Below are 1,106,492 nucleotides of genomic sequence, written 5' to 3'. Positions count from 1 at the left end.
GCTGAGGAGGAATGATTGCAGGGTCTGCAGGGTCTGGTGCGCCCAGGTGACGGACTCAGAATGGATTTCCAGCGCTATGGAGGCCAAAGAGAATCTATTTTTTAAATATATTTTTAATTGTTAAATATAAGACACAAAAGAGCACACAGATTAAGTGAACAATTTGATGAATTATCACCAAGTGAACATACACAGGTAATCAGCCCGCAAGTTAAGACGTGAAACGTGACCAGCTACGTTAGAGGCCTCCTTCACCCCCTCCCCCAAGGGTAACCCAACGATGTCTGACACCCTAGGTCACTTGGGCCTGGTTTTTTTACTTATATAGATGGAATCACACCGTATTTACCCTTTTGTACTCAGCTCCTTTTGTGCAGCGTTACGTGTGGGAGATGCATCGTGTCGAGTGTTAACCGCGGCTCCTTTTTCACAGCCGTGTAGTATCCCACAATACAGGTCACAACTTATCTGCTGTTACTGGACAGCTGGTAGTTTCGTTTGGGGCAGTGATGACAAACTGTCTCTGAACACTCTTGTCTTTTGGGCAGACTCAAGTGGCATGCCTGCTGGGGGACGGATCCAGAAGGGGAGTTGCTGGGTGCCAAACAGCCTTCTGAAGATGTAACAATTTACAATCCCCAGTGGGTAGGTGAATTTGAGTTTTCAATACAAGGATAAATGTTAAGCAGGGAGTGAACCCATCACACTGGCGTTTCTTTAGAGGGGCTTTGGCTGCAGTGGGGGAGGGGTGGGACCCAGCAGGAGGCTGGTGTGACTACTCCGTCCTCTCAGTCTCCTCTTTCTTTCCTTAGGGGCATGAGACATTTTCCCCAAGGCCACCAACCTTCCCTCCCTCCCCTCTTCTGTGCCCTTGGATATCCGCTCCCTCCGCCATGGGAACTCATTGGATTGGGAGGCAGGTGAGAATTTCATGCACTTCCAGTTCCCCAAGGGTGCGATTTGTGTGTCGTGCAGCCCTTGCAGAGATCTTACAGTCAGGATGGGTGCCTACCCACCCCACCCCACCTTCTGGGTGTCCAGCCTGATGTCCTCTTGGCCTATGTGCCAGGTACACTGGGGAAATCTTTCCTTGTGGCTACCCCCCCCAGGGTGGCCCAGCTTGGGTGTGCTGGGGAAGGGGGCCTTCAACATCTTCCTTGGAGGGTCAAGGTTCAACTGGGGGTCTGCATTCTCTGATCTGGAAAAAGGGTCCGTGGGCACGCGCAGTGAGGGTAGATTCTGCAGCCTCAATGTCTTCTGCTTCTAAGAAAAAAGAATGTCTCTTAGGGGCCCTCTGGCCTGGGGGCTCAGAAACCAGCTCTGCTAAACCTCCAGCACCTGGGCCATGCTGTGTGACCTAGAGCCTCCAGCTGACCCTCTCTGGACTACACATCAAGTTCAGGAGGTAACTTATGAGATGGACTCACCTAGGACTCTCAATATCCGGTCCTGTAACAGAGGGAGCCCAGATATGAAGTCCCTTCCTCCCCAGAAAGAGGGGGCACCATGGGCAACCCGCAACAGAGAGGCAGGAACACAGCAGCCAACCTTCTCACGTCTTTATTTGAAAGGCACAGCTAAGCCCACCCTCGAGACAGCATTTTCACTTCTCTCTGCAGAGTTCAAACGACTGAACACAACAAAAGCTGACAGTCTAAAAGGCTATATACAGACACAGGTGTGGGTGTTGCTTTTTTTTTTTTTTAAACATTTTTCTTTTTTTTTTTTAATATCCCTTCTTAAAAGACAAGCTAGTATACTGGAAAAAGGAAAAAAATAAAATAAAAACCAAGACAACTCGAGTACCCTCATCTTTATTCGGGAAAGGGAGAAGGGAAATCTTGGGTTGCCCACCCCCACCCTGCTCACCCCGGCTAAGCTCGTGTCCCTCGGTAGGTGAGGAGAGGACCAGGGGGGCATGGGCGTCTGGAACTAGTGGAGGAAGTGAGTGTGGGCAGGAGGTGGAGGGGGAGACAGGGGTGCCCAGGGCAGGAAGGGGCAGCTAGCATTGTGTTTGCATGCAGTGCCAGGGTGGGAGGCTGGGGTGTGCCCTGAGGGGCCCGGCGGGCGGACTGTCAGTTACACATGTGCGAAATGGGGAAGTACAGGGGGTGTTGGACTTTTTGAGGTGTTGCTCTCTTCTAACCTGGCCTCCCATTTGCGCCTCCAGGACTCAGCTTGCCTTATCTGTTATGAGCAGGTATTTACCCATTCAGGCTATAGGGGAGAGGAGGGAGGGAGACCGGGAGCCGGGATAAAGCTAAGGGGTGGCACACAGGCGGGGCTACGGCCCCAGCAGGCGCTACCATAAATAATAGCGGAGGTTAGCCAATCCCGAGCTACACTGTCTCACGGTGAACATTCCCCTCTGTGCGTCTGTCTCCCTGTTGTCCCCCACCCTCCCCATCCCGGCCCCCAGCTAATCCGACTTCTCGCCATCATCCTCCTGGTGGGTGTCACCATCATGCCCATTCTTATCTTCCTTGGAGAGGTGGGCCTGGGAGCCTAGCGCCGACAGCGAGAGGAGGCCGGTGCCCGCGCTGACCGCCGGCAGCGAGGGTGGCTGCAGTCCCACAGGCAGCGGGGTCAGAGGCAGGGCCAGAGCCTGCAGCTGGGACAGCTGGTGGGCCTGGAGCTGCTGCTGCAGAGCAGGGGGGGGGTGTCAGCCGCCTCGGGCCCACTTGCCGCCTGCCTGCCCTCCCATCCACCCCAGACTCACATCCCAGACTTACTCGGATGATGGAGTTCAGCTCAGGAGCTGTGACCTGCTTAGCCCTCTCAATGGCTCCCAAGACCTGCTGCTGGTGCTGGAAGGAGAGAGGACACGGGGTTTGTGGCAGAGCCCAGGAGAAGCCCCACTCCCAGCTGGCCTGCTACCTGCTAGCACGACCTCCCAACCCCCATGGCTTTCCACCCCACCAGAAAGCCTCCTTTCTCTCTAGCTGCTTCCTTTCACCAAGCTTCAATCGCTTCATCAGGAAAATGGGGACAAACAGAGATGCGTAGAAGACCCAAAGGAGTTGGGGCCAGACACTTAGGAAAAGGCCTTTAGGTGAGTCAGAGAGAAACCCTGGATCATGACCTAGCCTAGGCCAGGTGCAAACAAAAGTACAGTGAACAACCTGGCCAACTGTACAGGGAAGTCCTGATCCTTCAAGGGCTCAGACTGTGCTGTAAGATCTGCTAATCCAAGGTCCTGTCCTTCCACAGCTGGGGAAAGCCCAGTGAATTCTGGTCGGGCTGCGGTATGGTCTCGGTGCAGGGTCTAGCTCCCCCCGAGTCAGCCCTCCCTCAAAGTCAGTCTCTCCTGCCATCAGATGCTAGACTCTGCCACCTCCCTTTTTGCCTTGGCTACTGGGAAGCCCGTCGTGAAAAGCAAGCACAAGTCTACACCTGCAGGGTCCCCAGAACCCTCTTCTCTGGGGCTTTCATGGTGTCCTTCTGGTGTGGTCCCTAGGAACGCACGTCACCCAAAGGACCCGGAGATATGGGTAGGAATTAGAGGAAACGATGAATTATCAACAGTAAACCTAGCAGAGAGCAGGAGCTGGGCCTTACATGGCCTGGCGAGGTGCAGGTGTGGGATGTGTGTGGAGTGGGCCTCACACCAAGAGTCTGAGAACCCAAAAGAGCAGAAGAGGAAGAGCTGGGCGTCTGGTTCCCCTGGATGTGTGCATCTGTCCATGCGTGCCTGTGTCAAGTGTCTATATCTGTGTGCAGCTGTGTCGGCTTGTGTATCGGTGCGTCGGTGTCTACATGTGTATCTGTGCGTCTCTACATGTTTGCACAAATGTGTATCTCTGTGTGTACGTGTGTGTGCCATGTGTATGTGTGTTGCATTTGTGTTTATCTGTGTACAGAGTACCCTCCCCACATACGACCTTGTCCCTGGCCCGAAGCAGCCCACAGGTGAATGCCCAGGAGGATGAAAGGTGAAAGCAAAACAGGGAAAAAAAATGCTTGGTGCAGCCTTTGGTGTAGCTGACATTTTTAAGGTGATATGACTCACTCAGGCAGGAATTCCACAGCAGGGTGAGGCCCTTTCTTCCACTGCCCTGAACCTCTGGGGGTTCTCCCGCCTGGGGACTCTTCTGCACAGGCTGGCTAGTAGCTGGGAGGTCCACAGAGGGGAGGCGTGTGCACTGGGGAACCCAGCACGCTGCAGCCCGATGGCTGAAGTGGAGAGGACCGGGGGCAAGTTCATGGTCTATTTATCCCCTCCTACCCACAGCCTTCTGCAGGATGGGGTCGGGGGCACCACTCACCTCTTGGGAAAGGTAGGGGAGGACCTGGGCACAGATCCCATTCAGCCTCTTGACGATTTCAGCCTAGAACACACACACAGACGCTTCAGTCCCCCTAGGTGGAGGGACAGGTGCAGACCACCAGCCCAGGAGACCTGGGGTTCTATCTCAGACGGGTTCTATCTACCAGCTCAGTCCAGGGTGGGATCGACACAGGGGCCAACGGGCACCCAATCAGTGGCAAAGGCAGGATCTGAGGTGGGTGCTCAGGCCTGCAGCTAACAGTGCAGACACAGGCCCAAATCCAGACTGAGCCACTCGGGGTCTGGGTGGCCCTGCGAAGAAGACACCCAGAGAGCATGTGGTCAGTAGTGAGCACTCCATGGGAGGGAGAGAGGATGGGGGCAGTAGCATCATTATTCTGTGACATCCCTGATAGTGGCCTCCTGAGGGTCACACCATGTGTGGGCATGTCACCCTCCCCACATCACCCTCCCCCACTGTCACAAAGGGGAGATGACAGGGTGGGGTGGCAGGTCCCAGGGAAGGCTTCTGCCCCTCCCCCCCAGGCAGAACAACCTCCCAGGGACACCTGAGAAAAAAGGGGGGACTTGGGAGGGAACAGGATCACAGGGCAGGCTTACTGTTTAGCCAAGGGGCAGGCTCCCACCTGCCCAGGGTGCCCAGGGGAGAGGAAGGGGGCGTACCTGCTTGTGCATTTCAATGTTCAAGCCGTAAGACATCTCGTAGTACTGTAGTGGGGGACACAGAGAAAGAAATGGGGATGGGCAAAGGATGGGGGTCTCAAGAGACAAAGAGGAGGAGCAGAGAAGGGGAAAGGAGAAACACGGAGCAGGGAGTGATGAAAAGGGACAGATGGGAGAGAGACAGGAGGGGGAAAGACACCCACAGCAGGAACAGGCGCCCAGGTGCCTGGACGGGCTGCTGGGAGCAGGGGGAGCTCTAGGGCCCCAGCCCCACTCCCGGGCTCCTGGAATAATTATGGAGCTCCACTGCTCCCCTCAACACACATTCCAGGGCTCCTAATCTTTTATCTTTATGTGTCTTGTCTGCGGGTGGCCCCAGACTCCAGGGAAGTTTGCCTTCCTGGGTATAAATAATGGAAGATAAACAAAGCCTGCTGGGTTTGGCTTTGGGGCCAGCAGCTGCCCCCCTCCCGCGCCCCAGCTCTGACCCTGCCCCTTCCTGTGCTCTACACCCTCCCATGGCTCCCTGTCACCCCTCCCAAAGCTAAGTGGTTCCCAGGTCTTGCTTGGTCCCCCTACCCTGACCAACAAGCTCCTGCTTGTTCTTCAAGACCCCAGCTGCAATGCCCCATGCTCCATGCAGCCTTCCTCAGGCAGTGGCTCCCCTCTGGAGTCCCCCAGTCCCTGTAGGGTCCCTGTCTGCCTCAGCCCCCTCCCTCTGGGGCTGGGAGCTTCAGCGTCTGGCTCTGTCTCTCCTACAGCCTGAAAGAGCCGGATTAGGGGCTGGGCTAAGGCAAGGGTTTTTGATGTACAAAACCGAGCAAGTGATTCTGGCAGTGTGGATGGGCAGGGTCTCAAATGTCAGGCCAAAGAATGCCTTGTCACCTCTCTCCCTCCCACCAACTTCAAAGGGTGTCAGCTTCCTGCTGCCCCCCCCACCCCCGAGGAGTCTTCTTCCCAAACTTGGGCTAGGAGGGGTTAAGCACCGGGATGCCAGGGAGGGATCCTGCTGCTCCCCCACGTCAGTTCCTGGCTTCCACAGTCGCTGCCTCCTCTGCTGGCTGCCAAGGACAGCCAGGGGACCTGGCAGGCCCAGGCTGCAACCCGGTGGTTTGGCACCTCTGCCACCGCCTGGGCCGGCAGCCAGGCCAGCAAGGCAGACCCTGCAGCCTCACACTTGCCAGAGGAGGTGGCTGGGGTTTGGTGGGACCCGGGTCGGCTCACCATCACGTAATGACGCTGCATCTCTGACTTCTCACTGGCCAGCTTGTCACATTCGAGCTTCAGGCTGAAGAACAACAAGGGGAGAAGGAGCAGGGACTGGGCTGAGCCCCAAACTTTGATGGGAAAATAGGACCTCCTCTGTGAAGATGGGGTTGGGGGAGCCTCGGGTTCCCTAACTAAAAGGGGGATTATGAAACCAGCCTTGCAGATCTAGTAGGTAGAGAAAATGATGGTAATAATAAAAGTAAGTCACAGCAAATGCCCTGACTCTGGGTCAGCCAGGGATTCAAAGAATCTTTTACCCATCCTGAAACCCAATGAAGTCAGTCTGTTAGCATCATTCATTTTACAGATGATGCAATGGACACCCAGAGAGGTTAAATAAATGGCTCAAGGTCACACAGCCAGGAAGCTGGCTTCACAATCATACTGTGAACCGCTGGGAAAAACTCTCCAAGGGGGAAGGACAAATAGAAGCTGCAAAGGGGCCCAGGAGACGGCTGGTGGAGCTAGCTGGTCCAGCTCTGGGTTGGACTCACCGAGGAATCTCCAAAGGGGCCCAGCCCCTCTCGTGAGCTTTTATTTCACTAGGGGATAAAAGTTCCACTGTTGGGTAATAGAGATGATGACCCCCTAGCCTCTCGGGCTCCCCCAGCAAGGAAGAGTTGCGGGCATTTCTCCAAGTCCACTCTGAGGGGTCAGGTAGAGAGAGCTGACAGCACAGACTCAAGAGATACCGACTGGGTTCAAAGTTCAGCCCTGCTACTTTGATGCTGTGTGGTTCTGAGCAAACCCTTCTACCCCTCTTGGCCTTGGTCTCCGTGCCTGTTAAGTACCAACCTCCTATACCAACCTCCCGGGGTCAGGTGATGAGGATGAAATGAATTAAGACCAGAAATCCTCTCTGAATACCGCCTGGCGTATAGTAAGCACCCAATAAATTCTTGTTGCTCTCTTGGTCACCCCAGGAACCTGGTGTTTCACTCTGCTAGACTGACCATAACTGTACACCCCAGTTCACAGATGAGTCACAGCTGGGGTTGACGTGACCCCTTGAGTTTTTTTCTCTAATTTTTAAAAAATGTGCATTTGTTGCCACCATTAGAAAGAACAGACAAGGAATTTCATCCCAAACTCTGGCTTTCTGGCCTTTTTTGAGGGTCTGGCAGATCCTGTGTGCCAACATGGTAGGACTCTTCGTTGTAGAGTAGGAAGCCCAGGCCCAGTGGATGGAGACCCCAAAGCTCGGGGGGGGGAGGGGGCTGGCCTACCCGAGGACACACAGCACTGTAACAACACTCTCACCAATGATCAGGGATTGGCAGCCCCAGTGCTCACTGTGAAGTGGGCATGGACCAGGCATGGAGGGGAGGACCCACTGCAGGGGCTCAGAAAGGCCAGCTCTGCCAGGCAAAGCCCCTAACCCTCCACATCACAGGACCAGAACAAAGTTCCTGGGCCTGCCCTTCCACCATCAGCGTCTCTGTCTCATCTTTGAAATGGGCACAATAATAAGACAGCAAGGAAGATTAAACCAAAAGATGTTCAGTATTTAACACTTGGGGAGCATGGGAAGTACCCCAAGAGGTTGGATGGTAAAAAAAAAAAAGAAAAGAAAGAATATACATCCGTACTCCCCTTTTCTTCTTGAAGAAAATCCAAGATCTTTTTACGTGGGTAAACTGAGGTTCAGAGACAGCCCAAGACCTCCCTGAAATTGGTGGGCAGGGACCCCTACTGATCCCCTCCATAGCAGGGCCTTTGAGAATTTGCATTCTTCAACTCAGAAACTGGGTGCAAATCTCAGGTCTGCTGCCACTTCCTTGCTGTGCATCCCCTAGGAATCCCTAAGCTCTCTGGGCTTAGTTTCTCCAAGGATAAGACGTAGGTAATAACAGTTTGTTCCCCTTAGATCAGGGCACATGGCAAGCCCTTTGGAAATGTTAAATTCTGGAACAACCATGCTTGAGATAGTTGGACCAGGAACCCTTTCCCCAGAACTGGGCAGAGAGGGCTAACAGGCTGCAGAACTTTGTCTTTGGGGCAATTTTTTTCGATTATTTTTAATTTTGGTAGGTATGGGGATCTATCCCCCAAATCCAGTTGTTGGGAGGTTTTTAATCATGTGGGGCTTGGGGTGGGGGTGGGAAGCGGCCCTCTGAAGCCATACAGCTGAGCCTTTAGGCATATCATTTAATTTTTTGCCTCCTTTTTCTCCTGTGAAATTGGCTGTTTGGAAGACTAAACGATTTTAATACCGATAAAGTGCTCAGGACAGTGCCTGCCATACAATTTGCACTACGAAAATACATATATTTTTTCAAGTACTCATATACAAAGCAGGGGCCGCCACCTCCACCCTTCTAGCCAACTGCGCAGGGGGCTCCACCTTCTCCCGGGGTACAGACCCCTGACCCCAGCTCACCTGTGGTACTGAGCCTGCAGCAGCTGAAACTCGTCTTTGATGCGGTCGCAGGAGTCCGAGGTGGTGAATTTCAGTTGCTGGGGTAGGTGCGAAGAGCCCTGCGAGGAGGGGGCGTCCCGGGTCAGGGCTGGGCCGCCGGGTCGGCCGTTCACTTCCCTCTTGGGCGCCGGGAGGCAGCGGCCAGGGCAGCGGCAGCGCCCCCCCGACACTGCCCCATTTCCCGGGCCCCTGTTTACAGCCCCTGGCGCGGCCCCCGCCCTCGCTTCCTGCCCCCGCCTCTCCCGGGGAAGTGGAGGGGGTGGGTGCGCCTGGAGCCGCTCCGTCCCCCGCCACCCCCAGGCTGTGGGGGTGCGTTTCAAGGCCCGCCCTTGGTGGGGGGCAGGGTGCGCCCTCTACCGCCGCTCCAATGCTCCGGTGGGGGTGCACATCGGAGCGCCCCAAGTGCCTCGGGGAGGGGACAACGTGTCCTAGGGAGTCCCCGTCCCCAAGTGGGGGGTAGCGAGGTCTCTCTGCAAAGTCCTTTAAGAGAGGGCCCTCTCAGCGCCCGAAATTTTCCGTGGGGGCTCCATCCCAGATTCCCAGTACCCTCCCAACAGGCCGCTCTCTTCCGGGAGAGATGCACCTCGGATCAACCCCCACTCCCAGGCCCCGAAAGCAGCCCCGGCGTTAGAGGTGCCTGGTGGGGCTCCCGGGGAGCCCCAGGCCCGAGGCCAAGGCTGCCCAGGCCCAGCCTGGCTTGGTGGGGGGCGGGCCGCAGGGCCCAGGGACTGGGGGAGTCGGGCCGGGAGCTGGAGAGGACCCCGCCTGAAGCTTGGGGGAGTCCGGGCCGGGAGCTGGAGGGGGACAAGGAGCTACAGTGGGAGGGAAGACCAGCGCTGGGCCCAGAGCTGGAGGGGACCGGGCCCTGGAGTTGGGGGGAGGTGCCGAGCAAGGAGGGACCTGGGGGGGGGGACGCATGGCAGGGCTCGGATCTGGGGGGAGGATGGCCCGGCGGGGAACTGGGGGGCGCAGGGCTCGGACCCGGAGTGGGGGTGCCAGGTGCGGATCTGGGGGGCCGCAGGGCCGAAAGCGGATGGGGGGAAATGGCCCGGCCAGGAGCTGGGGCACGCGCAGGGCCCAGACCTGGGGGGGGGGGACGCCGGGCCGCGGTCCCCGCTTACCGAATGCCTGCTTTGTGGAAACATCATGTCAGTCGCCGCGGGGGGCGCGGGCTGCGCCCCGGCTGTGCGCCCCGGCTCGGGCGGCTCGGGGCGCCGGGCGGTCGCGCCTTTGTCCCGGCGCCGATCGGCAGCTCCCGGGGCTGCTGCCGCCGCCTCCCGCGCCCGGCCTCACCCGCTTCCTGCGCCCCCTCCCTGCGCGCCCGGCCCCGGCGCGCCCCGGGCCCCGCTTCCTGCGCGCCCGGCGCCCCTCCCCGCCCCTCCCGCCGCCCGCCTCCCCGCACGCCCGGCCGCCGCTCCTATTGTCTAATGGCGGCAACGCCGGCAGTGGCTGCGGCCTCGGCTGCGCGGAAGCTCCGGCTCCACCTGCTGCTGCTGCCGCTGCCGCTGCAGCCTGGGCCCCGTGCGCGCCGCCGAGGGGGGGGCGCGCGCCCGGGGAGGCCTGCGGATCCCCACCCAGCCCGCCTCCCGCGGGCCGCCGGCGCGGTGACCTTGGGCCCGGCGCGCCCCCGCCCGGGGCTTCAGCCCCCGCCTGGCGCGCCGGGACGCCGCCCCTCCGGGCTGGGTGGCCCTAGCGGCCGCCTGGGCCTCGGTTTCCCTATCTGTCAAAGAAAGGGGCCTGGCGGCCCCCATCTAAACCGCCGGCACTGTCATGGCGCGACCTGGACGCGTGCCAGGGACATGCTCTGTAACCTTGGCTCTCTGGCTGTGCTCTCTGAGCCTTGGTTTCCTCTTCTGCAGAACAGCGGGGGTCATACAGCTGGCCTCCTGGGAGCCATTCCTCCAAAACACATTATTGAGCGCCTACTGTGTGCCAGGCCCTGCTCCAGGATGTGGGTGTGGGTTGGGGATGTACAAAGTATCCACCCTGGTGGAGACGACTTGAGACAGGCGAGAGACAAATACTCAAGCCCAAACTCTGGCAGGTCAGAGGGTAGTAGCAGCTATGGAGAAAATAGACCAGGGGGAGGACCAGGAAGGTGCCATTTTAAACAGAGATGGTGTCAGAGAGGGCCTCCTTGCCTGCAAAGAGGACCTGAAGGTGACAGAGGGAGCCAACAGAGGTATGGGGTATGGTGGCTTATTCAAGGAGGCAGGAACAGCAAATGCAAAGGCCTGGAGGCAGCCCCATTTTTTCCTCGGAGGAGCCTGGGAGGAAATGAGGGCAGGGAGGCAGGGCCAGCAGCTTCCAGCATTCAAACGGGCCCTGCTCCCAGAAGAGCCTGTGCTTGGGTTCCTGATCTACAGTTGTGGTCTGGAAATTCCTAATTATTTTTGATCAAGGGGGCCTCAAAGTTTCGGTTTGCATTGGGACTGCAAATTCTGTAGATGGTGCAGGGCCTTGTGGGCCACAGGGAGGACTTGAGATTTTACCCAGCCGTGGTGGGAGCCACAGAGGGCTGTAGGCAGGGGAGGGGCTGGACCGGACTCAGATTTTGATAGATTCTCTCTCGCTGCCATGTGGAGTTCAGGCCTCAAGGAAGCTGTTGAAATCATGCACATTAACCCCTGGCAAGTGTTACATACACAGCCTCTTAATTCTCATGTCATCAACACCAGCTCTGCAGCCCTCTCCAGATGAATAACTGTTTGGAGCCTTAGGTTTTCCCATCTATAAAATGGGAAGTTAGGACCCTGGTCACTTTTCCCGGGCAGATGAGGGGCCAGGACGAGGGTGAGATGAAGAAACAAAATTTAAAGACCCCCCTCACCCTAAAAACAAAACAAAATTAAAAATATCCTTCAAGATAAATAATACTTTAAAGCACTATTTTTATAAATAAAAACTGATGCCAAAAAAATTCACGGTGATGGAAGGAGACTAGACTTCAAGTGGTGAGCACACATAGAGTGTCCAGATAGCGGATTATAATGTTGTACACCTGAAATTTATATAATGTTATTAACCAATGTTACTCCAATAAATTTAATAAAAAGTAAAAATGCATAATGAGCAAAATGTCAGCCTTTTAAATAAAGACAGGATCCAATGAGCTGGAGATGAGTTAACCAAAATGCAGGGCCTTTCTAGTCCTGACGCTGTAAGAGAAAAGGAGCAAAGTTTGGAAAGCTCTTCAATATTCCTGTAGAGTTGTGGAATGCGCAGGCCCCACAAATCACACGAGAGTCCCCAATTGGGACAGGCTACAGAATTTTCAGGGCTTAGGGCAAAATGAAAATGCATTGCCTCTTGTTCAAAAATGATTAGGAATTTCAATATGGTGGCAACAGAGCGTTAAACCAAGCTCAGGGTCCTTCCTTGGAGAGCATGGGGTCCGCTATGAGTGCATGAGTCACCTGCCCATGAAGTTGGCCCTGCCCCCAACATCCCCCCACACACACACCACGGGGACCAGACACCCATTCTCCTGGGAGGCCACCTGCGTCTGACTCTCACCTGGGCAGGCACTCGGTGACCAAAAACTCCTGTGTTAACAGACCCCAGAGCTGGACACACATACCCCCAGCACAGTGGGGTCAGGACTAGGCCACAGTGGGGGACTCAGGGCTTTGCCTTTGAAGGAGAGTAATCGGGAAAAAGTAATTTTCAGGAAAATTACTGAAATTTTGGCATGTGGCAAAGCCCAGAAGTGTGACCCAACCTATGAATAAAGTAAATTAACCCACCTGTATATGTGTTTACTATGTGCCAGGCCCTACCTTAAGCATTTTAACCCTAGGTACTGCCATTATGACATTTAAAGATGGAGAAATCAAGGCACTGGGAAGTTTAGTGACTTGCCCAAAATCACACAGCTGGTAGGTGGCAGAGCTAGGATGTGAACCCAGGTACTTGGGCGCTTGACCAGTATGCGTTACTGCCCCTCCGGATGGGGCTTGAGGTGGGTATGGGGGATACTGGCTGGAGAGGGCTTGGGGGCCAGCATGCTACAGGGCCTGCTTTCTGGATGAGGAGATAGGATTTTACCTGGAGGGCACTGGGGAGCCAGGGGAGGTTTTAGAGGAGGATTTCTGTCTTCACTCTTTACATGCTGGCTTGCATCGTTCTCTGGAGTGGGACCGTCCTGGGCACAGTGGGGTGTTGAATAGCATCCCTGGCCTTACCCACTCCATGCCAGGAGCACCTCCCACCCAGTCCTGAGAAGCAGAATTGCTGAGTGTCCCAGGCGGTGGGGGTGGGCAAAACTCCCCCCAGTTGAGAAGCCCTGGTTTAGAGCAACAGAGAGAGACTGCCAGGGCCGGGGATAGAAGGTGTTGCTGGTAGTAGCAATGGGGGAAGGCAAGGCGGGAGGCCCGTAGATCAGGGGGATGCCCAAGCTGAGCTCCAGGAGACGGGCAGGCTAGGCTGGGCCACTGCGCGGGAGCTTTTGGGGATGGCTGGGTGGAAAGAACAGAACGTGGCAGGAAGGGAAAGGCAGGGCGGAGCACTGCAGCTCCGGAGGGAACAGTCTGCATTATGTCATTAATTTGGGGGGAATTGGGGCTTTCCAAGATCTTACTCTCTGGGTAGCTGCCATTCCACACCCCTCAGCCCCCACTCATCCCCAACTCCTTGGGTCCACATCCTGGTCTTGCCTTTCCCTGGGGTTCTCAGGGCCACATCTGAGGCCAAATTGAGGCGGGGATCTGTCTCATGTCAGCAACCGGCTGAGACCAGCCTCGCAGCCAGCTTACAAATGAGCACTGGGCCCCGTGGCCTCCCGGCAGAGCCAGTCGCTGGCTGGCGCGTGATGGATGGGGCTGCGTGGCCATTAATCACAGGCAGGGGAGGAAACAGGTGGCCGCAGTGTGGGCACGGGGACTCCCTCTGATAGGCCTGTCGGAGCCAGGACCTCAGCTGTCCAGCTCTTGGGTCAGCCCCTGGTCTGTTATAATCTGTCTGGGTGAGCTGGGGCCGTGTGATTTTACCACTCTGGGTCCCCCCCCACACTCCCAAATGGAGCTATTATCCATTCATTCCCTCAGTAAATATTTATTGCACCTACTGTGTGCCAAGCATGATTCTGAGTGGAGACTGACAGCCGTGACTAGGGAGGACCAATATCCCTCCATTTGCTGAGCTGACAAGCTTTTAAAACCTGACTCAGATCCTGCCCCTCTTCTGCCCACAGCCCTCCAGGGCTCCCACCTCCCTGGGATAAAAGCCCAAGTCCTCCCCGCGAGGCCCTCCCTGACTTAGCCCCGTCTTCTACCTACCCTTACCTCGGCCCTCTCTCCCCCTCGCTCACTCTGCTTCAGCCACGCTGGCTTCCGCACTTTTCCTCCAACAGGCCATGCCTTATCCTGCCCCAGGGCCCTTGCACAAGCTGTGCTCTTTGTCTTGCAATGTCTTTCTCTAGATATCACCTTACTTCCTCCAGCTCAGATGTCACCTTCTCAGAAAGGCGGCCATGGACCTACCTAAAATAGCCCACACCCTTGTCAGTCACCCTTCTCTATTTTTCTTTATAATAATATCTGTCTTTGTATTTCCATTTATGTGCTTATTATCCCCGCTGGTGTCAGCTCCACAAGGCAGGGATTTACTCTTTTTCATTCCCTGCACAGCGTTTGTCACACAGTAGGTACTCAATGAGTCTTGGTTGATATAAAAATCATCTTTGTCAGGATTAGGCTGCCCAGGAAAAGCAGGATGTGGCTGAGTCACTTCGGGCTGCTGTAACCAAACACCACAGACCAGGTGGATTCTAAACAATAAACATTTATTTCCCACAGCTCTGGAGGCTGGGAAGTCCAAGATCAAGGTGTCAGCTGATTCGGTTTCTAGTGAGACCTCTCTTCCTGGCTTGTAGACGGCTGCCTTCTCGCTGTCCTCTGTGGTCTTTCCACAGTGAGTGCCCGTGGAGAGATTTCTCTCTCTCTTCTTATAAGGACAGCAGTGCCATCAGATCAGGGCCCCACCCCTATGACCTCACGTAACCTTTACCTCCTAAGGTCCCGTATCCAGATACAATCACATTGAGGGTTAGGTCTTCAACACAGAGATTGGTGGGGACACAGTTCAGTCCCTAGCACAGCTCTACTGCTATCTGCTCTTTCAGCCGGATGCAGTTTCCTGGGAAATGACTGACTAGTGCTGCCTATTCTGCCCGTAGTGTTTTTCCCTGGCCACTCAGGAAGGGACAAGGAGGGCAGGCTCCTGGCTCCACTTGGCATAAGCATAGCTGGGGAGGCAGGCATTTATCCGATTGCCACTGTAATGCGGTTCCCAACCAGGGATAATTCTGCCCCAGGGGACATTTGGCAACACCTGGGGACATCTGTGGTTGTCACACTGAGGCAATGCTCCTGAGGAATTGAGTGGGTGGGGCCAGGTATGCCGCTCAACAGCCCCCAGTGCCCAGGATAGATGCCCACAGAGAGTGACCCGGCCCCAATACCAGTAGTGCGAAGGGGAAGAGACCGTGAGGCAATGAACCTGACCTTGGCTGGGGGCCGGGAGGTTCGTTCTGGAGGGCTTCCCCTAAAATGAACAATGTCGGGGTTGCCTAGGTGACAACTGATCCAGCTGGAGAAGACTACACATGCAAAAGCCCAGAAGAGGGGACAAAGCTGCCAAGATTAGGGAGCATGGAGGGGGCTGGAGGGGAGTGGGCAAGGAGAGGAGCGGAGGTGGGGAAGGTGGGGGACGGGTCACCAGGCCTTGCTTGGACTCTGCGTTCATTCGGAGGGTGCTGGGGAGCTACAAAAGGTGTGTGAGTGTCAAAGAGGGCAACAGGATCTGATTTGGCTTTCAAAACCTCCCTCTGACTGCAGGAGGCAGGGCAGTGTTATGACTTCTAAGGGTCCTTTCGTCTCTGAAATATATTAAGATATTTTACGACGGTTTTGGTATACAAGCAGATATCATCCAGACTGGATGTATGATGATATATTTGTGATTATTATATTCACTGTTTTCTTCCAGTTTAAAGGAAATTAAAACATGTTCATGGGCCCCCAAAAATATTGTGGGCCTTGGGCACTGTGCCCAGTGGATACATTGGCCCTGGTAGGAACAACCTCAAAAGAGCAGAGAGGATGTGGAAATGGGGTGGGGGCTGGACCAGGGTGGGGGTGAGGCGGGGAGGGAAAGGCCAGATTCCAGCGAGATTCAGCATTGATGGGATGGCAAGAGGCAGCGGTGGCAAGTGAGCTGGCCAGGGAGGTGGCGTTGGGGGCGGCTTGCTAGTCCCATTTTGGCGAAGCTGAGTTTGAGACCCCTGTGAAACACCCACAAAAATGTCAAGGAAGGGAAAAGTAGATACAGTGGAGGACGCTGAAATGAACGTGTGCATCAAAGGACACCGTCCGTGAGATGCCATACATGTGGCCAAGAAGCACATGAAAAGATGTTCAACGTCACTAATTATGAGGGAAATGCAAATCAAAGCCACAATGAGATACCTCTTCACACGCGTGAGGATGGTTATTATCAAAACATGGAAAATAGCAAGTGCTGGTGAGGACGTGGGGAAGTTAGAGCCCTTGTACACGGCTCGTGGGAGTGGAAAACGGGGCAGCCGCTGCGGGAAACGGGATGGCAGTTCCTCAAAAAGTTGTACATAGAGTTTCCATATGGCCCAGCAATTCCACTCCTAGGTATCCACCACAGAGAATGAAAAGCAGGGACTCCAATAGATATTTGTACACCAATGTAGGTAGCAGTGTTATTCACAACAGCCACAAGTGGAAACAAGTGTCCATAGACGAATGATGGGGAAACACAATTCACCGTCTCACCCAGTTCTAAGCGCACAGCTCGGTGGCATTAAGCACATTCACATTTTTGTGCAACCGTCCCCACCATCATCTCCGGAACTTCCCACCTTCCCAAACTGACACTCTGTCCCCATGAAACACTCACTCCCCGCCCCTCCTCCGCCCCTGGCCCCCACCATCTACTTCCTGTCTCTATGAATGTGACTCCTCTGGGGACCTCCTGTGAGTGGGATCATATAGTGTTTGTTCTTGTGTGGCTGGCTCATTTCATACATTCAGCACTCCAAAAAGAAACCCCATCCTATTAGCAGTCATGAACAGTCACGTCCCCTCCCTCTTCTCCAGCCCAACACCCACAAATCCACTTCCTGTCTCTGTGGATGTGCCTATTGCGGACACTTCACATAAATGGAATCCCACACTGTGTGGCCTTGTGTGTCCGGCTTCTCTCATGAGCCCCGTGTGTTCAGGTCCATCCACGTTGTGGCGAGTGTCAGCGCCTCCCTCCTTTTCATATTCCAACGCACACACACACACATCATTTTACTTCTCCATTCATCAGCTAATGGACATTTGGGTTATTCTCACCTTTGCCTATTATAAATAAAGCTGCTATGAATATTCATGTGTACATTTTCATGTGAACATAGGATTTCATTTCTCTTGGGTGGACACCTAGGGAGGGAATTGCTGGGTCAGATGAAAACTCTGTTTACCTTTTTGAGAAACTGCCAGACTCTTTCTTGCTGTATCTTTTTCTATTCCCATCAGTAATGCCTGAGGGTTCTGATTTCTTCATGTCCTCACCAGCACTAGTTATTAGCCCCCTTAAATCTTGAACCCCAAGTAAGCACCTCACTTGTCTCTCTCTAGTCCAGCCTTGCAGTGGGGAAAGCAGCTGCCTTGTTCCCACGGCCATCGCATGTTCTGTCCACAACTCATAAAATCCGGGACACATAGATGAACAAATAGCAATAATGATGATGCTGATGGCAGGGATCTATGAGCTTTTCTAAGTCTTTTTCATGTATTCATTCATTCATTCATTCATTCATAACCCATTTTGCAAATGGGCACAATAGAGGCTCAGGGACAGTGTGGCCTGGCTGGGCACCCCCAGCCTGGAAGGGGCTGAGAACCCAAGTCTCTAAACCTTGTCCCCACCACCCAGAGCTGTGCTTGTCAATGAATGTGTTTTATTTTTCTGCTGCTTCTTCTCCTGGGAGTTTCCAGCTGTGCCCTAGGGAGCCCTGCCGGGAGCTGCTGTTGGGGTATTTAAAGGCCTTTAAAAGGTATTCCCAGCATTTCCCTGGAGCTGTGCAGTAATTAGGCATGGTGATTAGGAGGCCACCTCCAGCAGGCTGTCTCTGGGTCACCGAGGGACATTTGGGGACTGTGGGGAACAGGGAGGCACGGCTGCCCACCTGGCCTGCCCTCTAGAAGCTCTTGCTGCCTCTCCTGAGACACCCAACGGCCAGGTGCCTGCAGCAGCTTTGCAACTGGTGGGCTGTTTGTCTCTGTACAAGTGTCTGGACCTCTCTGAACCTCTGCTGTCTGGGATTAGTGCCCTTATAAGAACAGGAAGCGACCAGAGCTCTCTCTCCACTCTGTGAGGACACAGCTAAAAGGCAGCCATTTGCAGGACAGGAAGAGGGCCATCACCAGGTACTGACCCCGCTGACACCTTGGTCTTGTACTTCTAGTCTCCAGAACCGCAAGAAATAAATTTCTGTTGTTTAAGCCACCCAGTCTGTGGTATTTTGTGATGGCAGCCTGAGCAGACTAAGACAAGGAGTTATGTAATTTAATCTTCAAAATAGCTTCAGGAAGAAGTTGCTGGAGACCCAGAGGCTCAGAGAGGGCAAGACACCCCCCTAAGATCACACAACCAGGAATTGACAGATGTAAGATTCAGACTCGAGTCTGGCTAGCTCTTAATCCCACGCGTATCTCCCCAACCTTCTCCAGCCTGCACCCTTCCCTGCAAACCACTCTAAGGAGGCAGTTTAGGCTCATGGTTAATAGACAGATATGGGTTTGAATCCTTACTCTACTCACTGAGTGACTGCGATCAAGGTGCGGCCTCTGTCTGAGCCTCAGTTTCCTTGCCTGCAAAATGGGGGTACTAACAGTTCCAGAAAATTGTGAAGATGGAATAAAATCAAACGAGGGTCCTTTAGCTGGGAGTTAGCATAGAGTAAGAACACTTGGGCAACTGTCCTCTCTGACCCTCTGTTTCTTCTTCGATAAAATGGGTGTAAAGTCAGTATATACCTGTATAAAGTGCTTGAGTCAAAGACTTTAGTGGTTGGGAGTAAAATGCTCAGAACAGGATCTGATGCCAGTAAGGACTTGATATATACTAATTTTAAAAACTGGTCATAAAAAGAAACACGTCCACCAACCCAGAGGCACACACACTAGGACTCCTGCTGCCCAAGGATGAGTGGCTGCTTTTCTCTACAAACGTCCAGGGCACATAGGGCTATTCGCATTTAAATGTTAGTTAATTGAAAGGAAATGAAAATTTGAGCTCCTCAGTTGCCCTGGCACTCACATCTCAAGGGCTCAGTGGCCACAGTCTGCTGGCATGTCGGACAGCCCCGAGCTAGAATAGTGCCATCTTGGCAGAAAGTGCTTGTGGGCAGCGCTGGCGGAGACCCTTCCCAAGGTCAGGCACGGCAGGCGGCACCATCTTCCCCGGCCGGTGGGCGCGGTTCCACGACCGTCCACACGGGGGCAGCATGTCCCAGGATCCAGCGCCCAGGCAGAGGCTGAGCTAAGGGAGCCGCATCCCTCAGCTTGCACGTCCTTGGGAAGCACCCACCGTGGCCAAGCTCTGTGCTGGACACCGCGTACAGCCCCAGACAGTCTAGCCCAGGATCCCCCGCTCTGCACCTGGACTTTGGGGTCAGGTCACTCTCTGTGGAGTGTGTGGGGGTGTCCTGGGCACTGTGGGGGCTTGAGCAGCATCCCCAGCCCCCTTCCACTTGAAGCAAGGAGCATCCCCAGTCCTGACAACCAGAAATGTCACCAACATTACTGACTCTCTGTTGGTAGGGCATAATCACACTCAGGTGTGAAGCACTGTTGGCAGCTGCCCTACTGGAATAATAAACCATAATAATCATTATTACTATTATAACAAAAAACGCTCATGGACTCTTTGCTGTGTACTAGGCCTTGTTTTAAGCACTTTGCTTAAATTAAACCCTCTGAGGTAGGTAACTGTTATATGGTATCTCTGTTTTACAAAAGAGAAAATGGAGAAATGTTGAATCACTCTCAAGGTCACAGCTCAAGGTTATGGAGCTGAGATTTGAACCCAGAAATTGTGGGTGCAGAGTCTGAGTTATTATTGACCAGCTCACTTCTTGCCCCTTCCACAAAGCTTCTACCCTGGTCCAGCCCGGGTCACCTCCTGCCTGGACCAGCAGTCTCCAATGCCTTGGTCCCCCAGCTCCCACCTTTGCCCCTCCCACCATAGCCTGTCCTCCTGGAAGAAGCCACCAGATGGCGCCTGTGAGCATGTGAGTCAGGCCCCGCCCCTGTCCACCGCCCTCCAGGGCTCCCACCTCCCTTGGGTTTTGTAAAAGCCTCAGACCTCTAGGTGGTCCACAGGCCCTGTATGACCTGCCCCTGTCCCCTCCCTGCCCTCACCTTCTCCCTATCTCTCCCTTGATCACTCTGCTCCAGCCACACGAGCCTGCTTGTTTCTCCAACATGCCAGGACCTTTGCATGGACTGTGCCTTCTGTCTGGATTGCTCTTCTTGTAGATATACCAAAGTCTTGCTCACTTCCTCAGAGTCCCTCCTTAATCCCTGTATCTAAAATTCCACCTCCTTCCCAAGCTCCCTACTCTGCTTTATTTTCTTCTCTTTAGCATTACTCCTATCTAATACCCTATATGTCTTGTTTAGAGTATTTGTTTATCTGTCTGCCAAACTTAGAATGCCAGCTCTATGAAAGCAGGAATTTTTTTTTTTTTTACTTTATTGGGGAACAGTGTGTAATTCCAGGACTTTTTCCATGTCAAGTTGTCCTTTCAATCTTAGTTGTGAAGGTCCAGTTGCCGTTGTTAGTTGCAGGGGGTGCAGCCCACCATCCCTTGCAGGAGTCGAGGAGTGTAACCAGCAACCTTGTGGTTGAGAGCCCGAGCTCCAAGCAACTGAGCCATCAGGCCACGCCGGAGGTGAGTGGCAGCTCATTGACTTCATTCTAGTGGCAGAGGTCGCAGCTCGCTGGCCCATGAGGGAACAGAACTGGCAGCCCCGTTGCCCAGAGCTTGTGCTCTAACCAACTGAGCCACCCGTCTGCCCCATGGAAGCAGGAATTTTTGTCTGATTTCTCATTGCTGTGTCCCTAGCACCTAGAACCATGCCTGACACACAGTAGGTGCTCAATAAATGTTTGTTGAATAAAAAAACTGTTGTGTCCATTGGGCCATTATAATGATAATTCTGAACATTTATTGAATGTCTTCTGTGTGCCAGGCTACGTAGGAATTCTTTGTTTGTTTCTTTTCATCGTTGGCATGTTTTCTTTGACATAGTTCACATATCATAAATTCACCACTTTAAAGTGTATAACTCAGTGGTTTCTAGTACATTTACTATGTTGTGCTGCCATCACCACTAATTCCAGCATATTCCATCACCCCAAAATGAAACCCTGTCCCTATTAGCAGTCACTCCCCATACCCTTCCCCAGTCCCTGACAACCGCTAACCCACCTCCTGTCTATGGATGTGCCTGTTCTGGACGTTTCACATACATGGAAATGTGGCCTTGTGTGTCTGGTTTCTCTCCCTGAGCACCGTGTGTTCAAGGTCCATCCACGTCGTGGCGAGTGTCAGCGTCTCCCTCCTTTTCGTGGCCGAGTAGTATTCTGGTACATGGATGGGCCACGTTGTATTTATCCATCCAGCCACTGATGGACACTTGAGTTGTCCCCAGTGTTTGGCTCTGAGGGATATTTTGCTGTGAACATTCATGTGCACGTTTTTGTTTGAACACCTGTTTCCTCCATGTCCTCACCGACACTTGTTATTATCTGTCTTTTTTAGTCTGGCCATCCTAGTGGGTGTGGAATGGCATCTCACTGTGGATCTGATTTGCATTTCCCTGATGACTAATAATATTGGTCATTTTTTTAAAAAGTCACACAAACCAACATTTATTGGGTATCTACTACGTGCAGAGCATCTTTTCATGTGCTCATTAGTACGTGGAAATTTTTATCATCACCCCATTTTAACAGATGAAGAAACAGGGGCTCAGAGAGGGACAGCCACTTCCTGAAAGTCACACAGACTTGGGGGCGAGTGTATGTGTGATAAGAACCAGACAGTCTGACTTTTACCTACTAGCCACTCAAAATGACACTACCTTGAGCATCTGTGTGCAAATCTTTGTATGGATGTGTGTTTTCATTTCTGTTGCGTAAATACCTAGGAATGAAATGGCCAGATCCGATCGTAGGTGTTTGTTTAACCTTTTGAGAACCTGCCATATGGTTTCCCACAGTGGCTGAACTGTTTTGCATCCCCACCAGCTGGGCATGAGGGTTCCTGTTGCCCCCTGTTCTTGTCAGCACTTAGTATGGTCAGACTTTCTCATGTTAGCCATTCCGGTCTAACCGTATCTCACTGTGCTTTCAGTTTGCATTTTCCCAAGTGCTTCTTGGCCATCTACACGTTCTGTTTCGGTAAAGAGTAGAAGCTGATATTTATGGAGCTGTACAACAAGTGTTCATGCGTATCTACTGTAGACCAGACCCAACATTGGGTGCTGAGAACAGATCCATGACCCAGAGAGACCCAGAACCCCTCAGTCTTCTTGGGTCATACCATCTTTGAAAAACTAAAATTAAAAGGAAAGAAGTGAATATCCTCTATGATGGCAGGTTGGGGACAGTGCTGGGGGCGTAAGACAGGATCAGGGTGTGAGCCCCTTTTCTAGTTCCTCCGATGCTGTGTCCATGTGGTATTGCCAATTTTCTTTACAGGGGCAGGTGGTGAGAGCCCTATTTTCAGCCCTGAGGCCTGGAGAAGGGTGGGAACTTGAGTGCTGTGGAATCTATCACCTGATTCCAGGGCTGGCACTTTGTCCTCAGGTGCCCCTCTGCCCTGCCTGCTTCCAGCCCTGGGCCCCACTCACCTTTGCTCTCAGCTGCGTGCCAGGAAACGGCCTTGCTCCCCGGCCATGGACCCCCTCATAAAATCAAACTCCTGAAGGCATGGCAGCCAACGTCCTTGGGAGGAGGCGAGGAGGCCCAGGAAGCCAGGAAGGCAGGCGTCCCAGACATCAAGGCGTGGCCTTGGTGGACTTTGTCTTTCTGGGCCTCTGGGTGGGGAAGGCACAGTCAACATGTAGCAACTGGCTGGGCCTGGGCCCGTTTACCGTCTCTCGGTGGGCCTCAGTTTGCCCGTCTTCCTCACTAGGGACCTCTATAGCACCCGCTCAGCTCCTTAGTGAATGAATGAGAATGATTTAAGACACTCCTGCCAATCTGTTCCCCACTGCTCCCCTCACTGCTTTGCCAAATGCCCAGGGCAGAGCTGCCAGGAGGGTTGTCACAGACGACATTTAACACATACTTGGGGGAATGAGTGAACCCACCCACTCTTCTCCCATCTCATTTGTTTCTCTGCCCTGAACTGCAGTCCCAACCCTGCCTGCTCCCATTTCAGCATCCTTTTAAGCATTTAAGTATTTATTAAGTACCTACTATGTACTTTACAAGTACCACACCCTGGAACATTTCTTTTTTTACAGCTTTATTAATTGACATGCAACAAAGTGCACATGTTTAAAATGTACAATTTGATGAGTTTTGTTACACACCTACTCCTGTGCAACCACGGGCACAATCGAGATAGTGAACTAACATTTCCATCACCCCAAAAAGTTTCCTTTAGCCCTCCTTACATCCATTCTCATCCCCAGGTAACCAGCAATCTACTTTCAGTCACTATATATTTCTATAGCTGGCATTTTCCAGAATTTTATATAAATGGGATCATACAAATAGAGTACAACCTTTTTGTGGCTGGCTTCTTTCACTCAGCATGAGGCATTTTTTTTTTAAGATTTTTTTTTTTAGTGGGGTAGGGGTACAGGACTTTATTGGGGAACAGTGTGTACTTCCAGGACTTTTTTCCAAGTTGTTGTCCTTTCAATCTTAGTTGTGGAGGGTGCCGTTCAGCTTCAAGTTGTTGTCCTTTCAGTCTTAGTTGTGGAGGGCGCAGCTCAGCTCCAGGTCCAGTTGCCGTTGCTAGTTGCAGGTGGCGCAGCCCACCATCCCTTGCGGGAGTCGAACTGGCAACCTTGTGGTTGAGAGGACGCGCTCCAACCCACTGAGCCATCCGGGAGCTCAGTGGCCCCTCAGCTCAAGGTCCCGTGTTCAATCTTAGTTGCAGGGGGCGGAGCCCACCATTCCTTGTGGGACTCGAGGAATAGAACTGGCAACCTTGTGGTTGAGAGCCCACTGGCCCATGTGGGAATCGAACCGGCAGCCTTCGGAATTAGGAGCATGGAACTCTAACCACTTGAGTCACCGGCCCGGTCCCATGAGGCATTTTAAGAATCATTCATGTTGTTGTATGGTTTTTCCTTTTCATGGCCGAATAATATTACACTGTCTGGGTGGACCACAGTTTGTTTAATCCACTGATCTGTTGGTGGATGTTTATTTGGGTTGTTCAAAGTTTGGGAGTGTTACTGATGAAAGCTGCTGTGAACATTCGTGTGTATAAGTCTTGTGTGGACATGTGCTTTTATTTCTCTTGGGTGCATGTATTAGCTATTAATTTCTGTGTAACAAATCACCCCAAACTTGGTTATCTCTCACAGTTTCTAAGGGTCAGGAATTTGGGAGTGACTTAGCTGGATTTTTCTGGTTTAGGGTCTCTCAGGAGTCTGCAGTCAAGCTGCTGGCTGGGGCTGTCTCATCTGATGGCTCCATGGGGGGCTGGAGGTGTCCCTTCCAGGATGGCTCCCTGACAGGCGGCTGGTGGGAGGCCTCTCTACTCCTCATGGCTGTCCAGGAGGATAGTCTTGACTTCTGTAAAGATCGCTATTACAGTGAGCAAAGGGAGCCCAAGGCAGAAGCCAAAGACATTTCATAACCTAATCTCTGAAGTCACATCTGTCATATCCTATTTGTTCGAAGTGTAACACTAAATTCAACCCACATCCTAGACAGGACAAAGTACACAGCCCATGAATACCAGGGCAGCAGGGCTCACTGGGGACAATCCTAGAAGTTATTTACCACTGTCCCCTAGTATTTCAATAATTAAGCAAGCATTACAAATTCAAAATGGATTAAAGACTTAAATGTAACACCTGAAACCATAAAACTCCTAGAAAAAATATAGGGAGTAAATTTGCAAACATTACCGAGTAATATTTTTTCTTATATATCCCCTCGGGCAAGGGAAGTAAAAGAAAAATTAAACATATGGGATTACATTAAACTTAAAAGTTTTTTCACAGCAAAGGAGACCATCAATAAAATAAAAAGGCAGCCCACTGAATGGGAGAAGATATTTGTCAATGATACATCTGATAAGGAGTTAATATCCAAAATTTATAAAACACTCATTCAACTCAACACCAAAAAAACAAACACAATTAAAAAATGGGCAGAGGACATGAAGAGACATTTCTCTAAAGAGGACATACAGATGGCCAACAGACATATGCAAAAATGCTCAACGTCACTAATCATTAGAGAAATGCAAACAAAAACCACAATGAGGGGCGTCTGGTTAGCTCAGTTGGTTGGAGTGCAGTGCTCTGAACAACAAGTTTGCCAGTTCGACCCCCACATGGGCCACTGTGAGCTGCATCCTCCACAACTAGGTTGAAACAACTACTTGATGTGGAGCTGATGGATGCTGGAAAAATACACTTAAAATAAATAAAAGTTAAAAAAAAAAACACAGCAGAAAAATCATAATGAGATACCACCTCACTCCAGTCAAAATGGCTATCATCAATAAATCAACAAACAAGTGCTGGAGAGGCTGTGGAGAAAAGGGAATCCTGATGCACTCTTGATGGAATTGCAGATTGGTGCAGCCACTTTGGAAATCAGGTATCTCAAAAAACTGGAAATGGAACTACCTTATGACCCAGCAATTCCACTCTTAGGTATCTTTCCAGAGAAATCTAAGACACTAATTTGAAAAAATCTATGCACCCCTATGTTTATTGCAGCACTATACACGATAGCCAAGACTTGGAAACAATCGAAATGCCCATCGGTAGATGACTGGATTAAGAAACTGTGGTACATTTATACAATGGAGTATTACGCAGCCATAAGGAAGAATGAAATTGTACCATTTGCAACAATATAGATGGACCTAGAGAACATTATGCTAAGTGAAATAAGTCAGACGGAGAAAGACAAATACCATATAATCTCACTTATTTGTGGAGTCTAAAGAACTGAATAAATGAGCAAAGTAAATACAAATAGTCTCAGATATACAGGAAAAAATGATGGTTGCTAGATGGGAAGGGGGTGGGGATGAGGAAGGGATTAGACAGTGTAAATTGGTAACTACAATATTGCCACACGGATATGAAAGACAGTTTGGGGAATATAATCAATAGTGTTGTAAAGGCTTTGTAGGGTGTCAGATGGACACTTGTCTCATTGGGGAGACCACTTCATGGACAGTGTAGGTGCCTGACCACTGCAGTGTACACCTGAAGCTGAAGCTGAATAATACTGAATGTCAAATATAATTTAATATATATATAGTCACAGGATGTGGAGTACAGCATAAGGAATAGAGTCAGTGGAACTGTAACAGCTCTATACAATGTCAGAGAGGTAGTAGATTGGGGGAGGAGGGTTATCACTTTGTGAGGGGTATACATGTCTAACTATTACATTGTTTTGTACACCTGCAACTAATAATAATTAAAAAATCACTTTTCATAAATTTTAACAAAAATAATAATAAACAAACATTAAGTTTCTACTGTTACTTCACAAGAACTCTCTCCTTGGATATTTACAGTAGCTCGCTGAGAAAAAACTAATATTATGCCTACTTTACAGATGGGGAAATAGGCCCAGAGAAGTTAAGTCGCTAGTCTACTGTGCACAGCAGAGTAAGCAGCAAAAACAAGATTCGACCCTGAGATTTAAGACCTTCATCAGGAAGAGGCCAACAACAACAAAGACCAGGAACAGAGAAGGGAAGAAAGGAAGAAGGTGCAATTATTATTGTTTACTCCAGAGAAAGAAAAGAAGCACCCAGGAAAGCTGGGTTCCTTCATTGATTTCACAAACATTTATCGAGCACCTACTGTATGCCAGGTGCTATTTCAGGCTCTGGGGATGCCACAGAAACCAAGATGGACAAAGTTCCCTGCACACGTGGAATTCACACACATGGGTGACCAATTCCACTATCCAGTCTAGCACCTGGCACACCAGAGTGATGCTGGAGGAGGGAGAGGCCCCAGAACCCCAGTAATGCCTGAGGGTTCTGCCTGAGGGACAACAGTTTTGTTTCCTTGCTGGTAGGTTCTTGGTTCAAGTGAAGCTTTCCTGTATTTGCGGTGTTGGACACCCCAGGAGCCTCCTGCCCAGGCCGAGGTGGGGATGGAAGCCCCAAGATGATAGTTTCAAGGAGCTAATCTTCCTGCCCTCAACTAACAAACGGAGACTTTGACCCTCCCCTCACCCTTTATCTCAAGACAGGAGAGTACAGCATGTTAAGGTGCAGCTTGGGAGGCGTGTGAAGGGCTCTGGGCAGGGCCAGGTGGGGGAAGATGTGGGTGTTCCAGCCCGCTCAGGGCTGAGAGACGTGCTGTAGTCAGGGAACTGTCCTTAATGGCGCTTTGGTTTCCTCCGCTGTAAAACGGACTTCCAGCACTAGGAACATGTCAGGCTATCATTTTTTCCCCCATTCTTCAGAATGCAACCTCCTGTGTGTCTGGGCCTCGTTCTAGGTCTCTTTCAGTAAGAAGGCAGATAGTAAATATTTTAAAGCTATCCCAACTACTCAAGTCTGTGGGTGAAAGGTGAAAGCAGCCAAGCTCCATACATACGTAAATGCACTGGCGAGGCTATACCCCAAGAATATCAACTGGGTAATAGGGTTGCTTTAAAGGGCTTAAAGCAGTGCTTGGTATACAGTAGGCACTTCATTAATGTTTGCTGCCTGGAATATAGCAGGCACTGTATTAATGCCTGGTTTACAGTAGGCACTCCATAATGTTTTTGCCCTGTCTTGGTATATATCAGGCATTACATTCAAGTTTGGTTCATGCCTAGCTAGATAGCAGGTGCTACACTCATGCCTGGCCCACACCTGGTATATAGCAGGTGCTGCATTAATGCTTGGTCCATGCCTGGTACAGTAGGAACTCCATTAAAGCTTGCTGCATACGTGGCATATAACAGGCGCTGCATTAATGCGGGGCCCACCGGGCCCAATACACAGGAGGCGTTCTATTCATGCTTGTCCCAAGAACAGATGAATGGAAGGTTCTTTCCGGTTAGGCAATGCCAGGGTGCTTCCCGGTAAACCGTGAAGGCTAGGACCCCAGTGTCCACCATTGGGCCGGGGTCTCCCAGCGCCGCGACCAGACATTGGCGCAGTCCTTGCCTCCCGTTCTTCAGCGGAGCCGGGCGGAGCGGAGCAGAGCGGGGCCGAGCCGGGCCGAGCGGGGTCGAGCAGGGCCGAGCGGTGCCGAGCGCCGCTGAGCCGGCCGGCCGAGTCCGCCACATTCCCACAATCCCGGGCGGTCCCGCCCGGCTCCCAGCTGCGCGTCCCCCTTCCCACGTCGGCGCAACCTAACCCGCGGGCGCGCCCGCCTCGTCCCGCCCCGCCCCGCCCCGCCCGAGCGACGTCCCGCCCACCCCGACCGCTAATCCCGCCCCCGCGACGGGCGGGCGGGCCACCGCCCCCTCCCATTGGCCGCGCCGCCCGCCCGTCGGCACTGTGCCCGCGCGGGTTAGGTTGTGCGGTGCTGTCTCTCGGTCGCTGAGGCTGCGGTTGGCGGCGGCGGCTGCGGTTAGCGGCGGCGGCGGCGCGGGCGGAGGGTGGTCGGGCGGGAGTACGCGGCGGAGCGGGACCGGCGCTCGTAGGCAGTCGAGCGAACCGGTCGGCCCCCGGGGCCAGCGCCGAAGGCCAGGCGGGTGCGGCCGGGGCGGCTCCGGGCGAGGGCCGGGCCGGGGGGCGGCGGCGGGGGCGGCCGGCGGGCTCCGGGGCCGGGACGATGACTCTGGAGTCCATGATGGCGTGTTGCCTCAGCGATGAGGTGAAGGAGTCCAAGCGGATTAACGCCGAGATCGAGAAGCAGCTGCGGCGGGACAAGCGCGACGCCCGGCGCGAGCTCAAGCTGCTGCTGCTCGGTGAGTGGGGCCGGGCCTGCCGGGGTCCGCGGCCGGCGGTGCGCGTGCTGGCCGGGCGGGGCCGACGCTGCGGGCTGTCCACAGGCGATGCCTGTGGCCGTGCTGTCCCCGGCGAGGGCAGGGCTTCGGAGCCAGCCGGGGCCCGTGGTGTCCATAGCTCCTGCCTTGCTGTCCACAGTGGGACTGCGGCCGTGGACTGAGCCCCAGCCTGTGCTGTGCTTGCTGGGAACCCCAGTAGGTAGGGTCTGCTCCTGCCGGTGCTGTACTGCCCACAATGGGGCCCTGATCCCTGCGGGGCCAGCTGTTGCCTGTGCTGTCCAGGTCAAGGCCCCACGTTCTCAGCGTCGGCCAGGTGCCTGTGCAGGGCCGGTGGGGCCCAACCCTGCCCATGCTGTCCACCTTCAGGCCACCTGATATCTGTGGGGTCAGCCCCCTGCTTGTGCTGTCCACATGAGGTCCAAAGTGTTTTCAGGGCCAGCCCCTGTTTCTGCTGTCCTTGTTGAGTCCCTGAAACCCTAGGGGTCAGCCCCTGCCTCTGCTGCTCACGTCGGTACCGGATCCTCACAGGCAGCCTGTGCTGTCTGTGGCAGACCCCCGATTCCTTCGGTGTGAGCCCTGCCTTTGTCGTCCAGGTCAGGCCCCCGAACCCTCCAGGGTCAGTACCCTGCTTTGGCGGTCTACATCAGGTCTCCAGATCGCTGCAGGGTCAGCCTCTGCCTCTGCAGTCCAGGTGGGGCCCCTGGAACTCTGGAGGTTCTCTCCCTTCTCATGGGCTGAGTCCCCCTCCCTGCACAGGGCTGGCCCTCTGTCCCTTACCCACAGAGTGTCCCCCTCGCTGCCCCAGCATCTGTTCAGGCCCAGACCTTGGGGTGTAATCCACAGACGCTCCCCTCACCTCGCAGGATCCCATCTCCACTACTCCCACCAGGTGGAGCCCTGTTCCCTACACACAGGGCCTGCCCCACTCCCACCCACCCACCCCCATTCCCTCAGGCTGTTCCCCTGCCTACCCTCCTTCTGCAGGAAAACTGTTTCCCTCAGAAAGGGGTACACCCCATTGAGGAGAAGATAGCCTTTCCTCTCTTCTTAGAGTCTGTTTTAGCTGAAGGCCATGGTGGGGTTTCAGAACCAGCCAACTCTACTCCCCAAATCATTTCCTTCTGCCTTCGTGGGAGCCAGTTTTCCCGGGTCCTCCTTCCACTTGGGGGAAGATTCCTGTTCGAGTCCACTTCTCAGGGCACACCTGTTGCACGCAGTGAGTTGGCCTAGCTATCAGCAAAGTGTTGTTACCCCAAATAAGGGCTGTTGAAGGACTTACCTCTGCCGTCAAAGGCGAGAAGGTCGTTTACAAAACAGAAACCTGGGCCGTGCCCTCTCCTGAGCCCTGCTTCATTTTCATTCCTATACTGTGGGGAGAGTTGGAAATGGAAGCCGCTCAGAGGTAGCTTTGATGGGCCTGGGGCTGGAGAAGGAGCAAAGGGTTTAGAGGTGCTGAGTCTGATGGCAGATGGTGGCATTGGTGGCCTTTTGGGAGATGGTGGGTTTTGGCTGGAACACATTGCTTTTCCTGCCTGCGCCCTTCCTTCTCTATTTTCTTTTTCCAAACGTGTATTCTGATTTACCTAAGGTCTATAAAATAGTCCATCTTTGCAGAAAAGACAGGCAGAAAGTAAGCATCAAGTTTGGAGGAAACTTGCAATGGGGTCTGAGTGGCACTGGACAGTTTTTGCAGTGAGCTGTAGAGCTTATTTTGGGAGGAGGGGGTAGAAATTAGGGGCATCTTAACGGTATCAGCCGGTCTTACTGGGGGGCTGCGTGAGCCTCCGAGCGCGCCCCCTCCTCTCCTGAGTATGTCCAGTCTTCAGATTGATGTGTGGGTCAAGGCCACACAGGTCAGTGGCCCAAGCTCCTGCAGCCTTGCTGTGTGTCTGCAGTCTCCCTGGGCTGGGAGGCCCCCAAGAGCCCTGCAGGGGATCTGGAAGCAGCCAGTGCCCGCCAGGGAGCATGGGGAGTCAGCTGCGGGGGCACCTGTGTCTGCAGTTCCACTTCTCCCCTGCGGTGCAACCCTAGAGAGGCATCTAGTCTGCCCCCTGCCAGCCTGCACCACGGGGTATTGGGCGCTGTGTCCGGAGGTCGCGTCCTAGGCATGGAGAGCAGATAGGACAGGATGTGAGCGCTCAGGTCCAAGGTGAAGGGTTCTGACCTGAGGAGGGCAGCCCTCAGTGCTGGGCGAAGGCCCAGGGGGTGTGCATGGTAGGGGCTGATCTTGAGGTGCTGCCTCAACAAGTGATCCCTTGGGCTTTGGGCCCGGGACTTCTTCGGGAACCCTGGGAACACTTCTCACCAGGCAGCCTGTCCTCCCAGGTTGAGGACACCGTGTTGGGAGGACTTTGATGCCTAGAGGACAGGGTGGGGTGTGAGAGGGCAGGGAGGGCGTCCTTACTGAGCACCCTCGGCCTGTTGCCTGACCTGCTGGTAGGACTCTTTCCAACCCCCTAGCAAGCCAGCCACTGGATGGGGACTGTCCCCGTTTCGTAGGGGGAAAATCAAGGGACACACAGCTTTCCCAGCTGTGGGAGTTGTAGGCCACCTGGTTCTGCTGCATGAGAATGCCACCACCCCTGCCCCCCGTGGTGTGGGCTAAGGGGCTGCTCACCCTGTGGCATTGTGTGTGAGTCCTGTTTCTGAGAGGTTCTGGTGGTGCTCGCCTTGGCACCTGGTTTTGGACTCAGGCGGAGCGAGTTACCATCGCTGGAGAAGCCCTGGCCCAGTTTGCCACGTCCATGTGCTGTCTCCCCGGGGCTGTGTGCACGTGCCCTGTGGGGCCCCCCAGCCTGGCGCGGGTGTTGATGCCCTATCCTGGTGGTTAGAGTGGCTGACCTGTGGAGCTCCTGGAGCGGGGCTCTGGCCCTCGAAGTGGGGCACCGAGTGGGCACCCTGTGCTGTCCCCAGTGCTCCCGCCATGCCCCTTTTTAAAGTTGATTTTTAACTCCTCAAAGAGGCCTCTCTTTTCCATATGGCAGGGTCTCTTCCTCGGCACTGGGGACCTTGGGGCCGGGCCAGTCTCTGTGAGGGGCCGTCCTGGCCATGGAGGCGTCTTGTTGAGCAGCCTCCCTGGTCCCACCCGTCTGATGACCACAGATGTCCGAGAATGGCCCGGTGGCCCCTACGTGCGGGACCAGCGCTGTTTGAGAACCTCTGCCCCATGGTAGTACACGGTTACACGGTGTAAAATGTGTGTTGCAGAGTGGGTGTATGATCAGTGTAAGTGATTTTGTCGGATGTTTTGTGATTGCTTAAAAAGTGCGTGTTTGTGTTTCTAGGGTCCAAAGCCCTATGTGTGTGTGTATGTGTGTGTCAACAGGCAGATGCATGAGTGCACGGATACAGGTCTTCAGTGTCAGGGATCTGGGGTTCCAGGCTGTGTCCCTGTTAATGTCTGTCTGTGGTCGGGAGCGGATGGCAAGCGTGTCTGCGCAACCAGCCGCTGGGATAGCGTCACTCCCATCATGCAGACGAGAACCCCGAGGCTCCATCGGGAGCCCTGGGGTGGGGGTCCTGGGCAGGCCTGCTGGCTTCTGTGCTGCCCTTTTCCGTGATGTTTGGCACTTGGTAGAAAACACCAAGGGGGCCCCTTGTCTGTTCCTTCGGGCGAGCTTCCCGTCTGAGACTCGAGGCTTTCCATGGGAGCCCCGTCCTAGTGGCCTGGCCAGGCTGAGCCGAGCGGCTCCGGGGATTTCTAAATAAAGCAGGGTGGTCAGTTCCACAGGCTTCCTGTTGGCCAGAGCCGGCCCCCACAGGGCGGTGAAAAGGCCCGGAATCAGGCGTGGGGTGTGGTGGTCCAGCGGGAAGGGCGCCTCCCAGTGCTTGGAGGCGGGGAGCAGAGCATGGCCACTGCCTCCTGGCAGAGAGGCCCGGCTGCGTCTCCTGCAGACCAGGAGAGCAGGAAGCGCCCTTGGGTGGCCTCTCATCTGCCCCCCGGTTCCACTGGGGCTGTGGAAGGACCTTGACCCACTCCCGGACATGTTTTATGTGCTCTAAATTAAAATGAAATGTTTTTGGCTAAAAGGGTCTGCTTTCCGGGCTGCAGTCCCTGGAAGTGCCTCAGGAGCCCAGACTGCTCTTGGACCTAACTGTCCCTTGGTTTCCTTGCACGTCTGGGGAGGACACCAGTGCCTGGGCGAGACTCTGTCCCCTTCCTACAGGGCCTGGTGGACCGAGCCCCTGGGATGCCTACCGCAAAGGACAGTTACTGTGGGAGCTCGGAGCGTGGCCCCACCAGGTGTGTCTTGCCAGGCTCTGGGGCCAGGGCCGGCCCTGAACTCCATTTGCAGAGCGGCCTGCAGTGCTTCCGGGCGCGGCTCTGCGTGTGCCGAGCTGTGCCGGTCACTGTGGTGAGACTGGAGGAAGTGCTCGGCCTCAGACATTTACCCACAGAAGGTTTCACTTTCTGATGCTTGTGGGGGATCCCTCAGTGCAGCCCCAGAGCACGTTGTGGTCACCGCTGTTTGCGGCCCTGGGCCTGCGGAGCGGCGTGCAGGAAACCAGACGGCTTAGATGAGGACCCATGGCAGAGAAACGTTTGTCCCTTCTTTGTCTGGTCTTAGGGTGGATGCAACTGGTCTGGGACACTGAGCCCCATGGGGTGAACAGAGCTGGGTAGTAGTGGGAGGGGCAGCCCCATCTCTGGTCCCCTGCAGGGCACTCCTTTCCCAGCTGGCAGCTGCGGCCTGTTCTTTGGGGACAGTCCGCCTCTGCAGCCTGCTCACCTGGTGTCTCTGAGCAGCGGATGGGATTCAGGGCATCTCCATGGGCTTTGGGAGTGCCTACAGGTGGGGTGCTTTTTTGGTGGAACTCAAGCTGCTCCCAGAACCGGGACACCCCAGACCTCAGCTGGCTGGCTTGTGGGGGTGTGTGCAGCCAACTCGCGTTTTTCATAGTTCCTGTGCCCCTGGGCCTACAGGCTCCCCGTGCCTCCCCATCTTAGGGCAACTGGCTGGTTGTGGCCCGTCACCCTGCCACGGTGACTCCTCAGTCCCTCCCTCCACTGCCCGTCGCCACCCCACGGGTGGAGCACAGCCCTGCAGGCCTCAGAAAGGTGTGCTGTGATTTGTGATTGAATTCAGTCCCGAGTCACCGGGCCCCCCTGATGCCCTAACTTGCCTGGTCGTGAGATCCCACCTGCCTGTGGCCCTCTGCTCTGCTGTGTGGACACAGGGACTCCAGGGCACAGCTTGCAGCTGCCTCTCTGAGGCCTCCTGTAGGCGGCCTGGCTCTTTGGGGGCCCTGTGCCAGCAGGCGCCGAGCAGTAGCAGAGACACTAGCTCGGGGAGACCATGGGACTCACCTGTTTCCCAGGCTTGGTTTCTTTACCTGTCGGATGAGGCTGGTGCCCCTGCCCCCAGAGCACTGTTGTAGGATGAAATGCAACGCTAGCCTGGTGCTTGGCACACAGTAGGTGGTCAGCAAGCAGAAGCAGTTTTGTCCTGTCGTCACTATCCTTCCCACTGGATGCTTTGCATAAGTTGCCATTTAAAAGCTGCTGGAACAGTCCTGAGAGGTGGGTGTCCATACCAGGGCTGAGCTGGAAATGCCGGAGTGCAGTTTCTGTCCCTGTGTTCTCACGAACCCTGGCTTTTCCTTCCGTGAAGTGACAATAGTCATACTGACTTTTTAGGATCATTATGAGGACGAAGCGGTATGATGGGTATTAAACTGGGGCGCACCATCTGTGTTATTTTGATTCGTGGTGTCCCCCCTGTGCCGCCGAGGGGGCCTTCCCTGTCCTGCAGGGCAGTCCCCGGAGCTCAGCCCTCAGGCTCGGCCGTCTGGGTTCCGTTTCGGCCCACAGCTCCGTGGCTGGTGCTGTGCGTGGTGGGAGGAGTGGCCCCAGCTGCCCTCCCTGCCTTCGTGCCTGCTCGCTGACCTGTGCTGGCTGCAGAGTCGGAAGGGCCAGGCGCCTCACCTTCAGAGCCCCAGGGGGTGGCAGTGTCGCCTCACCTCTGCCCCGGTGGTCCTCTCATCTGAGCCATGGGGATGGGGCTGAGCTGGGGTGGGTGGGGGGGTCCATCCCCGCTCCCCATGCTCCACGCAGCCACTGTTGGGCTGGACGCAGGGTAGGGCAGGACGGCGGGTTCATGCCAGGTCACCCAACTCTCAGGGACTTCAGAAAGGGCTGCAAAAAGACCCAGCACGTGGGGACAAAATTGGGGGCTCAGACACCCACCAAAATTGCCAATGCCACCCTGGGGCTGTTGCACAGTGGCCTCAATTACAGCAGGTGGCATGTCCTGGTTGAGGGGCGATTAATGTCTGCGCCTTGGAGGCCCCTGGGCAGGAGACGCCTGTCCCAGGACTTCACCTGGCGTGGAGATAACACGTGATGAGTCCAGCAGTCCACCACTCTGCGACTTGCTTTTCTTCGAGGGGGGTAGCCATTGAAGGCTTTTCAGATTTCTGCTCTCCTTCCTGTTCCTTATCAGTGCAGGAGCCCGCTAATGCCATTTCTCTCTGGTGGCCCCAAGGCACCAGTGCGCTTGCGTTTTCTCACTTCCCTGGGGTGGTGGTGGTGGTGGTGGTGGAACAGGAGACACGGAAGTCCTGGTGTGGGGAGAGACGCTGTTGTGAAGCCAGAAGACTTGAGTCTGTTGAGGTCCCACAGTTACCTAGGCTGTGTGACCTCAGAAGAGCTGCTCAACCTCTCTGAGCCTCAGTTCCCTCACCTTTCCAGTGGGAGGTGGGGTGATAGTTGTACTGCTGAATGAGTGAATGAATGAGAGACTGGGGGCGAGGGGAGTGTGTAATCGCCATCCTCAGCTGAGCGAGGGTTTTGCGTTTTCTGTGTCCCCCTGCATAAGGTTGGCGTTGATCTCGGACCTGTTGACACAGCCTGAGGTCCATGCTGCATTTCCAGGAGTCCAGGTCCCTGGCAGTACTCCCTGTGGTCTTGGGGGTTCCTGGCTTCGCTACCCACATCCCAGAGAGGTGGACAGCCCGGCAGCAGCCCTGGACCCCAGGTTATTACTCCAACACTCAGGTTCTTGTTGCCAGGTTGCACCCGCCTGCCCCGGGGCCGTGGGCACCATGGCCTGCACACGGGAGTTTGTCAGCGATAGCAGACAAGCACCGTCGTTCCTGTTCTCCAGGCTGTGGCCACTGTGGGGGTTGAGCCCCCTTTTTCTCAGGGCTCAGACTCCTTCTTCCTGACCTGCCGTCCTGGATCTTCACTGACTGGTGAAGGTGGGTTGGTGGCCTCTTTCCCTCACAGGGGCTGCTCTTTTCCTTCCTCTTCCCCAGTTAGTCTCATTGGGGCAGCGCTTGGGACAGTGCCCCAAGGCGGCCACGAGCAGGTCCCACCGCGGCCTTCCAGGAGTTGAGCTGCGCCGGGGATGCACCCCCAGGTCCTCCTCGTTCCTTGGAATAACCAGAGGTCAAGTCTGGCTTGCCCAGCTCAGGCGACTCGGGGACCTGTGGGGGCATGTGACAAACCCAGCCCTGTGGATTGGGACCAGGTTTATTTGGGAAAAACGTGTGCAGTGCCTTCTGTGGCCTGTGCTAGGGGCTGGGTGCAGGAGGCTGCAGGCAGAGCCCCGCCCAGGGGTAGGGGCTCCCGGCATGTGGAAGACGGGGACCACAGGCTTCATAGACACTGAGTAACAGGAACAGCTGGGGTGTCGGGGTGCGAGGAACTAATTGGAAAACGTGAATTTGGGTTTCTTCAGGGAGCCTGGTAGGGTTGGAGGGAAAGGCCCGTGGGGGTGGTTTGTATTTAGCAGTGGTACAAGCAGCTGCAGGTCCTGGACGTCCTCTCCAAATGCTGGGCTCGTGGTGTCACCCAGGAACCAAGGGGGCGGACAAAGGGGCCCACGGACATGAGGCTGAGGTCTGACCGCAGCCTGGACCTGGAGCCGCTTGGCTTCTGTGCAGGGAGGTGGTGCTGTGTCACCACCTGTGCAGGCGCCTGAATCCACCATTGCCATCAGCGTCCCGAGTGTTCCCAGCACTGCCGGGACCCTCATGTCGCCCTTTTCTACCCTGCTTGCCCCCCCAGCAACCACCCCTCTGTCCTCCGTCTCTATAGCTGTGTCGTCTCAGAAATGTTTCCTAAATGGAGCCAGAACGTGTGTAGCCTCCTGGGGTTTTTTCCCCCTTGGCATAGTTCCATGGAGTCCATTGGCCACTGTGTGTGTCCACGGGCTTCATTTTCATCCCTGTGTAGGGTCCGTGGCACAGATGGGCCGCAGTTTGTGACCATCCAGCCAGTGTGGGGCATCATGGTCGATGCTGCTTTTTGGCCATTGTGAAAAAGCTGCCTGGGAAGCCTTTTGCTGGTGTCTGAGTGGATGAGTCCTCACCCCGCAGGTGCTCATGGGTCCAGAGCAGCCGCCCCCTGTGTGGCTGGGGGCCCAGTGGGTGCTGTAGACCCGTTCACATGGACAGAATGAGGCCTGATCACCGGTGTCTTGCTTTTCTTCAAGGGGGTAGCCACTGAAGGTTTTTGAGCCAGGAGGGCATATGTGACTAGATCTCCTAGGGGGAGTGTGACAGCGCCGCACAGGGTGAGTTAGAGGCAGGAGGCGGAGGGCCAGGGAGGCCAGGAGGGCGGAGCTGACCAGGACCTGGGTGACGGCTACCGCAGTGGGTCTGGGCAAGCCGGCCTCGTGCCCGGAGACTTCTCTGGGCAGGTCGGGCGTCGGAGGGATCCCGGGCCAGAGATTCTGTTACGGGTGCCATGTGCTGACAAGATGTGACAGTGGCTGAGTTGGCCAGGAGACAGGCCAGTTCAAAATGAAGGCTGCAGCCAAAGCATCTGCAACAACAAACCTGGGTGGCTTTGGCCGGCTCCACACCACCCAGAGCCTGTCCCTCCCTCCTTCCTGGGGGTAGCGGTGGCCGAACACCTCTCAGGCCAACTGGGCCTGGCCTGTTCCAGGGCAGAGGGCCCCGCTGGCTCCCGCCTCCCGTGCTGCTGCACCTGGCTCAGGCGGACGCTTGGAGCTGGCGCTGGTGTCGCCTCGCTCAGTCACTGCTGGCCCAGGACACAGGTGACGCGACACGTGGTGACCTCCTCAGCGGGCTTGCCCTCTCTGCAGCCGCCAGCTCCACACCCTCCTTTCTCTGTCCCTCCTCGCACAGTGATGGCCGCCCTGGCCAGGGTCACTGACCATCCCACGTCCGAAGCCACACTGTCCCTGGGTTGTCCCTTTTGCTTTTCCCCGGCTTTATTGAGATAGAATTGACATGTAAGGTGTACCGCATGATGATTTGATGCACGTGTGTATTTGCAAGATGGTGGTCGCACTTAGGTTAGTTAACACATCCACCACCTCACACGCTTGTGCCTTTGCCTCTTCTGGAGGTCGATCGTGGCCACTGTCTTTGCAGCGTGGGGAGACGCGTGGACTGGACGCCACGGGGTTGGAGGGACCTGTGTGACCGTGCCACACGCCTCACCTCTGTGGGCTGTTCCTGCGCCTGCGCGTCCAGCCGCTTGTTTGTCAGGTTTGGGGAAGGTCCCAGGCCTGTAGCCTCTGGGGCTGTCCCTCGGGCTTCTCTCCACAGGGCTGCTCGCCAGTCGAGAAGAGGCTTTCAGGACACACCCCCACTCCTCCGTTTTCTCTTGGGGCCTAAGCTTTGTCTCAGTGTGATTGGCACCATGCGTGTGTGTACGTGTACGTGTATGGTGTGCATGTGTTTCCATGTGTGCGCCCCCAGTGTGCGTGCACTGCCTCTGGAGAGCTCAGCTCCGTGGGGGCTCTCGTTGTCAGTTTTGCCTCCATTATTAAAAGGCCAGTGTGAGGCCAGTTCCTCCTGGCCTGGCTGCTGGTCTGGTTTTCAGACCCCTCACGTGCCCTGCCAGCATCCTCGTGTGGCCTGAGTGGGGGACCTGCTCAGCTCAGTGCCCTGCAGGGCTGTGTCTGGCTGTTCTGGGGGTTGGCCTTAATCCCTGCACCTGTTTGGCTGTTTCTAGTGCGGTCAAGAGGAGAATGCACTGGAAGTCCTTCTTCTCCCCCAGTGTGTGGTGTGTGAGGGGCAGCATGGTCCCCATGAGGAGACGTAGGGTCATTGCACAACCCCCCCTGCCCCCGGCCCCCTGGAACTCAGGTGGGTTTGGGGCAAGTGGATGTTTGGCCTCTTGTACATCTTGTGGCAGGGGTGATTATCTGAGGTAGGACGAATGTGGGGTGGTGTGGGGGTAATTGCCATTTGGTGACAGAACTAAAATCATGTTTATTCCAGAAAGGGTCTGAGGTGGTTGATAAAAGTACCAGACGTAGGTGGCTGCAGCCAAGGCCACTGCTTTGTGACGTATCACATTTGTGACTCGGGTCTCCCTGTGTGAGCTCAGGTACCTGTGGTCAGTTACTCGGACTCTGGTTGAGGGCCTCTTGGCTGCAGGACAGTGTGGTCACCATGGGGTGTCCTTCAGGAGCTCCCGGTCACGGAGGCCGGCAGTAGACCCCCTGCAGAGACTCCCCACACAGGTGGCAGTAATGGTTCCAAGTGTACAGGGAGGGAGCTGCGTGCCTGGGGCGCAGGGCTTTCTGGGGTGCCGGTCAGCTCACGGGTGGCTGTGAGTGGACAGCACCATGGACAGAGACACAGCCTGGGCTAACAGGTGGGCAGACAGACGCAGGGCAACTCACAGCCAGAGTGCTGAGAGGAGCCTAGAGGGCAGGTTTAGGTGAGTTTGGGATGTTCTGAGCCCCTAAAAGGGGGCACAGAGGTGAGTCCGTGAGAGGGGACTTGTGTTGGGTTATGGAATAAGGGTCTGAGACCGTGCATTCTTAGAATTTAGAAGTTCTCTCTTGCTGTGTAATAAAATCACCTCAAAACTTAGCAGCTGAAAGCAACAAACACTTATCTGCACAGATTCTGAGGGTCAGGAATCGGAGCGGTCCTGGGCCGGGGCCCTGAGGACACTGCAGTCAAGCTGTGGCCAGGGCCGCCTCACCTGAAGGCGGGACCCGGGCTGGAGGGGCCCCTTCGAGGCTGGCTGCCTCGTGTGGCTGCTGGCGGGAGGCCTCAGCGCCCCGTGGGGGCCGCCACAGCGCGGCCTGCGCGGCCTCACAACATGGCAGCTGGCTCCTCCTGCCCTGTGGTCTGAGACAGCAAGGAGGAGCTCCCGTGCCTTTTATAAACTGGCCTCAGCAGAGACATGCCATCGTTCGTCATATTCTGTTAGAAGAGTGTCACTGAGTCTAGCCCCACGCAGGGAAGAGAACGAGGGAGGGAGGTGTGACAGAGATTTGTGGACACATTAAAGCCTCTGCAGTTGCTGTCCCCACATGTGGGGTACATGAAAGTGGAGTGACCAGGGCAGTGATAGGCTGAAGCAGGAGAGGGACCTGGGGCCGTGCTGGTGCTGGAGTGGGGCTGGGAGGGATCGGAGGCGTGAGGACCCACGGTCACACGGTGTGCATTGAGACCGGGGCTGCATCTCGAGGCCAGCGTGACGGTACAGCCGGCTGAGGGGTCCCTTTCAGATGGTTGTCCAGACTTTCTGATCCTTTTGATCCCGCAAGGTACGCAGAGCCTCGGAGCACCCTTCTCTAAGGTGGGGGTCAGCACACTCACCCTAGAAGAGCCTGGTAAGGTGGCTATGTCCCCTCATGCTTATGTAGAGGAAGGAATGAGACAGGAAGGGGGTTTGGTGACGTGCCCGTCAGCACGGTGGGACAGAGATAAGAGAGCGGATGCCGGTGGTGGGCAGAGGGGCGACACCCAGGCTTCTGGGTGGACATGGAGCACAGCGCCATGGTCACGGAGGTGTGCCGGGCTGGTGTCACGTTGGGTTGTGTCGCACGTTCAGGGCTAATGAGAAAGGAGCTCCTGGGGACGTTGGGGGTGACGATCGGTGCCCTGTGACTCAATTTGGCTCTCACCATCGTGGCCTTGGATGCAGATACCAAACTCTTGCCGCAAAGGAGACGTTGCTCTGGAGAGATTCATGGAAGAAGTGGGAGGTGGGCAGACACATTTTCAGATCAGACGGGCCTAGGGTGGGCAAGGGAAAGCATTAGGTGGGCTGGACGGGCACGGTAGCTAGTCAGGCCCACTACGTCGGTAAGGAGGTGGTGGCATCTGGTGGTGACATGTAACTTCCATGGGCCTTCCTGCCCTCATCTGAGGGCGCTCCTCACTTCCTGCCACTGTGACCCCACAGGGGCTTGGGAGGACAGACCCACTTGTCATGTGCCTCAGTGCTGAGTGCCCTGCAGATGTCGTCTTTCTTTTCTCTGGACCTCAGTTTCCTCTTGTGTAGGATGGGTGCACGTGGGAGGCTGACGGAGGCAAAACTTGGGGGTGCCCGAGTTTGGCCGCCTGCTGGCTGAGCGTGTCCTGTGCCGCCTTCGAGGGCCGACCAGCCACCTGGGGCCAGGAGCGTGCGTGTGAGCGCCTGGGCTCCCGGCGTGCCGGGTGGGGTTGCGTTCCCGCGGTCTCAGTGGGCTGCTCCGTGCTGCAGGCACCGGCGAGAGCGGGAAGAGCACGTTCATCAAGCAGATGCGTATCATCCATGGGGCCGGCTACTCGGAGGAGGACAAGCGGGGCTTCACCAAGCTGGTCTACCAGAACATCTTCACCGCCATGCAGGCCATGATCCGTGCCATGGAGACCCTGAAGATCCTGTACAAGTACGAGCAGAACAAGGTGAGGGGGTGAGGCGGGCCGGGGGCTGCTGTGCCTGCGCACCCTGGCTGAGCCCCAGACTTGCCTACGCGGTCACTGTGAGCGCCCCCTTCCACGGACAGGAAGCGGCTGGCAGGTGAGCTGCCCTGAGGGTGGGCCACGCGCGCTCCTGCGTCCTCGCCCCTGGGAGGGCCCAGCGTCCTCCTGGGGCTTCACACACCATATCTGACCCTCTGGGTGACCCCACGGGGTTGGCACTTCCCACTCGTATTCTTTATTAACAGCTTTGTTGAGATGGAATTCACATACCATACAAGTCACCCACTGAGTGTGCAGCTCACTTGTTTTTAACATTTTCAGAGTCATGAACCCATCACTTGTATCTAATTCCAGAACATTCTCATCACCCCAAAAGGAAACCCCGTCTCCTTTAACAGTTATAATAGTTCCTCCCCCGCCCCGTTCCCCAGCCCTTGGCAGCCCCTAATTATTTCCTGTCTCTGGACGCGCCTGTTCTGGACACTTCACATACATGGAATCACACCCTGTGTGGCCTTGTGTGTCCGGCTCCTCTCATGAGCCCCGTGTGTTCAGGTCCATCCAGGCTGTGGCGAGTGTCAGCGCCTCCCTCCTCACGGCTGCATAACATTCCAGTGTATTTTATTTATCCATTCACCCATCGATGGACATTTGATTGTTCCCAGTCTTTGGCCATTGTGAATCTTGGTGCTGTGACATTTGTGACCAAGTTGTTACTTGCACACCTTTTCTCATTTCTCCTGGGTGTGTACCCAGGAGCAGAGATTCTGGCTCACGTGGTGACAGCCCACTCTCCCCAGCAGCTGCCCCACCCAGCCATGAACCATGGCTCTCACGGGTGGCCTCCCTGTCTTTGCTTTGGTAGGTGTTTTGGGGGTTCTCACACAGATGGCATGGAGTCCAGATGTGTCTGAACATGGCTTAAATCAATCCATTTACTTTAAAGCTGAAGATCAGTCAGCCAGATTCATGGGGCATCGCTGACGGGCTCGTTCCTCCCTTTACCCCCAGTTCACAGATGATCGGGACCCTCCTGGCCCTGAGTCCTGGCTGTGGGCCGCACGTGGGGCCAGCGTGAGTCTGGCCTGTTGAGTCTTGGTGTGTAGGGTCTCTTCCAACTGAGGGCCCGTCCAGTTCACACTTGGACCTTAGGTGTCCATCGGCCTCCAGGACAGAGGGCTCATACTGCAGCCTGTTTCTGTAAATACAGCTTTATTCACACACGCCTCTCCCACCTTCAAAAGCCCCCTCCAACACAGGCTGGGGAGGCAGGGCAGGCCCTGTACCGAGAGCTGCCTCCATCTTGCTGCTTTCTCTCGCGTATTCACCTGAAACTGGAGTTGATGGTTCTGAATCTGGTCATCCCGGTGCCGGGATGAGGACTGCGGCCCCTGGCGAGCCCATGGCCTCTCCCCGCTCTTACCCTTACAGGCCAATGCGCTCCTGATCCGGGAAGTAGATGTGGAGAAGGTGACGACTTTCGAGCACCGGTACGTCAGTGCCATCAAGACCCTGTGGAACGACCCTGGCATCCAGGAGTGCTACGACCGGAGGCGGGAGTACCAGCTCTCCGACTCTGCCAAATAGTGAGTGGGCACCACCCACCCGCCCCACTGGAGGCCAAGTTGGAGGCCACCAGCGGGCATCTGGACGGGGTCCGGGGACAGAGAAGGACATTAAGGAAAACGGCGGCAACCTGGTAAAAGGGTGGGCTCAGTTAATGACACTGAATGTTGGCTGATTAGTTGTGACTGATGCGATAGAATAGTAATCACGTTCACGGCAGGGAAGCCGGTTGTGTGCTAGAAGTTTCTGTTCTGTCTCTGCCACTTTTGTGTAGATCTAAAGTGATCCTAAAGTAGTTAAGTTTATTTCTGAAAAGTCACCCCTCCAGCCCAGCAGCTTGTCTTGGAAACCCCAGTGCTGGTCCCCATTCTCCTTCCGGAGCAGCCATTCTGGGCCAGCTCTATTAGAGGGTCCCTCCCGAGGCTTTCCCTAGTCAGTGTCATTTCTGTCCCATGAGACCCAACAAATGACCTGCTCCTTCCTGACCAGGTCAGGGATGGGGTGGCTTTGTCCCACCTTATCCCAAGTACTCCTGGCTGCTTCAGCCTCTGCTGGTGAGGCCCCTGTGGGCCCCTCCTACTGCTTGGGGGACCGATGGTGGCTGGGATGTCCCCCCACAACGTGGCCTGAGAGCCCGTCCCTGCTCTGCTGCAGCTACCTGACCGACGTGGACCGCATCGCCACTGCGGGCTACCTGCCCACCCAGCAGGACGTGCTGCGGGTCCGTGTGCCCACCACCGGCATCATCGAGTACCCTTTCGACCTGGAGAACATCATCTTCAGGTACCTGTGTCCTGGTTTCCCGAGGGTGGTGGCGTTCTGGAGAGGCTGAGGGCTCGGCAGGCCGCTGTGAGGGCCATTTGTCCCCAGACCTGGAGTTCCCATTGTGGGGGCAGCAAAAGGTTCATTGAATCCTGGTCTTTGCCTTCAGGGAGCTTCTGATCAAGGAAGGGGCATTAGATTTATGAATGAATAACTGTCACCAAGTTTCAGAGCGAGCCATGTCCCAGTGGTTATTGGGGGCTGGCCAGAGGCAGCCTGGGGGAGATGGCCTTCTGGTGGGGCCTCCGTGATGGAGCCGCCTGTGAGGGATGGTGCTGGCTTGTGTGGGAGGGGTGGGTGGTCTGGAGCTCCTGCCAGAGCAGGAGTGCTGTGGGGCAGTGGAGAGGTCGCAGAGACCCCGCGTCCAGCTCTGCCCTTCTCCAGTTGCCCCCTTTCTGGTTGTGTGCTCACAGAAGGCAGGCCAGGGGCCCTGGCACCATACTCATGGCCCGGCTCCAGTCAGAGCTCGGGTGTCATTGAGTCATCATTGGGGCCTCATGGCCCCGATGTGTGAGATGAGCCTGGTCCCGAAGTGGGGACCTCACGTGGAGATCTGGCCCCTGGGAACCTGGGTTCCAGGCTGGTCATACCTGGGAGGCTCATGCTCCAGAAAGGCTGTGGCTCCAAATGCCGTTGGTCCTGACGGCTCTCCCCAGACTGGCTGCAGCTGCCAGCATGGCCTGGCATCCGAGCACAGGGCCCTTGGCCTGTCACCACCCTCCTGTCCCTTCACAGTCACCCTGGCACATCTGCTGTCCACCTGTGCTTGCTGGAGTCTCCTCTGCAAACTCTCCGCCAGGCAGACAGCCTGGGGGTCAGCCCTGCCCTGTTGCCCTGGGGCTGTGTCTGTCTGGTCTGAGGCCTGCCTTCCGTGCAGCAGTGGGGGGAGGGCAGCTGCGGTGACCCCCGCCTTCTCCAGGACAGGTTGGGGCCCCTGAGGTCTGCTCTCTTACCACTGCTTTTATCTGCCTTCTTAAAAATGGAGTGTCTTTCCTCACGTTTGAAGTTAGGAATTCCCGAGCAGACAGAAGAAAGCCCCCATAACTAACCCTGTTGCTCAGGCACTGTCCCAGCTTCTCCCTCCATCCCTCCGGTTTCTGGGCCTGTTGTCTCCTACCTGCTTCTCACGCTGGATAGCAGACTTTGCAGCCCGCTGTGCCCACCCAGTCACAGGACATGCTCTCTGCAGCCGTTCCCTCGCAGTGGCTGACACGTTTGTCACCCGAGTGCCCCTCAGTTTATCTGGGTTTCCCTGGGGGGGAGGCCAAGATGGGCCAGTGTTTTAGAGACAGTGCTGCACGTTGACCAATGAGGGGAGGGAGCTTCCAGCCGTAGGTAGGATGTGGGGTCTGAGGGTGGGCCCGTCACAGGTCCCGCTGTGTTCACACCTCACACCCATGAGTGCCTGTCACTGCGCTTTAGGCTGAGGGCTCCCGTTGGAGGGCCGGGACTGGTCACGCTCAGAAACCAGACCTGCGGCCTGTGCGGTGTTCTACTAGCTCCCACAGATACGGGGGCCCATGGCTCTAACACATATTAGGGGTTCTCATGGCTCTGGCAGGTATTGGGGCCCTCGCAGCCTCGGCAGGTATTGGGGTCCCCGCGGCTCTGGCAGACGTGGCCATGCCGTGGGGAAGGCCTGCAGCGGAAGCAGTGCTGTGTGTGGAGCCTGGTGCTGAGCCGTTGTGGGGCTCTGGTCCCTGTAGGATGGTGGATGTGGGAGGACAGAGGTCTGAGCGGAGGAAGTGGATCCACTGCTTTGAGAACGTGACGTCCATCATGTTCCTTGTGGCCTTGAGTGAATACGACCAAGTCCTGGTGGAGTCGGACAACGAGGTGAGGCCCCAGCCCGCGTGCTCCCCCAGCCGCAGCCCTCTCCTAATCCCCGGGCCTTGGCGACCCTGGCGCTATCCCTCCACAGAACCGCATGGAGGAGAGCAAAGCCCTGTTCCGGACCATCATCACCTACCCCTGGTTCCAGAACTCGTCCGTCATCCTCTTCCTCAACAAGAAGGACCTGCTGGAAGACAAGATCCTGTACTCGCACCTGGTGGACTACTTCCCGGAGTTTGACGGTGAGCCCCGCCTCACCGCTCCCTGGGGAGGCCAGCTGGCCGCCCGGGCCTCGGTGTCCTCGTCGGACAGCTGGCAGGGTGCTTCCAGGGGCCCACGAGCAGTGAGAGCAGAGCTTCCCGGGCTGGCGCTGCACGCATGGCTGCCTCCCGGCTCCTCTCAGGCCACTGATGGGCGGGAAGGCATCGTGTCCCGGGGAAGGAGGCTGTGGTTGGTGCACGGCAGCAGGAGATGTGATGGGACACTTGGCTCCAGTCCCCCACTTGGTGGCCTGTCCCCGATTGCCCATGCTGAGCAAGGAGCCCGTGTGGGCTCAGTGGCCTGGCCATATTGAGGAGCGTGGTGCCGGGAATAAAGGGTGACCCAAGACTACCGTCCTGCCCCTGCCTGGATCAGCCCAAGCTCCTAATGGAAGGCAGACAGCTCGTGGGTGGACCACCCCACGCTGTTGTGCGTGAGCTATAGCTGTCCCCACAGTGAGCATGGGGCTATCCCACAGGTCCCTAAGGGCACCTGGCTATGCCCTCCACAGCAGGTGGTGGCACCCACGCTGGGTGCCTGCGCCGTCCACACTCCTTACAGGAGCAGGGATCATGATGGGGAGGACCGTCCCTGCTGGGAGCCCCCACGGAAGGGAGCTGCCTGTAGAAGACTATGCCCAGCTTGCGAGTGGGGGTGACAGGCTCGGCCTGACTGGCCATGGGGGGTAGGGGGGGGCCTCATGATCTGGGCTGTTGGTTCCCACTCTAGAGACCAGAGTGAGGCCTGGGGGTTAGGGTGCTGGGCTCTGCACCCGGCCCTCTGGCCTCTTGGACTGGGCAAGCAGGGACTCCCGGTGGCTGGGAGGGAACAGCGAGGTGATGGGGACCAAGCCCTTGAGGGCGAGTGCACACCATGGGCCGGGAAGGACAGACATTGTGGTGGGGAGCCTCTGGGCAGGGGTGTGGACAGACAGATGGACAGCCAGCAGGCCGTGTGGGAGGGCGGCTGAGGTGGCAGCTGCACATGCGTGGGGTGCGCCTGTGTGCACCAGTGTGGACGCGTGCCCGTGTTTGGCTTAGGGATGTGTGTGGAGTGCAGCATGGATGCAGTGGGGTGAAGTGAGGCCGGGCAGGAAGGTTGGCCCCAGTTTGGAGGTCCTCACCCGTGTGCAGCGATGGGGGGCTGGGCTGGGGGGGCCCAGAGCCAAATGGGGGAGATGGGCAGGGACCCGCAGATCAGCAGGCGCACACGGAGGCCACAGTGCGGTCAGGAGACGAGGCGTCGGCCGCGGGCATCCCTGGGACGGGGGGAGCTGCCCTGCGCGCTGCTGCCCCACCCCAGCCAGGCTCACCCGCCCGTCCCCCCAGGCCCGCAGCGGGACGCACAGGCCGCCCGGGAGTTCATCCTGAAGATGTTCGTGGACCTGAACCCCGACAGCGACAAGATCATCTACTCACACTTCACCTGCGCCACCGACACGGAGAACATCCGCTTCGTCTTCGCCGCCGTCAAGGACACCATCCTGCAGCTCAACCTGAAGGAGTACAACCTGGTGTGACCTGAGGGCCCGGGACAGACCCTCCTGGATGACGTGACAGCGGCTCTGCCGCCGAGGAGCTGGGTTGTTTCCTATTTTTAACAAATGTTTTTTATTTCACAGTTATCAGGGGATGCACATCCTTCTTTCTACACTTTGTGCACCGTCTCACCTTTTGTCAGTGGCACAGGCTGCCTTTTTCTGGCCTCAACTGTGGCCCGCCTTTTTCTAAAAAAAAAAAAAGAAAGAAAAAAAAAGCAAAATGATCCCAGCAGAGATGAGACACGCGAGTGCCCTGCCCCGGCACCTCCAGGCCTCCCTCAGCCCCAGGCGGCGCCTTCGGGCCACGAGGGACAGCCACCTGCCGTCCCTGGTCCCTCAGACTGGCCAATCCTGTACTCCCTTGTGTTCTCAATCACGGAAGGCGTGGAGATACGGAGACTGTGACTTTTGTTTCTTCTTTTTTTTAAGTTATTGACATCTTCACGACTTTGCCGTGGTTTTGCTCTCTGGACTCCAAGAAGTGGGGGTGGGTGGCGCCCTCTGTTGCCCACCCTGGGAAGTGCCTAACCATTTTTTTTTTTTTTTTGAGGAAAAACAAAAAGTGTATTGTTTCCCCTGCAGTGGAGGAGATGCCTGGGGCCCTGCCTCACAGCCTTGGGTGGCTGCAGACCCCACCGGCCTCTGTGAGAGCCCTGGCGGCTTCCGGGGTCCTTTGGGCTGTGTCTCCAGGGCCATCTGCTTGCCAGGAGCTCCCCTGGGGCCCTGTCCCTGCACAGCAGAGGGCGGTGTGTCCACTGCCCATGCCAGACAGCACCTGTGGGAATCCACGTCACCTGGCAGCCGGGAGAGGGCCCACTGGGATGGGAGTCGCTTTGGCTTCTGTTCCAGTTCATACCTAATTTGGAAACATTGACAGTGGGCTGGGGACTTTTTCAGAATCTTCTCAGGTCTGTCCCCAAGAGGCAGAGAGAGGTTGATGGAGTGACCGGCACTTGTTTCCAGGCGTGGTGGCTGCCATCGCACACACTGCTGACCCTCTGCACCGAGCCACCGGGAAGCAGGCAGGCTGCAGGCGCCCTTCGCCGGGATTGTCAAGTCACGGGGGAGCCAGTAGCTGGTACCTTGGCCCCGGTTAGCCTCCAGGCCACAGCCACGGCCACGCACTGAGCCAGAGCCACGGGACTGGGTCCCCTCTCAGAGGGACTCTGAGGGCAGGAACAAGCAGGGGCTGGGCTTTTGAGGGGAGGGAGATGGCTTTCCATCTGGTGTAGACTGAACACTACAGTGTTTCATTTTGGTTTTCTTGCCCCAAAACTTAGGGGGAATGGACCACCAGCGATGCCTCGGCCCCACCCACTACACCTGGGTCCCATGGTAGCGGTCTGTGGGCTGCTGCTTTTGGGGCCACTAACAAAAACAAAAGAAACAACTGAAAAATCAATCCAACCCACTCAGACAGCCAGTCCTGGGCTCCCAGCCCTCACTTCCTCTTTTCTGCCTCCCTCCAGCTTATCTGGTCGGGAGGCACGGCATGCTGGTGTCTGTAGGACAAAGCCAGGAGGGCCTCGCGGCGATGGGGGTAGAAGGCAGGCAGAAGTTGGGGGAGGCTACATTTCTGGGGATCAGCCCCATCTGAGTGCAGAATGGGCTGGGGATCGCTGGCTTTTCAGCCAGTTTTCCAAAAAGGGTCCTTTTTGTGCCATGTGTCTCGAGAGGGTTGAACCGTAACCCCCATTCGTGTCTTCAGTTGGAGCAAGTGGTGCTGCTGGCAGTGGGCCCGAAGGGACTTGGGGTCCTTGTAGGGTGGGCATCTTGACGTCCTAGCACCTCTGAAAGGCCCAGATCACAAAAAGGGAACTGGATTGGGCTCTGTAGGGGTGGCATGAGCGCATGGGTGGGGCACCCAAAGTATTAGCTTTTCTCCAAGAGGGGGCAGCGTGCCAAGCATCCCACAGCCCAAGCCTGTCTAGAGTGCCAAACCACCCTGGCCCCGGCCTCCTGGAACCCCACAGGCTTGACGCCACCCCAGGAGCTGAGGGCAGGTGGGTCTGAGACCTATGCTAGTGCCAGCTGGGGTGGGAGGACTCGGCCCCTTCCTGGCCCTGTGAGCTTGGTCACTTTCGTTTTCCCGCTCTGATGAACTCCCCTCCTAGTGCTTTCTCTCGCCTGCTGACGTCCCAGCTCCTCCCACTGTGTCAGGTCGCCCAGCAGTGCAGCCAGTGCCCTGGGTGCCTGTCTCCCCGAGAGAGACATGTTAGTGCCAATGTCCCCAGCGGTGGTGTGGGAACTGTGCCAACCGGCAGGGTGGACACTGTCTGGTTATACTTGTATATTACACAGTCCTGATTTCAGACGATTTAAACCTTAACCTATTTAAAACATGAATATTATATAAAATGCTGTTTTTAAACCTTTTGTCATTTGAAATGCATGTATTGTCGTATGCACTAGCGGGTGGGCCCGATGAGCTCGACGCCGGCCTCCTGTGGCGGAGGCTGTCTCGTCCAGGCGGGTGGGATGGCAGGCTCTGCTCAGCGTGTCGGGGCGCTGACCCCTTAATCCAGAGATACCTGATGGAAATTGACTTTTCATATCTTTCTCCTGAAATGAATTGTTTTAAATTGGAATAAATCTCGTTCCTAAACATTGTGGCCCCTCTGCCTTATTTCTTGTTGCTACAGGGGTGGGTGGAGGCAGCGGAGGAGCCATGAAGGCGCCCGTGGTGTCACCTAGTCCATCCATTCAGGCTGGGGTCTGAGTTCCCGGGAGCCACGCCTTCCCTGGGGCTGGGACCGTGACACCAGAGCCCCTGCTCTGAGGTCCTCTTACTGGGCCCCTGGCTTCAGAGTCACTTGTCTTGAGAGCTGGAGCATCTTGCAAGATAAGTACCAGTGTGCTGCTCCCTGCTGGAGGTGCTGCTGTGAGGGCAAGGCCCCCCCAGTCTGTAAACAGGACGTTGGACAGGGGGCTCTGCAATCTTTTTTTCCTTTTTAAAAAAAATATTAATCATGGTCAGTAGACATAAAATGTGCCATCTTAACCATTTCTAAATTCACAGCTCAGCAGCATTAAGCACGTTGACGCTGTCCTGTGACCATCCCCACCATCCATCTCCAGAACTTTCTCATCATTTTAAACTGACACTCTGTCCCCTCCCCCAGCCCCCGGCCCCCACCATCTACTCTCTCCATGAATCTGACCCCTCTAGGGACCTCCTGTGAGTGGAATCACAGTGTTTACCCTTCTGTGTCTGGTTTATTTCACTGAGCATAACATCCTTAGGGTCCATCCACCTTATAGCAGGTGTCAGAATGTCCCTTCCATCCATGGACACTTGGGGTGTTTTCACCTTTTGTGCATTGTGAATAATGCTCCTGTGACCACAGGTGTACAAATAATCTCTGAGTCCCTGTTTTCAATTCTATTGGATAAATACTAAAATTTGGAATTGCTGGGCGTCATGGGAAATCTGTTAACTCTGTGAGGAACTGCCATCCCAGTTCCCACAGTGGCCACACCATTTCACATTCCCCTAGCTGTGCACAAGGGTTCCAGCTTCTCCCCGTCATCCTCCAGTTTTATTTACTCGTTCATCAGCGGGATATGCCTTGAAGTCCCGCTGTACGCCAGGCACTGTCCTAGGCACTGCAGATACAGTGGGGGGTGGGGTGGGGTAGACAGCATTTGTCACCATGACTTAATCTGTGAAAAGCAGAGCATGGTAGTGGGATGAGCAATAGTGACACTGCAGACTTCTCAGCAAGGGCCTTTCTGAGAGATGGCCTATGAGTAGGATCCTGGAAGACATGAAGAGAAGGGGCCATGCAGTGATTTGAGTGAAGGGCTTTCCAGACAGAGCGTACAGCCCATGCAGGACCCGCCTGGCAAATTGAAGGAGCAGCTGGGATGCCTGTGTGGCTGGAGCAGAGTTAGGAGCAGACAGGGAGGAGGTGAGGGCAAAGGGGACGGGGGCAGGTCAAGCAGGGCCTTGTGGGTCACTGGGAGGTCTTGGGGTTTTGTCAAGAGGGAGGTGGTCACCCTAGAAAGCTGTGGGCACAGGAGGGATGGGACCTGAGTCAGGTGCTCACAGGTGCCCTCTGGTGGCTGCTGCAGGAAGGATAGACCAAGGAAGATGCAGGACCTGACCTGGGTGCTCTGGTGGCTGTTGCTGTGTGTGTGTGGGGGGGTGGGGGGCGTGGCGGGGGGGGGTCTCAGACTGGGGAAAGGAGATGCAGGATTTGACTCGGGTGCTCACATGCGCCCTCTGGTGACCGTTACGTGGAGGATGGACTGGGGAAGGGCGATGTAGGTCCTGAACTGGATGCTCACAGGCGCCCTCTGGTGATCTTTACGGCGAGGACAGACGGGGAAGGATGACGTGGGTCATTACTCGCTCCCACGCGCCCTCTGGTGGCCACTGCGGGGAGGACAGATCGGGAAGAGCAAGGGCGGGACCTGAGGGGCTCTCTGGTGTCTGCTGTGGGGAGACAGACTGGGAAAGGGCGATGTAGGACGTGACCTATGTGCTCACAGGGGCCCTCTGGTGACAGTTATGGGGAGGACAGACTGGAGAAGGGCGATGTAGGGCCTGACCTATGTGCTCACAGGCACCCTCTGGTGGCTGCTGCCAGGAGGACAGACTATGGGTGGCGAGAGGGGGAGCTGAGGGACAAGAGAGGAGCAGACTGCACTGGTCTAAGTGGAAATTAATGGGGCTGGACTAAATGAAGGCAGAGGAGGGAAGCAGGATTTGGGAGGTCGGTGCGGGAAGGGAGCCTGATTGAGGCTGCAGACGCACCTGGCTATCCCCTGTACGCCATGTCCTTCATGTCCACCTGGGGCCTCTCGATTTTGCTCTCTCGCTGTCCCACACACGTGCAGGCTCTACCTTGCATCTTCGATGGCGAGGTCCTGTCATCATCTCGGTTCTAAATGGGAAATCGGGGCAAAGAGCGGTCTGCTCTTGCCCTGATGGTAGGCCAGCGCTTCTCTGTTGGGTCACCAGCTATGACCTGTCCAGCCAGATGGGGGAAAGTGCAAAAAGAAAACGCAGGTCTCTTGTTTCAAAATTAGGAGAATTTTAAGACCAAAAAAACCTTCTGAGCCTGGGTCCTACGATCACAAAGCTGGCCCTGCTGGCCGGGTGATGGACCCTTGGGCTATTTCCACATTTTGGCTGTTGTGAACAGTGCTGCTGCGAACACGGGTGTACAAATACCTGTCTGAGTCCGTGCTTTCCATTCTTTCAGATATATACCCAGAGGTGGAATTGCTGAATGGAGACTTTTTTGTCTTATCCAAATAAACGACTCATCAGTAAATAAAAGGAGAGGGATGGACTTTGTATCCCAGGCTTGTGCCACCTAGGGGTGGGGTGGGCGTGACCTCAGGTGTGGGTAAGGGCAAGGTCCAGAGAGGCACGCAGCTGTGGCCCTCAGTGGCCAATAATCCCATCAACTGAGGAGTGGGAGGTACTTTGACACTATGTAAATGTCCTATTTCTCATTAAAGAGAAGGGCCATTTTTAATAACAAGCTTCGAGGAGTGCATCTTTTCTGAATAAAGGAGAATCTTCGGGTTGGAATACATTTAGCTGTTCAAAAACTGCCCAGAGCTAGTTGGGGTGTGAATTAGTGCACGCACTTTGGCAAAAGTAGCTAATATCTGGGGATACTTGATAACCCAGCACTTCCACAATTGGTTATTTATCCACAGAATTTCACACATGCTTATCAAAAGGCATGGACCAAATGTCCGGAGCTGCTCTGCTCATTACAGCCCCATGAAACTTACCTAAGTGCCCAGCAGCAGCAGAAGGATGCCTGCTACAGCATGGTGATGACCGGTAACAATGCTGTGCTGTGCTTTGGAAAGTTGCTAAGAGAGTAGATCTTAAAATTTCTCATTACAAGAAAAAAATTGTAACTGTGTGGTCTTGGATGTTAACCAGATTTATTGTGGTGATTATTTCACATTATATACACATATTGAGTTATTGTGTACACCTGAAACCATGTCAATCATTTAAAAAATAAATAGAAAATACTGGTTAAAAAAAACAAAGAATGGGTGATTCGATGATGGGATGGTCACCCAACGGAATCATCTCTGGCAATGAGAATTAGAGAACTACAACCACATGCACCAATGCGGATTTACTGCACGAACTTAATGAGTAATAGACAGAAACCAGACACACCAGAATTCATCTTGTACAATTCCATTTATAGCAAGATAAAAAACGACAAAAATTAAATATGAGTGTTAGGGTTGCTTAATTCAGTTGTAAATTTATAAAGAAAAGCAAGGAAGTAAAGAGGTACATTACATAAGAGAATCAATTCACCAAGAAGACATAACGAATGCACGAAATACATGAAGCAAAATATGATAGGACTGAAAGGAGAACTAGGCAAATGTACAATTATCTTTCAACACCCCTCTCAGCAATCGATAGTATGAGCATACAGAATATTAGCTAGAATATAGACAACAGCATCAACCAAATACACAAATACAATGAAATTGTTTTGGGCAAAATTCAAAGCAGAAAGGAGGACAGTCTTTTCAACAAAGGGTGCTGGAACAACTGGATATCCACATGCAAAAAGAGAGAGAGAGAGAGAGACAGACAGACAGAGAGAGAGAGAGAGAGAGAGAGAGAGAAACTTCTACAAAAATTAACTCCAAATGGATCACAGACCTAAAAATGTAAAATATAAAACAATAAAACTCCTAGAAGAAAACATCTTTCTGGCCTTGGGTTTGGCAAAGAGTTACTAGATAAAGCACCAAAAGCATGATCCATAAAGGAAAAAAAATCGAGAAATTGAACATCATCAAAATTAAAATTTTGGGCTCCACAAAGTACACAGTAGTGAGGATGAAAAGCTGAACCACAGACTGGGATAGAATATTTGCAAAGCACATACCCAGTAAAGGACTTGTATCCAGAATATATAAAGAATTCTCCAAACACAATAATAGGAAAACAACTCATTAAAGAAACGGTAAAATTTGGACAGATGCTTCATTGATGAAGATATGGATGACACATAAACAACACGAAAAGGCAGTCAGCATCATTAATCAATCAGAGAGATGTGGATTCAACCCACAATAAGATACCATTACCTACGTCAAATGGCTAAGATAAAAACTACAGACAACACCAAGTGCAGGAAACTGGGATGCTCAAATATCACTGGTGGCGATACAAAATGGTCCAGCCACTTTGGGAAGCCTGTCAGTTTCTTACCAAGTTAATCACACAATTATTCTAGGACCTAACGATCCCACTTGTAGGAATTTATCCTAAAGACCTGAATATGTGTGTTTACAGCAGCGCTAAACTGCAGACAATCCAAATATCCTTCTGTGGATGAAGGGTGGTGCACGCACACAACAGGAAACTACTCAGCAGTCACAAGGGATAGGCTCCTTACACACCCAGCTTCATAGACAAATCTCATATGCCAAGTGGAAGAAGCCAGTTTCCAAAGCCACATCATGTATGATTCCATTTGTACGACATCCTCAAAAAGATTAAAAAATCGTAGCAACAAAGAGTGGATCAGTGGTTTCCAGGGGCTAGGGGTGGGGCTATGGTCTGACATTACAAAGGAGGGAGATTTTTCAGGGGAAGGGACTATATTCTGGCGACTGTTTCACTGATAATTTATATGACTCTACATGTGTTAAAACTCATAGAACTGAACACTAAAGAAGTGAAGACAACGTCACATACATTTAAAAACTGAAAAACGAAATAAATCTTATTGCCAAAAAGTACCCTCCCCCCACCCCGCCCCAAACAGAAATGCCGTGGAAGTCAGAGCGGTGCTGACCGCGGGGTGGAAGGAGGCGGTCCCATGGGGAAGGCTATCTGAGGACCCTCATGGCATTGACAATAGCCTTCCTCCTGGCCTGGCTGGGGATCAGATGGGTGGTGGTTACAGAAGAATTGAGTAGGTTACATATTCATGTTTTACATGTTTTCTGTGTGTGTGTGTGTGTGTGTGTGTGTGTGTGTGTGTGTTTCAAATATGCACAAAAATTCACCCTGGTACTCCCCTATAAACTAATACTTGACAAATGTCCCCATGAGCACCTGACATGCAAAAAAGAGCTAGTTCCCTTTTGGGGGAAACGGGAAGGGACATTTGTTTTGAAGCTGGAGAAATTCACAGAAGCCAGGCCCTGGCGGGGATCGAGGGGGCTGGGCATTTTTCTGAGCAGAAGGAGCCCCAGAAGGTGTTAGACCAGGACCTGCACGCAGTCCTGTTGTGACATGCTGCGGCTGGTGCCTTTTGGGAATGGCATCAGGGAGCTGCCCGGAGGGGATGGCTGCGTGTTCCCGGGCCTCTGCACTTCCTTTCCTTCGCTCTCTACTCTGTGACTCAGCCTGGTTCTGCCAAGCTGGTTATTTGTGTTCTGCCCTGTCCTCCCAGCCCTGCTTAGCCCAGACTGATTTCTGCTTTTCTTCACCTGCCAGCAGTGGGAAGTCACCCCTACCTCCTCAGGGCCATCCTGTTGGAGGCCGGAAGATGGGTGGGCAGGGCAGGGCCTGCTGACCCCAGTGACCTGAGGAGCCCCTATCAAACTTCCCATCTGCCATTGGTCATGATTCAACAGCAGAGAAAACTGCACCTCCGCACCTACATGCTGGCTGGGGTGTGGGGGAGGGTGACGGTTGCTGCTGTGTGATCTCAGGCATTCACTCACCCTCTCTGAGCCTTGATAGTGCTATCTGTGAGGGGTCCAGAGCCCTGTATTATGTATATCTGGGGGGAGGAGGGAGCGGTGTTCCAGAACTTTCTAGAGCTTTCAAGAACCTCTTGAAGGGGATTCTGCACCCAGACATGGCCAAAGTCTGCTAGATTAGAGACAACTTGTGACCCCCTGTTTGGCTGTGAGAGTCTAGAAAGCAGCCATATGTTCACCCCCTGCGTTCCTGTCCAACTTTGAGGGTCCTGGGGGCTAAGGGGGTCAGGGCAGGGGCCTTGACCGGCGGGTTCAACTCCCAGGGTCCTCTTGTGCCCAGGCTCCCTGTCTCCTCCTGGTCCCAAATGTCATCTGGTCGGCGTGACCTTCTGCGACTCCCGGTGTGAAGTCAGAGCCCAGGTCCCCGACATCTCGCAGTTCCCGCAGCCACTTCATTTTTCCCTCAGAACTTATCACCATCCAACAGGCTTGAATATTTTTAAAGATGTCTTTCCTTACCTGTCTCTCTATCTAGAATATTAGGTAGAGGAGTCAGGGACTTTGTCATTTTGTTCCTTGAGGCGCCTAGAATGCCTCGAACACAGTAGGTGCTCAATCAGTGTTTGCAGGGAGAATGGACGGCCCCTCCCCAAAGCTGCCTGGTCAGCATTGAGACCCTGGGGCACATTGGGTGATATCCGGTTCCAGGCTCTGTCTGGTCCCAGCCTTGCCCCAGGGGCAAGTCGCATCATGGTGTGTGCCTCCGTTTACTCATCTGCATAGGGGGTGATCGCAGTAACTCTGGGGCGATGTGTGTGGAACAAGCCCACACGCGCATACACTTGAAACAGTAGGTGCCGCCGCCGGGCCTTCGCTGTTGGTATTCTGAGGCCTGGCGGGGAGGGGTTGGGGGTGGGTCTGAGGACACCCGGGGCGGGGTCAGAGGCCCCGGGAGGATGGAGTACACCCATTCTCCAGAATGAGGAAGGAGGGCCCAGCAGGCTGCCGGGACCCAGACTGCGCTGGGGCCCTTCCTCGAGGCCGCCCCGCCCTCCCCAGGGACACCCCCCGCCTCTCCTCGCCGCCACCGTCAACCTGTTTGGCAGGGCCCGGCAGGTCTGGAGATGGGTGGGGAGCCCTGAGCCTCCGCACCCCTCTTCTCCTCCTCCCCACCAACGAACCCGTCCTGTGCCCTGCACTCAGGCCGAGCTGGGCTACCCGGGTGCCCCAGGCCGGGAAGTCGGGGGTCCCCGGGGTTGGGGGGGGTGACCCCCAAGAAGAGGAAGGCCCCTACACGCCCGGCTGCCAGGAGCCCACCCCGGAGCCGGCGGGGTGGGGGTGCCCTCCCCGGGGGGCCAGGGCCATGCCTCCTTGTGCCCTCTGAGGCCCCACACCATGGCCCGTTCCCTGACCTGGCGCTGCTGCCCCTGGTGCCTGACGGAGGACGAGAAGACGGCAGCCCGGATCGACCAGGAGATCAACAAGATCCTGCTGGAACAGAAGAAGCGGGACCGCGGCGAGCTGAAACTGCTGCTGCTGGGTGAGCCCAGGGCCCAGCTGGATGGGCAGCGGGAGGAGAACTGGAGGAGGGGGTCCTCTCCTCCACCTGCCCGGACGGCCTGGGAACCCATTTGCCAGATGAGAAGGCCGAGGTGCAGAGACGCCCAGTCCTAGTCCAAAGGTGCACGTAGTGGGCCTGGCCATCTTGCAGGGCATCTGCAAGAATGGAGGTGGCCCGGTGGCCTAGCTGCAGCCTGGCAGGCCCAGCACGCCCTACCGGCTGTGTGTTATGGGAAGGGAACTATGAGCTCAGGAGCCCTGCCCTCTCCCTCCATCTCCAGGCGGCCCTCCCGTCCCTCTCCCTGCTTGGCAGGCCAGCAGGGGAGGGCTTGACATGGGTTCTGGAGATTTATTAGCATGAATCCTGAGGGCAGAGCATTGCCAACAGGCTCTGATTCATTCATTCATTCGTTCATTCAAGATGTATGGAGTAACTCCTGGGGACACAGCAGCAAAGGACATGGAAGTTGTCCTTGCCTCCTCTTCTTCTGGTGAAGGAGACAGACGTTAAGCCTGTAAACTAAAAGCAGATAAAATGATTTCTGGCAGCCAGAAGATGGAGGAGAAAGTTAAACAGGGTGAGGGAGTAGGGGGATGGTGTGGATTGTGCTGCTCTGAGATTGTGACCTCTGAAACCTCAGGTGTCATTGCCCACATGTGTCCCCTGCCCCAACCACTTTGCCCTGTGTATGGCTCCAGGGATGCTGGCCTTGGAAACTCCCCCACGACCCCCTGAGCCCTGAATGCGGCTGGGGAAGGTCCCAGGTGTCCTGAAGTCACATCTGACTGGCCCAGGACAGAGAGGCGGGTCATCTGTGTAGTCACCTCTCTCTTCCCTGAGGAGTGGAGAGAGGTAAGAGAGTGGGAGCGCAGGACCCCCAGGAGCTGCTCCTTGACTGAGGACCCTTCCAACTTCTCACATCGCTCCCTCTTGCTGAACTAGGTGAAAGAATCCTCCCCACATTTATTTCCCCAAGGAGATCTGGCATGGCATAAATCCAAACTCTGCCCCCCACCCCTTGACCTCTCGGACCCCAGCTCTTTCTATTGGCTGTAATCTTTCAGTGGCAACCACCTGGCTTCCTTGCTCCTCATTGAATATTTCATGGTTTTTTTTTTAAACATCTGGTAACGTCATCAGTGAAACTGAGCCTGGAAGCTTTTTGATTAAGAATTTAATTGCTTTAATAGCTATCTCTATTTGATTTCTTTAATAGGTAGGCTATTATTATATTAATAATATATGTGACATTAATATATCACTTATTATTTTTAATAAATAGGCCAATTTAACTGTCTATTTCTTCTTGAGTGAGCTTTGGTTATTGATGTCTTTCAAAGAATTTGTCCATTTCTTCAAAGTTGTCAAATTTATGGGCATAATGTTGTTTATAACACTCCCTTGTCATCCTTTTTGTATTTGTAGGATCTGTAGTGATGTCCCCTCTCCATTCTTTGTCTTCAGTCCTTTTCCTTCATCCGTCAGGCTAGGGGTTTATCAATGTTAGTAATTTTTCCTTACACATTAAAGTTCCTTTATCCATGCCTCAGTGCTTTTGCACTTGCCATTCTCCCTGCCAAGAATTCTCACTGTCACCCAAGCCTTTGCATGGCTGGCATTCTCACTCAAGGCAGGTCTCAGCTCAAGTGTCACCTCCTCAGAGTTTTCCCTGAATTCCCTTCCTGCAAAGACAGGCCCCATCCTTCTTCGTCCTCTGCTCAATTTTTCTTCATAGCGCTCACTCACTGATACTCTCTTAAGAGTTTACTTGTTTATTGTCTGTCTCTCTAGTTATATAGCGAACAATACAAGGGTGGGAGCCATGTCTGTCTTATTCACTCCTGTGTTCCCAGCATCTAGCCCAAGAGTACAAGGAAACTAACACACAGCAGATGTCCAGTGCACGCTCTATGAATGAATGAATGACTCAGTCCTGATTCAGGGGCAATTTCCCCCAGAGCTGCACCGTATCTTCCTGGAGCTGGGAACGTCCCTGGCCCCACACCACTCCGACCACTGCACAGTCAGCCCCAAATCAGGAAGCCCGTTCTGCTAGTGTGGGGAGGGGAAGGGGAGAGAGGAGGTTGTCTGTGTACCCAAGCACTGACGGTGGCCCTGGGGACAGCTCTGTGGGCTGGTTTTGATCACCCCCATCCCAGCCCTGAGGGCCACCTCCACACTTCCCTCCCTTCTTGAAAACAGGAATTGAATGCAAAGTAATTTTTTTCCTGGAGATTTGCTGATCCTTTTAAGGAAGGAGGCCAAGGAGCCTGTCTGAACCTGACAGGAAGCGATTACCACATTGGGGAGGGGGAAAGTCAGAATGAAGCCAGCTTTGTCCATATCACCTGAGGTAGGGAGTACGCGTGACTGCAGATGGGGAAACCAAGGCCCAGAGAGGTGAAGAGACTTGCTCAAGGTCACACAGCCAGGATGGGAGCCTAGAATTCCAGTTCCAAGCCTATGTGCTTGACCAACCTGTCAACGTGACTCAGAAGAGAAAAACCATAGAACTCCCATGACATATGGGGAAACTGAGGCCTAAGGAAGCAACAGGAGTGGTCTGGGTCAGTGGCCAGTCTGAGACAGAGCTGGACATAGAAGCTGAGCCGCCTGCCTTCCAATGCCTGGCTGCCCCGCCTGGCTCCTAGGCACCACAAACCCTGTTTCCTGGGGTGGGCGGGGGCCTGAGGCTGCTGTCTCCGTGGCAGAAGCCACACGCTGTCTCGCTGTCTCATGATGCCCAGGGCTTGGCCCAGCTCCTCCCGGCTCTACTGGGTTCCACTTCCTCATCCCGCCCCAGGAGGAAGTATCACTTCCTGTCTGGGCTGTGAGGCCTCTGCCAAGTGGACACAGCTCTCCCCACGGCAGCCCCCAGCCCCATAAGGGGCCGGGGTGAGGTGGTGGTGGTGGTTCCTGAAGCAGACCAGGAGGGGAGCTGGAGAGTTTCCGGGTTCCTTAGTGGCTTCAGGACAGGCATGGGCTACAAAGAGGGGGTTCCACCCGAGGAGTTTTTTAGAGTCCAGGTTGTGACCCATTCATGAGGCCAGGATTGTTTTTTCTTTAATAAAACAGAAGAGAAAAAGAATCAGTGCTTTGCAACAAAGTTAACTGTTGTTAACTTTGACCTTTGTTCTCTATGCTTCTGGGAAGACCAGAGGTCTGAGAGTTGGAAAACAACCAACAGGAAGGTCACAGCGTGCAATCTCCTGCTGTAGGTCTCCGCGCCGTCGCTGGCAGCACCCGGAGGCACCACCCAGCTTCTGAGCATCTGTAGAAACACCGCGTTAACTGATATTTTGATGACGCCTGACCGCCGACTGGCCATGTCCCATTCTGTGGGTGAAGGACCCATAGGGCTTGACTTTAGTGCTCTGCTTCTCCACTAGCTGTGTGACCCTGGGAAAGGCACGCCGTCTCTTTGAGTACCATGTCTCCTCTGTCAATGGGAAAACAGCAGGAATCTTATGAGGATTGGCCGAGGACACGCACAGAGTACCTTGGCCCCGGTCCCGGCAGATGCCAAGAGTTTAAATCCTGCTTACCGCGCTGCTGCCGATAGCGATTGTTATTACCATTGTTGTTGTTGCTATTGTTTAGGCAGCACATGGGGAACTTCCCCAGATGAGGAATAAAAAGCCCATGAGCTCTGGGCTCAGACAGAACTGGGTTTGAGTCCCAGCTTGGCCACTCGCCAGCTGCATGACCCAAGGCACTCTCCTCAACTGATCTGGGACTCAGTTTCCCCACCTGAAAAGTGGGGCCAAGAGCCTTCTCTCTCGCCCGGAGGCTTGGCTCAGATGGCGTTTCACACTTTCAGCTCTCCAGGGCACGCAGGCTTAGCCCCCTCTGTTATCCCCCGACAGCCAAACCATCAAAGCATGGCCCGTCTCCCTAGGTTTGTCAGAGGGAAGTGAGGCTGTGGGTTTATATTGGTGACTGTGCCATTCAGATGTTTCACTTCTGGAATATTCAGTGAGCTTGACATGTCCCCTTCCTAAAATCCAAGAAATTTCAGAACCTGAGACACATATGGCCCCACATTGGGGAGCTTCAGATTGTGGACCTATGGGGTACTTTTTTTTTTTTAAGGAAACTTTTTATTTGGGAATAATTTTAGATGCACAGACAAGTTGTAAAGATAGTACACGGAATCGCCTCACTCCTGAGCAGCTTCCCCTCATGTCCACATCGTGGAGAACACAGTGCGATTGTCACAGCTGAGAAATTAACACGGGATCCTTCCTGTCACATCACTGTTAGCTAAACTCCAGACAGTGGATTTCATGATTTCACTATCTTTTTCATGAAGGCTGTTTTTCTATTTCTATCCCAGTATCCAATCCGGCATCTCATGCTACAGTTAGAGTTGTTTTTCTGAAATACTTTCTTAGCTTATTTTGAAATACTTTCAGATTTATAGAAAAGTTGCACCTGGATTCTTCTGCAAATGTTAGCATTTTACCATATTTCCTTTATTCTTCTCCCCACTAAATATATACACACATATATGTTATGTGTAAGTATGTGTGTACATACTTTTAATTTATTTAGTGCATGATTATAGCGATAATTTATTTACTATACATTTATGTATTTAATACATACATATTCATTTCTTTCTGAACTGTTTGCGAGTAAATTGAAGACCTGATGCCTTTTACTCCTAAACACTTCTGTGGGTTTGAGTGACACTAAAAATCAAAGACCCCCAGGACCATGAGCAAAGCAGGTGATGAGCATGATGGAATGCCGTCCGCCCAGGCACCCCTGGCGCCCTCCCACCAGTGTTCCCAATTTCCTTCTGAATGTCCTTCACTAAAGCATCTCTGTTTCTTGGACCTCAACTCCAGCGGACTTATAACACCTGGAGCCACCCCAGACCTGCCCTCCTTGCCCTCAGATGTGCTGGGGGTGGACAGGGTACAGGGAGCCCCTGGGGGTAATGCAAGATGGCACCCCCTTCTCTTTGCTCCCTACACTCTCCACTCCTCCTCCCTCTGCTCCCATTTCCCCTTTCTGGACTCCAACCAGGCGACCCCTTCCCTTTTTGTGGCTTTTCCAGTTCCTCCTGCACCAGTCCCCACTCCTGTCCCTGGAAAACCCCCGTCATTGCCCCCAGGAGCCAGGCCAGGTGACCAGATGTTGTAGGAGTCTCCCAGCCTCACTTCCCACCAGGCTATCACACCCATTTTACAGACAGAAAGCAGAGGCACAGAGAGAGAGGGAGATTTCAAAGCTCAGACAGCAGGGAGCTGAGCCTTGGTCTTTGAGCTTCTGGTCCCGGACTCTTGAAGATTCCAGAATTGTTATCATGAACCCAGGGCTGGCTTTGTGTGCCAGCGACTCCGGCAGCCCCCCAGTGCCTCTCCCTCAGAAGGGCCCTGTGGTTTCATGTTGCACTGGGCCCTGCCAGTTCTGCAGCTGAGGGCAAGGAGCCCTCTCCCCGCTTTGGTCCATCAGCAAGGTGGTGGCGACTCTGTCCCCCAAATATCTCACGAATATGTCCCCATCTCGCCAGCTCTTGGGTCCACCCCATCGTCTCCCGCCTGGATCAGTGCGATCGCTTCTGCCCTTGCCCCACCCGTCTGTCCTCCCTGAAGCAGTCACCAGAGAGCGCCTGTGAGCACATGAGTCAGGTCCAGCCCCTTCTCTGCCCACAGCCCTCCAGGGCTTCCATCTCCCTGGGGTAAAAGCTCAAGTCCTCCCCACAAAGCCCTGCACGACCTGCCCCCATCTTCTCCCTGTCCTTACCTTCTCCCTCCCTCTCTCTCACTTACTCTACTCCAACCACATAGGCTTCCTCATTGTCCAACACACCAGGCACTATCCTCCCCCAGGACCTTTGCATGGGGTGTGCCCTCTGCAGGGTGTGTCCTTTCTCCAAATCTTGGCACAAGAGCAACCTTCCCAGCCTTCAAAACTCAACCCCACAAATCACCTCCACCGAGGGGCCTTCCAGCTGTAGTAGTCACCTAAACTCTCATTATCTATCCTGTTTTATTTCCTTCATTAAAGTTTTTCTACCTGAAATTATTATAGTAAATAATAGCAATTATAATTATGGCAAACACTAATACTACTAATAATAGTGACCACTAATGTAGCTTTTACTATGTCTAGGTATGCTCTATAGCGAGGGTCCACAAACTTCCTGTAAAGGGCCAGATTGTAAATATTTTCAGCTTTGTGGGCAGAGTGTTTCTGTCTGACTATTCAACTCTGCCATTTCTCATGTAATGAGAAAACAGTCATGGACAATTGTACACAAATGGGTGTGGCTGCGTGCCAATAAAACTTTATTGACAGACACTGAAACCTGAATTTCATATAATTTTCATGTGTCACAAACCAATCTCCTTTTGATTCCTTTCAACCATTTAAAAGTGTAAAAACCAGAACCATGAAAAGTATTAGAAATGGAAAAAACATACAAACTGTAAAACCTCTCGGGCCCTGCAAAAACAGGCAGCGGCCTGGATTTGGTTGGAGGGCAGTAGTTTGCGAACCCCTACTAGGAGCACCTTACGATGAAAGAACTCTCACGTAGACCTAGCAGGCAGGGCCTATCGTGATGCACGGTTTCCCGGTGGGGAGACTGAGGCACAGGGTGGTGAAGGCACTCCCTAGCCCAGGGTGCCAGAGCGTGACCCTGGCTGAGCAGGGAGTTGAACCCGGGAGGCCCGGGTTGAGACTGAGTGATGGCGTGACCCTGCAGGCCCGGGCGAGAGCGGGAAGAGCACGTTCATCAAGCAGATGCGTATCATCCACGGGGCCGGCTACTCGGAGGAGGACCGCAAGGGCTTCCGGCCGCTGGTCTACCAGAACATCTTCGTGTCCATGCGGGCCATGATCGAGGCCATGGACCGGCTGCAGATCCCTTTCAGCAGGCCGGAGAACAAGGTGAGCGTCCCAGGGCTGCCACGTGGGTGCCACGCTGGGGGGTCGGGTCCCTTAGGATGCTCAGGTCTAGGCCATGTTTCCTCAGACCCCCAGGGCACAGCTGTGTCCCCTTGGACCCCTAAGTCTTTGTGAAGAACAGCTCCCTCCATGCACCTCCAGGGCTCGAGGCTTGGACTCCATTATACTGAGTGCGGGTGGGAGTCCCGGGTCAGTGATTGTTCCCTGGTGAAGATATCAATACCGTGGACTGATTACTTCTGGGAGGGGCTGCAGTGATTTTTTTTTTTAATTTTATTTTATTGTAGTGAGAACACTCAACATGAGATCTACCCTCTTAAATTTTAAGTGCATAATACAATATTATTAACTGGAGGCAGGATGTTGTGCAGCAGAGTTCTAGAACTATCTATCCAAAGGAAGGGAAACCCTCCTCCCCCAGCATGTGCTGCTCTGTTCCCTGGGCTCTGCCTATTCTGGGTGCCTCCTGTAAGTGGGGTCACACGGTATTTGTCCTTCTGTTTCTGGCTTGTCTCACTTAACATGATGTCCTCAGGGTTCATCCACATTGTTGACTATTGTAGAATTTCCTTCTTTCTAGAGGCCTAACACTGTTTCATTGTCTAGACGGACCACGTTTTCTTTATCCGTTCGTCTGTCCGTGGACATTTGTGTTCTTTCTACCTCTTGGCTGTTGAGAATAGTGCTGCAAGGAGCATGAAGAGCTCATATCTTTTCCAGATCCTGATTTCATTTTTTTTTTGATTAACACCCAGAAGTAGAATTGCTGGATCATATGGTGATTTAATTTTTAATTTTTGGAGGAACCACCATACTGTTTTCCACAGCACTGTACCATTTTGCAATCCTACCAATGGTGCACAAGGGTTCCAATTTCTCTACATCCTCACCAACACTTGCTGGGTTTTGTTTGTTTTGTTTCTTATAATAGCCATCCTCACAGGTGTGAGATCACATCATCTTTCTAAAATCTGAAAGCTTCTGATTTGTGAATCTGAGCTGATCCAAGGACTTTGGAAGAGCGATTAGGGGTTGGTGGTTTCTACCTCATGGAACTGATATAAGAATACAATAAATGAAAAGTGCCCAAAGCTTTCAAAACAGTGCTTGGAATGTAACATCATTCCAGTGTTAGCAGGTGATATGATTATTTAATCTTCACAATAACCTCTTTCAGCTATTACTTCATTTTATAGATGAGAAGGAGGCTCCCCCCAAGGATAACCACTATCCCATCTTCCATCACCATACATGGTTGCCTGTTTTTTTACCTCAAATTTTCTGGACTTTTCCAGAATGTTCTTTTATGTCTGGCATCTGGTGCTGAAGAGTATGTCTGTGATTCATCCATTTTGGGGGGTATAGTTGTGATTTGTTTATTTTCACAATAAAAGTATGCCACGGTTTACTTATTTATTCATTCTCATGTTGTTGACATTTGGGTCATCTATATATATTTTATGCAAATACATGCATTTCCATTGGGTGTTTACCTAGAAATAGATTTGGATGATAAGGAACGTGTACGATCAACTTTAGTAGGAGACACCAACCTGTTTTCCAAGTAATTGTAGCAATTCACAGTTCCACCAGCAGTACATCCAGAGTTCCAGTTCCTCCACATCTTTGCCAACACTTGATACTGTCTGTCACTTCATTTGAGACATTCTTTTGGATGTTTGGTGGTATTTCATTGTGGTTTTTATTTGCATTTCCCTGATTAATAATGAGGTTGTATACCTTTTCATGTTTGTTGGACACTTGGATATTCTTTTTTTGTGAAGCAACTATTCAAATCTTTTGCCCATTATTTAAATTTTTGTTTTTTGTTCATTTAGAAAAGTATAGTTCCTCAGTTTTTTTTCTTTACTGATTTGTAGCAAATTCTTTGTATATTTTGGACACGAGCACTTTCTTAGTTTCACGTCTATTGTTAGATTTATCCCTAGGTATTTGCTATCTTTTGATGCTACTATAAATGGGACTTACATTTTAAAAATTTCCCACTAGTTAGTGGTTATTATACAGACATACATTTGGTTTTTGTTTATTGATTTTGCACTTGGGGACTTTATTAAGTTCACTTGTTTATTCTAATAGTTTATCTCTAGACTATTTTGGGTTTTCTACATATACTCATGTCATCTGTGAATAACCACAGTGTAATTTATTCCTTTCCAAACCTGACACATTTCATTTCTTTTCCTTGGCTGGGACCTCAGTACAGTGTTAATTAGAAATGGCATGAGAGGAAAAAAAAGAGGAAGAAATGGCGTGAGTGGACATCTTTGTCTCATTTCCAGTCTCCTGTCTTTTAAGAGCAAAGAACTCACATTCACTTCATTCAAGGCACATTAAGGTCTATTCAGGACCTTCACTGAATATAATTTTTACTCTGAATTTTTAGAAGGATGTATCTCTTAATTTTTGCTTTTAAAATTATTATTCATTTTGATTGTGTTTTTTAAAACTTTGGAGTCAATACATTTTCAGGCTGTGTATGAGTTCACTCAGGCTGCCACAACCAAGTGCCACAGTCTGGAGGGCTTAAACCACAGAAATTTATTTTTTCACAATTCTGGAGGCTGGAAGTCTGCGATCAAGGTTGGTTCCTCCTGAGGCTTCTCTCCTTGGCTTGCAGATGGCTGTCTTCTCCCTGTGTCCTCATGTGGTTGTCCCTCTGTGCATGTTTTTGTCCCACTCTCTTCTTCTTTCTTCTTCTTCTTCTTCTTTTTTTTATTGGGGAAGGGGAACAGGACTTTATTGGGAGAACAGTGTGTATTTCCAGGCCTTTTTTTCCAAGTCAAGTTGTTGTCCTTTCAGTCTTAGTTGTGGAGGGCGCAGCTCAGCTCCAGGTCCAGTTGCCGTTTTCTAGTTGCAGGGGGCACAGCCCACCATCCCTTGCGGGACTCGAGGAGTTGAACTGGCAACCTTGTGGTTGAGAGCCCACTGGCGCACGTGGGAATCGAACTGGCAGCCTTCGGAGTTACGATCATGGAGCTGTAACCGCCTGAGCCACTGGGCCAGCCCCCAATCTCTTCTTATAAGGACACCAGTCATATATTGGATCAGGGTCCACCCTAATGACCTCATTAACTTGATCACCTCTGTAAAGACCCCTATCTCCAAATACAGACACATCCTGAGGTCCTGGGGGAATAAGACTTCAACACAGAATTTGCAGAGGACAAGGGTGATGGACACAATTCAGCCCATAACAGGCTGCAGACTTTTTAATTGATCCTACACAGGGGCTATTCACAAACACCCAGGCATTACCAATTCCCGCTGACCTGGGCAAGTTGTTGAATTTATCATGCCTCAGTTGCCTAATCTGTAAAATGGGGACACCTGTAGGGACTTGCCTCCTAGGAGTCAAGGACCGTGTTTATAAAGAGCAGGAGGGGTGCCCCACACATAGGAGTCGAGCAGCGCACACGGGTGATGGTCTTTATCCTGCGTCGTCCTCCAGAAGCTGCGCCCTCTGCTGCCCCTCATAGTGGGGCTGGCGCTTTTCCTCCGTGCTTCCTCTGTGGGTAAATGCATGAATGAATGATGGAGCACATCACAGGAGGCAGAGGAAGTGAGAATGTGCAAAGTTGTGCACGGACTCCACTGGGCTCTGGGATAGAAGTGAGGCAGCTGGGAAAGGGGGAAGGGGGCTTGCTGGGTTGTCTGGAGGCCGTCTGACCAGCTCTGTCTGTCCCTCCAGCTCCATGCCAGCCTGGTCATGAGCCAGGACCCCTACAAAGTGACCACTTTTGAAAAGCGCTACGCGATGGCCATACAGTGGCTGTGGAGGGACGCTGGCATCCGGGCCTGCTATGAGCGCCGCCGCGAGTTCCACCTGCTTGACTCAGCGGTGTAGTGAGTCTGGGGTCTGTGGGTGGTAGGCCTGGGGGGTGGGGCGGGGGCAGGGGGCAAGGCGAGCACTGGGCTGAGCTGCAGGCTGAGACGTGGTGAGCGGAGACCCAGTGCCAGGATCGCACCTGGACAGAGGGGACCTCAGGCTGGCCGGCTCCCACTGTGCGGACGTGCTGTTAGGCACGGGCTGGCTGTGGAATAGTCATGCTCCAGGGTGATCTTGTCCCTGGGGTGACATTGTTTCTGGGGTGATGTCCCTAGGGTGAGGTTGCTCCTGGAGTGACATTGACCCTGGGTGACATTGTTCCTCAGTGACCCTGTTCTTGGGGTGATGTCATTCCTGAGGTGACACAGCTCCTGGGTTGATGCCGCCCCCAGTGACACCATTTCTGGGGCGATGCTGCTCATCATCGCACAGTGATACACGTCTGGGGTGATTTGCTCCCAAGCCATCACTACATCGGGGGGCAGTGCCCTCCTGGGTGGCAGCCCCTCCTCCGTGAGGCTGTTCTGGAGGTTACACCGTCGTGGGGGAGTGAAGCTGCTTCTCCCCAATGCTCTCACGGCCTCAGGGTGGTACTCTGGGCCTCCTGGGGGGGTTCTCCTCCCCCAGCAGACTCTGGGTGGTGGGTCTGAGAAGCCAAGGAAGGCTTTAGGGCTGGGCTCAGGGCTCCTCGCTCCCCAGCTACCTGTCGCACCTGGACCGCATCACTGAGGAGGGCTATGTCCCCACGGCCCAGGATGTGCTTCGCAGCCGTATGCCTACCACCGGCATCAATGAGTACTGCTTCTCCGTGCAGAAAACCAACCTGCGGTGAGTGTGCAGCCCCTGCGGTGAGGAGGGCTCCCTGGAGGATGGGCAAAGCAGCTGGGGCCTTGAGGGATGAGTAGGAGTCTCCTAGCCCTAGCCCTCAAGGGGCTTCCAGGCTGAAGGAGGCAAAGCTGAACAAAGACACCTCCAGCCCCCTGTGCAGTTAGGACTAGGACATGGAGAGCCCAGAGTGAGGCACCAGAGCTCCAGGAGGGGCAGTCTTCCTGGAGGAGGGGACATTGGTATTACGACATTGAAGGATGAGTAGGAGTTCACTAGTGCCGACTCTTGAGGGGCTTCTGGGCAGGAGGAAACAGAGACTGTGTGGTCACGGCTGTGCCAGAGGGATGGATTTGCGGCTGGGGAAGCTCAGAGAAGGATCCCTGTAGTCAATGCGGGGGTGAAACTAGGGGTCAGGAGGAGGCAGGAGCCATGGTCCAAGCAGGAAGGATTGATAAGGGTCAACGCAGTGGCTCTGGGGATAGAAATGAGGGTATGGTGCAAGAAATGTTTCTGGTGTAGAAAGGGCAGGAGGGTGGGAATGAGAGGAGGGAGACAAGACTGAGTCCCGGGTTTCCCATCAAGGTGAATGGGTAGATTGCAAGGTAGAGGGTTTAGATAAGAAGATGAAGTTCTTGGACACGTTGAGTCTGAGGGGTCGGGGGCATCTGGGAGGTGGCTGGACGCACACAGGCCTGAGCTGGAAGACTGAGCAGCAAGACAGTGTCCAGACAGAGTGATGGGCAAAGTCAAAGGCCAAGGAGAGGTCAGGAAGAATGCAGTGAGAGGAGTGACTTTGCGATGGGCACTTAGACAGTCATTGGTGACCTTAGCAAGCTCCGCGTCTGTGGGCTGATGGCAGGCAGTGCAGGGTGATGCCTAGAAACGGGTTGTGTTCAACCCAACCGTGTTGAGTTTCTCACTTCCCTGGCTGCCCCACCCCAGTCCCAAACATGTCTTTCTGGCCTCTGCAATAGTCCTTTCCAGGAAGGTTCATAATTCATCTGTTGGCCATGGGTCTCCTGCATTAGATGGAGAGCCCACAAGGGCAAGGGCCGAGGTTGAGCCTCCTTTTTCAAAGTGATGATCAGATCAAGGCCAGGGTGGAAGTTGGTAGATGTGGGAGGATAGCTGGAAAGATGGGAGGATAAATAGGTGGGTGAAAGGATGGATGAGTGGATGGGGGGTGGGGTGTGTGTGGATGGATGGATGCATAGGTGATTAGGTAGGTGGGTCAATGGATGGAGGATGGGTGGGTGGATGTACCGGGTGGGTGGGTGGATGGATGGATGGATGGATGGGTGGGTGGGTAGATGGGTAGATACATGGATACCTCAGTGGATGTATAGGTGTGTGGGTGGATGGATGGATACAAGTTTAAGAGTGAAGGTAGAGGTTAGGACTTTTCACAGGGAAGGCTGGGCTGGGGAGGAGATTTTTAGGTGGGAGACTTGAGTAGGTTCTTAGGCCAAGGAGAGAGAAGGTTAATCAGTGGATTGAGGTCTCCGAGGAAACTGAAACTCTGAGAAGGGAGACTGGCAAGTAGTGTATCCCACGTGTGTCTCATTCTCCAGAACCCCACTCTCAACCACTGCGCCCACACCTCACTCTGGAATATAGGGGGTTGAGGGAGTCTGACACAATGAGGGGTTGGTCTCGGGGATACCAGCCTCTTTCCCCTCCTGTATAGTGGGGCAAGTCCCTTCTTGCTCTGAGGCTTTTGGCATTTCCTGTCGGCTGCCTGAGTCGGTCGTATCCCTAGGGCTTGTTTATCAGTGACCCACATTTCTTAGAAGAGAGCACAGGAAGGCGGGAGGGGGTCAGGCTTTTTGTGTGGTGTGTGGGGGTGGAGGCAGGGCCCTTGTCATGGGTCACACCCAGAGTGGATGGCATTTGCCCATTTGTGTGGCCACTGGACGCTCCCCTGGCCAGACAGAATACAGCTTCCCCATTTCACTGATGGAGAAACTGAGCTGTGGAGACGGTCTGCAACGTCCCCCAGGCCACTCAGCCAGAACCAGGGCAGACTCCAGATGTGTCTAATCTTCTGTTCTTCTTTATGGGGGTAGAAATCAGGCAGCCCAGTGAAGTAGAAGCTCGGGAAAGTCCCCTGTCTTCTCTGCACCTCAGTTTCTTTCTCTGTATAACGGGCGTCATGGAAATACCTGCCCTGTGGAGGTGAAATGCAATAACACATGAGAGGCGTGGGCCCCCATCCTTGCTGTTAGTCATATTGATCTTGGCATGTCCCAGATGTGACTGGGGTCTGGGGTGCCACACATGGGGTCCTGATTAGGTCCAAGCTCTGAAAGGGGACAATTCCGGTAGGATCGTGGACGTCGGGGGGCAGAGGTCAGAACGAAAGAAGTGGATCCACTGCTTCGAGAATGTGATCGCTCTCATCTACCTGGCCTCGTTAAGCGAGTATGACCAGTGCCTGGAGGAGAACAACCAGGAGGTGAGGGGCCGCCATGGATGCTGGGGCACCGTCTCCTCTGCTCTTCACCCTCCACGGGCCCAGGGACCCACGGCTGAGCAGGAAGCCCCAGTGCCACTCTTGGGAGGGTCTGAGTGTGTCTGGCGTGGCTTTGAGCCTCTCCTTTCACTCTTTCATGATCACACCATTGAGGCCCAAGACTCAGCTCCACAAATATTTGCACTGCCAGTGACACACACATGTGCACACACAGAGGGACACTCATGTCCCGAGACACAGCCCCCTGCAAGCACAACACAAGCTATCCTGGGAATATTGTCACACTGCGTGGATGACATCACACTTTCCTTCAGAAATACTGGTGAGGATCCATCTTCTTTTGTGGCCTGTTCTAATGAACATCCAACGTGAGCGGGCACTCTCTCATCTCTGACACGTGCACTTTCAGTGGTTAAAGTTTCACATAGATATTTCGGGCATCTGAGGGGGAGATGTTATAATTTTGACTTTCAGACTGAATCAGACAGAAGAGTTTGAGGTCATTCTGACACAGCTCTTGCTCGAATTGAGCCACACAAGATGTCCTAGTTTGCTCAGGCAGCTGTAACAAATGACCGCAAACTTGAGGGCTGAGACAACAGAAATTTATTCTCTTTCGGTTCTGGAGGCCGCAAGTCCGAGATCAGGGTGTCGGCAGGGCTGGCTCCTTCTGAGGCTGAGGGAGCATCTGTTCCATGCTCTCCCAGCTTCTGGTGGTTTCCTGACAGTCCTTGGTGTTCCTTGGCTTGTGGATGCACCACCATATCTCTGCCTCCGTCATCACATGGCCCCCTCCTTGTCTGCATGTCTGTTTCCTAGTTTCCCATTTTTATAGACACCAGTCATTGGACTTAAGGCCACCCAACTCCAGTATGACCTCTTCTTCACTAATTACATCTTCAAAGACCTTATTTCCAAATAAGGTCACATTCTGAAGTTCCAGGTGGACATGAATTTGGGTGGGAGGGGGACGCTAGACAAACCAGTAGAGGCACAAAACCACGTGGGCACACACAGGCAGCTGGCCATACCCCCTTAGACTCAGCTGGGCAGAAAGGGGGGCACCCCAAGCCACTGGATGGTGGGCTGACAGCCCCATCTCCATGTTGGGGGAGGGCTCCTGTGTTGGGCTGAGCTGGCTGGCTGGAGCAATGACCTGCCTGTGTCTCCCAACCCAGAACCGAATGAAGGAGAGTCTGGCCCTATTTGGCACCATCCTGGAACTGCCCTGGTTCAAAAGCACATCCGTCATCCTCTTCCTCAACAAAACTGACATCCTGGAGGAGAAGATCCCCACCTCCCACCTGGCTACCTACTTCCCCAGTTTCCAGGGTGAGTATTTTACAACTTTCTATACCCTTCACCTCCTAGAAGCAGCTCCCAAGAGAGATGCTTGTCCAGCTTGGCGTCGGTAGAATTTTAAATATGATTGGACAGACCTGAGTCCCAGGCCAGGTTCCACGGCCCAACCTCACTCTGTTCTCAGTTTCTCCATCGTTAGAACTGGGAGAGAATAACAGATGCCTCCATACTCACAACTGCTTAAAGTGAGGGATTCTGAAAAGATGCATACTATACATCTTTGGAGTGTGGCTCTACTGGACATAAACCATACCCGTAAGGCATTGACAGCTATTTCCAAAATCTGCTTAGATTTTTGAAACTTTTCTTTTTCTAATTTTTCATAGTTGATAGTGATTTTTAAAATAATCCTTGACTGACCTGTGAACAAGGCTTTCCAAAGCACATGGCTCAGTTTCATAGCTACAACAACCCTCTTTCATGTTGCATTTGTAACTGATAGATTTGTGTAGTCCCGGGTGTATTAATCAAGAGGCATACAACAGGTTTGGGAACAAACCTTCGGTGCAACCTGAGGGCCAATTAGTACGGTATGCGTTGGGCATCATTTCGTGTATCTTCCGGAGGGGACACAGAGTTTTGGTCCTGGGAAGGGGTGTATTAGCTAGTACTTTCCCCAGAGTGCACTGTGAGGATAAAGGGAGCTTCTAGAAGTATCCCAGCTGAGTAACAAACTCCCCCCAAAATTAGGGGCTGTAGACCAGCCATTTCGCTTGGCTTACGATTGTGTGGGTCAGGACTTTGGGAAGGATTGAGGTGGGAAATTCATCTGTGATCCATGCGGCATCAGCTGGGGTGGCTGGGATCGGAGATATACTTCCAAGATGGCTTCTTGCATCATGTATCTGGTGGGTCTGTGCTCCTCGGCCTCTCCCTTCCTCCTCTCTTCCTCTTCTCCCTCTCCTCCTCCTCCTTCTTTTCTCCCTCCCTCCTTCCCTCTCCCTCTCCTTCTCCCTTTCCTCATCTAGTATCTCTTAATCCAGGGCCTGCTCATAGCATGGCGGTCTCAGGGTGATCAGATTTCAGCCAATCTCTACCTCCATTGTCACATGGCCTTCTCTCTGTCTCTGGTTGTCTCTCCTTTTTTTTTTTTTAAATTGGGGAATATTGGGCAACAGTGTGTTTTGCCAGGACCCATTAGCCCCAAGTCAAGTCATTGTTTTCAATCTAGTTGTGGAGGGCGCAGCTCACTGGCCCATTTGGGAATCAAACCGGCGACCTTGGTGTTATCAGCACTGCGCGCTAACCAACTGAGCCAACCGACACCCCCCCCTTTTTATAAGGACACAAGTCATTGAATTTAGGGCCCAATCTAATTCAGTAATGACTTCAGTTCAACCTAACTCATTATATCTGCAAAGACCCTATTTCCAAATGAGGTCATAGTCTGACGTTCTGAGTGGACATGAATTTGGGGGAACACTTTCATCCCAATACACAATCAACAACAGTGCTTAAACGCTTAGTGGTGACATCATCATGGGTGTGACTCCCTGACCTCATCGGAGCCCACACGACCAATCCCAGTCAATCATAACCACAAGAGTCAGGGTCTGGACAACAGATGTCAACTTGTTTCAGGATGGTGGCCTGGACACCCCTCACCCGCTTCTGAGCTGAGCAGCCCTGGGAGGGGACCATGGCTTGGAGAGTTTGGGAACAAGGATGAAGTGGATAGTTTTGAGGATTGTTTGCTTCCCTTCAGGTCATGGCGAACCCTCATGATCCATCCTTTTCTCCCAGCCAAAGAGGCTGGAACACCCTGTGCCAACTTCTGGCTCTCAGCCCTTCCTTCCTCTACACTCAGTAAACTTGTGGCAATAATAAATAATAATAAACCAATAACAACTCACACATGTAACACTGATGGAAGCACGCTCGCATGTTGATTTGTTTAATCCTCATTTAAAAACCCTGTGCAATAAGACTCATTCTTCTCACCACTCTAGAGATGGTGAAACTGAGGCACAGAGAGGTGCAGTCACTTGCTAAAAGTCACAGCCAGCGAGTGGCAGAGGCAGGATTCCAACCCAGACATTCTGGCTTCAGAGCTGGCAGGCCTTAACCACTAAGCAACCTGCCTTTCTGAAAGGACGATGCTAGCACACACTCAGGAAGGCTTCTGAGTATTGATTACAGCGCCCGCAACATGATTACGTTGAATCCTCACAACTCTGGGAGGCCTGGGACTATTCTGATGCCCATTTTACAAACACGGAAACAGCTCACAGAGCTTACATAGATTAATATGTAAGGCGCCCAACTAATAAGTAGCAGAGCCAGGCATTGGGACTGTAACTCACTATGTGCTTTCAACACAGCAGCCCATGTGCCTCACCAGGGCGGTCATCTCCTCTACTTCTCTTGACCTCAGTTTCCCCATTTGCACCAGCTTGTCTCTGCAGCTCCAGGATCCCATTCCCCCCAGTTCCAAGCCCAGCCAAGAGAGAGGGTCTCCCATCACCACAGTTCTACCCAGAGTCCCAGAGCTGAGGCTCGTTGGTCTATCCTAGGTCATGTGACAACCTCCAGCCTGATGCTCCCATTGGCTAGGCCTGAGGCATGTGACCAGCCAAAAAGACCAAAGACAGGATCTGCGTGCTAGACTCTGGCGGTCCCTGGGGTCCCTGAAGCCTTAAGTTGCCCATATCAGGAAGAGAGTCTCCAGAGTCCCCCCTTGGTCCGAGGAGGGAGGGTCACCTGACCGCCACAGGAGCCTCGTGCCTTGACTACCCCCACCCCTGCTCCCCAGGCCCGAAGCAGGACGCGGAGGCAGCCAAGAGGTTCATCCTGGACATGTACACACGCATGTACGCTGGCTGTGTGGATGGCGCCGACGGGGGCAAGAAGGGCTCGCGCTCCAGGCGCCTCTTCAGCCACTACACGTGCGCCACGGACACACAGAACATCCGCAAGGTCTTCAAGGACGTGCGGGACTCGGTGCTGGCCCGCTACCTGGATGAAATCAACCTGCTGTGACCCAGGCCCTAGCCATCCACCCCCGGGGCTCAGACCTGTGCATGGCAGGCGGGACCTTGTGGGAGGGGGCGGCGCTCAGAGAGCCCAGGTGCCCCCTGTCGTTCCAGGCCCAGGTAACAGAAGGGCCACGAGTGAGTGGGGAATGGAAGGCCAGTCGCCGCCCCTCCCTTCTCTCTGCCCCTTGCCAGGAGAGCCCCTGGGGTCCCCTCCCTTTATTCAGTTTACCTCCTCAGAAAGGGAGCATAATGGCCATTTGGGATGCCAGGGTGGAGGAAAGGTGAAGAGAGCAAAGGATGTAGGACTTGGGTGGATGAGGCTCTCTCAGGAACCTCACCTTGGGGTGCGTCCCCTGCTGGGCAGCAGTCTAGAACCCCCTGGGGCTGATGGCACATCCCGGGGGATGGGGGAGTGGACTTTCAGGACGAGGCACCGGACTCTGGCGCCTCCTAGCGGAAGGAAATGGTATTTCCCAGCCTGAGGTCTGGGTAGCTCAGAGATTTCCCTTTTCTTGGGGTGGGTAGAGAACCGTGGAAAACAGTGACCCTTTCAGAGCCTCGCGGCTCATAGTGTGTCCTGTTCTGGTTTGCAGACGAGGGAAACCAAGGCCCACAGGCATGCCCCTCCTTCCTAGGCTGGGGGCCGGGCGCACGGCATCTTAAAACTTACTGTATTTATTCCCTCATCTTCTGTGGGGCCCCTTGCGGGGTGGACATTAAAGAAATGACATTCTGGAGACATGATTTTTTAGGGGTGTCCTGTTTATCCCCCCGCAGTCCCTTCTCAGGTCGCCTGTCCCGGTGGGGTAGAAACATGGAGAAGGAAGGAAAAAGTTCTACTTGTTGTCCATCCACCTGTGCAGGGCACAGTACCCAAAGCTATTCGGCAAGGTGTGCACTTTGAGCAGAAGGTGGTATCCAACCTCCCTCCCTGGCAGGTGGCACGTTTAAGCCCACCCTCTGTTGCTACTGACCCAAAATTCCAGCAGCAGCCTCCACCCATCTGTGATGAAGATGAAGATGATGGCTCCACTTACTCCAGATGGTGGTATCCCACCATCCTCAGGGAAGCCCTATGTATCACAAGCCCCATTTTACAGATGAGGAAAACGGAGGCACAGAGAAACAGTCATTTGACTAAGGTCACACACGGAGGGGGGGTGTGGCAGAGTCAAGATTCTATCATTCATTCAACACTTTTTTTAACTTAAAAAGCTTACTTTTTAGAATAGTCTCAGATTTAGAGAAAAAATTGTGAAGGTAGTACAGAGTTGCCTTATAAAACCACACCCACTTTCCCCTATTATTAACATCTTACATTAATGTGGTACTTTTTTTTTACAATTAATGAACCAACATTGACACATTATTTTTTATTATTTTTTAATTGGATTTACTGGGGTTAACATTGGTTAATAAGATTATATAGGTTTCAAGTATACAATTCTATAATACATCATCTGTATATTGCATTGTAATGTTCACCCAAAGTCCAATCTTCCATCACCATGTATTTCACCCTTCACCTTTTTTTTACCTCCCCTCCTCCCTGCTTCCCTAAGGCAACCACTAAACTGTTGTCTGTGTCTATGAGTTTTTGTTTGTTTGTCTTGTTTGTTTGTTGCTTTCAGTTTTAGATCCCACCTATGAGTGAAATAAAAAAAGAACTCTCATCACCATTTGAAAGAACAAATGGAGAGTATTTTGACTTGACTATGATCACCAAGTATTTTGCATAAAGAAGAAATAGATCTTGTATTTATAAGAAATTTATAAGATTTATAAATAGATCTCTCATCACCATTTAAAAGAACAAATGAAAGTATTTTTTTCTTTCATAAAAATATTTTTTCCTTCCAATGCCTGCATTTATTTTTTTGTCTTACTATATTCACAATCTTGGATCTCCTGTACTGAATATTAGAATTAACAGTAGGTAACATTATCTTATTTCTGTCTTAAATGGAAATACTTCTAATGTTTCAGCATTGTTTAGTATTTGGTTTTCTTTTTTTATTTTCTCTTCCCTATGATTTCCTTTTATTAGTTTCATGTGTGCAAAACACTGTAATATTTAGACATTTATTATTTATACTACACATTATTAACTAAAGTTTATACTCTATTCATATTTCCTCAGTTTTCCTCTAATGTCCTTTTTTTGTCCCAGAATCCCATCCAGGACCCCACATGACACTTAGCCATTAATATCTTCTTAGGCTCCTCTTGGCTGTGATGGTTTCTCTGACTTCCCCTGTTTTTGATGACTGACAGTTTTGAAGAGTGCTGGTCAGATATTGTATTAGTTTCCTGGTGTTGCTGTAACAAAGTACCACAGACTGGGTGGTTTAAAACAACAGAAACGTATTCTCCCAATTCTGGAGGCTAGAGGTCTGAGATCAAGACATCAGCGGGGCCACAGTCCCTCTGAGGGCCTCTAGGGCAGGATCCTTCCTGCCTCTTCCAGCTTCTGATAGCCCCAGGTGTTCCTTGGCTGGTGGCCAATGGAAACCAGTTTGAGTCAGCTCTTCAGTCCTGTTGACCTGACCCCGGTGGTCTTAAGAGTTCATAGTTCTGGCACAAGTTAGATGCTTTGTCTTGTCCTATACTTTCGTAGCCCTAGTTCTGCATTCGGCCATTTCTCCAAGGAGCACTACTTCCTTTTAAAGGAAGATGATATTTAGAGATACACTCTGACCACAAAGTTAGGAAACCCATATTTTCTTCACTCATCTTTTTATTTTGAAAATATTTCAAACCTACAGAAGTTGCAAAAGTATTATTACAATGCACTCTTGTCTATCCTATGTAGGTCAGGGGTCAGCAAACCATCCGCTCTAGGCCTGATTTTGTAAATAAAATGTTGGCACACAGCCACACCCATTCATTTACATACCATCTCTGGCAGCTTTCTCTATGGAGGGCGGAGTTGTGACAGACATTGGGCCTCAAAGCCCTTTGCAGAAAAGATTTGCTGAGCCCTGAGCTATATCTGCCCATGGTTAACCTTTTGCTTTGTATTTCTCTATAAACATAATCTAAAAGCATATTATATATTCTATAGAGAATATACACATTCTTTTTTTTAATTTTTCTAAATAATTTCAAAGTTGGAGACCTCATGAAGCTTTACTCCAAACACCATGTATTTCCCATGAAAAATACCGTCTGTTATATAAGCAGAAGGCGATGGCCAAGTTCAGGAAATCTAGCATTGGTGCAGTAATAATTATCTAATACACAGCCCATATGAAAATTTCCTCAGTTGTCCCAATATCGTCTTTTACAGAAACTTTTCTACCGTTCCGGAACCTACTTGGGGACCACTTACAGCTTTTAGTTTCATGAGTCTTGGGTCTCCTTTTGTCTTCCATGACCTTGACTCTTTCGAAGAGCATAGGCCTATTATTCTGTAGAATGTCCTCACTGGGTTGGTCTGATGACTCCTTATGGTCTGATGCAGGCTGTCCACTTTGGCGGGAATATCTTAGAAGGGATGTGTCCTCAATGTGCCATGTTCATTTATTGCATTCCCGGTGATGTTTACTTGGATCGCTTGGTTAAGAGGACATTCCCCTGGTTTCTCAAGTAAGATATTTTTCTCTTTGTAATTAAGATGTAATCTGTAGGAAGATACTTTGAGATTATGTAAATATCCCGCTCCCCAGCAAACTTCCACACAATGATTTTAGCATTTAATGTTGACTCTTGCCTAGATCAACTAATGCCATGATGGTTACAAAAAGAGTGATTTTTCTAAGTCTATTATTGGGTACATGATTAGGAGTGCAATCGCTGGGTCATATGGAAAGATGCCCCCCCCAATTTTTTTTATTGCCAGTAAATACACACGACACAAAATGTACCATCTTGACCATTCTAAGTGCATAGCTCAGTGACATTAAGTACATTCACGTTGTTGTGCAACTGGCCCCACATCCACCTGAGAACTTTTCATTTTGTAAAACTGAAACTCTGTCTCCATTAAACACTGACTCCTCCTCCCCTCCCCCTCCTCCCCTTCGCTGCCCCTCCCCCCCACTACCTCAGTTCCTGTCTCTATGAATTAAGATCATTCCTTGCTGACACTCTCATCTCTCCAGGTTGGCCCAGCAGCCCCTGAGTCTCTTGGGTCTCTCTGACAGGTCCCCCTCCTTTTCCCAGCACTACCTTGCTTTCTGACCCACTAACTGCTAACACCCCTGTTCATCTTGCACTCTTCCTGCCCCATTCCCTCCCTCCCTCTTTTTTTTTTTTAAGGGAGTGATACTGAGAAGCCAAGATCTAGCTGTTTGATGTGCTCATTGCTGTTGGGGAGTCTCAGTGGACAGAGTCAGGAAATAGGTTTTTGTTTAGATTACGACTCCACGCTGACACTTTCGTCCTGTTCTGTTCCTGTGGGGTTCTTCCACGTTTCCCCATTCCATATTTACATCTTTCTCTTACAGTGAAGACCTGGCTTTTACTATCGATGCACTTGATACTGTGCTCAGTCCCATAACTCACACGATAGTTTCAGAATCACTAACTCCATACCACTCCCAACAAACATGTCTGCTAAACAAAGTTCAAAATCTCTTTGCAGTTCCTTTTGTCTTTAGAGCGAGTACTCGGGTCCAAAAGTTGCACCGGTTGGTTCTTTTCTATGTCTGTGCAGTTATGTTTTTCATTTGAAATGCAATTAGGTTCATTTGTTTTCTATTGTTAAAGCTCTTTTTCTCCATCCTTGTTGATCTGATTTTATTGTGGACGATAGGAAGCATTAACAAAGTTTAAAAACAATAAAAAAGAGGACACTCTGAGGGTATCATTCCCTCCTCTTTTCAATTTTAATCCCACCCATCTGCTGTAGGTAACCTAGCTCATTGGTTCCTGGTTTATCTTTCCTGTGGGTTTTTTTTTTTTTTTTTTGCAAAAATGAGTGGATAAGTGTATATTTTATCCCCCTTTCTTTATTGCACAAAAGGTACCACACGACCTGTGCTCTTTTGTACTTAACAATATGACCTGGAAATCACTCCACTCACAGAGATCGTCCTTGTTCTTTTTCACGGTTGCTAAATGCTACACTCTGGGTGCAGCATAATCTATCAGCTCCTCTCTGTATACAGACTTTTGGGGTGCTTCTAATATTTTGCATTTACGGACAACAATGAATAACCTTCTGTGTGTATACTTGTGTTATTAGAGCTGTGTGTCCGGGGCTGATTCTAGAGGTGGCTTTTCTTCTGCAAGCCTGGGGCTGATGGTAAGATTAAATAAGGTATGATGCATATGTAGCCTTCCTCCTGGGCAGCAGGTATTGACGGGAGAGGTCACTGTGGGACAACTCTGCCTCGTCGTTAGTCAACTTTGCTCTCTCACAGCATTTTACTTTTGTCCTGAATTTGCTTTCCAGACCTGGGGTCAGGGGCTCAGCTGGGATCAGGGTTTAGTCCAGGGCTGGGTCTCAGCCAGGGTCATGGGTCAGGGTCATGGTCAGCTTATCATAGGCTCAGCCCAGGTCAGGGTTCATCCAGGGATCAGGGCTCAGTCTAGGGTCAGGGCTCAGCCTCGGATCAGGGCTCAGTATCAGGCCTCAGCCTGGGATCAGGGCTCCGTCCAGGGTACGGGCTTTAGCCTCAGAACATGCAGTGTGTCCCTGTCCTAATAAAATCTGTGTCGGGTGGCCCCTTGTGAGGCTGGCAATGAGGGTGGACTACGCTACTTCGCAGAGTGGTACATGGGAAAGACTTGGCTGCGTTTCCCACCCTACGCCTGGCCTCAAACCCCAGCTGCCTACGCAGCTTCCTGCGTAGCCCTTCCTCCTACAACCTCCCCTCCAGCTCCGTTTCTGCTTGGTCACATCTAGTGACAAGATGCTACCGCCTGCCTCCCCAAGCAGCACCTCGATCTGAGCTTCCCTGTAACTGTCCTTCTCCCAGAGCTGAACAGTGAACAAAGGGAGGAGTGCTGGTCAGGGACCGTGGGCACCGGGGCGACCTCCTGCCTTCTTCCCACCCTCCCTCTCATGAGGACACCGCTGCCCCTTGCAGGCCTCATGAGGGAGGTGGTGTCCCCCCGAGGTCCCAGGGTGGGGCTGTGCCTCCCCTCTTAAGCCCCCCAGGGTTGACTCTACTCCATGAATTACCCCCACTTCCCACCCCCACCTGGAGCCCACGCCTCAGTCTTCAGCCGTCTCAGGTTGAGTCAGCCTGAGCCAGGTCAGGATGGACATGGGAGGGGTAGGGTGAACCCCCACTTTTCCTGTGAGCCCCTCACCCCCAGAGGTGAGAGGCTGCCCTGGGTGGGAGTCCCCAGCTCTGCTCCTAGTAGGGCCAGCTCAGCGGGCAAGAGAGACAACTGAAGTCTGGTAAGGAGGTTCCTGGCCCCAGGGACCCACATGTGTCTGTAGGTGGGTGTTCACCTCCTGTTGTGTGACCTGGACAGCAGGTGTTGCCTCTCCAGGCCTCAGTTTCCCTTCTGTGGACAGGTGTACTGCAAGTGTCCTGGCCCTGTCATAGGGCTAAAATGGTGTGCATCCGCTCCTTTGACAAGGTAGCTGGTGATCACATGTGTAGTCACTTGGCACACATTATTAAGTACCCACTGTGTGCCAGGCACAGTGAGAGCGGTTGGGAAGACAGTGACGGAACAGCCAGGTACTGGAGGGAGTCACCCAGCCGGGAGAGGTGGCAGGTGCAATTGCAGGCGTTCTTTCGAGGAACAGAGGGGACAGAGGGGGGGTCCTGGAGCAGGTGGGGCCGCAGCATGCTCCTGGGCCAGGGTGGGAGCCGACCGTTGGTATGCCCCTCCCCTCCCAGGCCTCACCCTCACCCTGGGGTACCTTGAACATAACAGGAAATTTCAAATAACAGGAAACCAAGACCGGGCAAGTGTGCAGCTCCACCCTGCTTGGGGCCAGCCACCCTGGGCCTCACTCTGCCCTGGGGGACTGCCATGAACAGCACGGGGTCCCTGGCGGAGGCTCTTGAGGCCTGCCAGCAGCTGGCGGCCGGTGGGCACAGCCAGCTCATCATCCTGCACTACAACCACTCAGGCCGGCTGGTGGGGCGGACCGGGTCTGAGGACAGGGGCCTGGGGATCCTGCAGGGGCTCTTCGTGGCCATAAGCTGCCTGGTGGTGCTGGAGAACCTTCTGGTGCTGATGGCCATCGTGACCCGCATGCAGTCCCGGCGCTGGGTCTACTACTGCCTGGTCAACATCACGCTGAGTGACCTGCTCACCGGCTTGGCCTACCTCGTCAATGTCCTGCTGTCCGGGGCCCGAACCTTCCACCTGGCACCGGCCACCTGGTTCCTGCGGGAGGGCGTGCTCTTCATGGCTCTGGCTGCCTCCACCTTCAGCCTGCTGTTTACCGCCGGTGAGCGCTTCGCCACCATGGTGCGGCCAGTGGCTGAGAGCGGGAACACCAAGAAGGTCCGCGTCCTGGGCTTCATCGGGCTCTGCTGGCTGCTGGCTGCCCTGCTGGGCCTGCTGCCCCTGCTCGGCTGGAACTGCACGTGTACCTTCCAGAACTGCCTCCAGCCTGCTCCCGCTCTACTCCAAGGCCTACATCCTCTTTTGTGTGGTCATCTTTGGCTGCATCCTGGCCACCATCATGGTGCTGTATGGGGCCATCTTCCGGGTGGTCCGGGCCAACAGGCAGACGGCCTCACGCGCCCCATTGCGTCGCAATGCCCGCCGGCTGCTCAACACGGTGCTCATGATCCTGGTGGCCTTCGTGGTCTGCTGGGGTCCACTGTTTGGCCTGCTGCTGGCCGACATCTTTGGCTCCAACATCTGGGCACAGGAGTACCTGAGGGGCATGGACTGGATCCTGATGCTGGCCGTGTTCAACTCGGCCATCAACCCGCTCATCTACTCCTTCCGTAGCCGGGAGGTGTGCCGGGCTGTGCTGGGCTTCCTTTGCTCTGGGTGTTTCAGCCTGGGCTTGCGAGGGCCTGGGGACTGCCTGGCCCAGGCCGCCGAAGCCCACTCTGGAGCCTCTACCACCGACAGCTCACTGAGGCCCAGGGACAGCTTTCGGGGCTCCCGGTCGTTCAGCTTTCGGATGCGGGAGCCCCTGACCAGCATCTCCAGCGTGAGGAGTATCTGAACCACAGCCGGGGAGGGTGGCCCAGCCGCCGGTGTGTGCCCACGCAGGCCCTCCTCCCGGCCTGCAGGAGGCCCAGGACGGGTGGCCAGCCTGGGAGCCTGCAGGGAGGCAGCAGGTGGCTGGGATGGAGAGGAGGGAACCAGACAGGTGTCCCAAGGCCCTGTGGTGCTTCCCAGAACCCCCAGGTCTGCTAACACCAAGTGGGTGTTTCATGGTCTCTTCAGAGAAGGAGAGTGCCCTGGAGTGGGGACACATGGGGTTGCTACGTATGCCCCTGACTCCTGTGTAATTCTGGGGAAGTCCTGGCCCCTCTCTGGGCCTCAGTGGGGCTCCCAGGTGGCAAGGGGCAGGCTGTGGGGTCGCTGCCCTGGCAACATGGAAGTTTAATGATAGTATGAGATGTCTCAGCCTCCCTCTTATTCATGTGTGTGTAGAGGGACGATGTCATGGGGGCTGTGCGTTTGCTGAGATGGTGCAAGGAGGCATATCTGTGGCCAGGGAGGGCCTTGGCTGTGTGCTTGGGAGGGTGTGGTTGTGAGGGCAGAATGGGTTGTGCCTGTGTGCAAGTGCTGGCGTGTCTGTGTGTGCACAGACATCTCTGTGTGTGGCAGGCCTCTGTGTGTGCCTGAGGTTATGTGTGTGCACACCTGTCTGTAACCAGACCACTTTGCCCAAAGTGTGTGAGCATTACAAGGCTGCCAGGTGGGAGGGACAGGCAGCGACAGTTGACACCCGCCCCTTCTTGTTCACTTCCCCTTTCCCTACCCCATCTGTCATCTTGGGCCATCCAGCAGCCTCCCTCATCCACGTCTGAGCTCTGCATCTCTTGAGAACCCAGTCTGGGAGCCAGCAGAGGTCTGGGTCCTGCTGGCCTCAGGAAACTCACTCCTCTAGAGTTCCCTTTGGCACTAACTGCCTTGCCTTTCCCCATCTGTAAAATGGGCTGGTAACAGGCAGAACCCACAGCACAAGGTTGTTGGTACATGCTCAGTGCTTGCCATGGTGCGTGGCATCCAGTGTGCCCCACAAAACATCCAACATTGGCTGAAGGCTGTACATCTGCCCAGGCCTGTACATGGCTATTGAGAGCTTGATAAGTGGTCAGGGCAACTGAAGAACTGAATTTTGAATTAGTTGTCATCTAAATAGCCTTGGGACTCGTGACAGCCGTATTGGACAGTGCAGGTACACACCCTCAATACGCGGCCATCTTTGGCTAATAGAACATTCTCTCACTCCAGCCTCACAGGACCGAGCCATTGTCTGCGGGTCTTTCTGCCTCCGTCTTGCCAAGTTCTTGGGGCAGCACCCTACCTCTGTTCTTGCTCTGCATGAAGGGGGTTGTGATGACTGGAAACCATTTACTGCACCATCCAGCGTAGCAGCCATTAGCAACGTGCAGCTACGTATAATGAACTAAAATGAAATGAAATTTAAAAATTCAGTTTCTTAGTGTATTGGTTGGCTGGAGCTGCCGCATCAAGGTGCCACAGACGGGGGGCTTGAACAGCAGACATTTATTCTCTGCTGGTTCTGAAGGCCAGAAGTCTGACATCAAGGTGCCAGCAGGGTTGGCTCTTCCCGCGGCTGTGAGGGAGCATCTGTTCCTAGATTCTAGGGTTGCTGGCAATCTTTAGCGTCTTGGCTTGTAGACGCATCAGCCCCATTTCTGCCTTCATGTTCACATGACGTTCTCCCTGTGTGCCTGTCTGTGTCCTAATTTCACCTTTTTATAAGGACACCAGTCATATTGGATCAGGGTCACCCTACTCCTGTATGACCTCATCTTAACTCATTACATCTATTGACCCCATTTTACAATTTGGACGTCCTGGGAGTTAGGATTTCAACCTATATATATTCAACCCATAACAGTCAAGCTACCACATCGCAAGTATTCACTAATGACATGTGGCTTGTGGCTACTGTTTTGGACACTGTAGATACAGAGCATTTTCATCATCATGGAAAGTTCTGTTGGACACTGCTGGATAGAGTTCCTGGCATATATATGGGTGCATAATAAGCTGGAATACTTCTTATGTTTTCATGATGCCTGTTCCGGGTGTGTTTATCTGGGATGGCAGTAGGTGGGGGAGGAGGAGTTGGTGGAATTTGGGGTGAGTGGAGCTTGGGGTGCCCCAAGCTCTCAGCCTGTGCTCTGGGCCTGTGTTCAGCTGTCTTGGTAGCCCCATCTGCCCTGCCCATTCTTTGGGTCTCAGCTTTAGCATCACCTCCTCCAGGAAGTCTCCCCTGATTTCCCTCCATAGACCTCCTCTGGACTCCCACAGCTGCCTATGTGTCCCATTGCAGCTCCGATCACCCTTGGTTACACATCTATGTCCTCCCTTGGACTGTAAGCTCTGTGATAGTGGAGATTGTTGCAATGTCTGGGTCACTGCTGTATCCCCAGCACCCAGTACAAGGCCCAGCACACAGTAGGTGCTCAGTGACCTACAACTCTGGAAACACTGGACCCAGCAGCATTTCCTCCACTGAGCCTCAGCCCTCCTTGACAGGGGTGGAATTGTCCCCCAAAATCCTGACTTCTGCTTGGTAGATGGCTCAGGCATCTGTAACCCATTACTGTTCCCCAGCTGTGCTGGACACCACAGACCTCAGCTTCCTTATCTGTCAAATGAGCATATTGATAGGCCCTGCCCTCCTGGGATGTTGATAAAGCAAGGCATAGAAAAACCCTTAAACTATTATGTGTATGCTTTCAAATGAAGAATAATAACAAAGCCTTATACATCACTTGGTGCCTGGCATTGCAATCACCTTTATATGAACTCATTTGATGCCCACAAAACCTCTCATTAACTCCATTTTACAGATGGAGAAACTGAGATCCAGAGAGGTTAGGTAACTTACTCAAAGTCACACAATGGGAAGCAGCAGAGCTGGGATTCATACCAGGCAAGTGGCTTCTTGATCCCTGCTTGTTACTACCTCTTGAATGAATGAATGAATACCAGCTCTTTTCCTCCTTGGAAAAACTCAGAATAAATGTTCCATTTCATTCTTTGGGCTGCCTGTGGTTTCATCTCCACAGAGCAGGATTAGTTGAACCTCCCCGTTTTACAGACAGAAAAACCAAGGCTTAGGAGAGGAGGTGGAATAGGCAGCTCTAGGGTCCAAGCGTCATTGTCTGAGCCAAGTTTAGGCCCCTATCTTGACCTGTCTATGGGTGAGTGTGTGGTGTGTGTGTGTGTGTCTTACATGTTCATAGCCTGGCCTGAGAAAATGGGGAGCAGATGGAAGATGCAGGTAATAAATGTTTGGTAATGCAGAGTACGTGGACCAGAATGAGTTCTCATCTCTTCCCCTGCCCTGCCAGGCTGCTTCTGACCCCTCGGGCCTAGAACCCCCCTGGAGAGCCCTGAGGAATGGCCAGAAGCAGGGGACATAGTTGGGAGGGGTGGGCTGGTGTGTTCACTTAACCACTGTGTGTCAGGCTCTACTCTGGGCACTGAGGTTCCAGCTATAAACAATGTGGTTTCTGTCCTCATAAGGTCCCACTCTGGTGGGGGTGACAACACCAAGACAAGAAATGCCCAACATCATTTCAGTAAGGACCTAGCCATGCAGAAAGGTGTGGGAGAGTGTGCTGCAGGCAGAGCAGATTGCAAAGACCCGGAGGCTGAGCAAGTGGGTGCATTTTCACATCTACACCTAAGGAGTGCTTCATGTGTGCCTTCCTCTTTCTGAGTCAGTTCATGTGGATTATCTGATTGAATTCTTATACACCCCTGAGGGGAGGGGAAGAGTGTTTGATTATTTTTATTTATTTATTTATTTATTTTTTAAAGATTTTATTGGTGAAGGGGACTTTATTTGGGAACAGTGTGTGCTTCCAGGACTTTTTCCAAGGGAAGTTGTTGCCCTTTCAATCTTAGTTGTGGAGGGCGCAGCTTGGCTCCATGTCCAGTTGCTGTTGCTAGTTGCAGGGGGCGCTGCCCACCATCCCTTGTGGGAGTCCAACCAGCAACCTTGCGGTTGAGAGGATGTGCTCTAACCAACTGAGCCATCCGGGAGCTCAGCGGCAGCTCAGCAGCAGCTCAGCTCAAGGTGCCGTGTTCAATCTTAGTTGCAGGGGGCGGAGCCCACCATCCTTTGCGGGACTTGAGGAGTTGAACCGGCAACCGTGTGGTTGAGAGCCCATTGGCCCATGTGGGAATCGAACCGGCAGCCTTCAGAGTTAGAAGCATGGAGCTCTAACCGCCTGGCCACCGGGCCAGCCCCGTGTTTGATTATTTATCATATTTTGCAGTTGAGGAATCTTCATCTTCAGAGAGGTGAAGTGACTAGCCGAAAATCACACAGCTGGGAAGTGGAGGAGCTGAGACTTGACCCAGTGCTGTTAATCAGCACAAATGCCACTATATTGGAGCCTGGGATGTGAACTCGCTGAGGACCAGGGCTGCTGTGCTCTGCACCCTGATGCCTCAGTCTCCCCATCTATACAAGGGGGTGTGAGTTACTTATGCCCCTCAAGATCCCTGGCTCTGAGATGGGGTTCTTAGGGTGGCCAGATTAGAAAATACAAATTTGGGACACCAGTTGAAGTTAAAATTCTGATGAACAACAAATAATTTTTTACTGAGTATGCCCCCAAATGAATAAGCATAATTATGCATGAACTTCAGGCTCCAGACTACAAGTCCCACAATCCATTGCGTCATCCTTTTAGGAACTTTCTATCATGATTTCGTCTTTCATTCATTCATCTAAAAATTGTATAGACCACCCACTGTGTGCCAGACCTTGTGTTAGGTTCTGAGGATACATAACTGCACAAAGCTGACCAAAGTCTTTGCCCTCATGGCGTTAACATCTACATTCCTTGGGAGTTTAAGCGATATTTTTCTCAAACTTCTTCCAGGAAGACTACAAATCCCATGAGCCCTTGTGTTTGCTCAATTGGACTACAATCCCCAGAAGACCAAGCACACTAAGCGGGTCCCTTATATCTTCAATTCCTAACTTTTTTTCCTGGTCGCAAGGTTATATCCTGCACCAGCAGGCGGTTCCTCACTTCGCGCAACAAAGACAAGGTTTAAGTAAGTTTTACTTCAAGTAGTTCTATTTTAAGTCTCCGTATTTTTCTGACTTCGAGTTTATGTGAAACTTCAGCAGTGTTAGCCCAACAGCCCACCGCGGCTTCCATTGGGGAATAAATAAGTGGGTCTACAACTCCCAGGTCGCTCCGCGCGCGCCGTACGAACTACGCCTCCCAGGAGGCAGCGCGGCGGGCGGGCGGGCGGTCCGCAGCAGTGCCCGCAGGACCCCGGAGTTGGCGCGGGCTGCCCAGCACGGAGTCTAGAGGACCCCGCCGGCTACCCATGCTGAGGTGAGTCCGCGGGAGCTGCCGCCGTCGTTCCGTCCTTGCCGCCGCCCAGCGCGGCCTTGCCGCCAGCCAGGATGCTGGAGGAAGCGGGCGAGGTGCTGGAGAACATGGCTGAAGGCGTCGTGCCTGCCGCTCGGCTTCATCGTCTTCCGCCCGCCGTGTTGTTGCTGGTGGCGCCGCCGCTGCCCGCCGCCGACGCGGCGCACGAGTTCACCGGTCTACCCGCATGCAGCAGTACGACCTGCAGGGGCAACCCTACGGTGCGTGCACTCCGGCCTCTCTCCTCGGGTCCCCGCCAGTCTCTTTTGGCCTCCTCTCCGGGCTCCTGGCCCAGCCGGCCTCCTCCCGCCCTCCCCCGGGTCCAGCCGCCCCGCGCCGGGATGCCCCTTCACTCAGCCCGTTGTCTGCTTCTCGGGCCCTAGGATCCGCCACTTCGGCCTGTCCAGCTGGAGTCCAGCCCCTAGATCCTTACCCAGGACCTCAGGCGTCAGAGCCCGGATGCCTGGACCCTCCCCTAGGCCCCCCAGCTCCCCTCCACAGTGTCCTAGGTCCCATAGCCCCACTTCGCCCGTCCCTGACAGGGGCTCCGATCCTCAGGCCAAGCTCCTCCTGCTCCTGGACCCCTGGGTCCCCTCAACGTTTCCCAGCTGGGCCGGAGTCACGCTGCTTCGGGCCCTTCCCCGGACACCGCGCGGGTGCCGCTGCTCACTGGGTCATGCCCTGCGCCCAGGGCTCCACCTGCTTGGTTGGAGAGGATCCTTCCTGCTGGGGGTCTGCCAGGCCGAGCAGCCAGCGCGGTGTTCCAACCAGCCCCAGCCCTCGACGGCCCCTGGGTACCCCCGGTGCTGTTTGTGCAGCGTGCACATTCTGCCAGCCTCAGAGATCAAGAGCGCTGATCGCTCACCACCCGGGGCTTGGCCCCACGTCAGGACCCATCTCTCCTCGGTCAACTCTCCTTGGTCCCAGTTCATGAGCCAGAGCCCTCAGAATTCCTTAGCCTCCCCCTCCCCAGTTCAGCCCCAGCGCCTTTAGGTTCCTGAGGGTCCCTAGGACCCCATGTCTTGTTCCCACCTTTGGTGCATACCCCCCCTCGGCCCACGTTCTTTACCCCCAGCTTTCTGGACCTCCTCTTGGTCCGTCTCCCTAGGTTTTCTGGATTGTCTCTGACCCCTGGGCTGGATCCTGCATAACTCCTTGCTCCCCCACCCCTACTTCCTCATCTGACTCCTCCAGTGCCCAAGTCATCCTAAATTCCCTCGTCTCCTTCCAGCTATATAGCTGTATCTGGTGTTCCAGAACTTTCTGGCCACTGGTTTCTCTTCCGGCCTGGTGCCTTAGGTCCCCTGAAGTCAAGGCCTGACTTCCTCGTAAGGGAGCCCCCCCGCTCTCCAGTTCTTCTGGTCCCCTCATCTCTGCAGGGTCCGCCTCAGGTCTCTAGGATCGGCCACGCCTGTGTCCCCTGCCCCCAACCCCTGTGAGGCCCCTTGGAGAGCCCCCCGTCTCCGGCGGAGACGTCCAGACTTCCCCTCAGGTCCTCTCACCACAAAGGTACAATTGTTTCTGTTCAGAGCAGTGGTTGTCAACCTGAGGGTCATTGGGGTGATGGATTCATAGTTGTCACGACTGGGGGTGCTCCTGGCTTTGACTGGGTGGGGGCAAGGATGCCCTCCCAGAGAATGATCCAGCCCCAGTGGCAGCAGTGCTTAGGGGCTCTGACCCACGGCCCCCGGCTCTGGAGGGCTGGGAGGGAAGCCCCGGAGCGCCGAATGTTGTGGACATTTCTGTGCGTTATTTGACCTTCTCCTGGGCAGGGTCTTTACCATCACTGTGCAGTGGGACTTCTGCGACAGTGGATGGGTTCTGTATTTTCACTGTCTGATACAGGAGCCACCAGCCACAGGTGGACACTGGCACTTGAAATGTGGCTCGTGAAACAGGAAAGGAATTTTTTAGCATTATTTAATTGTAATAAAGTCAAATTGCCACATGTGACTGGTGGCTGCCTTCCTGGTCTAGAGTTTTCGTTGGTTTCCAGAGGAATCCACAATCCAGAAGGCCCGGATCCTAGAACTGGATAGAACCAGTTTCTCCAGATCCTGGGTCTTGCTTCCTTCCGTTCACCCCTGTCATTCTGTCCTGACTCACACTGGGAGCCTTGCTAAGAGCCTCCTGTCCTGCCCCTCCAGCACACCCAGCTTCTCTCTGGCCCCTTGGGCAGCCGTAATCCAACGGCCTGCATGCCCCAGAACGCCCCCTGACCGACTCAGCACTGTCCTGTTGCACCTGATGTGGCTGGCCTCTCTTCACTCCAAACCTGCCCAGGAAATGCTGGCGAAATTTGCTGAGTAGACAGGTGCCCTGGCCCTGTCTTTCTGATCGCACAGTTGCCGTCTCCCTCTTCCTCCATTGCAGATCCCTGAGGCACCTTCTTTCTCCCCGGCCTCCTCCGGCCTCTCCCTCATCTTTCTTTTCCTCTTCCCTCTGTTCCGAGTCTTGTGTCACCCCGATCCTGGGATTCCTTTCCATTCTTTTCTCCAACTTGGCACCTCCCCCAACATGCCCTCTTTCCCGGCCCCCATCTTTGTTGCTCCCAGTGAGAAACCCAGATGCTGTCTGGCCCACATGGGGCATCAGTAGAGACTGTGGGCTCCGGGGGTGATAGAGGGAGCCTGGCGGGGTGCCCACCTATCTTAGCCAATTGCTGCTTGTCTGCAGAGCCGGGAGGCAGAGGCCTGGCTTGAGAAACTTGGACGAGGCCTGCAAGTGGGGCTTGCATGTCTGCACCCCCAAGGCTGGTCCCACCAGGCGATGTCCCCAGCACGGATTGGGGTGGACCATCGCCCGGGGAGAAGCTGGCGGGATAGTCGCTGCTGTGGAGGAGGAGTTGGTTGTCGCAGGGGAGTCCCCTCCTGAGTCTGAGGCATTGCTGCTTGTTCTCCAGCAGCAGAAAGGTCTGCTGTGGCCCCAGGGAGCCCGGGTCTCTCCCGGAGAGCTGCTTGGCTAGGTCCCTGCTGAATTCAGTCTCCCCAGTGTCTTTCACAGCGTGTCCCAGAGCGCACACCTCAGGCTCCCCATCTCTGCTATGACCTGCCTCTCTCGCTGTCATTTCCCAACTTCCTGTTCATGGCCTGTTGAGAAACGGTTGGGCAGCTGCCCAGGAAGGAAAGGCGTGTGCCGTTTGTGTTGTGGTGTGAATTGGGCTGAGGGAAATACACCAGGTAAGGGCCACAGGTGTGGCCTCACCCCCACCCCTGCACACAGGTGGACTCTGGCCCTCCTGGGGCGACTGCTGCTTTAACAGCACTTGCCGTGGGCCCTTGTGTTGTGGTTACTGGCCTACTCATGCCCATCTCATTTGATCCCCTAGAAAGTGGGGGTGTTAGCACCCCAGGGCCCATGCTGGGCAGACTTGCCAGGGCTCTTCCACCTGGGACTGGCCCTTCACCATTGCTATAAATAAAGTTGTGCACACAGCCATGCCCACTGTTGCCGTGTCTGACAGCAGCCCTGAGTGGTCATGACAGAGCCAGTGTGGCCCGCCCGGCAAGGCGTTGATCCTCTGGCCCTCGACAGAAAAGTTTGCAGCCCCCCGCTCAAGTCTGGTTCCACTGTGGGAACCAGGACCTCTCCCCAGGTGTCCAGTGCTGTCCGCCAAGCCTGGCCTCTGCCAGTATAGAGCAGGGGTGAGGGAGGCTCTGCCGGCTTCAGCTTCCTGTCGGCAAAGACGCTCTCTGCCCTTAGGACACTCAGAGTCTGGGGGTGGCCAAGGTGCTAGCGTCCACCTGGCTTTGCTCTTACCCCTCCTTCCCACTCTGGCCTTGTGTCCACCCTCTGGGAAGTGGAGGTCCTGATTCCTGCCCTGCAGGAGCTCCAGGCCCAGTGAAAAGACACACACAATAGGCTCCACAGGCTTCCCTCCATGTCCCTCCCTGAGGTGACATTCCCATTTGAGGGCCCCGAGGAGGCTGAGGGCCCAGATAGGTGGGACATGGGGGAGGAGCCTTCCGGGCATTCCAAGAGCTTCAAGGACATCCTGAAGGTCCTTGCTGCCCTCCCCCTGCCAGGGCTCCTGCAGAGGACTGCCTAACGCAGAACCAAGTTCCCCAAGTTCCCCGGAGGATTGGGGGTGGAGGCAGAGCTGCCCAGCCCAGGGCACATGGCCCACCTTTACTCCTTGGTCACAGGCCCCCTGCTCCAGACACAGCCTTCCCCATTCCCAGCTGGGACGCTGACCCGCCTGTGTCCTGCCTGCCGCCTCTCCCCACCAGCTCCTTAGGGCACTCCGTTGGAAAGCAGGCCTTCTCCCATCTGTCCACTTTCCCAGAGAGTGAGTTCCTGGAAAGCAGAGCCAGGGACCTGGGCTCCTGGCCCTGGGCCTGAGGCTTAGTGGAGCCTAGCACAGGCCCGCTTCTGAGTACCTGGATGCCGCCTCCCCTGAGCGTCCGCCTGCAGGACTGTGCGAGGGCTGGCTCCCCTTGGGAAGTCTTGCTTCTCTGTGTCCTTATTTTGAATGCTCACTGCCCGGGGGCCTCATCCAGCCCCAGCGTGGTTAGGGTTTGTTTGCTTTCTGCGGCCTGCAGCGTGTGACATGTTCTGGTCTCCTTGCTTGCCTTTGCCATTGGGGCAATTTGATGTAAGAATCAGGATTTCTGACAGCTTTCCAGCAGAGTGCTGGTGGCTCTGGCGGTGGGGCAGGCTGCCTGAGCCCCCCGTCTGTGGGGACAGATGGTTTGCTGCTGTGGCCATATGTACCTGTGGGAAACACGTCCACGTTAGCCCCTTCACGGTCCTGCGTGTAACATCCACAGGCTTCTTTGGGACGCCTTTCTCCGGCAGAACCCTTGGGGCAGCAGTGCTCACGTGCTGTGTGCCCAAGGGGACCCTGCTGGCCGTAGAAGAGCTCTCTGCGCCATCCGGGTTCCCACGCACCACTTCTTGGCAGGTGGGGGTTGGGGGTTCAGCTGTCTGAAGGAACCTCGTGAGTGGCTGGGGTCCAGGCCAGGACTCAGCCTCTGGGTCCCTCCCTGAGTCTCTGGATCTTTCATGAGTTTTTAGAAGAGAGGCAAGGGATGGCACTTGGGTGTAGAGCAGTGGTTCCCACCGGGGTGACTGCCTCCAGGGTCACTGGGTCATGTCTGGGAGGATCTGTGGTTGTCATAATGGGGTGCTCCTGGTATTGAGAGGGTAGGGACCAGGGATGCTGCTCGAACGCCCACAGTGCCCAGGACGGCCCCCCACAGAGAGTGACACGACCCCAGTGTCCACTGTGTTGAGGGGACAGACCCTGGCATGTCTGGAGCTTTCACAGGGTCACTGGGCACTTGGCATTCGTTCACTCCTTCTCCTGGCTGGTGTTCATCAAGAGCCCGTTGGGCCCGGAGTGGCCGTTGATGCTGGGTTGACACTGCAGTGAACGAGGTCCCTGTCCCTGGAACCCCAGTTTAGTTAGGGGAGTAGATATCTGTAAACATCCCTGGTGGTGCTGAGACTCCAGGGAAATGACGAAGGCGATATTGGAGCCATGGGTGGGGGGTCCCTGGGCAGGAGGGCCACGGGGCTCAGGTCAGTGGGGCCAGAGTTTGGGTTTGCCCCAGGGTGGCTCAGAGCCATGGGAGCCTGTGGATTTATCCGGGGGGAGGGTCTCAGCTTTCATTCGGTTCTCAAAAGGCCCTGCGACTGTCCAGATTCAAGTGGGCCTTGCATTCGTGGACAGCTGGATGCTGGCCGTGGCAGGCACTTGTTGGGGTGTTGGGCAGTAGGCTGGCGGGACCTGGGGGTTTCCGAGTTGGTCTGCGGGACGAGGTCCTGCTGCCCCTCTGAAGGAAGCCCGCCGCACGCCCGCAGGCACGCGGAACGCCGTGCTCAACACGGAGGCGCGCACCATGGATGCAGACGTGCTGAGCCGCCGCTGCGTGCTCATGAGACTGCTGGACTTCTCCTACGAGCGGTACCAGAAGGCCCTGCGGCAGTCGGCCGGCGCCGTGGTCATCATCCTGCCACGGGCCACGGCGGCCGTACCCCAGGACGTCATCCGGGTGAGACCCCGCCCCCACTTACCACGCAGGCTTAGGTCCAGAAGCTTCCGTGGTAAAAAGAACGCTGGGTTTGGAGTCAGCCGTGTGGCCTTGGGCCAGTCATGTCACCTCCCTGAGCCCTTGCCCTCTGTCAGTGGTTCCTGGGCCTCAGTGACTCCGCCCCCAGGGGACACGGTGATATCTGGGGACATCTGTGGATGTCACGACTGGGGGTGCTTCTGACATCAGGTAGGTGGGGCCAGCCCCCACAGTGCCCTGAATGGCCCCCCACAGGGAATGATCCTGCCCGATGTCACCAGTGCTGAGGGGGATAGATCTGCTTTTGAATGAATGGGGGTCTGATGGGCTCCCCTCAGATCCTGCAGTGAAGATGCTTCTGCAGAGGAGAAGAGTGTGGGGAGCCCAAGCTTACTGAAAGCTGGCTGTGCCAGGCAGTTCATGCCCTCTGTCTGTGTGGGAACCTGCACCGCCAGCTTGGGACGCCAGTACCCACTGCCCACTTAGAGCTGAGGATGTGATGGCCCGTGGGCGCGGGACCGGCCCATAGTGTCGCCACACCTTGCCCCAGCGTGGCCGCCTCCAGTGCCTGTTCAGCCCATTTCCTCTCTGCTGCGTATCGTCCGGGGGCCCCGGGCATCGCCACACCTCACCTGTCCCCCGTCCCCGATCCCCCTCCTGCCTTATCCTCTTCAGCAAAAGCTTAGCCTTATTAGCTGCCTCAGAGGAGGTGTGCTTCCAGGCTCTGGCCCGCCTGCCCTCCGGGGACAGCTGTTGGGCACCCCTCCCCCATGCCACCTTAACGTGCGTCTCTTCCACAGCAATTCATGGAGATCGAGCCTGAGATGCTGGCCATGGAGACCATCGTCCCCGTGTACTTCGCTGTGGAAGACGAGGCCCTGCTCTCCATCTACGAGCAGACGCAGGCCGCCTCCGCCTCCCAGGGCTCTGCCTCTGCCGCCGAAGGTGCGCTCGGGCCCTGCCCTGGACCTGCTGTGTCACAGGACTCTGCACTTTACGGCCCCACCCTGCCCCACCGCTGATTTCCAGGCAAACAAAAGCTTGAGAACCACTGATTTGGAGGGAGGTATTTTCTGTCTTCAGCCCTTGGCTGTTTATGGAAACGTGGTGTTCTCTGTCCGTTTTACCTGCTGCATGCTAGGGTGGGGTGGAGGGCGGTCAGCAGAGTTCTTGGGGAGAGGAGAAAGCCCGTTTCCTCCCACCCCATAGACTGGGGTCGCCGTAGTGAGCTGGGAGCAGGAGTGGGTCACTGTCAAAAGTAAGATAGCAAAATTAAAGAATTGCAGCCTAAAGGAACCACCCAATGCTGTGTCCTCACCTATAGAAATGGCAGATGTAACAGGAATTAAATATTCAGAGCTCACCCGAGTGGATTAGGCACGCAGACTTGTCCACACTGGTAGACTCAGCCCAGCTCCTTGGGGAAACAGTTTGGCGATACATGTTGCAGCTGTAGACAGAGATTCCATCCTCTTGGCCAGGTGGTTAGCTGCGTGGGACGCTAGATTGGGGGTTGGTAAACTACAGCTCTGAGTATGGTTGTCAATAAAGTTTTATTGGCACACAACTGTGTCCATTCACTTACCTATTGTCTGTGACGGCTTTCATGCTACAACAGCACTGGTGAGTGGCGGTGACAGACCGTGTGGTCCTTTATAGAAAAAGTTTGTCAACCCCTGGTCTAGATCAAAGTCATGACAACAGCCATCTGCCTCATGAGTTTTTGGGAAGACCTAAATTTCCAGTTAGAGCAGGAGAGGAGCAGTCTTCCACTTAGTGGGATATTATGAAGCCATTAAAAATGACATCGGGGTAGAGTTTTGAGCATTGTGGGATAATGCTTATTGTATATTGGTAAGTGGAAAAAACAGGATATAAAATCGTAAATATTGATCGTAGCTTAGAAATAACTTGTTTATTTCGGAATAAAACTTAGAAGTTGCAAAAGTATTACAATTCCTGAGGGGCACGCCTCTCCCAGCTTCCTCTGATGCTAATACCTTACATAGCCGTTACAGTTGTGTCTTTAAGTGTGTAAAGAACAAAAATGGACTCAAGACAGTGAGAACTCACAGGCATTTTTAAAAGTCCCTGGCCCCAACTGACAAAGTGGCATCCACAGTGGTCTGTCTGCTTGCACTGAGCGAGGGGGGCTCTGCCTCCTGTCGGCACGAGTGGGTTACAAACCTTTGGGTGCCCACGCTGTTTTGGCTTTGGGGGCTGGGCTGGTGGGTCGTGGCCCATCCGATGGGAAACTCATGTTTCTGGGTCACCTCTGGGGTGACCGTCTTGTGGATGCTGAGTCGGTCCTTGCGAGGCTGGGTCAGAGGGCACGCACGTGCCTCTGTAATTCTGGAATGGAGCCCTAAGGGCGCCCCACTCACTCCCTGCCCGCCCGGGGTGACTGTCTCACCAGCTCTCATCGTGGGTACCAGGTTCTTGGCTGTGTCCAGTCATCGCCTTGTGTTCTAGTCCGTGTGGTCAGTTCTGCACATGGCTTTGTGTGGACTGAACCCCTAGGGTCCGGGGTGCTGGCTCTGGTCGGAGAACTCCCAGGCTGACCCCCTCTGCTCCTGTCCGCAGTGCTGCTGCACACAGCCACTGCCAATGGCTTCCAGATGGTCACCAGTGGGGTCCAGAGCAAGGCTGTGAGCGACTGGCTCATCACCAGCGTGGAGGTGAGTGCCGAGACCACTGTCGTCCTGCTGCCCAGAGGCCGTCAGTAAGAGCCTGCCACCGAGCTTGCTTGTCCGCAGCCCTGTGCTGGACCAGGCACTGCCTGCAGTATTAATGGGGCGCCTGTGGGCCCAGACCCCCAGGGGCTTACACCTGCTCCACAGTCCCCCTCTGCCCCGTGTCAGCTTGCAGGCTCGGGTAGAAGTCGGGGTGGCAGCCACATTGTCAGCCGTCCCTGCCCCTCCAATACTAAGTGAGTCAGCTTCAGGGCTGTTACAGAGTCGGTCAAGAACCCCATGCTTTTCTCTGAGTACTTTTTGAGCCCCACTGTATGCAGGAGGCAGTGGTGAGCAAGATGCCATCCCTGCCTTAAAGAATTTCTCCCATGTATTCAGAGGGACCTCAGGGACGTCCAGGCTGAGAGGCTTGGAGCCAAGTGCAGGGGCAGCGAGGTGGGGACCAGGGCTCTAGGTGGAGCGGGCTGCCCTGCAGAGACCGGGCGGAGAAGACAGGCCGGGCAGGCTGACTGAGGTTCGGGGGAGGCCACGGTGGCGTCTGAGCAATCAGTAACGGTGATCAGATGAATACGTCCTTTAAGGCTGCATAAGAGGTTGTAGGGATTGGGCAGAGAACACCCACCCGAGCCAGACGCCCTGTTATCAGGCTTCCAGAAGCTGCGTTCAGCAGCAGTTGGTCTGGTTTCCCAAGGGGTCACAGCAGACGGAGCCACCAAGGGTCTTGTGGGCTCTTCTCACCATTTGGGGGTCTCTTACAACCTGTCAGCCCGGATGCTGTGATCTTAGGTTCTAGAAATGTCTGCTGCTGTGAGCCCTCTGCCATCCCTGGAATTCACATGGGAAGCAGGGGCCAGGGATGAAGCAGGGGCGCTCGGCCTCCCTCCCACTCTCCCCTGCCAGTGCTGGGATCCGGACCCCATGGGCTCTTGCGGGGGGCCCCATTCCCGATTGCACTATTTCTCCCCATCAACAGAGTTCTGTCCTCCGAGATAGTGGCTTGGAGCTCAGCCTTTGAAGGATGGGCTTGTTTTCCATGGGGAGAAGCGCTCTGGAAGAAGAGTGAGCAGATTCTGGTAGCTAGACCCATCCGTGGCCAAGGCCGGCCCTCGGCCTGTACCTGAAATAAAGTTTTATTGGCACATGGCCACACCCATTTGTTCATGTATCGTCCATCAGTGACTAGTCACGATAGAGACCATAGAGCCAGCAAAGCTAAAAACACGCCCTTCCCCCTCGTGCTGGATAGGGGCCGCCTGGGCTATTTGTGGTGGTCAAGCCCCCAGGTGGCTGGTGCTTCACAGGCTGTCTTTCCGCAGGGGCGGCTGACAGGGCTGGGAGGAGAGGACCTTCCCACCATCGTCATCGTGGCCCACTATGACGCCTTCGGAGTGGCCCCTGTACGTATGCGCTTGTGTCGGGGAAGCGGGGGTGGGCACGCTTCCTCCCACACAGCTCTGGCCCAGCGCAGCGGCAGAAGCATCTGTGTGGACAGTGGCTGCGGTCAGAACAGCACCTCCCCCTGGGAGGGCACCTGTGCATCACCACAGGTCTCCATGAGGACCCTGCAGGGTAGGTGTCATCGTGGAGCTGAGACAGGCTAAGCTGGGGTGGGTGTCGGAGCCAGGGTCCCACAGCAGCTAGGTGGCTGGGCCAGGAATTGACCCAGGCTGTCTGTTAGGGTCTCCAAGACCCTTGGTTGATAATTTGCCGGGAGGGACCCCAGGACTCAGCAGGTGGTCACTCTCATGGCAAGCTTCCATTGTCCCCTCTTGGCGGAGTCCCGCAGGATGCACTTAATTTCCCCAAAATGAGTTGTGACAATGTGTGTGAGGTCCCAGCAGGCTCACATAGACCTAGGCAGTGCCCAGGGTGCTCACTGGAGGCCGGTCCCCTCTGCTTGGCACATATGAGATCCCAGACTCCAGGAGAACGGGTTCTCAGCGTGAACCACATGGTTACACGGGCCGTTTAGGGTCGGAACCCCAGGAGTCCGGTTCCAGACACTGCTGAGGGCCAGCCTTGCAAGCCGGCCTCTCTGAGGATAGAAGTGTGCGGCCCGCTGAGCCCCGCTGCAGGCCTTCCCGGGCCGTGCTCTCAGTCCAGAGAGCAGCTCTACCTCCTCCTTCAAGAAAGTCTTGCTTTGAAAGAACAATCAGCTGAACCAATCAGGGTGCTGACGGTGGTGGACCTCAGCCTGGCATGAGCACCTGACCATGCCACAGATGGGTGACAGCTGTTACTGGGCCACACCACCTGGAAGGCCACGGCCGTCCTTGAGCACGGCTGGACAAGCTGGGGCCCAGAGACAGGCCCTGAACAGTCAGCTTGGAACACACTTCTCCATTGTTCATTATTCCTTTTTAGACCTTTTTGGGCTTATTTTTTACTGTCTGTGAAATTAAAAAAATTTTTTGAAATATAATTCCTATAACATGGAATTCACTCTTTTAAAGCATATAATTCAGTGGTGATTATACCATTATGGTTGTATAATCATTAATTCCACAATGGTCCTTCACCCCAAAAAGAACCCTGTCTCCATTAGCAGTCACCCCCACCCCACCTCCCTCCCCCAGCCCCTGGCAACCAGTAACCCACTTCCTGCCTCTGGATTAGCCTGATCTGGACATTTTACATAAATGGAAGCACTGTGTGGCCTTGTGTGTCTGGCTTCTCACTGAGTGTTACGTCACTTCCTCCCTGTGACTTTTAATACCATCGATACACTATATGTCGGTTGGTGGACTGTGACCTGGGAGGGTCCCAAGCCAGTACGGAACCCAAGATTTTTTTCTTTCCCCAAGAACCAGTCGCCCCATTGGGAATACTGTTTCCAGTCAGAACCCAGATGAGTAGGGGGAGCTTTCACGGCGCAGAAGGCTGGTGGTCTGGCTGGAGGGAGCCTGCGCTGACACCCCCCACGGTGGGGGCATGCGGGTCCCCATGCACATGCCGAGGTTGGACGGTGACTGCCCTGGTGGCACAGCTAACTGCCGGGCACAGGGCAGAGTCAGCCAGGAGACCCAGAAGGGCCCTTGAGTGTCCAGGGTCTCAGCCCTGTGGACATTGTGGTGCCGTCAGTCTGGGGTTCTGAGCAGGGGAGGGCAGCATTCCCAGCTGTGCTCTAAATGTGGACAGGGAACAAGATTGGGTACAGAGTGCTGCTGTTGCTGTGGTGGGGATTGTGAGGTGCTGTGCGTGGCCGAGGGGGTGACTGCTGGCCTTGTCTTGCCCGCCTGCAGTGGCTGTCACATGGCGCTGACTCCAACGGGAGCGGAATCTCCGTGCTGCTGGAGCTCGCCCGCCTCTTCTCTCGGCTATACACCTACAAACGCACCCACGCCGCGTAAGTGATGCCAGGAGGGTGGAGCACATGCTGATGGCGCCACCCCAGTTACATTTGAGCCTTGTGGCCCAGGGGCGGGTCCAACCCCAGGAATAACGGTGTGTGTATTGAGGGCTGTGGGGGCCAGGCCTCTCCCACATCTACTCCCTGGAACCCCACCCTGGAGGCCCTGATGCTGCTGGTCCCAAGAAGGGTTGGGATGCTTTCAGCTGCAAGTAATAGAAATAGTCACTTAAACTAGAGTTTCCCCATCTCGGCACTGTGGACACTGGGCCGGGTCATTCTCGGTTTGTTCATCCACATCCCGCACTGCCCTGGGGTGAGTGTTGGTCTCCTAGAGCTGCGTCACCAAGCCCCCACACGGGGTGGCTGAAAGCAGGTATTTCTGCTCCCCACTTGTGGAGGCCAGAAGTCCAAGATCAAGGTGTCAGGTCTGGTGTCCTCCCTAAGATTCTGAGGCAGGGTCCCACCTGCCTCCCCCAGCTTCTGGGGGCTCCCTGCAGCCCCCGCAGTTCCTTGGCTTCTGGCTGTGTCACTTGAGTGTCTGCCTCCTTCCTCACATGGTCCTGTCTGACTCTTTTCCTGTAAGGAGCACTGTGGCCCTGGTAGGATGGGTGGGCTGGGGGGCAGGGGAGGCCCAGAGGTCTCATTCTTTGTGACAGCCCTGGCTTTGGTCCCAGAAACAGTCTGAATTCCTTTAATTCTCGATCCTCCTGGGTCTGTTTCCCGGTAGGTTGAAACAGGTCATCTCGATTTTGAGAGCTCAGAGAAGCCTCTGGAGCGGTCATCCAGGGGTGACTTTGCCCCCAGGGTGATGTCTGCGGACATCTGTGGTTGTCACGACTCGGGGAGCTCCTGGCATTGAGTACGTGGCGCTGCTCAGCACCCACAGTGCCCAGGATGGCCCCACAGAGGTGACCGGTTCTGTTGGAAGCGGTGGGGTGGTGAGGAAGCCCTGTCCTACGGGCTGGTCAGGGATTTCATACTTGAAGGAGCCCACGCCTCCTTGTCGGGGACCTGGACATCCCGCCACACTGACAGCTCTGCTCCCCCCCAGGTATAATCTCCTGTTCTTTGCCTCTGGAGGGGGAAAGTTTAACTACCAGGGGACCAAGCGCTGGTTGGAAGACAACCTAGATCACACAGGTTGGTGGCCCCCAGCTGGCCTGGGTCGCGGGGTCAGGGGCCCTAGAGGGGTGAGGGCCCCCGGTTTTTGCCCTCCCCCTGTCAGCTCCTGCTGCTCCCACAGATTCCAGCCTGCTCCAGGACAATGTGGCTTTCGTCCTCTGCCTGGACACCGTGGGCCGCGGGGACAGCCTGCACCTGCACGTGTCCAAGCCGCCCAGGGAGGGGACGCTGCAGCACGCCTTCCTGCGGGAGCTGGAGATGGTAGGTGCCCCTGGGGACGAGGGAGCCTTCTGGATAGCAGTTCGACCCAGTGCCAGGCCTGTGCTCGTTTCACAGATGGGCCCCCTGAGGCTCAGGGACTCGGGGTGTGTGGGACGTCTGCCCCAGTGTCCCTCGTACGCTGGTGTTCACCATCTTCCAGGTGTCAAACCAGGTGCTTTGCAAACCCTAGGGGCTTGCGTGAGCCTCGGTTGGGTTTCCAGGGGGCAAGTGGGTTTCTCCCCATTTCCAGATGCGGTGGTTCAGGGCGGGACTTGGGACCCTCTGTGCTCTCCGCCCTGCATGGACGTCTGTGGAGCGAGCTGGGCGGAGGGGGACCCTCTGCAGCCTGGCGGGGTATGGCCCCACCCCCATAGCCTTGGGCGGGCTCTGCCTGCGCCTCCCTCCGCAGGTGGCCGCTCACCAGTTCCCGGAGGTGCGCTTCTCTATGGTACACAAGAAGATCAACCTGGCGGAGGACATCCTGGCCTGGGAGCATGAGCGCTTTGCCATCCGCCGGCTACCTGCTTTCACCTTGTCCCATCTGGACAGCCACCGCGACGGCCAGCGCAGCAGCATCATGGATGTGCGGTGAGTGCGGCCCCAAAGCCCCCACAGCCCGCAGCCGTCTCCCGTCTGCTGCGTCCTGTGAACAAGCTGCGTCCTAAATCATGTCTTCCACAGTGGGGGGCTAGCGGTGGGCACGGCGCCTGGAGGCAATGAAGCCAATCTGTGGCTGGCGGGGGAGGGGTTGGAGCCAGCCTGGCAGCGTGAGAAACAAAGGAGGGTGGCTCACCTGGGCTCGCTCAACAAGGGGTGCTGGGGCAGGGAGGACATGGCAAGTGGCTTGGGGTCCCGGCCCCTTTTCATGACCCCTAGACCCTGAGCACGTCAGTTCACGTGTGGCTCCTGCTCCAGGCCTTTGCACGGCCGTGTGCGGCCTGGAGAGCTGTGTCGTCTCCCTGGACCCTCGTGCCTCCTTGGGGGCCTCCCCACCCACTCCATCCTCACTGTCTCTACGGACACTGGGAGTTGCTGGCCTCTGCTGTTTTAGGACCTCACGTCCCCTTGGTCTCCCCTGGTGGCATGATAGCCCTCAGTGGGGCTGGGTTTTATGGTGTTGTCAGCTACCAAACCCTGAGCCTGGGACAGTGCCTGTGCCCTCTCGTTGGCCAACCCTGGGCATCGGCCTGGCTACTGGACGTGCGTCTGCTGGGGAGATGAGTGAGAAGGTGGTCCTGGAGGGGCCCAGCCTAGAGAGATAACAGGCACAGCGGGGTCGTTGGCTGGTCCTGGAGCATCAGGGAGGCTTCCTGGAGAGCTTCTTGGAGGAGGTGGCAGTGAAGCTGAGGTACCTGAGCTAGAAGGGCATTCCAGGTCAGAGGGACCTGAGAGCCAGGGAGAGTTGGTGGAAGGAGGCACAGGATCCAGACAGTGAACCCAGTGACATTTTACCCCCAAAGTTCCTCCTTTTAGGTGTGTGTTGCCAGCAGTCCTTGGTGTCCCCTGGTGTGTGGCTGTATCACCTCAGTCTCTGTCTCTGTTGTGACATGATTATCTCTGTCCAAATTTCCTCCTTGTAAGACCACCAAGCCATTGGATTAGGGCCATCCTACTCCAGTGTGACCTCATCCTAACTAATCACGTCTGAAAAGATTGATTAGTTCCAAATCAGGTTACGTTTCCAGGTTGGGTGGGTGTGAATTTGGGGTACATTCACCCCACTACTGGACGTTACATTGATTTTGCCCTCAACATCCCATGGAGGTAGATGCCCTGACCACTCCCATGCCATGTTCCAGATGAGGAAACTGAGGCTTCGAGGGGTCCAGTCACCCTCACAGGGAGCCAGGCCCACTTCCCCGTGTCCCCGAGGGCGCTGCACAGCCTGGCGGGGAGGGCAAGGCCCCCATTTTGAAGCAGAATCCGATGTGTGGAAAGGTGCCCACCCTGCCTGAGGAGGCTGCGGCTTTTCTTGTTTTCATGATTGGATGTGTGATTGCTCTTGTTGTTGGTGATTAGAAGTGATGCTGATTCCAAATGCACGGAGGTTTCTTTCACGTGTGTCCTTGCAGGTCCCGGGTTGACTCCAGAACCTTGACCCGCAACACGAGGCTCATCGCGGAGGCCCTGACTCGAGTCATCTATAACCTGACGGCGAAGGTGAGGCCCGCTGCGGCCGCCGCCGGGGGGGGCCGGGACCTGCTGAGCCAGCTGGGCCTGCACTCAGGACCCGTCCCTCCCTCTGTCTGCAGGGGACCCCCCCAGACATGCCGGTCTTCACGGAACAGATGGTAACCGCCGGGCCGGATGGGCAGGGGCCCAGGGTCGTGGGGTGCAGGGCTCCTGTGACCATGGCCGCGTCCCTCGCAGCAGATCCAGCAGGAACAGCTGGACTCAGTGATGGACTGGCTCACCAACCAGCCGCGTGCTGCCCAGCTGGTGGACAAGGAACGGCACGTTCCTCAACACCCTGGAGCACTACCTGAGCCGCTACCTGAAGGAGGTGAAGCAGCACCACATCAAGGCTGACAAACGGTGAGGCGCACACGGCCCCCACCCTGTCTCGGGCGGAACCGCGAGCGGGCTCTTCTGGGGGCTGCCCCCACCCTGGGTGCCCGATGGGGCAAATACACAGTACTGGGCGAAAAGTAAAATGATAACTAGAAAGTACAGGTGCCCAGTTAAATTGAGTTCCAGGTAAGCAACAAATTGTTTTTTAGTACAAGTGTATCCCACGCCATGTTTGGCACACTGAGAGCCCTGTTCCTTGTTTGTATGAAATCCACACAGAACTGACGGCCTGGGGTTTCTCTCCCCTCTGGTCCTGTGTGCCCAGGTCCCTGTCTACTCTTGGTGCTCCTCCCCACCGCGGGCCCCCTGGGTTGTGTCTTTTTTCTGCTCACAGCTCCCAAGCTCCCAGCTGGGCTCCCTGTGGTAGGAGGAGCACCTGCGGGCGTCTGGCTTGGTTGCCCTCGCTCGGCCTCCACCTTCGTCCCAACTCGTGGTGCACCGGGGAGACAGTGCTTAGACAGAAGAAAACCGAGGCTCAGAGTGGACCCCACAGCCGTGGAGCCTGGGTCTCTGATTCCCAGGCCACGGTCACCTTCCCTCTATAGAAATGTTTCCTAGACCAGTAAAATTTTAGTCACTGTTTTATTTTTAAAGAGTATGTTTTAAACATCCAAAACAATAGGAAAGAAGTTCACTTCAGAATAAGGACAGTCCTTCCGCAGGAGGAATAGTGGCAGCCTTGAACAGACACACACGGGGTGCTCCCTGCCATGTTCCGGGGCTGGTGGGACCCTCCAGGTGGTCTGGTGTCTGGGGGCCAGACGTGGCCCGGCGTCAGGCCGAGCCCACTGACAATGCATTCCTCTCCCCAGGGACCCTGAGTTTGTCTTCTACGACAGCTGAAGCAGGTGATGAACGCCTACAGGTGAGCTGCTACGGTCCCCGAGTGGGAGGCTGGCACCGCCCCCCTGCTGGCTAACGCCAAAGCCCATGCCCTCCCCTGACCCCTGACCTTCCCTCCCACCAGGGTCAAGCCAGCCATTTTCGACCTGCTCCTGGCCGTCTGCATCACCGCCTACCTCGGGATGGCCTACACAGCGGTCCAGGTGAGCGGGCGGGACTCAGGTAGGAGGGTGGCTGGCCAGACGAGTCCTACCTAGATGCAGGGGGGCCCCAACGCTGGCCCTGTGCCTTTCGCGGTGGGTTTTTCCTCCTGGCACCACTTGTCCCCTCACTTGCACCCTCCCGCTGTTCCCAGCACTTCAACCTCCTGTACAGAACAGTTCAGAGACTGCTCATGAAGGCCAGACGCAGTGACAGGGCCCCACCAGCACCCGGGGCCCCGCCTGCTGCCCACAACGCACAGCCAGCGGTTGCTCGCTCGGCAGCGAATCCCGAATTACAGAACTTTCTGTGTTGCTCTTGAGGATTTCGGGGATTCTTTCTCTTTGTCCTTCGAACTCCCTTGGAGGAGCGTTGGGTGGCATCCAGGGCCAGGCCACGGACTTGGGAACAAGCCGCGGATGAGCCCTGGCCCAGGGGTCAGCCCTGCAGCCCGCAGGGTGCTAAGCCAGTGTGGATGGAAGGAAAGTCACCTGGCACAGCCCTGGGGTCTGTGCCTGTCCTCCACGCTGTCCGATCCCCCTCAGTGACTCAGATTACTCTCTTCCTGTTTGTTCTGAAGAGGGCAGCGCCCAGCCTCTGGGTCCCAGGGTTGCAGCTTCTCCCTCGGAAGCCCTCTGTCCCCCACTCAGGCCAGGGCTGAAGGGATGCGTCTCCCCGGAACCCCCATTGGATGGCTGGTGCCCTGAAAGACCCAGCAGCCTCCCCCACTCCGCCTTCCCATCCGGGCCCCTGCGTCGCTTCCCGTCACTGGAGCCTCTGGTTCCTCTGCTGCTTTTTGCTGCTCCCCCAGGATGGCCAGCATCTCCCCACGGCTGTCTTCCCTGGGCTTCAAACCCCGGCCCCTCAAGGGGAAACCTGGTGCCTGCAGAGGCCCCTGGGCTGGAGGAGAGGCCACTGGCCTCAGCTTACTGCTTCTTAGCCCAGCTCCCTGGGCCTGTTGCCTAATCTGTGAGAGGATGTGTCCTGGGGGCACGACATCCATGTTGGGGTATCAAGCGGGAGCTTGCTGGAGAGAGACGACTGTGGGACCAGAGGGGGACGGTGTGGGCTGCATGGGCCTTGACCAAGCCGTCACTCCACGGACTAGACGCCTTGTGGGGTGTGAGCTCGGGGGGGGAGGAGGCCTCCAGTGCTGGGTGGACCTCAGGGAGACCCAGCTGTACCGATTCATGAGCAATACAAGCAATGAAGTGTCACGTGCTATGGGGAGGGCCAGCATGGAGGAAGAAGGGCTCCAGGCGCCCGGACACTTGAGCTGCCAGAAGGGGCAGGGGGACTGACCTCCCAACCCCCGCCCCGGCCTGCTTCCATCCCCTACCTGAAGCCAGCTAGCTGGAGGGAACTGGGCTCTTCTGGGGGCTGTCTCCACCTTGCAGGTGGACTCCCCTAGAAACTTGACTGAGTGCTCGGCCAACCCTGGGCCTCATGCCACGGGGGGACCTGGGGACGGGTGACAGCAGTGGATGCGCACTCTGGGGTTGCCGAGCGAGCATCTCCCTCCAGGGGCAGCCGTCCGGACCACTGACAGTTCAGGGCTCAGGCTGATTGTGGGACACAGTCGGATGATCAGAAAATAAAGCCATATCGAACAATCAGCTTCACGTGTCCTGTCCCGCGGCTCCTGGGTGTGTGGGCAGAACTGGTTCCTTCTGAGGCCGTGAGGGGGTCTGTCCCGCGCTCTCCCAGCTTCTTAGCGTTCCTTGGCATGGCTTCCTGTCTATGTTCTCCGCCTTCACGTGGTGTCTTATCGCTGTGTGTGTCTCTAATAAGGACACTGGTCATTGCTTTAGGGCAACCCTACTCCAGTACAACTCATCTCAACCAATTACAGCTGCAAAGACCCTCTTTCCAAATAAGGTTTCATTCTGAGGTTCTTAGGGAGATGAATTTGAGGGGACACCAACTCAGTAAAGGGGTAGGCTGTTGGGGAGGCCACCCCCACCGGCCAGGGCCCACCCTCAGCCCCATACCAGGCCACCAGGAGGTCTGTTGGGGCTCAGTGCAGCTAGCCACTCTGGGTTTTATGGGGTCCCGTTCTCTCGCTCCAGGCCTGTGAGCTCCCGAGGATCTGCCTGGTCCACCCAGTTCTCTGTCATTCCACAAACATCGCTGGGCATCTGTGTTGGGCTGTAAGATTCAGCTGTGAAGGAGAAAGGTCTGCCTTCAGGAGCTTGTGGTCTGGGGAATGAGGGAGGACAGATAAAATACGGTTTTAGAGACGTGTGCTGTGGGGAAAATTAAGCAGTGACGGAGGCAGGGTGTACTGGGAGATGCACCTTAGGGCCATTGGGGCGGGACCGAGGAAGTGAACGGTGGATCCTTCGATCCCGAGGGAGGTGGGAGCCCTGGAGGGCTGTGGGCAGAGAGGGGACAGCACCTGGCGGGGGCTCATAGGTGCCCCCTGGTGGCTGCTGAGGAAAGACGGGGCAGGTGAGCAGGGTGGAGGGGGCTGCTGGCGCAGTGATGATGGGGCCCATGGGTAGCCCCTTTTTTACACAAAAAGTTCCATTGATTGTAACCAAGAGAACAAAAGCCACCAGGAACCCAGCTGGCAAAGACAGCCGCCATCAACACGTCCAAGTGTTTTTCATCCTGGTTCCCAGTGTATGTGGATACATGTACACGCAATCTCATTTTGAAAATAGGACTCATAAAATTTGTAAAGTATTTCTGTTTACACAGCTCCTTGTAGGCATGAGGGGCGTGCAGTGAGGCGCACCCCTGAAGCCGTCACCATACCGAGGCCGTGACCGTTTCCTCTCTCCCCTTTGCAACCTCTCCCTGTGCCCTTGTCCCCAGGCAACTGCTGATCGTGCCACTACAGATTAGTCTCATTCAACTGTGAAGTCAGCCAATATTTGCCCCCCTGCGGTGTGCTGAAAATGAGAGATGCTGTCCCAGCCTGGGGCCCCAAGTCCCACTGGGGAAGACAACAAGTTGAAATAGCTGGGGGGTTGGACAGTGAAGGCTCCCCAAGGAAGGGGCTTTTGAGTGAAATCAGAATGACAAGGAGTAAGCCGTGGGATCCAGAACAGGGGTCCAGGCAGGGGCCACAGCCTGTGCAAAGGCCCTGGGGCAGGACGGTGCCTGTCATGTTGAAGGAGCAGCGAGGAGGCTCGTGTGGCTGGAGCAGAGTGATGGGGGAGAGAGGGAGGTGGTGTCAGGCCGCCTGAAGGGCCTTGTGAGCTGTTTGCATTTTATTCTTCATGTGATGGGTAACTGGGGAAGGGGTGGCCCAAGGAGAGGAGGATGTAGCCTGACTTGCATTGGAAAGGTCACTGGCTCCGCGGAGATGATTATGAAGATGAAATAAAATCAGGCTGCCCATGCCAGACACAGGAGGGCTCGTTCTGTGGGCTCCCTCAGGGATCATGAGTGACACCTGAGGCTCCCATCAGCCCTGGGTGGCAGCGAACAGTTTGGGCAAAGGCGTCCTCTAAAGGGTACTGCACCCTCCACCAGGACCCCAAAGGGGTCCAATCCAGTGGCTTTGACCTGTCCTGGGGGAGAGGCCTTTGTTTGAAGGCACTAAAACATAAGCTGCTGTCCCTTGGAACTACCGTGGTCTCTCCCCCCTTGCCCAGAGGCGTCGTCAACTGCTTGTATCCTTTTCATTCTTGAAAATAATTTGTAGGGGCGGCCGGATGGCTCAGTTGGTTAGAGCGTGAGCTCTGAACAACGGTTGCTGGTTCAATTCCATATGGGCCAGGGAGCTGCGCCTTCACAACTAGATTGAGGGATAATAACTTAGAGCTGATGAGCCCTGGAGAAACACACTGTTCCCAATAAAACTTTTTAAAAATAAATACTTTTTACATATACTTTTATACATAGATAATATTCAGCATTTTTTCGGTACAGCTTAAACGTAGGTAGCATACTGTCTTTATCTTGCATTAACTCTTGCTTTTATGTTTCATTTTCACTGCTGTATAGTACTCTATCCTGGGAGAATACTTTGAGTTATCTGTCCAATCCTTCGTGAGGGACACAGCTTGTGCCCAACTTTTCATCATCACAAACTCTTGTAGGTGCCTTTTGGCACATTGGAAAGGGAGTGTGGATTTGGCTAGAGGTCAACAAACTGCCACCCATGACTTAGTCCGGCCCTCTGCCGGTTGTAAATAAAGTTTTATTGGCACATAGCCGCACTCACTCTGTTGTGTATCTTCTGTGGCTGCTTTCACACTGCAAGAGCAAAGCTGAGCAGCTGCAGCAGAGACCGTGTGGCCCGCCAAACCTGAAATGTTTACACACGCACACACACACTCCCCACCCGCCGCTGTTTACAGGAAAACTCTATGCTGTTCTTTCTTCTCTTTCATAGTGGAAAAGCTTTGGCCCTACCAGACAGCAGAACAGATCCATTTTGGCAATGGACACACACTGGTGACTTCTTTAAACATTTCAATCTCAGTTCTGAGAGTTACTAATGACCCTAAACATCCTAAACACCTACAAAAGGCCCAGAGCAAATTGAGCAGGAGCACTGGAAGGAGTGCTAAGAGAAATGTGGTTCCGAGGGGGCTGCTCAAGCTTCACCGTTGGCCCAAGGTCACATGGCATCCTTAATCCACACGCCTGGTTGCCTGCCCTGGAGGAGGGAAGCAACCATGATGCTTGCAGCTGGGGCCCAAGACAGATGCCAGCCATAGCTGGGCTGGGTGGTGGGCTGTGGGCCAATTTACCTGTGTGGCTTTAAAGGGAGAAATTGGGTATATTGCCCAGGATTCCACAAACAACATTGCTATTTTCTAAATTTTCATTTTGACACAATGTCAGAAATAGGAATAGTACACAGAACTTCCTAAACCCTTCGTATCTCCTGTAAATGTTAACATTTTACCGCCTTTGTTTTATCCTTTTCTTTGTCTCTGTCTGTCTGTCTGTCTCTCTCTCTGTCTCTGTCTCTCTCTCCACCCCCTTCACTCCTAAAAACGCCAAAGTGTATTTCCTGAATTCCAGGGCATTCTTCTCCCTCATAGAACAATCACCCAGGTCAGGAAATTGACACCAGTTCAATAGTGTTGACAGATTACAGGCCTTAATGCTGCTGGCGCTTGTCCCCAACAGGGTCCTTCACAGTAAAGAACACTCCAGATCATGCAGTGCATCCTGGGTCCTGCCTCTCCAGCGGCCTTTACCCTGAATGGCCCCCGTCTTCGTGTCTCACTGTCATGACGTTTGTTACGAGTCCTGACCAGGCTTTGTGGGGTGCCCACCACTTTGGGTTTCCTAGTATTTCCATAGGATTGGGTTCAGCTTGCATTTGGGGGTGGGTGGGCATATCACAGAATGAAGTGCAAGTGGTGATGATGTGTCCTCGGTATACATTCCTGGGCTGTGAGCCCTGGTTGTGTGGATAATGGGGTGTCTCCCAGCCTCTCTCCTCTGGTGATTAATAAGCAAATTGTGGGCAGATACTTTGAGACGATGCAAATACTTTGTTACTCCTCAAACATCACCCTTTAGTTTTTTCACACACCCCCAATGAGTCCTGCCCGAATCCGTGATCACTCCGGAGGTCGCCACATGGGATTTTTCTCATTCCATCCCTCCCTGTACATTATTCACTGGGATTGCACACCTGCTTTTATTTCCAATTTACAGAAGATGAAAGGGAAATTCAGACAGGTGAACTATCTTGCCTTGAGGTCTTGTGGCAAAAGGGAGGCAGAAGTGCCATTCACAGTTTTTTGTTAAAACAAACACCAAACAAACAAACAACTTTGTTGAGATATATTCACATACCATGAAATGAACCTTTTAGGTGTACCACTCAGTGGTTTTTAGGCTATTCACAGAGTTGTGCAACTGTCACCTCTGTCAAGTTCCAGAACATTCCTTCACTCCAAAAAGAAGCCCCGTCCCAATTAGTAGTCACTCCCCATCTGCCTCGCCTCCCCAGCTCCCGGCATCCACTGACCCACTTCTTGTCTCTGGATTTGCCTGTTCTGGACCTTTCATATGAACGGAATCGTACGATATATGAGTCCATGCAGCTTTGTTCACGTTACAGGAACCCACTGGGGCTGGCTCACTCAGAAATGATAATGTGTTTCTCTCTTCCTCCCCCTAACTTTGGAAACAAACCCACTGAACACTCCCAAGTTCAATATGATGCACACAGCCCCACAGAGGGTAGGTGTTGACCTCCTCTGTTCCCAAGGAAAGCATTCATCGGCCCTTCAGGGCAGGTGTCCACTCCTGGTCTCAGGGGCTGTGACTAGAGGGGCGGAGCCATGTCAAGGAGGGACGGAGGGAGAAGTGGCCACGACCCCTGGGGGAGGGGTGTGGGCTGGATCTCCTCTCCTCTTTCCATCCCCTCCCTCACTTCCTTTTCCTAACCCCCAGTCTGGCTCAGGGGTGGCCAAACTGTGGCCTCAGACCTCACACCCCCACACCGTGTCCAGGGAGTGGAGTTCGTTGGGAGAGGGACCGGTGAGGGCTTGGCCCAATGAGGAATCCTTTCCCATGCCTGAAGCCAAATGGTGGGGCTGGGGACCTGGGAGAGTCTGCAGGAGGGTGAATAGGCAGCTCCTTCCCAGTCCGGGGGGAGGCGGTAGAATTAGGGGTGTGGCCACTGGAGGTCTCTGCTTCTGTCTGTAGATGTGTGAGGGCAGGAGGCTCTGGGATGGGTAGGGACTTCGATGTAGTGTTCCCAGGAGACACATCCTGAGCCCCTAGGCACTGGTAGGGTGGGGGGTGCTTCAACTCCTGGGAATGTGCTAGAAGAGCCGTAGACAGCCTGGGCAGCAAGGGACTTGGAGGCACAGAGGGAGCAAGGCCAAAGGGTTGAGGGGACAGGGTGAGGGTGACCATCACTCAGGCTGGTTGTACAGAGAACACCAGAAGGCAGAGGCCCCGGCAGGGGCAGCTCCAGGCTGGGCCTATACCCGCTGACCCTGCCCCCCACAAATGACCCTGACCTCCGCTGACCCTGCCACCTCCCTCCCAAGCAGAAAGCCAGGGTTGTTGGCAGAGGGGAACAAGGTTTGGGAGGGTCCCAGAAAGGACCAGGAACCATTTCTCACTCCTCTATGTGGGGCTCAGCACTTTTCACACCCACAATGTATGAAACGAGTCTTGCTGTGAAAAGTTGGGATTGGAACACAGCAGACATCTCCCCAGAACTTTGCTGCCCATCACCTGGAGGCTTGTGAGAAAATGCAGAGTCCACGTCCTAGTCCTTGGACCTATTGGATCAGGCTCTGCATTCTAGCAGGATACCCAGGCTGGCACAATGCACGTGTGAGAAGTGTAGGGGGACCCTGCCCCTGTCCCCAACCCAGCCCCTCTGCTGAGGTAAACGCCTTACCTGTCCACATCAGCAGTTGTTACCCGGGGTGCTTCTGCCCCTCAAGGGATATTGGGCGATGTCTGGGGACATCTGTGGTTGTCACAACTGGAGCTGCTCCTGGCACCAAGTAGGTAGAGCCAGCGATACAGCTCAACCTCTACAGTGCCCAGGGTGGCCCCCACAGAGAACAATATGACCCCCAAAATGTCCAGTTTCCTTTAAGATTATGTAAGTTTATATAACTATTTTGAGAAAGCCTATTCTGGGAGATGAACACTGAGGTGCAAAGGCCCTGGGGCAGGTTAATGAGGAACTGGGTTCAGAGAGCCAAGCAACTTTGACCCGGCACCCCCGACAGCTCTGCTCCCACCCTCACTGCTTCTTTAGTAACAGCTCAAACTGTGGGCCTCCTACATGATGCTGATGTGACCAGGTGTTTTCTGGCTATAATAATTCAGAGAATCGCCTCCTGGGCTCCAAATGCTTTCAGGCATGCAGCCTCACTTTTCTCTACCCTGACCCATTCCCTGATACTGCTGAGTTGTGTCAGCTGGGTCAGGGAATAAACTCCAGAGATGAGTATTGTTCAGGAGTAGGATGCTGAATTTAAGTTCCTGGAGGTCACACTTGAGCTAGACTGGGCTCCTCCCTGCCCCTTCCCCCCAGTTTGTTTTGGGTGGAAGAAAGAGGCTGAGGAAATTCATCTTTGGCTCACAGGAGGGCTGGTGGGTTTTTATTTTTATTCTTTGTAACGACTCTCCCAGCACATCAAAAGCCCACAAGTCTTTGAGCATCCTGATTGGGTCTCCATGGAGACGGAGCCTTTCTCCTCTCAGCTCTGCCAGCTCAGCCTGGGGCCGCTAGCTAAGAACCAGGGACCAGGGGTGGAGCGCTGTTGGGAGGCCATGACTCCTACACCCTGGCTCTGCTCCTCACCTAACCCTGATACCCTGCTCCTGTCTGGGGTGGGGTCAGGTGGCTGCCTGTACAGTCATGACAATAGACATTTATTGAACGCTAAGGAGTCGTCCCAGGCACTATGCTAAGCGTCACCCGTTATCTCACTGAATCCGTGCGGAAAGCTTCATCCTATTTACTCTTTAGTCCCACTTGACAAATAAGGAAACCGAGGCTTGGCTGCCTAACGTGGAAGGCGGTGCCTTGGGGAAGACAGTGTGCGGTGCTGGGAAAGTGTGTGGACTCCTGAGTCAGGCTTGGCTGGGTTCAAATCCCAGAACTCTCACTGTGTGAACTCGCACAGGTGACTTGGGCCTCAGTTTGCCCCTCTGTAAAACAGGTATAGGAACAGACTTATCTCTTAATGGTTGCTTGAGGAATGGGCAGGGACTGGGCTGAGCTTTTTCTGGGGAGCAAAGTTTAAGGGGGCGCCAAAAAACTCGGTCATCAAGATAATATTTTACTGCAATATGTTTTTAAAGTTAAAATTAACACGATAAAGAATATTTTAGTACAACATTTTTAAATGAAAATTAATGCCAAAAAAATCCATGGATGAGTAAAATGTCAATATTTCAATAGAATTCAGTATTACTGAGTTTTTGTTTGGTCAACACAGCATTGTTACTGATTTTGTCTTTGTTTAAAATAAGAAAATAAATTAGAAATTAAGATAAAGCCAGGATTGGTAGACTGCCCCCCCCCCACTCTCAGTGTGGGACTCTCCCTAATTTAGTGTCATGACTGTTCCTCCAGCTTGCCAGGACACTTCCTGCCTTTACACTTGCTGCTCCATTCTCGCCAGCTCAAAGTTCACTCTGTAGACAGCCTTCCCTGAATTTTCCTCCCGAAGCCTTCCCTCCACTCACCTAGCTCTGTTTCTTTCATTACATTTATCATAGTCTAAAAGTATCTTGTTTATTTATTTGTAATTACCACCCAGGAGTTTGTTGTGTGGATTGAATGAGTTTGTGTAAGTCAAGCAGTTAGCACAGATCCTGGCTCCTAGAAAGACTTCTGTGCTTTATCAGTAATCCAGGGAATATACAGCATATTAGAATTAAATTAAAATGGGTGTAAATGCTATGGAGGGAAAGAAAGGCTGACAAAGGAGGTAATAATGGTGGCTGAACGAATTTAGAGAAGGTGGACAGAGAAAGTGATGGAGGTTGGAGAATGAGCCATGCACCATTTGAGAGAAGGGCATTTCGAGCAGAGGGCACAACCTATGCAAAGGCCCTGAGGCAGGACCATGCCTGGTGTGTTGGGAGGACAGTGAGGAGGCCGGTGCAGTGAAAGGATCAGAGTGAGCGAGGAGGAGAGAAGGAGGAGGTGAGGGCAGGTCGTGCAGGACCTTGAAGACTGAACAGAGGACTCAGCTTTAATTTTAGGACAATTTTGGAGAGTTTTAAGCAAGGGTGATATGATACTCACGGGGCGGTTGGCCCTAATCTGTCAGTATCCTTTGACATGTTTTGAACAGTGTGTGCACATAGTGTTACTGATTGCTGTTGCCATAACACAATGATTTCTATTTCTATTCTGTAAGTTATAAACTTAGAAGTGCTGAGCTCAGTGCCTGGCACGTAGTATTATCAAGTGTTCTTTCTTGTTGCTATTATTATTGTTATTATTATTAGTATTATTGATGAGCTGTATACTTAAAAGTGCCAAGGGCAGCCCAGTAAATGCCTACTACGCATCCTATAGGACTGGGCACTACTTTTATTAATTTTCCTGTTTGTTATCAGTGGGAGGAGCCAGTGCCAACCGGGAAGCCAGGTCCTGTCCTGCCTGAAGCTCCGCCGTCACTCACCCAGAAGGCGGGGGTTGCGGACCCGCTGGCTTCAGTTTCCCTGCCTGGACTGGGCGCCAGGACGCGGATGTGGATTGAGGGATGAGGGATGCAGGAATGCGCGCGGAAGGTGGGAGGCGGGGATGGCGGGAGGCGGATGGCGATGCGCGCGCCAGCCGCCAGGGGCCGCTGCGGAGCCGCCCTTTGTGGTCCTGATGCTGGAGCGAGCGGGCGTACTCAGGAGGGAGGAGGGCGCGGGGACGGGGCGGGAGGGAGGCGGGAGGCGGCGTCCGTCGCTCCAGCTGCGAGTCCGCCCGCCGCCCGCCGCCGCCGGCTCGGTCCCTCGCCCGCCGCCCGCCTTCGCCCGCCATGGCCCGCCTGAACGGAGAGCGAGGCGCGCCGGCAGCAGCAGCAGCTCCTGCAGCCTCGTCCCTCGCCTGTGGGCAGCAGTGGGCCCGAGCCCCCCGGGGGGCAGCCCGACGGCATGAAGGACCTGGACGCCATCAAGCTCTTCGTTGGGCCAGATCCCACGCAACCTGGACGAGAAGGACCTTAAGCCGCTCTTCGAGCAGTTTCGGCCGCATCTATGAGCTCACGGTGCTCAAAGACCCCTACACGGGCATGCACAAAGGTGGGCGCCCCCCCTCCCCTCCCCTCTCCTCCCCACCCTACCTTCCGGCATCTCCTCTCCCCCAACCCTCCTCTCCTCACCTCCTCCCACTGCTTGCCTCTAACACAGCATCGTTTCTCCCCCCCTTCACCCACCCCTCCTCCCCTCTCTGGGGGTGCAGCTGACAGATCTGAGCTGGGCCCCCTCCCCTCCTCCGCCCCCTGCTCCCTCCCTCCCACCTTCCGGCATCCTCTCTCCCTCTCTCTCTCTTTCCTTTCTCTACTCTCTCCCATCTCCCGTTACCTCCCATTCTCCCCCCCCCAACATCCGTCTCTCTCTCTCTCTCTCTCTCTCTCCTCTCTCTCTCTCTCTCTCTCTCTCCCCCTCCCTTCTATTCCCCCAGACCCCCACCCTTCCTCCCTCCCTCACCCACTCTTTCCTGCCCCTTTGCTGGGGAGCTGCCTGAAAGCCACCTTCCCCCCCCATTCATTCGGCCTCCCCAGGCCCGTCGGGGAACTTTGCACCTCTGGACTCCATTGCTTTGGTCATTTTCACAAAGCCAGGCCGGTGGGGCAGGTCCGGCTGGCCTCGGGGGACACACGGATGCCCAGGACCCCAGGCTAATCGGTAACTACAAAGAAAACAGGAGGGGGTTGGGGGCACAGGGAGCTGAGCCAGGCTGGGGCAACCACCAGCCTTGGGTGGTTTCAAATGCTACCGTTCGCCCTCCCCCCCTGCCCACCCTCTCTGTTTGGATGAGCATGCCCCCTCCATTTCTCTGCCCTCCCGCTCCCTGCCTCCACCTTTGGCTCAAGTTAAAACTGGCCAAGCCTGTTAGCAATGTGTTGAGGTCTGAGGCCAATGATGATGAACCTGGACCGTCCATCTGGTAGAGTCAGGTCCTGGGGTGGACAGGGGAGGCGTGGGAGGCCTGCGAGCCAGTGGGGGAGGCAGGGGGACTGGGGAGGCCTGCCTGTCTCCCTCCCACCTGATTCTGTCTCTGATGGGAGCAGGTGCCCAGGGACTGTGGCCCCAGCCCTGGGCTCAGATCAGGGGACCAGTCTGAATTGGGGTGGCTTTGACAGCTCTCCTGTTGGGTGTTGGAGACTGGGGCTGGGGATGGTGGAGGCTTTGTGGCAGGTCCGGCTGGCCTCGGGGGACCTTCGGGGTGGACCAGGGCCTATGACCTAGTTCAGATTCATTTATCCCTATCCTCCCCTCAGTGTTGCAGGCATGGTAATCATGAATGCATATTGACTGAATGAATGAATGAATGAATGAATGAGTGAGTGAGTGATGGATGAGAGCAGACCATAGGGAGAATCTGGTAGGACAGAACCCAGGCCTTTCATTTCAACTAGACCCTCAGCTTGTACCCTGGGGAGAAAAGAAACACCTCCCATCCCCCACCTTTTTTCAAATCCAACCATCACCAAAAAAAAAAAAAAAAAAAAAAAAGGCTTGGAAAATCTAACTCCTCCATGTGGCCTAGGAGGGCAGAGGGTTCACTCTAGCGCACGAGTCCCGCTCAGGGGTCCACAGCTGTGTAGAGGGCTCTGTCCACTCGCCCTCACCCCCTGGTATACCGGAAGGGCCTATTTCTAGAAAGATTTTGATGGGAGTCGGGGGGTTGTCCACATGACCCCCCAAATGTTGAAAGGCTGCTGGAGAGCTCTGGGTCAGGGAAACAGATGGGTTATAGAGGTATCCCCTTTCTCATTTTTAAATCTCCCCTGGAAAGACACCCCCCCCCAGCAAGGAGAGGTGGGGGGGCTGTGGTTGAATATTTACCTGGGCCAGAGCTTTGGCTTTCCCTTCTGTCAGCAGAGCAGGGCCCCGTGAACGTGGGGTTATTTTTCTGGCTGGAGAATGTTGGGCTGGGGGGGCTGTTCTCAGGGTCTTTCCCATTCTTTCTTTGGAGGCTGAACATTTAGGAAGCAGGCTGTCCATGACAGCCAGTTCTCACCCTCCTCTTCACAGGGGCCCTGGGCTGGCCTGAGTTCTGGATGCAGGGCCTGAGGGTAGCAAGGATGGGAGGCTTCCCCTGCTGCCCACCCCAGTACCCTCAGGTCAAGACTAGATCCCCTTCCTAATCCCACCCATGCTGGGCCTGGAGGAACCTCACTGTGGGAGGCAAGCTGGAGGTGGGGGTGTCTTGAAGTGCAACTGGAATGGAGGCCTGTGTTTGGGGCTCAGCTGTGTGACTTCTGGCTAGTGGCTGCCCCTCTCTGGGCCTCAGGCAAAGAGAGGTGGAATGATGAATGGGAAATCTGAGGGGTCCCTGGACCTCCCCCACCAATACTTAACTGGTGTAGTTTCTGGGGAGCCAACTGACCAGAGTGCCCCCTGTTAGTACTGGCAGAGAGCAGCAGGTGTGGAGGTTGTGGACCCCAGGGGGTAGAGATAAATCACCCCCAGAGCCTTCTGGGCCACTGAATGCTGGCAAATCCCATGAAACTCGGCACCAGGGCAGCTGAAAGGACCAAAGTGGGTGAAGTGAAAACATCCACTGTGGTCACGGGGACCTCCCAGTGTCGTCATTATCCTCATGACCATGTCATCCTTGATTTCCACATTCAGGGGCCTGTTTGATCCCCCATCAAAGGGGTCGTCACTGAGGGGGGCTTGCAAACATCAGCACATTCCATATAAAAGGGAAACTGAGACTCAGAGGGGAAAACTACTGGGTCCCAAGGACCCACCAGCAGTGCTCTCCCCGCTGTCACCCACCTGTCTCCCTCCCAGAGCAGGGGAAGCAGAAGTAAATGTGTGTGAGGAAGGGTCCCACCACGCCGAGAGTGAGGCTCCTCAAAGACGCTGTGAGAAAGGGGACTGTGACATCTGAAAGCCACAGCCAAGAGTGGGACGAGCACCCCGATTCCTAAGGGCCTGTGCAGTGGGGGTCTTGCTGGGACCAAGAGAAAGCAAAGGGAGCTAGCGGAGCCCCTGAGATCTGAGGATTGGACAGGGAAGGGTTGGGGGAGACAGCAGGAAGTGAGGGATCCTCAGAAAGAAAGCAGGCCCCTGGGTGCTGACTTTTTTTGTTTTTAAGAGAGAGAGATGGAGACAGAGACAGAGAGCAAGAAAGGGAGGGAGAGACAGAGGGGGTCCCCCCTCCCCACATACACAGGGAGAGGCAGAGAGAGGGTGGGAGTAAGGGAGAGAGATGGAGAAGGGGGAGCAGGGAGGCCCAGGCCCACTCCCATTCCCTAGATTTGTGCTTCCTCCAGAGAAAGGGGACTGCCCCCAGGCCCCCCAGTTCAGCAAGGGGCTCAGGCCAGGAACTGGGGGCTGGGGTAGGGCTCCCAGTGGCTGGTGTCGTCATCATCCACCTCTAGCCCCCGACAGGCCTCCTGCAGGACTCTCCCTCCAAGGGGGCCGGGTGCCTATAGGGACCCTGAGGTGCCCCCCTCCCCATCAGAGCTGAATATTAACGCCCACCCCGGCGACAGGGCTCGCTGGCCCTGCCGCTGCCCCTGCCCCCATTTATGGTAATTGCATATGCATTTGCATGTTAATGACAATATTTGTCTTAAAGCGGAGGTTGTAAGGGGGGCTGGTGAAGGTGGGGGGGTCTGGGGGGGCCTGTGGTTTCCATGGGAGCACCAGCTGCTCTGCTCAGTGGCAGGAGGGGAGGCTGGAGCACGCTGAGCTCTGAGGCGTGAGATTCCGAGTGTGACGTGCCAGCCCCAGGGAGACGGTGGGCTAGGCTGCTGGCAGGGGCTGCCTGGCGGGGGACCCAGGAAGGAGTCGCTCTCCATGAGGCAGCACAGGGGATAGTGGCTGGGGAGGGGGGCTGGGCGTGAGCCACAGGGGCTGGCTCTATGGTTTTGAGCCCGGCACATCCTGCTCTGTGCCTCAGTTTCCCCAGCCTCTCATTCTTCATCGATTTAACAGGCTTTTATGAGGCCCCCAAGGCCTTACAAGTGACTGACATCGTTTCTGCCCTCCGTCAGGCAGAGGACATTGATTGAGCACATACTGTGTGCCTGCATTTGTGTGGAGTGAGGATTCCATGCACACAGGAACTTCTGTGGGAGTAAGCAAGATATGAATCTATCTACCCAGGCCCCATTCTAAACCCAGGATACAATGTTGGACACCCACCAGACCCCTCCTCAGCCCAGAACCAGTCTGGTGAGGGGACACACTGAGGAGCCAGGAGGTTGCAAGGTGATGATGTCAAGGCTATGATGGTGGAAACACACACACATCGTCAGGGATAACCCAGAGGAGGCCCTGCCCCTGCAGGTGTGGAGGCCAAGAGGGCTTCCTGGAGGCGGTAGTCAGTGTGGGAGAGCAATTAAGAGCTTGGCGTTTCTCTGCATCTTACCAGCTATGTGGAGCTGGGCAGGCATCTGTCTCTTCAACCTCAGTGTTGTCACTATAGAATGGAGGGATCACTGGGGCCTCCCATCTCAGAGGGTGTTGGGAAGGTGGGGATGGGAATGGCAGTTAAGGCTTTAGCTCGGTTCATGCTTGGTCGGAGGGAGTTAGGCATGTCATGTGACTCAGCTGAGAAGGAGCTGTGGATGGGAAAAGGTGTTTCTGACAGAGAGAACAGCCTGTGTAAAGGCCCAGAGGAACACTAACTCTGGAAGCTTCAGGTGGGGGAAAGATGGAGCTTTTGCCCTGGTGGGAAAGAAGAAAAGGGTCTTGGGAACCCCAGGTCCCCTTCCGATGTGGGGCTTATATGGCAGGGGCTCTTCTGAGACGTTCAGGCACTGGGAGCGGATACAGGAGCTCTCTCTGAAACAGGTTCCTATCTCCTTTACCCCTGACATTGGCAGATGAGAACGTAGCCATCATGAACATGTAGTAGGACCACACTCACTCACTCATTCATTTATTCACTCACTCAGTCAGTGTCAGCACTTCCTGAAAGCTGTTTGGAGACTTGCCTTATACTGGGCAAAAGAGTTCCAAGAGCCCTCTGATAGAGAGACAGAGCTAGACATTGGCACCTACAGCCATAGTGGTCAGGGCTGGGTCTGAGGGAGGGATGCAAGGTTGAGGGATCTGGATAGGGAATCAGGGACTCTGCCTGGGGAATCCAGTTGTATGGAGGAGGGGCATTAGAACTGGGCTTTGAAGGATGAATAGGAGTTTGCCAGGAGGAGAAAGCATTTCATTTATTTATTCACAGAAGCACTTATTGTGTTCCAGGCCCTACAATAGGTGTGAAACACAGCAGTGAGTCAGCTAGGTGGATGTCTCTGTCCATCTGGATCTGGGCAGAAGGAACTGGGTTTGCAAAGCCCTGGAGGTACGAAGGGGCACAGCTGGAGTAGAGGCAGGAATTAGGTGAGGCATGGGAGATGAGGCCAGAAAGTCAGCATGAGCTGGACCCTGACGAGCCTCTGATGCTGGACTGAGCTTGGACTCTTTCCTGAGGCCACTAGGGAGCCATGGAAGAATTTAGAGCAGGGAAGGATCTCAGACCTGCATGGAAATGGAGTTTCATGTCCTGTTTACCTGCCACTGCCACCGCCAGCCTCTTTCCAGCCTCCCAGCCTTATTCAGGATAGGTCCACTTCCTACACACCTGGATGGATAAAATGAAAGCTTCTCCTCAGGGCAAGGCTCACAGTGTGGGAAAAGAGGAATGCAAAAGAGCAGATGTGTTCAGGTGGTAATGGTTCTTAAAGAACCAGGTTCCCCTCTGCCACATGGATCAGATAATGAATTGGGGCTTAGAGCGGACCAACACCCAGCCCCAAATCACACAGCAGTATATCTAGGGCATCACACTTCCCAGCCTGAGCCTTGACCCACTTTGGAAGAATAATAGAGGAGGCAGAAAAAGAGATTAGTGGAGATGTAGACTCAGGGTGAAAGCCATCAAAGGAGTCTGGCTGTCCTCGGACTGAAGGTGACCAAGGCCAAAGGGAGGGGCTGCTAGTCGTGGAAGACACTGACCTAGCAATAGTCTTGTTGGTCTGGGGTCATGGAGTTCATCACTTAGACGTAAGCTCTCTGAGGGCAGGGACTGCATCTTGTTTGCAATTTGGAAGTGGAGCATGTGAATGGCATGAGGAATGAGAGGATGGAAGTATGGAGGAGAGGTGGGATGTGGGAAGGTGGGCTGGCTAAGAGATGATGAATACGTGAGTAGATGAATGTAGGCATGAAAGGATGAGTGTATGACAATGATCAGTAGATGTATCAATGGATGGGTGGATGAAAGAGTCGGTAGATGGATGGAAGGCTGAATGAACTGATGGATGGGTGGGTGAATGGATGGATGATAAATGGACAGACGGAGGAATGGATGTATAGATGAGTGGGTGGATGGATGAATGGATGGGTAAGTAGACGGAGGAATGGATGAATGGATGTGTGGACTGAAGGATAGAAGATGGACATCTCCCCAACATTTACCACCTTCTTCCTCACCTGGTGAATGGGGATGCCCCTCAGCTTTGCCGGTTGACAGACTTATGGTTTCCATTCCTGCCTCTGATTTATTTCTGTGTGATTTTGGACAAGCCACCTCATATTTACTGAGCCTTAGCTTCCTCATTTGTAAGAGAAAGAGTATTGATAGCTGTCTCACAGAGTAGTTGTAAAAGTTATAATTCACTTATATAATGTAATTAATGTAATTATTCTGAGTAATGTCTTGCACATTGTTGGTGTCAATACATAGCCATGCAGTCAGATGGATAGTCAACAACTATCAAGTCTCTATGATGTGCCAGGCACTGAGGTAGGCACTGGGCGCACCAAGTGATCCAGTGGGGAAGAGGGGTCTGACAAGAAACTAGTAAACACATAAATAAGATTTAGATAGGAATGAGTTGATGTGAAGGAAACAAAACCAGATGAGTGTTGGGGGTGACAACTTACCTTGGGTGGCCAAAGATGGGATGGCCTCTCTGAGGAGGTGACATTTGGGATGAGACCTGAATGACAGATAAGAAAGCTATTATTCCAAAGCCAAGGGAAAGGCCATTCCAGGAGGAGGACACAGTACGTGTAAAGGCCCTGAGGTCAGAATGAGTCTGACATGTTGCAAGAACAGTGATGAGACCTGTGTGGCTGGAGCAGAGTGAGCAAGGGAGAGAAGGAGGAGGAGATGGCAAGGGAGGTAACTGGGACAGAGTGTGCAGAAACATGTGGGCCTCAGGGAGGACTTGCGTTTTTGCCCCATGGTAGGTGGGAGCCCTGGAGGGCTATGGGCAGTAGAAGGACAGGGTCCGCTAAGGGGATCATTCTCCAGAATCTGGAGGATGTGGACTCTGGGTCTTCCATTTTTTGGATGGGGAAGCTGAGGAACAGAGAGTCTTAGAACGTGGCTGGATATTTGGGAGAGGTTGGAATTCCAGAGTCAGGCACCTGGGGGCATGAAGGAGACTGTGTCTGGGGAATTACAAGAGGATCCAAGTTAAAGCAGTGGAGGGAAATGTTGAGAGAAGAGGTCAGATGACAGGTTGGGAAAGGCTGTAAAGACTGGCAATCTTGGCTTTGACCTGAGGGCACTGAGGAGCTGTGGCAGGGTTTAGAGCTAGGGAAGACATAGGCAGATCAGAGCTCGGTGGGGGAATATTTCTTTATTCCTGTGGCCTGTGTGGAAGAAGGATAGGGGCAGGATGGGAGGCCGAAGGTCATAGAGGTCGGCCAGTTGTGACCCAGGTGGGAGAGAGAGGCCTGAGCTGGGCCTGCGCCATGGGCATGGAGACGAGGGTATTGCTGGAGACATATTTAAGCTGTCAAATTATCAGCTTTTGGTGGGGGTGGGGAGGTGAGGAAGAGGGGAGGTTCTTGTGAAGTGGGTGTCACCCATGGCAACCCTGCTCCCAGGGACACTGGGCGATATCTGGGGACATCCATGATTGTCACAACTGGGGGTGCTCCTGGCATTGAGTGAGTGGGGCCGGGATGCTGCTCAACACCCCCACAGTACTCAGGATGCCCCCACAGAGAATGATTCAGCCCCAGTGTCAGCAGTGTTGAGGAAGGAGACCCTGCTCTAGGGATGGATGGATGATGGATGGATGGATGGATGGATGGATGATGGATGAGTGGATGGATGGATGGATGGATGAGTGGATGGATGGATGGATGGGTGATGGATTGAGTGTGATGGATGGATGGATGATGGATGGATGAGTGGATGGATGGATGGATGGGTGGATGGATGAGTGGATGGATGGATGGATGGATGGATGGATGGATGGATGGATGGATGGGTGGATGGATGGCTGGATGGGTGGATGGATGGATGGATGGATGGATGGATGGATGGATGGATGGATGGATGGATGGGTGGATGGATGATGGGTGGGTGGATGGATGGATGGATGGATGGATGGATGGATGGGTGGATGGATGAGTGGATGGATGGATGGATGGATGGATGGATGGATGATGGATGGATGATGGATGGATGGATGGATGTGGATGATGTGGATGGATGGATGGCTTGCTGGCTGCTGGCTGGCTGGCTGTGCTGGTGGCTGGCTGGCTGGCTGGGTGGCTGGCTGCGTGGCCTGGCTGGCTGGCTGCTGGCTGGGTGGCTGGCTGGCTGCTGGCTGGCTGCTGCGTGGCTGGCTGCTGGCTGGCTGGGTCGCTGGCTCGTGGCTGGCTGGCTGGCTGGTGGCTGGCTGGCTGGCTGGCTGCGTGGCTGGCTGGCTGGCTGGGTGGCTGGCTGCGTGGCTGGCTGGCTGGCTGGCTGGCTGGCTGGCTGGCTGGCTGGCTGCCTGGCTGGGGTGGCTGGCTGGCTGTGGCTGGCTGGCTGGCTGGCTCGTGGCTGGCTGCTGGCTGGCTGGGTGTGGCTGCGTTGCTGGCTGGCTGGCTTGGCTGCGGATGGTGGCTGGCTGGCTGTCTGGCTGGCTGGCTGCCTGGCTGTGGTGGGCTGGCTGGGCTGGCTGCTCGTGGCTGGCTGGCTGGGCTGGCTGGCTGGCTGGCTGGCTGGCTGGCTGGCTGCCTGGCTGGGTGGCTGGCGGGGTGGCTGGCTGCGTGGCTGGCTGGGCTGGCTGGCTGGCTGGCTGGCTGCCTGGCTGGGTGGCTGGCTGGCTGGCTGGGTGGGCTGGCTGCGTGGCTGGCTGGCTGGCTGGCTGGGTGGCTGGCTGCGTGGCTGGCTGGCTGCTTGCTGGCTGGCTGGCTGGCTGGGTGGCTGCTGCGTGGCTGGCTGGCTGGCTGGCTGCCTGCGTGGGTGGCTGGCTGGCTGGCCTGGCTGGCTGGCTGGCTGCCTGGCTGGGTGGCTGCTGGCTGGCTGGCTGCGTGGCATGGCTGCTGGCTGGCTGGCTGCGTGGCTGGCTGGCTGGCTGGCTGGCTGCTGGCTGCTGGGCTGGCTGCGTGGCTGCTGGCTGGCTGGCTGCCTGGCTGGGTGCTGGCTGGCTGGCTGGGTGGCTGGCTGCGTGGCTGGCTGGCTGGCTGGGTGGCTGGCTGCGTGGCTGGCTGGCTGGCTGGGTGGCTGGGCTGCGTGGCTGGCTGGCTGGCTGGCTGGCTGGCTGGCTGGCTGCGTGGCTGGCTGGCTGGCTGGGTGGCTGGCTGCGTGGCTGGCTGGCTGGCTGGGTGGCTGGCTGCGTGGCTGGCTGGCGGCTGGCTGGCTGGCTGGCTGCGTGGCTGGCTGGCTTGCTGGCTGGCTGGCTGCGTGGCTGGCTGCGTGGCTGGCTGGCTGGCTGGGTGGCTGCTGCGTGGCTGTGCTGGCTGGGTGGCTGGCTGCGTGGGTGGCTGGCTGGTGGGTGGCTGGCTGGCTGGCTGCTGGCTGGCTGCGTGGGCTGGCTGGCTGCTGGCTGCTGGATGGCCTGGCTGCTGCGTAGGCTGGCTGGCTGGCTGGTGGCTGGCTGCGTGGCTGGCTGGCTGGCTGGGTGGCTGGCTGCGTGGCTGGCTGGCGGCTGGCTGGCTGGCTGGCTGGCTGGCTGGCTGCTTGCTGGCTGGCTGGCTGGCTTGGGTTGCTGCGTGGGGTGGCTGGCTGGCTCGGTGGAATGGCTGGTTTCATGCCCGGTGGCTTGGTGGGTCTCAGGCTGAGCACCTCCCTGGTTCCGTATTGTGACTAAACCCCTGGGCGAGTCAGATGCTGTTGGAGATTGGTGGGGTCCAGAAAGAGCCATGAGAGGCCCCACGTGGAAGGCTAGGCCAGAGGAGGAGTCAACAAAAAAGTCTGAGGAGCATGCAGCCAGAGAGGTCAGAGGTCAGCGGGAGACGGTGCTTTCATGGTGGGGTCCAGGAGTGTGAGTCCGTGCCCTCTTGGGGCAGGAACTGATGAATTTATAAGTGTGGGGGAGGGGACAGGGAATAGGGGAGAGGACCATCAGCCTCATTGTTCTCAGCAAAGTGGGGGACAGCCTCAGATGAGAGGTGGAGGGGTTGGTGGAGAGGATGGCCAGGGGCCGGTGGCTGGTAGAGAGATGGCCCCACAGCAAAGGAGTGTTTCCTGTAATCCTTGATGGATAGTATTATGATTTCTATTTTATGGATGAGAAAATGGGAGCTCAGAGAGTTTAAGTGGCTAGCCCAAGATTACACAGCAGAAAGGCACTGGGCGGGGTTAGATCCCTTCTTTTGCCACTAGATTATAGAGCTGAAGTTGAAGACCAAGAATATGGAGTACTGGCATGCAGAGGTTTGGGATCAAAAGGATTTGAGATGGGGGGTTCACATGACTGGTCGTGGTTGGGGTCCTGGCTGGGGAGAGGAGGAGATGTTGAGGATCAGAGAGAAGAGGAACAAGTGTGTGTTTCCTGCATCTGTTTCCCCAGCGCAGCTGGTGCATAGTGGGTGCTCAGAAAATGTCGACTGACCCTATGGTAGGCGTGGGAGGGGAAAGGGAAGGATAAAGATGAATCAAATGTGGTCCCGTGCCCTCAAGGAGGGGGTCTTGATATTAGATCAGTTTGGAAACAAAATAAATCCAATCAACAAGCATTTATTGAGCACCTACTGTGTGTCTGGCACTATTTAGATACTGGAGATCCAGCACTGAACAAAACACGTAAAAAAAAAAACCCTGTCCTCGTGGAAGGTACATTTCATTGGGGGAGACAGAAATAAAACAAATAGAATATATGGCATGTGAGATGGTGATAAGGACACTGGAAAAAAATAGAACAGGGTGGGGGATGGTTGAAGGCTGTAATTTTAAACATGTGCTCAAATAAGATTTCACTAAAGAGGACATTTGAGCCAATACCTGAAGGAAGTGAGAGAGTGAACCATCTGGAGGTCTAGCGAAAGCACATTTCAGGACATGTGCAAAGGTCCTGGGGCAAGACCATGTCTGGTGTGGTGGAAGAGTAGTGAGGAAGCCTGTGTTGCTGCAGCAGAGTATGAGGGGGGAGAGAGGGAAGTGGTGAGGGCAGGGAGGGGATGGGGCAGGTCGTGCAGGGCCCTGTGGGTCACAGGGAGGATTTGGGCTTTTACCGAGAGGGATTTGGGAGCCCTGGAGGGCTGTGTGTGCAGAGTGGGACATAACCTGACTCGGTGCTCACAGGCACTTTCTGGTGACTGCTGTGGAAAGGACAAACTTGGGGGCTAGGATGGAAGCTGGGGGACCAGGGCAGAGGAAACTGCCCCTGTGCAGGTGAGAGATGATGGGGCTGGACCAGGATGGAGACCATGAGCAGTGGCCAAATTCTTATTGAGTACACACTGTGTGCTAGGCCCAATGCTGGGTGGGACACTTGGGTGACTGGGACATACAATGTCTCCACCCTCAGGGGGTTTACAGTCCTGTGAGGGCAAATAACACACGACTCGGCAGTTATAGCATGAGTGACCAGAGCTGTGATGGGGGACACACAGGCACAGGAAAAGCCCATGAGATGTCTCACCCCATATCGGTTGAGGATGAGGAGGCTTCCCAGAGGAGGGGCAACTCAGTTGGGACCTGAAGGTTGAGGAGAAATAAGGCAGACACAGAGGAGGGTGAGGGTGTGTAGACCAAGGAAATTGTATATTCAAAGGTGGAGAGTGAAAGGCCAAATGTGGGGTGTGGACAGGGTCGGTACAGCCAGGGATATGGCCAGCATCCATCAGGTCCATCCTGGACCTCAAGCTCCCCGGGAAGTGGCAAAAACCCCAGACTTATGCACGAAAATAAGGACTATAAATAGTAAGAAGGAAAACCAGTTTTTTTCTTTAAAAACTTTTTTAGGCCATTTGATCAGTGTAACAAGCCTCAGCAACTAAAGTAGTCCTTTGTGCTCTGGAATTTTCTGAAACTCAGACGTTTTTGGCCCCTGTCACTCAATGACATCAGGCAGATGACTCCACGGCTGGTGTCTCCGTTTTCCATCTGTAAAATGGGGCTATAATAGAAACAATAGTGCCATTATCTCGGGCTAGTCTGAGAATTCAAAGGGTTGATATGGGTGACGTGCCCCCATAAGATGCCTTGGGCTCAGTGGACATCGACTATTATTATCATTATTACAATTTTGAATCATGAAATCCCCAAAGCTCAGATCTTGGAGCAGAGAGCAGAGGATCTTGGCATTAGGTGGGACCCTCAAGACTCCTTAGCAGACAAGTTTCCTCTCTGTGGAGCCACTGCTTGCTTACCTTTAGGGATGGGGAGCTCTCTCCCTACCAAGAGAGGTGTGATAAGGCAGATATAGTCATTGGGGGAACTTCCCTACATGGAGGAAATCTCTTGCTCCCCGAGGATTCCCCCCATTGGTCCCTGCTCTACCCTTGGGTCTCAAGAGATCTGTGGGCACTGACGCCCCCTCCCCCGACCAGCCCTGGTCCAGACTTTGAAAATGGGGGTGGATGTGAAGGGAACCATAGGTTTGTCAAGTGCTGAGTGTTCTGCCTGCCGGTTTTTGCAGGTGGGACGGGACTGCCCTCTACCTGCCCCACCCCTCAGTTCACCCTCAGTGCTCAGCCACCTGGGGGAGGGGCTGCTGGACACTGGGCTTCAGTCCCCTTGTGGTCGACAGGGCTGGTATGTGGGGTAGGGGTGGCCAAGGTTGGAATCAGGGTGAGAGGCTCGCCTGATGTGGGCATTGAGTGGGCTGAGGTTTCTTTCAGAGGGTCCAGTTCTGGAGGCTGGAAGTCTTAGATCAAGGTGTCAATTGAGTTGGTTCCTTCTGAGGGAGAATCTGATGCAGGCGCCTCTCCCAGCTTCTGGAGCTGCTGGCAATCCTTACTGCTCCTTGCCTTGTCAATCCATCACCTGGGGTTCTGCCTTTGTGTTCACATGGCGTTCTCCCTGTGTGTGTGTCTCCGTGTCCAGACTTCCCCCTTTTATGAGCACACCAGTTCTATCGCTTCAGGGCCCACCCTACTCCAGTATGACCTCATCTTAACTAGTTACATCTGCAGTGACCATTTCCGAATAAGGACCACATCTGAGGTCCTGGGATTAAGACAGCAACATATGTATGAATTGGAGGGAGGGGAAAACAATTCAACCCTGTCAGGAACTGAAAACCAAGGCTCCGTTTATCCAGAATCGGGTAAACATCACACACTTTCACCAATTAGAAAAGAAAAATTAAGAAGCCCCGAAGAGATTGGGGAAAGAGAACAGGGAAACGTTTCAGCACCAGGGACAGCGGCTCACATTTCTGTTGTTTCTTCCTCTGCAGCGTAACTTCCAGACTCAGAGGCTGATGGCCTCAGAAGGTTGCTCGGGGGTCCGTTCCTACCCTCCCAGGGCCAGCACACTCCCTGTTCTGCAGGCAGGGCTCCACAGGCAAGAAAGGACCCAAGAAGGAAGGGTTCTTCCCCTATTTTACATCTCACTGCAGCCCAATTTCTTCCCAGCCATGCCTAATTTCTCTCAGGTCTTAGTGCTAGTTGTCTTAGCATCTCTCATTTCCCTGAAGACCTTAGGGGATTAAATTCAAAAAGTAGAAATACACACACAGAAAAATAATAGAAAAACGGGTCATGGATCGGGAGAAGATGTTTGCATCACCCATAACCAAAAACAGCTAAGTGCACACAATATGTAAAGAACTACAAAGCAACAAGGCTCTGGGAGTGTACGTTACAATCTCACTGAAATACAGTGACACACCCACCATAATGACTAACATTTAAAAGCCTGATAAAACCAAGTTGGTGAGAATGAAGCATTAATAGGATTCTCAGACCCCATCGGTGGGAATATACATTGGTACAACCCACTTTGGAAAACTGTTTGAAAGACTCAGTTAAAGCTAAACACATACCAACCTTATAACCAGCAGTCCCATTCTTGGATATGCTTTTGTGCATCAAAATATATGTGCAAGAATGTTGCATAGAAGATTTATTCATGATTGCCCCAAAGAGTGAACAGCCTAAATGCCCATCCAGAGAAGAATGGATAACCATTTGTAGGATATTCATGGGATAAGGTATTACACAGAAACAAAAAGGAATGAATCCCTGATACACATGACCACCTATTGTTGAGTGGAAGAAGCCAGACACAAAAGTGGACATATGCTATGATTCCATTTATATAATTCAACACCGAGAAGCACTCAACTACATTGATTAGTGATGCATGCGGGGTGGGAAACCACGATGAAAGCAGTGACCTGGTTATCACAAGAGCAGGATAGCAGTCACCTCTTGGGGATAAAAGAGATTATTGGAGGGTGGGAGGAACACTGGGGCTTCTGGTGGCTGCCATGTTCTATTTCTGGATCTGTGAAATGGTCACGTGACTGTATTTGTTACATTGTACACTTACATGTTCTGTGCTTTTTCTTGGGGGGGGGTGTTTGTAATATATCCCAATTATAATTATTTTATTGTGGTAAAATATACATACAAAGTTGACAGTATTTAAGTGTATAGCTCAGTGGCATTAAGCACATTGTTAAGCGACCGTCCCCACCATCGTCTCCAGAAGTTTCTTATCTTTTCAAACTGAAACTCTGTCCCCATTAAACACTAACTTTTCCTCCCCCTCCCCAGCCCCTGGCGCCACCATCTACTTCCTGTCTCTATGGATTTTACCCCTCTGGGAACTTTCTATAAGGGGAATCATACAGTACTTATCCTTTTGTGTCTGACTTGTTTCACTGAGCATAATGTCCTCAAGGTTCGTCCATGTTGTAGCAGGTGTCAGAACTTCCTTCCCTTTAGGACTGAATTGTATGGGTGGACCACATTTTGTTTATCCATCATCTGTTGATAGATATTTGGGTTGTTTCCACCTTTTGGCTGTTGTGAATATGGCTGCTGTGAACATGGGTGTGCAAATTTCTGTTTGAGTCACTGCTTTCAGTTCTTTTGGGTAGATACACAGGAGTGGAATTGCTGGATCGTATGGTAATTCTATATTTAACATTTTTGTGGAACTGCCAAACTGTTCTCCACAATGGGTACACCGTTTTACGTTTCACAAATGGTTTTTAAAATGCTAGAAACTGTCCACAGCTCTGCCCAGTGACCCCCTCCCCAGGGTTCCAGGGGACCTCTCAGGCCTGGGGCAGGGACCCCTCCCTATCACCCAGCCCAGATGGTGAAAGCAGGCCCTGTGGTGAGTGCAGCCCAGCAGGTCATAGCTTTAATTAGCTCCTGCCTGGGGTGAAAGTGGGCATCACAGAGCTGTTCCAAGAGCTCTGCACAGGGGGTCCAAGGTGAGGGGAAGCAGAGAGACAGAGACCATGAGTGGGGGAAGCTGGGGATGGAGGACACAGGGTCCAACAGCATCGGAGCAGCTAACGATGGTCTCGTTTCATAGGCAGTGAAAATGAGGCCCACAGAGGTTAGGGAGGCAAGGCCCAGACCCCTGTCTCCATCCCAGGGGACCTCACCCCTCCTCCCGCAAACATCTTTCAAAATACCTTTGATCTCATTGGTCGTTTTCTGGGCGTTTCTCTCTCCTTACTTCTCTGTCTCTGTCTCTCTCATCCTCTTATCTCTGTGGCTCCCACACCTCGCACACCCCCTCCGTCCCCACTTCAGCCCCAGGGAGTCCTCCAATCACATCCTCACTCTGGACCCCTCAGGGCCGGCCCTGCTCCCTGCCTCTCCTGATTGGCCCAGCCCTTTGCCTCTGAACCACACCCCACCTGGCTCCGCCCCCCCGTTGGTTGGTCCATAGGATGGCACTTTCGGACCATCCTCGCTGATGGGGGAAACTGAGGCAAAGACAAGGACAGTGCCCCATACAAGGTTACAAAGCAGGTCAGGGGCAGAGCCCACTGCTCCTAATTCCAGTGATGGGGCCTCGTCTGGCTCCTTGGAGCTGCTGGTGCCCTCCCCACTGGACTCCCCTGGGCAGCTGCTGCTCTGTCCACTCCCCCAACCCCACCTCGTCCAGCCCGGCGTTTTCAGTATCTCTTCATCTAGCATCAGCCATGGACTTAATTAACAGCTTGGTCTCCTCTCTGTCCTTTACTGTTTCACTCTTTGGGGACTGGGGTGGGGGGGGCTGAACACTGCTGCTGTCATTTCCCCGGCCCCGCAAAAGGTGGCTTCAGGGTCCTCCTTTTTATTATTTTAATTGTAGTAAAATACACATAACAAGATCTACCATCTTAACCATTTTCCCTCCTTTTCCCCCAATTTTTTTATTGTAGTAAAATACACGTAATATTAAATTTACCATCTTAACCATCTTTAAGTGTACAGGTCAGTGGCATTAAACACATTCACCTTGTTGTGCAACCATCCCCACCATCCATCTCCAGAGCTTTCTTATCTTCCCAAACTGACACTCTGTCCCCATTTAGCACTAACCCCCCCCCCTTCCCCAGCCCTTGGCTCCCACCGTCTACTTTCTGTCTCCACAAATCTGACTCCTATGGGGACCTCCTATGAGTGTATGAGTATCGGTCCTTCTGTGTCTGGCTTATTTCGCTGAACATGTTGTCCTCAAGGCTCATTCATGTTGTAGCACATGTCAGAATTTCTTTCCTTTTTAAGATTGAATAATATTCCATTGTATGGATGGACCACACTGTGTTTATCCATCATCCATTGAGGACACTTGGGTTGCTTCCACTCCTTGGAATCACACTGCTATTAATACAGGTGTACAGTGTCCTTTTCTCTTAACACCCACAATTCTCTCCCTTCTAGGCTGTGCCTTTCTCACCTACTGTGCCAGGGACTCTGCCATCAAAGCTCAGACTGCCCTGCACGAACAGAAGACCTTGCCTGGGGTGAGTCCTGGGTGCTGTCTGGGGATGGGGGAATGGAGGGGCTGCTCTCAGCCTGGGGGATGGCCGAAGCCCCTTTTGAGATCAGCTATGAAGCCCACATGCCTCTGGACTCAGAAAGGTATAAGATGCAGAGGGGCAGAAATGATTACCAGAGTGAGCATTTATTGAATGCCTACTGCATGCATGTTGGGCCCTATGCCCACCAGAGTGGTTGTGCGTAGTTTTGCAGGTGGGACTTGGCCCGGGGTGGGAGTGTTTTTGGCCTGCGACCTGAAGATGAGGAAGCATTAGCAGGCAGAGGGAACAGCATATGCAAAGGCCCTGAGGCAGCACTGTGCCTGGTATGTTGGAGGAACATCGAAGTAAATAGAGCTCGAGTCCTTTGATGCAGGAGCTGCGTGGCCAGTGTTTTCATCCCCAGGGGAGGGCAGGCCAGCCTCTGTCCCTGCTGAGTCTCTCTTGTCAGCCTTTCCTCTTTGGGTGGGCAAGAGCTTCCTTCCCCCAGTGTAGGATGGGGGAGTCCCCCTGAGCCAGGCGAGCCTGGTCTCCAGGCAGCACATATTGATGGAAATTGAAAGAATCACAGTGAGGTCCGTGGCTCTGGGGGTGGAGCTTGCCTTTCCCGCTCTGGAGCTCTCAGAGACTCTGCAGCATCAAAGATATTCAAAGGTATTCAGGGGCTGCTTGAGTGGCATCTGTAGCCATCAATGCTGGGAACATGGGCACAGTACAGCCAACAGTGGGAGACCTGGTGTGTTGGAGGAACATGCCGAGGTGTTCTAGATAGGCCAGGTGATCAGGGAAGGCCTCTCTGAGGAGATGACCTGATGGAGGCAAGGGAGGGAGCCGTGCACTATCTGCAGGAAGGACATTCCTGGCACAGGACACAGCCAGTGCAAAGGCCCGGAGGCTGAACCAAGCTCGATGCATTTGAGGAACAGCAAGCATGTCAACATAGTGGAGCTGTGGGAGTGAGGGGGGGAGTGGAAGGGGGAAAGAGGAAAGGGGCAAGGCCATGTAGGAAGTTTGGATTTTATTCCAGGGGTGGCTGGGGCATGGGAGCGTGGCAAGCAGAGAAATGACCTGGTTTGATTTCCATTTTCAAAAGCCCCCTTCGATCAACGTCTGGAGTCCTGGGGCTGCTGTAACAAAGCACCACCAAGTTGGGGGCTCAACGCAACAGAAACATATTGTCTCACAGTTCTGGAGGCCAGAAATCGGAAACCAAGGTGACAGCAGGGCTGTTCTCCCTCCAGGCAAATCCATTCCATATTCCCTCCCAGCCTCTGGTGGCCCCTGGAAGTTCCTTGGCTTATAGACACATCACTCCAATAATCCCTGCCTCTGTCTTCGCATGGCCTTCTCCCCCATGTCAACATCTCACCAATGTCCCTCTGCCTTTCTCCTAAGGACACCTGTCATAAGAGTTAGGGCTTACCCTAAATGCAGGATGACCTCATCTCCAGATCCGTCACTTAATTCCATCTGTAAAGACTCCCTTTTCAAATAAGGTCCCATTCACAGGTTGTGAAGGTTAGGACTTGGACATATTTTTAGGGGGACCACCATTCAACCCACTACGAGGGTGACCACACAATGAATGACAAGATGTAAGGGTGACTGGGGGCAGCGTCACCAGGGAGAACCAGGTGCCCTGCATGGATGACTTAGTAGAGGGCAAACAGGATGGCTTCTTGGAGGAGGAAGCATTTGAGCTGAGTCAGGAGATGGAGAGGATTGTAGCAGATGGAGATGGGGGCAGTGTGGGGACGGAGTGTACCAAGACTCGGAGGCAGACAGGTGTCCGGCATGTTGTTGAGAACATACAAGAGCCTCTGTTATCTAATGGGAGAGTTTACATCAGATTCAGAGGAACTTTCAACCCAGGGCGATTCTGCTTCCAGGGGACACTGGGTGATGTCTGGGGAAGTTTGTCATTGTCAAGACCACAAGATGCTATTGGCATGGAGTGGGTAGAGGCCAGAGATAGGGGGCACAAGACGGGGCCCTACAACAAAAAAGATCAATAGTGCCCAGGTGGATAAACCCTGGTGAGGAGAATAAAGAGCTGGTGAGCAGCACTACTAGAAATATAATGCAAGCCACACGCAGCATTTACAGTTTCTAGAAACAACATTTAAAAAGGGACACAAGGGGAAGCTGGTTAGCTTAGTTGGTTAGAGCGCGATGCTCATAACACCAGGGTGGCTGGTTTGATCCCCGCATGGGCCAGTGTGAGCTGCGCCTTCCACAACTAGATTGAAACAACTACTTGACTTGGAGCTGATGGGTCCTGGAAAAACACATTTAAAATAAATAAAAGTTAAAAAAAGAAAAGAAAGAAAAAGCCACAACAATAAACGAATAATATTTAAAAAAAAATAGGGAAGCGAAACAGGTGAAATGAATTTTAATACTATATTTCATTTTAATCCAATTATCTCTAAAATCTTATCATTTCAACAGGCAGTCAGAGTAGTTAGTATAAAAATTATTAATGAGATAGTTCACATTCCTTTCTTCATCCTGTGTAAAAACCTGGTGTGCATATTATACACTCTCAGCCCATCTCAATTTCATGAAATTGACAGTTGAGAAATGAGATTCATATACCCAAGTGGTTCTAAACATAATTAAAGGTTTTCCAAGAATAGAGTTGGGTATCAGTTTTTAGAGTTAGGTTTATATTTATATTAATTACAATTAAACAAAATTTAAAACCCCATTGCCCGGTCACACAAGCCACATTTCAAGAGCTCGGTAGCTATATATATAGCGAGTGGCTACCATGTTGGACAGTATATTTCTAAAATATTCTAAGCCCAGGGTCAGCACACTCTTTATATAAAGGATCAGAGAATACATGTTTTTGGCTCTGCCAGACATATAGTCTCTGTAATAGCCACATAAAAGCCTCAAACAACATGTAAATGAATGGGTGTGCCAATAAAACTTTATTTACAAAACAGCCAGGGGGGCTGAACAGGGCTGTAGTTTACCAGTCCCCATGCTAGACCATCACTGTCCAATGAACTTTCCACAATGGTGGGAATGTTCTGTCTGTGCCATCACTATGGTGGCCTCTAGGTCCATGTGGCTACTGAGCCTTTGAACTGTGGCACATATGACTCAAGAACTGAATTTTTAGTGTTATTTAATTACTATAAGAAATGTACATTTAAACTGAAATGGCTACATGTGGCTAGTGACTGCCACGTTGGACAGCTCAAATCTAGAATGTTCTACATCAAGGATCAGCTACCTTTTATACAGCACAGATCTAGAATGTTCTAGACTGAGGGCAGCTACTGTGTTGGAGAGTTCAGGCCTAGAATGTTCTAGAGTAGGACAGCACAGACCTAGAATGTTCTAGACCCACGAACATGATGCAGTGTCGTCATACATCTAGATTGCAGGGTTTGAGGTCTCTCTTTGATACCAGCTCACAGTTGGGGGCGGGGCAATGAAGAGTCTCAGGCAATATCCTCTCCTCTCTGGGCCCCAGTTTCCTCAGCCTCCACATGGGACTTGGGGTGTGAATTATCACCATTGCCCGGCACTGCCGAGGCCCCTCATCTAAGGGCTGTGTCCACTAGGGGGGCTGGGGCTGCTGCCAGCCCTTTTCAACAGAGGGGAGACTTGTACAAGAGAAGGTACAAGTAAGAGAAGGGACTTGTTCGTGAGTAAGGGATATCCACCCCACTCCACAGGCCTCGAACCTCTGGCTCGTCTGGTTTACTATCCTGCAAGCTGGCCTCTGCCCTCCTGAAGGTGAGGGCCGATGTTTGACAAATAAGAAGGAGGAAGCAGGGACCCCTAGGGACCATCGTCAAGTAGCGCACTCTGGGAGTAGAGCCTGGTTTGTAAAAAATATTTCTTAAAGTTTGCAAAACCCTACACACTTAGAGAAAAGTGCATATAACATACATAACTGTAAAGCAAGCTCCCCCATTACTGCTACACAGTTGGCGCCCTGGGAACCCCCACCCCGTGACCCTCTTTTCCTGTTGGAGGAGCCACTCTCTTGACTTTTATGGTACCCAAACCCTGGTTTTCTCCATGGTGTCAGCACTTATAAATGCATCCCTCAAATATTAGATGACTTTTGCCAGTTTTCCTTTTAACCCAATATGAATGGAATCATATTATATGTAGGCTTTCCCGTCAGCATTTTTTTCATTTAGTGTTGATGCCAATGAGAGTTAGTGTTGCGTGCATCCATGGTTGGGGTTTTTTTCAGTCCTGTGTAGTATTCCGTGACACGAATACACAATTTATTTGTCCCTCCTCCTATTGATGGACATTTGGGTTTGTTTCCAGTTTTTGCTGGTCCAAATAGAGATCCTTGTTCCTGTTTTGGTTTTGGTGGGCACGTGCCATGCTCCTGTTGGGCACACACTCAGGAGTTCCGATTGCTGTGTGTGTGTACCTTTGGCTTCTGATTAGCTAACGGGTTGACTTTCCTGTAAGGCTCCCTCCCCCAAGGACACCTGCAGACATGGGACCAGCCTTTCAGAACCAGAGCGGAGACCTCATTCACAGATTGCAGAAGGGGCTGCTGCAGCGGAAGTCCCCCTCACCTGTCCGGGTGCATCGGAGCACAGACGTCTGAGCCCCTCACCCCCACCCCCACTAAGGTGACTCTGCCAGAAGATGGAGCAGCAGCTGCACGAGGTTTACCGCGTGCTGGGAAGCCCACCCTGTCAGCTCCATGCCCACATGTACAGCCAGGGTGTTATGGGCCAGACCTGAGTCACTTTAGAGACCAAGATAGCCACCATCTCTCCTGTCCCCTGCACCTCCCCTCCAAAAAAAATACACTGTGTGTGTGTGAGGAGGCAGTATGGAGTGGACACTTCTGTCCTTTTGTCTCTTGATAAACCAGTAGGGGAAGAGCGTCAGGTAATTTGCTGGCCCTGTGCTCCCCTGCCCCATGGCACAGCCGAGCTCCCCCTCCCCTAATGCTGCTTTCTGAAGTGACAGTGATCCCCCTTCCCAGTTCCCTCCTCGAGTGTGCCAGCAGTGTCCGTTGGGGACGCAGTTTAATCAAATCTCAGCATTCTGGAATAGGATCCTAAATTGAATAACAGAATCCCAGAATAGAGCCCGGAGTGGATGCAGGACCGTGACTCCAGGCTGGGTGGATGCCTCGGACCCCAGTTGAGGGTCTCTGTCGGTTGTCAAAGCCCAGGATGGGGTTCCTAGAGAGGGAACGGATCCCAGGGGGTCGTGGGAGCCGTAGGGCCAGCTTCCATCTCTTGGATGGCAGGGGGCTGGACAATCTGAGGCAACACCGTCTTGTTCTTTGTGAAGATCTTGGGGGGCAAGGGGTGTCCCAGATCTGACATCTGCCCTGCTGGTCATCTGAGCACCCAAGAAAGGGTTGTGTTTATCTGTTTGTCTGTGGGTCCCCCCCACCACAGACCTTCCTGAAAACTCCTGTGCTCACAGGGGTCTCCGAAGTGGCCCCCTTGTAGGGCCCATCCCCATGCCCCAAGATGTGGCTCAGCATTAAGCTTAACCTGTGAATGAGTGAGAGGCCCCAAGGTGCCATACGTCTAATGAGGGGACCTTCTTAGGCCTCAGTTTCCTCGTCTGTGAAATGGAACTGCAGGTGCGTTTTGAGGATTCTGTAAGGTGACATGTGCCAGGTGCTAAGCACACAACAAGAACTTGTCAAATGTATGCCGAACAAATGAAGGGACCCGTCCCAGGCAAGTCAAGCTGTGGGACTTGCGGCCAGTCGTGTTGTCTTAGCCTGTTTGCTCCCCGTGAAAGAGGGACAGTATAGACAGCCTGGCACAAGTTCTTGGGTTATCTCCCCTGCTAGGCACTGCCCGACACAGGTCCAGCTCATTCTGTGCCCATGGGGACAAGGCTTGGGTTTCAGTTTCTGTGAAAACCATAGGTCTTGCCTCGTTTTATTTCGGTTGCCTTTGTGGACCCTGTGCTGGGCCTTTCCAGGGGGGAATGCAGAGAGCCGCCCAGCCCCTGCCCCCAGGAGCTCACCCCAAAGAGGGACAGTGTGTGTGTGTGTGTGTGTGTGTGTGTGTGTGTGTGTGTGTGTGTTGGGGGATGTGCCATGATCAAAGCACAGCCTGCACAAAGCAACTGAAGCAGATGGATAACAAAAGGAAGGCTTCACCGGGAGGTGACATTTGAGGGTGCCTCTTCAAGGTGAGGATGGGGTGCGGAGGCTGAGGAGGTGCGTCCCAGCCCAGTGAGTGAAAAAGCGGTGTCCTGGGGGCATGAGAGGTGTGCCTGGGGCTAAGCAGCAGAGGTGCCTCCAGTACTAGGCTGAGGAGCTGACACGCTACCCCGAGAGTAATAGGGGGCCATGGCAGCATCTAGACCAGGAGAGGGCCTTGGTCTGGGCCCAGGTGGGAGAGGAAGAGGTTGGAATGGTGGCCTGGGGAGCCCAGATAGGGGGTCCACCTTGCTTTCTTCCTCTCCACACCCAAAAAAATCCAGTTGGGATTTCCCCTGGGGTCCCCACATCTTCTAAAGGCACAACTTTGCAAATCCAGGAGACTCTTTGGGGCTCCAAACGGACCACTAGAGACTCCTCCTGCAGTCCCTTCCCCCAGCGGCCTGTTTCCCCATCTGTAATACTAAGAGGTCAAACATTAGGGACCCTGTTTTCCCAATGGTGTATGGCTTGGTTGAAGTCACCCAGCAAAAGCTAGGGAGCAGAACAAGGATTGGATCCCAGCCACTTCATGTATGCCCACCCCATAGACACAGATACTCCTGGAGCCGCAGCCCACAGGACCCTTGGCTGGAGGAGTGGCTGGGTCCTCAGAGGACTCTGAAGAAACTGGCAGGAAATTGGGTCTGTGCTTCTGGCTTCCTCCTTTCCCTGTCTGATTTACCCATCCATAAAATGGGAATGTTTCCATCTCGTAAAGTTGTTTGGAGTTTAAATGAGTCAGTGGATGTACATATTGCTCCAACATGGGAAATTGTCTCCCCTTCAAACTCCTATTCATACTTTAAAACCCACCACAGATTTTCCACCTTCAGGGAAGTTCTTCACTGTTTTTTGCTCTAGGCTCTCCTAGCCCTTGATTCTGCCATCTGCCCCAGTCCTGACCTCGTGAGTCTTGGAGTATCTGTATCTGCCTCAGTCTCCCGCTCCACCAGACCAGTGGGGTCCTCCCTGGGTTTGCAGAATTACTCAGCATGGAGGAGATGGGCATGTTGAATAAATGAAAAGAAGAAGAGAGGGGGCAGGGAAGAGATGCAGTGATGGGGAGCCAGAGAAGGTGGAGGAGAGAGGGAGGGCATTCAGCAGAGACCTCGGTGGGACAGATGGAGAGAGAGAGCCTTGGAGAGAGAGAGAGCCGGAAGGAGGTAAGCAGAGCTAGATGGGCAGGCAGGGGTGACAGGAGGGAGGGGAGGGGTGTGGGGAGACCCCACGTCCCCACTGGCATGCCTCCTCTGGGCTCTGGCGGTCAGTGGGTAGGGCCCAGCTTCTGGCTGGTGGATCGCCCGGGCCTGGGGCACGGAGTGAGGCGCTGGGCCCCAGTTTGTGTGCGGCTGTGCGTGCCTGTGCACCCTGGGGCCAGCCAGGCAGGCGGCGGCACGTGGATGCCAGCCTGGTGCATATCTCCAGGCCGGTGGGTAAGGCTGGGTGCAGGGCCACAGGGTATGAACAGCCTCCGAGCCTCCGAGCCTCTGCTTTCAAGTGGGGGGTTGAAGAGAAGGGGACTGCCCACCTGGCATCTGGGACCAGACCAGAAGTCCCTCCCCCTGCCAAGCTGACCTAGGAGGGGGCAGGGGCCTCCAGTAGGAGGCTGAAGGTCTCAGGCTCCGCAGTGGGCACGGGAGATGGGGAGCAGGTACGCAGGCCACGAGAATGGGGTGGGGGTTAAGGGTGCAGTGATGGGGACAGGTGCCCTCCCTGGGGCCCCCCTCCCTCCCTCTGCTCATCCATCTCCAGAAGATTATATTTAAATATCTCTTTTGTGCAAGGCAGGAGCTGGGCTCGCCCCTAAGAGGCAGTTTCCATGGCAACAACAATTGCCAGCTTCCGTGTGGTGAATCAGTGTTGCCATGGCAACCCCATCCTCATCTGCCCAAGGTGCTGGGAGTGGGGAGGAGGTGAGGGCCTGGGGAGGCGGCAAGGTGGGAGGGGTGGGGGGGAGCAGGAGGCTGGAGCTCAGGTGCCCCCTCTCCCCCGACCTCATTTCACCACTACAGTCTGCCCCCAGCCCAGAATTCTCGTCCCATTTGGTTGATAATCTCCCCTCCTGCCTCCAGCTATCCGGGTGTGGTACCCAGGTGGAGAGGGCCTGGGGTGTGTGTGTGTGTGTGTGTGTGTGTGTGTGTGTGTGTTGGAAGAAGGGGAAACATGGTTCCGCTTTTCTCAGGTGGTCGGGGTCCCTCTGAAGGTGTGGCTGGGCGGCAGGAAGGTTGGGCTGTGGGAAGTGTGGACACTGGATGGGGCAGACAGAAGTCTCTCTGGTTCTTGGGCTCCCAAGGTTGAGTTCAAAATTGAAGTGGCCCAGACGTGCCTGGGACACACACTCAGAGAAAGGGAGGGTATCAGAAGTGAGATGGGCTCTGAGAGGGGGGTGGAGCAGAGAGGGGAAGGACTCAGGATGGAGAGTGGCTCAGGGAGGGCAGGGAAGCTAGAGCAGGGATGGAGAGTCCACTGGGGGAGTGGGCTCAGGAGTGGGTGTGCAGAGTAAGGGAAGGGACTCAGAGAGGGGGCTCAGAGCTGGGACAGGGTCTGAGAAGGGGCGGAGTTCAGAGGGGAGGAGACTTGGGGGTTTCAAAGTCGGAGAGGGGTCTCTACTCATGGGAGTGGGTGGAAAGATCCCTAAATTTGGTGTCTAGGAATTCCTTGTGCCTGGATTCACCCACCATGACCTTGGTGGATATAATAAATAACTTTTCTCTGGGCCTTGATTTTGACATCTGTAAAACAGGGTGAAAACTGTGCTGCTTTCTCAACCTTGCTGGGCAGCTGCACTATTAGACAACTGACATTTATCAAGCACCTTCTCTGGATGGGTGGGGATCTACTCCAAGGTTGTCTGACCTGGGACCAGTACTCACTGACCCGAGGCCTGTGTGGGACCAGGTGCCTTTCTGTGCTGGTGGGCATTGGCTGCTTTCTTCTGGTCAGCTCAGTTCAGCAAACTCCTGATTCTCCCATGTACCCTGACCTTTGCGGGGTGATATTGTGGTTCCCAGTCTGGAGGGAAGAGTGAAACATTGACACTTCCTGCTCTTAGGCAGAGGGAGGAGGGAACCCAAAGGGGTGGAAGGATTGCCTGTGTAGAGGCTTTTAAATTGGGTTTTGAAGGATGAGTAGGAGTTCACCAGTAACCCCACCCCAGATTGGGAGGAGGATTCTGTCCTAGCAAATGCCACCCCCATCCCACATCCCTCAAATCTGTTCTCAAATTTTCACATTAGCTCATGGCTGCGTAAGTTGGGGTGGGAGGTAGTTTTTTCCATTGCACATCATTTTCAGTGCCAAGGTGAGGGACAGTATCCAGAACAATGAGTCCGGCTTGCAGGCTGGTCCACTCAGGTATGACAGTCCTACCCAAGGCTCAGGGAGCTGACTAAAAGTAGCAGCCTTGGTGTATTAGCCAGCTACTGTTCAATATCAAACCACCCCAACCATTTTATTTGTTCATGATTTTGTGGGTTGGTAAGCCCGGGCTGGGCTCCTCTGTGTGGCTCTTCTGCTGGTCTCTCCTGGGGTCATTCCTGTAGCTGCAGTCAGCTGGGGCTCAACTGGGGCTAGCTGGGCCAGGACAACCTCATTCCTATGTCCTGTGTCAGTGAGGACTCTCTCTGCATGAGGTCTGTCATCCTCCAGTCACTCACCCGGGCTCGTCCACCTGGCAATCTCAGGGTCCCAAGAATGGAAGCTGCAAGGTCTCTTGAAGCCAACTCCCACCACTCTACTTCCACCACATTCTATTGGTCAGAGCAAGTCACATGGCCAAGTCCAGCTGCAATAGGAAAACAAACTCTAGTTCTTTTTTTTAAAAAAGATTTTATTGGGGAAGGGGAACAGGACTTTATTGGGGAACAGTGTGTACTTCCAGGACTTTTTTCCAAGTCAAGTTGTTGTCCTTTCAGTTTTAGTTGTGGAGGGCGCAGCTCAGCTCCAGGTCCAGTTGCCATTTCTAGTTGCAGGGGGCGGAGCCCACCATCCTTTGCGGGAGTCGAGGAATCGAACTGGCAACCTTGTGGTTGAGAGCCCACTGGCCCATGTGGGAATCGAACCAGCAGCCTTCGGAGTTAGGAGCACAGAGCTCCAACCGCCTGAGCCACCGGGCCAGCCTACAGACTCTAGTTCTTGATGAGAGGAACCACAAAGTCACATCACGTAAAGGGACCAGAGGAGTTGGGCCATCCTTGCAAACAGTTTATCACACTTGGGGAGATAAGGAGGCCTCTTGGAAGAAGGAATATTGTTACTGGGTTTTGAAGGCTATGTAAGAGTTTTCCAGACAGCATGAGCAAAGCCCTGCAGGAGGGACCATGTGATGTTTGATTAAAGTGGGATGTTGGTTGGGAGGGGTGGAGGGTAAGGGTTGCTGGGATGCTAAGGCTGGGGAGGTGGGCAGAATTGCCTGGAAGAGCTCAGGCGAAGCCCCCACTTACACTACCCTCCGCTGCCGATCTTGACCTCCCCTTCCCCTTTCTCCACAGATGGCACGGCCAATCCAGGTGAAGCCTGCGGACAGCGAAAGCCGCGGAGGTAGTTGTCATCTCTCCTGGCTGCCAGGCTGGGGTTGGTTGAGAAATGGGGGAAGGAGGGAGATCCCTGCACAAAAGACTGCAGCAGTCACTTGCCTGCTCACACTTTATGGGGCAGAGACAGGAGAGCAAGGGGCTGTGTCCCCTTTTCCCAACCACAGTCACAGGCCAGGTCCAGCTGCTCTCCCCTGGAGCTTGAAATACTCCACTCCTCTCCTGGTGGTAATGGGGAACTTCAGACACAGAGGGGATGGGGTCCCTGAAGGACTGTGGATTGATTTCTGGGGCGTGTGTGTGTGTGTGTGTGTGTGTGTGTGTGTAAGTGTAATGTTTGCACATCTGGACAAGTGCATATATGTGTGTATGTGAGCATGCATACCTGGGCATGTCTGTGTGTAGATGTGTACAAGTATGTGCACGTTTATGCATGTTTCTGCGGCTGGTGCGGTGGGGGTTTGTGCACAGCTGCATGGCCGGCCCGTGCGCAGGTGTGTCTGTTTGAGCATGAGTGCTTGCCTGTGACGTGCTGGGCATGTGGGCAGCAGGCTCGGGGCCTGGTGTCTGTGTGGGCTGGGCTGTGTGGTGAAGGTGTGCCTATGGGGGATGCGTGGCTCTCCCATGGGACCCAAGGATAGTCATTCTTGGTGATTTTCGTCCCCCTCCCCATCTCAGGTAGATTGGGGACTGAGGGAGGGCAGCCAGCTTCGGGGTTGGGGTGGGGGGCCAGAGCTATTAACCCCTGTGTATGTGTTGGAGCTAGTAAAGCCCATCTGGGTTGGGAGCCTGTTTCCACACTGTCTAACCTGGCTGCCAGAGTGGGTCAGGGATTAGAGAAGTGGGGTCTGCATGTCTCTTTCTCTTTGTCCTCTTTCTTTCTCCACATCTGTTTCTCCTTATCTTTTTCTCTCCTTCTGTTTCTCTGGTTCTCTCTGCTCCTCTCTGTGTCTCTTTTGCCCCCTCCCAACACACACACCTCTGTCTCTCTCTCCCTGACTCTTTCTCTGCTTCTGTGTCTTTCCCTCCCTCCCACCCCCATGAGTGACAGCTGCCAGAGAAAGGGTCTCCATAGTAACCCAGCTCACCATGGAAGCTCCCATGTTCCTGATTACAGGGGAGCAGTGCAATTACCCAAGAGGGCAGGGCTCTAGGGCTTCACCTGGGAGAGACTGGCCGACTGACCCCTGGCCTTGGACTTGGGCAGATCCCAGTGGGGCATGCAGCCAGGCAGCCACCCCAACCCGGCCCGATGGGGATTGCAGGCTCTGCAGGCACCTGGTCTTGTGCGCGCGCGTGCGCGCGCGCGCGCGCGCTCAAAAGCACGCCCTCACTTATTCAACACATGTTGATTGCCTGGCCCCTCCTGAGCCCTGGGGAGATTAGGCAGAGAGTTCTGCTGGCCACCGTGAGCACCGTGAGGATGCAGAGACCCTCAGCGCTCACCCCTGCCTGGAAAATCTAGATGACAGACAGGTAGACCGCCAGGGACCCCGGTCACGCAAGGCAGTTCCTAACCCTGGTACCAAGTGTGGGCTCTCAGAGGCCACAAGAGGGAGAGGCCACCTTTGCCCAGAGGGTCGGAGCAGTGAAGCAGAGACCCCTAAGGACTGAAGGGAGGGCATTCCAGAAAGGGGGCACTTTGTGAGCGAAAGCATGGAGATGGGACCGTGCAGGGACGTGGGAGGGTGGAAAGACCTAGGGCAGGGGAAGCGCGTGGCTGTGACCTCCCTCCCGCCGGCAGGGCCCAGCCGAGAAATTCCTGGAGGCCAGGAGGCAGGGACTCGGCTGAGGTGGTGTCTCCGCCCACAGGGGATCGGAAGCTGTTTGTAGGGATGCTGAACAAGCAGCAGTCGGAGGAGGACGTGCTACGACTGTTCCAGCCCTTCGGGGTCATCGACGAATGCACGGTGCTCCGGGGACCTGATGGCAGCAGCAAAGGTGACAGACCAGGGTCCAGGCTGGCTCCGGGGGAGGGGCTGCATGCGTAAGAGTCAGGAACGTGGAGGCAGGGGACAGGGCAGGGCCCAAGGGGGACGGGGTTGGGTCCCAGGGCGGGGCCTAGGACACCGGGTCGAAGAGCGACGCCGGGGAGGGCGGGGCTGGTGGGCGGGGCCTTGGGTGGACGGGGCCAGCTCCTGTGACAGGGTAGGCAGAGACTATAGTCCTACCTGTTCCTACCCATGTGCCCATGTTCTTCTGGGGCTGCCTGTCTCCACTTGACTCTGTCCATGGGACTGTTTCCACCTGGATTTGCCTGTGTCCTGTGGACTGTCTTTCTGCCTGATCCTACCTATTCCCCTGTTCCTGTATGGCTGTACCTTCTAGGAATGATTGTTTAATGACCTCCAAAGACTTGTTTTCCTGTCTGCCCACATGACTGTATGTGTCTAGGGTTGAGTATCACTCCCCTTGCATCTCTTAGTCTCTGACTCTTTCTACCTGGTTGTCCAAAAGACTTTTTCTATCTGGGTCTTCATGTGTCCGGTGGTCTCTGGCTGGCTCTCCACCTTTGTTACTGGCCGGCTGGGTCTGCCCTTGTCCGGTGACTTTATCCCCATTTCTCTAACTCTGGTCACATGGGCATACTCATCTGGGCCTGAGTGTATCTCTGCCTGAGTGTGCCCACAGGACTGTATCTCTCTGCATCTGTGTCTGATGGTTTGTCACTGTAATTCTGCACATCTGATTACAACTTTGGATCCCGTGTCGGTGGCTGGTGGGTGTTCTCTAAGCCCGGCTCCTGCACTTGAGTGTGTGTTTGACAAACAGCTCTCTTGCTGGCTGGCTTTCTGATTGAATGGATGGCCAATTGGCTGACTGTCCAGCTTTTATGGCTGGCTGGCTGGCTGTGTGCTTCTCTTACTGTCTGATCCTTCATTTTCCAACTCTCTGCCTGGGCAAACGGCTGCTGGCTGTGTTGTCCGACTGTCTGACTTTCTGGCTGCCTGTGTCTGATGCTGACTGGACATCGAGGACCTCCAGCCCCTCTCCTGTGGCCCCTGCCTGCCCAGAGACAACCCATTGTACCTCATCTGTCCTTCTCTTGGAGCAGGCTGTGCCTTCGTGAAGTTCTCCTCCCACACGGAGGCTCAGGCGGCCATCCACGCCCTGCATGGCAGCCAGACCATGCCGGTGAGTAGGAACTGCCCTGGGCCATGGTGGTGGGCATGGGAAACAGGCCTGTCCCTACCAGCCCAGCCATCCGGTAGCCCCTGGCTCTTCTTCAGAGAGGGCACAGGTGGAGGAAGAGGGGCAGCCCCTGATGGTGCTGTGAGGGGTGTGTATGCATGTGTGTGAATGTGTCTGAGAGTGTATGGGTGGGTATGTATGCCTCTGTGTGTGATGATTACTAGCTGAGTGTCGTGTGTACCTGAAGTGTGTCTGTGAATGTGTATGGTTCAGTGGGTGTGTGCTGGTGCGTATGTATACGAGTACATGTCTGTGTGATTGCATTAGTATGCCTGTGGGGAACACGGGCACACATGTGCCCCTGAAGGTGTGTGTGAGGGCAGGTGTGTGAGTAGGCGTGTGCATGAGTGCTTGTGTATGAATATGTGTGGGTGAGGTTATGTGATTATGTTGCGTAGTGACTGTATATGCTTATGTATGTGTACGTGTGTGATTTGGTGCACCAGAGTGTGAATGCATGTGTGCAAGTATGTGTGAGCAGGTATGGTGTGTATGTGTGTGAGTGCATGTGAGAGTATGTATGTTTGTATGTGAGTGTACACGAGGGTGTCCCGGGAGGGGTGACTTGAGGGTGGGTGCGATTTGCCCAGGCCAGCAGGGGACATGAGAGCGCTGGGAGTAACAAGATCAAAGGTGGGGTGGGAACGGGGAGCCCCTGAGGAGCAAGGGGGGATGGGGTAGAGGGGCTGCGGTTCAAGGCTGAAGTGCACAGATTCCTTCTAGGGTGATGGGGAGCCACAGAGGGTTTCAACAGGGGAGGGAAGGGCCCAGGTGGGTTGGAAATGTCCCTTTGGGGCCAGATTGGAGCCAGGAGCTTGTGGGTCAGCAGCAGTGTGAGGCTGGGAAGCATCACCCAGGCACTAGGGGAGGCCCTGCCCCACAGGAAGGAGATTCCGGGAGCCATTATCACCGTACATAAGTGTCCAAATCCACATGGGAAAGATGAATAAATCTCCACTCAGTTGTTCTTGAAAGTGGGTGTGAAGCACAGGGCAGATCCAGCTCACCACCAGGTCAGGCTTTCTCTTGTTCAGAGCTGTCCGGTGATGGGGCTGGCAGGCATAGCAGGGAGTGAGCTCTCCATCAAAGGGGGCATGTCAGCCTCTGATGGTTTTAATCTTACCTGTTTTCAGGAGGAAGGTGCCATTCACAGGGTTAGCCATCTGTACCCCATTGTTTCTCTCTGGTGGTTGGATTCTCACTTGTTCTCAGGTGTGGGTAACAGTTATAGGGCCCTCCACCCAGGGCCACCATTGTTCTTCTCCAGCAGTTGGATTCTCCTCCTGTTTTTGAGAGTGTGGCTGACAGCCAGGGTCCTCCACTGCACCCCAGACACAGTTCCCTGGGCCTGGATGCCCCACCTGTTTACAGGGGTACTAGCTACATTGTCAAGTACAAGACCCAAGACTGATCTCCAGACTGTCTTGCTGTGTCACCTGAGGTCTGCAGCTGGGAGTCGTGGACAGGACTGACAGCTGCTGCCATCTACACCCCTTACCCAAGGGCCTGAGCTGGTGTATTCTGGAGACCCCAGAGTCCTGGCTACCTCCCTTCTTTTTTATCCCTTCCTGCTTGTGGCTGCCCCTGCAGGGTGCCTCCTCCAGCCTAGTGGTCAAGTTTGCTGACACAGACAAGGAGAGAACACTGCGACGCATGCAGCAGATGGTGGGCCAGCTGGGCATCCTGACGCCGTCCCTTACCCTGCCCTTCAGCCCCTACAGCGCCTACGCCCAGGCTGTGAGTGATCCCAGCAGACATGCTTCTGTCTCTAAGTTTCTCTGAAACTTAGCTAGAGAGTGGTCTTGGGAGCCCCAATGGTCTAGCTGAGTTTCTCTGTTTCCATCTAGTCTCTGTTGAGGGGTTTTGCCTCGCTGTCCATCTTTCTGTCTCTTGCCCAGTCTCTCTGACTCAGAGTCCTATCCTGGCCATGGCTGAGTCCCCAAATCCAGGCTGATTCCTGAGCCCCAACCGTGGCTGAGCCCCCAATCATAAACTGAGCCTCAAGTCCAAGTTGAATCCCAACTCTTGACTGACATGACCCCATGTTCAGCCCCCAAATCTAGGCTGAGCCTCAACCCCCGAACTGAAACCAAACCCAGACTGAACCTCTAAATCCAGGATGATTCTAAACTGAGTCCTAATCCTGGCTGAGTTCAATGTTGGCTGATCCTTGATCCTAGGCTACGACCAAATTCTTGACTGATCCCTGATCCCAGGATGAACTCTGATTCCTTAAACGAGCCCTGAACCTAGCCTGAGCCCTAATCTCAGGGTGAGCCCTGATACTAGACTGATTCTTGATCCCAAGGCTGAGCCTTTATTCCTGACTGAGCCCCGATCTCATGCTAAGCCCTGACCCTTGACTAAGCCCTGATCCCAAAGCTGAGCCCTGATCCTATACTAAGCCTTGATCCCAGTCTGAACCACAGTTCCTGACTGAGCCCTGACCCTAGTGTAAGCCAAGGTATTCCCTAGTTACTGGAGGAGCAGGCCCACCCCCACCACCGTGAGCTATGATATCAGGGCAGGTGCCACCCTGACTGTGCATGCTGACTCTCTCTCTCTACTCCCAGCTCATGCAGCAGCAGACAACAGTCCTGTCCACCTCGGGCAGCTACCTGAGCCCTGGCGTGGCCTTCTCACCCTGCCACATCCAGCAGATTGGCGCCGTCAGCCTTAATGGGCTGCCTGCCACACCCATCACCCCTGCCTCTGGTGAGAGTCTGCCAGGAACCCAAGGATGGGTGGGCAGGGTTGGGGCCCGGCCCAGCCTCTCCATGAGACTCTTCTATTCTGCAGGACTGCACTCGCCCCCACTGCTCAGCACTGCGGCTGTGCCCGGCCTCGTGGCTCCCATCACCAATGGCTTTGCAGGTGTTGTGCCCTTCCCTGGTGGGCACCCCGCCCTAGAGACTGTATATGCCAATGGCCTTGTGCCCTACCCAGGTAACTCAGGTGGTCCCCTGGGGCCTAGCAGAGCAGGGGACAGGGCAGTGTCTCTGGGACAAGCATGACTTCCTATACCTTGGTACCCAGAGAACAGAGGGCCAGAACAAAGGAAGTCAGTCTCAGCTGAACAGATATGGGCTGTGGGCACAGAGAAAGAGATTAAACATAGGAACTTTGCATCCAGCGTTCTGGGTTCATATTCGGGTTCAGTTGCTCATCTGGGAAATGGGGCAGATAACATCAGCCATCTTGTGAGGTTGCATTGACAATGAAATCAGTATGTGAAATGCTTAACACGTCACCTATTACCAAGAATGGCAACATCAATCTTAATTATTAATCGTTACCATTTGGGAAGATATCAGTGCCCCTATTCACTCATTCATTCACTCAATACTGACCATGCATTGATTTGGGCTGGACTTTACCCTCATGAGGCAGAGATTCCACCTTTCCCTACCCTATACCATGATTCAAAGCAAACATCTTCCAACACGTTGCTGAGGTGAAGTAAGTCATCTGCGTTTACACCATTGAGGAGAATTTGTTTTCATTTTGAAATGATTGGAGGCTCATAGGGAGTTGCCAAAATAATACAGAGAAGTCCTGTGTACCCCTCACCCAGCTTCCCCTGATGTTGACATGTTATATAAGCATAGGACATTGTCAAAACCAGGAAGCTGATATTGGTACCAGCTTAGAGTGAACTCAACTGGAGTAGGAGAGTTTATTCAGAGTGTACCGCTTTTTACATGCAGTTGGGTGTGTGGTTCTATGCCATTTTATCACAGATACAGATTCGTGTAACCACTATCACAATCAAGATCCAGAACTGTTCCAGCTCTACAGAGTAATTCATTGATGCGACCCACTGACAGTCATATCCCCCCACACCATTCCATCATCTAGCAACCTCTCTATTCGAGCAGGATCTTCCCTAGACCCACCACCTCTGGTGGCTGGACAACCTCTCCCCTCCCCTGTTTCCTCCACTAGGGCCAGTCGGAAGGTCATTGCTGGGGTGGGAGAAGGGGTGGGAGGGGGGCTGTCCAGAGGGTGTCTGATGAGTGAGGTGTGAGGAGCGAGAGAGGGGAAGGGCTGGGGGTGGGTAGTTGTCTGGTGCAGAAGCCGGGAGTCCTGAGAGTCTAGAGAATAAAGGGAAGGAACAAGGGGCCAGGATAAGGAGACAGAGATAGGGGTGATGTTTCAACTTCTCTGGAGTCCAAGAAACATGGATTCCAGTTTGGCTTCTGCCATTTCCTATCTGAGTGGCCCTGTGTCAGTTACTTCACCTCTCTGAGCCTCAGTTTCTCCACCTGTAAAACATTTATGCAGAGGTGAAGCTGGGGCGGTTGTTTCTTGCTCTCCTTCTGGCTCTTAAGGATGGGGTGGAGGGTGGATGGAAGACTTCTGCTGCCCCCATCCCATTCAGCCCCTCCGTCTGCCCGCAGCTCAGAGCCCGACCATGGCCGAGACCCTCCATCCTGCCTTCTCCGGAGTCCAACAGTATACAGGTAGGGAGGCATCCCGGCCCCGCCCCACGCATGGCCCCGCCCCTAACGAAGCCCGCCTGCAGGGTTTGGCCCCTCGGCCCTTCTTCTTTGCCTAGTCACGCCTCCTACTTCTGGCTCTGGCCCAATCCTGGCTCTTGGCCCCGCCCCCTCCCCGCCCTGCTTCAACGTCTGGTCCCGCCCCAAGAGCCCACCTTTAGTCCCGCCCCTCACATCTTTCACCGCCTCTGCCGAAGCCCCGCCCCATCTCTGGCTCTTCTTCCAGTCTTGCCTTGGCCACGCCCTCAACTCATGGCCCCGCCCCATTCTTCCCTGTTGCCTTGGCCCCACCCTTAGGCCCGTTTTTCGCGGTGGCTACGGTCCTCCTCTTTCCCCAGACCCGTGTTTGGCCCCGCCCTCACATTTGGCCCCTCCCCCGAATCAGTCCCGCCCCTTATGTCTTAATACCGCCCCACCCACTCCGGCGCCCTCCGACCTCACGCCCACCTCCACTCCCGGTCTCTGCAGCCATGTATCCCACAGCGGCCATCACGCCCATCGCGCACAGCGTCCCCCAGCCGCCGCCCCTCCTGCAGCAGCAGCAGCAGCGAGAAGGTGAGGGGGCTGTGACCTCCCCCGGGCGCCAGCCCCACCCTCTGACCGCCCCGTCCACCTCCAGGACCCGGGCTTGGCTGGGCCTCTGAGATCCGCGAGGCTGAGTGTAGCCGGGGGCCGACAGACTAGGGTTCGAGTCCTGACAAGGCCCGTGGGTGTTTGGGAGGGTCAACTGAATCTGACTCTCCGAGCCTCAGTTTCCTCTTCCGGAAAGTGGGACCCCTTAGGCATAGAGATGTCCTCTCCAAAACTGGATGATTCTCTGAATTTTTGGAGAGGAAACTCATTTTGAGGTTGGTGGGTGGAGTGATGAGGTATTTCGGGTAACCTGAGGCCTCCCCAATAGAGTCGAGGGAGGGAGGAGTTAGATTCTGGAGTGGGACAACCAGAATTCGGATCCACCCAGTTCTGATTTGTGACATAAGGAAGCCACCTCACTACCCCGTGCCTCAGTTTCTTCATCTGCAATACGGGCGACCATCTGTGCCAAGAGACATTACTGGGAAATAAGCAGTGGCGGTTCCTGACACAGAGTGGGCGCTCAGCACCAGAGAGTCCCTTCCTCTCTTTAATCCAGCTAGTGGGGGTGGTGATGGGGGATGGGGAGAAGTGACTAACCAGACTAGCCCGAAATCACCCATGGCAAGGGAAGCTTGGAGGTTGGCCCGCGGACATGAAAAAAAAACACACCAAAAACAAACCAGATAGGACCCTAATAGGGTAGCACAGTTTTATGAATGTCAATGGATAAGAAATACATGGATAGTACAATAAATATGTCACTTTATGGTGGAAAAGACCTGAAATTTGCATGTGGAAGTGGCATCGGAAGGGTCGCAACATGTGAGTTATTGTGAAATAGTGGAAAGAGTGTGGCTCGTAACACACTTGGGGAACTGAGGAAGTCGGTAGGTGTTTGAGCCATGTGCACGCACGTGCATTTTGTTTTCTTATGAGGCTTGGTTCAGCTGGGTGAGGTTTTGTGCGTTCACCTAGTGTTTCTTGGAGACAAGGTAGCCCACAAGCAAACACAAAATTTGCTATGCTCAAAATTGTGCTGTAACGTATCAATCAATCACCTTGAAACACACTTGCATTTTAAAAACAGGCATTATAGCTGAACTGTGGCCCTAATCAGGAAGGTAAGGGGTGGGTGTGATTGTGTGACCTTGGATTTTGTATTTTCTGAGGTGGGGAATATTCATTGCAAGGGTGGGGGGAATTCTCCTTGGTTTGATGATTACCTTTGTTTTGGGGGGTATAAGAGAGGTTTGGGAACAGTTCATGGCTTCAGGTAGTCAAGGTTTTTAAATGGTATTATTTATAGTTTTTGTATGAGCTATGCACTGGCGATTATATCGGGAAGGGGTGATTCCGAGGGTTAGCCTTGCTTTTAAAAAAATTATTTCTGGTTGGTATAGTCTACCATTTAAAAATTATCTGTGGTTTCAGGATATCTGGGGTTCGGGAATGGAGAATTCTCTTTGTATTTTACTTGATTTTATTTTTGCATCATCTGAGTTTTGAAAATTATCCAAAGTTAGGAGGATTATCCAAGGTTTTTGGAAAGTATATCTGGATATTTGGGGTTTGGGACCAGAGAATTAATTACTTGTCTTATTTTATTCTGTGATCATCAGACTCAAAAAGAAAAAGAAGAATATTTTATTTTAGAATCAGTTTTAGACTTGCAGAATTATTGCAAAGATAGAGTCTCCATATACCTCAGTTCACCTGACTTTTGTAAATGATCTGGAGTTTGAGGCTTAGGGATTTTCCAGGAGTTTGGGGTTGCCTGGGATTTATCTCGGTTTTGGGGGAGGGGTATGGATCCTCAGAATTTTGTAAATTTTCTGGGGCCTGAGGATCATGAGAGGTTTGGAGTCCCTGCGTGTAGGGTTATATAGGTCAGCGTCAGTTCCCTGCCTTCCCTGCCCCCCTTTCTCATGTCCCTTCAGTCTGGGTGTCATGGGGCACCCCTCTCCCGAGGCTCCGACCCATGCCCCTCCCACAGGGGGGTCCGCCTCCTCGCCTTGGGGGCTTTACGTCTTTCTCTCCCCCACCTGCAGGTCCCGAAGGCTGTAACCTGTTTATCTACCACCTCCCCCAGGAGTTTGGAGACACGGAGCTGACGCAGATGTTCCTGCCCTTCGGCAATATCATCTCCTCCAAGGTGTTTATGGATCGGGCCACCAACCAGAGCAAATGTTTTGGTGAGTACCTGCTGGGGGCAACCCTTCCTGCTGGCAGCCCATCCCGCTCCCTGTACCCTGGAATGGGGAGTGTGGGAGGGGTGGTCAGCCACGAGACAGACCTAGTCCAAAAGAGTCACACTTTTTTTAAAAAAAAGAATCCCATTCATAATCAGAGTGAGTACTTATTAAGCACCTACTGTATGCCAGGCACTTGCCATGTATCTTTTCTAAGGCTCATTCCTTCATTCATTCATTCAGCAAGTAGATGTGCTGTGTGCCAGGCACCGTGCTGGGCCCTGGGCACAGAGCTGTGAAGGAAGCCAACAAACCCCCGCCCTCAGAAAGCTCACAGTCTTGCTGCATTGTCCGACAGAACTTTCTCTGATGATAGAAATGTTGTGTTTCAGGGCTCTTTGAGCCGTTGGCTCCATATGGCTACCAAGCACTTGAAATGTGGCCAGTGCAACCAAAGAACTGAATTTTAAATTTAATTTAATGAATTTAAATTAAAATAACCACCATAGCCAGTGACTACCGAATTGGAAAGCACAATCTAGGGGGAGGAGATGGAAATTAATAAACGTAGGATATAGGTCAGGGACTTATGAGTGGTATGAAAAAAAACTAGGCCTGACCAATAAGGAACCAGCATGGGGAAATCTGAGAGAAGAATGTTCTAGGCAGAGGGAAGAGCATGTGCAAAGGCCGGGGGCTGGACCGTGCATGCTGTAGGGACAGCGAGGAGGCCCGTGTGAGTGGAAGAGTGAGTGAGGGGAGCTAGGAAGCGGGGGGGAGGGGGAGGAGGTCAGGGAGGGGACGGGAGCGGTTGCGCAGGGCCGTGTGGACCTTGGGGAGGACTTCCTTGTCCCAGAAACAAAGGAAATTAGGGCTCAGAGAGGCACTGCCACTTGTTCAAAGTCACACAGCAACAAAGAGTCTAGATTAAAACCAGACTGTTTGACTCCAAAATCTGGACTGTTAACCCTACCTTGTCCTCTTTGAAGGGCCTACTCTTGACTATTAATATTAAGTGTCTCCAGCATGTACTCAGTATCCAACCATAAAAGGGAAAAAGTGTCCCAATTTACTGAGGGAGGAAAGAGAGACATGCAATGGTCAAGTGACACACTTGAGGTCACGCAACAAGTAAGGGACACCCACCAGTGCCCAGGTCTCCTCTTATGTATGCTGCTCCCAGGAGGAAGAGGAAATTTCTGAAGGAAAACCTTCTCAGTCACTTTCAACAATGAGGGGGTCACATGCCTTCTCTGAGCCTCACTTTGCTTATCTATATAATGGGGGAGCGGGGAATTATTTGAGAGAACAGATATGAAGATATCAACCCCCCAGCTCTAAATTCCTCCATGGCTCCCCGTGGCCTCAGCAAGACCCCTAAACCCTAATCCCCCATCTCTCTACTTGGCTCCCACCTCGCCTCTCACACAGAGCTCAGGGGTCCCCACCTCCAAATGCTTGCATATGTGGTCCTTTTCCCCCTGGCCCCTGTGGCCTCCACATGGTCCCCTGAGAAGCCTGTGAGGACCAAGAAATGAGGAACAGGAGTAGGGCCAGGTGGCCTTGAGGTGGCAGGTGACGGGAGCTTGGGCTGGTGGCAATTTAAGGAAGGGAGGCGTACGTGTTTCTGATGGTCTCAGGAGAGACGGGATAGAAAGACTGAGAGACAGAGAGAGAGGGAAGGGAAAGGGAGAGAGAGAGGGGAAAAGAGACGGAAAAAGAGACAGACACATACACACACAAAGATAGAAAAAGAGGGACAGAGAGAAGAGACAAAAAGACACACACACCAGATAGACAGTCAGATGGACAGATAAGACCCCAGAGAGACAGAGGTCTCAGAGGAGGCAGTGTTGGCATCAGGGCCCAGAGGAGACAGGCAGGCATCCTGGTGGAAGGGCGGGAGAACGTGGCCCTCCCAGGGCGCCCGGAGGCCCCACCGGTCCCCCACTCCGGATGGGAAGTCTCCCCGGAGCAGACCCCAGGTAAGGAGTGAGTGCCAGATTCCCCAGAGGCATGCAAGTCCAAGGGTGTCAGAACTACGCCAGGGTTGCTGTGTGTCCTCTGGCAAGCCCTGCCACCTCCCCCAGCCCATCTGCCCCTGCGAGAGCACACACCCGCCCCCAGGGCCCTGTGAGCCAGGAAGCCAGGGCTGCAGCACTGGAGCGAGCAGAGGACGCCCATGGTGCCCACCATCGCGGTCCACCCCGGTCTCTGCAGGCTTCGTGAGCTTTGACAACCCAGCCAGCGCACAGACTGCCATCCAGGCCATGAATGGCTTTCAGATCGGCATGAAGAGGCTGAAGGTGCAGCTGAAACGGCCCAGAGACCCAGGACACCCCTACTGACTGCCCACAGCCACCCAGGCTGCGGGCTTGGCCCAGGTGAGCCGCCAGGCGGCCCCACCCGTCCCAACCCTGTCCTCCCCATCTTGTCTGCACCCTTTCCCATTCTCCAAACCCTCCCCAGGCCGGGGGGTGCTGCAAGAGGCTACAGGAGCCCCCAGGTTGGATTGGTGGGGGCAGTTGAATGAAGATACCCACTTCTTGCCGTGGACGGGAGGGTGGGATTGGGGTGGGGAGGTGGAGGAAGCCAGTGCTCACCAAGGGTGTTTAGGGAATCCTTTCTGGAAAAGGCTTTGAAGGACGAATACAAGTTTGTCTGAGGGGTCAGGTGTGGTCTGGGGTGGGGCGTGTTGTGGGGAGGGCTTTTGTCCTGTCCTGTGACTCTCCCAGCTGGGCCCTTCTCATAGCTCCTTATTTGGTATCATTTATCCCAGTGGGTTGATAGGAAAGTGTGATTTTGCCTCTCCCACTGGCATGACAGGAAAAAAATGTCCTCCCAAACAAACAAATCCCCAAGAGTGTATTTTGCCATCAGAGTGAACAACTTTATCAACAACTAATCGCCTTCTTTGAGGAACGAACAGTGAGCCTAAGGGGCCAATGAGGAAACTACTGACCTCAAGCCTCCACGAGCCTCATCTGTGAAATGGGCTCATAAAAGCCACCTCCCTCAGAGGCAGCAGGGAGGACTCACACAGGGAACATGGTATTTTCCCAGCTGAGCCCAAGACCTATCACCTGGAAAGCTCTCGATAATTCCTTTTGGGTTTTTTTCTATCTTAATCACCAGTGCCGTCGTCATCAGAGAGCCTCGCCTGGGGTCTGGCGCAAAGTAGGTGCTCAGTTGGGGGCTGGTGGTACTTTTCAAACCTTGTCAGGTCAGCACCCACAGATCTGAGGGTGTGCAGTCAGAGTCCTACGTCTTGGAACACATTTGGAAGTCCGCCACCTGAAAGCCAACTCACAGGCGATCCACACACTTTTAACACGCTGAGACAGCACATCCTTCCTGAGCACCTACTATGTGCTAGGCACTGTTTCCAGCACTTGGGGATACAGCTGTGAATGAACAGAAATGGAGTGGATGGGGTTGGGGGGGAACGGAGGGGGAGAAACTGCCTTCCTGGAGCTTCAGTGGCAGGCAGCAGGGGAGAGGAGACTCAAACAGGAATGTTTGTCCCCAATTGCCAGTTGAGGACACAGGCTTTGTGACCCTAAATCCATTCCAAGCCGGGTGTGTCAGCCTCCAAACCCCCAAATGGATTCTTTCCGAAAAGATTAGGGGCTTTGGGGTCCCAGACCCCAGAGCAGTGGGGTGGGTGGGAGGTGAGGTCGTCTGCCTGTGTGCCCCCCTCGGCGCTCCCTAACGCCCCTCCCTTCTCCGCCAGGTGAGGGGCCTTCCCATCCCAGGAGGGTTTCCCGCTTCCAACCGACCCAGGACTTTTCCGTAAATTACAACCAAGTTTGGACACCAGCCCTCCCTCTCCTCTCCTGTCTCCCCTTGGCCCCTTCCCCAAAATGTGAACTGCTACCGAAGGGGGTAAGGGGTGGGGGAGCTCCTGAGTTGGGGGCCAAAGGGTTGACTGCCCCCTCCTGGGAGATTTCCTCGCTCCCCCCCACACACAACCTTGGTGGCTTCTCCAAACTAAATCACAACTTTTCCTATATATATATATATGCATATATATATAGAGCTATAGACAGTATATATATTTTTTGAGTATAGATCATGGGACCAAACTTTTCCGACTTCCTTCCATCCAAGAGAAGGTGACCCTGGGTGGGTCACTCAGCAGGGACATAAGAAGGGCTGAGGCTGGTCAGGCAGCCCGGTGTCTCCCCACCTCCTGGCTGTCGTGTCAGACCAGGGCGTGGGAAAAGCACTGGGAGTCATCAGCCAACCAATATACCTCCAGGACTTTGGCCGTCGATTCTCGTGGGCCTATGGGCTCAGCCGGCTTGAGTGTCCCTGCTCCTAGCTGCAGCTTCCAGAACTACCCCCCACCCCCCTCCCTCGTCCCAGGGCCTTGCCTTCCCAGGCACAAAAGAGACCCCCTGGCCTCCCCCAGCCCTTCCCCCCCAGTCATAGCCTTACTCATGTGACCAATAGCCCTTAGCTTTCCGTCGGGGGCAGACAGGGTGGGGGAGCCCCCACCCCTCGCACCCCCTCCCAAGGGCAGGCAGCCAATCCTCCCTGCCTTCGGATCACCAGCCTGGAATTCACGATCTCATGACCAAGATCGCCACGCTCGTTGGACAAGCCCAACCTGCACTGGCCAAGCACCCCTTTGCCGAAGATACCTCTTCAAAGAATTTTTTTTTTTTAATGTTGGTCTTTCTGAGCAGGTACAAGAAGAAAAGAGAAAAAAATGGGGAAAAAAAACAAACGATAATGGATTTTTGTTTCCTAGCTGGGGCGGGGAGGGAGACCTTGTGGGGTGTCTCTGTATAGCTACCCAAACCATGAAAACCCACCTTGAAGCACAGAGTCAAGTTCATTTGGACGTCCAGTGGGGCCTCTCGCCAAATGAGGCACCAAAGAACTTAATAAGCTAAAGAAAAAAATTTTTAAAGAAAAAAAAACAACCACAGCATTCCCTTTTGTTTCTACCAAAATGTGTTGACCAACCCAGAAAAAAAGAAGAAAAAAAAAAACTCATAGCAAAAAAAAAAAAAAAAGGAAAAGAAAAAAAAAAAAATCTTCTGACCAACTTGTTTCAATAATTGTTCTGAGACACTCTCTAGCGTGCCTGTGTCCCGTGCGTCTGCGTGTGCAAGCGTGTGCTCAGGGGCCGAGAGGGGGCCTCGTCTGTGTCCCCAGCACCCGCCAAGCTCTGGCCAGGCGGGGCGTGCAGTGGCGTGTGTCCTTCTGGTCCATGTTTACTGGCTGTAAATACCATTTTTATACTCCACATTGAAGATCTACGTGATTTGTACAATGTATTTTATTTCTGCTACGAGTAATTTCATGAAGTTTCAACTTGCAAATCAACTTTTGGAAACAAACCGCCACACAACACACACACACACACACACACACACACACACACACGAAAGACAAGAAAAGGACTTAGAAGAAACTTTGGGTTGACTTGGTTTGAATTTCGTGGCTGGAGAGGTCCTTGTCACTGTGGCGTGTTTCAGGTGAGAAGCTGCAAGCATCATCTTTATGTCCAAAACGCCTCTCTTTGGTCTGGAGAAACTGAAAGTTTATTTAATAAAAGTTTTACTTGCTAAAGTATTGAGTCCTCCCTTATTTACCCTCTCACATACAGAAAGACCTAGTGGTCTGGCCCCATTGAGTGTGTGGGCTAGAGAAAAATCCAGATTTAGAGTTAGGGAATGCGGGAGGATATGTTCTGAGAAGGCAGGCCTCATGTTCCCATAGCCAAGATTTTGTCTGACTCATCCAGAATTTGAAGAAATGGAGTGTTCTCTCTCAGGAAGAGCAGGTGTCTGTGTTTCTTGATTCCCACATTCATTCATTCAGTCAGTCAGCAAACATTTCTTGAACACCTACCGCACACCTGTTCCCTTGCTGGCCACAGACACAGCAGTGACCAGATGGTCTCTGCCTTCACGGAGGCAGCCCAGGAGAGGAGATACTACAATACACATTATTTTTAAATTGAGGCAAAATGCACATTAACATAAAATTCACTATTTTTACCATTTTAAAGTGTACAATTCAGTGGCATTAAGTACATTCACAAGATTCTGCAGCCATCACCTCTAATTCCAAATCATTCCATCACCCCAAAAGCAACCTCGTCCCCCTTAGCAGTCACTCTCCATCCCCTTCCCCCAGCCCCTGGCAACCACCAACCACTCCCTGTCTCTGGATGTGCCTGTTCTGGACATTTCACATAAATGGAATCAGGACTGTGTGGCCTTGTGTGTCCGGCTTCTCTCATGAGCCCCGTGTGTTCAAGGTCCATCCACGTTGTGGCGAGTGTCAGCGCCTCACTCCTCTTCATGGCTGAGTGAAGTGTGGATGGACCACATCTTGTGTATCCATTCATCCATTAACGGATATTTGGGTTGTTGTCACCTTTGGGCCATTGTGAATAGTGCCACCATAAATACTCGTATACAAGTTTGTGTTTGAACACCTATTTCAGTTTCCTCGGGTAGATACCTAGGAGCACAATTGCTGGGTCATATGATAATTCTGTTTAGCTCTTTGAGGAACCGCCCAACCATTTTCCATGACAACTGCCCCGTTGTACATTCCATCAGCAGTGCACAAGGGTTCCAGTTTCTCCGCATCCTCGCCAGCACTGTTACACAATAGATTTTGAATTGGAATGTTGAGGGAGAAAGTCCCCAACTGGACCTGATGCAGCCGAAGACCCAGGAGTGCCCCGAGGAGGTGAGGCCTGAAGGTGAGAGCAGAGAGGTGATGTGGATTTGATTCCTGCCCCACTCTAGTGGAGGCCTCAAAGTTCCTCAAAAAAAGAAAAAGAGTCCTGAGACCCAGGGTGGGGGACAGTGGTCTCCAGGGGGAGGGACTTGGGTGGGAATGTGAATAGTGGAGATGGCCACACCCAAGCTGAGCCTAACCACTGGATTTAATGTGCTACTTAATATCCTGCCAGATGCTTTGCAGAACAATGCCTTATTGGTAATTCATCCCGTTTTATGGTTGAGGAAACTGAGGCTCAGAAAGGAAATGCCTTGCTCCAGCACCCACACAGAGAATGAGGACCAGCTGGGGTACGAGCTGGAGAGATGAGTCTGAGTCTGCCTGGAAGGGTTTTCTGGGTAGAAGGAACAGCCTGGGCAAAGGCTCAGAGTCTTGAGATGGTGTGGTGGTTGGACAGTTGGCTGACCAACAAAAAAACAGATGCAGAGATAAGGGCAGGATTGTAGAGGTCCTTTCATGATGAAGCACCTACTGAGTGCCAGACGTTGTCCCCGGCTTCCTGAGGCCTCAGTCAAGGAGAAAGGTGGACAAAAAAAACCTACCCACTTCTGCAAGAGAAAGTAATTCTATAGCGTGCTAAAAGCTGTGACCACAATGAGATTAGCAAATCTGGGACATTATCTTAAGGCAATGGGGAGCCACAGAAGGACTTCGAGCAGAGGAGAAGCATGATCGGATAGGGATGTTAAGAGGACACCTGGGGTGACCTTCATTTTGGTGAGGTATAAATGGACACTTTGGAGGATAATTTGGCAGGATAATATTCCCACAAGGCACTTATTAAGCACTTACTATTTGCCAAGCATTGTTTCAAGCCTGTGTCATCCAATACAGTAGCCACTAGCTACATATGGCTATTTATATTTAAATCAATTTTAATCATTATAAATTAACTTTTTCAGTCACACTAAGCCACATTTTAAGGACTCGGTAGTCACATGTCCATCACTGCAGAAAGTACTACCAGGCAGCACTGATCTAGCCTGATACCACCCTGTGAGTATGTTCTATTAGTAGCCCGGCTTTATGAGTTAGTAAACTAAGGCCCAGAGAGGTTAAGTGACCTGCTTTAGTCTGCACAGCAGGAGCTGAACCGAGGTTCTCAGGCTGGTCTCTTAACTGCTGCACCATCCCGCTTCCCTGTGCTGTGTAGTGACTGAAATTCAAATGTTAGGTTGTAATTCAAGTTATTATTTGTAGTAGTCAAATTTAAGCTTTTACATTTAACTTAAAATTATTAAACATTTAGAACATAATCCTTACACTACAGCAGTTTTACCTCTGAGTATCTCCATAGAGTGAACAGGGATGTGCTTGGGACAGCTGAGCCCTCGCTGTGGTATAGGTGTTCATCCAGGGGGAATAAACTAAGTGATATCCAGGGTGTATCAGTTAGCTATTGCTGCATAACAAGTTAACCCCGCCCCAATTTTAGCAGATTAAAACAATACACATTCATTATGTCACACAGTTTCTGTGGGTCAGGAATCCGGAAGTGACATAGCTGAGTGATTCTCGCTTGGGGGTCTCTCATGAGGTCACAGTCAGGACATCAGCTCGAGCTGCCTCATCTGAAGGCTGGACTGGGGTTTCAGACGGTTCCCTCAAGTGGCTGTTGGTGAGAGGCCTCAGTTCCTCTCCATGTAGACCTCTTGAACCCTGTCTTTCGTGACTTATCTCCAAGTCACACCCCATTACCTCTGTCTTATTCTATTTGTTAGAAATGAGTCACAAAGTTTAGCCCACAGTCACAACAGGATTACACACAGGCATGAATACCAGGAGGTAGGGCATTTGGGGCCACCTTGGAGGGTGGCTACCACAGGGAGCATTCCCACCGTGGAATACCATGTGGCTGTTAGAGAATGAAATCACCTCTAGGTCACATTGTTAGATGAAAAGAAGAGAGATGTAGAATAATGCACACAGCAGGAAATAATCCATGGCATATGCATTTGTGATTTAAAAAAATATATATACATTCTCTCTGGGGCCATGTATATGATTGTAATAATGAGAGGGAAGGACTAAAAGTATATTCTCCAGAGCGATGAAGGGAGTGGCTTTGGGGAGTGAGGAACTGGGGGCCAGGATGAAGCAGAGTTGAGTCTTAGCTGCAATCTTGACAAGGTGAATATATTAGGTATTATTTAGGAAATTAAGAATTCATTTTAAATACATTTTAAAAAGATGAATGGAAAAGATAGGTATGGGATGTATTTTGGGGAAAGTACCTACATTTAACACAACTACCCCACTGCCTTATGGAGGGCCAACAGCCGGCTGGGAGCTGAGTCCTGCCAACAGCCACACAAGCTTGGAAGTGGACCCTTTCCCAGTCGAGCCTTCAGATAAGACCTCAGCCCAGCTGACACCTTGATTGCAGCCTGTGAGAAACCCTGAAGTAGAGAACCCAGCTAAGCACCCCCAATTCCTGACCCACAGGCACTGTGAGAAAATAAATGTTTTAAACCACCAAGTTTTAAGGTAATTCATTGTGCAGCAATGATAACTAACACATAAACAGAACCTCATCAACTGCAAAGACAGAAACTACAAAGTACCTGGAATATACTTCAGAAGAACCTGAAGAACACAGTAACATTTTGCTGAAAGACATAAAGGAAAAAGCCAGACGATGGTACCCAGGACAACTCACAATTCTAAAAGGTCAGTTCTCTCCCAGATAAACCTTGATTTCTGCACAGTTCAGATCTCCACAGAAGTTTCCATGAAACTGGACAAACTGATTCTCAAACTCATATGGATGATTGGATCGTAAGGAAGCAAGACTGGAAGGGGCTGAAATGAATAGCTGTTTATTGAGCACCTACTATGCGCCAAACATGGTTCCCAGTGCTTTGTAAGTATTATTCAATCACCCAGCAGCCCTAGGAGGTAGGACCTAGTTTACAGATGGGGTAATACAGAAAGGTTGGCTGGCTGGCTGCAGAGCCTGCCCACTGAACCTCTACCATGCTACCCTCTAAAACACAGATGTATCATGAAGCTATAGTAACTAAAATAGCATGTCATCGGTGCCTGCTGTGACTTATTTATTTTTCTATTCCTTGGAGCCCAGCACATAGTAGCTGCTTACTAAGTGTCCTAAAAGCAGAGCGGTTAAGTCTGGAAGAGGACTGACCAGGGTTTAAATCCCAGTTATGAAATTTATCAGACCAGTGGCGGATCTTTCTGTGGCTCAGTTACCCCCTCCCTCTAGGAAATGAAGCTATAGGTCACACGCTTCTGAGGATCGTTGTGGGAATGAATGAGTTAATATTTATGAAGCCCAGAGTAAGCGCTGCAGAAGTGTCAGAATAATCCTCTTGAAAAGTAAAAAATGTCCTTTCCAGAGGTTTCGCCCCTGACCACCAGCAGGGGGAGCAGAGACCCACGCTCTCATTGAGTATTGGAGCCTCCATTTGAAAAGTCTCGAGCATTCATTGAGCACCCAATGTGTGCCACGCGCTACGCAGCTAGATAAGGTGGTGCAGGGACCCCCCAGGCTCTCTCCTGGTACACAAAAGCTACCCTGTGCAAATTTCTTTCCTTGTCCCCTAATACCTGCCCCACGCACTTCTCTCCCCTCCTCTCCAGATTGAACTTTGTCTGAACATTGTCCTTCCTGCCACCACCCCGTCTCCAGTTCTGAGGTGCTAAATTGGGATGGAGGCACACGTGATCTTCCAGGCGCAGAGAACAGCACTAGCCAAGGTATAGAGGTATGAATTACCCGGGTCCTAGTGAGAGAACAAGGGGCCTTCAGCCTGGTTGGCCTCAAGGCTGCACAGAGGACGGAAGCAGGGCGTGTGGTGGTCAAATTGAGATTGAAATAGGACATGAGGTAAAGGGAGGCAGAGACTGTTACTCTCAACTCTGGGTTCTCAATATTTGCTGAGCGATTCAAGGTTTGCCTGCCCTGAAACACTTTCGTTCTCTCTCCAAGCTTCAGTTTCCTCGTCTGTAAAGTGGAGCTTATGACAGTGTGCCCTGTCTAGGTCTGCTGCCACGACCAGGGAGATTAGTTATTGCACACGGATAATAGCTTTGTCGTTACCATATACATTAGGATAAGGCAAAACAAGACAGGGCCTCCTCCTAAATCAGCAAAGTGAACTCCCGGACACCATTTATACTACTGTATTCGAGCAGCAGGGAGCATTTATTGAGCGCCTGCCGTGTGCCAGGAGCTGCTGTAACTACCTCTGGAGACACTGCAGGGAACAAAATGCAGTTCCCTGAGCACGCCCCACCCCTGGCCCTGCCCCAGTCCCGCCTTCTCTCCTCCCCCTCTCCTGAGCCTACCGGAGCGAAGTGAAGTTGATGGTGATCCACATATTCATGAAGTCATCAGCCAATCCACAGTCTGAAGTCGGACCTATCTTCAGAGCTTGGGGAATTGCGACGTCAGGAGTGACACATTCAGCGATCCTTAAAGGTGCAGTTTGGAACGAACTTAGAGCAACATATACCTGCCTCTCTTTGGGGGTCTGTACAGTGCAAGTTGGAGTGAGCGAGGCATAGAAACGAGCGCAGACCAATGGCATCAAAATAGCTTTGCCATTCTGGGTAAAGTCCAACGATACGTTTTCCTCTCTCACTCCCCGCCAGCTGGAACGCGGTTGCTGCTTAGAGCTGGAGGTTCAGCACCGGGGGTCTCGGACAGCTCCGGGATCTGACCATAGGGCCGCTGTGTGTTGGGGGGTGGATGGGTGTGTAGGCGATTCTGGAAACAGAATCCAGAAGGAACCCCAGGACCCTGCCCATGGGGACAAGGGCCTAATCTTTTTTCTGCCTGCCTGCCCCCCATCAAAGCCTCCAATGAGCCCAGCCTAAATCTGTGAACACACCTGACATCTCCAAGTGGATGTTCCTCAGGTCAAAAGTGTTCTTCGTCCCCACTCCTGCTTCACATCGTCTCCATCTCAGCAGATGGCGGTCTCATCCTTCCAGGAGCTGCGGCCAAACACTTTGATGTTACCCTTGACTCATTCTTTATTGCTCACTCCATATCCAATCTATTAACAAGTCTTGTCGCCTCTGCCTTCAAAATTCTATCCTGAATCTGCCCATTTCTCCCCACTCCTCTGCCTCCACCTGGTCCAGCCCCATCGTCTCCCACCTGGACCTGTGCATTCCTCCGCCTTGATCCCCAGGCCCCCGCCCTTGCAGCACCTTTAGTCTGTCATCCCCACAGAAGCCACGAGAGGGCGCCTGTGAGCAACCTCCTCTGCCCATCTGACCACAGCCCCGCTGGGCTCCTCCTCCCTTGGGTCAAAGCCCAAGTCCTCCCCTTGGCCCACAAGGCCCTGCACTACTGTCCCCCATCCCCTCCCTGCCGTCACCTCCCTCTCTCCCCCTCGCTCACTCTGCTCCAGCCACACACGCCTTGCTGTTCCTCTAACATGCCAGGAACGGTCCTGTTTCAGGACCTTTGTATAAGCTGTGCCCTTTGCCTGGAAACTTCTTCCCCCAGATACTCACCTGCAAAGTTGTTATCACTTTCTTCTCACTCACAGGGGTATCCTTTGCGGTGGGAGAAGTAGCAGGGGGGTAACTATGCAGGTATCACATGCCCCAGAGATCCAGTGAGGGTGTTGGTCCCTATCCCAAAGGTAGTAGGGAGCCATGGGAGGATTTTACATGGGGGAGAGGTGAGACAGATTTTTTTTTTTAAAGTCTCTCCCTGGCTGCTGTGTGGAAAGCATTCTGCAGGGCAAACTAGGAAAAAAGTAGAGGCTTGTGCCAACTTCCAGTCAAGCAAGGGTGTGGTTTAGATAAGGCCAGGGCCCTGCAGAATTCCCCCAGAATCTGTCACCTTTGTCATTTAAACATGAATGTATATAAGTATCTATCTAATGTCTGTCTCCCCCAGCATACTGTGGGCTCCCCAAGGGCAAGATTGGGGTCTGCTTTGGTCCTGCTATGTTCTCCAGAGCTCAGTAAGGACCTAGCATACAGCAGGTGCTCAGTAAAAGTCTGATGAATGAATGTTTCATGCCAAGGCCCTGGCTTGGAGACACCAAAGCTACAAAGAGTGTGTCATTGGATCCATTGTACAGATGGGAAAGTTGAGACTCAAAAAGGGGAAGGGATTTGCCTGAGCAAACCCAAACCATAGTGAGAGAAGCCTCTGGTGATAATGGAGGATTTGCAGGGGGAGGCAGCATTTGGGTGGGGGTTGGAAGGGTGGGGATGAAGATTAAGGGTCAGAGCAGGTAACTCCTGGCTACAGGAAAGATGTGAGTGAGACTCAAGTTACAGAATTGCAGGAAGATGAAATCCAGCTGGAAACCCAATGGGCAGAATGTGTGGGGCTTGAGGGTCAAGGGAGATGGTCCTGAGCTGGGAAGGTCTGTCTGATACAGAGAAGAGCACTGTGGAGTGTGGGCTTCCATGACATCTGCCAGGGTGCCTGCCCTTGGGTCAGCTCCTCCTCTTGAGTGCGGGCAGGACCTGTGACTTACTCTAACTGATAGAATTTGGCAAAGGTGATGTTGTCACTCCCATGGTTAATATACTTTTCCCTCCTTGTGTTTTTTTCAATTGTGATAAAATACACGACACATAAAATTTACCACTTTCACCATTTTTAGGCATACAGCTCAATGGCATTGAAGTACATTCACATAATTCATAATATAAGCATGTAGGGGAGGTGCCAAAAAAGCGTATACACATGACTTGTATTCATCTTTTGTTATCGATATATGTTAAGTATTACAATTTTGATACAGTTTTTTCCTTTCTTAAAATGTGTATACATTTTTTGGCAACCTCTATATATTATATGTAATATAAATCATGTAAAATGCTATAATATAAACATTTATATGAAATATAATATAAATAATATTAAGGCTGTAATTTTTCTCCTAAGCACCATTTTAGCTGCATCTCACAAACTTTGATATGTTGCATTTTCATTGAATTAAAAGTATTTTCTCAGGTCTCTTAAAGATTTTCTTTTTGATTTAGATTATTAAAAAGTATGTTTACTTTCCAAATATTTGGAGATATTGTTTCACATATGTTTTTATAATTAATACCTTATTTAATTTTGCTATGGTCAGAGAATGTAATTTGGATGACTTGAATTTTCTTAAATTTATTAAGGTTCATTTTATGGCCAATCTTGATGAACAAGATTAAAGAATATTGTCTATCTTGGTTATGTTCCATGTTAACTTGAAAAGCACATATACTTTACTGTTGTTGGACAGAGTGTTCTAGAAATGTCACTTCAAGTTGGTGGATAGTGTTATTCAGGTCTTCTATAACCTTGAAGATTTTCTATTTATTTTTTCCATCCATTGCTGAGAGAATAGTGTTGGAATCTCCAAGTATAATTGTAGATTTGTCAATTTCTTCAAGCTCTATCAGTGCTGACTTTGTGTGTTTTGATTGTATGTTGCTGGATTGTATGTGGTTAGATGCATACACATTCAGGGTTGGCAAATTGACCCCTTTATCATTATATGTCCCTTGCTATAATGTCTGCTTTATTTGCTTTTAATGTATCCACTTGAGCATTTTTTAAATTCGTGTTTTCTTGGTATATTTCCCCCATCCTTTTACTTTTAACTTATCTATGTCTTTATATTTAAAGTGGATGTCTTGCTAATTATGAATTTTCTCAGTTTCTTTGTTTGCTAAAAAGCCTTCGTTTCTCCCTCACTTTCAAATGACATTTTCACTGGGTATAAAATTCTGGGTTCAGAGTCTTTTCTTACCAGCACTTTGAAAATGTCACTCCATCATCTCCATGTTTACACAGTTTCAGACAAGAAGTCTGCTGTTATTCTTGCCTTTGTTCCTCTGAATGCAACATGTCTTTCCCTTGCAAACCCCACCTCTCCTGGCTGCCTTCAATAATGTTCTCTTTCTCTTTAATTTTCTGCATGTTGAATATGATATGTCTGGGTACGTGTTTGGGGGATATTTGTTCCATTTGGTATTTTCTGAGCTTCTGGTATCTGTGATTTGATGTCTTTATTTTGGGAAATTTATTGGCTTTTGTCTCTTAAAACATTATGCTCTCTTCTCTTTCTGGGATTCTGGTTACATATGTTTTAGATCATTTGCTCTTGTCCCACAGCCTTTGGGTGCTCCTAACCTGTCTGTGATACCTCTCCAATTCTTAACTATCTTTTAAACAAAGAGCAAGCTTCAGGCTTGGTCTCTGTGTACAGTTGCATAAGATTCAGGAGGTTCTTATTGCATTTATATTTACAGCTGACTTTGACTTGTGGCAGCCTGTAGCAGTGAATAGTACTTTTCTTTTAAATATATCTGTCTTTTTATATAAATGGTTCAATTGAGAGAATAATTTTCAGTAATATTTGGACACAGACACATTGGGGAAGGTGGTTTGTGAGTGACAGAAGATTGAGAGAGGCTTCCCTATCTAGCCTCCTCATTTTGCAGCTGGGTAAACTGAGGCACAGAGTGGTCCTGAGCCCTCTGTCCTTGGGGGGATGGCAAGTGGGCGCCCTCACAGAGATCCAGGCCCTGGCCCAGCTCAGCTGCTGCTGGAGGTTTGGGCACTGGGCTGGCCCTCAGAGGTCTCTGTTTCCTTAAGTGGAAAATGTAGCTGATGAACCAGGCCTCCCAGGGTGGGAGTGTAGGGACCCACAAGCCCCATAATCTGTCCCATTGAGTAGGGTGAGCCTGGGTTTCTTGCCCTTTCTGTTTCTGTCTCTGTGTGTCTCTCTTTCTCTGTCTCAATTTGTCTCTCTCTCCTTGCCTCTGTCTCTTTCTGTGTATGTCTCTCTGTCTTCCTTTCACCTTCTCTACACCTCTCTGTCTCTCTGTGTGTCTGTCTTTATCTCTATGTACATGTTTATCTCTGTTTCTCTCTTGCTATGTATGTCTTTCCCTCCTTCCCTCTCTCTCCTATTCTTTCTTTTTTCTCTGTTTCGCCCTGTTTCTCCTTGTCTTTTTGTCTCTCTGGGTAGTTTCTCTTTCTATTTCTGTTTCTCTCTGTGTGTCTCTGATCTCTCTACTTCCTCTCTTTGTTCCCCCCTCTTCTCCACTCTCTCTCTGTCCCTGTCAATTTCTTTCTTTCCTTGTCTCTGTCTCTGTGTAGTCTCATCTCTCTCTCTCTCTCTCCTTCCTCCTCCTCTCCTCCCCTCCCTCTCTCTCTCTCTCTTTCCCTCCTTTCTTTCCCGTTTGAAGGCTGCCTCCCACATCTGCCTTCCGCCAAGGCCCGGGCTCTGACCCGCCGTCTGAATGCCTCACTCCAACCACACATCTGTGGGGTAATTGTCTCCTAGACCACAAGGTACTGAGGCAAATTATAGTTACGGGGCGGGGGCCTCCATGTGGGCGAACCGCGTCCGCTGGGCTGGGCTCTGCTGACCTCAGCTGGGTGAGATGGCCGAGGTGTGGCCCCGCTCAGGCCATGGGAGCTATGCCCAGTCCTTTGCCCCTCCCCACCCCTTTGCCAGACCTGCATCTTTTGTGCCAAGATGTAAATGCCTTTTGTGAAAGTCAGCAGGAAATGCCAATGTTTGCAAAACACTGGGTCCGTTATTCATTCATTCATTCATTCATTCATGCATTCATGCATTCATTCAACAGATATATTACTGAGTGCCTATTCTGTGCTAGGCGCTGTTCTGGCACTGAGGCCAAAGAGGCAAATAAGACAGACAAAAGCTGACACTTGTCTGAGGGACACAGACAAGAAATAAATAGTGATAAAGAAAAAACTGGAGGGGAGAGGGAGCAATTTTAAGCAGGGGGTCAGAGAAGGCTTCCATAGGAGGTGACATCTGTGGATGAGACCTGAAGGAGGTGGCGGAGGGAGCTGGGTGACTAGTCAGCTCCCTCACATCACAGGGATGAGTTCTACTTGCTGTGTGTCCTCAGGCTCCTCACTAAACATCTCTGAGACGCAGTTTCCCTCTCTGTAAAAGAGGAACAATAGAAGTACTGACCTCACATGGCTCATGGGAGGGGTGGGTGTGATTGTGCACTGGGGGCATAGTAGGTAGTCGACCAATGGTTGCTTTTAATAATAATGCTTCAGATAACCAGGTCTAATCCACATGCTTGCCCTTTGTGATCATTGGAGCCCATTGTGTGCACAGCCCTGTGCTGGGTGAGTGGGAGTCCCAGTGAGGGCTCAGATCTGGGGCCTGTCCGCCAGGAACCCCTGTGTGCTCGGAGCCAGGAGGCTGTGAGTCGCACTGGCATCTTTCTATCAAGAAAAATGTGGCTGAGAGCCCAAGCCTCTCGGAGAGGGAGTTAAGAGTGTGTGACCCAGACAATGGGTGGAGCAGTGCTGGGTGTCTCTCTCTGACTCTCTCACTGCCCCTTTACTCTCTCTGTCTCCTCATCTCTGTCTCTTTCTTTGTCTCTGCATCTCTGTTTCCCTTTGTCTCTATTTAACTTTCTCACCCTGGGCGTAGGTGGGGAATGTTAGACTGGGTTTTGAAGGATGCATAGGAGTCCCAGGTGACAAAAGAGGAAGGATGTGGGGGCTGTAACCCAGGGACACTGGGGACCATGAAGGGCTGCAAGCAGGGGAGGGAACCAGTCAGAACCTCATTTTAGGAAGATTCCTCCAGGTTTTGGGGGACAGAGGAGAGGAGGCAACCTGGGGAAGCCACATTCCAAACATGCCACCCTGCCTTCACTCCTGATTCCACAAGGATAAGCTTTGGTTCTCATTCACGTCCAGCACCCAGTGCTCGACCTCCCACTTCCTCTGTCCACTCCTAATCTGCAGCCACGTGCAAACACAGAGGCCAAATGCTTTCCAGCCAGACCCTGGCATGGCCATTTCAGAGCTCACAGGCAGCTCCTTGCTGGGAAGTTCTTCCTGCTGTCTATCTTCAGTCCCTCCTACTGCCAGTGTGGGGCCAGGACATCTGACCCACACTGAGCAGTGACAAGTCCCTTCTCTTCTCATCTCGCTTGGGCACACACATGCACAGTGATGATTAGATCATGAAAACAAAAGAACTTCTCTGGCTTGCCACTGCTCAGAGGTTGTGAGAAGGAAGGAAAAAATGAAATCATGACAATTACAGTCTCTTCTATGGGCTTTTGCGTTTTGTCTCATCCCCCTACCTCCCTCCACTGTTCTTGATGATTATATGCCATTTTTAAGACAGGGAGAGTGAATTCCAGAGAGGTACAGTGACTCGTCCAAAATCACACAGCCAGAACCCAACACCCATCTCTTTCTAAACCCGGGCCCTTGCTCTCTACCCTCTTTGCACACTGAGAACTCCTTTCTCATCTCTCAAAACGTATCCATCTACTGTCCCATGGCTTCAGGGCCCTGCCTGGAACTAACAAGGCCTCGGGGCATGTTCATGGGAGCCTTCCCCAGCCAGCAGCTAGGATGGGGGCGGGTCAGGGCACCCACTGCACACACCCCAACTCCCTCCAGCCCCAGGCTTTCTTTCCTGATGGAGAGGCAAATGGGGGGGGTGGTAAATGGAATAAGCCACACTCCTTCAGGGGCTGGAGGTTTGGGGGTATTCCCCGTCAGGGTCTCATTCACAAATCCATGGTGTGGTATGATCATACTGACTGCCGCCACATTCTCTCTCTCTCTCTCACACACACACACACACACACACACACACACACACACACACGGCCTGCGACAGCCTCCTCGGGCTGTGGGTGGCCACTTGCATGAGACTGGTGGCCTGGTGTGTCTCAGATTAACGTATCTTCATCCCCCGCCTCTCTCTCTCTCTCTCTCTCTCTCTCTCTCTCTCTCTCTCTCTCTCTCTCTCTCTCAAGTCTATGATCTCCAGCTCTGGGCATCCTAGGCACCCTCTTCCGACTCCCCAAAGAAAGCCCTCTTGCCCAGGGCCATGGACGCTGGACCGCTGCATCCCAGGCGGCCGGCCCAACCCACACTCCTATCTGAATAAGGCAACGTGGAGTCGCCCTCGCCCTCTGTCCGAGCATGGAGGTGCCTGGGCCCCCGGTGTCCAGCAAGCCGGGAGAGACCTCGGTCAAATGGCAACTCTGCTACGACATGACGGCCAAAATGTGGTGGATGGTGAGTAGGGAGGTCTCTGCCGGGCCTGCGTAGGGGCTCAGGCGGCCCTCCTGGGGGCAGGAGGGGACAGCGGGCAGCAAGGGGGCCTCGCAGATGCCTGGACACTGGAGCGTTGGTGCTGGGGTATCAGGCGCATTGGTGGCGGCAGCCATTTGAAAACCAGGAAAGGTGGTTATAAGTCGGGAAACCGAGACCGGACAATGGAGAGAAAAGCCATTCCTGTCTTGCACCTGGAAGCGTGTCTGAGATTCCCCAGATTTAGTGTCCAAGTACGCCGGCTTCCATGGGCCGGGCCGGCGCCCAGGGCGGCCGCTGTCTTGGAAGGTTGGCAGTGAGTTAGCTGGACCTGGAGACCTTGCAATGGTGTAGCAGCAACTCTATGGCCCCAGGGCCTGTGATGGGAAGTTCTGAGAGTAGCGAAGTCTCGGGGACGCTGGGGAACACCCAGGTTAACTTGCCAGGAGGCAGGAGGCTCAGCGTCTGAGCTGCTGGGGGACCCTAGATGTTTCTGTGCCGCCTGGCCATGGGAGGGTGTGGGCAGCATCCACCCCTAAGACTGAGCACCCTTCTGGAAGCTTCCAGGACCTAGCCGATGGGGTGAGAAGCCAGAAGCAGGGCAATCCATGAAGCCCCGGGCTGGAAGTCCAGTGTCTGAATCTCAGGCCAGCATGAGACCACCAGGCTAATAATGCACTATTGTCTGCCCTGCTGTCCATCCATCCAGGAGCTAGCCTGTCACCCTTTGTGGAACTCTGAAACCTTCTGTCAACATGGTTCTAGATCACACAGGTTTGAGCTTGGGCATGCTGTGTGACTTTGGGCCAGTGGCTTACTCTCTCCGGCCCTTAGACTTTCCCATCGGGGAAATGTTGTGGGGCCTGGACATTTTGGGCTTCATGGCCAGTGCTCTGTGAGTCCCCGAGGAGAGTTGGGCCTCAGAGTGGGAGACAGCACCTCATGACCTGCTGCAGCCCCTCGTAGCTGCCACCTCTTGGGTTTGTTTGATTCAGGCACGTGGTGGGGGCAGTGGGAGTTGTTCCTTTTAGTCTCAGGGTATCGAGGTCTCAGGGTCCATGAGGACAGAGATTTCCCCCTTATCCCTGGGTAACATCATGTGTTGGTTTCATTTTTCATTCTTCATTCAGCCAGCACATATTGAACACCTACTGTGTCTCCTGTTTCATGCTGAGGACACAGCAGTGACCCAGACAATGATCTCTGTTCTCTTGGGGCTGGTGTTCCAGTGGGGGAGACAGAAAATAAAAATATCAGTGCACAAAGTAGGAGTTAGTTATGATTGGTAAGGGGTTATAAGGAACTGAGGGCTTTGACACTAGGCAACCTAGGAGGGCTTCACTGAGGAGGTGACATCCAATCTGAAACCTGACAGATGACAGAATTCATTAGAAGAGAAGAGCAATGAATGGTCAGGGCAGAGGGCATAGCCCATGCAATGGTTCTGAGGCAGGACCATGCCTGGCATGTTGGAGATACAGTGAGGAGGCCCATGTGGCAGGAGCAGAGTGAGCGAGGGGGAGAGGGATGAGGTGAGGGCAGGGAGGGGACGGAGGAGGTTGTGCAGGGCCTTGGGCTTTTACCCCAATGAAGTGGGAGCCCTGGAAGGCTCTTTGCAGAGAAGGGATGGGACCTGTTTTATATTTTTTAAAGCTCCCCTGGGCTTCCGAAGGAAGAAGGGATAGTCTGAGGCTGACGTGGCAGTGTCCAGGCCAGCAATGGTGGGGGCCTGGAGGTGGAGGGAAGTGGGTGAGTTTCAGATGAAGAATGGCAGGGACTTGGTGATTCAATTGGAAACTCAGATAACACAGTGACTTGCTCCAAGTCACACAGCAAGCGAAGGGCAGAGCTGGCAATGGGAGAAGAGGCCTGGAGCCAGAGGTTGGAGGTAAGGGTAGCAATTTTCCATCCCCCATCTCCAGGGTCCTGGGAGAGTCAGGCAGAACTGGCAGTTTGAGAAAAGCAGAACATTTCTGTGCAAACTTGAGGTCTTATCAATAGAGGTAGAAGCCCCAGTATAGGGGAGGTTATGGACCACTAAGCAGCCAAGGACAGGTGTCACATTGGGGTATATCTGGAAGAGGAAAGAGGGTGGAGCTCAGCAGCCTGCAGGGAAAGATTGAGAGACTCAGGGCTTCAGCCCCATAAAGAAGATGCCTGGGAGAATTTGGTTCAATTCACCATGTTCCTCCTGACCTGTCTCTGGGCTCAGCTTCCAGGTGGGTCATCTGGGTTCCCCACAGAGGATCAGCTCTAGCCACACTCACAAGAAGCCCCCAGTTGCGAGAGCTGAAACAGGCAGACCCAACACAGGTTCTCAAATCTCTTTAGCAGGGCTGCCTTGGGCATAGGAAGCTGATGAGGGCAGTGGGGGTGGGAGTGGAGGTGTTGTGAGCAACCCTAGAGTGCAGAGCTCTGCCTCTGCAGGATCAGTTCAACTTCTGTAAGGACTTCCTCCTAACTGGCTGAAAGGTAGTGAGGCATCTGTCACAGGAGGCATCCAAGCCCCAATTGGTGGGATTTTCATTCTCTTAAGTGGAGTGGACAAAGTGATTCTGAAAAGGTCCCTTTATGCTCAGAGCATCAAGGATCCCCAGAGGGTGAGTGGTCCAGGCAGAATTTACAATGTGGGGCTGGGTTGGGGAGAGAGAGCAGGGGTCAGAGATTCCAGCCTCAGCCCTTACACCCCAACAGACTCACCATCGCCCACAACCACATGAGGCGTGATGCCCAGAGTCCGCGAGACTTTCGGGGCCCTTAGAAAGATTGTCATTTGAACTCCTCTTACAATCAGAAGAAAGCAGTAAATATGACACAATGACTATATAGAACTGAATCCAGCTTGGATCACATTCATCTGTACACCAATGCAACGCTCAAAGATAATGGTTAATAATTTTATTTTCACAGAGGAAGGCAAAAGTGCGTTGGGCCCTCAAAAGTCACAATGCAGCTAAGTTCATTCAATTTCTGTTTATTCGTTCAAAGAGCAAAGTTATCTCACCACCTCTCTGAGCCTCAATTTCCTCATCTGTAAAACGGGGGAGGAGGGTCATAAATAACAGCTTCCCTTCCCCAACAAGGTCTTTGTGGGAAGTCCAATTAGTGGATGACTGTGGAGCTGTCTTGCAAAATGTTAAGGGTTGTGCCCAGGTAGGGAACTGTGTGATGTTCAGACAGTTAAAGCAGGAGAGATTGTGGTTGGATTCCAGGAGGACTTCCGTGGTTGCTCTATCTATTCAGTGAGTGCTTGTTACGTGTCTGTGGTGAACCAGGCCCACCCAGCCCTGCCCTTCCTGGGCTTACTGCCCAGTGTGAGGAACAATTAAAAAGTGAATAAATGCATAAGATAACTTCACATTGGGAGAAAGGCTGCAGAGACTTTAGAAGAGGGTGGTGGAACTGAGTGGGCAGGGAAGGCCTCTCTGAGGAGGTGACATTGCAGCCTGAGTGATCTCAATGGACCAAAGGACTGGGGACAGAGAGAACAGCACATGCAAATGTCCTGGGGCAGGACCATGCCTGGCGAGTTAGAGGAACAGCGAGGAGGCCCATGTGGCTGGAGCAGAGTGAGCGAGGGGGCGAGAGGGAGGAGGTGAGGGCAGGTAGGGCACAGGGGCAGGTTGTGCAGGGCCTTGTGGGATACAGGGAGGACGTGAGTTTTATTCAAGGGGCACTAGGGAGCCCCGGGAGGGCTGTAAGCATGGGAAGGCCTCCCCCATCTGCCCGAACGCGTCCCTCTGCCAGTCTGTGAGTGCCACCCACTGCCTCCCCTGCCGGGTGCCCGGCGCTGGAGTGGGGGGTCCGGGGGTGCGCAGTCTCTCCAGCCCCCGGCCTGCGCCCGACCGGCCGCCGCCCACTCTGCCCACATCTGAAGCGCCAAGGAGCCGGACAGTCTGCTGCAAACCACGGAATGTTTCCCGGAGCGCCTGGGCCGGGAATGTCGGTGGTGAGGAGGGGAAGGGCGGGGAGCCCCGAGAAGAGAGTCGGGGAGACACAAAGCAGGGCCAGAGCGGGCGGGCAGGCCCAGGCAGCACCACACGCCAAAGTGAAGTTATTGTCACCATGATGCCCTCCCACTTCACAGATAGGGAAACTGAGGTACAGAGTGGTGGATGGATTTGTCCACAGAGCTGGGGAGAGACAGCACTGGAATTTGAACCTAGGCCACCTGGCTGTAGAACTTGGGGGCGTAACCACTAACCCATAGTAAAGGAGTCAGTGAAGTTTTTTCAGAGAATAAATGAATGGATGACTGAATGGATGACTGTGAGTGAATGAAGGCAGCAAACACTAGCTAGATCAGTGTCCTATTTCAGTCTGACACAGACCAGATCGTTGATGGCACCCATCAGACCCCCATTCTCCAATTCCTGGCACTTCTCCTACCTTCTGGAAGTCCTTCCTGATATCTAACCTCAGCCTCTCCTCGATCCTTTTATCTCCAGAGCAGACAAACGTAGGATCTTCAGACCCTTCCCTGGGGGCTCCTAAGGCTATCCCTCCAGGGGAAGGGCAGAACCAGGCTGCTTCTCATTCTAGAAGTCATCAGAGAAAGGAAAGCCAAGGTTCAGAGAAGGATGACACATTTCCCAAGGTCACACAGCGAATAGCTGTAAACTCATAGCCCTGAGTAGAGACCTCAGATAATAGCCAACTGGAGTCGCAGCCCAGCTGAGCCTTCCACATTATATTTCATTCCATCCTCCCAACAAGCCTATGAAGAAGGAACCGTTATCATCACCAGCTTGCGGATGTGGACACTGAGGCCCAGAGAGGGGCAGTGGCTGTATGAGGTTGCAGGGTAACATGATGGTTCAGAGCTCACCTGCTGGATCAGAGTGAGCACAGATACCAGTGTCTGGCTTTGCCATCTGTAAATGGATGATATTCTGGGAGGTTATGTCACCCAGGAGGTGAGTGTCACACCCTAGTTTCACACTATGCTTTCATGAGCTTCATGATGTGTGCTTTCATCCAGCTTTGCACATGGTGGCCTGTGAAGCCTCTGAGAGCCTGAAGGGCAGAGCCTATGGCAGGGTAGGGGCACCTGGTCCTTTGTTAGAAAGTTACAAGCAGGGAGCAGCCCCTGGCTGGGGGCTTCCTGAAGAAGGTGGCATTTGATCCAGGCCTGGAAGGATGCTAACTAAGTTTTTCCACACAAGAAGATGGCAGGGAGGAAGGAACTGCTCAAAGATGTGGAAGTGGGGATGTGCTGGGTGTGACAGCTATAATAGAGGGGAGGGGAGAGATATGTGCCAAGTCAGATTGTGATGGTGCTTGAATGCCAGGCTGTGGAGCAGGGGTTTTCTCTGCAGGGGAATAGGGAGTCACGGGAGCTGTTTGAGCAGGGAGGGACACGGGCAGATCTAAGGCAGGTGTGGGAATTTAAATGGGGGCCAGGAGGAGATAGAAGCTGTGATCCAGATGGAAGGAAAGGAGACCTGAGCAGACACCGGGTGGGTTGAGAAGAGGCCCTGGGGAGAGTGGGCAGAACGTGGGGACCAACAGACAGGTTGTGGGGAGTGAGGAGGCGGGAGAAGATGAGGCTGATGCTTGGACCCCTGTCTCAGGGATGGGAAGCAATGGTGGAATTGTCCCTGAGATAGGGACACAGGGGAGGAGGAAGATTCTGAATCCGGGGTCCCTAGGGGGCTGTTCTAGGGGGACACTGAGTAGGTGTGGAGAAGACCACTGGTCCTAAAACAGTGCTTAGTACCTCCTAGGTGATCGATAATTGCCTGTCAATGGAATGGAGGGAGGAATGGGTGGATGGATGGACCGATGGATGGATTGCTGAATGGATGAATATGTGGACGAATAGATAGATGGATGGATGGACAATTGGCTGGTTGAATGGACAGATGAGTAGGTGAAGGCTGAAAACAGAAGTGCTTGCTCTGAATGTAAAGGGCAGAGGGCCCAGCACAGCCTCACGAAGCCCCCACTTCTGGGCTAGGCAGGGGAGAGTTGGAGGCCCCGAAACCATGCCAGTTGCCCCCATAGCTGTCTCTCTGTGAGACCTCCCCACCCAAGTCCTCTCCTCTGCCCTCTCTCCCATAAACGGCATTGGGACTTGATGTTCCTCTCCACACACACATGGCTCAGCTCTGGGGGGCCCACCGCAGACAAATCAGTGGAAAATTAAAATAGTGCCTGTGTGCTGGTGATCAGCCGCCTCAGCTGGGGCACTTAATCACCCCTTTCTGGGGATTGTTACCAGCTGGAGGTGGCTGAGGGAGGGGGTCAGTGCCGAGCCACCCAATCTGCAAGGGAGAGGGAGGGGGCCTGGAAACAGTGCTGCTGGGGAGAGGGGGAGAGCCATATGGTGGTCGTGATGGTGGGGAGGGCCAGGGAAAAAGATGACCCTGGACTCTGGGGGTTGATCTCCCTGGGCCCCTGCATTCCTATGAGTCCTCCCTCAGGTCCTTTGCCCATGCAATACCTCCTGTCAGGGGTGCTCTTTCTCCCCCCCTTTGCCTAGCTAGTCATCTTTTAGGTCTAGCTCCAATGTCACCACCTCCAGGAAGCCCTCCAAGAATAAATCAACTGCTCCAATCATTTAGTCTCGGAGACATCTGCCCTGCCACCCATATCTACAATCTTAACTTCCTGGATACTCAGGGGTTAAGAGCAAGAACCCCATTTTGCCACTCACAAGCTGTATTTCGTTGAGCAAGCCACTTTCTTTCTATGTGCCTCATTTTTCTCATTTGTTAAAGAGGGATAATAACAATCCCTTCCTCATAGGGCTGTTGGAGGGATTAAGTGAATTGTTTAGGACACTCTGGTATTTACTGAGCACTTACTATGTGCCAGACATAAGACTGCCTATTCACCAAACCCTTGCAATCCCACTTTATGAATGGGGTCACCAAGGCCTCCGAAAGTTAGATAAATTGACCTGATAGTATCATTGTGTGCCTGGACCAGTAAAATTCCTTTTGCCCTGGTCTCCACAGTTTGTTCTCCCTGCAGCCGCCAGAGGGCGCCTGTGAGCACCTGAGTCAGGCCCACAGCCTTCCAGGGCTCCCCCTGCCTTGGCGGGTCAAAACCCAAATCCACCCTTGCCCATTCATACGAGGTCGCTAGAGGAGTCAAAACAAAGATTCAGAAACAAAAAAGCAGAATGGTGGGAACCAGGGGCTGGGGGACGGAAGGGGGAATTAGTGTTTAACGGGGACAGTTTCAGTTTGGAAAGATGAGAACGTTCTGCAGATGGATGGTGGGGATGGTTGTACAACAATATGAATAGACTTCATGCCGCTGAGCTGTGCACTTAAAAATGGCTAAGATGTTAAATTTTAGGTTACATTTTTTTAAATCACAATAAAAAAAAAAAAAGAACCGTGGTGCATCCATGCAATAGACCACTGCAGCCTTTAACAGGCTTGAGGTTTAGCTGTTCTGTCTGGGGCAAACCACCTGTGAGATAAACCGGGATCAAGGCTGCGATGCTCACGGTTGCCACTAGAGGACAGCACATGACCGGGAGACCCGCCTCATGCTTTGATCTCCTGTTCGCCTATTATTAAAGGTTTTCTTTCTTCTGTTCCTCCCTATTTTTATTTACCTAAGTATTTCTATCCGTTTTTTTCCATTACCTTCCCTCCATAAACGAAAATCTATTTTGTTGTTGTAGGTTGCACATATTCCTAATATGCCTGGAAAGGTCATACATAGGTAAATGGGAGTGCCAGTAAAACTTTATTTATAAAAGCAGGTGATGGGCTGTGTGGGGGTCAGGGCTCCCCAGAGAAACAGAACCAATAGGTGTGTGTGTGTGTGTGTGTGTGTGTGTGTGTGTACATATATGTATGACATGTGTGGGTAGAGAGCTAGGTATAGAAATATATATACATAAATAAAGATGTCTATTTTAAGGAATTGTCTCATGTGGTGTGGGGCTGGCAAGTCCAGTATTTGCAGGACAGGCCAGCATGCTGAAAACTTGGGTAAGAGTCGATGTTGTGGTTTTGAGTCTGATACCTGCAGGGCAGGCTGGAAACTCAGGCAGGATTCCTATGTTACGGTCTTGAGGCAGAATTCCTTCTTCACCAGGAAACCCCAGTTTTTGCTCTCAGGTCCTTTGATTGGATGAGGCCCACCCACATCATGGAGGGCCATCTCCTTCACTTAAAGTCAACTGATTGTAAACGTGAATCACACCCATAAAACACCTGCGCAGAAACATCCAGATGAGTGTTTGACCAAACAGCTGGGCACTATGGCCTGGCCAAGTGGACATCTAAACTTGAACCATCACAGGCTGGATTTGACTTGGAGGCCATAATGTGTCACCCCTGGTGTGTTCGTTTCCTGGAGCTGTTGTAACAAAGACCACAAACAAGGTGGCTTAAACAACAGAAATTGACTCACACATTTCTGGAGGCTACCAGTCCGAAATCAAGCTGTTGCCAGGGCTGGTTCTCTCTGAAGGCCGAGGAGGAGTGGCCTCCCTGTGTGCCCATCTCTGTCCAGAGTTCCCCTTTTTACAAAGACACCAGTCATATCAGATCAGGGCCCACCCCGATGACCTCATTTTTAGCTTGCTCACCTCTGTAAAAATCCCATCTCCAAATACAGTCACATTCTGAGGTCCTGGGGGTCAGGGCTTCACCATAGGAATTTGGCTCATGACACCCACCCTATTATAAACGTAGATGGTTCTTTCTCGTTGCTGTATAATATTCCATCTTACGAATGAACCTCATTTTTTTTCATCTGTTCTAGTACTGATGGGAATTTAGGTTGTTTCTAGTTTGAGGTGTTTATAAATGAAGGTGCTGTAAACGTTCCTGTGCCTGCCTTCTGGTGGACAGATGTGGCCTTTCTGTTGGGTGTGTACCTATCTGTCAGCTAGTAGCGACAGACTGCACTCAGAGCAGCTGCCACAGTCTCTCTCGCTCTCTCACTCACACACACAGACACACACACTCACACACACTCACACACGCTCCCAGGTCCTCACATCTCTGCATCCCTTGGCATCATCTGTCTTTCTCATTTTTGCCTCTCTGATAGGTGTGCAGTGATACCTGACTGTTGTGCTAATTTGCAGTGCTTGGGGAGCCCAGCATTTCTTCTTGAGCTTGGTGGTCTTTAGGCTTCCGTCCTCTGAAAGTTGCCTGTTTATATACATTGTCCATTTTGCTCTAAGGGTGCCATCTTTTTGCAGTAGTTTTGAGGAGCAGGGTCACCATGCTGCGTACCTCCAGGGAAAGCATTCTCAGTGGGACTTCTTGAAACTCAGTTAGACTAGAGTGAGAATGACTCCCCCTCTGATATGCAATACAGCAACCCTGGATAAGAGTTCCTTGTATACTCCAGCTATCAGCCCTGCCATTTCTTCTATCTTGTCATCTCTCTGTTCATAGTGCCCTTCACTGGGCAGAAATCTTTAATTTGAATGTCACCAAATTTACACATCTTTTGCCTTCTGGCTTGGGCTTTGGAAGTTTTGTTTCAGAAGTCTTTATTTGCCCCCAGGTCATAAAACTCTTCTCCTACACTTTCCTCTATTTCCATTCCCATTTGATCTTTCACATTTGGGTCTTTAATCCAGGTGGCAACCACCTCTACAGGCAATGTCAGTCAGGGTACCAGTTTGGGTTTTCTCATGGAGCGAGCCACTTTCCCCAATGCCGGTGACTAAACTGCCGTCTTTTCTTCATCGGTTTTGGTATCACCTCTATCATCCTCATTCAAGGATGCATCTCTGGGCTCTTGAATCTCTCCAGTTGATCTATTTGATTATTGTAAACATATTGCCACATTGGATGCTGTGTGTGAGGTCAGGATTCTTATGACAGGTGGAGAAACTGAGGCTCAGGGAAGGGAAGTGTGCTCCCAAGTCATACTGGGAGAAGTTGACATATGTCAAGTGCCTGGATGGTGCCCGGCACACAGTAGCCCCACAGAGTGGCTAAAGGGTATGAACAGTGGTGGGAATCGGGCAACTGCCTGTATGAGAAGATGGAGAAATAAAATGGAGGGAACAGAAGACTGATGGTTGAAAGGGCCCAGGAAGCCGTGTCCTGCTTGGCAAGTCCCTGGGGGTAGAAACCCCTCTGGCCCACTCCTGTTTCCGCTCTCCCTGGGACTGTGCCAGGCACGAGGGAAAGGAGTCCCCAGAAGAAGCTGCCAGGTGGATTCAGTTACTATCCGAGGGGGTGGGGTCTGAAAGCTGGGGACAGACAGGTGGCTAAAATGGGACTGACTGGGGTGGACCACACAGAGGCTACCTGTGGGACAGTTTGAGGCATCTCTGGGGCCAGAGAGCCTCTACTGCTTCCAGGGACACCAGACACCTGCAAGAGGCAGTGGTGGCTAGGCCAGGGGGTACGGGGGGGTGGAATTCTAGCCACTCCCTTGTTCAGTCCAGCTGCTGTTGCTGGCTGAGGCCATGACCTTTCTCCCAGATCCTGGAGCTGAGTAATCGTTACCAGAAAAATAACTCAGCCAGCTGAGTGGCTTCATCCTCCTGTATGGGGGAAGGGTCGGGCATGGTCCCCAGCCTGGCCACTGGAGAAGAGGGTGCCATGGCCACCGAAGTGTTACAAGGCCAAGGTTCCTCCTTGGCTGCCCCACATATTTCCTTGAATATTGGTCCTGGAGAACCAGGTGTGTCCAGGACGAACAAAGTAGCAATTTGGTCAGGAGCCTTGACATCAAGGAGGGCTGGGTTGGAATCTCAGATCTGCTTTTTTGTAGGGTGACCTTGAGAAGGTGACCCGCCCTTTCTGAGCCTCAGTTTCCTCCTCTGGGAAATGGGAGCGATGACCCCCCCCTTCCTGTTTTTGTGAGGCTCACATGTGATACTGACATTCCGAGCACAGAGCATGGTCCTGAACAGCTATGCAGTACACGCAAACGGCTCATCCTCCTGTTCCTAGAACACGTGCACGGCACCTCCTCGGTGCCAGATCCCGTTTTAGATGCCGGTGATCCAGTAGTCAACAAAACAAAGATACCCATCTTTGTAGAGTTAGCCTTCCAGGGAGAGAGACAGACAGCAAGCGAAAAACGTGTCGAGGAATGCTGAGTGCCATAAAGAAAACTGAAACGATCGTTAGATTTTATTATTGTTGTGGTTACTGTTGTTGACACACCACCCACAGTGTGGATAGCCCACTCTCCAGCTTCCGAAGCCTTCTAAGGTGTGCGACTATTTAATGCTGACTGTGTACCATGCTCCAAATGTATAACCCTGCCAGCCCATTTCCCAGAGGAAAAAACGAGGTCTCCAGTTTGTCCAAGGTGGAAAGCCGGTTGTGCAGGCAGGGCCTGGGAGCAGATCTCCCAGGTGGCATGCTTCCTGGACCCCACCCCCACCCCACCCCACCCCTGGGCAGAGCTGGCACCCTCCCAGCAGCAACCGCCGCTGCCCTTCACTGCAGCCTTCCCCAAGCAGGGGTCGAGGAAAGCTGGGCCTCAGAAGGTAGGTGGCCAGGGCGGGCACTGGGGCAGGGCAGAGCGGGCTGCCCACCACCCACCCCCAGGGCTGCCTGGGAAATGCCAGCGCCTAATCCTGGCTCTAGAGGACACGTTGTCCTGGAGATTATATAAAACATCCTCTCCCTGTGTTTGTTTAATTCCTGCGGGCTTCCCCCTCGTCTGTCACTAGTTAATCGCTCCGTTAACAGAGCTGGAGGTGGGGCGCTTGGGGCCAGGCCTCTTCAAGGAGGGGGGTCTGTATCCTAACCCTCCCTAACCCCTGTGTCTCTACCACTTCTCCAGTGGGGCCTCTGCCCACCCCCCCAAGTCCAGGTCCAGCTGATGGAAGGGGTGTGGGGCTGGGCACGGCTGATGGAGCGCATCTGCGAGATGGGAGTGTAAGTCCCGGAGCAAGGACACCGAAGTCAGGCTCTGGTCCTGCTCTGACCCCAGGCATGTCACCTCTCCACTCTGCCCCTCAGTTTCGTCCTCCAAAAAATGGGGGCCTTGATAATCCCAACATCCAGATTATTTAGAAGTCCACACAAGGAATGAGCATGGCATATAGCAAGTACTCAGTTAACGTGGGTTGCTTGCTGGTAAGATGAACCCTCAGAGGTTGTGCCTACCACCCCCACACACACACGGGGCACCTGGGTGCAGGTTCACCCCAGGACTGGCCGTGGGACACTGCGTCCCTGGTGGCCCTCACTGAGACTCGGGAGGACAGCACACCTTCCCCTTTGTCTAAACCTTAGGGCAGCCCCCTCGGAGAGGCCTGGGTTCAAATCCCAGCTCCTCCTCTACCAACTATGTCATCCCCGGCACTTTGCTGTTCTGTGCCTCAGTTTCCCTGTCTATAAAGTGGGGATCATACTTGTGTCCCCTCCTCCTGTTGTGTCCCTAAAAAGGTTAAACACATTCATTCATATAAAGTGTTTAGAATGGGTGCTGGCACAGTGTCTGCTAAATAAGAGAACGTTAGAGCTGAAAAAGAAGTAAATGAATAAACCAGGCCCACTGCCCAGATGGGCAAATTGAGGCTGGGCTTCATGTGGCGTGTCAGGGGCAGGGCTGGCAGCTGAGAAACCAAGTCGGCTGCCTCCCACCCCTCCACCCCCATGTTGCCCAGTGGAGGGGAGCCTGGCACAGATGGAGAAATGAGGTAAGGGTGTCCAGTCCCAAGGGGCCCAGATTCAAATCCCAGCCTGGTGGCCTCAAGTGAGTGGCCACCCTGCTCTGAACCTCTATTTCCCTCCTCAGTCAGGTAGGACCATGGTGGGCGGCAATGTCAGCATGCCCGCTCCCCACACCCTGCCACTCTGCCCCTTTGCACAACCCAGCAGCACAGCCGGAAATCACAGTGCCAACGACTCTCTCCCTCTGTAACCGACTTCCTGCCGTTACCCACCCACCTTGGGTGCCAGCCACCCGCTCCCTGCCCCCCACCCTGAGCCCACAGGGGCACAGGGGTCCAATCCCTCACCCTGAGGCTCTCACCCCAAGGAAGTCACCTCCCACCCATGGCACATCCTCCTGGCTGGGTCTGTGGGCTGCCGGTGGCCATGACCAGGCTGTCTTCTGACACTTGGCTGGCAGATTGCTTGCTGCTTGACCTCTGCTTACAGCTGGAGGTGAGAGTGCAAAGGGCAAAGGCCAAGGAGCCCCCTTTTCAGATGGAGAGAAGCAGTAGTTGCCCCTGAATGTGTGAAAGGGAAACAAACCTCCAATTTAGCAGGACTTTTCACAGGAGCTGGCAGGGGCAGGGACTGTCCTCATGCAAAGAGACAACCCAACCCTGGCCTGGAAGGGAATGTGGGGAAGGTCTCTAAGGACACTCCTCCAGCTGGCATCGCAGTTGGCATATAATTATAGCCACAGTCATCATAGGACTGCACCCATTTTATAGATGGGGAAACTGAGGTATAGAGGCAGGAGGCCACCTGCCCAAGGTCACATGGTCTGTAAGTGGCAGAGCTGGGGTTTGAACCTCCAACAGCCTGGCTGCCATAACCTTGGGGGCGTCAGTGAAGGAAGCATGGGTGGGCTCTGTGGGGTGAAATCACAATGCCGACCATCCCCGGTTCTGTTTCTGCACTGAATTAGATTATCTACTCTTCCCTGCGGTGACCCCTGCCAGGCATGTTAGTGAGTTCGTGTGGGACAGATGGGGAAACTGAGGCCCAGACAACAGAAGCAATGTGTCCGAGTTCCTGCCCACCTCAGGTGCTTCCCAGACCAAGCAGGAAACACGCCGTCTGGGAAACACCTGCGTTGGGCAGTAATGTGAGACATGTAGGCGATATCCCCACATCCTGTATCTTTCAGCCGCTCTCAGTACCCTTGGGCCTCAGTTTCTCCATCTGAAGGGAGAGACTCCAGAGAGATGGGAGCGGGACTTGGGAGGCTGGGCCCGGGGCCCTGCGTGTGTGGACAGGCTCCTTAGTTCCAGGTGGGGCCCGAGCCCACACCCAGATGCCCGTGCCAGGCCCGCCGGCAAGGGGCTGGGCGGAGGCCTCCCCATCGCCGCCCCAGAGCCTGAGCTTGACTCTGGCCACCACACTCCATGGCCTCATTGTCCCCAAAGGTTCTAAGCTCCGTCTCACTTCCAGACCTCTGCCCAAAGTCACACAGCAAGTGACAAAACCAGGATTCCATCCAAGCTCAAGCCCAGCTCCAAAGTCGTGACATCTGGAGAATTTCAAAGAATTCAAAGGCACCAGCTCCCTGGCCAACCTGGAGTCCTATTGCCCACGGGCAAGTGGCTAGAGCTACTCAAACTGCAGTCGCCCTGTCTTCTCAAAAGGGTCATCACTCACCTGTTCTTGGCTCAGGTTCACTTTTAAAGGTGTGAAATGTGTCCACAGGGGGAGAAAAACTGGGTACATTTCCTGTTCCACAGATCTCCAAACCCAGAAAGTGCTACCAGGTGTCTAGCCCAAATCTCTCTTGCTGCTTTGCTTCTCCTCTCAGCTGTTTGGAGGACCATGGGGAGGACCCAGAGAAGCCCTGAGCATGTCAACAGTAGTACATCCCCCCTTCCAGGAGGGTTTGGGTGAGGGGTTGGGGAGGCCCAACTCAGTGGAAACATAGGCAGTAGCCTCTAAGCGTGGAACTGGATCCCACGAAGGTGCTCGGATGCAAGTCTGAGGTGACCTGGCAATCTGCAGGCTGCACAGGGCCACGGAACCCTGGAAGAGATGTGTACCTCTCTGGGCCTCAGTTTCCCCATCTGTAAAATGGGAGCAATATCCCCCTCAAAGGCAGCTTTGAGAGTCCATGCTAAGAGTGTGGAAAGGATTTAGCACAGGGTCTGGTGCCCAGCAGGCTCTTGTCGATATTGGCTCTTGATATTCCTATTATAATAGCAGTGAGTCTGTCTGCACTGCATACGGGGGTGCCATCCAAAGCATTTAACGACCACCAGAGCTCATGCCGACTATGATAATAGATGCTTGTTGTGGATCCTGGGAACAGCTTATGGGTGGGTGAACAGGTGGCTCTCCGTCCTAGGCACATGTTGGGGGGCTGGACACCAGGAGCACCTACTATGCGTTCTTGTCAAACCAGGGCAGACTGCGGAGGTGGGTACAGTGGTCAGTGGACAGAGGACAGAGAGCCCGGGGCAGGGTCAGGCATTGGTGTGGAGGGAGCCTGAGTTGGCCTTGGGCTCAGAGTTTGACCAGGAGCAGGTGCCTCAGTTTGCACATCTGTGAAATGGGGCAAGGAGAGACGGCTACATGTGGGCGAGGGATGTAAGATGGACTCACATGCAGAAGAGGCGCAGGTGGTGCCTGGCATACAGTAGGTGCACAATAAACTTGTTGTGCTTTCATTGTTGTCACCTCCCAAAGCTGTCATGAGGATAAATGAAGCTTACCCTAGAAGGGCCGGGCCCATGGCAGCGGGCCGATAAACGCTTGTTGAGTAAATAATCATAACCGGGTAGCCCCTTTCATACACATAGTGTTCTCCGGTTTCCAGAACATCTAGACCTCTATGCAGAGTCCCTCCCCGCTGGGCACTGCTGACATCGGGGCCGGGTTGTTCTCTGTGGGGCCGTCCTGGACATTGTGGGGGCTTGAGCAGCATCCCTGGCCCCACCTACCCACTCCATGCCAGAAGCATCCCCAGTGTGAAAACCGCAGATGTCCCCAGCTGTCACCCATTGTGTCCCCTGGGGGGAAGAACCACCCCCCTCAGGACCCCTGATTTATGGCCTCATTAGCATGTGGTCAAAGATCTCCTTTAGCAGAGGAGAGAATTAAGGCTCAGAGAGGAGCACTGACTTGCCTCCTGCACACAGCACATTGGGTGGAGTGGGCCCCTGTGCCCTGGGCTCCTGTGCTGCTTATGACTTTAGGCCCACGTGGGGAGGGGTGGGCAGTCGACACCCCCAGCCATGCCAGGGTTCCAGGAACTGGCAGAAGGAGCCCAGGGCATTCCAAAGTTGCAACATCTGAGGGCGGCATACCGGCATGCCTGGGCAGTGCCACCACCTCGGCCCTGCAGGCACCGCCAGGAAAGAGAAAGCAACTCAGAACTGGGCACCAGGACAAATGGTGGAACCCCACGCCTGGGGGTGCCGCTGGAGAAGAAGGGCCCAGTTAGAGACAGTGTCTTGCTGTGTGGCCTATCAGGACATGGCTGGGCATGTCCTGACCAATGAGAAGGCCCCAGCTAGTCAGGCCACACCCCCAGGTGAAACCCATTGACCCAATAAAAGAGTTAGGGGCAGGTCCCTTAAAGTCTCCCAAATCGAACGCTCTTTGTCCCTTACAGAGGATCCCCTGCTAAGTGCTTCCTAATATGGGGGCTCCAAAGGTTAGTTTGACGGAGCTCCCCACTCAGATATGTGCCCCTGAGCTGTTACCACCTTATTGGAACTAGAATTATGCTTAAAAGTTCAGTAAGTCATTCACTAAACATTTATTGAGGATGTGAAGATGAACATGGCAGAGCTAAGGAAAAGCTACATTGGAGGGAGAGCATTCAGGCAACGGTGCAGCCTGTGCAAAAGCCCTGGGGCAGGACCATGCCTGGTTCATTAGAGGAGCAGTGAGGAGAGGCCCATGTGGCTGCAGCAGAGTGACTGAGGGGGAGAGAGGGAGGAGGTGAGGGCAGGGAGGGGACACGGCAGGTCAGGCAGGTTCCCCGCCAGGTCCTTGTGTGACGCATGGAGGAGAGTGGATTACATCAAAGGCAATGGGGAGCCCTGGAGGGCTTTAGACAGTGAGAAGATGTGATGTGCCGCGCAAAGTTTATAGGATGTGAGGCAAGTTCCTTTTCCTCTCTGGGCTATAATCTCATCCATCAAGGGGGGAGTGATGACACAATGAAGCTGATGTGAAGGTAAAGAAAGGGTCCAGTGATGTGGTGGCACATAGTAGGTGCACAGCCTTCATTTGATCCAGGCCCTATTATCGCCAACCTGGACATATCACCCGACAGTACCCCCAGTCCTGGTCCCCCAGCTCATGCTTCTGTTCCCCACAGTCTGTCCCCTCCACAGTGGCCAGAGGGCACCTGTGAGCACCTGAGTCAGGTCCCACCCCTCCTCTGCCCACAGCCCTCCTGGGCTCCCACCTGCCTCAGGGTAAAAGTCCAAATCTTCCTCCAGGCCCACGAGACCCTGCACAACCTGCCCTGTCCCCTGCCTGCCCTCACCTCCTCCCTGTCTCCTCCTTGCTCACTCTGCTCCAGGCACATGGGTCTCCTCCCTATTCCTCCAACATGCCAGGCCTGGTCCTGCCTCAAGGCTTTTGCACATGCTGGTTCCCTCTGGAACACTCTCCCCCCAGAGAACCACCTGGGTCCTCCTTCACCTCGTTCAGGTCTCAGCTCCTTAAAATTGCACCCCCCTCCAAGCCTGACCCTCACTTCCTCTCCCCCTTTCTTCCTAACTTTATTTTTCTCAGCCATACTCACATCGAGCAGCCCTCAGCCTCCTCATCGTGCTGATAGCCACTAGATTTGCTTTCTGAATTAGAAGCAGAGTAAACGAGCTGGTGGCTGTGTTTGTGTTTATGGGAAGCTTCCATGGCCTGGCCAGGCCTTGCTAAGCAGTTGGCTGGGCCTTAGTTCTGGCCTGCGTCTGAAGGTGTTCGCCTGGTTCCTTCGTATGCAGATGTGTGTAGGGGTCTTCACCTCCCACCCAGCCCAGAAGCCCAGCTTGGACCATCACAGCGTACTGAGGCCCAGGCCAGCTCTTTCCTCCTCCATTTCAGGCCCAGGGGCCCGGCCGTTAGCTCCAGAATCTCTCTGCCAATGTAACCCCAGTGCTGAGGTTTTCCATGAGGAACAAACAGATGGTCTTAGGCTGGGAGGGATGTGGGGTGCTGAACTGAGCCCTGGAGCAGCCCTGCTGCCCTCCCAGAAGGGAAACTGAGGCAAGGAGCTCCTCCGTGCCTCTGTGCTTAGGATGGGGGTGCCACCCTCACAAGGTCCCCCAGTTTGGCCACGTAGTGCTTGGCAGAGGACAGCGTGGGGGAGGGCGGAGACCTGGGCCCTCTGCCATGTCAAATTCCTCCCAGCAGTGGTGGAAGGGGGGGGGGGAGGTTTTTTTTTTTTTTTTTCCAACAGAATCAAAAGGAGAGAGAGAACTGTTGGCAGGAAGAAGGTATTGGAGCCAAGCCTAGGCGGGCTCACTTCTGGCCTGGAGCTCGGCAGCTGGGGGTGGGGTGGGGTGGCAGGGAGGGAAAATGGAGAGGTTCATCTTCCACCCGCATCCTCCTCGCATTTTGCAGAAAAGGGGTGGCCTCCTCAAAGGACACCAGATGCAGCCTTCAAGGGCCTCTCGGCAGCGGCTGCAGCCTCCTCTCCCACCAGCAGGCTTCACTGCTCCAGACATTTGCTTGGACTGTTCCCTCTGCCTGGGATGCCCTTCCCATCCGTCTCAGGCCACCCTGGATCTGCTGGATCTGTCTCCCTGGATCTACAGGGCTAACGGGTGCCAGTGTGGAGCCTGAAGCAAAAAAAGAAAAATTGTAATACTGATCCTGTCTTTATTTAAAATGATATTGCGTTCACTGTGGATTTTCTGCATTCATTTAGATTCATTTTAAAAGACGCATTACGGGGATGTAAGGTACAGCACAGGGAATATAGTCAATAATATCGTAATAACTATGTAGGGAGCCAGGTGGGCACCACTTCGTAAATTATACAAATGTCTAACCACTACACTGTACACCTGAAACTAATATAAAATAATATTGAATGTCAAATGTAATTGCAACAAAAGATATGTTAAAAGATTAGTTATCTTGATGACTGAGTTTTTGGCACCCCCTTCCCTCAAATGTTGTACCCGCTACAATAAGTGCCTCACTTGCCTCACCCTCGTTTTGGCCCTGGAGATCTAGTTTGTGCCAGGGCCCATCAAAAGCCCAGGAGAGGGGAGGGATATCACGCAAGGAATAAGAAGATGGAAATCTGGCCCCCACTCCTGGAGACAGACCCTTGGGGACATGATTCCAGCAGACCTGGTCACACCAACTTATCCACTGTGTGACCCTGGGTGAGTCATTTTCACCTCTGGGCTGGAGCCGATTCCTCATCTATCAAGCATTCCCCTGCCTGCCTCGAGGGCTGTGTGTCTGTCAAATGGGATAATAGCCCTAAACGGCTGCCTACACAATGTAAGCTGTCATTAGGGCTTCATGGCCACCCATGGGCCTCAATTTCCTCATCTATAAAATGGGTGTAATGATACCTGCTGCTGCTAACTTCCCAGAGCTCCGGAGAATTCAAAGGGTAGTGATGATGTTTTGCAGAAGGGACATCTGATGGCTGAGAAAGTTCTGCAAAGATAGGGATAGTGGCTTCTGGTGCAAAGTCTGGACCCCCCTTCCCCTGTCCCAATTTATAACACCTCCTACAGAAACATTGAAAAGGCAAAAAAATCAGCCAACACCATTGTTGCAATTTTGACCTCTTTCCTCCTGGTCCATCCCTCCCCAACGTCCTTTTTTCCTTCTCCCTACCCCAGGCCCTTTTTTATAGCTAAGAGCTAGAAGGTTAGGAAGATGGGCCTTGTGAGCCAGGCTGCCCCAATTCAAATCCCAGGTTCACCATGTACTGGCTGTGTGACCTTGGGCAACTCCTTCAACCTCTCTGTGCCTCAGCTTCCTTGTCTGTAAATGGGAATGATGACAGTACCTTTCATGTGGAGCTGTGGCAATAATTTAACTCAGGGATCAGCAAACTAGGGGCTGGATTTGTTTAGCACTTGAGCTAAGAATTGTTTTTACATGTTTAAATGGTTGGAAGAAATCAAAAGAACAATATTTTGTGGCATGTGAAAATTATGTGAGATTCACATTTTGGTTTTGATAATAAAGTTTTATTGGCTCACGGCCCATTCATTGACATGCCATCCCTGGTGGCTTTTGGCTCTCAAGTTATAAGGGCAGAGCTAAGTAGGTGTGACAGAGACCATCTGGCCGGCAAAGCTGAAAATATTTACTCTCTGGCTCTTTACAGAAAAAGTTTATGACCCCTGAGTTACTTTGAACAGCATTGGGCACAAAATGGGCGTGGTTTAGGCACGCTTGCTATTGTTAAATGTGAGGTTTGTACAAAAGTCACAGCTATTTCTTCCCCTGTGAATGTCGCATTTCTCCCACACCACTGACGATTCTTGGAAGCCTGCTTTACTCCCCCATCCTGTGAAATCTTCACAATCCCCTACTGTTGGGCACTTTGGTTGTTCCTAGTGGCCAAGGCAGAGCTTCAGTGAACAACCTCGTTTCTCCAGCTGGATTTGCTCTTTATGTAACAAACACTTCTCTGTCATTCACTGGGTGCTAGGCCCTGTTCTAGGCACTGTGCAAATAATTTATTTAATCTTTGCTATGACTACCATGATCCCCCCCGTTTTACAGATGGGCAAACTGAGGCTCAGAGAATTAAGGTGACTTGCCCAGGGTCACACTGTCAGGATTTGAAACAGGCTGGGTGGCTCCTGTCTGTGCCTTGAGCCACTCTCCTCATTCCTTGAGGTAGAGACCCGGAAACCAAATTCTTGTATCAAATGGGGACAAAGATTCAGGACTCTGACCACTGGCAAACTGCCCCCACTAGACATCTATGGAGATCACTTAGGGCCAACCTGGGGTTTGATGCTCTCGACCCAACTATGGCCTCCCAAGGGCAAGACCTGGGCTCAGAGTTGCCAAGAGAATTGGCCATCTTGGTTGGAATCCAGGTGTGGTAGCCCTGCCCCAAACCTGTAGCTGCTCCTGTCCTCTGGGCCTGGGGAGTATGGCCAGCAAGACTCTGCGTAATCCAGCCTCTGCTGGATTTATCCCTCACCTGGCTCACTCCCTCACCCCCGCTGCCATCTGACTGGCACTCTTCCCGTCACTCACCCAAACGACACATCTGTGCCTGTGTTCATTCTCTGCCACAGGACGTGGGGCAGCTGGAACTCCCAGTCTTTGCTGGTGGGCATGTCAAATGGTGTAACCACTTTGGAAAACAGTCTGGCAGGTTCTTAAAAAGTTAAACACACACTAACCACCAGGGGATCCAGCCTTTTACTCCTAGGTCTTTACCCGAGAGGAATGCAAGGCTATGGCCATGCAAAGACTTTTACATAAATGTACTTAGTGTATGACCTATTCCACTCTTGGACAGTCACCTGGGAGGAATAAAAGCAACTGTCTTATGAAAGCTTGTGCACAGAGGCTCAGAGCCACTTTGGCTGTAATAGTCCAGACCTGGAAACAACACAGGTGTCCATTAGCAGGTGAATGGATAAACAAATGGTAACATATTCAGACAATGGCATACTAGCATAAAAAGGCATGCACTATTGGCACACGCAACAATATGTATGAACTGCAAAATAATTATGCCCAGTGGAAGAAGCCAGACCAGAAAGCATGTGGTTGACACAGTCATGCACATTACTTTACATACTGTCTATGTATGCTTTTGTGCTACAAAGGCAGAGTGGAATAGTAAGAAACTTCGGATAGTTAGTAAGTAACCCTGGGCCTCAGTTCCTTCATCTGCAAAATGGGGCTAGGTATCTGCCGCTTTGTACTGTGTGGCTTTGTTTGTGTTCTTCTTATACAAGTGTTGGAAGCATGTCATTATCATCCAGTGATTTGGGTTTTCTTTTTTCCCCTCCATAACAAGGCACCTTGAAGATTTAGCTCATATCAGTGCTGTGTTTGAGGAAGCTGTGTGTGCGCGCGTGTGTGTGTGATTCTTTTAAATATGTATATTTACATATTTAATAACAGGGGTGCCCAAAAATGTATGCAAGTGGACTCTTTGGTCAACGTTGCTCAAGCAGTAGTTCGCCGTATTCAGAAGTGTCTGGACGCTGATGGTAACCACTCTGAGCACCTCTTGTAATTGCAGAAGTCAAACGTGACTTGTATTCATCTTCTGTTATTGGTGTTTATTGAGTATTACAACTTTAATACAGTTTTCCATTCTTAAAATGGGTATACATTTTGTTGGCACCCTCTGTATATTTAATATTCATATTTAATATATACACATATATTATATAACATATAATTACATGTATATAATGTATAATACATATTGAATATCTAATGTGTATACATATATACACAATACATATGTAATAATATACATTTTATATATAATACATTTTATATATATGTAATATGTATTATATTTAATATGTATACATTTTATGTAATACATTTTTATATGTGTATACTATATAACACATAATACATGTATTTAATACATATACATGTGCATATATATTATTCTTTTTTTATTAGTTCCAGGTGTACAAAACAATGCAATAGTTAGACAACTCACCCCTCACAAAGTGATAAAAAAATATGGAATGCTTCACGAATTTGCATGTCATCCTTGCGAGGATCCATGCTAATCTTCTCTGTATTGTTCCAGGTTTAGTATATGTGCTGCTGAAGTGAGCACTATATGATTCTTTTTAAAATGGAATTGAAAAGGCCTTCGGTCCCTCTGAGACTTTCATTCATCCCACCAATGTTTATTGAGCATTTACTATGTGCCAAGCACTCTTTTCAGTGTCAGGGATTCCGCTCGTGAACAAGACAGACTCCCCCACCCCCAAAGTGGAGCTGACAGTCTCTTCTCAGCACATTCTAATTCTGAGTTAGTGATTTAGCTATTTATCTGGGCTTCAGAGGCTGGAATGAGTTTAATCCCGGTCTGACTCACAACTTGCTCTCATCATTGTTGCATTTATTAGTAAATGTAAAAGTTTACTAATAGAGTAAATGCCTCAAAATGCAACACCACCAAGATAAACAGAACGTTAGCAATAACCCACACCCCAAAATACTTCTCCTTCATCCTGCTCTCTGGGCTTCTCTCCCCAAAGTTAACTACACTTCTGAATCTGGAATTTATCCTTTTCTTGCTTGAAAATAATTGTATCTCAATTGTATTCCCCCCAAAATATTTCACTTTAGTTATTATAACATCATAAAGAGAGTATCATGCTGTGTATAATATTTGGGAGCTTCTTGTTCCACTGGATGTTATGTTGCTAAATCTATCCATACTGTTTTTGTCTGGCTGGAACACCACTGTGGCTGCTGATTAGTAGACCTTGAGTGAATTTCCCACAATGCATTTCTCCATTCACCCAGCGATGGGCATTCAGGTTTTGTCTGAGTTTTCACCTTCTTCACATTGCAATGAGGAACATTCTGGGGCATGTTTCCTGGGGCAAAAAGCAAGGATTTCTTGTAGCAATGTATCTGGGAGAGGAAAGGCTATGTTATGTGGCACATGAATGCTCAGTGTTGTGATTAATGTTAGTCTGTTTTCCTAAGTGGTTGCAATGTGAAAGAGCCCTGTATATTCACAGCCTCGCTGACATTTAGTGTTGTTGGACATTTTAAATCTGGGGCAATGATGTAGGGGTAACATGGGGTTTCATTGTGGCCTTGTCATGCATTTCCTTGATCCCTAAAGAGATTGGACATCTCTCCATGCACTAGTTGGCCACCCATATTTCATCATTCACAATATGCCTGTTCATGCTTTTTGCACATTTTCCTCTTGAGTAGTTGTCTTTTTATTAGTACAACTTCATTCTTTTTAAAGGACTGTATCACATTGCATCAGAAGACTATGTCATTATTTATAGCATATATTATCAACTTGGGCAAAAATTGATTCTTGGGGTTGTGAAAAAAATCTTACTCTTTCAATGTACAAAACACAGATATATATATATATATATATATATATATATATATATATACACACACACATACATACATATATATATACAGTACATAAACAAATATGCAGTATGTCTATGGTATTAAATATTAAAATTTCATTGGGGTGAATGATTAGGTAAAAATGTCTAAAACAGCTCTAGGGGGAGCAATAATGGATAAAGGCTGAGAAAAATATTTATAGCAATTTTCACAAGTATATGGCAATGAACATTTTAAACAGCATATATACCCTTACTCAAGTTCAGGATAGACTCCTGGAAGATGGACCATATGGTCTGAACTTGTCTTAGACCTCTGCCATACTTATCAAACTGCTTTCCCAATTCATACACAAATTTACCTCCAAGCAATTTATGAAAATGCCTGTTTCACCACATCCTTACCAGCACTGGGTTTTATCAATTTAAAAATCTTTACCCACTTTGATGAGTACCAGATCATGGTATGTTCTTATTTTTTGTTATCCTTTCTTTGGTCTCTGTAAAGCAGACATTTTTTAAATGTTTGCTTATCAGTCTGTCTTTTGGTAATATTTTAGAATGGAAGAACTACAGGCCAATGTATATGGAGGAAAGTAGATCCTTATTATAGAGGGGCAGAAACTTAGCTGAGTTGTGTTCTACAGTTAAACAGAAAGCAGAACTTGTAAGTAAGTGATGAACTTGGATATTTAGCAGAGGGGGATTTCCTGTTTTCTTCTTGTTGCTCATAGTAAAACGTGAGAGGAAAGAGAAAGATGGAGGGAAGGACGGGTAAGCAAAAAGAAAGCAGGATTTGATGATTTGAGAGATTCTCAGTCTATTCAGATGACAAAAGAAGCTAAAATTAGATCCACTGTCAGGAAAGCAGCCTATGGACCATCATCACTTACCAGGAGGGTGACCTTGGGCAAGTGTCTAACCTATGTGAGCCTCAGTTTCCTCATCTGTGAAATAGGGTTGGAGGTAACAGCACCCATCTCATAGGGGTGTGAAGGGTAAATGAGTAGGCTCAGGTAAAGCACTTAACACTACCTCTGCAGCCCAAGGGGTGGCCTCCGGAAGAAAATGATGGGTGGGGAGCTGCTGCTGTGCCTCCACTTAGTGCCCTCTGGACCCCAATCCCTGCTTAGCTGCTGTCAACTCACCCCTCCAGTCCTCCCCTCCCAGGTACCTAATTCCCTGAGGCGGGGGAGGGACTGAGGATTCCAGCTGGGGATTAACGGAGGCAGATTAGAGATGCCCTGGGCAAGGAATGGGGTTGGGGGGTGTCTCTATCTTCTTAACCCTTTCCTCTCCAGAGTTAGAGTTCTCACCCTGCTTCCTTTGGCTTCAGGTTTGGGAGAGGGGAGGCCACTTCCAGAACCTCCCTCACTCCCACCAGCAGAGGACCCTAAATAAGGAATTATGATCAGGTTCCTTGGGCTTCTAACATGCTGGTTGACCTGGGGAAGATGAGTTCCCTTCTCTGGGCCTCACTTTTCTCCTCTGAATAACCGGGAGAAAAAATGTGCAGACGAAACAGAAAACCTCAGCGTCCCAGAGTGAATGCTCTTGGGTGGTTGCGATTGGCTACACGGAGTGGATACTTGCTGAGCATCTACTGTGTAGGCAGGGCTGTTGTCACCACCATTTGCCCAAGATTTCCCAGGCCTCGCCCCCCCCCCCGGGGGGGGGACAGCATCGCAAACAGAACCACAGGATCAACTTCCAGAAGACCCCAGAGTCAGCCATAGCTCCAGAAGGGCGGTCCAGGGCCTGATTCTCTCCACTTGGGGTGCTGCCTGCCCCTACTCTAAACCCTGGCGTCCTCCCTGGGGGAGTAGGGAACCACTTCCCCAAAGGGGTCCCTGAATTCCTGAAGGGAACTGGGGTCGCAGGCTAGGGCAAAAACCCAAACAGAAGGATTATAATGGAATCTTCACCCCACCAGGCTGGGAAAGCCCCCCTTTCATTGTCCCCAGCTAGGCTAGACGCAGAGCCTGGGAGGGGGAAAAAGGGGAGGTGCCTACTCTGCGGCTGCCAGAGGAGGGGGGACTGCGGGAGAGCGCTTGGGGGTGGGGAAGCGCTGCGGCACCGCATCCCAGCCCTCAGCTGCCGGCGCGGCAGGGGCGGGGGCGCTGACCCTCCTCGTCCCGGCCCCTCCCCCGCTGCAGGGACAGCGTCTTTAATCCTAACCCGGGGAGGGGCCGCCCGCTCCCCTCTCCACGTATGGAGCTGCCACGCGCTCCCCACCCCCGCCCCGCCTGAAGCCCCTGCGGGACCCCCAGGGGACCCCCGCCCCCCAGGTCTGTCGCCCTCGGTGTCCAAGTCTCTGTCTGTTCCCATCTGTCCCATCTCCCCTCTGTGCGTGTTTGTGACTATGTGTATCCGGGACACCTGCACTCACGGGCCAGGGTGGCTAGCAGGATGGCCTGGGACGAGGTCCTGAGGATGGTGTGTGGGTCAGTCCTAGGTCTGGAGTGTCTTTCTATGACTGTCAATGTGCGTGTCTGGGTGACATCCTGCAGGCTGTGAGTCCGTATGTGGCAGCGTGGAAGCTCTGGGTGACACCCCTCAGGTTGTGAGCATATGGGTCCCCGTGTCTGTCTGGGTGACACCCGCAGGCTGTCTGTGTTGATGGCATCCTGCAGGAGGTGTGCGTCCAAGACACCCTATCGGCTGTACGCGTGGGTCCCTGTGTGTCTGGGTGACACCCGCAGGCTATGTGTGTCTGTAACACGCTGCAGGAGCCCAGTGTGCGGGTCTGTGCGCGTCGGTGTACGTGGTGACTGTGTTGGAGCCGAGGAGGCCCGGGCCGCGAGTGTCCCCAGCCGTCTGCGTGCGTGTGTGTGTGAGCGCGCGCGCGCCGCGGCGAAGGTGGATCCGCTCAGTAAGCCGCGAGCCCGACCCGGGACCCACGACCCGTCGCCGCCGCCGCTCTCCTGGCCTCCCCTTGAGCGGGCCGGGCCGGGGATGGAGCTGCGGCAGCCTGGGCCGGGGCGCCCAGCGGCCTGAGGCGCGGGCGGCGAGCGGGGCCGGGGGAGGCGGGCCGAGGGGAGGGTCCTGCGGACTGGGGGGGCGGGCGCGGCGCGCCCCCTCCCTCGCGCGCTCTCTCCCTCCCCCGCGCGCCCTCCCTCGCCGCCTCCTCCCGCCGCCTCCGGCCCCCCCTCGCCGGGGACCGAGCGCGCTCGCTCCGGCGCCGGCCTCGCCTCCTCGCAGCAGCGCCATGGTACGTCGCCGCCCCCACTTTCGTTTTCGCCCGGGGAGTTTTTGGGGTGGTGCGTGGGCTCCCGGCGAAAGTTGCCAGGTCTGGGGGGACTGTCTGGGGGAGGGACTCGATGCGTGGACACCCCCCCCCACGCCCGCCACATCAGGACCCCAGTCCGCCGATGCCCCCTCCCCGCGGCTGGGGGCGGAGTTGGCGGGCGGGGCGCAGCGGGGTCCCCAAGTGGGGGGCCCCTCGTGGGCGCCGCGGAGTTAGCGGGAAGGGCGGGGCTCCGGGAGAGGGTCCCCCCAACCAGGCCGGGCCCCCGCCCCCTCTCTGGCGGGGCTGGAGACGGGTGGGCGCGGCCGGGGGCGCACGACCCCCGAGCGCGCAGCCCGCGAGGGAGCGGGAACCCGGAGTGGACACCCGGCGGAGCGGGGTGGGGCGGGGGTCGCGGCGGCCGCCGGGGATACCCTGGCCGGGGTGAGCGCGGCGCGCCAGCTAGCGGAAAATGGCCGCTGCGGAGAGGGGCGGAGAGCGCGCCGCGGCCGCCGCCGGGCGCCTTGAACTTGGAGCCAAGCGGGCGGCAGTGCTCGGCGCCGCGCCGGGGCAGCCCCCGGGCCTGCCCTTGCGCCGCCTGAGGCCCGCCCCCAGGCCGACCCCGGCCCTGCCGTGGCGCAAGCGGGGTCTCCGCCGGCGGGGTGGGGTGGGGGGGATCACCAGGTCTCGGTGCCGCGCGTCCCAGGCCCGTGAGCGTCGGTGGTTGCACTTGAGGGTTCCGGTGTCCGGTCCGCTGGCGTCGGTGGCATCCGCACTCGAGGGGTGCGTTTGGGTGCTCCAGTGCTCCCAAACGGTCAGCATGGGAATCGGGGATGCGTTCGCGGGTCTGTGCGGCTGGGTGGTCCCGTTCCAGTCCGAGGGTCTGTGGGTCCCAAAGGCGTCGGGTCCTCTCCTTTTTGTGTCTGTGTGTGTCTGCGCATCCACGTGGCTGGGTGTGTTGTGTTGCGTGTGCTAGAGCATTGTGCGGCTCTGGGACAGTGTGTCTTTGGGTAACTGGGCGACTGTGCTGTGCGTCCCTGTGGAATGGTGCTGTGAAGCTGTGTGGCTGTGTTGTGTGTCCCCGGGGGCCGTGATGTCCCTCGGTGAGTGTGTGGGGTGGCCCGTGTTTGTGTGTGGCGTTTACGGGGTTGCCGGTGAATGGGAAACTGTCGTGTGGATGCGTCCCAGGGGACAGTTGGGTGTCTCTGTTTGACTGGCGCTGAGTGACTATCTTGGGGATGGGTCTACACTCTCCCCCTCCCCGCCCCCCGCTTCTCCCAGTTCTTTTTTTTTCTTTTCTGCAACTGGGCTGCTAGGTGGGGGGTGGGTGCTTCCGCTACCATGCCAAAACCCTGTGTCCTCATCTCATCCCCCACCCCGTCCCCTCCCTCCACTTCCCCCTGCCTCGGGTCCCTAATGGGCGCGGCCCCAGGTGGTCTGGCCTGAGGTTCTGGCGCGAGGTGGCGCCGGGACCCGACCACTCGGTGACGGCGATGTCTCCCGCCAGGGGCGGCGCGTGCGCGCGCGGGGATCTGCCCCGGAGGAGGACGGAATCAGCGGGGTCCCCCCCACCCGCTGCGGAGGAGGTACTGAGGGAGGGGTGGTTACAGAAGCGCAGGGGTTAGGTCGGGCCCAGCGCGGGTGGCCAAGGAGACCTCCTCACTCCCCAGCTTGGGGGCAGTCCCCCCAGTCCTGCCTCCTAGCACTTCTCCGGGACTAGGCCACGCGGGGAGGGGGGTCGGGGGCAACAAAGTGTTCTTTTCTGCCCTCGAGGGAATCCTTTTTGCGCCCACCCCCACCCCAGGGCCTTTATATAATTTTTTAAATATGAAAGCCTCAAGGCCAGGCCAAGTTTCTGCTTTCTATCTTAAACCTGCATCCCATTTTAAGGGGCTGTTTGGGAAGAGAAAAAGGGTTTCAGTGGCACAGGTACATACGCATCGCTCAGGGTCCCCTACTTTCATCGGCTCCCCCACCCTCAGACTCCTCCAGTCTTTCCTTACCCTGCCCTGCCTACACCGCCTGACAGCACTCAGTCATCTCCCACCACACTCCTGTGTAGTCACACACACCTGGCCTGCCCCACACAATGCTCGCTTCCATTCCCACTTGTCACCAGGTGCTGGGGACACATTCATGTGTGCACCTTCATGAGCATACACATATGATATACCCTTGCAGGGTGCCCAGGGTCCCAGCCACACGTGTACATAGCTGCGCACACACAGGTGCGCACAACCACACAGACCTACACTGACATACAGGCACAAACACACACATTCACAGACAGGTACCTGCATTTGTGGGAGGGGGAAGGACCCCAGCTGTGGGGGGAGTTGATAAGGATGCCAGGGGGAGGAGCAGGGATGTGGTGTGCCATGTGTCATTGCATGTGAGTGCACATGTGTCTGTGTGAATACTGGAAGGGGTTCTGTTGTGGGTGTGTGTGCTTATAAGATGTCATTGTGTTTGGGTGTGAGTGATTGTGGATGAGTGTATGTGTATTGTGTTTGAGGTTGTGTGTGCACTTGTGTGGGTCTGTGTGTGTGTCTGCAGGGCTGTCTTCATGTGAATCTCTGTCACTGTATATGTGTCAGTGTGTTACTGTGTGTGTCACGTTGGATCTGTCTGTATCTGAGTCTGTGTGTGTGAAAATCTGGGCCTGTGTAGCATGTTTGTGTATGTCTGTGTGAATCTGTGACTCTGTGGTGTGTTGTATGTGTGTCTGTGTCTGTGCCAGCCCTAGAGTCACATCCCACCTTTACTTCTCATGACCGAGGACCTGAACATGCCCTTCTAGAGCCTCAGTTTCTCATCTGCAAAATGGGAACACACAGGACCCCCTTTGAGGGCTGAGGAGAAATGTCACCATCAGGACCAAGTATTCACAAGGCCTGGCCCCAGGCCTGTCCTCTGTTCTCTGGGTGTGGCAGCTGTGGCGTTACCACGCAGGCTCCTGTCATCCCTACCTGAGCTGCTCTGTGAATTCCGCTCTTTCAAAGTTTACTTTTTAACTACACAAGCCACCCCTACCCCGGTGGGACCCCAATCCAGAGAGGTCCTGTGTTGTGCAGCTTTGTCTGAGCAACTGAAGGTGGAACAGATGCACATTATTGTAAAGGATACGTGTATATTCTTGTAAATGATACTTACATATTCTTGAAAAGATACGTGTATGTTCTTAAAAGGATATTTGTATATTCTTGTAGAGGATATATGTCTTTGGATATATGTCTATTCTTGTAAAGAATACGCATATATTCTTATAAAGGGTACATGTATATTTTTTAAAATTCCAAATGAGATCTTGTGCTACAGCAGGGTTTCTCAACTGGATGTGGTTCTGCCCCCAGGGGACACTGGGCGATGTCTGGGGACATTTGTGGTTGTCATGATGAGGTGGGGGGGTGCTCCTGGCATCAAGTGGGAGGAGGAATCTGGTCCAGACCTCGCTTTCCCCAGCATGTCTCTTGGAGACGTCTCCATGTGGGAGCCCCTTGTTCTTTTAAGAAACTGCATAGTATTCCAACCTGTGCCCACGCTGGCACTGCCAAACTGGCCTCCCACAGAGGGACATGATGGCTGGTTCCAAGTTGTTGGCATTAGTGTTACAGGGTGGCAGTCAACACTCCTGTGCATCTGTATCTGGGACAAGTCACAGAGAAGCCTAAGAGGGAATTCTAGGGAGTGTGCACTTCTGCTTTTTAACGAATGAGCTAAACTGTGCTCCAAAGTGCCAGGAACTACCCCCTTCCCGGCCCTCACACATAGGTCTGCATCTACCAGTTGCTTTGCTAAGAAACCGCTGCATTCAGGCACTGTTCTAAGCTGGTTTATCCACAATCCGGTTCACAGAGGAGGAAGCTGAGGCACAGGGATGTTAAGCTGCTGGTTGGAGAAGATACAGACCTAGGCTACAACTGTGCACCACAACTGCCCTGCTGCAGACCTACTATGTGCACTGCAGGAGCCTCCTGAACTGTGGGAGATTTGACACACACACACACACACACACTTCTGTTAGTGAACTTGCAGAAGGTTCTACCGTCTGCCATGACTAATAATATTAATACAGTCGTCACACACATTGTCTCAAGTTCTCGGATCTCCCCAGTCTTCCGAGATGCGTCCTATGTTGCTGTTTCACAGATGTGGAAACTGAGGTTCCAAGAGGAGCAGTCATTGGTCTCCAAACTTTACCTTGGAAAGGAACCTCAACTGGCCCGTGAAGGTTGCAGGCAGTGGGGGGGCCAGTCTGAGGGGGATTCTCGGGAATCCACTTTAATTTTTAAATGTCTGTGAATTGAGGATGTGCCCTCTGTGTTCATGGCATTTTAAAAATAATAAAATACTGCTTTATGTTGGTATTTGGGTTCCTAGCACTTGCCTCCCCATTTATCCTGGGGTTTGAAGTACCTACCGCAGCCGCACAATGGGTTTTTTTTTTAAAACATCTGTGAAGTGCGCATGATGTGCTAAGCGCTGTCTGAATAAGCATCAGCTACATGCAGTGAGGAGCTCGAGGACTCGGGAATACGTGCTGTGTATGAATCCTGCTCCCTCCTAGTCCGGCCCTGGGACGCTGGGCTAGTGGCCTCCATTCTCTGGGCCTCAGTTTCCTCCCCTGCAACACAGGAGAATATCAGCGTTGCTGGCATCTTTCATACCCTTGGGCGTGGGGCAGCTGCCCCAAGTTGGTAACAAGGTGTCATTGGCCTCAGGATACCCAGAGAGACTAGTCAAAATGGCCAAGCTTTCTAAGAATGCCTCCGTGTACATTTGGTAGAAAGTCAAGACCCTGCTAAGTGACATTATCCTTATGCCGACTGACCCCATATGGGTGGGCACTTTACAGAGCAGGACACCAAGGGACAGAAGCGAGGGTCCAGGTCACCCTAGTCTGTGAGGTGGGAAGGAGAGCTGCAGCAGCCTCTGAGCCAGGATAGGAGGATTCAGGGAGTAAACTGGGTGAGGATTTGGTCATGATCATCAGATGTCCTGGGGGCTCAGACTGGGGGAGGGCAGGTCTGTGTTTAGTTATTCTACACAGAGAACAATGGCGCTTGACTTTGGGCTGCAGGGGCTGATGGCCTGGTTCCTAGCCATTCACTGTGCCTCAGTTTCCTCCCCTGTAACACAGGAGAATATCAGCGTATCTGTGAAATGGGCACAAGGTTGGGGTGAGTAGGAATCACTGGACACCTGGGAACAGGTTTATCTGGCCAGCCTGAGGTTCTTTCTGGTCATCTTCCTGCTGGGGTAATGGGGAGACATATAGGGGAGGCCAAAGCCACCCCTCAGTTCCCTTTTGGTGCTGGCGGAGGAGGAAAGAGCTGATTCCTGGAGGCTCCTGGGTTAGCTGGGGTCCCTCTGGCCAACGGGGGTGCAGTTATAGCCAAGCCCCTCAGCCCGGGCACTGCAGCCCCTGTCTGACCCTCAGAGGAGGAGGGGAAAAGAGTGTGGGGGACCCTCCTCTCCTGCCATGCACCCCGGGATGTACATCTTTAAGGGGAAAGCCGCGCGCTCGGGCCGGGCCTCTGCACACGTCACTGCTTCATTCTTTCCCTCCCCCCCATCCCCTTGGCTCGTTTCTCCAACTTCCCGGCCAGCTCGGGGTGGGTTGGGGGGGAGTCTTAAATATCCACCTCCGTCCCCTAAATGTCCAGCAACAACAGCCCAGCGCCCCCTCCCCACTTGACTTGGGCGGGAGGTCTTGGAGGAACCTCTGGGGTCCGAGCGCTCGAGGCCGCGGGCCCCTATCCGTTGGCCAGGACCTGGGCGGCTTGAAATTCGTAATAATAGCAATAATGGGGTTCGTGAGGCCTGGGGGGGAGCGGCTCTCCTTCCTCGCTCGCGCTCTTTTTTTCCCTCGTTTCTTTGAAAGTTGGATGTTGTGAAGTGGGAGGTTCGAGTGGGAGGGGAGAGAAATTGGGGGGAGAAAGGGGAGGTTGCCAGAGGGAGGAGAGACAGAGACACAGAGACGGAGGAGGGGAGAGGGAAAGAAGAGGTGGGGGGGGACAGGAAAGGGAGAGAGAGAGAGAGGGAGAGAGAGAGAGAGAAGAGAGGGAGGGAGAGAGCGGGAGGGAGGAGGGAGGGAGACCAAGGGAGGAGGCGGCGAGGAGCGCGCGCCGGCCGCGGCCGCGGGGGGGGGGGGGGGTGGAAAAATGACTCAGTAAGTTCAGCGCGCCCGCTCCGGCCGGCCCTGCGCCTCCCGCCGCGCCCGGGATGTATTCGTCCCCGCTCTGCCTGACTCAGGTACGCCCCCCGTCTGCGCCCCCCGCGCCACGGCCCCGCGCCCCCCGCATCCCGGCCCGGGAGTTTGGAAGCCCGAGGAGGCGGGACGAAAAAGGCGCGCGTCCCTCCCGCCCAGCTGGCCGGGATGCCCCAATACTGGCCAGGGGCCGGTAGGGGGTGGGCTGGGCCCGGAGACCCTCCCTTACACCTGGGACCCTCACCCGGGACTCCAGCTCCGCGGCCCCCCCAAGGGACGCCCGGGACCTCTCCCCCTCCCAGACGTGGGGCTCCCACTGCAGGTTCGCCACCCCCATGCAGGACGCGCTCCCCCGCTCACCCAGGAAGGTCTGGGGAGTGCTCCCAAAGACAGGGCTCTGCGTGAACCGTGTTCCTGGACCCGGGCCTCCCTCTAAGAGTAATTGAGGGGGTCCTGGCTCCCTGGACTCCCCAGCACTCTTGAGGAGGGCACCCCTCTGATGTATTCCCCGGATTCCCCCCACCAAGGTTGCGCCCTACCATGCCAGCCCAGGCCGCCTTCCCCCCATTATTGGCCCACGTGTGCGTGGAGGGGGAGGGGGCGCGCGAACTTGGAGGCGCCAGCGGTGGGGGGAGGGGGTGTTCGACGTCCCGGCTTGGTCTCCCCGTCCACGCCAACCCCCACCGCCCCGATGTTTTCGCCGCATCGATTTGGGGATTATTGAGTCGCCGGCAGCCGGGAGGAGTCGGGAGGCCGGCGCTCCGGGGTCTGGCAGGCACTGCGGCGCTGCGTACGCCCTGGCCCGCCGGCACCTGCCCCTGCCCCCTCCCGTAGCCTCTCACCCCTGGCCGCGCTCCCAGGCTGCCCCGCTGAGTTCTGATGCAATGACCTGAGAGGGGTGGGTGGACCCTCCCCCAGACTGCACGGCACTCCGGGGACTCCCCAGCTCCCTCCCGGACCACCCCCCAGGTCTTCTCGTTCTATCGTCCAGCCCTGCCCTCCCACCCCACGTCCTTGTGTGTCTAGGTCAGTGGGATTCCAGCCTCAGTCTGCTCTGAGATGATATGAGACTAAGGCAGGTTCTGGAGAGAGGGGCAGCATGGCCTACAAAGTACAGTCCTGGGTGTCCCGAGGAGCACTGAGTGGGGAGTATCAGGGACTGCCAACCTCTGCTTTTTGTCATTGGCCTCCTCCGGCCCCCACTTGGGAGTTCCTGTCTCCCAGCAGACACAGTGAGGGCTGGTGCTTGGGGCCGGGGGCGTCTAAGGATTCTCCTACCCATGATCTCCTGGGTGACCTTGGGCAAGTCCCTGCCCCTCTCCAGGCCTTCGCTTCCCCCTGTGAGCAACTTTTGGGGAGTCTCTCAAAGCATTATCGCTGGCCCACTTCTGTCTCCCAGTCGTCCTGAAGCTCCCCAATAACAACTAGGGTTCTAGTCCAGTTGCCGCGTGACCTTGGGCTTCCCAGTCTCTGGGCTTAGGGGGGTGGGTGGCCTGGGTGGCTCTGGGTGCCCCCACCCCCTCCGCCCTTCCCGCGCTCTTTAGCTCCAAGAGCCCCACGGGGGGCCAGGCAAAGGAAGGCTATTCCAGGCAAGCAGATTGGAAGGCCGCCTTTTGTCACTGCGCCCTGGAATTCCCCCATCAGGACGCCTCAGGAGACAGGCCTCCATCCACGTTGCCGAGAGGGGGTGGCAGGGAGAACCAGAGCCCTGGAGTTGCCAGTGAACTTGGACACTCACTGGGCCTGGCTTTCCCCAGGAGCAGGGCAAGGATCAGCTAGGCGTCTCACGGTGAGAAACATAAAATCACAAAAATCAGAGGTTGCTGGGTACAAGGGATGTGGGGACAAGGAGACAGAGACAAGCAGAGAGATCCAAGCGCTCCTCCTGGGGTGGGAAGGGAGCAGCCCAAATGAAGGGGCTCCTCCTCCTCTGTTTATTCCACACATGGCCCCCACCATGGAGGAGAGCCCCTGAACCCTTCTCAGGCTGCCTCCCCCTGTAACCTCAGTGTAGTCCTCAGCCCCAGCGTGGTCTGGGGTCTCCAGTGGGGGATCTGGGAGCACCCTGATTGCCCCTGCAGGACCCCCACCCCTGGCTGGCAGGCTCAGTCTCCCTAATCTGTCCCCACCGCATTTCTCTATCTTCATCTCTGTCTATCTCTTCATCTCTGTCTTTTCCTTTCTCTCTCTGCCTCTGTCTCTCTGTCACTTCGTCTATCTCTTCTGTCTCTGTTTCTCTCTCTCCAGATCTCTCCATCTCCGTTTCTCACTGTCTTTTTCCCCTCTCTTTGTCTCTCTGTGTCTCTCTCCTTACCCCACCTGTCTCTCCCTGTGTCTCTCTGTCTCTGGGCCTCCATCTCCCCCTTTGACCCGACTAATTTTACAACCTGAGTCCAGCCTAAAATAGCTCCCTTTTAGCTGATCTGACCCCGATCTTTCTAGGAGCTGAGACCAGCTGGGGGAAGAAGGGGCCCAGTGGCTCCGGTGCCAGCCCACCCTGTACCCCCCCTCCCCCGGGCCCTGTCCACCAAAGGGGGGCAGCAGCGGCTGGGGCAGTCCTGGAGGATTCTGGGAGCCCTGTCCCTGTTTCAATGGTAGTGACTCAAGCGCTTTTTCACTTTTACTCTTAAGAGGAACTGTGTGGAGCAGCCGTTACTTCCATAAATCCTGCAGGCGGGAAGGCCAGCCTCCCTGCGCTTGCCCCGCTCTGGGCCTCCCTCCTTGCCTCCCTCCCGCCCCGCCGCCACCGCCACGTTAGTTATTCCGGGTTTGGGGCCAAATCCCTCTTGGCTGCAGTGCCCAGGATTCCCTGGGGCCATGGCCAGCCCTGCCGCCAGGGCCCCCTCCCTCATTCATTCATTCTTTCCTTCATTCCTTCATCTCGATCCTTCTCAGGGAGGCACTCTTTTTACTGCCATTTCTCCAGGGGGGAGACTGAGATTGGGAGAGGGCCCCCGACTTTTATTTAATAGATTTTATTAAGCACCTTCTATGAGCCAGGTGTAGGGGGGAGGCCGAAGGCAGTGAAGTCTAGGCCTGGTGTGGGCTCTGTGGGTCTGGGTTCCCCCAGCACCTCTGGGCTGGGAGAGGGGCCAGTACAGCATGGCTGGTGAGGCCGAGGGTTGGGGCTACTTCTCACCGGGCTGGCTGGCCAGGCCTGGTCAGGTGGGCACTCCCTGTGTGCCCCTCACCTGGGGTCTGATGCCTCCGATTGGATCTTGTAAAAGGCAACACAAACAGGTCCTCTCCCTGGTCTCTCTCCGCGTCGGTGTCTCTCTGTCTCTTCCCCCCTCCCTTTTCGGCGGTGGAGGTGCCTCAGCGCCAGGACCGGCGCCTTGTAAATCACGAAGCTGGGATTCTGGACGATGTCAGCGTTATCGCTCTCTCTCTATCTCGCTCTCTCTCTCTCTCTCTCTCTCTCTCTCTCGCTCTAGCGCTTAGCAAGATCTCCCTCCCCCCCCCTCCCTTTCCCTCTCTCTGTCTCACTCTCCCTCTTATGTCTCTTTCTTCTCTCGCTGTGCCTGAGCCTCCCTCCCTGTCTCACGACAAATGGATGGGAAAGCCGCCATGTCCAGTGCCTTCTGCTCCATGCAGCCCCTGCCCACTTTAATGCACCTGGGTGCCTGTCAACCAGAGGTCTGCAGTGCAGGGGCTCCCACAGGCCTGAACTGCATACCACCACGTGCATGTGACCATACCTGACACCATACCTATGAGGACACAGCCCCACCCCGCCTTGGATGTGCCCTAAGGGGGAGGGGACACAGAAACCTAGGGTGGCCTCAGACCTGCATGCAAATCTTGTTTAGGAGGCTCAGAATGGAGTTCTCCTCTTTCCAGTTTTGTGACTCTGGGTGGGTGACCAAGGCCTCCCGTGCCCCCTTCTCCCGTGAAATGAAGTAAATGGTAACCCTCAGCTCAGGCTGCCTGGGGATTCAGGGAGGCAGGCAGCTCCCAGGTGCAGGACCTAGGGCCTGGCACACAGTCAGTGCTCATAAATATTTGTTGCATGAATGGACAGATGGGTGGTTCTGCCAGCTGAGAGAAGGCGCGGGAGTCTCTGAGCCTCAGTCTCTCCCTTTATGTCCCGCAATGCAAATACAATTGTGCCTTCCTCTGATGCTTCACCCTTAGCACAGTGCCTGGTACACAGTAGGTGCCAAATAACAGTGGATGGCAGTGACCCCCACAGAAAATGGAGCTTTGACCCTTAAGGGTTTTTCTGTTGGCCTTTCCTTGAGGCCCATCCCTGTCCAGGGTCTCCCTGAGTTTGGCCAGACCCAAGTGGCTACCAGCAGCCTTTGTCAGTGGGGGTGCATGAATGGGGACAACAGGCAGAGGATGAGATTGTTCCTTCATTGATCTGGATTCTGGGGACACAGTGGTGAACAAAACAGATCAAATCTGTCTCCTTAGGGGGTTGCAGTCTAGGAGAGGGGAGGGGCAGGAGCAAGGTGACAGGGCAGGACCAGGCTGCTAGTTTGGCTGGCATGGGCCTCCTCAGGAGAAGATGGTATATTGCCTGGAACTGAGCAGAGGGAAGGAACCACACAGAATTCAGAGAGAGCATGCAGGGTGCAGAGTGGGCATAGTTGGGGTGCCCCAAGAATGGAGCCAGACCTTGTGCTCAAGGGGCCCAGCAGAGGGGTTAAGGAGTCAGGGCGTCCATGGTCATAGGGACCTGGGTTCAGGTCCCAGCTCTGCTCCTTCCTGGCTGCAGGGATGGTGGCTTCAACGCTCAGTGCCTCAGTATCTTCCCTCTGGACAGTGAGCATAATAAATGCTCAGTCTCTAAAAGCCTGACCTCCTCCTTGTCTTTCTCTAACACCTTGGCCCTCGGGCTCAGCCCCCATCCTCTTCCTGGGACACCAAGGCACAGAGAGGGAAGTCAGGAGATCCACGGCTCAGACTCACTGGTCAGTTTAGCAGGGGTTTTTCACTCTCTGGCCTCAGTTTACCCAAATTCTTCCCCAAGGTCCATCAGGCTCTGCAGAACCAGCGTCCACTCCCCTCTCTGCCTTCACCTCCACTCTCCCTCTCGTTCACTCTGCGGCAGCTCCACCAGCCTCCTCCCTGTTCCCATATAACGTTAGGCACAGTCCTGCCTCCAAACCTCTGCACGTGCTGTTTTCTCTACTTGGAAAGCTGCTACTCTGATTATAATCTTTCAGGTCAAAAGAAATCTTCCCTTACCACTCCCTGCTAAAAGACAACCCCCAAGGGATTCCCTGCCCCCCTCAAAGTCCTTTAAATTTCTCCAAACCACTTTGTTCAGTCTGACGTTTTATTGCATCCTTGTTGGCTTGTTTAATGTCCATTCTGTCCCAGATCAGGATCCAGGTAAGGGCTGAGCCCAGATCACTGCTGGGTCCCCAGGACTGTCCATGCACCTGGCACACGGTAGACAGTACATGTTTATTGGACAACTGAATGACTCTTTCCCTCATTAGATAAGAGCTGTTCATAAGCTCTGATGCTCTGAGCTTGCGGGGGAGGAGTGACGCTAGGTTAGGACCCGAAGACTGGTACCAGATGGCTCTGTGTTCGCATATGAGCTCTGCTGTTTGCCATTTAACCTGGAGGAGACGACATTGCAGCCAGAGCTTTGAAGGATGCATAGGAGTTTTGGATAAGTTCTTGAGAGGTAGATAAGAAAGACCCGCAATGTTTGTTGAATCGCTTAGAGAAGGAAGGAGAGAGAATCCTTCCCGGAACACTTTCGGGGTGAGAAATGGAGTTTCATGTCCTGATTTGCTGTCCTGGACTGTCAGAGTGGGAGGGCCACAGGGAAGTCCAGTGTGGGGCACAGCCCAGTGCACAACTGTCCAATCCATAGGGCCCCGCAAGGGCTTGGACCCAACTACTGCTGCCCTTTTTAGCCACAAAGGCTTAGTGGGTCAAGTGGGGTTTCTGGGAAAGGCCTGGCCTTGCTCCCCCTCCCACCACAACTCTGATTACCAGGGCAATAGACAAGCCTGCAACCCCCAACAGGCTGCAATGTCCCTTCCTGCCCATTGTACAGAATGAGAAACTGGAGCCCAAAGTGGAGCAGTTATTTGTTCCTGGGTCATACAAAAGGTGAAAATGGAGGCTGATGTCACCCAGCCTCATTCCCTCACAAGGTCTGCTTTGCAATGAGTACCTCAGCCCTGGGCCTCAGGGTTGGGGAAGGAGCGAGAGCTGGTGTGGTCCAGGCTAGGTCTAGGAGAACCCTGAGGAGAGCAGGAAAGGCTACCTGAAGGAATACTGGTGATAGGGCTTTGAGGGATGTGTAGGAGTTCAGGAGGATTCTCTGCATTTCCTTGCTGTCTCCTTTGCCCAGTCAACCAGTAAGGGCATTGGGCAGTGCCTGGGGAAGAGGCCTTGGTTGTTATAGGTCTTCTGGGACAAAGAGAGTGACAGACCTGCCTTTCACCTGGCCTGACCTCCCTGGGAGGATGAGGGAGGATGGAGCAGCAGGTCCATGACCCAGTTACGGACTGTTTGTCTTCCTTTCTCCAGGACCAGCTTGGGGTCACTGGTGACGTGGGCTCCCACCCCTGCCCGCCTCCCTGGCATCTTTCTCCAGAGAGGGCCCAGAGAAGGGGTAGAGATCAGAGGGGGAGGGGGGCTCAGAGAGGGGAGGAGCTGGAAGAGGGGTGGAGGCTCACAGAGGAGGAGCCCAGACCAAGAAAAGGAATTGAGGGAGAGGAGCTCAGAAGTGGGGAGGTACTCAAGAGAGGAAGGGGTTCAAGGAGAGGAGGAATCTGGGGGTGGTCGCCCGCCCCTGCTGGCTGACACCCCAGCTGTCCCTTCCTAATTTCCTTTTATCAGAGCCGCAGTAATCACCAGAACTTGGGTGGCAGCCACGGCCCAACGTCCACACCATTGTCCTGGCCTCTGGCCACCCTGGCATCCCCTCCATGGGGGCAGCAACCTGTGCCTCTATTGATTCCCTGACCCTGGCTTCTCCAGCCAGACGACCTGGGCTCTGGTCCCAATTCTGCTGACCGGCTGTGTGACCCTGGGCGAGTGGTTCTCCATCTCTGGGGCTGGCATGTCAAGTGCCACAGGACAGGCAACTCAGGTGGACAGGGACTGGCAGGGAATGGGCCCCCTCTGTTCTCCCTCTGCCTCAGCAGGTCAGCGGGGCGGAGGTGGGGGGGGCAGCGGAAAAGGGCCCCAAAGTCCAGTGCGTGCCACAGCTGTTCCAGTGACTCACGCTTCGGGGGCATTGGAGTGAGGAGTTGGGCGCACAAGCTGAGCCCCGTCCCACCCCACCCTGGTGAGGGCAGGAGGCTATTTTCAGAGCCTCAGTAATAGGTGAAATCTGAGGTCATCCCCCTCCCCCCAGCACCCCATGGCCAGAGGTGGCCCAAGGGGAGATGGAGCACAGAGCAGGGAGGGTGCACGGGTGGTGGGTACTGTGAGTGTCCAGGCCGGGAGGTAGGATGGAGCCCAGCCACATCCATCTAGAAAGCAAACCAAGGGTCCAGAGCAGCTGTTTTATCTCTGTCCCAGAGACCTCAGCTTTGTGGAGAGCAGGCTGCTCTGAGAGGGGCTCAGTGGCCTTCGTGGGGGTGGGGGCCTGGGTTCTTATCCTTACACAGGCCCTGAGACTCTGGGGGACCTGCACCAGGTCTCCACCCCTTCTTAGACTCAGTTTGCCCATCACACGATAGATAGTGGAGCTTTGGGCCTTTTCCTGCCCCCTGGCAGATTGCAGGCAACCAAAATAACAACATCAATAACAACAGTAATAGCGTAATCCAGCCTTTTGAGAGCTGGGTGGATAATGGGGTTCATAAGCCAGGAAGAGATATCACCTTATTCAAGAAGCGCAGCCCAGCCCAGACAAGAGCGGGGAGGTGGGACTGATGGCTTTCTTCTGTCTCCCTTTCTCCTTGAATGTCTTGCTCTTTGAGGTTGAGAAACCCGGTCCCGGATGTTCTGCAGACAGTTTCCCTTGCTGGAAAATGGAGAGAATGACATAACCCTCTCACTTCCATGGAAGGGGGTGAGGGTCTCCCATGTGGCTCGCCGAGGGGCCCGACTGGAGCTGCTGCTTTCATGAGGGAAGTCAGATGGGTGTGGGGTCCAGTTCCAGCCCCTCATGCCGGGGTCCACTCTTGGGGCCTCAGTTTTCTTGTCTATAAAATGAATGGTGTGGGCCCAGCAACACCAATTAGGCCTGATGGGAGGTGGATGTTGAAGTCACAGCTCTAGCCAGGTCTCAGTCTTCCACAGGCCAACTGGAGGTAGGATCGAGCCCAGCCACATCCATCTAGAAAGCAAACCAAGGGTCCAGAGCAGTGGAATGGGTCTGTGAGGGACAGGGTAGGGTGAACTGGCCCCCATATACCAGCTCTGAACCTCCACGGTTGAACTCCCCTGTCTCTAGTGCATTCTGACCGCATGTCTCCTTGGGCCTCAGTTTTCCTGGCCCCTGCAGTGGGTCTGTGCAGGAGACTCCACCCCTCCGCCCCTGACATCCAGGTGTCACTAGTCTTGGCCTGTGGGCCTCAGCCAGTCTTGTCTGTACATGTGGTCTTTAGGAATGGTCCCTTGTCCTCATTTTTTCCATCAATGCCAAGGGCCAGTAGAGGCAGCCCTGGACCCCCGCCCCCCATCTAGTATCTGCTTCCTCTGTGGAGCAGTGGGTCTGAGGAAGGAACCTGGTTTCTCCTGCAGTTATTGAGCATCCACTGTGTACTCAGCCCTGCTCTTAACATTAGAGCTCACAGTACAGCCAGGAGCCCAATGGCCACCCTCTGTTTCTGTCGGTGAAGTTTTATTGGAATACCGCCGTGCCTGTCCTTCGCATCTCAGCTATGGTGAATGTTGCGCTACAGGGTAGAGTGGCAACAGAGACTAAAGTATTCACTATCTGGTTCTTTATGGTACTTTCAAACTGGGGTTTGCTTCTAGAAGGCAAAGAATGGATCCAGGACATCCTATTATCCCAACCCCACTTTTCCCATCTGTGCTGTGGGTCCCCAACAGCCTCCACCTGGAACCCTCAGCTTGTTTATACGTTGGGGTTCAAGATGGTCCTCAATGCTTGGACTAGTCCCACCTAGTCCAAGCCTCAGTTTCCCCATCTGGGCAATGGGTTCTTTACTGTTCTCTGTGAACTTCTGCTGGGTCCCTTCAGTTGTCCCCAGTAGGTGGAGGGGTCTGCAGTGGCTCCCTGCCCACATTTGCTTGGCCCTCCCCGCTTAGTGGGTTTACCTGGAGATCCCCAGGCCTCAAGTCTTCTGGGCCGGACAGTGGGTCCCTGGCTCCCAGCGCTTCCTGACCTAGGGCCTCTCCCACCCACAGGATGAGTTCCACCCGTTCATCGAGGCGCTGCTGCCTCACGTGCGCGCCTTCGCCTACACCTGGTTCAACCTGCAGGCGCGGAAGCGTAAGTACTTCAAGAAGCACGAGAAGCGGATGTCCAAGGACGAGGAGCGGGCGGTGAAGGACGAGCTTCTGGGTGAGAAGGCTGAGGTGAAGCAGAAGTGGGCGTCGCGGCTGCTGGCCAAGCTGCGCAAGGACATCCGGCCTGAGTGCCGCGAGGACTTCGTGCTGGCCATCACCGGCAAGAAGGCGCCGGGCTGCGTGCTCTCCAACCCCGACCAGAAGGGCAAGATGCGGCGGATTGACTGCCTGCGCCAGGCCGACAAGGTGTGGAGGCTGGACCTGGTCATGGTCATCCTCTTCAAGGGCATCCCGCTAGAGAGCACTGACGGCGAGCGCCTGGTCAAGGCGGCGCAGTGCGGCCACCCAGTGCTCTGCGTGCAGCCGCACCACATTGGCGTGGCCGTCAAGGAGCTAGACCTCTACCTGGCCTACTTCGTGCGTGAACGAGGTGAGCTGACTATGCGTGGACCGGGGCCCTAGGGGGCGATGGGGGGCACTGGCCTCCGAAGGTGGACGGGGACCCATGAGAGGTCCCGGCGGTTGGCGGGCTGTTGCAAGGTCTTTGGCTGGGGGGAGGCAGACCCAGGCGAGGTCTGAAGGAGGAGGGAGCCCACACGCCCTAAAGAGGGGAGGCAGATGCAATGGGAAGGTCTGAGGGGTAAATGAGCTTACACTGAGGTCCAAGTGGCCAGGCTCATGCTCTGTGAAGGTCTAAGGGAAAGAGATATGGTTCAAGGAGAGTCTGAGGGGGGAAGCAGGTGTGTCCTGGGGGTCTGAAGGTAGAGGCAGGGGCTGATCTTAATGTCTGAGGGGGGCTGGCAGGCTCTTGAGGTCTCAGATGAGACCCTATCCCAGAAGGTCTGAGGGGCAAGATACGGCCTGGTCAGGAGCAGGGATGGGGACAAGAGACTGACTGATGGGAGACAGACAGTCTGATCTTTCCAGAAAAAGTTGGGAGAGTTCTGGGGTTGTGTGCTGTGAACACTGGTTGATTGACTCTCAGAGCTCCAGCACAGTCCTGACGGGGCACACATTTGTGCCACAAGTGGAAAGCTGGGGTGCTGTGTGACTTTGGTTAGGTCACCACCCTCTCTGGTCCCCAGCGTCCCCCTGCTCCAGCCCTTCCAGCTGGGTGTTTCCTGGTTCTGTGGTCAAATGCCTAAGGTTGAAACTTGCAGGGTTTGCGAGAGTGGGGAATTCTATGGCAGCTTCCTAGAAGAAGAGGTGTGGCTGAGCTGAGCTCTGCAGGATGGCTGGGTAGGACTGGAGTGGGGTATGCCAGGTGGTCAGAAGCTTAGGTGGAGACGTGGAGGCTGGATGAGTGGTCTAGCCTCTCGAGGTCACGGGTGCTGGTGGTCAAAGGGCCACTGCTTCCTGTCGGTATGTCTGTGTTCCATATGCATCTCCTGTGTGACTTTGGACATATCACTGTTCTGTGCCTCAGTTTCCCCCTCTGTACAATAGGGATAACGACCGTGCGGACTCCTAGGTATGGGGTATAAGGATTAGATGAGGCCGTGGAGCTCCAGGTCTTCAGGATGTGTGGGAAGGAGAGCCAGGCAGTTTCCCAGTCTTGACCTTGATTTTTTGACCTTGACCTAGTCTGCCCCTTCCCCTGCCCCCACCAATTAGCAACAAGCCCACTGGAGCCTGCAGTGAAGCCGTGTTCAGGCGGCGTGGAGTCAGAGGGGTGGACCAGGTGACAGTCTCAGGCTGGGGACAGGGCGCAGGAGCAGCCTTGGCTCATTACCCTGCAGGTCCAGGTCTCCCCCTCCGCAGCCACCCTCCATGCCCAACCCTGCCCCCACCTCCTCCGTGCAGAGCTGATAAAATTTTGAAGCGAGTTTTCTGCTGGCGTCAGCACAATCTCCAGGCGCCTCCCCTCCCCCAGCCAGCCCCCTTCCCCCCTGGGCTCAGCAGGCAGGCCAGGCCTCCAGCCTCCCTAGACACCTTCAAGCCTGGCTGCTACGCCTTTGCTGGCCAGTCTGGTCAGCCTCCTTGAATGAGGGCCAGGGAAGGTCAACGCTGCACCCTCCCCTGCTTCCAGCCGGCTCCTTCATCCCAGGGGAATCCCTGCTCACACTGGCCGCAGCTGACCCAGCCCCAGCTGGCTGGGAGGGTCGGGTGTGGGGCGATTCCAGCCCCAGCTTAGCTGCCTGCTGCTGGGTGATCTGGGGCAAGTCACTTACCCTCTCTGCTTTGTTTCCTTGTCTATAAAATAGGAAGCTCACAATTAGCTGCCTGTTGGAGCGTTGGGTACTCGTGGTCAATGCTCAACAAACCACCGTTTTGGAGTTGAAGACAAGTGCCAAGCACAGGGTTAGGACTCCATGGATGGTTATGGTACAGCCTCATTCTGATTATGCTTTTCCACCTCCAGGCCTTTGCCCCTGCTGTTCCCTCTGCCTGGGATGGTTTTCCTATATGGAAAACTCCTACTTATACTTCAGTCCCCCCAACTCCTAGCTCTGCTTTCTCTCTGACAGGCATTTTTTCCTGAGGGCTTAGCAGTTCTTTTCCATTCTTACAGCAGCCCTATGAGGCAGGAATTGTTGTTGTAGCCATTTCACAGATGAGGAAACAGAGGCCCAAAAAAGGGACCTGTCCTGCGCAGCTAAGAGAGGGCAGAAATGGGATTTGGATGTAAGCAGCTTCTGTCACGAACATCGCCCCCTTCCCTAGCCTTCCATGCTCAATGATGGAAAGGGATGGAGGGAAATCATGGTTTGCAATGTGGGCAGGCAGGCATCATGGCTTGACCACCTCCAGGCCGGGTCTGTGTTCTAGGCTTCCACCAGTCAAGGTCTCATCCAGGGTCCCAGGCCGAGGCCACCCTCTAGGATCCCCCTACTGAGCCCCAGCGCCCCGACATTTATCCCAGGACCTCATTCTGGGCCAGAGTTAAGTCTGTTCTTGGCCAGGCAGGTGTCAGTTTAATGGCAGAGAACACTGGCCACCACCTCCCTGCTCCCACCTTGTGGGTCCCAGGGCCGGATGAGGTCCCAGCGTAGGCCAGAGCACAGCATCCACTTTACTCAGCCCTGCAGGGAGGCCATGGAATTGATGGGTGGATGGCGATGGGCCTCAGCTGACCTCGAGCGGCACAGGGTAGGTATTGGGGGGCACCCACCATCCAGCTAAAAGCAAGTACCACCTCCAGTGTCAGGAGTGGGGCCTCGTAGCAATGAAGGGACACACACACACACACACACACACACGCAGACAGAAACACAGAGAGACTCACAGGCACCGCACATGCCTTCCTTGTTTCGCTCAGTCTTTCCTTGTCCTTGGACAAGGCCCGCTCCCCCCTCTCTCCCCACCTCTCCTAAGGGTGTCAGGTGGACTGGTGGGGCCATGCCCCAAAGGGGAATCCCAAGCCTCCTTGGGTTTATTTTGGGGAGTGTAGGGGTGGGGACAAGCCATGAGAATGTCCCTTCAGCATTGGGGCTGTTAGAGCCCAGAGCACCTCCTGGGGCCTAATCTGGCTGCCCCATGTGTCCATCTGGTGCCACTGTGGCCATAGGAGCCTGGTTCCTGGACTGAACGCAGTGTGTTCCCTGGGGCCAGGCTAGGGGACAGCTGGGGTGATTGTAATGAGGGGGTGACGTGAGCCTCCCCTTGGGACACTGAGGGCTGCCTGCTAAATGCATGTACTTTGGGGCGGGAAATTGGTGGCCATGTGTACCTGAGCAGGGGATGGGGAAGCTGACAATTCTCAGTTAAATTAATAACGTGATGTTAGGGCAACAAAGCAGGGGAGGGGTCTGCAGAGGGGCAGGACGCATTCTAGACGGGGAGGATGAGGCCTGCCGGAGGTGGGGAAGCCTGGAGGGGTCGCATGAGAGTGCAGCAGGCAGGGGCACATCCAGTGCAAAGGCCCTGGGCATGGAATGGCCAAGAGGCTGCAGGTGAATCTGGCATTCCTCAACCTGCCTTGCATTTGGGAAGGAGCAGGGTGGAAACGGCCCAGAGAGGGAAGCCGACTGCCCAGCCCCGGAGCCCAGCCAGACCTCCCCGCCCCCTCTGAAGGCCTAAGAAACCTGAGGCTGGCGGGCTCGGTGCCAGGGGCAGACGGGGGAGGGGCTGTCAGGCCTGCCCGCTCCAGGCAGCTGCCAGCCCTCCCCAGCCGCCAGCCCAGCTGGTGCCCATTTGCTGACGCTGCCGTGGGCTGGCCTCCTGTTCCCGCCTTGTGCGGTGCCAACTTCCTGGGACAGTGCTGTGGGCAGGGACCAGCCTGGGAAGCTTGCAGTGGAGAGGGGCTGCCCAGGGTGCCCCAGGGAAGGGGGCAGTTGAAAATGAGGGGTCCCCCTTAACCCCTTCTGGATGAAACTGGGAAGCAATAATGACAGAGATACTAGTAATTGTCAACACATACTGAGTGCCTGCTGTGTGGCCGGTTCTGAGCCCATCCCACATCTCAAGTGGTTTAATTCTTTCCACCACTCTGGGAGGGAGGGACCTCCCATGTTTCCGATAAGGAAACAGAGGCCCAGAGACAGTCAGGCACTTGCTCAAGGTCACACAGCTCCTAAGAGGCAGAATAGATTTAGAACTCATGGATCCTGAGTCCTGAAAACCCCTGCAAGGAAAACAACTAAAAAACACTTTTGAGGTTATCAGGTGGTACCCACACACTCCCAGTTGTACAGATGATAATAAGGGCAGGCCCTGAGTACACAGTGAATAAATGAATGAAGAGGGGTGAACCATACGAGGTCAGAAAATTAGGTTTGTGAACTCATCCTGGAAAAAGTGCTACATACCTCATTGTTGAATATCACTACGGTCACCTTCCAGGTACTCCTCTTGGGAAGCTATGCACCAATGCCACCCTTCAAAGCAATTTTGGAACTCTTTTTCTGGAATGGCCATCAGAGCTGTCCTCGTATTACCCTTGATGTCCTGAATGTCATCAAAATGTCTTCCTTTCAATATTGCCTTTATCTTCGGGTAAAGAAAGAAATCATTGGGGGCCAGATCAGATGAGTAGGGAGGGTGTTTCAATACAGTTACTTGTTTACAGGCTAAAAACTCCCTCACAGACGGTGCCGTGTGAGCTGGTGCATTGTTGTGATGCAAGAGCCATGAATTGTTGGCGAAAAGTTCATGTTGTCTAACTTTTTCATGCAGCCTTTTCAGCACTTCCTAATAGTGAACTTGGTTAACTGTCCAGTTGGTACAAATTCATAATGAATAATCCCGATACCAAAAAAGGTTAGCAACAAAGTTCACGAACTTAACTGCCAGACCTCATATTAAAGTGCCTGCTGTGCCCAAGCCTGGGTGTCATGGTCTCCATAAAGGGCACCCTGGGCTCGGATGACGGGAAAGGACCTCTGCCTGGAGTGAGGGGGCCTGGGTCAGCCACAACTCTGCCCCTGGCATGCTGTGTGACTTGGGGCAAAGTCCTGCCCTCTCTGATCTAGGGTTGGGGGAGGACGAAGGCAGCAAGGTGGGGCCTTGTGAGCCACAGAAAGAAGCAAGTTGGGCCCTCACTGAGGGTCTTCTGGTCCTCCATTAATCTTCGTCCCAGCAGTGGGTGCTGTGCTGGGGAGACAAAGGGTGGATGGGAGGGCTCATGAGGGCGCCTACTTCTTTGTATAACGGACACGATCCGTGTCCATGCTTGCTGCATACTATGTGAGGTACATCCCCCTTTCTGAGCTTCAGTTTTCCCATCTGTAAATGGGGTGAATACGAACTGCGTCCACTGCACTGAAGGATCAGAGTCAGTGATCCTGAAAAAGCATACAGGAGGCACTGAATAAGTGCTCGGCCCCTTTCTGGAAACTCTGCCCAGCCAGCCGCCTGAGGCAATGGGGAGAACTCAGTTTTGCTCTAAGACTCTGAGCCTCGTTCTGCCCACCCAGTGAACCCACAGGGGCACCTATGACCCGGGATGGGCTCCTGCTGGAAGCCGGGCCACATCGCCTCTCCAGATGTCTGCGTGGCTGAGGGGTGAGGGGCTCCTGGCAGCCTGGATTTTCCCAGGGCCAGGCATCCAGGTGTGCCAGCTGTCTGTCTGCAGGGAAGGTGGCTGCACGGGTTGAGGCCCAGATGCCAGCTGACAGTGTATTTATAGTGATGGCGGGAGGCCTCTGGGCTCACAGTTAGTGGCCAAGAAGGACTAACAGGTGAGGTACTGCTAACACAGCAGGCCCGGAGCCCATGAGGGAAGCGGTGCAGTGTTGGGAAGTTAGGGGCATACGAGCGGGCTTGATGCCACGGAACTGTGCACTTACAAATGGTTAAAATGGTCAATTTTATGTTACTGCTATTGTACCACAATTTAAAATATTACTTGTTGTTGTTTATAATAATTAATAAGTAGTGATGCTTTCCATATGCATAAATGTAATAATAAGTAATTCATAAATGTAGTATCAGTGATGGTAATATAATAGTAATTATTATCGTGACCATTATCATCATCATTACTGTGGTTTTAGGCCCAGCTCTGCCCTCTGGCCTGCTGGGCAGCCTTTGACAAGTTAGTGCCCATCTCTGTGCTTCTATTTTTGCATTTGCAAAATCAGCATAGGGAGTATCCAGCGATGGGAATTCAGATAGCATCTATGAGAAAGCAGGCTTTTTAGCACATGGCGAGTGCTCAGACATGGGAGCTCTTGGTAAGCAGGTCCTTCCCTCTGCGGCCGCCCCTGCATGTGCGTCTGGGTGACTTGTCCGCACATGCCAGTGCCAGGGTGCCGAGGCAGCCCGTGCGGGTGCCCTTGTCCACACAGGCATGGCCCAGCCCTCTGAGAGGCCCTCAGAAGCGGAAGGCATCACATTGCACCTGTGGCGGCCACCCTGTGTGGCAGGGCTACAGTTGGCACCCTGGCCCCTTGCCCAGGAGCTAAGGGGTGGCTGAGGGCAATTGGGGACATCTCTGGGCCCCCCTTCCCAGCCAGCTGCCAGGTCAGCCCCTCTCCCTCCAGCTGGGTGTGGGCAGGAAGTCACAGATGGTCAGAGTTGGTGAGGGATGAGGGAGGGAGCACTTGGGGACACAGATGTCTTGTCCACGTGGGAAACTGAGGCCCAGAGAGGGGTGTGGCACTGTCTGGGGTCGCCCAGTAAGGGCCCTTCTTCTGGTCCATTCTAACCCATCTTCTGTTCCAGGCCAATTAGTGGGGTGCGAGGGCAGGGAAAGCGAGGACCCTCGTATCTTGGAGTCAATGAGTAGCGAGTCGGGAAGGGGTTGCACGCGTTGAATGGGGCCACTGTAGGATGCCAGAGCTCAGGTGATTTTCAGGGCATCCAGGGGGCAAGTTCTGGAAGTCCCAGAGTTGGGGTCTTCACCTTCCAGGCGATTCTAGAATTTTTCTAGATGAGTTCTAGAACAGCACAGTCCAAGAAATACAGTGTGAGCTACATAATTTAACATTTTTCCGGTATCCACACTTACAAATGGGAACTTACAGAGGAAATTAATTTTAGCAACCTATGCTATTTAACCCAAGATATCCAAAATAGTGTCATTTTGACACAATATCAACATGAAAAAGTTACTGAGATGTTTTGCATTCTTTTTTTTTTTTTGTCCTAAGTCTGTGAAATTCAGCATGTGTTTTACACTCAAATCTCAATTCCAACTGACGGCGCCATTTCAGTGCCACGTGTGGCCCACTCAGCTCTAGAACATCTGAGTTCTAGAGTATTCTGAGGTAGGTCTCAAATCTCCCAAAGCGGGTTATGAGAATGCAAGGAGTGGGTTCTAGAAGGTGTCAGCTCGGGGCTTTTGAGTACACAAAGACAGGGTCTCCCCTGCAGTACAGCTGACACTGGAGCCAGGACATTTCTGTACGGGGCTGTCCTGGGCACTGTGGGGTGTGAAGCAGCACCCTGGCCCCCACCCACTTGATGTCAGGAACACCCCCCAAATGTGACAACCAAAAATATCTCTAGACATCACCCAGCATCCTTAGGGAGCAGAATCACTGCCGTGAGAACTACTGTATTAAGGGAAGCCTTAGAATTTTTTGAAGTTAGGTTACTTGGCACCCAAGAAATGGTTCTAGAATCCCACAAGTGGGGCCTTGATCTAGAATTCCTCAAGTCTGTTCTTTACCATCCAGGAGCAGGATCAAGAATTTCATGAGTTGGGTTTCTGAGTGTCCAGAAGCAAGGCCCCAAATTTTTTTACGTTGGGTGTTTGCTTACCCATGGGCAAGCTCCTGAATTCTGTGAGTTGGGTTCTAAAATACCCTGGGGTGGGTTCTAGCATTCTTCGAGGTGAGTTTTTACAGTCTGGGAACAGCTCTCAAATCTCCCAAGCAGGGTTCTCAAGAATGTGAGGATAGATTCTAAATCCTCCAAATTTATCATCAATTATCTAATCTAGTATTATATAAGATGGCCTAATATTGGTTTTACTGATATTCAAGAAACCCTTAAGTGCATTCTGGACCATTGATGGCAGGTTCCAGAATTCCTTATGCTAGGTTTTTCCATGCCCAGTGACAGGCTTTTGAATTGTTTTGAGCTGGGTTCTAGAACATCCAAGGGTGGGGCAGGTTCTAGAATTCTCAGAGTCAAGGACCCAGAAAGTTCAGGTCAGAGTCCAGTAAGCCTGTCCTCAGACAACAGTGACTGAGAAGAATATTCCAGAAAAGATGCCTACATGGGGGGAAAGAAGTACATTTTAGTTTCTCTGGGGCTCTGTCCACACTGGCTGCCCTCTTGGGGGCAACTGGCTGGATGAAGGTCCCCATGTGGAGTGAGGTGTTTGGGAGCAGTAGGTGGGGGTACGTGGCTGTGAGAACCTGGGACCGGGTGGTCCCAGGAATGAGTCAAAACTTTATTTAATCCCTATTTAATTTGTTTATTGGATGTGGGACATGGAACCCGGGCTGTGTTTGCAGGCTGATATGAGGCCATGGGTGCTTAGTATATATATCCTCAGCCGAAGGCAGCGGCTACAATAGGTGATGGTGACATCTGGCGGGAGGCAGGGTTTGCCTGCCTGTGTGTTTGGGGTATTGGGGGTGCTTACAGGAGAACTGCAGATGTATTGAGAGTTTACGCAGTTAAACCTTCAGTATATGTCAGGAAGTATTAGTACTGTTTCATTTTACCATAATCCCACCGAGGTAGGGATTATCATGAACTGCATTTAACAGATGGACAAATGGAGGCCCAGAGAGGCAAAGCCACTAGTTCAAAGTTGCACACCTAAGAGGCAGAGTCAGGATTCAGACCCTGGTCTGGTAGCTCAGAGGGGCTCACAATGGTCCCCTGAGAAGGGGCTGTTTGGGGTGTGTCAGGGACTTCCCCAGAATGTCCCAGGAGGTCCCCTTTGGGCCCAGAGGACTTTGGCACTGGTGTGCCAGGTTCAGTTGGATCAAGAAGCAGCTTTGGAGGCTGCAGCCAGGCTGGGGGGATAGGCGAGCCTCAGACCCTCAAGGGCAGGAGAAGGGGTAGCCAGGGAGGTAGAGGTGCAGCCGAGGCCAGCTGGTCCCTTTCTGTCTCTCTGTCTCTGGGTCTCTCTGTCTCTTTCTCTCTCTCCTAGTCCCTCTCTGCTTTGCCTACCCCTAGTCTCGCCCTGCCTTTGCCAGTTTCCTCCCCACCTCCCACCCCAGGCCAACCTGTGGGCTGCCCTGAGGCAGCAGTGGCAGCAGCTGAATGGGCCCCTTGTTCCCGACCACACCCGCCCCTTGGGGTCACCCCAGGACAAGCCCTGGCAGCCTGCTGCCTTAAAGGGCCAGCACCCAGAGGGGGAGGAGAGAGACTGCCTTCGCTCCCAAGCCCCACCCCTCTCAAAGATGGAACTGCTGTGCGCGGTGAGGCAGGAGGACACCATACTCAGACACCCCCAAATCCACGTGGTCAGAGGGGTGGACCCAGAGGCCTGCCTGCCTGGGGGAAGAGACAGTGCATGCCTGGTAGGGCTTGGGTTTGACCTTGGACATATCCCTTCTTTCTATGCCTTAGTTTCCCCATCTGCGTCTGGGGCTCTTTGTGCTCACCTCCAAGGGTTTTGGGGAAGATGGAATAGTATCTGGGCCAAGATTTAGTATAGTCAGCATTCTTCCTGTGCCTATTGTGCGATTATACAGCACCTGCCACCCGGGCATCTCGTGAGTGGGCGTTCGCCCACCATGTGGACAGGGCAATTCTCTGTCTTTCTCCATGCCTCAGTTTCTTCAAATGTAAAATGAGTTCTACTGGTAAGTGTTAAGCCAGTTAATAGAATTAACAGGGGTTTAGAACAGGGCCCACCATCAAGTTTAAGGCTGCATTTATTGAGCACCGACTACACACCAGGCCTTGCAGAGAAAGGTCCTATTTTGCAATTCCATTTCAGAGGGAGGAGCTGAGAGATTAAGGCTTGAGCTGAGGCTACACAGCCCAGATTTCACCCCGGTCTGCCACCTTCGCCCTCTGCTCCAGGCTGTACAGCTCCAGGCTGCTTGCTTGCCTTCTCTGGGCCTCAGTTTCACCTTCAGAGCAATGGGAACAGCCCTTGTTCACTGGTACAATAGAAGCCTTTCACTTTTTCCCACCCAGAGGATGCTGTGTCTGGGAGTTGGGGTGTCCCCTGGGCCGGAGCTGCACCTAGTGGCCACTCTGGGCTGCCTCAGCGCTCCTGTGCCCCAGGCTGGCCCCACAGACAGCCTGGGACAGGTTGCTGCTGGATGGACAAGCCTGTTCCCTGCTTTCTTATGTAATCAGGTTATGCAAGGGCAGCTGGCCTGCTTACATAAGGGGAGGCGGGCCAGAGCCCAGCTGGGGAGGGGGAGGCTCTTAAAGGGGCCCGTGTCCCCTAAGTCTCCCCTTCAGGGCCCTGCAGGATCCCATGGAGGGGCACCTTATAAACCCTGGCCAATTCTGCACTTATGGATGCAATAACTGTCATCATTATTGTCATTGTCACTGATGTTGTTTATTGTCACCCTATTCTTTCCCAATGACAGTGGGTCAGTTGGGCATGGCACAAAGCCTTGGCTTGGCCCATTGTGCTTCAGATGCTCGGTTAGTCACGTCTCTCCCTGAGCCTCAGTTTTCCCATCTGGGCAATGGGGATGTCAGTGAAGGAAAGCAGTGGGGTATAATGGGGGTCTTGCCCCTGCCACCTGCTCACCATGTGACCTTAGGCAAGTGGCGTCCCTCTCTGGGCCTCAGTTTCCCCATCTGTAAAATCTGCCTGCCTCAAGGGGCTGCTGAGGGAGACATGAGTGAAACCACAAAAAGGGTTAGAACAGCATTGCGCACACATGCTCAGCACTCAGCCAAAAGAACTACTTTGTTGTCAGTAAATATTTATTAAGCACTTACTATGTGCCAAGCACTTGTCTAGGTCCTGGGGACACCACAGTGAACAAGACAGACAAAACCCAATCTTCGTGAGGCTCACAGTCTGTTAGGGGAAACGGACAAAGAGCAAGAAATTAACATCAGTTCATGATAAGGGCTATCGAGAAAAATAAAACAAAGGGAATACAGAGTGATGGACTATTTTGGGGAGGTCTGTCTGAGGACTTGACATGTGAGCTGAGACCTGAGGGGTGAGGAGGAACCAGTTGTGTGAAGAATGAGGGGAAGGGCATTCCAGGCAGAGGGCACAGCCCATGCAAAGGCCCTAGGGCAGGGCCAGGCTTGGCGTGTTAGAGGAACAGCGAGGAGGCCGGTGTGGCTGGAGCAGAGTGAGCCAGGGGGAGAGAGGGAGGCGGTGAGGGCAGGGAGGGGATGGAGCCTCGCAGGACTTGGGCTTTTACTCGGAGGTGGGAGTCCTGGAGGGCTATGGGCAGAGGAGGGATGGCACCTGACTTGGGCTCAGGAACCTTGTGGCAATGGTGGAGAGGACAGACTGGGGGGCCAGGGTGGAAGGTGAGAGATCCAGGCTGAGGCCTTTGCACTGGTTCAGGTGAGCGATAATGGGGGCCTGCCAGGCAGAGGCAGATTCCAGAAGTGTGAGAATTCGGTGGCGATTGTCAGCCTGGACAGTGCAGGTTGGTCACCCAGATCACTCGGCTCCTTCTGAGGCGGGCAGTGGCCCTCCTGTCCCCTACCTGTAGCAGCGCCTGCCTGGGAATATGCAAGGAAGGGAGGGGCAAGGTGAGGGCATGGCGCCTCAGACACACCCAGGGACACTCCTGAAATCAGGATGTTGTTAGCGGCAAGCTGGGATGTGGCTCTAGTGCCCTGGCCGCCCGCAGGGCTCTGGGTGGGCCGGGCGGGTAACTGCCGGCTGCCCAGCCCCACTCTGGGTGTTCCGCCTGCACAGTCAGTATTATTCCAGGTTTTATTCCCAGTCTCACCAGGGGAGCTTGGGCCAGCACCTGTGTGCCCACCCAGCCTCTGCTATACCCAGACACATTTAGCGAGGCAACAGGTGGTGCAGCTGTCTCAGCATGGGTTCGAATCCTGACTGCGGGCCCTCAGACCAGTTGCCTAACCTTCTGGGGCCTCATCTGCACCTCTCTGGAAGTCTATTTGTAGCTCCTGGGATTGTATCAAACTCCTGGCATATAAGCACTCCAAAAAATGCAAGTTGTGATTTTTCCCCCCATACATTATTCTCTTTCCCCACAAACCCATTATGTGCCTGGCAAACTCCTACTCATACATCCATGTGCCAGCTCAAATGTCCCCTCCTCCAGGAAGCCCTCCTGGCCCCCCAGGCCAGTTTTCTGTTACTTCCTTGGGCTCTTTCTACCACAGGTCCTTCGCTCTGATATCCAGGACCTGGAGTAGTTGGTGGGGGGAACAGGCTTCTCGAAACAGATTTCTGCTGATCCTCAAAGGACCAAGGGGACCTAGATGGGCAGTGCTTAGGTGACATTTCACATCCTGCCCTGGGCCTATTGTCAGAAAAACCCTTGTGTCACCATTGGTTGGAGTCTATATCCCCCTAAACATGTTCTTTCCCTCTGAATATCCCCCCGTTTTCCCAGCATTCCTCAGATTCCTTTGCTGACAAGCATTTATTTTGCACTTGTTGTATGCCATCCCTATCAGGAGGATCCCAATTATTCATTCATTAAGCATGTATTGGATGCCTACTGCATGCCAGGCTCTGCTGGAATAATCACACTCACTTGTCTGCAAGCATCTATTGAGTGCCAACTATGTGCAAGCATTTATTAAGCACCAACTATATGCCAGGCTCCAGGAAGAGAGGCCACAGGAAGAAGGGGGTTGAGAAGGGACAAGAAACATCTCCTATAACCACTCCTTTCAGGCTTGGGCCCTCTAGTTTCCAATCTCCTCCTGCATTGGCAGTAGTGGGTTAAAAATGTGGGCACTAGAACCACAGCAGCTGGGCTCCAATCCACTTGTCCACGTACTGCCCACGAGACCTGGGGCAAGCCTCTTCTATTGCTGACCCTCAACTTCCCCCTCTTTAAAATGGAGCACCCAGCAATCTGACATGTGTGCAGTTCAACGCCTATTTTCTGCAGAAAGGGAAACTGAGGCACAGAGAGGGGCCGCAACATTATCTGTTACTCTGACCTCCTCAAGCAAAACTGGATGGGACTCGTTCTACTGACCCCCACTCCAAGGTCAGGGTGCTCCCCACTGAGGTCCAGAGAGGGACAGGGTTTGCCTGAAGCCACACAGTCCGGGGCTGACTCTGCCCTGTTTCTGGAGCCCTCTCCTTGGTGCCCGCCTCCCTTGGCCAGGCTGCCAGCCTCCAGCCTCCCGACTCCCCTGGGGCTGCTGGGTCAGTGATGCGGCCCCAGAAGCATCAGAAGGACAGGGAAGCAGGGAAGGGCCCTCTCCCCCCATCCTTGGCAGACAGTGTGCTCTGGTGCGTCCTCCCAGCTCTGTCCACCATGTGGCCACAAATGGCTTCCGGGGCTGGCCTGTCCCCCTCCTGTGGGCCTGCACATGTGTGTTGAGTCCGTGGGCACATGTGGCTCCCGGAGTCCCTCAATCTCCCCCCCCCCCCCCGCTTGCCCCATCTCCCCACAGCAGCCGCTGAACCAGGCAGGCCTGCCAGGGAGGCGGGAGGAGGCCTTGACTTGGCTGCTGGAGAAGCCAAGAATTTGCTCCAAATGTAAACAGCGAGTTATTTTAAGTCGGCCCCCCCCTTCCCGGGGGGTGTTGACACATTTGACATTGGAGGGGACCAGGAGAGGGGGGCGAGGGTGCGTGTGTGGGTATTTTTAACCTTGTTTTTCACATCCTTGGTGCCACCCGGAGTTTGGTTTGTGCCAGTGGCAGTGATGGGGGCCATGGTGGCGCAGAGACCTGTGCAAGGGTGCCGGGAGCTCCAGGCTGGCAGCGGGCATGCGCCACCAGGCTGCCTGGCATGGCCACCGCCCTGTTGGCACATGTGTGTTTAACCCCCTGGAGGCTGCAGAGGAAGCCGGAGGAGGGGGAGGCAGGACAGAGTCCGGCGCTGTGCAGGGAGGTCCCCCATTCACCCCACCCAGGAGGGGAGGGTCCGGCACTCCAGTCCTGTGCCAGCCCGCTCCTTCTGCGTGCACAAAATGGCCGCCGAGGCCAGGAGAAGCATCTGGAACCCGGGAGAGGGAGAGTTGAGAAAATGGCCGCCAGAGCGATGATGTCATAAGGTGGTGTGGTGGCCAAAAGCATCCCGGGATGGGATGAGTCCCTGCTTGCAGGCCTCAAAGTGAGCCCTGTGGCCTTCCGGGGCCTCCCCACCGGATTCTCAGGCCGGACACCCCAAAACAATCCTTGCAAAGCTCCCTTTGGAGCCCTCCCCCACCTCCCAAGTCCAGCCCAAGGCCGCCAGCTGGCACAAAACAGGCCCAGCACTTGGGGACTCTGGGGGTGGTGGACAGCCATTACCCTGACCTACTGGCCCGAGGTGTCCACGAGCGCCTGGCGGGGCCCAGAGCCAGGCCATGGAGAAGGCGGGGGCGAGAGCGGCTGAGTGGGAAGAAAAAAGAAACTTTTCTTTGAAAGTGATTTTGAAGCAGGTTGGCTCTGGCCCAGGCGGCCAGCGGCGGGGGGAGAGGGAGATGGAAAGTGTGGTCCAGACTTGAGGAACGCAGTGGGTCAGGAAGGACAAGGCGGGGGAGGCCCTGGTGGAGGTCAGTGTCTAGGAGGTCACCCTGGCCATGCCCTTTTGCCTCTTGGGTCCCCCACTTTTTGTCCAGATTTCTCAGACCACTCCCTAGGGGCCGATTGGTATCATGAGCGTCTAGCATCAGGCTTCTTTCCTTTGATTTGTCCAAACAGCCCCTGGAAAAGGGCTGGGCCAGGGTTTGTGATCCTGTGTGCTAAAATGTTCAGGCTCAGAGAGGGAAAGGACTTTTGCTGGGGTCACACAGCATTGGCATTACTGATAGCTGTTTTTCACTGTTGTTGGCCTTGGGGACAGGAAGCGGTATCTCCAGGGTATTCCTTGAAGACCAGGGAAATTTTGGTTCTGGTCCTTCTGCCACACTACCAGGGAAGTCCAAGTTCAGTTTAGCCCAAGGCCTTCAGGCTGTGGCTCAACCCCTGGCCCTCCTCAGGATGGTTGGGAGAAAGCCAATGACTGTGAACCTCACAGAGCAGGACTTTGTCTGTTTTGTTCATCGTTGTGCCCCTGGAGCCCAGGACAGGGCCTGGTATACACGATAGGCACTCACTACATATGTCACGTGAAAGAATCACCGTTTCCCCTTATACTTGGGTTTGCACAGTATGGGTTGGAGATGGAGGCCAGGGACACAAAGCAGGTTGTAGCATAACTGCATACACATGGAACATGTTGTCACACTTCGGAGAGTCTCAAAGAGGTAAATTCCCAAACTTCCCCAACATGAAGCCCAGATTCAATGCCCGGTCCTGAGGACACATAAACCACATTTGAGCAGAGACCTGAATAAGTGAGGGAGTCAGCCAGGTAGGCATTTGCAAGAAAGGCATTCCAGGTAGCAGGAACAGCATGTACAAAGGCCCTGGGGCAGGATCATGCCTAGTATGTTCAAGGAGACCTGAGTGGCTGTAGCAGAGTAAGCGACGGGCGGGGAAAGGAGGTGAGGGCAGGGAAGGGACAGGGGCAGGTCATGTAGGGCCTTGTGGGCCACAGGGAGGGGTTTGGACTTTTGTATATTTATAGACCCAGACTCAGTCCAGTGTGATGGAGGCTAGGACAAAGGTTTGGACAGAGAGCCAGGGGAGGGTGTTCCAGAAAAGAAGGTGTTAAAGCTGGCCTGGGAAAGGTGGCTAGAGTTTGCCTGAGAGGGGGAGGGTCCGGGAAGGTGCCTGGCAGGAGCTGGTAGGGAATGAAGGCCGGGGTCGTGTGTTTGGCACAGCCTTCCAGGATAAAGAAGTTGAAACTTAGCCGCTAATATTTAAAAATGGCTGGTGACACGCGGAAGCTGGGGATTCCAGGGCCTGGCTTTGGTTCTCTCTCTAGCTGGCCGGTGTGTTGGGAGGCGGACGTGGCACCCGGCAAAGCCAGCTACATTTGGAAGGCCGCTAAGGTTGGAAATTAAACCAGGAGAGCTCCCAGTGGCAGCCGATGCTGGTCCAGCAGACAAGCCACTGGGCTCTAGTGGGAACGCTAGGCTCTCCTATATCCCGCCAGGTTTTAAATAAGTGTAATTATGGTTTCAGCAAGTCCGGTCCTTTCTGCATCCCAAAGATTAATTAAATATGACCTGTCTGTCCATCCTGAGGCCACCACCCTGGGCCAGCCAGGCTGTTACGCCTGCCGGGACGCCTGCCCACACGTCCCACACCTCCTCTCTGCCCTCCCAGCACCCAAGGTCCACAGTTCACTCAGCAGCCAGAGACTCTGTGTGTGTGTATGTGTGTGTGTGTGTGTAGGTAAAATATACATGACAAAAATTCACCTCCTTAACCACTTTTAAGCGCACAGTTCAGTGGCATTCAGTGCACTCACATTGTCATGCAGCCGTCCCCACCGTCATCTCTAGAACTTTCCCGTCTTCCCAAACTGAAACTCTGTCCCCATTAAACACTCACTCCTCTCTCCTCCCCCACCCCTGGCCCCCACCACCTACTCTCTGTCTCCATGAATCTGACTCCTCTGGGGACCTCCTGTGAGTGGGATCACACAGTGTTTATCCTTTTGTGACTGGCTTATGTCACTGAACACAATGTCCTCAAGGTTCATTCATATGGCGACAGGTGTCAGAGTGTCCTTACTTTTTAAGGCTGAATAATATTCCGTTGTTTGGATGGACCACATTGTGTTTATGCATCATCCCTCGATGAACATCCGCCGATGGACACTTGGGTTGTTTCCACTTTGTGCTGTTGTGAATGCTGCTCTCGACATGGGTGTACAAATATCTGTTTGAGTCCCTGCTCTCAATTCTTTCGGGTACGTATGTAGGAGCGGACTAGCTGGGTCATAGGGAAATTCTATGTTTAACTGTTTGAGCAACCTCCACGCTGATTTCTACAGTGGCTGCACCATTTTACATTCCCACCAATGGTGCATGAGGATTCTAATTTCTCCACACCCTCGTAGCCAGGCATTTTTAAATATAACATCAGTCGAGTCATATCACTCCTTATCGTGCTTGAGAATAACTCCCAAGCCTCTCACGGTGGCCCACACTGCCCTGAGTAGTCCAACTTGTCTCCCCTTCCGTTCCCTTTGTTCACCATGTTTGAGCCACGTGGTCTGCCTCCATTCCTCAAACATCCCATGTTTATTCCCGCCCCAGAACCTTTGCACTTGCTGTGCCATCTGCCCCAGCTCTCCCAATGGCTGGCTCCTTTCCCTTCTTAGGTCCTCAATGCTGTTACGACCTCAGAGAGGTTCTGCCTCACTTCTCTGTCAAAATCACCCCCAGAGCCACTCTCTGTCCCCCCACCCAGTTTTATTGCCTTGGTGAAACTTAGAACCATGTGAAATTATCTCAGCCTTCTTCTGTTTGCTTGTTTCCTGTCTGTTTCTCCTCCCTTGGCTTTCTGCCATTTCCCCGATGCCTGGCAAGTAGTAGGTGGTCAGTAAACATCTGTGACATGAATGCCGGGTGGTGCATTGATCTTCCAGTTAGGAACACTAGAGGTTTTAGCCACCGGGATAAAGGGAGTTGTCGGGTGCAAAGGGAGTGGGTGCTCTGGGGCGGGAAGGGCGGCACCGGCCGTGGCGGCGCCTTTGTCATGCGCTGGGACAGACCAAATTTGGGCTCATGGCCACGGATAGGAAAGAACAGTTTGTACACTCTGTCAACGGGATCCAGGTTACATTTCTGTTGTTGCTATGATCATGTGTTTGTTTGAGCAAAAGGCTGTAGGGGGTGATGACTGCACATGAACACCCGCGGACCTAGGAAGTCGAGAGAACTGGTCCCCAGCCCAACGAGGGTGTCACTTGAAATACAGCTGCTGTCAAGGGCCAGAGTCTCACTCATACTAGCATGAGTGTGGTTAGCTATGCTTCATGCATAGTTCTTGTGTGTCTCTCTGAGAAGATCTTTGAGGAAGGTCCTGGAATAAGGGGACCGTGCCAGCCGTGTAAATTCTGAGGGAATAGAGCTCCACGCAGCGGGAACAGCCTGTACAAAGGCCCTGGGGCAGCCCTGTGCCTAGCGTGTTGGAGGAACAGCGAGGAAGCTGGAGCAGTGAGCGAGGAGGAGAGGGAGGAGGTGAAATCAGGTTGTGAAGGGCCTTGTGGGCCAAAGAGAGGACTTGGGCTTCTACCCTGAGGGAGGTGGGAGCCCTGGAGGCTGTGAGCAGAGAAGGGGCAAAGTTCACTTAACTTCTGAGTTTGGCAAAATGCTGTCACCAAAACAGTATCTATCCCCGTGCCTGTGATTTGCTCTTGCCCTCCCTGATCTCAAAAAACCTCACACCTGTAAAGTCAGGCAACAATTGAGAATTTCCACTTTACAGATGGGGAAAAGCAAGGCTTGGAGGGGAGAGAGACAAGAGTAGTCCAAGGTCATACACCAGGTTGTGCCAGGGCTGGGAAAACACAGGTTTTGGGGCATGGCTGTAGCTTCCAGAAGATGCCTCAAGTTCAGATGAGTTTGGGACCCGCCACCTCTTCTTCAAGACCCCAGCGCATTTTAAAGGCTCTCAAAGCCCCACACTTGCCCTGAGAACTCCAAAGCGATGCCCCTGACCACGGACCCCCGTGCTCCGGGAAAGTGTATTCATATCTCGAGGCACACCGGGAGGACACCCCCAGCTTGGCCGCTGACACTATAAACTCTGGTTCACTGGCTTCCGCAGTCCTGCTTTAGTTTTTACAGTGTGTCCATCCATGTTTTCCTTGTGTGATTGAGAAGGCATTCTGAGCATCACCAAGGGCCAAATTGAATACCTGGTCTGAGCTGGACGGCAGAAAATAGATTTGGGCCAAAGGGGTGGGGTTGATGAGGTCAGGAAAAAACGCACACAAGCAAACCTTTTAAAGCTGGTGATCTATATTATGTAAAATTCAATAAGATATTCATTTATATGTTTTCAAAGAGGACAAATAAAACCAGGTCAGTGTATCCATTTTCTTTGCTGTGTGGCCTTGGGTAACTTATTTATCCTCTCTGGGTAACCTGGGGTTGTGAGCCTCAGTCAAGGACTTCTGCAGGGAGTTGGGTGAGATGATATCAAATGCATCAGTTTCCCCCTCTAGAAAATGGGTTTGATAATCAAATGTGTGTCCTGGGGGAGTTTCAAAGATTAAATGAGTCAATGGAGGTGAAACTTGCAGCCCCATATAGTCGAAAGAATGACTCACTAAGTGTTAACCATAGGATGTACTGTCTCAAATGGGAGAGGCCTCGTCAGCCCTCCCAGGAGTCCAGCCGCAGTCCTCACTCACCAGGCACTGCTACTCACATCTCCAGGTTTATGTGGCCTCTCCTGCACTTGGCATGGCCTGGAATTCTTCTGATTTATTTGATTACTTATTCATTGCCTGTTGCTCCCCCCATTAGGACGTCAGTGCCACAAGGGCAGGGATTTTTGTCTATCTTGGTCACTGTTGTGTCCCCCAAGCCTTTGGCACCCAGGAGGATCTGAGTGATCCAAGGAAGTAAATGGTAGTGCAGTTCAGCTCCAATTAATGGGTGAGAAAACGGAGCCTCAGAGATGTCAAAGAACTTGCCCAAGAACACACAATGAAGGGCCAGATAGACGATATTTTAGACCTGGCAGGTCACATATGGTTTCTGTCATGTATTCTTTTCTCTTTTTACAACACTTTAAAAATGTACAAGACCCCTTGTTTTTTTATTATTGCCTCCCCCTAAATAACCTTTTTAGACATTTTTTCCCCTAATCACTCCACCTGCATGAAATTTTAATATCACAAGTATATTATATTTATATCTACATATCTATGTTTTATACATAAAAAGAGGAAAACTCTAGCCCCTCCATGCCTCCTGCCCCAAGAACCAATTTTCAAGAATGGATAGATCTAGACCAGGGTCTCTCCCCGGCACTGCTGCTAGGAGCAGGGTCATTCTCTGGCGGGGAGGCCGTCCTTGGCACTGCGGGATGTTGAGCTTCATCCCTGGTCCCCGACCCCCTCGATGCCCAGAGCACCTCCAGTGTGACAACCACAGATGACCGCAGACATCGTCCTCGGGGGCAGAATGGCACCAGTTAAGAACCTCTACGCTAGGCAGACGACTTCTAATTTACATCAGCTCTGAGAAATAGACTGAGCTGGGCCTCAGTTTTCTAACCTCATCAATTGGGCGGATTTAATCAAATGGTTCCATGAAGCTCTTAACACAGTAAGCTCAGCAACGGAAAGCTGCCCCCTTGGGGGCTGGGACGTCTTGGGGCACTGGCCTTGAGGCCTTAGCTGGCCTTTCAACATAACCTACCTGTGGGTACATCTGTTCAGACTGAAGGAAGGTCTGTTTTAGGGCTGGATGTCTAAGTACAATGGAGGAGGAGGAGGAATTATCTGTGCTCCCTCTTTCTTTTCCTGATTTTTCATGGAACACCCAGAGCTGCGTGGCCCAGTAGAACTTTCCGTGTTGATGGCAGTGTTTGGCACCGTCCAGTTTGGTCTCCACCAGCCACGTGTGGCTCTTGAGTACTGAAAGGTGACCAGTGCCTCTGAAGTTCTGACCATTTATTTTAATTTCAATTTAGCTCATTTAAACGCAAAGTCACATGTGGCTAGTGGATCCATACTAGACAGCTCCAGAAGCTGGGGAGTTTTCAGGAGCCAAATGATGGGCAAGTGATCAGCAGGTGGATGAGAAACATTTTGAGGTTTCAGAGATGATTAAAAATAAGATGGCATAATAAAAAGAAGGAAATTCTGACACCTGCTATAACATGGATTGAACTGAGGACATAATGCTCAGTGAAATAGGCCAGACACAGAAGGACAGGCATTGTGTGATTGCACTCATAGGAGGTCCCTAGAGGAGTCAAATCGATAGAGACAGAGAGTAGATGGTGGGGGCCCGGGGCTGGGGGAGGACAGGGGAGGGAGTGTTTAATGGGGACCGAGTGTCAGTTTGAGGAGATGGAAAGTTCGGGAGGTGGATGGTGGGGATGGCTGCACAACAATGTGAAATGCGCTTAATGCCACTGAGCTGTGCACTTAAAAATGGTTCTGATGGTAAATTTTATGTTATGTATTCAACCACAATATAAAAATTAAATTTAAAAAATTTTAATGAGATGGCATATAAGTACAGCATCATATTATTTAGAAACTACATTTATTTAAATAAAGAAAAAGACTTCCCTGAACTGTGGAAAAGGTTAAGAACTTCTCCAACACAACAAGGGATCTATAGAAACCCACAACTAACTTCATGCTTAGTGGTGAGAGATGAATGACTTCCCCTAAGATCAGAAGCAAGACAAGGACACATGCTCTCCCCACTTTCACTTAACATGGCATTGGATGTCCCAGCCAACGCAATAAGGCAAGAAAAGGAAATCAGAGGCGTACAGACTGGAAAGGAAGAAATAAAACTGTTCCTATTTGCAAATGACATGATGGTCTACATAGAAAATCCCAAGGAATCTAAACAAAAAAAGGCTCTTAGAGCTAAGAAATGAGTTCAGCAAGGTCGCAGAATACAAGAGTAACATACAAAACCCAATCGCATTTCTAAATGCTAGCAATGAACAATTAGAAACAAAAAATAAGCTAAAAACCCAGTATCATTTATAATCTCTCCCCAGTGCTGCTGTGTATTATTGATTGTCAAATTGGTGGCAACCCTTTTACACTTACTAGCTGACTTGGCAACCCAACAAACCCTTGAAGGTGGGGTTTATTATCTCCCCCATTTTACAGATGAGGAAAGTGAAGCTCAGAGAGGTGGGGTAGCTGGCCTGAGGTCATCGAGTGAATGAACAATGGGACAGAGGCTCCAACTGGAGCCAGCAATAGCCTAGCACCATAGCTTTTAATGGATACAGAGTAACTGAGGCACAGACAACAACAGAAATGGTAATACTAGTAGTAAGGCCCCTCCCCCAGTTGATGAAGCACTTCCTACTTCCTATGGATGGAGAGCCACTGTTTGGAGCACTTTATTGCATGCATGGTCACCTTTTCCCTGACAAGCAGTCTCTGCGGGAGGAGTGGTGGTTGTGCCTGTTTCACAGATGAGAGTGAGGCACAGAGAGAGATGAGACATTACATCTGAGGCCCACAGCTCTGTCTGCCTGGTGCCAAAGCACAAGCACAGAGGCGATGCTCAAGAAACATCTCCCCTTCTTGGGGGAGTGCCCAAGTGCCAACCCGGCACTGCTGCCTGCGGAGTCCATGTGGGCACAGTTCCTGAAGAGGGTCCTGTGCCCAAGGCCCGGAGCCCAACGGATGGCTGCCTGGGCTGGGCACTTCCCAACCGAGTGGCCACCTGTGACCAGCCTTGGGGCCATCCAAGCAGGACTGGCCGGCTCCGAGGGGCCGCTGGCTGCCCAGCCCGGCAGTGGCCACAGGGCTCAGGGCCGAGCCGGGCACACTCCCCTCGGCTGCTGCCCAGCCATGCTCAGCCCAGTCAGCCATGACTGGGGCTGCAAATACAGGTCAAGGAGGGGCTGCTCCTGTCTGCTCCTGGATGTGAAACTGAGACACGGCCTTGCACGAGCCCCGCTCCTCTGCTGTTTATGGCACCCTCAATCTTAGCAGCCAGTAGGTGTGCAAAACACAGTGTGTGCAAAGCCACTAGCACAGTGCCAGACAAACAGCAAGGGCTCATGACTGTTTTAGGAAGTATCATTATTATTATTATCCCCATGACAACCCTGAGGGAACTGAGGCCCCCAGAGAGGAAGTGACCTCCCCTTGACCACACCTCCTCTGAGGCTCCCAGACAGATGGGAACTCAGGCATCTGATCCCAGCAGCCAGCCGGCTCACGCACACACAGGGCGTTGGAGGTCTGGCTGCCCACACAAACCAAGGAACGAAATACAGCTGACCCTTAACAGCATGGGTTTGAACTGTGCGGGTCCACTTACACGTGGGGTTTTTTTCAGTAAATACTGGAAATGTATTTTCTCTTCTTTATGACTTACCGAATAACCTTTTTTCCTCTTGTTTATTGTAAGAATACAGTACATAATACGTATAACATACAAAATATATATGAATTGACTATTTACATTATCAATAAGGCTTGTGGTCAAGGCTTCCGGTAAGCTATTAGTTAAGTTTTTGGGGAGTCAAATTATACAAGGATTTTTGACTGCACAGGGGATCGGTGCTACTAATCCCCGTATTGTTCCAAGAGTCACCTGTGACCTTCATAACAGAGCACAAGTGGCTTGGGGTGGGAAACGTTTCATTTTCTAACTCGTTTTCCTTGCCTATAAAATAGGAACAATAATAATGCCAGCTTTGTAGCTATCTTAAGGATTTAAGGGAACATACAAAATGGGAACAATAAAGTGCCATATTTGCGATCATCTTAGAGATTTAAAAAACTTAGTGATTGTAAGAACAGTAATAATAATGTGATTGATGTTACCATGTATGCCCTAAACACTTCATATGTATTATGTCCTTACTACCTCCTGCTGGGTCTGGGTGATGCTCACAATCATTTGAAAGGGGAGAAAACTGTGGCTCAGAACAGTTAAGTGACTTGCCTGAGGGGACACACACACACACACACTCCCAGCTTTGGGGTGTGGCAGGTGGAGTGCCCTGATTCTCTCTCTGGTATTTGATAGTGATTTCCACCACCTTCCTGTTTGACCTGAGAGACAGATGAGTGAGTCTGGGGATCCCTGTCCGGCTGGGCTCAGCCATGTGCCCCCCACAGCCCCGGTCCTGAGTGGATGTGGGGACTATAGAGCGAGCTGGCATGATCACCCTCCATCCAGGCCACCGGAGCCGATAAAGCTGAGCTCAGCGTCTGTCTGCTATACCCGTCTGCCAAGGAGCCTGATTATTTTTAGATAAGATGGAGGGGCAGACGCCGGGGCGGGAGGGAGCCCCCATGCCAGGCAGGTGGGTGGGGGCATTCCAGCTACAGAGGGACGCCCTTCTGCCCCCTCTTTGGGGGCCGAGTGGCCCCCCAAGACCAGGGGCTGAACCCTTAGGACTTCAAGGCCGAGGGGAGGGGGCCCGAGGGCTCAAAGACTTCTTACTGGTCTTCAGTTTCCCCATGCCAGTAAGATAGGGATGATAGCTCCTCCCTCCTAGGTTTAAGGCTGGATTAAACGAACTACCCTATTTCACAGATGAGGAAACTGAGGCTCAGAGTGGGAAGAGTTCTAACCCACAGCAGAGCCAGCCCCTGCACATAGGTTCTTGCACTGTACGTGAGGCCACATTCCAGCACGTGGGGACCTGCACTGGGGTCTGCAGGTGCCCGGCCAGACATCCGTGATCTTCTGGGACAGCAGCCAAGGGAGGGGGCCAAGCAGAGACCCCGGGTCCTCGCATGTTCAGGGGCCATCCTCTCCTCTTGGGGTGGGGGTCCCTGCAGTGTCACCAACTCCTCCTCTCTTTCTTTGCAGATGCAGAACAGAGTGGCAGTCCCCGGGCAGGGATGGGCTCTGACCAGGAGGACAGCAAGCCCATCACGCTGGGTGAGTCTGGGGAAGGGAGGGGTGGAGAGCACAGCCCCATTCCCATCTTTTATTTGGATATCATTTTCTGAGCACCCCCATGTACTCTGTGTGGCTCTGGGCGCATGCTTTACACATACAAGTATGAACGGTTCATTCCTCACAGCGATGCTGTGGGGTAGGTGCTGTGTTGTTCCATTTTGCAGATGAGGAAACTGAGGCTCAGAGAGGTTAAGAGGCCTGCCCACGGCCACCCAGTGCTTTGAACCCACAACTCTGAGCTCCCAGTGCCTGGGCTCCAAGGTACTCATCCCACGAGAGGGGCCCTGGAGGGCCCTGCAGTCCCATGGGACATTTAACAATGAGTAGTATAAGTCAGTTCTGTGTTGGGGGATGGAAAGTGGGTGAGTTTGCCAGAGGTAGAGCCCTGAAGGACGGAAAGGATTCAGAAGCTGATTCTGCCCTGATCCCCCCAGGATCCCGACCCCCCCAGTCTGTCCTCCCCGAAGTGGCCAGAAGGTGCCACAGATCCCACCCCTCCTCTACCCACAGCCCTCCAGGGGTCCTGTCTCTTCTGGGTAAAAAGCTCAAGTCCTCCCTGCAGCCCCCAAGGCCCTGAATGAACGACCTGCCCTGTTCCCTCCCTGCCCTTGCCTCTGCCTTCTCTCCCCCTCACTCACTCTGCTCCAGCCACAAGTACCTCTTTACTGTTCCTTCAACATGCCAGGCACAGTTCTACCCCAGGACCTTTGCACATGTGCCCTCTGCCTGAAGTTCTACCCCAGGACCTTTGCACATCTGCTATCTGCTCTCCCCCTCCAGATTTCCCGGGTCTCAGCTCAGATGCCCCCCTCTCAGAGAGATCTTCCCTGAGTCCCTGAGCTCAAGCAGCCTAAGCCTCTCTTGATTGATCACCGCCCTCTATTTTATTTTTTCAGAGAAAGTTAGTAATTGCATATGTATTTGCTTCTCTCTCCTAATGGAATATCACCTCAAGGGCAGAGGTTTTTGTCTGTCTTGATCACTGTTGTGCACTCAGCCTAGAATAGGACCTGGTACACAGTAGGTGCTCAATAAATATTTGTAGAGAAAGGAGGGAGGAATGAAGCAGAGAGAAAGAGAAACTGGAGAGATGGTGTATCAGGGACGAGTAAGAAGGAGAGATAAAAAGAAAGGAAGGAAGAAACAACCAGTGTGTGAGGGCATCCGGTTGGATGGACCGGCACAGCCACGCCCAGGGAGGCCAGCTGGTTCCAGGAGGTTCACAGGCCCCCCCCCAGACTGCTGCTCACTGGCCGTCTGTGACCCTGAGTCCTCCATGGCCTCCCGAAATCCCCAGGCACCTCCGTCCAAGCCAGATGTTCAAGGCCGGCGTGGGGCAGCAGCGCTTGGCCTGACCCCCTGGGGAGCTCCAGCGTCTGGCGGAGGAAATCACTTCCTCCCTGCTCGCCAGGGAGTCCCCTGGAGATGGAGCTGGGCAAGCGCTGCACAAACAGGAAACCCCGGTGGGGGGAGGGCGGAGGGGCGTGCTGACACCAGCTGGCCAGCTGGGTCAGCAGGAAGCAGCCATGGCCACTTCCCCTGGACACTGGGGGACCACCGCCCTGTCCTCCCCAGGATGTTGTGGCCCTGAGCATACCAGCATGAGCCTGGGAAGATAGTAAGTGCTCAATAAATGGTGTGCACAAAGCTTGTAACCAGGGAGGCTGGGGTTGCCCGACCATCCAGGGTCTCCGACAGCTTGGGAACTGAGCTCAGTGGTAAGCTCCCTGTGGCCCATGCTGCCCCCTGGGGGCCTGGAGAAGAACTGCTCCCAGCATACACTGCCCCCCCATGCTGAGATGCCTGCCTGCCTGTCCTACCTTCTCTCTGACCACTCTCCCTGGTTCCTTCCGCTCCAGCCCTGCTAGCCTCCAACTCGCCAAGTGTGTTCCAACCCCAAGGTCTTTTGCACAGGCCGTTTGCACCACCAGCAACTTTGTGGCCCCTGGGGAAGAGGCAAAACATCACATTTAAGATCACCCCATTAAGAATAGCCAATACTGCCAGGTGTGGTTCTTGGCAGTATCCAAATTTTAACTCATGTATTCCTATTATCCACCAGTACCCTATGGTGTTGGTAAAATGTTACCTCTCAGCGAGGCCTTGTCTGAGTCCTTTGGGTAAGATAGGTCTCCTTCCCTGCAGGCTCCCCAACCCTGCCTGCCTTACCCCTACCTGACACACCTTATGTTGGACTTCATATTTATTTAAAAAAAATTTTATTGGGGAACAGTGTGTTTCTTCAGGGCCCATCAGCTCCAAGTCATTGTCCTTCAATCTAGTTGTGGAGGGCGCAGCTCAGCTCCAAGTCCAGTCACCGGTTTCAATCTTAGTTGCAGGGGGCTGCCATGCGGGAACTGAACCGTGAGAGCTCTCTCCAACCAACCGAGCCATCTGGTTGCCCCTTTGGAAGCTTAGCGGCAGCTCACTGTCTTCAATCTAGTTGTGGAAGGCGCAGCTCACTGGCCCATGAGGGAATTGAACTGGCAACCCCATTGTTCAGAGCCTGTGCTCCAACCAACTGAGCCATCCGGCTGCCCCAGACTTAATGATATATTTTTTTAAATTTTGTGTTATAGGGGGCGGCTGGTTAGCTCCGTTGGTTAGAGCAAGATGCTCATAACACCAGGGTTGCCACTTCGATCCTCACACGGGCCAGTGTAAGCTGCATCCTCCACAACTAGATTGAAACAACTGCTTGACTTGGAGCTGGTGTGTCCTAGGAAAACACACTTAAAATAAATAAAAGCTTTTTAAAAATTGTATTACAAAATACACATAAAATGTATCATTTTAACCATATTAAAATGTAAAATCCAGTGACATTTAGTACATTCACAATGTTGTGCAACCATCACTACTAATTCCAGAACATTTCATCACCCTAAAAGAAACCCTGTCCCCATCCCCCTCCTCCCGCCCCTAGCAACCACTAACCACTTTCTGTCTCTGTGGATTTGCTTGTTCTGGACATTTCACATAGATGGAATCCCACACTGTGTGGCCTCGTGTGTCCGGCTTCTCTCATGAGCATCATGTGTTCAGGGTCCATCCACGTTGTAGTGAGTGTCAGCGCCTCCCTCCTTTTCGTGGCTGAGTAATATTCCAGTGTGTGGACGGGCCACGTTGTATTGATCCATTCATCCACTGATGGACACTTGGGTTGTTTCCAGTTTGGGTTGATGTGGTCATGCTGTTGTGATCATTCGTGTATAAACCACACCAAGCCCGGAGAGGAGGGTCCTCTTCCTTTGACATTGGGAAGGAGCAGTTCTGGGGACACAGGATTTTAACTGCTGCTCGTGGACCCTCCATTCAACCTGTCATTCTGAGCCTATTTGACAGGCTCTAGTCTAGGCACTGGGGACACGGCTGGGCCTGGGCAGAGACATCCCTGCCTTTGTGGAGCTCCCAGTCTGGAGGGAGAAGGATATGAAACGGTAGGGTTGCCTGGGATGATGAGTGATGCAAGGAGAGCAAGCCCACCCCTCCTAGATAGTTTGCTTCGTATCTCACAGCTGCCCAGATGACCGGGTGTGTGGACCCCATTTTCGTGATTAGGGATCATCAAGGCTCAGGGAGGGGAAGGGATTTGCACCAGATCACAGCGAAGTGGGTGGCCGAGCCAAGATTTGAACCCAGGTCCAGTCTATGCTTGCAGCCTGCTACAGGATGGGGAGGGGAGTCCTGCATGAAGGCGAGGCTGGATATGGAGCCCATCTGGGGCCTCCCGAGAAGGGGAGACTGGCTGAGGATACTAAGAAAAGAACGTATGCTCCAGCTCTGTGAGAGTGGAGGCACTCAATCAAACCAGTGGGGCTTAGCTGGCTAGCTCCCCACTGCAGGACTGCAGGGGGTGGACGGGGTGACTGCCCACGCTGGGTCCAGCCCCTGGAGACTGGGCAGCCCCAAGGTGTCGAGAAGGGAAACAGACCTGCTGACCCCCTTTCTCTCCCTATTCCAGACACGACTGACTTCCAGGAGAGCTTCATCACTTCCGGTGTGTTCAGTGTCACCGAGCTCATCCAAGTGTCCCGGAGTGAGTGTTCCCACCCACCCTGGGCTGGGACCTAGTGAGGGGAGGGGTTCGTACAGGATAAGTGGTGTTGAAAGAGAAGCGACCTTGGGATGGAGACTAAGAGGATCTCAGGGAGAGGGGACGGGCTCAGGGAGGAGGAAGGAACCCACCCCCGCCTTACCCCCTCGTCTTCTCCAGCCACCCCATCACCACCACCAAGCCAAGGTTCCTAGGAAGGGCAGTATCCTAGGAAGAGCCCAAGATCAAGGTGACACGCTCCTCCAAAGGAAATAGACTTCAGATGCTGAGTGGAAGAGCTAAAGAACCTTCTGCCCAGCATCCTTCCTTCCTGGGGCCTCCCCTACTCTGTCCCAGGAGGAGACCCCAGAGGGCTCTACCTCCCCTACACGCTTTACTTCCTGTCCTCTTGTCTTCCCTATGAAAACACTGGTGACCCATTCCACTCCCTCAGACACCCCCGTTTGAATCCCACCTCAAAGTTCTGCTTAACTGTGACCATCACCCTCCTATCCAGATCAGCAGAGCCTGGCCTCTGGGAGTGCTGAGAAGCTTGGCCTCCAGCTCTGACTATGCCTCTGCCTCACAATGCTACCTTGGCCTATCCCGATGGCCTTGGTCTTCTGATCCATAGAATAACACCAGTTTCAGCCAAATTAGGAATCAGGCCAATTTGGGAAGGAGTTCTCATTCTGACCACCTGCCCCCAGATGGCTCTCCCCGCCCTTCTAGGGCCAACTGCAGTCCTGGACCTTGCTCCCTCCCTCATTCACCTCTCTGCCACTTTCTGCAGCACCTGTGGTGACAGGAACAGGACCCAACTTCTCCCTGGGGGAGCTACAGGGGCATCTGGCATACGACCTGAATCCAGCCAGCACTGGCATGAGAAGAACGCTACCCAGCACTTCCTCCAGTGGGTACGTGACCGGGTCCCCATCTCTGGGCATTTCACGACCTCTCACCCACCTCCATCTGGCCCCAGCTGACTCATTCCTGTCCCTGCAATGCCTGTTTTCACGGTCCACTTGGGAAACTCCTCATCCTTCAAAACTCAGCCCTGAGTATCTCTTTCCCCAGCCCTGACACCCCACTCTAGGCTTGAGTCCTATAGGCCCAGCCCTTGAGAGACTCCATGGGAATGAAGCCACTGGCTCTTGATGATATATGCTGTGTGACCATGAGCTGGTCACATGGTGTTTGTTTTGGTTTCCTCATCTGTGAAATGGGATCATAATCCTACTGGGTTGTTCTGAGGATTCCAGTAGGCCAAGTGACTAGCCTTCAGTCTGCACCTTGCTAGCTTGCTGTGAGTCCCTCCCAGCCTCTGGCCCCGGGTGTGCCACCTAAGCAACCGCAGTTTGAAACAGGTGTTAATAAAACTGGCTGAAAGTCCGCGGTTTCCATGATGTCTCGTGAGAGCGCTCTTCTCGCCCCACCCCCTGAGGACCGGAAGTTTGCAAAGCCCGCCGCCTCCGCCCGTGTCTCTGTGGTAACCAGCCTGCGCTCTGCTTCCCTCACCCTTTAGGAGCAAGCGGCACAAATCAGGCTCCATGGAGGAAGATGTGGATACGAGCCCCGGCGGTGATTACTACACTTCACCCAGCTCTCCCACGAGTAGCAGCCGAAACTGGACAGAGGACATGGAAGGAGGTGGGGCTGGCTGCGGGGGTGGAGCCGGCCTTCCGGTCGGGGTTACGGCGGCGGGGACTACGTATTCCGGCCGGCACTGCGTGGGCGCCAGGGAGCGGGATGCGTGCCTAGAACCGCTCGGCCTCCTGGGAGTTGTAGTCACGCGAGCTGCGCTCTCAGAAGTGAAGTTCGGGCTCACGTTCCCGGCGCCTTTTTGATTCCGCTCAGGCCGGGGAGGGCGAAGTCTGTTCCTTTCCCGACTTTCCTGCTCTCTGCCTGTGAGGGGCCCATCTTTGTGCGGTTCTTGAGCTACAGAATTGACTCAATAGGGATTCTGATCAACAGGGTGCTTTTTTCAGGGACTTGCCATAGACCTCATCTAGAAGGTCCCAGCTCGAGGGTCCTGAGATGTAGGAACCCTTATTGGGGTCCAACATGGATTGGATTTCCTATATATACGACATTACCATGGGATCTTACCCTGTGTGATTCTAGTTGTGTAGGAGCCCTGTCTCTTTTCTCATAGGGTCCTTTTCTAGGGAGATTTTGTTCTGTTTTGTCTTCACAGGGTTCTCTGCATACTGTCGTGGGGTTCCTATTCAGTAGTGTCAGCAGTTCCATAGGGTCTCTTTTCTATTGAGCGCTAGCTCCTGGGGATTCTTTGTTTACATATTGTGTCCCCAAGGGCTTTCTCCAAAGATTTCCCTTCTTTGGGGTTCCCATCTCTACCGCAGTTCTCATTCTCATCTCTTTCACTTTAAGGTTCTGCTCTCTAGCTGGCCGCATCTGTGACTGTCCAGAAATGGTGTGCAAAGTGGCCCACAGGCTTGTGTTACACTGGAACGGCGTCCCTGTCTTTCCTCGTATTTTCTGCAGGGTCTTGCCCCTAATTTCAGAAGCACCACCACTGTATCTAATCCTTTGTGCCTTATTAAGGAAGGGTTCACCCCATGGGATAGCCTAGTGCTTACGAATGTGGACTGGAGTCCACCAGCCCTTACAGCTTCCTGGTGACCCCACCACTCTGAGCCTCAGTTTCCACATCTCCAAAATGGGAGTGATGAGATCATTCATTTTTCAGAAAGTCAGGAGGAGGAAATGGTAGAATGTGCATAAAGCAACGGTCTGGCACCTGATGAGTGCCCAGGAAACAGGCGAGTTTATTGTTGCTCCTGTCTATAAAATTCCCATCTCTTTGAATCGGTCTCTAACACATCTGGTTTTGACAGCTGAGGTCCCAAGTGTCCTCCATCTTTCACGGTGTGAGCTCCCAGAGCAGGTACCTAACTCTGGGAGGACCTGTCTCTGTATTTGTTAGGCTCTAATTTGGGTCAAAGTGTTTCTTTGGTTCTATCTGTGGGTTCCCCGTCTGTCAGGTTTGTCTCTATAAAGATTCTGTATTCAATAAGCTTTAAGTTTGATTGTGAGAAACAGAAATCCCAAAAGGACGGTACATTTCTCCCACAAGGAAGTGGCCAGCCATCAGCAGCCCTGGGCAAGTGTGATATAAGGGACTTAGGCTCCTGCCTTGTGCTCCACTGAATGTGGTTTTCATTCCCACCTCATGGTCCAAGAAACTGCTGGAGCTCCAGTCATCATGTCTGCATTCCAGCTAGCAAGAAAAAAGAAGGATCAAGTCTGGGCATGTTGTCTTCCTTTATGAATAATTCTCGAAAGATGCACTTACCTCTTTTGCTTGTCTCTGTGCCCCTGCATTAGTCATGTGACTAATGCTACAGAGGGACACTGGGAACTGTAGTCTTATTTTGGGCAATTATGTGCCCATCCCAAATTTGAGGATTCTGTTACTACAGAAGAAGGGTAGAAGACATATTGGGAGTCTTCTGCCCTGTCATTTACTGATTGGGAACTCAAAAGCATTTCTTATGAACTGTGTGATTGAAGAGCCTGTCTGCATATAAAGTGTCCACTGTTTCGAGCTGAAAGACAGTCTCCGTGATGGAAGCAACATCATCCCGGAGAGGGAAAATTATAGCATAAGTCTATTGATTAGGAAAAGAGTAAGGTTGGAAATAAACAGTCTAGTTTTCTATTTAGGAAGTTCAAAAAAGAAACAGTTTTAAAAAGAAGGAAATGTTAGAGCAAGTCACTGGGGCTTGGTCTGACCTTCCTGCCCCTTGAGAATGGCAGCAATGGGAGTGACAGCAATAAGAGAGGACGAGGAGGAAACCTGTACCAGCATCTGGTGTGTGATGAGGAATCATGGAGCTGGAAGGGAATGTCACAGGAGGCCTGTCCCCCTTTCGTTTCCATTGGTTGCCTCTGGTGATGGCAAACTCACTCCCTCCTATGACAGCCTCGGTAAAAACCCCGACTGTATGTCTGTCCCTGTCCTGCGAGTGCGCACAGCCTAGTGGGGGACATGGCTTTGTGTCTCCTCCTCTCCCTCCTCCCCCCACCCCTCCTCTTTCTCCTCCTTCTGGCTTCCTCCAGCTTCCTGTCTAGACAGCCCCCAATTAGCTGCTCATTAAGGGGGTTAAACTAATTAGAGCATTCTCCCTTCCTCTGCTGTGGCTACTGTGAGCAGCTAATGCTGCACCCCCAACAGCCACACTTTGGTGCTTGGGAGGGGCAGAGGTCTGGGGGTATCATGCCAGCCCCACCCAGGCAAGACCCCTGGAGCCACATCGCTGAGGCCTGATGAGCCAGTCTCTAGGCCTTTGCCCCCTCCATGCCCAGGCCAGGAGTGTCCTTTTTCCTCCTGGCCACCACCTCTTGAGGCCTTCCCTGATTACCCATCCAAGCAAGGCAGAAAGAGGGCACCCTCTGCTCAGCTCCCAGGGTGCTTTGTTTTTGCTGCTTCTGCAGCCCTCCTGCAGGGGGCGTAGGCCCCACAGATGGGCGGTTATTATATAGGTGAAGCAGGCAACCCCCCACCCCTCCCGGGGCTCTCCTATCTCTGTTTGAACTTGAAGGGCAAAAGGGGGTGACGGATCATGGCCTGTAGAGTTAGAGTTGAGTTTGAATATCAGCTCCACCACTTAATTGACTTTGGCCTTGGGCAAGTGACTTCTCCCTTCAGGCCTCTGTCTCCACATCTGTGACACGGGGGCGACTCCCATAAGCCCTGAATGGGTAGTTGTGAGGATGACAGAACAGGCTCAGAGTGCTCTGCGCAAGACCTTGAAAAGGGTCTTTAGTGGGGTGGTTCTGCTCCCAGGGGACACTGGGAGGTGTCTGGGGACATCTGTTGGTGTCGTGACTGAGGGTGGTCCTGGCATCGAGTGGGAGAGCGCAGGGATACTGCTCAGCACCCCGCAGGGCCCAGGACGGCCCCACAGAGAGTCAGGCAACCCCAGTTCCTGTGGTGCCAACGGAGAGAGGCCTCACAGCTAGTAAACACTCACTGAATGGCGGCTCGTCTCACCAGAACGAAGCGCTCCATCCGTGTACACACACACTCACTAACCCTGCGTTCTGGGGCCCTGGAGACCCAGTGGTCAGCTAGAGTGGACCCCTTCCCCAGTAGAGCTGGTATTCCAGTGTGGATGGCCTGGTTTGTGATGCAAACGGATGGATACTCAGAGGAGAGCCATAGAGGCCTGCCTGTTCATTGCAGAGTGTGTGCTTCAGTGGGGACAGACAGGTATGTGTGTTCATTAAGGCACATGTCTCCAATGGGTGCATACAGGATGCTCAGATGGGGACCTGTAGGTGTGTGTTGAGAGGGAGATGGCCGCTCAGATGGGGGGAATATTACAGGTTAAGTGGAGATCTGGGGCTCAGATGGGGGACATATGGCCATTGTGTTACTGGACGGCAGTGCCTCAAATTGGGGCATTACAGGCCTATTTGCTGAACAAACGGGATGCCCAGATGTGGGGTGCATGCTCAGGGCCCTCTGGAGCCTGCCCAGGAGCAGGAAGGGTTATTCTTGCAGCGCCCGCCAGGTTCCCGCCTGCCCTGGCTCCTACAGGCTCCATCTCAGGCAGGAAGCTCTTGGGGGCAGGGCTGCGCCAGGCTATTTCCATCCAGGACAGGCTGTTCTAGGAAATCCTCCTAAGTGAGCGTCTGACAGCCCTAACCTCGTTCTGCTGCAGCCCGCCACCCATCCTGCTCAGCGTGCGCACGCGCGAACACACACGCACACACACACCCCTCCCCCCCCACAGGACCAGCCTCCTCTCTTGCCCATAGCCCTGGGTCCCACCAGCTCCTCCTGTTTCCTGGGAAGGCATGGGCCCTGACTCCCTCTGCCCTGCCAATTCATGTGCCAGGACATGCGCACTCACACAGCGTGGTGCGTCCTCAGGGCCATCAAGAACTGTGGGGTTTGTAACAGCAAAAGCAGTTAACTGCCTGAGTAGCCATCAGGTGGCCTGGTTCTCAGATCTGGCTCACCCCAAGCTCTGCTGTTAGAGAGGACAGGAAGCTCCCTATGTGGAAATGCCACGAAGGAAAGGGTGCAGCAGCACGCTGGGAGACATGTGCAGATGCCCACCCATAGAACCGTCGGAGGAGCCCCCAGAAACAGTGACAGCATGCCTCCGAGGAGGGCTAGGGGTTCTAGCTGGGGTGACTCCTCCTTCAGGGGATACTGGACATCTGTGCTTGTCACATGGGGGCAACTCCTGGCACCGAGTGGGTGGGGCCCAGAGGCTGCTCAGCCCCAGTGCCCAGGACGGCCGTGACGTCAGCAGTGCTGAGGGACAGACCCTGGAGCAGGGACCATGTGCTGGGTGGCAGGAAAGTCAAACCCCTCACCATGGCCTCAGTGGGTGCATTTCACCCTAAAAGAAACTTTAAAAATAGTTTCCAAACATATACTTCTCTGGGCCCCACTTCTCTGAGAAACCAATTCCAGGAATGGGACCGGGCCCAGGACCCTGCATTTTGGGGAGCACACCACCATCCTTAGCTCTCATATCCAGAGGATGGCAAAGGTGGGGGTGCAGGGAGGAGGGCAAGGGGCACTCATGTTTCTTCAGGGCTAATGTGTGCCTAGCACTGGTGTGGTACATCTTCTGTATCATGAGCCAGTGTTCAGTCTGTGCCGGGGTCTCCATGAGTGCCGGCGCGCCTATGTTACACCATTCATTCATTCGTTCGTTCATTCAGGAAGGTACAAGGGGCTGAGCTGTCAGGGTTCCCCCGGGCCAGGGCAGGGGAGGTAGTAAGGACCCCGTCTTCGGAGGAATGACAATTAGCAAGTAATTCCAGCGAGTGGGTGTGCTCCAGGCTCTGGTCTAATAGCTTCACATGTTGTATCTCAGTTAATCCTCGCAATGACCCTGAAAGGAAGGTTCTCTTCCTTCCCCCAGTAAGATTGAGGGAACGTGAGCACAGCTGCTCAGAGGCTTGTCTGTGTCCTCTCAGCTCGCCAGGGCCCTCCCCTCTGCTCATCCTGCTGCATTCTCCAGGACTCTGGCATCCCCTGGGGGGACTTAGCTCTGGAAGGAGAGGACGTGGGAGGCCAGGTTGTGACATCAGGGGCCCATGTTGGCATCAAGGCCATGGACCCCAGGCAGCTACCTTCGCTGCTCTGAGCCTCGGTTTGCTCTGTCTGTAAAATGGGCCCCCAGGCCCTTGCCTACAGGCTGCTGGAATAAAGGGGCAGGGCCCCCGCAGGGAAGCGAGGGGTGCCCACAGCCCTGTGACCCTCAGGCCCTTTCCCACACAGGCATCTCATCCCCGGTGAAGAAAACAGAGATGGACAAGTCACCTTTCAACAGCCCGTCACCCCAGGACTCGCCGCGCCTCTCCAGCTTCACCCAGCACCACCGGCCCGTCATCGCTGTGCACAGTGGTGAGCACCACGGGCCCAGGCAGGGAGGGGAAGCCCGGCCCTCTGATCAGGCCTTTCACGGCCAAGAAGTCCCATTACTATAGCCACCCTGCTGGGCAAGGAAGCCTGGAAATGCCACAGTGGAGAGCACCCAGGCCTGACTTGTCTCTTTGGATCTCAGTTTCCCCGTTTGCGTGAGAAGGAGGTGCACACGCCTGTGGCTCACCCCTCAACCTGCTTCCCTATGTCACACTTGAGCAACCCACAAACAGACAATGGTTTCCGGTGGTCCCAGAAGGAGGCAGGCCATGCAGGTGATACAGGGGTGCTCCCAGGCACATGGACAGGAAGCGTCACACTCACAGCAGAGGGAGACAGGCTCCAGCAACCACAGGGTGTGAGCTGAGCCAGTCACTCTGCCCCTGGCCCTCCCTGTGCTCACCTGTTAGTTGGGGTTCCCCCTCCCAGGGCTGTCATTAGGACAGAATGAGAAGTCGTGGCAAGCTCTCGATTGCCTGTTACCCCATTGTTACGATGATAATGATTTAGGTCCATATAGGGACCTAAATCAACATAGCACAGTAGTTTAGGCCAGTGGGTGGCCAACCATGGCCCATGGCGTGTGTTCTTATAAATAAAGTTTTATTAACCCATGGCCACACCCATTCATTTACATATAATCTGTGGCTGCTTTCAGGCTATGATGGCAGAGTTGAGTAGTTGCAACAGAGACCATATGGCCCAAAAAGCCAAAAATATTTCCTGTCTGCCCGGAGGCTAGAGAGAGAAAGGGAGAGTGACTACAAATGGGCACAGGGCTCCTTTTTGGGGTGATGAGAATGTTCTGGAATTAGAGAATGAATATAATAAAAAAAAAAAAAATCACTGAATTGTTTAGCCAAAAAAAAAAAGCAAATACCACAATGAAATGTTATTTGGTCAATGAAAAGGAGGGAGGCGCTGACACTCGCCACAGCGTGGATGGACCTGAACACACGGGGCTCATGAGAGAAGCCGGACACACAAGGCCACACAGTGTGTGATTCCACTTATGGGAAATGTCCAGAACAGGCACGTCCACAGACAAGACGTGGATTAGCAGTTGCCAGGGGCTGGGGTGGGGGATGGGGGCCTTCTTTTTGGGATGATGAAAATTTTCTAAAAGAGATTACAGTTATAGTTGAATTTGCTAAGAAAATTGTATGCTTTAAAAAGGTGAATTTTATAGTATGCAAATTATATCTCAAGTTTCAAAAAGTACTGACCACTTGGCCCTTTACAGAACGAGCCATGGGACCAGACAGCCTGGGCTTGAACCCTGGGTTGGCTACCTGCTTGCTGTGTGGCCTGGGGCAGGGATATAACCTCTGAAAGCCACCATGTCATTCTCTGTTTAAAAAAAAAAGCAGGGGTGACACCAGAACCCAAAGGTTTTCCCTGAAAGTCAGCATGTTTGGGCGTGTGAATGACAACATGGCCTGGCCTGTGGCAGGCACTGCTAGGTCCCGCAGCTGTCATTAAATGCACCGCGATGTGGGCATGACCCACTAACATCACAGAGCAGAGCCCCCATGACTGCCCCCTCCCTGTCTCCACAGGGATCGCCCGGAGCCCTCATCCATCCTCAGCCCTGCACTTCCCCACGACCTCCATCCTGCCCCAGACGGCCTCCACCTACTTCCCACATACGGCTATCCGCTACCCACCTCACCTCAATCCACAGGACCCACTCAAAGATCTCGTCTCGCTGGCTTGTGACCCAGCCAGCCAGCAACCTGGACCGGTGAGTTTGGGGGGCGCAGACCTCCCCTCTGCTCCACACTTGGCTCCAGGCGACCTCCCTGGGGCCCTGGGCTGCCTTGGGTGGCTCTCTGATGTGGATCCTCTATTTTAAAGGGTTTTGTGCATTGCAGGGATCCACTTAGGTTTTTTCAGATGTTAGAATTGACAGTATATATTTTATGAAATGCTTTGAAATCAAACACGGTCATATAGCTGCAGCTCAGGCCGGCTTTTGCCAAACTTCCACAAAAAACTTCCAGTGTTCCAGAGCGTTGCAGATTTTGGAACTGCAGACGCAGCGGTGGATGGTCCTGGTAATGAGGAAAAGCATAAAGACCATGTTGTGGACCCATGTTGTTTAGGATGAGGAGGCATCACGTGGAAGGAAAGTGTGTGGGTCTAAAGTGGCTTAAGGAGGAGACGAAGGCAGTGTGGTCCCAGGATGCTAAAGGCCTGCGGGGCCCACGGTACCCACCAAACTCGTCTGGACACGCCAGCCTTGTCCCCCAGGCAGGCCGAGGACGGCAGCCCGAGGTGAGGGGGCGCCGCCGCCTTAACCACCTGTCTCTCTGTTCCCCCCAGTTAAATGGAAGTGGTCAGCTCAAAATGTCCAGTCACTGCCTTTCTGCTCAGATGCTGGCACCCCCGCCCCCCGGGCTGCCGCGGCTGGCGCTCCCCCCTGCCACCAAACCCACCTCCGAGGGAGGAAGCACGTCGCCGACCTCGCCCTGTAAGCACTCGGGAAGCGGTGCCCGTGGCAGGGCGGGCGTCCCTGAGGGGCCCCCTCCACTCCCCTCCCCGACTGCTGGGGTTGGGGGCTCAGGCCTGGCCTGGTGGGTACTGGCGAGTTTGGTGGGTCCCCAGATAGAGGCCTGGGTTGGGGCCGCAGGGTTGGGCCCACGTGGGGCCAGGGCGACTTAGGAGATGGCAGGGGCAAGTCTGCAGTCTACCCTGATTGGCCAAGTGGCACGGGGTCCCCATCGCCCACTCTGCACCCCTAAGCCCTCCTCCGTGTCAAGAAGCAGCTGGCAATAGATGAAGATCTCCAGCTGGTGGGCTGAGGGCCTTACCCAGCCCCCAGGTGCCCTTTGTTTGTGAAAAATGAGAATCTGTTGTTGTGTTCAAATCAGGACATTTCACATAAAAAATTCAAGAATTCTAAATTCTCGAGGGAGGCAGGGAAATGGCCACAGTAGGCCCTGTTCTTGCCAGTGACCCGGGCGGAGCCACACCTGTAGGGGGGACATGCCCCACCTGCCTCCTGGATCCTGGAAGACCCTGACTGAGCCACCTGACCTTCTGGAATTTCCCACTCTCTGGGTGTGGTTCCAGGGGGTGGGTACCCTGGTTGAAAGCCCTAGGTTGGTATCCTCACCTTTTAGAACCTTCCACTCTCTAGTCATGGTTCCAGGTGGTAGCCTGCTGGAAGGCCCTGGGTTGGTCTCTTCACCTTCTAGAGGTTCCCACCCTTTGGATGTGGCTCCAAATTACAGCTCACCAGCCCGCAGTGCACTCCCCCACCCAGGGTTGCTCCAGGCTGAGAAGCTGCTCCCAGATTCCCCACACTGGGGTCTACCCTGTCAACGGGGGCTCTATACCCAGCCTCTTCCTGGACCCCAGAACAGGCTTGGGTGGGCCGTCCATGCTTTACCAGGCTGCTTCGCTTGGGGCCACCTACCTCAGCACCCAGAGCCTCATCCTGCCTCCTCTCAGGCCTGTCCTCTCCAATCAGGGGCCCTGGGCAGACAGTCTCAGAGCCCCCGGACTTCTCCCACCATCTCATTCTACTCCTTACCTCCTTTTTGAGTGTCTCTCTCCCTTGTTCCCCAAATGAAATTCCTCACCCCACCTGATCAGGAGGGGCCAGCAGCACCATCTGGGCCCCGTTGGCCTCCTTCCCTGCATGCAGCACCCCCTGCCCCCAACATTCCTTCCCCTCCCCCCACCACATCCGTTGCCTGCCAAGACCCAGGGCAGCTTCCATTACAGAGCAGCTGTATCTGAACACCAAATGCAGAGCTGGACACTGGGTTCGAATCCAGCCTCTGCAGCTCTCCCTGTGTGACCTTGGGCAAATGTCCTCCCCTCTCTGAGCCTCAGTTTCTCAGCCAAAAAATGGGACAGTCACAGTACCGGATTCAGAGAGGTGTGGTACAAGTCGGTAAAAAAGATTAGGGAGAACATTTAGTGCGATGCCAGGTGCAGAGTAGAGTCAGTATGTGGTGTTGGTGACCACTGACTATCTGCTTTCTCATCTGTGAAATGGGGATAATTATCTTGGCTTCATTGAGACCACTGAGTGTTAAATGGGATTAGGCCCAGTGTCTGGCATACAGTAGATACTTAATAGATGCAGAATAAACAGTTCCCTCTCTTTCCCTGCACCGGGAGCCTGCTTCCCCCCCACAGCCCTGGATCCTCACTGCCTCCCACTTAACCCCACCCTGACTGAGACTCTGTGGGGACCCTCTCACCATCCCAGTCCCAGCCTGTCTGAGGCCCCTGAGCCCCGGTGGCACCCAACCGTGAATTTACTCGCCGACAAAATGTGATCGGTGAGACTAAAATAAATATACGTGTGTGTGTGGATGCGAGCACCCGGCCTTCCCCGTGCCTCTCCAGGAGGAAAATTAATAAATAAAGCGCCCTCAATAATTGATGGCGCCCTGCATGGGATTCAGGCCGCGGTCGCAGGGTGTGCCAGGTAGTGGAGCACCCTGAATAATTGACAGGCGGTTTCTGAAATATGAATCTTTCATCCTGTGCCTTTGCTCCCAGCAGGTGCCTCTCCCTTGTAACCCCAGGGGCCTGTGACTGTGGGTTTTTCTGGGTGCCCGGATTGGCCTGGGGGGGAGGGGCGCTGGGTTCTTTGTGACCCTGGGCAGCGGCCACCCTCTCTGGGTGCTCCCGCGCAGCCCCCTTCTCTAACGGGCTCTCGGTCTCTCTCCTCCCCGCAGCCTACTCTACGCCCGGCACGTCCCCTGCAAACCGTTCCTTTGTGGGATTAGGACCAAGGGATCCAGCGGGCATTTATCAGGCACAGGTAGGGGCCAAGAGGCCAGCTGGTGGGGGGGAGGGAGGTCCGGGGCAGAGGGGCTGGCCTGGGCGCACAGGGAGAGGCCGGCCTGCTGGGTCACGTGCCACCCCTTCCCCCCGCCAAACCCCCGGCACGGTGGCCGTTAAATGTGGCAGGGGGACCAGCCTCCCCTACCCTTCCAGAGCCTCAAGTATAGCCGTGCCCCAAAACCCTGCCTACAACTTCCTACTGGGAGACCTTCATGGGCTGTCGCCACCTCAGGCCCATTTGTACGGATGGGGAGACTGAGTCCCGTAGAGGCAAGGGGATTTGCCCAGGATCACACAGCACGTCATCCTAAGCTTTCAACCCCCCAGCCCTCATCCCTTTCCATGCCGCCCGCCAGTGGGACCATGGGGGAGGAGGGCCAGGGGTGGCAGAGGACTCCAGAATGCCAGGGGCAGGTGGGGAACCTAAGGCAGCCTGTGGCAGCAGGTGGCGGGGGGGTCACCCAGTAGAGCACGCATACTCCCACCCCAGACCCAGCCTGCGAGGTGGGCGAGGCGGCAGAGGCAGAGTTGGTATTACTGCAGCTCAGTGTTTACCAGGGTCGGGGGGGGGGGGGGGGGAAGGAAGGCCATCTGAAGACAAGACCAGGAGGCTCAGAGAGGAGGAGCAAGTTGCCTGAGGCTGCACAGCAGTGGAGGATAGCCCCGATGGGTCCAGAACTGAGACTGGCTCCCAGCTTCTGGTGGAGTGGAAGGTGGCCTCAGCCTACTGCCTGTGTGTCCTGACACCTGACCTCACATCAGAGTCCGAATCTGTGCCCTGTGCAGGCCGGAAATGTGTTGGCAATTGGTGTCCGAGGGTGATGGCTGATCCCTGGAATATCCACTACTCAGTGTGTGTGAGGGTGGGGCTTGCAGAATGTAAAATAGCCCAAGGGCCGCACCAGCCCCTACAGGCTGTCTGAGGCCCAGGCACAGAGAAAACCTGTGCGGGGCTCCCTAGCAGCCTCTAATCGCCAGAACCACAGAGCATGGGGATTTGTGGGGTCCCAGGGGCCATATTTGAACCCTTCAGCCACTGTGGGAGGGTCCTTTGCATCAGAGTCCACAGGCAGGGGTGGGGAGAAGGTGAAGAGTTACCCATATCTCCCATCCTCGGCTAAGACCAAAAATCCGCCATTCTGACCAGGCCCAAGGAACAGCCTGGCCTCCTGGGGACCCTCCAAGGCTGGCCTTGTTACAGCTCAAGGTATATAAAGTGTGGGGAGAGGACCCGGCCATCCTCCTCCCTCCTGGCCCAGGCCTCACACCCAGCCCTGCTTTAACTACTCTGAACCTCTGTCTCTTCTTCTGGCCTTGGGCACCTCCCAGGGATCCTTTGAAGGGTCTGGAGTGTTAGGGGACCAGTTTCATCCAGAAAGGGCACTGAAAGGCCAAGACCACTCTACACACCCTCCCGTGTCCCAAATATTAAGCATCTTGCCTTTCAGAGCCCCAGCTGGAATCCGGAGACTTCACTTGGTCAGGGTCACCCAGCAAGCTGAGGCAGCCCTAGGACTCCCCACTTTGTGTTTTGAGCCACCCACAGCCACCCTTTCTAAGTCCTGGAAGTATGGACGCCTCCGCCCCTCCAGAGCTCAAGAAACCAGGCGTTTCCTTCCCCCCACCGCCCCCACCCCACATGCCGCCCCATAGGAGACTGGGAATGTCCTGATTGTTTCAGAAACCAAAGCTAATAAAAACGACAGGGAGCACCCTGCCTGCTTAACCCTTCCCCAGACCCGTCTACCTCATCTCCATTATCAACCTCTGCAAGGTTGATCAGCCCCAAGCACATAACTTGGAAGGGGAGGGAAACTGAGGCAGGCAAGGACAGCACCTTTGCTTCCACATGTTTCACGTTGCCCCTCTTGGACGGAGTTGCTGGGGACCCAGAGAGAGTGGGATAGGGCTAGTGAAGCTCCGAGGTGGGGAGCCTCCAGGGTGCTGCCTGGGTGGGGAGAGGTTGGATCCCAGTGGCAAAGGCTGGCCAGGCAGAGAAGGATGAGGGTGCCCAGGCATGGGCTTGGCACTGACAAAGGCTGGAGGTGATGGAGAAATAGCTAGAATGTGGAAAACCTCAAACTCAGGCTTTGGCCAGGGACCATGGGAGCCATGGAAGGGTTTAGAGTGAGGGACACAACCAGGTCTGAGAACGGGAAAGAACTTTCTGGGACTGGTGTTGGGAGGGGCATGGGCATGGAAGGGAGGTGACAGATTAACGAGACTCCCAAGGGAGCCTGGGTTATGGGGGAGGCAAGGCCCCCAATATGGGTGAACAGGGAGGGCAGGTCTGGGGGGAACCCCATCGGCACTGTGTAGGCTGGACCGGGTCACTGGACTAAGGTCACCCTAGTGCCTGGGTCGGGTCAGCCCCCCACCCTGCAGAAGGGAGCAGGAGGAATCCGTTAGTGGGACCCAGCTCTCCTCTCAAATCCCCTGCACACAGGCCTCCAAGCTTCGGGGGCCTCTCATTTCTGGCCCAGTCAGCACTTCTGCCTCTGCCTGCATTATTCCCCGCAGCTTTGCTTTCCTCTGCCTCTCCTTGCCCCCACCTCTGCTCCCAGCCTGCAGTGGCTTCTCTCCGTCTCCATGCACCCTTCCGTCTCCTGCCTTCCCCCATATCAGTATCGCCCTCCCCTGATTGATGTCCTTTGAGGTCCCCTGGTCAATTACCCGTCTATGCCATAACCCCCCACTTCCCATCTGTCACCATCAATTCCATCAGTCCTGAGCCATCCATCACTTTGGCTCCCAAAGGGGGTTCCGGGGACTCTGACACCCTGCCCCCTCTCATGTGTGATGGGATATCTCTGGCTGAACATTTTACTACACCAGATGCTTTCTGCCCAAGAGCTCATCATGCCTGTTCAGCAGATGAGTAAACTGAGGGCCAGAAGGATTAAGTCACCATGTGCCCAAAGCCACATTGGTGGCTCCATCCAGGCCAGGGGGTTGCCAGAGCCTGGAACTCACCTCTGGTACTGCGCTGATTCAGTTTCCTCCTCAGATGAGGGGGAAGATAATTGAGTTGAGGATGCCCCCCACCAAACACGGGGGCCAGAGCCTGGCAGCGGGCCTGGGAAGGGAGGAAGGAGGGAGGAAGGGCCGAGGGGAGGCCTGCCACCACTAGGGAGGGCCACGCCCAGCGTCTGTCTGGTTGCCAACGGAAACCAGACATGAGGTAATGGCCAAGATGAACTTGAACTTGGCTGGAGGTGGGGGGCTCAGAGCCACAGCGACTGGGATGGTCCAGCAACTGCAGGGCAACCTGGTTGGAGGGGGTACAGTTGATTTACAGCAGGGGTGGGGGGCATCATGTAGTCCCCATGCCCACCCAAGACGAGCAGGTTGGATGCATTTCCAGGGGGAGGGTCTGTACAGCAGCTTCTCTGTGGAGACCAAGGCCTTCTGAGAGCTGTCTCGTGCAGTCCTGACCTCCCAACTGGGAGCTTCCATCTCCCCCTCTGCAAAGTGGGGGTCGTGACTCCCTGGAGGACCAGGCTAAGGGGTCAGCCCTGGGCAGGGGGAAAAGCAAGGACCGGAGGCTCTCAGTCCTGAGTGCACATTCTGGCTCTGCTTCTCCCATGATGGTGACCTCAGGCAAATTACTTGACTTCTCTGAGCCCAGTTTTCTCCACCACGAAACAGGGTGATCCATCCTTCACAGGGGTGCTGGGGGGGTCATTAAATGGGAGAATGTTTGTTTAATAAGAAAAGGAAACAGTCCTGGTCACAGTGCCTCAGTAAGATTCACTTGGAGGCAGAGCGAGACCACATCCGCCCCCAGCCCATTTTACACTCAGAGCAAGAGGCTCAGAGTTCCCGTTGCCAGATTCAGCAAACAAAACTACAAGATGCTCAGGTAGATTTGAATTCCAGATAATAAAGGATTAATTCTTTTGTCTTTTTTAGTGTAAGTGTATCCCAAAAGTTGCACAGCATATACTTACACTAAAATGTTTGTAGGGAATTCAGATTTCACTGGGCGTCCTGTGTTTTATCCAGCAGCCCTGCTCAGGGGCGAAGTCACTTGCCTAGGGTCACCCAGCAGGTGATGACAGATCTGGGATGGGCGAGACAGGTAACTGGGAGGCGGGTGGGGCCGGTGTGGGTGTGGGCAGTGGCAGACCTGACCCTCGTTTCTCTCTTTCTCCCTTTCTCTGTGTATCCATGTTGGGCCGGCCAGTCCTGGTATCTGGGATAAGAAAGATTTCTGCCCACGCCTTGCTCCTTCGTCCCGGGGGGGGTCACACAGCCGGCCCCCGGCCCATGTTTTCGGTGGAAAGTTAGAGCAAGCAAGAACACCCCGCCAACTCCCAGCCGAAAAGACAAAACACACAGACACATACACACAGGAAGAAAAAAAGAAAAAAAAAGGCCAAAAAAAAGACAAATGAGAAAAAAAATCATAAAAATAAACCCACCCAAGCAAGAAGACAAAAGGTAAAGACGGCAATGCTTCAGACTCTCGGGACGCCACGGCTGGACCTGCCACCCCTCCGGAGAGGGCATGACAAAGTGACTATGTGGTGTGACAGTGCTGCGACAGGGGTCTCCCTAAGTTATTCATCTCTCGCTGCTGCTCTGGAAGGGCTGGCACCCACTCCCGCCTCCGCCCAGGACCAGGTGAGCGCAGCCTGGTGCCCGCGCCCAGGCCCCATGGGACAGGACACCCAGCAAGGCCACCTCTCCCAGCATCCCCACCGTCACCTGTGGCCTGGATGTCGGCTGGGCTTTCCACGCTGGTGTTTCCAAGCCGGTAGGCAGGCCCTGGAGGCCAGGGCGGGCAGGGACATGACAAGGGCAGAAGAGGGTTGTGGGAGACGCCAGGCATCACCAGGGCACAAGGACACGTGGCAGATTCTTTCTCAGGAGTGTCCTGCTGTCGGTTGTGGGACCTCCACACGCCCCAAAGTGTGCGGTGCTGGGCTGGCTCGGGACTCTGTCTTTCAGCTCCATGCCTGCCTGTTTGGGAGGAGAAGTCTCTATGCAATTGCCCCCCAGCCCCACCCCGCGGCATAGGAGGCCACCCCCCACCGCACCCTGCCTGCCGGCTCCACACCCCGGGGAGGGATCCACGTTGCACACACTGTAAGAAATGCACTTTTGGAGGAAGGGGCTGGGGGAGGCGGAGCGGAGAGACCCAGAGCTCCCCAAGAAAGGGTGTGGTCTGGAGTGTCCATCCACCGAACCCTAGGAGGGGAGGACTCCCCCCACCCCACTTAGCCAGTGGAGGTGGGGGGTAAGAGTGAGTGGATTAAAGTGCCTGATTCCCACCGCCTGCCCCCCTTTGTCCAGCTGAGCCACGAGTGGCTGTGGGCATCCCCATCCCCTCCCCCACAGCCTGGCCACCTCCAGTCGCTGACCCCTCATTGCTGTGCTCCCCTCAGAGCTAGAGAGATGGGACCCCCCAAGGGGCAGAGCTGGGTGTCTCCCAAGCATCCTGCTGTGCTGGGGCACAGGGGCACGGTCTGGGGAAGCCGGTGTGCGCCCCACGCCTCCTCTGCCAGTGCCTTACATCCTGGAGCGACACCCCCTCCCTGGTGCCTCTCAGCCCAAAGGGGGACCATGGTTTGCACTTTTATCTCACCCCCCAAGTGGGGCGCAGCCAGGGAGGTGCATTGCAGCTGGGCCTCCAGAAGGAGTAGAGTCCTCGTGATCCTGGATCATCTGGTCGAGGGTTCTGGTGGGAGGGGGGTTCCAGCACCTTTGGGACCCTTGCGGCTGCATAGGGGACCTCCCATCTGCTAAGCGTTTTCCGTTGAGCCGCTCCAAAAACACTAAGCTGGGGATACCGGGTGCCCCCCTACCCGGGCTCCCCAACCCCATCCCTGCCCTCACCCCGGGATGGCCATCAGGTGGGGGGCCTGAGAAGGGGTGTTAGGTGTTCTAGGGTCACCAAGCCCAAACACAAGGACCCCTCCTGGCCCATCCATCTGAGCCCCCACTGGCCGCCTCCATGCCTGGCGCTGGGGAATGTCTCCCCTACCACGACCCCACCCCGGGCCTCGGCCAAAGCCATTGCCCTGGGCAGGGCCTCCGCCTCATCTCCCAGCCTGGCCCTCCACTCCCTCTTGGTATCCCTCGGCCTGGCCAGCCTCCCCCCACCTCCAGAAACGGACTTTCCTCCCAAACCAGCCCAAGGGGCTTGCTTGGCAGACCCACTCAATCATAAACAGAAAGACCCAAGACCCTTCCCCACTGATCCCCCTCCCGTTGTCCAGAGGGGTTCAGGAACCCCTGGTCCTTCTGTCTGTCCCCAGGGTCCCTCCACCAGGTGTCCTTTGGGGACCAAAGCATGGGCCGCTCTTTGGGAGGGCAGGAGGGGTGGGTTGTGCAGCTGGGGTATCCAGAAGCTTCTCAGCCGGGAACCTTAGGGTACAGGTAGGCGGGGTAGGGGAGGGGGCTCCTGGCAGCCCCCAGCGACCTAACTTTGCATGGTGCTTAGTCGAGGACTCCTGTGACCTGGCTCCTGCCGTCAGCTCGCAGAGCCTGACACTGCATGGCAAATTATACCTGGCTCTAGCTCCCATCCCCAGCCCCCACCACTCCCCCTCCTCTTTAAACAAAAAAAAAAAAAAAAAAAAAAACCTTTAAAAAAAAGTCATGTTTCCTAATTTGCACGAAATTTTCTACCACATGATGTGCCTTGCCTTCCGAAAATAAGTATTACCTTTAAACAATATCAGCGCAAAGGTAGCTGCATGCCCTGCTCGTGTAGTTAAAAAGACAAAACAGTGACATGAAATAAAAAGTAAAAATGGAAAAGGGATGTATTTCTATTTGTAAAAAAAAAAAAGAATTTTTAAACAAAAATCCCATGCTAAAAAGCAATCCACAAAGCAATTGCCCCATGACCTGCCCCCACGGCCCGCGCCCCACCCTCCCCGGGCTCTGTCGCCATGGCTCTGCTGCATTGGGGGTTCTCCCTGGTGCTCCACCACCCCCAGCCCCACCCCTGGGCTCCAAGGGGTCATTTCCGAAGCCCCCGCCCATAGCAGCAGACAGACCTCAGGGGTGTGCCCTGGCCCCTGGGCCACAGGTCAGCCCCCCCAGACGCCACACATGCATGCAAGACCCGGGGCGGCCCCCCCATGGGGTGGCCACCTTGCCGACAGCCAAACTCCCCCCATCTTCTCATACAGGCTGGCGTCCCTCTGGCTCAGGGTCAAATTGCTTCCCCAGCCCCACCCTCAAAGATGTCCACTCTTCTGTGCAGCCCTCTCCTTCTTGCCAAAGGACCCAGTTGTCCCCCATCCTCAGAGACCGGCCTTGGGTGGCAGTTCTCTCCTGCCCTCTCCTTGCCTCCAACACCCAGTTCTATGTCTTCCAGCTCTGACTATGGAGGGTATCGGGTATGAAACAAACAAGAAAACCAAACTCGATATATGCAATATCTGTTTGTCTGAACCTGTAGGTGTAGCTCAGCCATCGAAGGCCTGGTTAGGGAGGCCAGTGAGGGGGCACCCTGTCATAGGCCTCTGCCCTGGTGGCTGGCCATGCTGTTGTCTTGTTTTTTGTTTTCTTGTTCTTTTTCTGTTTTTTTTTAATTCTTATTTCCTCTGCCTTCAACTCAACCAAAGGTGAGATAAAAGCAGATAGCGTGGTATCTGGGTGGGGAGGACCAAAGGGCTAGTGGGTTCTCCAGCCGAGGCCACTACCACCTGCGGCCCCCACTTTGACCCCCAGCACCTCCTGAGGGAACGCACCAGGCAGAGGATAGTCCCCATTCATTCGCCTGCCTGCTGTCCCCTCCCCAGACTTTAGAATTGTCTCCAGAGCAGGGTGGGACTTTGCCAAAAGGTCCCAGCTTTCATCCACCATCTTATGCTCACCCATATTTTCTTCCCAAAAGACCTCAGCAAGCCCCAGGAGACAGACAGAGAGCCCAGCTGGCCATGCTGCTGCCCTTGGGAACTGTCCCTTGGCCAGAGAGCCCAAGGCCATGTGTGTCAGTTTCCATGTGGCTGATATCTGGTTCTTATTCTCCCTGCCCCCCAGGGAAGTGGGGAGCAGCCAGTGGCAGAGGGCTTCCCTACCGGGACCCGTCCCCAAGGGCTTTGCTGGGACCCTCTTGTCCCTCCATGACCTGCACCCCACCTTGCCACCCTCCCTTGCCCCAGCTGTGTGATCTCACTCATCAGTAGTGCTGTGGGCACATCCTTCCCCGCCAGTGCGTTATCCCGGGGTTCTTCCCATTTCTCAGAAAAGCAGCAGGATCCCCGTTAGGCAAAATTCCCAGGCCCCTCACTACAGGCAGAATAAGGCAGAAAGACCAGGAACCAGATCCCTGACCCAACTTTGTAGTGGGGGTTCATGCCCCGAGGTGGGAATGGGGGACAGGGTGTCGGGTTTGTGTTTTTTGTGGATTTTTTTTTTTTACATATATGAAACTGACATCTCAAACCCCATCCCCTCCCAAGCCTGCCATCACCCACCACTCATCGTCCATCCCCTCCCATACAAAGCCCCCCAACCTGACCCTGGGGTCCAGCTCATGCTGTGGAAAAGAATAGAGAGGCCTCCCAAATATATACAGATTGCCCCCATCCCTTTCTTGGATGAGAGCACTAGATACCAGGGTGAAGAGAGAGGTGCAAAGAGACCCAGCCCTATCTGACTGGGAACAGGGGCATCCAGGGTCCCCCATGCCCAGGTCTGGAATCCAAGTTCTGGCCCAGTTCGGAGTTGCACCCTGAGCTAGACAATCAGACCCAAAAAGAAACCCAAAGGAGACTCGGGGGGCTGTGGCAGCTCCCCAAGCAGCAGACAATTCCAGCCTGAGACCCATGCATCCCCCTCCCTGCTCCAGAACCTTCTGTCTGTTCCCAGAGACAGTAGTTCCAGGGGCAGGCAGACTTGACTGGACAGTGGCCAGTTAGGACCCCAGGGCCAGGAGCAACCATGCAGCCCCCCCCCCCCCCGCCGCGAAGAGACAGCACACGGACCCCCTCCCCACTCCGGCTTCTCCAATGGTACTTTGACATCCAGTGTAGGGCTATACTATACATATATATATATATAATTTTGGAATTTTTTTTCTTGTAATACAGATTATACAGTGGCTACTTTTTTATTTTGGCCTGGATTCTCTCTCTGAGACCCTGATTTTTACTTGCTTTCTGGAGGGTGTTGAGAGAGAGGTCCCAGAGATCCATCCTCAAATCTAGCTTCCTCCGCTCCTCCTCTCTCCCCATTTCTGCGCCTTTGGACACTTTCTGAGAGTCCCACCTCCAAAAGATACAGCCTCCCCCATCCGTTCATCCCTAAACATTTCAGAATGTGTGGGGTCCGAGCTGGCCCCGAGGCCCCCCGACCCTGCCCCCAGGCAGGGACACAAACCCAAAGCGATACCAGCAGGACTTGTTGCCAGTGATACCAAAACAGACTTCCCAAGCAGTGCCTCACATGTCTGCTGGTGTGGTTTTGGGGTTCTCCTCCCCTGCTCCCCGGGGGGGCCCTAGGCCTCAGGAAGGAGGAGGTGGGATCCAACAGGAATAGGGCTGGGGGAGGGGAAAAAAGTCATATCCCCCAAGCTATCACCCTCCCAACTGCCCTCTATTCACTGGCTAGAAGAGGACCCACTGGAAAAGGGAGGGGAGCTTCCCAGTCCCCCTCCAGTTGGGAATCCTCAAAGCCCACTCCCAAGATGCTTTGACACTTCTATCTGTTGATCCTCCCATCTTGGGTGCCAGCCAGGCCCCCCCTCCCCAAAACCAAAGCCCCATTCAAGTCCAGGGGTCCTGGCCCCTGCCGCTAGGTTTCTGCCTCCCCCTCCCCCGAGGACCCCACACTGGGGAAAGATAAGCAATGTCCAAAGGACAGGGCACATAGTGTGGGGGGACAACGGAGGAGGGAGAGAGAACCATTTTCCTCTGAACTTCCTTCCTTCTTTCCTTCCTTTCTTCCTTCCTATTTTTGGTGGTGTTGCTGTTCATTTTCTTTTCCCTCTGAGATATTTTTTGAGGTTGGTTTTTTTTTTTTCTCATTTTGTATTTTACTGATATTACCAGGATAGTTTACTCTATTTCTCGCTTTCTGCTTGCCTCACACACCGGGTAACACAGACACACACACCCCATGCTCGTGAACCCAAGCCTGGAAAAGGTTCAGGCTGGGTCTGCCGCCCACCTCGTCCTCCTTCTCCTCCTCCTCCTCCTCCCCGTGTGGGGACAGGATGGAGGTTAGGGGACATCTGGGTAGATCTGGGCCCAGCCTTCTCCCTCTCCGGCTCACCCACCCTGCTCCCGCACTTCATACTCCCATCATAACCTGTATATTACGCAGTCATTTCGGTTTCCGTGGACGCGCCTAAGTACCATTTACAGAAAGTGACTGGCTGTTATTATTTTGTTTGTTTCCCTATGCAAAAAAAAAAAAAAAAAGAAAAAGAAAAAGGGGGGATTCCATAAAAGATTCAATAAAAGGCAAAAAAAAAAAGAAAAATGTATAAAAATTAAACAAGCTATGCTTCGACTCTTTCTGGCTGTCTTGGGTCCTTCTTTTTGTGTTCGGTGCCGGCTGTTCTGTGTTCTGTGCCAAGGTGAAGAAGCTGGAGGGGCAGGTGGCCACAGGAAACAGGCTGACCCCAATACTCTGGTTGAGCTGGCAGGTGTTCTGAGACCTTTAGCTCAAATGGCCCCAGGGGACATTCCACAATGTCTGGGGACATCTGTGGGGTTTTATGACTGGGGAAAGCTACTGGCATCATGTTGTGGGGGCAGAATTGATGCTGCTTCTCACCCCACAGTGCCCAGGACGGCCCCACACAGAGAACAAATGTCCCACCCCAAATGTCAGCAATGCTGAGAGGGAGACACCTGCTTTATTTTATTTTTTTATTGGGGAATATCGGGGAACAGTGTGTTTTTCCAGGACCCATCAGCTCCAAGTCGTTTTCAGTCTAGTTGTGGAGGGCACAGCTCAGCTCCAAGGCAAGTCATTTTTCAATCTAGTTGTGGAGGGCGCAGCTCACTGGCCTATGTGGGAATCGAACCCGTGACCTCGGTGTTATGAGCACTGCGCTCTACCAACTGAGCCAACTGCCCGCCAGAGACACCTGCTTTAGATGGCGACTTTGGGTGAGCTCTGGGTCCAGGCCCTTCCCCCACACCCCTCCCCAATGCCCCTGATGGCTCCAATCCTTCCCACTCCAAAGATGGGCCCTTGCTCCTTCCCGCAGCCTCTATGTTCTGGCGCCCCCTTGTGGCCAAACGGGGGACCTGGACCAAGAAACCAGGTTCTGGGCGGAGAGGTGAGCTGGTGGCCCCCACCCGCCTCCGCCCGCAAGCCCACGGTCCCGACCCTCACTGTAGCCAGAATGGGGGACACTCGTAGGAGCTGCTTTTGCGGAGTGAGGAGCTCAGCTGGGGTCAGGTGCTCAGCCGAAGAGGGCTTAGGTGTGGTTGGGGGAGGGCTCAGTGGGGTCGGAGCTAAGTCGGGTTGGGGGAGTCAATCTGGCCTTTGATCTCGAGGAAAGCCTCAGTGTTTTTCAGCCATTGGCCCCTAGGATGAAGCAATTCTTTGCTTTGAGGTGCTGCCCCAGCACTGCAGGATGTTTGCCATTCCTGGGTCCCCACTAAATGCCATAAAAGGGGGCTTGCTTGCGACAACCCAAAAGACGCCCCCCTAAATTTCCCAGACTCCCCCTAGCGGGGAAGTGCCGCCGGAACAGCCCCTTCTCCCTTCCCTCCTCTCCCCAGCACCCCACCCACCGGGAACCCCCAGACTGAGCACAGAAGAGAGGAGGCAGGAAATTCCTGCACTCCCAGAGGTGCGATCTGAAAACACACCCCCTAACCTTCAGAATCTCCCTAGTCTGTGGGGGGGAGGTTCATTCGCTCTGCCCAATCTTAATTTCAGCATAACAAAAAGCTGACATTTATTAATGCTTTTTGGGTTCTGTGCTCAGGATTTTTGTAGACATCATTGCATTTAATCCTCATGAAGACTTCTGAAAGAATAGTTATTTTCTTCCCTTTTTACAGAACAAGACACAGGCACAGAGAGGTTAAGTTACTTGTCCCAGGCCACACAGCAAGAAAGTTGGGATTCCAACTCGTTCTCTGCGGAGCCACCACCAGGCATGCAGGACAGGAAGAGTGGGGTGATGATGCTGTGCACCCCACATCCAGCTCCTGAGTGTTATAACGTCCAGGACAGGGCCCTGAAACTCAGCATACAGTGGGAGGGGCCCTCATCTCCCAGGGAACAGCGTGGTGCTGAGCCTGCTCAAAGTTCAAGTTCAGGAGCAGCAAAAGGGAGGTTGCACGAGGAGTGTTGGCTCTGCCCCGGGCCCTGCAGACTGGCAGGACTGTTTGCACGGTTTCTCCCCACCTTCCCTCTTGCCTGTGAAAAGGGGGCTTGAGCAAGATGTGGTGGGGATTCCCCCAGCTCCCATGTGACAGAGACACATACCGAGGCCAGGAAAGGGGCTGGCCTATGGACTCGTTGGAGCAGGACCTTGAAAGATTTTGGAGGTAGGAGAGCAGGAGAAGAGCTGGATTCTATGGTGAATCCCAAAGGGCAGCAGAAAGGTGGGAAAAGAAATCAGGCAGTGGGTTAAGAAGATGGCTGCAGCGCAGATTGGGTAGAGATATGAGATGGTGGGGGTGTCGGGGATGTGATGAGCTCCTCATCCAGGGGTGCCTGCCCGCTGAGCTTGAGAATTACCAGATGGAGACCAAGCTTTGGAAGGGGGTGTGTAATGCCTAGGAAACATGCAAACAGCCCTCTAGGAGGGACTTGGGGTTTGTCCTGGGCCTTCTTCGTTCAGGGACACTCCACCCTGGTGGAGTCATTTCACGCCCCAGGACCAGGTCTTTGCATCTAGGGTGCAGAGCAGGTATTGGTGCATCCTGGGTGCTGCCTGGAGGAGGTGAGCGGGAAGCCCTCATGAGGAGCTCATCTTTCTTGCATGGTTTGGAGGCTCCTCTTTCTCCTCCAGCTCCAGCCCCCAGTCACCCTCTTCTTCCTTTTCCTCCTTTCTCACAGTCTCTTCTTCCTTCTCTTTATTACTGTGGAGACAAGAAGGGCCCAGATAACCCAATTTAGTAAGGACTTAGAATGTTCCAGAACCTCTAAGTCCTGCACCCTTGTTCCCATTGTCCAAAAAGGGATACTGAGACTCAGACAGGTGAGGACACTTGCCCAATTTGAACAGGAAGGAAGTGCTGGAGCCCAGGCTCTGAGTTACATGAGCCCAAACCATGCTCTTAACATCTGGTCTCTCTGGCTTCCCAGGTCTCAAAATGGGGGCAAGTAGATGGGCAGAGAGATGGGTGCACAGGTAAATGAGTGGATAGGTGGACAGATGAACAGATGGACTGCGAATAAATGGTGGGAAGGTGGATGGATGGGTGGATGGACAGACAGAGGGATGGATGATGGAGGGACAGAGGAGGGAGAGAGGAGGAGAGGGACAGTGGATGGCTGGAAGGAGAGAGGGTTGGATGGGTGGATAGATAAATGGATGGATAAGTGGATGTGAATGAAAGGGGAGGTGATAAAGACTACAGATCCTATATGAAGCACATACAAGTGTAGGGGTGGGGTTCTCTGTGAGAAAGCCACCTCATTTGGTGAATAGGTAGTCAGGAGGGAAGTCAGCAAGATTATGAGACCCTGTTGATTCTGAATCAAAAAATGAATTACCCCTTCCCCCCCTACTCAGAGGAGTCTGAGAGGACAGGGACTTACGAGAGGGTAGGGACCAGTGGAGAGAGGGGCTCTGAGAGGGGCAGAGCTCAGAGGGGAGAGGGAGAGGCTTGGAGAGAATGAGGCCCACCTGTCTCGAGACTCACTGCACCAGATGGCGTAGACCACGGTGAGGACGAAGATGAGGAAGAGGAAAGCCAGAACGGCCCCCAGCCCCACCAGCCACGGCTTCCTCTGGGCCACTGCAGGCGGGAGCAGAGCGGGGTCAGCAGCCTGGCCACCAGGTTGGGGTTCCCCCGTCTTCCTGCCTCCCTGCCCCCTCCCCTAGGCCTTACAGGGATGGGCCTGAACTGGCCACAGGACCAGAGCTGCCGGAAGGGAGAGTCGGCCAGGGGTCATCCAGAATCTGTCCATCCTAGTCCGTCTGCTCTAGCCCCTGCCCAGTGGGTTCTGGGCTGCAGCCAGGCTGGAGGAGGAAGTGGACTGCACCCCAGTGCAGGGTGTGGCCGGCGCCACCACAGGAAGTGGGGGGTGGGGTGGGGCTCCCTTCCCTGTGTTCCAGGCTCCCTGGGGAGGGGCCCAGGGTCCCAAGCATCCCAGCGCCCTGTCTCCCTGAAGCTTACCCTGACCCCTCACTCCCCACAGCCAGAGCCCTGAAAGGGGGAGGCTCAGAAAAGGTGGGGAACTCACGTCCTGAGGACCTACAATGTGCCAGGTCCTGCAATGGCTCTTAAGCCGCGATGCCTCCTTCAAGCCTCACACTAGTGGTTAGAACTCTTGTCTTCCCTTTGCAGAAGAGCCAGCTCAAGGCTCAGAGTTCAAGTCACCTCCTGGGGCGGCCACACAGCACGGCAGAGAAGCACAGTTCTCCCAGGTGGGAACCATGCTAAGGAAAGAACACCCTTCACCTGAACCTCCAAATTTGACCATAGCCACAGCCTGCAAAGGCTCCCGTATTTTGGGCAAACTGAACATCCCTCCCAGCCCTGCCAACAACAGCCAGGGAGGCCTGGCCAGTAGCTTTCCTCTTTCTAAGCCTCAGTATTTTCAGCTGGAAAGTGGGTATTTTCAGCTTGGACTAGGTGGGTGCTGATGGAGACTGAGAGGAAAAAGATGCGAGGCGTTCAGTGGGCCATCTATTAGTGTGTTTATTATGTGTGTTCTACGTGTATGTATGGTTTTTTCGTCCCCTGGTGGACGATCCTGGAAGTGTTCTCAGAAGCCTTTTGGGCAGGATCCTACCACCCCCACCCCCACCCCAGCTACGGTCCCCAGAACAGAGCCCCAAATGCCATACTTTGTGAACGTCCTCATTAAGAATATTCAACTTATTAAGAAATACGTAATGTCCAGGGCAAGGTCCAGGATCCAGAGAAAGTGAGGAAATGGGGGAGGCTGGAAACAGGAGAAAATGTTTGTTTCTTCCCAAGAAAATGCAGGGACCCGGGGCCCCTCACACTCCAAGAACCAGTTCTCAGAAACAGAGTCAAGTGACCCAAAACACCGGGAAGGAGGGAACAAGGATTTCCCAGGAGATGGCCCTCGGGGCTCAAACTCCAGCAAAATCGAGATTGCAGGGGGTGCGTTTACTCTGCCCAGGGTAGATCTTCCATACCTGCCCGGGCATTGCCCCCCAAACCCAAAGCTGCTGCCCCCAGGGGGAACCAGTCCCAAGAGAAGACAGGAGCCCTTCTGAAGGGCTCTGATCAATTCTTTAATGCAGATCCCCAAGAGGTCGCCCCTGGCTCATCCTGGTCCTGAGGCTTTGTGGGAGGGAGGAGTTTCTGGTCAAGAGATACCGGGCAGAGGGAAAAGAAACTAGGCAGTGGGTCGAAGCAGGGGGAGCCATGAGATTGTGGGGGCTTGGGAGTTTCTCCACAGCCAAGGGCAAGAAGAATCACCAGGCAGGACAACTAGGGAAGGAGGGTGCATAGAGACCATGTAAGGTGCCAAGAAGGGGCAGGGCAGGCCTGCCTGTATTCTAACCCCAGCTGGAGTCACTTCGGTGCCTTCAGGTCCCACTCATTGATTATAGTGTGGAAAAGGCATCTCGGGGGGTCTGCCTGGAGAAGGGGGCAGGCAGTGGTCACATGGCGGTGTCCTTGGCTTTCTCCTGGTCTGTGGGCTCCTCTTTCTCCTCGAGCTCCAGCCCCAAGTTGCTCTCTCCTTCCTTCTTGGCCTTTTCTTCCTTCTCTTCATTCTTCTCCCTCTTGCCTTCTTTACTGTAGGGACACAAAAGCACCAGACCCCAATAAGAAACAGAGACACTCCCATTTAATGGACACTTACTGTGCCAGGCCCTGTGACAAGTGCTTTACAGAAAGTATCTTCATTGAATTCTCAAAACAGCCCTAACGAGGCAGCCTTGTTTCCATTTCACAAAGACAGAAACTGAAGTTCAATTGTCCCGTGCACAGACAGGTGGATGAGTAGGGGAGAAGAATGGATGGATAGATGGATAGAAATGCAGGTGGGTGTGGGTAGGTGGGTGGTAGGTGGGTAGATGGATGGGTGGATGGATGAGTAGTTAGGTGAAGGGAAAGTTGCATGGAGGAATAATGCAACCCAATAGATAAATGAATGGGTAGGTGTGCAGATTAATTGGAGGAAGGGGAGAGTGGCGGGTCAATGATGGGTGGATGGGAATGTAGATGGGTAGAAGGATGGAGAGATCAGTGGGCTGATGGACGGGTGAGCAGGTGAATGTGTGGGTGACAGAACGGGTGAGTGGATGGATGGATGGATGGATGGATGGGTGGATGGATGGGTGGGTGGATGGGTGGGTGGATGGATGGATGGATGGATGGGTGGATGGGTGGATGGGTGGATGGGTGGGTGGGTGGGTGGATGGGTGGGTGGATGGATGGGTGGGTGGGTGGGTGGGTGGGTGGATGGGTGGGTGGGTGGGTGGGTGGATGGATGGATGGATGGATGGGTGGATGGGTGGATGGGTGGATGATGGGTAGAAAAGTAGTTAGGTTAATGGATAGCTGCATGGAAGGATGAATAAATGAATGGGAAGGTGAGTGAATGAATAGGAGGAGGAAGAGAATGATAGAGCAATAGATGGCAGTGTAAATGGGTGGATGGACTACTGGGTCAATGGACTAATAGGCAGGTGGATTGATGGATGAATGATGGATGCTGCAGGGTGAAGACTGGGTAGGCAGACGGAGGGAGGGAGGGAAGGATGAAAAAGGGAAGAAACTACTAATGTAGAATCCCGTGGGACCTGGAACCTCCCGCACATCCTAGGAGTAGGAAGCACGTTTTCCTGGGGCTGAGCTGGGCCTTGTACAAAGCCGTCAGTCAGGTCCACACCTCCATCAGGCACATCTTGGGCTGAGCTGAGAATCTTTCAGCCACGCTGGTCTCCTCCCAGCTCTGCACTCCTGCCCCCAAGCCTTTGCTCCCCCAATCCTGAGCACATGGCTGTGGGACACAGTGTCGGGAAGGCTGGTGGTCAGGGTGGAAACTGTGAGGAGGAAACTGAAGTCCCTGTGAGCCAGGACTGAAGGAGAGGAGCTAGCCAGAAGATACAGGAAAAGGCGTTCCAATCAGAGCCAGCAATAAGTGCAAAGGTCCTGGGGCAGGAATGTGCTTGAGGTGTTCAAGAACAGAAAGAGGTCACCTGTGCACATCCACCCAGCCCCCCTGGCCCCCATACATGTCTACACATGCTCACACAGGCACTACCTCAGGTCCCTGTCTTGGTATGGGCTGATCTCCATTCTGAACATGGATTCCTCACTCTCGGCTCTGTAGGAGAGATGGAGATGGGGTGAGGGTGGGTGAAGGGCCGCAGGTGGGGATAGCCTCACTGCCACTGGGGGTCATGAATTCCGAGAAGCAAGGAGGCTGTGAGCTGCATAGCTGTCTTGGTCTGTGGGATGGGGGTCCAAGGAGCAGCAGGGAACTGGGGAGGGAGGAGCCAGGACCAGAGAGGGTCAGGAAGTGGGAGGGGGTGCCCAGCACTTTGGGGAGGCGGAGGGATGGGGAAGGGGGCACAGGGATAGGCAGCCTCGGGGTGGGGAGAGGGGCTCCCACCTCTCTTTGGAGCACCAGATGCGGTTGGCCAGCATGAGGATGAAGACTATGAACAGGAAGCCCACCACGGCAGCGAGGCCCACCAGCCACGGCTTCAGGCGCAGGTGTTCTGTGGCTGTTGAAAGGTGAGGGGAGGTGGGATTCAGAGACAGGGGAGGGAAGGGCCCCCAAAGTGAGAGGAAGAAGGGAGCCAGGGTTGCTCAGCTAGATGGGGTCTTGGAAAGGAGCTGGGTTTTAGTGCAGGAGAAGGAGCTCAGCTTGGGGAGCGGGGCTCCATGTACAGGGAGCGGGGCTCCCTCTCCTCTTCTGCTTGCACCCTCTCTCAGAGTCCTCGGTTTCTCATTATTGAAAATCGGGAGATGGTGAGCCCCTCCCCACCCCACCACCCCGGAAGTGGGAGCCCTACCTTGCTGGGCCTCGGCAGGCAAGAGGAACAGAGCGCTGAATACGAAAAGGGTCTCCAGGGTCCCCATGGCTACGGAGGAGCCAGCAGCCGGAGAGTACAGTCCAGGAGGGTGCTGTCCTCTTTGGCTGGGCGAGGCCCTGCCCAGCCCCTGATAAGGCGCAGGTGGGTCTGGGGCAGGGGCCCTCCCTTCACCCCACCTGGTTGGCAGCCCCCCTTCCCCAAGGAGGGAAGACTCTGGACCTGGTATAATGATTAACCTGGGGAGTGCGGCCCCTGTGCCTGCCCAGGACCGCCTGCCCTGAGGTCACCCAGGCTCCCTGCCACAGGGGCTGCGCTGAGATGGCCCTGAACATGTTACGTTTATTCTCTGAATACCCCACAAAATTTGCCACCTCCATTTTACAGAAGCTCAGTGAGGCCAGAAGCCCCAAGGTCATACAGAAATAGGCAGAGCTGGGTTTGACGCTGGGTCTCCCTCACCACACCAGCTTATGCTGCCTCTTTCTGGCTCCCATACCCCTGGGGACCCACAGCTACTGAGCGGTAAACACAGGGACTGAAAGAAATAGATCACGTGCCCACCAGCCATCTCCAAACTCAGCTGCTCCCACGAAGGACACCCCAGCAGCTGATGACTCAGGCTCCAGGCTCTCCTGCCCGTCAACCTTGGTCCCTGGGTTGATTAGATAGGGGGCCCTGCCCGGGCAAAGGGGGACCCCACCCCAGCTGCCACAGGACAGCCATGGCCCAGACACATGGCAGGAAGTCCAGGATCGGGGAGCCTGGTCCTCCAGGCCTGTGAGACTTCCGCTGGGTCCCCTGGGGGCTGGGGAAATGCCAGCATCATTGAACACGCATTTATGAAGTGCCTTCTGTATGCCGTGTCCTGTGCAAAGCTTGGAAGGGAAGGAAGCCTCAGGCGTTGTCCCCCGGGAGTTCTCAGGCTAATTGGGAAGTCAGGACCCCCAGAGAGACAGAGCCAGCAGCCAAGCGGCAGCGCTAGGAATAAGGTGGAAGGTGGAAGGTGGAGAAGATTTGGGAGTGGGGAGCCCACTTACTTAGCATAATAGCAGGTACATACTAAGCACTAGGTAAAGGCTGGCTGTTGTTTTTTAAAATCTTCTTGGTGTACTTGGTTTACAGACTGCCGACAGCTTGATGGAGGCTGAGTGGGGTTAGGCTCTGGGAGTTGGGGGAGCAGGAGTGCGGACACAGCCAGTGTCCAACCACCAGAACCTGCCAGCCAAGAGAAAACGTTCTCTAGCACGACAGGCACATCAGTGGAGAAAGGGCTCTGAGCACAGGTCCAGTCTAGAGAACGCCAAAGGGGTTGGTGTCTGGCTCAGTGCAGCCTCCAGAAGGAGCTTCGGACGGGTGGGTCCTTGAAGGCAATGGAGGGGCGGTGGGGGTCCCGGGTGGGGGCTACTGCAAGGACGCCCTCACTCTCCGCACGAGCATCCTCATCATCCCGCCATGCCAGGGCCAGCTGGAGGTCCAGCTGCTCCAGATCCTCGCCCTCCAGGTTCGGGCGCAGCTCCCTGGGCGTATCCTCCTGGTCCGGCTTCAGGCCGAAGGCCCAGTCTGTGGCAGGAGACTGGTGAGGAGCCTCCCGGGGCCCTGTCCACCCTCTGTCCCCTGAACTGACCCCATAGAGGCCCTTGGCCTCCCCAGGTTCTCTGTCCACCCTCCTACCCTCCCTGACTGGGAAGCGCCCTCGGTCCCCCCCAGTGGGCCCGCATTCTCCCACGGTTCATGGTGGGTTGGGGCTCACCAGCCAGGTCGTGGGCGAGGTCCTTGATGAGATGCCCGACAATGGCATAGGCCACGACCACCACCAGGAGAGCAGCCAGCAGCAGGTACAGCATGTATCTGGGCAGTCGGATGGTATCCAGTGGTGGTGGGCGGTACTCTTCATACAGTGGCGGGGCCTGGCTCCAGACCTGGGTCCCCTCCTCGTCCACCAGCTCTGGCATGGCGGCCACCTAGAGAAGGAGAGGCCCGGACATGACCCGTGCAGCGGAAGTATTAAGGGGCTTTGGGTAAGAAGATTAGGGCTCCCCCATGACCACCATCTGCCTGCATGAATCATATCGCAAATCACGTTTCCCCACTGGCCGCCCTGGCCCTGGCTCGACTCCAGCCACACCAGCCGCCCCACTGCATGTCCATCCCCACCTCAGGGTCTGTGCACTGGCTGTTCCCTCTCCTGGGAAAATCCCTACCCTCGTGTAGCTGACATTCAAAGTGGGGAGAGGGACTGAGTAAAACAGAACCTTAGAGTAAATGACATATTGGGTTAGAAAGTGAAGAGTGGTATGGGGCAGGAGGGGTGGGCAGAGACATGGTCTAAGGCAGGAGTGTCCACACTGCGGCCCGCGGCCCAACTGCGGCCCGCAAGCCATTGTTAATTGGCCCGCAGCAAATTCCAAAAATATATTTAGTTTACTTAAATAAACCAGGTGAGGCAATATGTACTTCACCTCGAGTGAGTGGCCCGGCTGTTTGTGTATTTTACCACGTATGGCCCTTGGTAAAAAGCGTTGAAAAAAGTTTGGACACCCCTGGTCTAAGGGGATGGCACTGCTTGAAGGGGAGTTCAAGTTTAAAACGGGGTAGCCAAGTCCATACCAAACGACACTTGAGCAGAGACCCAGAGGACGAAGGGAACCAGCGATGGTGGTACCAAGGGGAAGAGTGTTCCAAGCTGAGGAAACGAACAGGCTGTGCAAAAGCCCTGAGGCAGGGTCGTGCCTGGCATATTGGAGAAACAGTGAGCAGGCCCGTGTGGCGGGAGCGGTGATAAGGAGGAGAGAGGGAGGAGGTGAGGGCAGGGAGGGGACGGGGCAGGTCGTGCAGGGCCCTGTGGGCCCGGGGAGGACTTAGGCTTTTACCCCAGGGAGGTGGGAACCCTGGAGAGCTGTGTGCAGAGGTGGGGTGGGACCTGATTTGGGTGCTCATGGGTGCCCTCTGGTGGCTGCTGGGGGAGGACAGACCATGGGGGGACTAGGGCGGAGGGGACTGAGCTGGTCTACGTGACCCGAGTGGAAGCAGAGGAAGGGAGAGAAGTGGGAGGATCTGGGGTCGATTTTAAACTGGTCACACCTTACTGTAAGCTGCACCTGGAGTTTCCATGTCCTGTGGGAGGAGCAACTTCGGAGGTAACAGGAGGCATTGGAAGGACATACTGGGTTTGGGGTGCCTTATCAATAACAGAATGTAGATGTTGAGAGGCGGCTGGACCCCGAGTGTGAGTTCAGGGGAGCCCCGGGATGAAGACAGGACTGGGGGTGTCATCACGGCATAGGCGGGGTTGGAGCCCCAAGTGGAACAGGTCGCCTGGAGGGGTGCAGTTTGGGGAAAGAAGAGACCACAGGATCCAGCCCTGAGCAACGAAGGAGAGGGGAACTGAGGGATCCCACAAAGGTGGGAGGGAAGTCAGGCGAGCGCTGGGTCCCTGAGGAGATCCCAGGAGGAAGGGGGGCCAGCTGGGTCAGATGCTGCTGGGGGTGGGGGACAGAGACTGAATGTGATCACCAGATTGGACACTGGGAGGTCACCTGCGGGCAAGAACAGTTCTGGGGACAGGAGAGATAGAGCCTGGTTGGGGCCAGTCTCGGAGAGAGAAGGGAGTGACCTGGAAGCTGGTCAGGGTTCGACAGGTCTTCCCTGGGCTTTCACTGTCAAGAGCAGAGAAGAATGGGGGCGAGAGCTGGATGACAGTGGGGGAAGGAGGGGTTCTGGGATTTTGCCCTTGTTTTTAAGATATGACTGCCTGTCTGTGCTGATGGGTGGAGAGGGAAAACAGATGAGAATGGAGAATGGCTGAAGCGATAGCTGAATTAGCAACAGGGACTGGGGTCTGGTGCATAAATGGAGGGGCTCAGGCAGCCGGCGCCAGAAGGATGCCTGTGACACTGAGATAAGACATATGTTTGGTCTTCGTCCAGCTTCCTGGAACCAAGCTCCTAAAACCCTGTCATTTTCTGAGTGATGAGGGTGAAAGGGCCCTTGTGCTTCTTAATTCGCCTCTCACCACACCTGAGCAAATGCTAATGAGGATTGGGCTGTGGGCGGAGCACCTACCGCAGGTGAGAGGGAACTTTCCGCCCCACCTGATGCCACCCGCAGGGCTGGGGCTGATCACCTACAAGCGATGACTTAATCCATGGGCTTCCGGAAAATCCCTAAATGAAAAGCCTTGGGGAGGGGAGCTTCGTGTGCTAGGAAGGAGGCTGCCCCAGTTCCATGAGGACAGACGCTCCTGCGCTGGAGACCTCTGCAGACCTTGGCTTATGTGCCTCTTCATCTGTGTACTTGACAAGAAATAGGTAAGTAAAGTGCTTTCCTGAGTCGTTAAGCCATTCTAACAAATCCTCAAATGAGGGGGTGGTGGGAACCCCAGTCCGTCAAAAGTATGGGAGGGCTAGCTGGGCTTGGGACCTGTCTGAAGTGGGGGTGGTCTTGGGGAGCTGCGCCCTGAACCTGTGGGGTCTGTGCTAATTCCGGGTGTTAGTGTCAGGACTGATTTGCAGGACACCCAGCTGGTGTCTGCAGAGAAATGGGAGAACTGCTTGCTGTGGAGAACACATGCATTTGGCGTCAGAAGGGTTGGCAGAAGAGATTGTAGTAAAAACAGGTAGTCATGATGCCTGAGGTCCCCCTGGTACCTGTGCCCTCATGGAATCCCCTCCATCTCCAGGAAGGTTGTTGCTGACTCATAGAAAGCAGCAGAAACGATGATGTGCCACATGTGAAATTAAGCTGTTGTTAGGCTGGTTTCATAGAGCCATAAATGGTGTGGGGAGAGCCAGGAGTGCAGTTTCCAGGCTCTCCGCCTCACGTGGAAAGGTGCTGGCTCAGGTAGTAAATGGCCATCAACTGTGATTGGATGGCCATCAGCTGTAACGAGTGAGTCATTGGACACTAATATAACTGCCGTGGTTATGCCAGCAGCAAATGGGGGTTAGCAAGAAGATGGTGGCTGAGCTAGCAAGAGCGGATTGCAGAGGCAGATGCCGCCAGCAAGAATATAATGGTATGACTCCCCTATCTATGGTTCCATGGGTGTTCCTGTTTGGCCTCACCACGTCCTGCGTTCTTATGTGGGGAGCGGGAGCTGAGACCCTGCATGACAAACGGCGCAGCGAGCAGGTCTCCAGCACGACAAATGGGCTGCTCAAGGCTGCACCAGGAGGAACTGGGGAGTTGGGATGGGAACGCATAGCCCAGGCTCTTAGCCATACCACCAAACCCCTTCCTCTATGCCCCCATGAGGGTCTAGGGAGGGTCAGGCTGGAGGGCCCGACCCCCTGGGAAGGGTCTGACTGGACAGATATTATCCCCGGGAAAGGTGGTGAAACAAGGACAGAGGCTTTTGTCGGTCACATGTTGTCTGGCACAGGACAGGCAGATAGCAGAGCTGAGCTCTGCAAACCACCCCCCTCACTCACTGAAGACATGTTCCTTGTGAGTAGCCAACCCCTGCCCTGCAGCCCCCACACACTGAGTCATCGCTTGGCAAACATAATTTAATGTTCCACGTAAGCAATGACCAGGGGCCTGCTCGTCCCTCTCCAGGCTGAGTCCCTAGCCCAGCCCACCGAGGGACCACCTCGCCACCCTGCCCAGGCCCCCGGGACAGGTGTCCCCACAGTGCCTTTCCCTGCAGCCCCTCAGAAGCTCCCCAGAGCACAGCCCCGCCCCTGCATGCCCTCCCTCCCACACTGACGTCCCGCCCCATGTACTGCAGCCCTCTGCTAGGCCCCTTGAGGGAGGGACAGCAGAGACCTCAGCCTGGCCCCAGGGGAACTCAAGATGCAAAAGTGGCCGTGATCCCACTAAGCAGACAGATCCAGGGAGCCAGGAAAGTGAGATCCGATTCACACCCACACGATTCATGGTTCCCGTGCCCAGTCCCGCAGGGGAGAGGCCCCGGGCTAGGCGGTCAGTGGCTCTAGGAGACGGACGGACGCAGCTGCTCCAGCCCATTGGCGTACTGGAAGGCCGGCCCCGTCTCATACTCATACATGTCCAAGGCCACCTCGCAGCTCTCCCGCACCACGCGCTCAGGGTCGGCCACATGGGCCCGCAGCGCGGCCAGGCAGGCGGGCCGGGCAATCGCTCCCAGGGCCTCCGCACACTCATGTCGCACCATGGGGTTCTCGGTTCGCTGGGCCAGGGCAGCCACCAGCTGGGGCACTGCCGCCTCATGCTGCAGCTGGCCCAGGACGTAGCCGATCTCATGGCGGAAAAGGGCACTGCCACAGCGCAGGCCTGTAGGAGGGAGGGAGAGAGGTCACTTGCTGGGCGGTACCATCAGGGCAGGTGGGGACACTCAAGGACACGGGGCTGGGCATTCGAGGGGCAGAGACAAGTAATAACAGGAAGGGGGGGAAGGATGCTGCAGTCAGGCTGCCGAGGGTCAAATCCCAACTCTGCTGCTTGCTGACAGGCTGTGTGACCTCAGGCAAGTCTCTCTGCCTCTCTGGGCCTCAGGTACCCCCATGGAGAATGGGAGGAATAAGAGTGCCCACCCAGCTCTGCGGATGGCTTAATTTGCACGAAGCCCGTGAGGAAGTGCTAGAATCTGAGCTCAGGGATCATGTCCCCCGGGACGAGTTTCTCCATGTCACAGACATGGCCACTGAGCCTTGCCCAGGGGCCCCCTCCTCACCCTCAGCCAGCGCCAGGGCAGCCTCCTCACTACCCGCATCACGCAGGGCGAACATGGCTCGGTATCGGTCGAAAAGTGGCCGGGCCTCGTCCAGCAGTGCCTCCCTCAGCCGCCCCACGTCGTGCTCCTCGGCTGGTGGGGCCGGATCCACCGAGAGGTAGGGCCCGGCTGCGGCCGGCTCCCCATTCAGTTGCTGCAGCCACTGCAGCCGCCGGAGGGCCAGCTGGCACGTCTCAGCCACCTGCAGGGAGAGGGGTGACAGGCGACCACTAGAGACATGGTGGTGGGCCTGACAGGACCCCATCCCCATCCTCCAGGGGTGATTAGGGAGTGATGAGGGAGACAGAGGGCCAGGGAGGAGCTCGATGTGGAGGTGATGTTGGGACCAAGTGAAAGAGTGAGTCAGGTGGAAACAGCCAGTGCAAAGCCAGAAGCAGGACCTGCCGGACCCAACAGGGGAGAGCCAATAGGCTGAGGGGGAGTTAGCCACAGCTGGTCAGGCGTTAGGACAGACTATTTAGGACCTATGGGCCACAGTGTGGACTTGCGATTTTGTCCTAAAGGTGGTAAGAAGCCATGAAAGGGATGGACAGAGAAGTTAGGATGGCTCCTCTGTGGTTCGAGGTGTGAGACAGGCTGGCCAAGCAGGGCAGATTTTGGTGGGCATGCAGTGTTCAGTTTTACCCAGTGGGGCAGCGGCTTGTACCTCCTGACTGCCACCTCTCTCCTCATTCCCTGGCCAAGCAGTTGCCCTGGCAACCAGACCCAGGATCAGAGGTTGGTATAGGCCGGGGCAGGGAAAGGAGGGCCCGGCCACATTACCTCCACGACAGGGTCGGTGGAGTACTGCTTCAGGATCTCCAGAACTTCCGGGTCCCCGATAGCCCCCAGGGCCTCCCCTGAGAAGAACGAGACAGAGCTCCTGTTGATTGGTTGGCTGGAAAAGGCCCTGGGCACCTCAGGGGACGCACACAACAGGTGCTCAAAAAAAAACGTTTGCCCAATGAATGAAACAAATGGATGAAACAGACATCAGGGGTTCCATCAGGGGTTGTCAGTCTACAGCACACCACCTGTTTTTTTTATGAGTGAACAATGGTTTTTATGGTTTAAAAAAAAATATTTTTTAATCAAGGGGATAATATTTCACGACACATGAAAATTGTATGAAACTCAAATCTCAGCGTCCATAAAGTTTTACTGGCACACGACCACACCCATCTTTTGACTGGTTTATGGTAGCTTTTCTGCTGTGATGGCAGAGTTGAGTTGTGGCAACAGACTGTCTGGCTGGCAGGACTGAAAATCTTGACTACCTGCGCTTTACGGAGCCCATTTGCTGAGCCCTGGTTTGGGCCACGTGTGAGTGAACATGCCCTCACTCCTGCCACTCACCTGCCTCATGGCGCACCATGGGCTCCTGGCAGGTGTCACGCAGCACATCCACCAGCACAGGGATGGCCCGGCGATCCTGCATCTGGCCCAGGCAATAGGCCAGCTCGTGCTTGAGCAGGGCGGAGTCATCACTGAAGGCCTGGCTGATCCAGGTGATGGCGGCTGGGCCGCCGAGCCCTCTAAGTGTGAAGAGCGCCCGGAAGCGGGCCTGCAGGGGTTGCTGGGGGTCTACCAGCGTCTGCCCAATGGCCTCCACCTCCTGCTCCGTTACCATGGCGCCTGCCTGTTTCCTTCCACAGCCTCTCTCCAGCACAAGAACCTAGGACGGAAACCAAAAGGCCAAGTTAGAGGCATCCTTCTCCTGCTCACTGACTTGTTCATTTAAGTTAGGACCTGGTGGGGTGGCTTCCTACCCGCTATCCAGTCTGGGCATCTAGGTTGACAGTCTGGCTCTAGCCCCGCCTACTTGCTGTGTGGCCCTACCTAAGTTACTTACCCTTTCTGGCCTTTGGCCTATACATCAGCAATGACCTCCACTGTTCTGCTCTCCACAAAGCAGCCAGAGGGACTGTAGTAACTGGTCCTCAAGATGGCCCCCAATGGCCCCCACCTCTTGGTATCAGTGCTCTGTAAGGCCCCCTTACACAATGAATAGGCTAACCTGTGTGAACAATAGGATATAGAAGGAATGACAGTGTGACTTCTGAGGGTAGATCACAAGAAACACTGTAATTTGTTACACAGCACAGGTAACTGATACAGGGATCCTTTCAGCATATAGACCAGACCATGTGACTCCCTTGCAAAATGCTATGGTACCTCATTACTCTAAAATCCTTGACAGTCTCAAAAGCCCTGTGTGACCTGCCCCTGTCCCCGCTACACCTTCACTTCCTCCCTCTCTTCCCCTTGTTCATTCCACTCCACCCAACAGGCCTCCTCGCTGTTCCTCCAACACACCAGGCACAGTCCTGCCCCAGGGCCTTTGCATGAGTGTTGCTCCCTCAGCAACACTCTCCCCCAAATGCCCCCATGCTCACTCACTTCCATCAGTCTCAAATGTCACCTCCTCAGGAAAGCCTTCCCTGATCACAATCTTTAGTGTTGCTCCTCCATCTCTTTGTTCTGCTTTATCTTTCTTCGAAGTGCTTACCACCACTACATACCGTAGTGGACATTTACAAGGACGATAACCCTAACAGTCACAGCAGCTGACATTTACCTATAGAGCATGTGCTATGTGCCAGGCACCTCTTCTTAGCCCTTTACAGGTGAACTCGTTTAATCCTCACCACAACCTGATGAGACAGGCACTAGCACTGTCACCATTTTACAGGAAAGGAAACACAAGCACAGAGATTAATGACTTGCTTAGAAACATTGTGAAGTTATGAATCCAGAAGGCTGGGCTCCAGAATCCAGCTCTAAACCACAGCTGCTGTGCTGAATGGATGAAATAAGATGAAATGACACAGCTGGAAGGAGGGTCCCCCTCTCCGTCTTCTAGACCAATGAGGACCCGGTGGCCGCTTCACAAACATGATAAGCAGGCTGCAGCATGCCAGCAGCCCTCTGGCTCCCAGCGGCATCAGCAGGGCCACCCGGGGTTTAATAAGGGAGGTGTAGCTGTTTGAGCACAGGCGACCATCAAAAGAGAGGTCACCTGAAAGAGGGATCGTCAGAATCCACAGAAGCCAGGAGTGAGCCACAGCAAGGGCAGATGGGACTCAGGACTCCTGACAGGCCCTTGATAAGTATGTGTGGAGCAATCGAACATCTACTGCCCGCCAGGCACGCCTCTAAGCACTTTGTGCACAGTATAAATCCGTGTCATCCGTAAAATGGGCTGAAGGGGACACAGGGACCTCACAGATTTACTGTGATGAAGTTATGGTCATACTAAGAATACCGAGCACAACTGCTGCCACCCAGTACCCACTTAATAAACCTGAGCTAGTAAGTATTTTTGCAGGGAGCCCGACACCTGCCGCTGTGCTCCAGAGGACAACGGAGGGCACACCAACCACCTCAAAGCCCGCAGTTCACACCTGAGGCCCATTTTTTAGTGGGATAGGGGACCAGGCTGTGGGTGTGGGGTTGAGGGAGTCAGTCCTCAACCAACGCAGAATGTGGGAATCCGTTCATACCTGTGAAGGTCTCAGAGACAGACACGATGAATTAGTAAGGGATGGAAGAAGAGCCCTAGATCTTGGAAGTCCCTCCCCTTCCTAGAGTCCTCTTAAACCAAGAATTCCCAACAAAAAGATCTCCGGTAACCGGACTCCCTACCCCCCAGAGGAGTTGCCCCACACGGGATCCTTTAGGGCTGCTCGCCGGATCCCTTTCCTTGGAAGACACTCCTAGGAACGGGATGCCTCAAGATCTATCTACGCAGATCCCCGACTGCCGGATCCCTCACAAATTGGTTCTCTCTAAACTCCGATAAAGGAGTCTTCCGACATGGGATCCCAGACACATGCGCTGGGTCCCCAGCTAAGGGATTCCCGGAGAATGGTCCCAGAACCCCGGGAAGAGCTTGCCCGGACTCGAAACCCCTCAGGAGGAGACCCCTCTAACAGCCAGCGAATACATCCCAGAGCCGGGTTCCCCCAACGAGGCGTCCACCCCATGCCCGCACTCCAGGTCCCGGTCCCGCACCGTGCTCCCCGCCGCCGGAACGCCTGAACGAACTCGCGAAACGCAGGACGGGCCAGGATATGTCGCCGCCGCCGCTTCACCAGCCGCGACGCTCGCGATGAGCTCTGGGGGCTGCCATCTTGCTGACCACGTGAGCTGGCCGGATTGCACCAACGCAGCGCTCAGGGGGGAAGTGCCATCAAAGGTTCCTCAGCGGGAGGAGGCCCAGGAGCGCCAGTCGGCACCGGTACCATAGCTCACACTTCCTCACCAGGGTAAGTCTAAGGGCATTCCTCAGGAAAGGGAGAAGGCACTAGAACAGATTCTCTGCGGCCTCCCCACTCGATACTACAGGTGGAAATGGTTTGTGCTGATTCCACCCCCGAGAGGGCGTGGCTAGCGACGGAGGCCGCGCAGCATCCCAGGGGCAGGTCCAAACTCCAGGGCGTGGCCAATTGACGTGGCTTGACGCGAGACGGAAGGAAGGGATTAAAACAAAAAAAAGATACGGTTCGTGCATTTATTCATTTACCGGGTGGTAAATGGGCACTGAAGACGAGACAGGGTGTTGGCTTTCCCTTTGAGAAGACGCTGGCGTGTCGTGATCGGGGAAACGGCATGCCCTGACTTAGGTATTATGAAGATCATTCAGGCTGGTGGGTAGAAAACAGACAATAGGATTCTGGGTGAATTTTGAATGTGGAGAAACCAGGAATTGCGGATGGATTGGAAATGGAATTTGGGAGAAAGAGTCTTATCTTGTCAGGCATAAACACAAGGTTGTTGACATGAGTAAGTGGAGGGATGGAGCGGCCGTTAAGCATCAGCCTCCCTATCCAGTCCATCCACAGTCCTGTTGATTTTACCTCTGAAACAGAGTCGCAATCAGTCACGTCGCTCATCTTTTACCGCCCCCGTGAGAGTCCAAGCCACCACTGTCTGTCACCAGGACGCTGTCCACACAAGAAAAAGGGAGTTTTTAAGTGACTATGTCAAATCAGTGTGGTGGTTCCCCAAAAAGTTAAACGTAGAACTCCCATAGGTATACACCCAAGGGGACGAAAGCAGGGACCCAAACAATTGTCCACCTATGTTCATAGCATTATTCACAGTGGCCACAGACCCTGTTGACTTCTATTATATTTCTTCTCTATGAATTTGATTTCTCTAGGGACCTCATAAAGTGGAATCATACAATATTTGTCCTTTTGTGTCTGGCTTCTTTTGCTGAGCATAATGACCTTAGGGTTCATCCACGTTATAGCATGTATCAGAACTTCCTTCCTTTTCTAAGTTGAATAATATTCTATTGGTTTGAATGGACTAAATTTTTGTTTATTCATCTGTTGATGGACATGGGTTTTTCCCACCTTTTGCCTACTGTGAATCGTGCTATTGTGAACATGGGTGTGCAAGTATTTTTGATTCCCTATTTTCAAATTTGGGGGATGGATGCCTAGGAGTGTAATTATTAGATCATATGGTTACTCTATGTTTAACTTTTGAAAAAAATCCCCATACTATTTTCCATAGCGGCTGCACCATTTTACATTTCCACCAACAATGCACAAATGTTCTAATTTCTGCATATTCTCGCCAACACTTGTTATTTTCCACTTTTTGATAGTAGACATCCTAATAAGTGTGCAACTTATTTTGAGATGCATAAAAAATTTGATGTATAGGGCCGGCCCAGTGGCTCAGGCGGTTGGAGCTCCATGCTCCTAACTCCTAAGGCTGCCGGTTCGATTCCCACATGGGCCAGTGGACTCTCAACCATAAGGTTGCCCGTTCAACTCCTCGAGTCCTGAAAGGGATGGTGGGCTGTGCCCCCTGCAACTAGCAACAGCAACTGGACCTGGAGCCAAGCTGCGCCCTCCACAACTAAGACTGAAAGGACAACAACTTGAAGCTGAACGGCACCCTCCACAACTAAGATTGAAAGGACAACAACTTGACTTGGAAAAAAAAAAAATGTCCTGGAAGTACACGCTGTTCCCCAGTAAAGTCCTGTTCCCCTTCTCCAATAAAAAAATCTAAAAAAAAATTGATGTATTGATAAGTGGATAGAAGGGTGGATAGATAGATAATAGAGAAAATATAGCAAAATAGTAACTGGAGAAAGTGGACAGTGGGCATATGACAATTCACTGTAAAATTCTTTCAACTTTTCTATACATTTGAAAATTTTCATAATAAACCACTGGAAAAATAGGTGACAGGAAAAGGAGGGCTACTTCTATTCTCAGTTTGAGTATTTCCAAGCTAAACATTTTTAAAGTGTTTTAACTTTTAAATGTGGAACCTTTGAGTCTACCAATCTATTGTGACGAATTTATCTGACAGCAGTGTAAAAAAAAAAAATGAAAATGAAGCACTCATTGCAACATTATTTGAAATGGCAAAAAGAAACTGGAAAAACACTAACAGCCCTGCCTCTGCCTCCGGGATCCAGCCCCCATGATCACTTACCTGGACCAGTGCAGTCCCCTCCACCCTGGACCACTGGCTCTCGCCCTCTTCCCCCTCAGTCTGTACGCCCCACAGCAGTCGCGACAGGGTGCCCATGAGCACCCAAATCTGTCCTGTCTCTCCTCTGTCCACAGCCCTCCAGGGCTCCTACTGCCTTGGGGTAAAAGCCCAAGTCCTCCTCGCAGCCCACAAGGCCCTGCACGACCTGTCCTCGTTTCCTCCCCACGCTCACCTCTTCCCTCTCTTCCCCCTCGCTCACTCTTCTCCAGTCACCATGGCCTTTTCACTGTTCCTCAACATGCCAGGCACAGTCCTGCCCCAGGGCCTTTGCACATAGTGTTCACTCCACCTGGAACATTTTTTTCTTTCAAATATCTCTGTTCACTCCCTTGCCGAAACGTTTGCTCTTTTGCTCAAATGTTACCTCCTCAATGAAGCCTTCCCTGAGGAAGCACGTTAATTAAAATTATAACCTCACCCCCAGCATTCCTTTATCCAGCTCCCTGCTTTAGTTCCCCCATAGCATCTATATTTTACTGTAGGCTTTTCTACTTATTTTGTTTACTGCCTGCCTTCTGAACTAGAATATAAACACCATGAAAGCAGGGATTTTTGTCTGCTTTGTACTCCATGAGATTATACAGTCTGTCTGGAAAATAAAAATAGAGCCCTGATTTTTAGTGTTTGCCAGTTCCTGTGGTGGAAACAGTCCCACCATAATCCACTTACGAAATTCCTGACAGTGACTCTTGTGAGTCAATACACATGGGCTCCAGCACATCACTAATTGGACCCCCAGCACCTATTACATACCTGGCACAGTAGGTGCTGAATAAACATTTGAGGGAGTAATAAATGAACCATCCATCAATAGGGGGACTGATTAAATAAATAATGGATTAAAACTGCCATGCATAGCAACAAACTCACTTTGATAGGCTAAGTAAGGGTTTAAGATATTTGGTCATTCTTTCACAAATATTTCACCAATATTTGTTGAGCATCTACTATGTGGCAAGCACTGTCCCAGGCATGGAGGACATAAAATAAACAGTATCTGGCCTCATGGAGCTGACCTGCTTAGTATTATTTTATTGTCTTCTTATGTGTTCAAATGCAGGCTTTGCGTTCGGCTTTGCGGCCAACCTTGGCTGGCTTGCAAGGACACCCTTTTGAACATGTTCTGTTACTCAAGCAATGTTCTTGGGGGGGAGGGGCTTCCTGTGGGCCAGGTGCTGTGTTTATTCTGGAAGGACACCAGGCAACAGGCCAGGTGTGATCAGTCCCAAGGCTGCTCTGGGGGAAAGAGATAGGCCCAGGGCTGCAGGAAGCAGATATGGAAGCCACACCCAAAAGCAAGGCTTGTGTCAGTCAGGGAACTTGGACTCCTGGGCTGCAGACCTGTGAGAACCTCACAGCAGGAGAGAAGCCTGCACCTTCTGTTCTAGGCCTCCTCTGTGCTGGAGCAAGGCCATGGAGGCAAGGAGTCCAAACTCAAGGAGCCACAGGGCCGCGCTCCCTCCGAAGGCCCTAGGGGAAGGCCTTTTCTGCTTGTGGTGGTGGCCTGTAGTCCTTGGCTTGTAGACACATCACTCCGGTGTCTGCCTGGTCTTCCCATGACCGTCTGGGTGTGCATTGAGGTCTGTCTGAAATGGAAGGGGGAAGTATTACAGATTGTGACAGTTTTTCATCACCATCAGATTTTTTTAAAAAGATATAGTGCATCTGAATTATTTTGTTTAGTTCTATGTATCACGTTCTAGCTGGAATGTTGATAATCCAAGTTTGGGGTGAGTCAGTAAATATTAGGTACATGTTTACCTAATCTGGAGGGGCAGATATTCAAGAAGTTTCTTCATTCGACATTTATTGATCTCCTAATCTGTGCTAAGCACAGGCCTGGACCTTCTTTGTCCAACAGAATTTTCTACGATAGACATATTCTATATCTGCACCATCCAATATGGTAGCTACTAGCCAGGTGTGGCTATGGAGCATTTGAAATGTGGCCACTACAGAACTGAATTTTTAACTTGTAAAAATTTAAGTAATTTAAACGGAAAGGGAAAAATCTGATACTCAAGTCACTTATTGGAAAACTCTTAAGCATGTTTGGAACAGCTGGGATCTGTGGATCTACTTTTTCCATAGTAAAATTTTATAAAATATAAACAGAAATCTGGGGCAGCCGGATGGCTTAGTTGGTTAGAGCACGAGCTCTGAACAACAGGGTTGCCGGTTCGATTCCCACATGGGCCAGTGAGCTGCGCCTTCCACAACTAGATTGAAGGACAATGACTTGGAGCTGATGGGCCTTGGAGAAACACACTGTTCCCAATATTCCCCAATAAAATTTAAAAATAAATATAAATAAATAAATAAACTGAGGTGTGTTCAAGCTAGAGAATATTGTGTAGCAATTCCAAGATGTACAGGATCCCTTTGAACCAACCTGGAGAGATCTCTAAGAGATGTCATTGATTAATAACTGCAGAGTGATAAGTATAGTACATCATTTATAAAATATTCATATATATATACATATATATATTTATATATATACATACATATATACACACAGAAATCAAGTATTTCCAGTGAAAATTAGCACCCAAATCGAGATGGGCTGTAAATATACCATGCACACTGGATTTTAAAACTTAGTTATGAAAAGTAACATGAGGGCAGCCAGTTGGCTCAGTTGGTTAGAGCACGGTGCTCATAACACCGAGGTCACTGGTTCGATTCCCACATGGGCCAGTGAGCTGTGCTCTCCACAACTAGACTGAAAACAACGACTTGACTTGGAGCTGATGTGTCCTGGAAAAATACACTGTTCCCCAATATTCCCCAATAAAAAAGTTTAAAAAAATTTATTAAAAAAAATTTAAAAAGTAACATAAACTATCTCATTGGTAATTGTTGATTTTGATTACATGTTGAAATGTAAATATTTTTGACATCGAGTTGATAAAATAGATGATTAAAATGAATTACATTGGTTTATTTTTAATGTGGTTACTAGAAAATTTAAAATTACTTACATGTTTCATGTTTCTATTGGATAGCATTGCTGCACATCCTATGATAGTTGCAGAGTTCACTGAAATCAGATAAATGTGTATTTATATGATATAATTTCATACCACATGATTGAATGAACAGAAGTCATGTACTGTTGCACGTTTTCTTTCATATCTTTGCCCAAATGTCATCCTTGCAGTGATACCTCTCCTGATCACTGTACTTGAGACTGGAGCCCCTTGCTTTCCACTTTCCATTTTTTTTTTTTTTTTGTTATTCTCCATAATTCAGCTCCAGGAAGACAAAAAATTTTATAACAGCTTCATTGAGATATAATTCACATGCTATAAAATTCACTCATTTAAAATGTATGCTTCAGTGGGGTTTCGTATATTTTGAGTTGTGCAACCATCACATCAATTTTAGAATATTTTCATCACATCAGTAAGTCCCTAGAAATTACTCCCCATTCCTTCCTTCTCTATGCCCCTGGCAACCACGAACCTACTTCCTGTCTCTCTGAATGTGGGTGTTGTGGACATTTCACATAAATGGAATCACTATGTGGCATTGTGTGGCTGGCTTCTCTCACTGAGCATTGTATTTTCAAGGTTCATCCACGTTATTGTGAGTGTCAGTGCTTCAGTCCTTTTTATGCCAAACAGTATGCCATGATATGGATATACTACATTGTTTACCTATTCATCCATTGATGGGTGGTTTGCAGTTTGAAGCTATTATGTATAATGCTGCTATGAACATTCGTGTACAAATATTTATGTGGATACGTCTTTAATTCTCATGGGTATATACCTAGGAGTGGAATTGCTGGGTCATATGCTCACTCTACAGTTTAACTTGTCCACAGTGGCTGCCACAACTTTCCATTCCAACCAGCTTGAGGGTTACAGTTGCTCCACGTCTTGGCCAACACTTGTTATACTCTGGGTTGGAGGGGGGGGGTCCTTTGGTTTTTGTTTTTTATCATTTCCATCCTAGTATGCAGGGATTGGTACCACACAGTGACTCTGATTTGCATTTCCCTAATGACTAATGATGGTGAGCGGCTTTTCATGTGCTTGTTGGCCATTCATTTATTTTTTTTGGAGAATTGTCTGTCAGGATCCTTTGCCCATTTTTGGAGAAAAGATTTGCACCTGTTTTGTTCCCTGCTTGGCGGGCCTGGAGGAGCATTCAGTAGGAGCATTAAGTGTTTGAAGAATGAATGAATGAATGAATGAATGTCTGCAAGCAGTGGTGTTTACATGTCCTGCACATGCACCTATTATTTGCGTCCCATCCCCCGCGGTGTGGGGGTCTCACTGCCCTGTGGATCGGGCTTCCGTCCACCCAATTGCGGGTCTGCCCTTAGGCGCCCCTTTCTGCGGCCGTCCCCTACTAAGAACCACATTCTAAACTGAGCAGAGCCGTTTTCCAATATCCCAGGGAGCTGCCTCCCCAGCGGCCGGTCCTCTTCCGGCTATGGTTGCCCTTGGCAACGCGTGGCGGCGCGCATCCTGTATTGATTCGAATAGCAAGCTACGTCAGGTTCTCCCGAGATGCCCAAGTGCGCGCAGGCGCAGCCCTGTGGGATGGGCGGGGCTCGGGCGCGAGCCCCGGCGCGCGGGGGCGTGGTGGCGGCACGCAGCGCGCCGGCGCGGGGGCGTGGCCGGCCGCGGGAGCGCGCGCGGTGGAGGAGGGCGCCGGAGGCCGTGGAGCCGCGATCGCCGCCATATTAAGGATCGCGGAGCCCGGAATCCCGTCAGCGGCGGCCGGGGCCGGACCCGGCGGGGCTGCGGGAAGCAGAGGCCGCGTAGTGCAGCGCCGGAAGAGGCGGGGCCGGCGGAACCAGCGGGTGACGGGAGCGAGCCAGGTGAGGTGGCTGGGGTCTGGGGACCCGCCCCCCGGGCCGGAGCCTCGACCCCTGAGTGGGGCCTGGAGGCGGTGCGGACCAACCCAGAGGCCCCTGGGACCGAGCCGACTGGCCGGGCTGCGATCCCCAAGCCAGAGCCCTTCCAGGAACCGGCCGGACCCCCGTAGCGGAGTGAGGCCCGGGGTGATCTCAGCATCCTATTACCATTTTAACTCCTAAATCCGAGCTATCCTCCAAACCCGGCTCTGCGTGACCTCCCCAACCTGGGCCACCTGCGTCCCGCGATCTCCTCTCTCAGTCATCGTCCCCAACCTGTTTTTAAACGTGGGGCCGAGCTTTGTCCCCCGAAACCAGGGGACCGCCCCCCACTCCCAGAACAGCCAGGTCCACGCCCTAACCTGTGCTGTTCATCTCTGTCTTGTCAAACCTGGGTCTTCCAAGTTCAGATCATGCCAGTGCAGGCCCTGCCCAAATTTAAACCGCCCTCCATAGTTGTCAAGACTTCCCCAGGCTCAAACCAGCCCCTGCCCCAATAAAAGACAATCCGAGCCTCGTGGACCCTGAATCAAGTAGGCTGAGGTGTGGAGACCCTGTCTTTCTGGGCTCCCCATTGTATTCACACCACACACCCCATACCCCGTCACCCCCAGCTCCAGGCACACAGCATTTAGGCAGCATGGTTTGAATGCATGAATGCTCTCCTCTCCCCCAGCGCCTCTGCTTTTTGCTCCTCCACCCTCCCATCTTGACCCATTCCAGCCACCAGCCACCCAGAATCAAGTTCTCCTATTTGGGTGCTGACCCCTCCAAAATCTGAGACAGCCTGTGTGTGCTCTGAGATCCAGGACCTTTCTGTCTTTTCCCGAAAGCACAAGCCTACCCAACCGGTACCTCCCCAGTGGCCCGTCTCCCCTTGTCAGAGTCTTTTTCTCCTACTGTTAATAAAAACTGTGCCCGCTACCCCCACGTTAGTCCTGCACAGCCTAGACCTACCCCTAACCCAAAGCCTGAGACCTGCCACTGAGCAGATGTCCAGCCTAAACCTGCTTTTCCCTGTTCTTTCGCCCCCAAAAATCATCCCCTTGTTCATCATGCCTCTCAGGCTGGGAACTACATCCCCTCACTCCCACCCACCAAGCGATGACCTCATATCTCACTGGTGAGGCTGTACCCACCCTCCACCTCCCCCCATCTTATGCTTTTTTTTCCAATTATAGTTGACGCACAATATTATATTAGTTTCAGGTGTACAACATAGTGTTTAGACATTTATATACCTTACAAAGTTATCACCCCCAAATACAAGCCTCCCCCAAACCTGGCCCTGTGTGACCTTTCCAACCTGAGCCACCAGCAGCCTGCGACCCCTCCCCCATCAGTCAGCGTCCACAATCCTTTGTACGCAGCAGGCTGAACTCTGCCCTTCAAAATCAGGGGACACTCCCATCCCTCCCCCAGAATAGCAGCATCAGGCCCTAATCTGTGCTTTTAGGAACTAGCCAATTCTAGTACCCACCTGATGCCATCCATAGTTACAATATTACTGTCTTTCCCTGAAAATAAGACCTAGCCAGACCATCAGCTCTAATGCGTCTTTTGGAGCAAAAATTAATGTAAGACCCAGTCTTATGTTAGATAAGACCCGATCTTATAGTAAAATAAGACCGGGTCTTATATTAATTTTTGCTCCAAAAGATGCATTAGAGCTGATGGTCTGGCTAGGTCTTATTTTCGGGGAAACATGGTATTGACTATATTCCTTATGATGTACAATTACATCCCCGTGACTATTTTTATAACTGGTAATTTGTACTTCTTAACTGCTTCACCTTACCACACTTTAAATGAGGACCATTTACCCAAAGAAAAACCATCCACCCACAGCTTGTATAGCCTACCTCCCTGGATTGGAGACAGGTGGGAAGGACTTTGAAATGAAGGAGGTTGGGTGGTCTACCCTGGAGGTTGGGGGCGGGGTTTGCACACCGGAAGCTGATGAGATCCTCTGGGGACAGTCCCCAGAGTGATGCATTGTCCCATAGAACGCATCCTAGGCTGTTTTATTGGGCAGAATTCCTCATGGGCCGGCTTGGCCTTTGATGTCGAGGGCCCCTTCTGTTTTGGCAATAATGGACTGGTGGTTCCTTCTGAACCCAGAGTGGAAGCAGGTGTGCTGGCCGTCGCCCGTGCTTTGTGTAACAAGCAAGGTTGGATTGCTCCATGAAGGTTTTGTTACAGATGCAGGCCCTCCCTCTGCAAAAACCAGGGCTCTGATCCTTAGACACCTCTTGGGTCAAAGGACAGTTGCTTTGCTGTGGTGGGGGCAGTGTCTCTGGTGACTGCGCTGGCCAGCTTGCTCCATGACTGTTTCCCAGGAAAAATCTCAGAATCTGTGTCCTGGCTGGTGGTGGTGGCAGTTTGGGGCTGGCAGGTGGAGGGGTGGGTATCTGGAAGCAAACAGGGAAACCTGATGAGTCTTCAGAAGTAAGTGCATTGATTTCTCACTGGCTCCTCTGGTTCAGCAGAAATCATCCACTGGTGTTACTTACTGGGGCCTCTGGCCAGGCTGTTGTATACTTAGGACTCCTGAGTTTGGGGAGGTCCGGCATGGGCTTGGTTATGGGACCTTTTGCTAGGTGTCACAGAGGGACAAGGACCCAAAGTCCTTCTGTCCGGAGGGTCCATTCGGAGGCTCGTGGTTGGCGTCGAGATCAAGAGAGTTGGTCTTTTAGGAACGAGCCAAATTGTAGTCTCTTATCATTTTCTCTTCATGAGCAGAGGTTCTCAGCCAAGGACATCTGTGGTTGTCACATTGGGGGTGCTCTTGGAATTGAGTGGGTGGGGGCCGGGATGCTGCTCAGCTCCCCACAGTGCCTAGGATGCCCCCCCCACAAAGAATGACCCCCCCCCCCCCGCAATGTCAGCAGTGCCGAGGCGGTCCCTGGACTAGAGTCCAGATTGTGAGCCCTGTGAGGACAGGGTCTCCGTCCCCAGAGCCTTCACAGAGCCCTGCCCAGGCTGGACCTGGAGCTCGCTGGCTTGAGTAGGTGCTGAGGATGCTGGGGGTTGGCACAGGGAGCCCGCGGAGCCGGGAAAGGACTGTGGCCAGCCCTCTGTGTCCTAACAGCTCCTTGTAGTCTGGTTCCTGCCCCGTCACAAGCCCCAAAGACCTCCCCCCGTCAGCTCCATAGGTCACTGCCCGGCCCACCCATCACTTACTCTCTCCCAGGCTTCAGCCGCCACGCGGCCTGCTCCTGCGTGCAGACGGGAGCCCGGCGAGCCCCACAGCTGCTGCCCTCAGCGCACACGTGTCTGTTGAGCTCTGGGACTCAGAACACAACCAGAGGCCCCCTTATGTGGCGCTCCGGCCGGGACATTCATGCCCCTGGCCACCATGCATCTGTGTCCTTGGGGAGTGACTACTTTCTCTTGCCTCAGTTTCCTCACTCGTGACTAAAATGACAGAACACACTATGCATTCTACCCAGCCTAGCTTTATTTAGTCATTTGACCGTTATGCATAATAAACGGTGCCCCTTCCCAAATAAAAAAGTAGAATGTAGAGTCCACCCTCTTCTGGCTTCCTGTGTGTTCCTGTCAGTCCTCTGTCTCCTTCACTGCCCTCCTTTTTATCTTAATTTTTGTTGGTAACAGCTTTATTCTGTTAAAATTCTCATGCCATACAATCTACCCATTTAAAGTGTACAAATCAGTGGTTTTCAGTATATTCACAAGCTTGTGCATCCATCACCACTATCCAGTTCCAGAACATTCTCATCACCGCAAAAAGAAACCCTGTCCCCATCAACAGTCACCCCCCCACCCCAGCCCCTGGCAACCGCGAACCCACGTCCTGCCTGTGGACTTTCCCGTTCAGGACACTTCACAGACATGGAGTCACACACTGTGTGGCCTTGTGTGTCTGGCTTCTCTCATGGAGCATCACGTTTTCAAGGTTGTAACATGTGTCAGTGCTTTGTCCCTGTTCATGGCTAAATAATATCCCAGTGTGTGGATGTGGCACATTTTGTTCATCCGTCCACCTGTCGGTGGACACTTGAGCCGTTTCTGCCTCTTGCCTATCACGAGGAGAGCTGCTTCGATCAGTTAGGAACAGGTTCTTGTGTGGTGGCCCTCCTTGTCCATCCTGACTCAGATGCCTCTTCCATCCTGTGCGTGTGCTCCTTGGTGGCCTGCCCGTGGCCCTTAACTTCCTGTCCTCCTTTGCTCCTGGTGCCCAAAGCTAACTCCTGAACTCCAGGCCCATTCAGCCAGCGGCGGCGTCTTCTCCTGGGTGGCCTGTCCATGTCTCCTGTGCACCTCCGGTTGAGTGTGTCCAGAAGACGTCATTCTGGGTCTTGGGTCCACAAACCCAACCCCCCTCCCTTACCCCGCCCCCATTTCTGTCTCTCACCTCTCGTACCACAGAGCACCCAAATATTGTGAGCCCTGTGAGGGGCCCTCTCCATCCCCCGCCCCCTTCTCAGGACCGCCTACTTTCTCACCTGGACAGGCGGGCCCCTTCTCCCTGCTCCCCACCTCTGCCTCCACTCTACACCCCTGTCAGCCTATAAACCTATATGTGATCGTGCCACTCTGCTCCCGGTCCCTTCCCCATCTCCCTGCCACCAGCCACAGGAGACTGCCCTTCTGGCCTTGCCGCCTGTCCCTCTTCCTGCCCCCAGCATGCTCCTTCTGCTCAGCCTCCCCAGACTGCTGCAGGCTGTTGCTTCTGGATCCCATGCCTTTTTGCACGTATTCTTCCCAGATCAGATCAGACCCAGGAACCACTGCTTTGTGACTCTCGGGGAAGATCTTGTCCCTACAGATCGTGGCAGCTGCTGCAGAAAGGGCCAGGCTGCACTTGCACTGTCTCCCACAATAAGTAGAGGCCTGCTGCGTGGATGGTAGAAGGATAGTGGGAACGGGGAGGGGCAGACAGCTGGGTGGAGGGTATCTGTCTGTCTGTCTGTACTTTTGGAAGGGCTGAGCAAGTAAGAGGTTAGTGCTGGTCTGTGGAGCCTGGGGGAAGCAACTGTTTCCCTAAGGATTCCCCTAAATTGGGAGTCTCCACTGGGGGCAATGTCTGGGGACATCTGCGGTTGTCACGATGTGGGAGGTGCTCCTGGCATCGAGTGTGTGGGGGCCAAGGGATGCTGCTCAACATCCCACAGTGCTCAGGACAGCCCACAGAGAGTGATGTCAGCAGTGCTGGGGGAGGGGGCAGGGGAGGGGAGCTACCCTGCCCTCAACATACTAGGTTTTTCCTTCTACCCGCCCTCCACCTTGGATCCGTAGGTGAGAACAGCAGTGAGACAGACCGAGGAAGCACTTCATGACATGTGTTAGGGGGTGAGCTCCCTGTCCCTGCAGGTATGCAAGCAGACGCAGAGTTGTGAGAGGGCTCAGGAAATCTGATGGGACTTAATGTGACCCCCTTTACGGTCTCTGGCAGCCCGGAGAGTCGGCTGTCTGGCGTCAGTCACAGGAATCACGTGATACTAAATCATTTGAGTGTGGTACCTGAGTTGACTTTCCTTCGCATCGGGTTTGTGTCCTTTGGGCTATCAGACCCCAATGACCTTTTGGTCTGAATGTTTCACCAAGTCAGACGGAGGAGTGGTGCTCTGTGGTACAAGAGGTGAGAGACAAAAATGTTCACCTCCCTTTGGGCATTATTTCCGGGACTTAGAGCAGCAGTTCTCACTTGGGATGGGTGCGGCCCCTGCTGCCAGTTGTGTCACCTGGGGTCCCGAGAGTAGGTGTTGATGGAATTCTCAGTCTCTGACCTGTGAGCCCTAGGGGACAGCAACGCCAAGTCTCTGCTTCCCAGCTCCTGGGCTGCGTGCACTGCTAGGTGGGACTGAGCATCAGAGGAGTGAATGCATGCTGGGCCATGCTCTTCAGGGGCCCCCACCAGAGGCCTCCCCGGAATAACTTGCCTTGTGGTGATTCACATCAGCACCCGGGAAAGGTGTGCTGTCTTTCCGCTGCGTGCCGTTTGCTTCCGTTGGAGGTAAGGGACCACTAGCTGATGTTCCCCCTGCAGAGTGGGAGCACTCCCCTCAAAGGTCCCAGTCTGTGCCTCGTTTGTCATGAGGCCAAGCGAGGGATTCCGGTCCAGAGTCCACGTGTGTAAGACCACAGCCAGCCCTCCTGCCAGGCAGCCCTGCTCCTCCTATGTCTTTGACTGAGGAGAGACTCGGGGAAGGCCTGTCCTTTTCACCTGCGTGGGCAGCGTGGGAGGAGATGGAGCCCTGCCCGGCCGCCCGGCCTCTGCAGCTATGGCCAGCAGGTCATTGGAGCAGCAGCCATGGCCGCCAGGTCACCTCCTGTGCCACACAGCCCAGGCGTACTGTGTGATGAAGGAGCAGGAAGCAGGCCCGTCTGGGACCTGTAGTGCACCTGTCCCTGGGCCCGTGGGAGCAGCCACCACTTGTACGTAGCATCTCCTTTGAGTTGGACATTCTGCCAACTGCCTCGAAGAAGTCACGCCCAGTTTCATAGCAACATAGGCAGCATTAGCCCTTTATCCCCACTTTCTAGATGAACAGACAGAGGTTTAAAGAGGAGAAGTTGCTTGCCCCAAACTACGCAGCCAGTAAGGCTTGGAGCCAGGACTCAAAGCCAGGTCTGTCCTGCAGAGCCCTCCCTTTCTCCGTCATATGCTGCGTAACTGGCTGTATGGTATTTTGTTTGCTGTAGAGGAAGGAGGGAACCTTCAGGGCTGGTCACCGGCTTCCTGAGCTGAGGTAAAGAGCAAAGCCAGAGACTCCTCTCTTAGCCTCCCACAGCCGATGTGAGTGGAAAATTGGACCACTCCCCCTGTTTCTGGTTGGGTCTTCCTCATATGGGACTACTCCCCCAAAATGGCTGGGAATAAGTGAATGGCCCCGAGCCCCTGGTGTGATACCCCCCGCACCTTTCCCAAGAGGATGGGGCTGGTTCAAGGCCACAGGTAGTGTGGGGGCACCTAGTGCCGCCTCCGGTCCTCCTGCTTCCTCTGCCTGCATTCTGGAGGTTTCGGGGCCCTGTGAAAGGTGTGCCCCGAAATGACGGTTCCCAGGGAGCCCTCAGCCCTCTAACTGGATGGTTCCCAGGAAGTGCTTGGTAGAGATGTACGTGTGGTGTAAGGAGCCATCCGTCCAGTGCAGGTCTTGGAGCTTTAGCCTGCTGGCTACCTCTCTGCTGAGCTTGGGGACCCTCACCCATGGGAATGTCATGACCTGAGTGGTAGTGACAGGCGGAATTCCAATCCCAGCTCCGCCACCCACCAGCTGCCCGTGCGCCCAGTTCCTCGTTTGTGAAATGGAGATAGATAGGATCGTGTCTGAGGACAAAATTAAATAAAGCATGTTGAGTGCTTTGAGTTGTGCTGGCTCTTGGAGAGGGGCAGATGGAGTTTGCCACTGTCATTGTCATTTGTGTTCTCGTTATCTCCCTAGGGGCCAGGAGCAGTGTCCCATTCACCTGGGACCCCAGTGCCTGCACAGGACATGGCCCGGTGGTTGATGACAGGCTCCTGCTAGCGGGCTTCCCCCACTCCACCTTCTCCATACCCCTCATGGGTAGCAAGTGCCACCTGAGCCCTCTAACTGTTGGCTGGTGCGACTGCCCCCCCCCCCCCGCTCCCCCAGAGGCTGGAGTTGCCCTCACCTGGGGCAGTCCTGCTCCCAGGGGACACTGTGATGTGTGAGACATTTGTGGTTGTCACGGTGTTGGGGGAAGGTTACTCCTGGCATCGAGTGCTCAACCCCCCACAGTGCCCAGGATGGCCCCCTGTGGAGAATGCCTGGGCCCCGGTGCCAGCAGTGCCAAAGGGGAAACCCCAATGTAAGCCGTTTAGTAGATACTAGTACATTTAGACTAGTCAGCGTCAAAACACTGAGTCATGGAAGACATGTCGTGGGGATGTTTCATTTCCTTTGGCTCCTTTTAGAGCCTTACAAAATATAAAACCAGTGGGGACCAGTTTTTCGAGATAAGTAAGGCCTTGAAACTTGGCTGCTGCGAGCAGAGTGCTGTGATCCTGGGGGCCCCGGGCCAGCTGTGAACCCGAGGCTGTGTGCCTGATAGCAGGCCCTGGTGCGTGTGGCTCTGCTCTCCGCGGCCGCGCCCCGCGCCCCCCTTGGAGGAAGCCTGGAAAACAGTCTTGAGGAGCTGCGTGCTGTGTCATCTGGCCTGCCCAAACAGGCTCCTCCACCTCATTTCCTCATTTGTGAGGGGGTTCCTGCCCACACTTGGGAGCCAGTGGGTGACTGGGCGGGGTTAAAGCTCGTCCACCGTTTTATTCCTCACGTGGGACCCTAGCCCACCGCTGGCTTCAGCTGCAAGAGGGACTCACAGGGGTGGGCACAGGATTGTCTTCAGGCCCCTTTGGCCCTGCTAAGCCCAGGGCCAGCCCACATGTGTCATCATCTCACCCAGCAGGTGGCCTGGCCCTACACCAGGTCTCAGCACTGCTGACACCGGGGCTGGATCACTCTCTGCAGGCCGTGCTGGGCGCTGCAGGGGGTTGAGCAGCCTCCCCGGCCCCACCCACACGATGCCAGAGCACTCCCCGTCACAGTGCACACAGATGTCCCCAGATGTTCGCCAGTGTCCCCTGGTGGCAGAGTCACCCTGGTGAGAACTGCTGGGTTATCTGTCCTTCAAGCCACGTTTGCTCAGTGTCTGATGAGTGGGAACCGTGTGAGCCCTACAGGACCTGTGAGGTGGGAGTAGCCAGCAGAAGGGAAGCCTCCTGCGGGATGCAGTGGGCCGCTGGGCAGCCAGGCTGAAAGCAAGGGCCCTGCTCCCTGGGGCTGGAGTCTGCTCACTCTCAGAGAGGGCCTGGCTGGAGTGCGCACACGGAGTGACGGGCAGCGCAGCCCCCACGTGTCTGGGTGATCCTGGCATGCTGGCGCTAACAGTGTGGGGACCTCATCACTGTCCTTTCAAGTGACTGGTGTTGTGCTCATTTCCCAGACAAGTAGGTTGAGGCTTATCTGAGGCAGTGGCAGAAGGTGGGCTTCCTGGTTTTCCATTCTGGGGGTCACGGGGGAAAGAGGACTGGCTTGGCAGATGAGTGAGCCCTTCAGTGACAGTTCCCTGCAGGACAGTGGCAGTGGGAAGCCGGGCAACCAGGGCCCTGGCCACCTCAGCAGACCACAGACATCAACCTGCCGGAGGTGCCCCTGGATCAGCAGGGCGAGCACCTCCCCAGGGCCAGAGTTCTCGCCCCCGCCTCGCAAGGCCCGTGCATGGCTTCCTGCCCAGCTCTGCCGTCAGCATCAGCCCGAAACCCTACAGCCTGGGGGAGCCTTGCCAGTAGGGCCTTGCAGATTGTCTGTGCTCAGTGACTACTCGTTAACAGAAATCACTGCTTTCTCTCTCTGACATTTTATTAGGAAACTTCAGACATACAGCAAAGGCGGCAGAATGTTCTCGTACACAGCCAGCTGTGTCCCCACCACCGAGACTTGCTGTCATGTCCAGGGTTTATGTGGTCCCATCTTGCCCTGGTTGGTTTATTCCTTTGAATAGCGAACATGTTCCTGACACAGAATTCAAGAAGTACAAAATTATGTGTCAGGGGAAATGAGGCTTCCTCTCTCTCTTAACCCTCGTCCTCTAGTTCCTCTCCCCAGAGTGACCTCTGCTATGAGTTTCTTCAGCCTTCCAGAAATCACTCGTCTGCATGGTGCTGGTCTCATGGGCAGCGGGTCCCCAAGACCCTCCAGCCTGCCTTTTTTATTTCAGTGTCTCCTGGAGGGGAAGAAGCCCCACCCGTCAGGTCATGTCCTGCTCTCACAAGCTGTCTGTACAGAATGTCTTTGTACACAGGATTTTACACACAGGCGCCCAGAGTTGCTAAGGGCAAATTCTTAGAAGTAGAAACATGGTATGGAAAGGGATGTGCATTTTTGGATTTTGAAAGCAATTGCCAAATTGTCTTCCTTAGAAGTTGTACCAGTTTCAGCTCCTGCCAGCAATGTGGGTGAGTGTCAGCCAGCAAGGGCGTGTCACCTGCTCAGAATCATGCCAGGCTGGCAGGTGGAAGCCGCCTTCTCTGACTGCTAGTGAGGTCGGGCATCTTTTCCCAGGAGCGGTTGTTCATGTCCTGTGCCACTTTGGTTTATCTTTAGGGTGGCAGATATTTTTCTCCATCGTCATCTTTAAAAAAAATGTTTGTGGTGTGTTTGCCCCGCAGACACTTTTCATTTCTCCGGTGGTGAATTGACCAGCCTTTTCTCTTATGGTTTTGGGGTCTTTTGTTCTTCCTGCGGTGGAGCAAGCAGCGATCTTAGAGGAGGTGGGTGGGAGTCCCCAAGCTGGCACTGAGGTACGGGTGCTTCCCGAGGTCTCCATCCTGGGACCAAGAACCGTCTCTCTGGAATGGGTCGGTCTGCAAGCTGGCCAAGCTCCAGGCCTCAGTTCTGAGTTTGGCTGGAGCAGGGTCTCCAGGCGGCTGAGCAGGCCTTGCCACGTGATTCTGTCCCCCAGGGTCATGCAATTTGGGTGTGAGTTTGCAGCCAGTCAGACCTGCTAGTTGTCGCTCTCCTGAGATCTTGGTCTCTGCACATAGAGTCCGTCTCCCTCTACCTCTGGTGGTGACGGTGGGGTTCCTGAGGGGAAAGGCTCACTCCTGTCGGGGCCATTACCTACTTTACCAGGTCAGAGTCTGGGAAGAGTTAGTTCTGGAGCCCATCTGCCATGGCTGCACCCCCATGGGTCCCTCTGAGGGTATCTGGTCTTAGAGAGACCATCTCAGCTTGGGTGCTGGGATCCAGTGGCCCCTCGGCCCATACCCTCTCCACCTTGCCCATACTTGGACAGCTAGGATGTTGGAGCCACTTTTTCAGTGTGCTTCCTGGTAGTAGATGTTGCTACTCAAAATGGTTCTACATGTAGTTCCGTGTTTCTGGCCTGCCACCCCCGATAGGCAGGGAGCTTGGGAGGGTGGGACCGTGACTGTCTCCCTGCCTGCTCTACCCCAGGGCCTGCCCTGGGTCTGCGAGCAGGCACTCAGCAAAATGAGCAGAATGAAGTCGGCAGAATAAAGGCCCACTGCCACCTGACAGACGCAAGGATCTCAGAAGTCGGGTCGGGGAGGGGTCGTGGAGAGAGAAGTGAGAAGGCAGGCTGGTCGGCCGTCCACAGTGAGTCCCACGGGACTGGGCAGGGAGAAGGCCCCTGAGGACCCGTGTTGAGCACAAGGGTCTCAGGAAGCTGCTCAGCAGCCGCCGCCCCCCAGAAGGACCAGTGAAGGAAGATTGCAGTATGGTCACCACTTTCCTCTGTCCTGGTGTTTGTCCTGAAGCTGCTATAACAAGTCACCACAAGTTTGGTGGCCTAAAACAACAAATTCTCACAGTCCTGGAGGTCAGGAGTCCGACCCAGTCTCACAGGGCTAAACCGAGGTGTGAGCAGGGCCAGTCCTTCCGGAGGCCCCGGGAGAACCATTTCCGGCCGTTTCCAGCTTCTAGAGGCACCGAGTCCCTGGCTTGTGGCCCCTCCTCCATCGCCACAGCCAGCAGTGCAGCCTCTTCCATCTCTGACTCTGAGCCTCCCGCCTCCCTCTTATGAGGACCCGGGGATGACACTGGGCCCCCTGGAATCCAGCGTCGTCCCCGTCTCAGGGGCCTCGACTTAATCCCACCTGCAAAGTCCCTCTGCCACATGAGGTGACAAATCCACAGGTCCCAGGGACGAGGACCCTACACGCATGGGCAGTTCAGAACCTCTGTGTCTCTCAGCAGCCATGTCTGTAAATGGCGAGACGCCACCCCCTGCACGGGCTTCTTTCTAGAAGCTGCCTTGTCGGGATGCTTAGCCGGCAGCTGACCTGGTAACAGAAGGGCGTGCTCTGCTGGACGCATTGTCTGGGCTCAAATTCAGCACACGGCAGGCTGTGTGGCACTTAGCTTCATAACTCACCCTGAGAAACCAGACTCCCACTCTGTCTGTGAGATGACTAGCGTTTTGGACTCTGCTTACCGTATTTCGCCATGTATAATGCGCTTCCGTGTATAACGCACACCCATGTTTTTGGCCCAAACTTTCAAGGAAAAAAAATCTTTCATCTTAATTTTTTAATTCAAATTTTTATTTGTTTACGTGTAGGTACTTGTTTTTCTGTATTATAAATAATTTTAGCATTTATTTTTCAACATAATGGTACAAGAAATTTTATGTAACAAATAATTACAAAACAAAAGAACAGATACAAGGTACAAGAAAGTTTAGCTTTCTCTGCAGGAGGCCTACACACGGTCACTGGGGCTGCCGTCATGTCTCTAGTGACCCCTGAGAAGTTCCAGCACATTTTGCGAATACTCAGCACCAATATCAACGGGCAGCGGAAAACTGCAGTTGAGGGAGTCGGTGCAGATACGCTCCTGTGGTGTCGAGGAAAGCAGACATTGACCTCGCAGGAAGGCGCCCTGAGTGTGAGCTGGAACGTGTGATCACCATCACGCAGAAGCCGTGCCACTGCAGGAGTCCAGACTGGTTCTTGAACAGACAGAAGGACGTGAAGGACAGAAAACACAGCCAGGTCCTGGCCAGTGGTCTGGACAACAAGCTCCGTGAAGACCTGGAGCAACTGGAGAAAATTCGGGCCCACAGAGGGCTGCGCCACCTCTGGGGACTTGGTGCTCGAGGCCCACACGCCGAGACCCCGGCCGTGGGCCGCACTGTGGGCGTGTCGAAGAAGAAATAGATCCGTAGGCCTTGTCTGTTAATAAATAGTTTATATGCCTGGGGAAAAAAATGTACTGGTAACAAATTTATGGTATTTACCCATCATAGAATGCCAAGAACTCTTCATCGTTGCAAGTTCGTTGTAAGTTCAACAAAACCGATTACCGTATTCCAGGGTATTATTTTGCATACAGATATTGTTATTGATTTCTAGAGTTACACTTTTAACTCATAAGCATAAATAAAAGAATTGAAAACATTTATATAGGTACAGAATTAGTACTACCCATGTATAATGCGCATCCTTATTTTCCCCTCACAAATTTGGGCAAAAAATGTGCACATTATACCAGGCAAAATAACGGTAATTTCTGGAGCATGGAGGGAGTCACGTGGGGCCTGCTGTCTGAAACAGCCCAGCCCTGCCGGCCTCCCAGTGTGGTGGCGTTGCCCTGTGAGGAGGTGGTTTCCATCGAAAGTGTGCGCATCTGGCCCAGAGGTTTGGATCACTGTCCACAGCGTGACCGGTCCCCACAATGAAGCCCCAGAGGTCCTTTCCTGGGGCGGGCTCTCATTCCCGCAGATCCTACCAGTCTTGAGCCACCCTGCCTAGGGAGAGTGAGCTGCTGACTTGGTCTGGAAAAGTTCACTTGCAGCAGTGGTGCCCGGAGGGCCTGGGTGCTTTTGGAAGCCGTGGAGAAGTGACCACTGAGCACAGGGGGTGGGCACGGCCTTCACCCCGTCTCCCAAGGGCTCACTGCCCGGTGGCTGGCAAGCGAAGTCCCAGGCACTGGTACTGGCAGGGATAAGTTAGCCAGCCTTTCTGAGCCTTGTTTCCTTGTCTGCAAAGCAGGGGGACAACCAACTGGCCCATTTCTGGTAGAGCACCCATGGACGGTCAGAACTTACTAGGATGAAGCCATTACTGCTTCTCTGTGTCCAGCTCCCTATGAACCCCACTCAGGATGCTCGCTCAAGGTCTGCTTTGCACGGAGCCGGGCGCTGTGTTCACCGAGATGATTGGGCCTGACTTTGGGAAACTCCTTTGAACGGGTATCTCTACCTGGGACCGACGCTCAGACAGGCGTCTTCATGTCCCAAGTATAGCTGTGCTGCCCCAGGAGTGGTTAGGTGTGGTGAGGGCACACAGAGGCTCTGGGCATGGCCTAGGCTTTTGGGGGGACCTGGCAGGGTGGAAGGAGGATGCCGAGGAATCCCGGGGCAAGCCATGGGTGCACTTTGAGCTAGGCGGGGCCAGACTGGGCCGGCAGGGGAGGAGGAGGTTGGGGAAGTGACCCCGGCCCAGGAGAGGTGAGGAAGGAGACAGCGTCAGCCCCTTCAGCAACTGTCCTGTGGCCACAATGGACCGTGATGTGTCTGGGGACCTCTGCTGGGGCAGGGGAGGTGGAGGGGGCAGGAAGCCTGTAGCCAGGAGGGGGGCGGCTGCTCCCAGAGATTTACCCAGGACGGAGGGGAGCTACATACTGCAGCCCCGCTTCTCACCAAAGCAGGAGGCCTGCTGTCTGCCAAGGGAGGGGCCGGTGGGGCTTGGGGCTCCGGGCGCGCACGGGCTCAGAGGAGCCCTGGGCCATGGAGGGAGGCCGTTGGGCATGCTGGGGGTGTTGCTGCCACTTGGTCTTCACGTCCTCATTGCAGGGGTGGGTAGGGTGGGCTCCCAGCTCGTGATGCCGTGCAGGGGGAACACGAGCTAAAACATGCACCCCTGCTAACATGGCGTGTGGTGGGAGCACCGCGGTGGCAGCTGGCCGCATCCTGCTCTTTGGCCAGACGTCCAGCGTCTGGCCTGGGCCACATCAAAGCAGCCCCATGTGTCCCATAAGGCAGGTGAGGCGCAGGGACTTGGCAGGCTCATGCTCGTGCTTCAGCTGCACAGTGTGTGTGGTCTCCGTGTTGGGCCAGGGATTCATCAGAGGCCGTTGGGGGACGTGAACACAGAACTTAGGCAGACCCGCCTAGCATGTCAGTGTGGTCTCACACCAAGGGACGTGCGTGATGTCAGCTCAGATGGGTTCCCTGCCTGGTGACGCTGAGCTGGGACTTTGCTCAGATGCCTTTTGTAAAAGGGGCAATTGATCCTCTGGTCTACTCTGTCTCTATGAATCTGACTCCTCTGGGGACCTCCCGAGAATGGAATCACACAGTGTTTGTCCTGTGTCTGACTTCTTTTCACTGGGCATGATGTCCTCAAGGTTCATCCATGTTGTAGCAGGTGACAGAACTTCCATTTATGACTGAGTAATATTCCACTGTATGGATGGACCATAGTTTGTGTATTTATTCATCTTTCAATGTGCACTTGGGTTGTTTCTCTTTTTGGTGATTGTGAATATTGCTGATAAGAACATTCGAGTGCTAGTTTCCATGTGGGTCTGTTTCCTTTCTTCTGCATGTAGACCTCGTTGTTGAATTGCTGGGCCATGTGGCTGTGTGTGTGTGACTTCTGGAGGAGCTAAGGGGGGTCGGGGCGGGGTGGGGAGTTAGGGGTCAAAGTTTCAGTTTGGGAAGATGAGAAAGTTCTGGAGGTGGATGGTGGTGACACTTGCAGAGCAGTGTGAGTCCACTTAATGCCACTGATCTGTGCACTTAAAATGGTTAGGATGGTGATTTTATATTTATATATTTTCCCATAGCTTCTTTCAGGCAAGTGCTGACTTCACCAGGGTGCTACACCCAGAAATTCATAAGCTTTGAGGTTTTGGCCTTTACCTTAGGCTTCCTGATGCTCGGTCTGTTGTCGGTCCAGGCACCCACGTGGAGACTCGGGCCGGAACTGTCACAGCGCTGCTGTGCATTGGGCCTTTGACTCCAGCCAGACGAGCAGAGGGACAGTGATGGGGGGGGGAGGGGGGCGGGGGCAGTTGTAGAGCAGGCCCACAGCAAGGAGCTGTAGTCTGCTGAGCCCCTCTGTGCCTGGCTCTGTCCTGGAAACTTGCTTCACCTTCCATACTCTGCGGTGCCTCCAGCGGAGGCAGGACTGGCAAACGTTTTCTTCTGAGAGCAGCCAGAGATACGGCTGTGGGCCTGGTTTGTCCCTGGGCCCTGGTTGCCATCCCCGCTGGAAAGAGCATCCCTTCTCTCTGAGGCTGCCCCTCAGATCTGCCCTTTGCTCTCTAGAATGTTCTTCTCCAGCCTTCTCGCTGGCGTACTCTCCTCTTCCTCGGAGAGGCTTCCCCGGCATGGGTTCGCACTGGACGCTGACGTCCCTGGGCCACGACCTGGTCGGCCTGGCCCTGGAGCGCAAGTGCTGGCATGGGGGTCTGGTGCCCGGTCAGCCCTGGCAGACTCCCATGGAGCATACTGATACCCCCTGTGATGTGCCACGGGACACACAGGCTGCCCTGCTGAGAAGAAGGAATCCTCGCTGGGACCACCCCAATCCTTGTCCAGCCCCCTGCTTCCCTTTTGGGGCCAAGGAGCAGGGACGTGGTCCCTTGGATGGCTTGTGGCCTCATAGGGTCTAAAGCAGGAAGGCGATGAGTGGAAGGCCTGGGGCAAGGCCTGGGGGCAGGGATGGAGGGGCCCTTGCCCTAGCCAGGACAGAGGCGAGGGGGCCTGGAGGAAGGTCCCCACAGAGGACTTGGACAGGGGCCCCATTTGTCCCGTCACATCTCCCTCTGACTTCCAGGGCCTGTGGGGTGCCGCTGAGCCCGTGCTCTGGGCTCCTGGGATGGAGGGCCCCATCATGTGGTGCGGGGACTTGCTGTTCCCTGTGGTCACCAGCTGGTGGTGGGGGCCGCTGCCCACTGGAGCTGACCTCTCCTGCCCTTCCTGCCCCAGGCTGACCTTGGCTGGCTGACCTTGGCCGGCAGGCCGTGCCTGCCCTGTGTCACCATGGACCAGGACTACGAGCGGCGCCTCCTCCGGCAGATTGTCATCCAAAATGAGAACACGATGCCATGTGTGAGTACCTGACGGCTGCCCCTGCCAGCACTGGCCTGGCGCGGTGGAGTTGGTCGGGAGATGGTGGGGTACAGCTGGCCACTGGGCTTCAGCCCTCAGCAAACAAATGTGCTGGGCAGCTGAGAAACACGTCCTCCCCAGGGCTGTCCCTTGGCCATGCCACGGCCACACCCCAACTGTGAGTCCCGACGCTTGCTGCCGTGCACCCCCCTTCCCGCTGCCGAGGCCCCTTATTCTCATAGGGCCTGGGGCCTGTGCTTCCCGGTCTGCAGGGCGTGCCGGCCCTTCCCATGGGCACTTAGGACTGACGGGTGGTGAGCGAATGAGAGCTGCCTTCCCCTTGGGGTGGTGAAGGGCCAAGCATAGCAGAACTGGGGTTCAGCCCCAACCCCAAACCATGCAGGGAAGCTGGCTCGGGTGGCTGGGCTGCCATGGGAGGGGGTCAGGGTGCTGGGACACGGGAGCCGATGATGCAGGGCTGACAGGACAGACAGGCCCCTGGAGGGTCCTTCCTGCCTCTTCCAGCTTCTGATGCTACTGGCAGTCCTCGGCATGTAGACCCATCACTCCGGTCTCCGCCTCGTTTTCACGTCCCTTTCTCTGTCCGTGTCTCTGTCTCTTATAAGGACACCGGGCATTCAATTTAGGGTTCAGTCTACTCCAGTGTGACCTCTTCTTAACTTGATTCCATCTGCAGACCCTATTTCCAAATAAGGTCACATCGCGGGTACCAAGGATTAGGACTTCAACCTATGCTTTTGGGGGACACAGTTCAACCCACAGCAGATCCCTTACAGGTTAAGGACATTCCCGGGATAGTCGAGTGGGGTCGGAGGTTCACTGGGAGTGATGCACTGCCTTCCTTCCCGTCCTGATTTGGGTGGGTGGGTCGTGGTTCCGTGGGGGAATATCCTCGTGTGCGGGAAATGGGGATGACGGGGTAGCGGCCTCTCTGCGCTCAGGAAATAAATGTTTTCTTTCCGTACTTTCACCTTTCTGTCCATCCTCATTGCTTAGAAGTAAGTAAAGCCACCTTGCAGGGGTCAAGTTTCTCGAGCTCTGTGGCTCCCTGGCTTCCTCCTGCCTCACAGAGCCACCGGTAGGGTCTAGCACATGAGGAACTTACCCAAATGTTTTACTTCTGCCCCTCGGGTTCCCAAGATCACGCTCCTCTTTCAACGGCCAGAGGCCAAATACAGCAGACAAGGGGGGCTAGGCTGCGCTTGCTGTGCTCTCTGGGGGTCTCTGATGCACCCAGCCCCTCACTGCTTATCCTTCCAGGTCACAGAGATGCGGCGGACCCTGACACCTGCCAACTCCCCCGTGTCCTCCCCCAGCAAGCATGGGGACCGCTTCATCCCCTCAAGAGCCGGTGCCAACTGGAGCGTGAATTTCCACAGGATCAATGTGAGGGCCCCGAAGGGCAGAGGGCAGGGAGGGTTGGCGAGAAGGCCCGCTACCCGCGCAGCCGTGGGCCGGGCCGGGCCGCTCCAGCTCATTCTCGTCCTCTGCCTCCCTCTGCCGCAGGAAAATGAGAAGTCTCCCAGCCAGAACCGGAAAGCCAAGGATGCCACCTCGGACAATGGCAAAGGTCGGGAGTCAGGGCCCCAGACACCCCTTTCATCCCCCACCCTGCCCCCACCCCTTTCATCCCCCACCCCTCACCCCACCCGGCCCAGCCTCTCACCATGCTTGGTGCCCGCAGATGGCCTGGCCTACTCGGCCCTGCTGAAGAACGAGCTGCTGGGAGCTGGCATCGAGAAGGTACAGGACCCGCAGACGGAGGACCGCAGGCTGCAGCCGTCCACACCCGAGAAGAAGGGCCTCTTCACGGTGAGCCTGCCGGCTGTGCCCACATGGCTGCTCCCGCTGGGCAGACACTCCTGTCCCCAGGACTGTGCCAGGCTCCGCCTCGGCTCTGCCTCCTGCGCTGTGTGGCCGTTCCTCCCGGCCCCCAGCATCGGCCTCCCTGAGAGCCTCCCCTATGTCCCAGCCCTGCTGGGGCGCTGAACCCCAGAGAGAATGGGGGCACCTGCCTGAGGAAGGCAGGGCTGGGCTCCTTTAACCCGAAGCTCGCCCCGGGCCTGTCATCCTCCTGGGCACCTGCTGAGAAAAAGGTGACCCTGGGTTAGGTGCTCAGACAACGGACAGGCAGCCAGGTGCAGGGTGAAGGGGCAGCAGCCTTGGTAAAGCCGCCCCATAGAGCATGTCCGTGCCATCCTGGGTCATGGGGGCACCTGGCAGTGTCAGAAAGAGCCTGGCTTGGGTCCCACAGGGTGGCTGAGGGGCTGGTGGCCGCAAGGGGCGCGGGAGCATGTTGGCAGTCACTGCCGGGAGGGTGCAAGAGGAGGCCTGGTTTGCTTCTTTGAGTTCCCAGAACCGAAGACACCCCCATTCAGAGCTGCTCCCAGTTTGGGCCCCCACTCTCCCACCCAACTGCCAGGAGCTCAGGGCACCCAAGCTTTGGGTCTGAGGTTCCCAAGCTCTGGGGCCACGGTGTCCATTCAGCAGGTATGCGTCCCCCCTCCCTAGTATTCCCTCAGCACCAAGCGCTCGAGCCCTGACGATGGCAACGACGTGTCTCCCTATTCCTTATCCCCCGTCAGCAACAAAAGGTGAGTCCGGGCCTGCGACAGCGGGACAGGGAAGGTGGCGGTGGGGCAGGGAAAGAGGGTGGCGGGGCAGGGAATGAGGGCGGCGGGGCAGGGAATGCGGCGGGACAGGGCACGGCGGGATGGTGCATGGGAGGGGCAGTTAGTCCTAGGGACGGTGCACAGTATGCAGAGGGCCTTGGGGACACCTCACCCAGGGCACTGTCGGCCTAGAGACCTTGACCCCAAACTGGGGACGGGGAGTCAGGGAGGGCTCTCTGGAAGAGGTGCTGACAGAGGCCGCATGGCAGTTGAGCCTCAGGGCAACCACCAGAGAGCAAAGGGCCTCGTGTCCATGGGGTACCCACAGTTTGGGATCATGTGGGCAGAGGGGAAGGACAAGTGGGAGAAGAGTCGCCAAGGCACCAGGGGGTAACGTTAGCCGAGGAGAACTGATAACTGCGTGTCTGCTGGGCACCAAATCACCAACTCAGGCTCTGCCCGCAGTCAGAAGTTACTGCGATCGCCACGGAAACCCACCCGCAAGATCTCCAAGATCCCCTTCAAGGTCCTGGATGCTCCCGAGCTGCAGGACGACTTCTACCTGAATCTGGTGGATTGGTCCTCTCTCAACGTGCTCAGCGTCGGGCTGGGCACCTGTGTGTACCTGTGGAGTGCCTGCACCAGCCAGGTGGGACCCCAGCACCTGCGCACGCACAGCTGCCTGTGTGCACCGTGGGGAGTGCGGCAGCTTCTCCCGGTAGCTGAGCACGGTCGGGCCTGTATAAAGGGTGCTGCAGAGCCCGGGGCAGCACCCAGCCGCCTCTCTCAGCACTGGGGCCTACCCTCTGTGCAGACGAGGACCCTGCATCAGTCAGCAGGGCTGAGCAGAGGCCCGGTGCCCCTCCCACTGTGAGCTGGCTCCCGCGACCAGGGTATCCTTGCTGCCAGCCTAAGTGTGGCCTCTGCCTGTGTCTGCAGAGGAGAGGTGACAGGTGTCCGGCCTGGCTGAGCCTGGGGGCTGCCCCAGCCCTCCCCCAGCAGTACCTCTCTGAGTGGCTGCCAGGCCCATTGTGGACCCAGGCGCTGCCCCCGCCAGGGTGGGAGGTTTTCGGAGATAAAACCAAATGCAAATGGGTTCAGAAGAAGGTGAGAGAAGCCTCCCCAGAGAGGGCTGCACCTGCTGGGAGTACCCGCTCTGTGTGATGCCCTTCTCACAGCCCTGTGCTGGCTGCAGCCTCTAGGGCAACCCAGCTTCATTCTCCTGGGTCCCAGCACTGACGCCAGTGCCCAGAGGCCTGAGGTGTGACTGAGTGAGTGAATGAACAGATGGATGAAGGGCCAGATGATCGGTTAGGCCTGAATGACCAGCAGGCAGCATGTCACCTCACACTGATCACTCCCTCCTTCCTCCAGGTGACCCGACTCTGCGACCTCTCAGTGGAAGGGGACTCGGTGACCTCCGTGGGCTGGTCTGAGCGGGTCAGTACACAGGGTTGTCCTCTGGTTGGGAAGTCTGACTGAGCCTCACTGGCAGGAGCCCTCATGGTGTTTGGGGGCTGGGGAGACCCAGAGGAGCAGAACCCAGCCTATTGGTCTTGCCCAAGTCCCAGGGTAATGTCTGCACCCCACTTGTCCCCAGCCTGGTAGAGATGGTTACAGTAACGGGCTCCTGGCAGGGCTCCTCCCCAGGGACACAGAGTTGGTGGTGGCCCCCAGAGAGCCCCGCCCCCATGAAGGGCAGCCTGGGCTCCACACCCACCAGGTGGGTCCACATGTTGAAGTTCATGGGCCTTAACTGGGTGTTGGCTGGATTTTGACAAACCCATGTGTTGTGTAAACATCCCCCCAGGAAGTTCCAAGAGCGGCTGTCACATTGATCCAAAGGGACATGCATTAAAGATTTGAGAGAAATGGCCCCAAGGTCCTGTAGTGAGGAGGGGGAGGGGAGAGCCCAGGGAGGCCGGGTCCCCACACCGGGGCCTGATGCCCGCTCTTGCCTGCATCCTCAATCCTAGGGGAACCTGGTGGCCGTGGGCACGCACAAAGGCTTCGTGCAGATCTGGGACGCAGCCGCAGGGAAGAAGCTGTCCATGCTAGAAGGGCACACGGCACGTGTCGGTGAGTGGTCCAGGGTGCTGTTGGGTGGGGGTGATGCCCAGCACACACGCCCATTCCCGAGAGGCCAGGCCTTGGCCTCACCCCGCCCTCCACCTGGCCTCCAGGGGCGCTGGCCTGGAACGCCGACCAGCTCTCGTCTGGGAGCCGGGACCGCATGATCCTACAGAGGGACATCCGCACCCCACCTCTGCAGTCGGAGCGGCGGCTGCAGGGCCACCGGCAGGAGGTGTGTGGGCTCAAGTGGTCCACGGACCACCAGCTCCTCGCCTCGGGGGGCAACGACAACAAGGTAGGCGCCTGGGCCCCTCGCCATCTCAGCCAAGGGATTCTCACTCCCACCTATCTAGAGCAGGGGTGACGAGGCTGTGCCCCAGGGAGGACATGGCAGGCTGGGGTGAGGCCATCCATCTTCCCTGGGGGAGCTGGCCTCGGCTGCAGCCCACCAGCTGGGAACCTCACAGTTGCTGCTCCCACAGCTGCTGGTCTGGAACCACTCGAGCCTGAGCCCCGTGCAGCAGTACACAGAGCACTTGGCGGCCGTGAAGGCCATCGCCTGGTCCCCGCACCAGCACGGGCTGCTGGCGTCCGGCGGTGGCACAGCTGACCGCTGCATCCGCTTCTGGAACACACTCACGGGGCAGCCACTGCAGTGCATCGACACGGGCTCCCAGGTGTGCAACCTGGCCTGGTCCAAGCACGCCAACGAGCTGGTGAGTACGGCGCAGAGCTCGGGCGTGCGGGAGCCCTGGGCCCAGGGGCCTCCCCTGCAGTCCGGGGGGCAAGCCAGGCCCCTGCCACCAGGTCACACAAGCTCAGTCTGGAAGTGCCCATCCGTGCCCACTGACCACCAGGAAAGACTGGCAGAGCTCTGGGTGCAATGTGGCTCCCTTCCACCCTCAGTCATCCTCCAGAGGTGGGGGTGGGCAGTGGCCGGGCGGGCCCAGGATGTGGGGGAATCGACAGCTTGTCTCTGAGCCCTGGGGCTGTCGGAGGGGAGCCCCAGGTTCCGAGAGCATCCTCTCCACCCTCCAGGTGAGCACGCATGGCTACTCGCAGAACCAGATCCTGGTCTGGAAGTACCCGTCCCTGACCCAGGTGGCCAAGCTGACCGGACACTCCTACCGGGTCCTGTACCTGGTGAGTCTGCGCTGGCAGGTCGTGGCCCCGGCGTCCACGGCCCTGGGAAGGCAGGGTGCAGATCCGGAGCGCAGCCTCCCACCTGGGCCTGTGGGGGCTTCCCCCGGCCAGCTCCCTTGTCCGGCCTGAAGAGCAGGGAGGGTTGGTTCTGCTTTCAAATGTTGCCTGTGTCATCACTTTGAATCTATTATACTTTCCTGAATTCCCCAGCGCTGTGAGGAAGGGAAGCTCTGCCCTCCCAAGAACCTCCACACATTTATCTTTACCAAAAAAATACTTATATGTATGTACGTGAAGAAGCCGCAACTAACCCGCTTCCAACCACTCAGAAAATCTTTGAGGACGGTTCACCAGATACCCGTTTGCATGTGCCTCGGGACAGGGGCCCCGCCCCGAACGCACTCCCTCTTCAAGCATTTTTATTGCTTTCCAGAAAAAAATGTTTTGTGCTTAAACCATTATATCCTTTGCTTCGAGTGCACAGAATACACCGACCCTTGTGGGTGGCGGTGGGATGTCCTTTGTTTCTGGCTTTCGTGGGGACCCCCCTCCCCGCACCCTACGTCCATCATCAGCTCCATCTATGTGGCCAGCTGCCGGGCTACAAGTATGACGGGGCTGTTCCCTCCTGCAGGCCATGTCCCCTGATGGAGAGGCCATCGTTACTGGTGCTGGAGATGAAACCCTGAGGTTCTGGAATGTCTTTAGCAAAACCCGTTCAACAAAGGTAAAGTGGGTCGGTATCAGCACCAGATGTTCCCCATGTACGTCCCCTCAGCCTGTCTTGGGGGCCGTCCCCCACTGCTGCCTGAGCAGCCCCCTTCACCAAACTCTGCTGTAACTTCACCCTGGGACCCCCGCAGCCCCGCTCTGCTCCTGTATCACAATACACCCCAGCCAGGGCACTCAGGGTGCCGCAGCCTGTACACGGCGGGTCTCTGGGGACAAGCAGAGCTCACTCAGGCCCCCCTCCAGCCCGAAGCCTCGGCCCCCTCCCCACCACGGACTCAGCAGCTCTCTCGTGTGCCCTGCAGGAGTCCGTGTCTGTCCTCAACCTCTTCACCAGGATCCGGTAAACCTCAGGCAACGCCATCCAGGGCCGAGGAGCGCCGCCTGTCATCATGTGCATGGACCTGCCTTCCCCGCTCGTCCCCAGAAGCAGCAGCCGGGTGGGCGGGGAGCCGGGCCTGGAGAGACCCTGAAGATTCTCATTAAAGCCTGATTGCCAACCCTGTCGGCGATGTTTGGGGCGGGGACGTGGTCGGGCAGCCGCTGGCACGGGCTCCAGCTCCCTCCACACTGTGGCCCCGTGGCCCCAGCTCCAACTGTCTGCACTCTGAGCGGGATGGACGCCTCCCTGGACCCCCGCCTGCTTCCCTTGTGTTCGTCTGCCTCACTGGGCTGCATGCTCTTCCCAGAAGCACGTGCTCGCCGTTGTCACCGCCCGCGCCTATGACCGGGCACAGCTGGACACCAGGCCGCCCAGCCAGGATAGGTCCCAACAGGAGGATGGTTCAGGTCAGCCCATGGATGGAAGGGACACTCCTGCCTGACAGGTCCCTTTTCGGCCATCTCTGCTGTCCCTGTGCCGGCAGCCATCCTGGGGACTTTTCCAGGGGCCAGGCATTGGGAGCTGGCCCCAGGCGGTCTGTGCACCGGAGGAGGTCATCTCGAGCTGGACTTGTGTAAGGAAAACTGAACTTGGGTCCACTCGCTGTCAGATGCTTGCCCTGACCCTGCATTGTCCTTGTCATGGACGGTGTCACAGCCAAGCTCTGTCCCCAGGCGGGACTCTGGTTCTTGGGGCTTTTCTGGGCCTATAGGTCCAGGTAACCTGAGAGTGGTGCCTCACCCTCCTCTCCAGCCCCTTCCCCCCAGGCCACCCGTGTCCTGTCCATCTGCACCTATGGCCATGGGGAAGCCAGGGAGGAGAGCGCGTGGAGGGGCGCCCCTTGATCCCCCCAGTGGCTTCCTGAGTGTCCCCTGACCCTGGCCCTGAGCTGCATTTGGATACCACCCTCTCTGGCCTCATGTCAGTCAAGACCTGGAGAAGTCAGAGAGAGGGAGGTGGGCCCAGGTGTGGCCAGGGGCCCAAGCAGCCCTCAGCCTCTTCCCCCTCTGAACAGAGGTCAATGACAGGAAGTCGCCTGGGCCGAGCAGGCCTCCGTGGGATGGAGGGTCACCCAGCTCCTCCAGCGTCCCCACCACGGTCAGCCCCATGTATGCACGTGTATATATGTATTTGTGACTTGGAGTTTGTTTTGTGTTTTTGTAGATGGGTCCCAGAAATGTTTGAGGCTAGCTGGGGAGACGGGGTCATAGCTTTTAATGCCTGCCTTTGAGAGGGCTGATGAGCTGAACGTGCTTGGACTTGGGGAGGGTGGGGCCCTACCTCCCCAGCCCCATCTCGGCATCTGCCTGCCACAGGGACAGGCAAGGACAGTGTACATAGACGGATGTATTTTGATTGGTCAAGAACTTATTTTTGTTTGTTTGAGTTTTTAATAAGAAAACGATCCATTTCTACTGCACCCTCACCCTGTGCGGCTGCCAAAGACCCTAGGAGCTGGCTCTGGGCGTGTGGGACCCAAGCCAGGGAGTGTGACAACAGAGGAGGTGCAAAATGTGTGCTCCTTGCCGGCGAGTCTGGTGGGCTGGGTGCGGGAGGGTGCCCGGCGCAGAGCCAGCCTGTTTCTCATGTAACAAATGTCATTGTCATTAAACCAGCTGTGGGTTCATGCACTGCCAGAGCTGGCTGTCCATCTGTCTGTCTGGTCCCCAGCTAGGGCGGCTGACAGCTGAAGTCGGCACACGCCCGGGGCCCCAGTCCAGCCTGAATGTCACAAAAGGTGGTGAGCAGTCGTCTTTGAGGGACACCGGTGTCCCTGAATTCATGGTCTAGTGGGGGTGAGGACGACATGCATTATACCAGTTCTTGAGGCCCAGCTGGGGAAGAGGTGTCCACAGGACCAGGGAGCTCGGGGCAGGGGAGAGGTCCTCTCAGGGCAGGCGCTGCCGTCACCTCCACCTGACACGGGGTGACCGAGGCCGGCAGCAGGGTGAAGGCCCGGGTGGGCTGAGGCAAGGTCTGTTGGGTTTCCGGTGGTCATCAAGTGTAGCTTTTTCAGTAAAGGGGAAAGAAAGTGAAGGGTGAGGCAGAGAAGCCAGCACAGCAGTGAGGCCGGGAGAACCCAGGGGACCTCGCTGCTGCCCATGACAGTGGAGCACCCCAGGCCCTTCCCTCCAGCTGAAGATCCGCAGCCTGGGCACTGGGGACAACAAAACAGACCAGCTCCCAAGACCTGCTCTCATGGAGCTTCTGTTGAATGGTATGTGAGAGGGACATACGAGCTATGTCACGGGTAGGAGGCTTTGGGAGAGGACAGCTTTGAATCCGGGACTTGTTACAAACCCGACTTTTGAGCAAGGGCCCAAAGAAAAGCAGGAGACATCTGGGCCAAGGACTTTCCAGGCAACGGGCACTGCCAGTGCAAAGGCCCTGAGGCAGGACAGTGCCTAGCGTGTTGGAGGAACAGCGAGGAGGCCCATGTGGCTGGAGCAGAGTGAGCGAGGGGAGACACGGAGGGGACGGGGGCAGGTCGTGCAGGGCCTGTAGCCACGGGAGGACTTGGGCTTCTATCCCGAGGGAGGGAGGTGCCTGGTGTGTGCTGAATTGAGAAGGGATAAGACTACTGTGTGGAGACCCGACAACAGTGGTGCAGAGGCCACAGAGGAGGGTCTGCCAGGCAGGTGATATGTGACTGGCCAGGACCAGGCGGAGGTGGTGAAAGGGGCAAATTCTGCATTTTATGTTACTTTTTAAAATTATGGTAAAATATACATAACTTAGTTGACCATCTTAAAGTGAACAATTCAGTGGCATTTGGTACATTCACAATGTCGTGCAACCACCACCTATGTGTAATTCCCAAATATTTCCATCACCCCAAAAAGAAAGCCCTCCCCATTAGCTGTCATCCCCAGCCCCTGGCAACCATGATCCCACCACATCCTGTCTGTGCACATGCCTGTTCTGGACGTTTCACATACATACGGAATCACACACTGTGTGGCCGGCTTCTCATGAGCACCCGTGTGTTCAAGGTCCATCCATGCTGTGTGAGTGGCAGCGCCTCCGCCCTTTTCACGGCCGAGTAATAGTCCAGTGTGTGGACGGGCCACACTTACCCAATTGGTGGGCATTTGGGTTGTTTGCACTTTCTGGTAATTGTGAATCATGCTGCTTTGTGAACATGAGTGCAGGTTTTTACTCTGATGTAAACAGATGAAGGACTGGATGGGCGTGAGAAGGGAGGCATTGGGGATATGTGGGGGGGAGGGCGGTCCCAGCCTGAGCACCTGGAAAGGTGGAGCTGAAGATGCGGGAGTGAAATTCAGCTGTTTGGCACAGAGACCCCGGAGAGGGGCCATGGGGAGGGGGCCAGAGAAGCGGTGGTGGGATCGCTGGGCCGTGAGCCTCTCAGGCACGGCCCTACTCCTTCCTTCAGCCCCTCCACTGGGGCAGGAGGGAATGGTTGGGACTGTTGCCAGGACACCACAGGACGGCCTTTGTTGCTGTCAACAATGGCCCCACAGGCCTTCTAGGCAGGAGCACCCAGGAACCAGAGGCAGACATGCAGACCCTGAGGCAGGAGGCTGCCAGGCCCTACGTCCCCCAGGGGAGCCTCGAAGTGCACTTCCCAGCACCTTGTTACAGGTGAGTGCCCACCCTGCCGGAGCACAGCCTCTCTGGTTCTTGGGCGTGATTGGATTTGGTTTGGCTTCTCCCGACTGTCACTACTTCCTAAAAGGCACGTTAGTACTGCACCCTCCCCTGGCTGATCCTGCGTCTCCCCACCCACCTGCACTGGGGTACGCTCCTCCCGCCAGTGGTGAGAGCAGGGCAGGGGCGTGTGCAGGTCACACATGCTCAAACAGAAAACAGGTGTCTAGGACTTTCCTGGGACTGGTATAACAACACAGACGAGGCAGCTTACAAACCACATTTATTCTCTCCCAGTTCTGGAGGTCAGAAGTCCAAGATCAAGGTGTCGGCAGGGCCGGCTCCTTCTGAGGCTGAGGGAGCACCTGTTCCATGTTCTCCCGGCTTCTGGTGGTTTGCTGGCAGTCCTTGGCGTTCCTTGGCTTATGGGCGCACCACCCCGTCTGTGCCTCCGTCATCACGTGACTTTATTGTCCAGATCCCCTCTCCTTACAAGGACACTGGGGCCCACTCTAACCCACCGTCACCTCCTCCTAACGGATTCTGTTACAATCCTGTTTCCAAATAAGGTCACGTTCTGAGGTCCCAGGTGGATGTGAATTTGGGGGGACACTCAACCCAGTAGAGTATCGATTAATAAGTGACTGTTTCAGTACGTTACAATGATTACTCTGCAGCTATAAAAAACAAAACAAAAAACAAACAGATGAGTAAGCACCCTGTGTGCCGCTCCATTTCCAAGAAAACATGATGTGAAACTGCAGCAGGTTCCCACATTTCTGTACTATAAGGGCCACACCCATACACTGCCCACTTCTGGAAGAAGGCAGAAGAAAGGAGAGCAGCAGCCCAGGTCCAGAGGGGGTAAGTGAATAATCACTTTTCATTGCATGTTACTTTAGAGCATGAAGCACCACAGGTGATCTTGAAATATCTCCGGGTGCAAACCCGGTCTGCATCAGGCTCCTGAGGCTGACGTTCTAGAAACGACCAGGCTTGTCCCACCTTTTATGAGACCTGTGCGTTTCTAGTTTTGATGCTCTGATCGGATCTACTGGAGTAAGAACTCTTGAGCTGGGCTCCGCACAACGCAGAGATGAAAGCGTTTTGTCAGTGGCCTGCTGAGGCCATCTTGGGATATCCAGCCTCGTTCTTCAGATGATTTCCCAGGATTGAACTCCCCAGGTCAGAGCACACGCACATCTGTCTCTGGGGCAGTGGTGCTACTAGCATGTGTTCTGGAAGGAATTACCATTTGAGGATTCTGCTTAAGCAAGTTTCCCTGCAGTTTCCCTAGCTTTGAGTTTTTTCACTTTTCCTTAATTTTAGTTTTAATGGTACCTCATTGAGGTTTGATTTTTGCCATCATTAGCATAGTTCCACTAACCTCTCTGCACTGCAGCCTCTCTGTTCCTTAAACTGTCATCTGCTGCCCTGGGGCCTTTGCACATGTCCCTCCATCCACTTGGAGTGGGCCGCCTCCTCTGGGAAGCCCTCCTGCTGCTCTCAGCCTAGGACAGGCTCTGGCATTAGGGGCCCCCTGGAACAGGCACGAATGTGTAGCTACAAAGCTTATCCTTTAAATGTGAACTTGTCTTCATTCAGTTGGTCCCTGATGACTGGGTGGGTGATGATGACATAACTATTGTCCGAGGGTCGTCTCAGGAGTCTGGGCCACTCAGCCAAGACCACTCCCCTGGTGTGCCTCCAGGCCAGGGGACTTCCTGGAGGAAGCGGACTGCGGGCCTGGGAGGCTGGACAAGGACTTAGGACCCTGGGGGTGGCCAGAGCTTTTGTACCCTCCTCCCTGGGGAGCATGTGGCAGAGAGGGGGGAAGCCTCCCTCTCCTCTGCCAGCCTGGGCGTGGGCGTCCAGTTCTGAAGGACACGTGACCGAGTGGAGATGGAAAAAGAAGGCCACGCAGCATGGGCTAGGCCTTTGCACCCTTGATGCCACAACATGTGGCAAAGAGGATCAAAGCCCATTCTAGAGACGGGCAAGATGTGGCCCAGGGAGGGGCAGGGGACAGCCGCAGGCTCAGCCTCTGTCCCCTCCCTGGCCCTTAGTGATGACTACCTGTCCCTGGAGGGGCCCCACTGGATGCCAGCCATCAAGCAGGCAACACGTTGGAAGTACACGCCCATGGGACGAGACACAGCCGGCCAGCTGTGGTACACTGGCCTAACCAACTCAGACTCCCGTGAAGCCTGGTACACGCTCCCACGGGCCCTGGACAACCCCTACCGCGAGGCTTACTCCCACTGGCACGGATGCTACAGCCACCGGGAGCGGGGCATTCCCTCGGGTGAGTGCCCAGCCTGCCTGCCCTGACCTAGGTCAGCCCCGAGGGGAGGGCGAGGGCCAGAGATGATTTCCCCCACTCACTGTCCCAGCAGCCTACACCCAGCACCTTCGGGAGACCGCCTGGTACGACCCCATCATGCCTGCCCAGTACAAGGCCCCCAGCACGCGGTGGGGGACCATGCTATGGAAAGACAGACCCATCTGGGGCAAGGAATATGGTGAGGCCAGGGTCACGGAGGCCACGGGATGGGGCGGGAACAAGGCCACCTAGGCCGGGGGTGACACTGCCTGGGGCCAGGAGGTAACCCAGGTTCTGCCCCACAGTGGTCGACAGGCACCGACACGGGGTGGAGCCACGGGGGCGGGTGTCCAACCATGTGCCCTACCTGTCGGCGCAGCAGCGTCCACGCTACACGGCCCAGAACTACCGGCAGTGGGACCTGGAACCCTACTGCCCATCCACTGGCCAGCAGCCCCCACCTGTCCACACTCCCACTCTCTGATAAAGACCTTCCCCCTGCGGGGACACTGCGCCTCTCCCTGAGCGTCTGTCCACATCTGGGGATCAGGGCATTGGGCAGTCCAGAAAAGGGAGTTAGTTACTAGCCACGTCCCCAGGCAGGTAGCTGAGGCCACTCCTCCCCGTGAATGGCTCTTTATTCACTGTCAACAGCGTCCTGGGTGCAGGGAGCTAGACATGGACCCCCAGGCTGGGGATCCAGGAAGGCTACGTGACGACGCCATCCTTGGGGGGCCTAGCAGCACCCATGAGACCCCAGCCAGGCCAGGGGTGAGGTGGAGCTCGGTGCAGCCCCAGGACCTTCACATCCTGCCCTCACGCAACACACACAGGGCACCCTGACTCACCCATTAGAGTTAGACTCGGGCACCCCCAAACCCATGGGCCCCTGGATACCAGAGGACCTAGCTAGTTGTCTCACCCCAGCTGGGGTACTGCCCTCACCACCCACTGACCCCACAGCCAGGCAAGGAAGGAGGCGTGGAGCCCGGAAGAGCAGGGCATAGAATGTGCACAGTCGCAGCTCATTAGCATGGGACAGGAGGCCATGGGGGACTGTCAGGGCTGGGCTCCAGGGGCCCCTGCAAGAGAGGGGTGGGGTTAGTGAGCATGGGGCCTGTCTCTGCCCCGGGCTGCCCACTCATGGCTAGGTTGGGGGTTTGGGGGGGATGGAGGGGGGTCCACAACTCACAGCTCCGCAGGTGGAGGGGCCAGATGAGAAGACTGCACAGAGACAGGGTGGCAGCCATGCCCACGCCACCTGTCACAGCCACCATCACCCAGTGGTAGAAGCCCACACAGGCTTTGCAGCAGAGCTCCGAGCTGGGGTAGGGGAGGACAGCGCAGGTGAGTGGACACTCGTAGGGACCCTCCAGCCTGGACCTCCCATTCCTCCCACCTCGGCCAGCAGTCAGGCTAGAACCTGGGGGTCGCCCTCCTCCCCTCTCTCCTCCCACATCTGACACTTCAGCCAATACTGTTGGCTCTGCCTTCAGAGTCCACCCCAGATCTGCCCACTGCTCCCGTCCATCACCACCACCTGGACCAATGTACACTTCTGCCCTGGTCCCCAGGTTCCAGCCCTCACCTTCCAGACTGGCCTCCCCACAGCAGGCACCAGAGAGCACCTGTGAGCACCCAAGTCAGGCCCCGCACTCCTGCCCACCTCCCTCTGAGTGAAAGCCGAAGTCTTCCACAGGGCCCTGCAGCACCTGCCCCCACCCCCTCCCTGCCCTCCCCTCCTCCCTCTCTTCCCCTCACTCTGCTCCAGCCACTTGGGTCTCCTCACTGTTTGTCCAAGTCAGGCCTGGTCCTGCCCCAGGGCCTTTGCACTGGCTGTTCTCCCCATTTGCCTAGAACTCCCTGGTTTCCACCGGGTCTTTGGACCATGTCACCTCCTCCAAGAAATCTTCCTTGACCTCCTGTCCCAATCAGGCCTCCTATGTGGTGTTCTTCACACCACTCGTCGACCACACGTTTATTTGTGTGGTTTACATGATTGCTGTTGCCCCAGCTCCATAAGGACAGAGGACCAGGCCGGCTCTGGTTCCCAGATCCTGGGCTTCTACAAGGTGAGAACCATTGGGTCTGGAAACCCCGGTTCCGCGAATCTGAGTGACACAGATTCTGGCTCCCCCGCAGCCCTGCCCACTCACATCCAATACCTCAGCACACACAGCAGACTCAGGGTTTGTTGAATGAATCAACAAAGTGCCCGAGCTCAGAAACAACCAGGCCTCCCAGGCCTGTGAACCCCACGCCAAATCCCCTGGAGCAGTGCCTGGCACACAGCACACTCGGTACACTCTGGTTAAATGACTGTATGAGTCGCACTCACGCGCAAGGGTACAGGCTCTGGATGACCATGACTGCCAGCCCGTTGGCCACCTTATCCGAGAAGCTCATGGCGCCGTACACAAAGGCTCCACTGTGCTGGGGGGACACAGGCAGGAAGGCGGTCAGCACCGATGGCCGGGCCCCGGGTCCCAAGCCCCGCCTACCTGGCCCTGCCCACCAGCCCTACCGTGTGTGGGCCGATGAGGTCAGCTGTCATGGCCAGCGAGGTGACGAGGATGGTGGCACAGCCCGTGCCCAGCAGCACAGCCGCTGCATACACAGCCACGCCCAGCTCCTCTGCCAGTGCCACCCAGGCCGCGAAGGCCAGGATAACCAGGAGGCCCACGAAATAGGTCATCTGCAGCAGGGACCAGCATCAGGCCTGCCTCACGGGCGCTTGCCCTCTCTGGTCTTCAATCCAGCCCCCCAGCCCCAAGCCCAGAGAGTGAGGGGGTCAAGTTGGACTGTCTCCAAGGAGCCCCCAGCTCTGACCAGAGAGCTGACATTCTAGAGACAGGTGGCTTTACATCTAAGTGCAAATCAATTAAAATTAGATAAAATGGAGCATTCAGTTCCTCAGTCACGCCAGCCACATTTCAGGTATTCATAGCCACCCTGGCTAGCACACCGTTCAGAAAGTTCTAGAGCTCTGGAGCCCCAAGAGTCTCAGAAGCCAGGGCCTAGAACTTGGGTCCCAAACGAGGTGTGAATGCCGTGGTCTGAAATCACCCGGGCTGCATGCGTCTGAATGTCAGGGTCCTCGTCTGGCATCTCCCTACTGCCCCCAAAGGCCCTGGGCGCACTCACATTCCTTCCGATCCACTTGTTGACTGGCTTCATGAGGAAGGAGGAGAAGAAACCGCTGAGGTACATCACCAGTGGGATGGTGGCGATGAACTTCTGCGGGGCAGAGTGGGTAGGCATAGGTGTGTCAGGTGGGGCGGCTTAGGCTTGGGGCCCATGGCCCTGGGCCGGCCCCACCCTGCCCAGCTCACCTTGGGCAGCTTGAGGGAGTAGGTGAGGTACATGGCCATGTACGTCTGGGACAAGTTCACAATGAGCCTCGTGCTCATGTATAGCAAGCCCACCTGTGGGCAGACGGAGCGTCCAGGGGTCAGGCAGGCCCTTCTCCACTCCCATCTGCAGGGAGCGCCAGGGGCCTAGCTGCAGCTGGCATCTGATCCACTAGTAGTGATTGCCTAGCTGGTCCAGGCAGAGAAGAGAGCAATGACTGCCTACCAATGTCTGCCCGGGGTGGGGAATGGACAGTGGACGTGTTTGCTCCTCTCTTGGCTATCCCTGATTGCAGCCCCGCAGAGGTCCGGGCCTGGGAGCAGAGCGGCAGCCACTGCGGCCCGCTCTGCTCCCCACAACATACCTGGTAAAAGGCCGGCTCCCGAAGCCAGTGTTTCCAGAGCAGCAAGGGCCGGGCAGTGGCAGGCGCCAACAGGGGGCTGTGTTCGTCCGGCTCCTCCACCTGACGCCCCTCCCTGGTGCCCAGGTGGAACAGCAGTGAGAAGACAGCTCCAATGCCCACCACTAACAGGGAGAGGTTCTGGGGACCAGGCAGGAAACGGGTCAGCAGTAGCTCTCGAGGCCCGAGTCCCACGATCAGGACCTGGGGGGCTGTCCTGTTTGGCCAGGAGCAGCCTTGCCCCCATCCCCACTCCAGCCCCAGCTCACCCGAAACACTGGCACATCCTGGACCCCCAGCTGGTCACTGACATCCTGCATGGGCCCTATGTGTGCAGAGGCCTGCAGGTGGAACATGAGCCAGGCGGTGCCATAGACGGTGATGTTGGCCACCACTGTGAAGGCGTACCTGGCGGGGCAGGGAAGGCCTCAGCACGGCAGCCCAGGAAGCCACACAGCCACTTCCCCAGGCAGCCGCAGTCAGAGCTTCTTGTGGCGTCCGGGGAACCTTGCGACGGGGGATTTCAGCCGCAACACCTTGGGTGGCCCCAAAGAAGCCCCTGCTGGCCTCAGTTACCCCAGTCTGTACGTTATCTGATGATTTACAACTCTGACCCACGACCATGGTGGTGGGGGTGGGGGAGGGGCTGGGGTTCAGAGCAGGGCCCAGTCAGAGCTGCAACCCAAATCTGAAAACCCGAGATGCTCAGAAGCCAGAATTCTGGAATTTTTGGTACCCTGATCCTGGGCTTCAACAGGGCAAGGTCTCCATAGTCTAGAATCATCGGGGTCTGCTCCTGCCTGTAGCCCTAGAGCAATGTCCCTCCAGGGGCTGGGTGGGCAGGGGAGGGGGGCCTCTGGATCTCAGCAGAACTCAGTCTCCCTTTATGAAAGTGAGAACAAGACTATCCCCCCGAGGTCACAGTGAAGATGACACGAGGACGGCAATAAAGCACGTGCAGGTAGAAAGTACCCCAGAATGTGGGCGTGGCCCAGCCCAGCCTGTCCCACCAGCTGGGGCCCTTGGGGGCCTGGGCATTGAGCATCCCCTGTTGTTAGCGCCTGCAGCTCTTGGTCATAATGAGGAACTCAAAGGCAGGTGTGGAGAGGAAGCCAGACTGGGCCAAACAGGCTGAGGTGGAGACAGACAGGACCCTCAACAAAGAGGCTATCCTAACAAGAATAACACACACCGAGCGCCAACTGTGAGCCAGGCCTTTCTCTGAGCTCCAGCCATACTGGCCACCCTCACATGTGCTGTTCCTGCTGGCTGGAACTGTCATCTCCTGTACCTTTTTCCTACTGCACACGTCCCATAGGCACCTTGCTCTGGCTGGCCTTGGGCACATGACAGCCTGGGCTTGCCGTGAGGATTAAAGAAGATAATTCATGTGAAGGGCCTAGAACTGTGTCTGGCATACAGCAAGCGCTCCATAAATGCTCCTATGATCATCAAATCCAGAATAACCTCCTTTAGCACCTCAAGCAAGTGAACAAATAAGCCAGGCACCGACTACATCCACGTGCAGCAGGCAGGATACTAAGATGGCCCCGGAAATCCCCAAGCCCTGGCCCTGCCCTGTCTAACCTTTCCCCTTGGGGATGGAACCTGTGAATATGATGGGATGCCGCTCCCATGTGTAGGTAACTTTCTGTGGCACAGGTGAAGGGATTTTGCAGATGTAATTAAAGGAGATTATCCTGGGTGGGCCTGACCTAATAAGGCGATTCTTAGAAAAAGGGCTTAAGCCATCCCTGAGATCTGACTCTCCCGCATGTCTCAAAGCGTCAGCAAACCACCATGAGCTCTACATCTGCAAGAAAATGAATTCTGCCACCAACGACCTGAGCAGGGTAGAGGGACCCCAAGCCTCAGATGAGAAACCAGCCCTAGACAACACCTTGATTGAAGCCTCAAGACAGATACTGAAGCAGAAAACCCAGCTAAGCCGAGACAGACTCTTAACCCACAGAAACCATGACATGTTAAATGTGTGCTGTTTGAACCTGCTTTGTGGTCATTTGTTACGCAAGCAGCAGCAGCTGACTGATACACCTTTCCAGATGTACAAGCTGCTGCTGAAAGTCCCAGAGCCACACAGCCAGGCAGAGCCCACACACACAGGGTAGCCCTGGGTCCCCTGGCCTCACCTGCTCTGCGTGTGCCCTCCCCGCCCTGCCCTGCCGAGGTGATACCTGAGAGCTGTGAGCTCCACCTTCTCGTGGTCATTGGTGACGAGCTCGGGGATGAGGCTGAGGTGGGCAATCTGCGTAGCAGCCCAGCCAAACTGGAAGATGACAATGAAGGGCCCGTAGTAGAAGAGGGCGACCCACTCGGGCGTGGTCTCCCCGCAGCCCAGGCAGGGACTGAAGATGAAGGGGAAGGAGAGCAGGACGCAGAAGGTGCCTGTGGATGGGCAGAGCGGGAGGGGGGAGGTCACATCACCTGGCCTTCCCACAGGGGCCCAGGGCTCCCTGGGGTGTGACCAGGCGGGGATCAAATAGACATAGAAAAGGCTAGAGACCCTCCCAAAGACACACAGTGGGGTGTGTGGGATCAGCAGGCCAGCGTGCCCCAGGCTTATGGCCCCTGAGACAAATGGGGAAACTGAGGCAGAGATCTGGGGTCCCCCAGAGGTCACATAGCAGGTTGAAAGGGCACTGTGGGGAGCCCTGGAGAACTGCCCACCACAGACGCACCCTTTACACCCACAACTTTCCCTTCCTGTCTCACCCAAGAAATGGGGCTTTTCCACCCCCAGCTCCTATCAAGGATCCTGTGGGGCCATCAGGAGTCAGGAGACCAAGTGACGTTGGACTCCGCCCTCCCTGAGCCCCAGGGTCCCCATCAGCCCATAGGAGGATCTCTCCCTGGAAAGCATTCCAGTAGCTCAGGACATTCCAAGTCCTCCCCTGGCCCACCAGCCCTGTTCGACCTGCCCCGTCCCCTCCCCTGCCCTCACGTCCCTCCGGCCCTCACTCACTGCTCCAGCCACACGGGGCTCCTTGCTGTTGCAATACACCAGCCCTAGAGGACGATCTTTGCATATGCTGTGCCCTCTGCCTCAAATGCTCTTCCCCTAACATCTTAGCAAGGCTGGCTCTTATTCATCCCTCAGGATTCAACTCAAATGCTACCTCCTCGAATCAGCAATTTTGCACAGGAAGCTTTGGGAGATGTTGTTTACTGTAGTTTGCCTGAAGTTGGGGCAAAATTGAACAAACAAGATGAGTTTGGTGCTTTGGAAAGTGTGAAAGCTGCTAGTGAACTGTATTCTCCTCTATCAGGAGAAGTAACTGAAATTAATGAAGCTCTTGCAGAAAACCCAGGACTTGTCAACAAATCTTGTTATGAAGACGGTTGGCTGATCAAGACGGCGCTCAGTAATCCCTCAGAACTAGAGGGGCTGATGAGTGAAGAAGCCTACGAGAAGTACATAAAGTCTATTGAGGAGTGAGAATCGAACTCCCTGAATAAAGCAGTCTGAAACAATTAAAAAAAAAAATGCTACCTCCTCAAAGAAGTCCTTCCTGACCAGCTCCGTCACCAGCAGTCCCCTACCCACCCCGACACACTCTGTCTGGACCTTGCTTTCTTTTCTTCACATCCCTCAGCTCACGCAGGAATTCTTTTGTCTGTCTGTCTGCTTGTTGCCTGCCTGCCTCCCCCACCAGACTATGGGCTCTGTTGGGATGGGTACCTGATCTCTCCAAGTCACTTCTGTGTCCCTGGCACCCAGCACAGAGCCTGGCACATCAATAGCTTTTGACTGAGTGAATAATAATAATGCCTCTATTTACAGCCCAAAGGGGTGAATGTGTGTTATACTGGTGTTATTATTATCATCCCCATTTTTCAGACGAGGAAACTGAGGTCCATTGAGTGAGCCACAGAGCTGAAAATCCAGCCTGCTGGACTCAGTCTTGCTCCTTCCCTCCAGCCCTGCAGCCTTCTCCCATCCCTGCACCTGAAAGGAGACTGGCAGCTGGACTTTCCTCCTCCCCCAGGCTCCGGATGTGACCTCATCCCCAGACTCTGGGCCTAACCAGCAGTCCTGGGATTAGGAAATGAAAACAAAACCAGCCTGGCTCTTTCTCTAGAACTGGGAGGGGCCTCCTGGGCAGATGCCTGGGGACTTGAGGCCACCCCTGGGGCCAGGGGCCAACTGCAGACTCTGGTCAGAAGAATGTGCTGCCCTGGATGGACTCTACCCTGCTGCTGCCCAGGCCAGGTTAACCATTGTCGGAGCTAGGCCGCCTGGCTGGGGGTCTCAGGCATGTGACTTTGCCTCTCTGGGCCTCAGTTTCCAGAAAATGGAGATAATGGAAATATCTGCTTCCTGAGGTAGATGTGAAACTTGAGAGTTAATGTGTGAAAGCAGGAGATCCAACTACTCTGAGCCACTTCTTGCCTCAGCAGCTTCAAAGCCATGATATTTCACACCTTTACACAAGCCCTTTCAACAACTTGGAATGTCCCCCACATACACACACATATACTCCTATTCATCTTTCAAAACCCCAAAGCCAATGTCCCATCCTCCAGAGTTCTGCTGCTTTCTTATGAAGCCCAGTCCACACCTGCCCCCCCCCAGCCTGGACCCCACAGGAGTGTCCACTTTTGGCTCTGAGGGTCCTCTCTGGGCTAGATGGGGAAGCCACGAGGGCCTATTAAGGGGAAGAGCAAATTCATCACCACCCCCCAGACTCAGGGGCAAACAGAGAAGTGGGCACTGTTGCCAGGGTGACCTTCACTCAAATCACCTTATCAGGCACCCAGCTTCCTCTCCCCACAGATCATCCACCCAGAAAATGGAAGGGGTGCAGGTGCAGGCCTTGGTGTCTGGTAAGAGCACCCATCCCCCAGACCTGTTTTGCATAAACACAAAGCCTTCAGTCCTTTATTTACAAAAGTGCCTCCAGGCCCCTCCCCACCCTGCTTCTGCAAGGGGACTCAGGTTCTTCCTGAGGTCAGGTGGGACCCTCACTGAATCCCAGGCCCCCCACCTATGAAAGGGTCAGAGTCAGGCTTGGAGGCTCTGAGATGGTAACAGGTCCTACCTCAGGGCCTTCGCACATGCAGTGCCCACTGCCAGGGCTACCTTCTCATGCTGGCTCCATCTCCCTGGATGGGGTCTCCCCTGACCCTCCCCCCAAAAAATAGCCCTTCTCACCCACCCCCATTACCCCACTCATCTCTCTGGCATAAGAACTGGCTGTACCTTGTTTGTGTGTCAATGAGTTGACCCTATTATTATTTTTAAAAAGCCTGCCTTTGAGACCCTGGGGTCAGCTCTGCAAGGGAACCCAACATCAGCCCAAAGAGGGACACCTCGAATGCCCGTTTTCAGCTGATGCAGGCACTGGTCTGAGTCTCCTGCAGACTGGGCATCCTCAGCACCTGACAAACCTGAAATCCAGTCCCAGGCTGTGGTGGCAGTGACGCTAGCTACCCTCAGGTCACGTGGCGATCTGCCGCATCTCACAAAAATGTCATCTATGAGGGCCGGGGGCCAATCACTGCCTCCCAGGTCACTGTTTCCAAGAGCAAGAAGACACCAGCCAGCCCCTCCTGCCTTCTAGAAAGCTGCCGCCCAGAATTCCCAGAGTGGCAGGATTCCTGGCCTTGCTTCCTGAAATGCCCAGTGAGCCCCCATTGCTAGGATGCAGGGGACACCCCTGCCAGGGGAGAAACAGCAGGTAAAGTGGCCTGGGCTAATCTCAAAGCCCAGGCCCCGGGTGGGCAGAGAAGGGATGCCCGGAAACAGGCCTTATCATTGGTGTGCACAGGGCAGGGTGCCCCAGCCCCCTGGGATACGCCTCCTCCCCTACCCAACAGCCCTGTAGGTCCGGCAACATCCCCAGGCCAGAGGGGGCAACCCCATTATCTGCCCTTCAGAACCCATCCCCATCAGCCAACCACAGATCCCTGACCCTTCTAGCTCACCCACCCCCAACTCTCAGCTGCCAGGGCAGCTCCTCCCAAATGCCTAAGTGACAGTTCGCCAGAGATGGGGGAGGAGATGGACAGAGAGCGCCGGGGGAAAGAACAGACAGAGGGGTCTCTAGGCAGCCTGACTCTCACTCAGACCAAGCTGTCCTGGTGGTCACCCTGATAGACAGAGGGGGAGGTCAAGCCTGACCAGGCAGATTGACAGAGGCGGCACTGGGCAGTCAGACCCAACCTAAAGCGAGTTCAGGGGGCCACCACGGGTCAGACAGACGAAAGGGAAGCGACACTGGAGGGTCACACCAACAGTCAAATGGAGGGGGCTTCACAGGTCAGACGGGAGCCATACGGGACAGAGGTGGGGGACTCAGGCCACGGGACAGACAAAGGGGGGGTTCAGGACATGTGGCAGAGACAGAAGGGGGCCTGGGCAGTTAAGCGGACAGATAGGGAGGCCCCTGGGTCAGGCAGATAGAGGTGCTAAGCAGTCAGACAGAGGGCTCAGGCCCTGGGGCGGACAGAAGCAGGGGAGGCTCAGGCCAGTGGGGGCACTGGGCTGGCAGTCCGATGGGGCGGCGCGGCTGCGACTTACCCACCAGGTGCCAGGACTTGCGCGGCCCACAGCGGCCGCAGCGGCCCGCGGCGCGGTCGGCCTCGTAGCCCACCAGGGGCGTGCAGAGCCCGTCGGCCACCTGGCCGAGCAGCAGCAGCACCCCGGCGCCGCGCGAGCTGTAGGCGCGCACCGAGTGCAGGTAAAGCAGCAGGTATGTGAACCACATGGACGCGCACAGGTCGTTGAGGAAGTGGCCCACGGCGTAGCTCAGGCGCGCCGTCAGGGACAGCGGCCGCGGGGGCGCGCCCGCCCCAGCCGCGGGGGGTCCGGGGCCCATGGCGGCGCTCCGGGCTCGGGCGGGGCCGTCCGGCGCTTCGCAAGCTGGACCCCGGCTCTGGCCCTGCGCGTCCCGCACTCCCCGCCGCCGCCCGCGTCCGCCCTGCCCCCCCGCCCGACTGGGCGCACCAGTGGCCGCAAAGCCGCTGAACCCAAGACAGTAGCCCGGGTGGGGCGGGGCATCGCGGGAGCAGCGGCTGCCTCCACCAATCGGGGCCGCGCGCCGGTGCCCGAGAGCCAGTAATCGGGAAGATAGGTGTGGCCTCTGGGTTAGCCCGGCGGCCACGGAGCCGCGTGGTCCTAGGGCCCGACCATAGCTTTGGTTTGTGGGACCCTCCGCACGGAAGTTGGGGGCGACGCAAGGAGCTCCCCCACCCAGACTCCCGTCGCCAGGCCCGCGCCACCCTAGCCTGCCCGCTTCTTTACGAGGCCTAATGTGGCCCGGGGAGAACGGGGTGGGCTGGGGTGTGGGTTGGGGGGAGGTCTAGCCTCCTTTGGGGTCCGGTGACTTCCTGGCCGGGAGAGACACAATCGGATGCGGAGAGGACGTATTACTTCTAATTAATTAGTTATTAAGGATAATAATGAGGATAATCATCATAATAACACCAGCTGGCATTTAATGAGCGCCAACTGTGCCAAGCGCCCCACGTGGATTTCCTCATCCCAGCTGGGCGGGAGGCGGAACGAGTCTCCCAATTCCAGGCCAGAAACACGCCCAAAGAGGGAGAAGGTGCTCCGGGCGCTCTGGGCGCACAGTGCTCACCTGACACAGTGAGTCAGGTGCATGCAGTTCGTAGGCCAGTGCTCTCGACCCCTCCCCAGCTTCCTCCAACCGCCCGCCCTCGACTGGGTCAGCACACAAGTGGTTTCAAGTTCCTCCAAGCGTTGGTTGCTGTTCCTCCTTCCCCCACCCCGGCCTCCAGGCCTCTTCCAGGAATGGTTTTAAACCCGCGTGGCCAAAGTCACGGCGTCCAGACCAGCCCCACCCCTCTAGCTGTTCCAGCTGGGACAAGTTCCTTAACTTCGTGGGGCTCAGTCTCCCCAGTTCTAGAATGGGTATAATATATGTTAAAAGTGATGGACGTGGCGGGGAGGGCGGTGGTAGACGAGGGTAAAGGGAATCAAATATATGGTGATGGAAAAGTGATGGAAATGTTAGCTCTTAATATTCTCAGCCAGAAAGCGTTCTCAGCGAGCCCTTGTTCCCTGTCAGTTATTACTCTGGGTTCCCACCGTGCGCTGGACTACCCCCATCACAAGCCTGATGTCTGCTCCCTACCGCCAGCTGTAACCATCTGTCTGTCCTCACTGGACTATGATCCCGATGGATGCGGGGACCAGGGCGGTCTCAGTCACTGCACTGTTCTCAGCAATGCCTGGCACATAGTAAGAGCTCAAGAAATATCTGTGGAGACAACAGAATGGTGGTTCCCAGAAGAGAGGGGGTGGGGAGAGGACGAAGAGGGTAAAGGGGTCAAATACATGGTGACAGAAGGAGACTAGACTTTGGGTGGTGAACACACAATGGAGTACACACATGTTGCATTATAAATCGTACACCTGATATTTATATAATGTTACTAACTGATGTTACCCCCCAATAAATTTAATTAAAATAAAAATTAAATATGGCAAATAACTGAATGGTGGACATACAAGCAGAGAATCAGAAATGTAGATAGAAACTGGGAAATAGACAGGAACCCACTTATAAACTTGAGGCTCTGGCAGCCCAAAGGGTGTCCAGCCCAGCCCCCACCTAATGCAGACCACCACAACAACACATACTCTTTTATCAAAAGGAGCCTGATAAACCGGTGTGAGTGGGATCATGGGTGCTCAAAGAGAGAGAACCTAGCAGGGAAGAGGAGAGATTAGGATAGACCGCTTTGGAGGAGATAAAGGGATAAGGAAAGATAAGAACCTCAATTCTTTCCTTCCTGCAGGCCAAGCTCTCTTTAGATTTCTCCAAGAGAAATGAAAGACTTTCAAAAATACTAGCCTAAACTTTTTATTTCCATTCCTTGCCTCCTTTCTTCCCATGATACCCCTAGGAGATTTTACACCACTTCACGTCCATTTTCCAGATAAAAAAACTAAGGTTCAGACTGACATCCCTTGTTGAGTAACATGTGACCTCCAATATCTTTGAGTTCTTTATTCCCTGACAGCGGAGGGTCCACCTGAATAGGACAAAGTGGCTCACCTTCACTGTTCTATCAGCTTCTGGTGAGGAGGCAGGAACCCAGGGGATTATTCTGCAGACCCACCCAGCACAGGCAGGAGGGGGAGGCCTCAACACACCTCTGGGTTCGATTCTGTTGGAGCTGGCGATTTCCTGGCCCTAACTGTAGGGAAGGCAGGAACAAGGCTGCCCCTGCCCCTCGGGTCCAGCCAGGGGGCCGCCCCTGCGTCACGTCATTCATGAACTCATTCATTCAGTGATCTGGGCTCATGCTGGGCAATGCTGGAGCCCAGAAGATTTGAAGCCCCTAGTCTGAGGGAGGAGGACAGAGCTGGACCCTCCAAGCCCCCATGGTCAGGGCTGTGGCTGAAGAAATGAGACTCAGAGGGTGACTGAATGACAGATAAGAAGTCAGGACCCCCAGGTCAACGAGGAGTTAAGGTAGGGATCAGAGAAAGGGTGGGAGGGTTAGATAAAAAGTCCTATGGGGGTGGAGGTGGGGCGGTTTATTCCAACACAGACCTCAGCTGCAGGTTGGGCAACCAGTGGAGAGCACATGTGCCCTGAATAAGAAGGGGTCTGATTTGGGAACAGGACAGACTGACAGGCGTGGGGTCGTGAGTGATCCGGACAGCCTTTGATATCCCCAGAGCAGCGTCCCCAGCTGCCTGTCTGACGCCAAACCTGCGTCCCCCCTTCCCTGGCCAGAGATCGGATGTCCTGGTGGCCCAGGACCTGGACCTGGGGGAGGGATGTCGGGGAGGAAGGGGAGTGGGGGTGTTTCCTTTCATCTTCTCTCTGACCCAGGCCCAGGATGACCAGGATGGGAGGTGGAGGAGGGGGTGGGGGAGGAAAGGGGAGGGATGATTTCCAGGCTCCTTAGAAAGGTCCTTAGGTCACAAGGTGACTGGAGTCGGTGGCATGTGGCCCCAGATCATTCTTTGTGGTGGGCAGCTGTGCCTATGCATTGCAACATCCCTGGCCTCCACCCACTCAATGCCCAGAGCATCCCTCCCACCCAGTCGTGACAACCAAAAAAACATCTCTAGACATCACCCAATGTCCCCTGGAGGGCTGAATGGCCCCTGGGTGGAACCCCAGCACTAGAAAATTCTCTGCAACAGGGGTTTCATTCTTGGTGGACAAGAGTAGTATTAGCTACTCTTGTGTACCACAGACTGGCTAGGCCTGGTTCTGAGTGCCAAGCCTGAATTAAACTCAGTAAATCCTTTCAATGATAATTACTATCCCACTTCACAGAGGGGTAAACTGAGACACAGAGTTTTGGTGAGTTGATCAAGTCACACAGCTGGGGTTCAGTGCCACCTCCCTGAGCATCTGAGGGTCTAGCAGTAGCGGGGGTTCCCTTCCTCAGAAGCCTGAGACCTCTGTCCCCACACCCCTTCATTCCAGCAGCTGCTACCCCTGTGCTTCCCTTTCATGTTCTCAGCCTTTCAACACTGGTTAAAGTGATTCATTCCTTTTATTAAATTTACTCTGTAAAAAAGTGCCTAGAGGGCTGGGATGTCCTGGGAGTACCACCCACACCCTCATTTCTCCTGGGGGTGGAGAAGAAAGAGTTGAACCACCCCATATTGGCAAATAAGCATTAAAAAATTTAAATGGGAGGGCCACAACCCATCAATTTCATGACTTCCTACCTACCCTGGAAAAGCAGTCTGTGGGCCTCTAGACAGTAGGTTGGGGATGTTTGTAGCCCCAGGCTGTGATACTGGGAAGGACCCTAAGGAGCATCAGCCAGGACTTTCTAAACAGGCGGTGGTCCAGTCCTACTGTACAATGTTACCCAGCATCAGAGAGACTGAGGTACTGCTGTATGCCTAACATATAACTGCGCTGGGAGAAATGTTACAGCATGAAAGAAGCAGATTGCAGATTGATGTTTACAGCAAGAGGGCAGTGTGGTCACAATAGCAAGATCTGACTTATATTTTTTATAGGAATACAAACACATATTTAAGTTACATGTGTATGCATGTATTCTGCTTGGCATTGTGTCCCCCCAAAAATTAATAAGAGAAAGCCTGACCCCCAGGATCTCAGAATATGACTTTATTTGGAAACAGTGTGGTTGCAGATGTAATTAGTTGAGTCACACAGGAGTAGGCTGGGCTCCAGCACTATATGACTGGTGTCCTTATACAAAGGGGAAATTTGGACACGGACTCACATACACAAGAATATCATGTGACAACGGAGGGAGAAATGGGGTGACGCTTCTGTAAGCCAGGGAACGCCAGGGATTGCTAGCAAACCACTGGAAGCTGGGAGAGAGCATGGAACAGTTTCTCCCTTACAACTCTCAGGAGGAACCAATCCTGACCAAGTCCTTAATCTTGGAATTCTGGCCCCCAGAACTATGAGACAATAAATTTCTGTTGTTTAAGCCGCCCACTTTGTGGTGCTTTGTTCGTGCAGCCCGAGGACACTAACAGCCTGTGTGTGTGTGTGTGTGTGTGTGTGTGTAAAGTTTTAGTAGGAAATGTAACAAGTCAAATATATGGTGATGGAAGGAGAACTGACTCTGGGTGGTGAACACAAAATGTGATCTACACATGATGTAATATAGAATTGTACAGCTAAAATCTATGTAATTTTACTAACAATTGTCATCCCAATAAATTTTAATTAAAAAAAGAAATGTAACAAGCTGATAATGGGGAGTTATGGTGGCCTTAATACACTACTTTAATTTTGTACAAATGAAATGGATTTAGGCAATATTTGCATAAAAAGATTAATTTCAAAAACAAAAAGTTTAAACCATCCTTAATGGATCTCCTGTTTCTAGGAGTACAAACTGGGATGCTCCTCCCGGCTTCATACTACAAACATTTCCAAATGAAGCACGAAACCGAATGCAAAGAAACTAACATGAAAGTACACCTTCAGACAGCCATGGTTAAATGGCTGTACTGAGAGCTAAGGAGAGAGAGAGCTTCATGTTGCTAAGAAAAACTGATTTATAATTTTGAGGCAAAAAGGATATGCTTTTAGATAAATGTGTGAAGTCAAATAGCATACATGCTGCTTGTTGGCGGGGTGGGGTGCGTATATAGATCGCATAAATTGAACTGAATACCACCTTTATTTTTTCTAGAAAATATCCTTGTAGCAAGGCACTTTTCTTGATGCCAAAGAGCTACAAAATACTTTCAAAATCAACCTGAAAATGCTTCATTTCTTTTTGATGTGCAGGAAAAGCCCTGAATTCCTTGGGTGGTATCTAGAATGGAAAAAAACGGTTTTTACGGCAGCACCAGGCCTGTCAATCAAAGAAAAGAGGCGGGGCTCAGAGAGCGGCTCTTCCCCTTTCTTGCCGCTTGGAAGGCTCCCCTTGATTGTTTTCAACCCAGCAGAGAGAGGCAAGGGAGACGTGGGAGATCACACAGCCCATGAAGCAACAGAGCAGGATCTGGAATCTGGGTCTGTCAAGATTCCCGGTCATGCTCATCCTCTTAGCCAGATTTAATGCACACACCATATAACGCACCCATTTGAAGTGTGTAATTCCATCGTTTTTAGTATATTTACAGAGTTATGCAACCATCACTGCAGTCTAATTTTAGAACATTTTGATCACACAAAAAGAAACCTCACCCTGTTAACAGTCACTGCCCATCCTCCTCCCCACTAGTTATTTATGTCCAGGCAACCAGGAATCCACTTTCTGTCTATGGATTTGCCTGTTCTGGATATTTTATACAAATGGAATCACACACTATGTGGCCTTTTGTGACTGGCATCTTTTACTAAGCAACATGTTGCAAGGTTCAACGCTGTTGTAGCATGAATCAGCAATTTATTCCTGTTTATGGTCAATAATATTATATTGTTCTACATAATATTCTATTGGACAACATTTTCTTTATTAATCGATTGGTGGACATCTGGGTTGTTTCTTCTTTTTGGCTATTGTGAATCCTGCTGCTGTGAATATTCTTGCACACGTTTCTGTGTGTATGAGTGTTTTCAATTATCTTGGGTGGATACTTAGAAAGTGGAATTGTGGATCGCATGGTAACTCCATGTTTATTTAACCTTCTGAGGAGCTGTCAGACTGTTTTTTTATTTTAGGGGAACAGGACTTTATTGGGGAACAGTGTGTACTTCCAGGCCTTTTTTCCAAGTCAAGTTGTTGTCCTTTCAGTCTTAGTTGTGAAGGGCGCAGCTCAGCTCCAGGTCCAGCTGCTGTCTCCAGCTGCAGGGGGCACAGCCCACCATCCCTTGCGGGAGTCAAACCGGCAACCTTGTGGTTGAGATGACGCACTCCAACCAACTGAGCCATCCGGGAGCTCAGCGGCAGCTCAGCTCAAGGTGCCATGTTCAATTTTAGTTGCAGGGGGCAGAGCCCATCATCCCTTGCAGGACTCAAGTTGAACGGGCAACCTTGTGGTTGAGAGCCCACTGGCCCATGTGGGAATCGAACCAGCAGCCTTTGGAGTCAGGAGCAGCCACAGGGCTGGCCCAGACTGTTTAACAAAGCCGCTGCATCTGCCTGTTTAGAAATGTACAGGATTCATTCATTCATTTGATGAATGAATGATTCATACATTCTACATCATTCGATACATAATGAATATGTTCCTATGGGCACTATTCTAGGTACTGGGAATACAGCAAGAAAACATGATGGGGTGTATGAGGTGGGGTACAAGCCTGGGAAAGCCTCACTCAGAGGTGATATTTGAGCAAGATTTAAAGGAGGTCAAGCAGTGAGCTACAAAGATAATCTGGGGAAAGAACACACGGGGTGGAGGGAACAGAGAGTGCAAAGGCTCAGAGGTGGGAATGAATGAAATGAACATATTTGAGGAACACGGGGTGTGGAGTAAGGAGGGGGAGAGTGGAGGGAGATGAGGACAGAAAGTGATGTCAGCAAATTATTTAGGATCTAATGGCCTGTCGTGAGCCCTCAATGACCGCTCCTGGCATTCTGGAAGTAGATGCAACCCCAGCCCAGGCAATGAAAAAACCAGGATGCTGCCTGGGGCACCCAAGATCACACGCAGAGCGTCCTGCCCCTCCAACTTCGTAAGGTCCTACCAACCTTCCTGTCCCACCACCTTTTTCCAAATGATTCCAGCCTGGCTTCTGGTCTCAGCTTCACAGCATCCCAGCGTCCTCGTCCTGGACTACGTGCAATGTCCCCATTGCACAGGAGGGAGTACAGCTCCTGCGTCCAGAAGCCCCTGGCTCAGAGCAGGGCCAGGCATAGCGGGGCGTCGGGAGTCTTAAGTGCCGTCAATAAACGGGAAACTTCCCCGCCAAATTTTCAGGAAGTTAAGAACCGGTTCCACCTTGCCCTGGTCCAGGGGGCTGCCCCGAAGGTCCTTAACCCTTTCCGTAGCAACCTGCCGCCATCCCCATGGCAACTGGGGCGGGGCCAAACCAGCCCTACAGGTTCCGGACTCTGGCAGTAGCAGGGAGTCTCGCCTTCGGTGGGAGTCCGCGCCGCGCCTACTGGCCCTTTAAGGGACTCCGCCTGTTAGGCTTCAAAGCGCTTTGATTGGTTCCGAGAGCAGCCGAGCACAGCCGAACTTGACGCACCGCCCGCAGCCTTCCTTATCCACCTCCCACGCGGCTCAGGGGCCGCACCAGCCAATCGCGGACCGGCGCGCCGACCCTCATCTGCATGGTCAAGTCCCAGTGAACACCCGCACCCAATCCGACCGCTCGCTGAGGCCATCATTAGCATGCCGGGGGCGGAGTGGGGCGGGGCGGGCGGCAGGGGAGGGCTCGAGGCGGTTGGTTGGAGCGTCGCAGCACCGGAGAGGTCCGGGAAAGTTTCTTTGGAGGTGAAAACAGCCGGGGAACTCGGGGCCCTGCGAGGGGGCGGGAGCACTGGGGTCCCGAGGCCGAGTGGGGGACAGTCCCAGGCCAGGGGGGCAGGACCAGGGCCTCCCGGCGGTCGCTCGCCCAACAAAGGATCCCTGAGGTGCCCGCCCTGGAGGCCCTCCCAGCCCCCGGATCCGGCCCCCCCGAAGCGCTCCGGGCCCGGCATTCCGAGGCTCCCCAGCCAGGCCCCGCGGTCGGCGGCTCGGGCGCCCCTCACTAAGCTACACGTCTGCGTTCCAGGTGCGCCCGGGATCCGCCATGTCCCACGGCTCCAAGCAGCCCGGCGCGGCGGCCGCGTGAGTGCGACATCCCCTCCCCTCATTCCACTCGAGGTTGCAGCTAAGCCCCCGCCTACCCCATGGGAACTCCTCGACGCGTCCCCCAGGGTCTTGACTCCCCGCCACCCACCCGGGCAGGCCTTCCCCTAGAGCCCCCACGGGCTTCTAACCCCACCCCGGCTCAAGGCCTTCCCAGGGGTCCCTACTGGCACTAGTAACGCTCCAGCCCCGACCCGTCCCCTCAGGACTCAGGCCCCCACGCTGCTGCCAGATCCGCCGTCAGAGTGGGGGGTGGAGGTGACCCTGGCGTCCCATGGCTCCAGGCCGGCGGGTGGCAAGGCTCCTGGACAGCATGGGGGCTTCGTGGTCTCTGTCAAGCAAGAGCGCGGCGAGGGCCCGCGGGCCGGCGAGAAGGGGTCCCAGGAAGAGGAGGTGAGAGTCCCCGTATTGTGGTGGGAGAGGCCCTGGGTCTCGCACCACAGCCTTGAGGCCCCGCCTTGGACTGGATTTGAATTTGCTGTGGCTCTGCCCACAGTCCAGATTTCTCTCTGGAAACTGAGACCCCACCTCTGCTAGGTGCCACGCCCCCAAAGGTCCACTGCCACTCCAGTTCAGGCCCCGCTCGCTACCGAATACCAGCTCCTCCCACTGCTCACCTTCCCGCGGAAGGCAACTTCCGCAGGTCCGGTGGGCCCTTTATACAGAGCAAGCCACGCCTATATTACAGAGGCCACACCCACAACGAGTCAGCCCCGAACCCATGTCCCCGGTACCTCTGATCCTCTCACCCCCGTCCAGGGTACCTCTAAGTCCCCTCACAATCCTAGCCACACCTTCAGGCCTTCCGGGTTCTACCTCCTAGCTAGGCCCCGCCCACGTCCTCCAAAGCCCCGCCCCAGACCCCTTCCAATGGGGCGGCCCGGTTCTGCAGCCGGTGAAGAAGCGTGGCTGGCCCAAGGGCAAGAAGCGGAAGAAGATCCTGCCGAACGGTCCCAAAGCACCGGTCACTGGCTACGTGCGCTTCCTGAATGAGCGGCGCGAGCAGATCCGCACGCGCCACCCGGACCTGCCCTTTCCCGAGATCACCAAGATGCTGGGCGCCGAGTGGAGCAAACTGCAGCCGGCTGAGAAGCAGGTGGACGGCAGGGGGCGGCGGATGGGGCCGGCACGGTACCACTCACCTCCCCCTATCCACTCGGACAAACCCCGCAACCACAGCCTCCAAAGGGTGTGGAGGGTCCTACCTTCCGCCTAGAGAACTGACCACCCATGAAGTCTTCCCAGCTTGTTGTGGGAGGGTAGCAGTAGGTGAGAGTAGACGTGAGACTTCACCAGTGTGGTCACCCAATGTCTAAAGACGTAGGGCTGGGGGCTGGATTTTTATGTAAAACCTTCTGATTTTCAAATCCTGGTAATTTAAAAATTGCAAAAACATCAGGAAAAGGTAACAAAAACCACCACCTGTTTGCACCCTCATAATTGGGGTTTTAACAGGCATAATGGATGCAGGAGGGCAGCCTGGAGGTGGGGGCCTGCATTCACTCAAACCGGTGATTTATAAAGGCTGGAGTTGGGGTGGGGAGCTAGGAGGTGCCCTGAGCAACAGGCTGAAGGGCGGGGTTTTGTCTGAAGGGTAGTAGGGAGTTCTGGGAAGGTGCAGCACAGTAAACCGAGTGATGGAGAGGGGGGTCTGGCCTTGGAGGCCTCCCCTGCCCTCAGGCTGGGCCAAGCTTTCTCATGCTACCTGCCAGCGGTACCTGGACGAGGCTGAGCGGGAGAAGCAGCAGTACATGAAGGAGCTTCGGGCGTACCAGCAGTCGGAAGCCTACAAGATGTGCACCGAGAAGATCCAGGAAAAGAAGATCAAGAAAGGTGGGAGGGCCCCAGCTCCCAAGCAGCTGAGTGCCTGCTCTGAGATAAATGACCCTGGCAGATCAACCTGTCCCCCTCCGAGGGGTTCATAGGGGGAAGGGGAAAGAGGGTGTTCCAGGCAGGGGGAACAGCACATGTAAAGCAAAGCAGGGTCAGAGGAGACCTGGGAGGCTGACCCTGCCCTCCTCCCTCCCTCCCTCCCCACCAGAGGACTCTGGCTCCGGGCTCATGAATACTCTCTTGAATGGACACAAGGTAAGTGCCCCTCCTCCAAGGAGAGCACCTGGGTGAGAGGCCTGGAGGTCTTTAGGCCCTAGGCCCTCGGGATGAACCAGACCTACACTCATGGGAGGAAGTGAGCGCCCTTGTTCATGCTGTGCAAGTAGAGGCCCTGGGAATGTTGAACGGACTCGAACCTAAGTGGTTCGAGGAGATAACCCCCCCCAAGCTTGGGGGCCGCCCCCTTAAACAAAAAGAAATATTGCCACATGTCTTGTCCCAGGGTGGGGACTGCGATGGCTTCTCCAGCTTCGACGTCCCCATTTTCACTGAAGAGTTCTTGGACCAAAACAAAGGTGAGCGCCAACTAGGGGTTCTTGGGGAAGCAGGTGTTAGGAGAGAGGATGGGCCAAAAGAGGGCTGGCTCCAAGGCCAGAGACAGTGGGTGGGGGGAACTTACCCCTAAAAGCCGAGCCCTCTTCCTCCCCCTGCCCCGAGGCAGAGCAGAGACAGAAGGCCTGGCGGGGGTCACAGCTAGGGCAAAGGCCGGGCAGAGGGAAGGGGAGGAAGCCCCAGGCTGACCCAACTCCCCGCTGCAGCGCGGGAGGCGGAGCTGCGGCGCTTGCGGAAGATGAACGTGGCCTTCGAGGAGCAGAATGCGGTGCTGCAGAGGCACACGCAGAACATGAGCAGCGCGCGCGAGCGCCTGGAGCAGGAGCTGGCGCTGGAAGAGCGGCGGATGCTGGCGCTGCAGCAGCAGCTCCAGGCCGTGCGCCAGGCGCTCACTGCCAGCTTCGCCTCGCTGCCAGTGCCGGGTGCGGAAGCCCCGCCCCCGCCCGCCGAGTCCCGCCCCCACTGCGCCCGTAACTACCTGGGGAGTCTTGCCTAGCTGACTCCGCCTACCCTGCCCTATGACCTAGCGAGTTATCTCTTTGACCCTGCCCCGCGAGCCCCTACCCACTGGCCCGGCCTCCCTCCATAAACCCCTGCATCTCCCCAGACCACCCCGCTAACCCCACCTCTGACCACCCGAGCCCAGTTCCTTAGGACCCCCTAACGACCCGGAGCCTGGCTTGCGCCCACCTCGTCTGGCTGCCCCGCCCCCGGCCGCCCGCAGCCCCACCCTCTGCCGCTCCCAGCTCTGAGCGCTGCTGCCCCGCCCTCGACCCCTGCCAGAGCCAGGCCCGCCCTCACTCTCGGGCCCCGCCTGCTACAATCCCCTCCGACCAGGCCTTTCACAAGTGTCTTCAGTTGACGTTGGCTAACTCCTCCCCCAGTAGATCCCGTACCTGGACCTCGCCTCCGCCAACTAACACCTTACCCCACCCACAGCTGACGTTCATTTTTTCCAGTTCGGATGCTCTGACCACCCGGCCCCCTCGACAAGTGCCTAGAGCCCCCTCCCCAGGGCCCTGCCCTTACCCCCAGACCTCTGTTCCTGTGGAGTCCAAACCGCGGTGACTCCCGCGCTGGGCTCGTCTGACCGGTCCCCTGCAATCTCCAGGCACGGGCGAGACGCCCACGCTCAGCACGGTGGATTTCTACATGGCCCGGCTGCACGGTGCCATCGAGCGCGACCCTGCCCAGCATGAGAAGCTCATCGTTCGTATCAAGGAGATCCTAGCCCAGGTCCCCAGGTGTGTGGACAGGCTGCTCTGCCCGGCCCACTTAGCCTAGGTGGGGTGGCCCTGCATGGGGGACAGCCTCAGGTTAAACCTGCCTTGGCGGGCCTCTGCGGAAATGCCTGCATTTCGCCCTCCAATGGGGTTCCCGAGGTCTGGGGGCACAGCAGCTAGATCTTGTTTTGAGGGGCCTGCCCATGCGAGATTTACCAGGTGGGACTTGACACATACGCGGGTAATGGCGGGACCACTGGGCGGGTGCTGATCAGGTCTTGAATTGTATTAACGCTACCAGCCCGCCTGGACCAGTGAGATCCACTCCCTTTGACTAAAACTTCCCCAAAGCTTCTTGGTGGGTTATTCTGCCGAGGTTTGATGGGATCAACGTCGGGCCCCACATCATCACATCTGTGTGAAGGAGCTGAGGGTGGGTGGCTCTCCCGGATGGGAGTGGGGGCTGAGAGATTGGGGTCCCCCATCAGAACTCCCCTTTGTCCTGTCGCAGTGAGCACCTATGAGGGCATCGGCCACCCTGGGGATCCAGAGAAGACCAAGCTCTGGTCATGGCCCCTCCCTCACCCCCACCCATTGGAGGAGGGGTGGGGGTCTACCCTTTGGGGCCAGGCCTGATCCTGCACCTTGGGGGCTCCAGCCCCCCTAAAACTAAATTTCTGTAGCATCCCTTTAGATTTCAACCTCCCCAGTACCTGGAACCCAGAGAAGTCACCCGCCATGCACAACGAACATAGACCCCCATGACCTCACAGGGCACATCACGGTCCAGGGACACGGGAACACCACCCGTGAGCAGCATAACCCAGGACAGGGACTCAGCAGCTCACACACCTGGTGTGGGGAGGGTGACAGGCTACACCAGCTCTCCAAGACCCGCGCCAGGACACAGGACAGAGCAAACCCACACTTGACACGCTGGGCGGGACTCCCTGAAGGTGCTGACCACAAGTGCCCCACACAGGCAGGCACTCTGTGGGACACGCTCACACTTGGGCAGGGCCCTCTGCTTGTCACCCTCAAATTCCTGCACCCCAGGATGGTGGTGCTGGTACTGACCACCCTGTCTAGCCGAGGGACGCTAGTGGAGGCAGCCCCTTTGCCACCATTTAATCTGACTTTTTAAATTAAAAAAAAAAGTTGAATTTGAACTTAACGCTTGTGAGTGTGCTTTTTGTTGGGGAATGGACCAGAAGATGTGCCCAGGACCCCCAAGATGCCCCCTGTTGGGGATCCCAGACCTACCCTCTCCCAGCCCCTGGCAACTACGAATCCATTTCCTGTCTCTGGACGCGCCTGTTCTGGACATTTCCCATAAGTGGAATCACACACCGTGTGGCCTTGTGTGTCCGGCTTCTCTCATTGAGTACTCTGTGTTCAAAGGCCGTCCACGTTGTAGCGAGTGTCATGTTTTGCAGGGTTTTAACTTGACATACAAGTTTTCTTACATCATCCAAAGCCTGCAACTTGCCTTTTTCTATCAATGTCTGGTTTCTGAGATTCTTCCAAGGTTGGAGACCCCTCTTTTACGCTGCCTTACGGCATTCCATTATTGAGCCAAAATTCCTGATGCCTAGTGTATTCCAAGGGGATTCTTGCAGATGCCTCCTGATGCCAGAGCCTCTTTCTTCATTTGTAACCTGGGGATCTATTTATTCCCTCACCAAAGATGGCCTGAGCACCCCCTGCCTGCCAGGCACTGAGCAGCCGGGAAACAAGAGACCAGAACCCCTGCCCTCCTGGAACTGACATTCCATATGGGGAGACAGGACACGAGATTAGTAAAATACCTGACATGGGTGACGCTCAAAGCTAGGGAGAAAAAGAAAGCTGGGAAGAGAGACGTGGTGAGAGGAGGTGACATTTGAACAAAGAGGTGAGGGAAGTGAGGGAAGGAACCACACGGAGAACTGAGAGGTGTTCCAGGCAAAGGACACATCAGATGCAAAGGCCCTGGGGCAGGACCATGTCTGGCATGTTGGGGGAACAGAGAGGAGCTCTCCTGTGGCTGGAGCGGAGTGAGCCAGGAAGAGAGGGAGGAGGTGAGGGCGGGGAGGGGACGGGGTAGGTCCTGCAGGGTGGTGTAGGCTGTGGGGAGGATTTGAGCTTTCATTCTGAGGGAGGTGGGAGACTTGCAGCGCTGTGGGCAGAGATGGGACAGGATGTGGTTTAGGATATACCAGGATGACCCTCCTCCCACCTTCTTGGGCTGTTGCAGGATTAAATTAGCGCGCCTTGCAGAGAGTGAGCGCTCTGGCGTGCTCAGCTGTCCCACTCCTTATTTGTGATCCCTGTTTTTCCTGGGCCGCTACTCAGGCCCTTGAGGACCGCCCGGCATCCCCCGGGAGCGTGCAGCTGGCCCTGGCAGGGCCCGAACACCTGGGGCCCAGCTCCCCCTCTACACCCCACGGTGTCGCCTTCCTGGGCGGCTCGTATTCCCGGATCCCCTTACACCGGCGGCTCGGCTGTCGCGCCTTGCGCCGGGGGAGGGGAGGCTGCAGGAAACAGTGGATCCGGCGGCGGCGGAGGCGGTGGCCCTGGTGGCCGAGCTCCTCCGGCCATGGAGAGCGCGGCGGCCCGCGAGGCCCGGGGGGCCGAGGCCCCGCGCCCGCCTGCGCCCCCACCTTCGCCCTCGGAGCCCCCGCCCGCGCCCCGCGCCCGGCCGCGCCTCGTCTTCCGCACGCAGCTGGCGCACGGCAGCCCCACCGGCAAGATCGAGGGCTTCACCAACGTCCGCGAGCTCTATGCCAAGATCGCCGAAGCATTTGGGATCGCGCCCACCGAGGTGAGGGCCCTGGACCCCCAGCGACCGACTGGGCTGACCTGGGGTAGGGGTGGAGCTTGGACCCCTGATCTGGGGGCCTCGGATCCCCCATTCCTGGATGGAGGGAACCCGATCTCCGGATCTCAGAGACGTGCTTCTCAGATCCAGAGGTGCCCATACCCTGGGGATGAACCCGTTGCACAAAAGATGAGCAGGTTTTAAGCTTAGTGGGTCCCTAAATGTCCTGGAACTCACTCCACCCACCCAGCTAGGGTGGATCCCAGCCCTCAGGGAAACGCCTCTGTGGTTCCTGGGCGCAGCTGGGGCCTAGTACTCCAGGCAGCCCCCCTCCAGACGAGACGCGGGAGGCTGTCGGGGTCAGGGGCTGGGCTGCAGAGCGGTGCGCTTCGCAGCCCCCAGGGGGCGCCAGCACATACAGAAAGGCCTGAAAAAAGATGGTCTGTGGGTCAGCTCACCAAAGGGTTAAAATTGGAAACCTGGGGGGCTGGAGAGAGGGGGTCTCTTCCTGCCCAAAGACTCCTCACCCTGCTCCCCATTCCTGGGGCCCCAGTCTCCTCTCCCCTCACTCCATTCTGAGGGTCCCATGGGTGGGATCCTGGTGGCCAGTTGACTGGGCCAGTTTTATGCCTCTTTGTATCTCGGTTTCCCTATCAGGACCCTGAGCCCATTGGCTGGTGGTCCTGCGCAGACAGTGGGGGATGAGCGCTGTCATTAATACTGGGCTCCCCCTCCCCTCGGGACAGATCTTATTCTGCACCCTAAATAGCCACAAAGTGGATATGCAGAAACTCCTGGGAGGCCAGATAGGGCTGGAGGACTTTATCTTTGCGCATGTGCGCGGTGAGACCAAGGAGGTGGAGGTAACGAAGACGGAGGACGCCCTGGGGCTGACCATCACGGACAACGGGGCCGGCTACGCCTTCATCAAGGTGCCTGCGGGGTGGGAGGAGGGGACTTCCCGACTGCTCGGTGACCTGGTATAAGTGGGCTCTGGAGACCAGGGAAGGGGTTGTCCCGCAAGTGACTTTGAGTCCCTGCAGAGGATCAAGGAGGGCAGCATCATCAACAGAATTGAGGCTGTGTGCGTGGGCGACAGCATCGAAGCGATCAACGACCACTCCATCGTCGGCTGCCGCCACTACGAAGTCGCCAAGATGCTCCGTGAGCTGCCCAAGTCCCAGCCCTTCACCCTGCGCCTGGTGCAGCCCAAGAGAGCCTTCGGTGAGTGCCACCTGTCTGGTGGGGGAGCTCATCCGGGAATGGGTTATCTGCATGTCCAGGACAGTGAGGGTGGGAAGATAGGATGGGACAGAAAGTTCTAGATGCCTCTGATGAGCTTCTGGCACTGTGTCAGAAACAGGTAGGTAGTTTCTATAGTGTTATGCAGTCTGTCTGGGGTGGAGGGACATGGGGGAAAGTTTGGGCAGATCAAGAAAGAGGAGGTGTCCAGATCTATTTTGTCACCTGGCTGGGAGCTCTTAAAGGACTGCTTTGAGGCTATAGTGAGTTCGAGAGAATGGTTTTCTTTTCTTTTTTTTTTTCCCCTTCTTCCGCCTCCCCCACCCCCACTTCCATCCCCACCCTCCCAACTCCGGTTCAAGCTGTTGTTTCTCAGCCTAGTTGTATAGGACACAACTCCCCGGCTCATGCTGGTGTTATGAGCCTTGCGCTCCCCCGGCTGAGGCAACTCACCGCAGCCCAGCTCCAGGGGGAGCCGTTGTTCACAGTCTTAGCTGTAGAGGGCGCAGCTCACTGGCCCATGTGGGAATCAAATCGGCAACCTCGGCGCTGTTAGGAGCCCCGCGCTCCAGCCACCTGAGCCATCGGGCTGGCCCCTAAAGAATGGTTTTCAAAGTGAGTTCTAGAATGGTGCTTTTCAAAGAGAAGTCTTGCAGTTGGTCCATGGATGAGATAAGGAGCTTGCCCTAGAAGCGGGCTTCTTAACCTCAGTACTATTGACGTTGGGGGGCCAGATCACTGTGGTGGGCACATCTTGAGCACTGTAGGGCGCTAAGCAGCACCTCTGGCTTTGACCCAACAGATGTCAGTGGCTCCCCCAAATTGTGACAACCAAAAATGCCTCAGATATTGTCAATGTCCCCTCTAGGACAATCACGCCTCTGCCACCACCGGCTTGAGAACCCCCGGTCTAGAGCGGTGATTACCCTGGTTTGTTGAGCAGACTTTTTTTCATGGCTAGACACCGTCAAGAAAGGACGGTGTATGTTCATTTCCATTCTGGCACAGCCTTCTTCTCTCATCGTGGACTGACACTTTGAGCAGCACTGTTCAAGAACAAGAGGTTCTAGAAGTGCCCTGGTATATCTGGAGGAAGGCCCCAAGGAGAGTGGGACAGGATGGGATTCTAGATATACTCTGTTTCATGGCAATGAACTCTGAAGGCCATTCCTAAAAGTTAGGAACAACCAGTCATAGAGCAACCTTCTGGCCACAGGAGGGTCTCAAGTCCCTTCTAGAGAGTCATTTTAAGACGAGGAGGGAAATTTGGGAGAAGAAAGGATTTCAAGCAAAGTCTCTAAAGATATACCCATAGACATAAGGAGGCCTTTGAAGGATAAGAAGGTTCTGGAAAGTCTCAGCTAGTGGCTTCCCAGTGTTTACAAGGAGTGGATCCACCCAGAACACATGCCCCTCCCCCACGCTGTCCCCTCCAGATATGATTGGCCAGAGGAGCCGGAGCAGCAAATGCCCCATGGAAGCAAAAGTGACCAGCGGGCGGGAGACCCTACGGCTTCGTTCTGGGGGGGCCGCCACAGTAGAGGAAGTGGTGAGTGAAGGGCAAGGGGGTCTTCAGGGGCTCTTGCACCTAGAGCTCTGCTGCTAAGTCACTGTGACCTTAGGTAAGACCTTCTCCTTCACCCAGCTTCAATTTCTCCACCTGCAAAACGGGTCTCTGTGGTGAGGCAGGGCAATAGTGGTCGTACAGAAGCATTGACACGTGAGGTCTCAGCCTGCTCTCACCCAGGGGGTGGGCCCAGGAGGGGGATGGGCTGGAGGATAGCTGAGATTCTGACCCTCTGCTTTGTCCCCCTACACACCCAGCCCAGTGAATTTGAGGAGGAGGCATCTCGGAGGGTGGATGACCTGCTAGAGAGTTACATGGGCATTCGGGACCCAGAGCTGGGTAAGGGGCCAGGGTAAGCCGGGTGGACCCTGGGGGGAGGCCAGCCCACAGGGAGGAGGTAGGGGGTCCCCAGGGGAAGATGGGGCCCCAGGAGCACCCTTACCCACTTCCCCTCCCACTCTGACAGCATCCACCATGGTGGAGACATCCAAGAAGACGACGAGCGTTCAGGAGTTTGCGCGCCATTTAGACTCCGTCTTGGGCGAGTTCGCCTTCCCGGACGAGTTTGTGGTGGAGGTGTGGGCCGCCATCGGCGAGGCCAGGGAGGCCTGTGGCTAGTCTGTCCTGGGGCCGAGCGCAGCCCCAGCCCGGAGGCCAGTCCCCTTCCCCAGCCCTGCCAGCCGGTTCCCGAAGCCCAGCCCTGCTCCAGAGCCCAGCCCAGATCTGAGACCCAGCCCTTCTCTAGAGCCCAGGCCAGCTCTGAGACCGAGGTCACCTCTAGAACCTATACCAGTTCTGAGACCAAGCCCAGCTCTGAGACCACGCCCTACTCTAGACTCCAAGCCAGCTCTGAGGCCAAGTTCATCTCTAGAACCTCACCTGGTTCTGAGACCCAACCCAGCTCTAAAACCCAGGCTAGCTCTGAGACCAAATTCACCTCTAGAATCCATACCAGTTCCGAGACCAAGCCCAGCTCTGAGACAAAGCCCTGTTCTAGAACCAAGCTCAGTTCTGAGACCAAGCCCTGCTCTAGACCCCAGACCAGCTCTGAGACTAAGTTCATCTCTAGAACCTCATCTGGTTCTGAGACCCAACCCAGCTCCAGAGCTCAGCCCAGTTCCAAAACCCAGCCCTCCTCTAGAACCCAGGACAGGTCTGAGGCCAAGCCGAGCTCTGGCACCAAGTTAAGTTCTGGAACCCAGACAAGTTTTAAGACCCAGCCCAGCTTAGAGATAAATCCCAGTTCTGGAAGCCAGCCCAGCTCTATGAACAAAGCCAGCCATAAAACTCGACCTGACTCTGGAACTCAAGACAGCTCCATTGCACAGCCATACCTGGACACCCGGCCTAGCTCAGGAACACCAGTTAGTTGTGAAACCCAGGTGAGACTCAAGAAGCAGCCCAGCTGCAAAAGCCATGCCAGCTCAGGATTCAAAGACGGCTCCCAAACTCAACCCTATTTACAAACCCAGACCAGCTCAGGAACCCAGATGTATGCAGCAGCTCAGTCCAGATCCAGACCCCAACCCTACTCTAAAACCCAGCTGCACTCAAGTATCCACCCCCATTCTGGGGCCCAGTCCAGCTCCAGTGAGGAGTCCAGCTCAGAGACTGACCCTAGATCTAGATCCCGGCCTCCTGGTACAACCAGACCCAGCTCCAGAATCCAGATGAGCTCTGGAACCCCACCCATCTCGGAGACAAGGCCTGCCTCCAGAGCTCAGCCTGACACTGAGCCCCGCTCTCTCTGCAGTAAGCAGACCAGCTTTACAACGCCATCTGACTCTAAGACCCAGACCAACTTCAAGGCCTGGCCAATTTCCAGACCTCAGTCCAGCTCAGGCACCCTACCCAGCCCCAGAATTCAGCTCAGTTCTGGAGCACAGACTGGCTCTGAAATCCCATCCAGCTCCAAAACACAGTCAGTTGCTGAGACCCAGTTGAGCTCCAGAATCCAGGTAAACTCTGGAATCCAATCTAGTCCTGGGATCCAGACCAATGCAGCGACAGACCTAAGCGCCACAACACTGTCTCGCTCCAAGAGCAGGCCCAGCTCCACGACCCATCCCTGCATAGCTCAATCAACCTCTGGGACTCAGCTCATCTCGGAAACCCTGCCAAGTTCTAGAGACCAGCTCCAGGCCACAACCCAAAACAGCTCTGGTACTGAGCCAGACTTTGGGAAGCAGACTAGCTCTGGAACTCAGCTCACCTCTAGAGCCCAGCTGAGCTCCAGGATTCAGTTCAACTCTGAGACTCAACCCAACTCTGAAACCCAGACCAGTTCAAGAATACAGCCCAGCTCTGGAAACCACCTTAGTTCTAGAACCCAGCCTGTTTCTGGAACCCAACCCAACTTCAGAACCCAGTCCAGTTCTGGAACCCAGCTCACCTCCAGAACCCAGTTTAGTACCAGGATTCAGTTCAGCTCTGAGACCCAGCCCAGCTCTGGGACTCAAGCCAGTTCAAGAATGCAGTCTAGTTCCAGAACCCAGCCTGTTTCTAGAACCCAAACCAGTTTCAGAACCCAGAGCAGTTTTGGAACGCAGTTCATCTCTGAGACCCATCCCAGCTCTGGAACCCAGCTCAGCTCTGAGATTCAGCCCAGCTCTGGAACCCAGGCCAGTTCAAGAATTCAGCCCAGCTCTGGAGCCCAACTCAGCTCTGAAACCCAGCCCAGTTCTGAATTCCAGAGCAGTTCAAGAACTCAGCTCAGCTCTGGAGTCCACTGTAGTTCCAGAACCCAGCCTGCTTCTGAACCCCAATCCAGCTCCAGAAACCAAACCAGCTCAAGAATCCAGCTCAGCTTTAGAAATGGGCTTCGCCCACAGACCCCTGGCCTTGACCCTAGAACCCAGCCTGATCCCACTCCCCAAGCCCAGCCTCAGCCCCCAGGCCCACCACCCAGAGCCCTGACTCCAGTTCCTAGCAAAGTGTCTCAGCTCCAGCCCCAGCCCCATGATCTGGTACATGGAACCCAGGCCAACACTGGCCCGGGCCGAGGCTCACCAACTTCCCACCTGGCCCCACAGCCACAGGTGCCTTCAGCTCCCCAGAAACCAGCCCTTTTCCCCAAGCCCCAGATAGGGCCCCGTAAGTCCACCCCACCCTCCATATCTGTCATCCCTAGTTCTGCCTCCAGGGTGGCCCTCCTGCAACCCCAGCCCCCGGAACCCCCAGCTCAGGGGCCTGCCACCTCCCCCATGCTCAGGGAGCTGGGGACTGCTCCATGAGCATCAGAGCTCCTCCCCCATCACGGGGGGGGGGGGTTGTAGCTTGGGAATTACATAGTTTTGGCCCCTGTGGACCTCATTCCCTTTCCTGCCCCGCTCAGCCCAGGTCCCCCAGAAGCAGCAGGTGACCTCATTCCCCCACAAGCAGGGGGAGGAAGTGGAAACAGGGGCTTCAGTTTCACTGGACCTGGCTCTGGGAGGTGTAAGCAGATCCCAGGTCTGTGGAGGGGAAAGAGGGGGGTCAGGGGATGGTTTGTTCTTCATGTACCTCGAGGGCCCGTGGGGAATAAAGGCACCTCCCACCCCTGCAGCCAGGCGTGTTGTTTTTGGGGCAGTTGGGGGAAAGCAGAGGAAGGGCCTGGGAGGCTATGACAATGCTTGCTTCTTAAATACCTACTGTGTGCCAGGTGCTTCATAAGTACTGTGCACGTGTTCATGTACTTGAATATACACGGCGCGCCTCAAAAGCTCAGTCACTCGCCCATTCAGTGGATCTTTATTGAGCACTGACTATTGGCCTGGTGTTTTGTTCAAGGCATTGGGAGTCTGAGCGTTGAGCGGATGAATGGCTGAATGAGAAGCTTATGAGAGAGTGACTCATCTGGAGCGGACGAAGCAGGTGTTACTCTGTGGTTTTGTGTGTGTCTCTCTCTCTTTTCCTCATCTGGGTTTAATATCAGAACACTCTCTAGGGGCTGTAGGGAGGATTCCAGGAGATCTGACCTGTAAAGTGCTTAGTAAAGACTCAGTAAAGAAGGTGGGGAGAGGAGCCAGAACCCAGCCTCGCCCTCTCTGCCCTTCCCCCACAGCCCCCACTGGACAGCAATCTGCTGCACCAAACGTCAATGACTGATGACGGACCCAAAGGAAAATAAAGCCAGGTGGAGATATGTTTTGGCAAGAGACGGGGTGTCCTGTGCGTTCACATTCAATCTTTTCTAGACAGAGCCTTCTCAGGTTGGGGTGTCAAAGGGGATCAACTGTACCCCAGAGAGTAAGTCATATTCAGGGGTCAGAATCCTCCATTTCCTGAGGACTTCTGGAAGGGAGGATTACAAGTCTAATTGCTGTCAGACACTCTCCCTACACGCCCACTCCCCCTTCCTGGGGTTGGGAGGGGGCTGAGAGAGGACAGGCCTTGGAAAGGGGGATCAGGAAAGAGTTGGGGATGGTCCCCAGGGTTGATGGAAGACAGCTCATAGTTCTGCCACTCAAACTCTGTGTCTATCCGCCACTCCCGGCTCCTGGACTTCAGAATGGGCAGATATGACCACCAGGGAGGACCGAGGTTGAATGGGGAACACGCGGGCAGGATGTTCTGTCTGGCTGTCCTTTCAGAGCCACCCCAATCAATGTCCACCTCTGGCCCTATGCCATGGTGGGCCTCCGGGTGAGCTGGGGCTGCAGGGAGAGCGACCTGGGCCGTGTGCTTAGGCGAGGGTGGAGACGCCGGATCACGGCTCGGCGGAACAGGATGTACACCCACGGGTCCAGGATCTGGTTCCAGGTGGCCACGCGCAGGTAAATGAGCAGCTCTTGCTCGGTGGCTCGGGACAGCTGTCCAGAGGGGCTCATGGCTGGCGGGCTCCGCAGCACCGTCTGGGCGATGAAGACCTGCAGAGAGCCAGAGCGGTTAGCCAGGAGTCGGCCGGCTGCCAGCCAGCCCCTCTACCAGCTCTTGGGGTCCCTGAGATCAAGTGCCAATTCTGTCACTGCTTTGCTGTGTGACTTTGGGAGAGCTGCCCGACCTTTCTGCACTTTAGTTGATGTGGCTGCAAAATAGCAGACTTTTCCTGCTCCTCTCCTGAGCACGATTAAACATGGTGGAAAAGAATACTTGCAGGTGCCAACAGAATTACTGTTAAGGCCAGACTTGTTATTCTATTAAGCATCTCATGTCTTATAAATATTTTATAATATAATACAGCTATAGTATAAATTGTATATGAAATAATTTTTATATTTCATTTTAAAGGATTGTATGTTGTATTAAAATTTATGTTATATAACATTTATGACAAATAGTTGTATATTAAATAATTTTTCTATTAAATTCTAGAATAAATTATTTTAGTATAGTTTATTAAGTATTGGATTCTATATTTAATATTACATAACGTGATATAATATTTACAAATGATTACATAACAGAATAGAATTATCTAAAAATTAATATATTGTTAATTATGTTATATATTATGTAGCATTTCATAGTTATATATAAAATGTAATTATGTTACATAATAATTGATCTAATTATTAATCATAATGCAACACAATTACAATATGTATTATATTTTATAATTAAAAATTATATTATGTAAAATATAATTATAACTCCTATTGTAGTAAATGTAGTAGATTAAAATAAATTATTATATTAAAATTCTATTACAATGACTTCCTGAGTACTACCGTGTGCTGGGCGAGGCTTTGGACACTTCAATGCACAAGACAGACCCAGTCTCGCCCCCAGTTTCAGGGTTCTCTGCGTCTTACTCACGAGCTCCTCAAGGAACCCTTGAACACTGGGTGTGTGCCCACATTTTCTTGGGTGGGTGAGCCCTGAGGGTTTAAATCCATTCTGCACGAACCAAGGCCCGGTCCCCAAGGCTGGCAGGAGCCTCGGGCAGACCCCGCACGCGCCACTCACCAGCAGTGGCATCCAGCAGACGCTGGCCACCACCATGATGCCCAGCAGCTGAGCCATCATCTCCACCTCGCAGTCCCGTGGGCGCTGCTGGGCGGCCTCCTGCCCGTGGTAGACATGGCACAGAGTGGCCACGCTGATCGTGTTGAGCAGGAAGGACAACCCCACCGAGAAGCTGCCGAGGAGCGAGAACAGCAGGCCAAAGGCCACGTCCCCGGGCTCGGGGCCCAGCGTGAGGAAGCACCAGGAGCCCGGGTACTGCATGGTGTAGCGGCCCACGCCCAGCAGAGGCAGCAGGCCCAGTACCAGCGCGGTGGCCCATACCAGCCCCACGGTGGCCCAGGCGCGGCGCTGTGAGGTGGACGCCGGGCGCGAGAAGGGCCGCGTGATGCCCAGGTAGCGTTCTGAGGCCATGGCGGCTCCCAGCAGCAGTGGGCACAGGCCGAAGAAGACCATGACGACGCCGAAGAAGCGGCAGAGACGGCAGCTGGGGTCCACGGTGCGCCAGTCGAAGAGGACAGCGTGCTGGGACACCACAATGGCACCAGTGATCAGCAGCCCCATGAAGTCGGTGAGGACCAGGCCGCAGAGGAAGGTGAGGAAGGAAGAGCGCGAGTGCGAGCTGCCCTGCCTTGCCCTTGCCAGGACGCTCAGGGCCAGCAGGTTGGAGGACAGGCCCACCAGGCAAAAGGAGGCCGCGAACCAGGGAGAGGCGATCAGGCGCCGCTCCTCCAGCGTAATGTTCGTTGGCCGGAAACAGGGCCGCAGAGAGCTGCCATTGTGCCACATGGCGCTAGAGTGCAGTGGGAAGGGTCAGTACCTCATCGGGCTGAGATTGTAGGTGGGGTGGGCTGGCACTGGCTCAGGCACACCTGGCAGGAATGAAGAGAAAATTTTCTGATGATTAGTTCTGCGTTTTAATATGAAAGGCCCTGGTGAACTCCTATACAACCGTCAATGCCCCAACTCAAATACTCCCCTCTTAAGGAAGCCTTTCCTGACTTATCTCACTCTGCATTCATAAGTTTTACTATTATTACTACCTCCAGCTGTGTCCTGCCCCAAACTCAGTGACCCTCATGGGTGAGGACCAGTGCTGTCTCCTATGGGACCCTTGGAGGACACCAGTTAGTATCTGCTGGGTCACAGAGATGGGCTGAGAAGCCCTAGCTTTGAACTCCAGCCCTGGGTCCCACTGCGTGACCCCAGACAAGCAATTTTTTCTCTCTGAGCTTCTGTTTCTGGGCTGGTCTCCTATTTAAGCCTTTGGCGGGACCACAGCATCCAGGACAGATTGCAGCCGCTGTAAGACAGGATGTGTCCAGAGTGGGGAGGGCAGCTGGCTGTTGGCCAGAGGTCGCTGGCTTTTGTACTGGCCCTGAGGTCAGCCTCATAGGTCACAATTTCTCTTTAAAAGCATGAGGACAAGTCCCATCCATTGGTGTTTTAGGGAGATACTTCCTCACACATTTTAAAGTCATGTGGATTCTTTTCCCCGTCATTTTCATGGCATCGCTTTTATAATAAGAAATAAACCCAGAGACCTAGTCATTCTGGGAACAAAACACAGCTCATTTGGAGCAACAGGTTGCCCAAGTACAGACTATAAACAGCATCAGAAGGACCCGTTACCCCACGTGGGGCTGGTGGAGAAAACCGGAGAAACATCTGGGCCTGGGTGACACAAGTGTGGACAAACTGGCCAGATGTGCGGACGGACGTCAAATAGCAATAAAATGGGACCATTCAAAAAGCAGCTATCAGGGGTGGCCAGTTAGCTCAGCTGGTTAGAGCTCTGGTACTTTTAGCAACAAGGTTGCCAGTTCGATCCCCACATGGGCCACTGTGAGCTGCGCCCTCTACAACTAAATTGAAACAACTGCTTGACTTGGAGCTGATGGGTCCTGGGAAAACACACTTAAAAATAAACAAAAGTTAAAAAATAAAATAAAAAAAGCAGCTCTCAGATCCCAAAAAGGACACACCAGAGAGGACAAAAGATTGCCCGCGGAGATGGGGCTAGCACCTGGGTACCAGCCTTCTGCCCTGGGCACACACAAGTCATGCTTGTGTTGGCAGTGAGGGTGTACCCGGTGGAGGGATCAGAGTGGGCAAAGTTGGGGAGGCGGGACTGTGGGAGGGATGGAGGAACCAGGTGCAAACTGAGGCACAGACAGGTTAACTAACTTGTCCAAAGTCATGCAGCCTGGCCAGAGCTGATCTGAGGTTTAAACTCCAGTCTCATTACATATACATGGTGTAAGTGATTCAAAAGTCCGCCCATCAGATGGAAGCTGATGCCAGTTGGTTGTGGGCATTTGCAATCATTGGAATTTTCTTTAAGGAGGGATAGAATTTTCTTTTTTCTTTTAAAAAGAGTTTTTTTTATTGGGGAACAGTGCGTTTTTCCAGGACCTATTAGCTCCATGTCAAGTCGTTTTTTTTTTCAACCTAGTTATGGCGGGGAGGTACAGCTCACTGGCCCATGTGGGAATCGAACCAACGACCTTGGTGTTATGAACACTGTACTCTAACCACTGAGCAAACCGGCCGCCCGGGATAGAATTTTCTAAAAAGTTGGTCAGACCAGATTCAAATCCTGGCTTTGCCATGTACCCTCTCACTGCTCTTGGGCTCCTCATATCCCCACTCCGAGCCTCAGTTTCCCTTCCTGTAAAATGGGGCTCATGGTGGGAATGAGTTCATCTGGGTACAGGACTTAGCACGTTGTGGGTGCTCAATTCGTGCAAATGTGTCCAGTGGGTAGCTGCCAGCCCTCATTCCCCATCTCCATAATTGGCGCCTTGGCCTGGCCCCTTGGCTCCACAACTCCTTATCTAGTCTCATAAATTATCCAGCTCCTGACAGCTGCCCTGAGCTTCCCTCCCAGGCTCAGGGCCAAAGCCACCACCACTTTGGTGGGAACAGGGCCTCCAGTGGAGAAACAGAGGCCCAGGAAGGTGGGGTGGGTGGACGGGCTGCTTTCCACAGTGACTGGTGACCTTAGACCTCCACTCCGGGTTAGGGGCGTCCTCCTTGCCATCTCAGATTTGGTCTGCACTTGAATTTCTCCTGAGACAGGGCGCTCCCTCCCTCGAGAGCTGGTATGCGCCGTTTCTGAACATTCTTGGGGACTTAGGCTGCGCCTGCAGCCACTGCCCTGGCCTCTGCCTCGAGTGACCGCCAGCCCCTCCTGGGTCTTAGTCCCCTGGTCCCCACCCTCCTGCAGGAGGTCCTGCACCACTCACGCACCCGGGTACACACATCCCTGAGACTACCTCACGCTCCCCAAGTCTGGGAACACACTTGTGACCCAGAGCCTGTGGTCTGGGGGAGGCTGGAAACTGGCACAACTCCCTCTGGCCACAGCCTGTGGTTTCCAGTACCTCTCTCCCCGCCACCCCCACCGCACACACACACACACACACACACACACACACGGGTTCAGGTGATAGTGGCCATCTCAAGTTCCCCAGGCAAGCGGGCCAGTAGGGGCACCTGGCAAGGCCTCCCCTTCCCTTCTGACATTGGCCAGGAGGGCTGGCAGGCCTCCTACCCTGCAAGGGACCATTGAAGCGGTGCTGTGTGGCCACTGGGGGAATCCATCTCCCTCTCTGTGCCTCATGGGAGGCATGAACTCCAGGTTCTCACCCCAGTTTTGCTGGACAAACCCAGGATTCCATGACCAACGAGTGGAAGTTTTGGACTTTGAAGGTCCAGGCTTCTGGAATTTGAATGAGTTCCCAGTTCTGGAACCTGGAAAGCCTCCAGAGTTTAGAATTCCACGGGGCTGAGGTTCCAGAACTTTGATAGGAGGTTGGCTGGGTCCTGGGTTCCAGAAATCTCTGTCTCAGCAACTGGCTCCTTATTGGAGGCTGGACAATTGGTTTTCTCTCATCTCACATCACTGAGGCTGGAGGGGTTTCCATCCACCCCTGTCCCTGGGGCCTGGGCACTGGCATCAGCCAGGCCCCCAGTGGAACGTGATTCTCTGGTTCCCAAGCTCCAGGCCCCTCCTCTGACTGATCGTCCATCATCGACTACCCCACTTTCCTCCTCCCCGTTCCAGCAAGCCATCCACTTCTCAGCTATTCCCTCTCCCACTCTACACCCCACCTCACCCCTTGGCCTGCCAAGCCTGCCTGTCCCCATGCCTGGGACCCACCCAGCCTCCCCCAGGGGTGATGCTGACCTCAGACAAGCTCAGACTGGAGTCCCTGATCTGTCACCGCCAAGCTGGGGGCTCAACCTTGCCGAGCCTCAGTCTCCCCCCTCTGTGAAAGGGCAAGAACACCGACTCTCCTGCTGGCATTCTGGTTAGTCTTCCCAGGCCTGACTTACTCCTGCCAGGAGCCTTTGCCTCAGCTGTGCCCCCTGCCTGGTGTGCCCTTCCTACTCCTGGCTGTGTTCACAGTGTATCTCCCCCCGGTGTGTGTGTGTGGGGGCAGCCAGGCGGGAGCCCTGATGTCCTGCCTGACCTAGCCCGGTCCTGCCTCTCAGCCTGTTTCCCACATTTCCTGTCTTCTAACTGCAGACAGTTCAGGAGTTCAAAGACGCCCTTTGGCACGCAAGTGCAGAGCCCAGGTCAATCCGTGCAGCAGTCAGTCCTGGTCAAGGCCTGATGTACGCTGGTACGTCCGTGGGGACCGCCTCCACTCCTGTGTGTGCACATTCATGCATGCGCGCGCGCGCGCACACACACACTACATCAGCCCCAGCCCAGGCTTGACGTCTTCTCCCACATCCAAGGGGACCGCCTCCGCGCCCGTGCGCGACCCCCGCCCCCAACTGCATACGCTTGCGCACGACTCTGTCAGTCCCCAGGCCCGCCACGCCTCCCCTCACCACAATGCTCAGTTTCCGGGACCTTTTCCTGTTTGTGACACCAACCAGGCCCCCACCCCGGAGGGTGCAGAGCAGGGGCTCCACAGGCAGCCTGATTAGGTTGGAGCCGAGTCTCGCTCGGCCCGACTCATATGGTCCCTCTGAGCCTCAGTTTCCTTATCTGTTCAATGGACGTCCTCCCAGTGCTCTCCAGTTGAGGCTGCCAGGAGGGCCACAGGAGAAGGTGGGTGTGAGAGGAGGGGCTGGGACCCAGGCCACGGCTGGTGGTTAATGATGGACACAAGAATTATAGTGATCATAAGGACCCATCCGTCACTGTGCACACACACGTGCACGTGTGCATGTGCACGCGCACACACACACACTTGCTCCCAGCCACACCCAGGGCTTTGGCACCCTACGAGCACCACAGCACCCCGAGCGGCCTCGCACAGACACCGAGAAACCCACACACAAACTTTCTCAGCTACACTGGGGCACCGCCACACATGATCACACGCGGCCCAGGGCAGGCAGCAGAGCGCAACCTAGGCACAGACCCGATCTCACCAATGTCCCAGGACACCCAGCACCTTGCTGCTGTCACTGCCCAGGGTGACATACCCACAGCAGGGCAGGTGACCACAGGAAACACCCCAGCAACACCTGCCCCCTCTCAGACCCCGTCCCTAACCTGACCGGCTGTGTCTTCACCTGGCGATGATGAAGGTGATGATGAATGGATGGGATGTTCTTGTCCCGGCCAGGAAGCAGGCGGAGCAGGACGACCCAGACTCCTGGATTCCTGGGTAAACTGAGTCACGGCGGGGGCGGGCTCACGGAGGACCCTGGGGCTGCCAAGTCGCCAGGGCCACAGGACACCCGTGTGCGGGATCCTGGGCAGGAGGGTTGAGGTTCCCTCCGGGCTTGGAGGAGGATTCGCGGGGGCTAAAAATAGCTGGAGTAGGGATACCGCCTTGCAGTACGCGCCCTGTTAGTCTCTATCCGCGTCTCGACGTCTTTCTGTGGGTCTCTCCCTCATCAGCCCCTCCCCCCTGCGCTGGCCACGCCTCTCAGTCCCTGGCCTGATTGATGGGGGTTAGCGGTCGCCCCCCAGCCCGGTGCGGGCACCGTGTAGCCTCTGGGGAAGGGGCACTTGAGGGACCCCATGCCGCAGGGTCAGGGATGCGATAGCTGGGGTGAACAGAGCCTTCCGGGAGCCCCCCCACGTGCCCGCTCCAGCTAGCCCCACTCCAGGCGCTCCTGCCGCATTATTCACTGTCTGGGAAGCACCCGAGGCCGGGATGGGGCGGGGCAGGGTCTGGGCAAGGCAGGGTCAGCTCCCTGGGGTGCTCAGACCGCCTTCCCAGGGGCCCAGGGCTGTGAGCTAGTGAACCCGGTAGGGTTGGTTCTGGCACACAGTAGCTGTCTAATTACTGTAAGGTCAGCCCTGCTAGGGCTGGAGGGTTGGGGTGCAGGGTGTTTGGAAGGGAGGGGCGACCAGTCTCCAGCCATGAGACGAGTGGGCAGCCTACTGAGACGGGCCCTCCTGCAGCATGTGAGCTGAGAGGGCTGTGGGTGAGGGGTGAGGGCACTCCCAGGGAGGATCTAGTGAGACAAAGGCTGGGAGTGGGCCTTGGGGCCAGCAGTGGGAAAGCCTCTAGCAGAGCTGCCCGTAGTGGGGTAGGGAGGTTGGTTTCCCTCCGCCCCCGGCCCCCCAGTGTAGGGTGAGGAAGAAGGCCTGGAGCCTGTCACTGCAGGAATGGTCAGATGAGGCAGGGAGCAGGAATAGGGCTCTGAAATGCGCTCCCCAGGCAGGGTCTGCTTCCTTGAAAGCCCCCAGACATAGTCGGGGCTCTTTGCCAGGGTCTCATCAGCCCAAAGCAGTGAACTGCAGGGTGACCAGGCTAGAGCAAAGGCAGAGGGCGGAGGGTTATGCAGGAAAGTGAGAAACTTGAAAGCCCTTCATGCCCACAGTCCTGGGACCTCAGGTAGGGAGAGGGTCCACAGGCCCAAGGAGGGGTGAACTTGGGCCTTCTTGGCCCAGAATTAAGGCCTAGAGTGGGCCAGGACTAGCTTAGCTGGCTTGGCCTTGACTCCACCCTGCCCAGTCCTTGGGGCCTGGGAGGGGCACACGAGGGCAGGCTCTGAATGAAGATGGACTCCAGCCCTGGACTCCCCTAGGCTAGTCCAGAAGCCCCTTCTCTGGCTTCCCCACCCACCATCCTTTGGGCCTCCAGGCCTTTGCTCACACCCACCAACCTTCCAGATGGCCGCTCCCTGTTTCATCCTATTATCTGAGTCCTGAGCCATTTAACCCTAACTTTTCTTGGCAAGGAGTCTTCCTAACTCCTGAGCATCTGGCAGAACTCTGGCTCCAAGGACCCCTCCCCTGTAAAGCCTTCATTTCCCATGCAGTCTTGCTCCCCTCTAACTCCTCCTCAAGGGCAACTCTGTGTACGGCCCATGTGGTGGGACAATTCTGAGCTCAGGTAGTATTGGAAACCAGACCTGCTTTCAAGGACACCCCCAGGATGCAGAAAGACCGAACTGGACACAGATAGTTCCAGCACCCTGCAGTCAGAGCTGGGCCAGAGGAAGTGACAGGGCATAGGGGGACCCAGAAGGGGAGCCGGGAAGGCATCCTAGGGGGAGAAGGCATGAGAACTGGGGCTTTGTGGGATGAGTAGGAGTTCCACAGGTCTAAGAGACATGGCAGAAATCACATGTTCAAAACTTTGGAGGCAAGAGAGAGCATAAGACTTTGGGGAGGGGCCGGCCCAGTGGCTCAGGCGGTTGGAGCGCCGTGCTTCTAACGCTGATGCAGATTCGATTCCCACATGGGCCAGTGGGCTCTCAACCACAAGGTTGCCAGTTCAATTCCTCGAGTCCCACAAGGGATGGTGGGCAGCTCCGCCTGCAACTAAGATTGAACACAGCACCTTGAGCTGAGCTGCCGCTGAGCTCCCGGATGGCTCAGTTGGTTGGAGCTCGTCCTCTCAACCACAAGGTTGCCAGTTTGACTCCCGCAAGGGATGGTGGGCTGCGCCCCCTGCAACTAGAAATGGCAACTGGACCTGGAGCTGAGCTGTGACCTCCACAACTGAAAGGACAACTTGACTTGGAGAAAATCCTGGAAGTGTGCACTGTTCCCCAATGAAGTCCTTTCCCCCTTCCCCAACAAAGTCTTTTTAAAAAAAAGTCTGTGGGGACCTGCAGATGTGGTGGGAAGAGGATGTGGGGCTCCAGATGGCAGGGGGAGAGATGGAGGGAGATTGTTCTGTTCCTGCTTCCTCTGTCATGAGGTAAGAAGGACAATGCTCCTTCTGGCAAACAGCCAGGGCAGGGGTCAGAGAAGCTCACTTGACTCAAATTTAGTCTGGGTGTCACCACAGCTCTGCAAGGCAGGGGGTAACAATGTTCATTTTATAGATGGGGAAACTGAGGCCCAGAAGGAGAAAATGACATGGCCCAGGCCACACGCGATGGCATTTGAACTTGAGCTCTGGGCTTCCTCCTACTTCTGGCATCTGTTGGCCCCCACTCAGTTCCATGGGCACACGAGAGGCTTGGGAGACTGAGATGGCCTGGGGGGGCCAGATGGTGGGAACAGAGGGACAGGCTCAGGACATGCCTCCCATGGCTGTGGTTTCCGGTGGGGGCCAGGCAGGGAGCATCTATTCTTAGCTTTGGACACAGCTACGGGCAGGAAGAGGCTGGGGTGGGGGTTGGGGGCAGTTTAAGGGACACCCGGTGGATCTTGGGCCGGCGTGGGGGTGACGGGGCAGCTGGGTCGGTGCAGCACCTCCAGGCTGCCTGAAGGCTCTCCTGCCAGCTCGTGGCACTGCACAGCTCGCTCACTCACGCTATATGACTCCCCAGTGCCTCGGGTGGAGTCCAGCTCCGGGGCTTGCATCCAGCCCTGCCGAGCCCCCAGCACTGGGTATACCATCTGCCTTTTCCCCTGCAAGGTAGGACCCACCCTCCTTTTCTGCCCAGCAGCCCTGCTGGAGGAAGCCTTCAGTGTCCCTTCTGGGGTCCTCCAGACCCAGTGCCTTCTCCCCGCTCCAGCCTGATTTCTTGGGCTGCTGGTGTCTGAGCCTAGCTCTCCCTCCTCCAGACTAGAGGCTCCTGGCTAAATACAACCAACAAGTTGGGGAACATGATCACCTTGTAACCCCTGCCCAGTACAGCTGCCTCCCTGGGGCTGGGAGGATTCCTCTGGGGAAACAGGCTGGGACATGGGCGGTGGCCTGGGGGGTGGGGTCCTCCAAGTTGGAGAAACCAGGTTTGAACTCTGACTGCCACTTTCTAGGTTTGAAAATGTGGGCCCCCGTTTACCCAAATGGATATAAATCCTGCCTTGTAGGATTGGTATGAGGTCCGGGGGGGGACAGCCACACACAGCTCATGCTGTGAGAGCAGAATGGGCCGTACTCACCTCCTGTCCGAGCCCTGTGCTGGCCACAGAAGTGCCTCCTGGGTCGGCCCAGACTCAACCTGCTCCCAGAGGCCTGCCCTGTCCCAGGTGGCGACTGCCAGCTGCCTGGAGGATGCCCAGAGGATTCTAATGTTGCTCTGGCAATTGGTGATTGATTAGTGATGTCTGCCAAGGGTTCCGAGGGGGACCATGGGGGCGGCAATTGTGGGTGTGCTGTCATATGGGGTGTTCTTCATCCTGGACCAGCTTGGCTGGGCGAGCCAGGCACTGCAATGTGAGAGGGTGCCCCTTAGCCAGACACACTTCCTTCCCTGAGTCATCCCCTGGCCTAGGTGAGCAGCTACTCACCTCCCGGCATCCATGGTCGAGTCGAATGTTCGTGATGGCACCCTCCTTGTGGGAGGAGAGGCCGTGGGCCGGAGGCAGGGACGGAAGAAGCCTGCCAACTACAAGAAACTTCCTAAGGAACAATTGTTGACTATTTTTAGGTGTCTGGTTGTTTTTAAAAGGTTGTCTTAGTTGGGTTTCATGCCTTCGTTGTGACAAATGTGCTATGCTTACGTGCGACGGTAACAATGGGGGCAGCTGGGGGTGGGGGTGGGTGCAGACTCTCTGGGCGATCTTTCTAGCGTTTCTGAAAATCTAAAATTATTCTAAAATAAAGTGTTTATTAAAAAAGCATGCACCCTCATGAGCAGACAAATTAAATGAAAATAAGCAGGATTCCCCCCCCCACCTAAAAACGTCTTTTTAGAGAAACCACCTGAAATATTTCCACATGAAGTTGGTGTTGGGCAGGACTGTCCGAGGAACTGGGTGGCGGCACTTCAAGGTCTGGTGTAGGTTCTTCCTACTTCAGGCTGCAAATGTCTCTGTAATAAATCGCTACAAGAAATGTTTCTGGGGTCGTCTGCCGGGCGCACTGTTGACAGTGACTGTGACTGTCCCTGTCCGATTCACAGGAACAAGGAGGGCGGGCAGCTTTGCGGTGGCGGGGACGTGGCCTGTGTCACTCCTGTCCCAAGGTGAGAGGAACACCCAGGCCAGACGGGGGCACTGCAGCTGCACCCACGGAGGCTGGGCTCCTGGGAGCGCCTGTGATCAGTGGCTGAGGAAGGACGTCTCAGGGACCCGTGGTTCCTGGACCTGGTGGTGGACAATAACGCATCCTTCACGCCTACCTGGGGGGAAACTGACCCCACTGCCAGCATCGGGGTCGAGGTGGGGGGGCTGCAGAACGTGGCTGTCCCTCAGATGTTCTCTTCTGGAACACGCACAGCAAGGCTCCGGGACCCACTGCTACGGGCTCCGCGGGAGGCAGCTGGGACAGGGCCCTGCGGCTGCTGGCTGTGGCCAAGGGCCTTCCAACGATCTGGACTTGGGTTTCCTGCCCCTCAAAAGCCTGGCACCCCAGGTCCTGGCTCCACACAGCCCCCAGCTCAGGGCACGCACTGCCGGGCTTGGGCCCGTCTGCCCATGTGGACAGTGAGGTTGGTCGATACTAGCTGCGTTCCCTGGGCTCTGAGAACCCACCAGGGGCCCCTCCTGCGTGTCAGAATCCTGGGCCGGCCTGGCCTGCTCATCCCCACCATTTTCCAAGGCAGTTCCTGTGACCTGCTGTTCACGCAGGCAAAGTGAGGGAGGCAAGGGGAAGGACCAGCCTGAGGTGGGCTGTGAACCGGCTGGGGGTGGCTGCCAGCTTCGCCACCGCCGTGTTGTGGTCCTGGAGAAACGTGAGGCCGTCACCGCCGGTAGCGGTAGCGCTTGAAGTGGAACCAGAGCTGGAATATGCCGTTGGCAAACTGGCAGCGGAAGCCATGGCGGTGCGAGTACTCCCACTCGCGGTTGACGATCTTGAAGGCGATGTCCTCGTAGGGCGGCCCGGCGTGGAAACGCAGGGTGGCGAAGTCCTTGTTGTCGGGACAGGCCTCCAGGAAGTACTCGGGCGTGGAGCGCTTGTCGATGAGGTCAGGGTAGAAGATGTTGAACTTGTAGCCCTGCACGATCTTGGGCGGCGGGTTGTCGAAGTCGTAGTGCGTCTGGTTGTACTTGTTCCACTCGAAGCCCGTGTGCACGCGGTTGAAGAAGCGTGGTTTGCGTGGCCGATACTTGTCGGCCCACAGGTAGGCCTTGCCAGTCAGCGGCATCTCCACGCTGAACTGCGCCTCGTCCTGACCCATGCCCTCCTTGGCCCGCCGGAAGAAGATGTCCTCTGCGCTCTCACTCGCGTCACCTGTGAGCGGCACGGCCGTTACCCAGGACTGAGGAACCACTGCGCCTTGGTTTCCCCCCATCACCGGCCACCTCGCTCCCTGTGTGGTGTGGAGGGCAGCCTGGCCGCCCCATCCTACCAGGCCTCTCACAGAAGACCTGAGACTCAGGGTGAAGGCACAAGGGTGGCAGGCCCCGGCCCTCAATGTGCCCCGCTGCCCTGTACCCCCATCCTTGGCCATCTATGCCCCCGGGCAGACACCAAACACCATGTGTCCACTGCCGAGTGGCCAGAGAGCCTGGGGATTAGATCCACAGGGGCCCCCCAGGTAGGGGCCTTTTTGAGGCTGTTTCTCTTCTGTATGCAGGGCAATGGTGGCCCAGGGAGGCCAAGATGCTCCCCAGTGAATAGCATAAGGAGCTCAAAGCAGAGCTGGGCACAGGAAGTGAAAAACACCATTCCTCTGTCCTTGGGGCCAGCTGGTCACTGTGCCCGAATGAATGAGGAGTGATGAGTGGATGCTCAGCCAGGAAGGGGGACACAAGCAGGTCTACCATCAAGACCCCCGGGCTGGCCCCGCCCCTCCCCCGGCTCTGCGGGCTGGCCCCGCCCAGTCACCGCCCCTGGCCCCGCCCCTCCGCCCAGCTGGGCGGGCTGGCCGCAGCGCGCACCTGTGACCTGGAGCTGCTGCCGAGATAGCTGCAGGCGCTGCAGGTCCTCGTCAGGCTCCAGCACGTGGGCGTCCAGCGGCAGCTCGTGGGCCGTGAGCAGCCGGGGGCTGTACTTGCCGGCGTCATAGTCGTCCAGGCTCTGCTGGATCAGGTCCTCCTCCATAAGCACGGCCTCCCCCTCCGGCTCCCCCTCCACCTGCGCAGCCCCCTCCGCCTCAGGCTCTGCGGAGCCGCCCTCTGAGGAGGGCCCAGGGGGGGTCGAGGCCGGGTTTTCAGGCTCCAGGCTGCGAGGAGAGAGGGCTGGGTGGGTGGGGGGTGGGCAGCTGCCCAGTCCCTTGAGGTGGGCGGGCCCCCGGATCGGGAAAGGGTACTTCCGGGCCGGGCCTACCTGTGACCAGGGGACTGGGGCTCCTGTTTGAGAATGGGGAACAGAGGCTCACTTTCGACGCCCTGCTCCTGCTTCAGCTTGTAGAGCTTCTGCCGCAGCACGTCCTGGTGCCGCTCACGGAGCCTGGAACATGGGCTGGGTGGTCACCCCGACTTGGGGGGAAGGGGCCCTCACCCCCTCAGGCTTTCTCACGACCCCACCCCCTTTTTGCTGCAAGGACCGATGGTGACAGGGCACTAAGTGGGTACGACACAGTCTGGGACGCTAGCCCAGAGTGGCCGGTCGAAGGTCAAAGCTTTGGCCTCGACCTTGGAGTAAATGGAGAACTTGGGGCCACGGACCCCGGAGAACTGTCCCATGGCCAGGAGGGGTGGAACTGGTGGTGGAGTAGGCAGGGAGGAGGGTAAATTTAGAGGCGAGCACACAGTGGCAGACAGGCTGTGTTTACACAGTGGTGCCAAGCATGCAGAGAATTTGTACACAGGGTGCAGGGCCGGAGGAAGGTGGGGCAGGCAGCCTGGGGCTTCCTGTGATGCCTGCTGACCCCGTGGAAAGCAAAGGCCAGGTGTTCAGTAAGGGCTGGAAGGCAGGTTGCTGCAGGAGGCCCTGCCTGACTCCAGGTGGGGGGCAGGAGAGCACTGTGGGGGCCTTGGTCCCCAAGGTTAGTTACTTAGGGGCCAGCCTCATCCACTGTGCCTGGTGGAGGTGGCTTCTGTCCCGCAGGCGAGATCCTGAGAGGGATGAGACCCACCTTGGGCAGCACGTGAGGGGCCTGAGGCCCACTGCCTGCTCACCTGGCGCGCGCCATGTGGGCGCGCAGCTGCTGCAGCAGGCTCTCCCAATAGCCCATGTCCAGATTGGGGCCCCCGGCTCGGATCTTGCCCTCGATGCCCTGGAAGATGACCTGCAGCTGGCTGTACGTCTTCCCCTTGAAGACTGACTGCACATCGGAGCTCACTGAGGCATTGACGCCCTCTCGCCTCTCTCCTGCAGTGGGGTGGGGATGCTGAGCACGGGGCTAGGACCACCAACCTTGCCCACACTGCCTTTCCTGAAGCATATGGAGGAGCCAAAAGGTTTGCCTGGCAGCCAGACTGTCTGGAACACATCCCAGCTGTGTAACCTTGGGCAGGTGTCTCACTCTCTCTGGGCCTGTTTTCCCCTCTGTGAAGCCCAACGAGACCATGCATGTGAACGCTGGCGTGTGCCTGGCCTGGCTCCACCACAGCAAGGAGAGATGCTCGTCCGCTAAGTGCTGCGGGAAGTCCTGATGCTGCTCTGAGGTAAACAGGCCCCACTATCCTTCAGGGGAGTCTGTCCCAGAACCCATCACAGGCTGGGGACCCAGGTACGTGCCCTTTCCCCTCTAAACTGAGAGGCCCCCGAGTTCAAGGCTGGTGCCTGACCGTACGTACATGCTTTGGCACGCCAGTCTTGTTGCTCATCAAAGATGCCAAGCCCTGCCCCGTCCTTTGCACATGTGCTACTATCCGTCAGCAACAACCATCCTCAGCACTCAGTGAGAACGTCCCTTCTATCAGGAAGCCTTCTCCAACTCCTGGCCTGCACACCTGCTATGTGGCTTCCTGAGGGCAGGGACCTCCCACGGCTTCCGGCTGCTGTTTCCCCAGCCCTGGGCTGGGCCCACGGTGAGCTCCCAAGGTAGCTGCTGGGTGAATGAGGGGGTGGGCGACCAGCCCGTGCTCCCTGCTAGAAAACAGGCTTCAGAAACCCCTGCCACTGGACACACGGTCACAGCTGACCAGACAGGCTCAAGAAGGACCTGAGTTTCTGTAGCCAACCAACCTGGGACCCTGGAATCAGCATCTAGAGCCTCAGACACTTCGCTGGGCACCCAAGCAGCCCCGGGCAGCACTGGATGCAGTGGCCAACCCATGGGCCAGCAGCCCTGTGACAGACTCAGAAACATTGTGGGACCAAATTCAGTGACAACACCAGACCTGTGCTCTCACTCAAATGGTAAAAGCCTCCGGTGAAAACTTATAACCCAAACAGAAGCCCCGCTGGCGCCACTCCCACAGAAGCCAAGTGCTGCTAAGTCATGTTTAAAGGAAGTCAGGTCCCAGGCCTGGACACCATCTGCATGTCCGGCAGGGTCTGCTACACCCATGAGGGGTACGGGGGCTGTCACGTCGACTGGAACACTGGGGCAGAAGGCAGCACCTGGGGGGAGGGGAGGCACCTCCTCAGAGACCCTCTCTGGGAGGACCTGCAGGAAATGGTAATGGGGGGGCCACTGGGGACCCACTTTCTATTGCACCTATGTGCTTAGAATTTTCCAGTTATGGGGAGGGTGGGGAGGGAAAAGAGCCCAACTGAATTTAAAGACAGCTCTGTGGGTGCCAAGGAATGGTGGAGTCAAGACCTCTCAGCTCCCTTCTTCTCTTGGAAATCACCCCAAAACTAAAGCTCATCTTTGAAAGCACCTAGAACCACCTGGGACGCCAGCTGTAACACGTGAGAAGGAAAAGCAGACAGAGAGGTGACTGAAGTAGCAGAGAGAGAAGGGACATGTCACAGAAGGGAGCACTTGAGAAGCCTGTGGGGCTTTGGAAGCAGGCAGACATGTGGCGAAGGGTATTCTTATTCTGCCACTGAAGGAAACAGGCAGCCCAGAGAGTATAGCCAGCCTCGCTGCCACCAGCCAGAGGGAGAGAAGCACTTCCCAACACTCAGGATGTCAAAGAGCTACCTGCCTTTCTCCAGAAGTTATGGCAGGACAGGCACCACCAAAATGAGGGCACAAACCACAAAAGGGACATGCAAGATCCCAGAAAGAGGGGCTCCATTACTGGAGTCAAGGAAACCCAGGAGGGTGGCAGGGGCCAACCTACCTCAGTGGAGGGGTGGCAGAGAAAGGGCCCGGGGACAAGGAAAGGAGGCCTGATTGGCTTCTTGAAGTATCTGAGCACCTCAGCTGGAAGGCTGGGGTGGTAGTGGACAGTCAATGTCACGAGCAGATGCTGTTTCGAGTATCTGACACTATTTACTCTTCTCTTCATGCAGTCCTCCTGGAGGAGTTTTATCATCCCCGTGTGACAAAAGGGACAACCAGCTTCCAGGAGACAGCCAGCCAGTCAAGGTCGCTGAGTTGTTTGGTGGCATGGATTTGTACTCAGAGCTACGCTCATAATTGTCACTCTGTACCTGGGCCCTACATGCCCTTTCAAACAGTTCTATACCCAGTCCCACTGTCCCCAAAGGAGACTTCCTGGACTCATTTCTGACGACAAAGAGTTTCCCATCCTTTCTCCGGAAGTTATTGCAGGATGTGGCCTGCTAAGAGGACAAGAAAAACAAAACTCCATTTATAAAAATAAAGGATATTCGTCCTTTTCCTGAGAGAAAGGAAACCGTCCCAACCCCCATCTGAGCAGCCAATGATCTTTACATAGGCCAGGGGAAGGGGAGGGCATGCGTCTCTGGCCACCAGAAGCAGGCGATGAAGGATGGAGCTTAGCGACAGGGACACGAGGAGGCCCACAAGAACTGGAATTGTTACAGTCATTGGCTTCAGTGGGAGGGCCTGCTGGGGTTGGTCACGAGCTTTTAGAGCAGTGGTGATTCTGCCCCCATGACACTGGGTTGTCTGGGGAAATCTGCAGGTGTCACACTGGGTGTGCTCCTGACGATGAATGGGTGGGGGCAGGGCACTGCTCAGCACCCCCAGTGCCCAGGACAGCCCCACAGTGACCCAGCATGTGTCAGCAGGGCCGAGCAGAAATCCTGCTTCAGAGCTCATTTCCTTTGCGATTATTAGATGCGATCACTTTGAAAGGAAAATGCAAAGCGAGTTATAAAAGAACCAGATCAGGGCTGCATAGGGTTCCCAGCCAAGTGGAGCCGGATCCTGCTCTCACTTAAACTGACTGAGCCTCTGGAGAAAACCTGAAACCCCAACAAAAAGGCTCTGCGGGTGCAGCTCCCAGGAAAGCCCAGCGATTAAGGAAGCCCTGCACCCAGGACGGCGGCTCCTGCTGCCCGGTGCTGCCCCCTGGTGGCTCACAGAGGCCTCCAGAAGGCTGCAGAGAGCCCCGATGGGGCAACAGGTTCGCAGATTGCCTGAGGCTTCCCATGACCCATCGGGCCCTCAGCAGCTCCCAACAACCCACATATGCATGCCCAAGAGCACACCCTGGCGCCGTCCTGGTCACCTGGCTTGGAGTCCGCGCTCGCCTGCATTACCTGGGCCCTTGCCCGAGGCCTCCAGCTTGCGGAGCTTGGAGATCTCGTCCTCTGTGATGATGGTCATGTCCCGCCAGAAGTCCACGTTCTTTCCCTGCTCCAGTTCCATGTATACCTGGAGGCGGAGGCACAGAGGGGAGGGGTGAAGGCACGTCCTGGGGGGCCAGGGTGTAGGTGGCAGGGCCTGGCAGCGGGGCCGGGCCGTACTTGGATGTCCTCCAGCAGGTCTTCCATGTCGGCGACTGTGAGACCGTTAAGGAAGGTGTAAGGCTCATGCATCTCCACGGCCAGGTCGTCGTCCTCCGCGCTGATGTACTTGGCCAACAGGTCAATAGGCTTGGCCCGCCCGTCCCGGATACGGATCTTGGAGCTGCAGGAAGTGGGGGTGTGTGTGTCAGAACCGAGGGTGTGCGTGCCCTCCCTCCTGAAGACCCTGCCCATAGGGGTGACAGTGTGGGAGCCAGGGAAGGAGCTGGCCTGCAGGGGGTGGTGGTAAGGGAAGGCTTCCTGCAAGAGGAGGCGTCAGGTGGAAGAGGAAGATGGGTCAGCCAGGATGCACAGGACAGGAAAGGGGCAGGGGCAGGAATGAGCATGGGGTCTGAAGAGAAGCGGGTGGGAGTGGCCCAGAGGGGCAGAGAGGCCCACCTCCCAGTGATGGGCTGCCCAAGCTGGGCGATCCAGAGCCTCAACGCTGTGCCCTCAGGGACACGTGCTAGAGGGTTCGTCTAACCTGAGGGAGCCCCTTGACCAGGCAGGTGTAAGCCCCTGGCCATGGCTCGGCTGGTGTGCAGAGGGCGAGGAGGGGGCGGGAGGTGGCCAGAGCATCCACGACAGGCCTGGGGCCTGGGGCCCATACCCGTGTGGCCTTGAACTCATCACCCCCAGGAGCCTCATTTTCCTTGTCTGTAAACAGAGCTGATAACCCTGTGGGCTGCGAGTGGAGGGACCAGCACAGTCCCTGTGGCCCAGCATCCAGCATACTACTCAGCGCGCGTGACTCGGCCACACGGCACAGGCGGATTCAGGTGTCTCTTCCGCACCCAGCCCAACGGGTGAGACAGGACACACCAGCAACAGGTGTGCACACAAAGCAGGGGCTGGTGCCAGAAAGGGGGTCGGGGAGAGCCTCCCGAGGAGGCAATAGGCAGAAACCCAAAGGGTGAAGGGGAGCAGCTCGGGCCATGGGTTCCAAGCAGCGTGAAGAAGTGCAAAGGCCCTGGGGCAGGCACGGGCTCCGTGTGTTTGGGCCCCGGAGCTGGGAATGAGGGAGAGGATGCAGCATGGCAGGCAGACCCCGCGCAACCCGCACCGTAGCTTGGCCTGCTGGAGGTGGAAGTTATCCTCCTGTTCTTCCCAGGTCTTGAAGTGCTCTGCCTCCTTCTCCCGCTGCAGCATCTCCAGCTCTTGTTCCCGCATAGCCTTCTCCCGCTCTCGCTCCAGCCGTAGCTGCTTCACCTGAAGGCACGTGGGGAGGATGAGGGTGGGACACCTGGACAATGGGAGTCTCGTGGGGCCTCCCTGCTCTGCGAGCTCTTAGGCCATGGGGTTCCCTGGGGTCAGGGGTAGGACTGTAACCCGGGCCTGGCTCTAACCCACCAGCCCTGGATAGGATTTGGTCCACGGATGCCTGAGGTTTCAGAGAGACCCTGGGGCAGAAGGGGCCCTCTTTCCACTGGAGACACAGCAGCTTGGAGCTAGTGGGGCCATTTTAGCCACCCTGAGGGGAGCATCTGAGAGTACAGCCCAGAGGCCAGCAGAGCCAAGCTGGACAGAAACAGCTCATGGGAGACATTGCCACAACCCATGGATCCCGCTGTGCGTGAAGCCATGTTACCCTGGACTTCTCATGTAAGCCAATCAGGTCTCATTTGACTTAAGCCGGAGTGAACCAGCCTAGGCGCCCCAATGGCGGAAGGCCTCCTGATCCCATGTGGGCAGGCCAAGGGCACCCCGACCTTCTGTAGCTCCAGCCGGTTGTCCTCCTGGATCCTTTTGTTCCGCTCCTTCAGCTCCTTCTCCTCCAGGTGGCTGATCCCCTTCTTCTCCAGGGCCTGGAAGGGTCAGTCATATGCCTGTTGAGCAGAGCTGCCACCCCCCCACTTCCTGCCCGGCACCCCCACCAGGGAGCTTCGATGCACTGGTGAACAGGCCGAGACGCCAGGGCCGCAGCATCTGCTCTGCAGGTGAGGACAGTGAGGCTGAGAAAAGTGACCCGCCCCGGCCCCACCGTGCTGCGTCCGCTAGAAGACACGCCCCTCAATGCCTAGAGAACCGATTCCATACGGTCCAACCTTCTGGAGCCCCCTCCACTGTGACGGAGACGTGTGCTAAGACACACAGGAGGCAGTCGGGCTCGCGGAGCTCACGGAGTCTCACTTGGGACCTGCCGGCTCCTCACACAGAAGCCTAGCTGCTCCGGCCGTGTGGCGTCCTTACCCTCAGCAGCTCAGACCCCAGCTGCCTGTCGGGAGAGGCAGGAACAGCGACTGAATGAGAGGGAGACCCTGAAAGCAGGCTTGCCCGGGGTCAAAGAACCTTAGGGTACCACGAACTCAGTCAGAGGTTCTTCCCTGTATCCTCGCCTGGGCTTGGGACCGCTCAAACCCTCTGACATCACCCCACATTTGTGGCCTGAGCTGGGCACCGAGCCCCACACTTCCAGATAATCAGCCTCCCCACCACCGGCTCCGAAGTGCGTTCAAGGATCCCCCTTTACCTGGAAAAACGCACCTCCAGGGGACACAGGGCGGCTGGGCTCGGGGCCACCCACCCCTCATTGCCCGTGCCACTCCTTGGTTTCCCCAGCCACATGATTTCCCGTCTCTATGGCTACACAGAACAACAAGTACAGACCCAGACAGGGAGCCGGTTCAAATCCCAGCTCTGCCATTCCTGAGCGGGGTGTCCTTGGGCAAGCAGCTCAGTGGCCTGACACGGATGAGGCTGCAGCGAGACGAGCCCTTTGAACAACGCCTGGCGCACAGTGCGTGTGAACGTTCAGCATGACTGTCCAGCCTGCCAGCCCAGTGGCCCCGAGAACAGGGGGACAAGATGTGTGACACCGCCCAAACTGCTGGCCTGTCTCTCTAGCACCCTCCCTGGCCTAGAGAGGCCTCAGTGGCTGAGCTGGGGTCAGCCCCTCATGTGCTTATCACAGGGGGGACCGATGAAGCCCTCCTGGGGGGTGAGCTCCCCGAGGCTGGGCAGGGCTCCGAGAAAGCCTCGTTGGGGAAATGCCTGAACACGCATGTGCACACACCAAACCAAACTATAGCAAGCTCGTTCATTCACACTTATTGAGCGTCCACTGTGTGCCAGGCTCTGCGGACAGAGCTTGCCCTGTGGAGCTCAGTCTACTAGAAAGTACACGTTATTAACTAGGATGTGTATTTAGATGTCACCTTCGCGGTGCGACCTTTCTGGACCAACTTATGAAACGGCAGCCACCACCCCACCCTGCTCTCTCCTCTTCATACTTTGCCAACTTACTCATTTACAGTCTGCCTCCCGCAAAGACTGCTGACCCCACAGGGACAGGGATTTCTGTCTCGCTCCTCGTGGATGCGTGCCCAGGACCCATGTGGTCTCTACCACCCCCAGGCGCACGAAACACATTTGTCGGTAAAGTGCTAGGAACGGAGAGGCAGTGCCCCAATAAAGAATCCTGTGGGGGGGGCAGGGGGGGACATTAGGGACCAAGGGGACAGGAGGGCCTCTCAGAAGAGGGACCACGTCAGCCAAGGTCTGAAGGACGAGAAAGAACCAGCCAGGGGAAAAGGTGGGGAGCGTTCCAAGGCAGAGGAATGGCATGTGCACAGGCCCTGAGGTGGAATGGGCTCGGTGTGGTCACGATGATGGCAAGAAACCATTCCCTGGAGTGTGTGTGACGAGCGGGAGACACCCTGGCCTCTGGCTGTGCCCACCTGCTCTCACCCTCCCCACCACCAACAGGCACTGTCAAGTTGAACTATGTCTCCCAAAAGTTACGCCCATGTCCCAACACCCAGACCCTGTGACTGTGACCTTATTTGGAAATAGGGTCTCTGCAGCTGGAATTAGTTAGGATGAGGTCACACTGGATGAGGCTGGGCCCTAATCCAATGACCGGCGTCCTTATAGGGAAAGGGAAATTTAGACCCAGATACAGAGATGACGCCGCCGTGTGAAGACAGAGGGAAGGTGGCCGTGTGACAGCAGAGGCAGAGACTGGAGTGATGCGTCTCCAAGCCACGGGTTGCCAGCAACCACCAGAAGCTGGACGAGGCAGGGAGGACCCTCCCCCAGGCCCTCCAGACGGAGCATGGCCCTACTGACACCCTGAGTTCAGACTTCTGGCCTCCAGAACTGAGAGAAATTCTGTTGTTTTCGACCATGTACCCAAGGCCACGGCTGTAGGGAAGTGATCGGGTGTAATGTGCGACTCAAGAATGAATGGACAGCAGTCTCTAACTGTGGATCCCATCCTGGGCGCGTGACGCTAAGAACCAGTTCTCCAGTCACACTGAGGTCAGGCTGGTTTGGGGCGCAAAGTGCACCTGAAATGTTACCCTGCAACAGACAGTTAACGGAGTAAAGGCTGGCAGAACCGGTGTGTGTGCGCGCACGCGTGTGTGTAAGATAAACTCTGCAAGGCATAGTCTGGGGATGTGGCTACGAGTGCTACAAACGTCTCTGGAAACAGAAGTTGTAAAAAGTATGCAAAGCAGAAACAATCAGAAAGGCAGGAAGAATGTGCGATCGGTGCCAACAGAAGTGCCTGCCAGGCGCGGCGTGCGGCTCAGACGGGCTCACCTTGTTCCAGATGAAGGTGCCCAGGAGGTTGTTGTCGCCGAAGGGGTTGTCGGTGTTGGTGTAGCCCATGTACTCCTCGCCCCAGCCCATCTTCTCCCGTTTCTTCCTCTCCTTGGCCTCCTTCTTGGCCAGGCGCCGGGCCCGCTTCTCCTCGGGCGTCTCGAAGGCCTTCATCAGCTCCTCCTGCTGCTTCCGCTCCTCACGCAGCCGCAGCCGTTCCTGCAGGCTCTGCTGCTGGCTCAGGGCCTCGGCCGCCTCCCGTGAGCTCTGGGACAGGTCTGGTGATGCTGAGCTGGACACAGAGGAGCCCGGGGACCAAGAGCGCGCCCACCGCCTGCGGGCCCAGTGGCCCCGCGGCCGCCGCCGCTCGCTGCCTGAATCAGACTGAGAGGACCAGTCCTGTGAGCGCCATCGAGGGGGCCTGGGGCTCCGGCTCTGTCTCCCTCGCTGCTGCCACTGGTCCTCCTCTGAATCCGACCTGCAGACAGAATCACAAAGGTCTGCTTACTGCCCGCTGGTCAGTCATTTGGTTTAGTGAGCGCCTGCTGTGCGCCAGGTGCTGTTCTAAGTTCTGGGGAACCAGCAGTGACCAAAACATTGATGGCCCCTGCCTTCGTGGGGCTCACACTGACAAGTAAACACGGTGTGACACTGTGCTTTGAGCCACAAAGAATAATGACATAACATCGGGATAGAAGGTCACAGAGAGTCTCCCTGTGGAGGTTACTCTGGAAGCAGTGGGGGAGGGAGCTGTGGGGAGATCTGGGGAGAGGGTGATCCAGGCAGAAGGCAAAACCGGAGCAAAGACCCTGGGGCAGGAATTTGCTTGGCATATTCAAGGAATAGAGAGGAGGCCCATGTGGCTGGAGCAGAGTAAATGAGGGGGAAAGGAAGAGGGTGAGGGCAGGGAGGGAACGGGGGCGGGATGGTGTAGAAACTCTACGTGTATGGACCAGAGAATCTGATCTGTCCCAGGTATCAAGTGAGGGCTTCCAGGAGAAGGTGTGCTTAAACTGGTCCTACAGAATGGGCAGGAGTGAACTAGAATAAAACTGGCAGCAATAAAGAGGCAGGGAAGGGCACTGGGAGCAGGGAATGCAATGGGCGTGCCCCTAAGGATAGATAGATTCATTAGTGTTTCGAGGCCTTTGAACATGGAGAGGAACATCTAAGTGTGTATTTAGTTTGTTAAATAGTCCACCTATTAAGCTCACTGAACTACGGAAACATAGTTCAGGCAAAAAACTATGAAAACCAAATATTTTGCAGACCTTGAACATGGACTACAAAATTGATAAAAGTTTCATAAACATTACATATTTAGGGTTGGCTGATTCTTGTGAATAATTAAAATACTAGAAAACAGCAGATGGAAAAATACAAAGAAGGTAATAACAAGATTTATTGCTACATGTCAGCCAATTCTAAAATATCAACACCGGAGCCTTAATCCAGGGTCAGCAAACTTTTTCGGCAAAAAAGCAGTTCTGCCGTTGTAGTGCAAAAACAGTGTGGACAGGGGCAGCCGGATGGCTCAGTTGGTTAGAGCACGAGCTCTGAACAACAGGGCTGCTGGTTCAATTCCCGCATGGGCCAGTGAGCTGCGCCCTCCACAACTAGACTGAAGGAAAATGACTTGGAGCTGATGAGCCCTGGAGAAACACACTGTTCCCCAATATTCCCCAATTAAAAAAAATTAAATAAAAAACGCATAATTGAGGGCCGGCCCAGTGGCTCAGGCGGTTAGAGCTCCATGCTCCTAACTCTGAAGGCTGCCGGTTCGATTCCCACATGGGCCAGTGGGCTCTCAACCACAAGGCTGCCAGTTCAATTCCTCGAGTCCCGCAAGGGATGGTGGGCTCCGCCCCCTGCAACTAAGATTGAACACGGCACCTTGAGCTGAGCTGCCGCTGAGCTTGCGGATGGCTCAGTTGGTTGGAGTGCGTCCTCTCAACCACAAGGTTGCGGGTTCAACTCCCGCAAGGGATGGTGGGCTGTGCCCCCTGCAACTAGCAACGGCAACTGGACCTGGAGCTGAGCTGCACCCGACACAACTAAGACTGAAAGGACAACAACTTGACTTGGGAATAAAAAAAAAAAACAGTCCTGGAAATACACACTGTTCCCCAATAAAGTCCTGTTTCCCTTCCCCAATAAAATCTTAAAAAAAACCCCACAAAACACGCATAATGGCTACAGATTGAAATGTAAAAAACAAAAATAACACAAAAAACAGTGTGGATGGTACGTAAACAAATGGGCATGGCTGTATTCAAATAAAATTTTAGTCTGGACACCAAAATTTGAATTTCATATAATTCTCACATTTTCCTTTCTATTTCAAAATGTAAAAATTCTTCTTGGTCACAGACTACCGTTGGCCAAACCCTCGGTTAACCCACCTATTCATTATTTCTGTTCTGCTACTTATATCTTCCTGGAATTCCTGGGTGGCAATCATCTTATGAGACTGAAAGGGAAAAGCCACTTCCTCAGCCTTGAGGACGATCATAGTATCTGACTACAGCCACTCTGGCGATGGAGGGGTGTCGTGCGGGGCGGCCTGCGGGTCTCTGGTCCCGCTCCCCACATAAGAACGCAGGACATGGTGAGGCCAAAAAGGAACACCCACGGAGCCATAGGTAGGGGAGTCACACCACTACAGTCTCACTGGCGGCTGGGTTGGAGACACAGGAAACAGGAGCCACACAATTCTCAACCCTCACTGCGCCGCTTGCAGGCTCAGCCACCATCTTCTTGCTAGCCCCCATTTTTTCTGCTAGCCTAGCCACGGCAGTTATATTAGTGCCCAATGGCTCACTGGTTACAGCTGACGGCCAACTAGCCACAGCTGATGGCCATCTGATCACAGTCGATGGCCATTTACTACCTGAGCCAGCACCTTTCTATGTGAGGCTGAGAGCCTGGAAACTGCTTTCTGGGGCTCTGTCCCCACAAGGGGGAAACAGGCTGGAGGGATGGGAGACAATGCATTGTCTGGAGAGGCCCCACAGAAATCTTGAAGACACAGTGGGGCAGAGACTGGCTTGGGTATCACAGCCTGTTAGGGGCTGAGCCAGCACTGGGACCCAGGTCTGGGAGTCAGTTCCCATCACTAGTTCCTTTGTGCTAGAACAGACTCACGCCAAGACTGGCCAGTTGCCCCACTCCAGAAGAAAAGGACTGTGAGCCACGGGGAAGCTGAGACCCTGATCCTAGTAGGAATCACGTGAGTCCTGCCACCTGTCATCAACAGTTCTTCCCTCTTACACCCACCTCCATTAGCAAACGTCACCTCTACTTCTGAAATCCCACCCAAATGTACCCGCTTTCCCACCGGTGCCTCCCACACCCTCCTTCTTATGAAGGCCACCATCCTCTGTTGCCTTGGTCACAGGCTGCAGTTGGCTAAGCCCTGGTTTAAAGCATCTCTCCATTATTTCTGTTCTGCTACTTGTATCTTCGTGGAATCCCTGGGTGGCAACGACCTTACAAGACTCAAAAGGAAAAGCCACCTTCTCAGCCTCCAGGGCAATCAGCTGTGCCTAATTACAGCCACTATGGCAACGGATGGTGACAACTATATCCTCCTCCCCCCTGGTGTCACTCCTGCCTACCCCCTCAGTCAATCCCTTTCCTCGAGAAAACCACAGGGAGTTCTGCATTGTCAGTCATACCACACCACTCCCTACTTCCCTCCAAATAATGGCTAAACCCTTTGCCACGGTACAGAAGATTCTGCATGCACAGTCTGGTCTTGTAACCGCAGTGAACTTCACTTCTTTAGTATGCATTCTGCTTTAATCCAAGCTAGCTTTGTTCAGCCTCACAGAACCACAACACCCTTGCATTCTTTCCGCCAGATCCTTCTACTTGTCTGTATACTGTATGCCTGCTCCTTTTTTATCATTAAGCCTTACTTAGAACATTAGGTTCTGGTGAACATCAAATTCATTTAAGAATAAAGCTTCAGGTCTATCAACCATGACTAGGATATAATAACTAAACCTCAAGCTAGAATAATGTTTTAATAAAACAAGAATAAGAGCTTGGCCTCAGTTATGTTTCAGCTCGACTTATGAAAGCGGAACGGCCCCACGGACGCATTCCTTGGAAAACGTGACCGAATAATACCAAGACCCCAGGACCTGAAGCCATGATCAACTGCTCCTGATCTCGGCCCTGACCAATCAGTAGAGCCCCCAGCCCCATGTCCCATAGCAACCACGATTAATGATTTTTTTCATACATAACCTAGCCACTAGAGGCCATCGGGGAGCCAGGTTTTTGAAAGCAATAGCTCACCTGAGTCTCCGGACTTGGCGCCAACTCGTCAAATAAACCTTTACTTTCTTTGCGGCAAATTCTTGCTCGTGTTTACTTTTGACTTGGATGAGCACAGGCAAGCGGACCCTTTTGAGTCCACCGTAACAGTCTGCCGTTACCCCTCCCACCTCATCTCCTACTTGCCCCCGCCGCGCTCACTGCGCTCCTTGCCGTCCTTCTAACTACCAGGGGCCCTGCCTGGAATGCCACTCGCCTTCCTTTCGCTATCTGACGTCCCCTTTTCCAGAAAGCCCTCCCCAACTAACTCAGGGGGTCTTCTAGCTCCCCGAGGGCAGAAGCCTGATTCCCCTACGCTGCTCACGTAGCAACCCCACCTGCGCTCACGGCTCCGCCGCCTCCGCCTGCTCCGCCGCCTCCGCCTGTGCCGCCCCTCGTCGTCCCGGTGCCGCCGGTTTCGCCCATGGCTCCCGCTCCGACTTCGGCTCCGACTCCGCTGCCTTTGGTCCCTACGACCAGCCGACCGCGAGCGGGAACGTGTGTCCCGACCCATCGGCTGGGACGGTGGCGGCAGCGCTGACACAAATATCCGGGGCCTGCGCCAGGGGCCTTCCTCGGCCGTGGCGCGCGCCGGTCTGTCCCGTCCGCGCCTGAGCCGGGAGATAAGAACCCATCCTGCCACCCCATCCCGCGGGGACTCGGACGCCCTGGAACCTCCCACCTCCTGCAAACACTGTAGGCGTGATGGACTCCAGCCGGACTGTGGCTTCCAGAGTCGGGGTCTCGCCCTTCAGGTAGTGCTAGGGGCAGCCCCATGTGGGTCCTCGTGCTTTAGGATTACGCGAGACGCTGTGGGCGGAGCAAGGACGAACCAGGAACTGAGTGGTGCGGAGTCCAGGGGAGAGGTACCAAGAAGAGGCGGGTCCAGGGAAGCAGCAGAGCTCGTGTGGGCGGGGCCTACGAGGAGGGAATCAAGAGAACGTAGCCTGGGGCCGAGCCAGGGAGGTGGGGCCAAGTACAGGCCTGTTTGGGGAGTGAGGTCCCTTGGCCCTCGAGGCTGGGGAAGCGCCAAAATGGTAGGTCCGAGCCCATGTATTTCAGGGGTTGTTTTTGTTTTTTTTTAATATTTGAATTTCAACTCCAAGTTCCCCATCAACCCATTTTACGTATGGCGAAACTGAGGCTCAGAGAGTCATTTTAACACCTCCCCTCCCGACCCCAAAGAGGAAGCGTAGAGCTGCGATTTTTAACTTGGTGGTCAGCTTCGTTCTGTGAGTGCTAGGGAGCCGAGGGAGGGATGAACGGGGTACTGGCTGTTGGAGGAGTCCCCGTGGGGCTAGTGGAGAAGATGGACCATAGGGAACAGAACTGGAGGCCAGGAAATCTGGAGGACCCAGAAGTCCTGCTCCTAGCTCCCCCAGCCCACCCCAGAGGATGGTACTTAATATTTTAAGGCAATTCTTTAAATGTTTATTTTAAAATATAGCTTCCTAACACCACCCTAAATGTGGCTTTGTATGCTCTGCTTCTGTTTGGTACCCAGGTGCGGGGTGGGTGTGGTGGCACAGAGGGAGCCTTCCAAAGGAAACATGGAAGGCCACCTCCCGCCACTCTGATAACCCTGCTAGTCAAGGGATGTGGGTGGTTCGGGTGATGGGATGGCCCCAAATGGGAGGGGGGCCTGGCCCCATGATCTTCAAAATGCAGATGCATCTGTGAGAGTATTTGCGTACTAATCTTTGAACATAAGGAAAGCACATCCGAGATCATCTGCGTGTCTGGTTTTCAAATGAACTATGCCATTCTGCATCTCCATCTATGATCACAACTGGGTTTTCCAGGGCTCACTCACAGACCAGACCTTTCAATGCAATGTTTCTAAAATTGGGAGTCTGGAGGAAATATTTTCCCCTTAAAAGGGGTCCATGCATTAGTCAGTTTGAGCCACTCTGGCAGAAGGAATACAAACTTTGGGGAGTGTTTGTTCCTTTGAGCTAGGCTGCACTGATGTCAGAAGCTTTTAAATGTTTTTCAAGCTGAACTGAAACCCAAAAGAGGCCACCCTTATTAAGGAATTTGCATTTTGTTATTTTAAATCTCGTGAGGGTTTTCAAAGCCAGTCCTCAAACTCCCAACCAGACACCAGGGGAATGAACGCACAGAGAAGCAAAGAGGCAAAGAGACGACAGAGCTTCTTACCCAATTTATTAGATCTCTTCAACGTATAAAGGGGCAGGGATGGGGCCCAGGGCTGCATACGAGTGTTATGGGGCCAGCAGTGGCTGCACGGTCAGAGGCGCCCACATGAGGCCGTGCTCTGGATTGTCGCACACCAGACATTGGGCTGAGGACACAGGACCCCTGGTGAAAATTAAGACACACAAGGTTTGCAGTTTCGTTGTGTTTCAACATCAGGTCAGCCATAAAAATGAGGTTGGGGTGGAGACCGAGGGGCTGCAAGGAAGAGTACCATGGCAAGGGACCCCACTGGGGATGGGAGTATTGCACTGAGCCAGGTGGTAGGAGGGGTAGTGAGAGGAGGCTGGCAGGGGACTCACAGAAAGTCCCACTTGTCAGTCTCAAGAAATGCTTTTCGTTTTTACAGTACAGCAAGTCAGATGCTGCCCACATTCTCAGTGACGGGCAGCCATGGAGGGAGGGGCATGACCCAGGAGGGAAACTGGCCAATGGACAGATTTCCATCCTGGAGGGGGCGGGGCAACAGCTGGGTGAGTCCAGGGACTTCCTGGCAGGCGGTCTGGCGAAGGTCAGGAGTTCACTACATATTATAAATAAGGTCTTGCCTCCCCCCACCCCCAAAAAGAATAAAAAAATGCCTCACATCCAAACAGTTCTGGGACCACTTTAACATTGAGGTTACCAATCTCTGAAATGGGACAAAGAATGTAACACAAAATGGTCTCCAATGGGATCTTCATGACTTAACATGAAAATAGAAATGTCATGATATCCAGGTTTGCAAATTTCTCCTACAAGTCAGCATCTGACCATGCACTTGTTCCGTGATCCACTCGGGAGAACCTGAGGGGCCCAGCAGGGACCGGGGACCTGATGGCCACGCGGGTGGCTCCCCTCCTCATAGCTCCCGGAGGCCGAGGTGGCCTTGGATACAGCGCCCACTGCTTAAGGACTGTGGCTGCTGCTCTGGGTATCCCCACCTGAACTCACGATGTCTCTGGGAGCCTGGGTGGGGATGCCCACGTCGGCATTTGGGTGATACAGCTGTCCCGGTTCATCCTCGAGGTCCAAGATGTATCTTCAGAGCTCTGCCCGCTCAGCCTGCCTGCCCCCTTGGTGGGATGAGTCAGGGACAGACTGGAGACTTGTGGCACGTGGCCGGCATGTCTGCACTGGTCTGAAATCCAGGTGAGGGCGCTCCCAGGATCTGGACAAATCCTCCATAGATAGGAAGGAGAGGAGGCCGTTTTGCTTCTAGTCTGGGCCACCCACCAGCTTGTTCTGACAGGTCCTCTGGGGGGGCACCTTCCCCAGGTTGTGCAGTGTCCCCGGCAACCCTGCTCAGAGCCAGGTGCTGCCCCAGGGGCAACGAGGGGTGAACCCCCAGGGCACAGTCTAGTTCTCCGGGGAGGAGCTGACGGCAGCCAGGCCAACAGGTTCCCTCCAGCAGGCTGTACAAGGGAGGACAAGAGGCAGTAGTGTATACAGCTCGCAACAGACTCAAAAAATCAGACTCCTGGATTGGTGGGGTCTCTAGCTGTCTCAGCCTCTACCAGGGAGGCGAGGACTGGTCACAAATTCTTCCAGGTACGGCTTCCACTCTGAGCTGGCTCCCAGCTCCTCCCATGTGGAGCTGCAGTGGGGGTCTGCAGAGCGGGCAGGAGGCAGCCATCATTGACATTCCACCTCTCAGGAGGTGGGAGTGAATCTGCTTAGCGGCAGGAGAGACCCTGCAAAGCTGTTGGCTCCAGCAGCCCCCTCCAGACACAGCAGGGTACTCTGGCAGCCACCCCATGGGACTCTGGGCCCAGGAGTGGCTGTCCTGAAGATGACAAACCAAAGAAAAAAATTGTTTTTCATGAAGAATTTCTTCCCCTTTTAACTGTCACAGGTGTCACTATCATTTAAAAATGAGAAAGCCTGCCCACCCAAGTCTGGGGGGAACCTTTGCTGGAGAGGGTCTGTCCCTCTAGGCCGTGTGGCCTGCCCATGGGGAGGGCCCCTGCTCCAGGACATAAGCTCTCCGGAAGTCGCGTGGCAGAGGGCCTGGCCGCATCCTCTCAGAGTTGGACGTGTTGGGGGAAATCCTGCTTTGAAAGGATGTCTCTCATCACTTGGGCCCTGTCCTCCCAACATTGAGCCATCCATGTGAAGGAGAGAGACAGCCACAGCCCTGAGCTCCATTGAGAGGGGGCGGCCATGTGTCCGAATTTCAGTCGCTGCCCGGTGATTCCTGCTCCCAAGTCATCTGGGGTGGTGGTGGTGGTGGAGAAACAGACACTGAGAAGTGGAAGGGTCCGTAGGGTGGAGAGCCACCCCCAGGCCACCGGTCAGCCTCCCCCAAGGATGGATGTACAGCACATAGCCCGCAAACCTGAGCTGAGAGTGGCTGCTGGGTGCGGGTGGGCGGCCTCCAGAGGTGCCCTGGGGACCAGTAGGGACCCGATGGCCCTTTCCTTCTAGGAGCTCCATCCAAGATGGAGAGAGGCGGAGCAGGGCGGCGCCGGCTGAGACTCAGAGCATAGATTTTCAGTCAGGGTGACCAGGCCACTGGGGTGCAGGTCCCCAAAGCCAATGGGCTTTGTTCCCTCAGCAAGACACATGCAAGCACAGCAAAAAATGAAAAAAGTGCATGGAATGGAATCTCTTTTTCCGTTGTGTTTTTCTTCTTTCTTTTTTTTAAAAAAAGCACACATGTGCCACCATCTCTGTGCAAAGAGTAAGGACCCAAAATAAATATGTGATTGGAAATTCAGAAAGGTTCACAGTATCAAAGGCATAGGTAGTTGACGGAGCCTGGGCCGTCACTCTGCAGCTTGGAGCATTGGCGACCGTCGCAGAGGGGAGGACGTGGGCGAGCAAAGTCCAGCGGTGGCCAGGCGGCATGTCCCACGCTCTGGGCTGAACTGGGTGGGTAGCGCTTCCAGGAAGCAACCAGGGTGGCAGTGGGCACTCTGCTCCGGGTCGGTGACTACATAGAGATTACTGCAGAAGGCAAGAGGGGCGGGTGAGGGCGCAATGGGCGGGAGCCAGACCCCCACCCGCTGGGCCTCCCACGGTGGTGCCTGGCCCCACTGCTGACATATGGGCATGAAGGCCAGACATAGGCCCCAATACTTACCCCATGGGCCAGCTCGCAGTAAGAGACCAGGCCTGCCCCTCCCACCCAAGACCTGTCTCCCCATCTGTTCTTAGGGTGTCTGGGGGGGGGGCGTCATGGTGCCAAGTGGGCAAGGCTGGTGGGTTGGGTGCACTTACTGTGTCGCTCTCGCCGTCGGAGGCTGGGTGGGCCTGCGTGCTATAGTGGAGTGGGGAGTAAACCCAGCTCCTGTCATCGGTGGGCTGGAGAGCGGGCGGGCGGCACGTGCAGGAAGGGCGCAGAAGAAGAGCAGGGTGTGAGGAGGCACAAGAGAGGTCAGAGGGAGGAAGGAAGAAACAGAAATAAAAGAGGCGGACCCTCAATGCGGGACAAGTGGGTAGCTCAGCCCCCGGCTGCCCTCTCCCTGGGGACCTGCCCCCAACCTGGATGGCCCTTGGGCGAGGCAGGATTGGGGGCCAGGCCTCTGGGGCTGAGTGGCTGGAGCAGGCAGGATGGGCAGCAGGAAGCGCTGAGTGCAATCAGGGCGGGCCGGGCACAGCAGGAAGAGGAGGAAGGGTGGAGGGGCTTGGTGTGCTCTGCTGTCCTCTCCCCATGGCACCCCAACTTCCATTCTAGCCCAGCAGCACCCCAACCTCAGATCCTGCCTGCCATGTGGACTCCAGGGGCTGTTGGCCCACAGAGTGGTGGTGGTGGGGGGCTGGTCTTCCAGCTGTGTCTAGGGAGGGTCCCCCATTCTGTGTCAGACAGGGGGTGGGCGCACGTCCCACCTAAAGAACCTCCCTAGGCCCTGGAGGCCTCCTCAGGGCTCCCGCAGTCTGCTTTCTCCTCCTTTTTCTCCTGGCTCCCAAGAGCCCCCACCCCTGGCCTTCAATGCCAAGAGACCCCTGGCTTGGCCTCTGACGGGAGCACCTGCCCTGACCATGTCCACCTGGGTGTCCCAGGGCCCCTAAACCCACCACAGCCACAACCAAGCAGCCCCCAGACCCGCCCCTCCTAGCCCACCTGTTGCCTCGCCCCATCTCTGTGCCTGCTCCTTCCTGTAGTTTTTGCCTCTACACCTGCCCTCACAGGCCAGATTCCCAGGCTTGTGTGGGCCACGCAGGCCGATCACTCAGGTCGTGGTGCCTGGCCCAGCGCCCTGGGAGGCCCTGTGGACTGGCACACAGGCACGTGGGGCAGCAGAGTGAGACCCCAGCATAGGCCCTACCTGTTCCTTCACATAGTCACCGAACAACAAAAACCCCTGACCACTGGTGGCAGCTTGACCTGCCACCCCCGCCCGCCTGGGAGCCCGGAGGCTGGGGCTGGGCCATCTGGGTGACGACTGTGCCCAGTGCCCAGCACAGGGTGGCTGCTGGGGCAGCTGCCCTGCTGGGGCTCAGAACGTGGGACAAGGTTCCCCACTGGAACCCTGCAGAGAGCTGAGCCTGGGGGAGGGAGGCATCTAGAAAGTGGTGGTGACCTCACTAAAATCAGGCCATGGGCATGTCCTCCCTGCTTGCCTGAGGGTTCTCCCACCGCTCATCCAGCTGTCCTCCCGTCCAGCCCCCACGCTTCTGTTTCCGCTGTGTCACCTGCCAAGACGCCTTGTCCTCTTCCTCTCCATACCCCAGGTATCTGTTTCAAAATCTGGGTTAACCCCCTCCAGGCAAAATGCTCCCCCGGGGAGCCCTTGAGGGCTGCTGTATATCCTAAGCCACTGGATCATGGAGCATCCCTGGGAGGGAGCGTCCCATTTCAGGAGGACAGAGTGTGGCGAGAGGCACTGGGGGAGGGGTGGCTCGGCAGCACCCAACACCCAGGGACTTGCAGAGGAGTTTGCTTTGGGGCCGGGGTGCGAGCCTCTGAGGGTCTGCCTCTCGAGAACAGAAATTCTTGCTTCAGTTCTTCACCCTGTTCTGCCAGTTCACGCTGTGCGGATCTGGGCCCCTCATTTATTGCTCATGACGACAATAACAAGAAGGCCATCGCTGCATGACAGCCACATAGCGTCCCAAGCACACTGGGTAGACAAGTGTCTACTACACACAGGGGCTGCTTGGGGTCTGCACCCGGATTTTGACTAAACCGTGTGCTCTCATGGGCTCCCTGGGGAACCAAGGCCTCCGTTTCTCCATCTGTGAAATGGGTATGGAGATACCAGCTCCGCTCACCTACACCTAAGAGCCCAGCTTTACAACCTGTCACTGACCTTTGTGATAGTCCCCATCAGAGGGGGACGTGCCCCTTGGGGAGCTGTCAGCATCAAGGTCCAAACAAGTGAGAAGTGTCTGCCCCACACGTCCCTGGCTTGGGAGGCTGGGATGACGGGCAGAGACGGCCTGTGGCTGGGGGTCAGATGCAGACCCCTGGGCCCCCGCAGTGCAACTGCCAGTCGCTCATGCCCACTTCCCAGGGGATTAAGCAACATCACTGCGGGACGCACTCAGTGCAGCGACCCGCACAGCTGCCCTCGGCTGTGTGATTCTTTTCCCCAGGTCCCTTCTCAGAGGAAATGGGATGGCCAGGCCCTGAGGCTCCCGACTATTCCGGGCAGCGGGGCTCCCTGAAGGCCTGCTGTGGTCACTTACAGTCCCTGAGGAGCTCAGCGTCATGGCCCGCAGTCGGCGATGCCGGGGAGAGTAAATCCAGTACCTCCCATCCATGAACTGGGCGGGCGGGGTGGGCGGAGGAGGCAAAGAGAGGACAGGATGAGGTGACAGGAATCCGGTGGCAGTCAGGCAAAAGGTCAGGCAGAGCGGGTGCTGGGTGGGGGCAGGTGAGCTGAGGGACAAGCAGGAGGAGGGTTTCGGGGTGGCGAGGTCACACTGGCCACTAACCTTCTCTGCTACACACAGGGCCCGGCCACCCACTCACAGGACACAGCCCAGCCACCTCACACACTGATCCAGAGAACAGGACACTGACCAACCCCCAGGGATGGGGAGACAAGGCCGGGTGGCAGCACACATGGTTCGCCAGCTACTGCTCCAGGCCTGGCAGGCACCCCACGACCTGGCAGCACTGGCTCGGACAGCAGAATGGTGGTAGTTACAGAGCAGTGACAGGAGGGCTGGGCTCACCCAAACTGTCCCAAGGCCCGGCGGCTTGGAGGCCGGGTACCAGGGCAGTGGGGAGTCCCCAGCTCACCTTCCATTGGAGGGGTAGAGATGAGAACAAAGGTCTGGGAAGACGGTGGGCAACTGGGCTGCAGCGTCTGGCCCTCCTGTTGCAACTGGGGACATCTGACCCCTGACTCACTGTCAGGGGCCACTGGACTAGACTTGGGGCCTTAGCGGCCCCAAGTAGCGAATACTACTTCACCCAGCCTCCTGGCTCATCTAACCTGTCTGCCTGTGGGAGATACAAGGGCAGGGGAGGTGACCCCGGCTCTGGAAGAGGGAGGTCCTGGTGCCCAGGACAGGGACCCTTCCCTCTCTCAGGGACCTTGCCTTGTCCAGGAGCAGCCGCATGTCCTTGGCCAGTGACGCTGACAGTGTGAGGCTCACCTGCCCCTTACCAGTCCCCTCGTCCCCTTCAGGAGCCCCCCTGGCCGCACCCACCACCCAGCAGGAGGAGACCCACAGCATTTCCAGTCCACCTCAGCTAGCCCGGCGCTGCCCTGTGACCCTGGGGCCCGGCACGGCTGAGAACACGAGGACTCTCATGTTTCCCGGGGGGCGGGGGGCACAGCCGGGGCCTTGGCTCGCAACAGGCGGATGGTCACAAGGTCGGGGAGGAGAGGAGGCGGCAGTCCCTGGGCCTTGGAATGGCCCGGCCTGAGTGGCCGGGCGCGGCGGTCACACACATGTGAGTATGCACGTGTTCCAGAGCATGCCAGTGTCTGTGAGCGTGCAAGCGCACACTGTAAGAGTGCTGGTGGGTGTGCAAGAACATGTGCATGTGCATGTTGAGGCGAGCACGTGTGTGCTCGAGTGCGTGAGTGCATGTGCACGTGTGTGCATGCCTTTCAAGTGAGTGTGATGTGTCTGTGAGCACCTTGCGAGTGTGTCCATGTCAGTGTGACCGTGTGCAAACGTGGGAGTGTGTGTACATGAGGATGTGTGTGTGCATGCATACAAGCTCATGTGTGCAGGTGTGGCTGCGTGTGCAATGTGTGCCATGTGGGTGCATGGGTAAGCACGTGTCTGGTTGAGAAGCTGCTGACAGGAGAGCCCCGGGGACTTACAAAGTAGATGTCAGTGGCAGGCGCGTCCTCCTCGTCCGAAGCCTGGCTGGCGGGCTCTGAGGCCTGGCTGGTGGTTTCTGCTTCTACAACAGCAGCAGAGGCACAGGCCGGGGAAGCCTCCACCCTGGGGACAGGGAAAGACACCGGAGACGTGAGGCGGGGCTCTCAGCAACACCACCACGCGCCCCCATCCTACTGCCCCCTCCCTCCCTCATCAGTGTGTCACCACAGAGACAAAAGTCTCAGGAAGCCAAATTAAACCCAACTCCCACCAGTACTGCTGCGGCCCAGGTACTGACTGGCCCGCCTAGACCCCTCCCCAACTCGGGCACATGCACCGACCTTACCCCACCACTCTCTCGCTGTGCAATCCTGGAGCTTACTTTCCTTCTCTGAGCCTCAGCTTCCTCATCTGTAAAGTGGGGGCAAATGGCACCAAGCATTTGTTACTATGAGCCTGCTCAAGAGCCTTGTGTGAATGAACCTACTGATTCTCCCTCAGGGAGAGGGTGCTGCTGTCCCATGTCACAGACGAGAAGACTGAGGCTCAGAGAGGTAAGGAGCGTGCCCAGGCCTGGCTGGTGGCTATGTGATCGCTCTGTGATTTTCGTCTCACGAAGAAAATGACAAGCTCCGAGGTGACAGAGTGCCTCTAATTGTGGAGAAGTTGTTCTCCGGTCATGTGTGAGGTCAAATTGTGTCTGGACAAAGGCTGAATGACACATTACACTGTAAGACTTCGGTTAACAGCAAAAAAGCAGACACTGGCAGAGACTGTGTGTGTGTGTGTGTGTGTGTGTGTGTGTAATAAACTCTTAATGGCAAAATGCAGCCTGGGACTATGTACTGTGAGCGCTAAGTAAGGTCTCTTAAATTAGAACAGAAATGCTAAATTATAGTATTAAATAAACTACACAGACGAGAAACAAGTAAGAACATAAACTGAATGCCAGCAATCAATACATTGGACAGAACAAGCTTACAGAGTACTTTCCATACCCCCAACAGAGAATACACATTTCTCCCATATGTCCATAGATATTAGGAAAAAAAAACAAATGAAAATGAATGTTATACTTGACCATAAAGACTGTAATATGTTTAAAAAAAAAATAGCACCGATTTTTTTTTAAGGCTACTTTCTTCAATTCCAAACCTAGTAAAATTAGAAGTACTAAAAGGTTAAAAAAAAAAAATCCTTAAGTACCCAGAAGTGGAGAGACACTCCTAAATAAACCTTAGTTCAAGGTGTCTCCTCCTGGGACCCTGTTGACGTCAGGGCCAGGTCATTCTCTGTGGGAGGCCGTCCTGAACACTGTGGGGTGTTGAGAAACACCATGGCACCCACCCACTCAAAGCCAGAAGCATCCCTAGTTGTGACAACCACAGATGTCCCCAGATATGGCCCAGTGTCCCCTGGGGGCAGAACTACCCCAGGTGGTTGAAATTCACTGCCTTGGATCAAAGAGGACATTAAAAGGAAAATCACTATCCATATATGATCCAATGTAAAAAGAAACTGCTTCATGTCAAAACTCATAGGATACAGCAAAAGCAGTACTCAGAGGAAAACATATAGCCTTAAGCACCTTGTTATTAAAGAGAAAAAGGGAACTTAAGTACTTAACCTATATTGGAGAAAAAGAAACAAGAGAGAAAACAAACTAGAATTTAGAAGGAAGAAATTATCGATGAGTTAAAGTGCATGAAATAAGAACAAAACAAGATGGGAGAAAGGGTGACTAAGTGGTTCTTTGAAGAAACTGGTCAGTTATCCTCTGGCAAGTGCAGGCAAGGCTAAGAGCAAGGGCGGGAAGGGGAAAAGGAGCTGAAGATCATGATGAGGAACAATCTCAGGACTGAAGCATTACCTGCAGCTCTGCAAGTTAATCTGAGGTCCCCAACACCCCAGTGCCTGAACCCCATTCCCAGCCCCTGCTCCCTGGAATGCAGACTACATTTTCCAGCCTGCCTTGTTGCCGGTGGGTCACATGACCACACATGGCCAATGAGATAGGAGCAAAAGTCGAGGAACCAGACAACTGGAAAACATGGATTGAGTGGCCACTTACCCCTCGTCCTCCTCCTTGGGGACCACGATCTCCACGCTGCAAGTGGGCTCCACCTGCACCGTAATCTGCTGCACATCCTCTTCCACATGCACCTCCTCCTGTGGCCTGGAGGCAATGGGAAGCTAGGCCTCAATTGCCCTCCTCACCCTCCCTGGGCCTCAGGAGCGTCCACCAAGCTCCTCTAGGCTGGTGCTGATTTCAGTCCCAGTGGGATGGTGAGGTGCCATCTCCAGGTGCCACGTGACCAACGCCCTGAGCAGGTCCAGCCCATTCCTGGTCCCTCTGGCTGCCACACCCGCCTCGGGGGTGCAAGGGGGCAGTGACTGACTGTCCACCTGGGGCCATCCTGTGACTCTGGCACCAGCAGGTACATAATGAGTGGCGACCTGGATCCTTACTCCACTCCTGGGGTGGCTGGGCACCTGCCTGGGGCCTGGACTAGGGATGGGGAGAGTTCTGGAGAACCCAGAAGCCAAGGCCCCTGATGTAGGTGGGTCAGAACCTTCCGGGAACCAGGCACAAAGGCCAGTAATGTCAGAGCAGGCAGCTGGACAGGAGACACACTTTCCACCACATGTGCTTTGTACCATGACTTTTTCCACCTCGCAGGAATTATCCCCAAAAATCTAATTGTGGAAAGGAACCCCTATTCACTGCAGTAGTGTGACAAGATCAAACAACTGAGAACAATCCAAGTGTCCCGAGGGCAAACAGCCCATCAAAGGTTCCAGCTGCTCACAGGGACACCTTCATCTGGAAAAGTGACAAAGCAAGGGGTAGTGGGGGCAGAGCCACTGCTTGTGTCAAAAAAAAAAAAAAAAAAAGGGAGAAACAGGCCCGAGTGTATATTTGCTCGTATATTCATAAAATATCTCCAGAAAGAGACAAAAAGCCCTATCCAGGAGGTGCTGCCAGGGGAGGGGACCTGCCTAGGGCAGGGGCAGGCCTTTCACATGTTCCCTTTCGTATCTCTTAAAAGAAAAAAGAAAAAACAAGGATCAACAGACGTTGGGGAGAGGGTGTCCTCTGGGCCCCCAGTTGGAAGAGAAACACAAAGTCACTCCAGATTCTGTGCAGTTCTAGAGTCTGACGATCGATCAATTGTCAACTTAAATCTGTTCCCAGGAAAGAGGGACTCTGGGTAGAACTGCGGAGGTGGAGCTGTGCAGGGGGGAAGGGAAGGGAGGAAGAGTAGGGGAAGACGGGGGAGGGGGGGCGTTCAAGGGAGGAGCTGGGGAGACTGTGGGGACAGGAGAGGGGACAGGAGGGGAAGGGGCTGGGGTCTCATCTCACCGGCCATCCTGTCCGGAGGACTGTGTGCGCCGCCTGAAGAGAGAAGATGAACAGGTGGAACAGGTGGGGCAAGTCTCCCTACCTGGCCCGCCTCCCAGGATGCAGACCCAACAGAGACCCCAAAGGAAGATGCCCGCTTCCGCTCACCTGTACCGTGGCTGCTCTGATGTCTCCGAAGGGGACCGCTCTGGGATGGAGAGGGATGTGGAGGACAGGGTTGTGGCTATGGAGGCGGTGGTGGCCTCCTCAAAAGAAGGCGGCGTGCAAGGCAGGAGGTCGGGCCGGCCTGTGGGGACGAGGTGGTGGGCACCGTCAGGAGCTAGGCCCCCAGGGCTGCCCTATCCGGGCTCTACCGCAGTTCCCGCAGGTCACCAGCACTCTTCACAACATGGGATTCGGTAGCTTTCTGCTGCTCTCAAACTAAAATCCAAACCGCCTCCCAGCGGTCCTGCCTGACCTGCTCTGTCACCAACCTGCCCTCACCTCCTCCCTCTCTCCCCCTCGCTCACTCTGTCCCAGCCGCAAGGGCCTCTTTGTTGTTCTTCCAACATGCCAGGCGCAGTCCTGCCCCAGGACCTTTCTACATTCAGCATCTCCCTTCCTTCATGCTATTCCCCCAGCCCCTTCCTGCCTGAAATCTTTAATCCTAGTTGCTGGGAGGGACCTTCCAAACATCTGGCCCAACCTCACCGAGTGCTTCATCCCTCTAGGTCTCTGTACACCTCTGGTGACGTGCAGGGAGGCTGTCACCTCCCTGAGTGGCGCCTTCTATCAGTTCTCCCTGCAGCTCTTCCCAAGGCCCAGTCCCAGGGGCTCCCCACTCCTCAGGGGACTGCAAATCTTGGACTGGAAGCTGGGGACTGTGACTTAGGGCCCTTCCATCCAGGTTTGGCTCAGCTTCAGGGGATCCCTTCCTTGTCCCGCGTTGCTGCTTTGCTCCCTGCGCCCCTCCAAACCTCCAGGGACAGTAACTTTCCTCAGCGGCCCCTTCATCTGTCCCGTCACAAATGCACCCACTCCCGCTGCCTGGTCACCTTCATCCTCCAGCGTGGGGTAGCTGCGGGCCCCCCGCAGGTCATATTGTGTGTCCTCCCGCTCACTGGGGATCTGGCTGGCTGAGAAGGCGGCTGTAGGCCCCAGGGGCTTAACGGCCAGCAAGGCACTGCGGCCCTTCTTGGACGGTGACGACTTCAGGGCTGTGGAGGGAGGGCAGTTGGGGTGCTTGGGGCAGCAACACCAAGGCAGGGCCCCACAGACCCCCAGCCCTCTTTTGCACAGAAATGTGGGCACCAAGAGGCCTGCTACCTGCACACATGACCGCCCCCCGCCCTCCGCCTCCATCCAGCCCGCCCCTCAAGCCTGGGCAAAAGCAACGTCCTTCCCCGAGAACGCCCTGCCCTGTGTTCTGCCTGGCTCTGCCCACTGACACAGATGGAACCTGGCACCCCCACCCTGGGTCCTCTGGAAACAGCAACCGGAATCTGCAGCTGCCAATGTTTATTGAGCACTTTACTGAGTCTCATCCCCTTTGTCGCAGCCCACTCCACCTGTGGCCCAACGTTCAGATAAGGAAATGGAAGGCGTTGGGCAGTGCAGGGCTCGATGCCCAGGGCCCGTGTCCCCATCTGCAATACCAGCGTCAAGCGAGGCAGGTGAACCCGTAACGCCCTCTGCTGCAGGCCTGGTCCATCAGCACCCATCACCACCCTCTCCTTACTCCTCGCGACCTCTGCCCCAGGGTGGCCCGCACAGCTCCCGGCACACAGTCGATTCCCCTGTGCATAGCCATCCAGTCCCCAGAGGCCAGCAGACTCCTCTGGACCACCTCAAGAAGCTTCCAGGAAGTGCTGTGCTGGTGAAGTTAACAACCAGCTCTCTGGAGACAAAGCTGGGCTGTGGTGTTTGCTGAATTCTATGGTGTAACTGTTCCTGGCACAGTGGGTCTCAAGCTACTGACTAGATGTCACAGAATGTGCAGCAGTCTTGACTCTACGAGCCAGCGCTAGGCAGTCAGGGCTGGCTAGCAGCCCACAAAGGGCTGGCCTGGGCCTGGGCTGGGAGAGAGGCCCTGCGTGTGGAGCGCCCCATGGGGATGGAGGCCCGGGGAGTACAGTACACACAGATACTTACTGAGCTCCTACTGTGTGCTAGGCCCCAGGGTGGACACTGGTGAAACAGTGACCAAGGCCAACAAGCACCTTGACTTTTGGGGGCAGGGGGCCAGGGGAGCAGATGACAGACAGACACGTGGGGAGAAAGACCGTTTCAGTGGCACGTGGGACCCCAGCGTGGGATGTGCACCAGAGTCCACGACTCTCAAGGACCAGCACAGATGTGGGACCTCCTGAGACCACCCACCTGAGACAGGGCAGGGGCCGTCACTGCTCACCCTGTGCTCTCCCTCACAATGGCCCGTTAGGCCAATGACCAGCCACCGCGGTGCCCACCCAGGCCATGCGTCCTTGGTGATGGCACGAGGCTATGGGAAGCCCCACTGAATGCCGGTGCTGGGCCAAGCCCACCTGCCACGTGTGTGAAACATGTCTCCCTCACAGCTCTGTACAGATAGGGAAACTGAGGCCCTTGACTGCCACTGGCTCGGTCACACAGGCAGGACAAGGTGGAGCCAGGACTCAAACGGGGACAGCAGGCGCCAGGCCCTGTGCTGTCCTGCGAGGGGGGCTGCCTGACTGCGCTCTCAGGATCAAGTTCCTGACTGAGGCCCATGGCTGACCAAGTGGCAGGACGAGGCACCTGGGGTCTCCCTGCTCTCTCCACACCCCGGGTCCCTCCCTCCCAAAGGGTCAGGGCGACTCACAGGAGTTCTTCCGAAAGACCGTGTTGCTCATGAACTTGAAGAAGCGCTCAGCGTAGAAGCTGGGCCGGTGGACGGAGACGGTGTCCTGTGAAGAGAAGTGGGGGCTCGAGGGCAAGCAGGGGCGTGAGCGCCATCACTCCCCACGTCCCACAGGACAGACTGCTGTGGGTGTGGGGTGCCACCGTCTCTGTGGAGGGGGCGATGGGGCCACGGCATGGGGCTTGCTGGAGGGGACCCAGGGATCAGGTAACGGTGGCAGGTGGGGGCACGAGGGAGATTTGCACATTATATACCCATTTGTATTTTTAATTTTTTGAGCCACGTGAATAAAATAGCTATTCAAAGAAGTAAACAAATATCAAAATAAAGGACCCCGAGGAATTCTCTAAAGCCAGGGTTGGCAGAGCATGACCCAACACCTGTTTTATAAGGAAAGTTTTATTGGTACACGGCCACGGCCACTCCAAGGGCAGAGCTGATCGGCCGTGACGGGTGGACGCTGGTGTTACTAGCGCTGGGCAGACCCGACTGGCCCAACGCTCCCCATCGGGTGAGCCTGCGCAGTGCACTGCCCCTCGTGGAGGGTTTCCTTTTTTGTGCAACAGGGAGACTGGATACCACTACGCTCACCAGGATTTACGTAAGGCAGGGAGCCCAGCACACAGTTGGTGCTCAGTACGTCGGGCCCCTAAGGCAAACTCCTTATTGCTCCCCAGGATACAGTCTCTTCACCTTCTATGGTATGGCCCGCCCACCTTGACATGATTGACACTGGGGCTGGGTCACTCTGTGGGGGGCCGTCCTGGGCACCGTGGGGTGTTGAGCGGCATCCCTGGACCCCACCCACTTGATGCCAGGAGCACCCCCAGTGTGACAACCACAGATGTCCCCAGACATGGCCCAGTGTCCTCCCCCTGCTGTAACATAACAGAACCTGTCTAGACACGCAGACTCCCAGAATCAAAACTACATTACCCATCCTTTCCTGCACTGAGGTGTGGCCATGTGACCATATTCTGGCCAATGGAGTGTGAGTCAGGACAGTGAGTCTCTCTGCTCTTAGAGGGAAGGGCGACCCCCTTATGCTCCTCTGCGCCTCCTCTGGTTGGAGCGCGAGGTGGGGCCAGTCACCTGGGTCAGGGGCCAACGGCAACACGAGGGGTGTGCAGGGACACGATGCCAACACCACAGGGTCACCCACCCTGCCCGACTGCTCACAGCTGGATGGTTACCGTGGTCAACCTTTGGCGCCTCCTTGGTCTGACCCAAATCCTGTTTGGGAGGTTACAGCCAGCCTCATCAGGACAGCTCTCCTGTCCGCTGTGGGTTTATAACGTCGCGAAAGAGCCTCCTGCCAGCTGAACACCACCCGGACCTTCTTGATGCACATTCTGGAAACTCCCACCTGGACCTTCCAAACACTCTGAGGGGCGTGGGGGATTACTGGGACCTTGGATTTTACAGACTACAGGCACATGGACAGCCTTAGCACTTTAGTAAGAACTGGTCTGAAGGGAGCTATGAGAGGAGGCTCCTGCCCGGCTGGCTGTTGGCACAGCTGGACCTGGTGTGCAAGGGCTGCCTGGAGCCCGCAGATGGGCTCTGTTTGGCCCCCACTGGTTGGTCCTCACAGTCTGTTATGTTTAGAAATAATCCGCTGCCAGCGTTTATGTGTTGGCAGCACTCAGGCAAAAGTGCACTGCAAGCTTTCCTCAACTAAGACGTCCTGCCAAAGTGGGCCACATGCCCACGTGGCAACAGGGGCCAGAGCTATGCGGCCTCCTGGCTAAGACCCCCTCCACAGTCATGCTTCCAGATTTTTCTTTGCCTTGCTGGCCCCTGACTTTCCCAGTCAGGCTGTCCTTCGGAAGCCTTCCAACTCAGCTTGGGAGTCCCCTCCTTCAGGAAGTCTTCCTGTGCCCCTCACGATGGCTCCCTGACCCCTTGGCCTGTGACTGTCTTGTCACAGGGATACCTCACTAGAGAGCAACTCCAGGAAAGGGGAACATGTCTCTTGTCTCTTTAGCACCTGTGCCCAGGAAGACGATCACTACGTTTGTGGCCTGACAGATGAACAAATGAGTGAGTGAATGCATGACGCTCACCCCATCGTGGACAAGAGCCTTCCAGGTGTGTTCCAGCTTCTTGATAAACCTGCAGAGAGAAAACACCCAGAACGTCAGCCAAACCTGCAGGTCCAGGGCTTCTCTACCAGGGCAATTTTGTCCCCAGGGGACACCAGGCGACATCTGGGGACACTAGTGGTCATCACGACTGCAGGTGCTCCTGGCATCGAACAGGTGGAGAAGTCCAGGTATAGAGAAACTAGGCTGTCTGTTTCATCAGCCAGGTGCCACCCCCCTTCCTGTCTCACCTTGCCCCTTCCCTGAATGTTGGCGGCTCCCACTACTGCTGCTCTGGGGAAGAAAGTGAAAAGGCCCTGGAGAACAGCCAGCCAGTGTCTCCTGGAGCCTGACCTTCCTCTCTGCTGGAGTTAGCGCCCTGTGCTGTGGCTCCCAGCAAGGCCCCCACACCATACCTGGGCTGGGGATAATGTTGCCTCCCCCAGGCAGCCTTTCTGGATGCCCCGCCTCAAGTCTTCAGAGGAAAGGATCCCCTCTTCTGCACACAAGCCCTTACAACACCCCTATCCCTACTTGCCTGCCTGCCACGTGCCACCTGCCCTCTCAGCCCCACCTGGGGCCTGGGCAGAGACTCTGGCTGGTTACTTGGAAAGCTGCCTAACTGCTCCAAACTGACTGGGAGATCCCTGTAGGAGACGAGGGAGGTCAGCCCCTCAGGTGGGGAAAAAAGAGGCAGTGAAACATCAACGGGCAGGAGCCTGTTTGTATTAATATACACTAAGTCCTCACGTACTGTGGGCAGGTTCTGCAACTTTAAGTGAAACAATGTGCGATGAAACCAGCTTCACCAGAGGCTGACTGATACAAACTAGAGTCTTGTTCCTAGGCACCTCAGCAACACTGTAACTAAACGACCTTGAACAAAGCCACTTTTTCAAGGACCTGCTGTACTTAAAAAAGAGAAAAACACATAAAGAAATCACCCAATGCCAAGCAGGTTTTGGGGAATGGGGTGGAGGTATGGAGGGGGGGAAACAGGGACTGCCACACCCACAACCTGCCCTCCACGGTGTTTGGATTATATGATATGTTACTCTTACAATGAAAAACAATTAAATCAACAATTAAAAAAAGTATTCGCTGCAGAAGTCTCACCGAGGCCAAGGCACAGATAACGGGGTTGCCTCTCATCCCCGCTGTAAGCTCTAGGTAAAGCCTCAGGGGCCCGTTTCTTGAGGCCTTGCCATGCACATGGCATGTGGCACTGGCGCCTGTATTTCTTCCTTTTGTAGGAACTTTTCAGAGATGCACGCTTCACAGACAAGTGGCATTTCTGTCTTGCTCTTGTTCACTCAGCACTTGGCACAGATGGTGCTCGGCAGACAAGGCTGGATGGAAGATCGGCTGGCAGTGCTCTACCTACCCCCAGGGCTCATGCAAACCTTGACCTGCCTCTGACATCACAGAGTCCCTAGGACGAATCCCAGAGGTGGAACTGCTGCGTCCGGAACCAAACGCCTCCCTTCAGGGCTTGGGAGGAGGGTGGCCAAGCAGGGGCCTTCCAGAAGGCACAGCACCGGGCTTCTGCGAGCGAGTGTGTCTGGGGACCGGGTACCCACCTGTAGGACTGCAGGATGTCAATGATCCCAATATGCAGCAGCAGACGCTCCCCTCGGCCATTCACTGCGGGGATCCCGCCCATCCTGGGGAGAGAGGCCCAGAGTGCTATCAGCACCCCACAGCTGACGGGGGACAGGGGCTGGACCAGCCTGCTACGAGCCTACGCTGGAGGTGGCTGGGACTCAGGGCACTCGGGGATGGAGGGAGGAGCAGGCAGGATGGAAGGACCCTGGGCTTGAGAGTCTGCCCGTCCCCTGTGGGTGGCAGCTTGGCTGGGCCTTCAGGGGGGTCCCAGTACCTGTGAACCCCATCCTGCTGTGGAATCCAGCAGCTCTCCCAGCCAGCTCACAAATTCAAAGTGGGAAGCCCGAGGCTACCAAGGGGTCCCAGCTATGAGACCCAGGTGCACACACATGCACACACGCATGCACACATGCAACCTGTACACACACGTACACACAGGCATACTTGCAGTGCACTCATGCACGCACACGCATACACACTTGCACACACATCCATACATATGCACACGCATACTCCCAGACAGGGCCTCAAGGGCTCTTGGGTACAATCTGGGGGGTGGATCACCTCACGCAGCCCCAGACCTGCACATGCCTGGCCCAAAGTGGTTAGTGAGGTCACACGAAGCAGCAGCTGTCCCAAAGCCACCATGACCCCAGACCCACCAGGCCCAGGCTCTGCTCCCTGCACTCCATGCACTGCTGAGCTCACCTGTGCGGCCTGCCATCCCTCCAGGCCCTGTGTAGACCCTACAAATACCAGGAGGGTCTGAGGTCAGGGCCAGCTGCGCAGAGCCTTTGCACATGCCCCTACCCCGCACCTCACTATAGTCACAATCCTGCACCTGGCTCGTCTGTCCTCTGCAGCTGGTGACCTAGTGCAGTGGCCGGGCTGGGATTAAGCCTTAGCCCCACCACCAGCTGACTGTGCACTCAGGACAGCGGTCTCCACCCCATCTCTGAGCTTGTTTCCCCAGCTGAAGATAGGGGGACGCCATCCTCCTCCTCCAGCGCCCACGTAACGACAGAACAGGGCAACAGAAGTGGGGAGTCCAGCCGGTTCCTGGTGTGGTCAGTGCATGGTGACAAGGGCAAATCTTGACCCGTCTATAGCAGTGGTTCTCACCCGGGGTGACTCCTCCCCCAGAGGACACTGGGACATGTCTGGGGACATCTGTGGTTGTTATGACTGGGGTGCTCCTGCATCGAGTGGGTAGGGGCCAGGAGTGCTGCTCAGCCCCCACAGTGCCCAGGACGACCCTCCACAGAGAACGCCAGCCCCAGTGTCTCCAGTGCCAACGAGGGGGGCATGCTGTCAGTCTGTCTCCCCAACTAAAGCCTGAGACTCCAGGGCAGGACCAGGCTGGGCAGTGGAGGCTGAGTGGGTGCGGTCGGGGGACAGACTCCTCTCTAAACTCTGTGACCTTGTCACCTGGTGTGGCCGCCACTCATCTTTGGGGGAGCCACGCTCTCAATCCTGCTCATTGGCGGATTCTGGGTTAGGGATCTTGCTATAAATGGGCGCCCTCATCCCCAGCTGTCTCCACCTTCTCCTGTGACGTCTTTCAACACCTGTCAGGTTGTGCTCAGACAGTGCAGTCCAGCAGGAGGGAGGAGACATCTGTGTTTCCCACGTGGCCTCAATCCACTGATTACTCCGCAACACTGCGGTCCAAGCACCTGGCTGCAGCTGTGCGTCATCTGTCTGCCCCTTACAGGGCCTGGCAGACACGGCTGTCCCTGTGTACAAGCCAGAAACTGGGCAGACAGGCTTCTGGCCTCCCTTGCTTTGTCATTTCTTGCCTTCCATGCCGACTCGTCCTGCCCGTGTTCACGCCTGGCAAGGCAGTGTGGGCAGAGACAAGAACTGGAAGCCCCGCCACCTACGTGTCGTCCGTCTCGATGGCCTCCCCGCGCGCAGCCCCGCCCTGGATGGATTCCATGGCCGTGGAGTAGAGTGCCTTCTGGCCCAGCGGCCGCTTCTCGTCTGCCGTGCTCTGGGCGCCCTCAGCCTGCCGCTCCCGCTCCTGCTGGTCGATGTTGTGCACGCCCAGGAGCAGGCTGTAGTCCATGATCTTGAAGCTCTCCAGCACCTGCCAGGCGTGGGGGAGGGGTCAGGAGGACACACGCCGCCCGTCCCCCTGCCCCCGACGCTGGTGGGGACCCCAAGCTGCACACTCTGCATCTGTGTCCACTCAGTCCCCAGTCATGTGGGGAGATCTTGTCCCCATTCCCATTTCACAGAGCAGGAGGCCGAGCGAGGGTGGAAGGACAGGCCATGCAGAGGGTAGACGGAGGCAGAGCCGGCACTGGCCAGAGCCAGAGCACCCAGCGTTGCATTCCCACTGCCCTGACACCGGCTGAGGAGCCTGGGAGCTGCACACGTGACACCTGCTCCCGGCACCTAGGCTCAGGGGATGGGCTCCTAGAAGCCGCCAGGCCTTGAGACATCGGGGCAATTTTCTGGTAACTTTGTGTCAAGTTTTCAAAGGGGTCTGGGAGCAGGAGGCAGTGAGCTGAGGGGCTGGGAATGCAGAGCAGAGGACCACACAGGACCCAGCCCGGCCCTGGCGGGCTGGGCCCCTCACCGTGTTTGTTTCCTCATCTCTAGAGAGGTGAGTGGCCTGCCTTCTCAGGCTGGGAGGGGTGAGCTGAAACTGTAAAGGCTCATGAAGAGCCCGGTAGGGCATTCTTTTTCCCTAAAGAGCACCTAACTATGGAAGAGGGCTGCAAGGAACCAGCGTGTGCTTCGTGGTGGGGTGTGTCTGGAAATGAGGTGCCCTTTAAGGGCCATGAGAACATAGGGGCTGCTTCAAGGAGCGGGGACAGACAGAGAGAGCCTGGTACGGAGCTCACGCTGCACTAGCTTTCACCAGCGTCCCGGAGGCTGAAAGGGGAGCAACACGCTCAAGGCCACATGGGGGCGTCCGCACCCTTAACCACCTGCACCACCAGGGCAAGGGAGCCTCTCTGGCCCTGGGCTCCCCCTCAGCAGGGGGGGTCAGGGACACAGGCTCACCAGGCAGTCCCGCTGCAGGGTCTTGACGAGCGCGGAGAAGGTGTCAGCATCGAGCAGGAGACCCTCGGGCATGTCTTGGATGAAGTCCAGGTCCTTGTAGGTGGGGATGCTCTTCTCCCTTTCCTTCTTGCTGGCCCGCCGCTTGTACGTGGAGCCCTTGAGGTCGAACTTGAGGTGCATCTTGACCACGCGTGGCAGAATATTGTTCATGACCACCACGCGGATGTTCTTGCCCCCTGACTGCACGCAGTACAGCCCATAGAACTTGGGCAGCAACGTCCGAGGGTTCTGGTTGAGGTTCTGGGGGGAGAAGGGAAAGGGTGGATGGATAGTGGCCAGGGTGCTGCACCATGCCTGGGAGCCACTCCTGTACCCCACAGCCGCTCAGCAGGGAGCTGTCCCCACCCGGCCACCGCTTGCCCCTGAGATCTCAGGCCAGAGATCCCAACTGAGATCCCCCAGAGAACCCTCCCCAGCATGCCAGCTTTACACAGGTCACACCAGCCAGTTTAATTCTCCATCTCCCCACCCAACTAGAAGCACCAGGAGGGTGTTTCCACAGAGCCAGGCCCGGCCAGATGGCCTTCGATAAAGAACCCCATGGGACGACATCAAGGTGTCCAGGCCCAGTTCCCACCAGGTGAGACCAGGTGTCCCTCTTCCCCATCCCACCCTGGTGGGACATGGGGGGCATAGCCTCCAGGTATGCACAGGGCAGGGGTTGGCAAACTCTGGTCCAAGGGACAAATCCTTCCAGCTGTTCTTTCTTGTAAGAATGGTTTTATATTGGGAAAGAGTTAGAAACAAACAAACAGGAAAAATAGCATTTTGTAACATGTGAAAATTACATAAAATTCACATTTCAGTATCCATAAATAAAGTTTTATTAGCATTTGGCCCTCCCGCCCGCTCAGGCGCTGTCTATGGTGGCTTGGTCCCAATGGGATCAAGCATTACGGCCAGTCTCAGGATGTCCCCAGTATCCACCCTCCCTTCCTTGATTAGCAACAGAACCTGTAATGTTGGCTGGACACATGGTCACCTGGAAGAAGACCACTGGCCAGCTTGTACTAATGGCAGAGCTGAGCTGTGGGGACAGGCTGTTGGCTCACAAAGCTGAGAACATTTACTGTCTGGCTGTTCAGAGAAAGTTTGCCAACCCCTGACCTAAGGGAGCCAGGAGTCCCACCAAGATCACACACAGTGACGAAGGACACTGTAAGGGGAGATGGTCACAACCTGTGCAGAGCACTCAGAGGGACCTGTCCCCACGCCCACCAGGTCGGGCCCAGCAGGGTGGTCAGCATTCAGGGGCAGCCCACTTGCGTATCAGGACCCCTGCTCCCACTCTGCCCAGGGGCCTGATGTGCCATTTCGAGTCCTAAGCCACACCTGAGCAGCTGGTCCTTTATGAGGCGCCAGCTGGCAGCCTCTGAGTCACCGCATGCTGAGATTTGCAGCTCATGAGCCACTATTTCTATACACAAGATTAATGGTGTGAGCGGGGTAGGGCATGGGGAGACATGCGGGGCTGGTACCCACCCCCCACCCTTCTGGGGATGGCCACCCGGGCCTAAACGGCAATGCCTGCCCATAAATGTTGGGGGACCGCCTGAGGCATTCCCAAGGGTGAGGCTCAGTGACACAGGAAGGCCGCCCATGGCCACCCAGAGGGTGTGTGGTGCTCTGGGGATATTGGGAACCCATCTACCAGGGCCTTAAAACCCTTTGCTCCTGCACTTCTGTGGAAAGGAGCTGGGGGCAGGGTGGACCTGCTGCACATGCTGGAGGGAGGAGGGGCATGAGGCTGGGAGAGGCAGACAGGGGCTAGAGGGAAAGCCAGCGCTCTGCCGCCCTCCCTAAATCTTTCGGGAGCCCGTGCCCCCTTACCATGTAGTAGCCGGGCAGCAGCTTCTGCAGGAACTCGGCCTCCTTATGCATCACCGTCTTGATGATGAACTCGTCATCACTGGTGACGTAGAAGAGGGAGCCACTGGCACCGGGGTTGGACAGCTCGATCAGCGGCTCGTTGCACAGCGAGTACTGGAAGGGGAGGCGGTGAGTGGGTGGGGAGTCCTGTGATGAGCTCACAGGAGATGGCTAACGTCTGCTTTGCTGGCAGGTCCCTCTCTCCCCTGTGGAAGGAACAGAAGCCCCAGCCCACAGCCAGCAAGGGACTCAGACCCACCAATGACATGAGCTTGGCAGCAGACCCCCAGTCTAGTCTTACATGAGACCCCAGCCTCTGCCCCCGCCTTAATTACAACCCTGAGCAAAGAACCCAGCTGAACTGCACCCAATTCTTAACCCACAAAAACTGTGAGGTAACAGCCAGGTGGTGTGTTGAGTCACTGAGTCGGTGCTAACTTATTACACAGCAACAGCTGATTAACACGCTTACCAAGTAATCATCTGGCCGGATCCCGAAAAGTTCCCGGAAGTAGCGGAAGGCGACGGGCGCATAGGTCTTGAACCTGAAGTCCTGGAAGTGGTGGGCGGGGGTGAGGTTGCTGCCTTCACTGCGGAGGAAGGAGGGAGGGAAGCCTGTGAAGAACAGCCTCTAGCTGCTGAGCTCCACGGCCTCCCCTCAGTGGCCAATCCAAAAGGCAGCTCGGGGCTCCCAACGGGACCAAGCATTACAGTATCCACTCTCCCTTCCTTGATTAGCAACAGAAGCCAGAACGTTGGCTGGGCACGTGGTCACCTGGAAGACCACTGGCCAGCCTCTCCTGCAGCTAGATGTGGTTATGTGACTGTGCTCAGCCAATGAGCTACGAGGGAAGCAGAAACGATGTGTGTCATTTCCTAGTCGTGCCCTTAAAGGAAAGGGGCTTGTGCTCCCCTTCCCCTTCTCCTCCTTCCTGCTATTGGAATGGCAGACGTGACGGCAGGAGCTTGGGTGCCACCTGGGACTGCTCATTAGGAAAGCTGGATCATGAAGAAGGCAGAGCAACAAGAAGGAACCTGGGGCCCACCTGACCAGCCCTGGATTGTCTGTCAGTTGTGTGTGTGTGTGTGTGTGTGTGTGTGTGTATGTATGTGTGTGTGTGTGTGTGTGTGTATGTGTGTGAGAGAGACAGAGAGACAGAGAGAGACAGAGAGAGAGAGAACAAACTTCTATCTTTTTTGTCCCTATTTAAAAAAAAATAACACTTACATTGGCTCTCTCCGATTCAAAAGCAAACTAATATCCTAATGGATTCCGAGTTGGACCTCAAAGCCAAGCAGATGCCAGGAGAGGCCGGTGCTATTTGCAGCAGAACATGCAGCTCAGAGAATAGAGGCTGTTTCGTATGACAACAGTGTGTGTCTGTGGGGCGAGCTGTCAGAGGTGCAGGAGCCGGGCCTACCTGGGGAAGAAGATGCTCTCCACGACGTAGAAGTCCTGCATGAGCACGTCGCGCTCTGGCTTAGAGCTCAGGTTGCCCACGGTGTAGCCAATGCCCAGCTGGATGGCCCCCTTCAGAGTGGAAGATGTGGTCTGCAGGGAAATGCAGCCACATCAAGACCCCTGGGTCGGCCCTTGCCCTGCCCTTGGACCCCAGGGCACCTAAGGAGCACCTGTCACAGAGGCCCACCAGCCTCAGGCCAGTTACTCGGCCCGTACAACCACCCAGCAAGGAAGTGGCCTGGCCGAGACTCCAACACTGCCTCATGTGGCCCTAAGGCCCATTTTTAATCAAGGTTCTAGAACATTCCGACACCTCAAAACTGCCCTGACTGAGCAAGGGTCTATCCACCATCAGGATTTTTTTTTTTTTGGTGGGGGGGGGGGACACAATTTACAGAGCGACACCCAAACTTCATTGCCATAGACCTGGGTTCCTTCTACCCACTTTCAAGGTGATTTATGTTGTCATGACCAGGGAGAGACATTGCCTCTCCATGCCTTGGTTTTCCCACCCATAGCAGGGGACGGCGGTGACAGTGCATTAGCTCATGTGAGCGGCCTGGGCCAAAGGCTGCCCACAACTGAGAAGCATTAGCTGTCTGAACTTTTCTTATCGGCGTGGTTTAAAGTATTGTCACTGTGTAGTCTAAGCAGCGTGTGTAACACTGAGGAAAGGGCCCCAGCACCCGTCTCAGGTACAAGTGGCAGGGAGGGCGGGCAGGAGTTAGCTTTTGCCCCTGAGCAAGTCCATCCTCCTGTGCGAGGACCACATGGCCTTCAGAAGCCTCTCCTGAACCCCCTCGCCGGGAGGGCCTGTCCTGCCCCCTGAGCTCAACTCCCTCGAGATGCCATTGACTGAATGCGTTTTCCCAGCAGAGACACACAAATGGCCAACACGCCCAGGAGAAGATCCTCAACACCATTAGCCATCAGGAAAATGCAAATCCAAACCACACTGAGACACCCCTTCACACCCACTAGGATACGTGTGAGCAGAAGGCAGGCAGTGCAGGTGAGGACAGGAAGAAACGGGAATCCCTGTGCACAGGTACCCGGAATGGACAATGGGGCAGCTGCTGTGCAAACAGTTCCTCAAATGGTTAAACAGTTTCCACATGACCCAGCAATTCCACTGCTAGGTGTGTGCCTCAAAGAAATGAAAGCACATGTCCATCCAAAAACGTGTCCATGCATGTTCACAGCAGCACGATTCCTAATAGCCCCAAAGTGGAAACAACCCAAATGTCCATTCATCGGTGGGTGGATAAACACCACACACTGGATTATTACTCGGCCATGAAAAGGAGGAAGCACTGACACTCCCTACAACATGGACAGACCTTGAACACATGATGCTCAGTGAGAAAAGCCAGACACACAAGGCCACACAGTGTGTGATTCCATCTATGTGAAATGTCCAGAACAGGCACGTCCACAGACAGGAAAGTGGGGTCGTGGTTGTCAGGGGCTGGGGTGGGGGGTGGGGGTGACTGCTAATGGGGACAGGGTGTCTTTTTGAGGAGATGGAAATATTCTAAAATTGACTATGGTGATAGCTGCACAACTCTGAATACTCTAGAAACTAACTGTACACTTCAAAAGGAGGAAATCACATGGTGCGTGCACTCTCAGCAAAGCTATCCTATTAGGAAGTGCAACCGAGACACGTGGGACTATTGGCAGTGGGGGCTGGGCCTGGCTCAGAGCTTCCCACCGCAGCCTCATCTCAGCTTCATTTTCTGAGGAAATAGGAGGGGACGAGAGGGGAGCTGCAATTTCCTCCCTCTCTAGATGAGCCAGCAGAGCTGGGAGCTGAGAGCTCACCCAAGGTCAGGCGATTGCCAAGTCTGTACTGCCTGCCTCGCTCTTGGGACCTCGCCAGGATTGAGGGTCCTATAGGAGGGGCCTGGGCAAGAGCATGGCCATGGCACACATCCAAGCTTCACTGGACCCTGTGTGTGCAATGGGGGCAGACAGGCCCTCAGAACCACTGGGAGCCCCCTTTTTACCCCATCCCAGCCAGCTAAGGGCAGAGGAGGAACCTTTTTGTAAGTGGTTTCACCGGATGCATCCACACCCCTATGGCCCAGCTTCCTCCCATGGCCAGGGCCTGGCTGTCCAGTCATTAACGGGGCCTAGAGAAGAGGAAACAGGAAGCATTAAAACTCAGCAAGGAGGCAACGCCAGGGCCAGAATACTCTAGAAATCCTTGGGAGAGGGGGATTTATCACTGTGCCCAGCTGCAGCCCACGGCGGGGCCACGTGGGATGTGCCTGGGCAGGAAGCTGTGCAGGCGGAATGCACACCCTTTGGGTAACATCTCTCATCCAGAAGGGCCCAGGCTCCTCAAAAAAAGCTGGAAGCCAGCAGTCCCGGCCACCTGGGTGTGAGGAAGAAGAGCCCTAATTTCAGGGTCTCCCCTCAGCACTGCGGACATGGAGCCAGGTCGTTCTCCGTGGGGGGCCATCCTGGGCACTGTGGGGGGCTGAGCAGCCTCCTAGTCCCCGTCCACTCAATGCCAGTAGCACCCCCCAGTGTGACCACAGATGCCCCCCAAAGTCACACAGCGTCCCTTACGCAGAGTTGCCCATGGTGCGACACTCTGGGCTGAAATCATTTCGAACAGCATGCCCTCCCTAAGGGACAGGGTCCCGCTGGCCTGGGAGGAGGCCCAGCTCCTATGAGCTCTAGGCGACAGCTGTGGCAGGCATGACATGGCCATCCCAGCAAACCTGTGTGGAAGCCCTGGCCGTCATGTGTGACGTCATAGGGGGAGGATGGTGGAAGGGGCCACGGGGGCCTGGAGGGACACAAGGCAACTCAGAGCAGGGGTCTGAGGCCAGCCAGCAGACAAAACTAGGTGCCCCTTTGGTGGCTCTGTCACTGACATTTAGGAAACACCACTGTGTACCTGCCATCATTCGAGGAGCCCACACAGCCCTCCTGGCCACCACCAGCCTGACCCGTACTGCCCCGACATCAGTTCCAGGCAGCCTTGGAATGCCCCCCACCTGGCACGGCTCTTCAGCTTGGCTTCCTCACGTTCTGCACACTGGCCACCAGGGGGCAGGCTCCCCTCAGAAATTGGTGTAGCCCCTACTCCACACCCCTCACTGGCTCCCCACTGCCCTCAGAGCACCTGGGCCTGCCCCCCTCCCTTCTACTGCCCTGTGGCAGGTGGGCAAAGCCCTCCTTAGGACCCACATGGCAGCTGGCATCCTGGGAGAGACCTGGCTCCAAGGCAACACGGGACGCCCAGGCAGGACTCCTGCTATCACAGGAGTCAGCATGCCATAGCTGGGCTGCTCCTCCTGGAAAATTCAGGAGCGATGGGAAACCAGAGACAGTGCTGACCCTGCCTGTACCTGGCGGACAGGCAGCAGGGGAGCCAATGGGGTGGTAAGAGGTATGTGTGCATGAGAGCAATCATCATGAGGGCAAGCTCTCTAGGAACACGGCTGGAAGATGGTAAACGCGGGCGTGGAGAACCAAAGGGACCCTGTGCTCTCGTGTGGGTTGCCAGGGGACACTATGCTAAAGGCGTGGCTAGTCAGGCATCAGGCACCGCCCTCCTGGCAAGACCACTCCTCCTCAGGGGCCACGCCCCCACCCCGCCGCCTGCACTCCAAGAGCGTCCCACCCACTTTTCCGGGACCCTGCCGCCTCTCCGGCCTCCTCCACCCTCATTGGACCAGGGCTGGGTCCTCAGGCCTCGTCCTTCTCCCACGCGCACCCCTCCCTGAAACTCAAAAGGCTGGCAGGTGAGATGGGATTTTCACCCATCTGACACTGGCCAGTACTCGGAGCCCAGAGACAGGCAGTGAGTTGCCCGAGGCCACAGAGCAGGACTGGGTAGTTCCCCATCTGTCTTCTGGAAGGAGGCAGGTCAGGGTGGGGCCGACAGGACACTCACCTCCATCGGGGCCATCTTTTTCTGGGCCACACCTGAGAAAGAGAAGGGAGAGACTTCAGACTGGCAGCAGGGAGCCCAGGCTGCAGGACCCCGCTGCTGTCACCATGCTCCACCCAGGGCTCAGAGAGGTCAGTGGTGGGCCTGACGCCTTCCCTCGGGGGCTGGCTCCTACACCCTCACTCGGCACCCTGTGTCGCTGAGGAGGGTTGCACGGACCCCTCGCGGGACACGGGGGCATTGAGACAGGGTGGGCCAAGAGGGCAGGAGGACTGGACGCTGGGTGACCCCCAGGCAGAAGCAGCAGGGAGCGACCACACCCCAACTCTGACCCAAAATTTACCCCGAATACATCAGGTACTTGGTGGCAAAGGACTGAGTAACTCTGAATTGAAAAAGTGCTGTCTTCCTCTGCTGGCAGGAGCAGGCCTTAACCAGGAGACGCTTGGGTCACAGAGAAATCAGGTGACCCAGAGGGGCGAGGTTGGGGTGGTGTCACGGGGAGGGCCTGGGCCTGGGGGGCTGTGGTCAGTGGGCAGTGGTCGGGGACCCAGGCTGGAGCAATGGCGCCAGCTCTCCCTGCCCTCTTGAGGGAGCCGGCCCTGGAAAGCCAGCCGAGGATGTGGCTCCGGGCACCAGTTCCTGGGAGAGCTTACCCTGCAGAAGGAAGCTCCCAGGAGGAAGGCACCATTCCCTCCAACCCTGGCCGGCCCCCGAGGGGAGGCTTCAGGCCCACCACTGACTCTCTGAGCCCTGGTAGCCTCACCCACAAAGTGGCTTCTGCTGAGGATTATCTGTTCAATAAGGGCGGTCCGCAGATATGATATGCTCCCCCCACCCAAAAATGTCCAAGTCCTGATCCCAAAACAGGCTTTGCAGACACGATTGAGTTAAGGCCCCTGAGAGCGGGGTGTGACCCTGGATTCCCCAGGGGGCCCAGTGTCATCACTGGGTCCTCATAAGAGGGAGGTGGGAGGCTCAGAGTCAGAGACATGGAAGAGGCCGCACTGCTGGCTGTGGCGATGGAGGAGGGGCCACGAGCCAGGCTGTGTGCCTCTAGAAGCTGGAAAAGACTAGAAATGGACATGATTCTCCCGTGGGGGTCTATGGAAGGACAGCCCATCCACATCGAGGTTTAGCCCCGTGAGACCTGGGTTGGACTCCTGACCCCTGAACTGTCAGAGAATGAACGTGTGGTTTTTCGCCAAGTTTGCAGTGATTTGTTTCAGCTGCAACAGGAAACTCATTCAGTGCGTGTCAGTCAGGTATCGGCCTGGGAGGAAGCAAGCGGTGACCAGGACAAACCGGCCCCTGCCCTCAAGGGCTCACAGTGGGAAGCAGAGAAGGGCCTGGACAGGCCGGTGAGTGCCATGAGGATGACTCAGGGTGACGGGGTATGGGGTGCAGATCAGCAATGGTGGTCTTCGGCTTTTACCTTGAGGAAGGTGGGAGCCCTGGAAGGTTGTGGGCAGAGAGGGGACAAGACCTGACTTGGGTGCTCACAGGCGCCCTCTGGTGGCTGCTTCAGAGGGGCTGAGGGCATAAACTGGGGACCAGGGCAAGAGGTCTGCCTGGTCCAGGTGGGCACTAATGGGGTGGATGAGATGGGGGTGGGGGTTCAGGAGCGGGGAGAGGTCTATGGATTCTGGAAAGATCTAAAGTTAGGACAGACAGGCAGTGCTCATGGAGGTGGAGTGAACAGGAAGGAGTCAGGAATGACTGAGGATTTTGACTGGAGCAATTAACAGAAGGACGAAGCTGCTGCAGCTGAGGTGAAGACCGGGCAGTAGCAGGATTGGGGGATGGTCTGGCACAGCACAGCACGGGGAGTGTGAGAGCCCCATGAGCCCTCTACGTGGAGATGTCAAGGGGCAGCCGCACCCTGAGTCTGGAGCTCAGAAGTGGCCCCATTAGAGACAGGACTGTGGGCGTCATCAGGGCGCAGATGACGCTGGAGCCCCAAGAGTGGACCAGGTTGCCTGGAAAGGGTGTTGGCTGGGGAGGGAGACAGAGTCCCTCCCCAGCAGAGTGGCAGGCCCAGGTGAGGGGTCAGAGGTCAATCTCACGCTTCCCCCTACACCCCCCCTGCAAAGGACGGACCTGCTCTGTTCAAATCAGTGGTGACAGTTGCACATTGTGAAGATATGATAAATGCTGAACTGTATGCTTAAAAGTGTGAATTTTATGGTATATGAATTCTCTCTCGATAAAACAGTATAAAACAAACCCAAGACGACACTGAGCCACAGGCATGGCCGGGCCAGCATGGTGGGGACTCCTGTCCTCTTTGAGCTGTGACCAGCCCAGCCACCACATCAAGCGCCCACCTGTGCATGTGCCAGGTGCTGAGACCCCTAAGAGATGGTTCAGATAGGGAAACTGAGGCTGGATGGGAGGCAGGTGGTCAAGACAAAGGTCACAGCTACAGGGCACACCACAGGGGACCCTGGCCTGCAGGACAAGGCCAACAGAGCAAGGCTGACTCTCCAGCCCAGGGTGCCAGAAGGCCGCTGACAGCAGCCAGACCAGGACACACCATCCATGTGGGGGTCACACTGGGCCCACGGAGACATGCAAGGACTCCGCTCCTGGGTGTCCTGGCCACAAGGACAAACCTGGGCTTTGGCACATCCCAAGGCCCAGACGATGGCAAGCGGGGGCCAAAAGGTGCTGGAAAGCTGACATAATATTTTTGTTGGCCGCCCAACAGCAGAACAATTCATGGTTTTGCGTTTGGGATATGGGGGAAGGAAGAGGAGAGAGGGCAGGAAGCTGGCAGTGGACCAGGGTGGAATATTCTAGACCTTGTGTGGGGGCCCCTGAAGTCCCCCCTCTTAGCCTGCCTCCTGGGCCCAGAGCCCACCCAGAGGTGCCCACCTGTGTCCTCCACAGCTCCTGGCCCTTTATCCCAGGGCTTCTGCCCGAGCGGGTCCAACACCAAGGTCCTGGCCGCCCTTCCTGTGTCCTCCTGCTCCCCCCTAAGGTATCTGAATTCTCGTGGGCCTGTGTGGGGCATCCCACTGCCCGGGCCAGTCCAACTCCATCATCCGACAGGAAGTCCTGGCCAGGCTGCCCTGCCCAGGGAAACGGCCGTGACCTTCTGGACACTCAGCGGCACCTACCACACCAGACACCTCAGGAGGCCAGCAGGAAGGCCATTTGCTGGCCCAGGGTCACAGGGCGGGGGGTCGCAGGGGCAGGGTTTACTATGGAGCGTGCGGCTGCAGCAGAGCACACGGCAGGAGGTGAGGGCCGGGCAGGCTGGGGGCCACTGGGACGAGTTCACAGCAGTGCAGCGAATGGACACACGCACACCTCAGAGCCTTGGCACATGCTGCTCCCTCTGCTCGGAACACCCTCCCCCGGGGCTCCCCGTGGCCTGCAGGTGTCAGCCCAGCCTCTCCTCAGAGGGGCCTCCCTGGTCACCAACCTGTTCTGTCGCTCAGGCCACATCCCCCACCCACTCTCTGAAATTCCTTTCTCTAACTTCGTCTTCTCCACCACAGCGTGGTGCCTGTGAAGGCAGCGACCTGTCACTGTCACCAAACCTTGTTGCCTGGACCTCACAGGGTCTTTAGAGGAGGGGCAACCTGCTCAAGGCTGAGTCCGTTGTACGAGGTCACGCGGCTGCAGTGGGTGGCGGGCACCCGCAGGGCCGGGCTGGGAAAGACAGAGACCACACCAACATGTCGCCAAGATGTGGCGCTCCTCCCAGCCCAAGATGTGACCGATTATCTTCTGAATGGGCCACCGGGTTTTCGAGGAAACTGTTTTAAAAATAGCCGAGGGGAGGGGAAGAGCCTGACATGCAGGGGGGGACAGCAGGCCCCACTCAGCCCTCATCTCCAGGCCAAGACCCGCCCAGGACACAGCTGTGCCTACCAGGCTGGCCCTGCTCTTGGCAGACACCTGGGAACATTTGACTGACTGACCAATGGAGGGACAGACATAGTCCTCCCCCCTCTGCACACATACAAGTCTCAGCAGGAGCTGCTTGCTTCTCCACATTTGTTTGATGTGGAAACTGACACAGGGAATGCTCCCAAAGGGCTGGGGGTCCCCCAGGAACCAGGGAAGAGGCCTTAACATATGTCCTTCAGCAAAAGCACTGGGTTCTACCTTTAGTCTGTCCAGAATCCATCACTGCTCCCCGCTCCTCAGCCGCGTCACTGCCCACCCGGACCAGCAGTCCCCTCTGCCCTAGCCACCCCCAGCCTGTCCTCCCCGCAGCAGCCACCAGAGGGCGCTACTGAGCACCGAGCTAGGTCCTGTCCCTGCCCTGCACATAGCCCTCCCAGGCGACGACCTCCCTCAGGATAAAACCCCAAGACCACCCTCTCGACCAGCCCGGCCCCTCCCTGCCCTCGCCTCTTCCGTCTCTCCCCCTCGCTCACTCTGCTCCAGCCACAAGGACCTCCTCACATGTCCTGCCTCCATGGTCCTGCCCCAGGGCCTCTGCACAGGCTTTGTATCCTTAGGCTGCTGTATCCCAAGGGCCTAGAATAAAACGTGGCCCATAGGAGACACTCAAGAAACCGGGGATGAATGAATGAACAAATGAACGATGTCAGAGGGGCAATAGATTGAGGGAGGGGGTTATCACTTTGTGAGGGGTGAAATGTCTAACTACTGCATTGTTTTGTACACCTGAAACTAATAAAAAAATAAAAAATAAAAATAAACCCAATACACACACACACACACACACAAAGCCCCATTGCTTTTGGCCTCTTACAGTCATTGGCAATTAAATTGTTTTCTTGAAAAAAAAAGAAAAGAAATTAGCCCCAGCCACCCCAACTCCAGTGCACGACAGACCTCTGCTGAAGGCAAGGCCAGTGTGGACTCAACAATCAGGCCAAAAATAAGAATGAGGAAGAAAAGGTGTAGACTGACGGAAAAAATAAAGAAAAACATTTTTTTAATGCAGCGAGGAAACAGAAAACTCTGGCTGGGTTGATGGGACTGGGGCTCTGCCTGTCAAAGGCCCCGTGAGGCAAAAATGGGGGTGTGTGGGGCGGGCACCGTGCCCCACCCTCAGGGAGAAAGCAGCCCCTCTCCTGCAGTGAGTGCCCACCGTGCCAGGTGGAGGGCTGGGTGGGACCCTCTCACCTGCGACCCTGACAGGGCTTGGGGGCCTGACCCAGCACGGTGAGCACGGTCTGGACGGCTCCTCAAGGAAAAGAAAATCGCTGCCTCGGCTCAGAGTGCGAAAGGCCAAGTCCCTAGGGTTAGGGAGGAGGAAGTCACCGTGAAAGGCTGTTCCGAGAACAGCAATGAGTGCCCACAAGGCCCAGGATGAGGAAGCACAGGAGCCTGCGGGAACCGAGTAAGGCCAAGTGGGAGGCACGCCCCTGTCCAGTGACAGGGTCTCACTCAGCCTCACTATGACCCTTCATCAGGGCAAACATCATGTCCTTTTACATCAGGAGACCCCACAGCAACTGTGTCACCTGCCCACCCACCCCGCTGCCCTTCCACCGCCTCCCTCTCTCCCCTCACCTCGCTCACTCTGCTCCAGCCACACGGGCCTCCTTGATGTTCCTCCAATAAGCCAGGCCCAGTCCTTCCCCAGAACCTTTGCACTGGCTGTGCCCCCAAAACTGAATCCTTGCAGGGTTTGATCCCTTGCTTCATCTAAGACCTGGCTCAAATGTCATCCCCTGAGAGAGGCTATGCCCCAACCACCATGCCCAAAACAGTCCCTCCGAGGTCCCCCTCCCCACCTCCCCAGCTTTCTCAGTCTTCCTGGCACTCAGGACCATGAGGTACTTGTGGATTGTGCCTCTCCCATGACAGGTGGACTGGGTCTGCTTTGTCACGCACAGCACAGAGAGGGGAGTCGCCGCTGTAAAGGGGCGGCAGGGGAACATGAAGCCTGTTGGATCTGTGCAGGGACTGTGTCCCAGGGCGGATGGAGCCACAGTCCAGAGTTGACCACCTGGTGCCCAGGATGGAGCCTGCAACCCTGCAAAGCCAGGAGGCAGCCAGCTACGGACCCACCTCCATGATTAGCTGGAATGATCTGCCTGACCTTTGAGCCTCCCCCTGTGCAGGCCTCCCCAGGAAGACAGCCTAGGAGAGCCTAGGGGAGGCCACCACTCCCTGGGCACAGCAGGGAGCTGAGCTGGGAGCCCCAGGGTGCCTGAGCCAGACATCACCTGACTTAATGGTCTCATTTCACTATTGCATTTTACAGGCAGGGAAACATGTTCCCAAAGTCAAAGGTGAAAAATCCTACGATCACACTTCAGAATCCAGAAAAGTGTTCAGTAAAATTCAACATAAATTTTATGTCCAAAAACCTAGAGGAAGGAAAAAAAAAAGCAGAGGTTGCAAGGAGAACTGCCTTTACTCGAAAGTAAGTACAAGGCAAACTCATGACAAACTGGTTAATATCCACCACAGGACAAGGAAGGCAGCAGAGAGCTCCCACTGTGTGCGTGGGGGGGGGGGCAGGTGGGGGGTGGAGTGCACTCACCAACACAATAAGGCAAGAAAAAAGAAAAGCAATGAAGACTGGGAAGAAAAAGACAAAATTTTACAGCATCCAAGAGAACCGAGTGACCAACCATTAGAACTAAAGGGGGGGCAAGGTGGCCAGAGACTTACCCAAGTTCATGCTGCAGCTACACGAAGAGAGGAGGGAGGCAGGGGTTTCTGCCCTTTGTACCCACTGCCTGCTCTTTACCGGCTGCCTTGCCACGGTTTCGGGCTAGGGTTAATTTTTATCTGAGAAATGTGATGCCCTCTGATTAAGACACCTGCACTAAGGCCCCCAGCAGCTGCTAGCCCTTCCTCGCCAGGTTCACACCAGGTGTGACACTGAGTAGGTGTGACACGGAGTAGGTGTGAATCTCAGGGTCAACACCATGCCGCAGCAGATACAAAGAACTTTCATATTCCGCAGTATCTCACACTTTTACCACACTTTTACTAGGATGGGAAAGGCTAAGAATTCTAGAGTTAATATCTGACCAGAGTAGTTCACACTGGGAAAAAAACATGTTGAAATATATCAAACTCTAATTAACGACACACACTGACGTGTTTACAGGTGGAGAGTGCTGATGTCTGCAACTCTGAAGTGCATCCAAAAGATTAGATGGAAGGGGGGGGGTGGATGAGGGAAAGGGGAGCCGGGGAGGGATGCGGGGAGGGATGCGTGAAGTAAACAGCCACATGTCAGCTGTAGGCGCCAAGTGGTAAGTAGTGAGTTTCCACTGTCCAATTCCTTCAACTATTGAATACAGTTGAAAATTTACTCGATAAAATCATTTTCCTCCAGATTACAGGCAAAATTTGATCTTTGATGCCAGGTATTTTCAAGCTTTGGAGAAACACTTTTTGAGTGGATTCTGCCCAAAGAATGGGAGTGATCACACGGGTAGTAGCGGGCACTACCAAGCACCAGTGTGCCAGGTGCTGTGCCACAGGTGTCACACGCATGAGCTCATCACATTCCTACCCAGGCAGGGCCTTTGCACTGGCCATGCCCTCTGCCTGGAACATGCTATTCCTGCATCTCGGCATGGCTGGCTCCTGCCCTCCGTCACTCAGATCTCAGACATTCATGTATCACCTCCTAGAGAGACCTTTCCTGACCACACACGCATTCATTCCTTTATTCCAAACGCAATGAGGATCTCCTGGGTGCTGGGCCCTCTTTTGAGGATAAAATGTATGGCGGGGGACTGGCTCTCGGTCTAAATGTTTAATAGGAAAAGATGTTAAGCACCCAGAAAAGCACAGAATAATCTAAAAGACGCCAGTATATTGCTAGGTAAGTTAGACAAATCTTTTTTGGGGTACCCCTCAAGTCAGGGGTGGCAAACATTTCCTATGAGGGCCAGAGTCCTGGCGGAGGGTAAGACAGGCATCCAGGTCGGAAAGGGGTGATCTGTAGGTGGTTCTCAACTGGCGTGATCCTGCCCCCAAGGGACACTGGGACATGTCTGGGGATGTCTGTGGTGGTCATGACTAGGGGTGCTCCTAGCACAGAGTGGGTGGGGGCCAGGGACGCTACTCAACACTCCACAGTGCCCAGTGACCAGGCCCGGTGTCAGCAGTGCCCAGGGGGAGCCCTGGAGCAAATGCAGCAACATAAAGATGCATAGGGAAAGGCAGTGTGTGGGTGTTCGTTATATTATTCTCTGGGTATCTAAAATATTTCACGACAAAAATATATTTAATTGTACTATCCTGTCTATGTTTGTCTTTTGTTTGAAGTTGCCTGTAATAAAAAGCCACAACACAACCATCCCCCACACAGGCTGGCGCCCTACAAACCACATCTCCAACCCTCCCAATTCTCCCAGGAGTAATCGTCCTTGGACCCATGTTATGGCTGGGGAGACTGAGATGCAGATCTGGGCCAGTCCAAGGCTGCGGAGCTGCAGGGGCGCGGTGCGCCCGTGTACACCCTGGGCCCCTACAGCCCGAGCGGGCCCCTCCTCACCAGCGACCAGATGCTCCCTCCGAAGCCCTTCCATGGCTCGCTCTGAACCCCCAGGTGGAGCTGCAGCTCCCCCATGTACTCCCAGGCACCTGGCCTGGTGTCCTGAAACCCGATCACCTGTCCCCATCTTAAGTGGGCTCAAGAACAGAGTCCCTGCCAGGCCCAGCACCGGCCTGGCACAGAGCGCCGACCCGCCCATGCTTGTTGACAGACGTTTCCCCTGCCATGGGCACAGACTCGCCTGGTTGTGCACTATCTCTGAGCCTGGGCGACCTTCTGCAGAGCCCCTGCCATGCACCCCTGACAGTCACTGACCTGCCCGACTGCCCCCAGGCGCTCGCACCTGCCCCCAGCCCCACCTGCCCGCCACCCACCCAGGCGCCCCCTCCTGCTCACTGCACTCCAGTGCGATTCTCCCTCAGGTCCTCCACCGCCCAGGTTCCCTCACACCCCTGCACCCTGGATGCGGTGCTGCCTGTATGCACTCCTCCCCACCTCCCTCCCTCAGCTTGATGACCGCTTCCCTGTGCCTGTCTTGGGGCCTAGGTGTTCCGGGTTCAACCCTCTCCTAGCCACCTGGGCATCTCCCTCTGACACGCCATGCTGCCATCCTGCCTTCAGTGGTCTCCCTGCTCCCCTGAGAGCTCCGTGGGGCAGGCCACCTCTCCTTGTCCCTCTCCATGACCCCACACTAGCCCAGTGTTGGGCACACAGCAGACCTTAGTGAGCATCCGCTGACTGAGACACCTGGAGGACTGCATGGAGGAGGCTACACACGAGCACTACCGGAGCAGTGAGAACGGAGCTCACACATTCATCCAGCACATGTTCCCTTGAGCCAAACGTTCAACCAAGAGCGGAATGCCCAGCAAGGCCACAGCGGAGCTTCCAGTCTGTCCTGTCCCAAGCAATGTCCATCTCCTCTCTTCTGGGGTCGGGGTGGAGGGGGGAAGGGGTGACTGAGGCTCAGAGAAGTGGTATTAGGATGTTTTGTTGAACAGAAGCTTAACTCACGCTGTTTGAAGAAAAAGATGTATAGGGAGGGTATCTGTTAACATAATTCAGGCCAGCAAACTGCCCTGCGAATCAAACCTGCCCACACCTGTTTTTATAAATAAAGCTTTATTGGCACACAGCCACACCACTTGCGTACAAATCTCTACAAGGGCAGAATTGAATAGGTGCAATAGGTACCTGCTGGCCCTTCATGGAAAAGCTCACCAACTCCCAACATAACGCAAGAGGTGATGGGCCTCAAGCCTGGCTGGACCTGGGGGCCCCGAGGACTCGTCTCCCAACCTCTCCACACTGTGTCCTCCCTGCTGACACCACAGCCAGGTGCCTGACTGTCCCTCACAAGTCCCAAGGCAGGGCTCCACAGGTCACGTGTCAAGGCACATACATCTCTGACCGCCAGGCCTGGGTGCTCCCATCCCAGGAGCCAACCGCACTCTGCCTGGGTGTGGAAGACAGGCCCTCCCCACGGGGACACCAGGTCCCATTGCTGGATATGCAGTTGCAGACCTCCAGTGGGGAAGGGCCCAGCAGCCTGGAGCTAGATCCCAGGACATCTGTACAGGGTGCACTGGGAGAAGGCTCCCCCCGCAGGCGCCTGGCGAGGGTCACGCGCTGTCTCAGGACCCACTTGTGAGGTTTCGTGGCCCAGTTTTCCTTCCAGATATATTTTTAATCTTCAGCAGCCGGGCTGGGCCGCAGACACTTCACCTGGATTCTAGAATATACAGAGCTGTTGCGGCCACTCAACTGGAGCCCCCTGGCCTTGGCTCTCGCAGCCCAGGGGAGGGATGCCCACAGGTCAGGCCAATGGCAGGAGCGTGGAGCCGGGCGTTCTCTCAACACTGCAGTCCTTCGCACAATTTCCCGGTGGCCGTGGGTCTAGGCCTCCAGGATCCTAGGGGCAGGAGCTGGCTCTGTATCACATGGAGGTCACGGGGTAGGGGTGGGGGTGGGGGCAGCATTTGCCCGAAGCCCCACAGCAAGTTGGTGACCGAGCCAGGCTGGATCCAGGCTCAGCACGCGCCTAGGCTCTGGGGTTATTACAGGAGCTCCTGTGCACATCAAGGGTCCCTCTGTGCCAGCATGTGCTGACTGCTCGACTCACTCCTCCATCCGTCCTATGAGGCGAGGGTACAACCACCCCATTTGACAGCTGAGGAGAGGGAGGCTCTGGAGCCAAACAAGCTGCCTGATGTGGTGGCCAGCCTCCAGGATGGCCCCCGGGATCCATACTGTCCCACAATGGCAGGAGGGCATGCACAACAGAATACGGCTGAAGTGACAGAACATGACTTCTGATGCAGGGTCATAAAAACACCGCGGTGTCCACCTTGCTCTTGGATCGCTCACGGCGCGGGGGGGGGGGGGGGGGGGTCGCCGCCACCATGCTGGGAGCACACACAGTGACCTGTGTAACTGAGGCTGCTGCCCACAGCCATGTGGGGGCGCCAGCTCGGGAGCAGCTCCCCCAGCCCCAGATGAGCCTTTGCATGAAGCAACCCAGGCCAACAGCTCAAGGGCGACCTCGTGACACACCCTGACCCAGAACCACACAGCTCTGGTACCCTTGGATTTCTGACCCACAGAAACTGAGATAACAATCGTTTATTATTGCTTAAAGCCCCTACCTTTGGGGCTAACCTGTTTTGCAGCAATCGCTAACTGATACACCTGGGGTTTCAACTTGGCATCATCCATCTAGACACCACTCCATCTGCTCTCATTTGTGCCCTCAGGGCGAAGACCTGGGCCACCTGGTGCTGAATGACCACCGCCCAGCCTCACCTGTGCTCCTTCTAGGCTCCACCACCTGCACTCTTCCCTCCAGGCCTGACACACAGTAGGTGCTCAATAAAGAGCTGAAGAGCAAACTAAATGAACGGCTAGCATGCATACAATGGAATATTATACAGCTGTTTAAAAGGATGTGGCGGCTCCAATGTACAGACCAAGAGCTGAGCCAGACTTAATGTATTAAAAGGCAAAATGTACAACAGAGTTAGAAGACTCACATTTCCCCATTTCAAAATTGACTACAAAGCTACCATGACTAAGACAGCATGGAAGGTACTGGCATAAAGACAGGCAGAGGTTGACACATCAGTCCAGAGTAGACCCACTGAGATCCCAGCACTAAGCCTGCACGTTTAGTGGACTGATTTTGACAAGGGCACCGCAACTCAGCAGGGAACAAACTAGTGTCCAAAAGTGGTGCTGGGACACCTGGGTCTCCACACAGGGAATGGAGCTGGACCCCACCTCACGCCACACACAACACTGACTCAAAGTACATCGTATGGAAACTAGACTTTTGGTGGTGAGCACGCTGGAGTGTATGCAAATATTCAGATGTAATTCCGTATGCCTGAAACATACATTAACCAACGTTACCTCACTTAAAAAAACACATCAAAAAGTTCTAAATGAATATAAGAGCTGAAACTATAAAACTCTCGTTAAGAGAACAGGGGTAATTCTTCATGACCTTGGGTCAAGCAGTGCTTTCTTAGATATGACAACTAACGCACAAGCAGCCAGACAAATAAATCAGATAAGCTGGATGCCATCGAAATTAAAAATACTTGTGCATCAAAGGACATCATCAAAAAAGTAAAGAGGCAACCCACAGAATGGAAGAACATATCTGGAATCACATATCTGGTAAGAGTCTTGTACCTAGAATATATAAAGAATGTTACCATTCAGTAATAAAAAGAGAGATAGTCCCAGTTGAAAAACAAGCAAAGGTCCTGAACAGACGTTTCTCCAGAGAACCACACATGGCCAAGAAGCCACGAAAAGGTGCTCAAACCTCTCATCGTCAAGACCACAGCGAGCTCCCAACTCCCACTACCAGGACAGCTAGAATGAAAAAGGTGGATGATACCCTGTTTCCCCGAAATAAGATCTAAGCAGACAATCAGCTCTAATGCGTGTTTTGAAGCAAAAATTAATGTAAGACTCGGTCTTATATAAGACGTGGTATTATGTTATATTGTTATTATATTATACCTGGTCTTAGAGTGAAATAAAACTGGGTCTTATATTAATTTTTGCTCCGAAAGACACATTAGAGTTGATTGTCTGGCTAGGTCTTATTTTCGGGGAAACACGGTAAGAGCTAGCGAGGACACGGAGAGATGGGAGCCCTTGTGCCTGGCTGGTGGGCATGTGCAACTGTGCAGCCACCATGGAAAAAGCTGGCGGGCCCTCAAAAGGTTAAGCACAGAGCTTCCATCTGACCCAGCAGTTCGGCTCCTGGGTGTCTACCCAAGAGAAGTGAAAACATCGGTCCACACAAAAAGCTGCACTCACATGGTCATGGCAGCATATTCACAACAGCCCAAAGGTGGGAACAACCCAAGTGTCCATCCACGGATGATGGACAGACAGTCCATCATCCACACTGGAATATTACTCGGTCGTGAAAAGGAGGGAGGCCCTGAGGCCACAACCTGGATGGACCTGGAACACACGGTGCTCAGTGCGAGAAGTCGCCACACAGTGTGTGATTCCATTTACGTGAAATGTCCAGAACAGGCACGTCCACAGAGACAGAAAGTGGTTAGTGGTTTTCAGGGGTTGGGGTGGTGACCATTATAACTACTGATGGGGACAGGGTGTATTTTGGGGGTGCTTAATAAGCCAGACACAAAAGGACAAATACTGTGTATTCCACTCATAGGAGGTCCCCAAGGAGTCAGATTCACAGAGACAGAGAGTAGATGGTGGGGTAGGGGTCTGGGGGAGGGGACAGGAGTGACGCTAATAGGGACGGGACTTTCTTTTGGGTGGGTAGGAACGTCTTAAAACTGGTGATAGACGCACAACACCGAATGTAGTAAAAACCAATGAATTGTACACTTTAGATGAAATATGGTGTGTGAATTATACCTCAATAAAGTGTTACCCAAAAAAGTGTTTACAAAAAATGTCAACATGCAGAATAAGGTATATTGTACAAACATGATGGGAAGAGGTGTATGACCAGGGTGCTTGTAGATGGCTGAGTGCCACACAAGGAGACAGAGAAGCTGGCAATGGAGGTGCCTGGGGGCAGGGCCAGGCCTGCATTTTGTCATGAACACCTGACATCTTTCCAAAGGAGGGAAAAATCACAAGAGAGCACTGAATTCTACGTGGGGGGCAGGGGAGCCCTGCACAAGCAAGGGCCCTGTCGTGACAGGACAGGACAGGACGCTTTCCAGTAACTGCAAAGAAAGGGCTTGGTATGACAGGAGGGGAGGGTGCAGCCGGGGGGAGGGGGGCAAGAATGGAGCAGGGGGTAGCTGGGCAGAGCCCTGACAGCAGCCTGCCCTGCCCTTCTTCCCCCACATAGAAATGTGCCCTCATTCTTTCTGCCCCTCTGCTCCTCACCTCCCCTGATCTCTCCAGCAGTGAATGCTGTTTCCAGAGTGGTAAACAGGAAGCCCTGTAGAGGACGTGGGGGGGCGGAGGGGAGGTGAGGGGAGGAGGATTAGCCCAGAACTTCACAAGACCTAAGCCACTGGACAGCCCAGGATTCAAGAAAAAGAGAAAGAAGGTTCCAGAACCTTCACCTCTCATGCCACAAAGACAACCGCACATCTGTCTGCCCAGCACAGGCCCTGCCACCAAAGTCCGGGGCCGAGATGCTGGGCAAAGCCACACGTGTGGTGCCATGATGCTGCCGGAATGGCTAAGTGAGGGGGCTTTGGCCGAGGGAATGAGGCTGGCTTCCTGGACGAGGAGGGAGAGGACGAGGGCTTTGCGGGGTGGGGGGTGGCAGAGGGACGAGGTAGGGAGAGTGGCTCATTCTCAACGGGTCCACAGGTGGAAGGATTCCGGCAGCCGGGGCAAGGTCCACGGAACCATCAGCCCGGGGAAGGAAGCTTGTCCAGCCTCAGGCCCTCGGGTGACCCTGCTGTTCCCAGGTCTCCACGTTCTGTGTGATCCTGGACTGAATCCTAGAGAGGGAACAGGTCCAACACAGGACAATTGTGGATCCATCGATGAAACTGTGAAGCCTGACTATGGACCGCACCATGTTAAATCCCCTGAACTCCACCCTGCCCCCAACTGAGAGAGTATCTTTGCTTATAAGGTACACACAGTCCGTGCTTGGTTTGGTATCCACAGCTGCAAATTCACCTACTGGCTAAAATTTATTTGTAATCCCACATCAATCCTCGTGGGGCTTTCACAGTCATTCGCAGACACACGCAGGGTAGTGAAAAATGTGAGTCACCCCCACACGTGCCCAGCTGGGGTCGAACCAGGCCAAACTCTGCCTTCTCGTTTCAGCTCTTGTACTGTAGATGTAAGTGTCCTTTTCATGGCCTAGCAAGTGCCACTTCTTGCATTTTGGTGCTTATTTTGGTGATTTTGCTGCTTAAAATGTCCCCCAAGCGAAGAGCTGAAATGCCATCTAGGGTTCTGAGCACAAAAGGGCTGAGGTGTGTCTTTCAGAGAGGAGAAGCTCGGTGCCGGCGTGAGGTACAGGCTGCGGTCTGGGAGCGAGCGCAGTGCTAACGAGGTAACAGTGTACATTAAATAGGCTGTCTTTAAACAGAACACGCACAACACAAGGTTACTTACTGATCGGTTGACTAAAATGCTGTGACCAGAGGCTGGCAGGAACCTACCCCTGCATTTCCCCAGGAGCAGAGGCTCAGTGTTCCTGGCAACTCTACAGAACAGAACTGCTGCGAGTAATGAGAATCAACTGTACTTATGTATTAGGGACAAAGGGGCATCATGCCTGCAACTGACTCTCCAACGTCCCAGCAAAATCACACACACACACACACACACACACACACACACACACACACATATAAAGCAATGAAGCAGAATATGAATAACTGGGGAATCTCAGTAAAGGGCACATAGCTATTCACCTTCGTACTCTTGCAAGTTTTTCTGCAGGCTTGAAAGTTTTCAAAATGTTAGGAAAAAAAGAAGAATCTATATGGAGACCGGTATGTATGGGCACAGAAACAACATCTGGAATGATGGTCATTACTTCTACAGAAATGGAGAGGGATAGACAGAAACATTCATTTTCTACTGACTGTGGGTCTGGCCATTGCTTTTTCATAGGAATCGTGTTATTACTTGTAGTTTAAGACATGCCTGCTGCATGAGGCACAGGCAGACAAATGGGACAAAATAGCAAGTCCAGAAATAGACCAGCCACATACAGGAATCTGGTATATAACCAAGGTGGCACCTCAAATGGGTGAGGAAAAGAGATTATCCAGAAAGTGTGGGCTGAGACAACTCTGAGCCACCTGGAAAAGCTTGGAGCAACTCAACCCTCATACACCTTATGCCAGGATAAATTCCAAATATGGTAAGAATTTAAATATTTTTTAAAAAGTGAACTTATAGAAGTACTAGAAGAATTTAATTACAACCTCAGAACAAGAAAAGACTTTCCTGCCTATGATACCAAACTGGGAAACCATAAAAGGAGAGACTGATAAATCTGACCATATGAAAACAAAAATATCTGCCTGGCGTTAATAAGCATCGTAAAAGAAGATGGGGAAAAAACTACTCGTACTTGTGTAACAGATTCAAACAAAAAAACTTCCATAATATATAAAGAGTACCTACAAATCAGTAAGAAATTGAATATGAGAAAGACACGATTATATCGTTCCCAGAAAACGAAGTAAGAGTTTTGAGATGCGTGTGATTAAATGTAGGAACAGGGGTGAGCAAGAAAAGAGTGGTCTGTGAGTGTGGAACCAAGACAGATGGGAAGAGGAGCCACAGAGCTCGCCTGAGCAAAGGCAACAAAGGGCCTCTGCCACGGCCCTGACTCCCTAGTGGGTGCCGCTCCATTTTCTAGCTCTGACAAAAATACGGGATACTGTCGGGGTGAGAGGGCAGGCGAGAGTCCCCCTACCAGTCCTGCCACCATTCCTGTGTGATCTGGATGGACAAGTCACTGTATCTCAGGCTTGTCTCTGCTCCCTTTGCTGGAAAGTATTTTTAATAAAACAACGATGAAACATTAAAAGGAAAAGCTATCCGAAGAGCTTTCACTCCTATTCACGAGATTAATCCAAATTAGAGCTTTGCCGAGATGTCACTTTGTACCCATAAGATTGACAAAGAGCGGGGAAAGGGACCAGACAGAGGTGCCCCCACCCTCTGCCAGAGGGAACTCAGAATGGTCCATCAGGTCCTGGGTTAATCATGTATTTTTCCTCTATTTTCTGATGCTCTGACACCTCAGGGGCCTTGCAGACGTAGGGGACTGTCCCTCCTAGTGTTGGCCAACTCAGAGATCACAACCGGGAGTGCACCCTTGATGTGCAAACCAAGCAATCCACAACCTGTACCCCCAACTTCTGTCTGCCTCACACCCCAGCCCAGCTTTACCTGATCACCCCAGGGCCAGGTATTCACTACCCCTATCGTGCGGAGCCCACTGCAATGTTTCAAACTAGCCAATTGTAAGCTTACTCAGCGTACTACCCCCCTTTGTCCATTCTGTCCTAAGGAAACCCCAATAAAGGCCCACGCTTTCCCCTCACCCCTCTGCATCCTGGTACGAGCTGTGTGCCCCACGTGGCCCCTCCTCTTGGGACATGAGTAACGAACTCTCTTTCTGATGGCGATCATCTCCTGATCAGTGGGCCTCACCACACATCCCAGGTACGTTTCAGTACAGGTAGCAGCTTTCTAAATTACAGGCACGGAGCCTTGACCCCGGCAGTTCTGCCTCCAGGGATTCAGCCAATAGAGATGGCCCTGCAGGTGACGCTTTGCAGTATGATTAGAGCATGAGACTGGCCATCACCAAATGTCAACAGTTGCCGGGTACCCTCAGAATTTATCATCCAAGGCGGGGCTCCTCTGATCATGACGTAGGAACCATGGCTGTGGGCTGGGATTTGCATAAGCACCAGGTAACTGGGTGCATTCAACGTGACAGCAGGCCTGTCACCTGGGTCTCTGGGCGAGTATAATGAGCACAACTTCCCTGATGACCCGCCAGGGACACTCAACACAAGAGAGAAATGAGCCTCTGGGACAGACCACTGAGATGTGGGGATGTTTGTCACACAGCAGGTCCTAAACCGTGCTGACTGATACAGGCCAGGGTCTCCCCTGACAGAGACATGGCCCGGTCATGCAGCTGGGACCAGGGCCACATGGGCTCACACTGGGCCAGCAGGCCAAGGGGCCCGGGAGGCAGCCTGCCCAGACTCTTAAGCTGACTTCTGCTCTGCACAGCCTCCCCGCTGCCCTACCAAGTTTGGGGCACACAGCCCTATCCCAGGCCGCCCAGTCCAAGCTGTTTGCCTTTGCTCCCCATTTCCTGAGGATCTGCCACGTGTCGGGGCCTTTCATGGGTGTCGACTCACCTAATCCTCACGTGAACCAGAGAAAAGCACGTCTGTGATCCTGCTTTGCAAATGAGGAAACTGAGGCACAGAGCTGCTGAACAACTTGCTCCCGTAGCTGCTGGGACCTCACTTCCCGCATCTCTTCTCTTCTCCATCTATGCCCGCCCCCTTGGTTCCCTCACCTGGTCACACGCTGTAAATACTGTCTCCTGCCAAGAGCGCCCAATGTGCCTGCAGCTAAGATGGCTCCCCAGACGGGGACACACGGAGGTCTGTTATAGCTCCACATGAGGGGATGCCGCCCACAGAACATGACCAAACCCACACTTCCCTGAAACCTTCAACAGAAACCCACATCTCCACCCAAGATAAAGGCCACAAAATGTGTGCATGACACATGTGCGAGAGGAGACAACTGTGACAAGATGTTGGGGCTCCTTTCTTCAATCAAGGCCAGAAGTCAGGTCCCCAAAATTTTTCCAGAGGCTCAGGCACTTGGGGCCCCTCAGGTGGACCCCACACCCTCCAGTGCGGCCTGGTGGGTCAGGAGGCAAAGGGCCGTGCAGGGCCCCACAGCTAATGCCCCGGCAGTAATCCCCCCACAGGGGTAGCCCCCCCGCCCCCTCCCCGCTCAGGCTGCGAGTCCAGCTGGCAGCAGCGGGGAAATCTCCAGCAGGGTCTCAACCTGCCTTACCACGCGTGGTGACACGTGTCTTGGTCACGGTGGCAGGATTTGGGAGCAGGAAGGCCTGGGGGCCCAAGCCCCCCTTAGAGCACACACATCAGCGCAAGCTTGCCAAAGCTCAGCCCTCCCAGACCCGCTCCTTCTTGGGCCCTCCCCAACCAGCCACCAAATCCAGGGTGCAGGCCAAAGCCTCCCGGGTTCCTGGTCTTCCTCACCTCCTTTCACCCCACCCCATCCTACCCCTATCCAGGGCCCCGAAGCCCCTTTTCCACCAAGCAGCCAGAGAGTGATCTGCAAAACTGACTCAGTATTCACTGCCCTATTTCTACCTGCCAGCACCGCCACCTGGACTCAGAACCAAACCGAGGTGAGGCCAGGGCCTCCTAGGCCCCACACGGCTGGCCCTGCTTATCTTAGCCCCCCCGCTCCCCCACTAACACAGCCACCTCTGTGGCTCCAACAAATTGGCCTCAGGGCCTTTGCATGCTCCCTCCGCCCGAAAGCTCCATTTCACTCAGGTTACCTCCTTCCCTGACCACCTATATCAGGCCTTGGTCCCTTGTACCGCCAGGATGCCTGTTCCATTTCCCTCTGCATACTCATCACTGTTTTATTCAGGGGTCAGCTAACATTTTCTGCAAAGGACCAGACAGTGAATATTTTCCACTTTCCATGAGGTCTCTGTCCCAAGACTCAGCTCTGCCACTGTTGTGTGAAAGCAGCCATGGACAACATGTGAGCGAGTGGGCATCACCGTGTGCCAATAAAACTTTATTTACAAAACACAGCAGTGGACAGCACTGGGAGGGGAGCACAGAATGCTGCCCCCTGGTGCTATCTACTGATTTGTTCCCATCTGCTTCCTGACCTCCCACCAATCTGAGCACCATGAGGGCAGCAAGAGAGGCCCCCAGTTGCTGATGTGACCTAGGCACCCAGAACCCCACAGCTGGTGCTTGATGAATTATCCATGAGCATTATCCAAGGACTAAGAGGCAACTGCATGTCCTCATGTGCCCTGAGTCCCACGGCACCCAGCTTGTGCCAGGTTCTGTGGGAGTTCATGACAACTCGGGTGCAGACCCGACAGGGAAATCCTGAGCGCTCGCGTGGAGTCGGCTCTGTGCCAGGTGGCCTTAAGGGTTCTGCACGTCAACTAGCTCATTCCTGCCCTATGAGAGAGGCACAGTCAGCACGCCCATTTTACAGACGGAGACACTGAGGCAGCGTGTCCCCCGGCTGGTAAAGGTGGTCCAGCTCCCAAGGCCTCTCCACGGAACGGACCGAGGCCACCAGTCCAAGTGTCTGATGTTGCATCACTAGAAAGCGGCCAGGGCAGAATTCAAACTGGAAGTTTTCTGTCTCCTCAGGCGACTCGCAAAGAGGGGACAAGGGACATTACAGCTCCCAATCACCATTCACCCACAGCTGTGATGACACCGTAGCCCGGCCACACTGACCCCTGCTGTGCTCTTGGCGTACCAGGCCTTTGCCTGGGCTGCGCTGTCTTCCGGCCCCTCTTTCAGGCCTCCCTCAATGTCAGGCGAAGCCTCACTGAGGGCAGATTTCAGCAAAAACTCAGAAGAGCTAAGAAAGCAAACGACATAGATAGGGACGAGTGTTCTAGGCAGAGCACACAGCCCGTGCAAAGGCCCTGGAACAGGATCAAGCCTGGCATGTTGGAGAAATAATGACAAGGCCCGGTGGTGGGAGCAGAGTAAGCAAGGGGTGAGGGCAAGGAGGGGACGGGGGCAGGTCGTGCAGGGCCTTGTGGGCTGCAAGGAGCACTGGGGCTTTCATCCCAGGGAGGTGGGAGCCCTGGAGGGATGTGAGCAGAGGAGGAGTGGGACCTGAGTTGGTTTTTAATGGCACTTTCTGGAATGAGCTGTAGGGAGCATGGGAAGGGATGGGGGACCAGGCCAGCGATAAAGGATGGGGCTGGACCAGGAGGAGGAAGAGGAGGGGGAGAAGTGGGAAGGCTCTGGGTCCCTTTAAAGGCAAAGCTGACACAATTTGCCCCTCAGATTAGATGTGGGAGGGGCTGGAGTGTCGCGGCAGAGGCCAGCTGCTCTGAGGTATCACAGAAGCAGGAAGGACCGGAGGGATATGGCTCAGAAACAGCAGACCACAGCTCAGGCCAGAAGCCCACAGGCAGCTCCTGGGCTCCGCAGTTGTCCCCGTGAATGTGTCCAAGTCCCTGAGAATCAGACACCCCACACAGTCCCCAAAAGCCAACAGAGAACCCCGTCAGGCCTTCTCCGGACTGGGCCTTGGGAGCTCGGGCTTTTAAAGTAACCAGATTCTAAACACCAACAAGATGCATTTCACCTCCCATCAGATTGGCCAAAATGACCGAGGCTGATAACAGCCGGAGCTGGCAACACTATGGGCAGACAGACAGTCTCTTTCAGCCCCTGCCGGACCTTCCTGGAAAGCCATCAAGTGTCTGAGAGTCATTTTTCAATCTGCTTGCCCCTGACCCAGCCATCCCAAGGCGGGACTCCAAATGCGAGGAACCGAAGCACCCAGTTACAGGCCCATGTTCAAAGACAAGCTGTTTACTGCTTTAACAGCAAAAGGCGACTCCAGAAACAACTTGAATGTTCCTCAGCAGGAGGCTGGTGAATCAGCAATGGCTCGTGCCTCCAGCAGCTGTCGCTAATGTTTACTGAGCACTCTCACCTCATTTTACAGATGGAGACACTGAGGGCTCAGAGAGGTCAAGGCATTTGCCCTCCAAGGTCACACAGCAACTGAGTGGAACTCAGGCCTTGTAACTCTGAGGTTCCCACCCTCTTAACCATTGCACCGTCTTCTCTCTCTCTCTCTGAAAAAAAATAATTGATACCAACGTGGGGGGAAAAAATCCAGATTATTACAGATGAAAAGCAAGCAAGTTTCAGAGTAACAGGTATAGTACAGTGGCTTGCCCACAGGGTGACTGTGTCTCCAGGGGATACTGGGCCATGTCTGGGACATCCGTTAGTTGTCACAACTAGGGGGGACGTGTTCTGGCGCTGAGTGGATGGGGGCCAGGGATGCTGCCCAACACCCCCCGGTGCCCAGTGCCCTCCAAAACAAAGAATTTTCTGGTCCAAAACATCAATAGTGCTGAGGGGGAGACCCTGGTGTAGCAGGAACCAACCTGGAGCAGAACATGCAGAACTGTTTACATGTTTATATATTTGTACAGGAATAGAAAAGCAAGGGCAGCTATTACTCAAACTTCACAGACCTCAGGTCAAGAGAAGTGGGTTTAGAGGGGGAGAGGCAGGTCTTAACCTTAAGGTGAGTAAATACATGATTAGCTGAAGGAGGCAGATTTCTGCAGATTTTGGTGACAAGCAGGGAGAACATGCCTCTTATCTTCTAAGTCCCAGGCTCATACTCAGCTGGGGCCTGGGATTTTATCTGTCCCCATCAGCTCACCCAGCCGGATAAGACAAATGTTTGCTCTGCAGCTTTCCCGTGGTCACCGAGTCTGGGGCTATTTTGCTTCTGAACACCCCAGACCAGAGGGCTGATGGCGGAGGTTAGGGGGCTGAGAAAGGACCTTGCCGGGGCTTTCAGCCACGTGTGGTGCTGGCCAGATCAGGGCACCTGCCACTGGCAAAGAACAAGGGCAGGCGACTGGATGGTCAGAAGGAACCGGGTCATCTAGCAGGTGGTTCCAGATGGCAATGAGAAAGGACGCCGTGGGAGTCTTTCAGAGCCCAGTGATGCTCGTTCTGGCTCGCGCTCTCTCTCCAGACACTTCTCCCAACTCCCAGGCAGCATAGCCTCTCCCTGACTGCCAAGGAAGCTTCGGGAGGCCCGGGGGAGAAGGAGGACGGATGCCCATGTGGGTGTCTACAGGGCTCTGCCTGCCAGGGCTGCCTTGGGGGAGCAGAGTTCTGCAGCTCAGGAAACTTCCTATTTGGGAGCTTGTGACCTCGACCAGAGAAGGAACCGTTCCTCCAGGACAGTGGCTGGTCTCTGCACACCACCCCAGGGAGAGGCAGGCTGGGAGCCCACAGGCCTGGGCGAGGCTGCCTCGCCCCCAACACCTACTCTGCTGGAGGTAGGCCAAGGAGAGGGGCAGGAGGACGCAATGGCCCTCCATGGCTACAGCGGCCCCCCAGAGTCCAGGGAGGAGGCTTGGGAGGGGGCTCCTCCTCCCCCCGTTTGCTTACAGAGACCTAGATCTAAAGGTGCCTGAAGACGTCAGGCCCTTAGCTCCCTCCTGTGATAGGGAGGTAAACTGAGGCCCACAAAAGGAAGAAATGGCCAGTGCACCGGAACCTGGGTCTGGTGACTTCCATGAAGAGAAATGAGGTAAGAGGTTGACCCTCCCTCCTCCACCCCAGCCACCCCTGCCTTTGGGACCAACAAGATAAGCCCATAGGGGTGACTGCTTGTTGGGGAAGGAAGGAGGCCCAGATGCAGATACCAGCAAGGTGGACGGCCCAGAGGAGTAGGTCGAGGCAGGAGAGCATGGCAGTGTCAACCCACTGCCATGTCCCGCCTTGGCGACAGGGCCCCCCCCCCCTGAACGGGAGTACTCCACTATCCCACACAGGCAGAACAACCCCCCAAGAAGACTGGGAGGATGTCGTTCCCGAGCGCGCTCAGCAGGAGGCGCTGCACTCACCCACCACGCGTCCAACATGGGGGTCTCACCACCCCCAGAAATGAAGACCCGTCTTCTCCGCATGCCTCCAAAAAGGGCTACTCCACCCACGGCCTCTCAGAATGAAGCCCCGCACCCACCCCCGCCCCCAGCCCGGCGGTCCCCTCACCCCCACGGGACCCCCGGAATGGGCGGCGCCACCCCGAGCCTTCCAGGCGGGGCGTTCCATCCTCCCTCGGGCCCGGCGGCGCGTCCCCGGGCCCGGGTGTGGGGCGTTCCATCCCCCCGCGAGCGCCCCCGAGTGGAACGTTCCAGCTTCCCCGCAGCGGGTCCCGGCGCCCCTCCGGCGCTCGGACGGGTCCACTAGGCTTCAGCGGGGGGGTGAGGGGGCCGGCGGGTCCATTCGGGCATCAGGGAGGAACGCGAGGTCCGGAACCGTTACCTGCCGCCGCGCCGCTCTCCGCGGCCCAGGCCGCCTCCGAGGTCACGGCCCCCGCCTCGGCGCTCTCCGCCTCGTCCGGCACCTCCAGCTCCATGGCCGCGCGCACGGACCAGCCGGCGGACGGATGGGCTGCCGGAGGCTGCAACCCGAGCAGCGAGCGCCGCCGCTGAACAACAACCGCCGCCGGCTGGAGGGCGGAGGGAGGGGGCCAGGCCTGGGAAGCAGGGGGCGGGACCGAGGGCGGGGCTAGGCGCTGCGCCATCGCGCACCAAGCGAGCCGCCAATAGAGGTTCCGAGGAGGGGCCTGCGTGTGTTCCGGGTCCCGGGAGCGCCTCGAGCGCCCCCTCGCGTCCACGGTGTGAAGGGCAGCGCCATTCCTGTCAATTTCGCAAAGCTAGTAGTAATGTTATATACCATAATAAACATAAATAAGGTTTATAATTAACAAATACTTATCACAACATTAACATAAGGTATGTTATATACTTTAATATAAATAGTAATTTTAATATAATAAAGTTTGATTTTATTATGCACATTATATAAATTATAAGTAACATAATAGACATATTAATGTTATTACTAAATAAAAATTAATGCATTATAATATAAATATTAACATATAATGTACAGACATAATATGTGACATTACTTATAATAGGATGATAAATTAGTTATGCATAATAATAATATTATTAAATTTTAGGCTTGGTGCTAAAGCCTTTGTATGCAATATCTCAATTAGGGGCCTGTTTTTGTTTCCTTTTTTTTTTATTGCTAATACGTATATTCCCAGTACCTAACAGAACCTTACACCTAGAAGTCAATAAATATTTGATAATATTGATCAACCAGATGAAAACTATTATCAGCCCCATTTTACACATGAGAAAACAGGACCTCAGAGAGCTGAAGCCACTTGCTCTGAATCACACAAAGAATCATGCTGTGAATCACTGTATTTCTGTATTAAGAATAATTGCATTAATATTCTTATTAAAGTCTAATGGTGAACTTATTCATGATATGGCTAGATGGTAATTAATTGTGAAGTCATGATTTGGGGAGTAATAAATGTTGCTATTGTTTTTATTCATTACTAATAATTTCTGCTGGGGGATGCAGGGGAGAGTCCAGGCACCCCTCTAGTGAGGGACAGAGCTGGGATGTTATCCCCAGGCCTGTCTGACTCCAGAGACAAAGTCGTTCATCACTGTTTGGGGTGTTGGAGAGGCCAGTGGGAGGCCAACGACCCTGGGTTTTGGGGTGCTTGGCAATGGGGTGATAGAAGATCAGGAAGATGGAGCAGGCCACTGTCGGACCTAGGGGTTAGAAAACTGCTCACAAAATATTTTCCTTCAAAACAAGGAAGCAGATCAAGAAAAGGGAAAACATAATGAACGGGACCCAGGATGCGGCGAAGGGAACCCCCAGGTTTGCTGTGCTCTGTTAGAAATGAGCTGAGCCAGAGTGGAAGAGTTAAAAGGCTCCAGGTAATCTACAGATGATGGATGAACACAATTGGTCTACCCAGACAGTGAAATATTATTCAGCCTTAAAAAGGAAGGACATCCTGACACCTGCTACAAAGTGGATGAATCCTGAGGACATTACGCTCAGTGAGATAAGCCAGACACACAAGAACAAACACTATATGATTCCACTCACAGGAGGTCTCCAGAGGAGTCAGATTCATAGAGACAGGAAGTAGATGGTGGTACCAGGGGCGGGAGTAGGGGAGGGGAATGAGTGTTTAATGGGGACAGAGTGTCAGTTTGGGGAGCTGAGAAAGTTTTGGAGATGGGTATGGGGATTGTTGTTCAATAATGTGAATGTACTTAATGTCACTGAACCATACACTTAAAAATGGTAGAGATGGTAAATTTTGTCATGTGTGTTTTACAACCATGGAAAACAAAACAAAGGCTCCAAGAAGAGTTCTTTGGAAATGTGCCATAAATAGAACTGATTCATCTTGAGTCTGTCTTGGGAGAAGATTTAGACCCGCAGTTCTCAAAGCGTGGTCCCTGTCCCAGCAGCGTCACCCAGGCATTTGATAGAAATGCAGAATCTCATGCTTCATCCCAGCCCTCCTGTGACAGCAACTCAGGGCTGTGACCCACAATCTGGGTTTCAGTGAACCCACTGAGGCGATCTGAATACCCCAGAGTTTGAGAAGCATTGGCTCAGACAACCAGAGAAGGGGGGTTGGATCAGTGATAAGGATCATGAAAACTAAGCAAATTAAAAAAAAACCCGGCAACTTCAGGGTTGATTCTGAACCTCTCCTGGCTGGAAGTCAATACTAAAACTGAAAAATCAGGAAGTGGCAAAACAGGCATTAGTTAGAGACGCGGAAGAGAATATCAACATAAAAACTTAAAAGAAGCTAAAGGGACAGCGCCTTTGGGAAGAGAGAAATTGTAGGGTGGCAATGTCACTCTGCTAATTTTAACAAACCTGAATGAGAATTCGACTCTTTAAAGTGCATGCATGTATAAACTTTAATTAAAAATGAAAACCAAACTGGTGCCTGAGTTGGGGGGCAGTGAGGATAGGCAGGGAATAAAGGGGAGGAGCCGGGACTAGGGTGGGCAGCAGCTCCTGGTACTCTTGATTCATCCTCCCACATCCCTGCTCCCTCCATCCCATTTTACAGCGTGGAAAACTGAGGCTGCCCAGCTGGGGGCCGTTGTCTTGGTTCTGGCGCCCCCTGGTGGCCATAATGGCTATTACCATCAGTACTAGGTACCGGGTAGGAGGGACCCATACGTCATCTGTACCCCAACCCACATTCCCTTCCTTCCTTCCTTCCTTCCTAACTTCCTCAAATATTTATTGAGCACCTACTGTGTACCAGGCTCTGTTCTAGGCTACGGGGACACAGGAATGAGCAAGACAAAATCTCTGACCTCAAATTAAGGAGACATTCTAGAACAGACAGACAAATAAGCACAAGACAGAAGGTAGTTTCTGCTGCTAATAAGCACTTTGAAAGGCCGGCCTAGTGGCTCAGGTGGTTGGAGCGCGGGCTTCTACCGCCGAGGTCGCCGGTTCGACTCTCACATGGGCCAGTGAGCTGTTCCCTGTACAGCTAAGACTGTGAACAGCAGCTCTCCCTGGAGCAGCCGGAGGTCGCCATGAACTGTCGTGGGCTGCTGAGGGCTGCCATGAGCAGCCTGTGGCCAGCGTGAGTGGCTGGCAGCCGGGTAGAGCTGCCATGAGCTGCTGGGAGCCGCTGACCGACAGCCTCAGCTGCGGGGAGTGCCAGCCTGGGCCAGGGAGCTGTGTCCTACACAACTAGACTGAGAAACAACAGCTTGAACCAAAACGGGTAGGGGGAGGCCGAGGAAGGGAAAAAAAATAAGCACTTTGAAAATAACACAGGTGTGATGCAACAGCAATAGAATGTGATCAGAAAAGACAGGCTCGATAGTTACTATGCATCAAGTGCCCATGCCAGCGCTGTCTAAGAGAATTACAAAGCAAGCTAATCTAAATTTAAAATCTTAAATGTTATTTAATTTTTTCTAGTAACCACAATTGAAAAACTAAAAAAGAAACAGGTGAGATTAATTTAAAAATATATTTTTCATTGAACAAAAACATCCAAAATATTAAGTTGGTGCAAAAGTAATCGTGGTTCTTGCAATTACTTTTAACCTTTTAAACCGCAATTACTTTTGCACCAACCTAATAACATTTCAACATGGAATCAATATTAAAAATAGTGAGATATTTTACATTCTTTTGGGGGGGGGTTTACCACGTCTTCCAAATCCAGTGTGTATTTTACACTTTACAGTATCTCATTCATTCAGGCCAGCTACTTTGTTTCCCGGAAAATACGACTTACCCTGAAAATAAACCCCAGTTAAGATCGTCAGCCAGATGGACACATTTAGTACATTATGACGATGTTCCAGTAGAAGATGACATGACTGTATTTGAATAAATGTAGATTGTTGTACATGAAAAAATAAGACATCTCCTGAAAATATGCCCTAATGTGTCTTTTGGAGCAAAAATTAATATAAGAGCTCTTATTTTCAAGGAAATATGATATAAGACCCAGTCTTATTTTCAGGGAAATACGGTACCTGCGGGTAGTGGCTAGAAGGTGCGAACCTACTGTGAGCTGATCCGGTTCTAAGCACTTTATAGACATTCATTCATTTAGTCACCCTTTGAAACTCCCCCAGGAAGTAGATGCTGGTGTTTTTCCATTTTTTAGATAAGGAAACCAAGGAGATCCAAAGCTACCCAGCTGGGAAATAACTGAAGACTCTTGGCACAGGAATCTGGCAGTCCCTCGGTAGTACAGAAGCTCTCAGATCTGTAGGGCGGGAAGGAGCCTGCCCTGCCACAATTTATGGGATGGCACACTTGGTGGAAGGTACACAAGTGCAAAAGCGAGGCCGTTTCAGCTGCAAAGGGAGTGGAAGGGAAAAGGGGGAGCCAGGAGGAGTTTCATTCATTCGTTCCTTAATTTGGTCAACACACGTTTCCTGAGGACCTGCCTGTCTGTATCGGTCCCGGTGCTGATTGCTGTCAAGGGCTCAGCAGTGAACCACATACGCAGGCAGGCTCGGTGCCCCTGGCCTCTGGGCGAGCAGGGGTTAAGGCCAGCTGCTCCCACGTGAGAGCACCTTACGACAGAGCCACACACCCAACCAGCCTCCCAGTCTCTCTCACACTGCCAGTCCGCCTGTGCATGTTGCGTGTCACCGCACTGGTTCCACTTGGCACAGGACCTGCTAGCCTGTTGCCGCCTCAAGAGAAGAAAAGTTGGGCAAACAGGTGGGGAGACCAGAGCTCAAACCTCAGGTTCCCTCCCCACCCCCATGCCAGGCGGGCACTCAGGCCCTGGCTCCTGCTGCCTGCCCAGAGGCCACCGAGCCTCCTAGACAGGTAAGTCCCTGCTCTGCCCACCATCCCGAGGCCATTGCCGGGACCAGAGTCCCCAACATGGGGTCCCGGGACCCCAAATCACCTCCCCCCAGCTACCCAGAAAGCAGGAAACTGACACTCCTGCATGGGCATTTGACATAGTTTCTAAAGGATTATCTGGCTGGCAGTTAGTGCCTCTGGCAGCCAGCCCAGGACACCAGAGCCAGAGACCTAAAAGGGTCATTGTTGGCCCAGGTGGTGGCAGGGGGCCACAAGGGCACAGCGTGGTCTCTCTGACCCCCCAAACAGAAGCTGGGAGGCTGGGCCTGGAGACGGCCGGTGGGTCAGCCTGGCACCTGGTGAGTGTTGGGGCCTCCTGGAACTTCTGAAGAGGCCCCTGAGGTTTCTGATAAGTGCATGGGCCTCCCCACACTGCAACCTGCAGGGGTTGGGGGAGCAGGTCCTGGGGTCACCTTACCTCAGCCTCTTGATTGCTTCTCTGCGCAAAATCTCCTAATGGAGAAATGCAGGAGGGGTGGGGGCAGACAGACGGTTGTCACAACACTCTCCAGAGCCGACTGAGGGCAAGGATTCGGGCTGGTCTCTGGGCAAAGGAGACCTAGAACCTGGAGAGGAGAGGGGTCAGGTGGCAAGAGTTTTTTCTGGGTCATTTGCTCCCAAAAGTGCAGGACAAAAGGAGCTTCCTGGGGAGCCAAGTATCCAATTGCACCTCAAGTCTCTTTGTCTAAGACCAAGTGGGTCCCCTGAGGCTGAGGAGGCATGGGTGTCTGAGACTCAGAGCACATAGCAAGCCTGGCATTTGGGGTCATCCTCGGGTAGCGTGGCCACAGAGCTCTGAGGTAGCAGGGAGACTTGAGATTGGGGGGCCATGGGGTTGGGGGTAAATGTCTCAGCTGAGATGGCCTCCAGCTGCTTCTCCTATCTGAATCTGTTTCCCACTGTGTAAAGTGTGTATAAGAGTCACCATGTCGCAGAGCTGCTGTGAGCAGCACACACTAGGGCAGCTCATAGGCCTCGGTCATGCAGGGGTTGAAGGATAAGGTGTCCCACCCAAAATCAGATCTTGGAATGCTGAGCCAGTCGCCATGTCCCATCCGCCTTCCTGTTTTACAGAGGTTGAATCCCTGCTCAGAGAGTGGCAGCCATTTTCCCAGGGCTGCACAGTAAAGTAGGGCTGTTAGGCAGGACAGCCAGATAGGAGTCAAAATGCAGAGAGCAGGGAGGTCTGGGAGCTGCCCGTGCCCCCCTACCGATGCCCCAGGCTCAGCATCTTGTAAAAGTCCTGCCTCCCTGGTTCAGTTCTTCCGCGAGGCGCTGAGTTCTGGGGAAAGTCCACAGTAGGGAGTGTGGGTTCCTGTTCTTCCTCCTTGGCCTGGCCCAGCGCCAGGGAGCAGTGTTTGCTCAGGGTGGAGCCTGACACCCTTTGGAATGGGTTGAGGTTAGTGGGAGACATGACTGGAAGGAAGGACTGCCTAGGGAGTGAAACTGCATTTATGGAGCACCTACTGTGTGCCGGGTGCTGTTCTGGGCTTTGGGGATTCAGCAAAGGTTCCTGCTCTTGTGGGCTTGTATTTGGTGGAGGAAGACAGAGAGAAAATAAGAGAGGTAATAAAGAAGTAAATTGTATCCTGGGTTAGAGGGTGGTCAGCCTCACAGAAAAAAAGAAGTGAAAGTGGTACAAAAGACAGGAATGAAACAGGTGGGAAGGTATTTTACAATCTTAAATAAAGATCAGACAGAGCTCATCAAGAAGGCAACATCTGAGCAGACTTGTAGGAAGTGAGTACTTGGGGCATTCAGGCAGAGGAAACAGTATGTGCAAAGGCTCTGGGGCAGGATCATGCCTGCTGGTCGGAGGACTAGCGAGGTGGCTGAGTGGCAGGAGCAGAGTGAGTGAGGGGGGCAAGAGGGAGGAGGTGAGGGCAGGGAAGTGCAGGGCCGTGTGGTCTCATGGAGGACTTGAGCTTTTACCCTGAAGGAGGTGGGAGCCCTGGAGGGCTGTGGGCCGAGGAGGCACGGGACCTGACTCAGGTGCTCAGAGGCGCCCTCTCGTGGCTGCTGCAGGGAAGACAGACTGTGAGAGGACAGGGCAGGACCCGGAGCACCAGGAATGAGTTGACTGCACAGGTCCAGGTGGGCGATAATCGGACTGGACCAGGTGGAGGCAGAGTAGAGGGGAGAAGTGGGCAGATTCTGGAAAGACTTTGGTAGAACCAGCAGCATTTGCTGATGCATGAGAGACAGGTTGGGGTCCAGGATGATAAGGAAGAAAAGTGGGAAGAATGTTCTGGGGCTTGACGTTTATAATAGGTGAGTGAGACAGGTAACTGGAAGGTAGGTAGAAATCTGAGGGAGGAGGCTTTGATGCTGGTTTGAAGCTTTTTTATATTATGGTGTTAAAGGATTTTTTTTTCAAGTAGGTAAAAGCATGATTCATACTAATACAAAACAAATGGGTGCTTTATGAGTTTACTTAACTCATTAATTAATGTGGGAACCAGTAAGATTTTACAGTCTGTTCAAGGAAGAGTGTAAAGAAATTACACACACACACACACACACACACACACACACACGCGGGCATCAGGAATGCTGAAATGAATTTACAAATAAATGCAAAAGTGGTCAATAGCCATAGGGCGAGCGAGCGCCCACTTGCCGGGCTGCTCGGAGCGTTCGTCGCAGGGGTGGGAGGGTCATTGGGAGCGGAGGGGTCCGCGGAGTCCGCGGGGTGGGCGGGGAATAAAAAAAAAAAAAACAGCCAGAGGGCAATAATCTGTGGTCTCCACAGGACAAAATTCATTTGCATTTCTATGGACAAGAGTCATTTGCAATACCACCAGTTTCCAATCACGTCCAGGGCTGTAAAATAATTCAGAGGTAATCAGCAGCACAGGTGACTTGGGAGCGTGCGCCACAGCCTGGCATTGACCAGAGGCTCAATAAATGTGCCTTGAGCGAATGCTTGGGAGTTACTGAATGTTCTTGAGCTGAAGCCACAGCTCATTCCTTATACCTTCATTGGTGGGACTATTTATTGAATGTCTGCTCTCCTTGCTGATCTGAAAGTTCTACCACAGCTAGTATCCCCAATACCTAGAGCAGTGCCTGGTATGTAGTAGGCACTCAATAAATGAATAAATAACTCGTGGGCAGCAAGCTAAGAGTCTGAAAGAGTAGAAAGGCCAGTGCTATATATTCTAGAAGGACAGGTTCCAGGTATGGCAGGCTCAGCCACAAAGCAGACAGGGACTGTCAATGTGGGGGTCATGAGTGACCCCCATGGGAGTAGTTGGGGGGGGCTGGCCTGGGGCACAGGTTTGGAGGCCAGACTGAAAACAGGGACTGTAAGGAAGGCATCAGGGGCCTGATGGCAGGGCCTCAGTTGCTGCACAGGACAGAACCTTGATATAGACAGTTTCAGGGGGAGGGGTCCTTCTCCAGCCTGGAGACACCATATACACTTTTGTTTTTTTCCCACTGGGGCTTGTCTCCCTGCTCCTGGCCCAGAGTGGAAAAGGAAGCACAGTAGCACCCAGGCAAACCTTCCTGCGTGCCTGCTACGTGCCGGTCGCATAAACTTGTGAAACTTCTTAAGGCCACTCCTCAAAATAGTAACTGGGTCCCCATTATATAAATGGGGAAACTGAGGTGAGATGGAATTCATGCAGGGGTCAACACCACCCCCCCACGGCCCCCCCCACAGAGATTCCTTCTAGAGAGCCAGCTTCCTCCCACCTGGGTGGGAACACCCTCCCTGAGCCCCCTCCGTCCAGCGGCATCCCACACTCCAAGCTTCTAGAAGGCTCTAATGCCCCTCACTTTTCCTTTCCGACTATATCAAAGTGCTGTCACTAAATTGCTCCAGGATCCCACGTTGCCAAGCCCTGGGACATTCCTCAGTCCTCACGTGCTGTTGGGGAGACTGCCACACCCAGAATATGCCCTTTCTCAACCCCCAGCACCCTTCTTCTCTTCTACACCCTTTCCTCAAACCCACGTCCCAGTCCGTTTATGAGGAAAGCATCAGACAAACCCAAGTGGGGACATTCTACAGTACCCCCGACTGGTCTCCAGAAGGTGAAGGTCATGGAACAGGGGAGTAGAACCTAAGGAGACATGCTATGCTGACTAAACGCACTGGGGGATCCTGGACGGGGTCCTGGGGCAAAAAAGGGACATTAGTAGAATCTGATTACAACCTGGAGTTTACTTAATGGTGACGCAGCAATGTTGGTTTCTTAGTTTTGACAAATATACCAAAGTCACGTACAATGTTAATATTAGGGAAAACCAGGTGAGGAGCTTATGGGGACTCTCCGAATTATGTCTACAACTTTTCTGTAAATTTTAAATGATTCCAAAATAAAACGTTTATTTTTTTTAAAGGGACCACATCTTGCAAGGCCTCCAGTTTTCTCCTCCCTGGTTTTCCACTTCCCATCCTCACCCCTCTCACTCTGTTCTTCCCCCAGCAGCCACCAGAGGGCGCCTGTGAGCGCCTGAATGAGTTCCTACCTTGGCGCCCCACAATCTGTCTTCCCGGAAGCAGCCACCAGAGGGTGTCTGTGGTCACCTGAATCAGGTCCCTCCTCTGCCTGCAGCCCTCGAGGACTCCCATCTTCCTCAGGGTAAAAGCCCAAGTCCTCCTCGCGGTCCGCACATCCCTGCAGGACCTGCCCCTGTGCCCTCCCTTTCATCCCTGGCCTCACCTCCAACCTCTCTCCTCCTCGCTCACTCTGCTCCAGCCACACGGGCCTCCTCTCGTTTCCTCCAACACGCTAATCACAGCCCTGCCCAACGGCCTTTGCAAGTGCTGTTCACGCCACCTAGAACACTTTCTCATAGATCTCTCCTTGGCTCCTCCCTCACCTCCTTCAAGTCTAATTGTTTCTCTGCCCTGGTCCCTCTCACCTAGGTCACTCCTACTAAACTCAGTTTTCATCTCGAGTGCCACCTCCTCAGAGAAGCCCTCCCTGAGCCCCCAGCCCAGGTCATGTCTCCCTGTCGATTTTCTCAGAAGTCTACTGTGTTTCCCCGAAAATAAGACCTAGCCGGACAATCAGCTCTAATGCATCTTTTGGAGCAAAAAAGTAATACAAGACACAATCTTATTTTACTGTAAGACCGAGTCTTTAATATATAAGACCCGGTCTTATATTAATTTTTGCTCCAAAAGACGCATTAGAGCTGATTGTCTGGCTAGGTCTTATTTTCAGGGAAACACGGTAGCTTGTACTTTTAAACTTGTTTTGTTATGATTCCATTATTGTCTATCTTCCCCTGAGAATTCTGGTCTTCCTTTAGTGCAGGGACCGCGTCTCACGTCAATCCTGTGTGTACATAGTGGGCGCCCAGCAGATGCTGGTGATTGAGCCAGAGTCCAGACAGGCTGCAGAGCTGCTTCAGGACATTCTTGGGTTCCGGTTCAACCTGTTAGGCCACAGATGACCTCAGCCTCCTTAAGCACAGCAAAGCAACCTTCACCAGGGAGACCCCAACCCTGGGAGTGAAGCCCCCACACTTCCACCCATGCTGGCGCTGACACTCTGGGGGACCTCAGCCCAGTCTCTGACCTCTCTGGGCCTCAGTTTCCCCGTAGGCGCTCAGAAGGTGCCAAACAGGTTCATCCTGCAAACTTCCAGGATGTCACCTTCCCCTGCATTCTTCCCCCACCCCATGCCACACCCACACTGCCCTCTTCTGGTTGAAGTTGGCACTGCACTTTCAGGTGGGAAATAGGTCCCCATTATTTCTCTCTCCTTCAGGCGCTTAGTGCGCAGTAGGGACTTGAAACGTTTTTGTTAAATGACTGAATGGAAAAATGAAGGCATGCATGAAGTGGAGTGATGAAAAGCAGGTTTTTAATTCCTTAAAGTGATCTGGAAGTCAGAGGTCGGGAGAATGGGGGACGCTCAAGGACAGTGCCCTTCTCCAAAGCCTGGGATTTGAGTACAGGGTCACCTTATGGGTACTAGAAAGCCACTGAGTGTTTTGAGCAGAGCATAAAAATGTGGAGATCAGAGTGGTGGGTGGCTGGACGGAAGACCATGTATCCTGGGCCGTTGCCCCCTTTCCAAGACGGGTTTAGAGTGGGGTTTCTCTACCCCAGTGCTATTGACATTTGGGGTTGGTTCATTCTCTGTGGGGGGCTGTTCTTAGCACTGTAGGGTGTGAAGCAGCATTCCTGGCCCCCACCCACTCAATGCCAGAAGCACCTCCAGTCGAAACAACCACAGATGTCCACAGACAATGCCCAGTGTCCCCTGAAGGCAGAATCCCTCTACAGTGAGAAGTACTGACAGTGGAGGGTGTGGGGTCAAATAGCCAAATCCAGCTCTTTCTGGTCAGGCTTCCACTTGACTCATCTGGCCTCACTTTTCTCAGCTGGAAACTGGGCGCCTGAATATCACGTGTAACAGTGGCTAGACTGAAGCAAACAATAAATGTGAGCCAGCAGCCTCATTACCACAGAGTCAACCCATTTATTCTATAGATAATGGTATTGAGATCAGGGGGTGTTGAGTGCAGAAATTCAAGATGTTCCCCCAGCTTCCGGCCCCTTGCTGGCCACCTGTTTGCCAAACTTGTGTCCTAATCAGTAAGTTCTCCCACAAACCCCTGTGTGTGTGCCAGTGGGGAACTTATGTTTTTCCTATGATCCATTAAAAGAAACACACAGCTATTTTTAAAATGTTGGACCTTGTTCTACCTAAAATAATTTTGTGTGTCACCTGCAGATAGCTGAACATGACATTGGGAAAGGCTGAGCTGTCCTCTCCAGCCCTGAGGTTTCAAGTAGGTCCTTAGAAGAGGCTCTTGCAAAGATTTATTGCCTTGGTGGCCTTTGGGGACCCTTGAGGGGCCAATTCTGGCTGACTGGGGTCTCCAGATTAGTGTTTTGGGAAGGAGTGAGAAGTCAGCTTTGGGGGCCTCAAAGACTTTGATTATATTGTCTTTTTCATTTGTCAAACTTTTATCCAACCTTCAAAACCCCAGCTTCAATGCCTCCTCTTCCAGGAAGCCTTCCCTGATCTCCCAGTTTCCTCTCTGCCTCCATTCTTCCCACAGCCAAGGGTTTCTCTCTGCATAGTCTTGACTGGATGAGACTGGGAAGGGGTGTCTATGTCCACATCTGCCACTTCAGCCTTGTGGTGAGGTGGATCACAAAAACAGCTGGGTGTTAGGGAGCTTTTGTTTTCTTCCTTCCTTCCTTCCTTCCTTCCTTCCTTCCTTCCTTCCTTCCTTCCTTCCTTCCTTCCTTCCTTCCTTCCTTCCTTTCTTTTCTCTCTTTCTCTCTTTCTCTCTTTCTCTCTCTCTCTCTCTCTCTCTCTCTCTCTCTCTCTCTAGCAGAAAGGAATGTGGATGGAGCCACTGTCAGCTCCACCCATCCAGGTGACTTCCTCACTCACCCCCAGGTAGAGGGTTTCCTGCCCTGGTGTGTCTTTCCTAGATCTTACCTTAGGAACCTGGGCTTCTGAGGGTGAGGCAAGGCTGGGTGATGAGAAGGAAGCCTGACCTTTACTCCCGGGAGCCTGAGGAATTTCCTCTTGCCCTGCCCTCCTCTATTGGAGGCCCAGCCCAGTGCTGGGTGTGAAGTCAGAGCCAGGCCCCAGACAGCTGTGCATGTTCTGAAAGTCCATGCTGATGGCCTCCCTGGGCCTCAGTTTCTCCTCTGTGAAATGGGATAAACCCTCCGGACATGCTCCAGAGGTCTCTAGCTCTCAACTAACTTCTGATCTGTTAGGCCTCCCAACTGAACCTCAAAATGTGCTCGTTTCACGGATAGAATACCTACCGAATCGCAGCTCCGTTCCGAAAGCGGCCTCTATTCCTGCCGGGTCTTAACTTGCAGCCTGGCCTGGCCAGTCTCCAGCCTCGGCCGCCGGCTAGTGCTCGGCTCGATGGAAAACCCGTTTTGGAGTTCGCACCCAGGGCCTGGATTTTGTGATGTTGGGGGCGAAGGCGGCCTCTACCGCGTCCCGAAGGCGTGTCGCGGCGAGGGCGGGGCCGATAGGGGACGCGGAGGAGGAAGGCCAGCAGGTGCAGCCCGGAGCGGAGGAGCGGGAGGGAGGAGGACGAGAGCCGGGCGCTCACTCAGCCGCGACCCTCCCAGCCTCCTCCCTCACCCCAGGGTGGGGACCGATTGACTGTTTCCAGGTCCCCCTGAGTAGGGGCGCTGGAGAGCACCCGGGTGGACCATGGCGGTGAGATTCCAGGCGAGTGAACCCGCCGAGAGCGGAAGGGGGAGGGGATCGAGCTGGGGTGGGGCTGGGACCTGGACCCAGGACCCCTGAGCACCCTTTGCCGATATAACAGATGGGGAAACTGAGGCCCAGAGGAACGCGGTGGCTACCCTGAAGCTGTACTGCGACACGCGTCCGCGCCTCTTGGCCACAAAAGCTGCCTCCTTTACCCGGTTGACCTGGGTTCAAATTCCGACTTTTCTGTGTAACTTCGGGCTACTAAGCCAATTCCTCTCCGTACCTCATCAATAAAATGGGTGATCTTCATTTTAAAGAAGGGTGGAGGGAAGATTCTAAGAGGAAAATGTGTTTTAAGTGCCTGGCATGTAGTAGGTGCTCAGTAAAATGTTTACAGCTGGTTTCCAGGGCTATTCGGCCCAGTTAAGCTTGAGCATTAACGGTGAAACTGTTGGCAGTGACTTCATGTGTGGGCTGGGTGGCTTTGGTGAATGCTGCGAGGCTGCTGGAAAGGAAACCACAATTTATTGGGTGCCCACTGTATATAGAGCCCTTAACTTGCGTGACCCGGCAGAGATAGGGTTCGAGAGCCCCTTTTACACTCGAATAAATTGGCCGGGTTGGGGTGACGGGATCCCAGTGTCTTTATTTGGGGGGACTTCATCCTCTGAGGTGGAGTTTGAACTGACTCACACGCACAGTAACTGGGTTTCTGGGTTTCAGATCGGGCCTGGAGGGGTAAACTGAGGTCGTAGGGTATACGTGGCTCGCCCCAGGCCACACCGCCCGAGGATTTAGGGCCGGGCTGTTCAGGTTCCCGCCACCTTCTTCCAGGCTTCAGGAACAGCTGCCAGAATCCCTTCCCCAACTCGAGTATTTGTGCTACGAGCCTCCACCCCGCCATTGTTTCCGGAGATAGGGGCGGGAAGGAGGAGACAGGACCGCAGCCTGGGAGCCACGTGCCTGGGGCTGTTTGACTGGGTACAACCTGTCCCTCTGGACTCCCCTCCAGTGTTTGCGGCCAGCGTGTGGCAGGGGGCGGGGCCAAGGACCCGGTCCCGCCCCCTGGGAGCTCACCTTGGCGGGGGCGGGGCTGAGGGGGCTAGGAACTCTGGACACACCTGGTTGGGTTCCTGGCAGAACATGCGTTTTATTCCACCATTCACCTATTCCTCAAACTCTCCAGTGCCTGGACTTATGGGGACAATGCTGGGGGCCCAGGGTCCCCATTTCTGACCACCAGGAGCCCCCAGACTGGAGGAGTATAGGGGACACAGGTCGACTAGGACATCCCAAGTTCCAATAATGGAACGTATGTATGGGGGCATTGAGGGATGTATGTATGGGGGCATTTAGGACTCATTTTCTGGAGGAAGAGAAAGTGGCACTGGGGCTGTGAAGGATGAATAGGAGTTTGCCAGGTAGTACAGCATGTGCAAAGGCCTGGAAAGTAGGGTCCAGGTGCTGTGGATGGCCATCACCAGAATACCCAGAGAGACAGCCCAGGAGGAAAGATCAGACACTCTCAAACTGATGATTGAACAGTATAATTTAAGGTGATTTGGGATGCTGTGATTAAAACATAATAAATAAAACAGGAAGGAGTGAAAGGGTGTCAGGGAAGATCTGCTAACCAGGAAGGCCCCCTGAGGAGGTGGCATTTGATCTGAGACCCAAGTGGCAGGGACCAATCCTGGGAGTGTGTCCCAGGCATAAGGGATAGACAGGGCAAAGGTTTTGGAGGTGAACTGAGCTGAGGTGGGCTGGAGGTATCCTTGAAAGTGAACCTACATAACCTGGGACAGGCCCGGGTCACGTGCACCTATTTCTCTGAGGGCTCTTGTTCCCTGGGGGCTGTTTCTTAAAATAAGGCCAAGAAATCAAAATTCTGGGGGGACACTTAACGACGCAAAGTATAAAATCAAAACATGGAAAAAGATCGGGGACTCGAAGCAGCAGAGACTCTCTCAGAAGCTCGTCACCATGAGTTCCACAGCCACAGGACATGAATTCTGTCAACACCCACGTGAGCTTAGAGGGGACCTGAGCCTCGGATGAGACCGCAGCCCCAAAAGATAGTTGGTTTTAGCCCGTGAGACCCTGAGCAGAGAATCCAGCTAAGCTGTGCCTAGACCTCTGACACAAGGAAACAGAGATAATAAATGGGTGTTGTTTAAAAAAAAAAAAAAAAAGTAAAAAGATTCTGTTTTGAAAAACAAGTTCAGAATTAAAAAAAAGACGGATGCTGTGTCCCAGTGGTTAAGAGCTAGGGTGTGGGACAGGCTGCCCAGGTTATTGCTGTTCTCTGTGACCTCAGGCACGTTACTGAACTCTGGGCCTCTCTTTCTTTCCTTGTCAGGCAGGCAGAATAGCGATACCACTTCCTAAGGTCGCTCAGGATGAAATGAATGGTACACTGACGGCACTCGCTGGCACCCAGCACCGAATAGTGTTCCTCATTAAAGCAATGCAGAGAAAGGCCATTATTATGACTTCTCACAACAACTGCCTCTGCATGAGGCTCGAGGCTCACTCTGACTCCATGCCCTATTCCCACACCTCAGCCCTGCGTGATGGAGGCAGGGGTGGGGGCACCCATTTTGCAGATAAAGAAGCTGAGGCTGGGAGAGCCAGCAGCACAGCTAGCAAAGGGCAAACTGGGGTTTGAGACTTGGTTGTGAGCACTGACCTGCTCCCTGCTAACTGCAGGGCCACAGTGAGGCACTGCCCTGGCCCTGCCCTAGTCTTTGTTTCTCTCTCCTCCACCCCCTTCCCCACCTGGGAGCCTGGAAGACTGATCTCCTGGGAACCTATAAGAAAAGGCACTGGAATGTGCCCATGGAGGGGTCTTAGGCCAAGAAGATCATCCCTACTGCTCTTTGCCAATCTGGGGAAACAGGCTGGGGAGAGGAGCGATTTTTACAAGGCCCCAGGGAGCAGGCCAGCCTGGCAGAAGGTAAGGGATGTGTGGAGGCTGGCTTCCGGGTGGACTCCATGACCCTCCTTCTCCAGGGTGTCCTGGTCTGGGGCCTCACACCCTAGATCTGTGTTCTCATCTATAGCATATGCGTGGAAATAACAGAATCCATACCCCGCATCCACCCCCCCCTTAGCTCTGTTGTCTTGGCACGTGATTTTTTTTTTTTTTTAAGATTTTATTGGGGAAGGGGAACAGGACTTTATTGGGGAAGTGTACTTCCAGGACTTTTTTCCAAGTCAAGTTATTGTCCTTTCAATCTTAGTTGTGGAGGGTGCCGTTCAGCTTCAAGTTGTTGTCCTTTCAGTCTTAGTTGTGGAGGGCGCAGCTCAGCTCCAGGTCCAGTTGCCATTGCTAGTTGCAGGAGGCGCAGCTCACCATCCCTTGCGGGAGTCGAACCGGCAACCTTGTGGTTGGGAGGACGCGTGCTCCAACCAACTGAGCCATCCGGGAGCTCAGTGGCAGCTCAGCTCAAGGTGCCATGTTCAATCTTTAGTTGCAGGGGGCGGAGCCCACCATCCCTTGTGGGACTCGAGGAATCGAACTGGCAACCTTGTGGTTGAGAGCCCACTGGCCCGTGTGGGAATCGAACCGGCAGCCTTTGGAGTTAGGAGCACGGAGCTCCAACCACCTGAGCCACAGGGCCGGCCCCTTGGCATGTGATTTTAACTTCTCTGTGCCTCCGTTTCCCCATCTGTAATATAGGATAATAGAATGCTCCCTTCAATAAGTGGATTAAATGAGATGGTAAAGTGCCAGGCACAAAGGAAGCACTTCATTCATTCATTCATTCCTTAATTCAGTAAACAGTTATTGAATTTCTGCTGTGATCCAGGCATTCAGGACTCCATTGCGAACAAGACGAAAATCTCTGCTCTCTGGAGCTGATATTCTAGAGAGGGAGATGGGACAATGAACAGATGAAAATAAATTTAGGGACTGTCAAGGAGTCACAAGTTCTATGAAATAGGATAGTGTGTCAGGGAAAGGCATAGAAGGTGGTCTTTTGTGGGGCAGGAGGGGTTACAGTTCTAAACAGGGTGGTTGGGAGGCCTCACCAAGGAGGTGACACTTAAGCTGAGACCTCAAGGAGATGAGGGAAGGAGTGAGGTGGATATTTGTAAGAAGAGAGCTCTAGGTGGCGGGAACAGCATGTGCAATGGCCCTGGGACAGGACCATGCCTGGAGTTGTTAGAAGAATCGCAAGGAGGCCCCTGTATCTGGAGCAGAGCGAGCTCCCTCTGCCTGGCAGGCCTGGTTAGACACCCTTCACCCCCACCAGGGACTGAGCCAGACCTTCCAGAGGGAAAGGAACCAAGACCTCACCTTTACTCTACTCCCAATACAATATGGTTCACTTAACCTGGAGTTTCTCAGCTTTGGCGCTATCAACATTTGAGGCTGGACCATTCTCCATGGGGGGGCCATCCTGCGCTCTAGAGGGGCGTTGAGCAGCATCCTTGGCCTTCATATATTCTACTCCAGGAGTATCCCCAGTTGTGACAACCACTAATGTCTCCAGACATTGCTGAATGTTCTTTGAAGAGAAGAATCATTTCCAGTTGAAAACCAGACTTAAATCCATTTTTCAGATGAAAACACTGAGGTCTCAAGAGTGGCAGCAACTTGCCCACAGACTTAAACCATGAGAGTATCAGAATGGGGTTCCCCACCAGGGATGGGGACGCCCAAATTCTCCAATGGATGTGCCGTGATCTCACACCCACCTTTCCTGTTCCCCTCCTGCTAGGTGTTGGACATGGAGGAGCTGACCATCTGGGAACAGCACACGGCCACCCTCTGCAAGGTGAGGCCCCCCACCTTTTGAGTGGGTGCTGAAGGGAATGGCAGTTTGGTCCCATGGGAGAACCTGCATCCCAGAGGGAAGCACAAGCTCATCCTGTCTCTGACCCCCCTTCAGGACCCCCGTCGGGGCTTCGGCATTGCAATCTCTGGCGGCCGAGACCGGCCCAGCGGTTCTGTGGTTGTGTCTGATGTGGTGCCTGGAGGGCCGGCTGAGGGCAGGTTGCAGTGAGTATCAAGGCAGCCATGGTTCGGAAATGGGGAGGGCACGTCAAGAGGAGGGATCTGTGTGCACCAAAGCTAGGAGGCTGAAAAGTGCCTGGCGCCTCCTGCTCTGTCAACACAAGCCTTGGAGCTGGCAGCAGGAGAGTCAGCGATTTGGCCCTCCCTCTCCCTGAGGCACTTCCTGGTCCTGGCGCAGTTTCCGGGATCCTAGTGGCCCCAAGGGCACTCCTGGACTGAAAAGTCCTGGAAACCTCTTTTTGGCCAGAGGGAAGGAGGACCAGTGTTCTGAGTCCATGGGGGTTGTGGGGGAGGCTCTTGGGAGATGTGTGGAAAAGTGGTTCCAGGATCCAAGTGGCTAATGGGGGATATGGCTCAGCCCAGGATCGAGGACCAGTTTCAGAGAGAGAAAGAATATGAAACATGGATGGGGAGAGAGGGGGGGAGAAAAGCAGGAAGGGGTGGAGCTGAGAGAAAAAAGTAGAGGGTATAGACATGCCAGTGGCAATCACAGCTTCCCTTCTATGTTGCATTATGTTATTATAGTGGGTCCTACGAGCAGCCTCATTTTGCAGATGAGGAAACTGAGGCCCAGAAGGATAAATGTCTTCATGAGCCTGGGGTCACCAGTGAATTAGACCAGGGGGTGCCTGTCCTGAAGGTGGGTGCTGGGAAGGTGCCAGCGGTCCTCACGGCAGGCCTGAAGAGAGGGGCTCCCGGGCAAGGCCTCCCTGAGACCTGGCCTCCTGCCTCAGGACAGGGGACCAGATCGTCATGGTGAACGGGGTGTCCATGGAGAACGTCAATTCCACCTTCGCTATTCAGATCCTGAAGACCTGTGCCAAGATGGCCAACATCGTGAGTGGGGCCTGGGTGGGAGGGCAACTTCTGCCCCCGGCTGAGACCCACTGGTCCTGCGGCCCACAGGTGGTATGAGTGCAAGCAAGAGGGATCTTGTTCCGATGTCACAGCTTGGACAGTTAGGCCACCGGAGGGACTGGGGTCCCCCAGTGGATGGGAGAGAACCTTGAGCTGGTCGCCCCTCCATCCCTCAACAGACAGTGAAACGTCCCCGGAAAATCCAGCTGCCTGCCACCAAGGCCAGCCCCCATGGCCCAGGACACCAAGACTCAGATGAGGAGGATGGGCCCTGCAGGCTCGAGGAGGCTGACCATGGCCGGGGCTATGAGGGTGACACATCCAGTGGCTCCGGCCACTCCTTGAGCGAGCGCTCTCACCGGCCTAGGGCAGGCCGCCGGAGCTGGGCCAGCAGCCATGGGCGCAGGAGCCCGGGCGGCAGCTCCCAGGCCAACGGGCTGGCCCTGGTGTCCGGCTTTAAGCGGCTGCCACGGCAGGACGTGCACATGAGGCCAACTAAGTCGGTGCTGGTACGGAGGAGGGAGAGTGAAGGTGAGGCCGCCAGCGGGCGTGTGGTGGCAGCGGGACTTGGGGTCCCCACAAAGGGGCAGCAGTGGATGCCCTGACATGCAGTCCCATATGGTGTGTGGTTGGCAGGATAATGGCCCCAAAGACGTCCCCATCCTAGTCCCAGGACCTGTGGACATGTCAGCTCATGTGGCAAAGGGGACTTTGCAGATGGATTAAGTTAAAGAAATGAGATAGGGGACGACCCTGGATTCCCCCGGGGGCCCAGCGTCATCACAGGGTCCTCATAAGAGGGAGGCGGGAGGCTCAGAGTCAGAGATGGCTGTGACGATGGAGGAGGGGCCACGAGCCAGGATGTGGCACCTCTAGAAGCTGCAAAAGGCGGGAAACGGTTCTCCCTGGAGCCTCCATGCACTGACATCAGAATCCCTTGGTGACAGTGTGTCCTATCAGGCTGTCAGTGTGACTGGGAGGGAGCCAAGCCTGATCCCTCCCTCTCCCTGTGGGGCAGTGACTCTGATAGCAGCAGGGCCAAGGGCAGGTGAGAAGGCTGAACTCCAAGAGGATCTGGCAGCCCAGACCCCAGGCCCTGCCTCAGTTTCACTCATCTTCCCGCAGAGTTCGGGGTCAAACTGGGCAGTCAGATCTTCATCAAGCACATCACGGATTCAGGCCTGGCTGCCCGGAACCGGGGGCTACAGGAAGGAGACCTCATCCTACAGGTGAGCTGAGACTTCCTGTCAGGGGCAGGACAGGAAGACTGAAACCAAAGGAGGTCAGTGTGATCAAGTTATAGGTCAAAGTCAGCAGAGCTGGCGCCGAACCGTTTGTCTTCTGCATGGTTGCCAATTTCCAAAAGTTTGGAAATAGCTTTCCCCTTTTTCCCTCCATCTGCTGCTAATTTACTGCCAAATGTCGGTTTCTAGTATCCCCTTTGGGTTGTCTGTTTCTAATGTCAGAATCACGTGGCCAGCTGGCTACAGCTCTGATTCCCAGACCTGCCCTAGGTGGTTGTGGTTGGTGCTAACGGGAGTCCAGGCTTAGAGGAGCAGGTCTGCCTTAAGAGCTGGTTTCTTTCTAGACTCCGCTCCGGAAAATCTGTTTCTAGTTATTCCTAGTGTTTGCTTTCCAAACCATCTCCAGTTGACTGCTTCTAGAGTCTCCTCAGAGTTATCTGTTTCTAGTGACCCAGAGGAATTGTCTGTTTCTAGTGGCCTCGGGCCGACACTAGGAACATAGTTTGGTGAGGGACTAGAACTCACAATCCCCAGGTTTACTGAAATCAGACACTCCCGAGCGCGAATGTTAGAAAGGGATTCCTGGTGTGAGTGGAGATGACGTAAATTATTCCCTGGAATTGTTTCTAATCCACCTCTAGAGTCTGTTTCTATCTTTAAGTAGCTCTCCCTCTCTTCCAATCTCCCTCTCTTCCAATTAGACTCATTTCTTTTTTTTTTTTTTTTTTTTTACAGGACTTTATTGGGGAACAGTGTGTACTTCCAGGACTTTTTTCCAAGTCAAGTTGTTGTCCTTTCAATCTTAGTTGTGGAGGGTGCCGTTCAGCTTCAAGTTGTTGTACTTTCAGTCTTAGTTGTGGAGGGCACAGCTCAGCTCCAGGTCCAGTTGCCGTTGCTAGTTGCAGGGGGCGCTGCCCACCATCCCTTGCTGAACTCGAGGAATCGAACTGGCAACCTTGTGGTTGAGAGCTCACACTCCAACCAACTGAGCCATCTGGGAGGCAGCTCAGCTCAAGGTGCCGTGTTCAATCTGAGTTACAGGGGGCAGAGCCCACCATCCCTTGCGGAACTCGAGTTGAGCCAGCAACCTTGTGGTTGAGAGCCCAGTGGCCCATGTGGGAATCGAACCGGCAGCCTTCGGAGTTAGGAGCACGGAGCTCCAACCGCCTGAGCCACCGGGCTGGCCCAATTAGACTCATTTCTAATACCATGTTTCCCCGAAAATAAGACCGGGTCTTATATGAATTTCTGCTCCAAAAGACACATTAGGGCTTATGTTTAAGGGATGTCATCCTGAAAAATCATGGTAGGGCTTATCTTCCGGTTAGGTCTTATTTTCGGGGAAACATGGTATTTGTTCCTAGTGTCTCATGAGAAATTTCCTCTTCTAGGGAGATGGGCGAGTCAGCCTGTTTCTAATTTTCCCTTAGTGTTCCCTCCTTAGAAAATTGCCTGTTTCTAGAATTCTTGTGGAAGTCAATTCTTAGTGTAGTCTCCTCTCCTAGCAGGAATCCAGTTCTGTCATTTTCTCTTGGGAATGTCTGTTTTCAGTAACCCCTGGGGATTGTGTTTCTAGCCCCCCAACCAAACTGTCCAGTATCCCCTATCTCTCATTAATGCTCGTCCTCTCTTCCTTCTTGATCCCTTTTAGATCAATGGGGTATCTAGCAAGGACCTGTCGCTGAGCGACACGCGGCAGCTGATTGAGAAGTCGGAAGGGAAGCTGACTCTGCTCGTGCTCAGGGACCGCAAGCAGTTCCTGGTGAATATCCCGCCGGCCGTCAGCGACAGCGACAGCTCCCTCCTGGAGGGTGAGGAGCTGGCCGGCAGGCCCTGGGGGGCAGTGAGTGGAGAGCAGGGAGGCTGTGAATACGAGGCAGGGCCAAGCAGGAATCGGTGAGCCTGTCCCTAAGAGGCTCAGAGAGGAACAGAAACGTGCTCGAGGCCACACAGCAAGTCAGGACTAGAGTTACTTGTCTGAGCCTGATGCTGGTCTAGGCCCCTTTGCTTAAAGGGGCCTTGATGTTCTCTGTGAAATGGGTTCAATCTGGAAGGCATAACCATGGCTGATGGGATGCCCTCTCCCCTGCAGACATCTCAGACCTCGGCTCAGAGCTATCTCAGGCACCACCATCCCATGTCCCACCGCCACCCCAGCACAGGCAGTGGAGTCCTGATGACAGCCGCACCAACTCTCCCGCGTATGTAACCCCGTTGGCCAGAATGGTTGAGCAGAAGGGGAAAATGGGCATACCTTTTCTACTTGGGGGTAGGCTTGAGGGTGCAGTCCTGGCAGCCTGCCTGGAAGAGGCCTCCCCTATCCACACACAGTCTTTCTTGACCCCGGTATGTGGCTTTCAGTTCTTGGGTACTGGGAGAACCAGATATAGATCAACTTAAAGCAGAAGGGATGGAATTTTATAATGCATCCTATTAATAGAAGACTTCAAAATGCATAAGCCCTTTGACTCAGCAAGGCCCTTTTAGGGATTTCTCTTGGGGGCAAAATAGCCATGGATATATGTGGGGACTGGAAGATGCTGGTTCGTTATAATGATGTTTATGAAAGGGACAATGGGCAACTACCTTGTATTGGTCTCCTGTGGCTGCTGTAAAAAAGTGCCACAAACTGGGTGGCTTAGGACAACAGAAATTCATTCTCTCAGTTTTGGAGGCCGGAAATTCCAAATCAGGATGTGTGGCAGGGCTGTGCTCCCTCTGAAAGCTCCAGAGAAGAATCTGTTCCATGCCTTTCTCCTAGCTTTCGGTGGCCTCCGGCATTCCTTGGCTCCTAGACAGCCGTCTCTTCCCTATGTGTCTTCACACTGTGTGCGTCTGTGTGTCCAAAACTTCTTGTTTTATAAGGACACCAGTCATGTTGGGTTAGGGGCCCCAGTGTGACCTCTTCTTGACTAATTACATTTACAACAACCCTATTTCCAAACGCCATCACATTCTGAAATACTGGAGGTTAGGACTTCAACAGATAAATTTTGAGGGGACACAATTCAGTGCCTAAAACACAAATGTTTAATACTTGGGGTTATTTAGATAATGGGCACCTCACTTCAGCTTTCAGCACCCTGTGAAGTGTGTGTGTGGGGGGTTGTATCTGTTACCTATGTCTGCATAACAAATCAGCCCCAAAGCTGGAAGCTCAAAACAACACTAAATACTTATTATCCTCCATCATTTCTGAGAGTCAGGAATCAGGGGGCGGCTTAGCTGAGTGGTTCTGATTCGCAGTCTCATGAAGTCACAGTCAAGGTCACAGCTGGGACATTGTCTAGGGCTGTAGGCTTTGGGGGTAGGTCATCCCGTTCCAACCTCACTCCCCTGGCTGTTGGCAGGAGGACTCAGCTCGTCACCAGGTGGGCCTGTCCTTACGGTTCCCCAGAGTGAATGATCTAACAGCATATGCAGGTGAGGGAGGATCTGAGATGGAAGCCACAGTCTTTTTCACAATCTAATCTCAGACGTGTCAAACTTTCAGGCCCACTGAATTCCTTTGGTCACACAGGCCAACCCTGGTTCACTGTGGAAGGGGTACTACAGAGGGCCATAACTACCAGGAGGTGGGGTCACTGAGGGCCATCTCAGAGGCCAGAGGAGGGCCCACCCAGGGCCCCAACTCTGAGTCCACTGTTGCCTCGTTAGGGTGATAATTAACAAAGACAAAAGGAGATGACGCATGTGTGTGCTTAGCCCATTGCAAATGTTCACTAAGTGAGTTTCTCTTCTACTAATAACTATGATCGTTATACTCTATCCTTGCTTGGGAATACTAGACAGCCATGAAAAAGGATGCCTTGGAGAGTATATTTGAAAGACCAGGGAAAAGTGCACTTGGCATCATGTGGGGTGAATGAAACAGATGGTAAAATGACATAGGGTGGCGTTTCTCAAAGGGTTTTGAGAGACTCTTGTGTGATCTTACTGGGCATGGAATTTGCATAAAGAAGGGTCTCTGGACAGAGGGATCCAAGTAGCTTGACGGGTTTCTCTGATGCGTGTTCCTTACTCTGCTTATCTGTTCCAAGAGGCATGGGGTGGGGAACGTGGTATTTTCCCAGGTCTGTCCCCACCCCCTGCACACTCAGCATTGGGGTTTCACAGGATGAAAGTCGGAAACGCTAACATATGGCCCATCTAGACTTAAGTACATATTTCCCTACACGTTTATTTGAAAGTGCAGGCTGGTTTGCAGGGGGCTTTCTTTTCTTCATGTTGTTTACCTCTTAGCTTCGGCTGCTATAACAGAGTACCACAGACGGGGGAGCTGACACAACAATTATTTCTCACAGTCTGCAGGCAGGGTGCCAGCATGGTCAGGTTCTGTTTGGGAAACTGAGGCCCAGAGGAGGTGGGGGGCGTCTCCCAGGGACTCCCAGTTTCCTCTCTGCCGATTCTGGCCCGACCGTCCTCTGCCTCCCCTGCCAAGTTCTTCCTGGCCTACAGATGCAGATGGCTCCCTTCTAGCTGTGCCCTCACCTGGTGGAGAGAGTGATCTCTGGTGTGTCCTTATGAGGGCGCTAAGCCCATCAGGGGACCCCACCCTCGTGACCTCATCTAAATCGAGTCACCTCCCAAAGGCCCCACCTCCTAACACTATTCCATTGTGGGTTAGGGCTTCTGCATATGAATTTGCAGGGGACGTAAACATTCAGTCCATAGCAATCTCTAAAACTTTTCACTAATATTCAAACAATAAAATGACTATTTGTCCCAGGCTCATTTACTTCATCTTGACCTAGCCTTCACTGAAGCCTTGACTAGACGCAGCCACGCCCAGGGCGAGGAGGGGGAAACTGAGGCTTGGAGGGGGAGAGCAATGAGCTTGTGATCATACGGCTACAGATGGCAGAACCAAGATTTGAATCTGAGTCCAGATAAATGAAAATTCTGAAAATCATACCTCAACATCCACCCCTATCTCACCCCAAACCTGTCCCCTGCCAGGGAGAGCCCTCAGCTTCGGCGGGAAAGTTCAGTGGATTCCAGAACTGTCTCGGAACCAGGTGAGCAGAGGGTGGGTGGGTGGGTGGCGAGTCTGAGCACCCCTCCTCCGATTGTTCTGATTCCGGCTAGTGAGGTTTTGCCAGGCAGAGTAGGAGAAGTTGAACTGGGCCTAAAAAGTCAGGGATGGTTCCCTGGGAGGGAATGAGGGCTGGGTGACGGCATTTCATGGGGCAGGGACACTCTATAGCAAAAGTTTGCAGGCTGGACCAGCCAGTGTGCTTGGGAAATGGACTAGCTGTTCCCTTTCAGACACCCCCAGGCAAAGCAGCTATGACATCTACAGGGTACCCAGCAGTCAGAGCATGGAGGACCGTGGGTATGTGCCCCAGAAAAAGTCCTACCAACTCGAGACTCCCACATCCCTTCCCAGTCACCATATTCCTGCCTTCCCGCACCAGTTTGTTGATGGGACCACCACAGGTCCCATGGGGGTGTTTGGGAACCTGAGGCCCAGAGGGAGTGGGGCTCTCCCAAAGATACCCACCCATTCCCCTCTCCGCCCACTCCAGCCTGAACTGCCTCCGCCTCCCCTGCAGATACAGCCCTGACTCACGGGTGGTCCGCTTCTTCAAGAGCACCACCAGCATTGGGCTGCGGCTAGCCGGAGGCAATGACGTGGGCATCTTTGTGTCAGGGGTACAAGCGGGCAGCCCAGCTGAGAACCAGGGCATCCAGGAGGGAGATCAGATTCTGCAGGTGACATGGAGGTGTCTGTTGGTGGGCGTGTTGGCGTGCTGGGTGACACTCAGTCTGTTACAACTTGTGTAGTTCTCCCCGGGGTCCGCTAGGAGTGGGTGTGACCCACTGTGTCTGTCCATATATTTGTTGTCCCTGTCATGACCCTGAGAACAAGTGTTGTCTGTGACCCGCTGTCCATGTCTATATGTCATTGTCCTCATCACAACCCTGTGACTACGTCTTGACTCTGGAGTGTGACAAAATTCGCACCAGTGTCATGAGCTTGTCACTGCTGTGACCCCCATTTGCATGCCTTGATGCTGACAACCCATTGTGCCTTGGTTATTCATTCCCAGGGCCCAGGTTCTGGATCAGGACCTTAATGTGTTTGTGATGCCCGGGCTGATCCTCCAGTCAGAAAGTTGTCCCCAATTGCTGGGGTCCTTGGCAGCAGCTCTGGCAGCAGTTGCGGGTGGGACGTCTAGAGCGAGAGCTGGGATCTTGTGCCCAGAACTTCGTCCATCTCACACACCCTTCCTTGCAGGTGAACAACATGCCCTTCCGGAACCTGACTCGCGAGGAGGCTGTGCAGGTCCTCCTGGGGCTGCCACTGGGCAAGGAGGTGGAGCTGGTGATGCAGCGAAAGCAGGACAGTGAGTGTGGGGGCAGTGGGCTGTGCGTGGCCCAGTGGTGAGGCTCACTCCCCGCAGCCTCATGGAGCCTCCACCTGTCCACAGTCTTCCGGAAAATGGTGCAGTCCCGCGTGGGTGACTCCTTCTACATCCGCACACACTTTGAGCTGGAGCCCAGCCCGCCCTATGGCCTGGGCTTCACCCGCGGCGACGTCTTCCATGTGCTGGACACGCTGTACCCGGGCCCAGGGCAGAGCCAAGCCCGTGAAGGCCACTGGCTGGCGGTGCGCATGGGTCGTGACCTCCGGAAGCAGGAGCGCGGCATCATCCCCAACCAGAGGAGGTGGGGACCTCTCCCACCCTCAGCCTCGCCGCCCCCCTCAGTATCAGTTTCCCCACAATGTTACTTCCTAACAGTGTTGATGGTTCAACCCGAGGAGACATGTGAAAAGCTCGGGGCAGTATAGTCAGCGCTTGTATGGGTTTCCCGGCGCACCTTAAGTCACCACAAACTTAGTGGCTTCACATCATGCACATTTATTCTGTCATATTCTGGAGGTCAGAAGTCTAAAATGAACCTTCTGGGGCTAAATCCAGATGTGAGCAGGGCCAGTCCTTCCAGAGACTGCAGGGAGAACCGTTTCCGGCCGTTTCCAGCTTCTAGAGGCACCGTGTCCCTGGCTCGTGGCCCCTCCTCCATCGTCACAGCCAGCAGGGCAGCCTCTTCCATCTCTGACTCTGAGCCTCCCGCCTCCCTCTTAGGAGGACCCTGTGATGACACTGGGCCCCCCAGGAAATCCAGGGTCACCCCCATCTCAGGGGCCTTGACTTAATCCCACCTACAAAGTCCCTTTACCATGTGAGGTGACAAATCCACAGGTCCCGGGACGAGGACGGGATGCCTTCGGGGCTGTTACTGCGCTGATCCCAGTGCTCTCCCTTTTCCCCAGGGCGGAGCAGCTGGCCAGTCTGGAGGCTGCCCAGCGGGCCGTGGGGGCTGGGCCTGGAGCCTCAGCGGGCTCCAGCCGGCGGGCTGAGTTCTGGCGGCTGCGGGGTCTTCGTCAGGGAGCCAAGAAGACCACCCATCGGAGCCGTGAGGACCTGTCGGATCTGACCAGGCAGGGTCACTACCCACCGTATGAACGCGTGGTGCTGCGAGAAGGTGGGGCCCAGGATGGAGGGGCCGCAGAGCCTCAAATAAGATGAGGAAATTGTAGTGCAGCCATCAGAAGCCACAATGCTCACCTCTCCTTCCACCAAAAATATGCACTTTTGGTTATTTTAGGGCACTGGAATGGGCTTCATTCCTTAAAAACTAATTCCTATTTCCAATAGAAATACATGAGCCACATGTGTACAATTTGTAAGAAGAAATGGTTGAAAATAATTTTAATAATTTATTTTTAACATGCTATGTCCAAAATATTATTTCAAGAGACAATCCATATAAAATTTTTCATATAAAAATTATTAATGAGCTATTTCAAATCTTTTCTTTTGTACTAAGTCTTAGAGATCTGGTGTGCGTTTTGACTCAGCACATCTTGGTTTAGAGGAGCCACACGTGGCCAGCGGCTACCGCACTAGACAGCACAACGAGAGGGTTACTCAGTTAAGGGGTGCTGCTGCTTTGAGGCTGTCTGCTTGAGGCAAACAGATGCCCTTAAAAACACATGCCTGCTGTGAACAGGTGTTCACACCTAAACGTGTCCCTGTGTGTTCACAGCAGCATATTCCTAACAGCCAAAAGGTGGGAACAACCCAAGTGTCCGCATCAGCTGGTGAAGAGATAAACACAGTGTGGTCCATCCATACAAGGGGGTGTCACTCAGCCATAAAAGGAGGGAGGCGCTGACAGTCGCTACACGTGGATGGACCTTGAACACACGGGGCTCATGAGAGAAGCCGGACACACAAGGCCACACAGTGTGGGATTCTATTTACGTAAAATGTCCAGAACAGGCACGTCCACAGAGACAGGCAGTGGGATGGTTGTTGTTGGGGGCTGGGTGGGGAGTAACTACTCATGGGGATGGGGTTTCTTTTTGGAGAGATGAGAATGTTCTGGAACTAGATGGCGGTGGAGGTTGTACAACATAGTGAATGTACCAAATGCCACTGAATTATACACTTTACAACGTACAGGTTAAAGTAAATGTCATGTTATCTGTATTTTACCATAATTTAAATTTCACATTATCTCTATTTTACCACAATTGAGAACTACATACACACACACACAAAACCAGCACATAGAACCTTTCCCTACTTGAGAAGGGTGGTGGGGAAACAGCCTCATCCAGATTTCAGGAAGGGAAGAGATTAAGCGCCTGCCCACAGCCACAGGTGTGAAGGGATTAAAACCAGAGGCAGAGGCCTTTAGAAAAAAATACTGCAGTAGGTTGGGAAGAGCTAGTCACCCAGGATGAGACAGGACTGAGCTGCTCTTCAGCTGCTGCACCAATGTCCAGAAGAAAAACTTAAAATCAAAGTCCATGACTACCCCCAGCCAATGAAAGTTTAGAAATCTGAATATATTGAGCTTTTAAGAGAGATAGGCCTAGGAGAGGAGAAAAAGAGAATGTACAAAAGAGGGCTGGCTACTTACTTTATTCACAGCAAGATGATTTCTGCACCCATTTCCTCATTGATGAAAATGTGTCAAGTTAGTCTAGAGGTCGGCAAACTCTTCCTGCAAAAAGCTGGACAGTAACTGTTTTAGGCTTTGTGAGCCAGATGGTTTCTTTCAAAATTATTCTTCAGGAAGGCAGTCATAGACAGAACATAAACAAATGGACATGACTGTGTGCCAATAAAACTTTATTTACACAAATAAGCACTAGGCCAGATGTGGCCCTCAAGTTGTAGTTTGCTGACCACTGAGTTGGCTAGGTTCAACTGCTGTAGTGACAGCTGCATTACAAAAGTTTCTTTTTCAAGTAACAGAATCAGTGTAAATAATTTAATGTGGTCTGGCTGCTTCACAGTTTCAGGGACCCAGGCTACTTGTCTTGTTTTTCTGCCTTACTGTGTGGTCCAAGATGGCATGTCCATACCCACATTCAAGCCAGCAGGAAGGGCCCACCCCTTTCCTTGAAGGATGCAACCCAAAATTGTACACAATTCTGCTTGTACCCCGTTGGCCAGAACTTAGTTACATGGCCATCCCTAGCTGCAAGGGAGGCTGGGAGATGTAGTCTTTAGCTGGGCAGCCATGGGCCTGGCTCGATATACCACTACTGTAGAGGAAGTGGAGGGTGGTTGTGCAAGAACCTGCCTCAAATGGGATCCTGATTTCTATCATTTCTCTGCTCCTCAGCCAATTTCAAGCGCCCAGTGGTGATCCTGGGACCAGTGGCAGACATTGCTATGCAGAAGCTGAGTGCTGAGATGCCTGACCAGTTTGAAATTGCAGGTGAGAAACCAGGTCCCTTGGCAACCTTGTTGGTGAATCATGTCACAACCCTTTCCCAGCCCTTGGGGCTGAGGCAGCTTGAGAGGGGCTGCTAATGACACTGTTTGGGGGTAAGACGTAGAACATGAACCACCAGCACCCCTTCCGATGCCTGGGCCAGACATCCTCAAGCAATCACGGCACTCTGGCTGGATAGAGCCTCAGAATCCTTAAGACAGTTCACCAGGCAGCCACTGCCAATTGAGCCAATGTACCAGCTGTTCCATTGGTTCGAGATTTGTCTATTGAGCTATGGACACTGCATTGAACAAAATACACAAGGCCCAGCAAGGAGACCAAAAATTAACAATTACAGAAATAAACTAAAGTAGGGGTCAGCAAATGACAGCTCCCAGGCCAAATCTGGTCCACCAGCTATTTTTACACAGCTTGCTAAGAATGCTATTTACATATTTTAAATGGTTGAAAGAAGTTAAAAATAATTTCCTTGTGACACATGAAAAGAACTGAAAGCTGCAACCTGAACATGAAGTTTCACAGCAGCCTTATTCACAACAGCCAAGAGGTGGAAACAACCCAAGTGTCCATGGACGGATGATGGTTAAACACAGTGTGGTCCAACCAGACAATGGAATATCATTCAGCCTTAAAAAGGAAGTTCTGAGGCCGGCCCAATGGCTCCGTTGGTTGGAGCGCCGTGCTCCTAACGCTGAGGTCGCAGGTTCGATTCTCACATGGGCCAGTGAGCTGCGCCCTCTACACCTAAGATTGTGAACAACAGCGCTCCCTGGAGCTGGGCTGCAGTGAGCAGCCAGAGGTTGGGGTGAGCTGCCACCGGCTGCTGTGTGCTGCTGTGTGCTGCCGTGGGCTGCCGTGGGCTCCCATGTGCTGCTGTGAGTGGCCGGTGGCCAGCGTGAGTGGCCGGCAGCAGACCAGCAGCCAACTAGAGCTGCTGTGAGCTGCTATGCGTGGCCGACCGGGGGGAACGCAAGGCTCCTAACACCAGCAGGGGCCAGGGAGCTGTGTCCTACACAACTAGGCTGAGAAACAACGGCTTGAACCGGAGTGGGGAGGGGGAGGCAGAAGAAAGGGGGGAATAAAAAAAAAGGAAGTTCTGACACCTGCTATTATACAACATGGATGAACTCGGAGGACACGATGCTCAGTGAGAGAAGCCGGTCACAGAAGGACACACACTGTGTGATCCCACTCACAGGAGGTCCCAGAGGGGTCAGATTCACAGAGACAGAGAGTAGATGGTGGGGCCAGGGGCTGGGGGAGGGGAGGGGGGGTGAGTGTTTAATGGGGACAGAGTGTCAGTTTGGGGAGCTGGGAAGTTCCGGAGATGATGGTGGGGACGGCTGCACAATGTGAGTGCACTTAATGCCACTGAGCTGTATACTTAAAAGGAGCTTCTTTTGGGTCACAGCTCAAGCAGAGGCCTGGAGTTGGGACCAAGCCTGGGAGAATGAGTGTCTGGAGCACAGGCTCTGCATCAGCCTCCTGACCTTGCCACTCACTGGCTCTGTGACCGTGAGCTGGTGACCTTATGTTCCTGAGGCTGTTTCCCCATCTGCCAGATGGGCCAGTAACAGCCAGCCCTTCTCGGGAGGAGCTGAGGACTGAGGTCAGAAGGGAAACAGATCAGCTGCTGCTGCTAGGATTCCTCTCAAGGGCAGTGGGGAGCCATGGTGGGTTCTTGAGCAGGGGAGAGGCCGGTAGACATGAATTTGAGGGGTTAAGGGACCACCGTCCTGAAGCTGCTGATTGTCTCTTCCCTGCACAGAGAGCGTGTTGAGGAATGACAGCCCCTCCAAGATCATCAAACTGGACACCGTGCGGGTGATCGCGGAGAAAGTAAGCAGGACTGTGTGTGGGTCCCATTTCATGTGTGGGGAAACTGAGGCCCACGCATCCAACCTCTTCTCACCCCACAGCCCACAAGTATGTTGTCCCATGGGTTCCCCCTTTCGGAGGCTTTGTAATGTGGGGGGCTTGAGGGGATAGAAGCTGCCCAGTCACACAGCAGCAAGTCCTGGAAAAAGGCAGAGAGACTCAAACTGGAGCCCTGGTGCTAATTCGCTGTGCTCTGGGTTATCACCAACCCCCACCCACAACATGCTCGCCTGTGTATGCACTATGCTGGGGTCCACTCTGATCTCAGACTCTTCATCTCCAATTCTTCACCTGTCTTTTTGGCCTGTCTCTGGGTGTGTTTCTTTCTCCACTCTTTCCTTCTCCCACCATGGGCCCCGCCTAGGACAAGCACGCACTCCTAGATGTGACACCCTCGGCAGTTGAGCGCCTCAACTACGTGCAGTACTACCCCATTGTAATCTTCTGCACCCCCGAGAGCCGCAAGAGCCTCAAGGCACTGCGCCAATGGCTGGCTCCTGCCTCCCACCGCAGCACCCGCCGCCTCTATGCTCAAGCCCAGAAGCTGTGGAAGCACAGCGACCACCTTTTCACAGGTAGGGAGGGAGCAGGGGACCCAGGGTAGGCAGTGAGTCTCTTGGCCGCACTGATGCCCCCTCCCCACAGCCACCATCCCTCTGCGTGGCATGAGTGACAGCTGGTACCAGGAGCTCAAGGCCATCATCCGCGAGCAGCAGACACGGCCCATCTGGACAGCTGAGGACCAGGTACCAGGCCAGGGTTTCGGGCCCCTGTCTTGATTTAGGGCAAGGTCAGGGGTTGGGTGTAGCCAAGGCCAAGATTTGACCTCAGATTAGGGTCTGGACCTGATGACACTGGGGGTAAGATGCGATTAGAGGACTCAGTTTGGGGGCTGGGGCTGGAGTCAAGGGTTGGGGCTCAGCCTTGAGTCAAGCGAAAGGTCAATGGTCAGAACTCACCCTGGGCTCAAGGGTTAAGCCTCAACTTGAAGATCAAGGGTCTTACCTGGAGTGTGAAGGTGGTGTCCGGGGTTGGGGTTCGGTCGGAAGTCCGGGAAGGCCTGGGCCAGGTGTCTCGGCTCAGTCAGGCCATACCCACCCCACAGCTGGATGGCTCCTTGGAGGACAACCTGGACCTCCCTCACCATGGCCTGGCTGACAGCTCCGCTGAACTGAGCTGTGACAGCCGCGTCAACAGCGACTATGAGACGGATGGTGAGGGCTACACGGACGGTGAGGGTGGGCCCCACACAGAAGTGGACGAGGGGCCCCTGATGCCTGCCCTGGCCAGGTCCTCCGAGCCTGTGATGGCAGACGAGACCCAAAGACAGAGGGATCATCATGGAAGATCCTCAGGTCACCAAGGGGCCCAGGTGAGCAGGGCATGGGGGTGGCCCCAGCAAGGGTCTGGGGACAGGGCAGAGACACATGGGGACCCTATTTTCTGCCAGGAAGTAATCAAATCAATATCTGGACCCAGACTTAGGCTATCTATAGATTTAGACACTGAGTCACTTATAGCAAATATTTTAACTTCTGTGCACGAAGTTTCCTTATCTGGGATACCGGGACAGATGCTAAAAGTCTTGACATAACAGGTGGTTCTTTGAAGTCAACACACTTAGCCCAAGTTCTTGCCCACAGTAGTTGGATATTGAACAGTAACAAATATTTAGTTCTTGTGGGGCTGCCTCAGCCCCTATAGTGCCTGACTAGGTAAATGTAAAAATGTACCAATCTGTGACGTCTCTGGTTAGAGTGGTGCTCCCGGGGGTTGTACAGTGCCTCACCTGCTCAACTGTCCATGGAAGCCGACTTATAGGGCAGGCACTGTTCTAAGCGTTTTACATATGCAAACTCATTTATGAACTGACAATATCCCTCTGAGAAATTTTACTGATGGAAAACCCAATTCCCCCTTTGTTGACAGGCTAGATCTCAGCCAAGGCCTTCCCCTGTCCCAGCCTGTTTTCTCATTTAAAATTGGAGATGAGATGCAGACTTGGGGGGTCTGGCAAGGACAAAGCCTGTGGGTAGCATTGCCTGGGCAAAGGTGGGAAAGGGATTTATCATACTTTTGGGGGAAGTGTTAACCTCCTTTCTCCCTTCAAGGAGGACAGCCGCCACCCACAGGGTCAGTGGCGACAAGACAGCATGCGGTAAGAGTCCCCGTACTTCAGATTGGGCCCCTCAACCTTTTCCCTGGGACTCAGGGTTTGGGTAGAGGTGAACCTACAACCAAGAGACCTACAACCAAGCTATGCCTTCGTGGTGCTCCTAACCTGGTGGGCAGCACAGACAGACAGAGCCACTCTAAGCCCCATGTAGCCAGGGCCATGGATGTAGGAATCCTCTTCCTGGGAGCAGAGACTTCCTGAAGGAGGGGGCACTGGAGCCAGGGCTTTGAAGGCTGTGTAGGAGCTCATTAATAAGGCTCAACCTCCAAATGCCCAGCCTTGCTCATCTCTGCCAAAACCCACTGTGTCTAGCAGTCAGCTTCAGGTGACAGTAGTTAAGTCCACACCCTTCCCAACCACAACCTCTATTCTATTTTCTGACGCCCAGGACATATGAGCGAGAAGCTCTGAGGAAAAAGTTTACACGAGCCAGAGATGTGGAGTCCTCCGATGAAGATGGCTATGGCTGGGGCCCAGCCACTGACCTGTGATCCCCTCCCACGTGGCCAGCTGGGCCATCCTCCCTTTTCTTCCCTGGAGCTGGGACTCAGTTTCCCATATAGAACCTCAAACCCTGCCTCCCTCCACCTGGTCTTTAATAAATATTTTCACAGTACTGGTTTCTAGTGGCTTCCAGGAAGGACATGGAGCTGGAGTCCTGTCTTTCCTCTCTCAACCCCACATACCCTGGTCCGAGACCTCACCCATTTGATAAGCTTTTAATTTTTTTTTACATCAGAAAATAATACAGAGCCAAGACTCCTCCGGGGCCCTGGGCAGCCAAGGAGGCGCCGCGGATGTAGTTCCACGGCTGGTGGGGTTAAGGCACAGTGGTGGGGGTGGTGGCCAGTCACAGGTACACGGGCTGCTCCTGGCCCGTGAGCAGGCGGTAGGTGGCAGCTGGCATGGTCTTGATGTGGACCTGGGGGGAGAGGAGGTGGTGGCTGGAGGCGGGCCTGGGCTGGTGGGAGGGCACCCCGGTCCCACCCACTGCCCGCACACCTCAGTGTGGGCCTCTGTGAGCAGCTCAATGACGCGGGCGTGTGGCGTGGCCACCACACTTTGCCCATTGATCTCAATGATGCGGTGCCCCACGCGGACGCCCCCGCGCTCGGCAATGCCCCCACGGAGCAGACTGCAAATCTGGCAGGGGACAGGAAGAGGCCATGCTGCTCAGGGGGCCACACTGGGGGCCGCCCCCCCAACCCGGTGCCCTGGGCTGGGGCCTCACGATGCCATCCTCCACGCAGAAGCCCAGCTGCTCTCGGGCATGGGGTCGGCGGATGATGGCCGTGGTGACCGGCGGGCAGTGGACGATGCTGAGGGTCACCAACGTCTGCGACTTTACCTCCTGTGCAGGAGAGGGGATGTTGGCCCAGCTGGACCACTGGGGGCTAATGGACCTCTTGGCAAGCTGCAGCCCCTTCTGGGCCTCAGTTTACCCACCCGTAAAATGGAGATCTGGAGTCAAGGCTCTAGGAGACCTAGATTCTAGAAGAGCCCTTGAGAAGCAGTTAAGAACAGAGACGGGAGCTGGGTGGTGTCAGCACTGGAGCCGTGTGGCTTCTCACCTCCCTGACTCCCTGGGCCTGTTTCCGCATAGTCAAAAGCAAGTTTCTAGCAGTGTCTACCACACAGGGTGACAAACGCAGGGTGACATCCTACGTGAACCATGTCAGACATGCCCTTCTGACCTGAGGTCCTTCCAGACCTGACCAGAGAGGTCCTGCCTCTCTGGGCCTCAGTTTCCCCAAGTGGGCAACAAAGGTAAAGACTCGAGAACACACAGGCTGCCTCACAGAAGACAGAAAAAGCCGCTGGCTCTGCCACGAGCCGCCTACACCCCAATCCCATTCCCACACCGGTGAGGTCTTCCTGGATGGGCAACGTCCCCCCTCCCAGCCTGTTTCCTTAAGTGCACAGGAGCCGGTAGGACTTTTAAGTTCTACCTGATCCCTCTGGGCTGAGACCTGTCCAGAGAAGGTAACTCTGTGGCCTTGGGCACAGATACATGGCCCTTCCCAGATACATGGGGAGGTGAGCCTGCCATCGGGGGGCCCTTGGGCCAGACCCTGCCACCCCAGGAGAACTCACACGGATGGCAGCCTGGACGGTGGCCAGGGGCAGCCCCACTAGGCTGGTCCCATTGATGGCAGTAAGGCGGTCCCCGATGCTAAGGGCCCCCGAGCGCTCGGCGGGGCCCCTGTGCAGCAGGTTGGCGATGACAGCCGTGGGCAGCAAGGAGCCCCAGCCCGACTCCACCAGGGCCACTCCCAGGCCCTCACCCTTGTGCTTCTCGATGACCACCTGGGAGGGGACACGGGTGGGTATGAGGGCCACTCAGTGGGGGACTGGTAGGAGGTCTCCCGTCCACTTGCTCACCTCCCTGCAGTTCTCGCTGTTGGAGAAGTGGTCGAGGTCCCCGTTGTGGAGGTGGCCAGGGCCCGTGGCCCCTTGGTTCTGCTGGGTGCCCACCTGGCTGGGGTCAATGCCGCTTTCCCGCAGGAACTGGCTGTAGGCCACAGCGAAGGCCTGGCCAATGGCCTGAGCAATGAGCTGGGCCTGTGGTGGACGGGCAGCGTCTCTCTGGGAGTGTCCCGCCCTCCTCCTCCCAGGCCCCCAAATCCTCTGACAAACTTAGGGCCCAGCCTTCCCGCCCTACCCAGGACAAGATTTCCAAGAGACAGCCTGGGCAGCTTTTGGGACAACAGCTTCTGTCTTGGGGAATACACTGGGGACGGGAGGACAGACAAGCCTGGGGCAGGGAAGGTTTCGGGAGTCAGCCACCAGTCTGAAGGTCTTATGTACAGACCAGAACATGCGTGACCTATGGGGGCGTGGAAGACAGCGGGCAGTGCTGAGGACCAACGGAAAGATGCCGGGCTGAGAGTATCACCAGGTGGGCTCTGGAGGAGGACGAGGGCTGCCTTGATCTTTCTCTCCCCCAGGATACCCAGAGCCCGGCTGCTCACGTCCTCTGAGTGGAAAACATGGCAGATCATCTTGTAGAGCTGGTGGCCGTGGGCCTGGGGTGCGGGCCGCCGGGGCAGCCGCCGGCGGGCCATGATCACCAGCACGCTGCCGATGTCAGCGATGTAGGAGATGGTCTGCAGGGTGTGGTCCATCAGGGCCTCCTGGGGAAGGGCAGGTCAGGCGTGGGTGGGCAGCAGGCGCCTCGGTGCAGCTCCCCACGCCTGAGGCCAGGCCTGTGCCCTGTACCTGGGAGTCAGCCATCAGAACCTTGATTCTCTTGGTGGAGATGAACAGGTCCACCTCTGTCATGGGCTGGGTCTCCCCATCGGGGGCCTGTAAGGGGTGAGGTGGGAGGCAGAGGACCCCAAAGACCCAGCCTCTGCCCCACCAGGCTCCAGGGCCTTGGAGGACTCAGCCTGCAGCCCACCGACCCGCCCACTGGCCCTTGGCTTCACCTTGACGCGATCCATGGCCTCCTGGGCTTGTGCCATGCGCGTGCTGGGGGGCGGGTTCCGCTCGGACACCAGCTGGGTGGAGCCCAGGTACTTGGCCCCAAATATGACACCATCAAGGAGATCTTCATGGTCACAGGGACCCGAAACTGAGGGCAACAGGGAAGGCATCAGCCTTCGAGAGCCCCCACCAGGCTCGTGGACCCCCATGGGCTTGGCCCAGGGTCTCTGCTGCCTGAATAGTCTGGAAGCACAGATAAATCTACCCTCTTACAACGTAGTATTGTTGAGGCTCACGGGTCCACCCGCACGGTCCTAGGACATCCCATCAGCCAGAGACAAAGCACAGCAGTTCGGCCCTCGCAAATCTAGGGCTATTCAAGTAGTCCAGAACCAGCTCTGTCCATGGCTCAAGGACTCCCAGGCAAAGGATCCAGTTTCTAGGGGCTTCTGTGAGTCCTGAACCACAGCTAATCCAAAACAGCATTAGTGCTCACAGATACCTCCACCCTGCATTTCTAGAATTCCATGATCTAGATGGTCCCACTCCATTCCTAAAACCCGAAACATCATAGAACAGTATCAACTCTACTCAATGGTTCTGGAATTCATCATCAATCTAGAGGCAGTTAACTCTGCCCACTGTTCTAGAATTCTCCCCTATCGGTCCAGAACCGTAGACAACTCTACTCCATGGTCATAGAACTGCCCAGAGAAACTGTCCACATGTCTAAAACTCTCAAGAGTGTCTAGAAACCCACATGGCTCTGATCTATGTCTCCAGAACTCCCCAACAGGTTTCAAACCACAGAATTCTGTCAGGGATTCTAGAAACCTACACCACTCCAGAATCAGACTTTTCCACTTCATGATTCTATGACTTCTTAATTATGGTAACATCGGGTAGCTCTTCCTACGGTTCTAGAATCCCCTCAATAATTCATGACTACAGAGACACCCAGTGATCCTGAGAATTATCTGAACACCCAGAAACAAACTCTGCTCATGGTTCTAGAATTCCCCCAAACAAGCCCAGAACCATGTAACGCTTTGCCCCCATGGTTCCAGAATCCCAAGCAACATAGAACCAGACAGATCTGCCAGCAGCAGTTCTACAATATTCTAGCCAACAGTTGTCGCTTTTTGGTTTGGAATCATAGATATAGGTCCCAGTGAATTAAGCCACATTCCTATGAACTTAAACCACACGAAGCTGTGCTCGCTCTCCGTCATGATCTAAGCATTCTGGAACAATAAGACAACTCTGCTCTGGGGTTCCAGGACTGTACCATCCAATATGGCAGCCACCAGCACATGCAAGTATTATGCACTTGAAATGTGGCTGGTCTGGATTGAGGTGTGTTATAAATACAAAATGCACACTGGATCTTGAAGCTCTAATACAAACAAAAAATCAAATAATTGTGAAACGCTAATTACATGTTGAAATATTATTTTAACTATATTTGGTTAATTAAAATGTGTTATTAATATTACCTTTTAAAAAATGTGGATAACTAGAAAATTTCGAGTCACATATGGCTCACATTATATTCCTATTGTATGGCACCACTCTAGAACTTTCCAAAGACTCTAGAATTGGACAGCTCTAGAACACCCAGCTCTAGAACACCTCTGACTGGTCTAGAACCAGAGGTAAGTTCTATTCACTCTATGGTTCTAAAACTCCCTCCCCAGTCTGAGTAGCCCCAGATAGCTCTGTTCGTCATTCCAGAACACTCTCATCAGCCCAGGTTCCTTCAATCTAGAAATGCAGGCAAAATGCCAAGTTCTAGAACTGCCTAGGTGACTCATAGCTCCATCTGTGACTCTAGAACCTTCTTAGAACTACAGGTCCAAACCAGCTCCTCTTCTCACAATTATAGACTTTGCTCTTTGATACGTAGCCTCAGATAATTTGGGGAGAAAGTCTGGACTATTCCAGGTGGCCATTGGTTCTTCCCATGACTTCAGGGCAGATGCGATTGGTACTTTCCTGCAAAGGGCCAAACACTAAATATTTGTTATTTTGTGGACCAAATGGTCTCTGTTGCAACTCAACCTGGCCATTGTAACACAAAAGCCACCACAGATCATATGTAAACGAATGGGCATAACTGTGTCCCAATAAAATTTTATTTGTGGACACTGAAATTTGAATTGCGTATTATTTTCATGTGTCAAGAAATATTATTCTTCTTTTGATTTTTTCCAACCATTTCCAAATGCAAAAGCCATCATCACAGCTCACAAGACATACCCGAACAGGTGGTGGGCCGATGTTGGTCCACAGATGGTAATTTGCCACCCCTGCTCTACAACGGAGTGCTACAAATATCCAAGCCTGCCCTATCAACCTCTACTCCTTTTAGAACATTTCCAAGTCTGTCTCTTCTCTCAGGCCGCCTGAAATCAAAACCAACCTCAGAGCCTCTCTAGAAGCACCTCCGTACTGGCAAACTGCGCCAGATTTCAGGAACCTGATTCAGGCTGTTCTGAAACCCCTAGGTCCCTGGGGCCAGGGTGGGCGGGACACTCACCCTCCTGGAGGGCAGGGTATGAAGCCGCAGTCTTGGGGCTCTAGAAGAAGACAGAAGAGGGGCAGGACTAAGTCCCCCCAGCTTGGCTCCTGGCAGCAGAGGAGGCCTTGGGGGTGGGGCAGGCACTACCTCAGTATTGGCAGGCTGCTCTTTAGGAGCAATCAGAGGGACTGTCTCCAACCAGGGTTCCGTGGAGCTGCTTGAGCTTCTGCTGCCACGTCGCTCGGCAGAGGCTCCCTCTGCCCATTCCTGGGGGCCAGTATCTCCACCTGGGTCCTCAGGGGGCTGCAACAGGCGAGGAGCAGGGTCTGGAGGCTCCTTGGGACAAGACTGGGAAGGAGGGGACTCCTCGAGGTGCAAAAGGTTCAGCAGGTCATCCCGGCCAGCCTCAGCAGACAAGAGCCCATGGGCATCAGCCTGGTCCTGGGGGGCCAGGCCGTGGCCGGTGGCAATGTGCAGGGGGCACGGGGATCCATCTGGGGACAGACCCACCAGATCACCTGGCAGAGCCTCAAACTGTTGTACAAGGTCCTGAATATTTGGCCCGTCGAGCTCCATCTGATTGAGGCTGCTGGGCCCTCCTGGCACCAGGTCCCACTGGGAGTCAGAAGTGAGGTCCTGCGAGGGCACAAGCACGTCCCTGGGCTCCTCTAAGTCCATGGCTGGAGGCCCTGGAGAGGGTCCGGGGGTTGTCAGGAACTCCATGCCCCAGGCTAGGGCCAGTATCTAAAAGAGATTCAAAGATTAGATTGCCTGAGTACCACCTTGGTGCCAGGCTCTAACCGTTTATACAGGACACATAATTTAATCTCCACCACACCCTGCAAGGAAGGGACGGCTACGAACCCCATTTTACAGCTGAGGAAACTGAGGCAAAGAATGGGCTGTTGTAAAGCAGTGGCATCCTGGGCTCCAAACCCAGGGGGGATGGGGAGGAGTCCTCTATACCTGTTACCCAAGACCTCTTCCCACCCGGGGATCCTGTTCATCCAACCGTTACTCTTCCAAGTCTTCCTTCCCCGCGACGTGGAATCCAGGTTTGAAATACACCCTGACTATACAAACCCAACAGGTGCAGGTCCCCGAGATCCCGGACATAAGACCCCAGCCCAAGACTTTAGACCCAGGACCCCAGACACAGACCCGGACCTCAAACCCAGTCTGAAGACACATCTTGAGCCTAAAGCTACGAGTTAAGACCCCAGTCCTTATGCAGACCCCAGACTCAAGACTTCAGTCCCGTGACCTCAGGCACTGGCCCCAGGCGCTGCTCTGCCCCACCGGGACACTCACTTCCAAACCGAGGTGGCCTCACCCCGCGCGGCCCCCCAGGACCCCACGTCCGGGGTCCATTTGGTGTGCCCAGCCACCGCCGCTCGCCATTCCCGGCCAGGGCGCCGGCAGATTAATCCGCGCAGCGCTCCCCGCCCACTGGGCATGCGCATCCTTTCGGGCCTGCTGGGAAATGTAGTTCTCCCAGTCAGCATCGCCGCGCGGGGGTGCTAGTTGTCGGACCCTCAGGTTCGAATCCCGGGTTTCCATTCATGCAGCGTGGGAAACCCGGTTGTCCTCCGGGCCTGTTTCCTCAACTGCAAAATGGGGTCAGTAACCACTGCCAGCATCCTACGGCTGTGGTCATTCCAAGGGATGGTAGATGGGAAGATACGGGACTGGAAAATACTAAAGGAGAATGAAAGGTGGTCTCTTTCAACTACGGGGACAGGAAGCAGCGCGGGGAGCCTACTGCAAACGGACTTACGGTTGTTTGGCTCACAGTAGGGGGCAGACTGGCGCGTCTTGGCTTACCTTTTTCTCCCTGAGCCTCGGTTTCCTCAATGATAAACTGGGAATAATACCTTGTAATTGTGAGGATTAAAGGAGATCAAGCCGGTTAAGGATTTACCAATTGGTCCGAAATATAGTCTATCTAGTAAGTGTTCGCTTTTTAATGACTTTTAGGCTTTAAGTAATTGCTCATTGGACAGAATCGGCGCTATTTACGGTAAATAAGTAACCGAAGAAGGGCAATAAGTCAATGAAACATCCTGTGAAATCTCCTCATACAGCAACTGGGGTATCTATAAAAGTTGAAGGAAGTCAGTGAATGTATGCCGGAGGCTGGCATACATTTCCCAAGAATCTCGAGTAGGAGCTTCTAACTCCCAAGCACCCTTTGGCCGCTGACGTCTCCGGAAACATGCACTGACAGGCAGCCGGTATACGTCATGGCGGCTAGACGACTATTCGGGGCTACCCGGACCTGGGCTGGCTGCCGGGCTCGGGAGCTCCCGGACCCGGCCGCTCCTGGAAGACTCCTCGTGCGGGGTTATGCCAAGAAGCCGGGTAAATTGAGTTAAGAGGAACCAACATGGGGACTGCGCAGGCGCTGTTCGGGGAGGGTCTTAGAAGCCACACACACGCATAAAGAGGCAGACGGCTAGGGTTTACGCGCAAGCGCAGTTTGAGGGGTGTAGAGCGCGGTAGGATTCAGGATTCACTGCGCAGGCGCCAGCCTGAAGCTGTGCGGGCTGTGACCCGGTTGTTACTTGGATCAAACGCGCTTCACTGCGCAAGCGTGGGTTTGGTTTTGTTTGGGTAGTGGGTGGATGGGAGGAAGTTAGGAACTGGAGTCACAGCCCTGTTCCTGCCCCGAGGTCGCTGTGTGACCTTTGGCAAGTCATTGCCAGAAATTCGAGGATGCAATGAGGCCCATTCCGTATTAACCACGTAAGCAAAAACAAAACAAGGTTACAGTGTTTGAATTTTAGCTGGATATAGCCTTGCCTGATTTCCTTTTTGAGAGAAGGGAATTGGCAAATTAATGTTAGGTCTTAAAGAGACATAGCAGCACTTTCTCCCAGAGATAAGCAGTAAGGATCAAAATAGAATTCAAAAGGAATGACTTGGTCATTCTGAGCATCTGTTATTTAATGCAGTATCCATGTCCAACTTAAAATCATTTTGAGTGCAGCCGACACGCTGCAGCCAAGGCTGGGGGCCACCCAGAGAGACGGAGCAGGAAAGGAAGGTTGGCCTGAGCGCAGAGCTGGGCTGAACTGACTCCCCCCCTACCCCAGTCATTAAGGGTGGCAAAGGCAGCAAAGCTGGTGTGGGCAGTGATGCCCTGAAGGACCCAGAGGTGTGCACAGACCCCGTCCGCCTCACCACACACGCCATGGGTGTCAACATCTACAAGGAGGGCCAGGATGTGGTCCTGAAGCCCGATGCTGAGTACCCCGAGTGGTGAGTGGGCCAGACTGGAGAGCAGGGAGAACCAGTGATGGGGTGAGGAGGAGCCTGGCTGATCGTATCAGAGGTTTCTGGGAGGGCTTCCCTGGGGAGGTGATGCATGAGTCAAGACCTGAGTGGGTGGAAGGAGCTTCAAAGGTGGAGGGAACAGCCAGTGCAAAGGCTCTGGGGCAGAACCACCTGGTTTACAAGTGGGACAGCAGGGAGGTCACAGAGCCCAGTCCTGGCAGGGCCTGGGGGCTGCAGGGAGGATTTGGATTTTACTCTTGGCCCCGAGAACAGTGGCAGGACATGGAAGCCATTGACAGGTGTTGATCCTTAAAGCTGGGGAAGGTTCAGAAAGGTGGGTGGGAGAAAAGGCATTACAGGCAGGCAGGACCGCAGACAATGGCCAGGAGGCAGAAGGCTTGGCGTGTGCCTACCTCAGATAGTGCTTTTGGGATGGGGGTGCCCCCTTGTTCCACAGCCAGGAACCCAGTTCAGAGAGGGGGAGGGACCACCCTGAGATCATGCAGCCCACCGACCCAATCCTGGCACTGCCTCTGCACTGCCTCTTTCCAAAGTGCCTGGGGCCGGGGAGTTGTGGGCGGTTTGCTGGCAGCCCTGATTCCTGCCCATACTCCATCAGGCTGTTCCAGATGAATGTGGGGCCCCCCAAGAAGCTGGAGGAGCTGGACCCTGAGACCCGGGAGTACTGGCGGCTGCTGCGGAAACACAACATCTGGCGCCACAACCGGCTAAGCAAGAACCGAAAGTTCTAGAGGGGAAGAAACTGAGCACAGTGACCCTCCAAAGGATCTCGATAGGCCCAACATCTTCCCCATCCTGCTTCACAGAAGAGTTTTTATTTTCCTGGAGAAAACAGACTTTTCCTTACTTGTGTTCCTGTGTGGCCCCCACCTCAAGGCTGGATCAGGGTCCTGGGGACCAATAAAGACCTCTTGGGGATGTCATTGGCAGACCCTGGACGCTGCCGGGTGTTGTCTGATGTGCCGGAGGGAAGTGGGGTGGGTGGTAGGGAGGTGGCACCTCCTCAGACACAGTGGTTCCATGGCCCCAGCCTCCACTCCTGGTGATCGGCTGGGCTTCTGCAGGTCCATCTTCACCTCCAGACCTCACCCTGATTCCTGGAATTCCTAGCACTGCCCAAGAGGCCCCAACCCCACTCCTCAAGTTGGAGGTTTTTCTAGCAAAGCCTCTCTTGGTTACAAAGGATTCAAACCCAACTTAAGCCGCGTGAAACAAAACAGAGTTTACAAGCTTCTGGAACTGAAATGTCCAGGGGTAGGGCTCGCTTCAGGTATAGCTGGATCCAGATGCTTCAGTATTCAGCTTTGTGGCTCCCTCCATCTCTGGGTCCCTTTGACCCCCACTTGGTAGCTCTGTAGGACGGGTGGCTCCAGGGCTTCTGGAGCCCACCCACCCACCCCGTTCAGTAAGCGCAGCCAGATGGAAAGGACTTCCCTTTACCTCCTGCCAAGATCACAGGTTATCTTCATGGGCCAACCACTTGAGCCTAGGAACATGGGCCTACCAACTGTCCTGTCCTAGTGCCTGGCTCCCACTGCCACCCCCCTCACCAGGAAATGCATCCTGGAGCATGCAGGAGGCATCCCAGCTCTGGGCGGTCCTAGCTCCTGCCCTGTGTGGCTGTGAGGGAGGGGTCTCGAGGACAGTGGCCCAGGCACAAGGCCAGAACCCACCTGATTGCAGGAGGCTGGGGTGGGGACCCACCCCCTGTTATGGCCCCACTCCAACAGGCATCTGTGTGTGTTGGGGGGTGCCTTCCTCCATGCCCCAGAGTCCACACTGGAGGGACAGGGCAGGGTTCCCACAGCTAATTCTGCCTGGTCCCAGAGCCCTTATCCGCTCAGGAGGACTCGAGGGGATTACCAGGAACATGCTCTCCCTGGTGGCCTGCCCTAGGCAGACGGAGTGTCCCAACTCTCCCAGGATCTCAGGGTAAAAACCAAAGTTGTAATTGCAACAGGGCCCTGCCTGACCTACCCTGTCACCTCCTTGCCCTCACCTCTCTCCCCCTCACTGCTCTATGTGACACATGGGCTCCTAGCTGTTCTTCCAACTCACGTGGCTGGGCTGTGCCCCAGGGCCTTTGCACCTATGACTCGCCTGCGTTGCTCTTCTGCGGTCCCCATGGCTCCCTCCTTCACCTCCTCCAGGTCTCTGCTCGCAGGTCACTGTGAAGCCTACCCTAACCACCATATTCAACTGCAACGCCTGCCATGCACTTCCATTTGCCCTTCCTGGCTTTATTTTTCTCCCTTGTATTTACCACCAGCTGGCGTTTTATGTTTTAGGGTTTTTTTAATCATGCATCTTGTCTCTTCCACTGGAATGATAGCTCCATTAGGGTAGGGATTTTGTCTGTTTTGTTTACTGTTGTGTCCCCATCACTTATTGGGTGGGTGGGGAGATGGATGGATGGATGGATGGATGCATTGGGTTGAACAGAACAAATGCTGGCCCGCCCCCAGGACCCCCTCCCAGCCTGGCTGGGCTAGGAGATGTGATGGGGTCTGTGGTCAGTGGGGACATGAGCCACACTTTGAAACATGGAGCGAGCAGGGATGGACAATGTTCTCCCATCATCCCCCATTAGCCCTGGCCTGGGTCCCACCTGGGTGCCACCGCTTCCCACGCTAGTAAGGACCCAGTGTACGCCTGGGGCAATAGAGTCAGGCATGAGTTTGAAAAACAGCTGCACCCCCTACTGGCTGTGTGCCTTCAGCAAACTGGCTTCCCAACTCTGGGCCTTAGTTACCTCCCTGTACAATGGGGCTGAGGGCTGTGCCGCCTCGTACCATGGCGTGGGCCAAAAGCACGCTGTGAAAGGAAGCCCCTGGACAGGAGCTGCTCTGCTGTTACTAGTTATTTCTCGGAGAGGGAGGCCCTGAGAGCCAGGCTGAAAGATTAGGAGGGATTGAGAGTCATCGACTCACAGAATTAAGGTCCTGGTGGCTCCCGATTACAGCCTTACCGTCCCAGGGCCTCCAAATCCATCCACCACCACCCATTTGACAGATGGGGGCACTGAGGCCCCAAGAGGGGTAGAGACTTCCCCCTCAGGCCACCTATGGCCCTGCCCCCTGGCCTGGAAACCCTGTGGCCACCTCCTTCCCAAGATGGCACCAGTCTCTCTGAAAGGCAGGGTGAGGTCCACATGGGTGGCCATGGACAGGGAGGGTAGGGATGGCAGGGGTCTCAAGTCTTGCTCTTCAGTGATGGCCTGGCCTGCTGGTTGGGCTGCTCTGTGACCTTGCCTAGATCTGTCACCCAGCACGTCCCAGGCCCTCGGGACAGGTCGAAGAGAGAGGGCTGGGTGGGCACCTGGTTAAGCCGATGGCCAGGCCCTGTCCAGAGCCTGTGCGTGCTCCTTGGCCAGCAGCCGCAAGGATGTCTTCTCCAGGGTGAAGCCATCTGCAGCCCTGGGCCCTGGGTCGAAGGACACCTGGGTCGAAGGACGCCTGCAGTCCTGGGCCAGGGCCCAGGAGGCGAGGGAGGGCGGGCAATGTGGGGGGCCTGGGGTCTAGCCAGGGATCCAGGGCCAGTGACATGGCCGGAGGGCGGGCAAACGGCAATTCTGGGGCCTCAGGGAGCCTCGGGGCTGCCATGGCCCCTGAGCCCGACTCCAGACGCTCCTGGCGCCGCCACTTGGCCCGGCGGTTCTGGAACCACACCTGGAGGCAGCGAGAAGGAGCTCCCAGCCCAGGGCTGGTGGGGAGGACAGCCCGCTCCCCCCCCAATCCATAGCGTCTCTCTCTGGACTTCCCAGCCTGCTGTGGTGCCAATAGGTTTTGTTATTCTGCCTCAAGGCTGTGCTGAGAGAAGGAGCCCTGCCTCGTGGCACCCATTGCATTGCCCCGAAATCTTTTCTGAATCTAATCCCTCCTCGCCATTCTCTTTGCCCAGGTCCTCAGGCTCCTCATCCTCCTCCCTTATCTCTTCTGGCCCTTGATCATGAAGTCCAAGCCACTCAGCTCAGCATTCAAGAACCTTCGAAGGTCTTTCTCAGCTCCATTTTCTGCTTCCCCTTCCACCTAACTGACACCTAGCTCAATGGAAACGCCTCTGACTTAACCTCTGCACATCCTCGTACACGCCGTCTGGATTCCTAGGAAAACGCCCTTTCTCCTTTCTATCTGGCAAACTCCTACTCAGATGTCACAGCCCCAGTCCCACACCCCCTCCTCCGGGAGGCCTTCCCAGTTTCTCTTCCACCCAGGCACTGGGAGGGTTTCTATCTGGATACAGCTCCATCCCTGGGTCCTTGGGGGTGCCCTCACCTGCACACGCACCTCTGGCAGGTGCACCTTGGCTGCCAGCTCCTCACGGCTATAAATGTCTGGGTAGTGGGAGGCCTCGAATGCCCGTTCCAGCTGGTGCAGCTGGTACGTGGTGAAGGTGGTGCGGTTCCTCCGGTGTTTCTTCTTGGGGGCCTCCTCGCAGGGTGCTGGCCCCCCACCCTCAGCCACTGGCCCCTCACCAGGACTCAGGAACATGGCTCCTCCTCACCTCCACCTGGCGGGACAGCAGCAGGACAGTTAGCGGTGAGACTGCAGGCTGGGGAGGGCAGGGGAGCTCCCAGCACGGGCTGGGTCTGGGGTGAGATGTGGAGGGCCTTTCCCTCCATGGGGTCCTGCACTTGTTCTGCCTTCCCAGTCTCTCTCTGTCAGGCTCAGATTATCTCGCTCTGTCTCTGTTTCCACTTCCTTCTCTGATTCTTTTTCTGTGTGCGTGTCTCTGTGTCTCTGTCCCCCACCTTGATTTTCTCTTTCCCTCTCCCGCTCTCCCTGGCCACCTCTTTCTCCCTACATCTCTGTCTTTCTGTCTGGTCGTCTCTCTCTGTATTTAGGACTCCCCCAGGAAGGAGGCTGGGACACTGCCCCCTGGAATGCTTCCTTACCCCCAAGTCCTCTGCCCTGGGGGACTCTCTGCACCCCTAGCTTCCCCCGCATGCCCACCTTGCCCCCCCTGCCCAGTGCTCACCGCCCCCAACAGTCCTTGTCAGGCAGTTATCCACAGGGCTCCCGCCCCAGCAGGCTCAGCACTTTCTCTGCTGCTGGCCTGACCCAGCCAGACCCGAGGAGGTGGGGTCGAGTGGGGGAGGATTAGCACAAGGTGATTAATTGAGATGGCCCCTCCTGCCCAGCACTAGCTGCCCTGAGCTACGAGGAAGGGCTAGGCAGGTGGAGGGCTGGGGGTTGGGGAGACTGCCAGCCTTGGTCCACCTCCCCTCGCAGCAGGACACCAAAGGTCTCCCTGTCTCTGGGCCTGTTTTCCTGGCTGTAAAATGGGCGGCACCAAGACCTACCCCATAGGGCTCTCACGGGACTCAATGAGGCGATGAAAGAGCATCGCACAGTGATTGGCATGCAGTGACTACTCAGTGAATGTCTGCTGTTACTGTTTTTATCAGCGAGGCCAGAAAAAGGCCCTCTTAGACTCGTGGATGTCAACGGAGCTGGGGAAGCAGAGGTTCCGAGAGGTGAAGGCAATTCTAGTTTGCTCTTCTGGTTACTGAACAGGGCATGACATAAGGGGCATTTTAGCTGGGTTTTAAAGTATGAATAGAAGTTCACTCTTCACATACTCAATAAACACTTATTGAGCACTTGCTGTATACCAGTGAACAAAACAGACACAAATGTTGGAGCTGACATCCTACCATGTTTCCCCGAAAATAAGACCTAGCCAGACCATCAGCTCTAATGTGTCTTTTGAAGCAAAAATTAATATGAGACACGGTTTTATTTTAATATAATGTAAGACTAGATCTTGTATAATATAATATAATATATAATATAATAAAGACCCAGTCTTATATTGGTTATATAAGACTGGGTCTTATATTAATTTTTGCTCCAAAAGATGCATTAGAGCTGACGGTCTGGCTAGGTCTTATTTTCGGGGAAATACAGTAGTTGAGACAATCAGCAACTATGTAAGTAAAATATAGTATGTCAGTTGGTCCGAGGTTTAGTGAGAAAACTCCTCCAGCAGGGAGGAAAGGGGGTAGGTTGGATTGTTCTTTTAAGGAAAGTAATCAGAATGGAAGATGGAGGGCAAGGCTGCAAATTCTGGACAAGATTGGGTGTGAAGGGGAGGGTACTGGGGAGCCATGGGAGGTTGTAGAGCAGGAAAAGGACTCAGTCAGATGGTAGTTGGGATGAGTATCTATTGTAGGCAAGATGGGAAGCCAGGAGGAGGCTAGAGGCAAGAGCAAAGGTCGTGGGGATGGTGAGGAGTGGGGGGATAGGGAACAGGAGAGCAATTCTGTGGGGAGAAAGTTTGGGGAGCAGGAAGGGAGGGAGACGTTGGGGACAGGTGGATGATGGGATTGTCACAGAGACGACGGCCTGAGAGCTGGAGCAGGATCCAGGGGTAGCCCCTGAGACTGGTTTGCCAACCCTTCCAATTCAAGAAGCCTGGGGCTGTGGGCTGGGGGTACCCTGAAAACCGAGAGGAAGGGGCTGGGGATAAGGGGCCAAGGTGAGGCCTGAAAACAGACTGCTGGATGGAGGGAGGTGGTCTCCCTGGAGGAGACCCAGGGACTTGGAAGGACCATGGAGCGAGTATGAGAGAAATTAGAGATAGATCCTTCTGGAATGTTGGCTTTGCAAGGAGAGAGACACACATGGAGAAAGAGACAGACACAGTAAGGCATAGGTACATGCACACCCAGAAAAGGGGCGACCAGGCCCTGGAGGAGTTGGGGCCAATTTCAGGGCCAAGCAGCCTTAGACAAGGAGCCAGCTGTGGCTCCCATTGTCCCAGGAGGGAGGGCTGACGTAGGGAGGCAAAGGGAGGTGTGGGGACAGAGCCAGGAGTGCAGTTTCCGGGCTCTCCGCCTCACGTGGAAAGGTGCTGGCTCAGGTAGTAAATAGCCATCAACTGTGATTGGATGGCCATCAGCTGTGGCTAGTTGGCCGTCAGCTGTAACCAGTGAGCCATTGGCCACTAATATAACTGATGCGGCTACGCTAGCAGAAAAATGGGGCTAGCAAGAAGATGGGGGCTGGCAAGCGTGGATTGCAGTGAGGACAGCGGGTTGTGGACAGTGCGGCTCCTGCTTCCTGTGTCTCCAACCCAGCCGCCAGGGAGACTATAGTGGCATGACTCCCGTATCTATGGCTCCGTGGGTGTTCCTTTGTGGCCTCACCATATCCTGTGTTCTTATGTGGGGAGCGGGACCAGAGACTCCACAGGCCACCCCGCATGACACCTATAGATTACATGGCGCAGGGAGCAGGGTACGGTGCAGGCCAAAGCTCTCCAAAGGGCGGTGGAGCAGTTTGTGCGTATGAACACTCAGTCTCAGGAAAACCAGGAGGAGCAGCTGCCTGAGAGCTGGAGCCCTGTGGAGGGGTGGGAAGACGTGGACGGTTCATAGGCCAGAGAAAGTGAAGGGCTTTGCGGCCCCGTGGGCTGGGAAGTGCTTGCTGAGGCAGCCCGGATGCAGGACTTGTAGTCCCAGGAGGAAACGCTTGCTGAGTCCTCTGTGGGAGATGCAGGTTAGGTCAAGGTTGTCCCTCACCCCTAGTTTGGGGAGGACTTGGAGCCCTTGCCCTGCGGAGAGGGCACACATTGTGAGGCTAACGCACAGCCCTAGTGGATGACTGTGGACTATGGGGAATGGGCTCCATCCCTAATTTAATGGGCCGCTTGACTGTTTGCTTGGGAATGTACCACCATGTGGTGGAACTAGCGGACGTTTGCTTTTGTGTCTCGACCAGCCGCCAGATGTTGAGAATATGTGAGAACCCTGGCTGAGCCCAGGAAGTCGGGCTGTGCCCAGAGAGAGTGGCAGTGCCCTGAGAGACCCTGGCTGTGTCCAGGATATTGCATTCACCTCCAGGCTCCTCACACAGGGCCCCTCGCAGAAGATGCCTGTTGTGTAGATTGTGAGGCAGAGACCCTGTAGGGGTGGAGTGTGGGGACAGAGCCAGGAGTGCAGTATTCAGGCTCTCGGCCTCACATGGAAAGGTGCTGGCTCAGCTAGTAAATGGCCATCAACTGTGATTGGATGGCCGTCGGCTGTAGCCAGTGAGCCACTGGCCACGAATATAACTGCCGTGGCTACGCTAGCAGCAAATGGGGGCTAGCAAGAAGATGGTGGCTGGCAAGCGCGGATTGCAGTGAGGACAGCGGGTTGCGGACAGTGCGGCTCCTGCTTCCTGTGTCTCCAACCCAGCCGCCAGCGAGAATATAGTGGCATGACTCCCATATCTATGGCTCCGTGGGTGTTCCTTTGTGGCCTCACCATATCCTGTGTTCTTATGTGGGGAGCGGGACCAGAGACTCCGCAGGCCGCCCTACATGACAGGAGGCCCCAGGTGCCCTGAGCGCAGGCCAGAGGGGCAGCTGGTGCTTCCTGGGTCCCTTCCAGGCCTCAGCTGCCCCAGCTGTAAGGCGGGATCTGTGGCCAGGGAGGGCCAGGCCTGTGGGGTGGGCAGATGATTCCCTTAATTGCTCCATCACTTTAAAACACTAACGAGTGACTCTGTTCTCAGGCCGCAGTTAGCTCATTGGCAGGGTGGGTGAAGAGGCTGCAGCAGGCCTCCAGCGTCAGGTGCAGGGGCTTTTGGAGAGTTAGCAGGATGTGGCTGACAGTGCAGACGCTGAGTCAGCGTAGAGGGCTGGATTAGGGCTGGGGCCCAGGGACAGGCGGTGCCCTTTAGCTGAATTAGGCAGGGACGGGACAGGCCACTCTGCCCCTCTGGCCTCCCACCCTTCACTTCTCCCCTAGGAAGAATCACTAAACCCCTTTCAGGTGCTGGTGAGGAAACTAAGGCCAGGAGGTGGGCTGGGCTTCAGTGGGCACCTCAGGAGGTCAGCATGACCTTGGAGTATTTCCTAGCTAGGTTCAACTCAGGAAGGGGTGGGTCGGCCGAGGTGGGAATGCGTGCTTGGGCCTGGTGTCCCTTCCCCAGCTTGGGAAATCCTGGAGTAGGACGGTGCCCAGACTGGCCCAAGACCCCTTCCAGGCAGCCTAGAGGCTGTTTGGATGGGAACGTCAACTGAGATGGGGTGATTGACAGAGCAATAACTGAGCACCAACTGTGTATGCTCAGCCCTTCACTGATATGAGCCCTCAAGGTCCTTATACCCCCAAAAGATGCCAACCCTCCAGTTTGTCTGGGACTGCACTGGGGCCACACAGCTAGGGGTAAGTCGGGATTTGAACCTGGGAAGCAAGCCTGGAGATCGGCCCTTCCCCAGAATGAACAAGAGGGGCAGGGCTTCGGGACAGGCTGCTCAGCCAGTTTTTCTTGAGTCTTCCCTGAAGTCACTGGGTTAGGCTGTTGGGTTGTGACAGGTGGAGGATATGGGTGGCTCCACAGGAGCATGCCCAGGTGGGGACGCAGCCGCAGTGGCAGACCCTCCCTGGGCTCCTGTATGCCTGCTGCTGCTCTGAGGGGCAAGTCTCCCATGATCCCGTGAGCCCAGAACTCAGAGGACTGGGCACCGACCCAAGGGTTGGGACTTTGAGGGTTGAATTCGGCACCCACAGATGGACCACACTGGGGACCTGTGGGTGACGGCAAGTGGTTCCATGGAGTGGCTCCTCCAGAGGTCTGTATTCCCACAGTGGCTGTCAGTGGGTCACAGCTGGGCACACCTCTCAGTGGGCAGACGACTGGCAGGTATGTCACTCCACGCTGAGTGATCGGGGTTGGGGGTGGGGGGGGCAGTACGAATGCCCTGGGCTGAGGGGACGCAGGGGACGCAGACAGACTCAGACGGCCACAGTCCTTGGAATGAGTCTTTATCCAGGCACCAATCCTTCTCCTCCCTGGTCCGTGGTATCCAGGGGCTGCCCCAAGCCCCCACCTGGGCCTGCGTCTGTGCTCTGAGCCAGGTGGGCAGCTTGCTGGCCCTGACCTTCCTCAGGCCTGGCCCATGCCCCACCCACATGGAGCCCCACCTCGGTCCTCTGGGGCCTACAGCCCCGCTGTGCAGGGTCAGGGGTCCTGGCCACAGGGCAAGGTGGGGCCATCAGCGTCCTGTCCGTCAACAGGGCCAGTGGCTCCCACGCTGCGCAGCTCCCGGGCCAGCTTCTCAGCCAGTTTCCGAAACGGTGGCCGGCGGGCGGGCTCCGCCTCCCAGCAGCTGCCCATAAGGGTGTGGACAGGGCCTGGGCAGCCCTCAGGGGGCTCCATGCGGTACCCCTTCTCCACGGCCTCCGTCACCTCCTTCAGCGACTGTGGGAGAGGGCACACCGGTGTGGGCTGGAGGTCGGGGCCCCAGACCTGCATGGAACCCAGCACCTCCGCACCCCCAGACCATGCTTACCATCTTGGGGTATGGAGCCCGGCCATATGAGAAGACCTCCCACAGCAGCACCCCGAAACTCCAGACATCAGACTTGCTGGAGAATTTCTGTGGGCCCAAGACTAGGGTGAGGAAGGACCCCTCAGGGTTTCCGCTCCCGCCCATGCTTCCTCAAAAAAGTCCCCCTAGATTGATCTTTACTCTCTGGTCTTTTCCTAATAGACTCCACTCCCTGAGTTCCCCCACCCTCAACCGAGTGGAGGTCAGAGTCAGTGCAGAAAGGAGGTTGACTATTCTTGTCCTCAGCACTAAGCCCAGAAATGGGAAAACTGAGGCCCAGACAGGGTCACACACAGGAGAGGCCAGATAGGGGCTAAAAAGAACAACTAAGGGCAAGTGTTCACTGGGGAGGCAGAGCCATTTCCCTTGGAGGTTCAGAGAGACCAAGACACATGCCCAGGGTCACACAGTGGAGCTGGGGCTCCAAGGGATGTGGAGACAGAGGAGCGCTCACCCCGTGTTTGAGTGCCTCGGGCGCCGTCCACTTGACGGGCAGCCGGCTGGAGTCCAGTCCCTTTCGCTCAGCTTTGGCCAGGCCGAAGTCACTGACCTTGGCCACGAGGTCTTCAGAGACGAGGATGTTGCGGGCGGCGAGGTCTCGGTGCACCAGCTTCTTGCTCTCCAGGTATTCCATGCCCTCGGCCACATGCCTGGGGAAGAGCAGGGGCATCGGGGCTGGGGCTCCTCCCTCTCTATGCCTCGCTTTCCCCTTGACCTTGAAAAGCCTCCTCCCCGTCCCCCGGGGGTCCCCACTCACAGGGAAAACTGCAGGAGCTGAGGGGTGTTCACAAGGGCCCGGCCCCGAGTCCGTAGAAAGTTCACCAGGTTGCCCTGTGGGGAGGACGGTGGGGCTGGGGTTCCAGGCCTCTTGGCTGCCCCCCCCCCATGCCCCTCTGCACCTGGGGCCCACCGCACCTTGCTCACGTGCTCCATGACGATATAGAGCCCTTGGTGCAGGATCACGCCCAGCAGACGCACCAGGTTCTTATGCTGCATTTTCCTGGGGAGAGGATGGGGTGGGGCGGTGGGCCTGGGGTGAAAGTGCAGCCAGAACCCCCAACCCCAGGGTGCCTGACCCCCACCTGGGACTCACGTCATGACTGCCGTCTCATCCAGGAAGGCCTGGGCTGTCACATCACACTTGATGTTCTTCACGGCCACTTTCTGGCCCAGGTACTCGCCCTGCAGGACCGCTGGCAGGCGGGACAGAGATCAGGACCCACGGAGATGGGGACAGATACGGGGACACACTACTCCCATTGGCCCCCACGTACACCAACAGGGCCTCGGGTCCCCAGGACTGAAAAACCCCTCCCCCTACAAGCTCCACACCTCCTGCTCAGGGAGAATCATCTAAGCCAGGGGTCAGCAAAATCCAAAATCCCTTGAGCCAAATCCAGTCCCGTCATGTTTTTGCAAGGCCCGCAATCTCAGAGTGGTTTTTACATTCTTACAACGGTTTTAAAAAAACGAAAGAATGCTTTTTCGTGACATGTGAAAATTATATAAAATTCAAAATTCAGTGTCCATAAATAAAGTTTTATTGACACATGGCCAGGCCCATCGGTTTACCTGTCATCTGGGCTTGCTTCCCTGCTACAAAGGCAGAGCTGAGCAGATGTGACAGGGACCATCTGGCCCACAAAGCCCAAAATATTTGCACTCTGGCCCTTTCCAGAGAAAGTCTGCAGATCCCTGATCTAAGCCACAGAGCCTTCCAGAATAATCATTTCAGGGAATGGCATTCCAAGTAGAGGGACTAGCATGTGCAAGAGCCTAGAGGTGCAAGGGACTCATTTACGTTCACTGGGTACCTGCCTGAGTTAATTTACTCCTCACAACAGCTGTTGTCAACCCCCTTTCATAGAGGGGGAAACTGAGGCATAGAGACGTGTGGTTTGTCTTTAGTCACCTAGCAAGTAGGTATAAACTATGGATGTGAATCATCTCTGTGTCCCCAAAACCTGAATATGCTCCTCAGCCCACACCCCCACTCACCTCCAAACTCCCCCTCTCCAATCTGCGCTCCCAGAGTCAAATGCTGCAGGTTTAGTAACCAGCCGGCTGTGGGATGAAGACCTGGTCAGAAGGATAACAGGCTCCCCAAGTCCCTCCCCTCGGGGGAACCACCTGGTGAGACACACCCGGGCACATATTCAGGTGGCCGCTATTCCCAGCGATGGTCCAAGGGCATGGCTGATGTACCCAGTCCTGGTACCATTTTATCATGTGGTCGAAGGCAACAGAGCCTCCGATTCAGGGCTGCCTATCTCTCTTCTACCTGGAGACTGTGTCCCTCCAAATACCCCAAATGCTCTTCCCTTTATCGTCCTTTACCTCTGGCCACCCAGGAATATACACAAAGCAAAAAAACACAACAGACAGGGAGACCAGCAAAGCTTCTAGACCCTTCCAGGGCTGTACGTCGTGGTCTGTGCTCGCCTCCCTGACCCTTGTCACAGCAGGCCAGTGTCCTCCCCGCCTCCCCCCCAGCAGGTTCTATAGGCCTCCCCCACCCCCCACCCCCCCGCAAACCAGGAGCTCCTTAGGTACATCAGGAATGGAATGGTGACACCGCCTCCACCCCGTGCCATCCCCAAGACGGCCAGATCTCCCCAGGAGATACTCGTGCTTTCAAGGAGACAGCCACGGGTGTCAGGTTCCAAAGACCGTAGGGGTGGCTGTGGTTGGGGGCATTTGCTTTGGGCCTTGAATATTGATGATTTCACTACACAGAAGCTGAAAAAGCATTTCTGGTAAAGGTAACAGAAAGCACAACAGCAGGGAGGCATGAAAGGAAATGAGTCACGGGGGAGGGGGGTCTTGTGAATGGAAGAAGGGTCCTGTAGGTGAGGCAGGAAAGAAGGCTCAGTCACAAGAGAACGTTCTAGAAGGCGGAAAAGCTGCAGGGCCTCCCTCCTTTAAGCAGGGGAGCAATGTGGGTGGGCTATCATGGTAGAAAGCTGCCTCTGGGGGCACACACTTAAGGGTCTAAGGTCGGGAGGAAGGGGGACTGCCCCCCGGAAGAATGTGGTCTGATGGAAAGGTGTGAGGTCAGGTAGGGTGTTAAGTGATGTTAGAACCTGACCATGAAGGGGATGTGGGCGGGTGGGTGGGTTGAGGTTTTGGGCCAGGTTTCCAGCTCAGGTGACAGGGCGTGATAAGGACCCAGGTGTAGGAAGTAGCAGATGTGGGAACCTGCTCAATCTTGAGATGATCAGTGTCTGTGAGTGCCCTTTGCCCAACCCCGGGAGAGCCCAGGCCTTCCACCTGTAGTGCCAGGCACGGCGCCATACTCAAATGCTGTGGCATTAGCCCCATGCCGGGCCCCAGGGCCCTGACCTCCCAGGGGGGAGAATGTGGGTGGAGAGGGCGCAGACCCCTACCCTTGGCTAGCTCCTCCTCCGCAGATTTGGCCCCCGGCTTCCTCTTGGGTTTCACGAGTTTTGTGCAGATGGCCCCCTTGTCCTTGCTGTAATGCTGCAGGGCAGGACGGGGCAGAGGTGGTCGTGAGTCCAACCCTGGGGTGTGGGGAACCCCTGCATCCTGTCCCCTTCCTGGGGGGTGGTCTGGATGGGGTGGGCAGGAGCTGATGAGAAGGAGAGGGGTTTGGGTCTCACAGGATGTGTTGGGCTGGTTTGCATGGAAACAAGAAAGTATGGAGGCTAGGGGGGAAACAGGGAAGATGGGGAGGTCTCTGGATTGGTGTCAACTTGGAGGTTCCTGAAGGTCCCTGAAGGAGCCACCCCAGTCCTTGGAGGTGGGACCTAGAGGACTCAGACCCCCTAGAGAGTTGGTGGTCCATGGGGACCAGCTGCTTCTCTGCACTGGGGAGCATGCGTCTCTGGGTTCTGGGGCGCACCTCCACCATATCCATGAGGTTGCAGAAGCAGACGGCCTCGTCAATGGTCAGGTGGCCATCGCGGTGCAGCACGCGATAGTGGATGACATCTCGGCCGAAGCTCACGCACAGCACGTAGTCACCTGGATGTCGCACTGACTCGCGCACCAGAAACAGTCCATCCTCAGGCGGCTGCAGCAGCTGCACCGCCTCCTGGCCTGAGATCTTCCCATGGAACCACCTGTGGGGGCAGAAGGGCAGGCTGGACTGGGCTGGCCAGGCCCTCCTGGCCCCCCCATTCCAGGACGCCCCACAACTCACGGCATGAGGCTGAGCTTGGGGTCAGTGGAGAGGGCCTCACGCTCCCGGAGTGCGCCGGCTGCCAGCAGCCCCTCCTGCCCGCTGCTGTGGTGCTTGGCGCGGTACCAGCTCTTGCTCTGCCAGGGAGGGAGCCAGGGGTCCGTATGTGTGTGTTTGTGTGTGTGTGGGGGTCCTGTCCCCAAACACACCCAGGCCCTCTGGCTACTGCTCACCTCACAAGCCTCCAGGATGGTGACCACGTCACCCTTGCGAAAGGCCAGCTCTCCAGGCTTGGGGCGCATGTGCTCACACTTGGTGATGCATTGGGTACCTGGGGCCCAGCGCCTCTGGGTGAGGGGGTGAGGGAGAGGGGCAAAGGGGACATGAGGGAGATGCCCCGGAGAGAGAAAGATTGGACCGAGACAGAACAAAAAACAGAAAGAAAGAGCGAGAGGAGGAGAAAGGACAAGGGAGCTGCCAACAGAGATTTATTAGAGTCTCAAACACCAGGTGCTCAGTACAGGTCAGGAAGAAAAGGTGAAAGAAATGCAACACCAAATAACAGAAAGCCTGGGAGACAGCAGCTACAGGGACAAGGGTCAGAGTACAGTCCTCCTCCCTGTGGAGCTGAGGTCCTGTGGGCGTGGACTGAGCTGAGGAAGGGCCGAGGCCACAGGCACCCAGGTCGAGGTACTCACCGTGGGCATCCTGGCTAAGATGGGTGGAGGAGTGCCAGGCACAGAGGAAGCGAGGGCTCACCTGGGGAGGAGGCAGAGACCAGCTGGAGAGCCCAGATTCACCCCATCACTACCAATTCCAGCCCAAGCCGGGTCGGAGGGACAGCCAGGGGCAGAGGGGCTCAGGTATAGCTTCCCGAAGGCCATTTGGGAAGGTGGCCTTTACCCAGGGGAGTTCCTTAGCAGAGTCACAGCCATGAAACACCAGCAAGGAAACCGTGGAGCCTCGCCCCACCATGGTTCCCAAAGGGAAACTGAGGCATAAGGTGGGCACAGAGCTAGTGGCCACAGGCTGGGGAGGGGACAGGTACCTAGCTCAGGCCCCAGCAGCCCACACAGCACATGGGGAGCTTGGTGCCACCTAATCGACCCTGGTTCTTCCTCTTTTCTGGTGAGTGGGCAGGAACAGGGCAGACAAATACAGAATGATTCAAGGTCATTCCCAAGGAACTCTGACCCAGAGGTGGGGCGGAGGCTGTGGAGCCCTGCTGGGCTCCTCTGGCCACCAGCCAAACCTCTCTGACTCCCCCACCCCAACCCAGGACTGACACACACACTCCTTCATTGCTGCTTGGTTGGGGACTTTTCCACCCCTTGCCACCCCCATCTACCCTACCGCAAGTGGCTGGACAGTGGGGCAAGTTGCGGGGTGAATCTTGGTTCCTCCAATGTGCACCCCCATAAATCTTCAGCCCTACGTGTACTCACACCTATACTGATCCATGTACACACAAGCACATACAGAAACACACAGGGCTTGGACACAGGTGGACACAGGTACCCACAGGCACCCAGGTGTGTAAGCAAAGGCATGCCCCCCTAGAGACAGGTGTGCACACGCCTCTACATGTGTGTACACATGCGCAGGTGCTGGGACATCTGGAAACGTGTGCATCTGCCCACCCACTAACACACACAGACCCATACTTGAACACCTGGGCACCAAACGCTGGGCCACCCAGGCACGCAGAGCTACACACAGGGCCGCGCACACGCATCTCCGCCACACGCGCACATGCCTCCACGTGGACGCGCTGATACACACACCTGGGGGCTCGCAGACGCGCACACCCCCACCCAGACTACTCCCCACCCCGCGCTTGATTGCCTGTAACCACCCCCACCTCAGCAGCGTACCCGTCGCGCGCCCCGGACGTGCACACTCGAGCGCACACCGGCCCCTCCCGCGAACGCCCGGGTCCCCATGGAGCCCTCTGGTTCGCTTCCACTGCCCCTGCGGTCTCTACCCCCAATCCCGTCACCGCGCTCACCTGCTCAGGGGGCGTCCCCGGGCCGCGCCCCGCCCCCGCCCCCAGGAGGGCCCCCGCGTGCCAGCTGCGCACCCCCAAGGCGGGCCCCGCTGCACAACTTGGTGCAAGTTCCTCCGTTTCCTCATTTTGGGGGTGGAGGAGAGGTAGGGTGGCCGGGGAGCGGGAGGTGCCGCGGCCAGGGAGGATCCCGCGGGTCCTAGCGCCGGCCGCACTGCGGTCTGCTCTGCGCGCCGCCGCGGGCCCCTCCCCGCCCTGCCTCCGCGGTCCCCGGCACCTCCCGCGCGGCGCGGGGGGCGCTGGAGACTCTCACCGGCTCCACGCCTCTCCCTGGCCTGGTGCTGAGGGGCGCGCACCCCAGCTCATCCGGACAAGCGGAGGCCTTGGAGTGTGGAGCAGGTGGCACACCGCGCGCGCGCGCGGAGTGGAGTGAATGAGCTGCCGGTCGGGGAGATAAGCAGGCGGCAGAGCCCAGACGACAAAATGGGCCCTTCGGACTCTGCCTTTCCAACGCCCTGTCACCTCCTCTGCCAACGGGACCTCATTTAATTACCTGTTGCTGTAGAGAGCTGTTGATGCCTGGCACAAAGAAAACTCCCCCAAAATGTCAACCGCTGCCAGTATCGTCATCATTATCGTTAAAGGAAAATTGGGGCCACAAGGGAAAAAATCGTGTGGAACTGGAAGCCTCCTGGCGGAGCAACCCTCCTTTGGAGAATAATGGTGGGTCCTGAGGCGGGAGCCAACCCAGCTGTGCCAGAGGCAGTACTGCCCCACTCTTGACCTCCCTTTCCTCCTCTGAAGGGCTGGGCAACACGGGCGTCCCCTCAGAGGACAGCTGGATGAGCACTGAATGGCCACGCACTGGGCCTGGCCTCCAGCCATGACTCCATTGCTTCTAACGGCAGAGTCTGCTCGGACAAGGGTGGAGCTGACCTTGGAGGGCTCTGAGTCAAGATGCCCAGAGAGCCCTGCTTCCCAGCCACTGGGCACTGCTCTGGTCCTAGGGTTGGGACCCTGCAGCCAGCATTCAGTCAGGGTGATGGGGGCCTACCATATATAGCAAGCCATCATCACTTTCCAGAAATAGAAACCCAGAGTGAAAATAGCCACAGAGGAAACCCACAGACAGCACCATTAAATGCTCAGCAGGGACTGCTATGGCCCCAGGCCCCACAGTGGAGACCTGCCTTCTTTGTTCAGCAAGGACAGGAGCCCATGTCTAAGAGGTTGAGATGCCCTAGCACCCCGTGGAGATGTTCTCCTTGACGTAGTCAGAGAGAAGGGAAGAGGGTCAGAAGGGGCTGGCTTTCTCCCTCTGCGAATAGGTACTTAGGGTCTGAGTAACACCTACATCCTCCCCAGGATGCCCAGGGGTCCATGTCCCACATTCTGGAAGGCCCTACCTCTGAGTGATCAGAGGAAGCAAAGGTGTTGAGACTGAGGACTGACAGATTTAAGGAGAAGGTGTTAGGTGCCCGAATCTCCAAGGGTTGGCCTGGGGAACAGGGAGCCCGCCCCCCATGGGTGTGGGCATGGGGCATTGAGCTGTGCATGACTTTAGGGGGATAGATTTGAGTCCATGGTTAATTTGGGTCAGAGCTACAGAAGGGGTGAGCTCCCCAATCCTAGAGGCATCCAATAATTGGCACTTTGAATCACAAAGACTCAATGGGTCTTCCAGTCCCCAGTGATGCAACACCCGTTTTCCTGCCTCCTGCTAGGAGCTGAAGGACGTGCCTCTCCCTTCTACCTGCCTGAAGCCAGTTGGTAGCCACACCATCGGGTCGGATACCAGAATTCCCCAGTCCTGGGCTCTTCACCCTCCACATTTCAGTCCTGTCAACTTGAGTCTGGAAATTCTTTGACCCACCCACCCCCAACCCCTGGACACCCATCTGGTGCAGGCTGGTGATAGAGCAGCCCCCTTTCTGGTCTCCCAACTGCCTCCAGTTTTTCTCCTTGTTACCATTCATCTTCCACTGCATCATCAAGGGATGAAAATGTGACTGTGGCCCTCTCCTGCTCTAAATCCTGCTATAGCTCCCACTGCCTGCAGGACAGAGCCTAAAACACTCAGTCTGGCATTCAGGGCTCTTCATATCTGGCCCCTCCCTGGCCTCCCTGGCCTCAGTTGCTTCTGCTCCCACCAAGCACCCAATAGTTTGGCAACTCTGAACTGCAGGAGTTAGCATGGTTTCGCATGGGCTGTCCCCTCTGCCGGAATGTGCTTCTCCCATCCAGATGGCATCTCCAGCTCATCCTTCACGCCCAGCTGAACCGACATCATTTTTATGAAGCCTTCTTCAGACACCTTTACCCTTCTCAGAGCAAGTCTAACTTCTATGTCCTGAAAGGACCCCTAGCTAGAGACACTAGCCATCTCATTTCACCGATGGGCACGGATCTGGCCTTGGGAACTGAGACCATTAGCCTGCCTGAGAAAAAGCCAGCCCAGAGGAAGCAGAGCCAGGAAACAGACTGAATACCACAGGAAGAATTCAAATCGTTGGATTCAGCCATGTCTGGAGGTCACGCTATGCCTAGCATTGGAAGCAGTTCTTTGCTTTTTGGTTGCTTTCAGGAGGTTACTGCCACTTGTAACCAAAAGAATTCCTAATACTGAAAATGGGACCAGAGTGGGGTGCTGAAATTAAATCTCTATGATGTGGAATTGGTGAGTCAGATTAGGTTGCCCTAAACCCAGCTAAGAAGAGGAATCTCTTCCCTTTCATGCCCTGGATCAGGTGGTGCTGTCTTCTGTCACTTGCAACAGAGAAACCCTGATGAACCCACCTTGTCCCCTGCCTGAATGCCTTTCTTTTGTTCATCCGAATCTCACTGTTCTTCGCATCTCACTGTTCTATTTTGACTGTTGTGATTTGCATAACCCTCTGTTCTTCAAACTCCTGGAGATTTTGGGGACCCATCCTCTCATTTTAGAATTGGAGCAGCTGAGACCCAGAGAGGCAAGGCTACTTGCCCATGGTAACACTGGGGCTAGAAGTCAGGCCTGCAGACACACCCAATGGAGTTGTAGACTTTTCAAAGGCAGGATATATTTCTTATTCTTTACAAATATGGACGAAAATCATTATAGGCAATAAACAAAAGAAGTCATGTGACAGGCACTTTACATAATGCATCAGTTAAAATTAGGATTGGCTGTGGGGGATGGAAGACCCCAAGTGTTAGAGGCTTGAATTACTAGGTAGAAATTAATGCTCTTTGAGGGAGGAAATCCTGTGTATGTCAGGGGCCCAGGCTCCTGCTATCTTGTTGCTCTGCCTTTGTCCACACTCAAACTTCATTCTCTTGATCTAAGATGGCTGCTTGAGCTCCAGCCCTCTCACCTATTGCATTCCAGTCAATAGGAAGCAGGAAGTTGGCAGAAAAGGGTACATTTCTTCATTTAAGGACTCTTCCAGTGAAACCCCAGGAGCAGAGGAATCTGGGAAATGTAGTCTTTACCCCAGCTCATCCTCCATGTCCATGAAAACTGGCACCATTTTTATGAAACCTTCTCAGACATCCATACCCTCCTCAGAGCAAGACCTCACTCCTATGCCCTGAAAGGACCCAAAAGGGCCAAGAGGGGGAGGCAGGAGCACTGGCATCCTCTTTCTCAAAGCTTCCAGGTTTGCTCCCACCTCATGGCCTTTGCGTTAGCTGTGCCTTCTGCCTGGGACACTTCCCCAGACATAACCAACATTATAGCAACCCTACAGAATATTTCAACCTTCTGACATGTTACATTCTCTTTCCTGTAGCTCTGTGGAGCTACCATGGTCTGACTGACCATATGTTTTACTTGTTTATCTTGTTTACTGGCTGTGTCCTTTCTAGAACATCAACTCCCCAGGGCAGGGATTTTGGACAGTGTCGTTCACAGCTGTGGTCAGTTCCTGGCACACAGTAGTATTCAGAAAGTATTTTTTTAAGCCAGTGAATATTGGGGAGGGGAGAGGGAATGAGCAGTGCCTGTCACCTGTGAGGCAAGCACTCTCATTGTACCCATTTCACAGATGGCAAAGCTGAGGCTCAGAGAGTGCTGAGGCTCACCCTATGACACAGGAAGTGGTGGGCTGGGCTTTGAACCCAGGCCCATCCAGCTCCAGGGCCCACATGCTGGTGCACGGCATAGTGGTGGGCACATGACAGACCACCAGAGAATGTGCCCATAATTGAAATTTCTGGATCTGGAGGGCAGGCAAGACAGGGCAGCTGCAGCCAGATGTGGGGATGGCTGCGCTGGCACCATGGCCCCAGAGGAGCCAGTGGCCAGATCAGACTGCCCCAATTAGCACACCTTTAAATTTAGCTTTCTCTTCCCTGCCAGGGGACTCAGGGATTCAGCGGAGGAACACTCTGCTCTTTCGAGGAAAAATGCTGCATCGCTCATCTTGCAACCAGAGCTGTGGTCGGCTGCATCATTCTTGACTTGGGGAACAAGGGCTCCTCCAAGCGACCTGCTTTGGGGTGCCAGGGGTGATCTGCCGTTAATGGGGGAGGCTGTCTGCTCTCCCCCCACATCCCTCGCCTGTTCTTCCTTGTACTGCAGGTGGAGCCAGGCATATCATTTCCCTGCCACGCTTGCAGGTTCACTGTGCGTAAACTGGGCCTGTGTCACTTCCTAGTTTACAACCTTCCCATGGCGCTGGCTGTGCTGGGGATGCAAGCCAAGCTCCTCACTGTGGCCCACCACTGGCTTGTCCACCATGGCTGCTGTCACCTCTCTGCTCTCAGCTCCCTCCACTTCCCCGGGCGTGGCTCTCTCGTGTTCCTCAAATGCTCCAGGCATGATCCAGCCTCAGGGCCTTTGCATGTGCTGTTTTCTCCTCTTATGACGTCCTTCCCTCAGCTCCTCTCAAAGATGGCTCCTTCTCATCATTTCTGGCTCCTTCAAGAGACCCTTCCTGACCACCCATAGTGACCACCCACCATCCAAGCCCAAAACACTGCCTGTCACCCTGTCTTACTTGTCCTCATCCATAGCCCTCCTGCCTCGCCTCGCTTGACAGAACGGATGCTCGTTAGAGAGGGCAGGGACTGCTCTGGCTTGGGCAATCACTTGTCTCTGGAGCCTAGTGCACAGCAGGCCCTCACAGAACAAATGAATAGAATCATATAAAGAGTGAAGACAGAGGAAGGAGAGCGGGATCCACAAGATACCACAAGGCAAAGCGTGTCTGTCAGAAGACTTGTCCCCAAGCCTCTGCTCCAGGGGTCCTCCCCAGCCCGTCCCCAGACCCTCATCCTCTAACTCAAGAGTTGGTCAACTTCCTCCGAAAAGGGCCAGATGATCTCTGTCTGGACTACTCAGCTCTGCTTTTGTAGCGCGAAAGCCACCATAGATGACATGGACGTCATCGGACATGGCTGCGTTCCAATAAAACTTTATTTATGGACACTGAAATCTGGACTTCGTATACTTTTCACATGTCATGCCACATTAAGACTTTTGATTTTTTCAGCCACTTAAAAATGTGAAGAGACATTTTTAGCTTGTGGGATGCATAAAAACAGACGGTGGGTAAGTGGGCTGTAGATTTCTGACCTCTGGTCTCTTTCAGCTTTTAATTTCTTAAAATAGGCACATTTTAAAATCTATTTGACCTGTAGGTGCACTTTTCAATCTAAATGGGTCGATATTCATGATATGTAGCAAGCTGTCAAGTGCTCTCCCAACTATAAAAAGCTCCCCGACTCAGCAATGAGCCCCTCAAAGTTATATGTTTTCTTCTTATCAAAATCAATAGTAGCGGTATTTTGTAGTGTTTTGCTGTGTGCTGAAGACTGTGCTGAACTTAAAAAACGGTTTTAAACAAAGCAATGTATGCCCCACTCCCCAAGGACTGCCACTGCTCTTTCTATTGGCTGTTTCCCTGGTATTGGCTTTCATATTTCAAAATCATGTTTTCCACATCTTTTGATCACTGCCCATTGATTTCCTGCTCCTGAAGAGAGAGACTCAGCTCTCTCAGGCATACTGCTCTCCCAATAGTTTGATCACCATTTTTGGTTAAATGAATACTTGGTACTTACGTTGCTATATGTTAAGCATTGTTCAGTGGAGCGACGTACACCAAGGAACACTTTTATTTGCTCGGCCTGGTTTCGTGATTCTCCCGGAGTTAGTGGTCACCTTGGTGTGTGTCTGTGACTCTCTCTCCCCCAGCCTCTTCCATGGAACTAACTTGTCCCCTCAGTGCGTGGCCGCTGCCCCGCTGTGGTCCTACCCCCTCCCTTCTGTAGTACTGGGGATTCGTGGGGCGCAGCATCTGTTTCTTGGGTCCAGGTCCCCATTTCTTGGTTTGTGCACTTGTTTTGGGGATGTGCGCTCCCTGGCCATTTTCAGACAAAGCATTTCCTTCCAATCTCCTGTGAGATTGGTGGTTTGGCTGAGGACAGTGTTCTGGGTGGTGGATAATTTCCTTCACTTCAGTTCTTCCAGCTTCTGGTCGTGGGGAGTTGAACAATCTGAACTGTCCTGCTTCCTCATGCTCTGCTTGTCACATGTTTATGTGGTTGTTTTTTTTTTGTCTCTCTCTGGAAACTTGTAGAATCTTCTCCTTCTTCTCCACATGCTGCATGTCCACAGTGTGCGTTGGGTAGGGGTGTATTTTCACGTGTTAGGCTGGACAGTCAATGGGCTCTGTCATGTCTTCCATTCCTGGTGAACTTTCTTGAAGGGTATCACTGGTGATTTCTTCCACTTTGGTTTCTCTCTTCCTTCTCTGTGAAACTCTCCTTTGTCCTACATTGGAATTGATCTTATTTTCTTGCCTACATTTTTTTTTTTTTGTCTTCTCATTCTACTTTTTCTTCCAGCCCTTCTGTCAACATTTTGAATCTCAGGTTTTTAATTTCTAAGGCTATTTGAATGTTCCTTTACAAAAGGCGACTTAAATTTTGTTCCCTGGCTTCTGTAACCTCTCTGAGGATAATATACATAAGGGTTTTTTTAGAACTTTTTTCTGTTCTCTTTCTCTCTTTCCTCCAACTTATTTTCTCTCTCTCTCTCTTTGGGTTTTAGTCTCTTCGTTGGCTAACATTTATAAGGGAAGTGCGAGAGCAGAGCAGACAGGGAGCTTCTCACCATGGGGGGGTGATGATGGGGGTGCTGGCCACTGTCGGGGAGCCCCCAAACATCAGCCGCATCTACAAGGCTTTCTCATAGCCAGGCAGCCACTGTTCTAGAAAGTGAGACGGGAAAGGCATCTGGGGTCACTGTTCCTTGTGTGCTTTTCATTTTGATCACTGGTTTTCACCTTCTCACCTGCCTCCACTGTGCCTGTTTCCCTGAGTCTGAACCTTTCTGTGTAGTGTTAAAAAATGCATTTTATTGCTGAGTTTTCCCCACAGCTCTTCAAGGTTGGTGCTACTTGTTCTAATCCAATTTTACAGAGGCTCAGGGAGGTGACGTGAGCTGTCCTGACACCCCACAGCTAATATGTTAAAGGGCCAAGCTGGGACTAGGGCCCGGAGTCACCCTCACTGCATCAAGTGACAACTTCTGGTTCATCATTGGTTTCTCCCAAGGAAGGTGGTGAGTGTTTGCTGAGTGAATATTCAATAAATCTCAACATTCTCAGTGGTGGACATCAGGAAGACACGTGAGTGACAGCCCATGGCAATTAATAGGTGTTCAATAAACAGGTGTAGAATGAATGAGAAAATGAAAGAACAGCTGAGGAAGTAAGATGTTGCAGAAGGAACCCTAACTGTTAAGCTTGTATCCAGGTGCAGAAAAGTATTTTTTTAAATGAGATGGCACAGTCCTGACTTGGGGGTGGTGAATGGGGTTTCTTCGTTTACAACGAGAAGGAAACTGGCAAAGGTCTGAGGGAACATAACCTTTCACACGCAAGTTCAAATGCCTTACGATGTCATGCCCTTCAACCGAGAAATTCCATTCTTGGGCATCATGGGAAGAACAGAATCACAACTGTTCAGGCATATTTCACTCTATTATAATTTATAATTTGAAAACAATGTCAATGTCCAAGAGGGAAATGGTTAAGCAAACCAGGGTATGATTTTCGGTGGCATATTATGCAGCTATTAAAAATTACACCTCTTCATAATAGCCCAAGTAAGTCTGGCTTATGTCACCGAACGTAATGTTCTCCAGGTTCATCCACGTTGTAGCAGGTGTCAGAGTGTCCTATTTGAAGGCTGAATAATATCCATTGTCTGGATGGATCACATTTTATTTATCCGTTCATCCATCCATGGACATGTGTTGTTTTCAGCTCTAAACTATTGTGAAGAGTGCTGCTACCCTGTTTCCCCGAAAATAAGACCTACCCGGACCATCAGCTCGAATGCGTCTTTTGGTGCAAAAATTAATATAAGACCTATATAAGACGGGGTCTTATATTAATTTTTGCACCAAAAGACGCATTCGAACTGATGGTCCGGGTAGGTCTCATTTTTTTTGCACCAAAAGACGCATTCGAGCTGATGGTCCGGGTAGGTCTTATTTTCGGGGAAACAGCATATGAACATGAGTGAAGAAGTATCTATTTCCCAGCACATTTTATTTCTCTGAACTTGGGCAGACAAACAGGGTGCGACTCCCCGCAACCTGCACCTCGCTGCCTTTTCCACCTGAAGGAGAAACATGGGTCCTCTGGCTTGTCCGCTCGGCAGAGCCTTAATCTACTTACCGGAAACATCTCAGCCTCCAGAAGCCTCACTAACAGGGGACCAGGAAGAAGATGGAGCCACCATTTCTCCAAAGAAGCTGGCCAATACTTGGAGATGCTCCCTCTACCCCTGGGTGTGACTTATTTCGGACAAGGGTTGCAGGGCACTTTCGGGCTATATTTCTGTGTTATCAGTGGCTTTGCAGATGGAAGCAACGGATCTGCCCTTCCATTTTTGTCTTCCCTGGTCTGCCTGACAGGTTCTGCTCCAGCCCTGCCGACAGGCCCCACGTCATCTCTCCCACTCACCGCCGTCTCCTAGCAACCAGGCTCGCAGGCCAGCATCCTGAAGCCTTAGGTCCCCAGTAGTAGCTGCCTCAGGGTGCTACTCCCCCTCACAGAAGTCAGGCTTCTCTAGTGCCTGGTCCGGTATCTTCCCATCAGCCTGCTCTGGGGTCCCCTGCCCGGTGGGAAGAAGGATGGAGAGGAAAGATCAGAATCAACTGCTCTTCTTCAGGCTTTGAGCGAGCTTGATCACCCAGACGGTTCATCCATCTGGACCGAGTACATCGCTGACTGACTGCTTCATTTTGCTGTCGCATTGCCTAAACCTGGTTTCTTGGAGTTGCTACGGGAGCTGATTTAACTATCTGTCAACAGGATTAGTTTTAAACCACCTTGTGGCAAAGATAGTATCTGTCTTCCCCGGGAACTAGGGATGGGACCAGTGACTGTGAGTGATGTGGTTTCCAAGAGCTGCCCCTGGCAGGATGTAAGGGAGGAAGTCGGTGTGCAAATGCTGTGAGCGGTTCATAGCAGCAGGACACGCGGCTTTCCACATAGGTGCAGCTGTGACTGTCACACCTGCCTCCTCCTCGTCTTGAAGGCAGACCCATTCTCCCTTCCCTTCATCATGTTGCCACTGCTCTCGTAAAGTCTCACCCCAGCTGTTACAATAATCTCCTGGGACAAGACAGAAACAAATGGCATCTTCCTAACTGCTAGCAGGCAAATTCCTCTTATGGAGACTCCTGTTGGGTATCAGAGCGTGGCTTCAAGCCTTTAACAGCTGTATTTAGCTACTACTATATGAACGTGGTCTGTTCTAGACCTTGGGATATCATGGTGAGTAAGGTAAACATATTTCCTGTCCACAGAGAATGCACATCCTGGGGTGAAGGCAGGTAACAGGTGATCTTAATCAGTGATGTGTGGTGTAGAGAAGATTAATAGGGTTATGTGGCAAGTTGAGGTGATCAACGAGGCCTCTCTGAGGAAGTGACATCTGAGCTGAGACCTGAAGGAGGGGCAGAGTCGCTGGCCATACAGGTCAGGGGAAGAGCTTACGATACAGTGGAACAGCATGTGCAAAGGCCCTGGGGCAGCAACAAGATGGGTTGGTCTGACACAAGCAGGATCCAAAGTGGAATTATTGAGGGAGAGGGTGGCAGATGGGTGCTTGTGGGGCTTCACTGGGATTTGGGGTTTTATCCTGAGTGCAATCCTGAGTTTTATCCAGAGCTCTTGCTGATAGAGAGCTGAAAAAGCAGAGTGCCAGTGTGGATAGAGAGCAGTAGGAGCGGGACTGACAGGACTTCTTGACGGGTTGGCCCCGATCACAGAGGAATCCAGGAGGACCTCCCCCACCCAAGGGGGTTGTCAGCCTGGGCAGCTGGGTGGATGGCAGAGTCGCTGGTCAAGATGCAGAGGGCGGCACAGTGTGTGGGGTGAAGCCCGTGTGAGGTGGGGATTCTGGACCCAGCCCCTGTGCCCTGTCTGTGGCTGGGACCGGGACCAGCGGAGGGCCTGGCTCTGCTTCCCAGGTATTGACGGGGTGCCTGTAAGAGGCAGGGGGCCCCGCTTCCTCAGGATGGGGCCTGAGGCAGAGGAGGCAAAAGCAAGTAGTAGCCTGCCATCCCAGGGAGGCAGGGGAGGCAGGAGTAGCCAGGCGCCCGGCTGGCCGGCCGCCTTCCTGTTTTTGGTAGGTAATGCGCCTGCTAGAACCAGGCTGGGCCCTGCCTACCCAAGGCACCAACACTCCCTTGGCCCGGCTCTGAGAACGGGGTCCTGGCTGTCTCCCAGCCCGTGCTCTGTGTACAGTGACAGTGCCACTTCTGTGGGGGCCATCGCCACCTTGCAACACTGTCCTGGGATGCCATGGGGGCTTGAAGCTGTTAGAAGCTAAGCTGCTGACCAGGTCTCCCCATCTGAGCTCCCCCTACACCCCATGAGGTTTGTGATGAGGATTTGGGGAAATTGCAGGGAACTCTGAGTGGGGGGCCAGCAAGTGGAGAGCCACCCCCTCAACTCAGCTTGGCCAGACCCCTCCTCCAGGAAGCCTCCCAGGCTCCCCACTGTCCTGATGATGGTCCCACTGTGTATCTCCTGGACCAGGCCAGGGTGGGTCCCTTGGAGGCCTGGGACATGTGTGAAATGAGCACTTCTTGAGCTGGGTCCTGTGAGTGGGTGGGATCTGCAGAGCCAGCTTTTTGGCACCCCCAGGGAACCCTGGTGTGGGGCCAGCCTGAGGGTGACCACACCTGAGAAGCAGCACCTGGACAGCAGCAGCCCCTCCAATGTCCTCCCCATCCACACTCGTGGCCTCAGAGTCTTGGGGAGAAATGCTAGCAAGTGTCCTCCTGAGGGGACAGCGGGAGAGCCCACCGCGAAGAAGGGCTGGTGTGGTCCACACGAAAAGATAAGCATAGGTCGTTTATTCCCCCCACCAAACTTCCAGGTAGCTCTACAAAGACACTAGATATGAAGCCACGTAGAGGCTGTGCCTTAAACATAGACATGAAATCAAAGGAATCAAGTGACTGTAACTGCATTGGTACAAAGATGGACTCTCTCCTTCAAGGCCATTGGGCAGCCGGCCAAAAAACCTGTTTGCCGAAAAGGAAGGTTTGAACAAATCAGGGCAGGGGCTGGGCAGGGAGTGCCCCCATGCCCATCAGAACCAGGAGGGGTCTGACCCTGAGTCCTGCACCAGGAGGCGAGCCCTGGACCCAGGTAGGCCAGACCTCTGCAGGGAGGATGGGAGAAAGACACTGGGCGAACCCAGCCCTAACTGGGACGTTACAGAGCAGCCCCTCTGTAAGCAGAAGGCGCTCAGTGGTTGGGGGGGCAGGGGGCTCTGGGTCAGGGCGGACTGCAGGCTCACAGATGTTTCTGGGGGACCAGAGGAGCACTCGACCTGCATGCTCACCACCCCTGGCCGTGTCGCCCTCCCCAAGGGAGGCTGGGCGGGTGGGGGGAAGCCCGGCTCAGGCCCTGCAGAGCTCTGGCTGAGGCGCCACCTCTAGGCGGTGTTTGGAGCAGGCTGAGCCCCGCTGCGCCCTGGGCTTGGCCGAGCCCCCAGCTCTCCCTGGCCTGCCTCCCAGACAAGGGTCCCCAGACGGGCCTGCCCCGTGATTTCAAGTCCACACACAGCTGGGGTGTCCACAGGAAGCAATTTAGAACCCACGCCCTTAGTATCCCCGGCTTGAGTTTAAAGCTAGCAGACGTGCCAGGATTCAAAGCTGTTGTGCCACACTTTCCACCCAGCACTCGGGGCACCTCGGGGTGCGGGGTGCTCCCCCCCCAGCGGTTCTCATCCCTGGATCATGCAATTTCACTGGTGATGTAAGCACAAGTGTTTTTACGGAAATCCACAGGACGTTACTGGAAAGGAGAACATGACTGTCCAGTGTCAGGGATGAAGTGGCCACTCGGCGGGATGTCAGGTCCCGTTGGGGAGGTAAGGCCACTCACACTGTCCCTCTCCGGCCCACGAGCCTGCTTCCTCGGGCCCTTGCTGTCCTCGGCCTGGCCCGCCTCCCTGGACCTCTTCCGGAAGCGCGGCCCGGGCCTGCTTTTGGGCGGCGGCAGAGGGTCCACGCCCAGGATCTTGTGTATCTGCCGGAACGCCAACAAGCGCAGGGCATGCTGGGGGCAGACAGCCCGTCAGGACCCCTCACCTGGACCCCTGGCCTGGGGCAGACACAGGGGCTCACCAGGCTCCCTGTCCTCGGCAGCACCCTTCTAGTAACTGCCACGCTCACCCACCCACAGGCATGAAGAACTATCCTGGGAGTCGCTCAGGCCGGCTGATGGCACGACTTTGCCAGGGCGACCCTTGGAACAGCAGTGCTTCCCGCCTCACTACAGGCACCCCGAATCCTGTATCTCCCACTTCGGCTCTGATCATGAGCAATTTGATTCTTTCCATTAAAGACAGTTCCTAAATGTCAGGCCCAGTGTGATTTTTGTACCATCGGGAGACTTTCTTATAAATGTACAAAGGGAAGCAAGCCACACACAGGGAGTGTGCTTGGTGCTTGAGGCTGGTGGGCCCCAAACTGGGTGTTCACAGAGCATGAGGAGCGGGCAGTGGGGGGAACCCATGACGGTCTCAACCAGCAAGGTCTGCCCCTCATTACGATGGTGACTTCAGCTCTGAGCCAGGCTGGCTCTTTCCCCAGAAGCAGTCCTGCCACCCACAGGCCACCCATCTCTGCAGGGGGAACCCCACTCCACTTCCTGGGATGCTGCATAGCTGCAAACAGAGGCTGGACTGGAGTGCCACCCACAGCCGAGTTGAGCTGGCCCAGGCGGGGAGCTGCAGGGACCGGCTGTCCTACCTGGGCACTGGCTGTGATGTCTTCCCTCTCCTGGAGGGTCATGGACCCAGTCACATCCCTCTGGTCTCTCTCACAGGGATCCTGGAGCCCGGGCCCATCTTTGCGAGGGGAGGTGGGGGTGGCAAAAAAGGAGAGAGCACCCTCGTGAAAGACTGCCACCGTGGGGGCCTGAGACAGTTGAGCACGGGGTCTGCAACTGCACCCCTCGGCGTCCATGGGCCACATGGGCCAGCACAGGGTCTCCTCTGGGGGCGTCTCTCCTGGGGCAGCCCTCCCTGTCCCCACACACACACTCAGCAGAGCTCCTTCCAGCTGCTCTGTGTGCCACGCGTGTGCCCGAGAACATGACTACATTACAGGCTCACACCACGGGCCCAGTGCATGCATTTCCTCTTCTTTCACTTAATATATCATCCCGTGTCACTAAAATAACTGGAAAACGCCATCTTTGTATCTGACATGTCATGAGTGCATGTGACGCTTCTCTTCCCGCCTGCTACTGTAAGCCACACCGTGGGGAGCATCGTACACAACCCGTTCTCTGAGTGTCTGGTTATTTCTTTGGGGAATATTCCCACCAAAGCCACCCCCAGGGGGGCGACAGGCAGAGCTCCCTCGCCTGCTCCATCTGTGCCGTGTCTGGGTCCCTCCTCCTGTCTGGGATGGACGTTGTTCTCCAGTGTTAGTAGGAGGCTCCTTCTGTCCCCAGCTATGACCCGCAGTCTCGGCCACGTGCCCCAGTGTTCTAGGCTTCCCAGGTGACAGGAACTGACCTGCCAGGAGCGTCCCTGAGGCCACACACTCCAGGACCCTTCGTACGGCGGCCCCAGGGCTCAAGGGCCGCTTTGCAGTGCTCAGAGCCTTCTCCACCAGCAGCTCCACGGCCTGAGTGGGGCAGTGACAGGAAAGGAGACAGTGGCCTTTGAGGGGAGTGCCTGGGCCAGCTCACCTCCCCCTGGAGGAGCTCTGTGGGGCTTGGCTGGGGGATCTCCAGGGACCCCAGGATAGGAGGCCCCTCCTAGCTCTTTCCCGCACTCCCACCCACCCTTCAATTTCTACGGAGGAGGGTGGTCACAGAGGCCTTGCCCCTCCTGGCATGGCCATGGGCAGGTTTCTTCACTTGCTAACGCTCAGTTTCCCCATCAGCAAAATGCCATCAGTTGTAACATTGCAAACTAGCATTGCAAGAGTTAAAAGAAACTCGTTCTCAGTGGCCCGCAGTACATTTAGCCAGGGCCATGCTCCCTCCTCCAAGGAGCCACCCAGGGGAGGCAGGAAAGGGCAGGAGCTGCAGATGGCGGGTCCGCAGGCACCAGAACCGCTGGGTTCGGAGACGGCCCTCGTGAGTCAGGCCAGTGGTGGTGCAGGCCGGGGTGGGCAGGGCCTGTTTGTGGGCGCGGGAGGAGATGAACTGGCAGCAGAAGGCTGCACATAGAATGCAAATGTCCCCCAGAGTTCAGGGGGCTCGGGTACCTTCGCAAGAATAATATGAAAGACTTCAAAACTTATAGGTCATCCCACCCATCACTGGGGGTCGGTGAGAGAGGGACACTCAGAGATTGACCCATGGAGGGACAAGACACAATTCCACAGAAAAATGGGGTGGGGGACCCCAGAGAGAGCGGGAGCTGGGGTCTCACAACTCGACAGTTTAGGGATTTGGGGGTCATGCAGGCCCTTGCACTCTCTCTTCTCTGCTCTTCCCCCACCATGGGCTCTGGTGCCTACTGGCCAGAGGTGTCAGAGCTGCAGGGGGAATCCTCTACGGAGGAGGTGGGGGTACACCAGGCACCCCCAGAGGCCAGCGTGGAGCCAGGATGGGCACCCGGGTCCCTGCCCTCGCCAGGCCCTCTGCGCTGAGGCTGCACGTTCCCCGGTGCCCTTGCATTGGCAATGCTACCTGGCGCTGCCTGCAAGGTCATGGGTTAAGAGAATACAGTCAAGTGAGGCTGTGCTCCAGAGCAGGCCTCTTCCTGGTGCCAAGGGACCCGCGAGAAACCGCTGCTGTGATCTACCTCTCCCGGGTACTCAGGGTGACACCAGCTTCTTCTGGCAAAAGCTGGGAGGAGCAACGTCTATCTAGGAGGAAGCAAGACCTTTTGGGGCTGCGGAGGCCCTCAGTGGGCTTCCTAGAGCAGGGCCGGTCGCCTGGCGCTGCCTTACCCAGTCTGGCAGGGCCCCCCAGGTGGGCACGCGCTGGCAGAGGTCCCGAAAAACCCTGATGACAATCACACAGTTCTGCAGGCCGCTGGCTCGTGCCTTTGGGGGAAGAAACGCACTGTGAGCTCCGGAAGCCACATGCACGTGGCCGTAAGGGGGGTGTGTGTGAAGCTGAGGGGACAAGGGCTGACCCTGGGGCTAGCGAGCAGGTCCAAGGGTCGTGTCCTGGCATCGTGGCCGTGGAGGCCAGGGAAGGCCTCCAGAAGCACGGCTGGCTGGCCTGGAGGGTGGTGGCTCGGAGCAGAGTCCACTCCCAAATGGGTACAGGACAACAGAACCAGCCCTGCTCTGATCCGACCCATCAGGTTGGTGCTGGGCAAGGAGACATGGGCCGAGCTGCTGGCCAAGGAGGCGGCTGAAGGCGCAGCTGGCAGGACAGATTCTGCCCCCTCCCACCCGTGCCCCCTGACCTGGAACCACTTGGCACGGCGGAGGGCAGCCAGTGACTGGAGACACTTTTCTGGGCTCAAGACATCCCCTGGGTCGTGTGGAGGAGCTTCCATTCCTTCTAGAAGAAAAGGACTCATGGGCAAGGCGCCCCTGCCCACTCCACTCCCTCCCTGCGCCACATGGGGGCCCAGCCCCTCAATTATCTGGGTCTCATGTTGTTTATCTTCTGGGCCTCATTTATTTGTCTGGAAGATCTGTGCTTCCCCCTGGACTGTCTTTCCTCCAGGACACTGCAGGGAGCAGAGAAATAATTTCGGTGAAATGCTATCTCCTCTGAGGTTCGTGCCCACAAGTGAAGAGTTTAATGCTCGTTACTGAGCCGTTTCAGTGCTGACTGCCTCAGTTAGCAAATCACAGGACAGATGGAAAACCCTGAATACAGCCAGATTTCCAGAAACTTCCGAATGCATAATTAAAAGGGAGAAAGTGGGTCAGTTTGAACACATCCCATCATCTATGACAAGGTTCCCGTGTCTGAGAGAAATTCAGGTCCGTTTTTTCCTTTCTTATTATTACTGCTTCAAGAATATTGTCATCTCGTTCTAGGAGACCCTGGTTTATTTAGGTCGCACAATGGAGTACAGGTTTCACTACTGCCCGTAAATATCCCCAGGAGTCTTGTGCCTGTCGCCTGCCTGTCACAGGGCTGAGATGGAAGTGGCAGGGGTGTGTCTGCAAGGAGGGTTAGAAGCTACCCCCCCAGCAACAGGCAGACTGGTGTGGACATCTGCATGGGGAGAAGACTGACAGGCTGACGGGTTCCTGCTGCTCACAGAACGTCTGCCACAGAGGGGTTTCCGGTTCTCTTAATCCTTCCGGTCAGCCTCCATCGAGTGGCCACGGATCTTTATACTTTCTAACATTCCCAATCTCCCCCTTGTACGTGGGTCTGAGCAAACCCTAGCAGGGCCTTCAGCTAGAATTTAATAGTGCGGCTCCCCCCACCCCTGTATTTATTTTTAGATGACTCTCCATTTATGACAACTGGTAATGGCTTTCCACTTACTGTCAAAGGATCTCCTCTTTAAATATTTGAGTGTCAAAAATGAATTGATTTAAAGAAAAAAAACGTTAGTAGTTGCTGGCCCTCAGCTATGACAAAACAACAATCACGAAGGGGGTTCAAGAATGACTGGATTGGAAAATGGTCCTGGGGCTGTTCCAGAAGGTTCCACAGCTTGATGAGCCAGGAGGTGCATCCCTGTGGGCCGGCCTCTGCCGTGCAGTGGTGACTCTTGCTGCCCTCTGGCCTCGCCCGGCAACCCCCCCACTCTCTCTCAGGCAATGCCCATCTACTTCAAGCTCCCCGGAATCCCTGTGTCCCACATGCGTGGTGTGGGAGCAGGAGGACACTTTGGCCTCTGCAATGGACAGACGGACAATCTGAGCTCCCGGCATCGCTGGTTTCCCCGGGGCTGGGTGCCGGTACCTGCCCCAGCCTGGACGTCAGGGAGGAGTGTGCCCAGCCCCAGGCTGCTGCTGAGCCTCTGACAGCTGGTCACCAGCTCATTTCCTCCGCTGTCCCAAGGCCCAGCTCTTATCTGACCAGTGGCCTCCAGCACTGACAGAAGTGGCAGAAGGCTACACCCTCATCACCTCACCCGCGCCCAGAGCAGAGTCACATGCTGCCCTAGGCCACCTGGGTGTGTGGGGCAGGGGGCTGGACAGAAGGCTCCCATCGAACCTTTGTCCGTGGAGGGGTTCTCCCGCATCAGGGGCGAGGTGACACACACAGTGAGCCGCATCCTGGGCTCCTCACAGGACGAGATGACGATGTCAGCTTCGGGGTCAGAGGAGACCTGGTACTTGTCCTCTGTCACCATCTATGAGGTGCAAACACAACATAAGGCTGCATCACTCCAGCTGAGAGGCAGGTGCAAACAGCAAGGATGTGGCCAGCTGGAAAGCCCCATACGGGGCCCCTGGAGCCTCCACAGGGCTGAGACACAGCCCCGCCCTCCAGGAGTGCACACATGTAGAAATGCGTATAGACAACGGACACTGCATATAAGACCCTGCATATAAGGTGCCTTCATATGTAAAGAACTCCCTTAACTCAATAACAAGAACAGCAATTCAAAACAAAAACAAAAACAAAAAATCTGGTGAGTGATATAACAGATAGTTGGCAGAAAACAGAAGTGTCCCTTCTTACACAATGACACAGATTACCACCATAGTAAGAGAGAAGCAAATTGAAACTATAATGAGGTGCCATCATCACCTGTGAGAAGGCAAAAGTCCAAAAGTCGGAGGAGCAGCTGGGCTGGCAGATCTGTGCAGCTATAAATTGCCGGTGGAGGCTGACCTGGAAACACTTTCCAGGAGCACCAGGCTCATGCCTTTGACCCAGCGACTCTGCCCTAGGATGCACTCCCACATATGTGGAGTGGCGTGTGTACAAGGCTTTTTATTTTGTGCAGGCTCACTGGTAATAACAGAACACTGAAAAGAACTGAAAGGTCCTCTGCCAGGACACACACCTCCCACTGTCCTGTTGGATGTGGCCCCTGCCTCCCCAGGTGCACTCTACCTGGCATGAGGTTTAATTTGCTCACAGAAAACAAAGTGAAGTTAGCCGGCTATTGTTTATCTGCTCCTGAGAGAGGGCTGGGGTCCACAGGTCCCCGTGCTCACGAAAGCGCGTCACAGGAGCCACGCCGAATCTCACAGGAACAGCGCCAGACACATCAGGAAGACGCTGCCCTGGAACTGATTTTTTTCACCTAAGATGATCAGTGTAAATCATGACGGGATCTCACTCTTCCTCCAGTTATCATTGCGGGTGAGAAAAGTCCCATGGCCACAACAGAGGAAGTGCTCCAGCGGAGAAAATCCAGCCAGCCTCCCCCAGGCCTCAAAATGGGCCTCCATCTTGCCTCTGCCTTCCTGGTCCTGTGGCTGTGAAATCTCTGTCAACCTCACAGCCGTTTTCATCACCGTGTAGCCTTTTATTTGATGAGAAGGTAAAGGATTTTTAAAAGCGATGGTTAGATACCATGAAGTAAGTGGTACTGCCTTAACCATATGCACGCTGCCAGGCCGAGGGTCTCCTCCACCCTTGTCAAGGGGAGGGCTAACTTCCCTCCTTTATAGACACGCAATGTATCCTTTTAAATGGCTGCCTAAGGCTCTGTAGGAAGGATGTAACATAAGTTGCCATCCTCCTGGGGGAACATTTACATAGTTTCCAAGAGTTTCACCAGGAACCCTCAAGTTGCCACCAATCTCTCTCCTTGCAACTGTTTATAAAAACAAACTATTTTGTATGTAATAACCGCAACCTCTTGTTTCTTAAAATCCTGTGGAAGCAAAGTCACCCCCCACCCCCACCCCCCACCACTGGGAGCCCAAGGGGCTCCTGGGAGAGGGCTGGCAGTGCCCTGCCAGGTGACCCGCCCTTACCTGGAGCTGCTGGGGCAGCTGCTCGGCGACCCTGCGCAGCAGGGACCGGGTGGGCTTCTGGGAGCAGAGCAGGATCAGCTGCACGGTCCTGTCTCCCCGCAGGAGGAGGCCTTTGGCCAGGAGCCCGACCCGCATCACGCCCTTCAGGATCCGAGCAGAGGGGCTAGACGAACCCACAAAAGCGCGTTCGTGGAGAAGGGGGGTCGGGGAGAAAGGGAGCATGTGGTCCTACCCCGGTCCCTTACGAGCTCCTGGGATGCCAGCAGCTTGCTGAGCCCTCTGTGCCTCAGCTTCCTTATCTATGAAATGGGCACTTTCCGAGACCCACTTTTCAGGTGCACTTGACGCAAAGGAGACATGAGACGACATATCTGAGAAAAGCGTTGGGAATGAGAGTGGTAAACTATACGTGCTCACTAAGGGCTGGCAGTTGTCACTATCCCCTGATAAATTACATTCTGAAAAAGGCCAACGATGGCATCCCCAGTGGCCCCTGGTCCTCAGCCAGCTGGCGCCACCCTGGTCAGCCTCTGGGATTGGGCACCTTCTGAGCCGTTACTAGGGTCACTTCACCCCCACCTGGACCCTCTGCGAGCAGGTCCATCCAGGTGCTCAGGCCAGTGTCCTAGGGGAGTCCCTGCTCCAGCCTCACCTCCCTGCAGCCCAGAGCCACCTTTCTGCAGTGTGTACCTGATCACTGCGTCTGCCCGACACCTAACCTCCCAGCGCTGGCCCATGGCTGGCAGAAGAGCGACACCCAAGCTTCTTCCCTGGCCTGGCCCAGGCCCCCAGCCTGACCCCGGGCCTCCTTGCTGCCACCCTCTCCCCCCCCCCCGCCCCTGACTCCCTCTAGCCCTTATGCTCTAACCCAAGCCCCTTCCTATATCCCCCAGCCCCACAGGGCTCGCTCCTTTGCTCTGGTCCCCAGGACTGGTGCCTGGGGCGCCCTCACTTGCCAGATCTCTAAACAAATGTCGCCTCTTCCACTCCAGAAGCTGCCATCTCCTGCCACTCTCTAATCATCACTTTTCCTTTGTGACACTTCTAGGGACAGAAGTTTTCTTTCTTAAGAAAACAAACAAACAAACACATTTACGTATTCTTATCCATTTGGGGACCACAGCGCTCTGGAGCCCAACAAGCCCTGATGGGACCTGGCTCAGGAGGCTGCCAGCAAAATTCAGACCAGGGACTTCTGGATTAGGGGACAAGGCCCAGACTGAAACACCCAAGGGAAAAGAAAGCAGAAAGCAGGGGAGGGGGGACCTGCAGATACTGAGACTTAGAGGTTTGTCAACCAATTTGAACCCCAATTCACACAAGCTGTAAAACGAGAAAAAAAACACACCCTAAAACACCAACAACACACATTGTGATTATCCATGGGACAGCTGGAAATTTCAACACTGACTGGATATGGGATGATGTTGAAGAATTATCGTTCATTTGAAAGAATGATAATGGCATTGTGCTTTTGTTAAATAGAGTCCTTGTTGTTTAGTGGTAGGTACTAAATACTACAGGAACACATGATGAGCTGCGTGAGATAGGCTCTCCTTTTAACCTTCACCGGAGGGGCAGGGAGGAGGGGCTGGGGGCCGGTGAAACCGTGTGAGCTGGTCATGGCTCAGTAAGGGTCACATGGTATTTGTCACATTTTACTGGCCCTCAGCTTCTGTGTATGTTGGAGAATTTCTGTAATAAAAGTTGAAAGAATCCAACACTAACTGGCTCTTTGCAACAGTTAAATAAGTAATGGAACATCCACAGGATGGTTTATTATGTTCCCATTAGAAAACACATTTCTGCGCTTTTGAAAAATATGTAAGGACGTGTGATGTGATGTAAATGTTACAGGGAAGATTTACAAATGCAATCAGTTTTGTTTTCAAAGCACACAGCAGTTGCTGGGTGTAGGGAGGGGGAAGCGTGGAGGGGTAAAGACTGCTTTTTCGTGTTGACAGAAGGTTCTGGGTCCTGACTGGTGGGTGACGGGTATTTATGAGGGTGATGTGATGCCCTGAACTGGACAGGATGGCATCTGAGAAGCAGAGTGTGTGCTGACACAGGGAGATCCGAGGAAGGCCTGCAGCTCTCTGCCGAGCCCGTGTCGACTTCCGGCCTTGCCTCGTGCTAAGGCTCCACACTGCGGGAGGCTGCAGGAAGCATCCCAGGATCTCTCTGTACTATTTTGTTACAAGTCCATAATTATTTCAAAATAAAAAGTTTAAAAAACAAAAAGAAGACCAAAACAAGTGTACAGGGGGAAAAAAAACTGCAGGGAACTTCAAAGCATTACATGATTTTTTGTTGTTGTTCAGCAAACAAGAGTGGAGATTTAGACGAGGAGACACCCTTTCTGTCTGCAGTAGCAGCCGCCTCTGGGCAGCTTCCACGTCCCCTGCCTTCTCACCTCACATGCTCTGCACATCTGCTGTGTCATGTCTCGTGGCCAGACCGTCTTTTCCTGACTGTGAGCAAGCTCCAAGCCCAGGCAAACCTCAGGGCTGGGATGGCTGCATCCTTCAAAGACTTCCCCCATCAGACTTTGCTGTCTTGTGTTTTGGTTTCACTAAGTCATGGAATGGAGGGGGCAATGAAAGAAATGTCTTCTTTGCACTCTTGTTTTCCCTACCAGGTGGGTGAAGAAGGTTCACTCTTCCGAGTAGATGCATCCTACCGGGGAAGTTCTCATGTTTAAACTGAGGGGTGAGTTCATTTTATCTGATACTTTGTAACTCACAAGTGGCACATGTTCTTTTCTAGGAAACAAACACTATGATGAAAAGAAACCTATGTGGCACTGGCCAAAGGACAAATACTGCATGTACAGGAAGTGAAATGGTGGTGCCTGGGGCTGGGACGGGGGTGGGGAATTCCACCAGGCAGATTTCTGTTTAGGATGATGAAAAAGTTCTGAAAATAGATAGTGGTGGGTGATGATGGTTGCACAACCTTGCGAATGTACTTAATGTGTCGCTGTAGTGTACCCGTAATAATGGCAACAATGGTAAATTTCATGCTATGAGTATTTTACAATCAAAAAAATAAATATAGAAAAAGGAGATGAAGACACCAAGAGAGAAAGGACCTGGAAACACTAACTGCCTCTCGGATTATTTAAATCGTGTAGCAAGTCATTACAAGGCACAGGGATTTTTCTGTCTCCTGAAAATCACAGGGCCTGGAATGATGACTCAGATGGGCGTGAAGTGGCTGCTGCCGCTCCGTGGGGTGGAGCGATCGGGGCAGAATCACACTTATCTCCATTTCACAGATGAGCAAACAGAGGTAGTTCATGTTTTGTGAACTATGTTTCTAGATGCCCCTTTGGTTGGAAAAGTAAATTCTGGTGTTAAAACAACAGCTCTCACCTATTGGGACTAAAACTCCCTTTGAACCTTGGGGCTCTGGCCCTGAGACTCACCTGGTGAATTTTCCACCCACAGGCTGGAAAGCCCCTGCCACTGCAGAGACCCAAAGCCAATCAGAGGAGGACGAGTCTCTGCCCCCACCCCAGCCATTTCCTGTGAGAACCTCCACAGTCGCCCCAGACAGCAGACCCCCCCACCTCCTCCAAGTCGCCTGGGCTTGGGGAAACCCACGGTGATCGCCATTACCTGCACTCACCACCCTCTTGCGCTGGGCTTCCGGAATTCTCCTCCGCCAGCGTGTCGGCCACCAGCTTGAGGGCGCGTTCTGAGTGGGACACGGCCTTCTGGACAGCCAGGAGCTCCTCCTCCGTGGGGTAGATGGCGCCATGCTTGCACATGACGTGCCGGTCATCACAGGACTCTGGGCGCCGTGAGAGCTGTGGAAAAAGGTGTGCACGTCACCAGTGGACTGAGAGGTCCCGGGTGGGCAGGGGACAGGATGCGTGTCAGCCCTGCAGAAGTATAGTACATGAAGCATGAGGTCACGGGGTGCGGAGGGGGAAGCCATGCTGAGGAATGAGGGGTCCTATAGGGTAGTGACCCAGTGAGGACCCCAGAGCCTCCCAATGGCTGCGGGAAGCTCCGGGCTGAGGGGGGCCAGTGGGCTCCCCTGTGATGTTCTTACATTTCCCAGCCAACTCAGTGGGCCTGCGCCCTCAGCAAGGTGCAAATCTAAGGTTCCCATCCAACCACGGCCTGCTCAGACAGACAGACTCCTAAGGACCCCCGAGGGATGTGACAACCGAGGCCTCGGGAGCTAAAAGGACCACTGTGGCGGGTGGTGGGACCAGGGTGTGGAGCCCCATTGGTGACCAGCGAGGGGGGTGGGCACCCCTACAGGCGTTTGGTACAAAGTCCTGCTCCTCACTCCTGGAAGAGTCAGGTCCTAGTGAGGATGTGGGAACATCACCCAGCCCGGGGCCACTGCCACAGCAGGCATTTCTGCGCATGACCCCCACCCACCCGAGGTGTGGCCGTGGGCACACCCGGCCTGCTCGTGAGGGGCGTGAGGGGCGGGGGGTGCTGGTCGGTCGGTGAGCCAGCCAGGTGTTCATCCTGGGCCTGCAGCTTCTCCTCCAGCCGCCTCTTGCACAGGTCGTAGCACCTGTGGGGAAGCAAGAGGGCAAGCCGCGGTCAGCAGCTGCAGGACCCCGGGCTTGTCACGTCAGAGCCGGCAGCGTATGGAAGCCATATGTCACGGCTGCCCCATCCTCGTCCTCCGCTGAGCAAGTCTGGGGCTGCAGGACCACTAAGGAGACGCAGCGGCTACACGGGACCCCGAGGGAGCCCATAAACGCCCAAGGGCCAGGAGGACACAAACCACGGGCAACTGCTGTGGAGGAAGGAGCCGGCCTGAGCAGCCACAGCCCCCAAGTCTATCCTGGACCTCATTCCCCAGCTCAGATGCTGCCACAGATCTTCTGTGAATCGGACACCATGTGACGAAATGCTTTGGAATTACTCTGGAGGGTGGAGGAGGATGGTGACAAATGTGAGGGCAGTCAGGAGACAACGGGTCAGGAGTCACAGGACACAAGATGTCAGGGGAATGGCAGGGGTCAGAGGGATCCTAAGGGTCGGGGGACACAGGGACACAGGAAGTCAGGGGGATACCCAGGTGACCTTATGAATCAGGCGTGACAGTGCCGGCCCCATGGTTGCTAGGACCACGCCGTCCCTCGTTTGTTAGGTGACCCTTCGAGTGACCCGTGCACAGGGCCGGCTGGCTCCAAAACCCTCCACGTCTGGACAAGGGCTGTGTCCCCTGCGCACCCCACAAGTCATGAGTATCTGGGTCCTCAGTCCTGGAAGCGACAGCAGATGTCCCCACAACTCGAGCAAGCGAGTAAATGGATGTTTGGTTCCCGAAGCTGCCCCGGGCCAAGGGGGAGAGCGGAGGACGCCATACCTCATCTCTGCGTGCCAGCGCCGCAGCTCCTCCAGCCGCTTCCTGGTCAGCTGCTTCTGCTGCTGCTGCTTCTCCTTCAGGAGCTTCCGGACTCTGTTGCTGGGCCTGATTGCGATGGGAAGGTCAGGGTTCACTTTTTTCTGGAAAGGAAAGGAAGGGCTGTAAGACCAGAGACCATCACTTAGGTGAGAATGCCGGGATGTCTCAGGGACCCAGCGAGAGAACCCGTGACTGACACCCTTCTGCGGGATTCAGACAACAGCTGGGTTTCAAACCCCCCCAGTCTTAACACTCCTCGTCCCCAAAAGCACTGACAGGAAAGAGAAGTAGCACAGGGGACAAACACAACTGACATGCAGAGTAACAGATACAACGTCTGCCAACAGTGAGACCCAAACCACGTCCACGTATCTGACAGGAGCCAAAGGTGCTGCGACACCACTGGCGAGTAACCACCGGCAATCACTGAAGTCACTGAAAGATCAGCGGAAAAAGCTCACTTCCAATCAAAATAATTCAGGGCAAACACCATTTGCGTGAAATCCAGCCATGTATATTTCAAATAGCATTGCTAATTCATTCGCTGAACTTTGATTTTATCACTTGATTTCATCATTCAGAAGGTATAGTGTTGCCTAGGATTACTCATTGGCGGAAACAACCCAACAGGTGAATGGATACACACGATGTGGCCCGTCCACACACTGGAATATCACTCAGCCGTGAAAAGGAGGGAGGCGCTGACACTCGCCACAACGTGGATAGACCCTGAACACACGGGGCTCCTGAGAGAAGCCGGACACACAAGGCCACACAGTGTGTGATTCCACTTATGGGAAACGTCCAGAACAGGCACGTCCACAGGCAGGAAGTAGGTTAGTGGTTTTTAAAAAGGGCTTGGGGCAGAACTGCGGAGTGACTGCCAATGGGGACGGGCTCTTTGGAGTGATAAGGAACCAGAAAGAAGTGGTGGTTGCACAATCTGAACATGGTAAAAGCCATTAAACGGCACACTCTGTGTGGATGAACTGTGTGGTCTGTGAATGACATGTCAATGAAGCTGCTACAAAAAGAGGAAATACCCGGAAACCACTGTGTATCACCCCAAGGAGAGTTACACGTCTGTGCTGTGCACAAGCATACTCGAGCCTGACACTCAGGCGTGTTTAAACACACGTGTGTGGGCATGCCCAGGGGCCCACAGGAGCTCCTGGCCACACAAAGCCACCCCGTGTGGGCTGCTGGCGCTGGGAGGCCCTCGGCACGGAGGTCCCAGGCTCCCGGAGGAAGGCTCAGCCCGGCCCACGCTGCTCTGCCGCAGTGGCCCCTCTGGGCCCCTCAGCACCAGGACCCCGGCGTCTGTCAAGCACACAGACTCAGCCTGCACTGTGCTGCATGCTTTCCCGCGGGGACTCAGTTCAGATGGGGCACAGCGCTCCCCATCTCAGCCAGCACACGCCAGCTTGGGACACGGGCGGAGGCCCAAGAAAAGAAACAGCACATGTCACGTAGGAATGAACCGACGCTGAGTCGGGAAAAGGAGGCCACCTCTGAGTCCTGTTTTGTGGGCACATAGATGATCTGACCGTGAGCTTGAGGACTCCCCTGGGGAACAAGTGGGTACAGAGTTTTAAAAGTAAACATTCATCTGCAAGAGAGGAAGCCAACTGGCAAATACAACGGCCTGCTTTCTGCTCTGGTCGGCCAGGCAGCGGGAAATGCAGGCCTGGACTCTGCTGCAGAGGCCCTCCGGGCATGGAGCTACTGTCGAGGAAGAATGCCGTGTTTTGAGCCTGGGACGGAGATGTGAGAAGCATGGCAGGTCACCCCCTCCCCGCAGCTTAGCAGACCCCTGCAGGGCACACCTTGTACTGCAGCCGGTGGCGCCGCCCCCGCACGTGCATGTCTCTGGCATTGTGGTCGTTGAAGCTGCACTCACACAGCTTGCAGTGGAACCGGATCACTTTGCCTTCGTCGTTGCACACCTGACACACAAAGCTCAGCTGAGGGGCGCCTCCCTCCGCCCTCCCAGGGTACTACGCCTTCCCGAGCCGCCCAGAGAAGTTGACAGTACAGCTTCCTATCTGCCGAGTTGTTTCAAAGAGTGACTTTCAGAGAAGCTAACACGCCCTCCTAGGGGGGCTCGCCCTTGCCAGAGTCAGTTGCCACTGTCAGGTCCCGTCTCCTCCCCTGGGCTCAGCCTCCTCCCACCGATGATGCCCTGCCCTGTGCTGCTCCCGTCTTTGCCCTGTCACAATTTCTGCCCACGAGGGCCAGAGTGCTCTTCTCTGTTTGCTGCAGCCTTTATGGATCTCATCTCTTTAACTATTAAATGACGGGGTCTCTGGCACAGGAATCCTATCTGGTGTGGTTGTTTGGCACGGGACAACACAGAAGATGCTGCACTGGCTGAACAAAACCACGAAAAAGAAAAAGGAGGGATGTTAGCACTCACACTTCCCAGCCACACCGTCTTCGGCCGTACTCGGGGAGGATGGGAACTACGGAAGCATCCAGAAGGAGCTTCAGGATTTGAGTTCTAGGTTAAGACAAACCCGCGAGGCTACTGCTTGGGCTCTGGGCACGTCTGGGCAATGGTCGTGCAGGGCGCACGCTGTTCCTAACGCCCCTTGAATCATGTGTCTTGGGGTGACGCGGTCACCTCAGTTTCTAGGACATGGCTTCCTCTTCCCACCTTCCTCCCCACAGGAAAAGGGGCTGCCCAGCAAGAAATACCCCTGCCTGCCTCAGGCCTTCCTTCTAAGATCTGAAACCCAGTGCCCGGGCCTTCTAGCAAGTTCTGCACAATTCACTGAGGTCTGCCCGGGGATGGGTGTGTAAATGTCAGAGGGAGAACTGGCTTGAGGGCCCGAAGCCCAACCCCAGCAAGGCCCTTCTCCACCAGAGCCCGGAAGTGGAGCAGGGCACACGCTGATGGCCTAAGGGCGAGAGTCACAGGCAGAGTTACCTCCTCCACATAGCCTGGGCCCACTGGCTCTGAGTCATTGCAGCTTCCAGAAGCTTCCGCAGAGCCTCCTCGGGTGGGCAGTTCTCTGGGCCCCTGTGATTTCTGGTGTGCCAGTTTCCATTCTGGGGGTCTGCGGCCCGCTGCCTTTGGCTCAGGAGGCCCTGGAAAGAAGAACTGTGTCCCTTATAACTTGGTCCGGCCAGAAACCACAGCCAGCTTCCGGAGCACTGGTGTGAGGGGCTTAGCACAGTGCAGCCCCTCGCACCCCCACAAGACCCCTCTCATGCCAGCTTGGGTCACAGCTGAGAGAACGAGGCCCACACAGTGCTGGGTGCCAGTCTGAATCTGCCCATAGCGTGGCCCTGGCTGAGGAACCCCCCCACGGCAGCCCCTGCAGCCCTTAGTTAATTGATGGTAAGACATCAAGTGGAAGCAGGGTCCTAGGCAAGCCAGCCCCACAGGACAAATCCACTGAGCCTCGGGAGGGAGCATTTCTTTGTTATCCAGAGCGCTTTGGGATTTTATTTTCAATGTCATGTGATTATTCAAAAAACAGTGCTGCTGAGTCTAAAAATAAGCCCCTCCCCGTCCCACACAAAGCATGGAAGTGAAGAGCAGAGAGGGCCGGAGACCTGAGTCTAAATCCTGCCTTCACTGCTTATGGGGTGGCTGGGTTAGGAACTTTCCCTCCCCTCATCTCAGTTTTTCCATCTGCAAATTGGGACTAATGACAAAATCTAGAGTTGTGGAGGGCACACGAGGCAATGCATGTGGAGCGGTTGTGGATTGAGTGCCAGGCATCTAATCCTGGTTATGCACCATGAGGCAGCCATTACTTCCCTGGGGTCTCTGCCAGGTACGCCCCACCCCGGAAGGAAGGCAGGACCGGAGGTGAGGCTCTGAGGAGCCCGCCTTAGTCTCCAGTGCCCGCGTAACGGTCAGAGCCCAGTGTGTCCACCGTGAGCATCAGGCTGTGAAGGGACTGTTCCCAGTGCCTGGGAGGTAGCAGCCCAGGTTGGAGCTGCAGGGTAGTGCCAGCACCTGGGCAGTCCCCAGGCTCCATGGGAAGAAATGATGCTGCCATCCCATTGGTTCTGCCAAGGCTTCTGGGAAACAGTCTCACATCAAAGGTTCAGAGGGTGTGGACCAGAGCACGTCCTGCCTGGCAGAAACACGGGAGGAAGGCACGCCCCCCCCAGCCCCATTCATAGCTTAGTCCCTCCCCAGATGTGATGGCTTGGACACGCACACAAGTTAACTGGGCAAGCACTTCTCTGAATCTCAGGCTCGTTGAGTCAGGGCATGGGTGGGAAGGCTGTGAACTGTAGAGACACGTACTCACACATGCGGCCTTCCAGGCCCCCGGTCTCTTGGCCAGCTCTGGCCTGCTTGGGGTGCACACACTGCGGCCAGTGCAGGCACCAGGCTTGGCTGAGGCCACAGGGGGGCTCTCTGTGGTGAGGGGGGCCAGCTTGCTGGTGCAGGTGGTCTGGGATGAGCTGGATTTCCTGGGTGCCGGTTCTATGGTGGGTATGGGTTTCCCCAATCTGGTGTGCAGCTTATAGACCTGGAACAGATGTCCCTGTTAAGGCCATCTGCTGGCCTGATCCACCTTCCTCAAGAGGAAGGAAGAGCAGCACGGTAGGCATGGCAGGGCTGGCAACCTGTGGAAGTGAGGGAGGGTGGTCCCATCCTAGGCCCAGGGACCCCGCCTACTCCCCAGCTCCGGTTACATGCCTTCTGCTCTCGCGAGCATCCCTTCCCCCGGAAGGACCTTTCTGAACCATCTCCTGCTTCTAGGCCCCCACCAGTCATGCACATGTGGGGCCTATAATACTCGCCACCCGGTGCTGGCTGACACCGACTTCCTTCCTCCGAGTTTGGGCTGAAAGGCAGAGCCATTCTCTGCTTCCCAAGCACCAACCTGGTGCCCACCCCTGATGGGTACCCAGTGTGTGTGGATGGAGGAGTGGATAGGGGCCACCTGCTAAGAGGTATGCGTGTACACATCCATGGACACACATCTACGTTCCGTGGGAACACGTGTACACTCCCATGGACACATCTATGTTCTGTGGAAACACGTGTACGTCCTTGGATGCACATCTATGTTCTGTGGGAACACATGTACACATCCATGGACACACGTCTACGTTCTGTGGGAACATGTGTACATGTCTGTGGACACGTCTACGTTCTGTGGGAAGACGTGTACACGTCCATGGACACACATCTACATTCTGTGGGAACACGTGTACACATCCTTGGATATACATCTACGTTCTGTGGGAACACGTGTACATGTCTGTGTACATGTCTACGTCCTGTGGGAACACGTATACACATCTGTGGACACGTCTACGTCCTGTGGGAAGACGTGTACACGTCCATGGATGCACAAGCACCCAGGAATCAGTCACACCACATCCTTGATATCCTTAACATTAAAACTATTTTAATTTTATTTGTTTTTAAAAAGCAACACCCCAAATGGAATATACTGTTTGATCTCATCAATATTCAAACTCTCATTCGTGTAAGCATGTGAACATGCCTAATGCTGAGAACCGTTTCTTAGCGCCTGGATACGAGCCCTGCGCTGCTTTATGCCTTTGTCTAGGAGCTGGTAGGACTTTTATAACTGGGAGACGGTGTCTGGCCTCTGAGGAAGGAAGGCACATGCACCCTACGGGGAAAGCTCCCTCTTATCAGTGGCTACCCTTTCTGATGTCACTGGAGCCCTCTGGGGCCCGAGTGTAGAGGCCGGGGCTGCTCCCAGGGAAGCCCTGCCTGGGCCCGTGGGGGGCTCCTACCTTCTGGTGCTTGGCCCCCTGGAGGTGGGCGGTGTAGGCCTCTGCCCCGGTGCAGGATACGGCACACAGGTCACAGTGCAGCTTCGCCTGCACCCCACATGGGCTGCCGTTGGGCTGCACGCCCGTCTTCTGCGCCGCCTCTTTCTTTTTGTGCTTCTGCCCTCCCAGGTGCTCACGGTAGGTCTGCGGACAGTGAGCAACAATGAGAGCAGCCTGAGGGGGTACGTGCCCACTGGGCACCGCACTGTCCCCCGCAGTTCACTGGCAGGACGTGTGTGAACGCAAGGGGCAAATACAGGCCTGCGGTCCCCACCCCTCCATTCGCTGGCCTTTGAGAGGCTCGGGCACCACTTTATTAGGCCTGGTCCACAGACGCAGGTGCTTGGCCTGAAAGACATCAGCTTTCTTTCTTTTTCTTTTCCTTCTTTTTTTGTTTTCCTAAAAAAAATCAATGAGTTTTGAATATGTATGTGCTTCAAGTGGGAAAACTTGAAAATTTCACAATCCTTACTTCCCTGTTTGAGAGGCTGGTTAAATAGGGTATGTGTGGATATGTGTGTGTGTGTGTGTGTGTGTGTGTGTGAGAGAGAGAGAGAGAGAGAGAGAGAGAGAGAGAGAGGTATTTATTACATTATTTTGAAAGAGTAATACTCTGTTATGTGCATATATGTTAGGTACAGCCAAACTGGATGTTTCCATTTAGCAAGGAAGGCAGGATTTCTGAAACTCAGGCCTTAACCAGTAGGTTGGAAGACAGGATAAATTGAAGCTTTATGAAATGTGTGTTTTTGTTGCTTCTGTTATTTGTCTTGGGTTATCTGTCTCATTGGTTAGTGATTTTAAAAATTTTGTGCTTGGGGGCGGCTGGATGGCTCAGTTGGTTAAAGCGCAAGCTCTTAACAACAGGGTTGCTGGTTCAATTCCCGCATGAGCCAGTGAGAGACAATGGCTTGAGCTCGGAGCTGAGCCACTGGTGGGGGCCAGTTGGCTCAGTGGTTAGAGCGCAGTGCTCACAACACCAACGTCACCAGTTCGATTCTCACACAGGCCAGTGAGCTGCGCCCTCTAGAGCTAAGATTGTGAACAACAGCTCTCCCTGGAGCTGGGCTGCAGTGAGCAGCTGGCGGGTGCTGCCGTGGGCGACCGTGTGCCGCCATGAGTGGCCGGTGGCCAGTGTGAGTGGCCAGCAGCCAGTGAGAGCTGCCGTGAGCTGCTGTGAGCGGCCGACCAACTAGCAGTGACCGACTGCCTCAGCCAGGGGAGCGCAAGGCTCATAACACCAGCATGAGCCAGAGAGCTGTGTCCTACACAACTAGGCTGAGAAACAACGGCTTGAACCGGAGTGGGGGGTAGGCAGAAGAAGGGGGAAAAAAAACACAACAACTTGACATCCTGGAAAAACACAGTTCCCCAATATTCCCCAATTTAAAAAAAAAATTTGTGCTTAAAAGTTTATTTTGCTTAATTATGAAATAGATGTGCATGTTTACATTTATGTAAAATATTTGCTGTGTAAAGTGTTTTTTTTTGTTGTTTGTTTATTCTCTTAAAAGATCACTGTATTTAAGGAAAAATGAAAGTCAGCAATAAAAATAAAAAAAAAATAAATCAATGAGTTTCTTAAGCCTGCATCCTTAAAGGATCACACACTTAGTTTTGGAGGCTGCTGTGAAAGAAAATGTTGGATTTTCAGATTCTGACCTCAGAAACCAAGCAAGGACACACTATGCTTTCTTGTGAGAACACCGCTGATACACCGAGCGGCTCCACACGAGAGGGGTTACTGTGGGGCACAGGCCTACGCGTCCTGCGCCAACAGGGCCCGCACAGCTGACTGTTATCTGACAAATGACCAGCTCTTGTGTGGTTCCAGACTCCTCTCTGGAATCCTAAAGACAAGGCAAGCTACAGCAAACACACATAAAGCAGGCCCGCGAAACCAGTGTACTCTGACCATGCCAAGAGTTAAATTTGTGGAATAAAAATACCTCTAGGAATTTTTACACAAGGGACAATACACAAGGGACTAACAACACCAGCTGGTTCTGGGGGCGGATTGGAGGCAGGGGCAGGGCTGGAGGGCTAGTCGCTGGGATGTGGGCACCTTATGAACGTTTTACTTAAGCAACGGAGTAATTAGAGGCAGTTCTCGCCTGCTGCTTTGCACATGCGGTCGTAGTAACCACACAGCTTCGACTAACCTCAAAACATCTGATTTCTGTCTTCATCCCTAAAACTATTCTGAGTTCCTCAGGCTACTGACCCTCTGTGAGCCCCAGGCTTTCGCCTGCCACATGGAGATGGTAACCATGCAGTTAGAGGCGTGAAATAACCTACAGAAATGCTTCGCAGAGCGTTCAGAGTAAGAGCAAATGTTGCAGTTTTTGTCATCCTCGCACCTGGCTCCCAGGGTAAATACACGGCATTAAAGTGCGTATTGAGAGAACCAGGGAGGAGTGTTAGAAAGAGGCCGCCTGGCGCTCCTGCGTCGTCAAGGGCTCCCGCTGCAGCTCGAGGCCGCCCTCCTGCTCGTGGCCCCCGTCCTGTCAGCTGTGCTGGCCTTAATTTGGAGAGCTGCTTAGATGGACACCCAGAGAAAATACAGAGCGTTGCCAGCCGGGCCACAGGACGGCCGCGCTGACACAAATCCCTTCCAGACACAGACGGAGGGGACCCTGTGATGCTGTTTCAACATTCACAGGATGTGAGACAGCGCCGGGGGTGAGGTGGCCGGGCGGGGGGTGGGTAGAAAAGGGCAGCAAGATAGACCCTGTGGTGCTGGAAACATTCAGGATCTTGGTGGTGGTAGCGGACTCACAAGCCTGCCAGATGATAAGTTCACACAGAACACAACACACACGCACGCACACGTGTGTACAAATGAGCACACTAAAGCTGGGGACATCTGAATAAGGACACACCGTGTCGATGTCAATACCCTGGTTACAATTTGCAAAATGTTAGCCTTGGGGGAAGCTGGGGGAAGGGTACACGGGACCTCTCTGTGTTGTTACCACATGTGAACCGACAACTATCTCGTTAAAAACGCCAACTTAAAAAGTGCTATTAACATTAGCAAAACTGGAAATAAGAGGAATTGACGTTTCTGAGGCACATTGAGTACGTGCCAGTTGCTACGCTGAGTGGTGACACACGGCAAACACTGTCCACGGGAGGCTCAGAGAGGCTGTGACACCTGCTTGGGTGATAGCGTGGGGGCGGGCTGCAAGCCCACACTCCGTCCACTCAGACAACATGCAGACACGCTCACTCGTGCACCCGGGCCTGCAAAGGCACATCACAACTAGCCACGTGTGCCCGGGCCCTCGCTGCTGGAGGAGGGGCACTGACTGCCTCTCCTATGCCTACTCAAAAGATGCTCTTCACCCTGGGTTCAAGGCCACACTTCTGCAGCTAACAGTCAGCACTGCGCCGATCTCGTTCCTTCCTCTCAAACCCCAGCAGGTCACTCGTAAGGCAGTTCTGACGCACACCTGACATCGCAAGTTTAGTTAATAGGCCTCCTTCGGGCAGGCAATGAGCTGAACCTCTCTAGTTGGCCACAGGGGACACGGGGCTCTACCGGCCAGTGGGGGGCCTGCCCAGCATAGGGCACAGGGCACTGACCTGGGAACCAGCACAGCTGATCTTGCAGATGTCGCAGTAGTGAAGTGGGGGCTGCCTGGGCCCGCCCTTGGGTTTGGTGGGAACTGGTGGCTTCCTGGAGAAGCTGCCAGCAGTACTGGCACTGGGGCTGCTCCCTGAGCCATCCCACGGGGATGAGTCCACAGGCTTTGGGAGCGGCGGGGGCGGGGGCGGCATCTGTGGGGGGAGCAGCGGAGGGTAGTGAGGACCAGCTCCTGAGTACACCGACGCGTCATAGCTCAGGTACGTTGGTCCTAAGAAGCAGAGAGAATAAGACAGGGAGATGGGTTGGTTTTGAGGGCAATGTTTATTTCGGCTGCAGACAGCATAACAGGATTTGCCCACGTGCCTGCTCAGGGAAACCGCCGGCTTACCTGTGTCCAAGGTGGAGGCGGAGCTGTAGGAAGATGAGGAGGGGGTGTAGGAAGGCAGCGTGGACAGGGAGGCCACAGGCTGGATGCTGGTCGCTGGGACATAGGTGTAACTGGAGAATGGGGCGCTGGCTGGCTGCACCGCCCCCGTAGAGGGTGCCGGTTGTGAAGACTGCCCTTGGCTATAGCCAACGCTGGGCTGACAGTAAGCTCCTTTCGTCCCTGGAAAGCAATCAGAGCCACACTTCACCACCATCCCTGGGGAGTGGAGAGCGAGAGCCACGCTGCCTGTGACCACAACCAGCGTCCCCGGATGCCGGAAACAACTTGGGCCCCCACTTGTGGAGAGGCCCCAGGTTCGACTGGCCATGGGCCCCCTGGATGTCCACGCCTCGGCTGGAGGCCGGAGCCCCGGGCCGCTGGTCCAGAGCTCTGATCCCAGCTGGTGACCTATGCCCACCACTCCTTTCTAGGCTCTTCTTCCTCCTCTGCCATGCGTGTAAAGGGGTGTATATATGTATCCAATGTGTTCCTTCCTTACCTCTTTCATTTCTAAGACCCAAGTCCTCAGCAGAACGTACCCCCTGCCACGCGGGGAAAGCTGCCTCGGAAAACACCATCAGCTCCATTTTCGTTCTCTCTGTGTCTGTCTATGTGCGTCTGTCCGTCTCTCTCACACAGGCACACCACCTAGCTGAGATGTCAGCCTGATCCGAGAAGACAGCCCTGCCAGTCACATTACTCCCAGATCTCCAGGACTCTGGAATGTTTAGATGTGCCTTTCACCTAGTGACTGCCATGCCCTTGCACCCTCCCTCTGACTCTGCAGAGACCTACCTGGCTGGCAGAGTGTGGCCATGGCAGGGAGCTGAGGTTGGCCCACAGCAGGCGCGGGATACTGTTTGTTCTCATAGGTACTGGCAGCTGTCGAGGGTCTGGGGCCATAACTGTCCTGCGAGAGGGTTTGCGCAGGAGAGACACAGAGAGCAGGAGGGAGGGTGAGGTGCGTCCAGGGTGCTCTCAAGGGTCTGGCTTCTGTGCCGAGGGCAGTGGGGAGCGTGGCTGGATTTCAGATCACAGAGGGATTCAGGCTGTTGGGTGGATCAGGGACTACCTGGAGCCCAGGACAAAAGCACTGAGGCCAGGAGGTGGCCCTGGGAGGGGCCGGGGGATGGGAGGATGGGTTTGGAGGGAGGAGTAGAAAGCCTTGGGGAAGCAATGGTGAGTGAGGGAGGGAGGGGGCGGAGCCAACTGGTGGAGCTTGGCAAACCCGGTGGCCTGTGGTGCCATTTACTGACCCATCCGGGGGCAACCTGTGGGTAGCAGAAGCTGGGGGAAGACCACATGCAGCGTGGGGTGCCTTGGCGATTCCAAGAGGAAACACAGTGGACAGATATGTGGCCCAGAGCTCCAAGGTGGGGAAGTAGCATCACCCATACCAAAAGGGCCTATAAGGACAAGCCTGTCCCCAGTCACCAATAGGGGCAGGGACGAGAGCACGAGGAGGGTGGGGATGTGTCCTGGCCTGTCTGGTAGTACAGGCTGCCCATCACATTCTTCCACTCAACACCATCCATGTTTTCAAGGAGGGAAAGGTGCTGGCAGAGAAAGGCCGGCGGATACCTGGTAGGAGGGAGCAGTGGGAGGCGTGGGGACGGGCTCCGGGGGTCCACTGCCATAATCAAAGTCCTGGATGGAGTGGGGCTGGTACTCGCCATACCCTGCTGGGCCGCTGGGCCTGGGTGGCTGGGTGGCCGTGGGGGGAAACGGCGGGGTCACGGTGGGGGCCATTCCAGGAGTAGTTTGTGCGGCGAAGCTGGCTCCAGCAGCAGGGAGGGGAAAAGCCATGGGAAGCTGGACGCTAGAACCACAACAAACACAAAAGCCCGGCTGCATTAGATGGAGCTCTAGGTAGAACCTGAGACAAGCACGTCAATCCCAGCAGACACCGCGGTCAGCTGCGTCAGCCGTCTATTCATACAGTACTTCCTGTAACTGCTAACACTTGCTGAGACCTTCCGACGAGCACAGGCACAGTTCTAAGTGCTCTTCATGAATGAACGCAATCTCCCAACAACGCTGTGAAGTAGGGACCATCCTTGTTCCCGTTTTATGGAAGAGGAAACTGAGGCACAGTGAGTGGCAAAGTCAGGCCTGAACCCATTCGAAGACTTCTTACCTCACCCACATGGGTGGCAGTCCTTTTCTTGACACCAAGATTCCACAAAGAAAGTTGGACTTTTAACGGCATTTTTAAACCGGAGAACAAGTGGACCCACCCGATTATTAAAATACGGAAAATTAGTTACCACTAAACTAAAAACTCTTTACTAACGAGAACCAGCTTCTACTGATGGCTCGCTCTGTGGAAAGCACAGCTCTGAGGCCTCCGTCTACATCCCCTCATTCATGCCTTACCCCCGTAGACAAGATGCCAGCACCATCCGTCCATCTACCCATCCATCTGTCCGCTGAGGATCAGTGACACACGTCTGGTGCTTGGGGTCTTTCTGACCCCAGTGCCCCAACGCTCTGCTAAATATCAGCCACCCGCAGATAGTCCTCGAATTTAAAAGCCTACCTGTCGGGAAGGTATCATCAAAGATTTTAGCCCAATACCAATAAGGATCATATAAGAAAGTTCTGGAACATTTGCCTCTCGGATAAGAGGAGCCTACTGTTAAAATATTTAGACACAGGGTATTGCAGATTTTCATTTGTCCTCTTGCCCTGAGCCTCCCAAACTTAAAGGCTGATTATTTACTCGCTTGAATGTATCACAAGTGATTCATCTGGTGCCTGTTGGTAAACATTTATATATTAGTTATCTACTGCTGAGTTAAAAATGATCCCCAATGATGTGGCTTTAACCAATAATGACCATTTATCATCTTCACAGTTTCTGTGGGTCAGACATTCAGGAGCGGCGTGGCTGGGCTCTGGCTCAGGGCCTTTCTGAGGCTGCAATCAAACTGTCGGCTGGGCTGCACATCCAAAGGCTCGACTGGGGTGGTGGGATCTGCTTTCAGGACGTTCCCTCACTTGGTTGGCAAGTTGGTGCTGGCTGTTGGCGGGAGGCCCCACTTCCTCCCCAAGTGGGCTTTTCCCAGCTCTGCTTGAGTGTTCTTACAACATGATGACAGGGGAAGAGGGGAAGGTGTGTGTGTGTGTGGTGTGTGATAGAGAAGAGAGACAGAGAGAGCGCGCGCTCACACCAGGTGGAAGCTGTCCTTGTTATAGCCCAGCCTCATACGTCACACGGCATAACGCCGGCCACGTTCCGTTAGTTAGAAGTGAATTGCTCAATCTAACCCACACTTGCGGGGAGAGGATTAGGCCCCACTTTTTGTAGGGAGGAGTATCAAGAAATTTGTGGACTTACGTTAAAGCATCACGTTATTTTCAATTTTCTTCTGTCAAACTGCAGCTGCCACGTATGTTCTATGTAAGTTCTCCATGCGCCTTCCTGTGCCAGCTGCCTCTCGTGGCTTCCTGTCTAGCCTAGGTCCCACACTACCCACTCCAAATCGGGTAATGGGGCCAGGCTGGCTGGCTTTCATCCATCAAGATTTACCCTGAGCTTGGGGCACCCTCTCCTGAACCACATGGGAGAAGCGTGGACCCAACCCAAACAGGCAAGGAAAACAGAAGGGATGGCTATTGGGAGGATGACAGGCCATGCCGTTGCAGCCACCTGGAAGGCTCGACAAGCGGGTCTGATGTGCCCAAGTTGCAAAGGCAAGGTCACTCAGCCCAAGTGTAAGCGCAGACCTGGAGCTCTCTGGACTGAGACCTGCTGCTGCTGCTGTCAGAGGCTGCCAGCACCGCAGTGACGCTGAGCAGCTCTGTGGGGGCCCCTCTCTGCCCTGGCTGCCTTGCATGCTGATGGCCTCCACCTCCAGCAGGGTCTCCTGCCACTGGTCCTGAGGCCCATGGTACCAACTGTGGGCACAGAGGCGAGTGTCCCTCGGGGCGGAAGGGTGTCTCACCCTTCACCTGATGAGAGCCTGGAGGAAGTACAGATAACCTCGCGGCTTTCTCCACCTGCTCCTGAGGCGACTGAGGTCAAAAGCTTCGTCTCCACCTGGTGGGGGCCCCACCCACGGCAACCAGTGGAGGCCAATGGTTGTTGACCTTGTTCCACGTCAGGAGGGATGCACGTTGCCGATTTAGTCCAGTGCAGGGTTTCTTGGTGCAGGCACTGCTGACACTGGGCTGGATCACTCTCTGGGTGGCGATGTCCTGGGCACTGCGGGGTGTCGGGCAGCATCCTTGGCCCCATCTACACGATGCCAGGAGCACCCCCATTCGTGACAACCACAGATGTCCCCACTGTCCATTTGAGAACGGCTGGCCTAGGACAACCTCAGGCCCAGAGCACCAGCTGGGCAGCGGCATAGGCGGGTCTATGCCTGGTCCAGACCCTAATCCAGAAGATCACCAGGATATTGTGGGGTGCCTCTGACAGAACATTTGCAAGTGTACATTTAAAAGGACACGCTGTCTATGACCCTGAATGGTGGTGTTATGTGCACTGACGTTTGAAGAACCCCTGAGCAGACTAAAAGGGAGGGACCAAAGGAGCCTATATGCAGACGGCTGGGCCTCCAAGCACGATGCCTCGATGCCTCGGAGTAATTCAGAGGCTGCAGTGAACGGTCTCGGGTGCTCTGCATGCCTGCAGGGCGGCTCCCCTGGGTGTTGTGAGGAAATGTCACAGCTGTAAGCAGACTGGTTGGCTGTGAGGGTACAAGCTCAAGGTTAACATCGGCAGTTCCACGTGGGACAGTGAAACAGCCCCTCCCGCACCTGCAGGAGGGGAGAGCCTCTCCTGTGCAAACAGCTGAGATGTGGGGAGAGGGGTGGGGGGACCACAGCAGGGCAACTGAAGGAAGGATGGACGCGCTGACCACCCAGCAGGTAACAGGAGGAGCCACGCGACCCAGGCTAGCAGGGTGACTGGAATTTCAGAGGGTAAGGGCTCGGACTAGGCCGAGAGAAGGGCCTGGCACAGACGCAGGAACGGGAGACAGGCACGAGGCTGGCAGAAAAACTGCCGTGTGCTGAGGGACACAGAACATGGGGGTGCCAGGAGGCTGGACAGGGGGCTCGGGGCTCTCGGATGTTAGGCAGAATCCGGCTTTTATCTAGCAAGCAACAGGGAGTCGCCAAGGTGTCTCCTGCACGATCTGACCTGTTTCAGGATGCTAAGGTGCTGCTATGGGCTTAGTCGTATCTTCCCTCCTCCCAAATCATGCGGAAGCCCTAATCCCCAATGTCACTGTGTTTGAAGACAGGGCCATTAAAGAGGTAATTACAGTCAAACGAGGTGATACGCGAGGGCCCTAGTCCTGTGAGAGGGGTGCCCGTATTACAGACACCAAGGACTGCACACAGAGACCATGTGAGGACGCAGGGAGAAGGCACCCACCTGCAGGCCAAGGAGAGAGGCCTCAAGCAAACCAACGCCTCCAGAACCTTCATCCTGGACTGCCAGCATCCAGAACTAGGAGAAGTAAAATTGTTTAAGCCGTCCAGTCTCTGGTATTGTTTTACGGTGGCCCAAACTGACCAGTACCGTTGGTGATGGCTACAGAGGGGAGAATCAGGGGAAAGGACTGCTGGAAGATGTGAGACGTGCAGGGGTCTCAACCAAAGCGGTGGAAATGGAATAAGGATGCCTGATACATCCGGTCACCTGTGAAGTTTGGCTAAAGCTGGCTCCTGGCAATCTGGGGCTTTACAAACACCTGAAACAGGGCTTTGCAGAGCAGTCAGGTGCAGTGAATGTTTGATGACAATGATCAAAGTGCTAGTCGTGACCCAAAGGGGAACACTCGACCTATCTTACTCTAATTGCTCATGACCCCACAAAGCCACCTACATACAACTGTGTGTGGCTGGGAAGATAAAGTGTCACCTCACTGTTACTTAGCTCAGCAAGCTGAGGAAGTGGAGCATGGAGTATTCCTCAAATTTGGGGAGTGTATGTCCTGTGGGTCTCCTCCTCAGCATGGAGGAGCCCAGGTGGAATGGATAAAGGGAGAAATTGTTCTGAAACAGGGCTTGGCAAAGTACGGCCACATACTTTGTCTTCTCTCATGTGTCCTCATGTGGCAAAGGACAAGGCAGCTCTGTTATAAGCGGACGACTCCCTTTCATGAGGGCGCCACCCTCATAACCGAATCCCCCCCAGGTTCCACCTCCTGATACCATCACACTGGGATTATACTTCAACACACGAATTTTGTGGGGACACAAACCTTCGACATATGGTAGCGTCACTTCCACAGCAGTCGATCTGCTGAGGTGAGGCAGAGGGAGCCCAGATTCAAGGCCCAGAAAATCAATGCCATTTTTAGATGGGAAGACCTACAACGTCTCCGCAGTAAGGGGTGGACATAATGAATAAAGGACAGAGACATTTTGGGAACCAGTCTACCACATCCGGATTTTAGGAGTGGAGCTGGCCACAAAAATGGCTCATGGAAAAGACTTTCCACAGGCATAGCCCCCATGGTTGTCAAAACCTAGGTAATCTAGACCAGGGGTTCTCACCCGAGGTGGTTCTGCCCCCCAAGGGGACACTGGGAGGTGTCTGGGGACATCTGTGGTTGTCACAATGGGGGATGTTCCTGGCATGGAGTGGGTGGGGTCAGGGATGCTTTTCAACACCCGCCAGTGCCTAGGGCAGATGCCCACAGAGAGTGTCAGCGGTGCTGCCGGACCAGGACGGGTTTGGAGTCCCTGGGGCTGGGGATCTGGCTTCTGGGGGCTAAAGCAGCTGAGTGGGCAGCAGAAAGACTTGCTCCCGCCCAGGCTCCCTGCCCGAGGTCTGAAGGAAGAGTACCTCACACAAGTCATATCGCCTTCTCTCAACTTCTCCTCGCCTTTTCTGAGTCCTTTCAAGAATCAGATGAAAGCTGTGACTTCCTGCCCTGATTCCCACAGAGAGTTTTGCCTGTAACCTTGGGCTTCACAGGGCCCCTGCTGGAATGGGGACATCAAAAAGCAATCACTGAGGTTAAGTGGCAAATTTTATGTGGCCTGGCCTGGCGTGGTGAGGCCTAGGCCCTTCTCTCGGGAAATGTAATAAATTCTTCCAATGGCACTGACTTCTCCATGTCATCACGTAGGCGCTCCCACAGGTTAAAATCCCAGGGCCCACATGACACACTCCCTAAGAGCAAGAAGGTGGAGAAAAGCAGTGGAGGAAGTCAGGGTTCTGCATGAGAACTGGGTTCGAGTTCTCAGGGGTTTCAAGCTTAGTAACTGGGTAGAGAGCCACGGCCCATCTGGCTTCCAATCCTGGCTCTGCTCACTGTGAGGCCTTGGGTGAGTCACTTATTCTTTCCTTGCCTCAGTTTACTCACCTGTAAAATGCGAACACCTACCTCTTGGGATGGCATGACAAACAAGAACTGACGTGCTGCTGTGCCTCGCACACGGCAGGAGCTCACAATGCCACCCAGATCTTCTGACTTTCTAGCGATGCTAGAAATTAAGATTTTTGTCAAGTCTCCCAATTTTGAAATGCTGGTGACTAATTCAAATAAAGTGAGCAAAACACCCTCCGCATAGGCCAAAGAAAGCTGATGTGAGAATCAAACATGGTCTTCAGGCTGCCTATTTTCAACCTGTGACCAAGACCGAGCAGCGGGGAGTGGTGGTCGAGGAAGAGAAATCGAGTCACAGGTTTACTCTTGGTACAGCCTCCCCCTAAGCAGTGAGCTCTTCACCTACTTGTCACTCTTCTTCCTGACACTCCCTCAGGTGGTGTAAACTAAGCAAGACTGAGATCAAATCGCAGCGCTGAGCAGTTACAAATCTCAACACCACAGATCACCTATCCTGCCGCGCCGAGAGAAAAGCTCTGCTCCAGCATCCTGACCTGGGTTTTCCAGGAGCCTCTGAGACACACAGGGTTGGGGTAGCATCCAGAGCTTAGATGGTGCATTGTAAAGTGCAATACTCACTGCTAATACAGTCACTAAAGACATCCATCAGGGAGGATGTTTTCAAATCCATTTTATTGGCAATAAGATCACATTTAATTACTTTATGTTACACACATACATACACACCCAATGATGATTTCATTTGACACTTTGGTTCACAAAAGTATTATATTCAAAATATTTACATATTATACATTCAAACCCATAACAATTCTGATTTTTTTTTAAAGCGGAATTTTATTTTCTTAACCACGAAAGCCCATGTGCATTCTCCACCATGAAATACCAATTTCAGATATAGATGTCCGGAAAACATCCCAACGTACTGGAAAGGTGTTCGATGACACAAATCGTTGGGCTCTTGAGAAGATGACAGGATTTGTGTCCCCTTCCCCATATGCAACCTTCTTTAAAATGTAGGCAGGAGTCTCTGGCTCCAAATCAGGGCTGCTCAGCTCCCAGAGACAGTCACTCGGCTTGGCATTCCTGAGGCAGGGATTCCAGCCTGGTGACAGGGGTGTCCCGAGCCTCGAGGGTGAGCCAGATTCTGCTTGGCAGGGGAACTCCTGGAATTCTCTTCCATCCTTCTGATCAGGAATATGGTACCCACACAGAGGGCCGCTACATGGTTCGCCCCGCCTGTCAGGGGCTTAAGAAGTCTGTCTTGGTGACATTGTGCTGGTTAAGCTAAAGAGAAAGCATTATGTACAAGTACTCCTAGAAGCACTGAAAGAATTCCAACCACGAACACTACAGCCGTGCCTTTTTAATGCTGTGAAACACTGGTGAGAGGCCAATGTTTTGGGAACAGTGAGGGGTAATCTATGGTTCCAGCCCTCTCCTGCTGCTTTAAGGGGCAGAAAAACCGCCACAGCCACGTCTACACGGGTCTAACATGTGCCTCTCTGGTGTCAACAAGGGGAAGCAGGGCTGGACAGCCAATCTGAGGTTCTCATGAGCAAATACAACAGACATCGAACCACCAACCATGGATTCAACCAATGACATTCAGTATGTTTTAAAGAGCCACTGCCTTTTTAAAACATTCATTCCAAGGGTCTTAGATGTTATAGCTTATTCTGCTCCCAGAGAGCAAACCTCATCAAGGAGTTATCCTCAGTCACTGGAATTGACTTTCCAAAATACAATAATGCTACAGAATCAAAGTGAAGCAATTCTTGAGTTTTAGTCAACAGTGACAAGTAAGTGACTTGGATTGCTAATTTAAAAAGGCAAATGGTGGGCCGGCTCGGTGGCTCAGGCGGTGGAGCTCCGTGCTCCTAATGCGGAAGGCTGCTGGGTTCGATTCCCACATTGGCCAGTGGACTCTCAACCACAATCTTGCCGGTTCGATTCTTCAACTCCCGCAAAGGATGGTGGGCTCCGTCCCCTGCAACTAAGATTGAACACAGCATCTCCCGGAGGGCTCAGTTGTTTGGAGCGCATCCTCTCAACCACAAGGTTGCCGGTTTGACTCCCGCAAGGGATGGTGGGCTGCGCCCCCTGCAACTAGTAACGGCAACTGGACCTAGAGCTGAGCTGCGCCCTCCACAATTAAGACTGAAAGGACACCTTGACTTGGAAAAAGTCCTGGAAGTACACACTGTTCCCCAATAAAGTCCTGTTCCCCTTCCCCAATAAAATCTTAAATAAATAATAAAAAGGCAAATGGACAGTGATGTGCCACACATGTAACTTACCTTTAGGGGGGAAAAAATCTGCCAAAGTAAAATATCTACCAAAAAAGATATCTCATTGCCCAAAATATTTACAAATGAACTTTCCAGCTAAAAGAAATTGGCAACCTTAAAATTATCATATAACACAAGTATAAGAGAAAAGAACAGACAGAGAATTTCAGTTTCAGTTTGTGGCAGATACCTTGGTACAAGGGACAGAAAAAGGGAACAATTACCAACGAATTAAACGTTGGGTGGTGTCCATATCTTTTCCTACCAAGATTCTAAAGAATATGAGTAAACAGCACACATCACATTTAAGGCATGACAGACATAGAAAACGACATGCAAAAAAAAGGAAGGAAGGAAGGAAGGAAGGAAGGAAGGAAGGAAGGAAGGAGAGAGAGAGAGAGAGAGAGAGAGAGAAAGAGAGAGAGAGAGAAAGAAAGAAAGAAAGAAAGAAAGAAAGAAAGAAAGAAAGAAAGAAAGAAAGAAAAAGAAAGAAAGAAGAGGAAAGAAAGAAAGAAAAAGAAACAAGCAAAAACTCTCTGTGATTTGTCAAAGCCTCCTAATTTTGTTCGGAATTGGACAGCATTACTTGGCTTTGATGAATAAGCTGTCTGAACAACTTAGAGCTGTGATGAAAACAAAAATTGCTACTGACACAATAAACGCCCCCCAGAATCGTCTTAATTGACTAAAACCAGTCGAAATGGAGGGCTCCTCCAACTAGTTCAGAATGTACTGTACCTTTTTATTATGAACTGCAGCTATAATATCTTCTACAGTATCATGTTTAAACTTTTAAAAATATAAAGCAGATGTCATAAAGTGGAGGCAGGTATCATTTGTCCCACATAGCCTGAATTTGGTGCTGGTATTTAAAACTTGCATGATTTCACATAGAAGGGGACTGCAGGTTCTCTGGGGAAATGGGAAGAAGACTCCCCACGCTGGGTTTGGTTGACAAACTCCCCACGCTGGGTTTGGTTGACAAACTCCCCAAGCTGGGTTTGGTTGACAACCGGTGGTGTGTGTGTGTGTGTGTGTGTGTGTGTGTGTGTGTATGGAGGGGTACAAGCTCTGTCTTTGTTCCCCCCACCCCATACACTCTCTAGACTCGATTCATTTATGTACATGTCTGACCCTTACAGGGCTGTCTGCAATCCCTGATCTGAAGTTACAGAAACTTTCAATTACTAATATAAAAGGAGAATGAATACAGGTTTACAAATGATGCCTGCACATTTTCCTTATTTTTCCAGGACTACCAGTTATTCATCCAGATCAATGTCTTTGTCCCCTTACCTCTATAACCACACAAAACGACACCAATTACACTCATGTCAAAAAATAGTTTTTAAAAAGTCATTTGAAAATGCTTTTAAATTTGATGTATTGTTCTGATAATTCTCAATATACACAAATTAGATCCAGACAAAAGACAAATGTAATAAAAATATTAAAAATTCAGAAACAGAATATGTTTAGGGGGGAAAAAACCTCTACTAGAATTTACTTATGCTCCATTGTTGATGAGTTGATTTTTGGTTCTAAAACAGAAAAAATGAAAATTCAAAATCCACACTTCAAAAATTTGAAACGTACCAAATGTATTTGTAATAGGATCTAAGACATCATGGTTCTGTCATCTGAAAGTTTTTCCTTAAAATACACTTAAGCCAACATTTTATTGGCAGTCCAGAGCTGCCACTCAAAATTACCTCCCAAGGAATTCCTTCCATCAATCCCTAACATGTATGTTAGTCTTACTGAGATGGACCTTTAAAAAAGACAACAGCAACTACATTCTAACAGGAAGACTCGTGTGACTTGCTATTCGAAGGTCAACTTCCTGTCAGTTCCACCGGGGAATAAATGGGTGCTGCGTAGGTGCTCACTTATCAGGACTGCTTCAAACTCAGCTAGAGGTTCCCACAGGCCCCACCTTCCTGGGTGTCTAAAGCAACGCTGCTTTCAGGTGAGGTGGTAGGAGTCCACGTAGCGGTGTGCACCCTGGTCGGCAAAGCTGGACCACTAGATTCTCCCGGGCAGCCTGTGCTCCTTGCACCTAAGCTTAGGGGACAGATGGGCCTTGGCAGGTAAGGTTCGCTCTGGAAGGGTCTGAAGACATGTGAGTGGGCAGGCAGTGGAGGCTGGCCTGGGTGCGGCCATACATGACAGAGCGGGGAGCTCCTAACCAGGGGTGTTAACAGGCAATCTTCTGTCTGCCGGCACTTCCCATGGTCAGTTTGGGCTCTAGCGCCTTCCCCAAGGTACCCGTTGCCTCTGGGAGAGATTTTTGATTTGTGGATTATGATATAAGGAATATTACTATCAAAGGTAGCCGGTTAGTTCAGTTAATTAGAGCGTGGTGCTAATAACACCAAGGCTGCTGGTTCAATCCCAGCATAGGCCACTGTGAGCTGCACCTGCCTTATTAAAAAAAAAAAAAAAAAATTCCAGTAAAAAAAAGGAATATTCCTATCCAGTGCCACAGTGGTCAGTTTTAAAAGCCAAGAAAATCTACTCAAAATTCCTCTAAGAAACAAACTCTTGTCTTTGCTTTGGCAATTCATGAAACAGTCTTTGTAAATACTGTTGTTCAAATGCCACCATGAAGTTGGTACTCAGAAAACCTGTTATCTAATCAGCTTTTCCATGGCACATCATATGAGAAATGTGTACTTTAAAAGCATGTGAAGGTTTTAAGCAAAAGCCATTTCCCCCAGAAGAGAAAGAATATCTGGTTAACTTAAAATCATTCTGATAATGCAAACTATCTTGTTTAAATATTTTGTGAGACTGAAATTTATTTTGGTGTGATTCATTTTAGTTTTAGTTAAAACTTCTCTTTTCTCAAAGAATAACACGTGCACTCAGGGACAATTCTTAAGCCAGACAGTTCTGACGCTGGGTTCATGGTGGTTTCACATCCTTGGTGACATGTGTGTATGGTGTAGCACCTACGTCATCAGAAAACAGACAATAGCTGTGCTAAAACATGTAAGCACAGTAAGTCAAATAAATGACAAAAACAGCTACTGGCAATTATAGGCATACCTTGTTTTACTGTGCTTCACTTTACTGTGCTTCAGATATCACATTTTACAAATTGAAGGCTTGTGATCACCCTGCAGCAAGCAAGTCTCAGTGCCATTTTGGCATTTTTTTTTAGCAACAAAGTATTTTTTAATTAAGGCATGTACATTTTGTAGACACAATGCTGCTGTATACGTAATAGGTTACAGCAGAGTGTAAATAACTTTTTTATGCACTGGGAAACCAAAAATTTCATGTGACTCGCTTTATTGTGCTATTTGCTTTATTGTGGCAGTGTGGAACCAAACCCACAATATCTCCAAAGTATGCCTGTCTATCTATTTTAACAGTGTAAACACTCAATTTCTCCTCTGGAAGGTAATCTTAATACAAAGCATAACATTAAAGTGATTTTCCAGTTCTGACTGAAGAATGCGTTGGAGAAAGAGAAAGAAAAGAGAAAAGCTAGCAAGCAGAGAGAAGAGTGGAGCGTTTCTAGAAACACACGGTCTCAACAGACTACAAGACTAGCAGAGTCCTGCTTCTTTAATCAGTGGCAATCAATACTACCAAGGAGGATGGGATAAAATAAAACCTAACACTCTGTTCCAGGAAACAGCAGGCTATGCATTCCTTCCCTGATAGAAAATCCATTACCAGCCAAACATTACACCTTAGAGACCATACCGAGTGCAGAAAACATAAGGAACGCTCCCAATGGCTACAATCCTTGTTTCCTTCCAAGCCCTGGTTCCCCGTGTCCCATAGGAAAGAGCATGGCAGTATCACAACAACCAGGTTGAGGGGATGGCACTCACTTTCCACTGGCCTCATCTATTTGCAACACACGAACAACATGTGCAGCAAAGGCCCCTAGTGCAGCAGACACTTGTCTCTCAAGTTGTGAAAGGGGCGGCTGGCACCTGTGGTTGGCTCCTCAGACTCTGTGAGAAAACAGGCCCAAGAGGTTCTGCCAGGCTACCAGGTAGAAACTGACACAAGGGTGATAAATGAAAATGATGGGGGAGGGGGGCACGTCCCCTCAGGGATGCCAGCCCTGCAGCCCTGCCTGGGACTTGATCTTGAAAGCTGAAGGAGAGCAGAGATGCTCCAAGAACTGGTGTGGGAGGGAGAGGGGGGAAGACCGGGCAGGAGGCCTGGGGGGAGTGTCTGTACAGTCGAAATACAAAAATACCCCACGTATCTCCCCATAGAACCATCCTTCCCCTGGCTGCTTCCTATCCCTGCCGCCACTCCCCCCCACACACACACACCAATCTCTTCTCTAGGCTCCTTTGTCTCCCTCTCGCCCAAACGCCTGGATTCTGACCCTTTTCTAGATCTTACATATCCAAACTCCTACTCCACTGAGTTTCAAGACCCCAGGTCCCTCCACCCCTCCTAACCGTCCCGGCTGTACCCTTCCTAACTGTTCTGCCTCCTCTGGAAGCCCCAGGTGCCCACCTTCCTATTGGGTCTCAGGACTTCCCCCATGTCAAGTCAGCTACCCCCTCCCCAAGTCTCTGCTCAGCCCCCCAAACAAGCCTCAACCCTCCTCCCCAAGTCTCTGCATCTCCCTCTGGTACCCTCCCAGGTCTGGGTTTTCTCACACCCTACACCCCCACCTTCAGGGGTCAGCACCTCCAAACCCCACATCCCCCTGCCTGGCCAGGTACCCTCCCAGGTAGGTCCTAACTCCCAATCGGGGGCCAGGTCAACACCCCCACTCCCCTCCCTACCACGCCAAGGTATCTGCCAGGCCAGGTAACCTGCCGGGTCTCCTCCGCCCCCTCCCCATTCTCTCCAGGGGTCGTGCGTTCCCGCCCTCCGCCCTCTGCTCCTCCCCGCCCCGCCCGGCCAGGCACCTCCTCGGGTGGCGGCGCCCTCCTCAAGACGGCCCCCTCCCCCGTCAGATGTCGGCGGCCCCCGCAGCTACGGATCCCCCACGCAGCACGGCTCAGAGTCCATCCCCGCAGCAGGCCCAGGGCCCCCTCCCACGTCAGGAACCCCTCCCCTTCACAGACACAACGCGGGGGTGCGGCCGCCCTGGCTCCGCGGCCACCTTAACCAAAACGGGACCCCTAGCACGTGTCCCACCCAATTCTGCCCAAGACGCGGACCCGCGGGTACTCGCGGCGCGACTGCCCCGGGGCGGGCAGCGCGGGGCCGTTACCTGTACCGCGGGCCAGCACCCTGCGCAAAGCCGTAGTAGCTCCCCGCCGCCATCTTAGCGTCTCCGCAGAGCGCGAGTCGACCCCAGGCGCGAAGGGGCGGGGCCCCGGCGCTGACGTCACCGGGCCTCGTGCCGCTCGCGCCCGGCCACGCGCCCCCGGCCCCGCCCCCCGCGCGGCTCCCTCCTTTCTTCCTGCTTCGCGACTAAGGCGTTGATTCTGCCTCGAGCCTCGCCTCCGCCACAAGCCCCGCCTCTTACCCGTAGCCCCGTCTGTTATTTAACTACCCAAATGTGGGGGGTGGTCTGTGCCCAAGTCCCGCCCCTTCTCCGAGCCCCGCTTTCCCTTTAACCACTCAGCTTTGCGGAAGCCTCACATCACGGACTGCGGACCCCGTACCCCAAGCCCTGGATGCGAACCTAGAAGTGTGTTTTACTTTACGTCCCACTTGAGTGGGTTTAAGAGCCCCACCGACCGCTTCTGGCTGAGTGGATGTGGCCCTTTTGATACAGCTAAGCCCTGGTTGTCCCTTCAGCAACATCCTGGATGCCAGCCTTTTTGGGGGGCCTTCTAAGAGCCCATTCAGCACCTCAAATTCGGTGGCTCTAAATTAGTGGTTGTCAACTGGAGTGATTTGCCCCCAGGGGACACTGGGCAGTGTCTGGAGACATCTATGGTTGTCATGACTGGGGGTGCTCCTGGCATGGTGCTCCTGGCATGGAGGGGGTGGGTGCCAGGGATGCTGTTTAAACACCCCACAGTGTCCAGAGCGGTCCCCTACAACGGAGATTGATCCAGCGTCAAATGTCATTAGTACTGAGGTGGAGAAACCCTACTCTACGTAATTCATCTTGAGAAAGATAGCTTGACCCATCTATACAGGCCAGGCCATCTGGGGGGATGCAGCAGTGAGCAAACCTGGCATTATACCAGTCCTCGGGAACTTAGAATCAGGGAAGCAGATAATAACCAAACTATTAATTACAAGCATGGTACTTTTTTTTGGTTAATAACAGCGTTATCGAGATATAATTCACATACCATACAATTCACCCATTTAAGGTATGCAATTCAGTGGTTTTTAGTTCCTTCACAGAGTTGTGCAGCCATAACCACTAACTCCAGAACACTCTCACCATCCCAGCGAGAAATCCTGTCCGCCTTACCAGTCACTCCCCGACCACCCCCACCCCAACCCCTGGCAACCACTAGTTTGCTTTCTGTTTCAATGGATTTGCCTGTTCTACAGATTTCGTGTCGTGGAATAGTACTCAGCAATAAAAAGCAATAAACTCTTGATACATACAACCACTTGGATGAAGTTCTAGAGAATTATGCTGAGTGGGAAAAGCCAATGCCAAAGACTACATACTCTTACATAAAATTCTTGAAAGGTCAAAACTATAAAAATGGAGAACATATTTGTGGTTTCCTGGGGTTAAGGACACGGGGACTGGGGAATGAGAAGTGGAAGAGGCTAAAAAATGGTAACATGAGGGATCCTGGAGTGATGCAAATGTTTTGAATCTTGACTGTATCAAAAGCAATAGTGGTATTGTACTATAATTTTGTGAGATGTCACAATTGGGTAACACGGGGGAAAGCGTAAATGGGATGTCTATTATTTCTTACAACCTCATGTGATTCTAAAATTATTTCAAACTTTAAAAATTAATTTAAAAAAGTCCCAAAAAAGTACATTTACTGACTGGTGGAGTGGTGTTATTTTTGCCCTTTAATTTAAACAGTCAGAGGGCTAGTTAATTCTTGGACAGAAACCATGCGAGCCCAGGCTGCCAAGGAAAGCCGTATGGGTGATTTAGTGGATGGCATGCTTCCATTTATGTCTTTATGACCATGTGTGGCCTTGAGGAACGATCGACTGGGTCTGGGGAACACAGTTCTCCCACCATGCACTGGCTACAGTCCAGCATGGTAATTACACAGAGCCTCCCAACAGTTCTCTGCAGCTCTAAATAATGAAGGCTGCATGCATTATACAAATGCAGGTCTGTTTTAATGGGATTTTTTTTCCAGATTACATAACATATTTTTTCCTGTTACTGACTATAAGCATTGCGCTAACTGCTTTACATGCACAGTCCTATCTAGTCCTCACAGTAGCCCTCGGAAGTAGATACTGTCAGTTCTCATTGTTAGCAGCAGTTCTGCTCTATAAAGTTGCTGCAAACACGGAACAGTGAACACTGAGCCCCTGCTCATGGGGAAATACAGGGTTAGGTTCCTGTGAGCAACATTGTCATCCACTGAGCAATACATACCCTTATTTTATGTGTGTGTTTTGCTGAAAGACACCTTGTTTAAAATGCATGGTCAATTCCTCAACCTTGAACTCACAGCACTACAACTCATGCTGGAATGAAGCTTATCTAATGTGCGTATCTTCTTCGTAAGGCGTGTCCCAGCCTTCTTGTGCTTAGAAACACTAGATAGCACTTCGGTGCCATGCGTGGGAGCCATGATAAACAGCCAAATAACCAACAACAAGCACACAAATGCAAAAGCATGGCACTAAATAGACCCCGAAAAAGAAAGGTGTTTACAGCCTGTGCTGGAATAAGAAGACAGAGCATCACTTTGCCCCAGCGCAGGTGGCAACATGCGCTCAAATGTTTCACAGCTCTGCGCTGCCTGCAAACGACCCTGAGGCACCGCAAGTATTGATTTGGGGGTTACAAATGTTACAAATAAATTTCAGCCGGTAGGCAAATTCACAAATATGGAAACAAGAAATGAGGGTTGAATGTGCTTTTATTAATCCCCTTTGCAAATCAGGAAAATGAGATTTGAGGAGGTTTAACAATTTCCATGTCTTAAACTACTGAGAACTGACTGTTTCAGGCATTCTTCTAGGGCAAGTTTCTCAGCCCCAGCCCCACTGATACTTGGGGCCAGATAATTCTCCATCGTGGGGACTGTCCTGTGCACTGTACGGTGTTGAGCAGCATCTCGGATCTCTGGCCACTCGATGTCAATGTCATTCGCATGCCCGAGTCGTGGTAACATACAATGCCTCCACATATCACCAATTGTCCCCTGGGGTGAGGGCGTCAGAATTGCTTTCCGGTGAGAACCACTGGTCTAGGGATTAGAGAGTCAGCAATAAGCGTGCATTATGAGGGACAGGAGAAATGGGCTGGGGAGTTATTGTTTATCGGGGACAGTTTCAGTCTGGACAGATGAAAAAGTTCTGGAGATGATGGAGGTGATGGTTGCACCTTGTGAATGTAATTAATGCCGCTGAACCTCACACTTAAAATTATCAGAATGGTAAATTTTATGTCATGCATATTTTAACCCCAATTAAAAATACACCAAAGTCCTCCCCCCAAAAAAACAAAACATAAAACAAACCACACACCAGAAAAGCGCCAAGCTTGGGTCACGCGCTTGGCTCCCGGCGATGGCTGCAGCACCACGGACAGCTCCCAGTGCACTCTCATAGATAAGGGGATGCTGATTTTCAAACGGCCCTCTGTCCACGGTGCCTTTTCTCTCCCTTCTCCATCCATTCTACTCATGAGGGAAGCAGCCACGTGAGTAGAATGTTGTCTGGTATGCACGACAGGAACCAGCGTTCACACATTCTACCTGCGTTTCCTTTATGCCAGATGCACCCACCCTCTGTGGAAGACGTTGCCGTGAACAAGACCAACCAAGTCTCATTTCTCTTGAAATTTATATTCTGATAAGGGGGTCAAGAGAATAAACCAAGAAACAAGTAAATCATTTCAAATAGTGGTAAATGCTGTGGGGAAAAAAACACATCAGGTTTCTCAGGAAGTCCGTGTACACCCATGTTGATAGCAGCATTATTCACAATACCCAAAAACAGTAGAAACAGCCCAATGGATAAACAAAATGTGGCCCACGCATACAATGGAATATACTACTCAGCATAAGAAGGAGTGAGGCGCTGACACACTACATTGGGATGATCCTTGTAAAACATACTCAGTGAGAGAAGCCAGACACACAGGCCACACAGCGTGTGATTCCATTTATGTGAAATGTCCAGATCAGGCACATCCACAGAGACAGGACGTGGGTTCATGGTTGCCAGGGGTTGGGGGAGGGGGATTGAGGAAGTGCTTAATGGGGATGGGATTTTCATTCAGGGAGATGAGGAAGTTCTGGAACTAGATAGTGGTGATGGTTGTACAACATCGTGAATGTCCTTAATGGCACTGAACTGTGCACTTGCAAATGGTTAAAATGGTAAATTTTATGTTATGCATATTTTACTACCATTTTAAAAATATATACTAAAAAAATCAGACTATGGGCTATGGGTTGCAGGGTGATGAGGGAAAGCCTTTCTAAGATTATGTCAGAGCTGACACCCGAGTAATGTGAACATCTGGGGGAGGAGCATTCCTGGCAGAGGCAACTGCACATGAACTTCGTGTGTTCCCAGAACAAAAGCCACCGCAGTGACTGAGAGGGTCAGGAGATAAGAATAGGCGTCAGTTCCTACTTGGGCTCTTGTATTGGTTTCTTGTGGATGGCGTAACAAAGTATCACAAACTAGGTGGCTCAAAACCATAGAAATATATCTCTCACAATTCTGGAGCCTAGAAGTCTGAAATCAAATGTGTCAAAAGGTCTGGCTCCTTCTGGAGGCTGGGAGGGAGAATCCATTCCAGGCCTCCCAGCTTCTCGTGGTGGTCAGCAGCTCTTGGTATTCTTTGGCTTGTACCTGCATCACCCCGATCTCAACCTCTGTTGTCACATGGTGTTCCCCTCTCATAGGTCTTCTCCCCTTCTCTTCTCTTATACAGACACCTGCCATCGGATTTAGGGTTTATCCTAAATCCAGGATGATCTCATCTGGAGACCCTTAATTCCATCTGCAATGACTCTTTTTCCAAATGAGGTCACATTCACAAGTTCCTGAGGTAAGGACATGGCCATATCTTTTTTTTTTTTGGGGGGGGGCCACCATTCAACCTGCTGCAGGTCTAAAAATAAAAACAGTAAGCAAGAAACATGTACAGAGCCTTTCTCAAGCTCCGGCACTGTGCTAAGCACTCTCGGTGCATCATCTCATTAAATGCAGAAAGACCAGTACCATGTTTCCATTTCAAAGATGAGGAAACTGAGACCCAGAAGGTTAAGATCACTTACCCGGCCTGGTCCCCCAGCTAGTGACTGGCAGAGCCAGGGTTCAAACCCACTTCTGGTCTGATTTCAGAGGCCTCAGTGTTAACTATTCTACTGTCCTCGTAAAATCCTCCGGAGCAGGGCCACAGCCGCACACAACTGCAGGGGGCGCCTTTCCCTCGGTGGTCTGCAGCAAGTGTGCCTGGGAAGATTCTGTCTCCCCACCCCGCTCCTTGGCACACGCTCAATCAATAGTCAGTGGCCGCCTGAGGGACCCTTGAAATGGGGTCCTGAGGATATCGTTCCCTCCGTCCCTCTTAATTGGAGGAATGAGGCCATCGCCACCATTTATTTATCTATCTATCTATTTATTTATTTATTCCTTGTTTTGTTTTTAAATCTGTGATGCGCCACCAGGAACTCATTTCCGCTTCTGCAGCTGGTGAGGCTCTTGGAAATGCTCCCCTCCCAGCCAATGGAGATCCCCGGATTCTGGCAGGGGGCTGTGCTTTCTGGCCAGCCCTGCCCCCACCCACCCACCCTGCACACAAAAGCACTGTAATTAACCATCTTAAGGAAGCCGAGCCTCTACCAGCTGCGAGCTGGAAAGAAGAAAATACCTTAGAGGCACGAGCTGCGATGATGACAGGGGACGCAGCCGCCGCCGAGCGAGGGGGAGCCGACTGTTAGCTGCAAGCCGCTCCCACCCCTGGACAAAAGCGCCCCTCTGCGCCGGCCACATTGCTCTGGGTGACCTTGCTTGGATGCAAAGTCCGCCCCTGCGCGCATCTTCCTTGGTTACTCTGAAGGCCCGGGGACCGCACTCGGAAGACCAGGGATGCCGGGCGGCACCCGCGCTGGGCTCGCCTTTGTCTGAGCATAACCAGGAGAGGCCGCGGAGGTAGCCGGCATTCACCGCCGAGGTGAGTCCACCTCCCTTTTCCCCGGCCCTGCCCAGGAAGGGCGGCCCAGGCGTCTGCTGCTGCAAACCCCCTTCTGGCCGATGGGGAGGGTGGGAGCAGAGAACCACGGTCCTGTGACTGTTTGGGTGGGAACCCCTCCATTTTTCCATCCGCCGGCACACACCCCCAATTCGCCTTCCATGCCCACCGGTCACCTGGGGGCAGATGGTCGCACCATTTTCAGGACGTGTTTGCAAATTAGGCAGATAAAACCCTCAGCCGCTCTCTGGGACGCTTCCTAAGAGACCGAAATGCCCACGTCCCGTCTCTGTGCCTTTCCTGTTTATAACACTGTGAGCGGATCTGGGAAGAGGCTTTGAGAAATGTGTCCATAAAGGCTTGCCTGTGGGATGGGGAGGAGGGCGATGGTTGAAGACAGATTCCTCCTTCTCCATCTGAACTTGAATGTGATGTGCTAATAATTCAGCACCACAGCGCAAAGAAACACTTCTCAGCCGTCACTCCCTTTGCCTCACCCCCCATCCTTAAATGTGAAGTCAGGATGGGAGAGCCAGAGTGGACCGGGCCCCTCATGGGCCCACCCACGCCCACATTTAGAGGATTGTGGGTCCCACGACATGTATGGCTCCAGGGTCTCTGCTGTGTGGGGGATGGGGGGAAGGAGGGGTTCTTCCTGGGGGCGGAGATCGCACCCAGCTCAGGGTAAGGAAAACGGAGGCAAAGACCGCTCCCTTTAGGTAGGCAATGAATTTCCATTGACGTGAACTTCCACTTGCAGTAAGCTTCTGGATTGTGGTGGTTGCCTGAAACGTCAGAAAGATTTTTCTTTTTTTTTCTTTTTCTTCTTTTTTTTGCGTACTGCGTCTCACTGTCCCTCCTCCATGAATGAATGACGACATTGAGGACAGTGACAAAAATCGAGTGAGAAACTCTCACCAAAGTGTGTGCAGGGGGCGGTCTAACTGTAGCCAACCCCTCCCTCAGTGCCTGGCCCTCAGCTGCCTCAGGCTCCTCCTCTCTGAGCCACATCCCAAATGCAGACCCACCCTCTCCAGGGGCTGAGACCCAGTGCGGGTCTTCGGATGCCACACTCGAACTGTTAGCCATGTACCAGCTCTACAGCGGGGCAGCGGGGCATCAGGGAAGGGGAGGGGCTGGAGGTGGGGGACCTTAGATGCTGGCAAGTGAGGATAAGAACAAGAGCTGTTTGGAGGATGAGAGGAGGTGATGTGATGACACAGGAGTCCCTCTATAACGGCAGGCAAACCCATGCCTGAAGTCCTTTCACGAACCTGCCGATTAAAACAGCATTCTCAATCTCAGGTCTCTGGACGTTTGGGGCCAGACCATGTCCTGGACACGGGGCCGTGGAGCTGCATCCCTGGCCCCCATCCTTTCAATGCCAGAAGCACTCCTCCCCCAGTTGTAACAACCACAGTTGCCTCCAAACATTGTCAAGTGTCCTTGAGGTCGGGGAGAGTAGAATCACCCTCAGTGGAGAACCAGTGGTTTAAAAGCACAGAACCTGTGGTGTCAGTTGAGTCATAAGATCCTGGAATGTTACACCCAAAAGATATCATAGAGATGATTTCTAGCCAACTCTTTCATTTACAGATAGGGAAACTGAGGTTCAAAGAGGTGAATGGCTTGAGAGTCTGCATACTCCAGGATATACCCAAATTCAGCCTCACTCAGCAGCTGACTCTGCTCCCAGACAGCCCAGCACTTAAGCCACCATCCGAGTGCTGCACTGACCCAGCCCCTGCCCCCAGTCGGCTCCTAGAACAATACAAATAAAACTGGCATTTGGTGGTCAATAATACTTATGATCCTGCCTTCCAGCGTCAGTCTCTGCACACTGCTATTGTTGGCCGTTGGGTCAGCAGGTTATCAGGACTTGCTTCTTTGTGTGGGGCACGGGGCCAGGGCAGGTGGCTTGGAGCAGATAGGGATGGGTTGGTGTTGACCAGGTCCTATACGAAAGTGTCAATCGCAGCAAGGAACCTTAAGTATATCAGTCATCAACACTAGTATGAGTGACTTTAATTCGTTTATGGCTCCCAGTTGAAGTCCAGGATAAGGGTGGATTTCAGAGCATCAAAGGCGGGGGGGCTTGTAGCTGGAGTCTCAGCCTCTCACTTGTGTTCAAACTCCAGATCCACGTGGGTGTTTTCAGTTCTCTATGCTTCTGTTTTCTCACCTGTGAAATGGGGAAGCCTCATAGAGCTGGGCAATGATTCTGTAAGATGATGGATACAAGAGCCCTTTGCAGATGGATGTGAGGTGCTGCACATGGGTGGGGGCGTTGTTACTACGATGATTGTTCAGTAAAACCTCCACCCACGGCTCTCCTTCAGAAATCATCCCGCTTCAAGCTAGTGCCTCTTGCCGGCTCCCATGGGGACCACAGAAGCCACACTCCGGATGGAAAACGTGGATGTGAAGGAAGAATGGCAGGATGAAGGTCTTCCCAGGTACAGCTCCCCAGGTCTCCGTGTCAGCTGCGGAGGGAGAGGGCCTGGTGCTTCTCCGAGGTGGGGTGCAGGGGGCACCGCCAGCTGACCAGGCCAGACCCATAATGGATATCTGCTGCATTATTTAAGATTGAGTCCCGCCCCACCTCCTCCCCCACCAAAGTGCCAAAAAAGCTCCTGCTTCCATGCTATTTTAAGAATGCTAAACATTCTTGTAAACCCATCTCATGGACTATTACAATAGTCTTACCTGGGCTTCCATGAATCCAGGTAATAGTGTATTTTTGCCTGAAGCAGCCAAAGGGACCATATCACACCCCTGCTTAAACTCCTAGGGCAAATGCCCATCCCGGGAGAACCCAGCATTCAGCCTCCACCTGCTTCTTTGAGCTCACTCCCGTCACTCTCCATCCCCTTCATGCCCCTCTAGCCCCGTAGCTTCCTTCCAGGTCCTTCATTGTGCCCAGCTGCCTCTGACTTTCAGACTTCGCACTGACTGTTCCCTCTGCTCAGAATGCTCTTCCTCAGACACCTAGGCCTCCCTCACCTCCTTCAGGTCTCTGCCCATAGGCCACCTGCTCAGAAAGGACCTCTTGACCCCTTTATTACTCCCTCCAAGTTCCTGAATAACAGCTCCCAGAGATATTCGTCCTGACCCCTGGAACCTGAGAACGTTCCCTGACATAGCAAAAGGCAATTTGCAAACCTGATTAAGTCAAGGATTTTTAAAATGGGGAGATGATCTTGTATTTTCCACGTGGGTCCTCGTGTCATCACAGGGGTCCTCATAAGAGGGAGGTAGAGGGAGATTTGACTGCAGAAGTAGGAGCCACGATGATGGAAGTAACAGACTGGAGGCATGGGAGGAGGGGGCCATGAGCCAAGGGATGCAGGCACCCCAACTTGAAAAAGCAGGAAACAGACTCTCCCCTGGAGCTTCCAGAAGGCATGAGCCCTGGTCACACCTTGCCTTTAGCCCAGTGAAACTGATTTCAGACTTACTTCTGGCCTCTAGAATCATAAGAGAATACATTTGTGTTGTTTCAAGTCACTGAGTTTGTGGTGATTTGTTACCGCAGCTGCAGGAGTCTCACACTATCTACTACGCTAAATATTTTACATATTTATCTTGTTTCGAGTCTATTTCCCCCCAAATAGAACCCCACAAGAGCAGAGGCCTTTGGTTTGATCATTGCTGTATGCCAGTACGAGGACAGAACCTAACACATACTTGGCACTCAATAGACATTGAGTGAATGGGTAACAGTCACCAGAAGGAATAAAAACTTATGTAGGAGGGAAGCCGTGTGCCTCCACTGCTGATATCCATGAGCCACCAGGATCTCTCTCTGTGTGTCTCTGTGTCTCTGTGTCTCTGTCTTTCTGTCTCTCTGTCTCTCTGTCTCTCTCTCTCTCTCTCTCTCTCTCTCTCTCTCGGCATTGGATGAGAAAACATCCTTCAGCACAGGCTGCCTTCATTCGTTGGCTGGATACAACCACTCATCTCTCTTCCCCTTTCATGCAAGGACTTTACCCCCAGGAGATGATAACCAAGAGTTAGTTACATAACCACCTGGGAAGGAATAGTCAAAGAGACCGAACTTGTTCGCCCTGGAAAAGAGACTTTGCAGAGCGTCTCCAGCTGGCAAGGGTGCCAAGGTACAGAACTAGGCTGGTGCACAACGGACATGAAAGGGACACAGGTTTGAGTCCAGTATAGGACATACTGGACTCAAATGGTCTGATATACGCATTATACGACTGGTTCTGTTCTGTTCAAAAGCGCATTGGGCTGGTGGGGGAGTTCTCGACTTCCCTGTGATTGTGTCCTACTAGAAGCTGTGACGTGGAAGGTGTCACCTCTTATTTGAATTTGAACTTAGCCCTCTCCCAAATCTAGTCATTTTCAATCTCAACATTTTGCACATGTACTTGTGAGAGCACTTGTGGGAGTTGCTAGTTCTCAGAAGAGCTGAGAATCTCCTGTCTGCCCCGTACTGTGGTCTGCAGGCGTTTGTCTCCAGGAATACAAGTATTTGGGGAAAGATGGTGACCGTATTGGGGCCGACCTCCTGTTCTTTCACCTTTGGAATGTTCTTTCCTTTCCATATTCCCTCGTATAAGTCTTTCTCTTCAGCTCTGTAAGATGAGTGCTAATGCCTGGATATGTAGAAAGGGGTCTCATGACACCCAGACTTGGCAGTTTGGGCAAATGAAGGATCGATTTCTTTAAGCAAGGAACCCCTGCTGTAGTTAGGAATGCTCTGAAATGGACAAGAACTGGCTTTACGAGCAGTCACTTGCTCCTGACATGGGGGTCTGTTTCTTCCCATGGAACAGGTGGAATCATGGGGGGTGATCTCGGTGGGCTGCTTCCAGCATCAAATGCTCAGGTTTCGGAGGGGTCTCCAGCCACGCTTGGCACCATTTACCCTCTGGTCCCACCAACTCTGGCCCCTGCTGAGACCAAAGTACACCTGGGTCTGGACTTGGAGAACCTTCTCATTCAATCCCCAACAGGCTTGCTTGGCCACCTTGGGCAATTCTTCAAGCATCTTTGTGCTTCTGTTTTCCTATCTATAAAATAGGGACGATTATGCCTCGCTCACTAAGTTGTCGTGAGAATTCAGTGAGACGTGGAGAACTGAACTGCTAAGATGGGCTGTCTAACTGACGGAGGCTGCCCGAAGTAATTGTCACCCTCAGTATCATTCCTACGAACTTGTATTTTGTTCACCCCAGTTCCTTTTTCCACACTCCCTCCCCCCATTTTTTAAAAGATAGCTCCTCTCCCAAGCCTTGTGGAGAGAAAAACGGGGCTGACTGCAGCTGCAAATGTGAATTTCAAGTGAGTTTCCCCCAGCTGCAGAGAATCCCTCTCCCCATTCAGTAGGTCAGTGTTTGCAGGATAGTGGCCTCACTGTGCAGTCCCGGGTCGTGAGCCGTGCCTTTGCCAAGGCTTCTGTCTTCCTCATTCTGGAAGAAGTGAGCACAGCTTCTTGATGCTGTGTCCAGCTGCATCTCAACATAAGCATCTCTGTCTGGTGCCAGACAACCTACAATTTTACTCCTTCCAGCTCAGTGAGCCCTTCCCTGCGGCGTCTTCGAGCTTCCCTGGGGGTGTCGGAAGCCTCACCCTGTGCCCACAAGCCCCTCCTGCTGCCATTATCTTGCAGTGTCTTCCTTTCCTTCCTGCCCTCCTGCAGATTCGTGTGGAGCCTGGGCTGAGGGCAACCTGGAGATTATTTCTCTCACTGCCTCATTTTCTCCATTCATTCATTCTAATGATCGGCACCAACTGTAGGCCAGGCCCTGGGCAAAATGCTGGGGACACATGGAGAACAAGACAGCTACCCTCATGGGGCGCTCACAGTCTGGGGCAGAGACAGGCCGTCTCTTTGAACCTCACAACCCAATGTGAAATTGCAGGTGGGTTCTTGGCACTTGAAGAATGCCAGGGTGGGGTCTGACTGGGTTTGGGGAGGTACCGACCCTGGGCTGTGAAGGATGAAGAAGGATGAACAGGGGAAGGAGGTTTGGGGTAGGGGTTGAACATTCCATGCAGAGAGAGCAGTACATGCAAAGGCCCTGAGGCCACCAGAAGCAGATTGAGGGACTGAAGGAAGATTGAGTGGGGAAACTGAGAACAAGGACACAGAAGGGCTTGGCCAGGATCTCATAACTACGAAAACACAGGTGCAGGATTAGATGTCTAACTGATACATCAGGCAGCTCTTCCTTTCACAATGGAGTGGCTGTGTGTTTTGTCTCTTTGTTTGTAACTTTTTATTCTGCTATAGTCCCAAACTTGACAAAATATCTAAAAGCAGGAAGCAGTGTTCTATGCAGAGGAGATGAAATGTGCAAAGAAGACCTTGGCATGGTAGGGAATGCAGTAGGAGAACCCAGCTAGACCAAAGGTATGAAGTTGGAGGGTTCACAGACACCACATCCTGAGGGACGCCCAGGCAAGAGTTTTGGATTTCACGCTGAGAGGATGTATGAGTTTCCGAGAGCTGCCATAGCAAAGTACCACAAACTGGGTGGCTTGAAACAACAGAAATGTATTCTTTCACAGTTCTGGAGGCTAGCAGTCCAAAAATCAAGGTGTCACCAGGGCCATACCCTCTCCAGAGGCTCTAGGGGAGAATCCTGCCTGCCTCTTCCGGCTTGGCAATCTTTGGTGTCCCTCGGCTTATAGACGCATTACTGCAATTTCTGCCTTCATCTTTACGTGGCCTTCTCTTCTGAGCATCTCTGTCCAAGTTTCCTTCTTCTTATAAGCACACTACTCATTGGATTCAGTGTCTCATCTTAACTAATTATATCTGCAAAGACCCTATTTTCAAATAGGTCCCATTCCCAGGCACTGGGGTTAGAATCTGAACTATCTTTTGGGGCAGACACAATTCAACCCACTACAGAAAGGTAAAGCCACACTGTACGCTTTGCATATTAAGGGGAACCCCACTTTTTCCATGGGTTGCACATTGCTGAGAGCAAGCTCTACAGAGAGCCACCTGGATCCACCTCGGGTCCATGAGGGGGTTCAGCTCTGCATAATTGGAAATTTTCCTGGGACTTGGGGAAATAACAAGGTCTCGCCTGGCCTTGAAAGCTGCAGCCCTGCAGACTGGCAGGGTGGGTATTTGCTTGGCCTTTTCAGGAAGCTGTGGGCTTTCCTCCAAGGAGCCTGGAGTCCTGCTGAGTCAGCTTCTCCAGTTCTCCAGCATAATATAAAACATTTATTGAACATCCATTGTATTCTGGGGGCTGTGCCAGGTGCCTCAGCTTCGTGACCTCCTCCCACTCCCACAATAGCACCTCCCCTGACCCTGCCACCTTCCCCACCCACATTCTCCATCCACACCCCCTCCCCCATTTCTGTCTTTGCTCCTAGCACCTTGGTCCGCTTTCTGACCTGTTCGTAGACCTCACCAAGCATTTTTGGCCTCAGGGCCTTTGTGCCTGCTGTGACTTTCATCTCTAATACCCTTCCCCCAGTCTTCCCATGATGCTAACCTCTTACTTTCAAGTCTCCACTCAAAAGTCACCTCCTCAAAGACGCCTTCCCTGACTACCCCGTAATTGCATCCTCACTCTTTCTCTTTTATCTTGCTTATTTTCTTTGTTTGCAAGTATCACCAACTGCCTTCTTCATGTATTTGTTTACTTGATTATTACTTTCCTTTCCGTATATCAGTCAGGGTTCTTCAAAGACACAGAATTACTTGGTTTTCATTATAATAATACAAATATATACATATAATACATATATTATAATAATACAAATATATATATAATGAAAAACAATTCTATGTCTTTGAAGATCCCTGACTGATATGAGGAAAGAAAGGTAATAATCAAGTAAACAAATAGAAAGAAGGCATTGTATTTCATTGCATATAATATTATTAATTAATATATAGCGTTGTATTTATTTATATTATGTGTATACAATTATACATACAATTGTGTATATTTTGTATATAACATAGATATATTTTAATCTATAATTTTGTATATATGACTGTATATTTTAGGTATATTACATAGATATGATTTATCCCAAGGAATTGGCTTACCCAATTGTAGGAACAGTCAAGTCTAAGATCCGTAGAGCAGGCTGGAAACTCAGGCTGGGGTGGATGCCGCAGTCTGGAGACAGAAGTCTTTCTTCCTCAGAAAAACCTTGAGGCCTTTTTGTTGCATGAGGTCCACCAGATTGGCGAGGATTATCTCTTTTATTTAATGTTCACGGCTTGTAATGTGAACTACGTCTACCCCATATGTTCCCAGCAACACCTAGACTAGTGTTTGATTGAACAACAGGGTGCTAGAGCCTGGCCACTTTGGCAGAAAGCTGCCCAGAACCCCCTCTAAACTGTATGTAACCATCTGTCTCATTCAGCCCTGGACGTTTCCCAGAACCCAGACACCTAATGTATTAGTGAAATGAATGAAAAGTAAGTACTGGCTGTTCCCATTTTACTGATGAGGAAGACTGAGGCTCAGAGAAGGAAGGGCATCACCCATACACCTAGCACTGGAGAGCATAGAGCGATGTTTGCTCCCAGAGTCTCTCAGACACCACCCTGTTTTACTCACGTGCCTCGGTTTCCCAGTCTGTGCCGCTGAGCCGTTAGATACTTTCCCCACCTTGACGTTTGGACAGCAGCAAGCAACAGTCTCTGGATTAGCAGCAGCCATTGTAGGATCTACATGGACCCTCCAAGGTTGGGAGGCTGAATCACATCCTGATGAAAACCGAAGACAACACTGGCTGCACAACTGCACAGTTTTCCTTCAGCAGGGGGAGCTGGTGGTGGGACAGGACACCCAGGGTGGCCCTGACTGGGCCAAAGAGAGGTACTTCCCAGGCCACGGGTTTCTTCGATGTTGTCCTCACCAGGGTAGGTGTACGTGTACTAACGAGGCACAAGGGGGCAGTAGAGAGCAATGACTGGAATCAGCTCTGCCACCTTGGTCATTTCAACCCTGGGACGGTCCTCTAGCCCAGCCTCAGTTTCCTCTGTGAAATGGGCCTCTGCCTGCCTTATAGGCCTACTGTGAGGAGCAAATGAGGTCATGCTGTGGACATTCCAACCTGGCACACAGTGAGTGCCCCATCCCTGGGGTAAGTTATGATTCTAGTTGATTCTAGAACAGGAATTGCAGCCATTGAAGGGTGCCAAGCAGGCAGCGTACATGAGAGAAGGAGCTAGAAGGAAATTCTGACACCCAGGTGAACAGGAGTGGTGGACAGTCAGTTCCTGGTGGTGGTTACCTTGCGTGAAGGAGCAATCTGATTCAAGAAGAGACAGAAAGCTAGACTTCTGATGTCACTTCTCTGGCTTTACAGCAAATTTAAAAAAAATTTTAATTGGGGAATATTGGGGAACGGTGTGTTTCTCCAGGGCCCATCAGCTCCAAGACATTGTCCAATCTAGTTGGGGAGGACGCAGCTCAGGTCCAAGTCCCGTTGCCGTCATCAATCTTAGTTGCAGGGGGCGCAGCCCACCATCCCATGTGGGAATTGAACCGGCAACCTTGTTGTTAAGATCTCACGCTCTAACCAACTGAGCCATCCGGTCACCCCAAAAATGTTTTTAAGTGCTGTGTGGGCAGGACAGAAGTAGGGGTAGTGCATCAGCCGTCATTCTATAATTTGGGATAACCTTGCACACAGGTGTTCTGCCTCTTGTACTCCAGGACACTGGACTTATCATGAGTCATCAGTCTTGCCCCCCATGTTGGGAGCAGGGCTGGCAGCTACAGACAAGAGGGACAGAGCAGTGTGAACGTGAAACGGGCATGTGCGTTGACTCCTCAGCACCCTCTGCCTCTGTAAAACGTTCTTCTGATTTTATTTGAGGCTTACCTTTTTGTAAAAACATTGAGATGAAACTCACGTACCATAAAATTAACCATTTTAAATGCACGATTCAGTGGCATTTGGTGCACTCACATGTTGTGCAATCATCACCTCTAATTCCAGAAGATTCCATCACACCAAAAAGAAACCTTGTCCCCCTTAACAGTCACCTCCCACCCTCCACCCCCAGCCCCTGGCAACCACTAACCCATGTCCTGTCTGTGGACGTGCCTGTTCTGGACATTTCACGTAAATGGAATCACACACTGTGAGGCCTGTGTGTCTGGCTTGTCTCCCTCAGCATCATTTTTTTTTTTTTAAAGATTTTATTGGGGAAGGGGAACAGGACTTTATTGGGGAACAGTGTGTACTTCCAGGACTTTCTCCAAGTCAAGTTGTCCTTTCAATCTTAGTTGTGGAGGTCACAGCTCAGCTCCAGGTCCAGTTGCTGTTGCTAGTTGCAGGGGGCGCAGCCCACCATTCCTTGCGGGACGGAGGAATTGAACTGGCAACCTTGTGGTTGAGAGCCTTGTGGTTGAGAGCCCACTGGCCCATGTGGGAATCGAACCGGCAGCCTTCGGAGTTAGGAGCATGGGGAGCTCCAACTGCCTGTGCCACTGGGCCGGCCTCAGCATCATGTTTTTGAGGTTCATCCACATTGTGGCGAGTGTCAGTGCCTCACTCCTTTTCGTGTCTGAGTAATATTCCATTGTGTGTCTGGGCCACACTTTGTTTATCCATTCATCCATTAATATATATCTGGATGTTCCCACTTTTTGGCTATTATGAATCATGCTGCTGTGAACATTCAAGTATGAGTTCTTGTGTGGACATACGTCTTCATTTCCTTTAGGCCTCTGCTGTATTTTGGCCTCCATGAGAACAAGGCAATATCCGATTCATCCTTTATCTTCAAGACCCACCAAAGCATCTGGAAGGGAGTGGTTACTCAAAGAATGTTCAATGCCTATATGCCTGATGGATGGGAGAAAGGTGGGAGGGAGGCAAAGGCAGAAGCATAGTAGGTTCCACCTTGCAAAGGGTGCCAGCTCGGCCCCTACGAGGAGCAGAGGTGAGGGAATAAAGAAAGCATTTTTGAAAAGAAAAGAATGCATCCTACTGTCCTTCCCAGTCTAAACAGCTCCCCTTTCAGCTGAGCCCGCACTGTTGAGTTGCAGAAATGAATTAACCTGTAGCGAGCACTTCCCTGAGTCATCACCCCGCACAGCCCTGCAAAACCTTCCTCCTGGAATTGAGCATTTCCCTGGGGAGCAAAAGCAACCAGAGCGTGTGGGTCAAACTCAGGCAGCGGGAGCTATTGCTCCAAAAAGCGGGTCTTATTCTGCAAATTTGTGCTCAACCAACATTAAAGGGGCACAAATGCATAGTTGGCAGCATTTAAAAAAAAAACAACATTATTTTTTAGAAGTTTTTGTATTTACAGAAAAGTTGCAAGAATATTTCAGAAAGCTTCCATATACCCCACACCCAGTTTCTCCTGTGATTAACATTTTATATTAGGCTGGTACATTTGTTACAATTAATGGACCAATATTGATACCTTATCATGAACTGAAGTCCATAATTTATTCAGATTTCCATAGCCCTTTTCTCCTAATATAATTTTTCTGCCCCAGGATCCCATACGACATTTAGTCATCACGTCTCCTTAGGCTCCCCTGGGCTGTGACAGTTTCTCATACTTTCCTCGTTTGGGATTACCTTGAAGTTTTCAGGAGGATTGGTCAGGGATTTTGTAGAATGTCCCTAAGTTGGCGTTTGTCTAGTCTGTTTCTCGTGGTCAGCCCAGGGTGATGGGTTCTGAGAGGAAGACCGCAGAGTGCAGGGCCGTTCTCATCCCATCATCTCCAGGGTCATGTGTCACGTGACCTGTCACCGTTGATGTTGACCTTGATGCCCTGGCTGAGTGTGTTCGTCAGGTTTCTCCATTGTAAAGTCACTCTCTCCTCCTTTCCATGCTGTCCTATTTGGGAGGAAGTCACTCTGTCCAGCCCACATTAAAGAGTAGGGAGTTATTCTCCATCTCCTGAGGGTAGAGTATCTACATATATGATTTGGAATTCTTCTGTGCAGGAAAGTGGTCTCCTCCTCTTTATTTATTTATTCAGTCATTTATTTACACCCATATGGACTCACGGACATTTTATTTTACCCTTTGGCTTACAATCCAATACTCTTCATTTTTTTTGTTGTTGTTGCTCAAACTGTCCCAGCGATGGCTGGTTCAGATGACTGTCGTGGCCACGGGATAAATTCTTTTTTTTAAAAAAGATTTTATTGGGGAAGGGGAACAGGACATTATTGGGGGAACAGTGTGTACTTCCAGCCCTGTTTTTCCAAGTCAAGTTGTTGTCCTTTCAATCTTAGCTGTGGAGGGTGCCGTTCAGCTTCAAGTTGTTGTCCTTTCAGTCTTAGTTGTGTCGGGCGCAGCTCAGCTCCAGGTCCAGTTGCCGTTTTCTAGTTGCGGGGGGCACAGCCCACCATCCCTTGCAGGCGTTGAACCGGCAACCTTGTGTTTGAGAGGACACACTCCAACCAACTGAGCCATCCGGGAGCTCAGCGGCAGCTCAGCTCAAGGTGCCTTGTTCAATCTTAGTTGCAGGGGGCGGAGCCCACCATCCCTTGAGGGAGTCGAGGAATTGAACTGGCAACCTTGTGGTTGAGAGCCCACTGGCCCATGTGGGAATCGAACCGGCAGCCTTCGGAGTTAGGAGCATGGAGCTCCAACCGCCTGAGCCACCGGGCCGGCTCCATGGGATAAATTCTTGCTGCATATAATAACAACAACTCATCAGAGACCAAATATGTCTAACTATTACATTGTTTTGTACACCTGAAACTAATAATAATTTTTTAAAAAAGAATGCTGTTTATATCCCAGAATATGTGAAACTGTGTGACACTGGATGAGACCCTCTCCCTCTCTCGGCTTTGGCTTTCCCCATCCATAAGCAAACATAAAAGACAACATTCATTAGGTGATCTGCAGGGAGCCCTCCAGCACTGGTATTCTATGATTTTCTGTGCTAATGAACAGATATATTTTGTCCCAACGATTCCCCAGAACTAAAGGGGTTTTGTTGTTGTTGCTGTGTCTGAACTCCATGCTCCGGTGGCTGGATTTGCCGTGCCCCATTGTTGATGTCCGTCCCCGGCTGGATCCGCAGGCCACTCCCGGAAGAGACTGGGATGGACTCGCTTGGCAGCCCCGCAGAAGATATGTCTTGTAAGTTTCCATGCGTGCAGAAACAGGCACGCTGTTTTCAGGTCTCGGTTCTGCCTGGGACTGTCAAACCATAGAAACGTCAGAGGCTGTGCCTCCTAGGTGGAATGTCAGGGAAGGGGGTTGGTCTGCTCTGAGGCCTGGAAGGAAAGTGGCCGTGGTAGGCAAGAGATATGTGGGCACCATCATGAAGTCAGGTGTTGCTGTGTGTCCTTGAGCTGATTGCTCAGCCTCTCTGTGCCTCCAATTTCTCATCTAAATATAGTTAGTGAGGTGCAGCTCCCACCACGTTGGGAAGCAGAGAGGAAGGAAAGGAAAGAAAAAGCACCTGATTTTGTTTTGTTTTGTGGTTTTCCTGTTTCCCCACAGCCCCTCCCAACACGTTGAACTTCAATGGAGCTCACCGTAAACGAAAGACACTGGTTGCCCCGGAGATCAACATTTCCCTGGATCAGAGTGAGGGCTCCCTGCTGTCTGACGACTTCTTGGACACACCTGATGACCTGGACATCAACGTGGACGACATCGAGACTCCCGATGAGACAGACTCTCTGGAGTTCCTGGGAAACGGCAACGAGCTGGAGTGGGAAGGTGAGCTCCAGGCTCGCTCCCGACACCGGCCCGGCCCCATGTCAGACTCAGCGCTCCTATTGGCTTCCCCAGCCAGCTTGCTGGAACCATCCCTCCATCCTCACAGGCTCAGGTGGGGCAGGCGTCCTAACCCAGGGCTCACAGAACAGCCCCAGGAGGGTCCACCTGCTCCTGCAAGTCCGTGCACATTTTTCTTGTAAACTTGTGAATTTTTCAGGGGGAACATGGCCTCCATCAGATTCTCGAAGGTGACTGAGATCAAAAGGAAGTGCCTCCAACTGACTCCACAAGTGTTTGTCGGGAGCAGGTCTTGATCGAGATGTGGGGATATGGAAGGAAAATGTTAGGAATAGATGGTGCCCCCCCGCATGCACGGTGGTCAGAGACGAAGGCGACATAATGAAACACGTGTGCCCGAGATCCTTGCAGCTGGTCATTGTGCTGTGAGGTGATGACATAGGGCAGGGGGGTCTTACCTGAGGGGAGTTCTGCCCCCCAGGAGATAGTTGGCAACGTCTGGGGACATCTGTGCTTGTCACGACTGAAGGTAGAGGGCAGGCATGCTGCTCAACACCCCACGGTGTCCAGGACAGCCTCCCACAGAGAATGATCCAGCCCCAAATGTCAGAAATTCTCAGAGTGAAACACCTTGAATGGTGGTAACTGAGGGAAAGCGGGTTCTTTTCGAAGGGTGGTCAGGACAGGCTTCGCTGAGTGGGTGTTATTTGAGCTGACATCCTAAGGCAAGAACACAGGTCAGGAAGGTCGTGATGGTGGTGGCCATGGGGATGAAAGCAGAGCCACAGCGTCTGCTGGAAGGATGTGGAATGTAAAGGTAAGGCGTTGACAATGACGCCTGGGTTTGGGGGCTGAGCTGCTGGGAATACAGCGAGCCATTTCCTGAGGTGGGAAGACTGCAGGATGAAAGGTGGAAAAGAGGTGGTTATTTTAAGAGAGGTTAAGAACCTTGAGAGGCCCAGAGAGGGAAGGAATTGGTGCAAGGTCACACAGCAAGTCATACATAGAAAGGAGCTGTACCCAGGTTGACTTCCTGACATGCACCCCAAACACTTTCATCTGTTCCACGGCTTGAAAAAAGAAATTATTTGGGTGTGACTCCTTGACTCCTAGGTCCCCATTTTCCCCAGCAGCCCCAAGCTAACACTGTCAGTCAATGAAGTGGTTTTGCCTGTGGCCTGGGGAGAGAGGTGCTGGCTCCATGGACACAGGCAGCAAAGGGAGTCGGGAGAGGGAGACTGGGACGAGATGTCTGGACTCAGGAGTCCTTCTGCTCACCCCTGGCCTGCTTCCAGATGACACCCCTGTGGCCGCCGCCAAGAACATGCCTGGGGACAGTGCGGATCTATTTGGGGATGGTGCAGCCGAGGATGGCAGTGCCGCCAACGGGCGCCTGTGGCGGACGGTGATCATTGGAGAACAAGAACACCGAATTGACCTGCACATGATCCGGCCTTACATGAGGGTGGTGACCCACGGAGGTGAGAGCATACTCCTCAGGCCTCATCAGTGGCCCTCTCTGAACCTCAGTCTCTTCATCTGAGCCATAAGGAGGTTAAACCCTTGTCTCCTAGCGAAACTTGCAGGGGGGGCGAGGTCAGGATGTGTGGGGTGCACACAGGAGGTGCCTGCCTACGAGGGTGGCTGGCGTTCCCTAGGGACATGGGGCGGCTCAGAGTTCGGAGCTCAGAGAGGGCTCTGCATCTCTGCCTGGGGCCACTCACTGGCCGCCTCTCCCAGGGTACTACGGCGAAGGTCTCACCGCCATCATTGTCTTTGCCGCCTGTTTCCTCCCGGACAGCAGCTCCCCCGACTACCACTACATCATGGAGCACCTCTTCCTGTAAGTGCCCGCCCTTACCCCCCCCCCGCTCCGTCCCGGGTGTCCCTGCCAGTGGGCTGGACCAGGCTGCAAGAACCACATTGGGTGGGGGCTCTGTCTGGCACCAGGCAGAGGCTTGGCTGCCAGCAGACCTGGGTCTGAGTTCCCCGCTTTCCGTTGGTGCAATCCTCTCCATCGTCACTGTCACCTAGGAGCATTTCTTATGTGGCAGCCATGCGGCTAAGTGCTTTGTAGATGCTGACGCTTTCCACCCTCACCACAAAGAGAGGCACCCTCCCCGCTCATTCTGCAGGTGCAGCGCTTAAGGCACAGAGAGGCTAAGTCACTTGTAAGGACATGCAGGTCCCCACAGGAGACAGATAATACATATAAAGCACCTAGCAGATGACAGTAGGATCTCAGTAAATCGTGATTATTCATTATCGTTATTATGTAGATTTCCTTCTCATACAGTGGGCCTTCGGTACCAGGTGGGCTAGAGGAGGAGGAAGTACCCATGGAAGGTCACAATGGGGAGTGGCCTGAGATACCAGGGAGCCCAGTCTCCCCAATTACAGAGGGGTGAGACTGAGAGAGGAGAGGATTTTTCTGAAACCACTCAAGGAGAGATGGAGCCTGGATGTACCCCAGGGCCCTAACATCCAGTGCAGTGTACCGTCTGCGGGTGCCTGTCCCCAGCTATTCCTGGGGCTCTCGAGACCCATCTCCCAGGATTAGTGGAGATATTAAATTAGGTCATGCGTTAAAATACTTGGCACATAGTAAGTGCTCAATTAAAGAGTAACTACTCTGATCACTACAGTCACAGACAAAATTCAGGGTGGTCTGGGTCGTTCATGCCCACCTTACCCTGAGGGTGCCAGGACAACCAATAACACCTGAAAAGGTATGGCTGGGAGAGCTGGGGCAGGAGGAAGCAAAGGGCGCAGGTGCCCTAGGTGTTCAGTCCTAGGACCTGGGGCTTCCTAACTCTGGGCATCCTCTCCGCGGGTCCCCTGTCCTCTGTGCCCCATGAGCAGGTATGTCATCAGCAGTTTGGAACTCTTGGTGGCGGAGGATTACATGATTGTGTACCTGAATGGTGCCACCCCCCGGCGCAGGATGCCCGGCATCGGCTGGCTGAAGAAGTGCTACCAGATGATTGACAGGAGGTGAGCGGGTGGGGGGCGGGGCCGAGCGCCGCCCGGGCTGTGAGGGCCCCGAGCTGCGGGGTCAGCAGGGCCGGTTCCTTTTGAGGGAGAATCTGTTCCACGTGTCTCCCAGCTTCTGGGGGTCACCGGCAATGCCTGGCATCCCTTGGCTTCTAGATGCATTGCCCCAATCTCTGCCTTTATCGCCACATGGCACCTTCCTGGGCGTGTCTGTGTCCCAATTTCCCCTCTTTATAAAGCCATCACTCATCTTGGATTACAGACCCACTCCGCTCCATTGTGACTTCACCGTAACTCATTACATCTGCAATGACCCTGTTTTCCAAATAATGTCCCATTCTGAGATCCTGGGCATAGGACTTCAACATATGAATTTTGGGGGATGCAATTCAACATGACCACACAGGTGGTGAGAATCAGGGTGCCCCAGAAAATCTTTCAGGAATGGGAGATGGTGTAGCCACGCAGTCAAAAGCTCAGACTCCAGTTTAAGAGAGAGCCAGGACTAGACATCATCAGCTCTGCTGCTGCAAACTCTGCCAAGCGGCTTAGCTTTACAGACTCCCTGTAAAACCACGGCACCTACAGGGAGTACAAAGGAGGCGACACCTGCTAGGTCCTCCTTCCCCAGGGTGTTGCCCGGGAACCCATTTTGCTTCCTCTGTCTTCCCACGCAGACTGCGGAAGAACCTGAAGTCCTTAATCATCGTCCACCCGTCCTGGTTCATTCGCACTGTCCTGGCCATCTCCCGCCCTTTCATCAGGTGAGATTGAAACCTGTGTCCGGATACCCACGTGGGTGGTTGTGAGGCTTTTTTCTTTTAATCTGCATTTTCTAGCTTCTCCGTGCTGAGACATATTATTGCTTCAAATAGTTTTCAATCATAGGGACTGTTATTAAGCGACAAACATGAGAGAGAAATAATAACAATCATCTCTCCCATATTGAATGTTGGATACCTTTTAACATTTATAACCACAACCCTGGGGTGGCTGGTGTGATTGCACCCATTTCGTGGATGAGGAAACAGAGGCTCAGAAAAGTCAAGGAAATCCTCACTCAGAGTCACACAGCAAGTTCACTAGCCCTCCACACTCCCCCAGAAGGGAACCCAGCTCCATTCACTCCCGAATCTGTGTGGGGGTGGGGATTAGGATGCCAAGAAAGTCTGACCTCCTCCCGGCCAATAATTCAATGAACCAACACATGAACTCACTCTCAGGTGCGAAAAGGATTCACAGAACTCAGAAAAGCGTTACGCTCATGGTTAGTTTATTACAGTGAAAGGACGACGATTACAATCGTCAAAAAGGAAAAGGCTCCTGGAGCCCAGAAGACACCACAAGAGAGCTTCCAGTTGTCCCCTTCCAAAAGCCCTAAATTCTCCCAGCCAGGACATGTGACATGTGCAAGTATTGCCAAGCAGGAAGGTCACCTTGGTGCAAACCTTGGTTTTCACTGGGGCTTAGCCACATTGGGATGGAGCACCGTGTAGCTGACCTTAGTTACTCAGTCTCCAGCCACTCGGGAGGTCAAACTGATAGGACGTGGCCCAAGACCCCACCATAAATGACACTGTTAGCATAGACTGCGTGGCCAGGCGCAAGGCCCCAGGTAACCCTAGACTCTCTCTCTTACTAGGCAAGACGATTCTCAGTTTCCAGGTGACCTCCCACGAGTATTCACAGCCAGTTCTTTCTTTGTCACGTACAGGGTTTGGGCATCCAAGCCTGCTGAGCTCACCTTTTACTGCACAATGTAGAAGCATCCAGAGAAACAGAGCAAGGAAGACAAAATCAGGCACTAACTGCCCTAGGCAATCACATAAAAATGGAATGTACATTTAATTTAAGGTCACTCCAAATACCGAATTGAAGGGAGATCCCAGTTAAGAATCTGTGAGGAGTTTAAGAGACGTGGCCACACTTTGCTTTAAGAGACACTCACAGATGTTGGGCTCTTCGACCTTTTTCCCATGTGGGAGGCCAACAGACAGACTGGCTGGCGAGTGTGCATGCATGCACTTCTTGGTGGTTCTGTTTCTTTTTCTTTTCTTGAGTAAACCATTTATTTTGGTGGGGGAAAAAAAAAAGAGACACTCACAGTGTGAACGATTTGAAAGGAGGCAACTTCAGGTGCTCTGTGCACAAGGTTTCCTAAGACTAGCGAAATCAGGTAAATAATACACTAATTATGGCTCATTTGTCTAATGAGGAATCCACCAGGCAAAACCGTGAGCGCGCGCTTAGGCCTCACAGTTCTGCGCTGTCTTCAATATCCCTTCATTCGAGGCAGATGCTTCTCTCACTTGTGGTTGCTTTTCCCATGGCAAATTCTGAGGGTCTCGTTTTCAGCTTCCAAAGAAAAGAGGGAGAGGGGAGAGAAATGTCTCCATTTAAAAGCCAAGGAAAGTAGAGATGGATTCTGAGCTGCCATCCAGCCCTGAGAGTCTGTGATTGCGACTCCAGGGAAATCCCAGTGTGTCCCAGGCTGATCTAAACGTTGGGAATGTCCTCGCCCTGGACTGGATTTCCCCCTCCGGACACCCCCACTCCCCAACAGGAAACAGAAAGCTGGGCCCACAGGCAGACAAAGATTGGTCACAGCAGAGATTCGGGGGTCATTTCAGTAACGGGCGTGGCGGGTGTGATCACATCATCGGCGTGATGTGACTTTCACCTGTATTTACAGAGCAGTGCTCAGAGCAGCAGGGGTTGGCTCTGGGCACCACAGAAAACCTTCCTAACAAATCTGATCGGTCCACCCAGAGCCCTCTGGACCCGGCCACGTTCAGGTACAGAGTGGACAACCCAGATGAGACAGGCGGGGCACAATTCCTGCCCGTTGTCTGATAGTCACACCCTGTCTGTTCTCCCTTTACCCATCTGTCATGCCAACTGGAGGGAGACCTCGTGCTCTGAGAATAATTTTTTCATAAAAAAGTAAATTAGAACTGCATGAAAGCAATTGGAATTGTTTATTCCAGTCCACATGGCCACTTGGTGCCTCTCCTTGGGAAAAGTCTGTCACCCCCTAATCAGTTACCATTGGCCTCTGCTGAGTAACTGCTTGATTTTTCCATTTATAGACCCTGTAAGCTGAGCGTCATGTGTCTCCTTTTGCACTGGATGCCGGAAAGCTTGAGCCGAATTTTCATCTAATCTCTAAAAATAGATATAAAACTTCTTGACACACTCTTGTAGATGTTTTGCTCTATCTTACCTTTTTTTTTTACTGCTATTTGATTGTTTTCTTATTCATTGGCCTATTATATTCTCTTGGCCTTACATTTCTCATTGTTAAGAAATTTTATTTTCCCTTGAAAAAAGTTTATTTTACATATCACCAAAATTAGGTTTGAGTTAATTTTTTTTTTTTTTTAAATAACCGTGAGTTCAAAGCAACGTTCTGGTGACAAAGCACCATGTGGTATCAGACAACCTGAATACGGGTTTATACAGGAACAAGCCATTCATCCTGAAAGAATGCAGAGTGAATCAGAGTGCCACGTGTGCCTTTCTTGTGCCCAAATGACTACTGGTGTTGTCCCAGGCAGTGACGAGAGTGCCAGGGAAGCATTCTAGGGGAAATTAACGCAGAGAGGGAGGTGGAGAGACGGCCTAGAGTCTAGCAGAATCTCTTACCTCTCTGTCCCCTTTAAACAAGTGCGTCAGCTTAGCGGGGATCAGGGTCGGACCCCGGGCTCTGCTCTGTCCACCCCACTAGGGGCGGAGGGAGGAGGCTGGGATTGGGAGGGGAGGGAGCTTTGAGCAAAGGTGCTCGTGACATCCTGGAATTGGTTCTGTGTGTGTCCTTCTGGTCCTGGGCAACCTCCCCTCCTTCTCCTACCAGCGTCAAGTTCATCAACAAGATCCAGTATGTGCACAGCTTAGAAGATCTGGAGCAGCTCATCCCCATGGAACACGTGCAGATCCCAGACTGCGTGCTACAGTAAGTGTCCCGGGCCCTGCGAGCACGCCCACCTAACCCTCAAAGCCGCCAGGGCTCCTCGACTACACATTCAGCTGAACAAGGCCCAGGAACCAGACATTGAGTGGGAGAGCAGCAGAACAGAGGGAAACACAGTGAAACAAGCACAGGTGACATTAGAGAATACAGTCAGCTGGGCACCTAGCGTAGTACAGGGCAGGGGCCAGCAAGCCATGGCCCACGGCTTGTTTTTATAAATAAAGTTTTATTGGCACACAGCCACACCCATCTATGGGTGGGCCATCTACGGCTGCTTTCAAGCTACAACTGAATTGAGTTGGTGTGACCAACACCGGCCTGCAAAGCTGAAAATATTTCCTCTCTGGCCCTTTATGGAAACACTTTGCCCTGATGGAGGGGTGTGCAGAACAACCCATGTCAGTGAGCGTGTTGCTTCAGAATGGCACTGTTCAATCTCTGAATCAGACAAAAAATACCTAGTGAGTCACTGGGATACACCAACAAAACATATTTCCTGCCCTGGGCCGGGGGCGGGGGTGGGGACTTGCAAAGCAGCAGGAGACACGAAAAGGCCAGCAGACTGTCAGCTCCGACTGTACTTTCTGCTCTAAAGCCTGGCATGTATTCAGAGATGACAGTGAGATTGTTTCTCTGTTCCCAAAAGGAAAGGAATTCCCAGGACAGTGTACCTACGGGGAAAGGAGGGCTGTGTCTGATATGCTCTTCCTTCTTTTCTCCAGGTACGAAGAGGAAAGGCTCAAGGCCAGAAGAGAAAGGTGGGTGCAGAGTGGCTATGGGGTGGGGGGCATACATGGGAGGCAGCCGGGGACTTCGTCTCAGCAGGGACCAATGTCATGCTCACACATGGCTCAAGGGCTTGGAATCAGACCTGGGTTCGAATCCAGGTTCCCCAACTTAGTCACAGAATGACATTAGGCAAATAGGAAGTTTACAATGACCTTGGGGGTTATTGCGAAAAATCAGAAACAGTGTAGCCCACTTGGCAAAAAGGTGGGCTCATGGTAATCATGATAATATTAAGTTCTCCCTTTACAGAGGGAACACAAGCTCCATACTCGACTGGACAGACCCAGACTCACCCCTCTAATACGTTCTTGGCTCATTTTTCATTAGTGTCGTAACCCCAAGCAGCACTCACAGACCTTCAGGACTATTCTTGTCCCACCAGTTATGAAGTCCTTATCCCAGTGCCTGGACACTTTCACATCCCCCACAAGAGCCAGGCAGGCCCAGGATCCCTAACAGCATGTCACAGCCCAGGAATCTGAGGCTCAGAGAGGGCAAGACACCTGCCCAAGGCCACACAGCAAATCTGTGAGAGAGTGGAGGCATTCAGTTTGTTGCAAGCATGTATCATTGCCTGGCCCTATGCTAGAACCAGGGACACGAGGCGACTAAGACAGAGTCCTGGTCCAGAGGGTTCTTTAAATGGTAAAGGAGAGGAACACCTCACCCAGTGAGGAAAGCGGGTCTTGGGGATAGGGTGAGGTGATGTCAGCAGATGAAAAATATAATGAGCAAAAGTCCAGCGGCTTTACGCACTGTCATTTAATGATGACAAAGGGCGGCATGGTGAGAGGTGAGGCTGGAGGGCAGGCAGGGTTCACGATCCGTGCCATTCGGGGATTTTTCCTCACTCCACCTAACTCTTCTCTCCGTCCTTTCTCCTACTTTCCTTTCTCCCTTCCCCCCTTTCCTCTTTCCTTCCACCTGTCTTTTTTTTTTTTCAATTTTCACTTGCAGTAAAATTCACATAACGTAATGTGCACCATCTTAACTACTTCTAAGTGCACAGCTCAGTGGCATTAAGCACACTCACACTGTCGTGCGACCGTCCCCACCGTCATCTCCAGAACCTTCTCATCTCCCCAAACTGACACTGTCCTCATTAATTAAACACTCACTGCCCTCCCCTCCCCCAGCCCCTGGCCCCACCATCTACTTCCTGTCACTATGAATCTGCCTCCTCTGGAGACCTCCTATGAGTGGGACCATTTTCCCACAGCGGCTGCACCATTTTCCATTCCCACCAGCAATGCACAAGAATTCCAGTTTCTCCACAACCTTGTCATTATTTGTTACTTGCTGTTTTGTGATTATAGCCATCCCAATGAGTATGAAGAATAGTGTCTGTCTTTCCTTTTCTGTCCCTCCTTCCTTCCTTCCCTCCTTACCCCCTTTCTGTCTCTCGTTATACTCCTTCCACCTCCCAAGTCTTAGCTATGAACAGGAATAGAGACATAAACAACACAAGCAGGGTGCCCACCTTCTGGAATCATAGCACAGGGGGCGACAGCGTCCATGGAGCACGTGCGAAAATGCCTCTCCAGTGATGAGCTGAGATAAATGCTCCCAAGGAATGGTTCAGGGTCTTTCCCCGTCCCCTGTCACCGCTCATGCCCCCTTTCTCACAGCTGCCTCATCTTCATGAACCCCTGGGTGATCATTTCTTTCCACTTCTGGGGCCCAGCACTTCCTGGGGGCAGCTAAGGCCTCTGCAAACTGCCCTCAGGCCAAAGTGGACCCAGACCAGGGAGCCCAGAGCCCCTTGGTCCACAGCAGCTTGTCATCCCTCGTCACCTCTCTCTGTCCCCAGTGCGAGGCCGCAGCCGGAGTTCGTCCTGCCAAGGTCAGAAGAGAAGCCCGAGGCGGCACTGGTGGAGGACAGGTAAATACGCAGGTGACCAGAGGCGAGAGCTGACACCCACTGGGGGCTGCCAAGCCCACTGGAATGTCTCATAAAAGGGATCACAACGTTACCATGTTTTCATGGTCCTGATGTGATCAGGATGAAATGCAAACACCAGTATGGACCAGCCAGCATGAAGACTACTCCATCATAAGTGCTCGATGTCGGGGTTGTTCTTCCCTCCACCCTGAGCTGTCCCACACGGGGCGCACTGGTAGAGGCCGCTGTTTAAACTTACATGGATGGACAGTAACGGTCGCACTGGCCACATTTCGGGGCTCAGTGCTCCTGTCCTGAATGTCATGGACACAGACCCCGCCAATCATTGGTTGAAGGTCTGTGGACAGCGCGCCTCCAGGCCCTTCCCTTCTTCTGAGTTTTCCTCACTCATTTTTTTTTTTTAACTGAGGTGAAATTCACATACCATGCAATGAACCATTTTAAAGTGCATGATTCAGTGGCATTGAATGCATTCGCCATGTCAGCACCTCTGTCTGGTTCTAGAACATCCCATTAGCCCAGAAGGAGACCCCGTGCCCTTTAAGCAGTTGCTCCCATTCCCTCCCTCCCCATCCTTTTTTTTTTTTTTAAATCCAGCAAATGTCTACTTAAAATCTTCTAGAGCCTCGCCCTGGGATGTATGTAGACAAGCACAGCATGGCTCTGGCGCCCTCCCTTACCTCTGGAAGGCCCTCCCAACTTTCCTGTCTGTCGGGTCTGCCTCCTGCAGTTGACCTTTGTTGTACCCTCCTTCTCTACCCCTGAGCTCCCCAAGTGCAGTGGCTCCATCTCGGGACTGCCCCCTCTGCCTCCTGTATGTAGCACAGGCCAAGCACAGGGACCACGGGCAGCTAATGCTGCCAAAAGTTTGCTCTCAGATGAAGGTTCTTGCTTGTGACCTTTGTGCAAGTCCCCAGGGGTGGGTTTGGCCTCCCGGACCTGGTAGACCCCAAGCAACATTAGTGGCTTCATTTTGCGTTAGTGAAGGGCCTCAGCCTATCTCCTTATGACTGCCTGTCTGGCTCATTTGTTACGCAGCAGATACACACTGATACTTGCATTGTACCAGAGGAAGATGAAGCTGTGTCAGTCCTCATGGGACTCATAGCCAAATGCCAAGGCTCCCAACAGTAGGCAAATAATGCCAAGACGCCTTCTCTCTTCCACAGGTCTGCTCCAGTCACAGAAGATCAGGAAACAAGGTGGGTAGGAAGCAGGGCGATCTTGGAGCCTTTTCTTTGAGGTGTTCTAAGTGGAGTCCACCCTGAGACAAATGCCCCACGATTTATTGTTGTTGGTAGGGGTGTGGGGGGAACTGCACTAGGGAGTCTGGAAGTCAGCGGTTACCATGACAATAGGGCCTCTGGTGTGGCCAGGCATCCTGTCCTTGCACAACTCCAGGGGTTGTCATTGGCATGAAGCCCCAGAGCTGAGCAACATGGTAGCCGTGTCTCAGATGCCCACCTGGAGCCAGGCCCCTGGAAGTCCAGCATATAGCTCAGCCAAGGGCACACCGTCAGCCCACAGCTTGTCTCAGTGTTTCTGCCTGGTTCTGGATGCCAGAAAAAGCCTTATTTATATGTTGGGGTTCAGTGGTTTGCTGTAAGGACTCACAGACTCAGCAAAGCTGCTATGGTCGTGGTTATGGTTTATGATAGTGGAAGGACGGATACAGGTGAAAATCAGCAATAAGACAGCCCTTAATTCTCCCAGCACCAATGTGGGCAACACACAGGAAGTGTTGCCAACCAGGGATGCTCAGTTGAGCCTTGGTGTCCAGGTCTTTACTGGGGTCAGTCGCATATGCACCACTGATGGCCTACACGGTTGACCTTAGTCTCCAGCCCCTCCAGAGGTCAAACTGATACCCCCTCACTCTAAATCACATTGTTAGCATAGACTGTCTGACAGAATCCAAGGTCCCAGGGAAACCGAGACACTCTTATCAGGCAGGATATTCCCAGGGCTCAGAACTGGCCGCCCAGCAGCTGGGCAAGAGCCAGACCTTTCTTTGGAATGTGCAAGGCTGACTTTTGACCACACTCTCCTACAGATCCAGAACATGGCCTGGCCCCATGCCCTGATACTACCCAGGTGACCTAGGAAGCCCCAAGCTGAGAAATAAACATCAGCAATGGTCTTATGGCCAGGCCTGCCCTGGGGACACTAAGTAGAAGCAAGTTCTCGATGCATTTTTAAAAAGACCATTTCAATCCATGCTTTCTGCAGATGAGTTCACATCCACAGACATAAAACACAAAAGGAAATCATCCACCATGAGAAAAAGTCAGCAGATGCAACAGTCAACAGAATTAGACCCCCTCCTGGAGATCCTCACATAGAAATGATAAAATAAACATGTTTAAAATGATTAAAGACACACAAAAAGGAATTGTACGGAGTGATAGATGGATGGACAAAGGGGTTAGATAGATGGGTATGTGGGTGGGTGGATGGATGGATGGAGAGATAGACAAATGGAGGGATTCATGGATGGATGGGGCGTGGTGGGGTGGGTGGATGGAGAATGGATGGATTCATGGATGGGTTGGTGGGTAGGGGGATGAATGGATGGAGGGAGGGAGGGAGGGATTCTTGGATGGATAGATGGACGGATTCATAGATGGATGGAGGGAGGGATGGGGGTGGACGGGTTGAAGCTACCCTCCAGTCTGATTGAGGGTATCAGCGTCCAGGTCTGTTCTGCTGGGGCACCAAGAGAGAGGTCGCCTTCAGAACCACACTTGGAAGGTGGATAGCAAGAGGTAGACCTTAACAGGCAGGTGCTACTCTTGCTACTGAGGGTGCACCAAAGCCGGGTTCGATTATTTTGGATTCCACGCATATGGAACATTTTCCACTTTCTATAAAAACAATACTAATAACTTGTCCTGTGTTTCTCCCTCTCCAGCATGTCCTAAAGTGATGAGAAGAAGTACAGAGAAGAACATGAAAGAAAATTCCACATGCCAAGAAACCTCTGTCAGATACCCGCTGGCCCTGGATCTCATCCCCACCTCATCCCGAACCCCAGTCTTCGGAGAGTGCCTGTCTTCTCCACCCATCTCTGAAACCCAGCATCCTTTTTAGCTGCTTGAAAACATTTTTTTAAACGATGCTGTAGTAGTGCATTCTGGAAAAGGACCCAGTTCTCAGCCCTGCACTCATGAGCTCACAGCCAAGAAGGGAGAGAAGCACAGGGCGTGGCCTATGTGTCCTTGGTGGTCTCAGAGGCCCCTCCCACTGCACAAAGTCCTGGTTCAAGACCCTTCTCTTGCTTGTCACCTGACCCAGGTTGGAGCCACAGATGCCCACTGGCTTCCTGGCTGGGTCTGGAATTCATTCTTGTGCCTTTCCTCCCAGAATGGCCCCCACAACCCTGGACATCTGGCCGGGAGGCTCGGCCCCCCAGCGGGGCCATGCCCTGGGCATCTTCAACCTCATGGCTTTTCATTTGACTGGCCCCCTTCATCTCTTATGACACCCACCTCCTGTGGGAGCACTGGAGCCCACAGCACAAGTTGAGAGCCGCCACTAAACATCCTTGCCTCCAGCCCCCCTCAATCTAGAACTTTCTCAAGCCCCTTGAATGCGGATGCCATGCCACAGGGCAATCTGATCAATACCTCCTACTAAGGGAGTGAGCTGCTCCCACTTTTCTGATCCCCCCAACGCAGGGTTGGGATGTGCCCTTCGGGCTCCCACCAAGAGCAGAGACTGAGAAGGCAGCTCTGAAATAGACTTATCCTGGAAACACAGACAAGAAAAAAGGAAGATACAGGGTACTGGGTGTTCATTTTAGTGTTTCAAAGGTCACCTGGGAAAATACATCCCATAGACTGGATGCGACAGCCACCTGAGTTCAAAGGAGGCAAATTTCACTTGATAAAAGACAGACTTTTCTAATGTGGCCCAAATACCAGTCAGGTGGTCTCTAGAAGCAGTGAGTTCCCCGTCTCCAGAGGTATTTAAGAAAAGGCTGGATGGTGCTTGCAGAAAGTGGTCTCTGTATCCCCTCCAATCCTAAGAGTTTCTATTTCTATGAAATGAACAAAAGTTGAGTGGGTACATTCTTCAGGCCTCTCTTGCTGGCTCTGTGGCTGGCTTCTTCGCAAGGTTCAGTTGACCCACGCTTCAATGTGCAAGTATGAGGTTCTTGGCCTCAGCGGAAATGTCAAATGATTCTTGATCTGGGACGGCAAGGGAGTGCATTTGGCGCTATCCCAACAACAGGAGGCAGCCAGGGTGTTCAGTGCTGAGAAAAGGGATGCCCGTCGCTTTACCGAATGAGAGCGGGTCCTGCACCTGGAGAGAACGCCCCAGCCCCCGCGGCTCCCACCTTGAAACATGCCAGGCTTCTGAGTGGCTTTGGACCGGCATCTTCTGGGACTCAGCACTGCCCGTGAGGCCTGGACTTTTGGAGGCCTGCTGGGGTGTTTTTTAATCTGTGGTTCTGGTGTTTCCCAAATGTCAAATTAAGGGACAGGGATCCTGTTCCAGGCCAAGGGGAGTCACCTGGAGCCTGAGGCAGCAGAGATTGGTGGATGGGCCTCTCCAGGCTGCCTTCCAAAAGGCCCCTCCATCCCGGGCCCAAAACTCCAGTCCAGTGCAGGTAGCCGGCGCTGCTCACCTGAGACCAACATGTGGCCCCAAATGCCCCCAACTCCTCCCACCCCAGGAAATGCAATAGCTTCTGGAAGGCTGGTGCCTCGTTACAAGAAAAAGAGGAACCAGGGATAGGAACCGATTCATTCTATCCAATCGGACAATTACTGAGTGCCTGCATACAGAGGTGACAGACGAAGCGGCAGACCCCATCCAGCCCTCAAGGACTCTGAAGACTAAAGATTCTGGGCGCACAAGAAATTCCAGCAGGTTCACCGTGGCCCCCCTCCACCCCTCCGGACCACCAGCACCACAGGCAACGGGCAAGCGGAGCCCAGGACCCCAACTCAGCCACAGCAGCCCTTCCAAACAAAGAGAGACCCCTGGGGAGACTGTCTCCAGGCCGGCCACCTGTCACAGGTGTGAGTCGGTCCACTGCAAGTCTCCATCCAAACGGGGCCATGGAGTCCAGGACTGCTGCTACCCACACCCTCGGAAATAGGCTTTGTGAAAGATTTGAATCTGGGGGGCAGTTTTGGCCAAAATGCAAAGGACCCCTAAGTTGGGGTTTTCTCTTGTGACACACGGGGGAGTTATCAGTCCTGCCCCAAAGTCACAGTTCACGGGCTCATCCTTCCGACAGCAAGTTTTGCGATTTTTATAAGACAAAAACAACTCATTATGATTACTGTTGTGATGTGAAGACATCATTTCCATAAACTTTGGGGGATTTTTATGTGAAATAAAGTATAACTGAGAACAGAGGTTTGTTTCTTTTGTCCATTTTCAAGGGCTGCAGTGCTCGCCAGTCTTGGGCACCGTTCAGAGGAAAGAGCTTTAACGGGACGAGAGGGGGCACAGCTCAATGTCTTGGGTGACCTTGGGTGACCTTGGGCCATCACCTGTCTTTTGCTCCCATCTCCCATCTGTAGAATGGGGGCCCCTCTGGGTTATTCCCAAGGCCCCTTTCGACTGACTCTCTGTGCCTCAAGTCCATTTCCTGCCCCAACCCTTTTTGGAATCAAACCCAGTCAGCAGTTAATAATAATAATAATATTATTATTATATTATTATATATTTACATAATTATATATTACTTTAATCATTATGGTATTGTTATAAATATATTATCATCATTATTACTATTGAAAGGGAAAGTTCTATTTACTCTACACTCACACCAACACTTCTGACACCAAATGTGGGGGGCTTTGCCCCACACCAAGCAATTCTCCACTCCTCGGCAGACACCAGCTGGTGTCCTACAATTGGACTCAGTCCTGACGCACTATCCCTGGAGTCGGCACAGACCCCACAGGTTAAGGGCTCAGCCCCACAAGATTATCCCCACATCAGACACCAGTTGAAAGTAGTGGGTCCCCAGGATACCCACAATTTTGTCCCACTTGGCAACACATCAGGGCTTCCTACATCCCCACACACACATTTCACTTTCGATCATTTGCTACCGCAGCTCACAGAACTCAGGAAAACAGTTTACTTACTAGATTACCAGTTTATCATAGAGGTTATAACTCAGGAACAGCCAGATGGAAGAGATGCAAAGGTGCATAGGGCATGGTGTGGGGACGGGCTCAGAGCTCCATACCCGCATCTCCCTCCCAGCATGTGGACACGCTCGCTCACCCAGAAGCAATCCAGACCCCTTCATTTAGGGATTGTTGGCCTTTGGTGACTGACCTAAGCCCCACTCCTCTGAAAGCTCCATCCTCTAACCCCACTCTGGTTCCCTGGCCACCAGCGCCCATCCTGTGGTTAGAGGGACTTTGCAAAGTCACCCCACTAGTACAATTCAGGTGTGGTTCAAAAGGCTTCTTATAAATAGCAAAAGACATTTATTTCATCTTCAGTGCTCTGGAGATTCCAGGAACCAAATATTATGACAAAAGATACTCCCTTGCACCACTTAGGAAATGGTTTTAGGAGGTTGTGGCTGGGAGCTAGGACTAAGACCAAATATATATTTGTTATAAATCTCAATATCACAGTTATAATAACAATAATAACAGCTTGTGCCCAACCATACAGTCCCCATGTTACCGAGGGAAGACTGAGCACAGAGATGTCACATGGCTCAGCTGAGGTCACACAGGACCATCGAAGGGCTGTTCCCCTCGTATAGTTGGGTAGAGTCTCCAGTCCAGATGTGTGTCCCAGCTCCGTCAGGAAGCGGCTATTTGAATTTGGGTGACTGCGTCCCTCAGCTTCCCGGGGCACCAGACCAGGGGCCACCAGTATGGTCATACCCCACCCCAGGCCTCTGAGGGGCACGAGGCCAAACCTGGTGACTCCTTCAGGCCTCACGTGGGCACTCAGTGAACAGCCCCCGGTGTCACGCTGAGAGTTTCTGGCAGGGCCAGGTCATCAGAGTACAGCTATCTTGGCACTCACCGTTTTGGACCTTAATTCCATCTTGGCTGCAGCCCCCTTGAAAAGGGAAGTTCCCGTGGTGGGTAGGGGCTGGTGCTTGCTACTCGTGTGTGACGGGGCAGGGAGAGTTCCGTTTCCTCAGCACCATCAGAAACCAGTCTTAATGTCAGGGTCAGGCCAGGGGACACACTGGGCATGATATTTTTAGGGAGGGAAGATGTGTGGTGCCATCTGCCCTGTGGGCAGTCTGGCTAGGAGAGGGGAGGAGGAGGAGGGAAGAGGCAGCTGGGGTGACATCTACCCGTACCCCCCCATCCTGCTGGCCCGTGACTAATTTAGGCAAAAGGCAACGTGGAGCTATTTCCATCTGATGGAAATGTGCCCCCACCCCGGGGGCTGCGCTGCCCATAGGCCGAGGGCCGCCTCCCCTGGGGTGGCCTCCGGGCTGCCATGGTCTATAAAAGTGCCAGGTTTTCTCAATGAAGCTGGGACACAGCTCACTGAGGGGTGAGACCCAGCGGGGTGCCTGGGAGTAGGCAGGCCCAGTGCAGTCCCCTGCCAGCCCTCCACGCAGAGATGAAGTACATCGTGGGCATCGGAGGGTGAGTGGCCCCACGGGGACGAAGGCACAGGGGAGCATCCAGAAGAGGCCACGGAATGAATGGAGGGTTTCCTGGTGCCTGGGTGGCAGGGGCCCACCACCCAAGGCCTGAGTCTGGGGAGGGGTCTCTGCTGGACTCCCGCAGCAGGGACAGCGGGCTGGGCGCGGGGGGCCCAATTTTAATATTTCCAAATGGAAATCACTTTTCCCCACTATATTCCACGTAAACCAAAAATCAGTGGGGACGGAAGACTTTAGAGAGCTCAGGCTGATTCTCCTAACAGGCTGGGGCCAGTCCTTGAGGGCAGGGAACAACCTACCCTGAGGCAGACACGTGGGTGGGTAGGGTGGGGACCCCCAGAATCACATTCTGTGCGACTGTGTGTAGCACCTGCCCGACAGGGGCCTCCCTCCTCCCGGGATTTCAATCTCCGTTTTATTACCAATAGCCAGGTCTTTTAAGATAATGCTGGGAAATGGCTAACCATTACTTTGTTTTGTGCACCTAAAACTAATATATATAAAAAAAGGAAAAACAAAAAGAAAGGTAACGCTGGGGAAGCCTTTCACCTACGCAGGGCGGGCTTGGGAGCACGGACGTCCCACCCAGGCAGTCGCCCTGGACCCTTCCCGTGTTTGGTTTAAGGCTCTGCTGGCCCCCATTTGAAATTCCTAATAAATTTGAAGGAGGGCTCCAACCTTTCCTATGTGCAGGGCCCTGCAAATTCCATAGCCACGCTGAGCATAAGATGTGCCTTTTAGTGACAACCCAAATTAATGTTCAGGGTCTTCCCCTGCCCCCCCTCGATGTAGGGTGTCCCCTTTCCCATGGGCCCCTTTACTTGGCTGCAGCTTTCCCCTGTTCCACACCCAGCTTTCTGCCCCTGGTTCCTGGAACAGGGACAAGTCAAAGGGCACTCTTCCAGAAAGGTCTGACCGTCATCCTTCTGTGTCCTTCCTCGGCTCCAGGAGTCCAGAGTGTTGTTCCCTCTGCCCCAGGCCGACCACCCGTCCTGCTTTTCTTGGCACTGAAGGGTCCCTGACATCTGGGACTTCTGGTGCTAAAAGCAGAGATATCCTCAGCAAACCAGGGCGAGTTGGTCAATTGCTTTTTGCCAATTGCTTTTCTTTCCCTTTTCCTTTTTTTTTTTTTTTTTTTTTTGGTCTTTTCTTGGCGACAACCATTTCATAGACTTGAGTGCCTCTTTCAGTTTTAAAACGAACTGCTGGTTTCTCCATTGCAAAATTTTTTCTCCCCCAGTTTGCACTTGTTTTACCATTTTTGCCTTAAAAAAATAAAGCCCCATGACAGCTAAATCATGCTTGGGTCTCACTTTCCTGGTCTGTAAAACTGGGTTTTGCAGACGCAGCTCCTGGGTTTGCGGTTGACAGTGAAATGATTCTAAGTCTAGGGTGGCCTGGGCCGGCTGAGAGCCGGTGTGAGCCGCTTCTGGCTATTTTCATACTTTCTGCCCCTTGTCTCTGCTTAGAGAAGCTTTCTCTGACCCTAGGCCAATAACAATATCCTCTTAGCTCTCTGGTTGATGTTCTGTGTTTTGTATTTGAGTCTGATTCCGGGGGCCCCTCGGCCTAGCCAGGCAGCCTCATGCGAGCACTGTCTCCACAGCGTGACCAACGGTGGCAAGACCACACTGACCAATAGCCTGCTCCAGGTGCTGCCCAACTGCTGCGTGATCCATCAGGATGACTTTTTCAAGGTGACCACCCTCGCCTGGGGATGGGGGAGCCGGCCCAGGCCACCCTGCCCTCTGCTGCCCACAGCCCGCACTGGCCAGGCAGCGGCCCCTCCCAGGTCGCCTTGGGCATTCTCACGTCCTAAGCACCTGGCACATTCGCACTGGACACCTGTTCCCCATTGGACTGAGGGGGACACCGGTTCCCAGAGTGGGGGTGCCACCAGGCCAGCGCCAATGTGCCTCCTGGGCCCTTTCTCCCTCTGTACCTCCACTTTCCCATCTGCAAACTGGGCTCTGAGTCAGCCCTCCATGCTTTGTAGCAGGTAATGGGTGTGAAGTCCTGTGGCCAGAGTCACAGGGCAGGGGAGAGGAGTGTTCCAGTGCTCACCTGAAGCCCCTACACTGCCCGGCACCTTGGAACCTATAAGCATTGACTGCAGAGGGATGGGGCAGGACCCCAGGCCCCTCACTGTGGGCTCTCCAGGTACCCAGGGGCCCACAAGGGTCTGTCACTCCAGGGTGGCAGTGAGGTGGGAAGGTGGGCAACTGAGTCCCAGGGTCCGGTCTCCTCTGTTTCAGCCCCAAGACCAAATCGCAGTTGGGGAGGACGGCTTCAAGCAATGGGATGGTAAGGACGGCCCGCGGCCCCGCGCCCCCTGCCCCCTCTGCCCCCTCCCACGGCCCCGCTGAGGCCCACTCTCCCCTCCCCCAGTGCTGGAGTCCCTGGACATGGAGGCCATGCTGAGCACCGTGAAGGCCTGGGTGAGCAGCCCCCAGAAGTTCGCACATGCCCATGGGGTCAGCGTCCAGCTGGACACCTCAGACACCCACATCCTCCTTCTGGAAGGCTTCCTGCTATACAGCTACAAGTGAGCAGCTGTGGTTTGCATCCCAGACAATCTGGCCCTCCAGGGTCACTGAGTCTCTATTTAGAAGTCGGGGGCAGAGCTGGACCTCAGCTCAAGGATCTGGGGCAAACACTCCTGCTTCTTGGGGAAACTGAGTCCTCCTTCCAGAACCTCATCCTCCCTCAGGCAAAGTAGGAGGCTGGACTGGACCCCTGGCCCCACTGTGTGACCCTGGGCAAGATATCCTACCCCTCTAGGCCCGTCCAAACTGGGGGCTGCTGGGGGACGTTTGTGGGCATAGCGGAGACTGACCGACGCTGGTCCCCGCCCTGACCCCTAAACCAGCTGGCCCAGACCCTCCCACTCCAGCCCTCATGGCCCTGCAACGAGGCTGGAGGCCAGGACCGTGGGGCTGTGCCCTCTGACCCCCAGTGAAAGCAGGCCCATGGCACTGACCTTGTCCCCCATCCCCGCCAGGCCCCTGGTGGACTTGTACAGCCGACGGTACTTCTTGACTGTTCCCTACGGAGAGTGCAAGTGGAGGAGGAGGTGAGCCTAGAGGCCCTGTCTGGATTCCCAGATGGAAAGCGATGATGCCCACGGGACCCAGGCCACACAGAAGCCACAGGCTGGCAGGCAGCAGACACTGTTCCAGAAGCCCCAACCTGGGGCCAGAGGCATGGCCCACCCATGCCCTGCCCTGGGCATCTCCCAGGCCCATGGAGTGAAAATGCCAGAAGCTAGGGAGGGCACCCAGACCCCAGCCGGGGCCCCTGACTCAGTGAGGTCCCCTTTCTCACTGGTGTTATCCCTGAGTTCAAGTCCCCAAGGCTCTGCTCATGGCACCACCCATGGGCGACATGGGCATCACGCATTCTTGTCTCTCTCTCTCCCCAGTACTCGAAGCTATGAGGTGCCCGACCCACCAGGCCTCTTTGATGGTCACGTGTGGCCCATGTACCAGAAGTATAAGCAGGAGATGGAGGCCAATGGCGTGGAAGTGGGTAAGCCTCTGAGTAGGATGAGGCCTAGCCCAGGGGACCCTGAGCCCAGCCTCTCCACATCGGGACCATTTGGGGAACCCAGAAGTCCCTCCTCGAATCGTACTACCAGTCCCGCTTGCTTTTGGCCCCAGAGGCTGTTCTATTCCAGTAGCCTGACTCTGTTGGTCCATTTCCTCCCGACCCAGCAGTCTGCCTGTCTCCCTGGAGCTGGCTGGCTGCCTCCTGGTAGCCCAGCCATTTCACCCTTGACCATGGCCTTTCTGATTTCAGTGTACCTGGATGGCATGAAGTCCCGTGAGGAGCTCTTCCACCAGGTCCTGGAAGACATTCAGAACTCGCTCCTGAACCGCTCCTAGGCGTGGCTGGGGGAGGACGGGCCCAGCCCTGCGCTGCAGGGACCCACATACGATTCTGGCCACTGTATGGCCAGGCTGGTGGCGTGACCATTTCCCTTTGGGGACATCTGTACATACAAAAGTGGGGGCCCCATTCACAGCTCAGCATCTCGGGGCCCCAGGACCCCGCCCCAGGAAGCCTCTGTAAACTCACAGCAGCTTAAGTATTAAAGTCAGTCCTGTTTTTTTTTTAACCACTGGCGTCCAGCCTGTTGTGTTTGAGGAGCTGAAAGGGACCCTCCTATCCCCTCTCCTTGGATCACTGGTGGCCTCTGGGTTTCACTAAGAGCTCTGGCAGTTAGTCTCCACCTGTTGGACCCATGTAGACATGACCCCAGGGGCTACGTGGGGGTCCTTGGGGCCGCAGTTTCTCCAGAGAGGAAATTTCCTGCTAACTTTCAACAGATGGCCCAGAGCAGGGGCTGGGAAGTCGCAGCCTGAGGGCGCCCAGCTGTTGGCTGCGCCCTGTCCCTAGCATGTCCCTTCTCTGTGGTTGGAGCTGATACCTACTCAGTGGGGTTATTGGGAAGTTTTCATGACCCAGGATGCTTGTAAAGGACACACTTCCTGTCCCAGGAACCACATTTCCCTGTTCCCTCCCCAAAGCCTCCATTGAAAGTTTTTTTACACCCATTTCGCGGAGAGGGAGACTCAGGCTCAGCAATGGCCGGTGGCTTAGCCGAGCTGGCACTTGAACTTGGGTCTCCCTAGACCCTGTTCTCTTTGCCCAAAGGAGTCTGGAAGGTCTGATGAGACCAGATCCCTGGGAGTTGGGGGCAGGGCAGGTTCCCCTTGACCTGAGGTAATGCCCCACGGCCAGCTGTGGAGCTGTTGCTCCCCACCCTGCTCAGGCCACAACAGCATGAAAGCCCGTAGTCCAGTCAGGTTTGGACAAAGACAGTGAGCATTCACAAATTATGGAGAAAAAATAAAAGAAAGAACCAATTGCCATATAACCCAAGCAATTCCACTCTTAGGAATATCTCCAAAGAATTGAAAACGGGTGTCCAAACAAAAAACTTGTACAGGAATGTTCACAGCAGCATGATTCACACAGCCAAGATGTGGACACAGCCAAGAGTCTATGGACAAATGATGGACAAACACAGTGTGGCCCATCCACACACGGGAGTGTCACTTGGCTGTGAAAAGGAGGGAGGCGCTGCCACTCGCCACAGCGTGGATGGACCTGAGCACACGGGGCTTATGAGAGAAGCTGGACACACAAGGCCACACAGTGTGTGATTCCACTTATGGGAAATGTCCAGAACAGGCACGTCCACAGACAGGACGTGGGTTCGTGGTTGTCAGGGGCTGGGGGTGGGGGGAGTGATAGCTGATGGGGATGGGGCTTCTTCTTTTGGGGTGATGAGAATGTTCTGGAATTGGATAGAAGTGGTGGCTGGCTGCACAACATTGTGAGTGCAACTAAATGCACAGAGCTGTTGACTTAAAATGGTTATTTTATGTTATGGGACGTTCACCTCAATAAAAAGAAAAGGAAGGCGGGGAGGGAGGGACGGAGGGAAGGAGGGAGGGAGAGGTCAGGTCTGGGCACTGGCGTGATTCTGGGAAGGAGCCTCAGTCACAGGCCAGCATTTGCAGAGGGACACACAGGGCATAGGTGAAGCGAGGGCCCCACGGGCTTTCTTGCCGTATTTGCAGTCATCGGGAAAAGGCAATAGGGCAAGGAGTGTGGGTGCCCAGAGCCCTCACTCACCCCACAGCCCAGACAGCCCCCCTGCCCTCTTAAGTTTTCTGCAGGGGGCCTGTGGAGTAGGGGCCTGTGCTTGAAGGCCCCCAGCCCTCTGCCACAGAACAGGCTGGGCAGTGAGTCCCGTCCTACAAGCTCTGCTGCACCCGGGTTTGGGGTACCAGTCTGCTGCTCACTTCTTGTGCCCCAGCCCAGGAGCCTCCCGATTGGTCGGTCCACTGGGCAGCTGCCCTTTCTAAACACAGCCTCCCTGTGAGCAAAAAGCAAGCCAGCTGCAGTCACCGTGGCCCTTCTCCACTCCTGTGGCCTCAGGACCCAGCACAGAGCAAGACACAGGGACGAGCGCTAAGCGGATGGACAGGTGGGTGGATGGGACCGACAGATGGATGGTAGCAGAGCCGGGAGGACCCACGCGCTCTGGGCCTGGGGTTCATCCCGGGTACTTATTTCAGTAAAGGCCTCTCACGCTCTTTCGCCTGCCCTGAAGACCCCGTCTAGGCCACTAGTAGGGTGACCACCTTGTCCCAATTCACAGGGGACGTTCCCAGTTTTAGCACTGAAAGTCCTGAATCTCTGGGGACCCTCAGAACCAGGCACCCCAGCAGGGTTTAAGCCAGGTTGACGTGCCTGGGAACCCGGGCTTTTCACTATGCAACCCTCAGAGGTCCCTTCTGAAGCCATTCCTTCTGCCCTCATGATGGGGGTGGGGGGCCAGGTCCGAAGACCCCCTCCCAGATGATTGCATTTATTAGCTTTCCTTACAAATCTCACTTATTTTATTGATGTTAACTAAATTCTTTTGAAGAGAAAACTCTATGGCATTGGTGCCGATGGGAAAACCTAAATTTCCTGATATGCGTTAGAATGAAGCACATAACTACTGAAGTTAGAATGCCTGCCCACTTATCACCTAAAACTGGTCCCAGGGATACCTAGCGCTCAGCACCCCACCTTCCTGAAAACTTTCAAGGCCAAAAACAACCTCAAGGAAGGGGTTCTCAAGGGGTGATCCTGCCGCCGGGGATATCTGTGCTTGCCACCACTGGCAAAAACCACGCAATACATAGGATGGCCCCCCACAGAGATGACCCAGCCCCAGTGTCCAACTGCAGAGGGGACACCCTGTCCTGAGGACAGAGAACTGGCTTGAACCCCCATCCCCTGGAGGAGCTCCGAGTGGGACTTTCTATGCAGGGAAGGCCCCGGAAGGGGCTGAGGCCCAGGACAGGGACAGACCCTGACACCCCCCCATGTGCCTGCCGTCCCGTGGCTGACACCCTCCTGGGCCAAGTCATCCCCCCTCCTGAGGAACTTGGCCAGGCCAGGCCTGCCCGAGGCCCCCCCTTCCTTGGTCCCTGCAGGGCCCTGTTGTGCCAGGGATGCCACCCCATGGCGGAGGGGGGGTGCCTCTGCCTCAGAGTCGCTGGGGGCTGAGCTGGGTGGGCGGGACCCTGATGGGACCCTCACTGGAACCTGGCCCCTCTGCGGTTCCCTCAGTGACAAAGCCAATCTGAAGCCCCAAACCCGCTGGGAGAACTTACCCCCCGCCCAGCCCAGTGCAAACAGACATACAGACAGGTGACCTTTTATGCAAAGGGCCCCACTAGCACTCCCTGGCCCCGGGACTCTCACCCCACCAGCACTCTGTCCTGGTCCCTGCCCCAAACGTCCTTACAGCCATGGGGGGAGAGACACTGAAATCTGCAGCACCAATGGAGGTAGAGGCCCTGTGGGGGTCAGCCTGCAGCACCCGTCTCCCTGCCCCCCTTGTTTTTACTCTATTTCAGGACCAGCCCCCCCACACACACCCCAAGCATTTGCCACTCACATTAAGTAGCACTCAGCCAGCCCTCTTAATCAGCAGTTACTCTGCTGGCACCCCCACCCCCACACATGTCCCAGTAGGGCCAGAGCGGTCACTGCTGAAGGCTGCCTGACCTCGGGCTCCCGTCCTCCCAGCCGCCAGGCCCCTGAGGGGATGTCCTTGGGGACGGCTGGGGCAGTTGTCCACAGTGCCTGGGGGAGGACTGAGCTGACCGGGACCGACGGGTGTGGCTGACGGCCTCAGTCTGCCATATGCCCTCCACTGCCACCCAGAAGCCCTCCCAAATTCACCCAGCACATTCTGGTGGGGACCTGGGGGGACCCAAGAATGGTCCCATCTCCTCATTGTTCCCTTGAAGCTTCTCTGGCATTCAACAAAGTCACCAAACAACTGAGTTTCAGGGAGGGGAGGAAGCGGCAGGGGTCAGGCAGCTGCGAGAGCAGAGGTGTCTTGGGGTTTAGTCAGTGCAAACAGGGCTCATTCCAGATAGGCCTATAAGTACCCCCAGAAACGGACTTTCAAAATATAAAACCCCAGGGGGCAGGGGACACCAGGGGGTCTGGAGGCAGGGGTGGGAGCAGGGTAGTGAGGTAGCCCCGACCTCATTCCCCACCGTTTACTCCCCAAGGGGAGCCAGCGCTATGGCCACATCACCGCAAAACACACATGCATTCTGGGGTAGCCTGGCCCAGGGCGGGGGTCCCAGCTCTCTCCCCTCTAAGACAAAGAGAATTGAGGAAGACCCAGCTGCCTCCTCCTCCTCTTCCTCCTTCTTCCTCTTCCTCCTCTCTGCCCTCTTCCCCACTGGGACAGGCCCCCAAACCGCCTGGGACAGTTAAGTGCCACCAAGGCTGTGTTTCAGACGTCTTTTGCGTGGGGTATGTCATTTCGCCACTGTTCTGTGTCTCACTTTTCAGGCCGCCAAGTGGGGCCGGGCGGAGGGATGGGGGAGATGGTTTTGGTACTTACTTTTCTTTTTCTCTCACAACAGGGGGGCTAAAAGTCTCAGGGGCTGAAGGAGCCGTTGGGAGCCGGCAGGCCTGGCTTTATAGGAGCTGCCGGCCCTCCTGCCCCAGGACCTGGGCAGGCACAGCCTGGTTATTAATAGCGGCCACAGCTTTTTGCCCAAGTATGGTCAGGAGTGCGGCAGCTGTGGGCTGGCTGGCACCTGCTCTTGGTCACCGAGCCCGAGAAGATGGCACAGGGACTGTCTTCTGACCTACAAGAGACGGGAACGCTCTGCTCCACCCACAGTGTGATGGTGCTTCCTACACTGCAGCCTCCCGAATCTAACAAGACTCATGCTTCGGGGGTGCCCAGTGTGTGCTGGACCCCGACCACACCCTTTCCTTCCACCCTCGTGCTACCCTAGGAGGCAGACAGAAGCCTCCTCCCTGGGGAGGGGTAAGACTGGGCAGAGAGGGGGTGTGTTTGTGAAGAGCGGAGCCCAATCAGGCTGCGTTCAAACCCAGGACCTTCTGACTCATCTCGAAGGTGCTATGTGACTAAACCCAAGCTGTGGTGTAAGGCCTAAAATTAGGGCTCCATCTTACGTGCTGGTAAAAGCAGGAGGCCCCCAGTGGCCTCCACACTGCACCTCCCGAGGAGGCGGTCCGCTGGCCCAACACCCTCCTGATCTAGGGACTGACACAGCAGCTGACCCTCAAGTAGCAGGTTTCACTTCAGTACCATCTGGCCAATCATCCACACACGTGATCGCTGTGCTCACTGCGCCCGCCCCTCCCACCCACGTCTTCCTCTACAGCTGGTGTCCGTGTGGAGCGCTTGACCTCCCCGGAACACCTGCTTTGGTGTTCTCTGAGCCTTGTCCAGCTCTGAGACCCTGGTTTGATTAGTTGTACCACCAGCATGTATGCAGCGTTGATGATTATAAACCCCTGTGCAAGCTCCTACTTAATCCTCCTGGTGTCTCGGTCAGGGAAAGGAGCAATTACCTCCATTTTGCAGTTGGGACCATGGGGCCAGGAGAGGGCAATGTGACTGAGGTCACACTGCAATTTAGAAGCAGGACCAGCAGAAGCCCTGCCTCCCTTGGCCTCCCTCACTCGCCATGCTGTGTGTGAGTTCTGCTTCCACATTTCCACATAAACACAGGTTTTAACCCCCTTTCTTCCAAAGCGCGGCACACACGGCAGCCAAATCCTGAGCCGACCTACGGGCAGGTCTGACCTGACGCCCGACAGCTGGAGGGATGGATTCATGGCTCCCATAGTTCCTGCCTCCCACCCATCTCAAAAAGCAGGCAGAAGACATTCCCACTTTGCATAAGGCAAAGCCAGGCAGCAGAGTCCTGATTCTGCAGATTTGCTGAGTGGTCCATCTCCCCAGAACCGAAGGATGACGATGGCCCAGCGCTGACACACAACCCCAATCACACTCTCAGAAAGAAAAGAATGAAGGCACAGCAACTAGACAAAGTGCTAAAAGGGGGAAACAGCAGAAGTTGGATAGTTCAGTAAACCGGCAAGTGGTTGCAGTGTGCCTTTATCAGTGTATTAGTCAGCTACTGCTGCAGAACAAATCACCAGAAACTTACTAGCTTCAAACAACACAGGCGTCATCTCATAGTTTACATAGATCAGGAATCTGGGCATGGCTTACCTGGGCCTTCTGCCCAGTCTCTCAAGAGGCTGCAATCCAGGTGTCAGCCAGGACTGGGTTTTATCTGAAGGCTCGACTGGGGGAGGATCCGCCTCTAAGACCACTGATGTGGTTGGTGGGCTTCATTCCTTGCTGGCTGTACCTTGCCAGGTGGGCATCTGCAACATGGCAGCTGGCTTCATCAAAGCCAGCAGCAAGGGAAAGGGGGTGCCAAGAAGATGGAAGTCACCATCGATGTAGCCTAATCATGGAAGTGACCTCCATCACCTCTGCTGTGTTCTGTTGGTTAGAACCCGCCATGAGGCCAGCCCACTGTCAAGGGAGTGAACGGTAGAAGGCAGGGGTCCTTGGGAGCATCTCAGAGTCTGCCTGCCGCAGTCACGATGAATCACAGCACACTAGTCCAGCAGGCTCTACAAAAGGGCAGTGCTGTTTGCTAAGTGCTTGCGTGGGCCAGACACTCTGGAGAGGTGCTTTATGACCCCAGGGTGGTTCTCTGTGCCCTCAACTGACAGAATGAGTCAACTAAGGCTACGCTGAGCTGAGCCACTGAAGCTAATCCAGGTCAGGAGGCTGGGGCAGAGATCATCTCCAGAACAAGGACGCCTGGCCGCTACCCTGAAAAATACTGAGGGTTTAGCCCTGCAGTGTGGCAGGCCCTGCATACTGAAAGGGTAGGTGTGAGTCCAAGTGCATTTAAGGTTCTACCCAGCCTTAATCTGAAATGCAGGATAGCTAAGTAGCCCTCACCCAACGCCATCAAGACAGACATGGTGTCAAACTCCCACTATGTCCCCAGCACCTGACATACCCAGAATGCAGTGGGACTTGGTAAACTGGCTGGGTGAACACTGCTCACCAGTCCCGTGGACACTGCCAGGCAGCCTCTGTGTAACCACCCCCCTTGGAATCTGGAGACCCCCTAGCACTGCCTAAAAGTTCCTCCTTTTCCATAGGAGGCAGGTAGCACCAGCAGACAATGGCCTTATTGATTTTACAGAAATTACACACCCCGGGGCAGAAATTACACCCACCAGGGGCTGACTGCACTTTGCAACGTAAAATCTGGGAATTTGCTGCACAGAGCCCGGTCTTTAAGCCCTAAGGTTCCTAAAAGCCAGGTGCCATGTGCAGGCCAGACCAGGACCTGGCCTGGACAAGCCGGCTGTAAAAGACAGTCATGGACTGACCGCAGAAACCTGAGTAGGTCTGACCATTCGATGAACTGAAATTTACTAGAATTCAAAAGTGAAAGTTGTTTACCAGAAGATTTTTTAAAAGATTGATTGTATAGTGAGAGCTACCTCAATTAAAAAAAGTTAAAGAGGAAAAAAGCAAGGAGAAACATGCCCCTTGGTGTATGGAAATGAGGCAACATTAGAATGACCGAGAGCTGCCAAAGGCTCAGAACTTCGGCTCCTGGGAAGGACTTGAGTCAGAAGGTCCCTCGTTGGAGCCATATTCCAGACCCAGAGGCTGTGCTGAGCAGCAATGACGCCACCACCTTCCTGCTGTGCAGACAGCAGGGCTGGCCTGCGCTGGAGCCCCATGCACCAGTGCGCAGAGCACGGCAGGGGAACCCTCAGGAGGTGCCAAGGGACCCCTCTGAGCCTGCTCTGGCTGCTTTTTCATTGCAACATTGCAAGCTTCCATTTCATTCCAACAAAAACAACCAGAGTCCAGCTGAGCCCCAAGATTGAGGCAGCCCCCGATGTCACACCCCAGGTTTGCCCTCTTTGTCCTGAGGAGCACAGGGGCAGGCAGCGGACGGAGGGAAAGAGACAGAGCCTGGAGACCATGGCGCCAACTGACCCAAGGCTGGCTGCCCCGCCGGGCCCAAGCACAGACAACTGCTGGGTGTCGGAATCCGGGCTTTATTTCCTTTGGGCTCGCACGTGCTTGCAGAAGCGTGCATACATGATGGCCTGGAGCTCATGGAGAGGCATACAAGGAGCCCCACCACAGACCCCAGAGATGGGCCTGCGCATGACAAGACCCCACAGCCAGGTCCCAAGGCCCTGCCTGAGCCCCAGGCCAGTGGCCGCAGCAGGAATAGTCCCAGTCCCACCTGCCTGGTTCCTGCCTCCATTCAGCTAGACTGGGGGGCGGGAGGGGTGTCTGCACAGGTGTCCCTCAACCCAACCTGCAGCAGACAACTCCAGGTTCTGAGTGGCCACCAGCTAGGGACCTACTTTCATGAAGCACGAACCTTAGGGCACAGACCCTCAAGGGCGGCACCTAGTGGCGCATGACGGCACTGCAACCCCCTTCTCAACTGCTCAGGTCCAAGGGTAGTGCTCCCAGGAGGGGTTCTAGCCAGATGCCAGCGGGAAACACCAGCAGAAGCAGAATCAAAGGGCTTCTCCCCATAGGGCAGCACAGAGCCTGGGGGCTGGGGTGGTGGTGGCGGTAAGGAGCCCTGAAGCTGTCCGGGGAGGGGGATGCTGGGCCCACCAGCCTTTTGGGACTACTCCACGGGGTCCCCACCAAGGGGTGCGGAGCAGAGGCAGGTGGGGCAAGGGCAGAGCCAGGGACCAGACGGGGTGGGGCCCCGACGTGGGCTTTGGCGCATCAGGGACTGTGTCATGGAAAGCTTGCACCTGGCATTGAGGGGATGGCTCCACAGCCTGCCCCACTGGGGACGGGGGCCAGATGGATGATGGCTCTTTACTTCTGTCCCCTGGCCCCTGGCCCATGGACCTGCCTCAGCCAGTGCCCAGGGAATCCCTGCGCCTCTGGGAGGGAACAGAGACAGCTTTTGCAGATGTTTCCTTTACTGCATGCAGGTAACGTGCTTAGCCACATGCTCCCCCCAATACTACCTCCTTGAGGGCTGGGTCAGCTCCTCAGCTCTGACCCCAGTACCTGGTCCAGGGCCGGGGGTGCCCCAGCAAGGGGCTGGAGTATGGGGAGAGCCGGGCTCAGAGGCCGCCTCCACCCCTGATCCTGGAGGAGTCACCTCCTGAATCTGGAGGAGAGGAGAGGATGGGTTGCCCAGCAGAGGGCCCTCCAATTCCGAGTCCTGGGGCACACAAGGGCCCTCACAAACCATCCCTGAGGCTGCGTGCACTTGGACCAGCGTGGAGGGCCGAAAGGTGCTAACCAGGCTCTGCTGTGTGATCCAACTGCCTACAGCCCCCTGACCTGGGACCCAGACTGCCACCCTACCACCCCGCCAGGCTGAGGCATCTGGTCCACTGTGGCCACTTCTCCTGGAGGTACCAATCCCTCGCAGAGACTTCACAGTTCTGGAGGTGATGCTGCCCTAGAAGCACCCCCACCCCGAGTCCCCAGTGCTGCAGGAGAGGGGCTAAGCCAGAGGGAGGCAAGCTGTGCAGAGGCGGCGGATCAGCCTTGGCTCCCGGGACACAGCTGGCCGAGCCCCTCCCCTCAGCCTTCCATTCCTGGCCAGCCCAGCCCAGCCCACCTCTTCCCACCTCAGCCCCAGCCCAGGGCCTCTCCAAGGCCCAACACAGGTGACAAAGGGGCCTGGCCCAGGGCTGCTGAGGGGGCCCCCGCCTCCTGTGGCCCTAGCGGAGGCCACACTCCACGCCCTGCAGCTTCTCCTGCTCCATGGCGCGCACCAGATCCTGCACAAAGCGCATCTCGGAGGCCACCTGCTTGGCCAGGGCCTCGTAGCGGTTCTCCAGGCGGCTGAAGCGGCGCTTGAGCCCGCTGGCCCCCAGCAGGGCGCCCTTGGCCTCTTCCTGGGCCTGCCGCTGGAGCGCCTCGGTCTTGTGCAGCTCCTGGCGCAGCCGCCGCAGGTCCTGGCCGATGCTCTCGTTCTCCTCCCTGTACCAGGCCTCCTTCTCCTCGTAGATGGCCGTCAGTGCCTCGATGTCCTCGTGGAAGAGCCGCCGGCTATGCTCCAGGCCGCGCAGGCCCTCCTCCGCCGCTGCCACCTCCTCCAGCACTTTGGAGAAGCGCTCAAAGTTGATGTAGGTGTTGTTGGGGGGCATGCTCGAGTGCGACTTGATGGTGTACTCCTTGAGGCGGGCGGTCTTCAGGCGTCTCCGCTCCGGCTTCCGGCCACTGTCCTCCCGCCGCACGTTCCGCCGCCGGATGGCCTGAGGGGGAGGAAGTACAGTCTGGAGCGGGGCCAGGTGGAGGACCACCGAGGGCCACACCTAGCCCTCTGCTTGCTTTTGTAAATAGTTTTATTGGCACACAGCTGTGCCCATGTGCATATGGTCCTGGCATGTTTTCTTGCCATGAAGACAGAGCTGATTATTGATGGCACGCTACACAGTCACGCCAGGGACCAGAGAGATGGAAAAACTGATGCTCTGGCCCTTTATGGAACAATGCTTTCGGGGAAGCTTCTGCGGGAGGGAGCCCTGCTGTGTGCACAGAGGGGCCCCGGACTCCAGCTGAGTGTCTCAGTGAGAAGGCTCCAACGCCATCTCAGAGAGCACCCCATCCCTCCACTGCCCGGGCCCACCGCTCTGGGGACCCTCCCTGGATTTTGAGGGCTTGTCATGCCTGCCATCCCTCAGTGGGAGCAGCCCCCCGCCTCACCTTGATCCAGGAATGCTCCAGACTCTGGGCTATGGTCATTCTCCTCCTGGAAGAGCACCCCCACGCCGTTTAGTCACACAAGTGCCCTCTGCACCATCCTCCCCACACCAAGCAGACAGCAGGGCAGGAGTTTTCCAGGCTCTCCGTGCTGCAGCCCTGCTCTCAGCACTCCGCCAAGGTCTGATGCCGACACCTGCCTCTGGAGGCCCCCAACCCCTAAAGTCACCATCCAGCCCGGCAGCAAGTCCCTGAAATGACCTGAAACTGCACAGTCCTGAGCTCCCACTCTGCTGGGCCAGCCACAAGTTGCCCATTGAGGGGGCCTTTGGGTTGCAGGCTCTGCGGTCTCCATGTGCCTTGAGGAGTTTCGTTAACAGGTCACGACTTAATGCTGTGGTCAAACAACTCAGGCACCCACAGGAGGGGCCAGGTGGGTGACAAAAATGGGCAGCACATGCCAGGGGAGGGCTGCGGCCAAAAGGAGCACTATCTTGTGAATGAGGGCTCTACGCTGCCAGAATTTTTAGATCTTTTTCTAGAAAAAGAAAATAATCTGGAATTTTATGTGAAACCTTGATTTTAAAATTTGGTAATGAATTAAAAAGCTTTTTTTTTTGAGGAGGGCGCAGCTCACAGTGGCCCATGCGGGGATCGAACCGGCAGCCTTGGTGTTATCAGCACCACGCTCCAAACGAGCTAACCGGCCGCCCCTAAATAGCTGCGTAAGACACAGTGTGGGCCACCCTAAGCCATGCATTACTATCCCCGCCCCAGCGGAAGCCAGCTGTGAGGAGCTGGGGGCTTGGAGGGGTGTGTTGTTGGCCGCGCCGGCCCCACGCGCTGAGCCTGCCCTGCCCCGTCCCCTGCCCGGCCTGTGCTCACTTGGGGTCCTTGACGAGTAGCCGGCGGATGAAATCCTTGGCCAGCTCGCTGGTGCTGCTGAAATACTCCTCGTCGAAGTCGTAGTTCACGGCTGAGATGTTGGTCAGGGTCTCCTGCTTGGTCTCACCCAGGAACGGGGAGGCGCCGCTCAAGCTAGACGACGGACAAGAGGCTCACTGGCCCCTGCACTGGCTTCATGACCAAGCCGCTGCCTGAGCTGCCACCAATCTGCGCGGAGTCCACGAAGGGGCCACACGTGGAGGGAGAGGGACACTGGGCCCGACCGCCCCATGCACACATTCTTCTGGTACCTTCCCCCAGCCACCCCCTGGCCACCAACCAGAAGGCAGTAAGAAGTGATTGCCCAGCCAGCGGAGGCGCGAAAACCCGTGGGTGAAGGTCTTGTGGAAACTCAAAGTAACTACGCAGACACACAGTGTCACAGCATCTGCCCCAGAATGTGCAGTGATTCCAGAGGAGCCCTGGCTGACGCCACCCAGCACGCAGAGTGCATCCCTGGTGATGACACACTGGTGTTGCCTGCCTTCCTGTTACGCTGCATTGAGGGGGCTCCGGGCACCTGATACTGTGACTTATGGTAAGAAATACATATGTGGTCTTTATCCCTGTCCTTGGGCACGTGGCTCCCAAACCCCGGGGATTTCCTAAAACTTAAGAGCTAAGAAGGTGGGAGCATCTTTTGTTGTAATATTCAATCCTTGTCCTTAGTTCCTGAAATGGCTCCAGAGAATAAAGATGAAAAAAGTGTTTGTTATTCATAACAGCCCCTTCCAACCTCTCAGTTTACACTAATGAGGTGACTTGTGGAAAGCCTGGGGAACCAGCAGTGGGACGGGAAGGTCGGAACCTTCACCCTCACCCTATCTCCACATCTTTCCCTCCTGCACAAATTCATTCACTCATTCATTCATCTATCCACCCACCCAGAGTTTGCTGGCACCTCCACAGGTCAGAGCGCTGGGTGGCCCACACTTGAGGTCACTGTCCCCACACAAAAGCCCCCCTGACCCTCCTCAGCCACAGCAGGGACCCAAGAGGGGCAGCAGGATGCCAGCCAGGTACTCACAGGATGTAGGTGATGACGCCAATGCTCCTGGAAGAGAACACAAGAAAAGCTCAGCTCAGCCGTAGGGTTGCAAAACCTTGACTCCCAGTTTCTACAGGGCCCCCAAGGGTAAGCCACAAGCCCAAGGCTCTCGGGCCAGGGGCCAGGAGGGCATGTCTGTCAGCTCCCAGGGCTTCAGGGGTCACGCCCGCCTGCCTGCTCCCCTCCTCCTGCCCTGGGGTCTAAGGATTGGGCCACACTTTCCTATCAAAGCTCAAAGGGACTAGAGGTGGAGGGGCAGACAGCACAATGGCCTCCACAGACTCCATGGATGTGGCACCCTCTAGAGACCTGCTGAGGCCTGAAGGCAGGGCTGGCACTGCTTCTATAGAGGGTCAGACACCGAGTATTTCAGGCTTTGTGGGCCAATAACGGTCTGTCACATATTTGTCTGTTTTGTTTTTAACATCTTTCTGAAAAACAAGAACAATGCTCCCAGTCCCTGGGCCTGCTCTGGCCCCAGGGCTGCGGTTTGCTGACCCCCATCCTAAGGCAAAGATCTGTGCTGCCCACGCCCCCAGCACTGAGAGCACAGGATGGGCTATGCCCCAGCCTGCAGCACCTGGGGACAAGCAGGGGTCAATTTCCGAGGAGCGGTCCCGTGTGTGTGCTGGGTTCAGCCCAGGGCAGCCCTGTGCCCCCAAAGCTCCCACTGACTCACCACATGTCCGCCTCCAGACCTAGGGGTTCGTAGTTGACGATCTCGGGAGCTTTGGGATAGGGAGACAGAAAGTGCAGGGTCAGGAGCTGGTTGCATCTAAGGCTGTAACGGGGACTTGATCAAGGGCAACACAGCACCCCTGCAGGTGGCTGTTTGCTCAGGGGGGCGCACGTACGTGCGCACACACAGGCAGAGCCAGCTGTAGGGCAGGAAGGCTGGGATGGTGATGGCACCAGCCCGAGATGAGCTTCCCCATGCTTGATGCCAGGGCACCTGAGGGTAAAGGGCCAGGCATCCAAGGCATCCAGGGGCCAGGCCTACAGCTCCTCACACACCGGAAATCTTAAAGTGCCCCCTCCCCGAGCCCCAGCCCGATGCACCAGGCGGGCCTCACCCACAAACTCCGGGGTGCCGAAGATGTTCTTGAACTCATTCCCGGCTTCAATCTTGTGGGCGATGCCAAAGTCAATAAGCTTGATCCGCGGGTTGGGCACGTTCTTGTCCAGGAGCATGATGTTTTCCGGCTGGAGTGGGGGGAGCGGGATGGTGGGAGGGGGACCTGCGGCTTCTGCCGGCATGGCATGGCATCTCCGGGAACAGCACCCGGAATTTTCCTGAGCACCCCCACTCCCAGCCCATGGGCTATGGGCAGGCTGATGTCACCTCATGGGTCCAGGGCTGCGCCGGCCCATCTCCTTGACCCCCGGGGCACTGACAGACCCAGGGGTGTGCAGACCAGCTCTCGGGCTCCCACCCTCACCTGCCAGCCATGCACAGCGGGTCCTGTTCCGTCCCGAGTTCCCAGCAGGGCTCACCTTGAGGTCGAAGTGGGCGATGCGCTTGGAGTGCAGGTAGTGGACGCCATCCAGGATCTGCTTGAGGAACTGCGTGGCCTCGTCCTCCGTCAGCGACTCCTTCTCGGCCAGGAAGTCAAAGAGCTCCCCGCCCGAGACCAGCTCCAGGATGAGCACCACGTCGGTCTTGTTCTCAAAGATGTCGTGCAGCGTGATGATGTTGGGGTGCCGGATCTCCCGCAGGATGTTCACCTCCCGCTCGATCTCCTCCCGGCTCACCCCCCGCCGGCTGGACGACAGGCGGCGCTTCTTGATGAACTTGGCTGCGTACTCCTTCCCAGTGCCCTTCTGCCGGCACTTCCGCACAATCGCAAACTGGCCACTGTGGGGGCGGAGGAGGAGGGGAGGGGAGGTGAGCGGGACACCGAGGGGGACCAGGCTGCCACTACCTGCTCAGGCAGCACTGTCCCAGCCTCCGGTGCCATGCGGATACACTGTCCCCACCACCTCCGAGATGCACCCGGTGGGTATGCTATGTGAGTGCAGGGCGGCACGGCACACAGCGGCTGCCTGGCCTTTTCGTAACAGTGAGAGAACAAGAACAGCTCAAAGTTTATCGGGAGGGACCTAGAATCCATGGTGGTAGTAAGTCCAGTGGAATTCTACACCAGCATGTGAAAGAATGGAGGTGACTCTCTGAGTGCGGACAAGATATCCACGAGGACCTCACAGTGAAAAAAGCTGTAGAATGACACACAAAATGAGTTCTTTTGTTTAAAAAAGGCATACACTGTACCCACATGCACAGATATATTTAGTGACGCGTGTATACGTAGGAAAAAGGTATGAAGGACACATGCCAACCTGTTAACAACAGCCATCTCTGAGGAGTGGCACTGAGGAAATGGGGGCAGCAAGTAGAGGTTCTTATTCTCTATTTGAAACAATTTTATACTGATTCAACTTTCTGCGGTGTATTTCATCATTTTCTAAAGATCTAAGAAAAAAGAAAGGAAGCCATTGACTTCAAAAGAGCTTCTTATTTAATAGCAGAGAGAGAGAAAGGTGCACATTTTTAAAACAAGAGGAGAGTGAGGACATGGAGAAATCAGAAGCTGCACACACAGCTGGTGGGAATGCAAAATGGGGGAGCCACTGTGGAAAACAATCTGGTGGTTCCTTAAATGGTAAACGCAGAATTACCACAAAATCCAGCAATTCCACTCCTAGATATATATCCAAGAGAAATGAAGATGTGTCCACACGGAAACCTGTACAGATGTTCACAGCAGCCTGATTCCCAAGAGCCGAAATGTGGCAACAACCCGTGTCCATCCATCAACACACAAACAGACACACAAGGTGTGGGCCATGCACACAGGGGAACATGATGTGACCATAAGGAGTGATATGACACACACCGCAATGTTACACCCACGGGGCTCCGTGACAGAAGCCAGACACACGAGGCCACAGTGTGTGATTCCCTGTATGTGAAGTGTCCAGAACAGGCACATCCACAGACAGGACGTGGGTTCGTGGTTGTCAGGGGCTGGGGTGGGGGAATAGGGGTGACTGCTAATGGGGATGGGGTTTTTTTGGGGGTGATGAGAATGCTCTGGAAATAGATGGTGGTGATGGTTGCAGACCGCTGTGCATATACTAAAGATCATGAAATTATACACTTTAAGTGAGTGAACTGTATGTGAATTACATCTCTAGACAGTTGTTATTTAAAAGACAGAGAAATTCTACGTACTGCACTCCAGGGCGCTGTCCAATGTTCAAATTCTTCTGCTGTCTAGGAACTCAGTTATACTAATTTGCTTTGACTCAGAAGTTGCTGAAAAGGGCCAGACGGTAAATACTTTAAGCTATATAGGCCATGTGGTCTGTCACAATACTTGTGTGTTCCTGCAACCCTTTAAAAAAGTAAGAAACCATTCCAGGCTCGTGGATAGGCCACACTACACTGGGCTACTTCAAGACGTTATATGGATGTTGACGAGTGCAGCAGCTTGCCAGCGTGCCAGCTGCAGGTGGAGAGACAAAGTCTAAGACCGAAGGCACAAATTCCAGACAGGAAACTGCAATAAGGCCCTGCCAAGGGTCAAGAACACACAGCCATCTTGGGGAAATGGCGGAAGAGTGCACAGAGGAAGGGACTGCGAGACAGGTCTTGGGGACAAGAGGGCTCTCAGCAGTCGGTGGTGGCATAGGGACGGCAGGCCAGGCAGAACGAGGGACAGACAGATGAGGGAGGGTGTCTCTGCCAAGCCAGTGGGGCTTTTAGAAAAGCTGGGGGGGCGGAGTGGAGCAGCCGGATGGATGGCTCAGTTGGTTAGAGCGCGTGCTCTCAACAAGGTTGCCGATTCAATTCCCACAGGCGATGGTGGGCTGCGCCCCCTGCAACTAGATTGTAAAATGGCGACTGGACTTGGAGCTGATGGGTCCTGGAAAAATACACTGGTCTTCAATATTCCCCAGTAAAAATTAAAAAAAAAAAAAAGACAAGCTGGGGAAACCCACCTGGGTTTGCCCGAGTAGGTGGACCTACCTGCAGTACCTGCAGTACCCAGGACCACCCGCAGCTGACACGCTGGCAAGCTGCTGCCCTCATCAACATCAGGAAACGGAAGCGCCCACAGCAGGCCATCACAGACATGCTCTGCACATACTCGGGTGGTCAGAAGGTGGGTGAAAGTCCAGGTGCGCAGGTGGGGGCTGCAAAATTATTACTAATCATGGTAATCTAAATAATGGCCCCTCCAAAGACATCCACGTCTGAATCCCCAGAACCTGTGAATGTGTCCCTTCCTATGGCAAAAGGGACTTTGCAGGTGGGGTTAAGTCGAGGCCCGAGATGGGGATGACCTTGGATTAGAGGAGGCCCAGTGTCATCACCGGGTCCTCCTAAGAGGGAGGCGGGAGGCTCAGAGTCAGAGATGGAAGAGGCTGCACTGCTGGCTGTGACGATGGAGGAGGGGCCACGAGCCAGGGACGCGGTGCCTCTAGAAGCTGGAAATGGCCGGAAACGGTTCTTTCCTACTGAAGGAGCAGCCCTGCAGATCCATTTCTACTCCCGATTCCCAGACCTTTAAGATAATTAACGTGTGTTCTTATAAGCCACTAAATTATGGTAATTTGTTACAGCAGCAATAGGAAATTCAATCTAAAAGCGAAGGGCACAGGTCAGACAAAACAGGCAAAGCATCCCTGATTAGGTCCGTGGATGCAGCACAACAGTCCCCCAGGTATACGATGCTCCTGCCCCCACCTGAGATGCCTCTCCCCCGCCCCTCTGCCCTCATCCAAGCTAACTGTTCCAGGCCTACCTCCCATCCCATGACGACTCCCTGATGGTAATGACAGCGAATGCCAAACATGCCGGAACACTGTGCTAAGTACTGAACATGTGGCCTCATTTTCAGATACCAGGATTTTTCTTCTTTAGTTTTATTCCAAGCTGAACTAACAAATAAGAATAACTAACACAGAGGGAATAGGTAAAAAGATGTTATGGGCTGACTGGTGACCCCAAAATCCATGTGTTGAAGCCCTAATACCCAGGACCTCAGAATATGACTTTTTGGAGATGGGTCCTTTAAAGAGGTAGTAAGTTAAAACGAGGTCATTGGGGTGGGTCCTAATCCAATATGGGTGGTGTCCTTATTAAGAAGAGATTAGGACACAGATATGCACAGAGGGACGACCACGTGAGGACACAGGGAGGAGACAGTGTCTGCCAGACAGGATGACAGGCCTCAGAGGGAACCAACCCTGTCAGTATCTTGATCTTGGACTTCCAGACTCCAGAACTGGGAGCTGATAAATCTCTGTTGTTTCAGTTGCCCAGTCTGTGGCCCTTTGCAATGGCAGCCTGAGTGGACTAATATATGTGCAGCCTGAGCTGCACATATAATCCCATGATGTGAAAGGTAGGGCAGAAGTCCACAAACTCATCAACCCACACATTAACTTATTTCCCGAGATCGTCGATGTGAACTTGAATTGGGAAGAAAGAACCCCCGCCCCCCTCCACACACACACACAAGAAACTCGCTCGCAGTTCATTCAGCCCTGACTCCTAGGACAGGAAAACGTAGGCCTGCTTTACTTGAGGTCTGTCACCACAGTGATTCCCCACAGCTAATTCCCCAAAGACAGTCAATAACTAGACTCAGGAAAGATAGTTCTGCTTGAAACTAAATTCCAATTCAATCTTGCCTGTGAAACGCAAGAGCTTATCATGGTGGGCAACTTCACAGGCGCAGTGAAGTGAAATAAGATGGTGTTTGGGGCATAAGGACACACCGACTTCCCAACACGCAGGGCTTATCTTTGTTTGGACATCTAACGGGCCCGTTACCAGGATATGGGGGCAGAGCAGGCTGGCAGGCAGGTGGAAGCCAAATACCTACCTCTGGTTCCAGCACGCCTGGGCTTTGGAGCCAGCAGGGTTTGGTCCCAAGATCTGAATCCTGCTTGGCCACTGACAGGCTGCGTGGCCTTGGGTAAGCCGCCGCCCTCTACTCAGCCTCAGTTTCTTTATCTACAATGAGGATAATGGCACCTGCCTCGTAGGTCCTTTGGTAGATGAACGGAAGTAACATAAAGACAGCCTAGAATTCAGATGTCCAAACGACATCTACAATTTATACAAGTTACAACACAGTGTGCAGTGTTCTATGCCATTAATCCTTCACTTCATGTATCTCTGAGAATGTTCCCAACCATCACACAGAGCAGTGCTGGCCAAGGTAGCAGCCACTGGCCACAAGGCACTGTCAAGCCCGTCCAAATCGAGATGTTCTGTGAGCCAACAATACACACCACACTTCAAAGGCTTCATATCAAAAAGAGGTGCTAGGGACAGCCGGATGGCTCAGTTGGTTAGAGCGCAAGCTCTGAACAAGGTTGCCGATTCAATTCCCACATGGGATGGTGGGCGGCGCCCCCTGCAACTAGATTGAGGCTGGCGACTGGGCTTGGAGCTGAGCTGCACCCTCCACAGCTAGACTGAGGACAACTTGAGCAGAGCTGCCACTGAGCTGCCGAGGGGCAGCCGGATGGTTCAGCTGGTTAGTGTGTACTCTTAACAAGGTTGCCGGTTCGATCCCCACATGGGCCACTGTGTACTGCGCCCTCCATAACTAGATTGAAACAACTACTTGACTTGGAGCTGATGGATCCTGAAAAAACACACTTAAAATTTAAAAAAAAAAAAAAAAAAGGTTAAAAAGAAAAAAAATCTTCAAAGTGCATAAAATTAGGCAGTTCTTGCCACCCTTTTAAGCAGGTCTTGATCCATCTGCAGTAATGGCCCCTGTACATTTCTAATAGTCACCATTACTTTTGTTTTCTCTATTCTTTTTTGGGTTTTTTTCTTTTTTCTTTTTTTTTTAAAGATTTTATTGGGGAAGGGGAACAGGACTTTATTGCGGAACAGTGTGTTTTTCCAAGACTTTTTATTGGGGAACGAAGAGTAGTGTGTTTTTCCCAAGACTCATCAGCTCCATACAAGTCAAGTTGTTGTTTCAGTTTTAATTGTGGAAGGTGCAGCTCAGCTCCAGGTCCAGTCGCCGTTTGTTGCAGGGGGCGCAGCCCACCATCCCTTGCGGGAGTCGAACCAGCAGCCTTGTGGTTGAGAGCCCATGCTCCAACCAACTGAGCCACCCGGGAGCTCAGCGCCAGTTCATTGACTTCATTTTAGTTGCGGAGGGCGCAGCTCGCTGGCCCATGTGGGCATTAAATCAGCAGTCCCGTTGCCCAGAGCTCACGCGCTAACAAACTGAGCTACCCGTCCGCCCCCTTGCCACCCACTCTTGTATTTTCGCTTTCGCTAGCCAAATTGTCCTGAATCTCGCTTTTCCACATTTTTGGAGGGTTATTTGAAATTTTTTGTCATATTTTTAAAATATTTTTTGGAAGAGCTGCTAATTTTATTTCAAAAAAACAAAGCTGTAAAAATATGCCTCCTTTTTAAGAAGAACCCCTCCCTCCAGGACATTTAATGCAGCATCACAGTGCACAGGGTCAGGCTTGAAGGGAGTGTCTCGGTGCAGACGTGCTTTCTTTCCAGTGGCTATAAAAAGTTTGTATTTATTATATATAAAATGTTGAATGATAAAAAAACGGAATTATTATTTCACTAATAATTGCTATACTGATTACATGATGATTACAAAATGACACGGGGGCGGCTGGTTAGCTCCGTTAGTGGGCCACTGTGAGCTGCGCCCTCCACAACTAGACTGAAACACCTACTTAACTTGGAGCTGATGGGTCCTGGAAAAACACACTTAAATAAAAGTTTATAAAAAAGCAAAATGATAATAGTTTGATCAGGTTAAATGAAATATATCATTAAAATTATTAAAACTGACACAGCTTTTAAATTTTCAATTAAATTTCAATCAATTTCTTCTGTGGCTCACATTACACAAGGTGCCTGGCTCTTTTAATGGCTGCATAATGTTCCATCTATGGATGCAGGGGTGCTGTGATGGCCGCTGAAGATGCTTCCCATCTTCTGCTCTTATAAAATCTTTATAGCAACTCTCCCTGTTCCTAGGTCATTGGGTCCATGTATGTATGTATTCACACTGAATTAATTCCTAGCAGTGGAACCTGTGGGTTAAAGGGAATACACATACGACATTTTGCTGAATTTTGCGAAACTATCCTCAGCAGGCTATCCTAATACATTTTCAACAATAAAGTATGAGATTTGGGGTGAGGGGTGCTGCATTCACTACCACTCTAAAGGGGAAATTCCTAAAGGAGAGACTTCAGAATCCCAAATGAGCCTGAAACACTCTCTCAGCAAAGGCCTGAAAGCAGGGCTCAGTTATTTACATTCCCTTCTGGTGACATCATGGGGCCAGCCAGCAGCAAACTCACCAAATAAGGTTTGAGGCTCCACCAAAAACAAAAAGGGATAGTGCCTAGCTGATCTGGGGTGGCGGGGGAGTCAGCTCCCAGGGGAGGCTATAAGGCCCGGCCAGGCAGGAAATCAGCTGCCTGGCTGGCACAGAAAGCCTCCCCTCTCTCCCACAAGAATGCTACACAACTGGCAGGGTTGTGGGCCCAGACCGGAGGCCTTCCCTGGAAAGGTCAAGACCTGGGAAGACTCAAGTACCACCCCTAAGAGAGGATTAAGAGAGGAACAGACCTTTACCTACAAAAGCTGCTAACACCTACTGCTCTCACGCCATATGCCAGGCACTGTGTCATACCATATGTGCTCAATTACGTTTCTCCCCAAAGGAAAATGCAGAGAGGATGTCAGAGTAAGAACTCTCGGCCAGGCTGTCTGGTTCCAAAGCCCAAACTTGTTTCACCGGCACATGACCCTGACTCATTCCTTTTAGGAGAGTAGGATAGAGGACAGGAGAGGAGAACTATCCAGAAAACCCCTCAGTGCCTCTCCCACCCTGGAGCCTTGTCAAAGGGGTCACTCACCTGCCCAGCTCCTCCCCCATCTCATAGTGGTCTTCCACATCTTCCTGCCTGAATGTGGACATGGTGGTCGGTCTGCCTTCCAGCACCTTCTGCTCCAGTGAAAGCCCAGTCACCGCAGCCTGGGGACAGGACCTCGGGGAGTCCCCCAGCCGTGATCCTGGAGGAGACAGGGAAATGGGGAAGGAGTGAGATGCCAGCCATTACTCATAGTAAACGAAGCAACCTGATCACCAAAAATAGGTTTCACATCACTCCACGCTGAAGTTCCACGCTCCCTGGGAAGGACACTTGAATTTGGCAGGCCAGGTACTTTCGTGTGTCATCTCACTTAGACACTAAACCGGCCAAAAGGCCGCCATTAGCCCGAAAGTGCCACCTTGCCCCCCAACTCCCACCAGGCACATACCTCTGGTTCCTCACACACTGCCCCAGCCTTTCTCTGCTTCTTCCCTCCTAGGCTTCTCCCACCAACTCATCCAGGGCCCCCACACATTCCTGCAAGTTCCCCCCGCTTCACACTCCCGAGCCCCAGAACTCCCTCACTCCCTGCCCAACTTCCCGGTGCCAGTCCCAACACTCCCATCTCCGTGCCCATCAGCACTCTCGAGTCCTCTTCATCCTCACCCATGCGCTCCACATACCCCCACCTCAGCCGTCCCTTAAGGCCCTCCTCAGCGGTATGCTCCCCCCAATACTGAATTCTCCAGGAACTGGACAATAGCTTCCAAGCTCCTGCAAGCTCCCTACCCATTCTGGCCTACCCTTGAACTCCACCGTGCTAGCAAGACCCCTCTTCCCTCTCCTCAAAGGCATCCCTCCAGGTAAAGGCCCCCACCTCCGGCTCCCTCACTCCGAATGCGTCCCCGGCAAAGAGCCACATCTGAGAGTCTCCTCCATTGCCCGTCGCCCCCAACCTTCCCTCAAACTCCATGGCAGACCCGGAAATCCCCCTTCATAAACCCTTCCAAGGGTCCCCAACCGGTAACGTCTCTGCTCACGTGCCCCAGAGGCCACCACGCCCCTCACAGGCCCCGGCCCAGACCCCTCTCCGGCTCGGTCATCCCAGAAGTCCCCCAAACGTGCCGCAGGTCCCCCAAGGGTTCACACACACACACACACACACACACACACACACACACACTCAACAGCCTCGAATAAAGCCCACTCCTCACCCTCCACAGCCCCGCGGCCCCAGCCCGCCCCTCCGCCGCGCTGGCCGCCTCTACGCGCTGACCTGCGGCTACGTCACCGTGGCCGCCCGTGCTTTCCTCTGGGAGGCGGAGACCCATTGGTCAGCGCCCCTGTCGATCGTGACGCCCCTCCCCTGCTTCCTGTCAGGCCCAGGTCCGCTAGCGTTCGGCCCTCCGCACCCGGATGCCTCGTTTCCATTGGTCGACAGGCTCGCCTTTATGAAGCTGATTGGCTATAATGGAAGCCGGTCAAGCTTACGGAAGTCAGAAGATCGACTTTCGGCCCCTGGGTCGCCCCGCCCGCTCTTCTCTGACCTGGGTCCTGAAGCTGGAAGGTGCACGCCGAAGTCCTGCATCCCTCTTCCTGCCTTTCTTAGTCACAAGATATACGAATCCAAGGTCCAGCTCCGGCATGGCAGCTCCTGGGCTGCTTTAGTCCCCGAGTAGCTGTAAAATGTTACCCACATTCCAAATCCGTAAATAAAAATACACATGAGGAGTTCAGTTAGGTGTTGCCTTTCCCTCTTGAGGATCCTTCTATGATTCCTGTCTGTCTCGAGACGAAACAAAACAAAAAAACCTTAGGAGGTAAATTATATTATTTCCCCCGTTCTACAGATGGGGAACTGAGCCACAGAGAGGTTAAGTAACCCACCCAAAATCACACAGCCAGTAAATGACACAGCTGAGATTGATTCCCAGATAGGCCTGAACCCAAATTAATGCTTAACCACCTCAGACACTAGACTGTCTTTTGGCTTTTGCTGACCACCCTAACATCGTGCCATTCTCCTCTTGTTCACTCTACTTTAAACCCACGTGCCTTCCTTCTGACTTCAAACATTTCATTCCTAACCCAAGTGTTGGCACGAGCTGTTTCTTCTGCCTGGAGATCACCTTCCTCCAGTCCTGTCTAAGAACTATACACACATCAGTTCACAGCTAAATCAGCACCTTCTTCCATACCCAGTTTCACCCTATTGTTATGTCTTCCATTAGTATAGTACATGTCTTACAATTGAAGAAATCAGCGGTGATACATTTTTATTAACCAAAGTCCCTACTTTTGTTCAGATTCCTGAGTTTCCCGGTCCTTTCTCTGTCCCAGGATCCCATCCAGGATCCCACATGACATTTAGTAATCACAGCTTAGGCTCCTCTTGGCTATGACAGTTTTCTCTTTCCTGTTTTTAGTGACTGGCAGTTTTGAGGGTTGGTCAGGTATTTTGTATTATTGCAAAAACCGCAATTACTTTAGTACCAACCTAATAGAATTTCCCTCAATTGAGGTATCTGATGTTTTTCTCATGGTTTGACTGGGGTGATGGGTAATGTATTACATAGTAAAGTGCCATTTTCATCACATCCTATCCAGGGTCCATACGATCCACATGACTTATCACTGTTGATGTTGACCCTGTCACCTGGCTCTAGGTTAGTTTGATAGGTTTCTCCACTATACTTTTCTCTCCCCTTCCATACTGTATGCTTTGGAATTACTTCTGCGCAGCCCACACTTAATGAGAAGTTGAAACATCATTTTTACTTCCAAAAAAACCTGACAAACTATAATAATTCAGACTTGTGTGTTTTTTCACAGAAGCATTTTCTCAAAAATGAACAAATTGAAACTGTCAATTCAAGGATAACAGTTGACAGTAATGGTTGCCAATGGCAAAATTTCAAGCAAAAAATTAAATTTTCAAAAACTGCTTGACAGTTTCCCAATACTTCCACACTTTCCTGATGAAATTGATATTGACAAATTTGATTTTTCAAGTGTTTAATGAACTATGTCAACATCTCAAATAGCTGCAAACTTGGTTTACCAATATTGCGAAACCACCACCACTTGGTGTTATAAAATCGTGCCTGGAGAAAAGACCCATTCAAAGTGCAAGACAGACCAATAGATTTTAATGTAACAGTACGAAAAGCTCATTAATGTGGTTTCAGATGCATTGTAATTTCTATTTAAGAAACCAACACTTGGGGCCAGACCAGTGGTTCAGGTGGTTGGAGTGCCCAGCTCCTAATGCCGAGGTCGCTGGTTCGATTCCCACATGGGCCAGTGAGCTGCGCCCTCTGCAGCTAAGATTGTGAACAACAGCACTTCCTGGAGCTAGGCTGCCATGAGAACCTGGAGGTTGGCGTGAGCTGCTGAGTGGTGCCGTGGGCGACCGTGTGCAGCTGGCGAGAGCTGCTGTAAATGGCCCAGCGGCCACCAGCTGAGGCTCATAATACCAGCATGGGCCAGGGTGTGTCCTACACAACTAGACTGAGAGACAACGGCTTGAACCGGAGTGTGAGGGGGAAGTGGAAGAAAGGAGGAAAAAATTAAAAAAAAACAAAAACACCACTTGTTGAGTTTTGGTTTTGTATCAAAGAATATCCACAATTATCTGAAAAAAGGTATTAAAATGCTTCTCTCTTTTCCAAGTTTGGGATGAGTGAGGGTAGGTTCTCTCCCTATAATTCAACCAAAACAACGTATTGAAACATTTAATACAGAAGCAAACATGAGACTCCAGCTGTCTTCTATTACGCCAAAGACTGCAGACTTGCAAAAATGTAGAATAATCCCACTCTCATGTTTTGTTTTGAAAAACAGAGAACTTTTCCCCTAAAAATAGGTTATTTATGTTAAAATGTAATGAGTTTATTGCTATTTTAAAATCAGTAACTTTTTTAAATTTCTTAATTTTAATTTTTAAATACGGTATATGTCAGTAGATATACCCATTTAAACTCTGGGACCCTCAGTGTTTGAGAGTGTACAGCGGTCCGGACACCAAAACAACTGAGAAAAATAACTAAAATCAAAAGACAACAAATGTAAGTAGAGAGCAATACACACGTACAAATATACACACACTTGTAACATACTAATAATGTTCAAGTCTCGTGACCTTAAGGACTGACGGTAGCAGTCAGCCCCTATAAACGCAATCACTGTGAATGTGACAACTATAAAAGCACACACAAGTGGCACTGCCACCAGTTAATTTAGAATTGGTGAAAAATTCTTGAAATTAAACCAAATGCAGTTCAATTTTCTCAGTTTATATACTCTTCCCTGGCGCAATTAGTTGGTATTAAAATTGTGCAAAATTCTACTCGGCCTAAAAAATGAAATCTTACTTTTTGCAACGATATGGATGGACCTAGAGAACTTTAAGCTGAGTGAAATAAATCAGACGGAGAAAGACAAATACCTTATGATCTCACTTATATGTGGAATCTGAAGAATAGAATAAATGAGCAAACCAATCAGAAACAGTCTCACAGATATAGGGAAAAACTGAGGGTTGCTAGATGGGAGGGGGTGGGGTGAGGAAGGTGAGGGGATTAGAAAGCACAATCGGTAACCACAAGATTGCTACAGACAACCGAAAGACAGTTTGGGGAATATAATCAATCACGTAAAGATTCTATAGGGTATTTGATGGACACTTGTCTTACTAGGGAGACCAGTTCAGGGACAGTATAGATGCCTGACCACTGCACTGTACACCCGAAGCTGAAGCTGAGTAACAATGAATGTCAACTATAATTTAACATATGTACCAGGTCACACGATGTGGAGTAGAGTAGGGAATAGTCAATGGAATTGTGTAACAGCTCTATACGATGTCAGAGGGGTAGTAGATTGGGGGAGGTGGGTTATCACTTTGTGAGGGGTGTAAATGTCCAACTATTACATCGCTTTGTGCACCTGAAACTAATTTTATAAAATGTGCAAAATGAAATGCAATGTGGTATCCTGGATTGGATCCTGAGAGAAAACGACATTAGTGGAAAACCAAATAAACTGCTAACAGTCATGTTAAGTGTTTCTGAGGTTTGACATAGTGGTTACGTAGGATGTTAACATCTTTGTAACATCTTTGCAACTTTTCTGCATGAAATTATAGTGTTTTATAAGTGTCAAACATCACAGATGACAAAAAATTACCAACACAAAACATCTGGGTGCTAGGGGTCTGGACAGACTGCACAGGACAATTCTTGGATGGGCAGGGATTCCACATATTTGGGACATCCAACCACTCGTTTTCACTTGTTTTTCCAGGACCCATCTGCTCCAACTCTAGTTGTTCCAGTGTAATTGTGGAGTGCAGGCCATTGGCCCAGGTGGGGATTGAACCGACAACCTTGTTAGAGAACCGTGCTCTAACCAACTGAACTAACCGGCCATCCTGTTCCTACTTTCTCAATGCCAATGGGGACTCTCCTGTTTGAGAATTCAAAATGGCCCCCAAGGGGCACTGTCCTTGTTTCAGCTGTCTCAGGGATGCATTTGTGATGCTTATCAAAGATGAAAAAAAAGATCTTGGTCCCACATTACTTGGTCTAGAATTTCTCAACCAATCTGGTTGGGCAAGAGAACGTGTATGGTGCGTGTTTATTTGTGGTTTGCCCTCATTGTACCGTGAACTTTGAGAGCAGGGACAATTTAGTTGCCCAAGCCTGTGCTGACCAATAAGGCATCCCCAGCGCCATGAGACTACGGAAATTTAGAGTCAAAAGATTCAGTTCCTTGGCTTCGCAGGTCTTATTTCCCGTGCTCTTGTAGCCAGCCAGTGGCTGACCCTCTCCACAGCACTTGGGTAGGACAGTTCCATTACAATACGTTCCATTGGACGGAAGGGCTGTTCAACCGCCTTGGATCATGTGTCTGAGCCCAGGCCTGACATTTGAAATGACAATTCGAGGTTACAGAGTTTTCTGTATCGCAGTGTCACAGATGCCATGTGTGCTGGCATGGGGCAAACCCACCCCAGCCTGAGTGGACTGAAGAGGAAGTTGCGTGGACACACACGGTCACCACCATAATCAAATTTATTATTCCAATGGCACTAATACAGCTGGAGGTGCTCATGGTGACACTGCACAATTATTTCCTGCCTTCTAGCTTCTGTCCGAAGAGAAATGTCTACCGCTTGTTCCCTCCCCCTTTCCGGGGGAAAATCCACTAGGGGCCATTTTACCCAAATAAACCTCTTAATGCATTTACTTAGAATTTTTTGACATGAATTTCCCTCTGAAATGGAAAAAAAAAAGTGTTGGGTTTCCCATCCCGCCTCCCCACCAGCCAAATAAGTCCCTGCGGCTAGGGCATATCTGTTGCCTCTGAAATCTTGAAATAAATATCGAAAGAGACGGCATCAAGTGGTCATGTTGAGCGATGGCACGGAGTGGCCCCAGAACCTGCCGGGAGCGCGGCACTAGGTCTGGACAGTCTCGAGGTGTCATGAGAATGTGTGGGCTTGCTGTTGTGGTCGATCGTGGGCTGGTGAGGGGCTGTGCCCGGGTGGCAGGCTGCAGGAAGGGCAGTCTACAATTTGTCCAGGAAGTTGTCCAGGGCAGGGATGCCTTCCTTCAGGCCTTTGCGCTTGCGCGTCTCAGCCACCACCTGGCTGGGGCGACTGGTGCTGTCGAAAGGGTCTCCAGGCAGGATCTGCCAGTGGTCAAACACGCACTGCGGGAAGGCCTGGCCACCCGTGTTGGACCTCAGGTCAGCGGTGAAGCCTGCAGGAAGGGGCAGGGACAGGGCTCACTGGGCAGCCCAGACGTGGTGCCTGCCAGCTCCCTGGCCAAGCCCGAGGTAGGGACACTTGGGGCACACATCAGAGATCACCGAGTCTAGACAACCCAGGTTGGGTCAGACATTAAACCCTTAAGCCTGCTCCTTCCCGGAGCCGCGCTCAAAGACCACTCCTTACTTCACAAGTGAGGCACTGCTGGCTGACCTGGGCCGCCATCTGCTTGTCCTCAGCATGAGGATGAGCTACATACACAGCTGCTTTGCTGGCCTTGACCTTAAGATCTCACTGAGTTACGCACCCGAGGACCTTCTGCACCCAATTCAGCGATTCATGGGGCCCACAGGAGTGGGCTACCTCCTCCTTCACAACTATGCTGTCCCCACCTCAAATTGACAGGGGGAGAGCACAGCAGTCTGCAGAGCACACGACGGCTCCCATCAGGCCCACTCTGGGTCTGTCCTGCACCAGGCTGGCTGTGGGCCAGTGGGTGTCTGAAGGCCACCCTAGGCGGGCACTTACCAAAGGATTCATTGACGGGCAGGTAAGCCTTCACAACAAACATGGGGGTGCCGGCCACCTGGGACTCCTCAAAGACATGGCCCCGCTTCCTGTTCAGGACACCATATATGCCACCGACCACTTGTTCTGGACACTGTCAAATGAAAGGCTATTAGCAACTATTGGACAGGACAGAATAGAGACAGACGGAGGACCAGGCCTCCCTACCTGAATCTCCACAAGGTAGATGGGCTCCATGAGCCGGGGCTGGGCGGTCAGCACGCTGGCATAGAGGCAGCGCCGGGCCGTGGGGATGATCTGGCCGCCCCCACGGTGGATCGCGTCAGCATGCAGTGTTACGTCGTGGACATCGAAGCGCACAGCCCGCATGTTCTCCTCACACAGTGCCCCCTGCAAAGAGAGGGGCCAAGCGCACCGTCAAGCTCCTACAGGGACCTCGCAGCCTCACCCTGCTGGGCCCCTCCAGGAGAAAGGTCCATTGGCTCTACCTCGCTAACATGGAACTGGACAGGTAACCCCGAGCTCTCCCACAGGGGTGCACAGGCATGGCCGGTGGGCCTGTGCCAGGACCCACCTCTTTCGTGGCCCACTGGAAGCCGGCCACCACGCTGTCCTTGATCTCGTTGAGGTACTGCACACCCTTGGTGATGTCCGTGAGGATGTTGGGCCCGGTGCCATCGGGCCCAAAGCACCAGATCTTGCGGGCCTCGGCCACGTCCCACTCATACTTCTCAGCCAGGTAACGGGCCCGCTGCTTGAGCTCCTGGCGGGAGGACACCTCGCCCTTGTCGATGTCCTCGGCCAGGCCGTCGGGGAAGGGCCGTGCCTTCATGTACAGTCGGTTGTGCTTGTTGGGGGACTTGGACAGGCAGAGCACGTTTGACTCCTCGCTGACTGTCTCTCGGTAGGAGACGACCGGGTCCGATTTCTGCAAAAGGAGCATGAGGGTCAGGCCTGCCCTCAGGAGGCAGTGACCGCACAGGAAAGGTGTCTCCTAATAAGGCTCAGGAAACAGCCTGGCAGTGGGCACTGGTTTGGTGGCACAGAACCATGCACACCTCACTTCTGAGTAAGTACAAGGTGTGCAGCTCTCCCCCTGTAGGAGGCTGCCCGTACCAAAATGACTGGCTATAAAAAGTACTTGTCTTACGAAATTCTACATGGTATTAACTGGAAAAAAGCAACGTGCAAAAGGTAGGCACTGGCCTGCTCCCATTTTAGTATTTATGCAAGATTTTTTACATGGGAGACGACGTGGAAAAGCAGATCATTACCTAACCAAAAAAAGAACAAACTTGGGGCAGCCGGATGGCTCAGGTGGTTAAAGCTCAAGTTCAGAACAGGGTTGCTAGTTCGATTCCCACATTGGCCAGTGAGCTAAGCCCTCCACAACTAGACTGAAGACAACGAGCTACTACCGCTGAGCTTCCGGAGGGGCGGCCGGATGGCTCAACTGGTTAGGGTAGGAGCTCAATGAGGGTGCCAAAAACAAAACCTCGTGTTTCTATGAGAAAAATAAAAACCTTATGGGGCTTAACAAGGAGAAAAGCACATAATAAAGCCCCAAAGATCTAAGACCATACAGATCTGAGCTCAGTTCTGTGAAACAGCAGAAAACAAAAGCCAGCACGCGGGCAGCAGGCCCTGAGGCTGGCTGCTAGTCTGAGCTCTTCACAAGCTCCAGTGTTTAGATGGGAAAGCAGGCTCCTCCCACTCCAACCTCCAAGCCTGAGGATAGGTGCACAGTGAAGTCACCTCAGCTGGCAGAGGGGGATGGGAGGAAGGAGGGGGTCCTCAGAGCCCAGGAAGGAGGAGGGGGTCCTCAGAGCCCTGCCTGGACCAGGCCCTGAGGTCTGGTCTCTATGCCGCCCTCCCTGTGCACTGGGGACAGAGGGCCTCACCTTGATGGGAATGCAGGCGTGGTCCTCCTCCAGGTCCTTCAGGCAGATCTCCAAGTGCAGCTCCCCAGCCCCGGCAATGATGTGCTCCCCCGACTCCTCAATGATGCACTGCAAAGGGGCGGCATGTTAGCCACTGGGGACCAAACCTGCTCAGGGAACTGCTCAGGGAACCGAGGGGATTTGGGGGTGGTACTGGGGAGCAGGCTCCAAGCTTCCCTCCAGCTGGAGGTCTGTAGGGAGTTGTCAGGGCCGATAGGAGGCAGCAAGGAGCCCCTTGACCCTTTGCTAGTTCTCAGCATTAACCTAAAGCCCTAGTCTACAACTGCCTGTAGAGATCCGAGGCCTGGATACACGGCAGCAGCTCTACCAGGGAAGGTGTGTATCCCACACACCTGACTTTCCAAACTGGCAAGCCTGCTTTTATGAGAAATCACCCCATCTTTTGAACTCAAGTACCAAGAAATGAGCCCACAGGGGTGGTGCCTCCTGCCAGGGTGCCTACCCACCTGCACCATGGGGTCCGACTTGGCCAGCCGCTTCAGACCCTCCACCAGCTTGGGCAGGTCGGCCGGATTCTTGGCCTCCACAGCGACCCTGACGACGGGGCTCACGCTGAACTTCATCACCCGCATGTTGTGGGCGTGCTCAAAGGTGGTGATGGTGCCAGTCTTCACCAGGAACTGGTCCACACCCACCAGTCCCACAATGTTCCCACAAGGCACGTCTTCGATGGGCTCCACGTAACGGCCCATCATCAGGATTGTTCTGGGAGAAACACAAAAGGCATCAATGCGCTCACATTACAGTGCCAGGTCCTCAAATAAAATAAGCCTCCTTCCTTCTAGAGCCTGTGGCCATCCCTCCTGCCTGGAGTGGCGGGGCCAAGCCCCCAAGGCCTCAAACCTTGGCTCTACTGTAACCCAGGTGACCTCAGTGACAACCCTGGCTACTATGGCTCAAGACAGAGCACCACTTGCTTTTCCTACACCACCCATGCAGCACTCCACACCTGACCCAGGGCTGTGGTGTGGGCACCCAATAGTCCCTGAACAGCTGGGACCCGGAGGAGCCAGAGGGAACGGGAGTTCCGTTTTCCCAAGACCCATGCCTAGAGTGGGGTTAGGGACTACCTGACTCATCTCTGGTGTCAGGAGCTATTCTCTGGGTACTTGACAATAAACAGTGCTGCCACCACCCTGAGATCACAAACATCTGCATCCAACTCAGAGCTGGGGCTTTAGCCCGAGCATCACTAGTGTGGGGGACCCTGCCCCCACTCCTTACTGGTGTGCCTCATCCAGAATAGCTCCTTACCTTGCCTAGTGAGTGGACACATCCTACCCGAGTTGTCAGGACAAAGAGGTGGCCAAAAGGCTCAGCACTATATCCTGGTAGCACTTCACATGCCACCCTGGATTCCAACCCCTCCTACTACAGGGAGGGAGGGAGGGCTGGGATCAGCCTTGGGTCACAGGTGACCAGCCAAGCACCTCACCTCTGGATGGGCTTCAGGTATAGGTCCTCCTTCTTCCCAGGTGTGTAGTTGGGCCCCATGATCCTGACCTTCAGGCCAGTGGATACCAGCCCTGAGAAGACCCGGCCGAAGGCGTAGAACCGACCTTTGTCAGAGGTCGGCACCATTTTGGAAATGTACATCATAAGGGGCCCTTTGGGATCACAGCTTTTAATGCCTGAGGGGAGAGAAGAATCCCCCAAAGGGGAAAGCGTGATGCCCTTGCAACTCAGCCTTCCAGAATCCTGCTCAGCAATAAGCAGCCTTCAACCACAGCCACTGGCTGCTCTGGGGCCCCCACCCAGCATCCAGGTGCGCCCCATGTACCCATGGCTGCCTCATCATCGGGGGGCCCCTCATACAGGAGCTCGCAGCGGTACTTCTGGGCTGTCACGGGGGAGGGCAGGTGGATGGTGATCATCTGCAGCAGGGCGTCCCCGGCGGGCAGCCAGCGACGCATCACAGCCTACAGGAGGGGACACGAGGTTCAGGACGGAGTCTGGGGAAGCCCACGACCCTCACCACGCCTGAGGTCTCCTGACTACCCCCCTTGGTGAGGGCACTAAAGCAGGCGCGGCTTCCAACAGCAGGGCCAGGGCCCCAAGCCTGCAGCCCTGACGGGGACTCGAGGAATGCTGTGAACTCACCTTCAGAAGTGGTTTGCCTTCCTTGTCTTTATCTTCACTGTCCAACTTGATGTCCAGCTTCTCAATCAGTTTTGCTGTCTCCTCTTTCTTGAAACTCATGATTGCGTCAAACACCTAACGTGGGGGAGAGGGGAAAGCGGGGCAAAGTGGGTTTGGGAATGTACTGGGTAGCCTGTAGCTGCTTCCTGCTGAGGAAACTAACGCCACTGACACAGAGGGGCAGGGCTGCAAAAATACTCGCCTTTCCACAGACCTCAGGCCGACTGAGCGTATCTTGGGGGAACCCTCCAGTATTCGGGAGACCCATCACCCCCATTGTGTGGTCCTGCTAGCTTGTCAAGGTGGAGCCCTGGGGGCCAATCTCTCACTGCGGTGTTGCCTCACCCTCCTGCTGGCAGCCGCCTTGAACCTGGCCCTGCACAGCTCCAATGCATCTTGCCACAGACCACAGTGAGTGAGATAATGGGTCTTCCAGGAGCCACAGGACCAAGGGCAGCCACAGGGATGTACATCCACCACGCATACGCAGCAACTCACCTTGAAGATGGGGTCCAGGATAAGCTGGCAGAATGTCCGCGGCAGCTTCTTGCCATCAGGACTAGTGGCGGACTTGCTGAATTTGCCGTTGGCTGGATCAAAATACCTGGCAAGAAAGGCCCAACCAGGTTAGGGGGGTCACGGGTGGAACCAAGTTGGGCAGGATCCCAAGTATGTGGTCCCAAGCCCCATCCCCACCACCAGATCCCTGCCCACCCTGCAGGTTTGTGGCAAAACGCCCCGTTCTCCCCCCACCGCACTCACCGGTCGCCCCACAGCTTCTTCATCATGTCCTCTACTTTCTTGGCCCGCTCAGCAGGCCCAAGCTGGCCCTCGCCCTTGGCTGCAAACTTGGCCACATACATCTCTGCAAACTGTTTAAGGGTGAAGGCCCAGCCGTGGAGACCAGAACCAAAGCCGACAGTGCCAAGGACAGGATCAATCTGAGAAGACAAAAAAAAAACCTGTGAATGGGGACAGATGAACAGAAACCACAGCTACCAAGTCCTTGGGCACCACAGGGCTCAGACATCAGATTTTCTTCAGTAGCCATCAGGTCAAAGTGAAGAAATTCTAGTCATCATGTACAGGGTGCCCAACTCTGCTTCCCTCCCCTCCACCAGTGAGGCAGGAAAGGTGAGCGGTAACCCCAAGGGCACTGCTCCACAAGCCTGTGCCAGCAGACAGGGTACCTCCACCCCCAGCCTCCCCAATTAATTGAGGCTCCTCCTTTGTCACCGCAACATTCCTAGAAACCCCACTAAGGCCCAGGGAGCCAGACTCACAACGATGGTTCCCCCAGACAGCCCCAGCGAGGGAGGTCACAGCGCTTCCAATCCGTGGGAAGAATGCAGCCCCCCAGTGGAGAGGATGTGGGTAATGCAGTGGGAGAGACAAGCTTGCCAAGGGACCCTGACTTTGGCAGGCAGGCCACCTACCATGATGTTGCCCATGGGGCCACTCTCGCCCTCCCCATAGGTGGAGATGATGACGTTGACATTCTCCACAATGCGCTGGAAGGTCTGGTAGAGCTCCTCGGGCTCCAGCTGCAGCTCCAGCAGAGCCCGGTCCATCTTGTTCATCATCAGCACAGGCTTGATGCGCTCGGCGATGGCCTGCCTCAGCACGGTCTCTGTCTGCACGCACACACCTAGGGACAGGCGAGGAACAGGGCGTCTCCGTCAGCCAAGGGGGGGACAGCCCCGGGTTCCAAGCCAGGAGGAAATGTGCCGCTTACCAGATACACAGTCCACTACCACCAAGGCACCATCGGTGACACGGAGGGCAGCTGTCACCTCTGAGGAGAAGTCCACATGCCCAGGGGAGTCGATGAGGTTGATAAGGAAACCGGAGCCATCCTTGCTTTGCTTGATGAAGTTCAAGTCATTCTCTGAGAGCTCGTAGAAGAGGGAGATGGCCCTAAGGAGATTGACACAGGTTGGCTGGATGGAAGGCGTTTCTCAGCCTAGCTCTCAACTGTCCTCCCCAGGATACCTAGGTTTAGCCTGAGGCTCCTGCCCAAAGCGAGTCAGGGCAGACGCCTTTAATCCCTCAGTGAGGCTGCGATGCAGTAAAAAGCCAAGGCCACAGCCGAGTGGACACTGCAGTGTCTTCTCCCACGGCATGCCTCATCTCTAGGAACAGACCTCTGATTTCCCAAGAACCATCCCACCCAGGGGACTCTGCCCACCTCCCGAATACCAACCGCAAAGACCAGCTCCTCAGGGTCCACCCAACCTGCCTCCCAGGCTCAACACACCTGATTCCAAATAGCAACTCATGACCAGGCAAGAGCCAGAATTCCTGAAGACGGCTTTACACCCTTCCCTCCCTCCCCAGCCCTACTGAGTCAGAGCATATGACCAAAGAGCTCACAAATTCCCAACAAAGATAGTTAGCGATTTCACTTTGCTTTGGTTTCTCACCCCACCGACATCTGGGATCAGGAAACTGTAGTGGGGCTGGGAGAACCATATGCAGGTTTAGTGGTAGCCTTAGATGCCAGTGGCATCCTCCCAGAGGCCTGGAAACACTGCCAAGAGCCCCTTTGCCCCAGGAAGGGGGAGTCGCTGGGTTAAGCCTAATACCTCCCATCACTGCCTCTCCCACTGGCTGCAGAGCTTTCTGTCTCACTAGGTTAAACCTTACTCTCTCTCAGTTCAAAAATCCAGCCCTAGAGCACCGACTGTATCCCAGAAGCCTCTCAGGAAACTGATGGTGCCTGCTGTCTCCCCCCCCAGCTCCAGGAGACGCCCCCCCCAGTGCAGAGGGCACCAGAGCTTGCTCACGTTGACTTGATGGTGATGCAGCGCTCCTGCTCATCCTTCCGGGTGTCAGTGAAGCGGGTCTCTCCAGCTCGAGCGGAGGCGATGATACCAGCCTTACACACCAGGGAGTCCGTCAGCGTGGACTTGCCATGGTCCACGTGGGCGATGACAGACATGTTCCGGATGTTGGCCTTCTTGTCCATGATGGCCCGGATCTGATCTACTGTGAAGTTCACCTGAGCCAGGGGGAGGGGGAGGCTCAGGCCGGTCCAGGATTCCAGGAACCCGGCTTGGCACCAGACGTCAATCAATAGACTGCCAGGCACACAGCCAGGGGTGGGCTAATCCTGGGCAGTCCCAACTCCCACCTAGAGCCCCCCCCTTTGCGGATACCCTTTTAGAAACGCCACTCGCCCTATCTTAAAAAACCCAGATTCTAGTTGTCATTTAGAAGTGACAACACAGAATTTAGGACTGGGGAGGGTGTCTCCGAGAATGACAACCAATTTCCTTTATTTTGGAGGTGTCATGGGTATCCAATTCAAAGATGTTACTGTAAATAACACTCCCCACACTCCAGACGGCCACTGGGATACCCCCCCACCCCGGCTTTTCCCTACGGAACAGCCTCTTTAAAACCCAAGGTCATCTCTCTGCCCGAAGGGTCAGACAGGGCTACCCACTTTATGAGATTCCTAAAAATGCTACAACCGGTCTGGTGGGGAGCTTGCGCACTACAAGCCTCCACACCTCGTGGTTCCAAAATCAGCGTTTCACTCATAATCGGGAGGTACATTAAAGACAAGAGACCAGGCCAAGGTTACACAGCGTTAGAAACAGGTGGGGATGCTTTCTGGGTCTGGTTTTCCTCATTTTGCTATTTCCCTGCCGCCCACGGCCCCCGACAGAAAATCGAACTCCCAGATCGCGGGTTACATAAGACAGCTCCCCGGCTCCCCGCTGCCATCGCGGCACCCGCCATTACAGCATCTGCCACATCATCATACCCCCCCCACCCCTCTTTCGCTCAAGCCAGGCTCCGGGTTCCGCGAGGTGGCGGCGCCCCCGGAAGCGGAGAAGGAGCTCGGCAGGGCTGCACGGCGCAGACATGGCGGCCGCCGCTTTCCCAGGCCCGCCAGCCTCGCCGCCATAGTTCCTCCCTGATCAGGTGGCCCCAACACTCCAGGTTCCGCAGCGCCGGCCGCGCAGAGGCCCCGCTACCGTTCCAGGCAGCCAGTCGGACGATGTTGCTCACCATGGTGGCGGATGGCGATGGATTCTCCCAGGCAGATCCGAGCGAAGCAGGTCGCGCCGAGGATGGCGGCGACGAGGGCGGAAGAGATCGCTGACGTCAACACCCGACTTTTTATAGGGCGACGCCGGTTGGGCGGATCAGCTGACCCAGATGCGTAGGTGGGGCCAAGCAACACCGCGCGCAGGCGCGTGGACGCGCTCTCTCCGTTAACCCATTAGGTGCCGGTGCAACTGCTCTAGGATATAGGTTCTGCGCCTGATTTTCCGGGGGCGTTGGTCAGTCCGGAGATGGGTGCACGCCTCCGAGATTCAATACTCGGGTGCACAAACCGAGGAGCGCCGTTTTAACCGAGAATATTAATCGTAGCAACTATATTAGTTGGAAGAATGCCATACACCTCCATTAAAAGAACATTACAATGTGGAGTGTACCAATTTTCTGGGTTTGCTATTATGACGATACCACTGGGAGAAGCCGGGGGAAGAGTACTCGGGGTCTCTCTATACTATTTTTGAAACTACCTGTCTACAATTACTCCAAATAAAAAGCGTTTTTAAAAGCAGGTATTCATCACTTATTTCCACAAAGACAAATTGAGCGTCCACTGTGTACCAGGATATTGGCGCATACATACCTCTGTTGTAGGTGGATATATCAGTGAACAAAACATCTTAGTAGTTCCGCCACTTTACGTGTTCTTACACTAGTTACTTGGATTTACCTGTGCCTCAGTTTCCTCATCTGCACAATGCGGATACAGTAATCAGTACTACTTCACTCGGGGAGACTAAAATTAAATCCATATAAAGGGATTAGTGCCATGCCTGATACAGTGCTCAATACAGCTATTTTAATTATCATTGCTATTAATAAGACATTTATTTCACAGGTTGGTTTACCATGTCTCAGGCACCGGGCTAAGCGCTTCTTTTCCGGCGCGACCTCACTTTCTATTTCATTTCCTCCCCAGGAGGAGGCGCAGGAAGACTATTTTGCATTTGTGTCCTAATCTGACCCTAAGAAACAGTTGTAGTTCAGATCTTTGGCTCCAGGGAACAAATTGGTGTTCAATTCAGTTAACTTTATTCTTTATAAAGAGCCCAGCTCAACCCCTGGTAGGCGCTCCTTAAGTATTTCTTACATTAATTAATGATATTCTCATTATCTCAAGTGAACCCCCTTGGGTGAATCTTACCCCAAATTCACTCTATCAAAGGGAGAGGAATTGCAGTACTTTTCCTGACCTGGGAAAAGTGAACACCTGCAACATACGATGTAAACTTGAGTATGGACCCTAAAATAAACCAGTGCATTCCTTCCACTCCCCCACCCTCCACAAATGCTTTGCGCATTTTGTAAAGTGCTGTGCCAGCCCTGATTTCGTTTAATCAGATTGCTATCACCATCCCGCGTTTAAACCAGGGGGAATCCAAAACAGGCAGGAGCTGCTCAATAAACATCTATTTTTTGAGGCTCAGAGACGCAGAGGCATTGACAGGCAGCAGATGTCAGTTCCACAGGCTCAATGAGGGGGGGGAACGGTCTTCAAACACCTAAACCTGTGTTAATTTTACAAGGCAAGCACATGCGCCATTTGAAAGAGGAGTTTTCAGCAGATCAGTATCCAGTTTTCCATTCTTAATAAATTTTCCTTTAATCTTAATTTTTAAAAAGTCTCTGAGTGCACTGAGCACCTACTGTGTGCTGGGCTCCGTACTGAGCACATCACAGCACTTCCTTGCAAAGGCGGGTATTTCAGAGAAGAAAATCAAAGGCTTCCATTAAGAATAGGTTGAATTTGCTTTCAAGTGAATAGATTGCTTATTCAGAAAATTTAATTTAGTGTAAGTTGAAGAAGCGGGAAAAAGTTTAAGGGGAATAGGGAAATTTAAGTCCTGCGCGCCCTCCTTCCCCTTCCCCTTCATGGAGAGGTGTTCAGCCCCACAGCTGAAGGGATGTGGCAGGTGTTGCCTGGGAATCTCTCCCCATCGCCATCCCCAGACCTACATTTATCAGAAGCCTGAGGAAGGAGCGGGGCTTCAGCCCAGAGCAAAAGCACACACAGCTAGGTTGAGGGTCTGCAGTAATAAATACAAGCAGGGGGAAAACACCGGGAAGAACCAAGAGAAAAAAGTGACCTCTGCAGGGAGGCGCCGCTGCGCATGCGCCCGCTGCGGGCGCAGGAGGGCGCAGAAACGGCCATAGCGGCCCCTGCTGACATACAGCCGCCACTGCAGCCCCTTGGATCTGCCTTTTGATGATTTTTTTTTTTTTTAAAGATTTTATTGGGGAAGGGGAACAGGACTTCACTGGGGAACAGTGTGTACTTCCAGGATTTTTTCCAAGTCAAGTTTTTGTTCTTTCAATGTTCGTTGTGGAAGGCGCAGCTCAGCTCCAGATCCAGTTGCCGTTGTTAGTTGCAGGGGGCGCAGCCCACCATCCCTTGCAGGAGTCGAGGAATCCAACGGGCAACCTTGTTGATGATTCTTGAGTGCTTTTTAGAAGCCGCCAAATGCTCTAAATCAATTAAGTCACTTAATCCTTCCTACACCGTTGGCTTTGGGTGGGCTTGTTTATGCAGGAGCAAACTCAGGCTCAGAGAAGTTAAGTGATTTACCCAAGGTCACCCAGCTAATAAGAGGTGGAAACCAGTGACTCAAAAAGGCCTGGTTTAGAGGTATATACATACAATGGAATGTTATTGAGTTTTAAAAAGTAAGGAAAGTCTGACACATTATAACAGGGAAGAACCTGGACATTGTGCTCAGTGAAATAAGCCAGTCACAGGAGGACGGATATTATATGATTCCACTTAGAGGTCCCTAGAAGAGTCAAATTCAGAGACAAAGTAGAATGGTGGGAGTCGGGGGTGGGGCAATGGAAAATTAGTCTTTAATGGGGACAAAGTTTCAGTTTGGAAAGATGAGAAAGTTCTGAAGATGAATAGTGGACATGGTTGCACAAAAATGTACTTAACACACTAAAATGTGAATGTACTTAACACACTAAAACTGTACACTTAAAAATGGAAAAGTTTATGTTATATATATCTTACCACAATTTTAAAAAGATATGGTTTAATCGAGGAGCAACTCTGCCCCGCTATTTCCTAGGTGTATTTCTGATTTGGTTGACCCAAGCCAGACATCCTGAGTTTAAATTCTAGTTCTGCCCTCACTGGCTGTGTGACTTTGGGCAAGTTATATAACATTTCTGAGCCTCAGATTCTATATGTAAAATGTAAAAGAGAAAATCACTGGCCCAAAATGACGTCACTCATGCTAAAAGCCCATGATACCAAACCTAAATTTAACACTTGATCTGAGTTTCAACCTCTCCCAGAAATGTAATCCTAACCAACCAGTCTGGAATATTTTGGTCAAGCACCAGTAAGGTAATCTGTCATATGGGCCCTCTCCATCCCTCATAGAAAGAAGAAACAATCTGTGGTTTAAAAAAAAAGAATGCTTTCCCTTCTGTTCCCAAAAGCAAAGATATCCCAGGCCAAAAATAATCCTCTTTTCTTCGGTCAATATCCCTTGCTCCACCCTTCTTATAAAAACCTTCCATTTTGTACATCCCCCTCAAAACTCTCTTCTTGCTCGATGGGATTCTACGTGATTCATGAATCACTTGATAAAGCCAATTAGATCTTCAAATTTACTCAGTTGAACTTTTTTAACAAAAATATTGAATATTTTCCCCTATGTATAAGGAAGCATATGAGTAGAGCCCGAATGAGATGAACCCGATACATCCTGCTGTAAGCCTTGCCCTACATCACTGGATCACAGCTGGGAGCAATTCTGCCCCCAGGGGACACTGGGTGATGTCGGGGGAAATCTGTGGTTGCCACCACCGGGGTGTTCCTGGCATGGAGTGGGTAGAGACCAGGGACGCTGCTCAGCACCCCATGGTGCCCAGAACCCCCCCCCCCGAAAGAATGATCCTGCCCTGAATGTCCACAGTGCTGAGGTTGAGAAAAACCCCATAGGTGATTCTCTTTAAAAATAATATGCTCTAAACTTTTAGAGTTCGGACGGTATTCATTCATCCCACACATATTTAGTGAGCACCGCCTGTCTTCCAGACATTGACTGAGGTGCTGGGGACACAGGACAAGCATCTCTCTCCTGGTGGGGCAGACAATAAGGAACTGAGTAAAATACACATGGTATGTCAGATGGTGAGGAGTGCCCCCATAAATAGCATTACGGGGATGAGACTACTGGGGTCAGACGGTAGTACATTTTATACATGTATAAGGAGATATCAGAGCAGAGACTTGAAGCTGGCCAGGGAGGAGCAATGTGGGCGTCCAGGGCAAGGGCATTCCAGGTGTGAGGGACAGCATGGCATAGGGCCATGCCTGGAATGTTAGAGGAACAGGAAGGAAGCCCCTGTGGTTGCAATAGAGTGTTGGGGGTGGGCGGCGGGGAGAGACGGGGACAGGTCTTGCAGGACCCTATGTGCCTCGGGGAGGACTTGGGCTTTTACCCAGAGGGAGGTGGGTGCTCTGGAGGGTTGTGGGCAGAGGGACGGGATCCGACTCAGGTGCTCACAGGCGCCCTCTGGTGGCCATTTATAGGAGGACAGCCGTAGGGGGCAAGTGCAGAGGGGACTGTGCTAGTCCAGGCAGGAGAGATGATGGGGGCTGGACGCAGGTGGTCCTCATGGAGGGCGTGAGAAGTGGGCAGATTTAGACGACGGAGCTGTTTTGGTTGACATATTGAATGTGAAAGATGAGAGGAGAGGAGTCCAGGCTGACATCAGATTTTTGCCCAGTGAAGTGCCAGGATGGAGCTTCCATCAGCTGAGAAGGGAGGTGGCAAAAGGAGCAGATTGGGTGGGGAAATGGAAAGTTTAGCGTGGGCATGGTGTGTGTGAGACATTGTGAGATCCCACGTGCAGACTCAAGGGTAGCTGATCACTGAGTCCAGAGCTCAGGGGTAGGCAGGAGGCTGGAAGTGTTGATTTCTCTGTCATGTTAGGGTTGCAGGAGATAGAACACATGTTGCAAAATTCCATTTATATGAAATGTGCAGAACAGGCAACTCTGTAGAGACAGACAGTGGACTAGTGGTTGCCAGGGGCTGGGGGAGGGGGTTAGTGAGTGACTGATAAAGGAGAAAAGGGTTTCTCTCTGGGGTGAAATGTTTTAAAATTAAAATGTGGTGATATCAAAACTCTTTATGTATTGTACACTTAAACTTCTTGGTTCTGTCCATTTCTCTCCATTCCCTCTGCCCTCCACCCCTTCAGCCAGGTCCAGGACCCTATCGACACTTGCCTGGGTTACACAAATCCTATCTTACCATGTGTGCTGGTTAATTTTATGTGTCCACTTGGCTGGACCATGGTGCCAGATATTTAGTCAAACATCATACTGGATGTTTCTGCGAAGATTTTTGTTTTTCATGAGATTGATATTTAAATCGGTGCACTGTGAAGTAAAAGATTGCTCTCCATAACGTGGGTGGGCCTCATCCAATCAGTTGAAGGCCTCGACAGAACAAAAAGACTGACTGACCTCTTTGAGCAAAAAGGAATTCTGTCAGCGGATGGCCTTCGGACTTGAACTGCAACTTCAGCTCTTCTCTGGGCCTGCATATTCAGGTGTTTATCTGTTTATACACTTGTGTCCTTGTAAAGTCACTTAACCACTCAGACCTCACTTACCTCATTGGTAAATTGGAACGGATAATAGTACCTATTTCATGGGATTGGCTGGCATGAGGGTGAAATAGCACATTAAGTGCTTAAAACAGTGCTTGACAGTGCTAGCTAGCATTATTACCATTATCACCATTATTGTTATTTCCTAGGTAAGTGGAATTGGTGGGCTAAAGGTTAATTGACATTCTTTTTCTAGAAGGCAATTAACCCAGCCATTTTCCACAATGGCTCCTTTAAATGGTCTCAGCTTCTCCTTTTCATTATTTAAAAAAGCAAAACTAATCACCTGGAACGGGTAGAAAGTTTGAGCTTCGCTGCCGGCGGGCACTGGGGAGCCACGGAAAGCTCTAAAGCTGGGGGAGGTCCCAGTTAGTGCAGATTCCAAAGGTTTCTTGGGGATGAGGAGGCGGGACTAGCGGGGTGGGGGGGGGGGTCACCCGCAGAAGTGAGGGATGGTGGAGCTCCAGGGACTGGGGGAGAGAGTCCAGCACTTCACCGCCCGAGGCCAGACAGTGGGTGCAGATCCCGCTCCCCCTATGTCGCGCCAGGACCCGGATGTGCAGCGCGCGGAGCTCTGGGGCCGCTGAGGCTACACCGCGCTGCGCTACAAGGCGCCGCATTGCACGCACTGGCGGCCACTGCGCTGGGGTAATCGTCTCTTCCCCAACACCGCCCATGGAGCGCGTCCCTGCACGCACCTGGAGGCCTCCTTACATGGGAGGCCTTGGCACCTGCCTGCATTGTGCTCGCCTTCTCCTAACCTTCCCTCCAGAGACAGGACCCAGCACCCGCCCCAACCTGTGCGGGGCTCGTGCCCCTTTAAGAAGCCAGACGCCGCCAGGGCTGGGAATGGTTGCCGCGAGCCGGGGGGGTGGGGGGGAATAGGGAAGGGGGAGGGGCGGGGGGAGAGGGGGCGGTGTCGGGCCGCCGATTGGCCGAGGCCCGGGCGGCGGCCACGCGCGCCTGCGCAGCGCGCATCAGCGCGCGACGTCGGGGGGAGGTGGGCGCGTGGGTGCTAATTGGCCGCGGCGGCGGCCCCGCCTACGAGTGGCGGGCGGTCACGTGACGCGACGGCTGGGGGCTCCCGGCGCGGGGGACGCTGGTGGCCAAGATGGCGGCGGAGCTGGTGGAGGCCAAAGTGAGTGAGCCGCGGCGGCGCCGGCCGGGGCGGGCGGGCGAGGGGGCGGGGGCCAGGCGGCCGGCCGAGGTCTGCGCCTTCCGCCCGGGGCCCCACAGCGCAGCCCGCCAGCGGTTCGCCGCCTGGTCCCCTCGCCTGCCCCCGGGGTTCCGAGTGCGGGCGGGGGGCGGGGAGGCCGGGGGCGGGGTCCCCAAACCTCACCCCAGTCTTTGCTCCGGAGGTCGGCTCCTGGAGTTGAGGCGGGGTTCCCCCACCAGCCTGAGCAGTTAGGGTCTGGATCTCCCTAAACACGGGCCGAGCCTCCCAGCTTGAGGCACAGTCCTCTCGGACAGTATGATGGGCTGGACGGTCGTCTCCTCCTCCCGAGCCGGGGTCTGTGCTCTTTGGCCCGGGGGAGTGTCTTCGCCTCCCTGCCGCCCATGGCTCAGAGAGCTGGCATCTGAGTCTCAGCCCCTCCGCCAGCAGGCCAGGCTGGGGTTGGCGACTCCCTGCTCAGAAGGGTTCCCTAACCCTTCTGCCACCGCTTCCACAATCCGGGGTGATGAACCAGCATCCTGAACCGCCCCCAAACATAGCGTGTCCTCTTGGGGTGTGTACCTCAGGCTGGAGTTAGGGGCCCCAGTTGGCCTCCCGCGTTGGTCCCAGAGCCCCGCCCCCTCCAGACGCCCTCTCTCCCCCGAGTGAGCGCGATGTTAATTGAGCTTGCTCTCCACCCCCCGGGATGGCGCCCTGACCCCTGTTCTCGGTCCACAGCCTTCCTAACTCTCCGTCTTGACCCCCTCAGGACAGCATCTGTGAGGCTTTGGACTCTGCCTCTGGGGGCTCTAAACTCTACCTTTGCAGTTATCAGCCCTATTTCCAAACCTTAGCGGCTTCCCTGTACTCCTAGTATAGCATGAGAAGTCTACTTCTCAGATCAGGCGCCCTCCCCACACAGCCCCCAGAACCCCTACTTTAGGTCCATTTATGCACCCAGTTCTGGCTACTGAACCCGCACCCCCCTTCTGCTGTTCTCCTTTGTTGATCTTGGGAGGGTCCCCAGTGGTTCCAGGGTAGGTCTCTTTTTGTAGGGTAGCTCCTGTTGCTTCTCCCTATATGCCAGTTTGGGGTCCAGGTTCCACATCCCATAGATGCCATCCCCTCTCTCAGTTTGGGGCCCCTTTCATTCTCTTGGGACCGCGCTGGAGCGTGCCCATCCCAGGGAGCACCTTCTCACAGATACCTCCCAGGTCAGACTCCGGAACCCTTGCCCAGGCTACGCTAGGGTTCTCCCCTTCCTGCCTAAGGTTTACTTAAAGCTGATGATCCCAGGGAAGTGGGAGCTTGGTTCTTCACAGAACCGGGGCACTGTCCCCTTCCCTGCTTCTGGTCTCCGCTCCCCAAGGTTCTGACCTGTAAATGTTTTCTTTCTCTGGCTCCTCCCTCTTCTTACGTCTCCCTTCCCTTACCGCTGGGACCTAAAATGCAGCCTTCTAGGTTCTGTGGTTATAGGATATTACCCTTCCTTCACTCCAGAGTGCTCCCCCGCCCCATACCTATGCCACACACACTCGTGCCTTTCTCCAGGGTTTGGAGAAATTGAGACTTGCCCTAGAGATGTGGAAGTCTGGACTCTGCAAGCCCAAGGTGGCAGCCTGCAGGCCTGAAGTCCCTGGAGCCCTGAAATTTAAGCTCCTCCTGGGGCCATCAGTGTGATTCTGGGTCCCCGCCCCCACCCCAGCCAGAGGGTAGGGTCTGAAGTCTTTTTTATACCTTCCAGGGCCTTGAAATATGATCTGATGAACTCTACTTGACCCTCCGGTGGCTGCCCCCCCCACCCCCATTAAATCAAGTGGACCCTTTTTTCAAATTCTCTAAAACGGGAGCCAAACTTCCTTTTAGGAGGGATTGAGACTTAGCGCCACTTGCTCCGTCCCAGGGAGCCTTCTTTTTCCTTCAGTCTCTTGCTGTCACCATGGAGTGCCTGCCATGTAATTGAAATGTTCCTCTCTTTTAGGCGCTTTCCCACCCTCTCATATTAACAGCTGGAGATTTTCCTTTTGGGGTGCAAAGTGGCCTGATCTGGGGGGGAAATGAGGGGAGCTTGTTGATAAACTTGGAAAACTGAGACCCTTCACCAGAGGCCCTGAGAGGGGTTGGGGAGGAGGGGTTGGCCTGTCACCTCCTGAGACACTGTGTAGCATTTGTAGCGATCTCTCCTATTTCCTGGAGAGAGGGGCCTTAACTTTTCTCTGTGCTCATGCTGGAGAGAGGTTAAATTAAGCTAACCTAAGCCCAGCTTCTCTATCCAAGTTGATGCTCCTCGATCCAGGCTGATGTCTCTCCACTGGGCTCCCCACAAGCCTGGAGTTGCAGACTCTGGAAGCTGCTGGGGCCTGGTGCTGTTTATAAACACAGATCTGAGGGGTAGGCGGGTCAGGATGAAGCCTCGCAGCAGGAAGTGATCTGCCGAGCAAGTGCTTGGGGTTTCTTCCTGAGTGCTTGTGCCCCCCTCACCCCCCTTCCCCAGTGTCAAGGGCAGGCTCCTTGGTGGTGGCAGCTGCTGAGAAATCTGAGTCGTGAGCATATGGCAGCTTGAGGGGTGTGCCCCAGGATGCGGGTGTAGCAGCTTGGGCTGTCCAGCCTGGTGGACAGGGCTGGGCCTGGCAGGAGCAGGGGGCTCCCAGGGAGGGGATGATGTGTCGTGGTCAGACTCGGAAAGGCCAAGCCCACCTGCCTGTGTCTCCATGGCGTGTAGTCAGCTTCCACATGACAGCGCCTCTCCCCTCACAGGCCTTGGGCCTCTTCCAGAAGAAACATCTTGTCTGCAAGCCTTTTTTCTCTGCTCAAGGTGGGAAGTCAGGCGGAGGGAGGTGAAGCCTCTCTGTTTTCAAAGCATTCCAGACTCTCTGAGGGCTAGCAGACTGCTTAGGTCCCTAGGCAGGGGGTGTGCTGGGGAGTGAGAGCCCTCCGGACCCCCAGGCAGCTGGATGTGAGTAGAAGGAAGTGCCCTTAGGAGCCCGATGGACCCGGGTCCAAATGCCAGCCCTGCTACTGACACACAGGGAGGCCTTGGGCCAGCCATTTCCCTCTCAGAGCCTCAGTTTTCTCACCTGCATAATGGGCGTGGGTGCTTGTGAGATTGGTGACTGTGCAATGCCCTTGTGGTACTTGGCACATGGTAGACACTCCATGTCTGTAGTGCACAAGTGGGAGGAAGTCCCTGCAGCTGGAAAAGGCTCCCCCTTGGGGTTTTGCAGGCAGCACTGAACAGTCCCTTCTGCCATCTGCCGGAGCCTGGTGTTGCACAGCTACAAGGAATCGTAGAGAGTATCCACCTTCCAAAGTGCAGAGAGGCCTCACAGCGGGCCCGGGGTCATCTGGGACGCCAGAGCAGAATTTGGATTTGAACCCAGGTCCTCCCGAGTCACAGGGCCGCTGTCAGACTCCACGCCTCACCCCCAAACAGCCAGGAAACGGGAAACACCAGAACCTCCTGGCATTAAGGCTGCTACGTAAACCCTGGCAAGGTTCCCACCCACCTCCGACTGTCAGACTTTCTCAAGCTGAGTTGAAGCGATTTATTGGTTTCGTTGGGTGCTGTCCTGCCCCACACTTGCCAGCTTTCCATTGCCACTCTTGTCACTTGCACTGTTTCTTTCCCCATTTCCCCTGGAAGTGTCTTTCCCACCACATTTCATTCATCCCAGGCCAGCTCAGGGCTCAGCGTGGGTGGCCCCGAAACCCTGCTGGCCCATCCTTCAAGGATAACTTTGCTTATGAAGCACATTGGGGAGCCCTCACTCCCCTTGGTGTCCCAGAGTTTCACGGAAGGCAGGCCACCGCCAGTCAGCCCCAAAGAAAACATCGGGATCAACTGGGCTCTTGTGTTTGGTTTGATTTAGTTGGAGGGACCCTGCCAGACCTCATTCATCACTTTGCCACAGCTCAATTAACAGCCTCTCCAGCTGTCGGATTCCCAGAGCCTTCCCCTCCGACCCGTGGTTCTTAACTGGGGCTGATCCTGCCCCCAGGGGACACGGGGGATGTCTGGGGGACATTTGTGATTTTCACGACTGCGATTTGGGGGTGCTCCTGACATTAGTGGGTGGGGGCCAGGGATGCTGCTCAGCCCCCCACAGTGTCCCAGACAGCCGCACAAAGGCTAATGTAGCCCCCATGTCCACAGTGCCCAGGTGGAGAAAGTCTGCTGGGATGGTCAGCGGGCATTTTGATGGCCCCCACAGTGCGCAGCTCCAGGCCGATGCCAAGGGCAGTGTAGTAAAGAGCAACCACCCGGCGTCAGATGCGAGCCTGGGTTTAAACGGTGGCTGTAACGTGGAGCTCACACCACCCAGACAGGCGTGTTTTAAGGGTCATAAGTATATAATCACACATCCAGTTCGGTTCCCGGCAGGTGATTTGTATTAAGTAAGTTTTGGCTACCATCCTGTAGAGCAGGGGTGTCCACACTGCGGCCCGCAGTCCATTGTTAATTGGCCCGCAGCAAATTCCACAAATATATTTAGTTTACTTAAATAAACCAGGAGAGGCAATACGTACTTCACCTCGAGTGAGTGGCCCGGCTGTTTGTGTATTTTACCGCGTATGGCCCTTGGTAAAAAACGTTGAAAAAAGTTTGGACACCCCTGATCTAGACTGAAGGGAAAACATTATCTGTGGCTGACGTTGGTTGAGCACTCACTCTGCTTTACATGAGTTACTTCATCTGGTTCTTCCCATGTCCCGATGAGGTAGATCCTGTCATCCTCCCCGATGAAGAGACTGAGGGTCAGAGAGGCCATCAGTGTCCTCTGTTAGGGAGTGGCTGAAGTTGTGTATGGGTAAAGCAAGATTCCCAGTTCCTGCTGTGGGGATGCTTTCAGGCTTGAAGATGGGAAAATAGAACCTAAAATAGAAGGTGGGTGTGGGGGGAGGTAGTCAGAGGAACTTTTGCTGCGTTGGCGATGCTGAGGAAGGTCGGAGAAGGAGGAGGAGGAGGGCAGCCCAGCTGAGCTGGGAGGGGGCTTCACACCAAAGGCGAGCCGGCAGTGGAGGTGGCACCAATCCCGGGCCAATGGGACTGGTGCTGAAGCTACGTTCTCCTGGGTTCCCTCGCCCCCGCCAGCAAGAATGAAGGGGGCTTCAGGGTGGGACTGGGTGGTGGCTGATGGGGCCTCATTTCACTGTCCCCCCAGTCTGGGTCCAGGAAGCTTTAGGAAAGCTCCACGCCCCATTTGCCGCCTCTCCCTCTGAGCCCATGTGTCTGGGGTTGCTCTTCACAGAACATGGTGATGAGTTTCCGAGTCTCCGATCTTCAGATGCTCTTAGGTTTCGTCGGCCGGAGTAAGAGCGGACTTAAACACGAACTTGTCACCCGGGCCCTCCAGCTGGTCCAATTTGACTGTAGCCCTGAGCTGTTCAAGAAGATCAAGGAGCTCTACGAGACGCGTTACGCCAAGAAGAGCTCGGAGCCTGTCCCCCAGCCCCACCGGCCCCTGGACCCCCTGACCATGCACTCGACCTATGACCGGGCCGGCACGGTGCCCAGGACTCCTCTCACAGGCCCCAACATTGACTACCCCGTGCTCTATGGAAAGTACTTAAATGGACTCGGACGATTGCCCGCCAAGACCCTCAAGCCAGAAGTGCGCCTCGTGAAGCTGCCCTTCTTTAACATGCTGGATGAGCTGCTGAAGCCCACCGAGCTGGGTGAGTGCCGCCTTCCCCGGGGCCCCTCCTTCCATGTTTTCCTTCTGCCTACGGCTGGCCATGTGACTGACCCGGAGCACTTTCTGGGGAGCAGCAAGGTCCCAGGGGTAGCAGAGATCTTATCCCCTCCAGAAATGACAGGGGCCACCTTTGGGTCTTCAGCTTAGTGACCTGCTGCCGTGTAATAAATTGCCCCAAATTCCAGCCGCTTAAAACAACCGAGGGGCTCAGTTTCCAAGAATTACAACTCTGGAATGGCCTAGCTGGGTGGTTGTGACTCAGGGTCCTTCATAAGGTGACAGTCAGGGTGTCAGCCGGGGCTCATCTGGAGTCTGGACTGGGGCTGGAGGGGCTGCTTACGCATGTGGTTGCTGGCTGTTGGCCTTTCAGAAATCCCAGTTCTTACCATGTGGGCCCCATAGACTACTTGAGTGTTCTCACAGTGTGGCAGCCTGGCTCACTTCCCCTGGAACCAGTGACTCGGGTGGGGTGGAAGCCTTTTTATAACCTGAGCTTGGAAGTGGCATATCTTTGCTTCCGCCATGATCCACTGGTTACACAGACCGTCTTTGGCACAGTGTGGCTGGACCACCAGGAAAAGGGTTTCCGGGGGGCTACCTGAGAGGCTGGCTGTTATGCTCACTCCCTGGGACAAGGGCTAGAAGTTGGATCTCACCTTCCCTCTTCCCCCCACCCCCTCCGCTAAAGGGCTCGCTTTCTAGTCAGCGGCCCTCAAGAGTAACCTTGGGCAGCGGGTCCCGGCCAGTCCACGTGGGCCACTGGACAGGGCTGGAGGGGATAATACCAGGGCCCTGTGGCTCCTCTCTGTGCTCCTCGTTCTGTCCCCCATGTTGGTGAAGTGCCTGCTGTGTGACGGGCCTGCGTAGTCCTTGGTCCTCCCGGCAGCCTTGATGGCAGGGCTGGGGGTGGGTGGCAGCCTGGTGGCAGCCTCAGGTGGTGCCCGAGCTCAGGCTGGGGAAGGCTGAGCAGCCCCGGCTTCTGGGCCTCCGGGCTGTAAGTGGAAGGCCACAGTCCTCTTGTCCCTGAGCTCCTGGAGACCCCTCCCGTTGTCTCCCTGTCTCTTAAATCTCTCTTCCCCCATTCATTCATTCAGTTTATTCTTTCACTCACTCAATCACTCGCTGCTCGCTCGTTTCACTGTATGTATTCGAGCGCCTGCTGGGTGGGAGCCCCCGACCCCAGGACCCAGCAGAGAGCAGCCAAAGCCCCGCACCGCCCAGTGGAGGTGTCCTCCTCAGGGTGCCCAGCCACCTGCATCCCATCAGCCGCGTCTCCTGCACACCGCCCCCCCAACCCACCCCCCCCCCCGAACACACACACATTTTTACCCAGCCCCTGCTGCACGCTGGGCTCGGGCCCTGGTCAGGAGTTGGTCCCTGCATGCTGTGGCGGACGTCACGGTCCCTCCACACCCTCGCCCATCATGCCCCTGGCTGCGCTGTTCTCTCCCTCCCATCCTGCTGACCCAGCGTCCTGCCTTGCTCAGCCAGGGGGTCCCTCTCTGCATGCAGACTTCAGCTTGCGCCTCCTGCCAGCCGCCCCCCTTTGTCCCGCCTTAGGTAGGGGAAGAAGAGTGGGGGTGCAGCTGCCTCTCTCTCCTCCCTAGAGCCCTTGGGCTTTGTGAAGTTGGCCCGAAGGGGCTGTGATTCTAGGGGAGGCTGCAGGAGATGAGGAAGGAGTTGCTGGTGGTCCCAGGCCTGACCCTGAGGCCCTCCACTGCTGTCTCCCTGGCACGGGCAGTTGTTTCTTGCCAGTCTCCAGGTGGGGAGCGGGTTGGCCCAGCAGCACCTGTCGTGGGGTTGACCTGGCAGTACTGGAGACCCAAAGGCCCTTCCTGAGTTCCGCCAGGATGACTTCCTGTCTCTGCTCCCCCAGCCTCTTTCCAGATACTGGAACCCATCTCTCCCCACACCACTGGGTTCTCCAGGAGGCTTTGGGTGGGAGGGGCTCCAGGACTGGCTGGCTCACTGGTTCTGAAGGTCAAGCTGATGTTTCAGAGTCCAGAATGATCTTCGTAATAGGGAGGCCAAGTTTTCACTGGGAAGCCACAGGGCAGGCTTGTCACTGGGCGGGGGACGGGGCTGGAGGTGACTTTGAACTCAGGGCCGGCGGGTGGCCTCCCCTCCCCTGCCTGGACCATGGGTTTCCTTCCTGCACAGGGAACGTGCAGTTGCTTCCACCCCACAATGCATCGCTTTGCCCAGAGCCCCCAGGGACCCCGGTCACCTGATCTCCGGGAGTCTGCTCCCCTATCTACACCAGGAATTACTCTGCTGGCGGCTCAGAACAAAGAGGCCGACCCCGCCCTGCCCCCGCTCCCATCCACTTGTCGCCCTTGTTCCAGGGTGTACCCCTTCTCTGGGACTCCTATTCTCTTGGGGACCCCTGAGGGCTGTCCGGCTTTCTAGGGAGAGGCCTTACCAAGCACAGGCACTGACCCTGAAGCTGTCTGGGCCGCTGTGTTCCAGGACCAGCGGTTCTGTCTGCCTACCTTGAACCCTGGGTGCCTGCTCATGTGAATTCTGTGAATTCTGCCACCCTGGCCTGGCCCAAGAGCCGCGTCAGGAGGCTGTGGCTCGGCCAGCTTCCCTTTCCCCCTTGCCATGACCCGCCGACCATACCGAGGCCCCAACACTCTGGTCTGTTCCCCCAGAAGAGCCGCTGGCTGGCTCTGGGATGGAGCCTGCGCCAGGAGGACAGGAGACATAAATCACACGGAGTGGAGTGTCGGGTGGGGGAGGGGAGGGGAATAATACAGCCACAGACCAGAGCTGGAAGGACCCTCGGAGACAGATGATCTGCTCCGGTGGCGTGGTGGCTGGCACCCAGAAAGGTCAGAAAACTGGCCCAAGGTCATACAGCATCCGAGGAAGAGGCTCTGGGGCCCCGTGCTCAGCCACCTTCCCAATTCTGAACTCTCCCCGCACCGTGGGTGCCTGTAGCCCTGCGGGGAGACACCTGTTCTCAACCACACAAAGGTTCTGGGCCCCAAGCCTCCTTTCTGCGTGAGGAGCCTGGCCATGCTCCCCTTCCCAGCCAGGACGGGGGCTGGCAGTCAGGCATGCCCGGGCCAGGGGCACTTGTTTCCAGACTGCAGCACAGTTCAGTGGGGCCAGGAATAGGGGCCTGGGTCAGGATGCTTTAGCTTGGGGCTCACTGGGCATCTTACGGCCTGAAGGTCCTCCAGCTCAGCCACGGGGGGTGTCAGTGGCCAGAGTCCGACTAGGGAGGCCCAGGCCTCCTCGTCAGTGTTGGAGGAATGGCCATCATGAGACTTGTGGGTGGAAGGAAGGAAGCAGGTTGACCTGGTGCAGCACTGCTTCGAGAGGCTTCCCAGCATCCTGTGGTCAGCGCCTTGTGGTGTGGGGTCACTCAGCCTGCCCCCACTGCTGCCCTGTGTCTTGACAACTCCAGAAACCTCCCCCCCCCCACTTCTCCACGTGCTTCCTAGAGGTGGTCAGCACCGAGGGGGTTGAGAGCTGCTGGTCTAGTGCCTGCCACGGTGTTCAGGGCACACAGGTGTCCTTCATTCAGTCTCTGAACCCTTTGGGTCGCATTGCCTGAGCAACAAGCAAGGTAGTGGGATCCCTGGCCTGGCACATTTTGCCAGGAAGCTGCACTGGAGTTGATTAAACAGTGCCAGGTGAGGAATACTCTGATCGGAGAATGCATGTTTTTAGGGAGGCTTATCGGTATCAGGAGCCCCTTATTATGCATCTGTGGGGAGGTTGCAGTCAGGAAAGCTTCTTGGAGGCGGCATTCCCATCCTGACCTGAGGGGTGAGAAGCAATAAACTGGACAAAGAAGAGGGAGAGAGGGAGTGTGTTCTAGCCAGAGGCTGAGCAGTGAGAGAGGGCTTGTGAATGGAGGCCATTGTGACCAGAGTGTGGTCTGGCCCGGGGGAGGGAGGGAGAGTAGAGGCCAGAAAATGTGGGAAGATTGAGTGGGGACTGACTGGACTGTCCTGAGGGCTTTGGAGCAGCGGAAGGTCCGTGAGCTTTTCCAGGTCTTGTTTTCTCAAGTGCCTTCTGAGGCAGGTGTGATCCCTCAGGTGCAGTCGCCTGCTGTCACCCCGCCAGGTGTGGTACATACCCCGGCCCATCCTGTGCCCTGGGAGCCCAGATAGTCAGAGGGCATCGCAAGCCCCAGGCTGCCAGCAGACAGGCTCAGGCCAGGGGCCAGGGAGGCCAGTCCCATCCAATGGACTTCTTCATAGTACCTTTTTTTTCATTCAAACTCTTGTAAAATCACATGTTCATCATAGAAGACATAGCGTAATAGCTGAGAAACCAGCTGTGCCGCCTCCCCCCCACGGCCCCACCAGCAGTTTGGGCTTGTTGTTGCCGCCTTTGTTTTCTGGTGGTGCGATCCTACGACACGGGGCCCTACCTGACTGCTGTTTTATCATCCCCTCCTCCCCAGCTTCTTGTGGGCACCTGCTCAGGTCCTTAAACGTTCTTTGCTGGTGGCAGTTTGCAAGGTTGCCTGGCAGCCCAGGATGGAGATGGATGTGCAGGCCCTCTTTGTCGGGCAGTGTCTCCGATCTGGCTCGGGCTGGTTCCCAGAATTCCCTGGAGGACCTTGGAGCAGGGGCTTCCCTGCCTTTAGTCCCAAGGGGCTTGGAGGCCCGTGGGTGTACACGGGGGCTGGAGAGCCGTGTATCCATGGGCCTCCCAGCTTATAGCATTGCAGGTGACGACAGAAGTACTTTTTGGTTATGTTGGTGTCTGCAATAACCTAAAGACACCGGGACATTGCATTGATTCTTAGGAGGCAGAGTTTTGGAAAAGAAATGGAATAGGAAAAGAGGTGGGGAGCATCAGAATTGCTGGGGTGGGGGATGTAGTTTTTAAATAAAGATGCTCAGGGAAGCGTTATCATTCTGATGGCATTTGCACAGACTTAAAAGATACCAGGGTGGTAGAGTTCCTTGGGGGAGGAATGTTCTGGAAGAGGGGGTGGCACATGCAAAGGCCCCAAAGCAGGATGCACTTGGTAGGTGGAGAGCATGATGTGGAGGCCAGGATGGCTGCTGTGGAATGAAGGCCACAGGAATGGGGACAGAGTGTCCCCTGAGGCTGGATTCGGCAGACGCTGAGCCCTGGGAGCTTCGAGACCAGCAGGAGATCTGTGTACTGACCACATGGGCCGTGGGAGAGGGACTGCATTAGGTGCCAACAGAATTGGCCAAGGGCAAATATATGGTGATGGAAGAACTGGCTGGGTGGTGAGCACATACTGTGAGATACAGATAACGTATTACAGAATTGTACACCTGAAATCTGTGTAACTTGACTAACAATTATCACCCCAATAAACTTGAATTTAAAAAAAAAAGAGTTGGCCAAGGGATTGGATAGAGGTGGGTTCCACAAGAGTCATGGATGCTGCTCACGTCCCAGCCCTGAACAGCTGAAGGTGGAGCTGGTGAAGGCCCAGGTGTAGGAGACCCCCACCCCTAGCCCCCAATGGTATGGGTGTGCCTTGTGCCAGCTGAGGTGGCAGCTCGCCTCCCGCTGGCCACCTGGCTTCCTGGAAGGTCCGTCAGCTCCCCTGGGCCACTGACAGCGGAGGATGGGAATGGGAAGTGCATCTCGTCCCCACGGCTGCCTCGCCTAGAAAGAGGAGCCCTCCAGGGGACGGACCCTCACTTTTGGGCCCACGCCTGCTTGCCCGCCTTTCCAGCACTGTTTCTGCTGGCAGTGGGTAGCTCTGAAGCAACCTGCTGCGGTCTCTTCCCCTGCTGCCCGGGGGACAATGTGGGTTGGGGGGGCTGTTATCTTTGACCTCCTACCCAGTTGAGATACTGTGAGGCCCCTTCTCCCCGTAAATAATTGTTCCCAGGCTCTTTGGGCAGGTCTGGGTGTGTCTGCATGTGGCCTGCGAGCCTTCCCGTCCCCAATCAGGTGGCCCTCCTCAGGGGCCCATCCAGGACTCTGCAGGGACCGACCAGCTGGGTCCTCAGCAAACAAGCATGAATCGGCAGTAGCGAGGCGATCACAGCAACCACCTTACTGAACACCAGCAGCAGACCTGGCTGCACACCCCAAAAAGTGGGTTCTGTGCACAGAAGGCACCCAGGCTTGGGCCAGGATGGGGGTACGTGGCCCCTCAAAGCTGGGGTACAAACCCAGGCCAGAAGTGGTTTTAAATTCAAATCTCATTTTCTTATTAAATAGGTTACCTGTTGTGGAGGTTTGGAATTCAGAAGTTTCTAAGGCAGGGGTTGGCCAACTTGGGTGGGGACCAACCCCCACTGACGGCCTGTTTTAAACTAAGTTTTACTGGTGTGTGGCCACACCCATCTGCACACTTATGGTCTCTGATATAAGGCAGAGTGGGGACATCAAGGCAGAGACCCATGTGGCTCAAAACCAAAAATATTTACACTCCGGCCCTTTATAGGAACAGTCTGCCCACTGCTGCTCTAAGGGGTTCGCAGCGTAAACCTCTCTCCCAACCACTCTGAGGCTGCGACTGTGGCCAATTCTTGCAACCTGTCCCCCAGAGTCCTTTGTACAGATAAGCAAACGTGCACTTGCACAGACCCCCTCTCCACTTAGTTGCACAAGTAGCAGCGTGTTAAACACACTGCTCTGCACCTGCTCTTTTCACTTAACCAAAAGAGCTTGCAAATTACTCCTTATCAGAACGCAAGGAGCTTTTCGTTCTTAATGATCTGTTTTCACAGTTACATAGTATTCCTTTGTGCAGGGTCCTGGAGCATATCTTAACCAGACCGCACTGGCGGGCGTTAGGTGGTTAACGGTCTTTCTGCTGATGGAAAGCGTTCTGAATAGAATATGCTCATGGGCGTTCGTCAGCCTGTATGTGTGCGCATGTCTGCACTGATGGGCACATGCTCACCGGATGCCCCAGAACAGCTGTGCAAGGTGGGGGCGGGGTTCTGGCTGGCGGGTTACAGACCTGGAGAAGGCAGGCTCGCCTGAGGGCACGCAGCCTCTCTGCGCTGCATCCTCCCTGCCCAGCCCAGCGCAGCTCCTCTCCCCTAGCTGAGCAGTTCTGTCTTCCCGAATCAACACCTGGACCGCGCAGGGATGAGAAGGCTACCTCTCTGCGAATTGCCCTCGGTGGGGGGTGTACTGGGGGGGTGAGTGGTTAGTGTTCCCTGAACCACAGGCTCAGAAGGGGCGGTTCCTCCCTTATCCCCATCCCTGGTGGCTCCACCTGGGTGGCACTCAGCCTCCCATTGCCTGCTTCCCAGCCTGTAGAGGGCTGGCTGGGCAGTAGGAATGACCGTGCCCATGGTCAGTGCCCTCGCTGGGAACCAGACGTGACCCTGACCCCATGTTTGTCTTCAGTTCCACAGAATAACGAGAAGCTTCAGGAGAGCCCGTGCATCTTTGCGTTGACGCCCAGACAGGTGGAGCTGATCCGGAACTCCAGGTGCGCTGGCTGCCACCCTCTGCTGACCTCCATGGCCAGGCGGTGGGTGGGTGTGGGGTCCAACCGCCTAGGAGAGCCTTCAGCCAGATCCAGTGCAGACCCTGCACTTGGCAGTGGCACCCCCACCCCCACCCCATGTACACAGTCTGAACACTCACCACTTTTGACCTGCAGGCCTGACAGGGGCCGTGTTCCCCTTTAACAGGGTCTGTGCGTCTTAGCACTGTAGACATCAGGGCTGTGCCATTCTCTGTGGGAGGCCATCCCGGGCACTGGGGGGTGTTGGGCAGTATTCCTGGTCCCCAACCCCAGTGCCAGGAGCACCCCTAGTTGTGACAAGTACACATGTCCCCAGACATGGCTAGTGTCCCCTGGGGCAGAGTTGCCTGGGTGGGGACACTGGGCTGTGCCCAGGTCTCTGACTACTCTCTGAGGCTCTCCATGTCGGGGTAAGACAGCAGTTAACCCCTGGAGCAGCCGCTTATTGTGGCACTTGGCACATGCCAGCCCTGCACCTATCAGCTCACTTAATGTCCACACCAAACCCCCACTGTCCGCAGAAGGGAGGTCATTGGCCCAAGTCACCAAGTAAATGGCAGGAGAGAATGTTTTTGGTGGCACCTAGTGGCTGGCCTTCGGTTGCCGAGGGAGGTAGCAGGTTAGGCCGTCTGGCCAGCCCAGGAGAGACAAGTGTCACCCTGGCTGAAGGGTCTGCGTGACATGCTGGGTGCGCTTTTTCGCCTCATTGACATCACTTCCTTTCCTTCCCCGTGGTTCCCTTGGCGCACAGAGAACTGCAGCCTGGGGTCAAGGCCGTGCAGGTCGTCCTAAGGTAAGCCCAGGTGTGCCTGGACCCCACGGGGCCCTTTGGCTCCTCCTCCCACCCTGAGTGGCTACAGCCCTGCCATACCCCACCCCAAGGGCGTCACAGGCCCCTCCCTTCTGACTGCCCCTCTCAGGTTCCCAGCTGTAGGTGGACTGCCCCTCCCTTCTTTTTGCTGGCTGTCTTTGACTGCACGTACTATGTCCATCCCCACTAGGGCCAGACACTGGGTCCCTGAGGCCCCCATGTACAGCCCAGCATTGGCCAGAAATGACCAGAAATGGCCTTGGTCTGTCCTCCCTGGCCCGCCCAGGGCTCCGCCACTGCCTGTGGCCCATGGTTCCCATTGTCATTGCAGAATCTGCTACTCAGACACCAGCGGCCCCCAGGAGGACCAGTACCCGCCCAACATCGCTGTGAAGGTCAACCACAGCTACTGTTCGGTCCCGGTGAGCAGGGGCCCCGGGCAGCGCTGCATCTGCTCGGGGTGGTGTGGGGCGTGGAGGGAGGGGCAGGGACGCGGGTCAGCTGCAGTGGCTGAGCCGCTGTCTGCTCCCAGGGTTACTACCCCTCGAATAAGCCTGGAGTGGAGCCCAAGAGGCCCTGCCGCCCCATCAACCTCACCCACCTCATGTACCTGTCCTCGGCCACCAACCGCATCACCGTCACCTGGGGGAACTATGGCAAGGTGAGTGGGGCGGTGCTGCCTGCTTGCCCGCCATGCTGGCCGTGCTGGCCATGCTGCCCGCTCCCCAGCTCTGCTCCCCCTGCCCAGCCCCTGCCGGGCCCTGACACCTCTCCGCCCCCTCTGCCCCCAGAGTTACTCGGTGGCCTTGTACTTGGTGCGGCAGCTGACCTCCTCAGAGCTGCTGCAGAGGTTGAAAACCATCGGGGTCAAGCATCCGGAGCTGTGCAAGGCGCTGGGTGAGCACTGTGGGGCCTTCCCTGCACTTACAGGGCTGGTGCCGGCTCTCACTGCTGAGCTGCCTCTGCTGGGGGCCTGTCGCCTCTCGGGGGACACCCACCCGGAACCTGGCAGCTTGAGGAGGTCTCTACGGGATGCTAATGGAGCGGGGAGCCAGGGGCAGGGGCGCTCGAGGTGCGCTCACAGACCTGAGCGTGCTGTGGGTCCGACGGGGTGTGAGCATGTGGGGCTTGTTTGGAGCCTCGTAGAGGCTCGGAGAGGAAGACCCCAGGTGATGGATGAGTGTTCCAGGCAGAGGCTTGTGGCTGCTGTGTAGGGAACGGGACAGGTGGGCTCGGGGGCACGGAGGGCGGGAGCAGAGGCCAGATGCATGGTCGGAGGCTCGTGGGTGATGGATGACAACGGTCTGACCAGAAATGGTGAGGCGGTTCATTTTTTTCTTTTTTGTACCTTTTAGCAGTCAAAAAAGGGAGAGGGGGGACATAGAGCATTAAAACACACCACCAAGACTGGCAGGCAGAGCCAGTCCTGTCTCTTCCTGTGTCCTCGCACCAGGGCCACGTAGCTGTTGCTCAGGAATTCCTCTACTTGGCTGCTGTGTGGCCTCGGGCAAGTCGATGGCTCTCTCTGGTCATTGGGAGGTCCTCCTGGGGTGACTTCTGACCCTGTCTGACCAGTGGGACACTGAGGTGTAGAGTGGCCGAGTTAGGGCTCTGGTGACCCCAGGGCCTTGGCCTGTGTACGCCCCACTGTCTCTCTTTTTCCTCAAAGAGCCCTTTCTTCACCCGCCCCCGCCACCTGCCTGTCTCCCTGTAGAGACAATGGCCAACTTGACCAGAGTGTCTGTTGACCAGGGTCAGGGCTTGGCATGGGGACTGGCAGGGCTCATCCAGGCACCAGCAGCCCACAGGGTGGGGGGAGGGCACGTGGAGGCCTGGCCTGACCCCTCCGTGGTGAGCCAGGGGCCCTGCAGCACTGTGAGCTATAGGGGTGTCTGTGCCAGCCAGGGCCCCTGCTGGGGCAGGTGGCCAGGTTTCCTCTCTGAAGGAAGCCCCTGCCTTCTTTTCCATAGCCAGTCCCAGGCTGGGCAGCATCACCACTGGGACTTCTGGTAACAACCTGAAAGTCCTGTTCTTTGTCTCACTTGAACCCTTCCTGTTGCACACGCCTTGTTTCTGTCAGGGGAGGAGCCAGGTCTTGCTTCAAAACCCAACGCACACAACATCCATTCTTTTTGGTGGGCCATGGCTTCTGAGTCCTTCATTAGCACTTGTTAGCTAGAGTGGGGGAGCATGGGGTGGAAATTCATACTAAGAAGTGGATGGCTAGGGTGGGGACAAACCCGCATGCTCACCCTCAACGCCAGCCCAGGGGGAAAAGAGGAGGCTCCCTGGAGGAAGGGATGCAGGAGTCATGGGGGGGCAGTTCCGGCTACAAGCAGGGTGGCCTCCACTCTGCAGGGCCCAGGGTCAGTTTGTCCTCAGATGGGGTTTAACTGCCTGCACCTCTGAGCTTTATCTGCCAGTCTCCCTGCCTTGAACAAAACAAGGTATGGGAACCCGGAAGGAGGGAGACTGAGCGCCCCCTGCAGGCCGTCCCAGGGCTGTGCTGGGTGCATTTCCTTCCAGATTTTCTTCCAGCGTTGCGTTCAGTTGAGAAGGGAGCCTTGCGTGTTGTGAGCAAGTTTCCATGTTGCGGGTGACTTTGTGGTAGGCACCTGCCGCCTTGTCTTTATTAAGAAGTAACACTTGATTGTGTAAGGGGAGCCATACTGGTGGGTTTGCTCCTTCCCTTGCAGGGTTTGTGGTGGGAGTGTTGGTGCTTCCTCGTGGGGACTGTCTCGGAGCAGGGCTTTGCCTCACTCCCCGCCGAAGCTTTGGGATAGTTTTCATCAGAATTAACAGGCACATTGAATAGTCCTGTTGGCAGCTGTGTGTTGCCTGGATGTTTCCAAATAGTCCTGTGGGTTGGGAAAAGCCCCCGCAGGGTGGCCTTGTTGGGGGGTTGGCCCGCCTAGTGGGTACATCCAGGTTATTGTCAGAAATGCCTGTGGCCACTGCCCAGGGCTTTTTCCCAGGCGGGTGGTGAAAACACACCTCTCAGTGCAGCCCTGCAGCACCTCTCTTCTCCCCACTTCTCCACAGTCAAAGAGAAGCTGCGCCTGGACCCCGACAGCGAGATTGCCACCACCGGCGTGCGGGTCTCCCTCATCTGCCCAGTGAGTTGGTGGACCAGCCCCCCCTGACTTTCGCATTAGTGGGGTCCCCCTGGGGTGGGCAGCACCGGGCCAGAGGCCTGCTCACACCCTCTCCCCGCAGCTGGTGAAGATGCGGCTGTCGGTGCCCTGCCGGGCGGAGACCTGCGCCCACCTGCAGTGCTTCGACGCCGTCTTCTACCTCCAGATGAATGAGAAGAAGCCCACCTGGCTGTGCCCGGTGTGCGACAAGCCAGCCCCCTACGACCAGCTGATCATTGATGGGTGAGTGGCCCGGACACGGGGACCGCACTGCCTTCTGGGCTGCGCTGGGCTCCGCCTCTCACCTCTCTTGGCCTCTGTGGGATGAGCAGCAGAGCCATGCAACTTCCCGGCCTCTGTGCCTTTGGCAGCTCTGAAAATCCGGGTGACAACCAGGCAGATGTCCCTGTAGGACTTCTCAGGGCCTTTGCTGTGTGGGCGACCCAGGAAGGCCACTGCTCCTGTGTGACCCTGTGTTCTAGTCTGTTCTTTCCCACATAACATGGGGACCTGAGAACCCCCGGTCTCGAGGCTGTTGCACAATTCAGGGTGTTACTTCCTCAGTTGCATTCAGCACAACCTTAGTGACGCCCTCCTTGTGGAAAGGTGAAAAGTACACAGGTGTCCCCCAAATTCTGCTCATGTCCCACTTCTCCCTTTCTAGGTGGCACCGGTGTGTGGCCAGGCTGTCCGCTGGCCTAACCAGCAGGCCCTCCCCACACCCCGGGGACAAGGGGAAAAAGGCCGTTCTCCCCAAAAGGGAAACTTTGCTCAGGTCTTAGGTTTCCAGAAACCGAGCCCAGCACCTGACTGAGCAGCTCCTGCCAGGCGCCAGCCACACCCACTCGTGTCCCCAGAGCTGGGTGGGGGCAGGGAGAGGCAGTGGCCCAGGCAGGAGCTGGTGTGCAGGTGGCCACCTCTGGACCCACTAGCCCTTGAAGGCCAAGTCGCACAGCTCGGGGGGTGTGCGCGGTGAGGACAGGAACGGCCCCCGGCCTATGGGCTGGGCACAGATTTGTTCCCACGTTCCAGTGAGCGTCTCTGGTCACCGTGCTCAGGGTCTTGCCAAGCCCTCCCTCCCCACTGTATCGGGAGGTGGGCCTTGATCGTCCCCACCTAACAGATGAGGAAACTGAGGCTCAGGGGACAGCTGCCTGCCCTGGGACCTTCCCCCCAATCCCTCAGGTAGCCAGGCCAGGACTTAAACCCAGGTCTGGCCAACTCTGAACCTGGGTGCCCTCCCTGGAGGGGCCGAGCCACAGCCCCCTACGCTTTCCAGCCTCAGGGTGGCGTGAGGAGGCCCCTGGGGCCGGGCATGAGGACTGGGCCTGAATGGCCGCTCTGTTCCCAGCCTGGCAGCTGTGCTGCCCAGCGCCAGCCTCCCCTCCCCCCTCCCACCCCAGTAGGCCTAGAGTGGGTCACTCAGTCTCAAGTGGTGGTAACTCTGACAGTGCCAGGGACAAATGGGAATGGGGATGGGGACGGTGGCTCTACCCCACACAGACCACGATCCCAGCAAACCGATGGGGCCTGGATGTAGCCAGGCAGACTTGTTGGAGGAAGTGTGCTTTGATTGGTATATTTATTTCTCAAGGCTCTGCCACCTTGTTCCGGGCCCTGAGCTGGGTCATCCACAGACCTGTAAAAGGACTGTGTCCCAGACCCTGTCTTCAGGGAACTCCCACCTGAACATGATGGGGGAGGGGGACTGAGCCAAACCCATATATTCTATTGCTCAGGCTCCACCTGGAGGAGGGAGAGGAGCTGTAGAGTGGGGCTTTGGAGGGTGAGTAGGAGTTTCCAGGTAGAGACGTGCATTGCAGTCAAAGCTGTGTTCACACCAGGGTGACCCTGGGGTGGTGGGTCTGAGAGCATGGCAATGGAGGGGAGGCCTTAGGGTGGGGGCCCATCAGCCCCAGAAGGTGTCTTGGGCAAGACAGCCTCCGTCCTGTGTGACTGTGACCAAAGTGGTCAAAGTGACCTGCAGGCAGGTCCATCTTTGACACTGAACAAATGCTGGGGGCCATGGTGGCCCCATCGCCTCTGTAGCACGTGTGTTCCTCACGTGTAGCATTAGTTGTTCCTCAGGTCTTCCCGGCTGCTGGAGATGGCGGGTGCTGTGCCACCTCATCCTACGAGGGGGAGACCGAGGCCCGTGGTCAGGAAGTGGCAGGGGGCAGGACTGGAACCCAGGCCTGCTACTGCCCGGCCTTGTGACCTCAGGGAGCTCACTCCGTCTCCCTGAGCTCAGTTCCTCCATTTCTAAAATGGGCCTGGCTGGCAGTACCTCAGTAGAGTGGTGCCAGGGCCAGAGCACGCCACATGGGGCCTGGCTTGCCACGGGCGTGCCCTGGGAGATGCTGTCGTCTGTATGGGAGTCAGCAGGCCCCACTTCTCCCTATTCTACCCCACAGCCTTTCGGGGGCTTTGAGCAGCATGCACCTGCCCTTGAGCCTCAGTTTCCTCATCTGTAAAAATGGGGGCAGCACAGAATCGGGCTGGATAGGCAGGACTGTCCTGCGGCGCCCCCCAAGCCCTGTGCTCTCGAGCCGTTGGAGGGAGGGCTGTCACTGTGCAATGAGTGGGCAATTGCAGGTCCTCACAGCAACTCCGACCCTCCTGGGGGCCGTGTGTGCAGACCTCATACAGCAGAGACCGGGCCACCCCCCTCCAGGACCTCAGGTCACTAGGCCCTGGCTGGTGCTGTCCTGAAGCCACTTTTGCTAAGAAGGGAGTGGCTTAGTGATCATCCCATTGGAGTCCAAGGGAGCAGGGAGGGGAGCTTGCCTAGGAATCAGCCCCCCTGCTCCCCCCACCCCAGGCTCCTCTCCAAGATCCTGAGTGAGTGTGAGGACGCCGATGAGATTGAGTACCTGGTGGACGGCTCGTGGTGCCCGATCCGCGCCGAGAAGGAGCGCAGCTGCAGCCCCCAGTGCCCTATCCTCGTGCTTGGTGAGTCCCCACCCAGGCCCCCGACTGCCCCATGGTTTGCCCCAATCCCTGTTCTGGCGGCTTGGCGATTTCTGAGTTGGACTCTGTCCTGCTGTGTGGCATTATTGTCTAAAACACAGCCATCCCGGTGGAGCCGATCCCCCCGAGTGGGGCAGGCTGGGGCCCGACTGCGCTGCAGGCGGCATGTAGTTACTGAGTGCCTGCTGTGTGCAGGGCCCTGCATAGGATGCTCCCCAGCGTCGGGGGCCTACGCACTACCAGGCAGACGTGACGTCTCCGGGTTCCCCCTGCCACCTCGATTTCCCCCCTCTGGGCCAGCAGCCTTCCTGAGCATCTGTCCCTGTCACCCTCAGGTACCTCGGACACCAACGGGCTCCTATCCACCCCTAATGTCAATGGCGGCGGTAGCAGTGTGCTTGGGGGCTCCGGCGGCGGGGGCGGCACGGTCGGCAGTGTTGAAAATGGGAAGCCAGGAGCTGACGTGGTGGACCTCACACTGGACAGCTCTTCATCGTCGGAGGAAGAGGAGGAAGAGGAGGAGGACGAAGAGGATGAGGATGACGAGGGCCCCCGGCCCAAGCGCCGCTGCCCCTTCCAAAAGGGCCTGGTGTCGGCCTGCTGACCGCTTGCCGCCACCCACCGGCCGGACACTCGACTTTCCTGGTGCTCACCACGCGGAGGGGCGCAGGCGGGCCTAGGGGTGCAGAGGGAGGAGTGATTTTTCTTTTTGTTTTTATTGTTCATATGGTTTTTCCACCCCTTTTCCTGGCTCCTGGCACCTGTACCTCTGGACTCTCCTTATCGGAGGATTAAAAAGTAAAATGACAAAAAAAAAAAAGGGTACAAAAAAAGAAAATTGAAACAAAAAAAAAATCAGACTTAAAAAAAATGAGGCAAGCCACCCACCCACACAGCTGCTTCTCCCGCCAGAGTCGAAGCCCTGAAGAGGGGCGGGCGGGACCCAGGACACTGCCCCCTCCCCGACGCCCCGCCTCTTCCGATGACCATTCCAGCTGGTGCAGAGGGACCTGGGGTTGGTGGGGGTGGCAGGGAGGACTGACCCACAGGCTCCCTGGTGGCAGCCATGACTTGGACATTCGTCTGTTCCTTTGCTTTTCTTCTCTTTTGCGAACGTGTCCTCTCGCCCAGAGACCCTGGAGCGTGCCGCTGAGCAGCGAGCGTTTTAGCCAAGAAGCCATGGAGTGGGTTGGGGCAGGGAGGGGGGCGGTGGGGGGGCGCAGCGGTCGGTCGGGGTGTGGGCGGGCTGGGGAGGGTTTAGCCACAGATGTGTTGTATTTTTTGAAAGTGCAATAACTTGGTATTTTGAAGACCCAGCATGTGGCCAGGACCCCCAGCAGCAGGTGGGGTCCCAGGGTGCTGCACCGTGTGGCGTGGGGGGGTTCTCAGTTTTCTAGCCAGCTACCTCGGTAACTCCAATTCAGGTTAACTTCCCTACGGAACAGCGCAGATGTCCACAGGTGTCGCCACCGCTGGGAGGGCGGCCACCTCCGAGGGGCAGCAGGGACTTTCACCCCCTCCTCTTGATTTGAGGTGGTTCCTTCTCCCTCTTCTTGCTCTTGGGTTTCCCGACGGGTATGAGGCCTGCCCGGCACCCCTCCCCTGGGAGCCTCACTCTCGTCTTCCAACAGGACTGGGCTGGGGACAGCCCTTAAGCTGCCCCCTTGGCCTCGGAGGTCCAGCAGCCATGGAGGCTTCCATAGCCGCCCCAGATGCCTCCAGGGACTCGCAGTGGGGTGCCCAGCCCTCCAAAGGCCACGCTTGCTTCTCCAGACCACCTCTGCCCGCCCTTCTGTCTTGCTTTTTTTCTTCCCCGTCCTTCCCCGTCCTTCCCCACAGCTCCAGAATAATTTTCCTTTGTATAAACAGAACTCTCGTTAGTCAGGAAGCAATATCATTTCAGGTCTAAAGACTAAAGGGACATAAATCTGGTTGAGGGCAAATTCAGTTTTACTGTATAAACTTGGTTGCGCAGTCCAGCACGCCTCCATCTGCACTGGCAGCTGAGGGCCGCTGTTTTCTAATATTTGTATTCTAATTTAATTGTTTTTAAAAAACGCAAATAAAATGGTCAAGGTGAAGCCACTAAGGCGTCAGCTTCTCTGTATGTCAGGGTGTCAGCTGGGGGTGACGGGACCAAAGGACCAGTACTTTGCCCTATCCACAGTTCTCTTTCCCTTTTGTTGTGTGACATTCAGGATTCAAAAGGTGCTGCATTTAGTCAAAGGAGGAAGATTTAACTTTGAACTGCCAGGCCCAGTGTCCATCTGCTGGGCTACATGAGGCGTTCAGCTCCTACAAAGGTGCTCGATACCAGGTCACCAGGAAATGCAAATCACGGCCACTAGGAGGGTGGAATCCAAAAGACAGTGAGTGCCAAGTGCTGGCAAGGATGGGGAGGCGCTGGGACCCTCTTGCACACTGGTGGGGATGGAAGATGGGGCAGCTGCTGTGGAAGCTGTCTGGCAGTTTCAAACAGTTAAGCATGGAGCTACCACGTGACCCGCAATTCCACTCTAGGGACCTCCCCCAAGGGAAATGAAAACCTACGTTCCCATGAAATACTCATGTACAAATATTCACAGCAGCGTTACAATAGCCAAAAGGTGGGAACAGGCCCAGTGTCCATCAACTGAAGAATGTATAAAACGTGGTTCATCCATGCACTGGAATATTACTCAGCCGTGAAAAGGAATGAAGCACCGACACTCGCTACGTGGGTGGACCTTGAGCTCAGTGAAAGAAGCCAGACACACAAGGCCACACGGTGTTGATTCCATTTATATGAAATATCCAGAAGAGGCAAACCCACAGAGATACAAAGGGCAGGCGTTTGTGGTGTCAGGCTGCGGGGGAGAGATGGGGAATGACTACTGATGGGGATGGGGCTTCTTTTTGGGGTGATGGAATATTCTGGAAATAGTGATGACAGCTGCACAGCTCTTCCAATATGCAAACACCGTTGGTTTTGCCAAGGTGAATTCTGTATGAATGGTATCTCAGTTAAAAACCAAAGCCTCTCCCTCATTTGAGGACGTGGGAGCGTGAGTGAAGAGACTGCGTGCGTGAGCTGAGAGGCTGCCGAACCTGGTTCCATCGCTGTCCTGATCAGAAACCTCTGGTCTCCCTTGTGGCTGGTTCAGGTCCCCTTGGTGTCTGGCTCTGGAACTGCTGGCCCCCAACCTCCACCCAGCGTGAATTGGAGGCCTGGGTTTCCGTGTCCGCAGCCATGTGACGACATGAGCAGACAGGTGAATGACCTTGCTGCTTAGGGAGGACGCCCAGAGCTGTCACCCCAAATCCCCCACTTGGTGGTGTTTCCTGCCAGGGGCTGGGCCAGGCCCAATTCCCTGTGGCTGCTAAGAGCCCACTTCACAGAGCCCGCCTGTCCTCTCCCAGGCTGTGACCACTGGCCGTCCTTGGTGCCCCTCTGCCACCCACCCCTACTCCGGGCCCTGCTGCCTCAACTCCGAATGGAGGACAGGAGGGAGGACTCTCCCCAGGTTTCTGGAAGTGGTTGTTTGGTGACCCCAACCCAGAGATGGGGGCTGCAGCCCACCACCCCCTCCCCAGTGAGTGGGCCCCAGGCTGACGTCCCGGGAATGAGGGGAGCAGCCAGCTCAGATCATGTCACTGGAGCCCAATGTGGGGCTGCACCTTAGGGGCCTCTGGCAGACTGGGGGTTCCCTGGCACAGGACACCCCACAGGGCCTTCAGAAATGTTGTAGTTGGAGGTGACCAAGGAGCCTGGCCGGTTCTGCCTGCCCGCCCCCACCATCCCTTGGGCCCCTTCCTGGAGCCACTGGCCCGAGCCTGGGGGTGTCACCTCCTCTTTAAGGGCCTAGGCCCTGGCACTGCCAGCGACACCCACTCTACCCACCCCACCCTGGAGCCCAGAGGCGGGGTCTCTGCATCCAAGCCCCTGCCTCTCCTACTCCACCTCCCAGGCCTGGCAGGAAGGGTAAGGCTGAGCCTGGGGTCCTCTTGCTGGAACCCAAGTTGGGACTCCAAAGTGTTGTGGGTGAGGGGCCCAACCCACGGGGAAGGGGCCCACCAAACCCTCCATCCCCACTTCCCAGCCTCCCCCAACAAAACACAAAGAACATCAAAATCAGGCAAATGAGGCGGCAGCGGTCGTAACAGGCTGCGTTTAGTGGTTTTTTATGTACAAGAAAAATGATTTTTTTGTCCGGTTTTTCATCATCTTTCGTCTTTTTGCTTTTGTTTTTATTACTTTTAAAGCTTCTCCCCCCACCCCCAAAAAGTGCATTTTTATCAATTGACTTTTTTAAATCTCCCACATTTTATAAAGACTCTCAAATACAGTCTATGGAATGTCTGTGCTCTGTGCCCCCGGGGCACCGCCCCTGACCCCCCATTCACCAGACCTGGCCCCCCAAAGTCCAAGGCACCTTGTGTCTGGGCCTGGGAGGAGTTGGGGGGCATCTGGGCATCAGGACCCCTGGCCGTGGCCTCCAGGCAACCCCGGCCGTGAGATGGGGGTCTCCCCAGCCCCCTCATCTCCTAGCCCTGCTCCCAACCCCCATGTAAATCTATATATTTAGTGCGAGCTAGTCTTAACTCTGAGGTTATGACTCCTGGGCGCTCGAGCCCCCAGGCCCTGACCCGTCCTGCACCAGCCAACACCCCCATTTCAGGAAGGCTGCTTCCTCAGCTTAAATAACTTTTTAAAATAAAACTGCAAATATAAATATCTTTCTTTCTCAAAAAATAGGATTTTTGCTTTTTTTGTTGGTTTTTAATTTTTTTTTTTCCTTTCACTCTGTCTCGCCTCCTACAATCCTGGCTGCCTGGATGGCCTCGGTCCTAGGGGGGCCCTGGCCCATGTGCAACGTGGCCACTCCTGTCACGGCAGATGGGTCTCAGTAGTGCAGACTCCCCAGAAGACCCGGGAGGGGGCTGGGGGACACTCCCCTCCACCCAAGACCCCCCTCAAAAGGAAGCAAAGGGACAGCCCTGTATAAACAGGGTGACGACGGGATGGCCACATAGGGTCTCCTGGGCGGGCCACCCGAGGGGGCAGACTTTGGTATGGCCCACTGGAGCCCAGCTGGGCACAGACCCACACCGTGCCAGGCTGGGCCTGGTCCGGCACTTTACATTCACTGGTTTTTAATTTTTTTTTTTTTGCCTTTTTTTTTTTCTCTTAATCTCAAAAGGCGGGGTTGGGGTTGGGGTGGGGGGCTAGGCAGGGAGCAGCAGCAAGGGTGTTAATCTCTCTCTCCCAGTCCCCAAGGCTGGAGACCACTCCAGGTGGGGGCTCCACGCCCCCCCACCCTGCCAGGCCCACTGCCCCCGGCCCAGAGCCCCTCCCTGAAGTCCCCAGCCTGGACCTCACTCTCGCGCACACACGCATACACACATCCACGCAACTTCACCAAGATGATGGAAATAACAATTTCGCTTTGTCTTTTTTCTTGTTTTTTTTTTTTTTTTGTACCAGGCAGTTAAAAAAAAAAACACCCCAAAAAAGAAAACACAAAAAAAAAACCCAAACAACCAAACAAAAAATCTTTTTGCTGTGTCCTTTCCAACCAGTCAGCACGTTCCCCCTCAAATATTTTTTGTTTCCTGAAACGCGAGAATTCAGCAGTATCTTTGGCAACACTTTATCACGACCTTAATTTAAAGAATAAAAATAAAATTGATCCACGTCTATATACAGTATGTGACTGCGCGGAGTTGGGGGTGCTGGGCTGGGTGGGCGGGGGTCCCGGCTCTGGGCCCATGCAAACGCTGTGGCCCCCGGGACAGGCTGGCGGGCAGAAGAGGGGTTAAGGCGGAGTGGGTGGGCAGGGCTGGCGAAAGCTGGGCGCAGAGCTGGGGCAGGGGTTTAGTGCAATTCCCAAGGAGCTTTGTGTTAAAGTGTGCTCGGCGAGGTTCAGCCCTTACCCCCGCCATAGTCCCAGAGGCCTCAATTCCCCCAAGTCCAGTCGCCCCTACTGGCCAGGACGACAGCTGTAATTTTTCAGTTGGTTTTATTGCAAGGAGGTGTGTGGGGAGAGAGAGAAGGTTGTCCCCTCGGGGAACCTCTCTGGAAGCTGGGGCGGGGTGAGGGGTGGGGGTCCCTGGCCTGGATGCTCGAACTCTCTGCTGGGCCTCCACAGGTGGTTCTCTGAAAGAGCTCGCCACGTGACTCTGGGGTGTGAACGAGGCCACCCGGCCCTGGGCTCCCCTGCCACCCCCCTCAGGAGGGGGTGTCCTGAGACATTTGGGGGGCTGACGGGCTGGGGGGGAACCAGGAGGAGATGAAAACTATCCTATAGAAACAATGATAAAAGTTGCCTTCTGAAAAAGTTTCCCTTTAAAAAAAAGAAAATGAAAAAGATGAGAAGACGGGGTTTGTCACAGAGCAAAGGGGTACCAGGAGATGGGCCAGCAGCAGGACGGGGGAGCAGGGGCACCCCCTACCTCGGGCTATGACTAGGAAGGAACTCAGCTCAGCAGTGTTTATATACAGGGTCCCACACTAGGCATTGCATATGCAAGAGGGAGTTGGGGTGAGGGTGCCCTGGCCTCTGGCAACATGGTCTCCCCTGCCCTGGCCTGTCCGTGGCCTGTGGCTCGGTCAACACTGGGCCTTTGGGGAGCCAGAGGCTGGGGGAGGCTGGTGCAAGCCCCCAGATGACAGTCAGTGCCTTTGAGTAAAAAGAGGGGTGCCTGGGGGGTGTAAGGCCCTCGAGGTGGGGACCCCTGTCACCCACCTCAACAGGGATGGCATATCCAAGATGGCAGCTCCTCAGTGGCCACAAGGAAGGGCGGCCATGTTGGAGGGCGGGAAGCCCTGAAATGGGCAAGGGTGGGGTGACAGGATAGGGGACCAGGTTGGGGGGACTGGATTGCTCTGGCTGGTTGGAAGGCCAGCCCTCTCTTGGGCCCATCCCTGAGCTGGGGAGTCAGTAAAGAGGGTCCCCACAGACATGGGTGGCCATTGTATGGCTAGTGGGTGATGAGACATCTCTAAATCAGAATTAAAAAAGGGACAGAATGGGAGTGGGGGACATGGCAGAAACACAAAAATCCCACAGTCCTGCCTGCCAGGCAAAGCCCCAGTGGTGAAGCACAAATTCCCTCAGAAGACCCTGCCCTCACCCGTGGCCTTCCTGACCCCCTTCTCACCTCCGGGAACAGAAGTGGATTCTACGTCTGGTGGTGGGTTTTTTTTTTTATTATTTTGTACAAAAATAAATCGGCTTTTAGGAATTTCTTTTTGCTCTCTCTCTCTCGCTCGCTCTCGCTCGCTCTCTCGCTCTTTTATTTTTTTTTGTCTTTTCGACTTTTCATAGAAGTTGCAACTTGTAAACATGTTTTTAAATTAAGATAAAGTATAGTACCCGTTCTGTTACAAAGTGCCAAGACTTCTATTTGTGGTTGGTTGTCTTTTTTTTTTTCCTTTCGTTTTGTAAAATCTTGTTTTTATTGCTTTTGTGACACTGGAACTTCTGGACTCCTCTCCCCCTCATCCCTGCCACCATGAGACCCTGGGTTCCCTCTGCCCTTGGCCATTTCACCCCACACTATTGTCTGCTCCTCTGAGGAAAAATATTTTCTGTGTATATATATATATATATATATATATATATATAAATATATATATTTTTTTTGTTTTTAAGGAGGGAAAAACAATCTAAAAAGTGCTTTAAAAAATTGGGACAGGGCTAAGGGGAGAGGTGAAGAGAGAGGGTGAAGACAAGTTTTGGATCTCCAAATGTCTCATAGGGGTCTGGGTGGCCTGAGTCAAGGGACACAGACTGGAGTGGCGGGGGTGCTCTGAGCAGTGGCCCTTGGGTGCCCCGCCAGGTTGTTTAAGTGCCATGAAGGAAGCGGAGGGAACCCCTGGGAATCATCCTGGTCCCCCTGTTCCCCTGTCTTCTCCCCTTTCTCCACACCTGGAAATAAACAGATTTGTGTAGCAATGGCCAGGAGATACAGGGACCACAGGCAGGGATGGGAGGTGGGAGGCCATTGGGGAGATCGAGTGGGGAGACCCCCACTTAATAAGTGCCCTGAGGAAGGAGGGTGGGGGTGGGGATGGGGGCCATTTTAATGTCCACTCACGGTGGACAGAAATCATTTAAGGTCTTATCTAAAAGACTCATAGAAACCAGCGAGGGGAGGAAAACTAAAGCCCACCCCAGTCCCGAGTCCCCCTCAGCCGCCCTCACCCCTGCCTGGGGTCTGGGGCCCTGACCAGGCCTTGGATGGGACCCCAGACCCCATGCCGGGGTCACCTGGGGGGGGCTCAGAATCCTTGTGTCCCACAAAAACCCCAAACAAGGCCCCGAAACCCATCAATGGGGTGCGGGAAGGGGAGCTGGGCGGGGGCGTTGCAAGTGTCCCTGTGGAGGGAGAGAACATCATGAAAGAGAAAAATCTGAGAAAAGCACTATCCTAGATTCTGTGACACTTCATATATATATATATATATATATATATCTGTATATATATATATCGATATAGATATCTGTATATAGATAGATTTTCTTTTTTTTGTGTTTTTTGGGGGGTGGTGGGTGATTTTTTCTCTCTCTTTCTCTCGGGTTTCTGTTTTCTCTTTTTGGTTTTCAGGCGAGTCCGGCCGCGAAGCTGCCGTCAGCGGGGGCCCCAGTGGCCCCATCGCCACCCCCTCCGCCAGCACCCGCTACATTCAACCTGCTCAGGCCATCGGGGCTGGTCTCCTCCTCGTCCTCGTCCTCGTCCTTAAAGTGCTTCTCCTGGCCATTACGCCGGGCCTCTGGGGAGCCGGGTGGGGCCGGGGTGCAGGGCGGCGCAGTGGCCCCGGGGCTGGGGTCAGGTCCCCCGAGCCCCCCGCCCCGGACACGGGGCTTGCGGCCACGGCGCGAGGGGACGCCGTTGCAGCCGTCCTTCTTGAGGTGTCTGTGCAGGTGGTCAGAGCGGACGAAGGTCTTGCAGCAGCTGTCGCACTGGTAGGGCCGCAGGCCAGTGTGCACACGCATGTGGTTTTTCAGGTCGTAGTTATGGGCGAAGGCCGCCCCGCACTGCTGGCACAGGTACGGCTTCTCACCTGTGTGCTTCCTCATGTGCACCTTGAGCTTGTCCTGCCTGTGGACGGGGCGAGGGTCAGTGGGCACTGGGCCAGGCCCCCTCCTGGGACAGCCCTCAGACCCCTGCTGGCCTTAAGGTTGAAACCTTAACCCTTTCAGAAAGGCGGGCTGTGGCTAGGCACGGTCCCAGGCAAAATGGGAAAAGGGGGTGCACCAAGGGCTCCAAAACTCTGAAAAGGGCCTTGGACCCCGCTTACGGTACGGCCTTGGGCAAACAGCTGAACCTCTCTGAATCCCCTTCTTATCCATAGAAGGAGGAGGATAACAGGCTCTGCCAAGTCTCCCAGTTGCCCTGCCTAGGTCCCTGCACAGGGCCGCGTCACAGATAGGATAGCAGGGACTCAGATTGTTCTAGCACTATATAAAGATTTCCCCAGCTGAGGCTCAGAGGCTCAGAGAGGGGCTCAGAGAGGGGAAGTGACTTGCACGGAGTTGCACAGTGGGTCGGGGGCTATGCTGAGGTGGGGTGGGGGTGGAGGCAGCTCCGGTTTCGTCACCCCAAGCCCAGGCCTGGGTAATTATAGCCCCAGCCGCCACAGGCCCCGCTTACTCAACTCTCTAGTGTGACTCAGAGGGGCCCCTGGGCTCCTGGGCCTGGAGGGAGGAGGTGGGGGCTGGGGCCCTGGGTCAGGGACAGAGAAGAGCCAGGTGGGCATGTGAAGGGAAGAGGGCCTGGCGTAGTGCCCCTCTCTATGCCTCAGTTTCCCTAACTGGCAAAGAGGATCAGTCCTGGGCTGGGATGGACAAGACAACTCCAGGACAGAATGAAACTGAGCCTCAGGCCTGTGGTTAGGGTCACAGGTCATCCTGGCCAGACCCTGGCTTGCTGGGGCCTCACTAAGTTGCTCCCTCCCCGGGCCCAGAGAACCCTTAGGGTAGGGCCCACAGCCATCTCCACGCCGTCTGGAGGATGAGGGAGCCCCCAAGACTACCAGCACCACAATCACACCAAAGGTGGGAGGCAGGCCACCAACTAGACTGCCCGCCTCTCCCACAGTGTCCTTTGCCCCCTGCCTGGCACTCCTGGGCCCTGGAGTCCAGGCCACACCCTCCTCTCCTGGCCTGCTGGGGAAGGGACCAGGGGTTAGCCCCCAGGTCCTATCCCAATGGGACAGGTCTGGGAAGCTGGGACAATGGCTTCTTTCTTCAGCCTGGTGGGTGTGGCTGGGGGAACCCCAGGGCGGGTGGGGGTAGGGGCGGTGCTGAGTCACCCAGCCTGGCCAGGGCCCTGCACGCCAGCCCCCTGCCTCCACCAGGCTGCCCCACAAAGCCCAGCCAGCTACCTCTGGACTCTTAAGACCGAATCACAAATTTCCCCCAGCCCAGTCTCAAACTCCCGTCCAGGGACTAAGCCCAGAGGCTCCCGTGCCAATATCCCTCCAATGACTGTAGTGATCCTCAAAGCTGAACTGGCCTCAGGGCCTTTGCACTGGCTATTCCCTCTGCCTTTCCCTTTCCCCACTACTCCCTCCCTCACCTCCTTCAGGTCTCAGCTCTCTGTTTAATGCAGCACCAATAGCCATTCCCTACCTCATACCTTGTTCTCTGCTCTCTTTTCCTCCCTAGCGTGTTCCACCAACTAGTGTTATCAATTCTGTGGTCTTATCTCATACATGCTCCATGGCCCCCATGAGGATTTTGGCCACATTTGCACCCCCAGTGCCTAGAACAGGGCCTGGCACCCTGCAGGTGCTCCATAAATGCTGGTGGAATTAATCAAGTTCCTCAGGCTCATGGGAGACTCAAAGAGGCTCATCAACCAGAGCTCCCTGCTCCCTGCAGGGCTGTTGGCCTCTCCCAAGGCAAAAATTCTCCTCCAGTCCAGAGAACCATCCCTGAGAAAAAGAAGAGCAACTCAGGGCACTCTTCCTGCCAGCCTCCCTGAGCATGCTTTATATTCTATGTTGTTACCTGGTTTAGTGCCTACACTCCCCACCCGAAGGCTGCTATCAAGGGGCACACGGGGGTACCCCAAAACAGAAAAGGCACCATTCCAAGCAGGGCAGCACTGCCACTGCCTATGGAGGCGGCGTGTGTGTGTGTGTGTGTGTGTGTGTGTGTGTGTGTGTGTGTGTGTAGGGGAGGGAGTCCGAGTGTGGCTGTTTGGGCATAGGCTCCAGGAAGCCCCCTGCCACAGCGGTGCTGGCTTACCTGGTGAATCGGACCTTGCAGATGTTGCATTCGTAGGGCTTCTCGCCAGTATGGGTCCGGATGTGCCGCGGTAGCTTGCCAGCGCCCTGAATGACCTTCTCGCAGATGGGACACTTCTGGAAGGCCTTGGCCCGGATCTTCTTCTCCACCTTCTGTGACCAGGCCGGGTAGAAGTCGCCGTCATGGGTGCTGCTGAAGTACTTCAGGTAGTAGTCCACGACGCCCTTGTCGTCCGCCCGCGACTCCTCGTCGCTGTCCCCCGCTGCCGCTGCCCCTGCCCGGCCCACTGACGACATCATCTGTTGGAGCAGCGTGCTGGCTGCCAGCCCATCGGCATCAGTGCCGTCCGCGTCCTCACCCTCGGCCGTGCCTGACAGGAAGCCCGGAGAGTCGCCTGGCTCCGGGGCCGCCTCTGACAGTGAGGCCACCTCCTCCTCCCCACCCCGGCCATAGTGGCCATTCTGTGTGGTGGCAGCCGATGAGGCCACAGGGGTTGGAAAGAGGCCCCCGGCAGGGGCATCCTCGTCCCGCTCTGGCCACAGGCCCGGGTTGCTGTCGCCCTCGTCCCCATCCCCAGCTGAGGGCCGCTCAGCCGGAGGGCCTGGCCCATAGAAGTCCAAGCCATTGCAGTCGCCTGCGGCCACGGCAGCCACAGCAGCAGCCACTGCCTCCTTGGTGGCGTCCAGGTCTTCTTCAGATGTGCCAAAGGCGGACCACGGGAAATTGGCGGCAGCAGCGGCGGCCGCCGCGGGGGGCAGGCTATTCATGGGGTTGCTCTGGAAGAATTCGAGGTACTCCTTGGCGCGGAGAAGGTTTCGCTGATCAATTTGATCTACGAGGTCCAGCTGCCCGGCATCGGCGCCCGCGTCGGCTGCCAGGATCTGCCGGTCAAGGAGGTCGGCGCAGACGTGGCTCACGGCAGGGATCTCAAGCAGACGGGCGGCACTGAGGATGTCGCCCACGTTGGCCGTGCTGACGGTGAGTGTGGCTGTGTAGGCGAAGTCCATGAGGGCTGTGAGCGCCTCGGCGCTGACGAAGTCGATCTCGTACACGTTCTGCTGGTCCACCACGGCGCCCGACGTGAACAGCTTCTTGAAGTACTGGCTGCAGGCCGCCAGCACCGAGCGGTGCGTGGGGAACTCACGGCCCTCCACCAGGATCACCACGTCGCACAGCAGGCCTTGCGTCCGCTGCTCATTGAGCCCACTCAGGATGTCACTGCTGTGGTCAGGGAACGGGATCCCGATGGGGCCGTCCACGCCGCCGGCCATCTTCCGCGCCGAGACCTGCAGTGCCAGGGAGGAAGGCATGGTTGTCAGGATGGGGGGAGCCGGCCCACCGATCAGGGCTTGAGACCCTCAAAAGGTAGTGCTGCACCCTGCCCTCCCAGACTCATTTTCCCCAGCTGTGTACCAGAGTGGTCCACGTCTGGTTCTACATTAGACTGCAGAACATGAGATTATGCTGGCAAAATCCACACTGGGTGCTTCAGAGACAAAGACTGGCACCTGCCCCTCCATTAGAGGGCTCACAGGAGTGCCTGTCCAAGGGGCAATCTGAGGAGGTGCGGGAGCACACAGTAGGTGCTTAATAAATGCTCCCATAGAAGGTGTTTCCCGATGAATGTGAGCACAAGCTTCTGCCCACACCCTAAGAGGCCACAGTGGTGACACTCGTAAGGCTCCCACTATGCGCTGCCATGCCCAAGATCCTGGCAGTCCCACAGGTAGCACCATCTCCACTGCAGAGGCCAGAAGACAGGGCTCAGGGAGAGGAGCCCATGTGCCCCAACTCAAACCTGGGACATCGGACCCGAGAACCAATATTCAACTGGCCTGGCCATCCATCCCTGCTAGGCCCCTTGGCCTCCCCGACCCTCACTCCTGCCTCTTGGGAGGCCCAGTTCTTTTGGGGTGGGGGCTCTGAGTCAGCAGGAAAGGGCAAGGCCGAGACCCAGGGACCCAGCCAAGGTCACTGGGGCCATGGGCATGCCCTGGTGGGATAATGTTGTGAGTCTGTAGAACAAACCTCTTCCTGCCCCATGGAGTCCACAGGATTCATCTCGGCCCTAGCAATGAGTAATGGGGGAAACCGGGCCACTGCCTGACACTCTTTTCCCTGCTGCCCTGGGCAATCCCACCAAGGAGGAGTAAGGGGCCAGGGCGTCTTGTCCGCCTCCTGCCTGCCCAGGCCCTCTCCAACTTTCAGTCCCCAGTCTGCACTATGCAGCTTAGACAAGCCCTGCCACTTTCTAGGCCTCAATCTCCCCATCTGTCAAATGGGCAGAGGCCTTTGGGAGAGCCAAGCTGTTGAGAGGACTCATCCCACCTCTCTTCCCACCCCTCCTTTTTTCCGCCCTCCCCTGGGCTGTGACTCATCCACCCACTCGGGCGCTTGTGCAACCCTCTGGCTCCTGTCCCCACCCCTCCACCCTCTCTGGGGAGCCCCCAGCTGCCCCAAGCCACCCAACACAATCCACATTCCTCCAGGCCTGGCTAGGCGGCTCTTGGGCCAGAGCCCCTGGACAACAGGGAGAGGGCCAAGCCTCCTAAGGACCCTGGGACACCCGGCCCCCACTGCTGTGCTGTGAGTGGGACACAGGCAGCTGGCCCAGCAAGGGTGCCCGGGGTTGGTCCGTCTGGACTCAAGGCCAGGATGGGACTGTCCCCACCCAGGGCCGCACTGGGATCGGGGTTCAGGCCTCGAGACTGACACAGAGGCCTTTGTGTGGCACTCAGGCAGGCACTACACTTCCCAGGACACCTCTCTCCGTAGCCCGCCCTCTTTCCCTCCAACTACACCAGCTGCTCAGCTCCCTCCTCTGTTCTGTCAGCCCGTGGTGGTGGGGGAAGGCTCAGATGTGGCTGCTATGCGCAGGAGGATGGGTGGGGGATGACCCCATCTGAGGCTCAGCCATGGGAAGCTTCGGAGGAACCCCTGTGGCGGCTTCCACCATCTGCCGTCTGGCCCCGGGCCCCAGGGAGGGAGTGGGCAGATGGGGCTCCGGATCAGAATGGCCACGGCCCCTCCTCGCCTTTCCCCTTCAGGCCACCAAAGCCCCAATATGGCCACCCTGGCCCAGCTTGTTGTCCCCCTGGTACCCTCGGGCCCCCTTGGACCTCGAGGTGTCTCCAGGGGCCTCTAGGTCGAGACCTGAAATAGTCCAGGTGACTCACCTTTACCCATGGTTGCTCCAACCCCCCTTCCCACAGGCACTGAGCCCGCTGGGCCAGGGGGCTGGCACAGCCCTACTTCAAGTGTTAAGATGCCCAGGCTCCCACTTTGCTGGAAGCCACCTGGCTGGGAAGAAGCAAGCTTGGGCTGTGAACTTGGCCTAAAGAGCTGGTCTTTACTACTGGATGAGTAGGGCCACATGCAAAGGGCCTGAGTGTCCATGTCCCTGTTTTCTCCTAGCTGGGGCCTCTATTTCCTCAGATACTCACCAGAGAACCTCCCCTCAAAGGTTGGGGTCTGGGGAGGTGCCAGCCAAGGAAAGCCCCCATGAGGAGCATGATCCCCATTTCACAGATGGGGAAACTAAGGCTCACAAACTTATAGAATCATGGCCAAGCATGCCCAGTATGGCGGATCCATAGGGCCTGGAGTCTAGGAGCTGATGGAGTTGAGAGGCTGGCCTCTGAGTTCCCGACCACCCCCCCCACACACCCTCAACACTCTATTGCCTCCTCCCTCGCCCTGAAAACTAAACTGGCTCTGCAGACACCTGACCCACACCCTCTCTCCAGGAACACATGCCACCTGCCTGCCACGCCCAGGGCCACTGCCCCCACCTGGGCCTCTCAGGGCCCTTTCTCGAATAAAGAGGAAGACCCTGTGAAATGGGAGAGAAGATCGACCGAGCCCCCTCTCTGGGTCAGGTAGGGCCTGGCAGTAAAATACCCCCTATGTGCCTCAGTATCTTCTCACCAGGAGCTTCTGTTTCCCTTTGATCTCAGAGGCCCGCCTGGCATCTGAAAACCTAGTAGGTACCCCCCATATGTGGTGGTTACCTCGGTGGTAATGACCCAGTGAAACTTCTCTCCTCCAGGAAGCCCTACCCCCACGCTGGCCAGGTCCCCACCCTCAATGGCCAGGGCCAGGGTCCCCAGAGCTCAGGCCCACACCCACCCAGGCTGTCTTTCATCACAGCTCCACCCCCATGCTCGCCAGCCTCCATGGGATTTCCGGGCCTTGGTGCTGACTCGGCGGTGGAGGGGCAGGCCTCAGCAGGCTCCTCCTGGGCTGGAGGTGGGGTGCCCTCCTCCCTCTGGCTGCTCCCAGGCCCCTGCACTGGGGCACTCCTTGGGGCGGCACACAGTAGGGACACAGCATTCAACCAGATGAACCAAAGGCCAAACAGCTATGGGCTCAAGAAAGCCCACACCCAGCCCCACCCACTCGGCAGTCGGGCACACCCAGGACCAGGGGATGGTGCTGATCCCACCTCCCATCTAACCTAGGATCACTTGCTACAGCTTCTTTTGAAGGCAGCAGGACCCAGATCGGCTTTTAGCTGTCCTTAGGGGGCCGCCTCTGTGCCTCAGGACTTTCAGGAACTAACCAGGCACCTTCATTTCATCCTCTCCACTGTAAAGCCCTGGGCTTTACAGACGACGAAAGGCTCAGGGAGACGACAAGACCAGTGCGAGGTAGCACAGCAGACCAGCCACCACTCAACTGCTGAGACAAGCACGGGGTGAGGTCAGGAATGCCCTGACCTGGTCCCAGGAGCAGCAGGTGTCACCCAGGAAGGACCCCAAGATTGTAGGACGGGTGTTCTGGGCATGGCAAACAGCAGAGGCAAAGGCCTGGATGTGGCTGCTTAGGCGAGGGGACCAGGGAAGGAGGCGGCTGGGTTACCAGGAGGCTTCCCAAGGTCAGGCACAACGTGAGGGTTGGGGCCAGGCCTCCTCCTCCAACGCACACTCCTCAGGAAGGAGAGGGGGTGGCCAGCAGAGGGGTGGGCAGGTAATCACCACCCAAGGCCTTCGTGCAGGAGTGTCTGGGGCGGGTGACAGCTTCATGAAGGGTCAAGGTCCCTACACCCCCCCCATGGAGAATATGAAAGGAAACCAGAGAAGGAACATTTAATACCTACTATGTGCCACGCACGGCAGCCAGGATCCAAATCCTAGCTCCTCCACTTTTAAGCTAGGTGACCTGGGGCAAGAGGCAGCACCTCTCTGTGCCTCAGTTTCCTCAGGGGTTGTGACAGTGGCAAGGGGACTGGGAGTGCTCTAGGTCCAGAGTCCCACCCTCATCCATTCAGTTGCCCAGGGACCTACTGTGCGCCAGCACCAGCACCCAAAGGCCCAATGAGACTGCTGACGGCCCCTGCAGATGAGGAGCTTTTTGAACTTCACTTCTGAATGTTATCCCAGCCCCCTCCACACCTACTATATGGAAGAAGCCAGGGGAGGGAAACCAGGCCCAGAGAGGGTAGGCGCCGGTCCAAGGTCACACAGCAAGTCTAGTGCCCAGGTGCGGCTGCCAGGCCCACACCCAGCCACCCCGCCCCCTCCCAGGCAGGCAGCTTGTGTTGCAAGGTTGGTCCCGACGGGTTACCCCGCCCTGACCTGGTGCCAATCCCTGCCTGGCCCAGTCCCTGGCTGGGGTTTAATGGGACAGGAATTTATTGTCCTGATGTGGTGGTGGGGGGCACCAAAGGCCCAGGGTGGCTGCTGGCTGCCCACTGCCACCCCACCCCTGCTCTGACAGGCCTCCCTCCGGCTAGTCACCAGCAAACCGGCTAGTCACCAGCAAACAGGCCCTCGGCCATTTTATGTGTCCATTTATTGCCCTAAATGGGGAGGGGCTTCCTGCCCGGGCCTTAAAGGGACAGAGGCAGGAAGGCTGCAGGCCCAGTGGGAAGTGTATGTGTGTGGGAGGGGTGAGTGTGGGGGGATGAAGAGGTCATGGGGATCCCATCTAACCCCCAACTCATGGGTGGGGCTCAGGCCCACCCTGTTCCCACGCTCTGAGTGCTGTCATGGGCCAGGAAGTATAGCCCTGACACTAAGAGTGGGTTCCAAGAGGAAGCTCCCGGAAGACAACTATTCACAGTGATGTGGAAGGAATGAGCTTCCCGTCACCGGGGTAAGCAAAGCCAGGCTTCGCAGAATGGCATCACTGTCTACCCCACCCTCGCTCACGCTGCACCTGCTTATCCAAGATGCCCAGGAGAGGCCAGACGACCTCTAGGAGCCCTGCTCTTCTCTGCCTCCAGACCTCTCCCTCCCTCCCCTGAGGGCCTGCTTGTCACCTGGAGGCACCTACACAGGCACAACCTCCACCCCAAACTCCAGCCTGAGCAGGTGGATGGCTCAGCCTGAAAGCTCCAGACAAAGGGGCACTTAGCCTGTTGGGGCCCTAGTGTTCTGTGCCCACAAATCAGGCCAGTTCCCTCCCACCAAACACATCCTAATAGGAGGTGGGACCCGGCCTTGTTTTCCAGTTAAACCAGAAAGGCGTGGGTGGGAGCACTTCCACCAAGTGGCCGTCCACAACCTGCTGGGGGGACAGATGGAGGGGCTGGCCCTTTGGCCACACTCCTCAGGTGCGCCAGATTCTCCACGGGGTACCTTCTGTGCTTTGGTGCTCAAAACTTGGGCCTCAGGACCCAAGGGCAGTGGCTGCCCCTCAATGGGGCTGAGGGGGAAGTCAGGCCTGGTCTTGATTATCTCAACATCCATTCGCACAGCTCTGGAAACTGAAGCTCAGAGACAGAGCAACTTGCCCAGGTTGACACAGCAGAGCTGAATTTGAATACAGGCCACCTGGCTCCAGCCTGCCTAACTAGTCCTCCCAGGGCTTCTTTGCCCTCCCCACACACACACTGCCTCAGGTACCAGCAGGTGACTTAATCCCCCACCCTGGGGGCCTTGGGGCTAAGGATGGCTTATTCTCACGCCTCCTCAGCGCTGCCTTATGATGGCCCAGAAAAGGGAGAGGCTTGCCAGAGGTCACACAGGGCAACTGGGGTAGGGCTGGAGTCCAGCTGACATCTGTGAACCTAGGGCAGGGGCCCTGACCCCACAAGTCATCAACAAAGGCATGCAGGAGGGGCTTCCCCAGTCCTTGATACTATATAGTAGTCACTCAACTAATGTTCCTGGGCAATCACTCAACAAATCCTCATGACACGGGCTGAAGGTGATCTCCCCCATTGTACTGATGGGAAAAGTGAGGCTGGCAGATGGAAGTGACCTCCCTTAGTGGACCACAGGATTGGACCACACTGGACCCCACTCAAGCCTATCCTCTGGTCCCCACTGTTCAGGGCTGTTGCAGGGTGGTTTATGGTCTCTCAGATGCCTGGAGCACAAGGTGACAGGTAGGGGTGTTGCTGAGTGTGTCAGTCTCAGGCATCCAGCCGGTGCAAACTCCAGTAGAATCCTTGCCATGCCCCAAACTGACCTGGGTGCTTCCTCCAAGAGGGAGGGAAGAAAAGAGAACACAGGTCTGCAGGCACCACCTGGGGGGACCCTACAACAACCCTGTGTTACAGGGGGGGATGTTCAGGCTCTGAGAGACCAAGAATCATGTCCCAAGGTCACAGAGCAAGTACACTGGCACTGGAAGCCCCAGCAGAACCCCTCCTTGGGCAGGCTCTGCTTCAGAGGGGCTGGCCCTGAGTCTTGGCTCTTGTGAGGTGACCGCCTCGAGTGTAATGGGTCGTAAAACCCAGAGCCCTGCCCATGTCCGGGGGCCAAGGTGCCAAGGTGCGGGGCTGTGGCTCGGAAGGGGCAGGAAAGGACCTTGCGAACCTTAAAACTGCCTACCAGGGAAGGCTGGGAGGCAGGAGGACTGGGACTCATGCTGTGTAACCTTGGACACCTCAGGCCCTCTCTGAGCCTCACTAGCCTCTTTGGACAAAGAGTTTAATAAGCCCTGGGGAGGCTCCATTTGGCCAACAGGTACCTGCTATCAACCTCCTGGCCCTCTGGAAGACAGGGGGGCAGGTGCCCCTCAGCTGTGACACAGGGAAGACTTTGGATAAATCCCGAGCCGGAAGGCAGACTACAGGGGTCAGACTCAGCTTTGGCTAGGTGACCTTGGGCTGCTCTCTGCTTCCCTCTGGGCCTCAGTCTCCCCTACCCAACACAGCACCCGTTCTGAGACTTGCTCTAAGTCCCCGGGTTCCCACACTCATGTTTGGCTTCCCTTCTGGGCCTCAGTTTCCTCATATGTCGATGGGGACTGCCACCAGCCAGACCCAGCTGTGGGTCATAGGGCCTCAAGGAAAAGAAAGGAAGTAAAAAAGCAAACACAGGACTTGCTACTGTCCTAGAACCTTCCCTGCTGGGCAAAGGCTGAGCTCTGCCAAGCCTCAGTCTCCCTCACAGAGAAAGGGGCACGTCAGCTCCCTGCAGCCACCCAGGCAGCTTTTCCAAGGGCCTCTGCTGAGAGTTGCAGTGGCTCTAGGCCCGGCCAGGGTGCTGAATGGCCACCCCGCAGCCAATCAGAACTGAATAATAAATACCCCCCCAAAGTGACCCACGAATTAAAATTTCAGTGTCCCCGATGGCTCCTCTTTCTTCATTAGGCATGCGGATCCCAGGGCTTCGCTCTTCCAGCCACTGGCTCCTGTCCTCCCCCCGCCCCAGGCTCTGGTCTCCACAGCAATGGCTGGCCGTAAACAGAGCCCCGAGCCCAGCTGATAAGTGCCAGGCCCAGCGTGCTCTAGGGGCCCCACCAGGGGTGGTCCTAGGGGAAAATGCCCCCAACCTGGAGCCCTCCGGCCCAGGCAGCAGCAGGGCCCAGTCTGGACTCCCCGGACCTCTCCCAAGACCAGCTCTGTCAATAGGAAGTGATCGGCTGGTCCTGGGGAGGGCCCCCTCAGTGTGGGAACGGCACACTCAGGGTTACGCCCTAGCCCTGTTGGGGGTGGGGGGGTGACAAGGAATCCCGGATGCCCTCTCCGGCCAGCCCTGCTCCCGGAGGCAGCTGGCATAAAAGGGGGAAACAAACCAGGCCTGCCACCCATGGGTGAGCCAGGTGGGCACGCGCGGGAAAGGGGCACCAACACCTCTCTCACTTCCGCTGCCTGGCTGGGGGAGAGGAGTTGCCTGCCTACCCCTGCCACTCTGCCAACTGCTGGCTGCGTTCCCCAAACATTTGGTGGGCGTCCACTGGGTGCCCGGGCCTGGCTGGACACCAGTCTATTGCTGCGCTGCACCGAGCTTCCCCCAGCCAGCACCAGTAGTGTCTCCCAGAACCCGCAAAGGCCTGAGCCCTGGGGTGCACCGGCACCAGAACTCCGCTCAGGCTCCTGCTTGGTTCCCAGGCCCCGCGCTGGGTGAGGAGGCCGGTTCCAGGCCTGGGAAGGAGGTAGAGCGAGGGAGGGAGCCGGATCCCACCAGCTCACCCCCTCCCCTCTGCCTGGGCTCAGGGTTCGCACGTGGTGGTGGCGTCAAGGGGAAGGAGGGGGGTCCGGGCCAAAGGAGACGGGGTCACGCGCTTGGGGGCACGGGCGGGGGAGAGGGGTGCTCTCTGCTCCCTCCCCGGGAGAGGGGGCCGGCAGGCCGCGCGGCCAGAGCAAGGGGCCAGACGGGTCCCCCCACCCAGGGCTGAGTCAGGCCAGGGCGGGGGCAGGAAGCGGCCCCCTCCTCCGCACCAGCCGCAGCGCACAGCCCCCGCCCCGGCCCGCGGGGCCCCGCCGCACAACCCGCGCAGGGGGTTCCTACCTCCTTCCCGGGGCAGCGGCGAGGGGGCCCAGCCCCGGCGGCGGCGGTGGCGGCGGCGGCTGCGGCTGGGCTGGCTCCCTCCGAGGGGCCGGGAGGCGGCAGTGAGCCTGGCCCCGCGCCACCCCCCGCCGCCGGCGGCCAATCCCCACCCGGGCTGGGGGGAGGGCGATGCAAATTACCCCGGATCTGGGTCCGCCCGCCCGCCTCCCCCACGCCCGGGCCCGGCCTGCACTAGGCCGTGCATCCCCGGGCTCGCCTGTGCTGCGAGGCCGTCCCGGCCGCCGCCCTTCCCGGGGAGCACCCGGAGGGTGACCCCCCCCCCGGGCAGGGGGCCACGGAGAGGGGGGGCTGGGGACGGTTACACAACCAGGCGGGGAGGGGCCCCGGGGCGGGGAGGGGGCCGGCCCGCGGGCCGCACAGCCGGAAGCTGGGGACCGCCACCGGCCCCCGGCAAGGGGAGCCTAGCTTTAGGCTCCGCCCCTGGGCCGAATGGGCCCGCCCCCGCGCCGCGCCGCGCGATCATCCCGCGCCCATTGGCTCCCAGGCCCGCCGCTCACCGCCCCTCCTCCGCACCGCCCCTAACCGCGGGCCGCAGCGAGCCGCTGGAGCGGAGTACTGTGGGACTTGTAGTTCGAGCCGCCTGCCACCTGCCAGTCTCAAGCTCCGGGAGGACTACGAGACCCAGCGGCCCCCGCGGCCGCGGCCGCCCACCCGGACACCCCACCCCTTCCCCTCCTTTGCAAAGCCCCCCTCCCTGTTTTTTCAGCCCCCTCCCCCCCATCCCCCATGGAGCTCAATCCTGGCCAACTCCAACGTATACACGCAGCACCGAATAGGCCCCCGGGGGGCGAGAGCGCCCCCAGTACCCCGCTGCAAACTTAGCACGCGACGCGCCCCCCTAGCTCCCCCACGCCGGCTCCCCCCACTCTCAATGCAGCCCCGCTTCCCCTCCCCCGCTACCCGCGCGCCTGGGAGCCCCGAAAAGCCATGCACCCGGAGGGGGGGTGGGGGGCTGGCGCACAAGCCCCTGCACTTCGCCCCCAACCCCCCATCCCGAGCGGCGCCCCGTGCCCGCGCTCGGGATCCAGGGAGCCTCCAGCCTCCTGGCAGCTGCCAACCACCCCCTCCTCTGAAACTTGCGGAACGTCCCTGGCTCCCCGGATCTCCCCTTCCCGAGAGCGCAGGGGTGGGCGCAGCGCCCCCGGCCCGTCCCCGCCCTGCACCCTGTGCTGGGGGCCGCGCCGGGCGCTGACTTACCTCGTGGGGCCGGGCCAGAGCCGGGCCGGTCCGTGGCGCGCGGGGCCGGGGCCCGGAGTTGGAACTGGGCTCCTCGGCCGCTTGCCTCCGGGGTCCGCGTCTCGTTCTCCCCCTCGCTCCCTCTCCCCTCGCAGCTCCCTCGCTCCGGCGGCGGCGGCGTCACTGCCCCTACAGTAACTGTACAGTACAGCCAAAGCCCCGTATGATGCTCGCGACTCCCTTCCTGGTTTCTCCGAGGGCAAGAGGGGTCCTCCCTTGTCTTAAAGGTGCCGCAGCCGCCGTCCCCCCCCACGCCCAGCCCGCCCCCCCCACCCCGGCCTCGGAGGCCAGAACAGGCTCGGCAGGTCCCCTCTTGCCACGTCTCTGCCCTCCCGTGGGGCTTCGCCCGCTGCGCCGGGGAGACCGGGCTGTTATTAGGTTTTGTCAAGTTGGGGGGGGTCCAGCCCGCCCCCGGCGCGCCCCCCCCTCCTCTGACCTCTCCGCCCCGCTGCGCGGCGCCGTGCCAGCTTGCCAGCTTATCTGGCCCCAGAGCTCCCCGGGGCGCGGGGGGAGCGGGCCCCCCGGGGTGGAGGGGGGTGGGGGCCTCCAGATAAACAGGCCCCCAGCCTCTGCGCAGGGGCGGGTGCGGGGGGGCGCGGGCTTTGCCCCCGACGCCTGGGGCGTGGCAGGATGGCAGCGGGGGCGGGGAGGGCTGAGCGCACTGCGAGGACCGACGCGGGCGTGGGTCGCGGCTGCCCGGGCAGCTGGAGGTGGGTGGGAGCCACGGGTTGGGGCCCCCGGGCGAGCCGCCGGTCCTCCCGGGGCCTCAGTTGGCCCAGCCGCAGAAGGGACTCGGGGGCGGGCTTTCGGGTGCCTGCGCGGGTCCGCTGGGCTTATGGGTCCCTAAATGAAACAGCCAACCTGCCCGCCCGCGATTATATAAAGGAGTCGCCTCCGCCCGCTGCGCCAGGGGCGTAGCGGGGGAAGGGGTTGGCGAGGGGCGGGCTGGGCGGTTGTTTTCCCGGCTTTCCGAGTTCCCCCACCCAACTGCGGGCCTCTGGGCGGGACGGGGACCCGGCTCCGGACGCCTGGGTCCTGCGGGCCGCTCCTGCAAGGATCTGCGTGGCTGCAGAGGGGTGGAGGTGGGGAGTGGGGAGGCGTTGGCTCAGCCCAACTTTTTTTTCCCTGTCCATTTCTCCCACTTCCTCCCTGGTCGTGGGAGAGGTCCGGCGGGGAACGGGGGAGGGGAAGGAGGGGACAGCGGTGAGAACAGCCTGGCCCGGCCCGGTCCGCTGCCCGCTGCACACAGTAGGCGCCCAGGGAAGGGATGGCTGGTGCAGTCAGCTGCCTGGGGGGCTTCGGGCGTCAGTTTCCCCTTCCTCATTCCTTTGGACGAGGAGGGTTGGCACCTGCTTTATAGCTGCGGTTTACTGAGCGCTTCTCGAGTGTCTGGCTCTGTCCGGGGTCCTGTTTACCTCCATTCTAATATCTAACACAGTATTAGTATTAGGAGGAGGAGGAGTATCACCATTACTTTATAGGCAGGAAACTTCCACTGCCGTAGGTGAAATGGACCCAGTCTTCTCTGACTTCAAAGCTTTCCTCCCCCCCACCCCCCCGCACTTCATTGCCTCTTCACCCAAAATACTAAAAGTGCCTGCAACTCCCAAACAGATTGAATTGGCTTTTGTAATAATAATTTGGCTTCAAGGGGAAACCTGGGAGGCCCCCAAAGGGGAAGTGACAGCCCAGGACTTGCAGCCTAAACCCAGCCCCAATTAAGTGGGAAGGGACTGAGGGAGGGGCCAGTGGGTACAAGGCAAGGGTGGAATTCGGGGACTTTGCTCTAACGACCCTGCCTGACATATAAGTCCTGCTTCCTTCTTTAAACCACCCTTCTATCAGCCTTGGGACTAGAAGTGCCAAGTAGGAACACCATTTGCAGGTCTCAGGATTGTGCTTGGACTCCTACAGATAACCCAAGCTCAGGCCTTAGTCCCATGGTCTTACTCCTACCACCAAGCTCCCAGGGGTGACTCAGTTTCCCTACCACCACCATCCTGCCTTAAATATCCTGCATTGTTTCTCTACAATTGATAACCTGACTCAGAAATCTCAGGGAACTCCTATGTGAAATGGGCTTTGAATCAGATCCTGATTACACCGTGGGGTAAAGCAGGGTTTCTATGATTTCCACCTTACATTTGAGGAAACTGAGGCCCAGAGAGGGTCCATGAGCAAGGATGTTGAATCCAGCATTCACCTGGCTCTGGACCCTGCCAGAGGGGCTAAGGGTGGATCCTTCAGGGAATGCCAGGATGGCATACCCTTGCCCCATATGCACTTCTGCCCCTGAAGTGAAAACAGAATGAGGGAGGGAGGGAAGCAAAGATTTGTCCTGACCCCCACACCTCAGCCCCTACTCCTTTCCCCTCCCCTACAAAAATACTCAAGTAGATATTATTTTAATACCTAATAAAGTAAAAAATATTGATTTACTGTGTGACCTTGGGCAGGTTACTTAATCTCTCTGATTCTCAGAGTCCTTTGGAGAGAAAAATGGTAGAGACTTCCTAGGGTTGTGACAAGGAAGAAACGAGGTGGTACATGTAACATGCTTAAACAGCACAGTTCCTGCAGCCTGCAGGAGAGAAGTCCTCAATACATAATAGATGTGATCATGTTGTGATTGTATCATCACCATCATCTGGGCAGGGATAAAACCCACATTTCCAAAGGTGAGAGAGAAATTCACACACACTCAAGGCATATTTTACCTCATCAGCAGACCCCATGAGATGCTTGGCTAAAGAGTTCTTGGACTGTATCAGGACCAGCTCCATCTTAGCAATCGAGTGATACAAAAAATGACAAATGCTTGACACTTGTCTCCAAACAGATTTTTTTCCAGGGTGAGTAGTAACTCCAGCTCTTATTTGCAGAGTTCCACTTTTGTGTGTAATTTGAGTCCATCTTTGTAGCAGGCGTTATCATCCCTGATGTACGAAGACACAGAGACTCGGAGAGGATAAGTAACTTGCCAAAGACACATAACATGCAAGTGGAAGGACTTGAATTCAAGTTATGTTGGCTAGGCTGCAAAGTTATATAATATTTTAAACAGGTAATTCTTGTCACCATAAACAAGCATTGCTTCTGGGTTAGGGAAAAGGAGGTATGGGAGCAGGGAGAGAAAGAAAGCGGCTGTTCACCCTCTACTCTGATCTTTTGAATTTTGTATTATGCATACATTACTTATGATAAATTTTTAAAAATCTTTAAAGTAGCATTCCTTAACTTTTGTGCTTCAAAGGATACCATCGAGAAAAATGAAAGAAAAACCTACAGAATGGGAGAAAATATTTGCAAATCATAGAACTGATAAGGGTCTACTACCTAGAATATATAAAGAAACCTTAAACTCAACAATAGAAACACAGCCACATTTTTTAAATAGGCAAAGAATTTGAATAGACTTTTCTTCCAAAAAAGATACACAAATGGCCAATAAAGCTCATGAAAAGTTGCCCAGCATCCCTAGTCGTTAGGGAAATGCGAATCAAAACCACAAGGAAACACTTCACCCCTGCTAAGACGGCTAGAATAAAAAAGATAGACACTACCAAGTGTTGGTGAGAACAGCCCTAATGTACGGCTGGTGAGAATGGAAAATAGTGCAGCTGCTGTGGAAAACAGTCTGGTGGTCCCTCAAAAGGTGAAAAAACATAGAGTGACCATTTGACCCCACTATTCCATTACTAGGTATCTACCCAAGAGAAATGAAAACATCTGTCGCACAACACCTTGTATATGACTATGTATCCATAACAGCACTATTCACATAGCCAAAAATTAGAAACAGTGCAAATGTCTGTCTATGAATGGATGAATGGATAAACAAAATGTGATCCATCCACACAGTGGAATATTATTCAGACATGAAAAGGAGGGAGGCGCTGACACTCGCCACAACTTGGATGGACCTTGAACACATGATGTTCACAAAGAGAAACCAGACACACAAGGCCACACCGTGTGTGATTCCACTTATGTGAAATATCAGAATAGACACACCCATAGAGACAGAAAGTTGATTAATGGTTTCCTGAAAGCTGGAAGGTGTTGGGGTTGGGGGGGAATGGGACTGACTGCTATTGGTCATAAAATTTCTTTTTGGGGTGATGAAAATGTTCTGGAATTAGTGGTGATGGTTGCACAACCTTGTGAATACACTACACCACTAAATTACATACTTTTAAAGGGTGAATTGTATAGCACGTGAATAATATCTCAATTAAAATTTATATATAAATATCGTTACTTTTTTTTTTTTTTTTTTTTTTTAAGGAGGGCACAGCTCACAGTGGCCCAGGTGGGGATCAAACCGGCAACCTTTGTGTTATTAGCACCACCCTCTAACCAACTGAGCTAACTGGCTACCCCCTAAACATCATTACTTTTTGATTGGGGAAGATTTTGTAGCTTACAAAACCCTTCTATCTTCATTGCCTCATTTAATCTTCAAAACACCTAAGCTATTTTAAGAGGTTGTGTCTCAGTTGCTACAGAATATCATATAGGTGCTCAGTGAGGAAGGCAGGACTGGAACCCAGGTCTCCTGAGTTTGGTGTGTTCACTATGCATGACTCTCCCCGCCCCACCCCACCCCCACATACCACAGAGTCCTGCCTCTATCACCTGCCCACCATCAGAACCCAGAGGATGGGGTGAGTTTGAAAGGTTTCAAGCTTCTTGGACGATCAGGTTGACTTCCTGAGAGTTCCCTCCCTCTCGGGGGGATGACCTGGGAAGAGAATCTCAGTAAGTTCTGGGCACGAGGGAACCCACATTTCTCCAGACCTGAGACTCCCAGCTGAGTTTGCCAGGGGTACCCTGCCACTCTCCATCCCAGACCCCAGCTCCCCCACAGCCTGTAGGGGCAGCTTTCTGAACTCTTAATGCTCCCACTCATGAAGCTGGTGTTTCTGACAATCATTGTTTTGGTTCTAATCCTGCAGCTCAGGTTACCCTCTGGCTCTAGGCCTCAGTTTACCAATGGCAGTGAGTGCCATATCTCTTTTGCATGCTTAAGAAGCAGCCACAGAACAAGGGGGAAGTGTCCTTGGGCGCTTGGATCCAATGTCTTTAGGTTTTTCAATGAGTATTGACTGTTCTCTCGACCATGACCAGAGAGGAGATAAGGGGTTTCTTCTGGCTGCTGTGGATCAATTTGGGACTGCAGGTCCAGGAGGTTCACAGCTCAAGGTGTTAAAAGCATTTGAACATGGACTGGACATTGGGAATCCTGGTTTATTGGTATTCCTGGAGAAAGTTTTGAGAAAGGGAGCTGGGGGTAAGTGTTCCAGTTTTGAAAAAGAGAGGGATGCAGGCAGAGACACAGGTAAGTTCTAGAACCCAGGGGTCACTGAGCTTGATGTGGACCCCATGAACATTCTAGAACATTCTGCTCAGCAGTTGATCTGCCTAGAAACCCACATAGCCAGCCATGGATGCCTCCCATGGGCCATGTCCCTGATCTCCAGCTTACATTCTAGTGGAGTATAAAGATAATAAGCAAATAGACAAATAAATAAAAGAATTTCAGACAATTATCAGTTCCTCTGGCAGTTAACCAGAGGAACCGAACGGACAGTGATCAGGACCTGGAGGCTTTTTTTTTTCTTAAATGAAAATGTGTCAACAGATTTCATTTCACTCATTGATTAATGAAGGAACCAGTAAGATATTACAAGGGGTTCAGAGGAAAATTCTAAGAACATTCATTTATAGGAAAATAAGAAATGCTGAAATGAATTTATAAACAGAAGCAAAATGTGACTGTGCACAGTTAATTCGTATTTCTATGGACAAGAATCATGGCCATAGCAAAGGAAAGTCCAAGATGGCGGAATAGCAAATTTAGTAAATGCATATCATGGCCCAACTACGATTTTTAGGTTTTTATTTTTTCTGTTAACTTCACTGCACCTAAAATGGGAATAAGAATAACACTGACACCAAATAAATTATTATTCGTTGCTTGCCAAAAAATAAAATAAAATAAAGAATCATGGCCATTATTATCAGTTTTCTACAGGTTATACAGTTGTAAAATAGCTCAAAGACAGAAAAAGATTCAGGACCCCATGTAATCAGACATCTAGTTTTGTCTGGGGGCTAGTTCTTTTTTTTTTTAATGGTCATCAGGGAGAATTTCTTCAAGAAGGTGGTATTTGAGCAGAGACCTGAATGGGCATCTGGAGACAGGTTCACAGGTGTGAGGAACTGGGAAGGTGAAGACCTAGAGGTGGGACTGAGCTTAGTGATGGAAAATCAGCCGGGAGAGAGTGTGGCTGGAGCAGAGCATTTACAGGGCAGTGAATGGGCACCTGTAGGCCAGACAAGTCCTTTGGGCTTTATTTGAAGTGTCATGGATTGAGCCATAAAAAGAAGGACATTCTGACACCTGCTACAACATGGACGAACCTGGAAGACACGATGCTCGGTGAGATAAGCCAGACACAGGAGGACAAATACTGTGTGATCGCACTCACAGGAGGTCCCAGAGGAGTCAGATTCATAAGACAGAGAGTAGGTGGTGGGGCCAGGGGCTGGGGGAGGGGCGGGGAGTGAGTATTTAATGGAAAGAGAGTGTCAGTTTGGGGAGATGGAAAGTTCTGGAGATGGATGGTGGGGACGGCTGCACAGCAGTGTGAATGTGCTTAGTGTGTTAACCTGCACTTAAAACTAGTTCAGATGGCCAATTTCATGCATGTTTTACCACAATAAAAAAAAAAAAATGAGGGTTCTGATAGTCTTTTTTAAAAGACTGGAAACAAAGGAAAGAAAAGAAACTATATTGGGGTCTGACTTAAGAGGGGCCAGCCTTTTTTACTTGGCAAGTGAAGACATTAGGAAGAAAGGAACATGCAAACTACCACCTGCAGCTGCAGAAACAAGTGGCTACCAGCGCGGCTTCTGGCGTCAGACCCTTGAAATCCTGCTGTGACCGCTTGTAGGCGCATCGCTGATTTGTGGGCAGAGTCTATGCAGGCGGTAGGTGCCTAATAAACAAGGAATTCGTGCACAGGTACAAAGGAGGCCAGGTTAGTTGCCAGAAGCCCCTCTGATTTTCCTTTTCTTAGAAATCTCCTCCCATTCAGGCCCCTCCCAGGTCCTGGGGCCCCTCCCAAACAGTGCTCTTAGGCAGAGCTAACATTTAACCAGCACACCCCAGGGTGGCCAAACCAGGTGTGCAAGTATTGAAATACTTCAGTACTCCTTGGCAAATCGCTGCCGCATAGAGCACTGGAGTGCCCCCCTGAGCCCTCTCCTGGGACACCCCCTGAGTATCCCAGGAGAAATATTCTCTGAACTGCAGACACTTCCTGCAGCCTCTGAACTCATAACATTGGGTAGATGCCTGGTCTATTTGCACTTGAGGGCTGGTGCACCTGACTTCAGGGGTTACTTAGACTGAGTGCCGAAGGTGGAAGAAGGCGGAGTTACCCTGGTGCCGCTGCTGCTGCTGCTGCCCCTGACTCCACCCACAGTTCAGTATTCCCACCTGTGCAATGGGCCCTTCCAGCCTGAAGCTCTCAGTTTCCATCTAGTTCTGATCCCTCTCTTCACCTTCAAGCTGGTCTCCTAGATGCCCCCTCACTTCCAAGCTGGACCACAGTTCCCAGGGGCCTTTCAGAACCTCGGTGGAGTGCTCCAAAGCTGGGGGACCAGCCTGCCTACCTTTGGGGCCTGGTCAGAGCTTTGTCTCTGCCACTTTCTTCATGGCCTGGCCCCACACTATGGGAATTTGTTTAGGGCAGAGGTTTTGTCACGACTGGGGGTGCTCCTGGCATTGAGTGGCTGGAGGTCAGGGATGCTGCTCAATACCCCACAGTGCCCAGGATGCTCCCCCGACCCCATCCCCCAGAGAATGACCCGTTCCAAATGTCTACAGTGTTGAGAGGGAGACTCTCTGGTCTGGCCTGGGTCTAATTTTTTTTTTCTTTAAAGTTTATTGGGGTGAAAATTGTTAGTAAAGTTGCATAAATTTCAGGTGTACAATTCTGTAATACATTATCTGTATCTCACATTGTGTGTTCACCACCCAGAGTCAGTTCTCTTTCCATCACCATATATTAGTACCTGGGTCTAATTTTAATTCTGCCTGCTGCAATCCTTGCCTACTTGCTTCTCCCTGTCTGAGCTCTGCTGCCTAGGGGCCTTCGGACAACTCAGCACTTGAGCCATCCCGCTGTCCTCCACTCCTACCCCTCAGTAGCCTGTCTCCACTCTCAGGGGGCCTTGGCTTTCCATCTGTGCAATGGACCCTTCCAGCCTGAAGCTGGGTAACCAGCAGAGATGGCTCCTGGGTCAGCTTCACCCAGAGAGACCCCTAGTGAACAAGGCTAGTCCCGTCCCTGCTCCCCCCCCCCCCCCCCCCCCCCGCCATTGCCATACACAAGATGGCATCTCTTGGGGCACTCAGAACAGTGGGTATCCACAACCAGGGAACGTGGGAGGTGGGAGTGGAAGGGAGAACGTGGCAGCATTTCTGGTCGGCCAGATCTCCCCTCAGTTCTTTCTTTTTTTAAAATCACCGCAATTTATAAAACGACTCCTCCCTCCCTCCATCCCACTGTGTGCCACGTGGGATGGCCAAAGGAATCACCCTCTCTCCTTCTCTCTCCCCCTCGTCAGGGGCAGGCAGGACTGGCTGCCAGGCAGTAGCTTCAGTTTCACTTTGGTGTCACTGGTTTCACTTTCAGGCCCAGGAGGGAGAGGGAGAGGGAGAGGGAGAGGGAGAGGGAGAGGGAGAGGGAGAGGGAGAGGGAGAGGGAGAGGGAGAGGGAGAGGGAGAGGGAGAAGGAGAGGAAGGAGAGGGAGAGGGAGAGGGAGAGGGAGAGGGAGAGGGAGAGGGAGAGGAAGGAGAGGGAGAGGGAGAGGGAGAGGGAGAGGGAGAGGGAGAGGGAGAGGAAGGAGAGGGACAGGGAGAGGGAGAGGGAGAGGGAGAGGGAGAGGGAGAGGGAGAGGGAGAGGGAGAGGGAGAGGGAGAAGAGAAAGGTTGTATCAGGTGCAGCCTCTGCCCCAGTCCCCTCAGGGCCACTCACTCCTTTTCCTGACCTTCTTCTGGCCTGGGAATTCTTGGAGTCAAGGTCAAGGGGTCAAGGTCAATGTCAAGTTCTCTCAGTGTGCCCTTGGGCAGAGCAAGTAACTTCTTTGCTCTGGGCCCCTTTCCCTGAGCTCCCTGCCCCTTGTGAAAGTGGGGCTGAGAATCACATCCACCCCACAGAAATCCCACTGACCAGGGCCAGCTAATGTCAAGGACAATCCCACAATGTCCCCAGTGGGAGGGGGCGGGGCAAGGTCCAAGGCAGAATAGGATGTCGGTTGCCTTTACCCAGGGAGGGACCCTTGGCCCAGAAACCACTAGGAAGGAGGCTTCATGTAGCCTGAGTCTGGGGCCCAGGTGCTGGTGACAGTGTCCCTGGAGGCTGCCTGCAGTGGCTTGAGGCTCCGTGGTCTGGCAAACCAGGGCTGGAAGTCCAGCTGCTCTACTTTCTTTCCACTTGCCTGCTTGTCTCTGGGACTTGAGTGTTTTCATCGGTGAAATGGATGGGCCTTGTTCCCCTGTTCCACCCCACCCGTGTCCCTGGCGGACAGATCGTCTCCCATCTAAGCCTGTCTGAGAGCCACTTAAGGGCAGGAACCAGGCCCATTGACCTCTGTCCCCAGCACCCCACTCAGGGCCTGGCTAAGGACTGGCTAAACAGGACAGGGGAGTCACCCTGGGCATGTCAACAACATTGCTCCTGCAAGACGGTGGCTATGTGTACACACGCGAGAGGGCAGTTTGTTTTTTTAATAACAGCTTTATTGAGATATCATTCACACATCATACAGTTCACCCACTTGATTTCACTTCGCTGTTCGACTTTTGTGGATTTTTGACACATTTAGGAGAAAAAACTTGAAATCAATTAACGCAGTGAGAGGGTTAAAGTGTGCAATTCAGTGGCATTTAGTACATTCACAATATAGTGTAACCATCACCACGAGATTCCAGAACATTCTCATCACCCCAAAAGAAGCAGCCCCATCCCCATCAGCAGTCACTCCTGTCCCCCTCCCCAGCCCCTGACAACCTGCGAGAGCCTACTTCCTGTCCCTGTGGACCTGCCTGTTCTGGACAGTTCACATACATGGAATCACACGCTGTGAGGCCCTGTGTGTCCGGCTTCTCTCACTGACCATCGTGTGTTCAGGTCCATCCACGTTGTAGCGAGTGTCAGCGCCTCCCTCCTTTTGATGGCTGAATAATAATTCATTGTACATTTATCCGTTCACCAGTTGATGGACATTTGGGTTTCCACCTTTGGCTGCAGTGAATCATGCTGCCGTGGAGGGCAGGTGTTAAGGCAACCAAAACGGGTGTAGGTCAGTGCATGTCCACCCACAATAAATAATGTACGGGGACCCTGCGTTTTCCGGGGGCAAGAAGCACACCCTAAAATGCACAAGGGAAGGAGCACCCAGCAGACGCAGCTGGGCACCAGGCTCTCTGGGTCTCTACTGGGCTCTGGGGAGACCCTGTCCCCACTTCCACCCAGGTTGGCCCGATTGTGAACCCGGGACTTCCAAACATAAGGCTCTGAGAGGCTTCCAGAACCTCACAGGCGGAAGGGCCAGGCGGGCTGGGAAGTCAGCCCTGGAAAATGGCCCCTCCCCTTGAAAGAGGAGGATCGTTGGGTTGGGGGTGAACAGGCCCAAGGGAGAGGAGGGGAGGGGAGGGGAGAGGAAAGGGAAGGAGAAAGGAGTGGAGAGATGGAGAAATAGGGGAGGGGAGAAGAGAGGCAGGGAGGGGCTTCCACGACGTCGCAGGTGGGCAGGCGGCTTCTCCGCACCTGTGCCTCGCCTCCCGCCTCCCCTTGGGCAGGGGAAGAGGAGGGGGAGTCACACAGGATCCGATTCCTGTCACCCCAGAGCCACTTCCTGCTCTTTAATGTGGGGTGAAGACAAGAGACAGCGCACCTCCGGGTTTAGGCATCCCTCCCGCCCGTGGGAGGTGGGGCCACCCCAGCCCCACTCCACCCCGCCTCCAGCGCTCCTCCCACCCCCCTATCCTGGGACCTCAGGCCACATCCTTGCTAACTCACCTCCCTGTCCCCGGGCGCTGAGCATCCCGGCGGAGTCCCCTCCCCTTTGGGGGCCTGCCAGGCCCCAGGAATTCTGATCCCAATCGCCCCGTCCCCCAGCCCAGCGGCAGGTGCCTGTCCGGCCCTTGGGGAAACTAAGTCCAGTGACTCCCCCTGTGCTCACTGGCCACTTGTGCCTCGTCTTTTGGGAGATGTCCATTTACATCCATTGCCGGCTTTTTAATTAGTGAGATTGTCTCTTGATTGCCGGGTTCTAAGGATTCTTTATATATTCTGGCACCAGACCTCTCTCACATATAGGATTTCCAAGTATTTTTCTCCCACTCTGTGGGGTGTCTTTTCACTTTCTTGTTGCATCCAAGTTTTAAATTCTGACCAGTTCAAGTTCACCTATTTTTTCTTTTGCTGCTTGGGCGTATGTGTCATGTTGAACAACCACTGCCAAGTCCAAGGCCAGGAGACTAAGGCTGGGTAGGGGGTGGAGTTAAAGCAGCAGCTGTGCTGAGGTTTACTGTGGAGGTCTGGCAGAGCCCTTGGCAGTCCAAGGGGAAGGACGTTTGTCCTGAGCCTGACGTTTGAGCAGGATTTAGGGTTGGGGATGGAAGAGTGAAACTTCCAGAACGGGGAACAACAGGTGCAAAGACAAGGAAGAGGCAGGAGTAAGTGAAAGACATGTACCTCCCCTTCTCTCCTGCTCCCCTAAGCTCCTGGGTAGCCCCTACCCCAGTGCTTTGGGTCCTGGGGTGGGGTGGGGGGTTCTGAGTAAGCCGGGAGGTCATTCCTGGGGGTACGTGAGACACCAGCTATCTCCTTTAGTCTGTGATGACCCCCTTTGCAGACAAGGGAACTAAGGCCCCCAGGGGCGTACCTTTCCTGAGGCTGCAGAGCCCAGGGTGGCTGCGATGCAGTCCAGGCAGGAAAGCTTCTGGTACGACAGGGTGGGTGACACCGGGGAGGAGACAGGACTCATGGCCTGAGTCTCTCCCTCACCTGAGGCCTCTCTGATTCTCCAGGTGCTTCTCTGTGGGCCTCCCTCGGTCCCCTGGGAATCCTAAGCAGAAACCGGAGACTGGAGCCTCGGGCCTCACTTCAGGCTGCCATGGGGCCCAGCCCTCTCCCTCCCGCCCTCTTTCCTCCTGGAGAGCCACCCCATCGTTGCCAGGGGGCCTGCAGAATAGGCAGGTCCTCCACCCACCTGGCCTGCCGTGCAAGGTGTGGCCTCCAGCCTTGGGGCGGCCTGCCTGAGGCTCACACACTTGGTCAGCTCAGAGCCCCCAGAGGAGTGGGTGGGGCTTGGAGGCCCTAGTGGTTTCATTTTAAGCGAGGTCTCTTCCCCTTGCTCACCCCCACTTCACCTCGGACCCAGCTTTCTGGGAAACCCTGCAGCAGCTTCCTCTGAACTCTGCTAACCCAGAGTCCATAGCAGGAGAGGGAGGCTTCCTGCCCTGTGAGGCACACCCTCTGTTCCTGGTGACTTCTCTGGATTGCCCACCTTCCAGAAAATTCTGGACCCCCCCTGCCACACTACATCCCAGGTTCTAGATACGGAAGCTTCATGGCTTCAAGAAGGGCAGCCCCAAGACATAGGCAAGTCAGGGTCTGACCTCTGCTGCTGGGTGACAGCGTCCAATTCGGGGAGTGGTATGGGCTAAATCCGGCTTTCTCCCCTAGGTGTCATGGATGTTGGGGCCAGGTCATTCTCTGTGGGGCCATCGTGGGCACTGTGGGATATTGAGCAGCGTCCTGGCCGCCACCCACTTGATGCCAGGAGCACTCGCAGTTGTGACCATCACAGATGTCCCCAGACATCACCCAGAGTCCCTGGATTGAGGATATGATAGGATTGTCCTCACTGAGACCTAGTGGGTTAATGACAGCTGGGAGAGGACAGAGTGCAGGAAAGATTTAGACGTGGCCACGTGTGTGTGCCATCGAGCACCTGAGTGTAGTGGGTCTGAATTGAAATGTGCTGTGAAGGCAAAAGATTCCATATTATGAAGATGTCATACAAAAGGAAAAAAAAGAATGTAAAACACAATACTGATTTTTTCATATTGATTGCAAGGTGGAAATGGTAATATCTGGGCTCTACTGGGTTAAACAAAACATACCATCAGATTACCTTTACCTGTTTTTTCCCTATTGTAAATGCAGCTGCTAGAAAATTGAAAATTTGGTGCATCCCTTTTCCTGCCATTTCCCCCACTGTCCCACCCTGGAACATTTATTATGCTCACAGAAGGGAATGCGACCTCGTCTGAGGAGAATGCCATGGATGAAGGGGGTGGGCTTAATACATTATCTGGACAGATCTGGCCCCGTCACATCTGACGGAGTTGGGTGATCACTTTTTCTGTGGGTTACCCGCTGGGCTGTTGGGTGAGCTGCTCAGGGCTCCAAGGCACAAATGCCATGGAAAGGAAACAGGCAGGGACACAGGGGACAGCACACGTGGTCATGTAAAGTGCTGTTTATTATGATGAAACCATTGAGCTGAAAAAACTTGCACTGACAAGACGCTCAATATTTTCTTCTTGCAAACCAAGCACCAAAAAAAAAAGAAAAAAAAAAGGGCAAAGAAAACACAAAAATAAAGAATACCCATCGTGGAAGATTCTAAAGCTCTCCAATTTGTTTCCTGATTGATTTTTTGGACAGAGGTCAGAGGGGTGTTAGGGGTCACAGGCACCCCCCAACACAGTGGCTGTGTTCACGGCCCCCCCCCAACACAGTGGCTGTGTCATCTCATGTACTTGGCCCTCTGGGGTACTTAAAGAACAGCCACGAGAAACCTTGACACACGAGTACGAAACCCTCGTTCTCTCCTCAGAACCAGGGGAGGCCTGTCATCACTTTCTGCCTGGACCTCCACATGTCTGGGGACCCCCAAACCAAGGGCTGTTTGTTACGTGTTTCACACAGAAGAGCCTGCTCCCTTGCAACAGAGAACCTATAACCACGTCACTGGGATGGGAAGTGGGTCCCCAGGTCTGTGGCTACCTTAGGCCAGGCCATTGGGAGCAGCTAGGGACCTGCAGTGACTGGGGTGTCGGATCAGAGGGTGCCAAGGCTGGGGATGTTCGCAAGGAATGGGGAGCAGGGAAGGGAGCCACCAGGAAACAAGGCTGTCAGCAGTTCAGACCTTTCACCACCCATCTCCAAAGCTCTGGTGTGCTTCCCGTTTACTAGCAGCCTGGTCCTGACGCCGAGTGGGAAGAGAAAGAGCCAGTTTCTCTCTAGACCTTCCCAGATTTGAGGGACCCTGGCAAAAGTAACAGAGCAGAGCATGCAGAGGGGCCTGTGCTGACGGCCTTAGGGGCAGTACCTAGACCTCGCAAAGCCTGTGGAGGTGCCCAGCTTCCCAATCCTCCGTCACCCCCTCACCAAGCCTAAATTCACCCCCATCAATGTGCCCTTTTACTCCCTGCAGATGCCGGCTGGTTCCACATGAACAGTTGGCTAGGGTTTGGGGCCCTGATGTGACTGCTAGCGCCAGGTATCCTCGGGCCAAGATGCTGAATCACCTTCCCCCTCTGAGGAAGCTGGGATACCCACATAGCAACGCCTTCATCATTTCTGGTTATCTCTTTTATTCTTTTCTAAACCAGGGGAAACTATGGAGTGGCTGAAGAATGGCAAGCCGGTTGAAGGAGCCACCAACTTGTCTTCTCTTTGGTGTCCACAGGACAAAAAACAAAACAGAACAAAAAAACCACGGGAGACTAGAAGGGTCTCCCTAAGAAAAGAATTCAGCAGTTCCCACAGGGCCACAAGCCGCTACCTTCTGCTGTACCTTCTCTGGCAACCCACGGCCAGCTTGGCTTGCACCAGGCTGCATCCCTTCTAGAGAACCATTCCTCTGCAATTTGCCATAGATAAGTATCAGCTTGTTCAAACCATCAGGAAGTATTGAGGGGGGCAGCTGATAGCTTCATCTTCAAAGCTCAGAGGAGGGGAACCTTAGAAGCAGTCCTGGCCTCCCCCACTTCCTACTGTCTGACGGCACAGAGGCAGCCTTCTCTGAACCTTGAAGGCAGACAGGCTGGCCTTGGGTCTCAGAGGGCCTGGCTGGACACCCCGACGGACACAGGAACTAGGACAAGCTGCCCGCCGATGTTTCATTTCCAACCAGCTGTGGCTGAACGGTTTCAGGGCCCAAAAGAGTGACGTGCCGGGGCAGTCACATCTGATTCGCTGGGCTAGCAGAGGTGACAGAGGGTGCCACCCGCCCACATCTGCAGGCGCCAGGGGAGTACAGGCCTTATCGAAGGGATCTGCTGGGGGTTTCAACCACACTGATGGTTTGGAAACCCAACACTTCCTTTCTGCTGAGTCGAGTGTCAGCACAGCTGCCATGAAGAGTCAGAAGTGTCTGCTCCTGAGGCACAGGCGAGAATTAGAAGGTCCCTCCAAGGGACAGGTCATGCTCTGCTGAGGACAGGCAGGGTCGACTGTCCCAGGCTGCATGACAGGTGGCAGCAGTGGCCAGGAAGAAGTGGACCCCATGACAAGCAACAGGTTGACTGCTTTTTGGGACAGCCTGAGGAGTACCTCCAAGGGGGCAGGTGTCAGGCAAGGGTATGACACACTGAAACACATCTTTTGGAGAAAGATGCCAACGTCTGCGATCTATGGGTTCCCTCCGAGGCTTCATCCCTTGAAAAAAGAGCACAGCACGTTCCTGATGCCACTCCCACCCCAATTGCTCTGTGGCCCAGTCCGCTAGGGGCCGGGGCTGCCCTCAAGGGACACTGACCTCCTGAGGTTGGACCGGAGGCTGACACCCAAAGAACAAATGGAACAAGAAGTACAATGGGCTCGGTTTGCTTTTTCTTTCCCTGTTTTGTTTTGGTTTTTTTAAAACCTAAGTAAGCAGATTCTCAGACGACAACATGAGCAGCGTCACCCTTCCCCAGAGACTAGAGGACCCGCCGGCTGCAACAGGTGGGAGAGGAAGTGAATGTTCCGCCGTGTGCATGTCTTCTCCACGGCAGCGGCGCGGCGGGAGAGGGGGGAGGAGCTGGTCTGTCCTGGGTGGGAAGGGCGGGTGGACAGGACGCAGACAAGTCGCCAGCTGACCCGTCACACGGCGGTGCGTGTGGGCGTGCTGGGCTGGTTCAGACGCAGCGTTTTACACAACCAACCGGCAAAATCCACTTCTTCCACCTCGGACCGTTTGATGAAGGCGTGGTTCTGCAAGGGAATAAGAGGTGCTGTGAACAGCCAGGTGTCTGCGGGGAAGAGGAAGGCACCAGCCTTCCACTCGGGTCCAGCAGGCCATCCGGAACAAAAACCCGAAAAACTGAAAGAGAACAGGCCCCTAGCCACAGGAAGACACACTTGGGACGGGGAGAGAAACCAAACCCAGAGCAGGGAGCTGCCACACCTGGGGCCTTGCACGCCTGGGACAGGGTCTCAGGGGAGGGTGAGCCTGCTGTGAGCTCCCTGGAGCCCAGGTCTCCCCTTTAGCACTGGGGGCGCTGGGGCCAGGTCATTCCCTGCGGGGAGCCATCCTGGGCACCCCTGGCCCCCACCCACTCTACGCCAGGAGCACCCCCAGTTTTGACCACCACAGATGTCCCCAGTGTCCCCTGCAGGCAGAGTCGCCTTGGGTTAAGAATACCTGATCTGGAAGACAACACCCTGTGAGGATAGCAAGTTCCCTATGAGTCCTGTCCAGTGTGACAGCCACCAGCTAAAGGAGGCTCCTGGGCCCTTGAAATAACGCTTGTGAGGCTGAGGAACAGATTTGTGCATTCCTTTTCAAGTAATTTAGAGAGACACCCATGGCTGGCGGCTTCCATAGGGACAGCAGAGTGCTAGAGCTTCCTGATTCCGGCCTAGGTGGGGTGAGCGGTTGCCTTCCTGACCAGGGCAGGAGGGCGGGGCCTGGAGGCCATGGAGGGTTCTAGTCTCCCCACAGGACAGCAAGGGCCTGACTGCCGCCTCTTGTGCAAGCTGGGGGCAGGCGAGACCACCCTCATCTTGCTGAAGGTAAACGCTTGCGTGACAAACCAAAGAAGGGAACAGGACTCCTGTGGCCCAGGATGACAGGAGGGGAGGTTGCAACGTTAGCCCCAAACAGCAGACAGTTTTACTCGGGTAGAGAGAGACCGGGGAGTTTCTTGTACAGTGTGAATGGGAGAGCCAGGGGCGGGGAGCACACCACAGGCGGTTTCAACATAAATGTGTTTCTCTATTTCATGTATTTGTATATTTTACAATGAACACATATCTTTTTCTTTTTTTTTCTTTTTTAATGAGGGTGCAGCTCACAGTGGCCCATGTGGGGATCGAAGCGGCAACCTGATGTTATTAGCACGATGCTCTAACCAACTGAGCTAACTGGCCACCCCCTGAACACGTATTTTTTATGTCACGTATTCCTTTAGCACATGATACTGGAAAACCTACGTCAGACACCAGAAGAAATTTCTAGAAAGAATCAAGCAGACGCAGACCCCCTTCCCATAGGGCGCTCCAGGCTAGGTTTTCTAGTGTGACCACAGCAAACGGTGACTACAACCGAGACACAGCCTGTCGCCACAACTGCTAGTGGGGTGGGATTAGACAAGGTGCCGGGGACTTTCTCAGAGGGAGTACTGACGCTGTGACTCACAGATAGGGAGTAGCCAGCCTTGAGAAGAACAAGACGTGTCCCCTAGGCAGAAGGACTATCCTGTGCAAAGGTCCTGAGGGGAGGGCGAGTTTTGGCGGCCACCTTGGTTTCTAAGCACATTGAATGGTGTGGGTTTACAGAAAGACACCAACCCTGTAGCCCCCCCGACCTGTGGGGGGGCTTGACAAGCCCGAGGCAGGCACAGCTCAGAAGACTCAGGGCCCATCCTTCTCCAGGAGCACCCCCGCCAGGGCCCTTCTGTCCCCTAGGAGCTGAGAGGCTGTTCTGGGTCATTTCTGCTCAAGGACCAGGAGACCCAAAGGAGTCCTCCAGCTCAACACGCCCCCTCGACAAGAGCCAGCTTGGGGCAAGAAGGGCCTGATGGGGTCGTCCTCTCCCTGAGGCGGCAGAGGGGCCCTGCGCCCCCTCCTCTGTGCCCCGGTGACCCCAGAATCCCCGGCATCACTCACCATGAGCATCTTCAGATCCGCTCGCTCGGCTGGGTTCTTGATTAGGCTGGGGGTTCCGTGGGGCGGGCCAAGGACACAGGGCAGGGAGACAAGACAGGGCAGTTAGTCGGTGGCCGCGGGCATTTGTGCTTGAGCTGTGGCTGGGCAGCCTGTGCTGGCCCGTCCCCATGCCCACGAAGCTGGCCAGGAAGAGAACTTGCTCTGCTGTCACTCTGCTGCCTGGTCCCAGTGGGTGAGGGCCCCAGCGCTACCCTGTGATGTAAGGGCAGGACACCCCGGGGAGGGAATGGTGAGGCTCTGAGCCCAGGACAATAGGGAAAAGGAGAGAAGGTGGGAAGCCCCCAGCTGCTGCTCAGTCAGAGGCCCACCAGCAACCGTAGCTCCGTTTCTAATAAAAACCCCAAGTTTGGGAGTTCGAATGTCAAAACAGAACTTTTTCCTTCAAAAAAGCAGAACTGCCTAAAGGCAGCTACTCAAAGCAGCTTGGGGTTGAATGATAGTTCTTCAAACAGAGAAAACCTTGCATGGATATAAAAACATTTACACGGAGAATGGACACGTGGATTTGTGCCCCAGTGCCGTCCAGAGGTTGTGCAAAGGGCCAGTGTCACCGTCACCACCAGGAGCAGGAATGCTGCTGTGAGTCACGCAGTCACGAGGTGGCAGGGGGATGGCAGTGTCTGCTCATCCTGACATGTACGATGGCTCTAAAGGTAAGTAGGGTGGCCCTGGCCCCTCCCCACTGGTCCCCAGCCCACTTGCCCCAGCCCGTCTCCAGAGGGCAGGAGTGTCCAGAACAGCTGACCACCTCCCAGAATCCAGCTGGGAAGGCTTGTTTGGAAACTGGGGGGGTTGCAGGGCTCAAGGGATTAGGGTACTGGGGGACCCGCTGGCAGAAGGCAAGGTGGGAACAGCATTATTTCCAATGTGCCTGAAAACCTGGTTTGCTCTGTGTTTTGGGGATAAGCTGGGGATGGCAGCCAGACACTGTGACTCAGAAGCCTTGGAAAGGGACTCTGGGTTCTAAGGTGAGCATAGGTGGCCCACTGGATACTGCCGACTGCCCAGTATTCCAGACCCGCAGGCTCGGCAGAGGGGCCTGGGCAGGGGCCAAGAAGGAAGAATGCATCTAGGTGGATGTCTGGGAGCGAGGGCGGCCCATCCCAGGAGGCAGGCAGGGCTTCTGAGGGCCTGGCACACAGCCCCACCCACCCAAGAGTGAGCTGGAGGCTGTGGCACCTTACCATTTATTCACAAACTCCTGGAAGTCCTGGGTGAAAACACCACTAGGCAGCTTGGGAGGAGGCTGTGGGAGAAAACAGATGGGTGGGAGTCACATGCTCACAGATGGTTCTGGAATCACAGAGGGGAAGGCGCTTCCCAGCCCTGCACACATGAGGATGCACCTCTCCTGGCCTCACCCCTTTGCCCTGCTAGAGGCCAGCAGCCATCCCCTCTCCCTGCAGGCACTGCCGCCCACCCTGCCAACCCGGTTGGACTCTTCCAGGGTTTTCTTTCAAAAGCTATGGTTTGGGGATCACACCGACTCTACAAGGAAGGAGAGCAGGGCTCACCCTAATTGTATGGACAAAGGTGGTCACTCTTGACCGTGGGTCAACCTGTCTGGACCACCCACCTCTGTGGGTGTCTTGAATGAGCTGTGGGTCTGGACCACAGGAGCAGCTAGTTCCAGGGTTGTGGGACTGAAAGGAGCCTGGGCTGGCGCACATGTCCCAGGGCGGGGACTGCCACGTGCGGGGCCGGGCCCCTGTCAGGGAGGCGGTGGGCAGGGCCTCCTCCTCGGCTCTCTCCACCTCCTCAGGCCTGGGACCCAACCTTTCCGCTCAGAGTGGGAGGTGGTGGTGTCCTCACTGGGAGGACGTGCTGGCTGGGCCTGGGCGGCACTGCCAGGTGCAGGGAGAGCTGTGTACACCAGAGCCACTGACCGCTCACCTGGACGCTCAGCCGTGGGCCAAGCCCCACACTGCAGGCAGCTCTGCTGCCCTGTTTCTCTGACCTGCCTCCAAAGGGTCATCTAAAACACGTCAGCCCCCAGAGGCCTCGTGTGTGTGTATGTGTGTGTGTGTGTGTGTGTGTGTGTGTGTGTATGTGTCCGTGTGCGTGACGAAACTGTGCCAAGATGGAGGCTTCGGGGGCAGGTCCTTCTTCACCCCTCACCAGCTGCAGGCCTCTACGGAGGCGGCTCCCATCCTTAGGCCTCAGTTTACTTGTCTGTAACTGGGAATATTCATGCTACCCTTCTAGGCACTCTGTGTCTCCTTCCAGAGAGGAGAGGACACCTGGACTTTCCCTGAGGAAGTGAGACTCTTTATGACTTTGAGCACATTAACTCCATGATGCTGAGAGAGAGTGAGTGAGTGAGAGAGAGAGAGAGAGAGAGAGAGAGAGAGAGAGAGAGATATGCTGGGTGACAGAGCTCTGAGACTGGCCTGGCTCCTTGGCCCAAGTACCCGGTTACTGGCCTTAGAGGGAGGGAACTGCGGTGGGAATTCTGGGTTCATCTTTATAAACACAAACAAAAAAAATGTCCCTTGGGGAGGGGTGGGCTTCTGCTGCATGACAGGAAGTAAGGCCACAGTGATTTTATACTTGATAACCTCTGTCTCTTCCCCTCGCCGCCCCCATCAAAATCCAGTCTATGTGTTGAAGTCCCTTCTTTGTGGTAATGTATTCCCATAGGAATAGCTTAATTCCGCGGGCATGAAGACGTGCCAAAGGGCCCTCAGGTATGTACCTCATTCACAATGTAGTCCAGCAGCTCGAAGATAGCCATAGCTGGCCGGCTGTCCATCCCGTGACCTGCACGGGGAGAAAGAAAAACGGTGAGGCGGGAGGCAGCTGCTGCGTTTCTGTTGGGCATCAAGACGTGAGTGTACGGCATACAGCCCGCACTTCTCCCCACACTGGCCGAATGGCCTGGCTACCGAATTCACTCCCTAGGAACATAACTTTACTCCCCAGTCTCCGGTGAATTAAAAAAACAAAATAAAACACCCAAATGAACAGAAGCATTTTTTGAGAAGTCACAACCCCCTGCTTTGTGGGGTAGAGGCGGAGTGTGGTGGGAGAGGGTGTGGCTTGCAGACCACAATTAAGGACAGTAGCATGACACTGCATGGAGCCACACGTAGAGACAGCAGCAGGACCCAAATGCAGCTCAGGACAGGTGGCCGGCTGACCTGTCCTAGACCCAGCTGGCCAGGTCTGGGTTTGGCAGTTGGACTTTCCCCTTTTGTCCTGTGCTGAAACGGGCGCTCGGGCTGGGGCAGGGGGAGGTGCTAGAGGGCTGAAGTGGCCTGGCATGACCCACTGCTCCTCCCGGCTGGGAGGGGGTCACAGCAGCACATGTGGAGGCCATCTGGAAGTTGGACTGGGAGGGCAGGGCCAGGGCCTGAGGATACAGATGGGGGCAGGATTCTCCCCTTTGAGGAAACCAAGACACCCCAGCAGTCTGGGTGTGGTCCCAGGAAACGGGAAGGTCTAGGCTTGAAAACACCATGAAAATCACCATCTGACAGCCCGAGAGTCCATCCATGGTGAGCAGATACACAAAAACGTGGGCAACCCACACACTGGAATATTACTCGGCCACAAAAAGGAGTGAAGGAAGCGCTGACACTCGCTAGGAAATGGAAGAGCCTTGAACACACGGGGCTCAGTGAGAGAAGCCAGACACACAAGGCCACAGTGTGTGATTCCATGTATGTGAAATTTCCAAACAGGCACGTCCACAGGGACAGGAAGTGAGTTCGTGGGTGTCAGGGGCTGGGGCTGGGGTTTCCTTTTGGGGTGATGGAATTAGGTCGAGGCGATGGCTGGATAACGTTGTGAGAACACCAAAATCCACACTATTATATGCCTCAAATGAGTGAATCGTATGGTACTCAAATTCTATCTCAATAAAATTGTCACGAAACCAACCAACCACAGTCCACTGCATGTTCCCTTGGACTCTGATTTAACTTGACTCTCTTCCTGTCACTTGACTTTAAATAAAAAGAAATCAGAGAGTCCTAAGTGCTGCTTCCAGGTTAGGCCACTTCAGCGGCAACCCTCCCTACCTTACCATCCCCCAAAGTGGTGGAAGTATCGGCCTGAGCCTCTCTGGCATCGGGGAGCCCCCCACCTCACAGGTGGCCACTCTAAGCACTAGGAATTGTCTGGGAGCCCAGCTGCACTCTGGCCTCCTGTCCCCTCCCACTCTGTGCTGCCTGTGTTCCAACAAGCCACCCAAGGAAATTCTGAGTCAAGTTCTTTTCAATTTGGGGGCTTCCTGGAAGGCCTGGCCCAAACACAGCACAATGTTCCGCGTCGCGTCTCAGTGGTGGGCATATGGGCATTCGTGGGCAAGCCTTTCCGCTTTTCTGTACATTTGGACATTTTCAGGATAAAATGTTGGAAAAACCAACCAACTAACTAGTGGCTTGGCCAAGGGGTTGGTTTCTAGATCCCACCAGCTGGTGACAACAGGTGCAGCTGTCCTGAATGGGACAAGTCGGGGGTGCTTCTTCCAGCCCCGTCCCCAGAAGGCTCAGGACCATCTGAGGACTGCTGACCGCAGTTAGCACAACCAGGGGGACAGGTGGTGCCCACAGGGGCCAGAACGGAGGCAGCTGCCATCCCAGGCATGGCATTCTCCGCTTGGGTCATTGCCCATCCAAACCAGAAGTGCCAGACGCAGGCCGTACCGCTTATGGGGCGTCCAGGGGGTCTAGGCCGCGGTGAGATGCTGTGAGGCTCTCCTTCCGCCCCATCGACCATGGGCCGGCCAAATATGGCCTCCAGCTCCTTAGCATCCGGTGGGGGAATGGGGTACCTTCCGATGGACAGTTCCACCAGGGACAGGCCCATGCTCCAGATGTCCGACTGCACTGAGTAGTGAGTGCCTTGCAACCGCTCTGGCTGTCGGGCGAGACAGAGGAAAGAAAGGCCCAGAGGGAGACGGATGGATGCTGGAATCCAGGGGAGCTCATGGGATCGGGGGTGGCATCTGAATGCCTCTCCACTGCTCCCCCACAGCCCCATCCTGACCGCTGCCACCCTCTATAGACCAAAGGATTCTGTCTCCTTCCACCTGTCTCAGGAGAGAGAAGCTTCCAGCCAGTGCTGACAGCAGCTCTTTAAAGACCTAAATCCTTGGTGCTTTTGTAAAAGGATGAGTGGCCCAAGAAAGACAATGGAATGCCTGCTTTTTTACACAATCCCAAGACTAACTTCCCAGAATCTGCTCCATTTATCACCCACATCTTCCCTAAATACCTGAGGGCTAGTTTCTTGGCTCAGAAATTAACTGACTACTCTCCTTGACTGGGTTTTTACTACCAGTGGGAAGGAAACAGCAGGCATTCCCAGAGACAAACCTGAGCGAGAACATGGTGGAAATTAGAATTTCGAAGGACAGGAGAAATCCAGCAAATAAAAAAGGCATTTGGAAAAGCTTCGGGAAAACGGGGAAACGCTGATGGGATGCTGGTGGCGGCGGGGGCAGGTTACGGCACATGGTGTTAAAACGCCTCTTGAGGGACTTACAGACATGTAGGATCGAGTTCCCACGAAAGAGTTGGCCATGGAGTCAATGAGCTGCCCGCTCACTCCAAAGTCACACAGCTTGATCTCCCCTCTGGAGTTGACGAGGATGTTGGACGGTTTCACATCTGTGAGCAGAGCCGGTGGGTGAAGTGTCGTTCAGGGCCGCTCACCAGCCCTGGTGGCCTGGGAGGGTGCCCCCAAGCGTCTTACCTCGGTGCATGATCTGGTGCTTCTCCCGGAGATATGCCAGGCCCCGGAGAACCTGCAGGGAGCCATGGGGAGAGGAGGGGTCAACAGGGCAGCGCCATGCGAGGACTCTCCACTGCACAGGTCTTCGGGACTGTATGGAGTGGCCAGGGCGTGGCACCAGTTCGGGAACCAGCTTTCAGGTGGGGGTGAGCGAGAGGAGAGGAGAAGTGACAGCAGTGACACCCCCACTGGTGGGTACAGATGCCCAACTCACTGATTCGCACACCACCCCCCAGCAGCAGACACTGCCATCCCTTCCATCTCAGGGGAGGAGCTGAGGCCCATGGGAGCTGAGACAAGGCCCGAGGCCCTGCTATGCTGGCAGGGCTGTGAGTGCCTGGCTGGCCAGCCTGCCTCGGAGGTGGCATCATCTGCTGAGTGCTTTGGTGCTGGGCTGTGCTGAGGAACCCGCCCCCTTGACTGATGGAGGGATGGGTGCAGTGGCTATGTCACCAAGGCAGAGAGGAAACATCACAATATGGCACTGGGGGACCCTGTGTGCCTGGGACCATGCCACCAGGTCCCATGCAACCCCTACACCTGTGTGGGGCAGGAAAGCATTACCCCTATTATATGGGCAAAGGGACGCCACGGCTCTGTCCCCCAGCGAGTGGAGACTGGCCTCGGCACTCTCCTTCCTTGCAGGGGCTGCACTGACGCGACCACTGGACATGTGGAGGGGGCAGGAATAAATATAAGTGGGGCTAGGAGCATGTGCACGCGCCCAGTGCTGCGACGGCTGGGGGGAGCAGTGCCTGCACACTCACCGCGATGCTGACCTTCCCCAGGATCTCTTCTGGAATTCTCTTGGCTTCTTTCAACACCTGGTCCAGAGAGCCACCGTCCTGGGGGAGGCACAGGACAGAGAAAGCAAGCGCTCTGAGCAGGCAGCCAGGTGGGGCTGCTGCAGACATGGACCTGAGGGACGCCGGAGCAGCAGGTATAAAAACGCAGCATTTCCCTGGTGCCCCATTTCCTCCACAGGAACCAGAGGCCAGCCACAGCCAAAGGCAAGCCTGGGCCTCGGGACGGCACATCCAGTGCAGAAGGGGAAGGGTGCCCGTGCGCGCCTCATGACTCAGCCCTCCTGAGTTGCCAGGGCAGCAGCCGGCAGAACAGAGCCACAGAGGTGGGCACTGCTTATGGCCAACTAGGCCCAGCCCCCAGGCTTGCAACCAGAGCAACCTTGAGGGTGCCTTGGCTAGACCTGTCCACTTCTGGGGCCTGAGAGCAGAGGCGATTCCCAGGAAGCGCCCAGTGCAGGAGACAGGCAGCCAAGCAGACTGGTCTCTCCACTGCCCTCGGCCTGAGCCCAATCACCCTCAGCCTTGTTAGAAAGAGTCCTGCTGCCCGAGGGACAGAGGACGGCCGGGGTTGATGACAGCTCCGTCCCTTCCCTTAGGTCTTGTCATATACTCGCCAGCACTGTACATAGGAACATCCTGCAAAGGACCTGACACAGGTCACAGTGGATCCCCCACCCACCCTGGGCGTGGCCCCAAATCCACCTGACAATGAGGAAACAACAGAAATCACGCGTCTTGTGCAAGGTCACCTGGCAACAAACCTGGAGACCAAAACGCAGGGTGTTGCCAGCTCTGGGGAGGGTGCCTCTTCAGGGGTGGGGCTCCGCTGACATGCCCAATGGGCCCCCTCAGATGTTAGGTGGACAGGGCCAAGTTCCAACCATGGGCCAGAGACTGCCTGGATCTCCTCTGCACTCCAGAGAGGAAAGCAGAACCGAGGCTGAGGGGTGAAATGGGGCCAGAATCTGAAGTGGCGGCCAGGTGGCCCCAGAGCCGGCAAATGTGCTACTGTACGAGTCCCACAAGCGCCGCTTCCTAGGGATGCTTTCTGCTTCACCTGGGGGCAGGGGTCAACCTCCGAGACGCCCAGGTCTACCCTCTCTGGCCATGCTTGGTGAGAAAGGCAGTGCTGGAGAGTTCTAGAAAACCCAATGCACTCTGAAGCTTAGGGAACCTGAGCGTGACTGCACCTAGAGAGGGACGGGCACACATGTAGAGGGTGGGTGTGACCAAGGAGGAACCCGGCGTTCCGGAGAGCCTGGTCTGCCCAGGGCTCCTTGTCCACCCCACTCTGCCTGTAGGGTGAGATGGGAATTCCTCTATTCTTCTCGGTTTTTTGTTTTATCAATCAACCTTAAAAGAATTAAAAAAAATTTTTTTTTCAACTGTAACCCCTGCTCCCTAACACAGACCCTTTCACTCTGAGCTTTTCATAGGGTTGCAAGTTAACTCAAAACACCTCCACGACAGCTACTACTGCCCTCCCCATGGCAGGGGCTCCCCTCGGCACTGGGGACACTAGGGCCGACATTCTCTGTGGGGGCCGTCCTGGGCACTGGGGGGTGTTGAGCAGCCTCCCTGGGCCCCACCAGCATCTCCCTACTTGTGATAATGTCCTCAGACATTGCCCAGTGTCTTCAGGGGACAGAACCACCTCTGGGTGAGATCCCCTGGCCCACAGCTAAGAAGAGGATAAGTCATTTGTTCAAGTCACATTCACAGGATGTGGTGCAGATGTCACAACTAGGTCTTTCTGACCCCAAATCTCTCGTTATGCATGACCATACACTTTCATTTTGTGTGTATGTGTTCTAAATGTTCTTAAAATCCTACTTTTATTAAGCAGGTAGTACACGAATACACATACCTTATAAAAATTTCAATGCAGATAAATAACACTCTGATCCCCCAGCAATTCCACTTGCCGCCCCTGAAGTGTGACTTATGTTCTTCTAGATCCTTCTGTACATTTGCATACACATCCATATGCATAGGGAACTACAGAATTTTAAAAATATATATAAGTGGGCTCCTATCATGTGTATCTTCCTCCTCGGGGATTTTCTCATTCGGGTCACAGGCTGATTTCATTCCTCACTGCAGAGTGGCATGGTGTTATTGCTTCGCTGTGCCTGACTAAAAGGTGTGCCTGATTTTTCATTATCACAGAACAAGGGAATACATTCTTCAGATTTGACTAGAGCCCAAGAAAGACCAAGAGCTGCCTCTGAGCAGTAAGTGGCTCCCCAGTCACTGCTGTTCTGAGATCCCCACTGTCCACTCGGTCCATGCCCGAGTTTTCCCCATCACAGGCTTAGGCCACTGGGAAACCGCCGGCCTCGCTGACCCAAAACCCTGGACGCCAACATGCACTGGACAGGTAAGGTTTACCTTCCATGCTGAAATAAGGGATTTGTCGTCAGTTAGGGGTCTTTTCTCGAAAGCTAGAGTTGGAACCTCCCCAATAGGAAAACAAGGGCCAATTTGCACATGACCCTATGTAGAGATGACAACTCGCCCTCCATCAGGGAACAGTTCTGCAGTGTGGGACATCAACTAGGTGGGATGTCACCATGGTGAAAAGAGAAATGAAGGTGACAGAGAAATACCGGGAACAGCCCGAGCAACGATAATGGCTGATATTCACTCAACGCCCTGCGTGTCCTGGCCCTACTCTACACATCTCATCCTTCCCTGGGCCTGGAGGGCAGTCACTACCCCTCTTTGGCTTGACAGGCAAAAAGGGGTGAGAATCTCGTTCAGAGTCACGTGGTGAGAGGTAGGCAGTGGAGCTGAGGCCCACATCCAGGGTGCCATCTCCACCGCCATGCAGGGCGCCCCCCAGGAATGGCACATGAACGAGCAAAGGAGAAGTGTCCCACAAACAGAAAAAATCCGGTGCACATGCAGATCGATTCTGGGGGACCCTAAGGAGTGGTGACAGCAAAGCCCTTTTGTTGCTTTAATGTCATTTTGTTCTCCTCATGCCTTCCTCGCTGAGTCCCCCTCCCAAACTTCTACCTCATGCTGGAAACCAATGCTTTACATTCATCAAGAACAGAAAGGGGAGTGAAGGGGGGGCAGACTGTGCCCCTCCCCCTTTTCTGCAAGGGAAAGAGGTGCCTTCAGCCTCCCATGATGTTCAGGGAGAACAGGGAGGGTGGCTGCGAGCCCTGGAGAGGAGAGAGGAGAGAGGAGGGAGGAGGGAGGAGGGAGGAGGGAGGAGGGAGGAGGCAGGCCCTACAGTACAGAGGCTCCCCTCAGACCACAAAGTTCCTTCTGTCCTCCCGTGACCCTTTGATTCTTCTCTGCACTGTGACTGCCTGGCGGGAAGGCAGATACGATCTCCCTCTCCCAGGTGAGGAAAGGGGCTCCTCCAGTGCACGGCCTGGCGGGATCGCTCGGATGGGTAGGGGCAAGGAGGGCAGGCAGCACCTTTTCTGGGGCACTCCCTCCGAGCTGTTACCCCACACAGCCGGCTCACGATGCATTCCTTGCGGGCGCTTGCTCAAATTTGTTTCCTGCCTTTGTTACAAAACGGTCAGGGGAACAGCGAGTTTGCAAGCCATAACCGAAAGCCATGGTGCCTAAAGTCACGTCGCATCCTGGTTTTGCAAGGGCCCCACCGGGCCGGAGCCCACACGGCCTGGTGGCAGGCAGTCCGGTACCTGCCCAGCTGGGCTCGGCAGAGGGTCGGCGGCATTTCCCCCCAGGGCCTTCAGCTCTGACCACTTCTGCTTTCGTTTCGCCCGATCCCACCCATTTCTGAGCTTCAAGACCAGAGTTTCTTAACCGGGGAGGCGGGGCACAGCCGACTCCACCGTGGTGGTTTTAAAAAAAGACGGGTGCTCATGCTCCACCCCACAGCTTCTGATTCCACAGATCTGAGCTGGGTGCAGATGTGGGTCTGCCTTTAAAATAGCACCGCAGACCGCTGCACTCTCTTTAGAAATATCCACCAAATTTTCAATCCCGTGTACCCCTGGGCCCTGCAATTTCACTGGCAGGACGTTACCCCTCTGGGATGCTTGCTTCCATGCAAGGACATTCAAGGCAGCAGCATTCAAAACGGGGCCTGGATTGGAAGCGACCTCAGTGCCCACCAACGAGAGAATTTACTGATTTACCTCACAGGTATTTGTGGCCGCCGGGATACTAGACAGTGGGGAAAAAGCTGGAGGCAGCTCTCCATATGCCGACAGGAAATGATTTCCACCTTGTACCCAGTGAAAGAGCAAAGCTGGGAGGGAGGAGGGTGTCTGGTGTTTACAAACAAAGGAATCTATACACACATCCTTGCACAGGCATCAACTATTACCAGAAGGATCCCCTTGGAAACAGGTGTATGGGGCCTCAGAGGACGGGACCCTGGGGGGCAGAGGCAGGGGGAACCTCTTTTTCACCAGCCACCCTCTCATTCTATGTGAACCCTTTGTCCTGTCACATCTCCCCACCTGCAAGCCTGGATGGCTCTGGGGACACTGGCTGGGCGCCCCTCGGACCCACGCACTCACCATGTGCTCCATACAGATGCTGATCTCCCCATCGCTGTAGAAGGCCCCGTAGAAGCCCACGATGTACGGCGAGTTACACTCGTGCAGCACCTGCAGCTCGCGGATGATCTGGTTCCGGATGGCTGGCTTGATCTCCAGGTGAATCAGCTGAAAGGGGACAGGGATCAAGTTCAAGAGCAGTGCCAGGAAGGGGCGGGGCTGCAGTTGTCTGCCCTTGAGGTGCTCACAGCAGCATTCGAGACCAGCAGCAATCCACTCCTGAATATACATATCCACACACAGCAGCATGATCCACAACCGCTCATACGTAGAAGCAATCCGAGTATCCAACAACTGCCGAATCGGCAAACACAATGTGCCCATTCATACAAAGATATATTACTCAGCCATGAAAAGGAGGGAGGCACTGACATTTGCCACAGCGTGGATGGACATTGAACACATGGTGTTTATGAGAGAAGCCGGACACACAAGGTCACATACTGTGTGATTCCATTTACGTGAAATGTCCAGAACAGGCTAATCTAGAGAGAAAGTGGATTCGTGGTTGTCAGAGGCTGGGGATGGGGCTTTTTTTTGGGGTGATGAAAATGTGCTAAAATTGACGGTGGTGATGGATGTACAACTCTGTGAATATACTAAAAACCAATGAAGAGGTAAATTGTCTGGTATGTGAATTACATCTCAATACAGCTGTTAAAAAAACCCGAAAACCCATGAACACAGCTAACATTTTTCACTTGGTTACAGGGGAAGTTAAGAGCTTTCTTCACACCAAATCATACGAAGTGCCAGCCTCTCCCAGGACCCAGCCCAAGGAATGGCCAGGCAGAAGGGTCGATTACGTCACCTCTGCCCACCTCCTCAGTCAGGGGTGGGTTTCTCTGGAGCCCTTCTCACCTCCAGGCTACAAATGAGGCACAGAGAGCTTCTGGTCAGCACCCGAGGATCTCAGCTGCCCTTTCACTCCACTAGAGTTCAGGTCAGCAGCTGGGATTGTCACCAAATTTATTACATTTCAAAGCAAAAGATCGTCTAGAGACATGCAGAAAAGACAGCTGACAAAACACCAAGAGCAATGCCTAGCTACAAACCCTAAGCAAACCAGAAGCCATAGCCCAGCGAGAAAGAGCGAAGGTCATGATCCACATCCTGGCTACTCAGAATCCTAGATACTCTGGTCATTGTAATAAGACAAGAAATAGGTGTGATTTCTATCCCTTTGGCAGAGAGGCGGAGCCAGATCACAGGTATCTAAAAATGACTGCCATCAACTCGACAGACATTTTTGTAGAGTCAGTTACAGCCGGGACCAGTGATGGGGAGAAAGGCAGGAAAGATGACCCTGCTCAAAGGAGACGTGCCGTCGGGAGGAAAGAGAAGCAGGTGAAACCACCCTGGTATGGTAGAGGAACCCCAGTGGAGGACCAGGGAGAGGGGATCCAGGGCTGACACGGACCAGCCTTGGAGGATGGGTAGGAGCTAGCCAGATGGACAGGTCGGGGAGGGCATTCCAGGAAGAGGGACAAAGAGCTGCCTTTTTGAGGGCACCAAGGCACGAAGGGTGTATGGAGTGAGGGGAGGGGGACAGTAAATGTGAAGAGCTCACAGGCCCATGCCAATGACCCTTGTGACCTTGAGAACTGGGGCAGGTCCCGGCAGCACAGCGCCATGTGCCTCTGAGTATGGCCCCTCAGGTACTCACATCTCCACCCATGCCAGCCTTCAGAGCCAAGCCCTGGCCATGCTCCCAGGACACTGTACGCCCCCGTGGCCACCCCCAGGACGGCGAACACAGCAGAACCTCAGGATGCTCTCTTGTTCGGTGGGACTGCATCTGTGAGGAGATGCCCAATACGTACATGTGTACATGCTTTGAAGGCGCGAGATGCTGAGTCTGAAAATGAAGCGCTGACCTTTGTGTGGAGGATGGGAGGCCGAAGGGTGGGCAGTGCAGGGTGATGGAGCCCAGGGCTGTCCAACAGCAACATACAGTGAGCCACACACATTCAATTTAGAATCCTTTACTGCCACATTATAAAGTAAAAAGAAGGGGAAATGAGTTTTCCAGGTATTCTGTTTAACTCAATGTAACACATCAAAAAATTATCATTCAACATGTGATCGACGTAAAAATATTAACGAGATTTTTTTCACAAGGAGCTCTTAAAATGCGGCACGTGTTTTTTTGCACATGTAGCACACCTCAGTTCGGACTGACCTCATTTCAAGGGCTCTACAGCTGGGTATGACCAGGGCCAGCTCTCAACCAAGAACTTGAAAGGGACCACTGATGAATGAGTAGCGGGGGAGCGAGAGTCCACCAGGCTTTAGAGAAGAGGGAGGGGTGGACAAAACTGGGCGGAACTGGATGGAATCCCAGAGGCCCTGGGAGCCTGGAGTCAGGTGAATGTGAAACAAGGCCCCAGGAAGCGAGAGGCCTATTGGGAACGATGTGGTAAAGAGGTAGGAGTTGCTGCTACGTGATCTCAGTTTTAACGGGTCCGTTATATGTGGGGCTTGTAAAGCGAATCTTCCGGACTGACCAGTAGCCAGCACCAAGGGAGTGCAGAGAAAGCAGGAACTGGAAGGCAGGGGTACGTCTCTGCGTGTGTGCTCACAATATGCCCTGATGACAACCCTGGGTGGGGGAGGACGGGGTAAGTGCCCCTACTGCGCTGAGGAGCAAGTGCAGGTTCTAGGACGTTAAATCGTTCCCAGGGGCACACAGCTGGTGTGAGAGCAGGTCAGGGTTGGGGCCGGGCTCACGGAACGCCACAAGCCATGCTATTTCATGTCTCTACTCTGGGGTCGCATGAGCTCTGACCGCTGATTAAATCAGGAAGGTACTGGGAGTTCAAACCAAACACCAAGACTATCTAGGTAGGAGTTTAAGGCAGTTTCTTTTTTTTTTTTTCGGCATATGAAAATTTATTAGTACTGTGTTTTCACCATCAAAACTTCTGATCTTGGTCTTTCCTTCTTGCCTTTGTATAAGGCCAAAAGAGAGACATCGGCTACTTTATTAACAACCTTAAAGCGGACTCCAGGAATGTCACCAACAGCATGACCTTTGCGACCAAATCCAGCAACCAGAACTTCATCATTTTCCTCAATAAAATTCAAACAACCATCATTGGGTACAAAAGCTGTGATTTTTTTGCCATTCTTGATTAGCTGGACCCTGACACACTTCCTGATGGCAGAATTTGGCTGTTTGGCTTCAACCCCTACTTTTTCCAGTACGATTGCCTTTGCGTGGGAAGCGCCTCCAAAAGGGTTGGCCTTCAGGGCTGTGCCCAGATGGGCTTTCTTGTACTGTTTATCATGCCACTTCTGATCTCGTCGGTGACTTCGGAGCTTCCTGGCAGTACGAAGACCGCGACACTTGCCCATCCTGCCGGAACCACGGGCCCGAGCAAAAAATAAGGCAGTTTCTACTGCAGGATGAGGGATCTGAGCTAGGAACGGGCGTAGGGGGTCCAAACTAGGGAAAGAGGGGCATGGATTCTGGAGGCAAAGCCCTGACAGCTTCCACAGGGTCAGGGTCAACCACAAAGGTTCAAACCCAACTCAGATAAGACCTAACCTAGCCTCAGTTTCCTCATCTGTTAAAATGCAGCTGTCATTCCATTCAAATGAGAACACACATCAAGGTTTTAGAACTGGCTTCGACACAGGGCAATCACCTGAAAGATGGCAGCTAGTTATTTTGTGGCCTTTGACAGGTGACACAACCTCTATTCTCACTCAGAGTAGAAGGTCAAGGAAGCGCCGTGCGTATAACAAACACGCTAAACTCTTCACAGGTCTTCCCTGGCCCGAGTCATGCAGAAGTTTTGTTCCTAGGACCTCCAGAAGGATGCAGGAGGAGAGCCATGCTGAGTCAAGAAAACATTTACGAACAAGCGTGACTGTACAACTGAAAACCGGTTTTCTGGGGCCTATGGAACCGGTCTCGCTGCTCCCTCAGCACGTCCTACTGGTCTGGATGCTCAGAGCCAATCCCAGGGACCCACAGAGCAGGAGCCCCACCCAGCCCTCACTCTCACACCTGCGGGCAGGCTGCCTTGGATAAGCTCACACACTGGGAGTGCATGCAATTCACAGCGAGCTTCCCGGGGAATTTTAAATTCCACCCAGGGTAATGGAGAAAGGACTGAGGCCACTGTTTCTTAAAAACCACTTTGTCTCATTAATTGTCCCATCTGTGCCCTCAGCTAAATAAAAGCAACAGGCCTCCAGGGTGGACTGGCATTCCAGATGGACTAAAAGAGGCTCTTGACCCCCATAAACCCCTCCAGGGTTCCTGGCCCTCAGGAGTTACAGTCCTGGTACACGTGACCCCCAGGGGACAGCCTTCTCATTCGGAGTGTTCGCCACATGTCCGTGGGCGCCTGCGCTGTTCCCACACTCTGCTGGGAGGAGGTTATCATCGACACCCCTATTTTGTGGAACTATTTTACAAAACACTTTTATTTTGAAAGAATTATAGAAGCACGGGGAAGTTGCAAAAACTTCCGGCGTGCCCTTCACTAAGCTTCTCCCAACAGTGACATAGCCCATGAGTGAAGGACCGTATCAGGAAACTGACACGAGCACAGCACCACTAACTCGACTATCGAACTTATCTGTCCCCCGTTTTAAACTCCTATGTCTTACTTCAGGCTTTCAAAAAGCTGTAGGCAAACTCTGGGATTCACATTTATATAAGGCACGTCGGGACCACCCGGAAGATGCCTTGGTGGGCCCAAGAGAACCCGAGTCTCTGACACAAACTCTGACCAGCACTGTTCTCAAGTTCCCCAGTCGCTGTCTGAAGCTCACATCCACCTTTTCATTCCCAGTGCTTCGGGCAACAGCAGACCAGATATGGCTGCGGTCGCTCTGGTTTTGAAAAGGCTGCCTGCGGTAAGGGGACAGAAATAGGCTTCAGCAAAAAGGGCGCTGTTCTAGAGACAAGAGAACTAGCTACAGAGCCAAATCCCAAGGGAAACCAAGCCCATTGTTCCCAGGAAAGGCAGGACCTGCATCCATCCCCAGGGCATGGGGTGGTTGGGTTTCCAAGAATACAATTTGGGAATGACAGGTGGTGGGCTTCCAGAAAGAGGACGCTTTCTATGTCTGAAAGAGCATGATACTGTGTTTCTCCGAAAGTAAGACTGGGTCTTATATTCATTTTTGTTCCAAAAGATACATTAGGACTTATGTTCAGGGGATGTCATCCTGAAAAATCATGCTAGGGCTTATTTTCAGGTTAGGTCTTATTTTCGGAGAAACACGATAGTACGAGCTAAACAATTTGTCAACATGAAGTCTCCATTAGCCCCATGTTTAGGAGCCACTGTCGCCAGATGGTCACATAGCTCTCTTCCCCACTCCCTACATCTCCCAGGGGTTACCCCACACGTTTAGCAGGAGGCTGCATTGTGACACAGGAGCCTAAATGGAGGAGGCTTGGGACTTCTCAGCGCCAGGGTTTGCGTGGAAGGGGAGGTAATGGTTGATTTAACGTGTCCACTTGGCTAGGCTGTGGTACCCAGCTGTCTGATCAAACACCGGTCTAGATGTCACCGTGAAGGTATATTTTAGATGTGATTTAACATGGAAATCATACCACTTTCAGAAAAGCAGACGACCCTCCATGAGTTGAAAGCCCTAAAAGATGGAGGTCCCCCAAAGAGGGAATTCTGCCTCCAGACAGCCTTTGGACTTCAGCTACCACATCAACTTCCATGGGTCCCCAGCCTGCTGGCCTGCCCTGCAAATCTCAGACTTCCCATGAGCGCATGGGCCAATTGCTTAAATACCTCTATCGACTTGCCCGCCCCCCTGCCCCTCCCCACACACACCCGAGTGGTTCTGCTTCTCTGGAAAACTTGGACTAATACAGGTGGTTTGTTTATCCCATTGCCAAGGGACCTCCCTCAGTGTGACCATCTCAGCGGAAGCCCTGTCTTGGGTCTGTAGTGCTTTCTCCTGGTTGTGAAGTCAGGGTACTGCTGGCTCTAAGGGCACTTGAATCTCTTCCTTTCTTTCCCAAAGCTCCACTCATTTTCTGGGAATCTGAATTGAAGCCGTCCCCAAAGGCAGAGCTCAGTAATGGAAGAAGCTGCGTGAGGCAAGCCAGCCTTGCCACATTGTAACCAGAAGCCGGGCTCTTTCCCAGGACCAAGAACCCATGGCTGACAGAAGGGCGTCTGAGTCCTGGAGCCAGTCAGAAGGCAGAGGCCAGCACCTTTCAAACTTCTCTTCTGTTTCCAAGGGAACCTGCCCACACCACAGCATGGGGACAGAACTCCTGCCCTGCACTGCCCGCCGCTCACCTTTCTCGCCATGATGAGGCCCGAAGGTCTGTGCTGGACCTTGGTGACCACCCCGCCGTTCCCGGCTCCCAGCTCCGAGATCCTTTCAAAGTCATCGTCCTTGAGCTCCCCAACCTTGGCTTTCTGGGTAAGAAAGGCTTCCAGCCGCTTCTTCTGTTGCTCGTCAAGCTCTAGCTCCTCTAGCTTCTTCTGGAGGTCCACCAAGTTTGCTCTGCAGAGACCCCAAGGGCAAGGGTTAGTGAAGAGTGTGTGAGCTGCTGAAATGACTCAACCTAAGCCAAGCGTACCCTGTGGCTACTACACACCAGGCCCCGCGTTTGCAGCCAGAAGGATGCAGAGACGAATCAGACCTGATTCTTGGGTGGAGGGGCCTACGATCTAGCAGGAAAGAAAAGACTTCCTGCAGACACACAACTGACCAGAAGAGAAGGCCGGCTCCCTAAGAACTGAGGCCACTGCCTCTGTCCCCACTCACCAAGGTTAGGAGACCTCAGGACCCGCAGGACCCGCTCTGGGTCAATGGCCCTGGTCTCGGACCCAGGAGCCCTCCTTACTGATGCAAGGGCTCCAGACCACACTGGAAGGAAACTGGAACCAAGGCCAGGACTGGGGATCAGGCAAATGAAGGCCCAGGCCAGGGCACTTGTCTTCACAAGGATGGAGGAGCAAACTCATTTTGAGTGGCCTCAGAGCAAAGAGCAAGAACCAACGGGCAGAAGACAGAAGTTGTAATTTACATGAATTACACATGGGCTCTGGAGGGGAGAAGGAGCGGGGCCTAATTTAAATAGTGCAGACAATTCCAGGGCATTCCACGCAACCAGCATGCTTGTATTATATCCCGAGCACCACTATAAACATTAGGCATTTATACACACACATTCGTGGACCCAGTTATTTGAAAGCCACTACGTAGATTGCACTTTATTGGGCGATTCAAGGAATCTTCAAAGGAAATTGTGACAATCAGCTGTTCTCACTAATGTCTTGACCTTGAATCAAATCCTGGAGTAAAAGCAGCTCCCTGTAACAGGCCAGCAGACTTTAGCTCGATGCACAGAAGAGCAAACCCAGTGCTGTCCAAGACAGAATGTAAGCAACATGTGCAATTTAAAATTTTCTAGCCATGTTAAAAAAAAAAAATATATATATATATATATATATATATATATATATATATATATATATCTCAAGTGAAATTAATTTTAATGTATTGGTTTAACCCATCAAAAATGTAATTTTCAATGTGTAATCAATATAAACAAATTGATGAATATTTATTTTACTTTTTCAGATTAAGTCTTTGAAATCTGGAATGCATGTTGTACTTACAGCTCCCCTGAATTTGGCCAAGACATGTTTCAAGTGCTACTTGACAATGAGGGCAGCTCTGAGAACTAAGTCTCTATAGGAGAACGGGCCATTTCGGGCGGTGCTCAGTCACCAGTTACTGAGAGCTGTTAAGCCAAGGTTCACCGCCCACCTGGGTGAAACCTCATAGAGGGGATCAGAATCCCCTGCTAGAGCAGGGGATGAAGGGGAGCCTGGATGTTTTCTCAGGAACCTTCCAATTCTCAAGTGACCATGACTTGCCTACTACAATTTAAAGAGGTATAAGCAAAGGGCCACACAGGCCAGGAGTGAGATGGCCTGCCACTAGGCGATGTCACCTGAGATGGTACTGCAAAGAGGTAACTGGAAGGCAGGGGGTGGGTGTCATTTCCTGAGCAAGTACCAGAGCTTTACAAACACCATCACACCATCTTGTTTAATTCTCACTGTCCTCCTGGGAGGCAGGTACTTGTAGACCCAGCCCACAAAGGAGAGAACAGGTCCAGAGGTTAAGTAATTAGCCCAAGGGTCACAATGAAAGGAAGTGGCAGTGCCTGGAATCAAACCTGTGTCCTTCCTGATTGCACAGCCTGCGCTCATGGTCCCTGCTCTTCACAGTGTCCCCTTGAACCAGGACGGGGGCCTAGTAGGCGTTCACTGATTGCCTGGTGCACCAAGACCTGGATGAACAAGGAATGAGGACTCTGATGGATGGAAGAGGGAAGGCAAAGGAATGAATGGATGTGACACGGTTCCTTCACTGTAGTTGAGGTAGCTTTTGAGGCCAGACTCTGGAAGGTCTCCAGCACTGCCCTACGACATCTAAAATGCATTCTGGAGTCAGCTGATTAATCCATTTTAAATTTAATGGCAACTCAACTGTGGTTATAAAAAACCCTGGAATCTCAATGGCTGGCTTCCTCTACTGGGGGAATTTTTGAAGGGATGGAAATCAGATACCACATAAAAGAAAGAAAAGAGAATATGAAAAAAGAACTGTCCTGTAAGAAAAGGAGTCTATTTTTGAGTATTAGGAACACATATGTCCCCACATTGAGCTATGCACTTGGAGACAGAGAAAGATGTCAACTAGTACACATAAATGTCAAGAGTCCTCCTTCTTCTGGGTCGCAGAAGGCCAAGTACCCTGAGAGGCACCAAATATGCAATTCACCCATTACACCTGGTTCTCTTGGGGTCACACCACCAGTACAGGAAAGGGACCCCAGACAGAGGCCTCTGGGACTGTCCTGCTCTGCTGCACCATGCAGAACAGAAGTGGGGAGGCCATAGGGACTTCTGGGGCCAAGCAGTCAACCTGGCATGACCTCACAAGCATGTTTTCCTTCACACAACAAGGTTCTACCATTGAGTAACGCCACCACCCTGGACGCTCCTTTCTCTGTCCCCTTTCCCACAAGTCCGCCTGTCTCACTCAATCATCTCAAATCCTCAAACTGCCAGCATTTCTCCAGCCCCTGGAGGCTTTGCTAATCCATTCGATTCAGAATCTCTGCTCATCTGCTGTCCGGGGTCCCAGCAGGCGCCCCCACTTCTTTCTTCTATGGCTCTTGTTTCTCCCCCACATCCACTCTTCCAAATCCCCCTCACTCCCAGTCTCCTGTCTCCTCCCCACTCTCCCCAGCTTCAGGGGCTCCCCCTCCCACCCCTCCCACTAGCAGGATCTCCACAGGCTCCCTACCCCAACATTCCCTCAGAGGCCTCTATCCCACCACTCAGGGATCCCTCCCTCATCCTTCTCTCTCAGGCAACCCTTCCCCTTTTCCTGGTATTGCACAGAATTCCTCACCCCAAGGTTCACCCTGTTGTGGAAGTGCAAGGACCCCTTCCCTCCACCTCACTACTCAGGGACTCCCCCACATTTGATTTCACTACTAGAGCCCCTGACCCGTCCTCTCCCCCCAGGAACCCTCCCTCCAACCATCACCCTGGGGTCACTACTCAGGGACTCCCCCCTAATTCCCAGCTCACTACTCAGTGGCCCCACACCCCATCTATTTCCTGCAGGGACCTCACTTCACTCTGATTCACTACTCAGGGACCCCCTTCCCACAGTTTCACTATTTAGGGCTCCACACCTCGTTTTTCCCGGCAGGGACCTCCCCTAGCCCCGACCTCACTACTAGGACCCCCTCCCCACCGACTTCACTGGTCGGGAGACGGGGTCCCCATCCTCTCCTCTCAGGACCCCGTCCCCCGACCTTGCTACTCAAGATCCCTCAGGGATCCCTCCTCCCAATTTCCCTACTTAGGGACACCCCCCACCCGTCCTCACCCCAGCCCCGGGGGGGCCCACTCACTCGGAGGCGCCCTCAGTGGTGGGGGACGGACCCTCGGCGATGGCGGGGTTGATGGTGAGCGCCGGCAACACCGGCTTCCTCCGGGCCAGCATCGGGGCTCCGCGGGCCGGCGGCAACGGCGTCTCTAGCCGGGGCCCATAGGGGGCGGGCCGGGAGCGGACGGCGCCGACGCGATCCCGGGGCTGCGGCCGCGGCCTAGGCCAGCGCCGGGGCAGCAAGGGTGGGCGGTGCTGCGGGCCGGGGCCGATGGGCGCCAAGGGGCGCCGGGGCTGAGGCCGTTGAGCCTCTGCAGCCACCGAGGCCCGACGGAGGCTGACGCTGCAGCCGGAGCCCGGGAGGCAGAGGGCGGGGAGGGGAGCGAGGAGATCGCGGGCCGGCCTCTCGCGAGAGCCAGTTTTGGGAGCCCGCACAGCCCCGCCCCGCCCCTCGCCACGGCGCGTGTGCACCAGCGCGAGACCGCCTCCGTCGAGAAAAGGGGCGGAGACTAATCGAGGCGGTGTCCCGAGCGTGCGCATTCTCTCGCCACCGGCCGCGCCTGTGCGGTTCTGCCTGGGCTGCTGGGCGGGGCGCAAGTGGAAGCAAGGTGAGGAGGAGCGGCGGTGGGGGTGAGGACCCTGAGCGGGTGAGTGAGGGGGGAGGTCCGACCGTCAGAGCCTTGTGGGGTACCAGACCGGGACAACGTGAGACACTGAAATTCCCAAAAGTAGTGGCAGACAGACCAGAGTCAACGAAGTCTTTTTGCCAGTTATGGACACAGACACACACAACACACACACACACACACACGTACACACGCAGCCCCTAGCACCCACGATTATCCCCGTTCGTTCATGAAAGAAAGGTGTTTTTATAACACTTTCTTTTTGGAAATCTATGTAACAAAATTTACCATTTTTAAGTGTACGGTTTGGTGGCGTTGAGTACATTCACATTGTTGTGCAACCATCACCACCATCCATTTCCAGAAGTTTTCCATCTTCCCAAACTGAAACTCTGTGCCAACTAAGCATTAACCTCCCACTCTTCTCCCCCAGCCCCTGACACCCACCATCTACTTTTGTCTCTATGAATTTGACTCCCCTAGGGACCTCATATAACTAGAATCATACGTTATTTGCTCTTTTGTGTCCGGCTTATTTCACTCAGCATAATGTCTTTGTAGTTCATCCATGTTGTAGCAGGTGTCAGAATTTCCTTCCTTTTAAGGCATTTTATGGATGGACCACTTTCTGCCGATCCATTCATCCGTTGGTAGACATTTGGGTGTTTCCACCTTTTGGCTATTGTGAAGAATGCTGCTGTGCACATGGCTGTACAAATATCTGTCCACGTCCTTGCTCTCAATTCCTTTAGGGAGCTACCCAGAATAGAATTGCTGGATCCTATGGTAATTCTATGTTTCATTTTTTGAAGAACCACCATACTGTTTTCCATAGTGGCTGCACCTTTTGTGAGTAAGTTCATTTTAACACCAATTAAAAAAAGAATGGAAGTACGTGGTGCAAAATAAATGACTGTCATTTAAATGGGAATGAAAAATGAAAAATTCACCACATTGCTTTTCGTTTTGTCACATCTCCCAACAGCCATGTACATTTCATGGTGGGGTTTGCCTTTGAGAACCATGTGGGAAGAAACAGAGGGAAAGGCTCAGTCAACGCTCTTTTCAGGGTTCAGCCCAGGTCCCTTTGTCTCCCTGACTCAGTCCAGCCCACCTCCTGTCCAGCTGCCACTGTCATTCTTTTAACAGTTAATTTGAAATGCCCTTTATGTGCTTGATACTCTGCTGGGCACCAGAGATACAATGTTTAAAAAATAGATACACAATATACATATACATAGTTGCAAAATGTGACAATGCTTAAAAATGCAAAGATGTAATTATAGCCCATCTCTGATTAAAACTGCCCCCCAGACATGCCAGTTCCTCAACTTCTACAATCTGGGCCTTTTGAATGCTGCCTCTCACTGCTCACACTCACCGAGAATTCAGGAGAATGTTCAGCTGGCTTCAGGTAATACCATGACCTTTCCCATTCCTGGGCATTTGCATCTTCCTTTTGTTTTGCAAAGCGATCTCTCCGTCATGTTATTTTATTTTAGGCTATCTATACATATAGTCGTTTTTTTATTGAACTATAACTTACATATAATAAACACACAGTTCTTGAGTGCATTTAAAAGCTCAGTTCCTTGAGCTTTCACAATTGTGTGCAGCCATGTGACCATCCAGAGGTTCCTCAGTGCGCTATTCATGGCGTGCTGGTAAATGTTTAACAGTGGGCTTTTGAAATTGGGGGGAGACAGAGAGAGTTGTAATTTGAAGCATTTGCCCACTTTTGTGGTGTAAATATTTACACCATGGCTGATTTTCAGCTACCATGAAGTTGGAAAGAATGTTAACAATAGGCTGGTAGGAGCCAGGACAAGTGGCTGCACATCACTACCTAGAGGCACCCTAGATTCTGATTTCAATCCCCACAGATTTGTTTTGCATATTCTAGAGCCTCACAGAAATGGAATTATATGGTATGAGCTCGTTTGTGTCCCCACTTCTTTTGCTCTGAACAGTATTTTTGAGATTTGCCCATGTGGTTGAATCTAATAGTAATTTGTTCTTTTTCCTTGCTATGTGATATTGCATGGTGCGTAGATGGGGGTGGCCCTTCCGAGAGAACAGTAAGTTAGTTTATCTTGAAGAGGTAAAGAGATCGAAGCTTTTCTAATAATCAGAATTTTCAGTTTTCCTCAGTTCTTATTTGGGGGGGTGTCAGCTCACATGCTACCTTTTCTATAAAGTCTGATTCTCCCGCGTCCTGCTAGTTCCCTACTTTTCGCCATTCCCAGTGCACCCTATGTATTTCTGGTTGATGGCTCGTGCTGCATTCTGATTCACATCTCTGTTCTTTCATTATGCCTTCCCTACTCGTTATGAATGTTTTGAGGGCAGGAAGATGTTGGATTTGTCTCTTTCTCTCCCTATCCTTGGATACAGTTGAAGCTTCACCTATACGTGGTGTGATCAAAAAATATAGTGAACGCTGCTGCCAAGTGCCATCCAGTGGAAAGGCAGGGATCTTCAATACAGGAAGTGGAGCCGGACCTTAGTAACAGTGTGACAAGTTTCAACTTGTTTGGTACAGTCATTCGGGTGTGAGCTACGGTTGAGAGAAGGTGTGTTTTAAAGTATGCTGTAAGTCATGGATCACCGATAACGCATTAACATGAAATGGGCAAACGGTTTCATCCTTCTTCATGACAGCACTCCATGTCACACATCGCTTCTGGTATGGCAATTTCTGTCAAATAAAAACATTACAGTGTGTCCTCATCCACCTTATTCACCAGCTTTTGCACCGTGTGACTTCTGGCTCTTCTCCAAAGTCAAAATGACCATGAAAAGTAAATGTATTGAATCGATTCAGGGCATCGAGGCAGCCACGACAGCACAACTAAAGACACTCATTAAAGAGGACTTCCAGAAATGCTTCAGAAAATGGCAAGAATGATGGGATAAGTATATTTGAAGCAAGGGGAAGTATTTTGAGGCAGATTAATGGCAATGGGTCTTTTTCTGTACTAAATTTTTTATTTGACCATTCAAATAAATGGTCAAAAAAATACTGTATTTTTTTATCACACCTCATACAGTAGGACCTCGGTTTTCGAACGTCTCCATTGACAAACATTTCGGTTTAAGAACACCATAAATTTTATGGATTTATGGTATCATTAGATAGTAAAATTCATGCTAAATTTGCAGTTTTAGGATTTGATTTTAAAGGTCCGGAACGGATTAATCCATTTTGCATTACTTTCTATGGGGAAACCGTGCCTAGGTTTTCAAATGTTTCAGAACTCAAACGGACTTCCAGAATGGATTACGATTGAAAACCGAGGAACCACTGTATATACTACTTGAATGAATGAAATGGGTATTCCTATCCTTGGGGAGATGTGTTTCCTACTAGTCACCTGATTCTCAGTGCTTGTTATAGAACATGAGGTTTTATTATTGAGGTTATAGTACAGACGCATGCTCTCTAACCCCTTCTCTATCTTTATTAGCGAGTGCATTTTGCTCTGCAACCTCTCCCTGTTACATATCTCTCAACTTATCATTCCTTCCAATTACATCTTTCTTAGTACATGTGTTCCCTGGTCCCAGAGACTCTGGTGTCTCCTGAATCGCTCCCCAAAGCTAATAAATTTCTAATAGTTTTGTTGATAGATGCAGTCCAAGATGACATTTACCTTATTTAGGAACAATCTAGTGTTAATATCACATGTGTACATGCTTCTATCTTGAAATGCACCCTGAGCTTTATCTCTCTCACCTTTGCTGTGGATTAACTGAAAGCACGACTGATCTGACCCCTTTGGGAAGCAATTTAACACTATCTTGAATACCCTACGACCCGGGAATTCTACTTCTAGGTGTATAATCTAAGAAACTCTTGCTCTTGTATGAGCAGGAGACACACACACTAATGTTCTCGATGGCAAAATCTGGAAACAATGCAAATGTCCATTGATGGAAGAATGGAAAAATATATTGGTATAGTCCCACAAAGGCGTATTAAGCAGCAGAAACTCACAAATGACAACAACATAAAAAAATCTTAGGAACATAAAGTGATAGAAGACTCTCTCACACCATTGGTATAAAATGAAAATGGCTCAGCATCATTAGTGACTGGGGAAGTGCAAATTAAAAAATGCTATAATAAAGAAAGCTTACAATATCAAGTGCTAGTGAGGATGCTGAACAGCCAGACTCTCATATGTTGCTGGTGACGGTACAAAAGTGGTACAGACCCTCTAGAAAATGGTTTGGCCGTTTCTCAGAAAATGAAACACACACTTACTATATGACTGAGCAATCCCACTCCTGGGTGTTTACCCAAGAGAAAGGAACACTTAGGTTCATCCAAAAACCTGAACATGAATGTTCATAAAAGCTTTATTTGTAATAGACCCCAAATTGGAAACAACCCAAATGTCCTTCAGTGGGTGAATTGATATATTGTGGATTAATTCCATGCAGTGGAATACTACCTTGTTTCCCCGAAAATAAGACTGGGTCTTATATTAAGTTTTGCTCCAAAAGACGCATTAGGGCTTATGTTCAGGGGATGTCCTCCTGGAAAATCCTGCTAGGGCTTATTTTCTGGGTAGGTCTTATTTTCGGGGAAGCACGTACTCAGTAGTAGAAAGGAACAAGCTATGGATACAGTCATCATGCTGACTGAAAGAAGGCCATCTCAAAGACTTACATGGGACGTGGTTCCATTGGCATGTCATTCTTTTAATGAGAAAATTATAGTGATGGTGAACAGAGCAGGGATTGCTAGGGGTCAGGATTTGGGGAAGGTGATGACTATGAGGAACGTGTGTGTGTGTGTGTGTGGTGATGGAAATATTCAGTATGCTGGTGGTGGTGGTGGTGACATGAATCTCAACGTGGGACACATTTTCATAGAGCCATACACATACTAAAAGAATACATGCAAAAGCTGGTGAAATCAGAATAATGTCTATTGTAGCAATGTGAATTCCCCAGTTTGGGTATTTTTCTGTGGCGATGTATTATAGAATGTTATCTTTGAGAAAAGCTACGTGAAGGGTAGAGGGGAACTCTCTGTATTGTTTTTTATAACTTTTATATGAGCCTAAAACTATTTCAAAATAAACGAGTAAAACAAAAACAAAACCAAGGACAGTATAGCAGTTCCTCAAAGTTAAACAGAACTACCAGGAATTCCACTTCTGAGTAGATACCCAAGAGAACTGAAAGCAGGCCCTCTAACAGATACTTACACAGTCATATTCACAGCAGCCAAAGGTGGAAACAACCTGAGTGCCCGTCAACTGATGATGGATAAACAATGTGGTCCATTCAGACAATGGAATAATTTTCAGCTTTAACACAGAAGGACATTCTGACACCTGCTACAACATGGATGCACCTGGAGGACATGATGTGCAGTGAAATAATCCAGACACCGAAGTACCATTAGTATGATTCCCCTTATAGGAGGTCCCTGGAAGTGTCAAATCCATAGCGACACAAAGTAGATGGTGGTGCCACGGACTGGGGGATGGGGCATGGGGAACAATTTACTTAATGGGTCCTGGGTTTCCTTTTGGGGCCATGACAATGTTTGAAACCAGATAGAACTGATGGTCAAAAAACATTGCGAATAGTAAACGCAAGTGAATTTTTCATTTTGAAACCATTAATTTTGGGTTATGTGAATCTCACCTCAGTTTTTTTTAAAAAGTGTTAAATACTCAAACCATTACTTCCTAATTATCTTACATTTTGCCATCATGTATGCTTTTAATTTAATTTAATTTTCATTTATTTTTGTTACTGTATCTGTTTGATAGAAACAGTATATGATGGTGAACCATTTACTGTGTATCTTTTCAACTTTGTGTCGACATCACAACATCAGGTTGGCAGCTTGAAATGGGCCACGGTGGAGGTATTTACACCATGGAAACTAGCAAATGCCACAAATGAGGGCTTGATTTATTGTGTTTTTGGTTGTCTAGATTAAGGGTCAAAAACGTTTTTTTGTTAAAAATTAGATAGTGAAGACTCTGGGGGCCCTATAGTCTCTCTTGTGTCTACTCAACACTGAGGATGTAGTGAGAAAGCCGCCCTAGACCATACTAACCAAATGGACATGGCCATGTGCCAATAAAACTTTATTTTCATAAACAAGTGGAGGGCCATAGCATGCCAACCCCTGGATTAGGCTTAAAAAGTGATGCAGAAAAGTTAATAATGCAGATTAAACTTCAAAATGTGTCGTATCTACAGTTGTTAGATCACGGATAGCACAGAAAAATGAGGAATATTTTTTCCAGTACTCAAAAACTATGATCTGATTCATCAAAGAAGACATTCGCATTATCCATGAACAAGTGAAATTCCAACATTTCTTCACATTTATGTTACTTACTAATGTAAAGGAAAATATTACGAACATTCATGTCAGAACTACACTTGTGCCGTTTTTTGCAACCATAGGTTGGCTATAGATATAAGAATGTGACAAAAATCAACAAAACCATATTTTGAGATGCAAGTGGCTATGTGGAATTTACAATAGAGTATTGTATATTTTCTTATTATTTGTAAATTGCATGCTATGCATTCATGTCAGTAACATTTATAATAAATTTATATATAGATTACATAATGCATATATTATATCATGCAATATATACAATGTAGTAGATATATTCATGTAAAGAGCTGTATAAATTCCACTACCCAGAGAGCCGGTTGTTAAATATGACCAGCATACCACAGCCTGTATACACTGAAGAGTTGAGATATTTATTTGTCAACATGGTGTGCATTCATTCAACTAAAATTTATTGAGTGCCTACTCTCTGCCAGGCAGAGACACAGCCTATGGGCTATAGATATGGGTATGGATATCCTTTCCTGCCTCTACATACATCTGGGAGCTTAGCTAGACAGAGGAAGGGGTGTGGGATGGGGAGAGAATGTGCGAGAATGTGGGATGGGGGTGCCATTTAGAGTTTCTTTCTTCTTACCTGCTTTTGTTTTTTATTGAGATCTAATTGACATCATTTTCAGGTGTACAGCATAATGATTTGATTTATGTACCGTGTTTTCCCGAATATAAGACCTAGCCAGACAATCAGCTCTAATGTGTCTTTTGGAACAAAACCTAATATAAGACCCGGTCTTATTTTGCTATAATATAAGATCGGGTCTTATATAAGACCGGGTCCTATTTTACTATAAGACCGGGTCTTTAATATAATATAATATAACATTATAATATAATATAATATAATACCGTGTCTTATATTAATTTTTGCTCCAAAAGACTCATTAGAGCTGATTGTCCAGCTAAGTCTTATTTTCAGGGAAACACAGTATTATATTGCGAAATGACCACCACAATAAGTCTAGTTAATATCCATCACTCACATAGTTACAAAATGTTTTTTTCTTGGGAGGAAAACTTTTTAAACTTTTTTATTTATTTTAAGTGTGTTTTGCCAGGACCCATCAGCTCCAAGTCAAGTAGTTTCAATCTGGTTGTGGAGGGTGCAGCTCACTGGTCCATGTGGGGATTGAACTGGCAACCTTGTTGTTAAGAGCACCGCGCTCTAACCACCTGAGCTAACTGGTCACTCCCATTGGGATGAAAACTTTTAAGATCCACTCTTTTAGCAATTTTCAAGTACGCAGTACTCTATTATTACCTCTAGTCACCATGCTGTACGTGACATCCCCACGACTTATTTATTTTATAACTGGAATTTTGTAGCGTTTGTCCCCCTTCACCCGTTTCTCCCACTCCCCGCCCCTAGAGATTTTTTTAAATGATTTTGTGCCATGTCCAGACCAATGGATGGCCAAGATGCTATCTGTTTGACAGCTGTGCGAAAAGGAGCCATGCAGATGAACAAGAACCAGGAGAGAATGTGGAAAATGAAAGGAATGTGACTGGGGAGGGGAGGGTAATAGGTGTGATTTATTGTTTTGCTTTCCCATTATTTATTTCACAGCATCATTATTTAGCAATAAACAGATAGGTGTTGTCTTGTTAAGTTTATTTTTATTGAAACAAAATGTACGTAATGTAAAATCCCCCCTTTCAAAGTACACAATTCAGTAGTTTTTAGTGTATTCACTGGGTTGCGCAACCATCACCACTGTCTAGTTCCAGAACATTCCGTCACTCCAGAAAGAAGCCCCATCCCCATTAGCAGTCAGTCCCAATTCCCCCCACCCCTAACTCCTGGCAACCACGAATCTGCTTTTTGTCTCCATGGATGAGTGTTGGCTTTTGCCACCAACTTCTGACTGTGCCAATAAAATGCCTCCCAAAGGGATGAAGTCAAAATGGGGCCTCAGTGCGATGTTGTAATCACTCCGATCAAAGTCCCAAACTCAAGGTTTAGAAAGAACATGACTTTCTTTTTTTTTTTTTTCCGTTTTACAGGGGCAATTAAAAATCGCCCGGGCTTGGCAAGATCAGATGGGTGTGTGCAGATTTCTTCCTCAAGGTCTGTACTCCAGGTGACCTTTAGCATATGGAGGCCTTTGTCAGTGTGTTTGCTGCATTTCCTCTGAAGCACTGGAGATACTGTGTGAATAATTTGGCAAAGGAGGAGCCCCTCGGAAACGTGGAACTTTGAAAACTTCATTTCGACCCTCTGGGCCTCAGTTTCCCCTTTGGCAAAGTGATTTTCTCTTCTGACATTAGAGCAGAGCTCGGCACACTTTTCTCTGTAAAAGACCAGATAGTAAATAGTTTTGGCTTTGAGGGCCAGACGGTCTCTGTCGTAACTACTCACCTCTGCCTTTGTAGCAGAAAAGCAGCCACAGACACTGTATAGAGAAATGCGTGTGGCCATGTGCCAATAAAACTGTATTTTTAGACAGTGAAATTTGAATTTCATATCATATTCAATGTCAGAATATATTCTTAATTTTTTTTCAACCAGTTAAAAAATGTAAAATTCATTCTTAACTTGCTGGCTGTACAAAAACAGGTGTGAGCTGGATTTGGCCAATGGGCTGTCTCTTGCCAACCCCTGATCTAGGGTATCCTTTATGCCGGGAGGTATTTGGGGTACAAAACATGCCCATGGAGAAATGCAAATCAAAACCACCATTAGATATACCTCTCCTGTCATGAATAAAGCAATACACACAAGTGTTGGCGAGGATATGGAGAAAAGGGAACCCTCGTGCACTATTGGCGGGATTGTAAATTGGTGCAGCCACTATGGAAATCAGTATGGAGGTTCCTCAAAATATTAAACATAGAACTACCATGTGACCTAGCAATTCCACTTCTGGGTATTTATTCAAAGAAAACAAAAACGCTAATTCGAAAAGATGTCTGCAGCCCTATGTTCACGGCAGTGCTATTTACAATAGCCAAGATATGGAAGCAGCCTAAGTGGCCACCAATAGATAATTGGATAAAAAGATGTGGTACATTTATACAATGGAATATTAACCATAAAAAAGAATGAAATCTTACCATTTGTGACAACATGGATGGACCTAGAGGGTATCATGCTAAGCGAAATAAATCAGACAGAGAAAGACCAATACCATATGATTTCACTTATATGTGGAATCTAAAAAACAAATGAACAAGCAAAACAGAAACAGACTCAGAGATACAGAGCACAAACTTGGTTGTCAGAGGGGAGGGATGCAGGGACAGGAGAAATAGGTGAGGGGGATAAAGAGGTACAAACTTCCACGTATAAAATAAATAAGTCACGGGGATATAATGTACAGCATAGGGACTTTAGTTAATAATATTGTAATAACTTTTTAGGGTGACAGGTGGTAACTGGACTTATCGTGGTGATCATTTTGTAATATATAAACATACCGAATTACTATGTTGTATGCTAATATAATATTGTATGTCAATTACAATTTCATTGAAAAAAAATGCCCATGTATCAAACTAAGGTAAATACTTTCAAGATTCATTCATTCAACAGATCGTTATTGAACCCCTATTGTGCACCAAGCATTGGTCTATTCACAAAGTGAATTAGACACAGTGCCTCCTCTCTTGGAGGCTATGGTCTGGTGGGGAGAAACAGGCCACAAACATGTAAAATAAACATATTTCCTATGTTGGTAAGTGCCATGGAGAAAAATAAAGCATAGAAGAGGAGGAGCACAGAAGGTGGGAATAGGGGAAAGGTAAGGTTACAGTTTTAAATGGGATGTCAGGGACGGTCACTGAGAAGGTGACATTTGGGCAAAGGCATAAAAAGTTGGGAGTGTGCCCCCTGGTGTCTGGGGGAAGGGTTTTGAGGCAGATGAAACAGCCCGTGCAAAGGCCCTGGGGCAGGACTGCGGCGGGGGTGTTGGATGAACAGTGAGGAGGCCCGTGTGACTGGAGCATAGGGAGTGAGCCAGAGTGCTGCTGGGTGTGTGGTGAGAGAGAAAGAGAAAAGTCAAGGACAGTCCAACGGTTTGACCTGAGCACCTGGGAGGACGGAGCTTCCATTTAGTAATACAGGAACAGCAGGAGGAGGAGCAGGTTTGGGGGAAGAGCAGGAGCTCCGTTGGCCGTGTTGAGTTTGAGATGCTTGTGAGACCCCCACATAGAGACATAGAAAAGGAAATAGGATATACAAGCCATGTTCCAACCTTCAGCAGTTAACTCTGAAAACAAGGTCAGAGTTCTAGGAATGATGGATGTATCAGGAAAATTCGCTGCACTTGCAGTAGGAACTGAGATAGTTCATTTTGAATCTAATTTCTCACATCTGATGTCTTGGAGAGGTAGTACTGGACTTACAAATAATCACTGCTCTTTTTTGCACGGAGGAAGGTCTAAGCACTATTCTAATAACTGAGAAGGAATCGATAAAGTCTTATAACATTAGGTGTTCAATACATATATGGTGGCGGAAGTGAATGAATGAATGATGAATGAGTGAATGAATGATGGAATGCCCTGAAGAGGAGTGATTTATCTTCCAATAAGTCCCTGGCACAGCCAGTATGGTGCCTTCTCCCAGGAGAACTGCTGTGTTCTGGATGCTCTGCTCACTTCCCTTCCCTCATTTCATCCATACAGGATATATTGTTTCCGTTTTATAGACAAACAAACAACCCAAAAAACAAAAACTGAGGCCACAAAAGGCCGCATGAAGTAATCAAGCGCTAGGGGTGATCCCAGCTCTCTGCTGATAGGCCACGCTGTTCTAACAAGAGAAACCCTTGTAAGATACCATGCAGAAACCAGAGGGGTAGATGGAACCTGCAGGATCAGATTGGATCAAGGAAGCTTGAATCGGCTGGGTGGGCTGGCTAATGTGGAAGAAGAGGCACTCCCACGGAGGGAAACCCCTAATTTACAGCACTTGCCAATTCCTGTGGTGTAAACACCCACGTCGTGGCCAATTTCAAGCTACCCACCTGCTGACTTTAGAGCTGTGCATCGTTGAATCTCACCAGCCAGAGCAGGCCAGCTCCAGCCACTGTACTTGAGTATTTTTTTTCCATTTTGGGCCCCAATATTCTGTTAGCCTGAGCATACATACCACTTACCTTCTCTGTCTTATTTCTTTACTGTGAAATAGCTGCCAGTCCCTGCAGGTGTCCAGTGAAATGATGCGGGTTGAAACACTTTGGGGGAACAAAGAGTGACATGCAATACAAATACAAGGCATACATACAGATAAGAAGCACAAATTAAGAGGTCGTAGGTATATACTCGTATACAAAGCGGCTTTTGAGAGCAACAACGCTGTGCAAGTGTGTTGGCATCTTTGACACTAGCTGAGTGTGATTTAATTCATTGAGAACCTTTCAAGTGTGTAAAGCGTGTGGATAGTGGGAGCGTGGCCCCAGGATGGGGAAGCCCTGGAGGCCCTGGCAGGGGGCAGGGGGCAGAATCAGGGCAAGGAGGGGGCACAAAGATAACCTCCCGCTTTGTAGGAGACCGTGGAGGGAGGTCGTCAGGGAAGCAGGTTGAGCAGGCAGTTGCTTGTGGTGTCCACTGGAGGGCGCCAGGGACTAGGAAGCCGACCTCTGTCTCCCGCATCCACAAGCCAGGCGTGACTAGGAAGGGGAGGGGCCCACCTGGTGAATGCTGAGCGGCTAGCAGGGGGTGTGGGGGGGTCTATGTCTTTGAACCTGGAACCCCCTTATTATGCTTCCAGAGTTGGAGGTGTGGAAGAGACGGGTTGACAAATTAGGGCAGGTGTCTGCAAACGTTGTTTTTAAAGGGTCAGTTAGTAAATAGTTTAACCACACTTTCTCTGTCACAGCTAGTCAACCCTGCCCTTCTAGTTCCAAAACAGCCACACGTCCACCAATGCCTCTGGCTATGTGCCCATGACATTTTATTTTCGGAGGCTGAAATTTGAATTTCATGTAAATTTCCTGTGTCCCAAAATAATTTTTCTGTTTATTTTTAACCACTTAAAGAAATGCAAAAACTGTTCTTTGCTCTCAAACGTAGCTCATCAATGGAGTATCAATGACAGTAAATATTAATATTTATTTGACACTTACTAGGTACCTGGTATTAAATCAAGTGCTTCAGTGTAGTGGTTTATGTAGTGCATTTAATACACGGAGTAGCTCTTGTTTTAACACCCACTCTTCTATAACACAAAAAGTTGAAGTAACAATTATGTAAAGCAATAAATAACATTGTTGCCAGAAAAGAAATAGAGTGAAAATTTTCTTTTATTGAACATCATATATATAATCATGACAGTAACATACATAAAATAAATCTCACAGTCCAATCAAGGGAAAAAGTAATGAACGAATACCATTTAATTCCATCAATTAATTTTTTAAAGGAAAACTTATCTTTACATACTGGCCTGTCACAGGAATGAATAAGAACATTACAGTTTAATAACAAGTAAATAATCAAATAATAACAGTTTAAAGAAAGAAGACATTTCCGTTGAAAAGATGTGGCTCAAATTCAGCAAAGATACTCCGTGTTTGCATTAAGATTTGAGCTAACCAAACAAAAATAATATAATTTGCAGTTCGGCACGCTAATGTTTAAAATTTTGAATACAGAGAGAATCTTCAAGTGGTCAGATAGAATACAGGAAGTGAAGTTGCTCAAACTCGATTTCTTCGCGTTTAAAATCACGGGGCGATCATTGTTTATTTAGACTCTCCTGCCTAAACACAAGGATGTGTGACCCCACAAGGGGTGACAACGTGAGCTGTGTCCAGGGAGAACGCCGAAAGATTTAGAATGGTCAAGAATTCACTCTCAACATGAACGTGTGTAGCCAGTGTGTCCACATGGTTAACATGTAGCTCTCTCCACATTCACTTCCTTGTAGAATATGGTGTTTATTAAAGGATAAATCATAAAAATGTGCGAATTCAAAGCTTCCAATTGTTACTAAACATCAACAGTAACCAAGAGTTTATGACCCCTGTCTTGCCAGCCAAATCCAGCTCAATGTCTATTTTTGTAGGAGCTAAGCATAGTTTTTTAACTGGTTGGGGAAAAATTCAAAAGGAGAATAATATTTCATGACATGTGCAAAGTATATAGGATTTGAATTTCAGCATTCATAACTCAACGTTGCTGGCAGACAGCCACACTCGTTCATTCGCGAATTGTCTATGGTGGCTGTAGCGCTGGGACAGCAAGCTGCGTCGTCGCTATCTGGCCCACAGAGCTGAAAATATTTACTATCTAGCTCTTTACAGAAAGAGTTTGTTGACCCCTGGTTTAGACCAATAAAAGATTTCTTAGGGGGAGAGTATTTTGTCACTGACATGTTCGGGGTTGCCTATACACGGCGATAATGAAAAAGCAACTAATAAAATAAGGTTTATTATCATGTTTTGAATTTTCAAAAGACAATGCGCCCCTTCATCGACAGCACTTGGGGGGGGCTGCTCCCCTCACCCCATCCTTGGTATGCCACTGCTTGCATATAGGAGCTCACTGGAATTTTACCATTATCCCCATTTTGGAGGGGAGGAAGCTGAAGCACAGAGAGGCCAAGTAACTTGCCCAAGGTCACACAGCTGCAAGAGGAGGGGCTGGGATTGAACCCAGAGAGCTGTAACTATGATGACCCCTCTGTGCTCAGCTCCATGACTTGGCAGGGCCCAGATCCTCCTTCCCGACATTGCCTGAGCACTGCCACCCAGGGGCAGCTCTGGCCTTGCATCACTGCCTGGAATTTCAGCATCACCGCTTACGATCAGCACAACCTTGGGCAAGAGGTCTCCCTTCCCTGAGCCTCAGTCTCCTCATCTGTAAAATGGTTATGACCAAATCCCCCACTCATTGGGGTTTTTGAAGGCTCGAGTTTATGTACGTATTTAGCACAGTGCCTGAGTGATCAATAAACACTAGCTGTGGTTTTGATTAGATTAGGTGCTTATACCTGGAGCTGGGCCTAGGCGCAGTGGCACTGTTCTTCTTAGAGAAGGACAGTCTGAGAAAATGGAGTGTGAAGAGGATTCATTGCACGGAATGAATGCTTGCATGCAAATCGCCTATAAAAAAAAAACCAATGAAAGGTGAGAAATGACTTTCTCATCAATTATCTTTTAAGCCTTCTGATTAAATCAAAAAGGCCTCACTTGGGTGCTGCTCTGTCTTTCACACCTATTTGCTAATCTTCTTTTAAGAGTCACCTAATCTAGAACCTTCCCCAGGCAACAGTAGCTGCCTAGAATTTAATGACATTGTTTACTTTCCTTTGCCTCTGTTTTGGGCACCTGATACTGTTTTTATTTACCCTGGTGTTACAATGTTTCCTTTTAAGATAAATTTGTTGAAGAAAAAAAGTTTAGTATGATTTTTAGCATTATTGTCAACTTTGCCTTTTTCTTCCATAAATTTTAGAAAGCCACTTTATAACATGATGGCAAATTGAGATTAGTATCCGATGCCCCAAAGGGAAGGTAACTACAAAAAGAAATACAACGTGAAAATAAATGTTATTAAATTCTGCTGAAGGCTGTCCTACACCAGGCATGTGATCTTTCAAGCATCCTCTAACTTGCAGTTTCTGTTGGAGATCTGTGAGTTCCAAGGTGTTCTGTCCAGAAGGAAGGAAATTCTGGGCTTAGCCACATTCCCAGGGGGAAGAATCGAGACACAGAGCTTTCTTAGCTCATTATCAGCTTGGCAGCCTCAGTCGCGTGTGGCCGGTAGACCCCTTCACATACGTACACGACTTGGCTCACAGCTCCATCAGACACCATTCCTGATCAGACTTCCCCTGGGGTCAAACATTAATCCGATGTTTGGCCTGTCAGGGCCTGTCTTCAACCTTTAGATCAACTATCACATTGTACAGATTGGAAAACAGTCCCGGAGGGGAGACGTGACTGTGTGGTGTCACAGCCAGTTAGTTGCTGAGCTGGGGGTAGGACATGGGTCTGTTGGCCCCCAGTCCAGAGAGTAACCCTGCACAAGACAGGATTGATTAGAGACGAGGCTGATATTTCAACTCTGCCGCAAGCAGGCCTATTTCTATTGGCATCCACGGTGCACACTGGGTATGGGGTTCATTTCACAAATATAGTTCAACCACTTTGATGGTATGGGACCATTCTCGGGGCTGGGGACACATCAATGACTGAAATACACAGGCCCCTGCTTCCTGGTATAAATAGATAACATAGATAAATAAACAGAGCCCCCAAACAGTGTTGTGCTAGCGTGATTGGGGTAGGGGTGACTTTGATTGGGGTGATTAGGGCGGCTTTCTGGGGAAGTGACCACTGAGCCGAGAACACCAGGCTTGGGTTTCCTAACAGCTTTGAAAAGGTGTCGTGGGTCGAATTGTGTCATTTCCCCCAAATTCCTATGTTGAAGTCTTAACCCCCACGATTGCAGAATGTGACTGTATTTGCAGATAACCTCTTAATAGACATGATCAAGTCAAAATAAAGTTATAGGGTGGCCCTGATCCGTATGACTGGTGTCCTTAGAAGGGGAAGTTGGGACACAAACAGGGAGAAGACGGCTTCTACAAGCCAAGGAGAGAGGCCTCAGAGGGAACCAACACTGCCCACACTTTGATCCTTATGAGGAATCAACCATGCCTACACCTTCGTCTTGGACTTCCAGCCTCCAGAGCTAGGAGATAATACATTTCTGTCGTTTCAGCCACTCAGTCTGTGGCACTCTGTGTCAGGAGCCAGGATGAATTCAGTACCTGGAGACTCAGAGATGCCTCCCCACCTCCCTGTGGGCTCCTTCCCAGAAGCCCCTATGTGGAGCTGGAGGAGCCACCCCCTCGGTCTTCTCCCCCACAGCAGGAAGGAAGCTGAGATGACCACACCCACAGACCTCCTTTTCCTGGTGAAAGGTCCACTGCGACCCTTGGACCCACCAGCCATAAAGCAATCACCAGGATGAGATGGTGGCTAGACATGGAGGGCGGGGTGGGGATGGGCGATGAGATGGGGGCGGGCCGCATTTGCTGGTCGAAGCTCAAGACCTTCATGGGGCACTGAGCCAGGGGCTGCCCATCCTCCGGAAGGTGGAGAACCACCTTCTGGGCAGCTAAGAGTGAGCCCCAGACACCAGACTTGGAGAACAGTGTCCATGACACCCAGGCCTCTAAGCCCTGTCCATGCACATGTCCTTCCCAGCCCCTTCTAGAAGCTTCCAGAGCCATCACAGGACTGACCATCAAGCCTTCTTACCCAGGAACAAGGCCATTGGTCCCCTCCCTCCCTCATCCCCCCTTGCTGACTCCGCTCCAGCCCCAGGCACTTCCGTGCTGTTCCTCCTACCTCAGGGCCGTACACTGGCTGTTCTCTCTGCTCCCAACACTCTTCCCACATTCCCACCTGACCAACTGATCTAAAGTTACAAGTCACTGCCACGCCCCCATCTCTCCTTCCTGCTTTATTTCTCTCTACACGGTCTCTTCATGCTACTTTCTTGCTTATGCACAAATGATTCTATTTAACATCTGTGTCCCCCTCCATCGGGTCAGGGAGTGGGGGACAATGTGTTATGTCCTCTGCTGTGTCCCCAATACCTGGCATATAGTAGGTGCTCAGTAAAGAGTGCTCAGAGGAATGAATGAATGAATGAATTCTCATCCTCGTTCTTTGGGAAGGGCAGAGGGAGCCCACCCCCCACCAGGCTCTTCTCCCTCATGGTTTTTGGAGCCCTTGGTTCAAACCTTGCCTTCATCCACCCCCAAGTGCCCGGAACTTCCTGGACATACCATAGTGCATTAGGTAAGAGGAGAGAAAGCTGGGCGGCCTTGAGGATTAGGTGCTAATCAGCTGGCACTGCCCAAGAGGCGATCAGAGTCCCCCTGTCCCCCAGTCCCTGGCCTGCCCCTGCCACACCCATGTCACAAGGGTTTTACTCACCGCCTGGCCGGGCCATATCCCCAGGGAGGGTCCCAGAAGAAGATGGGGTGGGGAGGGAGGCAGGGGGAGGAGTTGGTCAAGGAGAGGCTGCTCCTGGAACCCCTCGCCTCTTCCTTCCTCCTAAAACTGACCTTAAAGGGAAGTACAGAGAGAAGCCAAAAGAAATGGAGAGGTGACATGGTGACAAGGGGCAAGTCCCCATCTGAAGCAGGGGATCTGGGCGTTGTCTTAACTGTGGCTGACTCATGCAGTGTCCACGGTGAGTCATAATCCCTTATTAGACCCTCTATCCTGTGCAAAATGGGGACTGTCATTACGACCAGACTTGTGCTGAGGCCAAAGGGCTGAGGCCAGCAGAGAGTGGTGGGTGGGCATCTGCCAAGCGTCTCAGGATGAGCACAACATATTTCTTACAGAGACACATATTCATAATAATAGTAACAGCCATGAAGATGGCCATATTTTCAGCCCTGAGCGTGTGGAGGTCCCTTCTAATTATTTGACATATTTTAATTTATCGAATTCTCCCAATGACCCAGTGAAGCAGGTCCTTTATCCCCCATTTTGCAGCTAAAGAAACTGAGGCAGGAAGAAGCACAGTCACACAAGGGCCAGTGGCCGAGCTAGGATTTGAACTCAGGCCCTGCTCTAACCCAGCACCGTCTGAGAAGAATATCATGTATCACTTTACATTTTCTAGTAACCACATTAAAAAAGCACAAAGTAAAATTGTTTCATCTTAATAATATATTTAATCTAAATGATTGGATTAAAAAATCCAAACTATTATCCCGTTAACTGGTCAGTATCAAAATTGTGAATATGACGTTTCACTTTTCTTCATGTTAATCTTGGATATCCAGTGTGTATTTCACATATACAACATGTCTCAATTTGGACACTAAAGTTTCATCGGAAAACCTTGAACTACGCTTAAAGGGTTCAGAAAATTTACAGTAAAAAAATGTCAATTCACGGACCCATGTTGTTCCGTGTGTACTCAAAACTTGCCCATTAACTGATTTGAGTATCGGATTTAAGATTTAAATTAATGAAAATGAAATAAAATTTGAAATCCAGTTCTTCAGTCACACTCTTTGTACTTCAAGTGCTCAGTAGCCACAGTGGCCTGTGGCTCCTGTATTGGGCAGAGCAGGTCTAATCCACTAAACCTGTGGAAAACTTTTCCTGACAATGACCAGATAGTAAATATTTTCCGCTTTGCAGGCAATAGGGTCTCTATTCAACTACTCAACTCTTCCATTGTAGTGTGAAAGCAATACATAAACAAAGAGGCGTGGTTGTGTGCCAATAAAGCTTTATTTACAAAAACAAGCAAAGGGCTGGGATTGGCTCACAGGCTGTAGCTTGTCAATCATACACTAAACTCAGTGATTATATGTACTCTTATACATGTTTGGTTGTTCCTTCTACAAGTATTGATTGGGTAGCTAGTCTGTACCAAGCACAGAGCCAGGCACTGAGGATATCGCTCACAGTAGGTCTCGTAATGACTGTCCCTGTTTTGCAGATGAATTTTAGCTGGAGATTTTCTAGCTCTGCATTTTGCACACTTTCTTCTCTCCGACTAGCTAAGCTCCTGGACCAGTGTTGAGGCTGGGAAGGAACAAAAGACATTTTTGTTGAATAAAATAATGAATATTCATATCTCCTAGGATATGTCTCTGCGTGGCACAGAATAGAAACTCAATTAATGTTTGTTGAGTGAATGCACACCACGATAAAGAAATAAAATATATGGCGTGTCAATATGTTCAGTGTTGTCCCATATCAGTACATACAGATAATCCTCATTCATTTTTCACAGTTACATAATAGTCCATTAGGTGACTGCATCAGACTCTGTTAATCAATGCCCTATTGATGGATGTTTTGGTTGTTTCTAATGTTTTACAAAGTGTTTTGTGTATGTGGTTGTTCATTATATATTTTGTACACTCTGTTAAGTCATATAATAAATAAATGTTTAACTTTATAAGAGATTGCCCAATTTTCCAAAGTTTCCCAAAGTGGCTGGACCATTTTGATTTTCGCCAATAGTAGGTGAGAGTTCCAGTTGCTCCATTCTTTCAACGTTTTCATATGTCAGAAATCGTTCAGAATGAATCAAGTAAAAATTAAAAACAAAACTCACAGCTACACAATTATGTTTGGGAAATACTACAAACTGTTCCCTCTGAGAGTGTTACAGAGCATTGTAAAGGCTCTGATAAATTCTGCAAAGCTATTTATTACTTCAGTGTTCCTCAATCTTGTGTGACCACAGCATCCTTTTGGGTCATGTTTCACACTTAAACACATTGGTGGAATCTATTATGGGAATTTTACTTTAGATCCCAATGTAGGATTGTTTTGAGGTATGTGGTCGTGTTCAGTCAATGGGATAAACGATGTCAAGGGCATCAAAAAGTCCTCCTATCCCTCACGTGCTTAGGCTTATCCTACGTGTTTATATATCTCTTCACGGGGCTGTGTAAAAGCCTTCTAAAGTCCATAATTATAAAAATTTAAAGAAATAAGACTATCCTGGGAAGGGGGACGAGGAGGGTCTTCCTCCACATGAAGGTGTGAGTGAGTAGCACAGATCCTTCTTCCGGCAGGTTTTCACAAGGAGAGGAGGAAGAGTTCTATCTCAAGGGCACCGGAGCTCCTGAGAGTCATAAACGGTGGTGAGAGAGAGGTGGAGAGAAGTCCAGAAGTCCGACTTCACCTGTTGGGTACGCCTGCCGTGACTGCCCTGGCATAATACCTCCACAGCAAAGGCTGAGTAAATATTATGACTGGATCACTAAAGACAAGCCAAACCAAACAAACCGCTAAAACATCTACCCCAGAGGGGTTAATGAGGAAATAAGAAAGATCTGTGGGCTAAGGATGAGATGATCCAGCATCCAGAAGGGACAGTTACTGTAATGCAGGGTCTCCCCCCTTGGGACTGCTGACATGGGGGCCACGTGGTTCTCGGGGGGCCGTCCTGTGCACTCTGGAACATGAACAGCATCCCCGATCCCCACCCACTCGATGTCAGGATCACTCCAGTTGCGACCACCACAGAAGTCTTCAGATATTGCCCAGTGACCCCCCAGGGGGGGCAACTGCTATAGTGTAAGCTATTGTTGGATAAAAGAAACACATCAGGCATGGCGTACAGTAGGTCCTCATCACATTTTTGTTGCATGGATAAATAATGACTGGTCCATTGAGAAGTATACACCAGGATGTGAATTTCTTGGGAACAGGGAACAAGAAGGGTGTTTTAGTTACTGCTATAAACCTAGCACTTAGCATCATGCCTGGCATACAGAAGGCTCAATGTAGCCATTTATTCACTGAGCTCCCAGCAGCATCTTGCTATATTTAGTATACGCCAAACTCCTTGCCACAGCTCCCAGGGACCTGCATGACCTGGCCCCGTCCCTTCCTGCCCTCACCTCCTCCCTCGTTCACTCTCCTCCAGCCCCACGAGCATCCTTGTTGTTCTTCCCATTTGCCAGGCACAGTCCTACCCCAGGGCCTTTGCATGTGCTGTTTCTTTGGCCTGAAACATCCTTCCCCTAAACTTCCCCATGGCTGTACTTAAACAATCACCTTCTAAAAGGCGCCCTTTCCAGCCCTCAGTTGCCCTTCACCATGGTTACATTTAGTTTCTCAGTAGCACTTGTCCGCGTATCTGTTTACTGGTTTGTTTATACATTTATGGTCTAGCTTGTTCACGGCCTTATCCCTAGTGCCTAAAACAGGGGGTGGCACGTAGGAGGTGCTCAGTGAGTAAGAGTTGATTGAGCACCTACGTGTGCTAGGCTTTTCCTGGGCACTGGAGACCCAGTAGAGAACAGAGAGACTCTATTCTAGCCCCTAAGGCTCTCCTATCCTGGGTGGAGTAGAGAGGGAAGAACTGAAGGAAGACAACATATAATAGAAGTAAATAAATCACACTTTAAGTAATGAGAGGTTCAATGAAAGCAAGGGTGTGATAAAGAAGTGTGGAGAGGGGGCTCCTCTCTGCTGGGATCAGACTCAGCCTCTCAGCCATTTGGGCTGATTCACAAATATTGAACATTTGAGAATAAGTGGACACAGTGACAGAGTCAGGGGTAAAGAGGAGAGGAGTTCCAGACAGAGAGAACAGCAAGTACAAAGGCCCTGACGGTGGGAACAACTTTCGTTCAATAGATAGTTGTTGAATACATGAAAGATAGAAGATTCTAGAAGGAATCGATTGCACGGCTTCAGCCATGGAGGGCTTGGAGGGTGGGTAGGTGGTTGCCAGCTCCGATTAGGGAAGGGAGCTCCTGGCAGAGGGAACAGCTTCAGCGAAGGCCTGGGGTGGTCCTTCTGGGTTTTTTCCGTCTTGGGAGTGGACAGAGCCCGGCCAGGGGCACTGGGCTTTCCTGGATCCTGACGTCCAGGACTCTGATGAGAAACAGTCCACGAAAGTAGGGGAAAGTTGATGGCAGAGCAGAGGCACCCCAGACTTTGGCCTTTGTCCCCTGCCGGCTGGAAAGCACAAAATATCAAGATAACGGGTCTTCTCTCCCCTCCCCCAGCCTGCCCTGGTGTCACTGGCCCTAAATCCTGTCCATCTTGCCTGTCTCCCAATCAGCAGCCGGCGGTGGGCTGGGAGCTCCCCAGGACTATTTCAGCATCTTTTAGGGGTGGTGACAGAGCCACAGAGACGAGCAAGCGTTGGGGTGAGCCTCCAGCTAGAAGCAGAGGCACAGAAAGTGGCTGGAGGCACAGCTGGCAGGGCTCATGAATGGGGATTCAGCAGCTGGAAAGGTGAGCCCTGGCGGGGTCCATGGGGAGAGGGCGAGTCTATGCCAGGAAACCCTCTCCACGCTCCTGGAGTTGGAAGGAACCCCCACCCCCATTGTACAAATGGGAAGACTGAGGCCCAGAGAGAATGCAGTGACCAAAAGCATGCCTCCATTCCAGGACTGCTCGCGTCCTTCTTCCAGATCCCCCCACCCCCACCCTGCCTTGCTTCCCAGGAAGGGGAACGTGGGCAGGCTGGGAATGAAAGAGCGGGCCTGTTCTATCGGCCTCAAGAAGGGACCAGCCTGCTCATCCCCACGCGTGCATCTGTCTAGCGTTTTTTAAAGAGATGGGCTCTCACGTCCCAGGCATCCTTGGGTCAGCCCCTCAGTACATATTTGAGGTAGAGGCTGGATCTGGTGGCCGGGCGGGGACTGAACTTGATCTGGACAGACCTTGGGTGGTGTGCAGACGGGAGATGGGGAGGAGAGGGCCTGCGTGACCCTCACACCTGTCCCTTCCTTGCCCTAGATGGCTTCCTCCACCTGTTCCATTGGCCCCATTGGCAGCCTGGAGCTCCTGGATCTCCTGTTCGACCAGCAAGAAGGCATCCTGAGACACGTAGATCTGGGCGAGGACTGGGGCCATATCGGGGACCAGGTAAGGCCCCCCTGCAGACAGAACTCCACTCAGCTCAGTAGCATTTGTGGCTCATGGTGTGTGACTTTAGCAAAGCACGTTGTTGTATTGAACCTCTCAGGTACCTCAAGGGTCAGGCAGCGTCGGCTCCTTAGAGGTGATGAAACTGAAGCACAATGACAGTTGGTAATTTGTCCAGGGTCACAGAGCAGTTTGGACTTGGGTCCAAACGCAAACTCAGGGCTCATGCCTTGACGCGGCTGGACGGTATTCCCATGCCACATGATGGCATTCAAGCCGCACAAACCTTTCATCTTGCAGAAAGGACAAGTAAGGCCCAGAGAGTGTCAGCGGCTTGCCCAGAGTCACACAGCAATCCAGAGCAAAGCACAGACCTCCTCATTCCCACCCCGTTCTTCATCTCACCAGGCCCTGCCATGCCCAGACTCTGAGGATTTCCTCAACTGTATCTTGGGTTCCGGAGACTCAGTGCCCAGCTCTCCGCTCTGGTCTCCTGCAGCCAGTGACAGCGGTATCTCCGAAGATCTGCCCTCCGACCCCCAGGACACCCCTCCACACAGTGGTCCGGCTGCCACTCCAGCCAGCTGCCATACTGCAGAGTCTGGCAAGGGACCCGGCCCCTGCTACTGTCCTGTCCCCCCAAGCCCCGCCAGGCCTCCAGGCCCAATGCCCCAAGTGCTCGAGGCCTCCGTGGCCATAGACCTGGGTGAGTACTGTGTCTTCTCTCACTGCCCTCACCTTGTTACGCACATACCCACCCTTTGAGATGGATGCTATCGTGGGCCTATTTTCCAGATGGTGAAACTGAGTCCCCATGAGGTTAAAGCCACAGAGCTGGGATGTACCCCTGACAGGCTGGCTGGGCACCAAGTGTCACACTGGCAACCTCATCTTTGTCCCTCCCATGCCTGGGTCATAGTAGATACTCCATGATAGTATGTGACATCATGGTTCCCAGCCCTCGGGGTGCTCCTCCTGGACCTGGGGAGAAGGCTTTATGCAGAAGACACCTCCAGCAGAGTGTCTTTTGTCCCTTTAGCCTTGTAGTGGGGTGGGAGCTCTTATGAGTCCCATCGGAGAATTGAAGCAACTGAGGCTCAGAGAAGTTAAGTCACTTACCCAAAGTCACACAGTTCTGCCCAGGCAGGATTAGAACCCAGGGCTATCTGATTCCGAAGTTTGGGCTCAGAAGAGCAGCTCACCTACAGTGGGCCAAGTACAAGGTGGGAGGGAACCGGAGGTGAATCAGACTTGGTCCCTGCCCCGAGGGGAGATAAGGGTCAGCTGGCTGCAAATCTAGTCTATAATCCTGGGCGATAAGAGCCGCTCCCTCCTGGGTTGGCAGTGGGTCCCTCGACATTGTCCTGATGAATTTGGGTTTCTATATTATAGCAGTGGGTTTACTGAAGCATTAGCCGGGGCTGTCCCCTTCAACCCAGGCCTTGGGGCCCCAAGCTGTACCCAAAGTCCTTAGCATGTTGGGGTCAATCCTGAAAGCCTTGCTGGAAGAGGCAGGTAGAAGCTGGGAGGTCAGGGCCCCCGCCTGACACCCTCCCTGTCTCTGCCCCCATCTGCCCTGGTCAGAAATGTGGAGCCCGGGCCTCTATCCTGAGGAGCAGGCTGAGCTGACAGACTCGCCCCCACGCTGCAACCTCACGGTGAAAGACCTTCTCCTCTCTGGCAGTGGTGGGGACCTGGTGAGCAGCCCCCACCCCACCTCCAGAACATCAGAACTGGGAGGGCCGCTGGGGTTCATGGAGCCCCAATACCCTCATTTCAGAGACTGGAAAATTGAGTCACAAAGGCTAGGATTTGTCCAAGGTCACACCCAGAGCAAGTCTGTGGGTTCCAGTCCTGAGTTCTCTATCCCCTGAGCTGGGGCACCTTCTACTGTAGTGATGGTTTTAAAAAAAACATGCTAAAACTTACTAAGCACCTACTATGGTCCAGGCACTCTTCTAAATGCTTTAAATGTATTATCTTTTAATTCACAACAATCCTGAAGATTGGGGCTCTTGTTATCTTAATTTTACATATGAAGAAATGGGCACAGAGAGAGAGGTTCAGTAATTTGCCCTAAACCACACAGTGGCTTCAGGCTTCATCCCTAGGCTGGCCTGTTGGGCCTATCTCACCCATTGCACTCTGACTGAGAGCTGTCTATCTTGCCAAAGGCTTTGAGTACTCATCAACCAGACCTGACAACTCAGTTAATGCCCCCATTCCTCAGATGAGAAAGTCAAGGCCCAGGGAAGTTAAGCCACACACCCAAAGTCACACAGCAAGCAAGTGGTCCAGTCAGAATTTGATCCCCAGTTTGTCTGATGCCAAAAGTCATCCTGACAACCTCTAGGCAAGGCCAGAATGCCCCTCCCAACTTGAGAGCTGAGCAACAGGTGTGTTCTCAGCCTCCAGGGACCTCATGGTTAAGATGGGGAAACTGATGTCTCATGGAAGTGTACTGATGAGGGAGAGAGGCTGGAGGATCACCGCAGGTCCCGGAGGGTTTCTTAGAGGAGGTAGAACTCTAGCAGGCTGTGACGGATGGGAAAGGAGAATGACTGCTTTGGAAATGCTAACTGGCTTTTGTAAATGCATCATGTTTGGTATCATTGTTCTACGTGTCAACAACCTTGGGATGTGGGAGACCTTATCCCCAGTTTATGGATGAACACACTGAGGCTTGGACCCTGGAGAGAAAATGGTTGGGCTGATCAATGACCTGGAATTCTAGGTAGTGGAGTTTGATCCAAAGAATGACAGACTGCCCCAATCTCCACCTTTATTCCTGAGTCTCCTAGTCCCTGGTGTAGCATTTCTAAGACTGACATTCTGATGACAAGATTCTTTCATTTTTAATGTTTATCTTTCGTAGTTTAACATTAATTAAAAATTTTTTTGAATAAGGAAATGCATCCACAAGGAAATGGATCCACACAATCCAAGTCCCACTTGGTACTGAATAGATTGGGGAAACCACCCTGTCACCCCAGTTGCCCTAACACCCTGGTCCCCACACGGGTTCCAATATATATATTTTTAATTTTATTGGGTTACCGTGTGTTTTTTCCAGGACCCATCAGCTCCAAGTCAAGTCGTTGTCCTTCAGTCTAGTTGTGGAGGGCGCAGCCCACCATCCTATTGTGGGAATTGAACCGGCAACCTTGTTGTTAAGAGCTCGCACTGTAACCAGCTGAGCCATCCGGCCACCCCTCCAGCAGCTCAGCGGCAGCTCGTTGTCTTCAATCTGGTTGTGGAGGGTGAAGCTCACTGGCCCATGTAGGAATCAAACCGGCAACCCTGTTGTTAAGAGCTCACGCTCTAACCAAGTGAGCCATCCAGCCGCCCAGGGGTTCCAATATTTCCATCCAAAGAAATGCCTTCTTTTTATTTTTAAGTTTAACACAAAAAGTAGCACAGCACATGTAACAATGTTTTGTCCTGTTATATATTTTTTAACTTGACAGTTTCTCACGGTGATTGCTCCGTATCATGACATGGAAAACATCTTTTTCACCGCTATGTAGTCCTCCATTGTACAAACAGGGCATACCTTATTTAACCTGTGTCCTCTTTGCTCATATTTTCATTGCTTCCAATCCTTTGCTATTTTAGTGCTGCAGTGAATGTTCAGAACCCAGAATGGTGCCCGGCATGTAGTAGGTGCTCAGTAAATACCTGTCAAATTACTATTTGTGAGACGAATGAAAAACCTGTATGTCCATCCTTTTGCACATGTCTGAGGGTGTCTATAGGACTATTCCTGGAAGTGGAATTGCTGTGTCAAAGGGCTGCGTGCTGGATTCTTGAGCCCTAGTGCCAGTGGGGACTCCACAGCAGATGGATTGATAGTTTCTCAGATTTGATGATGCCTCTTTCATTTCCCCGAGGCTGCCACTCTCCCTGCCTCCAATGCAATTCTCCTTGTTTTTCCATAGCAACAGCATCACCTGGCAGCCCCCCACCTGCTGCGACCTGGGACTGGGCACTGCCAGGAGCTGGTGCTGACCGAGGACGAGAAGAAGCTGCTGGCCAAAGAAGGCATCACCCTGCCCACCCAGCTGCCCCTCACCAAGGTGAGTCAGTGGGACCTTTGGCTGAAAGTCTCTCCCCCTTCCTGCAAATACCTGCCCTTGAGTCTCACTTTTAGACTTCCTGCATTAGAACGTTAGGATGTGTCAGTCACAAGAGCCAAAAAAAAAAAACTTCCAAAAGCCAACTCGGCCGGGCTCTCTAGCTCCCGCATTCCCTCCCCCGGTCCCCGCTTCAGCCTGTTCACCTAATATCAACACCTAAGTCTGCCATTCCAGTTGGAAGTCATTTCTCAGCGTTGATATCAACTAGCCCCGTGAAAAGCGCTGTTCCCAGAGATGCCAGCAGGTGGCGCGATTGCATCACGCACAAAGTTTGGTAGCCCATCACTAACGGGCCATGGGAGCCAGGAAGATTACCGGGACCCAGGACACTCCTAGAATCTGCAGGAGTGTGGGGGCAAGAAAGTTGGTCTTCAAGTCATCAGGAGTCTATGCTAGGTTCCTGGGTCTGGGATGGTTCCCATGGGAAGAGAATGGAGTGAAGCTGTGGGGTCCAGACAACAGATTGGACCCTCCAGCCTGACTCAGCCTCCTCCCTATGTCACTTGGCAGTATGAGGAGAGAGTGCTGAAAAAAATCCGCCGGAAAATCCGGAACAAACAGTCCGCCCAAGAAAGCCGGAAAAAGAAGAAGGAATATATTGATGGCTTGGAAACTCGGTAAGGCTGGGTCCTGGGAATGCACACACTCAGGGAGGAAACTGAGGTGTGTGTGTGTGTGTGTGTGTGTGTGTGTGTGTGTGTGTGTGTGTAAGAGAGAGAGAGAGAGATGCAATGGGGCTAAGGTCACCGTTTTTAGGGCCTGACAAAATTAGAGTTGTCTTCTCTCTCTGGGAGAGTCCGTTTTTCATGTGAACTGCAGGGATTTCCAGGGATGCCTAGGGATTGCACAGGGCAAGGGTTTTAGGGTCTGTTTAGCCCCCAGAACATGTGGTGCCAAGAAAGGAGAAGGTATTACCCATCTTGCTCTGGCTCTCTGCCTGAGGATGGGAGGGGTGCTTACTTTCCTTGTCTGAGATCACTAGTCCCCAGAGCTGTTGTGACTTTACCAAAAGTGACATTTATGGAATGTTACAGGTCTATTTGTATTTTCTGTTTCTCCCTGAGTCAGTTTTGGATGTTATATTTTTCTGGGAAGTTGCCCATTTCAAATGTATTGACATGAAATAGTTCATAGTTCTCTCCTATTATTTTTTAAAGCTCTGAGCCATCTACATTATGCCCTTTTAATAATTCATGTTGTTTATTTGTGCCTTCTCTTTCTCTTTTATCTTCTTGATCAATCTTGCCAAAGGTTATTTTACTATTCTCTTCAAAGAATGGATTTCTGGCTTTTCCTCCCACCCAATTGTACCAATTGTATTTTTTTTCTAGTTCTTTCATTTCTACTCTCAGCTTTGTTATGTCCTTCCTAGATTTTTTTTTTTTTTTTTGCTGTGGGGGAGTTTATTCTGTTGTTCTTTCGCTAGTTTTTAAATGTGCATGTTTAGCTCCTTGAGCTGAATTAAGGCTATAAATTTCCCTCTCAGCACCACCTTAGCTGCATCTCATGCATTTTGACTTTCCCTATTGTCATTGCCACGTGGTCCTCAGGTCTTCCCTAATTTAATTCTTCTTTATCTTATGAGTTATTTAGAAGGAGAGCCTTTCAGTGAGGGAATTTCTTCTCTTCCCTGGTTGCAATATGAGGACCAACCCATCCTCATGCCATGGTTGAGTGTTTCAAATCTAGATCTCACTCGTCTATGTCAATACCACATTCCCAGGTGGGTGGAAATGGGAAACGTGGGGTTCCCAGCCTGGGCCCCAGGACTCTATAGAGGATGTTCCCCTACTGTCTTGTTCCTCAAATGCAATCTGCTAAGCCCCTAGTCAACTTTACTTCATGCCATTCTCCCAACCACTATAATGAGGTAAATGTAACCCCATTTTACACATGAGGGGACTGAGGTCAGAGAGCTGAGTGGCTCAAAGTCACCGGGAGGGTGAGGATTGCAACCCAGGTCTCCTTGGACTTTCAGCCACCCTGACATTCCATCTTCTGGAAGTATCACTGCCTGAGTTTAGGGGGTTCAGACTAGAATGAAGTCCCTGGAACCTCAGAGCCAAGAAGACTTGGGTTCAAATCCTGGCCCTGTCACAGACTTGCTAGGGTGACTGAGTGACTTCCCCTCTTTGGCCTTGTGTTCTCTGCCTGTAAGTGGAGCCTCACAGGAAGATGTGATTGGGACAGGCATAATCTAGATGTCATTGTGACTTTGTCCCTGCAGGATGTCGGCCTACACTGCCCAGAACCAGGAGCTTCAGAGGAAAGTCTTGCATCTTGAGAAGCAGAACCTGTAAGTCTTGGTCCAGCCAGGTCATAGGACATGGGGAGCTGGCCCTCAGAATCCCTTGCAGGAGAGGTGGACAAATGGCAGGCAGCCTCTGTGATGGCAGGGCAGAGTAGGGGGTAAGGGTTCCACCTAAAAAGGGGACAGGCTGCACAGAGGAGGGGATTTGGATTTTGGGCCTTGAGGATATATAAGAGCTCACTAGGGGGACGCTGTTCCTGGTGGAGGAAATGGCATACGAATGGTCAGAGGCTAGGAGCATGTTGGGGAACTGCATGTAGTTCCATCTAAGGGATGCATTCGTTTAGCCAATTTTTATTTAGCATCTACTTTGCATCAGGCATAGTTCTGGGTACTGGGATCACAACAGTGAACAAAACAGACACAGCCCCTCCACTTAAAGGACTCACGGTCTAGGGGGAGACATACTCAGGACAAACAAAAAAATCACTCACATAGTGATAGCCACTGGGAAGAAAAATGAAGCAGGCCGAGGGTTGTTTTGGACAGGAAGGTCAGATAAAGTGACATTTGAGATGAGACCTAATGGATGAGCAAGAACCAGCTACAAAAAGACCTAGGGGAATAGTGTCCTTAGAGGGAACAGCCTGTGCAAAGGTCCTGGGGCAGGAATGTGCCTGATGTGTTGGAGGAACAGTGAGGAGACTCATGTGGCTGGAGCAGAGTGAGCGAGGGGGAGAGAGGGAGGAGATGACAGCAGAGAGCGGATGGGGGCAGGTCATGCAAGGCTTTGTGGGCCACAGGAGGACTTGGGCTTTTACTCTGAGGGAGGTGGGAGCCCTGAGAGTATTGGGAGAAGACAGTTCACATGTGAAAAGTACCCCCTGGCTGCGGTGTGAAGCATGAACCCTAAGGAGTGCAGGAGAGGTCAGTGGGGAGACCAGAGAGGAAACTGGGGCTAGTGTCCAGGTGAGCAATCATGGAAGCCTGGATGGGGGAGGTGAGGTGGCAGAGAAGTGAGTGGGATGTCAGTGGAGATTTATGGATGCAAAGGGGGAGGGTCTTGGATTTGTAAGGGTAGTGGGACCCTGAGGGATGGACAGAATTCAGACATCAGCGAGGCTGGGGACCCCAGAAATGGATGGGGAGCCAGACTAAGGCCCTGTAGGGCTCAGCCAAGGCTGCCCGTTTCCACGAAGGTCCCTCTTGGAGCAGCTGAAGAAACTCCAGGCCATTGTGGTCCAGTCCACCAACAAATCAGCCCAGGCCGGCACCTGTATAGCGGTGAGTCCTACCCCCGGCTCTGGTGGTCCCCAGGATAAAGGGGGTCCCCAGCCTTGGCAGAAAAGCCTGCGGGAGGTGGGAGAAGGTGAGTGTGAATAGCATGGCTGGCATGATCCAGTCTTCTGGGCCTCAGTTTCCCTACCTATGACATGGGTGTGCTCACAGGGGCAGGGGAAGGATGGGGTGACCCCGCCCCCATCTCTGGCAGGTCCTGCTGCTCTCTTTTGCCCTCATCGTCCTCCCCTCCATCAGCCCTTTTGCCCCCAACAAAGCCGAGAGCCCCGGAGACTTCACACCTGTGCGAGGTAGGTGAGCCAGGGTCACTCAGTCGTCAAAACCCCTCTGGGCTGCGCCATGGGCACAATACCCTTGGCTCCCCAAGTCCCGACACTGGGCCTTTGGGGGAGGGGGAAGGGACCCCTGCAACTGCTCCTTGAGGTTGGGAGGGGAGGAAAGAAGGGACACCAGACCCCCCACCCCATCCCTCATGAACCCCCAACCCTCGTTTAGTTTTCTCCAGAACTTTGCACAACGACGCTGCTTCCCGTGTGGCCCCCGATGCTACACCAGGTTCCGAGGCCCCAGGACCCCAGCCCGCGGCTGGCGCACCCCAGAAAGGGTCTCCAGGAAGCCCCAAGGTGGACTGGGAATCCCAGGACATGCTGGCTCTAGACAACTCGACAGAGGCACTGGAGAACTCTACCCTAGTTCCAGACAACTTGACGGAGGGCCTGAGCCGGACTACCCTGTTGGACTGGGCCTCGCCTGAGCCCGCACGCAGCCCAGGGCGCATGGGGCTGGAGGCTGTGGGGGAGGAGCTGTGAACAGCACCCGGATGTGCCCTCAGGCCCACCTGCTCAGGGGTGCTGCGGTGGGTGCTTCAGTGGTCAGTGACAGGTGCAGGATCAGAGGTGAGGCGCAGACCTCTGCAGAGATGCCAGGATGCAGATGCACAAACTCACACCTACACACACCCAGGGACCCAGACACACGCGCAGAAACTGACACTCAGACACAGGGCAACCATAGGGCCACAAAGCCTGAGAAACACACACACAGACCGCCACATAGAAGGAAACAGGCAGACACATAGAGAGTGATCCACAGACCCAGACAGACAGACACACACAACATGCCTCAACTGCCCTGCCTGGGGTCTCCTCCGTTCCCTCATACGCAAGGAGGGGGAAGCGGCCAAGACTGCAGGGATCTTGGCCTCTGAGCAAGGGTTGAGCTCCGAACTTCAGGGGGACCATGGCCCACAGCCACCACCACCCCTTTTCTAAGACTGTAGTGATCCTTAATAAAATATTTTGACAGAACAGGGCTGGCACGGAGGTGGAGTGGCGTGGGGGCTAAATTTGAGTCTGGGGCTTCTCAACCCCCAGAAGGAGGGGCTGGGGTAGCCCGGGATGGGTGAGTGAAGTGGGGGGACCATGGACACTCAGGCTGGAAAACTGGCCGGCAAGGCACCAGGCGCGTCTTCAGCACCTTGGAGAGCGGTACGTGGGGTGCAGTGCGCGGGGCGCGCCTGGAGCGCGAGGTCCTGGCGGCTCTGGGATCCCTGGTTGCTCTTTATGGGCCTCCGCAGAGGGATTGGGCAGCGGCTTCCTGAAGGGCTGGGCTGCCCACCCTGCTCCTTTTACCTATGAGGAGACTGAGCAGTTGGAGGTGAAGCGACCCGCCTGAGGTCCCAGCTGGGGAGGGATCTTTCCTTTACCCGTCCCACCACCCAGGGCAAATTTTTAAAAATCATGCGAACAAGTATATAATTGCAAACTGAGGGCTTAAAGAATTTCAGCTACTGGTATGGCCCTCCTTCACCCCCAAGCCTGGACTGCATGGGAGCCCAGGCTTACCTCTCAGGGAACACATACTCCTGCCCACAGGCGCAATGTTGTAGACGTTAAACACAGACTCAGATGTGAGAAATTCTGCTTTTATTGCATTGAAGACTTTTCCGGAAGCCTGGAGGGAGCCCGGTGGACCACCTTCTCCCTCCAGCCCCAAAGGCAGTGCAAGCCTCGTCTGTCCCTCCATGAAGTTTGGCTCCTAAATGGCGGCTCTGCTTCCCCTCCCTCCTGGAGGGGCTGTGAAGGCAGTTGGGGGAGGCAGAGGTTGGGGGTGGAGGGTCTAGGGGCAAAGGAAGTTAATTCCTCTTTAGGCCAGAAATTTAGGGAGGGTCTGGCCACCCCTCACCCCCTCCCAACCTCCTGAGTGGGGGGCTGGGGCCGGGGGAGAAGCAGGTGCCTGCAGTGTCAGCTCTAAGCTCAAAGTCCCAGGTGGAAATACTCTTCCCCAGGCCACCACCAGAGGCCCCTAGAGCCAGAGGGAGCCCCAACAGAGGGCGAGTGTGCCCCAGGACCTGGAGCACAGCTCTCAGCACCCTGGCTCTCCCTCCCAGGACAGAGACAAGTACTGGTAACAAAGTAAGACCCGTAAGAAACAAAACGAATCCACGGTTTCTACAGAAAGCCCCACCCTCCCCGGTTCCCCTGGTCAGCTGGGAATCACCTCCACCTTTACTCTTTTGGGGATCCTGCGGGGGACAGGACTGTCTAGCAGCTCCCTTTTGGGGCTGGCAGGCCCGGAGCCGTTGTGCTGGGCGGGTGGCTCAGCTGTGGGCTCCTGCTTGGGGCTGGCGGGCTCTGCGCCTTTGAGCTGGGCGGGAGGCTCCTCCTTGGGCTCCAGCTTGGGCACAGGCGGCCGGGGCAGGGGTGGCAGCGCCTTCTCCAGGACGCGGGGGCCATCCCAGGGGGGGATCTCCAGGCCCAGGTGCTTCATGAGCCGGGTCATGACCTCGTCCACATAGCCGTGGATGCGCAGGTTAGCATGGCGGTCCTGCGAGGGCGGGCACGGGTCAGGTGGAGGCAGAAGGCTTCCAGGGGTCTGGGGGGTGGGGTGGGGTGTCGCGTGGGTTCCGCACATACGTGCTTGGTGGGCTGAAGGTTGACGATGACCAGCTGACCCCCGCGGCGCTTGGTGGCAAGGGGCAGGTTCCCACTGGGCCGGATTTGCAGGGATGTGCCCAGCGTGATGGACAGGTCCGCGTTCCTGGGACCAGGAGTTGGGTTGGGCTGAGCACCTCAGCGAGGATCTGCAGCCCCCCTCCTGCCTCCCACCCTCCCGTCTGAAACCCTGGGAAGCCAAGCTGCCCTGAATCCTGTCCCTGCGGCTTCCCTTCTGCCAGAGCCATCTCTCCACCCTGCTGGGAGAAGTTGATGTGGGCGGTTAGACTCCTGGCTCAGCCACTTCCTGGCTGGGCAGCAGTGGACAGAGGAGTCACCTTGCTAAAGCCTCTGTTTCCTTGCCTGTAAAATGGGCCCAGTGCAGCATCCATTGTGGGCCATGGTGAGAACCTCAGGGCCAGGGGTCTGAGAGTGCTCAGTACATGGCCGCCACCATTACTACAAAGAAAGGAAGGCTCAGAGAGGGTGCAGGACACCTCCTCCAGGAAGCCTTTCCAGACTCAACCTCTGAGCTGGAGTCCCCTGCCCTGTGCTGGAACTGCCTGTGCTTCTGTCCCTTTGTCCGCACACCCCACCCTGGGATCATCTGGGGTTTAGACCTGCTGGCTTCGTCAGCGAGGGTGAGGTCTCGGTCGGGCAGGGCATCCTCCCAATCCAGGATGGTGTCTCTCAGCTCCCCCCTGCATGGACGAGGACGGGATCAGCATGGAGACCTGCTGCCTCCCCCAGGGTCCAGGGCACGAGGGGCTCACTCACCTGCAGGCCCGTAGCCCCCTTGCCTTGGCCACAGTGCAGAGCCGACCTGTGGCCTTGAGGCCCATGCTGCCCACGACGGTGTCCCGGACATACTGCCTGTGTCGGGCAGGAAGAGGGGAAGGGGTCAGCCCACCACCTGCCCCACTATGGCCCCACCTGAGTGGGGAAACTGTCCCCCCAGGGAAGTTCGGGCCACTCAACTAGAATCTAAGCAGAAGAAAACATCTGACAAACCCAGAATGGGGCGAAGGGGGTGGTGCTTTCATGAAAGAGCTGGCCTGGCTGCTTCACAATGTCAACGGCATAGAAAACAGAGAAAGGCTGAGAACTGTTCCAGATATAGAACACTAAGGAGACGCGACAGTGACATGCAAAGCATGACCCTGGCTTGGATCCTGACCAGGGAAAAAATAGCAACAATGGGAGCACTGGGGACTGAATCATCGTGTTTTGTTTTTACATTTCCAGGCTTCAATAACTGCACTGTGGCTCTGGAAAAGAACACTGACGCTCCAAGATGGAGGGAGATAAAGACTTAAGGGCTTCAGAGCAAAGGATGAAGAAGTGTGCCACTTACTCTTGAACAGCACAGTAAATACTGGCAACACACAGAGAGAAGGGAAAACAAATTATGGCAAAATGGTAACATTAGGGAATCTAGGTCAGGGGTCAGCAAACTATGGCCCTGGGGATCAAATCCAAACCTCCGCTTATGTTTTTGTAAATAAAGTTTTATTGGCACACAGCCATGCCCATCCCTCTACCCGTTGCCTATGATGGCAGAGCTGCTCGATGGTCTTGGGAGACAGTCTGGCCCACAAAGCTGAAAGTATCTACCATCTGGCCCTTTACAGGAAAATCTGTTGACTGCTGGGCTAGGTTAAGTATGAGTTCATCGTAAGGTTCTTGCAAGTTTTCCACAAGTTTGAATTTTTTCAAAATAAATTTGGATAAAAATTCTTTTATAACAAGTGAGGTGGGGGCCCACTTGTGCTCTGATCTCAGAGATTCCACCTGCAGGGGAGGAGCCCTGACACCCCCCACCTTATTCACACCTGAGGCTGCTTGCTCCCCAGCAGGGGAAGACACACCGGGAGCAGGGGTCACACTGTCACACCCTGTTAAGGGTTGAACTGCATGACCCAAAAAGATATGTTGGAATCCTAACACGTGCCCCCCTGCTCCCAAGAACTTTAGAACTTGACCTTATTTGGAAAGAGGGTCGTTGCAGATGTAATGAGTTAAGATGAGGTCACATTGGAGTAGGGTGGCCCTGGTCCAACATTATTGGTGTCCTGATAAGAAAAGGAGATGCAGACAGAGGAGATGGCCATGTGACAACAGAGGCAGGGGTTGAAGTGATGCGCCTACAGCCACGGGGCACCCAGGAGCACTGGAAACCACCAGAAGCTGGCATTGGCAGGAGGGAGCCCCCCTCCAGTTTTTGGAGGGAGTGCGGCCCTGCCAACACCTTGCTCTTGTCTTCTAGCTTCCAGAACTATGAGGCCATACATTCTGTTGTTTTAAGCCACGTGGTTTGTGGTGGTTTGTTGCGGCTGCCACAGGAAACGAATGTACCTTCCCAGTAGGAAGTCGTGCCCCCGGTCCCCGTGGAAGGGTCTCACCCTAATCCTGTCCCCAACCCTGGGTCTCTGGGAACACCAGATTCAATTCACAAGGCCCTTTTGCAGAGCCCGACCTGGGATGTGACAGAAAACAGGCTGAGGGCCTGGGTCGCCCCACCTTGTTCACTCCCACCCCGACATGGCACTCACGTCTTACACTTGACACATTCTTCTACAAACATGTTCCCGTGAAGCTCCGCCAACTTGTCCCTGTGGGAGGAGAAGAGGCTTGGTGGTGCAGTGGACTCCCTGGATCCTGAGACTTCAGACAGGACGCAAGCCTCCTCCTCCAGGAAGCCTTCCCTAACATCTCATTCACAGGATCCATGGACACTCTCTTTCTGGTTCCTCCAGCTGTGCAACCCTGAGCAGATGACTCAACCTCTCTGAGCCTGAGGGATCATTATACCCCCACAGTTGACCGCACTTTCACACACGGGCAGCCTATTCCATTCACAAAATCCACCTATAAGCACAGTAGACCCTCCTGATGTTGCCAAGTCTGCCAGAGAGGAATGCTAATCACCAGTTTGCAAAGGAAGAAACTGAGGCCAAGGGTGGCTCTGGGGCATGGGCTATGGAGGCAGAGGAATGTGAGATCAACTCCTGGCACTGTTGCTTCCCTGCTGTGTGACCTTGGGCAGGTCATTTAACCTCTGTGTCTCAGTCCCCATCAGTGAAATGGGATACCAGTGTCCAACTCTTGGGATGTTTGGGAGAACAATTATCAAGTCTGGAAAGCTTTTCCCATGGCTCCGTCACCTCCTTCATGTCCCTCACCTCCCTGTTAAAAGCTGCAACTCCCCACACCCCCCTCCCTGCCCACCTCTCCCCTTTCCTTCCAATGATAGCCATCTGACAAAATGGAATTTGCTTATTTATCTCGTTTTCTGTCTGTTTCCTACCCTTAGATGCCAGGAGGGCAGGGCTTCCTATCTGACTAGTGTGCTGTGTCCTGCATATAGAACAGTGTGTGGCACGCAGTAGGCGCTGTAGAGTGTGGTCCATTTTGCTCCTGTCTGCCTTCAGGGGGTACTGGGGGTGGCCTGGACATAGGCGGGGGAGCTGGCACGAAAACCAGCAGTCAGGAAATCGGAGGCACTGAAATCCTCAAATACATGCCTGCCTCCCACCCCCAGTGGCTCCCCTCTATTTCTGGGTGGCTTTAGCCCACTCCTCGTCCGCCTACACACCCCGACGTGACCTGGTCCAGTTGTGTACGGAAACAGACTTCCCTGGGTTTCTCCGTGTTCCTGTAAAAAGCCCTAACCTCCTGTGCCACAGAAATGCATTCGTTATACATTGAGAAAATGTTTGCTTTCATTTCTAGAAACATCCACACAGGCCATAAGGTCTGCAGTCAACTGTCTAGTGAACTACTCTGATTGGAAGGATAATAGGTGCCCAGTGGGTACAGCCCAGAATAGGGCCCGGGGGTCACCCGGCCAGGGAGGCTGGGGTCCCACTTTCTCAGGTATTTACTTATTGAAAAGGATGAAGGCCCAGAACATGGTGACATCTCTAGGTCAGAAGAGCTGCCTGACTCCTGGAGAAATTTTATTTCCGTGCCAAGGGCTGGAGTTAGGACTCAGGCCCATTTTAAAAGAGCACAGCTTCATTGTCCTTTATAAACAGCGACAAGTCCTTTCCCTCGTCCCTTGCCTGTGGAGGGTCCAGCTACTTGTATAAACAACTGGCTAGGCTCTCATCTGTCCCCAAGGGTAAGATCGGAGGGCAGCACCCTTGGTACTAAGCACTCAGTCTTTCTGCCCAAATCCTGTGTTCACTTTCAGTATAAAAGTTATAAAAAGTGGGCGGCCCGTTGGCTCAGTGGTTAGAGTGCAGTGCTCATAACACCAAGGTCACCAGTTCGATTCCCACATGGGCCAGTGAGAAACAACGGCTTGAGTTTGGAGCGGAGCCACCTGTGGGCAACTGGTTTGCTCAGTGGTTAGAGCGCAGTGCTCATAACACCAAGGTCGCCAGTTCAATTCCCACATGGGCCAGTGAGCTACACCCTCCATAACTAGACTGAAAGCAATGACTTGACATGGAGCTGATGGGTCCTGGAAAAACACACTGTTCCCCAATATTCCCCAATAAAATAAATTAAAATAAATATAAAAAGGAATACTAAAATGCGACTGCAAATTCTAGACCCTGACCACCCTCCTGCTCCCAATTTCTTCTCCCCACCTCAAGAGAGATTTTGCAGCCACCCTGGGACTGGAAAAAGAGGACCCCAATTCTTGAGAGGTGCCCAGGAGGCACTGATAATGACAGCTCTGGATTGAGAAGTCCTATTAAACACCAAACACTTTTCCCAGCCACCTCACTGCATCATCACATTACCCTCTTAAGCTGCAATCGACTCCCATTTTATAAATGAGAAAAACAAGACCCAGAGAAAGGGGCGGCCCGCCCATGGCTGAGCAGGGCTGGCAGCTGGGTGTTACCTGGGGAAACCGGAGCGCACGTGCAGCCCATCCACATTCTGGCTGACCAGGAAGTGCAGAAGGCCCACACGCTCCAGCTGGACCAGTGCCATGTGGGTCCGCGTGGGCCGTGCGCTCTCAAAGGTGGTGTCAAACTTGGGAGCCAGGCCCTGCTCCTCCATCGTCCAGACGCCATGGGGGCCCCTGAAGGCGGCAGGTAGGGAGAGATGCAGGGAGAAAGAGTGTTTAGGGATTAGGGAGAGAGGGGGACAGAAAAAAGGAACAGAGAAACAGAAACACAGGGAGAGAGAAACACCAGGGGGAAGAGAGAGAGAGCGAGAATGAAAAAGATTGAGAGGCAGGGAGGGAAGGAAGGAGAGAGAACATGGTACACAAAGACAAAAATTAATTATTCAGTTCAACCAGCACTGCTGCTGCACTGAGCCTGGCTCTGTGCCGGGGGTTGCTGGGCCCTAGTGGACCCAGGCCCTCCCTCCAGGAGTGCTTCTCTTGCCAGGGGAGACAGGGGGACACAGACCCTTCCGCCCTGTGGGCTGGGATGGCCCAGTGGAGGCAGTGAGGGCTCCGTGTAGGGTCTGTGGGAAAGCTTCCTGGGAGGCTGAGCTGTCTCTTGAACTGTGAGAGGGAAGGGCACAGAAGTTCAGGCACGAGCGGTAAGCAAAAGTCTGGGAGGCTAGCAATAGCCTGTCAGTTGGGGAAATGCAAGTGGTACGGGGGCTGCAGCAGGGGCAAGAGGGGCTGAGGTTGGAGAGATGACCCAGGGCTGGGTCAGGTAAGGCTTGGAACTCTCCTGTGTGGCAATGGGGAGCCCTGGCAGGTTATGGAGGAGGGGTGGGAGAATCAAGCCTTAGAATTCTAACATTCCTCTAAAGAATCTGCTCTCTTTCTGTGGGAGCCTGGGCTGGGGGCCCAAGAGGCCTTGGAAAGAGAGTATAAATGCAACAGGTCTGTCCTTTGCGGCAGGGTTGCAAACTCAGCACCTGCAGGGGCCACCCAGGGGCCAACTGTTTGAAACCCCTGCTTTTCAGCTGTAAGACTCTTGTTACACAGGTTGCCTGAAGCAGAGAGGGGTTTAGACATTAACTGGTTTCATACCCTCATTTATGGGCGAGGAAACACGTTCAGAGGATTAAGCCACCAGGTCTGATAGAAAAATATTTTCAAGTGAGTATGGGGCTAATTGCCCCTGATATTGATTCTCCCCATCTTCTAGAGTAATAGTACCCCAATATTTAGACATTCACAGTGTGCCTAGATGAAAACTACATTTGCCAGCATCCCTTGTAGCTAGGTATGATCAGGTGACCAAGTTTTGGCCAATGGAGTGAGTGGGATGTTGGCTGAGACTTAAAGGAACAAGTCTAAAAGGGAGGGGTCTTTCCTATCCCCAACACCCAGGGGAGGAAAGACTATTCAAGATTCACTGAGGGGAAGGCAGCAGGATGTGTTCTGAGGCCCGGGCAACTGTGGCTCACAGGGAAGCCCTTGGAAGTTAACAGGTCCTGCTTCAACTTTCCCTCCACACCCACAGACCTGAAGTCGGGGATGCCCGCGGCAGTGCTGATGCCGGCACCCGTGTGGACCACCACGTTGGAGGACTGCCACACCAGCTTTGCCAGCTCCCACACCTTCCGCTCCAGCTCCTCGGGGGGGTCAAAGATCTGTGGTGTGAGAGAGCAGAGGGGAGCGGTCAAAACGTGTCCCTTAGTGGCAAGGCCACTGGCCACAGAAGAGCTGCCCCCACCTTGCCCACGGGAGGAGAGTGGATCTGAAAAGGAGGCTTATTGTCATGTCCCTCCTCTGCCCACAGCCCTCCAGGGCTCCTACCTTTCTCCGGGTAAAAGCCCAAATCCTCCCTGCAGCCTGCTGCCTAAAACACTCTTTCCTCAGACTCCCTCCGCTCACCTCCTTTAGGTCGTGGCTCAAAAGTCACCTCATTTGTACACCCAGGTTCAGAGCAGCACTATTTACAATGGCTAAAACATGGAAGCAACCCAAATCAATCAATGGATGGATAAACACAACGTGGTCCATCCATACGTTGGGAAATTATTCACTTTAGAAGGAAGGAAATTCTGACACCTGCTACAATGTGGATGAACCTTAGAACATTGTGCTGAGTGAAATAAGCCAGACACAAAAGGACAAATATTGTGTGATTCCACTTATATGAGGTCCCTAGAGTAGTCAGATCCATAAAGGCGGAAAGTAGAATGGTGGGTGCCAGGGGCTGGCGAAGAGAGAATTAAAGTTTAAATGGGACAGAGTTTCAGTTTGGGAAGATGAGAAAGTTCTGGATGGTGGGGATGGTTGCACACCCTTATTAATATACTTGATACCACTGAATGTACACTTAAAAATGGTTACGAAGTTAAATTTTATGAAAGATGTATTTTACCACAATAGAAAACATTGAAAAATGCCATCTCAGTGATGTGTCCCTGGCCACCTGGTTTCAATGCAGCCCCCAATTCTCCTCACCACTGCCAGCTTTACTTTTCTCCGTAGCTCCCATCTCACTTATATTTATTTGCTGCTGTCTGTCTCCCCACTGGAATGAGGGGTTTTTGCCTATTTTGTTTCCTGCTGTGGTCCCAGGATCTAGAAAGTGCCTGGTGGTACAGCAGGTGCTCAGTAAATGTTTGTGGAATAATGTGAATACAGGCAAGAGAGGAGTGCCTTTTCAGGAGGTTTCACACCATCTGAGAACTCCTCAACTTCCCGACTCAGGACGAACGGACTAGCTTTCAAGGGATGGGGGCAACCTTCCCCCAGCTTACAGAAGGGGAGAGGAGGCGCAGAAGGGAAGTGACAAGCCCCAAGTCTCAGTGTATGGAGGGGACTTCCTCTCGGAGTAGCTGGAGGGGTCTTTCTGACACATATTTACATCCATCCAGGTTCCTTCCCAGCTCAAAACCTGTTTCCATCACCCTCAGGATAAAGTGTCAATCTCCCAGGCTGGCATTTGGGGCCGGTCCTGACCGGGACTCTGGAAACCTCTCTGGCCTAATCTGTTCCCCCAAGTGTGTTTATTCCCACCTATCTCCCTGCCTTTGCCCCTGCAGGGCCCCCTCCGCCTAGAACTACATCCCCTCCTCCCCTATCGGAACTTCAGGACTTCCTCACGACGGTCCTTCCCTCTGTGCAAGCCTCGTGGACCCGGAGCTGGGCGTCTTCGCGTCCCCGAGTATGCTGGGGGCGTCACTTCCCGCCCCCTCCTCACTGGGAAGTCCCTCCCATTGTCTAGCCTCAGTGCCTCCTGATATTCCCACAATGCCCCGCTGCCGCCCGGCCCCGCCCGGTCCACCACCCTAGAGGGGGAGGCTTTCCGGTCCTCCCGCCGCGCTCACCTCGGGGAGGCCGCACTTGCCCTTGTCCGCGTACGGCGACAACCCCGCTGCGTAATTCACCGACATTCTCACCGCTCCAACGGGAACAATAAAGTTTCCCTTGTTGAGGCCACTTCCGCCGGAAATAGGGCTGCACGGGGAGGAACTAGGAGTCGCCGGCTCGCTCCCACCAAGGCGCATGCGCCTCACGTTGACGCCGCAGGCGCCATCTTAATTGCTGGTTAAAGAAGCCGCCTTACTTCTGCGAGTTCGCGTGAGACGGAGGGGGCTGTGACCCGGCCGAGAAGCTGGGGCAGCTGTGCGCGTGAGAGTTCTGCAGTCGCCTCTAAAAGGAGGAACACAATCCATTTTCCCTTTTTACAAATTAGTAAAGTGATGCTCCACTTCCACTCCTGCATGAGGGTAGAATCAGAGAGAAGGGACCCAGTCCTAGGTTCTTTCCGTTGCACCTTTCAGACATTTGTAAAGTTACAAGATAAGTTATAAAGTTCAGGATACCTGTGGCACGGAGCAACGTGGGGCCTCATTAGGGGAGGTCTTGGCCAACACTCTAAGTTATTTGAATATTTTTCAGGTGGATGGTAATCTCCACTCAGTAGGACAGGTCCAGACCACCAAGAGACTAGAGAAACTGCGCAAGGTCATTGGGGCTGGTGGCCTTCAGGACTCATTTAGGAAACACGTGTTGAATACCTACTGTGTGCTGAGGAGGCACTGGAAAACAAAGGTGGCACCTTGTGGCTAATTAGGGACACAACCCAGTGACTGGGCTGTCGTGACTTAGTGTGATTGGGGAGCAGTGAGGGCGCCGGGGAAATGCGGGAGCTCAAAGGAGGCACCTGACCCAGCCGGGGGCAATTCGGAAAGGATTTCTGGAGGAGAGGGTGTAGCAAAGATCTGAAGAGTGAGTAGCAGTGAGATGGGGAGAATGAGCAAGTTGGGGGTGACATGGGGTACAGAAAAAGTGTTCCTGGCAGAGGGAACAGCAAGTGTAAAGGCTGAGAGGAGAGAAAGACGGTGGCTCATTCCAGAAACTGAAATCAGTCCGGTGACGATAGGGAAGAACATCGGTGTCTTCCCGCCAGAGCCGGTTGGCCAACAGGCAGCCCCGCTGCCAACCTGTCTCCTCCCTCGGCTCATCCCCGGCCCCCTGGGGCAGCTGCCCGCTCAGAGGTGATCGGGTGTCGGAGCTGAGCGCACAGAGCTGCTGGTACGAGCTGGTGGCCCAGCTGGGAGCAGGTAACCGGAGCCAGCAGTGAACACGGTGGCCTGGTGCTGGAGTCACTGGAGCTGCAGGAGGTAGGAGAGGAAGGAAGGGAGGGAAGCCTGGGCCGGGGGCTCCCCTTAGGGTCTGAGGCTCCTTGTCCCTGAGCCCTGATATGTGGGAGCAAGGAGAAGCCCGTGTGTGTCCCAGCCACGCTGAGGAGCCTCTTAGGCGCCCTGACACACACACACAGTGGTTCGTGCACGCACCTCCCGCTTCCCAGCCTTGGCCTTGTCTAGGGTATGGACCCTGTTTTCCTGCTGCTGCTCAGTATCCTGCCGGCCTTCAGGCCCTGCTTCTATAGCATCACCTCTTCCAGGAAGCAGCTCCCTAGCTGAGGGCACTTCCCCCTCCCCCAAGCTCACAGATTCCCTCCTGCCCAGGCAACCTGTGGACTCCTCTCTTGGGTGTCTTATTACACTCTGCTCTGGGTGTGATTGAGTCCTTTAGACAGGGGCAAAGACAGGTGGGAAAGGTGGTGAGCAAAGCAGTACATTGAGTGAATGGAGTGAATTAAAGGGTGAATGAATGGATGGGCAGTAGATGGATGACTGGGTGATAGAGTGGATGGATGGATGGATAGGTGGACGGACGGGAAGGTGGATGGATGGTAAGTCGATAAGTCAGTGGAGGGTGGATGAGGATGGATGAGGGAATAGATGAGTGGGTGGGTGTTAGATATGTGGGTGAGCACATAGGTGGATGTGTAGGTGGATGGATTGATGGGCAGGTAGATAGGTGGGTGGTTAGGGGGGTGGATGGATGGATGGATAGGTGGATGGTGGGTGGTTAGGGGGCGGATGGATGGATGGATAGGTGGATGGTGGGTGGATGGTGGGTGGTGACTGAAGCATAGTTGAAGGGTGCATGAAGGACCATGAGAAAAATGAGTTGGGCAGGTGAGTTGGTGGGTGGGTATACAAGTGCTTGGATAGGGAGGTGGATGTACAAATGAGTAGATCGGTAGGTAGAAAGAAGGAAGGATGGCTTGGAGAAGTCACGGGCAGGTGGACAGGTGAAATCCTGTTCAGACACAGGAAAGAATCCCTACCCACACACCTAGCAACACATCCCTTCAAGACATCCCTGCCTGATCTCCATACCCACATGTGCATGGAACACAGAACAGGCCAAGGTGCATAGATGTGCATGCACACACACACCTCATGCTTGTGTGTGTGCACGTGCATGCACACATTTATCACCCCAGACCTCCGCCTGCCTTGGGTGACTTGTGTCTAGTCTCTCACTCACACAGAAGTCAGGCTGGTGTAAGGGATGTAGCTGCAAGGACGTTCTCTCTGACGATCCAAGAAACATACCTCTGTGCTAAGAGCCTCCGCTCTGGGCTTGGCCCCAAGGAGCCCCTAAGTATTCAGAAAGATTGAACCAGCTCAGACACCTTGAGCTTGTGGAGCCATGGCTGGGGCAGGAAAAGGGACCCAGCCAGGGCTGGGGGAACCCAATTTGGGGGGTTAGAGCTCTGCCTGCTGGTGAGAGGCAAAGTTGATCAGAGCACGGGGTTTTGGAACTAGGCTGTGTAGGATGAATAGGAGTTCACCAGAGAAGGAAAAAAGAAAGGCAGGTAGAAATTTCTAGGTAGAAATAACTGCACAGATGAAAGCTTGGAGACGAGAAAATGCTTGATCTGCTTGGGCCACAGGGAATACTAGTGAAGTGAATTATTGAGGACCTGTTAGCTGGGCCTGTGGTAGGGACCTCATGGAAAACTGACCACGAGATGGTCAAGAGGGGATTACCTTCCTCATTTTAAGGATGAGGGATGTGAAACTTAGAGAGGGCAAGTGACCTGCTGAAGGGCACACAGCAATTAGGAGATGCAGCAGGTAGGTCTCTGTCCTGCTGTAGGTGCTGGGATGGCCCAGTGAGGGGGAAGTGGTTCTTTTGAGGAGGGGGAGGTAGCCGACCCTCTGGCTCACCAGCACTGATGTCCCTCACCCCCTGCCCTTTCCCAGGTGGCCTGGGTTGCAGAGAAACACCAGACACTGGCCATGAAGACTCTCCGGGCACGATTTAAGAAGACAGAGGTGAGTGTGAGGCCACTGAGATGCCTGATGTCCCGCAACCTCAGGTTCCTGTCCTCCAGGGCCTGAATGAAGATCCACAGGCCTTGTGGGCTGTTTTCCCCCACCCATCAGATTCTTTTAGCAGCTTCCACATGACCCTCTCTGCTCAACACTCTTCCATGGTTCCTCACCACTCAAAGGTTCAAGTTTACCCCTTTAGCCTCTGGCCACCTCTCCTTCCCTTTCTCTCTACTGCCCCCTGCTGCCCCGATGTCCCCACTGCTTCCTGTTCAAGCTTTCTGGCCACCATACCTTTTCCCAGGCTGCTCCCTCTACCTGGAATGCCCTCTCCCCATATTGCTGCCTGTCATACCCTCCCCGTCCCTACCAAGTTGGCTCCAATAACGCTTCTTCCAGAAGATCTCTGCTCTCCCCAACTACAGTGACCACTTGCATTTCTGAGGACTCACTTTTTGGGGGACTCTGATCTCTTGCTTTTGTCTATTTATTCAGCACACATTTGTATCAGGCACTGTTCTAGGCACAGAACAGACATCAATGAATAGGGCAGACAGAAATCTTTGCCCTCTAGAGCTGAAAGCCTGGTGGGGGAGGTGGACGCTAAACAAGATCGATGAGAGAAAGGCATATTTTGTGTCATGGAGCAAAGAAAGCAAAGAAAGGAAATTGGAGTGTCCAGGGCAGGGGAGAGCATTGCGATTTCAAAGCGGCTTGTCAGCAAAGTCCTCGCCAGGAAGCTGATCTTAGAGCAAAGATCGTAAGGGAAAGAGAGAGGGCTTCGTGTGCTTATTTGAAGGAGTTGAATTCCAGGGGTAGGGAACAGCCAGTGCGAAGGCCCTGAGGTGGGATCGAGCTGGCTTCCCTTGCAGCTATATCTTGGAGTGTGAACCTCTGGAGGGAAATGCTTCTTCCTCAGGCACCCCTACTCCTTCCTGCCCACCCCCAGTCCCTGCCTGTGTGGGGGCTGGTTCAGGGCACAGATTAAGAGACCTAAGTGAGGATTTGCATCTAGAGTCAGGGTGGCCCTCTGTACTGGGCGTGGTCAGGCTTAATTTCACACTCACGGCACAAAGAAACCGAGGTCCAGAGAGGTTCACACACCATTCCCGGTCACAAAGCAAAGTGGCAACAGTGAGATGCAAACCTACACGTGCCTGACTTCAGAGCTCTTAGTCTCTCCACCGCGTGATAGGGCCTCCCATTCAGCAGGCATAGCCCAGAGCAATCACAGAGGTTACCTGGAGGATGCAGCGCTGGAGAGGAGCCTGGAAGGACCAGGAAGATTTAGACAAGTGAAGACACGCAGGAGGAGCACGCAGACCAGTGTGGGCAAAGGTTCGGAGTCTGGACCAGGCCTGGTTGATTCAGGGGCCCTATAGGATAATGAGCAGTTTTTTCTGGCTGGAGCAAAGAGCGTGAAAGGGAGTTGAGGGCAGAGAGATCCCAGCCCAAGGAGTCCTTGTAAGCCAGAAAGAGGGGGTAGGGCCACAGCCTGGTTTTAAAGTCAGGTGGCTCTGGGTTCGAATCCTGTCCCCAACAAGCTGGGTGACTTTGGGTCTGATGCCACCTGTTCTGTGGCCTCCCTCAGTTTTCCAGCTTACTATTCTATTTCTTTTTATTATTGATTTTAACATTCCTTTTCATTTTTAATTTAAGTTTTTAAATTTTAAAATTGAATGTCATTGAATTAATTTTTAAGTATTTCATTTTATTTTTGTTTTTATTTATTTGTATTCAGATACCATAAATAGCTTACCATGTGTTTTGCAGATGCTAGTATGATTAATTTCCTTAACAATCTGTGAGGTAATAGCTTTTATTAACCCCTACTTTATAGATGAGGAATGGAAGGCCAGAGAGGTTAAGGAATTTGCCCAAGGTCACACAGCTTGGCCGTTAGATACCAGACTTCCCCTATGTTACTGTGAACGTGATTTGGGCTTTTGGAGCAGGGGGTGAGAAGTGCATTGAGTGAAGAGAAAAAAGGGAGAGAAAGAGAGAAGGGGAGAAAGAGGAGAAATGGAGAGAGAGAAAGGAATAAATGACTCATTAACCTCCTACAAAATGTGACATATGCTCAGCGTCATTCACTGTGGAATGACCCCAGAATTTTTCCTCCAGTTTGGAATCAATTCCTAACTTACATTTTTCCCATTAGTCCCAATAATTTCTGAAAAATTGTACCCAGTGGTAAACCAAACCAAGTAATTGTTGAATTTCAGGAAAAGAATTGTATTGAAATCAAATCTTTCAAAAGGTTTTATGCAACTGAAAAGAAAAAAGGACACCTAATTCGGAGAGTGGGTGTTTTGATAGGTACAAGGCACAAAGTAAAGGGGGATAGAGGGGGGACTGACCAGTGTTAAAATGTCAAACTGGGTGTGAGGGTCTCTAGGAGTGCGTGGGTGGTGGGGACAGTGTTTCCTCTGAGTGAGAAGGAGCTTGGGCTGGTCCAGCACGGCTGAAGCCTAGTAGCAGCTGGAAGGCCTGGAGGAGGAAGTGGGGGAGAGCTTGTCCTCTATCCCCTCCAACACACACTGGGCATCTGCCATTGTCCCTCCCTCCACCTGCCCGTCTCCAGTTTCTAGCAGGCTGCCGGAGTCAGGTTCAGCCTTTGTTCAGCTCCCCGAGGGAAGAAAGCAAACACCCGTGACTACAGAGGTCCCACCTCATGTCTCTGCAGAGCTTTTATTCCCCTCTTCTTAGCACACACGGTCCAGCCCCCACATTTTTGCTGCAGTCCCTCCCTGCTGCCTGCTGTGCCCTGCCCTCTCCATTCTGCTTCTCTAATACTAGCCTTTTCTTCATGGCCCTAACAGATCTGATGCTTGCTCTGGGCCTTCCAGGGCCCTCTTTGGCCCTCAGTGTTTCCATCCATCAAATGGGAGTTACCTGGAGCCGTGAGCCTAGACTCCCACCGACCTCCTGCCCTTATTTCAGGTTTTAGAAAAACACCACAAGAAAGAAGGTTGGGTTTTTAAGAAATTCGTAGACTCCAGTGCCTCAACACTTCCTGGCAAAGCTCTTTCTCTCTCTTTCCCTCCCTCTCTCCTTCCCTCCTGCCCCCTCTCATATTTATTTTCCAGAGTCAATCATTTCTTTCCTTCATTCAACAGACATTTATTGAGCACCTACTGTATGCCAGGCCCTGTTGCAGGTTCTTGTTTGGTTTAATGCTCTGTTCTTGTTGTCTTGAAATTCTTCATTTTTTTTTTTAAAAGATTTTATTGGGGAAGGGGAACAGGACTTTATTGGGGAACAGTGTGTACTTCCAGGACTTTTTTCCAAGTCAAGTTGTTGTCCTTTCAATCTTAGCTGTGGAGGGTGCCGTTCAGCTTCAAGTTGTTGTCCTTTCAGTCTTAGTTGCAGGGTGTGCAGCCCACCATCCCTTGCGGGAGTCGAGGAATCGTACTGGCAGCCTTGTGGTTGAGAGCCCACGCTCCAACCAACTGAGCCATCTGGGAGGCAGCTCAGCTCAAGGTGCCGTGTTCAATCTTAGTTGCAGGGGGCACTGCCCACCATCCCTTGAGGGAGTCGAGTAGTTGAACCGGAAGCCTTGTGGTTGAGAGCCCACTGGCCCATGTGGGAATTGAACTGGCAGCCTTCGGAGTTAGGAGCATGGAGCTCCAACCGCCTGAGCCACCGGGCCAGCCCTCACATGATTTTCTTGTGTCACGAAATAGTATTCTTCTTTTGATTTTTTATCCCCAACCACTTCTAAGTGTAAAAATCATCTTGAGCTCTCGGGCCGGACAAAACCAGGCAGGGGTGGGATTTGGCCCGGGACCACAGTTTGCAGATCCCCAGCTGTAGAACTTCCTGCATTTTATGCTGAATGAGGTCGCTGGAGGCTTTTGTGCAGGAGAGAGAGAGGATTTAATGCAGGCTTTAGGAAGCTGGTGGACAAGGGACAAAGGGGACGAGAACAGAAGCCAGGAGACCAGAGAAGAGGTGTCCCCCAGATGGAGCCCTCGGTGATGGGGCTGGACCATGGGCGAGAAGGGGTGAACCTGGACATAGTTTACAGTCAGTAGGGTTGGCTGGTGGATTGGGTTTGGGGTGAGAAAGAGGGGTCCGATGATGCCAGAACTTGGCTTGAGCCCCTGCAGGGATGGCAGTGTCCGTGGCACACTGCGGCGGGCTTTTGTCTGAGCTTGTACGGCATCCAGGAGGACCGGCCCAGAGCAGTCAGAAATCCGAGGCCTGAGCCCAGAGATCCATTTCAGTCTCCCCTCTGGACAAGCCAATCCCTTGGAGTTAGAGCCAAAGGCTGTATCCTCTCTGTCTTTCAGTGATTTAACTAAGCACCTATTATGTCCTGTGTCCCCAGGATTCAGCATTAGATATGCACATGGGCCCAACCACATCTTTCTTTGATGAATGAATTGACATTTATGGCTCACTTGTGCCAGCCACTGTGCTGAGTTCTTCCTGTTTAGTATCTCATGTGGTCCTTCAGTAACCCTCTGTGGTAGATACTGTTTATTTCCTGGATGACGAAGGTGAAGTCCAGAGCAGGTAAGTATCTTGGCTGAGTCACAGGTGGTACACGCAGGGGATACAGAGGGCAGGTGCCTGGATTCAAATTCGGGTTTGTCAGACTGCAGAGCCCCACTGGCTGTTGAGTGAATGAATGAATAAGGGATGAATGAGTGAATGAATGAATGAGGGAGTTTGTGAATGAATGGGTGAGTAAGAGGGATGGCAGAGCAGCAGTGGGAGGCTGTCTGTCCAGGGCTCAGGTCTGGAGTCACCTGTGACCCCCCCCACCCCCACCCGGCCAGCTAGGCCAGCTGGGAGGAGGTGGAGAACATGCAGGTAGGCGGGTCCTTAGAGATCCAGTGGGCAGCCTGCAGGGGTGAGTGAGTCAGGCCCTCCTCTTGCCACATCCTCCTCATAGCAACCAGGGCGGTGCCCCTCCCCCAGAGCCCAGATCCCTCCCTGGCTCTCCCCCAGGATGGGGGAGGGGTCACGGGAAGGGGGGCACGTGGTGGAGGGGGCAGTGCCGGGTTTGGCACACTGCGCCGGCCCCTCAGACCCTTCCGGCTCCTCGGGCCTGATCGCCTCCCAGAGCCCGGCTGACGGTGCCCTGGACGCCATGAAGCAGCTGTGTCTGTGCGCTGCCACCTCCTTCACGGTAGGGCCAGGGGAAGGGGCGCGGGAACGGGTGGGACTCAGGTTCTAACTCTCCCCTCCCCACCCGCCCCTCCCCACCCTCTGACCACGCTGGGCCTAGACACCCCCTCCCCCAAACCCTGAAGGATGAGTGGGGAGGGGGCAGGTGGGGGTGTATGGATGGGGCGTTTGGGGAGACAGATGGGGACTTTGAGGATAGATGGGGACACTTAGTAGGATTGAGAGGGCATTTGGAGAGATAGTTTAGGGGAACAGTTTTGGGTAGAGTCATTTTGGGGGGCAATTTGGACACTACTTTAGGGGACTGTTTTTGGGAAAATGTATTGACATTTGGAGAACAATTTCAGAGGACATTTGAGAAATTTTTGGGGAGGACATTTTTGGGACAGACGTTGGGGTCACTTAGGGGGATGATTTTGGAGAACACATCAGGAAGTTGGGGGAGAGATTTTGGAGTGCATTTCAGGCTACAGTTTTGGGGGGAACATCTTTGGGGACATTTGGGGGACAGTTGTGGCATTTCAGAGGCTGTGGTAGAAGGATAGATGGCAGAGAATGGTCTGAGGGACATTTAAAGGGACACTTTCAGGGGTTCCTATGGGAAGACTACTGAGGATAGTTTGGAAAGATGTGTGGATCAGTTTGATGGGGTAACGGAAAGGTGACTTCACTAAGAGATGGGCTGGGGGCCTCGGTGTGGGGGACAAGTTTTGGAAAGATGCTGGGGGCTGATCTGGGATGGTTTAATGGGAGGATGCTGGCAGGGGTGTTGGAGGCTTAAGGGCCTCGGGGCAGATGTTGAGGGACACAGGCTTGGGGGACACTCTCTCAGGCCCCCACCCAGGACCACCTCCCCCTACAGTTGCGGCTCAGCCCCACTGACCTCGGCTCCTGCCCGCCCTGCGGCCCCTGCCCCATCCCGAAGCCTGCAGCCAGAGGCAGGCGCCAGGCAAGTGCCCAGGGGCGGGGGTGAGAGCCCGGAGCCCCTGCCACGGGTAGTGGGGAGAGGTCAGCGGCTGCCCTGCCCCATGGTCCGCTGGGTGTGCCCCCGCAGAGCCAGGACTGGGGCAAAAGTGATGAGCGGCTGCTGCAGGCTGTGGAGAACAATGACGCCGCACGGGTGGCCTCCCTCATCGTTCGCAAGGGGCTGGTGCCCACAAAGCTGGACTCCGAGGGCAAGTCCGCGTGAGTGCCCACAGCCTGGGGGGTAATGGCTGAGGGGCAGCTACTCTGGGCTGACTCCTCACTTTTGACCTCCAGATTCCACCTGGCGGCCATGAGGGGTGCAGCCAGCTGTCTGGAGGTGATGCTGGCACACGGCGCCAACGTCATGAGCACAGACGGGGCAGGTACTGCCCACTGGGCCCCAGGGTAGGGAGGAGGAACTCAGACCAGGTGCCTAGCCTGAGGGTCCAGCCAGGCCCTGCTTCATGACCCCTGTGTCCTGCTGAAAAAGAGGGTTCCCTTTAGTGCCCCCAGGGGCATGTCAGGCTGGTTCCCTTTAGTGCCCCCAGGGATTGTCGCTCGACAAGCAAGGTGAGTCAACTTGTGGATGAGGAATAGCTGGGACTCAGGTAGTTTTTGAGTCAGAGGAAATAGTTGGAATGGAAGAATATGTGAGTTTGAGAAGTAACTGGGGGCATGAGAATAATAAGTAGAGTTTGGGGGAAGTAGCTGAAGTATGTGGAGTAGCTAGAGTTTAGAGGTAGCTGGAGCTCTGGGAGTAGCTGGGACAAAAGGTGAATGTGGGTCCATGACTTCACTAGATACCTGAGGGAATAGCTGAGGTAGAATGCGTGGCCAAAGGAAGGACATAGTTGGGGCTCAGGGAGTAAGTAGGGATGGGGCATAGCCATGTCTGGAGCTTAGGCAACCGGCATAGGGGCCAGGATGGATGGAGTAGCTGGGGATTCCTATAGTATAGAGACAGGGACATAGCTGGCACATGGAATAGCAAGGTTATGTGGATTAGCTGGGACATACAGAACAACTGTGGATTCTGAGGGGCATAGCTGGTGCTTCGGTGTAGCTGAACACAGAGTAGCTAGGGATATGGGGAGTTGCTAGGGCGCAGGGCTGGAAGAGTGGGTGGGTGTGGAATGTAGCTGAGATTAGATTGTCGGGGACACAGACTAGCGGGGGTTGGAGAGTCTCTAACCACATGGAGTGGCCTGGTTTTGAGAAGTCCCTGGGATGGGGGATTTTCTAGACACAGGGAAACTGAGTCATCACAAATAGTTGTCACAGGTTGGGGAGCAGCCGGAGATCCTGGAGTAGTGGAGCCCTAGTAAATTCTCTCTCCCTTTCAGGTTACAGTGCCCTCCATCTGGCAGCCAAGTATGGGCAACCACAGTGCTTAAAGCAACTGCTGCAGGTCATTTTCGTTACTGTCTCAGATACTCCCCTGCCCTGACTACTCCTGAAATCTAGCAATTCCCTGAACCCCCCGATACTCCCTGGATCCTAGGTATTCCTTGGCCCCTTTTACTCCTGAGCCGCAGCTATTCCTTGGACAACCAGGTACTCCCCGAGTGTTCAGATACTTCCCGCACACAAGACATACTCCCAATACCGGATATTTCCTGAGCCCCAGCTTCTCCCAAACCCTAGGAACTCTCTTAACCACAGGCACTCCCGGAGCTCCCATCTCCTCCCCAAACCCCCAGCTGCTTCTGAGCCCCTAGCTATTCCCTTTTCCTCACCAACTTTCATAAAAACAAAGTCACTTGGCCCTTGAGCGAGCTCCGCAGAGCAGGTAGGTGGGAAGGGAGGAAGGGGTGAGGCAAGGTGCCTGAAATATAGCAGAGCCAAGGAGGGGCATTTCCTAGAGAAAGCAGCAGTGAAGAGAGATGGCTGTGCTTCAAGTGACCTATCGTCCTGTCCCCAGGCGTCCTGTGTGGTGGATACTGTGGACAGCAGTGGGTGGACGGCCCTGCATCACGCAGGTGGGTGCAGCCAGCCTCGCCCTGCCCACCATGGCCCAGAGGGTGTTAGGCTTGGGGGGTTAGTCTACCAGGGCCCTGGGGACCTGCTGAGAACCTTCCGCCTTCCTTTGCCTTCTTCCTCGCTGAGCACCTACCGTGTGCCAGGCTTTGGGCCTCGGCGACCCTTTGAGCCACAGACAATGATCCCATTGGATAGACAAGGTGATTGAGGTTCACCCACGAGAAAGTAGGGAGGACCGAGGCCATCTAACCCCAAAGCACAGCCTACCATATGCCAGGCCTGGGGGAGGATGATAGGGGTTTACCAGAGTGTAATCTCCTTGGAGGAACTCCTGGGGAATCTCAAGAGGGCCAAAGGTCCAGGTAGCCGCTACGTATCCTCATCAAATCCAAACTCTTCCCCCACTCACTTGAGCCAGAACCCAGCACATTGTCCACCATGCCTATGAGATTTCTGGAATGGCTTTCACTCCAGAGACATCTGTCCTCCTCGGAACACAGAATAAATTGGTGTCTGCTTTAGAGTTTTATTCAGTTTTCAAATTCCTTGCAGTTGGGGTACACTGCCACCTAGTGGTAGTGAGGCCGTTGGTCACGCTGCGGAAGCTCATTGGCGTTTTCCATTCGCTACCTATTTCTTGAGCACCTGCCATGCGCCAGGCTCTGTTCTAAGCATTGGGATTACAGCAGTAAACAAAATCTCACACTCCCTCGGGCATCCCGCAGCTGTCAAATAGAGTGTGTTGACTTTTCCAGCAACACCTGGACCACCTCCCCCGTCCTTGACCTTACCAAGCTCTTTGCTCACGCAGTAACCTTTCCCTCCCCCTTCCCCTTCAAAACTCAGAACTCAGACCAAGTCCTGAGAAGCCTGCCACACCCCACTGAGTTCTGATCCCTCTGGTAAACATTAACACTCTCTCTATGAGGGTTTGGTATGTAGTAGGTACACAATAAATGCTGGGCAAATCAACGAAGGGAGATACATGAACATCAGCCCAAAGTTCCACCTTAAGAGGGAACCAAGTGGAATGTGGAAAGTGCTCAGGACTCTCTCTGCCTCCAACCCCACTGGGTGACCATGGACCGGGTTGGGCCTTAGTTTCCTCATCTGTAAAATGGGATTCATACTTTTGTTATTTATCTTCCAGGGGAGGTGGGGATTTCTCATGAAATAAAAGGTAAGAATCACACCCAGGCAGAAGGCCTCTCCAGAAAATGTCTACCACCTACCCTTTTCTCTTTTCCCAGCGGCTGGTGGCTGCGTCTCCTGCTCAGAAATGCTCTGCTCCTTCAAGGCAACTCTGAATCCCCGAGATCGGGTGAGCTTCTGGGATTTTTGGGGAAAGATAATGTACTTGATGTATGCTGCCACCAAGTGCCAACATCCCAGGCACAGTTTGAAATGTGTAGAAAAGTTTGAGGCGAAGCCCAAGGGCAGTCACGTAGGCTTCCCCACCTCCTAGGGTCTCACGTCTCATTTCATCTGTTGCCCAATCCCCACCAGTTGGGCACAACACCCCTCATCATAGCGGCTCAGATGTGTCACACAGACCTGTGCCGCCTCCTCCTGCAGCAGGGGGCTGCCGTGAATGACCAGGACCTTCAGGGCAGGTGAGCATTTCTCCTCCCAGCCAGTCCATCGTGTTCTGTGTGACCTCGTGCAAGCCTCTTAACCTCTCTGGTTGGGGGAATCTCCTTGGCCTCCTCCCCAACCCAGGCTGGGTGTTGAGGAGGGCATGGGGGTTTGAGGATGTCCTCACCCCCTCAGTAGCCCCCTCTTCTGATAGGACGGCCCTGATGCTGGCCTGTGAGGGGGCCAGCCCCGAAACTGTGGAGGTGCTGCTGCAGGGCGGGGCCCAGACAACCATCACCGACGCGCTGGGCCAGGATGCAGCTCACTACGGTTCCCTGGCGGGGGACAAACTCATCCTGCAACTCCTGCAGGAGGCAGCTCAGCGCCCCTCACCACCCAGCGGTATGCAAGCCCCGCCTATCAGCAGGCACCCTCCTCCATCTCCCTCCAGGCAGTTTCTTGTTCCCCCTTTCTCTACTGTGGATAGTTTCAAGGTACCCCTGTTTACTGCCTTACGGGAAGTTTCATGGCTACCCTGCTCCGACTCAGGACACTTTCAAGGAGACCCAGAGCTTTTAGAATAGTCTAGGAGTTCGCTCTACTTTGTTCGGTGCTCCTTATTCTTAGATCCTTGACTTTCCTTAGAATTGACAGCCCACTCACCCCATCCTGGAGATGCCACTGTCCTCTTTCTTTTTAGAGTTTCAAGGGCGCTCCTATCAGCATTTTGCCAAAGTGGTTGATTCCTACCTTGAAAGTTCTGGTTCTTGGGGAATCAGGAGCCCCCCTGTAAGTTCCCTGGGCTCTCCAGTGCCCTTCCTAGGGCAGGGAATGGAGTCCCTAGAACATAGAGCCTGACCCTGCTTTCCTCTCTCCCCTGCCCTCCCAGAGGATGACTCAGGCGAGGCGTCTTCTCAGGTATGCATATCTAAGCAGCGATGAGTCCTCTGCCTGTGCACACGCTGCCTTCTCCTCGCCGCAAGCCCTGCGGGAAGAGAAGGAAGAGAGTGACCCCGGCCCCATGTTTATGCCTTGGGAGGACTTGTTTGGGAGGAATGCGACCTTCAGGGAACGCTACCACCAAGTAGCAGCGTCACCCACTGCGTAACTCCCAGAACTGCGTCAAAACATTGGGGGGATAGGGCCAAATCATGGGGTTAGGGTGGGGTGATGAGGGGTCTGAGATTAGTGAGGGCTGGTGTAGTCAGGGAAAGAGGCAAGTCTGGCCTCTCTCCCTCTCCCGGCTTCATACCTTCTCAGCTCTACAAGGAAAGGAAACTTGTAGACAGCTGGTCTGGCTGGGGAAAGTCCCAAGGCATGGAGAGGGGCAGAGAGTAAAGCATAAGATCTGGAACTCTCAGGGGATGTAGTCCCATGTCCTTTTATGCTGGGGTAAGTGAGGACCAGAGAGAAGCAGAGCCTTGCTCAGGATCACACAGGAAGTGAGGGCGGAATTGAGGCTGGAGACAGACAGGAGGCTGGCTGGGTTAATTCATTGGGTGGGAGGCTGGCATGGCCTCCATGTGCCCCTTCACCCCCTCCCACCCAGAACTCTGTGTCCAGCCATGAAAAGCAAGGGGCTCCTAAGAAGCGAAAGGCACCTCAGCCCCCCGCCAGTGTCCCTATGCCGGTGAGAGATGCCCTGGCCATGGGGGCGGGAATGGGGAGGGAGGGACACTGGCTCAGATGTGGGACGGGACAGTCCTTGAGCCTCCTGTAAAGGTGGTGGGTCGTGGGGTGGGTGCAACAGGATGATCACGAGGCCTATGAGGAGATTGTGCGGCTGCGACAGGAGAGGGGCCGCCTGCTTCAGAAGATCCGGGGCCTAGAGCAGCACCAGGAACGGAAAAAGCTGGAGGTGAGGGATAGCAGGGACACAGGCCTGGGCCGGGAGCAGATCTGGGGGCAAGACTCCTACCTCGCCATCCTCACCTCCTCCCTGTCTCCCCTTCGCTCACTCTGCTTCAGCCACATGTGCCTCCTCGCTGTTCCTCCAACACACCAGGCACTGTCCTGCCTCAGGGCCTTTGCATGTGCTGTTCCTTCTGCCTGGAACACTTCCCCCACATGTTCCTATAGCTCCCTCCGTCACCTCCTTCAGGTCTTTGCTCAAGGACACTCTCCCTGCCCACCTTATTTAAAATTGTAACACTGCTCACTCACTTCTCAGTTCCCTTTATTTTTATGCAAAGCACTTAGCTTTCAGACTTACCACACATTTTATTCATGTTCACCCATTGACTGTAAGCCCACGGGGGCAGGCATGGTGGATGGTTGCCTGGCTCATGGTAGATGCTTGATAAGTATTTATAGGATGAACGAATATTTAAGTGAGTGAATGGGGTCTGGCACAAAGTCGGCACTGCCTGCAGTAGGTGCACAGCAGACATCTGTGGTTGGGATGGAGGGTTACTAAACAGGAGGTGGGCCAGGGAGGCCCCCAGCCTAGATCCAAGCCCTGTCCCCTCTTCTTTTATAAGCTGCCAGAGGCGGAGGCCAGCTCCCTTCACAGCCTGGAGAGACAGGTAGGGGGAAGGTGAGGGAGAGCCAGCCCCCCCGTGTGCCTAGCATCTCTTCCTGGAGACTGGCTGAGCCTCCACTGCCCTCCTCCAGGTGCAAGAGCTACAGCAGCTACTGGCAGAGAAGCAGGAGGAGAAGGAGAGCCTGGGACGGGAGGTGGAAAGTTTGCAGAGCCGACTGTCCCTGCTGGAGGTGGGCAGGGTGGAGAGTGGGGGACCGGGCCTCCAGGGGGCGGGGCCTCAAAGCAGTTTCTCGACAACCACACTAATATACATACAGTCTCACACATGCAAACACACACCAGACGTACGATCACACACAGATAACACACATAATAGACACTTCTCAAAACAGATCTCACACATACACACGAGACAGACAACCACGCTCATATACACGCGGTCTTACACATAACAGGTAGACACACCAATGAAAGCAGTCACACACACACAAACATCACAAATATGTACACAAGCAAACACTTATCATTCAATCATACACATAGATGACACACCCACAAATGCGTGTATACAGATATTTCTCCAAATGCACAATTACACAAACACACTCAGAATGCAACCATGCACACACAATGGACTAAAGCACAAGTGCAGAATCACACACAATCACAGGAACTCACCCAGGAGAGGCGAGGGCCACTGCACAGAGGCACACACTCACGTATACACACGTGCTCACTGCACACCCACAAACCCCAAACCACACACATGCACCCCACCGTCCGTCTCGCAGTCCTGTGCACCCAGGCTGCACACGGAACCTCAGTCATTGGAGTTATGTGACACACTCAGGCAGCGACTGAGCTGTTTACTGATCCTCCTGAGAGCCCAGCAGAGTCCCGGGCACACAGTAGGCATGCAATACTTGTGGGCCAAACACAGCCAGTCCAATGCGTGTAGGGAGTCATACAGACAGTGAAGACCGCTGTCTACTCTAGATTCCTGGGGGAGGGGCCGTGGGGATGGAAGGGGACAGGACCCCAAGCTGGATGTTGCCCGCCCTCCCCCCAGAACGAGCGGGAAAACACCAGCTATGATGTGGCCACCTTGCAGGATGAGGAGGGTGAGCTGCCTGACGTCCCAGGTGAGCCCTGTTCCTTCCCCCCACACCCCGACCCCGTCCTCTCCCCACACAGCCCCACTCGCCCAGTCCTTGGGGGCCCAGGAGACAGTCGACCCACAGGCATGGAGAGAGTCTGAAGCTGGGAGGAAGGTTGGCCCTCACTTGTAATTCACTCCCTGGGGGCCCCAACCCACCACTCTAGACTCCCAGCTTCGTGGGACCCCAGGGTCTGACTCCGCACCCCTACCAGGGGCCGAGGTGCTGCTCTCCAAGCTGCTCTCCAAGCGGCTAAGCCCGTCGGTCCAGGAGCTCTTGACCTCGCTGCAGGAACAGGTGGCCGCCCTCACCAGACAGAACGAGGAGCTGATAGAGAAGGTCCAGGTGGGGAAACTGAGGCCCGGGAGACTGGGCTGCGGACTGATTTTAGGGATAATTCCCCGAGCGAGTTGGGGTGAACACATGGCTTACTGTGGGCAGGGAAGGTGGCAAGAAGGACCTGTGCCCCTATGGCCACTTCAGCTCCCGGTGCCTCCTCCCTCCCCACCCCACCCCACCCCCAGATCCTAGAGAGCTTTGAGAAGGATGAGATGGAGGCAAATGGTGCAGCCGAGGTCATCCCTCTGGCCCTCTACAACTCTCTCCGGGCTGAGTTTAACCAGCTGCGCAGGCAGCACGCTGAGGCCAAGCAGGCGCTGGAGCAGCAGGAGGTAGAGGGGACCCCGGGAGACGAGAAGGCAGCCCCTGGGGAGTGCAAGGACACAGGAGACATGACCACCAGAAATGGGCCAACAGAAATGGAGCTTGATGGCACCGTGGCTCCGGAAACCAAGGTGAATGGAGTGGAGACCACAGACGATGAGGAGGCTGCAGGCGTTGAAACTGCAGAAGACAGGACTTCGGAAGTAGCTTTCCTGGGGGCCGAGGCCACGGAAACAAAACCCTTGGACACCGAGGCCACAGAAACTGAGGGTGCAGAAGCTGGAGCCTTGGAAACTGAGGCCACAGAAACAAAAGCTCCAGAAGAAGAAGGAAGCCTGGAGACAGAGGCCATGGGGGCAGAGGACACAGATATAAAAGCAGAGGAACCGGAAGTGAAGGTCAATGGACTGGGTGTTGTGGAGGGAGAACTGGCAGGCACAGAGACCACGAACGAGGAGGCCACCTCCCCGAGTGTCCCCAATGGCCCTGTCCTATATCCTGGTGCTGCCGAGGCCTCGGAAAAGCTGCAGACCGAGCTGGAGAGCAGGATTCGTGGTTTGGAGGAGGTGCTCCGGCAGCGGGAGCAGGAGGCAGCCACGGAGCTGGAGGCAGCCCGTGGCAAGTTCGAGGCGGAGGGCAGCAGGGCTGGTGGGGGAGGCAGCGGTGACACGGTCCAGCTGCGGGCTGCCCTGGAGCAGGCCCGGGAGGACCTGCGAGACCGGGACTGTCGCCTCCGGGAGTTGGAGGCCACCTCGGCCTGGCTGAATGAGGCCCGGGCCAGCCGGCTGCTGGCTGAGGAGGAGGCCCGGGGCCTGCGGGCGGAGCTGGCTCGGCGGGAGGAGGTGCGGTTGGAGCAGATTCGGGAGCTGGAGGTGCTCCGGGAGCAGCTGGCCACCGCCATGGCCACCGGTGAACAGCAGCGGGCAGCAGCCGCTGAGCTGTGCCACGCACGGGACAAGGCTGAGGCCCGGGCCGCTGAGCTGGCCGCGGCGTGCGAGGAGGCCCGGCAGGGCCTGGCAGAGCTGCGCGAGGCCTCCGAGGCGCTCCGCCACTCGGCAGTACCGGCCTCCGAGCATCACCGGCTGCAGGAGGAAGCCCTTGAGTTGCGGGGCCGGGCAGCCAGCCTGGAGCAGGAGGTGGTGGCCATCGGCAAGGAGGCGGCCCGGCTGCGGGCAGAGCTGGAGCGAGAGCGTGTGGGCAGCGTGGCCCGCTTGGAGCACGAGCGTATAGTGGGTGCATTGCAGGCCGATGTGGCCCGGCTGGAGGGGCAGCTGGAGGAGCTGGGCCGCCGCCATGAGAAGACCAGCGCTGAGGTCTTCCAGGTGAGCATGGCTGGGCCCCCAGCAGCCCCGTGGCCATCTGTTTTGACCCTGCAGCCTTGGGATATTTCCATCACATAGGTTTCAGTCCTACAGACACTTGAGCCTACCAGTGTTTCCTGGTGGACCTTTGACCCTGCAGCCATTCTGACCTCCTGGATGTTTAAACTTGTGTTTTCTTTAAAATCTTTTGGCCATTTCGACTGCATCATTTCTTGTAATGGTTAGCACTTTTTGCAATCTGTTTATAAAACCTGTGTATATCCGAAAGTCATGGAGAAATTCTCATATGTTTTCCCGTATCTTTATTGTTTTAGTTTCACAATCATTTTGATGCTTTTGCTCTAATTGTGTGTATGGTGTGAGGTAAGGATCAACATTCACTCAGTTATTTGCAAGCAGTGATTTTTGCCCTGATGTTTTTACCTAATGTTCATTTTCTCTGCTGGTCAAAATGACCGTGTTTTTTTTCCCGTTGGCTCATTTTAAATTGTCATTTTATCTTATCATTTTGATGCTTTGTAGAATGACATTATACATTCTCATAATTTTTTATCTCATTTTGAACCCAGTAGATTTTGATGCTGAGGTGTTTTTTGTTTTTTTTTAATCCAGGGAATATTTATTTTGTCCCTGATGGTGGACCTTTTGACTCCATCTTTTTCCTTAAATTAAAAAAAAAAGAAAGAAAGAAAGAAAAACAAACTGGTAACTGTTTCAACAAATATATGAATAAGAAGCTACGTTCATTACTCCTCAGGAAAGCATTTTTCTCTCTGAGTTTCTGTTTACTCACCCATAAAATGGATAATAATAGTTCCTAATCCTCACATGGAAATAAGGTGGTTTAATTTACATTAGCTACTTAGGAAAGTGATGGTATAAATGATTTTAAAAATGACAGCCAGAATTTTTTCCCAAGGAACACCCTCTTTTAAACCAGTTAAACCCTTGATCTTCTTCCTAAAATTCACAGTCCAACCTAAATATGGCCGTCTTCCTGGATATCTTCTAAATTTTACCTGTCTCATGATCACTTCCTTCTCGGTTAAATTTTACAAGTCTGATTTGATTTATCAATCAGTTTAGTTTTCTTTCCATTGTTAATGTGTAGCCAATCTACACTAATTGGAACACCTAATTGTTATCCATTTTCCCCTGGATCTGTTATTTTTGTAAAGGCCAGTTTTCCTTCCAGGATCAATTTTTACAATTCTAACATTGCTCCAATCTTGATATTTCTGTGAAAATGCAGTCATCATTTTTTGAACATCTATTTGTTTTTCATCCAAATTCTTCTCTTTTTCTTTCATTTTGTAAGACATCTACAAGCCTTCAACCACTGACAGAGAAAAGGACATTAGCAACGATGATGATGATACCACCAACTCAAATATAGCACTTACTGTGTGCTAGGCCCTGCTATAAGCATAATCCACGTGTATGCTCATTTTAGCCTCACAACTACCCTATGAAGTTGGGGCTATGATTATCCTCATTTTACATATGAGGAGACTGAGGCACAGAGAGGTTAAGTCATTTACCTGAGGCCACACAGCCAGCAGATCAGAGTTGCTTGGCAGGGTCAGAATGTTCATAGTGCCCAGGGGAATCCAGAACTTCCCTGAGTCAAACTCTTTGAGGTCAAAATGGGCTTGAATGTCCTCAGGCCAAAATAAAGGGTCAGAGGAACTCTGGGGTCCAGGCATATTTGGGGTCCAAGTGTCCTCAGGGTCATGCATGGGCTTGGGCCACAGGTGCAGCGGGAAGCACTGTTCATGAAGAGTGAACGACACGCAGCCGAGGCCCAGCTAGCCACAGCAGAGCAGCAGCTGCGGGGGCTACGTACCGAGGCGGAGCGGGCACGCCAGGCCCAGAGCCGCGCCCAGGAGGCCCTGGACAGGGCCAAGGAGAAGGACAGGAAGGTGAGTCCTCTTTTCCTGTGCTCAAACGGGGGCCTCCACTCAACAGAGATCGGAAGGAACCTAAGAATGGCCCCGCTTAAAGGGTTCTGGGAATCCGTTTTCCAGATGGGAGACTGAGGTACAGAGAAGGACAGGGACAGCTCAGACCCACAGGCTACGATTCCAACTACTAATGATAACCACAGTAAAAATTACTGAGTGCTTATTGTATGGTAGCTTCTGTGCTGTGCATGTAACACAGATTAATGCAGTTAATCCTCTCATCAAGTTCCAAAAGGATTGGTGCTTTTATGATCCCCATTTGAGGAAACTAAGGCACAGAGAAATGAAGCCATTTGCCCAAGGTCACACATCCATGCATTGGCTCCACCAGGGTTCAAATCCAAGTTCCCAAGTTCTTTTATTAAATAATAAGGATAATGATAACAGAGGCCTCTGGTTATTGAGTTTGGTGTTTTTCATACACCATCACTTTTAATCTTATAATCCTAAGAGCTAGAAAGCATTTTTTTTTCAGGAAGCATTTTGTCTTCATTTTCCAGATGAGCAAACTGAGGCTTAGAGGCAAATTGAGTGGCTCAAAGTCACACAGCATGTCAGTGGACAATGGGTGTGACCTGCAGAGCCCCAGGTGCTTTAGCACAAAGAGTCACCCAGCCCCAACTTGCTGTGTGACCTTGGACAAGTCAGTTGACCTCTCTGAGCCCCAGTTTCCACCTTTGGAAAATGATAAGATTGTAGTAGAGATTGTGGTTTATTTGTAGCAGGGTTCCTACCCATCAGCACTAGTGACACTCAGGGCCCGGTCACTTTCTGTGGGGGTGTCCTGGGCACTGCGGGGTGTTAAGCAGCATCCCCAGTGCCACCCACTTAATGCCAGAAGCACCCCCAGATATTGCCCAGTGTCCCCTGAAGGCAGAATGGCCCCTGGTGCATTTATTGAGTGCCTGCTGTTTGCCAGGCACCGTTTAAACTTAATCACTGTTCAGAATCACAGTAATTGGTGAAAACCATGATTCTCCTTATTTTACAGATGAGGAAACTGAGGCTCAGAGGGGTTAAGTCATCTTCCCAAGATCTCCTCTGAGAAAGGGGTAGAGAACAACCCAAACCCAAGGCTGTCTGACCCAGCCCCACCAGGCTTTCTGCCTTCCTATTCTCTCAACCTCTCCTTTCTGGAGACTCCAAGAGGGGGTGTAACAGGATTGGCAAATGTTTACTGTAAAGTGCCCAATAGGCAATGTTTTTGGCTCAGCTCTGCCACTGAAGCATAACACTTAGGTGACACGAACACAAATGTGTGTGGCCATGCACCAATAAAATTTTATGTATGAACATGGAAATGTGAATTTGATCTAATTTTCACATCATAAAATAGCTTTCTTTTTTTGACTTTTTACCCCACACCCAACAATTTAAAAATGTGCAAACCATTCTTAGCCTGAGGGATGGAGTTTGGTAGCCTTTAGGATGTGACCTCCCCCTTGCATGCCTCTGTCCCACCTCTCATCACTGCTGCCCCCAGTTCTGGGCTCAGGGTGACCACTGACTCCCCCCCCCCCAGATCACAGAGCTCTCCAAGGAGGTCTTCAGCCTTAAGGAGGCGCTGAAGGACCAGCCGGTTGCCCCAGGCAGCCCTGAGGTGGAGGCCCTCCGTGGCCAGGTGAAGGCTCTCCAGGGGCAGCTGGAGGTAAGAGCTGCCCATGCAGGGACCCTGGGAGAGGGCTTCAGGGTGGGGTGGGTGGGGTGGTGGCAGGAACCTGGGGTACACGTGCAAGGCAAGGGAGGAAAACATTTCAATATTTCAGCAACCAGCACCATCACACTGGTGCATGCCATCAAAATAGGGGCTCAGGTGAAAAGGGGGTGGTTTGGCATGTCCTGGGGGAGGTCTTGCTTGTCTGAGCACCCCTCCCCCATATTCGCAGGAGGCTGCCAGGGAACACAGTGCAGTGGTGGCCTTGTATAGGAGCCACCTCTTATATGCCATTCAGGTGAGTCAGCCCTGGCTTTGGCCATGCCACTGGCTGCTCTCCAGGCCTCAGTTTCCGCATCTGTACAGTGGCAGGGGCACCCAGGCTCTCCCTGTGCTCCTCCCACCCCAGGGCCAGATGGATGAAGACGTGCAACGGATTCTGAGCCAGATCCTACAGATGCAAAGGCTGCAGGTTCAGGGCCGCTGAGCCTCAGAACACGGACCCTCTGCCCACCAGGCCCCACACAGGGGTGCCAGGGCTCTCGACTGACTGACCCTCTACACTAGGAAACCAACCTGCCCACCCTCTTACTGTCTCTGGCTGTCTGACCATCGCTCTGGCCCTGACTGTGCCCCCAACCCCCACCGGAGAATCTGTGAGTCCCTCTCCCATCTCATCACCAGACACCACCCCAGGAATAAAAGCTCATGGAACAGAGGACAAAAGCGTGTGGCCTGATTCCTGGGCTCCCACTGCAAGGAGGGGAGGGGGTGGCCAGCCTTAGGGATTAGGGTAAGGAGAGTGGGGCACTCACCACTCGCACCAAAATCTCAGTCCCCAAGATGAACACTATGTGAACGCAGTATTTTAGAAAGTTAAAGTGGGCAAGCACCAAAAAGTTCATGATGAACAAAATATCCAAATGTTAAGTGAAGACAGGACCTGGGCCTGCACTTACCTCACTTTCCTTACCCTAAACCCGGCCTCTGGAAAGGATTGTCCCACCCCCAACCTCCTGTCCCTGGGCAACTTGCCCGAAATCCCCTGGGGGTTCTCAGCTCTTTCCAGCTAAGGGAGGGGAGGTGAGTGTGGCTGTAAACCCCCCAGTGTCCAGCCTGTCCCTGGGTCTCCCCATGGGTTGGAGAATGTTCGTGGGGGTGGGGAGCTGCGTCTCAGGGTCTGTGTTTCTGTCTGTCTGTGGCCTGGGCCGTGAAGTGCGGCTGGTAGGTGTGGGACCCCATCTCTGGGTCTGACGGGCATCTCCTGTGTGGGTACCTGGGCCTCCCTGTGTCCCTAGGTCTTTGTCTCCCTAGGTCTTTGTCTCTGTCTCTGACTCTAATCCTGTTCCTCCCTGTGTCCCTAGGTCTTTGTCTCCCTAGGTCTTTGTCTCTGTCTCTGACTCTAATCCTGTTCCCTCCTCTCTCAGTCTCTCGCTCATCTGTGCGTGTGTGTCTGTTTTCATCTTTCTCTGTCTCTGCTCTTGTCTCTCTCTCCCTCTGGGTCTCGCTCTCCCTGTCTGTCTCTGTCTCTGTCTTTCTTCATGTCATCGTCCCCCCCCCACCCCCCGGGGTTTCCCCAACCCCTCCTCGCTGCAGCCGGAAGGAAGGGACTGACTGAGGCTGGGCTGGGAAAGGCCACGGAGGCTCCACTTCTCCCTTTCGTGGCCTCTGCTCCCTGCCCGCACCCTCAGAGCCTTCCGCACCCTCGCCTTGGACTGGGGGCTCCTCTGCCATTCCTGCTCAATTCTGTGGCCCCACAAACCAGCCAGTGAGCCAGACCCCGGGAAGGGGAAGTGGTTTCCTGCAGCGGGCTGGTTTCCCCAGGGTGGGTCTGAGTACCCTGCCTCCCTAAGGGTGTTCCCCACCCCAGCTCCACAAGCAGAGCCCACCGGAACCATGATCCCAAGACTCATCCTGACCCTTGCCCTCTGGGCCAGCTGCTCACCTTGCAGCGGGAGAGAAGGTATGTGAGACCCCTGTGAGGTTGGGGGGCCAGGGCAGAGGGACATTGTCTGGGGACTGGACTTTGCCAGGGAACATTCTGGGCTTGGGTGGGAGCTCACACACCTACTGCTTGCCCCCTGGTGGGAGGGGGTTACCATCCCATTGCACAGATGGGGAGACTGAGGCACAAAGAGGATGAGTCCTACCCCAAGTGATACCAGGAAGTGGCAGCCACCACCTGGGGTGGGGGGAGAGACAGACAGAGAGAGAGAGAGAGAGACAGAGGGGGAGAGAGAGAGAGAGGGAGAGAAATTTTAACTGCATGCATTCATTTCATGTGCTTCAAAACACAACTGTTACGAAGAGGGGGTACAGTAAGATATCTCCCTCACACCAGGGTTCCCCGCCACCCCATGGCTTATTAGACCTCAGTTTCCCCATCTGGGAAATTTGCCAATAGTTCCTGCCTTGGCAGGTTGTAGTGGGGGTGAGATGATGTCCACATCTTTCACTCAAGTAGTCATTCATCCACAACCTTTATTAGCCACTTACTGTATGCCTGGCACTGGCTAGCAGTGAGGTAGGGAGAAGCACACGGCAGGGCGTTTGCAGTCCTGGGGTGGATCGGAAGCTCACGCTCCTCCCTCTCCCTCCAGGGCCCCCGGCAGCCCCCTCTCATCCCAGAGCGCGGTGCCGCGCCGTTAGGTACCCAATTGCCGTCGATTGCTTCTGGACCCCGCCGCCTGCTGCAAACTCCACCAGGTCCACATCCTTCATCGCCACGTACAGGTCAGAGAGCCTGGGATTGGGGCAGCTGCAGACTTAGTGCTAACCTGAAACCCTCTGCTGCATTCTAGGGCAGTACTGCCCCATCGAAATATACTTCCCACAATGCATTCTGTCAGTCACATGTGTAGTTTACAGTTTTCTAGAAGCCACATTAAAAAAGTAAGAAGAAATGGGTAAAATTAATTTAAATATCTTATATAAATAATGTCTGTGTATTCCAAATATTTATCACTTAATATGATTGAGTATAATGCAATTTAATGTGCTTATATACAAGGTATATGTTTAAATGTATAATGGAAATGAATATTTAATAGGAATCACTAAAATATTATCGCTTCAACATGTATTATTTTAAAAATTAATGAGTTACTTTACATTCTTTTTTTTACTGAATCTTCAAAATTTCATGCGTATTTTTTGCATATTGCACATTTCACTTCAGATGCTACACTTCCATTGGAAATTCTTAATCTCTGATTAGATTTCATGAAATTTGAGGTTGGAGTAGATTCATGCACTCAACGTGTCCCGAACAACTTTTCCCAGTTTTCTGATAACTGGAAACTTTACATTTAGATTAGATCAAATAAATGTAAAAGTCCCACTCGTCCGTGCTAGCCATGTTTCAAGGGCCATAGGTGGCTAAGGGCTACATCTGACAATGCGGACACAGGACATTTCGAAGCTGTGGAAAGTGCTACGGACGGTGCTGAGTGCAAGTCTCTAACGTCTGAAATCTTAGACTCTCAAAAATGGAGAGAACCAGAATCTTACTATTTCAGATTCCAGAGTCTGTGAATCTGTAGAGCTTAGAACGTTAGAATTCTAACGCTGCAATGTTGACAGTCCAGAAACCTTTAGAATCTGGAACTCCAGCTTCTCCTGTGTTGTGTCAATGACCCCAACCCTGGGTCATTGCAGGCTTTGTGATGTGGGGGTGAGTGCCTCCCCCAGGGTCACAGAGCCAAAAGCAGGACCCCAAAAGCAGGACTCCTCACCTGCTGTCCCCACTTGGGGTCCAGGGCACGGGCCTGGCCAACAGGAAGTGCTGAGGCCCTCATAGTGCCCACCCCGTGTCTAGGCTTGGAGTGGCCGCCCATGGGGAGAGCTGGCCCTGCCTCCAGCAGACACCAGAAGCCACCAACTGCACAATCCCAGACGTCCAGATGTTCTCCATGGTACCCTACATGCTCAATGTCACGGCTGTCCACTCCTGGGGCGTCAGCAGCAGCTTCGTGCCCTTTATCCCAGAGCACATCAGTGAGTGGGGGCAGTAGTCGCGGGTGTGGAGGGCCACTGGCTTGTTCCTTCTCCTCCCCCTCTCTCTCTACCCCTCCAACCCCCATCCCCCGCCCTACTCCCCCCACCACCCCCCTTTTTCTACCTGTCATCCAGTCCTGTCCTCCATCATGGAGCCTGTGGGCTCCATCTTCATAATGAATCAAGAATCCGCCCACTTCTCACCCTCCTGCGCCTCCATCTGGTCCAGCCTCATGATCTACCACGTGGACCAATGCAGTCCTTCTTCACCCTCATTTCCGGCTCCCACCCTCGTCCCCAAACGTCTGTTTTCCCCACAGCCGACACCAGAGGGCGTCTGTGAGCACCAGACTCAGGCCCTGCATTGCCCTTCCCCAGTCGGTCCAACCTGCAGCGGCCACCAGAGGGCGCGTGTGAGCACCTGAGTCAGGTCCCGCCCCTCCCCTGTCGCAGCCCTCCAAGGCTCCCACCTCCCTCTGGGTAAAGGTCAAGTCCTCCCGGTGGCCCACAGGGCCCTGCACGATCTGCCTCATCCCCTCCCTGCCAGGAATTGGGGAGGCGGGGAGGGGGGCGGGCCGTGACTGCTAATGGATGTGGGATTTCTTTTGGGGATGATGGGGATGTTCTGGATTAAATAGTGGTGATGTTTGCACAATGTTGTCAATGTTCTAAAAACCACTGAACTGTACACTTTGAAAGGGTGAGTTTTGTGGTATGTGAATTATGTCTCACAAAAACATTGCAAACCACTCCTCTCCTTGCATTCCTGAACTTTCTTACCTGCTCTTTACCATCGGTAGGTTTGCTTCTTGTGCTTTCTCTCGTGCCCTGATGAATTGAGCTCCAGGAGGACGGGTTGGGTTTGTATTGCTCAGTGTCTTGACTCCATGTCAAGAACGTCGCCAGACACTCAGTAGACTCTCAATATTTGTTGGTTGTTTGAATGAACGAATGAATGAACCTGCCATCTGCTGACCCTGCCTCCTCTTTGTCCATCAGTCAAACCAGACCCTCCAGAAGGTGTGCACCTGAGACCCCTCCCTGGGCAGCTGCTGCGGGTGCAGTGGGAACCCCCCAAGTCCTGGCCCTTCCCAGAGATCTTCTCCCTCAAGTACCGGGTCCGCTACAAGCGTCACGGAGCTGCCCGCTTCCGCCAGGTGAGGAAGATGAGGGTGGCGGGGAGGGTAGATCCCAGGCAGAGGGAACAGCGCGGTGCAAATGTGCGCTGGGGCCTCCCAGGTAGCTCCAGGTTGCTAGTGTGCACAGTAAGGCTGCCCAGCAGCTCCATGCCTCGGGATCTGCCCCAAAGAATTGAAAACAGGGACTCAAACAAATCTTTGTACACGAGTGTTCAAGCAGCGCTATTCACAACAGCTGAAAGGCGGACACACCCAAATGTCTGTCATCGGGTCAATGGGTACACAAACGTGGCCCATCTGCACACTGGAGTGTCACTCCACCGAGAAAAGGAGGGAGGCGCTGACACTCGCCACAGCGTGGATGGACCTTGAACACACGGGGCTCATGAGAGAAGCCAGACACACAAGGCCACACCGTGTGTGATTCCACTTATGGGAAATGTCCAGAACAGACACACCAAGAGATGGAAAGTGGATTCGTAGTTGCCAGGGGCTGGGCAGAGAGATGGGGAGTGACTGCTGATGGGGTCAGGGTTTCATTTGGGGGTGACGGAATGTTCTAGAATTAGAGGTGCAGGTTGAACAACATTTTGAATGTGCTACACTGAATTGTCCACTGTAGAATGGTTAACTTTATGCCATGTGAGTTTCATCTTGATTGAAAACAATATATATTGTTTTAAATCCTTGAAAAAGAAACAATAAAGGCAGAGTGTGGTGAGCATCTTCTATGTCTGCTCTTCCCAGAACAGTGGCCCTGAGCCACGTGTGGCTGCCAAGCCATCCCAATGTGGTGAGTAGCTGCGGAATTGGCTTTTAAATTTCATTTGGTGATCATTAATTTTTTTTTTAATCTTTGCAATTTTTAAATTGAGATAAAACTTACGTGCCATAAAACTCAGTTTTAAAGTGCCCAAGCCAGTCACTTGGAGTGTGTTTATGAAATCGTGCTACCCTTAATTAATCTAAATTTAAAACTTACAGCACCACATCTGGTGACAATATGAGTCTGTTTGGATAAAGCAAGGATGGGAGATAGTCAAACCTGGGTTTGCAAAGCTCCCTGTGTGGCTGGAATGGGACATTTTTGTACAGGCTTAGAATACCCCTGGTCGTTTGTGGAAGAATTCATAAGACTCAGAAAAGTAGGAAAGCAAGGAAAGTTTTATTAAAGGACGTGCAGAGTGAATGCCCATGGCAGTGTCTAAAGATGACGGCTGCCTTGGGTAGTAAGGAGAGAAACATTGGCACAGGAGTTGCCGAGGGCAAAGTCTAAACTAGACAACTGCCACAGGTTGCTGATTAGCTAGGGTTTTATATTTTTCTGTGCAGGATGCAGGGGGCTAGTCATCTTGCAGTTGTTTACTGTTGCGCTGGCCCCTTCTGAGAACTGTTGTTGCACTGACCTCCTCCAGAATTTGTCCTGGTGTTTGTGAGCCTGCAAGTGCAGCGCTAGCCGGGAACTCAGAGCTGGGTGGCTAACCTAGTCGTGTTAGCTCCCAGACTGGTTCTTATTAACTCTTTTTCTGACTCATCAATTCTGAGGATGAGAGGGGACCTGGAAGGAGGACAGGACCGGGTTGGAGAGGGACAGTGTGGAGTGGCGGGGACAGGGAAGAAAGGATGGACAGGAGAGAGCAGGGAAGGCAGAGATGAGTATCTGAGGTGGAGATTCCTGTGTGAGGAACGGACAGGTCAAGGCCGTTGAAAGAAGAATGGATTATATTTCCTGAGAGAAGGGGACAGGCCATGCCACGCCCTGCAACATCAGGATGGCAGGAGCAGGAGTGAGGGGAGAGCGGAGGCCAGAGCCTTCCCTGGGCTTTTTGTGGGAATGGCAGGGGGGGTGAACCACTTAGGGTTGGCGAGTGTGAATAATCCCTGCGGGCTATGGGCTGCAGGGGCAATACTGGCTGGTGTGGGAAACTAGAGAAAGGAGGTGGATGTGGGTACAGACGCAGGATCGGTTGCTTTGTATATGAAAAGCGTGCTTCTGGGTGACCCTTTGTCATGTCTAAGAACTGGCGGAACCCAGGAGGGCAGTCTCTCCCAGCCAGCAAGATGTTTGAGATGTCAAACCATACTAAGAAACACAAAATGTTAAAACATGGGTAATACAGAGGGTGCTGGAGTGGGGGAGGCATGGAGGCGGATGCCAGAGGCTCTGGCTGGGGGCCAGGAGGAGGAGTGGGGTTGGTGGGGGGGGTTTCTGGTCAGCTGGGGCTGTCACCGCTGAGACAGCCCTAGGGACTAGTGTGGTCCACAAAGGATTCCTGAGCAAGGTGGCTCTGGGGAGCATGGAAGTCTGCACAGGTGAGGAAGGACCACAGAGGGCCAAAGCTCATGGCGGCTGTAGGCGCATGCTGTGTGCGATGCAGCAGGGGGAGTGAAGGCTCAGTCATGCACTCTGTGCACGATGGCCCCTCCCCACTGACCTGCCCTCCTTTTGCTCTCAGGTGGGTCCCATTGAAGCCACATCCTTCACCCTCCGGGCTGTGAGGCCCCACTCCAGGTACTGCATCCAGGTGGCTGCTCAGGACCTCACGGACTACGGGGAGTCGAGTGACTGGAGTCTCCCTGCCACTGTCTCGGTGACCCCGGGCAAGTAGCGGGGCTTCCCAGGACCATGGAACAGGGGCTGGGTCCTGGACATCCTCCCCCACTGCTATCCACTCAAAGGTAGATGGGACCTGACTGGCCTGGTTTTGCTGCTGCTGCTGAGTTGCTGGGCACCCTTGGACAAGTGACTTTGCCTCTGAGCCTTAGTTTCCTAACCTGTGAAATGGATGTACTCCCTCCTTTGACTACAGAACTGTGAATATGAAATACTTTTCTATTGCTTAATTAGACAAGGACCGTTGTCACTAGAATTGGATTCTTTCCCTTCATTCAACAGACCCAGAGAGAAATCATAGGGCAGGACCGAGCAGGATACACATCCTGGAAACCGCCACGCCATTGTCCGGTGTCAGGGCTAGACCAGAGGAAGAGACGTGGGCTGGGGAGTTGGGGTTCTACATGGATGGGATGGAGGGACCCTTTCAGTTCAGCTGTGTAATTCACCCACCATCTCAGTAGCTGCCCAGATGTGAGCGCCACTGTGGGTGGACACAAATGGGACATGAGTTTGTACAGGAAAATTCCTCTGAGGAAGAGGCAAAGCAGCCAGGCCCTGAAGGATTTCCTCAATCCACGGGCCTGTCTGTGGATTTCACTTAGGCCTCATCTCAAAGGTCACGTCCTCTGAGAAGCCTTCTCTGACCACCTCATCTGTGGCTGGCAGAACAATGGCCCCCCAAAGATATCCACGCCCTAACCCCCAGAACCTGTGAATATGGCACTTTACATAAAAAAAGAGACTTTGCAGCTGTGATTAAATTAAGAATTGTGAGGCTCCTTAATTTAAAATGTCATGATCTTTCCTTAATTAATGATTATCAAGGAAGGCCATCCTGGAATATCCAGATGGCTCCAAGAAAATCACAAGGCTCCTGTAAGAGGGAGGCAGGAGTGTTACGGGGAGATAGAAGGTGATGTGACAGCTGAAGCAGAGGTCAGAGTGATGCGGGCCCATGAGCCAAGTATTGCAGGCCCCTCTAGAAACTGGAAAAGTCAAGGAAATGGAGTCTCCTTTGGAGCCTCCAGGAGGAACCAGCCCTGGCACCCACATTAGACTTCCGACCTCCCGAACTCCAAGAGAATAGGTGTGTGTTAAAACATCAAGTTTGCGGTTATTTGTTACAGCAGCCGCAGTTAACTCGTACACCACCTCAAGTAACCCTTTCCTATCACTATCCATATGTTGCCCTGTTTTGTCTTCGGATCATTTACCAAGACAGAACGAGTCCTTTCTGTGTGTTTATTGTCTGTCTGTCCCACAAGACAGACAGTGATCCCTGCGGTGGCAGGAATCTTATGTCTTGTTCTCTGATGTGTCCCCAATGACTAAGCACATATCTGACACAGAACATTTAGAAAAGGAAGGGAGGAGACTAGGGAAAGAATGGGGTGGGACGTCCTCTTTAAATGGACTATGCAGGCAGGCAGTGGGGGGACATTTGGAAGTGAGGGTGTGTGTAGGGGGGAGGTGCGTTTGCAGCCTGGTCTTTGAGCCTATGACTCAAACTTGGGTTGGGCTGTCCAGGGTACTTCTTTGTCATGATCTGTGTAGCCCATGGGAACTGCCCCAGTCCCCACGTGAGCGCTACAGACACAGGAACAATGTGTGGGTTTCCAGAGGCCAGAACACAGGGTAAGCACTCAACACTGAGTGTTTTATTTGCTGAACAAAAGAATGTACAACAGTGTCATGACCATGGGCAGCCGGATGGCTCAGTTGGTTAGAGCGCGAGCTCTTAACAACAGGGTTGTGGGTTTGATTCCCACATGGGCCAGTGAGCTGCGCCCTCCACAACTAGATTAAAGAACGACGACTTGGAGCTCATGGGTCCTGGAAAAACACACTGTTCCCCATTATTCTGCCCCCAAAAATTCACTTCCTATAAACCTTTAAAAAAAAAAAAAAGAGTGTCATGACCAGCAGCCACGTGGTGTCATGATGAAATTTTAACAAGCCTCTGCTGACCTCTAAGGCCACAGCCCCTTCCCGCAGCTTCTCCAAATGCAGCCCGTTCCCGGAACCTTTGTTGCTCGCCACCAAAGTTGCAACACCGGAGGGAAGACATCAGGATTGGGAATTTGACAAGCATGCGTCCGATCCAATGAGAAAGGCAAGTCGTGTGTGCTGCAGCCAATAATGGAGGGAGTAACATAACAGACGTACCAGGGACAGCAGGAAGGACGAGACAGGCGGGGAAGTTCGGTAAACATCGACTGTACCCAATTTTCTTGTGCTTGTGAGAAGAGTAGGAAGCAAAGATGTCGGAACGAAAAGTTTTAATGTAAGTGTTGGGCGTCTAGGGCTTTCTCCCCAGGGCGGGACGTGTCGGAGCTCTGCCCGAAGTGGGCTTCCTACGCTCTCCTATTGGAGCGGCTTTCCGCGAGGCGGGACTTGTCTCTCAGTCACCCTCCGCAGGAGGTGTGCCGTCACTACACCTTCCCCTCGGGGCTGGGATGTACCCCACCACCGGTGGGGGCGGAGCTGGAGCTAGTTACCCAATCACTTCCCCTGACTGGGTTTCCCAGGCTTCCCTTAAAATCCTGGTATTCCCTGTGAGCATCCACGTTGGCAAGATCCGGTAAGGTGCCAGATGGGCACTGGACTTATCAGGGGTACCACTTCACAGACCCTGTCCAAATGCGCTAGACATCTGAAGCTGAAGTAGAATAATACTGAGTGTCAACTATAATTAAATATATAGGTATAGACTGTGTTTCCCTGAAAATAAGACTGGGTCTTATATTAATTTTTGCTCCAGTAGGGCTTGTTTTCAGGGGATGCCTTATTTTTTCATGCACAACAATCTACATTTATTCAAATACAGTCATGTCATCTTCTTCTGGAACATCATCATGACGTACTAAATGCGTCCGTCTGGCTGACAATCTTAACGGGATTATTTTCAGCGTAGGTCTTATTTTCGGGGAAACAGTGTAGTCACAGGGATTTGGAGTACAACATAGGGAAGATAGTCAATGGTATTGTAACAGCTACGTAAGTTGTCAGAGGGGTAGTAGTAGCTTGGGGCGTAGGTTATCAGTATAAGGGGTTTAAATGTCTAACTAGTATCTTGCTTCGTACACCTGAAACTAATAAAAATATATACATACTGGTATTCCCACTGTACACCTTCGCCTCTACTAAGCCCCACCCTCTTGGGGTCTCTAGCCAATTGCATTCCTTGGAGGGCTTAGGTTTTGCTAAATCAGCTCTTCTACTCTGTAGGCAGGGAACGCTTTCAGTTGCCTCAACTTCTTCTCTCAACTCTGAGCAAAACCAGGACTCTTGAGAGATGGAGGGGTTTTGGGGAGGCAATATTCGGCTTTTGGAGAAGAGAGCTCTGGAATTCAAGGCGCCTGTCCTCACCTCCCAGGGTGGTGTGTGCTTCCAGGAAGGGAGTGAGCTCCAGCCTGGGAGTGTGTAAGTTTAGGATGTCAGGACTGACAGGAGCCCAGGGTTCTGAGGTCGTGTTGACATCCCTTTCTGTAGCTCAGTGCCCTCATCTTTTAAATACCTATGTTAGGAATCCAGCCCCAGCTGTTTACCTTCCAGTGCAGTGTGCAGGGCTTTGTGAAGATCCTTGAAGGTCCTTGAAGGTTTGTGAAGGTCCTTCCATCCTGAGCATCCACCTGGGAGCCATCTATTTCCATAATTTCCTGGTAGATATCTCTGTGTGCCAGGCACTGCACTAAGTGCCATGCTCATCAAATCCTTGCAAGTGGACAGGTAATATCCATTCAGATGAGGAAACTGAGGCCCAGAAAGGATATGCAATAGCCAGGGAGTGGAAGAATCGTGCCCAGGCTCCTGGCTTCGTAACCCGTTCTCCTGGTCACTGTCTTACACTGTTCCCCGAGAGTTGTATCCCTGGGTCTGAATCCTGCCTCTGCTCTTCACACTGTGTGACTCCGAGTAGCTAAAACTGTCAGGACTCAGTTTCCTCCTCTGTGTAATGGGTCCATCACTCTTTGTCTCATAGATTCTTTGAAAGGGATAGAAAGTGCTCCATGTGGTACCTGGTGATCAGTGGGTGCTCAAAACATAAAGTGCTTTATTTTCTGATTATCTGATAGAGTTATTTTTCATAATCCAAACTCACCTTCCCCATGTCTCCCATTTCAGGATCCTGTGCAGAAAGTTTTAATACAGCAGGTCTGAGGCTGCTGACCTAGAAAGACTGCCTTGCAAGGTTGGACCTTGGCTGGCATCTGGGAACGTGAATTTCAGGATGGTTCCCACTGTTCCCTGATGAGAATGGCTCCCTGGGCTTAAGCTGTTTGTACTATGTGATTTATGGGGAGCACTTGCTCTCCTCTTGGAGTCTGGAATTTTGGTCCATGCTGGACAGAGGTGCCTACATGACCAGCCCCCAGTGATAACCCCAGCTACTAGGTCTCCATGAGCTTCCCTGAGACAATATTTCACATGCGTTGTCACAACTGATCGCTGGTGGCATTTAGCACGTCCCGTGTGACTTCATTGGGAAAAGACTTCATTGGGAAGCTTGCGCCTGGTCTCCCTGGACCCACCCCACATGACTTTTCCCTTTGCTGATTTTCCTCTAAGACTGTCTGCTGAGCCCAGGAGCCCTCCCACCAAATCATTGAACCCGGGGGCGGTCTTGGAGATCCCAACAGCTCCCAGAGGCCCTTCCTTCGGCTCCTAGTCTTCCCTTGCTTCGGAAAGCATCCCTTGACATTTCCTTCCTCCCCACAGAAACACTACCTGCCCGACCTTGCCTTGTCAAAGACCCCAAGCTAAGGTCCCAAAACACCGGCAGTACATGGTGCCTTTGATGGACCCTTCAACATGAGGTGAAGATAACAGACCTGGATCGCAGCTCCAGGCAGGAGGAGCCTGGGGCACCCGCCTCCCTCGGGGTCCCGGGAGGTGACCGCAGCGCCTCGGGCGGCCACCAGGTGGCAGCAGCGTCCCACTGGTGTTGCGGAGCCTCCGTGGGTTGCTTGTGGGGCGTGAGGTGCAGGCGACCAGGGCCAGCCACAGTAGGATGAGGAAAGGGATGGAAGGTCCCTTTTTTCTTTTAATTTCAAAAGGAGCAAGTGCTTGCTTTTAAAATCCAAGTCAGATAGAAGTGTATAAAATAAAATGTCAGCTCCCCTGGCACCACGCCGGCCCGCCCATTCTTCCGTTGTCGGTAGACACCCTGCTGCAACCTTCCAGAATGGTTTCCGTACGTCTTAGTCTCCGTTGTTGTGTAGCTGATGCTCTGTGTGTGTGACACCCCCTCCTCCCCACGCCACCCTTGGAAGATGGAGCATGAGGGTGGGTGGGGTCAGCCTGGTGAGGTGGTTAAGAGCAGGATTCTGGGGCAAGCATTGTGGGGACAGAGCCCCAAAAAGCAGTTTCCAGGCTCTCAGCCTCACATAGAAAGGTGCTGGCTCAGGTAGTAAATGGCCATCGACTGTGATCAAATGGCCAGCAGCTGTGGCTAGTTGGCCGTCAGCTGTAACCAGTGAGCCATTGGGCACTAATATAACTGCTGTGGCTAGGCTAGCAGGAAAAGGGGGCTAGCAAGAAGATGGTGGCTGAGCCTGCAAGCGGCGCAGTGAGGGTTGAGAATTGTGTGGCTCCTGTTTCCTGTGTCTCCAACCCAGCCGCCAGCGAGAATATAGTGGTATGACTCCCCTACCTATGGCTCCATGGGTGTTCCTTTTTGGCCTCACCATGTCCTGCGTTCTTATGTGGGGAGCGGGAGCTGAGACACCCCAGGCCGCCCCGCACGACAAGCAGTCTGGGTGTGGGTCTCTCAGCCTCCTCGTGCTTGCTCTGTGGCCTTGGTTGAGGGGCTTCACCCCGCCCCAGGCCTCAGTCCTTCCTGTCCTGGTTGATGCAGGTAACAACAGGACCACCTCGTAGGGTTTTTGTGTTGATTCTTTGAGTTGCTCCATGTCAGGCGCCTGCAGTAAATCCGGGCACACAGCAAGCCTGTACACGTGAGCCACTGTCATTAGTACAGTTATCACCCCGTTTATCAGATAAGGGGATGGAGGCCCAGAGAGGTAAAGCCACTTGCCCAAAGCCACACAGCCTTGGGTAGGTGATGGAGCCAGGGCCAGCCTCTCTTAATCACCGTGATATGTGGCTGTGAGTTTGAAATTGGAGCCTGGCACAGGTGTCTTTGCCTGACTGGGTGGGGATTTCTATTGGTCATTTTTCAGAAGTGGAGTTGCTGAGTCAAGGAGCATGTGGGTTTAAACTGTAATGAGTCCTGCCAGGAGCTTTCCAGAAAGGCCGCGCTGTTTCTGTATCATCCGACCTGTCTCCTGGCCTCATCCCAGGCTCAGCACTTCCGGAACTGTCCAGGGTGAACTTCCTGTGCTCTCCTATTGGAATGGTTTTCTTCACTCCTAACTGGCCTTCGGCGAGGGGACATTTTAAGCCCAATCTCCTTCCGCGGGAGGTGTGCCTTTACGAAACCTCCCCCTGGGGGCTGTGGGGGTGGAGCTTGAGATATTTTTACCCAATCACTTTTCCTGATTGGGTTTTCCGAAGGGAATTGTCCAATCACTTACCTTGGGGACGGGGCTTCTTTTAAAATATTGGTATTACTGCTGTACACCTTCACCTCTACTAAGCCCCGCCCCCCTGGGGTCTCGAGCCCATTGCAGGGACTAGGTATGGTGGGCTAGCTCTCACCTCTCCTCTGGTTCCTTAAAGAACAGGAGGCTAGCTGACCGGGCACCGCTGGGCCAGCTAGGTGTGTATTCCAAAATCAAGGCCCACAGGAGTGGCACACAGGTCAAAGGTATCACATGTAGCTCTAGCCGGTGGTCCCGGCAGGAGGCCTTCACACCAACCAGGGTCGCAACCAGACAATCGTGAATGTTGTCGGAGGCCGGCAGGTACAGCCAGGGGTTAAGTCAAGGGACTAGGTTTCTCTCCTGTTGCCCCACTCACCATCCCACCAGACCTCGGGGTCCCCAGCTCACACTGCCACCTTTGTGGCACTAACTTCAGGGCTGTGACATCCCTGAAGAAGCTTCTGGCCAGCCTTTACAGTCTTCTCTTGAAGAGTCCTTGAGACGTTAGCCATGTTTTGGGCACATGAGTGAGCCTACCCACCCCAGAGTGGCTCCCTCCCTTCCTGTTACAAAACCATCTGGGACCAGTAGAAGGAAACTGACCATCTGGCCTGGGCGCCTGCTCTCTGCCAGCATCTGAGGAGGGGGCGGTAGAACCATGCGACTCAACCAGTCCTGGATTCCTGCCTCACAAACCATGAGATGACATATGTGTGTTTAGCATGTGAAGTTTGGGGATATTTCTTATACAGCAATCGATAGCTAATATGGTCACATGACCAGTAAGTCTGCTTCCCAAGCTCATGTTCTTTCAGGGTTGCCAGATTTCAACTCAGGTGTAATCCTCTCCCATTCTAGTACTTTCTAGATGTAGGTCCTGTGCCACCGCCAGACTCCTTCACAGCCTGACCCACCCTTCTCTCCTCTCCCACTCCTCCCATGATGTCTGACATTAGCTCTCTCTCTCTTTCTCTCTCTCTCTCATTCATACAGACTTTCATTTGGTGTTTGAAAATGAGGTTTTGTGTTTTTCACTGTCAGAGTTTGGGGAATGAAAAGCCCCGACTTCTGGGATCCACTTTCCTACCTGCTTAGATACAGCAGATGAATAGGCGACCTGGGATCCAGCCAGGGCTTCTGCTGAGGACTTGGGGGCGTCTCACATCATCGTTCCTTGGCTGCGAAGACAGGACCTGGGGTCCTGGTTTTGAAGCCGTGATAGGGGTGGGCTGAAGGCAGCTCGCAAGGGCAGCTGGTGAGAACTACACGTGGCATCAGGCCTGCACGCAGTGGCATCCTATTTGTGGCTTCAGACTGGCCACAGCAGGAGTCGTTACAGCAGGGAGTCAGCAAACGCTACAAGGCAGCCCCCCAGGCCAGAGAGCCATCGTGACTCACTCCCCAGCACACCGGGCTTGTCTTCTCCCAGGATCAGGCACCAAGCCCCGGCTGCGGTCCAGTCAGAGACTCTCGGTTAAAACAAATCGTCCAGCTTAATGAGTTGTGAAAAGTGACTGGGGCGATTGAGGCCTCACTGGTCATTTTCTTAAATTTCTTGGGGTGACAATGGTTAGTAAAATTACATAGGTTTCAAGTGTATAATTCTGTAATAATCATCTATATATCACATTGTGTGTTCACCATCCAGAGTTAGTTCTCCTTCCATCACCATATATTTGACCCCCTTTATCCTCTTCTACCACCTCCTTCCCCCCTTGCTGGTGCATTTTGAGTCATTCTTCAGACTGTTTCCTGAACTTCTGTCATTCTTGACCTGCCACGCTTCTTGCCGAGTGCATGCACTATGGGTTACTATCACTTAATAGCATTAAGTGTTAGCCTAACTCCATTCTAAAACGTGGGTTAGTAAACCACAGTCCATGGCCAAACCTGACCCATGGCTTGTTTTTGTAAATAAAGTTTTACTGGCACACCAGCTCACCCATTTGCGTGCATATCATGTGTGTTTCTGCTGTACAGTGGCAGAGTTGAGTAGTTATGACAGAGACTCCATGGCCTGCGAATCCAACATGTTTATAGAGAAAGTTTGCCGGCCCCTACGTGGGTCACCCAGCTCTGCAGTTCCAGCTCTGCTCCCACAACCTCCGGGGAAAGGTGGCCAAGACACCCCCTTTCCCAATTTCTAGGCTCACACTGTCTCTCCAGCTCTGCTGGCTATGGTCACCCTGAGGACCAGGGCCAGCTTCCCTCTCCTCAGTGTGACACGGTGGATGGAGTACACAGGGTCCATTTAACGAGTAATAATAACTAGTAACTTTTGTGCAGCACTTGACCACTTGCCAAACCTTGTACTGAGATCTTTATGCAAACTTGCTCATTTGAGTTTCCCAGTGCAAGTGTATTAATCCATTTGCTCATTCAATAAAAATATTTATTGAGCACCTACTATGTGCCTGACTCTGTTTTAGGTACTGGGGTTACAGCAGTGAAGAAAAACAGATGGTTGCCACTCATAAAGGTGACATTCTTATTAGAAGATGGGGGATAAGAGAGTAAACAGACCTAAATATAATAATGAAATATAAACAAAATAAGTGTATACTGGAGGTGCTGGTAACGGTGATGAAAATAAAGCAAGGTACGTTTTGAGGGGGTGCCTTTAGGAGGTTTGTTTATTGCCCGTTTCTCCCTGTGAATTATCTAGAGCTGCGAAACATTACCCCCCAAATTAGCAGCTTACGGCAACAGGAATCTGACCTGACTTCACTGGGTTCTGTGCTTCAGGGTCTTTCACAGCTGCAATTAAGGTATCCTGCCAGATCCCCCAGCAAGTGAGCTTGGCAAGGATTGGTATTATATTGATGAGTGTGTCCCTAGCCCCTAAGGCCATCCAGGCACTTAGTAGGTGCTCATTAAATGTTTGTACCCTGACTGAGTGGATGTCTCCCCATTCACCATCTGACCCCGGGAAACCCACCTTTGCCACACCTCCCTGCTCCTCCACCATCACTGGAAGTGTTTCTTTAATTCCCATTTTCCCTGCAGGCTTTTATTCTTTGTTCTCCCACCCTGTGACCTGGGAGCAGTTTTGCTCTTGGCCCTCAATTCCTTTGTGAGGGCTGAGCGAGCAGAGAGACAACGCATTTGAGGTCTCATATGTGCCGACCCTCCAGAGCCTCTGCCTGCTCCCGCACCCCCACCCTTTCCTCTCCTCCCCTGAACCCCACCCCTACCCCACCCCGCTTTCTGGAGCCTGCCCTTCCCCCATCACTGCTGACAGTCCCCTTTCCCCTTGAGCTCCATGTCTGTCATCTGGTCCTCGGGAGCTGTCAGGCCTCATCCAGTATCTCCTCCATCAGCTCCCCTGGGGACTGCCTGGCTGCTGGAGCACATCAGAGGGACTGGGATTGGGGGTGGCCTCCCTCCTGCTGGAGCGCACTGTTGCCCGAGCCTGGGCTTCACAAAGAAGATGAGGGGCCTGGCACTGCACCAGACTTCCTCCACTCCAGAGCTCGCTGCCCACTCCCTCAGGCACACGCTCCATTTTACAGAAGAGGGAAGGCTCTTTGGCCGAGGGCTGGAGAGTGAGTGAGGGGCAGGACGTGGGTTTGAATATGCAAGGCTCCGAGGCCAGCCGCTCCTTTGATCACCACGCTGTAGAGCGGGAGCCTCCAGGGCTGGGCTGTGGCTCCCCCATCAGGCTGGGGACTCATGATGACAGGGCTATGCTTCCTCCATCAGACCAGGGACCTGTGAAGGCTGGGATATGCCTCCCCCATCAGACTGGGACCTCTGAAGTCAGATTCATGCCTCCTTCATCAGATTGGAACCCTGGAAGTCAGGGCCATGGCTCCCCCATTAGACTGGGAACCCCTGAAAGCAAGCACATATTTCTTCCATAAGACTGGGTACTCCAAAGGGCAGGATCATGCCTCCCCCATTAGACTGGGGATCCTGAAGATAGACTTAAGTCTCTTCCATCAGGTTAGAAGCCCCTGAAGTCAGAACCATGCCTGCCCCCTCACAGTGGGTGCTTCAGAGGGGAGGGTCAGGCGTGCCCCATCAGACTGGGAGCCTCCTAAGGCATGCGCGTGTCTCCTCCATCAGACTGGGCGCTTCTGACGTCTCCCATCAGCCTGTGAGTTAAGAAAGGCACGACTGTGTCTAGGAGCTTCTGAGGGCAGAGATTCTCTCTCCTGTCAGACTAGGAGCTCCAGTCAGGGCCACGTCTCCATCAGATGAGCTATTTTTCGGTCCCACCATGAGCCACTCTCACCTGGTCCCATCTCTCTCCAGACTTGATGATCCAGGGATGCTACTCCATGAGACAAGTGTGAGTGGACAGAGAGGCAAACACAGCCCCCAGTTAGGGTCCCCATCAGGCTCCTTCCTGGGGTCCAATCAACCCTAAGCATATACTGAGCACCTACTGTGCTCCACATACTGGATTACTCAGCCGTGAAAAGGAGGGAGGCGCTGACACTCTATGGACCCTGAACACGTGGTCCTCAGTGAGAAGCCACACACACACGGCCACACAGTGTGTGGTTCCACTTACGTGGAATATCCAGAACAGGCACATCCACAGACAGGACGTGGGTTAGTGGCTTCCAGGGGCTGGAGTTTCGAGAGAATGGAAAGTGACTGCTGATTGGATGCAGGGCCTCTTTTCGGGGTGATGAAAATGCTCTGGAATTAGACAGTAGTGAGGGTTATACAAGCTTGTGAACATACTAAAATCCACTGAAATGCACACTTTAAGTGGGTAAATTGTGGGGTATGTGAATTATACCTAAAAGAAAAAAAAATGCCCCAAACACTGCCAGCCAGTAAGTGCTCAACAGAGACTAGCTGTTAATTCTCCCTTTTCACAGATTGGAAAACAGTCCGGGTTGCACTACCCAATGTCAGGCGGGCTGGGATTCCAGAGTCATTCCCCCCAGCCCCTACCCCCGTTGAACTGCCTCTCTGACCATGAGTGCTGGCCGGGAGGTCCCCTCAGCCCAGGACCACAGGCCACTCACCTCCTCGTCTTTGTCCACGCTGTGCCCCCTCCTGGCATCACTCCCTAACTCCCTCCTCTCCGAGCAGAAAGCCAAAACCCAAGAGGTTAAGGCTCTTCAAGGTCACGCCCCAGGTCACAGGACCCCCCAGCCTGGCTCTCCTCCGGTCCGCCTCCTCCCGCCCCTCCCCCCTTTCCCCGCACCCCCTCCCCCACCCCTCCTCGGGGTGGAGGGGCAGCCCCGGGAGAAGCCAGCTCAAAAGCGCAGGAAAGTCAAACGCCGTTTGATTCCACCTCCGGGGTCTCTCATTGCTATTCTTGACACACACTGTAATTAGAAGGCCCCTTTCAAATATTTATGCCTCAGACGCCGGGTATTTATCCGACAGAGACAGGACTCGGATTTGATGAGATCTGTCAACAGCTCATCCCAGAGCCCAGCCCGGAATTGCCTTGCGGCTGACAGAAAACAGGACAATTACCCGCCGTGCTCCCCGGCGTTCCCCAGGGACGCTGCCTTGTCACTGATCCGAGCGGGCAGGGGTGGGGTGGGGCTGGGCTGTATGACTGTGCTTCATGAGGGAGGACCAAGTTCAACAGGTTCGCGTTGGGCGACACAGCCAAAGGCGTAAAGAGGACACAGGGAAGCCCCTGCTGCCGTTAGAGGCTTTGCCTTGTCAGCTCTGGACCTCAGTTTTCCCACCTGGAAAATGGGGCTAGCAGTGGAGGGAGACGGAGAACCACTGATTCCATGAAAAGACTCTGATAGGTCTCAAATGCCACCCCAAGCCAGCCCATGTCATGGCGTCCAGAAGTGAGCTGCGGGGTGGCTCTGAGTAAGTCCTTCCTCCTGTCTGTGCCTCAGTTTCCCCATTGAAAAAAATAACTCACTCTGGAGAGCCTTCCTCCAGCTCTTTGGGGGTTTCCTACTAGCAGACCCATTTTCCTAGCCGGGAAAGCAAGGTGCAGACGGCATAGACATGGCCTATGCCCCGCTGCTCTTCCCCGGGGGTAGTTCACAGCACTGTCAGCTCCGACTTCTGCCTGGTCCTCCCTCCCCCTCGCCCACGCCGGGGGTATGCGAGAAGGGAATCTGAGGTCCCATTCTTCCTGACCGCTCCTCTCTTACTCCAGTATTAGGGGAACTGAGCAAGCCCCTTATGGGGCTTGAAAAAAATGTGTTTGCTCTGGAAGTGGCCAGCAGCTCCCTTTGCCTGTTTCACTCGCCCCCTCCCCCCCAAACCTCTTACTGTCCTTGCCCCCAGACAGCTGCAGCTGCCAATAGGCAGCCAGGCCGGGCGAGACCCCTCTCATTTCTGTCCCCCTCCCTGCCTCCACCCCCTAAGCCACAAAGGGACAGATGCTGAGGACACGCGCCAGGCACAGATACCATCTCCCTTCCCCAGGCCAGCTGCCCCGAGCCCCTTCCCCCATGCTGCAATTAGTCCCCTGGGGAGGGGGGGATACAGAGCAGAGCCCTCTCGAGGGAGGAGAAGCCAGACCCCCGTCCCTTTCGTCGCGTCCCACTAGTCTTCGGCTGCGTCAGTAATCGTATTAGCCGGTGACCCCTGCAACAGTTTCCACACCCCCAATCTCCTGGTCAGTTTTGCCACCAGAACCTGGTTCAATTTCAATCCTCAATAGTGGTCACTCTCACCCCCTCTGCTGGTCAATTTCGCCCCATCTCGCGGTCAAGTCCAACCCCCATTTCCCGGCCAATTTCCACCTCCCTCCCTCTCCCCCTCCCGCCTCGGCACCTCTCGCTCTCCTGAGCAAGGTCAGCCCCTGTCGGCTCTCACCTCCCGCGCTCCTCGCTCGCTCCTGCCGGCCTCAGGCCTCCGGGTCAGTGTCCAGCAGCCGCGCGCGGCCTCGGCCCCCCGACTCCCGTCCCGCATCCCCCCTCCCTCCGTGGGCAGCGGTCCCCCTCCTTCCCCAGAACAGCTGAAGGTCTCAGTCACCTCCGAGGGGAGCGCTGGGGGAGGGGAGAGGGCGGGGGAAGCCGCGGGGGAGGGAGGCGGAGAGGCCTTGACGTCGCTGCCCGGGGGCTGGTAGGGGCTGGGGCGTCCGCCTGAGCGCCCCCTCCCCAAAGTCCCACCTACCTGCCGCGCGCCGGCGGCGGCGGGTCAAGTCTCTCCGAAAGCGTGAAGGGGGATTGCAGGAGGTTTTATTTCCCTTTGTGCGGGTGGCTGGGATTGGATTGAGGCGGTGGGGCTGGGGCCGCGGGATTGGGGCTCCCCCCGGAGGCGAGGGGAGCGCCACAAAGGATGCACCTTGTCGGGGTCACGGTCCCCGTGGCCCAACTTTAAGCGCGGCGCCTGCGCCCCGGGGGAGCCCTCCCGCTGCGCTGAGAACCCAGGCGTCCGGGCTGAGCCTGGGCTGGGGGCGTCTGCAGGCGGCGTTTTCCTCGACTCCTGGGCCCCAGGAAGGGATCCCGGGGCTTCCCGGCGGCGGCGGCGGGAGGCCAGCCGCGGACGGGGACCGCGCTGCCCGCAGAAATTCCGCGCGCTTCCGCGGATGCCCCTCGCCCTGGCCGGACGACCCCGCTCTCCGCCTTCGGGGCCCTACGGGGCGCCCTCTTCCCCCGTGGTCTTTCCAGCGCCGGGCTAAGGTGGGCTTTGGCACCTCCTCCATCCTCCTTCTTCCTTCTCTGTCTCCTTTTTCTCCCCTTTTACCCTCTTCTGAGCCCAACCGAGGGTCTCGCCAGATCTTTCTCCTCTTTCACCTCCTCCTCCTCCTGGGGGATCTGCGGAGGAAGGGAGCCCGGAAGGGGGCATGTGGGTCTCCCTCTGACAGTGCCCAGGTTTGGGGTGACTCTTGCCCAAATGGCCAAGTGGCTACGGGACTACCTGAGCTTTGGCGGTCGGAGGCCCCCTCCGCAGCCGCCCACCCCCGACTACACGGAAAGCGACATCCTGCGGGCCTACCGGGAACAGAAGAATCTGGACTTCGAGGACCCCTATGAGGACGCAGACAGCCGCCAGGAGCCAGACCCCGCGGGCCCCGGGGACTCAAAGTATGACTCTCCCAAGCACCGGCTCATCAAGGTGGAGGCAGCGGAGATGGCCAAAGCCAAGGTCCTGCTGGGCGGTGCTGGGGAAGAGGTGTGTGGCTAAGTGTCCGAGTCTGGGTGGCCCCAGGAGACTGGGTGGGGAGGTCTAGGCTGGACTTTGGGGAGCGTTTCATGTTTGACCCCAGGGGCAGACCAGGGCGCCCGCTAGACACTCCCCCATCCTCCACCTGCTGGGCAGATTTTTTCCCTTTTCAGTGCACAGTGCTGGTCACTGCTCTCTGACCACCCTGCTTTGTCCCCTTGTCCTCCTGCTCCGTGGTGTGTCCGCACCCCCCTCCCCTTCCCTCAGCTTCCCTTCCTCTTGGCAGCTGGAGGGATCTTCCTAAAACAGATCTGAGCAATTCACTTCCCTACCGGATACTAATACATCCTCACCACTACTCTTTGCACTTCCTCTGTTATTTATTCCCATTTTACAGAAGTGGAAACAGGCTCACAGAAGAGAAGTGACTTGTCCAAGGTCACACGGCTTAGCTCCAAGACCTGTCTCTAATGCACATGCTGTTTGCAGTATTTCTCGTGGAGAATCACTGCAAGCCCTCAATGGAGACAGAGAAGGTTTGGGGAGGGTTAGGAGAGGCTGTGTAGGGTAGTGGTTAATGTGACAGAGAAAGGCAGGAGGAGGCCGGGACTCAGGAAGAAGACAACCTGGGGTCAAAACCTGCCTCTTACTAACGAGCTCTGTGACCTTGAGACTTACCCTCTGTGCCTTGGTTTCTTCACCTGTAAAATGGTATGACAAGTAAATATGTGTAAAGCATAGGACAACTCTGGCAGCTGGTAAACACGAACATTATTGAAGGAGGGAGGTGGGGGTCTATATCAAAAGAGTCAGAGTTGCACAGAGGAAGGGAGCAGGGGAAGCTGGCTTCTGTCAGCAAACACTCCTGGGTAGTAGATGAGACTCCCCACCTCCCTGCCAAAAAAAGAACTGCATGGAGGGGATGTGTCAGATGGCCTGAGAGGGCAGGCAGAGGGTATACCATCGCCCAGCAGCGGGTATCCAGAGCCAGGCTTGGTCCCGCTGAGCCTGTGCCCCCCCACTTCCCATCTCTCCCCAGTCAGAAGTTGACACTGAGTACTCAGACCCCTTTGATGCCCAGCCTCATCCGCCACCCCCAGATGACGGCTACATGGAGCCTTATGATGCCCAGCGGGTTGTGAGTGGTGAGTGAGCAGAGCTTGGGGGAGGGCGACAGGGTCCCAGGTGGGAGTGGGAGCTGACCAGTATCTTCCACTTCCCAGAACTGCCAGGCAGGGCAGTGCAGCTGTATGACACTCCCTATGAGGAACAGGACGGGGAGCCTGGAGATGGGCCTCTTTCAGGGCAGAGGCCTCGACAGAGCCGGCTGCCCCAAGAGGATGAACGACCAGCGGATGAATATGACCAGCCCTGGGAGTGGAAGAAAGATCACATATCCAAGGCATTTGCAGGTGCTTTCTGACCCAGTCCTTGACATTTGAATGTCCAAGTCCCTCTATTTCCTGCTCTAATCACATCCCTTGCTTCAACATACAAAGTAGACTCCAATCATCTGCCACTTTGGTAGTTTATTAATTCTCACTAAAGTGTGAGTGACTGATTGATAACCATAAATTTCTCTTCCCAGAAGAAACTGTGTTTTCCTTGGAAACTGAAGCACCTTTTAGAGTGCAATGGAACCTACTCATTCTACTCAGTATAGTGCAGGGAAGGACTTTGGTGTCACATTAGATCTGGGTTTGTGTCACTTACTTGGGCAAATCACTTATCTCCCTGAGTCTCAGTTCCCTTTCCTGTAAAATGGGAATCATTATAGTACCTACCAAGTAGGGTGCTTGGAAATTGAGTGCTAGAAAGTGCTCAATTACATAGGAGTTGTTGAGGGAGAGAGTAGCATTTCTTAGTAGCTATTATCAGATAGCCTAGGGTAAGCTTGGACAACTTTCTGGACCTCAGTTTCCTCTTCTTTAAAAGGGGTAATAATAAGGTCAGCTTTAAGAAATAACTTGGACCAGAAAGAGTTGTGCGAACCTAACTTTGCTCCATAAATTGTATGACTAGGAGGGGAATTTGGGCTCAGTGCCTCAGTCTACTTCTCTGTATAGTGGGGTTGGTTTTCTAGTTCTATGATTTGCCCAGAATGGGGCAGAACTTCCAACCCACCCCTCTAGCCACGCCCCCTGCTCTCTAATTTGTCACTCAAAGAACGGCCCCGCCCTTTCATGACAACAGACTTATGAATGACCACACCCCTTTCTTCTGAAGACCAATTGGTTGCTCCTGTACCAACCCAACCTTAAACCCAGCCCCTCCTCTTCTGGATTCTGATGTGTTGCCCCATTAGCATCCTTCCTACTGAGAGTGCATTGGTTTGCCCCCGCCCCGCCCCTCCCAGGTAGGTTGGATTTAACCCTTTCTTCTCTAACCCTATCCCTCCAGTGCAGTTTGACAGTCCTGAGTGGGAAAGGACCTCAGGCTCAGCCAAGGAGCTCCGAAAACCCCCTCCCAGAAGTCCCCAACCTGCAGAGCGTGTGGATCCGGACTTGCCTCTGGAGAAACAGCCGTGAGTGGGGAGACTGAGGATGGAAGAGCCAGGTTGAATCACTCTCCACCCCATACCAGCTACAGTCCCAGACAAGGGGGTGCTGGAGGAACTTTGATCCATTCATTCACTTCTTTCATTTCTAATCATTGAGTGCCAGCGCCTGCTGTGTTGCCAGACAACTAGCTAGGTGCAAAGCAGGACCAGGTGGAATCTCAATTCCATCTGGTATGAGAATCTGGGTTCAAATCCCAGCTGTGTATCTCCTGGTTGTGTGTGACCTTGGGCAAGTAACTTAACCTCTCTGAGCCTCAGGCTCAAAACCCTTAAGATAGTACCTAACTCAGAGTAAAATGGGATTTCCTCCCTTCACTTGGATGGGGCTTGTAAGCCTGAGAACAAAGAGACAGAAATTATTCTCACTTCCAGGAAATCTTGGGATGGGATTGGGAAGAGCAGGGTTTTGAGGGGGGCCCAACTTTGGGCTGGGTTGCGGCACACAAGCTGGGAGGGTCTGGGTCTTCTCTGTGTCCCTCCAGCCTAGGAGCTCCCCAAGGTACTCCCTGAATCCCCAGAGCCCAGCACTGTGGGTGTGTTTATCACAGTCATTCCCAAACCTCTTAGGTGGGCGATACAGACCTGGCTAATTAACACCGAAGTACAGGGTGAGACGTTCATTCTCTTGTCAATTTTCTTTCAGTACAAACGACAGATGATGCTCGTCTGTCTCTGACACCTTGCTTCCAACTGCTACCTCTCTTTGAGCACGTTAAAGAAAAATATTAAGTAAAGAATGGTACAGGTGGGCGGGGATACAGGATGTGGTAAATCTCATGAAAGTGACATGCAAGTGATTCAAGTTGGGGGATTAAAGACGAGGCTGAGGACACCTGGAGATCCAGCCCAGAGAGGCTATTAAGATCAAGGTCAGATGTACCATGTTGAATTGGAGAGAGCGGTTCCACGTTGACCTGGGCTCAGCTGCCTCCCCAGGAATCCCAGGCTCCTCTTGAGAAACCCAAGGGAATTTTTCTCTCTTGTTTGTCTGGACATAAAAGTCCTTGAGCCGGCTGTGCCTGCACCAGACCCCAGGGTGTGTTTGAAGGGGGGGGTCACCCTTCTTGAGACATATGCCCCCACACCCTAGGTGGTTTCACGGCCCCCTGAGCCGGGCGGATGCTGAGAACCTCCTCTCACTCTGCAAGGAAGGCAGCTACCTCGTGCGGCTCAGCGAGACCAGTCCCCAAGACTGCTCCTTGTCCCTCAGGTGAGACCCTAGCCCCCGGAGGGACAGAGGGTCACAGGACTGCATGCCTCATGTTTTTTTTCCGGGTCAGTTCAGTGGGAGCTGAGAGGTGTGGCTCCAGCAGTCAGTGGGTGGGACTTCCAGGCAGACCACGGGCATGGTTCCAACTGAGAATGAACTCCCTGTCACTGGAGGTATGCAAGAAGATGGAGTGGACGCCATACAGTAGATTTAGGACTTGGGAGAGATGGGGAAGCAGCTATCAGAGTTTCCTTGGACTCCCCAGTCCAAAAGTTAAAGTATATACTTTTATGTCTGTCCAGGGCCAGAATCTGAGTGGCCCTGTAGGCATTTGAGTTTGAGACTCCAATTCTACGTGCTTCTCTGCCTAAGATTCTAAGTGTGTCTGATTATACAAGGCTCATAAGATTCTACTAGGCATCTGAGTATGAGATTCCTAAAAAGACAAAATAAGGGCTTTGGAGGCAGGTTCAAATCCTGCCTCTGCCACTTTCTAGCTGTGTAACCTTAGCTAAATTACTCAACCTCCCTGGGCCTTGGTTTCCTCACTTGCAAAAGGAGGATAATAATAGAATCAACTTAATGGTAATACTGTGATGATTAAATGGAAACAAATACATGAAAAAATGTTGAGAATAGTGCCTCAGAAACAGGAAGTGCCTGACTCAATGATGTTGATAAAATGATCTCCAGGTTCTAATTCTACCCACTAGAGATGGAGAAAAAGGAAAGGGCCCTCAGACTGGGGGTTAACCAATGGGGAAGCCAGGAGGGGTAGCAGCAGAGGTCAGGAGGTTTGGAGAGAAAGTGTGGTCCATGCTCCAGGGGAGGGATTGTCACCGGGCAGGACCCCCACCCTGCCTTGATAGGGGACAAGTACGGAAGGCATTCCAGCCAGTGTGGAACAAGCCAACACCTTGGTACCAAATGGCTGTTTGCCAGAAATATTTGGGGATGCCAGCCCCTGGCTCCTAGGGGTGAGGAGGTGGTTTCAGGGCCGGGGAGCATGTGGGTCTGGGGTGCTCATGGCCCCCTGTGACGCCATCCCCAGAAGCAGCCAGGGCTTCCTGCATCTGAAGTTCGCACGGATGCGAGACAACCAGTTGGTGCTGGGTCAGCACAGCGGCCCCTTCGCCAGCGTGCCTGAGCTGGTGCTCCATTACAGCTCACGTCCACTGCCCGTGCAGGGCGCTGAGCATCTGGCCCTGCTGTACCCAGTGGTCACACAGAGTCCCTGCCCTGGAAACTCCGCCCCCTGCCCAGGGCCCTGAGGGCTGAGAGTCACTGGCTGCAAATGCTGGAGGTCTTTCCAGTCCTGGAGGAGGCCAAAGGGAGGGACTTCCTAGCCTTCCAGTTCCTGGGTCTTCCTCAGGGCTGCCCTCTCGACCCCCCTCTGGGTTCTAGGATCCAGGATTGTATGTGGAAGCCCTCCTCTGGCCTGGAAAATAAACAAATTATTGTGTATCTCTAGTGTCCTTTCTGGGAGGTCAGGATCCCTGCCCTTGGGAAGAAAGAGAAAGACAGACCCTTGGAGGGGGAAGGTCGTCCTCAGCTCCTCCTTTTGGGGATGGATCTGGGGTTGAACCTTGAATTGCTCACAGGGAGGGATCAAAACTCAGAAGGGTGGAGACAGTGGAGACCAGCAGATAATAAAGATGGAGAAACCAAGGGGTGAGGCTCTCAGGCCAGCTCCGCCCCCACCCGGCCCCTCCTCCCCATTGGGGTGGGCAGCTGAAGCCTGATGCCTCTGCAGAAAGGACATCTGTCCCCATGGAAACAGCAGAAGTGGGGGAGGGGAGCCGGGCCCAGCTGGTGTCACTTCAAGGTGACACGCAGGAGACCCAAGAGGCTGATAAATGCCAGGGAGCCCCAATCTCCCTCCTAGCCCCCCATCTCTGAGCCTGCCTGGGGGGAAGATACCAGCTGGAGAGGGGGGACTTCCTGCTCAGGGCACTGTTTGGAGGCTATCACTTCTTTGCTAATTGGATATGTCTCTCCAAGGATAAGAGGGGGAGCTGAAGAGTCATCACAGGGTCACCTGGCCATAGTGCACCTCTCCAGCCATCCCTGGGGGCTCTGGGACATCCAGATCACCCCTCAAATCTCCAATACCCCCAAATGGCACAAAGTCTGGCTTTGCTTTCTTCATGAGCCTTTATTGGGTGTTCTGGGGGGCAAAGGGAGAGGTCCACCATCATAGAAAATGGGAACAGGGGTCTCAGGATGGACTGGACTCCCTGACACCCCTGGAATCAGTTATATATTTACGTAGACACGGGGCAGGGGGCCTCTGTGGGTCTTTGGGGTTCTGACTCCTCTTCACACCTCAAGGAACCCTCTTGGTCTTGGCTGCCCAGAGGAGCCTGCGCCAGAAGAGATTCTGACTGTGGAGATGGGGTGACGGACGGGCAAGGTTTGGGAGCCAAACGCTGCTGGGGCGGGGCGGGGGGGCTGGGGAAAATATATCGAATAGAAGCTCTGATCCTTCTGGTCCTCCCTGGGGATGTCTAGCACCTTTCTCTCCACGGGCCATGCCTCAGTCTTCTTTGGGGCCTCCCTGGGTCGGGGTAGGACGTTGCTGTAGAAGGGGTTACCTGTTGGGAGGGGGATGACACAGACCACGAAGGAATAGTCACTAAGAGAACCTCGCCCTTCCCAGCCCACCTCTGGGGGCTTTGTCGCTGCTTCTAAAAAGCACGCCTGTAGGGGCCCATCTTCTCCGTCTATTTCCTTCTTTCCACTCCCAGCCCCTCCTGCCTCCTTCCAGAAAGGGCAGATGGGGACACAGTACAGCCTTCTCAAGCAGCTGCAGTTCCCGCCTCCGCCACGCGGGGGAGGGATCGCCAGCGTAGGGCGGCGCCGCTGGAACCGTCTGCCCTCCGTGCTGCTGCCTGCGCCGTGTCCTCGTGGTGGCGGCGGCCCCAGAGCCAGGTGCCCAGCGCTAAAGCGGCCACGGCCACGCTCCCCGCCACCTGCAGCGCGAAGAGGAATCCGGGGCGGGACAGGGGGAGTGGGCAGTCTGACGGGGGCGGGACACAGGCGCAAGGGCGGGGCCGGAGGAGGGACATGAGGGCGGGGCGCACTGGGAAGCCGGTTCTGGGTCGGTAGCCGGCTCCCTGCAGAGAAGAAACCTATATCTTGGGGTGCTCGCCTTTGAGTCCAGCCTCCTGCACCCTTCAGGGTCAGAGACCCCCACCCCGTGTGGAATCTCAAGGTCTCTGTCGCTGCCATGCTGGGTGAGTTAGGACAGGTGCTTGCTCTGAACCTGCTTCCTCTTCAGAAAAACGAGGCCAACATTCCTGTCTTGCTGGGTTATTGTGGAACAACGGCCAGCTGGAGTTGTTTCGTCATCCTCACCATGACCTCCATCACCTTGATCACCAGGGGTCAAGTTACTTGCCCAGGTCACTTGAATGGCCGAGTGGGGACGCACTCCTAGGTTTGTACAATTGACATGAACCCTAGCAAAGGCTCCTGCTGTGACTAAGCTGAAGCCCAACACCCCCAACTCCTTCATCTTGCGGGTTCCAACGTTGGCAGCGGTCCCTGGGGGGCTACGAGCAGCTATTCCCTGGTGGGAAAACCAGCTGTGCAGAGCTGGACCCACGCCTGCCTGCTCCCTCACAGCTGCCAACAACGCACTGCCTGGTGCCTCTGCTAATTGCTAACTGGCCCCCTCTTCACTGGAAGGGTGGGGAAGCGGCAGGAGGGCCATAACACACCTCCCTGGAGGCAGGCAGTGGGTGGGTCCTGCCAGCTGGAAAGCAAACGTCGTGTCTTGGGGCTGGAAGTCAGGGTGGTGGCCCATTCTGCCTGATGGGGCTGGCCGTCACAAGCCACTGAGAGAGCAGCGCTGCTTGGGTCAGCTTGGGTCTCCTGCCCCCGCTCAAGTTTTGGCCCATACAGGGGTGTCATGCAGGGCCTCTAGTCCTGCTCCCCGCACAAAAATGCAGGACATGGTGAGGACAAAAAGGAACGCCAACGGAGCCATAGATAGGGGAGGCATACCGCTATATTCTTGCTGGCGGCTGGGTTGGAGACACAGGAAGCAGGAGCCACACTATGTGCAATCAGCAGCCTGCCATCTACTTCTCTGCCAACCAACCACCAATGTAGCCACGGCAGTTACATCAGTGGCTAATGGCTAACTGGTTACAGCTGATGGCCACCTACTACCCGGGCCAGCACCTTTCCACGTGAGGTCGAGAGCCTGGAAACTGCTCTCTGGGACTGTCCCTACTAGGGGTGTCATCTAGAGTGGGGGAAGTATGAACCAGGCTTGAGAGAAAACCGGCTGTATCACTGGCTTGTGTGTGTCACGTGCTGACCCTCTCTAGGCCTCAGTTTTCTTTTCTGTAAAATGAGGCAGCTAGCTTGGAACCATCTGCCCTCCGTGCGGCTACCTGAAAAGTTCCTTCCAGCGTTGAGAGTCAATGGCTTTCAATTCTGCATTCTAAGATTCTCTGCTCTTAGTCTGAGATTGCAAAATTCTAAGAGTCTATCTATTTAGTGTTTAAGATACTGCAGTTCTAAGATTCTAGAATCATTCATTCCTTTATTTCAGTGTTTCTCAACCTTTTTTCTTTGGTAACCCCTTTACGAGACTTTACAAATCTTAATTTGTTCCCCCATGAAATTTTAATACCACAGATATACTGTAAATTTGTTTATATACTATATGCTTTATACATAGAAAGAGTAAGATTTCCTTTGCTCCCCAATAACCAGTTTTTACCTCCTTAGGAGGACCTTCCCCTTGAGGACAAATGCTATAGTTCTAAGAGCCAAGAATTTTATGGCCCTAGGATACTACAACTATAACATTCTATGTTGTGGTTCAAATTCTAGAATTGTCCTAGGTACAACAGAAATGTGTACGTGTTGACCAAAAGACACATTCTAGATTGTTCCCTGCCACCTTGTTCACAACAGCCAAAACCCAGAAGCTGCCCAAATGCCCATCGATAGGAAATTGGATGATAAAGGGCAGTGGAGTGACATGGTGGAATACTCTCCAGCAAGGAAGGAGAACAAACCTCGGTTACGTGCACTTACATGGATGACTCTTCCAGACCTTGCGTGCAACAAAAGAAGTCAGATGCAAAAGAGAATATACTCTATGATTCCATTTAAATAAAAGAGGAAACCAGGCCAAATGGATCTATGCGACTAGAATTCAGGAGAGTGTGTGTGTGTGTGAGTGTGTGGGGGGTGGTAGCTGTGAAGAGCCATGAGGATGGTCACCTGGCTGTCCTGCCTCAACGGCCTCAACTGAATGTGGGCCCCTGCTGCACACTCAGGCCTGTGGCTCTTTGCAGGCTAGAGGCAGAAGAGGTGTGTGGATGGCAGGGAGGTGGGTTTCTCAGAGTGTGTGGGTGGCAGGGAGGCTTACTACTTGAGTGAGCCTGCAGGGGTGAGGCAGCAAGAGATTAAAACTTTGCTGTCCGTGTGAGCTTTACAAAGTCACTTCTCCTTGCTGAGGCTCAGTGGCCTCATCTGTAAAATGGGTATAACTCGGCACTTATGAAATTTCAAGATGGAGTTTATGATATGTCCAGCTCTCAGCCACACAAATGTCACTTTGTGTGTGTCTTGTTCTGGACACCTCGGACACAGACACGGAGGTGGCCGAGACAGACAAATATCACTGCCCTCATAGAACTAATGGTCTGGGGACGAAGAGAGACACAGGAAGTCATGAAATGAGAATCTTGATCGAGGAAAGGAACCGGGAGTGGTGATAGAGGATAAGGAAGGTGAGAGAGAATCTACTTATTGAGGGTAGTCAGGGAAGGCCTCTCAGGGGAGGTGACAGTTGAGCAAGGTTCTAAATGGTAAGAAGTCGCCGGTCCTGGTAAGTAAGGAAGATATGGAGGAAGAGTATTGAAGGCAGAGGGAACAGCCTGTGAACAGCCTGTGAAAAGGCTGAACTGTGCCCGGTGTGTTGGAGGAACAGCAAGGAGAACCATGTCCCTGGAGCAGGGAGATCAAGGGGGAGAGGGAGGAGGTGAGGACAGGGAGGTCAGCAGGAGATGCATTATACAAAGCACTGCAGGGCACAGGGTGGGGTTTGGTGGGGGTGGGGAGGTGGAGATGAGGGGAAGGGGACAGTTTGCTTTTTAATCTAAGTGTGATGAGATCCTAGAAGAGGAAATGTGGTCCAATTTAAGTTTTAAAAAGATTGTGACTGCATGGTGAGAACAGACTGTGGGGTGCAACCAGGAGTATCAAAGGCAACCAGGAGATGAGGGTCCATGTGATCAGTTATGGGGGACAGACCCTGGAGAGAAGTCATCAGAGTCTGAATAGATTTTGCAGGTAGCTCCCAGAAGAACTGCAAGAAGAACTGAATTGGGAGAGAGGGAAAGAGGAATGATGGTGGATTCCCAAGGTTTAAGCCTAAGGGATTGTGTGAATGGCTTTGACTTTTGGCCAAGATGAGGGATGCTGAGGGAAGAAGAGGACTGAGTAGAAAGAAAGAGTTTGCTTTGGGGGCCGGCCCGGTGGCTCAGGTGGTTAGAGCTCCATGCCCCTAAATCCGAAGGCTGCTGGTTCGATTCCCACATGGGCCTGTGGGCTCTCAACCACAAGGTTACCAGTTCAATTCCTCGAGTTCCGCAAGGGATGGTGGGCAGCACCCCCTGCAACTAAAATTGAACATGGCACCTTGAGCTGAGGGGTCACTGAGCTCCTGGATGGCTCAGTTGGTTGGAGCGCGTCCTCTCAACCACAAGGTTGCTGGTTCGACTCCCTCAAGGGATGGTGGGCTGCCGCGCCCTGCAACTAGCAATGGCAACTGGACCTGGAGCTGAGCTGCGCCCTCCACAACTAAGACTGAAAGGACAACAACTTGAAGCTGAACGGCACCCTCCACAACTAAGATTGAAAGGACAACTTGACTTGGAAAAAAGGCCTGGAAGTACACACTGTTCCCCTTCCCCAATAAAGTCCTGTTCCCCTTCCCCAATAAAATCTTAAAAAAACAAAACAAAAAACAGTTTGCTTTTGGACACCTGTTAGGTTCCCCAGAAGGGGTGAGTTTGTGTTAAGCTCCTGGCATTTGAGACACAATGGGATTGATGCTAGAGATGAGATCCAGGGAAGAGAATTTCAGGCAGATGGAACAGTATGTGCAAAGGCCCAGAGGTGAAATCAAGCTTACTGTGATGGAAAAAAAAAAAAAAAGAAAGACAAGCCAGCAGGCGGGCCAAGGGGGAGAGAGGGAATGTAGAGGCAGGTGGAGATGAGAAACCAGTCACACAAGGCTGCTATGTATGTCATGGTTTGAATTTTATCCTAGGGCCCTCCTCTGAGGACCCTTGCTAGACTCCTTCAACCTTCCTAAGGTTCTGAGTGTCAGAGAGACAGGCCCTACTTGGCAGAGCAGAGGTACAAGGTTTAGAGGGACTCTCAGTGAGAGAACAGGCAGCTGGGGTGATGGACAACAGGAGGGAGTACAGAGGAGAGAGAGGCCCAAGTACTAACCCCAGAACTGCAACAGGAGGACCAGTGCTGTGCCCAGGGACCCCATTCCTGGTCCATCAGGACCCCTCTCCTGGCCGGTGCTCCGCCACCTCTTTCCCCCCTCCCATTTAACAGACTTCCTGCTATAATCTCCTCCCCAGCCACAGAGGCAGATATGACACCCAGGCCAGACGGGCAGACGTCTGGCGGCCAGTGCTACCTGGGGCTCCACTTCCTGCCACATTTTGCCTCAGTTTCCCCAAAGTTTTCTTTTTAATCTGAAAGGCAGTATGCATATGTGAGTGTGGATAATGTGTCCCAGTGAATGGAAATCTTTCTGGAAGGCTCTACATAAACACCTGAGTTGTGGGGACCTTTTCACAGGATGTTCCCTCTGCCTTCAATACTCTTCCTCCATATCTTCCTTCCTTACATTGGAAGGGCAGGTGATGCAGTATGGGGGTGGGGAGCATGGTGGACTGAAGAGCAGAATCCAGCTTCAGTTATTTGCCCCCAAAATGTCTTCCTTTGAGGGTCAGAGGCATGGATTTCTGCTGCGGGCTTTGGGTCCGACGACAGATGTGGGGGTTTCTCTGACCCCACGGCCTAGAGAGAAGTTTAGGGGCTCAGTTGAGAGGGTTCATAGGCTCCTCCAAATCCTACAGCTGTCACCCCAGGGGCTCACAGTACCCTCTAAGAGGAGGGGGCAGACCTCTAGGCCTCAACCACACTGTGACGTCCTTTCCCATCTAGAAGGAAGAGAGCCTGTGTCGTTTGAAGAGTTTTTATCAACCACAGGGAGGCCTCTGAGATGGCTGTCTGCCCACATCTCCCCAGCAGACACACACAGCCTTCCAGCCTCCCCCTGCCTAGTCCTTCCCTCTCCTTTGGACTTCCCGGAGCTCCACCTTCCCCCACCCTCTGATGAGAGCCAATGCTAGAGAACTTGGATAGATTCAGTCCCAGGCTGATGAAGAAGATATTCCTAGCCCTGTGGATTCTGTGTGGTCAGGGAAGCTTGTGGAGGAGATGTGAGAGCCTGGGGCTTTGTGGGATGTATAGGAGTTCAGTTGTGACATGAGGAGGGACAGAAGGCATTGGAAGGTTGAACATCCACTTGGGAAAAAGCCTTGGCTTTTCAGTAAATGCAAAGCTTATGAGTAAGTCAGGGGCCAGATCTCGGGGGCAGTGGGGTGGGTAGGATGGTAGAAATCCAGTTTGAGCAGCAGTGTGACAGATCAAGTGGGGAGACTGAGGCACCAGGAGGACTAGGGATGGGTTCTAGGTCACCGGCAGGGCCAGGAGGTCGAACCCAGGCATCCTGCCTCCCAGCTTCAGGCTCTCTGCTGCTCAGCCATCATTACCAATGTGGCTTGGTGCATCCCAGGTCTGGGGGTGGGGGTCCTGTCTCTCGGCGACCGCAGTACAGGACTACATTTCCCAGCCTGCCGCGCGGGCGGCGCGCCTGCGCGCTGTGGTCAGTGATGGAGCGCTGACTGGGGGCGCGGCTGCGGCGGCGAGGGCTCGGCGGGCTATTGGCTCCAGGCAGCGGCAAAGGCAGCTCGGGGACTAGAAGAGAGAGCGGGTCCCGCGAGCCGGGCTGGGACGAGCTGGGCTGCAGCTATGGAGGACCAGAGGGTAGGACCGGGAAGGGACGCGGCGGGGGTACCCAAGGGGAGGGGACCAGGTGATGCCGCAGCGCCCTCCCCGCCCCCGCCCCCGCCTCCAGCTTCTCTGCGGTCGAGGCCCCACCCCCGCCACAACCCGGCCCTCTAGTTCCCCCATTTGGGATGCAGCCCCTCAACTTCGCCCAGACACCCCATCATCTTAGCCTGGGTCCAAGCGCATCCCCTCCACTTCCCCCACCTCCACCCAGTATCCCGGACACAACCTTGACCCCATCCCCCACGCCTTTCGTCCGGACTGCGGACCAGGTGTCCCGGCCCCCGCCCCACCCTGCCCCCGAGGACGCCCCATCAGCTCAGCACAGGTGACCCCTCCGACCCTGCGCTTCCAGAAAAGAGAGCCGTCCGAGGCCTGGGTCAAAGCTACAGGCCCCAGCAGGGTCCTTCCACGCCGCCTCCTTCCCTCCAGGCATTTCCTCTCCCAGACCTCCCCTTCTCCCCACTTACCTGGGCTCTCTGGCACCCCGTCTCCTCAGGTTCCTCCTTTCTCCTTGCTAATCCTTTCCCAGGTTAGCCCATTTTCTGCGGGCATCATCTTCCTCTGGGGTTTTCTTTCGCCTCATCCCGGATTATGCCCCGCCCTCAGGATATAGGTACCTGGTTGAAGGCTTTGTGCTCCGGCCCAGGGTCTGTCTCTTCCTGAGAGTCTTTCTCTGCGCCTCAGTTTCCTCTTCTGTAAAATGGGCATCCTCACGGTGCCCATCTGCCGGGTGAGGGAAGGTAGGGCCAGAGCTTTGCCCAGGGCCTGCCTCGTGGCGGGTGCCCAAACTCATTGGCACAGTGGCCCCACATCTCCCTGGATCCCTGGAGGGGGGAGGGGGAGCACCAGATGTGGGAGCTGGACCAGCCTGGGGGGGCTTACTGGCCCTGCTTGTGTGTGTGCGCGCTTCCTGTGGGGGCAGGAGGCTCTGCGGAAGATCATCACAACGCTGGCTGTGAAGAATGAAGAAATTCAGAGTTTTATCTACTCCCTCAAGCAGATGCTACTGAATGTGGAGGTGAGGACCACAGCCCCCCAGGAGGGAGAGAGGAGGGCGGGGAGATCTTGGGCAGGTGGATGGAAGGGGAGGCAGAAGGGGGTATTCCTATGAGCTTGCCTATTGCTGCTTATGCCCCTGGGATTCTGAGCCTGGCTGCCAAGCCCGCGCCTCAGTTTCCCCATCTAAGCATGGGCTTTGGCCAATCCTGGCCATTTCAACCCCAAAATGTCTCTCCAAGGCAAACTCAGCCAAGGTGCAGGAGGACCTGGAGGCGGAGTTCCAGTCCCTCTTCTCCCTCCTGGAGGAGTTGAAGGAGGGGATGCTCATGAAGATAAAGCAGGACCGCGCCAGCCGCACCTACGAGCTGCAGGTGTGCGTGGGGATTCCCCCAGGCCCCCGCCCAGTCGCCATCCCCCACTGCACCCCTCACACTCAACAGAGCCCAGCTGGTCTCACATCTTCCTCCAAACCTCCTTTTCCCGCTCCCATTCTTGGAGATGCCCCCAAATGTCCCCAGTGTCCAGAGCCAGACACCCTGGTGTCGTTGGCCTCACCTCCTCTTCCCTGGTCTCTTGCCTGTACCCTCCCTGGCCATGACCCATCAACCCCCAACCACCTGCTCTCCCTCTTAATCCCCTGTTCCATCCGCCCCCTCTTCTCCATCACCACAGCCACACCCCCACATCTGGCCATTCCTCTTTCCTGTCCTCACCCAGCGCCTTCAGTTTCTCAGCCCTTCCCACTGGTCCCCCAGATCTGATGGCCAAACACCCCCTATGGCTCTTGTGGGACCTCAGACTCCAAGCTGGGATCACTGGGGCTGCATTGAAACCTCCTGGGCAACTTCCTGACATCCCCGGATCCCTGTCCCAATCCCGAGGGAATGTGGAGCCCTGGGGCTCAGGTGTAGCCTGAGCATGTGAGTTTTTCAGTAAAGGATCCCCAGGTGATTCTGATGCAGTGCCAGGAGCAATGCCTCGCCTCCCTCCAGCCTCCATCTCCCACCTGGAGCTGGAGAAGGGCATGGCACCCTGGATCCTGAAGGTGGGGAGGCCTGGGAGGCTTAGATGCACTGGGGTGAGGTGTGTCCTCCCTCAGTGCCATGCCGCCCGCAGAACCAGCTGGCTGCCTGCACGCGGGCCCTGGAGAGCTCTGAGGAGCTTCTGGAGATGGCCAACCAGACCCTGCAGGCCACAGACAGCGAGGACTTTCCTCAGGTGGGGGCCTCGGAGGCCATCCGGGTAGGACTGCCAGATGAAATACAGGACATCTAGTTAAATCAGCATTTCAGATCTACCACAAGAAATTGTTTAGTATAAGTTTGGCCCATGCAATATTTAGTACAAGTGTGTCCCAAAGATCGCGTGAGACGTACTTATACTAAAAAAATTATTTGTTGTTGATCTGAAATTCCAACTTAACAATTAATAATTTTTTTAGTATAAGTATATCCCATGCAAATGTTTAGTGTAAGTATTTCTGACATGTTGCGTGGGACATATTTATACTCAAATATTTTGTATTTATCTGAAATTCAAATTTAGCAATGAATAATTTTTTTAGTACAACATATCCTGTGCAATATTTAGTACAGCTGGTCCTCAAATAACCTTGTTTCGTTCAATGTCGTTTCATTATAACGTTGATGAGAAAAAAAGTGGATTCTTGGCATGGGCCACTGTGTGGACTGTGCACTCGCTCCCCACATTGGTGTGGGTTTTCTTTGGGGACTCCGGTTTCCTGTCATGTCCCAAAGCTGTGCAGATGAGGTGAATTGGCGTGTCTACATTGCCCCAGTGTGAATGGATGTGGGTGAGGGGCCCTGATGGAAGGGTGTCCTGTCCAGGGTGGGTTCCTGCCTGGCACCCTGAGCTGCCAGGAAAGGCTCCAGCCACTCACAACCCTAAGCTGGAATCAGCAGGTTGGAAAATCATTCTCTTACTTGTTTTTATTCATCTTTCTTACTCGTAAATGTCTGTATAGCTCACATTTATTTCAATTTTTTTTTTAAAGATTTGATTGGGGAAAGGGAACAGTGTGTATTTCCAGGACTTTACTGGGAAACAGTGTGTTTTTTCCAGGAACCACCAGCTCCAAGTCAAGTCGTTGACCTTCAATCTAGTTGTGGAGGGCGTAGCTCAGCTCCAAGTCCAGTCGCCATTTTCAATCTTAGTTGCAAGGGGCGCAGCCCACCATCCCATGCGGGAGTTGAACCAGCAACCTTGTTGTTAAGAGCTCACGCTCTAACCAACTGATTCATCCGGCCACCCCCTATTTCAATGTTTAATATTAGAAATGTTTGGGGTTTTTATTTAGAAGTTTGATGATGTTTTTGTGATCACAAATATGTGTAGGAACTTAACTTTTGTTTATATCAATTAGCCTATGGTAAAGTTGGTTTCGTTACATGTTGTTTCACTTACAGTCATAGTTTCTAAGAATCTATAGGCAACGTTGAATGAGGACTCACTGTACAATGTATGTCCCAAATATAGGATAGGACATACTTACACATATACTAAAAAGATCATTCATTGTTGATCTGAAATGCAAATTAACTGAGTGTCCTATATTTTTATTTGCTAAGTCTGCCAACTATATGTTCTGGGCACTGGGCAGGGGGTGGGGATGGGGGTGGAAGCCTGCCTTTGCCCCTCATCCTTTTGGGGCACAGCCAAGGGTTTCTGCCCCAGTGTTGGGGGAATTTTGGCAAATGGTTGCCATGCTGGGTGTCAGTCTTCCTGTCTGTACAGTGGTTTTCTAATTCAGTTGAGACAACTCTTTGAATTTTATTCTGTTCCTCTTTCTAGGCTGCCAAGCAAATCAAAGACGGGTAAGATACTGGATATGGCCCCCACCCTAGTGCCCTGCCCCTGGTATGAAGGTGGGGACGCCCACGTGAGGGTCCCTTGGCCCAGAGCACTGGACCAGAACAATGGGGAGGGGGTCCCACACACACCTTGGAGGATCAGGCCTGGGTCTACCCGAGATGCCTGCCAGCAGGCTGCCTCCACCTCCTTCCTTGTAGTGTAACAATGGCCCCCGCCTTCCGGCTGTCATTGAAAGCCAAGGTCAGCGACAACATGAGTCACCTCATGGTGGACTTTGCACAGGAGAGGAGGATGCTACAGGCACTCAAGTTCCTACCTGGTGAGAGGGAACTCGCTGGAGGGCCCGGGTTTCAGGGAAACCACTTGGGAGTCCAGGTGGGGGAGCCCTGAGACAAGGCCTGAAATAAGGCTGACAGCCAGGGTTGGAAACCCCAGAAGGCCCTGCCCCTGGGTGGAGCCATGATAATGCCCCACCCCCGTGGGTGGAGCTATGAGGAGGCCACACCTCTGCGTGGAGCCCTAAAAGGCCCCACCCATCAGGGGGTAATGTCCCATGAAGGCCAGGACCTCAATTGGCAACGAATTCTGGAAATGTTCTACTTATAAATGGTGGAATCCTGAGAATGCTCAGCCTTTGTTGGTTGAACCCTGAAAAAGCTCTGCCCCCACCCCCCACCCTTTGGTGGACCGCTGAAGAGACTTCACTATCCAGGCCCCATGCCTGGGATCCAGAGGCAGCCTCAGCCCTTCGAAGTTCTGTCATGTGAGGTGGGCTCCAGCAAAGCCCCTATGCCTGTGGCTGCAGAACCCTGACCTCCCTCTCCCTTCTGTCCTGGGCAGTCCCCAGCGCCCCGGTGATTGACCTGGCCGAGTCCTTGGTGGCAGACAACTGTGTGACCCTGGTGTGGCGCATGCCAGATGAGGACAGCAAGATTGACCACTACGTGCTGGAGTACCGGCGCACGAATTTCGAGGGCCCGCCCCGTCTCAAGGAGGACCAGCCCTGGATGGTCGTCGAGGGCATCCGGCAGTCAGAGTACACCTTGACAGGTAAGGGCGGCTCAGCCCAGCTGCCAACCCACCCGATGCCCGTCAGCTCCCTCCTGGCTCCTGTTTTCCCATCAGCCAACTGGGGACTTCAGGACAATCCCTAAAACTCATGGGGTGTGAGAACAGCCTGGCTGCACTGATCAGGAGTAGCAGGAGGTAATAACGGAAGTGATATTGATGACAGCCCCTGCACCATTTATTGTGGGCTTACTGTGTGCTCAGTGTTTTACACGTTAATAGGCAGGCTTATCATCACCATTTTACAGATGAGGGACCTGAGGTACAGTGGGGAGAAGGCACCATCCATCCATGTCTTATTTCTGCTCTCCAGCATTCATTTGATCACCCTAGTTTATTGAACGCCTACGGTATACTAGGTGCTGTCCTTGTCATAGTGGGCAGAGCGGACAACCTCTTGGAGCTGGGTTCCGGGGCCTCCCTTCTGGTATGTGGGCATTTCCTTATCAGTTACAAGAAAGCAGAAGGCCTGGGGGACTCCACCCGGCTCGCTCGTAGGCGGGGTCTGATAAAGGAAGAGTTGGAGGTCCCTAATGAGTTTACGAAGCCATCCTGAGCCAGGGAAACCCTCTGGGGCAGGAAGGGTCTTGCTGACAACATAACTAGCATCACAGTTCTTGGGCTGTAATCAGCTTGTTCCTTCTCTATAATTAGCATACATGGTTAATAATGAGCATGCTAATTGCAGCAAAGAAAAGCCACCAGCCCGCAAGAGCGCCTGAGAAGCTATTGGTTTACATGGGAATCAAAATAAACACACCCCGTTTCCCCCCAATCATTTTTTTATTATGGTACAATACACATAAACATAACATTTACCATCTTAATTGTTTTTGAGTGTACAGCTCAGTGACATTAAGCAGAGTCACATCGTTGTGCAGCCGTCCCCATCATCCATCTCCAGAACTTTTCATCTTGCAAAACTGACACTCTGTCAGCGTTAAACACTAACTCCCCGCTCCTCCTCCGGCAGCTGCTGGCACCCATCATTCAACTTCCCGCCTCTGTGATTGTTACTGCGCTAAGTACCTCCTATGAGTGGACTCACATAGTATCTGTCCTTTTGTCACTGGCTTCTTTCACTGAGCATAATGTCCTCAAGGTTCATCCGTGTTGTAGCAGGTCAGAATTTCTTTCCTTTTTTTTTTTTTTTAAAAGATTTTATTGGGGAAGGGGCACAGGACTTTTTGTTGGGGGAACAGTGTGCACTTCCAGGACTTTTTTCCAAGTCAAGTTTCAATCTTAGTTGTGGAGGGTGCCGTTCAGCTTCAAGTCGTTGTCCTTTCAGTCTTAGTTGTGGAGGGCGCAGCTCAGCTCCAAGTCCAGTTGCCGTTGCTAGTTGCAGGGGGCGCAGCCCACCATCCCTTGCAGGAGTTGAACCGGCAACCTTGTGGTTGAGAGGTCGCGCCCCAACCAACCGAGCCATCCGGGAGTGCAGCGGCAGCTCAGCTCAAGGTGCCGTGTTCAATCTTAGTTGCAGGGGGCACTGCCCACCATCCCTTGCTGGAGTCGAGGTGTTTAACCGGCAACCTTGTAGTTGAGAGCCCACTGGCCCATGTGGGAATCGAACCGGCAGCCTTTGGAGTTAGGAGCATGGAGCTCCAACCGCCTGAGCCACCAGACCGGCCCCTTCCTTCCTTTTTTAAGGGTGAATAATAGACCATTGTGTGGCTATGCTCCGCTTTCTCCAGTAGTGGCAGTTTACAGAGCTATAGTTCAATATCAAAAACCAGGAAACTGACATGGCTGTATTCTGCAGTGTTGATTCACATTTCACCAGTGTCACATGCCCTCATTGATGTGTGCGTGTATATTCCCATATGCAGTTTTATCCCACCTGTAAATTCATGCCATCACTACCGTAATCACGGTATAGATCTGCTCTGTCACAGGCTTCCTGGTGCATCTCCTTTAGAGCCACGCCCTCTCACTTTTGACAGAATTACTAGTGAGCGAGTTCTTCAGGGCGGGAAGCTGAATCCATCAAAAGGCGTGCAGTATTGAGGATATACATGAATGCGTTCACCTATGTAAATAACCTGTGTGGCTATTTGCAATCCGCCTACTAGCTCATTGATTGCTTGGAAAGACAGGAGGGTGGAGTGGTTATGACCTCCATTCCTCGACTCAGCTCATCCGCATGTGAACCCTGCTCAGCCTGGGGAATACGACTTCCAGTTTGCAGAAAAGGAAATTGAGGCACACAGTGAGCGAGTCTAGACTGTAGTCAGATGTGTTCCAGGTTTGAAACCCAGCCTTCTGGGTGGTAGTCTTAGCTCCAGGGCATTAGATGGCGCTGCTGAACAAACCACTGAACTCAGGGAAGGGGATCCAAAGAAGGGTGAGGCAGTCTGGGTGGGCACCTGGAGGAGGTGGCAGCCAGGCAGAGGCCCAAAAGAGAATAAGGGGGTTTGGAAGGAGCGGGCAGAGAAACAGCCTGATTGAGGGCTCAGAGTCAGAATGCTGAGCCTTTGTGTCTGGAACTAGTTACGTATGCAGAGAGCAATGTCTCTGGGGAGAGGTGAGAGGAGGAATGGGGACTTTGTCCTGAGGGCAAGGGATCTAAGGAGGGATTAGAGAAGGGGGTGCTGAGTGCTGCTTGGGATGCCCAGAGAATGGGCGTGCTCTGGGGAACACTCAGGAGGTGCCTGGACATGTGGTCAGGGCTAGAGGCGGGGCTGTGGGAGCCGTGTGTGGACGGATGGTGTCTGAAGGGCGAGAAAGGGACAGGGAGCAGAGTGGGATGACCAGGGATCCTAGACTGAGCCACCCTGACATTTAAGGGTGTCAGGGAGGGAGGAGCCTGCAAAGAAGACGGAGAGGGAATAACCAGAGGGGGCAGCCAGGAGAGGGCAGTGCCATGGCCACCAAGGAAAGAGTATGTTCCAGAAGGGAAGGAGTAGTCAGCCAGAAAGTCTTGCAAAATGGAACTGACACGGCCAGAGGAGGGAGAGGGAGTGAGGCAGCAGAAAGGAGGGTGTTCCTAAGCTCTCCAAAGAGGGAGAAGACAGCTTGATACCTGCTTTTTATTTTTAAGATTGGAAGAAACTAATCAGAAAAGACCAGAAAGGGAGGGTGAGATACATCCTCATCGTAGGGAAAATCTTTAACAAGTAACCAGGCATGGCTTGATCCAGGGGTTCCAGCAAGTGACTCGGTCACCTTTGTTCCCTGCACTTACTGACTCGGGACTGCATTCTCAAGGAGGCTAGCCAAATGAGCTGGCAAATTTTCCCAAGAGGCACTTCCTCCTAGCTGGCCAGCCAAGAGACAACAGCGAGTCTGCTCCCTATAATACCAGTTAAAGTCCCAGGGCAGATTCTGATTGGCCAGTTTGGGTCACGTGCCTATCCCTTAACTAATCTCTATGATTGGGTCATAAAGCATCCTGATTAGCCAGTCTGGTTTGGGGGTAGAACCAAGTAATACATAGCTCCACAGGTGAATGTGGGCAAGGATGGTTTCTCAGAGATAAGATGTCATTTACAAGGTGCTCCTTAGAAGGAGGGGCAGTGGGATTACTGTGGGACACAAGGGCCTCTAACCTATTACTCAAAGTGTACACAATGTTGAGATCCTCTGTTGCCTCCTAGGTCTCAAGTTTGACATGAAATACATGAATTTCCGTGTGAAGGCCTGTAATAAGGCAGTTGCAGGCGAATTCTCTGAGCCAGTGACTCTGGAGACACCAGGTGACTGGCTCCTACTGCTATCCTGGCTGTGACTCTATAACCCTTCACTTCTGGGGCCCCAGGGACTAGTGTGAAATGAGACTCTTCTAATCAGTATTCTGTGGTCCTTTTTGCCCTGGCTTCCAGGAAGCTCAGAGCTCAGTCCACAGTAGAATTCCTCAGCCTGCATGTCCGGTATAAACCTGCTCTTATCCTATACTTTTGCAGTTGACCCCATTATACCTGGATGGTTTTTAGACACACACACACACACACACACACACACACACACACACACACACTTTCGCGCGCGCGCACGCAGACGCGCACACGCTCTCTCTCTCCGTTCCCCCCCAAAAATATATAAGTGCTCTATAGAGTTGGGGAGGGTATATCAGTAGTGAAGACAGATTTCTTAGCCTCCCACAGTGATACCTTTGCATGCCCTGATAGGAAGTCCTTCTGCAGTCTAGCTTAAATATGTCATGCTGTAGCCTAGCCCCTTTCCTGTGATTAATCCCCAATGGAAACACAGGGCAGCATAAGTGGTTTGAAAATGGCTCCAGACCTGGGAAATCTTTAGGAAGCCCTTGGCCTTCACTCCCTTAGCTGCATGGTTTGCTCCCTCCATTCTTCCCCATCTTGTCCCTTTCGGTGTCTTTCTGCCTGTCGTCTCTGTATCTGTCTGTCTCTAAGCCTTTATCTGTTCTCTTTCTCTATGTTTTGGTCTCTGTTTCTTTGTCTCTCTGTTCTCTGTCCCTGTCATGGTCTGTCTTGGTCACTGTCTGTCTCTCTCTGTCTCTGTGTCTCTCTGGGTTTCCCCATCTCTGTGACTCCCGCGTCTGCCCGGCCCCAGCGTTCATGTTCCGCCTGGATGCGTCCACATCCCACCAGAACCTGCGGGTGGATGATCTCTCCGTGGAGTGGGACGCCATGGGTGGAAAGGTGCAGGATATCAAGGCTCGCGAGAAAGATGGCAAGGGACGGACGGCGTCTCCTGTCAACTCCCCAGCCAGGTAGCCTGCCCCCTCCCCTGCCTGAGTCTCTGCTGGAGGAGATCAAGATGGACATGGACACACAACTCAGTGTGGTCAACGCTGGGGTGGAGGGAAGGACATGGAGCTGGGGAGCCAAAATAGTGAATCAAGGGAGAGGAGACTTTGAACTGGCTACTGATGTTTGAATAGGAGTTTTCCAGATGCGGAAGGGAACAGGCATGTTCTGACATGAGTGGCCCAGTGTATGAAAAGAAACAAATGCTGTCAGGGATTGAGGAAAAGTCCCCAGAGGCTGGGGTGGAGCAGGGGAGCCCTCTGTGGGGGAGGTGAGGACTGAAGTGAGCCTTCCCCTTCCTGCCACCCACAGAGGTACTCCATCTCCCAAGAGGATGCCCTCGGGTCGTGGGGGACGGGATCGCTTCACAGCTGAGTCCTACACAGTGCTGGGTAAGGAGCAAGGAAGACGGGAGGAGGTCAGGGCCCTGATGGTGGGGGGTGGGGGGAAACTCCTTTGGTTGGGGAAACTGAGGCAGCCATCAACAAAACTTTTCTGGGAATGGTCCCAGTAACATGTATTGTTGTTGTGCTGGGGGGATAGGAAGGTTTGGGGAGGAGGGATTGGGGAGTGGCTGGTCAGGAGCTTGGGAGGGGGCGTTCCCTAGGGTCTGTCAAATAGCTGCGACTTGGGGAATAGCTGGGATTTGGGAGATAGCTGGAAAGAATACTGCTTATGAAGCAACTGGGTTTGAGGAGGAGCTGAAGCAAGGCTAAGGGTGTGTGGATGAGCCAGAGAGAGTAGCTGGTATAGGAGACGTTGAGGAAATGGCTAGGATTAGAGAAGTGGTTAGCACCACGGGAGCGATTAAATCTTGTAAAAGAGAAGCTGGAGTCCATGAAGAACTGGAGTTTAGGGAAATTGCCACTGTCCAGAAAAGGGCTTGGAAAAGGGGTTGAGGTTTTATGAGGTCAGTAGCGTCAGTAATATCGGGCCGGGGGCGGTGTGGGCGGACAAACACAGGGAGTAGCTGGGTTCTGGGGATGAGCTCAGCTCTGAGGAGAAGTGACGGTTCTAGGGAGGATTCAGATTTTCTGGAAAGCACCTGGGACGGTCAGAGTTGGGGTTTGGGGCGGAAGCAGGGGGCGATGTGGGGGTCTGTGGAGTAGCTGATATTTGAGAGGGAGCTGTGTAGCTCCTGAGAGGGGCCTAGACTAGTTATGGTTGGGAATCTAGCTCTTGGGGTCTGGAAAGGATGTGAACTTAGGGATGAGCTGAGATCTAGAGGGCGTCTGAACCCCAGGAAGGGCTAAGGCCTGGAAGAACCTGCTCTCCACCAGGAGCTGGGTGCCTGCGAAGAATCTAGATTCAGAAAGCAACAGGAAGGAGTCTGGAGTTCCAGGGAGTATCTGGACTCCAGGACTTGAGTCCTGTTGGAATACATGGAGTTCGCCAGGAGCAAGGGTTTGGGGATTATCCAATCTTTGGAAGAACTGAGGAGTAGCTGAACATGGGGAGCAACTGGAGGAATTTTCTAAGACCTGGAAGTTTCTGGAAGGAGTAGCTTGGACTTATAGGGAATCTGAAAGGACTAGTAGAAGCTTGGAGAACATCTGGACTTAGTATATAGGGGGAGTTGAAGCGTGGGGAATAGCTGGGGACCAAGTAGCTGTGATCTGGGAAGTACCTGAGTGGCTGACCCTTATGGAGAAGAGCGCCCGGGACCCTATGCTACCCAGTCCCCACTGCCCACCCCGCCCCACAGGGGACACGCTGATCGATGGCGGGGAACATTACTGGGAGGTGCGCTACGAGCCAGACAGCAAGGCATTCGGCGTGGGGGTGGCCTACCGCAGCCTGGGCCGCTTTGAGCAGCTGGGCAAGACGGCCGCGTCCTGGTGCCTGCACATCAACAACTGGCTGCAGGTCAGCTTCACCGCCAAGCATGCCAACAAGGCCAAGGTGCTGGACGCCCCTGTGCCTGACTGCCTGGGCGTGCACTGCGACTTCCAGCAAGGTGACTGAGCCCCAGCTGGCATCTCCAGCCACCTCTGCCTGTCTGTCTCTCTGCCGCAAACCCTCTTACTGGTCCCCTGTCGCTCTGCCCTCCACCCAGGCCTCCTGTCTTTCTACAACGCCCGCACAAAACAGCTGCTGCATACCTTCAAGGCCAAGTTCACACAGCCACTGCTGCCTGCTTTCACAGTGAGGCCCCTTCCATGGCCCTGGATAGGAGAGGGTGGCCCTGGGTGCTGGCTTTGCTGCCAAGCCTCTCCTTTTCCCTCCCTGTCCCCCAGGTATGGTGTGGCAGCTTCCAGGTGACGACAGGACTGCAGGTGCCCAGTTCCGTGCGATGCCTGCAGAAGCGAGGCAGTGCCACCAGCAGCTCCAACACCAGCCTCACCTAGGCCAGTGGAATGCCCACTCAGCCGGGCTGATTTTGGGTGCCACTACCAGGCCTTGGCTATTTCAGCCGGGCACCCTCTAACTTGCTGCTTGGAGCCTTAACTCCTAATGGGGTCACCAACAGGGAGCGGGCCCCGGGGCAGGCCCTCCTCCCCACCTCATTTCCTAATAAAGGTCAAACACTGGCCAGGCAGTGCTGCTGGTTCTTTGGGGCTGGGTGGCACTGGCTATGCCCTGGCCCTCTCTGGACCTCAGCTCTCCCAGCTATAAAATGGGCTTTTCTGGCAAAGTCAGGTGGCAGTTTTTTCTGAGTGAGGATCTTTGGGAGCAAATGGGGCCAGCTGTAGGCAGACATCTGACGGACCCTTCATAGGCCCCCAAAGCCAAGTCAAACACATAGGCCCTGTTGTCACTTGAGCTTTAATTCTGGGAGGAGGGGTTTGCTTGACTGATGTGCCATGCTCTGAGATTGGCCCGCTGGTCCCCAGCAAGCCCAGCTGTATGCTCCAGTGCCCGCCGTCTCTGTAGTTTCTCTTCCAGCTCTGTTGTCACATTGGCCAATGCTGGGGGGCAGGGGTGGGTACCCGACACTTCAGCTTCACCAGGAATCCCCAGTCCATGCTGCACCCACCCCACATCCACCCAGGACTGGCTACAGAATGTGTGGGGCTCAGGGCATGAGGAGTTTTGAGATGGAGACAACAGGACATTAAATCAAGTGCAGGCCGTTCGGAGTGTGAGGTCCTGTGTAACTGCACAGGTCACATGCCTATGAAGCCCCTCCTGCATGGACTCCTCCCCCGACACACACCGACCCCTTACCTGTTGTGGGGAAGAAAGCCTGCGCTGAGCTGACAGCCAGCTTTCTGGCCAGGCAACCAGGAAGGCCTTTGGGTTCTGGAGAAGACAGATGAAAGCTGAGGCTGGCCCTCCATTGGATGAGGCAGGGGTTGGGGAGGAGGGTTCCCTACCTGGCTTGGGCACAGTGGGTGGCTTTGGAGGCTTTGCCTGAACCTTTGGGGCTGGGGGACACTTCTTTGGCTTCAGGACCATCAGCCGACCGGTGGAGAGCACTGCATGGACAAAGGTATGGCGTGTCACATCCAGCAGTGAGCCTGCTCCCCCTGCCCCTTTTCTCAGCCACCCCCTGTCCCCACCCACCGTCCCCATTCACGTAGTCAGCAGCTGTGGCGTCTTCAATGGGAATCACGTAGTTTTCATCCGGGTTCGATAGCGGGGGCAGCTTGTCCTGGCTGGACCCAGGCGTGATGGATGTGGGAGACGGCTGCTTGGGGTCACTGGTGGGGGATGCGGGACCTGGTGGGAAATTGTCGTCACTTTTGGGACTCACATAGTGCAGGAACACTCAAGGTGGGTCTATGTGCTTCTGTGAGTGGGAATGTATGTGTGCATGCATGGATACGGCATGTGTGTGCATGTGCCCATTTTTAAGTCTGTGTCCCTGTGTAGCATAAACATGTACAGTGGGTGAATTTGCATAAATTGATTATATGTAAGTATGTATGCATGACTACATGGGTGTTGAGGTTTGGTTGGGTACTTGTCTCTATTCGTGTGTACATGCATGTGTCTATAAATGTCTGAATTTGTGCTGTGAGTGGATATGTCTGCATTTGTGTGCACACGTGATTGTGTGCACACGTGATTGTGGCTTAAGGTATGTATATGTGTAGTCATGCATGTGTGAAGCCATTGTGTACATGGATGTCTACGTATGGCCTTCTGATTATGCTGGGAGACACAGTTCATGTTGGTGATTGTGGCATGTGTGTATGTATGCGTACATACATGTCTGTTGTGAACATGGAGCCCCAGCATCTGCCCAGCTCAGGGCAGATCATAATGCTTCCAGCCTCTTCCGCTCCAGAAGCTGGACTGCCTCCGGTCCCTTTCCCAACACCCACCCTGATTTCCTATCTCTGCGTAGTTCCCCTGCCCCCCCCCCCATTGCCCATCACTACCTACTGAGCTCCTTGGAAACTCAGCAAATCTGCCCTCCTCAGTATATCTTCCCCCGACCCTGCCCCCTCTTCTCCCCGACTCTAGGCCACGCCCCAGCCCCAGGTCCCATCACAGAGCGCTGGGAGTGTCTCTGTCCAGCTGCGTCTGCCCCCTCCACAACCTGGAAGTTCCCAGAGGGCAGGGTCGGGGTAATTTCTGGATCCCTGAACTCTGCGTACAAGCCTGGGCACAGGAGGCACCACGTGGGTCCTAGGTCTCTCCCCGATCTGCCCCAGCGACGGCAGCAGGGAGGGGGCGTCACCTGGGCCGGGGACAGCTGGGACCGAGGGCGCCACCCACAAACTCTCGCCGTTCTCCTTATCCGCCTCCACGTAGCCTAGAACAGAGATGGCTGCCTGGAGGAGGCGCGGCGGCCAGGCGCTGACCCAAGGGTGTCCCCGTCGGGCGAAGGTGGTAGAGGCATGGACTGGGCCCCGGGAGTCCCCTGAAGCCTCACCCACCTAGCACCTTCTCGTAGTCCTCGTCCAGTAGGAAGGGCACCAGCGCCTTCTTGGTGTGCAACACGAAATAGTTGACCACTGCATCGAGTGAGGCGCAGGAGACCTGGGGGGGTGGATAGGGGAACCGGTTAGGGCCGCTGGGGAAGGGGCGCGGATCCCGCCAGTGTGCTTCCCAAAACCCTGGCCCATTGCTCACCGGTTCCTCCACGTCGATCACGTACTTAGTACCCTCGCGCTTCACCTTGTAGTGCCGAACCACCGGAGCCCTGCACAGGCAGTGGCCAAGTGGGTGGCCTGGCTCAGACCAAGGAATAAATACCCCAAACCCTCGTCCTGTGTCCGTCCCCATGCAGAGCCTAACCCTCCCTTCCCTCTTCCCAGCACACGGGAAAGACCCCGCTCCTAGCCCTGGCACCGCCCCCAGGAGACCCCGCCCCGATGTACTCCACCCCCCAGGAAACGCCCTGTCCTTCCTGGCTTCGCCCCTGGGTTCTGACTGCACCTTGGATGTGACCCCACCTATAACCCTACTCCGGGGCGGGGCCAACCTCAGGATCCCACCCCCGTGGCCTCTGGCCCACCCCCACGTCCTCCCTTGTCCCAGCTCCGACTCTGTCCCCAGGCAATCTCTCTCTAGGATCTGACTTTGTCCTCACGTCCGACCTCGACCCCATGCACAACCCTATTTGGATCCCCCGGCTCCGGAGCTGCGCATGCGCACCCGTTGAGCGTCTGGCGCGTAGTGACTGCCAGAGCGACCGTGCCATCCCCGCTGGGCCGCAGCAGCAAGTTCCCACATTCTGGGTAGCGCTCCAGGAGCAGTTGCGCCTCCAGCCGGCTCACCTTCAGGAAGCACCTGGGACGGGCCGCGTCACTCACACAAGACAGGACCCGTTCCCCAGAGACCTAGAACGCCCTCCCGTACGTAAACCCGCCCCTGGACACCCAGTTACACCCTACCGCTTATAAACCCCGCCCTGGGCCACGCCTTCTAGGCACCTAGATCTGCCCCTGGAGACCCAACCTCTTTACCCTAAGTCCAGCCCCTGCTCCCTGGGGCCCTGCTCGGCCCCCCAGGCCCAGGTTCCGTCTCCGGAGGCTCAGTCCAGTACTCCAGGCAGCTAGACCCTCCCCTGGAGGCCCAGACCCGCTCCCCAGGCACCTAGACCAGTTCTCAAACAGCAAGTCCAGCTCCCAGCACGGGACCTAACCCCGCCCCAGACCGGATGCACCCTGTACTCAAGACCCAACGGTGGGAGATCCCATTCACTGCCCAACCTCAGCCCCACGCCCCCCTTCCTGTAGCCTGGCAGGCCAGGAGGGACACTTACGAGGGAATCTCCAGAGAGCGGCGCACCTCCTCTTTGGCCAGGACCTCAGCCATCATGTACAGGTGTCCAGGTAGCAGGGTCAAGTTGGATGGAACACGGAGCTGAGGGACGATCGGGGCGTCAGGGAACAGGCAGCTGTGCCCATGTCACACGAGGGCAAACCGAGGCCAGAGTGCAGACGGGGGGCCAGGATGGGAACCTGGGTCTGGGAGCCTCCCTACACTTTCAGAGGCACAGAGGCTTTGGAGAGGCTGTAGAGCGAGACTTTGGTGATGGGGGGGAGGACAGAGCAGATGCTAGAGTGTAGTTTCAAACTCTACAGGCTGCAGGGGTCAGGCAGGGAACAAGTGAGTAAACTAGGTATCAGGAATGTTGACGAAAACTCCTGGTTTTTAAGTGATGGCAGCTAATTTTAAAAGTTTTATCACTCTGTTGGCAAAACAAAAGATGTTTATGGGCTACATTTGGATTGTAGGTCACCAGTTTGAGACCAGTGGGCTATACTCTAGGGGCTTGTTTGGGTAATGAAGATGGAAAGAAAAAAGAGGATTTCTGAGAAGGCTTAGTGGGGAATGGGAGAGAGGGACAGAGGGCAACCACTCTGACCTCCACCACCGTCAGGATGAAGCCTTTCCACATCTCCCGAGACTCCAGGCTCTCTACCTAGGGAAGGAAAGAAAAAGTCCATGTTGATTAGCCTCATTCTATTCATCTATGAAATGGGAGTAAGGAATAACAGTCCCTGTTTCCAAGGGCTATTTGGAAGATTAAATGACTTAGGACAGATTAATTTAGGATGATGTCTGAATATAAGTCCTTAGTAATGTGGCATGTTATTCTTTAATGTTATTACACCAACATTTAGAAAAACATAAATCAGATCATGTATCTCCTATGCTCTAAACCCTCCCAGGGCTCCCACCTCCCTCAAGGTAGAAGCCCAAGTCCTCTCCATGGCCCCCAGGGCCCTCCCTACAGGACCTGCTCTTGTCCCCTCCCCTTCCTCACCTCCTCCCTCTCTCTCCTCGCTCACTCTGCTCCAGCCACACCGGCCTCCTCACTGTTCCTCCAACACACAAGATACACCTGTCTCAGGACCTTTGCATGTGCTGTTCCCTCTGCTGAAGAGCTGTTTCACAGACATCTGCACTGCTGGCTCCCTTACCTCCTTCAGGTCCTCAGTACGGCCTTCCCTGGTCATACCTCTTAACATTACATTCCTTTTTCCTTAGCAATGTCTCCCTAGCATCTACTGCCATGTGACACTCCATGTATTTTACACATTTATATTGTTGAGTGTGTCTCCACCACTCCTGTAAACTCCACAAGGGCAGGGATTTTTCATTGTCTCTTCACTGCTGTGCAACTAGTAGAAGAGGGTCTGACACACAGTAGGTGCTCACTAATGTTTGTTGAAAGATTGAATGATGGCAGTGATGAGCTTGTGGATCAGATCTTGTTCTGGGCACTTTACACATATTATCCCATTTTGCAGTTGAGGAAACTGAGGCCCAGAGAGGTCAAGTGACTTGCCCAGTGTCACAAACCCAGTGATAAACTCTACATGATTCCGTGCCAGCATGTGTTAAGGATGGGTGCAATGGAGAAGGAGGGTCTCCCACCCGCTCCCCCCTTGTTCAAGTTCAAGGACTTACCTTGAACTTGATCTCCTGCTTCCGGAGGACTAGGTTGAAATGGGTGCCAGGGTCATGGGAGGTCCCCCACGGAGCTTCATCTGTGAGTTTCACAAATGTTCCAAGGTCTAGCTTCTCCATGTACTGGGGGCACAGAAGCGGAAGTCTGAGCATGAGGCCTGTGGTCCCGCAGGACCCCTGGCCTGACCACACCATCTCCACCTTCTGCTTGGTGCCTGGGGTCAAGTATGGGCCAACTCATGAGCCCTCATTCCCATCCTTACCTGGAAGTCCCGATTGCTATTGTAGAAATAGAGAGTGAGGCCCTGGAGGCCGGCCCAGAACTTCTTATAATCCTGGGGACCAGAGGTGGAGAAAGAGGAGGATGTGAGGTGACAAACTGGGTACCTCCAACACACCCACTCCTGCCTCAGGACCTTTGCATTGGCTGTTCTCTCTGCCGGGACACTCCCCAGATCTCCACATAGTTTCCTTCATTACCTGCTATGGGTCTTTCAACAAATGTTGCCTTTCAGGAAGACCCTCTCCAGCCATGGCCCAGCCTCTGGGGATCTGTTATTCTCCGAGAAAGGATCAAAGAGAACCTTGATGGGACCCAGAGCAGTCCCCCAATTTATGGAGGAGGAAGTTATAGGAGTGAGTTGAGCTAACTGGATTTATGATGTTCCATCCATCCATTCACCCACCCATCCATCTACTGAGCCATCCACCCATCCATCTACCCATAAATATTTACTGGCATATCTTAGGTGCCAGACCCAGGGATAGGTGCTGAGTCTATAATCTCAAAATTTCACATGGTTGTGGACTCTAAGAGGTTTGCAGATTCCGGATTTCCTCCAGGATTCTGAATTCCAAATGTCCTAACTCTCTGGAGGTCCAAGGGGCTGATACAGCTCAGACTTTAAGATTCTAGGGGCTTTTTCACCAAATGTTCCCTGAGCACCTACTGTGCAACCAGTTCTCTTGTGGGCAGAAAACAATAAGTGGGACATGATTTCTGTTTCTAAATAGATCATTTGCCAGAGAATAGAGAGAAAGCACAGATACTAAAATCCTCCAGGAAAGAGAAACTAGGATCCCTGGGGAGGGACAGACCCTGGACCATGAGATGACAGAGGAGGAGAGCGGCCCTCCAACTAGAAAATCTGGGAAGGCTTCCTGAAGGAGGAGGAACTTTAATTAGTCTGTAATGATAATGAGGATAGTGCTTATATTGACAGCTACCATCCATTCATTAATCAATCCATTCATCCATACACTTCTCTACCCACCCACACATCCACCCACGCGTCTACCCCCCCACTCATCCATCCATCTATTCATTTATCCATCCATCCATCCACTTATCCATCCCTCTATGTATCTACCCATACACACATCCACCCATCCATTTGTCCATCTATCCACCCGTCTATCTGCCCATCCATAGATAGATACATCCATACATTTAGCTAACACTTATTGAGGACCTACTCTGTACCCAGCACTGTTCCAGGTACTCAGAATAGAGCAATAAGTGATTAAACTCAGTATAGTCAGAACTACTTTGTCATGCACTGGCTACGTGACATTGGACAAGTTATTTAAGCTCTGTGCCTCAGTTTCCCCACCTATAAAATGGCAATACTCCTGGTACCCACCTCAGAGACTGTTGTGAGAATTGGGTAAATTAGTACATGTAAGGCACCACCACTGCTTACCCTGAATCAGGCCCTCGGCCTGCTGAGGGCTACCCCTCTGCTGTAACCAAGACTATGGCCCTATTCTACCCATTTTATAATAGAGAAAACTGAGGCACAAAGATGGAGAGTCATTTGTATAAGGCCTGGGAGTCAGGAGGCGTGGAGCGAGATGTGAACCTGGGTCTCACACTCTGGGGCCCACGGTCTTTCTTAACAACTGTGATCTGCTGCCTCTAGATGCTTTCTAGACTGCGGTGGGGGGCTTTGGGTGCATGGAAACACAAGGAAAGGAGAAGGGAACTGCAATGACAAAGGCAGGGAGGTGGGCAGGGAAAGCAGTAGGTGGATGGTTTGGATTACAGTAGAAGATGAATGGATATGGGAAGTGGTGGGGGCGGGGGGGAGAGAGATAGGTCCTCGGTGGGAACCCAGGGGCTGGGCTTTATTCTGAGTAAGACACACACACACACACGCACACGCACGCATTGGCCCTGTGGCCAGTATCTGGTCCTGCCAAATGTGGTCCCCAACAGCTCTTCCTGTCCCCACATGCAACTGTCCTCATTTTGTCCCCTGCGGCTGAAGTTCACAAAGTTACTTCAGGGCTGGGGGAAGAGGAACTAATCAATCCAATTCCCCATTTCCTGGAGGAAGTCCCGGAGCCTGCTTGTGTCCGACCGACAGAAAGAGAGACTGAGACCGAAAGACGGAGACCAAGAGAGAGGCAGGTAGAGACAAAGAGAAAGAGATCAAATAAGTCAGAGACACAGAGAGAGAGAGACAGAGGCAGACAGGTGGGCAGAACCCTTCCCGGCCCCCGGCCCATGCGCTACCCCATCCAGCACCCACCCTGCCCTCCTTGGCCAGGGGTGATGGAGGCTTAGAAAGGTGCCTCACCTGCCTGGCCGCCCAGCAGTGCCCGGCTCCCTGCCCCCCTTACCTGGTCGCAGGGTCCCTTCTTCTCCAGAAAGCTCTCATAGTAATGTGAGGGCAGGGCACACTTGGGCTTGGGGACTCGGGGTGGGCGCAGGGCTGAGGCCATGGTGGGCCCGGGTCTTTGGCCCGGCCTCTCCTTCCACTGGGCACCTCAGCTGGGCCAGGAAGCAGAGAAACAGGTTCCAGGGGAATTTCCTCTCTTCTGTCATCTCCCGAGGTCCCTCCCCTGTCATTGCTGGGCGGGAGCTGGGTTGGGCAGGTCCAAGGATCCTGGGGAAATCCCGGCCTCTCTGGTCTCCCAGAGAGATTCAGGAAGCTGTGCTGGAGTCATGGAATGGAGGAGGGAGCCACATGAGGCTTTCAGTGTGGAGCAAAGATTGGGCAGACGGTGTACCAGGAAGGACCAACAAAAGCGTGGAAATGAGAAAGGAAGGAGTGTGGTGCCTGAGTGGCTAGGGCATGTGACAAAAGAGGACACAACAGGAAAATAACATGAAGGCCTGAAACGCTCATCAGCCTGCCTGGACATTCAAATTCTTGCCTGTATCTACCCCCAAATCTTGCTGGGATTCTGATAGGCGTTGCACTAAACCTGATATCAGTTAGGGAAATGCGACATCTTTACTATGTCAAGTCTTCCAGTCCATGGACATGGTCTGTCTTTTAATTTATTTAAATCTTTGATTTCTTTCATCAGTGTTGTGTAGTTTTCAGTATACAAGTGCTGTACCTGTTTTGTCAGATTTACATCAAAATATTTTTTTGAGCAACTATTAACAGCCTTGTATTTTTAATTCCAATTTTCACATATTCATTGCTATTATACAGACATGCAATAGATTTTTGTGTGTTGATCTTGTATCCTACAACCTTGCTGAACTAATTCATTTATTATTGCTGGGGAAGTTGTACGTTTCTTGAGATTTTCTATGTAGACCGTCATGTCATCTGCAAATTGGGCTAATTTTATTTCTTTCTTTCCAATCTGTCCAACTTTTATTTCCTTTTCTTGCCTTATTGCTCCGGCTAGAACTTCCAGTACTATGTTGAATAAGAGTGGTGAACGTGGACATCTTTGCCTTGTTCCCAATGGTAAGAGGAAAGCATTCCGTCTTTAACCTTTAAGTATGATGTTAACTAAAGGTGTGTAGAAACTCTTCACCAAGCTGAGGTGGCTTCCCGCTGTCGTAGTTTGCTGAGAGTTTTTATCATGCGTGGCTGTTGAATTTTGTCAAATGCCTTTTCTGGATCCATTGATATGATTGTGCGACGTTTCTTCTTTAGCCAATGTATTTGTTTTCTATGGCTGCTGTAACAAGTTATACATTTAAGGGGCTTAAAACAACACAAATGTATTATCTTACAGCTCGGTAGGTTAGAAGTCCTACATGGATCTCCCAAAGCTAAAATCAAGGTGTTGACAGGGCTTCGTTTCTTGCTGGAAGCTCAAAAGATGATGGTTTCCTTGACTTTTCCAGCTTCTAGAAGTTTCCCACATTCCTTGGTTCATGGTCTTGTTTCTCCATCTACAAAGCCAGCAACACAGGGAGAATCCTCACATTGTATAAGTCTGAACTTCTTCCACTATCACCTCTTCCTGACTCTCTTCCACTTTTAAGAACCCTTGTGATTACATTGGGAAAACTTGGATAATCCAGGATAATCTCCCTATTTTAAAAACAGCTGATCAGCAACTTTAATTCCATCTGTAACCTTAAATTCCCTTGTCCAGCTAACCTGACATATTCACAGGTTCTGGGGATTAATTAGCACAGGGACATCTTCAGGGAACCGTTATTCTGCCCACCACAGCCTGCTAAATATGGTGGCTGGACCCACAGTGGATGTTTGGGGGACTCCAAAAGGAGGCCTGAGCTGGAGAAAAAGAATAATCAATTCACATTTATCCAGATATTACTGGACGGATTTTTGAATATGGAACTAGCCTTGCATCCAAGAATAAACTTCACTATGTCATGGTGTATAATTCTTTTTATATATTGCCAAATTCTATTTCCTAATATTTTGTTAAGGATTTTTGCATCTCTATTTATGAGGGATATGATCTGCAGTTTTCTTTCTTTGGAACATCTTTATCTGGTTTTGGTATCACGGTAATTAATGCTAGCTTGATCAAATGAATTGGGAAGTATTCCCTCCTCTTCAATTTTCTGGAAGAGGTTATACAAAAGTTGTGTTAATTCTTCTTGGAGCCTTTGGTGGAATTCTTCATCTGGACCTGGAGATTTCTTTTTTTGGAGTTTTTAAATTGCACATTCAATATCCTTAATGGTTATAGGGCGAGGCTGCTTGGACTTTATACACGTAGCCAAAAATAGCCTTTGGAATCCAATGGAGAGCTGTGTGACTGGGCAATCTCTAATAAAACGATAACAATACCCACCATAAAGGGTGCTGTAAACGGTTAATAAGGTCACAGAGGTTAATTTTAATTTTATTTATAAAAGACGATGGGGAGCCATAGGATTTAGAGCAGGGAGGGAGGTGGTCATAGCTGCATCCCTCTGAGGCCAGGGCAGAAGATGGACAGTGCGAGGGATAAGTATGGAGGCCTGAGTCCAAGGAGATAGCCAAGGCCCATGTGGGAGAGGCTGGAGGTTTGGCCGCGGATTTTGGAAGAGTCAAGTGAAAGTGGGCAAGAACACGGCAGAATAAACAGAGTTTGGGGGCTGGGCGATGCCCAATTGGTGGCTGGACCTGTGGTGGATATTTGGGGGACTTCAAAAGGAGGCCTGAGCTGGACAGAAGGGAATAATTAATTCACATTTATCCAAGATCATACTGGATGTCAAGCCCTGTTCCTTGAAGTGGAATAATCACCTCCACGGGGAAACCGAAGTGAAGCCACTTGGCCAAAGTCAAAGAGCTGGGAAGTGGTGGGGCAGGATTTGCAGTCAGGTCCAGTCTAATTTCAGACCACCCTGGCTGGACGCCCCTGCCCCCAATGTCCTGTCTCCTCTTCCTGGCTGGGGTCCGCGTAAACCCATCCGTGGCTGAGCCCAGCCAATGGCTCCCCACAGCCTGGAGAAGCCCCCACCCGGGGCTTTTAGCTTAGTGGAGGGTGGGGAGTCCCGGTGCTGGGAGGTGGCGCTGCGCTACGAAGTAAAGGTCCCAGGACAGGGTTTGGAACAAAGAAGAGGGCTGCAGCCAGGCGGAGTACCAGCAGCAGGGCTCCGCCCAAGTGTCCTTGAGTGCTGAGGGTGTGGTCGCACCCCAGAGGCAAGTTTTGACCCGGGAACTGATTGGCTGGCTGGAGACAAATACTGCAACTGATTGGTTATGTTTGGTACGAAGCTCCTGTTGATTGGCCGAGAGGGACGGCTGCCCATTGGCTTAGTCCGAGTTCTGCAGGAGCTGCATCTTAGTGGAATTAAATAGCTATTGCTTATTGGCTAAATATTAAATGACCTTCCTATAATTGGTTAGCGTACTCTGCTCTAGCCCAATCGCGAAATCAGCCGTGGCGGACCCGGAGGATGGAAATTAACTCTTTAGAAACTACCTCCTGACTGAGCGCTTTAGATTTTCGGCGCCTGGCGGCTTCTGAATTCTGGCCGGAAGCCCCAGGGAGCAGTGGCTAGTTCTCCCGTACCTCAGTTTCTCCCCCGGTCTTAACGGCCGAGACCTGTGGGTCCGTCCAGAACGGTGGCCGTGTACCTCAGTTTCCCCGCTCGTCCTAGCGGGCTGAGACCCCCGCGACCCCCCAACCCCAGGTTTCAATCCTATTGGTGTTGGCATCGGGTGGAGCCACTAGTTCCCTGATAGCAGAAATCCCGGGCCTCAATTTCCCCATGAGCTCTCGGTTACCACCTCCCTCCCATAAAGAGTGCCCTCAGACCTCAGTTTTCCGAATGACCCAGGAGGGCTGAGCCCCCGGTTCCCTTTCCCAAGTGCGCAGGCCCGGGCCTCAGTTTCCCCGCTCGCCCTATAGGGCCGAGCCCCCCACCCGCCCACCGGCGGCAGCCAATGGCTGGGGCGCTTCCCCCCCATGGGGGCGGAGCCGCGTCACACACTGGGAAGAAAGAGCTGGTGCGGCGCGGGGCGGAGCGGCCATGGCAGGTACCCTGGGCCTGGCGGGGTGGCTGGACAAACTGAGGGCGCGCGGCCCCTCTGCAGCCTCTCGCTGCCCACAGCTCCGGAGCCGCTGTCCCCGGTGGGTGGCGCGGGCGAGGAGGCGCCAGATGAGGACGAGGACGAGGTGGAGGCCGAGGACCCGGAGAGGCCGGCGGGAGTGAGTGGAGCGCGCAGCTGTGGCGGCGGCGGCAGCGGGGCCGGAGCGGGGGGCTGCGGCGCGCCGGGGGCCGCGCTCACCAGGCGCGCGGTCACGCTGCGCGTGCTCCTCAAAGACGCGCAGCTGGAGCCTGGCGCCGGGGTGCTGTCTATCTACTACCTGGTGAGCGCCCCCCAAATCCCATCCCATCCTGGCTGGGGCAAGAAGGGGAAACTGAGGCCTGGAGAGGAAACCACTGCTTTATTGGTCGTGTGACCTCATTCAATCTCTCAGTATCCTAGTACCCTCCTCTGTAAAATGGGATTTTTTTTTTCTCCTATGGGGTTGTATGACGATTAAATGAATAAAGTGCTCAGCAAGTTGCCTGCTACACAGTAAGGGCTTTGTGTTTGCTGTTATTACTATTACTGTTATTGTTGTTCAGTTTGTGAATGGTGCGATTTGTGAACTGAGCACCTGCTGTGTGCCAGGCTGTATGATGGGTGTTGGGGGCACAGTAGTGATCAAGGCAGACCCTGTCCCCGCCCTTTGGAGGCTCACAGTCCAGTGAGGGGAGGGAGGGACAGACACATAACTGGGCAGTTTTGATTCAAGCTGATCAGGACTGTGACAGTGGACAAACAGGGAGGCATCTTAGATGCAAAGCTTCCTGGAAGGGTGCTGTAGTGGGAAGTGGGTGCCAAGCTCTGGGAGCAGCATGGGATCAGGGAGGACTTTCCAGAGGAGGGGTCTTGGTAGGTACTGGGTCCTGGGCCCAGCCAGCCCACCTCTGCTGCAGGGGAAGAAGTTCGTGGGGGACCTGCAGCCCGATGGGAGGATCGTGTGGCAGGAAACGGGGCAGGTGTTCAACTCCCCCAGCGCCTGGGCCACCCACTGCAAGAAGCTGGTGAACCCGGCCAAGAAGTCAGGCTGTGGCTGGGCTTCCGTCAAGTACAAAGGCCAGAAACTGGACAAGTACAAGGCTGCCTGGCTCCGGCGACACCAGCTCCATGTGCCTGCAGCTGCCGCTGATGAGGTGCGTCCTTCAGCCTCCTGGAGCAAGCCGTCCTTGACTCATTGTCAAATAGGAGTGCCCAGAGACAGGACATTGGAGCTGGAGCCTAGAGGGATGAGCAGGAGTTTGTGAGAGCCAGATGAAGGGAAGAGCTTTCCAGAGAGAGGGAATGGCATATGCAAAGCGATGTAGGCACAAAGCAATACATGCTGCTTAGACAACCACGTTTAGCTGATGCAGCCAGCGGTTCGTATGTGTTACATAACTCAGGGGGCTGGAGACATTGGCAGGAACCAACCAGATCTGGAAAGTTTTTGAAAGCCATGATAATCATAGATGTTCCTTGAATGTTCACCAGCTGGGTGAACTTGGCCAAGGACCCTCTTTGGTCTTCATCATATGTAAAATGGAAATGATAACAGTACCATGTATATTAGACATATTTAGATAGAGTAGATATATTGTATACATTTAGCTGGTAAGTCTGAAATCTGTAGGGCTGCAGGCAGGCTGGAAACTCAGGCAGAAGTTGATACTGCAGTCATGAGGCAGAATTCCTTCTTTTCCGGGAAACTGTAGTTTTTGCTCTTAAGGTCTTTCAACTGATTGGATAAGGCCCACCTATTTTCACGGTTAATCTCCTTGACTGAAATTCAATTTATTGTAGATATGAACCACATCTACCAAATGCCTTCACAGCAATACCTAGACTAGTATTTGATTAAATAAGTGGGTACTAGATCCTAGCCAAGTTGATATACAAAACTAACCTTCACACCAGGGTATAGGCCCATTCATTCGGCAAACACTTAGTAAATGCCAACTGTGTGTCAGGCCCTGTTCTAGGTGTTGTGGAGAGAGAAAAAGGAAAAATCTCCTCCCTCATGGGGAGACAAAGAAACAAAATAAATAAGTCCATCTTATAGTATGTCTCAAGAAAGGATGGGAGGTGAGGGTGGAGAAATAGAGTGGTCAGGGAAAGCCTCACTGAGAAAGTGGCATTTGAGAAGAGAACTAAAGGAGGGGAAAGAGGGAGCCATCAGAGTATCTGGAAAACAGCACATGCAAAGGCGGTGGAGCTGGACCATGCCTGGCGTGTGGGAGAACAGTTGGGAGGCCGGTGTGGCTGGAGCAGAGTGAGTGAGGGGGCGAGAGGGAGAAGGTGAGGGCCGGGAGGGGACGGGGCAGGTCGTACAGGGTCTTGTGGGCCATGGGGAGGATTTGGGCTTTTTATCAAAAAAGGTGGAAGGTGGGAGCCCCGGAGGGCTGTGCGCAGAGGAGGGATTGGACCTGACTCAGGTGTTCACATGCGCCACCTGGTGGCTACTTTGGGGAAGACAGACTGAGAGGACTAGGACGCAGGTGACTGTACTAGTCCAGGTGGGCCATTGAGGTGGGGAAGAAGTGGGCAGATTCTGGCTAATTTTGAAAGTGGACCTGATGGGATTTGCTGATAGAGCAAAGAGCAAATGTTGGTGTTAAGAGTTTTGTTCTGAGCAAGTGGGTGGACGGGGTTGCCCTCATCGGAGGTGTGGGGATTTGGGAGGAAATTTGGGGGGACCCTCAGGCGCATCGTGGCTGTATTGAGTATGAGAACCCTGTGAATCCTCTGCGTGGAGACGTCGAGGGGCAGCTTGACCTCTTATCTGGAGCTCAGGGAAGCCCCGGGATGGAGACAGAACTGTAGGCGTCGTCAGGGTTTGGCGGGATTGGAGCACTGATAGTGGAACAGGACTCCTGGAGGGGTGCGGGGTGGGAAGACACCACAGGATCCAGCCCTGAGCAGCGAGGGAGAGAGTGGGAGTCCAAGGGTATCCTGGAGAGGTGGGAAAGCTGGCTGAGTTTGGGGTCCCTGAGGAGTTCCCAGGGGTGGGCGGACCTGCCAGGTCAGACGCTGCTAGGAAGGGGAGGAGGACGGAGGCTGAGATGTGACTTGGGTTTGGACACAGGGAGGTCACCTTGGCAAGGGAAGTTTAGGAGAGCTCAGAGGGAGAGGTTATTGAGAGAATTTAATAAAATAATCCATGCAAAGTACATGCTTCTTGCTCAATGGATGGAGCAACAGGGCATATGGTCAGTTCTTTGCACACATTAACTCATTTCACTCTGATGCCAACCCTATTGGGCTGGAAGTCATTGTACCGTTTTACAGAGCTCAGAGCAGTTAGGGCGCTTGCCTTAAGTACACAGCTTGTTTAGGGTTCGAAAGTAGGAATCGTCCACGTGAAGGAGCTCAGGCCTGAGCCGTTGCCGGAGCCTTAGGCCGCCTTTACTCACTTTCTCCCTCTAGTGGACACCTGGAGCAACGGCAGGGAATTAAAGCTTAGGACGGAGGTCTGGGTGGAACTTGGTGTGGGGCGGTCACCCAGCTGAGGGTCCCACCGCTGTCTCTACCCCTACCCCGCCAGAGCCCTGCCAGCGAAGGGGAGGAGGAGGAGCTGCTGATGGAGGAAGAGGAGGAGGAAGTTCTGGCAGGGGTCTCAGCGGAGGACAAGAATCGGAGACCACCTGCCAAGGGCGCCTCCGAGCCTGCCCACCCCGGTGAGAGGGGTGGGGGAGGGCAGGCGGCGGGCAGAACTTGAATGCGGGAGGGAGGAAGCTGGGGTCAGGTTTAGCCTTTCTTATCCTCAGTGCCCCCAAGATGTCTGGCTGACTTCTTAGCCCCGCTGCGTAATTTCACTCACCGCCTTACCTTACTTCTTAAGCTCTAACGCTGGATTTTCTTGCTCCCAGTGTCCAATTTCTTTATGTGCTGGCCGATTTCTTCACCATGCTGCCTGATTTCCTTGCTCCCCAATAGGATTTCTTTGTCCTTTGCCTGATTTCTAAACTCGCTGCCTGATTCTTTGCCCCTCCCCCCCAGACCTAGTTTTCTGAGGTCCTCACCTGATTTCCTGAGCCCTTCATCTGATTTTTAAATCTTTGTCCGATTTGTCAACCTGCCACCTGATTTCCCAGTCCCTCAGCCTGATTTTTAAGACTGTTTCTGGAGTTTCTTCTTTCTTGCGTCGCCCCATCTTCGTTTTCCAGTTCCAGGCAGGGGAGGAACTGACGCTGCCCTTTTTACCTCCCCCCGCTCCCCCGCCCCCCTCCCTCCAGAGACCACGCCCCCGGGCAAGCGGGTGGAAAACAAGATGCGGGTGCCTGTGAGATACTGCATGTTGGGCAGTCGTGACTCTGCCAGGTCAGACACATCCCATACCAGCCACACTAACCCCTCCCCCCACTGTTTGTACTTGAGCTCTCACCAGCATGCGGGGAGGGAGCAAGAACAGGGGTGCGGGGGACAGGCCTCAGATCCTCAGAGCTGCCTGGAGTGGGGAGCCAGCTTGGGGGTTCCTAAAACCATGGAATCTTCCGGCTCCTATAGAAACCCCCACACCCTGGTGGAAGTAACATCCTTCGCAGCCATCAACAAGTTCCAGCCGTTCAACGTGGCCATCTCCAGCAACGTGCTGTTCCTGCTGGTGAGTCCCACCTTGTCCCTTGGGGGCCAGGGACACCCAGGCCTGGGCAAGAGGCTGGGGCACCCAGGAGGGAGGGGTTCCCTGGGATGTCAGCTTGCTGTGGGCAGGGACCTTGTTTGCTTGTTCACTATTAGTAAACAGTAGGCGCTCAATTAGTGTTTGCATGGAGGCGGGTGGGCTTGCCCCTGTACATTGCAAGGGCCCTGGCCCCAAGGACGGCATGGGGGCCTGGTCCAGCCTGAGCATGTCTTCTGATGTCCCTCCTCCCCAGGACTTCCACAGCCACCTGACTCGCAGCGAGATCGTGGGCTACCTGGGAGGCCGCTGGGACATCAACAGCCAGAGTGGGTATTAGCGGCCCGGTGGGCAAGGGGGTGTTTGGGGCTGGGGTCCATGTCCACACCTACTTCCCGCCTCTGTGCAGTGCTCACCGTGCTGAGAGCCTTCCCCTGTCGCAGCCGGTTGGGGGACGCAGACACTGCGGCCACCATGGAAGAGGAGGTGAGGGGGTGTACTGGAGGGGGCCTTCTGGGGAGGGCTTGGGTGGACACAGCTGCCCTGGCGACGTGTCCCGGCAGCTAGCACAGAGTCAGCGCTCAGCAAATGTGCAAATGAGTGTGTGAAGTGAGTCCGTCTCTGCCTGGCACTTAGTAAAGGCCAGGTAAGTATTCGCTGCCATTCTTAACGTTTTTGTAACGGCGCTTAGCGCTCTACACCCACCGTCTTGGCAGCGCCGTGTGTGCCAGCGCACACCTTCCTTTCTGTCGGCTCCTGCCTCCACTTGCTGAAGGCCTCCGGGATGCCTGCGCCTGCTCAAGTGCATGCACATCCACATCTGTTTATTTATTGAGCGCCAACTGTGTGCCAGGCATTGTTCCTTGAGCCGGGGACACAGCAGGGAACAACCCTTTTGCCTTTGTTTCATGACAGGTGTATCTTTTAAAAATGTATTTGTTGACTGCCCCCCCCACTGGACTCAGTGAGGGTGGAGGAAGTGCCTGTACTGGTCACTGCTGTGTCCCCAGGCCTGGTACACAGCAAGTGCTCAGTGTTTTGCACATGTGGGGCTGGATGTGTGCCAGGCCCACTGGCTGCAGGCGTGGTGGGAGCGGCACCAGGGCTGGTCAGGCCCTGGCCTTCCCGAGCCACGCCTCTGCCCGCAGATCTACCAGAGCCTGCTCCTGCGGGGCCTGTCCCTGGTAGGCTGGTACCACAGCCACCCGCACAGCCCGGAGCTGCCGTCGCTACAGGACATCGACGTGCAGATGGACTACCAGCTTCGGCTCCAGGGCTCCAGCAATGGCTTCCAACCCTGCCTCGCCCTGCTCTGCTGTAAGTCCTGGGCTGGGGGCGTGAGTGCGTGAGTGCGTCTCCTGGGCCACCAAGCCCCCCAGGCCCAGCCCCCTCTCTGTCTTCCCACAGCTCCTTACTACTCTGGCAACCCAGGACTGGAGTCCAAGATATCACCCTTCTGGGTGATGCCTCCCCCTGAGGTAGGTGGGGCTGCTGAAGGCGGCCAAGGGCCTGGCATGTGGGGCGTGGGCGTGGAGGCTTGCAGGGTGGAGCCAGGCACGTGGGGCCCACTGGCCCCGGCCGTCATGGGACGGGGGGCTTAGGGTGGCTGGTGGTGACCAGCTGGTGTCCCTGCCAGCAAAGGCCCAGTGACTACGGCATCCCCATGGACGTGGAGATGGCCTATGTCCAGGACAGCTTCCTGACTAATGACATCATTCATGAGATGGTGAGCTCACTCCCGGGTGGGGCAGGTGGGGGCTGCTCAGGACACGGCAGGACTCAAGAAACCAGGGCCCCAGGCAGGCTCCTCTTCTGCAGAAAACCACTTGTGGCTCTCAGGATCAAGTCCCGGGTCCTTGCCGCGGCCGCGCCTTGCTCCCTTGCTCACCCATTTGGCCTCCTAGTTGATCTAGGCCAGGCTAGGGCCAGTGCACCTGGTGCTGCTTCTCCGACTGGAGACACGTGGAGGACTGCAGGTGCTACCCCGATGGTTTTTAATACTCATGGGTCAACAGGCGTTTAAAAAAATGGAGCTAGTTTGTTACACCTGTGGTTTCACAAGAATTATTGGGATGAGGCTTAGGCAGCAGGGGGCGATGTCAGGCCTGCGTGATTTGAAGCATCACATTCTGCATGCCTCCCTTGGCCTCTGGGGGGGGGTGTCAGTCACCCTGACCAGGACCCTCCTGCAGGGCTCCCTAATTGCTCCCGGGTGGCACTACTCTGCAAAGCCCCGTGAGTAGTGGCAGCGCCTGTCCTGCTCACTGCTGTAACCCCAGTGCCGGTGTGGGGAGGGAGGGAGGGAGGGGGTCCCAACCACCCCTGTCCTGTAGATGCTGCTGGTGGAGTTTTACAAGGGCGCCCCAGACCTCGTGCGGTTCCAGGAGTCCTGGAGCCAGGAGCACACCTACCTTGACAAGCTGAAGGTAAAACCAGCCCCAAGTCCCGTGAACCCCTCCTAGAGGAAGCCCCCCAAGCATATATCCACTGGCAGCCTGAGAAACACTGATTTCCTAACTTGTTCTGTACAGAAGTATTTCAGCTGGAAATGAACGCTGCTGCCTAAGAAAAGCCTTGTTTCACCACACAGGGGTGGTGGGGGCGGGAATCATCATCCAGTGTGCATGAAAAGGGTCAAGCCCCGCAGACCTTGGACCCACGGAGCGGAGCGTGGGGAGGGGGTGCTGACCTGGTTTAGAGCGTGCAGAGCAGGGGCTGTAGTGAACTGCGCTCACAGGCCCCACAGAGGGCGACATTTAAATGAGGCTCCTCTGGTTGATTTCCTGCTTGAAAGGCATTTTCGGAAGACATCCTCAACTCTGCTTTGCACAGAAACGCAGTTTTGCACGCTTGTTTTGTTCAAACTTAAAAAAAAAAAAGACCAGGGCTTCAAGTTGCCCCTGGTCACCTCCCACCCCAGCACAAGGTGGGGGTGGCCGGCAGCTGCCTTTGGAGGCCTGGAGCTGAGTGGTCCCTGGCAGGCGGCGTTTGTGGGATCGAGGCTGGGCTGCGGGTAGGATTGGGAAAGTACAGCTACACCCCCACCAATTAGTCAGCAGGGCCTTTGGTTGCTCAAGGCGCCTCTCGTCAAAAACAAAGTATGGCTTTACAGACACTGTACCTCGGCCAGGCGGGGGCACTTGTGCCTCGGGGGCAGGAGTGGGGCCCAGTCCTGCAGCGCAGTCCTGCTTGTTTCAGGTCTCCCTGGCCAGCCGGATGCCCAAGGACCAGGGCCTGTGCCACGTCCTGGAGCAAGTTTACAGCATCCTGAAACAAGGGAGCTGAGGACACCGGCCTCTGAGGACCCGGGGGGCCTCCTGGTCAGACTGAGTCCCCGCCCCCGCCCCTGGTGGCTCTGGGTGAGGGGGACGGGGTTAGGGGCTTTGTTTGCGGCTACACTGCTCTGTTCCTATGTGACCGAGTTATGCGATGGCTGGGACTCAGGTAATAAAGGAGAGAAGCAAGCAGCCCAGGCATGTGTCGCGCCCTGGGGTGGGGGACCCCCAGCACTCATCACCAGGTGCATACGCTACTGTCTGGACGGTGGTGCATTCATGGAGCTGTGTGTGTGGACGGTGCTGGGCTGACCCTAGCGCTGCCCCTTCCGGGGGCTGTGGGAGGGGCGTTTTGGGGACATACCTCCCACGCTGGTGGCTGGGTAAATGACAGCCACCCTTTATGGGCTCTGACCAGAGACCCCTAGGGAGGGCCATGAGTGTCTGGGTGAGCTGGGAAAGGCCTGCCCTGCACCATAACCAGTCAAGAGGCTATAGAAAGAGACATTTAATACTTCTTTTTTAAAAAATCAGGAAGACATTTCCATCTGCCCTAGACTGTGACCAAGGCTATGCTGCTTGGGTTGGTCAGGATGCGTGTGTGTCCCCCAAGTAACGGTGTCCAGGGGTCTGTGCAGGGTCACTGCAGGAAGGGAATGTGAACCAGGCCCGAGTCCCCCCACTGAGACCATTTCAGGCTAGGCCAGAGGGGAAGCACCTGCAGGGCGGGGGCCTTGCTGGTCTGGGCAGCTGCCTGCCTTGGTCTGGAGGAGATAGCCGGGGCCACTGCAAACAGGGTGCGGCTGCCAGCCTGGGGGCCCCATGACCTTCCCCAGCGTGACCCCAGAAGCCAGGCTTCTGGGAACATTGACTCATCAAAGCCTTTGTGCTTGACCTTCGGCAGAAAGGAAACTGGGGGGGGGGGGGGTCCCATGGTCCCATGTGTGACGTGTTGTGTGTGTGCTGTGTGCGCAGCTGGTACCAGAGAAACGCTCCATGTGCTTGGCTGGGGGTGGGGCACCGGCAGGCAGGGACTGAGGGAACATGGGGAGGGGGTGAGCACGGGTGTGTGGGGCTCAGTGGCCTGCAGCTGAGGACAGGGCCTGTCCTTAGAGACCTGGCCCCTGAGGACCCCTGGACGAGGCCCTCCCAGGAGGTGGCATCTGTGGGTGAGCAGGCGCCTGGGAAAGTCTCAGGAGGACTTAAAAGCAAGGTGCCGAGTCTCAGTCAGGGGTCCTGTTCGTACCACCCCGTCGCACAGACTTGCCATCCCCTCCCAGTGAGGACAGGTCAGGGTGGGCCAGTGTGGAGGGTGGGGGTGTGTGTGCACGCAGGTGCGCGCACCCACAAGAGTTCCCAGTCCGGGGGGGGCAGGAGGAAGTTAGTGTTTCTAAGAGCACCTTAGTGTGAGCCCCCTCAGGGCAGCCGTGTGGAGCGGGGAGGGGAGCCCCCCCCCCCCCTCCGCTGTGGGTGAGAACTAGTGTAAACAGGGGCCCTGGCCTCCCCGCTGGCGCTGTTGCCCTGAGAACAGCGCCCTGGCTGCGCTTTGGGGCAAGTGGAATGCAGGCGACCTGGACGGAAGGGCGGGCAGGCCCACGCCGTCACTGAGGCAGGGGCACCAGCACCTCCACGTAACTGAGGGGGAAGAAGCCCGACTGGCCGTGGAGCATGCCCTCGTACCAGTTCTCGTCGATCTGGTTGGTCAGCGTGATGATGTCGCCCTCGTGGAAGCCCAGCTCTCCATCATTCTCGGGCTCAAAGTCGTACAGCGCCTTGCAGCTCGGCTGGTCCAGGGGCGCTGGGGGTGGGCAGGGCTGGGTGTAAGGTCTAGGTGTGCCGCTCGGACCCAAGGCTCCCTGGGCCTGCTGCCTCGATGTGCCTCAGTTTCCCCCAAGGAGAGCCACTCTTTCCTCTTGCTCCCCAGAGTCATTGGGAAGGAGGAGCAAGTGACACGAGAGATGGAAAGGGTTCTATGAATGGTCATCACAATGCTCCTGGATGGAGCTGGGGGTGCCCAGTGCAACTAGGATGGCCAGAGCCCACTGCCCTCAGGGTGCCGCTCAGAGATCCTAGAGCTGGTGGGTGCCCCGGGTGTCACAGCAGCCCCTCTTGCACACGGCGAGGCGGAGATATGCTGCCTGGCACCCAGCCCCATCCCTGCTGGCAAGGGGCTGAGAGTACTGACCACAGTGGGAGTCCCCTTCTACCAGAGAAGCAGAATGAGAAAGACCCTTCCAGAACAGACTGGAAGGCAGTGTTATACACCGAGGCAGGGGGACACTCACGCATGCTCCTGCTGGGGGTCCGGATGGGCTTGTCAGAAGAGCGGAAAGACGACGAAGCTGCTTGCACACAAAGCACAGAGGTAGGCTGAGAACAGTGGGTGAGGCCTGGTCCCATCCCTGGGGGCCCCTTCTGCAGGGTGGGCAGGGGCACCCGGTCCCACAGTCTGGGTGGCGCGGCCTTGCTCTGAGGCCCTGGTACAGCGTGGCCCTCTGTTCCCGTTACCTGTGATGGCGGGAGCCGGCGTGCAGGGGAAGCCCCCATTGGGCTGCTCAGGCTCTCCCAGGTCGAAGGGTTCCCGGGCCTTGGGCTTGTATTCCCGCTTGGGGCGCGAAGAAGCTTCCCGCATCCTGACAGCGAAGGGACAGGCGTGAGCAGCCACAGGGGCTGGTCCTCAGTCTGCCCTGAGCCCGCCGTGTCAAGGCCAGGGAACAGCCCCCCCAGCTGTTTATACTGCTGCCACGTGGGCAGAGAGGCGCTGGGGAGGCTGTGAGGGGGACACAACACACAGGGGAATCCCAGGGAACCCCCAGACCAGTTCCCCAGACTCGGCCATTTCTCATGTTGCCAATCAGCTGGGTCTTACTGAACCCTGAAGCCCCCTCAGCCCCAGCAGGGAACCACTTTTCCACCCGAGCGCCTGCAGGACAGCAGAGGTGGAGGAGTCCCTGGGGTCAGCCCTGGGTCAGCCCACCTCCCTCAGGCTGCCTACGGTCCTCAGGTCACTCCAGCTCACTCCTTCGGAGACCAGAACAAGCCCAAGGAGGTCCTGCTCTCTCCTGGGACCCCCCCACTCCCACCCTCACAGCTCAGAGTGTTTGTGAAAAACGAGCTCCCAGGCTCTGGGTTGTGCTCCCAGCAGGGCTAGGCTGTCGGGGGGAGGTGCACGGGGCATCTCGGGCTAGCGCAGGAATCTGCAGTAGCCACTCTAGGTTTGCAGGGACCCCAAGGCCACTAGGCTTTTCCCGGCCAGCACAGAGGGGGAAGGGGCTCACCTCCGCTTGAGCTTGTTGGCCAGCTCATCCAGGATCTGCACGGCCTGCCGGTGGTAGTCCAGCTGGGCGTCCACCAGGGCGGAGAGCTGGCTCACCTGCTCAATCTGCAAGCGACCAGCCAACAATGAAGAGGGGGCCGCTCTCTGACCCCATCTGCAGGCCACCTCCTGCAGGGAGCCATCCCAGACTGTTTCAGGCACAGGGGCCCGGATGACCCTCGAGCTGCAGCAGGACAAGGGTGAACGGCCCAAAAAAGAGACCCTAAAGCCTCAGGGGGTTCCCCCACTCTGGTCCGCATTCCCCCTTCACGCCCTGAACAGCACGGAGTCCTGGAAAGCTGGCACCCTCATTGGGCTTGTTTTAGGGGCCCCCCAGGGTGGTCCCTGTGTCCACGGACGTACATCGGTCTCCAGGAGGTTGTGCATGCTGGTCTCGGCCACCTCCTTGGATTCCTCAAACTTCTCCAGGGCCTGGCGCAGCTCCTCATCAGGGATCTTGCCCTGCCGCTTCTTCTTGTAGTCGAAGTCTAGGCGGCGGCCCTCCAGCTTCTTCAGGTGGTGCTGAGGGAGGGGACGAGGCTCACACGGGCAGCTGGCGCCCGGACCCCCACGCAGGCCGCCCCAGGCCCAGGATGGGAGGGGCCTCACCGTCTGAGTGAGGGAGCCCTGAGGGCTGTCCTGGGGGGCGGGCAGGGACAGGCCATCACAACGTACCTGGATCTCCTTCAGGTCTTTGTCGCACAGGTTCTGGAGGGGGTCGATGAAGTTCTGCTTGACCTCTATGTCCAGGGAGTCCTTCACCTCAGCCAGGCACTTCATGGACTCCCCCGCATCTAGCAAGGCGTCACCTGCGCAAGAAGCCAAGACACCCCCAACTTCCAATCTGCCCCCTACCCCAAAACCAAAACCATGGACCAGAATTCACAGAAAGGTACCCTAAAGTCTGAATCTGAGCCACAGTGGCTGAAGGCTTGCAATGACAGGTGACAAACTATCCGCCCTCCCACGCTCTGCGGAGACAGGTTTGCCCTGAACCAGCTGTGGTGTTGGGGGCTTTCGCTCAGGCTTTGCTGGGCTCCTCCTCACACCATGGGGGGCACAGAGGGGCCCTCCCCCAGGGACTAGCCAGCACTACAAGAGGTTCTGGAGCTCTGGAGGTAAGTGCCCTGCTCGCCAGTGTGGGGAGGCTCTGGGCCCCTGGGCCTCAGCCTGGCCGCCTCCCGCCTCCCTGCCGAGGCCCGGCCTTCTCGCCGCCCTCACCAAAGTTGGACTCGCCGCCCAGCTCCTTTCCATGGCGGATCATGCACTCGCCCAGCAGGCCTTCTGACTGCGGGTAGCCAGGGTTCTTCACCTGCCCTCGGATCTTGGAAACGGTGTTGAGCATTGTCAGCTTGGCCCGCGAGGCTGGAACGTAATGGGCAGGGGGCATGTGGGTGGTTTCTCCAGGACTTGCCACGCCTGTGCTCAGCCAGCACTGTCAGCTGCCCCTCTCTGCCCTGGGTCCGCGTGTCTCCCCAAGGACCATTGATTTCCACTCCAAAGAGCTCTCTTGGCCCAAGGCACCTCAGGTGCCATGCGTGCTGACAACCAGGCTGTGAGGAGAACCCCCGAGCACACTTGCCGTCCTCTGCTCTCATGGCCACAAAGGATCACGGGCAGTGGGCAGGAGAGGTGACCGGCTTCTCAGGACCCCCCAGGGTGGACTCATCCTGGAGCATGGCTCTGACCGAGACCTCCCCGCCTTGGCCTGGGGAGTAGCACCCCACAAGTGGTGGTGGGCAGGTACAGGCACCCCGCACATGGGTCTCCGCCTGGGCTGGGGTGGAAGTGTACTTGTGCCTCTGCCTACTCCGTTCTGTCCCTGGCACTCGTCTCCAATGGACACGCCTGGGTTTGCTGCCTGTCCCACGTCCATCACCTCCCACTATGAGAACCAGCATTTGGACTTTCCTCTCTCTCATCCTAGGAGACCCCCCTCATGCTCCAAACGCAGGTGTGTGGCCTGGGCCGGACATACTAGGGATGGGAATCCAATTAAATTGGTTCAAGTAATCGGTTGGGGTGGGGAGAAGATGCTCTTTTCTGCTGGGGCTGTTGGCTTTAAGGGGATTTAAGGCTCGAATGACACAAGGAATGAAAGCTGTCCGATGAAGCAGAAAGGAAAACACCTGACCCTTTAGACCCCTGGATCCAGCCATGCCTGAAACCCGCATACCCCTGGGCATTTCAGTTCTGTGAGTCTTTCCATGGCCTCTTCTTGCTCTGAAAGATTCCTGACTGACACAGAGACCTGAGAAGTCAGGGGCAGACCCCTCGCAGCTGACACCCTTACCTGGATTGGGCTGCAGGTATTCAATGGTTCTGGCCAATACTTCCGCCACAGCCTTGCTGGTAACATCCACCTTCTGTAAAGAGACAGTATGTGGGGTTTCAAAACCACCTGGACAGCTCTTGCCCTGCTCCCCGGCTCCTGCCTGCCTCACGGCCCACTGCTCTGGGGGCTGCCTGCCCAGGGCTGGGGGAGCCCTGCTACCTGTCTAGTCCATCCTCATAAGCCTCCCCAGCCCCCAGCGGTCAGAGCTGGGCCCCATGGAGGGCTGGGTGAACAGTGCCAGGGGTCAGGCGGGTACCACTTCTCCCGTTACCTTTTCCATCTCTTTGAAGTCATCATCAAGCTTGGTCCCTTCAGCCCCTCCGACCTTCTCACTGACCAGCTGGGGGGGGCGGGAGGGGAACAGAACAAGAGAAAAGAGTGTGAGTCTCAGGAGAGGAGGCCCCAGGAGCCTTCCAAGCATGTCTGCTGCTGGTGGGAGAACATGGGGTCAGGATATGCTTCATGGCTTCCCAGGGATGCTGAACTTGGCCACTGACAGCAAGATGGGTGGCCGAGCAAGGCCCTGGCTCCAAATCCACACACCGCTTCAACCATGGCAGGGGCACCTTCTGCTGGAAGTCCTCCATGCCCGGCCTGCCAGGCTGTGCCAACGGCTCCAGAGCACCCGAAAATGCCCCCAACCAGGCAGGGCCATGTACACAATGCAGACGAACCACAGCTGAGTGAAGGCCCCTCCTGGGGCTGAGGTGCCCATACCCTGTGGCGGAGCCACAGTTTAGCTATAGGTGTGGTGACGAGGGTCACCGATCCTCTTCACTCAGGGAATCGCACGCTTCCCACTCCCCATCGAATTCCTGCCTCTCAGAAGCAAGCTCAGGGATGACTGGGTACGCACTTCCCCCCATATGCCTCCTGCAGAGGCGCCTGAGAGGCAAGCACGTCTGCAGTCCTGTGGCTGAGTGAACGTGGGAACTGCTGTGTTTGACAAGAGCCGAGCGAGGGAAAGACCTGCCCCACACAGGCCAACTGTCATGGTTCTTGGAAGTCACTTCTCATGCATATTCATGTGCACACACACACACATCTGAACACCACTCTGGCATGTTTTTCATGTTTAATCACACGCATACACACATGCATACACACACACGTCCTGATGGCTGGGTAGCAGTCTCTGCCCACCCATGAGGACCCCTCCTGGGGCTCCTGAGGACGCCCGGTGGCAACCAGCCTGCAGGGGTGCTCAGACCACTGGTGCACAGGACGGGTCCACTGCCCTCTACCTGTGTGGTCTTGGGCAATCGGCTTTACTGGGCCTCAGCTTTTCCCTCTGTAGAATGGGGCAACAGGTATGCACAAAGGGGCGCACCTGGTAAGCACTGGATATCCATGCTGCCCACGCCTCTGACCACTGTTTACTTTCCCTGCGCATCTGGTCCCTCCAAGGGGACTGAGATGTCCAGGGCAGGCCTAGACCGTCTTTAGCTGCTGTGCCCCCCACCAGGGTCGAGAGGGAACTGGATAGTGTGTCCCTGAAAGTCAGTGATTCTCAACTTGGCCACACCCCAGGCGGGGACTGGGCACAGGTGAGAGGAGTGGGGGGGCTGCCCTGGGGGGACAGGAAGTGGGGCTGGTGCAGGACCAGCCAGGGGCTGTCACGACCTGGAGGTGCTTGGCCATGCTCTGCTGTGCACCATCCTCTAAGGGATCTCAGAGGAGAGGCAGGGGCTGCCCTCCAGAGTCTGCTAAGGACTCCGTAAGGAAAGACCTTGGACTCCCCTAAGCATTTTGGGGGGGGTTCCACTTTATTTCATGGGACAGTTTCACTTCTTTTGATTATGGTAAAACAGGATGTTCTCAAATTCGGTGGTTGCCAGAGAGGGAAGTGACTGAGCGGCCTGACGTGAGACTCTCTTCTGGTGAAATGGAAGCGCAGCTAAAGCACCGGTGCTCAAAACCACACCTTCCGGGCCGAGGGCACTGGGGCCAGGCAGCCTCCTTGGCGTGAGGCAGTGCCGGGAGCCACTCCCCCAGGGAAGAGCCCCTTCTTCTGAAGGCAGAGGCTCAGGCAGGCCCTGCAGCCTCTTCCAGGCCCCACAGGAGTATCACCTCCCCTTCTCCCTGGGAACTCGGGTCTCCGCTCCAGATTTACCGGGCCGTCCTTGCACTTGGGCACTGGGGGGCCGAGGAGGAACCACTGGGCTCCTAGCGGGGTTCCCGCCCCATCCCTGCCCTGGAGCTCTGGGCTGAAGCCCCACAGGCAGTGGCTGACCGTCCCCCCACATCCCTTCCCTCCAGGGCTCAGTTTTGCAACAGGCAGAAACTGATGGGAAGATGGCAAGAGGTCAAAAGGAAACGGGAAAACCAAAGAAGCCACACATGAATCCAGCAAGGAAGGGACACAGTGAAGAGTGTGGGGCGCAGACCATGGCCCAGTGCAGAGGAAACCTGAGAGGTCTATGGGCAGAGCTGGGAACCATGTGTGCGTGACAAGGCAGCACCTTTGGATGGAAGGAGCCGGCTTTCCTAGGGGCTGTGGACAGGCTAGTGGCCAACCCTGGAAGCTCGGGGTCGGGACACTCGCTGTCCATGGGGGAGGCCACCACCCCGACACTTCAGTCCTGCTCAGGTTTGTACATGTCTGTGGGGCCGACAAGACTGGCAGATGTTGCTGTGGAAATAACATGTCTACTGTGGAGTCTAGTCTGCATCCCAAATAACAAGCTGCCCCCCACAGCCCCTCGCTTGGTGCTCCCTACAACCTGATTGTTGTAGGGAATCAGGAGGAGGAAACTGAGGCACAGTGCCTGGTGGGGCCCAGCAGGCTGTGGACTGAAACCCACACTCTTCCTCTCACATCTAATGAACAGGCAGGGACCCCACGAGCTCAAGGTGTGGAGGGCAAGTCCCCCGCTGGCTGCAGCACCTCCCGGGGGCTGGCAGGGCAGAAGGGTGACTGCTGCCCAATCTCCCACAGGGCCGTGACCTTGGTGGTGTGTGGGAAACAATGTCTCTTGGGCCCCACCTGGCTGGGTCACAGCCTGAGGCAACAGCAGTGAGCTCCACAATGGCTGCCGCTGTGAAAGCCACACTGGTGCCAACACAGGGCCCAGCCCGAGCTGGAAGGTCCCCTGAGACGTCCCAGTTCAGGTACAACCCAGGGTGATAAGTCAGTGTGGGAGAGGCCACCACAGTCCAACATGCAGTGGCCTCTGGCCTGCGGGGTGCTTCTTGGGCCTGTGAGGCTGGCTCTTGGTCTCACATCCCAGCCCCAGCCCTGGCTCTGTGCTCTCCGGTGCCCGTGGCCGGGCGCTGCCTGCATGGCATATTTCACTTTCCACCTGGAACTTCAACTTCATCTGTTTTGTCTAGCACCGATGTGAGCCCGTGAAGAGAGGCCATGCCTGCCTGGTTGGTGGCTGCATTCCTCCTCCGCTGGCACAGCATGGGCCTCGGGCAGCACTCGTGGCTGTGTGCTCCACGGAGGGCCTGGAGCAGGGTCTGTTCCGGTGGGCAGGGTGGGATGGGGGGGCTGGCCAGGTGATGCCAAGGGCTGCTCTGTGACACCTCTGGGCACCCACCTGCCTGTGTCTGTCTCTATTGAAACGGCTTTACCGAGGCGTGGCCGGCCTAGCACACGACCCACCCACCATGAGCGCACACTCTGGTGAGTTTCAGTGACAGAGCCTCAATTCGGGGTCAGAGCCGCCCACCCGCCATCCTGCCCCCACCCCAGGCAACCTGTGTTCTGCTGTTTCTCGCTCTACAGGTACCTTTCCTGGATATGGCATAGATGGACTCACACCATGTTAGTATTTTTAACCTTTGGGAATAGGGTGCCCTGCCCTCAGCCCAGGCTGCAGAGTGGGGTGCACAGCTCCGTGTTCAAATTGCGGCCTAGACTACAGAGGTGGTTACTGCCAGTGAGGGATTAAAAGAGGCCCCCAGTCCTGCTCATGTTCCCCCATTTCCGGCCCACTCAGGCTACTCTCCTGGAAACCCCCAGACCCCATCCCTCCTGGACTCTGAATGGTCCTATTTATGACATGCCCACAAGTGACTGCAACGGGCTGACCTATTCAGGCCGATCTCAGGGTTTTGAATTGTCTGACGACAGCTGTGACCAGGCACCGGGGAAGTGAAAAGGCCCGGAACAGAGTTGGGGCTTCATCCCACAGCACCTGTGATTTCTGTCCTCACGTGCTGGCCTGCGGGCACTAACAGTAAAGACTAGTCTGAGAAGGGGGCTGTTCTTTCAAAGGCTGGCATTCTTCAGCACTCTAGACCTCTGCCTATCTTTGGAGAGGAGCAAGGACTCTGACAGGCAGGAGAGAAAGAGAACGTGCCCTGTGACAGTCCACAAAAGGCGCTGAAAAGGTGCTGTGTGCCAAGGGCTGGCAGGGCAGCCACTGGAGGAGCGAAGCAGGAAATAAGGCAGGAGAAGCTTTCACCCAGAGATGCTGGACAACGGCTGCCCCTCACAGGGCAGGCACATCTGCAGCGGCCGCTTGGTGGCAGCTGGAGGACCAATCTGAACTCTGCCAAGTGGGATGGCAGTGCCAACCACAGGCCTCGTAATTGAACCATCTCAGCAGAGAAACCTGATCAATATGACATGGAAAATAATCGGGCCAATCTGCAGGCTCTGTGACCCAAACAGACAATTTGCTCTGATGAATTAAGAGTTTCAGAAGAAAAAAAGAAGGAGGGAGGAGGGGGGATAAACAGCCGCATGGAGCCTCGCTGTCTGGGATGGGTGCTCCACGTTTCCTGCTCAACGTCCTCGCACCTCGTGCAGCCATCATGCTCTGGGTGGCCACGTGTAGCACTCGATGGCCAGGTCACAGCCGGGCCTCCTGTCCTCTCCTGGCCCAGGCCAGGGTCTGGGGGCAGCCTCCCCACCTGCCCTCTGCCTGGCTGACTTCTCCCTGCCTGTCTGGGAGTACACTAGGGTGACACTTCCCACCAGGGTTAAGGAGCAGCCGCTCCTCAGCATTAAGGGCCCAGCCCAGGACCAGGCACAGAGGAGCGGCTCGGGCACTGGCTGGAGAGCCAGAGCCATCAGCATGGAGACAGAGGAGGGTGAGGGCCTTGAGGGTTCAGGCCCAGCCACCTGCCTCTGTGCCCTGAAAGAGCCACCGTCAGGGTCTGGGTCAGTGACGGGCCCTCCCGGCTGAGGCGCTGGGACGCTCGGCTCTCAGGCCAGGCGTGAGCACTCTGGCTCCATCTAGCAACCGGTCGGGAGGGGAGTCAGAGGCAGTGCTAGCCGAGCGCCGTGTAATGGGATGAATCCTGTCTGGAGCAGGAGGGGTATGTAAGACCCGGGAGACGGGCCTGGCCTTGAGGAGCGCCCTCTAGTGAGGGAGACGAGAATGTCAGAAGTGACGGCAACAGAGGTGATGAGAGCCGCAGGGAGGTGTAAACACGCCAACATGGCAGCGGGAGGTTCGCCTGGCTGGATGAGCGTCACGGCCCAAAACTCCCCCTGCACCTCAAAGGAAGGGCAGGGTCCCAACAGGCAGAGCCGGGCGTTTTGGGTGAGACTCAGGTTCAGGGGCACAAAGGCCGCCACGCACCAGGACCGCGTAGGCACATTCCTGCATGAGGTCGACTGTCACATCTGCTTGACGTCAATGGAGGGACTGGTACACCCCTTACAGAGGAGCAAACCGAGGGATGAGTCAGGAGAACTTAAAGCCCGGGGAGCTGTAAGTGGAGGCGCTGCGCCCAGACCTGCCAGGCTGGCTGGTCCATCCCGTGCGGCGCCCGGTACTGGAGGACTGGTCACTGATGGGATGGGGTAAAGCCGGGGGCCTGTGCAGGCCCGGCTGGAAGGGCGTGGGCTTCCGAGGGCCGTGGGGAGGCGTCCTGTGTGCAGAGTGCTCGGACATGGGCAGCCCAAGAGGGACCGTGATGGCCCTGGGCAGGGCTGAGAAATTCCTGAGCTGGGACGAAGGCAAGGGGATGGGAAGGGAGGGAAGGAGCACCCATTCGCCTCTAAATCCAACTGCAACTCCCCTCCCTGCTGGCCTCCGAACATCTGGAGAGACGTGTGCCAAACACCTCAAATCAACCCCTCTGGTTTCCATTATGGTCTCCTGTCTCATGACTCAGCCCACGACACGGGCAGAGCCCCAGCTGGTTTGCTGCCTGGCCGACACATGAAGCCGCTGGCCTTCTCAACCTCCTTGCTCTGCTTGAGCTTCTGGGCCCCCAACTTGGAGATGCTGGCAGACAGGAGAGGGTGCGTTCTTTGGCTAATCAGATTCTCTTTCTGGAAAGCTGGGCCAAGCGTGCTTCTGGGGAGGTAACGTGCGCAGTGCACTGGCTGCTCTCAACGTGTCTGTCCCTGCCCAGAAAACCTTCGGTGGCCCCCAGTGTTGCCAGGATACTCAGGATGATTTCCAAAGCCTGGGCCCTTGTGAGTGGCTCGATTATGAAATGCTTGCTGCCGGGGGCGGTGCTGATCCCAGGCAGCTCAGAGCTCCCACATGGCTCCAAGTGAAGGCCACAGGGCATGGGGCTGGGCAGTGACCCATGGGGGCCGGGCAGTGACCCATGGGGGCCGGGCAGTGACCCACGGGGGCCAGGGAGAGGTGCCACCGAAGCAGAGGCCACAGAAACATCATCTGTATCCAAATGAACCTTCATACCCCGACTGGGAGGAACCAAGGATAGAAATCAACCCCTTAAGCCAAGGAGACCGTGAGCATGACTGAGTCTCTGGCAGCTAGGAAGAGACCTCGTCCATCACAGGTCCTTTGTAAATACTTGCGAACTGAATGGAAGAGTAAGTCATCACCCTTTTGTTAACCCCACGGAGGGAGATGTTCTGACACATCAGAACTTCCTTCAGCATCCTGGGAACTCGGAAATTTCCCTGGATTTGCTGGTACCCTTCATTTCCTCTCCACCTGGTGATCAAACCTAAGTATTGTTTTAAGAAGCAGCTCTGTGAATGGGAATGGTGCAAACGATCAACCAGGGAAAAGCTTTTAAAGTTACTTTTCATGTGGAAATTCCAAACTGGGCACCAGATCAGGCCCCAAGGGGCAGAAACGGGCCCCAAGACACACCTCCGGGCCACTGTGTCACGCGTCTGTTGAGAACTGAGTTCTGGCAGCAGCAGGAGTGACTTTTGAAGCTCACGAAGGGGAGGTTGCTTGGGCCTGGGGCTGGTGGATCAGAAACCCGTTCAGAAACAGAACAGAACCCTCGGGTCCCCCAGGCTGCAGGGACAAGCCAGCTGTGGGGTCTCCCAGCCGGGGGTGGGGAGGGCTGGCTGTTACTGGGGAAGGGAGGCTGGCACAGGGGCCTGGGTCAGACCTGGCCTCTTGCAGTCTAGGTAGTTTTCTGAGCCCAGCAGTACCCGCTATTTAAGACACATCTTAGGGTGGCTTACGCCCCACAGCCTCCCGACACACATGCATCGCAGGGCTGCCTGGCTCCCAGCTCCAACAGCTAGACAGCGGGACTCCTGGGCAGCACGAGAGGATAAACGCTTTGCTGTCTGGAAGGCAGTGAGCTGACTGCCACGTGAAGCCTCAGCTGCCTCTTCCCAGCCTGGCACATGCTGTTAAAATGAGGGGGGAGACCCATAAGCAAAAGAAAAAGTTAGTCACCTATCTGGCTTAATCCAAGAGTCTGAGCTGGACACGGTACTGACACTGGGAGCAAAGTGGGAACTGGCCATTGGAAAGAACTGACTTTAGAGGAAGTGACGATGACAAATAGGAAACAATCACAAAGTGACTGTCAAGACGGAGTGGCAAGCTGGATGGCAAAGCTCCTCGAGATACAACTGGGATGCACCCGAGGCCTCGTCTTAAAGCCCCAGCCTCCTTTTGCAGGTGCCAGTACCCAAAGCCAGAGGTTCCTCCAGGGCCGACACTCAGAGAGCTGCCCCTTCAGCTCTGGACTGAAAAGAATTTTTCTTTGCTGACATCAGTCCCCAGACCTCCACGAGTGCCTGGCTCGCTCCTCATGCCGCTCTCACAGTACTTTCCGGATGAGCCTCTGGAATCCTTTAGGAGAGAACTATGAGCCCCCAAAAGCCCGCCTCCCCCGGCTTGGACTCGTATCACTTCTCTCCCCAGGAGCCCTGGGCAGCCTCCTCGCTGGTCTCCGCTCCCAGGCCTTGCCCTAGCGTCCTGTCCAGAACCCTCAGCACAGTGGGGCCAGCCACCCTCTCTAGGCGCCTGCCCCATCTTTATGCCTCAGCCTCTGGACTGCTCCCCCTCTTCCCACCACTTCTGCTCTGGCCTAATTCCTGCTTTGGCGTGACTTCCTGTTAGAGCCCCACCTTTCAGAGTGCTTTCGAGTTCTAACGGCACCACACGTATCATCCCATGTTTGTCCCCAGTAGCTGAGGGCAAGCTCCTGGGGCACAGAGACCCTATGTACTGGTTTCTGCTGTCACCCAGCATATCACCTGGCACAGCACGTGGGTGGAGGAGATACCATCTGACCGATTAGCTGGTCCCACGCTCTACGCCCAAATCACCCTGAAGGCCAACTCTCGCTGGCCCCTCTGCCCCCCACAAAAGGCTACTCTGGACAGGGTGGGTCCGAGGGGAGTGGGAGCTGTGCCCAGGCCCCTTCCAGAGGAGCAGCTAACAAAACCCAGGTGCAGGGGCCCAGGAGGACCTGAAGGCTGGAGGGCTCTGTGACCAGGGGCACCAAGGAAGAGTGTAGGGCTGGACGGACACGGGTGGCTGCAAGGTACCGTGGCCTCAACCCTGTTTGAGGAAGACACCTCCCTCCCTTCCCCCTGGTGACTCAGCAGTCCCTGGAGGCTGGGTGACAAGGGACCCGCCTGGCCTGACCACCACGTGGACGGCAGGTGGAGAGGGCAGGCTGAGTGTCGGCCTGTGTGGGGCGGCAGAGTTTTCCCTCACAGCCAGTCTGCACAGAGGCCTGGCCCCGCCTCACTGCAGTGGGCAGTGGCCTGGGGTCAGAGCACCAGGACTCCGAGTCCTGGCTCCTTGGGGACCCTCCCAACTTCCTCATCTATGAACCAGAGCACTGGCACAGCTTCAACTCTAATGATTGGCAGTCCTGGGATTTCCATTAAGAAGCCATTAAGTGTCCCCAAAAGAAAGCAGAAGCACTTAACAAAAACTGTTCCCCACCGTCTGTCACTCATGGCTAACCAGTTCCCTGGTTCATCTCAGAGTCCACAGGAGCGGAAGGGGCCCCACGGGTGCTGGGAGGGCTCCACGTTCTGTCGGCTGAGGAAAGCCGGCTTCTACAGCACTTACGGCTTGTAGTGGGGGCAGGCCTGCTGGAGCTGAGGAGGAATCACATAATTTGTATTTTTTAATGCTTCTATGAGATACAGCTGATACTACATAGCTCCTTGGGTTTGCTGCCTTGCTGGCCCTTTGGTCATCCTTGAAAACCCCAAGGGGAAGGGACAGAGCCAGCTGGGACCTCTAGTGCCCACCTGGCCCAGCCGCAGCCTCTGGGCAAGTGCCTCCACTTTATAAATGGGACAACTAAGGCCCCAGGAAGTGACGTGCCTTGCCCAAGGTCAGGCAGTAATAGTGTGTGTGTGTATGTGTGACACCAAGACAGACAGGAGGAATAACTGGGTCCCCAAAGTCTTATATCACCTACTCTGGATGCTGCCCCTGCACCTCTGATCTGTTTCCTCATTTTCAGGGACTGCCTGGGCCTGTCAGGGTGCTGGGAGGACGAGGGGGCTGACTAATAACGAGCAGGAGTCTGCTGGAGACAGAGGCTCAGGACTGGGTCCCGCCTGGCCAGGAGAGTGTCCCAGGCCCCTGGGAGCAGGTCCAATGCGAGCCAGCACCCTGGCTGTGCCGAGGGCTTTTATCCCTGACTGAGATGCCAGCCATCAACTGAGGCTCACCTCCTAGGAACAAGTCGCACCGGGATCTCTCGCCAGATAAAAAATACCTGGATATACATCAGCCTCCTACATTTTAATTTCTCATCTTGGGGATGGGGCAGGAGGGTTGCATGTCACACAACTGGGAAAATCACGTTCAGACAAAAACTTATAAAAAGAAACACCCAACCCACAAACAAATGAAGCGATACATCCCCCGGGGCCTGCCTGGCAGGGCAGTGCCAGTTCTGTACCACTAACAGCGAGCTGGGCTCCCCATGTGGAACTGCTGGCCACCAGCCTACAGTCCAGCTGGCAGAGCGTGATTCTGCTACACTCACATGCAGAAATGATAAGGTGTTTCTGCAAACTCATCTGTTGTCAATGATACAAGAGCCCTTCAGGAAGGGCTGGGAAATAGGGCCTGGCAATCCTGTCAGGCGCAGAGCTGCCAGGCCCCTGGAAAGCACCGAGCAACCCCTGCATCAAACACTGTAACTACAGACTACTGTGCAAGAGGCTGGAGGTACCCGGCACAAGTCGCAGTGAGGGGCCATAGATACCCCAATAATGGCAAGCGAGGATGAACAACTGACCGACCTCAAAGCCCAGAGCCCCTGCCTTCTGGAACACAGATACCTTCTCCCTGTCTCGAAGATCCTTTCCATGTTTAAAGGTCTAACTAATGAGAAGCTCCCTCTTCCAGGAACCCCCCGATTCTCCATCACCCACCTCCGTATCCAGGCAGGAGTAACCTGGCTGCTGGCTGCCTCTCCCATCACACTACTGGCACCTCCTCTCAAGCCCCTGCCTCCCTTGGACGTCCCCTGGGACCAGGCTGTTTTCTGTTCTGCAAGGCACCCAGCTCATCCCTACCTCGTCATGGTCCTCCTCCCACTGAACTGTGAGCTGGAGGTGAGCGGCCTGTCCCCGCCGTAAGCACGCTCAGCACAGCATCTGAGACCAGGAAGTGCTGGGTGGATCCGTCCTCAGTGGTCTGCCTCATCCTAGCACCCCACGGGCGCTGGGCTAAGAGGACAGGGCACTCAGGAGCAGGCTGGATGACAGCGTCCCCTCCCCTATTTTCCTTTATGCTGCTTGCTTATGGGAAGTTCAAGTTAGGCCGGTATTCTGGCCAGAGGCTGCCAGGCTAGTTCTCCACTTTCTGCCCAAGGTCTGCCCACAGCTGCCTCCTACCCCAGAGAGCAAACGTTCAGGAAAATTTGCAAAGACAAAAAAATCTGAGTAAGCCAGGCTCAGGCTGGCTCGCATCCAGAAGACCCTGCTCCCAGAGTGGGCTGGTTTCTTATCAACAAGAATCTCCCTGAAATCCACGGGGTCTGTGGTTTGGGGGGACAGGACACAGGAAAGGAAGGCTGAAAGGCAAACAGGCTTTGAAAGCCAAACAGAAATGGCCCGAAACACGCCAGCTGGAATGGAGAGGGATGCTGTCAGTCCCCCGCGGATCACTGGGGAGGGCAGAGCGTGCCCTGGAGCTCCTCCACGAGATACCCCCAGGCAGAAGCTCTGAGTAGGCACTGAGGAATGTATCCTCACCTGGCTCCACTGTTCACCTGTCACACCAAGGTGGTGACAACAGGCTCAGCTGACAGGTGACTCCTGGCCATGGTGGCTCAGAGTCACCAAGACCAGTTTTTTTCAGGTCATGATCCTGGGACAGCTCCTGGCACCGCAGACCAGGGGTTAGCGGACCCGCAGACCCTGCTGTGGGTTAGTGATGGGACGGCGAGCTGGGGCCACATGCTAGATGCCGACATCCTGCCACCCTGCACAGCTGTACTGTCACCCTTTTTGTGCAGGGACCCCTGTCCTAAACTGCAGTGTCGGTCTTGGAAACGTGGAGCTGGAAGGAATCTCAGAATCACTGTCCAGCCTCAGCACACAGATGAGGAAACCAAGAGGGCTGAGAAGGCGGGAGCCAGGGCCAGGCGGGTAGTTCCTGGCAGTCACCAGGGCAAACTGCTCCTGTCCCCGGCTGCTAACCACCTGACCTGCAGGGAACAGAGCGGGTGGGCTTTTCCTTTTTCAGGATGTGCATTCAGGCCTTGCCGACGCACGGCTTACTGCCTTCACCACTCAGGCCCCAGTGTTGGGATTTTGAGGTGCCAGGACCCACCTCAGCCCACAGACAGAGAAGAGCAGGTCTCGGGGGCCCTTTCTCCTCCCGAGGCTCACCTTCATCCCAGCAACTCCCCTGGGGGCAGCCTCGCCTCACCTTCCCACCCCACACACCCCCCACCCCCAACCAGTAGCTCCGCTATCAGCAGTGCCAGCCACAGTGACAGAGTTAGAGCAGCACGGGCCTGCCGCCCAGGAGGTGCGGAGGCAGTCACTATTTGTTGAGATAATAAATACATACCTGTGTACAGACCCCACCCTCCACCAGCTCACTCTCAGGTGTGTCAGTCACCAGTCAACACACAGATGTGCCCAGTGTCCCGAGGCGATGCCGGGCATGCGTGCAGCAGAGAGGGCCTGGATGGCAGAACGGACACAAGCTGGCTCTGTCCATCAGGCTGACTTTAAGCAAGAATGTGGACGTCTGAGCCTCAGTTTCCTCCACTGTAAAGTGGGGTGATGCTGACGATGTGCTGTGGGACTTGGGTGTGAACATGATTTAAAAATCACGAACTGTCCTACAAACACGAGCCTGGCTGCATCATGCTGTCTGGAGGGAGGAACGCGGCGAGGAGGGCCATGCGCAGGCAGCTGGAGGGGTCCGCGGCATGGGCCACGCTCCGAAGCAGGGTCTGCTGAGTGGCCTGGATGATGGTGCAGTGAGAATGCCGGATTTCTGGAGTGAAAGTTTAGTGTGGACCCTTCTTTAAGAAGGAACAAGACGGCTGGCCAGTGGCTCAAGTGGTTGGAGCGCTGTGCTCCTAACGCCGAGGTTGCCGGTTCAATTCCCACACGGGCCAGTGAGCTGCACCCTCTACAGCTAAGACTGTGAACAACGGCTCTCCCTGGAGCTGGGCTGCGGTGAGCAGCCGTGGGCTGCTGCGCTGTCGTGGGCTACTAGGAGCTGCCAGGAGTAGCCGGCAGCCGGCGAGAGCTGCCGGAAGCTGCCGTGAGCGGCCGACCAACTGCCTCAGCCGGGGGAGCGCAAGGCTCATAACGCCAGCATGGGTCAGGGAGCTGTGTCCTACACAACTAGACTGAGAAACAACGGCTTGAACTGGAGTGGGGGGAGGCGGAAAAAAGGGGGGAGAAAAGAAAGAAAAAAGGAGGGAACATGATATCCTGGGTGGCCCTCCTACAAGGGATTTGTACTTCTGCACACACATCACCCCTCACACCGAGACACATACAAACACTGTGTCGACAGCAGGCCGATTGCTCACTCTTCCGTTGCACCAAAAGGCCCTAAAGATCTGTAATCGGGTGTAACCTGGACACCAGGAAACTCCTGGCACCAAGTAGAGTAGCACCTCGGTTTTCTAACGTAATCCGTTCCAGAGACCGTTTGAGGTCTGAAACATCGAAAACAGCCAACAGCGAGGCCTCAGGTTCTTGCACTCAGCGGAAGCCGCGTGGCATGTTCGACTTCCGAGGCGAGTTCGAAAACCGAAGCATTTACTTCCGTGTTTGCGGCGTTCGTAAACCGAAATGTTCGTCATCGGAGACATTTGAAAACCGAGGCACTACTGTACATCTGTTGATGGGTGACCGCGATACACAATTGTGAAGCTTTACTTGAGGGGAAGAGAGAGAACGAAGCACCAGGAGATAAAACAACTTGGCTTGAAGGAAACTCCACGCTCCATCAAGAGCAGCACCTGGTGCACTAATGCCACCATGTGCGACCTGGGCAGCACGAGAGTCTCCTCCAGGCCACCCAGCCTCTTCCAAACAACACGGCTGCTGGCCGTCCCCGAACACCCCGAGGGGCGCCCTGCCCGCAGTGCTGGCTAACGTGATTCCTGCCCCTGGGGTACCTGGCCCTCTCCCCTCCCAGACGGTGCACATAACTCCAGGAAGCCACACTTACACTCTGGGCACGAGGGCCCCACCATAAGTCAGAAGGTCTTGCTACATTTGCCACGATGGTGTGCAATGCCGACTCAAGGCACGTCTCAGCAGCCATGGCTTTCATCATTTATTTATTTATTTTTGCAGGAGAAAAGCTGTCCCGCCCACCTCCCCAGGTCTTGTTTCTCTGTTGTCACAGTGTGGTGAGTGCCTGGTGTGCCCACTTCCTGAGCTAGGAACCATAAAAATATTCAAATCTCTTTCCACCAGAGGATGATGGTTTAGCAGCCAGAGCCTCCTCCCGGCACCCAGCACCCGTGGCAGCTTCTGCTCCCCTGGAAGAACTGACCCCACCGACAGATGATGTCTGGGCTCCCAGGTGAGGGATGAGAACACAACGGGGCAGCCCAGTGATGCGGAGGCCACAGCATGGGGGCCTCATGCCAGTGCCTACCTAGGAAACCCTTCCTCCTCCTTTCCTGTCTCCTTCTGAGGCCCAAATTCAAGGCCAATGTACCAGTCACCTCCCTTCAGGGCACTTGTCATAGGGCCCTGAGTCACCATACCGGCCCTATTTCAATTACGTGGCCACTCTGCATGTTTGGGACACTTTCTTGCCCTGAGCTGAACATTCAGGGTCAAAGTCAAATGGCCAGATCCTCCCCTTTTGAGAAGGTTGGTCTTAATTTTTCAACAAATATTTACTGTTGATATGTACCCCGTATAGTAGAGGAAAAACAGACTAATAACATAAGCTCCCAAAGAAATGGTAGCATAAGCGCCTCTGCTAAGGGACCTACAGGGAGAAGCCACTTCCTCCTGTGGGGAGGGAACCAGGAAGGGTTCACAAGGAGACGACACTGGACTCGGCTTTGAAGGATAAGTTGGAACTGGACACAATAAGGAGAAAGGGACATGATGTGAGGCAAGGCAGAGACAGGGGACATGGGGGTTGCACCAAAACAGAGGACAGAGGAGCTAAGGGCTTGGAAACAAACGCCAAACATAATTCTGAAGTGTCCCTTTTGAAGATGTGGGGAGTCACTAGCAAAGGGTGTCTGGCGGAAGCCTCCGGGCTCTGTGATGGGGAGAAATGTGCCATCAGACTCGAGAACTGCCGACCTCTTTTTACAGACTTAATGGGAATCAACACAGGTCAAGATACTGCTGTGCTGTTTCCCAGGTGGTACCCCAAGGTTTAGACGGGCAATAGCGTGGTTTTTTTTGCATAAAAACCTGAATACAGAGCCAGTTTTCAAATTTACATTAAACAACAGGGGTGGAGGATTTCCTGTTAGTCCACCAGCTTTTAAGCCACCGAGGGGAGGCAGGATTCCAGGAACCAGGAAGACTTCGGCGGAGTTTCAGATTTGCTCAACAGAGCTCTGTAACTGAAGAAGGCTGGGGGGAGACCCTCCCACTCTGCCTAGCACAGTACTCATAAGTCAACTTTGCAAAGGGAACTGGTCTATTTTCTTGCTGACTTCAGCCATTAAGTTGGAGGCGAGAGCTAATGAAGGAATGAAGACACAGACACACACACACACTTACTTTTAAAGGTTGAGCTGAAAACCTTTATCTGGACAAGGCTTTAAAACAGTGTGGACCTATACAAGTTCCCTATGGCTGCGGTAACAAATTATGACAAACTCAGTGATTAAAACACAAGTTTCCTAGAAGATACAAAAAAATGGAAGGATATACTGTGCTTATGAGTTGGAATGATTAATAATGAAAATGTCCTTACTACCTAAAGCAATCTATAGATTCAGGGAAATTCCTATTAAGCCACCAATGTCATTCTTCTCAGAATTAGAACTAATCCTAAAATGTATATGGAGCCACAGAAAACCCCAAATAAAGAAATTTTGAGAAAAAACAAAGTAGGAGGTATCACACTTCCTGATATCAAACTATACCACAAAGCTACAATAACCAGAGCAGTATGTACTGGAATAAAGGCAGATATATAATGAATGTAATAGAATAAATCCTCACTTATATGGTCAACTAATCTGTGACAAAGGAGGCAAGGATGTACAATGGGGTACAGACAGTTTCTTCAATAAGTGGTATTGGGAGAACTGGACAGATACATGCAAAAAAAAAAAAAGAAAGAAAGAAATTGGACCACTTTCTTATACCATATATAAAAATCAATTCAAAATGGATGAAAGACTTAAATGTTAGATCTGAAGCTAAAACTCCTAGAAGAAAACACAGGCAGTAAACTCTCTGACATTGCTCTTAGCCGTATCTTTTTAGCTATGTCTCCTAGGGCAAGGGAAACAAAAGAAAAAGTAAACAAATGGGATTGCATCAAACTAAAAAGCTTTTGCACAGTGAAGGAAACCATCAATCAGAGGAAATGACAACCTACTGAATGGGAGGAGATATCTGCAAATGAAACATCTGATAAGGGGTTGATAACCAAAAAATATACGGAACTGATATAATTAACCAAAAAACCCCCAAACAATGGGCAGAGGACCTGAACAGACATTTCTCCAAAGAGGACATACAGATGGCCCTCAGACATATGAAAAGATGCTCAAATCACTAATCATCAGGGAAATGCAAATTAAAACCACAATGAGATCTCACCTCACACCTGTCAGAATGGCTGTCATCAATAAATTAACAAACAAGTGCTTTCGAGGATGTGAACGAAAAGGAACCCTCATGCACTGTTGGTGGGATTATAAATTAGTGCAGCCACTATGGAAAACAGTATGGAGGTTCCTTGAAAAATTCAAAAAAGAACTGCCATACGATCCAGCAATTCCTCTTCTGGATATTTACCCGAAGGAAAAAGAAAACACGAATTCAGAAAGATATATGCACCCTTATGTTCATTACACCATTACTAGTAATAGCCAAGATATGGAAGCAACTGAGATGTCCATCCATAGATAAATGAATAAAGAAGATGTGGTACATATAGACAATTGAGTATTATTCAGCAATAAAAAAAGGAATGAAATCTTGCCATTTGTGACAACATAGATGGACCTAGAGGATATTATGCTAAGTGAAGTCAGAGAAAAACAAATACCATATGATTTCACTTATTTGTGGAATCTAAAATGAAACAAAACAAATGAATAAACAAAACAGAAACACCCATAGATATAGAGAACAAACTGATTATTGCCAAAGCAGAGGGGGGCAGGGGAGAAGAATAATTTTAAAAAACACAATACATCCAACAAAGTGACATTAAAACTGCACAAAAAATCTTAATGTGGTCAGATGCCCAACTGGATCTCACCAGATAAGACCAAGGTGATGGCAGGGTTGCATTCATTTCTGGGGATCCTAGGGGGATCCACGCCTTTTCTGGCTTCTAGGGGCTGCCCGCATTCCTTGGCTGGTGGCCCTTTCCTCCATCTTCAAAGCCAGCAAAGGCAGCTCTCGTGCTGCCTCCCTTCTGGTTCTCTCTTCCGTAGTCAGTCACATCTCCCTCTGATCACAGCAGGAAAAGGTTTTCATTTCTTTCTTTTTTAAACTTTTAAAAATTTTACTTTAAGGGTGTTTTTCCAGGACCCATCCGTTCCAAGTCAAGTAGTTGTTTCAATCTAGTTGTGGAGGGCGCAGCTCACAGTGGCCCATGTGGGGATCGAACCGGCAACCTTGTTGTTGAAAGCACCGCGCTCTAACCCACTGAGCTAACCGGCTGCCCCCGAGGTTTGCATTTTTAACCCTTATGATGAGAGCCAGGGCACTCCATCTCCAGGTCCCTACCCTTCATCCCATCAGCAAAGTCCCTAGTGCCCAGTAAGGTAACATATCCATGCGCTCCAAGGATTAAGAGAGGGGCATCCTTGGGGGATGGAGGAGGAGTTATTCTACCTGCCACAGGAACTACAATCCATTTTTTTTATTCATAATGATTCTGTTTAATAGTCATCACAAATACTGAATTAGCAAATACAGCTCCTGGAGAAAACACAGGTTCCTGGGCTGCGTGTGTTTGAAGACACCTTATTTAATATACTACACTGTTGCTTCATTAACATTGAATGCAGCCAATAGCACTGTAAAGATCTGAATAAAGCTTCTCTAATACATGGACGTCCTCTGTAAGGAACATCACAGCTTTCTTGCATTTAGGAACCTTACACAGCACTTCAGCTCTACACTTGGGGCCAAATGAAACAGAGAAAACACCCACAAAAATACAAAAAGAACCAAACAAACCACTAAATAAACAATGAAAAGAACACCGGTTTACAGTATAAGAGTTGAAACAAGAAGGCAGAGCGTGTCGGGAGACTCAGTGTCTCCTGCTCCGCACATGTCTGCGAAAGTGCCACAAGTATTGGTCTGGGGGTTACAAATACATTTTAGCCAGGAGGTGAAACTGCAAATACGGAATCTACAATCGAGGCTCAACTCTACTTCCCAGGCTGAGCAGCAGATGCCAGGTGCTGTCTGCAAGCTCAGTCTCACTGTGGAGACCAAAAGAGAAAACACGAGTTCTTGAGGAACTGACATGCTGGTGAAGAAATTACTTCTGTGAGGACTTGGGACATGGGGCAGAAACATGGGGCAGCAGCTGTGGGCCTCCCGGGTTGATCCACGGTCCATGCCCCCTCTGAACCAACACTGAGCCTCTGCCCCCCACACTGCTTCCTGGCCAACACCCCTGGGCACGTGCAGCCGAGTGGAACACAGTTGAAATATCATCCTTTACAAAGGCTCAAACACATGACCCCCGCCAGCTTTGAGTCTAAGACTTTAGATCATGCAAATTGAATAGGTTGGTTTTTTCCAGGCTGGTACTGCTGAAAAGCTATATGGTTACATTAAACAAGGTGTGACTCGACAGAAACTCTCAGACACAGCCCAAGGGGACAACTAAAAGACCGCTCAGTGCCACAAAGAAAGAACAAAAACTTGGAAACATCCTAAATGCCCACTGGCAGGGTGACAGACAAAAGTATTTTAGAATCGCCACACCGAGAGAGCTATACACCTGTGGAAATAAACTCGAGTCACAGGCATCAGTGTGAAGGAAACACACAAACAGTGTTGCGCCAAGAAAGCAGGTTACACACACAAAACCACCATGTGGTACCATTTCTATGAGGTGTAAACTTGCAAAACAACACTGAGCTTTTAGTGATAAATCCATAGGCAGTGCAGGTATAAGGGAAGAGGCTTCGACTGGAACTATAGCGCTGTTTATTTCACCTCTGGAGAGCACCTGACTATGGCCTGGTCACTCTTTTATCTTTCTCTGTCTGAGACACTTTATAACGCAAACTTAAGGTGCCTGAAAGGGCAGTTCCCCTTTCCGACCTACTGGTCTGGTGCTGAGCAGCTCGCAGACTGGTGAATGGAAACTCCGGGGAGGAGTCCCCTCTCCTTCAGGCTCTCCTGTGAGCCCAGCAGACTCCTGGGTTCAGACCGGGTGACAGGCCCTAACCCCTACTCCCCTGAACAAGCACACTCTCCCAGGGCCCACACGTGCCCCCGGCCCCGCACTTCCCACGTCAGACTCCCAGGCCCACCAGTTCAGAGATGGGGGAGGGACTCCACTAAACAGAAGAGCAGGCCCAGTGCTGAGGATGAGGGCCCCGGGGTGGCCCTGGGACAAAGTAGGAAGCCTGCTGTGAGATCTGGGGCTTGGAGAGAACCCTCAGCTGCCCTTGAGTCCCCTTGGGAGAAGGGAATTGATGAGGAACCTCCCAGAGAGAAACACATGAGACTTTTCCACTGTGAATAAATGTGTCACAGCAGGGGAGAAAGACGATCTCTGTTTCGATGTCCCGGACCTCAAAGCCAACCTCTGTGAGGGTGTCACACACGTGTAGAGGCTCTGACCCAGATACCCACTCGGCAATCACAGAGGGGCACGCTCTACTTCTGCGGAGATAGAGGACAATGCTAGGCCAGGCAGGTCAGGTGAGGGATGGAGAATCCCGTCCCCGTTCCCTCAGCTGCCCTCTTCTGAAACACAAAGGCTGCCCAAAGGCCAGGCTGCCCGCCTGCCCGCCTGCCCACCTTCACACAATCACGGCGCTGACGCGCTGAGGCCGTTGGGGTTGACTGACACCTGCCTGTCTGCCCATGGCAGCCAAAGGGCATCACTCCTGGCGAGGTGGGTGGCAGAGGGTGAGGAGGCACCTTGGGGGCAAGAAGCAGCAGGAAGCTCCCAGGTTGTTTCCTAACAACTCGAATCTCCTTACTTCTGGGGCTGTGGCCTAGAACGACCGCAGAAAAATCACTGGTCAACAGTTCCACTTTACGGAAGGCAGCAGGCTGGACTGAGGGGTACTGGTGGGAGATATTCGAATAATTGGCCAAGGTGGTGTCTGAGGACTAAGAAAAACGACTGAACTGTACCACTTACAGTCATGCCTCTCCCCAGATACTCAGGTGTGTGGACAGAGTCCCAGAGCCGTTTCCAGGCCCGTGGCCTCACGTGGAAAGGTACTGGCCCAGGTAGCAGGTGGCCATCAGCTGTAACCAGTTAGCCATTAGCCACCGATGTAACTAGTGCGGCTGCGCTGGGGGGTTGGCTGGTTGGCAGAGAAGCGGGTGGCAGACTGCGGATCGTGTTGATCCTACTTCGTGTGTCTCGCCCAGCCGCCAGCGAGACGGGGGTGCAGAAAGACCCTGCGTTGGAGTACTGGTGGATGTTTGCTTTTGTGTCACGACCAGCCGCCAGTGAGAATATAGTGGTATGACTCCCCTATGTGTGGCTCCGTGGGTGTTCCTTTTTGGCCTCACCGTGTCCTGCGTTCTGATGTGGGGAGCAGGAGCTGAGACCCTGCATGACCTCTGCGGTCCGGGACATGGCGCAGCGAGCAGGGTATGGTGGTTCCTCCTTTTTAGCCTCCACGTCTCCTGCATTCACCTGCTGGGAGTGGGAGCCGAGGCCCCGCGTTACATCAGAAATCCATCCTCACCCCACATCTCTCTCTTCTAAGCCTTAGCGCAAGTCTGCAGGATTTCCTGATTCTACATGAAGACTACAAGGGGCACGGTGCCAAGAGACGGTAACGTTTACAGGGGATCGATCATGTTCTCTAAAGCATGGGAGGTAACACAGGGACAAGGAGAAATTACTCCTGCAGCGATGCTCTTTCAAACTCCCTATTCTGCCGAGGAGACACGGTGAGGTGGGCACTGTCCTGGTTTCAACAACTCTTTAATTAATGAGGAAACAGACCCCAGGCTCAGAGGTAAGTTATCCAGGAAGAATTGATTACACTCCTTTGTTTTGGGTGTATTTGGTGATTCAGTTACTATAATTTCATAGCAAGGAATAACATCAAGCTCCCATTAAAATAAATTTTAAAAGTGAGTCGATTTAAAAGGGGAAAGATGCGGAGAAGGCGACAGAGTGAGTTGGGGTTCTCGCATGGAGTCAGGATGAGGACAGGGAAGGGTGGGGGTGGGTGGGTAGGGAGCCTGGCTTCCGGTGCACTGGGCAAGGAGCCTGCTGCATTCTGGGTACAGGCCGGATAGACAGGGACCACATCTAGGGGGCAGCTGGGGGTGACTGGGGATGTAGAGCTGGAGGACAGGTGCATGAGCAGTGGTGGGAGCCCGGGAGGTGAAAAGAGAGGGAGAAGGAAGGAGCAGGCCCAGGCGTGGAATGGAAAGGCCACAGAGAGAGCCAACTGGGACAAGCCAGGAAGGGAGGAGGGAGGGGAAGAAAGAGCTGGCAGGCTGACTGAGAAAATGAAAGAAGGGCAGGCAGGTATGGAAGCCAGGGCTGGCAAACAGGACCAAGGCTAACGCGGGGCAGGTCTGAGAAGTCCAGTGGGCCTAAGGCGCAGGCTTCCGGTGGTCTAGCCTTGAGGAGGTAGCGCCCAGCAGACTCCATTTCTGAGCAGGCTGGGCACCTCCAGGGAAGTTTCGTCTGGCCTCGGGCTCCGGGTAACAGACTGACTGCCCAAGACGCACGTCGGGCCCCTCTGGCCCAGCCAGGGCAGCCCCCTGTCAGCCACAGCTCCTGGAGGCAGATCTGAAGCCAAAGGGACAACCTATGAACTTTGATTCCTTATTTTTTAAACCAGTCAGACCTGTTCCTGAGCCCTCTAACGCCTCACCAGCCACCACACTTTCCGGGGGCTCTGCCAGGGCCTGAGCAGGAGCCAGGTGGGAGCTGGTGCTGAGCCACCCCCCAGGACACAGTCGGAGGCCCCCATTTCTGATAACATGGTCAGCAAGCCATGACCCAGGGGCCCAGGCCTGTAACCAACCCCCAGGCAGCCCCGCTCTGACAAGATGAAAACCACATTTGATGTGAGGATGTGCGTGGCATGTGGCACGTGGGTCAGATGCTTGGAGGGTGGAGGAGTGTTTCCAGTGGGTGGCAGGGAGATGGCAAGGATATGGGAAGATACACACAGGGTTTTAAAGGGCAAACAGGAAGTGGACAGAGAGACCCAGGGTGGGCTGGGGAAGGTGAGAGGAGCGCTGCATTCCATTGCAGGAGGCAGGAAGCTACCAGCGGCCCGCCCCGCTGACTGGTCAGACCGGGGTGTGCCGCTCGCGAAGGCGATGGGTGGGAAATGAAGCCGGGACTAGGGTGTGGGCTCCAGAAGCTCCTGAATGCCAGGCTGGTGCTCCAACTGCACCCAGGTCGGCCCGAAACGTCCTTCGTACTATGCATCCCAGCCTCGCTTTCTCGAGGCGTGCTGACGCAACTGCTCCCACTTTTGCATTCTCACAACCCAGGCGGCAGCATCGGCTTGTTCATATGTGGGGCAAATGTCCCTCCAGTATTTCCTGAGCTCGTGGACAGGCCAGGGCCAGGCTCCACACCAGGCACACAGCAGTGGGTGGAAAATATGGTTCCTGCCTACAAAGAGCTTATGATAAAGCGAAAGGACAGAATAATCACCCGTCAACCTCAGTCCTCGACTGAGAAGGTGCTATGCAGGAGTCCGTGAAACTGGGCGACAGGGCATCTGGGGATCAGAGCTCTGGGAAGACACCATGCAGAGACGGGAGGGACACATGGAGGATGAACTCACTGACGTTCACAAGGCCACAGGCAGGAAGAGCTGCCCGGTACGGGGAGGGCATCTCACCCTGTTTGGCTATGACAGCATCTCCTGCGACAGCAAGCCCTGCTAAGACCATGGCCGCTGAGTGGGACTGGCTGTCTCACACACGGGGCATGGTGCCCACTGGAGGATTTAAGGCCCAGGTGTGGAAATCTGAGCAGCCAGCCCTTTCCAAAGCGGGCAGGAGACAGATGCTGAGTCAGGGCCTCCAGAGGAAATCGCACTATTCGGAGGAAATCGCACTATTCGGAGGAAATCGCAGGCTATTTTCCTGCTGTGGCTGGGAGTGTCCGCATGACCTCCCTCTCTCAAGGCCCAGTCAGCAGGTTTTTCTAGGAGCTGAGCGGAAAGGAAGATGAAGCTGTCTTCTGGGAAGTGGCTGCCAAATCTAGCCCCTTGGAAGGCGAGGGGGCGGGGGCGGGGAGAAAAAGAGGGAGGGAAGGGAGAGGGGAGGAGGGAAGGGAGAGAAGAGAGAAGCCAGCTGCTGCCACATTCTTCCATCCAGCTTTCCAGGGACAGCTTTGAAAAAGAACCCACACAGACTGCCCTAACACTTCACCAGGCACATTAAAAAGCCATTAGGGCTTGAGCACAGGGGGTAGAGACACCTAAAAGGGCCTGTGTCGCTCCTAACCCCCTGAGGCAAAAAGGCCTGTGAGTTGAGTTTCAGAATCAAACCCTCCCTCTAAAGCTTAGAAACCTCACCCTGCATTGGAACTCAGAAACAGAAACAATTTGACTTGCCTCGGGGTACTCCCCCAGCCGCCTGCCACAGTGCCAAAACCTGCAGTTGCCTCCGAAATCCTATGGAGGAAGTTGGCTGCAAGCCCCAAATTAAACTAAGTTTTTCCAGATTGGATCAGTTCCAAAGTATTGCCAACAAGGAAGAGGAGGAGAAAGGCTGAGATAGGGGCCAGGGCTGAGCTAAATGGCCTATGCCCCTGGACCAAAGGCTCAGGACACACAGGCCAGAGGCAAATGGCAGGCCTGGTCACAACCTGCAAGCTCTTCCGCTGAGGCAAAATGCGAATAGACATGCCTGTGGATAGCTTAAGTGCAAAGGGGTGAGCTCAGGCCCCAAATGCACTACAGTGTGCCACGCACTCTGGTTCCACGCAGAGAAGGCTGGGGGGCAGGTAGATGGGTGAACAGCGTGATTTTCTCAGCTCATTGCTCAGTCTTTGATAGTTCTGGGGTCTCAAAAATGTGACAGCCCCCGATTTCCGAAACCAAACAGGGAGACTGTGAAACCCCTAACCTCACAGACTGTTGAGTGGCACACGGAATATAATTAAGTGTCCTACGGCTTTGCCTTAAAACACACCCAGATAAGCAAGGTGATTAGAGTCCACAGTGCTTGAACTGGTCTCTAATACACACAGGATTGAGTCAGAAGTGAACTTTTGGCCACGGTGGCAAAATCAGAATGTGATGACCCCTTGGTCCTGGTCTGTTAATAACAAGGATACGCAGGATGCTTCGTGGTGCCAGTGCCTCCATGATTTTGAACAGTGGGGCCTGTGAAGCTCTGATTTTATAGACAGGCCTGGCAAGTTGGGAGGGGGCTTAAGGAGGCGCCGGTTCCTTTAGGGAAGGACAGTCACAAACCTCTTCTGTAGCTCCAGAGTCCAGCCTTAAACACAGGCGGGTTACTCCACCCCGCCAGCCAGCTGGTGACAGAAGGCTGAGTGGGAGGAAGTGGCCCAGCCAATCCACTGACAGAGCAGGATGCGAACATTCCACTCAGGGCCCCATAGGGACAAGGCTAGTTCAAGGGTCTTCTTACAGAGCAAGTCAGCAGGGTGGCTTCCTGTAAGGATGGACTTAACCCCGTTCCCATCACACGTGGACATCAGGACAGCTGTGACGGCCAAAGCCCTTCCCACACCTGCTGTCCCAGGGAAGATGGTCTTCCCTAGGTGAGCCTGCAGCTGCTGAGCTCAAGGGCCCAGGGCGGGACCCTGCTCTCCAGACATCGCCTGTCACCTGTCTTTCCCAGTGCACGGCTTCCATTACTTTTATTCACGCTCAGGTGAAGGGGTTACACATTCTAGATTTCTTAAGATCATTCCATGTTTATTACTTAATAGGCCAAGCACTTTGCTAGGAAATCAAAAGCATGATTCCACAAACTGAGGTTTAAAAAACAGGTCAGTGCAGGCGGTATCTACAGATGTTCCAAACACTAGCCACGTCCTCCAGAAAAATTCTAACAGGTTGGGGTCCTGGGTCCCTCAGCCCTCCTTCTACCCCACACCTCTCAAAGGAAGTTCAATCTTTCTTCCTAGGCCCAAACCCAGGGTCTATTGAGCACCCAACAAACTTCAAGGCTATGGGGTATAGCGTCCTCCTAGCTCAGACGGAACCAATCTTTCAGTTCAAACTCTCTCCCTCCTTTCAGGCCAAAAAAAAAAAAAAAAAAAAAAAAGGTCAGGCCAGCATTCCAGCCAGCTGCCAGCTCTATCCCTAGTTACACTCTCAAATCTCCACACCACCCAGCCACAAGAATTATCAGGAAACCAGTTAGCAGCTTAGGCCTGGAAATCAACGTCTCCCAAACACACGACAATGACAAGTGAATTTTTGAGTCTGGATCTCACTAGTAGGGTTCCTTTACCCTTCTTAGCTCCCCAGAAATAATCATACACAAGCATCTTCCCCAATCCTAGCCATGCATAAGTACCAGATGGCTATTGGAGGAGTGGGCATTACACACGGAAGCCAGAGGGGCCCCAAACAGCCCAAGACAAATGCCTATTTTACTGTTTTCCTCTATAAATTCAACTTTCCTCAGCCCAGGCCCTCAACCCAGCCAGTGGCCAATTCATAAGAAGTAAAAACTCACAAACCTCCCACTCAAGCCCAAACTGATTTTATATACAAGACCTGAAAGAAAGTTTTCATCTGAGATGAAATGGTATGGAATTTGCCAGCATACTGCCCGATACAGGCAGACCTCGGAAACACTGCAGGTTTGGTTCCAGACCACGGCAATAAAGGCAGTCCCAATAAATCAAGTTGTAGTCTTTTTGCTGGTGTGTGTGTGGGGGGGAAGGTGCCTTCAATAGTAATTAGTTTGTTACCAGCATCATCAATGAGAATAGAAACTTTTAATTAACATCATAGCCTCACCTGTTAGAAACCAAGTTTCTGTTCCCAGCTCTCTCCCACATCCACCTGGCTTCTATTTCTCAATTTAGAAACAACACTGTTACAAGCCTTTGAAATCAAGAACCTGTTTCAAAGCAGGATTTCTCAACCTGGGCGCTACTGACATTCCGGGCCAGATACTTTTCTTGTTCCGGGAGGGCCGTCCTGCGCATTGCAGGCTGCTGAGCAACCCTCCCTGGTCTCCACACACTCGAAGCCGGGAGCACCTTCTCCCCAACTCGTGACAACCCAAAACCGTCTCCGGGATTGCGAAATGTCCCCAGGAAGGTGCACAGGGGTAGAGCAGAGAGAGCAGGGATAGTCAGCCCTGGCTGAGATGCACGGATGCAAACTTACACCTTCTCAAAAATACCAGATGCCAAAGACACTCTGGGGTTCTCAGGATGTGGATGCTGAGTTTTCTGTACATGTCCATCTGTGTATATGTGGTTATCTGTGTGTTAACAACTGGGAAGCGCTGGCAGCTGCCACAAGAGTGGCTCAGGTGGGATTTTTGTTGTTGTCTTTGTACAATGGCCCTCACTTTTCTCGCACCTGAAAGCAGGATTTCTCAACCTCAGCACTGCTGACATCTGGGGCCAGAGAATTCTTGGTTGTGGGGGCGCCCAGTGCACTGTAGGGTGTGAAGCAGCATCCCTGGCCACCACTCACTAGATACCAGTAGTAACCCAAGGTGTGACACCCAAAAGTGTCTCCCTATATTGCCCATGTCCCCTGGAGGGCGGAAGTGGCCCTGGTTGAAAAGCACTGTTCTAGAGGAGGATAAATGTCCCCAAATCTTTTTGTTTAAAAAGGGGAATACATTTACCCTTGGGCCAGATAAGTGAGGCCAGTTGAGACGGACTGGTTTAAAGCATTTACTGTCTGTTCACACTAAGAATTCAATAAATATTATTACTACATTAACAAGAGACATTCCTCTTCAACGGACAACCCTATTCTGAGGGCATAGAAGAGGATGAAAGAGGTATTCCTTAGACCAAGAGAAAGAAACACAATTAGATGAACACAGCCAGATAAACAATGGAGATGCTAGAGGACCGTGGAAACTATTGCAGAAGAGAATGGAACATAGCCAGGCTGATTTCCTGAGAGGACAACACAACCTGGAATTGACCAGGCGGCCAAGACGACCATGCAGGTTAGGACGTGGCCATCACAGCAGTTCTTTGAGGCTGGGCCTCAGCTAATAAACTGAAATGAACCACCAGCTTACACTGCACTGTGCTTGTCAGGTTTCAAAGCACTCGTCACAGATCTAAATGCAGGCCATCCTGTTTGCCCCTGACAGAAAAAGCTCTGGTGGCTGGCCTGAAAGGCCCAGCTAGTTCCTCTGGCATAATGTGTCTGATTGGGATGGGCCACCAGCATGGGCCCTGATAGCTGGGGGTGGGACAGGGAGGGCTCCCACAGACCTGTCTGCATGAAGGAACAAAGTGGCCCAGGAATTCTTCCAAGAACTATGGAAACATCAGTCCTGCAAGAGGGACTACATTGGGGTCCAAGACAGTGAGCAGCTTTCCCAGAAAAGAGACATCCAGTCAAGCACCCAGCGGTCTGCTGTCTGCTGGGCAGGGTCTAACCCAGGACCAGGTCACTTCATTCCATCCTGTTAGGTCAAAGGGCTGTACTCTCAGCAACAATCTCAGAATCCCTCGGGAGTAAGTCTCTCTTCCTCTAGGGTTTAGCCAACATCTGGGGTCTACAGACAGACTCCAAATATCTTTAGCTCTAGACAACCACTACGGTTGTGACTTTTCCCCTTGGGGGGCAAAAGGTACTAGCATGTGTTACTGGAGACGCATTTTTCTTCCCTCCCACTGGCCCTCTTCAAATTGGGAGTACAGCCCAGTTGGCCAGCATGGCCTAGACAATTTGGAGGATTACCACTCATTCCTCTATGGAGTCTATTCATAAAAACTCCACACCTATGGTTCTTAAGCTGGGATGCGATGCTGGGACTAGCAGTATTCAAGGAACCCAGGGCTTCTTGCCCCCGACTTCCCAAAAAACCTACACTACCCATCACATATAAAACACCTATATTCTTGGATTCAGCATTCCACTTCTGGGAATTTATCCTATAAATCCAATCCCCCCTGTGAGCAAAGGTATTTGCTAGCTATTCACTGCAGTATTGTTCATAGCACAAAACTACTGGAAACAGTATAAACATCCATCAATAAACGACTGATAAAATTAATTATGGTACACGTCATGAAATGGAATACCAGAAACCCATTAAAAAGATCCAAGAAGCCCTAGGGGTATGTTCTAGTGCAATAACTCTGGGGGAGAGGAAGGAAGGGGTTCCCCCAGGGACATCTGGCAGCGACCAGAGACATCTGTGGTTGTCACGACCGGGAGGCTGCTCCTATGAGTGAGTGGGGGCCAGGGATGCTGCTCAACACCCCACAGTGCCCAGGACGGCCCCCCCAACCACAGAGTGACCCAAGGTGGAGAATTCCAGCTTTAGTGTGATCTCCAAGACAGATTTAACAAAAAACTCAAAGTACATAGGACTATGTGGACTATGCTACACCACCTGTGTGTGTTTTTAAAGGGAAGGCGTACATATACCTTGGAAAGAGACACACATAAGTCGTTGGTGACAGTCCTTGTCTCTGAGGGAGATGGACTGAATGCCTGAGGGCCTGGAGTGAGAAATTGACTTTTCCCTCTACCCTTTCAACTTTGTACCGGGTCCATTGAAAGAGATTTTTTTGTTGCTGGTGTTTTTAAGTAGTTGTTCTAGACACAAAATTTTCCTGCCCCTGCGCTATCTGGCAAGAGTCGTGTGTCCACAGCCTTGGGACTGTTTCTTCCCTCTTCTCTCTCCCCCACCCGGCCCTTTCCAGGGAAGGCGAGGAGGGGTCCACGTCCCGGTCCAACCTCTGGGTGCCTCTCTCTGTCCCAGCCAGGGGTCTGCCCATCCTTCTCGAGAAGACTGGAGCCCACATGGCAGGCAAGGCCTGGGCCACCTCGCACCAAGCCCCCGGCCCTCCTGGGCTCTCCCCACCCTGCGAGGGACACGTGCCCTCGGTGTCCCCGGCCACCTCCCTAATTAGGGCCGGGCCTAACCCGACCCCTAATTCCGGGAAGCCGGGGCTCCGGGACTCGCCCTAGCTATGGCCTCCGCTTACCTGGCTCGCCTTGTAGAACTGCTTCTTCAGCCCCGCCACCGACATTCTGCCTTCCGCCGTCCGACCTCCCGCCGGGACCCAGCGAACCGGAGGGACAGCGCAAGCGACAGGCTCCCGGGCGCCGCCGACCCCCCGTGCGCCTCAGCGGGCCCCGTCGGCACCGCCTCCGCCGCCCTCTTGCCAGCTCCGCTCCCACCCCTGCGCCGCCTCAGCCCGTCGCGCGCCCGCGCGGCCAGGATATTACATGGCAACCGCACACTTCCGGCCCCGTCTGCGCACGCGCGCCCCCTGCTGTCCGGAAGGCGCACGCGCACTTCGCTTGCTGCGGGAGCGGCCGCTTCTGCCAGCGAGTGGACCCGGGCGAGCCTAGAGCGGCCCTGGCGGATGCAGCGTCCCCTGGAGTGCCGGAGGTGGCTCTAACGTCTTAGGAAATGCGCTTAAGCCTTTCTGGAGAGGTTGGGAGACTGGGTTTCAGTCTCCAGATACCTGTTTGCTAATCTCAGCTATACCGAATTCATCTACGCGTTTAGTCCCTCCTGTCTAATCCCCAACCTTGCCCCATCTTCATCCATTCGGTTGCCCAAGTCAGACATCAGGGTGTTGCTTCTACTTCCTTTTCACGATCCCCACTGTCCTCTCTGCCCTGACCAGACCACTGCACCAGCAGCCTCTTCTTTGGTGAGCCCACCTTCAGGTTTCCCCCTCCAGTTCATCCCTTACCAGGAAGCCAGAAATATGCCTCTGTAACATGATTCAGATCACAGTCCCCTGTTTAAAGTCTGCCTACTGCCCTTAGAATACATTCCCAACTTCCTAACATGGCCTACAAAGCTTGCACAATTTGGCCCAGTCAACCCTCTGATTTCGGCTCTCTTCCTCTTCTATTGTCCATGATCCCTGTTGCCTGTGGGCCTTTGCTAAAGTTGTACCTCTCTTGCACATTCTTCTCTAATCTTCCCCCCCCCAACATTTGTGTATAAGAGGAATCTGCTTGGAATGTCTCCTGCTCCAGGAAGCCTTCCCGGATTGATACATATTTATCAACAGTGACTTTTAAAATTAATTCTTATTGATGAAAACATATTGAATGAATTTGAAATTAATAATGAGTTGGAACAAGTAAAGAATCCAAAAAGAGGAACAAGAAAGTGACTAGAGCTAAAGTGCTTGCAACTTCAGTGCTGAAATCTCTGACACATTTTCTGAAGCAGAAGGGTACTGAAAGTTTCCAAATGCCTAACAGAAGGTATGGACTACATCAGAGGATTTTTTTCAGAATATGCATGCCCCCACCTCCCTCCCAAAGATTTTAATGAGGCTACTATGAATGATTAGAAAAAATAGCCCCTGTGATTATGATGGACACCCTCAACGGTGATCCATGGTCTAAACATTGCATAATCCACTGGTCTAAATCATTGCATAATGCCAAAATATCAGAGAAGAGAGAGAAAACGTCCTCAGGGTTCACATGGGGAAACTGAGGACTTTAGTAAGACATAAGTTGCCCAAACTGATGTCCCCAAATTTTCAATTTCTCCAGATTGCTTCCAACTAATTCTACTGATTTAATTTTATTCAATCTATAGTATCAATAGAATTTCAAATTTGGACTCCCTTTCAGTCTTCTGCTCTGCTTGAGAGATTAAATTTTTGCTGAAGTAAACCTGTTTCTAAGGCTTGCAGGCTGACACCGAGTGTTGTGTGTGAGGCTTTTAACCTACACGGATCACACAGTCCAAATGATATTTATGCATTCACGCAAGTATTTATTGAGTACCTACTAATGTATTAGTCATTGATAGGTCCTGGGGATACAGTGATTCATGATTACTGCCCTCATGAAACTAATGACAAAAACAGAAATTCAGTTATTAATCATGTAACAATTATGATTAATCATAAACATAAGCTGTAATTGCTTCAAGAAAAAGAACGTTGTAGGCACTTTTTGTTGGGGGTAAAGGAAAAAAGGTTTCTCTGAGGTGTCAATCTAAGATCTGAAAGATAGGTAGAAATTAGACAGGAAAGGAGTTACGGAGCTTTCTAGTTGAGAAAACAGCGTGTGCAAAAATCCCGAGGATTAAACCAGAAAAATCCATTTCATTAATTCCCTCTGAATATATTTACTGCGTATCAAATGCTTCTGAAGTATTGCCCAGATTTTACTTTATTTTTGTTTATATAAAAAGTAACTTAAAGTTTTAATTGCTGTTGGTATGTTTAGCGGATGTCCTATTAGGATACACCCACAACTTCAGTCTTCATCTAAATCGCAGTTTCAGGTTGTGACGCCGCTGCACGTAAAACGTTTCGTCATGACCCTGGCCCTCTCGCCTATTGGCCTAGCCCACGCACTCAGCCAATCACAGTGACGATCTCTCAGCTTGACACTCTCCACCGCCAATTGAAGAACGCCTCCTGCCCGCCAATGACGAGACGCCGGGAGGAAGACCGCCACTCCGCGGGAATATCAAAAGGGGAGCCAAGGGGGAGGAAGGGAAGCCACGGATCTCGCGAGGATGCTTCCAGCGCTCCCTTCTTCCCGAGGCGGGACGTCACGTGATGCGGCCTCGTCCAATCGGCTCGCGGGCTGCGGGGGTCGCAGCGGTTCCCGCCAAATACGAGCGCGGCGGCCGCGGCAGCAGCGGCGCGGGCGGGAGGGCGAGCAGTCGCGGCCGCCGGAGTGGAGCCAGCGTCTCCGCCGCCCGAGGGGAGCTCGAGCCGCCGCCGGGGCGATGTTGGAACAGCTGGAGTGCGGGGCGCCGGCCCCTAGGGGAGCGGCCGCAGGTCAGTTCCGCCCGCGCGGAGGGGAAGGGGATACGGTTATCGGCCTGTGCGGGCCGAGGAGGCGATTGGGGGCGGAAGGGCCTACTGATCCCGGGCCGCTTCTCTGCGCGGTGCGTTCGGTCTGTGAGGTCGTTACAATCTCGAGGAAGGGCCTTGCGACCCGAATGGCGCCCTCCCTGACGTTATTGTTGCAGCCGCGACCATTTTTTCCCCGTGCTTTGGCGTTAAGTTCGTTTTTCTAGGGCCCTTTGCGGTGACGGGTCGGTGTGGCCAGGAAGGGAAACTGAGGCCCAGGGAGGTGAAAGGACCGATTCTGAAGGTTGCATTAGTCTCCACTGAGCAAGTTGGACCCTGCAGCGACCCTCTGGCCGGGTAGGGAAACTGAGGCCCAGGGTCACAGCTGCGTCTGCGGGTCAGGGCAAGCCCAGGTAAGACGCCTGGATGGTGGGAATGTCAGGGAGCTGCGACTCCCTGATTCTTGATCCTGGTGGATATACAAGGTGAAGACCTGTCTTTCTCTTCTGTGTGTCTTGGAAGGGGTTTTCTAGCACCTAACAGCCCCCCCCCCATACGTAGTGTGGTGTACCAAAGAAGACTAGACTGCCCTCCCCTCTGCTTGACTCCCAGCACTTGGCAAAATGCTTGGCACATAGTAGGTGTCGGATAGATATGTGTTGGTTGAATAAATTAAGAGTTGGCAGGGACATCAACTGGACTAATTCAGGGTTTCTCAACCTCAGCACTATTGACTTTTGGGGCCCTCCTGTGCACTTGAGGGTGCTGAGTGGCATCCCCGGCCTCCACCCAATAGATGCCAGTAGCAACCCCACCTCCCCAAGTTGTGACAACCAAAAATGTATCCACGCACTGCCAAGGGCCCCTGCGGGGCAGAACCACTGTTCTAATTGTTTCCAGATTTGGGGATTTCACAAAGACATAAAATTCATATAAATAAAGTTGGGACTGATTGTCATGGACAGTCATTTGACCCAGTAAGAATGTTTAAAAAGTAAAAAAAAGCATCACCTGCTATGACTGTACTATTATAAAAGGAAAGGATATTTTAATAGCAAGTAAAATTAGGTGGGGTATAATATCAGGATAAAGAGCAGTGGTGAGTTTATATGTGAATGTGTCTTAATTGTATGTGTATCTTTGAACAGTCTAGAGGTCCCTCTTGGTTGACCTAAGGTCTGTTCTACTTGCATCAAAGTTGGTGTCAGATCCATACCAATAATTGCATGGGAATCCATGTGTTTGGTAACTGAAAGCTTCAGAATGATAGTGTCTTGAAATGGGTAGAATGGAAATATGAGTCTTCTGGGTACCTTCCTTATATTTCCAGCTTGGAAGTGCGGAGGGTGGTTTCATCTATGGACAGCTGAGTTCTTTAGAAATCCCCGATCTTTACTTGTATATATGTTGTACAAAACATATGTAGATTACCCAAAATAAACTGGATTTCTCCAAGCCAGATTTCCTAGCAGGTGCAAGCTTCTAAACTTATTCTGACTGTTTAAAGATATTTGTCCAAAGACTTGAACTATTTGCTCATATGGTCATTCCTGTATCAGCTGTGATATTATGAGATGCTTCTCTTGAGAGTTTTTTGATGCAGGAAAACATTCTCCCTTATTATTTTTTATTGTTTTGTTTTAAAAGATTTTATTGGGGAAGGGGAACAGGACTTTATTGGGGAACAATATGTACTTCTAGGACTTTTTTCCAAGTCAAGTTGTTGTCCTTTCAATCTTAGTTGTGGAGGGTGCCGTTCAGCTTCAAGTTGTTGTCCTTTCAGTCTTAGTTGTGGAGGGCGCAGCTCAGCTCCAGGTCCAGTTGCCATTGCTAGTTGCAGGGGGCGCAGCCCACCATCCCTTGCGGGAGTCAAGGAATCAAACTGGCAACCTTGTGGTTGAGAGGATGAGCTCCAACCAACAGCCATCAGGGAGCTCAGCGGCAGCTCAGCTCAAGGTGCCGTGTTCAATCTTAGTTGCAGGGGGTGCAGCCCACCATCCCTTGCGGGACTGGAGGAATTCAACTGGCAACCTTGTGGTTGAGAGCCCACTGGTCCATGTGGGAACCAAACCGGCAGCCTTTAGAGTTAGGAGCACGGAGGGAGCTCTAACCGCCTGAGCCACTGGGCTGGCCCTCCCTTACTATTTTTTGACAGCACTTAAGCTCCTGCCTAGCAAGCGCAAAATGCTTTAAGTTGCATTACTTTCATAAACTCTATTTAAAAAGAAAATCCTATTCTAATTTTACAGAACTAGTTGGATTGGAGAAGAGGATGTTTTGGGGTCATATTAATAGTGACATCATTGATACAGTGTTTTCTCTTATCTCTGTTTTTATTTATTACCCCCTTCATTGTTGCTGTTACTGTATTCATTGATTTCATACTGCTGTGTTTCCCCGAAAATAAGACCTAACCGGAAAGTAAGCCCTAGTATGATTCTTCAGAATGACATCCCTGAACATAAGCCCTAATGCATCTTTTGAAGCAAAAATTAATATAAGACCCAGTCTTATTTTCGGGGAAACACGGTATGTGCCAGATCCCGAGCTAGGTGGTCCAGGCAAGTCTCCCCACTGTCAGGGGGGTGGGGAGGAGAGACATAATAAACAATGTAAGTTTCAGAGCTATAAATGCCACAGGAAAATAAACAAAGAAGGTGTGACAGTGTCCAGGGCAGGATTTCTTAACCTACTGACATTCTGGACCAGGTAATTGTCAGCTGTAGGTAGCTGTCTTGTGCATTGTAGAATATTCAGCAGTATCCCTCTCTTCTACCCAGTAGATGCGAATACTCCCTTCCGCCTGTCTGGACAATCAAAAGCGCCCCTAGACATTGCCAAAGGCCCCAGGGTGTGGGTGGCAAAGTCACCCCTACTGGACAACCACTTCGTACAGAATAGGTGCTACGTATGTATTTGCTCCTTCATTATTTCCAGCATGTAATAACTTATCCTTTGACACTTTTATTCACAGCCATGGATTGCAGAGACCGACCAGTCAAGAAGTTAATACAAGGTAACTTTCCAGTAATGGGTTAAATATTTGTTCCAAATTTATATTCTTCATTGTCTCCTTAATTATATTTTTAATTCCCCTTGAGCAGCATTCTCAGAGGTAGCATCAAGGGGGGGGGAAACAGTTGCACCTCACTTTTAGAAGCTGGGGAACCCATTTTATTGCACTACTGTTTCCTTAGACTCCCAGGAGCAAATCCAGAGGTCACTGCCTTTGCAGCAGGCTTTCTCTACTTCAGCACTATTGATACTTTGTAATTTTTTGGACTGGAGGGTGCTGTGTTGTAGAGAGTTTAGCAGCATTCCTCGCCTCCTCCCTCAAGGCATGACAACCAATGTCTCCAGACACTGCTAGAGGTTGGCTGCTGAGCACAGCTGCCCCAGATGAACCACTGTTGTATAGGAAGATAAATATCCCTAAACTCTTTTGTGTAAAAGGGGAGTGAATTTACACTGAGGCCAGATTAGTGGCTGGTTGATATTAAAAAACCATGGTTTCTGGTTTTTAAAACTTGGTATCTAGTTCCCCCCCAGCCCCGCCCCCAATAGCAATTTGCCTTCTCCTGTGACAACCGATGGCAAGTTTTATAAACTGATAAATTATGAACCCTACCCCCAAACCCAGCAAGGTCAATCATTTTTGAGCACATGGAATAAAGTATTGATCGATTGTTACTCTTCACACTTTCACTGTAAAGATGGCCTCCTCCTGTGTTTCAGCTCGTCTGCCCTTCAAGCGCCTGACTCTTGCCCCAAAGGAGAAACCAGAGGACGGGTTGGATGACACAAGAAGCTCTCCGAGCGCTCCTGCACAAAGTCAAGTCCCTGATGTCGAAACCTCTTTGGACAACTTGAAGAACAGCTTTCATATGGGTTCTAACATAGATTTTAGGCCAAAAATTGTCAATGGGAAGGGTCCCTTAGATAACTTTTTAAGAAATAGAGTGAAAACCAATATTGGGCAGACCACGGTCATCATTGATTTGGTGGAGGACTCGAGTGACCAACGAGACGCCACGATGGCCCACAGTGAACTAAATTCTGCATCCTCTCCCTCCACGGAGGCTGTAAATGGGCTCAGAGGAGAAGCTGGATATGCAGAGGGGCTGCCACAGGCCAGTCAGAAGGATGAGCTGACATTTCCTGGAGAGACCCTTTCAGACATTCTGTGCAAAACAGAGGACGATGGTGTTGCCGGCTCGGGGGGCACAGAGAGGAGCAGAGATGCACAGAAAGGCTCACCCCAAAGCTGCCCCCAGCTGACACACAGTCTGAGAATGTGCTCCGAGAAGGACCAGGATGGTTGGAGCGAAGCCGGGGGCATCCTGTTCAGAGGGAAGGTGCCCGTGGTGGTCTTACAGGATATCCTGGCTGCGAAACCTCCTGGAGCCAAGTCTTCTCTCACAGCCCCTCCAGACCAGGGCGTGCTCTCGGAGAGTGACGTGCTGGAGTCCGGCCCCGAAGAAGACTCTGTCCTCAGCCCTTCATCCCTGAGCTCTTCTCCTACTAGCTCACCCGAGGGGCGGTCTGCTTCCAAAAAGCAGCACAGCAGCCCCTGTCCCTTCCCCACGTCCACACCTGTCCGCAGAGTGAGTATCTCCCCGCGTCTCAGGTTGTCGGTGCTGACGACGCTTCTGGTTCCGCCCCTGTTCACCTGGGCACACAGTATCCCCGAGGTGGTTAGTGGGCAAGTGAGAGGGGCCACAGACTAGGTCCTTGACTTCCGAGGTAGAATTTTGATTCTTTCCAACATCAGAAACCATGAGGGGTATTCAGTGACACGGACAGCTAGTGGCTGGGTTAGTCACCAGTGTGTCCATGACATTCTGGTAGCCTTTGTTCACCCCTAGTTAATGGTGCTGGTCAACTTAGCCATTGCAGGGAACGATGGAGGTCAGCAGAGAACTGTGAACCCCTCATGTCAGACTTGAGCTTCTACTCCCTCCATTGCTTCTTCCTGTTACAACACAGACTTGTAGGAGTGTCGGTGAGAAAGAATCTGTCAGTGTTAGCAAAGAGACCCCAAGATGGCAGGTGACTGAAATGGGGGATTCTGTAGTCGGCTCTCGCCAGCATGGCCACCCACTTAAAAACCTTACCCAGAGCAATAGGAACAAAAAGAGAAAGCTGGCATCATTTTTAAGGACCCCAGAAGGATGACTTGAAATTTTTGGTCAAAAATTTTGGTTTCTGATCAGCACAATGGCGAATGTTTCTGTTCTCGCCTGTCCTTAAAATCTTATGGGTAAAACTGGTGAAGTCAATCAAGAGTCCTGAAATGTGTTTAATGGTGTTTTTTGGTTGTTTTTTTTGGTTGTTTTTTTGGTTTTGTGGAACTTTTGTTCATCTTATATATTTTTTTTTTACTATAAGATTCGATCAGAGTGGGTCATTGAATCTCTACCGGCTTAATTTGACCATAAACCACCAACCTTGGTCGTTTTCTGAAATTTGATCTCTTAAGGAACTAATTATTTTCTAGGTTATTCCATTTCTTGTTTTTCACCTCCTGAGGAGTATAGGAGAAAGGAGAAAATTACTTCTCTTTAGGTTCACAAAATAAGAGTGGAGCAATCTTTTTTTCTTCTAAGTTTCTACATGTGGCAGACAGATACGCATTTTCAAACTTCCACCTGAGTCGTTATTCAGACCGAGTCGGAGTCTTTTTCACTGTCAGTCATCTTGTTCTGTCCATCCAATTGGTTGAAATCCTTCCAGACTGCTGCTAATCCTTTGCAGAATTTTGTCACATGACATGTCACAGCCAGTTAGGACACGTACACGTTTCCATTCTTCCTTTTTTTTTTTTTTTTTTTTAATTGGGGAAGGAGAACAGGACTTTATTGGGGAACAGTGTGTACTTCCAGGATTTTTTTCCCCAGATCAAGTTGTTGTCCTTTCAATTGTTGTGGAGGGCGCAGCTCAGCTCCAGGTCCAGTTGCTGTTGCTAGTTGCAGGGGGCACAGCCCACCTTCCCTTACGGGAGTCAAACCGGCAACCTTGTGGTTGAGAGGACGAGCTCCAACCAACTGAGCCATCCGGGAGCTCAGCAGCAGCTCATGTCAAGGTGCTGTGTTCAAACTTAGTTGCAGGGTGCACAGCCCACCATCCGTTGCTGGAGTCGAGGAGTAGAACCGGCTTTGTGGTTGAGAGCCCACTGGCCCATGTGGGAATCGAACTGGCAGCCTTCGGAGTTAGGAGCACAGAGCTCCAACCGCCTGAACCACCGGCCAGCCCTCCATTCTTCTTAATAACTTCATTTCTTTAAGTTTTTATGCCCATAGCCAAGCCTGATAATTGGGAGGTCACATAGTTGGGCATTTTCATAAAATAATTTTACTTATATCCATTGACCCAAACGGCCTAAAACAACTGAGCTGGGAACCACGTGTGCTGAGTTTAGGAAATCCTGCATCTGAGGTGCTAGGTTTTGAAATGCTCTAGAAGGCAGTGTTATTACAGAGCTTTGCAAATAATTCGCACTGCAAGTGGTGAAGGTTCAGGCTGCCCTAATGCCTGTAGCATAAAATTGCCCATGCACCCATGGGTGGGCCCGGCCATCACAAGAGTGGAAGTAAGGCATCCGGATGTTGGGTGGCACCAGAGATATGAAAGTGAAGTGATCCTCAGGAGTCTCGGGGTGCTGTGACGGCAAGACCCCCTGAGAGAAGGGCTGGAGACCGACCATCTCCAAGCACACATACCGCTTCCTCGTTTATCCTTACCTTTTGGGAGTACTGGATTTCCTGATTGATTTGTCTGTTCATGGTTGATACCTAACTCGAACAGCTTTCCCTGCCTCGGCATCTGAGATTTTCCTGATCTCTGTTACTGTGGGGAACACTTAATTCCTTTTTCCTTCTCCACCTCCTTTCCAGATTGTAGGCAGAAACTTGCTGGAAGCTTACAGATTGTTTCCTGTTACCGTGTAATGTGTGTGATTTTTATTGGGTTTCTCCGAAAATAAGACCTAGCTGGACAATCAGCTCTAATGTGTCTTTTGGAGCAAAAGTTAATAAGACCCAGTCTTATTTTACTATAAGATTGGGTCTTATATAATATATAATATAATATAATATAATACCGGGTCTTTATATTAATTTTTGCTCCAAAAGACACATTATGGCTGATTGTCCAGCTAGGTCTTATTTTCGGGGAAACTGGGTAGTGCTGGAGTTGGTACTGTAAAATCTCTACGTTTTGGAGCCACTGGGCACTCATTGGTCCTCTATTTTGTGTGTTACTGTTTTGGGATTTTTTTTCCTTCCCGGGAGCTTGTTAAAATGCAGATCCTGCTGTTCCTCCTCAGGGATCTGGAGACTAGCTTTGGAAAACAATAGTTCAGGAATACCTTTTGTAGGTAATCCCGGGGCCTTTTGAGTAGCCTGTGAGTTTCTATTTACAATTAAGAGCTTTTTACCACTTGGGGTAAAACTATTTCACAAGTTTGTTTGCAATGAGACATGCAATTTAGCCTACTTTATTGATGATTCCAGATTATTATTCCACAAATGATAATGTGGACACAGTTGTGTTACTGAAATCTCTGCCTTGCTTCTGTACAGATAAGCCCAGATCGCTGGAACTTTTTCTCGTATAATTTTAATTGTACAAGTGGTAAATTCTCCATGTTTTAAAAAATCATTGAAACATGACAGCCCGCTTTGTCCTCCTTTCTCCCCCAGGTTGCCATTATGATCTTTTTTTTCCCCCCCTTTCTTCTCCCTTCTGCCTCTGCTTCAGGCCTTTGTTTCTGTCTAGTTGTGTAGGACACAGCTCCCTGGTCCATGCTGGTGTTAGGAGCCTTGCTCCCCCAGCTGAGGCAGCTGGTTGCCGGTCATCAGTCGTCTCGGGGCATCTGGCAGCTCTTGTTCACGGCACACTGTATCCCGCAGCGGGGCACACCAACCTCCACTGCTCATAGCAGCCCAGCTCCAGGAAGTGCTGTTGTTCACAATCTTAGCTGGAGAGTGCGCAGCTCACTGGCCCATGTGGGAATCGAACCTGCGACCTCGGCGGCGTTAGGAGCTTGGTGCTCCAACCACCTGAGCCACTGGCTGGCCCCTGATCTTCTTTTTCTCTGTGTTGTGTATATATGGGAGATTCCTTAGCAATACACAGTATCAATTTGTTTCCTCAAGTGAGTGTACACTGGAAATCTGTTTCTTTTTCATTGGAGAATGTCTGAGATATTTTTTATATTGGGAGGGGAAGAGGTATCTCTTTTCAACTGCTGTGTTATACACCTGTGGTGTGGATGTACTCACCGAGTCATTCTCACTGATGCACGTTTCAGTTGTCTAATTCTCAGCCCTGACAGAACGGTAATGGTAATGAGATTCCTTCTACATGTTTCCTGAGGCCGTTGTTAAGTAGCATCGCAGGCTCCCAGGAATGCACGTGTTCGTTTTTGCCCGCTTGCACTCTAATACGGTTGGGCCAGTTTGGGTTGTCCTTCCCCCTCTGTCTTCTCTCCCCTGTTGTGAGAGTATTAGCAGCTACTGCAGCTGCGCCCAGCCATACCGCCCTCTACTCGCCTCATTTGCTGCTGCTTATCTGCTCAGAGTTTAGAAATTAGATCTCCTTATGTATAAAATCAGAGTAATCGGGCCGAGAGGATTCTCCTGAATAAAATGCAGGAATTTGAATGCACAGACACAGTTAACTCTGCCTGAACTAGAGGTAGCCGATGTGTGTGTTTCCGCCTCCTGGGGTCCTCCTGGGTCTTGTTTTTGGCAGATGTGTTCCAGGTAGGTGAAATGTGGCACATATGATTTTGAGAAAGAGTTCTATAAATACTTGGGCCAAATGTCAATTAGATAAAATGATGTCAGCCCAAGAAGGTCCACCCAAGTATCTAGTAAAGCAGTAGAGATACTGGTTTTAAATTAGATCAAAATTGCTGTGGCTGTCAAATGTCATTAAAGTGGATCCTGATTGTCATGTTCCCAGACTCGCAGCACAGAGGGGCGATGTACAAGGCACTAGATTCTGCAGCTGACATTCCACATGTATGGGCGAGACTAAATAAGTATGTTCCCCCAAAAAATGCTCTCATGTAGCAGTCTGGCAATCACATTCACTACTATAATCTTTGAACACAAAGGACAATGACATAGCTAGAGCAACTCACAAATTCTGCTGCTACATCCTTTGGTGTTGGGAGTGAAGTTCACAGACTTGAGAGGTAGAATGGAATCTGGAGAGTGAGATGCTTTTCTTAAGCTCTTGGTAAGACGGCTTTGGTAATTGTCATTTCTGTTGGCGCATGTTCTCTCGGACACAGTCTCGGTGGAGTTTGAACTCCTGCCAATGCATGGCTTTCTTAAGATGGCTCGGCCCTTTCCTAAGGGAAGGCTGAGTCCAGAAAGAACTCAGTGTGCCAAGTAAGAAGGGCGTCTTCTTGAGTTTATTAATCTGTGAGTTTTATTCTGTAAGAGGTCTTAGGGCTGAGGCTTCTCCAGATAGAGAAATCGTTGTTACATAGTTTTGTCGATAACGTCAGGCTGTTTGAAGAGAAATGGACCTTTGGTTTTTCAGCTCCACTTCAGGCTTACTTTTTTAGCTGCCTGTCCAAGACTAAAATGAGCCTGGGGAGTTTCACTTTTCCAGCCTGAACTCTCTCCCCACTGCCCTTTGACCTAATGATTTGGTGGTCAGGACACCCTGCTCTAGAGAGAATTTAGGCCAGTCATTTAAATCTTTGTTCATAATCCGGCCTGGTACCATTGGCCAGCATGCGTCCAACTGTGCGTCTTGGGAAGCCCTTGTCACTCATGCCCAATTTAAAGCAGGTGGTAGAGAATGTTGTGCTCCAGGACATGGGAGTTCTAGACCAGATTGCCCCCTCTGGCAAGTTGACCTTTTTCCCCTGAGCACGCACTCCACATTGTAAAAAGCAGTGCTATGCCAGGCAGAGAGCAATCCAGCCCACAGCTATGTTTTATTTGATTCACATAGTGTTAGTTTTTAGACATTCCCTACAAAATTCACGTAAAGTTGACAGTTCTCTCTTGGGAACATTGGAAGGGTGGCAGTGCTGGCCTACAGCCCTGTAAGAGCCGTGTCCTGTTTGGCTGGGCTGCGTCCTCTCTAGTTGGCTACAGATCCTACTACTTCGTGTCGTCTGCTTTGCTTTTATTTTCCGAGCTTGCCTTATTTTTTTTGTGTTTGGCCCCCGTCATTCATTTGTGTCAGCTGCCTCCCCCATGTCTCCTTTCATCCCCAGAATCACATGTGTGCACCTTCATTGGAGCTGAGGACCCCACTAAGACAATTTGGTTCTATGTGGTGGAAACTGGTCACCTAGAAAGGTTTCCATTTTTCTCAGTTTGCAGAGAGGTTCTTAACAGAGTGGGCCGCTTGTTCCCGCCTTCCCCCTCCTCAAGGACTGCACTGTGTTAAATGTGTTAAAGGGACTGAAACAACCCATGTTTAAAGATACATGTCTTTCATTTCAGATAACTAAGAAATTGGTCAAAGCTTCTGCCGAGAAGGACAAGATGAAACTGCAAAGAGTAAGACATTTTCCCTGAAATAGAAAATTAACCTGCTGTGCTTTTGGCGATAAATAGTAAGCTAAGCCCTTTGCACTTCCCTCGGCCCAGTTTTGAGCTCTCCCCTCTCGCCGATGGCTTATCCTGACCCTCCGTGAGTCTTGCTTCATTTTGCCTAAGGAGGCTTCGTGGATTGTAGAGTGTATCTATCATTTGTAGCTTTGCTGAAGCCTAAGGCTTTGCATGTAGCCTTTTCTAAGCTTTTATTGTTACTGTTGTTGTTGTTACTGTTTAATAGATGGGCATCCTATTGTATTTTTAAATCATCTTCCCAAAAACCTAGACTCTTTCCTTGCATCCCAGGCTCTTATGGATAGATTGAAGTTCACTCCTTCCCAGGTGCTGTAGCATTTTGGTGGCCCATGCGCTCCATGCGGGATTATTGCTTAGCGATCCCCTGCTGAGTTGTGGATTCTGTTATCTGGAAGTCAACACAGTTTGCATACAGCAATGGAGGGCCCCTTTCTTACTGTCATGAAGAACAGAGAAGGCCAGTAGGCTTCTCCCCGCCCCTGCCAGCCTACAGAAGGGTGCTGATGACAGTTGGCTGTGTGTTCACTGGTGCTTCCTGTGCTATCCGTCTTATGGCTGTGTTGGATTTTTGTGGTCCGATTTTGATGGCTTCTGAAGAGTTTATCTCATTCTTCATTGGGATTTCAGAGATGGCCACATGTGGGTGGGAGTGGAGGCGGGATGCAAGTATGGCTGAAGAGACCTGATTTATGTGATCGGCCCATCATTTCCCCAGCCTTCTGTCCTACTGAGCAGTGAGGAGGGACCCCTCCCCACCACCCTGCGCTTCCACTGCGGGGCTCGTTACTCCATCCAGACCAGGCACCTTCTTAAGTGTCCGATGTGTCAGATGGAGGTGCTGAGCACACTTGGCGAGAAGCAAACATTCAGACATCTCTAACGGCCTCCACGGCTTTTGTTCAAGCAACCAAAGGTTATCAGGGCAGAAGGTGGACTCTTCTTGAGAGACCAGGCATAATCTTACGCCCAGACCGAAAGCTGAGTTGTTGGGCTCCTCACCTTGGGAAGACCATTTTTGGGGGTAATGGGCTTTGAAAGTTACCCCGTGCTGTGTTACGGGCTCAGGGCGCCCGGCCGCAGACCAGTCCTTTAGAATGAGGGGCTGGTGTGATAAAACCAGGCGTTCCACTTTAAAGAATGTCAAAGAATCGAGCGATTTCCTCCTTAGTAATACAGATTACGCTTCGTCCTTTCTTAACATCTACCCTTCTTTGCAGACCTTGAGAAATGGTTTTAAAGATTAAAAAATAATTTTTTTTTTCTTTTACATGATATGCCTTCTCATCTGTCCCGCACTCTTTTAAGGCTTTACCCAGCAGGTTCCCCGTCCATGCCTCATCCAATCTTCCATTTCAAAAGATGTAAAATAAACTGTCATCTGGTATGGTTTTAGGGAGGGGGCACGGGAAGAAAAACACTTTTGTTTTAAAGGCAGGGAGGCAAAACCTATAGACGTCTCTGTTTTTATTTTACCACAACTTTCTGATTAAATAAATGCAGCTCCAACCGACAGTGGGTGCCCTGCATAGGTAGCCCAGGGGTACTTACTTAATCTTTTTTAATTAAGTAAAAAGATAAACTCTGCCCCATGTTTAAAGAAGGTATTTTAAATGAATCTTACTGTGAATGAGCCACAAGGTGCTGTGACAGTTCTCACCACTTTTCTCACAACAGAAGGAAATGTGACAGATTGAAGAATCACTTCCGTGTAAGGATGTTGACCATCCGGCTTTTCCTGGAGCCGGTTCCTTCATTCTTTCCCCTTCTGTTTGAACTCATCTGTCCCACAATGCTGGCCTTATCCTTCCCAGGAGTTCTGTGGGGGACACAGCTGTCATCTTGTCTCGGCTGCAGGATAAGGAGCGTTTGGGCAAGCAGCTGAAGTTACGGGCCAAAAAAGAGGAAAAGGAGAAGCTGAAGGAGGAGGCCAGGCGGGCCAAGGAAGAAGCCCGGAAGAAGAAGGAGGAAGAGAAGGAGCTGAAGGAGAAGGAGAGGCGCGAGAAGAGGGAGAAGGACGAAAAGGAGAAGGCAGAGAAGCAGCGGCGCAAGGAGGAGCGGCGCAAGGAGCGCCAGGAGGCCCTGGAGTGAGTGCTGCCTCCACGCGTCCTGACTCACAAGCCTCTGCTCTGTCGCGCTCGTCCCCTCGCCTCCCGTCTCTGTCCCCTGGGGACACTTCTGCAGACCCCTAACGGACCCGCGGGTCCGCACTGGGGAGCACAGGCTTTGTGCATCGCACGCTGGTTGGCTGAAATCGAATTTCATGTCCCACAGGGCTAAGCTGGAGGAGAAGAGGAAAAAGGAAGAGGAGAAACGGTTGAGAGAAGAAGAAAAGGTAGACATTACCTCCCACCCTCCTCATTCCGGTCTGTGTGAGAAACGTTGGTCCAGGAGATGTCACAAAGGGATTTTGCCTGGTTGCCGCCCAGCGGCCTCCCCGACGGGCATGTGTGTGCATGCGTGCCCATAGCCCATTGTCCTCTTGGCCTGTCACGTGCCTGCCGGCTCGACGTCCTGGTCCTTCTTTCGGCAAGAGCAGCTTTGCCACTTCGAGATTGTCTGGTACCCATGGGGGGTTGATGGGTTTTGAGAGTTAACATCAAAATAATGCTTTCAACTTTAAAATGCGTGGGGTTCAGTTCTAGGAGCCTTTGCATGTTTGGAAAAACACACCATTTCTCTTCATTTCCTCATCTTCTATTAAATTGCAGCGCATTAAAGCAGAGAAAGCCGAAATCACAAGGTTCTTCCAGAAACCAAAGACTCCACAGGCCCCCAAGGTGAGCTGTGGCTTCCTTCGGCTTTGTCTTTTGTCTCTGTCAGCCTCTTCCTTTTGAAAACTAAAAGGGGATCTTCTGACCAGCCAGCCTCCCTTTTCACAGGGAGCTTCTGTTTCTGGTAGAGCCTGGAGGTTCTCGTGTCCTTGAAAAGGCAAAAAGTGGCACATTTGCTAAAACTGCTCAGTGTTGAGAGACAGCTTCGTGAACGGTTTTGTGTGAGGAGCTGTGTGAGAGAAAACCTGGTCCTTACCCTCAGGACTCCATGCTCAAGATGGGAGGCGAGATTAAGCCTAGAACCGTAGCCCAGAATTCCGCTTCCCTGGTCTGCCCTCCATCACCCTCTGAACCAGCGTCTGCTTGTGGAGACCCCACACCCCACCCCCACCCCCGGGGTAACCCATCTCTCCCGATCCAAGGGTGTCCTTCAGGCTCTTTCTGCATTTAGGTCCCTATGTATATTTGCATTTTATACATCTAAGTCAGGATCGCTCTGAATTTATGATGTTATTGCTTTGTTTACATATCTGTGTCTTGGATTCTTGCCACATCGGTGCATTTGGGTTTACTTCATTCTTTTTCATTGCTGCATAATGTTTCATGGTGTGGATGGTATCACAGTGTATGCAGCCATTCACCTCTTGATCCCCCCGTCAGCCTTGCCCTGAATGTCCCTGACACGCCTCTCTGCACGGGTGCCTTCCTTTAGGACGGCCACCTGGAGGCGGTCTTCCTGTTACAAGGGTATGTACTTTGGCGAGATCGTATTAGGTATTGTCCATGTGCCCTCCCCAGGGGAAATGCTGGTGGACGTTCTCCAGAACACATGAAAGTACGCTCTTCCCCACCTGCCACCAGCTCTGGATCTTACGCGTTTTATTTTAACTTAGCCAACCTGATGGGTAAAAAAATTGATATTCTGTTTCCCTTTACATTTTTCCTTGATGCCTAGTGTAGTTGAATATCTTTCTGTGTTTGCCGTTTTATTTCTTTACAAGCTTGGCTTTTTGTCCTGATCTCTCTATAGCCAGGATTTTCATCCTTGGTGATGTACACCACAAATACTTTCAGTCTGTTAATTTGCCTTTTAACTTGTTTATGGTGTCTTTTGTTGTAATTTTTCATTTTAATGTCAACATTTTTGTTCAACATTTTTGTTTTTTTATGGCAGTGGGCTTTTGATTGGAAAGCCTTAGGTATCCTATGGCTACAAATATGTTCAGGGTTTTTTGTTTGTTTGTTTTTTTAAGTGCGTTTTTCCAGGACCCATCCGTTCCAAGTCAAGTAATTTCAATCTAGTTGTGGAGGGCGCAGCTCACAGTGGCCCATGTGGGGTTCGAACCAGCAACCTTGTTGTAAGAGCACCGCGCTCTAACCCACTGAGCTAACTGGCCGCCCCCCGTTTGTTTTGTTTTTTAGCTTAGGTTTTGTTTCTTATGTCTAGTTCCTTAGCCTAGCTGGAATTCTCTATGCCCATGTTGTGGGACACAGCCCTTCTTCCCAGATGGATGGCTGATGGTCCCAGCGCCTCTTAATTAATGAGAACAGTCAGCTGGATCTTGGCCTCGGCTTCGTGTTGGCGTCACCAGGGAGCTTTAAAGAACACTGGGGCCTGGATCCCATCCCAGTGTGGGCATTGGGATTTCTTCCTCCTTCCCTCCTCCCTCTCCCTCTCCCTCTCTCTCGCTCTCGCTCTTTCTAGAGTAAAAGTAGTTCATTGTGAGGTCGTCCACTCCACAGGCAGAGTGGAAGCTGCCCTCAGGCAAGAGACAACCCCGACCTCCGTAGGGCTGTCCTGTTCCTGAAGCTTGTGAATCGGCATTGGGGTGTCTGACAGTCCCCCGATGACTCTGCCGTGAGGGATGCAACCTCAGCCTTCTTTCCTTGCTGAGGGGAAAGGCTGGCTTTCTGACATCAAACTTGATAGATGTAGGCTCTCCTTCCGACTCCCCACACCGTCCTCATGTGCTGCCAGCTTTGGGATCCGCTGACAGACATCAAAGATGCTGAAGGAGCCTGAGCAGGGCAATCAGGCCTTCCAGAATTTAGAGCAGGTGGTTCCTAGGACACAGACAGTGTTTCCGGTTCCCGTCAGCCTGCAGTTTTGAGATCGGCCCTGTGTCAGAAGTCATCTTGTATCATAACAGTGTCTGTTGGTAAATTGTTCGCTCTCCGGGTCTCAGTTTCTTCACCTGGGAGCTCAGGTCTTGTTATCTTCTTTTTTTTTCCTTCTAAAGAAAAATCGGGTTTATCGAGGTACAATTTATAGTAAAACTTGCCCTTTTCAGGAGTACCGTTGAATGAGTTTTGACAATGTATGAGGCCACGTAACCACTGCCGTAATCAAGATCTAGAGAGATTCTGTCACCCCAAATGGCTTGCTCGTAGCCAGTCCCTGCCTTCCCCCTCCAGCCCCTGGCCACCACTGCTGTCACTAGTTTTGCCTTTTCCGGAAAGCCGTGTTAATGGCAGTATAGAGCGTCTCTCCTTTGACTTCCCCACTGGGATGAAACTGAAAAGCAGCCTGCTGGCGCCCGTCCTTGCCTCTGCAGAGGTGGTCTGTCGCCCGCCTGTGCCGTCATGTCTCGCCTCCATTTCAGACCCTGGCCGGCTCCTGCGGGAAGTTTGCCCCTTTTGAAATTAAAGAGAACATGGTCCTCGCCCCTCGTTATCGGACCACCTTCGACCAAGATCTCTGTGATCAGTTAGACCAGCTTCTGCAGCAACAGAGTGGCGACTTCTCCTTCCTGAAAGATCTGAAAGGCCGGCAGCCCCTCAGGTCCGGACCCACTGTGGTTCCTAACCCCAACACGGACATTTGTAACAGGTCAGTGCCCGGGACACTGTCCTTTGCCCTTTGGGGAAGTCAGCATGGTTGGCCGAGCTCTGGTTCTGGCCACTGCCGATTCCCTGTGGCCTTGGTCCAGTCATCTGCCTCCCAGGTCTCAGGCCTGGCTTCAGTGCTTCATCTGACATCTCTCTTCTGGCTTCTGCGAGCCTCCGAAATCTCTCGGGTGGGCTTTTGGAGCACACACTGCCTGTCCCGGCGTCCCGGTCTCCCAGGAGGGGTCCGTTCCGTGCAGCCTCCGTGGAGAGGCACTTCTCTGTTCTTGCTGGTGCTGACTCTCCACGGCCCTGCTTACAGACGTGCCATCGGGCAGCCACTCGGAGGCAATCTTGTGTCTCCCTTCTCCTTGCTTTGTGTCCCTGCAGTAAATGTTCCTGAGCCTTCTTCAGGAGCAGGTGCTGCCACTGCTTAACTGTTACCCGCCTTTGTAGCATGTTTGTGGCCTGCATCCCGGGAAGGCTGTGTGGTGAATGAACACGTCGCTGGGGAGGCGTGTCATTGAGCGCAGTGTCTTATCCTCAGTGACGTGGTGATCGTGGAGAGCAGCAAAGTAGATGGCGTTCCTGAAAGGAAGAAGTTTGGCAGGATGAAGCTCCTGCAGTTCTCTGAGAATCACCGACCAGCGTACTGGGGGACGTGGAATAAGAAGACGACGGTCATTCATCCAAGGGACCCCTGGGCCCAAGATAGGGTGAGCGTGCGGGCAGAAGGGCCGGTGGTGTAGGTACGCCTGTCTTTCCGCCTTTCCTCCTCGGTTTGCCTGTGTTTACATTGGTCTCTGGGATTCCGTAAGGATTCCGGCTTTTCTGCTCTGCCTTTTCCTCCTAACCCTGAGAGATGGCCATGATGTGTGCCTGTTTTCTCAGAAACTCCTGGACTACGAGGTGGACAGTGATGACGAGTGGGAAGAGGAGGAGCCTGGAGAGTCTCTGTCCCACAGTGAGGGGGTGAGCGCAGACCTGGCACGGTGGCGGCTTCCGCTGGAGGACCGCATTAACGCTCTGTTGGACCCACTCACAGAGCTTCTGTGTCACCTGCAGAGTTGTCTGAAAACGTCAGCCAAGGGTTCACAGCTGGCTTTCCAGCTTCTCTTGGAAAGCCTTATTTGGCGACACTAACCTGCCTGGCAGGGGTGGGTTGTGAACAAGCAATGTCACCCCTTGTAGATGGGGTGCACCCGCGTCCCAGTTTGCCCAGGTCCCCACCACTCCCTCTAGCCTTACTGGGTGGCCTCGCTCATTTGTGTTCTGCCTGGTCCCCACCCCCACTGCAATATAATGGGATTAATTGCTGGGATTTTGGCTGATCCTGCTGGTGTCCATAGGAACAGCAGAGCTGTAGATGGTGTTTTTTTCTTCCTTAGACGTTCAGATTTACATTTTTAATGAAGCATATATTCTGTTTCCACATGTGAGCATGCTTTTTTTTCCTTTTTTGAGGATGATGATGATGAAGTAGGAGACGATGAAGACGAGGATGATGGTTTTTTCGTGCCCCATGGGTACCTGTCTGAGGATGAGGGAGTAACTGAGGTGAGCGGGGAAGTGCGCGGCTCAGAGAAGAGCTCCGTCGGGGGCTGGAACTTGGTAGCGGCTGACCTGGGGGGGGGGTGCTGATGGGTCCCAGCCCCCACGGCCGATCCTCAGAGCCATGAAGGCAGTCCCCAGCGTGTGGTCGTTTGTGGGAGTGCTAGACCCTGAGCTGAGGTTTAGCTGGGAGGGTGGGAGAATTTCCAGTGACGGGAGGGTGTGAGAAACCAGGTCTGAGAGAGGCTGTGGTTCTGGGTCAGATCGCAGCATTTTTTTTCTTACATTTGTTTAGCTGAAGTGGAATTAACATACAAAACATACAGATGGTAATTATTCCGTTTGATGAGTTTTAACAGTTGACAACAGCTGTGAAACCACCACCCAAAATAAAATCTAGAACTTTTCATCTCTCCAGAAGGTTCCCCCATGTCCCTTTGAGTTTATCCCACCACCACCAACAACAATAACTTTCTAAATTCTGCCAGACGGTGAAACTTTTGAGTAAGCCATTTTTAGGGCTCCAAAATCTTGTCAGTTGCGCTGTGTAGGTCGTGGGGAAACAGAGACAGGTATGACACACTGGGGGAATGATTTTGTCTCGAAGTCAGACTTGAAGGGCCTGTGTTCCTTATATGTACGTTTCTGACTAATGAGGCAGGCTGGTGTCTCGTTGCGCCCTTGAGCATATCTGTACGGGAGTGGTATCCCTTGGCGTGGGAGAGGCCCAGCCCTGTGGCTGTACGGGGCATGTGATTTTGGGTTGATTTGACAGCTCCAGGATCCCACGTGAACCTGAAAATTGAGAGTGGCATTAAGAGGCCTCTACTTGTACCCGCGATGTGCCAGTCACGGGCAGACAGGGTAGATGCATCTAAAACACCGACAGATACCATTCAATCTAGAAAAGCTCTCTGTGCGTTTCATCGCCTGTAATGTTAGAAAGGGGACGACTAGGCCCCGGTGGGAGCCTGAAGGTTTCCACGCTGGCCCTGACCGAATCCTTCTGTCCCTGTGTGCTCTCTCCTTCTCTGTCCCTGAGGCTGGCACTGACCGTGCCTGGGCAACGAGAGTGGGGACCCTGAGTTAAGCGGCTGCTCTCTTACCTACAAGGAGTGTGCCGACCCCGAGAACCACAAGGTTCGCCAAAAACTGAAGGCCAAGGAGTGGGACGAGTTTTTAGCCAAAGGGAAGAGGTTCCATGTGCTCCAGCCCGTGAAGATCGGCTGCGTCTGGGTGACAGAGAAGGACGGCGGTGCCGACCTGAAGGTGCTGCAGCAGTTCACAGCGTGCCTGCTGGAGACGGTCCCCTCCGAGGAGGAGCAGACACCCAAGACCTCCAAGAGAGAGAAGAGGGACCGGCACAGTGAGTACTGGCCTGGGGCTGGGGCGGGGGCGGGAGGGGGTCCGGCTCCGGCCGTGCGAGGCCCTTCAGGCCAGGGCCGAGGGGAGGAGACTTTTTCGGCAAGCGGGTTAGTAATTTCCAAGTTCAACAAGTCACAAAAGCCAGCGCTCACGGGGCACATCTGTTCCTTCTTGGACATGCACAGCAGCAGTCTGGGCAGCTAGTTTAATCAGCCCATTTCACCCACAGGGACTCAGGCCCAGAAGGCCCGGCCCAGGGTCACTCACATCCCAGCTCCTGTGCCTCCGCTTCAAAGCTGGGAGAACCAGGGACTCAGAATGAAAGCACGGAGGCCATTACTAAGGAAAAACATGCAGAGTCAGACATGATAGTTTATCTGAACAAATCGCCTTGTGAGGCTTGGGCTTCACAGAATCTCTTCTGGAGCAAGTTCCTGTGTCTTACATTGGCCCTCAAAGGCCAGCTGAAGCTGACTGTGTCCCTCGACCTTGGTGACAGGTTGAGGAACCATGTGCAGTGTTGCTTGTGTCCCTCCCCGTGTCTGACACCCACCATGTCCCCTCCTCTCTCCGCCAGTCTTGGCCCAGCTGCTCCCGCTGCTGCACGGGAACGTGAACGGAAGCAAAGTGATAATCCGGGAGTTCCAGGAGTGCTGCCGCCAGGGGCTGCTCGGCAGGGACGGCGGCAATCCCGAGAGCAGCTCCGCCAGCCTGCCGAGCCCCGGGGCTTCCCGCCCACAGACCCCCACCGCTAGCAAGGACACTACCGTCCCCTCCAAGGCCAGGCTCAAGCGGATCATTTCCGAGAACTCAGTGTACGAGAAGAGGCCTGATTTCAGGATGTGCTGGTACGTCCACCCACACGTGCTGAAGAGCTTTGAGCAGGAGCACCTGCCCGTGCCGTGCCAGTGGAGTTACGTCACCATGGTGCCCTCGGCCACCAGGGAGGACAGTGGCAGCATCCCTGCTGCGGGACCTGGCCAGGGGACGCCCGTGTCGCTGAAGAGGAAGTCGGCGGGCAGCATGTGCATCACCCAGTACATGAAGAAGCGCAGGCACGACGGGCAGGTGAGTGTCAGGCTGACGTGCCCCCACAGTGGCTTTTGAGTTTTAATCAAGTTTGGTTTTTAGAGCAGTTTTAGATTCACAGCTAAACTGAGGTGACAGAGTTGTCCAGAATTGAGGGGAAGGCGCAGCCATTTCCCACGTTGCCCCCCCAAACATACACTCGCGCACAGCCTGCCCCCATCCACGCCCCCCCAGCATGGTGTGCCCGTTACAAGTCAGGGAACTGTGTTAACACGTTATCACCTGACGTCCATAGTTGACACTCAGGGTCACTGTTGGTGTCATATACTCAGTGGGTTTGGACACGTGCAATGACACGTACCCCCCGTTGCAGAACCACACAGAGCGTTTTCACTGTCCTAAAACCCCCTGTGCCCCACCTACTCATCTCCCCCTCCCCCAGCCCCTGGCGGCCACTGCTCCTTTTACTGTCACCATAGTTTTCCCTTCTCCAGAATGTCATGTTGTTGGAATCACACAGTATGTAGGCTTTTCAGATTGGGTTCTTCCACTTCATCATATGCATTTAAGTTTCCGTGTCTTTTCATGGCTTCAGAGCTCCTCAATTTAGGGTCCTCACTTTAGGCCGGGATCTCACAGTTACAGATTTTGATGAAACTTGTTAAGAGCTGGGTCTCCCACTCAGGTCCCCACTTCAGGAAGGGGCTGCTGCTCTGGGAGCCGTGCACTGAAGGCTGGGTGGTGATGGAGGAGTCGGTGTACGCCCCCACCCCCACCCCCGCCCTCTGCTGCCCTGACCCGAGTTACTATGCGCCTTAGAAAATAGTCCTGGTCAGGGCGAGGAGGCATGGGAAATTGCTCCTGGAATGATGTCCAGCCTTCATGAACCTGCTTAAACTGTCACAGCAAGAGGGACCGTCAGAATGGCCTGATGTCAACTGTCGCTGTTACTCCCCAGACCCCCTGTCCGCGTGTGCCTGTGCGCACAGCTCTGCCTGCCTGTGAATGCGGCGTGGTGCCGTCAGGTGGCCACGGGGTGAGGAGACGGGCCCCAGACCCACCAACCCTTCCCTCCCTGGGTCTCAGCCCGAAATGACGGCTTCATTAGATCATTAAGTGTTTGAGCCACAGAACCTTCCATGGTCGATCTCATTGTTACCAGAGGGGACCCCCAATTTGAAAATGGCTGGTGTTGGAAGACACCCTGAGTTGTGAATGCGTAAGGAGCATTTGCAGGCCTGTGCCCCATGAGCCCTCCCTCGGGTCACCTCTGTGCCCGCTGTGCGTGTTGTTGGGGGGGTGTGGAGTCCCACATGGTCTCCTGTGGGGACAGCTGCATTCCTGAGCTCCGCTTCCGTCGTCATTTGCATCTATAATCAGTGTTTCTACGTGGAGAATGGCAGTTTTACCCATTATGCTAGGCACTTCATGTGTGACTCCCTGCATTTCCCTGGTGTAAGAAGCTTTGTTTTCTAATCGAGCCTCCAGGAAAGAGAAAATGCTCCAGATTAAGCTAGGGTGCACCCTCCTGGGTGAAGTGGGAGAAAGTGTGTGGCTGAGAACCCGACAACTCATGCGCTCTGTGTGGCCTCTGCTCCCCATTGCAGAAGTGCCGCCCAGGGAGGGTTTGAAACCTTCAGAGATTCTGACTGAGTAGGTGGGGGCACAGGGGGACTAAAGTCTATTTCAGAGTCCCTTCTCAGGGCATCCCGTGGGAAGGGTCCAGGAGCGCAGTGTGGGCCACCACAGCGGTCGCCGGCCCTTTGGGGTGTTCTGAGAGCAGTTCTGTGGGCAGTCAGCTCCCCCCTGCTCCTTGGAACACACGACAGCACGGGGCCCAATCAAAGGTAACAGCCCCCGTGCTGTGGTTTAAATGCATGGGCCTTTGTCTCCAGCAGAAGTCCTGAGTCCAACAGTCACGTCCTGTTCCAGCAGCCAGGTCCTCCTGTCTCCCGCTCCCTCCTTCCTCAGCGTGTGGATCGGCCAGCAGGATGAGGGCGGCCAAGCCCATCTAGCGGGAAAGAGATGGCCACGCCGGCTGACTCAATTCCCACCTGTATCTTTCTGGCCAAAACGCTTTGGCACAGCCACCATGAGCTGCAAGAGAGGTGGGGAAGTGAGATCTGACCACCCCGCTCCCCCAGCAAAATTCCCATTCTCTCTCGGAGAGGGGGGAATCCATGAGCAGGGCCTGCCACTGCATAGCACCCATGCAAAGTGGGGGACACTCCCCCCCTATATCTTGGTAAAGCCACTAAGTGGTCTCTGCACCCTCATGAGTAGTGGCAGCTAAACTAAACGTGAATGTTTTAGAGTGGGTCGGGCTTCGTTCGTTTTGAACGAATTTTAAAATCTTCATTTCAAGTTCAAAATCAAAACCTTCCAGGTTTACAAGGTGTTTATAACCAGTGAGGTGAGGCGCCAGCTCTGTCACCAAGTATCTGTGGCCCCAGGGTGACTCAGGTCTTTGGGCCTCGGTTTTATTTTAAAACGGGGAGATTCTGTTTCTCCTTTCCACTCAAATATAGTCTGTGATCGACACAAAACTGAAAGAACAACAGGTGTTCCACAGCCGTTAATTCTTTACAGTTGCCAATGTCTTTGTAACTCCTGTGTTTCCATATTCTCCCTTTTCCATTTCTGTACCGACCACGTGCAGCAGTGACCGTGGGAAGGATGACAAGCTTTCCCATTGCAGCAAGCTGCCAGCAGGCAGCTCAGCACGTCGTGGGGACTCCGGTGTTGTCCTAAATTCCCACTGGAATGTTTGATAGCCTGTTCTGTGCCTGGAGGGTTAGGGGTGGTGGTTCCTCTACGGGAAACTTGCATTTGCTGTCTGGAAGGCCCAGTGACCAGGGGAGGCTGTAAAGAAATCTTTCTGTTCCTTTTGCTTAATAGACCCAAACAAACACCCCCAAACCTATATAGTTGAAAGCTGGACTGTCTGCTTTTCTCGGCCGATCAGTTCTTTAGAACAGGTAGTTAGACGTTTCCCTCAGTGTCCTTCAGTGGTGGCTCCTGCGTGTGCTCCATGGGGACTGTTCCTGTCTGATGCTCCAGCCACCAAGGGATCCGGGCGTAGAGCGAGCACATGAGGAACTGATGAGGCCACGACGTTGACCCCTGCCTGCCGACTAGGGCAGACACCCGTATGCAAATCGGATAGTCTTGCTGCTGTGGCATCCCTTTTTCCAGGCAAATTGAGATTTTTGTAGCAGAGGAATTTCAAAGTTTCTTGAGAGGTAGCCTCCCTGTTGAAGTAAGTCTGTCCCTGCCTCCTCTGCCGGTTCCCTTTGTTCATTTACAGAGTGAGAACCCGGATGGATGGCTCATGTTTAAAATCGGTCCTGCTATATTCCAAGTTGTCTCTCTGTCCCCCCTGCTGAATGCCAGTGAAAATGGCCCAGGAGTCTTGTTGGAAACTCTGTCCCCAGTAGAGGCCTTCCCCACCCCCCCCCCCCCCCCTCCTGACCTCTGTCCAGTTGCCTGGATGGTATCCTCACTGGCAAAACTGGTCTAAGCAGAAATTGAGAGTTACCGAGTCAAGTATCCGGTAGAGGGGACAGAGAAATCACCGACTGCGCTGTCAGCCATTTATTTCAAATAATAAATTCAGAGAAAGTACATCCTTTATCACTTTCTCTTTCAAACTAAACCGGGAACCCAGAATTCTAATTCCAAAACATTTCAAATTGTTTTTGTAATAAAATAAATACGATGGCGGTAGTTTAGAGAGTTCTGAATTTAATTCGGTCATTGGAGAGAACCTCCCAAGGTTTCCTGTGGCCATCGGCTAAACACCAGACTTGGTTTGTTACTGACCCTGGGAGAGGTCAGGAGTGGGTGCATGTGGTGGGAGGGGCCCACTGCCCCCTCCCCTGCAGTGCCCATGCTGAAGGCCTGTGCCCATCTGTGCAGGTCACAGCGGGGGACCTGGATGGCTTCCAGGCAGACACGGAGGAGGAGGAAGAGGAAGATGGCGACTGTGTGATCATAGACATCTCGGACGTTCCGGGTGAGATGGCCAGACCCTCCTTCCCTCAGGCAGACCGGCAGGGGGAGGGGAGCTCCCCCTTCCCGCCCGGCCTCCTCTGTACGGAATGGGGGTTGGGTTAAAAGACCTCCAAAGGGGTGGGCGGGCCGACCTACTGGTGGGCAGTCAGTTCCAGTCTGAAAGCTACACTTAGGAAACCAAAGAACCAAAGGTTGGTTCCTCCCGGGGCAGAGGGGAGGTCGAGGTCGTAGGTGTCAGGGAGAGAGCCTGGGGAGCGGAGTCCTGGCACCAATGGGGGTGGGGGGTGGGGGGCGGGCAGCCTCTGAACTGCGCTTTTCCAGGGGAAAGGAGGGCAGCAGCGGTGCTGGGCTCGGGGATGGAGCGTCCTTGATGGAGCCTCTTGGCCTGTCCCGGTTTGCTCACCTTTGCCACAGAGCTTCCTCCCTCCCCGGAGGGTTAGTGAGGGAGGCTGAGATGTGGCTCTTCCTCTCTGAGCTGAGGAGGGTACAGGGTCTGGCTGAGGGCCATGAGGAAGTACCTCTGATGGGTCTGGGGGTGACAGCCGTGCCCCTCTGGCCACAGTCAGATTGCAGCTCCCACTCCAAGGCTTCCAGAACAGTGTCAGGCCCGTGACACCGGTGCAGCTGGCTAGAGCCCCTCCCTCTCACCCTGCAGAGGTCCAGGACACATGTGAAACCACTTCCGGAGCTGGGGGCCCCGTGGGAATGGACACCAGCGAGAGCCCTGCGCCCTCCAGCTCGCTCAGCCCCTCCTAAGCCCCACTGGCTGGTGTGTGTATGTAGAATGGTTAGAGTTTTCTCAGATGCCTCTCAGATACTTGAAAGTCCTACGATTCCTGTGTAAAGAGCACTTTGTCCTGCTTCGCATACCCACCCCCCAAGGGTTGGAAAGTATATAGGATGCTTGACTCCTTCATTTGGATATTTGTAAAAATTTCCCCCCTGAAGCTGCATATTAATCTACCCTTTACTGAAGCATTATCGCCATGTGTGGGCCTGCACGGGGAAGCGGGGTACGCATACCCTCCGTGCCCTGAGCAGGTGTGTGATGAAATGCTTGTAAATGAATTGGAGCCCTGCCTGTGTGGCGTGCTGCCGGGACCTGCCGTGGACGTGTATAAACTTATTGTCTAGCCCACCTGGTGTGTCTGTCGTCTTTTTCACCACATCACTTCTGAGCAGGTGTGCGCCTTCCCCCGTGGCCTGACCCGGCGCCGGTGCTCTGCTGTCAGGTGTGCACACCTCGTACCCACACGTGGTAGGTGCTGTGGTGTCGGTGTGAAGCTTGCCGCTTCGCAAAAGCGCTGGCCCATCTCTTTGACGTCCTGGGCCTCCCAGCTGACCTAGTTCAGGATGGGGCTTGGCCGGTGCTCGTGCCAGTCAGTCCCTCCTGCCCCTCGGGACGTGAGCAGGGTGTATTCGGGCCTCCGGGACCTGAATGCTGCCTTTCAGATGGACCCCGGGTCGGGCCACACCTCGGCGCCAGCTGCAGGCGCTGGAGCCCTGGCCCCGAGGCCCTGTTGGGGCAGTGCGAGCCCGAGGCATCTGAGCACAGGCAGGAGGCCTCAGGGAGCTGAGATTTTGGCCGAGTTCACGGACTCCATGCAACCTGGACTCCTATTCTGCTGACCGCTCAGATCGAAGTGTTTTTGTTCCCACTGCCCCCACGGGAGACGACCAGCAGGCATGTCAACGTGCACAACAGCTCACATCTGGATACAGCCAGCCAGGGCGCCTCAACCGCATTGCTGTGTGGTGGCCAAGACTCCACCAGGCTTGCCGCTCTCACCAACACCCTGATTCTCCTGCAGGGGCCCCATATGGGTGGGGCTGACAGACACCCCAGTTACAGGGTGAGGGCACGAGCCCTGGGCGGGACCTCCTGCTGGAGACTGGGTGCAGCTGTCTGGATACAGGCGTGTGTAGAGGACAGGCACGTGTTAGCCCTGTGGACATACTCCCTGTACCAGTCAAGTCCCCTTAAGCACCTTGTAGCTGGGCATCTGACAACTAGCAGTTGGGGACAGGGAGGGGATATAGGACCAGACTGACGGGCCAAGGCGGTGCTGGGTTCCCGAGATAGGGCGACATGAACAGGCGCCCCATGTGGAGGACGGCTAATGGTGGCCCAGGTGTGAGCCAAGGACATGCATGGGGACAACTTGCTGGCTGGAGGTGAAAAGGGATTTTTACTTTTAAAGTCACATTCAGGGCCTTGAAGCTTCAAGTCTGTCACCCAGCTGGCAGTGGCCAGAGTATGGGCCACCAGGCTTACATGCAGGGGAGGATCTAGAAGGAACTGGAGCCAGGCGTCTACCTGGGAGTGAAGGCGGGGACTGGGGAAGAGCGACGACCCAGGCTCGGGCATCTCCCAGGCAGGTGTGACTAGAGGTGACGCCCTGGATGCCCCAGGCCTTGCTTCCCTTAGCTCCCTGTGACTGCTGTACCATCACCACGAACGATGGCTTAAAACAACATGAACTTACAGTTCTGGGTGTCAGATCTGACATGGACCTCACTGCATTAAAATGCAGGTGTGAGCAGGGCTGGTTCCTTCTGGAAGCTCCAGGGAGTCCCTGTCAGTGCCTTTTCCAGCATCTAGAGGCCACTGCATTCCTTGGCTCGTGGCACCTTCCTCCACCTTTGAAACCTGCAGCGCAGCATCTTCCCTTCTCTCCTGCCTCCGTCCACAGATAAGAACCCCTGGTGACACTGGGCCCATCTGGAAAACCCAGGACAGTCTCCCACCTCAGGATCCTTAGCATGTGATTACATGCCAAGTCCCTTTTGTCGAACTAGCATTCACAGGTTCCAGGGGTGAGACGTGGCCACCTGTGGGAACTTGTTCTGAGGGACCTAAGAGGCTCGCCCCACAGCCCCGCTGGGGCTCCCTCCCTCAGCAGGTGGGCTCGTTCCCTGGGTGACGCAGCTGCTGACCCTGCTTTGCACCGTATGCTGGAATTCACCACAGGAGACTAGTCAAACAGCCTGTTTATTCGGGTTCAGAATTTAATGTTACAGAACTCCGTCTCCCTCATGTGCTAGTGTTACTGGCAACCCCACAGGGAAGCTTCAGGGCCAGCTGTGACGCGTGGGCCCGTGCTGCAGGCTCGCTCTCCTGCCCAGGGAGGTGCCCATCTATAGTACCTGGGGTTCCATTAAACAGCTTAATAGCAGCAGAACGCTTAGACCCAGCGCTACCAAGGAAGCCAGGACAGCAGCTGTCCCCTGAAAGCCCTCTGGGTGGGGTTACAGGCCAACCAGCGGCCCTCTCCTGCCCAAGCCACTCTGGGCTGTGCAAATGGTCCCAGAGGAGGCTGGGAGGCCCTGGAGTGGAGGAGGAACCGGGCCAGGAGCAGGGGTGGGGGGAGGCAGGAGAGCATAAGACAGACCCAGGGGGGCTGAAGCCAACCCTGCTTTTATTTCACGAGAGCTTCTCGATGGCCGACAGGAGCTCGGGTTTCAGGAGAGATGAGTCTGGCTCAGCTCCCGCAGCCCTGATGTCCTCCAGCACTGCGGCGTCCCATGAGAAGGTCAGGAGGGCTGAGGGCACCTGTGTGGGGCGAGAAGCCTCAGCCTCGTTCCGGCCTTCATGTGAAAGAGCTCACTTCCTTATGTTCATATCTTCACATTGGAGCCAGGCCACGCTCACCCGGGCTGCTCCCCACTGGCAGTCACAGCCCATTCCCTCACAGATGACCCGCACTCCTGGATGCCCCCTGGCCTGGCTGAGGTGGTCCCAGCACTGGGCAGCCTCCTTCCTTCCTAGTCTCCTTGCATCTGGAGCTGGCTGCCCTCCCACTCCTCTTCCTTCCTCCCCAGTAAATCCCATGTCCAATCCCATCTGGGTTCTGCTCCTCAGAGGACTCAAATTAACACACTTGCCACCTTCCTTCCCATTTTATAGGTGGGAAACTGAGGGCACAGAGAAGTCACTCAAGGCCACACTGAGCGGAAAGGTAGGACTGAAACCACGGGAGCCCAGCCCAGGGGACCCTGCTCCTAGCACCACCCCATACTGAAGAGCGCCGCCCTTGTGGGGAGTGTGCGCGCTTTCCACGAGAACCCGGAGACCCAGGATGTGGGGAGCTTGCCACGCACCAGCCCACACTCATTGAAAGCCAGGTTCTCGTCCTCCGACAACTTCTGCCCACCAGAGGCCAGCAGCTCGAAGGGCAGCCAGTCGCTCTGCAAAGCTTCCCGGACAAACGTGTAGAGTGCGGCCACCCGCTCCCGGGCATAGAAGGTCCCTGGCGGGGCAGGACAGTCAGATCAGGGCTGGAGATCCTGGGAACCCCCCAGGGCCCTCCTCAGAGCAGAGGCACAGGAAACCCGCAGCCAGTTCCAGCGCCGCAGCCGGCCGCCCCTCCCACGCACCCTGGAGGAGGCAGCCGTCGGGCAGGCGGACGCGCAGCAGCGTGTAGCTGTACTTGCGCATCTCTCTCTGCTCCTCCTTCTCCCGCATGGCCTTGGTGCGCAGCACACTCAGCCGCTCCACCGCCTCGGCCCTGAGCCGCTGCTCCCGCTTCACCTCCTCAGCCGTGAGGTTGAAGAAGTCGACCGGCAGGTCGAACTGGGAGGCCAGGGGCGAGGGCCGGAAGACGCGGCGCTGGCGGGCGAGCGTGGCCCGCACGGGCTCGGCGCACAGCAGCTGCTCCTTGTGCCTCTCCAGGCTCTGGGGCTGGGCCAGGGCGGTCTCGCTCAGCACGTAGAACTCTTCGGGGCTCTCTGGGGCGCAGGGATACCGTTTGCTGCGGCGGGAGGCCCCCGGGGACAGGCCCCTCCCACTCCACCTCGTGGCTCAGCCAAGGCCCTTCTCTACTCAGCTTACCCCGATCCGGCACCGGCAACAATGCCTTCTGGAAGCCAATGGCCTCGAAAAACTCGTGGGTCCCTTCCAGGCAGTTAATGCGCTCCTGGGAGCAGAGCCGGAGGTCACGGAGGGCCCTTGGGCCTCCACGGGCCCCAGCAGCCTCGCTGCCCGCCCCACCTAGCCCCACCCAGCCCAACAGCCCCCTCTCTCGGAGCCGCTGCTACCCCTGGACAGCACAAACCCCACGAAGCTGCCGAAGGAGAGCTGCGGGGTCTCCAGCAGCGACTCACAGAGAGAGTGGGGCTCCAAAGGCCAACAACCGGGATGAAGGAGCTGAAGGGCCAAAGGACAGTACGGGGCAGTCCCAAAGGTAGAGGGGGGCTGCTGTGATGCTGAGGGGTGCGGCAGTGGGTACCCGACAGCAGCACAGGTAACGTGGGCCACGGTGGCAGGACCCCGCAATTTCTTCTCAGAAGCCAAAAATCTGCATTTGTGTAAGAAATCGCCCCAGGGCTGTGTTCCCAACCGTAATTCAAATTAAAGTCAAAACACGCCAGCGGTGTTGGGCAGACTAACTATAGGTATCCCACGTGATCTGTGTTCATAAAGGCCCCGCTCCACCTGCCTCCTCTGCACCTCAACCCACAACCCCTGGAGGGGCCGTCCCCCTGGCACCACCGCCAGACTGGGCCCTGTGTGACTAAGGCGGCCCAGCCACGCTGGCCACTGTCACCTGGGCTGTCACTCGACACAGCCCTCACCTGGAACACCTTGTTCTGCAGCTTGATCTTCTGGTACTTCTCCTCCTCGGGATGCAGGTGGATGTTGTCCAAGTACCTGGGGCAGAAAGGGGGGACAGGGACAGGCCCAAGTTGGCCGCCTGGCTCTCTGGATCTCCCACCCCCAAGCGGATAACAGATCAGAGCCACCCCCGGCTTTGTGGTAAGTGACCCAGGAGCTGCCATCATACTTCAGACACCCCATGGAGCCCAAACCCTGGTGCCAACAGCCTTGGCCACTGCCAGGGGCCTGTGGCTATGCCTGCTCCTGGGCCCTGCCTCCCCTGGAGGGCACAAAGCACAGTATCGGGACGGAATGGACAGAGCATACTAACGGGCCACAGTGTGTTTGGGAGCTTGGGAGGGAAACAGACTCCCAGCATCCCCGGACCTACCCAGTCACGGGAGTGGGCTGGGACCCTGCCTCCCTCCCACTCCTGATGATCCCAAAGGGAAGCCAGGGGCGGGAACCCCCAACTCGGTAAACCCCTTAGTTTTACAGACAATAAACTGAGGCCAAGAGAGGCCACACGCCTTCCCCATAGGTTCAGGGGGTGAAGAGTGGGGCCTGGCCCCTCCCAGAGCTAGGCCCCTCCCAGGGCCAGGCCCCTCCTGTGACCCCTCAGCAGCAAGTCACTCTGCAGGCCCAAGGAGCTGGCACCCGGGTGGGGGAGCGGGCGCCCACTCACTTGGCGATGGTGTCCACGCCCAGCTTCACCCTGTCCCGGTCTTTGTTGAATGTGTGGATCTTCATGATGGAGGCAGCTACCGGGTCAGTGGCGAAGTGCTGGGAGGAAGGAAGGAAGCGCATCCAGCCGCACTCACCTCACGGCCTGGAGGCCTCGCTCCCGGGCAGGGCAGCAGTAACAACAGTGATAATACTAAGAACCGCCTCACGGCGGGCCAACCAGTAGCTTTTAATGGAAGCAAACGCAAGTGTACACGCCCGGCAGAAAAAGAGGACAAAAGCCCTTTCGATGATGCCATCCTGTGCCTCAGGCCCCTAAGGAGGGAGGGGTGTCAGCAGCCCAGATTATGCAATAGAATTACAGCTGCTGACCAGCAGACCTCAAACAGGACAGTAGCCTGCGTGATCCAGGTGGGCTCAGGGTAACCGCAAGGGCGCATCGGGAGGGACCCAGACAAGGCAGCTAGACAAAGACTCGGCTGCCACCCTGGCTGTGAAGATGGAGGAAGGAGCCACAAGACAGGTGGCCTGGAAGCTGGAAAAAGACAGGAAATGGACTCTCCCAGAGCTTCCAGAAGGAACACAGCCCTTCTGCCACCAGTGAGAGCCATGTCAGATTCTGACTTTCAGAACTGGAAGAAACTAGACGTGTGTTTGAAGGCCTTAAGTTTACCGTGATCCGTTGTGACAGAAATGGGAAACTCAGGGCAAAGATAGGTGGGTGTTCTTTTCGTTCTTGCAATTTGTCTTTAAGTTTGAAATTATTTCCAAACAGTTTTAAGGGAAAACAAATAACCAACTGGAGTTCTTTTTACAGATTTAACAGCTGGCAGTTTCTATGTTGCGCATGAGTGCTACGTTAGCTTTTACACAAAACAAAAAGCAAACAAGTGACGGGCAGATCCACGTGCGTCAGTAGTTTGTACACATTTGGAATCTCTCTGAAAAGGGACCTCAACTACCCGTAGAGGCTGGGTGGTAGGAAGGCGGGCAGGAGGCCGATTTTCTCTGCCTACCCTTTTGTGTGTGAATTCTGTACTACACGTAAGCGGTATCTCTTTGACAAAGTGAAAACTGTCACAAAATACGCCGGTGGGGACATTACAAGGGATCTGTGCCTCCCGCGCTTACTGAAGGAACCTCTAGGTGGCGGGTGGGGGCCTGGGGCCACCACTCACAGAGAGAATGGCCTCTTTGATGTGGGTATCCCGCTGGTCCTTCCTCAGGATGGCCCCCGTGAGTGGGCAGGTGAAGTACACGCCAGGCACCAGCAGGTGGGTTGAGCCTTCCTCTTTGGCCTCGGGTACCTGGGGGGATGGGGATGAAAGTGTCGGAGGCTGGACTGTGGACAGAGGCCACCCCAAGCCACTGAGTGCCACAGCCCTGAAAGCATGGCCCTGGGAGCCAGACATGTCTGGTCCCAACGCTGTCCCCTCCACCATGGGACACCTTGGCTCAATGACCGAGCCCATTCGAGGCTGTTTTCTGGTCTGTGAAATGTCTCTGCAGGACCAGCTCAGAATTCAGTGTAGCAGCTTCAGACAGTGTCCAATCAATGGCTCCTGCTGTTCCAGTCCCCCATATCTGGTGGCAAAGGGGCTTTGTGGGGGGGTGGGGAAATCAAAAGTCATGGTGGCCTGGATGAGTCCTGGCCTCGATCTGCGCCTCAATTCCTAGACAACGTCTAGGGTCTCCTCCACGCTAAAGTCCAGTGGGAACTTGAGGGGCAGGCTGCTGGGAAGACCCTTTCCACAGAGCTCTCCTGGAGGCCACCTCCTCCAGGCCTCCAGTACACTGGTCTCTGCAGAACCCTCTACCTCCCAAGAAGGCTGCAGAGGCTAGTGCTAAGGGTACCGGCTTTGGGGTCCCACAAACTGGGGCCCCCATCCTGCCCCTGCCAGATTTGAGGTGCATGACCAAGGTCAGCTGGCTTCACCTCCCTGAACCTGTGTTCTTTTCTGAGAAGTGGGAATTGTAACAGCACCTACCCTCATGGGGTTACGGGGTTGGGGGGAGGGACGAGTTAATGGGGCCCAGTTCTCCTCTCAGCACCTAGGCCTGGCATCACCAGGTGCTGAGCTCGGAGGTCCAGTTAACCCCACACTCATACAACCCGCCTCCATCTTTCAAAGCAGGGTTCCCCACCCTGACCTCTCTGCTGGGTCCCCCGACCCCCAGCACCAGGTGCTTACAACCCAGGGCTGGGCACTGGTGTTGAGGAGGAAATGGCCAATGAGACAAACGTAGGCGAGAACCTGGCAGGAGGTCCCAGCTGCCTGGCCCCAGGACTCCCCTTGAGGTGTCGTGCTACCATGTGGATGCTTTTACCATGTTGGTCCCGGGGGCCTCCGGGCTCGCACCGACAGTCGCCTCGGCTTGAAGTTCCTTTCTCACTGGAGGGACAGGCAGAGATGGGTCAGCGTATGTGTCTTGCTGGCCCCCAGGGCCAGCCTTGTCCAGGGCCCCCCATGCTCCTATTGTGAGTGAGTCAAGTTCTGGTCCCTCGAGCCTGAGGGCCTCGCTGGCCCTTCTTCCCAGACCACCACTCCCTGCACCCAGGTTTCACCTGACCCACTGGTGACCTTCGACCTTCTGCCTCCTCCTCCCTCTCCTCTACGTCCCCTTCCTCCTCCTCACTCGGTGCCACCCAGACCACATATCAGACCCATGTTCCTTTTCACCCTGCATTTCTCCGCTCTCAAAATTGTGACTTTGAAGCCCTCCAAAGTTGCTGGTTATGTAATTATTTTCATCTCTGGCCAAGCACAGGACCTGGGACCTGTCAACACCCATGGACTGGCCTCGAGGATGGGAGGCCAGAGTCCTCGCTCCACCCCCAGGCCAGCCCCTATTGCGGCTTGAGGACGGGCGCAGCTCACCCTGGTTCCGGATGGAGTCCTGCGACACGGGGCCCCGGGCCCTGGGCTGCCTCTGCTCGAGCCGGGCCAGGGCCGCTGCCGCTGCCATCTGCGCCTCATCGGTGGGTCCCTGGCGGGGGTGCTGGAGTGCCAGCTGGTTGGGCTTTCCTTTGGGGGCCTTCTCCCTGGGGAGAGACAGCGAGGTGACGCAGGATCAGACAGAAGGGCTGCCCTGTCCCACTTCTATTCCCTTCAGGGTTAAATGGGGGTAACAGCACCCCCGCACACATGCTGATATCTTCAGGTACTGATGAGACTCAGAGGTATCATTCCTCTTCTCACTCCCTCCCCAGTAAGAGTCTTAACCCTTATTGTCTACAACAGCGACCGTTGCCTTTGAGCACATACTGTGTGCCAGGCAGCGCCCAATTCCTCATGGCAACACCCCCTGTGAGGGAGGTCTTAAGATCCCCTTTCCCACGTCCTAGAGGATCACCGAAGCTCAGAAAGCGGCAGGCCCTGGGTAAACGTGTTATAAAGATCCGGTTTAATCTCACCTCCACCCTGGGAAATAAGCACTGTGATGACCCTAGGGGACGATGGCTTCTGCATCTGCTTAGCAGGGAATGAGCGGGCTTTGAATGTCCCAGCAGAGAAGTCCTTCCTCCTGCCCTGGTCTGCCTCACCGGCCTCGCCGCCTTCTTCCCTCAGGACCCTCTCCTGGCCCCAGCAGTTGGGGGCCTGTGCTAAGCCGTAAAGCCTTCTCCGGAGCCAAGGCTCTCAGTCCATGGCCTCACCCCTCCCGCCCCGCTCAGACACGCACGCAGCCTCTCTCCTTACTCCAAGTCCTCCGGGGCCTGCCTCCTGCCCATTCCGACCCCTCTCGCCAGCCCTCCCCAACGCGGAGAACCTCGTGGCGAAGACAAAAGGAGTCACGTAGACTTGCCCTAGCCCCATGTGACACTGACATTTGGAATATGCCTCTCTCCAAGACACCTCAACCAGCCCCTTCCTGGCTCCACTGGGCAGCCACAGGGATCCCTGTAAAACCTGAGCCAGCACTTATCACAACTCTGTACCAAGTCTTCCCACTGGCATAACAGAATCCTAAAGCCACCCGTGGCCCTGGGCCCGGCGCAACCTGCCCGTCTCCCCGGTTCACTCCTCTGTCTACATTGCTCTCCCAGCTGTTGCTCACACAGGCTCAGCTGGGTCCTGCCACGGGGCCTTTGCACTTCTGGTGCCTTCTGCCCCAACGTTCTGCCTGGGAATGGGGTGAGGAAAGGGAGGAAGGCAGGTCTGGGAGGGGGTAAAACTGCTTCCTGCCAGCACACGTGAGGGAGGAAGAGGGAGAGAAAGAGAGTGGGAGCGGGAAAGGGGTTGTTTTCCACATGGCTGAGTCTCACCTCCTCCAGCTCTTAGCTCAAATGTCGCCTTCTCCAGGAGGCATTCCTGGACCATCTATGGGTCCCCTCATCACTCACTATCCCATGCCTTTTTTTTTTTATGGCCCCAGGCACCACGTGATCTTTCATCACATGTGTATTGATTTATTTGTCCATCTTCCCCCACTAGAAGACCAGCCCTGAGAGAAAGGGGATTTTATCTCACTCATGCTGAAGTGGTGCTTGACACACACCCTCCTGCCCACCTTGAGTCTCCCATCTTGCTCCTGACGTGTCACAGAAGCCTGGGTCTCCACCCTACTGCCTTGCCCTCTCCTCCCAGGCCTCCACTATGGCACAACCATCACCCCCACCTCCTTTTTGTCACACAGTGCCAGCTGCCCCAGCCCCCACCTCCACCCACCACTTATGGAACAAATGAATGGACCCCCTTGTCTGATCCATCGCTCCCCCTGGACCCCTCTTAAGCTGCCCTCCTCTCCCTCCTCAGGCTCCCAGGACACGGTTTTCTCCACTCTGCTTCCCTCCCTTACAAACAGGGGTGGTCCTCACAGGCCTCCTTCGTCCCGCTCAGCACTCCCCTCCCAAGAACCCCCAATCCTCGTGACAGAGGCCCTGAGGTCCTTGCCCTGCACCCACTCGCCCTCACCCACCACCCCTTCCTGCCTCTCCTCCTACCCTCTCCCTCCCAGCCCCTACCTCTTCACAATTCCTTCCATTGTTCCTCACAGGCCCCTGCCCAGGCTGCCATCTTTCCGCAGCCTCTCCTCTTCCTAGGACCACTTCCTCAGTCCCCACAGCCCCCTCTGCAGCCCCTTTGCTCGTCCCACCACCCAGCGGAGCTTTCTTCCCAGCCCACCAGCCCTGACGTTTGGCATCCTCCCTGCTCCCGGTCTTCACTGCCCCCCTGCAGCTCTGGCCCTCCACACACCTCTCTCCACTACATTTCCAGTCTTGCCCCCGGGCCTTTCCTTCTCCAAGTCCTCCCCAGACAACCCACGGAGGCCCAAGGGCACCCTCTTCCTACTCTCCCTTTCACTCAACCACACCCACAAGGCCCCCACCACAGCCCCTGCTCCTCGCCCCACCCCCCGCCTCCATTCTCCTCCCAGACCTTCCTCAGCCCCTCGCAGCACCACCACCCCATTCACCCAGACCTCCCAAATCCCTGCTGACCCTTCCCAACAATGCCTCAGGCTCCCTGGCCTTCCAGACTCTTCATCTATTCCTCCCGCACTCTCCAGAACCAGGGCCCAGACCCCGATCACCACGGACGCTCAGCCTCTCGCCTCTTTGCTTCTCCGGGCTCAGCCCCCAATTCCCATCACTTTGAGTCTCCCAAATCTATAAGCCTCTCCGGGGCATCTCCTTCGCCCCCGAGCCTCTCCCTTGACCCCGCGGTTCCGCTGCCCCTGCCCCGCCCCCTCGGGCCTCACCGTCCCGCCCCGAACCCGGAGGCTTCCCCTCCCTTCTTACTCCCACCGCTGCCCCCACGCCCCGCCCCCCGAGGTCTCTCCCCACCCCCCGAACCTCGGCCTCCCCGGCCCGCCCCTCGCCTTCTCAGGCATCCCTTGTCCATCCCCGCCCCCGGCCTCATGCCCAGCGCCCGTCACGCACCCCACCGACTCCGTGAGCTTCTGTCCAGGCCCCGCGCCCTTAAACTTGATGTCAGCTTTGATTTCCTCAAAGAATTTCTTCATGGTGGCGGCGGGCCCGGCGGCAGGGGGCCGCGGGGGGCGAGGGGCTGAGGGCCCAAGGGCCCAGTCAGGGAGGGGTCGGCAGGAGCCAACAACCGGAAAAAAAATACGGCGCCACCAGAAGTCCCGCCTTCGCACGTCCGCCCACGTGACAATCGGCCCGGCGCGCCTTTCTAGCTCTCTGCGCCTCGCTGGCCCTCGGCGACCGCTCTGTACTCTCGGGCCGCGTCTCGGTGGTTCTTCCGGACTCCGTTGCCAGGGGCGACGTGCGCGCTTCTAACTGGTGGTTGAGCTTGGACGCCTTCCACCGCTTTCCGTGAGGGGTGACAAGAGAGGGAGGGCTAGGCCATCTGACCTCACGGGGAGAGCTCTGGCCCTGCTCGCAAACCATCCCTGGCTCCCCAGCCCTTACGTGATAAAGTGCCAATTAAATTGTGGGCGTTCAAGGCCCCCACAACCCAGCCCCGTGGTCAGCCCCAGTTTCCCGCCACCCCCCCAACCTTTCTGAGCTTCAGTTTCCTATCTGTGAAGTGGGGATAAGAATAGCACCCGCTCCCTAGGAGGATTGTGAGCACGATGAAACCATCGGAAGGCTCAGTAAATGGCACACGTTATAATATGTTACTCCTTTTAATATTTCTTGAGAGTCGGATCTGTACCAGCAGTGAGGAAATCAAGACAACAATTCCCTGCCCTCGTAGAGCTCATGAGTTTTTTGATGAGGTTGGGGAGGGACAGACTATGAGAAATAAAATCTGGTAGGGTAGATGGTGTTAGGCTCTATGAGGAAAATAAAGTGGAAAACAAGAATAGGGGAGGGCAGAGTGTGGGCAGTTTGCATCATCAAATAAGAGGATCAGGCACAGAAAAAGGACATTTTTTAGACCAGCAGGGACATTTGAATGTGTCTAGGCATTAAATGATATAGAAGAGCTATTGTTAATTTTGTTAAGGGTGATAATGGCATGGTAGTTAAGTTTAAATAGGTTAAGTTAGGTCTTTTTTCGGAGATGCATTCTGAGGTATTTATGGGTGAAATTACATCTGAGATGTGCTTTAAAATACTCCAGCAAAAGAAAAAAATTATACACACGTACACACACACACACACACACACACACACACACACTTTAGGAAGAATTCTCCTGGTTGTGTTTCCTCCATGCAGTAGAGTGTGAGAGCAGTCATTCCCCAATCATTTACTGAGCATCTACTATGTGTCAGGTCAGTGGAGTCATAGCAGGGAACAAGACAGGCAGGCTTCTGCTTCTGAGGGGCTCACAGTGATACAGCTATTAAACAAGGAAATCGTGCCAGGTCGTCGTGATCACTTCTATGAAGAAAAATACAGTAGGAGAAAGGAATCGAGTGATGCGCGTTCTTTTAGATAGGCTAGTAAGGTCTGACATTTTAATAGAGACTTCTCAAGGAGACAAGGGACCAAACCACGGGGATAGCTGGGAGAAGAGTGTTCCAGGCAGAGGAAATAGCAAAGGGAAGGATCCTGAAGTGTTTGCTTATTCACCAAACATGGTGCCAGGAGCAGGGTGAGGGAAGAGAGAAGATTCTCAGCTAAGAGCAAGTAATGTGTGGTCTGATCATCCCCTGTATGGAATATTCTATAACCATCAGGAAGTGTGATCATGAGAATTAAAAAGTAGCAAGGGAAAAATCCTTGAGAAGATGTGTTAGTAATTAATTACTATATAACATATTATCCCCAAATTTAGCAGCTTACAATAACAAACATCTCATAATTTCTGTGCATCAGGACTCAGGAGTGGCTTAGCTGAGTGATTCTGGCTCAAGGCTCACTGGGGTCCACCGTGGAGGCTGTCTACCACACGACAGCATTGAGCAAAAATGCAATAGATGACATTGTCTGCCCACCCTGTTTACAGGATGGAAACATACTGCTTGTTCTTGTTCATGTTCTTGCACTGAAGCTGTTGGCTGGGGCTAAGGACTCACCTGAAGTCTTGACAAGGAGGGTCTACGTCAAAGCTCGCTCAAATGGTTGTTGGCAGGCTCCAGTTCCTTACTGACTCTTGTCTAGAGTCCTGAGGTACTTTCTATATGAACCTTTCTACAGACTGCTTGAGTGTCCTACTACATGGCAGCTGGATTCCACCAGAGAGAGAGAGGGAGAGAGAGAGAGAGAAGTGCCCAAGAAGGAAGTTGCAGTCTTTTTTTTTATGACCTAATATTAAACTTGCTATACCATCACGTCTGCCATTTTTATTAGTAACACAGACCATCCGTGGTACAATGTGGGAGCTGACTTCACAGTCATGTGAATACCGGGAGGCTGAGCTCACTGGGGTCCACCGTGGAGGCTGTCTACCACACGACAGCATTGAGCAAAAATGCAATAGATGACATTGTCTGCCCACCCTGTTTACAGGATAGAAACATACCAGTACGGAAAAACATGGCAAAGAAGGGAAAAAGTCTAACATTGGTTATTTGGATTGGGGAGATCATAAGGGATTTTTCTTCCTTTTTTCTTAGTTTCCAAATTTTATGTAATGGAGCATTATGACTTTTACAATAGAAAATAATACTTAAAAATACAGGGTGATTGAATTAAACCTCTAGGCCTAACTTACAGGAACAAGGGGTAGAGAAACAAATGGAACAAACCATCATGTAACACATTCTTTAAGCCAACTGGCCTGGTCGCTCCAAAAAGTCAATGATGTGGGGTGGCCAGATGGCTCAGTTAGAGTGTGAGCTCTGACCAACGGGGATGCCAGTTCGATTCCCACATGGGCCAGTGAGCTGTGCCCTCAACAACTAGATTGAAGACAATGAACTGCCACTGAGCTGCCACTGAGCTGCTGGAGGGGTGGCCGAATGGTTCACCTGGTGAGAGCGTGAGCTCTTAACAACAAGGTTGCCGGTTCAATTCCCGCATGGGATGGTGGTCTGCGTCCCCTGCAAGTAAGATTGAAAACGGCAGCTGGACTTGGAGCTGAGCTGCACCCTCCACAACTAGACTGAAGGACAAGTTGGAGCTGATGGGCCCTGGAGAAACACACTGTTCCCCAATAAAAAAGTTTTAAAAGGCAGGAAAAGGGGGCCATTAAAGGTATTACAATATTAAGCTTTAAAAAAAAAAAGTCAATGCTGTGAAAAATAAAAGATTCTAAATAAAAAGGAATAAAGAAACATAATCTTTAATGCAGGGCATGAATCTTGATGTGGTCCTGGTTAAAAAAAAAAAGCTGAAAAAACTTCTTAGAATAATGAAGACAATTGAAAATGAATTGGATATTAAACAGTATCGTGGAATAAATATGCATTTTCTTTGGTGCCATAAAAGTATCTTGCTTATTTAATGAAAGGTCCTTATTCTTAGGAAATGCTGAAGTATTTAGGGGTGAAGTGTCATGATGTATGAAACTTTCAAATGTTTAAAAACAGATATATATACAGTTGACCCTTGAACAAAATGGGTCTGAACTGTATAGGTCCACTTTTAAAAAAATAAATACTGTAAATGTCTGAACTGTATAGGTCCACATTTTAAAAAAATAAATACTGTAAATGTATTTTCTCTTCCTTGTGGTTTTCTTAATAACCTTTTCTTTTCTCTAGCTCACTTTATTGTAAGAATACAGTCTATAATACACATAACAAACAAAATATGTGTTCATCGACTCTTTATGGCTTCCAGTCAACAGGAGAGTATTAGTAGTTAAGTTTTGGGGGGAGTCAAAATTATACACAGATTTTCAACCTTGTGCAGAAGGTTGGTGCCCCAAGCCCCCCCCATTGTTCAAGGGTCAATTGTACATATATTTACATACACATTATGTTATGAATTATGAATATTATATATATTCAAATATATATATGTTATATTTGAATATATATATTCACATACACACACATATGAAACATAGATGGAAAAATGTTAACAATCATTGAACATAGGTGTATGGTTGTAGTGGTTTTAAAATATGTCTATAAATTCTTTGACACTCCTCCTTTCAAAGGTGAAATCTAATTCCCCTCCCCTTGAGTGTGGGCTGGACTTAGTGACTTGCTTTTAACAAATGGAAAAGGACGGAAATAATAGTCTATAGCTTTGAGACTACTGGTAGATATGAAAGGCACAGCGGCTCTTCCTGAGTTTCTCTTTGTGGCTCTTCCTGGGGTCACTCACTGTGGGGAAGCCAGCCACCATGTTGTGAAGATGCTCAAGCAGCACTGTAGAGAGGTCCGCGTGGTGAGGAGCTGAGGCCTCCTGCCAACAGCCATGTGAGGGAACCACCTTGGAAGGGGCTCTTTCAGCCCCACTTGAGCTCTCATGATGAGGCAGCCCTGGCTGGTATCTTGATTACAGTCTCATGAGAGACCCTGAGCTGGAACTCCCTAGATTCCTGACCCTCAGAATTTGCATGAGATAATAAATGTTTGTTATTTCAGTGATTAAGTTCTGGGGTAATTTGTTATACAACAATAGCTAACTCACAGAAGGACACACCATGTTCATTGTGTTACTGTGTTCATCTTTTTTTCTTTCTTTTTATATTTTTTTTAAGGAGGGCACAGCTCACAGTGGCCCATGTGGGGATCGAACCAGCAACCTTGGTGTTATTAGCATCACACTCTAACTAACTGAACTAACTGGCCACCCCTGTGTTCATCTTTTTTAAATGTTTGACATACTGAAAATTACAATTTAGCACTGTGAAATAAAGGATCATATGCCTTATAATCTCAAATAAAAGGTAAAGAAAATGGCTAGAAGTCACACAGTCAAATAGTGATAGGGACCCTACCTTTACCCTGAGATTGAAGTCCTATAGGGCTCCTCAGCCTGGCATTCAAGATCCTGGATCCATGAGGTGTCCAAGAAGCTTCATCTCTTGTTACCACCCCCATTTCCCTCTGTGTCTCTACCTGGAACTAGTCACAGATCACCTCAAGTCCTTTGTCCAGGCAGTTTCCTCAGCTGGAAGAGACCTCTCCACCACCTAACTCAATCCTCTTCTTCCAGGAAGCCCTCCCTGACTACCTTCCTTATGCTGGATGAAGTTTATTCTAACCCTCCAAAGCACCTCCCTCTTAAAATAATCACTGGTAATATTCACTGCATGCACTGTATACGAGTATGCTAAGCATTTTGCTGAGGGTTTGGCCCATATTCTATGTGTAATCTTCAATCTTTTCAGATGAGTAAACTGAGGCACTGAGAAATAAAGTCACTTACTCAAGGTCACCCAGCTTTTAAGCAGTGGACCTAGGACTTTAACCCTATTGGGGCCATACCCTTAATCTCTGCGGTCAGCAGATTAATGGCCCCTAAAGATGACCAGGTCCTAATCCTGAGAAACTGTGACTATGGTAACATTTATGGCAAAATAGATGCTGCAGATGTGATTAGATTAAGGGCCTTGAGACGATCCTGGATTATTTGGATGGGCCCAATGTAAGCACGGCATCCTCATAAAAAGAAGGTAGAAGTAAATGTGATGATGGAAAAAATATGAGAAGGACTCCATTATTGTGGCTTTGAAGGTGGAAGAAGGAACGATGAGCTCAGGAATGCGTGCAGCTTCTAGAAGCTGGAAAAGTCAAGAAAACAGATTCTCCCCTACAGTCTCCAGAAGCAGTGCAATTCTACCAACACCTGCATTTTAGCCCATTGAGACCCATTTTGGACTTGTGGCCTCCACTGTGGTAAAAATAAATGTGCATTGTTTGAAGCCACTAAGTTTATGGTAATTAGCTACAGAAGCAACAAGAAATGAATACAACACCTAGGCCAAACAACCCTAGCAAATCAGGACTGATATTTCTCACCAATTTATAGGGAAGGTTGCAAAGTCAGACAGACTTGTCCATATCTCCACAGTTTACAGAGGTAGAAATCCAACCCAAGACTATCAGACCCCAATCACACTTCAGTGAGGTGCTTCTCAAAGCACAATGCACACTTGAATCCTACGGAGAGCTTGTTTAAATGCAGGTTTTAATGTGTCCTAGAGGAGGCTGTGATTCTGCATTTCTGACAAGCTTCTGGGAAAAATAAAGAGGCCAGAACTTCCTCTGGCTCTGAGCAAGCCTGCAATAGATAAGTATGTTACCCCCATAGCTGGGGGGAGGGGAGGGGAGAAGCTCTTGGGCAAATGGAGTCTGACACAGGAGTTCCAGCTCCCACTGGTGTCCCTCTGCCTCAGTTTCCCCATCTGGAAAGCAGGGATGAAAAAATAAGAACTGTGTTAAATGCATACTATGTAGCGTAGCCTGAAACATAGTAGCTGCTCAATAAATGTTAGTTATTATTCCACTTGGGTAAGTACCCAGTAAATATTCGTTAATGATAGGATTGAAGGCTGTGCCCAGGACTTAAGCTGGAGACCAAGCCCGCAGAGCACAGTAGGTACTCAGGCCACTTGCTGATTAGAGGAGACCTTTAGTTCTGAGGGGCATGGGTAGCACCTTTCCTGCCTTGTTTCCTCTGGCCAGATGTGAGGCCCCACCTCTCAGGAAACAGAAAGTAACATCACCTCCCCAGGTGAAGACTAATGGCTCAAACTTTGGTTTTACTGGCCTATGATTTGGCTGGAAGGTGTGGATTCCCCTTCCCCACCCCCACACCCCCATCCCTGCCTTTTGGCCCATAAATTTGGGGGGTCCTCCCCACCTTCTTGGAAAACTCTGCCCCCAGGTTCTATTATAGCCTGACCTTTTCCCAGCTGCTAACATAGCTAGTTCACCCAGGTCTGGGTAGGAAGTCTCTGGCAGGCTGGTTTTCTACACTGGCTCAAGGTCTGGGGGAGTAGTTTGCACATTAGGGGTGGATCCCCGCAGAAGTGGCATCCTTGCACTCAGACCTCAGGCAAGGCGTACCCTTCTCTGGGCCTCAGTCTCCCCATCTGTACCGTGTCCTAGTCCAGATTGCTCTGTACCATTTCCTCATTTATCACATGACTTCCACCCCTGTGGGAGGTGACCAGCGTTAGCAAATAAAAATACAGGATGCCCAGTTAGATCTGAATTCCAGATAAACAACAAACACTTTAATGTTTTATATATATGGGTACATACACATACATATATATGTATATATAATAAAATTTACCATTTTAACCATTTTTAAATATACAGTTCAGTGGCATTAAGTACATTCCCATAGTTGTACAGCCATCACCACCAACCGTCTCCAGCACTTCTATCTTCGCAAAACGATCTCTGACCCGATTAAACTCCCCATATCCCCGTCCCATCCCCCAGCCCCTGGCTCCCACCATCTATTCGTCTCTTTGAATCTGACTCCTCTGTAGACCACCCATGAGTGTGATTACACAGTATTTATCACTTTGTGTTGGGCTTATTTCACTCAGCATAATGTCTTTAAAGTTCATCCCTGTCACAGGATGTAAAACAAATAATTTTTTAGTGTAGACATGTCACAAATATTGTACAAGACAAATAATGCATGGAACATACTCATCCTAAAAAAAGTATTTGTTGTGTACCTGCAATTCAGATTTAACTGGGCATACTGAATTTTATCTAGCAACTCTCCCTACATATAGCCCTTTTCAACATAGCAGCCAAAGGGATCTTTTAAAAAAAACACACACACACACACAAACCCAGCTTTATTGATATATAACTTACATACCATAAAATTCACCTGTTTTAAATGTACAATTGAATGGATTTTACTGTATACTTACAGAGTTGTATGACCATCACCACAATCTAATTTTAAAACATTTCCATCTCCCTAAAAAGAAACCTCATACTCATTTGCAGTCACTTTGGATTCCCACTCCCAGCCCAAGACAACCACCGATCTACTTTCTGTCTTGAAAGATGTGCCTTTTGGGGACATTCTATCAAATGCCATATGACGTTGGATCGTAGAATATGTGGTCTTTTGTGACTGGCTTCTTTTGCTTAGCATATTGGTTTTGTGGTTCACCCACGTTGCACCGTGTATCAGTGCTCTTTTTCTTTTTATTGCTTACTAATATTCATCGGAAGGATATACCACCTTTGATTCATCCATTCATTCACTGATGGATAATTTCGTTCTTTGGGCTGTTGTGAAAAATGCTGTGGTGACTATGAGCGTAGAAGTTTTTGTGTAGATGTCATTTTTATTTCTCTTGGGTAATACCTAGGGATACAATTGCTGAGTCAGATGGTGAGTCTGTTTAGTTTTGTAAAAACAAGTATTTTTGAGCAATATTTCACATGCATAACAATAAGGGGGTGGAGTGGGGAAAAAACCACAACTTTATTATAAGGAAAATACACAGCAAGACAGAAGGAAGGTGGTGGGGGTGGAAGATATGGAAAAACTCAATCACCAAACAAGCTGCCCAGACATAGCTTTCTGCTGTGGAGGAGAGTGATTTGGTGCTTATCTCACTTGCCTTTCTTGATTCAAAGAAACCTGCTCTTTCCAGGGTTAGGCCCCATTTTATAATCTATTCTCTTCCTGTGCATTTGAGAAATGTGGTGTAGTTCTCAGGCTTTCAAGATATAGACGATATGAGAAGGGAAGGATGTGACAGCCCTTTCTTCCAACGTCGTCCCCAGCCCCATCCCTCAGTATTTGTTGATGTCAAAGAGATGAACCCTACAGAAATGGGGCAACTTAGGCAGCAGTGTGCTGAGCAGTGAGGCTGTGTTGACGAGGAAGTGAGCTGCCTCAAGCTGGCTGAGAGGTAAGAGTACAAAAGGAGAGCCTCTGAGGAATTTGCAGACAGAGGTATATTGGAGCCCATAGTCCATCTGTTCCCAATGCGTTGGCAGCAGAGCCTGTCCTTGGTCACGGATCTCAAAGGGTGTCCCTTTCACCGTATGTAGCAAGACACACATAGCCTGCCAGCTTCAGACACCCGTTTTGCTTGGGGTGAGACGCTTGCTTCCACCCATAAGGATGCTTCTTTTTTTTAAAGATTTTATTGGGGAAGGGAAACAGGACTTTATTGGGGAACAGTGTGTACTTCCAGGACTTTTTTCCAAGTCAAGTTGTTGTCCTTTCAATCTTAGTTGTGGAGGGTGCCATTCAGCTTCAAGTAGTTGTCCTTTTCAGTCTTAGTTGTGGAGGGCGCAGCTCAGCTCCATCCAGGTCCAGTTGCCATTGCTAGTTGCAGGGGGCACAGCCCACCATCCTTTGCGGGAGTTGAGGAATCGAACCGGCAACCTTGTGGTTGAGAGCCCACTGGCCCAAGTGGGAATCCAACGGGCAGCCTTCGGAGTTAGGAGCACGGAGCTCCAACCGCCTGAGCCACCGGGCCGGCCCCCATAAGGATGTTTCTTGAGACTGATTTCTTTGTATCCTATGATCAATCCCTCCAGTTTTCCCAACAAATTAAAGCAAAACCTAAATTTCTCACCAATGGTCACAAGGCACGATGATAGGGTCTCAATGGACCGCTCCAGCCTTATCTTCCTCCCTTACCCCACTCACTCACTCCTTCGTCTCAAACTCTAATGTTTGCAATCTCTATCCCCCCTCTGCCCCAAAGCCCTCCCAGCACCCACCTCACTGTATCAGCCAGTTTTCATTTATCTCAAGTCTGTAAAGCACCTCCTCCAGAAAGCTCTCCTGGTCCCCAGAATACACGAAGTGCGCTCCAGTGCTCAGCTTTTTCTTAAACACTTGGCTCTTCTACTCTGAGTTCCTAGCAGGTGACAAGGAGAAAATTCTGAGATGTCCTAAATTAAATTACAGCAGGACAGAGGGAGGAAGGAAGAGACCAAAAGAGGTTAATCAGTTAACAACTGCAGTGCAAAACCAACAAAAAACTGCTCACATCCCATAGTGTATGTTGGAATTACAAATTAACTTCCAGGGAGTTAAAAAGAAAGAATAGCCAGGTCCCTCCAACCCCAGGAGCCTCCGCTTCTCGCTTACACATGAGCTTTATGGACTCTTTTGCTTCTTTCTATCCCAAAACTAGGCCCATTTCACTTCACTTTCTCCCACCCCTTTGCCGATAGCTAATGTAATTCTTTCAGACAGCGTACATCTCCTCCCCGCCTTCCCTGACTTGATGCATCAAAAGACCTGCAAACTCTGAGGTGATGGTCATGTTGTCTTTACTACTTAGCCATGCTGCTGGTGGTTTCGACTCCTTGCCCCAAGAACGGTCTCTTTTTTTCCTGGCAGTGGCCTAATAAACCCTTTCTTTTACAAAGACTTTCAGCCCTGGAAGTTAAATTTTTTTGTTTATCACAGTTAATTACGAAGAAATCAACATGTCTTTGCTCATGTCTTGGAGGGCAGGGTACCAGGATCTAGTGCTCCCAGTATTTCCTGATGCCAGGCACAGTTTCCAGCGTCTTAAGCGAGGTGAAGTCATTTAATCCTCACGCCCCTGTAACATTATGAGTCCCATTTTTCAGGTGGGGAGACTGAGGCACAGAGACATTAAGTAACTCGGTCACGCATTGCTCAAAACATTTTTCTTGAATGAATTAATATCTATACTGGATATTTTGTGGCTTTGGCACATGGTGCTCAATAAACTTTTCCTAGGTGTTTTGTACTTTTTGTGGCTGTTTATTCTAAGACTCGCTCCACGGTCCGCTCTTTCCCCGGAGCCCCGCCCCCTCAGTCAGGCAATGGCGCGTCCCTACTTTGCGTTAACCTCGCTTATTATATCCAATGGCGGATAGCCGCTTAAACCCCTCCTTCTGTGGTAGCCAATGGCCGCTCCCTACCTTGAGGCGCTTGTCTTGTGGTATAGAATGGCCCGCAGTTTATTTTAAGCCCCGCCTCCCGGAGCGGAGGCTATCAAATGACCCGCCGCCTACATTGATTGGGCCTTCTTTTCTGTGGTAGCCAATGGCCTACCTCCTACATAAAGTCCCTCCTACTGTGGCGGTCCATGGCCCGCCCCGCTAACGTAGGCCCCGCCCAGGAGGAGCCTTGCCGCTCGTCTCTTCTCTCTCTGAGCGCCAGTTTCCCTCCTTCCCCCTTTCCCCTTTTACCTCCCTTAACCTCCTCCTCCTTCCATTAGGCCTCTGGGTCACGCCCCTTGGCTCTACCCGTTATCCAATCCCGTTAACTTGCTCTTCTCCAACCCCTCTTCTCATTGGTCTCCGCGCTCCTCTATCCCCGCACGTGTCCCTGAGCGACGGCATTCCCCGCCCGTGACGGTCGGAGGGCGGGACATCCGGCGGCGCGCAGCCCAATAAGCCCGCTCCGGTCGGCTGTCCGAGCGGTCGTTCCCGCCCTCTCCGCTCCCCGCTCCCGCCCCCAGCTTCGCCTCTCGCTGCCGCCGCCGCCGCCACAGCCGCTGCCGCCAGAGCCGCCAGAGCCGCCGCTGCCAGAGCCGCCTCCGCCGCTTCCCGCGGCCTGGGCTTCCCGCCGCCAGCATGCCGCACGCCTTCAAGCCCGGGGACTTGGTGTTCGCCAAGATGAAGGGCTACCCGCACTGGCCGGCCCGGGTGAGGCCGCGCGGGAGATGTGCCAGGCGTGGGGGGTGGGGCAGTAGGGGACCCAGGCCTGAGGGACCCGCGCGTCGAGGGTCTGTGGGGCCTCTGGCCTGAGGGACCCACGTGCCTGGAGGTCTGGGGGTCTGGGGCCTGAAGTACCCGCACGCCGGGTGTCTGGGAGTCCCGGGCCTGGAGACCTGGGCGGGGGGGACCGGTTCTGGGAGCCTTGGGGCGGTCTGAGGGACCCTGGGCTTGGGGCACCCGCACGCCGAGGGTCTGGGCGGCCCCGGGCCTGGACCCGCGTACTTGAGGTCTGGAAGTCTCTGGCCTGGGGGACCTGCGCCCTCAGGATCCCAGAACTGAGGGACGTGGGGTTTGAGGGACCTGGGGCCTGAGGGTGCAGGGTTGAAGTTTGAGGGCGGTCGGTGAGTGTGAGCTGAGGAACATGGAATTTGAGGAAAGAGATCAAATTGATGGGAAAGGGGTGCCCCAGACTGAAGGAATGTACTGGGGAAGCCATGGGAAGCCAAGTTTTGAGGGGTTGGGGGACGGGGGCCATGTGTGAGAGTGGCAAGGGATGAGAAGAGTAAGGGAGAAAGGTTGAAAGTCAAGGCTGAGAGAGGCCAGGGCTGGACATGTAGCTGGAGGTCTCTGTTCGTAAGGTCACTGCATCTGAGAGGACTCGGTTTGATAATGCTCGGGGCATCAGGGACCAGAGGTTGGAATAAAACTTGTTTGTGGAACACTGTGCCCCACCCAGAGCCTGGTGGAGGAGGTTGGTTGGGGTATGGGGTGGAGGGAGAGCTTGGGGTCCGATGGGTTTCCCAGATGCTTGAATGAGACATACCAGCTCCCTCACCATGCGGGGCTCACACCCAAAAGAGAGAGCGTATAAGGGAAGGGGGCTGGGCCAAGGGAACTTTGGGGATCCCCTTTGGAGGAAGTTGGGATCCACAGGACCCAGATGATCCAAGGGGTTCAGGTGTGAAGGGTAGTCCTGAGCCAGGGGTCCCTTATCAGATCTGCAGAGTGGAGTTCTAGACACTATTTCAGGCAGTGTGGAAGAGGGATATGGAAGTTATGGTCAACGCTAGGTCTTGGGGCTAAAGTCACCCCAGGGCTGAGGTCGGTGGAATATGCATGGTAGGACAGAAGGAATTTGGGGGGTGGCGGTGCGAGGCCTGTGCAGCATCAGGGGCAGTGGAAGGATAAAGCTGAAGGTTTGACTTGAATAGGAGGGCCGTGGGCAGTCCTGTGGGTTGGCTAGAGATTTCCACCCGAATCCTCCCTCCCTCTGGGTGGAAGTAAGCAGAAGGGCATCAAGCAGAGTTGCGGGTTGGGGTGCAGGGAGGCTGCCACAGCATGCCGGGAAGCTCAGGGACCACAGACCAGGCAGCCCTGAAAGCAGTCTGGAGCTGGTGGGATGTCTGGGCCTCAGGCTCAGAGGTGGGTCCTGGCTGAGTCCAGAGCAGACGATGGCCTGGAAGTCCTGCTGGGCTGGGCCTCAGGGTGATGGAGTTTGGGGATGCTTCTGTGTGGGAGTGGAATGCTTGGGATGGATGCAGGAGGCCACAGCCCAGGGCCACGGACTTCAAAAAGTAGCCCAGAGGGGAACTGAGGAAGGAAGGTGGGGGGTGGGGGTGGAGCAGGGGGATCCCGGCAGCCACCAGATCCCAGGCGTTGAAGAGGATGGTAAGGAACTAATGGGGACCAGAGAACCCACTCTAACCTGATTTGCTCACTCTTATTCTCTTGGGGGATACCAGAGCGATGAAACTTTATGGGCACTTCCCTTCTTTCCAGAGTACCAGCTTCTCCCTCTTCTCCGCCCCTTCTCTAGTCGGCTTTCTTAAGCCCTGAACATTTCCAAGCACCTGATTGGAAGTGGAGGGGCTGCTGTCCTCCTGTGGGGAGGTGACTGACAGCTGCCGGAGCCCATGGGCCTGTAGGGAGAGGGTGGGACTTCCTGGATGCTCAGGGCCTGTCTCCTGCAGCCCACCCCCCAGCCTCTGCATCTTTGGAGCTGCCAGCTGCAGCCTCTGGGAAACCCAGCCACGCGATGACCTCTTAGGGAGGGAGTCCAGTGGGAGGGTCCTTGGGAGTTCAGAGAAGCTAAGCTTGGCCCCACCCCTTTGCTGCTCAGAGGACCATTTTTGGCTTTGCTCAGGTGAAGCACCTACCATGGAGGTAGAGAGAGCACCCTGGTGGGGGGAGAGGGGGTGAATAGAAAAATGCAGATGCCCCAGTGGAAGGTGATACATCTTCCTAAGTTAAAACCCCTCCTCCTGGCATGCTTTGCCCCAAGTAACTTGGCTGGTTTCTGGGTGATTTCCTGGGTCAGTGAGTGAAGCTGCCCCGCCCCCCCAGCTGCCCCCTTACTGGCCTCTCACTGCAGATTGATGACATCGCTGACGGGGCCGTGAAGCCCCCACCCAACAAGTACCCCATCTTCTTCTTTGGAACACATGAAACGTAAGTGTCCCCTGCTGGGCTTGATTTTTCCCTACTGGCGCCTCCCGGGGTGACCTGGCTCATCTGGGACCGGCCATGGTTCTTCTCTCCAGAGCCTTCCTGGGACCCAAGGACCTATTTCCCTACGACAAGTGGAAAGATAAGTACGGGAAACCCAACAAGAGGAAAGGCTTCAATGAAGGACTGTGGGAGATCCAGAACAATCCCCACGCCAGCTACAGCGCCCCTCTGGTGAGTTCCTGGGGGTGGGGGCCGGCTGGCGCGGGTTCTGCCAAGTCCAGGCTAGGTGGTACTTGCGTGCACTGGGGACCAGCGGTAGCCTCAGCGTGTCTCATAGAAAAAGGAAAGGCCTCTGGGGCAGGGCTCTTGCCCTTGGTAGTGCTGACAATTGGGACACTGTGGAGTGTTGAGCAGCATTTCTGGCCCCAACCCCCTTGATGCCAGGAGCACCCTCCGCACCCCAGTTGTGACAACCAAGCATGTCCTAGTGTCCCCTGGGTGAGGTGGAGGGGTTCAGGCTCACCCCTGGTGAGACCCACTGCACTGAGATGAGCCTGAATTTATAACAGAGTTGTTGGAGCTTTTATAAAACCTTTTGTTTTCCGAGGAAAACGGTTTTTTTTTCCTTTCAGTAACAACCCCCACTTCTGCCATTACTGCCAGAGTTTAGACTCGGAAATAGGCAGCAGTTAGTAGATGTGAGAGTTCTTGCTTAGGTGGGAAAAAAATGCCAAGAACCCCAGAGATGACATCTCAGTGACAGATCGATGTCTGGAAACATTCGGGGAAAGGAAAGCATTTAGAAAAGTTGAAGTTACATTCATAAAAACTTATGGAAGATGGTGGAAGGTTGGCCTAGGGGGGCCTTGCTCTGAGTAGTTTGGGGTAAGGTGCAGGTAAAGGGAGACTGGTCCAGAGATCTCTGCTCTGTTAGCCACCGCTTTTGGGGTTTCTGTTGGTGGTACGGGGAGGTGGAGCAGCCTGGCCTCAGGAGCGGTGGGCTTGAGGTAGGCTGGGAGTGAACCAACCGGAGGGGCCAGAGCTTGGCTGGTAGGGAGGAAAAGGACCTCCGGCACAGTCTGCGGGGCGGGAAGCAGGAGTCCGACAGGGTCCGGTTTGTGTGTGCGAAGGACAGTAGTTCTGTGCGACCTGGTCCTGCTTGAGATGTCTTGAGATGCTTGAGAAAACGTCCAGTCTTGAGATGGTCTTGGGTGTGCTTCTCCCGTGGCTCTGTCCACCCACTGATCCAGCGTACATTCCGGTATCGACACCTGCCGCGTGCCACATGCTGTACTAGGGACCAGGATCCAAGGTGACTCAGATGTACTTCTTGCCTCCCAGGTGCTCACGGCCCAGAATTTGGGATTCACTCAACAGATGGACCAGGCTCACGTTTAGTAAATGTTGGAGGCATTAGACTTTTACCTCCCGTGATGGGTCTGGGAGGCGGAGGTCCCCTGCTTTGATACCTGCCCTCTCCCTGTGCTTTGCATGTCCCTGACTTGGGTAAAAGGATCGGAAGATCTTTAGGTGGTTGGGTTTTCATGAGATCCTTTTCTGGCCCCAGCTCAAGTTCCGCTTGGTTACACCCTATGCTTATTGCCTCCTGGTGAATCGTCGCACCATTTCATATTTATTGCACACACACAGCTTGCTAAGTACCACATAGATACCTACCTTTGAGGACACAAAACTCAAAAATGGTGTGACCTTGACATTAAAGCAGCCCCGTACAGACTCCCCAAGTGGAGAAGTAGCTCTGGGTGTGAGAGCTTAGCACTGTTGTTTGGTTCTCTAACCAGTCTGTGCCTCCAAATGGAGCATCGGTTTAAAATGTAGATCCCTGGCCCCACTCCTAGATGTTTCGGTGTAGTAGTTTAGGGCTGAGGCCTGGGAACTGGGGGGTGTTTCTTCCCACGCATTATTATAGATACTTCTGATGGAGCCAGTCCATGGGCTTTTTAGAAGCATCACTTTATAGGTACCTGAGCAGTCTCTTTTTGCATCCTTGAAGTTTGTAGTTTATTTTTACATTTCGAGTGGGACTGCAGACTTGTGGTACAGAATTGAAAAAGTACAAAAGGAGTGTGCAGTGAAAAGTCGGTCCTGCCTTCCAGTCACTCTGTTTCCATTTCCTCTTTTTTTTTTTTTTAAAGATTTTTTTTGGGGGGAAGGGGAACAGGACTTTATTGGGGAATCGTATGTACTTCCAGGACTTTTTTTCCAAGTCAAGTTGTTTTCCTTTCAGTCTTAGCTGTGGAGGGCGCAGCTCAGCTCCAGGTCCAGTTGCCATTACTAGTTGCAGGGGGCACAACCCACCATCCTTTGCGGGAGTTGAGGAATCAAACCGGCAACTTTGTGGTTGAGAGCCCACTGGCCCATGTGGGAATCGAACTGGCAGCCTTCAGAGTTAGGAGCACGGAGCTCCAACCGCCTGAGCCACCGGGCCGGCCCCCTCCATTTCCTCTTAAGACAGCCACAGCCACCAGTTCCTTATATATCTTTCCAAGATCTTTTATTCTAAAACTCTGTATTGCTTTTTTTCCCCAGCATATAATTCTTTATTTTGCTTAATTCTCTAAATGATATATCTTGACAGCGGTCCATGTCAGCACGCAGAGAACAGCCTCGTGCGTTTGGCTGCCTTAGCTCACTGGTGATCCCATCGGGAGTGTCCGGCAAGGCCTGTTCCCACATCCCCTGCCAGGCCAGGAGGTGGAAAGTGGTCGACCAGTGTGGCTCCAACTTCCTGTCCTTTGCTTCACACAGTAATCTTGAGTGGAGTGGGTCGGTAGCATCTTCACCATTTTGCACATGAGCGAGCTAAGGTCCAGCGAGTTTGCTTGATTGCCCAGAGGGATCCAGCTAGAATCTGAGACCTCTTAGACCCAGACCAGGGTTTGTCAACATGGGGGGCTGGATCCTTCTCTGTGGGTGGACGTCCTGGGCACCTTGGGGTGTTGAACAGCATCCCTGGCCCCCATGTACTTAATGCCACAAGTACCCCACGTTGATAGTCAGAATGTTAGACATTGTCAAATGCCCCCTGGGGAACAAAATCACCCCTGGTTGAGAACCACTGACCTAGAAGGATCCCAGTTAATATATCCTGGTCACCGCTAGAGGAAGAGGTAAGAGGACCTGTCCAAGGTTCTCAAGCTGGTTATAGCTGAGCTGGGACTAAAACCCAGGCCTTCCACTTCCCAGACTGAATTCTTTTCCCTCCAGCCAATACAAGCCGTGGTGGGGGTCTGGGGGAGGAGGGCCCAGAAGAGAATAACCTCTGCCCAATGGCACCTGGGGTTAAGAGCCCTGCTGTGTGGGCGCCTGGACCTGGGTTCAAGTCCTGGCTCGATCACTGTCTCATCATGTACCTTGGGAGTTGCCGTCACCCCTCTGAGCATGAGTTTCCTCATCTAAAACAGGACCATTGTCGTACCAGCCTCTCGTAGGGTTGTTGGCAGAATCCAGTGGCAGCCACCTAGTACAGTCTCACAGTAAGTGCAGGGTGGTAGTTGGGAATGAGGAGGCCAGGCTGGACTTGACCTTCCCTTTCTATCTCAGTCACCTGATCCGTTAAATCGGTGAGAGAAATGAGCGTTCATCTCACGCCCTCAACCCCGGGGTGTCGGGATGGTTGGGCTTGGACGTTGGATGGCTCTCGGCTTTTATTTCCTGGTTCCTCTCGGTGCTGCCAGCATTCCCGTCCCCCAGACTTCACCTGGATCAGATATTCCAAAACTTTGCCTGCAGACAGTCAGGTCCCATGGGCCAACCCCAGATCAGAGTTCTGCTTTACCCATAATCACAGTGTAGGGCGAGTCACTTACCTTCCCAGAGACTCGGTTTCCCCAGTCGAGGACCATGCCCATTTGTCCCAATTACCTGACCAGGCTGTAGAGGCACAAATCAGATAACAGTTGGTCAAGAGCTTGACAGAAGCGAGAAGAGATTTAATAAGCACCAGCTGTGTGCAGGGCCCAGGCTTAGCGGCCAAGGCAGACCTGCGTTGCACCCCGGCTCTGTCACTTCTTTGCTATGCGATCATGAGTTGTCACACCTCCTTTTCCCTCTTCTGCAAAATGAGAATGACAGCTCCCATCCGATACACAGAAGGATGACGAGCTTGGTGTGTGCTGGTTTGCATCTGACTAACGCTGGCTCCTAACTGCTGTGATGCTCACCCTTTCCCCTACCAAAGCTCTCTGGACCTGCCAGTCTGCCACTTACTCTCCAAGTGACAAATGAGGGAGAGCGTCTGCCTCCTCTATTCACCAGTGGTGCTCCTCCCTGGAGGAAGGAGTGATAGAAACCCACCACCATGAAGGGGGAAGGCGTGATTCTTCTAGCATTTTTGGTTTGGGGCTTGGCCTACTTTGAGTTCCACTTTTAATCTTGTCAAACAGCCAAGGCCCTGCACTCTGCCTAAGGGCCCTTGGTCGCAGTGACTCAAGGGTGACAAGGGGATTGGTGCTGATCTGCCAGGTCCTGTCTACACCTGGTTCTCATTTTTTTCCTTGTCTGTTAAATAAGGTGAAGGCTGGGCGGGCTCAGGACTCCCCTCCTCTCCCCTCCCCTTTCTTCATCTTTGGAACATGGCTTTATACATGAGTGAGCAAGGAATAGGGAGGAATGACTGACCAAGTCCCTTTCCGGCCTCTCCATTTCCTCCCCCCGCCCCAGCCTCTCCCCTGGTGTTGCTGTACCCAGTTCAGTGGCACCCACCTTTCTCCTCCCACATTTCCATTCTCTTCTGTGCGTTTCTACTCTGACGTGCTGCCGAGACCTGGCCTCAGCCTCTGCTCATGTCCCCTCCTCCCTCCTCCCTCTTCCCGGCCACCCAGCTGCTTCCCTGTGCTCCTCATGCTCATCTCATTTCGTGTGTACCGTTGGCACAGGCCTGGAGACTCCTCTCGAGTCCCCTCATGTCCCTTTGGTCGTCCTTGCTTTTCTCTTGGCCATTGTGCATGCCTTGCTCCCGTCCACTGAACCCTGACTACCATCACACCAGGAGAATGTGGCTTTCTTTTTTTTGTAATGTCTTTTTATTTTTTTTAATTGGGGTGAAATTCATATAACAAAATTCATCATTTTAAAGTATACACTAGAGTGGCTTTTAGTACGTTTACAGTGTTATGCAACCATCACTACTATCTAATTCCAGAACATTCCCGTCACCTCACAAAGAAACCCCCTCTGCGTTAGCAGTCACCCTCAATTCTCTCCTCCCCCCAATCCGAGGGACTACTAATCAACTTTTCTTTTTCAATGAATTCGCGTATTCTGGACATTGCATAGAAATGGAATCATGCATTTGGTCCTTTGTGTCTGACTTCTCTCACTGAGCATGTGTTCAAGTCCATCCACGTTGCAGCCTGTCGGCGTCACTCCTTTCTACGACAGTAGTATTCCATCCCATAGCTATCCCACATTTTATTTATTCATGAGTAGATAGACATTTGGGCTGTTTCCAGAGAATGTGACTTTTTAGAATCTTAATCTCTTTCTTTCTTAAAAAAACACAACACAACAAAACAAAAAACAGTGATTTAGAAAAGAAGAACATATCGTGAAGTAACCCTTTCAGATTTTACACCTGAACTTGGCTGTGTGCCCAGGAGCGGTAGCGGTGCCTCCCCGCCCCCATGCTGTGTAGTAACTGCGTTTACTTGTCTGTCTCCCCATTAGACTGTGAGCTCCCCGAGGGCAGGGACCCTGTCTAACTCGTCTCTAGCCCCAGCACCCAGCACAGGGCCGGGCACAGAGTAGGTATTCCGTGACGTTCATTGGATGAGTGAATGATGGCTGAATACAACCGGGGCCCATCCATTTTCCTCCCACAAACATGAAACATCCAGAACAAGTTCAGAAAGGGACCTGAGAAAGCCCTATGACCTGACTGTCATTATGCCATCTGCCTGATCTTGAGCCTCAAGAACTCCTGCATGATGCGGCCCAGTCTAACCCCGCAGGTTCTCTCCTGCCGCTTGCTTCTCCCTTGCTGTGCCCCGCCACAGCGACCTCTCCAGGTTCCTTCGGGGACCTTCACTCATGCCAGTCCTGCTTTCCCGAATGCGTCTAGCCCCTGTCCTTTTGCATGCTGGAACGACCCCGCAACTAAAATGCCACACCCTCTGAGGGTCCCTGACCGCACAGTACTCCCATGCTTTGCACTCACCTCTCGCTGATTCCTTCCCACCCACCTACTGATGTTTTTCTTTCTGCCCATCACCACGATGTGACATTGATCGGTGTAAGTGGCTATGGTCAGTCTCGCCCACTAGACTGTAAGCTCCCCAGGGGCAGGGACCATGCCCTGTTCACATCTGTGCGCTCACCACCTACCTAGCACAGTGCCTGGCACCCAGCATCTGCCCACAGACAGTGACTGAGTGTGTCAGTGAGCCTGGCATGTGGCTCACATAGAAGCAGCGCCATATGAGTGTTTGCTGTCCTTGTGGCTTTCACTGCCTGAGCGGGCAATTTGGGTAAAACAGAAATTATCGTGCCTTGAAGTTCAAGCCCAGAGGTTGGCTTCCTCATAATTATGAGAATACTACTACTACTAATAATAATAAAGCCTTGAGGACCTCTTGCCAGTCTGGGCACTGTCCTACGTACATCATATGCCACTTGTGTCTCATCCTTGCCATCGCCCTGTGAGGCCAAAGTGGTGGCATTCCCATTGCTCCGATGTGGAAACTGAGGCACAGAAACTTGCCCAGGGTTTGGCGTTGAATCCCACAGTGCTTGAATCTTAGTGTTCACCACACACCTGTCCATTTCAACCTCCCACCTCAGTTCCCTGGTCTTTCTGGGCCTCAGTTCCCCCATTGGGAAAGCGAGGAGGCTGGACCCTGACATTGGAGAACCCGCCGCCAGGGGCGCTGTCCTCCGGGCCGCTGTCCTGGTTGAGAGATCCACCCAAGCCTGGGGTGACACTAGGTCTCTGCCCCCCATCCTCTAGCCGGTGAGTTCTTCTGACAGCGAAGCCCCCGAAGCTGACCCGGCGGGCGAGAGTGAGGATGACGAAGACCGAGGGGTCATGGCTGTCACAGCTGTAACTGCCACAGCGACGAGTGACAGGATGGAGAGTGAGTCAGACTCGGACAAGAGCAGTGAGAACAGTGGCCTGAAACGCAAGACAGCGGCCGTGAAGGTAGGAGTGGGGGGGGGCAGCCCAGTGATACCCCAGCTCTTCCTCCTCCCACCCTGAGCTCGCATCCTGCAGCCTACTCTCCCTTTCCTGACTTTATTTTTTCAACATGCATTTTTCAAAAAATTGAGATATCATTCACATACCATGAAATTTAGCCTTTCAAAGTATACAATTCAGTGGTATTACGTATATTCACTACAATTCAGTGGCATTAAGTATATTCAGTACATAAACAGACGTCACCACTGTCTAATTCCGGAATATCCCATCACACCACAAAAGCAGCCCCGTCCCCATCAGCACTCACTCCCCACCCCCTCCCCAGCCCCTAATGGCTACGAACCCACGTCCTATCTGTGCACATGCCTGTTCTGGACATTTCCTGTAAGTGGACTCACACTGTGTGGCCTTGTGTGTCTGGCTTCTCTCATGAGCCCCGTGTGTTCAGGTCCATCCAGGCTGTGGCGAGTGTCGGCGCCTCCCTCCTTTTCACAGCCGAGTAATACATGTTTGGATGGATGGACCACATTTTGTCTATTCATCTGTTGATGGCCATTTGGGTTGTCTTCACTTTTTGGGCATTATAAATAATGTTGCTGTGAACGTTCACATACGCGTTTTTGTGTGGATGTATATTTTCAATTTTCTTGGATCTGTTCTCTTTCCTGCCTTTATTTTTCCTCCGTTGCCTTTTGACTGCTTCTAAATATTTAGGTACAGAATGAAAAGACCAGGATCTTGCAGCAGATTCTTTTGACTAGAGTAAGGCACTCTTTTTATTATTTTTAAAAATAATTCTGTTTTTGGTTCCAATGACAATAAACCATACTCATTGTAAATAAGCTCGAAGACGCAAAAATCATAAAGGAGCTAGTAGAAAATACCCACACTATCTGAGGGGTTTCTGCACCAAGGACTGGAAACATCCTTAATGTATTTCTGTGATTTGTGTGCCTCACATGGTGTGTGGATGTGTGTAGTACAGAATTGGCATTATGTACAAATAATATGTGTCTTGCTTTTTTCCCCCACCTAATAATTATAAGCGTTTCCTTGTCATGAAATAATAATTCAAGGTGCAGGTGTCAGGGGTTGAGAAGTAGTCTATGATGTGGATGAATTCTAACCAATATATTAAGAGTGTTGGGCATTTAGTTTTCCTCGCAGCTTTTTATGATTTATGCCTTGAGTTGTTTTTTTGTTGTTTTTAAAGAGGGCGCAGCTCACAGTGGCACATGTGGAGATTGAACCAGCAACCTTGGTGTTATTAGCACCATGCTCTAACCAACTGAGCTAACCTGCCACCCCTCCTTGTATTGTTTTTTAAAATTCCCTGTTACTTCTGTTGTTAGAAAAGTTAAACAGAAATATATAGAAAATGAATGCACCCCCAAGCCCCCCTTAGAAATCACTGTTTATAGGTCAGCATATGTTCAGGTGTTTTTCGCTAACTTTGCATTAAGTAACTGTAAGTTCTTATTATTATAACACATTTTAACAATCCTGAGGAAGAATTTAAAAGACCTTTTTACTCGTAACCCTGCCACACTGGCATCTTCCATGCTCCATTTCCCGATCCGTCGGGGGCTGTGGTCTTCAAAATCATCCTGTTTTCAGTGACCCCGTAGAGGACCTCCTTTTCTCAGGGTCTGATAGCAGAGCCCTGCCATCCCCCCTCGTGGAGGCCTCGTGCCCAGGGCCCTGGTGGGAGGGGAGCTGAGCTGGGCATTCTGACTCAGCACTGCTTGCCAGCCACCCCAACCTCCTTTCACAGCTTTGAAAATGCCAAGCTTCCTTCCACCGCAGGGGCTTTGCACTTACTGTTTCTTGGCCCAGGAAACTCCTCCCTTCACTGGTCGTGCCCCATCCCGCAGGCCTCTCAGCGGCTTTCTCCCGCCACCCCTGTAAGGCGCTCCCCGTTGCGCTCCACAGGACGGACTCTTCTCTCAGACCCTTACTTAATGTTTCTGTGTCTCCTGACGAGATAAGTGGCATGAGAACAGGGGCCTCATCGCTCATTGACACGTCACCAGGCATCGGATTTGCTCGGGCCGCCATAACAAAGTGTCTCAGACTGGGTGGTTTACACACGGGCACTTCTTTTCTCATCGTTCTGGCGGCTGGAAGTCAGATCAAGGTGTGGGCAGGGCTGGTTTCTCCTGAGGCCTCGCTCCTTGGCGTGCACATGCCGTCTTCTCCCGTGTGCTCACGTGCTCTTCCATCTACGAGTCTGGGTCCTGATCGCCTCTTCTAAGGACGCCAGTCAGATTGGATCAGGGCCCACCCAGGTGACCTCGTTTTAACTTATTCCCTCTGTAAAGACCCCCATCTCCAAATACAGTCACATGCTGAGGTACCAGGGGTCAGGCTACAACATAGGACTTTTAGGGGGACACAGTTCACCCTGGCCTTGGAAAGGGCATGGAGCAGGGACATGCTCCGGAAGCAGTTTTTAAAAGAAGAAACGAGTCTGTCAGTTGTGACAAAATAGAGGCAAAATGCTTTATAAGTAAACAGATGCCCCAATAGGAAGGACTGGTTGTCACTGGGCAGAGACCTATTTCTGAAGCTCAGTTCTCTATGCTTCCTCTCTTCCTGTATAAGAACTCTTAAGTTGGCTTCTTTGGGTGGGCGTCAGTCCATGAATCCCTGAAACTGAATTCAGAATTGTGTGCGTGTGTATGTGTATAGAATTTCTTTTATTGAGGTGAGATTGATACACCAGTTAACCATTCTAAAGTGTGCAGCTCAGTGGCATTTAGTACATTCAAAATAGCAACCACCATCTCTTTTTCCAAAATATGTATGTGCATACATGTTTTTCTAAGCAAAGGATCTCTGGTTTGGTGTTTCCCTTTTTTCTTTTCTTTTTATCTTAATAAAATACATGTAACATAAAATGTACCATTTTAACCGTTTTTAAATGCACAGCTCGGTGGCATTAAGCACATTCACATTTTTGTGCAACCATCCCCACCATCATCTCTGGAACTTCCCACCTTCCCAAACTGACACTCTGTCCCCATTAAACACTCACTCCCCGCCCCTCCTCCAGCCCCGGGCACCACCATCCACTCTTTCTCTGTGAATCTGACTCCTCTGGGACCTCCTTTGAGTGGGATCACACAGTATTTGTCCTTCAGTGACTGGCTGATTTCACTCAGCATAATGTCCTCAAGGTTCAAGATCCCTGGTTTTTATCAGATTGTCAAAGGGTCCCTGCTCCCCCCGCAAAGATTCCTGAACCTCAGCTCTTTCCTGGGCTGAGAGGGGTCAGGTGGGAGATGGCCCTGCCAAGCACACAGGCTGATCTGTTTGGACTGCTCCCCCTGCAGATGTCGGTTTCAAAACGAGCCCGGAAGACCTCCAGCGACCTGGATCAGGCCAGCATGTCCCCATCTGAGGAGGAGAACTCAGAAAGCTCATCTGAGTCAGAGAAGACCAGTGACCAGGTGAGCAGATGGTTGGCTCCTTGCCTGGGTGGGGGACGGATGCACAGGTGGGAGCCTAGTCGTGGGCCAGTCAACGGGCCCTGTTCAGCTCCCTTCTTTCTGCCCAGGACTTCACCCCTGAGAAGAAAGCCGTGGTCCGGGCGCCGCGGCGGGGCCCCCTGGCAGGACGGAAGAAAAAGGTAGAGAGGTGTTTTGTTTTTTTGTTTTTCATGCCCACCTGGAAGAAACTGCTAGAGCTTCTCTCCAAGGTCACCAATAACTGTCCACGATTAGAGTCTGGTCCTTTTTGGAGGAGGATAGGGCGTTGGCCCCAAGGAGACCCCAGGGTCGCCAGCTTCCGCCTCTGGCTTCACTGATGGCCTCAGCCCATAGTTTCCGAGTGTTGTGTGTGCAGAGCACCTTCCCGAGCAGGAGAGCAGGAGACGATCTGGCTGCCGCTGCTCCTGACCGGAACTTAGAGGGTGGTCTGGAAAATGGGATGCTGGGATGCTGGCATCGAAAGGACGTGAAGCACTTTTAGGTGCCCCATGCGAGAGAGCAAGAGAATATGTGTGTGATGTGTGTGTGTGTGTAAGCGTGTTGTGTGCATGTGCAAGTATGTTCTGTGTGTGCACATGTGTATGAGTGTTGTGTGTTTGTATAAGTGTGTTGTATGCGCTTGTATGTGTATAAGCATGTGTATGGGTGTGAGTGTGTGGCATGTGACTTATGCGTAAGTTGTGCATGCGTGTGTGTTTGCATGTATGAGTATGTACAGGCATGCCTGTGTGTGCATGTGTATAAGCTGGTGTTGTAGGGACACGTGTGTATGTGTATGATGTATGCGTGTGTGTGTGTGTGTGTGCGCGCCCCGTGGGCCCAGGACAGTTGGGCTGTAGACAGCGCAAGAGGGCAGGTCATCTGGTTGGTCATCCAGGCAAGATTTTGTGGTATTTAAAAAGCTCTTGCCTCTGGGAAGAAACTGTATGTCATCTGCAGCCCGCATTTCACCGAGGAGGGAGGTCTGGGGTGGTTAGTACTGTGACTGCAGGCACATCCAGGGGTGCCAGCGATTTCAGGCCTAGAGGAAGTATTTCTAATTTGGGGGGAAGATTTTTGCAACTTAAAGGGCTGCAGGGGTCACTGGGGCCTGCCCTCACCTCTGCACCCGGGCCTCTCCCAGAAGCCGCCCTCCGCCTCTGACTCCGACTCCAAACCAGAATCAGAAGGGGTCAAGGGTCAGCCAGTGGCCGTGGCCAGGTCGGCCTCCTCGTCCTCCTCAGCCTCTTCGTCGTCCTCCTCTGACTCAGACGTGTCCGCAAAGAAACCTCTGCGGGGCAGGAAGCCAGGTAGGATCGCTGACACTGGTCCTGACCCGGTCGGTACCCAGGGGCCCCGCCCGGAGGACGGTGCGGGAGTAGGCCACCCTCTCCTTTTCCGTAGCTGAGAAGCCTCCCCCAAAACCCCGTGGGCGTAAACCGAAACCTGAACGGCCACCGAGCACTTCGAGCAGTGACAGGTGGGTGATGGGCGGGGTCACCTCTGGCAGCGTCCTCAGCCAGGCTGCGGCAGGTCCCAGGACAGGCCCCTCCTAACTGGCCCGCACCCGCAGTGACAGTGATGAGGTAGACCGCATCAGCGAGTGGAAGCGCCGGGACGAGGAGCGCCGCCGGGAGCTTGAGGCCCGGAGGCGCCGGGAGCAGGAGGAGGAGCTGCGGAGGCTGCGGGAGCAGGAGAAGGAGGAGAAGGAGCGGAGGCGCGAGCGGGCGGATCGCGGGGAGGCCCCGCCCGGGGGCAGCGGGGGCAGCAGCGGCGACGAGCTCAGGGATGAGGAGGAGCCTGTACGGAAGCAGCGCGCGCGGAGGGGCCGGGGCCGGGGGCCGCAGTCCTCCTCTGACTCAGAGCCCGAGGCCGAGGCGGAGAGAGAGGTGCGTCCCGCCGTGCCATCTCGGCGCGAGAAGCACCATGGGGGAAGACGAGGGACCAAAGAGGCTTCTCCCTAACGCCCAGCCCTTCCAGCAGGTCCATCCCTTTATCCAGCATGTTTATTGAGTACCTGCTGTGTACTAGACTCTGCTCTGGGTGCCAGAGACATGGCAGGAAAGCAGTGGGTGACCCACGGAAACCTCTGCTGTTAATGAGCTGACGTCTGAGGGAGGGAAAGAGTGAACAGCATTAGGATGTTGCGTGGGGCGTTCCAGAGCGTTCAGTGCTAAGGAGAAAAAGAAAGCAAAGGGAGGGCATGAAGTGTTCCATTTTAATGGGGAAAACCCTAAAAGCTTCAGTTTATAAGGTGACACTTAAGTAGGGATCTGAATGAAGAGAGAGAGCATCTGAGAAGATACCTGGGAGAAAGGCCGCCTAGGCTGAGGGCACAGCCAGTGCAAAGGTCCTGGAGCCAGGACTGTGCCTGACATATTAGAGGAACAGCGAGGAGGCCCGTGTGGCTGGAGCAGTGACAAAGGGGAGAGACGGAGGCGGTGAGGGCAGGGAGGGGACAGGGGCAGGCTGTGAGGGCCGTGTGGTCTCTGGGAGGACTTGGGCTGTAAAAGCCCAAGGGAGGTGGGAGCCCTGGAGGGCTGTGGGCAGAGGAGGGGTAGACCTAACTCAGATGTCTACACATGTCCTCTGGCTGCTGGGGGGGACCAGCTTGTGGGGTGAGCATGGAAGCAGTTAGGAGGACACATGCCGACAAGGGGCCGTGGTGCCCATCAGGCTCCGTGTGGTCTGCGGGCCTGTCAGCTCCCCACCCTCACGGCACTCACAGTCCAGCCTGAACCCGAGAGTCTGCCTTCTCAGGCCATCGTGTTCTAGATTGAGGCCAGGATCCCACTCAGGCAGATGGGGGAAGCCAGACAACATCCTGTTCTCTCCTGTTACTCTCCCTTTTATCCCAAAGAGGGAACCAAGTCCTCTGCCACAGGAAGCCACCTGCCCCACTGTTGGGCAGTCCTGTCAGTGCCTGAGAAGTGGCTGCTCAGGGGCTGACTGGGCACAGGTATCCTTCTTAGCCCGTCCCGTCTGTTCCCCCTCCTCCCAACAGTGCAAAGGTAGCGGCAGGAAGTGTTGTGTGGTGTCTCCAAGGGGGACAGTTCAGGGGCCTGCAGTAAGACCCTGTCGCTCCAGCCCCTCTGTTTTGCTGCTGCAGGCGAAGAAATCAGCTAAGAAGTTGCAGCCACAAAGCATGGAGCCCGTGAGGAGACCCAGCCAGAAGGAGAAGAGAGGGCGCCCCGAGGAGAAGCCCCGAGCCAGGTCAGCACCCACTTGGCCTGTCCTCCCTGAGCTCCCTGGGGAGCCCCACCTGCCCACCCTGGTCCCCAGGTTCTCAGCCTTCTGGGGACCTCTCACCCACCCGTCATGGGAGGGGCTCGCTTCCAAAGGCGGTCTGGTAGACAGATCCAGTTGAAGTATCCCCTGCTCCAGTACTGGGGTCCTCTACTGGGGTGCTCCTGGCATCGAGTGGGTGGGGCCAGGGATGCTGCTTAACACCCCACAGTGCCCAGGACGCCCCACAGAGAGTGACCCCAGTGTCATCATTGCTGAGGGGGCAACTAACCCCCAGACCAGTGGTTCTCAAACTTTTTCAGTCCAGGGCCCACCAAGCTGGGGAGACAGCTCATCTCCCTGCCATTTGTAAGTGGCGTCCCAGCCATGGGCTGGAATCTGCCCGCTGGGCACTTGGCAGCCGGACTGCCGAGTGGGGCGTAGACTGGAGCTGCCGTAACGAGCATTCCTGTGGTCTGAGTGTCCAGTTGCGGTGCTTTTTAATAACTCATTCACTAGGTTTTACATACTAGCCTCTCACCCTCAGCCACATACCAAAAAAAATAAATGAATTCGGGGATTTTACACGGTTTGCTCACAGGAGCCAGAGGAAGGGCTGCCATCTGTATGGTCCCCTTGGGTGCCTGCCCTAGACCGGGTCACGACAGCCCTGACCCCCCCAGCTTCCAGGGCCTCCTGAAGCCCCCGGCCCTCCTCGGTGAGGAGGACAGCGGTGGCCAGAGCACAGTGGACTCGGATGTTGGTCAGAGTCCTAAGGGGGGTGTCTCTTCACAGGCCCATAAAGGTGGAACGAACCCGGAAGCGATCAGAAGGGTTCCCACCGGACAGGAAGGTTGAGAAGAAGAAAGGTGAGGGCCCAGCTGCCCCGGTCGCTGCCCAAGTCTTGTACCCTGAGGTCAGGATGGGGGAATGTTGCTTCACTCAGGCAGGTCCTCGGCCAGGTCTGGGTGTGGGAGCCTCCACATCCCGCTCAGGCCCAGGCAGTGTGTTCTCTCCTGGCCATAGAACCTTCCGTGGAGGAGAAGCTTCAGAAGCTGCACAGTGAGATCAAGTTCGCCCTGAAGGTCGATAACCCGGTGAGACCCTCCTCGGAGCTGTGGGAAGCCACTTCCCCTGAGCCAAGCAATCCCCCAACCCCCTCACTGTCTAGAGCTCCCTTAGAAGTCTCTGGAAACAGGCGAATCCTGGGTCCCTCCAGGTGGGCGGGGTGGGGGTCCTTGTTTCCATTCTGTGTTCCCCTGCTGGGCCATCCTGAGATGCAGTGCTTGGCCTTCCCACCAGGTGGCGCTGTGGCCTGGCCCCGAGGTTCCTCCAAGTTCTGGGTTTTTTCCACCATTCCTGGGGTTCTCCATCACTCAGCCGTCCCCACAGGGAGAGCCGCAGGGTGTTCTTCTTTAACCTGTTGGACCTCTTAGTTGCTGCCTCTTCTTACTACTTACCGCCCTCCCTGTAGGATGTGAAGAGGTGTCTGAATGCACTAGAAGAGCTAGGGACCCTGCAGGTGACCTCACATATCCTCCAGAAGAACACAGATGTGGTGGCCACGTTAAAAAAGGTATGGCGGAGGCCATGGTAGGAAGAGGTTGGGGGCAGGTGGGTCCACGCAGGTTAGGGTCTGCTCAGGGAGCCGGCTTCCTGGCCACAGCCACCCTTGGTTGGCAAGGAGAAAGCCAGGCTTGGGGGAGTGCCAGTCTGCAGAGGAAGTGTCGTGGGGGTGGTCGCATAGGGAGGGTTTCGGGTGGGGCTGAGGCCAGCTGCGCTCCCTTGGCGGGCAGATCCGCCGTTACAAAGCCAACAAGGACGTGATGGAGAAGGCTGCGGAAGTCTACACCCGGCTCAAGTCGAGGGTCCTGGGACCAAAGAGTGAGGCCACCCAGAAAGCAGCCAGAACCGGGGTGGAGAAGGAGCGGGCCGAGGCGGAGAAGGGCGAGGAGGCACTGGCTGGAGAGGCGGCCGCCCTGGAGAGGGCAGAGGATGAGGCCGAGGCCGGTGAGGAGCTGGGTGGGGCAGGCTGGGCTCCTCCCCGATGGCTGGGATGACACGTCCTGTCGTTGCTCTCTGTGCCAGCCTGGCTGGATCCCCAGGGCAGCTGGTGCCTGGTACGCGCACACGTCCGTGCTGCTCGTAGGCCCTGTGCCCTCAGGAGTCGGGTAGTGAAGGAGGCTGGTGTGTGCAGGCACTCCTGGGCGGCAGACCTCGGGCCGGACCTGGAGGGCCATGGGGGTGCTGAGAGGAGGAAGACGACGGCTCCCGCAGGGACCGTGGCCTCTGGGAGCGGGAGGGTGTTCCTTCCTGCTGGAGTCACCTGGTCCTGATGACAGATATGTGGCGTCACATTGGTTCAGCTGAAACCTCAGCAGCCTGAGGGACAGCCCAGAGAGGGCGTCTTCCTACTTCTGTCCCTGCCGTAACCACTCATTTAGTGCCCCCCCCCCCCCCCCGCTTCAGGGGCCCGTGTTGGCTGCAGAGATACCCGCAGCCAGCCCCGGCCTGATGGAGCCCACAGGCCCCATGTGACTGGGACACATGGAGGTGACTGGGCGCACGGACGAAGGCCCTTGAAGAGGGTCGGCTACCCTGTCCGCTCAGCGGGGAGGGGTCGGGGCCTGGATGGCAGCCTCGCAGTGTCCCACGGTGCCCTGTCCCCTCCAGATCTAGGTCTCTCAGCCTCAGTGAATGGTGAGGCCACATCCCAGAAGGGTGGGAGCGTGGAGGACGAGGAGGAGAAAGGACAGAGTGTGGAAGAGGGGCTGGTGGGGGGCTTCTCCGAAGACCAGCTGCACAATGAGTAAGTTTTGCCAAGGGCCGCGATGGTGGGGTGACTTTCCGAGAAAGGGAGGTGACTTGCTAAGAAGGCGCCCTGATGTCTCAGTTGCTCTCAGTTGGCGGCTTGTCCTGGTCAGGGTCTCAGGGACCTGGCCCCATGTGGTGGCCTGCCACCCCCCACCTTAGCAGCAGACCCGCAGGACCACCCCCTGAAGGAGCTCTGAGAATCTGAGCTGCCCCGGGGACAGTGGCTTCCTCCTGACTCTCCAGGAGTGGGTACAGGCAGGCTGTTTCATAAGTCTGCTGTGCGGCCATGCTGAGAAGCCCGGACCATTCACTGCGGAGCCACGGTGCTGGGCACGGCGGGGGGAGAGCCGGGCGTTCAGTGTCAGTGGTAGATGGAGCTAGACAGGCAGAGGAAGGCCGCCTGCTCACCCCCTCCGTGCTGTGCTCCACCAGCAGCGCGCAGGAGGGCCCCGACCTGGACGGGCCTGGGAAGGACCGGCAGGAGCGCGAGAGGGTGCGCGTGGACTCTGAGTCCCTGGACGACGAGGACAGCTGAGCCCCGGGCAGCCCGTCACGTAGATGCCCACAGGCCTGCCCCGCTCCTTCCCGGCCGCCCAGGGAGCAGAGAACTGTTGGGGAGACACTGTGCTCTTCATTTGTATTCGTCCCTCTGGGTTTTTTTTCTGCCTAATTTCTGTGATTTCCAACCGACACAAAATGACTATAAAGGGTTTTTTTAATGAAAAAAAAATCATTTTTATTGGTTTGGTTTTCTAGCATTACTGGTACAGCTGGGCTGGAGCTGGGGAGAGGTCTGTCACTGTCCAGGGCTCGCGTGGGGACAAAGCGTTTTAAGCCATAGTGTCACCGTATACAATGAATGTGAACTTGGTTCTAACGGTGCTCCTGGTGGTCCAGCAGGGCTGACAATGAAGGAGCGGGGTGGGAGCAAGGCCTTTCCAAAAATAAAAAAGGAGAAATAAAACCCTCTGGATTTTGCGGCTCCAACAGAGGCTGTGGTTTGATCGTCCTGGGTTTGGCTGCTGGTGCCGAAGCAGGAGGAGCAGAGGCTGGGAGGGCAGGGCCGGGCCTGGAGTCGCCGTGTTTCCCTGGAAGCTGCTGCCTTTTTCCACGGAGTCAGCCATTTCCTGTCCTGCTCAGGTTGCAGGTGGCCCTGGGACCCCCAAGGCAAGACCCAGGGTCCTCAGCACCGCCAGTTTGGGGCGTTCAGGCCAGGAAGTGCGCTGTCCCTACGTGGTTAGCATAAGCATTGGGGGCAGGCTGTGTGACTTTGGGCAAGTGGCACTCCTGCTCTTGGCTTCTCTTTCGTCACCTGTTGAGGGGATGACCCCTGCCTCATAAGGCTGTCGCGTGGGTTCAGGTGGGGGACGTGTGAGCGGCTCCCAGCCAGGCGCCTGTACATGGCAGCTGCTGGTTAAACACTGGCCTCTGCTATGTGTCGCCCTCCCCCGGCAAGTCCACCCATCCCAGCTGACAGGAGACCGCGGTGTGGCAGGGGCCTTCCTGAACCCTGGCGGCCACGTCTCCTTTGACTGGACTTGGGCCGGGTTTCCGCAAATCGCTGTTTCCTAGTGTCACCTCTTCTGATAACCTTCCTTAATGGAGGCCAAGCAAGGAGCAGCTCCGAAGTCCTCCTAACGGGTTCCCAGGTTGCACTAGGTGCCAGCCCCCGGTGCAGGTCCTGGCAGCCTTGGGGACCTTTGGGGAGGGCCGGCCCATCTGTCTGAGCTGGGAGCAGCCGGTCATTTCTGAGAAGAGGGTGCAGTGGGGGGAGCTGTCGGCATGGTGCGGGCTCTGGGAAGCCGGGGGCTTGGGCTGGGGCTGCTGGTCTTCTGATGTGCGGGCCCCCGCTGGAAAAAGGGCGAGGCCAGCGGGGGCGTTTCTTAGATGAACATCCTGGAGTGGGGTGCAGGAGGGGGGCTTGGACCTCTAGCCAGGAAGGCAGGGGCACCCCGAAATCATGGTCTCCAGTCTGGAGTGCATGACCAAGACCTGAATGATTGATGGTTGAGCACATTTTGTCACATACGCCCTAGGGCCTTGCTCCCTGTGGGGAAGCCCTTTTGTTCTGCCATTGGCAGCCTCTGGGCCCAGGTGCCTCAGGGACCGCAGAACCTCAGCTCTGGGATTCTCTCTAGGATCAGCCCTGCTGGGGACAGGCAGGTAGGTGAGCAGAAAAGGCAGGAAGCGGCTTATTTTATAACCCACCCCCCTCACCCCTGAACAGTGCAGTTCTCAAGGCAGGCCCCTGCAGAGCCCTGGGGTGGGGGTGGGGGTGGGGTGGGGCGTTGGCTCCTGGCAGCATTGTCCTCACAAAGCCCCTTCTCTTGGCCACACAGAGGTCAACAGAGGAGGTGGGATCCTGCGTCAGGTTGACCATGGCGTTCTGGTACATTCTGGTGCAAGGTGTTTGCTAAGGGTGGGGGTGGGTGCTTTCAGAATGAGGGTGGAGGAGCAGGACCACCTGCTAAGCTGGTAGCTAAAGGCCCCAACTGTGGGGTTGGAAGACTCCCCCTACCCCCAAAGATAGGGGTTCCTAGTGGAGGTGCTGAGTGGAGAACCTTCTAGACTTAGGCACGTTTCACTTCTCTTTCCTGACTGGGGTGCTTGCTCAGGATCTTCAAGCGAAGGCCCACTGTCAACGCTCTTAGCAACTCTGGGCTCCCAGGCCAGGAGCAGGCCCAGGCTTGCTGGGCAAGAAAGGTGGACGGTGCAGCCCTGGAGAAAGTCCTTGGTGCCCTGACCAGCGCCTGCCAGCAGGGTCCAGAGCTCCGGGGAGCTGGGGCTGCGGAGGCTCCAAGGGGGACCTACAGCTGCTGCCCACCGGGCTGCAGGGCGAAGGGCCCCACCAGCCAGCTGAGTGGGGGGCTGTGCTGCACACTCTCCAGCAGCTGTTCCAGCCCTTGCCAGGCCTGGCCTACGCCACCGCGGCTCTGGGCCAGGCGCTCGGCCGGCAGCTCCGAGATGGAGCTGGCAGAGGACATGAGGCTGTAGAGCTCACAGAGGCTGTGCCGTGCCCGCCTGACCCGCTGCTGGAGCTCGGCAGGGAGACCCTGGAGGCCGGAGGCCAGGTTGCTGTAGGCGACGTGGAGCTGCTGGATGAGGCCGCAGGCCCTGGACAGAGTCCCTGCATCTGGCACCTGCGGGAGGAGGGAGGGCGGTGAGCGGGGTCAGAGGGGAGAAGACCCTGGCAGCCTTGGCCCCTTGTACGCACCTCGTGGGTACTGGCTTTCTCTCCTCCACTGCTCAGGCCCAGATTCGGCGGCTGCTGCCCTTCTGGAGCCTGCTTGTCCTTTTCCATCTGGAAAGAGAGCCCAGCAGAGAAAAGACGGCTCTTGGCAGGGCCCTTTCACACACTCTCCCTGGGGAGGTGAGGGGTTGGGGCGGGCCCTCCTAGGCCTGGCCCAGAGCCTCGCATCTACACCTTGTGGAGTGGTAGAAATGCCACAAGTTTACAGCCAGCTGTGCCACAGTGGGCTTCTCTTCTCTTGTCAAGAGGCAAGAATCCAAATTCCCCATGAGCTCTTCAGGGAGATCAAATAACAGTATCAGTGGGATCTGTCACCCCCCCACAGCTGAAATGTCTCCCATGGCTCCTCCGTGCCTGTGGGATAAAACCAACTCTCTGTGGTCTGCATAGTCTGCCCCCAGGATGTGAGACCTCACCTCCTGCTGACACCCCATCGCACTTTGCTAATCACTGAACCCCAGATCCCTGGGCTCCCCCTACCCTGTTTCCACCTTCACTTCACCCGCACCCTGGCTGCCTTCCTGCTCCTGAACACGCCCCGCTTGTTCTCAGGCACTCTGTTCTCGTGCTCCCCACTTCTCCCCAGCTCTGCTCAGCTCCCCTTGGCATCCGCACCCTCCTGCCCGGCCCCGGGCCTCTCTGCACGGTTGTCCTGTTTCCTTCTTTGCTTCCCCATTGTCTGTAAGTACAGCAGTCCCCTTATCCACAGTTTTACATTCCATGATTTCAGTTCTCATGCTCAGAAAATAGTAAATGGAAAATACCAGAAATAAGCTATTTATGTTTTAAATGGCATACCATTCTAAATAGTGTGAAGAAATCTCCCATCCTCCTGCTCGGTCCCCCCCCGGGACGAGACCCCTCCCTGTGTCCAGCATTTTCACACTCTGTGCTGCTCACCCCTCAGTCCCGTACGGATGGCAGCCTCTCGGGTAGCAGATGGGCTCTCGGGGTATCAGCCCTGTGTTCAAGTCACCCTGATTTTACTTGATGCCACATTCACATCATTTTTATTACAGTATGTTAAAATTGTTCTATTTTACTATCAGTTATTGTTAATCTCTTAGGTGCCTCAATTATAAATTAAACTTTCTCATAGGTATGTACGTCCAGGAAGAAACAGCATATGGGGCTCTTGGGATGTGCCTCTTGCAGCTAAGGTGAGACGCGTGTATTTGGTCTGCTTGTCCCTCTCTGGGACACCAGCCCCGTGACAGCACTCCGTGGCCATCTTAGTGGCCCATGGACATTGTCACCGAGGTGACAGATCACTACACGCAGGTGGGGAAGCCATGGGGAGATATTCAGAAGAAGGCGCCCCAGGGAGGGGAAGACTTACCAGCCTGAAGGAGTCCTCGAGCTGGGCCAGAGCGCCCCTCGCCTGGAACTGGCTGTGCTGCAGGTGGCTCAGGGCGTGCTCAAAAGCCCGCTGGCGGAAGCCAGGGGACAGGTCTCCCAGACGCACAAAATAGCTGCTCTGGTCGGCTGTGGACACCTTGGGCCCGGGCTGAGAGGCTGCCAGCTGAGCTGCAAGGGAAGACGGGATCACTCAATCCGAGAGGGCCCTAGGGGCGTCCAGGGCCGGGGTGCAGGGACAGCCAGCCCTCATTGGGAGCTGGGGCCCGTCCCATCCTGTTCTCACCTTGCTCCTCGGCAGTCATGGGGTGGAAGATCTCTCCCAGCTCCTGCTCGTCCCGGACTGTCGCCAAGCCCATGGCTCCTCCTTGGCTGCATGTGGTGGCCGTGGGCCCTGCATCATCCTTGCCCAGGGCAGCCGCTTGTGTGAATGGTGCCACAGCAGAAACAAGGTCCGGGCCTGCACAGAGACTGTCTGGGGGACTGGAGACCCTGCAGCATGGGGCTTCCTGGGGGTGCTGGAGAGTCTGTTCCCCACATTTGTCTGAGGCCCTATCATTGATGAGTCCACCCCAGAAAGTGTCCTTGGCACCAGGTAACCAATTCTGGATGGTGCCCAGACTAGACTGCACAGCCCCTTTGGCCACACCCAGTGCCCCGGTGAGCCCGGTGGACACTGTATCTTTGTTGCCAGTCAGAACGACGTTGGTGGTGTCCACACCTAACTGGACGGCACTCTTAGCCACGCCCATGGCCCCGGTGAGCCCGGTGGACACGGTGTCTTTTGTGCCACTCAGAAAAGTCTTGGTAGTGTCCATGCCAGTCTGGACTGTTCCTTTGGCCACACCCAGTGCCCCAGTGAGCCCAGTGGACACAGTGTCTTTGGTGCCAGTCAGAACCGTCTTGGTGGTGTCCATGCCAGTCTGAATGGCGCCCTTGGCCACACCCATGGCTCCGGTGAGCCCAGTGGACACGGTGTCTTTGGTGCCAGTCAGAACCGTCTTGGTGGTGTCCATGCCAGTCTGAATGGCGCCCTTGGCCACACCCATGGCTCCGGTGAGCCCAGTGGACACGGTGTCTTTGGTACCACTCAGAACCGTCTTGGTGGTGTCCATGCCAGTCTGGACGGCACCCTTGGCCACACCCAGTGCCCCGGTGAGCCCGGTAGACACGGTGTCTTTGGTGCCACTCAGAACCGTCTTGGTGGTGTCCATGCCAGTCTGGACAGCGCCTTTGGCCACACCCATGGCTCCGGTGAGCCCGGTGGACACAGTGTCTTTGGTGCCACTCAGAACCGTCTTGGTGGTGTCCATGCCAGCCTGTGCAGCACTCTTGGCCACACCCAGTGCCCCGGTGAGCCCGGTAGACACGGTGTCTTTGGTGCCACTCAGAACCGTCTTGGTGGTGTCCATGCCAGCCTGTGCAGCACTCTTGGCCACACCCAGTGCCCCGGTGAGCCCCGTGGACACAATGTTTTTGGTGCTAGTCAAAGCAACTTTGCTAGTGTCCATGCCAGTCTGGACTGTTCCCTTGGCCACACCCAGTGCCCCGGTGAGCCCAGTGGACACGGTGTCTTTGGTGCCAGTCAGAACCGTCTTGGTGGTGTCCATGCCAGTCTGGACAGCACCCTTGGCCACACCCAGTGCCCCGGTGAGCCCAGTGGACACGGTGTCTTTGGTGCCACTCAGAACCGTCTTGGTGGTGTCCAGGCCAGTCTGGACTGTTCCCTTGGCCACACCCAGTGCCCCGGTGAGCCCAGTGGACACTGTGTCTTTGGTGCCACTCAGAACCTTCTTGGTGGTGTCCATGCCAGTCTGGACGGCGCCCTTGGCCACACCTATGGCTCCGGTGAGCCCAGTGGACACGGTGTCTTTGGTACCACTCAGAACCGTCTTGGTGGTGTCCATGCCAGTCTGGACTGTTCCCTTGGCCACACCCAGTGCCCCGGTGAGCCCAGTGGACACGGTGTCTTTTGTGCCAGTCAGAACCGTCTTGGTGGTGTCCATGCCAGCCTGTGCAGCACTCTTGGCCACACCCATGGCTCCAGTGAGCCCGGTGGACACAATGTTTTTGGTGCTAGTCAAAGCAACTTTGGTGGTATCCATGCCAGTCTGAACGGCACCCTTGGCCACACCCAGTGCCCCGGTGAGCCCAGTGGACACGGTGTCTTTGGTGCCAGTCAGAACCGTCTTGGTGGTGTCCATGCCAGCCTGTGCAGCACTCTTGGCCACACCCAGTGCCCCGGTGAGCCCGGTCGATACGGTGTCTTTGGTGCCACTCAGAGCCATCTTGGTGGTGTCCATGCCAGTTTGGACTGTTCCCTTGGCCACACCCAGGGCTCCAGTGAGCCCAGTGGACACAATGTTTTTGGTGCTAGTCAAAGCAACTTTGGTGGTGTCCATGCCAGTCTGGACGGCGCCCTTGGCCACACCCATGGCTCCGGTGAGCCCAGTGGACACGGTGTCTTTGGTACCACTCAGAACCGTCTTGGTGGTGTCCATGCCAGTCTGGACTGTTCCCTTGGCCACACCCAGTGCCCCGGTGAGCCCAGTGGACACTGTGTCTTTGGTGCCACTCAGAACCTTCTTGGTGGTGTCCATGCCAGTCTGGACAGTGCCCTTGGCGACACCCATGGCTCCGGTGAGCCCAGTGGACACGGTGTCTTTGGTGCCACTTAGAACCGTCTTGGTGGTGTCCATGGCAGTCTGGACTGTTCCCTTGGCCACACCCAGTGCCCCGGTGAGCCCAGTGGACACGGTGTCTTTTGTGCCAGTCAGAACCGTCTTGGTGGTGTCCATGCCAGTCTGGACAGCACCCTTGGCCACACCCAGTGCCCCGGTGAGCCCGGTGGACATGGTGTCTTTGGTGCCACTCAGAACCGTCTTGGTGGTGTCCATGCCAACCTGTGCAGCACTCTTGGCCACACCCAGTGCCCCAGTGAGCCCGGTGGACACTGTGTCTTTGGTGCCAGTCAGAACCGTCTTGGTGGTGTCCATGCCAGTCTGGACGGCGCCCTTGGCCACACCCAGTGCCCCGGTGAGCCCAGTGGACACGGTGTCTTTGGTACCACTCAGAACCGTCTTGGTGGTGTCCATGCCAGTCTGGACTGTTCCCTTGGCCACACCCAGTGCCCCGGTGAGCCCAGTGGACACGGTGTCTTTGGTGCCACTCAGAACCTTCTTGGTGGTGTCCATGCCAGTCTGGACAGTGCCCTTGGCGACACCCATGGCTCCGGTGAGCCCAGTGGACACGGTGTCTTTGGTGCCACTTAGAACCGTCTTGGTGGTGTCCATGCCAGCCTGTGCAGCACTCTTGGCCACACCCAGTGCCCCAGTGAGCCCGGTGGACACTGTGTCTTTGGTGCCAGTCAGAACCGTCTTGGTGGTGTCCATGCCAGTCTGGACGGCGCCCTTGGCCACACCCAGTGCCCCGGTGAGCCCGGTGGACACGGTGTCTTTGGTGCCTGTGAGAATAGCCTTTGAGGTGTCCAAGCCCCCCTGGACAGCCCCTGTGGCCATTTTCACAGCACCAGTCACTCCACTGCAGACGGTGTCTTTGGTGCCGGTCAGCGCGGTGTGGGTGGTGTCCACACTGGTCTGAACGGCCCCTTTGGCCACGCCCACTGTCCCCATGACCCCACTGGCCACAGTCTCCTTGGTTCCCGTGAGCGCAGATCGGGTAATGCTGAGACCTCCCTGGACCACGCCTTTAGCCGAGTCTACCAGGTTGGCCACCCCGGAGGAGAGAGCATCCTGGGTCCTGGTCATGGTGGAGCTCACCAGGTCCTTTGCCCCGGAGATCATCTGATGAGAAAGGACACACATAGGCAAGAGCAGAGCTGGGAGGCACCTCACACCTCGTACTTCTGCCAACTGGATTATTCCTGCTGTGTCTGGAGAGCGGGACCTGTCCCCCAGAGGCCTCGCCTGCTTACCTCCCACGCCTAATGTCCCCGGGCCTTCCAGGACTTGGCCTTAACAAGCTCACCATGGTGTCAGGTTATTCCTTCGATTCAATAGATGTTCCCTATTGCAACCATGGGTCCCTAACATCTCTGGAAGCCTTGACAAGGTGCCTTGACCTTCGGCTCATTGAATTACATGTGTTTATTTATGGCAGAATTGGAGCCCGTTTTCCTCAATTTGGAGAGACCAAATTGCTTATTAAAATGAATATTCAACTAAGAGAAGGCAACGAATATTTAGAAAAATAACAACCGAAAAATTGCAGGCATAAGTATTGGAGTCAAGCCATAGGACATTGGTGATAATTGTCATCATTTTTGACCTATCCAAGGGCAGTTGTCTCTAGTTCAACCAAAGTACCAAAGGGTTGTGATGGCCTCAGGGTTGCCACCACTCAGGTTCAGCCATGAGGGTGCTATTTTTAATTCAGTGATTCTCACCCAGGGCAATCCTGCACCCCAGAGGACACTGGGTGAGGTCTGGGGGCATCTGTGGCTGTCACGACTTGGGGGAGAAGGTGTGGCTTGTATCAAGTGGGTGGGGCCTGGGATGCTGTGTAACACCCCACCGTGCCCCATGCAGCCCCAACCTGGAGTAATCCGGCCCTAAATGACCACGGTACTGAGGTTGAGAAGCCCTGAAATTTTATCCTCACCACCTGCCTCCACCCCAGCACTGACTCAAATGAGCACCTTGGGCTCTGCCTGCAGAGACCTGGGTTCAAATCCCAGCTCTTTCCCGCACTTGCTGTGTGACCTCAGGCAAGCCACATCCCCTCTCTGAGCCTATTTCTAAAAAAGAGTGACTAAAAGAGCGCCTTCTTCGAGGATTGTGGAGGAAATGAATCAAGGTGCCTGAAGCTCTTTGCAGGTAGTTAGGAGCTCAATTAACAGGAGTGAAGAGGAGCAGAGGCGTGCATAAATGGGGAGGGAGTGAGGGTTTGAATTTGGGCCAGAGGGCCTGCTGAGGTTGAACCTAGTGGTTTTTCACCCTCTTGAGATGCTCACATCTGGCTGAGCTGAGACCAGAGGGAGAATAGGAAGACCAGAGTAGGGACGTGAGCTGGCGGAGGAGTTCCTATCAGGAGATCCACCCTGCTGTGGCTTTCATCATCTCCTCCATTTGGCCTGGCCTTGGGGACAGGATAACGTGGGCGGTTCCCACTTATCCAGGACCAAGGGTGGATGCAGCTCTGCCCATGGATCCTGCTGTGTGACCTTTGGCAGATGACTCAGCTTCTCTGTGCCTGAGCTATGGTGTGGGGGTACTATGTGCTCCCTTCCTCACAGGGTGGTTGGGAGGATTAACTATTAAGCAGAACATAAAAAGCACGTCACCCAGAGCCTGACACGTGGTGAGTTGCTGTTGTTTGGGTCACACTGTGCTAGACAGGGAGTGAGGGACTCTCTGTAGACTGGAGCCTGACCATGCTAGCCGGTGAGGCAGTACTGCACCCACTTCACAGATGTGGAAATGGAGGAAGGATCCGCCCGGAATCCCGGCAGCAGGATGCATGGTGTCTGCCCTCTCCTTGGGCAGGAACCAAAACATCCCGGGAGAGGGTCCCAAAACATCCCCAAGGGAGGTAGAGTCCATCAGACCAAGTTCTGACAGTCCCTCTCACCTTGTCTGAAGGCAGCGGCAGCTTCTCCAGCCCCCTGGCCGTCTGCTCTGGGTCAGTGGCTGCTGTGGGGACAGGAGCTGGTCAGGCACCCGGGGAGGACGAGGGAAGCAGGCTGGCATCAGCCACCCTGGTGCCCATTGCGCAATTGGCGGGCACAGCCCAAAAGGTTAGGAATGTCCCAGCTACCCTGCCAGGGACAGCAGGAGGTGACATCTACAGCCATAGGCCTGAGTCCCTCTGGCCCTCCAGGGCCTCAGTCCCCTGGAGCAAGGGCTCCCTGGTGTTTTCTCTGCCTGGGTCCTGGACGCCCACCCACAGGAAGCCAGAGGGAGAGGAGTCAACGCCCTGCCCCACCCCTGCCACAGCTGGCAGCTGCCTGTCAGACCTGGGTATGTGGAGCAGAAGTCAGCTGCCTGGGGCTCTGGGCCCAGAGCAAGACCCACCTTGGGCAGCTACCCAACCCTGGGCCCTGCTGCATCAGCCCTTCTGCGTGCCCCCCTGAGCAGCTAGAGGGTGGGGAGACCCCCAGGATGTATCACTCCAGGGAAGCCGCTGTCCTCTGGGAACCAGGGTCGCCATCCCCAGTGAGCTCAGGCATGCAGAACACCCAGTTCCTGGTCCACGGTTATCGGAAACAGGGTGATGGGAGGTGGTGGGATGGAGAGTGTGAGGAACACTGCAGGCAGACAGGCTGCGTTCACATCCCCGCTCTTGCTGGTAATGCCACTCACCCATCATATATGTATACCTCAGTTTCCCCATCTGGCACTAAATGAGTGTTGCCTATCTATTGAGATGACACTGGCACAGGTGAAATGCCCTCAAAGTGGCCAGAAGTCCATGCGATGGGATTTCTTAGTGTTCGGCTCCCCCTCCAGACCCCTACCTCCACTCTGTGGAGCTGTATACTCACCCTGGGCTTGGGGCTGGGCAGCCTGGGGGGTGGGAACACCTGCGGGATCAGTGACTGGCCGGGCCTCTCTCGCTGAGCTGTGGGTGTTGGCCACCAGGTTCCGGGCAGAACTGAAGCCAGGCAGGGACCCCAAGAAGCTGCCCAGGGTCTAAGTGGGGAGGGGACAGCGTAAGCAGGGTCAGGCTGTGGTGCGATGAGCTGGGAAAACATCAGACAGCCCTGGGCTCGCACATCTCCTCAGTCCTGGGTGACCTGGGTGACCTCAGTTTCCTCACCTGGACAATGGGCAGATGCAGCCAGCCTCTCATGGACAGAGGAAAAGGTCATCCTCTGGGTTTCCAAGACCTTCCACAGTCCCCGTTTCAGAGATGGGGAAACAGGCTCAGGGAAGGGCTGAGGCTGTCCCAAAGTCACACAGAAGGGAAGGAGCTGAGGTCTGCACGAGCCAATCCCCACCCTCAGCTCGGGACAATTGAGAAGAGTTGGCTCTATGGCTCTCAGAGCCCTTCCACCCGACCCAGAAACCTCCAGACCCTAAGACAGTGGAGGTCACCTCCCTAAGGTTCTGGAGGGTCTCCAGGCCTCGGCAGGGATCTTCCCTCCCGGGCTTCCCCTCACCTTGCCCTTGGGTTTGGGGCGCTCCCGGCCTCCTTCCTCTGGAGCAGACATGGCAGTACTCTAAGCAGCTGGAAGCAGACAGAGAGGGTGCGTGAATAGGAGCTCCCAGGCCTCCTGCCCCACACCCACAACCCTCAGCAGACCCCAGCACCCACCTGGAGATCCGGCCTCACCCTGGCATTGCTCACCTGGACTGCGTGAGGGTCCTTCGGAGTGACTGGTGCAGCAGCTGGCAGCTGGCTCGGCTTTCAGCTCCCAGGCCTTATAGGGTCAGGGGCGGTCGTGGGCCTGGCCAGCAGAGGCAGGCGGCCAGCGGGCCGGGGGAGGGCCCTGGGCGGTCACGTGCCTGCCTGCCCGGCCCAGCGTGGGCCCTGGGCCCAGCACCTTTCCCCTGCTCTCAGTGCTAGGCCGCCTCTGCTCACGGCACCTGCCCCCACCAGGCTGAGTGATTCGTGGGCCGTTCTGTGCTCTTGGCCTCCTCTATCCATCCACAAGATGGTCACAGTTCAAATCTCTGCTCTACTGGGATGACTTGGCCTCAATTTCCCCTCCAGACTTCTCACCATGGCCCATGATATTCTGTTTCCCCTCTGCCTTCATCTCTCCTGGTTCTCTCCCCCTTGATCATTCCAGCCACGTGGGCCTCCTCGCTGTTCCTCCAAATCTCCAATCACTGTCCTGCCTCAGGGCCTTTGCATGAACTGTGCCCTCTACCTATAGCACTCTTCCCCAGACACCCACACAATTCCCTCCCTCCCTGTGTCCCCTGCAATAGACAGTACCTGGCACACAGTCAGCACTTAATAAATGTTTGGCTAAATGGGCCAACTCATAGGGTAGTTGTGAGCGTGAAATGAGGTCATGTATGACCTGTTTACCCCAGTGCCTAGTACCCAGCAGGTGCTCCACAGATGTTAGCTTAGCATTGTCCAGGCAGGGAGGAGCAGGGTTTGTCTTGAGCAGGGAAGGGACATGTCACTCTCCAAAAGGGACTTCCTTTGAGTAAGGGCCAGAATGCAGACCAAGACAAAGCACCAACATAGCTGGGGGCACCCTAGGAGTGAGACCCAGGCCCAGTTGGTTCGGGCCAACCTAAGGTGGCTTCCTGGAGGAGGCATCCCATGCCGGATGCCGCAGAGACAGAATTTGAGCCAAGACCCGGAGCCCGTGTGTAGAGCAGACTGTGTGGGTAGGTGCATAGATGAACAGAGGCGTGACCGCCACAGCCTCCCTGGGCTGCTTTCCCCTTACCTGCCCCTGAAACAGGGACCACAGTTGCATGCTGGTGGGGGTTGGACAAAGACCCATCTGGTGGCTCTGGGCTCTGAGCTGGAAGAAGGAAGAGTCTAGCCTCTGGGCCTGATGACCCCCAGGTCATCTCCTTGGAGCTGTCACTGTGTTTGTCAAACAGACGTGGAACAAAAGGGGGGGGCAACCTCTGTCCTCCTGCCAATACTTCCTAAAGGTGGCAGTGGGAGATGGACCCTGGGGGTGTCTCTCCTCTCCCTGCAGAGCTGTCACAATCCAGTGAGGGAGAGGGGAATCGAGCAAAAATAAACATGATCTGAAACAGTGAGTCAGGTCTCGTCCCCCCCCTCTGCCCACAGCCCTCCAGGCTACCCACCGCCCGTGGGGTAAAGGCCCAAGTCTTTCCTGTGGCCCATGGGGCCCTGCACGACCTGCCCCCATCTGCTCCCTGCCTGCCGTCACCTCCTCCCTCTCTCCCCATCCCTCACTCTGCTCCAGCCACATGGACCTGCTTGCTGTTCTTCCACATGCCAGGCAAGGTCCTACCGCAGGATCTTGGCACATGCTGTGTCTCCTGCCTGCACTGCTCTTCATTCTTTGCTCATCTGTCGCCTCCTCAGAGAGGCCCTCCTAGACTCCCTCACTTATTTAAAAATACACACCGCTCCTCGTACCCCCCACATAAATTCCCCATCATCCCTCCCTTTGATTTTTCTCATCATTCTACTAACACTAAGAAAAGTAATTTATTTTTCTTGTGCATTGTCTGTCTCCTACTGTATTGTCACGTCGTAGAGGACAGGATTTTTGTTTTGCTCACTGCCATGTCCCCAAAGCAGAGAACTGCATGGCACACAGCAGGTGCTCTACAAATATTTGTTGAATGAACAAATTCATGAGTGAATAATAGCTTCTGTGAAAGAGTTTACTAGGATTGGCACAACTGCCTTATGACTTTCATACCCATTTTGCAGAGGAGAAAAAAGGTTTGGAGAGGGGAAGTCGCTTGCCCACCCACTTGTAGGCAAGGCTGAGACTCGACCCCAGGTTGTCAGGAAGCCAGGGAGGTTCCTGGATCTGGCGGGAGGGAAGTGGTCAGGGCTCCCAGAGTTGCCCCTGGGCCAAGTCCCAGGAAAGCCAGGCGCCACCCTGACCTCACCACATCAGACTGTGGTTTCCCAACACCCCGCCTGGCCACTAGGGAATCTGAGGGGCGGCTAAGAATGTGGTCAGAGGACAGGAGGGCCCCCACGGGATGGCCGTTGGCCCTTGCCCTACCTCTGTCTCCTCCATCCTGACCAGTGGAGAAACCACAGCAAGATCAGCTCCTGCGGGTCCAGAGAGGTGGGCATAGCAGGGGCTGAGCCATCTGACTTCTTCCCCTGTATGATCCTGCTCCCCGCTGTTTCCAAGAAATCCGTTTATGCTAATGTGTGAACTTCCACTCCAGAAAGCTACATCTGAAGGGGTAACGCTTAACCCAGGTGGGCTGGGCACTAATGGTGGAACTACAGACAGGATGGCAAGCTGGTCAGCGGGCATCACTCCTTTCAAATCCTGAACCCTGGCTTGTGCCATGCAGTCACATACCTCTGAGGCCCCCAGCACCCTGCAACTGAGACCCACCCCAGCCAGAATAGAGGCCATGGGCCTTTGGACAACACGAAGCACCTTTATTCTGGACAGCAAACCCCAAACGGCAAAGCAAGTGGGTCTGGCAGGCCCAGCTGGTGCAGCCCAGCATCTCTGAGGACCCTTCAGTCCAGGATGTACAAGCTGGGGGGCAAGGGAGTGCTCACTTTTCAAAGCCCCAAATAGAAACCATTGGGTAAAAAATGTGTTTCTTTGAGGAGTTTTGATCAGCTTCTTGGGGTGTGGCAACAGGTGAACCCAGGTGAACCCAGCTCCGACTAGTTGGACCTGAATTAGGTTCGTGTCTCCATATGTGCAAGGGAAAGATTGGGGAGGGTCTGATATCAGTGAAGCTGGTCTACGAATATTCTGAATGAGGCCCCTAACCACCCAACTCCGTGACTGGGCCAAGGTTAAGGCATCGGCTGTTAGTGTTTCTGCATGGCCACTAGAGGGCAGAAGGGATCTCAGGGTGGGCCGCGGCCCTGAGGCCCTGTGCGGTCAGAAGTCCAGCTCTGGCATCAGGGTGTGTTTGGGGCGGCTGGGGGGCTCCGGTTCTTCCTCGGGAATGTCCTCTGGGAAGCGGGTCCCGTTCCGGTGGTGGGCCTCCCAGGCTCTCTGCTGGGCTGGCCAGTCCAGGTGCGCCCAGCGGGGGTCAGGGCCCCCCACGACTTCGTCCACCAGGGACTCCAGGTCCGGAGGGGGTTCGGACCGCTCCAAGAGAATGGGCGCGAAGGGCCCCACGAGCCAGGGCAGCGGCATGGCCTGCATCACCAGCTCCAGCAGCTCGTCCACACAGGCATGGGCCCGGGCCATGCTGCCCCGGCCTTCGGCCAGCGCTGCTGCCGGCACATCCCTGAAACAGCGCGCATTGGCGAAGGTGGCCTGCAGGGCATCCACGCTGCGCCGCACCTCGGCCACCTTTTCCTGGGCACTGGAGGGCAGGCCCCGCACGCTTGTCTCCAGTGCATCCACCGAGCTCTGTAGCTCCTGCATCAGGCTGCGGGACAGCACGAGCGTCTCCATTTCCGCCTGCGGAGAGGGTCGGGGAGGGGCGGCGCCTCAAAGTCCTGGATGGACACATGCCAGGATCGCCGCCCTGCCTTATTTTCCCATAGACACACAATGGGACTGTTGCCCTGCCTCAGTTCCCCCATGGACACACAACAAGACAGAGCCCTCCCTCAGTTTCCCTAAAGGACCCACATTAAGACTTGCCCTGTCTCAGTTTCCCCAATGGATACCCAATAGGACTGCAGCACCCTGCCTCAGTTTCCCCATGGACACTTCAACCAGCTGACTGCAGCAGTTGGTTAGAGACAGCTCCAGCCTGGCCCTTGGCAATCCTGGGTGGATCCAGAACCACTCCCCTCCACCTCCCGCCCTCTCCCTGTCATCCTACCTGGCTGCTGCGGCGGCCATTCTCCAGCGGGTACAAACTCCACAGCTCATGTACCTTCCCGGGCTGGGCTGGGGTGATGGGGGTCGCCCCACACCGCACAAGGTCAATCTGTGGGGATGGGAGCAGTGGTAGTCAGAACTGGAGGATTTGGGGTGTCGGGAGCCAGGACCAATTCTGGCCTAGGTCTGGCCTCAATAAATATTTAGGGAACACCACCTGTGTATAATATTTCTCACCTTCTGATCCAGCTTGCCCATTGTCTCCTCTGCCCTCCACCAAACCCTGTGACCTGTAGTTCCCCTGAAGCTCTGTCAGGCCTTTGCTGGTGCTGTTCCTTCTGCCGGATACACTTTTGCCCCCACCCCACCTCCCGGCCTGGTTCATTGCAGTTCAAGTCTCAATGTAGACATCACTGCCTCCAGGAAGGCTTCCATCTTCCCCTCCTCACTGAGTGGATCCCTCCTCTGGGTTCTACAGCACCTGCTGTGTTCCCCATCATGACCCTGATCCCCCGACTGGACTGTGAGTGTCCTGATGGGGCCACTGTGCCTTCCAGTACCCAGGACAGGATAGGTATTAGATGATGCATACAAATACATTGCAACCCATCCAAACAATGGAATGCTACTGAGTCGTAAAAAGGAAGGAAATTCTGACACACACTACAAGATGGATGCAAGTTGAGGACTTTATGCTCAGTGATACAGGGACTCAGGTGCTCACAAGCGACCTCTGGTGGCTGTGGCCGGGAGGACAGACTGGGGTCCAGGATGGGAGCTGGGGGACCAGGTGAGCAATCATGGGGGCTGGACACAGTTGGAGAAAGAGGAGGGAGGAGATGTGGGTGGATTCAGGATAGACTGAGGGCAGAGCAGACAGTATGGCAGGTGTATCAGATGTGGGAGGGAGGAGAAGACGGATCTGCTGCAGTTGAGATGGAGAGAAGGAATGTAAGATAAGCAGGTTGGGGCGTCTGAACTTATCAAGCCCAGTAAGCACGAGCTGTCATGTTCCTTTGAAGCAAGGAAGGATGGATAACGGGAGAAGAAGCTGGGTGTGAGCTGGAACCTAAAGGATGGAAAGGATTGGGATTGGTGACAGGAGAGCGAGGAAAGAGGTACCTTCTTCCTCTCCTGATCTGCCTTAACTGCCTATAAATTCCAGCTCCCACTTCCCTTCCTTCACCAAATTCCTTCCTTGCTCCCCAGGCAGAGACTTGGCACCCCCTGAGTTTCCCCAGACCCAGGTCCCCCTTCTTCCCCAGACCTGAACACACATGGCTGGAAGCAGCTGAGACCAATTCTACCTCCCCCTTCAGACTAGCAGGGGACCAGGTACTCAGCTGGCCTATAATCCATGCCTATTGGCCAGCATCATAGGGCAGGGGCAGGCAGAGGGCTCTCACCAGCTCCAGTGTCTCCTGCAGCTGGGCCAGTGTGTCCTGTGCATGGTGTTTCTTCTGCCTCAGTTTCCCCAGAGAATGCTCATATGCCAGGTGACGGAGCCGTGCTGACAGAGAGCCCAGGCGCACAAAGTAGCCCTGATGTTTCCTCTGCTCCTCCACGGAGCCCACCTCCGGGCCCTCAGCCTCGGCCGCCAGTGTCGCTAGAGATGGGATGCGGGAGGAGGGTCAGTGTGGATACCACCTCCATGTCTGCTCACCCTCCTTCTGAGTGGATGAGCCCGTGGGCTCCCAAATATATAGTTTCCCTTTACCAATGTCGACTCATTCAATCTTTCCTAAACCCTATGATTTAGGTACTATTATTAGCCATTTCACAGATGGGGAAAACTGAGGCAGAGAGGTGAAGTCCCACAGGTGCAAGAGACAGACTTGCGCTTCGAACCCAGGCACTCTGACTCTAGACTATTCTTCACCACTCTACTAAACTGCCTCTTAAAGAATATATGGCAGGTGCCGGGCACCACCTTTCTGCCAAGGAGGGAGCACATCAACATGTTGTTCTAGTGCCATAAAGCAGGGGTTGAGAAGTCAGATTGTCTTCAGGGCCAGCAGACAGATTAGAATGTTCCAAAAGGTAGGGTTTAAGGGAACTGTATAAAGGGGCAGGTGCTATTCAACCCAGGTGTCTAGTTTTTTAAGGCAAGACAGAAATTGGGATTTATAGGGGCAAAATCTGATTGTTAAATGCATGTGATGAATTAAAACATTTAAAAGGCATTGTACAGGCCAGATAATACAATTTGGAGGGCCACCAATTTGAGACCACGTCCCTCAAGTTTATAAGTCACTTATACTCTTGGGGGCTGGGAGGGCTGGTTTCTCGTAGGATGTAAGTTGGGGGGGCTATGGAAGCAGAGCGGGAGGTCAGGTCTGGGCCCCAGCTCCATGTTTCCTGCTGATCTGCTTTGTGGCCTTGAGCAGGTCCCAAACCTCTTTGATGTGTAACCTCCAGGGATGGGGACTGGACAGGAGGATTCAAGTGTGGGGGGGAGGGGAGGGCACCAGCCTCACCGAGCTCCTCCTCAGTCATGGGCAGGAAATGGTCCACCAGCTCCTCGGACTTGCCCAGCACAACGTCCACAGCGTGGCTCATGGAACGCTTCAGCTCCACGCTCCAGCGCCGGCCTTGCCGGGCCAGGCCCACCACGCCTGTCATACTGCTGGCTACGGCCCCCTTGGCTGAGGTCACCACCTGGTGGGAGAGGCCCCGATCCAGGCGCTGTTGGTCTCCGACTCCCTTCGGAGGCCCCTCCGTTCCCTGGGGCTGGGAGTCAAGGACCTCTGGTCCCTTTCCAGCTCCAGGCCTCAATATCCCTCTATAACCTGGGGGACATTAAAATTCTTCACAGGATGGTTAAAGGGGTCACCAGAACTTACTGGCACATATTAAGTGCTCCATAAAGTGGGTGCCGATTATTTTAATGTGGCTGATGTTTTTTCAGTTGACCAAAGCCTGATTCAGTCCCCGAGGCTAGCTGGCATTGGCATTGGCATGGAGGCCGGGTCTGGGGGGAAGCAGCCCTCCTCCCTCCCACCTCCACCCCCGTGCAGCTCCCCACGTCAGGTGGTGCCAGTACCATCTCCGAAGGCTGCTGGAGAAAGGGCAGCTTCTCTTCCAACTTGTCCAGGCCTCTGCAGGCCAGATCATTCACTGTGGCCACTGCAGAGAGAGGGAGAATATTAGGGGAACGGCTGGGGAGACAGGGTCACAGAGAGGGTCAGAGAGGCAGGGAAAGGCAGGGAGAGCTGCAGGAAGAGGCAGGGAGTGCTGCAGGGAGAGGCAGGGAGAAAAAGAGAGACGGGAGAAACGGAGATAGGGAGAGATCAAGGAAGGCCTCTACGCAGGGGAAACCTGGTTGGACCCTGGGGAGGGGCTGGGGACCCTGAGGGTGTGGGTGGGCCACTGGCTGGGCCCCGCCTCCTCTGCCCTCTCTGCCTCTGCCTGGCAATTGGCTTCTGCTAGCACCAAGGTGACTCTACACCCATGCCCGGCTCAGTCCCAGAAAGCGGGCTCAAGGTCATACGAGCTGACTGAGAAGGAGGCGGGGAGGCCCTGAGCTGGGACCCTCAGGTGACCCCCTTCCTCAGTCAGATGTGAGGCCAAAAATCTTTCTGCCTCCCCTTCCCCATCAGGTTGGACTCCTGAGCTGGTCTAGGAAGATGGGGTCTTCAGTATAACTGGAAGCAGGGACGGAAGGGCAGACGGGGCAGGGAGGGTGGACAGGCAAAGGGAACCCAAGGCATGACAGGCCAGCCAACAAGGGAGGAGGACATGGAGACAGATGGAAGAGGGACAGAAGAAGGGACAAGTAAACTGCTAAAGGCAGATGGCCAGGCAGTCAGACATAGGAAGCCAACAGGTTGAGGGAGGTGGGACAGGCAGAGAGGCATTGGGAGATGGGACAGGCAGCAGGACTAAGTGAGGATGACACAGAAGGTTGGGGTGCAGAGAGGCAAGTCGGGCAGGCTAAGGGCACACAAGACAGGTAAGACTGAGGAGGGACACCCAGGTCAGGGCCCACCGCAGGGAATGCCATGCCACTGGCATATGAGAGGGGGACGGTGGGGCGACCACAGGACCCTCGGGCCAGGGGACTCACACTGAGGCTGCAGGTGGCTGAGCAGTGGCTGGGCGTGGTCCAGGGCGCTGGTGGTTATGCTGCACACGCAGTGCTCAGCCAGGCGGCAGGCGGAGCCCAGCAGTGGGTGCCGATCCTTGGCTGCACTGTAGGCATCAGAGACGGCGGTACACGTGGTCCTGACCAGGGGCAGGGCCACCACGCGCTGTACCACGTTCTGTGGGGAGGGCTGGTGTCAGAGAGACCCCCAGGGGCCAGAATGTGTATTGAGCATCTGGCTGTGTGCAGGCAGTGGAAACCCATATGAAGGTGCTCACAGTCTCACACACAGTGTGACAAGTTCTGAAAGAATCTGACAGCTAAGGGCACAGCCTCTACAGCAACACTGCCTGCATTCAGTTCTGGTTCAGCCACCTCCAAGCTGTGTGAACTTGGGCAAGTGAGTGAACTGCCTGGTGCCTCGGTCTGCCCATCTGTAAAATGGGTTTCTAGGGCTGTGATGGGGATTCTGGGAGCCAATGTTTGTGAAGTGGAAAAGTGACTGATGCATAGTAGATGATGTGATTGCTGCTATTATCATTGTTGTTAAGAACTCCATGATGATGGACACAAAAACAGAGAGATATGGGTGGAGACCCAGAGGTGGGAGAGAGAATTGGTTGGACAGAGGCCGGGAAGGCTGGATGTACTGGGAGAGACGCTCCCTTCCTCAGGCATCACTGTGCCCCTCTGGTAAATGGGTAGGAAGTACAGAGATGCCAATCCCCTCCGTGGTCCAAAAGGCCCTCAGAGTGAGGGGCTCACAGCAAAGATAGAGGCGGGAGGGGGTGTACCCGGCCTGTAGCTGTCCCGGGAGGGACTGTCTCCCACCCTTCCCCAGGCCCTGCTCCATAGGAGGCACAGCCCCTCACCTGCTGGTCCTGCTCCCACAAGCTAGGTCTGGGGGCCTGAGCCGCTTCATCTTCTGACATGCCTTCTGCGAACAGGGTCACCCTGGGGGGCAGGACAGAGTGAGGCGGGCACTTGCATGTCAGCCCTCCCAGGCCTTGGGTTCTATCTGGCTGGGTTCTGTGACTCTGGCAAGTCTTGTTCTTTCTTGGGGCCTCAGTTTCCCCATCCTAAAAATTGGGTAATGATAATACCTACCTCAGTGTCATGAGGGACACGGACAGTGTATGCACAGGGCTCTGCACACAGTAGGTGCACACTGGTGAGCCTCTGGCAAGGTGGGGGCACTGTAGTGATTCAAAGCATGGGCTCGGGAGAAAGACCTGGTTTTGAATTGTGCCGTTACCTGCTGTGTGACTTTGAGCAAGTGCCTTCACCTCTCTGGGCTGTTTCCTCTTCTGCAAAGCAGGGAAGATCCCTGCTGCCCCTGCCCCTGACAGAACCTCACAAGCAGACCCCTGCAGATATGCAGGTGGTAACTGCGGAATCCCAATAAACCCACAGTCCTTTTGACAGTTAGGGAAACTGAGGCATACAGCAGGTCCATGCGGGGCCCAAGGTCACTCAGCTTAAGCCAACTCAGAGCCGGGAGTTCGACCTCAGACTCCCCGCCTGCAGTTCACTCCCTGTCCCCACCACCCTCCTTCAGAGCCGTCGTCCCTGTCCAACTGGGTCCTGAGCTTCAGCCAACTGGGCCAAGGGTCTCAGCCACCTGCTCTGGCCTGTCACTCCTCTCTCCTCCCCACGCCGCTGGACCCTCGCCCACCCACCGGATCCGGAGCCCCCGGGCCTACGGGGTGCTCCTGAACTTCGCCCGCGTGGCACTCACCTGGGAGCGCGCAACCTCAGCCTCCAGGTGCCGCCACGGACCCCAGATTCTGGCTCCAGTCTTCGCTTACTGAGGACCCCGCCTGCCTTATATCGGCTCGGGAGGCAGAGCCTCCGGGGACCTACCAATGGGGAGAGGCGGTGCGGGGGCGTGCCCGGGGGCGGGGCTGCAGGCCCCTCTCGCACTTCCCTGGGGCTCCCGGAGCGCTCAGAGGTTGCCATAGCAACTTGTGGACGCTAGATGCCCAAGGTTGAGCTTTTGTTGGCCAAGTCTGGCCACTTGTCACCCTCGCTGCTGTTGCGGTGGAGGCAGTGGAGGGCGATCACAGCCTCACCTCCTTACCCAGTGACCTTGAGCAAGTCCTCAAGATCTTTCTATTTTTTTAACCTGCAACTTCACTAAACTAGGAACCATGCGGCCCATTCCCTTGGATTCCCCGTTTTACAGAAGAGCAAACTGAGGCTCAGAATGCCGGGGTCCCACAGCGATTGAGGGATTTGATTCAAACCCAGCTCTGCCAGGCTCCAGACTCCTGGCTTTCATTAAAATGCCTGTAATGACCACCAACCTGGGCATTACACTTCTTCCAGGGGCCTGGAAAAAACTGAGCATGACTCAAACACCCTGGGGTCCTGCCGATCTGATCCTGTCCCCTACCATGCTGTGGCAGCAGGTGGCCTCAGGTTCTGTGCTGTGAGAACACAGCCTCCAGGCCTCTGTCCATTTGTTCAACCCCATCCAGCCAGCCCACGCTTACCCTGGGTGGCTGCCCCCTGGGTTATCACGGGCCAGCATGACAAATTGTTTGGAGACCTGAAGCAATCTGGTTTAATTTAAACCTTCCCCAGGACACAAGCTCTGGCAGGAACCCACCAGTAAAATGACACCCTGGGCAATAGTCAGGGTTTTATTTCCAGTTAAGCCTCAGGATGGCGTGGGGGAGGAGCAGCCACGGGCCGTTGGATCCCTATTGGATCCATTTGGGGTTTCACATCCAGCACCCCACGTCCCAGGTTACGCCTCTTCTTTCCTCCTTCATCCTAGAGACTTAGAAAGTTGACTTAGGAGATGTAGGAACACAAAGAATTCCAATTTGTTCAATTCCGTTTGCCAATTATTTATTAAACCCCTTGGGCCTGCCCCTAACGGAGTGATCAGTCACAGGCCTTGCACTCAGAGAGCCCCCCAAACTGGGGGAGACATAACCAGAGAGAGACAGCCGCTGTGTGGCCAGGGCCTGGCCAGAGGGTGGGTGAGAGAACTGAGGGAGCTGGAAGACCGAGACCTGGGAAATGGGGAAGGCATTCCTGGAAGAGGGTACTGCTTAAGCAAAGGCAAGGAGGCCGGAGAACCTAACGGTGTTTTCGGAAGCTTGGGCAAAGCGGGTCTGGCAACTAGGGAAAATCTTCCTTATCCTTAAAAGGGGGAATTCATTGCCTAGTGGGGTACAGTGTTCTTCGGAGCAGTCACCCCTGTCTCCACCCCAACCTTAGGCTTCAAATGGGACATGGCCACAGCCAGGAGTGTCTGTCCCTTCATGGCTTTAGGCTCAGCGCAGCGTGTGTCATTCGGGGAGAACATCTTGTCTCTATTGGCCACAAGCCACTGATAGAGGTCATCCAGGTTCTGATTGCAGGTCCAGGGGTTACCAGAGATGTCGAAGCCGTCCTTCATGTTCTGGGCTGCCCCAGGCTGCCCCAGGTATGTCCAGAGCCCTTTGGGCACGCTGGTCAGTAAATTGTTGGAGAGATCCAGCATGTCCAGCTGCTTCAGACCTTGGAAGGCGCCGGCTGCCACTGTGGCCAGCTGGTTGTCTTGCAGGAAAAGGTAGTGCAGGTTTGGCTGGGGTGCCAGTAGGCCCTCTTCGAGTGCCTGCAACCTGTTGCCCTCCAAGTGTAGCCGTTCCAACTTCAGGGGACCCCTCAGAAGATCAGGGGGCAAAATCTCCAACTGGTTATTGCCAAGGTCAAGGATGCACAGGTCGGTGAAGTTTGCCAGCAGCCCAGGGGGCAGCGTCCGGAGGCGGTTCCCAGACAGGTCTAGGTGCACCAAGGCTTTCAGGCCGTGCAGCCATGAGGCCTCCAGGACTTCCAGCTGGTTTTCCTTCAGCACCAGGGTATGGAGGGCAGCCGAGACCTGGAAGAGGCCCGGGGACAGATGAGTCAGAGCGTTGTGAGTTAGATCGAGCACTTTTAGCTGAGGCACAGGCAACAGAAACTTCGCCGAGAGCTTCTCCAGCCGGTTGCTAGAAAGGTGCAGTTCCTGGAGGTTAGAGATGCCCTGGAGGGTGTTGGGTGGCAGCTGGGTGAGGTTCAAGAACTCTACGGAAAGGTAGATGGTGTCGGCCGGGAGGGATGAGGGGAGTTTGGCGGGTGGGTAGCAGTTGACAGAGCTGCCGTTGTCTGACTGGAACACTTGACAGGCTTCAGGGTTTTGGATGACCCCCTGGGCTGAGGGGGCCACAATTAGTAGCAGCAGGAACAAGATTCTAGAAAGATGGGTGTCCAGGCCCCCTGGGCTACAGGAAATGACAAAAGGTGCTTAATGAGCCACAATGAAAATATATGCAGCTCAGTGAAAATATATGCAGAAGCTGCCCACTTCTCCCCGTCTCCACTTCACCACCCTGGGCCTGCCACTTCATTGCTCCCCTAGACTAGTGCGCTCACCTTCCTCTCCATGTTTTGAAGGCTGAGCCAGTGAACCCATCCTGCAAACCCCCCAGCTCCAATGTCCCCTTTCCATGAAGCTTTCTCTGACTATCCAAAGCAGAACTCTGTTTTCCCTTCTGGCCTCCTCCTCTTTCTGTCCAGCTCTGACCAAACCAGGTTAGGTTGTTTTCTATGTCTGGCTCCATCTTGCTCCAATCATTCAGACGCAACCCAGGTCTCCAAAAGGGGACTCTGAACATGAAAAGTGCCCTAAGCCCGTCTGGGGGAGGTCACGTGGCCTTGAGTTGGGGTGGTTTACAGTTGGCACCGTAACCCTTGGAGGGCTGGGGCTTCTGCTCCTTCCCGTCCCTCCAGCAGGCCTCTGCTCGGAGTAAGCCTGTCCCAGTTAGAGCCTGAGTGCTGGTCTGTTCCAACCTGTAGGCCTACATCTGGCCCGGACTTCCGTGGGTCAGACAGGATGTTCATTCGTTGCCTGCTTTCCAAACCTGCCCAGGAATGGTGGGGTAGAGACCTACCTCTGGTTTTGCTCTGGGCTCCAAAAGGACATGGTGGCCTCTCTCTTTCCACCTAGGTTCCCTTGGTCTGGTGAGGTGGCTTATACCTGCCTGGGCTGGAGGCAGGGGCACCAACCACAGGGAAGTCCCCACCTACATCCTGTTCGTCCGGATAGGGGCTGAACCTGAGCCAGGCAGGGGAAAGGGAGAGGTCAGGATTGCAAAATTGTTCCCTGGCAGAGAGGGAGGACAGCAGAGGGGCTTGGCCTGCTGTTTTCCCCTTGCTGAAAACTTCTGCGCAGTTTTCCTTCTTCTGATTCTGTTTTTGGGGAGTGAGCACCCAAGAGTCACTGGGGCTGAGTCTCCCCTCCCCCACCCCAGGAATCAAGGGTCAAGGTAGCAAGGTGCCAGTCCTGGGGGTGAGGACAGCTCTTTGAGCAAGAGGTACTATTTATGACACATTTGAGCAACCAGGAAGTGCAGTGAAGAGGACAAAAAGAACTTGTTTTGAATTCACGACAGATTTGTTGTTGGGTATATTTTTATTGAGATGACTTTTTTTAATTGAGATGACTTTTTTCAAAAGCAAGCGATGCCGGAAGTCTCCGCAGTCTTTGAACAATGACCTGGTTCTGAATCTCAGCTGTGCTAGGACTGCTTTGTTTTGTGACCATGGGCAAGTGGCTTAACTTTTCTTGGCCTCTGTTTCCTCATCTGTAAAATTGAACTCAATCTCCCAGGGCCCCATCTACTCTTTCTTTCTTCATCTGAAGCTGATTTGTTTTGGATCATTCTCATTTCCTAATAAATGCATTCGAAGGCTACCCATTTCCCTTTGAGAATGGCTTTGGCTGCATCTCATGGGTTTGACTATTCAGTGCTTTCATTCTTGTTGGGTTCTAAACATTCAGGTGTGCTGTTATCTTCTCCTGTAGCCAGGACTTCTGTCATGTCTGGCCATGGATTCTTCTCCCTAGACCCATATCTGAAGGGTTTTGTCCCTACTGAGCTGTAAGGATGACTGAGTTTTGTCTTAGTGGGCACACAGGCTCAGAGAGAAATATGCAGGCTGACACTGATAGGCACAGATAAAGAATGACAAATAGTCACATGCAGGAATACACAAACATAGATATTGACACAGAAACAGGTGAAAATACATAGACAGAACCTAATAGGGACACAGACAGAGCAGGACACACAGGACAGACGGGCAGATCTGCAGAGATGGACACACAAAACAGAAACACACAAAAAGTGGCAAAGGACCTGAATAGATATTTTTCCAAAGAAGACATACAAATGGCCAACAGGTATGTGAAAAGATGCTCCACATCACGCATCAGCAGGGCAAATGCAAATCAAAACCATGAGATATCACCTCACCCATTAGAATGGCTATTATCAATAAGACAAGAAATAACAAGTGCTGGCGAGAATGTGGAGAAAAGGGAATCCTCATGAACTGTTGGTGGGATTGCAAATTGGTGCAGCCACTGTGGAAAACAGTATGGAGGCTCCCCCCCAAATTAAAAATAGAGCTGCCATGTGATCCAATAATTCCACTTCTGTGTATTTATCCAAAGTAAATGAGATTGCTATCTTGAGATATCCCTGTGTTTATTGCAGCATTATTCACACACACACACACAAGAATTATTACTCAGCCAGAAAAAAGAAGCAAATCCTGTGATTTTCAATAACATGGATGAACTTTGAAGGTATTATGTTAAATGAAATAAGTCAGACAAAGAAAGACAAATATCATATGATCTCACTTATATGTGGAATGTAAAAAAACACAAACTCATACAAACAAACTCATAGAAACCGAGAGTAGAATGGCTGTGGGGGGTGCCGGGGGAATGAGGAGATACTGGTCTAAGAGCACAAACTTGCAGTTATAGATGAATAACTTCTGGGGACTTAATATACAGCACGACTGTAGTTAACAACTGTATTGTATACTTGAAAGTTGCCAAGAGAGTAGGTTTTAAATGTTCCCACAACTCATACAAAAAGGTAACTGTGTGAGGTAATGGGTGTGTTAAACTTACGTGGTGATCATCTTGTAATATATACATATATCAAGTCATCAAATTGTGCACTTGAAACTTACACAATGTTACATGTCAGTTATGTCTCAAGGTGAAAACACAGACACAGGTTCAGGAGGAGCTGTTAGATGCCGTCATAGTGTTTTGTGTTTATTATCAGTTCTTTATTATTTCTTGTTCACTGCTCCATCCCTAGATCCTAGCACACAGTAGGTGCTTAGTCAACATGGGCTGGAAGAAGGATTGTGAACTGCAATGACATGCTAAAGCGATCTCTTAAAATGAAATCAGATTATGTTCCCTGCTTAAAACCCTCCGATGGCTTCCTACCCCACTGAAAATTCATAAGGCTGGGAGAGTGGGGGGATGGGGAGTTAATATTTAATGAGGACAGTTTCAGTTTGGGAAGATGAGAAAGTTCTGGAGGGTGGGGATGTGAAGTCCAACAATGTGAATGGACTTCATGCCACCAAACCAAACACTTAAAAATGGTTCAAATGGTACATCTGAATTTATGCGTACTTATGCGTATTTTATAATTTAAAAAAAATGTGTACTCCTCATCTGTGAGGCTCTGCCTACCTGGGGCCCTGCCCTCCTCTCCTTCCCCATCTCTACCTGCTCCTCCTCACCCTCTGATCCAGCCACACTGGCTGCTGCTGTGCTCCTCCTCCAGGAGTGTTCCCACCTCAGGCTTTTCCCTCTGCCTGAAATGCTCTCTACACATCTCCCCCGGGCTGCCCCTTCTCACCCAGACCGTCTCACCTCAAATGTCACCTCCTCCAGCAGGCCCTCCTTGACCACCACCCCAGTCACCCGTACCTAGCACATTATCTGGGTTTTTCTTCATTACATATATCACTACCTCAAATCAAGTTCTAATTTGCTTGTATGTGGCCAGTCTCCCGACTCTTCTGTGAATTCCATGAGGATAGGGGTCTTTGTCCTCACACAGTGCCTGGCACATAGTAGGTACACAATAAATATTTGCTGAAGGACCAATCAGAAATGGGCCCCCATCCAGATGCAGACAGGGACCCAGAATTCTGTTTGCTTCTGTGACACAGCTGTGATTCTCGAAGGTGTTCCCAACTCCCTGGGCCTAAGCCACAGACCAGGTCCCACCCCCTGGAGACAGAGCAGAGCCAAAGCCCTGGGGGCCGGTGGTTGTAAACAGTTTTATTGATGGGGAGGGGGTTGGGGAGGCAAACTCCAGAGAGGGTCCAGGTCTCAGCTGGCCACTCAGCTGGCATGCATGGTCAGCTTGAGGTCGAGGGGGAGATCACAAGGAGATGGGTGGCTTGGGACCGACCCTCTGACCACCCTGGGGCCATATTTACAGGGGGGCCCAACCTCCTTCGGCACCCCCAGCCCTTTACGCAGCTACTGCCAATACAACTTCTGGGCAGGCCCTCCCAGCCCCCCTGTCTGAAACCCCCTCTGTCTCCCCTCAAATTCCTAACCAGCACCGTGGAGGCCCCCCCCCGGCCCTCTGGAAGCCCCTGCCTTGGCTCAGCCAACGCCCAGGCCACTGGGGCCACCGTGCTCACACAGACACGCACCCTGCACGCGTGGCCCGTCCCCACGCACACGCCAGCAGCAGCCTGGCGGGCATACACACGCACACCTCCCTCCCGGCCCCTTGCACACGAACACGGCATGCACACACACACACACACACACACACATACACACTCACACACGCCAGGAGCCTGGGTCAAGGAGGGACCTTGGGGGAGGGCTTGGGTCTGCAGCTGTGGCCCCCTCCCCAGCCCGCCACCTCCAAGCCCCTGGCCGCCACCCCGAGAATGGAGTTGTGCAATTGGGTAGAAAACTGCAAAAGAAATGCAAATTGGAAACAAACCCAAACCCACGCAGGTTAACCTCAAACCCATAGCACATCCTTCTTTCCCCCCCAAACCGCCTCACGTCCCATGGCCCCAGTCGGGGAGGGGGGCTGAGCCCGTTGTGCTTCCCTGTGGCGGAGGGGCACCCCCACACTGGGGTGGGGGTTCTTGAGCACCCACTCGGAGCTCGGCCGGGTCTCTCGCTCCTGGTTCCCATGGCTGGCACCACCGAGGCGTCGGGGAGCCCCGGTCTAGGGCACGGGGGGCGCAGTCCTGTCCGTCCCCCCATAGGAGAGGAGGTGGGCCAAGTCTGTGCTGGGCCGAGCGTGGCGGCCGCGGTGACGGTCACCTGGCCTGCCCTCGCCGCTGTTGAACGTGTGCGTGCGGCGCAGGGTGACTGCTGCTGGGGCGTGGGGGCCTGGCCTCCGGAGGCTGCCTGTGGGTGGCGGGCTCCAAGGCCGAGGGAGGCTGTCGGAGGCTGAAGTTGGGTCCAAGGGGCCGGTGGGTGCCGACACCACCCGCCGGCGATCCGGGCTGGCGTGGGGGGTGAGCGGGAAGTCGCCATGGGAGGCCCGGCCAGGCACCGGGGGCTGCTCAGGGGCCCGGGAGGGGGCCAGCAAGAGCAGGGAGGAGGAGGCTGAGGCCGGCAGCAGGGGGTGGCCGTGCTCCCAGGCTCGGGGGCCCAGGGCATGGGGGTGCGGGGTGGGCAGGCGCTTCTGGGGCAGTGGCGTCTGCTCGGGCGTGGGCAACAGCCCCGAGTCCAGGTCATGGGGGCCACCCTGTAGCAGCGTGGCCTTGGCCCACCCATTCTGCATCAGGGGGGCCAACAGGGCCTCAGGGGGTCCCCCAGCTCCACCACCGCCTGCGCCCCGGCCCCCAGGGCCGGCCCCCCGGCGCTCGCCCAGCCGGCTCACGCTCAGCACGGCCTCGCCGCCCCCGTGGGCCAGGATGGCCTCCTTGTCCTTGCGGCGGGCCAGCTCGCGGCGCTCGCGGAGGCCCACGTACCAGCCCACGCTGAAGCCAGACACCACAGCGCCCACGACGAAGGCCGCCACTGACGACGTCACCAGCAGGTTCACCGACACCAGCCCAGCGCGCTCCTCTGAGAGGCTGGCCCGCAGGAGTCCTGGGCAGGAGGGCCAAGTAAGAGGGGTGGGCGAGGGGTCAGTCCTGGCCATACCTCCCACACCTTGGGCTTATGTGCCCATTCATGTGTCCTCTGGAAGACTGCCTGTCTGCCTTGTTATGTCTCTTTGTCCCTTTCAAAGCCCGTCTGTCTGTCTCTCTTCCCTTGGGGTCTGTCCATCTTCTCAAAATCTGTCCATCTGTCTGTCCTGTGATGTCCCTGTCACTCTAGAGCCTGTCCGTCTATTTGTCTCTTGGCATCTGTACCCAGCAGCTGTCTGTCTCTCATTATCTTTTTGTCCCTTTCAAAGCCTGTAAATACATCTGTCTGTCCCCTGGCGTCTGTCCCTCACCTATCCAGAAATGGGACCTCCTGCCCTTCCAAAGCCCTGATGGAAACCAGTCTCCCCAGCCATCTGGACAGGGTGGCAAAGGGCATGAGAACCCTGGGGACCAGAATTGAGGGTGCCCAGGCCTCCTCCCCTTCCCCTACTTACCTGTGCAGTCCCCTAAGGCTGAGGTGCTGGCCCCGGACACGTCCTGCTCAAAGGTGGCCCTAACGGGGGGAAGACAGACATATTCAGCAAAAACCCCTCTCACACAGCCCAAGTTGGGGGGAGAGGGAGCCCCGATCATCAGGCAGGTCAGACACCCTCCCCCCATCTTCCCTTCCCCTAGTACCTGGTGCCTGGGCTGAGGAAGATGCAGGAACCGTCGGGGGCCCACCCGCAGTAGGGGTCCTGACTGCCAATGCAGTTCCTAGACAGACAAAGGACCCTTTAGGTCTGTCAAACAGAGTCCTTTCTTTGCACAGGGCTTCCTACTGTGAACCCGGGAGTACTGGCCACAGATATCTGCAGTGGGGACTATTTAGTCTCCATTTTACAGACAGGAAAACGGAGGCTCAGGAAAGTTCACTTCTGCCCAGGCAACAGAGCTGGAACTGGAGCCCAGCGGGCGTTCCCAAGAGTCTGTGCCTTGGCTCTGTGCAATGGTGTCGGCATTGCCATGATGGTGCGTGCGGGGCGGGGGCTTCTCAGTGTGGAGGGCTCACAGAGTCAGGGGGTGCCAACACTTTGCATCTGATATTTCCAACCATTTTAGAGTCAGGGAAAGAGCCACCTACCTGGTCCCTAGCTTCTGCTCCTGCTGCTCTTAAAAATGTCATTCAAGTCCCATCCCTCCTCCGCCCACAGCCCTCCAGGGCTCCCCCCTCCCTTGGGGTAAAAGCCCAAGTCCCCCCATGGCCCACACAGCCCTGCACGACCTGCCCTGTCCCCTCCCTGCCCTCACCTCCTCCTCTACTCACTCTGCTCCAGCCACACGGGCCTCCTCGCTGATCCTCTAACACCCCAGGCAGAATCCTCCGCCCTCTGCCCCACTCGTCTTTCAACAGGTCAAGATGCTGTTGGGCCTTTGGCTCAAACTCAGCTCTGCCCTGCTTCCCAGGCCCATCTCCCTTCAATTCCCCCCACACACCCCAAGCAGTGGGCCCAGGAGGCACTCACTTCATGCAGCCCGAGTACTGCTGGCAGCGGGCTACGGGCACGCGGACCACACAGCGGGGGAAGGCTGCCAGCAGGCCTCCTGAGGCCACGTCCAGCTCCAGGCTTAGCAGCCGCTGCCCTGTCTCGCCTCCACCTGGCCGTCCACACCTGGAGGTGAGCAGATTGTTAGCCTCAAGGGTTGTGCCCCATCTCCTTGCCTGCTGGCCCCACCTCCTCGCCTCTGCCTGGCCCCACCTGTCTGGCCGGAAGGTCTCAAATTCCTCCAGAAAGACACTGGGTCCGCTGGTGCCTAAGGCACTGGCGTTGGGCCAGATGAGAAACTTGAGGACCGTGCCCGCCTCAGAGCCCAGGAAGACGATGGTCTGGTTGCCCCAGGGGCCGGCGCCCACGTCCACAGCCACTCGTGTCAGCTGGTGCCTGGGGCCAGGGCAGGAGGGGTCAGGTTAGCCACACAGCCCCTGTGGTCCCCTCCCACCCCCACTGAGCAGATGCAAAGACACCACCCACAACGGGCAAGATGGGCACAGGCGTGGTTACATGTGTACACATCATACTCCCCCAAAACAGACCCCTAAACAGGGCTACCACCTGGGCCCGTCTTTCCCGGAAGTTCTCTGTCTCTGTGTGTGTCTCTCTCTGTGTCGCTGTCTCTTTTGCTCTGTGTTTCTCTGTCTCCCTCTCTCCATGTGTCTCTCCGTGTGTCTCTGGACAGCTCCCAGAGCTGCACGCTGTCTCAGCAAGACTGTTCTCCATCCTCCCCTCGTGTCCGCACTTGGCTCAGTCCTCCCTCCCAACCCACAACTCTGGCCTGGGCTTTCATCACCACCCTCTGTCTCACTGGGACCCCAACCACACACGGGGACTGACCGTGTCAGAGTCCGTACTATCCAGGGCGCATGGCCCAGAGAGGGCACCGCCTCGTCCATCAGGGGATGGGTCTTGACAAAGTTGAGGATCTCGTCAGGGAAGGCGCTAGAGGCGTTGTACTGCATGCCAGGAGCTGCGCAGCACCCAGGCCTGGATGGGGGTGGGGGGTGGTCAGGGCAGATGTGGGGATCCCTGTATAGGGGCTCTGATTCTCCAGGGGACCCGCTGCCCTGCCCCAAGGGCCGCAGTGTTCCCCATCTGTATAATGGGTACAGCTGAACTTAGCAACAGCCAAATAACCACCTGGGAGTCCAGGCCCTCAGTCGTGGCGACAGAACCGCACCCAGGCACCTGGCTCAGGACGGAGGGGGCTCTCACCGGGGCCTTGGCACCTGATCCTCTGGCACAGGCGTCCAGATGGACTCAGGGGACTTCTGCTCGCGGAAGCGGCCTTCAAAGACGGCAGCCACCTGTGTCATGTCAAAGGCGCAGACTGCCGAGCCAGGGATGCTGGGGGATTAGATGAAAGAGTGGTGAGCACTGCCTCGGGCAAGTGTGTGGAGGAATCCTCCTTGTCATCCGGAGCTGTCAGCTGTTCAGTCCCCTGGGCCAGAGATGTCACCCACCTGCCCCATGCAGTCACTCTGTCTCCTGTACAGTGCTCAGGCTAGACCATATTTCAGCTCCTCCATGGCCACCCATGTCCAGGACCACATTGTCACTTGCCTGAATGTCCAGTCTCCCAGATGCCACTCTTGCCCCCTTACCCCCCATTCCCCAGGGGCTTTCTAAAAACACATCGGACCTTGTTCCTCTTCTGCTCCTCAGTCTCCCATGGCTCCCTAGTGCTCTCAGGATAAAATCCAGGCTCCTCTCTGTGGCCCCTCACCTCCCTGCACTCATATCGTCCACTCTCCCCTTCGTTCCCTCCACTCCAGCCACATGGGCTCCTCCCTATTGTGTTTAAACACACCAAGTTCACTGCAGCCTCATGGGCTTTGCACGCGCTATTCCTCCACCTTGGAATGCTCTTCCCTCTTCTTTCATCTCACACTCACTGAAGCCTAGGTCCCATATCCCTTCCTCCAGGCAGCTCTCTCTGATTCCCTCCTCCAAAAGCAGACGATGCTGATGCCTCCCCTCTGCTTCGTTCTGGCCAAAAGGCCTTGGAGGGTCAGTGTCTGGCTTTGTTCTTCCACGGCTGGGGCCGAGGCCTGTTGTGGGTCTAATCTTGCCCATCACCAGGGAATATGCAATGAGTGAATGTGGGACCTCTCCACTCATGCCAACCCAGTGCCCCCAGTTCGCTTCCATTAGCACCCACTGACCTGTTGCTGGGGGTAGAGAAAACGGCCAGGACCACGGGCCGGCCCCCCAGGCTGACCACGCCCGTGACGGCCTGCAGCACATTGAAGTAGAAATGGGAGTCCCCGGGCACAGAGCAGTTGAGCCGCGCCTTCAGGAAGGACGTCCACTGCTTCTCCAGCACGCGAGGGGAGCCCCCCACGTCATTCTTGCACACTCGTGCCACACGGGACACCACCACCTGGCGCGACAGTGGACAGACGGGGCCTGAGCCCTGTGTCCCGGGAGGCCTGGCCTATCACGCAGGCCAGAGTGGAGGAACCTGGCCTTGGCTCAGGGTGGGACCCCAGCTGTAGCCCGCTGGGCACCAGATTCCCCGGTGGGAATGTGGGGATGGCAGTGAGGACCACGGCAGCCATGGCAGTCACAGTCATAATCACTTGCATTTACGGCTCTTCGCTATGGACCCTGCACTTGGTTCTCATTATCTCTAACTTTCCTCCCACAGCTCTACAGAGGAGGGCCCACTGATAGCCCCCGTGTACAGATGGGGAAACTGAGGCACAGAGCAAGCGAAGTGACCAGCCCAAGGTCACACTGGTGGTAAATGGTAGTCTATGCACCAACTGTCTGGCTGCTGGAGTAGGTGGGTAGGTAGAGGGATAGAGGAACGAATGGATGGATGAATTAGTGGATGGATGGATGGGTAAATGAAGGGTTTTGAAGGAAATGGTGAAGGAGATCATCAATGGAGGCGTGGATGCATTCAGCCCCAGGCTGCACTGCCTGGGCCTCTCTGGGAGGGGAGGAGGGCCTTACCTTCTCCAGGTAGTTAAACTCCATTGCAATCTCCCGGAAGAAGAAGTAGATGTGGCTGTCCCACTCCACTGCATGCACAAAGTAGGGCTCTGCAGGAGAGGAGGGGTCAGAACCCAGCCCTTGACATGAGAAAGGGTGTTTCTGGAGCTGGGAACACATCAGCCTGGGTGGCTGCTTTTATGGTGAAAGGGCACATTGACTCATTATCCAGGCAAAAGAAATTAGACTCAAAGTTTTGGGGTTTTCGGGGGGGAAAATCCTAAAATTACTGTGTCTACCTTCCACAAACAGCAAGATCTATTATTTTTGTCACCTTCCTCCCTCATGTGTTAAAGAGATGAGTTCCCTCTATACCCTTCTTGTGGTTCCATTTGGGGCTTCTAAGCCACCCATTTCCAGCAAGTTCTACTTTAGACCCAACTTCAACCTTTCCTCTAGTTTTGTCTTTAAAGAGACCAGTAGGTTCCACAGATGACATGGGAGTCCTCCTCTCCCTATCTCCTTTGGGACTCTTACTGTGGTGGGGTGATTTGCTGAATGTCTAGCCCACCTTTGAACCACTTGGAGTCGTGTTTCACGGTGCGCAGAGTGGGCCGGTTTCCAAGGCTGCGATAGATGACGGCGTCAATGGCTAGGAAGTCGGTGACAGTGGCTGTGAAGAGCATTCCTTCTGGATGGGGGTGACGGGGGGAAGCAGGTGAGAGATTGGATGGTCGAGGCCAGGGGCTGCGGGTCAATACTTGATCTTCCAAGACTGAGCTCTGAACCTCAGTGAGCCACTGTCTCTAGGTGGAGCCCTGACCTCATATAAGCCCTGAGCCCAGGCTGAGCCCCAACTTCCACTGAGCCCTAACTCCAGCTGAGATTCTGCCTGTTTCACAGCTGGACAGATGGTCTCCAGACACCTGCTAAATGACCCCAACTCCAAGAGTGGAAAATGCCACGACTTGCTCCACATTGGGGCCCCATCAGATGGTCAAAGTTGGGGGACACTCACCAGAGAAGAGGGCAATGTTGGCGTGTTTAGGATCATACGGGCAGCGGGCCATGCCACTGATGTTGTCCCCGAGCGGCTGCAGTGTGTCTATCTGCAGGGGGACAAGGCTTGAGTGACAGAGCTTCTGGCCACACCTGGCAGTCCCCAGCTCCCCCATCTCCCCACTCCAAGGGGAATCCTGGCTCCACCTTGGAGGCTGTGTGACTTGATCAGTCACTTAACCTCTCTGGGGCTCAGTTTGCTGATCTATAAATGGGTCTAAGAGTCGATCATAGTAGGTTAGTTATATAATTGGTTAAATATGATCTTCGGATCTTGAACTCTGGGTGAGGAGGCAAGGAGGGCATATCCAGTAAGGCTTTCTGTAGGAGGTGATATGGCCTGGGGAAAGGGGACGGCCAGTGGAGAGCAGGTGAGCAAAGGCTTGGAGGTTGGACCTGAGCCAGCCAAGGCTTCGAATGCTGGAAACTCACACTGTAGTTGGCGCACACAGGGTTGAAGGCATTGGAACCGCACACAAAGAGGGTGGATTCATCCCGAAGTAGCAGCACCTTTACAAAGTTTCGACACTCGCCCTGGGGTGGAGAGGGAATAAAGAAGCCAAGCCAAGGTAGGTGTGGGCAAGGCTGTGGGCCGTGAGAGGGTGTGGCTCGGGCAGAGGGAGGGCCCAGGGATACGGGCGTGGCCATGACGTGTCACACTTAAAATAGGACTGGGGTGGGGGCGTGGCAAAGACATGGAAATCCGTACTTTGTATCAGGGCCAGCCACCAGCTATGGAAAGACCAGGTCCATGGGCGTGGCCATGGCTAAGGATCATTGGGGGCGTGGCTAGGCTCTAGGCGTAGCCATGGCATCACCAGGCTCCAAGAGGGCCAGGGATGAAGGGGAAAAAGGATATGCCATGGGCGTGACCAGGATGAACTGGAGCGTGGCTGTGGGAGTGGGCGTGGCTGGTTGGGGGCGTGACCAGGTCTCACCTCCTGCTTGCCCTTCATCCGACACACGTTGATGTCGCTGGGGTTGGAGCGCCAGGTCAGCTTCTGGGGGCACAGAGAACCGATGAGGGGAGCGCGGTACACCACAGCCCTAGGGACCCCCGCTGGGCAGGCCCGAATCTACCTGGTGAGAGCCCCAGGTGCTGCCCCTTCCCCTCCCGTTTGCAGCCCATCCTCACCCGCTGGTACCGCAGCTCCGTGGAGGTGAACGGCTCCAGCTCTATCCGGTACAGGTTGTCCCTAGGGGAGGGGTGTAGTTAGTGAGATTATGGGGGGCCTCCAATCCCCGCATTCCATCCTCCTGATGGCAGAGGTGGTGTCCAACACGTAACACCTCTGCCACCAGCCACTCCAACACTGAACGTGACTTCACATGCTTGCGGATGAGTATGCCCTTACAACCGCTTCATACCCTAAAGGTTGATCTAGAATGGGTGTAAGAGTCGATCTAGCACATACAGACGTCTTAACATAACCACCGGCGGCTTACCCACCGGACGGCCTACAGGCTACACCCAAGGTCTTTATATCAGATCAGGTACCCCACTCAGCCCCTCAGTCTATTCCAGGCTCTCACCCCTCTCCCCATGCCAGGGAAACTGCCCTGGTCACGGTCATTGGTACCGTCGTGTTAAGTACAGCAGCCACTTGTCTGTCCTCCCCCTCTCCACACGTCCCACTTCCTCCTGGGAACTCCATCCTCAGGAGGGCCCCTGCCCCCCAAACTTCCCTAGTTTCCCTCCTACCTCTCAGACTCTGTCTGGTCTCTTCCCTTCTCCACCCACACCCCTCGTGGGTGGGCTCATCCACGCTAATCCTGACTACCCCTCATAGCAATGCCCACAGTCCTATCTCCAGCCTGGGCCTCCTCCGAGCTCCAGCCTTGGAGTCGCTGCCCCTCAACAGCTCCACGCGGAGGGCTCACGGGCCTTTTGCATTCCGTGCGTCCAAGCTGAGCCCGATGGTCCCCTCAAATCTGTTCCTCCCCGCTCCTCCATCTCGGACCTTCCTCTGTCCAACTCTGTCCTTCCAGGGGCATAGGCCACTACTTGGAAGTCACCCTCAACTCCCCTCTTCTTCTACCCGCCCACATCCAACACATCAGATGACACCGTCAGCTCTGCCTTTAATGTCTACTGAGAATTCACCTACTTCTCACCCCCTCTGTGGTCACCACAATATTCCAGACAGGAACGTCTCCCATCTGGAACAGCTCAGTCCCCTCCAAACTCAGCCCCCACAGTCTGCCCTCCCCAAATAAGCCACCAGAGGGCGCCCGTGAGCACCTGAATCAGGTGCCCTCCCTTCTCTACACACAGCCCTCCAGGGCGCCCACCCACCTCCCTGAGCTAAAGGCCGAAGTTCTCCCCCTTGGGCCAGAGGCCAGAGGCCTCTGGCCCCTCCCTGCCCTCACCTCCTCCCGCCCTCCCCCTCACTCGGCTCCAGCCACATGGGCCTCCTTGCCGTTCCTCTAAGACACCAGGCACTATACGGCCCCAGGGTCTTTGCATAGACGGTGCCCTCTGCCTGGACTTCTGCCTGTCCCCCAGATTTCCTCATCACTGACTCATCATTTAGGTTTCAACTCAAATGTCACCTCCTCAGAGAAGCCCTGAGGCACCACTTCAGCACCCTCTGTAGGTACCTAGTGAATTTTGACCAAACAGTTGTCCCCACCTGCTCCGTAGTATGAACTCCAGTCATACCCAGAGTTCAGCACCCTTTAAAGTCCCACCCCAGGGACACACATTCACTTTCCAGACAAATAACAGGCCCCATCATGCAAAACCTCCTAAAGGCCACCAGCGCCTCCCCACACTCTGCATACTCTGCCCCACAGTCCCCATACCTGTCCCCAATGAACAGCGTCCTGTTGACCCGCAGGACTCGCTGGATGTTGAGGTCCTCAGCGCCCTCTGAGGGGGTCAGGCGTCCTGGCCCGTTTCCCACGAACACGGGATAGTGGTTCAGGTCTGGGGAAGGGAGTGGAGAGGGGTGTAATCCAGGACGGGTGAGCCTGGCCTGGTGAGCCCTTGGGTAGGAGGGGGGAAGCAGGCTCAACTGGGGACCAAGACCCTCCCTTGGGACGCCCCCTCCCCCAGAACCTCCACTCACAGTCCCTGGGGGCCACGCTGAGCGGCGGCGGCTCCTCAGGGAAGAGTCCGTGGGCGCCCCCCAATAGCAGCAGCAGGAGCAGTAGGGCCGGGAGGGGAGGGGGCACTCGCGGGGTCCGCATGGCGAGGTCGGGGCGACGAGAGGTGACACCTGCGGGCGAGGGGTGGGGTGGTGAGCGGCGTCGCCTGCAGGCCCGGCATCCGCCGCCAGATGGGGCACGTGAGCCGCGGCGGCCTAGACCAATTCCCAGAAAAATTCCAGGTTGGCATAATTTAAAATAACAGCAATCGTGGCACTAACAATAATAATACCAGCACTTATTTAATTACCAGAATAACGTTCCTACCACATTTTAGTGAAAGCTCAGGAAACGGTTTCTAACGAAAAATTAATAATGAGAATATTTAAATAACTTTTAAAATTAAATGATTTTAAATAATTAAAAGTGAATAATGATAATAGATACATTTCAAAACATATATTTAAAAATTCAATCTCAAAAGATACATTAAGAAGTCTTAGAATTAAAACATAGACATCTTAAAATGAAAAGCTCAAAAAAATTTCAAAGGCTCTTGGAAGTTTTTAAACCACAATCTAGGAATTGCAGTTTTTGAGAATCTCTGAATACTCCAGCTGGCCAGGGACTTCAGAAGCCCCGGTAAGTCTGACTTCCTTCCCGAGTCCAGCCTTTCTGTCCTCTGCTCCAATGCTCCTGAGACAGGGCCTCACTACCTCTCCAGGGGGCCTGCTTCCCACTCCCATTCAAGGGAATTTAAAGAACCTTCCAGGTGTGTGGAGCAGAGACCCTCCCCTTCCCCCAAAGTGATGGTCTGGTTGGTGAGAGTGTGTGTAGAACTCACCCTCTGGAACCCAGCCCTCCACGCCCCTTCCAGAAGGGGTGCTGCCTGGAGGCCCTGAGTAAGAAACCCACAGCTTTGTCCTTTTGAGACATCCCGGGCAAGCCACTTGCCTCAGTTTCCCTGTCTCAGCAGCAGGGACACCCCCAAGTCCTGCCCTGTTCTCACAGCTTGAGAATTCCGAGCCCCTGGAGGTGGAAGTGACTCGGGAACTTGAGCCTGGAGTGCTTGCCTCCTGGTCTTCAGGGCCCAAAAACAGGAAAGCCTTGCGTAGATCAACAGGGTTTCCTTTCCATGACCCTGAACTTCCAGGATTTGTGACTCAGAGGACGCCGAGATCCCATGTGTGCACAGACACGGCCTGCTTCCTTAAGAGTTTCCTTCCCCGGCTCCTCCCCTGCTCTGCAGCCTCTCATGGCTCCCAAAGACCCTGGATCCAGGACCCAGCCGCTGCCTGGCGTCCAAGGCCTCCAACTTGACTGCCAGCCCCACTCTCGCCTACCCCCCTCCTCAAGCTTCCTCCCTCACAACACCAGCCCGGGGAACCCTGGCCTCTCAGCTGCTCTGTCTGCTCTGTGCCTTGGTTTTTATTTTATTTTTTAACATTTTGTTTTACATTGTGATAAAATATATATAACATAAAATTGACCATCTTAACCATTTTTAAGGGTACCATTCAGTGACTTAAGTCCATTCGCAATGTTATACAACCATCCCCACCATCATCTCCAGAACTTTCCATCTCCCCAAACTGACACTCTTGTCCCCACTAAACACTCACTCCCCTCCCCTCCCCCAGCCCCCGGCACCACCATCTACTTCCTGTCTCTATGAATCTGACTCCTCTGGGGACCTCACATAAGGGGAATCGCAAGGTTTGTCCTTCCATGTCTGACTTATTTCACTGAACATGTCCTCAGGGTTCATCCATGTTGTGGCAGGTGTCAGAATGTCCTTCCTTTTTAAGGCTGAATAATATCCCATTGTCTGGACGGACCACACTGTGTTTATCCATCATCCATGTTTGGACACTAGAGTTGCTTCCACCTCTTGGCTACTGTGAATAATGTTGATGTGAACATAGGCAAGCAAATATCTCTTTGAGACTCTGCTACAATTCTTTTGGGTATATACCCAAAAGTGGAATTGCTGGATCATGTGATGATTCTGTTTATTTTTTTTTTAGGAACTGCCATACAGTTTTCCACAGCGGCGGCACAATTTTCCATTCTCACCAGCAGTGCACAGGATTTCAATTTCTCCTCCTCCGTGCCATCACTTATTAATATGTTTTCTGATTGTACCATCCTAACGGGTATGAAGTGATGCCCGGTGCCATTTAACATTAGTCGTTTTGGTGATAATACAGAACTGAACCCCACGTGCTCTTTTTGGGGAGTCTGGGCCACTTTGAGGCCAACCCCCTGTACGTGGCCTCAGTTTACCCCCCCGACCTTGGGTTACCAGAGGCCTCAGCACCCCCGTCACTCCCCCCCAAGACCATCTGTTTCTCTCCATGAAACTCGAGGCGCCTCTGCTAGCAGCCGCCTGGCGCCCGCCTGTCCGGAAGCGGCCCCACCACCTGCCCCAGCACCTGGCCACCAGGAGCTGCCACAAGGCAGGGAAGCCGTGTGGCTGGCATGTATGCCCCATGGAGTGCAGGGCACCCAGGCATCCATGTGTCTGTGTGCCTGCAGAAGGAGCATGCTGCCTGCCTGCAGTCCTGGGACATGCATTCATGCCCATGGAGTGGGGGCGGGGGGGGGGACATAAAGCAATAAAGTGACCACTCCCACACAGGAGGGCTCAAGCTGTGGCTGGGCCTCTCCGCTTGATCCCTCAACCGTTACTCCAACTCTTGGCAGGCAATCCCATTGTGCAGATGAGGAAACTGAGGCAGGGATGGAACTTCCTCAAGGCCACCCTGCTTCAGCTCCTCCCATCATCACACTTCCCCCAGGTACCACTGACTTCCCAGGTACCACACAGCCTAGTTACTGTAAGTTCGTCATACGTTTGAATTTCCTTCTGGAATCTTTCTCCCACCTGGCACTTCTTTGGGCCTGGGTGTCTGGGCTACGCCTGGAACCTGAGACTTGAGTATAAATTTTAAGGATCAGCTGGTAAGTTTTAAAACAAACAACAGATAAAACATAAACCCTGGAGAGATTTTCACTAGAAGGTGCTGGACATATAGATCAAATTGAACTACTGACTAACCCTGATGTTCCCCCACCCCAACTAGAGCCTCCTTGCTCCTTGTTTCAGCTGAGGGCTCAAGCCACACCTGGGAATCACCTCGGAACTCCCTCCGACACCCCCGCTCTACCCAGCCTCATTCTCTCAACCTGTCATCCAATGCCAGCAACCCCTCTGGGCTCTGTCTTCATATTTATCCAGAATTCTCACCCTTTCCCAGTCTATTCGCTGGTTAGCCCCCATCATCTCCCACGTGGGCCCTCCACCCAGGTCCCCTCTGGCTCCCTCCTTTGCATTCCCAGTCTGTCCCCTCTGCAGCAGCCACCAGAGAGAGCCTGTGAACACCTAAGTCAGGGCTTTGTCACCCCTCTCCCCAAAGCCCTCCAGGGTTCCCTCTTTCCTCAGGTAAAAGCCCAAGTCCTCCCCAGGCCCACAAAGCCCTGCACTACCTGTCCCCATCCCCCTGCAGCCCTCCTCTCCTCTATCTCCCCCTTGCTCACTCTGCTCCAGCCACACGGGTGTCCTCACAGTTCCTCCAACATGCAGGCATGGTCCTGCTCCAGGGCCTTTGCACGGGCTGTTCCCCCACACTTGAAACCCTCTTCTCTCAGATAGCCACATGGCTCCCTCCTTATTTCAGGTCTTTGCTGAAACGCTCCCTCCTCAGAGAGACAATCCCCCCCCCCCCCGCCCCCGTCCCCATCACCCTGGACTCCAGCAGCCTCGCCCCTCCCCATGTACCTCCCACCCCCACCTGATGTCACTCGCTCAAAGGGTCCTTTAGACATTTGTGGTCCAAATGTGGTCCTCGGATCAGCAGCCTCAGCCTCACTTGGGAGCTATTAGAATGCAGAGTCCCGTACCAACCAGACCGGCATTTTAGCAAGATCTCCAGAGACCTAACTCAGTGAAGCGGGCTCCCTTATGTTCGGACTCCCAAATGAAATAACCACCCACATAACAGCCCATTCAGAGCCCGTCTGCCCCCCTGAACTGTGAGTCCCATGAGGGCAGGCCTGGGTGTGTCTAAGTCATGGCCCCACAGTGTCTGGCACACCATTGGTGCTCAATAATGGCTTGTTGTATGTTGAACTAAGTGTTAGCACCAGGAGTTGAACCCAGATCAGACCTCCTTCGTGGCTCAACTTTGCTCATCACCTCTGCAGCATGCATGGGTGTCCGCAGGAGGGTGGGTCCCCCCATGCATGTCCACGGGCCCTGATGGCCACTGCATATCACGGCATCTGTGTGTTCACACATATCCACTGATGCCACCACAGAACACACATGTGCCCCAGCAGTGGTGGGTGGTGCACATATGTGTGCGCACATGCCTGTATGTCCAAGTACACACACACACACACACACCCACACACACACCCCCCCCAACACACACCCAGGAAGCTGCTGGCTGCATGATGGCTTTCTGGTCGTCAGTTAACAAGGAGCCCAATTAAGTGCGAGCACCAGGCTGGTCAACCCCCGTGTCTCCCTACCTTCCCGCCCTGCCCCCCAGTGTAATCTCACTGGCAGGGTGGGGCAACTGAGGCCCAGAAAGAGGACTGGACAGATAACAGTGCCTGTCGAACAGCCCCAGCTTAGCAGCCCAGTCTCTGGAATGCACATTCTAGGTTCAAATCCCAGCTCTGCCTCTTATCAGCTGCGAGACCTCGGACAGTCACTTCCCCTCTCTGGGCCTCAGTTTCCCCGTCTGTAAACGGTGGGTGACTATAAATCCAATCCTAATACGTTGCTATGAGGATGCAAGGACATAATTGAGACTAGCACCATCCAACAGAAAACCACTCACGCACATGTGTTGTTTTAAATTTCCTAGTGGCCACATTGGTGATTCAATAGCCACACACGGCCAGTGGCTGCCGTTTTGGACTGAGCATGGTGATTAGCTCATAGTAACTAGAACTATTGAAGGAATAGCAAGAAGGTCCCAGCAGGTGGCGGAAGGACCCTTGGGATTCTCCCCCTTTTCCAGAAAAGACACTGAGCCTTGATTCCCCATCTGTAAAATAAGGCACTAGAACAGGGCCTGGTCCACTTTACATGAAGTGTCCTTGCTGGGTGACCTTGAGCCAGAAGCTCACCCTGTCTGGGCCTCTCTGTATCATGGCAGGAACTCAGTGACCTCAGGCCAAGCTTGGAGCCCCTATTTCTCCATCTGCCATGGCAAAGATGGGGCGGAGGGTGGATGCCCATCTCCAGTTCCATAGAAGGAGCTCCTGTCAGCCCGGCCTCCCCAGGATTCCAGCCCTGGGGCCCGGTGTCCCTGGGGAGATCGAGTAACGAGGCCCGACAGCCAAGCCCCTGTGCTGTCCAGGTCTAGTTACCGGCTCTGCTTACAGCTGCCTCCTCCAGCTGCCTCAGTCACACTCATGACAGCCCAGCCAGGCTCCAGAGCTGTCTAGGAACTTGGCCGAGCAGCCAGAGGGTGTCCCTGGGGTCCTAGGCATGGGGGGCTGGGGAGAGGTCCCTTTGTCCCCCAACGCTCTCTCAATGCCAGTTAACTCATCGCCCCCCCAGCCTGGGAGGCGGCCAGTGCATCCCTCTCCATCCTCGACCTTCCTTCCTGTTTCCCCATCAGTGCACCAAGCATGATAACCATCACCGCTGGGTTATCACGAGGAGTAAATGAGCTACGCATACATAGTAGGTACTTAATAAACTGTATTGACTGCTGTGCAGCCTTGGCTTACATGCGCTCCCCCTCTGGGCTTGCTTCTTCTCCTGTGAATCAGGGATGAAAATGTCAGCTCCCTGAGGGCAGGGGATCTGGCATACAGTAGGTGCTGAACAAATACCGGCTGAACAAATGTCCTACAGTCCCTACTTACAAAAGAGCTGCAAGGATATGTTTATTCCTATGCACCAACTATGTGCCAACACAGCCGGGGGTTCAGTCGTGAAGAGGATTGTGTGTCTTGGTACAGAGCCGGGCATGCAGTCAGCACTCCATTAATGCTTAGTGTCTCCTTTGGAGAGGATGGTACTCTGAATACCTGAGCCATGTCTATCCCATAGCAGCCCAGCAGAGCAGAGATTTAAACTAAGATTTTATGAAGGCCCTACTCTGTGTGTGCCACGTGCTGGGCAGAGCCCTTCACACATATAAACTCATTTCCTGCACACACCAACTGGATGAGGCAGAGATCAGCACCATCACCCCATTTCATAGATGGAAAAACTGAGTCTCAGAGAGGTTAAATCACTTGGCCAAGGTCAACTTAGCATGGAAGGATACAGCCAGCATTTGAACACAGCCATGTGGTTATATTGCCTCTTGCTGACATTTATTGAGCACCCACGATGTGCCATCTGTCTACGAGGCTGCACAGTCTGAATAAACATTTCGAGACTAAGCGAGTGGAGACCCAGGCTGTCCTGCCCCAGGTCACTCAGGGAACCAGGGAAGAGACCAGGTGGCAGAGGCAGGACCTTGAGTGGGGGACACGGGCAGGTCCCCGGGGTTCCCGATCCAGACGGGGAGGGGGTGCTCCCAGGTAATTAATTTTAATCACTGTTTGGAAATTGGGCCGCCAGGAGGCAAATCGGAAGCAGCAACTTGTAATTAGGAATGGGAAAGGGAGGGCTGCTTTGTCGGTGATGCCGCGACCATTCCGAGGAAATTAAAGTGTCATTTATACTCAGCGGGTAATTAGGGGGCCCGGAAACAGGCCACCTGAGGGGGCTGGGCCTGGGGCTGGGCACCAAGTGGAGGGCCCTGGGCAGGTCTGGGGGCAGATGGGCCCTCAGCGCCAATTTGGAGGAAATACAGTCAGGCTCTGCTTTTGGGATCCAATTTTGGGGGACAGAGGGAAGTTAGGTTTGGCTCTCGGAAGCTCCACTTTAGGGAGGACTAAGAGATCTGGTCCTTGCCCTTTGTGTCCTCCATCTAAGAGCAGAAGGTGGAGAGCCTGGCCCCTCTCACTTGGGGTTCTGGGAGCCTTCCTCTCCCCCAGGCTGAGCCCCTGCCCTGGAATTCCTCCAGTCACTGCCCCTCTCCAGAAGCCCTGCCTGGGAGGACACAGGGATCCCCAAATGGAACAGGGCAAATAAGAGTCTGCAGGGGGACACTATTGAGAGATACGGAGCTGGAGGCAGGCAGGGCTGTGCCAAGTGCTGCTGGGAACGGAAGACCTGGCGAATGAACTTGAAGAAGACAAAGGCGGGAAATAGGTCCCATGGGAAGGCCCTGGGGTCAGAGCGGACCACAAGTCCTAGTGAGTCAGGGCTCAGGAATGGCAGAGACGCTGGCAGAGCGACATGGGCTCTGGGGGATGGGGCCTGAGAAATGTGCATCAATGGAGAAAAACAGCGAGGGGCAGGGTCCCTGGTTTGCTGGGTGACCTCAGGGAATTTGCCACTTCAATCTGGGCCTCATTCCTCTCTCCTGAGCCTGGGAATCAGACCTTCAAAGAGAAATCATAGCAAACACTTATGGAAAATCTATTATGCAAATATATGGTGATGGAAGGAGAACTGACTCTGGGTGGTGAACACACAATGGGATTTATAGATGATGTAATACAGAATTGTACACCTGAAATCTATGTAATTTTACTAACAATTGTCACCTCAATACATTTTAAAAAAAAGAAATTCTTAAAACAAAAAGAAAATGATGAAAGAAGGAATCTTGGAATATTAGGAATGAAGAAAGAACCACAGAAAGAGGAAAAATATGAGTAAATGGACTTTCGCTTCTTGAGTTTTCTAAATTACGTTTGACAATTAAAGGGAAAAAATATAACAACAACAACAACAACAACAAAACATCTATTATGTCCCAAGCCCTGTGCTATGGGGCTTTACAGAAAGTACTGGTGGGGTAAGTGGTAAGGATTCTTCTCAGGATTTTAAAAGTGAGAAAATTGAGGCGAAGAGTGGGTGAGTGATTGCACAGCTAGGAAATGGCCAAGCTGGGATTTGAACCTAGGTTGTCTGGTCCAGACACCACATTCTTAACCATAGCACTACCTGCCCCCAGAGAAAGAAGTTCTCAGCCCCTCCCCGCATGAGCAAGTCCAAAATCTATCCTATCCACCCACTTGTTTTCCCCTCTGTTGCCTCGGCCTGACCAGCCCCCATCATTGCTCACCTGGACCAGTAGAGTTGTCCCACCCCCATCCCCAGCACTGGCCCTTGCTGTCCACCATCCATCCTCCCTGCAGCATCCAGGAGGCACCTGTGGTTACCTGAGTCAGGTCCCACCTTCCTCTGCCCACAGCCCTCCAGGGCTCCCACCTCCCTCTGGGTAAAAGCCCGAGTCCTCCCTGTGGCCCACAAGGCCCTGCATGATCTGCCCTCATCCCCTACCCACCCTCACCTCCTCCCGCTCTCCCCCTCGTTCACTTTGCTCCAGCCACACAGGCCTCCTCCGTGTTCCTCCAACGCACCAGGCAGAATCCTGCCCCAGGCCCTTTGCACAGGCTTTGCCCTCTTCCTGGAATGCTGTTCCTCCAGATGTCTGAACAACTGGCTCTTTCTCATTTTCCAACTGTCAGTTCAAATGCCACCTCCTCAGAGACACACTTCCTGACCATCAGACACTCTTTCTGATTCCATCAGCCCCACCCTTCTCCGCTACATCATCCATTATTATTGCCTTCAGGGCACTCATTATACTTGATTTACTTTACCTCTCTAGTTAGTGTCCAATCCCCACCTGGCTGTGAGCGTGACAAGTGTAGGGCCCAGTCGACCTTGGTCACTGCTGGGTCACTGGCAGCCAGCACATAGTAGGTGTTCATTAAATATTTATCCATTTATCAAATGAGAGCAAAGACCCCACCACTCCTACTGAGACACATGGCCAGAGGCCACAAATTTCTGCTTTTCAAAGTTATTCCTTTTTCTGGAGTAAGAAAAACAACAGGACTATGCATTTTGCCTGCATCCTATTTTTTAGATGTTCAATCATAGGAAAGGGAGAACAGTATCTATGTTTTACTGATGGGGAAACTGAGGCTCAGAGAAGGGGGCATGAATGAAGAAATGGACTCAAACCAACGATGTAAGTCTGATCCCACTGTTGTGGCAATGTCTAATGGCAATAATTCACAGTGGCTGTCCACTGCTCGTGGGGCTCTGACTACAGGTAAGGGAGAAGGTCCTTCTGAAACTACCAGAGAACATGTGGTCTCCCTTGGTGAACTCCTACATATTCATCACTGTCCTAGCTGCAATGCCCCTCCTCAATGCATCTTCTCTGATTAACTAGGCAGAGCCCAGCTTTCCCCAGCCCCATTTGCTCATTCTGCCCATGAAGCAGAGGGCCAGTGCCTACCTCTGTTTCCCCTCCCCGTTGAAGGCCAACCAGAGCTAAAGCATCCCTCTCTGGGATCCTAGTGTCACCCAGCATGGGGCACAGCACCGAGAGCATTTGTTGAGTGACAGATCTCCCCAGCTGCCCTGGACCAGGTCTCCCCTAGGGCCCTTCTGGGAAACCACAATGCTCCCTTTGGAGTACAGGCTCAGCCTGGGCCAAGGTGCACCCTGGGAAATGTAGTCCTCACTAGACTGAGCCTCCCTTCCAGCAGGCCCTGGGGCAGCCACCTTTGGACCGTGGGGCCAGACAGTGAAGAGTCATTGAGGGTGGCTGGTGCCCTTCTCCCCCAACCCCGTATCCCTGTCAGAAGGGACGGAAAAAGGTCCGAAGGTCCCCGTGTCCCAAGTCACCTCCTTAGTGTTCTGTCACTTTATCTGGACATCCCCGAAGGGCAGGTGATGAATGACTGTGATAATAAAAGATAATTTTGTGGCTCAGGCCCAGACCCATTAGGTCACACACCGAACCCCGGCTTTGGCAAGCCAAGGCTGCACCATTCACAATCATGGGGCTATCTAGCGTGGGGCTCTGTCCCCTGAGCTCCCAACCCTGCAGCCACCTGCCAGAGAACTCAACAACAGGATGTAGAGCAGGTGGCTGGGGCCTATGTCCATCGGGGGCTGCCTGGAGCCTCAGTTTCCCTATTTCTGCTAAATGAGGCTCTACCCACAGTCAACCCCAATCACTGCTGTGTCTTGGGCTTATCAGTCTGAGAATCAGCAGCCCCTTAAATGACAGGATTTTAGAAGCATATTATCTTAAACATTTCAGTTCAGAAAAGCCAGAGCACCTGGAAATTTAGAAGAAATCTGGAAGGTCATCTGGAGCAGACCACTATTAAAATTATTTTTCCAGGATTCTGTAAACATGGCTGTCCAACTCCACTTGCTTGCCTCCCAGGACAGGTAACTCACCATCCCTCCAAGCAGCTAATTTGGTTTCCAGTAGCCTGTCTCCTGGTAGCTACCCTTCCTCACTGCTGCTCAAGGTCTGAAATGTTGCCCATTCACTCTCCTACTCTAACACATTCCATGGCTCCCTCTTGCCCTTGGGATAAAGTCCTCTCCTCAGCTTGGCATTCACAGACCCTGCCACCTCACAAGCCTCATTATTCATTGTCTCCCACTCTTAAAATAGTCCAGCCACTCAGGATTCACACAAGACGCCCCACAGTGGCTATCTTTGCCATTCCTTCCACCTGGAATCCCTGTCCCCCTCTCCTCCTGGCAACATCCTTCAAGCTCAGTGCCAGCATCCCCTCCTCCAGGCAACCTTCCCGGCTTCTACCTGTCCTGCCCCTGGCTGAGGCCTCTCTGGGCCCCCGGCATCACCCAGCAAAGGGCCAGGCATCCAGACAGTGCCACACCCAGGGTCAGCTAGGGACACTCTCCTTCCCAGGAGACGGACAGTGACCGGCATGTCCTTCAGCCCCTGGGGATCCAGCTCACCTGTCCTGCAGGCTGACGTCAGGGTCACCTTTCCAAGGACAGTTTGATTTCTATCTTTCAGGTCCAGCCCCAGGTAACCCCAGCAACTCCTGTCACAAGCCCTGGGCAGCCACTGCAGATGCAAAACACTCCGACAGGGGAAATCTCCAGCACCTTCTTTGCCCAAGAAGAGGCAAAAAACCAAAGCTTAGCCCCTCCCAGGTCACTCAATACCTCCACTTGGAGACACCGTCTCACCTAAAAGCAGAGGAGGCGACAGGACCCTGCGGACCTGTGGGTGCTCAGCTCTGGCAGAAGGCAGGGGGGGAGTGGAAGGATTGTGGAGAGGTTACAGATCCAGGGCATTCTTGTGTGACCTCTCTCTGCTTCATCTCCCTCCACTCAGCTCCTAAAACCAAAGAGTACCTCTTGGGGAGACCACAGCCCAGAGAGGGCTAAGATCTGTCTGAGGTCACACTGCTGTGCTCTTCCTCTCAGCCCCCTGCCTTTTCCTCTATGTTGATTTTTTTTTTTTTTTTTGGAGAGGGGTGGGGTGTTGGAAGCTCCAGGTCTAACTTCTGCGCAGCCCAGGGTAGACAGGGGAGTGGGTTCCAGGGGAACGTTTGGGAGGGCACTTGGGTCTTTTCACATGAGGGTACCTTTCCCCTGACCCCATCTAGCAGCCCCAGGAGTGGAGAGGCCTGGCTTCCCTCTTCACCCACTCTGCTGCCTCCCTGGGCCTCAGTTTTCTCATTTGCTCTTGGGAATGAGCTGGTACAGGGTGGATGCATTACAGTTTCATGAGGCTCTGGCAGGCTGCCACCTGCCCAATATCCAAGGGGTCTCCTATGGCTCCAGCGACCTCCAGCCACCTTCCTGGAGAGCTTGGGAACCCCCTCCAGAGTCCTGACCCCACCTACAACCCCGAGCCATCTCCCTACACACTGGACTCTCTTGAAATAGAGTTTCAGCAACTGCCCAGATACGTCTGAAATTTTCATCCTTGAAAGAAATTGTCTACTAGGATATGGGAAAAGGGCTGGGGGGTGGGGAGCGCACGGGGGAGGGAAATGCCCCACCTGTACTGAACTTTGATTTTGGAAAGGGAATTTGATTTGGACCCCTTGAGAAGCTGAGGGAATCCAGAGAAATACGAAGAAATGCAATTTTGCAAATTAGGTGGGGGTCCTCCCCACTCCTTCTTCCTTAAATTCAGACCCCCAAAGCTCGAGGGCTCCTCTACTAACCCCGCACCCCAGTACCCTTTGGGTCTGGGGGTCAAAGATGACAACCTCAGGGGTAAGATGCCAAAGACCTCAGCTAGAGAGTGGCTAATCGGGGCTGAGGGTATGTGAATTGCCCCCAGTCGCAGAACTCTTGCAAACACTTCCAGCTCCAGAGTCTACCCGTCCGGGGCAGGGGCAGGGACCGGGGTTCCCTACCGCAGCGCCCCCTCTGGGAGGTGCCCCAAACTCGGAGGACTCCCGGAGGCAGAGAGCAGGACAGGGGGGCACGTGACCCCCTCCCCGGGGACCAATCAGCGCCTGCAGGAGGGGGGCCCACAGTCGGCGCCCCCACCCCGCCCAGCGGCGCGCTTGGAGAGAAATGCTTTCTTTGTCCCTTTGTCAGCTCTTGGGGCGCCCCGAACCCCCGGGGCTCCCACTGCCGCGGTGGGTATCCGGAACCGTCGGCTCTCTCCCCTCATCGCGGCCCCTCCCCCGCGGCCGGGGCCCTGGACTCGATTTGGGCCAGGCAGGAGGCTGGAGAAGGCTCAGGGGCCCAAGGTGCGGCGGCTAGACCGTGGAGTGGGGCGGTGGGGCCTCACTGCGCGGAGACCACCACCCCAGCCCCCAGTGGCCCTCGACTTAGCCCTCAGGGCCCCGCCCCCCAACACTAGCCCACATCCCCGGCCAGCAAGCCCCCTGCATACCCTGAACCCCCCACCTGGGCCCAAATCCAGCTCCCCAGCGGCGCAGCCGCGAGCCCCCATTATTGTGCCTCCTACGGCCCCCCTGGACAAAATCTCCACCCGCTGCGGTACCGACAGAACCCCCATTAGAGCTCCACATCCAAGCCCCCAGCTGCGGTGCCATTGGACACCCCCATTATGGGGCCTCATTCAGCGCCCCAGGCCCAAATCCAGCCTCTTCAAAGCGTTGCTACTGGACCCCATTATAACGCTCCACACAGTGATCCCCTCTAAAATCCAGCCCCCTCCCCAGTTGCGTTGCTGACAGATCCTCCCGTCATAGCACCCCACAGACCCTTTCACGGCCCCAAATCCATTCCCTTCCCAGTGGCGGCGTCCTCAGCACCCCTTCCATTATAGCTCCTGACCTGGCTGCCCCAGCTAACAATTCAGCCCCCCATCTGCGTGCCGACAGACAACCCCAGGGCAGCACCTCCCCAGGCCCCTCTCGCAGACGCCCCGGGGCGCTCACCTCGAAGCCGCGGCAGCCGCGAGTGCGCGGGAGGGAGCGCGAGGGCGGGAGGGCGCGGATGGGGGGGTCGGTGCGCGCACCTGTCCCGGCCCGGCCGGCTCAGCCGGGCATCCCGGGTGGGGAGGGGGGCTGGGGGCGCGCGCGATCCCGCCCCCGGGCCGCGGAGCTGCGCTGGGGGAGGGGGCTCAGCCCCGGCCCCCCGCGCGCTGGCGTTGGCTCCGGGGGGGGCGCTGCGCGGCAGCCGGACCAGGGGCGCGCCGCGGCCGCATCTCCTCAGCCAGCCGCGGCGGCCGCTGCGACTCGCGCCTCGGCCACCTCTGTCCCCCGCCCCTCAGCCAACCCCCCCCACGCCAGCGGGGCCGGAGTCGCGCAAAACGCGGCCCGGAGTGCTAGCGGCGCGGAACGGAGGGCTGAGCCGGGTGGGCGGCTGGAGGCGCTTGGGGGCGGGGGCAGTGGCGGGGGCGGGGGAACAACCCAAGAGAAGGCAGCCTGCTTTTGTCCAGGTAGGGGGCCTAACTGTGCGCTCCCCACACACTTCCTGCTCCCCTCCACTCTGCCCAGACTTGCATCCCCAAGATACATCCATAATCAGACCACTGTGGATGACGGGCTCGTGTCACAAACCCCCCTTCCTGTGGTCTACATGGCCCCGTTCGTATGAGGTCATTTATTCGACCCACAAGCATTACATTTAACATTCAGCAGACATGTAAGGAAACTGAGGTACAGGGAGGCGTCTTGTCCAAGGTCACCCAGTAACAAAGTAGCAGACCAGGATTTGAACCTGAGCCAGCTCATGGTACACAGGTTGTCCTCTGTCCCAGCGCCCTGTGGGGCCTGGCCTGGAAAGGGGCTCCTAGGGGGTTGCAGATTCCCGGGGCCTATGGGGAGAACTCCTGCCCCCAGTCTTTGGGACCCCAGGACAAATTGGTCTTTGGGTTTCAGAGACCTCCCTGTAACCTCTGTGACCCTCTATGACCTGAGGACAGCAGGAGCCCCACAGGGCCTCAGTGTCCCTCCGTGTTCATAACACCTCTCTCTGTGGTTGTGACCATGTATGTCTCCCCCACTGGGCTGCTTGCTGTGCTGGTCTCTTCAGCATCTCCAGTATATGGTAAGCACACAATACACGTTTTATTATTATGTATCTAGTAATATGTCTTGCACATTTACTGTGTGCTTGGGCCACTTCTGAGCACTTGATGCATAAGTCACCGCATTCATTCCATGAGCTCCCATATATGGCCAACTGAGGCAAAAGAGGCCAAGCAGCTGGTCTGAGGTCACAGGCAGATGGCGGAGAACATTAGTCCTCTTGTCGAGAGTTATAAAGTGCTTTCCATGTGTACCTTACCCACTGTATCCCATCCATGGCTCCCAGTAGTCCGGAAGCTCAGACAGGCTGAGTGGCTTCCCAGTGGCCACGCACAAAGTGGAGACATGGGTGTCAGAACTTGAACTCTGCTCTTTGGGACCCACTGGGTCCTGGGCAACCCGGATCTTCCAGGGCCCCAGCATCTGCCATCGCTGAAGGCCTTCTCGGAGACCACAAACCTCCACCGGCAGCCAGGCCTTCCTGCCAGTGGTTCTGCCCTGACCCACTTTCCTGCTGAGCCAGAGTCCCAGGCAAATCAGCCAGCACCCGCCTGTGTCCAACTCTACCCACTGTGTCCTGTCCACCTGGGGAGACAAGGCCTGCCAACAAGGGAGGGGGCTAAGGCAGCACCTCAGGAGGGCAGCCAGGCTCTGCACCTTCCTCCCACCTCCACACCTTTACCGGTGGTGTGCCCACCCCCTGGCATGCCCTCCCTGATCTGCAACCTATTTCTTAAACAGACATTTATTGAGCACCTACTGTGTGCCAGTACAGGGCTGAGCAGTCAACAAGACAAAGCAGCTCCTTGCCTTCAGTCTAGCAGGGCAGATAGAGGAATGAAGGCCGAGATGGAGAAGGGCCCTGTGGCTGGGTGAGAGCCCAGGAGAACCATGAGAAGGTGATTTGGGGACCATAGAAGGATCATAGATGGATTTGGCAAAGCACATGCTGTGCTGGGTGTGGGGTGGGAAGGGTAGACTAGGCAGAGGGACCTGCCTGAACAAGGCCCTGAGGGAGGCCCCACCCCCGCGACCAGCTCAGCTGCCACCCAGGCAGGCTTCAGCGGCCATGAATGGGTCTTTCATGCCCTGGACCAGGGCAAGGTCAGGCCCGGCTGCTCCCTCCCCCGCCCTGGGCTCCTGACTGTCTGAGCCCTGACCTGGAGGAGGGTGGCAGGAAGTTCACAGCTCGCCCTCAGGGTGAGCCAGTGAGGCCCGAGGAGGGGCAAGGCCTTTCCCGAGGTCACCAGAGCCAGTAGCACCCTCCTAGTTGTGTGACTCTGAGCAAAGTACCGCTTCTCTGGGCCTTAGTTTCCCCGCCGGGACAACCGGGTTGGGCAGCACTGCATTCCCGTCCTGCTCCGTCCCGGAAGGGATCCAGTGCGGGTTTTGCGGGCGCCCGCAGCCACTGACACCTTCTGCCCTGCGCGGACTGGCTGCGGCCCGGGATCGGAGGGGGCCCGGGGAGAACCGGAGAGGGCCAAGCGGCTTTTGGGGGCCCCGAGATAGGCAGAGGCTGAGCCCAGCCCTAGTGCCTGGAGCCTGCGAGGAAGGAAAATTCCGCCCCCCTGTCTGTGCGCCTCCATCAGTGCTCTCCACCTCGCCACCCCGCTGTGTGACTCCCGGTGATCCCTGCCCCTCTCTGGGCCGTGTTGGAGCCCGGCCAGGGAGCAAAGGCTCGCCTGGGCCCCGCCTCCTCCCTGACGGGTCCCAGCCTCGGTTTCCCCGGACAGGTGCGGGCCCTCTTTTAAGCTCAGGTTGGGGGTCGTCACTGCTGGGTCGCGCCCCTGGTCCCTGCTTTGGCCCGGGAATCCCCTCGGGGCTCGGAAAGGGCAGCTCCGATTGGCTGAGGGCGCGTGTGACGTCAGGGCCTTCCCTAAGCCCCCTCCCCCAGAGGCACGTGGGGGCAGCAGCCGCAGGGGAGGGGCCCGGGGTCCTCGCGGATTCTGGGTGTCCCCCCATCCTGAGCCGGCAGCTGGGCGGCGCAGACGCAATTCTCCTCGGACAGATTTTTCCCTCGTCCCAAATCCCCCTCCAGCAACCCCCCCCACACACACACACACAAACGGCAGCTGCTCTGGTGGCAGATGCGCCGGCTAAATCCGCCCAGCTGGTCCCTCCGCAGAGCTAACCGCTTGGAGCTCATGGAGTGTATGTGTGTGTGCGTGTGTGTAGGAGGGTGCGTCATGGTCCTGAACCTTCCCTACCCCTGCCCTTTGACCCTTCTTCTTCACATGGGAGAGGGAGTGTTCTCTTATGGACCCTTCCCCAAGTTCAAATACCCTCGTGGAGCTCCTGGAGGATTTGGGGGTAACTGGTGCCCAGAGAGGCTGGGGACCTTTCCAGAGACTGCACAGCACTTCTGGGCCTGCTTCCCAGAAAACGTCCCATATTGTGCATATATTAATCATTATAATGATGATCTAACAATTATTGAGCACCTACTGTATGCAATGATTCTAGAACAAATGTACTGTTATCCCATTTCAGATGTGGAAACTGACGCCCAGAGAGAAGTGGCTTGGCCACTCACATAGCCAGGAAATGGAGCTGGAATTGGAACCCCACAGTTTTAATCATTTCCAGGGGGCTCAAAGACCCCCTAGTTTGGAAGGCTCTTAAGGCAAGTGACTTGGGACCTGGACTGAGTGAGTAGGGTCTTGGTAACCTCCTTCCTGCCCCTGTCTGGGCACCTCTGAGCCTTGCACGGACCCTCCTTTCCTTGTTTGTTCAGCTCATCATGGGTGCCACTCTCATCTGTTATCACTGAGGAACTAGGGGGGCTTCCTGGAGGAGGAGAGGTGCAGCTGTTAAGGGCTTGATGATGTCTCTGAATGTATAATTTAGTCCTGCCCCAGGGCCTTTGCACTTGCTGTTCTCTCTACCTGGAATGCTCTCCACAGAGATTTCCATATAGCCCCTTCCCTCTTCCAACTCTCAGCTCAAATGTCACCTCCTCAGGGAGACCACCCTGACCTCCACACCTTCAGCAACAACCCGTCCCTCTCTATCCTCTTATCCTGCTTTGTTTTTCTTCATTTTTATTTTCACAACCAAACATTGTATATCGTCTTTCCCATAGCACCATTTTGTACCCTGCTGGATCCCTGAACTGTGCCTAGAACTGTGCCTGGATAACAATAAATGTGTTATCCAGAAATCTCAGGAACATGAGCACAAATGGGGGCTGGAGAGCAGAAGGGGAAGGCCACATGGTAGTTCTATTTTGGTGTGTGTGTCTAGTAGCCTAGGCCATGGCCCTGTGCTGTGTCCCCTTCATCCAGAAGCCCACCTCCTCCTGCCCTCCCCCCATCACTCTGCTTCAGCCACACCAAACTCCACCTTCTTGTTGTTCCTCCAATAAGTCAGACATAGTCCAGCCTCAGGGCCTTTGCACTGGCTGCTCCCTCTGCTTGGGAAGATCCTCATTGTGCTTGGTCAATGTCTCTTTCTCCAAGAGGCCTTCCCTGACCATCGCAAGTGGAAGGGAGGGGAACTCTTTGTCACCCTATTTTATTCCCTCTAAGATCTTATTAATTCATGTTTGGAATCAGTGATGAAGTTGTGTGCTGCCTCTCATCAGAGGCAAGCAAGCTGGTGGGGGCACTGGGGGTGCCCCCTGCAGGCTTATAGGATGGGGTCCAAACCCCAGCCTTACCACTTCCCAGCTGTGAGCAAGTTGTTTCACGTGTTTCAAAAGATGCCAGGGCCTGGCATATAGTAGGTGCTTAATAAAAATGGGTTCCCTTCTCCTTTCAAGGTTCTGAAATTCCACATTTTTCCTCTTAATGCTTCTTCCCCCACCATTCTCATCCTCCCTTAGAAGTTGTGAGAAGGAGCTTTGATGCTCTTGACATTGTTCAAGGAGTTGTCAACAGAGAAATAAAAACAGACAGCTAGACCAGATACTTGTATGTCAGGAACAGATCTTTGCACACCCATGTTCATACCAGCATTAACCACAATGACCAAAAGGTAGAAACAACCCAAATGTCCATGGATGGACAAATGGATAAACACAGTGTGGTCCATCCAGACAATGGCATATTACTACACAGCCTTAAAGAAGAAGGACATCCTGACACCTGCTACAATGTGGATGACCCCTGAGGACATGATGCTCAGTGAGATAAGCCAGACACAGAAGGACACACACTGTGTGATTCCCTTATAGGACGTCCCCAGAGGAGTCAGATGCATAGAGACAGTGAGTAGATGGTGGGGCCAGGGGCTGGGGGAGGGGAGGGGAGTGAGTGTTTCATGGGGACAGAGTTTCAGTTTGGGAAGATAAAGTTCAGGAGGTGATGGTGGGGATGGTCGTATGACAACGTGAATGTGCTTAATGCCACTGAGCTGTACATTACAAATGGCTAAAACAATAAATATTATGTCTAGTTTACCACAATTTATTTAAAAAGGAAAATCAAAACTTATGGAGAAAAAAACAGACAGCAACAGTGGAGGGTGTGTGTGAATGACCTCAGTTGGTGGTGATTCCGTCATTGTTGCCAGGGTTAGCGACTCAAGTGACACTGACGTCTGTGTGTGGAGGTGCCATTGCCAGGCACTGAGCTCACACTCCACATCCATGCTCTTTGTACCCTTCTTTCCCCGCCTGGGACAAGCTCAGCTCCGGCTCCCAAACCTCCCATGTCTTCAGGAAGCAGAGCTGAGCCCATGGGTCTTGTCCCTCATTGACCTATTTAGTCAGCTGACATTATTGAGCACCTATGGTGTACCAGATTCTGGGAGGTGCTGGGGACACAGCAGTGACCAAGACAGAGCCAGGCCCTGTCCAGGCAGAGCTTAGAGCTCAAGGTAGGAGCAGATTAAATTACTTAACAAGTAATTATTGAGCACCTACTGGATGCCTGCTCATTGGGGACATAGCAGTGAACAGAATAGATAAAAGTCTCTGGCCTCCTCGTGGAGCTGATGTTTCAGTGGTGGAGACAGACAAGAAGTAACATGAGTGAAATCTGTTCTGATGCTAAGGGAAAAAATTAAGCAAAGAAGATAAGGAGTGCCTGGGTATGGGAAGATTTTAAACAAGTGGTCAGGGGAGGCCTCACAGAGGAGGTGAAATCTGAGTGGAGACCTGAAGGTGGTGAGGGGAAAATCATGCAGGTATATGAGGGTTGAGAGTTGCAGGTGAGTGGGAACAGCCAGTGCAAAGGCCCTGGGGCAGGACTGTACCTGGTGTGTTGGAGGAACACAAATGAGGCCCATAGCTGGAGCAGAGTGATTGAGGCAGGGAGAGGGAGGAGATAAGAGCAGGGAGGGGATGGGGTCAGGGGGAAAAGTTTGAATTTTATTTCAAGCGCACTAGGGAGCCATGGGAGAGTTTACAATGGAGCAAGTGAGATGATCTAATTTAACTTTCATAAAGGTCCCTTGGGCTGCCTTGCAGAGAATGATGCACACTGGACAGGAATGGCCCCAGGAGCACCAGTGGGGAGGTGACTGCACTATACTAGGGGAGTGATATGGAGTGCTGGACCAGGGCAGGGGCTGCAGAGGTGGAGAGCAATAGGCAGATTTGAGAGGCACTTTGGATGCAAAGACACGAGACTTGGGGAGTGAAGAAGAGGGAAGAACCCAGGAGGACTCAGAACCCCTTCCCCTGTAGCCCTCTCCCCAACCTGGCTCTTCACTCCCCATCTCTCCCATCCTCCTTTGGGCTCAGCTAATATCACCTCCTCCAGGAAGTCCTCCTGACTGCCCTGGCCAAGTCTGAATTGTCTGCCTTGGTCCTGCTAGCTTTCCAGTGCCCAACACAGTACATGTTCCCTAAGAGAAGAACGGAAGATTCCAGGGTTTGGGGATCAGAAGATTTCGACAAACCAGTAATCCTCACCTCTGAGCTTAAAATCTCATCTGCACCTCACAGGCCCAGCAATGCCCCTCTTTTCTCAGACACCTGGTGGGGGGAGGGAAGGACAGAAGTTGAGCTCCTTAGGGGAAACTGAGGCTCTGTTAGTTACTTCCCTCCACTGCTTTCTAGTAGGGGTCCCTGGGGTTGGGGGCTTCGGCCCAGCAACTATTGGGGTGGGAGCTTAGCCAGGAAAGATTCGGAGTGGGAGAGAGGCAAGGCTGGGAGGGGCTAGAAAAGTGTCTATTTTTCCTCCTGCAGCTGTATTTATAGATTCCCTTTGATGTCCCAGCGGTTGGCTGACCTGGTTCTCTGCCACCGCGGGAGGAAGACAGATTCTAAGAGCTGCTTCTCAGAGCTGGGCGGGAGATGCCTGGATGTGCAGAGCCTGGTGTGCGATGATGACTAGGTCCTTGGGCTAGGGAGAAGGGAGGCAGGGAGCTAGCCTCAGTTTCCCCATTTGCAAAATGGGGTTGTCACTGTACAGTTCTCAGAAAGTTGAAAACCTGACTTCTCCCAGCAGAGTAAATACGTGTCAGTGGTTAATTAACTCATTATTCAGGGAACCAGTTAAATGGTCAAGCTGGTTCTAAGAGCATTTGCAGCACTGGGTATTTATCAAGATTTTTCTAAGAATGTTAGAATAAGATTAGACTAGATACACATTTGCAATGTGTCCTACAGGTAACAAACTAATAGGGGTTCTCTTTTGTACCAGACAGAAATCTACAAGGTAATATAACTTTCCAGGCTCTGGGCTCTAACCTGAGGATAAAAAAAGCAAAGTCAAGTAGAAGTGTGTTGTCTTAGAGAAACCAGGTCCAAACCAGAACTTTCTGTGATGATAGACATGTTTGAAACCTGCACTTTTTGACGCAGCAGCCACCGAACGATTACATTGTGGCTAGTACAGGTGAAGAACTGGATTTTTAATTTTATTTCCTTTTAACTGATTTAAATTTAAACTGACATACTCGCAGGTGGCTAGTGGTCCTCTATTGAATGGTGCCATGAAAATGAAATAATCTGTGATGGTCATGTTAGAGATCACCCCAGTGGAACTTCAAAGTCGTATGCTGCAGTCTCTTTTCCTTCATTTCCAAGTTTTAAATAAGTTTTCTTAACAGGTCGAACAATAGTAACGTAACAGCAATAATAATAACAGCCCTATTCATAGAGTGCTCCCAATGGGTCCCAGTTACACAGCTTTGTGACTTGGGGCAGATTGCTTAACCTCTCTGGGCTTCAGTTTCCTCATCTATAAAAAGGGACTTCTGTTAATGGTTCCCATGACCTCATTTGGTTTTGGGGAGAATTAAATGAGCCAATCCATATAAAGGCACACAATGAGCACAAAATACCTGTTCTTTTGGTTATTACTGATTGGATTATTTCACTCTGTGAATTATACAACCTTGCTCTGTGTCTCAGTTTCCACTTCTTGTGAAATGGGGTAAACAGTACTTGAGAACTCAGAATTGTGCTATAAGATAGAGTTCATTCATAGAAAAGCTCTGAATACGGCCCCAGGCACATATTGCACACTGAGGATTTGTTGGCTGTTTTTGTTATTGGTGGTGGTGATGACCAGAGAGGTTGACTAACTTTCTCCAGGCCACACAGCCAGGCAATGCCAGACCTAGCAGTTGAAGTGGGGTCTTTCCAGCTACGGTTGGGAGCAGTGCCAGGGCCCTCTATAGGGTCAAGAGGGATGGCGTCGGGCCTCTGAGGACCCGGCGCCGAGGCTCCAGGGTTAAGCCCATGTGGCAGCTGAACTTCCGTGCATCTACTCTTCTGAAATCCCTGGGAAGCAAGGCATCAGGTGGTCCGGAACAGGCGCCTGCTCTTGACAAGCCAGTGCACACATGGACGGACAGCTGGCGGAGGACTGGTGGGCTGGGATGGGGCGGGGCCCAGGGGAAGGGGGCACCTTAGCCAGTAAAAGGTCACAACCTGCTCCAACCCGCTCACCCCAGGCAGGGACCACGAGCCTTGTGTTTCATGACAATCCTTTAGAACCTCAATTCTTTCCTCAGCATCTGGCAAATACTTATGGAGTGCCTGTTGTATACCAGATGCCCTCCTGAGCCCTCACCTTGAGTATTGTGAAACTGAGGCTCAGAAAGAGGTGATCACTTGTCCAGATCACACAGCAAGTAAATGGCACAGCTGGGACCAAAGCCAGGGGCTCCTGCCTCAGGGTCTTTGAACTTGCTGTTCTCTGTGCTGGGAACACCCTCCCTTAGCCCCTAATGCCTTTAGCCCTCAGTTTAGATGACACCTCCGGCAGGAAGCCTTCCCAGACCCACCCGCTCTCTGACCCCATCACCCCTCTGGACTGTGAGGCTGTATCCTGGGCCCCCAGCACAGGCTCACAGACAGTAGCTGCTCATGAAATGTTTGTTGGATGATATGAATGATGTAAGAATTTCTACCTATCCCCCATTTCAAAATTGGCTCCTAGGTGGGAAGCGAGATGGAGAGGGCAATGCTGGGATCTGCTGGGTACTCCGGCCACAGGGCGCCCGAGGAGGACTGAACCTCAAAAGTTCTGGATGTTCTTCCTATCACAAAATATGAGGGTGCTGCCACAGATAAGGAAGGGCCAGGGAGGCCCCCACTAGCCAAGGGGTCACATTTCTACCTGGACTGTCCTGGAAGGGGCTGTCCTAGGCCACCTCCTCTGAAGGGACTGAAAGATGGGAGGGGTGCTCAGAAAGGGGCGGGGCGCAGGGAGGGGAGGGGGCACAGAAGGGAGTGGGGGCTCACAGAGTGAGGGGGGCTTATAAAGGGCAGAGGCTGAGCGAGTGGAGGGGGCTCCGAAGAGAAGGGGCGGGGCTCAGGGAAGGTTGGGGTCTCCGCGAGGGGCGGAGCTCAGAGAGGTCGAGGACACCCAGAGACCTGCCTTCCTTCTGCCCTCCCCTGGGGCCCCAGGACGCCAGTGTCAGGAGTGTATCGTGTCACTGGGTTTCGAGTCCATCCAGAAACCTGACCGCATCCCCACGTCAGGGTCGCCGCCCCATCCCTCTTCCTACCCGCCTCTCCTCGGGTCGTCCAGGTTCTCTCCGATCTCCCTCCCACCCCCACCCCCAAGTCAGCTGTGTCCGTATTTATAGCGGTGCGGCCGACGTCTCTTCACTTCCGAAAGAGATTGTGCCCCTTATCCTGCCTTCAGAAACCCCCTCACCTGTTCCTGGCACGAGCGCGGGGCCCGGGGGAGGGGGCAGCCTCTCTCTCTGGAGCCGTAGTTGGGAAAGAGGGCTAATGATGTGCCTCTCTCCCCGAGACCGCTCCTCCTTTGGGCGCCTTCCTCCCCTGTCTAAGGCCCTGCCCCTCTCGGAGGCCCCGCCCCTCTTGGAACCCCCTGATCCGTCTCCTCTCTCTCAGTGCTACCCCCTCTTGGAGCTCCCGTCTGATTTCAGGACCCCTCCCTGCACACCAGCCCAAGTCGCAGTATTCCCAGGCCCCGAAGGCCTCATTCCCGCCTGCCCCCTCCTCCCCTGAACGGCCCATTGTCCTGGATCTGGGGTCCTGGGGGCTGGGCGGGCAGGGGTCTGCGTGCAGGGAGTGGGAGCCGGCCTGCTTGCCCACCCGTCTCTGGGCAACGCTGGCAAACCTCGAGCAGGGACACAGAGGCAGTGCTGTTCCCTGGGAGGTTCTGGGGACATTAGGTGAACCCCTGGGAAGGGGGGCTCAGGCAGGGGACAGGTCTGACTGTTCCAGGTTCAAGAGAGGTTAGTGGGTGGTGGCCAGGGGGCCCAGGCTTGGAGTCCCAGATTGAGATAGATGTGTCTGGGCCTGGCCCCCCTGCCTGTTGAGTGACATGGCAGGTTTCTCCACCCATCCTCCATCTCCTCCGTCTGGGCTGTGTAGACTACCCAGAGCTCCTGAAGTTGGGAGACCCCCAAACTCTAACCTTGTCTGGATAGTCTCTAGAGAGTGGGGAGCAAAGACCCCACTAGCCACTCCTGGGGCTGCGGGGGGCCGCAGGCAGGTTCCCCAAGTCTCTCCCTCTAAGCAGAGGTGGTGGCAGCTTTCCCCTGTGCAGAGAAAGGGCCCAGCTGACCCCGTGGTCAGCAAGGTGGGTACTCCTGCTGGTGGCAGCCTTCCCAGAGTGGGGTCCTGGTGTGTGCAGGGCGGGTAGAGAGAGCCCCACTGCAGCAGATTCTGGAGGGAACTCGAGAAGGAGAAGTGGGGACAGTGAGCGTGGACAGAGAAACTGGAGAGGAATGTGGGATCAACAAAAAGGTGTTAAACAGCGCCTTGAACAGTGTAAATGCTCAGCAAATGGGTGCCGCTAAGTACACTTTTATTAGACAATAATTAAAACCATTATCCTAATGACAGTTATTACCAGTTCCCAGTGCTTTGGGCAAATCCCAAACGGCTCCAAAGTCTGTCATTTCTTCAACTCCCGAAGGAAGGGTTCAAAGTGACAGCAAGCGGCCAGGGGCTTGTATTATAGCCCAAGGTCTAGGCCCAAGGGTATCCATCCATTTTAATTTTAATGTGTTGGTTTCAAAGCCCAGGAGGAGGCTGCAGCTTCCTGCCTCTCCTGCTGTCAGAGCAGTAATGAAGCCTCTCCAGGTAGGATGAAAAGCTGGAAACAGTTTTTAGACGTGTGGGGGCTGAGGTGGGGACAGCCCAGATAAAGGCCAGGAGGTGGGAGGCCCCCAGCCTGGCCTCCCCCAGCTACCAAAGTACAGGTTGACTGAAAGGAGGCTGCATCTCAGAGCTGGGCCTGAATGCTGGTGCTTTCAGCGAATATGCATTTATTGAGCACCCACTGTGTTCCAGGCTCTGGGAACTCAGTGGCATATGTGACAGATCATAATGAAAGAGGCTCCCAGAGAGTTTCAAGGAATCAGAGACTGCAAGGGAGTGAATGAGCAGGTCTATTCTGAGGAAGTGACGCTTAGTCTGAGAACAGAAGGATGAGGAGAGGGAGGGGAACCTGCAATAGAACAGCAGGAGCAAAGGCCTTGGGGCCACACAGAGCACACAGTGTTGCAGGAACTGTGTGGCCATGAACAAGCCCATTTTCTTCTGTCTCAGAGCCTCATTTACCCCACGTGGGAATAATTGCGGAACCTTGTAGAACCTACCTCTCCTGGAGGTGTGTCTATTATTAGGATCACTCTGTCCCTCCTCATTCAAATATCAGCTCCCCGGGACAGGGATTTGTGCATATCTTGTTCACTGCTGTAACAGCTAGGCCTGGCATGCAGTAGGTGCTCAATCAATAATTGCCAAATGCATGAATTATAAGCCTTAGAGGACACCGAGTATACCCCAGACCCCGTGTTAACCATTAACTCATTTAATTCTTCCAGAAGTCCGATGGGTGGTGAGGGGGGGGATTGTTTACAATCCTTTTTTGCAGGTGGGAAGACTGAGACACATAGCGGTCACGTGCTCATACATCTCACCACCACGCTACACCACCTCTGTCTGATCTGTGGGTTGTGGGAGCTTCTGGTGTGTTCACTTGCCTGCAGGTTGGTGGGAACCCCAGTTCCGGCGGCAGGAGAGGTGAGAGCAGGCAGAGTTCAACCTTCGGGCCTTGTTTCCCTCTCTTGGAGCGCCCCTCCCACCTGTGTGGCCTGGCCCCCTGCCCAGCTGCCAACCTCCTCAAGAACTTGAGTCGCCTTGGGGATACAGGCAATCAATTAGGATTAGCGCACCCGCCTAAGTAAAAGGCCTGCTATGATGAGGGCAACGGAAGGAGCTGCTGAGGATAGCAGGCTGAGCCAGGCTGGGCAAAGCTGGGCCAGGGCTACGGGATCCCCAGGCCACCCGTGCCCACCCGCCTGCCTAGTCCGTTAGTTCCTGTGTCTGCTCTTATTATGTTTATCATCATTAGGCCAGAGCTATTTACAGACCCGAGTGGAATAGCGTTTAACTCCAGCGTGCCACAAGCATTTATTGTGCACCAACTGTGCGCTAGGCCCAGTGCTGGGTGTGAGGACCCAGCATGGACAAGACACGCTTCCCAGGGCCTAGCAGTCAAGCGAGAGTGACAGACAGGTAACCCACACAGAGTGGTAAGGGCTGTGATGGGGATACACAGACAGCAGTGGGGACCAAAGGGGGCATCAGGGCGGGCTTCCTGGAGGTGGTGATACACAAGCTGGGATCTGAAGGATGAATAGAAGAAGGCAGTTCGGAAGGAGGGGAGGGAGGCGGACTATCGTGGCATAGTGATGAATTTTTCCACGTGTTCTGGTTGTCTAAATGTTGCTAATCAGTTGACATTAAGCTAAATCGATTATCTTGGATATCCAGGTGAGCCCAGGGTTCTTGTGAAAAAGGGAGCAAAGAATTGGAGTGAAGCAAAGTGAGAAAGACCTGACCTGACATGACCTGCTGTGAAGATAGAGGAAGAGGCACAAGCCAAGAGCCAAGGATGTAGTGCCTTGAGAAGCTGGAAAAGGCACTGATTCTGTCCTAGAATCGCCAGACGGACCAGCCCTATCCCCACCTGGATTGTAGGCCTGTGAGACCTATGTCAAACTCCTGCCCTCCAGAACTTTAAAATAATAAATTTGTGTTGTTTTAAGCCAGAGAGAGACTGAGAGATGGAGAGAGAGAGAGAGAAAGATAGAGAAAGGTAGACTCAGAGAGACCCAAAGAAAAAGAGGGGCGTGGGGGAAACAGAGAGAGGTGTGAATGTGAGAGGCTCCCAGACCATCCCCCTACTGTGTCCTCGCCCAGGCCCTATGGCTCTGGCCCAGCCTTCTCCCCACTCTCCTAACCTATAGTTGAGACGTCTCCCCGAGGGGCCCTAATGTGGAGTCTCCCATAGCAGAGGTCCTGGGCTCACCCTCTGGGCGTGAGGGTCCTGAACCAACTCAGCCAGAGACAGAGGTACCATTCCTCCTGAAATGTGAGTGTCTATGTGTCTACACCCAGGCCTGAACTGAGGCGGGGAGGCTGTCTTCAAGATGTCCCTACTGTGTGTGACAGTTGTCACACACAACGGCAGTTCCCCCACCTCCTCTCACATACTTCTGGGTGGGAGGGTTTCACCCCATTTTACAGAGGAGGGAACCGAGGCCCAAAGACAGGGAGGGATTGTCAAAGTGCATCGGTTTACTCACCCAGAAAACAGGGAGTGAGTACTTACTGGGTTCACTGCGGTGGCCAAGGCTGATTGGGGTCCCATCTTCTTGGGGCTTACAGTCCCATGGGAGTGATAGATTTGAAACCAGGCCTTACAACTTTGATGATGGTCATGATGGGAGATGTCTGGGCATTTTGTGGGTGCAGACAGGCACCTGGCCCAGTCTGGGGATCAGGGAAGGCTTCTCGGAGAAGAGGAATTGAAGTTGAGATTTGAAGGCTAAGAGTAGTAAGGGGAGAGAATGTGGTCCAGCCAGAGGATGTAGCATGTGCAAAGGGCCTGGGGTGAGAACTAGAGAAAGGATTCTTTTTAAGAAGTGAAGAAGGGAATACGATGTGGATGAGGGTGGTAAATGTTGACTCATGCAAGAACCAGTTGGGTCTGGTTTATTATTTTGAGGGTTCATATTTTCTGGGTAAGTCTTTTTATATTCTTTGACTTTTAAGCTTATCTGCATCATTTTTAACATTTTATTATGAAAAATTTCAAACATGTATAAAATTAGAGAAAATAATACAATGAACCCCCATGCACCCATCATCTATGTCAACATTTATCAATTTATGACTAATCTTGTTTCATCTTTTTTGGTATTATTTTGAAGAAAATTCCAGAACCACATAATTTATCCATACATAGATCATTTTGTATCTTTAAAAAATAAGAACTCATAATTACAAAATTAAAAATACTTTCATAACATTATTAAATATTATCATTCTTTACATTTTTTCATTTTTTTATTTAGATGTATACTTGGTATACAATGTTATATTAGTTATATTAGTTTCATATGTACATATAGTGATTTGACATTTTTCTTTTTCTTTTTTTTCTTTAAATTGAAGTTTATTGGGGCAACAATTGTTAGTAAAGTTACATAGATTTCAGGTGCACAATTCTGTAATACATTATCTATAGCTTACATTGTGTGGACATTTTTCAATATGATCACCCCGCTAATTCTAATTCTAGCAATAATCTGTCACCATGCAAATTTATCACAATATTATTGACTATATTCCCCTTCCCCTTTTTTTTTTTCCCTTTCTTCCGCCTCCCCCCACACTCCGGTTCAAGCCGTTGTTTCTCAGTCTAGTTGTGTAAGACACAGCTCCCTGACCCATGCTGGTATTATGAGCCTTGCACTCCCCCAGCTGAGGCAGTCGGTCACCGATTGTCGGTCGGCTGCGCACAGCAGCTCACGGCAGCTCACGCTGGCTGCCAGCCGCAGCTCACACTAACCTCTGGCTGCTCACAGCAGCTCAGCTCCAGGGAGAGCTGTTCTTCACAATCTTAGCTGTAGAGGGAGCAGCTTACTGGCCCATGTGGGAATTGAACCGGCGACCCTGTCTTTCAGAGCTCACGCTCTAACCAACTGAGCCATCTGGCCACCCCCTTGTCTAACTTTTTCATGCAGAGTTTTCAGTACTTCCAAATAGTAAACTTCGTTAACTGTTTGTCCAGTTATTTTGTGGAACCTCCATACTGTTTTCCACAGTGGCTGCACCAATTTGCAATCCCAACAACAGTGCACAAAGGTTTCCTTTTCTCCACATCCTCTCCAACACTTGTCGTTTGTTGACTTATTGATGACAGCCGTTCTGACAAGTGTGAGGTGATATCTTGTTGTAGTTTTGCTTTGCATTTTCCTGGTTATTAATGATGTGGAGCATCTTTTCATGTCTTTTGGTCATCTGTATGTCCTCTTGGAAGAAATGTCTGTTCATGTCCTCTGCCCATTTTTTGATCAGATTATTTATTTTTTGTTGTTGTTATTGAGTTGTATGAGTCCCTTATCTATTTTGGGTATCAACCCTTTATCAGATGTATCATTTGCAAATATATTCTCGCATTTAGTAGGTTGTCTTTTTGTTTTGTTGATGGTTCTCTTCGCTGTGCAGAAGCTTTTTAGTTTGATGCAGTCCCATTTGTTTGTTTTTGCTTTTGTTTCCTTTGCCTGAGGAGACATATCCAAAAAGATATTAGTCAAAATGATGTCAAATAGTTCACTACCTATGTTTTCTTCTAAGAGTTTTATGGTTTCAGGTCTAACATTTAAGTCTTTTCATTGATTTTGAGTTTATTTTTATATATGGTATAAGAAAGTGGTCCAATTTCTTTTCTTTTCTTTTTTTTTTTGCATGTATCTGTCCAGTTTTCCCAACACCACTTATTGAAGAAACTGTCTGTATCCCATTGTACACCTTGCCTCCTTTGTCACAGATTAGTTGATCATATAAGAGTGAGTTTACTTCTGGGATCCCTATTTTATTCCATTGATCTATGTGTCTGTTTTTGTGCTAATACCATACTGTTTTGAGTATTATAGCTTTGTAGTATAGTTTGAAATCAGGGAGTGTGTTACTTACAACTTTGTACTTCTTTGCTTTGGCTATTTATGGTCTTGTATATATATTTTAGGATTATTCTAGTTCTGAGAAGAATGTCATTGGTATTTTGATAAGGATTACATGAATCTATAGATTGCTTTGTGTAGTATGGTCATTTCAACAACATTAATCCTTCCAATCCATGAGCACGGTATACGTTTCCATTTATTTGTGTCCTCTTCATTTTCTTTCTTCAATGTCTTATAGTTTTCTGAGTACAGGTCTTTCACCTCCTTGATTAAATTCATTCCTAGTTATTTTATTCTTTTTGATGTATTTGTAAATGGGATTGTTTTCTTAATTTCTCCTTCTTATTGTTCCTAATTAGTCATATAGGAACACGAATAATTTCTGTATATTAATTTTGTATCCTGCAACTTTACTGAAATCTTTTATTAATTTTATTCATTTTTTTGTGGATTCTTTAGGGTTTTCTATATGTCATATCATATTCATCTGCAAATAGTGACACTTTTGCTTCTTTTCCAATTCGGATGTGTTTTATTTCTTTTTCTTGTCTGATTGCTGTGGCAAGGACTTTTGAATAATAGTGGTGAGAATGGGCATCCTTGTCTTGTTCCTGATTTTAGAGAAAAAAAGCTTTCAGCTTTTCACTGTTGAGTCTGATGTTAGCTGGGGGCTTGTCATATATGGCCTTTATCATGTTGAGGTAAGTTCCTGTACCCACTTTGTTGGGAATTGTTATCATGAATGGATGTTGAATTTTGTCAAATGCTTTTTCTGCATCTATCAAGAGAATTATATGATTTTTATCTTTGGTTTTGTTAATGTCATGAATCACATTAATTGTTTTGTGGATATTAAACAACGCTTGCATCCCTTCTACAGTTTCAGGATCCAAATTAGATCCACACATATAAATGGTAATACATCTTTAAGTCTCTCTTAGTTTATAGGTTCCCATCAATCTCTCTTTTCCTTGCAATTTATTTGTTGATGATGCAGCATTCTTTTTCAGGTGTGTGTCCTCAAAACAACATAGAGGTGGGTTTTGTTTGCTTGTTATTGTTTCTATGCATCTAATCTGTGTTTCTGTGTCTTACAAGTGGGAGTTTAATCCATTTGTGTATATTGTATTTACAGACATATTTGGGTAGATTTCTATCACCCTCTTTTATTGTGCTTTCTGTTTAACATGATTTTTTCCCCATTGCTTCCCTTTTACATTCTCTTCAACCTTTTGTTGGATTTGTTGGATTTTCTTTATTTCCTTTCTTATTCCCTCTAGTGATTATTCATTCCATTTCCGTCCTCTGAGTAGTTACCCTTATACTTTGTAACATACAAATCAGTGTCTCTTTGCATTTCCTAACAAGACAAGATGCTAAACCCTCCACCCCCACCACCCTGCTGTCACTCTTGTCTGGTATTTGAGTCTTGCCTTGGTGTACCCAAAGATGGAGATGGGAGGGGTTGCCCAAGAGGGTCATCATTTGCCTGCAGGAATGGCAAAAGAGGTACAGATGGATTCCAGAGGCCCTAACTCTCTGTGTGGCTTCAGGCAGGTCCTGCTTTGTGCCTCAGTTTCCCCATTTGTAGGAAAGCATAAAAAACCCCTCCCACATTACCATCTGAGGATTTTCAGCCCCTCCCTCTCTCTGTTCCCACCACTCAGGCAAAAGACCTTGCAGACAACTAGAGTACAGGACTGAAATGACAGAGGGGCTGCAGGAGCTCGAAGGGGAACGCTAATGTCATTATTTACTTCACTGAACTAAATAATCCCAGAAATTGCTCATTGGGGCCTGATAATTCGATTGGATTTCATGCACAATTAGTTGTTCAGCGCTGAGGCATTCGTTGATGAGTTTAGGGAAGAAGCCAGTCTCCCTGCCAGAGAGGCTCAAAGTGAGTGAGGGGGGCAGTCATCGGGTCCCCAGACCCAGAAAAGGGTCAAATCTGCCTGACAGAAGCCTGGATGTCCCAAAGTCAATGGGTCCAGCTGGGGATGGAGTTGGTGACACACCAATCAGATTCAGCTTGTCATTGTTCAGTTATTAGTTGATATTTGGAGAATTTTTTTAATAACATAAAGTCCTGAGAATAATATCACATAAAGACGAACTTCAGTGAATGGACACAGTTAATGTTTTGTCATTATTGTCTGAAATTTTTGTGTGTTTTTCTTATGTGAAAGAATTCAGAATGATAGATTTAAAATCTAAGTCAGATCTCTTTTCTACCTACAGCCCTCCAGGGCTCCCACCTCCCTTTGGGTAAAAGCCCAAGCTCTTGCCCCCAGGCTCACAAGACCCTACTCAAACTACCCTGTCCCCTCCCTGTCCTCATCTCCTCCCTCTCTCCCCCTTGCTCACACTGTTCCAGATGCAAGGGCCTCCTTGCTGTTCCTTCCGCTTGCCAGGCACAGTCCTGCCCCAGGGCCTTTGCACAGGCTGTGCCCTCTGCTGGGAATGCCTTTTCCCCCAAATCATTCCTTGCCAGTGATTGGTCACCTATTCATCCTTTAATGCTCCAACTCCTCTCTTCTGTGCAGCTTTAATTCTCCTCCCCAGAGCCTCCCCTCCCCATTTCCTTCTGGACAATTAACTCACTGACTCCAGCTTCTTTCTACCCAAGCCCAACCATGAGGGATGGAGGGTGGGCTGTGGGACCTCCTGGGCCCCAGCACTGACCAGGACCTTCCTAGGTACCCAAAGAACTGCTGAAAGAACATAAAGCAGCAGTTCAAACATTTATGATCTGATCACACTCTGAGTCTGTATGGCCAACCAGGTCTCTCTCTGTGATCTGTGATTGTCTCTCCAGCTCTCCTTCTCTGTGCGTATACCTGATCTCTTGTGTGTATCTCTGTGTTTGCACCTCTGTGCCTCTCTCTGTCTGGGTCTCCTTTGGTCTCTGCTCCTCTCTTAGAGCACCTGCTTCATTTACTGCCTCCCTTTCCCTCCCTCAACTTCCCTCTCCTCGCCTCCCCCTAATTCCTCTTGTCCTGTACCTCCTTCATTCCCCCTCCCCTCCTTTCTTTTCTCTCCTCTCCCAGGACACTGTGGACTTATATGCCCCTCTATGACAGGTCACAGAATTGGGGAGATTGTCTGGCCTCCCTCCCTCCCTTCTATCCCCTCCTTCTATCAGCTCCCCCCTTCCTGCCTTCTCCCTCCATCAGCTCCCATCCCACCACTCCTTCCCTCCCTTCTTTTTCCTCCCCCCTCTTCCTCTGACTTTCTATTTTCATCTTTGTTAGCAGGGATTTCAGATGTGCCGGTTGCCCTCTCCCCCAGTGCTGCCCTTCTCTGAGCTCCACATTCCCTTTCTATACCAGGGTGGGCCCCCCCTCCATTTCTGGGCCCTCCATCTGCTCCCTACTTCCCCAGGTACTCAACTTAGAAATGGGAGAGGGAATTGAAATGTATCCTATGGCCTCACCTTTTCCCTGCCTGGCTGGAAGTGCAGATGGCTTGGTGGGACCAGAGATGGAAAGGGGCCTCCCCAAGGTCACACAGCACCTGGCCTGGGACCCCCTGAAGCCTCAGGTGAGAGTCCCATAGGGCCCCCACTTGCTGTATGACCTGGGCAGTTCAGCCTCACCTGTATGGGGACAATGGGAATGCCACTTCACTGGGTGACAAGCAAACTAGCACAGGGAAGGTAATTAGAACATGGGAAAGATGGAATCATGGAGACCACTGTAGACATGGCTATTCCCAGGAGGTGGAGGGGGAACTGGGGAGGGCCTGGCTTGCTTTGGGACCCTCATCCAGAGGCCAGTTTGGTTCAGAAAGAGTAGCCAGGAGGGTGCAAGGGGGGAGAGGCGGGAAGAGCTTATCTGTTCTACCCAAGAAAAGAATGTGAGTTGGGGGTTGGGGGAGTCAAGAGCGGTGGGTTGCCTAGCAACCAGTATGAAGCTGACAGACAGGGTCAAGACCACTGATTTCCCAGGGGTGAGGGGAACATTTAAGAAAAGGGGGCTGACATTCAAGATTTTGCTGGGGGGGAATACAGACAGACATTAATCAAAGAATCTGTGCGTGCGTGCGTGTGTGTAAATTCCATCTTTTGTTCAGTCCATCTTTATTGAGCATCTACTATGTGCTAGGCAAAGGAAATGCAGCAGTGAACAAAACAGACAAAAGTCTCACACTCATGGAGCTGATATTCTAGTACAGGAGAAGGAGGGTTAACAAGATAAATATACAGAGGGTGCCAAAAAATGTATGCACATTTTAAGAAAGAAAAACTGTATTACTATTGTAATATTCAATATATACCGATAACAAAAGATGAATACAAGTCACATTTGACTTCTGCAATTACAAGAGGTGCTCAAAGTGGTTACCATCAGCCTCCAGACATTTCTGATGACGGTGAACTACTGCTTGAGCAACATTGATCAGTGTCCACTTGTATACATTTTTTTGGCACCCCTGATATATATATATATATATATATATATATATATATATATATATATATATATATACACATTTTTTGAATAGTAACAGGATAATACGTATTATAAAATAAAATTCCCCTATCACGTTTAACAACTGTGTAGTATTCCAGGCACCAGCATAAAGTGATATCCTTAATGAAGTCTCAATTCCATACCCTTGTATAATCCCCTCCAACTGGGTGTGAGTGGGGCCTATGACTCATTTCTAACCAATAGAATTTAGCAAGTGATGGAATGTTACTTCTGAGAGTAATTATGTTGTTACATAAGATCGTAACTTCCATTTTGCCTGTTCTCTCTCTCTCTCTGTCTCTCCCCCCCTCCTCCCAACCCTGTCTCTCCCACTCGTCCCCCCTTTCTCTCTCTTTCTCCCACTCTCTCTCTGGCTCTCCTTGCATGCTTGCCCTGATAAAGAAAGCCAGCTGGCAAGTAACTGAGGGCAGCCTCTGGCTAACAGCCATGAAGAACTGAATGCCACCAACACTCACTGGAGTAGACTTGGAAGCCCAGCCAGCCCCAGTCCAGCCTTTAGATGAGACCACCACCCGCTGTCTCCCTGAATGTGGTCTTATAAGACCCTGAAGCATGGCACCCAGCTAAGCTGACCCCCAGGAACTGTGAGTAGTAATGTGCGTCGCTTGAAGCCTCCGTTCAGGGTCATTTCTTACACAGCCAGAGATGACTAAAACAACCTGTGTGACTTCCTTCTTCGGGTTTATTTCTAGGAAGGGTAGGGGAGATGCAGAAGCAACAGCACAGGCAAAAGTTTAGAGATGAGACTGGCTGAAAGCAGTTTTCTCTAGCTGGGGCACTGAGTGGGATGGGGCCAGTAGAGTTTGGGCTTTGCTCTCAGGGTAGTGGGGAACCAAGGGAGGTCTGGGGCAGGTGGGATGGGATGAATCTGGGTTTTAGATCAACCATTCCGGTCACGGCTGTGTGGGGAAGAGCTGTCAGGGAGAAGGACTGGAGGAGGTGGGGGGCCTGGGTCTGTGACCCCAGAAGTCTCCTGTCCCGGCAGCCCTGTGAATTGTCCATTTTTTCCACCCTGTAAATCCCCCATTTCTCTCTGCCCTGCTCCCTCTGCTGCCTGAGACAGAGAATGGAATTTTATTTTTATAACTGTGTTTTTCCTGAACTGAGTTCCATGTGCACCGGGCTAAATTTAAAATTGGATGGATGAAAGGTGATCATGTTCACTCACCCTCCTTGGAAAAAAATAAAAGCCTCGATTCAGGTGCCTCGATTCAGGTGCTAAGGGATACAGGGGAGGAGAGGGCATTTTTGCTGAGAAGTGAGAGGGCTGAATTGGGACATTTCATGTCTGGATCCCCGTTTCCTCTTCCTCAAAATCAAAACCTCCCCTGACAACTCTCCCCCCAATCTGCGCTACCTCTGGCGTCCCCTGTCACAGCCTTGGTCACCCTGTGCTGGAACCATCTGTATGTTTGTTGCCTCCTCAGGGCCTTTGTTCTTGCTGTTCCCTCTACATGGCACACCTTTCCCACAGATTTCTAGGGCCAGCTCACCTTTCAGGTCTTAGCTCAAATGTCACCTCCTCCACAGAACAGACCCAGCTCAGAAAGCTGCCAGGTGGTTTTCCATGCCATCATCGTCTGGCATTTTCTGTATAGTACCTGTCATCCCCTGGAATTCTCTCAGGCTCATGATGGCAATTCATTAAGTACAATTATGGTGACTGCCCAGCTTCTCCTAAGTCCAAACGACAGGCTGGCAGACGCCTGCCCCTAACCCTCACCTTCCCAGTGAGTCTCCCTGAATAAATCACTTACAACTCAGCAAACATGCTTTTAGTGGCTACTGCACAGAACCCTGTACCCAAGAGTTCCCTACCCTGTGTGCATATTAGAACCACCTGGGGGCTTTTAACTCCTACCACCACCTACTACGCCGACTCTGCCCCTCTCTGAGATTCTGAATTAACTGGTCTGGAGTTGGGTGCCAGATACATGATCTGAACGTGCCACCAGGGTATAGCACGACTTCCCTCGTTTTCCTCACTTCCCAAAAAGACCAGGCTCCCCACTGTCTCCACGTCTTTGTGAAGCTGGTGCCTCTGCCTGGAATGCCCTCCCACTTCCACTCCACCTATTTAAATCCTCCACAACTTTCTCTCTTCATTAGAATCATTTATTTTTAATTTTGAGAAAAGGAAAAAGGAAAGCAAAGTGCAAAGGTTAATATAGAAAACACCTGTGTATCTTCTACCCAGGACTGACAGTGAATGGTCAACACTTGCCAGATTTGCCCCAGGCGTTTTTCATTTTTTAAGAAACACAAAACAGTAGAACTAAAGATGAAATCTCATTTAATCCCCACCTTCATTCACACATTTTTGTATGTCTATATACATACATACTCTCACACACATATCCATGAACAGTGATAGGATAAAATACACAGTAACGTACTCATATGATATCTATCCATCTATATCTATCTATCTATGTCTATATCTATCTCTATCTATCTATCTCTATCTATCTATCTATATATTATAATTCTGCAACTTGTTTTTCTTTCACTCGATATTTAATTTTCACAGCCTGGGTTCAAATTTAAGCTCTGCCACGTACGGGCTCTGTGACTTTGGCAACATTACTTAACCTCTCCGTGCCTCGTTGCCTCATCTAGTCTAGTAAGTTAGTATTGCTGAATAACAAAATACTCTGACACTTAATAGTTTAAAACAACAAATATTTATTATCGCATAAGATTTCTCAGAATCAGAAATCTGAGAGTGGTTTATCTGGATGGTCCTGGCTTGGAATCCTTCATGAGGTTGTAGTTAAGACGTTGGTGGGGTGCAGCTCGGGGCTGGAGGAACCACTTCCACGGGGGTCCACTGTCATGCAAGGTGCCATCTGGGGTCTCTAGTCCCGCTCCCCACATAAGAACACAAGATATAGTGAGGCCAAAAAGGAACACCCACGGAGCCATAGATAGGGGAGTCATATCACTATAGTCTCGCTGGCAGCTGGGTTGGAGACACAGGAAGCAGGAGCCACATGATCCACAACCTGCCGTCCTCTTGTCTCTGCCAAACAACCTCACTTGTTAACTACAATCCGCCTTTCTGCAATCTGCAATCCACACTCCGCGGCCTGCTAGCGTAGCCACGACAGCTATATTAGTGGCCAATGGCTCACTGGTTACAGTTGTCAGCCAACTAGTCAAAGCTGATGGCCATTTACTACCTGAGCCAGCACCTTTCCATGTGAGGCCAAGAGCCTGGAAACTGCACTCCTGGCTCTGTCCCCACATCCACGTACGTGGCTGTTGGTGGGAGGCCTCAGTTCCTGTTGGCATGGACTTCGCCATAGTGAGGCTTGAGCATCCTCCCAATATGGCGGCTGGTGCACACACCCCATCCCCAATTGAGTGAACAAGGAGGAAGCCAGAGTGCCTTTTATGCCCTAGTCTTAGGAGGCACACATTGTCACTTCTGCCTTACTCTGTGTATGAAAAGCAAATTGCTAAGTCCAAATCACCCTCAAGGAGAGAGGGATTAGGCTCTACCTCTTGAAGAAATTGTCAAAGAATTCATGAATATATTTCTCTCTCTCTTTCTCTCTCTTTTAAGGAGGGCGTAGCTCACAGTGGCCCATGTGGGGATCGAACCAGCAACCTTGGTCTTATTAGCACCACATTCTAAACAACTGAGCTAACTGGCCTCCCTCATGAACATATTTTAAAGCTGCCACATTTGAAAATGTAGATTCTAAGACTCCCTACTTTTTAGGGTAGTTTTCCAAGGGATGCTGTATGTTATCACATAAGGTCTTTAGTGCAGTGCCTGGCATGTAGTAGGTGCTCAGTAAATGACAGAAATCATTGCTGTATTAATCTAACTAATTCCTATACTATTCCTTCCTTTAATGTGCCTTCATTCATTTATCTGTTTGCCTGTCAAACTTTTAGGTTACTTCTTGGTTTTTAATACTATGAACACTGCTGCTGTGAACAGCTTTTACACATCTCTTTATACACTTGGCAAAGTATTTCTCTAAGGAGTATAGCTAAAAATGGAATCTCTGGGAGCACTGAATATGTACATTCAGTAAGCATCGATCCTCCTCCATCATCTCTCTATCAGTCCCCAAAACAACAGCTCACAGAGTTAATGCCTCAGGGCCTTTGGCCATGCTGTTCCCTCTGCCTGGAATACTCTTCCCACAGACATTCACATGGCTCCCTCCTCACCTCCTTCAGGTCTCTGCTCAAATGTCACCTCCTCAGAGATCCTTTATGGACACTCCGTTTCCCTGGTAACCTGCTTCATTTTTGGTGAGAGAATTTACACTTTATATTGTGTATTGTATTCGATTGTTTATTGTCTTCCCCACTGGAATGTCAGCCCCACAAGGGCAGGGATTTTTGTCTGTTTTTCTCACTGCTGCATCCCCAGAGCCCAGAACAGTGCTTGGCACACAGTAGGCATTCAGTAAATATTGGTCGAGTGGGCATTGGCTGAGCGGAGCTCTCCGGGGTCCTGATACCTCCTCTCTCCTCTTCAGGTTCCATCCCGAGCTCCCCGGCCTAAAATCAAGGTGTCAGCAGGATTGAGTTCCTTCTGGAGGCTGTAGGGAAAACGCATGTCCTTGCCTTTTCCAGCTTCTAGAGACTGCTGCATTCTTTGGCCCCCAGCCTCTTTCTCCATTTCAAAGTCAGCAATGGCTGGTCAAGTCTTTCTCAAACGGCATCACCCTGGTCCTTTGCTTCTGTTGTCATGTCTCCTCTGGTGCTTCTGCCTCCCTCTTGTAACAACCCTTGTGATGACATTGAGCTCACCCAGATAATCCAGGACCACTTCCCCATCTCAAGATCCTGAACTTAATCACTTCTGTAATTACTTTTGCTATGTAAGGTGACATATGCACAGATTCTGGCAATTAGCACGTGACATCTTTTGGGGAGAGATCATTATTTGACCAAACCACAAGTAGATTAGGACATGGGTATATTCACTGATTCCATAAACACTTATTGAGCGCCTATTGTATGTCAAGCTATTCTAGGGGCTGGAGACACAGCAAGGAACAAGGTAGAAAATATTCTGGCCTTCATGGAGTACAATGAGATGGACAGGAAACACGACCGATGAAGCAGACACAATATCTGATGTTGGCTGTCAGGGAGGGCCTGCCTGGGGTAGGGGGCGAAAGTCTCAGCACCTGATCCTAGGACCTGTGGCCAGAGTGGCCCAAAGTGCTGCGGGCTTCTAGTTCACAAATAACATGACTTGTGGGAGTGCGTGGTAGGAAATAACCTCAAACTCCAGTTGCAGAGACTCCTCTTAAATGTCATTTCCATCTTTCTCAAGTCACAGTTGGGCCCTGGGAGGTCTGTAACACTTCTTCCATCTGCTAATCCCACCACGTGCCAGACAGCAGTAGCCTGTGAGATTCAGATTAAGTTGTATTTTCAGTTGCCTTCTACCTATGACAAGAGGTGCTGATTTTTTCACCTTAGTGATTAAAAAAAAAGATTTTTAAAAACTATTACATTTACTGATGTTCCAAATGGGAACAGGTTTAGAGGAAAATATTCAACAATATGAATATGGGGGAAATGGAAAATGTAAGAAACCATTGGTCCAGATTTGGGAAATATTACCTGTCCATCTTACAGATGGTGAACAGAGGCCCAGGTAAGGAGAACAACTGACTTCCCAGTGACCGCAACCCACTGGGAGGGTTGAAGATCTTTCTCCAAGAGGGGAGGGGTAAAGGGAGCAGAAGGCATCCCAGCTTCTCCACCCCCTCACCCATCTCTTAGCAGGAGTCTCCTCCACCCTCTTCACCCTCAGCTGATGGGTAGGAGATGTTCTGTGAAGATCTTCAGGAAACCACATCCCAGGCAGAAGGAAGAGCCCATGCAAAGGCTCTGGGGCAGGACTGTGCCTGGTGTATTGAAGGAACATCAAGGAGGCCCACGTGTCTAGAGGAGCGTGAGCGAGGGGGAGAGAGGGAGGAGGTAAGGGCAGGGAGGGGACAGGGGCAGGTCACGCAGGGCCCTGTGGGCCGTGGGGAGGACTTGGGCTTTAACAGCAAGGGAGGTGGGAGCCCTGGAGCGCTGTGGACAAAGGCGGGACAGGACCTGACTCACATGCTCACAGGGACCCTCCAGCTGCCACAGGGAGAATGCAGTGGCCCAGGGGAGACCAATCCCAGCTATCTCTCACTTACTGTGTGTCCCCAGGCAAATGAATTCCCTCTCTGTGTTAAGTTTCTTTATCTGTTTAAGGGAGACTCTAACAATGCCATCCTCGAGGGGCCTAGGCAGGAACTCTGAGATAATGCATAGAAGGTGCTTGCTGCCCCAGATTCCAGGGCATGGGGCTGGGATTGGGCTGCTGAGTTATCATTTTATCATGTCAGGTTTCTGCCCACACACGTCCCAGAGGTGGGAGGTTGAGGTCAGCGGCAGCCCCAGCTCAGACCTGGATGAAGTCACCAAGACAGATAGGTGGGTGTGAGGACAGCAGAGAAAATAGATTTCCCACCTAAGCCCTGAGCCTCCCGGAGAAGTAAGGGTGAGCAAACCAATGGGAACATCACAGGACGTCGGGCGCAATCCTCAGTAAACCTTGCTGCTCAGGAGCTCCCTCTTGCAGGAAGCCCTCCTGTAGTGCCTTGACCCTCTGGGGGCTTGCAGGAAGCTGTTGGAGGGAGGGCCTTAGGGAAACAGAGACCTCAGAGAGGCTGGCCAGACTGAGCTATGGGAAGGAAAGACAGTCGGAAAGGACAGCAGAAGTGCTCCAAGGGTGAAGGAAAGCATTGAACTGGATGGGGACGCAGGCAGGTATGGGTTCAAAGCACAACTCTGGATTTCTCCTGCTTTTCTACTAATACCTTTTTGTTTTGTTCCAGGGTCCAACCAGGACTCCCAGTTTGCTCTGAGTGTCTGTTGCCTTTTAGAATTGCATGATTGTAATTTTTAAATAAATTGCATCATTTCAGTTTCAGGATTCACTGAAAAATCATCTCCATGAAGGTGGTATATTTTGTCCATTTTCCTCCCCAATGGGCCCCTCAGTGCCTGGAACAGTACGTGCTACAAAGCAAGTGCACACTAAATATTTGTGGGAGGCATGAATGCATGGGAAGGTGCCTCAGGTGGGAGAGGCCAGAACCCTGACTTCCTTGCCAGCTGAGTTGGGGAGTGCAAAGAGGGAAGAGCTAAGCAAAGGTGTGGCCCTGTGTCCTCTAGAAACTAGGAGAACACCGTCAGAAGTGAGGGTGATGGGGACAACCAGTGGGGTGAGGGTGAGGGTGAGGTAATGCATGGGGCTGTTAGAGCCACTGCAGGTTTTAGAGCAGGCGTTGATCTGAGCAAAGGCCAGGGACCTTGAGAGTTTCTCAGCCTTCCCTGAGCGGGGCCAGTCTTGGCCCTAGGGGAAGGCAGCTCCTTTGGTAGCACGGCCCTGGAGGGAAGCAGGTAGCCTGAGGGGACCCAGCAGAGACGGGTCCAGCTGGAGAGACTAGAGGCCGTTGAATCCCCAGAGCCCGGGTCTAAGAGGGCGGTGGGGAAGTCACAGCCAAAACAGTGGCTCAGTACCAACTCTGACCTTCACCCTCTCTTTGCACTTCCCTGTCCTCAAGTCTGGTCATGTCCCCAAACAGGTGGATTCCGCATCTTGCCAATGGCCCCCCAACTATCACCACTGCAACTGTGTTCCCCAGGGAAAGGCAGCTCAGCCAGGTCCCCCACACTCTGGCTCTGCCTGCCTCTCCCCTGCTCAGGCTCCCCAACAGGTTCTCTACCCCTGCGGTACGATTAAGGCAGGGCATTCCCTGTCCTTCCCACACCCCCTCCTCCCAGACCTCTCAACTCCATCCTGCCCACTGCTGTCCACCCCACGCTGGCCCTTAGAGGGATTTCCCAATGCCCTAACCTCTTCCCGGCTCTAACACACTCCATGGCTCCCCATTGCACCCAGGATGGAGTCTGGAATTTCATATCCAGTGTTTGCTGTCCTGAGGGTCCCTGTGGTCTGATCAGAAGACACACTATTCCCTGTCAGCCCCAGAGCCTCCTAACCTCTGCACCTTTGCTCCTGCCAGAGTGCCTTTATTCACTTCAGCCCTTTCACGTGTCTTTATGCCTCCTTCCCACAGCCTGGGAGCTCCTGAGGGCAGGGAACAACAACAACAACAAAATCACAAAATAATATTAACCAGTCCTCATGCTGGGCACTCCTGATGGGTTAACACTCTCCTGCAGCCCCTCAGCCAGTCTTTGCAACTGCCCCTTAAGGTGGATATCATGAGTCTGATTTAAAGATGAAGAAACACAGGTTCAGAGTGGACCTGTGATTTGCCCAAGGTCAGCAAACCAAGAATAAAAAGGACCCTCCTTCCTGCTTCTTCCCATGGTTGACTCCTGCTCTTTCTTAAAGTCTTCGTTCAGTTGTCACCTCCCCCTGGAAGCCTCCCTGGGCCCCCAGGTGTGGTCACGTGCCTAGTCTGAGCTCCCACAGCCGCCTGCGTGTTCCCCATCATGGCCCTAAAGCGGCTGCCGGTGCATGTGTGCCAGGCCTCTGCTGAGCCCACTGTGTCCTCAGAGTTGGACAAATCTCTGAATCTGGTGCTGTGACTGCACCCATCTTATAGATGAAGCAACTGAGGCTCCATCCAGAAAGTGGAGATTCCTTCTGCCAGGAATGACATGGGGCTCCCTACCCTCAGGGCAGCAGCAGATAAGGCTAAAACCCTCCCCAGCCACACCCCCCCCACATACACGTGTGCACACAGATTCACACCAGGAGTTTCTGTGCGCAGACGCCCACCTCTCCCATGCAGGCAGCCAGCCAGCCGGCGTCTGCAGGGCTGACCCTTGTAAATACATCCTCCCGCTGGGGCCAACTTGCTGCTTCCCTCAGCGGGAAGGGAGGTGTGTGTGTGTGTGTGTGTGTGTGTGTACAACGGAGGCAGAGGACTGAATTTGTTTTAGGAGCTTCCCGCCTACCTTCCTTCTGCCTCCCTGTCTGGGGGGGTGTCGCCCGCCAGGGCCCTGTGACCCTAACCTCAAGTCCATTACCTTGAGACGATGCCAGTCCCCCACCCTCGGGGCCCTTGGTATAGTTACGAGAGCCCTCCAGGCTTGGCCTGCAGTGGGGACGCCAGCAAGTTTCGTCCCTTCATCCTGTCCCCGTCTGGGCCCGCCCACCCACTCTCCTTCTTAAATGGCCTTGGGAGGATCTCGCCTGATAGACAAGATGGGCTGGGGAGAGGTGGATCACGGGTACGTGGGAGTTACGCCTGAGCTTAAGGCATGGGAGGCGGGTGTTCTGGTCACCGCCACCACCAGTCCCCCAAACCGCCTGGGCAGTGGGTAAGCGGGCAAGCGAGGGGTTCGCGGAGGCTCCTGGAGAAAAGGCTTTCTCTTTCCTCATCTTCCTCCCCACCACCGAAATCCCATTGCGCACGGCAGAGGCCCAGAGAAGGGGGTCATTTGCTCTGTGTCACACAGCTCGGTGGGGTGTAAGGTCTGTAATCAGGGATGCAGGTGACGCTTGGTGGTTCTGGGGTGACTTGGACCTGGCACCCTAAGCCGCACTCAGATCCCGCCCGGCGGGGCGACACATTCAGAAAATAGAAGGCGCTGCCCGCCCGCCTGTGAGCAGAGTATGCCCCCTGCCGGTCACGGCCGGAATCGGCGCAGCCACGACCTCGGGGACCAGGATCCAGCCCCCACACCTGCTAAGCTCCCACTCGGGATAGAGCCTCCGGCTCCAGGCTGAGCCCCAATTCCGAGCTGCGCCTCTGTTCCTCACTGGGCTCAGGAGCCCCTCAGCTCCCTGGACAGCTGGGGCAACCCCACTCAGACTGTCCCAGGTTCTAATATCACCTCTGTTGCGACCTGGCTGAGTGGCCTGGGACAGGTCACTTGCTTCCTCTGAGCCTCAATTTCATCATCTGTGAAGTGGAACACTTGTAATCCCAGGGTTACACTGTGACGACTCAGTAAGTTAATTTATGTAAAAACTGCCAGCTGGTCAAGCCTTTCTCAAACGGCATCACTGAGAAAGTGTAAAAATGCTAACAGAGGATTCAGTGAGTCAATTTATGTAAAATGCTAACGGTGACTGCCACGTATTAGGCGCTCAATAAATACTAGTTATCACATTGTTGCTATTATCACCAGATGTGCTGCTGGGCACTTGAAAAAAAACCAACCAGGTTTATTGAGACATAATTCACCCATTCAATCCACTCAGTTAAAGTATACAATTCAGTGTTTTGGTATATTAAATTACTCATTTCTAAAATTGTGGTAAATATGTAACATGAAGTCTACCACTTTAACCATTTCTAAGCACACAGCTCAGTGGCATTAAGCACATTCACACTGCTGTATCACCATCACCACCATCAATCTCCAGAACTTTCTCATCTTCCCAAACTGAACCTCTGTCCCCATGAAACACTAAGTCCCCACGTACCCCTCCCCCAGCCCTTGGCTCCCACCATCTACTTCCTGTCCCTATGAATCCGACTCCTCTAGGGACCTTATATAAGTAGAATCACACAGTATTTGTCCTTTTGTGTCTGGTTTATTTCACTGAGCATAATGTCCTCAAGGTTAATCCATGTTGTACCATGTGTGTCAGAATTTCCTTCCTTCTTAGGTCTGAATAATAATATTCCATTGTCTGGATGGACCACACCGTGTTCACCCATCATCTGTGGATGGCACTTGGGTCGCTTCCACCTCCTAGCTGTTGTGACGCTGCTGTCAACATTGCTGTACAAATATGTTTGAGTCCCTGTTTCCACTCCATTGGGTGGATAGATACCTAGGAGTGGAATTGCTGGGTTCTGTGGTAATTCTATGAGCAGCTTTCTGAGGAACCCCTGAACTTTTCCACAGAGGTGGAACCAATTTATATTCCCACCATCAACGTTCAAAGGTTCTAATTCCTTCACATCCTCACGGGCACTTTTTCTTCATTGCCTTATTTGTGGATCTGTAGGGTTTATTATTCCTGTCACAGGTGTGGAAAACAGGCTCGGAGAGATGAACACACGCAGGCAGATACGGACAACGCCAGGATGGAACCCGCCCGGGCCACACTCCACGCCTGCCCATGCCCACCGGGCACTCACCAGAACAATCTGCTCTGGTGTGACGAGGTGTTAAAAACAGCTTCCTCCGCCTCTGTGACCCTCATTAGCTACCATCATCCAAATAAGAGGTCTCCATAATTTGGGGCTCGGGGGCAGGAAGAAATGGATCTATAACAGTAGGTCTCAACTGGGGCAATTCTGCTTCCCAGGGAATACTTGGCAATGGCTAGAGACATTTTTGGTTGTTCTGACTTGGGGTGGGGGTGGCTACTCGGGCATTGAGTGGGTGGAGGCCAGGGACGTTGCTCAACACCCCACAGTACACAGGACGCCCCTCTTACCCCACAAGCAGGAATTACCAGCCCCAAGGGTCAACAGTGCTGAGGATGAGAAACCCTGGACTAGAGAGAGTAGGACGCAGCTGTGGGTGGAAGGAGGTGGGCCAAGCAGTCCTGGGTTTGAATCCTGGCCCTGCCATTTGTGCTGCATATCCCCAGGCAATTCACTTCACCTCTCTGGGCCTCAGTTCCCCCTCCAAAATGGGATAAAGAGACATTTCATTTATTTTTGCCTTCTGAGGTCTGTGCCAGGGTTGTGTGTCCCCCACACGCAGGACAGGACTAGGCATTGACCAAACATTTGTTGTCTAGCCTGCTCTGGCCTTCCCTGGCTCTAGCTGCAACTGGGACCCCCAGGTTGGGGTTGCGGGGAGGAAACGGAGCGGCAGGGGGGCTGGGAGCCGCTCCTGGGCCCGGTTCCCAGGACTCACAGCTGCATCCTCTGGGGGGGGGGGGTGCCCAGCTGGCCCCGCGGCCCCACCCGCTGGCGGCCAGGAGGCTTATTCCCACGGAAATTGAGGATGGATCTGGGATTTCCCTGGTGGGGTCTCCAGGGCCTGTCCACTTAACGACTGCCTCAAAACCTCATCCTAAGAATTTATCAGCAGCCAAGAAAGATTGATCTTCAACTCTGGGTCAGATTCAGCGCGTCCGGGGGTAGCGGAATCTGCATTTTTAAGGGGCTTCTGATGTAAAGCGTTCCCAGGCGTACTTTAAGAAACAAGCTCTGCGCAAATTCCTGTTACTCAGGTGGGTAAACTGAGTCCCAGAGGGAATCGGGGGCCGGTCCAAAACCGCAAAGTTGGTCTGTTTTTCTTTTTGGCTCAGCCTTCCTCTCTTCTCCCGGGTCTCTGTTTTCGACTCTGTCTTTTTCCTCCCCTTTTCTCAGCGGGGCCCCCAAAGCAGCCGCGCCCCCAGCATCCGGCCCCTTCCGATATTCCGGAGGAATCCCCCAAGCCGCCTGCCCGTCCCAGGCCCCGCCCCCTCCCGTGGCAATGAGCTCCTCCCATTGGCTTCTTCGTACACCGCCCGCCCTACCATTGGCTGAGACCATGTCTTCGGCCCACCCCCTCACCATCCGGTTTCTCTTAGGTCCTTTCTTCGTGGGAGGGGGCAGAGCGGGGGGGCGTGGCCCTGTGGGGGCGGGGCGATGTGGGGCGGGGTTGAGTTTCCCGCTCCGCCCCGCGCGGTTATTAGGCGCAAGTCAGGAGGCTGGCTCAACGGCCCCTCGAAGGCGGCGGGACGGAGCCTCGGAGGTCGGACCTACGACGGGCCCCGGAGAGCAGGTGACAGAGCGATGCCTGGTGCACCTCGGGTGCCACCTAGCCGCCCACTGTCTCTCTCCCGCCCCCCCATTCCCCTGCAAACCCCACTCCCTCCCCATCCCTGTCTGAATTCCTGCCTGAATTTCCTTCTCCCTCTTCCTGGCCCTCGCCCTCTGTTTCTCCCTTTCCCTCTGTGTCTATGGCACTCTCTTGCTGTATGGGTTATGGGGAGGCACAGTGAGTCTGAAATGCCCTCCCCCCGGCGTGGGGCGGTTTTCTGGGACCACTGCCCCCACCCCACCATGAGGACTCGGATGGACTCTGCTCCTTGCATCGTGCAGGGCGCCAAGTGCTAGGGCAGATTCCAGAGTCAGGAGGGCATTTCAGGTGGTGGGCAGCCTGGCCAAAGGTGTGGAGGTGGAAATGAGTGTGGCTTCCCGCTGGTCCAGGCTGTTGGGAGAGCCAAGGCCAAGCCCACCCAGACTGGCCATCTGGGAGTTTCCCAGTGGCCTGAAGCCTTGGCCTCAATTTTTCCAGCTGTGAACTGGGACTGTCACCCGCTAAGGTAATTGGTGGGTGAGCGGTCCCATATCTGCAAACATCACTACCTCTTCTATTCTGGGGGCCCTCTGGAGGGGGTGCAGCCCCATATGTAAACAGGCCTCTTGAATATGTCTGAGCCCAGCTGAGGAAGGTGAAGGCCCTGAGGGGCTGCGGCTGAGTGAGGGTAGTTTGGCAAGTGGTTGGGAGGTCAGATTTTGAAATTAGACAAACCTGGGTTCCCGCTCTGCCACTCACCATGGTACCTTGAACGGATGATTGGATTCTCCCAGCCTCAGCTTCCAGTCTGTATAATGGGGTGGGACATAACTCCCTGGGGATAAGGGCTGCTTCCAGGGTTAAATGCAGGTATGTGGGTCCTGCTTGTCTCCTCCTGGCCCCCAACTCCTCCTACTCTCCCCCTCACTCACTCTGCTCTAGCTGCAGCAGCCTCCACATTCACACACCAGGCATGGTCTTGCCTCAGGGCCTTTGCACAGGCTGTTTCCTCCATTGCCATGCCAGGCCCATAGGCGCCAACTTTAAAACATAACAACTTGCTGAGGTGGGCCGGGCCAAGGGAATGCCAGGCAAGGGCTGGGTGGCTGGGAGGGGCGGAGGAGGGGCCAGCCCAGGGACGCTGTACCTATGGAAACCGGAACAAAGAGCTGTGCCTCAGCCACACAAACACCTGGGCTGTGCTTCTATCACTTAGCAGTTCTGGTGGCCTGGGACTCCAGTGGTGGGTGAGTCCCCAGATCCCTGGGGGGCAGGTGTGGGACTCTACCCTGCTCTGATGGGGGTGGGGTGGGGTCGGGTGGGGGGACAGGACAGTAGGTCCCTAAGCTAAGAGATTAGTCAGGTAGGTGCAGATTTGAAGCCCTGTGCTGTCCCCTACTGCTGTGTGGCCTTGAGTATGTCAGGTGTTCCCTGAGCCTCAGTTTTCTCATCTGAGGCCTGGGCAGGTGAGGGGCCTTTTGGTTACTTGGCATTCTGAGGAAGTGGGTTCAGGGGTCTTCAAGTGTCCTTGTCTGTCAAATGGGGTCACGAGAAGATGCCTAGGACAAAACTCCAGCTGTTGGCATGGAAACAGCCTTCTCCCAAAGTCAGATGCTGAATAATGATTCATGCTTGTCTGGGTGCAGCCCCAGGTGTTAAGGATGGAGAGGTGGGGGCCCAGAGCTGGCAGGACTTGGCCCAGGTGCACAGTATGCACACCTCCCTTGGGATCCTCTACACCCCATCCACAAGACAACTTCCTCTGGAATCCCACCCTCCTGAGCTTTCACAGAGGCAGCTCTGGCTGAGTTCTTGAGATCTTCTGAAGCCCTGTTCTCCAGGCTTCAGTTTCCCCTTCTGTCCAGTGGGGTGGTAGAGGTTGGGGAATGTCCACTTGGGGGAGCCCCACCCCCAGAGGGTCTGGTGCTGCTGTGCTAGCTACTATGTCACCTTGGGATATCTCAGTCTCTCTCTGGACCTGTTTCCCTGACTAAACAGTGGCGTCCTTGAAGGCGATCTCTCTGCCCCTCTGGTACTGAGAGATCGTTTATTCATTCAACAAACAAGTTCTGAGTACCTACTGTGAGCCAAGATTGGGGGTTGGGAGAGAGCCATTCATCCAGAAAAATCATTATACTTAATTGCAACTGCATGAAGATGATGGAGAGTCAGATGGATGGGGAAGTTAGTTTAAATGGGTGTTCTGGGAGGGCCTCCTGAGCAGACTTTTGAGCTGAGGCCTGAATGAGAGCAAAGAAACAGCCATGTGGATACCTGGGGGGACGGGCATTCCATGCGAGGGGAGGGCGCGGGCGAAGCAGAGTGAGCAAGTGCGACAGGGAGGAAGTGAGGGCAGGCAGGGGACAGGGCAGGTCGTGCAGGGCCTCGTGGAGGATTTGGGCTTTAACCCAGAGGATGGTGGAGACGCTGGAGGGCTGTGGGCAAAGGAGGGGTGGGACCTGACTCAGGTGCTCAGAGGCGCCCTCTCGTGGCTGCTGCGGGGAGGACAGACATGAGGGACTAGGGGACGAGGGCGGAGGCAGTGGAGAGGTGAGAAGTGGGTGCAGCCAGGACTCATTTAGGGGTGCACCCCTATTCTGCCATGTGACCCTGAAGCCTCCACTTGCTGTTAAAAATCTTTTGCTGAGCCTGAGTCCCAGTCTGTCCTGTCCTTCCCTCCATGGGGTTGGGCAGTTTTCTCCCAACATTCATGTTTGGCCCCCAAACTTTCTTCAGTGGAAATCTCACAACAGTTGAAAGTGTCCTGCCTTCCACTGCAGCCTGCAGGTGGTCAGACCCTGCCCGTCCTAGGGGTGGCCCCCAAGGGCTCTGGGAAACCCACTCTGAGAACCGCTGGTGTCTCCCCCTCCTTTGGCAAGTAGATGCCCCTTTCCCTTTGGCCATATCTAAAATGGGCACTGACTGAGCCATCTGAGTGGTGGTTAATAAAAGGCTCGATGCAGTGGTGCCCTGATGTTGGGGTTGCGTGGGAATAGGAAGTGGGGGGTCATTTGCCACGGTGGGCATTTGCCCTCTGAGGCCACCCTGGGCCGTTGCAGCCAGGGCCAAGAGAGGAGAGACCGGGCAGCTGGCTTGGCTCTGCTTAGCGGGTCCATCAATTATTGACACGCTTTGTGTGAGACATGAAGAATTCATGTGGGGGCGGGCTGCCCGTGGACCAGTGGCATGCTGGAGCCAGCTCACAAGAGCCACTTGTTGTATTTTCAGGAATTTTGCCATTTAATAATTTTGTCATTATTCAAAATGACAGACTATGAATTTACTGTTAAATACGTTATATTTAATGGACTATTATTCATTATTCAAAGGTATGGACTATTATTCAGCCATAAAAAGGAGTAAAACACTGACACTCGCTATAATGTGGATGAATCTTGAAACCATGATGTTTAGTGAGAAAAGCCAGACATAAAAGGTCATGTAGTGTGTGATTCCATTTACGTGAAATGTCCAGAACAGGCACATCCACAGAGACAGAGTGGATTTGTGGTTGCCAGGGGCTGGGGGGAGGGGAATGGAGAGTGACCTCCAGCTAATAGAGCTGGAGTGTCCAGAATGGGGACGGGGACAGAGATTGGAATCCAAACGATGAAATGGGGTTAACAGAGGGTGAAAGTGGGAGCAGGAGTAGACAGCCACTCGGCATCTGGACACCCATTCACAGACGGGAAAGCTGCCCCTAGGGGTGTGGGGCTTATCTGGAGTCACTTTGCAGGGGCTGTGGACAGGACTGCGGGCTTCCTGCTGCTCCTCCAACATGCCAGGCACAATCCTGCCCCAGGGCCTTTGCACAGACTTCAGTCGGCCTGGCTCAATCTTCCCCAGACCTTGTCTTTTCAGTCCCAGCTTTAGGTGCTCCACCTCAGAGAGGCCTTCCTGACCACGCCAGCCCAGGTCACCTGCCTTTTCCTGGCTGTCACTCCCCACTCCTATCTCTCCCTGAAATTATCCTGTTTATTTCTATGTTCACCGGTTTCTGACACCTCCTCCTTCCAGCGTGGGTGACAACATCTCTTAGGGGTCTGTTTTGGAAACTTGGAGGGCTTTTTTTTGCTTGTGAGGATAGCAGGATGTTCTGGCATTTGGGGGCAGGATCCAGGCACCCTAGGCATCCAGCCGTGCTCAGGGCAGCCCCACAACTTCCTGACATTCTGCCAGAAACATAAGCCGATGAGTGGGGTTTGCACGGTTTTAATGTTCAGTGTATATTCCTGAATCGAGTGGAGATGAACCTCTCTTTTGATAGGAATTTATAGCTATATGTTCACGGTGATGCCCCATATGGGGCGAACCCCTCATAGATTTGTTCCATCCCCAAGTGCAGTGAGTCTGAGCTTTTCAGGAGGGAAATTCTTGGTAATCAAACATGTTGAGAACCTACTGAGTGCCTGGCAATGCGGATGTGATTTACAAATCTCAACTGTGGAATCCTTTTACTTTCTGTTTGTATTACAGTTTTGGGAAAATCCTGTTTTAAAACTTTTTAAATTCATTTAACATAAAAATGAAGTATAAGAAATATATATATAGTAAGGACCACAGAGATATAAAGTATATACACTTAATATATATATAGTAAGTGTTCCATTTGATGAGATATAAATTCACCGTTTTAAAGTGTTCAAATTCTAGAACATTCCACCACCCCAAAAAGAAACTCTGTCCCCATCAGCGGTCACTCCCCAGCCCCTGGCAACCAGTAATCTACTTCCTGTCTCTGTGGATTTACCTGTTCTGGACACTTCACATAAGTGGAATCACACACTGTGTGGCCTTGTGTGTCCGGCTTCTCTCATGAGCCCCGTGTGTTCAAGGTCCATCCACGCTGTGACGAGTGTCAGCGCCTCCGTCCTTTTCACGGCTGAGTAACATTCCAGTGTGTGGAGGGACCACATTTTGTTTATCCATTTGTTGATGGCCATTGGAGTTGTTTCCACTTTTGGCCACATGAATCGTGTTGCTGTGAACATGCGCATACACGTTTTTCTGTGGACGTACATTTTCATTTCTTTGGGGTAGATGCTTAGGAGCAGAATTGCCAATAATTATGTGTTTGAAGAACTGCCAAAAGAACCCTGTTTTCACAGTGCTGCCCCGTTTTCATTCCCATCAGCCGTGTGTGAGGATTCCAGTTTCTCCACTTCCTCACCAGCACTTGTCTGTCTGTCTGATGAGAGCCGTCCTAGTGGGGAGGGCGGTAGTATTATTATCGTTACGATTTTGACTTGCGTTTCCCTAGTGGCCAATAATGTTGACCACCTTTTCAGTTGCTTGTTGTCCATTTGCATATCTTCTTTGGAGAAATGTTAGATGTTCCTTTATTTAGATATAATTCACATACCATAAAATTCACCTTTTAAAGTATACACTTTGCTGGGTTTTCGTGTGTTCACAGAGATTTACAACTATCTAGCTTGATGATGTTTTACATTCGTATGGATCCAGACTGAACAGAACATGGAACATTCCAGACCCAACCCCTCCACCTCCTCCGATGGTGGCCTTTATCACCATCTATTAATTTTACTTTTAAGCTGGCGGGTGGAGGTAGACGAGAGTGCCTGTGGATTCCATCTCAGGGTAGTACGGGAACACCCCAGTTCCTCTGTAATAAGGAGGTGGCTTGCGTAGGGATCCTCAGGAAGGCAGAGACGGATCTCTCCTGGTCAGTGCTGTATTCCCAGCGCCGGGTACATAGTTGGTGCTCCATAAATGCTCATTAAGCAACTGAATGAATGTTCTGGCAGAGCCCCTGAAGCTTTAGCAGGCTTTTCTGGCTTGTAACAACAGTGGGGCGTTCTGGCATTTGGTGGGCAGGGGCCAGGGACACTGGGTGTCTGGCCCCTGAGCCCCGGGGCAGTTCCTGCCCCAGAAGGGCTGGTGTAGCACAGTCTGGCCATCTCCTGGCTTGCCTGCTCTCGGACCTGGGTGAGCACACAGCCCCTCGGACCTGGGTGAGTATAGCAAGCAGGAAGGAAGGCTGGAGTTTATTTTGGGCCACGGCCTGATCCCCCGGGAGAGCAGTCATTTCTCTGGCTACTTGAATGAGGATGTTTCTGGCAGAACAATGGGTCGGGGAGGAGGAAAGGACATGCAGCTGGGCTGGCTCAGGTGTGGCAGGTCTGGGGGCTGGCCAGAGGGGCTGGGAGTGTGGGCGCTGGGAAGGGAGGTTGTAGCTGCTTCCACCCCCACCCCTTTTCCTTCTGGGCTTGGGGACGGGGGCGCTGCTAAGGGCCCAGGCCCTTCCCAAAGCCTGTACCACAGGCCCAGCTCCCCTCCAGAACCAACACACCCAACCTCAGGACTTGCAGATGGGAAAGTCAAGGCCCAGAGGCGGCTCACATAGCGACTGAGATAGGCAGAAGAACCTGGGCCTCAGTTTGTCCATCTGTAAACTGAGGAGACTGCACCCAGGGTCTTGGGAGTCCCCTCTTGTTTCCCATGTTTGTTGACATCCTTTCCCTCATGCATTCAACAAACACCTCTGGGGTACCGTTAAGTAGCAGGCCCTGGACTGGCCATCGGAGATGTGGTGTGAACAAGGGAGGCGCAGCCCTGACACGTGCCACTGGTCGAGGGAGTTGGACATGGAAACCAAGGTGCTCAGGGCCACGATGGAGGACACCCAGGGTGCATGGGAGCCAAGGGGCACCCGGCCCAGCCTGGGACATCTGGGAAGGATTCCAGGAGTAAGTGACAGTGACACCGAGACTTGAAGGATACACAGTTTACAGGATGAGTTGGGAGAAGGGGTTCAGTTAGAGGGAATGGAATAGAATGTTCTAGAGAAACTGGTGGGAGGGCACCCAGGAGGCATAGGTACTTGTGCCAAGCGGCCAGCCTGATGCTGTGGCTGCTCACAGAGAAGGTCTGCACGTCCAGGATGCTGAATGTCTTAGAGCTTCAATGGTGGGATCCCAGGCGGTGACGTCCAGCCCCTTGCCCAGGGGACATTGGGGTTGGCCACGAGCTTCTGCCCCAGGACCGAGTTCTGATCGTCCTCATTTTACACATAGGGAAACTGAGGCACAGGGCAGTTATGTTGCTTGATTGAATGATCAGAGCTGGGAGCAGGCCCTGAATGTTGGTGCTGGTTTTGTCATGGGGGACAGCTCCCAGCCCTCCAAGATTCAGGGAGACTTGCAGGCGTCAGTTGGGAAAGGTAGAGGGGGTTAGATGTGCAGAGGTGTTGGGGGAAGGCAGTCACTGTGTTGCTATGTGGCCTTAGAGAAGTGGTTCAGCCTCTCTGAGCCTTTGTGTTTTCTTTTGCAAAATGGGCCACGCCCCCACTACCTGGTGGAAATGTCAAAACAAGCACATGCTGCCAGCTCACCGTCTGCTGCGCCACCTGAGTCAATGACACCTCTGCGCTGGCCTTGGCCTGTGTGGCCCTGAGGTCTGGGGGCTGGTGTAGGGGGCAAGGAAGCCTGGTCCAGTAATCCCTGTGCCTGCCCTGACCTCCAAGTGCGGGCGAGAGGGCAGCCGAGGGTTGAGACTTCTCCCAGGGTCCGAGCTCGCACTAAGACAGGCTTTGTGGGGGCCCCTGGGTGTGAGTGGGTGTCCACGTGGCATTCCTGGTCTGGGTGGCTTGGAGCCGGGGTGGGGTGGATTCTGACCACAGCTTGGGGCAGTGGGTGAGGACTGGGGGTGGGTCCTCGTTCATTTGGCAGATATTTCTGGAGTCTCCAAGGACGTAGCAGTAAGGAGTCAGGCCCATTGCCTCCACCAGGGCCTGGGGTGAGGCAGACCAGTGGGGAATCAAAGCCAGGGGGAGTAGAGCAGAGCTGGACTCCTGGGGTGTTGTGTGGCCCAAATTGTCAGCTTAGCTGTTCAGGGATAGCTTACTGGAGGAGGTGGTGTCCAGGCTGTGAGGGAAGAGGCCAGGGCCTTGGGTGCCATACAGGAGTCTACCAGAGAAGAGAAGGGGTGTGGGGGCCAAGGCTTTGGAGGATGTATAGAAGTTCACCAGGGAGGAGCATGGGAAAACAGGAGCAAACAAAAGTGGCCCCCAGGCAGCCGCCTGAGGCCCCGGGGCCGTGGGGGCTGATGTTGGGTGTCTTTACCCCCGCAGGGCTGATGGACACGTTCAGCACCAAGAGCCTGGCCCTGCAGGCCCAGAAGAAGCTCCTGAGCAAGGTGGCATCCAAGGCGACAGTGGCTGTGTTTGTGGACGACACGAGCAGTGAGGTGCTGGACGAGCTGTACCGCGCCACCAAGGAGTTCACGCGCAGCCGCAAGGAGGCTCAGAAAGTGGTCAAGAACCTGATCAAGGTGGCGGTGAAGCTGGGCATTCTGCTCCGTGGCGGCCAGCTGGGCGGGGAGGAGCTGGCGCTCCTGCAGCGCTTCCGCCAGAGGGCGCGCCGCCTGGCCATGACGGCGGTCAGCTTCTACCAGGTGGACTTCACCTTTGACCGGCGCGTGCTGGCCGCTGCCCTGCTCGAGTGCCGGGACCTGCTGCACCAGGCCGTGGGCCCGCACCTGACCGCCAAGTCCCATGGCCGCATCAACCACGTGTTTGGCCACTTTGCCGACTGCGACTTCCTGGCCGCGCTCTACAGCCCCGCGGAGCCGTACCGCTCGCACCTGCGCCGGATCTGCGACGGGCTCACCAGGATGCTGGACGAGGACAGCATATGACCTCTTTTTCCCGTCTGGCCCAACTCCACAGACAGATGACCTGTCCCCTCTCAGAGGATGCGAAACCGTTTAAAGCAGCAGTTTGACGGACCCATGTCGCCTCTCCCGCCCAGTCCCACTAGGAGAGGACTTCACCCTCCTCGAGGCTGCTCTCTGCTCGGTCCACCTGTCCTGAATCTCCATAACCCTCAGGGGGGCTGGTCTGCACCCCTCAAATAACCTGACGTCATCTGAAAACTGGCATTGCCCACTTAGTGATGCCACCTGGGTTTCTCATTCCTTCAGACAGGGGTCATGCTGAACTGGAAGGGAATGTTATAGGGTGAGCTGTGTCCCCGCCGCCTGAGTCCTTTGTTGAAGTCTTAACCCCCAGGACATACGAGTATGACCCAAATGTGGAACTAGGGTTGTTGCTGATGTAATTAAGATGAGATCACAGTGCAGCATGTTGGGCCCCTAGTCCAGTGTGACTGGGGTCCTTACAAAAGGGGGAAATTGGAACACAGAGAAGGCAAGATGGAGGCAGAAATTGGAGGGATGTGTCTATAAGCCGAGGGATGCCAAAAATTGCCAGCAGCCCCCAGAAGCTGGGAGAGTCTTAGAGAGTGGCCCTCCCAAGGAACCTGCCTGGCCAACAACTTGATCTCGGGGTTCAGGCTTCCATAACCACAAGCAAACAAGTCTCTGTTGGTTGCTTCAGCTGCCCGCCCAGTCTAGACGTTTTGTTCCGGCCACCCTGGTGAACGAGCTCAGGGAAGCCACAGAGAGGGCTGTGATGGGTGCCGGCGTGGGGGCGAGGACGCTTCGATTTGGTTGGAATCATAGCTTTCACACCCACGTGGAAGGGGAGGGAGCGCCCCCCCAAGAAGGGGGCGAGGGTAAAGCCATCTGAGATGCAGGCATATTTTTAAATGACCATTTCATGTGTAGAAAACAAACACACCAACAAACGTTATCAGAAAGCAAAGCTCAACAAATCTTGGCTTTGGGGACACCCGGAAGATACAGTGATTCTCACCTCGGGATGTCGATGGACACATGTATTTGTGATTTTTGTCAGAAGGGGGCATGGGTTGCAAAACACGGCTGCAGGTCTGACCATGTCAGGGTCAAAAATGTTATTCTGGGCGCCCTTGGGGGAGGGGAACAGTGTCCCGTGACTGTTTTGCAGAACTGGGTCAGGTATGTTCAGGGTACAGGTTGCAGACAGGAAGCCTGCAGGCCTTATTAGGTGAGAAGGTGGGTTTGCATGGCCCCGCCAGTGTTTGAGACATCTGGAATCAGTAGCCAACACTTAAAACTGGGGAAATTGTGTGTATCAATCTGAATTTGGGCGTTTCTCTCAAAAACACACCTAAGCCTGCACTGCCCACTGGTTAAGCTGCATAGAGGTGGCTCCTCTCTGCTTTGCCACAGTCCGCACTACTCCTTTTTGTCTCTCTCTGGCCTGTTGGACTGGCTGTCAAGATTATGACCCCAGGTATGACCTCTTTCTGTGGTTTGGTTTCTGCTTCCCTGAAGCCAAAGTCTTTCAACCAAGAGCCATACCTCCTACTCCACAGTTCTACAACCAACTTCCCCTCTTATCTCCTCTAGTCAAGAGACGGATCTTCAAATTCAAGAGCAAATATGCATTTTGAGTGCCCAGAGAAGCCCCAGATGAAATCCTTTGCCCTAGTCTCTGCTGACTGAATTTATCAATGTGCATAAGGCTTTGTACTTTTCTGCTGGGCTGTCCAGCCTCTCTTGACTCCTCATCAACTTGAGATTTAATTTTGAAAAACCAAAGAGCACTACAGAACCATTTAAATAAAAGCACACGTCTTCCATTGGCATGATGTGGAACTGGCAACTTAATTGCTTGGTGCCATCTGAGTTTTCTGCTCTCTCAGGTTTTTGCCTTAAATTTTTTTTTGTCAATTACAGCTGACATTCAATATTATGTTAATTTCAGGTGTACAGTGTAGTAGTTCAGCATGTATATGATTTAAGAAGTGATCCCCCTGGTAAGTCTAATACCCACCTGGCACTATACATAGTTATTACCATATTACTGACTATATTCTCTATGCTGTACTTTACATCCCTGTGATTATTTTGTAACTGCCAATTTGTACTTCTTAATTCATTCACCTTTTTCACACACACCCCCACTCACCCAATCTGGCAACCACCAGTTTGTTCTCTGTATCTATGAGTTTCTCTTTTGTATGTACATTTTATTTTTTTAGATTCCACATATAAGTATGTGAGATCATATGGTAGTTGTCTTTCTCTGTCTGACTTACTTCACTTAGTGTAATACCCTATAGGTCCATCCATGTTGTCGCAGATGGCAAGGTTTCATTCTTTTTTATGGCTAATATCCCATTGTATGTATGTACCACATCTGCTTTATTCGTCTACCAATGGACACAGGTTGCTTCCATATCTTGGCTATTGTAAATAATGCTTCAGTGAACAAAGGGGTCCATATATCTTTTCCAATTAAGAGTTTTGGATTTCCTCAGATAAATACCCAGTAGGGTAACTGCTGGATTGTCTGACTGCTCTATTTTTAATTTTTTGAGGAACCTCCATACTGTTTTCCACAGTGGCTGCACCAATTTGCAATCCAACAGTGCACAAAGATTCCCTTTTCTCTTCATCCTCGCCAACACTTGTTATTTGTTGATTTATTGATGGCCCTTCTGACAGGTGTAAGGTAAGATTTCATTGTGGTTTTGTGTTTCTCTGATGATTAGTGACGATGACCATCTTTTCATATGTCTATTGGCCATCTGTATGTCCTCTTTGGAGAAATGTCTATTCAGGTCTTCTAACCATTTTTTAATCATTTTTGTTGTTGTTAAGTTCTATACCACTGTGATTGGTGAAGATGCTTAAATAGCTCGATATGATTTCAGTCTTAAAATTACTGAAGCTTGTTTTGTGACCTAACATGTGGTCTATCCTGGAAAATGTTCCATTTGCACTTGAAAAAAAATGTATACTCTGCTGCTTTTGCGGGAAATGTCCTCAAAATATCAAGTATATCTGGTCTAATGTATCATTGAAGGCCGCTGTTTCCTGTTGATTTTGTGTCTCAATGATGTGTCCAGTCAATGGGGTGTGCAAGCCCCCTACAATTACTGTATCAGTCAGTCTCTCTCGTTATGTCTGTCAGTGTTTGTTTTATATATATAGGTGCTTCGTGTTGGGTGTGTGAATGTCCACTTGTTGGACTGATCGCTTTATCATGAAATGCCCTTGTCTCTTGCTACAGCCCTTCTTTTACAGTCTATTTTGTCTGATGTAAGTATTAATACCCCAGCTTTTTGTTTCCATTTGCATGAAATATCTTTTTCCCTCCCTTTACTTTCAGTCTTGTGTGTGTCTTTCAATCTAAAGTGAGTCTCTTATAGGCAGCATTCGTGTGGGTCTTGTTTTCTTATCCATTCAACCACCCTGTCTCTTTTGAGTGGAGCATTTAATCCATTTACATTTAAAGTGATTATTGATAGGTATGTAGTTATTGCCATTTTGTTTTCCGATTGTTTTTATAGTTCTGTTCCTTTCTTATTTTGCTGTCTTGTATTTTGATGACTTTCTATAGTGTGGTTTGAATTCCTTTATTTCTTGTAGATTCTTGGTTTGTGGTTACCATGTGCTTTATATATACCAAGCTATGTTTATAGCAGTCTATTTTAAGTTGATGGTTACTTAAGTTTGAACACATTCTAAAATCACTACCATTTTTAATCAACCCCCTTGTTTTGGCATTTTTGTCATATTTTTTTGTGTGTGTATGCTTATGTGGGACCTTTAATTTGTTGTAATTATACCTAATCTTCATACTTTTGTCTTTTAATGTTTGTACTAGCTTTAGAATTGGTTGATCCACTGATTTTACTGGTTGCCTTTGTCAGTGAGATTTTTTTCTTTCCTGTATTTTCTTACTCATATTTTTGATCTTTTCTACTTAAATAAGATCCTTTAACACTTCTAATACTACTGGTTTGGTGGTGAACTCCTTTAGCTTTTTCTTGTCTAGGAAGCTCTTGATCTGTCCTCGGATTCTAAATGATAGCCTTGCTGGGTAGCGCAATCTTGGTTGTAGGTCCTTAGTTTTCATCACTTTGAATATTTCCTGCCACTCCCTCTGGCCTGCAAAGTTTCTGTTGAGAAGTCAGCTGCCAGTCTTATGGGGCCTCCCTTGTAGGTAACTAACTGCTTTTCTCTTGCTGCTTTTAAGATCCTCTTTGTCTTTAGCCTTTGGCATTTTAATTATGATGTGTCTTGGTGTGAGTCATGAGGTGCTTCTATGGGTTCGTCTTGCTTGGGACTCTGCGCTCCTGGACTTGTCTATTTCCTTCACCAGGTTCAGGAAGTTTTCCATCATTACTTCTTCAAATAGGTTTTCAATCCCTTGCTCCCCCTCTTCTTCTGAGACCCCTCTAATATGAATGTTGATACACTTCATGTTGTTTAAGAGGTCCCTTAAACTATCCTCAAATTTTAAAATTCTTTTTTCCTTTTCTGTTCCGATTAGGGAATTTCCTGCTACTTTTTCTTCCAGACTGCTCATTCAGTCCTCTGCTTCATCTAATCTGGTGTTGATTCCCTCTAGTGTATTCTTCATTTCAGTTATTGTATTTTTCAGTTGTGACTGGTTCTTGTTTTCAATTCCTTTTAATGTTTTTTTATCTCTCTGTCGAAGATCTCATTGGTTTCATCTATTCTTCCACTAAGTTCATTGAGCATCCTTATAACCAATGTTTTGAACTCTGTATCTGGTAAATTGCTAGTCTCCATTTCATTTACCATGTTTCTCCAAAAATAAGACCTAACCGGAAAATAAGCCCTAGCATGATTTTTCAGGATGCTTGTAATATAAAATAAGCCCTACTGTATTTCCTCGAAAATAAGACCGGGTCTTATATTAATTTTTGCTCCAAAAGACGCATTAGGGCTTATTTTATATTACGAGCATCCTGAAAAATCATGCTAGTGCTCATTTTCCGGTTAGGTCTTATTTTCGGGGAAACATGGTAGTTTTTTGTCAGGTTTGTCCTGTTCTTTCATTTTGGACGTTTGTCTCATTATGGCTGCCTCCCTGTGTTTGTTTCGATGTCTGAGGTAGATATGCTATGTCTCCCATTCTAGACAGAGTGGTCTTATGTAGTAGGTGTCCTGTGGGCAGACTGGCACAGTCTCCTTGGTCACCTGAACCAAGTGCACCAGGGGTGTCTGCTGTGTGGGTTGTGTGCCCTCCTGTAGTAGGCTTGGGGCCACCTGATAGGAGTTAAAATTCAAGTTGCCACCAGTCACTGCTTGTGCTGGGCTTGGAGCCACTTGGCAAGAGCTATAATGCACGCTGAGGCCGGCCACTGCTTGTTTGGGGTTTGTGGACCTTTGAGAGTCTGTAGTGTGAGTCAAGGGCAGCTGCCACTTGTGTGGGATTTGTGCAACTTTGAGAAGTCTCCCCACAATCCTAGGACAGCCACCACTCATGTGAGGTTTGTGGGTTTGGGTGGAAGTCTGCAGTGGTAAGCCAAGGCAGGCTGCTTATGTGGAGAAGCTGCTGGAAGCCGCCTGGGTTGGGCAAGTGAATTTGGTGGGGTGGGGTCTCAGAGAATCACCAGGGCGGGGCAGAGGCTGTTGGCCAGGTTAAAGGAGAGCTCAGATTTGGTGCCTGCCTGGGCCTGCCAGCTGGGTGGGTGCGTGGGAGCTCAACAAAGGAGCAATGGCTTCTGCCAGGACTTCTGTCCCTGGAGAGTTGCCCCAATCCCTGCCCCTCCAGCCCTTGCCCTGAAGTTTGTCAATTTAGTTGCTCCTTGCATGTCCCTGGTGCTTTTTGAACTGCTGCCCCTGCTCTGGGGCTCAGTGAGTGAGTTTGTGAGCGAGTGATTCTGTGCACAGGCCCTTTAAGAGCAGTGCCTCGGTCTCTCCTGTACACAATCCCTACTGGTTTTCACAGCCAGATGTGATGGGGACTCCTCTTGCTGGCACGGGAGCCTGGTGTGGGGCTGGGACCCCTCACTCCTCAGGGGGGGACCTCCACAGCCGCAATATCCCTCCCAATTCTTCACCACCACACATGGGCGTGGGAGCAGCCTGCTCCACGTCTCTGCCCCTCCTACTGGTCTCAATATGGCTTCTTCCTTCTATCCTTAGTTATAGGACTTCTTTTGTATAGGAATTACAAAGGTGGTTATGTAATTTAGTGGTAATTTTGATGTGGTCGTGGGAGGAGGTGAGGACAGCATTTACCTACCCACCATCCTGACTGGAAGTCCGACCAGTTTTCACCTTTTAAACCAAGGCTGGAGGCGAATGTCACACATCTGTGGCTCTTGCTGACAGTGTCGATTTCTGCTGTACTGGGCGCTGGGATGAGGCTAACGAAGTGGCTTCACACCCAAATAAGGGTTTACTTCAGCTCCTCATGACAGAAGGTCCTGGGACCAGGGTGGCTTTGTTCTTGAAAGAACCTGAGAGCTCCATAAAGACGCATACACATGTCACATGGAAACAAGGGGAACTTGTGTGTGTCCAGAGAGGCCCTCCTGTGTCCCGTGCATCACATCCCCTGCTCTGCATCCTTGGTGATACCCAGGGATTTGGAAGTGGTGACTCTGGGCTGAGCATGGAAAAATCCCCTTCCCTTGGCCGACACCTCAGGGCTCAGTGTCCAACTGCCTGGTTTGGTAGGATACTCTGGGTGATTGTCTCTTGGGCCCTGTTGCAATCTGCAGGTGGCTGTGTTCACCTTGTGACCTTGAAGCCTGGCCGTTCTTGGTCAAGTGACCCTCCTTGTTCATGTAGCTCCTTCAGAACTTCTCTCGTGAGGAGGCAGAATGTGTGTGCTTGAAAGTCACTGCCAGGGCCCGAGGTCCCTTTTCAATTGTTGTTTGTTCTGAGAACTGTTATTCTTCACACTCACGTGCCAGTCTGAAACTGAACAGATTGGAGCCTCGCTCCGCTTCCCACAGGTGTGCAACTTTGGGCAGGAACCCTAACGCCCTTGGCCCACTGCTGCTCTGGCAAGTGGGGCCCAGCAGTGCCCGAGTCCTCAGGTTGGCACAAGGTGAGTGAAAGGTAGAGAGAGGCCTCCACTGATCCGATGAGCGAGGACCCTCTTCACAGCCTGTGGACAGAAGCCAAGAGCCACATGGTTTCTTTTCCCCTTGTTTGCTCACAAAGACAGGGTCAGAGGTCAGACTCACGGTCAAGCCGGGAGTCAGGCTCCCCACTGCTGGGAGACCAGGGCCCCTATGAGTGGTAGGGACGTTTTTGGGTTTATTTATGTTTTCCTGCAGGTGTTTTTTAAAAAAATCACGGTGCTGCAATGCGGCTTTAAAAACCAGCAAAACCACCAGTCTGATCAGAAAACAGGTCTGCCCTGGTGCACTCACTCTGTGCCAGGACGGCCTGTGTGACCTGCTGGGGGTGGCAGGGTCTGCCCCGCATGTTCAGGGAGGGGTCCTCAGAGCAGGCTAACAGCTGCCCTCCCCTGCTGCTTTTGTACCTGCGGAAAACTTGGGTCCAGAGATTCCATGTGTCCTGGGGGACACAGCCCACTTGTCGCCAACAGGGAAGGGAAGTGGGAACAGCCAGCCCCCTGCCGTCCAATGGCCCCTGGCTCCTCACACCCAGCCAGGTGGACACCAGTGCCAGACACCCAGTCTATACAATTGCTTTTTAACTCTTATTTATTTAAATACAAAAGAACATTTCATTTTTTCCCCAGTTTGAAGGTGTCCCCTGGGGAAATTGTAAGAAAACAGTCAGTGTGGGGTCAGACGGCAGGACCTCTGTTCCCCAGAGCAGCCAGAGCCTGATCTGCTCCCACGGGGAGATGACGACTTCAGAAAAGCTGTACCCGCCCCTCAGACCGATGCCTTTCCTGGTTACGATGAGCTGCGGGGTTCAGACCACACTCTGTTCAGAACAGCGAGAGGGGAGTGGGGCCAGGGGTTCTGGGGGGCTGGGGAAATGGTCCAGCACAACCTCAACCTCCTGGCCCCCCAGACTCTGTCCCAGGGCCTCAGCCGCCCTGCAAACCCCTCCGAGCAGGGCAGTATCAGCCCGAGCAGAAAACCAACAGTCCCCCTAGAAAGCCTGTAAGCGCCGGCCCTCATGGGCTCAGCCCCCTCAGAGGGAAAGCTGCCCTCCATGGAGCTGCCGGTCACAGCTCACTGTGAGACGCTTTGGCGACGATCACCAGCTTGGACAGCTCGGCCTTGAATGCCCCGGGCCTATGCGATACTGCAAAAGAAGAAACACATGGCAGGGCCCTCGCCACTCCACAAACGCTCTGGGTCCTGGGCCAAGGTGGGGCCCAGTGGGGCCTGGCAGGGCAGGAGAGCAGTCCCCAAAGAGGGCTGCACCTGGAAAGGATCACTGCCCTGAAAGTCTTACAGGTGAAGGACAGACGAAAGGTAGAGAGATTGGTGGGCCTGCCCTGAGGGAACTCGGAGGCTGCAGGAAAGTTCAAGGTAGGAAAAACGGGGGTCATTTTTGCCATGCTGAGACTGGATGGGGGTTGGGGCCGGGCTGCATCACCTGCTCACACTGGCAAATTGGTTCGAGGCCCATATAATGCTTTTACAGCAGCGTCAGGGGCTCTGTCCCCCTTCACCCCCCCCCACCCCTAGCCACACTGATTCCCTCTGCATCTTCTACTGCGTGCGCTGGAGCTCAGGGTGTGCCCATAACCCAAACTCCTCCGTCCTTGACCTCGATTCTGAGTGGTCCTTAGAGGACCTGCAGGGGGGGCTCCTTCCAGATGCAGGCCCCTCTGTAGCCCCCACCCATCCTCCTCCACAGCCCCCTCCCTTCCACAGCCACATGGGTTCCCTCATCTCATCTCTCCCCTGGACCCAGGGCCCTCAAGGCTTCTCCCTGATTCAGCTAGCTCCTGTTCCACTCTCCTGCCCCCTTGCTCGTGCCTTCTTGCTCTGGCATGCCAATCCCCAACTCTAGGGCTCCCAGCCCCTTTCTGTGTAGCATCTGCCTGTCCTGGCTGAACGAGGCTCCGAGCAGGGGCTCCTGGGACCTCAGGAGGTAACCCCCGCCTCCTCTACCACGCTCTGTTCCTGGTCAGAGCCCAGGACAGCCAGGCTGTGTGAAGGTCACTGCCCTCCCACCTTTCACGGAGCACGAGGAAGGTTCCCATGCTCTCAGCTCTTTAGAGGGGATTGGCACAGTGGCCTGCCACCTGTGGGTGAAAATGTGCTTTTCACATTTTAAAATAGCTTTAACAAAAATCTAAAGAAAAATTGTATTGTGATATGAGCAAGTGATGTGAAATTCACATTTCCACATTCATAGTTTTCTTAGAACGCGGCCATAACTGTTCACTGACTCGTGGCGTGGCTTTTGTCCTACGGGGGCAGGTGAAGCAGTTTCAACAGAGGCCGCCTGCCCCACAAAACTGAAAATATGGGGCCTTTAACAGAACAGCTTGTGGACACCTGGGCAGCCAGCTGGGATGGTCAGGAGGTGCCCTGGGCAGTACCCCCTCACCACTTGCCCTGATGGCGCTCTGCTGTCACCTTTCACCCACCTTCCCTGAGTACCTGGGTTCCGTGTCCTGAATCCATTGTTACGCACCTGCTGTTTTGGTCACTTCAAATTCCTCGTTTTTCAGGGGAACGTCACTCTCTCTCTCAAATGCAGCTTTAGACTGAAAGGGAAAAAGTGGAAACTCTCCTAATCAGCAAAGAACACGATTTGGATCGCTTTTCCGAGAGGCACAGACTAGAGCCTCGTGCTTTTACTAAAGAGCCAGGTGACACTTCTGAGCACACACAAGAGGGATCCAGGAGAAGTGGTTGCTTAATCCACTCAAGAGACTATCAACCTGCTTAAAACTTCATGCCTTCACTCCAAATCCTGGGAAGAAGGCACTTAATTCATTTTTTTTTCTTTAGTTAATTTATGGCAATGAGACAAGTATGACAATCTCTTGAATGTACTTTTTTAAAATCAGAATTGTATGTCTCTCAAATCAGCTAAATGAATAATTTTAAAGTAAGAAGGGACGCTGGGGAGTAATTAGTTCAATGGCATGACAGTGCGTCTGACTTGTCACCCTGGGGCAGCCACGCCCAGGACGACAGCGCAGTTCTGTCGTCCACCGCTCACTAGGTGCTGCTGTGAAGGTATCTATTCTGTACGTGTGACAGAAATCTGTCCTGAGCTGACTGCACGGGCATTTTCTTCCATGACCGGGGAATGCCCTCAGGGCACAGCTGAGGCTTCCCTGAGGAAGATGAAATCACACCTAGGGACAGCAGCGGCTGCCATGCCCGAGTGCCAGCCCTTCCTGCCAGCCTGGCCCGCGGACTCCAGACCTGTTCGGCCAGTGCCCCATGGCAGAAGCCAATTCCTGGCATTAAGTCTCCTGATGCCCATCGCCTCCTCATTCTGCTGCTTGGTTGAACCTGGACCGATAGAAGTGTTTTTCAACCTTGCTGCCCCCAGTCCAGAAGCAGGACAGGCTCTGCGGTGTGGCCGGCCTCTGAAGCGGGCCTCAGGGGTGAGGAGCGTGTGAGAAGGTGCTGCCCAGGCCACGAGCCTCAGGTCTCTGGAGCCAAAGGCCGTGAGCCCCCACATACACGCCAGTGAGCCACAGCGCCTGCCCCTCTAGCGCCACTGCCACCCTTGCTGTCCCCATTCTTGTCCCAGGGCTCAGCATCCAGGCCACCCTGCCCTCTAGCTTCCTGTTGGCTTTTCCAGCAGGGGGCGCCAGCAGAAGACTGGCAGGTGGTAGGAAAGCGACGCCAGGGTGTCCATGTCCTGCCCCTCCTACCCACCCGGCCTCTAGGGTCAGCAGGGTCCCTCTCCGGGTGCCACCACTCCCTCTGCTCCTGCGCCTCCAGGCCGGGAGTCTGCACAGTGTCCCGTGTTCTTCTACATTACAAAATCTCCCTCCAAGGGCTCGGTGTCCCTCTCCTCATCTTGCCTGCCCCGCCAAGGGGCTGAAAGGCACTGTCCATGGTGGGAGACTCGGGCAGCCACCCCACTGTGCGCAGCCGATACTCACATAGGCCATGCCGTACTCGATCTCGGCACCCCGCACCTCCGCCTTGAACTGTGTGAAATACAGGTAGGACTTGCCCTGGGGCCTGCAGAGAAAGATCGGCAAGGGGTCAGCCCAGGGCTGCGGGTCCCCAGCTCATCAAGGTGGAAACTCTAACCCAGGGTTGCTGATTCTGGGAAGGATGTACGGGGCCCCTCTTTCCTCTTTGTCAGAATGTTCTTCGGGCTTGTTTCCTGGGAAGCCTGTTTGCCCAGTAGGACTGGGACCCTCACGTTAGTTCACTGAATCCTTTTTATCAGGTGCCAACAACATCCCAGGTATTGCAATGGGGGCCGCAGCAACATCTTGGAGGGTGAGAAATACAGGAATTAACCAGGAAGGAGACGGGGAGGGCTGTCCAGGGCAGAGGAAATGAGGGCTGCAAAGGTCCCTCAGAGGGTGCAAATGGGGCAAACCCGAGGTCAGCATGGCCAGAGCAGAGAGAGAAGCCGAGAAGGGAGGACTGTGACCACAAGGGGACAACGGTGCCTGCAGTGTGAAGAGCTCCATCTGGCCACGTGTGGAAAGCAGACAGTTACGGGGGTCGGGGTAGAGAAGCAGCAGCGAGGTCAGGGAGGAAGGAAGCGGGGACAGTGGCATCCAGGGAACCTCCCAGATTCTGTAAGTCCGTGCAGATGGAGGGGCGGTCCATGTCTGAAATCTGGAGGCCAGGCCCATTCAGGCTGAAGCCCCATGTCAGCAGGTGTCTGGGGCTGAGCGAGTCCTTGGGCCTGTGTGGCCTGGCTCTGTGCCCACTGGCGGGCTGCCGCTCACGTGCCCCTTGAAGAGCAGCGATCTGCAGGAGGAGGAATGCAGCCCCGTGATGGGCCTTCCCCAGAATGAGGGCGCCCCCGGCTCCTTGCCTCGATGATGCTTCCCTCTGAGGCCAGGGTCACGGCACAGACAGGGCACAGCCTGGTGAGCACGCTGGGATCCTGGGCCCCGGGGCAGTCTGGCAGAACAGGCAAGAATCTCCCCAACAGCACTTAGTAAACAGCGGCTGTTTGTAAAGCACCGAGCAGGAGACTGTGGGATGACACCTGCAGGTATGCCTAAAATGTACCGTGTCCTTTAATTAATGCCACCACTCTCACTGTGTCCCATGTGCTGGTCTGTCCCCTGTGCACCCCCGTCCCGAGGGTAGAGCCATAGCTCGGACTTCTGTCAGGTACATAATAAATGCTTGTGGAATCGCTTCTGCTTGTGGTGACACATTCCAGGCCGAGGCACCGAGGGACACGAGTCCATGCAGTCCCGTCCGCCTCCTCCCCACTCAGGGCCGTGCACTCCCTGTCCTTCAGTCCTTCCCCGGCTCACCACTCCCTCATCAAGCGGGGCGCCAGCAGTGGGCTTACGAGAAGAGTGGAGAAGGCATGAGCCCCTGGCGGGGAGACAGAGCCCATGAACCACGAATGTGACTGAGGGTGACAATGAAAGGGGAGTGTCCGGGGAGTCGGACCCCTCTCCCTGGACTGTACTCCACCAGCCCCCCGACCTCCTCCTGGCCTCAGGGTCAGTGTGCTTCCCTAAGGAGCCCTCCCGCCCCTGCCAACTCCCAACGGTGTGGCGCCCCCTCTGTGCACCCCTCCCGGGGTGCAGGACCCTGTCAGTCTGTCTGCCCCACTTTCCCTGCTGCCCGGAGCAGCAGTGCACTCGCCCCCAGCAGCCTGAGCCAGGGCACCTTTTCTCAGGAGACCCCACTGCTGGGACCCACAGCTCACCTCCAGATGGTGCAGGTGAAGTGCTGGTGGTCTTCACTGGTCCCCAGACTCATCTGCCACTTCTGGGAGAGGAGAAAGATATGGCTCAGTCCGGGCCACGCAGCGGGCCGTGTTTGCATGGAGAGCTTCAGGTTTATTTCCAGTTCTGCAGAGTGAACCTTTCCTGGGCCTCCCGGCTACAGCCTGGCCCCCAGGTGCCCCCACTCTGCTCAGGGGCAGTGAAACTACTCTGTGTAACACTACAATTGTGACACACGTCATTACACGTTACACATTTGACCAAACCCACAGAATGCACAACACCAAGAGTGAACTGTAACGTCTACTATGAACTTGGGGTGACAACGACGTGTCAATGTCATTTCATCGATTATAACAAATGAGATGCTGACCATGGGGGAAGCTGGCAGGGGGATGTCACGAAACTTCTGTGCCTTCTGCTCAGTTTTGCTGTGAACCTAAGACTACTCCAAAACACAGTCTATTAAGAAAAATAAAAACAAAAAGAAAAGAAGGGAAGACAATATACTCATGCCTGCTTGCGTAAGCATAAAGTCCTTGGAAAAGACTCAAGATTTCAATCATCGTGATTATCTGTAGGATGTGGGTGGGGACTGGACAAGTACAAGGCACTGTCAACGTTATACATGTTTTTCTTTTTGGATGATGTGAATGTGTTAGGTTTTTAAAAATTAAAATTTTAAAAATGAAAATGTTAGCCTGGTTCCCAAACACACCACTGCCAGTATATTCTAATACCCATGGCCTCCAAAAACCTGGCCACATGGAAATGGAAACCCTACTGTTGCCTTTGGGTTGCCTAAGACACTCTCATGGTTTGCTAGTAGTAAAAGGAGTCTATAGGCCCCTCCCAGGAGTAATGATGGACTCTGATTACTGGTACTCCTGGCTTAATGACACAACTTTTTCATTAACGGGAACAAGGGCAATTTTTCATTAATTATAATAGGAGTAAATGGTCACTTAGATGCCTTTTGCCTGGAGCACAAATGTGGGAACCAATTACTAGTTTACATACTGTACAACTCACCCTTTCTAAATGTATAATGCAGAAGGCGGGTCCGAGATGGAAGCTCGCGCGTCCCAAGAACACCTCGAATGTACACCTATTATTTAGAGCACTCCCTCCTCAGAGACAACTGTGAGCCAACTGAACAGCTTCTGCACAATCAGGAGAGGAACAGCTCAGAGAAGGTTGGGAACCAAGAGAGCTCTCTGGGAGCTGAGAAACGCAGGACGGGAGGAGCCCGTGAGCGCCACTGTTTATGTTTCCCCTGCATGTGGATGCAAGGCAGGAGCTCCGTCCAGGTTCTCTGGCCCACCTGCAGGGCACTGCAGCGCCCCCAGCCACCCCGCCTGGAGCGAGATCCGGCAGGAACACGAAGGCACCAAAGCGTGTATACAAGGGACCCTCCCCCTGGAGAATGACCCAGCGGGTATAGCAGGGTGCTGTTTCATGCACCCACTGGGCTGGGCGCGCTCCCCGGCCTGGGAAGTGTGGAGCGAGCAAAACACTGCGGTCCCCGCTTGCAGGGCTACCCTGTCTAGAGAAAGTGCGGAGATAATGAAGTGCTACTGTGTGCTCACGTGGGCTGCCTTGCCCAAAGAAAGTGCAGAGCTAGCAAAATGTTGAGGTACCCTCATGCAGGATTGAGTGGAGTGGGTGGGGTGCTGCTGGGGGTGTGGGTCTGCCCTGCCTGGAGAAGGTGCAGAACTAACAATGTACAGCTGTATGCACACACAAGGCTGCCCCACGAGGAGAAAGAGCAGAGCTAGTAGGGCGTTGAGACGCAAGCACACAGAGCAGCTCCGCTCACACCCCGCTCTCAGACAATTAGAGCAACAGGGCACGCCATGCATGCACCGAGCAGCCCTGGCCTCACCAGGCTGCCCAAGGGGAATCCACTCCTCCAGGCCAGGCGACACACCAGCCACTGCACACACTCAACCCAACGACAACTGGCCTGCCAAAACTACTCGACACAGACTACAGAGACTCCACTCTTTCAAGACTGGGAGAGACAGCTATTCCACCCAACTCACAGGAACAAAAAAACCCAGAAAGTCAAACAAAATGGGGAGACAGAATATGCCTCAAATGGAGGAACAAGAAAAATCCTAATGAAATGGAGATATGCAATTTTCCTGCTAAAGAATTCAAAGAAGGGGCAGCCGGATGGCTCAGTTGGTTGGAAAGCGAGCTCTTAACAACAAGGTTGCCAGTTGGATTCTCACATGGGCCAGTGAGCTGTGCCCTCCACAACTAGATTAGAAAAACAATGACTTGACATCCTGGAAAAACACACTGTTCCCCAATATTCCCCAATAATAATAATTAAAAAAAAAAAGAATTCAAAGAAATAGTCATAAGGATGCACAACAAACTTGAGAGTAGAAAAGAGGAACTCAGAGAGCACTTCAACAAAGAGATAGAAAATTAATAATAAAGAACCAATCAGAGATGAAAATACAGTAACTGAAAGGAAGAACACATTAGAAGGAATCCACAACAAATTACTTAATACACAAAAACAGATTAGTGAAAAACACAAAACACAACAAAAAAAAGGACTGAAAAAAACAAACAAACAAAAAAAAACAGATTAGTGACCTGGAAGACATAATACTAGAAATTACACAAACAGAACAGCAAAATGAAAACAGAATTAAAGAAAATGAGGATAGTATAAGAGATCTCTGGGATAACATAAAGCCCCCTAACATTTGCGTTATAGGGATTACAGAAGGAGGAGAGAGAGAAAGAAGCAAAAAAAAGTACTTGAAGAAATAAAGGCTGAAAACTTTCCTAATCTGGGGAAGAAAACAGACATCCAGGTCCAGAAAATACAGAGAGTTCCAAACAAGATGAACCCAAAGAGACCCACAATGAGACATGTTGTAATTAAAATGGCAAAAGTGAAGGATAAAGAGACAATCTTGAAGGCAACAAGAAGGAAACAAGAAGTCACATACAGGGGAAACCCCGTAAGTCTATGAGCTTATTTCTCAGAAGCAATTTTACAGTCCAGAAATGAGAGGCAGGAAGTATTTAAGTGCTGAAAGAAAGGAATACAGATACAACCAAGAATACTGTATCTGGCAATTTTATCATTCAGAACTGAAGGAGAGGTAAAGAGTGTCCCAGAGAGCAAAAACTAAAGGAGCTCACCACCACTAAACCGGCCTTACAAGAAACGTTAAAGGGTATGCTTTATGCAGAAAAGGCCATGACCAGAAATAGGATAATATAAGAAAGAAAAAAAACTCACTGGTAAAGGCAAATATACAACATCACAGTGCATCAACCACTTAAAAAGCTAACATGAAGGTTAAAAGACAACAGAATCATAATTAACTATAGTAAATAGTCAGGAGATACGTGAAACAAAGAAATATAAAACATGACATCAAAAACATAAAGAGCAGAGGAGGGAGTAAAAATGTAGTGCTTTTAGAATGAGATTGAACTTAAATGGTTATCAGCTTAACATAAACTGCTATAGATATAAATGGATATATACGAACCCCATAGTAACTGTAAACTAAAACCATACAAAAAATACACACAAAAAAATAAAGAAAAAGGAACCCAATGAAAACACTAAAGAAAGCCAGGAAGTTAAAAAGAAAGACATCAAGAAAAGAAGAAAGGAACAGAGAAGAACAGTAAAAACAACCCAAAACAATTAACAAAATGGCAATAAGCACATATCTTCTCAATTACTTTAAATATAAATTGACTAAATCCTCCAATCAAAAAACATAGCATGGGGTCGGCCCAGTGGCTCAGGGGGTTAGAGCTCCGTGCTCCTAACTCTGAAGGCTGCAGGTTCGATTCCCGCATGGGCCAGTGGGCTCTCAACCACAAGGCTGCCAGTTGAATTCCTCGAGTCCCGCAAGGGATGGTGGGCTCCGCCCCCTGCAACTAAGATTGAACACGGCACCTTGAGCTGAGCTGCCGCTGAGCTCCCTGATGGCTGTTGGTTGGAGCTCGTCCTCTCAACCACAAGGTTGCCAGTTCGATTCCTTGACTCCCGCAAGGGATGGTGGGCTGCACCCCCTGCAACTAGCAACGGCAACTGGACCTGGAGCTGAGCTGTGCCCTCCACAACTAAGACTGAAAGGACAACAACTTGAAGCTGAACAGCACCCTCCACAACTAAGATTGAAGGGACAACAACTTGACTTGGAAAAAAGTCCTGGAAGTACACACTGTTTCCCAATAAAGTCCTTTCCCCCTTCCCCAATAAAATCTTTAAAAAACCCCAAAAAACATAGGATGAAAGAATGGATAAAAACAAGACCCATCTATATGCTGCTTACAAGACTCACTTTAGATCAAAAGACACACACAGACTGAAAGTAAAAGGATGGAAAATGATATTCTATGCAAATAGAAACAAAAAGAAAGCTGGAATAGCAATACTTATATCAGACAAAATACACTTCAAAACAAAAGCTGTAAAAAGAGACAAAGAAGGACATTACATAATTTTAAAGGGGTCAATCCAAGAACAGGATATAAAAATTGTAAATGTCTTTGTATCCAACATAGGAGCACTGAAATGTATAAACCAAATATTAATGGACATAAAGGCAGAAACTAACAGTAACTCAGTAATAGTTGGGAACTTGAATACTCCACGTTTTTGTTCCAAAGGACACATTAGAGCTGATGGTCCAGCTAGGTCTCATTTTCGGGGAAACACGGTAGAGATCAATAAAACAGAATAGAGAGCCCAGAAATAAATCCTTGCTTATATGGTCAACTAATCTGTGACAAAGGAGGGAAGGATGCACAATGGGGTACAGACAGTTTCTTCAATAAGTGGTGTTGGGAGAACTGGACAGATACATGCAAAAAAAAAAAAAAAGAAACTGGACCACTTTCTTACACATATACAAAAATAAAAAAAACACAAAATGGATGAAAGACTTAAGTGTTAGACCTGAAACCAGAAAACTCCTAGAAGAAAACACAGGCAGTAAACTCTCTGACATTGCTCTTAGCAGTATCTTTTTGGATATGTCTCCTCTGGCAAGGGAAACAAAAGAAAAAATAAACAAATGGGACTGCATCAAACTAAAAAGTTTTGCACAGTGAAGGAAACCATAAGACAAAAGACAATCTACTGAATAGAACACATTTGCCAATGATACATTTGATAAGGGGTTAATATCCAAAATATATAAAGAACTCTTAAAAAAAAAAAAAAAAAAAAAGACAAGCAATCTGATCAAAAAATGGGCAGAGGACCTGAATAGACGTTTCTCCAAAGAGGACATACAGATGGCCCACAGACGTATGAAAAGATGCTCCACATCACTAATCATCAGGGAAATGCAAATCAAAACCACAATGAGATATCACCTCACTCCTGTCAGAATGGCTGTCATCAATTAATCAACAAACAACAAGTGCTGGTGAGGATGTGGAGAAAAGGGAACCCTCATGCACTGTTGGTAGAATTGTAAACTGGTATAGCCACTATGGAGGGGCCTCAAAAAATTAAAAACAGAGCCATCATACAATTCAGCAATTGCCCTTCTGGGCATTTATCCAAAGAAAACAAAAACACTAATTCAAAACGATAGGTGCACCCTTACGTTCACTGCAGCACTACTAGTAATAGTCAAGAAGCTACCTAGGTGTCCATCCATAAATGAATGGATAAAGAAGATGTGGTACATATATGTATACAATGGAATATTACTCAGTGCTAAAAAAGAATGAAATCTTGCCATTTACAACGATATGGATGGAGTATATTACGCTAAGTGAAATAAGTCAGACAGAGAAAGACAAACACTGCATGATTTCACTTATATGTGGAATCTAAAAAAACAAACGAATATACAAAACAGAAACAGCCTAATATATGTAGAACAAGCTGATAATTACCAAAGGGGAAGGAGAATGGGGTGGATGGAAGAAAAAAAAAAGTCTGGCGTGGTGGGACTGGGTCCTTTGACGTCTCACAAGCAAAATCGAGGTGTTCCTACTGGAGCTTGGGGTCTCCTTCCAACTCAAGTGGTGGTGGCCAAATCAGTTCTTTGTGGTAGAAGCACTGAAGCCCCATTTCCTTGCGGCCAGCAGAGGCCACTCTCATCCTCTAGAGGCTACTTGCACTCCTTGCTATACACGCCATTCTTGTGCTTGGAATCTCTTACTTCCTCTTCTGCCACCAGCTAGAGAAAAACTTCAGCCAGGATATGGGGACCTCAGCCCTACACTGCAAGGAACTGAATTCTGCCAACAAACTGATTGAGCCTGGAAGCTGCGAGCCCAGCCTGGGTGACTCCTTGATTTTATAATAGCTTATGAAGCATCCACCTGAACCACCAGGACTCCAGAACTAAGACAATAAATGGGTGTTGGTTTAAACTGCTAAGTTTGTGGAGATTTGTTAGGCAGCACAGAAAACAAATACGAAACTCTTAATAGAGGCTCACAGGAATGGCAGTCACATCTCACGTCCCTCCTTCTGTCCAGACATTTGTTCACTCTGTGGAATGATGAGTGGAATCTATGGTCACCATTTAACTTGAGCACTCTGGCTTTTATTGGTTAAGCAATAGTTCAATGAGTGTAAGTTAACACATGCATGACCCAACCCCTCCGTCCCAGGAGAGGATCTCAGTAAGACAACAGACATTGTCACACTAAATTACATGGAATTTGTACAACTCACCTCATTGGTCCCTCCTTGAGAAGCATAAGTGAACACACAAGTATATTTGTCCTAGAAAATGGAAGGAAAAAAAAAAGGCTTGGTAGGAAGTAATCTTTCGTGCTTAAGGTGCAGAGTCTCTGGGCTTCCTTCTGAGATCCAGAATCAAGAAGACTTGTGAGCGTCTGCGCTAAGGGGAAGGAGGAAGAACCAGCCCTGCAGGTTTCCCAGTGTCTGCAGACCTGGAATTCCCCTGCCTGCCTCCCTACTAGTGAGCTCCTGGTTTTGGACAAACAACCCAAATGGCTTCTAGGGGATGAAGAACAGGAAGGGGGAGGTCACCCCCTCTAGCACCTACCCCTCCCTCTAGGAGCCCAGGATTTGGGACACCTGGAGGCCCACTCTGGAAGCAAAGACAGCTGGGGGCCCATCTCTGGGCTGTTGTGGGCCTTGGACAGGTGCAAACCTTTCTAAGCCTCTGTTTACTGATCTGCAAAATGGGTCTAACATATAAAGCATTCAGCGCAATTCCAAGCTGTAAGGAAGTAGCAACAAATAGGTACTATAGATATGGTTGTTTGACACAAAAGAGGATGGGAGAGACAGCGACTTCTCCAACAAGCTGGAGACAAGGCAGGACTAGACCCAGGCCCGCTGCCTCAGGTAAAGAGAACCTGGCCTCACACTTCAATGAAAAAGATGGGGGAACCTTGTGCAATGGAAGAGCAACGTCTGTCCATTTCCTGCCTAGTCGGACCTGCAGCGGCACTGATCTTTTAAGGGGCCTGGAGGCACCTACCCCTTCAGGCTCCAACTGCCCCCTCTCCACCTGTGTCCGCCCTGCCCTCCACTGGTCGGGGACTCACCTGGGTCTGGGGAATAGGGCTGCTTGGGCATGCGAGAGACAGGGACTGAGGCTAGTGACCTAGCCCCCTCAAAGTCCCCAGCCCCCAAGTTCGCACCCCCTCTCCAGGCCCCGCCCCGCCGGCACTTCGCTCAGCCTCCGGCTCAGCAGTGGCACCTACCCCCGGGCCCACGCTCTGGGTAAAGGAGTGCACGACGCCGCCCGGCCGCACGTCAAACGCGACCGTCGTGGGCTCGGACACTGCCTCCGCCGGCCTCAGTGCCACGGCTGCCAGGAGCAGAACGGGCCACAAGCTCGCGGCGCCGCTGCTGTTCCTCCTTCCGCTGGGCGCCGCCATCTTGGGATCAGGTCTGCCGAGCAGGGGCGGTGGGCGGGGCGCAGCGAGAGACACGTGAAGCGTCCGCCGGAGGCCACGTCGGCGTCGCCGGGGTCACGTGACTTGGCGTCCCGTCCCTTCGTCCCCGCAGCTCGTGACTCCAACTTGGAGGCGGGGTTTAGCTATGTTACTGACCCTTCAGCTGTTCCAATTAGTGAATGTACAAGGAATGAGGGAAATAAAGGTCACCACTAAAATTCAAATTATAAATATAGACGGTATGAGCGAAATGGAAGATGACCATTGGGCAAACACCTCATAATTGTTGCAGCCAAGATCCAAGGATGGATGTTAAAAATTGGTGGTGGAAAAAGTATGATGAGAAACAGGATAGTTGCATAGTTTCAAAGTATTTTCCCGAAGATACTTATTAATTACAAAGCGAAAAAGTAATTTTACAATGGAGACACCATCCTAGCTCAATGATCAAAGTTACTGTCACCAAAAGATACTGCGACATCATGGAACTGCCTACAGAATGCACTGAGGACACACCTTATCGGTGGCAACTCTGTAGAATTTCTGCCCAAAGTGCTCGACCTCGATCTAATTATAAGCAAACATCAGACAAACTCAGGTTGAGGGACGTTTTGCAAGATAGGTGGCAGTACTCTTTAAAAATATAATGAAAGACAAAAGCTGAGGAACCATCACAGAATAAGGAGACCAAGACAACTAAACGCAACATGGGGTCCTGGATGGAATCCTTGTCTTTGTTCCAGCTGCTATAACAAAAGTACCATAATGGCTAAGACATGGAACCAACCGAAATGCCCACCGGTGGAAGACTGGATTAAGAAACTGTGGTACATTTATACAATGGAGAATTACTCAGCCAAAAAGAATGAAATCTTACCATTTCAACGATATGGATGGGCCTGGAGAACATTATGCTAAGTGAAATAAGTCAGACAGAGAAAGACAAATACCATATGATCTCACTTACACGTGGAATCTAAAGAACTGAATACACGAGCAAATGAAACAGAAATAGTCTCAGAGATGTATAGGAAAACTAGTTGCTAGTTGGGCGGGGGGTGGGAATGAGGGAGAAGATCAGGGGATTAGAAAGTACAAATTGGTATTCACAATATTGCCACAGGGATATGAAAGACAGTTTGGGGAATACAATCAATAATGTTGTAAAAAGGTTTTGTAGGGTGTCAGATGTGCACTTGTCTTATTAGTGAGACCACTTCATGGACGGTGTAGATGCCTGACCACTGCGCTGTACATCTGAAACTGAAGCTGAATAATAATGAATGTCAACTATAATTATATAATTATATATATGTATATGTATGTATATATATGTGTGTATGTATATATATATATATGGTCACGGTATATGGAGTACAGCATAAGGAATAGTCAGTGGAACTGTAACAGCTATATATGATGTCAGAGGGGTAGTAGATTGGAGGAGGGGGATATCACTTTATGAGAGGTGAAATGTCTATTACATTGTTTTAAAAAAATTTAGATCTTAATCTACTAGTAATTTTTATATAGTATGAGGTAGCTATTGAAATAAAAATTTGTTTAAAAGAAAAAAAGTACCATAGACTGGGGGGCTTCAATAACACAGGTGTACTTCTGACATTTCTGGAGGCCGGGAAGTACAAGATCAAGGCTCTGGCAGATTCCCTGTCTATTGAAAGCCCACTTCCTGGTTCATAGACTGCTTTCTTCTGCCTGTGTCCTCACGTGGTGGAAGAGATGAGGGGTCTCTGAGGTCTCTTTTATGAGGGCACTGATCCCATTCATGGGGGCTTTACTCTCATGACCTAATCATCTCCCAAAGACCCCACTTCCTAATACCATTACATTGGGGGGTAGGTTTCAGCATGAATTTGGGGGGATAGAAATATTTAGTCTATAACAATGACGTACCAGAAAAAAATGACATTATAGGAAGAAACGCTGACATCCAAACAAGGTCTGTATATGTGGATGATAGGATTGTATTGATGTTCATTTCCTGACTTCGATAATCCGGCGTGTACATACGATGTTAACATTGGGGGAAGCTGGGCAAGGGGCATTAGGGAACGCTGTCAGATCTGCAGCTTTTCTGTAAGCCTAAAATTATTTCAAAATCAAAAGTCAAAAATAACCTCAAGGGATTGTCAGGAGGATTCACTGAGGGAATGCAGGTTAAGAACTCAAAATTCTAGCTGTTAACTAGCATCAGATGCCAATGAAGAAATCCCAGGTTTTCGACTGAATTTTTTTTTGGGGGGGATCCTCCACAAATTGCTTAGAGTTTCAAGAAAACACTAGTGGCCAGATCTGGAGTATCCAGAATTAAGCTGCTTTTCCTAGTTCTGACTATTGAAACAACAGACTGCAGAGAGAAAATGTCACAAGTAACCCCTAAGCTGGGAAGTAGTCCACTCTTTGAGGAACTCTACCCCCCCCCCCCCCCCCGACACAGAGAATGAAGGTCAGTTTCAGGGAGGTGAGGTGGCTCCTGTAGGAGGCTGATTACTCCACAAATTCCACATGCCATGCTTTTCAGCAGAGTCTGCCTGTCCTAAATTGGGATGCCTGCTTCTGTTAAGAAATTTCCTTTTTCCAACTGTCTGGTCTGCATCCATTAGAAATTGGCTCCATAAACTGGATGAACTCTGTCCTATTCCTTCAGTGTTTTACACAGCATGATTCCGTTCATGTCTTTCCTATCCTGTGTCTGACCCTTTCGCTGTGTCTGACCTTCAGCTTGTCACTATGGATTCAGTGTCCAAGAGCTGTCAGTAACAAGACACTGTATTTCAATTGTGAGCTGTTCAAGTCTCCTACTAAAAAGGGGTAGATGTGGTGTGTGTGTGTGTGTGTGTGTGTGTGTGTGTGTGTGTTTTCTTTTTAAAAAGACTGAGCCCCAATGCCTCGTTTTGTTTTTTCCCCTTTTTGCCATACACACCACACGCGCACACACTCAGAAACCAAAAGGCACGCACTGAAAGGATTAAAAGAAACAGCCATCATTCCAAAGATCCTGCTTTCTTGACATGGTATCTAGCAGTCCTAAAGGAAACAATTGATGATACAAATATCACAGATTTCTCTGTGGTCAGGACACCATAAACAGGGTGGGTGTGGATATAAATGGATTGCATGAAGGAGCTCTGTGGTGAATAGACAGTTCATATTTTGATTGTAGTGTACAGGAATATGTATAGGTGACAAAGTGGAAAAGAATTACACACCCAACCCAGAAATGAGCACATGTGAAAGCTGATAAAATGCAAATAAGATTTAAGGTCTAGTTAATTGCATTGTACTGTCAGTTTTCTGGTTTGGCAATGTACTATGGTTAGTAAGATATAAGCTGGGTGAAAGGTACACAGGACTCTATTATTTTTGCAACTTCCTTTGTGTGTATACGCATAGTTATTTTTTAAAGTACCGTAAACATGTTTGAAAGGCAAATGAAAAACCAGGAAAATATCTGCAACAGATGTAACATAGGGTTTCATGTCTATTGCATATGGGTTCCGGCCAATGAGGGAAGAGATGAGCACCTCCACCAAGAAAGGAACCAAGCACGTGCACAGGGAACCTTAAGCAGCATCAGGGACCTTCCTGCTGACAGTAACCCACCAGTGTGAGAAAAACAAGTGGCCATGTATCAACCTAGAAGAAACAGAAACTTCTCACCTGCCACCTCGGAGAGACAGAGACCTGTCAGCAGACCCTTGTCCCATTGTAGCTGCCCATCAGCCATTCCCCCTTCCTGTTGGCACCCCACTTCCCTTTCTGGACCTCACTGTCAGGGCAGGAATGCAGCTAACTGACGTTTGGCCAATCGATGCTGTTTCGTGATGATCTAAGCGCTGCTGACTGCATGAGGTAGGGCTAGAAGGTGCTGATGAAGGGGCAGCTCCTGCTTTGAGATGATTGAGGGGTGCCAGTTGCCAAGTCTCCTGGGGCGACCCCGGTGTCTCCTTTGTCACCAGTTTCTATCATCCTGTGATTTTGACTAGGTCCCTCCCCATTTTATTTCACAGTGGATTAAGTGAGAGACATCTTGTCCCTGAGAGTTTAAAAATTCATTGGCTGTTTCCTACCGGTGAAACATCTTAAAATCAGCAACATAGTTCAATTTGCAAAACATGTATGGCAATGAACTGGTTTCCTTCATATATAAAGAGTGTCTACAAATCAATGAGGCCAACAGATCAAAAGGTAGACAAATGATTACTATGAAGTATCCTGAAACGTGAAAATATTCCTACACATAGAAATTTGAGTTCAAATTACAGTGAGATGCCATGTTTCATCTCTAAGATTGGCGAAGATAAGTGTTTGACAACACATAGTATGGGTGAAGGAATGGAGAAACAGGCACAATTATCCCCTTAGCACAGTGTACATTGGAAGGCAATTTGACAATATTGAAAATTAAAACTGAATATGCCTTCTGATACTTCCAGGAATTTACCCAATAAACTCAAACATATGCCCAAAATATGTACAAAGCTATTGGTTGCAGTATCATTTCTACCAGAGGTTGTCTAATTACAGCTTGTGGGTCAAATCTAGCCAGGCGTCTGTTTTTGTAAATAAAGTTTTATTGGCACACAGCCACATCTACTCATTTACATATAGTCAGTGGCTGCTTCTGAACTACAAAGGCAGAGCTGAGTAGTTGCAACAGACTACAAAGCCCAAAATATTTACTATCTGGCCCTTTACAGACAAAGTCTGCTGACCCCTGGTTGAGACAAAAAGCCCAGAATAACCTGTTATCCCTTGACAGGTACCTAGTAAAATAAATTATGGCACATTCAGAAAGCTGAATAGAATGCAGCTATTAAAAATAGAGGCAACCCAGGGGTTACCTCTTGGGAAGGGGGGCATCTTTTCCCTCTATAGCCTTTTGGACTGACGTTTATTTTTTTAGACCATTAAAAATAAAAGTTGAGCCTCCCAAAGGACGGAGAGGGTGATCGTGCTTGGCGAGACCATCCTGCCGTTAGAAACTCAAATACAACGAAGGACGTCTACACAGTTTCCAGTCTTTAGGTCTCTCAGCTATTGGGACAAACATGAAGAGGGGTTTCCTGACCCCCAAATACCAAATCAAGCCTCTAGACAAGCATACCTGCAAAACAAAGGGATGGGGGCCCACAGAGCAACCAGCCAGGATGCTCCCCTCAGGTCGTGCTGTGGCCCTGGTTGCCCGCCACATCCTATGCTGGGTCCCTAAGTGACACATCAGGACCGCTGGGACTGTCCTCACCGGGCCACTCTGATGAGGGACGGGGCATCTTCCAGTCTGGGCATGGTGCCCCTCCCCACTTTTGTACCAGACCACCCCAGGCTGACTGCAAAGACCACCAGGCCTTTGGCTCACTTGCCTCCCGGACCCCATCCCCTCAGAAAGGCCCCCATCACCAGCGGAGGGCTAAGAAGGAACCTCAGGAAAGTGGCAACGCTTCCATCTGGAATCGTTTAATGAGCCTACTTCTTACACGCATAATTATAAAAGAATAAGAATTGACAAAAATATTTTCTTTCCATAATATGTAGAGGTGGTTTGTTTCTGGGTTTTTTTTTTCGTTTTTTTTTCTTTTTTGCCCGCCCCTGGCAGAACTCTTGGCAGGGAGGGAAAGGAAGGAGTAAGGATAACCCTGAGGTGGGGATGGTTCCACTCCCAACCCTGGAACCTGGTCTGTGCGGGCCAGGCAGACGTGTGGCCACAGGGCTGAGGAGCGGGCAGCAGCCGCTGGCCAGCAGACCGGAGCTGGCCGCGTTCAGAGCCTGCTGAAACCTGGGGAGAGGCAGGTGCCAGAGGGCTGCCCTGCCTTGTTCCCGCTGCTGGCCATCACCCCCCACTCCTGCCTTCGGAAGGGGTGGCTCACCGGGTGCTGGCTGGGCTGAACCCCATTGCCCAGCAGCAGACCCCAATTCTAGATTTAGGCACCCCTTGCTTTCTGTCTTTTAAATAATTATGAAAAATGTCCCCCCAAACAAAACACAAATAGGAAGTGGGGCAGGTGGGGAGAAAAGGCAATTGCATGCTTCCGTGCTGGGCGCGGCGGCCGGGTCAGGGCCCAGGAGGCAGACCTGGCGTCTCCAGTGCCCGGTGGAGTTCAGGCCTCCCACTCCCGACAATGGGGACGGGAGGGGATGGCTTTAGGAAGTGCCTCGTGGGTGGCAGCCTCATCTCTCCATCCTGACAACCAAGAAGCAGCAGGCAAAGACACCAGGAGCATTTTAAAAAATGATAAAAGGCGTCGGGGCGTGAAGGCGGCAGCTTGGGCCTGGGGCGGGGCTGTCCAGTGGGGTCAGCGGAGACGGCACCTCAAGGGGGCCGTGGGGCCACTCGGTCCTTCCCGCCTGGTCCCCCTGGCGGTGGCAGCGGTGAAGCCACTTGTGCTCTAAGTGTGCGCCCTAGTGGGCGCAGGCCCTCAGAGGTGTTCTTGTAGAAAGTGCAGCAGTGTGACTTCATAGTGCTCGCCGGACTCGGGGCAGCGGATGCTGTGTCTCTCGTTGGGGTAGATCTGGGTGGACAGAGAAGGCAGGAGTGGTGGCACCCGGGACTCTGCACCCTGGGGCCCCTCCCTCCCCTTCCACGAAGACAGAACACAAGCTCTGGAGCTGAAAAACCTGGGTTTGAATAATCCCTCCCTTCCACTGGCTGCCCTGCTGTGGAACTCTGGGTAAGTAACCACCTGCCTGACTACAGCCAGCCCCCTCAGAAACGGGGTAAAGAATTCAAACTTTGCAGAGTCTTTGTGGGGTTCTCTTACAACGCAGAGCACTTGCATGTATGAAAGATTAAGAAACGGTACTGCCACTCTGTCCCCCAAACCCAGGGAGATGCAATGAACCCATGCTGGTGGAGGTGGTGGGACTGCAGACCTCAGGAGCCATGTCCACTGTACCAAAAGGCCACCTGTGGGCTGCACACGTCAAGGTCCCCAGCATGGCCTCCTCCCAAGCTTTACCAAGTGTTTCCTGGGTCTGCTCACCACTGCAAAGGGGCTCATTCCCACAGAGGGGCAGCGACACGTTGGTGCCAAGGGCCACACCCTAAATATCACCCAGTGCCTGAGACCTGGCTGAGGAGATACCCAGGTAGACAGCAACAGCAGGACAGGTCCTGCCTCTCTCTGGCCACGAAGCGAAGCGAGGACTGCCACACTCTAAGAGCTCCCGATGGGCCCTGGAGGCTTATGGGACAGGCATAAAACCTGCTCCAGACTCCCAAAGAACTGGATTGGTACCAGGACCAGGAAGCCCACTCCTCGCCTCTTCCTGCCGCTGAGACGGGTTTCTGACCTATACTACTCCTTCCTCTCGGGCCCACGTCACTGCCCTAGCCCATTCACGGAAACACATCAAACTGCCCAGAGTTCTCCCCTCCTCCACACCTGCCTTCTTTAATCCACACCTGGATGAATCACAAGACTGACCCCCAGCTCAGAGCTCTGCAAGGACTTGCCAGCCTCACATCAGACCTGGTCTCCTGGTCCCTGCTGTTCCTGCATCCTCACAGGCCCCAAGCCTTCCCCACCTGGGGCACTGGCACTGCCTGAGAGATCCCAATGCACCCACTCCTTCATGCCACCTTGGCTCCTGGTTACTTCCTCCTCCTCCTCCTCCTCCTGGGCTGTGAGGGTAGGGAGAAGGTCTGCCTGGATCCCCACTGTGCTCCTAGCCCTCAGTCCAGGGCCTGGCCTATGACAAATATGATGTGTGAACAAACTGTGTCTGAACCAGAAAGTGGGGTGCCATCCATCTCCCTCAAACAGTGCCCTGTTCCCACCCCCAACAGTGTCTCGTCTCACTTTCAGCTTCCCCTGGGGAGGCGGGGGCTCCGGACTTTGGGCCCACCCCGAGTACTAAATGCTTTCCCTGAGAACTCAATTGGCCCTCACAGCCTACTGTGCCCATTTCAAAGATGAGGAAGCAAGGCCTGAGGTTAACAGACCTGCCACCTAAGGCCCCACGGGAGGGAGCGGCTACCCCAGCCACCCAGCTCAGGGTGTCAGGCTCCGACACCCGAGGCCCCATCCTGAGCCACCCTGACCTTCACCCTGCCCTGCAGCTGCCTCTGGCCTGTTTGTGAGGGCATGTGCGCTGGGGGTGGGGGCTGCCAAGAGGCACTCCAACACTCTGCACGCCCCCGGAGCTCCGCCTCCCTCCTGCTACTGGTGTGTCCAGCAAGGAAGTGTCCAGTCACAGAGCCCTGAAGCCTGCGCCGCCATCCTGTGACCCTCGGTGATAGGGCTCCCCTGACAGGACAGAGCACGGAGGCATCTGGGAAGCACAGATATGGTGGTGGCAGCACGTGATCGACTCTGTGCCTCTGACCTCCAGAATCCACCAGGCCTTTCCTGCCAGGACAACTGACTATGGCTTATGTCTCACTGGCCCCTGTCTACAGCGCAGCCAGAGGGATACTGGTCACATGACAAACAGAGAGGTCACAGTCCGTTCCCAGGCCTGGACATGTCTCCTCACCCTTAGAACAAAATCCAGTCGAGGCTCTGACCCTCACCCAAAACCCACCCCCTTAATGCCCAAGTCCAGCGGCCCTGCCCCTTGCCGAACGCCCCATCCGTCACCTGAGGCCCCAGCCAGTGGCCCTGCCCTGGTCTTCAACTCGTCTCCAGGTTACTTCACCAGCCAGCCTGGTCTCCTGTCCCCAGGCTCCTCCCTCCGACTCATTTCCTGTGTCTGGTATCCTCCACTCACATCCCTTCTCGGCCTGACTGACTCCCCACTCACTCTTGAGTACCCTTAAATATCACCTCCTCTGTGAATTTTCTGACACCTGTTAAGGTAACCCTCCACCTAGATGCTTTCAGCACCCTGCACAGTTCCTCCAAAGCCAGTTTCTTGGTTTAAAATAAAACGTATGCCTGTGGGATTTTGGCAGCACCGACCTCCCTCTAGCAGGCCCTGGGCTGGGGTGGGTTTGGCCATGTTCCCTCGCTGTTCCCCGCACTGAGGGCAGCACAGACCGGGATGCATGATTGCTGAATAAAGGACGAAAGAATGTCAGGACCCAGGGAGCCCAGGGTGGGGGTGGAGTCTGACGGTGCAGGGTGACCACAGATGCTCTGGGAGAGGCAGCAAGTGCAGTGGGAGGTGACGCCGCCCTGATTGTGCTGCCCATCCTGCCGGGTTCTGGGAGGGACCCGGAAACGTCCAGGAGCCACCCACCTGGAGCTGGTAAGGTTTTCCTGCTCGGATCAGTTGGGAAACAAGGAAGTTTGTGTGGAAAAAGTGCACGTTCTCATCCAGGAAGCCGTGAAGGATGAGCAGGCGGTTGGGCCTGGAAAACAAAGTGGGTGAGGGTCTGAGGTGGGGGACCCTCTCCTCCCAACCCGAGGCAGTTCGTCCCAGAGGCCCTCCCCAGCCCCAGGTCAGTGAGGAATGGAAAGCCAGGGTGCATGACTGGTCAGGGATGCCCCCCCGTTTCCTTCTAGGCAAGGAGAGGAGAAGGGTGTGTGTGGCCGTGTGTGAAAAGCCCTAAGCTACAGGGAAAGTTCTAGAGCAGTGCCACCCTGAGGCACTCAGGGATGACGGAATATTCTAGACCTGCCCGGTCCAACGTAGTCCCATCACCACCACCATCACCACACATGGCTACTAAGCACTTGAAATGTGGCAAGAATGGCCAAAGAACTATATTTTTTAATGTTTTGGTTAAAAAATACCTTATTGAGGTGAAATTCACAGTCTAAAATCATCTCGTTTTAAAGTGAATGGTTCATGGGTATTTGATACGTTCACAAGGTTGTGCAACCATTGCCTCTATCTAGGTCCAGAACATTCCATCACCCCAAAGGAACAACCCTGTGCCCAGCAGCAGTCACTCCCATCCCCTGGCAATTAACCCTCTGTATCTGTCTCGATGGATTTATTATTTCAGTGGATGTGAGTGAATGTGCACTTAAATTTAAGTAGCCACGTGTGGCCGGTGGCTTCCGTACTGGATGGCACAGGTCTAGAGCTGGGGGTTCCAAACTCGGCTGCGCATAAGTGTCCCCAGGAAGCCCAGGCCACACTCCAAACCGCACAGAGCAACCTTGCTGGGACAGGGACCCAGGCGGGTCAGCCTATGATGGGAACCCCTACAAAAGTCATGGGACCTGGGCATACTCAGGAGAGTACTCAGGAGAGCCACAGCAGAAAGTGGCAACACTGTTTTCCTTCAATCAGAGAATCAGTTGCCACTGCTGAAAGCGTGACAAAGGACATTGAGCTGGTCTCACAGACGCAGATATTACAATCATGTAAACCCAAACTGTCAAAACCCACAAGACGGGGCTGTCCAGGTTCAAGACTGACTGATGAGCCCAGGTGGGCCGTGTGCTTAGGAGGTGAGGGTAGCCCTCGCATACAGTGGTGCAAATCTAGAACCTTCCTTCCATCTTTCTGAAAGCAGGGCTGGGCGCCCACTTCCTGTGAGGAGCAGAGAGGAGAGGGCTGTGGGACGGGATTGAAGGCTCAAGCAGAGAGGGAGGAGTGGAAGCCACAGGAGCAGTGTCCGGGTGCGGGGGCCTCAGTGACGGGCACTCCCAGGGAGGGTGGGACCTTACTCATTGGGCAGCTTCTCCACATGCAGGGCCACGGAACCCGCATCGTAGCCGAGCTGGTTGTTCTCCGGGACGTCCATGTAACGTTCCGTGTACCCTGTGTCGTAGGCCATCCAGACGGTGACGGGGGCGCCTGCAATAGCCACCTGAGGGCCACAGGAGATGGACGGGGCAGAGAGAGAGAGAGAGGAGAGAAATACACGCACATGGGTCAGCTGCCAGGCGCCTGCACTCAGCTGGCCATCCTGGGGCCTCCCGGAGGACATGAGGAGCGGGCATGCACACGGGGGCTGGCAGGGAGGGGCCCTCAGACCGTGTGTCCCCGTGGACTGTGCGCTGTTGAGGGAGGGCGGGTGAGCTGAACGGGTGCATTGAGGCCGGGATCGGCCCCTCCCTGGTCCCACTGCCTTCCTGCCTCCTCCTCCTCATCGCCGCCCCGCGATGCCCGGACAGTGCCGCCGGCCTGGGGGCCCCTCCCCCGACGCTCTTCACACCATGCCCCACCTCTGCCCATCCGAGGCCGGGGTCCCGGGCTCAGCCTCCCACAGAGAGCTGCTGGCGGGGTTTTGTGCAGCCGGATGCCGTCCTGGGGTCAGCAGTGGCGGGCAATGAGGAGGGGGGCTCGGCCCCGTGGGGCTGCTGCGGGGAGAAACAGCCACGTGGCAAGGCCCCTGCCGAGATGCCTCCCCTAGGGGGGCGGGCTCCGAGGGGCACGGGCGGGCGACGGCACAGAGGAGGGAGGGGGCGGGGGCGGGACCCACCTTGAACACTTGGGGCTTGTGGATCAGCCCCATGAGCGAGAGGAAGCCTCCATAGGACCAGCCGTGGATGGCCACCCGGCTCAGGTCGATGAAGCCGTACTTCTCGGCCACGAACTGCAGGCCCTCCACCTGGTCCTCGATCTCCACCTGGCCCTGGGGGATGAGGCCGGGCACCTCTCAGTGGCCTCCTCCCTGGGCACTGCTATCTCACTTCTGTCCCTTTCGGGGAGCCCTCTTCCTCTTGGATCAAAGCAGCTTTCTGGAAGATACTACTTTCTCCAGGCCCTGCTCACACCTTCCCTGCTCTCTGGGGTGGTGGTTAGACAGGCGGCCTGGCACCAACCCTGCCCTGCTACCTCCTGGCTGAGTGACTCTGAGAAAGTCATATCCCCTCTCTGGGCCCCGAAAATGAGCATGTTAACCTGAATAGGACCCATTTTACAGTGGGTGTGAGGGTGACACAAAATGGTGTGTGAATTCCGAGGCCCGGAACATAGTAAAGCCCAATAAACAGCTGGTACAATCACCATCACCATCCCCACCGCCATCATGGCCAGTCACCACCACCACAACTACCACCATCGTCACCATCAGCAGCAGCAGCATTACCATCACCTGTCTCACTACCATCACATCTCCATCACCACCACCACCATCACCACCGTTACCACCATCACCACCACCACCACCACCTCCATCACCACCACCGTCATCACCACTACCACCATCACCACCGTTACCACCACCACCACCACCACCACCACCATCTCCATCACCACCACCGTCATCACCACTACCACCATCACCACCGTTACCACCACCACCACCACCATCACCACCACCACCATTAGCACCACTTCTACAGCTACCAGTCCCTGTCTGGTCCAGCCTTTGGCACTTCCTGCCAACTGGGCCTATGCCATGTCTGGCTGTGTCTGGGTCTCAGGCACCAGTGGGATGGGTGTATACCTGTCTCCCCATAGGGCAAAGCTCAGAGCTGAGCAGCAAAGCAGATGTTTCTTGTGGTTCCAAAAGGCTACCCCACTTGCATCTGGCATCTTGGCCAGAATGTTCCTTGAGGGAGGTACCCCAGGGCCAACAACAAACCACCAGTCAACACACCCCAGGTCTCCCTTCACCACACAGGAAGGGCCCAGAGACTGGGAAGAGAAGTTACCATTTGGTTTTTCAGGGCCCCTTCGAACCGAAGTCCTCGCTGACACGAGCCCCTGCCATCAATCACAACCACAGCATAGCCCAGGGATGCTAGCGTGTTGAGCCGCAAATACTTGATTCCTTTGAAAGAGTTATTCACCAACTGCACCTGCGGGAGAAAGGTGAAGCGAGGATGTGGGCTTTGGTGAATGGTGACAAATCCAGCACGACATGCCAGGCAGGATGGGCTAAGCGGGCCAGAGGCCGGCGGGACAGAGCCAGGGTGTCTTACAGCCTAACCAAAGAGCCTGTGCTTTATTGTGAAGGCTATGGATGGCCCGGAAGCGTTCTGGATCAGGGGCCCATGCTGTACCAGGTCTTGTGCCTGGAACATGTTACAGAGAGGAAGGCTGCGATCATACTACATACACTCCCTTCTCAGCTGGGCCCTGCCTGGAATCCGCCTGTATTTCTTCAGCCATGTTCTGCTTCTTTTCTACTATTCAATTACCTCTAAAGAGACATAAAATCTGGTGGGGGAGGGAGGTGGGCTAGTGGCAGCGGCAGTTGCTCTCTAACTTGACTTGAAGCAGCTCCTTACTTTGGGACTGTTAATATTTGAGGCCTTATTATTCTGTGTGTGTGTGGGGCGGGGGGCTCCTGGACACTGGAGGGTGTTGACAGCACACCTGGCCTCCACCCACTCAACACCAGGAGCACTCCCCACCCCAGCTGTGACAACCACAGATGTCTCCAGACATCGCCTAGTTTCCCGAGGGACAGAACACCACGAGTGAGAACCACTGTCTTAGCTGGACCCATTTGCCAATCTGCCAGCCAAATCTGCTGGCCTGTACCCTTCTCAGAGAACTGGGCCTAGGACCCCTGGCTACCTCTGTCGCCATGCTGGTGACCAGGGGTGAGAGTGGGTCACTGCTGGGCTGGTGGCCCAGATGAACACATGGGGGTCAGCGGGGCTTCCCAAAGGGACAAGGGAGCACGAGCAGGGAAAGGGAGAGGGGAAGGTCGTCCAGGAGAATATGGTACGTAGAGACCTAGAGGCAGAAGTGCGAAGGGCCCGGGAGCCCTGTGTGGTCAGTGCAGATGCACCCGAATCCTGGCATGGAGGGAGGGGCTCACGTGGGGAGCAGGGCCGGCACCCACCTGGGGGCCTCCATACACAAAGAGGACTGTGGGGTGCTTCTTCCCTGGCTGCACGGCGTGCGGCTTGTAGATCATGCCGTAGAGGCGTACGTCTGCCCGCGTGTGGAAGTGAAAGATTTCCGGAGGCACGTAATCCGAGGGACAGCCTGCAGAGACAGTGGCTATTTGAGTGGGAGCCCACAGCCGGCCGGCACCCACACTCCACTGCCTGGCCCCCAGCCACAGAGGGCGGCCCGGAGACACCCCATCCTGTACTTCCCGAGTTTAAATCAGAATCTGAGGGCAGGAAGTGACTGCTCCCTGTGGGTAAGTGCTGGCCAGGCCACAGCCTGGCTGGAACCAGCTCCAGCAGCTCCACGCTGGTTAAGCACCCATGGAGGTGACAACAGTCCTGGCATTTGTCTAACAGCCATTTTCATGGTCTGCATCTCTGATTTTTATGGTTACCTTCGTTTTTCCAAAACAACACTGGTGTTCCAATGATGCTGGTGTGGAGAAGTTTTGTCTATGATAAGTTTATTCAGACAAACAGTGTGGATTTAGAAGTTAAATAAGTACGTGGTAATGTAGGTCAGGGGCTGCCAAATGTCTTCTGGAAAGGGCTGGAGAGTATTTTCGGCTTTAAGTGCCAAGGAGACATCTGTGTCTCTGTAGTAACAACTCAGCTTTGGGCTTGGGGCCCTAAGGCAGCCCCAGATGATGCGGAAATACAGGGCACGTGGGGATATGGCCCGAGGCCGTAGTTTGCTAACTGTTCATAGAGGTGATCTGTAAACACAGTACGACTGGCACGTTCAGGAAATGGTGCCCGAGTCTATCTGCCTGCAAACGCAGCGCTGGGCGTCAGGATCCTTCCTTGTCTATAAAACCAGGGCCGAGGGTCCTACTCCAACACGTCCCAAGTGACGCGGGGAGAGTCAGGATGTGAGCTATTGGGTGGAGAGGCCTTTTATCTATTTAGGTTCCAAGGGGTGACGAGGTAACAAGATGCTTGTTAGCCTGTGAAACACTCTACAAATGCCAGGGCCTATTTCCTAGAACATCTGGAAATCTCGCAAGTGGCAGGGCTGGGCTCAGGGAAGGGCTTCCTTTTCGGGGATCGACTCCGGTGTGCGAGGCATTGGACTGAGGGTTTGATTTTCATTCATCCTACGAACGCCGCTGCACCGTTTTGTAGATAAAGGAACATTTTAGGTGACTTGCCCGTGGTTCTGAATCAGAACCCGGGGTCACCTCCAGGCTCCTGGACAAACCGACAATCCGCCTCCTGTTCCCCGAGGTCCTACTTGTGACTGAGCCCGGCTCCTTCCACAAAGGCTCCTGAGCATCTTGTTCTGTGCAACTGGCGACAGCAGGGCTGAGGACACGATGTCCCCTACAGGGACCGCTGTGCCTGGCAGACTTAGCTCCTGAACAGTCGGCTTTGTGCAGTGCAATCCTTAACTGCAGCGTGGAAATGCGACAGTCCCAGGTGGCAGGGCCCACAGGATAATCAGGGCCAGTGGCCATGTCCCATGATGGGCTCTCGGGGCTCCCAGGAGGGGCTGGGTGCTGGGGCGGCTGAGCAGGCAGGGCTCCGGGCTGCGCTCTGCCTTGCACACACCAGGTCAGTTCTACTCACAAGCATTCCTTAATAGGGCCACATTTCATTTTACAGACACGCAAGCTATGGCTCCCACGGGGAAGGACTCGGCCAAGGTCTGGGGTTCTGGGGGTACTCACTCGCCGACTCCATCATGCTGGCCCAGAACCGGGGCTGCTTGTGCAGAGGGTCATCATCGGGGCCACTCAGCTTGTAGACGTGCACGCAGGGTGGCGTGCCCACGCTGCTGTAGTGGCTGATGAACATGTCGAAATTCTGCGGGAAGATGGGGACACTGAGTACCTCTCCTCTCCCCTCCACTTCTGCATCCTTCGCCTCATCACACACCAACCTTCACTGAATAGTTACTGTCTTTACTCTGTGGGCTTGCTCATTTAAACCTCAATACTCCACCCACGTGGTGTGGCTGTTATTTACATCACCCCCATTTTGTAGATAAGTAAACTGAGGCCCAGAGGAATCTGTCCCCTGGCCAAGGGCCCCAGGTACTCAGAACCAGAACCTTCTGATACCACAGCCCACTCATCTCACTGGTTCTACAGTCAGCAAACTGCTACCAAGTGCTTTCCCTAGATGGGTAGAGGCCCGGTGGTCAGCTGCTGCCCGATGTTCTAGAATGTTCTGCGAAGCTAAAGGCAGGTGCAGGGACAATGGCGCCGGGCCCATCGGGGCTTAGGGGAGTGCCCACCTGGCTCATGGAACAGCTGTGGGAGAAACCGGGCGTGGTGAGGCGCACGATCTCGCCGGCTGACTCATAGCTGACCACGTACAGATGGTGTTCCAGGGGCGTATCCTTCGTGCCTTGGAAGTACACCAGCTTTGTCTCCTCATTGACCCAGATCTGTGGAGGCAGAGGGGCTCCTGGTGAGGTGCCTGCCTTCCCACGGCCCCACCCCTCTCCCTGCCCCCACAGGGAAGGCCCAGCATTTTGCAGTCAAGAGAACCATTCTCCCCCTAGGTGGCTGGAGAAGTGTCTGGGGGAGACGCACTTCTCGGACCCTGTGGGGCGGGAGCCGCCCCTCATCTAGCTGGGCTAACCGCACTTCCTCAGGCGACTTGGAATCAGAACACTGGACAGCAACTCCAGGTGTGCCAGAGCGGCTGCTGGGAGCTCAGGGCCCAACACGAACCTTGGACAGAGGCTGAGGGAGGGGCTGTGCTGGGCCCAAGGGCCTGCCACCCCAGGCCCTGGGCCCAAGTGGGGTCAGCCCACCCTTCTGACCCAGATGCGTGGGGTTAAGAGGTGGCACTCTCTGCCCCACCAGTTTGTTAGGGGGACCCTCATTAGATCCCTGTGTGGTTCTCAGGTGATGCCCTCAGCAGGAGAGGAAAGCACCCTGCTCTGGGGGTGGAATAGGCACTGCCTTTCTGCGGCAAACTGGAAAACATGGGTGCAAAAACACTGAAATATGTGCGTCCTCTGACCTGGCAATTGTGCCCCTTAAGAATTGTTCCTGAGAACTTCACCTGGGAGGGGATTTCAAAATGGAAGGACAAAGATGCGCAAAGACGAAAGAAAGGTGACAATCTGAAGGTCAAAAAGGTGGGATTGGTCCCATAATTGTGGCACCATTCTGCGACCACAGAAAACTCTATTTTTTAAAACCCTTTACAAACCTCCTAAAATGACACGTGCAAATAGGAAAGGTCTGCAGTGATTTCGCTCTGTGGTCACCTCAGAGGAGGGGAAGAGACCATGGGGCTTCGAGCTGAGGATTAAAGGGGATTCTGACCTGAGTCTTATTTAGAAAGACTCAGTTATGACAACAAGCACTGATGTACTCGTTGTTACTGTACTTTTTCAATAAATGCAAGTTTTCCAGAAATAGAGGATGTCGTTGGAAAGCCCCAAACGACATGGAGTTATGGCAGGTGCAGAAATGGGAAAGGAGGCACTCGCCAGGCATTGGGACCCCCCGAGGCCATGGCGCCGAAACCGGCCGGGAGCACACGGTCTCAGGCGGGGACGTTAGAGGGTCACTCTTTCCCTTTTTAAATGTTTAAAATGCTGCTGCTGCTTTTTCTGTTTTTCTAATTTCTGGGTAAAAAGATAAGGCACGTTAATGGTAAAATGATCACAGTAATAGAGGAAGGCAGTCATACGGGCTTGTCTGCCACACGCTATGTGTGCCAAGGGCTTCAAATTACGTTAAAGCAGGGTCCTCACTCGAGGAGATTCTGCCCCCAGGGGACACCTGGCCATGTCTTATATCTGTGCTTGTCCCGACGGGGCTGCTCCTGGTGAAGAGTGGGTGGGGCCGAGGAGTGCGGCTCAACACCCCTCAGTGCCCAGGACACCTCCACAGAGAGTGACCCGCCCCGATGTCAGCAGTGCCAAGAGAGAGACTGGCCGTCAAGATGAAAGAATCAGAGCTACTGGATGGTCTCATTTCACAGATAAGGAAATGGAGTCTCCGTTTCCCGGGCTAGTGAGGGGCAGGGCTAGACTATGGGCCGGGGGACCCCTCCAGCAAGACCAGCTGCAACCGCAGCAGAGCCACCGAGAGCAGGCAACCGCCCTTCTCCTCTCGATGCCTGCGCTTCTGCAACCTCACCTCACACATCAAACTGCAAATGTGAAAGCAGACAGAATCGGGACTGCGCTCCGTGGTTTTACAACTTGCTTCTCTCCCAACAATTTGTAGTGATGTCTTTACACGGCGGTGACAGAGCATTCCAGCAGGCGTGGTTACACCGTAAGCAGCACGCCTATCTACGGAGCCCGTCCTACTGGCGTCACTCCTCAAGGTTTACTGACCGCTACATTTCTCACCATATGAACGGCGTTTGATGCACGCGTGCGTGCTCACATCTCTAACGTCTGCCTCTGGTCCAGGAGGCACTTATGCTGGGGTGACACCGGGAGCCAGGAAGTCTGACTAAGGGGGCCCTCTGTAAAATCTGGAATTGTGTACATCTGGTGTGTTAGGGGCAGTGGCAGGTATGCTTCCTCCTCCCTGCGGCTGCTGCCTTTGTTCCCAAACCTCCTGGGGCAGGGGTAGGGGGGTGGGCCCTGGGCGGAAGCTGCCGGACAATCCCATAGTAGGCCCACAAACCGCTCTCCCAGGGACAAGTGGTTTTATGGAGCAGAAGGAGGTTAACTGATGAAAGCTCCAGGCGGCGCTGAGAATGGGCCAGGCCCCACCCACCAGCATCCAACAATGCGTACTCAGAACAGCCCCTGTATCCTGCCTGGACCAGAGTGTGTCCAGACGGTCAACACCGCAGTCCCTGTGGCCCTGGGCATGCTGGAGCTGTGGACGGAGCAGAGCCGGAGGGAGCAGGGGCCAGGCGGGGACGGCACTCCAGGCAGGAGAGAACAGGAGCGCACGCGTGCGCATACAAGCGTCTATGGAGTCTCTGGTACCTTGGAACCGTGCCTGGCCAAAACCTCCCATTCACCGCTGGTCAACGCAATCTCCTCCTTGATGGGGCACTTGAATTCATCTGGAAGGAAGGAAAGGAAAAGAGGTGAAGGGGGCCCCGCGAAGCTGATGGCGTCTCAAAGCACTGAGACCAAATTCCACCACAGCAAACTCACCCGAGCCCACGCACTCCAGGTTGGCCCCCAACAACTTGCCAAGCGCCAGTTTACATCCTCCCGGTCCGAGGCTGGCCCCGCCCCTCCTCCATTCTCCTGCCACCACGGCCCCCCCACCCCAGGCCTGGGCGATGGCTCCACTGGCCGGTCCCCCTGCCTCACTCCACCCCTCTCTGAACCCTGCTCTCCCTTTCACTCTCGAGTCTCCGTGGCCACCCAGATTCAAGCCCATGATTCTCCCAGCTGAGAACCCCACTGACCACACCTGCAGGGGCCTCTCTAGCAGGACTGTCCTCTGCAAAGCCACCTTGTCACATGGGCATGCTCCTCCTGCCAGTGCCATCACGGCTGCTCTCCTATCTCACCGGGACACCGTGATATTGCCTTTCAGGAACCAATTCCTTCTGATCCAAAGTGAACGGCGTCCTGCCTTCTCATCTGTTCAACTGCCATCAAGCAGGCGTGAGGCATGTGACAGAAGGGCAAGCTGGGGATGCAGCTGGGGATCCCCGCAAAGGGCAGATGAGAAACCAGGTGCATCCATCTCAAAAGCAGGAGGTCCCCGAGAGGCACCTACTGCGAGTTCTTCTCAACCACCACCAGGTGAAACGCTAGCTCAGCCGGCCCATTTCAAGAGGCAGAAATGAGGACTTTCCAAGTGACATCTCCCAATGCCAGGTGTGGGTGGCGGGGAAGTTAACAGACAAATTGTAAAGCAAAACACCAATAAGCCACAGAAAATGCTCCTTGGAGATAGTTCAGCCAGCCTGTGACAGCTGCATTCGAGTGACAATGCTGAGACAGTGGTCCCTCTTCAGTCCCCGTCTTACTCGGCCCCTTGTAGCTTGTGGCTTTGTTTGTTGACGCTCAGGCTCCCCTTGGCTCCTGGCACCCTGGACACACCCTCACTCAGGTCTCTGCCCCGTGCTGGTGGCTGCCTCAGGCTCATTTGTGGGCTCTACCTCTAACCTGTAGGGCCGTCCTGGGGCGATGTGCCCCAGGGGACACTGGATGACGTCTGGGGACAACCATGATTGTCAAGACTGGGGAAGGGTTCTCCTGGCCTTGAGAGGGTGGGGCCGGGGATGCTGCTAACCCGTCAGTGCCGATGCCCCCCACCTCAGAGAATGGCCCGGCCCTGAGGGCAGCAGTGCCCATGGGGGACCCTGCTCCAAGCCTGAAGGGCCCCCGCGTGGCGCTCAGACCACACCACTTCCCTACCCAGGCTCGGCCCTTCGGTGCTCCGTGCTGTCCTGAGGCTGAGACCCATCCACATGCGAGACGGCCACACTCCCACTACGCGTCCGTTCTGCTCCTGACCGTGGGAGCCTGCCCACACAGCATTCCCACTTCTGGGCACTTCACCTTGAACATGTCCAACACCCAGCTCAGGATTCCTCACGCCTCAAACTGTCCCTTTCAGAGTCTTTCCATCTCAGACTGGACCTCCAGAAACCGTCCAGATTTCCATGCCTTCCTCTTTTTCAGACCCCAAATCCAAAATCCAGCCACAAATTGTGTTGGCTCGGCAGTGGAAGTGCATCCAGAATCCAATCACGTGGGGCAGCCTGACCCACCGCCTGAACCCAGTCCCTGGCCCCTCTCCTCGTCCCTCAGGCTATGATCCGTATCGCAACCCAGGAATCACTTTGAACTGGTGCAGATCAATGATAAAAGCCCAAGTCCCCGTGGCCCACACGGCCCTGCACGACCTGCCCCCGTCCCCTCCCTGCCCTTCCTCCTCCCTCTCACCCCCTCGCTCACTCCGCTCCAGCCCCGCAAGGGCCTCTTCGCTGTTCCTCCAACACGTCAGGGACAATCCTGCCCCAGGACCTTTGCACAGGCTGCTCTCATGGCCTGGAACACTCTTATTTGGCTGCCTCTGCCTCTCCACCTTGTCCTCCAGGTCTGCTCTACGGCACATGACCCAGAGACATCCTCCTGACCTCCCGTTCTAGAAAGAAAGCCCCTCACTCTCTAACCTTTTATTCCATTGCATTTCCTTTCTCATGCTCATGACTCCCAGGACAGCATCTGTCATGGTTTTTGGATTACTACTCACTCTGCCCTCATGGCATGAAAGCAGCCACAGGTGACAGGTACGTGAATGGGCCTGACCATGTGCCAATAAAACTTTATTTACAGAAATAGGCAGTTGGCCAGATTTGACCTGCAGCTATAGTCTGCTGACCCCTGGTATGAGAAGGGCCTGGCACATAGTAGGTGCACAGTAACTATGCTGACTGAATGAACGCATAGCTGGCTATGATCACCCTCGCCAGGCTGTGAACGATGTGCGGGTAAGGCTGGCTTCTTACTTATCTGCCCCCGGCCTCGTAGCCGGCTCAGATACAGGGCGGGGTCAGAGGACAAGCTGCTCTGAACCACGGACGGCTGCCTCAAAGGGCAACGGCACTCATCAGGCTTTGCTCACCTTCACTGGGGCTGAAGGGCTCGTCCCAGTCGTAGCCGCTGGGCTTTAACAGGGCGGTGACCTTGTACAGGTGGCAGAAGCCGGTCTTGCATTCGTTGGCGCGGATGAAGCAGAGCTCGTCCTCTCCCTCTGACTGGGGGAAGGGATAGAAGATGTCATGAACCTGTCCAGAGAGAGAAGACGTGTCAGGAGGTGGCGGGGTGCCCTGCGGAGGAAGGTGAGGCCCTGACAGCTCGGGCTCCGTGAGGCCAACCCCATCAGTCCCCGCTGACTCTCCCTCCTGGGCAGGGGGAGGCCTGAACTCGCTTCTCTACGCGGTGCCGACTCAGCCTGTCATGAGACCCCGGGGGCACCCGGGACACCCCCGCCCTTACGTTGATCCACACGTCGGTGACCTCTTCGTACACCACGTATGGCTGGATGTTCCTGGGCACGGCTCTGGCGAAGGCCTCGCGCTGCTCCTCGTTCTCAGTGGTGGGGATGAACAGGGCCGGGGGCAGGAAGACGAGCTGCAGCCGCTGCTGGGGCCGGTCCAGGAGCATGGCCCAGGCACTGAGAGGGCGCGAGAAGCGGGCCTCAGGGCCAGCACAGGACCGCTGCTGACACCCCCCTCGACACCTGACCATCGACACCTGACCAAGTAACCCCACCACACACAAAGGTTTCCTGGCTGGCATGTGTGCTCAGGGGAAGACACGAGGGCTCCGTAACCCGACTTCTGGAAACGTCTCACATCATTAAATCTTAGAGCAGTGTCAGAAGATTAAAGTGAAAACAAAAAAAATCTCAGAGCAGGATTTCAAAAACTCTGGAATTTCTTTTTAACTTAAACGTATTTTAAATGGGGACCTGTCAGGACTGTAAGTGGAAAGGCAACATGTCACCATAAACAGGGAGCAACTAAACCCAAATCGCAGAGAACCGGCGCAGGGATGTGCGATTCTGGTGAGAGCCTGTGGCTCCCCCAACAGCTGTGTCTGTTATGAAGGGGGGCCTGGAAAGTGTTTTGAGCAGGGGAAGCACGTCCTTTGTGTAAAGGGGCCAGTGAGACAATATTTCAGCTCTGTGGGCCACACAGTGTCCTTCACGACGATTCAACCCTGTCATTGTAATACGAACACAGCCACAGTCTGTAAATGTACATAGTCCTGTGCCAATAAAACTTTATTTGCACATCCTGAACTGTGGATTTCGTATTGTTTTCCAGTGTGATGAGCTATTATTGTTCTTCGGGGCTTTTCCCCTTAATCATTGAAAAATGTGAAAACCATTCCTGACCTCACAAAAACAGGTGGTGGTGAGGATTTAGCCCTTGGGCTGTGGTTTGGGGGCTCAGTTTAGAGATCTTTGTCCCTGACCTGAGCAGAACGGCTAGGAAGTGAGTGAAAAGGGAACGCTTCTTTTGGTGACTCTACCCAGTGGCCCACCCAAGGTCCCGAATGTGAGTGACCTGGATCCCGTCAGGGACACTCACTACTTGCCGTCCCGGGTCCACCCGGCCCTGGCAATGTATTCCACCTTCGGGAAGAGTGTGCTGAAGGGCTGCACCAGCTCCTTCTCTTGGGTCAAGATGATCTAAAGGGAAGACAGACTCAGGTCACACTCCTGCCTGACCACATGCTACCCAGGAGCAGACGGCCACTGTTCGGGGTACACTAAGTCCCTCCAAATCCGTATGTTGAAGTCCTCGCCCCTGATACCTCAGAATGGGGACTTGTTTGGAAACAGAGCGGCTGCAGATGTCAGGAGTTAAGATGAGGTCATACAGGAGTAGGGTGGCCCCAATCCAACAGGACTGGTGTCCTTATAAAAGGGGGAAACGTGGATATATGCGTCACACAGGCAGAGCGCCTTGTGACGAGACACAGGGAGAAGGCGGCCGTCTACAGCCCAGGACAGACGCCTGGGACACACCCTTCTTCAGGGCCTCAGCAGGAACCAGCCTTTCCACACCTTGACTTTGGACTTTTAGCCTCCAGAACTGGGAGACAATAAACTTCTGTTGTTTAAGCCGCCCAGTGTGTAGCGCTTTGTTATGACAGCCTGTTGGCTGAAAACCAAGGGTCCTAGTACAGGCTGTCACTGTAGAGTGAGGTGGCCTTCGGCAAGACAGCCTCTGGACGCCACAGCTTCCTGGAGCCTAAACGGAGCTGGCACGGCATTTCCCAGGAGGGTCATGGGGAGAGAGGCAGGCAGGGCCTTAGCACATCCACACCTCAGAGGGCCATCACCCCGTCCCCTAGCTGCCCGCTCCGCTGGCATAACCCACACCCCTGCAGGACCCTGCTCATCTGACAGGGCCAGGGACTGTTTAAAACAAAGCCACTTAGGGCAGATCCATGTCACATCTGCTAGAATATTCTGGTCAAGAATGGAGAAGGGATCTGGTTAGGGCCTAATTGTGCCCCAAACAAAAGCCGACCACTAAATTACAAAACGAAGTGTATTTTATCTCACACTTTTCTGTGAAACATTCCACAAGAAGGCGTTTTGGCAAAAATATGCAAGGGCTTTCTCGGCTTGTCTGAGCTCTAACCTCTGACACGTGGGATGTTTCCTTTCGATGCCTGGTGTCTCCGTCCCTACAGCCCTTCTTGGCCACAGCCTCTCTTGCCCCGCTGGCTATGGGGACCTGAGCAACAACTCCTTCAGTGATGGGGACCTCTTATCATTTCAGAGCAAGGCGCAGAGTGCTGGGGGGGGCTGGGAGGGGGGCCGGGGGAAGGGTGCAGGGCCTGGCCTGGAAACCAGGACTCGGGGAAATGCTTTCCAGGTTCAGTTGGCCAAGGGAGCACTCGCCCCTGGGAAGGGGATGAGCAGCTTGTGGTGTTGCCCAACTCTCTACTCGCTTCTAACACATACCCCAGCCACTCTTCTCATCCGGAAGCTTCTCTGGGGTACACTGGCCCCTCTTACCTTTCCCTGACTGTCGGTCTGAAACTCGGCCAGCTTCAAGGCGATCTTGGGATTCTTGCTGCCTGCAGAAATGAAAGCAAGGTGAGCCCAGCAGGTGTCGCTCCTGTGAGCTGAGAGCAGGTGTGGGGGTGGAGGGTACAGAGTGACACCCACAGAAAGGTGACACAGGCAGTGGGGGGGGGCAGGGGGAGGAAGAGTGTCCAAAGGTCTCCCCGTGGGCACATCACCCTCTCTGGTCTCGCACAGAGTCCTCAGGCAGAACTTTCTCACACTGGGCCCGGACCTCGTTCCAGACAGTGACCTGACATCCTCTTTACAGTTTAAGGACATAGGTCAGACTCTGTGCTGCTGGGGGGGGGGGTCGGGGGCACACATACACGAGGAAGACACCTGCCTGCCTTTGCAGAGCTTAAAATCCGGCTGAGAAGACGGGACACACCCGTAATAATGCCACCTATGAAAAAAGGTGGCACACAGCCCATGTGACACAGCCACGGCCCTGAGCTACTAGGAGGCGTACAGACAACCAAGTCATGCTTCCGGGGGTGGGGTTTGGTTCAGGCTCCAGTTATTTCAATGAATTTCAATTCTGGCCGTCATGGCTCTAGCACCTCAGGCAGGGAACGTCTGAGCCTCAGTTTTCTCAGGTATCAAATGGGGAGGCGGGGAGACTGACTTTTCCCATTTGCATGGGTGGGGGGGGGGGCTAGAAATACCTTGTAGGAAGGCTCTGTCTAGCACGGCACACAGTAGGTGCTCACTGCAGGTGACAATGACTCTTTTATATGTTTCCATGCCGGTTGCAAACAAGGAGACTACAGGCTGTATCTGGCCTGCATATGTATTTTGTTCGGTTCACTAAGTATTTTTAAATAATTTGAGTGACGTTTAAGAATTGGGAGATTTCTCGGATGAGTTTGGATTTCCAGCTTCTCTTGAGAAACGGGACAAATTCAAGTCTGTATTCTCACAAGGTGGTAAGTGTCTGGCACGTCCCAGGATGGGGCCCGCACCCCTCACCGTCTCCCCCCAGCTCCTACTGCCTCCTGGGCCCCGAGGCAGGGAGCCGGTCACCACCGAGCATGGTGCTGGCTCTGCTGTTGTTCCCGAGCTCGGCCTGCTTCTCTGGGTCCTCTGGGCGCACCCTGGTTGGTGTGTCACTTTGCTCTAAGGACTCAGGCCACTGATCAGCCACCTCACCTGTCCTGGGAACTCACCTGTCCGGGGGTACCGGTACGAGTCTGTCTTCCTTTCTTCTAGGGCAGGAGAGGGCACGTGAATGATCTCCACCTCGGACTCATCGACCTCCTCGTACAGGATTCGCAGTGTCTTGTGGTCTTCTGAACCTGGGAGGGGCAGGGGATACCGCTGAGAGTGCTGGGAGTCCAAATGCCTCCTGTACACACAGGGGACCCTGCTCTGTCACAGCAGGGTCCAGACAAGAGCGGGAGCCTCACAGCTAGAACTCTGGCTCTTCCCTTTACTAGACCTTCAGTCAGTCGTGTCTCCTCTTGGGGCCTTGGTTTCTTTACCTGTGCAATGGGGACAAGAACTAAGCTATTCCCAGCACAAAATGGCATGGGAGGTGGCGAGGTAGGGTTTTTAGGAGCTGAATTATGTTATGTCCCCACCAAATTCTTATGGTGAAGTCCTGACCCCCAGGACCTCTGAATGTGACTGTATTTGGAGATGGGGGTCTTTAAAGAATTGATGAAGATCAAATGAGGTCATTGGGGTGGGCCCTGATCCAATAGGACCGGTGTCCTTGTAAGAAGAGATGAGGACACAGACACGCACAGCGGGAAGAGCATGTGCGGACACGGGGAGAAGATGAACATCCACACGCCAAGGAGCGAGGCCTCAGGAGAAACCAGCCCTGCCCACACCTTGATCTTGGACTTCCAGTCATCAGCACTATGAGAAGATAAGTGTCCACTGTTTAAGCCAACCCGTCTGTGGGACTTGGTACGGCAGCCCAAGCTGATTAACACAGGTTCAAGAAGGATTATGACAAAGATCGCTGTTGAGAGGTAAGAGAATCACCAGGTGGTGACAGCTCAGAAAGAAGCACGTGACTGGCAGTGTGGATGTCATGGGGACGAAGCCCACAGCCATTCTTCTCGACCAGCCCTTTCCTTCCTCAGCTGCTGAGAAGGTTCCCCATCTGCTGTTTCCTGTACCCTCACCTATGACTCACTGTGGACAAACCAAAGATGTCTGCAGAAACATGCCTGCAGGTGGGGCCCCTCCACACCTGCTTTACAGGCGGAGCTCCGGAGGCCCAAGAGGCAGAGTGGCTGGCTTGAGGCCACGTGGTTTGGGAGTGGCAGTGCTTCGGCTCAAAGTCAGTTATGACAACCCCTGATGTGCCCAGACATTGTGGACTATTCCCTGGAGGCAGAAAGGGCCCTGGCTGAGAACACTGACAGACTCTCAAAAGCTCACCCACCAGGTGAGATGTGTAAGATGTCCTGGTTCACCAGACCATTGTTTAGGACACCAAGTTAAAACCAAAACCCAAGAGCAGAAACAAGCACTGTCTGTCAGCGTGGAACTAGTTCAATAAACCGTGGCTCATTCATGCCGCCAGGTCATCCGTAGTCATTAAAGCGTTCTCTGTGTGCTGATCACAAGGGCTGAATGTGTGTGTGTCCCCCGAATTCAAATGTTAAATGCTACCACCCCGACATACTGGCATTGATGGTGGGGCCTTCGGAGGGGATTAGGTCCTGAGGGTGGAGCCCTTAAGAGTGGGATCTGATAAAAGAGGCCCCCGACAGCTCCCGTGCTCCTTCTGCCACGTGAGGACACAGCGAGCAGGCACGGGCTGTGAACCAGGAAGAGGCTCCCACCAGGTACCAAATCCACTGGCACTTTGACCTTGGACTTCCAGCCTCCAGAGCCTGAGCAATAAATGTCTGCAGGGTATGAGTCCCCAGGCTGTGGTGCCGTTACAGCAGCCGGATGGACTGACACACTGATGTCGACAGAAAGGTTGTGAGGGATTTTTTAAGTGAAAAGAGCAAAGAGCAGAAAAGCACACAGACTGGGACTCTCTTACTAAACGAAGTGAATTTAGAGGCATTTTAAAGCCTGGAATGGGGCCTACCCTCCCAGGAGGCTGTGGGGCACCACCAGTAACCGGTGAAGCGGTCGAATTCTTCCTGGATGACGAAGGTGGCCACGCCTGCAGACCTGGGGTCCTCGAGGACACTGGATAAGCCTGGACGGGGAGAGAGGCAGGCAAGAGATGAGGAGTCTTGTTTAGCGCAGGTTTCTCCCCCTCGGCGCTGCTGACGTCGGGGCCCGGTCTCTCCGTGGAGCCGTCCTGGGCCCTGCGGGCCGTGGAGTGGCATCCCACCCAGCTGTGACAACTAGAAGTGTCCCTGGACATGGCCAGTGCCTGAGTTGCTCCTGGGTGAGCCACTCAGCTTTAGAGCAGGGACACTGGAGCTGTGGGGTAGGATGGGGAGCCAGGGATCCACGATCTGCGGCCACGACCTGCAGACATCTGCAGAAGAGGGAGGTCACTTCTGGTGTGCAGGGGCGTGAGGGAAACTCGGGGAGCAGGTGAGAGATCTAAGCTGGAGCCATGGAGCTGGACAGGAGAGCAGAAGTAGGAGGGGCCAAGCGAGCAGAAGCCCACAGTAAGCGCCTGGCAGGGAAGGCCACAGAGGGCCACATGGGAGAGTGGCACGTGACAGCAGGGTCCGGGTAAGCGGAGTGGGGGCAGGGTACTTTTTAGAAGCTGGACTGCTGGCTACCATGGCCGTCCCCAGGGAGTGCTGGCCCAGCCCTGGCCCCACAGGCCACACCCCCGGGTGCAGGTTCCTGTTTGCCCCGGCCAGGACTTGGTGCCCTCCGCCCAGCTCACCCCTGTGGCAGAAGGTCAGCCGCCGCTCCTCGCCCGTCTCGATGTTGGCCACCCACAGGTCACTGTTGTTGATGAAGGAGAAGAAGGCAGGGTCGGCAGGGCAGATTTTAGGGTCCATCCGGGGCCCGGAACATTGGGTCTTGATTTCAAGTGGCTTCATGGGGGACACCTGGGGACAGAGAGGCCCGGCTTAGCAGGGCAAGACCCCAGCCACCCGGCCACCCGCCCCCAGCCGGGGATCAGGTCTCACCATGAAGCCGTTCTTGCCCCCGTCCCGACAGTGGAAGAGGCTGTTGCTGGCCTGGAAGAGGAAGAGGCCGCTCTCGCTGTGGAAGTCGTAGGAGGTGATGCCGAACACGCCTAGGCGCTTCCGCTCCCGCAGGAGCTCCTCCTCCCGAGAGTAGACCCCATGGTGGGGCGTGGCCTGGGACACACGGGGGACAGATGCCAGTGTCAGACAGGAGCCAGGTCCGGCACCCTGAGCACTCCCGGGAGGGCCCTGACTACCTTACTTGGGTCCGCACCACAGAGAACGTTCTGCTGAGCAGAATGGGAGCACAGCCCTTGACCAGGTGGCCAGAGTCCACGCCTGGAGGCCTGAGGGTGCCCAGCGGCCCCGGGACAATGGGGGCTAGCTGACAGGTTTCCGGGGCTCACCTGGAGCAACTCCCCTCTCGGCCCATCTCTGGGCGTCCCTGTGCCTCTTTCCCCACAGAATCTCTCCAAGGCAGACGGGCTGTGCTCTGTGCAATGGCAGGGAAGGACCTGCTGGAATGCTCTTCCCTGATCCCCGATCCCAATACTACAGACACCCTCCCACCCTCTTCACCAGCGCTTCCTGCTAAGACCATCGATCTGAACCCACTCAACACCAAACATCCGTACTTTCTGCACAGGTAGGGGCAGGGCAAATTTGGGAGACCACCCAAACGACTAATGCTGGGGGCGTCCGGGCAGGGACACTATTGTGGACACTACGCAGCTGTCCCGAGAATTCGGAAGATGATGTGGAGATGAGCAAGAATAATGACAAGAAACACATTTTAAAAAGCCGACCCTGGGGTGGCCGGACAGCTCAAGTGGTTAGAGCGTGAGCTCTGAATAATAGGGTTGTCGGTTCGATTCCCACATGGGCCAGTGAGCTGCGCCCTCCACAACTAGACTGAAGGACAATGACGTGGAGCTGATGAGCCCTGCAGAAACACACTGCTCCCCAGTAAAATTTATATTTAAAAAAAAGGTCTTCAAAAGCAAAAAATAAATAATAAAAAATGAAAAAGCAGAACCCAGAACAAGACTCTCCCCACTCTGTGACAATAGCTACCTGAATACAAGTTCGTGGGCTTGGGGACATAAAGGGACAGACAAAAGGGAGAGCTGTTGTGTTGGCATGGAGAAATTCAGAGTGTGTCACTCATCACACACACACACACACACACACACACACCTTGGTATTGTCATTATTCTACAATCAAAAAAACGAAGCAAACATAAACTCTAGTCCCTCATCCACCATCTTCTCCCTGGAACCCAGCCAATGATAGATGACATTAATTATTTGCCAAGTATCCATAAAAGGGGCCTGGCCCAAGCTAGTTCAAGTCTTTGGTGAGGTATTTAAAAGGAAGAGATGATTTGATAAGCGTTCTTATCCGAAGCCTAGACTCTGTGGCTGGAGCACAGCCGGGGGAGCGCGAGGGCGGTGGCACGCAGGTGCCTGAGCTGGACGCTCTTCTCTGCAGGCTCTGCACGAATTGTGTGGCGGGCTGGACCCCTCAGGGGTTGAGGGGAATGGTGCGCAGCCTAATGATGAGGCCGGTGCCTGTTTCCCTCACCCATGGGCAGCACCCGACAGGTGTAGCTCACCTGGAAATGGTCCAGCATTTGCTTCCAGGACAGGAGCAGCAGAGCCTCTTTGCGGACCTTCCTGGGGATCTCGGAGTAGAGGAGGGAGTTCTCCCGGCTGCCGTAAGGCATTCCTTCGGGGAAGAGGACAAAAACCAGAATGGGTGACCTGGCCCCGGGTAGGAGGGGTCTCGGGGGGGGCTGGCCTCAGGCTCCGCGTGGCTGGGCCCAGCTGGCTCCTTTTGCTTCTGCGTCATCCTGCCAGCACATCCCGGCTGCACACCCACCCAGACAAGCTACCACCACAGGGTTAAGCACATCAGCAGTAGTGACAGGGTCTTCCATCACTGAGACGTTTGAGCTGAGTATCTTGGCCTAATTACTGAAGAAACAACACGAGAGAACAAAAACAGGTGGTCAAGTAGCTTCTCGATATGGCTAGTAACATGGGTTTTGCACTTATAATAAAGTTTGCTCGTGAAGTATAGTTAGTAAAAGAACATATTTAGAGAAAATTATTAAGTTCATAAGGGTTCCTTTTAAAGCGGATTGAAGGGAAATGGAAAGTTAACTTAGACGTGCGGCTGGGAAACAGTCACATTTTGATCTCTGAAGGCGCTTTCAGCTGCTTCGACCTGCCTCGTTCCCAGCTAGGCAGACGTGACGCTGCTGGGCCGAGCCGCCACGGCGTGTGCTCTGCACAGCCTGTCTGCAGGCCCCTCTGGGAGAGCCGGAGCTTTCCAAACAGGAAGTCAACGGCGTGGCCTTGCCAAGGACATGAGGGCTGCCTCCCTCCCCAGCTGATGAGTAAGCGATGACACCAAGCGGCCTAAGCCAGCACATTCCCTGGATGACCGTACTCGGCACCTGGGACGGTACCGACCCGCGCACTAGGCGGGGTTCTGACATGACCGATGACAGCCGCTGATTTCTGCCGTTTCTGCCCCTCTTCTGCCTTCTCTTACCAGCTCTGCCCCATCTTTAGGACCAGCACACTGCCCTCACCTCCAACCCTCACCGGTGTGGCAGGTGGCCCAGGCCTGCCCAAGTATGACATCCAACCCTGTGCCCTGTGGTCTAGGCGGCCAGCCTTGGGGCGGGGGGGCATGTGGCACTGGGCCTGACACAGGACACGAGGACACAGTGGTCTTGCATGTCCCCTCTAAGGGTTCCCAGAGCTGTCTGGGGCCCTGTGCCCTCCCTGTCTGACATGAGCTGCCTGTGTGCAGTAGGGAGGAGCCGAGCCACATGGAGCAGGAGAGCCAGAAGGGAGGGTTTCATGACATTGCAGTTTGAGCCCTGGAACCTGAGCCGCCCAAATCCCATCCTCCTGGCAGCAGCCGGCAATGTCCCTTCTCTGCTCTATCTCGAGTGCATCGCGCTTCATCAGGTATGTTGGAAAGAGCCTGCCCTGAGGACCTGGTGACTGACTTCACATGCCCGACGCAGCAAAACCTCGTGCCCACCAGGGAGGCAAGGGTCCCGGGGGATCAGAGGGGGCAGGTGGCGCTTAGAGAGGCCGGCTGCACATTGCCCTTGGAGGCCCTTTTTGCTCTACCCACAAAGTCTGCTGGCTGCCAGCATTGTCCCGGGTGGTGGGCTGGGGCAAAGCCATATCACAAATACTTAGGAGTTCTCGGAAGGCCTGCCCCAGGAACTTGGACATGAAGTGAGATCAAGGGTACCCCCAAGGGTGTTAGTGATACAGACTGAAATCAGCTCAAGGGTGAGCAATGTCACCTAAAAAAGGCAGCACAGCTCTGTACTGTTCTGGGCATGCTTTGGGGTCTTTGCTGTATCCACAGCCCTTGTCTGGAGCTGCCCCGACACACTGAGGTGGGCACTCAGAGCCTCCTGTGGACCTCGGGCACACACCCACCACAGCCACAGACGTGCACACGGGCTGCTGCCAACTGGACATGTAGGCGTCTGACCCATGCTGAGCCAACCCGAGTCCTTCCCCCAGTCATGTGGAGAAAACTCGCCATTTCTGCTGGTGGCAGGAACCCTAGAGGTATAAACCTGGGAGTGGAAGGCAGGTGGGCATTGAGGGTGGACCCATGGAGAAGAATACACGCAGGGCAGATGCCTGGGCTCCATGTAGCTTGGGGTGCCACATCATGAGTCCTGGCGTGGGGAGTGGGGGTTCCCTGAGACGCCCCTGCATTCTTACTACAAGGCACACTTAATGGCTCAAAGGAGCTCGGAGGATTTCTGTCCCTTAAAGCAGCTCTGTGGCCGGCTTAACAATGGCTCCCAAAAATGTCCGTGTCCTAATCCCAGAACCTGTGAATATGTTACCTTCTGTAGACAAAGGAACTCTGCAGATGGGATTAAGTTATAGATCTTGATCTGGGGAGATTAGCCTGGATTATCTAGCTGGGCCTTACATGTAATCACATGCCGTATAAAAAGGAGGCAGAGGGGGCGGCCAGTTTGCTCTGTGGTTAGAGTGTGGTGCTCATAACACCAAGGTCACCGGTTCGAGTCCCACATGGGCCAGTGAGCTGCGCCCTCCACAACTAGATTAAAGAACGACGACTTGACATCCTGGAAAAACACACTGTTTCCCAATATTCCCCAATGATAACAATAATAACAATAAAGGAGGAGGCAGAGAGAGATTTCAGACACAGAAGAGGAGGCAGAGATGTGACGATGTGACCACGGAGGCAAAGATTACAGTGGTGTAGCTACAAGCTGCGGAGTGGCAGCGGCCACCAGAAGCTGGAAGAGGCCAGAAACGGCTTCTCCCTTACAGCCTCCGAGGGAGCGCAACGCGGCCCTGCCAACACTGATTTCGGCCCAGAGAAACTGAGTTCAGAATCCTGGTCTCCAGAACTGTGAGAGAATACATTTTGGTTGTTTTAAGCCATCAAGTCGGTAGTGATTTAGTACAGTAGTGGCCCCAGGAAACTCATACAAGTACCCAGAGCAGGACAGAAACCTGAACTTGAGTGAGTGAGTGGCTAACGAAAGTGAGAGAAAAGGGTCAGGGGGCCATGGAACTGCATGAACAAAGAGGCAACAGCCCCGCAGAGTCCATGAGTCTTGGCCACTTTCAGTCCTAACAGCCAGGCTCCCTCATGTCTAAATGAAATGCAAAGCACATCCAGCCCCAATCTCTCCTAGGCCAGAGCTGGCAAACTGTTTCCCGTAAAGGGCCAGATAGTAAATATTTTCAGCTTCATGGGCCACATGACCTCTGTTGGAAAGCAGCCACAGATGGAATGTAAACGCGTGGGCATGTCGGGCACCAGGAAAACTAGATTTCTAAAAGCAGCCAGCCATCACTTGATGACCCCCATTCTAGACCCTTCTTCTTTCTAACCCTGTGCTTGCCAAACCATCATCTGGTTTCCACGTGCGTCTCTATGAGGAGGGGCTGCACTGACTGGGGAAAGGGGAGAGCTGTCTGGTATCCAGCTCGATCACGGTCATAGCCGGGGGTCAGCCTCGGGCAGAAGATGACCTTCATTCGTTCATTCCATTGACCGAGGGCCTGCCCAGGAGCAGGCATCGTCCCAGGGGCTGAGGATACAGAGACTGACCCCACCAGGAGACTGCTGAGGTTAAAAACCTGCCCTGGGTCAATAATCATGTGGCTCGCTGCTCTCAAACCCGCTTGGAACTGTTCCTATCTGCCCTGTGGGACCTTTAGGCAAAGTAGGGCAACATTCATTCGCTCAGCAGGTACTGAGTGCCCACCTACCAGGAGGCCACAGGTGCGGGAGGCCTGCTCCATGCCCTGAAGGCTCTCACATGGCCCAGCAGGGAACACAAATGCGTGAACAACTGCAGATGTGTAGAAAGTGCTACTCGGGAGGCAACTCTCAGAGGAGGAAGTAATTAGCAATTAACATGCTTATCCAGGTATCTAGGGCAGGGACAGTAACAATGTGGCAGGCCACCTTCGGTCGTTACCCCACAGGGCATATGGCAGCTTTCCATGAGCCTCAGGAGTCTTCGTAACACATCCCTCCACAGCCACCCCTCCTGTAGTTACGTGCGACTCCCACTGCGTCAGCCCAGCCCAGCCCAGCGCAGGAGCTGGGAAGTGACTCAGGAGGGGCCCCGCTGACTGGTATTGGAAACAATCTCAATGGCTCCGGCCCACGTACCAAGCCCGGACCACGGAACCGTGCAACACAGATGGCGTGGGACGGCCATCTTCTCCCCTCACACACACAGCTGACCTATTTGGAGGATCCTTGGGCCAGACCTTCATTGTAAACACATGTCACCGTGGGTGGCAGTTTGCTCAGGGCCAGGCTCATCTATTTGGACCTTTTACCTAGGAGGACCTCTGGAAACTAGAGGACTCAGCAACCGCTGTCCCCGAAGAACTGCCTGAGGGCGCCGGGAGGGCTCACCCAAGTAGTAGAGGCGGTGGGAGTGGGGGCTTGATTCGTCCGTCTTCTGCACGAACTGGAAGTCATGAGGGGCCTTGCTGACGATCAGGCCCGAGTTCTTGCGGCTGCCGTGGATAATGTTCCGGAGCCCTTCCCACGAGTGCTTCTGCACCTGGAAGCGGCATGCCGGCTCCTCCATCTCCACCGCGTCGCCCCGGTCGGACGTCGCAGCCCCAGTGGCCATCCTCTCCGCCCCCTCGGAATTCAGCGAGAAGCTATGAGGAAGAAGGGACAGGCAGGAAGACAATGAGAAGGGGAGTGGTCCCCGAGTTCCATATATAAGCTGCCTTCTCAGCAGACACCCCGACTCCCCCAGCCAAGCGCCACACCGTGCAGCTTTCCCTGTCCCCCCGAATATTTCTCAAATTGTTCCATTTCTCTCCAACACCATGAATGCTAAGATCTAAGCCACTGTCACCTCTCGACTGAACGACTGCAACCTCCTACAGCTCACCTCTGCACATCCAGTGCAAATCTGATCCCATCACTCAGAACCCTTCCTTGGTTTTCCACAACCACCTAGTGTAAAAAACAGTCCTCACCTTGGCTTTCCTCTGACCTCCACCAGACCCTTGACCCTCATCCCGTCAGCACTAGGGCCCAGGCGAACTGGCCTTCTCCCGGCTCCTCAAACAGGCCAAATCCCTTCCCACTCCAGGCCCTTTGCTCATGCTGGCCCTTCTGTCTGGAACACATTTTCCCTCTCTTTACTCAACGAACTTCTAATCTGATCTCAGCTGAAACATCTGTCAGCTCCTCAGAAACCTTCTACGACTATGCATAAGGAAGCTGGTCTCTCCAGCAATCTTTCACATGCCATCTGGTTGTCCAGCCCTCAGAGTAGCAGTCACAATGGCTGTCTGTCAATCGCCTGTCTCCATGTCTGTGCTGTTCATAGCTGCGTCCCCAGAACCTGACGTGGCCCTTGGCACAGTGGGCATTCCACAGAGAGCTATGAGAGACACACTCGCCCATGCACAGACGCCTGAGCACAGACAATTAATCACCAAACCTCATCCCAGTGCTGTCAGCTTGCTGTGCAGCAGGGGAAACTCTTGTGCCTCATCGGTGGCACTCAGAGAAGCAGGCAGATATTCGCTGGGGACGTGAGAACTTCAGGTGAGAGGATGATGGACACACCTCCCCTCAGAGACCGTCCCACTCTCCTCCCACTCCAGGAGCAGCTGCGGCCCTCCCCCAAGCCTCTCTGCTAAGCACACTTCTTGACCACACTGGACTGGCCAAGCAAATATTTGTTTTAGGGAAATCTAAACACAGCCGTGGGGACCTGCTTGTGGAAGAGCCAGGGTCGTCCCATGAGGCCAGCCAAAGGAAGCAGGCTGGCCCTGGTTTCCTCTGGGGCACCAAATGGCCCAGGGCCTTGCTGGGCGCCAGGACTGGGTGCTCCGGGATTAGCAGCTTTGTGAGCAGAAGTCCACGTTCCCTTGTCGGAAGTGGGACTTGAAGCTGTTGCTACCCCTGTGGCTGGGACAGCACAGGTCAAGGGCTTTAGAGAAGTGACAGGCAGAGCTGTGCCCCCCTTCACTCAGGCGCCCTCTGATTCCTGGAGGGCTTTGCTCCCTGCTAGCAGGAGACCCCACAGAGTGGCTACTGGAAGACAAAGGAACTCTGCCTGCTTCAAGAGGCGGGGCCAGAAAGAGACCCAAGAAGGGTCCCTATGGCTTCTGAGCATCCATTGCAGGCTGATTTTCCGAGTTCCTTTTCTAACTAAACTCCGTAACAGACGGGAGGAGAAATGTCCCTCCTTGATCAGTGCTACATGACTCGGTCAGAACTTTCAGGGTATAGCGAGCTATCGTGTCCTGCACCCTGTCAGAAGGAGCAATCAGTTGAGCTCCTCCTACAGTGGCTTTGAAGACATAGACCACAGGCCAGCAGAATCTCCAGGGCCCTCGGGTCAAATAAACAAAACCCAGAGAGGGCGGGAGATTCACTGAGGGGTGTCAGGCGGAGGCTGGGGTGGGGCCATGACGGCGCTCCAGAACCCACATGGCCCCAAGAGCTGCCAGCAAGTCTCGGACACCAAGCCAGGGGAACTCCTCTCACTGCCTCAGCCTCCCAAACTCTTGCCATTGCAATTCAAGCCTCGCTCACGCAGAAAAACAGACTGTGACCTCCACGGCCCCCAAAGGGGACCCCAGAAGCTAAGAGCCGGGCTGAAGCACTCACAAAATCACGTGGCTTATTTCCACAGCAAAGAGCGGTAAAAGCGATCTTGCCTCCAATCACTGCAGAGAGCCCAGGGAGCAACCACGCAATCCAGGAGACGAGACACGAAATGAAACATCACGAAAAACTTCTAGGAATCTTCTAGATGCGGCCGGGCAGCGTGAACTCCCAGGAATGCTAAGGCTTAGAGCTACCGCCTGGCCCTCGCTCGCCTCTGTCCTCCCCAGAGGCAAAGCCCCAGCTGCAGGGAGAGGCTGGGGGAAGAGGAACAGGTGGACGAAATGGGGCCCTGACGAAGCAAGTCTGTGCCGCCCTGTCCCGTCCAGTGCCAGCCTGCGCTGGGCTTCTCCAGTCAAGAGTTTACACAGCTGGGAAATGAAATTGGATTGCAAGCCACTTAGGCCAGGTCCACCTACACTTTCCTTCTGCCAATTGATAGGGTGCCTCACAGCCCGTGGTGCCACCAGCAAACTACAAGGGACCTCCCAGTTCAGTCATTGTCACGGCCTAATGGGAGTTCTGTGATCTCTGTCTGAGCTGGTGCTCCAAGGGCTGGGGCCATTGCCCGCTGGGGCATCTGCCACAGACCCACGCGGGGCCTCTGATGAGGGAAACAGGAGCAAGGCAGAAAGGAACTGTGGAGTCTCAGCACTCGCTGCAGGTCTGGGAGAGCTCGGGCTGACCACAGTGATATGTCAAGGAAGGTGGGCGCTAGGCCGATGCCAGGCAAAGGGGGCGCAAAAGGAAGGGGTCCAGGCTCCAGAGGGAGTGGTCCTCAGGACACGCGCTGTGTGCCTCCAGCTGAGGGTTTCCAGGAAACAACTGGCCACCCTCTGCCTGCTCCTGTGCTGCTCCCGGCACAGCCGGGGCCTCCAGCTTTTACAACCAGCCAGACAGCGTGCAGCCCGGCCTGTGCCCACCCGTGAGAAGGGAGATGCGGGTCCCTATCACTAACCGACCCATCTCACCCATCAGCCACGGGGACTGCCTGTTTTCAGAGCCTGCGTCTGGGGAACGAATCACCGTGCTTAACATCATGCCTACCTTCCAGAACCATCTTCAGTTCCCTTCCTGCCTCCCCAATCGCTTGCGCTCCATAAAAGCAAATGAGCCTGGGAGTTAGAAAACTGACACTGACATAGGTCAACTCGGTCAAGGAATTCCTGTGGTCTCTTCGTCTCGTGCCAGGCCCCAGATGAGGAATTTACCAAACGCCCGCACCTGTGTAATTACCTTTAATCCTCACTGTAACCTTGGCAGGTGCGTTCTGGGGTCAGCTCCATTTGGGAGACTGGCAAGTGGGCTCAGAGAAGTCAAATGGCCCAACCAAAGTCACGACGACGAAGGGGGCCGGGGGAAGCCCAAGTCTGTTGGGCTCAAAACCCATGTTCTAACCACCAGGCTAGTGGTTCTCTACTGGGGCTGATCTGTCCCTAGGGGACACTGGGCAATGAGGGGGTGCTCTGACATCAAGTGGGTGGGGGCCAGGGACACTGCTCAACACTCCATGGAGTGACCTGGCCCCGATGTCAGCAGTGCCAGGGCTGAGAAACCCTGCACTAGCCCACGCTGCCACTTCATGCAAAAGAACCAAAACTGAACCTTGGGGAAATGCAGAAATGTAGGGGGACGGGGGGTGCGGGGAGGCAAAGGCATCTTCCCAGAACCAAGACTGCAATGCCCCCAGCAGTCGGGGCTCCCGCAGCTGTGCCCCTTACCTCCTCCAACTTCCTGTGTTCGCGTTGTCCAGACGTAGCTTCTTAACCGTCCGCATTAACTACTCAGCTGACCTCAGGACGGTGGGGGCACCTGGGAGGGGAGAGACCACAGGGTTGTAACTCCCAGCAGGCAGCCCAGGGGGGGACGCTCTCCCCCCCTTCTCAGCCCTCCATGCCTCCGGGGAATACCCGAAGCCAAGGGCATTCTGGCGAGGCAGACGATGTGGGCCCTGCCCTGAAATCTGAGAGGTTGTCTGGCATTTGCCAACTACCAGCATCTCTTTGCCGAGGGGTTCTCCCAAGGTGAAGTCCCTGAGAAGATGCGAGTATCAAATGCCCCTGAGGATGCCATCCACGGACACTTGCCAGAAACGAAATAAACCCAAATTCTCCACTGTGGCTGCTCCCTGGTGGCCTTCGTGACCTCACCTGCTCCCCGCCCTTGACCATGACCTCCAGCACACTGGCCTTACTCTCCCCTACACACACCACTCATTCCCACCGCAGGGCCTTTGCACTTGGCCGCCCCTCTGCCTAGGACACCCTGGCCCTGCTTTTTGTCTGACCTGTTCCCTCGAGCCTTCGGGTTCCAATGTCACCTCCCCGGAGGTCTTTCCTGGCCCCTGAACCAAAGTTGCTACCATGTCACCCCCATCACAACACCTGGTCTTTCTGCACAGCACTCACTCTAGGAGAGTGGTTCTCACTGGGGGTGATGCTGCCCCCCAGAGGCCCCTTGGCGATGTCTGCAGATATTTGTGGTTGTCACCACCGATGGGGGTTGGTGAAGGTCAGAAATGCTGCCAAGCACCTCACATAGCCCAGGACAGTCTCCCACAACACAGCACGATCTGCCCCCAGGATCAGCAGCACTGAGGAGCAACTCTGCATTCATTATTTGGGGGGAAAATTGAGTTAGATTCTTAGGCTCACACTGCTCCAGGATAAATCCCCAATGGTCAGGTGGGGTTTTATAAACCAGAATGATCCCCAGCGTCTGTGAGTCACTTCCTCTCCCTCTCCCTACTCAGTTCATGTATTTAAATGTGTGCAGTATCCCAGGACCTCAGTAGGTCAAATGATTAAAGCACACAGTACCTCCTGGGGAGTCAGTGGAATCCCCTAACCCCAGGGGTCGCAACCAGGGCCGATTCTGCCCCCCAGAGGACATTTTTGGTTGTCACGACTGGGAGGCATGTTACAGGTAATCTGATTGGAGACACAGTCCCACATTGCACAGGATGGCCCCCGCCCCCACACACTGCAAAGAATGACCTGGTTCCAAATGTCACTAGTTCGGAGGCTGAGAACCCCTGCTCTGGGTGAGTGAGCATTCCTTACTGAGATGCCAGCTCCACCGGGTCAGGCCCGTATCTGTCCTGTTTCTGATGTATCTTGAGCCCAGACCCGTGCCTGGTACATAGGAAGCACTCAAACATTTTAGGTTGAGGCAAAGTCACCGTCCTCACTTGAATGCTGTCTAAAGTGAACTGGCCCCTGGTGTGATCAGCACCCAACCACCTCAGCACCCAACCACCTTCTCGACAAGCTAGGTCCCAGGATGACAGGCAGATGCCCAAATGCTTAAGAAAGCAGGATGGAGATCATAGGGAAGAGAAGCAACATGTCACCATAAAGAATCAATGGCTCACTCTCAGAGCAGTGGTGAAAAGAGTGGGCTCTGGTGTCAGAGATACGGGTTCGGATCCTGACTCTGCCACTATGGGCTGTGTAACCTTGGGGAAGTCACTTAACCTCCCTGTGCCTCAATTTCCCCAGCTATAAAATGGGACTGCAGGAGGGCTACTGTGAAGATTAAATGAGACTGGCAGGACATAGCAAAAACTACATGACAGCTAATATTGTCAACTAAACAAGTTATTTAATATCACACCAAGGGGAGAATTGGATGAGACTTGGACTAATATTTGTTTCAGGACCAGAATGCACATCATTTGCTGACCAAATGCCAGGCCGTGGGTTAGGTGTGGGAGGGTGCAGCCACACCCCTGCCAAACCTAGGTGGAATCAGCACCCTCCCCTTTTTCTCCCTCAGTCTTTGAGGGAGTTCTTACCAAGGCAGCTGGAGGGGGATGCCAGATGGAAAGAAAAGTCTCCAGCAAGAGCACACAAAGCTATAGTCACTGGCCTGGGCTCCAGCCAATGGTCCCATCGGGCAGTGACCCCAGGGTTATAGAAAACCACTTCCGGCTGACTTCTATATCTTGGAGCAGGCAAATGAATCTCACCAGCCCACACCCAGCCTTCCTGGCCGCCCCACCCCAGCACAACTGACCTTCTAAAGGGTCCAGAAAGTTTCCATTCCAGCTGCAGGCATGGGACACAGACCTTGACAGAGTAAATGTGTCATTAATGAGGTGGGTTAATGGAGGGACTGGCTAAGCACTTGCTCTCCTTCCACTGGGGAGTCTCAGTTGTTGGGCTTGATTCTCTCTACCTGGACTGCTTCTAGCCACGCCTCACAGCCCTGTGGTGCTGTCTGCATGCTCTGAACCACACCTAGGAGAAAGGTCCTCCCACAGAGCCCAGTTCCCCCGGGACTCTGCCAGGGACGGCAGGGATTGGTGACCACAGTGCAAGTCTGGGCTTTAGTCCCAGCTCCTCGAAAGCAGGTTCGTTCTTGCCGCTCAGGCAAGTGACTTCCTCACAGTGGGGGAAGGGAGGGTTGACAGGAGTAGTGGGGACGGGCCGCTTCCGATGGCTCAGCGGCAGCATGGATGGGGAAGTGTCAAGGTTGGTCTGAAACTGTGCGAAGAAGGTGGGCGGCTGGACAGGCCTGGGAGGAAGGGAAGCTGAGAGAAGGAGCTGGACCCTGTGGGAATGCGTGTGGGGGGAGCCCAAGCACTGGTGAAGAAGCAGGAGACAGGTCTCAGAGATGGCCTCTACTTTCATACAGGGACCATGTGTTTGTATGGGGAGGGGGAAGAGGTGGGGGCCTCCAGGGCCTGAAAAGAAAAGAAGGCGTTCTTGGGTGCGGCCACCCCAGAAGGGGCCAGAGCCAGGTGGCTTGGGCAGCGACAGGATGTGTAGAGGCGAGGCCGGGCCGGGGAGAGGCTGAGAGGTAGCCCAGGCAGAGGAGGGGGCGGGCGAGGAAGACCGAGTGAGGAGGGGCCGGAGCGGAGAGGAAACCGAGGTAGAGAGTGGCAGGACCAGGAGTCTGGGACACGGCGGGGGCGGAGTGCGGGGAGGCGGGGGCGGAGAGCACTGGGAAGGCCTGTCAATGGCGGGTCCAGGGTCGGGAGGAAGGCGCGGCGGGTCAATGGAGGGTTCAGGTTCGAGGCCGAGGAGGGACGGGGCGCGCGGGTGCTGCTCACCGGGGCTCGGGGCTGGCGCGGGGCGGCGGCCAGGCAGGGCAGGGTGTCCCGGGCCCGGAGGAGCCTCAGGCTCGCGACTCCATGCCCGGGATTGCGGCCCCGGAAGTGGCGGGCGCGGGGGACAGCGGAGACAGCGTACACGGGGGACCAGGCGGCTCAGGCCCCTTTGACCCGGAAGTCGAGCCGCCCAGGCGGTGGCCAGTGATTGGCCACCTCCCGGCCGGCACCAAGGCTGCCCCGGCACTGGGGGGAGACGTGCAGGTACAGCCCTCGAGGACAGTGCCGTGGAACGTCCCATGAGCGGTGTCTTCTGGTGCTCACCGGGACGCCAGAGAGAAACACCCCCATGTAACTTGGTATCGTCCAGCCAATCCAGTGATTTTTTTTTTTTTTTTCCCTAAGGATGCCTGGAGAAAACTTCGCTCGCCGTCGCGTTGGTGGTATAGTGGTTAGCATAGCTGCCTTCCAAGCAGTTGACCCGGGTTCGATTCCCGGCCAACGCAGGCCGTCCATAGAGCTTTTCCATCTGTAAGATACCCTTACCCATTTAAAGTTTTCTGATAAAATTATAGAACTAGAATTGCTATTAGTTTGAAGTAACTTTTAAATTTACTGTTACTTTGAAATAAAACTTAAAACCGTGTTACAAGCAAGAAAGACACTACTGTTTCCGCCCGGGATCGAACCGGGGACCTTTCGCGTGTGAGGCGAACGTGATAACCGCTACACTACGGAAACACGTGGAGGTAAGAGGTCTTGAGATTACTATATAAAGACAATATTATAACAATTGTTACATGGTAGTTCCTAAAATGAAATTTCATTTGGTTGCGGTAGTCGGAGATGATTTCCGCTTTTCCTAAATACCCACCACTCTGCTTGATGTACTGGAATTTAGAAGGAGGCAAATATCTAATAAACATACGTCTTTACTTATCGTCAACACACGTCCTATTTAAAGCAAACAAAAATTGCTCACAAACCCATTTGGAAGCCAATGTTTCATTAATTCATCTCATAGCATTTTTATTGAAAATATCACCTAAGTGTCTACAGGTATTTACAATGTTGATTGAGCCCAAATCACTTTCTAAAACAACTTTCTGTAAAGCATTTTTATTGTCTGCACGCTAGGGGCAGGAAATTTGGAAGAAGGGGGAAAAAAGCAAAAAAAAAAAAAAAAAGCCCGACATAGAAAATAATTTTCATCTCATAACCCAGAGCCAACTTTTTGCATTTTAAAGAAGTCTTTTTTTAAAAAAAAAATTAATATAGGGAAGGGAGGTTGTGGCAAGAATTTAGGGTCAGACTGCTGTAAAATGTGTTTCCCCACCACCACAGGACCAGGATTTAGTGAGAAGAGTAAGGCACTGGCCTCAGCTGCAAAAATTTCCGGGTCTCCAAAAAACGGAATAATCAAGACAAATAATATTTTGCAT

General features: G+C 53.8%; 51 protein-coding genes, 7 long non-coding RNA genes, 5 other non-coding genes and 1 pseudogene across 128 annotated transcripts; 29 read left to right on the top strand and 35 right to left on the bottom strand.

Moving 5' to 3' along the window:
* Positions 1 to 1,544: 1,544 nt before the first annotated feature.
* Positions 1,545 to 9,917, bottom strand: TLE5 (TLE family member 5, transcriptional modulator). Of its 2 annotated transcripts, none has more exons than XM_033134051.1 (7): positions 9,761 to 9,917; positions 8,601 to 8,698; positions 6,176 to 6,239; positions 4,952 to 4,996; positions 4,266 to 4,328; positions 2,733 to 2,807; positions 1,545 to 2,641 (listed from the first exon to the last, which is right to left on the bottom strand). In XM_033134051.1, the coding sequence occupies exons 1-7, from the start codon at positions 9,785 to 9,787 to the stop codon at positions 2,420 to 2,422; spliced, it is 594 nt and encodes a 197-aa protein (XP_032989942.1). In that variant the 5' UTR covers positions 9,788 to 9,917; the 3' UTR covers positions 1,545 to 2,419. The 2 variants fall into 2 exon arrangements, with proteins under 2 accessions (XP_032989942.1, XP_032989943.1); XM_033134052.1 differs by having other exon boundaries at positions 1,545 to 2,638.
* Positions 9,918 to 28,629: 18,712 nt separating this feature from the next.
* On the top strand, positions 28,630 to 47,497 carry GNA11 (G protein subunit alpha 11). The gene is made up of 7 exons (XM_033133540.1): positions 28,630 to 28,808; positions 41,275 to 41,459; positions 42,909 to 43,063; positions 43,698 to 43,826; positions 45,572 to 45,701; positions 45,787 to 45,940; positions 47,288 to 47,497. Exons 1-7 carry the CDS (start codon positions 28,673 to 28,675, stop codon positions 47,476 to 47,478), a joined length of 1,080 nt encoding a protein of 359 aa, XP_032989431.1. The 5' UTR covers positions 28,630 to 28,672; the 3' UTR covers positions 47,479 to 47,497.
* Positions 47,498 to 57,156: 9,659 nt separating this feature from the next.
* Positions 57,157 to 76,866, top strand: GNA15 (G protein subunit alpha 15). The gene is made up of 7 exons (XM_033133539.1): positions 57,157 to 57,703; positions 64,443 to 64,627; positions 68,358 to 68,512; positions 69,195 to 69,323; positions 71,649 to 71,778; positions 72,975 to 73,128; positions 75,911 to 76,866. Exons 1-7 carry the CDS (start codon positions 57,559 to 57,561, stop codon positions 76,135 to 76,137), a joined length of 1,125 nt encoding a protein of 374 aa, XP_032989430.1. The 5' UTR covers positions 57,157 to 57,558; the 3' UTR covers positions 76,138 to 76,866.
* Positions 76,867 to 82,880: 6,014 nt separating this feature from the next.
* On the top strand, positions 82,881 to 84,365 carry S1PR4 (sphingosine-1-phosphate receptor 4). The gene is given in 2 exon segments (XM_033135306.1): positions 82,881 to 83,654; positions 83,656 to 84,365. Coding segments are annotated over 2 exon segments (1,158 nt in total). The 5' UTR covers positions 82,881 to 83,072; the 3' UTR covers positions 84,232 to 84,365.
* A 4,072-nt stretch (positions 84,366 to 88,437) lies between these two features.
* Positions 88,438 to 108,086, top strand: NCLN (nicalin). Its single transcript, XM_033134385.1, is given in 20 exon segments — positions 88,438 to 89,691; positions 89,693 to 89,729; positions 89,732 to 89,796; positions 89,799 to 89,841; positions 95,426 to 95,616; positions 96,435 to 96,579; positions 98,218 to 98,312; positions 99,644 to 99,724; positions 101,570 to 101,673; positions 102,731 to 102,819; positions 102,923 to 103,062; positions 103,472 to 103,650; positions 105,135 to 105,222; positions 105,315 to 105,353; positions 105,433 to 105,513; positions 105,515 to 105,597; positions 106,446 to 106,468; positions 106,471 to 106,498; positions 106,601 to 106,679; positions 106,832 to 108,086. Coding segments are annotated over 20 exon segments (1,794 nt in total). The 5' UTR covers positions 88,438 to 89,655; the 3' UTR covers positions 107,000 to 108,086.
* An 8,995-nt stretch (positions 108,087 to 117,081) lies between these two features.
* Positions 117,082 to 160,642, top strand: CELF5 (CUGBP Elav-like family member 5). The gene is given in 14 exon segments (XM_033134772.1): positions 117,082 to 117,267; positions 117,269 to 117,322; positions 117,324 to 117,381; positions 134,338 to 134,420; positions 145,101 to 145,149; positions 146,955 to 147,083; positions 148,198 to 148,277; positions 149,925 to 150,071; positions 150,908 to 151,049; positions 151,134 to 151,280; positions 152,735 to 152,797; positions 153,302 to 153,388; positions 155,458 to 155,601; positions 157,819 to 160,642. Coding segments are annotated over 14 exon segments (1,344 nt in total). The 5' UTR covers positions 117,082 to 117,234; the 3' UTR covers positions 157,947 to 160,642.
* Positions 160,643 to 161,844: 1,202 nt separating this feature from the next.
* LOC117038113 (uncharacterized) lies at positions 161,845 to 167,506 on the bottom strand. The gene is made up of 3 exons (XR_004425628.1): positions 167,495 to 167,506; positions 166,678 to 167,328; positions 161,845 to 162,322 (listed from the first exon to the last, which is right to left on the bottom strand). It is a non-coding gene; the product is annotated as an uncharacterized LOC117038113 (long non-coding RNA).
* A 23,258-nt stretch (positions 167,507 to 190,764) lies between these two features.
* Positions 190,765 to 202,785, bottom strand: LOC117038074 (uncharacterized). 2 transcript variants are annotated; one of them, XR_004425614.1, is made up of 3 exons: positions 201,976 to 202,785; positions 193,569 to 193,656; positions 190,765 to 192,818 (listed from the first exon to the last, which is right to left on the bottom strand). It is a non-coding gene; the product is annotated as an uncharacterized LOC117038074 (long non-coding RNA). The 2 variants fall into 2 exon arrangements; XR_004425613.1 differs by lacking the exon at positions 193,569 to 193,656.
* Positions 196,684 to 196,789, bottom strand: LOC117038598 (U6 spliceosomal RNA). The gene has a single exon (XR_004425691.1). It is a non-coding gene; the product is annotated as a U6 spliceosomal RNA (small nuclear RNA).
* Positions 201,145 to 268,467, top strand: NFIC (nuclear factor I C). Of its 5 annotated transcripts, none has more exons than XM_033134705.1 (11): positions 201,145 to 201,279; positions 216,806 to 217,337; positions 241,732 to 241,803; positions 245,789 to 245,863; positions 246,654 to 246,777; positions 247,386 to 247,510; positions 253,131 to 253,256; positions 254,834 to 255,018; positions 255,600 to 255,747; positions 257,975 to 258,060; positions 262,270 to 268,467. In XM_033134705.1, the coding sequence occupies exons 1-11, from the start codon at positions 201,277 to 201,279 to the stop codon at positions 262,285 to 262,287; spliced, it is 1,494 nt and encodes a 497-aa protein (XP_032990596.1). In that variant the 5' UTR covers positions 201,145 to 201,276; the 3' UTR covers positions 262,288 to 268,467. The 5 variants fall into 5 exon arrangements, with proteins under 5 accessions (XP_032990596.1, XP_032990598.1, XP_032990594.1 ...); XM_033134703.1 differs by lacking the exon at positions 201,145 to 201,279 and adding an exon at positions 207,406 to 207,549; XM_033134707.1 differs by lacking the exon at positions 255,600 to 255,747.
* A 1,491-nt stretch (positions 268,468 to 269,958) lies between these two features.
* On the bottom strand, positions 269,959 to 271,863 carry LOC117038324 (uncharacterized). The gene is made up of 2 exons (XR_004425657.1): positions 271,656 to 271,863; positions 269,959 to 271,099 (listed from the first exon to the last, which is right to left on the bottom strand). It is a non-coding gene; the product is annotated as an uncharacterized LOC117038324 (long non-coding RNA).
* Positions 271,864 to 272,871: 1,008 nt separating this feature from the next.
* Positions 272,872 to 276,364, bottom strand: SMIM24 (small integral membrane protein 24). The gene is made up of 4 exons (XM_033135222.1): positions 276,193 to 276,364; positions 275,787 to 275,901; positions 275,436 to 275,498; positions 272,872 to 273,961 (listed from the first exon to the last, which is right to left on the bottom strand). The coding sequence occupies exons 1-4, from the start codon at positions 276,257 to 276,259 to the stop codon at positions 273,826 to 273,828; spliced, it is 381 nt and encodes a 126-aa protein (XP_032991113.1). The 5' UTR covers positions 276,260 to 276,364; the 3' UTR covers positions 272,872 to 273,825.
* Positions 276,365 to 281,706: 5,342 nt separating this feature from the next.
* Positions 281,707 to 287,235, bottom strand: DOHH (deoxyhypusine hydroxylase). Of its 2 annotated transcripts, XM_033135209.1 has the most exons (6): positions 286,919 to 287,235; positions 284,757 to 284,921; positions 284,261 to 284,579; positions 283,688 to 283,764; positions 282,866 to 283,106; positions 281,707 to 282,465 (listed from the first exon to the last, which is right to left on the bottom strand). In XM_033135209.1, the coding sequence occupies exons 3-6, from the start codon at positions 284,532 to 284,534 to the stop codon at positions 282,146 to 282,148; spliced, it is 912 nt and encodes a 303-aa protein (XP_032991100.1). In that variant the 5' UTR covers positions 284,535 to 284,579; positions 284,757 to 284,921; positions 286,919 to 287,235; the 3' UTR covers positions 281,707 to 282,145. The 2 variants fall into 2 exon arrangements, with proteins under 2 accessions (XP_032991100.1, XP_032991099.1); XM_033135208.1 differs by lacking the exon at positions 284,757 to 284,921.
* A 6,828-nt stretch (positions 287,236 to 294,063) lies between these two features.
* Positions 294,064 to 319,462, top strand: FZR1 (fizzy and cell division cycle 20 related 1). 2 transcript variants are annotated; one of them, XM_033134451.1, is made up of 14 exons: positions 294,064 to 294,266; positions 310,749 to 310,871; positions 312,153 to 312,278; positions 312,399 to 312,462; positions 312,577 to 312,704; positions 313,404 to 313,486; positions 313,970 to 314,153; positions 314,879 to 314,944; positions 315,481 to 315,583; positions 315,688 to 315,872; positions 316,060 to 316,293; positions 316,616 to 316,720; positions 317,355 to 317,447; positions 317,755 to 319,462. In XM_033134451.1, the coding sequence occupies exons 2-14, from the start codon at positions 310,803 to 310,805 to the stop codon at positions 317,794 to 317,796; spliced, it is 1,482 nt and encodes a 493-aa protein (XP_032990342.1). In that variant the 5' UTR covers positions 294,064 to 294,266; positions 310,749 to 310,802; the 3' UTR covers positions 317,797 to 319,462. The 2 variants fall into 2 exon arrangements, with proteins under 2 accessions (XP_032990342.1, XP_032990341.1); XM_033134450.1 differs by having other exon boundaries at positions 317,355 to 317,456.
* Positions 306,418 to 307,062, top strand: LOC117037918 (40S ribosomal protein S18-like; annotated as a pseudogene).
* Positions 319,463 to 321,098: 1,636 nt separating the features above from the next.
* On the top strand, positions 321,099 to 324,286 carry TEKTIP1 (tektin bundle interacting protein 1). Of its 2 annotated transcripts, XM_033134728.1 has the most exons (4): positions 321,099 to 321,437; positions 323,510 to 323,748; positions 323,840 to 323,965; positions 324,072 to 324,286. In XM_033134728.1, the coding sequence occupies exons 1-4, from the start codon at positions 321,355 to 321,357 to the stop codon at positions 324,248 to 324,250; spliced, it is 627 nt and encodes a 208-aa protein (XP_032990619.1). In that variant the 5' UTR covers positions 321,099 to 321,354; the 3' UTR covers positions 324,251 to 324,286. The 2 variants fall into 2 exon arrangements, with proteins under 2 accessions (XP_032990619.1, XP_032990618.1); XM_033134727.1 differs by lacking the exon at positions 321,099 to 321,437 and having other exon boundaries at positions 322,127 to 323,748.
* MFSD12 (major facilitator superfamily domain containing 12) lies at positions 321,703 to 334,448 on the bottom strand. Of its 2 annotated transcripts, none has more exons than XM_033134726.1 (10): positions 334,059 to 334,356; positions 329,713 to 329,923; positions 327,787 to 327,925; positions 327,482 to 327,658; positions 327,099 to 327,191; positions 326,911 to 327,003; positions 326,291 to 326,461; positions 326,105 to 326,199; positions 324,959 to 325,089; positions 321,703 to 322,120 (listed from the first exon to the last, which is right to left on the bottom strand). In XM_033134726.1, exons 1-10 carry the CDS (start codon positions 334,354 to 334,356, stop codon positions 322,110 to 322,112), a joined length of 1,419 nt encoding a protein of 472 aa, XP_032990617.1. In that variant the 3' UTR covers positions 321,703 to 322,109. The 2 variants fall into 2 exon arrangements, with proteins under 2 accessions (XP_032990617.1, XP_032990616.1); XM_033134725.1 differs by lacking the exon at positions 321,703 to 322,120 and adding an exon at positions 324,371 to 324,848 and having other exon boundaries at positions 334,059 to 334,448.
* On the top strand, positions 330,633 to 331,114 carry LOC117038089 (glycine cleavage system H protein, mitochondrial-like). The gene has a single exon (XM_033134729.1). It carries the CDS (start codon positions 330,648 to 330,650, stop codon positions 330,972 to 330,974), a length of 327 nt encoding a protein of 108 aa, XP_032990620.1. The 5' UTR covers positions 330,633 to 330,647; the 3' UTR covers positions 330,975 to 331,114.
* Positions 334,449 to 342,272: 7,824 nt separating the features above from the next.
* Positions 342,273 to 347,556, top strand: HMG20B (high mobility group 20B). Of its 5 annotated transcripts, none has more exons than XM_033134952.1 (10): positions 342,273 to 342,362; positions 342,643 to 342,698; positions 343,004 to 343,112; positions 343,612 to 343,815; positions 344,432 to 344,552; positions 344,761 to 344,807; positions 345,055 to 345,127; positions 345,371 to 345,586; positions 346,276 to 346,408; positions 346,899 to 347,556. In XM_033134952.1, the coding sequence occupies exons 2-10, from the start codon at positions 342,661 to 342,663 to the stop codon at positions 346,909 to 346,911; spliced, it is 954 nt and encodes a 317-aa protein (XP_032990843.1). In that variant the 5' UTR covers positions 342,273 to 342,362; positions 342,643 to 342,660; the 3' UTR covers positions 346,912 to 347,556. The 5 variants fall into 5 exon arrangements, with proteins under 5 accessions (XP_032990843.1, XP_032990842.1, XP_032990846.1 ...); XM_033134951.1 differs by having other exon boundaries at positions 342,281 to 342,362; positions 342,926 to 343,112; XM_033134954.1 differs by lacking the exon at positions 342,273 to 342,362 and adding an exon at positions 342,442 to 342,502.
* Positions 347,557 to 348,635: 1,079 nt separating this feature from the next.
* GIPC3 (GIPC PDZ domain containing family member 3) lies at positions 348,636 to 355,518 on the top strand. 4 transcript variants are annotated; one of them, XM_033133842.1, is made up of 7 exons: positions 348,845 to 349,190; positions 349,934 to 350,119; positions 350,231 to 350,411; positions 351,866 to 351,978; positions 352,254 to 352,348; positions 352,463 to 354,617; positions 354,672 to 355,518. In XM_033133842.1, exons 1-7 carry the CDS (start codon positions 348,966 to 348,968, stop codon positions 355,227 to 355,229), a joined length of 3,513 nt encoding a protein of 1,170 aa, XP_032989733.1. In that variant the 5' UTR covers positions 348,845 to 348,965; the 3' UTR covers positions 355,230 to 355,518. The 4 variants fall into 4 exon arrangements, with proteins under 4 accessions (XP_032989735.1, XP_032989734.1, XP_032989733.1 ...); XM_033133843.1 differs by lacking the exon at positions 354,672 to 355,518 and having other exon boundaries at positions 348,642 to 349,190; positions 352,254 to 352,335; positions 352,463 to 352,765; XM_033133841.1 differs by having other exon boundaries at positions 348,847 to 349,190; positions 352,463 to 355,518.
* A 195-nt stretch (positions 355,519 to 355,713) lies between these two features.
* On the bottom strand, positions 355,714 to 368,034 carry TBXA2R (thromboxane A2 receptor). Of its 4 annotated transcripts, none has more exons than XM_033133849.1 (3): positions 367,908 to 368,034; positions 357,883 to 358,751; positions 355,714 to 356,843 (listed from the first exon to the last, which is right to left on the bottom strand). In XM_033133849.1, the coding sequence occupies exons 2-3, from the start codon at positions 358,666 to 358,668 to the stop codon at positions 356,598 to 356,600; spliced, it is 1,032 nt and encodes a 343-aa protein (XP_032989740.1). In that variant the 5' UTR covers positions 358,669 to 358,751; positions 367,908 to 368,034; the 3' UTR covers positions 355,714 to 356,597. The 4 variants fall into 4 exon arrangements, with proteins under 4 accessions (XP_032989740.1, XP_032989739.1, XP_032989738.1 ...); XM_033133848.1 differs by lacking the exon at positions 367,908 to 368,034 and adding an exon at positions 367,145 to 367,376; XM_033133847.1 differs by lacking the exon at positions 367,908 to 368,034 and adding an exon at positions 363,398 to 365,546.
* Positions 367,840 to 384,297, bottom strand: CACTIN (cactin, spliceosome C complex subunit). Its single transcript, XM_033133845.1, has 10 exons — positions 384,074 to 384,297; positions 379,413 to 379,890; positions 376,577 to 376,672; positions 375,931 to 376,076; positions 374,829 to 374,991; positions 374,622 to 374,736; positions 371,210 to 371,402; positions 370,416 to 370,538; positions 370,028 to 370,311; positions 367,840 to 369,377 (listed from the first exon to the last, which is right to left on the bottom strand). Exons 1-10 carry the CDS (start codon positions 384,247 to 384,249, stop codon positions 368,887 to 368,889), a joined length of 2,265 nt encoding a protein of 754 aa, XP_032989736.1. The 5' UTR covers positions 384,250 to 384,297; the 3' UTR covers positions 367,840 to 368,886.
* A 1,587-nt stretch (positions 384,298 to 385,884) lies between these two features.
* Positions 385,885 to 437,182, bottom strand: PIP5K1C (phosphatidylinositol-4-phosphate 5-kinase type 1 gamma). 3 transcript variants are annotated; one of them, XM_033133864.1, is made up of 19 exons: positions 436,947 to 437,182; positions 413,394 to 413,425; positions 411,523 to 411,615; positions 409,440 to 409,570; positions 408,491 to 408,608; positions 407,980 to 408,132; positions 406,090 to 406,389; positions 404,958 to 405,163; positions 403,050 to 403,133; positions 401,452 to 401,500; positions 399,347 to 399,431; positions 397,563 to 397,724; positions 396,676 to 396,814; positions 396,529 to 396,561; positions 395,236 to 395,340; positions 393,164 to 393,287; positions 391,566 to 391,643; positions 389,154 to 389,237; positions 385,885 to 388,880 (listed from the first exon to the last, which is right to left on the bottom strand). In XM_033133864.1, exons 1-19 carry the CDS (start codon positions 437,038 to 437,040, stop codon positions 388,878 to 388,880), a joined length of 2,073 nt encoding a protein of 690 aa, XP_032989755.1. In that variant the 5' UTR covers positions 437,041 to 437,182; the 3' UTR covers positions 385,885 to 388,877. The 3 variants fall into 3 exon arrangements, with proteins under 3 accessions (XP_032989755.1, XP_032989756.1, XP_032989757.1); XM_033133865.1 differs by lacking the exon at positions 391,566 to 391,643; XM_033133866.1 differs by lacking the exons at positions 389,154 to 389,237; positions 391,566 to 391,643 and having other exon boundaries at positions 436,947 to 437,181.
* LOC117037650 (uncharacterized) lies at positions 435,410 to 436,535 on the top strand. Its single transcript, XR_004425565.1, has 3 exons — positions 435,410 to 435,955; positions 436,127 to 436,209; positions 436,454 to 436,535. It is a non-coding gene; the product is annotated as an uncharacterized LOC117037650 (long non-coding RNA).
* A 4,444-nt stretch (positions 437,183 to 441,626) lies between the features above and the next one.
* Positions 441,627 to 471,615, top strand: TJP3 (tight junction protein 3). Of its 5 annotated transcripts, none has more exons than XM_033134135.1 (21): positions 441,627 to 441,857; positions 454,789 to 454,845; positions 454,960 to 455,069; positions 455,819 to 455,921; positions 456,122 to 456,473; positions 457,068 to 457,171; positions 458,838 to 458,997; positions 459,279 to 459,387; positions 462,146 to 462,204; positions 462,455 to 462,521; positions 462,742 to 462,901; positions 463,428 to 463,536; positions 463,621 to 463,858; positions 464,466 to 464,677; positions 466,835 to 466,930; positions 468,717 to 468,787; positions 469,191 to 469,401; positions 469,472 to 469,572; positions 469,932 to 470,198; positions 470,938 to 470,984; positions 471,391 to 471,615. In XM_033134135.1, the coding sequence occupies exons 2-21, from the start codon at positions 454,798 to 454,800 to the stop codon at positions 471,491 to 471,493; spliced, it is 2,727 nt and encodes a 908-aa protein (XP_032990026.1). In that variant the 5' UTR covers positions 441,627 to 441,857; positions 454,789 to 454,797; the 3' UTR covers positions 471,494 to 471,615. The 5 variants fall into 5 exon arrangements, with proteins under 5 accessions (XP_032990026.1, XP_032990027.1, XP_032990025.1 ...); XM_033134136.1 differs by lacking the exon at positions 441,627 to 441,857 and adding an exon at positions 442,174 to 442,195; XM_033134134.1 differs by lacking the exon at positions 441,627 to 441,857 and adding an exon at positions 449,874 to 450,076.
* A 90-nt stretch (positions 471,616 to 471,705) lies between these two features.
* APBA3 (amyloid beta precursor protein binding family A member 3) lies at positions 471,706 to 478,395 on the bottom strand. The gene is made up of 11 exons (XM_033134138.1): positions 478,261 to 478,395; positions 477,097 to 477,693; positions 476,968 to 477,007; positions 474,431 to 474,576; positions 474,222 to 474,308; positions 473,975 to 474,136; positions 473,385 to 473,564; positions 473,097 to 473,309; positions 472,234 to 472,353; positions 472,005 to 472,145; positions 471,706 to 471,924 (listed from the first exon to the last, which is right to left on the bottom strand). Exons 2-11 carry the CDS (start codon positions 477,670 to 477,672, stop codon positions 471,853 to 471,855), a joined length of 1,737 nt encoding a protein of 578 aa, XP_032990029.1. The 5' UTR covers positions 477,673 to 477,693; positions 478,261 to 478,395; the 3' UTR covers positions 471,706 to 471,852.
* A 757-nt stretch (positions 478,396 to 479,152) lies between these two features.
* MRPL54 (mitochondrial ribosomal protein L54) lies at positions 479,153 to 481,184 on the top strand. The gene is made up of 3 exons (XM_033133486.1): positions 479,153 to 479,310; positions 480,045 to 480,210; positions 480,845 to 481,184. Exons 1-3 carry the CDS (start codon positions 479,193 to 479,195, stop codon positions 480,975 to 480,977), a joined length of 417 nt encoding a protein of 138 aa, XP_032989377.1. The 5' UTR covers positions 479,153 to 479,192; the 3' UTR covers positions 480,978 to 481,184.
* A 2,384-nt stretch (positions 481,185 to 483,568) lies between these two features.
* On the bottom strand, positions 483,569 to 484,754 carry RAX2 (retina and anterior neural fold homeobox 2). Its single transcript, XM_033135549.1, is given in 3 exon segments — positions 483,569 to 483,676; positions 483,678 to 483,914; positions 484,521 to 484,754. Coding segments are annotated over 3 exon segments (561 nt in total). The 5' UTR covers positions 484,737 to 484,754.
* Positions 484,755 to 489,986: 5,232 nt separating this feature from the next.
* Positions 489,987 to 497,169, bottom strand: MATK (megakaryocyte-associated tyrosine kinase). Of its 4 annotated transcripts, none has more exons than XM_033134166.1 (13): positions 496,719 to 496,926; positions 495,409 to 495,469; positions 494,944 to 495,057; positions 494,732 to 494,847; positions 494,432 to 494,651; positions 493,956 to 494,049; positions 492,568 to 492,633; positions 491,663 to 491,762; positions 491,485 to 491,569; positions 491,327 to 491,400; positions 491,024 to 491,219; positions 490,531 to 490,617; positions 489,987 to 490,439 (listed from the first exon to the last, which is right to left on the bottom strand). In XM_033134166.1, the coding sequence occupies exons 2-13, from the start codon at positions 495,415 to 495,417 to the stop codon at positions 490,200 to 490,202; spliced, it is 1,401 nt and encodes a 466-aa protein (XP_032990057.1). In that variant the 5' UTR covers positions 495,418 to 495,469; positions 496,719 to 496,926; the 3' UTR covers positions 489,987 to 490,199. The 4 variants fall into 4 exon arrangements, with proteins under 4 accessions (XP_032990057.1, XP_032990058.1, XP_032990059.1 ...); XM_033134167.1 differs by lacking the exon at positions 496,719 to 496,926 and adding an exon at positions 497,029 to 497,169 and having other exon boundaries at positions 490,057 to 490,439; XM_033134168.1 differs by lacking the exon at positions 496,719 to 496,926 and adding an exon at positions 496,585 to 496,667 and having other exon boundaries at positions 490,057 to 490,439.
* A 10,907-nt stretch (positions 497,170 to 508,076) lies between these two features.
* On the bottom strand, positions 508,077 to 546,132 carry ZFR2 (zinc finger RNA binding protein 2). Of its 4 annotated transcripts, none has more exons than XM_033134161.1 (19): positions 546,056 to 546,132; positions 532,827 to 533,064; positions 532,041 to 532,155; positions 531,207 to 531,461; positions 530,815 to 531,086; positions 527,188 to 527,370; positions 525,713 to 525,941; positions 524,375 to 524,535; positions 523,272 to 523,391; positions 521,407 to 521,546; positions 520,461 to 520,602; positions 519,684 to 519,874; positions 516,064 to 516,226; positions 514,343 to 514,481; positions 512,619 to 512,716; positions 512,152 to 512,247; positions 510,762 to 510,873; positions 509,989 to 510,086; positions 508,077 to 509,293 (listed from the first exon to the last, which is right to left on the bottom strand). In XM_033134161.1, the coding sequence occupies exons 1-19, from the start codon at positions 546,106 to 546,108 to the stop codon at positions 509,027 to 509,029; spliced, it is 3,072 nt and encodes a 1,023-aa protein (XP_032990052.1). In that variant the 5' UTR covers positions 546,109 to 546,132; the 3' UTR covers positions 508,077 to 509,026. The 4 variants fall into 4 exon arrangements, with proteins under 4 accessions (XP_032990052.1, XP_032990054.1, XP_032990053.1 ...); XM_033134163.1 differs by having other exon boundaries at positions 508,077 to 509,263; XM_033134162.1 differs by having other exon boundaries at positions 512,619 to 512,713.
* Positions 515,637 to 515,760, bottom strand: LOC117038617 (U6atac minor spliceosomal RNA). The gene has a single exon (XR_004425707.1). It is a non-coding gene; the product is annotated as a U6atac minor spliceosomal RNA (small nuclear RNA).
* A 5,580-nt stretch (positions 546,133 to 551,712) lies between the features above and the next one.
* On the top strand, positions 551,713 to 581,027 carry ATCAY (ATCAY kinesin light chain interacting caytaxin). Its single transcript, XM_033134389.1, has 13 exons — positions 551,713 to 552,100; positions 554,458 to 554,574; positions 565,138 to 565,196; positions 565,563 to 565,784; positions 567,098 to 567,283; positions 567,543 to 567,645; positions 568,665 to 568,796; positions 569,474 to 569,560; positions 572,650 to 572,748; positions 573,489 to 573,524; positions 575,366 to 575,437; positions 576,628 to 576,660; positions 578,370 to 581,027. Exons 2-13 carry the CDS (start codon positions 554,498 to 554,500, stop codon positions 578,377 to 578,379), a joined length of 1,116 nt encoding a protein of 371 aa, XP_032990280.1. The 5' UTR covers positions 551,713 to 552,100; positions 554,458 to 554,497; the 3' UTR covers positions 578,380 to 581,027.
* LOC117037876 (uncharacterized) lies at positions 570,270 to 591,870 on the bottom strand. The gene is made up of 3 exons (XR_004425595.1): positions 591,508 to 591,870; positions 589,897 to 589,899; positions 570,270 to 571,151 (listed from the first exon to the last, which is right to left on the bottom strand). It is a non-coding gene; the product is annotated as an uncharacterized LOC117037876 (long non-coding RNA).
* NMRK2 (nicotinamide riboside kinase 2) lies at positions 582,906 to 587,203 on the top strand. Its single transcript, XM_033134390.1, has 7 exons — positions 582,906 to 583,056; positions 584,683 to 584,773; positions 585,332 to 585,380; positions 585,465 to 585,621; positions 586,078 to 586,149; positions 586,498 to 586,604; positions 586,875 to 587,203. Exons 1-7 carry the CDS (start codon positions 583,031 to 583,033, stop codon positions 586,958 to 586,960), a joined length of 588 nt encoding a protein of 195 aa, XP_032990281.1. The 5' UTR covers positions 582,906 to 583,030; the 3' UTR covers positions 586,961 to 587,203.
* Positions 591,871 to 595,018: 3,148 nt separating the features above from the next.
* On the bottom strand, positions 595,019 to 609,851 carry DAPK3 (death associated protein kinase 3). 2 transcript variants are annotated; one of them, XM_033134558.1, is made up of 9 exons: positions 609,778 to 609,851; positions 608,606 to 608,762; positions 601,163 to 601,523; positions 600,742 to 600,871; positions 600,348 to 600,396; positions 599,648 to 599,674; positions 598,561 to 598,713; positions 597,679 to 597,724; positions 595,019 to 597,227 (listed from the first exon to the last, which is right to left on the bottom strand). In XM_033134558.1, the coding sequence occupies exons 2-9, from the start codon at positions 608,665 to 608,667 to the stop codon at positions 596,691 to 596,693; spliced, it is 1,365 nt and encodes a 454-aa protein (XP_032990449.1). In that variant the 5' UTR covers positions 608,668 to 608,762; positions 609,778 to 609,851; the 3' UTR covers positions 595,019 to 596,690. The 2 variants fall into 2 exon arrangements, with proteins under 2 accessions (XP_032990449.1, XP_032990450.1); XM_033134559.1 differs by lacking the exon at positions 609,778 to 609,851 and adding an exon at positions 609,441 to 609,646.
* A 4,768-nt stretch (positions 609,852 to 614,619) lies between these two features.
* EEF2 (eukaryotic translation elongation factor 2) lies at positions 614,620 to 624,133 on the bottom strand. The gene is made up of 15 exons (XM_033134306.1): positions 623,984 to 624,133; positions 622,750 to 622,964; positions 621,699 to 621,880; positions 621,400 to 621,611; positions 620,726 to 620,904; positions 620,462 to 620,567; positions 619,925 to 620,038; positions 619,605 to 619,743; positions 619,260 to 619,455; positions 618,271 to 618,529; positions 617,765 to 617,872; positions 616,438 to 616,791; positions 616,071 to 616,253; positions 615,864 to 615,996; positions 614,620 to 615,327 (listed from the first exon to the last, which is right to left on the bottom strand). Exons 1-15 carry the CDS (start codon positions 623,984 to 623,986, stop codon positions 615,134 to 615,136), a joined length of 2,577 nt encoding a protein of 858 aa, XP_032990197.1. The 5' UTR covers positions 623,987 to 624,133; the 3' UTR covers positions 614,620 to 615,133.
* On the bottom strand, positions 620,984 to 621,049 carry LOC117038610 (small nucleolar RNA SNORD37). The gene has a single exon (XR_004425700.1). It is a non-coding gene; the product is annotated as a small nucleolar RNA SNORD37 (small nucleolar RNA).
* Positions 624,134 to 630,688: 6,555 nt separating the features above from the next.
* PIAS4 (protein inhibitor of activated STAT 4) lies at positions 630,689 to 651,714 on the top strand. Its single transcript, XM_033134754.1, has 11 exons — positions 630,689 to 630,797; positions 636,062 to 636,488; positions 643,832 to 643,916; positions 644,707 to 644,748; positions 645,098 to 645,188; positions 645,299 to 645,427; positions 645,558 to 645,663; positions 647,809 to 647,882; positions 647,983 to 648,143; positions 650,722 to 650,852; positions 651,206 to 651,714. Exons 1-11 carry the CDS (start codon positions 630,771 to 630,773, stop codon positions 651,472 to 651,474), a joined length of 1,542 nt encoding a protein of 513 aa, XP_032990645.1. The 5' UTR covers positions 630,689 to 630,770; the 3' UTR covers positions 651,475 to 651,714.
* Positions 651,715 to 654,990: 3,276 nt separating this feature from the next.
* Positions 654,991 to 673,202, bottom strand: ZBTB7A (zinc finger and BTB domain containing 7A). Of its 2 annotated transcripts, none has more exons than XM_033133533.1 (3): positions 673,051 to 673,202; positions 662,108 to 663,393; positions 654,991 to 659,954 (listed from the first exon to the last, which is right to left on the bottom strand). In XM_033133533.1, exons 2-3 carry the CDS (start codon positions 663,376 to 663,378, stop codon positions 659,456 to 659,458), a joined length of 1,770 nt encoding a protein of 589 aa, XP_032989424.1. In that variant the 5' UTR covers positions 663,379 to 663,393; positions 673,051 to 673,202; the 3' UTR covers positions 654,991 to 659,455. The 2 variants fall into 2 exon arrangements, with proteins under 2 accessions (XP_032989424.1, XP_032989425.1); XM_033133534.1 differs by lacking the exon at positions 673,051 to 673,202 and adding an exon at positions 671,794 to 672,245.
* A 14,553-nt stretch (positions 673,203 to 687,755) lies between these two features.
* Positions 687,756 to 712,751, bottom strand: MAP2K2 (mitogen-activated protein kinase kinase 2). Its single transcript, XM_033133839.1, has 11 exons — positions 712,373 to 712,751; positions 708,720 to 708,930; positions 702,394 to 702,540; positions 697,841 to 697,918; positions 697,035 to 697,086; positions 696,825 to 696,949; positions 695,984 to 696,197; positions 694,030 to 694,094; positions 692,519 to 692,580; positions 691,275 to 691,320; positions 687,756 to 689,378 (listed from the first exon to the last, which is right to left on the bottom strand). The coding sequence occupies exons 1-11, from the start codon at positions 712,462 to 712,464 to the stop codon at positions 689,268 to 689,270; spliced, it is 1,203 nt and encodes a 400-aa protein (XP_032989730.1). The 5' UTR covers positions 712,465 to 712,751; the 3' UTR covers positions 687,756 to 689,267.
* Positions 705,313 to 705,836, bottom strand: LOC117037634 (40S ribosomal protein S23-like). Its single transcript, XM_033133840.1, has one exon. It carries the CDS (start codon positions 705,787 to 705,789, stop codon positions 705,328 to 705,330), a length of 462 nt encoding a protein of 153 aa, XP_032989731.1. The 5' UTR covers positions 705,790 to 705,836; the 3' UTR covers positions 705,313 to 705,327.
* A 22,178-nt stretch (positions 712,752 to 734,929) lies between the features above and the next one.
* On the top strand, positions 734,930 to 744,627 carry CREB3L3 (cAMP responsive element binding protein 3 like 3). 2 transcript variants are annotated; one of them, XM_033134421.1, is made up of 10 exons: positions 734,930 to 735,068; positions 735,576 to 735,704; positions 736,113 to 736,410; positions 737,289 to 737,401; positions 739,643 to 739,780; positions 740,351 to 740,457; positions 742,068 to 742,136; positions 743,291 to 743,375; positions 743,584 to 743,680; positions 743,886 to 744,627. In XM_033134421.1, exons 1-10 carry the CDS (start codon positions 735,042 to 735,044, stop codon positions 744,197 to 744,199), a joined length of 1,377 nt encoding a protein of 458 aa, XP_032990312.1. In that variant the 5' UTR covers positions 734,930 to 735,041; the 3' UTR covers positions 744,200 to 744,627. The 2 variants fall into 2 exon arrangements, with proteins under 2 accessions (XP_032990312.1, XP_032990313.1); XM_033134422.1 differs by lacking the exons at positions 736,113 to 736,410; positions 737,289 to 737,401.
* A 671-nt stretch (positions 744,628 to 745,298) lies between these two features.
* Positions 745,299 to 754,649, bottom strand: SIRT6 (sirtuin 6). 3 transcript variants are annotated; one of them, XM_033134423.1, is made up of 8 exons: positions 754,532 to 754,649; positions 752,715 to 752,842; positions 751,182 to 751,364; positions 748,876 to 748,935; positions 747,101 to 747,196; positions 746,944 to 747,024; positions 746,306 to 746,429; positions 745,299 to 746,216 (listed from the first exon to the last, which is right to left on the bottom strand). In XM_033134423.1, exons 1-8 carry the CDS (start codon positions 754,595 to 754,597, stop codon positions 745,875 to 745,877), a joined length of 1,080 nt encoding a protein of 359 aa, XP_032990314.1. In that variant the 5' UTR covers positions 754,598 to 754,649; the 3' UTR covers positions 745,299 to 745,874. The 3 variants fall into 3 exon arrangements, with proteins under 3 accessions (XP_032990314.1, XP_032990315.1, XP_032990316.1); XM_033134424.1 differs by lacking the exon at positions 754,532 to 754,649 and adding an exon at positions 753,580 to 753,600; XM_033134425.1 differs by having other exon boundaries at positions 746,168 to 746,216; positions 746,306 to 746,389; positions 754,532 to 754,634.
* Positions 754,650 to 755,510: 861 nt separating this feature from the next.
* On the top strand, positions 755,511 to 777,455 carry ANKRD24 (ankyrin repeat domain 24). Its single transcript, XM_033135266.1, has 22 exons — positions 755,511 to 755,830; positions 757,772 to 757,843; positions 763,842 to 763,928; positions 764,034 to 764,164; positions 764,240 to 764,328; positions 765,289 to 765,353; positions 765,867 to 765,924; positions 767,176 to 767,246; positions 767,432 to 767,538; positions 767,715 to 767,902; positions 768,390 to 768,418; positions 769,050 to 769,130; positions 769,251 to 769,358; positions 769,981 to 770,025; positions 770,114 to 770,212; positions 771,052 to 771,124; positions 771,354 to 771,484; positions 771,664 to 773,124; positions 774,879 to 775,046; positions 776,611 to 776,736; positions 776,975 to 777,040; positions 777,152 to 777,455. Exons 2-22 carry the CDS (start codon positions 757,808 to 757,810, stop codon positions 777,227 to 777,229), a joined length of 3,297 nt encoding a protein of 1,098 aa, XP_032991157.1. The 5' UTR covers positions 755,511 to 755,830; positions 757,772 to 757,807; the 3' UTR covers positions 777,230 to 777,455.
* Positions 777,456 to 778,387: 932 nt separating this feature from the next.
* Positions 778,388 to 785,229, top strand: EBI3 (Epstein-Barr virus induced 3). Its single transcript, XM_033134634.1, has 5 exons — positions 778,388 to 778,705; positions 779,343 to 779,475; positions 780,560 to 780,738; positions 781,738 to 781,895; positions 784,334 to 785,229. Exons 1-5 carry the CDS (start codon positions 778,639 to 778,641, stop codon positions 784,484 to 784,486), a joined length of 690 nt encoding a protein of 229 aa, XP_032990525.1. The 5' UTR covers positions 778,388 to 778,638; the 3' UTR covers positions 784,487 to 785,229.
* A 1,297-nt stretch (positions 785,230 to 786,526) lies between these two features.
* Positions 786,527 to 794,113, top strand: LOC117037438 (uncharacterized). Of its 2 annotated transcripts, XR_004425521.1 has the most exons (4): positions 786,527 to 786,778; positions 788,620 to 789,387; positions 790,677 to 790,822; positions 792,081 to 794,113. It is a non-coding gene; the product is annotated as an uncharacterized LOC117037438 (long non-coding RNA). The 2 variants fall into 2 exon arrangements; XR_004425520.1 differs by having other exon boundaries at positions 790,677 to 794,113.
* A 134-nt stretch (positions 794,114 to 794,247) lies between these two features.
* Positions 794,248 to 798,398, bottom strand: LOC117037498 (uncharacterized). The gene is made up of 3 exons (XR_004425530.1): positions 797,802 to 798,398; positions 795,559 to 795,689; positions 794,248 to 794,873 (listed from the first exon to the last, which is right to left on the bottom strand). It is a non-coding gene; the product is annotated as an uncharacterized LOC117037498 (long non-coding RNA).
* Positions 797,725 to 804,328, top strand: SHD (Src homology 2 domain containing transforming protein D). 2 transcript variants are annotated; one of them, XM_033133524.1, is made up of 7 exons: positions 797,725 to 797,844; positions 798,395 to 799,103; positions 800,134 to 800,239; positions 800,318 to 800,506; positions 801,495 to 801,618; positions 802,745 to 802,864; positions 804,030 to 804,328. In XM_033133524.1, the coding sequence occupies exons 2-7, from the start codon at positions 798,825 to 798,827 to the stop codon at positions 804,133 to 804,135; spliced, it is 924 nt and encodes a 307-aa protein (XP_032989415.1). In that variant the 5' UTR covers positions 797,725 to 797,844; positions 798,395 to 798,824; the 3' UTR covers positions 804,136 to 804,328. The 2 variants fall into 2 exon arrangements, with proteins under 2 accessions (XP_032989415.1, XP_032989414.1); XM_033133523.1 differs by having other exon boundaries at positions 797,726 to 797,844; positions 803,916 to 804,328.
* A 7,465-nt stretch (positions 804,329 to 811,793) lies between these two features.
* Positions 811,794 to 824,216, top strand: FSD1 (fibronectin type III and SPRY domain containing 1). 6 transcript variants are annotated; one of them, XM_033133511.1, is made up of 13 exons: positions 811,794 to 811,966; positions 812,916 to 813,011; positions 813,232 to 813,363; positions 814,109 to 814,210; positions 815,804 to 815,826; positions 816,022 to 816,143; positions 816,665 to 816,874; positions 820,486 to 820,584; positions 821,420 to 821,579; positions 821,929 to 822,008; positions 823,322 to 823,482; positions 823,673 to 823,761; positions 823,854 to 824,154. In XM_033133511.1, the coding sequence occupies exons 1-13, from the start codon at positions 811,952 to 811,954 to the stop codon at positions 823,876 to 823,878; spliced, it is 1,314 nt and encodes a 437-aa protein (XP_032989402.1). In that variant the 5' UTR covers positions 811,794 to 811,951; the 3' UTR covers positions 823,879 to 824,154. The 6 variants fall into 6 exon arrangements, with proteins under 6 accessions (XP_032989402.1, XP_032989401.1, XP_032989400.1 ...); XM_033133510.1 differs by having other exon boundaries at positions 811,795 to 811,966; positions 823,322 to 823,573; positions 823,854 to 824,155; XM_033133509.1 differs by having other exon boundaries at positions 811,816 to 811,966; positions 814,109 to 814,234; positions 823,322 to 823,573; positions 823,854 to 824,216.
* Positions 824,217 to 824,345: 129 nt separating this feature from the next.
* On the bottom strand, positions 824,346 to 832,265 carry STAP2 (signal transducing adaptor family member 2). 3 transcript variants are annotated; one of them, XM_033133515.1, is made up of 13 exons: positions 832,057 to 832,265; positions 829,695 to 829,766; positions 829,432 to 829,554; positions 828,383 to 828,439; positions 827,777 to 827,877; positions 827,167 to 827,301; positions 826,642 to 826,711; positions 826,446 to 826,548; positions 826,247 to 826,321; positions 825,124 to 825,279; positions 824,934 to 825,035; positions 824,785 to 824,859; positions 824,346 to 824,525 (listed from the first exon to the last, which is right to left on the bottom strand). In XM_033133515.1, exons 1-13 carry the CDS (start codon positions 832,156 to 832,158, stop codon positions 824,383 to 824,385), a joined length of 1,314 nt encoding a protein of 437 aa, XP_032989406.1. In that variant the 5' UTR covers positions 832,159 to 832,265; the 3' UTR covers positions 824,346 to 824,382. The 3 variants fall into 3 exon arrangements, with proteins under 3 accessions (XP_032989406.1, XP_032989407.1, XP_032989408.1); XM_033133516.1 differs by lacking the exon at positions 826,247 to 826,321; XM_033133517.1 differs by lacking the exon at positions 827,167 to 827,301.
* An 817-nt stretch (positions 832,266 to 833,082) lies between these two features.
* On the top strand, positions 833,083 to 844,414 carry MPND (MPN domain containing). 2 transcript variants are annotated; one of them, XM_033133513.1, is made up of 13 exons: positions 833,083 to 833,144; positions 836,207 to 836,466; positions 837,083 to 837,319; positions 839,707 to 839,839; positions 840,398 to 840,482; positions 840,669 to 840,765; positions 841,037 to 841,109; positions 841,190 to 841,266; positions 841,929 to 842,097; positions 842,188 to 842,258; positions 842,417 to 842,506; positions 843,114 to 843,206; positions 843,979 to 844,414. In XM_033133513.1, the coding sequence occupies exons 1-13, from the start codon at positions 833,096 to 833,098 to the stop codon at positions 844,063 to 844,065; spliced, it is 1,521 nt and encodes a 506-aa protein (XP_032989404.1). In that variant the 5' UTR covers positions 833,083 to 833,095; the 3' UTR covers positions 844,066 to 844,414. The 2 variants fall into 2 exon arrangements, with proteins under 2 accessions (XP_032989404.1, XP_032989405.1); XM_033133514.1 differs by lacking the exon at positions 833,083 to 833,144 and adding an exon at positions 836,080 to 836,132.
* Positions 837,314 to 879,082, bottom strand: SH3GL1 (SH3 domain containing GRB2 like 1, endophilin A2). 5 transcript variants are annotated; one of them, XM_033133518.1, is made up of 12 exons: positions 878,854 to 879,082; positions 849,978 to 850,046; positions 849,665 to 849,737; positions 848,593 to 848,736; positions 848,047 to 848,180; positions 847,735 to 847,893; positions 847,334 to 847,437; positions 846,564 to 846,688; positions 846,341 to 846,397; positions 845,736 to 845,853; positions 843,470 to 843,644; positions 839,291 to 839,595 (listed from the first exon to the last, which is right to left on the bottom strand). In XM_033133518.1, exons 1-11 carry the CDS (start codon positions 878,896 to 878,898, stop codon positions 843,512 to 843,514), a joined length of 1,161 nt encoding a protein of 386 aa, XP_032989409.1. In that variant the 5' UTR covers positions 878,899 to 879,082; the 3' UTR covers positions 839,291 to 839,595; positions 843,470 to 843,511. The 5 variants fall into 5 exon arrangements, with proteins under 5 accessions (XP_032989411.1, XP_032989409.1, XP_032989412.1 ...); XM_033133520.1 differs by lacking the exons at positions 839,291 to 839,595; positions 843,470 to 843,644 and adding an exon at positions 837,314 to 837,404 and having other exon boundaries at positions 878,854 to 879,081; XM_033133521.1 differs by lacking the exon at positions 843,470 to 843,644 and having other exon boundaries at positions 878,854 to 879,080.
* A 2,242-nt stretch (positions 879,083 to 881,324) lies between these two features.
* Positions 881,325 to 907,591, top strand: CHAF1A (chromatin assembly factor 1 subunit A). Its single transcript, XM_033134303.1, has 15 exons — positions 881,325 to 881,643; positions 884,633 to 884,674; positions 885,394 to 886,262; positions 892,134 to 892,190; positions 894,117 to 894,346; positions 894,534 to 894,594; positions 894,971 to 895,039; positions 897,637 to 897,863; positions 898,407 to 898,575; positions 898,751 to 898,831; positions 899,324 to 899,416; positions 900,524 to 900,776; positions 901,353 to 901,843; positions 905,723 to 905,819; positions 906,474 to 907,591. The coding sequence occupies exons 1-15, from the start codon at positions 881,376 to 881,378 to the stop codon at positions 906,572 to 906,574; spliced, it is 3,108 nt and encodes a 1,035-aa protein (XP_032990194.1). The 5' UTR covers positions 881,325 to 881,375; the 3' UTR covers positions 906,575 to 907,591.
* Positions 907,592 to 908,791: 1,200 nt separating this feature from the next.
* Positions 908,792 to 918,201, bottom strand: UBXN6 (UBX domain protein 6). Of its 2 annotated transcripts, none has more exons than XM_033134304.1 (10): positions 917,980 to 918,201; positions 914,978 to 915,141; positions 914,427 to 914,491; positions 913,277 to 913,405; positions 912,100 to 912,197; positions 911,393 to 911,468; positions 910,650 to 910,734; positions 910,196 to 910,546; positions 909,920 to 910,068; positions 908,792 to 909,371 (listed from the first exon to the last, which is right to left on the bottom strand). In XM_033134304.1, exons 1-10 carry the CDS (start codon positions 918,060 to 918,062, stop codon positions 909,243 to 909,245), a joined length of 1,329 nt encoding a protein of 442 aa, XP_032990195.1. In that variant the 5' UTR covers positions 918,063 to 918,201; the 3' UTR covers positions 908,792 to 909,242. The 2 variants fall into 2 exon arrangements, with proteins under 2 accessions (XP_032990195.1, XP_032990196.1); XM_033134305.1 differs by lacking the exon at positions 917,980 to 918,201 and adding an exon at positions 915,514 to 915,647.
* An 11,072-nt stretch (positions 918,202 to 929,273) lies between these two features.
* Positions 929,274 to 951,398, top strand: HDGFL2 (HDGF like 2). 2 transcript variants are annotated; one of them, XM_033133965.1, is made up of 16 exons: positions 929,274 to 929,489; positions 931,873 to 931,949; positions 932,042 to 932,180; positions 938,917 to 939,108; positions 942,444 to 942,560; positions 942,668 to 942,739; positions 943,723 to 943,888; positions 943,983 to 944,058; positions 944,152 to 944,467; positions 945,688 to 945,791; positions 946,599 to 946,672; positions 946,830 to 946,900; positions 947,278 to 947,379; positions 947,600 to 947,813; positions 948,477 to 948,612; positions 949,050 to 951,397. In XM_033133965.1, the coding sequence occupies exons 1-16, from the start codon at positions 929,418 to 929,420 to the stop codon at positions 949,150 to 949,152; spliced, it is 2,031 nt and encodes a 676-aa protein (XP_032989856.1). In that variant the 5' UTR covers positions 929,274 to 929,417; the 3' UTR covers positions 949,153 to 951,397. The 2 variants fall into 2 exon arrangements, with proteins under 2 accessions (XP_032989856.1, XP_032989857.1); XM_033133966.1 differs by having other exon boundaries at positions 929,418 to 929,489; positions 949,053 to 951,398.
* PLIN4 (perilipin 4) lies at positions 949,260 to 960,627 on the bottom strand. 5 transcript variants are annotated; one of them, XM_033133963.1, is made up of 9 exons: positions 960,532 to 960,627; positions 960,344 to 960,411; positions 959,726 to 959,873; positions 958,813 to 958,874; positions 954,249 to 957,026; positions 953,510 to 954,050; positions 953,207 to 953,394; positions 951,832 to 951,918; positions 949,260 to 951,757 (listed from the first exon to the last, which is right to left on the bottom strand). In XM_033133963.1, exons 2-9 carry the CDS (start codon positions 960,392 to 960,394, stop codon positions 951,425 to 951,427), a joined length of 4,188 nt encoding a protein of 1,395 aa, XP_032989854.1. In that variant the 5' UTR covers positions 960,395 to 960,411; positions 960,532 to 960,627; the 3' UTR covers positions 949,260 to 951,424. The 5 variants fall into 5 exon arrangements, with proteins under 5 accessions (XP_032989854.1, XP_032989851.1, XP_032989853.1 ...); XM_033133960.1 differs by having other exon boundaries at positions 953,510 to 957,026; XM_033133962.1 differs by having other exon boundaries at positions 953,510 to 957,026; positions 958,813 to 958,871.
* A 1,967-nt stretch (positions 960,628 to 962,594) lies between these two features.
* Positions 962,595 to 970,583, bottom strand: PLIN5 (perilipin 5). The gene is made up of 8 exons (XM_033133329.1): positions 970,447 to 970,583; positions 969,581 to 969,662; positions 968,691 to 968,886; positions 967,668 to 967,750; positions 967,102 to 967,282; positions 966,031 to 966,230; positions 964,626 to 964,733; positions 962,595 to 964,255 (listed from the first exon to the last, which is right to left on the bottom strand). The coding sequence occupies exons 2-8, from the start codon at positions 969,638 to 969,640 to the stop codon at positions 963,725 to 963,727; spliced, it is 1,359 nt and encodes a 452-aa protein (XP_032989220.1). The 5' UTR covers positions 969,641 to 969,662; positions 970,447 to 970,583; the 3' UTR covers positions 962,595 to 963,724.
* A 959-nt stretch (positions 970,584 to 971,542) lies between these two features.
* On the bottom strand, positions 971,543 to 973,788 carry LRG1 (leucine rich alpha-2-glycoprotein 1). Its single transcript, XM_033133316.1, has 2 exons — positions 973,634 to 973,788; positions 971,543 to 972,964 (listed from the first exon to the last, which is right to left on the bottom strand). Exons 1-2 carry the CDS (start codon positions 973,663 to 973,665, stop codon positions 971,884 to 971,886), a joined length of 1,113 nt encoding a protein of 370 aa, XP_032989207.1. The 5' UTR covers positions 973,666 to 973,788; the 3' UTR covers positions 971,543 to 971,883.
* Positions 973,789 to 976,833: 3,045 nt separating this feature from the next.
* SEMA6B (semaphorin 6B) lies at positions 976,834 to 1,000,671 on the bottom strand. Of its 4 annotated transcripts, none has more exons than XM_033135133.1 (17): positions 1,000,520 to 1,000,671; positions 987,250 to 987,399; positions 986,984 to 987,107; positions 985,314 to 985,374; positions 985,117 to 985,179; positions 984,611 to 984,712; positions 984,138 to 984,228; positions 983,691 to 983,810; positions 983,141 to 983,229; positions 982,345 to 982,562; positions 981,395 to 981,526; positions 981,017 to 981,166; positions 980,384 to 980,566; positions 980,150 to 980,296; positions 979,323 to 979,400; positions 979,139 to 979,197; positions 976,834 to 978,642 (listed from the first exon to the last, which is right to left on the bottom strand). In XM_033135133.1, exons 2-17 carry the CDS (start codon positions 987,368 to 987,370, stop codon positions 977,768 to 977,770), a joined length of 2,613 nt encoding a protein of 870 aa, XP_032991024.1. In that variant the 5' UTR covers positions 987,371 to 987,399; positions 1,000,520 to 1,000,671; the 3' UTR covers positions 976,834 to 977,767. The 4 variants fall into 4 exon arrangements, with proteins under 4 accessions (XP_032991024.1, XP_032991027.1, XP_032991026.1 ...); XM_033135136.1 differs by lacking the exon at positions 1,000,520 to 1,000,671 and adding an exon at positions 998,337 to 998,357; XM_033135135.1 differs by lacking the exon at positions 1,000,520 to 1,000,671 and adding an exon at positions 988,223 to 988,366.
* A 33,390-nt stretch (positions 1,000,672 to 1,034,061) lies between these two features.
* On the top strand, positions 1,034,062 to 1,044,844 carry TNFAIP8L1 (TNF alpha induced protein 8 like 1). Of its 3 annotated transcripts, none has more exons than XM_033135546.1 (2): positions 1,034,062 to 1,034,148; positions 1,042,259 to 1,044,844. In XM_033135546.1, the coding sequence occupies exon 2, from the start codon at positions 1,042,264 to 1,042,266 to the stop codon at positions 1,042,822 to 1,042,824; it is 561 nt and encodes a 186-aa protein (XP_032991437.1). In that variant the 5' UTR covers positions 1,034,062 to 1,034,148; positions 1,042,259 to 1,042,263; the 3' UTR covers positions 1,042,825 to 1,044,844. The 3 variants fall into 3 exon arrangements, with proteins under 3 accessions (XP_032991437.1, XP_032991436.1, XP_032991438.1); XM_033135545.1 differs by lacking the exon at positions 1,034,062 to 1,034,148 and adding an exon at positions 1,035,330 to 1,035,413; XM_033135547.1 differs by lacking the exon at positions 1,034,062 to 1,034,148 and adding an exon at positions 1,035,360 to 1,035,409.
* A 5,656-nt stretch (positions 1,044,845 to 1,050,500) lies between these two features.
* MYDGF (myeloid derived growth factor) lies at positions 1,050,501 to 1,063,554 on the bottom strand. The gene is made up of 6 exons (XM_033135493.1): positions 1,063,331 to 1,063,554; positions 1,062,327 to 1,062,377; positions 1,055,614 to 1,055,675; positions 1,053,857 to 1,053,938; positions 1,052,422 to 1,052,494; positions 1,050,501 to 1,051,074 (listed from the first exon to the last, which is right to left on the bottom strand). Exons 1-6 carry the CDS (start codon positions 1,063,505 to 1,063,507, stop codon positions 1,050,995 to 1,050,997), a joined length of 525 nt encoding a protein of 174 aa, XP_032991384.1. The 5' UTR covers positions 1,063,508 to 1,063,554; the 3' UTR covers positions 1,050,501 to 1,050,994.
* Positions 1,063,555 to 1,068,981: 5,427 nt separating this feature from the next.
* DPP9 (dipeptidyl peptidase 9) lies at positions 1,068,982 to 1,105,239 on the bottom strand. 4 transcript variants are annotated; one of them, XM_033134486.1, is made up of 22 exons: positions 1,105,054 to 1,105,237; positions 1,104,015 to 1,104,067; positions 1,101,719 to 1,101,809; positions 1,097,772 to 1,098,025; positions 1,093,420 to 1,093,532; positions 1,091,804 to 1,091,977; positions 1,091,554 to 1,091,722; positions 1,090,789 to 1,090,902; positions 1,088,897 to 1,089,025; positions 1,087,680 to 1,087,741; positions 1,086,238 to 1,086,338; positions 1,085,138 to 1,085,315; positions 1,084,764 to 1,084,926; positions 1,082,156 to 1,082,235; positions 1,079,477 to 1,079,629; positions 1,078,908 to 1,079,043; positions 1,077,186 to 1,077,331; positions 1,076,044 to 1,076,190; positions 1,074,867 to 1,075,019; positions 1,074,109 to 1,074,251; positions 1,072,727 to 1,072,838; positions 1,068,982 to 1,070,055 (listed from the first exon to the last, which is right to left on the bottom strand). In XM_033134486.1, exons 3-22 carry the CDS (start codon positions 1,101,772 to 1,101,774, stop codon positions 1,069,963 to 1,069,965), a joined length of 2,676 nt encoding a protein of 891 aa, XP_032990377.1. In that variant the 5' UTR covers positions 1,101,775 to 1,101,809; positions 1,104,015 to 1,104,067; positions 1,105,054 to 1,105,237; the 3' UTR covers positions 1,068,982 to 1,069,962. The 4 variants fall into 4 exon arrangements, with proteins under 4 accessions (XP_032990377.1, XP_032990378.1, XP_032990379.1 ...); XM_033134487.1 differs by lacking the exon at positions 1,104,015 to 1,104,067; XM_033134489.1 differs by lacking the exons at positions 1,068,982 to 1,070,055; positions 1,072,727 to 1,072,838 and adding an exon at positions 1,074,610 to 1,074,744 and having other exon boundaries at positions 1,074,112 to 1,074,251; positions 1,105,054 to 1,105,239.
* Positions 1,105,240 to 1,105,484: 245 nt separating this feature from the next.
* On the top strand, positions 1,105,485 to 1,105,556 carry TRNAG-UCC (transfer RNA glycine (anticodon UCC)). The gene has a single exon. It is a non-coding gene; the product is annotated as a tRNA-Gly (tRNA).
* A 162-nt stretch (positions 1,105,557 to 1,105,718) lies between these two features.
* Positions 1,105,719 to 1,105,791, bottom strand: TRNAV-CAC (transfer RNA valine (anticodon CAC)). Its single transcript has one exon. It is a non-coding gene; the product is annotated as a tRNA-Val (tRNA).
* Between the last annotated feature and the right edge of the window lie 701 nt (positions 1,105,792 to 1,106,492).

Source organism: Rhinolophus ferrumequinum, chromosome 18 (assembly GCF_004115265.2).
Source record: "Rhinolophus ferrumequinum isolate MPI-CBG mRhiFer1 chromosome 18, mRhiFer1_v1.p, whole genome shotgun sequence".
NCBI classification, from domain to species: domain Eukaryota; kingdom Metazoa; phylum Chordata; class Mammalia; order Chiroptera; family Rhinolophidae; genus Rhinolophus; species Rhinolophus ferrumequinum.
Note: the sequence above shows the minus strand (reverse complement) of the source record. Positions and strands in the feature narration are given on the sequence as shown.

What these genes read in the sequence shown, in the direction of transcription:
- TBXA2R (XM_033133849.1), bottom strand. Translation starts at nt 358,668, where the DNA reads ATGTGGCACAATGGCAGCTCTCTGCGGCCCTGTTTCCGGCCAACGAAC. An exon ending in TCTGCTGGATGCCACTGCTG is followed by an intron (nt 356,844 to 357,882) that starts GTGAGTGGCGCG and finishes GGCTCTCTGCAG; the next exon opens with GTCTTCATCGCCCAGACGGT.
- SIRT6 (XM_033134423.1), bottom strand. Translation starts at nt 754,597, where the DNA reads ATGTCGGTGAATTACGCAGCGGGGTTGTCGCCGTACGCGGACAAGGGC. An exon ending in AGGGGGCTACGGGCCTGCAG is followed by an intron (nt 747,025 to 747,100) that starts GTGAGTGAGCCC and finishes TCGTCCATGCAG; the next exon opens with GGGGGAGCTGAGAGACACCA. An exon ending in ACCTTCAGCCCACCAAGCAC is followed by an intron (nt 746,217 to 746,305) that starts GTATGTGCGGAA and finishes CCGCCCTCGCAG; the next exon opens with GACCGCCATGCTAACCTGCG.
- UBXN6 (XM_033134304.1), bottom strand. Translation starts at nt 918,062, where the DNA reads ATGAAGAAATTCTTTGAGGAAATCAAAGCTGACATCAAGTTTAAGGGC. An exon ending in GGCGTGGACACCATCGCCAA is followed by an intron (nt 911,469 to 912,099) that starts GTGAGTGGGCGC and finishes TTTCTGCCCCAG; the next exon opens with GTACTTGGACAACATCCACC. An exon ending in GTTGCCGGTGCCGGATCGGG is followed by an intron (nt 910,547 to 910,649) that starts GTAAGCTGAGTA and finishes CCTGCGCCCCAG; the next exon opens with AGAGCCCCGAAGAGTTCTAC.
- TLE5 (XM_033134051.1), bottom strand. Translation starts at nt 9,787, where the DNA reads ATGATGTTTCCACAAAGCAGGCATTCG. An exon ending in TTCCACAAAGCAGGCATTCG is followed by an intron (nt 8,699 to 9,760) that starts GTAAGCGGGGAC and finishes CCCTCCTCGCAG; the next exon opens with GGCTCTTCGCACCTACCCCA. An exon ending in TCCCCTACCTTTCCCAAGAG is followed by an intron (nt 2,808 to 4,265) that starts GTGAGTGGTGCC and finishes CTCTCCTTCCAG; the next exon opens with CACCAGCAGCAGGTCTTGGG.
- TJP3 (XM_033134134.1), top strand. An exon ending in ACGGAGGAGGGAGAGTGAAG is followed by an intron (nt 456,474 to 457,067) that starts GTGAGGCCGCCA and finishes ATCTTCCCGCAG; the next exon opens with AGTTCGGGGTCAAACTGGGC. An exon ending in AGCCGCACCAACTCTCCCGC is followed by an intron (nt 459,388 to 462,145) that starts GTATGTAACCCC and finishes GTCCCCTGCCAG; the next exon opens with GGAGAGCCCTCAGCTTCGGC.
- SMIM24 (XM_033135222.1), bottom strand. Translation starts at nt 276,259, where the DNA reads ATGGGGACCCTGGAGACCCTTTTCGTATTCAGCGCTCTGTTCCTCTTG. An exon ending in GCCTGCCGAGGCCCAGCAAG is followed by an intron (nt 275,902 to 276,192) that starts GTAGGGCTCCCA and finishes ACCTTTCAACAG; the next exon opens with CCACAGAACACCTGCGCCTG. An exon ending in ATCTGGTGCTCCAAAGAGAG is followed by an intron (nt 275,499 to 275,786) that starts GTGGGAGCCCCT and finishes TCTCTCCTACAG; the next exon opens with AGCCGAGAGTGAGGAATCCA.
- MPND (XM_033133513.1), top strand. Translation starts at nt 833,096, where the DNA reads ATGTTGAATAAGAGTGGTGAACGTGGACATCTTTGCCTTGTTCCCAAT. An exon ending in GGGTGATGCCTCCCCCTGAG is followed by an intron (nt 842,259 to 842,416) that starts GTAGGTGGGGCT and finishes TGTCCCTGCCAG; the next exon opens with CAAAGGCCCAGTGACTACGG. An exon ending in CCTACCTTGACAAGCTGAAG is followed by an intron (nt 843,207 to 843,978) that starts GTAAAACCAGCC and finishes TGCTTGTTTCAG; the next exon opens with GTCTCCCTGGCCAGCCGGAT.
- CHAF1A (XM_033134303.1), top strand. Translation starts at nt 881,376, where the DNA reads ATGCTTCCAGCGCTCCCTTCTTCCCGAGGCGGGACGTCACGTGATGCG. An exon ending in AACACGGACATTTGTAACAG is followed by an intron (nt 897,864 to 898,406) that starts GTCAGTGCCCGG and finishes TCTTATCCTCAG; the next exon opens with TGACGTGGTGATCGTGGAGA. An exon ending in CTCTGTCCCACAGTGAGGGG is followed by an intron (nt 898,832 to 899,323) that starts GTGAGCGCAGAC and finishes TCCTTTTTTGAG; the next exon opens with GATGATGATGATGAAGTAGG.
- ANKRD24 (XM_033135266.1), top strand. Translation starts at nt 757,808, where the DNA reads ATGAAGACTCTCCGGGCACGATTTAAGAAGACAGAG. An exon ending in GACTCCGAGGGCAAGTCCGC is followed by an intron (nt 764,165 to 764,239) that starts GTGAGTGCCCAC and finishes TTTGACCTCCAG; the next exon opens with ATTCCACCTGGCGGCCATGA. An exon ending in CCGCCAGTGTCCCTATGCCG is followed by an intron (nt 769,131 to 769,250) that starts GTGAGAGATGCC and finishes TGGGTGCAACAG; the next exon opens with GATGATCACGAGGCCTATGA.
- EEF2 (XM_033134306.1), bottom strand. An exon ending in AAGGCAAACCACTTCTGAAG is followed by an intron (nt 619,744 to 619,924) that starts GTGAGTTCACAG and finishes CCCCTCCTGTAG; the next exon opens with GCTGTGATGCGTCGCTGGCT. An exon ending in TACCTGAAGCCCATCCAGAG is followed by an intron (nt 618,530 to 619,259) that starts GTGAGGTGCTTG and finishes TGTTTCTCCCAG; the next exon opens with AACAATCCTGATGATGGGCC.
- LOC117037634 (XM_033133840.1), bottom strand. Translation starts at nt 705,789, where the DNA reads ATGGGCAAGTGTCGCGGTCTTCGTACTGCCAGGAAGCTCCGAAGTCAC.
- SEMA6B (XM_033135133.1), bottom strand. Translation starts at nt 987,370, where the DNA reads ATGCGGACCCCGCGAGTGCCCCCTCCCCTCCCGGCCCTACTGCTCCTG. An exon ending in ACGCTGTTCATTGGGGACAG is followed by an intron (nt 985,375 to 986,983) that starts GTATGGGGACTG and finishes CCCCTCCCCTAG; the next exon opens with GGACAACCTGTACCGGATAG. An exon ending in AGTTTAACTACCTGGAGAAG is followed by an intron (nt 982,563 to 983,140) that starts GTAAGGCCCTCC and finishes CTGTCGCGCCAG; the next exon opens with GTGGTGGTGTCCCGTGTGGC.
- LRG1 (XM_033133316.1), bottom strand. Translation starts at nt 973,665, where the DNA reads ATGTCCTTTTGGAGCCCAGAGCAAAACCAGAG. An exon ending in AGCCCAGAGCAAAACCAGAG is followed by an intron (nt 972,965 to 973,633) that starts GTAGGTCTCTAC and finishes CATTTCCTGTAG; the next exon opens with CCCAGGGGGCCTGGACACCC.
- CACTIN (XM_033133845.1), bottom strand. Translation starts at nt 384,249, where the DNA reads ATGGGTCGGGACACACGTTCCCGCTCGCGGTCGGCTGGTCGTAGGGAC. An exon ending in ACCTGCTGGAGGACATCCAA is followed by an intron (nt 374,737 to 374,828) that starts GTACGGCCCGGC and finishes CTCCGCCTCCAG; the next exon opens with GTATACATGGAACTGGAGCA. An exon ending in GGCCTCGGGCAAGGGCCCAG is followed by an intron (nt 371,403 to 374,621) that starts GTAATGCAGGCG and finishes ACCCCACTGCAG; the next exon opens with GAGAGAGGCGAGAGGGCGTC.
- MRPL54 (XM_033133486.1), top strand. Translation starts at nt 479,193, where the DNA reads ATGGCGGCTAGACGACTATTCGGGGCTACCCGGACCTGGGCTGGCTGC. An exon ending in GGGTTATGCCAAGAAGCCGG is followed by an intron (nt 479,311 to 480,044) that starts GTAAATTGAGTT and finishes CCCCTACCCCAG; the next exon opens with TCATTAAGGGTGGCAAAGGC. An exon ending in GATGCTGAGTACCCCGAGTG is followed by an intron (nt 480,211 to 480,844) that starts GTGAGTGGGCCA and finishes ATACTCCATCAG; the next exon opens with GCTGTTCCAGATGAATGTGG.
- LOC117038089 (XM_033134729.1), top strand. Translation starts at nt 330,648, where the DNA reads ATGCTACCTCCTCGAATCAGCAATTTTGCACAGGAAGCTTTGGGAGAT.
- MYDGF (XM_033135493.1), bottom strand. Translation starts at nt 1,063,507, where the DNA reads ATGGCGGCGCCCAGCGGAAGGAGGAACAGCAGCGGCGCCGCGAGCTTG. An exon ending in CCCAGAGCGTGGGCCCGGGG is followed by an intron (nt 1,062,378 to 1,063,330) that starts GTAGGTGCCACT and finishes TCCATTTTCTAG; the next exon opens with GACAAATATACTTGTGTGTT. An exon ending in TTCACCTGCACCATCTGGAG is followed by an intron (nt 1,053,939 to 1,055,613) that starts GTGAGCTGTGGG and finishes CTTTCTCTGCAG; the next exon opens with GCCCCAGGGCAAGTCCTACC.
- MATK (XM_033134167.1), bottom strand. An exon ending in GATGAGACGGCAGTCATGAC is followed by an intron (nt 491,570 to 491,662) that starts GTGAGTCCCAGG and finishes TCCTCTCCCCAG; the next exon opens with GAAAATGCAGCATAAGAACC. An exon ending in CCGAGGCACTCAAACACGGG is followed by an intron (nt 490,618 to 491,023) that starts GTGAGCGCTCCT and finishes TTGGGCCCACAG; the next exon opens with AAATTCTCCAGCAAGTCTGA.
- PLIN5 (XM_033133329.1), bottom strand. Translation starts at nt 969,640, where the DNA reads ATGTCAGAAGATGAAGCGGCTCAGGCCCCCAGACCTAGCTTGTGGGAG. An exon ending in CAGCCACCTGCAGCCTCAGT is followed by an intron (nt 967,751 to 968,690) that starts GTGAGTCCCCTG and finishes CTCTCTCTGCAG; the next exon opens with TGGCCACAGTGAATGATCTG. An exon ending in TCCAGCAGCCTTCGGAGATG is followed by an intron (nt 967,283 to 967,667) that starts GTACTGGCACCA and finishes CTCTCCCACCAG; the next exon opens with GTGGTGACCTCAGCCAAGGG.
- ZFR2 (XM_033134161.1), bottom strand. Translation starts at nt 546,108, where the DNA reads ATGGCGGCGGGGAGCTACTACGGCTTTGCGCAGGGTGCTGGCCCGCGG. An exon ending in GCCCAGGCTATGTGGAGGAG is followed by an intron (nt 523,392 to 524,374) that starts GTAACTCTGCCT and finishes TTTGTGTGTCAG; the next exon opens with GTGTGCAACGACGAAGGCAA. An exon ending in ACATCACAGCCAGTGCCCAG is followed by an intron (nt 509,294 to 509,988) that starts GTAGGACAGCCG and finishes GTCTGCCCCCAG; the next exon opens with CATGCCCTGCGCTTGTTGGC.
- SHD (XM_033133523.1), top strand. Translation starts at nt 798,825, where the DNA reads ATGGCCAAGTGGCTACGGGACTACCTGAGCTTTGGCGGTCGGAGGCCC. An exon ending in CATATCCAAGGCATTTGCAG is followed by an intron (nt 800,507 to 801,494) that starts GTGCTTTCTGAC and finishes CTATCCCTCCAG; the next exon opens with TGCAGTTTGACAGTCCTGAG. An exon ending in TTGCCTCTGGAGAAACAGCC is followed by an intron (nt 801,619 to 802,744) that starts GTGAGTGGGGAG and finishes CCCACACCCTAG; the next exon opens with GTGGTTTCACGGCCCCCTGA.
- DOHH (XM_033135209.1), bottom strand. Translation starts at nt 284,534, where the DNA reads ATGGTAACGGAGCAGGAGGTGGAGGCCATTGGGCAGACGCTGGTAGAC. An exon ending in CCACCGACCCTGTCGTGGAG is followed by an intron (nt 283,107 to 283,687) that starts GTAATGTGGCCG and finishes CTCTCCCTGCAG; the next exon opens with GTGGCTGAGACGTGCCAGCT. An exon ending in TGCCCTGGCGCTGGCTGAGG is followed by an intron (nt 282,466 to 282,865) that starts GTGAGGAGGGGG and finishes TCCCTCCTACAG; the next exon opens with GCCTGCGCTGTGGCAGTGCC.
- TNFAIP8L1 (XM_033135546.1), top strand. Translation starts at nt 1,042,264, where the DNA reads ATGGACACGTTCAGCACCAAGAGCCTGGCCCTGCAGGCCCAGAAGAAG.
- NFIC (XM_033134703.1), top strand. Translation starts at nt 207,520, where the DNA reads ATGTATTCGTCCCCGCTCTGCCTGACTCAG. An exon ending in CCCCGCTCTGCCTGACTCAG is followed by an intron (nt 207,550 to 216,805) that starts GTACGCCCCCCG and finishes TCCCACCCACAG; the next exon opens with GATGAGTTCCACCCGTTCAT. An exon ending in GCTCATCCAAGTGTCCCGGA is followed by an intron (nt 245,864 to 246,653) that starts GTGAGTGTTCCC and finishes CACTTTCTGCAG; the next exon opens with CACCTGTGGTGACAGGAACA.
- MAP2K2 (XM_033133839.1), bottom strand. Translation starts at nt 712,464, where the DNA reads ATGCTGGCCCGGAGGAAGCCGGTGTTGCCGGCGCTCACCATCAACCCC. An exon ending in TGGGGAAGGTCAGCATCGCG is followed by an intron (nt 697,087 to 697,840) that starts GTGAGTGTGCAG and finishes GGCTCCCTGCAG; the next exon opens with GTTCTCCGGGGCCTGGCATA. An exon ending in GCACCAGATCATGCACCGAG is followed by an intron (nt 696,950 to 697,034) that starts GTAAGACGCTTG and finishes CTCTGCTCACAG; the next exon opens with ATGTGAAACCGTCCAACATC.
- PIP5K1C (XM_033133864.1), bottom strand. Translation starts at nt 437,040, where the DNA reads ATGGAGCTGGAGGTGCCGGACGAGGCGGAGAGCGCCGAGGCGGGGGCC. An exon ending in TCCGGCCAGATGATTACTTG is followed by an intron (nt 408,133 to 408,490) that starts GTAAGCGTGTTA and finishes CTCCCCTTCCAG; the next exon opens with TACTCGCTGTGCAACGAGCC. An exon ending in TGCTGCCCGGCTACTACATG is followed by an intron (nt 406,390 to 407,979) that starts GTAAGGGGGCAC and finishes TTCTCCCCCCAG; the next exon opens with AACCTCAACCAGAACCCTCG.
- GNA11 (XM_033133540.1), top strand. Translation starts at nt 28,673, where the DNA reads ATGACTCTGGAGTCCATGATGGCGTGTTGCCTCAGCGATGAGGTGAAG. An exon ending in CTCTCCGACTCTGCCAAATA is followed by an intron (nt 43,064 to 43,697) that starts GTGAGTGGGCAC and finishes GCTCTGCTGCAG; the next exon opens with CTACCTGACCGACGTGGACC. An exon ending in TGGTGGAGTCGGACAACGAG is followed by an intron (nt 45,702 to 45,786) that starts GTGAGGCCCCAG and finishes ATCCCTCCACAG; the next exon opens with AACCGCATGGAGGAGAGCAA.
- FSD1 (XM_033133506.1), top strand. Translation starts at nt 812,694, where the DNA reads ATGGGCATCCTCACGGTGCCCATCTGCCGGGTGAGGGAAGGTAGGGCC. An exon ending in GCCGCACCTACGAGCTGCAG is followed by an intron (nt 813,364 to 814,108) that starts GTGTGCGTGGGG and finishes TGCCGCCCGCAG; the next exon opens with AACCAGCTGGCTGCCTGCAC. An exon ending in CACTGCTGCCTGCTTTCACA is followed by an intron (nt 823,762 to 823,853) that starts GTGAGGCCCCTT and finishes CCTGTCCCCCAG; the next exon opens with GTATGGTGTGGCAGCTTCCA.
- PIAS4 (XM_033134754.1), top strand. Translation starts at nt 630,771, where the DNA reads ATGGCGGCGGAGCTGGTGGAGGCCAAA. An exon ending in CGGAGCTGGTGGAGGCCAAA is followed by an intron (nt 630,798 to 636,061) that starts GTGAGTGAGCCG and finishes TGCTCTTCACAG; the next exon opens with AACATGGTGATGAGTTTCCG. An exon ending in GCTGAAGCCCACCGAGCTGG is followed by an intron (nt 636,489 to 643,831) that starts GTGAGTGCCGCC and finishes GTTTGTCTTCAG; the next exon opens with TTCCACAGAATAACGAGAAG.
- HDGFL2 (XM_033133965.1), top strand. Translation starts at nt 929,418, where the DNA reads ATGCCGCACGCCTTCAAGCCCGGGGACTTGGTGTTCGCCAAGATGAAG. An exon ending in CCAGCTACAGCGCCCCTCTG is followed by an intron (nt 932,181 to 938,916) that starts GTGAGTTCCTGG and finishes CCCATCCTCTAG; the next exon opens with CCGGTGAGTTCTTCTGACAG. An exon ending in CAGAGAAGACCAGTGACCAG is followed by an intron (nt 942,561 to 942,667) that starts GTGAGCAGATGG and finishes CTTTCTGCCCAG; the next exon opens with GACTTCACCCCTGAGAAGAA.
- ATCAY (XM_033134389.1), top strand. Translation starts at nt 554,498, where the DNA reads ATGGGGACCACAGAAGCCACACTCCGGATGGAAAACGTGGATGTGAAG. An exon ending in CAACGAGCTGGAGTGGGAAG is followed by an intron (nt 565,785 to 567,097) that starts GTGAGCTCCAGG and finishes GCCTGCTTCCAG; the next exon opens with ATGACACCCCTGTGGCCGCC. An exon ending in CTCAAGGCCAGAAGAGAAAG is followed by an intron (nt 573,525 to 575,365) that starts GTGGGTGCAGAG and finishes CTCTGTCCCCAG; the next exon opens with TGCGAGGCCGCAGCCGGAGT.
- DAPK3 (XM_033134558.1), bottom strand. Translation starts at nt 608,667, where the DNA reads ATGTCCACATTCAGGCAGGAAGATGTGGAAGACCACTATGAGATGGGG. An exon ending in ATGGGGGAGGAGCTGGGCAG is followed by an intron (nt 601,524 to 608,605) that starts GTGAGTGACCCC and finishes CCGCCCCCACAG; the next exon opens with TGGCCAGTTTGCGATTGTGC. An exon ending in TCGCCCACTTCGACCTCAAG is followed by an intron (nt 600,872 to 601,162) that starts GTGAGCCCTGCT and finishes CCCCCACTCCAG; the next exon opens with CCGGAAAACATCATGCTCCT.
- GNA15 (XM_033133539.1), top strand. Translation starts at nt 57,559, where the DNA reads ATGGCCCGTTCCCTGACCTGGCGCTGCTGCCCCTGGTGCCTGACGGAG. An exon ending in CTGCTTGACTCAGCGGTGTA is followed by an intron (nt 68,513 to 69,194) that starts GTGAGTCTGGGG and finishes CTCGCTCCCCAG; the next exon opens with CTACCTGTCGCACCTGGACC. An exon ending in CTACTTCCCCAGTTTCCAGG is followed by an intron (nt 73,129 to 75,910) that starts GTGAGTATTTTA and finishes CCTGCTCCCCAG; the next exon opens with GCCCGAAGCAGGACGCGGAG.
- DPP9 (XM_033134486.1), bottom strand. Translation starts at nt 1,101,774, where the DNA reads ATGCGGACGGTTAAGAAGCTACGTCTGGACAACGCGAACACAGGAAGT. An exon ending in AGACCGACAGTCAGGGAAAG is followed by an intron (nt 1,086,339 to 1,087,679) that starts GTAAGAGGGGCC and finishes TCTTCCCTTTAG; the next exon opens with ATCATCTTGACCCAAGAGAA. An exon ending in GGGCCCTGAAAAACCAAATG is followed by an intron (nt 1,075,020 to 1,076,043) that starts GTAACTTCTCTT and finishes CTCATCCCCCAG; the next exon opens with GGCCAGGTGGAGATCGAGGA.
- PLIN4 (XM_033133960.1), bottom strand. Translation starts at nt 960,394, where the DNA reads ATGTCTGCTCCAGAGGAAGGAGGCCGGGAGCGCCCCAAACCCAAGGGC. An exon ending in TGCCCAGCCCCAAGCCCAGG is followed by an intron (nt 958,875 to 959,725) that starts GTGAGTATACAG and finishes CTGTCCCCACAG; the next exon opens with CAGCCACTGACCCAGAGCAG. An exon ending in AGAAAGCCAGTACCCACGAG is followed by an intron (nt 951,758 to 951,831) that starts GTGCGTACAAGG and finishes CTCCTCCCGCAG; the next exon opens with GTGCCAGATGCAGGGACTCT.
- STAP2 (XM_033133515.1), bottom strand. Translation starts at nt 832,158, where the DNA reads ATGGCCTCAGCCCTGCGCCCACCCCGAGTCCCCAAGCCCAAGTGTGCC. An exon ending in AGAAGGGACCCTGCGACCAG is followed by an intron (nt 829,767 to 832,056) that starts GTAAGGGGGGCA and finishes TCTGGTCCCCAG; the next exon opens with GATTATAAGAAGTTCTGGGC. An exon ending in TGATCGACGTGGAGGAACCG is followed by an intron (nt 826,549 to 826,641) that starts GTGAGCAATGGG and finishes CCACCCCCCCAG; the next exon opens with GTCTCCTGCGCCTCACTCGA.
- CREB3L3 (XM_033134421.1), top strand. Translation starts at nt 735,042, where the DNA reads ATGAATGGGGATTCAGCAGCTGGAAAG. An exon ending in CCCAGCTGCCCCTCACCAAG is followed by an intron (nt 739,781 to 740,350) that starts GTGAGTCAGTGG and finishes GTCACTTGGCAG; the next exon opens with TATGAGGAGAGAGTGCTGAA. An exon ending in AGACTTCACACCTGTGCGAG is followed by an intron (nt 743,681 to 743,885) that starts GTAGGTGAGCCA and finishes ACCCTCGTTTAG; the next exon opens with TTTTCTCCAGAACTTTGCAC.
- EBI3 (XM_033134634.1), top strand. Translation starts at nt 778,639, where the DNA reads ATGATCCCAAGACTCATCCTGACCCTTGCCCTCTGGGCCAGCTGCTCA. An exon ending in TCCTTCATCGCCACGTACAG is followed by an intron (nt 779,476 to 780,559) that starts GTCAGAGAGCCT and finishes CCCCGTGTCTAG; the next exon opens with GCTTGGAGTGGCCGCCCATG. An exon ending in CTTTATCCCAGAGCACATCA is followed by an intron (nt 780,739 to 781,737) that starts GTGAGTGGGGGC and finishes TTTGTCCATCAG; the next exon opens with TCAAACCAGACCCTCCAGAA.
- HMG20B (XM_033134951.1), top strand. Translation starts at nt 342,661, where the DNA reads ATGTCCCACGGCTCCAAGCAGCCCGGCGCGGCGGCCGC. An exon ending in GGAAAAGAAGATCAAGAAAG is followed by an intron (nt 344,553 to 344,760) that starts GTGGGAGGGCCC and finishes CCTCCCCACCAG; the next exon opens with AGGACTCTGGCTCCGGGCTC. An exon ending in CGCCTCGCTGCCAGTGCCGG is followed by an intron (nt 345,587 to 346,275) that starts GTGCGGAAGCCC and finishes TGCAATCTCCAG; the next exon opens with GCACGGGCGAGACGCCCACG.
- APBA3 (XM_033134138.1), bottom strand. Translation starts at nt 477,672, where the DNA reads ATGGAGTTCCTGACAACCCCCGGACCCTCTCCAGGGCCTCCAGCCATG. An exon ending in ATACCCTGCCCTCCAGGAGG is followed by an intron (nt 474,577 to 476,967) that starts GTGAGTGTCCCG and finishes TGTTGCCCTCAG; the next exon opens with TTTCGGGTCCCTGTGACCAT. An exon ending in ACAGCGAGAACTGCAGGGAG is followed by an intron (nt 473,310 to 473,384) that starts GTGAGCAAGTGG and finishes GTCCCCTCCCAG; the next exon opens with GTGGTCATCGAGAAGCACAA.
- GIPC3 (XM_033133841.1), top strand. Translation starts at nt 348,966, where the DNA reads ATGGAGAGCGCGGCGGCCCGCGAGGCCCGGGGGGCCGAGGCCCCGCGC. An exon ending in TTGGGATCGCGCCCACCGAG is followed by an intron (nt 349,191 to 349,933) that starts GTGAGGGCCCTG and finishes CCCTCGGGACAG; the next exon opens with ATCTTATTCTGCACCCTAAA. An exon ending in GAGCTGGGTAAGGGGCCAGG is followed by an intron (nt 352,349 to 352,462) that starts GTAAGCCGGGTG and finishes CCACTCTGACAG; the next exon opens with CATCCACCATGGTGGAGACA.
- TEKTIP1 (XM_033134727.1), top strand. Translation starts at nt 323,403, where the DNA reads ATGTGGCAAAGAGGATCAAAGCCCATTCTAGAGACGGGCAAGATGTGG. An exon ending in GGAGCGGGGCATTCCCTCGG is followed by an intron (nt 323,749 to 323,839) that starts GTGAGTGCCCAG and finishes CTGTCCCAGCAG; the next exon opens with CCTACACCCAGCACCTTCGG. An exon ending in CATCTGGGGCAAGGAATATG is followed by an intron (nt 323,966 to 324,071) that starts GTGAGGCCAGGG and finishes TCTGCCCCACAG; the next exon opens with TGGTCGACAGGCACCGACAC.
- ZBTB7A (XM_033133533.1), bottom strand. Translation starts at nt 663,378, where the DNA reads ATGGCCGGCGGCGTGGACGGCCCCATCGGGATCCCGTTCCCTGACCAC. An exon ending in TGCAAGGTCCGATTCACCAG is followed by an intron (nt 659,955 to 662,107) that starts GTAAGCCAGCAC and finishes CCCCGTCCACAG; the next exon opens with GCAGGACAAGCTCAAGGTGC.
- FZR1 (XM_033134450.1), top strand. Translation starts at nt 310,803, where the DNA reads ATGGACCAGGACTACGAGCGGCGCCTCCTCCGGCAGATTGTCATCCAA. An exon ending in TCCCCCGTCAGCAACAAAAG is followed by an intron (nt 313,487 to 313,969) that starts GTGAGTCCGGGC and finishes CTCTGCCCGCAG; the next exon opens with TCAGAAGTTACTGCGATCGC. An exon ending in CCGTGGGCTGGTCTGAGCGG is followed by an intron (nt 314,945 to 315,480) that starts GTCAGTACACAG and finishes CCTCAATCCTAG; the next exon opens with GGGAACCTGGTGGCCGTGGG.
- MFSD12 (XM_033134725.1), bottom strand. Translation starts at nt 334,356, where the DNA reads ATGGGCCCCGGACCCCCCGCGGCTGGGGCGGGCGCGCCCCCGCGGCCG. An exon ending in ACCTCATCGGCCCACACACG is followed by an intron (nt 326,200 to 326,290) that starts GTAGGGCTGGTG and finishes GTGTCCCCCCAG; the next exon opens with CACAGTGGAGCCTTTGTGTA. An exon ending in CAGAGCCTGTACCCTTGCGC is followed by an intron (nt 325,090 to 326,104) that starts GTGAGTGCGACT and finishes CCCCTACCCCAG; the next exon opens with CTCGGAGCTCTGCTGCAAAG.
- SH3GL1 (XM_033133518.1), bottom strand. Translation starts at nt 878,898, where the DNA reads ATGTCGGTGGCGGGGCTGAAGAAGCAGTTCTACAAGGCGAGCCAG. An exon ending in ACAACCTCCTGGAGACCGAT is followed by an intron (nt 847,438 to 847,734) that starts GTACGTCCGTGG and finishes GGTCGCTTGCAG; the next exon opens with ATTGAGCAGGTGAGCCAGCT. An exon ending in AACCAGATCGACGAGAACTG is followed by an intron (nt 843,645 to 845,735) that starts GTACGAGGGCAT and finishes TTTTTTTTTAAG; the next exon opens with TTTGAACAAAACAAGCGTGC.
- NMRK2 (XM_033134390.1), top strand. Translation starts at nt 583,031, where the DNA reads ATGAAGTACATCGTGGGCATCGGAGG. An exon ending in ATCAGGATGACTTTTTCAAG is followed by an intron (nt 584,774 to 585,331) that starts GTGACCACCCTC and finishes CCTCTGTTTCAG; the next exon opens with CCCCAAGACCAAATCGCAGT. An exon ending in GAGTGCAAGTGGAGGAGGAG is followed by an intron (nt 586,150 to 586,497) that starts GTGAGCCTAGAG and finishes CTCTCTCCCCAG; the next exon opens with TACTCGAAGCTATGAGGTGC.